The 1137807-nt window shown below is 51.4% G+C and overlaps 23 protein-coding genes and 28 long non-coding RNA genes across 57 annotated transcripts in view; 18 read left to right on the top strand and 33 right to left on the bottom strand.

Annotated features, from left to right (window-relative positions):
- Positions 1 to 1225, top strand: part of LOC135284849 (uncharacterized) — a 1874-nt gene extending 649 nt beyond the window's left edge. The window contains exons 1-3 of the long non-coding RNA XR_010349969.1: positions 1 to 56; positions 244 to 327; positions 973 to 1225. The exon at positions 1 to 56 is cut by the window's left edge and continues 649 nt beyond it. This is a non-coding gene — a long non-coding RNA (uncharacterized LOC135284849). The remainder of the gene's footprint in view (positions 57 to 243; positions 328 to 972) is intronic.
- Positions 1226 to 7742: 6517 nt separating this feature from the next.
- Positions 7743 to 8675, bottom strand: LOC135284524 (olfactory receptor 14J1-like). The gene has a single exon (XM_064396078.1). The coding sequence runs from the start codon at positions 8673 to 8675 to the stop codon at positions 7743 to 7745; it is 933 nt and encodes a 310-aa protein (XP_064252148.1).
- Positions 8676 to 18951: 10276 nt separating this feature from the next.
- LOC135284614 (uncharacterized) lies at positions 18952 to 25092 on the bottom strand. 3 transcript variants are annotated; one of them, XR_010349878.1, is made up of 4 exons: positions 23695 to 25092; positions 23440 to 23623; positions 21918 to 23285; positions 18952 to 19020 (listed from the first exon to the last, which is right to left on the bottom strand). It is a non-coding gene; the product is annotated as an uncharacterized LOC135284614 (long non-coding RNA). The 3 variants fall into 3 exon arrangements; XR_010349877.1 differs by lacking the exon at positions 18952 to 19020 and having other exon boundaries at positions 21833 to 23285; XR_010349879.1 differs by lacking the exon at positions 18952 to 19020 and having other exon boundaries at positions 21833 to 22257; positions 23695 to 25081.
- A 5100-nt stretch (positions 25093 to 30192) lies between these two features.
- On the top strand, positions 30193 to 30780 carry LOC135284523 (olfactory receptor 14J1-like). Its single transcript, XM_064396077.1, has one exon. It carries the CDS (start codon positions 30193 to 30195, stop codon positions 30778 to 30780), a length of 588 nt encoding a protein of 195 aa, XP_064252147.1.
- A 7214-nt stretch (positions 30781 to 37994) lies between these two features.
- On the top strand, positions 37995 to 41992 carry LOC135284608 (serine/threonine-protein kinase pim-1-like; the record flags this gene model as incomplete). The annotated part of the gene is made up of 8 exons (XM_064396220.1): positions 37995 to 38066; positions 38179 to 38229; positions 38434 to 38800; positions 39412 to 39588; positions 39823 to 40376; positions 40697 to 40856; positions 41017 to 41130; positions 41550 to 41992. Coding segments are annotated over 5 exons (774 nt in total), but the record flags the coding sequence as incomplete, so codon positions are not given.
- A 523-nt stretch (positions 41993 to 42515) lies between these two features.
- On the bottom strand, positions 42516 to 47344 carry LOC135284632 (uncharacterized). The gene is made up of 2 exons (XR_010349896.1): positions 47210 to 47344; positions 42516 to 47043 (listed from the first exon to the last, which is right to left on the bottom strand). It is a non-coding gene; the product is annotated as an uncharacterized LOC135284632 (long non-coding RNA).
- Positions 47345 to 49044: 1700 nt separating this feature from the next.
- Positions 49045 to 50078, bottom strand: LOC135284604 (olfactory receptor 14J1-like). The gene has a single exon (XM_064396214.1). The coding sequence runs from the start codon at positions 50076 to 50078 to the stop codon at positions 49146 to 49148; it is 933 nt and encodes a 310-aa protein (XP_064252284.1). The 3' UTR covers positions 49045 to 49145.
- A 26736-nt stretch (positions 50079 to 76814) lies between these two features.
- Positions 76815 to 77747, top strand: LOC135284522 (olfactory receptor 14A16-like). Its single transcript, XM_064396076.1, has one exon. The coding sequence runs from the start codon at positions 76815 to 76817 to the stop codon at positions 77745 to 77747; it is 933 nt and encodes a 310-aa protein (XP_064252146.1).
- Positions 77748 to 93257: 15510 nt separating this feature from the next.
- On the top strand, positions 93258 to 95720 carry LOC135284521 (olfactory receptor 14A16-like). The gene is made up of 2 exons (XM_064396075.1): positions 93258 to 94173; positions 95662 to 95720. The coding sequence occupies exons 1-2, from the start codon at positions 93258 to 93260 to the stop codon at positions 95718 to 95720; spliced, it is 975 nt and encodes a 324-aa protein (XP_064252145.1).
- Positions 95721 to 120653: 24933 nt separating this feature from the next.
- On the bottom strand, positions 120654 to 121586 carry LOC135284601 (olfactory receptor 14A16-like). Its single transcript, XM_064396211.1, has one exon. It carries the CDS (start codon positions 121584 to 121586, stop codon positions 120654 to 120656), a length of 933 nt encoding a protein of 310 aa, XP_064252281.1.
- A 15938-nt stretch (positions 121587 to 137524) lies between these two features.
- On the bottom strand, positions 137525 to 139057 carry LOC135284627 (uncharacterized). Its single transcript, XR_010349891.1, has 2 exons — positions 138983 to 139057; positions 137525 to 138670 (listed from the first exon to the last, which is right to left on the bottom strand). It is a non-coding gene; the product is annotated as an uncharacterized LOC135284627 (long non-coding RNA).
- Positions 139058 to 139730: 673 nt separating this feature from the next.
- Positions 139731 to 144298, bottom strand: LOC135284520 (maestro heat-like repeat-containing protein family member 1). Its single transcript, XM_064396074.1, has 12 exons — positions 143716 to 144298; positions 143377 to 143441; positions 142785 to 143264; positions 142451 to 142599; positions 142046 to 142193; positions 141654 to 141838; positions 141434 to 141571; positions 141039 to 141153; positions 140729 to 140866; positions 140321 to 140497; positions 140041 to 140196; positions 139731 to 139880 (listed from the first exon to the last, which is right to left on the bottom strand). The coding sequence occupies exons 1-12, from the start codon at positions 143831 to 143833 to the stop codon at positions 139731 to 139733; spliced, it is 2019 nt and encodes a 672-aa protein (XP_064252144.1). The 5' UTR covers positions 143834 to 144298.
- A 1752-nt stretch (positions 144299 to 146050) lies between these two features.
- On the top strand, positions 146051 to 172525 carry LOC135284519 (AF4/FMR2 family member 1-like). Its single transcript, XM_064396073.1, has 12 exons — positions 146051 to 146061; positions 162559 to 162679; positions 162949 to 163011; positions 165729 to 165766; positions 166446 to 166566; positions 169264 to 169308; positions 169441 to 169527; positions 170395 to 170439; positions 170552 to 170638; positions 170852 to 170888; positions 171259 to 171310; positions 172294 to 172525. The coding sequence occupies exons 1-12, from the start codon at positions 146051 to 146053 to the stop codon at positions 172523 to 172525; spliced, it is 939 nt and encodes a 312-aa protein (XP_064252143.1).
- A 396-nt stretch (positions 172526 to 172921) lies between these two features.
- On the top strand, positions 172922 to 177714 carry LOC135284618 (uncharacterized). Its single transcript, XR_010349883.1, has 5 exons — positions 172922 to 173639; positions 173886 to 173989; positions 175583 to 176317; positions 176504 to 176587; positions 177235 to 177714. It is a non-coding gene; the product is annotated as an uncharacterized LOC135284618 (long non-coding RNA).
- Positions 177715 to 178180: 466 nt separating this feature from the next.
- Positions 178181 to 182333, bottom strand: LOC135284635 (uncharacterized). 2 transcript variants are annotated; one of them, XR_010349899.1, is made up of 2 exons: positions 181845 to 182333; positions 178181 to 178449 (listed from the first exon to the last, which is right to left on the bottom strand). It is a non-coding gene; the product is annotated as an uncharacterized LOC135284635 (long non-coding RNA). The 2 variants fall into 2 exon arrangements; XR_010349900.1 differs by lacking the exon at positions 178181 to 178449 and adding an exon at positions 179792 to 180371.
- Positions 182334 to 183202: 869 nt separating this feature from the next.
- LOC135284619 (uncharacterized) lies at positions 183203 to 186071 on the top strand. The gene is made up of 3 exons (XR_010349884.1): positions 183203 to 183461; positions 184212 to 184381; positions 185157 to 186071. It is a non-coding gene; the product is annotated as an uncharacterized LOC135284619 (long non-coding RNA).
- A 6741-nt stretch (positions 186072 to 192812) lies between these two features.
- Positions 192813 to 193789, bottom strand: LOC135284602 (olfactory receptor 14J1-like). The gene has a single exon (XM_064396212.1). The coding sequence runs from the start codon at positions 193787 to 193789 to the stop codon at positions 192857 to 192859; it is 933 nt and encodes a 310-aa protein (XP_064252282.1). The 3' UTR covers positions 192813 to 192856.
- Positions 193790 to 211412: 17623 nt separating this feature from the next.
- LOC135284517 (zinc finger protein 271-like) lies at positions 211413 to 734816 on the bottom strand. Its single transcript, XM_064396070.1, has 5 exons — positions 734620 to 734816; positions 732759 to 733958; positions 368927 to 369569; positions 360793 to 360796; positions 211413 to 212084 (listed from the first exon to the last, which is right to left on the bottom strand). The coding sequence occupies exons 2-5, from the start codon at positions 733912 to 733914 to the stop codon at positions 211413 to 211415; spliced, it is 2475 nt and encodes an 824-aa protein (XP_064252140.1). The 5' UTR covers positions 733915 to 733958; positions 734620 to 734816.
- On the bottom strand, positions 223968 to 224747 carry LOC135284629 (uncharacterized). Its single transcript, XR_010349893.1, has 2 exons — positions 224700 to 224747; positions 223968 to 224388 (listed from the first exon to the last, which is right to left on the bottom strand). It is a non-coding gene; the product is annotated as an uncharacterized LOC135284629 (long non-coding RNA).
- Positions 226482 to 227377, bottom strand: LOC135284633 (uncharacterized). The gene is made up of 3 exons (XR_010349897.1): positions 227057 to 227377; positions 226736 to 226973; positions 226482 to 226563 (listed from the first exon to the last, which is right to left on the bottom strand). It is a non-coding gene; the product is annotated as an uncharacterized LOC135284633 (long non-coding RNA).
- LOC135284611 (uncharacterized) lies at positions 232032 to 237447 on the bottom strand. The gene is made up of 5 exons (XR_010349874.1): positions 236802 to 237447; positions 236454 to 236557; positions 234116 to 234860; positions 233845 to 233928; positions 232032 to 233197 (listed from the first exon to the last, which is right to left on the bottom strand). It is a non-coding gene; the product is annotated as an uncharacterized LOC135284611 (long non-coding RNA).
- On the bottom strand, positions 237997 to 239896 carry LOC135284628 (uncharacterized). Its single transcript, XR_010349892.1, has 4 exons — positions 239803 to 239896; positions 239553 to 239589; positions 239132 to 239183; positions 237997 to 238147 (listed from the first exon to the last, which is right to left on the bottom strand). It is a non-coding gene; the product is annotated as an uncharacterized LOC135284628 (long non-coding RNA).
- LOC135284495 (AF4/FMR2 family member 1-like) lies at positions 240795 to 257499 on the bottom strand. The gene is made up of 5 exons (XM_064396027.1): positions 257435 to 257499; positions 247761 to 247881; positions 247171 to 247491; positions 241136 to 241180; positions 240795 to 240988 (listed from the first exon to the last, which is right to left on the bottom strand). The coding sequence occupies exons 1-5, from the start codon at positions 257497 to 257499 to the stop codon at positions 240863 to 240865; spliced, it is 678 nt and encodes a 225-aa protein (XP_064252097.1). The 3' UTR covers positions 240795 to 240862.
- LOC135284624 (uncharacterized) lies at positions 266921 to 267667 on the top strand. Its single transcript, XR_010349888.1, has 3 exons — positions 266921 to 267086; positions 267220 to 267375; positions 267532 to 267667. It is a non-coding gene; the product is annotated as an uncharacterized LOC135284624 (long non-coding RNA).
- On the bottom strand, positions 275537 to 279419 carry LOC135284494 (uncharacterized). The gene is made up of 11 exons (XM_064396026.1): positions 278978 to 279419; positions 278534 to 278598; positions 278099 to 278431; positions 277765 to 277913; positions 277360 to 277507; positions 276964 to 277151; positions 276744 to 276881; positions 276349 to 276463; positions 276039 to 276176; positions 275631 to 275807; positions 275537 to 275551 (listed from the first exon to the last, which is right to left on the bottom strand). The coding sequence occupies exons 1-11, from the start codon at positions 279093 to 279095 to the stop codon at positions 275537 to 275539; spliced, it is 1584 nt and encodes a 527-aa protein (XP_064252096.1). The 5' UTR covers positions 279096 to 279419.
- On the top strand, positions 280128 to 282287 carry LOC135284636 (uncharacterized). Its single transcript, XR_010349901.1, has 2 exons — positions 280128 to 281721; positions 281836 to 282287. It is a non-coding gene; the product is annotated as an uncharacterized LOC135284636 (long non-coding RNA).
- On the top strand, positions 293973 to 296179 carry LOC135284609 (serine/threonine-protein kinase pim-1-like; the record flags this gene model as incomplete). Its single annotated transcript, XM_064396221.1, has 5 exons — positions 293973 to 294044; positions 294157 to 294207; positions 294412 to 294778; positions 295390 to 295566; positions 295801 to 296179. Coding segments are annotated over 5 exons (774 nt in total), but the record flags the coding sequence as incomplete, so codon positions are not given.
- On the top strand, positions 296721 to 303391 carry LOC135284620 (uncharacterized). The gene is made up of 3 exons (XR_010349885.1): positions 296721 to 296834; positions 296995 to 297108; positions 297528 to 303391. It is a non-coding gene; the product is annotated as an uncharacterized LOC135284620 (long non-coding RNA).
- LOC135284631 (uncharacterized) lies at positions 306863 to 307666 on the bottom strand. The gene is made up of 2 exons (XR_010349895.1): positions 307595 to 307666; positions 306863 to 307283 (listed from the first exon to the last, which is right to left on the bottom strand). It is a non-coding gene; the product is annotated as an uncharacterized LOC135284631 (long non-coding RNA).
- LOC135284599 (uncharacterized) lies at positions 310027 to 312922 on the bottom strand. The gene is made up of 7 exons (XM_064396209.1): positions 312328 to 312922; positions 311989 to 312053; positions 311397 to 311876; positions 311063 to 311211; positions 310658 to 310805; positions 310266 to 310450; positions 310027 to 310183 (listed from the first exon to the last, which is right to left on the bottom strand). Exons 1-7 carry the CDS (start codon positions 312443 to 312445, stop codon positions 310042 to 310044), a joined length of 1287 nt encoding a protein of 428 aa, XP_064252279.1. The 5' UTR covers positions 312446 to 312922; the 3' UTR covers positions 310027 to 310041.
- On the top strand, positions 333421 to 337050 carry LOC135284626 (uncharacterized). Its single transcript, XR_010349890.1, has 3 exons — positions 333421 to 333528; positions 336226 to 336270; positions 336417 to 337050. It is a non-coding gene; the product is annotated as an uncharacterized LOC135284626 (long non-coding RNA).
- Positions 340907 to 344679, top strand: LOC135284612 (uncharacterized). Its single transcript, XR_010349875.1, has 4 exons — positions 340907 to 340927; positions 342520 to 343262; positions 343439 to 343533; positions 344181 to 344679. It is a non-coding gene; the product is annotated as an uncharacterized LOC135284612 (long non-coding RNA).
- LOC135284493 (serine/threonine-protein kinase pim-1-like) lies at positions 397527 to 409873 on the bottom strand. The gene is made up of 10 exons (XM_064396025.1): positions 409804 to 409873; positions 401349 to 401578; positions 401186 to 401236; positions 400615 to 400981; positions 399821 to 399997; positions 399433 to 399586; positions 399033 to 399198; positions 398545 to 398704; positions 398271 to 398384; positions 397527 to 397852 (listed from the first exon to the last, which is right to left on the bottom strand). The coding sequence occupies exons 1-6, from the start codon at positions 409871 to 409873 to the stop codon at positions 399480 to 399482; spliced, it is 1002 nt and encodes a 333-aa protein (XP_064252095.1). The 3' UTR covers positions 397527 to 397852; positions 398271 to 398384; positions 398545 to 398704; positions 399033 to 399198; positions 399433 to 399479.
- Positions 413939 to 414456, bottom strand: LOC135284637 (uncharacterized). Its single transcript, XR_010349902.1, has 2 exons — positions 414350 to 414456; positions 413939 to 414235 (listed from the first exon to the last, which is right to left on the bottom strand). It is a non-coding gene; the product is annotated as an uncharacterized LOC135284637 (long non-coding RNA).
- On the bottom strand, positions 425964 to 428001 carry LOC135284634 (uncharacterized). The gene is made up of 3 exons (XR_010349898.1): positions 427965 to 428001; positions 427634 to 427690; positions 425964 to 427358 (listed from the first exon to the last, which is right to left on the bottom strand). It is a non-coding gene; the product is annotated as an uncharacterized LOC135284634 (long non-coding RNA).
- LOC135284623 (uncharacterized) lies at positions 456110 to 459763 on the bottom strand. Its single transcript, XR_010349887.1, has 4 exons — positions 459625 to 459763; positions 457291 to 458034; positions 457020 to 457103; positions 456110 to 456372 (listed from the first exon to the last, which is right to left on the bottom strand). It is a non-coding gene; the product is annotated as an uncharacterized LOC135284623 (long non-coding RNA).
- On the bottom strand, positions 490108 to 493832 carry LOC135284492 (maestro heat-like repeat-containing protein family member 6). Its single transcript, XM_064396024.1, has 12 exons — positions 493620 to 493832; positions 493226 to 493374; positions 492843 to 492987; positions 492437 to 492624; positions 492216 to 492353; positions 491832 to 491946; positions 491523 to 491660; positions 491146 to 491322; positions 490862 to 491017; positions 490608 to 490709; positions 490274 to 490514; positions 490108 to 490190 (listed from the first exon to the last, which is right to left on the bottom strand). The coding sequence occupies exons 1-12, from the start codon at positions 493830 to 493832 to the stop codon at positions 490108 to 490110; spliced, it is 1845 nt and encodes a 614-aa protein (XP_064252094.1).
- LOC135284617 (uncharacterized) lies at positions 518183 to 518786 on the bottom strand. Its single transcript, XR_010349882.1, has 2 exons — positions 518636 to 518786; positions 518183 to 518506 (listed from the first exon to the last, which is right to left on the bottom strand). It is a non-coding gene; the product is annotated as an uncharacterized LOC135284617 (long non-coding RNA).
- On the bottom strand, positions 521143 to 521919 carry LOC135284491 (olfactory receptor 14J1-like; the record flags this gene model as incomplete). The annotated part of the gene is made up of 1 exon (XM_064396023.1): positions 521143 to 521919. A coding segment is annotated over one exon (777 nt), but the record flags the coding sequence as incomplete, so codon positions are not given.
- On the bottom strand, positions 536016 to 536766 carry LOC135284610 (uncharacterized). Its single transcript, XR_010349873.1, has 2 exons — positions 536551 to 536766; positions 536016 to 536440 (listed from the first exon to the last, which is right to left on the bottom strand). It is a non-coding gene; the product is annotated as an uncharacterized LOC135284610 (long non-coding RNA).
- Positions 541714 to 542736, top strand: LOC135284603 (olfactory receptor 14J1-like). The gene has a single exon (XM_064396213.1). It carries the CDS (start codon positions 541714 to 541716, stop codon positions 542644 to 542646), a length of 933 nt encoding a protein of 310 aa, XP_064252283.1. The 3' UTR covers positions 542647 to 542736.
- On the bottom strand, positions 550254 to 553461 carry LOC135284616 (uncharacterized). Its single transcript, XR_010349881.1, has 5 exons — positions 552674 to 553461; positions 552287 to 552436; positions 551951 to 552111; positions 551203 to 551339; positions 550254 to 550909 (listed from the first exon to the last, which is right to left on the bottom strand). It is a non-coding gene; the product is annotated as an uncharacterized LOC135284616 (long non-coding RNA).
- LOC135284823 (maestro heat-like repeat-containing protein family member 6) lies at positions 570436 to 574169 on the bottom strand. Its single transcript, XM_064396584.1, has 11 exons — positions 573957 to 574169; positions 573563 to 573711; positions 573179 to 573323; positions 572773 to 572960; positions 572552 to 572689; positions 572167 to 572281; positions 571857 to 571994; positions 571480 to 571656; positions 571196 to 571351; positions 570935 to 571036; positions 570436 to 570873 (listed from the first exon to the last, which is right to left on the bottom strand). The coding sequence occupies exons 1-11, from the start codon at positions 574167 to 574169 to the stop codon at positions 570436 to 570438; spliced, it is 1959 nt and encodes a 652-aa protein (XP_064252654.1).
- Positions 583415 to 584617, top strand: LOC135284605 (olfactory receptor 14C36-like). The gene has a single exon (XM_064396215.1). The coding sequence runs from the start codon at positions 583415 to 583417 to the stop codon at positions 584336 to 584338; it is 924 nt and encodes a 307-aa protein (XP_064252285.1). The 3' UTR covers positions 584339 to 584617.
- Positions 589341 to 591719, bottom strand: LOC135284621 (uncharacterized). Its single transcript, XR_010349886.1, has 5 exons — positions 591609 to 591719; positions 590785 to 590961; positions 590398 to 590547; positions 590063 to 590179; positions 589341 to 589445 (listed from the first exon to the last, which is right to left on the bottom strand). It is a non-coding gene; the product is annotated as an uncharacterized LOC135284621 (long non-coding RNA).
- LOC135284606 (zinc finger protein 239-like) lies at positions 631295 to 633513 on the top strand. 2 transcript variants are annotated; one of them, XM_064396218.1, is made up of 3 exons: positions 631295 to 632019; positions 632164 to 632242; positions 632422 to 633513. In XM_064396218.1, exons 2-3 carry the CDS (start codon positions 632191 to 632193, stop codon positions 633090 to 633092), a joined length of 723 nt encoding a protein of 240 aa, XP_064252288.1. In that variant the 5' UTR covers positions 631295 to 632019; positions 632164 to 632190; the 3' UTR covers positions 633093 to 633513. The 2 variants fall into 2 exon arrangements, with proteins under 2 accessions (XP_064252288.1, XP_064252287.1); XM_064396217.1 differs by having other exon boundaries at positions 631295 to 632242.
- LOC135284625 (uncharacterized) lies at positions 663076 to 668012 on the bottom strand. The gene is made up of 5 exons (XR_010349889.1): positions 667107 to 668012; positions 666757 to 666860; positions 664427 to 665169; positions 664156 to 664239; positions 663076 to 663508 (listed from the first exon to the last, which is right to left on the bottom strand). It is a non-coding gene; the product is annotated as an uncharacterized LOC135284625 (long non-coding RNA).
- Positions 671206 to 674284, bottom strand: LOC135284630 (uncharacterized). Its single transcript, XR_010349894.1, has 3 exons — positions 674183 to 674284; positions 671440 to 671484; positions 671206 to 671293 (listed from the first exon to the last, which is right to left on the bottom strand). It is a non-coding gene; the product is annotated as an uncharacterized LOC135284630 (long non-coding RNA).
- Positions 734817 to 754190: 19374 nt separating the features above from the next.
- LOC135284897 (olfactory receptor 14A16-like) lies at positions 754191 to 755177 on the bottom strand. The gene has a single exon (XM_064396702.1). The coding sequence runs from the start codon at positions 755175 to 755177 to the stop codon at positions 754245 to 754247; it is 933 nt and encodes a 310-aa protein (XP_064252772.1). The 3' UTR covers positions 754191 to 754244.
- A 19480-nt stretch (positions 755178 to 774657) lies between these two features.
- On the top strand, positions 774658 to 791803 carry LOC135284829 (uncharacterized). 3 transcript variants are annotated; one of them, XR_010349953.1, is made up of 4 exons: positions 774658 to 774897; positions 775063 to 775153; positions 779814 to 779937; positions 791247 to 791803. It is a non-coding gene; the product is annotated as an uncharacterized LOC135284829 (long non-coding RNA). The 3 variants fall into 3 exon arrangements; XR_010349952.1 differs by lacking the exon at positions 791247 to 791803 and adding an exon at positions 781973 to 782101; XR_010349951.1 differs by lacking the exon at positions 791247 to 791803 and adding an exon at positions 780424 to 781756.
- A 16929-nt stretch (positions 791804 to 808732) lies between these two features.
- LOC135284735 (uncharacterized) lies at positions 808733 to 814070 on the bottom strand. The gene is made up of 2 exons (XR_010349922.1): positions 813929 to 814070; positions 808733 to 810540 (listed from the first exon to the last, which is right to left on the bottom strand). It is a non-coding gene; the product is annotated as an uncharacterized LOC135284735 (long non-coding RNA).
- Positions 814071 to 1137807: the final 323737 nt, after the last annotated feature.

Below are 1137807 nucleotides of genomic sequence, written 5' to 3'. Positions count from 1 at the left end.
TGAATTTCTCTGTGCTTGGGAAAAGTTGAATGGTGCAAAGCATTGTGAGCTGCCAGGTGAGAAGCCAAGGTTGCATTTCAGTTACTGGAGGGATTGCTGGGAAAGAAGGCAAGAGGGGGAGAGCCCAGTGCATAGACTATGCCTGGGAGAAATGGACGTTTTCTCTGGGAATTTAGGAAAGCCTGGCTTTGCAATTGCTTTAGGCATCTCTCTCTGAGCAGCTTTCTCTCGGTGGTTTTTCAGGAATCTGCAGGGCATGAGAAGAATCCTTTTCCAGTGCCTTCTGTGCCACATGAAGCCAAGACAAGAACACCTGAAGTTAGGACAGTAAGTGTTTGTTTTGCAGCCCTGCCTGTAGTTTCTGAGGACAGCAGCCAGGGCTGGCCCTGCAGCCACCCTGGCCTCTGCTTCCTCATGAGCACTTCTTTTGGGAGCAAAGAGAGAGGGAGGGATGGGCAGAGCTGCCCTCTCAGGGAAGCACTTGCTGAGTAGCTTGGCTACAGCTGAACAGCACTTGAATTTTGACTCCTTGCTGAGCCTTTGATCAGTATGGGCCAGAAGGAATTCCTAGAGCTGCTGATCCATTTTTGATTGTACACCTTAATCATTACAAATGTTGTGTTGTCCTGTGGTACAAGCAGTGGGGAATACTGAAAAGCTGTAACCTGCCTCCCATGGGGTCTTGGCAGTGTCATTTTCCATAAAACACCAAGTTTTGTGGGCCCCTCTGGGCAAAGGGATGCATTGCCATGATCTGCTGGCAAACTTGCAAAAGAAAATAAACACGATGGGGCTAGCTGAGTGGCTGGCAGGCTGTAAAAATCCTCTGCAGAAAGAGGCAGCTGCTGAAAGTCAAAAAGTCTTGCAGGTCCTCTTGTAGTAAAGTCACTCCAGTCATTGATTGTGTTCTGCCAGGTGTGCCTGTTGGATGAATGCAGCCAAATGTTTTCTCTCTTGCTCCTTTTGTTCCAGAGTTTGCTGCTGAACAAAGCCAAGTGAGGGGACCAAGAGCCGGCCTGACCTCACATAGAGAATGATTCAGAACTTTCAGTGACCAAGTGCCTTAACTGGGTCTCCAGGATGTAAATAGTTCCAAGTTCTCTAGTCTATGGAAACCTTACAAACACTTTTGTTTTATTTACTGTTCAATGCAAAACACCTGCTTTTTTTTGTTTGTTTGTTTGTTTTGTTTTGTTTTAAATACAGTTTTATGTTCTTTTGGTTACTTTTGGACATCCTTGTGGTTTTTGAGGGTAATGTTTTTCTATCTTGCAAAAGAAGAGATGGGCTGTGGTATCAGCCATTAAGATAAAACTGTGGAGAGAAGGATGGTGTAATATTCACTATTAAAAAACTGGTGGTTAAGGAAATAAAATAAAAAACCCCACAGCATTATGTGTACTAAAACCAGTGGCCAAAAAGGCAGTGATCAGACAAAATGATAGAGATTCAAACAGGAAGGCAGCTGTCCCCAGAAATGTCATACCAGGGGATTTCTCTCCTCTGACAGGAGGCATTTTGGTAATCATCACCAGCAACCACAAATAAAGTGATAGAAATTCAAACATCAGGGAGACACTGTCTCCAGAGACATATATTCCAGTGTATATTCCAAGAGATTTTTCCTTTGACCAGATTCCAGCAGGAGGTATATTGATAAGCATCATCAGAAGTTTTCCCCAGAAAGCCTTTTACCTCACAGCATTCCAGGAATTATCCACCAGTTCCAGAAACCGTGATAATATGCTAAAGAAGAAACCCTTCCAGGGCACAAAGAACTGTATAAAAGGGACCCTCTGAGAAATGCTCTTTGGAAACCCATGGGGACTTTGGTGCAAAAGGGCCAAATCTTAAATCTCCCCCACTCTGATCACCCAGCTTAGAGTCAGTTTTAGCTTCTGTTTTATTCCAAATTTATACTTTGATAACTTAATAAATTTAATTAATTTAATTGGAGTAGTCATTTATAATAGTAGTATCCCAAAACAATTGTGATGACAGGAAAGAACATCTCCCTTTTCTACATCATTTCATGATGTAGGAACAGCTTAGCAAAGTACTGAAATAAAGTTCCTCTTGGTTTTGTGGTTGCTCCAGCTGCCTGCCTGTGGTGACTCACACAGCCACATTTCCCAACAATCTTTTGGACATTGCCATGAACAAAGACAAGACTCCCAGGGAAGTTCCTCCTGTAGTGGAAGAAAAGCAATTCTTATCTCTGAGGTCTAAGCATGTGGGGCATCTGCCTGCATCCGTCAGCCCCAGACTTTGCAGAGCCCGGGCTGCAGAAACCCTCGGGGTTCACAAGCACTGACAGTGATTCTGGCAGCCAGCGCCGCCCTCCAGTGGGGCTGTTTGAACTCCATTCTACAATGGCTTTCTTTTTTGGGCTTGATAAATGCATTTAGAGTGCATGGATGGGCATCTCACCCCATGACTCCATCTAAATTCCAGAAAATCCTTCTAAAATCTTCACAAACCAGGACTTACCATTTTTTAGGAATTACTTGGAAAACATAAGGGCCTCTGTCAATACAGAAATATTGCTTCTTAATTTATAGACAGTTTTATGTCCCATGCAGTCATTTTGAAATGCTCTACAGAACTGCTGGATCAGCTATAACAGGAATCTCTTTAGTGAACCATGTGAGAGAAAAAGAAGTTAATTCTTTCACATACTGCACATTCAAACTGTGATCTACCACAACTCACTCCAAATAGAAAAACTAGAAGGTAAGGTTAGAAATAGAAGCATTTTGCCATAACTTTTGCAGATCTTTAAAACACCATTAAGAGAAATCAGAATGTTGTCAGACTATAATCCCAGCAGATTTCTGCAAGTCCTTAGAGTATAAAAAAGAATAAAGTTCTTACAAATCTAAACATCCTCCAGCACCCTCAAAACATGAGGAGCTGTTCATCTCTAACCATGGAATTCATGCCGCAGTCTTCACATCATGGGGGTATACACAATTATGTCAATCTCCCTCAGAAAGAACTGGAGTACTTTCAGGCATAGTTGATTTTAATAGATTATGTCATCATCTTACTTCTGTCATTCATCTAGAAATCCCTGTGAAGTTTCAATCCAGGATTGCAAAGACAGCATTAATACAACATTGAGTTAGTGTGCTGAAGAAGTTCCAAACAACAAGTTACAGAAAGATTAACTTAGCTCCATTTTCTCTGTCTTTACTACCAAGGGAAAGGGCTTGGACAAGAGGAAATAGCCTCCAGTGGTGCTGGAAAGACCAGGACATTTCTCCAGGAAAGCCTTTCAGGTTTCTTCTCTGCCCATAGCCCTGTAACCTCACTGTGCCACAGGGAACATCCCAAGGAGACAGGGAAATGCACGGGATTTACGGAAAATGCAGACAGTGGGCATGCTCTGTGTCCCATACACTTCCCAAGGGCTGCCAAGGGACACGGGGCTGCAGTGACACGCTGTCACCATCCGCTCATACAACCGGGACTCGTGATGGTTCATTAACTGATCTCAGAGTGCACAAACAACACCGAGGGGATTTCAGTATTCATCAACACAAATGCACCTTTTATTGAGTGCCCGCAGCAAATGCAATAGAAGGATTAGAAAGGAGATAAAGGATAGAGAGAGAGAGAGAGAGAGAGAGAGAGAGAGAGGAGGCAGAATATTGCTACCAACAGAGAGACAAAATCCTCATGGTCCGGCTAATACATCCCTTTTGTCATGTGAGGAAGAATCTCAGAACACCTGGTTAACTCAAGGTTCTAGTATAGTCCATTCCTAAGGAGGGAACAGCTCTTGAAATCACTGAGGGGGAACAGATCCAATAAAGAAGAAGTCCATTGATCACTGAGGGGAAAAGAAAGTACAGCCAGTCTGTGTTCTCAGCAGTAGGTGAGAACCATTGTCTTCTTGGTCCAATGGCCACACCTGCAGGCAAACATCTCACTTTTGGTCAGGTTAGCTCCCCCACACACCTCCCCCGTGTTAGGGGTTTCAGTCTCAGTCCTTGGCAGGGGGGAGCTTCTCCATAGAGAGATTTCATGTCTCAGTCCTTGAGAGGGAGGCTTCTCCCATCTCAGTCTGTCTGTCACGGTGGTTGGGAAGCAGAGGATGGCTCTTGTGTGAGGGGAGGGACCACCAAAGGTTACCCCAGAAAAGTCCCACCAGGCCAAGAGGTGGGGAAATGCTCAAGCTATTGTCACCAAACAGGTGCCAGCGTATAGGGCGAGTTGCCTCCTTTGCAGGCCCTGCCAGAAGCAGGCATTGTAGACACAGCTGTGAACAATCGCTTGGCAGGCCAGAACTCTGCTCAGGGGCCTCAGGATTATTTGGCCTTCATCCACCACTGGCAGCCCACAATTCCCATCAGGGTCCTCAGGGTCCCCATGTCTGTCCTTGAGAGGGTCGTGAGGCAAAGGAAGGGAACTCAAGACTGTCTCTAACACATGCTGTTATACGTTTGGTCCTATTGGCTTTGGGGAAAGAATGGGGAGTTGTTTGTTGTGAGGAGAAAAGGTGTCCAGGACTTGGTGGGGACGGGAGGTGGACGAGGCGAGGAGTGATTGGGCCAGTGCACCAAGCAATCATTCGACGCCCTGAAGAAATGATTGGCCCAAAATGAACCTCACTAAAGACCTATCAGAGCGCCTAAATTCCCCCAATCAGTGCGCGGATCCAAACCCCACCAATCCTGGACCAAAGGGAGTTATAAAAGGGGGGGTTTTTGTTTGGGCACGGTTCTTTCTGGTTCGTGGGCAGTGGGATTAGTTCACACGGAAAAGAGCCCAATGTGTTCGCAGCACGTTGTTATTTTTTTTGAGCTGTTGTGAGGGGGTCCAAGCTTATCTTGGACCCTCCATTCCTTTGGCTTGTTTTTCAATAAACGAGAGCCTTTTTCATCTTTTTTTTTTTGAAATCTGGCCTCCTTCATTCATTACACTGTGCTGGAAATGGAGTATTGAGACATGTCTAAAAAGACACACAGTCTCAAGAAAAAAGGGACTTTTTGATAAAATAACAGAGAATAATAACTATTTAGGGCTGTTTTAAAAAGAATGTGAATTCTAGCTGAGTAATGAACTTGAACAGCACTTAATTGAAGAACAAGACACAATGCCTTTCTGCCTAATGCCTAAATCTAAACTGTGTTATTGAAAGCATTATTATGAATTGTAGTTCCTCTACAGGTTAAAGGACCAATTGAAGTCCTGAGGCCTCAGCACCAGGCCCTGTCTGAGGCCTGAACAACAGGCCCTGAGCCAAAGCTGACCTCTAAATAAATTTTCCCACCAAATGTTATATTTGTATCTACTCAGTAATGAATCACTATGAGCAGTATGATCTCTGTATGTGTTCATTGGTAAAACATGGATATACCTTTCTGTATTTAAAAATCAGACAGGGCCATGAAATCTGGCCTTGTTTGGGGCTGAAGGATCAAAGTCATCTCCCTTGGTTCCTCCTGGGGCCCTCGCCAGGCTTTGGGAGGAACCCAAGAGGAGGACGAAACCAGATGGTCCTGCACTAGAAGTGCTGTCAGTTTGTTCATTCAGCACTGTCAGAGCTGGGCCCTCTCACAGCGAGGTTGGAGCCTCACCTGTGGCTGGAGGCACCTGCAGGAATTCCCAGTGTCCAGGAGTGGCTCTGCAGCCCTTGGCTGGTACAGCTTCCCCCTGCTGCTGTGTGGATCTGGGGGATGGCACAGCCTGAGGGGAACTGGTGCTGGATCTTTCTTAATCACTGCAAACAATCTGTGGTGGTCATGGTTGCGTGCATTGCTGAGCTGCTCCTTTTGTAATAATTTCCTAATGATTATGTGCTTTGCTGAGCTTCTCCTTTTGTAAATTCTTGCAGACATACATTATATAAACTACACAATTCCATTAGTTGGTGTTTGTGTCCTTGGTGCTGACCCTGCCCAGTGGCAAATCTGACCCAGTGCGTTCCATCGAACCAAAGGGGCCCTTGTGACACTGCATCGCCTCCTGTAACCAGGAGACCATGGTGACCCTGTGGGGCTTAATGCAACCAGGGAGGCCATACTGACACTGTAGGGACTCATACGGACCAGGCCCCATTGTTTTCCTCTTCCTGGCACTGCCCAGTTCAGCCTTTCCCTGCCCCTGCCCCAGCCCAGCAGAGCAGCAGAGTCAGGTCTGACCCTGCAGCAGGAACTGCAGGCACTGGAGGTCAGGGACAGCCACTCTGGGTCTGGAATGCTCAGCAGATGCTCAGGTCGGGCAGCTTCTGCAGCCCCAGGGCCAGCCCCGCTGCCCAGCCCAGCAGCAGAGTTGGCCCCGGGGCTCCTCAGGCAGCTGCTGCTGGCCCAGGGACAGGGCAGCCTCTTGCCAGGGCTCCTGTGCACACCCACGGGCTCCTGCTCTGCTCCTGGCCCATGCCAGCTGCCCCCAGAGCCTTTCCCAGGGGAACACGTCTGTGCTGGCCCCAGCAGCCATTGCTGCAGGCCCTGCCCTGCTGCCCAGAGCCCCGAGCTGGGGCTGCTGCTCTGCAGAGCACGGGGGCTGTGCTGCCCGGGGCCCTGGGCTGCCTCTGCTGGGCTCTGCTGCTCAGCCTGGCACACAGAGGCAGCTGATGGTGCTCCCTGCACTCACCCCCTCCCACACAGGCTCTGCGGGGCCATGCAGGGGGCTTAGAGGTGCCTGCCTTGTGCCAGGGCTGCCAGAGGGGCTTGGGGCTGCCCTGGATCCTCCTGGGGGAGTTCCCTGAGGCTCAGAGCAGGCAGTGCCCAGACTCCTTTCCCTGGGCCTGCTGTGTCCCTGGGCTGCAGAGCTCTCCTGGCTCACAGCAGACATTCAGTCCTTGATCTCGGGGTGACCCCAGCCTGGCCAGGCTGTGCCCAGTGAGCTCCACTCCCTGCTGGTCCCTGGCACACCCTGTCCCTGCAGGTCTCCTGTGTTCTCCTGGCAGCTCCCAGGGCCCTCCAGACAAACCTTCCCCTGCCATCAGCCCTGCCACAAGCTGCAGAGCCCCAGGAAGGTTCAGCACAGACCATTCAGCATCTGATGGGCACTGGCTACCAACAAGCAAAACCTGACCCAGACCTGAGTCCCCTGAAGGCCCCAGTGAGACCCTGATCTCATCCCACTGAGCCCTGGGAGAACAAGGAACATAAGGAGCCTCTTGAGAGTCCTGAGAGTGACTCTGGAGGGGAGCAAAGCCTTCCTGCCCTGTGCTAAGGAGATGCCCTTTGCTGGTGGAGCTGCTGTGCTGGAGCCCAGCTGTGTCCCAGCAGTGCCCATGGCCTGTCCCTGCCTGAGGGCACAGCACGGACACGCAGCAGGACAGTGACCAAGCTGCCAGAGCACTCCGGCCTGGCACCCACAGCAGGGCTGGGAAGGGGAGTGTGGAGCTGGGAGGAGCAGATGTGGAAAGAGGCAGGGCCATTGTCCCTGGCCGTGCTGCTGTGCTGGGAGCCCCTTCCCTCCACCTCTGCTCACAGGCACTGCCCCTGCAGAGCCAGAGAAGGGCTAAGGAAATGCCTTGGACACACAGGTCAGCACAGCCACTTGTTTTTATTCAAATGCAGAGGGAACAAGCCACCTAAAAGCCTTTGTGTTACAAAAGAGAAATAGAAGTTCATGTAGAAATGCTCAGAGTAGTACTGCAGTATCTTATAGAAAACATTATAAAACCAGAAAAAAAAAAAGAAAACGTCCCAGTGACAAAATTGAAAAATAGGAAAAAGACCAAGATTGTAAAGAGTTACATTCAGAAGGTTCTGGAGCAGAAAATGTTAACATTTCTGAAAAGATACAGTCATCATTTTCCTCAGGGCAGCCTTGAGCTCCTGATTCCTCAGGCTGTAGATGAGGGGGTTCAGGGCTGGAGGCACCACCAAGTACAGAACTGACAGGGCCAGATCCAGGCATGGGGAGGACATGGAGGGGGGCTTCAGGTGAGCAAAAACAACAGTACTGAGGAAGAGGGAGACCACAGCCAGGTGAGGGAGGCAGGTGGAAAAGGCTTTGTGCCGTCCCTGCTCAGAGGGAATCCTCAGTACGGCCCTGAAGATCTGCACATAGGAGAAAACAATGAACACAAAACAGCCAAATGTTAAACAGATGGTGAACACAATAAGCCCCAGTTCCCTGATATTTAAGTGTGAGCAGGAGAGCTTGAGGATCTGGGGCACCTCACAGAAGAACTGGCCCAGGGCATTGCCATGGCACAGGGGCAGGGAAAATGTATTGGCCGTGTGCATGAGAGCATTGAGAAAGGCACTGGCCCAGGCAGCTGCTGCCATGTGGGCACAAGCTCTGCTGCCCAGGAGGGTCCCGTAGTGCAGGGGTTTGCAGATGGACACGTAGCGGTCGTAGCACATGATGGTCAGGAGGGAAAACTCTGCTCCAATGAAGAAGAGAAGCAAAAAGAGCTGTGCAGCACATCCTGTGTAGGAGATGGTGGTGGTGTCCCAGAGGGAATTGTGCATGGCTTTGGGGACAGTGGTGCAGATGGAGCCCAGGTCGCTGAGGGCCAGGTTGAGCAGGAAGAAGAACATGGGCGTGTGCAGGTGGTGGCCGCAGGCTACGGCGCTGATGATGAGGCCGTTGCCCAGGAGGGCAGCCAGGGAGATGCCCAGCAAGAGGCAGAAGTGCAGGAGCTGCAGCTGCCGCGTGTCTGCCAATGCCAGCAGGAGGAAGTGGCTGATGGAGCTGCTGTTGGACATTTGCTGTGTCTTGGCATGGGGACCTGTTCATGGAGAAAGGACAGTGAAGAGTTACAGGGGATACCTGTAACCAAAATCAATGCTGTTTCCCATACATCCTGCCCTGGAACACAGGCACCCTTTTGTATCCAGGAGTTCTGGAGGTTTTCTTGTAAGCTCCCCTGTATTTTGCTGCTGTTCGTGGATATCAGAAACCCTCAGGTTTCTGCTGCCCTCAGGGAGAACAGAGCAAGTTCTGTGAGGCAAAGTGATGAGTGGAGAGTGAGAGGAGACGGTCTGTCATTCTGACCTGTTGAGTATTTCTCAGAGTTGATCACCTTCCCATGTTTCCCCTAAAATGTCACCACGTACTGCTGAGAGCAGATGGAGCCACCACAGCCGAGCTCCACATTTGTAGCCAAGGACTCACTTTGCTCATTTCACCAACCCAGCAGCATTTTCAGGGTCAGAACACCTCTGCCTTTCCCCATCAATCTTAAAACTCAGGGATGCTCTAGGACAGGTTTGCACCCTGGATTGAAGCTCCCACCTTGGGGACTGAAATCTCAGGGAGACTCCCAAGTGTCCTTATGCTGGCATTGGATGAAGGGAGATGCAGCTCCTTCCCTGGCTGCACTGACAGCATTGCCCAGAGCTGGGCACTGGGCACAGCGTCACCCTGAGCCAGCTGTGCCCCCTCCCAGAGCCCCCAGGGCCGGGCAGCTGGTCCCAGCCCTGTGCTCTGCAGAGGGAACTGGGCCCGGGGCTGCAGAGCTGCCCCACGGCTCTGCTGCAGCTCTGCCTGCACAGGAGGGGCTTCACGCCTTGGAGCCCCGACCCTGAGGGCAGAGGCTTGGCTGGGGGACAGGAGGGAGGGGGCTTGTTCAGAGGGGGGGGCTGCACTGGAGGGGATCCTGTGGGCATCTCTAAACTCTCCCTGCCACAGCATTGCTGGGTTTTGTTTTCTCTCCTTCCCTGATCTTCTCGGTGCTTCCTGGAGATTTTCCTCCTGCAGGTGTTTCCCTGTGCTTGATCTCTCCCTGCCAGCACTCACAGACCCCAAATCTCCGTGCACTCTCCCTGGCCCTACAGAACCCTGCCTGTTTGCAGGGCACTGGCTGGGGGCAGGTTCTCTTTGCAGCTTGGAGAAAGGACGGCTCAGACTGAGCCTGATGGGTCCAGCAAAGGTGATGCTGCTGCTGTTCATGGGCAGAGAAGCTGAAGGCACAATAGGGATCTCCTGTGAGCCTACTGGTCACTAAAATAACAGTTCAGATGTCTCAGTCATGTGTCAAAATTCACAACTAATAATTCATAATCATCCATTAATATTTATCCCCCCTCATTGCCACTCTCCAATAGTAGGGATTCATCCCCGCTCCGTTCCACTCTCCAGTAGTAGGAATCTGAACACAAAGTCTTAGGAAATTTCCTCATTTTTATCAAAATCCTTTTCGGGGAAATATTCTATGACTGATCAGAACCCCTCAGCATGTCAGAGCTTCATGAGCATTTCACCTCCCCTGCAGCAGAAATACTCAGAGAATGTACTCACAGAGTCTGTAGGCATTGGGATGTTCCAGCTTTAGGAGATGGCTCCAGGAGCTGCAGCTGCATTCTCCTGCAGCCAGAGGTTCCTGTGCCAAGGGCTGGCAGTGATTCTGCCCCAGGCACTTCTCAGCTCCTTCCCAGCCCTGACTGATTGAAGCTCTCTGTGCCTCTGGGCTGTGCCCGGGCTGGCTGCAGGCAGTGCCCCAGCCCTGCTGGGCTGCCACAAGAGCTGCTCATCAAGAGAAATGTGCTTTTGAAGCTCTTCTTGCTTACCATGAGCTGCCTCTGTACCAGGAGCCCAGCCCAGCTCAGCAGCACAGACACAGCACCAGGACTTTAATGACCCTCTGGGGTTTTGTGCTCAGGCCCTGAACATCAGTCCCTGAGAGGCAGCTGAAGAAACCTCTCCAGAACTCCAAGTCAGAATCCAACTCCAAAGTTGCTTTGACTTTTACTGGATCCCACTGAGGGACACGACTGAGAAAGTGTCCCCAGGCCCCAGGCAGAGCAGAGAACTGGAGGCAGTGATGACAGGTGGGGACAAAGAGAAGCCAAGTCTTGGTGGCCTGGGGCACAGCAGCAGGGTCTGTGCCAGCAAGGGCTGGGAGGAGACACCTTGTCCTGAGGCCCTGGGGCCTCCTGGCACAGCCCCAGCCAGGCTGGGCACTGTCAGCCCCTTGTCCTGCCCTCAGCATCCCCCCTAGCCCACATCCCCGTGGCCTCAAGGATCTGCTGGAAGGAGTCCCTGGGGAGCCTTGCTCAGCAATGGCCCTGAGGGCTCCTGAATGCTCCCAGGGACTGCCAGTTTTTCCAAGGAGTTTGGGTTTTGCTTTTGCCTTGGAGTCTCTGAGAGCTTTGTGGAACCATGGCCTCCAATTATCTGCTTTAACGAGTCCCTGGAGAGGTTTTGTCAGTAACAACACTCAGTGGGGATCATGAATGCTTTGAGACACTCAAGGTGTTTAAGCTACTTTGGATTTTCCTTTCCCCACTGAGTCTCTGAGAGGTTTTTGTGCCATCCTGGCCACCAATTCTCTCCTCCAAGGAGTCCACGAGGAGTCTGTCTTGGAGAGGGACCTCAGTGGGACCCATTAATGCCTTGAGACACACTTTGGGCTTTTCCTCTGACTTGGACTCCTGGAAAGGCTTGTGCAATCTCCTCCAAGGCCTTGAGGATCCAGGGCTCAGCTCCAAATTCACAGTGAGACTCATTAGGATCAAGCAAGTCCTGCCAAACCATGGCTCTGCCTTGATTTCCCTCTGCTCTAGTGCAGTTCATTAGGAGGGTTTCCTTTTTCAGTTATGGAGAAATATTTCAAAGAGCTTCTAGGAAGTATGTATTCCTATTATAAAGGGTATCTTTTATTGCTGTTCTTATTACACAAGAGGTGATTGCTGCATTCAGTGACTGATACTGATCCAGCAGGGACTCTCCTAAGGAGCTCTGGCCTGCTCAGAGAAGCTGTGCCTTGAGGTCTGACGCAGCGTGGACAACCTTGCTCCACATACCCCAAGCCCATTTTGTCTCTCCTCACTCAACTGGGACCTGCTTTGCTCAGAGAACTGGCTGTGCACAGCCAAAGAGGGGTCATCTTCTTTTATATTTTGAACCAATCTAAAACTCCTGAGTTTCCCCATTGAAAACAGACATCCTCCTCAAGTGTGTGCCAAGCCCAAGCTGCCACCAAGGAGGTTCCCTTTCCCCAAGGCAGAACCCGGCAAGGAATGTTTTAGACACACAGGAAGTTCTGCAATAAACACAAATCCAGAGTTTGCTCAGGGCAGAATTAGACCAACTCCTGAAGGACAGACCAGCTTTGAACTCCTTGCAGCTGAAAGCTCTGAGTTGGGAGGTGTGGGAGAGACCCAAGAGTGAGGGAAGGGAAATGCAGAGCACCCAGCAAGTGCTTCTGTGCAGACAGGCTGTGGGGAAGGGCACTGCAGAGCTGCCCTGGGCCAGCTGGGAGGGTGGATCATCATCCCAGTCTGCACTGGGCCATTACAAGACACTGTTGGATGGACACTGCACCGACCCCAGCGCGCCAGCCCATTGCTCAGGGCTGCTGTCACTGCCCAGAGCCAGAGGGGATCCCTTGCTGGGGGCTTGTGCCATGGCCACCTGCCCTGTGCCGTGCTGGCTGCTCCGGCACCAGGAACCAGCAGCAAAGGGCACTGCCAGGGCCAAAGGCCAGCTCAGCCAGACAGAAAGGGGCAGTGCTGGCACTGTTTCCATGGCAGCCCTCACTGGGGGTGACACCTGGGTCACCTGTCCGGGCAGCTGCCATGGAAAGCCCTGGCAGGGACTGAGGGCACAGACACTGGCACTGAGACACTGCTGGGCCGGGTGCTGAGCACAGGGCTGAGCACGCAGAGATGGTTTTGTTCTTGCTGAGCTGCAACAGAGCCAAGGCCTGCCCTGCCCCTCCTCCAGCCACGCTGGGCAGGGGCTGGGGCTGTGGGGGAGCTTGGCAGGGGACACAGCCAGGACAGGTGACCCCAACTGACCCCGGGGATACCCCAGACCACAGGACATCATGCTCAGTGTATGAAGTGGGGGAACAAGGAGGAAGGGGGGAATTTTGGAGTGGGGGTTTTGCCTTCCCAGATAACTCTTAGGCAAGAGGGGGCCCTGTTTCACCAGTGGGTAGCGTCAGTACCAAAGACACAGACACCAACTTAAGGAATCCTGTAATTTATATAATGCACAGCTGCAAAGAATTACAAAATGTTAAGCTCAGCAAAGCACATAATCATTAGCAAAGAATTACAAAAGAAGCTCAGCAATCCATCCAGTCATTACTACCAAAGATTGCCTGCAGTGATTAAAGAAAGATCCATCACCAGTTACCCTCAGACTTTACCATCACCCAGATCCACACATCAGCTGGGGAAGACAAGGACTGCAGAGCCACTCCCAGACACTGGGAATTCCTGCAGGTGCCTCCACCTTTGCAGGCAACCGGGCTCCAAGCCTGATGTGAAAGGACACAGCTTTTACACTGTCAAACAAACAAGCTGACATCACTGCTAGGGTGAGAACATCTGGTTTCATTCTCCTGTTTGGTTTCTCCCAAAGCCTGGCCAGGACTCTTGTTTGTACTGAAACCCCTTGTGTGAGGACACGAGGCTTGACTCCATTTTCATCAGAAGGCTGATTTATTATGTTATATATTATATTAAAATACCACATTACAACTATACTAAAAGAAGAGAGAGAAGAAGATCAGAAGGCTACCAAGACAAGAATAGAACAGGAATCAATAACAAAATCCTGTGACTGCTCACAGCCTTGGCACAGGTGGCTGTGATTGGTCACTAATTGAAAACAATCCACATGGACCAATGAAAGATGCATCTGTGGCATTCCACAGCAGCAGATAGTTATTGTTTACATTTCTTTCCTGAGGTTCTCAGCTCCTCAGGACAGGAAAAATCCTAGCAAAGGATTTTTCACTAAAATATCATGGCTACACCCTGGGCCTCGGCCTTGGCCAACAGCCCCTGGGCTCAGCTCCTCTGCAGCTCAGCACAAACACTGTCTGCTCCAGGCACTGCTGCTGCCCAACCAGCTCCTGGTTGCTGGAGGAGCAGCCCTGGGAACTGGTTTTGTTCCCTCAGAGGCACAACATGCCTGTTCTCACAGTGCCAAAGAAAGCTGTTGATGCCAGGTGCGGCCAGGATGAACCATTGCTGTGACTGCAGCCCCTCTCTTGGGGCCCTACAAACAGCGCTGCAAAAGGAGCCCCTTGGAGCTCTCCTGGGCCAGCGACTCCCTCTGAGTGGGGCCTCTCCCAGCCGGGAACTCTCCCGTTTGCTGCACTCTGGGATCCTGAACAATGAGGGAGCCTTGGCTGATCCCCCCACTCCTCCAGGCTCAACCCTTCACCCGCTGGGGAGATGCCAAAGCATCCACAGGGAGCATTTCCTGCCCTCAGGGGAATTTCTCACAGGTGCCTTGCACTGACTCTTTGTGTCTGTGTGCACACAGGAGTGCCTGTGCTGGGGAAATGTGGCAGAAATGCTGCTCTTGGAGGGGTTGGAGTGCCTTGGACAGCTGAGTCTGTCCGGCCTGTAAGTGAGGTTAAATCATGAGGTCTAAGTGAAGTTAAATGCTACTAAGGGTGGTTCTTTTGCTAAGTTGTTATGTTTAATATAAGTTATAACCTAAGTTGAATATTGTTAAGTGTTATTCCTCTTTTAAATTGATAAGTCATAGGTCATAGGTTAAATACTCTTAAGTGCTGTACTTTTGCTAAATTGTGAAGTTTAAGGTATCACTTAAGGTTAAGGTATAAGTTAAGTCCTGTTAAGCTTGAGCTATGTTTAGTCCTGTTCACCTTTTAGGCCATATTCCTTTTAACCTTGCCCTCACTGTCCTGTTGACACACACACACACACACACACACACACACAGGGTCAGTTCTTGGTTTATTTCTGGTTTGATTGTCTGGATTTGATTTGGTTTTGTTGTTGCTTTATTTCCCTGGTGTGCCTGAAGTGTCCAGTCAGGAGTGACTCTTGCCAAGGAACTTTGTGGTGCTGTCACTTAATATTAAATCTGGCTTTTGCTGATCCCTTGCTGGGGATTTTTTCAGTGCTCTCAAGCCCTCATTTATAACAGGGTGAAGGAGCCCTGGCCCAGGCTCTGGCCCTGGGGGACACGGGGACACTGCCGGGGGGTCCCTGTCCCCCTGTCCCACCCCCAGGGTCCCGGCCCCCCATCCCCGTGTCAGGCTCTGGGGTCGATCTCGTGGAACATCCTCTGGGGGAGGCTGCGGCGCCGGGGGCGGGGGGACCTGGGGGGACAGGGGACCCTGCTGTGCACGAGCAGCGTTGGACAGCTCTGGGGGAACTGTGAGGGGGGCCGGGGCAGAGTGACCTCCCCAGTGACCTCACACAGCCCCTGTGATGACACACAGCCCCTTTGTGATGACACAGCCCTCATTATGATGTCACAGTTAATCTTGTGATATTACACATCCTCCCCTGGGATGTCACACAGCCATTCTGTGATGTCACAACCCCTGTGTGATGTCACACAGGTGCCCTGTGATGGCAGAATCCATTCTATGATGTGACAAACCCTACTCTGTGATGTCACAGGCAACTCTGTGATGACACGCTACTGCTCTGTGATGACACACAGCCTACTCTGTGATTTCACAAAGCCCCTTCATGATATCACAAGGGCCAGTGCTAGAATATCACTCTGTGATACCATAAAGCTGCTCTGTGATGTCACAGAAAATTTGGTGATGTCACAAAGTCACCATGTGATGTCACAGTCTGTTCTGTAATGTCACATCTGGCTCTATGATGTTACTTAGTCACCTAGTGATGTCACAACCCACTCTCTGATGTCACAGAGCCGCCTTCCATGACGACAGAGTGTGCTCCATGGCCTCACACCCTACTCTATGACGTTACAGAGACTTCTGTGATGTCACAACCCCCTCAGTGATGTCACAAAACCCTCTCTGTGATACCATATTGCCACTCTCTAGTATCACAGCACACACTGTGACCTTACAGCCTGCTCTATGATGTCATACAGCCATGCCATGATGTCACAGCCTGCTCTGTGATGTCAAAGAATCCCCTCTATGATGCTCTAGCTGCTCAATGACCTCACACAACAAACTCTGATGCCATAGCCCAACCTGTGACCTCACACAGCCCACTCTGTGCAGTCACACAGCCCCTTGCTGACATCACAGCTGCTCTGTGCCTCTAGGACACAGCCACAGAGGTGCTGCTGTGACACAGCCCCTCTGGGACATCCCCCAGCCCCTGCCAGTGCTGAGCCCCTGTCAGCTCTGTCTGTGCCCTGCTGGTGTCCCTGAGCTGCCCTGGCAGTGCCCCAGCCCTGCTGGGCTGTGCACAGGAGCTGTTCCTGGCCAGAGCTGTCTCTCTGCAGCGCTGCCCTTGCCAGGAGCTGCCTCTGGGCCAGGAGCCCAGCCCAGCTCAGCAGCAGACACAGCAGCAGGACTTGAATGACCCTCTGGGGCTTTGGTGCTCTTTGTGTCTGCCATGGCCAAAGTGCAGCCCAAGTTGGCTCTGTCAGGGCCTTGCAGCTGCTGCCCATCCCTGTGCCCTGTGCAGCCCAGGCTGTCCTACGGTGTCCCTGCCCTGCGCCTCTGTCCCTGCAGGCTGTCGTCATCCCCCGGCTGCCCCACGTGGCTGGCCTCTTCCTTTGCTGGCAGCTCTGCCTCCTGCCTGCCTCTGCCTGCCCACACAAAGCCTTGGGCTGCTCCAGGCTCCTTCTGGGGGATATCTTGCACCACAGCCTTGCCCTGGGAAGGAAATTCCTTTCTCCTGGTGTCCAGTCTGGGCCTCCCCAGCTGCCCTTGGTGCCATTATCTCTTTCTCTGGCTGTTTTATACAATAAAGAAAAACTCCAGGATGTTTGAAACCACCCTTCAATCCCTCCCCGGCTGCTCTTATTCTGTCCTCAGTCTTCACACCACTGAGCCCAGAGTCTGCCGCCTCTCCCTGCTGGTTATGTGATCAGGCCTCCAAAACATATCCTGAGAGGTTTTTGGGTCCTCTCCAAGGTCTGTGAAAATGAAAAAAAGTAGTCAAAGTTATTTTCTCCCAAATCTTGCAGTGACAGAACAAGGCTCAGTATCTTTGAGCTGAATGAGGGCAGATTTACAATTGTTTAAAGGAGAAAATATTTTACATTTATGAGAATGGCACAAAACTGCAACTGTTCTTCCAGGGAAGTGGATTTCCCATCTCAGGAATTATGCAGAGCAAGAGCTTTGTACAACCTGACCCAGTGAAACACACTCATCCCCAAGCACAGAATTCCTCTGCCTGCTACGGGCTCCAACAACTACAGCAAGGCCCTGTTCACTTCAAAATTGCTTCCTAGAGCAGAATAATCTAATAATTGTTTTAGCTCCGATACAGTGGAGTAAATAACTCATTTTATAAAATTTAGTCTGTGGTGTAAATGAACTATACTGTCTAGTCATGATCAGAATCAATCAGAGCTGTATTTACATAAATTTATCTAGTATTCCATTGTTAATTCTGTGGGACAAATTGCATTAAGGTTCAATTCCACCTGTCCAATCTTTTATACCTTTGGCAAAGGACCCGCTCCCAAGGCTGTTGCCATGGCCAGCAGGGCTGGGCCCAGCTGGGATGCTCGCTTTCCACGGGCCAGGGTTTAGGAATGGGATTCCCCAATTTTCTGCTCCCGCTAAAACCACGCTGCTGCTCGCTGCCCTCCTGCCTTCCATGGAAAGCACAAAAAGGAATGATCCCGGGCTGGGATAAGAAAAATTTATTGGGAACAGCAACGAGATAAAAAACAAAAAGTAACAAAAATAATATTGACAACAGAAGGGATATGAAAAAGGGAAAACTGCAACACAAGTGACTGTCTCTTCCCGGCCACAATTTCCTCCTCCCTGCAAAGGACAATCTTCTCCTCGGGGAGAGAGATTGACACTTTCCTGCCCCTGGCAATGACTTGAGGTGAGAGTGAATGTAATGACACGGCCCTGGCCAGACCCTCATGTTCTTTGATCCCACATCATGTCATTGGCAGGGGCAGGAAAAGAGACAGGTGTCTTCCCAGCATGGATCACAGGGAACATGGATCACCATGGCTCTTCCCAACATGGGTCCTCCAATGAGGGATGAAGCTGGAGCAGGGCACAAAGCTCTCCCTGAAGTTGGGGCATTTGCAGGGCTTGCCTTACTGGTGCTTCCGTTGGTGTCTGGTCAAGTCAGAGCTTTGGGTGAATCCCTTCCCACACGTGGGGCACTCATACGGCCTCTCCCCAGTGTGGATGCGCTGGTGCCTGACGAGGGTGAAGTTGTTCTTGAAGCCCTTCCCACAGTCGGGGCAGCGGAAGGACCTCTCCTCATTGTGAATCCGCTCATGCAGGTGGAGATTTGAGCTGGTCTGAAACCTCTTCTGACACGTGCAGCACTCGTAGGGCCTCTCCCCAGTGTGGATGCGCTGGTGGGTGATGAGGTGGGAATTGCGCTTGAAGCCCTTCCCACAATCTGGGCAGCAGAAGGGCCTCTCATCGGTGTGAATCCGCTGGTGTCTGAGGAGATCTGAGCTGATCCGAAACCTCTTCTGGCACTCAGGACACTCATAGGGCTTCTCCCCAGTGTGGATGCGTTGGTGGGTCACAAGGGTGGATCTGTAGCTGAAGCCCTTCCCACATTCCCCACACTCGTAGGCCCATTCCCCAGTGTGGATCATCTGGTGGTGGATCAGGCTGCTGCTCTGCCTGAAGCTCTTCCCACACTCCAAGCACTTGTGGGGCTGCTCCCCATCATGAAGCTGCTCATGGACCACCAGCTCTGAGCTCTGTCTAAAGCTCTCTCCACCTTCCTGGCCCAGGGTGTGTCTTTCCTCCTCAGAGTACCCTGGGCTGGGTTTGGAGCCCCTCATCCTATGGGATCTCTGTGTCTTTTCTTCCCCATTGGATTCCTGTGCCATGAAGCCACTCAAAATGGCCTCTTCCATGAGGTTCTGCCGTGGGGATTTGTCCTCCCTGGTCTCCATCCTCATCTCCTTGTCTGGGGGAGGAAGAACAAGGAGAGGATGGGATTTGCCTCTGTGCCCCAGGGAAAGGGAAGGAGATCCTTCCAGGGCTTCCCCAGCAGGATGGTGTTGGCTGCAGGTTTGTCCTGCAGCCGGGGGCCATGCTGGGCTGGGAGATGGAGCAGGAGAGAGGGGGAAAGGGGCACTGACTACCTCCTCACCTGCCTGCGTGTCCCGGGGAATCTCTCCCTTCTGCTCAGCCTTCTCCTCCATCTGGCAGTGGTTTTGAGATGGGAAATTCTGGTTTGGGAGGAAAACAAGAGATGAGTGCATTCAGTTTTGCACTGGTTTGCGGGCAAACCTGGTGGAGAATCTAAGACAGAATTACAATTTAATAAGAAAATTAAGATCAAGGCAATGATACAGAAACACCGCCTTAAACTGACACAGTCAGGATATAACCTGACACCCTGTTAGTCAGGGTGCTGGTAGCAGTCCCATTAAATGGTGGCTGCAGTCCTGTTGCAGTGATGAAGTGATTCTGTCAAAGCAGTGATCCTGTAGAAGGGTCTGGTCTTCCTCTGAAGGTCCAGTGGTGCTTATGGAGCTCTTGTCCTCTGGGAACCCAGTATGCAAGGTGCTACGGGTGTTGCAAGGCTCAGCTTATATCCAGGTAGGAATTATTGGCTCATCCCCCTGGGTGGAGCATCCCACAATGGGATGATGTCATTTTATCAGCCCTGCAGGGACACTCAATGGCCCATTCACCCAAGATGGCCCCTGGAGGGTGTTATCAGGGCTCATACATGGAAGAGATAAAGAACACTGCCCCGTCACACTTGCCCCACCCCAGGGGAGGTCTCTGTCGCTGTCACTCCCTTGTTGTCCCCGCTTTTCTCTTCCTTTCCATGTCTCTCTCTACCTCACACTTCCTGTTCAATACAATCCACTTTGGATTTGGTCTCGGAAGCACCTTAATTGGGTCAGAGGCATTTCTTTAACAATTTTCTTAACCAGGTTGCAACATTATTTTGGCACAGCGAGTTTAGGCACTGTTCTCTGACCCCAAGTGCCTTGGATAACAGCATGGTTCCCTCCTCTGAAGAGGTTGTGGAGGAACTCTTGGAAACTTGGATGCAGCTTCATCTAAGCAACTTATGTAAGAACTGATCAGGAAAATGGCTGTTGTGGGTGGCCAGTGTAAAGAAAATATTTTGTTGTCCTTCCTTGAAAAGTTTCTTAAAATCACTGGAGGAAAGGGTGCAAATGTCACAAGCAAGACTGACAAGGTTCATTCACCCCAAGGTGAGGAACACAAGGCTGCTAAAAGTCCCACAGGAAGCCCAGCTCAAGGAGCTAAATTTCTGCATAAATGCCAAATACACAGGCTTGAGGGCTTTGCCAAATGTGAGAATCATTATTCTCTTCGTCCCTGTCACCTTTGTGACAGCCCCACAGTGCTTTCTCTTCCTTTTAGTAATCTGTATTGGGCCAAATTTCCACTTTTCTTTTATCTGAACGTGCCAGCAGCTGAGCTGGAGCTGTGCAGGAACCAATGAAACTTGGAATTGCCACAGAATTGCTTCTATTATTGGTTTATTCATGTATTGGATTTGTTTGCATTTTCATCACATGTGACTTGTGGGAAAATCAAATATTCATCAAAGTAATTAATGCAGAGTTAAATTTGATTTCTGCCAAGTTTATTGCCGGGGATGCACTGGGGGATCTCCTTCCCCTTCAATCTGGCACGGAAGCACATTCACAGGCTCTGGAGCAGGAGGGGGAACCGCGGGCGATTTGGGGTGTGTGGCTCGGCTGCTCCTGGCGTGGTTCCCCCGAGCCCCCGGCGCGGCTCCGCCAGGCCCCCACACCACGGTGCTTGCCGGAGGTTCTTTAACAGAAATGCTGGTAAATTGACCAGCAGGAATTACACTAAATACAATTTCAAGAAGCTGCTGGTTTGCTGGGCAGTTTGCCGAATTCCACATTGTTGTTTCTTTCATTAAAACTGCACTTTAAAAGGCCTTAGTAAATTTATGCTTGCATAAAATTTGTGTCTACCATGGGCTTCTCTCAAAAATAAATTACATAAAATCATGACACACTTATTCCATCCTTTTAATCCCTCCAGTAAATCCATAATGCTGTTATTTCAATCACGGATTGTTCAACTTTTCAGTGCCTTATTTCCATTAATAGCATCAGAGTAAGTTAAATTTTGTTGTATGTATAACTTTTAAGGATATTAATTTTTAATTCTGTGATGTTAAATTTAATGCAAATTCAGGGTTGATAAGATTAAGCAAAGTTAAACTTCATTATTGTTAGATTTGAGCAATGTTAAGTTACATTCTATTAATTTGAATTCCTTTTGTTCTAGATTGAAAGAAAATGTGTGTATTCTATTTGTCATCTGTAACAGGTAGGGCAGTTATCTTCTGTTAATTAGACAGTTAATTTTCCCCCCAATAGCCCCCACAGATCCCCAAACACCCGCAAGGACCTTCAAGCTTTCTAAACTCCTCCTTATGAGAGGAGCCTTGGTGCAGCTGTTTAGAATCCCAGACCCAGACTTTTCAAGATTTTGTATGTAAAGAATTATAAAGGTGGAATGAAACATTTATAGAATTTGTCCCACAGGATTAATGATGGCAAACCAGAGCTATTTCTATAAATATATATTATCTCTTATGGTAATGATTAGACAATATTATCTTAATCAGAAAAAATTGCTCCTAGATATAACAGCAGTAATATTATGAAATGATATGATATTATATCACATCATATCATATCATATCATATCATATCATATCATATCATATCATATCATATCATGTCATGTCATGTCATATTATATCATATACTATCATATACTATCATATACTATCATATACTATCATATACTATCATATACTAGGAAGTGATTTCAAAGTAACTGTGTTAAAGCGAAACCAGTTATTAAGCAAAGATTGATGTCACTCCCTGTCTTGGTTTGGAAAGATGGATGTCTGCTAAGGAAGGCAGGAGCCTCTCCTGAAATCTAAAATGTAAACCCCCTCCCTCTGAATTGTTACAAATTTGAAATTAAGGGGCTCTCAGGCAAAGATATGGAAGCAGGAATAACAGTTCTTTATTAGGGAAGCAAATAAAAGGATAAAATAAACAATGCAGTAAAGCAAGACAACACTGACAGAGTCAGAACACAACCTGACACCCTGTTGGTCAGGGTGTTGGTAGCAGTCCAATTGGAATGGTGGCTGCAGTCCTCCTGGAGTGTCAGGTGTAGTTCTGCTGGAGCAGGGGTCCTTTAGAAAGATATAGTCTTCCTCTGAAGATCCAGGGGAAGAGGCAGCTGCTGTTCCTCTGGGAAATCCAGTGGAGAAAGCCATGCTGGTGTTCCAGAATGTCAAGATTATATCTGGGTAGGAATGCTTGGCTCTCCCCTCTGGGCAGAACATCTCCCAGTGGGATGCTGTAGTTCTTATCAGTCATGCAGTGACATTCAACAGCCTGTTATCAGCAGATGTCTGCCTGGAGGGAGGATTGGGTGTTGAAGAGATAAGGAAAAATGCCCACTTAACAGAAGACAACTGCCATACAGATGGCAAATAGAATACAATCTGCTTGGCAATCCAGGATGGTCTCCATTGTGAAACTCAGAGGCCCCAAGGAACCAAGGGTCCATGGTGACCTTGTGGAGCCTGTAGTGTCACAGAGGAGCCATTGTGACACAGCAAGGGTGCATGGAGCCAAGGGGCCATGGTGATACATCAGGGCTTTGTGGAACCACAAAGCAATTGTGACACTCCAGGGCCTCATGGAAACACGGGGCCATTGTGACACTGTGGGGTCCCACAAAACCAAGGCAATACGGAACAGGTCTGGCTGGCTGGGCCTCCTGGGGACCACCTGACAGGTCCAGCTGACCTTGGCATGCCGAGGGCTGCTTCTCATCTGCCCCTGAAGCACTGGGGCTCTGGCCTTTCCTTCCTGTGGGAGAGAACTGTCCTTCTCCTCCAGGGGTCCATGGCCAAAATTGGGATTCCTCCTCCAAATCTCTTTATATGCAAAGATTGTTCCCAGATGAAATCTGCCAGGAGAGACAGCTCTGGCTGCCTTGGCCATCCAGGACCCATCTCTCATCTGTCTGAAACACTGGGACCATGTGCTTATTTTTTCTTATGGGAAAAAAACATCCATCTCAACCAGGCACCCATGGCTAAAATTGGGTATCTGCCTCCAGAATTCCCTATATCCAAGGATAACTCCCCAACAAAAGCTGCCAGGACTGACAAGTCTGGCTGGCCTTGGCTTTCTGAGGGCTGGCACTCATCTGCCTCTGAAACACTGGGGCTCTGTGCTTTCCTTCCTCATGAAAAGAACTCTTCTTCCTGTCCAGGTGCCTATGGCCAAAGTTAAGATTCCACCTCCAAAGTGCCCTATGTCCAAGGATAGCCCCTAGACAAAAGGTGCCAGCAGAGACAGGTCTGTCTGGCTTGTCCTAAGGGTGGTCACCTCTCATCATCTTCCAGAACACTTGGACTTTGCACTTCTCTTTCCTATAGGAAAAAAACCATCCATCTTGACCAGGTGCCCATGGCCAAAACTGGGATTCCACCTCCAAAATTCCATACATACAAGGATTTCTCCCCAGTGAAAGCTGCCAGGACAGACAGGTCTGGCTGCCCTTGGCCTCTTGGGGCTGCCTCTCACCTGCTTTTGAAACACTGGTGCTTTTGTTCCAATGGAAAAGAACCATCCTTCTTCTCAAGGTGTCCATGGTCAAAATTGAGATTCCTCCTCCCAAATTCAATATAACCAAGGATTCCTCCATGATAAAAGCTGCCAGGACAAACAGGTCTGGCGGGCTTGGCCTCCCAGTGTAGGAATGTGCCTCCTGTTGACGGAGTAACCAAATTATCCTTGTCTCCTTAAAAAGGGAAAAAGCCCAGAAGTTTCTCTCCTCACCTTGGTAAAAAGACACCTCATAGGACTTTTGCGACTTTACTCCAAACTTAAGGACAGATAACTGGACAGAAGCCAAAAGGTCCTTCCTAAACAATTTACTAGAAAAAGTGGAACAAAGGAACTAAACACTTTTGTGGGGTTTTTACCGGAAGCAAGAGCCTCTTGCCGCTGGTGTAGGTTTTCTCTGTAAAGACCTTTGTTATTTTATCTTTTTTTAAAATTTTTCTGTTTCCAACACTACCACTGAAGACATGCTGATTTTATGCCATCTGAGGTGGCTGAACTATCTTTGGTGTAATATAGGTCCCCAAGAGCTCATAAGACCTGGCCTGAGGATATCATTAATATCATTCCAGGAGCCTCCTCTCTCCTCATCTGCCTTTGAAACATATGGGCTCTGTACTTTCCTTCCTATGGAAAAGAATGATCTATCTTATCTACACAGAAGTGGCCAAAATTTGGCTTCCATCTCCCAAATTCCCTATATCCAAGGGTTCCTTTCAGACAAAAGCTACCAGGACAGAGAGGTGTGGCTGGCCTAGGCCTCTGATGGCCGCTTTTCATCTGCCCCGAAAGACTGGAGTTCCATGCTTTCCTTCCTATGGAACAGAACCATCCTTCCTGGGTGTCTATGTCTGAAATTGGAATTCCACCTCAAAAATTCCAAACATCCAAGGGTTGCTCCCAGGCAAAATCTGCCAGTATTGTCAAGTCTGGCTGGCCTTGCCTCTGGTGACTGCCCCTGCAACACTGGGGCTGGGTTCTTTCCTTTCCATGGAGATCCCTGGGACACTGTGGGGACCTCATGAAACCAAGGGGATCATTGTGGCACCACTGGAGCCCATGGAACCAAGGGGCCATGGTGACACAGCGGGGCTTCATGGAACCCAGAGACCATTTTGACTCTGTGGGGCCTGATGGAACCATGGAGACCATTCTGAACCTTCAAGGCCTTGTGTCACCAAGGGGACATTGGGACACTTCAGGGCCTCCTGGAAGCAAAAGACCATTGGGATGCTGTGGGGCCCCATGGAACTGAGGGAACATGGAACAGGTCTGGCTGGCTTGGCCTCCCAGAGGCCACCTGACAGGTCTGGCTGATCTTGACATCTCAAGGGCTGCCTCTCATCAGCCTCTTTTCAGATGCCCACTGCCAAAATTGGTACTGTCCTGAAAAAATTTCCCATATGCAAGGTGTCTTGGTTTGAAAAGACAGGAGTCTATGAAGGAAGGCAAAAGCCTCCTGTGAAATGGAAAAGGTAAACCCCCTCCTTCCGAATTATCACAATTTCAGAATTAAAAGGGCTCTCAGGCAAAGAAATGGGAATGGGAATAACAGTTTTTTACTAGGAAGAAAAAAAAAACTAAATAACAATGTAATTTAGCACAAGCAAAAAAAAACCACTGGCAGAGTGAGAAAAACCTGACACCCTGAGAAGTCAGGGTGTTGATAGTAGTCCAGCCAGATGGTGGCTGCTCCTCCTGGAGCGGCGATCTGCAGAAGGGTGTAGATGCTTTCTGAAAATGCAGCGAAGGAGCAGCTGGGCCTTGGTTCCTGATTCCTCTGGGAAATCCAGCGAAGAAGGCTGTCTGTGGTCTCAGAAATGCTTGTTTTATGGTGGCAGGGATGCTTGGCTCCTCCCTCTGGGTGGAGCATCTCCCAATGGGATGATGTAACTAATCTTACCAGCCACAGTGAGTAATTCAATAGCCCATTAGCAGGAGATTCTCTTTCTGGCAGTGTCATTGTTCTTGAAAGAGATAAGAAAAACTGCCTAACCCCCAACAGATGGCAAAAATAGAATACATGCTTATTTTACAAGCCAGGACACAAGGGTATCTCCTAGAACAAAATCTGCCAGCTCTGGCTGGCCTTGCCCTCTGGTGGTCACCTCTTTTCTGCCCAGGAAACAGTGGGGCTCTGTTCCTTAACTCCTGTGGAAAAAAAACATCATTCATGTCCAGGCTCCATGGCCAAAATTAGAATTCGGCCTCCCAAATTCCATATACCCAAAGATTGCTCCAAAACAAGAGTAGCCAGGACAGTCAGGTCAGGCTGGCCCTGTCCTCTGGTGATTTTCTTAGACTCTGAGCTGAATGTTTTCATTTGAAAACACTTTGGAGAAAGCCCAGAGATCTCTCAAGGTAGAGTTTTGAGGCCTTGGGCTCATGACCACTACAAATGGACAAAGGAGCTCTGTGCTCTGTCTGGTTTGGGTGGTTTTGCATCACAAAAGTGATGTCCTAAGAGAAGCTGCTAGCAGTTTCCTCCATGTCTAACAGAAAACCAATCAATAATCAGCTTTGAGAACTGAGAAACTGTTAAACCACTAAGGAAACTGTACACGCCTCTGTGAAGACACATGTTGAAGAGAAGAAAGCCTGGGAGGGTCTCTTTCCCTTCTGGCCAGCAAAGAGGTAACAAGGCTGGCCCAGCAGCGGCTCCTGCCGCGGGGCCGGGCTCCTTCGCAGGGAGCTCCCCAGGCCCCATCGGCTGCCAGGCAGGGCAGGGGAGGCCGCGGGGCCGAGGCCGGGCCGGGCCATGGCTGCGGTTGCCAACACCTGGGCGCTACTGAGCCCTGCCCCGCCGCCAGCCCGGGCCCAGCCAGGATCCGCCGGGCCCCAGGAGCAGCCCCGGGCCGGGCCGGCTTGGACAAGATTCTGCCACCCTTGGGGTTCACCCGCAAGCCCCGGGCAGGGGAAGGAGAAGCCATGGGCCCCGGCTGTGCTGCTGCTGTATTCTGGCCTGGCTGCTGAGATCCTGGCCCTGCCCCAGCGCGGCCCATCCTGACACAGCCCCAGCGCAGCCGCTGCAGAAACCTCCAGCGTTAAATAGCTCGCAAGGACCGAGCCTGGCCGGGGTCACGGAACCATCTGCAGGCCCCGGGTGAGATATTAACTCTTTCAGTGCTTCCATCCTCCCTCGAGTGAGAGAAAAGGACAAAGTGCAGGCACACAGAGAAGCAACATGAAGACACCAAGGTCAGTGAAGAGGAACTTTAGTCCCAGATGGGAGGGATGAGGAAATGCCTTGATCTTGCGGCTGAAATCCTCTTGTAAAGATGTAGAGAAGGATGCAATTAATAAATCAAACTCTCTTTTTCTCTATAACACATTGAAAAGTATGGGGAGATGACTTATTCAGCAAAGGCCGCCATAGTAAAGTAGCATATGTTGAAGTAGCTGTGATCACATGAGATATTTGAACAGTGAAAGAGAGAAGAGTGATGAGACCCTGTGTCCTCACAGAACAGAGAAAAGATCTCTGTTCTCAGAGATGAAGATGATTTCAGAAATAGATGAAGAGAACCTTTGCTCTCAAACAACTCATCTTTAAACCAATACCCCATACATAAACATGGCCCATAAACATATCTGTGGGGAAAGGTGTGAAAAAATGGGAAAGACTTCACGACTGCAGATTTTCTGGGTGGCTGCTATTCATGGGAATTGAGAGCCATGGAGAACTGTTTTTTTATGGAGAAGCCTCCATAGCATGAAAGAGAGACTCCTCTCCCTAGGTGAACTGAAGAAAGACTATTCTGGAGGTTGTAAACTGACTCAAATTTTAGGTTTTGTTTCCTTACATTCTCAGTAAGAAAGAAAAGGTCGTAAGGAGAAGAAAATTGTTCTGAAAGTTTTGATCTGCTTCTTATTACTCTTTCATTAAGTTATTATTCATAAACTTTTAAAGTAAACTTTAAAATAAACTTTATATACTTTTAAAGTTTTGAGTCTATTTTCCCTTTCTCCTAAATGTACCTCACAGCAGGAAATGATTAAGAATATTCTAGTGAGTGTACTGGAAATTACCCAACAGTGGACCCTCCTCCCTAATTGATACACTGGCCAAGAAATCTCAAATTGGCGAACCAAAACCATTACAGAAATCTCCCTGATGAACTGTGCAGAGCAGAGGGAAATCAAGGCACAGCCATGGTCTGTCAGGACTTTCTTGATCCTAATGAGTCCCGTGGTGCATTTGGAGCTGAGCCCTGGTACCTCAGGGCCTGAGAGGAGATTGCACAAACCTTTCCAGGAGTCAAAGTCAGAGGAAACATCCAAAGTGTCTCAAAGCATGAATGGGACCCACTGAGGTCCATCCCCAGCACAGGCTCCTCATGGACTCCTTGGAGGAGAGAACGGGAGGCCAGGATGGCAAAAAAAAAAAATCTCAGAGACTCAGTGTGGAAAGGAAAATCCAAAGTACCTTAAAAACTTTGAGTACCTGAAAGTATTAATGAGCCCCACTGAGTGTCAGTACAAGGCTCTCAAGGGACTCGTTAAAGCAGATAACTGGGGCCATGATTGCACAAACCTCTCACAGACTCTGTATCTGTAAAAGGGAAACACCAAGTACCTTCAAATAAGTGAAGTACCTTGAAGTATTAATGAGCCCCACTGAGTGTTGTTACTGACAAAGCCTCTCCAGGGACTAATTACAGCAGATAATTGGAGCCCATGATTGCACAAAGCTCTCACAGACTCCAAGCCAAAAGCCAAATCCAAAGTCCTTTGAAAAACCTGCAGTCCCTGGGAGCAGGGAGGAGCCCCCAGGGCCATTGCTGAGCAAGGCTCCCCAGGGACTCCTTCCAGCAGATCCTTGAGGCCACTGGGATGTGGGCTAGGGGGGGATGCTGAAGGCAGGACAAGGGGCTGACAGTGCCCAGCCTGGCTGGGGCTGTGCCAGGAGGCCCCAGGGCCTCAGGACAAGGTGTCTCCTCCCAGCCCTTGCTGGCACAGACCCTGCTGCTGTGCCAGAGACCACCAAGACTTGGCTTCTCTTTGTCCCCACCTGTCATCAGTGCCTCCAGTTCTCTGCTCTGCCTGGGGCCTGGGGACACTTTCTCAGTCGTGTCCCTCAGTGGGACCCATTAAAAGTCCAAGAAACTTTGGAGTTGGATTCTGACTTGGAGTTCTGGAGAGGTTTCTTCAGCTGCCTCTGAAGGACTGATGTTCAGGGCCTGAGCACAAAGCCCCAGAGGGTCATTAAAGTCCTTGTGCTGTGTCTGTGCTGCTGAGCTGGGCTGGGCTCCTGGCACAGAGGCAGCTCCTGGTAAGCAAGAAGAGCTTCAAAAGCACATTTCTCTTGATGAGCAGCTCTTGTGGCAGCCCAGCAGGGCTGGGGCACTGCCTGCAGCCAGCCTGGGCACAGCCCAGAGGCACAGAGAGCTTCAATCAGTCAGGGCTGGGAAGGTGCTGAGAAGTGCCTGGGGCAGAATCACTGCCAGCCCTTGGCACAGGAACCTCTGGCTGTAGGACAATGCAGCTGCAGCTCCTGGAGCCATCTCCTAAAGCTGGAACATCCCAATGCCTGCAGACCCTGTGAGTACATTCTCTGATTCTCTCTTGTGCAGAGCAGCCAGGGGTGCCCAGGGCTGTCCTGCAGAGCAGGCTCCTGCAGCCCAGGGCGCTGTGCTGGGGCAGGGACTCTGCTGCCTGCCAGGGACAGCTCTCAGCCGGCCTGGGGAGCTGCTCCCAGTGCTGGGGGACAAGATCTGGGTGGAAGGAGACAGCTGGTAAGGCTTGGAAGTGGCCTCCCTGTGTGGGGAGGATGCTGCATTGTTCAGGACTGCTCCCAGCATGGCACTGAACTCCAGAATATTTCCGAGTAGATTATACAGGCAGCAGAGCAAGTCAGGGGTGGCATAAAAGGGAAAATCCGGAATTTTTATTCTACTTCTCTGGGTTGACTGTATGGTAATTGCACATAGATATTAACCTTTTAGTTCAGCTTAAGAAAAACTTTTTTTTTTTTTTAACAGTTATTCCTAAATCATGTAGTAACAGAAATCACCACAGGGCCCCTTCCAGGCAGCATCAGTGTCACTTTTTCAGCCACCTCAGGGTTGCTCTGATGTTGCCATCAGAGCCTGCAGAGCCAAAGCTGCTCCTGGGCAGTGCCAGAGCTTGGAGGGGTCTGCCGGGCAGAGCTGAGCCCCCAGGGCTGGGCTGGGCTCTGGCAGCACTGGCAGGGCCCAGCCCTGGGCACAGGGAAGCAGCTGCTGGCAGGGACAGCTCCAGGCAGCAGAGCCCTGGGCAGGCAGTGGGGGGAAAGTGCCCCCAGGCTGTGCTGGGATATTTAAAGTCCTCTGCAAACCCAACTATTCCATGATTGCTTTTTTTACAGACCCCACTGCCAAGGCACCACAAATGTCTAACAGCAGCTCCATCAGCCACTTCCTCCTGCTGGCATTGGCAGACACGCGGCAGCTGCAGCTCCTGCACTTCTGCCTCTTGCTGGGCATCTCCCTGGCTGCCCTCCTGGGCAACGGCCTCATCATCAGCGCCGTAGCCTGCGGCCACCACCTGCACACGCCCACGTTCTTCTTCCTGCTCAGCCTGGCCCTCAGCGACCTGGGCTCCATCTGCACCACTGTCCCCAAAGCCATGCACAATTCCCTCTGGGACACCACCATCATCTCCTACACAGGATATGCTGCTCAGCTCTTTCTTTTGTATTTCTTCATCTCAGCAGAGCTTTCCCTCCTGACCATCATGTGCTACGACCGCTACGTGTCCATCTGCAAACCCCTGCACTACGGGACCCTCCTGGGCAGCAGAGCTTGTGCCCACATGGCAGCAGCTGCCTGGGCCAGTGCCTTTCTCTATTCACTGCTGCACACAGCCAATACATTTTCCCTGCCTCTGTGCCATGGCAATGCCCTGGGCCAGTTCTTCTGTGAAATCCCCCAGATCCTCAAGCTCTCCTGCTCCAAATCCTATCTCAGGGAACTTGGGCTCATTGCAGTTAGTGCTTGTTTAACATTTGGTTGTTTTGTGTTCATTGTTTTCTCCTATGTGCAGATCTTCAGGGCTGTGCTGAGGATCCCCTCTGAGCAGGGACGGCACAAAGCCTTTTCCACCTGCCTCCCTCACCTGGCCGTGGTCTCTCTGTTCCTCAGCACTGCAGTGTTTGCCTACCTGAAGCCTCCCTCCATTTCCTCCCCATCCCTGGATCTGGCCCTGTCAGTTCTGTACTCGATGGTGCCTCCAGCCCTGAACCCCCTCATCTACAGCTTAAGGAACCAGAAGCTCAAGGCTGCAGTATGGAGAATGGTGACTGGATGCTTTCAGAAACATTAAACTCATGGCCAATTTCTGAAAATCACCTGTAATAAAAGTCATCTTTGATACTTCTTGTTGGTTTCATTTTGGAGGTACTTTTTCCTTGTTTTAGTTTTCCCATATTGTCCACAAATAAATGTCATTGCTTGTGCCATTTCTCATTTTCTTTCTCTCCACCTTCCTGTAGCCACAGACTGTGTCAATGAGGGGCTGCACTCTCAATTGTTTTAAAGGAACTAAAGGATCTCCCAGCAGAGTTTTCTGCAGAGATGCCCTTTTGTTGCCTTCTCCAGAGCTGCAGCAGCAATGTCGGTGTGCCGAGCTGGGGGCAGATCAGTGCTGGCACAGCAGCTGTGCCCAGCAGCAGCAGCAGCAGCAGCACTTGGTGTTGCCAGTGCTGCTGCCATGGCCCTGCCCCGCTGCCCTGGTGGCCCTGGTGTTGCTGCAGGGCCTGAGTGCTCCCGGGGCCGGGCACAGTCCTGGGGGTGGCAGTGCCGGGGCTGCAGCAGGGACAGGCCATGGGCACTGCTGGGGCAGCGCTGACGCCTCAGGCCAGGCCCTGGGGGCTGCAGGCTCCTTGCCCAGGCTCTCTCAAGAACATGGCCAGGCCAATGCTCAGCACAGAAAAGCCCCAGGGTGAGCAGCCCCAGGCTGGCCGTGGGCAGGCTGGAGGCAAACAGCATGGCTGGGGCTCTGCAAGGGCCCTGGGGGAGACGGGAAGGAGCAGCAGAGCAGGGGCTGATCCATCCCCAGTGTGCTGCACAGCCCAGGGCAGCGTCCCAGAGCGTCCTCATGGAGCTGCCAACAACATCCTCCCTCTGCAGCCCTGGCCTCTCCCCCAGCTCACACAGGTGCCGCATCCTTGCAGGCACAGCCACGGCAGCACTGGCTCAGGAGCCCCTGTTTGCATTGCACAGAGCAGGCAGGAGCACCCCCATGCTGCTGCTGTGGGGACATGAACCTGAGGGAGCACAAATGCCATCAGCCCCTGGGGCCAGCAAGGGCTGGGGGACACCAGGGAAAGCACTCAGCTCTGTCCTGGCCTCTGTAGTCAGCCAGAAACTTTGTTCCCATCAGCTAGGAGTTTCCTGTCCCACTGCAGACACTGTTGCTCAGAGCCAGGGCTGCCTGGCAGCCACCCCCAAGCTGCCCTCAGCATTTCCTTGGCTTCACCTTTGCTTTCTTTACCCATCCCTGATCCAGATTACATCCTATTCCCCATCTCTATCTCCTCCCCTGCAAATAGCCCATCCCTGTTTGCCCTTTCCTCTCTGGCCCCACTCCCAATTGCAGTTCCTGACTTGGCACCATAGGAACATCCCTTGGGCAGCAGGATCATCCTCCAAGTGCTGCAGGAATTGTCTGCAGGCTCCTGCAGTGCCTCCTGCTGCTCCCTTGCCAGAGGCACCCCAGGCCAGGGGGACACATCTGGGCTGCTGTGTCTGCCTGTGGGGCTCCCTGTTCTGGGCAATGAGGAGGAGCTGCAGAGGCTCTGCAGGACTGACAGGATGGGCTTTAGGGCTGGCAGGAGAAGCTGAGGCACCTGGGCTGCTGGAGCTTCTGAAGAGGAGGCCCAGGGCTCATCCTGCAAGTGCTCCAAGGGTGGTTTCAGAGAATCACAGAATTAGCAAGGTTGGAAAAGTCCTTGGAGATCATCAAGTCCAACCTGTGCCCTGACACCGCCTTGTCTCCCTGAGCCTCCTTTTATAAAGGAAAAACAAGCTGAGCTCCCTCAGCTGCTCCTCACAGTATTTGCGTTCCAGACTCCTGACCAATCTTGTTCTTCTCTCAACACGCTCCAGCCCCTCCAAGACTTTCCTAAATTGGGGGCCGAGAACTGGACAGCACTCAAGGTGTGGACTCACCAGGGCCCAGCACAGGGGAAGAATCACTGCCCTGCTCCTGCTGGCCACACCATTCCCTATCCAGGCCAGGAGCCATTGGCCTTCTTTGCCACCTGGGCACACTGCTGCCTCATGTCCAGCCTGCTGTCCATCAGTCCCTGCAGGTCCCTTTCTGCCTGGCTGCTGTCCAGCCACTCTGTCCCCAGCCTGTAGTGCTGCAGGGGTTGTTGTGACCAAAGTGCAGGACCCAGCATGGGACTTGTTCAACCTCACCTTGTTGGATGTGTTCCCTGGCTCCAGCCTGTCCAGGGCCCTGTGCAGAGCCCTCCTGCCCTCCAGCACATCCACACTCTCACCCAACTTGATGCCATCTGAAAATTTACTGATGCTGGACTCAGTCCCCTCATGCAGATCATCAGTGCAGATATTGAAATCCATGCTGGCTGGCTCTGATCCCTCAGCCATCCTGTGGGTGCCCTGTGATGGCTCTCAAGGTGATCTGTTCCATAACCTTGCCAGGCACCCAGGTCAGGCTGACAGGCCTGGAGTTCCCCAGATCCTCCTTCCAGCCCTTCTTGGGGATGGGCTCACACTGGCACCTCCAGTGCTCTGGGACCTCCCTGCTGAGCCAGGACTGATGGTAAATGATGGAGAGCAGCTTGGGGAGCTCATCCACCAGCTTCCTCATCCTCCTGGGATGGATCCCATCTGGTCCTGGGGACACCTGTGAGCACCTGAGTGGCTCAGCAGGTCCCCAGCTGCTTCCTCCTGGATTGCAGGGGCTGTTCAGCTCCCTGTGCCCATCTACCAGCTCAGGAGAACACTTGTCCTGAGGGTGGCCTGTCTTACTGTTGAAAACTGAGACAAAGAAGGGGTGAAGTACCTGAGCCTTTTCCTCATCTTTTGTAACCATATCCCCCACAATAAGAAATGCAGGTTGCCCTTAGCCCTCTTTTTACCATTAATGTACTTATAAAAACATTTTTATTATCCTTCACAGAAGAATCCAAGTTGTCCTAACTGAGCTTTCACCGCTCTAATTTTCTTTCTGCATGACCTAACAACATCCTTAAATATTTCTTGATTTGCCTGCCTCTATGTCCAAAGGTGATGCACCCTCTTTTTAACCCCTAAATTCCTGCAAAAGCTCCATGCCCAGCCCGGCCAGTCATTTCTTCCTCTGGGTCATCTTTCTGCACAAAGGGACAGTCTACTCTTGCTCCATCAAAGTTTCTTTGCTGAAGTGTGTCCATCCTTCCTGGAAGCCTGTGTTTTTATGGGCTGTTTCCCTTAAAAGAATCAGTTCCTGATTTGGTACTCCCCAAATCTGCATCCTCAATTCGGCCTAAGTCTGCCCTTAAAAGTCCAGTGTAGAAGATTTATTGATGCCCTTCCTTCTTTCATGGAACATTTAAAAACTCAATAATTTCATGGTCACTGTACCCCAAACAGCCTCTGACCAGCACTTCTCCCACCAGCCCTTCTCTATTTGTGAGCAGCAGGAGACAGAGCTTTCCTTGGGAGTGGGAATTGCAGGAAACATCCCCAAAGTGCAGCTTGGAAGGTTCAGCCTGGAGCTGAGGAGAAAGCAAAGTCCCTGCCAGGGTGGAATTGTGGTGCTCGAGGTGTGGCAGCGTGAGGCTGGGCCATGGCCGGCTCTGTGTGCCAGGAGCCGGCAGCGCTGGGTGCAGGGAGCCCAGGGAGGGCACAGAAACGCTGGCTGAGAAATGCTGGGGCACAGTGAGAGGGGCGAGTGCAGCCGGCCAGGGCACAGGAGCAGCACGCACAGGGGACACAGCCTGCAGGACAGATGGCCGAGGGCTGGGCAGGGCTGGCAGGGCCACAGGCACCCAGGCCTTTGTGCCCTGGGCTCGGGCAGCGCCTCTGGAGGCCCCACAGCAGGAACTTTCCTGGCAGGGGCTGCACTTTGGCTCTCCCTCGGCCTCCCTGGCCAGGCTGGCAGGGGCTGCAGGTTGATGGCATTTGTCCTTGCTGCCCCTCGCATCCCCCTGCCCCACAGAGAGCCCCGAGCCACCCGTGAGGGACAGGCCCTGCTGGCCCAGGCTGGGCTCAGGGCTTGGCCTTTCTGCTTCCCCCAGCCAGCCCAGGCCTTGCTCAGCATTGCAGTTCCCTGCCCAGAGCCTTGGGCTCCCCGCACTCCTGGCCTCAAGGATCTGCTCACACCAGTCCCTGGGGAGCCTTTGGCACTCCCTGCCCTCACTGGGGCCCAGCCATGCTCCAAGGCACTTGGAGTTTTGCTGCTGACTCCTTGAGCAGCTTCTTCATCCTTCCCTCAGTGCCTGAGGCTCCTGGACCCAGCCCCAAATCCACCGTGGTGCTGATTAAAACACAGAAAGCCCTCAGGAGCTCTTTGTCTCCCTTCAATTGTCTTCAAGTCTCCAGGGCTTGTGCAGTGATTGGAGTCAGTTTGGAGTTCTGTTAAGGAGGAAGATGTCAATGTGCACCAAACACATGATGTTTGGATTTAATCATATGGGTGGTTTTCTATTTTTCAGTTCAGAAAAGAGGTGATAGAAGCATTCCCGAAGTGATCTTGATGCTGAATGTCTCCTTAGGAGGTCTGGGCACGGAGGAGAACAAGCCCCTTTTGGGCTGACCCTGTTTGTACAGCCTGCTGCTCACCCCAGCCTCACCATGTCTGTCATAACCCACCTGGGACTGACATCCTAAAGCATGCAAAAATGTTGCTGTAATTTATTATTTTATTTTATTCTGTATCAAATTTTTTGTGTTATTATTTAACTACGTATATATTTGTTATATTCATTTCTATTTATAATAATAACATTGTTTTTTCTTACCTAGTTTTTATGTTGTGAAATACAAAGCTATTTTTTGTGTCAGGTACATACAGGCAACCTGTGTATCTGTGATTGGGATATGTGTGGAAACTGATCATGGGACAGTTACAAAGACAATTCTAATAAATAACTGAGGAAGTAAAGCATGGAAGAAGGCCTTTGAACCTATCCTTTGTTCGCAATTAACCTTTATAACTCTTCAGTTGATTTAGGAGCATTCGAATTAAAGCTTTAAGGATGTTGCTGCTTGACAGGAACTTTCTGCTTCTAGCTAAAATGAGTTTTGCAATAATAACCTTTTGAAGTATCATTTTAGAATATTGCTTGTAGTAAGGATCTTTGGAACTGTAGCTTTAGAATATATCAAAAGGAAACATGCTTATCTCAACACCTTAACAAAACAGTGAAAAGCAGCTTGAGAAAGGAAGATGAACATCAACTCTATCAAGGACTGATAGTTTCAACAAAGGGAAGCTGGACATCACTGTTATGAGATTTACAGTCCTTGCAATTAAAAGGTGGACCCACATCTGGAATCTGGACCTCACCAGCTGGGAGACTTCTTTCAGAAGCCAGACCCCACCATACGGGGATACTCTTTTCTGAGATACATCCTGAGAAAAATTAAATCACAATAGTGTATAGAATTGTGACATAAAAATTTGGAACAGAAACTGCTGAGAAAGCTTATGAGTACCCCTATAAATATCTGTAAGCCCCAACTATCGGCGTGCAGTTGGAGGGAAAATTTCCCCCACTGTATCCAGCGCTGTATTGCTCATACTTTACCATATTAATTAATAAATTGATTGCTGCTTGAATATTGGCCTCGTCAAGCTTCTCATTTATAACATTTCACATCCTTTTCTCTTGGATGCAGTTGGCAAACTTTCTCATACTGGCTGCTCAAGGGCAGTGTGCTTCTGCTATCAGGCACGTACACAGAGTGTTTGCAAGCATGCTTCTAAATCCACAGAATGTCCATTGTTTTGCCTGCAGGGCTGTGCACATAGGCCACAGTGTCTGCCCAAAATGCTCTCTAACAGGGAAGTCTTTTCCTGAACTAGTAGGGGGAGGGGCTGCTTGAACTTGCTTTCTAGACGGACCCTTTTGGAGGTTTCCTCCCAAAATTTGCCCTAAACCAGCACAATCCGTTAAAATGAAAACTTCACCAGTAGCACAATTCCACAGCCCACCAGCAAAAACAAAGGATGTGTAAAGTTCTCCAAACATTTGTCCTGCTTTGCTGCAAAAGTCGTGCTGCACACACAGTGCAGTGTGGAAAGCCAGGAGAAGCTGCAGCTGGTGGCAAATCTTGGGACACAAGCTTCACCTTGTTCTCCATGAAAGGTTCTTGAGAAGAGCAGACAGGAGAAGATTCCTGGGAAACTGAAACAGCTTTCCAGAAGTGAAATGAAAGTGAGAGAAACATTCCAAGAAGTTTTCCTCCATTTATTTCTAGTCTGCCCTTTCCCATGTTGCACTACTTCTCTATCCCATTCATTCCAAATGCACCTCACCTCTAAGATCGGTGACTTATCATGTTTTAGACACTCTAAAATACCATGAGACACACAACAGTTTTCCTTCCCCTGTTTTTACTGGAAAGCAACACTGCAGATGCAAGTGCAGTGCTTGGGTCAGGCAGGAGTCCTACACCAAGGGAATGTGCCCGGACAGTGCTTGACCCGCAGCAAGGACAATGCACAGCAGCGATTGAGGGGATTCCTCTGCCAGCGTGCAGGAGTCAGGGCTCTGCACCTGGGCTCGACACTGCCAAGTTCCCGTGTTTGGACAGACTAAGGGGCTGTCCCGGGGCGCGCGGGGCTCGCCCGTGGGGCTCGTGGGGCTCGAGCGGGGAACGGACACGCGGACAAACGGCCCCGGGGCTTCAGTTGCAGCGGCGGCAGCAGCAGCCGCGGCAGCAAAAGCAGCGCAAGCAGAGAATCTAAAACACTCTTTTTCTTTCTCTTTTTCTCTCTTTCTCGCCCTTTCCCGCTGACGAGCACCCTTCCCTCCGCGTCGATTTCCCGGCGTCCCTCTCCTCTCCTCTCCCCGCCTCCCTCTCCCCGTGCCGGGCTGGGCCATGCCCCCGGCCCGCCCCCGGCCCCGGGCGGGGCTGCCCCGTGCCCGCCCCCGGCCGTCCCGCCGCCGCCTGGCCTCAGCCCGGCTCTGGCCGTGCTGGCGCTGGCGCTGCTGGGCGGGCGTCAATGCCTGGGGCTGGGGGGGCATCGCCGGCTTTTGGCTCCGCCTGGCCCGAGCCCGAGCCCGGCCCCGACGCAGGGTCCAGTCCCGGCCCCGACCCCGACCCCGGCCGCGGCCCCGGTCCCGGCTCCTCCCGGGGCCCGCGGAGGACACAGGCGGTGCAGCCGCTCCCGCCGCCTCCGCTGCGGCTTGCCCGGCCCGAGCTCTGCCGCTCGGCAGCGCGGCCGCCAGGGCGGGTGGGGATGGCCGGCCCGGGGCAGGTGAGGGGCGCTCGGGGGCCGTTGCTGGCCCCGGGCCGAGCGCTGACAGCCGCGTCCCGCCCGCAGGGAAGGCGCAGGAGGCCCTGCAGGAGCGGTACCGCCTGGGTTCCCTGCTGGGGCGCGGCGGATTCGGCAGCGTCTGCTCGGCGACGCGGCTCTCGGACGGCGCCCCGGTGAGCGGCGGGGCCGGCGGCGGGCGGAGAGGGAAGAGGGAGACAAGGACGAGAATGTCGGAGCGCAGTGGGAAGGAAGTTGAGCTCAGCCCGCTGCTCCCCTTGCTCGCAGGTGGCCATCAAACGCGTGCCGCGGGATCGCATCCGGCACTGGAGCGAGCTGGTGAGTGAGCGGGGCCAGCGGCGGAAGCCGGGCCGTGCCGGGCGGCGAGGAGCCGGGGCCCGGCATGGTGGAAGCTGCCGGGAGCCCTGTGGGGAGAGCGGGCGTGGGCTGAGCAGGGCATGCAGAGCATCCCGGGCTGGCTGAGGAGTCCCAGAGCCCTGGCACAGCCTCAGCTCCACTGACGGCATCGCGCTCCTCCCGCAGCCCGACGGCACCAGCGCGCCCCTGGAGATCGTGCTGCCGGCCAAGGTGTCCTGTGGGTGTGCTGGTGTCATTCAGCTGCTGGAGTGGCTTGAGCTCCCCGACAGCTTCTTGCTGGTGATGGAGCGTCCAGAGCGGTGCCAGGAGCTCTCGGGTTTCCTGGCGGAGCGGAGGTTCCTGCCGGAGGAGGAGGCGCGGGGGCTGTTCCGCCAGGTGCTGGAGGCCGTGCAGCACTGCACCAGCTGCGGGGTCCTGCACAGGGACATCAAGCCTAAGAACATCCTGCTCGACCTGGCCAGCGGGCAGCTGAAACTGATTGACTTTGGCTGTGGCGCTTTCCTCCAAGACACAGCCTACACCCAGTTTGCAGGTGAGCCCTTGCAGGGGATGCTCCTGGGCATCTCATGGCCCAGCCTGGGTGTAGCACCGGGGCTTCCCCCTACTGCAGCTGGGATGGGATTAATGCTGGAGCCAAGTTGATTTGGTTGGGGTGTGAGGGGGGCCAGCTCCCAGCCCTGCTGACAGCCTTCAGTACCCACTGTGCCCTGGGCTGGGGCTGGTGCAGCCAGCCCGACAAAAACCCCCATGGGGGTAATGGAGAGGGGGGTCTGAACCCATGCCCTGGATGGTTTGGTGTGCAGGGGAGGAGGGGCTTGGACTGCTCCACTCACCTTGTTTGCCTTGGTTTATTAACATTTTTTGGGGGCCCATGCAGGCAGAGAGGAGGGTGGGTTTTCTCCACCAGTGGGTGGGTTTTTCCTTTGTGTGTCATGGTTGGGCTTGCCCAGGGTTTCTGCTGCCCTCTTCCAGCACCAGTGGCTTCTTTTCCAGCCCCGAGTTTGTACACAAGTCCCAGGTGATGGTGAGAGGGCAGCGGTCACCCCGTGTGCTGCTGGAGCAGCCCCCACATGCCCAGGGATGCTGGGGCCAGGCTTTGGGAGCAGCAGCATCCCCCTGAAGAGCTCTGTCTGTGTTCCACAGGAACCCTGGCCTACAGCCCTCCAGAGTGGACCCAGCACCAAAGCTACCATGGCGAGGCAGCGACGATCTGGTCCCTGGGCCTCCTGCTGTACCAGCTGGTCGTGGGGAAGCACCCGTTCAGGAGGGGCCAGGAGATCATCTGGGGGCGCATCTTGTTCCCAGCACGGCTCTCTCAAGGTGGATCCTCATCTCTGGGCACAGGGGGAATACCAATGTTGGGAGACAGCAGCGAGCTGATGGGCATCCTGCTCTGGCAGCTGCTGAGGAGGTGGCACATGTCCTGCTCTCCTCCAAACAGAGAATCCGTGGGGAAGTTTAGGCCCAGCTCTGGGCACACCCAGTATGGCCTGGGCACAGGAACAGGGGGGCAACTTCTCCAAGTGACTGGTGATTTCTGGTTTGTCTCCCCAGAGTGCCAAGATGTCATTAAGCGGTGTTTGTCCATGCAGCCCTCGGACAGGCCATCATTAGAAGAGCTTTTCTGCCATCCTTGGGTGCAGGGCGTTCCTCGGCCCTAGAAGATGGGAGAGATCCATGTGCACAGTTGGATCCAGGGGCCTGGCAGGTACCAGCTCCACACATCTCTTGGCACTCAGTGGCAAAGCAAACCAGACTGGTTTTGTCCTGCCTGTAGCTCTGAGCAGGGGTCAGCAGAAGGGAACAAGCAGCTCTTGGGCGGGAGCTGAGCTGGAGATCTGGTGTGGCAAGCACTGGTGGCCACCATCGCCCCGGTTTGTTTGTCTGGTTCATGGATGGCTGGGGCCCTGGGCAGAGCCCTGACAGCCTGGTCTGTTCCCAGGGAAGGAGAAGGAGCTCCTGGAGAAGCTGTACCAGGTGGGGCTGCTGCTGGAGACAGCAAGGACAGCCTCAAGGATGACAGTCTCTTCCTTGGCCTGGCCAGCTGAAGAAGATGGACTTGGATTCTGGCACCTTCTCTAAAGACACACTCCACACCCAATTTGCAGGTGAGTTCCACAGCCAGGGGGATGCTCCCAGATCTGGGCATGGCACGGCCTGGCTGGGCACCAAAGGTTCCCCCTTTGCTGGGGGGGATGCAACGAATTCTTCATTCAGCTCCCCAGCTGCTTTTTGGCTCTGGGCAGCTGCTGAGGGCTAGATGTGCCGTGGCTGGCTGCAGGCTGGGTACATGTCCTGCCCTGCTCCCAAAGACAGCATTGATGGGCAGCTCTGGGCACAGCCAGCACGGCCTGAGCACCACGGGCAGCTGGGACAAGGGGACAGGAACCTTCAGCTGACAGGCAGTTTCTGGTTTCTCTCCTTGCAGCCGGGCTCTGCGGGTGCTGAGGCTGCTCTGGGCTCTGCCAGGGCTCTGTTGGGCTCAGCCCTGGGCACAGCTGGCCTGGCTCTGCCCTCACATTGCTCTGACAGCTTTGCATCAGACAAGCCCGTTCCGAGCACAGCGCCTGAGCTTTCTGCTTTGGCAGGTGAGTGAGACTCTCCTGCAGGCCCAGAGATTGCAGCTGGGGACACACATCCAATTGGCAAGAACGCAAACTCTCCACAGTCCCAGCTGAATGCCTGGATCTCCAAAGGATGTTTCATCTGTCACACTCTTCATTCCTTTTTGGCTTTTTCTTCCTCTAGAGGTGCCACAAGTGGGCCAAAGCTGGCGAGTGGGCCGTGTCCCTGAGGTAGTGCAGTCTGGAGCTGATGGATGGAGAATTGCCTTTCTGCACTCCCAAACCAGAGGAAAAATCTGTAAGTGGGACTTTGTGTCTTTAAGAAACCCCTGACAGTTTCAAAGGGAATGTGCAGCTCATTCACAGGGTGAGAAGGAAGGGCATCTTCTGAAGGGTTTGGGGTTTGACAGAGGTTATATTCCCAGTGCTGCTTGGAGCTGGAAGGGCACAAAGCAATTTCCCATTGCTTCAACCACAATTTAAAATAACAATGTTGGAAACAAAGCCCAAAAACTTTTTAAAAAGGCTGCTGAGGTCAGTAAGATGGATCCATGCCATCAGCACATTCACAAAGTAATGTATGAAAAAAATAACTGAGTTTTCTTCTTCAAAAGATCATTTGCCTCTTAATACAAAGTCACAAAAGATTTTTCACTGCACACTTGGGTTTTGTTTTTATCTTTATCGTTTTACCAATTTTTTTTTTCCTTATAACAGAAAACATGCTGTAAAAAAAGAGTGTCCTTTGCTCCTGGTTCCCATGCGGAGCAGCTCCCTTCCTGCTGGCTGAGCTGCTCAGGCAGAGCCCGGCAGCTCCTGGCCATGCAGGGCTGAGGCTTTTCCCCACTGCTGGGCACAGACTGATGGAGCAGCACTGCTGAACACGGGCACACCCAGAGGGACCAAGAGCAGCTGCCTTTGGCCACCTGAGGCTCCAAGGCCCAAACTCTGAGCAGCCAGGGCTGGAAGAGACTCGCAGGCTCCCTGGTGGCTGTGCTGCCCCACTTGTGCCCGGCCCAGCTCTGCATGAGGCAGAGGGAGAACAAGGGGCAGCTCCCTCTCAGCCCAGCCCAGGGACCCCTCCAGCCCCAGGGATTGGGGCACTGTCAGCACCTGCTGCTCCAGCCACCGCTCCTGCTGACCCTGACAGCAGCACCCAAACTGGGGCTGATCCCAAGGGAGCAGCAGCAGGGCCTGGATCTGATCCCTGACTCTGGACCAGGGCTGGACAAATGACCCCACAGCAGCAGCAGCACATGGAGCTGACATTCAGCACAGCCCCTGCCACTCTTCCCTCCTGTGTGCAGAAGTGTCACAGCAGCCTGAGGCACCTGGGAGCCCCCAGTGCCAGCAGGGACTTGAGATGGCAGCCCTGGGCTCCTGGAGGTTGTGCAAGGAATGCAGCTGGGGACTCCCTGTCCACGGGGAGCTTCCAGATGGAAAAGGCTGCTGTGTCCAGGCAGCTCCAAGGGCAGAGAAAGGAGCGTCTCGACCACTGGATCTGTGCCAGTCCTACAGTCCTGGGCAGCAGCCACTGAGCCCTGGGGGAACAGAGGGCACAGCAAGAGGGACAAAGCCAGGCGAGATCAGAGACTGGAGAGAGCCAGACCTGAGGCAGGAACAGCTGCTCCATTGCACTCTTGGAGAAAGCTCTTGGCTGGTTTAAAGCACTGAAAAGCATGAAGTGCAGAGAGGAGGCCACAGCAAACAATGCTCCTGTTTCCACACCCTCTCCTCTCTGTGTCCCAGAAGAAACTGGACTGTATTCATCTCTCCGAGTCGTCTCATTCAACATGAGCAGCTTAGCACCAGGAGCTGAAGGAACTGTCACCACAGGCCACAGGAGCTGAGCAAGAGGGAACTTTTGGAGCAAAGTAATGCTGCTCAAATAGACCTAGCTGAATGCAGCAGATATAGTAATGGAATCACAGCATCCTTTCTGTTGGAAAAGACCTCTAAGCTCATCCAGTCCAGCCGTTCACTCAGCAGTGCCAAGCCCAGCACTAAACCACGTCCCTGAAGTGCCAAGGCCTGAACAGCAGGCCCTGAGCCAAAGGTGACTTCTGGATGAACCTTCCAACCAAAGGTTATCTTTCTATCTGCTCACTGATGAAATATGCATGCCATTAGCACTGTGATAGATGTAGCCACTCCTTAGTGACACACGTATTGATCTTTTTGTATTGGCAAGCCAGACAAGGCCATGAAATCTGACATCTGGCCTTGTTTGGGGCTGAAGGATCAAAGTCAGCTCCTTTGGTTCCTCCTTGAGCCCTGGCCAGGCTTTGGGAGGGACCCAAGAGGAGGATGAAACCAGATGTTGCCACACTAGAAGTGCTGTCAGTTTGTTCATTCAGCACTGTCAGAGCTGGGCCCTCTCACAGTAAGGTTGGAGCCTCAGCTGTGGCTGGAGGCACCTGCAGGAATTCCCAGTGTCTAGGAGTGGCTCTGCAGTCCTTGGCTATGACATCCCCCTGCTGCTGTGTGGATCTGGGGGATGGTAAAGTCTGAGGGACACTGGTGCTGGATCTTTCTTAATCACTGCTGCAATCTTTGGTGCTGATGATTGGGTGCATTGTTGAACTGCTCCTTTTGTGATTCTTTGCTGCTTTGAGCTGCAGTAAATGACACTGATTCCTTCAGTTGGAGTCTGTGTCTTTGGTGCTGACCCTGCCCGCTGGTAAAACAAAACTGGCAGAGTCTGGCCAGATCACAGCAAAATGTCACTTGTTAAATGTAAATGTGAGGAATCAGTGGCATCAGAAATTCCCAGATGGGAAGCCCTTCCCTGGAGTTGGCTGGCTCTGGAGTGGGCTGAGGTCGCAGCACTGTGTGAGCACTGGGGCAGTTGGTTAAAAGAAGCTAAACCCCTGGATGTCTTAAAATGTATCCAAAAATTGCATATGGAAAAGGAAAAGAACTTGTGGGTTTGGGCAGACAAAGATGAATTTGTTAACAGTACATTGAAAACAGCACCTTCAGAAGGAACAATTCTTGTTGGAATGCTCCCACATGGAGCAAGAAGAAGGTTTTAATCTTGAGCTCCGATGCATTTGTGCAAGTGAAATATTAATATCATAAATAACTATGTACATATTTATAGTATAATCAGGCCTTAATATATATTGATATATATATATTTTATATGTATGTCTATACCTATCTAGCTATATCTATATTTCTATATCAATATCTATATCTACGTATAAAATTGTAATAATGTGAAATAGTGCTGACAATACTAATTTGGTAGCTTTGGCTGCTCAGGGATGTAACACTAAATACTCTACAGAAAAGGATTGGCCAGGACCCTAATGTCAGAGGTAAACTTTGTGAGATTGTATACAATGAAAAAAGGAGGAGGGGATGAAATTGTTTATTTTTACAGGGTTTGCTGATGCTGTGATTCAGAGTGCTTTGTCTGTTACTGTGGAAAATACCGTGATTAAGACTGCAGGGTTTTTCATGTAACAGACTATCCTCAAGCTGCAGGATTTGTTGAACAGGTGAAGGATTTGTTAAAAGAGCAGTTGAAAAAATGAGGAGATGGGAACCTGTCCCCATGGAGAACCCATCTCCCAGGTGTGCTCCATACCCTTAACAATGGCCCACTGGGGAAATGGAAACCCCCTGGCTGTGCACAGCTGCACCCAATTTGCAACTACAACCATGAACAGTGAGGCTTGCACTGCCTGGGAAATTGTTGTGGGTGTGATGGCCCCTGGCAGGGCCAGCCCAGAGGCTGCAGGGCTGGACCTTCATGCATTGCCATTAATTAGGATAAATCCAAAGCAAATGAAAGCTATCTATAGTGAGACAGGAATTCTGATTCCTCCAGGACTCTTTGGTTTGGTAACTGCTCATTTGGAGCTTGGCCTTGCAAAATGTTCATGTCATGGCAGGAGGAAAGGAGGAATTTGTGCTGAATATAAAGGAGAAATTACAGTAATTCTGTTAAACAATTGTCAATAAGATTGGGTTATTCAACCCCATGACAGGGTAGCACAATTATTGATATTGCAATTTTAAGCACGATTGTGAAAAAAGGAGTTCCACCTCCAGTCATTACCATTTGTGGAGATAAAGGGTTTGGATGCAGCAGTCCTAACAATGGAGCCAGAGTGTGGGCCCGGAGGCCAAAAGGCCCTCCTGAGGCAGCTGAAGGAACAGCTCCTAGGAAAGACAACATTGAATCCTGAAACCTGGCCAGGAACAATGGGAATATGTCCCTGCAGAACAAGTAGATATTACAGGATACTGTTTTACACATCCTGCCAGACCAAATCTCCTTGTTTGCCCCAACGGCTCCTTTGGAAAATGCTCTGATCCACAGGGCTCCATGTGAAGGCTGCTGTGACACTGAGGGACTTGCACACAAATTCCATCCAGGAGCCTGGGTGCCCTCAGGGACTGGGACCCGGCCCCCTTCCAGCCCAAGGGGAAAGGGCCCCACCAAGCCTTGTTAGCCACAGACACCGTGCTAAAGCTGAACAGCAAAGGACCTTGGGGGCATTATTCTGAAATTAACACAGTGCCACCTCCATGGACGACCGAATTATTGTTCCTAACCCAAATGAGACCGAGGAAAAAGAACGAAGAACAGTGTCACTAAAGTACTATTGATGTCTGCAAGTTGTATCTTGATAGTCAGCCAGAATCTTTGTTTGCCACAAAAACCTTTAGAGTTTCACCAAGGATTAGTCATTAAATTCTTGAGAATGCTAAGATCAAAGTATCCAAAATACTCAATGTAATTAATTCCTGGATATGCTCTCAACCAATTTTGGGAGGAATGGGGCTCCCTTGGAGGGCCCAGGGAAGAGCCCTGCATCCATCAGCAGCCCACAGTGGGAAATAGGAAATCAGACCTTTGGTACTGAGAATGGAAGCTGCTGGCTGTGTGGAGACTGCCCATAAATAGCTTCCTAAAGGATGGTTTGGGTCCTGTTTCCAGGCAATGCTGATGCCTCCCTTGAGGGTCCTTCAGCAACGATCACAAGGAAGAGTTGGGGCCAAGAGAACATTTTCCACCCAAGGGGTGCATTTGGTCTCAGAAAACCAAAAGATTCTGGTTCAACCTGTGCCCCATGTGTACTACCCCATTCTGCAGATTTTACAGTAATGAGCTAAATCAATTATTAGAAGAAATAGCAAACGATGCTGTTAAAATGTCCAATCTCACATCCCAGGAGCTCCAACAAACACAAATGGGGCTCTACAGAAACACACAGACTGGGATTATCTGCTTGCTGGCCAGCGAGGAACCTGGGCTCTCATGGGAAAGGAATGTTGTACTGCTCTCAGTGATGGGTTTGAAGGCCAACAGTCAGGAATCAGCTTGACAGGAAAGGCAGTAGAAGAGTGGCAGAAAGAAGAAAATTTTTCTTGGTGGCATTGGCTTCATGGCTGCCAAATTGGAGGCTACTGTGAAATTAATTTTTGGCAGTGTCACGTCATTGCAATATGAGCACTTGGTGTGTTATGATTTCATTTTAGAGTTGTTGTGGCACTCTGTGCTGGAAACGGAGTACTGAGTCTTGTCTAAAAAGAGACACAGTCTCAAGAAAAAAGGGACATTTGATAAAATAATGGAGAATAGCAACTAATTGGGGATGTTTTAAATGGAAGGCAAATTATAGCTCTGAGTAATGAACTTGAACAACACTTAATTGAAGAACAAGAGCTGATGTCTTTATGCCTAATAGCTAAATCTAAACTCTGTTATCCAAAGAATTGTTATGAAGGTTGCAGTTCATCATCTGTAAGTCAAAGCACTGATTGATGTCCTGAGGCCTCAACACCAGGTCCTGTATGTGGCCTGAACAACAGGCCCTGAGGCAAACCTGAGCTCTAGATGAAACTTCCAACCAAAGCTTATCTTTGTATCTGCTCATTAATGAATCTTTATTAGCAATATGATCTCTATCTGTTCATTGGTGAAATGTGGATTTACCTTTCTGTATTTAAAAATCAGACAAGGCCCCATCTGGCCCTGGCCGGGCTTTGGGAGGAACCCAAGAGGAGGATGAAACCATATGTTCCCACACTAGAAGTGCTGTCAGTTTGTTCATTCAGCACTGTCAGAGCTGGGCCCTCTCACAGCGAGATTGGAGCCTCACCTGTGGCTGGAGGCACCTGCAGGAATTCCCAGTGTCCAGGAGTGGCTCTGCAGCCCTTGGCTGGGACAGCTTCCCCCAGCTGCTGTGTGGATCTGGGGGATGGTAAAGGCTGAGCGTAAGTGGTGCTGGATCTTTCTTAATCACTGCAGGCAATCTTTGATCTTTGGTGGTGATGATTGAGTGCATTACTGAGCTGCTCCTATTGTAATTATTTTCAAATAATTATGTGCTTTACATTTGTAATTTTTGCAGATTTACCTTATATAAATGACACAATTCCTTCAGTTGGTGTCTGTGTCTTTGGTGCTGACCCTACCCACTGGCAAAACTGACCCTGTGGGCTCCACAGAACCAAGGGGCCCTTGTGACACTGCAGGGCCTCGTGTGACCTGGGGACCATGGTGACCCTGTGGGGCTTTATGGAACCTAGGGGCCATTGTGACACTGGGGCCTCATGGAACCACGGAGTGTATTCTGACACTGCGAGGGACTCATGGCGACAAGGGTTCATTGTTTTCCTCTCCCTGGCACTGCCCAGTTCAGCCTTTCCCTGCCCCTGCCCCAGCCCAGCAGAGCAGCAGAGTCAGGTCTGGCCCTGCAGCAGGAACTGGTGGCACTGGAGGTCAGGGACAGCCACTCTGGGACTGAAATGCTCAGCAGATGCTCAGCTCGGGCAGCTCCTGCAGCCCCAGGGCCAGCCCCGCTGCCCAGCCCAGCAGCAGAGTTGGCCCCGGGGCTCCTCAGGCAGCTGCTGCTGGCCCAGGGACAGGGCAGCCTCTTGCCAGGGCTCCTGTGCACACCCACGGGCTCCTGCTCTGCTCCTGGCCCATGCCAGCTGTCCCCAGAGCCTTTCCCAGGGGAACACGTCTGTGCTGGCCCCAGCAGCCATTGCTGCAGCCCCTGCCCTGCTGCCCAGAGCCCCGAGCTGGGGCTGCTGCTCTGCAGAGCACGGGGGCTGTGCTTCCCGGGGCCCTGGGCTGCCTCTGCTGGGCTCTGCTGCTCAGCCTGGCACACAGAGGCAGCTGATGGTGCTCCCTGCACTCACCCCCTCCCACACAGGCTCTGCGGGGCCATGCAGGGGGCTTAGAGGTGCCTGCCTTGTGCCAGGGCTGCCAGAGGGGCTTGGGGCTGCCCTGGATCCTCCTGGGGGAGTTCCCTGAGGCTCAGAGCAGGCAGTGCCCAGACTCCTTTCCCTGGGCCTGCTGTGTCCCTGGGCTGCAGAGCTCTCCTGGCTCACAGCAGACATTCAGTCCTGGATCTCGGGGTGACCCCAGCCTGGCCAGGCCTGTGCCCAGTGAGCTCCACTCCCTGCTGCTCCCTGGCACACCTTGTCCCTGCAGGTCCCCTGTGCTCTCCTGGCAGCTCCCAAGGCCCTCCAGACAAACCTTCCCCTGCCATCAGCCCTGCCACAAGCTGCAGTTCCCCAGGAAGGTTCAGCACAGACCATTCAGCATCTGATGGGCACTGGCCACCAACAAGCAAAACCTGACCCAGACCTGCGTCCCCTGAAGGCCCCAGTGAGACCCTGACCTCATCCCACTGAGCCCTGGGAGAACAAGGAACACAAGGAGCCTCCTGAGAGTCCTGAGAGTGACTCTGGAGGGGAGCAAAGCCTTCCTGCCCTGCGCTCAGGAGATGCCCTTTGCTGGTGGAGCTGCTGTGCTGGAGCCCAGCTGTGTCCCAGCAGTGCCCATGGCCTGTCCCTGCCTGAGGGCACAGCACGGACACACAGCAGGACAGTGACCAAGCTGCCAGAGCACTCCGGCCTCGCACCCACAGCAGGGCTGGGAAGGGGAGTGTGGAGCTGGGAGGAGCAGATGTGTAAAGAGGCAGGGCCATTGTCCCTGGCCGTGCTGCTGTGCTGGGAGCCCCTTCCCTCCACCTCTGCTCACAGGCACTGCCCCTGCAGAGCCAGAGAAGGGCTGAGGAAATGCCTTGGACACACAAGTCAGGACAGCTACTTGTTTTTATTCAAATGCAGAGGGAACAAGCCTCCTGAAAGTCTTTGTGTTACAAAGGAGAATTAGAAGTTCATGTAGAAATGCTCAGAGTAGTACTGCAGTCTTTTATAAAAACATTTTAACACCAGAAAAATAATAAGAAAAGGTCCCAATGAAGAAATGGACAAATAGGAAGAAAACGGCCAAGATTCCCAAGAGTTACATTCACAAGGTTATGAGCAGAAAAAAAGAGTTTATTGCTTCAGAAAAGATAGAGTCATTATTTTCCTCAGGGTACCCTTGAGCTCCTGGTTCCTCAGGCTGTAGATGAGGGGGTTCAGGGCTGGAGTCACCACCGAGTACAGAAGTGACAGGGCCAGATCCAGGGATGTGGAGGAGATGGAGGGGGGCTTCAGGTAGGCAAACGTGGCAGTGCTGAGGAACAGGGAGAGCACAGCCAGGTGAGGGAGGCAGGTGGAAAAGGCTTTGTGCCGTCCCTGCTTAGAGGGGATCCTCAGCACAGCCCTGAAGATCTGCACATAGGAGAAAACAATGAACACAAAACAGCCGAATGCTAAAGACATGGAAAACACAATGAGCCCAAATTCCCTGAGGTTTGACTGTGAGCAGGAGAGCTTGAGGATCTGGGGTATTTCACAGAAGAGCTGGCCTAGAGCATTGCCATGGCACAGGGGCAAGGAAAATGTATTGGCCGTGTGCATGAGACCATTGAGAAAGCCACTGGCCCAGGCAGCTGCTGCCATGTGGGCACAAGCTCTGCTGCCCAGGAGGGTCCCGTAGTGCAGGGGTTTGCAGATGGACACGTAGCGGTCGTAGCACATGATGGTCAGCAGATAATACTCTGCTGAGATGAAGAACAGAAAGAAAAATGCCTGTGCAGCACATCCTTTGTAGGAGATGGTGGTGGTGTCCCAGAGGGAATTGTGCATGGCTTTGGGGACAGTGGTGCAGATGGAGCCCAGGTCGCTGAGGGCCAGGTTGAGCAGGAAGAAGAACATGGGCGTGTGCAGGTGGTGGCCGCAGGCTACGGCGCTGATGATGAGGCCATTGCCCAGGAGGGCAGCCAGGAAGATGCCCAGCAAGAGGCAGAAGTGCAGGAGCTGCAGCTGCCGCGTGTCTGCCAATGCCAGCAGCAGGAAGTGGCGGATGGAGCTGCTGTTAGACATTTCTGCTGTCTTGGCATGGGGATCTGTAAGAAAAGCAATCATGGAATAGTTCGGTTTGGAGAGGACTTCAAATATCCCAGCACAGCCTGGGGGTACTTTCCCCGCCTCTGCCTACCCAGGGCTCTGCTGCCTGGAGCTGTCCCTGCCAGCAGCTGCTTGCCTGTGCCCAGGGCTGGGCCCTGCCAGTGCTGGCAGGGCCCAGCCCAGCCCTGGGGGCTCAGCTCTGCCCTGCAGACCCCTCCCAGCTCTGGCACTGCCCAGGGGCAGCTCTGGCTCTGCAGGCTCTGATGGCAACATCAGAGCAACCCTGAGTAGGCTGGAAAAGAAAGACTGATGCTGCCTCTAAGGCATCCTCTGCTGATTTCTGTCACTGCCAAGTATATTCAGATCTTCAAGAATTTTTATTTTTTTTTTTATGGCCTGAACTAAGAGATTAAGAGCTATGTGCAATTTCCTATCCAGGCAACTGAGAGCACTAGATTAAAAAAGCAGGATTTCCCCTTTTATGCAGCCGCTGTTTCAATGTGCTCCTCATCTACATGGAAATGTTCTGGAGGTAAATGCCATGATGGGAGCAGACCTGAACAATGCAGCATCCTCACCACACAAGGAGAACACTTCCAAGCCTTACCAGCTGTCTCCTTCCTCCCAGATCCTGTCCCCCAGTGCTGGGAGCAGCTCCCCGGGCTGGCTGAGAGCTGTCCCTGGCAGGCAGCAGAGTCCCTGCCCCAGCACAGTGCCCTGGGCTGCAGGAGCCTGCTCTGCAGGACAGCCCTGGGCACCCCTGGCTGCTCTGCACAAGAGACAATCAGAGAATATACTCACAGAGTCTGTAGGCATTGGCATGTTCCAGCTTTAGAAGATGGCTCCAGGAGCTGCAGCTGCATTGTCCTGCAGCCAGAGGTTCCTGTGCCAAGGGCTGGCAGTGATTCTGCCCCAGGCACTTCTCAGCACCTTCCCAGCCCTGACTGATTGAAGCTCTCTGTGCCTCTGGGCTGTGCCCGGGCTGGCTGCAGGCAGTGCCCCAGCCCTGCTGGGCTGCCACAAGAGCTGCTCATCAAGAGAAATGTGCTTTTGAAGCTCTTCTTGCTTACCAGGAGCTGCCTCTGTGCCAGGAGCCCAGCCCAGCTCAGCAGCACAGACACAGCACAAGGACTTTAATGACCCTCTGGGGCTTTGTGCTCAGGCCCTGAACATCAGTCCCTGAGAGGCAGCTGAAGAAACCTCTCCAGAACTCCAAGACAGAATCCAACTCCAAAGTTTCTTGGACTTTTAATGGGTCCCACTGAGGGACACAACTCAGAAAGTGTCCCCAGGCCCCAGGCAGAGCAGAGAACTGGAGGCAGTGATGACAGGTGGGGACAAAGAGAAGCCAAGTCTTGGTGGCCTGGGGCACAGCAGCAGGGTCTGTGCCAGCAAGGGCTGGGAGGAGACACCTTGTCCTGAGGCCCTGGGGCCTCCTGGCACAGCCCCAGCCAGGCTGGGCACTGTCAGCCCCTTGTCCTGCCCTCAGCATCCCCCCTAGCCCACATCCCCGTGGCCTCAAGGATCTGCTGGAAGGAGTCCCTGGGGAGCCTTGCTCAGCAATGGCCCTGGGGGCTCCTGAATGCTCCCAGGGACTGCAGGTTTTTCAAAGGACTTTGGGTTTGGCTTTTGCCTTGGAGTCTGTGAGAGCTTTGTGCAATCATGGCCTCCAATTATCTGCTGTAATTAGTCCCTTGAGATTCTATGTCAATAGCCACCTTCAATGGGACTCAATTAATACTGCAGGGTACTTCAGTTTTTTAGGCTACTTTTTGTTTCCCTTTTGATACAGACTTCATGAGAAAGATTGTGCAGTCACAGCCTCCAATTATCTGCTTTAATTAGTCCCTTGAGACCTTTGTACTGACACTTTGTTGGGCTTGTTAATACTTTGAGGTAGTCAAGGTGTTTTAGGTACTTTGGATTTTCCTTTCCACACTGAGTCGATGAGAGGTTTATTGTGCCATCCTGGCCTCCCATTCTCTCCTCCAAGGAGTCCATGAGGAGCCTGTGTTTGGGATGGACCTCAGTGGGACCTATTCATGCCTCGAGACACTTTGGGGTTTTCTTCTGATTTTGACTTCTGGAAAGGTTTGTGCAATCTCCTTTCAGGCCCTGAGGTTCAAGGCCTCAGCTCCAAATGCACCACAGGGCTCGTTAGGATCAAGCAAGTACTGACAGACCATGGCTCTGTCTTGATTTCCCTCTGCTCTGGGCAGTTCATCAGGAAGATTTCTGTAGTGGTTTTGGTTCACCATTTTGAGATTTCTTGGAGAATGGATTAATTAGTTTGGTGAGTTCAGTGTTGGGTAATTTCCAGTGAACTCACTAGAATATTCTTACTCATTTCCTGCTGGGAGATAGGATTAAGAGAAAGGCAAAGTAGGCTCAAAACTTCAGAAGGGTATAAAGATAAGTTTATTAATAGTAACTGAAAGATAGAGAATTCAGAATCAGAAGAAAGCTTTCAAAACCCTTGTCTCCCTACAACCTTTTTTTCCTTACGGACAATTTAAGGAGACAAAACATAAAATTTTCAGTTTGTTTGCCACCTCTAGAATAGTCTTTCTTCAGTTCACTTAGGGAGAGGAGTCTCTCTTTCAGGCTCTGGAGACATCTCCATAAGAAAACAATTCTCTCATGGCTCTCAATTTCCAGGAATAGCAGCCACCCAGAATTACATGAAGTCCCTCCTGTTTTTTCACAGCTTTCCCACAGCTGTGTTTATGGGCCATGTCAGCTTATGGAGCATTAGTTTAAAAATGAGTAGTTTAAAAGCAAAACTTCTCTTCATCCATTCTTGAAATCATCTCCATCTCTGACAACAGAGGTCGTCTTCTCTCCCTGAGGGCAACAGGTCTCATCAGTTTTGCCGGTTTCAATGTTCAAACTTCTCATGGGATCACAGCTACTTCAACATTTGCTTACTTTAGCATGGAGGCCTTTGCTGAACAAGTCATCTCCCCATATTTTTCAATGAAATATAGGGCAAAAGAGAGCCTGATGTATCAATTACATCCTTCTCCATAGCTTTACAGGAGGATTTCATCCTCAAGATCAAGGACATCTCCTCATCCCTCCCATCTGGGACGCAACTTCCTCCTCACTGATCTCAGTTCCTCCTCTATGTGCCTGCACTTTGTCCTTTTCTCTCCCTCGAGGGAGGATGGAAGCACTGAAAGAGTTAATATCTCTCCCGGGGCCTGCAGATGGTTCCGTGACCCCGGCCGGGCTCGGTCCTTGCGGCCGGAGCTGTTTTACCATGGAGGTTTCTGCAGCGGCTGCGCTGGGGCTGTGTCAGGATGGGCCGCGCTGGGGCAGGGCCAGGATCTCAGCAGCCAGGCCAGAACACAGCAGCAGCATGGCCAGGGCCCATGGCTTCTCCTCGCCCTGCCCGGGGCTTGCGGGTGAACCCCAAGGGTGGCAGAATCTTGGCCGAGCCGGCCAGGCCCGGGGCTGCTCCTGGGGCCCGGCGGATCCTGGCTGGGCCCAGGCTGGCGGCGGGGCAGGGCTCGGTAGCGCCCAGGTGTTGGCAACTGCAGCCATGGCCTGGCCCGGCCTCGGCCCCGCGGCCTCCCCTGCCCTGCCCGGCAGCCAATGGGGCCTGGGGGGCTCCCTGGGAAGGGGCCCGGCCCCACGGCAGGAGCCGCCCGGCCCGGCCTGGCTGAGACTGGGGCTGGGCCAGCCTTGTTACCTCTTTGCTGGCCAGAAGGGAAAGAGACCCTCCCAGGCTTTCTCGTCTTTAACATGTGTCTTCAAAGAGGTGTGTACAGTTTCCTTAGTGGTTTAACAGACTGTCAATTCTCAAAGCTAATTACTGATTGGTTTTTTGTCAGACAGAGCTGAAACTGCTAGCAGCTTCTCTTAGGACATTACTTCCATGATGCAAAACCACCAAAACAGCACAGAGCACAGAGCTCCTTTGTCCATATGTAGTGCTCATGTGCCCAAGGTTTCAGAATCTCTCTTTGGGAGATCTCTGAGCCCTCTCCAAGGTGTTTCCAAATGAAAATATTCAGCTCATGGTCAAAGAAAATCACCAGAGGACAGGGCCAGCCTGACCTGTCTGTCCTGGCTACTTTTGTCTGGGAGCCATCCTTGCATATATGGAAATTGAGAGGCTAAAATTTAATTTTGGCCATGGTCCCTTGGCTGGAAGGCCAGTTGTTTTCCAAAGGAACGAAGGAACAGAGCCCCATTGTTTCAGGGGCAGATGAGAGGTGACCACCTTGCATATGGGAAAATTTTTTAGGGAAAGTATCAGTTTTGGCAATGGGCATCTAAAAAGAGGGATGGTTCTTTTTTGTAGCATGGAAAGCAGGAGCCCCAGTGTTGCAGGAGCTGATGAGAGGCAGTCCTTGACATCCCAAGATCAGCCAGACCTGTCAGGTGGCCCCTGGGAGGCCAAGCCAGCCAGACCTGCTTCATGTTCCCTTGGTTCCATGGGGCCCCACAGTGTCCCAAAGGTCCCTTGCTTCCATGAGGCCCTGAGGTCTCATAATATCCCCGTGGTAACACGAGGCCCTGAAGGACCCTAATGGTCTCCATGGTTCCATCAGGCCCCACAGAGTCAAAATGGTCTCTGGGTTCCATGAAGCCCCGCTGTGTCACCATGGCCCCTTGGTTCCATGGGCTCCAGTGGTGCCACAATGATCCCCTTGGTTTCATGAGGTCCCCACAGTGTCCCAGGGATCTCCTTGGGAAGAAAAGAGCCAAGCCCCAGTGTTGCAGGGGCAGTCACCAGAGGCCAAGGCCAGCCAGACTTGACAGTACTGGCAGATTTTGCCTGGGAGCAGCTCTGGGATATACAGAATTTTAGAGGTGGAATCATAATTTCAGACATGGACACCAGGAGGAGAAGGACGGTTCTTCTCCATAGGAAGGAAATCACAGAACACCGGTGTTTGAGGGGCAGATGAAAGGTGGTCATCAGAGGCCTAGGCCGGACAGACCTCTCTTTCTTAGTTGCTTTTGTCTGAAAAGAACCCTTGGATATAGGGAATTTGTGTGGTGGAACCCCATTTTCAGCCATTTCTGTGTAGACAAGAAGGATGGTTCATTTCTATAGGAAGGAATGCACAGAACCCAAGTGTTTCAAAAACAGAAGAGGAGAGAGGTGGCTCCTGGGGTCCAAGCCAGCCAGACCTGTTTGTCCTGGCCGCTGTTGTCAGGGAGGACTTTTTGGATATATGGAATTTGGGAGGAGGAATCTGAATTTTGAGCATGGACACCTGGAGAAGAAGGACAGTTCTTTTTCATTGGAAAGAAAGCACCAAACCCCAGTGTTTGGAAAGCAGATGAGAGGCAGCCCCCAGGAGGCCATGGGCAGCCAGACCTTTCTGTCCTGGCAGCTTTCACTTGGGAGCAATCCTTGGATGTACAGAGTTTTAGCCATGGGCAACAGGATCAAGATGGATGTTTTTTTCCTGTAGGAAAGAAAAGTGCAAAGTCCAAGTGCTCTGGAAGAAGATGAGAGGTGGGCACCCTTAAGCCAAGCCAGGCCTGTCTTTCCTGGCACCTTTCATCTAGGAGCTATCCTTGGATATAGGGCATTTTGGAGGTGGAATCTCCATTTTGGCCATGGGCACCTGGACAGGAAGAAGAGTTCTTTTCATTAGGAAGGAAAGCACAGAGCCCCAGTGTTTCAGAGGTAGATGAGTGCCAGCCCTCAGGAAGCCAAGGCCATCCAGACTTGTCACTCCTGGCAGCTTTTGTCTGGGAGTTATCCTTGGATAGGGGGAATGCTGGAGGCAGATGTCCAATTTTGGCTATGACTGCCTGGTCAAGATGGATGTTTTTTCCCATAAGAAAGAGAAGCACATGGTCCCAGTGTTCCAAAGCCAGATGGGAGATGGCCCCTGGGGGGCCAAGGCACTGTCACTCCTGGCAGATTTCTTCTGGGAACAATCACTACATATAAGGAAATTTGGCAGAGGAATTCCAGTTTTGGCCATGGGGCCCTGGAGGAGAAGGACAGTTGTCTCCCATGGGAAGGAAAGCCCAGAGCCCCAGTGCTTCAGAGGCAGATGAGAAGCAGCCCTCGGCATGCCAAGGTCAGCTGGACCTGTCAGGTGGTCCCCAGGAGGCCCAGCCAGCCAGACCTGTTCCATGTTCCCTTGGTTTTGTGGGACCCCACAGTGTCCCAATGGTCTCCTTGGTTCCATGAGGCCCTGGAGTGTCACAATGTTCCCCTTGCTTCTGCAGTGTCACCATGGCCCCTCGGCTCCATGCCCCCTCACTGTGTCACAATGGCTCCTCCGTGCCACTACGGGCTTCACAAGGTCACCATGGACCCTTGGTTGCTTGGGGCCCCTGAGTTTCACAATGGTCTCCTTGATTCCGTGAGGCACCAGAGTGTCGCCATGGCCCTTTGGTTCCATGAGGTTCCGTAGTCTCACTGTGGTCTCTGTCAGAGTCTGGATGAGATCGATGTCCCGAGACACCTCGGGATGCTCGGAATGCCCGTGTGGGGCCAGGGCTGGGTCAGGCCTTGGTTTGTGGTGGGACAGAGCGCTGCCCCCAGCCCTGGTCTGGCAGAGCTGTCAACCACACAGCAAAGGCGCAATCACACAACAACAGCTGGTGCCTACCCTGACTCTGATTGGCCAAGCCACTGGCAGTCCCACCCCAGGGGCGGGCCCATGAAGGCCCAGGGGGTTAAAAGCCGGAGCACGAGGCCAGCCCATGCTCTGGATCCTGCCTTCTGCTGGGGTTCCTCTGTCAGCAATGCTGGAACCCAAGCGGTTGGTTCCTATGTGCCTGTCTCTCTATAGATCTTCTGTCTTTCTGTTGTTCTCTATTTCTTCTCTTCCTAATCCTACTGACCTGGAACATTTTTGGGTAATTTAATGCCTTAAGGGTTAAAGGTTTTTAGGATAAATTTGTGAGAATCCAGGGCACAGGGAATATTTCTCTTTCTGCTCTGAGGGGTCCTGACCCCCAGAGAAACACTGCCTTTAACCTTCGTCCACGGAGAGGACTTCCATGACTTTGAGATAGATTAGAATTCACCAAAGTATGAAATAGATAATAGAGAGTAGTATAGTATGTCACTTGGGTGAGAAATTTAGGTTTTGGGATTTTTAGTATGGTGTAGATAGGAAGCAAGATGCAGGAATTTGGATGTAGTTCCTGCCTTCTTCTTCATCTCCTCCATTTTCTGCTGTATTGGTGGATGTCCTGGGTTGACTATATGATGCTTTTATCCCCAATCGTCTTGTTCTGTTTATACTGAATAATAAGTTTTACACCTATAAGACTCTCTTCCAGACAGTGAGGAGGGGAGGGAAGAAGTGCGCAGTTTGTTTTCAGACTGCTCTCACTCCTCCACATTCCTGCTCCTGGACTGTGTTGTCTGCAGATGGACAGACAGCGGGACAGAGCTCCTTTTTTCCCTTTTTCTTGCTTTTAGTTAGTTTTAGCTAGCTGAGGCAAAGAAGTTCTCCGGATTGTGATTTTTTTCCTTTTTTCTTGGACCTGTTCAAGCCTGCTCTGGACTGAACACCCAGAAGAGCACTGGCAGCTCCACCTGTGGCCCCCCTGGCTGGGCCTGGGCCGCGGCGTTTCCAGCACCAGAGAGACTGATCAAAGACTGAGTGAGCTGAGCTGCAACTCGGGGAGGGGACTGTTCTGAGTTTGCTTTTCCTTAGATTGTTTAATATTGTTTTATTGTTTAATATTGTTTGGTTTCTATTGCTTAATAAACAGGTTTCTTTCCATTTTCTCCAAGGAGATACTTTCTCCCGAACCGGTTGGAGGGGGGAGGGGCAATTGAATCTGCTTTTGTAGAGAAGCCCCTTTGGGGGTTATCTCCCAAACTTGCCCTAAACCAGGACAGGGTGATTGGTCAAGGAAAGTACAGTGCGAGGTTTTGTGGACAGTCAAGGGACGAGTTATTGGTAGATAAGTAGAAATAATGTACATTTGAAGACTTTCTTCATCCAGTGGATAAAGACACTTTAACAGACCTTGAAACTGTACATTTCAGGACCATTTTGCGGTGCTTTTCCAGCCTACTGAGCCTGGTGTGGACAGTCTACAAAACTTCAGATAAAATAACAATAAACAAGAAGCGGAAGACTGAAAAAGTCCAGTGCGTCTCCTTTTCCCTGGCACAGAACTGCTACAGGAGGGTTTTCCCCATCCCGGGAGCCCCCAGAAGGGCCCAATATAAAACAAACATCAATAACTGGTGCCCTGACAATGTTTTTAATAAGTTGTTTTTTCCATAAAGTTGGCTGCTGAAGGGTGTTGTCTTAATTAGCCAAGCATGTGAAACGTGTTGGTGAAATGACCAATGAAGTCCACCTGTAGCAAACCGAGGTATAAAAGAAGAGGAGTGAATAAATGGGTGGATTTTAGCCCTTAGCCTTCTGATCTGAGTCTGTGTTGTCTGTGACTCAGCGGTGACATTTGGGGATCTGTGCGGCTGTTGGGGATCCTCTCTGCACGTTGTGACCCAACAGGAGCTTCTCCAATAAACTTTGCCTGAAGCTCCCACTGTGCCCATGACAGGAACCCCTGTGAGTATCTGTCACATCCTGGCTCTTTGGCAACCCGGGGACTCCTGGGATGTCACCATGGAGCCCCCGTGAGAGCCTGTGAGAGATCAGTGCCTTTGCAGCCTTGGGCACAAGGGCAGAGTGCCGTGCTGGGAGCTGTGCCAGGCAGAGCCTGAGGCACAAAGGCACCTTGGCAGCAGCAGCTGCTTGCAGGCCATGGCCAGAAGCCTCCCTTGGCAGCCCGGCCTGGTGGCCAGCACTGCAGAGCTGCTGCCTCAGGGCTCATTTCTGCCTGGGCTCTGAAAAGCCACTTCTGCCCCAGGAGCCTGCCTGGGAAGCCATTGGCCCCAGCACTTTGGGGACAAGATATGAATGACAAAACTCTTCATGCCAGCAGAGACAAGGCAGGGGCAGAGGAAAGGGCAGAGCCAGGCCCAGGGCACAGGGCTGCCATGGTGATGGCTGTGAGGTCACTGCCCCTGCAGCAGCCTGGCTGCCCTCAGCAGACATTCTGGCCAGAAGCGTTGTGAGGGCACCCAGCACATCAGAGAACCCACACATCAGGAATTCTGTCCTTGGAGATGAGATGCTCAGGTTGTAGGATAATTCCTGAGATGGAGAATCCAGTTCTGTGAAAGAACAGTTGCAGTTTTGTGCCATTCTCATCATTGTAAAATATTTCCTCCTTCTAACAAATGTAAATCCATCCTCATTCATTTCAGAGATATTGAGCCTTGTTCTGTCACTGCAAGATTTGGGAGAAAATAATTTCAACCACTGTTCTTCTATTTTCACAGACCTTGGAGAGGACCCAAAAATCTCCCAAGATGGGGTTTGGAGGCATCGTCACATAACCAGTGGGAGGAGGCTGCAGGCTCTGGGCTTAAGTTGTGTTGAGACTGAGGACAGAACAGGAGTAGTCCGGGAGGGATTAAAGGGTGGTTTCAGGGAGGCTGGAGTTTCTCTTCATAGTGGGAATGAGCCTGAAGAAGAAATAATTGTGCTAAGGGTAGCTGGGGAGGCCCAGACTGGACACCAGGAGAAAGGAATTTCCCTGCCAGGGCAGAGCTGTGGTGCAACACATCACCCAGAAAAAGCCTGGAGCTGCCCAAGGCTTTGTGTGGGCAGGAAGAGGCAGAGCTGTCAGCAAAGGAAGCGGCCAGCCAGGTGGGGCAGCCTGCAGGGACAGAGGCGCAGGTTTGCTCAGCATGAGAGACATCTTTTCCTCGCTTCTCCCCACCTGTCATCACTGCCTCCAGTGTTGTTCTCTGGCTGCAACCTGGGGACACTTTCTCAGTCCTGTCCCTCAGAAGGATCGGTTTAAAGTATGAGAAACTTCAGTGTTTCACTCTCTTTTTGAGACCCTGAGAAGTTCTCTGAGCACACTCGGAGGGACTGAGTCTGATGCAAAGAGCACCAAAGCCCCAGAGGGTCATTCAAGTCCTGCTGCTGTGTCTGTGCTGCTGAGCTGGGCCGGGCTCCTGGCCCAGAGGCAGCTCCTGGCAAGGGCAGCGCTGCAGAGAGACAGCTCTGGCCAGGAGCAGCTCCTGTGCACAGCCCAGCAGGGCTGGGGCACTGCCAGGGCAGCTCAGGGACAGCAGCAGGGCACAGACAGAGCTGACAGGGGCTCAGCACTGGCAGGGGCTGGGCGATGTCCCAGAGGGGGCTGTGTCACAGCGGCACCTCTGTGGCTGTGTCTTAGAGGCACAGGGCAGCTGTGATGTCAGCAAGGGGCTGTGTGACAGCACAGAGTGGGCTGTGTGAGGTCACAGGTTGGTCTGTGACATGACAGAGTTTGTTGTGTGAGGTCATTGAGCAGCTAGAGCATCATAGAGGGGACTGTGTGACATCACAGAGCAGGCTGTGACATCATGGCATGGCTGTATGACATCATAGAGCGGGCTGTGAGGTGAAAGTGTGTGCTGTGGCATTTCAGAGTGCCAGTATGACATCACAGAGAGGGTTTTGTGACATCACTGAGAGGGTTGCGACATCACACAGCTGACTGTGACATCATAGAATAGGGTATGAGGCCATGGAGCAGATCCTGCCATCATAGAGGGTGGCTCCGTGATATCAGAGAGCGGGTTGGGACATCACTGGGTGACTGTGTAACATCATAGAGCAGGCTGTGACATCACAGAACCGACTGTGAAATCACATGGTGACTTTGTGACATGACAGAGTCTTCTGTGACATCACATAGCAGCTGCATGACATTCCAGGGTGACATCACAGAGCTGGCTCTGTGACATCAGTTGGCTCTGTTTGGCTCTTTGACATCAAAGGGGTCTCAGAGTAGGCTGTGACATCACAGAAGGCTGTGTGACATCAAAGGGGACTCTGTGTAATCACAGAGATGGCTCTGTGATATTACAAGGGGTCTGTGCGTCATTATAGGGGGCTATGGCATCACAGGGGGCACTGTGAGGTCACTGGGGAGGTCACTCTGCCCCGGCCCCCCTCACAGTTCCCCCAGAGCAGTCCAACGCTGCTCATGCACAGTGGGGTCCCCTGTCCCCCCGGGTCCCCCCGCCCCCAGCGCCACAGCCTCCCCCAGAGGATGTTCCACGAGATCGACCCCAGAGCCTGACACGGGGACGGGGGGCCAGGGCCCTGGGGGGTGGGACAGGGGGACAGAGACCCCCCGGCAGCGTCTCTGTGTCCTCCAGGGCCGGAGCCTGGGCCAGTGCTCCTTCACCCTGTTATGAACGAGGGCTTGAGAGCGCTGAAAAAAATCTCTGTAAGGGATCAGCAAAAACCAGATTTAATATTAAGCAACAGCACCACAAAGGTCCTTGGCAAGAGTCACTCTGCTCTTGGCTGGACACTTCAGGCACACCAGGGAAACAAAGCAACAACAAAACTAAACCAAATCCAGACAATCAAACCAGAAATAAACCAAAAACTGACCCTGTGTGTATGTGTGTGACACAAGGACAGTGAGAGCAAGGATAAAAGGAATACAGCCCAAAAGCTTAATAGAGCTCAACCTTCACAGGACTTAACTCATACCTTAATTTTAACTGATACCTTCAACTTCACAATTTAGCAAAAGAAGAGCACTTAACAGTATTTAACCTAACTTATAACCTATGACTTAGCAATTTAACAGAGGAATAACACTCAATATGCAACTTAGCTTATAACTTATATTAAACTTAACAACTTAGCAAAAGAACAACTGTTAGCAGAATTTAACTTAGCTTAGACGTCATGACTTAACCTTACTTACAGGCCTGACTTGACTCAGCTATCCAAGGCACTCCAACCCCTCCGAGAGCAGCATTTGTGCCACATTTCCCCAGCACAGGCACTCCTGTGTGCACACAGACACAAAGAGTCAGTGCAAGGCACCTCTGAGAAATTCCCCTGAGGGCAGGAAATGCTTACCGTGGATGCTTTGGCATCTCCCCAGTGGGTGAAGGGTTGAGCCTGGAGGAATGGGGGGATCAGCCAAGGCTCCCTCGTTGTTCAGGATCCCTGAGTGCAGCAAACGGGAGAGTTCCTGGCTGGGAGAGGCCCCACTCAGAGGGAGTCGCTGGCCCAGGAGAGCTCCAAGGGGCTCCTTTTGCAGTGCTGTTTGTAGGGCCCCAAGAGAGGGGCTGCAGTCACAGCAATGGTTTGTCCTGGCCACACTTGGCATCAACAGCTTTCTTTGGCACTGTGAGAACAGGGATGTTGTGCCACTGAGGAAACAAAAACAGTTCCCAGGGCTGCTCCTCCAGCAACCAGGAGCTGGTTGGGCAGCAGCAGTGCCTGGAGCAGACAGTGTTTGTGCTGAGCTGCAGAGGAGCTGAGCCCAGGGGCTGTTGGCCAAGGCCGAGGCCCAAGGAGCATTTCTGAGCTGCAGGGCGGCCTGAGAAGGGGAGGGGAGAATGTAGCAGCACAGGGCCCATGGAAGCAAGGGACCATGGTGACACTGAGGGGCCCTGTGAGACCAAGGGACCATGGTGACACTGTGGGGCCCTGTGAGACCAAGGGACCATGGTGACACTGTGGGGCCCTGTGAGACCAAGAGACCATTGTGATGCTTTGGGGCCTCATGGGATCATGGAGATCAATGTGACAGTGCTGGACCTCAAGGAACCAAGTGGTGACTATTGACGCCGCATGGCTCCATGGAATATAGGGATCATTGTGACACTGAGAGGCCCCATCAAACCAAGGGTCCATTGTGACACCCTGGGATCTCTTGGAACCGTGGAGAGCATAATGACACTTTGGGGTGTCATGGAGCCGTGGAGACACCGGTAAGAGACTTCACAGCCTCATGCAACCAAGGGGCCATTGTGACACTGAGGGGAATCATGGGATTATGGAGATCATTGTGACACTATAAGGCCCATGGAATAAGCAAAGCTTTGTGACACTGTGAGGCCTCATGGAACCAGTGAAACCATTGTGACCCTGGGGGTCCACACAGAACCAAGAGGACCATTGTGATACTGTCAGACCTCGTGAAACCAAGAGGCCTTTGTGACACTGCAGGGCTTCATGGAACCAAAGCTCCAGGTTGACACAGAAGGGACTCATGTCATCAGTGGTCCATTGTGACACTGTGGAGCCAGAGGAGACCATTGTGACACTGCAAACCCCCAGGGTCCAAAGGTCCATTGTGACACATCAGGGCTCATGGAACAGTGAAGCCACGTGTCATTGTGGGGCCTGGGGAACCACAGAGACCATTGTGACACTGCAAGTCCCCATGGAATCGCTGGGACCATTGTGACACAGTGGGGCCTTCTGGAACCAAGGGGCCATTGTGACATTGTGGGACCCCATTGAACCAAAGTGTTATTGTGTCACTGCAGGATCCCATAAAACCAAGGGGACACAGCATGGGTCTGGCTGTTTTGGCCTCTCATGGGCTGCCTCACTGCTCCAGATGACCTTGGCATGTTGAGGGTCTCTTCTCATCGGCTGCTGAAACACTGGTTCTCCCTGCTTTCCTTCCCAGTGGAAAAGATCTCTCCTTCTTCTCCAGGCACCCATGGCCAGAAATGGGGTTTCACCTCCAAATTTCCTTATATCCAGGGATTGTTCCCACAGGAATATTGCCAGGACAACTCTGGCTGGCAGTGGTTTCACAAGGGTCAGCTCTCATTTGTTCCCAAAAAGCCTGGGGAAGGCTCCATGCTTTCCTTCCTGTTGGAACAAAATGTCCTGCTTCTCCAGGCACCCATGGCCAAGCTTGGTTTTCCAACTCCAAAATTCCATATATGCAAAGATAGCTCGCAGACAAAATCTGGCATTACTGATAAGTCTGGCTGGCTTTGGCCTAGTGAGATTCACACCTGCCTTCCAAACACTGGGGCTCTGTGCTTTCCTTCCTATGGAAAAGAACTGTCCTTGACATCCAAGTGCCCACAGCCAGAATTGGTATTTCACTCCAACATTGCCTATTGTGACAGACTGGAGAAGATTGTTAGCTGGAAACATTTTGTGTGGGGGGGAGGAAAGGGCAGGTCCACCTTGTCCTGCCCTGGAACCTCAGCACTGCCCTGCCCTGGAACCCCAATCCCCCCAGAGCCTCTATCCCAGCCCAGCAGTGGCTGCCAATCCCTGGCACAGCACAGGCAATGCTCCACAGCCACCTCTGGAGCCCCAGCCCAGCTCCTGAGTGACCAAATGAGCCCAAGTCCCACCTGGGGGAAGGGCCCAGGAAGACCAAGGGGTATTGAAGGCTGATCACAAGGCAAGCACACATCTTGACCCTACCTCCTCTTGGAATTTCCATCTGAACACTGCTGGAATCCAGGAGTTAGTAGCTCTGTGTGTGTGTTTCTAAATGCTTTTTGTCTTTCTTTCTGTATCCTCTTCTAATTCCATCCCCCTTGCAAATTTTGAGTTTAATTAAATTGAACAGGCTTACGGTTTCTGAATTTGAATGGGCCACATTATTGCGTTAAGAAGTGGATTTTTGTTGATTGAATATCATATTAAACCTTTTGCTGAAGTTTCTCGGATTTTCTGTGTTTGCCAGTAAAGGCTGTTTTGTTGTTTTGAGCTTCTGAGGATCTCTTATTGGTATTTCTCCAGGGAGTCCACCTCGGAGTACACAAATAATTGCAGTTCCTTCCAAATGTCTCCTTGAGAGGGTTGCTTGGGGGATAGGAATCAGGGCTTGTCTGTCCTGCTTGGCACAGCCCAGGCAGGGCTTTCCCAGCCACATTCCACACTTCATTTCCCAGCTGGAGCCGCTGGTGCCTCTGAGTTCTGCTGGCCCAGCCCCAGGGACGCTCTCCCTGTCTGCCCATTCCCCCACGGTCTCTGGGCAGGGATGGCCTCAGTGGGGGCTGCTGACATCCTCAGCAACTTGGAGGCTGCTGCTGGATTTCACTGCTCCAGAGGCTTGTTCAGCCTTCAGCTCTTCAGTGCAGGAATTCAGTGTCCCAGGGCTCATTAACATTCAGAACCCCTTAACAAGCCAAGCCTCTGGGGATAATTTCATTTCAGTTTCCAAATAATTTGTGGTTAATTACACAGATTTCAGAAGCCTACTTAAAGTGAATGGACTATATTGAAAAAGAGAATGAGAAAAGATTTTTTTAGGAACTGTAATTTTTTTTTTTTTTTTTTTTACTGGTAATTCATTGATATGTGCAATCTCCAATTGGCACCGAATCCAAGTACCTCCTCATGCAGTTTGAATAGATATGAAAATCAGGACCCTTCATGGCTGACAATCAATCAGACTCTGTCCCTACCCCCACTCCACCATTTCCCCCATCCAAGCCCTGGCAGTCAGAGCAGCCTTGTGCAAATCTCAGCTCCCTCCAGCCCAGGCTGCACCTGCAGCTTTCAGCTCCTTGGCTCCAGCTCCCACCTGCTTTCCTTGGAGAAGGAGCTGCCCAAGACACAGAGGGATGTTCATTTCTTGTCAGCCAACAAAGCCAAGGGAAGGCACAACTCCATCAAATGCCAAAGTCATTTTTCTCCCTGGCTCTTCCCTGACCCTGATCCTCACAGCCTGTCCTGTTTCCTTCATCCCTCATTTCCCAGGGACTTTCTGGGAGCTCTTTTCGGGCTGTGGAGGGAGATCCAAGTGCAGCCACTGGAGTGGGAACAAAACTCATCAGATTTTTGTCATTTCAGGAACCAGGAACTGGTGAGACTCAGAGGCATAGAAGAGTTTCTCTTCATGGACCACATAAAAAAAATGTGAACGTGATACAATTTAAGAAACATCAACAACCTTCCCTAAGTTCCTTGTGACATCCCAGCAACATCTGACATGGCCATCAACCACAAGGGATTGCCATACGGGAAGGATTTCAGAGGACATAAGAAGAGGTGATATAAAAGATAAAATTATAACTAATAATCTGACTAAGGAGGTATTTAAACTTCTGAGAAATTGGGCAACTCCCTGAAGCTCGAAGCATGAAGCCAGTCAAAGGGCACACATTGGAATGACCAGAGAGCACCTGCAGGAAGAAATCTGTGAGCAACAGGAAGGACATAGATCCAGAAGCTCTAAATGAGGTGATGTCCTTAGACAGGGAGATGTAAACAGGAGAGCTGGAAACACCTGAAGGTGGGGGTCATGAAGTATTAGAGTGAATGTTGGTGGCAAAGGTAGAGGGGAAGATCAGTATTTCTTCTCCTGACATCAGTAGAAGAATCCAGTAGAATCAGGATTTCTTTTTTTCCTGGTGGGAAAACCTTGCCATTTCTTATAAGTACTCAAGTGACCCAGATAATGAAGATTTGCTTGTATATTATGAAAGTCAAAGGTATTAACACCAGCACCCCTTTCCAGGCAGACATCAGCTGTGTGCCCATGAACAGGCAGTGCCACTTGTGCCCTGAGGTGCCCAGCTGGGATTGGATCTCTCCGAGAGCACCTGAGGGAGAGCAGAGCACCTTGCAAGCTGCAGGTCCCTGACAGCCCCGCAGGGCTCCTGTCCCATCAACATCTGCTGTGCTCCAGTCTGAAACAGGGCCCAGCATGGTGCCGGGATCATCAGAGAGCTGAGGTGTGTGCTGGAATTCAATGCCCTCCCCATCTCACAGCAGCCCTGCATTTCCCTCCTGCAGCCTTGGTCTCCAGCACAGCCATGGATTTGGGCTCCTGACTGTTCCTGCAGCCACCAAGGGAAGCTGAGCTCTGCCTTTGGCAGTGTGTTTTTTTGAGGTTGTTTGGTCTCCTTTTGCAGTGGGTTTGAGTATGCTTGGTCTATCCCTGTCTGGTTGGAATTGCAGTTTGAAGATATTTAGTCTATGTTTGCCTCCTGTCTAGTCCTGGCAGTTGGAGTGCTTTTTGCCCCTAGCCTGGAAAGTTCCCTGTCAGTTCAGGGTTTCTCTCTCTGCTATGGGTTTGTGCCTTTCCCACCTTAGCTTCTGACTTCCCCCCCAACCCCGCCCCGATTTCTCGCACTCTCCTCCATACAAGCCGCTGTTTTCTCTGCCTCCCAGCTCTGTGCCACTGTCTGCCGTTCGAGCTCCCGCCTCCCGCGCTCTGCCGGATCCCGTGCCCCGCCGGCTCCCCCTCCGCAGCCGGCACCCCTCTCCGCCTGGGAAAGGAGGTCACCCCGCGGGGCATCGGCCACCTCGCTCCTGCCCGCGCCGCTGGCACCGCTGAGCCTCCCGTGCGGCCGCGGCTCCTGGCGAGAGGGGGATCGCTCACACGAGCACCGCTGCTGCCAGCGCCGCCAGGAGAGAGACTGTCCCCGCCGTGAGGAGAGAGACTGTCCCCGCCGTGAGGACAGAGACTGTCACCACCACCAGGAGAGAGACTGTCACCGCCGCCAGGACAGAGACTGTCCCCGCCGCCAGGACAGAGACTGTCACTGCCGTGAGGAGAGAGACTATCACTGCCACGCTGCTGCTGCCTGCGAGTGCTGCACCATCTGACTCACGCCGGCGCTGCTGCCACCGCAGGAAAGAACAGCTCCTGTGCCACGCTGCCGATTCCAAGCAGCACCATCCTGGCACGGGAGAGAAATAAAGCAGCTCAGAGAAGCCAGAAGAGGATCCTTGCTTATTTCCTTTATCAGGATTCTTAGGCGTTGAGCCCGCGTTTCGAGCAGCCGAATCGTGACCCTTCCAGCCAGCGGCAGAGGTCGGGCACGGCCACTCCTGGCGCCTGCCCCGATTGCCTCCAGACATTGGGGCACGCTGGTGCACGGGTCAGCTTGGCGCCCAGCAGTGGGGGCACAGACCCCATGGAAAGAACTGTCTCCAGGGTGCATGGATGCCCCGTGGAGTGAAGTTCGTGGTCCATCAAGTGCCACCAGTGAATTCGCACACTTTCTGGTTGCTGCAGCTCCTGGCGGGCAGGAAAGCCAAGCCCCTCCGTTCCAGACAGGAGAGGAGTTTTCCCCTGGATCAAGGACTCCGAGATTTTAGTTTCCAAGAATCTTCGGTTTTGTGAGTATTCCAGTGGCTGGGACAGACCCAACTGGGGTACCCTGAAATTGGGTGGGGGTGACTCCTGGGGATTAGGGGAGGCGTAGTGCACGACGTTCAAACCACCCACCCCCGCCGGTGATTCTTGGATGCTTTTCCTTTAGTTTTTCTTTTATCTTGGAGGTGGGTGGAAAAGAACCTAGTTAATAGTCTCGGACTGAGCATTTTTGTGGCCAGGACAGACCTGACTAGGGTACAATGGGTGCAAGACTGTATGCTAGGCAGAAGTAAGTTTATAATTAAGTTGTGAATTTTTTGGTGGGAGGAGGCTTTTGTTTATCTAAGGGAAAAGTTAAGAGACTTGTTAAGTGGATTTTCTTTCATTTTCCAACTACTACCCTAATGAAGTAAAACCACTAAGATTTTGGGATAAGATCAGAATTAAACTTGGAGAAGATGCAATGATAGATGGTGAATCAAAAAGTAATTTTCATCCTCTCTTTATAAAATTGGAAACTATCACATTAGTAATGGAAAAGAAAGTGAAAGACAATCCAAATAAATCTTCCCCAGTTCCTCCTGAAAGCCCTGCTCCAGTCACCCTTGTTCCTGACCCCCAGCATCCTGAACCGAGTGAGCTGAGGGGAGCAAACCACCTGCAGCAAGTGCACAGCTGCCCCCACATTATGGGTCTCCCTAGCTCCCCACATGTCCCCCAGTTCCCTCCTGGCTCTGGCAAGACTGATCACCCTGTCAGAGCTCCTTCCCTAGACCCTAACACCTTTTACCTGTAGTAAAACCTGTAGATTGTCCCCCAGATTCTTCACCTCACCCAGAGTCTCAGAATGGAGAATGTCAAATAGCTTTGCCTTCATTTTGTGGTTCTTCTCCCCATAATCCCTTTCTCCCCTGCTCCCTTCCCCCTTCCTTCAAGTCACAAAATGGTGGACACCGCATGGCTTGGTCCCCATCCTGTGGTCCTCCTTCTACTTCCCATAATCGCCTTTTCCTTTGTTCCCTTCCCCTGTCCCAAAACCACAATTTTGCTCTGGCTTCTCCTCTTCCCATCCTCCAGTTACCCTCGCTTTACCCCCTGTATCTCCCTTCAATGAAGTGTTTCTAGATTTTGTAGGCAATGTCAGTGCAGTGACTGACAGGATCAGGAATGGGACATCACGCCGTGATCATTGTGATTAAGTGAAGCAAAATTTATTAATCCTAAAAAGGCTATATTTATAAGTTTCTACTGTTCACACATCTCCAGCTAATATGGGATTGGTTAATCCTAGCTGTTTACACGTCTAAATTAGAATTGCTGATTAGTCTGATTTTTCATGCGCTTTACTGTGGTCATCTGGCCCACCCTTTGCTTCTTTTTTCTCACTTTCTCAAACTTGCTGACAAACTTGCTGAGTCTTGATGCCTCTTCTTCTTGTATCTTTCTCAAGGATATACCGACCCTGTTTCTGAATATGTCCATTATTCATTGTCCATTACCCATTGTTACCAGCAGGCTGGATTGTGCATCGGCTGAATATGCCCATTGTTTTGCAAAAACTCCACAACCTGCAAAACATCTTCAACAGTTCCCCATTTTTGTTTTTGCTCAAGCCAGACTGAATTAAAAGCACGGCCAATTAACTTTTACACACAGTGTAGTAAGCAAGGCACTATAAATAAAATTGCTAAAAGAATACAAAGTATCATAATGCTAAAGCTTACTAAATCTTTAAGTTAGCCTGTTATGCTCTAGGATTTTAGCCACTCATCAAAGGAATTCTTGACAACTGTGAGCTTTTTCATGTTTTCCTTAAGCAGTGACAGTTTCTTGTGAATAGATTCAGAGTGGTGAGAGGGATTCATGCAACACATTCTTTCAAAATCTTCACAACCATATCTTTGAGCTTGCAACAAAAAATCTATGGCAGCTCTGTCCTGTAACACAGCCTGGCGTATGCTACCTACATCAGTGGTGAGCTCATTCAGTATTGTGGATGTAATGTTAATTTGCTTTCTTGCCCAACAAGCTAATCGTATTAACTCAGTAAGGGCTTGTGCTGAGGCAACTCCTGGTGAAAAATTGAGGCTAGTGTAACTGAAGGTCGATTCCACAATTCTACATCACCTTTACAATCTGACCCTAATAGATGCACACTACGTTTTGCATGTTGGAACTTGTGCCTGATGTTAAGCATCTGCTGAATGTCAATTTCCCAAAATAGCATGGTCCTCCTCATGCATTCTGAGGAACCACAGGCTAAGCTCTATCCCCTCAAATGAGAAAAACTCCAGGAGGTAACAACCTACCTGATTTTTGTTTGATGAATACAAGTTGTGTCCAGTTGGCACAGTATACTGTGGTATTGTAATACTGCAAAGAAACAGGAGATATCCAGGTGCTGTCATTTCTGGGTTTTCCTAATTTGTCCCTAATCAGCTCTTTACCTTTGTAGTACCCAAAGAACAAACAGTAATTTCATGGCACTGATCCCAAAATATCCAATTCTTGTGGTTCTTGACTTGTAGTATTTAAGTTTCAAGCAATTGTAAATGCTTGAACTCCTAAGGGGTTTTTATGAATCCCTTGTTTTTCACACTAATTTTCTGTAACAACCCCATTTGGATTGGTACACCAATTTGACCAGGCCTTACTTAAGTTACCATCAATTTGAGCTCTGGTTCAATTTTCAAATTCTTCCATTGAATCTAAGGGAATCCAATTAAACAGATGCAAAATGGATCATAAGGTGTAGCTAATGATAAGCAAAAATATTTCTGCCCTGTTCTGTTAGCCCATGTAACCCACATGTTAGTTTGCTGATCGATGTTGTGGAATGCCTGTATTTCCCTAATCATTGCACTGAGTAGCATTGTTAATATCTGCCAGACTATTGCCATTGTTGCCGTTGACGCTGATCAGGCTTCAGCTTCGCCTGATATGCCTTAGCCTCGTCCCACTGAAAGTCAGCAACGTGATGTTTTTGTGGCACTGCTATTCCTACTCCACATTCAGTAGCTACTTTTTTTCTCTCTGGTATAATTTGGTTTGTTAAAGCGAGTATAGCAAGATGTAATTGCACCCACAGTAACAATCTTTGATCCTGTGTTTCTATCAAAGATAAATCCTGGAGAAAACTCTGATGTCCTTCTGACCTTCGTGGATTATGCCCTAAAAATACAGCTAATGCTGTGATTGGGTTAATATTGCCAAGTATCTGAAAACATCTATTGCATCCTAGGTTAGTAGATCTAAATTTTTGCTTTCTCTCTTGAGCTAAAGTTAGACTGTGTTCTTGATGAACTTGATGCCAAGTTTTCGAGTTCCACTTTATACAATGTACCTTAAGCCAAGGCTTACGTGCATAGCCATGCACAGAACAACCATTTTCTATCTGACTTACAACTTGTGATCGAAGTAAAGGTAAATAGTTTCCGGTTGTGTCTGACCCGTGTATAGTAAACCTTCATGGAGGTGCCTGTATTGCTGCAGCAAATTCTAGCAATATTGGTAAAAATTCTGAGCGCTGTTCAGCTGTCAGGTGTTGAAGAAGTGGATTCAGGGCGGTCTGCATTTGGGGCTGTCACCGACTCTCCACCTCTGGGCACAACATGGGTTGATGACGGTGGTTTCAGACAGGGCTTCACCCACTTGGCTGAAATCCAACAATTGCCTTTATCTGCAAGTAAGCACATATAACCTCTACCTATTAATTTGACTGTAGCTGGTCCTTCCCACATCCCTGTTTCTGGGCTTTTGAACATGACCTGAACTCTGTCAGGCAATTCTTCACTTGAATTACGTATAAGGGCATGATGCACAAGAATAGGTGGATCATCCCTAGCTCCTGTTGTTCTAAGGTAATTAAGCACAAAGACAGCTTTAGCTGTTTTTTCTTCAGAGGATAACCCTGTGGTTCCCCCTTTTTTGTTTTTGCAGCATGCCCTTAAACCTTTGATGAGCATGCTCAATAATTGCCTGACCAGTAGGATTGTGAGGAATACTATTGTCATGTTGAATACTTTATCAATTACAGAAACTCTTGAATCGTAGGGAACAGGAGGCTGGACCACTGTCAGTCTTAATTGCTAAGGGGACACCTAATTTGGCAAAGCAATTGTAAAAATGCTTTTCAGCATGACATGCTGTCTCACCTGTTAAGGGAGTAGCTTATACAACACAACAGCAGGTATCAATGCAAACATGTACAAACTGTTTCTGACCAAATTCTGCTACATCAGTTACATCCATTTGCCATAATTGCAAGGTTGAGTACCCCTAGGGTTGACACCAGTGCCTAAACCAATGCCATCTCGTTGACAATCAGGACAGGATCGCACAATACTAGTAGCATCAGAAAGGGGAACACTAAATTGTTTAACTAACATTTTTGCAGATTGATGAAAAAAGGCATGGGAATTTTTAGCTTGCTGAAATTTATCAGAGGCTAGCATTGGCCAGACAGTGGCTACCAACTGATCAACTCAAGCGTTACCTTCAGACAGACCAGAGAGAGTTTGATGACTACAAACATGAGTAATAAAGTATTCCTGCTGTCATTGATTTAAGTTTTTAAGCAACCAGCTTAAAAGGGAATACAGATGTTTATTACTCACCTCCTTAAGTGCTGCTCTTTCAAGGCGTTGGACACAGACAACTACATAAAGTGAACCAGAAAAAATGTTAATGGCCTCATGGTCCCAATTTTCAAAAGCCCAAATACCAGCCTTCAATTCTAATGTCTGCAATGTATCTTTTACCTCTCCAAAAATGACATGCTTTTTCCACACTTTATCTTTCTGCCACATGCAGGCAGCCCTTTTTGACCTTTTACCTGCATCTGTAAATACTGTCAGCCCAGATCCTGGACAGTCAGACCTCCAGGGTCTGTCCTCCAGACGCTGATGCTCCAATAAAGATAACACCCGGTGGCGCAGGTAAGCATTGTGAATTTTACCATCATAATCAGCCAAAGCTATCTGTAAAGGAACAGAATGCCCCCATTCTCCACCAGATATGCAGTGCGGAGGATCAAGAATGGGACATCACGCCATAATCAATATGATCTGGTGAAGCCAGTTTATTACCCCCAAAAAGGCTATATTTATAATAAGTTTCTTCTGTTCATGCGTCCCTAGCTAATATGTGATTGGTTAATCCTAGCTGTTCACAGGTCTAAATCAGAATGCTGATTGGATAGTCTGATTTTTCATGTGCTTTACTGTGGTCGTCTGGCCCACCCTTTGCTTCTTTTTTGTTACTTTCTCAAACTTGCTGACAAACTTGCTGAGTCTTGATGCCTCTTCTTCTTGTATCTTTCTCAAGGATATACCGTCCCTATTTGTGAATATGTCCATTATTCATTGTCCATTAACCATTGTTACCAGCAGGCTGGATTGTGCATCAGCAGAATATGCCCATTGTTTTGCAAAAACTCCACAACCTGCAAAACATCCTCAGCACCTCACCTCCAATCAAGGTGTAAGAAAGTGATCTCCACCACTGGAAAGTGAAGAAGGTGTCAATTGACTAAACTTTGGGAAGGGCTAGAGGTATAAAAGACAGAACATCCATTTTTTAGTGGAGCACATGGTTACTGAAGTCTTTGCTCCTGGCGCTGTACTGTTTTCTTTATTCAGTCTTCTGTTATATTTTGAAAAGTTCTTAATAAACCATTTTAATTTTTGAAAGTGAAAATCGTTTCCCACATGGGGTTGGGGAATGTGAGACAAGGTTGTCCACACTGGGTACAACTTCTCTGACCTGGCCAGACCTCCTTAGGAGTGGCCCTACGTCAATATCAAGCACAGAATGCTGCAATCACCTCTGCTCTAAAGAGAACAGTAATAAAATACACCCTTTAAAATAGGATTACATATTTCTTGGAAGCTCCTAGAAATATTTCTCCATAACTGTAAAAGGAAAGCTTCCTGCTGAACTGCACCAGAGCAAAGGGAAATCAAGGCAGATCCATGGTTTGTCAGGACTTGCTTGACCCTAATGAGCCCTGTGGTGCATTTGGAGCTGAGCCCTGGAACCTCAGGGCCTGAGTGGAGATTGCACAAACTTTTCCAGGAGTCAAAGTCAGAAGAAAACCCCAAAGTATCTCAAAGCATGAATAGGTCCCACTGAGGTCCATCCCAAACACAGGCTACTCATGGACTCCAGGAGGCACAGGATGGCACAAAAACTTCTCAGAGATTGAATGTGGAGGCCAGGATGGCACAAAAACTTCTCAGAAATTGAATGTGGAAAGAAAAATCCAAAGCACCTTAAACACCTTGACTACCTCAAAGTATTAATGAGCCCAACTGAGTGTCAATACAAAGCTCTCAAGGGACGCATTAAAGCAGATAATTGGAGGCTGTGACTGCACAATCTTTCTCCTAAAGTCGGTATCAAAAGGGAAACAAAAAGTAGATTAAAAAACTGAAGTACCCTGAAGTATTAATTGAGTCCCACAGAGTGTTGGTACTGACAAAGAATCTCAAGGGACTAATTAGAGCAGATAATTGGAGCCAAGATTGCACAAACCTCTCATAGACTCCAAGGCAAAAGCCAAACCCAAAATCCTTTGAAAAACCTGCATTCCCTGGGAGCATTCAGGAGCCCCCAGGGCCATTGCTGAGCAAGGCTCCCCAGGGACTCCTTCCAGCAGATCCTTGAGGCCACGGGGATGTGGGCTAGGGGGGGATGCTGAGGGCAGGACAAGGGGCTGACAGTGCCCAGCCTGGCTGGGGCTGTGCCAGGAGGCCCCAGGGCCTCAGGACAAGGTGTCTCCTCCCAGCCCTTGCTGGCACAGACCCTGCTGCTGTGCCCCAGGCCACCAAGACTTGGCTTCTCTTTGTCCCCACCTGTCATCACTGCCTCCAGTTCTCTGCTCTGCCTGGGGCCTGGGGACACTTTCTGAGTTGTGTCCCTCAGTGGGACCCATTAAAAGTCCAAGAAACCTTGGAGTTGGATTGTGACTTGGAGTTCTGGAGAGGTTTCTTCAGCTGCCTCTCAGGGACTGATGTTCAGGGCCTGAGCACAAAGCCCCAGAGGGTCATTAAAGTCCTGGTGCTGTGTCTGTGCTGCTGAGCTGGGCTGGGTTCCTGGCACAGAGGCAGCTCCTGGTAAGCAAGAAGAGCTTCAAAAGCACATTTCTCTTGATGAGCAGCTCTTCTGCCAGCCCAGCAGGGCTGGGGCACTGCCTGCAGCCACCCCAGGCACAGCCCAGAGGCACAGAGAGCTTCAATCAGTCAGGGCTGGGAAGGTGCTGAGAAGTGCCTGGGGCAGAATCCCTGCCAGCCTTGGCACAGGAACCTCTGGCTGCAGGACAATGCAGCTGCAGCTCCTGGAGCCATCTCCTAAAGCTGGAACATCCCAATGCCTACAGACTCTGTGAGTACAACTCTGAGTATTTCTGGTGCAGGGGAGGTGAAATGCTCCTGGACCTCTGACATGCTGAGGGGCTCTGTTCAGTCATAGAATATTTCCAGAACAAGGATTTTGATAAATATGAGGAAATTTTCTAAGACTTTATATTCAATTTCATACTATTCAAGAATGGCAGGGAGGTGAGATAAATATTAAAGGTTGATTATGAATTATCTTTTAGTGATTAGTAGGTTCACAGAAGATCCCTGATGTGCTTTCAGCCTCTCTGGCCATGGACAACAGCAGCATCACCTTTGCTGGACCCATCAGGCTCTGTCTGAGCTGTCCTTTCTCCAAGCTGCAAACAGAACCTGTCCCCAGCCAGTGCCCTGCAAACAGGCAGGGTTCTGTCAGGCCCAGGAGAGTGCACAGAGATTTGGGATCTGTGGGTGCTGGCAGGGAGAGATCAGGCACAGGGAAACACCTGCAGGAGGAAAATCTCCAGGAAGCAGAGAGAAGATCAGGGAAGGAGAGAAAACAAAACCCAGCAATGCTGAGGCAGGGAGAGTTTAGAGATGTCCACAGGATCCCCTCCAGTGCAGCCCCTCCCTCTGAACAAGCCTCCTCCCTCCTGTCCCCAGCCAAGCCTCTGCCCTCAGGGCCGGGGCTCCAAGGCATGAAGCCCCTCCTGTGCAGGCAGAGCTGCAGCAGAGCCGTGGGGCAGCTCTGCAGCCCCGGGCCCAGTTCCCTCTGCAGAGCACAGGGCTGGGAGCAGCTGCCCGGCCCTGGGGGCTCTGGGAGGGGGCACAGCTGGCTCAGGGTGACGCTGTGCCCAGTGCCCAGCTCTGGGCAATGCTGTCAGTGCAGCCAGGGAAGGAGCTGCATCTCCCTTCATCCAATACCAGCATAAGGACACTTGGAAGTCTCCCTGAGATTTCAGTTCAAGCTGGGAGCTTCAATCCAAGGTGCAAAGCTCTCCTAGAGCATCTCTGAGTCATAAGATTGATGGGGAATAGCAGATGTGCTCTGACACTGAAAATGCTGCTGGGTTGGTGAAATGAGCAAAGTCCTTGTCTACAAATGTGGAGCTGGGCTGTGGTGGATCCATCTCTTCCCAGCACTATCTGGTGATCTTTAAGGAAAACTTGGGAGTGTGAACATCCTCCATTTGAGAAAAGTGAAAGCCCAGAGAAACTCTGAACAGAATCAACTGACAGACCATCTCCCCTCAGTCTCCACTCATCACTTTGCCTCACAGAACGTGCTCTGTTCTCACTGCAGGCAGCAGAAATGCAGAGGCTTTCTGATGTCCAAGAATACCTAGAGAGATACAGATGGAGATTAAAAAGAAAACCTCAGAACTCTTAAATACAGAAGCTTGTCAGTGTGTGTTACAGAGGAGGGTGTATGGGAAATGGCTTTGATTTTGGTTACAGACATCTCCTCTAACTCTTCATTATCCTTTCTCCATGAACAGGTCCCCATGTGCAGCCCCAGCAAATGTCCAACAGCAGCTCCATCAGCCACTTCCTCCTGCTGCCATTGGCAGACACGCGGCAGCTGCAGCTCCTGCACTTCTGCCTCTTGCTGGGCATCTCCCTGGCTGCCCTCCTGGGCAACGGCCTCATCATCAGCGCCGTAGCCTGCGGCCACCACCTGCACACGCCCATGTTCTTCTTCCTGCTCAACCTGGCCCTCAGCGACCTGGGCTCCATCTGCACCACTGTCCCCAAAGCCATGCACAATTCCCTCTGGGACACCACCACCATCTCCTACACAGGATGTGCTGCACAGCTCTTTTTCTTTCTGTTCTTCATCTCAGCAGAGTATTTCCTCCTGACCATCATGTGCTACGACCGCTACGTGTCCATCTGCAAACCCCTGCACTACGGGACCCTCCTGGGCAGCAGAGCTTGTGCCCACATGGCAGCAGCTGCCTGGGCCAGTGCCTTTCTCTATTCACTGCTGCACACAGCCAATACATTTTCCCTGCCCCTGTGCCATGGCAATGCCCTGGGCCAGTTCTTCTGTGAAATCCCACACATTCTCAAGCTCTCCTGCTCACACTCAAACCTCAGGGATCTGGGGCTTCTTCTCATAAGTTTTTTTTTAGGTTTTGGCTGTTTTGTGTTCATTGTTTTCTCCTATGTGCAGATCTTCAGGGCTGTGCTGAGGATCCCCTCTGAGCAGGGACAGCACAAAGCCTTTTCCACTTGCCTCCCTCACCTGTCTGTGGTCTCTTTGTTAGTCAGCAGTGGCACATTTGCCTACCTGAAGCCCCCCTCCATGTCCTCCCCATCCCTGGATCTGGCCCTGTCAGTTCTGTACTCGGTGGTGTCTCCAGCCCTGAACCCCCTCCTCTACAGTCTGAGGAACCAGGAGCTCAAGGATATCTTGAGGAATCTGATTACTGGATTTTTTCAGAAACACTAACTGCTTGTTTTTTCCTCCATAGTCTAAAGAGAAAGTCATTGCAGGTCCAGCCTCTCCTTTAAAATACTTCATAGTGGTTGTGTGCATGTGGGGGATTTCCTTTTCTATTTTGTGATAATTTTGTGCACAATGAAATTTGGTTATTCATCCCATTTCTACCTCCCTTCTTACACCCTGAATTTTGCCCACAGACTGTATAAATGTGGAATCACCTCCTCTGTGCACTTTAGCAAAATAAAGGATCCTTCATGTATTTGTTTTCCAAAAATCCTTCCTTTGAAACCTCATCTCAATCTGGTAGGGCAGTGCCTGTGTGCAGAGAGAGAGAGAAACAGAGTCCCAGCACAGCAGCTGTGCCAGGGAGCTTGAGCACTTGGTATTTTCAGAGACGCTCTCTTTGCACTTGCACTGTCCTTCTGTGCCTTGTGTGAGTCCTCAGCTCTTGGGTGCTCGGGTGCTGTCCTGCTGTGTGGCTGTCCTGAGATCACAGGAGGGATTGACAATTTTCTGCTGTTTAAAAGAGGACAAGATGGGCTGGAATTGTTGGGCTGAGTAGTGAAGATTTTCAGAGTTTTATGGCCCTGGTATATATGTCACAGGTGGATCACAGTGAATCCTGGCAATCTGAACATGAATAATAGAATAGACAAAGCTGCAGCTTAAATGTGACTTTAAAATAAATACCCAGAGTTGCCAGCCCAGAGATTGTGGCGTGTGAACTGCACCAACCACATTACGACAGGGACTGCAGACCCCACCAAAACCCACCAAAACCCAGCTCAGTGGGGTGATGGTGACCCTGTGGCAACCACTTGGTACCAAAGCACTGAAGCCATGGAGAGCGAGAGACTCAGTCGCTGACATTTCTGTTGGATAAGGGTGTTGTGTGAGGGGTGGGGTCTTTAGATCACAAGGCAGAAATTGCCCAAGAGATTTTTGGTTTTGTCTGTAGTGTGTTGACACTGGCTGGAAGCCAGGCACCCACCAAAGCTGCATCTCACTCCTGTTAGCAGCTGGACAGGAGAGAGAAAGTATAACAAAGAGTTCATGGGTTGAGATAAGTGTGAAAAATGCCAATCACTTGTTTTTAAAATTTTAAAACTTTAATAGTAATAAAATGGTTATAAAAATAGTAATAAAATTAGAGTAATAACAATTTGGACAATTAGGCTTATGACAATATGAGACAATAAAAACAAAGAGTTATGGACAGTCCAGGTACCTCTTTCTGGGCAAAATAAGCCTGAAAAAGGACACATGTTAACAGAGGATTAACCCTTAAAAACAACAGCCTGTTGCATATTCATACATCTCATACATGATGCAGAACTCCCATTCAAACAAAGGATTCTGTCTGGTCAGTGTCAACTTCTTCCTCTTAATCCTGACGGTGTCTTCAGGGCTGAGCGAGGCAGGGAAAAGTTTCTTTCTTCTGATAAGTGAGCAATAAATTCTTTTTCTCTGAAAGATTTAGGTGTCCTGTGGCTGCTATCTCAGTGTGAGTACCTCGTTACTCTCTTTAAAAAAGTATCTTACACAGCATAGTTTCTATTTTAATATTATAACTTAAAACTTATAACTTAACACACTGCTTAAGAAAATTAATACAGCATAACTTTCCAACATAATACATATAATATTAATTTTAATATTTGCAAAAAAAATCATAAACCACACATTTTTCACAATCACCCTTCTTATTCGTTGTAAATCATTTGGCTTGAGCAATATTTTGTATCTACTTGCATCTTATGGACTATGCTGTCAAAATAAAACAGGGGATTACACAAGGAAGAAATATCAAAACAGTTGTAACACATAAAAGGAAAAATCTTAACTTCTTCTATCATCCTATCTCCAATACATTACCCACCAGCTGGTTTTCACATTGCTTTCTAATTTTGCACTGGTACCTGGGGTATTTTTTTTCTGACATCTTTTGCTTTTTCTAGAATGACTTCCCTGTGGTCATCTATTTTCAACAATTTGATATATTAAACTTTCCACAAACGCTCCCTTCTTTAACCAATAAATAGTCCAAAGCCAATCTTTTCTGATACACTACAGGTTTTTGTTTGGCTTTGCTGACGTGATAGTAATTCTAATGCCTGAGCAGCTTTATTTGTTATCATTTCTATAACTGCTTGGAGCCTTGTAATATGACTCAATATATAATTTGGGTTCAATACAGAGTTAGATTGCTGTGCTAGTTTTACTCTTTTGTTTACTAGTCGTTTTCGGTTGGTGGGATTTTCTTTTGTTTGTTTGGGGTGTTGGGGTTTTTTTTGTTTGTTTTTTGGGGTTTTTTTTGTTTGTTTTTTTTGTTTGTTTTTTACCGAATCCTGAACTGTTTCTTTAAGATTAAATGTAAAACAAATCCATCTCTCTCCTTTTGGACATTCAATTCCCTGTCAATTACCACTTTTTCCTAAGTTTCTTGTGATACAATTTCTTTTGTTTTGCCTATAGGTTCTTAATTTGGATGGGTTATAACAGTGACTGTTGACATAAAAGTATGTAATAAAAGAGGAACTTTGGTTTAATTCCCTGTGATGCTTTCTGTAGCGTTTGTGACATGTTCTTGCTGGTATCTCAAAAGGGAAAAGACAACAAATGAGTGACAGAAAGAGGAATAACAGAGGTCCAGTATGGCTTATACTCCCACCTCCCATGCCTGTGGAGTTGCAATCCACAGCAGGTGTATTTGATCTTCTTGGTGGCGAAATACAGAGGCCAATTTGATCTTGCCCTCTATTTCTTTGTCACTTTCTTTTAGCTAATTTCCAGGCAAATCGTTTTGCCACTCCTTAACTGTGGTTTCCTACCCTTCCTCAGGTACTTTTCATTCAACAGGCACTAATAATTCCCATCCACAAAACAAAATTCTTACTTTAACACTTCTTGCTACAAGGGCATAAATTGTGTGAACCACAATACTAATTATTCCTACAATTCAAACATTTACTTATAACCCAGCTAGCATGTCCACTATAGGAATAAATCAAGTAAAGTTTACAGTATGGTAATGATGGAAATGTTAATTCTCCCTCTCCCTTCTTTAATTCACAGGCTAAGGTCAAAATATAACAGCTCTTTGACCAAAACAGTTCTGATCTTTCTGTTTGAAATATTCTTCCCCAAGGAGATGTTTTATTTAGGCAGTGCTTGAAACCAGTGATGTAAGCTTTGCCTTATTTCTTAATTAAGTGTTATTCTTTGTACATTTCTTGGATCATGTGAGTTTTCCCAAATCGTTACCACCCAGTCCCCGTTTGAAAGTCGATTTGGTATCACGTGGTCAATTTGGTATCACTTGGTTATCATTTTGGGTGATAGTCCATTCTTCAGGTTCCTTCACAAGGCCTTTGACTCTGCTGGCATGAATTCACCCTCTTTCCGTGGTTTGGATTGCTGTTTCAGTAGTACCTGGAAAGGACTTCTTAACAGTACAGTGATAAAAGAAAGACAGTACTGCATTAACTTTTACCATTAGCTTTTTTTTCCCCAAATTGGGTTTAGCTACAAGCTTTTTCCACAGCCACCTCTTCTTCTTGTATCCAGCTGTGCTAATAGCTGCAGAGGCAAATTCTTCTTTCTGTGAACTGCAGTTAGTTAAATAAGAAAGGCCAGACTGATTTTAAGGGGAGATGTATCACATCTATTGCTTTTTACTTTTTGGGCACCATTTAACTGTTTTGGTCTCACATATTCCTTCCTCAGGACAAAAGCCTCCTCTTTTTAACAGCAAACAAAATAAAAAACCTCTTACTTTAAAAAATAAACCACTTTGTGAAGTTTGGAGAGTCAGCAATCTCTGCCTTGATTTTATCTTTTAGTGCTGGCCTCTCTCTCTCTGTCTGTCTCTCTCTTTTTCTCTCTTTTTTTCTCTCTCTCTCTTTTTCTCTCTTTTTTTTCTCTCTCTTTTTCTCTCTCTTTTTCTCTCTCTCTTTCTCTCTCTCTCTCTCTCTTGACCCACTTCCCAGGGCCAATGCTGCCATCCTGGACTTGGGAGCCTGACAGTCTGAGAGCCACCCCAGCAGTTCCACCACTGAGCCAGCCCGCTCCTGGGCAGTGAAATAAATGGGCAGGAGATCTTTCTCCTTTTTAATGCCTTTATTAAGAAGAATCAGCTCAGGTGGGGAGAAATCGACGGGTTGCGCCCACACCGCCGTTGCTCCCAGGCGTGGCACGAAGAAGGAGGATGATGCAGTTTTGTCCGCTGGTCTGCAGACAGAACTGGGGACTCTGTCCTCCTGAGAGTCGTGGAGTCCTGCTTGTTTGTTTAACACTCCGGGATGTCTCTTTAATCAGTATCTTTTCAGGTTAGGGTGAGAAACAAAAAGGTCCAAGCAGGTACGGGACAATGCTCCCATCCTTAGACGTCACTTAAGTCACTTGTTGGCTCGTGATTTTTAGGGGTTTTTCTTGTAAAAACTGTAAAACTGTAAAAACCCAGGGTGCACTGCATTTCTTATTTGCATGTTGTCTCTGGTGTCACTGCCCATTCTCTTTACCCTGGAGGGTTTCCCTTGGTATCTTTTTGGCAAACGGCCAGCATCAGAGGAACAATAGTTAATCACCGGCCATTAACGGGTGATTAAGGACTTCTTCTTTGGCAGCACACCCAAAGAAGTCTGACCGGTTTTACTTGCTTTTTTTAACTCTGAAACTAAAAAAAATACAATTTTCTATTCATAACAGGCAGTAAACCTGTGCAATCTGTGCCCAGCACCGCCGCCAGGTCACCTCCATGAATCGGTCCCTGCCGCAGCTTCCGAGACCCTGCCACTCCTCCAGCAGCAGTCAAACACCTCCCAACCTTGACAAAACAACTTTGTGACTCCAGGTGCTCCTGATATTCTTTTTCTTTCCTTAGCCAACATATCCTCTTTTCCCTTCAAGGAGGGCCTGTTCTGCTAAAACTTTTTCGGGCCCTGGTTCAGCATCGAGCAATCTCCTAACAACCATGTGTAAGACCCTTCCCTGCCCTTTATGCAGAAACGTCATTCACACTTCTGCTCTTTTCTAACACCAAAACATCACCACTCCACATCCCAGAGTCTGCTAACCACCCCTCCCCCTTCTTCAGTTTCCTCTTTCCTCTCTTCTTGCTTTCTCTTTTTTTTAACTTTTTTTTTTTTCCTTATCTTTTATCATTTTCTTAGTCCATTCTACCATACAATATTGTATCATTTTCTCTTTACTTTTTCCTCTTCTGGTTTCACATTTATTCCACAATTTTAACATTACCCAAAGGGGGCTGTCCTGGGGTATGTCTGGCAAAATGCTCCCTCTTTTTCCGGTACCTTCAGTACCTCTATTTTCCTGCTGGTTTATACCAGCTCCTGGGTTTTTGCTTTGGCATTTACCCATTTTATCCTAACAGGTGTTCCCTCACTCGCCTCGACCACACTTGTTCAGATCTTGGTCCCTTCTTGTCAAGGATTTCTCTAATAAAATGTCCCTTCTACCAGTACCGCCTCCCACCTCTGATTTACTAAAACAAATCCCCCCTAACTATTATCGCATCCCGCCCCCAACCTTTTATATGCAGAAATCCTCCTTCACTCGCTTTGTTCCTTCACCTGTTGCTCCCCTCATGGGGTGGCAAAACCAAGGTTCGAAGAACTCCACAATTGCTTCATAACTAGGTCACATCTCACACACACACCATTCACACTCTTACACGTCTACACCCATTCTTATCCCACCCAACCAAGCGATACTTACAGCCTCCTTTTCTTGCCTGGGTCCTCGTGCACGAGTTATTACAGGTGCATTTACTGCAGTCTACTCAGGGAGCTCAAAATTCTTTGCTCATAACTTACCTTAAAGATTTCCTCTTCCCTGAAAGGTTCCCCAGTCACTCAGGGCCACCTGAGGCAAAAGCCTCCAAAGTGGGGCGCCTCCCTGAGATCAAGAGTCTCCCTCAATGGATTTGGAAATTCCTGCCCAATGCACCAAATTTTGTTATAAATTAGAAGCTTGACGAGGCCAATATTCAAGCAGCAATCAATTTATTAATTAATATGGTAAAGTATGAGCAATACAGCGCTGGCTACAGTGGGGGAAATTTTCCCTCCAACTGCACGCCGATAGTTGGGGCTTACAGATATTTATAGGGTACTCATAAACTTTCTCAGCAGTTTCTGTTCCCAATTTTTACATCATAATTCTATACACTATTGTGATTTAGTTTTTCTCAGGATGTATCCCAGAAAGGAGTATCCCCAGACGGTGGGGTCTGGCTTCTGAAAGAAGTCTCCCAGCTGGTGAGGTCCAGATTCCAGATGCGGGTCCACCTTTTAATTGCAAGCACTATAAATCTCCTAACAGTGATGTCCAGCTTCCCTTGGTCGAAACTATCAATCCGTGAGCTGATGTTCATCTTCCTTTCTCAAGCTGCTTTTCACTGTCTTGTTAAGGTGTTGAGGTAAGCATGTTTCCTTTTTATATATTCTAAAGCTATCATTTCAAAGTTCCTTACAAAAAGCAATATTCTAAAATTATACTTCAAAAGGTTATTATTGCAAAACTCTTTAAGGCTTAGCTACAAGCAGAAAGTTCCTGTCAAACAGCAACATCCTTAAAGCTTTAATTCAAATGCTCCTAAATCAACTGAAGACTTATAAAGGTTAATTGCAAACAAAGGAAAGGTTCAAAGGTCTTCTTCCATGCTTTACTTCCTCAGTTATTTATTAGAATTCATCTTTATATTTGTCCCATGGTGGGTTTCCACACATACCACAATCACAAATACACACATTGCCTGTATGTACCTGACACAAAACACAGCTTTGTATTTCAAAATCTGCAGCTGCCTGAATGCAAAAACTGCAATAGGAGCCTCTCTCCAGGGGGAAATCTCCCCTCCTGTGCCAGCCCCTGGCAAGGCTGCCATTCTCTGCTGCTGCTGCTGCTGCTGGGGCACTCGGGGCTCGGGCTGAGCAGCAAAGGTGACCCTGAGCCAGGAGCTTTCCTTGGCTGCAGCAAAGCCTCGGCACGCAAAGCCCTTCCCAGTGCTGTGCCCTGTTCCAGGAGGGATTGTGCCAGCCGAGCTGACCCGAAATTTCTTCTCCCAGACAGCTTTAGGACACGCACCATGGAGAAGCAAGAGCCCACTCTCAGCTTTGTGCAGTCCTCCAGAAGAATCCTGTGTGTGAAGCAGCCTGGGAACAGGGTTTAGTGTCAGGGGAGGGGAGCTCAGAGCCCTTTTCTGCCCTGTGGGCTGAGGCTCTGCATTTCCAATGGCCCTGCAGCTGCCAAAGGGGCCTTTTTGGCTCAGCTGAGAACAGTTCTGCTGAGAGCCTGTCCTAAACCTGCTTTTCCAGCAAATGTGCCCAATGAATCCTCATTTATTGCAAATCCAGGTCTTCTGTGAGTGCAGGTATGACAGCTGAAGGACGGAACAGCTCTGCTGAGGGGAAGTTCTCTTTTTCTTGTTTGGTTTTTTTCCTTTGGTTTGCTTTTATTCTTTGTTTTGGTTTGGTTTGTTTCTTTTTGTTGGCTTTTGGTTTTTTTTTGGTTTGCGTTGGGTTTTATTTTTGTTGTTGTTTAGGTGACAGGTTATTTGTTTTCATATAGTTTTGTTTGGTTTTTTGTTGGTTTTCTGTAACTGTGTCTGACACTTGTCTGTGGCACTGTGCAGGTGGCCAGGGGGACCTTCCCCGAGCTGTGTGCAGAGGAATCCACATCAGCCCAGGCCGGGCTGGGCAGTGGCCGCTCAGTTCCGTGGACTGGACACGGCTCTGGACGCTTCCCTTGGAGTGTCTGCAGGGAGGGAACGCTGGGGCTGTCACTGCTGGGGTGTCACAGACAGGGGAACGCTGGGGCTGTCACCGCTGGGGTGCCACACACAGGGGAACGCTGGGGCTGTCACTGCTGGGGTGCCACACACAGGGAACGCTGGGGCTGTCACCGCTGGGGTGTCACAGACAGGGGAACGCTGGGGCTGTCACTGCTGGGGTGTCACAGACAGGGGAACGCTGGGGCTGTTACCGCTGGGGTGTCACACACAGGGGAACGCTGGGGCTCTCATTGCTGGGGTGTCACACACAGGGGAACGCTGGGGCTGTCAGCGCTGGGGTGTCACACACAGGGGAACGCTGGGGCTGCCCCGCTCCTGCCCTGTCCCCAACAGCTCTGCCAACACCTTGAGGGGACACAAAGGCTGAGCCAAAGGGTGAGAATTGAAGAAGGGGCTGAGCCGGGAGAGACCCATTGGCATCATCGAGTTACAGAATGACAGAATCACAGAATTGTGGGGTTGGAAGAGACCTTCAAGATCACTGAGTCCAACCCAGCCCTAACAGCACATCAGCAGAACCACGGCCACTGAGTGCCGCATCCAGTCTTTTTTAAGCATATCCAGGGATGGTGACTCTACCACCTGCCCTGGCAAACCAGTCCAATACTTTATCACACTTTCTGAAAAAAACTTTTTAAGAATATTCAATTTATATTTCCCTTGGTTCAGCTTAAAAATGTGTCCTCTGGTTCTGTCAGTTGTTGCCTGGAGAAAGAGACCAACCCCCATCCGACTTCAACCACCTTTCAGGAAATTGTAGATGTAGAGAGTGATAAAGTCACCTCTGAGTCTCCTCCAGGATAAACAACCCCAGCTCCCTCAGTCATTCCTTACAGGATTTGTGTTCAAGACCAGCCTTGTTGCCCTTCTCTGGACACATTCCCACCCCTCCATGTCCTGCCTAAACTGAGGGACCCAGAACTGGACACAGCACTCGAGGTACAGTGCCAGTCCAGGGGAAGAATGCCAAGTACACCAGTGCCAAGTACAGGGGAAGAATGACCTCCCTGCTCCTGCTGGCCACACCATTCCTGATCCAGGCCAGGAGCCATTGGCCTTCTTGGCCACCAGGGCACACTGCTGGCTCATGTTCAGCCGGATGTCGAGCAGTGCCCCCAGGTCCCTTTCTGCCTGGGCACTGTCCAGCCACACCATCCCCAGCCTCTGGCATTGCAGGGGGTTATTGTGGCCAAAATGCAGGACTTGGCATTTGGAATTATTAAACTCCATCTTACTGGACTCTGCCCATCCATCCAACCATTAAGATCTCCCTGCAGAGCCCTCGTACCCTCCAACAGATGGACACACGCTCCCAGCTCAGTGTCATCTGCAGATTTACTAATGAAAGACTCAATCCCCTCATCCATGTTATCAGTAAAAATACTGAACAGAGCTGGCCCAGCACAGGGACAGCCCTGGTGCCTGGCTGCCAGCTGGATGCAGCAGCGCTCACCAGCAGTCTCTGGGCCGGCCATGCAGCCAGTTCTGAACCCAGCACAGAGTGCTCCTGTCCCAGCCCTGGGCTGCAGCTTTTCCAGGAGTGTGCTGTGGCAGACAGTGCCAAAGGCCTTGCTGGAGTCCGAATAGACACATCCACAGCCTTTCCTGCATCCACCAGGAGGGTCACCTGGTCATAAAAGGAGACCAGGTTGGTCAAACTCGACCTACCCCTCCTGAACCCCTGCTGGCTGGCTCTGATACCCTGGCCATGCTGGAAGTGGTGGGTGATGACACTCAGTTTAAACTGTTCCATTTCCTTACTGGGTACTGAGGTCAGGCTGACTGGCCTGTAATTACCAGGGTCCTCCTTCCCACCCTTGTTGTGAATGGATTTCACTTTGGGCAGCTTCCAGTCATCTGGAACCTCCCCAGTGAGCCAGGACTGCTGGTAAATGATGGAGAATGTCTTGGCAAGCTCATCTGCCAGCTCCCTCATCACCCTGGGGTGGATCCCATCTGGGCCCATAAATTTATGAACATCCAAGCATCTCAGCAGTTCTCTGACTGCCACCTCCTGGATAACAGGGGCCCATTCTGCTCCCTGACCACAGAGAACAGTTTTCCTGAGGACAAGCCATTCTTCTCACTAAAAACAGATGCAAAGAATGCTTTAAGCATCTCTGCCTTCTCCTCATCTGCAGTTGTTGAGTTCTCTTATGCATCTAATAAAGAATAAATGTTGGTCTTACACTTTCTTTCATCATTGATAGATTTGTAAATACATTTTTTATTTTCCTTTATAGAAGTTGCCATTTTAATTCAAACTGAGCTTTGGCCTCCCAAATTTTTTTTCTACCTGCTCCAGCAGCTCTCTTAAATACATCCTGAGAGACCTGATCCTCCTTCCAAAGATGATACATCCTGTTTTTTTTCTAAGTTTCTCCAAAACCTCCTTCCCCATCTAGGCTGGGCATTTGCCTCGTCGACTTGTCTTTTGGCATGCAGGGACCATTTGTTCTTCTGCCCTCAAGATCCCTCTTTTGAAGCACACCCATTATTGCTGGCCAGGGCTCTATGTACAAATCACGAATGGAATGGGACTGCTGTGGAAAGCATCTCAAGCTGTTTATTTTCTAGCATCGGTCTCATTACATGGTTATGATTTGTGGAAAGAAAAAAACTCTGCAACTTCGCAAAAGTTGTAAAGCCGGTATGTTTATTTCAGCACTGGACACGTGGGGATCGTTCCCCCTTAAAGGACATGTGTACCCCTGAGAACTCCCAATCCTTTTTTATCTCACTTACTCACGGCCGCGCGTGTCCAAAATCCCCCATTCAGGGCGGCCCCGGCAAGCTCAGTGGCACACGAGCTGCAGCGCTGGGGGCACTCTCCCCTCTCTGTGTGCTGCAGGGAGTGTGCCTGAGGCAATGATGCCTTCTCAGACTCTGGGCTTGCTACGACAGGAGCGATGGAAAGGCAGACTCTGTCTTCTGGGATAAACTGGGTTTATTGAGGAGCAGGGAAGTGGAGGCTCCGAGGAAACCAGAAGGCAAAGACAATCTAACGGAGTAATGGCAACTTATAAAGGGAGGTGGGTACAAAGCCTGCCCTCCAACCAATGGAGTAACAGGGAGGAGTGGGTAAAGGGATACAGACATTATTGTACAACTAAACACAGGTAACCTGGGGAGGGGCCCCAGCCCCTGAGCCAAGCACTCAATGCCCTAAAGAGAAGCTTCTAGATGAAAGGACTGGGTCGTCAAGTGACAGGCAGGGCACCAGGGAGGGACAGAGCAAAGGGATACAATGGCTCTTAGGGCAACCAGGGAGGAGATGGGGAAACTGACAGGGGATTCAGAGGAGGAGGCAACTGAGCAGAAGCACTATTAGCATGAGGGGAGAATAGAATGCACCAATTTACAAAGTACAACTTAAAACAGCTAGAACCAGTTAAAAGCACAACCCAACAGTAAACTGACTGAAAATCTTGTGTTTTGTCTCGTTACATTGTCAGTAAGGAAGAAAAGGTTGTAGAGAGAGGAGAAGTGTTCTGAAAGTTTTGTTCTGATTCTTATTACTCTTTCTTTTAGTTACTATTGATAAAATTTTCTTTATACGCTTTTAAAGTTTTGAGCCCACTTTGCCTTCCACCTACTCCTGTCTCACAGCAGGAAATGTGTAAGTATATCCTAGTGAGTGCACAGATAATTAGCCAACACTGAACCCACCACACTAATTGATGCATTAGCCTAGAATCTCAGTTTGGCAAACCAATACCACTACAGAAACTTTCCTGATGAACTGCACAAGAAAAGAAGAAAATTAAGACAGGGCAATGGTTTCTCAAAACTTGTTTGATCCTAATGAGCCCCGTGGTGCATTTGGAGCTGAGTCCTTGAACCTCAGGGCCTGAGAAGAGATTGCACAAACTTTTCCAGGAGTCAAAGACCAAACTGTCTCAAGGAATTAATGGGTCCCAGTGAGGTCAATCCCCAACACAGGCTCCTCATGGACTCCTTGGAGAAGAGAATTAGAGGGCAGGATGGCACAAAACATAATCTCAGAGACTCAGTGTGGAAAGGAAATTCCAAAGTACCCTAAAAAATGTTAGTATCTCAAGGAATTAATGAGTCTCAATGAGTGTCAGTACAAAGCTCTCAAGGGACTAATTAAAGCAGATAATTGGGGCCATGATTGCACAAACGTTTCACAGAGTCTGTATCAAAAAGGAAACACCAAGTACCTTAAAATAACTGAAGGACCTTGAAGCATTAATGAGCCCCACTGAGTGTTGTTACTGACAAAGGCTCTCCAGGGACTAATTACAGCAGATAATTGGAGGCCATGATTGCACAAACCTCTCAGAGACTCCAAGCCCAAAGCCAAACCCAAAGTCCTTTGAAAAACCTGCAGTCCATGGAAATATTCAGGAGCCCCTAGGGCCATTCCTGAGCAAGGCTCCCTAGGGACTCCTTCCAGCAGATCCTTGAGGCCACTGGGATGTGGGCTAGGGGGGGATGCTGAGGGCAGGACAAGGGGCTGACAGTGCCCAGCCTGGCTGGGGCTGTGCCAGGAGGCCCCAGGGCCTCAGGACAAGGTGTCTCCTCCCAGCCCTTGCTGGCACAGACCCTGCTGTGCCCCAGGCCACCAAGACTTGGCTTCTCTTTGTCCCCACCTGCCATCACTGCCTCCAGTTCTCTGCTCTGCCTGGGGCCTGGGGACACTTTCTCAGTCATGTCCCTCAGTGGGACCCATTAACAGTCCAAGAAACTTTGGAGTTGGATTCTGCCTTGGAGTTCTGGAGAGGTTTCTTCAGCTGCCTCTCAGGGACTGATGTTCAGGGCCTGAGCACAAAGCCCCAGAGGGTCATTAAAGTCCTTGTGCTGTGTCTGTGCTGCTGAGCTGGGCTGGGCTCCTGGCACAGAGGCAGCTCCTGGTAAGCAAGAAGAGCTTCAAAAGCACATTTCTCTTGCTGAGCAGCTCTTCTGCCAGCCCAGCAGGGCTGGGGCACTGCCTGCATCCAGCCCGGGCACAGCCCAGAGGCACAGAGAGCTTCAATCAGTCAGGGCTGGGAAGGTGCTGAGAAGTGCCTGGGGCAGAATCACTGCCAGCCCTTGGCACAGGAACCTCTGGCTGCAGGACAATGCAGCTGCAGCTCCTGGAGTGATCTCCTAAAGCTGGAATATCCCAATGCCTGCAGACTCTGTGAGTACATTCTCTGATTGTCTCTTGTGCAGAGCAGCCAGGGGTGCCCAGGGCTGTCCTGCAGAGCAGGCTCCTGCAGCCCAGGGCGCTGTGCTGGGGCAGGGACTCTGCTGCCTGCCAGGGACAGCTCTCAGCCGGCCCGGGGAGCTGCTCCCAGCGCTGGGGAGAAGCTGTGGGGGGAAGGAGCCACCCTGAGCAGGGCAGGTGCTGCTGCTGCTCCACACCAGCCTGGGCACAGCTCCAGAGGACACTTCCCAAAGAAGGTAAGCCTGGCATTGCTGGAAAGTCAGGAGCTTTCCTGAGAGTTTTTTCAATTTCCTGCTTGGAGAAGGCTGGGAATGTTGGGGTGATGACAAAAAGATTTTTGCATTTTATACATTTTTATATTTATATCTCTGTAAATTACTATTATATAGTTATAAAACTATAATCCTTAGTTTATGATACTCTTTACTAACTGTATTAAACTACTATTATACACTTCTCTAATTATAATACTTAATTAACTCCAGTATGTTTCCTAAGCTTTCTCTTAAATTTTAGAAGAATAAGATCACTGTCTAAATACATTGCTGAAATGCTGTATAGTCTTATTATAAGGAGGAGGGCTTACAGGAAGAACATTTTAGTTTTTTACCAGAATGTGAGCAGTCACAACAAAAAGTGAAGGCAAAGGAGCCCTTGGACCTACTCCAATGGGTTGACCCAGGGGTATGCAACTGGGGCAACTCAATCTGCTATTGGATGTTCCTATTAAATATCCTAATTAATCCACCGTAATAAATTGTTGAAATCAGGGTCCGGGTGTGCCCCATCCCCACTGGAACAACTGGAAGCTTCCAATAAAGGTCTGTTACTACCTTACTGTTCCAACACAGTTGCAGGGGGAGTGTTTCTCTTTTGATTATAGACAAGAGGGGGATGAGGGAGGCAGAACAGGAATTGTAATCCCAGAATGACAGAACATTCTGAGTTTAAAGGGACACACAGGATCACCAAAGGAATGTTTGAACATTTACAGAGACCCCAGAACTGTAACTTTGGCTGGTCAGTCTCTCTGCTGGGAGCCTCCCAAAGGGCCCTCAGCCACTCCTCAGCCCTGGACAGCAGCAGCATCACCTCTGCAGGGCCCAGCAGGGCTCTCCTGAGCTGCCCTTGCCCACCTGCACACAGAGCCTGCCCCAGCCAGGGCCCTGCACACAGGCAGGTTTCTGTAGGGCCGGGGCCAGGGCACACAGGCTGGGATGGGCTCTGTGAGCGCTGGCAGGGACAAGGCTCCTCTCAGCAGGGAATGTCCAGGCCCAGGGAGATGCTCAGGCAAGGAGAGGGGGCTGAGCAGAGCAGTGCTGGGGCAGGAGGGCACTGTTGGTGTGTGGGAGGTGCTGGGCACAGCTGGGCATGGGAACACTGTCCTGAGTGCCCGGCTGTCTCTGCACTGCCCTCTCAGGCACAGCACCACAGCATCTTCTCTTGTTTCTGCCCTGCCCTGATATTGTCACTGTTATCTGCTGCTCTCAGGGAGGCTCTGGCATTTGCAGCAGCTGAGTCAGGCACTGCCCTTGGCATTCCAGCCAGGCAGGGCTGTCCATGGGAATGGGGTGTCCAAGCTTCCCTGGCACCTGTGGGGCTGTGGGCAAAGCAGTCCATGGGAAACGGGAATGAGCTGAGCCCCCTCCCTGAGATCCCATCATGGGCACAGCCGGGGATCTCCTTGCTGTGCCCTTCCAAGCTCTGAGCTGCCCTCCTGGGTGCAAATCTGTGCCAGAGCCTCTGGCAGTTCCCTGAATGTCCCACGGGAAAGGGCAGAGCTGCCACAGCTGAGGAAATGCTGCTGGCTTTGCCAAGGGAGCCGTGAGTGTCCTTAGCACAAGGGAGTGCTGAGACCCTGCCCAGAGACCTTTGGAGAGGGTGAGACATTCAGGGATCCCTCTGCTCTGGGCAGGGTCTGGTTTATGCCAGAGTGAGCCTGGAGTGTGACTGTGCTCTGATTGCAGCCAAAGGTGCAAAGCCAGGGAAGCTGGGAACAAGCCCATCCAGCCCCTCACCTTCCCTCAGCCACAGGGAATCCTTTGCCTCTCCCATCCCTCAGTGGCAAACTCGGAGTGCAGCAGAAATGCTGGGGATTTCTGACTTCAGAGAGCCAGAAATGATGTGTGGGTAGGAAAACAATTCCTTATAGCAACTACTGACATCTATTTCCTTTAGAACTGTGAGTGCAGATGCAACCAAGCCTTTCTGCATTAGGATAGATTTCCCTGACAAATCCTGAATATCCAGCCTTGTCCATCTGCCACATGGCCACAAACTGAGGGCAGTGGGGCAGGGATGGCTCCTCCAGAGCCCCCACGCACAGCCCTGGCTGTTCCTGGCACACTCAGCCAGCACAACTGCAGCTCAGGCAGGGACCTGGGGGAAGGTTTACCCGAGCAGGAACAAGGGTGGGTGAGTCCCAGTGGGAGGGTCTGCAGGGAATGGCACAGGTCAGGCTCAAAGCAGCCTCTCCTGATTTGTCACTGTCCTTTCTCCATGAACAGGTCCCCATGTGCAGCCCCAGCAAATGTCCAACAGCAGCTCCATCAGCCACTTCCTCCTGCTGGCATTGGCAGACACGCGGCAGCTGCAGCTCCTGCACTTCTGCCTCTTGCTGGGCATCTCCCTGGCTGCCCTCCTGGGCAACGGCCTCATCATCAGCGCCGTAGCCTGCGGCCACCACCTGCACACGCCCATGTTCTTCTTCCTGCTCAACCTGGCCCTCAGCGACCTGGGCTCCATCTGCACCACTGTCCCCAAAGCCATGCACAATTCCCTCTGGAACACCACCACCATCTCCTACACAGGATGTGCTGCACAGCTCTTTTTATTTCTGTTCTTCATCTCAGCACAGCTTTCCCTCCTGACCATCATGTGCTATGACCGCTCTGTGTCCATCTGCAAACCCCTGCACTACGGGACCCTCCTGGGCAGCAGAGCTTGTGCCCACATGGCAGCAGCTGCCTGGGCCAGTGCCTTTCTCAATGCTCTGCTGCAAACAGCCAATACATTTTCCCTGTCCCTGTGCCATGGCAATGCTCTGGGCCAGTTCTTCTGTGAAATCCCACAGATCCTCAAGCTGTCGTGCTCCAAATCCTATCTCAGGGAATTTGGACTCATTGCAGTTAGTGTTTGTTTAGGTTTTGGCTGTTTTGTGTTCATTGTTTTCTCCTATGTGCAGATCTTCAGGGCCGTGCTGAGGATCCCCTCTGAGCAGGGACGGCACAAAGCCTTTTCCACCTGCCTCCCTCACCTGGCTGTGCTCTCCCTGTTCCTCAGCACTGGTATATTTGCCTACCTGAAGCCCCCCTCCATGTCCTCCCTATCCCTGGATCTGGCCCTGTCACTTCTGTACTCGGTGGTGCCTCCAGCCCTGAACCCCCTCATCTACAGCCTGAGGAACCAGGAGCTCAAGTCTGCAGTGTGGACACTGATGACTGGATGATTTCAGAAACATTAAACTGCTGGGCAATTTCTGAAAATCGCTTGTAATAAAAGTTGTATTTGATACTTCTCGTTAGTTTAATTTTGGAGATTTGTTTCCTCTGTTTTATTTTTTTCATATTGTCCACAAAACAAAGTCATTGTTTGTATTATTTCTCATTTTGTTTCTCTCCACCTTCCCTCTGGCAACAGACTGTGTCAATGAGGGGCTGTGCTCTTGGTGGCTGTAAAGGAACTAAAGGATCTCCCAGCAAAGGTTTGTGCAGAGATTCCCTTTTGTTGCCTTCTCTGGAGCTGTAGCAGCAATGTCTGTGTGCAGAGCTGGGGGCAGATCAGTGCTGGCACAGCAGCTGTGGTCCTGCTTGCCACACCATTCCTGATCCAGGCCAGGAGCCATTGGCCTCATTGTCCACCTGGGCACACTGCTGCCTCATGTCCAGCCTGCTGTCCATCAGTCCCTGCAGGTCCCTTTCTGCCTGGCTGCTGTCCAGCCACTCTGTCCCCAGCCTGTAGTGCTGCAGGGGTTGTTGTGGCCAAGTGCAGGACCCAGCACTGGGACTTGTTAAACCTCACCTTGTTGGATTTGGGCCCTGGATCCAGCCTGTCCAGGGCCCTGTGCAGAGCCCTCCTACCCTCCAGCAGATCAACACTCACACTCAGCTTCATGTCATCTGCAAAGATGTCCTTGATTCCATGGGGCCCCTTAGTGTCACAACGGCCCTTTGGTTACACCAGGCCCTGCACTGTCACACTGCTCTCCTTGGTTCCATGAGACCATGCTGAGCAGCAATGGTCCCCTTGGTTCCACGGGTCCCCGAAATGCGACAATGCTCTTCTTGTTTCCATGGGGTTTCACAGTGTCCCAATGTTCTCATTGGTGCTGCAGTTTCACAGTGGCCCCTTGTTTCCATGGGGCCCCAGGGTGTAACAATGGCCCCATGGTTGCATGAGGTCCCACACTGTCACCATGGTCTCTGTGGTTCCACAATTCCCCTCAGTGTCACAATGGACTCCTTGTTTCCATGAGGCCACACATTTTCACAGCATTCTTCCAGATCCCTTGAGGCCCCATCATGTCACAGTAGCCCCTTGGTTACACAGGGTCCTGCAGTGTCACAATGTCCCCTTGGTTCCATGAGGCCCCACAGTGTCAGAACAGCCCCTTGGTTCCTCTGGGCTCTGGAGTCTCCCAATGGTCTCCTTGGTTTCTCACTGTCAAAATGGTGAAACCCCTTGGTTCCGCAAGGCCCTGCAGTGTCACAATGGCCTCTGTGGTTCCATGAGGACCCAGAATGTCACGGTGCACTCCCTGGTTCCATTTGGCCCCACAGCACCCCAATGGACCACTGGTTCTATGGGGCTGCACAGTGTCACCATGGTCCTCTTAGTTCCCCAAGGCCCTGAAGTGTCACAATGGTCCCTGGCTTCCCCAGAGTGTCCCAATCATCAGAGAATGACAGAATCAAATTGGCTGGAAAAGACCTTTGGGATCATCAAGTCCAAACAATGCCCTAATACTGCCTTGTCACCCAGACCATGCCACTGAGTGCCACTGGAGAAGGACAGTGACTCCACCACCTCCCCCCTGGCCTGCCCATTCCAATGCCCAATCACCCTTTCTGTGAAGAACTTCCTCCTATTGTCTAGCCTAAACCTCCCCTGGTGCAGCTTAAGGCTGTGTCTTCTTGTCCTGCCCTCCAGCAGATCCATACTCTCACACAGCTTGGTGTCATCTGCAGTTTGTGAATGGTGGACTGGATCCCCTCACCCAGATCATCTGTGAAGATGTTAAACAGTACTGGGCCCAACACAGATCCCGGGGGACAGCACCAGTGCCTGGACACCAGCTGGGTGCAGCACCATCCCCACCACTCTCTGGGCCCAGCCTCCAGCCAGCTCTTAAATCTCCCAGTGAGGAGGGAACCTGCCCAAGCCGTGGGCTGCAGCTTTTCCAGGGAATGCTGTCAGAGACAGTGTCAAAGGCTTTGCTGAATTCCAGATAGACACATCCACAGCCTTTCCCACATCCACCAGTGAGTCAGCTGGTCATAAAAGGAGAGACCAGGTTGGCCAGGCAGGACCTGCCCCTCCTAAATCCACACTGGCTGGCTCTGATCCCTCAGCCATCCTGTGGGTGCCCTGTGGTGGCTCTCAAGGTGATCTATTCCATAACCTTGCCGGGCACCCAGGTCGGGCTGACAGGCCTGGAGTTCCCCAGATCCTCCTTCCAGCCCTTCTTGGGCATGGGCTCACACTGCCACCTCCAATCCTCTGGGACCTCCCCAGTGAGCCAGGACTGATGGTAAATGATGGAGAGCAGCTTGGGGAGCTCATCCACCAGCTCCCTCATCCCCCCGGGATGGATCCCATCCCATCCCATCCCATCCCATCCCATCCCATCCCATCCCATCCCATCCCATCCCATTCACCTGTGAGCATCTGAGTGGCTCAGCAGGTCCCCAGCTGCTTCCTTATGGATTCCAGGGGCTGTTCTGCTTCCTGTGCCCATCTACCAGCTCAGGAGAACACTTGTCCTGAGGACAACCTGTCCTAATATTGAAAATGGAGACAAACAAGGTGTTAAGTAGCTTAGCCTTTTCCTCATCTTTTGTTAATATATTCTCCACTATACCAAAAAAACCAGTAGAGATTCTCCTTATCCCATGTTTTGCTATTAATTTTTTAATAAAAGCTTTTTTTTTTTTTACAGAAGCTGCCAAGTTAAGTTTAAATTGAGCTTCCACCTCTCAACTTTTCTGTCTATATAACCTAACAACATCCTTAATCACTTCCTGAGCTGCTGCTCCACCAGGCCAGTCATTTTCCTCATTACCTCATCTTTTGCCACACTGGCACAGGCTGCTCCTTCCTCCTTCCTCCTTCAAATTACTTTCTTGAAATGTGTCCATCCTTCCTGGACCCCTTTGTTTTTAAGGGCTGTTTCCCTTAAAAAAATCAGTACCTGACTTGGTAGTCCCCAAATCAGCCTCCTAAAGAGGCCAAAGTCTGCCCTTTCTAATTCCTGGGTAGAGGTTTTTTTCATGTCCCTCCTCCTTTAAAAGAACATTGAAAACTTGATTATTTCATGGTCACTGTGCCCCAGGAAGCCTCCGACTCCCACATCTGCCACCAGCCCTTCTCTGTTTGTAAACAGCAGGAGACAGAGCTTTCCTTGGCAGTGGGAGTGTTACAAAAAATTTGGTAAAATAGAAAACGCCTTAACCCCAATGTAGCATTAAGAAGCAGCATTCTTTATTCAGCCAGATGCACAGGGGAGAGCTCCTCACAAAGCTGTGCAGGCTGAGTACAGCAAAGTTTCTGTTTATTTTCTGTATTTTGCACACATATTCATTGATTGTCCTGGACTAAACACACATATGATAATCATTTCCCCAAAATCATTAACATATTTCCCCTCCCCTTTACCCACACGTTCCTCTGTCCTGGGAGTCTCTCTGGTGGTCCCTGGTGGTCGTGGACCCCAATGTTCCAGTGGGTTTGGCTGAGCTGGCAGGACACTGAGGCTGGTGAACTTCCAGTTCCCCTTCTCACACAACGGGCATTGTGTGGTTTCCATAGGTCTGGGGTTTTGGGGAACAAGCTCCAGGTGTGAGCTCACCTGGTGTAGACAATTGATCATCTGGTAACACGAGGTCACAGAGTGGGCTATGACATCACAGAGTGGGTTATGTGAGGTCATCGAGCAGCTATGACTTCATAGACTGCCTCTGTGACATCACAGCACTAGCTGTGACATCACAGGGCAGAGGTCTGACATCAGAGAACAGACTGTGACATCACAGAGCAGGCTGTGACATCCCAGACAGGCTGTGTGACATTAGAGAATGGGCTGTGACATCCCAGAGCAGGCTGTGACATCCCAGACAGGCTGTGTGACATCCCAGGAGGGCTGTGCGAGGTAACTGGGTTGCTGACTCTGCCCCAGCTCCCCCTCACAGTTTCTCCCAACAACTCCAATGCTGTTCATGCCCAGCAGGGTTGTCCCCCCACCCCCCAGCCCCACTTCAAATGGAGCCACAGCCTCCAGCAAAGGATATTTCACAGGATCCAGCAAAGAGACTAACTGACCACCAGGCACAAACCCGATGAGTTGTGGTTCCCACTGCAGGGGCACTTGGACCTTGGCTCTGCACAGGAGAGCTCTTCATCCCCTTTCTCTCTTTTCCTCCCTGTGGGCATGGAGGGAACTCCTGACTTCAGCCTGTGACTTGTGTGTGCAAAGAGCAAATCTGGGCAGAATTGGGGCAGGGAGGGTTTGGGGGGACCTTGGGATCTGTGCTGGGCACAGAAGGTGTTCTCCATTGCTCTGAGACTGTCAGCTGTGGGAAGTGGATTTAATACCCAGCAGAGGAATGACTTTTGCATTTGATGGAGCTGTGCCTTCCCTTGGCTTTGTTGGCTGACAATCAATGAACATCCCTCTGTGTCTCAGGCAGCTCCTTCTCCAAGGAAAGCAGGTGGGAGTTGGAGCCAAGGAGCTGAAAGCTGCAGGTGCAGCCTGGGCTGGAGGGAGCTGAGATTTGCACAAGGCTGCTCTGAGTGCCAGGGCTTGGATGGGGGAAATGGTGGGGTGGGGGTAGGGACAGAGTCTGATTGATTGTCAGCCATGAAATGTCTTGATTTTCATGTCTATTCAGACTGCATGAGGAAGTACTTGGATTCAATGTCAATTGGAAATTGCACATATCAATTTATGAACAGGAAAAAAAACAGCAACTAAGCCGGACCTAAAAACTGTTTTCTCCTTGTCTTTTTTAATAGAATACATTCAGTTTGAATACACTCCTGGAATTTGTCTAATTAACCACAAAAGATTTGAAAACTTAAATCAAATTATCCCCAGAGGCTTGGCTTGTTGAGGGGTTCTCATTGTTAATGAGCCCTGGGACACTGAATTCCTGCAGTGAAGAGCTGCAGGCTGAACAAGCCTCTGGAGCAGTGAAATCCAGCAGCAGCCTCGAAGTTGCTGAGGATGTCAGCAGCCCCCACTGAGGCCATCCCTGCCCAGAGACCGTGGGGGAATGGGCAGACAAGGAGAGCGTCCCTGGGGCTGGGCCAGCAGAACTCAGAGGCAGCAGCGGCTCCAGCTGGGCAATGGAGTGTGGAATGTGGCTGGGAAAGCCCTGCCTGGGCTGTGCCAAGCAGGACACACAAGCCCTGCCTCACATCCCCCAAACACCTCTCTCAAGGAGGCATTTAAAAGGAATTATAATTGTTTGTATCCTCTGAGTTGGATGTACTGGTGAAATACTGACAAGATCCTCAAGAGGTCAAAACAACAAAACTGATTTTACTGGTAACTTTAGAAAATTAGAGAAACTTGACTAAAGGTTTAATACTACATTCCATGAACAAAAAACACTTCTTTAAGCCTGAAATTTGCCCATCCAACTTCACAAACTCTTAGCATATTCAATTTTAATTTACTCAAAATTTGCAAGAGGAGGGAATTAGAAGAAGTCAGAAAAAAGAGATAAAGACAAAAAAGATACAGAGAAGCACACACAGAGCTACCAACTCCTGGATTCCAGCAGTGTTCAGATGGAAATTCCAAGAGGAGGTAGGGTCAACATGTGACATTGCCTCATGGTCAGCCTTCAATACCCCTTGGTCTTCCTGGGCCCTTCCCCCAGGTGGGACTTGGGCTCATTTGGTCACTCAGGAGCTGGGCTGTGGCTCCAGAGGTGGCTGTGGAGCATTGCCTGTGCTGTGCCAGGGACTGGCAGCCACTGCTGGGCTGGGATAGAGGCTCTGGGGGGATTGGGGTTGCAGGGCAGGGCAGGGCAGTGCTGGGGTTCCAGGGCAGGGCAAGGCTGCACCTGCTCCTTCCTCCCCCACACACAAAATGTTTCTTGCTAACAATCTTCTCCTGTCTGTCACAGTAGGGAATGTTGGAGGTGAAATCCCAGTTCTGGCCATGGGCACCTGGAAAAGAAGGAGAGGTCTTTTCCATAGGAAGGAAAGGGCAGAGCCCCAGTGTTTGGAAGTCAGGTGAGAGTCTCACTAGGCGAGCCAGACTTGTCAGGAATGGCAGATTTTGTTTGGGAGCAGTCTTTGAATTTAGGGAATTTTGGAGGTGGAAGCCAAATCTCAGCCATGGGTGTCTGGAGAAGCAGGACAGTTCTTTCCACAAGAAGAAAAGCATGGACCCTTCCCCAGAGATTTGGGGACTGATGAGAGGTGACCCTCATTAAACCGCTGTCAGCCAGTCTTGTCCTGGCAATATTGCTATGGAAATAATCCCTGGATATAAGGAAATCTGGAGATGAAATCCCAATTCTGGCCATGGGTGCCTGCAGGTGAAGGAGAGATCTTTTCCATATGAAACAAAGTATGGAGCACCAGTGTTTCAACAGCAGATGAGAAGAGACCTTCAACATGCCATGGTCATTTGGACAAGTCAGGCAGTCCACGGAAGGCCAAACCAGCCAGACCTGTTCTGTGTTGCCGTGGTTTTAAGCAGCCATGCAGTATCACCATGGTCCCCTTGGTTCCATGAGGTCCAGGAGTGTCACAATGGTGCTTTGATTCAATGGGGTCACACAATGTCACAATGGCACCTTTGGTTCCAGAAGGCCCCACTGTGTCACAATGGTCCCAATGATTCCATGAGGCCTTGCAGTGTCACAATGGTCTCCGTCATTCCCCAGGCCCCACAATGACATGTGACTCCTCTGTTCCATGAGCCCTGCAATGTCACAATGGACCTTTGGACCATGGGGTTTTGCAGTGTCACAATGGTCTCCTTTGGCTCCACAGTGTCACAATGGACCACTGATGACACCAGGCCCCACAATGTCCAATGGACCTTTGGTTCCATGCAGCCCTGCAATGTCACAAAGGCCTCTTGTTTTCACAAGGCCCCACAGCATCACAATGGTTTTCTTGGTTCTGTGGGGAACCCCAGGGTCACAATGGTCTCACTGGTTCCATGAGGCCTCTCAGAGTCACAATGCTTTGCTTATGCCATGGGGCCTCATAGTGTCACAATGGTCTCCATGATCCCATGACTCCATTGTGTGTCACAATGGCCCCTTGGTTCCATGAGACTGTGAAGTCTCTTAATGGTCTCTCCATTGTAACATGAGGCCTTGCAATGTCACAATGGACCTTTGGCACTATAGGGCCCCACAGTGTCACAATGGTCCCTTGGTGTCACAGGGCCCCACAGTGTCACCACGGTCCCTTGCTTCCATGGGCCCTGTGCTGCTGCATTCCCCCCTCCCCTTCTCAGGCTGCCCTGCCAGCTCAGAAATGCTCCTTGGGCCTCGGCCTTGGCCAACAGCCCCTGGGCTCAGCTCTTCTGCAGCTCAGCACAAACACTGTCTGCTCCAGGCACTGCTGTGCCCAACCAGCTCCTGGTCGCTGTAGGAGCAGCCCTGGGAATGGTTTTGTTCCCTCAGTGGTACAACATCCCTGTTCTCACAGTGCCAAAGAAAGCTGTTGATGCCAAGTGCGGCCAGGATGAACCATTGCTGTGACTGCAGCCCCTCTCTTGGGGCCCTACAAACAGTGCTGCAAAAGGAGCCCCTTGGAGCTCTCCTGGGCCAGCGACTCCCTCTGAGTGGGGCCTCTCCCAGCCGGGAACTCTCCCGTTTGCTGCGCTCAGGGATTCCCGAACTACGAGGGAGCCTGGGCCGATCCCCCCACTCCTCCAGGCTCAACCCTTCACCCGCTGGGGAGATGCCAAAGGATCCACAGGGAGAATGTCCTGCCCTCAGGGGAATTTCTCAGAGGTGCCTTGCACTGACTCTTTGTGTCTGTGTGCACACAGGAGTGCCTGTGCTGGGGAAATGTGGCACAAATGCTGCTCTCGGAGGGGTTGGAGTGCTTTGGATAGCTGAGTCAGTCAGGCCTGTAAGTCAGGTTAAGTCACAAGGTCTAAAAGAATTTAAATGCTGCTAAGAGTTGTTCTTTTGCTAAGTTTAATATAAGTTATAAAGTAAGTTAAATACTGTTAAGTGTTATTCCTCTTTTAAATTGCTAAGTCAGAGGTTTTAAGTTAGGTTAAATACTGTTAAGCTGTGTTCTTTTGCTAAATTGTGAAGTTGACAGTGTCAGTTTAGGTAAAAATATAAGTTATGTCCTGTTAAGTTTGAGCTCTGTTCAGCTTTTAGGCCGTATTTCTTTTATGCTTGCCCTCACTGTCCTGTTGTCACACACACACACATAAGGAGAGTTCTCTGTTCATTTCTGGTTTGATTGCCTGGATTTTGTCTGGTTTTGTTGTTGGTTTGTTTCTTTGTTGTGTCTGAAGTGTCCAGTCAAGAGTTTCTCTTCCGAAGGAACTTTGTGGTGCTGTTGCTTACCACTAACTGTGGTCGTTGCTGATCCCTTGCTGGGGATTTTTTCAGTGCTCTCAAGCCCTCGTTCATAACAGGGTGAAGGAGCCCTGGCCCAGGCTCTGTCCCTGGGGGACACGGGGATGCTGCCGGGGGGTCCCTGTCCCCCTGTCCCACCCCCCAGGGCCCCGGCCCCCCGTCCCCGTGTCAGGCTCTGGGGTCGATCTCATGGAACATCCTCTGGGGGAGGCTGCGGCGCCAGGGGCGGGGGGACCCGGGGGGACAGGGGACCCCTCTGTGCACGAGCAGGGTTGGACTGCTCTGGGGGAACTGTGAGGGGGCTGGGGCAGAGTGACCTCCCCAGTGACCTCACACAGCCCCTGTGATGTCACCCAGCCCCTGTGATGGCACACAGCCCATTTGTGATGCCACAGCCCTCATTATGATGTCACAGTTAATCTTGTGATATTACACATCCTCCCCTGGGATGTCACACAGCCATTCTGTGATGTCACAACCCCTGTGTGATGTCACACAGGTGCCCTGTGATGGCAGAATCCATTCTATGATGTCACAAAGCCTACTCTATGATGTCATAGGCAACTCTGTGATGACACACTACTGCTCTGTGATGTCACAGGCTGCTCTGTGATGTCACAAAGCCCCTTCATGATATCACAAGGGCCAGTGCTAGAATATCACTCTGTGATACCATAAAGCTGCTCTGTGATGTCACAGAAAATTTGGTGATGTCACAAAGTCACCATGTGATGTCACAGTCTGTTCTGTAATGTCACATCTGGCTCTATGATGCTACTTAGTCACCTAGTGATGTCACAACCCACTCTCTGATGTCACAGAGCCACCTTCCATGACGACAGAGTGTGCTCCATGGCCTCACACCCTACTCTATGACATTACAGACAGCTCTGTGATGTCACAACCCCCTCAGTGATGTCAAAAAACCCTCTCTGTGATACCATACTGCCACTCTGTAATGTCACAGCACACACTTTCACCTCACAGCCTGCTCTATGATGTCATACAGCCATGCCATGATGTCACCGCCTGCTCTGTGATGTCACAGAATCCCCTCTATGATGCTGTAGTTGCTCAGTGACCTCACACAACAAACTCTGTGATGTCACAGCCCAACCTGTGACCTCACACAGCCCACTCTGTGCTGTCACACAGCCCCTTGCTGACATCACAGCTGCTCTGTGCCTCCATGACACAGCCACAGAGGTGCCGCTGTGACACAGCCCCCTCTGGGACATCCCCCAGCCTCTGCCAGTGCTGAGCCCCTGTCAGCTCTGTCTGTGCCCTGCTGCTGTCCCTGAGCTGCCCTGGCAATGCCCCAGCCCTGCTGGGCTGTGCACAGGAGCTGTTCCTGGCCAGAGCTGTCTCTCTGCAGCGCTGCCCTTGCCAGGAGCTGCCTCTGGGCCAGGAGCCTGGCCCAGCTCAGCAGCACAAACACAGCAGCAGGACTTTAATGACCCTCTGGGGCTTGGGTGCTCTTTGCATCAGACTCAGTCCCTCAGAGTGTGCTCAGAGAACTTCTCAGGGACTCAAAAAGAGAGTGAAACACAGAAGTTTCTCATACTTTAAACCGATCCTTCTGAGGGACAGGACTGAGAAAGTGTCCCCAGGTTGAAGCCAGAGAACAACACTGGAGGCGGTGATGACAGGTGGGGAGAAGCGAGGAAAAGATGTCCGTGATGCTGAGCAAACCGGCTCCTCTGTCCCTGCAGGCTGTCGTCATCCCCCGGCTGCCCCACCTGGCTGGCCTCTTCCTTTGCTGACAGCTCTGCCTCTGCCTGCCTCTGCCTGCCCACACAAAGCCTTGGGCTGCTCCAGGCGCCTTCTGGGGGATGTGTTGCACCACAGCCCTGGCCTGGCAGGGAAATTCCTTTCTCCCACTGTCCAGTCTGGGCCTCCCCAGCTACCCTTACCACAATTATTTCTTCTTCAGGCTCATTCCCACTATGAAGAAAAGCTCCAGTCTCTCTGAAACCACCCTTCACTCCCTCCCGGAATACACTTGTTCTGTCCTCAGTCTCCTGCCATTGAGCCCAGAGCCTGTAGCCTCCTCCCGCTGGTTATGTGATGAGGCCTCCAAACCCCATCTTGGGAGATTTTTGGGTCCTCTCCAAGGTCTGTGAAAATAGAAGAATAGTGGTCGAAATGATATTCTCCCAAATCTTGCAGTGACAGAACAAGGGTCAATATCTTTCAACTGAATGAGGGTGGATTTACATTTGTTAGAAGGAGGAAATATTCTACAAGGATGAGAGTGCACCAAACTGCAACTGTGTTCTTCCACAGAATTGGATTCCCCATCTCGGGAATGCTCCAAGATCAGGAGCTTTGTGCAACCTGACCCAGTGAAACCCTGTCCCCTCCCCAAGGACAGAATTCCTGTTGTGTGGGTTCTCTGATGTGCTGGGTGCCCTCACACCGCTTCTGGCCAGAATGTCTGCTGAGGGCAGCCAAGCTGCTGCAGGGGCAGTGACCTCACAGCCATCACCATGGCAGCCCTGTCCCCTGGGCCTGGCTCTGCCCTTTCCTCTGCCCCTGCCTTGTCTCTGCTGGCATGAAGAATTTTGTCATTCATATCTTGTCCCCAAGGTGCTGGGGCCAATGGCTTCCCAGGCAGGGTCCTGGAGCAGAAGTGGCTTTTCAGAGCCCAGGCAGAAATGAGCCCTGAGGCAGCAGCTCTGCAGTGCTGGCCACCAGGCCGGGCTGCCAAGGGAGGCTTCTGGCCATGCCCTGCAAGCAGCTGCTGCTGCCAAGGTGCCTTTGGTGCCTCAGGCTCTGCCTGGCACAGCTCCCAGCACGGCACTCTGCCCTTGTGCCCGAGCCCTTCCCTGTGCTGGGGCTGGCCTGGGGCTTTTCCTGCAGCGGGACCTGCCCTGCTCCTGGCACAGGAAAGGCAGTTCCTGCTGGAGCAGGAGGCTCTGCCTGCCATGGGCTCCAACAACTCCAGCCAGGCCCTGTTGACTGCAAAATTGCTTCCTACAGCACTATGTAAAAATAATTGTTATAATTCCAGTACTATGGTGAAATAACGGTGGTTAAGATCTTTCTGACTAATCATGATCACAATCCATCAGGGCTGTATTTAGGTAAATTTATCTGTCATTCCATCATTAATCCTGTGGGACAAATTGCATTAAGGTTCAATTCCACCTGTCTAATCTTTACACCTTTGAAAAAGTCTGGGGCTGGGATGGGATCCAACCACTCCCAGTCTCCTGTATTAAAAGGAATTTTAGAAGTCTAGGGGCCCTGCAGGGGTTTGAGGATCCATGGTGGCTGTTGGGGGTCATTTCTCCACCTCATGTCTCAACAGAAATTTCTCCAATAAAGAAATAAAGCTTTTGCCTGAAGCTCTCACTGTGCCCATGACAGGAACCCCTGTCAGTGTCTGGGACATCCCGGCTCTTTGGCAGCCTGAGGACTCCTGGGATGTCACCGTGGAGCCCCTGTGAGTACCTGTGACAGATCGGTGCCTTTGCAGCCCAAGGTGCCCTGGGATGTCACCATGGAATGGCTGTGACTGCCTCTGAGCACAGGGCTCTTTACCAACCCCAGAAACCCCTGGGAGGTGTCCATGGAGCCCCTGTCTCTGCCTGTGACATTCCAGCTCTTGAACAGCCTGGAGACTCTTAGAAAGTCCCCATGGAACCCCTCTGAGGGCCTGTGACAAATCTGATCCTTAGTGGGCAACCATCACCAGCCCCATTCCTATGGTCAGTTTCCATGGCAACCATCACCAGGCCCCTGTTCCCCCCCAATCCACAGAATTGGCTGAGCTGGGAGGGACCCATCAGGATCCTGGAGTCCAACTGCTGGCCCTGCACAGGACACCCCAACAATGCCAGCCAGGGCCTGGCAGCGATGTGCAAACACTGCTGGAGCTCAGAGAGCCCTGGAGCTGGGAGCCTTCCCTGGGGAGCCTGGGCACTGCCCCAGCAGCCTCTGGGGAAAAACCTTTTCCTGAGATCCAACCTGAGCCTGCCCCGACTCAGCTGCAGCCGTTCCCTCCTGTCCCTGGGCACCAGAGGGAAGAGGTTCCCACAGCCCCAGCCAGGGACCTGCTCCCAAGGCTGCTGCCATGGCCACCAGGGCTGGGACCAGCTGGGATGCTCGATTTCCACAGACTGGGTTTAGGAATGGGATTCCCCAGTTCTGTGCTCTTGCTAAAACCGCTCGTTCCCTTTCCCACCACCCATGGAGAGCAGAAAAGGCAAAGATCCTGGGCTGAGCTAAGAACAGTTTACTGCGAACAGCGGCAAGATAAGGAACAAACAGGAACAGCCACAATATTGATAGCTGGAATTAACCTACATATTTTGTTATGTAAAATTAAATTAAAATTAAATACGCCATGTAGGGAGTGTTTCCAGAGCCAAAATTGCCAATGACCCTGAGCTTGCATGGCCTCTTTGTGGGCAGCTGGATCCCGCACCAGAGGCTGGAAGAGATTAAATGGTTCAACCATTCACATACCTGGGAGAAGCTGAAGGACAAACTTCACAGGAACCCTCTTGTTGCCTATGTCAAAGTGGTCAAAGCGTTTCAGCTGCAGGGAGCAGCTCAGGTGTTCCAAGATGTGCCACAGCCACTGCAGGAAATCCCAGCTGCGCCACCATGACAGGGGTGTGGTGTGGAGGAGGTGCATCCCAACCCTCTTCTAGGCAGGGCTGGAAAAGCCTGTGCCTGTCACAGTTTTGGGACAGACAGGCAACTTGACACTCCATGCAGCAACAGCCAATGTTTATTGAAGGGCAGCCCCTTTTGTAGGGGATTCAAATTTCCCACTCATGCAGAAGTGACGACAAAGGTTTCAACTCCGCCGAGCCCACTGGTTGCATGCCTGGCTCAAAGGAATTGGCTGGGGTCCCCTTGTTTGAGCCTGAATTCAGCCAATCACTTTCATTCTTATGCAGGTCCATTATCTGTTTTAATATCACGAGGGATACCCAAAGCAGCAAAGGCTAATTGCCGATGTGCAATTGCATCCCGACCTTTCTGCCCTGAATGTACTGATGCCCATATGGCAGAAGAAAAAGTATCAATTGATCTCCATGCACATATTTTAATTTTCCAAATTCTTGAATATATGTGACTTCAGTTTGCCAGATTTGTAATGCTTTTAATCCACGGGGATTAACCCCCATCTGTAATGGAGCAGTGTGGCCCTGGCAATCAGCACGTGTGTTTACTACGTTGCAAGCCTCTGTGCTGGAAAGCAGAAAATGTCCCCGTAGGGCTTGATTGCCTTGGTGAGAGAAGGCATGTGATGCCTTTGCCTGAGCCAGCATATCTGGCTGTGGTGCTGTCCAGGCAGGGCCAGCCAGGCGATCTGCTTGTGCATTGTCCTCTGTAATGAAACCTGGGAGATGTGTATGACTTCTAATATGAAGGATGTAATAAGGGCAAGTTCTGGCCAGAATGGCGTGCCACAAGGTTTTTAGCAAGCCAAATAATTGTGCGTTGTTAACTTCCTTTAATAGAGCTCAGTCCAATTTTTGTCTTCTATCTGCAACATGTGCAGAGTCAGTAACTACATTCAAAGGAGTGTGGAGAAAACACTGAAAAGCCATAGCTACAGCACATAGCTCTACTAACTGAGGTGACCCAATCTCATGTCCTTCCAATATTTGCCTTCCTTCCATGTCACAATGGACTTTACCATTTTCCCAGACCCATCAGTGAATACAGCAATTCCTTTTAAGGGTGTTCGACTGCTCACGGGTTTTAGGGATAGCTCAGTGGTCTTACTCATTTGCAGCAGTGGTAAATGGTAGCCAATTTGTCCCTTGAAATTTTGTAAAGCACGTTGTAGAGATGTTCTGTTGGCACAGCACCATTCAAATTCTTCCTGCTTTACAGGGAAAATGATTTTAGATGGATCTTTTGCATTCAGTTCTAAACATCTTTGAGGTCATTTAATAATTAAGCAGACAATTCATTTGTAGATGGTAGGGGCTGTCTTTTTTGGTTGATGGGGCAAGAACACCCACTGTAAAACATGCAAAGAGGTCAGACCACTGAGTATCCCATTGTCCAATGACAGCGGTAGTATGGAAATTAACACTGAAAATAAACACAGTGATACACACTCCCAGGCACACTTGGTGAACCTGTCTGTGAGAGCTGCTCTGCTATTTGAAGAGGATCTTTTGCCTCTGGGGTCAGTGTCCAGGGAGATGTTAAATTAGGATCACCCTTTAGAAGGTTGAACAAGGGTGCTAATTGCAGAGTGGTCAATCTGATATAGGGTCTGAGCCAGTTTATGGTACCCAAAAGTTTTGAGCATCATTTACATTTCTAATTTTTGTTGAAAATTGAATTGTCTGCGGCTGTATGAATCACACTTTGGAGTCCAAGGTACTTCCAAGGTGGTTGCTGCTGTATCTTTTCTGGTGCCACTTGCAGCCCAAATGCTTTTACTGCTTGCATCAGGCTTGGCCAAATGAGTGAAAGATCTTCTTTAGCTGGAATCGCTATTAAAATATCATCCATAAAATGGTAACAGTATGGCTCTGGGAATTGTTCCCTTACTGATGAAAGAACATGAGCAACATACCATTGGCAAATTATGGGGCTGTTTTTTAAACCTTGAGGAAGAACTTTGCATTGATAACGCTCCACTGGTGCAGCGTTATTAATGGATGGCACAGTGAAAGCAAACTTTGGGATATCATTTGGATGCAGTGGAGTGGTAGAGAAGCAATCTTTTAGATACACAATTAGGATATCCCAATTGGCAGGAAACATTGTGGGAGATGGCATATCTGCCTGTAAGGCTCCTGTGCTCTCCATGACTGCATTGATCTTTCTTAAAATGTCGAGCAGCCTCCATTTCCCAGACTTCTTTTTTATAACAAACACAGGGGTGTTCCAAGGGCTTATGGATGATTCTATGTGCCCTTGAGCCAGTTGTTCCTGCACCAAATTCTTAAGGGCATGTAGCTTCTGTTTCTCAAGGGGCCACTGTGGCACCCAGACAGGCTGAGTGTTAAGCCATTTTAAGGCTGGCGTGGGATGTTTCACAGTCTTTAGGACAGTGGTTGCCATTAAAAATTCATCCCCACCCTGACTCCCCAAGCAGATAAAATATTCCTTCCCCACAGGTTCAGTGGTGGTGCCGTGATGTAAGATCTAATGGTAGCTGTTTGACCCTCAGGATTTTTTTACAAAGACAAGGGTACCATCCCACCATGGCCAGGCATGGTCTCACCATGGCTAGGCATGGCTGTAGGGGTGTTTTCAGGCCCAGCAAAGCATGCAGAGGTGGCTCTGCCACAGGCAGAGACAGCTACAGGGGTTTCAACCATTGCAGCATATAACAGAGGAGCTGGAATCTCACAGGGGCTGGGCACTGCTTCTGTGATATCAGCCAGTGTGGCAGGGCTTGGCGGAGTGGCAGCAAGCCCTGATCCACAGCCAGGCATCCTACCACAGGGGCAAGGCATCTCACAGCAGGGATGGCTGGGTGCCTTGCAGTGGCCGCAGTGGCAAAGCGCCTCCCTGCCACTCCCAAGCATCACTTCTGGGGTCCCAGCTGGTGCAGCAGGGCATGGGGGAGCAGCAGAGTGCCTGTTCAGTGCGAGTCTGCAGCACAGCGTCTCTCTACCCTCTGGATTGGCAGCACCATGCTTGGTTGACAACACGCACTGGTCTTGGGTGGTTGTGCAGGTTTCTGCCAGCCGGCAGAACAAGGGGCAGCAGAGCACAGAGCAGCAAAACAGCCAGGCATTGCAGGGGTCTCAGCAGCCATGGCAGGGCACAGAGGGGCTGCAGGGTGCCCATTCAACACAGCATGGCTGCTTGGGGCATCTCTGCTGCCGGCCCCAGGGACGGCGCACTCTGCTGACAACACGCTCCCGCCTGGGGCATGGCACGGCACCGGGCAACTGGGCGACATCCCACTGGGCAAATACCCCTGCTGGGGCAGCAGCCTGGTCCCAGGGGTGTAAGGGTGCTCCTCAGGCAGGTCACCCTCGCCTGGGGAGGGTCCACAGCTGCCCAGTGGCCTCCCAGCACCCTGTGTTTTCTGCATTCATCCTCGTGCCTCACTCACCCAGCACAGCATCTGCTCTCCTTGCCACCTCCCCCTCTCCCTCCTGCCCTGCTTTCGCCGTTCACCAGCTGCCATGCCTCTGCTCTCCTAACCACCCGCTTGCTCTGCAGCTATTTTATCATGTCCATTACAAGTCTCCAATGTTTAACAGCATTAATGGCAGAGTCGTCTCCTGTAAAGGCAGTTGCGAGGATATATCAGCCAGCCCACTCCCAAGTTTTTAAATCTAGGGCAGCCCCTTCCAACACGTCCAGTCCGTGGCTCTCACGTCATGTTATTAGGACTAATAAAGTCCGTTCATCATATTTTTCAAATATTTTCTTTAAAATAGGAGTCCATACCTGCAGGAGGGGGTCCTCTGTTGTCAAAGCCCCTGCTCCCATGCTGGTGGTGTCTTCCACTTACAAAAAGAAAAAGAATAAGAGGGGGGAAAAGGGGGGGGATCCAGACTGATCACGGCTCTCTACACCATTCTTTGCAGCTCAAAGGCTGCAAAGCCTGCAAAGGCAACTCCTCCTGGTTGCCCCGCAGCACTGGACGCCACTTTTCACAGTTCAAAGATGTGGGCAGCTCCTCTTGGCTGCCCCGCCTGTTCCCTGTGCTATTGGTGGAAGCTGTCGTGATCACATTGGGGTCACCAATCGTTTCAGTTTCGGAGACAGGTGACTTGACACTCCGTGTTCATGCAGCAACAGCCAGCTCACTTCCTTATATAGATAAGAAAGCCCACGACGTTAATCCTCATTACATAAGTAAGGTAATTACAAAATCAATCACATATTTCAGTTATAAAGTTGGAATTATTTATACTGTGAGACCTGCAGGCCACCACAGAGGAACAGCTTGTGAATATGTAATCACTGTGTGTGATAAAACCTCTGCTTACTTGATGTTTGGGGCACTCACATGGATGAATGATCCCCCAAGTGACCAGCACTGCATAAAGAATGGCTGCTTTCTAATACCCAAACTGTGTTAGAAAGCATCTATTTGGACAATTTCAGTATCAGTTCCACAAGGCCCCGTAGTTTCACAGTGGCCCTTTGGTTCTGAAGTGTCACAATGGCCTCAGTCCCACAAGGCCCTGCAATGTCCAAACAGTCCCCTTAATTCCATGGGGCCCTGAAGTGCTGCAATGGCCCCTTGGCTCCATGAGGCCCTGCAATGTCACCCGGGGGCAGGAGGCCAGGAGGGATTCGTTCCCCACACGCTGCAGCTCCCTGCGCCAGCTGGCACCGACACCTTCTCCCAGGCCAGCACTGCAGGGCACAGCCAGGGCTGTGCCACACTGCAGCTCCCTGCAAACCACGGCAGGGGCTGCGAGGCCAAAACCCAAGTCACAGACAGTTTCTCACTCTTTCTGTCTGTATTTGACCAACAAATGACCTATTGTGGGGTCCTCTTTCCTGCAGTCACTGCAGCACTGGGACCATACCCGCAGCTCTGAGGGAGAGAAATGGCCAGCGCTGCACCTCTGCACTGACTCAGGGATGGTGGGAAATGCTCTGTGGGGTGGCTGGAATGATGGAAAAGGGACAATTGGCAGTGCAGAGGGAAACCCATCTGGGCTGCTGGACCAGGGCAAGACATCGTTGCCCAGGGGAGATGTTGGCTGTGAAAGTCCCTCCTATGGATGCTCACGTGCCCAAGAGTCAGGCACTGAAGAGCATCGAAACAACAGAGAGGAGGATGGGGCTGCCAGGATTAAAGTGTCTCAGCTGGGTCTGGACTGGCCACACAAGGGTGAGTTATTTCTGGACACCTCAGGTCATCAGGGCAGAGATGCAACCTCCAGATGGGCTCATGAGCAAGGGGTAGGTTTAACCATGGACACCATCTCCAGGTTATCCCTGACTGTGAAACGTGTCTGAGATCAAGCAGGGCCAGGCAGGCAAAGCCCCTGTGGTGTGGGGACAATGGTGGGAATATCAATCTGGGGAGACACGTGGTCTTTGTAGTGGGAGTAGGAAATTGGAGAGCACCATTCCTAAACCACAGCAGCCCTGTCAGAGCCAGCCCTCTCCCTGCCCCGCCACTGCTGGATCAGGAAGGGCAGAGGCATGGGGGAGGGAAATGCACAGGGACTCCTCCTGGGAGAGACCTTGGGTAGTTTCCAGGCCAGGCCAAAGCACAGTCAGTGGAGAAGGCACACAGGGATGGGCTGTTTGTGTGTTCTGCCATGGCAGGAGAAGAGGCAGAGCTGCAGAGACACCCAGACCATGTGGATCCCTGCAGGAGTGGATCTCACACAGCAGCTCTCAGGCCTCTGCTGCTCACTGGTTGCTCTGGTTTGGTGTTCCCTGGTGGTTACGCCAGCCCCCCACACCAGTGCTGTGTGCACACACACACCAGTTTCACCAGTGCCTGGGCCCCCAAAGGACACAGGACCTGATGATTTGTGGTCCCCACTCCAGTATCTGGCACTTGGACATCTCTTGGTACCCAGAGCAGAGAGAGCTCCCTTGTTCCAGACAGTTCCTGGCAATGGGGGTTTAGGAAAATGCCACAGGCTGTGGGGATCAGCTGTAGGGCGTAGCCAGGGACGCACGTTTGCTCATGACCAGCTCTTTCATCCCCTTTTCCCTGCTGATTCATGTTTGTTCTTTCACAAAGCACCATGGTGCCACCCTTTCCCTTCCTGTGGGCCTTTCTTAGGCATCACATGGGAAATGCTGCACATTCCCCAAATGCCCCTTGTGGATTTCCGTCATGAATCTCAGACTCAATGCAGAACCCCCCATGCTCAACTGGCAAGGTCATGCTGGAAAGCTCTGCCATTGACCCCCTTGGTGAGTCTTTCATGAGGAGGTGTCAGAACTTTCATAAATTTGTTTTTTATCTTCTGTTTTTCAAATTGGAATGGCATTAAAATATCATCTACTGCAGCCCCATTTCTGTGGGAAGGCACAACTACCACTGGAACAGATGGTCAAAGATCCTGACCTTGAACACATTTTGGAATGGGGTATTCATGTCTATGGATGAGCTGTTTACAAATTCTCAACCTTATCACCAAATATTTCTTTCTTATATCAAATCTAAAAATACCCTTGAGCATTCTAAAGGCTATGTCCCTTTCTCTGCCACTACAGGCCTATAAAAATATTTCAATTTTTATTGGATTATGACCACAATGTTTTAATCTGAAAAGACCTTGAAAGGACACAAAAATCTTCCAAGATGGGATTGGGAGGCCTCAAGCACATGACCCAGAGACTGATGGCCCAGGGCTCAGTGGTGTGAAGACTGATGACAGAACAGGAGTAGCCTGAGAGGGCTTGAAGGGTGGTTTCAGAAATGGTAGAGCTCTTCTTCATTGGATGAAAAGCCTGAGCAAAAATCATGCCACAGAGAGTCACCTGGGGAGGTCCAGACTGGACGCAAGGAGAAAGGAATTTCTCTCCCAGGGCAGGGCTGTGGTGCAACACGTCCCCCAGAATGGGTCTGGGTCAGGCCAAGGCTTTGTGTGGGCAGGCAGAGGCAGGCAGGAGACAGAGCTGTCAGCAAAGGAAGGGGCCAGCCAGGTGGGGCAGCCGGGGGATGACGACAGCCTGCAGGGACAGAGGCGCAGGGCAGGGACACCGTAGGACAGCCTGGGCTGCACAGGGCACAGGGATGGGCAGCAGCTGCAAGGCCCTGACACAGCCAACTTGGGCAGCACTTTGGCCATGGCTGCTGGCCCTGGGCCTGAGGCCACGAGGGGACAAGTGACCCTGGCAGCCCTGGGGCCTCATTGCCTCCTTGTCCCTGCTCAGCAGCCTGGCAGGGGCCGCCCCACGGTCCTGCCCTTGGCATTGCACATCCCCACATCCCAGAGCCCATCCCGGGAAGAGCCCTGAGCAATGAGGGAGGGACAGGATCTGCCTGGCCAGGGGCTGGGGCTCAGGCCTTGGCCCTTTGCATTCCTGAAACACATCCAGGTGTGCTCAGCACCAGAGACACCTTTGCCTTGTTTGTCCCCACCTGTCACCACTGCCTCCAGTGTTCTGCTCTGCCTGGAACCTAGGGACGCTTTCTCAGTTGTGTCCCTCAGTGGGACCCATTAAAACTTTAAGAAAGTTCAGAGTTTCAGTTTAACTTTGAGTTCCTGAAAAGTTGTTTGAAAACTCTCTCAGGGACCGAGTCTGATGTGAACAACACCAAAGCCCTGAGAGGGTCATTAAAGTTTTCCAAGTCCAATTATGGAGAAATATTTCAAAGAGCTTGTAAGACATACACATACCTATTTTAAAGGGTTTATTTTATTACATTTCTCTTTAGATCAGAGGTGACTGCAGCATTCTGTGATTGATATTGATCCAGGGTCTCTCCTCAGGAGCTCTGGCCTGTTCAGAGAAGCTGTGCCTTGAGCTCTGACCCAGTGTCAACAACCTTGCTCCACATTCCCCAGCCCCATCCTGTCTGTCCTCACTCACCTGGGACCTGCTGTGCTTGCAGAGCTGGCTGCACTCAGCCTAAGAGGGGTTTTCCCTTTTAGTCTTTTTTGAAGCAATCAAAAACTCCTGAGTTTCCCCACTGAACACAGACACACTCCTCAGGTGTGTGCCAGCCCAAGGTGCCACCAAAACCACTGCAGGCTGCCCTGGGCCAGCTGTGAGGTTGGATTATCAGCCCAAGCTGCACTGGGCCACTGCAAGGGGCTGTGGCCATGGACGCTGCCCTGACCCCACTGCTGGGTTTGGCTGCCACGGCAACCGTGAGACATTAAACTGTGCTTGGAAACACTGGGGAGGACTGGGACATACTGGGGAACACTGGAACGCTGTGGGAGACACTGAGACACACTGGGAGTGACACTGGGGGATACTGGGACAAACTGGGAACACTGGGGACACAGTGTAGAAGACTGGAAGGCCCTGGGGCATACTGTGGATGACAATGGGAGGAACTGGAAGGGACTAGGAATGAACTCAGGTGAATTGGAAGGGACTGGAGAGGCACTGGGGTCGTACTGGTCTGTACTGGGGATGAACTGGGCTGTGCTGGGAGGGACTGGAAGGGTTGAATGGGCTATTCCCACCTCCACTGTCTCCCCTTTGCCGATGGTCCCGCCAATCACAGCCAGCAGCCAATCAGCGCAGGGATTGGGGTCTTGGGAGCAGTGCCTGGTGTCAGCGCCATCTTTTATTTTTGCCTACAACTCCCATCATGCCCTGCGGCATGGTAGAGCCCCATTGGAGCAGGGACTACAACGCCCGTCATGCCCCGCGCTCCACAGACCCCACCCCGGCATCCGCCCCCCATCTGTCCCTTAAGTGTCCCCCAGACCCTCCAGGATCCCTCAGTGCCCCTCAGCGCCCATTCGGGACCACCCAAAAGCGTCCCCGGATCCCCTGAGTGCTCCCAACCCCACAGATGCCGGGTACAGCCACTTCTGGGAATTCATCTCCTCTCATCCCCCGCGGCCCCGGAGCCCCTCAGAGCACAGTCCCGCACCTAAAACTCGTGCCGTGCCCCGCGCCCTACAGAGCCCAGTTGGAGCTCCCCAAGCGCCCCCCAGGTATTCCCGAACCAGTTACGTTCCCCCCGAGGACCTCAAGTCGCGGCTCGGACCCTGAAGTGTTCCCCAAGTGCCTCCCTGAACCCCTAAACGCCGCGGTCCAGCCACTTCCGGGACTACAGCTCCCATCATGCGCCGCGGCGCACGTACAGCGCTCTTCGAGCCGGGACTTCATCTCCCGTCATGCCCCGCCATCACCAAAAGCCATTGCAGCTGCGCCTACAACTCCCGTGGTGCTCTGCGGCCCCGTTTAACCGTATTATACCCGCGCCTACAGCTCCCATCACCCCCCGCGTCCCAGAGAGCCCCGTTCGAGCCCCCCAAGGGCCCGCCCGGACCCCGAAGGGCCCCAAATTCCCCTCCCTGACCTCCAAGGGCCCCTCTGGATCCCCAAGTGCTCCCCTGGACCCCGAACTGTCCCTCAGAATCCCTGAATGCCCCTCCAAGTGCCCACCCGGCTCCCCCAGGTGTAGTCCATACCCTCAAGTTCTTTCTAAATTCCCTCCCCAGACCCACAACTGCCTCAAATGTGCCCCAGAAATGTCTCCCTGGACACCAAAGGGCTCTCCCATGCCCTTGTCTGAGAAAAAGATGATAAAAATGATGACAAAATGACTGGACATATTACTAATTACCATAAAGAGGAAGAAATAAATAGCCAATAGACCTTAATTAATTAAGGAAGGGGATTGTGCTACATAGAACCAAAGAACATTAATGTTCTTGGCTAGTAAAAATGTATAGATTTTTTATGCAAATATAAAAACTAGGTAAGAAAAACCATTGTTAATATTATAAATGAAAATAAATATATACATAATTAAATAATCACACAAAATAATGTGTTACAGAATAAAATAAAACAATAAATTACAGCAACATTTTTTGATATTTTGGGATGTCAGTCCCAGGTGGGTTATTACAGACATGTTGAGGCTGGGGTGAGGAGCAGGTTGTCGAAACAGGGTCAGCCCAAAAGGGGCTTGTTCTTCTCCGTGCCCAGACCTCCTAAGGAGACATTCACCATCAAGATCACTTTGGGAATGCTTCTATCACCTCTTTTCTGAACTGAAAAATAGAAAACCACCCATATCATTAAATCCAAACGTCATGTGTTTGGTGCACTTTGACATCTTCTTCCTTAGCAGAACTCCAAACTGACTCCAATCACTGCACAAGCCCTGGAGACGTGAAGACAATTGAAGGGAGACAAAGAGCTCCTGAGGGCTTTCTGTGTTTTAATCAGCCCCACAGTGGATTTGGAGCTGGGTCCAGGAGCCTCAGGCACTGAGAGAAGGATGAAGAAGCTGCTCAAGGTGTCAGCAGCAAAACTCCAAGTGCCTTGGAGCATGACTGGGCCCCAGTGAGGGCAGGGAGAGCCAAAGGCTCCCCAGGGACTGGTGTGAGCAGATCCTTGAGGCCAGGAGTGCGGGGAGCCCAAGGCTCTGGGCAGGGAACTGCAATGCTGAGCAAGGCCTGGGCTGGCTGGGGGAAGTAGAAAGGCCAAGCCCTGAGCCCAGCCTGGGCCAGCAGGGCCTGTCCCTCACGGGTGGCTCGGGGCTCTCTGTGGGGCAGGGGGATGTGAGGGGCAGCAAGGACAAATGCCATCAACCTGCAGCCCCTGCCAGCCTGGCCAGGGAGGCTGAGGGAGAGCCAAAGTGCAGCCCCTGCCAGGAAAGTTCCTGCTGTGGGGCCTCCAGAGGCGCTGCCCGAGCCCAGGGCACAAAGGCCTGGGTGCCTGTGGCCCTGCCAGCCCTGCCCAGCCCTTGGCCATCTGTCCTGCAGGCTGTGCCCCCTGTGCGTGCTGCTCCTGTGCCCTGGCCGGCTGCACTCGCCCCTCTCGCTGTGCCCCAGCATTTCTCAGCCAGCGTTTCTGTGCCCTCCCTGGGCTCCCTGCACCCAGCGCTGCCGGCTCCTGGCACACAGAGCCGGCCATGGCCCAGCCTCACGCTGCCACACCTCGAGCACCACAATTCCACCCTGGCAGGGACTTTGCTTTCTCCTCAGCTCCAGGCTGAACCTTCCAAGCTGCACTTTGGGGATGTTTCCTGCAATTCCCACTCCCAAAGAAAGCTCTGTCTCCTGCTGTTCACAAACAGAGAAGGGCTGGTGGGAGAAGTGCTGGTCGGAGGCTGTTTGGGGCACAGACACCATGAAATTATTGAGTTGTTTCAATATTCCGAGAAAGAAGGAGGGGCATCAATAAATCTTCTACACTGGACTTTTAAGGGCAGACTTTGGCCTATTGAGAATGCAGATTTGGGGAGTACCAAATCAGGAACTGATTCTTTTAAGGGAAACAGTCCGTTAAAACAACGAGTTCCAGGAAGGATGGAAACACTTCAAAAACGAAATCTTGAAGGAGCAAGAGTAGGCTGTCCCTTTGTGGAGAAAGATGACACAATCTGGGTGTGAGTGTGGATGTGCTGGATGGTAGGAGGGCTCTGCAGAGGGCCCTGGACAGGCTGGATCCAGGGCCCAAATCCAACACGGTGATGTTTAACAAGACCAAGTGCCAGGTCCTGCACTTTGGCCACAACAACCCCTGCAGCACTACAGGCTGGGGACAGAGTGGCTGGACAGCAGCCAGGCAGAAAGGGACCTGCAGGGACTGATGGACAGCAGGCTGGAAATGAGGCAGCAGTGTGCCCTGGTGGCCAAGAAGGCCAACAGCTTCTGGCCTGGATCAGGAATGGTGTGGCCAGCAGGAGCAGGGCAGTGATTCTTCCCCTGTGCTCAGCACTGGTTGGGCAGCACCTCGAGTGCTGTGTCCAGTTCTGGGCCCCCCAATTTAGGAACTACATGGAGGGGCTGGAGTGTGTCCAGAGAAGGGCAACAAGGCTGGTGAGGGATCTGGAGCACAAATCCTGTGAGGAGTGGCTGAGGGAGCTGGGGTTGTTTATCCTGGAGAAGAGGAGGCTCATAGAGACAAAGTGGTGTCAAGACATATGTTGGACTTAATAATCTCCAAGGACTTTTCCAACCTGGCTGATTCTGGGATTCTCTGAAACCACCCTTGGAGCAGTTGCAGGATGAGCCCTGGGACTCCTCTTCAGAAGCTCCAGCAGCCCAGGTCCCTCAGCTTCTCCTGCCAGCCCCAAAGCCCATCCTGTCATTCCTGCAGAGCCTCTGCAGCTCCTCCTCATTGCCCAGAACAGGGAGCCCCACAGGCAGACACAGCAGCCCAGATGTGCCCCCCTGGCCTGGGTGCCTCTGGCAAGGGAGCAGCAGGAGGCACTGCAGGAGCCTGCAGACAATTCCTGCAGCACTTGGAGGATGATCCTGCTGCCCAAGGGACGTTCCCATGGAGCCAAGTCAGGAACTGCAATGGGGAGTGGGGCCAGAAAGGAAAGGGCAAACAGGGATGGGCTGTTTCCAGGGGATAGACAGAGGGACCCAAGGAGGCAATAGGAAGAAACCTGGATAAGGGATGGGTATAGAAAGCAAAGATGAAGCAAAGGAAATGCTTGTGGCAGTTTGGGGGTGACTGCCAGGCAGCCCTGGCTCTGAGCAACAGTGTCTGCAGTGGGACAGGAAACTCCCAGCTGATGGGAACAAACTTTCTGGCTGACTGCAGAGGCCAGGACAAAGCTGAGTGGTTTCCCTGGTGTCCCCCAGCTCTTCCTGGCCCCAGGGGCTGATGACATTTGTGCTCCCTCAGGTTCATGTCCCCACAGCAGCAGCATGGGGGTGCTCCTGCCTGCTCTGTGCAATGCAAACAGGGGCTCCTGAGCCAGTGCTGCCGTGGCTGTGCCTGCAAGGATGTGGCACCTCTGTGAGCTGGAGGAGAGGCCAGGGCTGCAGAGGGGGGATGTTGTTGGCAGCTCCATGAGGATGCCCTGGGACGCTGCCCTGGGCTGTGCAGCGCACTGGGGATGGATCAGCCCCTGCTCTGCTGCTCCTTCCCGTCTCCCACAGGGCCCTTGCAGAGCCCCAGCCATGCTGTTTGCCCCCAGCCTGCCCACGGCCAGCCTGGGGCTGCTCACCCTGGGGCTTTTCTGTGCTGAGCATTGGCCTGGCCGTGTTCTTGAGAGAGCCTGGGCAAGGAGCCTTCAGCCCCAGGGCCTGGCCTGAGGCGTCAGCGCTGCCCCAGCAGTGCCCATGGCCTGTCCCTGCTGCAGCCCCGGCACTGCCACCCCCAGGACTGTGCCCGGCCCCGAGAGCACTCAGGCCCTGCAGCAACACCAGGGCCACCAGGGCAGCGGGGCAGGGCCACGGCAGCAGCACTGGCAACACCAAGTGCTGCTGCTGCTGCTGGGCACAGCTGCTGTGCCAGCAGTGATCTGCCCCAGCTCTGCACACAGACATTGCTGCTGCAGCTCCAGAGAAGGCAACCAATGGGCATCTCTGCAGAAAACTTAGGTGTGAGATGATTTAGTTCCTTTAAAACAACCAAGAGCTCATTGACACAGTCTGGAAAGTAAGAAGGGGAGAAGCAAATTGAGAAATGGCACAAAAAATTATATTTCTTTGTGGATAATATGAAAAGATTTAAACAAAGAAAGGGAACCTCCAAACTGAAACCAACAAGAAGTATCAAAGATCAGTTTTATTAGATGTTATTTGTAGAAATTGGCCAGCAGTTTAATGTTCCTGAAAGCATCCAGTCATCAGTCTCCACACTGCAGCCTTGAGCTCCTGGTTCCTCAGGCTGTAGATGAGGGGGTTCAGGGCTGGAGGCACCACCGAGTACAGAAAAGACAGGACCAGATCCAGGGATGGGGAGGAGATGGAGGGGGGCTTCAGATGAGCAAATGTGCCCGTGCTGAGGAACAGGGAGACCACAGCCAGGTGAGGGAGGCAGGTGGAAAAGGCTTTGTGCCGTCCCTGCTCAGAGGGGATCCTCAGCACAGCCCTGAAGATCTGCACATAGGAGAAAACAATGAACACAAAACAGCCAAATACCAGACACAGACTGACAGTGAGAAGACCTAGTTCCCTAAGGTACGATTTGGAGCAGGAGAGCTTGAAGATGTGTGGGATTTCACAGAAGAACTTGCCCAGGGCATTCCCCTGGCACAGTGGCAGGGAAAATGTGTTGGCTGTGTGCATGAGAGCATTGAGAAAGGCACTGGCCCAGGCAGCTGCTGCCATGTGGGCACAAGCTCTGCTGCCCAGGAGGGTCCCGTAGTGCAGGGGTTTGCAGATGGACACGTAGCGGTCGTAGCACATGATGGTCAGGAGGCTTAATTCTGCTGAGATGAAGAACAGAACGGAAAAGAGCTGTGCAGCACATCCCATGTAGGAAATGATCCTGGTGTCCCAGAGGGAATTGTGCATGGCTTTGGGGACAGTGGTGCAGATGGAGCCCAGGTCGCTGAGGGCCAGGTTGAGCAGGAAGAAGAACATGGGCGTGTGCAGGTGGTGGCCGCAGGCTACGGCGCTGATGATGAGGCCGTTGCCCAGGAGGGCAGCCAGGGAGATGCCCAGCAAGAGGCAGAAGTGCAGGAGCTGCAGCTGCCGCGTGTCTGCCAATGCCAGCAGGAGGAAGTGGCTGATGGAGCTGCTGTTGGACATTTGCTGGGGCTGCACATGGGGACCTGTTCATGGAGAAAGGACAGTGAAGAGTTAGAGGAGATACCTGTAACCAAAATCAAAGCCATTTCCCATACAACCTTCTCTGTAAAACACATTGATTAATTTAATTATAAATTAACAAGCTTCTGTGTTTAAGAGTTCTGAGGTTTTGGTTTTGAGTTCCCCGTACGTCTCGCCTGGTATTCTTTGATATCAGAAACCCTCAATTTTCTTCCTGGCCTTAGGGAGAACAGAGCATGTTCTATGAGGGAAAGTGATGAGTGGAGAGTGAGGGGAGATGGTCTGTCATTCTGATGTGTTCAGAGTCTCTCTGGGCTTTATTCCTTCACAGGTGGAGGGGGATCACCTTCCCATTCCTCCCCTAAAATGTCACCAGGTGCTGCTGAGAGCAGATGGATCCACCACAGCCCAGCTCCACATTTGTAGACAAGGACTCACTTTGCTCATTTCACCAACCCAACAGCATTTTCAGTGTCAGAACACCTCTGCCTTTACCCAGCAATCTTATCAATCAGAGATGCTCTAGGACAGGTTTGCACCTGGATTGAATCTCCCAGCTTGGACTGAAATCTCAGGGAGACTTCCAAGTGTCCTTATGCTGGCATTGGATGAAGGGAGATGCAGCTCCTTGCCTGGCTGCACTGACAGCATTGCCCAGAGCCGGGCACTGGGCACAGCGTCACCCTGAGCCAGCTGTGCCCCCTCCCAGAGCCCCCAGGGCCGAGCAGCTGCTCCCAGCCCTGTGCTCTGCAGAGGGAACTGGGCCCGGGGCTGCAGAGCTGCCCCACGGCTCTGCTGCAGCTCTGCCTGCACAGGAGGGGCTTCACGCCTTGGAGCCCCGGCCCTGAGGGCAGAGGCTTGGCTGGGGGACAGGAGGGAGGGGGCTTGTTCAGAGGGAGGGGCTGCACTGGAGGGGATCCTGTGGACATCTCTGAACTCTCCCTGCCTCAGCATTGCTGGGTTTTGTTTTCTCTCCTTCCCTGATCTTCTCTCTGCTTCCTGGAGATTTTCCTCCTGCAGGTGTTTCCCTGTGCCTGATCTGTCTGTGCCAGCACTCACAGACCCCAAATCTCTGTGCAATCTCCTTGGTCCTACAGAATGCTGACTGTTTGCAGGGCACTGCAGAGTGGCTGAAAGCACATTAGGGATCTCCTGTGAAAATACACAAAAGTAACAGTTCAGGTGTCTCAGGCACTTCTCATAATTAATCATTAATAATTCATAATCAATCTTTATATTTATCCCCACTCCATGCCATTCTCCAATAGTAAGAAACAGAATACAATATCTTAGCAAATTTCCTCATATTTATCAAAACCCTTGTCTTACAAATATTCTATGACTGTTCAGAACCCCTAAGCTTGCCAGAGCTTCATGAGCATTTCACCTCCCCTGCACCAGAAATACTCAGAGTTGTACTCACAGAGTCTGCAGACATTGGGATGTTCCAGCTTTAGGAGATGGCTCCAGGAGCTGCAGCTGCATTGTCCTGCAGCCAGAGGTTCCTGTGCCAAGGGCTGGCAGTGATTCTGCCCCAGGCACTTCTCAGCACCTTCCCAGCCCTGACTGATTGAAGCTCTCTGTGCCTCTGGGCTGTGCCCGGGCTGGCTGCAGGCAGTGCCCCAGCCCTGCCGGGCTGGCAGAAGAGCTGCTCATCAAGAGAAATGTGCTTTTGAAGCTCTTCTTGCTTACCAGGAGCTGCCTCTGTGCCAGGAGCCCAGCCCAGCTCAGCAGCACAGACACAGCACAAGGACTTTAATGACCCTCTGGGGCTTTGTGCTCAGGCCCTGAACATCAGTCCCTCAGAGGCAGCTGAAGAAACCTCTCCAGAACTCCAAGGCAGAATCCAACTTCAAAGTTTCTTGGACTTTTAATGGGTCCCACTGAGAGACACGACTCAGAAAGTGTCCCCAGGCCCCAGGCAGAGCAGAGAACTGGAGGCAGTGATGACAGGTGGGGACAAAGAGAAGCCAAGTCTTGGTGGCCTGGGGCACAGCAGGGTCTGTGCCAGCAAGGGCTGGGAGGAGACACCTTGTCCTGAGGCCCTGGGGCCTCCTGGCACAGCCCCAGCCAGGCTGGGCACTGTCAGCCCCTTGTCCTGCCCTCAGCATCCCCCCCTAGCCCACATCCCAGTGGCCTCAAGGATCTGCTGGAAGGAGTCCCTGGGGAGCCTTGCTCAGCAATGGCCCTGGGGGCTCCTGAATGCTCCCAGGGACTGCAGGTTTTTCAAAGGACTTTGGGTTTTGCTTTTGCCTTGGAGTCTCTGAGAGCTTTGTGGAATCATGGCCTCCAATTATCTGCTTTAAGGAGTCCCTTGAGATTCTTTGTCAGTAGCAATACTCAGTGGGGCTCAATTAATACTTCAGGGTACTTCAGTTTTTTAGGCTACTTTTTGTTTCCCTTTTGATACAGACTTTAGGAGAAAGATTGTGCAGTCACAGCCTCCAATTATCTGCTTTAACGAGTCCCTTGAGAGCTTTGTACTGACACTCTGTTGGGCTCGTTAATACTTTGAGGTAGTCGAGGTGTTTAAGGTACTTTGGATTTTCCTTTCCACACTGAGTCGATGAGAGGTTTTTGTGCCATCCTGGCCTCCCATTCTCTCCTCCAAGGAGTCCATGAGGAGCCTGTGTTGGGGATGGACCTCAGTGGGACCTATTCATGCCTCGAGACACTTTGGGGTTTTCTTCTGATTTTGACTTCTGGAAAGGTTTGTGCAATCTCCTCTCAGGCCCTGAGGTTCAAGGCCTCAGCTTCAAATGCACCTCAGGGCTCATTAGGATCAAACAAGTACTGACAGACCATGGCTCTCTCTTGATTTCCCTCTCCTCTGGGCAGTTCATCAGGAAGATTTCTGTAGTGGTTTTGGTTCGCCATTTTGAGATTTCTTGGAGAATGGATTAATTAGTTTGGTGAGTTCAGTGTTGGGTAATTTCCAGTGAACTCACTAGAATAGTCTTACTCATTTCCTGCTGGGAGATAGGATTAAGAGAAAGGCAAAATAGGCTCAAAACTTCAGAAGGGTATAAAGATAAGTTTATTAATAGTAACTGAAAGATAGAGAATTCAGAATCAGAAAAAAGCTTTCAAAACGCTTGTCTCCCTACAACCTGTTTTTCCTTAGTGACAATTTAAGGAGACAAAACATAAAATTTTCAGTTTGTTTGCCACCTCTAGAATAGTCTTTCTTCAGTTCACTTAGGGAGAGGAGTCTCTCTTTCAGGCTCTGGAGACATCTCCATAAGAAAACAATTCTCTCATGGCTCTCAATTTCCAGGAATAGCAGCCACCCAGAATTACATGAAGTCCCTCCTGTTTTTTCACAGCTTTCCCACAGCTGTGTTTATGGGCCATGTCAGCTTATGGAGCATTAGTTTAAAAATGAGTTGTTTAAAAGCAAAACTTCTCTTCATCCATTCTTGAAATCATCTCCAAGTCTGACAACAGAGGTCTTCTTCTCTCCCTGAGGGCAACAGGTCTCATCAGTCTTGCCGGTTTCAATGTTCAAACTTCTCATGGGATCACAGCTACTTCAACATTTGCTTCCTTTAGCATGGAGGCCTTTGCTGAACAAGTCATCTCTCCATACTTTTAGTGAAATATAGGGCAAAAGAGAGCCTGATGTATCAATTACATCCTTCTCCATAGCTTTACAAGAGGATTTCATCCTCAAGATCAAGGACACCTACTCATCCCTCCCATCTGGGACGCAACTTCCTCCTCACAGATCTCAGTTCCTCCTCTATGTGCCTGCACTTTGTCCTTTTCTCTCCCTCGAGGGAGGATGGAAGCACTGAAAGAGTTAATATCTCTCCCGGGGCCTGCAGATGGTTCCGTGACCCCGGCCAGCCTCGGTCCTTGCGGCCGGAGCTGTTTTACGATGGAGGTTTCTGCAGCGGCTGTGCTGGGGCTGTGTCAGGATGGGCCGCGCTGGGGCAGGGCCAGGATCTCAGCAGCCAGGCCAGAACACAGCAGCAGCACGGCTGGGGCCCATGGCTTCTCCTCCCCCTGCCCGGGGCTTGCGGGTGAACCCCAAGGGTGGCAGAATCTTGGCCGAGCCGGCCCGGCCCGGGGCTGCTCCTGGGGCCCGGCGGATCCTGGCTGGGCCCGGGCTGGCGGCGGGGCAGGGCTCGGTAGCGCCCAGGTGTTGGCAACCGCAGCCATGGCCCGGCCCGGCCTCGGCCCCGCGGCCTCCCCTGCCCTGCCCGGCAGCCGATGAGGCCTGGGGGCTCCCTGGGAAGGGGCCCGGCCCCACGGCAGGAGCCGCCCGGCCCGGCCCGGCTGAGACGGGGGCTGGGCCAGCCTTGTTACCTCTTTGCTGGCCAGAAGGGAAAGAGACCCTCCCAGGCTTTCTCATCTTTAACATGTGTCTTCACAGAGGTGTGTACAGTTTCCTTAGTGGTTTAACAGACTGTCAATTCTCAAAGCTAATTACTGATTGGTTTTTTGTCAGACAGAGCTGAAACTGCTAGCAGCTTCTCTTAGGACATTACTTCCATGATGCAAAACCACCAAAACAGCACAGAGCACAGAGCTCCTTTGTCCATATGTAGTGCTCATGCGCCCAAGGTTTCAGAACCTCTCCTTGGGAGATCTCTGAGCCCTCTCCAAGGTGTTTCCAAATGAAAATATTCAGCTCATGGTCAAAGAAAATCACCAGAGGACAGGGCCAGCCTGACCTGTCTGTCCTGGCTACTTTTGTCTGGGAGCCATCCTTGCATATATGGAAATTGAGAGGCTAAAATTTAATTTTGGCCATGGTCCCTTGGCTGGAAGGCCAGTTGTTTTCCAAAGGAACGAAGGAACAGAGCCCCATTGTTTCAGGGGCAGATGAGAGGTGACCACCTTGCATATGGGAAAATTTTTTAGGGAAAGTATCAGTTTTGGCAATGGGCATCTAAAAAGAGGGATGGTTCTTTTTTGTAGCATGGAAAGCAGGAGCCCCAGTGTTGCAGGAGCTGATGAGAGGCAGTCCTTGACATCCCAAGATCAGCCAGACCTGTCAGGTGGCCCCTGGGAGGCCAAGCCAGCCAGACCTGCTTCATGTTCCCTTGGTTCCATGGGGCCCCACAGTGTCCCAAAGGTCCCTTGCTTCCATGAGGCCCTGAGGTCTCATAATATCCCCGTGGTAACACGAGGCCCTGAAGGACCCTAATGGTCTCCATGGTTCCATCAGGCCCCACAGAGTCAAAATGGTCTCTGGGTTCCATGAAGCCCCGCTGTGTCACCATGGCCCCTTGGTTCCATGGGCTCCAGTGGTGCCACAATGATCCCCTTGGTTTCATGAGGTCCCCACAGTGTCCCAGGGATCTCCTTGGGAAGAAAAGAGCCAAGCCCCAGTGTTGCAGGGGCAGTCACCAGAGGCCAAGGCCAGCCAGACTTGACAGTACTGGCAGATTTTGCCTGGGAGCAGCTCTGGGATATACAGAATTTTAGAGGTGGAATCATAATTTCAGACATGGACACCAGGAGGAGAAGGACGGTTCTTCTCCATAGGAAGGAAATCACAGAACACCGGTGTTTGAGGGGCAGATGAAAGGTGGTCATCAGAGGCCTAGGCCGGACAGACCTCTCTTTCTTAGTTGCTTTTGTCTGAAAAGAACCCTTGGATATAGGGAATTTGTGTGGTGGAACCCCATTTTCAGCCATTTCTGTGTAGACAAGAAGGATGGTTCATTTCTATAGGAAGGAATGCACAGAACCCAAGTGTTTCAAAAACAGAAGAGGAGAGAGGTGGCTCCTGGGGTCCAAGCCAGCCAGACCTGTTTGTCCTGGCCGCTGTTGTCAGGGAGGACTTTTTGGATATATGGAATTTGGGAGGAGGAATCTGAATTTTGAGCATGGACACCTGGAGAAGAAGGACAGTTCTTTTTCATTGGAAAGAAAGCACCAAACCCCAGTGTTTGGAAAGCAGATGAGAGGCAGCCCCCAGGAGGCCATGGGCAGCCAGACCTTTCTGTCCTGGCAGCTTTCACTTGGGAGCAATCCTTGGATGTACAGAGTTTTGGAGGTGCAATCCCAGTTTTAGCCATGGGCAACAGGATCAAGATGGATGTTTTTTTCCTGTAGGAAAGAAAAGTGCAAAGTCCAAGTGCTCTGGAAGAAGATGAGAGGTGGGCACCCTTAAGCCAAGCCAGGCCTGTCTTTCCTGGCACCTTTCATCTAGGAGCTATCCTTGGATATAGGGCATTTTGGAGGTGGAATCTCCATTTTGGCCATGGGCACCTGGACAGGAAGAAGAGTTCTTTTCATTAGGAAGGAAAGCACAGAGCCCCAGTGTTTCAGAGGTAGATGAGGGCCAGCCCTCAGGAAGCCAAGGCCATCCAGACTTGTCACTCCTGGCAGCTTTTGTCTGGGAGTTATCCTTGGATAGGGGGAATGCTGGAGGCAGATGTCCAATTTTGGCTATGACTGCCTGGTCAAGATGGATGTTTTTTCCCATAAGAAAGAGAAGCACATGGTCCCAGTGTTCCAAAGCCAGATGGGAGATGGCCCCTGGGGGGCCAAGGCACTGTCACTCCTGGCAGATTTCTTCTGGGAACAATCACTACATATAAGGAAATTTGGCAGAGGAATTCCAGTTTTGGCCATGGGGCCCTGGAGGAGAAGGACAGTTGTCTCCCATGGGAAGGAAAGCCCAGAGCCCCAGTGCTTCAGAGGCAGATGAGAAGCAGCCCTCGGCATGCCAAGGTCAGCTGGACCTGTCAGGTGGTCCCCAGGAGGCCCAGCCAGCCAGACCTGTTCCATGTTCCCTTGGTTTTGTGGGACCCCACAGTGTCCCAATGGTCTCCTTGGTTCCATGAGGCCCTGGAGTGTCACAATGTTCCCCTTGCTTCTGCAGTGTCACCATGGCCCCTCAGCTCCATGCCCCCTCACTGTGTCACAATGGCTCCTCCGTGCCACTACGGGCTTCACAAGGTCACCATGGACCCTTGGTTCCTTGGGGCCCCTGAGTTTCACAATGGTCTCCTTGATTCCATGAGGCACCAGAGTGTCGCCATGGCCCCTTGGTTCCATGAGGTTCCGTAGTCTCACTGCGGTCTCTGTCAGAGTCTGGATGAGATCGATGTTCCGAGACACCTCGGGATGCTCGGAATGCCCGTGTGGGGCCAGGGCTGGGTCAGGCCTTGGTTTGTGGTGGGACAGAGCGCTGCCCCCAGCCCTGGTCTGGCAGAGCTGTCAACCACACAGCAAAGGCGCAATCACACAACAACAGCTGGTGCCTACCCTGACTCTGATTGGCCAAGCCACTGGCAGTCCCACCCCAGGGGCGGGCCCATGAAGGCCCAGGGGGTTAAAAGCCGGAGCACGAGGCCAGCCCATGCTCTGGATCCTGTCTTCTGCTGGGGTTCCTCTGTCAGCAATGCTGGAACCCAAGCGGTTGGTTCCTATGTGCCTGTCTCTCTATAGATCTTCTGTCTTTCTGTTGTTCTCTATTTCTTCTCCTCCTAATCCTACTGACCTGGAACATTTTTGGGTAACTTAACGCCTTAAGGGTTAAAGGTTTTTAGGATAAATTTGTGAGAATACAGGGCACAGGGAATATTTCTCTTTCTGCTCTGAGGGGTCCTGACCCCCAGAGAAACACTGCCTTTAACCTTCGTCCACGGAGAGGACTTCCATGACTTTGAGATAGATTAGAATTCACCAAAGTATGAAATAGATAATAGAGAGTAGTATAGTATGTCACTTGGGTGAGAAATTTAGGTTTTGGGATTTTTAGTATGGTGTAGATAGGAAGCAAGATGAAGGAATTTGGGTGTAGTTCCTGCCTTCTTCTTCATCTCCTCCATTTTCTGCTGTATTGGTGGAACAGGGTGATTGGTCAAGGAAAGTACAGTGCGAGCTTTTGTGGACAGTCAAGGGACGAGTTATTGGTAGATAAGTAGAAATAATGTCCATTTGAAGACTTTCTTCATCCAGTGGATAAAGACACTTTAACAGACCTTGAAACTGTACATTTCAGGACCATTTTGTGGTGCTTTTCCAGCCCACTGAGCCTGGTGTGGACAGTCTACAAAACTTCAGATAAAATAACAATAAACAAGAAGCGGAAGACTGAAAAAGTCCAGTGCGTCTCCTTTTCCCTGGCACAGAACTGCTACAGGAGGGTTTCCCCCATCCCGGGAGCCCCCAGAAGGGCCCAATATAAAACAAACATCAATAACTGGTGCCCTGACAATGTTTTTAATAAGTTGTTTTTTCCATAAAGTTGGCTGCTGAAGGGTGTTGTCTTAATTAGCCAGGCATGTGAAATGTGTTGGTGAAATGACCAATGAAGTCCACCTGTAGCAAACCAAGGTATAAAAGAAGAGGAGTGAATAAATGGGTGGATTTTAGCCCTTAGCCTTCTGATCTGAGTCTGTGTCGTCTGTGACTCAGCGGTGACATTTGGGGATCTGTGCGGCTGTTGGGGATCCTCTCTGCACGTTGTGACCCAACAGGAGCTTCTCCAATAAACTTTGCCTGAAGCTCCCACTGTGCCCATGACAGGAACCCCTGTGAGTATCTGTCACATCCTGGCTCTTTGGCAACCCGGGGACTCCTGGGATGTCACCGTGGAGCCCCCGTGAGAGCCTGTGACAGATCAGTGCCTTTGCAGCCTTGGGCACAAGGGCAGAGTGCCGTGCTGGGAGCTGTGCCAGGCAGAGCCTGAGGCACCAAAGGCACCTTGGCAGCAGCAGCTGCTTGCAGGGCATGGCCAGAAGCCTCCCTTGGCAGCCCGGCCTGGTGGCCAGCACTGCAGAGCTGCTGCCTCAGGGCTCATTTCTGCCCGGGCTCTGAAAAGCCACTTCTGCTCCAGGAGCCTGCCTGGGAAGCCATTGGCCCCAGCACCTTGGGGACAAGATATGAATGACAAAATTCTTCATGCCAGCAGAGACAAGGCAGGGGCAGAGGAAAGGGCAGAGCCAGGCCCAGGGGACAGGGCTGCCATGGTGATGGCTGTGAGGTCACTGCCCCTGCAGCAGCCTGGCTGCCCTCAGCAGACATTCTGGCCAGAAGCGTTGTGAGGGCATCCAGCACATCAGAGAACCCACACAACAGGAATTCTGTCCTTGAAGATGAGAGGCTCAGGTTGTAGGATAATTCCTGAGATGGGGAATCCAGTTCTGTGGAAGAACAGTTGCAGTTTTGTGCCATTCTCATCATTGTAAAATATTTCATCCTTTTAACAAATGTAAATCCATCCTCATTAATTTCAGATATATTGAGCCTTGCTCTGTCACTGCAAGATTTGGGAGAAAATAATTTCGACCACTATTCTTCTATTTTCACAGACCTTGGAGAGGACCCAAAAATCTCCCAAGATGGGGTTTGGAGGCCTCATCACATAACCAGTGGGAGGAGGCTGCAGGCTCTGGGCTTAGTGGTGTTGAGACTGAGGACAGAACAGGAGTAGTCCAGGAGGGATTGAAGGGTGGTTTCAGGGAGGCTGGAGTTTCTCTTCATAGTGGGAATGAGCCTGAAGAAGAAATAATTGTGGTAAGGGTAGCTGGGGAGGCCCAGACTGGACAGTGGGAGAAAGGAATTTCCCTGCCAGGGCAGAGCTGTGGTGCAACACATCCCCCAGAAAAAGCCTGGAGCAGCCCAAGGCTTTGTGTGGGCAGGCAGAGGCAGGCAGGAGGCAGAGCTGTCAGCAAAGGAAGGGGCCAGCCAGGTGGGGCAGCCAGGGGATAACGACAGCCTGCAGGGACAGAGGCGCAGGTTTGCTCAGCATGAGAGATGTCTTTTCCTTGCTTCTCCCCACCTGTCATCACTGCCTCCAGTGTTGTTCTCTGGCTGCAACCTGGGGACACTTTCTCAGTCCTGTCCCTCAGAAGGATAGGTTTAAAGTATGAGAAACTTCAGTGTTTCACTCTCTTTTTGAGTCCCTGAGAAGTTCTCTGAGCACACTCGGAGGGACTGAGTCTGATGCAAAGAGCACCAAAGCCCCAGAGGGTCATTAAAGTCCTTGTGCTGTGTTTGTGCTGCTGAGCTGGGCCGGGCTCCCGGCCCAGAGGCAGCTCCTGGCAAGGGCAGAGCTGCAGAGACACAGCTCTGGCCAGGAGCAGCTCCTGTGCACAGCCCAGCAGGGCTGGGGCACTGCCAGGGCAGCTCAGGGACACCAGCAAGGCACAGACAGAGCTGACAGGGGCTCAGCACTGGCAGGGGCTGGGGGATGTCCCAGAGGGGGCTGTGTCACAGCGGCACCTCTGTGGCTGTGTCCTAGAGACACAGAGCAGCTGTGATGTCAGCAAGGGGCTGTGTGACAGCACAGAGTGGGCTGTGTGAGGTCAGAGGTTGGTCTGTGACATGACAGAGTTTGTTGTGTGAGGTCATTGAGCAGCTAGAGCATCATAGAGGGGATTCTGTGACATCACAGAGCAGGCTGTGACATCATGACATGGCTGTATGGCATCATAGAGCAGGCTGTGATGTCAAAGTGTGTGCTGTGACACTAGAGAGTGGCAGTATCACATCATAGAGAGGGTTTTTTGACATCACTGAGGGGGTTGTGACATCATAGAGCTGGCTGCGATGTCATAGAATAGGGTGTGAGGCCATGGAGCAAACTCTACCAACATGAAAAGTGGCTTTGTGACATCAGAGAGTGGGTTGTGACATCTCCGTGTGACTGTGTAACATCACAGAGCAGGCTGTGACATCACAGAGTAGGTGTGTTTCATCTCAGAGTTGCCTGCGACATCGAGGAGTAGGCTCTGTGACATAAATGTCTGGACATCATAGAATGGATCAGGCCATCACAGGCTATCTCTCTGACATCACAGAGGGGCTCTGACATCACAGATCAGTTTGTGACATCATAGAATGGCTGTGACATCCCAGGGTAGGTTGTGTGATATCACAGAAGAATCTGTGACATCATAATGTGGGCTGTGACATCACAGGGGGCTGTGTGACATCACAGGGAGCTGTAAGACATCACAGCGGGCTGTGTGACATCACAGATCAGCTGTGTTACATCACAGGGGGCACTGTGAGGTCACTGGGGAGGTGACTCTGCCCCAGCCCCCCTCACAGTTCCCCCAGAGCAGTCCAACGCTGCTCGTGCACAGCGGGGTCCCCTGTCCCCCCGGGTCCCACCGCCCCTGGCGCCGCAGCCTCCCCCAGAGGATGTTCCACGAGATCGACCCCAGAGCCTGACACGGGGACGGGGGGCCAGGGCCCTGGGGGGTGGGACAGGGGACAGGGACTGCCCTGGCAGTGTCCCCATGTCCCCCAGGGCCAGAGCCTGGGCCAGGGCTCCTTCACCCTGTTACGAACGAGGGCTTGAGAGTGCTGAAAAAATCCCCAGCAAGGGATCAGCAAAAAGCAGATTTAATATTAAGGGACAGCACCACAAAATTCCTTGGCAAGAGTCACTCTGTTCCTGAATGGGCAATTCAGGCACACCAGGGAAACAAAGAAACGACAAAGCCGAAACAAATCCAGGCAATCAAACCAGAAATGAAACAAGAACTCTCCCTGTGTGTGTGAGTGTGCCAATAGGGCAGTGAAGGCAAGCATAAAAGGAACATGGCCTAAAAGCTTAACACAGCTCAAACCTAATAGGGCTTAACCTTGACTTCTACCTTGAACTTCACAATTTAGCAAAAGAACAAAGCTTAACAGTATTTCACCTAGCTTAAAACGTATGCCATACCAATTTAATAGAAAATAACACTTAACAGTATTTAACTCAGCTTATAACTTACATTAAACATAACAACATAGCAAAGGAGCAACTCTTAGCAGCATTTAACTTCACTTAGACCTTGTGACTTAACCTTACTTACAGGCCTGACTGACTCAGCTATCCAAGGCACTCCAACCCCTCCAAGAGCAGCATTTCTGCCACATTTCCCCAGCACAGGCACTCCTGTGTGCACACAGACACAAAGAGTCAGTGCAAGGCACCTGTGACAAATTCCCCTGAGGGCAGGAAATGCTCCCTGTGGATGCTTTGGCATCTCCCCAGCGGGTGAAGGGTTGAGCCTGGAGGAGTGGGGGGATCGGCCCAGGCTCCCTCGTTGTTCAGGATCCCCGAGTGCAGCAAAGGGGAGAGTTCCCGGCTGGGAGAGGCCCCACTCAGAGGGAGTCGCTGGCCCAGGAGAGCTCCAAGGGGCTCCTTTTGCAGCGCTGTTTGTAGGGCCCCAAGAGAGGGGCTGCAGTCACAGCAATGGTTCATCCTGGCCACACTTGGCATCAACAGATTTCTTTGGCACTGTGAGAACAGGGATGTTGTGCCTCTGAGGGAACAAAACCAGTTCCCAGGTCTGCTCCTCCAGAAACCAGGAGCTGGTTGGGCAGCAGCAGTGCCTGGAGCAGACAGTGTTTGTGCTGAGCTGCAGAGGAGCTGAGCCCAGGGGCTGTTGGCCAAGGCTGAGGCCCAGGGTGTAGCCATGATATTTTAGTGAAAAATCCTTTGCTAGGATTTTTCCTGTCCTGAGGAGCTGAGAGTCTCAGGAAAGAAATGTAAACAATAACTATCTGCTGATGTGGAATGCCACAGATGCATCTTTCATTGGTCCATGTGGATTGTTTTCAATTAGTGACCAGTCACAGCCACCTGTGCCAAGGCTGTGAGCAGTCACAGGATTTTGTTATTGATTCCTGTTCTATTCTTGTCTTGGTAGCCTTCTGATCTTCTTCTCTCTGTTCTTTTAGTATAGTTGTAATGTGGTATTTTAATATAATATATAACATAATAAATCAGCCTTCTGATGAAAATGGAGTCAAGCCTCATGTCCTCACACAAGGGGTTTCAGTATAAACAAGAGTCCTGGCCAGGCTTTGGGAGAAACTAAACAGGAGAATGAAACCAGATGTTCTCACACTAGCAGTGATGTCAGCTTGTTTGTTTAACAGTGTAAAAGCTGTGTCCTTTCACAGCAGGCTTGGAGTCCGGTTGCCTGCAAAGGTGGAGGCACCTGCAGGAATTCCCAGTGTCTGGGAGTGGCTCTGCAGTCCTTGTCTGCCCCAGCTGATGTGTGGATCTGGATGATGGTAAAGTTTGAGGGTAACTGGTGATGGATCTTTAATCACTGCGGGCAATCTTTGGTAGTAATGACTGGATGGATTGCTGAGCTTCTTTTGTAATTCTTTGCTAATGATTATGTGCTTTGCTGAGCTTAACATTTTGTAATTCTTTGCAGCTGTGCATTATATAAATTACAGGATTCCTTAAGTTGGTGTCTGTGTCTTTGGTACTGACGCTACCCACTGGTGAAACAGGGCCCCCTCTTGCCTAAGAGTTATCTGGGAAGGCAAAACCCCCACTCCAAAATTCCCCCCTTCCTCCTTGTTCCCCCACTTCATACACTGAGCATGATGTCCTGTGGTCTGGGGTATGCCCGGGGTCAGTTGGGGTCACCTGTCCTGGCTGTGTCCCCTGCCAAGCTCCCCCACAGCCCCAGCCCCTGCCAAGCGTGGCTGGAGGAGGGTCAGGGCAGGCCTTGGCTCTGTTGCAGCTCAGCAAGAACAAAACCATCTCTGTGTGCTCAGCCCTGTGCTCAGCACCCGGCCCAGCAGTGTCTCAGTGCCAGTGTCTGTGCCCTCAGTCCCTGCCAGGGCTTTCCATGGCAGCTGCCAGGACAGGTGACCCAGGTGTCACCCCCAGTGAGGGCTGCCATGGAAACAGTGCCCGCACTGCCCCTTTCTGTCTGGCTGAACTGGCCTTTGGCCCTGGCAGTGCCGTTTGCTGCTGGTTCCTGGTGCCTGAGCGGCCAGCGCGGCACAGGGCAGGTGGCCATGGCACAAGCCCCCAGCCAGGGATCCCCTCTGGCTCTGGGCAGTGACAGCAGCCCTGAGCAATGGGCTGGCGCGCTGGGGTCGGTGCAGTGTCCATCCAACAGTGTCTTGTAATGGCCCAGTGCAGACTGGGATGATGATCCACCCTCCCAGCTGGCCCAGGGCAGGTCTGCAGTGCCCTTCCCCACAGCCTGTCTGCACAGAAGCACTTGCTGGGTGCTCTGCATTTCCCTTCCCTCACTCTTGGGTCTCTCCCACACCTCCCAACTCAGAGCTTTCAGCTGCAAGGAGTTCAAAGCTGGTCTGTCCTGCAGGAGTTGGTCTAATTCTGCCCTGAGCAAACTCTGGATTTGTGTTTATTGCAGAACTTTCTGTGTGTCTAAAATATTCCTTGCAGGGTTCTGCCTTAGGGAAGGGGAACCTCCTTGGTGGCAGCTTGGGCTTGGCACACACTTGAGGAGGATGTCTGTTTTCAATGGGGAAACTCAGGAGTTTTAGATTGGTTCAAAATACAAAAGAAGATGACCCCTCTTTGGCTGTGTACAGCCAGTTCTCTGAGCAAAGCAGGTCCCAGGTGAGTGAGGAGAGACAAAATGGGCTTGGGGTATGTGGAGCAAGGTTATCCACACTGGGTCAGAGCTCAAGGCACAGCTTCTCTGAGCAGGTCAGAGCTCCTTAGGAGAGTCCCTGCTGGATCAATATCAGTCACTGAATGCAGCAATCACCTCTTGTGTAATAAGAACAGCAATAAAAGATACCCTTTATAATAAGAATACATACTTGCTAGAAGCTCTTTGAAATATTTCTCCATAACTGAAAAAGGAAACCCTCCTAATGAACTGCACTAGAGCAGAGGGAAATCAAGGCAGAGCCATGGTTTGGCAGGACTTGCTTGATGCTAATAAGCCCCAGGGTTCATTTAGAGCTGAGCCTTGGAACCTCAGGACCTGAGAGGAGATTGTACAAACCTGTCCAGGAGTCCAAGTCAGAGGAAAAGCCCAAAGTGTCTCAAGGCATTAATGGGTCCCACTGAGGTCCCTCTCCAAGACAGACTCCTCGTGGACTCCTTGGAGGAGAGAATTGGTGGCCAGGATGGCACAAAAACCTCTCATCGACTCAGTGTGGAAAGGAAAATCCAAAGTAGCTTAAACACCTTGAGTGTCTCAAAGCATTAATGAGCCCCACTGGATGTTGTTACTGACAAAACCTCTCAAGGGACTCCTTAAAGCAGATAATTGGAGGCCATGATTCCACAAAGCTCTCACAGACTCCAAGGTAAAAGCAAAACCCAAACTCCTTGGAAAAACTGGCAGTCCCTGGGAGCATTCAGGAGCCCCCAGGGCCATTGGTGAGCAAGGCTCCCCAGGGACTCCTTCCAGCAGATCCTTGAGGCCACTGGGAGGTGGGCTAGGGGGGGATGCTGAGGGCAGGACAAGGGGCTGACAGTGCCCAGCCTGGCTGGGGCTGTGCCAGGAGGCCCCAGGGCCTCAGGACAAGGTGTCTCCTCCCAGCCCTTGCTGGCACAGACCCTGCTGCTGTGCCCCAGGCCACCAAGACTTGGCTTCTCTTTGTCCCCACCTGGCATCACTGCCTCCAGTTCTCTGCTCTGCCTGGGGCCTGGGGACACTTTCTCAGTCGTGTCTCTCAGTGGGATCCAGTAAAAGTCAAAGCAACTTTGGAGTTGGATTGTGCCTTGGAGTTCTGCAGAGGTTTCTTCAGCTGCCTCTGAGGGACTGATGTTCAGGGCCTCAGCACAAAACCCCAGACGGTCATTAAAGTCCTGGTGCTGTGTCTGTGCTGCTGAGCTGGGCTGGGCTCCTGGCACAGAGGCTGCTCCTGGTAAGCAAGAAGAGCTTCAAAAGCACATTTCTCTTGATGAGCAGCTCTTGTGGCAGCCCAGCAGGGCTGGGGCACTGCCTGCAGCCAGCCCGGGCACAGACCAGAGGCCCAGAGAGCTTCAATCAGTCAGGGCTGGAAAGGAGCTGAGAAGTGCCTGGGGCAGAATCACTGCCAGCCCTTGGCACAAGAACCTCTGGCTGCAGGACAATGCAGCTGCAGCTCCTGGAGCCATCTCCTAAAGCTGGAACATCCCAATGCCTACAGACTCTGTGAGTACATTCTCTGAGTATTTCTGCTGCAGGGGAGGTGAAATGCTCATGAAGCTCTGACATGCTGAGGGGTTCTGATCAGTCATAGAATATTTCCCCGAAAAGGATTTTGATAAAAATGAGGAAATTTCCTAAGACTTTGTGTTCAGATTCCTACTACTGGAGAGTGGAACGGAGCGGGGATGAATCCCTACTATTGGAGAGTGGCAGTGAGGGGGGATAAATATTAAGGGATGATTATGAATTATTAGTTGTGAATTTTGACACATGACTGAGATATCTGAACTGTTATTTTAGTGACCAGTAGGCTCACAGGAGATCCCTATTGTGCCTTCAGCTTCTCTGCCCATGAACAGCAGCAGCATCACCTTTGCTGGACCCATCAGGCTCAGTCTGAGCCGTCCTTTCTCCAAGCTGCAAACAGAACCTGCCCCCAGCCAGTTCCCTGCAAACAGGCAGGGTTCTGTAAAGTCAAGGAGAGTGCACAGAGATTTGGGGTCTGTGAGTGCTGGTAGGGAGAGATCAGACACACAGAAACACCTGCAGGAGGAAAATCTGCAGGAAGCAGAGAGAGGATCAGGGAATGAGAGAAAACAAAACCCAGCAATGCTGTGGCAGGGAGAGTTTAGAGATGTCCACAGGGTCAACTGCACCTTCAGCACGGGGACCGTGCCAGCCTGAGCTGCCCTCGTTCCTCTGGCTCTGTGCACAAAACACGGCGTGGCAGAGAACGGCAGCAGGGGCCTGTGTGTCCCAGGGCCCTGGATTTGTGCTACTTCATCTCCACAAAGATGCAGGCAAAGTGAAGAAGCCAAACTGTTTATTAATGAAAGGAGAAGCAAAGGAATGAGCTGGGTGGGGAAAAAGGGGAAGGGCAGGATCTGAGGACTAGAGGGAAAGAGCCGTGAAAAGGGAGGGAGAATGGAGGGGAAAAAGAAGGGATAGGCAGAGTCTGAGGGCTGGAGGGAGGGAACTATCTATAAGCAGGGAGAGGGCTGAAGCCATGCAAGTTTCCCACAGGCTCAGCTGTGCCAGTTATCAGCTGTGCCTGGAGCTCCAGCTGGTCTCTTCTGGTCTCAAGGCAATCTCATCTTCCATGGCATTTGCAGGTCTTCTACAAACGCTGGTTCTTCTGTGCCAGTTCTGTAACTCTCCAACTGAATATCTGTTTAACAACTATGTTTTTCTGGGAAGGGCTGTCATCTCTCCTCAGGGCTTGAAGGGCTGGAAGGGAGAGGAACACAGTCATGGTCAGAGACTGGATCAGTGGGAATCCTAGGAGACCTTTCTGCCAGGGCCATCCCACCCAGCTCTTGCCATGGCCACAAGAGAGGGGGTGTCAACTGGATCAGCTGGCCACGAATCTGCCCCCCCCCATTCCCACATCCCTGAAATCTCTCTGTGCTCGGCCCACGCCACCCCTCATCCACACAGGGAGCGAAGCCCACCGCAGCCGGGACAGGGATGGCAGCTCTCTGCCCAGGCATTGCAGCTCTCCCTGCCAGCCCCCGCTGTCAGCCCGCTGCCCTCACTCACCCTCAGTGAGGAGCTGGAGCTCTCCTGGCTGCCCCCTCAGGTGCCGCCCGGCCACCCCTGTGAACACAGAGCCTGTCACGGCGGCAGCGGCACAGCTCCCTGCCAGCGGCGCTGCCAGCGCTGCGGCCACACGCCCTGCTGGCCCGGCAGGGCTCAGCCCGGGCCCTTGCCGCACGCTGCCGCCCAAGGGCACGGCTGCCAGAGGGCGGCAGCAGCGCCCGGGCCAGGCGGGGCTCCACGGCGCCGGGCCCGGATGGCGCTGCCGGGGCAGCGGGCGGGGCTGGGGCCGAGCTGCGGCGGGCCGGGGAGGGAGCCCGGCCTCGGGGCTCACCCATGAACCTGATGGCCGCCTCTCGCAGGGGCTCCTGCGGGCTCTCCAGGTAGCGCAGGGCCCGGCGCAGCTGCTCGGCCGCTCGGCTCGTGTCCTCTGCCAGCTGCAGAGAGCGGCAGCAGGGAAGGCTCGGCGCGGGCTCAGCCCCTGTGGCGGGCGCTCCCTGCGCCCAGCCCCGGCCTCCCCTGCCCGCACAGCCCTGAGGCGCGGCCAGCAGCCGCTGGCGCCGGGCTCCGCAGGGGGCAGAGGGCCGGCTGCTGCCCGGGGAGCCGCGGGGCCGCCCCGCAGCCCCGCCGCGCCGGGGCTCCATGGGCACCCGGCTCGGGCCCACAGCAGCCTGGAGAAGAGCCCGCGCGGCCTCTGGGTGCAGCAGCGGGCAGGGGCACAGCTGCCAGCCCCGCACACTGAGCACTGCGCTCAGGGGCCTTCTCCAGGCTGAGGCTGGGGATTCCAGGCCGTCCTTACCAAGACCTCAACAAACGTCAACAGCTTCTCTGTCTCCACCAGCTCTTTGAGATCCCTCCTGTTCAGGAACCCGGCCGCACAATGCAGCATTTCCCGAGAAGCCTGGAGAGCAGCAGAGACCCAGAGATAGCCCCACAGCCCAGGGCACAGGACTCACATCCCTGTGCCACAGCCTGGAGGAGGCTGCAGCTCGGGATGTGAGCAGGGCAGCCGGCAGCCCAGCCCCCTGCCAGGGGGACACCAGCAGCCCACGAGTCATCACCTCGGCCACAAGCTGATTCTCATCGTGGCAGTGGAAGAAGAGTGCAGGAAGGCTCTGGCACACCACTGACTTCAGGGGCTTTTTTCCCTCCTCTACTACCAAATCCATCACCTTGAAGAAGAGGTCAAGGGAGAGCAGCTGCACATGGCTGTTGTCCTGAATGAAAGAAAGAAACCTCAGCGCCATCTACTCCAGGTCCACCTGAAGAGTACAAAAATCCACAGTGCACAAAGTTTCAGGGCAGCACCCAGTGCCCGAGGCTGGGGATACAAATCCTTACGTGGTCGAAGAGCAGCAGGAGAGCCTCAGCCAGCTTCGGGGCAGTGGTGCTGGATACCAGCATGTCTTTGCTCTTGAGCAAATTAGTGAACACAGAGAGCGTCATGCCAACCAGCTCTCCGTCTGCATCACCCAGCAGCTCCAGAAGGCTTGGAGACAGAGTGCCCATTCTCCTGGCCTGTGTGGAACACAAGGCTGTGCTGGGAAGCCATGGACGGCTGCAGCGCCAGCACCAGCCCGGCACTGCAACCCCAGCCTGCAGCTGCAGGGCCCACAGGCCAAAGGCCTGCCCCAAAGCAGTGGGGCAGGTGAGGCAGGAGAGCTGGGAGCAGCTGCCTCAGCTGCCTCAGCCCTGCCAGCCCATGGGGCTGCTTTCCCCAGGGCAGCTTCAGCCGCTGCCCCTTCTCACCATCGAGGGATCCTTGCTGAGCACCACGAGGCCTCTGAGCGCCAGGCGACGCCTCTCCCTGCACTCGTTCCTCAGGTGCCTTGACATGATCTCCAGGATGCTGTCAGCACATTCCCTCAAGTCCAGCCACTCGAGGACCTGAAAGGCACAGGGCAGTGACAGGGCACCCGGCCAGCAGGAGCCCAGAACCGTACAGGGCTGGGCCCAGGCAGCAGCACAGGGCACGGGCACCGTCCCAGGCAGCTGCGGCTACGAGAGGGCAGAGAGCTGGGAGGCAGCTCAGCCAGGCAGCGCTGGCCTTCAGGCTCACCTCCACAAGGAACGCCAGGCTGGGCAGATCCCAGTGTGGCTCCTCCCTGCTGAGCAGCCCAAGCAGGCGCAGAGCAATCCCAGAACACAAGGAGAGGGAGACACGGCGCATCTCTCTGGAATGGCAAAAAAGACACCAAGAGCCTGAGGTGGGGGGACCAAACCTTGCCCAGGACTGACTCACAGAGGTCTGGTCTTTGCCCAGCATCCCTGGAGAGGATGTGAGCACTGTGGGAGGTGGCCCCTTCTGGGCACCCTCCTCTCCCAGCCTTTTCCAGTCTCCTTGGCCGTCCCTTGGTGACAAGGCCCTCTGGCCCATGACCACAGGGACTGTGTGGGGCACCCGGGCACAGGGCACAAATGCTTGGGGCAGTGTGGAGGAGAAGGGGGTCTCACCTGGCCAGCAGACCCACGGCATAGTGCTGGGTGTGAGCACACAGCAGCGTGTCCCAGCCACACTTACGCTCCATAGCCATCACCTCCTGGTCACACTCCAGTCGGCAGAGCAGAGCCTTCATGGCCTGCACTGCAAACCTGTGTGCAGAGCAAAGCCCAGGTCACATTGGGAGCACTGGCACTGGCCACACGGGCAGGGGAAGGACAGGAGGACTGGGACCTGCTGGGCTTGCTGGGAAGGCGGTGTTCCTCCTGGCATGCTCTCCAGAAGTTTTCAACTTCCTCTGGTGGCATCTGCTGCGTGGTGATGACAACATGGAAGAGCAGAGCCACAAACAGGCGGGAGGAATAAAGGATCATGGCCTCATGGCATTGTGGCACAATGACCCAGATCACCAGAGTTGCCTGCAGAAGAAGCAGCCCAAGACAGCGCTCAGTGCCCTGGTGTCCATGGGGCAGGGCCCAGGGGCAGATGCAGGGGAGCAGTGGGCGTGGTGTCCCCTGAGTCTGCCCCTAGCCCAAGTTTCATCCCAGCGACTGAGGCAGGGAGAGGATGGAGAGCTGCTGGAGAGGCAACCAGGTGGCAAGCAAAGGCCAGTTCCAGAAACTCACAGCCAGGGCAAAAACGTCCTTGTTGTCCCCATCGGAGGTGCATGTGCTGTGCACAGGCCAATCCTCCATCACACAGAGCAGTGTTGCCAGCACCTTCTCCATTGTTGGTCGTGATGAGCCTATGGCTCTCCACATCATTGCAGCAGCTCTGTGGGATCAGGGCTCTGTGTCAGGGGAATCTCAGTCACAGTACCATGCCCTGTGCAGCTGTGGGGGCACAGGTGACTGAGCCGCGGTGCCCTGAGGGGCAGGGAGGGAGCATTGGCAGCAGGCTGGGCAAAGAGAGGGGCCTGAGGGTCCTGGAGCTCTCTGCCTGTCTGGCAGAGCCCATTGGACAGGCTGTGATGGGCCATGGGCCCTAAAGGCTGGTGAGCCCTGAGCTCTCAAGGCACGTGGGCCCCGTACCTGTCACACGTTGGGGCACAGTGCAGGAGGGTCAGCGCCACGTCTGCAGGGTGTTCCTCAGCCAGCCTCACAATGTCACTGTGCAGCCTGGCATCCACAGTGACGTGGGACATGAGACTCTGGTGGATGTTCTTCACCATGGCTGGCACCTGGAGGAGGCATGAGGAAGACCTGGAACCCTGTCTAGGGGAGCAACTTCCCCAGTTTCCCCCCAAGAAGTGCCTCCCTTCCCGTTACACTGCACTGATCTCAAAGGCTGAGGGGGCTCAGTGACCAAGGCTTGAGGGGACACACGGCCCTGGGAGGCCTCCAGCCCTGGCCCCAGGCTGCTTACCTGTTCCTGTGTGCAAACAGCACTCTCCTGGAAAAAATCCACAGTGGGAGTACAAATCACAGGGGGAGTGGGCATGGTGTCAGCATTTGGGATTTCTTGAGTCTCTCCAGAGTTGACAGTGATGGTCACATCCTCAGTTACTGCCTCGTCAGCCTTTGCCCCTTCATCTCTGGGAGTCATTACAGCCTTGCAGTCTTCTGAGCACTGAGCCAAATCTGTGCTGGTGTCAGTGTTTGCAATGCCCTGAGTCTCTCCATGGTCAGTGTTTGTGATGGTCTCATCCTCAGTCATTGACGTGAGAAGAGCCTTCACGCACATTTCAGTCACTGAGGTCTCAGAGTCTTCTGAGAGCTCAGCCAAATGCAGGCTGACATCAGGCTCTGCCTGGAGCTGGGTCAGCCCCGAGTCAGGCTCAGCTGGGCCCTCAGCTGCTGCGGTGCTGGTCTTCCTGCGTTGAATGCGCAGAAACTTCGGGAATATCTGCAGAACCAAGGACAGGGAAGTCAGGGGTGTTCCATGGCATGCTCCAAGCGTAGTGCTCAGCTGAGCAGGGACAGCAGGCCCAGCCCATGGCTGGGATGGCTGCAGGTACCTTCAGGGTTCTGCCGAAGCAGCCGTGGGCGGCTTCCTTCTCTTGTGTCCGGTCCAGGGATGCATCTGGCAAAGAGCGAGCGCAGCCAGAGCTGAGGGGCTGCAGGAGAGGCTGGAGAACACAGCCCAGTCCTGCGCTCCCCAGGCAGGGACAGCCCCGGGATGCCCCAGGGGGATGGAGCACGGCCACTGCGGGGTGTCTGCCTGGGCCCTCTTGCGTCCTGTCCATGGGCATGTCCCCAGGGGATGGGATGCCATGGAATGGCATGGCATGGCATTGGATGGGGCAGGGCCTAGCTGGCTGGCACCATCAGCTCTGTGGCCCAGCTCTGTCACTCACCATCCTGCAATGGCTGGAAATGCTTGGGCTCCTCAAGCCGTTTTCCTGGGGCAGCTCCAGGGCCTTTGTTTTTTTCCCCCCTGAAGACTTTAAATAGGCTGAGAAATCTGCCTGCCATTCCAGAGTCTGGCCTTGAGGTCACCTTAAAGAGAGATGCCTTGTGAAAGTTCTGAATCAGCAAGTCCTTCACTTGTGCCTTGAAGGCACCTGAGGCAGAGAAGCCTCAGGAAGATTACAGGACAGCAAGTCCTGCACTTTGGTCTCAAGGGCTCCTGCCACAAGGACAGGAAACACCTCTTAAATGGGTTTGGTCACTAAGTGCCAGGGTCTCGCCTCGAGTGTGCAGGCCAGAAGGATGGGAGATGCCTCAGAAAAGCTCTGAGTCACCAAGTCCCTCAGTCTGGCCTCAGAGGCACCTGCAAAAGAGAAGCCTCGGGAAGGCCACAGGCCACCAAGACCTGCAGTCTTGCCACGAGGACACCTGTAGGAGTAATGCCTCGGAAAATCTCCAGGTCAGACACGAACGAGCGCTCCTCACGGCACCGCTCTGTCCCGTCGCGTACTCCAAGCACTGTGCCCTGCTCTTGTCACCACCAGCTCCAATGTCACCACGTGTCACAAAGGACACATTCCTCCATTCCATGCCACAGTGACCGTGCTGCAGCGTGTCACAAAGGGCCCTTGCACACACTGCCACCTGCCCTGGGGCCGCCCCCAGCCCACCCAAAGTGGCCCCGGTTGGAAGGAATCCCTGGCCCCAAGTGTCTAAGGCAGCCCGACAGGATCTTTAGGAAGGGCTCAGCCCATCAGCAAGCGCTGCCCTGCTCTGCGGGCTCAGGGCAGCAGAAGGAGCCCCCAGGGCTGCCGAGGCAGCCGCGCTGGCAAGGGCACGGGGCCTTCCACGGAAGCTGGCACGGCCTCCTTGGGACACGTCCCGGCTGCTGGCCATCCTAAACCCGTGGCTGTGACAGGCACAGGGAACGTGTGGGCCAGGGCACCAATGCTGCTCTGAGCCCTGGGGCCCGGGCAGCGCTGCCATCAGCAGGTGTGGCAGAGTCCCCGCCCAAGCAGAGCTGCCACCCCCCGAGCCCTGGCAGCGCTGCTGCCCCTCTCCTGCCCCAGAGACCTGTGCCCCGGGGGGCTTGTGTGCCACAGGGAGCCAAAGCCCACGTGCACTGGGGGCTGTGCTCCTCCCTGCAGGGGCTGTTGGCAGCAGCACCTGGAGCACTGCTGCAACACTTGCTGTCTGTCAGAAACTCTTACTACATGCTGAAATTATTTTCTTGAAGTAATTTCCTGCAGCACAAAAGCATCTTTACTGTGACAAAACAGAACAATCTGGCATTAAAGACTCCTCATTTCAGGAAAGCTTCACTTTCCATTTCTCAACTGAAGCAATTCCAAAAAGTTGCAAACTCCCCCAATCAATTGCAATCGACTGAGAACATGACAGCTGGAAATTGGCTTCCCATCTCAAAGCAGCATCTCATGTGCCTTAATGTCATGCATTGGGAGTCACTTTACAAACATAACACTACACAGAGGCAAACAGAAGGCCATTCTTTGCTTTCAAATGATTTTCAATGAATGGACGATAATATCCGCATTCACTTAAGGAATAGAAGCTCTAAAAGAATGAAAGTCCACTCAGTGTTACAAAAGTAGCCCAATGAAATGAATAGATGGCAAAAGGGCCAATCCTCCCCTTGGTAGAGATATCTAACTGGCCAATAAAGTACAGCTCTCCCCTCTTCTTCCCTGCAGGAGAATCAGGACCATGAACAGAAATAGTCACAGCTGTTCTTTCTGCCCTCCATAATGAAAGCTGTGCCAAACCACAGATGCTGCCTTCAAACTGACCCAATTCCAGCCTAGACCTCTCACCTTCCAGACAACTCCTTCCCCAACCTGCCCCCAGCACCAACCCCTCCAAACACCCACACAGGAGCCCTCAACACCCCACCAGCACCCCCAGCTGTCCCTGTCCCTCCGCAGAGCTTTCCCAGCCTCCAGCAGACCCCCTGGTTCCCTGCACGTGCCGTGGGATGGTCCTCAGGAGGATCTGCTCCAAGGCCTTTCCCGGTAGCAAGCTCAGGCTGCCAGGCCCATGGTTCCTGGATCATCCTTCCCACCGAGCCTTCCTGTGCACGGCTGTTCCCTTGGCACATTTGTGCTCGGCTGGGACTTCTCCACTCACCCAGGGCTGCTGCTAAAGGATCGAGAGCAGCCTGGCAAGCTCTTCCTCCAGCTGCCTCTTTCCTCTTGGGGGAGGAAGAACATTCCACAGGCAAGAAACTGGTGCCTCCACAGACCCTGGATCCATGCTGGGACAGACATGGACGTGAAGTATGTCATATGGAAAAACTCTTTATCACTAACCGCTCGCATTGTTTTTCTCTGTTCCTTTGTTACCCGTGGTATAAAGCAATACTCACTCGTTTCTCATACACAGAGGCCCCCACCTACAGAGCTCACTCACACCATGTGGGTTCAAGTCTGATGGGTGCCTTGCACAGGTGGCACAGGGAGTCCCACCTACACGGTCCCGGGTCAGGGGCGAGCGTCCCCTTGGTGGGTTAGAGTCCCAGAGTTCAGGAGTGGTATGCTAAATGGCATTGATTAAATGTGGCTGGAATTTGGATTGGGAGCTGGTTTAGAGAGTTTATTAAGTCTGGTATAATATCATGTGTGTGTCCATGTGTTAAATCTGTCAATGCAACATCGTTTATTCTTTGCTTATGTGAAGATAAGGAACGGAATGTGCTCAACACTGTTACCTTTTTCCTTTGGGCATGGAATGCTATTAATTGGAGTAGAAGTAGTCAGAAAATTGAGTGTGCGTTCCAAGGTTCATCTCTAAGAATGCAAGAAGTGGAGACACAGTCTCAGAGGGAAACAGCGTTGTATGGTTGTCCTGGGTTGACTATATGATGCTTTTATCCCCAGTCGTCTTGTTCTGTTTATACTGAATAATAAGTTTTACTCCTGTAAGACTCTCTTCCAGACAGTGAAGAAGGGAGGGAAGAAGCGCACAGTTTGTTTTCAGACTGCTCTCACTCCTCCACATTCCTGCTCCTGGACTGTGTTGTCTGCGGATGGACAGACAGCCGGACCGAGCTCCTTTTTTCCCTTTTTTTTTTTTTTCTTTTAGTTAGTTTTAGCTAGCTGAGGCAAAGAAGTTCCCTGGACTGTGATTTTTCCTTTTTCTTGGACCTGTTCAAGCCTGCTCTGCACTGAACACCCAGAAGAGCACCGGCAGCTCCACCTGTGGCCCCCTGGCCGGGCCTGGGCCGCGGCGTTTCCAGCACTGCAGGGACTGATCAGAGACTGAGTGAGCCGAGCTGCAACCCGGGGAGGGGACTGTTCTGAGTTTGCCTTTTTTTTTTTTTTTTGGAGTAGTGAGAAATTTTATTTTTTAATATTGTTTGGGTTCTATTGTTTAATAAACAGGTTTCTTTCCACTTTTTCTCCAAGGAGATATTTTCTCCTGAACCGGTTGGAGGGGGGAGGGACAATTGGAGCTGCTTTTGTAGAGAAGCCCCTTTGGGGGTTATGTCCCAAACAAGCCCCGAACCAGGACAATGGTCTTGCAGATTGGAAATTGAAATTGATTGTCTAGAGAACTTAAAATACTCTGAGGAGGTTCTGGAGGACATAGGTCCCTGGCAGCCTAGCTGGGAATTTTTTCCAGCAATAGGATGATATCTTTTGGATGCTTGGAGCACCTTAAGCGCTCAGACAATTTTCTAGTTTGTGGGAAAGCCCCTAAGTACCCGTTTGTGTTGTATGAAAGAGTGTGAATATGTGGAACTGCATTTGCATTGTCACCCAGAGGGGCTTGGCAGGTGAGGGACAAGGAAGAAGTAGATGGTGAGAAAGGCCAGAGTGACTCTGACAGGAATGAGACTTACAGTCTGACAGGAACCAAGTGCAGTAGCTCTACCTGCATTTCCATTTTCTGATGACGGGAGTGGCAGGGAAAGCAAAGTGACTGATGCCCTATGCTCCTTGTAACCCTCTGATCCCTTGTTTGTTGTGTAGGGGGCGTAGAGATTGTAGTCCTTGTAGCGGCCCAAACAATTGGCCCATAGAAGAGAGCAATAGCCTACTCTCAAAACAACTGGATGAAGTGAGTAGGGGACAGCCTGACTGTGAGCAGTTGCTGCTCTTGTTTCAAACATCCAAGAAGCCTGAGAATTCACTCTAGGACAACAAATAATTGTATTTATCTCACATTCAGTAGCAGCAATTCTTGAGCAAAAGGGTGGGTGTTGGCTTTCACCCTCCAGATTGCTTAAACATCAGGCAATTTTGGTGGAACAATGTGGTATTACCAAACTAATCTCTTCTCTAGTTAATCCAGCAGCATTCCTGGCCACTCACCAGACAGACAAGGAACCTTTGTAGCATGGCTGTATCAAAACCATGAAGTCACTTTATTCCAGCTGCTCAGATCTTAAAGAAACCCCAAATCCAGGAGCAGAATCTCAGTACACAGATGGGAGTGGCTTTGTAAGAGCAGATCAGTGAAAATCAGGATATACAATTAGCACAGAGCAAGTCAGCTCAGAAGGCAGAGATAATCACTTGAACCCGTACCTTCTGACCAGCCGGATGAAAAAGGATCAATATATGAACAGATTCCAAGTATGCCTTCAGAGTAATACATGCCATGAAGCAGTTTGGAAAGAAAAGGACTATTGACAGCTCAAGGAAAGCAAATTAAGCATTCGGAAGAAATCCTAAAATTGCTGGAGGCAGTACTAGTAACTCAAGTGGTTGCAGTTATGCACTGCAAAGGATATCAGAAAGGAGAAACAGACCCCAAAAGGGGTAACAGGTTGCAAAACGAGCAGCAGAACAAAGCCATGCTGAGTTTTGGGCACTAATTCCCAAAGGTAAGGAAGAATATGACAATGATGTATGTCGTAGAATCAGGAAGATCTAGAATTAGCAAGGAATTTATGAGCAGAACGGAAACATATTCTTTTTGCAACTCCTCAGGGATAGACAGTTATACCTGAAAGAGCATTGTGAAAATTAATTAAGGATGAACATAATTGTATACACTGGGAAGGGGATGCCTTACATAATTATTTGAGAAGGACAAGAGTAAGATGCAACCTGTACTCTAGTGGAAAGCAGGTAAGCCAAGGGTGTGAAATAATGTCTCAGAACCAATCCACAAACTAGGACTAGAGTTGACCTTGGCACAGTAGACAAAGGACAATATCCTGGACAGTACTGGCAAGTTGACTTTTCTGAATTGCCAAGAAAAGGGGGCTATAAATACCTTTTACCTTTCACTGATACCTTCTCAGCATGACCTAAGGCATTCCCAACCCAAACAAATAAAGCCAAAGAAGTTGTCAAGATTTTGTTAAACAACATAATGGCCTGGTTCAGATTGCCTTTAGACATCTCCTCCGATCGAGGGCCACGTTTCCTAGGAAATATTGCACAGCAACTTTGCAATAATCTCCAAATCAACTGGCACCTACACATGCTGTATTGGCCCCAGGCCAGCAGCCAAGAGGAAAAGAGGAATTATCTGCTAAAACAACCAATAGTCAAAACTGGACAAGGGGCCAACATACCTTGGCCCCAGGCCCTACTTTTGGCTTTATTACGGATTCCAGGAGACTAAGAACAAAAGAAAATCTGAATCCCTTGGAAATACTGTACAGAAGGCCATATAAGCATAACTATCAAGGGGAAGATACTGTACAAGTTGGGGAGGGGTATCTGCAGAACCATGCTGTGCAACTGACACAACAGCTGCAGCAAATAAATCAACACATTCTGAGCAGAGGAGCAAGAGGATGCTCCTCTCCACAAATCCAGCCTGGGGACCAGGTATATGTCAAATCCCCTGGGGGAAAGCCTCTTATCCCAAAATGGAAAGGACTCTAATTAGTACTTTTAATCACTTATACAGCCTTTAAGGCTTGAAGCGTTAACCTCTTGGCTATACTATTCCAGAATTAAAAGACTTCTGCAAAAGGCAAGTAGAGTCCACAACTGGACCTCAGAAAGAACAGAAGAAACCAAGATGCGCTTCACACCATCATCATCTTCCCGATATTTCTGATTAGAATCCAAGCCACAGTAGGTGACTGTCACTACCATCATGATCTCCTTGGCCTGTGAGATCCTGGTAGATGGAGCACTCAAAACTATTCAGGACCTAATTGGCTAAAAGGGATTAATAATGTAAAAACACTTTACGCCATATTAAGGATTAATGACCGAGCAGTTGAAGATTGAGGAAAACCTGACTCCATGCTGGCCTTTCTTGTCCCACCTGAAAGCAGGACCTCTATGGCGTGTAAATTTGAAACTCACAAACCTCTTTTAGATGAGATTACTGCAGTGACCATGTGCATCCGTGACCTTTCTAACAAGCAGCATGTGAATCCATTCTCATGTGATTCCTATCAGGATTTTTGTGCTATGCAAATTAAAAGGGGAGACTATAACCCAGCACAAGATAGTTCCCTTCTTCTGTGGGGCACAGGTGGGGTGGGAGGACCATCATCACACAGAGATACAGGAATTGAGCCTGCCAGGATTGCGACCCAACAAATATTGTTTCCAGCAGGCAGCTCTTGTGCCACTAGAATAATAAACCATCCTGCTGGTATGCTTAGTACATGGAACAGGTCTCACAGAGGATTTGCTTTTGAGAATTGAATTTCATTCTTGGCATATTCCAGGCCATCAGAAACAGTAACCAGTTAAGTTGGAGGGGAAGCCGGGAGCACAATCATCCTGTTAGGGTATATCATGCCCAATGTCATGACCGTGTGATGGCAACCCAGATATGCATGGAATCTTGACAGCACAACTACATCCTCTTATGGGCTGAGGTACTCAGAATACTCAGCCATTTGTACTGGGAACTTTAGTAAAGTAAGTGTCCTGTGTAACACTACCAGGGGCCAGTGTAAGGTTTCTGAAACGCTTGCCTAAAGGCAGGCAATGTATCTGAAGAAACCAGTTACCATGCCTTGGGTACTCGACAAGGAGTGAAACAGAACGGGTCACACAATAGGCGTTTAAAATTAAAACAAACAGCTTTACATTAGCAAACAATGGCATAGCACGGGACCCATATGTGAAATAATATAGTCTTTCACTCTGTGGTAAGAAAAACAAATGAACAATTGTTGCTTTTAGATCCACAGTACTCTCTGAAAAAGCTGGATGTAAAGATAGAGGTTAAAAGATCCAAAATTAAACAGCAATACTACCCATTCATACAGCAAAGCCTAAAAGTCTGGGAGACATGGATACGTTCCCAGACACCAAATCATAGGTCTAAAAAAGGCTTAAGGGGATGGTTTGGGTCTGAACTGGGAATATGAAATTCTATTGATCAAGAAGTCTTAATAAATGAAGCACTGTGAGTTTTTATATTGGACAGACACAAAATCCTCTCAGATCAGCCCTGCTAACACTTGCGCAAACCCACAGCCTGGCAGCTAACCTATTAACCACCCTGGCCAACAATACACAGCAGGATTGTTTCCAGCAGTCGTTGGCTTTATGGGAAAACTACAGGGTAACATTTCTTTAGCATTTCAGTGTAGACAAGCTCAGCTGTGGCTACGGTCTGTAATCTCAGGAAAACTTAAAAAAAGGAGAGCTGGGGAAATTGCCATGAGAATAAATAAGTCATGCCTAAAAATGAAACCAAAAAGGAATTTGAAAAAGACTTCCACACTTGGTGGCAATTGGTCAGTTTCACATAGAATGAACAGAACCCTGCAGTCTTTTACATCAACCATTAAGAATGCAACAAAATACTGTGTAATTCCAATTTTGGCCCTTGGAGCTATAAGAATTTATGTAACTCTCAGTCCCATTCAGCATAATGTGTGGGTCATTTTCAACAAGAAAACTGGAAAGTGGCAAACTCTTAGTATCAAAGCATGTGTGCCAAGGGATGCACTGAATTTTGTGTGCAAAAATGCAGGGCTTGACAGAGAGGATCGGTGTCTGCACACTGAGGGCAGCCCTTGTATTTGTGAAATGAGCCCAGTAACCCATGCACAGTCACAGGTATGTTATGTGGGAAGGGGATGTGCCTGGGTGAGATCTGCTTGCACAACTATTACAACAGATTATTCAAATAAAAGTGCTAATGATAATAACGTCTTATTTGTAATTCATAAACAAAAAAGGATGTTACTTGAGTTGCACCACACAATAACTTCTCTTGAGATTATGCAGAATGCGTACGATGTGTATCATGAAGCACCCAAAATTCCGAACTGGAAGGAACATTGATGTTCCAAAACAAATGCTGTACCAGCCTAATATAGAATGGCTAGTGGCAGAAGTCAAAAAGGCATCTCACAGAGCCTTATGGACACTCAGATTTGTATCAAAGAAGTTACCAAAATCATCACCAAAATAGAGAAATAAAGAGAACATCATGAGTCAGATGTCTTCTTGTGATGGACAAATCTGCAATCACCAACAGCTCCTCCGAGTTTTAGCTTCCTCAGCAAACCAGTTCTAATTTAAAAAAAAGAAATGAACCCTCCTCTAAACCATCATGAACCTATGGATGTGGTAGAAAATTAAAAGAGCAGCATAACAGTACATATGTCCTGTGGACTGTGGAGGGAATCTTGCAAAAGAATTTGCATCAGGATAAAGAGAAGGGGAGGATGAAACAAGGCCTTTGTTTGACACAAGCACAAGCAATTCACATAAGCAAACAAGTACTTAGCACAGACACAGGTATGTACCTAGCACCAGTTAGCATAAGAAAAACCTGGGGGGCCTAACTTGACAGGAGAGGGACTTGAAAAAAGCTTTAGACACATTCTACCAGAAGAAGGAAGGGCAAGTAGGGAATGAGCCTTGGGCAGGGAAGGCATGAGGAAGAATTGCTGCTTTAGGGCATGGAGACCGCTCTGGCCAGCGCCTGGACATCAGCTTCAAGTACAGGAATCTGACAGAATGTATTTCTAACCCCCTGCCTATGCAATCACCTCAGCAGGGTAAAGATGGATGGTATTTTTGATACAATTCCTACATCAACCCCCTGAAATTTATACATGGCAGAGAAGCATTTTGGTGGGGTGCAGACCCCTGCCCTCCCGTCAGCTCAATAAAAGGGCTTTTGGTGGACAATGCATTTGTCTGCAGATTTCTTTGAATGAGGGAGACCCCTCAGGACTGCTGTATCCTGAGGGAACACCATGGGCCCTGACCTGTGCCTCAGCTTCCAGGACCGCTCTTGGCCAGCATCCTGACGTGGATGCAGGACAGCTGCCAGGCACTGCTGGGACCCAGCGGGACAGGACCGGCTGTCTCGTGCCCACGTAGCCCCCCTCACACAGCCAGGGCCAGCCCAAAACCAGACAAAGGCTCACGTGTCAGCAGAGAGGAGCAAGGAGCACTGGGCAGCTCTCAGGGGATCTCAGCGTGGTGCTGCAGTGGGAGGGGCAGGCAGGCCACCCACCTTCAGGGCATCCCCTGCATCAACAGGGCGTGCATTTTGGCCTTTTCATCCCTCCACACCAGAACCAGGCCTGACATCTCCTCCTCTGCAGTTTTTCCACTTAGGACGTCATCTCACGCTTGGCCAGTGCATCAGATGAGGCCGCAATGGCTTCTGATACCACCTCCATGCCAACCACAGCTCCACTGTGTGCTGTTCCTCTTTCACAGGTTAACTTCCCATCAACTGACCAATCCATTGTTTCTCTCAAGGGTCACATTCCCACCAGTTCAACCATAAGGTTTCCTTCACTGTCTGTTCTTCATTATCTTGCTGACGTGCACAACAGCGGATCAAATGTGGCAGGGCCTTAGACACGACTTGGCTCCTGACACACGGGCTCCTTGTGCCACTGCTGGCCTTCCGTGTGCTCAGCAGGATCTGTACCTGCACAGGGTTGTGGAACTGCACCTTCAGCACAGGGACCGTGCCAGCCTGAGCTGCCCTCGTTCCTCTGGGTCTGTGCACAAAACACGGTGTGGCAGAGAACGGCAGCAGGGGCCTGTGTGTCCCAGGGCCCCGGATTTGTTCTGCTGCAGCTCCACAGGGATGCAGGCAAAGTGAAGGAGCCAAACTGTTTAGTAATGGCAGGGGAAGCAAAGGAATGAGCTGGGAGGGGGAAAAGGGGAAGGGCTGGATCTGAGGACTAGAGGGAAAGAGCCATGAACAGGGAGGGAGAATGGAGGGAAAAAGAAGGGATGGGCAGAGTCTGAGGGCTGGAGGGAGGGAGCTATCTATAAGCAGGGAGAGGGCTGAAGCCATGCAAGTTTCCCACAGGCTCAGCTGTGCCAATCACGAGCTGTGCCTGGAGCTCCAGCTGGTCTCTTCTGGTCTCAAGGCAGTCTCATCTTCCATGGCATTTGCAGGTCTTCTACAAACACTGGTTCTTCTGAGCCAGTTCTGCAGCTCTCCCACTGACTATCTGTTGAATTACTATGTTTGCCTGGGAAGGGCTGTCATCTCTCCTCAGGGCTTGAAGGGCTGGAAGGGAGAGGAACAGAGCCATGGTCAGAGCCTGGATCTGTGGGAATCCTAGGAGACCCTTCTGCCAGGGCCATCCCACCCAGCTCTTGCCATGGCCACAAGAGAGGGGGTGTCAACTGGATCAGCTGGCCACCCAATCTGCCCCACCACTCCCCCCCTTTCAGGCCATTCCCACTGACTAAGAAGGTGTCTTATTCTTTTCCATCGGTGCTCTTCCGCCTCTGGGTTCAAGGGTATTGTGGTTGGCAGCCACTCCAGAATGCCTAGTTCATTCTTCATTCTTGTTTCGGCAAGAACCCCTTGTGTGAGGACACAAGGCTTGACTCCATTTTCATCAGAAGGCTGATTTATTATGTTATATATTATACTAAAATACTACATTACAACTAAACTAAAAGAACAGAGAGAAGAGATCAGAAGGCTACAAAGACAAGAATAGAATAGGAATGAATAACAAAAATCCTGTGACTGCTCACAGCCTTGGCACAGGTGGCTGTGATTGGTCACTGATTTAAAATAATCCACATGGACCAATGGAAGATGGTCCAAAATATCATGGCAACAGTTGTCTTCACGTCAGGGGAGATCTCAAAGGTATCAGTCAGCTCTAACCTCTTTTATAGTCCTTTTGAAATGGGGGAAGGGGGCCCATTTCAAAATAGTCTATTGATAAAGGGTACAAGGAGTCCATCAGTAGTCCATCAGGAGCAGGTGTTGTCAGCAGCAGACGTTGTAGGCAGGAACCATTGTCTTCTCAGTCCAGTGGTCGCTTGCAAAACTTGCTCCGGTCCCCACGCACACCTTTCCTCACCCTACGGTGGGGATTTCACTCTCAATCCTTTTGGGAAGAAGAGGGGAGCTTTTCCATGTAGGGGTCGCATGTCTCAGTCCTTGAGGGAGAACCCTCTCCCATCTCAGTCCATCTGTCACGGTGGATGATGTACGGGGAATGGAGGGTCTTTTAGTGGTGATCTCTGGGAAGGTCATTCCAGAGAGAAAGTCCAGGCAAGTCAGAAGGGTGGAGAAATTCCAGCACTAGCGTTGCTAGGTGATGCAGGCGAAGGAGAGCACACTGCCCCTTCTTGGGTGCACTGCACCCCTTCTTGGGTGCAGTGTTCCATGAGTTGAGCAAACACACCCGTAGGCAATAATCTGGCTTGGTGGACCGGACAGACCTGGATTTTCAGAACAGGATCTTTCCCTTTCCCCGGTGGTCTTGGCTTTCATGACGATCGAGAGGCAAAAAATGAGGGAAGTTTCGGACAGACTCTCACAGACGGTTGTGAGGCAAAGGAAGGGAACTCCAGACTGTCTCTCACACATGCCATGTGCCAGGCAAGATTTGGTGTCACCCAAGCACCCTCAGCCCCAGGTTGGCAGAGCTCCAGGCCCAGGATAGCTGTCCCTGGCCCCTTTCCCAGCTCCATGTTGGCCACAGGCCTTGCCCAGAGCCAGACGCCACTGGCAGCTTTCCCCCTTTGGCCACGCACAATTCCCTCACGCTGAGTGGCACCAGTGGCACCCGGCTTGCCTTCCTGAGCCCTGGGATCCGCCAGCCTCTTCCAGGGCACCCTGAACCCCGTTCTACCCAAAAGGATGGCAGCAGCCCCTGTCCTCCAGCCCCCTTGGGAATATTGCTGGCTGGGGGTCTATGTACAAATCACCAACAGGATGGGACTGCTGTGGAACACACCTCGAGCTGTTTATTTGCCAGCATAAGTCTCATTACATGGTTATGACAATGGGAAGATTGCAGCAGATTATGTCCCTGACAGCAGACCGAGAACCCAGTGTTACAACTCCAAAGTTTTTTGGCCAATCACACAAAGCAAAAGCATATTGACAGTAGATCTATCCAACCACTAGAAAAACATGTACCTTTGGGTAAAATAATGCTTGCTGATTTTGAATACAATACCTCCTTGTAAGCCTTAAAATGCAATGCACAGAGCTCCAGTATTAAGCTTAGAACTTCCTAATCTCTTGCCCAATATACCTTTCTGTAGCTTAGGGAGTTCTTCTAGCCAAGCATTAATACACTGACCATTGTTCTCTTTGTCCTTATATTTCTACTACTTACATTACTTTTCTGCTAACAAACCTTAGGGCTACCACTTAGCTCTAATCACAGTTCTGCTGTCTCTGAGGCCTGCCTTTTGCAGCTTTTCCAAAATCCTCTGGCTCTGAGCATTCCCACAGAGGATGTGGCAGGGAGCTCTTGGCAAAGCTGCTCAGCCCTTCTGAGCCGGGGGGCTGCAGCTGCCCTCAGGCTGCCAGGGAGAACAGCAGCAGCCTCTTGCAGCAGCTGCAGCCTCCCACAGCTGCCTCCCGAGCCTCCTTTGCTCCAGGCTGAACACGCCCGGCCTCCCTCAGCTGCCCCTCACCAGCTCCAGTGCTATCTCTGCACGTGCCCCAGCCTCACAGTGTGGTCCCAAACCTGAGCCCACCATTCCAGATGCACCCTCAGCAGTGACAAGTACTGGGACATTGGTCCTAAATCATAGAATATTCTGAGCTGGAAGGGATCCACGAGGATAGATCCTAAAGGATGCAAACACTCTCACAGTGGTGTTCAAATGTAGAGAGCAGCAGGAGAAAGGAAGACATTTTTCATGTGAGTGGTTTCGGGCATTTGTCTCTTTTCTTTTCTTCAGCAGAAATGAAATAGTTCCTTTAAAAATAACACCAAGATGTGGTACACTACTGGCTGTGATGAAGGCCATCAATGATGGCAGTAATGCCGCTGGGATAAAATAGTTATGAAGGAAAAAAAAAAGAACAGCCCAGATTGCAGCCAGAGAAGAGACCACAGTGCCATGAGAGAGTCTCAGGGAAATTGCCTGTGGGGATGGATAGGAGCAGGGCAAGAAGCAGGAGCGGTCCATCAGCAGCAATTCCTTACAGCAGCACAGTGAGCCAAGGGAGCCTCCTCACAAGAGCCAAGTGGCCAGAGCTCCTCAGGACACTCCTCTGCCCACAGAAATGCAACAGCTAGAAGCCTCCTTTGCACACCAAGGAGACCTTTTATTCCAGTGCTGCAAGGCCAGAAGGAAATACCCCTAAATTCTCTCTTGAACACCAGCATGAGGCATGGGAAAATGAACACGGGATTTTATGTCCTTTAAAACCAAACTGTACATTTAAAGAGGATGAAGTAGACAATTTTGTAATAAAAACAAAAGAAATGTGAAGTGGAATGAAAGCTGTGCTTTTATTTCCACAGAGTGCAGAAGTTCACATGGAGCCATTGGGTTAGGTGGGACAGAGGCTGGCAATAGGTGTCCTGTCTGTGAGGAGAGCCTTTGTCACCTCAGGTCCCTGAGGGCTCCCTCGGTGCCGGCAGGGCCCGGGGGCTCGGTGGCACAGGGCCCTGCTGGCCCCGCCGTGGGGAGAGCCCGTGTGCTGCTGCCTGGCAGGCCTGGGTTCCCGCAGTACAGCCGGGGCTGCGGGCAGGCTGCAGCAGGGTTCCGTGCCCGCTGAGCCCCCGTGGCACCGGGACACCGCCCGGCCGGGCCGGGCACGTTCCGCCGGCACCCGGGCCCTGCCAAGGGCAGAGCCGCCTGTGGGCAGCGCCCGCGGGCTGCAGCAGCGCGGAGCGAGCGCAGCTCCACTCGGGGAGCGCTGCTCGGCCTGAAAGCCTGTTCCAGCGCCTTTCCTGCCGTTCGGGAGACATTCCTCGCCCGCAAGCCCGCAGGCTTGTGCCAGGTAATTCTGCGCTCTGCTGCCAGGGGGCGAACACAGCAGCCGCGGCTGTCTCTGCTGCATTGCAGCGCTGAGCACCAGCAGGAACAGCTTCAAAGCCAGGCTCTTGCTCCTGCCTCTGCCAGCTGACAGCACTTTGCTGGGAAAGAGTCACTGACCAGCCAAATGGCCTTCAAGGCCTTCTGGATGCAAATATTTAGCGTTATTCTCCTCCAGCTTGCAGCGGGACAAATCCCTTGCAAGGGCAGAGGGCAAGGTTGCAGGAGGGCTTGCTGCTGCAGATTCAGCTTGAATGCTAAGTGTCTCTGAAGAGCAGGAGAGCCAGGCAATCCCTGGGGAAGGAGGGTGACAGGGGAAGCCCAAAGGCCCCTGGCTTCTGCCCCACGTGCTGCCAAAAGGTGCCAGCACGGAGAGGGAGAGGCTTGAGGGCAGAGGCAGCAGATGGGTGCCAGGGGGAACTCTGGGCTTTTCCTGGGCACTGCCTGCAGCAGGTGCTCCAGCTGGGGCCTGGGATTGCCCCGTTGGGAGTGGGAGCAGCTGCCAGGGGCCGCTCTTGCAGTTGAACGGTCACAGCCGGGGACTCCAGAGGGAGGCTGCAAAGCCCATGTGGAAACAGCCACATGCCAAAGTGAAGCCCAAGCTGTTGATTGATAATTTTTTTCACTTTGAAGACTCAAGGCCGTTATAATGACAATGGCCTTGTCTGTATTTATATTTGTATATCATGTTTCTATAAGAACAGTGGCTACCAGAATATTTGAATCATTCAAGGATAGGTTGGAGAAGTCTTTGAGAAACCTGGTCTAGTGAAAGGTGTCCCTGCCCACGGCAGAGGAGTTGAACAAGGTGAAATCTGAGGCCCCTTCCAACCTACAACATTTGATGCTTCTATGGTTTTATGGCGTGGTGGTTCTATGAATCTGGTGTGTTCTCTGACTGTACATCAAGTTTTCCCTTCAAATGCCTCAATATACGCAAAACGCCAAACTTTGTCCATCAAAATATCACGTGAAGTTCAGCGATAGCAACATTTGAAGGAAAAGCTCTTCAGGTGGATACATGAGCTTTAAGTTTCCAAGCAGCTTCCAAGCTTCCTTGTTTCATTAGAGCACCTCTCTGCCTGTGGCTGGATGGAGAAAGCAGAAAGAAGAGCAATCAAATATGTCCTGCTATGGGACACAGCAATGAGCCTGGCCAAAAAGAGCGCTGTCAAAAGCTTGTAAGAATTCCCATCAGGGTCACTGAACACAAGCGAGGAAAGCTTGTGTTCAGAAGCACAGCTTGCTTGCAGGAGCGTTTGTGCCTCGTGCCAATAGTGTCAGGTTATTGCTGCCCACGCAACCTCAAATCCATGGGGCGCCAGTGTGGCTGAAAACCTGTCCCTGTCAAGGGCCCTTGCAAAACGTTTTGACTGTTTAGTGGAACCTAGATTTTCCTGCTGGCCACTTGTGTGCTGGATAAGCTGGTGACAGAGCAGGGCTCTGGCCATGCTGTTTATTCACAAGTGGGCGTGCATGTCTCTCTGCACAAGTTAGGTCAATGCCAGGCCCACTCAACAGAAGCTGGAATAAAATTTGGAATGACTTCTCCCTGCATGCACTTGCTACTTCTCCCACCTCCGTTTATCTTTACATTCAAGCGGGCACCTTGTTGTTTTAAGGCAGTTTGTTTCCCAGAGAACAGTTTGGTTTTCATGCTGGTGAGGAGGCAGCAAAGATGCAGTGTTTGTTTGCTTCCAGATCTGTCCTCTGAGCTCAGCGTGAGTGTCTATTCTCAGGCTTCCTAGCTGCATGGGGAGGTGGGGCTTTGACAGGATTCCCATCTGTAGTGGCCTGTGTCTCTCTGGGGCTTGCAGAATGGTTCCCTGCTGGTCCCTTCCCTGCTGTTAAAGCCGTGGCCTCGAGCTCAGCTGCTTCACCTCTTCTCCCAAGTGTGTCTGTGTGCTCCTGTTTCACACCAGTTGTGCCAGTGGGGTGGTTCAGAAGCCATCACAGGATGCTCCTGTAGCCTCCTCCACAGCGAGAAATCATTCTGCTCCCTCCAGAGTGTGAGATGCTGCAAGTGTATATCATCAATTGAAATGTAAATGTTTTCAGTTGGTTTTGTGGCTTTTTGAGATCTTGCATTGCAAGATTCCCTCTTGCATCTGTAGAGGGAATATTGTTATCTTTTCATCTAGAACTGTCTTTTTATGGCTTTTTTTTAACCTCCATTTTTTCCTTTCTCTTCCCACAAATGCTGCCATTCATGTGGGGCCCATTTTGTTGTCTACAGGCAGGGTTCTTAGGGCACATTTGTTCTGAACATGGTAATAAATTTCCTGGAGCCTGTAGCAGTGGCCCGGTTTGTTGTGCTCTTGGCCAAATCTGGAGTTCAGTGCTGACTTGAAATGCAGCATCCCTGCTGGGGGAAGGGGAAGGTGGATCTCTTGGTTCTCCCATTCTCAGCTATGTGTCATCCTTGTGTTTGGTTGGTTTCTGTTTAGGAGCACTGGAATGAGTCCCAGTCGGGCACTCCAGGCTCTGAGTGCAGCAAGTCCCTGGAGATCTTGACCTCCCCTTTAGGCATGAACCCGTGCAGATGGTGAATATCTGTTTGTTCTCTTCCAGAGAAGCTGACTCCAACTGAGGCTTCCTAATGGAACCGACAGACAAGCAGAAGAGAGACAATAGGTAGGAATGAATTTGATGCAATCTTAGCTTCGTGGGTGCTGTGGTGAATGTTGTGATGGTTTAGAAAAAGAATTTCCCCTGCTATGCAAGAATCAGCATTCCAGAGTGGGACAAATGAAGTAAGGATTGCCTGCCAGTGAGAGTGGCTTCAGAGCACATTGGTATTTTAAGAGCTTCTGTTACAGAGCCAGGCCTGGATATGATCTTGGGTCAGGACAGATTCCCTGCTGAACTTTCTGAAGCCAATCTCTTATTGCAGGAGCCAGGGCACTCCCCTCTGCAGTTGGGGATGCTTTTGGCCTAGGAGTATTTTCCTGTTTCAGTCTGTAGCAACGCACGAGTTGCATTTTTTTTTGGGATGGGGGCGAATTGTGTGAATTTTTACTTCTTGTGTAACATAATTGTAGCTGATGAGGACTGTGGTGATGTTTCAGGGCAGCCATTCAGTTTCATCTGCTTCTTTGAGCAGTCAGGTTGTTGGGGTTTCCCTGGTGACACATCAAGTGAGGAGCAGCTGCAGCAAGTACAGGACTATTTGTAAATCTGCAGTGCTGAACTGTTTTCCCCCTGGAGATGGAGGACTTGGGACTGTGCAGTCCCTTGCACCAAGGCTCCCAGGTGCTGGGCATGTTGGTGCAAAGCCTGGAGGTGCAGTTCCCAAAGCTTCCAGTGTTCCCTGACCTTTAGGGAACTCTGCAGGGTTCTGAGTGGGTGCAGAGCTCAGGTTTGCAAAGGGTTTGAAGAGCATCTGGACAAACACCTTCAAGGGCAGGCCAGACATGGGCAGCAAAGGTGTCTCCAGGGCTGGGAGAGAGACTGGGAGATCTACAGGCTTATCTAAAAAATCTGGGCATTTCAGTAGACAGCAGACTCATAGACTCTGAATTAGGAATGCCATCCAGTGCAAAAACCTGTTGATTGTAAGTGACGGCCCCTCAGGATGAGATGAGGCAGGTGTGCCTCGGCTCTAGGAATGATTAAACTTTCAGGAGCTGATTGTTGTTGTGGTATTGGAGTAAGTGTCACTGCTGGAGCAGACAAAGCTCTCCCCTTGCAACCCGGGACACTAGGGAATTTCATTTGCAAAGAAGACTTTATGAATTGTATGTACAGAGGAGACTGTGCAGTAGAGTAGAAATAGATACCTGCATGCACTGTGCCTGCATGCTTTTCCTTCCCCGATGTCCATAAATATCAGAGCCAGAGTTTGCCCCATTTTGCAGCAGTCTTTCAAAGGCCAGGGACAGTTTAAAGGATCTGGCTTTCCATGCTGGGACACTTTATTGTTGTTTTCTTGTGTTTTCTCAGCTGTGATTGAGTACATACATATGTGGCTGAGGAGAAACAGGGGGATTTGACCTGGTGTTTTCTGAATTCCTGAGAACTCCTTTCTAATTACGCTGATAGGATGGCTTTAAATGCAGTTCCGTGATTTTCTAGGGAAGCAGCTTTCCAAATGTATGTTTGAAGTCGAGAATGAATTTCCAAGGTTGTTAATAAAGTGGGCAAAGTTCAAGCCTTGAAAGTTGAAACACCTTCAGAACAGAATATTCTGTTTGACTCGCAAGGGGGGAGACTGGGGTGAGAGGTCTGAAGGAGAACAAGACTGGCGCTTTCTCCCATTAATCATTGCAAGTGGCTTTGCCAGTTCATGTGCTGATCAGCCCAGCGACTGCTTCAGTGTTTCACAAGGAAATGGGGGGAGAGTCCTTCCCTTCCCAGCCTTCTTGGTGGCTGGGATCAGGAGTAGCATTCCCTGAGAAGGATGTGTGCTGTCCCCTGTGTGTCTCATGGCTCTGGGGCACAGCACACAGTAGACAGAACTGATCTGTCCACTGTCATCATGCTGAGGATTTCAACATTGCTTTGCTGCTGGCCGTGTGCCCTTGTGGGAAAGGCCCCGTTTCTGCAGGGAGTATAAACAGGGCCTGGAGTGTTAAGTCTCTTTTCTGTGTCTCTGTGTGAAAGGTGGAAGAACAACAGAGACTTGCTCTGTATTGTGGAGCAAGAGAGGCGGAGGAGGCAGGTGGCTCCAGAGGAGAAAGATCCATTCTTGGAGAAGACTCCCCTCTTTGCCAAGCCCTACAAGGTAATGGGAGTGGAGTGCAGGCTGGAAGGAGAGAAGGAAGGAGGCTTGGGGTGGGAGAGGAGAGCTGTGCCTTCTGCATGGGCTGTAGCAGCCTTGAGCCTGATTCCTGCAAACACGGCATCTTCCCGTCTGCTGCACTGAGCTTGCCTAACTGCCCTTGTGGGGATGCATGGAGATTCCATGAAGATGCTGAGCAATGTCTCTTGCTGAGCTGGATCTCTTGCTTGGGCTGTTTCTGACATTTCCCCCTCTCTGTTCTTGTGCTGCAGACAGATAAAGAAGATGAGCTGTCAAGGCGCATCAAGAACTTGCTGGGTGACGAGGACTCCAAGGTGCTCCTGAGCCATGAGTCCCCTCTGAATCCCAGATGGATCCCAAAAAAGCCTCAATCCAACTCCCAGGCCTCCAGTCATAGGCCGGCCTCCAGTAAGACAAATCCATGTGAGGACATATGGAGAGAATCCTCACCAGAATCACTGGGCACCAGACCTAAGCCTGAGCAGAGCTACGGTGCCAGCAATGAAGGACTCTCAAATGGGAGGTCAGAAGCCAAAGCTCCACAATCTGAAATCCTTCCTGAGCCTGTCAAGGTGAGTTCAATTGTTGGGGTCCTCTGTTGTTGGCAGTCCTTCAAGGCCAAGGGAGCAGCACACAGGCCCTGCCTGGTTCATGGCTCAGCCTCCCCAGAGGTCAAAGGCACTTGGTTGCCAGGTGCAATTTGGGGTTTTGCCAGGCTGATCCATCAGCACTGGGATGTTGCTGTGCCCTATGGAATGTAGGAGCCCACAGTGCTGAAGCACGGCAGTTGGTGTAGGATGGCCATGGAGATGGTTTTCAAATTGTGTTTGGCCCTTGGAATGAGAAGGAAGAGCTGGAGGCTGCAGCCAGCTTTTCCTGGAAAATGCTGTTGATCAGCTGCAAAGGACTGGAGGCAACATCATGGGGGAAACAGGAGGCAGCTGAGAGAAGTAGAGCACTGCAGGGCCTTGCCTTCTGCAGGAGCCATGCTTCATGCCAAAAAGATGAAGCAGCAGTGTGGATCTCCAACCCTTGAAAGTGCAGAGTGCTGCAATCAGCCCTGAGGCTCCCAGCAATGGGCAGTGTTTTTCCTTGCTGCTTGCAAGCCTAGTTGAGGGAGTGTGAAGAAAGGAGCAGGGATGCTGCATCTTCCTTGGAGAGTGCAGTGAGGGAGGGGAAGGAGTGTTTTTCTCTCAGACAAAGTGTTTCTGAGGGAGGGCTGGAGTCCCTGCCAGCTTCTGCCATCAGCTGGGGGTGGACTCAGCTCTTTGGGGTAGCTCAAAGTTAACTTCTCTCCATAGTGTGTCTCTGGGCACCCCTGGAGAACCTCCACTGCTCCAAATTTGGCTGCTAAATCCATCCCTTTGCCAAGCAAGGGGAGAGTGAGGAATGGTAGTCGGGGATTTGCAAATCCTGCAGGGGCAACAAGTGGATGCCTAAAGTCAGCCAGAACTTGCAGAAACTGTGGGGCATCATTCCAGAAACATCAGAAGTCATTGTCTTGTCCAGACTGCTGTTGCCTTGAGAAGAATAAGGTGTCTCCTTTTGTTTGGGTGAATAAGAAATATTCCCCTTTCTCTAGAAATGGCTTAGAAGAATTGGGATCTATTATTTCTGGCTGTTTTTCTTTTAACTAAGGAAGCTTCTTGAAGAACTTTTTAAATGCTGAGGCAGCCTGTGCCTTTGAAGACAAAGTTTGTTGCTTGATAGTATAATAGTAGAATTCCATAAAGGGAGAAGACTGCACAGACATACTTACATCATCATAATCACAGTAATGATAAATAGCAGTAGTAGGAGTAGTAGTAGTAGTAGTAGTAGTAGTAGTAGTAGTAGTAGTAGTAGCAGCAGCAGTAGTTTTCAAATGGAAAGAATATTTCCAGCCTGCCAGGTTCCAAAGGGATTTCCTCTTTTCCTCAGTGGCAGAAGAGATGACTTTGGGAATTTCAGCTGCTTTTCCGCTTGGCCTCCATTCTTAATTCCCCTTCAGAAGGGCCTTTTGATCCTCAGTAGCATTGGATTATGAACGGAATTGCATGCCATTTCTAGAATTGTTGGTAACCAAATGCTGCTGTGTCCATGTCAATTAGTAAAAAAGCCAAACATACTCCTCCTGCCTCCCTCATTCTTGTTTCAGAAAAAGAAGCCCATTGATGTGCCATCCACTGCAAAAACGTTGAAGTTTGGTCTCTTCCATAATAGATCTCTGTATTTGCTCATGTTTTGCATACATGAAAGAAATGGTTGGGGAAAAAATACATTGTTCAGCTCCTGCTGACACAGCAGACGTTGCCCTCCCTGAAAGTGTGTTTTGGGCTGGGCTGAGGAGAAGTAGGGATAAAAGCTGGAGTTGTAAGATCAGCCTTCCTCTCAGTCTGTGAGCGTAACGCTGCCTAGAGCAGTTCAAGGACCAGACTGACAACTCATGCCAGGCAGGCAGAGCTGCTCCTCCCTCAAGCTGGGGACTGCCTTTCATGAGCTCCCCTTGTCCAAAGGCTCTGGACCTGCTGCCTCGTGTCTGGGCTTCCAAATTTCCATTTGGGAAACAAAGGGCATCCAGCCCCATGCGTTCCTGAGAACCAGATGCCGTTGTGCCTCAGAGTGTTTCTGAGTGGGCCAATGTGGCAGCAAACTTCTCTTGCCTCTTTTCCATTGTTTTCAGTAGGGTCTGTATGGGTAGAGCTGTAACACGTTTGAGCCAGAGGAGGCAGAGGAATGGAAAATGCTTCAGGGACTCCTACTTGTGTATCAGTTGTGATCTGCAATGTGATGTTTTTCTGGAACACTTGAAGCATGTCATTTGTGTGGAAGTACAAAGCCCATTTTATCTTGATTGTCAGCACAAGCATTATCTGAGAGTGTTAGCCAGAAGTGGGAGTGCTGAGAGTGCTGCTGACCAAGTGGCTTTTAGGTGGTGCCTACGCCAGGCACACAGACATGCCTTGAAATCATCCCCACTTGTTGCACTGGGCTGAGTTCCCTCAGCTAACCTTGCCTCCTCCTCTCCTCTCTGTTTTTGTGACCAAAACAGGTTGTGGAAAAGCCGTCTTCTTCAGTGGCTCCTCCAAGGTACAGTTGTGTTCCCATACTACCCTCTAGAACAAACAAACCACTTTTCATTTGAGGGGGAGAGGGGAAGAGCTTCCTGGTTTCCCTTGAAGCTGCAGCCTTTGGTTTGATGCTGCTCAGGGCTGCTGTTGAAAGTTGGTTTCATTCTTGTGAGGGTTTTAGGAAGGGTGCCATTAGAAATGAACAATCCAGGCATGCTGGAGTTGGCCTAAGAACCAGACTTGTATTTCCCCTGGTGCTCCATTCTATTCTCCTCCTCACCCCCAGTGTGTCTGTAGATCCTCTGGTTTTGTATTGACCAAGGATCCATCCTGAAATTTGTTACCCTCTATTGGAAGTGTTACTTTTGGGGGTTGGGGCTTTCAGAAAGGCACTGGGCCGTTTTGGTAGTTTTTATCAACTTGAGTTGGCTGAATGCAGCTTCACAGTGTAGCAGTGAAATCTGTTTACATTCTTGTCTGGCTGGGTGGGTGTTGGAGGTTTTATTATTCCCAGAGTGGTTTTTCATATATGCTTTATTTTTGGAGCATGGCGATGTATTCCTCTGGCCTTCATCCCTCTACTCTGAGTGGCCAAACACAGGGTTCAGTTTTAGTTTTGAATGCTGCCATGTCAATAGAATAAGTAAGTAACCTTGCCCCCTTCTGCTTCCTAATTTTGTCTCCTGGTGGCCTTGCAGAGCTCTCCAGTCCCAGCACAAGAGGGTGGCAGCAGCACAGCCCAGCAGCTCGGAGTCAGGGAGCACCAGTGAGTGCCACAGCTCCTCAGTGTCTGCACTTCCAAGAGCACCAGCACCTGAGGTGAATGCAAATCAAATGTAGAGGTTGCTCCCACAGGCCCTTGCCTCACCTTCTCTGCTGTCTGCGGGCAGTCAGGACAGGAGACCTTAAATACTGTCACTCTTCAGGTGTCCCCTTGAGACCTCTGCAGCAGCATCAGACATTTCTTGCCCTCTGCTTCCTTTCTAGATTTTCTCCTTTATAAACCCTTCCTGGACTTCAGTGCTAAACCTGGCAGTGTTCCCACTTGTCCTTTGGCATCATTATCTAGCCCTTCTGGAGCTTTCACTCCAGGAGGAGTCCATTTAGGAGCTGAGAGATGAAACTTGGAGTGAATATGCTGAATGATCCTCCTCTGCAGCAGGGATCTCTGACTTTGGCCCCTGAGTCACTGGTTTCTCTTCATGGTTGTTTTGGACAATGGCTCTGTAAGGGAAAAGTCCCATCTTTCATTTTCTATTTGTTTCAGTCCTGTTGATATCCTATTTCCTTCCTTTGACTTCCTCAGAAAGATGAACCTGTCTTTGATCATACAGCCCTGCAGTGCTGAAGCCTGGAGAGGGAGGAGGAGGAAGAAACAGTGAGGCTGCAGCCCTGCATCTATGGCCTGTGTGCTGGATGTTCAACATGGCAGAGGTGGTTGGGCAACAGGGCTGGGCTCCTTGGCTCTCAGGAAATATCCAGTGAGCTGTGCTGCATGCAGGAGAAAGATTCAGCCAGAGAAAGGATCTTGGCAAGGCTGATCAAGGGGGCCTTGGGATGAAAGGTCACCCCTCCCTGCTGTTTTGGGTGAAACAAGAGCTGTGGGGAGACTCGTGCCCTGCAGGGAACCTGACAGTGAAGAGGTCTAGAGCAGAAGAAACTCTGCTGTTCTTCCCTCCTCCTGCTTTGAAATCCACTGGAATTAAAGTCTTTGGCCTCAGTTATAGTGAACAGCCACACGCCAAATAGGATTTTTCCTGGCACATCCCTGGACATCCCTTAGGAAAGCCATTTCCTCCAGGCCAGGAGTTTGGCTCATTCAGTGTCTAAGGCACATGTCACCTGCAGCTGGGAATTCCTTCTTGATGGCTTCTTTTCCTGGCAGCACTGAAACCTTGAGGCTTCCAGGTGGAACAGACAAGCAGAATGCAGTGCAGAATGACTTAATCCACAGGGGATAACCATGCAGGGACTCACTTTGCCTTCACAGAGACACTGAACAGCTCTTTCTCCTCTTGCCCAAAGCAGAACCTTCGCTTCCTACATCACCCCAGTCTCTTGAAGGCATCTTTCCAAAGGAGCTGTGAGAAGCCTTGAAAATAGTGCATCAATGAGGCTCAGATGTATCTCTTGTGCTCCAGTGCCAGGTTTCACCTCTTCTCCCAGCACATGAACAAAGCTGTTTGTAAAGCCAACCTCCTTGTTCGTGTCTTTAGGAGCCCCTCAGCCCCAGTGGGAGCCTGGTATTGCCTGCACTGACAGACTGGGATGTGTCAGAGGCTTCATGGCAGGGCCAAGAATTAGGGAGTGTCAGTGTGCAGAAAGGAACAGGAATGGGGCACCTTCCGTGGAGTGTGTTGAAAAAGGAGAGTCAAAAAAATCCCAACCAAACAATAAAAAGGGCAAGTCAAGCTGTGTTCCTCTGCAGTTTGCAAAGTCTGGAGGCGAGAAGCAGAATTTGAGGACAACTTAGTCACTGCTATTCTCAGGAAACAGGAAGATTTCTCCCTTGAAGCTGGCTGAAAACAGACGAGTAGTCTGCTCTATCTTGTGCGTGCTCCATGTGTGGCTGCTTTCCTTGTGCCAGAAATGCTCACCAGAATCAAAGCAACCTTGCAGAGCTGGTCCATGAGCTGGCCTTAGTGTGAAGTTTGTGGTCTCTGCTTTAGTCCTTCAGAAAAGCTCCTGTGCCTGTAAGCCTGAACCCTTTTCTGTGTTCAAGTGCTATGTGTAAGAAGTAGTAGGATGCCTTTGCAGGAGGCCAAGTGATGATGGTCAAGTGCTTTGCCAAGCAAAAGCTCAATCTTGGCAGGAGGAGCCAGCCTGGAGCCAGCCCAAGTTACCTGAGTAGGAAGAGTGTTCTGAACTGGAAGCCAAGCACCAACTGCACCTTACAAGGGTTGCATTTCCATCAAGGTCGTTTGGTTTTTGGGGGTTTGTTTGGTTGGGTTTTTTTGTTTTGTTTTTTATTTCAGAAAACCGAGTCTGGTATTATTTGGGTGAATGACAAATATTACTCCTTCTCTAGAACTGAACTGGGAATTTCTCTGGAACTGAAAACTATATTTTCTTACTGTTTTTCTTAACTAATGAAACTTTTTGCTCAACTCTTTCACATGGAGAGGCAGCCTAAGCCTTTGAAGGCAGAGCTTAGCTGCTACACTAGCAACTACAGGAAGTGATATTCAATAAACGGAGAACACTACAGAAACATACTTTCTTAATAAGATGAATAAAAAGTCAGCAATGGAAAGAGTGTTTCCTGACTGCCAGGGAAGCCAGATCTTGATTTTGCAGGAGGTGACTGGTGGTTTCAGCTCTTGCTGTGCCTGGTCTCTTTTCCTCAGTGCCCTTCAGACAAAACTGTTATTCCTTACTAGCATTTCATGATGAATGGACTTGCATGACATTTTTAGAGCTGCTGGTCAGGAAATGTTGACTGAGTGCATGCTTGTTTGCTATCAATGAGGAAAATCCCCAAACAAACTGACAGTGCTTCCCTCTTTCTTGTTCCAGCCCATGGTGCACACTGCTGTGCAGTCCATTGAAGGAATATTGAAGGTGGGTACTCTTCAGTAGCAGATCTCCATGGGAAAGCCTGTACAGATCCATGGGGAGGTGGATCCCTCTGACTCTGGGAAGGGTGAAACTCCCTCTGTGTCCTGAGAGCTGCTTCTCTCCCTCTCTTTGCAGGAAATGTGCAGCCCCCTGCCCCCTCTCCTGCCATCCCTTCAGTCACCTGAGAGAACAGAGACTTCCAAATTTCCTGTGCAGGCAAAGGTAACCCAGCCCACTTTTTACGGGGCTTCCAATAAATGACAAGAGATCTTTCTGCTGAGCAGAAGTCCAGTCTTGGCAGAAGGAGCCTGCCTGGAGACCTGCCTGAGTTCCCTGACCATAAACAGTGTTGAGAGTTAGAAACCAAGCAGCAGCTGTACCTTGTGTGGGGCTGCATTATACCCAGGTGGTTTTGGTTTGGTTTTTTTTGTTAACTTCAGTAAAAGAAAGACTCTGATTTTATATGTCTAAATGACAAATATTCTTGTCTCTTGTGAACTGTCTTAGAAGAATTGGCAATTATTATTGCGAACTGCTTTAGTGGTTTTTTAAACTACTGAGGCTTTATGCACAAGTCTTACATGCAGCCTGTGCCTTTGCAGGCAAGGATCAACTGCTTCAACAACAGCTTAGGAAAAATGCAGTTTCATAAAGGGACATATTACAAAAACATACTTTATTTTAAAATTACAGATAATAAGGATATGGTAGTGATGATGATGATGATAATGATAATAATAATAACTAAAACAATTATAATAATTTCAAAATATAGTAATAGTAATAAAGAGCAGTAGGAGGAGGAGCAGTAGTTTAGAGATGGAAGCAGTGCCCCCTGATTGCCAGATTGCAAAGGGAAGACACACATCTCAGAGCAGGAAGAGTAAGAGGAGTTGACATTGCTGGGTTCAGCTCTGTCCATGCCTGGTCTCTGTTGTTAACTCTCCTTTAGATCAGCTTTTTTCATTCTTACTCTTACACATCTGCAATACATTTATGGAGCTGTTGGTAAGCAAAGGATTGCTGAGTTCCTGCCAATTAGTAACAAACCCAAACAAACTCGTGCTGTTTCCCTCGTTCTTGTTTCAGATAAAGAAGCCCTCTGATGTGCCATCAATTGAAGAAATTTTCAGGGTAACTGCTCTTAAATAGAAGATCTCTGTGCTTGCTAATGTTTCACATACATTAACAAACTGGGTGGGGGCAAAATCCATTTTGAGAGCTGCTTCTCTCCCTCTCTTTCCAGGAAATGAGCAGCTCACTGCCAGCTCTCCTGTCCCATCTCCAGACGCCTCCAAGAGCAGGGACTTCCAAACTTCCATTGGCAACAAAGGTGACCCAGCCCATTTATGCCAGGCCTTCTGAGAAATGACAAGAGATCTTTCTGCTCAGCAGAAATTCAGCTCAGTTCTTTGGCAGCTCTTAGAGTGTTTTCAAAAGATTTCTTCAAAAATGCACATGCCCATAAGGTGCCATTAACACAGTTTTGATGTCAGTAGATGTGCTGTTTAACTCCATGCTAAGCTCCTTTGTCCTTTTATTCTAGGAATCCCATCCTGATGGATCTGCAGCACAGAAGCAGAGTAAGTAGACGTGCAAAGTAAACACAGTTGTTTGTGTGCTGTCAGGTAATTTTGTGTGTTCTCTGTAGCAGAGACTATCAAGTATTCCTACTGATGAAGCAGGGTGATTTCCTCTGCTTTGCTGAACAGGGATGGATTTAGGAATGGCTTAGGAAACTCTGACCATTCATTACCTTGAGCTCAAGGCAGCAGTTCAGCAGAGGACAAGCAGTATTGAGTTAGGAAACTCCCGTCTGGAGTGATGAACAATCTTGGTGGCAAAGCCCTCCCTAGAAGAAAGTGACTCTCTAATCTGGTGCTGAGAGACCACAGGGTAATATACGCTCTGAGGGAGGCATATAAATGCAACGTTTTCATTTCTGCTTTCCAGAGCAGGCTGGCACAGCTTCAGAAACATTGCTGAGTTCTCAGCCAAGAGCATTGTAAGTAACCAGGCTCTGTTCTCATCTCTGCTGGGCAGTTGCTTACAAGAACCTGGAATGCACATCAGTTTGGGTTATTAATAAATTTTTCTCAGCAAACTTGATTGCAGGGAATTTTCACCAACAGAAAAAGTGTTGTTTTATGATGGACTCACTGAAATTGTTAAGGTGTGAAAAGGACTTGAAGGTCATCAAGTCCTATTGTTAATCCAGCAATGCCGAGTGCACTAAACCATGTCATGACTACACTGGCTGTGATAAAAAGCAAAACATAACAAAAGAGAAGAAAAAACCTCTTAAGTCTTTGTGTACCAGACTGAAGTTTGTGTCTTCCTTTAAGCTCTGTGGTGCTTAACATCTTGTCCCACTTGGTATTCATCAGCCGAGTGATAATGCTGAGGCTGACATAAATGCCAAGGGATACCAGCTGAATAGGATCATTCCTGGGTATGGTTTTGGTGCATATGGTTATGGCAGGACAAGTAATGCTACAGCTACCTAAACTGTGTAGATCTACTGATGACATTTTCAAGTTCCTTTGTTGTAAAACTTTCTTCAATTGCCCAAGTAGAGGTTTTCAAAAATGTGTTGTAGATCTTTTATTTCAAAAGAAACACAAAGAAATATAGTATTTCACATGGACTTTTTAAGAACCTCTCTTTATATGCTGATAATATAGCTAGCTGCAGAGTGGGATGGAGATAAAATTTCTATAAGCTATGGGAATTGTGTATGTTTGTCTGAATGGGTGTGAGTTTGAGATTTGATAATTTGCAAGCATTTTTTTTCTGGTGCTTTGTATTTTGAGTAAGGCAATGTATTCCTCTGGCCTTCTCCCCTCTGCTCTCAGTGCCCAAACACAGGGTTCAGTTTTAGGTTTGAATGCTTCCATGTCAGTGGAATAGAAATAGAGTGAATGGAATAGTGGAATGGAATGCTTCCCCCCTGCTGCTTCCTAATTTTGTCTCCTGGTGGCCTTGCAGAGCTCTCCAGTCCCAGCACAAGAAGGTGGCAGCAGCACAGCCCAGCAGCTCGGAGTCAGGGAGCACCAGGGAGTGCCACAGCTCCTCAGTGTGTGACAGAGAGATCAGCTGCAGTGACAGTGAGGAGGACAACCTTCCAAGGGTGCTGGACCTGCCAGTGTGTGAGGTGAATTCAGGGACCATGGAGAGGCTGCTTCCACAGCCCCTTGCCTACTGCAGTGCCGTGTCTTAGGAAGGAAGCAGATGTGGTACTCTGTTACCAAATTCTGCCAGATTTGCCCTGGAAATACTGATTTGTAAGACCCCTCTCACTGCAATGAAGGCTTAGGTATTTGCCACTGACTGGTTTATGGTTTTTTATTCCTCACATGTCCATGCATGGTGCTCAAGGAGCAAGTTTGTTGCCGGTTAGTTTAGAGTCATTTCTTCACAGGCCAAAGGCCAGACTTGATGACCTCTGGGCAAGAGTCCCTGGGCTCTGGTGAGCTGTGCTAGGACAGAAAGAGTGAGAAACGGCACCAGTCTTGAATCCTTCTTTTCTCTTTTGTTGGCAGCCTGAGCCATCAACTGCTAAAAAGTGGCGACTTGACCACCTGGTGACCCAGAGAAAGCAAGGATTAATGCCACGAGAAGGTCTCAGGGAAATTGCCCATGGGAATGGACGTGAGGAGGGTGCAAAGCAGGAGCAGGGCATCAGCAGCACTTCCTGCCAGCACCACTCCAAGGCAAGGGTGTCTCCTCCCAAGAGCTGTGGCCAAGTGGCCGAGCACACTCACAAGACCTCTGGCCAAACCACCAAGCATTTTCAGAAGACCTGTGGCCAAGTGACTCATGCTCAGCAGGAATCGCACGTTATGAGCACACACAGCTCTCTGAAGCCTCTTGTGCACACCAAGGAGGCCTTGGCCAGGAAGACTGTGGGTATCAAAAGGCCCAGCAAGCCCCTGGTGCATGACAAATGGAAAAAAGTCCTGAAGCTGGAGAGTGAGTCTGGTCCTTTGCAGGTCACAGAAGAGGCTAACAAGGAGCAGACCAAAGTCAAGAAAACAGAGGAGCCAAAATTCACCACTAAAAAAGCCTTATAGCTGGCACTTCACAAGCCCTCTGAGGAGAGAAAGGACAAGGGCTCCCAGCAGGCCAAGGCCAAAGGCTTTTTGGATGCCAGGCTCCTGAGACATGCTCAGGAATGTGATGCCCTCATCCCCAGTGACCACAGGCATGGGGAATGGCACAGGGAGAAAGCATCCTTGTCTCCTGGGGAGAAGAAGTTGTTCTTGCCTTCGAGGAAGGCAGACTTAAAGAGGAAAGCCATGAGGAGTCCAGAGGAGTCCCCTGGAAAGAAGAAGGTGAGAGGGGCCAGGGCAAGTGGGTTTGGACAATGAGCAAGGTGGTGCTTGAAAAACCCAAGTGGAGTTTCCCCTTCATAGGTTGTCAGTGGAGCCATGATGCTTCTCCTCTCAAAGGAGTTCCAGTGTGTTATTTTTAATGTTTTCAGCCAGAATCTATCAAAGTGAGCTGTAGTGGTCTGTACTTTAGGTGAACTTCTAAGACCTGAGTCAATTTTTTCCCCCTGATTTTATTCTTCCTACTAGAGGGAAGACAAGGGGGATACTCCCAGGAAGAAAAGGCAATGAGACAAAACATTCCCAACCAAATACTTCCAGATTTCAGCCAACAACGGCTCCAATCAACTGAAGTGAGTATGCAGTGATGGGATGTAAGAAAGATGTGTAAATCTAAGTCTCTCTTCAGAAGGCTGGCATGAAAAACTGCATCTCCTGTCCAGACACTCCAGAGTTTGCTTCTAACATTGATGTGCCTTCTGCAACTTCAGCTGCTGCAGATTGGCCTTTGCATGCTGGAAGCTGCTGTTGGTTGGTGGTTTATGTAGAAATCATAAATTGGATGGGATTGTTGTGGAGCATGTCTTAAGTTTATTTTTTAGCATTAGTCTTATTCCATGGTTATGACAACGAGAAGAAGTTTACATTTTTGGTAGCAGAAATGGAACTCAGTGTTCCAATTTACTATGAATGTTTTTTGACTATCAACACAAAGCAAAAGCATCTTGACAGTAGTTCTATCTAACTACTATATGTACATGTATTTTTTGTTAAAAATATATTTGCTTCTTTTGAGTATAATACTTGTTTGTAAACTTTAAAAGACAATGCACAGAGCTCTATTATTAAGCTTAGAACATCTTAAGATCTTGCTAGATATACTTTTCTGTAGCTTAGGGACAAGTGTTAATATACAGAGCATTGTTTGATTTGTTCTTAATTTTCAAACCATGACACTACTTCTTCTATATTTTTTCTGTTGATAAATGTTAGGGCCATTGCTTAGCTCTCATTGTGGTTTTTTTGTCTCTGAGGTTTGCTTTTTGTAGCTTTCCTAAAACTCTGTGATTTTAAGAATTCCCACAGCAGCACCCAGTGCAGAAAGCAGCTCTGAAGGTGTAGGTGGGTCAGGGTAGGGAGCCTTTCCCTTCTGACATTCTCTGAAAGCACAGAGGTGTCGGGGCTGGTGATTGGCTGGGAGAAGGGCTGTTCCAATGGCATTAGGAATGGAAGAGCTTTGATTCTGGAATTCCTTCCTCCCTTTTCCTCAGGGAAAATGAGCAGCTGTCTTAGTCATGTGCTGGCTTTTGGAGTGGCAAGGATGGGAGGTAGTTTTGGGCAGAGAGGGCTCTGGAGCAGGTCGGGGATGGTGCTGTGCTCTGTGTCAAATGGTCCTTGGTGCAGCATCAGCTGAGCCAAGGCAGAGCAGCTGGAGAGCACGTCTGCAGTGAGTAGGGACCAAAGCACGGGAAAAGTGGCTGCTGAAAGAGGTGAGAGGACTGTGCCATGCACAGCAGAGTCAGGCAAGAAGTGCAGCCTTACACCTGAGCCTTCTCACTGCGTTTAACTTCATTTCCTGCTCTTCTGATGTTGCATTCTATGAGCTGGGAATTTCTGCTTGGTGTGTTCTTGGAAACTTTGCAAAGCTGACTGCAAATGGTGCAAATGAGCAGTGGTGAAACAAGGTTGAGAGCTACTTGGTGCTGCTTCTTGTTGCCAGAATTCCATGGATCTCCTGATTTCAGATGATCAGAGATGTGCTAGGCCACTCTGTTACTGAATGTGAAAGTCTCTGCCAATTCAAGCTGCCTCTTATTTGAAGCCTCTCGTCTTTGAAATTGTTGCATTGCTGAAACAACACCATGAATGGCAGGATGTATCCAAGCTTTTAAGAAATGCCTACATTCTATGTACATCAGAGTCATGAATTTGCTTTTCTTGTCCAGAGCCTCAGAAGACTCATTCCAAACTGAGAGGGAAAATGTGTTGCTGTCACCACTGTCTGCCATGACTGCTGCACAACGTGCACCAAATTTGACCATGATGACCCAAAAGAGACCCAGAGCTGCGACTGACAACCTGGAGCTGTCTGCTGTGGATAACCCTGCCAGGAAGCAGGATGGATTCTTAGCCAAGCACAGGAAAGTGGAGGAAGACCCCGAGGAGAAAACCCAGGCCTTCACCATTGGTATCCAGGAGGGCTGGTGGGAGTATTCCTGCAACCCAGGCGTGCTGTGTGATGCACTGCAGAAACATCCTCTCAGATAAGTGACCATTTCTGACTGTAGGCAACTGCAACTAAAAGGAGTGTGTGTATAAAAAGGAGTGTGTTTATAAAAAGAAAAGGACTGGGCCTTAGGTTGTATATCATTCGGAGAAAATTGATGCATTTATGGGTTAAAAATTAGAATTTACTGGCTGTTTATAAAAATTTGGCAGTTTAATGATGGCTCGGGGTGTGGGCCCTATGATATTTGGGGATGAGGGAGCATGTGTCAGTGTTCTGTCTTAGGCCAGACTGTGCACAGTGCATTAGCTGCCTTCTAACTGCTTGCTTTTTCCTGATCATTTTCCTGCTTCCAGCCCTCACTGCACTCCCAGCTATTGAGCAAGGAAATCTGCTGATGAATTTCTCTTTGCTTGGGAGAAGTTGAATGGTGCAAAGCACTGTGAGCTGCCAGGTGAGAAGCCAAGGTGGCATTTTAGTTACTGGAGGGATTGCTGGGAAAGAAGGCCAAAGGGGGAGACCCAGTGCATAGAGTATGCGTGGGAGAAATGAACATTTTCTCTGGGAATTTAGGAAAGCCTGACTTTGCAATTGCTTTAGGCATCTCTCTCTGAGCAGCTTTCTCTCAGTGGTTTTTCAGGGATCTGCAGGGCATGAGAAGAATCCTTTTCCAGTGACTTCTGTACCACATGAAGCCAAGACAAGAAGACCTGAAGTTAGGACAGTAAGTGTTTGTTTTACAGCCCTGCCTGTAGTTTCTGAAGACACCAGCCAGGGCTGGCCCTGCAGCCACCCTGGCCTCTGCTTCCTCGTGAGCACTTCTTTTGGGAGCAAAGAGAGAGGGAGGGATGGGGCAGAGCTGCCCTCTCAGGGAAGCACTTGCTGAGTAGCTTGGCTACAGCTGAACAGCACTTGAATTTTGACTCCTTGCTGGGCCTTGGATCAGTATTGGCCAGAAGGAATTCCTAGAGCTGCTGATCTGTTTTTGATTGTACACTTTAATCGTTACAAATGTTGCATTGTCCTGTGGTACAAGCAGTGGGGAGTACTGAAAAGCTGTAACCTGCCATCCCATGGGGCTTTGGCAGTGTCATTTTCCATAAAACACCAAGTTTTGTGGGCCCCTCTGGGCAAAGGGATGCATTGCCGTGATCTGCTGGCAAACTTGCAAAAGAAAATAAACACGATGTGGCTAGCTGAGTGGCTGGCAGACTGTAAAAATCCTCTGCAGAAAGAGGCAGCTGCTGAAAGTCAAAAAGTCTTGCAGGTCCTCTTGTAGTAAAGTCACTCCAGTCATTGATTGTGTTCTGCCAGGTGTGCCTGTTGGATGAATGCAACCAAATGTTTTCTCTCTTGCTCCTTTTGTTCCAGAGTTTGCTGCTGAACAAAGCCAAGTGAGGGGACCAAGAGCCGGCCTGACCTCACATAGAGAATGATTCAGAACGTTCAGTGACCAAGTGCCTTAACTGGGTCTCCAGGATGTAAATAGTTCCAAGTTCTCTAGTCTATGGAAACCTTACAAACACTTTTGTTTTATTTACTGTTCAATGCAAAACACCTGCTTTTTTTTGTTTGTTTGTTTTGTTTTGTTTTAAATACAGTTGTATGTTCTTTTGGTTACTTTTGGACATCCTTGTGGTTTTTGAGGATAATGCTTTTCTATCTTGCAAAAGAAGGGATGGGCTGTGGTATCAGCCATTAAGATAAAACTGTGGAGAGAAGGATGGTGTAATATTCACTATAAAAAAACTGGTGGTTAAGGAAATAAAATAAAAAACCCCACAGCATTATGTGTACTAAAACCAGTGGCCAAAAAGGCAGTGATCAGACTAAATGATAGAGATTCAAACAGGAAGGCAGCTGTCCCCAGAAATGTCATACCAGGGGATTTCTCTCCTCTGACAGAGGAGGCATTTTGGTAATCATCACCAGCAACCACAAATTAAGTGATAGAAATTCAAATAGCAGGGAGACACTGTCTCCAGAGACATATATTCCAGTGTATATTCCAAGAGATTTTTCCTTTGACCAGATTCCAGCAGGAGGCATATTGATAAGCATCATCAGAAGTTTTCCCCAGAAAGCCTTTTACCTCACAGCATTCCAGGAATCATCCACCAGTTCCAGAAACCGTGATAATATGCTAAAGAAGAAACCCTTCCATGGCACAAAGAACTGTATAAAAGGGACCCTCTGAGAAATGCTCTTTGGAAACCCATGGGGACTTTGGTGCAAAAGGGCCAAATCCTAAATCTCCCCAACTCTGATCACCCGGCTTAGAGTCAATTTTAGCTTCTGTTTTATTCCAAATTTATACTTTGATAACTTCATAAATTTAATTAATTTAATTGGAGTAGTCATTTATAATAGTAGTATCCCAAAACAATTGTGATGACAGGAAAGAACATCTCCCTTTTCTACATCATTTCATGATGTAGGAACAGCTTAGCGCCGTACTGAAATAAAGTTCCTCTTGGTTTTGTGGTTGTTCCAGCTGCCTACCTGTGGCGACTCACACAGCCACATTTCCCAACAATCTTTTGGACATTGCCGTGAACAAAGACAAGACTCCCAGGGAAGTTCCTCCTGTAGTGGAAGAAAAGCAATTCTTATCTCTGAGGTCTAAGCATGTGGGGCATCTGCCTGCATCCGTCAGCCCCAGGCTTTGCAGAGCCCGGGCTGCAGAAACCCTCGGGGTTCACAAGCACTGACAGTGATTCTGGCAGCCAGCGCCGCCCTCCAGTGGGGGCTGTTTGAACTCCATTCTACAATGGCTTTCTTTTTCGGGCTTGATAAATGTATTTAGAGTGCATGGATGGGCATCTCACCCCATGACTCCATCTAAATTCCAGAAAATCATTCTAAAATCTTCACAAACCAGGGCTTACCTTTTTGTAGGAATTACTTGGAAAACATAAATGACTGTGTGAATATAGAAATATTGCTTCTAAATTTATAGACAGTTTTATGTCCCATGCAGTCATTTTGAAATGCTCTACAGAACTGCTGGATCAGCTCTAACAGGAATCTCTTCAGTGAACCATGAGTGAGAGAAAAAGGATTTCATTCCTTCATATACTGAGCATTCAAACTATGATCTACCACATTTCACTCCAAATAGAAAAACCGGAAGGTGAGGTTAGAAGCAGAAGCATTTTGCCATAACTTTTGCAGATCTTTAAAACAGCATCAAGAGAAATCAGAATGTTGTCAGACTATTATCCCAGCAGATTTCTGCCAGTCCTTAGAGTATAGAAAAGAATAAAGTTCTTACAAATCTAAACATCCTCCAGCACCCTCAAAACATGAGGAGGTGTTAATCTCTAACCATGGAATTCATGCCACAGTCTTCACATCATGGAGATATACACAATTATGTCAACCTCCTTCAGAAAGAACTGGAGTCCTTTCAGGCATAGCTGATTTTAATTGATTATGTCATCATCTTACTTCTATCATTCATCTAGAAATTCCTGTGAAGTTTCGATCCAGGATTGCAGTCAAAGATAACATTAATACAACATTGAGTTAGTGTGCTCAAGAAGATCCAAACAACAAGGTGCAGAAAGATTAACTTAGCCCTATTTTCTTGGTCTTTACTACCAAGGGAAAGGGCTTGGACAAGAGGAAATAGCCTCCAGTGGTGCTGGAAAGACCAGGACATTTCTCCAGGAAAGCCTTTCAGGTTTCTTCTCTGCCCATAGCCCTGTAACCTCACTGTGCCACAGGGAACATCCCAAGGAGACAGGGAAATGCACGGGATTTATGGAAAATGCAGACAGTGGGCATGCTCTGTGTCCCATACAATTCCCAAGGGCTGCCAAGGGACACGGGGCTGCAGTGACACGCTGTCACCATCCGCTCATACAAGCGGGGCTCGTGATGGTTCATTAACTGATCTCAGAGTGCACAAACAACACCGAGGGGATTTCAGTATTCATCAACACAAATGCACCTTTTATTGAGTGCCCACAGCAAATGCAATAGAAGGATTAGAAAAGAGATAAAGGATAGAGAGAGAGAGAGAGAGAGAGAGAGAGAGGAGGCAGAATATTGCTACCAACAGAGAGACAAAATCCTCATGGTCTGGCTAATACATCCCTTTTGTCATGTGAGGAAGAATTTAAGAACACCTGGTTAACTCAAGGTTCTAGTATAGTCCATTCCTAAGGAGGGAACAGATCTTGAAATCACTGAGGGGGAACAGATCCAATAAAGAAGAAGTCCATTGATCACTGAGGGGAAAAGAAGGTACAGCCAGTCTGTGTCCTCAGCAATAGGTGAGAACCATTGTCTTCTTGGTCCAATGGCCACACCTGCAGGCAAACATCTCACTTTTGGTCAGGTTGGCTCCCCCACACACCTCCCCCGTGTTACAGGTTTCAGTCTCTCTCCTTGGCAGAGGGGAGCTTCTCCATAGAGAGATTTCATGTCTCAGTCCTTGAGAGGGAGGCTTCACCCATCTCAGTCTGTCTGTCACGGTGGTTGGAAAGCAGATGATGGCTCTTCTGTGAGGGGAGGGACCACCAAAGGTTACCCCAGAAAAGTCCCACCAGGCCAAGAGGTGGGGAAATGCTCAAGCTATTGTCACCAAACAGGTGCCAGCGTATAGGGCGAGTTGCCTCCTTTGCAGGCCCTGCCAGAAGCAGGCATTGTAGACACAGCTGTGAACAATCACTTGGCAGGCCAGAACTCTGCTCAGGGGCCTCAGGATTATTTGGCCTTCATCCACCACTGGCAGCCCACAATTCCCATCAGGGTCCTCAGGGTCCCCATGTCTGTCCTTGAGACGGTCGTGAGGCAAAGGGAGGGAACCTCCAGACTGTCTCTAACACATGCTTTTTTAAGTTTGGTCCTATTGGCTTTGGGGAAAGAATGGGGAGTTGTTTTTTGTGAGGAGAAAAGGTGTCCAGGACTTGGTGGGGACAGGAGGTGGACGAGGTGAGGAGTGATTGGGCCAGGGCACCAAGCAATCATTCGACGCCCTGAAGAAATGATTGACCCAGAATGAACCTGGCTAAAGACCTATCAGAGCGCCTAAATTCCCCCAATCAGTGCGCGGATCCAAACCCCACCAATCCTGGACCAAAGGGAGTTATAAAAGGGGGGTTTTTCGTTTGAGCGCGGTTCTTGCGGGTTCGGGGGCAGTGGGATTAGTTCACTTGGAAAAGAACCCAACGTGTTCGCAGCACGTTGTTATTTTTTTTGAGCTGTTGTGAGGGGGTCCAAGCTTATCTTGGACCGTCCATTCCTTCCAGCTTGTTTTTCAATAAACGAGAGCCTTTTTCATCTTTTTTTTTGAAATCTGGCCTCGTTCATTCATTACACTGTGCTGGAAATGGAGTATTGAGACATGTCTAAAAAGACACAGAGTCTCAAGAAAAAAGGGACATTTGATAAAATAACAGAGAATAATAACTATTTAGGGCTGTTCTAAAAAGAATGTGAATTCTAGCTGAGTAATGAACTTGAACAGCACTTAATTGAAGAACAAGACACAATGCCTTTCTGCCTAATGCCTAAATCTAAACTGTGTTATTGAAAGCATTATTATGAATTGTAGTTCCTCTACAGGTTAAAGGACCAATTGAAGTCCTGAGGCCTCAGCACCAGGCCCTGTCTGAGGCCTGAACAACAGGCCCTGAGCCAAAGCTGACCTCTAAATAAATTTTCCCACCAAATGTTATATTTGTATCTACTCATTAACGAATCACTATGAGCAGTATGATTTCTGTATGTGCTCATTGGTAAAACATGGCTATACCTTTCTGTATTTAAAAATCAGACAAGGCCCCATCTGGCCTTGTTTGGGGCTGAATGGTCAAAGTCACCTCCCTTGGTTCCTCCTGGGGCCCTGGCCAGGCTTTGGGAGGAACCCAAGAGGAGGATGAAACCATATGTTCCTGCACTAGAAGTGCTGTCAGTTTGTTCATTCAGCACTGTCAGAGCTGGGCCCTCTCACAGCGAGGCTGGAGCCTCACCTGTGGCTGGAGGCACCTGCAGGAATTCCCAGTGTCCAGGAGTGGCTCTGCAGCCCTTGGCTGGGACAGCTTCCCCCTGCTGCTGTGTGGATCTGGGGGATGGCACAGCCTGAGGGGAACTGGTGCTGGATCTTTCTTAATCACTGCAAACAATCTGTGGTGGTCATGGTTGCGTGCATTGCTGAGCTGCTCCTTTTGTAATAATTTCCTAATGATTATGTGCTTTGCTGAGCTTCAACTTTTGTAAATTCTTGCAGACATACATTATATAAACTACACAATTCCATTAGTTGGTGTTTGTGTCCTGGGTGCTGACCCTGCCCAGTGGCAAATCTGACCCAGTGGGTTCCATAGAACCAAAGGGGCCCTTGTGACACTGCAGGGCCTCCTGTAACCAGGAGACCATGGTGACCCTGTGGGGCTTAATGGAACCAAGGGGCCATTGTGACACTGTGGGACTTAATCCAACCACGGAGGCCATACTGACACTGTAGGGACTCATACGGACCAGGCCCCATTGTTTTCCTCTTCCTGGCACTGCCCAGTTCAGCCTTTCCTGCCCCTGCCCCAGCCCAGCAGAGCAGCAGAGTCAGGTCTGGCCCTGCAGCAGGAACTGCAGGCACTGGAGGTCAGGGACAGCCACTCTGGGTCTGGAATGCTCAGCAGATGCTCAGCTCGGGCAGCTCCTGCAGCCCCAGGGCCAGCCCCGCTGCCCAGCCCAGCAGCAGTGTTGGCCCCGGGGCTCCTCAGGCAGCTCCTGCTGGCCCAGGGACAGGGCAGCCTCTTGCCAGGGCTCCTCTGCACACCCACGGGCTCCTGCTCTGCTCCTGGCCCATGCCAGCTGTCCCCAGAGCCTTTCCCAGGGGAACACGTCTGTGCAGGCCCAAGCAGCCATTGCTGCAGCCCCTGCCCTGCTGCCCAGAGCCCCGAGCTGGGGCTGCTGCTCTGCAGAGCACGGGGGCTGTGCTGCCCGGGGCCCTGGGCTGCCTCTGCTGGGCTCTGCTGCTCAGCCTGGCACACAGAGGCAGCTGATGGTGCTCCCTGCACTCACCCCCTCCCACACAGGCTCTGCGGGGCCATGCAGGGGGCTCAGAGGTGCCTGCCTTGTGCCAGGGCTGCCAGAGGGGCTTGGGGCTGCCCTGGATCCTCCTGGGGGAGTTCCCTGAGGCTCAGAGCAGGCAGTGCCCAGACTCCTTTCCCTGGGCCTGCTGTGTCCCTGGGCTGCAGAGCTCTCCTGGCTCACAGCAGACATTCAGTCCTTGATCTCGGGGTGACCCCAGCCTGGCCAGGCCTGTGCCCACTGAGCTCCACTCCCTGCAGGTCCCTGGCACACCCTGTCCCTGCAGGTCCCCTGTGTTCTCCTGGCAGCTCCCAAGGCCCTCCATGCAGCGGCAGCAACTGGCCTCTGGATTCCCGGCTGCTGCGGCCAGTGCCGCCGGAAGTACCGAAGGGGGAAGGGCTCTCTCCCACGGAGAGACTTCCTGGGGAGAGTGCTTAAGGCGGGATGCCTTCAGGAGAGCGAGAATCCCCGGAGCTGTTTGGAGAGGAGTCGGGCTGCGTCTCGCAGGAGAAAGACAGGACCGCGCTGACAGGGAAAAGGGAGGTGTTTTATTGAAGGTGCGTCGTGCGCGGACAAAAATGCTTGCCCGGCAGGGCCTTATAAACAGGATACAATAACCAATCTAAATTTTTGAGAGGAGGGAATAACGCGTAACAAACATCTCGGATCTCCAGTGGGAATAAACTGAGGGTTGAACCCCAACCTCTGGCCCAATCACTCAGTGTCCAAGACAGAAGGTTCTGGATGGGAGGGCATGGACACTGAATAACGGACAAGCAGCCAGGGAGGGATTAGGAGAGATAAAAGTGTAACTGACGGGACAATCAAGAAGAGGGAGAGAGAGAGAGAGCCCGGGGCAGAACCATAAACAGGAATGGGGGGTACAGGAATAAACCAACTTAAAACTGAAGCACCCCTACATCTCCCCCTTCTTTGTTTAAAAAGAAAAAGGAGGAGTGGGGTAACTTAAAAACCATCTTCTGAGGATTCATCTGACCAAGGATTGTCTTTTAACTGCTCATCTTCTTCAGAACCTTCTTCTTCTCGACTTTTGTCTATAACCTGTTCTTCGACTACCACTCGATTCACTTCCACAGCAGACATCGACTTAACTATAAGCCCTCTAAGAATTCTCCAAACGACAGAAATTGCAATTGAAATGACCAGTAAAATGAAAAGGACTAAAACAACAGTTTTCAAAATAGAGACTACCCAGCCCGAGAGACCCCATCCCGTAAAGATGTCTCCCAGCCAGTCTGATGTTTTCTCCTTAATGTCGCTGATCATTCCCTTCATTTGGTCAATAGATCTTCTGGCGTCCCCGGCTTTGGATGATAAATTGAGGCAGCAGAGCCCTTCGAACTCTTCACACCGGTGATCATGGAGCAGCAATAGGAAGTCTATTGCTGCCCGGTTCTGGAGAGTCGCCTGCCTTGTTATTTCTTCGTCTGCTAGGAGGTTACTTAGAGCGGCTGAGGTAAAATTGGCTTGTTTGGCTACCCAACACTCTAGGTGAGCTAATTCACCTAGAGACTTCGCAATAGACACCCACGGGAGAAACACTGTCCATGCGACACCTTCTGGCTTTGACCAATGAACAATTTTGGAGTTGCACTGTTCATTTAAATCTTTAAGATCTCTTGCTACACGGGCCGAATTGTGTGCGACAATTTTATGTTTCCAATCTTTAATTTGGGAATTGTTGGGAGCAAACAGCATCAGCCGTCCAAATGTACACGGGCCTCCTAGAAGGCGAGAGGGGATGCCTGCCCATGCTCGGTCACCGCAAATGAAAAATATACTGTTGGGAAGGGATCTGGGTTTATCTTCAAAGGAGAGGGCGATGGTAATATGGGAGGTAACAGAACACCAATTTCCTGCCGCGTAGTTTTGATTTGGTTCTATGATTGGTGTAAAAGATTTTTCGTCGCGGTCATGGAAAGGGAGAAATTCAACACACAAATTTGCTGATGCAGAGCCGAGCAATTTAAATTCAGTGGGGTCAGATTTAGATATGTTCAATTTGGACATTAGCCTCCTCCAGATTAGATTGGGATTGGGACTAGAGGGACGGAAAACTTTATTTTGGGAAAGGGGTTTAAGGAAGGAGTAAAGGGGCTCGGGAAACTCCTTTGGAGGAAGCGGGATCCCCACGAGGCAGGTCGACAAGGGGTCTGCTGCCGAGGTGGCAGTGAGGCACAAATGATCTCTGCCGAGGGCGCCAGTGAGCATCTTCCAAACGTTTTGCTTAGGTTGAGGGACAATCCATGGGCTCGCGATGGCAAAAAGGTTCCAGAGGATGATCAGCTCGCTGTGGGTTATGAGGATGGGCATTCTCGGACTTTCTGAAAAGAACAAGACAAAAAGTCATAAAGGTAAAACATCAGGAATGGTTCTGCTCCGGGAGGTCTAAATCTCCTTCAAAAGGCCTCTTTTTTCTCCTCCAACAGGCTTCTTCAACCTGTGCCACTTTCTTAGTTGGAACTTGACTGGAGGCGGTGTATGGCCTGACCCATTTTGAAGGGACCCATTTTGGACCCGAGGGAGTGGAAACGCAAGCGTATCCCCTCCCCCAGGTGACAAGGTCAAAGGGTCCTTCCGTCCTCCAGGTCTCGGGGTCTTTGATGAGAACTGGAGGTTTTTCTTTCGGCTGCAGTTGTTGGTGTTGCCTGAAGTGCCGAACAATGGGTGGTTTAGATTCTCAAAAGAGCAGTTTAAGAAATTGATCTTAAAAAGGGCCCTGGCAAGGCGGACCTGGGGGGACTCCATCTTCATTGCCTCACGTTGTTGTTGAAGGACTCTTTTGAGGCTCTGATGGGTCCGCTCCACTACAGCTTGACCCGTTGGGGAATATGGGATGCCAGTTTTATGCTCTATTCCCCATTGCTGCAGGAAGTTGCGCAGTTCCCTGGACTTATACGCTGGGCCGTTGTCAGTTTTTAATGTTTTTGGAATGCCCAGCGTGGAGAAGGCTAGAAGTAGGTGTTTCTTGGTGTCATTTGCCTTCTCCCCTGCGTGGGCGGAGGCAAAAACCGCGCCGGAAAAGGTATCTACTGATACGTGAACGAATTTCAGTTTACCAAACTCAGGGACGTGTGTAACATCGGACTGCCACACTTCACAACTCGCTAATCCTCGGGGGTTAGCCCCCGTGCTGACAGACGGGAGCTGGAAGGACTGACAGTGGGGGCAGGTGGCCACAATGGCCTTGGCCTGGTCACGGCTAAGTTGGAACTGCCTGACCAGACCCGGCGCATTCTGATGATAGAGCTGGTGGCGGATCTTAGCCTGGCGGAACACGTCTGGGAGCGGGGCCATTTGCACAGGGGCAGCGAGGGCATCCGCTCTCCTGTTCCCCTCGGCAATGAACCCCGGCAGGTCAGTGTGGGACCGCACATGCATCACATAAAATGGTTGCTCTCGGTGAGAGACTAAATTTACTAATTTGGTGAGCAACTGATAAAGGGCTATGTTGGACACCTCCTGCAGAATCGCTTGTTCTGAACAGGTAACTACGCCTGCTACATAAGCGGAATCGGTGACTAGATTGAATGGTCCAGGGAACTTCTCGAAAGCCCTGACGACAGCATCTAACTCAGCTACTTGAGGTGATCCTTCTACTTCTTTAATGTCAGCTTCCCATTGCTGAGTCTGCGGATCCCGCCAAGTCATAACTGACTTGTGGGATGCGCCGAATGCGTCAGTGAAAACGGTTGGAGCCTTCAGAGGAGTCCTACTCTGAACCTGCTGAAGAGATAATTTAAACTGGACTTCCGAATTAAAAATTTTGTGAGCCGGCCGATGAATAGAAATCTGACCGGCGTAGCTGTCCAGAGCAAACTGCAGGGCCTCATTCTCTTGGAGAAGGTGTTCCAACATAGCTTTTGTAAAGTGGCCCGAATCTAGTTTGAGTGGTATGTGAATACATGTGAAGTCCACACCTGCTAGCTCCCTGATCCGAAGGCGAGCCTTACGGATCAGTTCCGCCACCAGTTCTTGTGGCCTCGTCATTCTTTTGGACCTTTGGTGACTAAGGAACACCCACTCTATAATCAAGAGAGGGTCCCTAGCCCCTTGGTCCTTTTTGGTGTTCTTGATGTCCTCCCACTGGAAGATCATCCCGTGGAGGTGTGGCAATTTCCCGAGGATAATGAATTTGAAGGGCAGGCCCGGCTGGTAACGATGGGCCTGCCTCTCCGAGATGGACTTTTGAATCTTTTCCAACGCAGCTTGCGCCTCTTGGGTGAGCGACCTAGGAGAATTAAGCTCCTCTCCCCCTTTCAACAAATTGAAAAGGGGGGCCAGGTCTATCGGTGGGAATGCCTAGCCAAGGCCTTACCCAATTCAGAGACCCATACAGCTGTTGGGCATCAGAAAGCGTTTGAATGGAATTCCGAATTTTAATTTTTTGTGGTGTGATAGTTGTTTTGCTAATTGTAAGACCTAGATACCTCCAGGGTGGCATTCTTTGAATTTTGTCCTGCTGCAACTCGAACCCTGCAGCAACCAATGCACTGATTGTTAGGTCAAGACTGTGAGCAAGTTCGTCATCAGTTGGAGCACAGACGAGGATGTCATCCATGTAATGGAAAATTGTAGCGTTGGTTGCCTTTGCCCTGACTGATGAGAGCAAGGAAGAGACATACCACTGGCATATTACTGGACTGTTCTTCATGCCCTGGGGCAAAACCGTCCAGTGGTAGTGCCTCCTAGGGGCTCCTCGGTTGATGGTAGGAACCGAGAAAGCAAAACCCGGAGCATCGTCGGGGTGTAGGGGAATTTGGAAAAAACAGTCTTTTATGTCAATTACAGCTAAATTCCAATTTTGGGGAAGCATTGTTGGGGAGGGCATCCCAGGTTGGAGGGGACCCATGTCTTCGATGACGTTGTTAATTTGTCGAAGGTCGTGAAGGAGCCTCCACTTCTCTTTATTAGGTTTCTTTATGACAAACACTGGGGAGTTCCACGGAGACGTGGTCTCCACCAGGTGACCTCGCTGCAGCTGCTCCTCTACGAGCTCCTCGAGCGCCTTTAATTTCTGTTTTGAAAGCGGCCACTGTTCTACCCAGACAGGTGTGTCAGTCAGCCAATCCAGTTTCTGGGTAGGGCGCTCCTCAGTGACCGCTGCCCTAAAAACCTGGGGAGCCGCTGGTAGGTCAATTCGGGCTCCCCATTGGGCGAGCAGGTCCCTTCCCCACAGGGGCTCCGTGTAATCTAAAACGAATGGACGTACAGACGCTAATTGTCCATCCGGTCCCATAATTTGCACAATGCTCTTAGATTGTTTTGCTAATTGGATCCCTCCTACACCTCGGATCCGCTCTGCTGAGTCCTGCAACTCCCAATGCGACGGCCAATCCCGTGAGGGAATGACCGTGACATCTGCTCCAGTGTCCAGAAGCCCGTGAACGAGCTTCTGGTCTCCACCTTTCTGTAGGCTGCAGGTGATTCTTGGTTTTTCTTTGCCTAGGGCCTGAGCCCAAGCCACCAATGGGAGGTGTGAGGATGTGGATGTTTTGGGTGGCTCGGAGTCCCAGGCCCCCTCAGGGATAGGAAGGGCTTGTGCCACAACTTGCCCCCGAGGCAGAAAGGTGGGAGGGCTGGCACAATACATGGCTACTGCGAATGTTCCCGGGTCTGATGATATGAGACCCGGGATGATGTGAATGTCTTGTGGTGTTGATTTGGAATCTCCAACTGTGACGAACCTACCCTTGGTCCGATGCCAGGTACCTGGGCACTCCGGGCTGATGGAGACGAGTTGGATATTTGAGTCAATAAGATGGAGTGGCTCCGCCAACTGCAACCAAAAGGGGACCGTCCTGGAGGTGGTTGTTAGGACTGGCCGAGGCACCTCCTGAAAAAGATCAGAAATAGATTCGTAAGAAGTTGAGTTTGGAAAAGTTTTAGAGTCTGTGGCAACAGGCAGGTCCCGCTGGAGGTCTCCCTCTCTTCCCTTTTCCCCGCGTGGTGGAATGGTGGCACCTGCCCTATTTTTATCGTGGTCCGGGGAGGAGGCGCGCTTGCAATTTAGTTTTTTGGTTGGTGTTGTGGGGTCCCCTGAGGCCGCTGTTTCTTTTTAAATTCGTAAAACTCCCGCCTCAGGGGACAGTCCGGCATCCAATGCCCGGATTGGTTGCACAGGTGGCACGGTGCATCCGTCCGGGGTTGCAGCTTTGGCGTGGTGGGCTGTCGGGACGGGGCAGCAGCAGCAGCTGTGATGACTTCCTCCAGGTCGGTGGCAGCTACCCTTCGAGCCGGAGCCCTGGGCTGCTTGTCGAGCTCCTCCGCGATGATGGCGACTTTGCGGTCGCAGACGTCCAGCATCTGATCCAGCGTGGGGGGAGGATCTAACGGCAGACTGAGGATGGCGGCCTTGCAAGCTGGATTTGCATTCGTCGCTGCCACCTCAGTGAGGATTCCCCTCTTAGTTGACTCATCATGGACCTGCGTCTCGACCGCCCTGTGAAGGTGCTCAACAAAGCTTAAAAAGGGCTCATTAGATTCTTGCATGATTTTCACATATGATGTTAAGGGGGTAGCAAGAGACCGTAAGGTGAGGAAAGCCCGCTCGGCTGCTTTGGCTCCCTCCCTTAAAGCCTCCACTGGAACATACCACGCTTGAGTCTGCCCATCCTCCCATGCCCCTGTCCCACACAAGTGGTCGGTTGTTAACACACCCCCCTGCAGATCTGAGGCTGTGGCTTGGTTTTCCCACAGCGAGGGTAAGATGTTACTAATTTCTCTTCGCCAGTGTTTTTCCCAAACAAGGAATTCTGTGGGGTTTAAAAGGCAGGAGAACAGCCGCCTTAAATCTGCAGGGGTGACCACTGTTTCAGAGAGTGTAGCTCTTAGAATTCCCTGGAAATATTCACTCTCCCGGGAGAAATCCTTTTGGGCTTTGCACAGCTCCTTTATCGAATGATGTGGGAATGGAGTCCAATGGGGCTGGGTTCTCCCCTCCCCCCCGGGCTGGTAGGTGACCGGGGCCGCCGAGAGAACTGGCAGCTCTGGGATCCGGCCCTCAGCTCCGCCCCCCGCGGCTCCGGACGGAGCGTGGGAACCGGAGCTGAGAGGGGAAGAGGGAGGGGGAGAGATAAGAATGGGGGCGGAGACGGATGACGACTTTGTCCCCGCCTGGGAGACGTGGCATGGGGGAGGCGCCGACGCCGGAGTGGGAGTGCCGCGGGGTGTAGAATCGGGAGGAGGGAGGGGAGGGGCGGAAGGAGGAGCAGTGGGAGGGGAAACCAGATAAGGGAAAGAGTCGTGGCGAGAAAGAAGTGGGTTTTGGGAAGAAGAAGGAATGCCGGCGGGAAGCGCCACGCGGTGTCCGCCATTTCGGGCTCCTTGTGAGCTATCCTGGAAGAGTGGGGTAGATGGCGGGGAAGGAGGAGGAGAAGTGGGGGGGAGTATTAAAACGAACTGAACTTTTACAGCTGCGAGTGTTCTTAACTGGGTGAGAAGGAGGACGGGGAGAGTCCCGGGAAGTTTGGCCAGAACTTTTCGGGACGGGGGACTGGGATTCCTGAAAGGGGCCGGAGCGATGACCTGGGCTCCGCGCGGTGCTGTCGCGGGCTGCCGCTTTCGGGTTTCCGCGCTTGGGGGCAGCGGGGGAAGGAACAGAACAAAGGGAACAAGGTGAACTGGGAACAAAACGCAAGTCAGACGGCTGTTTGCTCAGTTTCTTCTGGGACTTTAGAACTTTTCTAATTTGGAAAGCCCAGAAAGTAATTTGCGAAAGGGAAGAATTCCCTGCTCTAGTCAATTCTCCTAATTTAGTGCAAACTTGTCCCCAAAATCGCCAATCGTGAATTTGTTCAGGGGAAACTTCTGGGAACTGAGCAGAAAGCCAAATGACTAGTTTTTGAACTTCTTTTTTTTTCGAATTTTTCAAAACCCCCCTGAGAAAGGATAACAGAAACAAAGTTAAAGTGTCTTTTTTGAGCTTTGGTAAAATGAGCACCCATAATGAGATGGTAAAAAGCTCAAACCACCAACCCTGGAAAAATGTGAGAGAAAGGACTTTTGGAGCAACCCCCACCGCCGGACTATGCCGGCAAAATCGCTGGCTAGCTAGGGACTGCCGGACTATGCCGGCAAAATCGCTGCCAGTTAGGGAAAGCGAGAAACCCGGGCGAAACCAGGAAGCCGGACGAAACCGGCGGGCCGGACGAAACCGGCGCAAGTTACGAGAAACCCGGACGAAACCGGGAAGCCGGACGAAACCGGCGGGCCGGACGAAACCGGCGTAAGTTAAGGAAGTGGGGGGGGGAGAAAGAAAGGAGGAGAAAAGAACTCACGTTCCAGGAAGGGCGGCTCCTGCAAAAGGATCGACTCCGGAGTGCACGGAGCTACCGATCCCGGTCCCCGGGGGAGCGATACCCATGAAAATGGGTCTGCTATCCCACAGGGTAGGTTAACGTCCCATGAGAAACTTTCCGGTAGTTCAACGAGTCGAGCCCGCTGGCTCCGGGATTTCTCTGCCGTGGGGTCCGGTGATTGTCTCAGACTGCCTCACGTTGGGCGCCACCCTGCAGCGGCAGCGACTGGCCTCTGGATTCCCAGCTGCTGCGGCCAGTGCCGCCGGAAGTACCGAAGGGGGAAGGGCACTCTCCCGCGGAGAGACTTCCTGGGGAGAGTGCTTAAGGCGGGATGCCTTCAGGAGAGCGAGAATCCCCGGAGCTGTTTGGAGAGGAGTCGGGCTGCGTCTCGCAGGAGAAAGACAGGACCGCGCTGACAGGGAAAAGGGAGGTGTTTTATTGAAGGTGCGTCGTGCGCGGACAAAAATGCTTGCCCGGCAGGGCCTTATAAACAGGATACAATAACCAATCTGAATTTTTGAGAGGAGGGAATAACGCGTAACAAACATCTCGGATCTCCAGTGGGAATAAACTGAGGGTTGAACCCCAACCTCTGGCCCAATCACTCAGTGTCCAAGACAGAAGGTTCTGGATGGGAGGGCATGGACACTGAATAACGGACAAGCAGCCAGGGAGGGATTAGGAGAGATAAAAGTGTAACTGACGGGACAATCAAGAAGAGGGAGAGAGAGAGAGAGCCCGGGGCAGAACCATAAACAGGAATGGGGGGTACAGGAATAAACCAACTTAAAACTGAAGCACCCCTACATCTCCAGACAAGCATTCCCCTGCCGTCAGCCCTGGCACAAGCTGCAGGGCCCCAGGAAGGTTCAGCATCTGATGGGCACTGGCCACCAACAAGCAAAACCTGAGCCAGACTGAGTACCCCGAAGGCCACAGTGGGACCCTGATCTCATCCCACTGAGCCCTGGGAGAACAAGGAACACAAGGAGCCTCTTCAGAAACTGTTCCTTGGGCCTATTCCTGAAAGTGCCTCTGGAGGGGAGCAAAGCCTTCCTGCCCTGCGCTCAGGAGATGCCCTTTGCTGGTGGAGCTGCTGTGCTGGAGCCCAGCTGTGTCCCAGCAGTGCCCATGGCCTGTCCCTGCCTGAGGGCAGAGCACGGACACGCAGCAGGACAGTGACCAAGCTGCCAGAGCACTCCGGCCTCGCACCCACAGCAGGGCTGGGAAGGGGAGTGTGGAGCTGGGAGGAGCAGATGTGGAAAGAGGCAGGGCCATTGTCCCTGGCCGTGCTGCTGTGCTGGGAGCCCCTTCCCTCCACCTCTGCTCACAGGCACTGCCCCTGCAGAGCCAGAGAAGGGCTGAGGAAATGCCTTGGACACACAAGCCAGGGCAGCCATTGGTTTTTATTCAAATGCACAGGGAATGAACCTCCTGAAGGTCTTTGCATTACAAAAGAAAGGTAGATGTTCATGTAGAAATGCTCTGAGTAGTACTACAGTATCTTATAAAAAACATAACACTGGAAAAAAGAATAAGAAAAGGTCGCAATGAAAAAAATGGACAAAGAGGGACAAAAGGCTAAGATGGTCAAGAGTTACATTCTGAAGTTTCTGAGCAGAAAAAACAGTTTATTTTTTCTGAAAAAATAGAGTCATTATTTTCCTGAGGGAATCCTTGAGCTCCTGGTTCCTCAGGCTGTAGATGAGGGGGTTCAGGGCTGGAGGCACCACCGAGTACAGAACTGACAGTGACAGATCCAGGGATGGGAAGGAGATGGAGCGGGGCTTAAGGTGAGCAAAGATAACAGTGCTGACAAACAGGGAGACCACAGTCAGGTGAGGGAGGCAGGTGGAAAAGGCTTTGTGCCGTCCCTGCTCAGAGGGAATCCTCAGCACAGCCCTGAAGATCTGCACATAGGAGAAAACAATGAACACAAAACAGCCAAATACCAAAGAGGCACTAACTGCACTGAGCCCCAGTTCCCTGAGGTAGGATTTGGAGCAGCAGAGCTTGAGGATTTGGGGGATTTCACAGAAGAACTGGCCCAGGGCATTGCCATGGCACAGGGGCAGGGAAAATGTATTGGTTGTGTGCATGAGAGCATTGAGAAAGGCACTGGCCCAGGCAGCTGCTGCCATGTGGGCACAAGCTCTGCTGCCCAGGAGAGTCCCGTAGTGCAGGGGTTTGCAGATGGACACGTAGCGGTCGTAGCACATGATGGTCAGGAGGGAAAGCTCTGCTGAGATGAAGAACAGAAAGAAAAAGAGCTGTGCAGCACATCCTGTGTAGGAGATGGTGGTGGTGTCCCAGAGGGAATTGTGCATGGCTTTGGGGACAGTGGTGCAGATGGAGCCCAGGTCGCTGAGGGCCAGGTTGAGCAGGAAGAAGAACATGGGCGTGTGCAGGTGGTGGCAGCAGGCTACGGCGCTGATGATGAGGCCGTTGCCCAGGAGGGCAGCCAGGGAGATGCCCAGCAAGAGGCAGAAGTGCAGGAGCTGCAGCTGCCGCGTGTCTGCCAATGCCAGCAGGAGGAAGTGGCTGATGGACCTGCTGTTGGACATTTGCTGTGGCTGGCCATGGGAACCTGTTCATGGAGAAAGGACAGTGACAAGTCAGGAGAGGCTGCTATGAGCCAAACCTGGGCCATTCCCTGCAGATTGTCCCACTGGGACTCACCCAGCCTTGTTCCTGCTCTGAGAAATCCTTCCCCCAGGTCCCTGCCTGAGCTCCAGCTGTGCTGGCTGAGTGTGCCAGGAGCAGCCAGACCTGTGCGTGGGGACACCCAGGAGAGCAGCTCAGATCCTGGAAGGGCACAGCAAGGAGATACCCAGCTATGCCCATGATGGGATCTTAGGGAGGGGGCTCAGCTCATTTCCCTTTCCCATGGACTGCTTTGCCCACAGCCCCACAGGTGCCAGGGAAGCTTGGACACCCCATTGCCATGGACACCCCTGCCTGGCAGGAATGCCAAGGGCAGTGCCTGACTCAGCTGCTGCAAATGCCAGAGCCTCCCTGAGAGCAGCAGATAACAGTGACAATATCAGGGCAGGGCAGAAACAAGAGGAGATGCTGTGGTGCTGTGGCTGAGAGGGCAGGGCAGAGACAGCCGGGCACTCAGGACAGTGTTCCCGTGCCCAGCTGTGCCTGGCACCTCCCACACACCAACAGTGCCCTCCTGCCCCAGCACTGCTCTCTTCAGCCCCCTCTCCTTGTCTGAGCATCTTCCTGGGCCTGGACATTCCCTCCTGAGGGGAGCCTTGTCCCTGCCAGCGCGCACAGAGCCCATCCCAGCCTGTGTGCCCTGGCCCCGGCCCTACAGAAACCTGCCTGTGTGCAGGGCCCTGGCTGGGGCAGGCTCTGTGTGCAGGTGGGCAAGGGCAGCTCAGGAGAGCCCTGCTGGGCCCTGCAGAGGTGATGCTGCTGCTGTCCAGGGCTGAGGAGTGGCTGAGGGCCCTTTGGGAGGCTCCCAGCAGAGAGACTGACCACCCAAAGGTACAGTTCTGGAGTCTCTGTAAATGTTCAGACATTCCTTTGATGATCCTGTGTGTCCCTTTCAACTCAGAATGTTCTGTGATTCTGGGATTACAATTCCTGTTCTACTTCTCTCATCTCCCTGTTGCCTATAATCAAAAGAGAAAAAACCCTTTGCAAGAGTGTTTGAACAGTAAAGTAATAACCAGACATTTTTTAGATGCTTCCAGTTGTTCCAGTGGGGATGGGGCACACCCGGACCCTGATTTCAACAATTTATTACGGTGGATTAATTAGGATATTTAATAGGAACATCCAATAGCAGATTGAGTTGCCCCGGTTGCATACCCCTGGGTCAACCCATTGGAGTAGGTCCAAGGGCTTCTTTACCTTCACTTTTTGTTGTGACTGCTCACATTCTGGTAAACAAGTAAAATGTTCTTCCTGTAAGCCCTCCTCCTTATAATAAGACTACACAGTATTTCAGCAATGTATTTAGACAGTGATCTTATTGTTCTAAAATTTAAGAGAAAGCTTAGGAAACATACTGGAGTTAATTAAGAATTATATAATAAGAGAAGTATATAATAGTAGTTTAATACAGTTAGTAAAGAGTTTCATAAACTAAGCATTATACCTTTATAGCTATATAATAGTAATTTACAGAGCTATAAATATATTAAAAAGTATAAAATGCAAAAATCTTTTTGTCATCATCCCAACTTTCCCATCCTTCTCCAAGCAGAAAGCTGAAAACACTCTCAGGAAAGCTCCTGATCATTTCAGCAATGCCAGGCTTACCTTCTTTGCGAAGTGTCCTCCGGAGCTGTGCCCAGGCTGCTCTGGAGCTGGGAGCAGCCCTGCCCCACCCAGCCCCTCTCAGCAGCAGCACCTGTCCTGCTCAGGGTGGCTCCTTCCCCCCACAGCTTCTCCCCAGCGCTGGGAGCAGCTCCTCGGGCTGGCTGAGAGCTGTCCCTGGCAGGCAGCAGAGTCCCTGCCCCAGCACAGCGCCCTGGGCTGCAGGAGCCTGCTCTGCAGGACAGCCCTGGGCACCCCTGGCTGCACCCGCGGCTGCTCAGCCCTGCAGCAGAGCCTGGGAACAGGAGCTGCCCCGGGCTGTGCCTCGGCTGGGGCAGCAGGGAAAGCCAGCCCTGCCCTGGGGCCACATCCCTGCCCTGGAGCAGCTCTGAGAGTGCTCCTGAAAGCTCCTAAAATCTGTGGGATGTGCCAGCTCCAGGAGATCCCTGCAGGAACTGCAGCTTCTCTTCCCACAGCCAGGGAGTGACTCTCAAACCTGGGATGATTTCTGCTCTAGTGAGCCCTGAGTGAGCTCTGCTCTCTGCTCCCAGCCCAGGCTGAGTTTAACCCCTCTGTGCCTCTGTGCTGTGCCCAGGCTGGCTGCAGGCAGTGCCCCAGCCCTGCTGGGCTGGCAGAAGAGCTGCTCATCAAGAGAAATGTGCTTTTGAAGCTCTTCTTGCTTACCAGGAGCTGCCTCTGTGCCAGAAGCCCAGCCCAGCTCAGCAGCACAGACACAGCACCAGGACTTTAATGACCCTCTGGGGCTTTGTGCTCAGGCCCTGAACATCAGTCCCTGAGAGGCAGCTGAAGAAACCTCTCCAGAACTCCAAGTCAGAATCCAACTCCAAAGTTTCTTGGACTTTTAATGGGTCCCACTGAGGGACATGACTGAGAAAGTGTCCCCAGGCCCCAGGCAGGTGGGGACAAAGAGAAGCCAAGTCTTGGTGGCCTGGGGCACAGCAGCAGGGTCTGTGCCACCAAGGGCTGGGAGGGCTGGGAGGAGACACCTTGTCCTGAGGCCCTGGGGCCTCCTGGCACAGCCCCAGCCAGGCTGGGCACTGTCAGCCCCTTGTCCTGCCCTCAGCATCCCCCCTAGCCCACATCCCAGTGGCCTCAGGGATCTGCTGGAAGGAGTCCCTGGGGAGCCTTGCTCAGCAATGGCCCTGGGAGCTCCTCACTACTCCCAGGGAATGCAGGTTTTTCAAAGGACTTTGGGTTTGGCTTTTGCCTTGGCGATTCTGAGAGGTTTTTGCAACCATGGCCTCCAATTTTCTGCTGTAATTAGTCCCTGGAGAGGCTTTGTCAGTAACAACACTCAGTGGGGCTCATTAATTCTTCAGGGTACTTCAGTTATTTTCAGGTACTTGGTTTCCCTTTTGATACAGACTCTGGGAGAGGTTTGTGCAATCATGGTCCCAATTATCTGCTTTAACGAGACCCCTGAGAGCTTTGTACTGGCACTCAGTGGGGCTCATTAATACTTTGAGATACTCAAGGTTTTTAAAATACTTTGAATTTTCCCTTTCACATTGAGTCTTTGAGAAGTTTTTGTGCAATCATGGCCTCCAATTTTCTCCTCCAAGGAGTCCATGAGGAGCCTGTGTTGGGGATAGACCTTAGTGGGACCCATTCATGCCTTGACACACTTTGGGGTTTTCTTCTGACTTTGACTCCTGGACAGGTTTGCACAATCTCCTCTCAGGCCCTGAGGTTCCAGGGCTCAGCTCCAAATGCACCATGGGGCTTATTAGCATCAAGCAAGTCCTGACAATCCATGGCTCTGCCTTGATTTCCTTCTGCTCTAGTGCTGTTCATCAGGAGGTTTTCCTGCTGCAGAAATATTTCAAAGATCTTCTAGGAAATATGTATTCCTATTTTAAAGGATGTCTTTTATTACTTTTCTTATTAAACAAGCGGTGATTGAAGCATTCTGTGACTGATATTGATCCAGGGACTCTCCTAAGGAGGTCTGGCCTGTTCAGAGAAGCTGTGCCCTGGGCTCTGACCCAGTGTCAACAACCGTGCTCCACATTCCCCATCCCCATCCTGTCTCTCCTTACTCACTTGGGATCTGCTTTGCTTGGAGATCTGACTGCACACAGCCAAAGAGGGGCTTTGTCTTTTTAATTCTTTGAAGCAATCTAAAACTCTTGAGTTTCTCTGTTGAAAACATAGACCATCCTCAAGTCTGGGCCAAGCCCAAGGTGTCACCAAGGTGCCATCAAGGCCACTCCAGGCCTGCCCTGGGCCAGCTGTGAGGGTGGATCATCATCCCAACCTGCACTGGGCCGTTGCAAAAAGCCAAATTCTGCCTAGTTTGATGTTGATTTCTGTCTGCTATTAATTGATTTAGTAAACACTTCCATCCCCCCTTTCCCACAGGGTGTGTTCTGTAGGTGATAAAAACATGGTCATAATATATTTTAAATCATGTGCTGTGAACATGGCCCTCATTAGGCCATTAAAACAAGGTGAGTCCTGCCTCTAGTCTTTAGCTGCCCTACACAGCTCCTTGATTTCCCTGTAAACCAATGGTTGATACCTGGGATTCTGCTCCCTTCTTTCATCATGTCCTGGGGCAATGAGGAGTTTCAAGACTATTTGCCAGTCTCCTTCCTTAACTGCTTCCTTCCAGATCCTTTCCCAGGAATCTTCTAGGGTTAAGGGGAGAGGTGGCTCTGGGGAATCCAAACTGTCTTCTGGGGAGGAAGAATAACTGGGAGCAGAAACACTTGGATTAGAAATAGTGTGACAGCCAGGCTTAGTATCCTTGACCATGGCGTTTATATTCTTGCCGGAAGGTGAGTAAAGGGCGCTGCCATTTTGTCATTTTCTGGAGCTGTGGCCCAGGGTGGGGGTGGAATGAATGACAGTGGAGGCGTGACCTGCAGTCACGGGGGTGGAGTCTGGAGGTTCGTACAGAGTGGAAGAGAAGGTTGTGGTAGCAGGAAGTGAAGGAGCCAAGATGGAGGGAGGATGGTCAGGCTCCCGAGCCACATTCGGGCTTCTTCCATCTTGGGTCTCCAGGGCACAATGCTCCAAGACAGCGTGGCCATTGCCATCTTGCACCATCATGGAAAGTCCAAGAAAGGCAGGTTTCAGGGGAGGTCCCGGGTTAGGAGTGACTGATGGATCGAGTTTTCAACACACAGCTTGCTGGTGAAGGGTCTCAAGGATGGTGTAGAAGAAGGGGAGCATGTGGAGTGCAACGGGGTCCCTTTTGATTGAAAGGTTGTACAATTTCAATCCCACAGAATCACAAAATTCGGTGGTATGGATTTCGTCAGCATAAGTGTCTGGAAAATTTTTAATGATCCACCTCACAATTGATTTTAATTTCTTCTTTGAAAATATTTTGTCATGATCAGTGAGAATTAGCTTAAAGTGTCCATATAAGCTCCTTTCTACTTTGGACAACTGACCACCCACTTTTCTCCTTCTCGCCTTGGGGGAACAGCCACCGGAACACCCCAAATCAATTATGGGATGTGGATCCATATTTTAAAAACACGGTGGCAAAATAGGCGATAAATATCCTGCATTTTCCCAAACCCACCTGCAATCCTCCACAGGAGGAAACCGTCATCATCCCCACCAATGCTGGCTCAGGTCCCTCGAAGTGATGGGAAATCCACCGGGCCAGGCACAATCCACAATCCCAGGGAGCACTGGCTTATCTCTCAGCTAACCTCAGCTGTCACAACTGAATGTCAGGGTCCCTGCTCAGGGGCCAGATGTCACAGTGAGGGTGGCTGCAACAAAGAACTTCAATAATGGGGTGAAAAACAATAAACATGGAGAAGTTGAGCACAGTACGAAGGGCACTATCGAAAGACCTGAGATAAAGGGGAAGCAATAACACATAGCCTTGGGGCTAGAGAACTAGAACAATACCCATATAGGGAAAATAAGTAACCAGTAGGGAAGCAGAACTTGGACAACTTAACATAACAACACTAAAGGCTTATGGGAGAACTCCCAAGCTCATCCTAAGTTAAACAAATGATTCCCAGGGCTTGAACCTCATGCCAGGTTCTTTCGGGGTAAGATCTGGCTGACTCTGAGTTACAGCCAAGCTAACTCCCACACTGCTGCTTTGCATCGGGCCCTTGGGACCATGGGGCCCAACAGAGCCACAGTGATGTCCTTGGTTCCACGAGGCTCCAGAGTGTCACAATGGTCCCTTGGATCCATGGTGCTCTGCAGTGTCACAATGGCCCCTTCATTTCACAAGACTACAAAGTGTCACATTGGTCTTCATAAGAAGGAAACCACAGAACCCCCATGTTTTAGGAGCTGATGATCGGCAGCCACCAGAGGCCAAGGCAAGCCTGACCTGTCTGTCCTGGTAGGTTTGTCTGGTAGCAACCCTTGGATCTTCAAAATTATGAATGTGGAATCCTAATTTCAGACATTTGTGCTTGGAGAAGGAGGATTTTTTCCACAAAAAGAAAAGCATAGAGCCTTTTCCAGTGTTTGGAAAACAGGTCAGTACTGGCACTCAGCAGTTAAAGACCATCCAGACCTGTCTGTCCTGGCAGCTTTTCTCTGGCAGCAGTCCTTGGATACACAGAAATTTAGAGGTGGAATCCTAATTTTGCCCATGGATATCTGGAAAAGATGGACAGTTCTTTTCCATACAAAGGAAAGCCCAGAGCCCCAGTGTTTCAGGGGCAGATGGGAGCGGCCTTCCACATTCCAAGGTCAGCCAGACCTGTCAGGTGACTCCTGGGAGGCCAAGGCAGCCAGACCTGTTTTGTGTTCTCTTGGTTCCATAGGGCCCTGCTGTGTCACAATGGCTCTATGCTTGCATGAAGTCTTGCAACATCACAGTGGTTCTCTTGCTTCCATGATGTCCTGTGGCATCATAATGGCCCCTTGGTTACAAAAGACCTTAAAGATCTTAATGGTCTCCATGGTCCCAAAAGGGCCCCACAGTGTCATAATGGTCTTTGTGTTCCATGAAGCCCTGCTGTGTCACCATGGCCCCTTGGTTCTGTTGGGGCCCAGTAATGCAACAATGGTTCCACAGCTTCCCACAATGTCACAATGACCCCTTCCTTCTATAAGGCCCTGCAGGGTCACAATGGCTCTTTGGTTCCCTGGGGCCCCAGAGTGTCACAATGATTCCATGGGGCCTTGCAGTGCCACAATGGTCTCCATGGATCCATGGTGCCCCACAGGATCACAGCGGCCCTTTGGCTCCATGAGGCCCTGAAATGCAACAATGGCCTCTTGGTTCCACAAAGCCCTGCTGCTTCACACTGGCCCCTTGGTGACGCCGGCAGTTTATATACAGACATGAATGGAACGGGACCACACCTGAATAGTGTCGTGAGCTGTTTATTTAAGAAGCATCAGTCTCATTACATGGCTATGGCAATGGATAGATGCGAGCAACTCGCTATCCAGACAGCAGGCCGAGGAAATTTAATGTTGCAACATATTATAAGATAGTTTCAGACCCAGTTTCAGCCAATCACAGAAAGCATAAGCATATTGACAGTAGTTCTATCCAACCACATGAAGCACACATAGCTTTGGTTAAAATAATAGCAGCTTTTTCTCTCATACAATGGTTTGTTTATAAAAGACAAAGTGTAGAGCCCCATTCATATTTAACCATCTAAATATTTACTAAAATATACTTTTTGCAACTTAGAAAGCCAAACTACAAAGCTTTATTGTTCTATTTCTCATGTCTTCGCTACTGCCGATATATCTTTTTTGCTGCTTTAGCATTTCACTATCCTTACTGTCTCTGAGGCCATTCTTTTTCTCAGCTTTCCTAAAATCCTCTAATCCTATGGGTTCCCACACTTGGGACCATGCAGCTCAACAGAACCACAGTGATGTCCTTGGTTTCGTGAGGCTCCACAGTGTCACAATGGTCCCTAGGATCCATGGTACTCTGCAGTGTCACAATGGCCCCTGAATTTCACAAGACCCCAAAGTGTCACAATAGTCTCCATGATTCCTCAAGACCCCAGAGTGTCACAATGATCCCATGGTTCCTCAAGACCCCACAGTGTCACAATGATCCCCTTGGTTCCACAAGTTCCTACAGTGTAACAATGCCCTTTGGCTCCACAACGCCCCACAGTGTCTCAGTGGTCTCCATAGGAAGAAAACAGCCGAGCCCCAGGGGCAGATGAGAGGCAGTCACCAGAGGCCAAGGCTAGCCAGACTTGACTGTATTGGCAGATTTTGTCTGGGAGAAAGCCTTGGATATAGGGAATTTTAGAGGTGGAATCCTAATTTCAGCCATGGGAGCCTAGAGAAGATTGAGAGTTCTTTTCCATAGGAAGGAAAGCACGGAGCCCCAGTGCTTCACAGTCAGATGGGAAGTGGCCCTTGACATGTCAAATTCAGCGGGACCTGTCAGACAGGCCCCAGAAGGCCAAAGCAGGCAGACCTGTTCCATGTTCCGCTGATATCATGGGTCCCCACACCATCACAATGGTCTCCTTGATTCCATGAAGTCTCGCAATGTCACAATGGCTTCTTGGTTTCATGAGCCCCAACAGAATCACAGTGGTCCCTTGGCTCCGTGCTCCAGCTTGCAAGGTGCTCTGCTCTCCCTCAGGTGCTCTCAGAGAGATCCAATCCCAGCTGGGCACCTCAGGGCACAAGTGGCACTGCCTGTTCTTGGGCACACAGCTGATGTCTGCCTGGAATGGGGCACAGGTTTTAATACCTGTTAGTTTCATAATATACCAGAAAATATTTCTTATCTGGATTACTTGAGTACTTCTAAGAACTGGCAAAGTTTTCCCACCAGGAATAGGAGTTTCCTGGATCTCATGGATTCTTCTCCTGATGGCAGGAGAAAAAATACTGATCTTCCCCTCTACCTTTCCCAGCAACATTCAGTCTAGTATTTCACGGCCCTCTTCCTTTAGGTGTTTCCAGCTCTCCTGGTAAAATGGCCATGTCTAAAGACATCTCTTCATTTAGAGCAGCTGGATCTATGTTCTTCCCCTTGCTCCCAGATTTCCTCCTGCAGCTGTTCTCTGGTTATTCCAATGTGTCTCCCTTGACTGGCTTCATGCTTTGAGCATCAGGGAGTTGCCCAATTTTTCAAAACTTTAAATACCTTCTTAGTCAGCATCTTAGTTGTGTTTTTATCTTTTATATCACCTCTTCCTATATCTTTGTCTAAAATTCTTCCCGTATGGCAATCCCTTGTGGATGGTGGACATGTCAGATGTTGCGGCCACAAGGAGCTCAGGAAAGGGTTTTAATGTTCATTAAATTTATTCAGTTTTATCCTGTTCACATTTTTTATATTGGCCATGAAGAGAAACCTTTCTGTGCCTCTGAGTCTCACCAGCTCCTGGTCTCTCAAAGGACACAAAGCTGATGAGTTGTGGTTCCCACTCCAGAGGCTGCACTTGGACCTCCCTCCATAGCCAGAGCAGAGCTCCCTTGTCCCAGAAAGTGCCTAGCAAAGGAGGGATGAAGGAAACAGGAAAGGCTGTGGGGATCAGGGCCAGGGCAGAGCCAGGGAGAAGAATGACTTTGGCATTTGATGGAGCTGTGCCTTCCCTTGGCTTTGTTGGCTGACAATCAATGAACATCCCTCTGTGTCTCAGGCAGCTCCTTCTCCAAGGAAAGCAGGTGGGAGTTGGAGCCAAGGAGCTGAAAGCTGCAGGTGCAGCCTGGACTGGAGGGAGCTGAGATTTGCACAAGGCTGCTCTGAGTGCCAGGGCTTGGATGGGGGAAATGGTGAGGTGGGGGTAGGGACAGAGTCTGATTGATTGTCCACCATGAAGGGTCTTGATTTTCATATCTATTCAAACTGCATGAGGTGGTGCTTGGATTCAGTGCCAATTGGAGATTGCACATATCAGTTTATTAAGAGGAAAAAAAACCTAAACAGGACCTAAAAAACATTTTTCTCACTCATGTTTTAAATAGAATATATTCCATTTTAATAGGCTTCTGAAATCTGTGTAATTAACCACAAATGATTTGAAATCTGAAATCAAATTATCCCCAGAGGCTTGGCTTGTTAATGAGTTCTGAATGTTAATGAGCCCTGGGACACTGAATTCCTGCACTGATGAGCTGAAGGCTGAACAAGCCTCTGGAGCAGTGAAATCCAGCAGCAGCCTCCAAGTTGCTGAGGATGTCAGCAGCCCCCACTGAGGCCATCCCTGCCCAGAGACCGTGGGGGATTGGGCAGACAAGGAGAGCGTCCCTGGGGCTGGGCCAGCAGAACTCAGAGGCACCGGCGGCTCCAGCTGGGCAATGGAGTGTGGAATGTGGCTGGGAAAGTCCTGCCTGGGCTGTGCCAAGCAGGACAGACAAGCCCTGACTCCCATCCACTAAAAAACTCTCTCAAGGAGACATTCAAAAGGAATTACAATTGTTTCTGTACTCTGTGTTTTATGCACAGGAAAAATACCAACAAGAGATTCTGAGAAGCTGAAAACAACCAAACAACCTTTACTGGCAACTTTAGAAAATCAGAGAAATTTTAGCAAAATATTTAATACAACATTCCATCACCAAAAAACACTTCTCAAAGCAATAATTTGGCCTTTTCGACTTCACAAACTCTAAGCCTGTTCAATTTAAAGCTAGTCAGAGTTTGCAAGGGGAAAAAAATAGAAGAAGTAGACACAGAAAGAGAGAAAGAAAAATAAGATTTATACAAGCACACACAGAGCTACCAACTGCTGGATTCCAGCAGTGTTCAGACAGAAATTCCAAGAGAAGGTAGGGCCAAGATGTGTGCTTGCCTTGTGGTCAGCCTTCAATACCCCTTGGTCTTCCTGGGCCCTTCTCCCAGGTGGGACTTGGGCTCATTTGGTCACTCAGGAGCTGGGCTGGGGCTCCAGAGGTGACTGTGGAGCATTGCCTGTGCTTTGCCAGGGACTGGCAGCCACTGCTGGGCTGGGATAGAGGCTCTGGGGGGATTGGGCTTCCAGGGCAGGGCAGTGCTCCAGGGCAGGGCAAGGCTGGATCTGCCCATTCTTCCCCGACACATGAAATATTTTGAGCCAACAATCTCCTCCAGTCTGTCACAGTATGCAATATTGGAGGTGAAGTCCCAGTTCTGGCCATGAGCACCTGGAAAAGAAGGAGAGGTCTTTTCCATAGGAAGGAAAGGGCAGAGCCCCGGTGTTTGGAAGTCAGGTGAGAGTCTCACTATGCCAGCCAGACTTGTCAGTAATGGCAGGTTTTGTCTGGGAGCAGTCTTTGAAATTAGGGAATTTTGGAGGTGGAAGCCCAATCTCAGCCATGGGTGCCTGAAGAAGCAGGACAGTTCTTTCCACAAGAAGAAAAGCATGGACCCTTCCCCAGAGATTTAGGGACTGATGAGAGGTGACCCTCATTAAACCGTTGTCAGCCAGTCTTGTCCTGGCAATATTGCTATGGAAATAATCCCTGGATATAAGGAAATCTGGAGATGAAATCCCAATTCTGGCCATGGGTGCCTGCAGGTGAAGGAGAGATCTTTTCCATATGAAACAAAGTATGGAGCACCAGTGTTTCAACAGCAGATGAGAAGAGACCTTCAACATGCCATGGTCATTTGGACCAGTCAGGCAGCCCACGGGAGGCCAAACCAGCCAGACATGTTCTGTGTTGCTGTGGTTTTAAGACGCCCTGCAGTATCACCATGGTCCCCTTGGTTCCATGGGGCCCTGCAGTGTCCTAAGGGTGTTTTCATTCCATGGGGTCCAGCAGTGTCACCATGGTGCTTTGGTTCAATGAGGTCGCACAATGTCACAATAGACCCTGGGTTCCAGAAGGCCCCACTGTGTCACAATGGTCCCAATGATTCCATGAGGCCTTGCAGTGTCACAATGGTCTCTTTGGTTCCCCAGGCCCCACAGTGACACATGACTCCTCTGTTCCAGGAGCCCTGCAATGTCACAATGGAGCTTTGGTTCCATGCAGCCCTGCAGTGTCACAAAGGCCTCTTGGTTTCTGAGGCCCCACAGCATCACAATGGTCCTCTTGGTTCTGTGAAGACCCCCAGGGTCACAGTGGTCTCACTGGTTCCATGAGGCCTCTCAGAGTTACAATGCTTTGCTTATGCCATGTGGCCTCATAGTATCATAATGGTCTCCATGATCTCATGACTCCATTGTATGTCACAAAGGCCCCTTGATTCCATGAGGCTGTGAAGTCTCTTAATGGTCTCTCCATTGTTCCATGAGGCCTTGCAATGTCACATGGACCTTTGGCACTATAGGGCCCCACAGTGTCACAATGGTCCCTTGGTCTCACAGGGCCCCACAGTGTCACCATGGCCCCTTGCTTCCATGGGCCCTGTGCTGCTGCATTCCCCCCTCCCCTTCTCAGGCCGCCCTGCCAGCTCAGAAATGCTCCTTGGGCCTCAGCCTTGGCCAACAGCCCCTGGGCTCAGCTCCTCTGCAGCTCAGCACAAACACTGTCTGCTCCAGGCACTGCTGCTGCCCAACCAGCTCCTGGTTTCTGTAGGAGCAGCCCTGGGAACTGGTTTTGTTCCCTCAGGGGCACAACATCCCAGTTCTCACACTGCCAAAGAAAGCTGTTGATGCCAAGTGTGGCCAGGATGAACCATTGCTGTGACTGCAGCCCCTCTCTTGGGGCCCTACAAACAGCGCTGCAAAAGGAGCCCCTTGGAGCTCTCCTGGGCCAGCGACTCCCTCTGAGTGGGGCCTCTCCCAGCCGGGAACTCTCCCGTTTGCTGCACTCAGGGATCCTGAACAACGAGGGAGCCTGGGCCGATCCCCCCACTCCTCCAGGCTCAACCCTTCACCCGCTGGGGAGATGCCAAAGCATCCACAGGGAGCATTTCCTGCCCTCAGGGGAATTTGTCACAGGTGCCTTGCACTGACTCTTTGTGTCTGTGTGCACACAGGAGTGCCTGTGCTGGGGAAATGTGGCAGAAATGCTGCTCTCGGAGGGGTTGGAGTGCCTTGGATAGCTGAGTAAGTCAGGTCTGCAAGTGAGGTCAAGTCACAAAGTCTTAGTCAGCTCTGTTTCTAAGAGCTGTTCTTTTGCAAAGTTTAATATAAGTTATAAGCTGAGTTAAATACTGCTATGTGTTATTCCTCTTTTAAATTGGTAGGTCATAGGCTGTAAAACAGGTTAAATACTGTTAAGCTCGGCTCTTTTGCTAAATTTTGAAGTTGAAGGTATCAGTTAAGATTTAAGTTAAGTCCTGTTAAGATTGAGCTCTGTTCAGCTTTTAGGCCATATTCCTTTTATCCTTGCCCTCACTGTCCTTGTGTCACACACTCACAGGGACAGTTCTCAGTTCATTTCTGGTTTGACTGCCTGGATTTGGTTTGGTTTTGTTGTTGCTTTGTTCCCCCCGTGTGCCTGAAGTGTCCAGTCAGGAGCAGAGTGACTCTTGCCAAGGAACTTGGTGGTGCTGTCCCTTAATATTAAATCTGGATGTTGCTGATCCCTTGCAGGGATTTTTTCAGTGCTCTCAAGCCCTTGTTTGTAACAGGGTGAAGGAGCCCTGGCCCAGGCTCTGGCCCTGGAGGACACGGGGATGCTGCCGGGGAGTCCCTGTCCCCCTGTCCCACCCCCCAGGGCCCCGACGCCCCATCCCCATGTCAGGCTCTGGGGTCGATCTCGTGGAACATCCTCTGGGGGAGGCTGCGGCGCCGGGGGTGGGGGGACCTGGGGGGACAGGGGACCCCACTGTGCACGAGCAGGGTTGGACTGCTCTGGGGGAACTGTGAGGGGGGGCTGGGGCAGAGTGACCTCCCCAGTGACCTCACACAGCCCTCTGTGATGTCACACAGACCATGTGATGTCACAGAGCATCTGTGATGTCACACAGTTGCCTCTGTAATGACACAGTCACCCTGTGATGTCACAGAGTCCCTGTGATGTCACAGCCCACTACTGGATGTCACAGATCACCTTTGTGATATCACAGTGCCAACGCTGTGATGTCACCCTGTGATGTCATAGAGCTGTGCTGTGACATCTCAGAAGACTCTGTGGTGTCACAAAGTCACCATGTGATGCCACTGTCTGTTTTGTGATGTCACAGCCTGATCTATGATGTTACACAGCCAACTAGTAATGTCACAACTCACTCTATGATGTCACAGAGATACCCTCTATGATGGCAGAGTTTGTTCTATGGCCTCACACTCTAGTCTGTGATGTCACAGACAGCTCTGTGATGTCACAACCCTCTCAGTGATGTCACAAAACCCTCTCTGTGACGTCATACTGCCACTCTGTAATGTCACAGCACACACTTTGACATCACAGCCTGCTCTATGATGTCATACAGCTATACTATAATGTCACAGCCTGCTCTGTGATATCACACAGAATCCCGTATATGATGCTGTAGCTGTCAGATGACCTCACACAACAAACTCTGTGATGTCACAGCCCAACCTGTGACTTCACACAGCCCACTCTGTGCTGTCACACAGCCCCTTGCTGACATCACAGCTGCTCTGTGCCTCTAGGACACAGCCACAGAGGTGCCGCTGTGACACAGCCCCCTCTGGGACATCCCCCAGCCCCTGCCAGTGCTGAGCCCCTGTCAGCTCTGTCTGTGCCCTGCTGGTGTCCCTGAGCTGCCCTGGCAGTGCCCCAGCCCTGCTGGGCTGTGCCCAGGAGCTGCTCCTGGCCAGAGCTGTCTCTCTGCAGCGCTGCTCTTGCCAGGAGCTGCCTCTGGGCCAGGAGCCCGGCCCAGCTCAGCAGCACAGACACAGCACAAGGACTTGAATGACCCTCTGGGGCTTTGGTGCTCTTTGTGTCTGCCATGGCCAAAGTGCTGCCCAAGCTGGCTCTGTCAGGGCCTTGCAGCCGCTGCCCATCCCTGTGCCCTGTGCAGCCCAGACTGTCCTATGGTGTCCCTGCCCTGCGCTTCTGTCCCTGCAGGCTGTCGTCATCCCCCGGCTGCCCCACCTGGCTGGCCCCTTCCTTTGCTGACAGCTCTGCCTCCTGCCTGCCTCTGCCTGCCCACACAAAGCCTTGGGCTGCTCCAGGCTCCTTCTGGGGGATGTGTTGCACCACAGCCCTGGCCTGGCGAGGGAATTCCTTTCTCCTGGTGTCCAGTCTGGGCCTCCCCAGCTGCCCTTGTGTTATGTTCCACCACAGTGAGGGGTGCAACAATTCCCTCAGGGCCCGGAGTCTCAGACCTCAGGCAGGCACCGATGACCAACAGGGAAAGGAAGGCAAGAGGATGGATCTTGTTTGGAAAAACCCAGGATCCTTTATTGTGCCAGGGAACCAAGACAAGAAATGAAGGGGGTGGGGTCATGAGTTTAGAGGTGAAGTTTAGGGTTGGGGTCCAATAGTAAAAGGAGCAGGGGACTGGAAATGGGTGGATCAAGGAGGACAATCAAGGAAAAAATCTAAGCTGGAGACATTGCAGTAGAATTTAAACCAATGAGGGTACAGAAAAGGAAGAACATTCTGGGGCCATTCCTTATTTGACCAGATGGGGTGGAGAGTCTTTTCCCGGGATTGCAGAGGCACACTCCAGAGGGTGGAGGGGTGGAATCTGCTTTCAATTACACCCCTTACCCGATGGTGTCTGTCTGGGTAGAATCCCTACCTCATGGGGCAGGGGCACTCCACACCCTTGGTGCCATTATTTCTTTCTCTAGCTGCTTTTTACAAGAAAAACTCGTCTCTGATACCACCCTTCACTCCCTCCCAAACTACTCCTGTTCTGTCCTCAATCTTAACACCACTAAGCCCAGAGCCATCAGCCTCTCCCTCCTGGTTATATGATGAGGTCTCCAAACCCCATCTTGGGAGATTTTTCAGTCTTTTCCAAGGTCTGTGAAAATGGAAAAATAGTGATCAAAGTTATTTTAACCCAAATCTTGCAGTGACAGAACAAGAGTCAATATCTCTGAACTAAATGAGGATGGATTTACATTTGTTAAAAGGAGGAAATATTTTAAAATTATGACAGTGGCACAAAACTGCAACTGTTTTTCCAGAGAAGGAGATGCCTCATCCTCGGAATTGTCCAAGATCAGGAGCTTTGTGCAACCGGACCCATAGAAACCCCCTCATCCCCAAGGACAGAATTCCTGTTGTGTGGGTTCTCTGATGTGCTGGATGCCCTCACAACTCTTCTGGCCAGAATGTCTGCTGAGGGCAGCCAGGCTGCTGCAGGGGCAGGGACCTCACAGCCATCACCATGGCAGCCCTGTCCCCTGGGCCTGGCTCTGCCCTTTCCTCTGCCCCTGCCTTGTCTCTGCTGGCATGAAGAGTTTTCTCATTCATATCTTGTCCCCAAGGTGCTGGGGCCAATGGCTTCCCAGGCAGGCTCCTGGAGCAGAAGTGGCTTTTCAGAGCCCAGGCAGAAATGAGCCCTGAGGCAGCAGCTCTGCAGTGCTGGCCACCAGGCCGGGCTGCCAAGGGAGGCTTCTGGCCATGGCCTGCAAGCAGCTGCTGCTGCCAAAGTGCCTTTGGTGCCTCAGGCTCTGCCTGGCACAGCTCCCAGCACGCCACTCTGCCCTTGTGCCCGAGCCCTTCCCTGTGCTGGGGCTGGCCTGGGGCTTTTCCTGCAGCGGGACCTGCCCTGCTCCTGGCACAGGAAAGGCAGTTCCTGCTGGAGCAGGAGGCTCTCTCTGCCTGCAATGGGCTCCAACAACTCCAGCCAAGCCCTGTTGACTGCAAAATTGCTTCCTAGAGCAGAATATTCTAATAATTGTTATAGAACCTATACTGTGGAGTAAATAACTGTGGTTAAGTTCTTTCTTCTAATCATGATCAGAATCAATCAGACCCATATTTATATAAATATATCTGGTATTCCATCCTTAATCCTGTGGGACAAATTGCATTAAGGTTCCATTCCACCTGTGCAATCTCTACACCTTTGACAAAGTCTGGGGCTGGGATTCGATCCAGCTGCTCCCAGTCTCCTCTTTCAGAAGGAATTTTAGAGGTCTAGAGACCCTGCAGGGGTTTCAGGATCCATGGTGGCTGTTGGGGGTCATTTCTCCACCTCATGACTCAGCAGGAGTTTCTCCAATAAAGAACTAAATCTTTTGCCTGAAGCTCCCACTGTGACCATGACTGGAGCCCCTGGGAGTGTCTGGGACATCCCGGCTCTTTGGCAGCCTGGGGACTCCCGGGATGTCACCGTGGAGCCCCCGTGAGTACCTGTGACAGATCGGTGCCTTTGCAGCCCAAGATGCCCTGGGATGTCATCATGGAATGGCTGAGACTGCCTCTGAGCACAGGGCTCTTTACCATCCCCAGAAACCCCTGGGAGGTATCCATGGAGCTCCTGTCTCTGCCTGTGACATTCCAGCTTTTGAACAGCCTGGAGACTCTTGGAAAGTCCCCATGGAACCCCTCTGTGACAAATCTGATCCTTAGAAGGCAACCAGGGCTGGGACCAGCTGGGATGCTTGGTTTCCACAGGGCAGATCTCAGGAATGGGATTCCCCAATTTCCTGCACCCCCTAAAACCGCGCTGCCTATTGCTGCCCTCCTGCCTCCCATGGAAAGCACAGAAGGCAAAGATCCTGGGCTAGGATAGGAACAATTTATTGAGAACAGCAGCAAGATCAGGAACAAACACGAACAGCAACAATATTCATAAAAAAAGGGACAAGAGAAATGGAAAACTACAACTCAGCTGACGGCCTCTTCCTGGACAGAATTTCCTCCAGCCTGAAAGAACACCCTTCTCCTCGAGGGGAGAGAGAGACTCCCTTTCCTGCCCCTGCCAATGACCTGAGGTGGGAGTGAATGGAATGTCACGGCCATGGCCACGTCATGTTATTTGATTCCATATCATGTCATTGGCAGGGGCAGGAAAAGGGACAGGTGTCTTCCCAGCATGGATCACAGGGAACATGGATCACCAGGGCTCTTTCCAACATGGGTCCTCCAATGGGGGATGAAACTGCAGCAGTGCATGAAGCTCTCCCTGCAGTTGGGGAATTTGGAGGGCTTCCCTTACCAGTGACTCCATTGGTGTCTGGTCAAGTGAGAGCTCTGGGTGAAGCTCTTCCCACACTGGGGACACTCGTAGGGCCTCTCCCCAGTGTGGATGTGCTGGTGCCTGACGAGGGTGAAGTTGTTCTTGAAGCCCTTCCCACAGTCAGGGCAGCAGAAGTGCCTCTCCTCTGTATGAATGCGCTCATGCAGGCGGAGATTTGAGCTGGTCTGAAACCTCTTCTGACACGTGCAGCACTCGTAGGGCCTCTCCCCAGTGTGGATGCGACGGTGGGTGACGAGGTGGGAATTGCGCTTGAAGCCCTTCCCGCAGTCAGGGCAGAGGAAGGGCCTCTCATCGGTGTGAATCCTTTGGTGCCTGAGGAGATTGGAGCGGGTCTGAAATCTCTTCTGACACTCAGGACACTCATAGGGCCTCTCCCCAGTGTGGATGCGTTGGTGGGTCACAAGGGTGGATCTGTAGCTGAAGCCCTTCCCACACTCCCCAGACTCGTAGGGCCATTCCCCAGTGTGGATCATCTGATGGCAGATCAGGGTGCTGCTCCATCTGAAGCTCTTCCCACACTCCAAGCACTTGTAGGGCTTCTCCCCATCATGAAGCTGCTTATGGACCACCAGCTCCGATCCCTGCCTGAAGCTCTGTCCATTTTCCTGGCACAGGGTGGGTCTTTCCTCCTCAGAGCACCCTGGGCTGGGTTTGAAGCCCCTCCTCCTGTGGGATCTCAGGGAATTTTCCTCCTTGTTAGATTCCTGTGCCATGGAGCTGCTCAAATCTGCCTCTTCCACGAGGTTCTGCCATGGGGATTTCTCCTCCCTGGTCTCTATTCTCAGCTTGTTGTCTGAGGAAGACAGGGAAAGGAGAGGATGGGATTTGCCTCTGTGCCAGAGGGAAGGGAAAGGAAATCCCCCCAGTGCATCCCCAGCAGGACAGTGTTGGCAGAGGGGCTGTCCTGCAGCCTTGGGCTGTGCTGGGCTGGAAGATGAAGCAGGAGAAATAAGGAAAGGGGCCCTGACTTCCTCCTCACATGCCTGAGTGTCTCGGGGCATCTTCCTCTTCCTTGCAGCCTTCTCCTCCATCTGGCAGTGGGTTTGGGATGTGAAATTCTGTTTTGGGAGGAAAACAAGAGATTAGTGCATTCAGTTTTGTACTGGTTTGAGGTCAAACCAGGGGGAGAATCTAAGCCAGAATTACAATTTAACAAGAAAATTAAGATCAAGGCAATGATACAGAAACACGGCCTTAAACTGACACAGTCAGGATATAACCTGGCACCCTGTTGCTCAGGGTGCTGGTAGCAGTCCCATTGAATGGTGGCTGCAGTCCTGTTGGAGTGATGATCGTGATTCCATCAAAGCAGTGATCCTGTAGAAGGGTCTGGTCTTCCTCTGAAGGTCCAGTGGTGCTTATGGAGCTCTTGTCCTCTGGGAATTCGGTAGGCATGGTGCTACTGGTGTTGCAAGGCTCAGTTTATATCCAGGTAGGAATGCTTGGCTCCTCCCCCTGGGTGGAGCATCCCACAATAGGATGATGTCATTCTATCAGTCCTGCAGTGACACTCAATGGCCCATTCACAGAAGGGAGTCCCTGGAGGGCGTTATCAGGGCTGAGTCATGGAAGAGATAAAGAACACTGCCTCGCCTGTTTATAACAGTTTGTCAAGACGGTGATTGAAAACATGCATTTGGTTACATCTTGCACTGTAACCTGAAACAGTGGGGTAATACCTGCTGGGGGGGTGAACACCACCCCCCTTACCCAAACTGGCTCAGGTGTAAAACCCCCACTCTGGGAAGGCAATGCACACAGGGGACAATGTCACACTTGCCCCGCCCCAGTGAGGCTCTCTGTCCCTGTCTCTTGCTCTCCCCCCTTTTCTCTTTCTTTTCATCTCTCTCTCTTTACCTCACATTTACTGTTCAATAATATCCACTTTGGATATGGTCTCATTAGCACCTTAATTGGGGCAGAGGCATCTCTCCAATAGTTTCCTTAACTAGATTGTGACATTATTTTGGCACAGGGAGTTTAGGCACTGTTCTCTGACCTCAAGTGCCTTTGACAACAGCATGGTTCCCTCCTCTGAGGAGCTTGTGGCTCTTTCTGGAGGAAGTCTTGGAAACTTGGATGCAGCTTTCTCTGAGGGATTTATGGGAGAACTGAGGAGGAAAATGGCTGTTGTGGGTGGCCAGTGTAATGAAAATATTTTCTTGTCCTTTCTTGAAAAGTTTGTTAAAATCACTGGAGAAAAGGGAGTGAATGATACCAGAGAGGCTGACAAGGTTCATTCACCCCAAGGTGAGGAAAACAAGGCTGCTAAAAGTCCTACAAGAAGCCCAGTTCAGCTAGCTAAATTTCCAAATAACTCCCCAATTGAGAGGGTTTAGGACTTTGCCAAATGTGAGAATCATTATTCTCTTTTTGTCCCTATAACCTTTGTGGTCGCTATACAGAAATTTCCTTCCTTTTAACAACCTGTATTGGTCCAAATTTCCACTTTTCTGTTATGGGAACCTGCCAGCAGCTGAGCTGGAACTGTGCAGGAACCGATGAAACTTGGAATTGCTGCAGAATTACTTCTATTGTCAGTTTATTAATGTTTGGGATTTGTTTGCATTTTCATCACATGTGACTTGTGGGAAAATGAAATATTCATCAAAGTGATTTATGTAGAGTTAAGTTTGATTTCTGCCAAGTTTATTTTGTCCAGTGCCCAGGGGATGCTCAAGGGGTCTCTGTGCCTTTTGCCCTGGGGGATGCTTGGGAGACGCTTGAGGGGGTTGTCCCTGTCCCTGTCACCCCAGTCCATTCCCCAGGGGGTGCCCCTGTCCCTGTCACCCCAGGCCATTCCCCAGGAGGTCTCCATTATTGTCACCCCAGGGAATTCCAGAGGGGTCTCCCTCCTTCTCACCCAGGGGTTGCCAGGGGTTGTTCAGGGCAGTCTCTGTCCCTCTCAGCCCAGGGATACTCAGGGGTCTCTGTCCCCTCCTCCTGGGGGATGCTCGGGGGGTCTCCATCCCTCTGGCCTCAGGGAATGCCTGTGCAGGGCTGGGGACCAGGGGCTCTGTGTCCCTCTCACCGCTGAGGGTGCTCGGGGCTGGGGGGGCTCTCCGACCTTCTCATCCCTGGGGAGGCCGGGGGGGGCGGGGGATCTCTGTCCCTCTCAGCCCTGGTGTGACCCCACCCAAACATCACTGGGCTCAGAGGGACGGAGACACACCCAAACTCCCAGAAGGGCTGGACCTGGGATTTGGTTTGGGCGGAGGATTTAGGAAGGGGCTGGAGTCACAGCTGGGGTTGGAGTAAGGGCTGAGATTTGGATTAGAGCTGAGATTGGGGTTAAGGCTAGACATAGGATTGGCTTTAGGGCAGGGCCTGGGATTGGGTCTGGGCCTAGATGGGTCTGGGACTGGGATGAGATTAAATACAGAACTGTGAGTGTGTCTAAATGTGGAGTGAGATTGAGACCAGGATCAGGGTCAGGTTTGGGACTGAGCTCACCCAGAGCAGGACAGGGGGGATGTCACTGCAGGATGTCCCTGGCATCCTCCCAGCCCTCCTCAGGCACCTCCAAACATGGGGGGCAGCTTGGTGCTCCAAGATCCAGGTGCTCCCAAGCTGGCCCTCAATACCAGGCGAGCATTCCCTGAGAGCAGCCCTGAATGTGACCCTTGTGGCTCTGGGATCAGCCCTCAAATCCCTGTGGGAGCAGCTGCAGACAGGATGAGAGATTCTTTTCCCCCCTCTTCCCTGCAGAAGGGTGAAGCCCAGCTGCCCTTTCCTTCTGGTGCCTCCTCCTCTCCTCAGCTGAGGATGTCAAACTCCCCAGGAGCAGGAAAATCCCCATTCCCTGTTTCCTTGTGGTTGCAGCCTGGAACGTCCAATCAGAATGAAGAACTTTCTGACAGCCCTGCCTAATGACACAGGGAGGAGGTTTGTGAGAAAGGGAGGAAATTGTGTTGTGATAGGAAATAAAGACACAAAATTACTTCTTTCCATCCCATTCAGTTTCAGTCAATTGTAGTTCTGTTTTCCGAGTGCCACCTTCTCAGCTGATTGTGTTTGTGTCCTCCTGTCTCTCCTGCCTCTCTCTGCCTGCTCTGTTTCTCTCTCTGTGTCTGCTGAGACCCAGGGCAGTTCCAACAAAGACCCTGCCCTGATTGAATTCTCAATACACGAGCTACAACAACCATGGGTGAAGTTATGAAGGCTGGCAGAGAAATGTCACTGTAAGAACTTGCTCCACTTGGCTTTCAGTCCCTTCTTAAGATCTTTGCCTTCAAAGGCAGGAACATCTTTTCCTGGCTGGGCACTGGAATTCCAGCCCCTGGGAGTGTGTGCCATGGATCCCAGAGGGGCATTCCCGAGGCTCTCAAGGTGCTGCTCCTGCTGTGCCTCCCAAGGAGCTGTGCAGGGCCAGGGGACAAGGTCCTGCAGCTCTGTGGGTTCCCAGAGCAGGAGGAGGAGCAGGAGAATCTTGAGGAGAATCTTGCCACTTGCAGTGCCCGCATGCTGAACCTGCAGCACCCCCTGCCCCGGGAGCATTGCCCCCAGCCCTGAGCCACAGCTGAGGGGGGAGGCCGAGCTCGCCCCAACTCTGTTGAGGGGTCTCCGGGAGGATTTTTTTGGAGAGTGTTGGAAGCCGGCAGATCCCGGACTCGAGCCCCGGATATCTCCGGGCTCCCTAGAGGAGCTTTTTGGGGGGAGAGGAGCTGCGATCGCCCCTCGGGAGGGTCCCAGGGGGTCCACGCGGGGATGGTCCAGTACTGACAGGGCGGGCCATTGGTTTTGGGGATCCCCGTGAGAGCTGGGGCTGTGGAACGTGGGAGCCCGGGGTGGGGAGAGGGGAAGGGGCGATACCGGAGCCTGGGGACACCCGGCAGCCCAGAGATGAGGAGGGGACGGGACCCCCTGCCCCTGACAGGGGCACGTCCTGGGGTGACTTCATGATGCTCGTACCCCCTTTGGTCTGTTTAGCCCAGAAATGAGTTCTGCACCTCTAAGGCTGGTTCTGAGAGCAAAGCGGGGGAAGAAGAATTGTGCAGTTTGTTTTCAGAAACTCAACTCCTCCACAATTCGGCTCCTGGACTGTTGTGATGCCTTAAGGAGCTGGAACAGAGGCTAGAGGGAGTTAAGAGGAATAAAGTGGTGTCCTAGGTTACAATATAAAGATGTATTCTATTCCCATCCTCAAGAGCTGTTGAAACCAGGAGGGGCATTTTTTGTTCCTTATCTCCTGTTAATGGGCCCATCAATGCCTTGCCACATGACTCAGAGATAACTCCCTCCTGGAGCCATTTCTGTTTAATGGGTAATCAAGGACCCAGAACATTACTAAGAATGATATCAGCCCATTGTGAGATGCTCCACCCAAGTAGGAGAGGAGCTAAGCATCCCCACCTGGATATAATCTGGGATTTGGGACGGAACAAGCTGTCCTTACCCATCCGTTTCCAGAGGCCAAGAGCTACTAGATCTGTTCTACAGCATCGCCACTTCAACAAGATCGTTTCATCTGGACTGCTTTCACCACCCTAAATAGCAGGGTGTCAGGTTGTATTCTGACTCTGTCTGTGTTTTTTTTCTCTTGCATTATTGCATGTATTTGGGGTTTTTTCCCTTTTCATAATAAATTGTATTTCTGACTTAGAGTGTCTCACTGGTTTGCTTTCAAACCAGAACATATATATAATATAATCAAATAATCAAATTTATATCTATGTAATTAAAAATTGATAATGTGAAATAAGGGTGACAATGCTTATATGTCAGCTTTGGTTGCTCACTGTGATACTAAATGCTCTATAGAAAAGAACTGGCCAAGACCCAGCTGTCCGTGGCAAACTTTGTGAGATTGTATACAAGAAATAAAGGAAGAAGGGATGAATTGGCAATTTTTATAGGATTTGCTGATACTGTCATGTGGAATGCTTTATCCATTACTGTGAGAAATACAATGATTAAGACTTCTGGGTTTTTCATTTCCCAGACAATCCACAAGCTGCAGGATTGGTTGAATGGGTGAAGGATTTGTTAAAAGAGCAGTTGAACAAATGAGGAGATGGGAACCTGTCCCCATGGAGAACCCATCTCCCAGATGTGCTCCATACCCTTAACAATGGCCCACTGGGGAAATGGAAACCCCCTGGCTGTGCACAGCTGCACCCAATTTGCAAATGCAACCATGGACAGAGAGACTTAGACTGCCTGGGAAATTGCTCTGGGCATGATGGCCCCTGGCAGGGCCAGCCCAGAGGCTGCAGGGCTGGACCTTCATGCATTGGAATTAATTAGAATAAATCCAAAGCAAATGAAAGCTATCAATACTAAGACAGGAATTCGGATTCCTCCAGGACAATTTGGTTTGGTAACTGCTCGTTTAGAGCTTGGTCTTGCAAAGTGTTCATGTCATGGCAGGAGGAGAGGAGGAATTGATGCTGAATATAAAGGAGAAATTACAGTAATTCTGTTAAACAATTGTCAGTAAGATTGAATTATTCAACCCCATGACAGGGTAGCACAGTTATTGATATTGCAATTTTAAGAACGATTGTGAAAAAAGGAGATCCACTTCCAGTCATTGCCATTTGTGGAGATAAAGGGTTGGGATCCAGCAGTCCTAACAACGGAGCCAGAGTGTGGGCCCAGAGGCCAAAAGGCCCTCCCAAGGCAGCTGAAGGAACAGCTCCTAGGAAAGACAACATTGAATCCTGAAACCTGGGCAGGAACAATGGGAATATGTCCCTGCAGCCAAGTATTCTGTGTGAGAACAAGTAGATATTACAGGATACTGTTTTACACATCCTGCCAGACCAAATCTCCCTGTTTGCCCCAATGGCCCCTTTGGAAAATGCTCTGATCCACGGGGCTCCATGTGGAGGCTGCTGTGACACTGAGGGACTTGCACACAAATTCCATCCAGGAGCCTGGGTGCCCTCAGGGACTGGGACCCGGCCCCCTTCCAGGCAAAGCGGAAAGGGCCCCACCAAGCCTTGTTAGCCACAGACACCGTGCTAAAGCTGAACAGCAAAGGACCTTGGAGGCATTCTTCTGGAATTAAAAAGGTGCCAGCTCCATGGACAACAAAACTATTGTTTCTAACTCGAATGAGATTGAGAAAAAAGAATGAAGAACAGTGTCACTAAAGTACTATTGATGTCTGGAGGTTGTACCTTGATAATCAGCTGTTTGCCACGAACACCTCCAGTGTTTCACCAAGGGATTACTCATCAAAATTTAATGATTAGTTCTGAAAATTTCAAGATCAGGGTAGCCAAAGTACTCCATGACAGTAATTGCTGGGTATGTTCTCAGCTGAAGTTGGGAGGAATGGGGCTCTCTTGGAGGGCCACCCTGTGTGCTGGCCAGAACTCTGTCCATGGGCTCTGACTCGTAACTGTCAATGAAGGGACAGTTCTAGAAAACACAGGAATACAATGATCCATTTGACAGGATTCACTAGGATTTCCCTTCAGGAGAAACCGAAGCTGGTTCTAGTTACAGAGGCCACAGTGTGAGAGGATTTCTGTGCTTCACCATTACTCCCAATGTCAGTAGAGCTTGGGCTGCTGGAGCTGGTCAGTGTCAGTGTTACCCCACTCCTGGCTGCAGGGCCACCATTTAACATCCTTCAGCAACAACCACAAGGAAGACCTGGTGCCTAGAGAACATTTTCCTCCCAAGGAGTGCCTTGGGTTTCAGAAAGCAAAATATTCTGGTTCATCCTGTGCCCCATGTGTGCTGCCCCGTACTGTGGAGATGACTGGATGGATTATTAGAAGTAGCAGATAATGCTGTTAAAATGTCCAGTAGCACATCCTATGGGCTCCAACAAACAGAAATGGGGACTCCACAGAACCGCATGGCCTTGGATTTTCTGCTTGCTGGCCAAGGAGGAGCCTGGGCTGTCATGGGACAGGAATGTTGCACTGCTCTCAGTGATGGGTTTGAAGGCCAACAGTCAGCAATCACCTTGACAGAAAGAGCAGGAGAAGAGTGGCAGAAAGAAGAAAATTCTTCTTGGTGGGATTGGCTTCAGGGCTGCCAAATTGGAGGCTGCTGTGAAATGCATTTGTGGCAGTGTCTGTCATCATTGCAGTGTGTGCACTTGGTGTGCACTCTGACATTCCATGTTCAAGTTGTTGTGACGCTTCGTGCTGGGAAGTGGAGTATTGAGACTTGTCTTAAAAGAGACAGTCTCAAGAAAAGAGTGGCATTTGATAATTAACAGAGAATAACAGCAACTCCTTAGGCATGTTTGAAAAGGAACGTGAATAGCTCTGAGTAATGAAATTTAACAGTACTTAATTGAAGCACAAGGGGAGATGCCTTTATGTCTAATATCTAAATCTAAACTGTGTTATTGAAAGAATTGTTATGAAGGTTGTGGTTCATTGTAGGTCTCAGGACCCATCCAAGTAGCAAGGCCTGAACAGGCTGGGATCAAGGCCTGAACAGGCCCAGAGGGAAAGTTCATCTCTAGATGAACCTTCCAAATAAATGTTATATTTGTATCAACTCACTAACAAAGCATTATTAACAACATGATCAGTGGATGTGTTCCTTGATAAAACATGGATTTCTCTTTCTGAATTCAGAAACCAGACAAGGCCCCATCTGGCCTTGTTTGGGGGTGAAGGATCAAAGTCAACTCTGTTGATTCCCCCAGGAGTCCTGGCCAGGCTTTGGGAGAAACCAGTCAGGAGAAGGAAACTGCATGTTCTCACACTAGCAGTGATGTCAGCTTGTTTGTTTGACAGTGTAAAAACTGTGTCCTTTCACAGCAGGCTTGGAGCCTGGGTGCCTGCAAAGGTGGAGGCACCTGCAGGAATTCCCAGTGTCTGGGAGTGGCTCTGCAGTCCTTGTCTGCCCCAGCTGATGTGTGGATCTGGGTGATGGTAAAGTCTGAGGGTAACTGGTGATGGATCTTTCTTTAATCACTGCAGGCAATCTTTGGTAGTAATGACTGGATGGATTGCTGAGCTTCTTTTGTAATTCTTTGCTAACAATTATGTGCTTTGCTGAGCTTATCCTTTTGTAATTCTTTGCAGCTGTGCATTATATAAATTACAGTATTCCTGAAGTTGGTGTCTGTGTCTTTGGTACTGACCCTGCCTGCTGGTGAAACAGGGCCTCCTCTTGCCTAAGAGTTATCTGGGAAGGCAAAAACCCTCACTCCAAAATTCCCCCCTTCCTCCTTGTTCCCCGCACTTCATACACTGAGCATGATGTCCTGTGGTCTGGGGTATCCCCGGGGTCAGTTGGGGTCACCTGTCCTGGCTGTGTCCCCTGCCAAGCTCCCCCACAGCCCCAGCCCCTGCCCAGCGTGGCTGGAGGAGGGGCAGGACAGGCCTTGGCTCTGTTGCAGCTCAGCAAGAACAAAACCATCTCTGCGTGCTCAGGCCTGTGCTCAGCACCCGGCCCAGCAGTGTCTCAGTGCCAGTGTCTGTGCCCTCAGTCCCTGCCAGGGCTTTCCATGGCAGCTGCCAGGACAGGTGACCCAGGTGTCACCCCCAGTGAGGGCTGCCATGGAAACAGTGCCAGCACTGCCCCTTTCTGTCTGGCTGAGCTGGCCTTTGGCCCTGGCAGTGCCCTTTGCTGCTGGTTCCTGGTGCCTGAGCGGCCAGCGCGGCACAGGGCAGGTGGCCATGGCACAAGCCCCCAGCAAGGGATCCCCTCTGGCTCTGGGCAGTGACAGCAGCCCTGAGCAATGGGCTGGCGCGCTGGGGTCGGTGCAGTGTCCATCCAACAGTGTCTTGTAATGGCCCAGTGCAGACTGGGATGATGATCCACCCTCCCAGCTGGCCCAGGGCAGCTCTGCAGTGCCCTTCCCCACAGCCTGTCTGCACAGAAGCACTTGCTGGGTGCTCTGCATTTCCTTTCCCTCACTCTTGGGTCTCTCCCACACCTCCCAACTCGGAGCTTTCAGCTGCAAGGAGTTCAAAGCTGGTCTGTCCTTCAGGAGTTGGTCTAATTCTGCCCTGAGCAAACTCTGGATTTGTGTTTATTGCAGAACTTCCTGTGTGTCTAAAACATTCCTTGCCGGGTTCTGCTTTGGGGAAAGGGAACCTCCTTGGTGGCAGCTTGGGCTTGGCACACACTTGAGGAGGATGTCTGTTTTCAATGGGGAAACTCAGGAGTTTTAGATTGGTTCAAAATACAAAAGAAGATGACCCCTCTTTGGCTGTGCACAGCCAGTTCTCTGAGCAAAGCAGGTCCCAGTTGAGTGAGGAGAGACAAAATGGGCTTGGGGTATGTGGAGCAAGGTTATCCACACTGGGTCAGAGCTCAAGGCACAGCTTCTCTGAGCAGGCCAGAGCTCCTTAGGAGAGTCCCTGCTGGATCAGTATCAGTCACTGAATGCAGCAATCACCTCTTGTGTAATAAGAACAGCAATAAAAGATACCCTTTATAATAGGAATACATACTTCCTAGAAGCTCTTTGAAATATTTCTCCATAACTGAAAAAGGAAACCCTCCTAATGAACTGCACTAGAGCAGAGGGAAATCAAGGCAGAGCCATGGTTTGGCAGGACTTGCTTGATCCTAATGAGTCTCACTGTGAATTTAGAGCTGAGCCCTGGATCCTCAAGGCCTTGGAGGAGATTGCACAAGCCTTTCCAGGAGTCCAAGTCAGAGGAAAAGCCCAAAGTGTCTCAAGGCATTAATGGGTCCCACTGAGGTCCCTCTCCAAGACAGACTCCTCGTGGACTCCTTGGAGGAGAGAATTGGTGGCCAGGATGGCACAAAAACCTCTCAGAGACTCAGTGGGGAAAGGAAAATCCAAAGTAGTTTAAACACCTGGAGTGTCTCAAAGCATTCATGAGCCCCACTGAGTGTTGTTACTGACAAAACCTCTCAAGGGACTCCTTAAAGCAGATAATTGGAGGCCATGATTCCACAAAGCTCTCAGAGACTCCAAGGCAAAAGCAAAACCCAAACTCCTTGGAAAAACTGGCAGTCCCTGGGAGCATTCAGGAGCCCTCAGGGCCATTGCTGAGCAAGGCTCCCCAGGGACTCCTTCCAGCAGATCCTTGAGGCCACGGGGATGTGGGCTAGGGGGGATGCTGAGGGCAGGACAAGGGGCTGACAGTGCCCAGCCTGGCTGGGGCTGTGCCAGGAGGCCCCAGGGCCTCAGGACAAGGTGTCTCCTCCCAGCCCTTGCTGGCACAGACCCTGCTGCTGTGTCCCAGGCCACCAAGACTTGGCTTCTCTTTGTCCCCACCTGTCATCACTGCCTCCAGTTCTCTGCTCTGCCTGGGGCCTGGGGACACTTTCTGAGTCGTGTCCCTCAGTGGGATCCAGTAAAAGTCAAAGCAACTTTGGAGTTGGATTCTGACTTGGAGTTCTGGAGAGGTTTCTTCAGCTGCCTCTCAGGGACTGATGTTCAGGGCCTGAGCACAAAGCCCCAGAGGGTCATTAAAGTCCTGGTGCTGTGTCTGTGCTGCTGAGCTGGGCTGGGCTCCTGGTACAGAGGCAGCTCCTGGTAAGCAAGAAGAGCTTCAAAAGCACATTTCTCTTGATGAGCAGCTCTTGTGGCAGCCCAGCAGGGCTGGGGCACTGCCTGCAGCCAGCCCGGGCACAGACCAGAGGCCCAGAGAGCTTCAATCAGTCAGAGCTGGGAAGGAACTGAGAAGTGCCTGGGACAGAATCACTGCCAGCCCTTGGCACAGGAACCTCTGGCTGCAGGACAATGCAGCTGCAGCTCCTGGAGCCATCTCCTAAAGCTGGAACATCCCAATGCCTACAGACTCTGTGAGTACATTCTCTGAGTATTTCTGCTGCAGGGGAGGTGAAATGCTCATGAAGCTCTGACATGCTGAGGGGTTCTGATCAGTCATAGAATATTTCCCCAAAAAGGATTTTGATAAAAATGAGGAAATTTCCTAAGACTTTGTGTTCAGATTCCTACTACTGGAGAGTGGAACGGAGCGGGGATGAATCCCTACTATTGGAGAGTGGCAATGAGGGGGGATAAATATTAATGGATGATTATGAATTATTAGTTGTGAATTTTGACACATGACTGAGACATCTGAACTGTTATTTTAGTGACCAGTAGGCTCACAGGAGATCCCTATTATGCCTTCAGCTTCTCTCCCTATGAACAGCAGCAGCATCACCTTTGCTGGACCCATCAGGCTCAGTCTGAGCCGTCCTTTCTCCAAGCTGCAAACAGAACCTGCCCCCAGCCAGTTCCCTGCAAACAGGCAGGGTTCTGTAAAGTCAAGGAGAGTGCACAGAGATTTGGGGTCTGTGAGTACTGGTAGGGAGAGATCAGACACACAGAAACACCTGCAGGAGGAAAATCTGCAGGAAGCAGAGAGAAGATCAGGGAATGAGAGAAAACAAAACCCAGCAATGCTGTGGCAGGGAGAGTTTAGAGATGTCCACAGGGTCAACTGCACCTTCAGCACGGGGACCGTGCCAGCCTGAGCTGCCCTCGTTCCTCTGGCTCTGTGCACAAAACACGGCGTGGCAGAGAACGGCAGCAGGGGCCTGTGTGTCCCAGGGCCCTGGATTTGTGCTACTTCATCTCCACAAAGATGCAGGCAAAGTGAAGAAGCCAAACTGTTTATTAATGAAAGGAGAAGCAAAGGAATGAGCTGGGTGGGGAAAAAGGGGAAGGGCAGGATCTGAGGACTAGAGGGAAAGAGCCGTGAAAAGGGAGGGAGAATGGAGGGGAAAAAGAAGGGATAGGCAGAGTCTGAGGGCTGGAGGGAGGGAGCTATCTATAAGCAGGGAGAGGGCTGAAGCCATGCAAGTTTCCCTCAGGCTCAGCTGTGCCAATTATCAGCTGTGCCTGGAGCTCCAGCTGGTCTCTTCTGGTCTCAAGGCAATCTCATCTTCCATGGCATTTGCAGGTCTTCTACAAACGCTGGTTCTTCTGTGCCAGTTCTGTAACTCTCCAACTGAATATCTGTTTAACAACTATGTTTTTCTGGGAAGGGCTGTCATCTCTCCTCAGGGCTTGAAGGGCTGGAAGGGAGAGGAACAGAGTCATGGTCAGAGACTGGATCAGTGGGAATCCTAGGAGACCTTTCTGCCAGGGCCATCCCACTCAGCTCTGGCCATGGCCACAAGAGAGGGGGTGTCAACTGGATCAGCTGGCCACGAATCTGCCCCCCCCACTCCCACATCCCTGAAATCTCTCTGTGCTCGGCCCACGCCACCCCTCATCCACACAGGGAGCGAAGCCCACCGCAGCCGGGACAGGGATGGCAGCTCTCTGCCCAGGCATTGCAGCTCTCCCTGCCAGCCCCCGCTGTCAGCCCGCTGACCGCACTCACCCTCAGTGAGGAGCTGGAGCTCTCCTGGCTGCCCCCTGAGGTGCCGCCCAGCCATCCCTGTGAACACAGAGCCTGTCACGGCGGCAGCGGCACAGCTCCCTGCCAGCGGCGCTGCCAGCGCTGCGGCCACACGCCCTGCTGGCCCGGCAGGGCTCAGCCCGGGCCCTTGCCGCACGCTGCCGCCCAAGGGCACGGCTGCCAGAGGGCGGCAGCAGCGCCCGGGCCAGGCGGGGCTCCACGGCGCCGGGCCCGGATGGCGCTGCCAGGGCAGCGGGCGGGGCTGGGGCCGAGCTGCGGCGGGCCAGGGAGGGAGCCCGGCCTCGGGGCTCACCCATGAACCTGATGGCCGCCTCTCGCAGGGGCTCCTGGGGGCTCTCCAGGTAGCGCAGGGCCCGGTGCAGCTGCTCGGCCGCTCGGCTCGTGTCCTCTGCCAGCTGCAGAGAGCGGCAGCAGGGAAGGCTTAGCGCGGGCTCAGCCCCTGTGGCGGGCGCTCCCTGCGCCCAGCCCCGGCCTCCCCTGCCCGCACAGCCCTGAGGCGCGGCCAGCAGCCGCTGGCGCCGGGCTCCGCAGGGGGCAGAGGGCCGGCTGCTGCCCGGGGAGCCGCGGGGCCGCCCCGCAGCCCCGCCGCGCCGGGGCTCCATGGGCACCCGGCTCGGGCCCACAGCAGCCTGGAGAAGAGCCCGTGCCGCCTCTGGGTGCAGCAGCGGGCAGGGGCACAGCTGCCAGCCTCGCACACTGAGCACCGCGCTCAGGGGCCTTCTCCAGGCTGAGGCTGGGGATTCTCAGTCGTCCTTACCAGGGCCTCGCCAAACCTCCATGTCTGATCCACCTGTAGCATTTGTTCGATATCCCTCCTCTTCAGGAATCTGGCTGAAGAATGCAGTGTTTCCCGGGAAGCCTGGAGAGCAGCAGAGATGTGGAGATGGCCCCACAGCCCAGGGCACCGGAGCATCCCAAAGCCACAGCCTGGGGGAGGCTGCAGCCTGCAAGGCGCCAGGACAGGAGGCAGCCCAGCCCCCTGCCAGGGAGACAGCAGCCGGCCACAAGTCCTCACCTCAGCAACAATCTGATTCTCATCATGGCAGTGGAAGGAGAGTGGCAGCAGGCTGTGGTGCACGGGTGACTTCAGGGCATTTTTTCCATCTTCCGTTAATAACTCCAGCATCTCTTGAAAGACCATCATGGAGCTCAGCTGCACCTGGCTATCATCCTGTATGAAAGCAAGAACAAAAGAGCTCAGCATCAGCTGCTTCGGGCCCAGCAGGGCACAGGCCTGCATCTCCACAGGGCACCAAGTGCCCGGGCAGCAGCCAGTGCCCGTGGCTGTGGGCACAGAGCCTTACGCGGTCAAAGAGTGGCAGGAGCGCCTCAGCCAGCTGCAGGGCGAGGGAGCTGGGTATTGGGGCACCATTATCCAGGAATAAATATCTGAGTAGAAGAATGGTCACCCTGATCACGTCGCTATCATTTTCTTCCAGGAGCTCCACAAGACTTTCAGTCAGGCTCCACATTTTTTCAGCCTGTGTGGAACACAAGTTTGTGAAATGCCATCCTGCTGCAGCAGGGCCTAGAGGCCAAAGCCCGCCCCGAAGCACTCGGGCAGCTGAAGCGGGAGGCAGGAGAGGTGGGAGCAGCTGCCCTGGGGCCAAAGCCCAGCCAAGCCCAAGTGACAGCGTTTTCCAGCCCCACGCTGCCGGCACGGCTTCAGCCACTGCCCCCTTCTCACCATCAAGGGATTCTTGCCCAGCACCACGAGGCCTCGGAGTGCCAAGTGACGCCTCTCCCCGTCCTCGCTCCACAGGTCCTTTGACATGATGTCCAGAACGCTGTCACTGCATTCCCTCAAGTCCAGGCACTCGAGGACCTGAAAGGCACAGGGCAGTGACAGGGCACCCGGCCAGCAGCAGCCCAGAACCGCACAGGGCTGGGCCCAGGCAGCAGCACAGGGCACGGGCACCGTCCCAGGCAGCTGCGGCTACGAGAGGGCAGAGAGCTGGGAGGCAGCTCAGCCAGGCAGCGCTGGCCTTCAGGCTCACCTCCACAATGAATGCCAGGGCAGGGAAATCCCAGTACGGCACCTCTTTGCTGAGCAGGCTGAGCAGGTAGAATGCAATCCCACAACAAAAGTGTATGGATGACTGGCGAATTTCTCTGCCAAGAGGAAAAAGGAAACAAGACCTGGAGCTGGGTCAGCCCCGAGTCAGGCTCAGCTGGGCCCTCAGCTGCTGTGTTGCCGGGCTTTCTATGTCGACTGCGCAGAAACTTTGGGAAAATCTGCAGAAGAAAGGACAGGGAAGTCAGGGGTGTTCCATGGCATGCTCCAAGCATAGTGCTTGGCTGAGACCAAGGCTGCTTACCTGTTCCTGTGTGCAAACAGCACTCTCCTGGAAGAAATCCTTAGTGGGAGTACAAATCACAGGGGGAGTGGGCATGGTGTCACTATTTGGGATTTCCTGAGTCTCTCTGGTGTTGGCAGTGGTGATGGCCACATCCTCAGTCATTGCCTTGTCAGCCTTTGCCTTGTGATCCCTGGGATTCATTGCAGCCTCAGAGTCTTCTGAGCACTCAGCTGTGACTCTATGCTGGTGTCAGAATTTGCGATGCTCTGAGTCTCTCTGTGGTCGGTGTTTGTGGTTGTCATGTCCTCGATCATTGACGTGAGAAGAGCCTTCACCCAGATTTCAGTCACTGAGTTGTCAGAGTCGTCTGAGAGCTCAGCCAAATCCGGGCCGACATCAGGCTCTGCCTGGAGCTGGGTCAGCCCCGAGTCAGGCTCAGCTGGGCCCGCAGCTGCTGCGGTGCTGGGCTTTCTGTGTCGACTGCGCAGAAACTTTGGGAATATCTGCAGAAGAATGGACAGGGAAGTCAGGGGTGTTCCATGGCATGCTCCAAGCGTAGTGCTTGGCTGAGACCAAGGCTGCTTACCTGTTGCTGAGATGGAACAGCACTCTCCTGGAAAAAATCCTTAGTGGGAGCCTAAATCACAGTGGGAGTCGGAATCGTGTCACTATTTGGGATTCCCTGAATCTCTCCGGTGCTGGTAGTGGTGATGGCCACATCCTCAGTCATTGCCTCGTCAGCCTTTGCCCTGTGATCTCTGGGATTCATTGCAGCCTCAGAGTCTTCTTAGTACTCAGCCAAATCTGTGCTGGTGTCAGAATTTGTGATGCCCTGAGTCTCTCCATGGTCGGTGTTTGTGATGGTCTCATCCTCAGTCACTGACGTGAGAAGAGCCTTCACCCAGATTTCAGTCACTGAGTTGTCAGAGTCGTCTGAGTGCTCAGCCAAATCCGGGCTGACATCAGGCTCTGCCTGGAGCTGGGTCAGCCCCGAGTCAGGCTCAGCTGGGCCCTCAGCTGCTGTGGTGCTGGACTTCCTGCATCGACTGCGCAGAAACTTTGGGAAAATCTGCAGAAGAAAGGACAGGGAAGTCAGGGGTGTTCCATGGCATGCTCCAAGCGTAGTGCTTGGTTGAGACCAAGGCTGCTTACCTGTTCCTGTGTGCTAACAGCACTCTCCTGGAAAAAATCCTTAGTGGGAGTACAAATCACAGGGGGAGTGGGCATGGTGTCAGTATTTGGGATATCCTGAGTCTCTCTGTTGTTGGCAGCGGTGATGGCCACATCCTCAGTCACTGCCTCGTCAGCCTTTGCCCTGTGATCCCTGGGATTCATTGCAGCCTCAGAGTCTTCTGAGTACTCAGCTGAATCTGTGCTGGTATCAGAATTTGCGATGCTCTGAGTCTCTCCATGGTCAGTGTTTGTGATTGTCATGTCCTCGATCCTTGGCATGAGAAGAGCCTTCACGCACATTTCAGTCACTGAGTTGTCAGAGTCGTCTGAGTGCTCAGCCAAATCCAGGCGGACATCAGGCTCTGCCTGGAGCTGGCTCAGCCCCGAGTCAGGCTCAGCTGGGCCCTCAGCTGCTGTGGTGCTGGGCTTTCTATGTCGACTGCGGAGAAACTGTGGGAATATCTGCAGAAGAAAGGACGGGGAAGTCAGGGGTGTTCCATGGCATGCTCCAAGCATAGTGCTTGGCTGAGCCCCAGGCTGCTTACCTGTTGTTGAGATGGAACAGCACTCTCCTGGAAGAAATCCTTAGTGGGAGTACAAATCACAGTGGGAGTGGGAATCGTGTCAATATTTGGGATTCCCTGAGTCTCTCCGGTGTTGGCAGGATGTGATGGCCACATCCTCAGTCACTGCCAAATCAGCATTTGCCCTGTGATCCCTGGGATTCATTGCAGCCTCAGAGTCTTCTGAGTACTCAGCTGAATCTGTGCTGGTATCAGAACTTGTGATGCTCTGAGTCTCTCCGTGGTCGGTGTTTGTGATTGTCATGTCCTCGATCCTTGGCATGAGAAGAGCCTTCACCCAGATTTCAGTCACTGAGTTGTCAGAGTCGTCTGAGTGCTCAGCCAAATCCAGGCTGACATCAGGCTCTGCCTGGAGCTGGCTCAGCCCCGAGTCAGGCTCAGCTGGGCCCTCAGCTGCTGCGGTGCTGGTCTTTCTGCACTGAATGCGCAGAAACTTTGGGAATATCTGCAGAAGAAAGGACGGGGAAGTCAGGGGTATTCCATGGCATGCTCCAAGCGTAGTGCTTGGCTGAGCCCCAGGCTGCTTACCTGTTGTTGAGATGGAACAGCACTCTCCTGGAAGAAATCCTTAGTGGGAGTACAAATCACAGGGGGAGTGGGCATGGTGTCAGTATTTGGGATTTCCCGAGTCTCTCTGTTGTTGGCAGGATGTGATAGCCACATACTCAGTCATTGCCTTGTAAGCCTTTGCCCTGTGATCCCTGGGATTCATTACAGCCTCAGAGTCTTCTGAGTACTCAGCCAAATCTGTGCTGGTGTCAGAATTTGTGATGCCCTGAGTCTCTCCGTGGTCAGTGTTTGTGATGCCACATCTTCAGTCACTGACATGAGAAGAGCCTTCACCCAGATTTCAGTCACTGACGTCTCAGAGTCTTCTGAGAGCTCAGCCAAATGCAGGCTGACATCAGGCTCTGCCTGGAGCTGGCTCAGCCCCGAGTCAGGCTCAGCTGGACCCTCAGCTGCTGCGGTGCTGGTCTTTCTGCACTGAATGCGCAGAAACTTTGGGAATATCTGCAGAAGAAAGGACAGGGAAGTCAGGGGTGTTCCATGGCATGCTCCAAGCGTAGTGCTTGGCTGAGCCCCAGGCTGCTTACCTGTTGTTGAGATGGAACAGCACTCTCCTGGAAGAAATCCTTAGTGGGAGTACAAATCAAGTGGGAGTGGGAATCGTGTCAATATTTGGGATTCCCTGAGTCTCTCTGTTGTTGGCACTGGTGATGGCCACATCCTCAGTCACTGTCTCGTCAGCCTTTGCCCTGTGATCCCTGGGATTCATCACAGCCTCAGAGTCTTCTGAGTACTCAGCCAAATCTGTGCTGGTGTCAGAATTTGTGATGCCCTGAGTCTCTCCATGGTCGGTGTTTGTGATGCCACATCCTCAGTCACTGACGTGAGAAGAGCCTTCACCCAGATTTCAGTCACTGAGGTCTCAGAGTCTTCTGAGAGCTCAGCCAAATGCAGGCTGACATCAGGCTCTGCCTGGAGCTGGCTCAGCCCCGAGTCAGGCTCAGCTGGGTCCTCAGCTGCTGTGGTGCTGGTCTTTCTGCACTGAATTCGCAGAAACTTTGGGAATATCTGCAGAAGAAAGGACAGGGAAGTCAGGGGTGTTCCATGGCATGCTCCAAGCGTAGTGCTTGGCTGAGCCCCAGGCTGCTTACCTGTTGCTGAGTGCAAACAGCACTATCCTGGAAAAAATCCTTAGTGGGAGTACAAATCACAGTGGGAGTGGGAATCGTGTCACTATTTGGGATTTCCTGAGTCTCTCCGGTGTTGGCACTGGTGATGGCCCCATCCTGAGTCACTGCCAAATCAGCCTTTGCCCTGTGATCACTGGGATTCATTACAGCCTCAGAGTCTTCTGAGCACTCAGCTGAATCTGTGCTGGTGTCATTATTTGGGATTCCCTGAGTCTCTCTGGTGCTGACAGTCGTGATGGCCACATTGTCGTGGTTTGGCCCGGAAATGTGTTTCTGGAAAGGTTTAGGTTGGGCCAGTCAGTGGCCAAATTCAAAATTGGCATGTGGTGTGGCCACTGAGAATCTGGATACGCCTCTGAGAACACACAGGGGTTAAAAGCAGGAGATTCCCAGAGAACTTCCTCTTTGGGAATCCGGCGTTGGTGAGTAGAGTCTGACCTCTCCCCTGCCCAGCTGCGTCTGGGTGGGGCAGGGGGAGGCCATGACAGGGAGGAGGCCGGGAGCCCCAAAAGGTGCAGGGGTGGAGGTTGTTGGACCGTGCAGGGGTGGCGGAGACTTGAGATGTCTGGGCAGCCCCCCCGGAGAGAGAGACACAGACTGTGCTGGCAGCTCAGCCGGCCAGAAGCGGGGGATGCGGCAGCTGTGGGAGTCCTTGGGCAGGCAGAAGTGAAAATTTTAACCCCTTTGTAGACTAATGGGAACCTTACAAATACTGAATCCTCCTGAATCAGCATGAGGAGAGAGAGAGATGAGAGACGAAATGGGTAAGCGTGAGGAAGCTGGAAGAGGAGAGAAGAATCCTAGGTGGAAGAGATGATGGAGTGTCCTTGAGCTGGACTCTTTCTTGTATAGCCATGGACAGACCCGTGTTTTTTCCCTGTGACCCAGAGACTGTATTTAGGGGGAGGCAACACCCGGGAGTCAAGAGTGAAGCAGCAGCGTGAACAGAGACGGCTGAGGAGGGTGTGGGATGCTGTCTGTCTCCATGGGGAGGAAGATCTCTGTTCATGAGGCCCCTCGGCCCCAGGGGGTGAAATCTGGGTGGGACTGGTGTCCCAAAGTTGAGAGGTGAAGCAGTGGTGAGAACAGAGATGGGTGAGAAGGTGTGGGATGCCCTCTGTCCTCAGAGAGGGTTTGAGATCTCTGTTCATGAGGCCCCTCGGCCCCAGGGGGTGAAATTTGGGGGGGACTGGTGTCCCGAAGTTGAGAGACTGCTGCTTCTGGAAGTGGGTGGAGCATCTTTAAACGGGGAGCCCTAGTAGCAGTCCTGGCCTGTGTCCAGTGGTGAGAGCATTAGACATGGGGGGGAGAAGTCACGAGGGCTGATGTTCTCTGGGTGGGGCCATGGGTGACACGGAAGCACAGGAGGTTTTAATTGTGCTTCCAGGGGAAGCCTGTCATGCAAGGGGGGACTCCTCTCTCCCTGATGGATTTGAGGGTGAATTGTTTGAGGGGTGGTGAATCTGTGGAGAAAAGGGAGGGGGGAGGAGGAATGTATTTGGAGGGTTTTCATTTCTTAGCTTTGTGTGTATGTTCCTTTTTAGATATTGTAATGAATAAAGTGTTGTGGTTTTTCCCTCCATCCCCCAATGGGAGCCTGCTTTGTTCTGTTCCCGGACCACATCTCACAGCAACCATTTTGGAAATACACCCTTTCATGGGGGCCCTGGCACTGTGCCAGGGTCAAACCATGACACTACTATTATAAATGACTACTCCAACTCAATTATTAATTAAATTTATGAAGTTATCAAATTATACATTTGGAATAAACCAGAAGCTAAAATTGACTCTGAGCCGGGTGATCAGAGTTGGGGAGATTTAGGATTTGGCCCTTTTGCACCAAAGTCCCCATGGGTTTCCAAAGAGCATTTCTCAGAGGGTCCCTTTTATACAGTTCTTTGTGCCCTGGAAGGGTTTCTTCTTTAGCATATTATCACGTTTTCTGGAACTGGTGGATAATTCCTGGAATCCTGTCAGGTAAAAAACTTTCTGGGGAAAACTTCTGATGATGCTTATCAATATGCCTCCTGCTGGAATCTGGTCAAAGGAAAAATCCCTTGGAATATACACTGGAATATATATCTCTGGAGACAGTGTCTCCCTGCTATTTGAATCTCTATCACTTAGTTTGTGGTTGCTGGTGATGCTTACCAAAATGCCTCCTGTCAGAGGAGAGAAATCCCCTGGAATGTACATTTCTGGGGACAGCTGCCTTCCTGTTTGAATCTCTATCATTTAGTCTGACCACTGCCTTTTTGGCCACTGGTTTTAGTACACATAATGCTGTGGGGTTTTTTAATTTTATTGCATTAACCACCAATTATTTTATAGTGAATATTACACCATCCTTCTCCCCACAGTTTTATCTTAATGGCGGATACCACAGCCCATCTCTTCTTTTGCAAGATAGAAAAGCATTACCCTCAAAAACCACAAGGATTTCCAAAAGTAACCAAAATAATTTATAACTGCATTTAAAATAAAACAAACAAAAAAAGAGCAGGTACTTTGCACTAAATAATAAATAAAACAGAACTATTTGTAAGGTTTACATGGAAGAGAGAACTTGGAACTATTTACATCCTGGAGACCCAGTTAAGGCACTTGGTTCCAGTCTGGGTCACTGTAAATTCTGACTCATTCCATGGATGAGGTCAGGCTGGCTCTTGGTCCCCTCACTGGGCTTTGTTCAGCAGCAAGCTCTGGAAAAAAAGGAGCAAGAGAGAAAACATTTGGTTGCATTCATCCAACAGGCACACCTGGCAGAACATAATCAATGACAGGAGTGAATTTACTACAAGAGGACCTGCAAGACTTTTTGACTTTCAGCAGCTGCCTCTTTCTGGAGAGGATTTTTACAGCCTGCCAGCCACTCAGCTAGACCCACCATGTTTATTTTCTTTTGCAAGTTTGCCAGCAGATCATGGCAATGCATCCTTTTGCCCAGAGGGGCCCACAAACCCTGGTGTTTTATGGAAAATGACACTGCCAAGGCCCCTTGGGATGGCAGGTAACAGCTTTTCAGTATTCCCCACTGCTTGTACCACAGGACAATGCAACATTTGTAATGATTAAAGTGTACAATCAAAAACGGATCAGCAGCTCTAGGAATTCCTTCTGGCCCATACTGATCAAAGGCCCAGCAAGGAGTCAAAATTCAAGTGCTGTTCAGCTGTAGCCAAGAGACTCAGCAAGTGCTTCCCTGAGAGGGCAGCTCTGCCCCATCCCTCCCTCTCTCTTTGCTCCCAAAAGAAGTGCTCATGAGGAAGCAGAGGCCGGGGTGGCTGCAGGGCCAGCCCTGGCTGCTGTCTTCAGAAACCACAGGTAGGGCTGCAAAACAAACACTTACTGTCCTAACTTCAGGTCTTCTTGTCTTGGCTTCATGTGGCACAGAAGGCACTGGAAAAGGATTCTTCTCATGCCCTGCAGATCCCTGAAAAACCACCAAGAGAAAGCTGCTCAGAGAGAGATGCCTGAAGCAATTGCAAAGCCAGGCTTTCCTAAATTTCCAGAGAAAATGTCCATTTCTCCCATGCATACTCTATGCACCAGGCTCTCCCCCTCTTGCCTTCTTTCCCAGCAATCCCTCCAATAATTGAAATGCCACCTTGGCTTCTCACCTGGCAGCTCACAATACTTTGCACCATTCAACTTTACCCAAGCACAGAGAAATTCAGCAGCAAGTCTCCTTGGCTCAATAGCTGGGAGTGCAGTGAGGGCTGGAAGCAGGAAAATGATCAGGAAAAAGCAAGCAGTTAGAAGGCAGCTAATGCACTGTGCACAGTCTGGCCTAAGACAGAACACTGACACATGCTCCCTCACCCCCAAATATCATAGACCCCATGTCCCAAGCCATCATTAAACTGCCAAATTTTTTATAAAAAGCAAGTAAATTCTAATTTTTTAACCCATAAATGCAGCAATTCCCTCTGAATGATATACAACCTAAGGCCCAGATTGCAGTCCTTTTCTTTTTATAAACACACTCCTTTTTATACACACACTCCTTTTAGTTGCAGTTGCCTACAGTCAGAAATGGTCACTTATCTGAGAGGATGTTTCTGCAGTGCATCACACAGCACGCCTGGGTTGCAGGAATACTCCCACCAGCCCTCCTGGATACCAATGGTGAAGGCCTGGGTTTTCTCCTCGGGGTCTTCCTCCACTTTCCTGTGCTTGGCTAAGAATCCATCCTGCTTCCTGGCAGAGTTATCCATGGCAGGCAGCTCCAGGTTGTCAGTCACAGCTCTGGGTCTCTTTTGCATAGACATGGTGAACTTTGGTTCACGTTGTGCAGCAGTCATGGCTGGAAGTGGTGGCAGCAACACATTTGCCCTCTCAGTTTGGAATGAGTCTTCTGAGGCTCTGGACAAGAGAAGCAAATTCATGACTCTGATGTACATAGAATGTAGGCATTTCTTAAAAGCTTGGCTACATCCTGTCATTCATGGTGTTGTTTCAGCAATGCAACAATTTCAAAGATGAGAGGCTTCAAATGAGAGGCAGTTTGAATTGGCAGAGACTTTCACATTCAATAACAGAGTGGCCTAGCACATCTCTGATCATCTGAAATCAGGAGGTCCACGGAATTCTGGCAACAAGAAGCAGCACCAAGTAGCTCTCAACCTTGTTTCACCACTGCTCATTTGCACCATTTGCAGTCAGCTTTGCAAAGTTTCCAAGAACACACCAAGCAGAAATTCCCAGCTCATAGAATGCAACATCAGAAGAGCAGGAAATGAAGTTAAACGCAGTGAGAAGGCTCAGGTGTAAGGCTGCACTTCTTGCCTGATGCTGCTGTGCATGGCACAGTCCTCTCACCTCTTTCAGCAGCCACTTTTCCTGTGCTTTGGTCCCTCCTTACTGCACACGTGCTGCCCAGCTGCTCTGCCTTGGCTCAGCTGATGCTGCACCAAGGACCATTTGACACAGAGCACAGCACCATCCCCGACCTGCTCCAGAGCCCTCTCTGCCCAAAACTACCTCCCACCCTTGCCACTCCAAAAGCCAGCACATGACTAAGACAGCTGCTCATTTTCCCTGAGGAAAAGGGAGGAAGGAATTCCAGAATCAAAGCTCTTCCATTCCTAATGCCATTGGAACAGCCCTTCTCCCAGGCAATCAACAGCCCTGACACCTCTGTGCTTTCAGAGAATGTCAGAAGGGAAAGGCTCCCTTCCCTGACCCACCTACACCTTCAGAGCTGCTTTCTGCACTGGGTGCTGCTGTGGGAATTCTTAAAAGCACAGAGTTTTAGGAAAGCTACAAAAATCAAACCTCAGAGACAACAAAGCTACGATGAGAGCTAAGCAACGGCCCTAAGATTTATCAACAGAAAAATTATAGAAGAAGTAGAAAACTAGGGACAAATCAAACAATAGTCTGTACATTAACACTTGTCTGTAAGCTACAGAGAACTATATCTAGCAAGATATTAAGAAGTTCTAAGCTTAATACTAGAGCTCTGTGCAGTGTCTTTTAAAGCTTACCAAGAGGTATTATACTGAAAAGAAGAAAACTTTTTTGAAACAAAAATACATGTACATATAGTAGTTATATAGAACTACTGTCTAGATGCTTTTGCTTTGAGTGATTAGTCAAAAAAATCTTCTAAACTAAGTTGTAACCTTAAGTTCTTTTTCTGCTACCAAAAATGTAAACTTCTTCTCATTGTCATAACCATGGAATAAGACTAATGCTAAAAAATAAACAACTTAAGACATGCTCCAACATGGCAACAACAATCCCATCCCATTCTTCATTTCTACATAAAGCCCCAACCAACAGCAGCTTCCAGCATGCAAAGGCCAATCTGCAGCAGCTGAAGTTGCAGAAGGCACACCATGTTAGAAGCAAACTCTGGAGTGTCTGGACAGGAGATCCAGTTCTTCATGCTACCCTTCTGAAGAGAGACTTAGATTTGCACATCTTTCTTACATCCCATCACTGCATACTCACTTCAGTTGATTGGAGCCTTTGTTGGCTGAAAGCCAAAATTATTTGGTTGGGAATGTTTTGTCTCATTCCTTTTTCTTCCTGGGAGTGTCCCCTTTGTCTTCCTTCTAGTAGGAAGAATAAAAAAAAGGAAAAAATTGACTCAGGTCATAAAAGTTTACCTAAAGTACAGACCAATACAGCTCAGTTTGATAGATTCTGGCTGAAAACATTAAAAATAGCACACTGGAAGTCCCTTGAGAGGAGAAGCATCATGGCTCCACTGACAACCTATGAAGGGGAAACTCCACTTGGGTTTTTCAAGCACCACCTTGCTCATTGTCCAAACCCACTTGCCCTGGCCCCTCTCACCTTCTTCTTTCCAGGGGACTCCTCAGGACTCCTCATGGCTTTCCTCTTCAAGTCTGCCTTCCTCAAAGGCAAGAACAACTTCTTCTCCCCAGGAGGCAAGGGCACTTTCTCCCTGTGCCATTCCCCAGGCCTGTGGTCACTGGGGATGAGGGCATCACATTCCTGAGCATGTCTCAGGAGCCTGGCATCCAAAAAGCCTTTGGCCTTGGCCTGCTGGGAGCCCTTGTCCTTTCTCTCCTCAGAGGGCTTGTGAAGTGCCGGCTGCAGGGCTTTTTTGGTGGTGGATTTTGGCTCCTCTGTTTTCTTGTCTCGGGGCTTGTGCTTGCAAGACTGGTCTCTGACCTCCAAAGGACCAGGCTCACTCTCCAGTTTCAGGACTTTTTTCCATTTCTCATGCACCAGGGGCTTGCTGGGCCTTTTGATACCCACAGTCTTCCTGGCCAAGGCCTCCTTGGTGTGCACAAGAGGCTTCAGAGAGCTGTGTGTGCTCATAACGTGAGATTCCTGCTGAGCCTGAGTCACTTGGCCAGAGGTCTTGTGAAAATGCTTGGCGGTTTGGCCAGAGGTCTTGTGAGTGTCCTCAGCCACTTGGCCACAGCTCTTGGGAGGAGGCTCCCTTGCCTTGGAGTGGTGCTGGTAGGAAGTGCTGCTGAGGCCCTGCTCCTGCCTCACACCCTCCTCACGTCCATTCCCAGGAGCAATTTCCCTGGGACCCTCTCTTGCCACTAATCCTTGCTTTCTCTGGGTCACCAGGTTGTCAAGGCGCCACTTTTTAGCAGTTGATGGCTCAGGCTGCCAACAAAAGAGAAAAGAAGGATTCAAGACTGGTGCCTTTTTTGACTCTTTCTGTCCTAGCACAGCTCACCAGAGCCCAGGGACTCTTGCCCAGAGGTCATCAAGTCTGGCCTTTGGCCTGTGAAGAAATGACTCTAAACTAAGCAGCAACAAATTTGCTCCTTGAGCACCATGCATGGATATGTGAGGAATAAAAAACCATAAACCAGTCAGTGGCAAATACCTAAGCCTTCATTGCAGTGAGAGGGGTCTTACAAATCAGTATTTCCAGGGCAAATCTGGCAGAATTTGGTAACAGAGTACAACATGTGCTTCCTTCCTAAGACACGGCACTGCAGTAGGCAAGGGGCTGTGGAAGCAGCCTCTCCATGGTCCCTGAATTCACCTCACACACTGGCAGGTCCAGCACCCTTGGAAGGTTGTCCTCCTCACTGTCACTGCAGCTGATCTCTCTGTCACACACTGAGGAGCTGTGGCACTCCCTGGTGCTCCCTGACTCCGAGCTGCTGGGCTGTGCTGCTGCCACCTTCTTGTGCTGGGACTGGAGAGCTCTGCAAGGCCACCAGGAGACAAAATTAGGAAGCAGCAGGGGGGAAGCATTCCATTCCACTATTCCATTCTACTCTATTTCTATTCCACTGACATGGACGCATTCAAACCTAAAACTGAACCCTGTGTTTGGGCACTGAGAGCAGAGGGGAGAAGGCCAGAGGAATACATGGCCTTGCTCAAAATACAAAGCACCAGAATAAAAATGCTTGCAAATTATCAAATCTCAAACTCACACCCATTCAGACAAACATACACAATTCCCATAGCTTATAGAAATTTTATCTCCATCCCACTCTGCAGCTAGCTATATTATCAGCATATAAAGAGAGGTTCTTAAAAAGTCCATGTGAAATACTATATTTCTTTGTGTTTCTTTTGAAATAAAAGAACTACAACACATTTTTGAAAACCTCTACTTGGGCAATTGAAGAAAGTTTTACAACAAAGGAACTTGAAAATGTCATCAGTAGATCTACACAGTTTAGGTAGCTGTAGCATTACTTGTCCTGTCATAACCATGTGCACCAAAACCATAGCCAGGAATGATCCGATTCAGCTGGTATCCCTTGGAATTTATGTCAGCCTCAGCAATATCAGTAGGTTGACAAGTACCAAGTGGGACAAGATGTTAAGCACCACAGAGCTTAAAGGAAGACAAAAACTTCAGTCTGGTACACAAAGACTTAAGAGTTTTTTTCTTCTCTTTTGTTATGTTTTGCTTTTTATCACAGCCAGTGTAGTCATGACATGGTTTAGTGCACTTGGCATTGCTGGATTAACAATAGGACTTGACGACCTTCAAGTCCTTTTCACACCTTAACAATTTCAGTGAGTCCATCATAAAACAACACTTTTTCTGTTGGTGAAAATTCCCTGCAATCAAGTTTGCTGAGAAAAATTTACTAATAACCCAAACTGATGTGCATTCCAGGTTCTTGTAAGCAACTGCCCAGCAGAGAAGAGAACAGAGCCTGGTTACTTACAATGCTCTTGGCTGAGAACTCAGCAATGTTTCTGAAGCTGTGCCAGCCTGCTCTGGAAAGCAGAAATTAAAAGGTTGCATTTTATGCCTCCCTCAGAGCGTATATTACCCTGTAGTCTCTCAGCACCAGATTAGAGAGTCACTTTCTTCTAGAGAGGGCTTTGCCACCAAGACTGTTCATCACTCCAGATGGGAGTTTCCTAACTCAATATTGCTTGTCCTCTGCTGAACCACTACCTTGAGCTCAAGGTAATGAATGGTCAGAGTTTCCTAAGCCATTCCTAAATCCATCCCTGTTCAGCAAAGCAGAGGAAATCACCCTGCTTCATCAGTAGGAACACTTGATGGTCTCTGCTACAGAGAACACACAAAATTACCTGACAGCACACAAAGAATTGTGTTTACTTTGCACGTCTACTTACTCTGCTTCTGTGCTGCAGATCCATCAGGATGGGATTCCTAGAATAAAAGGACAAAGGAGCTTAGCATGGAGTTAAACAGCACATCTACTGACATCAAAACTGTGTTAATGGCACCTTATGGGCATGTGCATTTTTGAAGAAATCTTTTGAAAACACTCTAAGAGCTGCCAAAGAGCTGAGCTGAATTTCTGCTCAGCAGAAAGGTCTCTTGTCATTTATCAGAAGGCCTGGCATAAATGGGCTGGGTCACCTTTGTTGCCAATGGAAGTTTGGAAGTCTCTGCTCTTGGAGGCGTCTGGAGATGGGACAGGAGAGTTGGCAGTGAGCTGCTCATTTCCTGGAAAGTGAGGGAGAGAAGCAGCTCTCAAAATGGATTTTGCCCCCACCCAGTTTGTTAATGTATGTGAAACATTAGCAAACACAGAGATCTTCTATTTAAGAGCACTTACCCTGAAAATTTCTTCAATTGATGGCACATCAGAGGGCTTCTTTGCCTGAAACACGAACGAGGGAAACAGCAGGAGTTTGTTTGGGTTTGTTACTAATTGGCAGGAACTCAGCAATCCTTTGCTTACCAACAGCTCCATAAATGTATTGCAGATGTGCAAGAGTGAGAATGAAAAAGGCTGATCTAAAGGAGAGTTAACAACAGAGACCAGGCATGGACAGAGCTGAACCCAACAATGTCAACTCCTCTTACTCTTCCTGCTCTGTGTGTCTTCCCTTTGCAATCTGGCAATCAGGGGGCACTGCTTCCATCTCTAAACTACTGCTCCTCCTCCTACTGCTCTTTATTACTATTACTAATTTTTTAAATGATTATAATTATTTTAGTTATTATCATTATCATCATCATCATTACTACCATATCCTTATTATCTGTAATTTTAAAATAAAGTATGTTGTTGTAATCTGCTCCCTTTATGAAACTGCACTTTCCCTAAGCTGCTGTTGAAGCAGTTGTTCCTTGCTTGCAAAGGCACAGGCTGCATGTAAGACTTGTGCATAAAGCCCCAGTAGTTTAAAAAAACACTAAAGCAGTTCGAAATAATAATTGCCAATACTTCTAAGACAGTTCACAAGAAACAAGAATATTTGTCATTTAGACATATAAAATCAGAGTCTTTCTTTTACTGAAGTTAACAAAAAAACAAACCAAAACCCCCTGGGTATAATGCAGCCCCACACAAGGTGCAGCTTCTGCTGGGTTTCTAACTCTTAACACTGTTTATGGTCAGGGAACTCAGGCAGGTCTCCAGGCAGGCTCCTTCTGCCAGGACTGGACTTCTGCTCAGCAGCAAGATCTCTTGTCATTTATTGGAAGCCCCATAAAAAGTAGGCTGGGTTACCTTTGCCTGCACAGGAAATTTGGAAGTCTCTGTTCTCTCAGGTGACTGAAGGGATGGCAGGAGAGGGGGCAGGGGGCTGCACATTTCCTGCAAAGAGAGGCAGAGAAGCAGCTCTCAGGAGTTTTCCTCAGGGACACAGAGGGAGTTTCACCCTTCCCAGAGTCAGAGGGATCCACCTCCCCATGGATCTGTACAGGCTTTCCCATTGGAGATCTGCTACTGAAGAGTACCCACCTTCAATATTCCTTCAATGGACTGCACAGCAGTGTGCACCATGGGCTGGAACAAGAAAGAGGGAAGCACTGTCAGTTTGTTTGGGGATTTTCCTCATTGATAGCAAACAAGCAAGCACTCAGTCAACATTTCCTGACCAGCAGCTCTAAAAATGTCATGCAAGTCCATCCATCATGAAATGCTAGTAAGGAATAACAGTTTTGTCTGAAGGGCACTGAGGAAAAGAGACCAGGCACAGCAAGAGCTGAAACCACCAGTCACCTCCTGCATGATCAAGGTCTGGCTTCCCTGGCAGTCAGGAAACACCCTTTCCATTGCTGACTTTTTATTCATCTTATTAAGAATGTATGTTTCTGTCGTGTTCTCCGTTTATTGAATATCACTTCCTGTAGTTGCTAGTGTAGCAGCTAAGCTCTGCCTTCAAAGGCTTAGACTGCCTCTGCAAGTGAAAGAGTTGAGCAAAAAGTTTCATTAGTTAAGAAAAACAGTAAGAAAATATAGTTTTCAATTCCAGAGAGATTCCCAGTTCAGTTCTAGAGAAAGAGTAATATTTGTCATTCACCCAAATAATACGGGACTCATTTTTCTGAAATAAACAACAAAACAAAAAAACCCCAACCAAACAAACCCCAAAACCAAACGACTTTGATTGAAATGCAACCCTTGTAAGGTGCAGTTGGTGCTTGGCTTCCAGTTCAGAACACTCTTCCTACTCAGGTAACTTGGGCTGGCTCTAGGCTGGCTCCTCATGCCAAGATTGAGCTTTTGCTTGGCAAAGCACTTGACCATCATCACTTGGCCACCTGCAAAGGCATCCCACTACTTCTTACACACAGCACTTGAACACAGAAAAGGGTTCAGCCTTACAGGCACAGGAGCTTTTCTGAAGGACTAAAGCAGAGACCACAAACTTCACACTAAGCCCAGCTCATGGACCAGCTCTGCAAGGTTGCTTTGATTCTGGTGGCATTTCTGGCACAAGGAAAGCAGCCACACATGGAGCACGTGCAAGATAGAGCAGACTACTCGTCTGTTTTCAGCCAGCTTCAAGGGAGAAATCTTCCTATTTCCTGAGAACAGCAGTGACTGTAAGTTGTCCTCAAATTCTGCTTCTCGCCTCCAGACTTCGTAAACTGCAGAGGAACACAGCTTGACTTGCCCTTTTTATTGTTTGGTTGGGATTGTTTTGACTCTCCTTTTTCAACACACTCCACGGAAGATGTCACGTTCCTGTTCCTTTCTGCACACTGACACTCCCTAATTCTTGGCCCTGCCATGAAGCCTCTGACACATCCCAGTCTGTCAGTGCAGGCAATACCAGGCTCCCGCTGGGGCTGAGGGGCTCCTAAAGACACGAACAAGGAGGTTGGCTTTACAAACAGCTTTGTTCATGTGCTGGGAGAAGAGGTGAAACCTGGCACTGGAGCACAAGAGATACATCTGAGCCTCATTGATGCACTATTTTCAAGGCTTCTCACAGCTCCTTTGGACAGATGCCTTCAAGAGACTGGGGTGATGTAGGAAGCAAAGGATCTGCTTTGGGCAAGAGGAGAAAGAGTTGTTCAGTGTCTCTGTGAAGGCAAAGTGAGTCCCTGCATGGTTATCCCCTGTGGATTAAGTCATTCTGCATTGCATTCTGCTTGTCTGTTCCAGCTGGAAGCCTCTAGGTTTCAGTGCTGCCAGGAAAAGAAGCCATCAAGAAGGAATTCCCAGCTGCAGGTGACATGTGCCTTAGACACTGAATGAGCCAAACTCCTGGCATGGAGGAAATGGCTTTCCTAAGGGATGTCCAGGGATGTGCCAGGAAAAATCCTATTTGGCGTGTGGCTGTTCAGTATAACTGAGGCCAAAGACTTTAATTCCAGTGGTTTTCATAGCAGGAAGAGGGAAGAACAGCAGAGTTTCTTCTGCTCTAGACCTCTTCACTGTCAGGTTCCCTGCAGGGCACGAGTCTCCCCACAGCTCTTGTTTCACCCAAAACAGCAGGGAGGGGTGACCTTTCATCCCAAGGCCCCCTTGATCAGCCTTGCCAAGATCCTTTCTCTGGCTGAATCTTTCTCCTGCATGCAGCACAGCTCACGGGATATTTCCTGAGAGCCAAGGAGCCCAGCCCTGTTGCCCAATCACCTCTCCCATGTTGAACACCCAGCACACAGGCCATAGATGCAGGGCTGCAGCCTCATTGTTTCTTCCTCCTCCTCCCTCTCCAGGCTTCAGCACTGCAGGGCTGTATGATCAAAGACAGGTTCATCTTTCCGAAGAAGTCAAAGGAAGGAAATAAGATATCAACAGAACTGAAACAAGCAGAAAATGAAAGATGGGACTTTTTCCTTACAGAGCCATTGTCCAAAACAACCATGAAGAGAAACCAGTGACTCAGGGGCCAAAGTCAGAGATCCCTGCTGCAGAGGAGGATAATTCAGCATATTCACTCCAAGTTTCATCTCTCAGCTCCTAAATGGACTCCTCCTGGAGTGAAAACTCCAGAAGGGCTAGACAATGATGCCAAAGTATAAGTGGGAACACTGCCTGGTTTAGCACCCGAAGTCCAGGAAGGGTTTATAAAGGAGAAAATCTAGAAAGGAAGCAGAGGGCAAGAAATGTCTGATGCTGCTGCAGAGGTCGCAAGGGGACACCTGAAGAGTGACAGTATTTAAGGTCTCCTGTCCTGACTGCCCGCAGACAGCAGAGAGGGTGAGGCAAGGGGCTGTGGGAGCAGCCTCTACATTTGATTTGCATTCACCTCAGGTGCTGGTACTCTTGGAAGTGCAGAGGCTGAGGAGCTGTGGCACTCCCTGGTGCTCCCTGACTCTGAGCTGCTGGGCTGTGCTGCTGCCACCCTCCTGTGCTGGGACTGGAGAGCTCTGCAAGGCCACCAGGAGACAAAATTAGGAAGCAGCAGTGAGGAAGGTTACTTACTTATTCCATTGACATGGCAGCATTCAAAACTAAAACTGAGCCCTGTGTTTGGCCACTCAGAGCAGAGGGATGAAGGCCAGAGGAATACATTGCCATGCTCCAAAAATAAAGCATATATGAAAAACCACTCTGGGAATAATAAAACCTCCAACACCCACCCAGCCAGACAAGAATGTAAACAGATTTCACTGCTACATTGTGAAGCTGCATTCAGCCAACTCAAGTTGATAAAAACTACCAAAATGGCCCAGTGCCTTTCTGAAAGCCCCAACCCCCAAAAGAAACACTTCCAATAGAGGGTAACAAATTTCAGGATGGATTCTTCGTCAATACAAAACCAGAGGATCTACAGACACACTGGGGGTCAGGAGGAGAATAGAATGGAGCACCAGGGGAAATACAAGTCGGGTTCTTAGGCCAACTCCAGCAAGCCTGGATTGTTCATTTCTAATGGCACCCTTCCTGAAACCCTCACAAGAATGAAACCAACTTTCAACAGCAGCCCTGAGCAGCATCAAACCAAAGGCTGCAGCTTCAAGGGAAACCAGGAAGCCCTTCCCTCTCCCCCTCAAATGAAAAGTGGTTTGTTTGTTCTAGAGGGTAGTATGGGAACACAACTGTACCTTGGAGGAGCCACTGAAGAAGATGGCTTTTCCACAACCTGTTTTGGTCACAAAAACAGAGAGGAGAGGAGGAAGCAAGGTTAGCTGAGGGAACTAAGCCCAGTGCAACAAGTGGGGATGATTTCAAGGCATGTCTGTGTGCCTGGCGTAGGCACCACCTAAAAGCCACTTGGTCAGCAGCACTCTCAGCACTCCCACTTCTGGCTAACACTCTCAGATAATGCTTGTGCTGACAATCAAGATAAAATGGGCTTTGTGCTTCCACACAAATGACATGCTTCAAGTGTTCCAGAAAAACATCACATTGCAGATCACAACTGATACACAAGTAGGAGTCCCTGAACCATTTTCCATTCCTCTGCCTCCTCTGGCTCAAACGTGTTACAGCTCTACCCATACAGAGCCTACTGAAAACAATGGAAAAGAGGCAAGAGAAGTTTGCTGCCACATTGGCCCACTCAGAAACACTCTGAGACACAATGGCATCTGGTTCTCAGGAACGCATGGGGCTGGATGCCCTTTGTTTCCCAAATGGAAATTTGGAAGCCCAGACACGAGGCAGCAGGTCCAGAGCCTTTGGACAAGGGGAGCTCATGAAAGGCAGTCCCCAGCTTGAGGGAGGAGCAGCTCTGGCTGCCTGGCATGAGTTGTCAGTCTGGTCCTTGAACTGCTCTAGGCAGCGTTACGCTCACAGACTGAGAGGAAGGCTGATCTTACAACTCCAGCTTTTATCCCTACTTCTCCTCAGCCCAGCCCAAAACACACTTTCAGGGAGGGCAACGTCTGCTGTGTCAGCAGGAGCTGAACAATGTATTTTTTCCCCAACCATTTCTTTCATGTATGCAGAACATGAGCAAATACAGAGATCTATTATGGAAGAGACCAAACTTCAACGTTTTTGCAGTGGATGGCACATCAATGGGCTTCTTTTTCTGAAACAAGAATGAGGGAGGCAGGAGGAGTTTGTTTGGCTTTTTTACTAATTGACCTGGACACAGCAGCATTTGGTTACCAACAATTCTAGAAATGACATGCAATTCCATTCATAATCCAGTGCTACTAAGGATCAAAAGGCCCATCTGAAGGGGAATTGAGAATGGAGGCCAAGCGGAAAAGCAGCTGAAATTCCCAAAGTCATCTCTTCTGCCACTGAGGAAAAGAGGAAATCCCTTTGGAACCTGGCAGGCTGGAAATATTCTTTCCATTTGAAAACTACTGCTGCTGCTACTACTACTACTACTACTACTACTACTACTACTACTGCTGCTGCTGCTGCTGCTATTTATCATTACTGTGATTATGATGATGTAAGTATGTCTGTGAAGTCTTCTCCCTTTATGGAATTCTACTATTATACTATCAAGCAACACACTTTGTCTTCAAAGGCACAGGCTGCCTCAGCATTTAAAAAGTTCTGCAAGAAGCTTCCTTAGTTAAAAGAAAAACAGCCAGAAATAATAGATCCCAATTCTTCTAAGCCATTTCTAGAGAAAGGGGAATATTTCTTATTCACCCAAACAAAAGGAGACTCCTTATTCTTCTGAAGGCAACAGCAGTCTGGACAAAACACTGACTTCTCATGTTGCTGGAATGATGCCCCACAGTTTATGCAAGTTCTGGCTGACTTTAGGCATCCACTTGTTGCCCCTGCAGGATTTGCAAATCCCCGACTACCATTTCTCACTCTCCCCTTGCTTGGCAAAGGGATGGATTTAGCAGCCAAATTTGGAGCAGTGGAGGTTCTCCAGGGGTTCTCAGAGACACACTATGGAGAGAAGTTGGCTTTGGGCTACTCCAAAGAGCTGAGTCCACGTCCAGCTGATGGCAGAAGCTGGCAGGGACTCCAGCCCTCCCTCAGAAACACTTGGTCTGAGAGAAAAACACTCCTTCCCCTCCCTCACTGCACTCTCCAAGGAAGATGCAGCATCCCTGCTCCTTTCTTCACACTCCCTCAACTGGGCTTGCAAGCAGCAAGGAAAAACACTGCCCATTGCTGGGAGCCTCAGGGCTGATTGCAGCACTCTGCACTTTCAAGGGTTGGAGATCCACACTGCTGCTTCATCTTTTTGGCATGAAGCATGGCTCCTGCAGAAGGCAAGGCCCTGCAGTGCTCTACTTCTCTCAGCTGCCTCCCGTTTTCCACAAGATGTTGTCTCGAGTCCTTTGCAGCTGATCAACAGCATTTTTCAGGAAAAGCTTGCTGCAGCCTCCAGCTTTTCCTTCTCATTCCAAGGGCCAAACACAATTTGAAAACCATCTCCATGGCCATCCTACACCAACTGCTGTGCTTCAGCACTGTGGGCTCCTACATTCCATAGGGCACAGCAACATCCCAGTGCTGATGGATCAGCCTGGCAAAACCCTAAATTGCACCTGGCAACCAAGTGCCTTTGACCTCTGGAGAGGCTGAGCCATGAACCAGGCAGGGCCTGTGTGCTGCTCCCTTGGCCTTGAGGGACTCCAGCAACAGAGGACCCCAACAATTGAACTCACCTTGACAGGCTCAAGAAAGATTTCAGATTGTGGAGCTTTGGCTTCTGACCTCCCATTTGAGAGACCTTCATTGCTGGCACCGTAGCTCTGCTCAGGCTTAGGTCTGGTGCTCAGTGATTCTGGTGAGGATTCTCTCCATATGTCCTCACATGGATTTGTCTTACTGGAGGCCGGCCTGTGACTGGAGGCCTGTAAGTTGGATTGAGGTTTTTTTGGGATCCATCTGGGATTCAGAGGGGACTCATGGCTCAGGAGCACCTTGGAGTCCTCGTCGCCCAGCAGGTTCTTGATGCGCCTTGACAGCTCATCTTCTTTATCTGTCTGCAGCACAAGAACAGAGAGGGGGAAATGTCAGAAACAGCCCAAGCAAGAGATCCAGCTCAGCAAGAGACATTGCTCAGCATCTTCATGGAATCTCCATGCATCCCCACAAGGGCAGTTAGGCAAGCTCAGTGCAGCAGATGGGAAGACGTCGTGTTTGCAGGAATCAGGCTCTAGGCTGCTACAGCCCATGCAGAAGGCACAGCTCTCCTCTCCCACCCCAAGCCTCCTTCCTTCTCTCCTTCCAGCCTGCACTCCACTCCCATTACCTTGTAGGGCTTGGCAAAGAGGGGAGTCTTCTCCAAAAATGGATCTTTCTCCTCTGGAGCCACCTGCCTCCTCCGCCTCTCTTGCTCCACAATACGGAGCAAGTCTCTGTTGTTCTTCCACCTTTCACACAGAGACACAGAAAAGAGACTTAACACTCCAGGCCCTGTTTATACTCCCTGCAGAAACAGGGCCTTTCCCACAAGGGCACACGGCCAGCAGCAAAGCAATGTTGAAATCCTCAGCATGCTGACAGTGGACAGATCAGTTCTGTCCACTGTGTGCTGTGCCCCAGAGCCATGAGACACACAGGGGACAGCACAATCCTTCTCAGGGAATGCTACTCCTGATCCCAGCCTCCAAGAAGGCTGGGAAGGGAAGGACTCTCCCCCCATTTCCTTGTGAAAGGCAGAAGCAGTCACTGGGCTGATCAGCACATGAGCTGGCAAATCCACTTGCAATGATTAATGGGAGAAAGCACCAGTCTTGTTCTCCTTCAGACCTCTCACCCCAGTCTCCCCCCTTGCGAGTCAAACAGAATCTTCTGTTCTGAAGGTGTTTCAACTTTCAAGGCTTGAACTTTGCCCACTTTATTAACAACCTTGGAAATTCATTCTCGACTTCAAACATACATTTGGAAAGCTGCTTCCCTAAGAAATCATGGAGCTGCATTTAAAGGCATCCTATCAGCGTAATTAGAAAGGAGTTCTCAGGAATTCAGAAAACACCAGGTCAAATCCCCCTGTTCCTCCTCAGCCACATATCTATGTACTCAATCACAGCTGAGATAACACAAGAAAACGACAATAAAGTGTCCCAGCATGGAAAGCCAGATCCTTTAAACTGTCCCTGGCCTTTGAAAGACTACTGCAAAATGGGGCAAACTCTGGCTCTGATATTTATGGACATCGGGGAAGGAAAAGCATGCAGGCACATTGCATGCAGGTATCTATTTCTACTCTACTGCAAAGTCTTTGTACATACAATTCATAAAGTCTTCTTTGCAAATGAAATTCCCTAGTGTCCCGGGTTGCAAGGGGGGAGCTTTGTCTGCTCCAGCAGTGACATTTACTCCAATACCACACCAATAATCAGCTCCTGAAAGTTTAATCATTCCTAGAGCCGAGGCACAGCTGCCTCATCTCATCCTGAGGGGCCGCCACTTACAATCAACAGGTTTTTCCACTGGATGGCATTCCTAATTCAGAGTCTATGAGTCTGCTGTCTACTGAAATGCCCAGACTTTTTAGATAAGCCTGTAGATCTCCCGGTCTCCCCAGCCCTGGAGACACCTTTGCTGCCCATGTCTGGCCTGCCCTTGAAGGTGTTTGTCCAGATGCTCTTCAAACCCTTTGCAAACCTGAGCTCTGCTGCCACTCAGAACCCTGCACATTTCCCCTAAGGTCAGGGAACACTGGAAGCTTTGGGAACTGCACCTCCAGGCTTTGCACCAACACGCCCAGCACCTGGGAGCCTTGGTGCAGGGAGACTGCACAGTCCCAAGCCCACCATCACCGGGGCGAAAACAGCTCAACACTGCAGCTTTACAAATAGTCCTGTACTTGCTGCAGCTGCTCCTCACTTGATGTGTCACCAGGAAAACCCCAACAACCTGACTGCTCAAAGAAGCAGATGAAACTGAATGGCTGCCCTGAAACATCACCTCAGTCCTCATCATCTTCAAATATCTTTTGACACCAGAAGTAAAAATTCACACAATTCGCCCCCATCCCAAAAAATTGCAACTTGTGCGTTGCTACAGACTGAAACAGGAAAATACTCCTAGGCCAAAAGCATCCCCAACTGCAGAGGGGAGTGCCCTGGCTCCAGCAATAAGAGATTGGCTTCAGAAATTTCAGCAGAGAATCTGTCCTGACCCATGATCATATCCAGGCCTGGGTCTGTAACAGAAGCTCTTAAAATACCAATGTGCTCTGAAGCCACTCTCACTGGCAGGCAATCCTTACTTCATTTCTCCCACTCTGGAATGCTGATTCTTGCATAGCAGGGGGAATTCTTTTTCTAAACCATCACAACATTCATCACAGCACCCGGGAAGCCAAGATTACATCAAATTCATTCCTACCTATTGTCTCTCTTCTGCTTGTCTGTCCGTTCCGTTAGGAAGCCTCAATTGGAGTCAGCTTCTCTGGAAGAGAACAAACAGATATTCACCATCTGCACGGGTTCATGCCTAAAGGGGAGGTCAAGATCTCCAGGGACTTGCTGCACTCAGAGCCTGGAGTGCCCGACTGGGACTCAATCCAGTGCTCCTAAAAAGAAACCATCCAAACACAAGGATGACAATGACAAATAGCTGAGAATGGGAGAACCAAGAGATCCATTTTCCCCTTCCCCCAGCAGGGATGCTGCATTTCAAGTCAGCACTGAACTCCAGATTTGGCCAAGAGCACAACAAACCAGGCCACTGCTACAGCCTCCAGGAAATTTAGTTCCATGTTCAGAACAAAAGTGCCCTAAGAACCCTGCCTGTAGACAACAAAATGGGCCCCACATGAATGGCAGCATTTGTGGGAAGAGGAAGGAAAGAAATGGAGGGTAAAAAAAAGTAATTAAAAGACAGTTCTAGATGAAAAGATAACAATATTCCCTCAACAGATGCAAGAGGGAATCTTGCAATGCAAGATCTCAAAAAGCCACAAAAAGGACTGAAACCATTTACATTTCGATTGGTATTGACTTGCAGTATCTCACACTCTGGAGGGAGCAGAATCATTTCTTGCTGCGGAGGAGGTTACAGGAGCATCCTGTGATGGCTTCTGAACCACCCCACTGGCACAACTGGTGTGAAACAGACACTTGTCCAACCTATCCTTGAATGATTCAAATATTCTGGTGGCCACTGTTCTTATAGACACATGATTACAAATATAGATACAGACAAAGCCACTGTCATTAGAATGGCCTTGAGTCTTCAAACTGAAAAATTATCAGTCAATACCTTTGGCTTCACTTTGGCATGTGGCTGTTTCCACGTGGGCTTTGCAGCCTCCCTCTGGAGTCCCGGCTGTGACCGTTCAACTGCAAGAACGGCCCCTGGCAGCTGCTCCCACTCCCAACGGGGCAATCCCAGGCCCCAGCTGGAGCACCTGCTGCAGGCAGTGCCCAGGAAAAGCCCAGAGTTCCCCCTGGCACCCATCTGCTGCCTCTGCCCTCAAGCCTCTCCCTCTCCGTGCTGGCACCTTTTGGCAGCACGTGGGGCAGAAGCCAGGGGCCTTTGGGCTTCCCCTGTCACCCTCCTTCCCCAGGGATTGCCTGGCTCTCCTGCTCTTCAGAGACACTTAGCATTCAAGCTGAATCTGCAGCAGCAAGCCCTCCTGCAACCTTGTCCTCTGCACTTGCAAGGGATTTGTCCCGCTGCAAGCTGGAGGAGAATAATGCTAAATATTTGCATCCAGAAGGCCTTGAAGGCCATTTGGCTGGTCAGTGACTCTTTCCCAGCAAAGTGCTGTCAGCTGGCAGAGACAGGAGCAAGAGCCTGGCTTTGAAGCTGTTCCTGCTGGTGCTCAGCGCTGGAATGCAGCAGAGACAGCCGCGGCTGCTGTGTTCGCCCCCTGGCAGCAGAGCGCAGAATTACCTGGCACAAGCCTGCGGGCTTGCGGGCGAGGAATGTCTCCCGAGCGGCAGGAAAGGCGCTGGAACAGGCTTTCAGGCCGAGCAGCACTCCCCGAGTGGAGCTGCGCTCGCTCCGCGCTGCTGCAGCCCGCGGGCGCTGCCCACAGGCGGCTCTGCCCTTGGCAGGGCCCGGGTGCCGGCGGAACGTGCCCGGCCCGGCCGGGCGGTGTCCCGGTGCCACGGGGGCTCAGCGGGCACGGAACCCTGCTGCAGCCTGCCCGCAGCCCCGGCTGCACTGCGGGAACCCAGGCCTGCCAGGCAGCAGCACACGGGCTCTCCCCACGGCGGGGCCAGCAGGGCCCTGTGCCACCGAGCCCCCGGGCCCTGCCGGCACCGAGGGAGCCCTCAGGGACCTGAGGTGACAAAGGCTCTCCTCACAGACAGGACACCTATTGCCAGCCTCTGTCCCACCTAACCCAATGGCTCCATGTGACCTTCTGCACCCTGTGGAAATAAAAGCACAGCTTTCATTCCACTTCACATTTCTTTTGTTTTTATTACAAAATTGTCTACTTCATCCTCTTTAAATGTACAGTTTGGTTTTTAAGCACATAAAAGCCCATGCCTCATTTTCCCCTTCCTAATGCTGGATTTCCAGGCCATAAGGTATTCTACTTAAGAACTGAAGTAAAGGAGGCTTCTAGCTGTTGCATTTCTGTGGGCAGAGGAGTGTCCTGAGGAGCTCTGGCCACTTGGCTCTTGTGAGGAGGCTCCCTTGGCTCGCTGTGCTGCTGTGAGGAATTGCTGCTGATGGACCGCTCCTGCTTCTTGCCCTGCTCCTATCCATCCCCACAGGCAATTTCCCTGAGACTCTCTTGTGGCACTGTGGTCTCTTCTCTGGCTGCAATCTGGGCTGTTCTTTTTTTCTTTCCTTCATAACTATTTTATCCCAGCGGCATTACTACCATCATTGATGGCCTTCATCACAGCCAGTAGTGTACCCACATCTTGGTGTTATTTTTAAAGGAACTATTTCATTTCTGCTGAAGAAAAGAAAAGAGACAAATGCCTGAAAGCAATCACATAAGGCCATGTTTTAAAATGATGGAAAGCAGTATTTAAATAAATTCATTTTATTCCATGATTACCTGTTTCTTCATCTAATTTGATTAATTCAGGCAGTTTGATGCTCTGATATGAAAAATCTCTTCCTTTATTCTGCTGCTCTCTACATTTGAACACCACTGTGAGAGTGTTTGGCATCCTTTAGGATCTATCCTCGTGGATCCCTTCCAGCTCAGAATATTCTATGATTTTGTACCAATCTCCCAGTACTTGGCACTGCTGCGGGTGCATCTGGAATGGTGGGCTCAGGTTTGGGACCACACTGTGAGGCTGGGGCACGTGCAGAGATGGCACTGGAGCTGGTGAGGGGCAGCTGAGGGAGCCGGGCATGTTCAGCCTGGAGCAAAGGAGGCTCGGGAGGCAGCTGCGGGAGGCTGCAGCTGCTGCAAGAGGCTGCTGCTGTTCTCCCTGGCAGCCTGAGGGCAGCTGCAGCCCCCAGGCTCAGAAGGGCTGAGCAGCTTTGCCAAGAGCTCCCTGCCACATCCTCTGTGGGAATCCTCAGAGTCAGAGGGGTTTGGGAAAGCTGCAAAAGGCAGGCCTGAGAGACAGCAGAACTGTGATTAGAGCTAAGTGGTAGCCCTAAGGTTTGTCAGCAGAAAAGTAATGTTAGAAGTAGAAAAGTAAGGAGAAATAGAACAGTGGTCAGTGTATTAATGCTTGGCTAGAAGAACTCCCTAAGCTACAGAAAAGTATATCTAGAAAGAGATTAGGAAGTTCTAAGCTTAATACTGGAGCTCTGTGCATTGCATTTTAAGGCTTACAAGGAGGTATTGTATTCAAAATCAGCAAGCATTATTTTAAACAAAGGTACATGTTTTTCTAGCGGTTGGATAGAGCTACTGTCAATATGCTTTTGCTTTGTGTGATTGGCCAAAAAAACCTTGGAGTTGTAACACTGAGTTCTCGGTCTGCTGTCAGGGACATGAGCTGCTGCAATCTTCCCATTGTCATAACCATGTAATGAGACTTATGCTGGCAAATAAACAGCTCGAGGTGTGTTCCACAGCAGTCCCATCCTGTTGGTGATTTGTACATAGACCCCCAGCAGGCAATATTCCCAAGGGGGCCGGAGGACAGGGGCTGCTGCCATCCTTTTGGGTAGAACGGGGTTCAGGGTGCCCTGGAAGAGGCTGGCGGATCCCAGGGCTCAGGCAGGCAAACCGGGTGCCACTGGTGCCACTCAGCGTGAGGGAATTGTGCGTGGCCAAAGGGGGAAAGCTGCCAGTGGCGTCTGGCTCTGGGCAAGGCCTGTGGCCAACATGGAGCTGGGAAAGGGGCCAGGGACAGCTATCCTGGGCCTGGAGCTCTGCCAGCCTGGGGCTGAGGGCACCTGGGTGACACCAAATCCTGCCTGGCACATGGCATGTGTGAGAGACAGTCTGGAGTTCCCTTCCTTTGCCTCACAACCGTCTGTGAGAGTCTGTCCGAAACTTCCCTCATTTTTTGCCTCTCGATCGTCATGAAAGCCAAGACCACCGGGGAAAGATCCTGTTCTGAAAATCCAGGTCTGTCCGGTCCACCAAGCCAGATTATTGCCCACAGGTGTGTTTGCTCAACTCATGGAACACTGCACCCAAGAAGGGGTGCAGTGCACCCAAGAAGGGGCAGTGTGCTCTCCTTCGCCTGCATCACCTAGCAACGCTAGTGCTGGAATTTCTCCACCCTTCTGACTTGCCTGGACTTTCTCTCTGGAATGACCTTCCCAGAGATCACCACTAAAAGACCCTCCATTCTCCGTACATCATCCACCGTGACAGATGGACTGAGATGGGAGAGGTTTCTCCCTCAAGGACTGAGACATGCGACCCCTACGTGGAAAAGCTCCCCTCTTCTTCCCAAAAGGATTGAGAGTGAAATCCCCACCATAGGGTGAGGAAAGGCGTGCGTGGGGACCGGAGCAAGTTTTGCAAGCGACCACTGGACTGAGAAGACAATGGTTCCTGCCTACGACATCTGCTGCTGACGACACCTGCTCCTGATGGACTACTGATGGACTCCTTGTACCCTTTATCAATAGACTATTTTGAAATGGGTCCCCTTCCCCCATTTCAAAAGGACTATAAAAAAGGGTTAGAACTGACTGATACCTTTGAGATCTCCCCTGACGTGAAGACAACTGTTGCCATGATATTTTAGTGAAAAAAACCTCTGCTAGGATTTTCCCTGTCCTGAGGAGCTGAGAGCCTCAGGAAAGAAATGTAAAGAATAACTATCTGCTGCTGTGGAATGCCACAGGTGCATCTTCCATTGGTCCATGTGGATTGTTTTAAATCAGTGACCAATCACAGCCACCTGTGCCAAGGCTGTGAGCAGTCACAGGATTTTTGTTATTCATTCCTATTCTATACTTGTCTTTGTAGCTTTCTGATCTCTTCTCTCTGTTCTTTTAGTATAGTTGTAATGTAGTATTTTAGTATAATGTATAACATAATAAATCAGCCTTCTGATGAAAATGGAGTCAAGCCTCGTGTCCTCACACAAGGGGTTCTTGCCGAAACAAGAAGGAAGAATGAACTAGGCATTCTGGAGTGGCTGCCAACCACAATACCCTTGAACCCAGAGGCGGAAGAACACCGATGGAAAAGAATAAGACACCTTCTTAGTCAGTGGGAATGGCCTGAAAGGGGGGGGGTGGTGGGGCAGATTGGGTGGCCAGCTGATCCAGTTGACACCCCCTCTCTTGTGGCCATAGCAAGAGCTGGGTGGGATGGCCCTGGCAGAAAGGTCTCCTAGGATTCCCACAGATCCAGGCTCTGACCGTGGCTCTGTTCCTCTCCCTTCCAGCCCTTCAAGCCCTGAGGAGAGATGACAGCCCTTCCCAGGCAAACATAGTAATTCAACAGATAGTCAGTGGGAGAGCTGCAGAACTGGCTCAGAAGAACCAGCGTTTGTGGAAGACCTGCAAATGCCATGGAAGATGAGACTGCCTTGAGACCAGAAGAGACCAGCTGGAGCTCCAGGCACAGTTCGTGATTGGCACAGCTGAGCCTGTGGGAAATTTGCATGGCTTCAGCCCTCTCCCTGCTTATAGATAGCTCCCTCCCTCCAGCCCTCAGACTTTGCCCATCCCTTCTTTTTCCCTCCATTCTCCCTCCCTGTTCATGGCTCTTTCCCTCTAGTCCTCAGATCCCGCCCTTCCTCTTTTCCCCCTCCCAGCTCATTCCTTTGCTTCCCCTGCCATTACTAAACAGTTTGGCTCCTTCACTTTGCCTGCATCCCTGTGGAGCTGCAGCAGAACAAATCCGGGGCCCTGGGACACACAGGCCCCTGCTGCTGTTCTCTGCCACGCCGTGTTTTGTGCACAGAGCCAGAGGAACGAGGGCAGCTCAGTCTGGCACTGTCCCTGTGCTGAAGGTGCAGTTCCACAACCCTGTGCAGGTACAGATCCTGCTGAGCACACGGAAGGCCAGCAGTGGCACAAGGAGCCCGTGTGTCAGGAGCCAAGTCGTGTCTAAGGCCCTGCCACATTTGATCCGCTGTTGAGCACGTCAGCAAGATAATGAAGAACAGACAGTGAAGGAAACCTTATGGTTGAACTGGTGGGAATGTGACCCTTGAGAGAAACAATGGATTGGTCAGTTGATGGGAAGTTAACCTGTGAAAGAGGAACAGCATACAGTGGAGCTGTGGTTGGCATGGAGGTGGTATCAGAAGCCATTGCGGCCTCATCTGATGCACTGGCCAAGCGTGAGATGACGTCCTAAGTGGAAAAACTGCAGAGGAGGAGATGTCAGGCCTGGTTCTGGTGTGGAGGGATGAAAAGGCCAAAATGCACGCCCTGTTGATGCAGGGGATGCCCTGAAGGTGGGTGGCCTGCCTGCCCCTCCCACTGCAGCACCACGCTGAGATCCCCTGAGAGCTGCCCAGTGCTCCTTGCTCCTCTCTGCTGACACGTGAGCCTTTGTCTGGGTTCGGGGTGGCCCTGGCTGTGTGAGGGGGGCTATGTGGGCACGAGACAGCCGGTCCTGTCCCGCTGGGTCCCAGCAGTGCCTGGCAGCTGTCCTGCATCCACGTCAGGATGCTGGCCAAGAGCGGCCCTGGAAGCTGAGGCACAGGTCAGGGCCCATGGTGTTCCCTCAGGATACAGCAGTCCCGAGAGGTCTCCCTAATTCAAAGAAATCTGCAGACAAATGCACTGTCCACCAAAAGCCCTTTTATTGAGCTGACGGGAGGACAGGGATCTGCACCCCACCAAAATGCTTCTCTGCCATGTATAAATTTCAGTGGGTTGATGTAGGAATTGTATCAAAAATACCATCCATCTTTACCCTGCTGAGGTGATTGCATAGGCAGGGGGTTAGAAATACATTCTGTCAGATTCCTGTACTTGAAGCTGATGTCCAGGCGCTGGCCAGAGCGGTCTCCATGCCCTAAAGCAGCAATTCTTCCTCATGCCTTCTCTGCACAGGGCTCATTACCTACTTGCCCTTCCTTCTTCTGCTAGAATGTGTCTAAAGCTTTTTTCAAGTCCCTCTCCTGTCAAGTTAGACCTGCCAGGTTTTTCTTATGCTAACTGCTGCTAAGTACTTACCTGTGTCTGTGCTAAGTACTTGTTTGCTTATGTGAATTGCTTGTGCTTGTGTCAAACAAAGGCCTTGTTTCATCCTCTCCTTCTCTTTATCCTGATGCACATTCTTTTGCAAGATTCCCTCCACAGTCCACAGGACATATGTACTGTTATGCTGCTCTTTTAATTTTCTACCACATCCATAGGTTCATGATGGTTAAGAGGAGGGTTAATTTTTTTTTTTTTTTATATTAGACCTGGTTTGCTGAGGAAGCTAAAATTCGGAGGAGCTGTTGTTGATTGCAGATTTGTCCATCACAAGAAGACATCTGACTCATGATGTTCTCTTTATTTCTCTATTTTGGTGATGATTTTGGTAACTTCTTTGATACCAATTTGAGTGTCCATAAGGCTCTGTGAGATGCATTTTTGACTTCTGCCACTGGCCATTCTATATTACGCTGGTACAGCATTTGTTTTAGAACATCAATGTTCCTTCCAGTTCGGAATTTTGGGTGCTTCATGATACACATCGTACGCATTCTGCATAAGCTCAAGAGAAGTTATTGTGTGGTGCAGCTCAAGTCACATCCACTTTTGGTTGTGAATTACAAATAGAGAAGTCAGTACTATTAGCAGTTTCATTTAAAGAATCTGTTGTAATAGTTGTGCAAGCAGATCTCACCCAGGCACATCCCCTTCCCACATAACATACCTGTGACTGTGCATGGGTTACTGGGCTCATTTCACAAATACAAGGGCTGCCCTCAGTGTGCAGATGCCGATCCTCTCTGTCAAGCCCTGCATTTTTGCACACAAAATTCAGTGCATCCCTTGGCACACATGCTTTGATACTAAGAGTTTGCCAGTTTCCAGTTTTCTTGTTGAAAATGGCCCACACATTATGCTGAATGGGACTGAGAGTTACATGAGTTCTTATAGCTCCAAGGGCCAAAATTGGAATTGCACAGTATTTTGTTGCATTCTTAATGGTTGATGTAAAAGACTGCAGGGTTCTGTTCATTCTATGTGAAACTGACCAATTGCCACCAAGTGTGGAAGTCTTTTTCAAATTCCTTTGTGGTTTCATTTTTAGGCATGATTTAGTTAATTCTCATGGCAATTTCCCCAGCTCTCCTTTTTTTAAGTTTTCCTGAGATTACAGACCGTAGCCACAGCTGAGCTTGTCTACACTGAAATGCTAAAGAAATATTATCCTGTAGTTTTCCCATAAAGCCAACGACTTCTGGAAACAATCCTGCTGTGTATTGTTGGCCAGGGTGGTTAATAGGTTAGCTGCCAGGCTGTGGGTTTGCGCAAGTGTTAGCAGGGCTGATCTGAGAGGAGTTTGTGTCTGTCCAATATAAAAACTCACAGTGCTTCATTTATTAAGACTTCTTGATCAATAGAATTTCATATTCCCAGTTCAGACCCAAACCATCCCCTTAAGCCTTTTTTAGACCTATGATTTGGTGAATGGGAATGCATCCATGTCTCCCAGCCTTTTAGGCTTTGCTGTATGAATGGGTAGTATTGCTGTTTAATTTTGGATCTTTTAGCCTCTATCTTTACATCCAGCTTTTTCAGAGAGTACTGTGAATCTAAAAGCAACAATTGTTCATTTGTTTTTCTTACCACAGAGTGAAAGACTATATTATTTCACATATGGGTCCCGTGCTATGCCATTGTTTGCTAATGTAAAGCTGTTTGTTTTAATTTTAAATGCCTATTGTGTAACCCGTTCTGTTTCACTCCTTGTCGAGTACCCAAGGCATGGTAACTGGTTTCTTCAGATACATTGCCTGCCTTTAGGCAAGCGTTTCAGAAACCTTCAGAAACCTTACACTGGCCCCTGGTAGTGTTACAGAGGACACTTACTTTACTAAAGTTCCCAGTACAAATGGCTGAGTATTCTGAGTACCTCAGCCCATAAGAGGATGTAGTTGTGCTGTCAGGATTCCATGCATATCTGGGTTGCCATCACACGGTCATGACATTGGGCATGATATACCCTAACAGGATGATTGTGCTCCCGGCTTCCCCTCCAACTTGACTGGTTACTGTTTCTGGTGGCCTGGAATATGCCAAGAATGAAATTCAATTCTCAAAAGCAAATCCTCTGTGAGACCTGTTCCATGTACTAAGCATAGCAGCAGGACGGTTTATTATTCTAGTGGCACAAGAGCTGCCTGCTGGAAACAATATGTGTTGGGTCGCATTCCTGGCAGGCTCAATTCCTGTATCTCTGTGTGATGATGGTCCTCCCACCCCACCTATGCCCCACAGAAGAAGGGAACTATCTTGTGCTAGGTTATAGTCTCCCCTTTTAATTTGCATAGCACAAAAATCCTGATAGGAATCACATGAGAATGGATTCACATGCTGCTTGTTAGAAAGGTCACGGATGCACATGGTCACTGCAGTAATCTCATCTAAAAGAGGTTTGTGAGTTTCAAATTTACATGCCATAGAGGTCCTGCTTTCAGGTGGGACAAGAAAGGCCAGCATGGAGTCAGGTTTTCCTCAATCTTCAACTGCTCGGTCATTAATCCTTAATATGGTGTAAAGTGTTTTTACCTTATTAATCCCCTTTAGCCAATTAGGTCCTGAATAGTTTTGAGTGCTCCATCTACCAGGATCTCACAGGCCAAGGAGATCATGATGGTAGTGACAGTCATCTACTGTGCCTTGGATTCTAATCAGAAATATCGGGAAGATGATGATGGTGTGAAGCGCATCTTGGTTTCTTCTGTTCTTTCTGAGGTCCAGTTGTGGACTCCACTTGCCTTTTGCAGAAGTCTTTTAATTCTGGAATAGTGTAGCCAAGAGGTTAACGCTTAAAGCCTTAAAGGCTGTATAAGTGATTAAAAGTACTAATTAGAGTCCTTTCCATTTTGGGATAAGAGGCTTTCCCCCAGGGGATTTGACATATACCTGGTCCCCAGGCTGGATTTGTGGAGAGGAGCATCCTCTTGCTCCTCTGCTCAGAATGTGTTGATTTATTTGCTGCAGCTGTTGTGTCAGTTGCACAGCATGGTTCTGCAGATACCCCTCCCCAACTTGTACAGTATCTTCCCCTTGATAGTTATGCTTATATGGTCTTCTGTACAGTATTTCCAAGGGATTCAGATTTTCTTTTGTTCTTGGTCTCCTGGAATCCGTAATAAAGCCAAAAGTAGGGCCTGGGGCCAAGGTATGTTGGACCCTTGTCCAGTTTTGACTATTGGTTGTTTTAGCAGATAATTCATCTTTTCCTCTTGGCTGCTGGCCTGGGGCCAATACAGCATGTGTAGGTGCCAGTTGATTTGGAGATTATTGCAAAGTTGCTGTGCAATATTTGCTAGGAAACGTGGCCCTCGATCGGAGGAGATGTCTAAAGGCAATCTGAACCAGGCCATTATGTTGTTTAACAAAATCTTGACAACTTCCTTGGCTTTATTTGTTTGGGTTGGGAATGCCTTAGGTCATGCTGAGAAGGTATCAGTGAAAGGTAAAAGGTATTTAGAGCCCCCTTTTCTTGGCAATTCAGAAAAGTCAACTTGCCAGTACTGTCCAGGATATTGTCCCTTGTCTACTGTGCCAAGCTCAACTCTAGTCCTATTTTGTGGATTGGTTCTGAGACATTATTTCACACCCTTGGCTTACCTGCTTTCCACTAGAGTACAGGTTGCATCTTACACTTGTCCTCATCAAATAATTATGTAAGGCATCCCCTTCCCAGTGTATACAATTATGTTCATCCTTAATTAATTTTCACAATGCTCTTTCAGGTATAACTGTCTATCCCTGAGGAGTTGCAAAACAAATATGTTTCCATTCTGCTCATGAATTCCTTGCTAATTCTAGATCTTCCTGATTCTACGACATACATCATTGTCATATTGTTCCTTACCTTTGGGAATTAGTGCCTGAACCTCAGCATGGCTTTGTTCTGCTGCTCTTTTTGCAACCTGTTACCCCTTTTGGGGTCTGTTTCTCCTTTCTGATGTCCTTTGCAGTGCATAACTGCAACCACTTGAGGTACTAGTACTGCCTCCAACAATTTTAAGATTTCTTCTGTATGCTTAATTTGCTTTCCTTGAGCTGTCAATAGTCCTTTTCTTTCCAAACTGCTTCATGGCACCTATTACTCTGAAGGCATTCTTGGAATCTGTTCATATATTGATCCTTTTTCCTCAGGCTGGTCAGAAGGTACAGGTTCAAGTGATTATCTCTGCCTTCTGAGCTGACTTGCTCTGTGCTAATTGTATATCCTGATTTTCACTGATCTGCTCTTACAAAGCCACTCCCATCTGTGTACTGAGATTCTGCTCCTGGATTTGGGGTTTCTTTAAGATCTGGGCAGCTGAAATAAAGTGACTTCATGGTTTTGATACAGCCATGCTACAAAGGTTCCTTGTCTGTCTGGTGAGTGACCAGGAATGCTGCTGGATTAACTAGAGAAGAGATTAGTTTGGTAATACCACATTGTTCCACCAAAATTGCCTGATGTTTAAGCAATCTGGAGGGTGAAAGCCAACGCCCACCCTTTTGCTCAAGAATTGCTGCTACTGAATGTGAGATAAATACAATTATTTGTTTACCTAGAGTGAATTCTCAGGCTTCTTGGATGTTTGAAACAAGAGCAGCAACTGCTCACACTCAGGCTGTCCCCTACTCACTTCATCCAGTTGTTTTGAGAAGTACGCTATTGCTCTCTTCTATGGGCCAATTGTTTGAGCCACTACAAGGACTACAATCTCTACGCCCCCTACACAACAAACAAGGGATCAGAGGGTTACAAGGAGCATAGGGCATCAGTCACTTTGCTTTCCCTGCCACTCCCGTCATCAGAAAATGGAAATGCAGGTAGAGCTACTGCACTTGGTTCCTGTCAGACTGTAAGTCTCATTCGTGTCAGAGTCACTCTGGCCTTTCTCACCATCTACTTCTTCCTTGTCCCTCACCTGCCAAGCCCCTCTGGGTGACAATGCAAATGCAGTTCCACATATTCACACTCTTTCATACAACACAAAAGGGTACTTAGGGGCTTTCCCACAAACTAGAAAATTGTCTGAGCGCTTAAGGTGCTCCGAGCATCCAAAAGATATCATCCTATTGCTGGAAAAAATTCCCAGCTAGGCTGCCAGGGACCTATGTCCTCCAGAACCTCCTCAGAGTATTTTAAGTTCTCTAGACAATCAATTTCAATTTCCAATCTGCAAGACCATTGTCCTGGTTCGGGGCTTGTTTGGGACATAACCCCCAAAGGGGCTTCTCTACAAAAGCAGCTCCAATTGCCCCTCCCCCCTCCAACCGGTTCAGGAGAAAATATCTCCTTGGAGAAAAAGTGGAAAGAAACCTGTTTATTAAACAATAGAACCCAAACAATATTAAACAATAAAACTTCTCAGTACTCAAAAAAAAAAAAAAAGGCAAACTCAGAACAGTCCCCTCCCCAGGTTGCAGCTTGGTTCACTCAGTCTCTGATCAGTCCCTGCAGTGCTGGAAACGCCGCGGCCCAGGCCCGGCCAGGGGGCCACAGGTGGAGCTGCCGGTGCTCTTCTGGGTGTTCAATCCAGAGCAGGCTTGAACAGGTCCAAGAAAAAGGAAAAATCACAGTCCAGGGAACTTCTTTGCCTCAGCTAGCTAAAACTAACGAAAAGCAAAAAAAAAAAAAAAAAAAAGGGAAAAAAGGAGCTCTGTCCAGCTGTCTGTCCATCCGCAGACAACACAGTCCAGGAGCAGGAATGTGTAGGAGTGACAGCAATCTGAAAACAAACTGCGCGCTTCTTCCCTCCCTTCTTCACTGTCTGGAAGAGAGTCTTACAGGAGTAAAACTTCTTATTCAGTATAAACAGAACAAGACGACTGGGGATAAAAGCATCATATAGTCAACCCAGGACAACCATACAACGCTGTTTCCCTCTGAGACTGTGTCTCCACTTCTTGCATTCTTAGAGATGAACCTTGGAACGCACACTCAATTTTCTGACTACTTCTACTCCAATTAATAGCATTCCATGCCCAAAGGAAAAAGGTAACAGTGTTGAGCACATTCCCTTCCTTATCTTCACATAAGCAAAGAATAAACGATGTTGCATTGACAGATTTAACACATGGACACACACATGATATTATACCAGACTTAATAAACTCTCTAAACCAGCTCCCAATCCAAATTCCAGCCACATTTAATCAATGCCAGTTAGCATACCACTCCTGAACTCTGGGACTCTAACCCACCAAGGGGACGCTCACCCCTGACCCGGGACCGTGTAGGTGGGACTCCCTGTGCCACCTGTGCAAGGCACCCATCAGACTTGAACCCACATGGTGTGAGTGAGCTGTGTAGGCGGGGGCCTCTGCGTATGACAAACAAGTGAGTATTGCTTTATACCACGGGTAACAAAGGAACAGAGAGAACAAATGCGAGCGGTTAGTGATAAAGAGTTTTTCCATATGACATACTTCACATCCTTGTCTGTCCCAGCATGGATCCAGGGTCTGTGGAGGCACCAGTTTCTTGCCTGTGGAATGTTCTTCCTCCCCCAAGAGGAAAGAGGCAGCTGGAGGAAGAGCATGCCAGGCTGCTCTTGATCCTTTAGCAGCAGCCCTGGGTGAGTGGAGAAGTCCCAGCCGAGCACAAATGTGCCAAGGGAACAGCCGTGCACAGGAAGGCTCGGTGGGAAGGATGATCCAGGAACCATGGGCCTGGCAGCCTGAGCTTGCTCCCGGGAAAGGCCTTGGAGTAGATCCTCCTGAGGGCCATCCCACGGCACGTGCAGGGAACCAGGGGGTCTGCTGGAGGCTGGGAAAGCTCTGCGGAGGGACAGGGACAACTGGGGGTCCTGGCGGGGTGTTGAGGGCTCCTGTGTGGGTGTTTGGAGGGGTTGGTGTTGGGGGCGTGTTGGGGAAGGAGTTGTCTGGAAGGTGAGAGGTCTTGGATGGAATTGGAGTCAGTTTGAAGGCAGCATCTGTGGTTTGGTGCAACACTGGTTATGGAGGGCAGAAAGGACAGCTGTGACTATTTCTGTTCATGGTCCTGATTCTCCTGCAGGGAAGAAGAGGGGAGAGCTGTACTTTATTTGCCAGTTAGATATCTCTACCAGGGGGACGATTGGCCCTTTTGCCATCTATTCATTTCATTGGGCTACTTTTGTAACACTGAGTGGACTTTCATTCTTTTAGAGCTTCTATTCCTTAAGTGAATGAGGATATTATCATCCATTCATTGAAAATCATTTGAAAGCAAAGAATGGCCTTCTGTTTGCCTCTGTGTAGTGTTATGTTTGTAAAGTGACTCCCAATGCATGACATTAAGGCAGATGAGATGCTGCTTTGAGATGGGAAGCCAATTTCCAACTGTCATGTTCTCAGTCGATTGCAATTGATTGGGGGAGTTTGCAACTTTTTGGAATTACTTGAGTTGAGAAATGGAAAGTAAAGCTTTCCTGAACTGAGGAGTCTTTAATGCCAGATTTTTCCGTGTTGTCATGGTAAAGATGCTTTTGTGCTGAAGGAAATTACTTCAATAAGAAAATAATTTCAGCATGTAGTAAGAGCTTCTGACAGCAAGTGTTGCAGCAGTGCTCCAGGTGCTGCTGCCAACAGCCCCTGCAGGGAGGAGCACAGCCCCCAGTGCACGTGGGCTTTGGCTCCCTGTGGCACAGAAGTCCCCCGGGGCACAGGTCTCTGGGGCAGGAGAGGGGCAGCAGCGCTGCCAGGGCTCGGGGGGTGGCAGGTGTGCTTGGGTGGGCACTCTGCCACACCTGCTGATGGCAGCGCTGCCCGGGCCCCAGGGCTCAGAGCAGCATTGGTGCCCTGGCCCACACGTTCCCTGTGCCTGTCACAGCCGCGGCTTTAGGATGGCCAGCAGCCGGGACGTGTCCCAAGGAGGCCGTGCCAGCTTCTGTGGAAGGCCCCGTGCCCTTGCCAGCGCGGCTGCCTCGGCAGCCCTGGGGGCTCCTTCTGCTGCCCTGAGCCCGCAGAGCAGGGCAGCGTTTGCTGATGGGCTGAGCCCTTCCTAAAGATCCTGTCGGGCTGCCTTAGACACTTGGGGCCAGGGATTCCTTCCAACCGAGGCCACTTTGGGTGGGCTGGGGGCGGCCCCAGGGCAGGTGGCAGTGTGTGCAAGGTTCCTTTGTGACACACTGCAGCACAGTCACCGTGGCATGGAATGGAGGAGTGTGTCCTTTGTGACACATGGTGACAAAGGAGCTGGTGGTGACAAGAACACTCCACAGCGCTCGGAGCAGGCGACTGGACAGGACGGGACAGAGCGGTGCTGTGAGGAGCCCCCGCACAGTGCACTCGTTCCTGTCTGACCTGGAGCTGTTCTGAGGTGTTGTTCCTGCAGCTGACCTCGAGGCCAGAGCACAGGACCTGGTGACCTGTGGCCTTCCGAGGCTTCTGTTCTGCAGTGCCCTCGAGGGCAGAGCGTGGGACTTGGTGCCCCGGAGCTTTTCCAAGGCATCTGTCCTGCAACTAGCTCCAGTCACTGACATGGAGCAGAGACCCCCAAGAGACCCTAGGATGGCCTGGGTGGAGGAGGAGGAAGAAGGCCCTGGAGCTGACCCAGGACAGGAGACAGAAGAGGTGGTGCCGTTCCATCCACCACAGGAGGGTGAGTGGCAGAGCTGGGCTGTAGGACTGGAGACTGCAGCCAGCTTGGCCCCATCCTGTCCCGTCCTATCCCATCCCATCCCATCCCATCCCATCCCATCCCATCCCATCCCATCCCATCCCATCCCATCCCATCCCATCCCATCCCATCCCATCCCATCCCCTGGGGCCATGCCCATGAACAGGACGGAAGAGGGCCCAGGCAGACACCCCGCAGTGGCCGTGCTCCATCCCCCTGGGGCATCCCGGGGCTGTCCCTGCCTGGGGAGCGCAGGGCTGGGCTGTGTTCTCCGGCCTCTCCCGCAGCCCCTCAGCTCTGGCTGTGCTCGCTCTTTGCCAGATGCAGCCGTGGAGCGCACACAAGAGCAGCAATCCAGCCGTGGCCGCTTCCGCAGAACAGCGCAGGTACCTGCAGCCATGCCTACCTGGGCTGGGCCTGCTGTCCCTGCTCAGCCGAGCACCGTGTGTGGAGCACTCCATGGAACATCCCTGGTTCTTGCCCTTCTCCTACAGCTCGTTTGCGAATTCATTAAGAGTGTTCGGCAGGAAGAGGCCAGGGCCATGGGCTCTGGGCTCCGAGCACACTCAGAGGTCCTCAGACAGGAGACCAGTGCCACCCTGCTGCATTTGCTTGTGGAGAATGGTGTTTCCAGGCTAGATCAAGTAAGCAGCCTGTGGCCAGGCTTCCATTCCCCCATGAGTCACATGGCGACCCAAGCCACGTCAGCTGGAGCTGGTCCCTGTGAGCCTTTGAGGCCATGGCATTGCGGTGGGAATGGAAGCACTTCTCTGGGTGCACTGGGGACACTGCTCCCTCTGGCATCTTTCCAAGTCTTGCCGTGCCTTCTCCAGGTGCACTACCATGCTGAGATGTCTCCCAGCTCTCTGCCCTCTCGTAGGTCCCGCATGGGACCTGTGCTGCTGCCTGGGCCCAGCCCTGTGCGGTTCCGGGCTCCTGCTGGCTGGGTGCCCTGTCACTGCCTTCTGCCTTTCAGGTCCTCGAGTGCCTGGACTTGAGGGAATGCAGACACAGTGTTCTGGAGATCATGTCGAAGAACCTGCAGAGCAAATACAGGGAGAGGCGTCACTTGGCACTCCGAGGAGTCACAGTGGCAAGCAAGAATCCCTTGATGGTGAGAAGGGGGCAGTGGCTGAAGCCCTGCCGGCAGCGTGGGGCTGGAAAACGCTGTCACTTGGGCTTGGCTGAGCTTTGGCCCCAGGGCAGCTGCTCCCAGCTCTCCTGCCTCCCGCTTCAGCTGCCCGAGTGCTTCAGGACGGGCTTTGGCCTCTAGGCCCTGCTGCAGCCGGGTGGCCTTTCACAAACTTGTGTTCCACACAGGCTGACAAAATGTGGAGCCTGACTGAAAGTCTTGTGGAGCTCCTGGAGGAAAAAGACAGCGACGTGATCAGGATGACCATTCTTCTACTCAGATATTTATTTCTGGATAATGGTGCCCCAATACCCACCTCCATCGCCCTGCAGCTGGCTGAGGCGCTCCTGCCACTCTTTGACCGCGTAAGGCTCTGTGCCCACAGCCACGGGCACTGGTTGCTGCCCGGGCACTTGGTGCCCTGTGGAGATGCAGGCCTGTGCCCTGCTGGGCCCGAAGCAGCTGATGCTGAGCTCTTTTGTTCTTGCTTTCCTACAGGATGATAGCCAGGTGCAGCTGAGCTCCATGACTATCTTTCAAGAGATGCTGGAGTTATTAATGGAAGATGGAAAAAAGGCCCTGAAGTCACACGTGCTCCAGAGCCTGCTGCCACTCTCCTTCCACTGCCGTGATGAGAATCAGATTGTTGCTGAGGTGAGGACTTGTGGCCAGCTGCTGTCTCCCTGGCAGGGGGCTGGGCTGCCTCCTGTCCTGGCGCCTTGCAGGCTGCAGCCTCCCCCAGGCTGAGGCACTGGGATGCTCCGGTGCCCTGGGCTGTGGGGCCATCTCCACATCTCTGCTGCTCTCCAGGCTTCCCGGGAAACACTGCATTCTTCAGCCAGATTCCTGAAGAGGAGGGATATCGAACAAATGCTACAGGTGGATCAGACATGGAGGTTTGGCGAGGCCCTGGTAAGGACGACCGATAATCTCCAGCCTCAGCCTGGAGAAGGCCCCTGAGCGCGGTGCTCAGTGTGCGGGGCTGGCAGCTGTGCCCCTGCCCGCTGCTGCACCCAGAGGCGGCACGGGCTCTTCTCCAGGCTGCTGTGGGCCCGAGCCGGGTGCCCATGGAGCCCCGGCGCGGCGGGGCTGCGGGGCGGCCCCGCGGCTCCCCGGGCAGCAGCCGGCCCTCTGCCCCCTGCGGAGCCCGGCGCCAGCGGCTGCTGGCCGCGCCTCAGGGCTGTGCGGACAGGGGAGGCCGGGGCTGGGCGCAGGGAGCGCCCGCCACAGGGGCTGAGCCCGCGCCGAGCCTTCCCTGCTGCCGCTCTCTGCAGCTGGCAGAGGACACGAGCCGAGCGGCCGAGCAGCTGCACCGGGCCCTGCGCTACCTGGAGAGCCCCCAGGAGCCCCTGCGAGAGGCAGCCATCAGGTTCATGGGTGAGCCCCGAGGCCGGGCTCCCTCCCCGGCCCGCCGCAGCTCGGCCCCAGCCCCGCCCGCTGCCCCGGCAGCGCCATCCGGGCCCGGCGCCGTGGAGCCCCGCCTGGCCCGGGCGCTGCTGCCGCCCTCTGGCAGCCGTGCCCTTGGGCGGCAGCGTGCGGCAAGGGCCCGGGCTGAGCCCTGCCGGGCCAGCAGGGCGTGTGGCCGCAGCGCTGGCAGCGCCGCTGGCAGGGAGCTGTGCCGCTGCCGCCGTGACAGGCTCTGTGTTCACAGGGATGGCCGGGCGGCACCTGAGGGGGAAGATGGAAGAGCTCCAGGTCATCTGTGATGGTGAGTGAGGGCAGTGGGCTGACAACTTGAGCTGGCCATGGGGGATCTGCAGGGCCTGCCCCATCTGCAGAGGTGTCTGGTGCCTGTGCGGATGAGGGGTGGTGTGGGCAGAGCACACTGAGATTTCAAGGGCACATGGGGTTTCGTGGCCAGCAGCTTTGGCCTGATCCCTCCTGGACATGGAAATTGCCGCCCGGGATGACCTTCACAGGGGGCTCTCTTCCGCTCCCCACAGATGCAGGATCTGACCTTGGTTCTGTTGCTCTCTCTTGCAGCCCTTGAAGAAATGGCATTTGACAGCAATCCTGCCATCAGAAACCTTGCAATTGAAACTGGGTTCGTTCTCCAGGCCATACAGAGAGCTCCCTCCTTCACATGGCGTAAAGTGCAAGATCAATTCCTCAGTGCATGGAAGAAACGGCCTCGTCTCTGCCGCAGAGCCTTGCTGTGCTGCTGGAGCTCTGTGGAGGGCTGATTTGGAAGGCTCTGTCTGGTGGGGCCATTTGAGAAGGATTTTCTTTTTCTTCAAGATTTTTGTTTTCTTTTTCTTTTTTTTTTTTGTTTTTGTTCAATGTGGCATTCACGATCTCTGAACAGAGAGGGACATAATTTTCTCTCACAGGATTTTTTTTGGAGAAGCAGAGAAGAAGAGAAAAGAATTTTTGTCTCTACTTGCTGCTTCCGTTGTTTTTGGACATATGGAATAGTTTAGGAAGATTTTTTTACCTGAAGTGATTTTTCAGTTGGATCCTGATGAGGTTTTTTTTTTCCTTGGCAGTTGGGAAAAAGCTGTGTCCTGACTGTCTGGAGACAGTCACGGGTTTTTCTTTAGTCTCTTTTAGTATCTCTTTAATATAGTCTAGTATAATGTAATGTAGTTTAGTTTTAATAAAGCAATTGTTCAGTCTTCTGAAACAATGGAGTCAAATACCAATCATTTGCCGCGTTGGGGGCTCCCTGCATTCGATAAGTGGTGACTTCTGACGTTGGCTGAAGAACCAGGAGCTGGATGGATCCAATTGGGTTTGCAGGTGAGGCTGAACACGAAAAGGTTTGCTGAACACTGACGGAGAGTGTCCGGTGTTCCTTTGGTGAGTCATGAGATGGGAGATGCCACTTAGACCTTCTCTTGGACCCTGCGGGACCCTGCACAGCCCGTTGTGGCCAGTCACTTTGGCTTCCTGGAGAAGGTACTGTTAACCCTTCTCCTCCCGACAATAGCATTGCCCTCCACGAGAAATGGAGTGACGGTTGGGAAGAGATGCCTTCAGAAATGGAAGTTCAATTTTCTCCATTAGAGGAGGACACTATTGGAGTGTGGAGGTTTCTGCCTCTGCACTACAGAATTCCTGTGTTGGAGGAAGATGTCTATGAGTTTTTCAGATGGGCAAAAGCTCATGGGTTTTCATGGATTTGCAGTTCTCGCTGGATTCCAGGGCTTGGCAACCCCTGGATCTTGACTTTTGGAGGAACACATGCGGGCTGAGGAAATTTCTCGGGAGTTCCCGCTCAGTGCATCACTTTCCTCCATTGGGAGGAAGAGAACCTCGTTGGAGAAGTGCCTTACCCCAGGCTGGTGGCCATCAGGCCCCTCGCCACAGCTGGACCAAATTGTCCGGTGACAGTCTCCACTGGTTTTCCCCACCTGCATGGGGCGGGGGGAGCAGCTTTGCGCATGGCTCAGAAACAGTTTTTTTCTGTCTCCCTGGAGCATGCACAGGAAGGACCAAAGCCTTCAGCAGCTGCGCTTTATGGGTCAACAATTATTTTGACTGGAGCAGCGGTCATCCCTTCTTCATCACTTTCACCAGAGCTGGAGGGACTTTTGCCATCTCCATCCCCTCCTTTTTCCCTCAGTGTGGCGTGTGGATCTCCCCGCCGCTGGATTCCCCCGCCTCTGTGCCCCAGGAGGGTGCAAAGCCGCCCCCGCCCCCGACAAGAGAGCGGACGGCTCCGCAACGGCAGCCGGCAGCCCTGTGCTGGAGAGCACATCCAGTCCCCCTGCATCGTGGCCAGCAATTGATTTCACGACATGGGAGCCTGCAGTGCCGGCAGGAACACCCGCCGCAGGCCCTGCCGATTCCGCCGCCTCTGCCACTCCCGGCACCGCTCCCCGCTGTTGCCCTCGGGTTGCCAGCAACGCTCCGGCAGCGGCGAAGGCTCTGCCAGCGCCGCCCTCCCTGGAACCGGGAAAATCTGCAGTGGCGATTCCTCGCGCCTGTGTCCGCCGCACTGGTGGCGGCTGCCGCTCTCTCCGAACACCACGCTGCAGGGGAAAAACCCCTGCAACCGGTGGATGCTGCAACCTCCACTCCATGATCTGCCCCTTCAGCGGCTGCTCTCTGACCCCCACCGCGTTCAAGCGGAGGTGCCACTCCGCAGCTGTTTGTCCGTGCCTCCAGACTGACAACTCTGGCACTCAGTGCTTTTCTGGGAACAGCATTTTTCTCTGACCAGTACTTGCTTGGTCGGGGGGTTCCCTGATCTGTGGGGTGCCCACCGGGGCTCAGGACGCCTCACCCCTCCGGCAGGAGGGGCCATTTCTGAGAAAGCTGCCAGCTCGTACTGGAGTTCCAGCACGTGTGCCACAGCAGAGCTCAGTGGTGGATTCACTTCATTCAAGGCACGATAGTCCACAGTCAATCTCCATTCTCTGTCAGACTTTTGTACAGGCCAGATGGGACTGTTGAAGGGTGAGTTGGTTTTGCTGACCACCCCTTGGCTCTCCGGTTCACGGATCATTTTGTGCATGGGGATCACAGCATCTCGATTGGTTCAATACTCCCGGCAGTGCACCATCGAGGTGGCAATTGGTACTTGTTGCTCTTCCACCTTCAGGAGTCCTTCTGCAGATGGGTTTTCTGATATCCCAGCAAGGTGTTCAACTGCTTAATGTTCTCAGCCTCTACAGCAGCTATTCCAAAAGCCCACCTGCGTCCCTTTGGGTCTTTGTGATAGCCCTTCCGGAGGAAGTCTATGCCCAGAATACACGGGGCCTCTGGGCCGGTCACAATAGGATGTTTCTGCCACTCCTTCCCAGTCAGGCTCACCTCATCTTCCAACAGGATCACCTGCTGTGATCCCCCCCGTCACCCCAGCAGTGGAAACGGGTTCTGCCCCCACATGGCCTGATGGGATTAGAGTACACCGTGCACCAGTGCTGACAAAAGCCTCTTATTTCTATGGCTCTGGTGTGCTAGGGATCCACACAGCCCAAAAGCCTGCTGTGTTCTGAGTAATTTCTAAAGGGCAGATAGAGATAATTATGGGACCAAACCTGAGATAAATGTTAGGGGAAAGAAAGAAAGAAAGAACACTTGGGGGGGTAAAATCTCAGGTTATCTGCCTTCCCACCACCTTGTCCCTTGCCCCAGCAGGAGAGCTTTGCTCTCCCTGTCCCCAGCCAGCCCAGCCTGGGCACCTCAGGGCTGTCCCCAGCCTCCTGCTGAGGCCCGGCCTCGAGGGCTTCTGACGCAGGCCTGGCAGATGCTGTGGGGAAGCGCCAGAGCAGCCAGGTGCCAGGAACAAGGTGGCTGCCTGGGGGCTGCTTGTGGCCTCTGACACCCAATTCCTCAGAGCTTCCCAGTGCTCCAGCCCCTCAGGAGCCTTCTGTTGTTCTGCCAATTGACAGAGGCAATTTAAAGGACACCTCACGGGAAATCATGTTCTTATTTTACTGTGAATATTAAGGAACCACAGTGAAAGATGATACATTCAATAAAAATGTGCACTTCGTTTTAGTGAGAAGCAAAAACAAGCAAGCAGTGCACCTCAATCAGTACTGTAAGAGAGAAAGGAGAGTGATTTAGAAAGATGCATCATCAATTGCCTGAATTGTTTATCATCTTGTAGATCCTCAGTTGCTGGGGTGCCCTGTTTTGCACCAAGGACCTGGAGAACCATTCCCAGCAATTGGGAAAATCCTAGGTGGTCCATCCACCCATAAATGAGGTCTCCAAATTTGCTCTGAAAGTGGGTCAAGCTTTTATAGGCCAAAAAGAGCAAGTCCAAGTGACTTGATTATATTTTTAGCCCAGAAACACCTGGAGCTGATGGCACACTTCACAACCAGCAGGGGACACAGCTCGGCCAAAGGCCAGACCTCTGCTGTGAGGGTTTCCCCTAAACTGCCCTTCAAACAAACCTCCATTCATGTCTGTTGCGAAAATTTCTTAAAACAATGCATTTCTGCCACATAATTACACAGGGTTATGTGACAGTTTCTAAAGCAGCTGGTTTGGAGTCAAACAGCCAGAATTAAGAGTCCTTGTCATCTATTTGTAGCTACATCACACTTAGGGGGATTTGAAGGAGTTTGGAATGAGTTAGAGACTGGACCTCTGAGTTTTTTAGATGATGCCATTTCTTTTTCTTATCTTTGACACAGACAGGAAGGGTGAGTTTGGATCACATCTCCACTGTATGGCCCACAAGGTCACAAGACTTCTTGTTACAAGACCTTTTAAGCTTTACTTGATCAATAAAACACTGCCAACAAGGATATGTATGTTTTGGACCCAATCCTTCAACATTTCGTCTTACGGATTCATGCTACATTGTAAGCTTCCTTAGCCAATCATGTTATGGCACACAAACCTACAGCACTGCATTCTCCACTTCTTGTTTACCTTTCGAAATACTTTTATTTTTTCTACATCTTAAAGTCTATAACTTTAAACTTTCCTCCACTGAGCTTCATGTGTCACTGCTATGAACTCTAAATCTACATTCTTGCTTCCAGCACCTAAATTTGGAAGCCTTTTCCAAGGTCTCAGATCAAATCCTCTGTTAAATTCTAAGCTTTGCTTACAAGACCAAAGGTCTGAGAATTCCCTACATTTCTGGTTCCAACAGCACTGATGCAGTGAGTTACAGAGTGCCCAGGACCTGTCTTGTAAGTCAACTCCGTCAGGAACAAGGCGGCTGCCAGGGGGCTGCTCATGGCCTCTGACACCCAATTGCTCAGGGCTTCCCAGTGCCCCAGCCCCTCAGGCTCTCCCCCAGCCCGGCCAAGCTGCCCGGCAGCAGCGCCGCAGCCCCACAGGAGCTCCAGAGGAGCCCCAGCCAGAGGCACCTGGGAGCCCTCAGCAATGCAGCCAGCAGCACACGGCCAGGAGGACAGGGATGGCGCTTCCTGCCTGCCACAGGCCTTGTGGCCATCTCCAGGCACCGCTCCCGCAGGGATCCCCGCAGCTCCGGCCCTGCCCACCCGCTCTGTCGGCAGCACAAAGGCTTCAGCAGAACCACCACAGGCCAAGGGGCTTCTGGCCATTGTCCCTGCAGCACTGCACGCCTGGGCAGCTGGCTGAGTGCAAGCACCATTTTCCCCCTTCAGGGACCCCTCAGCTTGCTCTGCTGCTGAGCACAAGCATCTTTTTCACCGTTTCCTCTCTCTTGCCCTGCAGATCCTGGGCAGCAAAGAAAAGCTCCTGGGAGTCTGTGAATTATAACACATTCTATATTTACAGAAATTCAAAAGAGGAAAAAAAAAAAAAAAGAAAAATCTTAAAAGATAAAGGAAAATTCCCACTGGCTAGGGTTGCCCCCACCAAGTGTGCCTTGCCCATCAGTTCTCCTCAGAGCTCCGACAATGCAGCCAGCCGAGCCCTGACAGACGAGGCCGACTCTTCCATGCCCTGCGCAGCTGATCTTGCAGCCTCTGGAAGATGGAATAGTGCCCACGCTGAATTGCCCGGAGGACATGCAGTGTTTGGAGTGCCAGCTCTGACACGGCACTGCTCATATCCTCCGTCAGGAGTTCAAGGGCTGCATGAGAGAGGAACAGAGCCACAGTCAGATCCCGGATCTGCACGGAGACGAGGAGAGCCCCCTGCCAGGGCCATCCCAGCTGGCTCTTGCCATGGCCAGGAGGGAGCAGGGACCAAGGGGATCAGCCCAAAGCTGCTGGCCAGGAATGCCCCACATGGCCCTGAAACCTCTGTGCGTTCAGCCCACGGGAGCAGAGCCCTCCACATCCGGGGCAGGGCTTGCAGGTCTTCACCCGCCAACTCCTGCTGTCAGCCCGCTGCCATCACTCACCGCTGCAGATCATCAGGAGCTCTCCTGGCTGCCCCCTCAGGTGCCGCCCGGCCATCCCTGTGAACACAGAGCCTGTCAGGGCGGCAGCGGCACAGCTCCCTGCCAGCGGCGCTGCCAGCGCTGCGGCCACACGCCCTGCTGGCCCGGCAGGGCTCAGCCCGGGCCCTTGCCGCACGCTGCCGCCCAAGGGCACGGCTGCCAGAGGGCGGCAGCAGCGCCCGGGCCAGGCGGAGCTCCACGGCGCCGGGCCCGGATGGCGCTGCCGGGGCAGCGGGCGGGGCTGGGGCCGAGCTGCGGCGGGCCGGGGAGGGAGCCCGGCCTCGGGGCTCACCCATGAACCTGATGGCCGCCTCTCGCAGGGGCTCCTGGGGGCTCTCCAGGTAGCGCAGGGCCCGGCGCAGCTGCTCGGCCGCTCGGCTCGTGTCCTCTGCCAGCTGCAGAGAGCGGCAGCAGGGAAGGCTTGGCGCGGGCTCAGCCCCTGTGGCGGGCGCTCCCTGCGCCCAGCCCCGGCCTCCCCTGCCCGCACAGCCCTGAGGCGCGGCCAGCAGCCGCTGGCGCCGGGCTCCGCAGGGGGCAGAGGGCCGGCCCCGCAGCGCCGCCGGTTCTTAAGGCTGTTCTTACCAACACCTCGGCAAACGCCAACAGCTTCTCTGCCTCCACCAGCTCTTTGAGATCCCTCCTCTTCAGGAACCCGGCCGCACAATGCAGCGTTTCCCGAGAAGCCTGGAGAGCAGCAGAGACCCAGAGATAGCCCCACAGCCCAGGGCACAGGACTCACATCCCTGTGCCACAGCCTGGAGGAGGCTGCAGCTCGGGATGTGAGCAGGGCAGCCGGCAGCCCAGCCCCCTGCCAGGGGGACACCAGCAGCCCACGAGTCATCACCTCGGCCACACGCTGATTCTCATCGTGGCAGTGGAAGAAGAGTGCAGGAAGGCTCTGGCACACCACTGACTTAAGAGGCTTTTTTCCCTCCTCTGCTACCAAATCCATCACCTTGAAGAAGAGGTCGAGGGAGAGCAGCTGCACATGGCTGTTGTCCTGAATGAAAGAAAAAAACTCAGAGCCATCTACTCCAGGCCCACCTGAAGAGTACAAAAATCCACAGTGCACAAAGTTTCAGGGCAGCACCCAGTGCCCGAGGCTGGGGATACAAATCCTTACGTGGTCGAAGAGCAGCAGGAGAGCCTCAGCCAGCTTCGGGGCAGTGGTGCTGGATACCAGCATGTCTTTGCTCTTGAGCAAATTAGTGAACACAGAGAGCGTCATGCCCACCAGCTCTCTGTCTGCATCACCCAGCAGCTCCAGAAGGCTTGGAGACAGAGTGCCCATTCTCCTGGCCTGTGTGGAACACAAGGCTGTGCTGGGAAGCCATGGATGGCTGCAGCGCCAGCACCACCCTGACACTGCAACCCCACCCTGCTGCTGCAGGGCCCACAGGCCAAAGGCCTGCCCCAAAGCAGTGGGGCAGGTGAGGCAGGAGAGCTGGGAGCAGCTGCCTCAGCTGCCTCAGCCCTGCCAGCCCATGGGGCTGCTTTCCCCAGCGCAGCTTCAGCCGCTGCCCCTTCTCACCATCGAGGGATCCTTGCTGAGCACCACGAGGCCTCTGAGCGCCAGGCGACGCCTCTGCCTGCACTCGTTCCTCAGGTGCCTTGACATGATCTCCAGGATGCTGTCAGCACATTCCCTCAAGTCCAGGCACTCGAGGACCTGAAAGGCACAGGGCAGTGACAGGGCACCCGGCCAGCAGCAGCCCAGAACCGCACAGGGCTGGGCCCAGGCAGCAGCACAGGGCACGGGCACCGTCCCAGGCAGCTGCGGCTACGAGAGGGCAGAGAGCTGGGAGGCAGCTCAGCCAGGCAGCGCTGGCCTTCAGGCTCACCTCCACAAGGAACGCCAGGCCGGGCAGATCCCAGTGTGGCTCCTCCCTGCTGAGCAGCCCAAGCAGGCGGAGAGCAATCCCAGAACACAAGGAGAGAGAGACACGGCGCATCTCTCTGGAAGGGGAAAAAAGACACCAAGAGCCTGAGGTGGGGGGACCAAACCTTGCCCAGGACTGACTCACAGAGGTCTGGTCTTTGCCCAGCATCCCTGGAGAGGATGTGAGCGCTGTGGGAGGTGGCCCCTTCTGGGCACCCTCCTCTCCCAGCCTTTTCCAGTCTCCTTGGCCGTCCCTTGGTGACAAGGCCCTCTGGCCCATGACCACAGGGACTGTGTGGGGCACCCGGGCACAGGGCACAAATGCTGAGGGCAGTGTGGAGGAGAAGGGGGTCTCACCTGGCCAGCAGACCCACGGCATAGTGCTGGGTGTGAGCACACAGCAGCGTGTCCCAGCCACACTTACGCTCCATAGCCATCACCTCCTGGTCACACTCCAGTCGACAGAGCAGAGCCTTCATGGCCTGCACTGCAAACCTGTGTGCAGAGCAAAGCCCAGGTCACACTGGGAGCACTGGCACTGGCCACACGGGCAGGGGAAGGGCAGGAGGACTGGGACCTGCTGGGCCTGCTGGGAAGGCGGTGTTCCTCCTGGCATGCTCTCCAGAAGTTTTCAACTTCCTCTGGTGGCATCTGCTTCTGTGTGGTGATGACAACATGGAAGAGCAGAGCCACAAACAGGCGGGAGGAATGAAGGATCATGGCCTCATGGCATTTAGGCACAATGACCCAGATCACCAGAGTTGCCTGCAGAAGAAGCAGCCCAAGACAGCGCTCAGTGCCCTGGTGTCCATGGGGCAGGGCCCAGGGGCAGATGCAGGGGGAGCAGTGGGCCTAGTGCCCCCTGAGTCTGCCCCTAGCCCAAGTTTCATCCCAGCGACTGAGGCAGGGAGAGGATGGAGAGCTGCTGGAGAGGCAACCGGGTGGCAAGCAAAGGCCAGTTCCAGAAACTCACAGCCAGGGCAAAAACGTCCTTGTTGTCCCCATCGGAGGTGCATGTGCTGTGCACAGGCCAATCCTCCATCACACAGAGCAGTGTTGCCAGCACCTTCTCCATTGTTGGTCGTGATGAGCCTATGGCTCTCCACATCATTGCAGCAGCTCTGTGGGATCAGGGCTCTGTGTCAGGGGAATCTCAGTCACAGTACCATGCCCTGTGCAGCTGTGGGGGCACAGGTGACTGAGCCCCGGTGCCCTGAGGGGCAGGGAGGGAGCATTGGCAGCAGGCTGGGCAAAGAGAGGGGCCCGAGGGTCCTGGAGCTCTCTACCTGTCTGGCAGAGCCCATTGGACAGGCTGTGATGGGCCACGGGCCCTAAAGGCTGGTGAGCCCTGAGCTCTCAAGGCACGTGGGCCCCGTACCTGTCACACGTTGGGGCACAGTGCAGGAGGGTCAGCGCCACGTCTGCAGGGTGTTCCTCAGCCAGCCTCACAATGTCACTGTGCAGCCTGGCATCCACAGTGACGTGGGACATGAGATTCTGGTGGATGTTCTTCACCATGGCTGGCACCTGGAGGAGGCATGGGGAAGACCTGGAGCGCTGTCTATGGGAGCAACTTCCCCAGTTTCCCCCCAAGAAGTGCCTCCTTTCCCGTCACAATCTACTGGCCTCAAAGGCTGAGGGGGCCCAGTGACCCAGGCTTGAGGGGACACACGGCCCTGGGAGGCCTCCAGTCCTAGCCCCAGGCTGCTTACCTGCTGCTGATAAGGAACAGCACTGTCCTGGAAAAAATCCACAGTGGAAGCACAAATCTCAGGGGGAGTGGGCATGGCTCCAGTATTTTTCAAGGCCTCAATCTCTTCATTGTCAGTGTTTTTTATGACTCCATCCTCAGTCACTGATGTGGGAAGAGCCTGTGGCCAGGTTTCAGTCCCTGAGGTGTCCAAGTCTTGCGAGAGCCCAGCTGAATCTGGGCTGACATCAGGCTCTGCTTGGAGCTGGGTCAGCCCCGAGTCAGGCTCAGCTGGGCCCTCAGCTGCTGCGGTGTTGGTCTTTCTACGCCGAATGTGCGGGAATTTTCGGAACATCTGCCAAAGAATAAAGGACAGGGAAGCCAGGAATGCTCCAAGTGTAGTGCTTGGCTGAGCAGGGACAGCAGGCCCAGCCCAGGTGGGCATGGCTGCAGGTACCTGCGCTGTTCTGCGGAAGTGGCCACGGCTGGATTGCTGCTCTTGTGTGCGCTCCACGGCTGCATCTGGCAAAGAGCGAGCGCAGCCAGAGCTGAGGGGCTGCGGGAGAGGCCGGAGAACACAGCCCAGCCCTGGGCTCCCCAGGCAGGGACAGCCCCGGGATGCCCCAGGGGGATGGAGCACGGCCACTGCGGGGTGTCTGCCTGGGCCCTCTTGCGTCCTGTCCATGGGCATGTCCCCAGGGGATGGGATGGGATGGGATGGGACGGGATGGGATGGGATGGGATGCCATGGGATGGGATGGGATGGGATGGGATGGGATGGGATGGGATCGGATGGGATGGGATGCCATGGGATGCCATGGGATGCCATGGGATGCCATGGGACGGGATGGGGCCAGGCTGGCTGCAGGCTCCAGTCCTACGGCCCAGCTCTGCCACTCACCGTCCTGCAGTGTCTGGATCTGCTCTGGCTCTTCAAGTTGCTCTCCTGAAGCAGCTCCAGGGCCTTTCTTATTTTTCCCCCGGAAGCATTTGAACAGGCTGAAAAATCTGCCTGCCATTCCACCTTCCAGCCTTGAAGGCACCTTCTAGAGAGATGCCTCAGGATATTGCCAAGTCAGCAATTTCAGTTGTGCCTTGAAGATTTCTGAGACAGAGAGGTCTCAGGATAGCTGCAGGACAGCAAGTCCTGCACTCTAGTCTTGGGCGCTCCTGCCACAATGACAGGAGATTCCTGGTAAATTACTCAGGTCAGCAAGTCCCACAGTCTGGCCTCGAGGTCAGCTGCAGGAACAACACCTCAGAACAGCTCCGGGTCAGACAGGAACGAGTGCGCTGTGCGGGGGCTTCTCACAGCACCGCTCTGTCCCGTCCTGTCCCGTCGCCTGCTCCAAGCGCTGTGGAGTGTTCTTGTCACCACCAGCTCCTATGTCACCAGGTGTCACAAAGGACACACTCCTCCATTCCATGCCACGGTGACCGTGCTGCAGCGTGTCACAAAGGAACCTTGCACACACTGCCACCTGCCCTGGGGCCCTGCCCAGCCCACCCAAAGTGGCCCCGGTTGGAAGGAATCCCTGGCCCCAAGTGTCTAAGGCAGCCCGACAGGATCTTTAGGAAGGGCTCAGCCCATCAGCAAACGCTGCCCTGCTCTGCGGGCTCAGGGCAGCAGAAGGAGCCCCCAGGGCTGCCGAGGCAGCCGCGCTGGCAAGGGCACGGGGCCTTCCACGGAAGCTGGCACGGCCTCCTTGGGACACGTCCCGGCTGCTGGCCATCCTAAACCCGCGGCTGGGACAGGCACAGGGAACGTGTGGGCCAGGGCACCAATGCTGCTCTGAGCCCTGGGGCCCGGGCAGCGCTGCCATCAGCAGGTGTGGCAGAGTGCCCACCCAAGCACACCTGCCACCCCCCGAGCCCTGGCAGCGCTGCTGCCCCTCTCCTGCCCCAGAGACCTGTGCCCCGGGGGACTTCTGTGCCACAGGGAGCCAAAGCCCACGTGCACTGGGGGCTGTGCTCCTCCCTGCAGGGGCTGTTGGCAGCAGCACCTGGAGCACTGCTGCAACACTTGCTGTCTGTGAGAAGGCAGAGGCTGTTAGTCAGTCCTGAAATGATTTGCTCATGGAAGGGATTGGCAGTAGCACCACAACACCATCAGCTGCTGAGTTTCCCTGGACAATTGGATTGTTCAGGGGCACTGTAGTGTTTCATTGTGATCTTCTGTCAGTTCTTCTGGGAAAAACACTAGCCCAGTCTGTGATGTTCAGTGCTCCATTTGCTGTGTGTCTGTCTATGTCTTAGCTGATGCAAAGCAAATATTTCCTCCAGATCCAGAGCTGTGCCTGAAAATTCACAGAGCTACATCCATTTCTGATTTTTTTAAAAAGTTTTCCAGAGCCCGCTGATAATTTTCAAGGTTTTCAGAGAACCACAGAATAATGAGGTTGGAAGCCATGTCTAGGATCATCAAGTCCAACCTATGTCCCAACACCTCAATTAGACTATAGTACCAAATGCCATATTCCACCATTTTTAAAACACATCCAAAGATACTGATTCCACCACCTCCCTGGGAAGAACATTCCAGTACTTTATTATTCTTTTGGTTAACTTTTTTTTCCTAATATCCAACCTGTACCTTCCCTGACGTATCTTGAGACTGTGTCCTCTTGTTCTGTCAGTTGCTGCCCGGTGGAAGAGACTGACCCCCACCTGTCTACAACCTCCCTTCAGGAAGTTGTAGAGAGCAATAAGGTCACCTCTAAGCCTCCGTTTCTCCAGGCTAAACAACCCCAGTTCCTTCAAACATTCCTCATAGGGCTTGTGTTCCAAGCCCCTCACCAGCCTTGTTGCCCTCCTCTGGACGTGCTCAAGCATCTCAACATCCTTCCTAAACTGAGGGGCCCAGAACTGGACACAGTACTCAAGGTGCGGCCTCACCAGGGCCGAGTACAGGGCAAGAATGACCTCCCTGCTCCTGCTGGCCACACAATTCCTACTGCAGGCCGGGATGCCATTGGCCTTCTTGGCCACCAAGGCACATTGCTGGCTCATATTCAACCAGCTGTCAACCAGCACCCCCAGGTCCCTTTCTGCCTGAACACTGTCCAGCCACACTGTCCCCAGCTTGTTACATTGTAGGGGATTTTTGTGGTCAAAACGTAGAACTCGGCACTTAGACTTATTAAACTTCATGCTGCTGGACTCTGCCCATCCATCCAACTGATCCAAGTCTCTCTGCAGAGCCCTCCTTCCTTCCAGGAGATCAACACAAGCTCCCAGCTTAGTGTCAGCTGCAAATTTACTAATGAAGGACTCGATGCCCTCATCCATGTCGTCTATAAAAATATGAAATAGGACTGGTCCCAGCACAGAGCCCTGAGGGACAGCACTGGTGACTGGCCGCCAGCTGGATGCAGCACCGTTCACCATCACTCTCTGGCCCGGCCATCCAGCCAGTTCCTAACCCAGCCAAGAGTGCTCCTGTCCAAGCCGTGGGCTGCCAGCTTCTCCAGGAGTGTGCTGTGGGAGACAGTATCAAAGGCCTTGCTGAAGTCTAAATAGACCACATGCACAGCCTTTCCTGCGTCCACCAGGCGGGTCAGCTGGTCACAGAAGGAGACCAGGCTGGTCACACATGGCCTACCCTTCGTAACCCCTGATGACTGGCTCTGATACCCTGGCCATGCTGTAAGTGCTGTGTGATAGCACTCAGTGTGAACTGTTCCATCTTACCTGGTACTGAGGTCAGGCTAACTGGCCTGTAATTGCCAGGATCCTCCTTACCACCTTTTTTGTAAACAGGTGTCACATTGGCCAGTTTCCAATCATCTGGAACCTCACCAGTGAGCCACGACTCCTGGTAAATGATGGAGAGCGGCTTGGCAACCTCATCTGCCAGCTCCCTCATCACCCTAGGGTGAATCCCATCTGGTCCCATTGATTTTTAAATATCCAAGTGTCCCAGCAGTTTTCTGACTGCCTCCTCTTGGATAATAAGAGGACCATTCTGATCCCTGGCACCACCTACCAACCCTTGAGGACAGTTGTCATGAGGATAAGCTGTCTTACCACTAAAGACTGAGGTGAAGAAAACATTAAGCACTTCCGCCTTTTCCGCATCTTTAGTAACTAGTTTGCCTGCTCCATCCAATAAGGAACCGAGGTTGGTTATACCCTTCCTTTTACCATTAATATATTTGTAAAAACTTTTTTTATTATTTTTAACAGAAGTTGCCAAGTTGAGTTCAAACTGAGCTTTGGCCTCCCTAATTTTTTTTCTACATGCCCTGGCAGCACCCTTAAATACTTCCTCAGAAATCACTCCCTCCTTAAAAAGATGATACATCTTTTTCTTATTTCTAAGTTCCTTCAAAACCTCATTACTCATCCAGACTGGACGTTTGCCTCGTCTACTCATCTTTTGGCACACAGGGACAGTCTGTTCTTGTGCCCTCAAGATCTCTGCTTTGAAGCACACCCATCTCTCCTGGACTCCTTTGTTTTTAAAGGCTGTTTCCCAAGGAATTCTCTGGACAAGTCTTTTAAATAGGCCAAAATCTGCCCTCCGGAAGTCCAGTGTAGAGATCTTATTGATATTCCTCCTTATTTCACCAATTATTGAGAATTCTATAGTTTCATGATCACTATGCCCCAAGCGGCCTACAACCTCCACATCACCTACCAGTCCATCTCTATTTGTAAACAATAGGTCTAACATAGCCCCTCCCCTGGTGGGTTTGCCCACCAGTTGTGACAAAAAGTTATCCTCCACACATTCTAAAAACCTTCTAGATTGCTGTTTTTTTGCTGTATTGAGTTCCCAGCAGATGTCTGGTAGGTTGAAGTCACCTACAAGAACAAGGGCTGATGATCCTGAGACTTTGTTCAGTTGTTTATAGAATAAGTTGTCCACCTCTTCATCCTGGTTGGGTGGACGATAGCAGACTCCCAGTAGGATGTCAGCCTTGTTGGCCTTCCTCTTAATTTTTACCCATAGGGACTCAACTTCATCATCATTAGTCTCAATACCTGTGACATCCAAAACCTCCCTAATATAAAGGGCCACCCCTCCACCTCTTCTCCCTTTTCTGTCTTTTCTGAAGAGCTTGTAGCCATCCAGTGCAGTGCTCCAACTATGTGAGTCATCCCACCACGTTTCTGTGATGACAACTACATCATAGTCCTGCTGATGCACCATGGCCTCCAGCTCTTCTTGTTTGTTACCTATGCTGCGTGCATTGGTATACATGCATCTCAGCTGGGCTACTGATTTCTCCCCTAACACAGTCTTACCACCCCTGGGCCTGCTTCCAAACAGCCCAGCTGCATCCCCTTCCCCCTTCAAACCTAGTTTAAAGCCCTCTCAATAAGGTCTGCCAGTTCATGAGCTAAAAACCTCCTACCCTTAACAGAGAGATGTACCCCATCTGATTCCAATAGAGCAGGTGCCATAAAGGTTGCTCCATGATCAAAGAATCCAAAATTTTGCCGATAACACCAACCCTTGAGCCATTTGTTAATGATATGAGTTTTCCTATTCCTTTCATTATTTTTCTCTGCCACCAAAGGGACTGAGCAGAACACTACCTGTGCACCTGTCCTATCAACCACTTGACCCAGTGCCCTAAACTCCCTTTTAATCACCTTGACACTCCTCTTTTCAATCTCATCACTGCCAGCTTGGAGTATCAGCAGTGGGTAATAATCAGAGGACTGAATCAGCCTAGGAAGTTTCTCAGTGATGTTTCGTACCTGGGCCCCAGGGAGGCAGCAGACCTCCCTGTGGGATGGGTCAGGTCGACATACGGGGCCCTCTGTCCCCCTCAGAAGGGAATCACCCATCACGATTACCCTTCTTTTTTTCTTGACATTAGAGGTGGTAATCCTCTTTTTAGGCAAGTCATAATTGGGAGGCTCACTGGGTAGATGATTTTCCTCTAAATCATCTCTCTGGCTGTCTAGATCCAGTGCCTCATACCTATTCTGAAGTGGCACCTGGCTAGGGGATGGGGGGCAGGAGGGTTTTTTTGTTATTACCACCCCGAGCAGGGACCCATTTCCACTCCCCTTCATCTACCAGGTGCCCCTCTATTGCCTGAGAGTGAAAGACACATGAGCCCTCTGACTCCTGGTGGGCCTCCCTTAAAGATGTAAGGGCTGAACTCCACCAGTCTATTTCCTTTTCACTATCCCTGATACTCCTTAACCTTTCAACTTCTTCCCTAAGCTCAGCCACTAGCGAAAGGAGGTCATTCACTTGTTCACACCTCAGGCAGGCCTTCTCCATAACATCCCCTGAAGCCACTGATAAGCTCAAACACTCCGGGCAGGAATGGGTCTGTACGGACACATCCTTTTTGGAGGGCTCTACTTGGTCATATACACTTGTACCAACCACGGATTTTGACCGGGTTAAAACCATTGCTTAGGAGAAAGCCCAAGATCAATCAACCAATAAAACAATACTTCACCAAACTAGCTGGAACCTGCAGCCCTGCTTGCTTGCCCTGCCTGCGCGAACTGCTGTGACCCTGTTTGCCTGCTCCTGTTCACCGCACTCCGGGTCGCCGCGCTCCCCAGAGGTCTCTTATAATGGGTCACTCCGGAACAAGGAAGCTCCACCTCCTGCTCCTGAGTGGCTCACAAAGCAATTAAGGTCATTAAAGTCCTTGTGCTGTGTCTGTGCTGCTGAGCTGGGCTGGGCTCCTGCCACAGAGGCAGCTCCTGGTAAGCAAGAAGAGCTTCAAAAGCACATTTCTCTTGATGAGCAGCTCTTGTGGCAGCCCAGCAGGGCTGGGGCACTGCCTGCAGCCAGCCCGGGCACAGACCAGAGGCACAGAGAGCTTCAATCAGTCAGAGCTGGGAAGGAGCTGAGAAGTGCCTGGGGCAGAATCACTGCCAGCCCTTGGCACAGGAACCTCTGGCTGCAGGACAATGCAGCTGCAGCTCCTGGAGCCATCTCCTAAAGCTGGAACATCCCAATGCCTGCAGACTCTGTGAGTACATTCTGCGATTGTCTCTTGTGCAGAGCAGCCAGGGGTGCCCAGGGCTGTCCTGCAGAACAGGCTCCTGCAGCCCAGGGCGCTGTGCTGGGGCAGGGACTCTGCTGCCTGCCAGGGACAGCTCTCAGCCGGCCCTGGCAGCTGCTCCCAGCACTGGGGGACAAGATCTGGGGGGAAGGAGACAGCTGGTAAGGCTTTGAAGTGTTCTCCTTGTGTGGTGAGGATGCTGCATTGGTCAGGATTGCTCCCAGCATAACATTTAACTGCCGAACATCTACAAGTAGATTATACAGCTAACACAGCTAGTCAGGGGCTGGATAAAAGGGAAAATCCGGCTTTTTCAATCTACTGCTGTTGGTTGCCTGGATCGGAAATTCCATATAGATGTTAATCTCAGTTCAGGTGAAGAAAAATAAAAACAATTTTCTCAAATCTGAACAAACCAGGCAGTGACAGCAATCACCACAGTTCACTTTAAAGGCAGCATCAGTGTCGATTTTCCAGCCTGCTCAGGGTTGCTCTGATGTTGCCATCAGAGCCTGCAGAGCCAGAGCTGCCCCTGGGCAGTGACAGAGCTGGGAGGGGTCTGCAGGGCAGAGCTGAGCCCCCAGGGCTGGGCTGGGCTCTGGCAGCACTGGCAGGGCCCAGCCCTGGGCACAGGGACCAGCTGCTGGCAGGGACAGCTCCAGGCAGCAGAGCCCTGGGCAGGCAGTGGGGGGAAAGTGTCCCCAGTCCGTGCTGGGATATTTAAAATCCTCTCCTAATGCAACTATTCTATGATTAATTTTTATACAGATCCCCATGCCAAGGCACCAAAATGTCCAACAGCAGCTCCATCAGCCACTTCCTCCTGCTGGCATTGGCAGACACGCGACAGCTGCAGCTCCTGCACTTCTGCCTCTTGCTGGGCATCTCCCTGGCTGCCCTCCTGGGCAACGGCCTCATCATCAGCGCCGTAGCCTGCGGCCACCACCTGCACACGCCCATGTTCTTCTTCCTGCTCAACCTGGCCCTCAGCGACCTGGGCTCCATCTGCACCACTGTCCCCAAAGCCATGCACAATTCCCTCTGGGACACCACCACCATCTCCTACACAGGATGTGCTGCACAGCTCTTTTCATTTCTGTTCTTCATCTCAGCAGAGTATTTCCTCCTGACCATCATGTGCTACGACCGCTACGTGTCCATCTGCAAACCCCTGCACTATGGGACCCTCCTGGGCAGCAGAGCTTGTGCCCACATGGCAGCAGCTGCCTGGGCCAGTGCCTTTCTCACTGCTCTGCTGCACACAGCCAATACATTTTCCCTGCCCCTGTGCCATGGCAATGTTCTGGGCCAGTTCTTCTGTGAAATCCCCCAGATCCTCAAACTCTCCTGTTCACACTCAAACCTCAAGGAACTTGGGCTCATTGCTATTAGTGCCTGTTTAGCACTTGGCTGTTTTGTGTTCATTGTTTTTTCCTATGTGCAGGTCTTCAGGGCTGTGCTGAGGATCCCCTCTGAGCAGGGATGGCACAAAGCCTTTTCCACCTGCCTCCCTCACCTGGCTGTGGTCTCTCTGTTCTTCAGCACTGTCAGGTTTGCTCACCTGAAGTCCCCCTCCATGTCCTCCCCATGCCTGGATCTGGCCCTGTCAGTTCTGTACTCGGTGGTGCCTCCAGCCCTGAACCCCCTCATCTACAGCCTGAGGAACCAGGAGCTCAAGGCTGCAGTGTGGAGACTGATGACTGGATGCTTTCACAAACATTAAACTGCTGGCCAGTGTCTGCAAATCACTTGTAATAAAAGTCATCTTTGATACTTCTTATTGGTATAGTTGTTGGGATTTTTTCCTTTGTTTTATATTTTTCACATTGACTACAAATAAATGTCATTGTCTGTGCCATTTCACATTTTGTTTCTCTCCATCTCCCCTGTGGCATTGACACAGACTGTGTCAATGACAGGCTGCATTCCTGGTGGCTATAAAGGAAATAAAAGATCTCCCAGCAGAATTTTCTGCAGAGATGCCCTTTTGTTGCCTTCTCTGGAGCTGCAGCAGCAATGTCTGTGTGCAGAGCTGGGGCAGATCAGTGCTGGCACAGCAGCTGTGCCCAGCAGCAGCAGCAGCACTTGGTGTTGCCAGTGCTGCTGCCGTAGCCCTGCCCCGCTGCCCTGGTGGCCCTGGTGTTGCTGCAGGGCCTGAGTGCTCTCGGGGCCAGGCACAGTCCTGGGGGTGGCAGTGCCGGGGCTGCAGCAGGGACATGCCATGGGCACTGCTGGGGCAGCGCTGACGCCTCAGGCCAGGCCCTGGGGGCTCCAGGCTCCTTGCCCAGGCTCTCTCAAGAACACGGCCAGGCCAATGCTCAGCACAGAAAAGCCCCAGGGTGAGCAGCCCCAGGCTGGCCGTGGGCAGGCTGGGGGCAAACAGCACGGCTGGGGCTCTGCAAGGGCCCTGGGGGAGACGGGAAGGAGCAGCAGAGCAGGGGCTGATCCATCCCCAGGGCGCTGCACAGCCCAGGGCAGCGTCCCAGGGCATCCTCATGGAGCTGCCAACAACATCCCCCCTCTGCAGCTCTGGCCTCTCCCCCAGCTCACACAGGTGCCGCATCCTTGCAGGCACAGCCATGGCAGCACTGGCTCAGGAGCCCCTGTTTGCATTGCACAGAGCAGGCAGGAGCAACCCCATGCTGCTGCTGTGGGGACATGAACCTGAGGGAGCACAAATGCCATCAGCCCCTGGGCCAGCAAGGGCTGGGGAACACCAGGGAAACCACTCAGCTTTGTCCTGGCCTCTGCAGTCAGCCAGAAACTTTGTTTCCATCAGCTGGGAGTTTCCTGTGCCACTGCACACTGCTCTGTTGCTCAGAGCCAGGGCAGCCTGGCAGCCACCCCCAAACGGCCCTCAGGATTTCCTTTGCTTCACTTTTTCTTCTTTACTCCTAGCAGTACAAATTTCTTCCTATTACCCATCCCTGTCCCCTCCTCTGCAAACAGCCCATCCCTGTTTGCCCTTTCCTCTCTGGCTCCACTCCCCATTTCAGTTCCTGACTTGGCACCATGGGTAGAATCACTGCCCTGCTCCTGCTGGCCACACCATTCCTGATCCAGGCCAGGAGCCACTGGCCTTCTTGGCCACCTGGGCACACTGCTGCCTCATGTCCAGCCTGCTGTCCATCAGTCCCTGCAGATCCCTTTCTGCCTGGCTGCTGTCCAGCCACTCTGTCCCGAGCCTGTAGTGCTGCAGGGGTTGTTGTGGCCAAAGTGCAGGACCCGGCACTTGGACTTGTTAAACCTCACCTTGTTGGATTTGGGCCCTGGATCCAGCCTGTCCAGGGCCCTGTGCAGAGCCCTCCTCCCCTCCAGCAGATCCACAGTCACACCCAGCTTGGTGTCATCTGCAAATTTGCTGATGCTGGACTCAATTCCCTCACCCAGATCATCAGTGCAGATATTGAAATCCACCCTGGCTGGCTCTGATCCCTCGGCCATCCTGTGGGTGCCCTGTGATGGCTCTCAGGGTGATCTGTTCCATAACCTTGCCAGGCACCCAGGTCAGGCTGACAGACCTGGAGTTCCCCAGATCCTCCTTCCAGCCCTTCTTGGGGATGGGCTCACACTGGCACCTCCACTCCTCTGGGACCTCCCTGCTGAGCCAGGACTGATGGTAAATGATGGAGAGCAGCTTGGGGAGCTCATCCACCAGCTCCCTCATCCCCCTGGGATGGATCCCATCTATTCCCAGAGACACCTGTGAGCACCTGAGTGGCTCAGCAGGTCCCCAGCTGCTTCCTCCTGGATTCCAGGGGCTGCTCCCTGTGCCCATCTACCAGCTCAGGAGAACACTTGTCCTGAGGATGGCCTGTCTTATTGTTGAAAACTGAGGCAAAGAAGGGGTGAAGTACCTCTGCCCATTCTTCATCTTTGGTAACCATATCCCTCACAATAAGAAATGCAGGTTATCCTTACCCCTCCTTTTGCCATTAATGTGCTTATAAATACATAATAATTATCCTTCACAGAAGTATCCAAGTTAAGTCCTAATTGATCTTTCACCTCTCTAATTTTTTCTATCTGCACAACCTAACAACATCCTTAAACATTTCTTGATTTACCTACCCCTATGTCCAAAGGTGCTGCACCCTCTTTTTAACCCCTAAATTCCTGCAAAAGCTCCATGCCCAGCCAGGCCAGTCATTTCCCCCTCTGGGTCATCTTTCTGCACAAAGGGACAGCCTACTCTTGCTCCATCAAGGTTTCTTTGCTGAAGTGTGTCCATCCTTCCTGGAACCCTGTGTTTTTAAGGGCTGTTTCCCTTAAAAGAATCAGTTCCTGATTTGGTACTCCCCAAATCTGCCTCCTCAATAGGCCAAAGTCTGCCCTTAAAAGTCCAGTGTAGAAGATTTATTGATGCCCCTCCTTCTTTCATGGAATATTTTAAAACTTAATAATTTCATGGTCTTCATGGTCACTGTACCCCAAACAGCCTCTGACCAGCACTTCTCTCACCAGCCCTTCTCTGTTTGTGAGCAGCAGGAGACAGAGCTTTCCTTGGGAGTGGGAATTGCAGGAAACCTCCCCAAAGTGCAGCTTGGAAGGTTCAGCCTGGAGCTGAGGAGAAAGCAAAGTCCCTGCCAGGGTAGAATTGTGGTGCTCGAGGTGTGGCAGCGTGAGGCTGGGCCATGGCCGGCTCTGTGTGCCAGGAGCCGGCAGCGCTGGGTGCAGGGAGCACAGGGAGGGCACAGAAACGCTGGCTGAGAAATGCTGGGGCACAGCGAGATGGGCGAGTGCAGCCGGCCAGGGCACAGGAGCAGCACGCACAGGGGGCACAGCCTGCAGGACAGATGGCCAAGGGCTGGGCAGGGCTGGCAGGGCCACAGGCACCCAGGCCTTTGTGCCCTGGGCTCGGGCAGCGCCTCTGGAGGCCCCACAGCAGGAACTTTCCTGGCAGGGGCTGCACTTTGGCTCTCCCTCAGCCTCCCTGGCCAGGCTGGCAGGGGCTGCAGGTTGATGGCATTTGTCCTTGCTGCCCCTCGCATCCCCCTGCCCCACAGAGAGCCCCGAGCCACCCGTGAGGGACAGGCCCTGCTGGCCCAGGCTGGGCTCAGGGCTTGGCCTTTCTACTTCCCCCAGCCAGCCCAGGCCTTGCTCAGCATTGCAGTTCCCTGCCCAGAGCCTTGGGCTCCCCACACTCCTGGCCTCAAGGATCTGCTCACACCAGTCCCTGGGGAGCCTTTGGCTCTCCCTGCCCTCCCTGGGGCCCAGCCATGCTCCAAGGCACTTCGAGTTTTGCTGCTGACTGCTTGAGCAGCTTCTTCATCCTTCCCTCAGTGCCTGAGGCTCCTGGACCCAGCCCCAAATCCACTGTGGGGCTGATTAAAACACAGAAAGCCCTCAGGAGCTCTTTGTCTCCCTTCAATTGTCTTCATGTCTCCAGGGCTTGTGCAGTGATTGGAGTCAGTTTGGAGTTCTGTTAAGGAGGAAGATGTCAATGTGCACCAAACACATGATGTTTGGATTTAATCATATGGGTGGTTTTCTATTTTTCAGTTCAGAAAAGAGGTGATAGAAGCATTCCCGAAGTGATCTTGATGCTGAATGTCTCCTTAGGAGGTCTGGGCACGGAGAAAAACAAGCCCCTTTTGGGCTGACCCTGTTTGTACAGCCTGCTGCTCACCCCAGCCTCACCATGTCTGACATGGCCCACCTGGGACTGACATCCTAAAGCATGCAAAAATGTTGCTGTAATTTATTATTTTATTTTATTCTGTATCAAATTATTTTGTGTTATTATTTAACTACGTATATATTTATTATATTCATTTCTATTTATAATAACATCGTTTTTTCTTACCTAGTTTTTATGTTGTGAAATACAAAGCTATGTTTTGTGTCAGGTACATACAGGCAACCTGTGTACCTGTGATTGGGATATGTGTGGAAACTGATCATGGGACAGTTACAAAGACAATTCTAATAAATAACTGAGGAAGTAAAGCATGGAAGAAGGCCTTTGAACCTATCCTTTGTTCGCAATTAACCTTTATAACTCTTCAGTTGATTTAGGAGTATTCGAATTAAAGCTTTAAGGATGTTGCTGCTTGACAGGAACTTTCTGCTTCTAGCTAAAATGAGTTTTGCAATAATAACATTTTGAAGTATCATTTTAGAATATTGCTTGTAGTAAGTATCTTTGGAACTGTAGCTTTAGAATATATCAAAAGGAAACATGCTTATCTCAACACCTTAACAAAACAGTGAAAAGCAGCTTGAGAAAGGAAGATGAACATCAACTCTATCAAGGACTGATAGTTTCAACAAAGGGAAGCTGGACATCACTGTTATGAGATTTACAGTCCTTGCAATTAAAAGGTGGACCCACATCTGGAATCTGGACCTCACCAGCTGGGAGACTTCTTTCTTCTTTCGGAAGCTGGACCCCACCATACGGGGATACTCTTTTCTGGGACACATCCTGAGAAAAACTAAATCACAATAGTGTATAGAATTGTGACATAAAAATTGGGAACAGAAACTGCTGAGAAAGCTTATGAGTACCCCTATAAATATCTGTAAGCTCCAACTATCGGCGTGCAGTTGGAGGGAAAAATTTCCCCACTGTACCCAGCACTGTTTTGCTCATACTTTACCATATTAATTAATAAATTGATTGCTGCTTGAATATTGGCCTCGTCAAGCTTCTCATTTATAACATTTCACATCCTTTTCTCTTGGATGCAGTTGGCAAACTTTCTCATGCTGGCTGCTCAAGGGCAGTGTGCTTCTGCTATCAGGCACGTACACAGAGTGTTTGCAAGCATGCTTCTAAATCCACAGAATGTCCATTGTTTTGCCTGCAGGGCTGTGCACATAGGCCACAGTGTCTGCCCAAAATGCTCTCTAACAGGGAAGTCTTTTCCTGAACTAGTAGGGGGAGGGGCTGCTTGAACTTGCTTTCTAGACGGACCTCTTTTGGAGGTTTCCTCCCAAAATTTGCCCTAAACCAGCACAATCCGTTAAAATGAAAACTTCACCAGTAGCACAATTCCACAGCCCACCAGCAGAAACAAAGGATGTGTAAAGTTCTCCAAACATTTGTCCTGCTTTGCTGCAAAAGTCGTGCTGCACACACAGTGCAGTGTGGAAAGCCAAGAGAAGCTGCAGCTGGTGGCAAATCTTGGGACACAAGCTTGACCTTGTTCTCCATGAAAGGTTCTTGAGAAGAGCAGACAGGAGAAGATTCCTGGAAAACTGAAACAGCTTTCCAGAAGTGAAATGAAAGTGAGAGAAACATTCCAAGAAGTTTTCCTCCATTTATTTCTAGTCTGCCTTTTCCCATGTTGCACTACTTCTCTATCCCATTCATTCCAAATGCACCTCACCTCTAAGACCGGTGACTTATCATGTTTTATGTTATAAATGAACACAATGGGTCATAATGCCAATCAATAAACTGTTTAATTGAGGATAAGAAAGCAAAGCACAGCGCTGGGCGACAGGGGAGTTTCCACTCCACCAACTGCCGCGCCCGAGCCCGAGTCCCGCTGCCCTTTTTAAGCAGCTCCTTTTCCAGGTTTTAGGTCATCCTTCCGGTGAATCTGTGGTGAATCTGCGCATGTTCTTCTTGTTGCTAGGGGGTCTTTATCTGCCTCCTGGTGGTCGTTTGATGAAGGCTCGTCGTCTTCCTCGCTCGCGTCCCTTTGGCTTATTCGAACTATGTTCTACAATATTGCTTAAAAAGGCTTCTGTGGTTAATATTGCTTAAAAAGGCAGTTCTATAATAAGGCATCTGTGGTCAGTATTGCTTAAGAAGTCATCCAAAACCCAGCTGATCATACTTGAGCAACCAGTTCCTGCACAGTACATTTCCAGACTTTTTGCTCTACAATGCAATTATACATTCAACGGGCAAAAAGAAGGGCCACCACTCTATCACATTTTAGACACTCTAAAATACCATGAGACACACAAAGTTTTCCTTCCCTTATTTTTACTGGAAAGCAACACTGCAGATGTAAGTGCAGTGCTTGGGTCAGGCAGGAATCCTACACCAAGGGAATGTGCCCCGACAGTGCTTGACCCGCAGCAAGGACAATGCACAGCAGCGATTGAGGGGATTCCTCTGCCAGCGTGCAGGAGTCAGGGCTCTGCACCTGGGCTCGACACTGCCAAGTTCCCGTGTTTGGACAGACTAAGGGGCTGTCCTGGGGCGCGCGGGGCTCGCCCGTGGGGCTCGTGGGGCTCGAGCGGGGAACGGACACGCGGACAAACGGCCCCGGGGCTTCAGTTGCAGTGGCGGCAGCAGCAGCGGCGGCAGCAAAAGCAGCGCAAGCAGAGAATCTAAAACACTCTTTTTCTTTCTCTTTTTCTCTCTTTCTCGCCCTTTCCCGCTGACGAGCACCCTTCCCTCCACGTCGATTTCCCGGCGTCCCTCTCCTCTCCTCTCCCCGCATCCCTCTCCCCGTGCCGGGCCGGGCCATGCCCCCGGCCCGCCCCCGGCCCCGGGCGGGGCTGCCCCGTGTCCGCCCCCGGCCGTCCCGCCGCCGCCTGGCCTCAGCCCGGCTCTGGCCGTGCTGGCGCTGGCGCTGCTGGGCGGGCGTCAATGCCTGGGGCTGGGCCGGCATCGCCGGCTTTTGCCTCCGCCTGGCCCGAGCCCGGCCCCGGCCCCGACGCAGGGTCCAGTCCCGGCCCCGACCCCGACCCCGGCCCCGGCCCCGGTCCCGGCTCCTCCCGGGGCCCGCGGAGGACACAGGCGGCGCAGCCGCTCCCGCCGCCTCCGCTGCGGCTTGCCCGGCCCGAGCTCCGCCGCTCGGCAGCGCGGCCGCCGGGGCGGGTGGGGATGCCCGGCCCGGGGCGGGTGAGGGGCGCTCGGGGGCCGTTGCTGGCCCCGGGCCGAGCGCTGACAGCCGCGTCCCGCCCGCAGGGAAGGCGCAGGAGGCCCTGCAGGAGCGGTACCGCCTGGGTTCCCTGCTGGGGCGCGGCGGATTCGGCAGCGTCTGCTCGGCGACGCGGCTCTCGGACGGCGCCCCGGTGAGCGGCGGGGCCGGCGGCGGGCGGAGAGGGAAGAGGGAGACAAGGACGAGAATGTCGGAGCGCAGTGGGAAGGGCGTTGAGCTCAGCCCGCTGCTCCCCTTGCTCGCAGGTGGCCATCAAACGCGTGCCGCGGGATCGCATCCGGCACTGGAGCGAGCTGGTGAGTGAGCGGGGCCAGCGGCAGAAGCCGGGCCGTGCCGGGCGGCGAGGAGCCGGGGCCCGGCATGGTGGAAGCTGCCGGGAGCCCTGTGGGGAGAGCGGGCGTGGGCTGAGCAGGGCATGCAGAGCATCCCGGGCTGGCTGAGGGGTCCCAGAGCCCTGGCACGGCCTCAGCTCCACTGACGGCATCGCGCTCCTCCCGCAGCCCGACGGCACCAGCGCGCCCCTGGAGATCGTGCTGCTGGCCAAGGTGTCCTGTGGGTGTGCTGGTGTCATTCAGCTGCTGGAGTGGCTTGAGCTCCCTGACTGCTTCTTGCTGGTGATGGAGCGTCCAGAGCGGTGCCAGGAGCTCTCGGGTTTCCTGGTGGAGCGGAGGTTCCTGCCGGAGGAGGAGGCGCGGGGGCTGTTCCGCCAGGTGCTGGAGGCCGTGCAGCACTGCACCAGCTGCGGGGTCCTGCACAGGGACATCAAGCCCGAGAACATCCTGCTCGACCTGGCCAGCGGGCAGCTGAAACTGATTGACTTTGGCTGTGGCGCCTTCCTCCAAGACACAGCCTACACCCAGTTTGCAGGTAAGCCCTTGCAGGGGATGCTCCTGGGCATCTCATGGCCCAGCCTGGGTGTAGCACCGGGGCTTCCCCCTACTGCAGCTGGGATGGGATTAATGCTGGAGCCAAGTTGATTTGGTTGGGGTGTGAGGGGGGCCAGCTCCCAGCCCTGCTGACAGCCTTCAGTACCCACTGTGCCCTGGGCTGGAGCTGGTGCAGCCAGCCCGACAAAAACCCCCATGGGGGTAATGGAGAGGGGGGTCTGAACCCATGACCTGGATGGTTTGGTGTGCAGGGGAGGAGGGGCTTGGACTGCTCCACTCACCTTGTTTGCCTTGGCTTATTAACATTTTTTGGGGGCCCATGCAGGCAGAGAGGAGAGTGGGTTTTCTCCACCAGTGGGTGGGTTTTTCCTTTGTGTGTCATGGTTGGGCTTGCCCAGGGTTTCTGCTGCCCTCTTCCAGCACCAGTGGCTTCTTTTCCAGCCCCGAGTTTGTACACAAGTCCCAGGTGATGGTGAGAAGGCAGCGGTCACCCCGTGTGCTGCTGGAGCAGCCCCCACATGCCCGGGGATGCTGGGGCCAGGCTCTGGGAGCAGCAGCATCCCCCTGAAGAGCTCTGTCTGTGTTCCACAGGAACCCTCGCCTACAGCCCTCCAGAGTGGACCCAGCACCAAAGCTACCATGGTGAGGCAGCGACGATCTGGTCCCTGGGCCTCCTGCTGTACCAGCTGGTCGTGGGGAAGCACCCGTTCAGGAGGGGCCAGGAGATCATCTGGGGGCGCATCTTGTTCCCAGCACGGCTCTCTCAAGGTGGATCCTCATCTCTGGGCACAGGGGGAATACCAATGCTGGGAGACAGCAGCGGGCTGATAGGCATCCTGCTCTGGCAGCTGCTGAGGAGGTGGCACATGTCCTGCTCTCCTCCAAACAGAGAATCCGTGGGGAAGTTTAGGCCCAGCTCTGGGCACACCCAGTATGGCCTGGGCACAGGAACAGGGGGGCAACTTCTCCAAGTGACTGGTGATTTCTGGTTTGTCTCCCCAGAGTGCCAAGATGTCATTAAGCGGTGTTTGTCCATGCAGCCCTCGGACAGGCCATCATTAGAAGAGCTTTTCTGCCATCCTTGGGTGCAGGGTGCTCCTCGGCCCTAGAAGATGGGAGAGATCCATGTGCACAGTTGGATCCAGGGGCCTGGCAGGTACCAGCTCCACACATCTCTTGGCACTCAGTGGCAAAGCAAACCAGACTGGTTTTGTCCTGCCTGTAGCTCTGAGCAGGGGTCAGCAGAAGGGAACAAGCAGCTCTTGGGCGGGAGCTGAGCTGGAGATCTGGTGTGGCAAGCACTGGTGGCCACCATCCCCCCAGTTTGTTTGTCTGGTTCATGGATGGCTGGGGCCCTGGGCAGAGCCCTGACAGCCTGGTCTGTTCCCAGGGAAGGAGAAGGAGCTCCTGGAGAAGCTGTACCAGGTGGGGCTGCTGCTGGAGACAGCAAGGACAACCTCAAGGACGACAGTCTCTTCCTTGGCCTGGCCAGCTGAAGATGATGGACTTGGATTCTGGCACCTTCTCTAAAGACACACTCCACACCCAATTTGCAGGTGAGTTCCACAGCCAGGGGGATGCTCCCAGATCTGGGCATGGCACGGCCTGGCTGGGCACCAAAGGTTCCCCCTTTGCTGGGGGGGATGCAACGAATTCTTCATTCAGCTCCCCAGCTGCTTTTTGGCTCTGGGCAGCTGCTGAGGTCTAGATGTGCCGTGGCTGGCTGCAGGCTGGGCACATGTCCTGCCCTGCTCCCAAAGACAGCATTGATGGGCAGCTCTGGGCACAGCCAGCATGGCCTGAGCACCACGGGCAGCTGGGACAAGGGGACAGGAACCTTCAGCTGACGGGCAGTTTCTGGTTTCTCTCCTTGCAGCCGGGCTCTGCGGGTGCTGAGGCTGCTCTGGGCTCTGCCAGGGCTCTGCTGGGCTCAGCCCTGGGCACAGCTGGGCTGTCTCTGCCCTCACATTGCTCTGACAGCTTTGCGTCAGACAAGCCCGTTCCGAGCACAGCGCCTGAGCTTTCTGCTTTGGCAGGTGAGTGAGACTCTCCTGCAGGCCCAGAGATTGCAGCTGGGGACACACATCCAATTGGCAAGAATGCAAACTCTCCACAGTCCCAGCTGAACGCCTGGATCTCCAAAGGATGTTTCATCTGTCACTCTCTTCATTCCTTTTTGGCTTTTTCTTCCTCTAGAGGTGCCACAAGTGGGCCAAAGCTGGCGAGTGGGCCGTGTCCCTGAGGCAGTGCAGTCTGGAGCTGATGGATGGAGAATTGCCTTTCTGCACTCCCAAACCAGAGGAAAAATCTGTAAGTGGGACTTTGTGTCTTTAAGAAACCCCTGACAGTTTCAAAGGGAATGTGCAGCTCATTCACAGGGTGAGAAGGAAGGGCATCTTCTGAAGGGTTTGGGGTTTGACAGAGGTTATATTCCCAGTGCTGCTTGGAGCTGGAAGGGCACAAAGCAATTTCCCATTGCTTCAACCACAATTTAAAATAACAATGTTGGAAACAAAGCCCAAAAACTTTTTAAAAAGGCTGCTGAGGTCAGTAAGATGGATCCATGCCATCAGCACATTCACAATGTAATGTATGAAAAAAATAACTGAGTTTTCTTCTTCCAAAGATCATTTGCCTCTTAATACAAAGTCACAAAAGATTTTTCACTGCACACTTGGGTTTTGTTTTTATCTTTATCATTTTACCAATTTTTTTTTTCCTTATAACAGAAAACATGCTGTAAAAAAAGAGTGTCCTTTGCTCCTGGTTCCCATGCGGAGCAGCTCCCTTCCTGCTGGCTGAGCTGCTCAGGCAGAGCCCGGCAGCTCCTGGCCCTGCAGGGCTGAGGCTTTTCCCCACTGCTGGGCACAGACTGATGGAGCAGCACTGCTGAACACGGGCACACCCAGAGGGACCAAGAGCAGCTGCCTTTGCCCACCTGAGGCTCCAAGGCCCAAACTCTGAGCAGCCAGGGCTGGAAGAGACTCGCAGGCTCCCTGGTGGCTGTGCTGCCCCACTTGTGCCCGGCCCAGCTCTGCATGAGGCAGAGGGAGAACAAGGGGCAGCTCCCTCTCAGCCCAGCCCAGGGACCCCTCCAGCCCCAGGGCTTGGGGCACTGTCAGCACCTGCTGCTCCAGCCACCACTCCTGCTGACCCTGACAGCAACACCCAAACTGGGGCTGATCCCGAGGGAGCAGCAGCAGGGCCTGGATCTGATCCCTGACTCTGGGCCAGGGCTGGACAAATGACCCCACAGCAGCAGCAGCACATGGAGCTGACATTCAGCACAGCCCCTGCCACTCTTCCCTCCTGTGTGCAGAAGTGTCACAGCAGCCTGAGGCACCTGGGAGCCCCCAGTGCCAGCAGGGACTTGAGATGGCAGCCCTGGGCTCCTGGAGGTTGTGCAAGGAATGCAGCTGGGGACTCCCTGTCCATGGGGAGCTTCCAGATGGAAAAGGCTGCTGTGTCCAGGCATCTCCAAGGGCAGAGAAAGGAGCGTCTCGACCACTGGATCTGTGCCAGTCCTACAGTCCTGGGCAGCAGCCACTGAGCCCTGGGGGAACAGAGGGCACAGCAAGAGGGACAAAGCCAGGCGAGGTCAGAGACTGGAGAGAGCCAGACCACGGAGCAGGAACAGCTGCTCCATTGCACTCTTGGAGAAAGTTCTTGGCTGGTTTAAAGCACTGAAAAGCATGAAGTGCAGAGAGGAGGCCACAGCAAACAATGCTCCTATTTCCACACCCTCTCCTCTCTGTGTCCCAGAAGAAACTGGACTGTATTCATCTCTCCGAGTTGTCTCATTCAACATGAGCAGCTTAGCACCAGGAGCTGAAGGAACTGTCACCACAGGCCACAGGAGCTGAGCAAGAGGGAACTTTTGGAGCAAAGTAATGCTGCTCAAATAGACCTAGCTGAATGCAGCAGATATAGTAATAGAATCACAGCATCCTTTCTGTTGGAAAAGACCTCTAAGCTCATCCAGTCCAGCCGTTCACTCAGCAGTGCCAAGCCCAGCACTAAACCACGTCCCTGAAGTGCCAAGGCCTGAACAGCAGGCCCTGAGCCAAAGGTGACTTCTGGATGAACCTTCCAACCAAAGGTTATCTTTCTATCTGCTCACTGATGAAATATGCATGGCCATTAGCACTGTGATAGATGTAGCCACTCCTTAGTGACACATGTATTGATCTTTTTGTATTGGCAAGCCAGACAAGGCCATGAAATCTGACATCTGGCCTTGTTTGGGGCTGAAGGATCAAAGTCAGCTCCTTTGGTTCCTCCTTGAGCACTGGCCAGGCTTTGGGAGGGACCCAAGAGGAGGATGAAACCAGATGTTGCCACACTAGAAGTGCTGTCAGTTTGTTCATTCAGCACTGTCAGAGCTGGGCCCTCTCACAGCGAGGTTGGAGCCTCAGCTGTAACTGGAGGCACCTGTAGGAATTCCCAGTGTCCAGGCGTGGCTCTGCAGTCCTTGGCTATGACATCCCCCTGCTGCTGTGTGGATCTGGGGGATGGTGGAGTCTGAGGGACACTGGTGCTGGATCTTTCTTAATCACTGCTGCAATCTTTGGTGCTGATGATTGGGTGCATTGCTGAGCTGCTCCTTTTGTGATTCTTTGCTGCTTTGAGCTGCAGTAAATGACACTGATTCCTTCAGTTGGAGTCTGTGTCTTTGGTGCTGACCCTGCCCACTGGTAAAACAAAACTGGCAGAGTCTGGCCAGATCACAGCAAAATGTCACTTGTTAAATGTAAATGTGAGGAATCAGTGGCATCAGAAATTCCCAGATGGGAAGCCCTTCCCTGGAGTTGGCTGGCTCTGGAGTGGGCTGAGGTCGCAGCACTGTGTGAGCACTGGGGCAGTTGGTTAAAAGAAGCTGAACCCCTGGATGTCTTAAAATGTATCCAAAAATTGCATATGGAAAAGGAAAAGAACTTGTGGGTTTGGGCAGACAAAGATGAATTTGTTAACAGTACATTGAAAACAGCACCTTCAGAAGGAACAATTCTTGTTGGAATGCTCCCACATGGAGCAAGAAGAAGGTTTTAATCTTGAGCTCCGATGCATTTGTGCAAGTGAAATATTAATATCATAAATAACTAGGTACATATTTATAGTATAATCAGGCCTTAATATATATTGATATATATATATATTTATATGTATGTCTATACCTATCTAGCTATATCTATATTTCTATATCAATATCTATATCTACGTATAAAATAGTAATAATGTGAAATAGTGCTGACAATACTAATTTGGTAGCTTTGGCTGCTCAGGGATGTAACACTAAATACTCTACAGAAAAGGATTGGCCAGGACCCTAATGTCAGAGGTAAACTTTGTGAGATTGTATACAATGAAAAAAGGAGGAGGGGATGAAATTGGCTATTTTTACAGGGTTTGCTGATGCTGTGATTCAGAGTGCTTTGTCTGTTACTGTGGAAAATACCGTGATTAAGACTGCTGGGTTTTTCATGTAACAGACTATCCTCAAGCTGCAGGATTTGTTGAACAGGTGAAGGGGTTGTTAAAAGAGCAGTTGAAAAAATGAGGAGATGGGAACCTGTCCCCATGGAGAACCCATCTCCCAGGTGTGCTCCATACCCTTAACAATGGCCCACTGGGGAAATGGAAACCCCCTGGCTGTGCACAGCTGCACCCAATTTGCAACTACAACCATGAACAGTGAGGCTTGCACTGCCTGGGAAATTGTTGTGGGTGTGATGGCCCCTGGCAGGGCCAGCCCAGAGGCTGCAGGGCTGGACCTTCATGCATTGCCATTAATTAGGATAAATCCAAAGCAAATGAAAGCTATCTATAGTGAGACAGGAATTCTGATTCCTCCAGGACTCTTTGGTTTGGTAACTGCTCATTTGGAGCTTGGCCTTGCAAAATGTTCATGTCATGGCAGGAGGAAAGGAGGAATTGATGCTGAATATAAAGGAGAAATTACAATAATTCTGTTAAACAATTGTCAATAAGATTGGGTTATTCAACCCCATGACAGGGTAGCACAATTATTGATATTGCAATTTTAAGCACGATTGTGAAAAAAGGAGATCCACCTCCAGTCATTACCATTTGTGGAGATAAAGGGTTTGGATCCAGCAGTCCTAACAATGGAGCCCAGTGTGTGGGCCCGGAGGCCAAAAGGCCCTCCTGAGGCAGCTGAAGGAACAGCTCCTAGGAAAGACAACATTGAATCCTGAAACCTGGGCAGGAACAATGGGAATATGTCCCTGCAGCCAAGTATTCTGTGTGAGAACAAGTAGGTATTACAGGATACTGTTTTACACATCCTGCCAGACCAAATCTCCTTGTTTGCCCCAATGGCCCCTTTGAAAAATGCTCTGATCCACAGGGCTCCATGTGAAAGCTGCTGTGGCACTGAGGGACTTGCAAACAAATTCCATCCAGGAGCCTGGGTGCCCTCAGGGACTGGGACCCAGCCCCCTTCCAGGCAAAGCGGAAAGGGCCCCACCAAGCCTTGGTAGCCACAGACAACATGTAGAACTGAACAGCAAAGGACCCTGGGGGCATTATTCTGGAATTAAAAAGGCACCACCTCCATGGACAACACAATTTTTGTTCCTAACTCAAATGAGATTGAACGAAAAGAACGAAGAACAGTGTCACTAAAGTACTATTGATGTCTGGAGGTTGTACCTTGATAATCAGCCAGAATCTTTGTTTGCCACAAACACCTCCAGTGTTTCACCAAGGGATTACTCATCAAAATTTAATGATTAGTTCTGAAAATTTCAAGATCAAGGTAGCCAAAGTACTCCATGGCAGTAATTGCTGGGTATGTTCTCAGCTGAAGTTGGGAGGAATGGGGCTCTCTTGGAGGGCCACCCTGTGTGCTGGCCAGAACTCTGTCCATGGGCTCTGACTCGTAACTGTCAATGAAGGGACAGTTCTAGAAAACACAGGAATACAATGATCCATTTGACAGGATTCACTAGGATTTCCCTTCAGGAGAAACCGAAGCTGGTTCTAGTTACAGAGGCCACAGTGTGAGAGGATTTCTGTGCTTCACCATTACTCCCAATGTCAGTAGAGCTTGGGCTGCTGGAGCTGGTCAGTGTCAGTGTTACCCCACTCCTGGCTGCAGGGCCACCATTTAACATCCTTCAGCAACAACCACAAGGAAGACCTGGTGCCTAGAGAACATTTTCCTCCCAAGGAGTGCCTTGGGTTTCAGAAAGCAAAATATTCTGGTTCATCCTGTGCCCCATGTGTGCTGCCCCGTACTGTGGAGATGACTGGATGGATTATTAGAAGTAGCAGATAATGCTGTTAAAATGTCCAGTAGCACATCCTATGGGCTCCAACAAACAGAAATGGGGACTCCACAGAACCGCATGGCCTTGGATTTTCTGCTTGCTGGCCAAGGAGGAGCCTGGGCTGTCATGGGACAGGAATGTTGCACTGCTCTCAGTGATGGGTTTGAAGGCCAACAGTCAGCAATCACCTTGACAGAAAGAGCAGGAGAAGAGTGGCAGAAAGAAGAAAATTCTTCTTGGTGGGATTGGCTTCAGGGCTGCCAAATTGGAATTTGGCTGTGAAATGCATTTGTGGCAGTGTCTGTCATCATTGCAGTGTGTGCACTTGGTGTGCACTCTGACATTCCATGTTCAAGTTGTTGTGACGCTTCGTGCTGGGAAGTGGAGTATTGAGACTTGTCTTAAAAGAGACAGTCTCAAGAAAAGAGTGGCATTTGATAATTAACAGAGAATAACAGCAACTCCTTAGGCATGTTTGAAAAGGAACGTGAATAGCTCTGAGTAATGAAATTTAAACAGTACTTAATTGAAGCACAAGGGGAGATGCCTTTATGTCTAATATCTAAATCTAAACTGTGTTATTGAAAGAATTGTTATGAAGGTTGTGGTTCATTGTAGGTCTCAGGACCCATCCAAGTAGCAAGGCCTGAACAGGCTGGGATCAAGGCCTGAACAGGCCCAGAGGGAAAGTTCATCTCTAGATGAACCTTCCAAATAAATGTTATATTTGTATCAACTCACTAACAAAGCATTATTAACAACATGATCAGTGGATGTGTTCCTTGATAAAACATGGATTTCTCTTTCTGAATTCAGAAACCAGACAAGGCCCCATCTGGCCTTGTTTGGGGGTGAAGGATCAAAGTCAACTCTGTTGATTCCCCCAGGAGTCCTGGCCAGGCTTTGGGAGAAACCAGTCAGGAGAAGGAAACTGCATGTTCTCACACTAGCAGTGATGTCAGCTTGTTTGTTTGACAGTGTAAAAACTGTGTCCTTTCACAGCAGGCTTGGAGCCTGGGTGCCTGCAAAGGTGGAGGCACCTGCAGGAATTCCCAGTGTCTGGGAGTGGCTCTGCAGTCCTTGTCTGCCCCAGCTGATGTGTGGATCTGGGTTGTGGTAAAGTCTGAGGGTAACTGGTGATGGATCTTTCTTTAATCACTGCAGGCAATCTTTGGTAGTAATGACTGGATGGATTGCTGAGCTTTTTTGTAATTCTTTGCTAATGATTATGTGCTTTGCTGAGCTTATCCTTTTGTAATTCTTTGCAGCTGTGCATTATATAAATTACAGGATTCCTTAAGTTGGTGTCTGTGTCTTTGGTACTGACGCTACCCACTGGTGAAACAGGGCCTCCTCTTGCCTAAGAGTTATCTGGGAAGGCAAAAACCCTCACTCCAAAATTCCCCCCTTCCTCCTTGTTCCCCGCACTTCATACACTGAGCATGATGTCCTGTGGTCTGGGGTATCCCCGGGGTCAGTTGGGGTCACCTGTCCTGGCTGTGTCCCCTGCCAAGCTCCCCCACAGCCCCAGCCCCTGCCCAGCGTGGCTGGAGGAGGGGCAGGACAGGCCTTGGCTCTGTTGCAGCTCAGCAAGAACAAAACCATCTCTGCGTGCTCAGCCCTGTGCTCAGCACCCGGCCCAGCAGTGTCTCAGTGCCAGTGTCTGTGCCCTCAGTCCCTGCCAGGGCTTTCCATGGCAGCTGCCCAGACAGGTGACCCAGGTGTCACCCCCAGTGAGGGCTGCCATGGAAACAGTGCCAGCACTGCCCCTTTCTGTCTGGCTGAGCTGGCCTTTGGCCCTGGCAGTGCCCTTTGCTGCTGGTTCCTGGTGCCTGAGCGGCCAGCGCGGCACAGGGCAGGTGGCCATGGCACAAGCCCCCAGCAAGGGATCCCCTCTGGCTCTGGGCAGTGACAGCAGCCCTGAGCAATGGGCTGGCGCGCTGGGGTCGGTGCAGTGTCCATCCAACAGTGTCTTGTAATGGCCCAGTGCAGACTGGGATGATGATCCACCCTCCCAGCTGGCCCAGGGCAGCTCTGCAGTGCCCTTCCCCACAGCCTGTCTGCACAGAAGCACTTGCTGGGTGCTCTGCATTTCCTTTCCCTCACTCTTGGGTCTCTCCCACACCTCCCAACTCGGAGCTTTCAGCTGCAAGGAGTTCAAAGCTGGTCTGTCCTTCAGGAGTTGGTCTAATTCTGCCCTGAGCAAACTCTGGATTTGTGTTTATTGCAGAACTTCCTGTGTGTCTAAAACATTCCTTGCCGGGTTCTGCTTTGGGGAAAGGGAACCTCCTTGGTGGCAGCTTGGGCTTGGCACACACTTGAGGAGGATGTCTGTTTTCAATGGGGAAACTCAGGAGTTTTAGATTGGTTCAAAATACAAAAGAAGATGACCCCTCTTTGGCTGTGCACAGCCAGTTCTCTGAGCAAAGCAGGTCCCAGTTGAGTGAGGAGAGACAAAATGGGCTTGGGGTATGTGGAGCAAGGTTATCCACACTGGGTCAGAGCTCAAGGCACAGCTTCTCTGAGCAGGCCAGAGCTCCTTAGGAGAGTCCCTGCTGGATCAGTATGAGTCACTGAATGCAGCAATCACCTCTTGTGTAATAAGAACAGCAATAAAAGATACCCTTTATAATAGGAATACATACTTCCTAGAAGCTCTTTGAAATATTTCTCCATAACTGAAAAAGGAAACCCTCCTAATGAACTGCACTAGAGCAGAGGGAAATCAAGGCAGAGCCATGGTTTGGCAGGACTTGCTTGATCCTAATGAGTCTCACTGTGAATTTAGAGCTGAGCCCTGGATCCTCAAGGCCTTGGAGGAGATTGCACAAGCCTTTCCAGGAGTCCAAGTCAGAGGAAAAGCCCAAAGTGTCTCAAGGCATTAATGGGTCCCACTGAGGTCCCTCTCCAAGACAGACTCCTCGTGGACTCCTTGGAGGAGAGAATTGGTGGCCAGGATGGCACAAAAACCTCTCAGAGACTCAGTGGGGAAAGGAAAATCCAAAGTAGTTTAAACACCTGGAGTGTCTCAAAGCATTCATGAGCCCCACTGAGTGTTGTTACTGACAAAACCTCTCAAGGGACTCCTTAAAGCAGATAATTGGAGGCCATGATTCCACAAAGCTCTCAGAGACTCCAAGGCAAAAGCAAAACCCAAACTCCTTGGAAAAACTGGCAGTCCCTGGGAGCATTCAGGAGCCCTCAGGGCCATTCCTGAGCAAGGCTCCCCAGGGACTCCTTCCAGCAGATCCTTGAGGCCACGGGGATGTGGGCTAGGGGGGGTTCTGAGGGCAGGACAAGGGGATGACAGTGCCCAGCCTGGCTGAGGCTGTGCCAGGAGGCCCCAGGGCCTCAGGACAAGGTGTCTCCTCCCAGCCCTTGCTGGCACAGACCCTGCTGTGCCCCAGGGCACCAAGACTTGGCTTCTCTTTGTCCCCACCTGTCATCACTGCCTCCAGTTCTCTGCTCTGCCTGGGGCCTGGGGACACTTTCTCAGTCGTGTCCCTCAGTGGGATCCAGTAAAAGTCAAAGCAACTTTGGAGTTGGATTCTGACTTGGAGTTCTGGAGAGGTTTCTTCAGCTTCCTCTGAGGGACTGATGTTCAGGGCCTCAGCACAAAACCCCAGACGGTCATTCAAGTCCTGCTGCTGTGTCTGTGCTGCTGAGCTGGGCTGGGCTCCTGGTACAGAGGCAGCTCCTGGTAAGCAAGAAGAGCTTCAAAAGCACATTTCTCTTGATGAGCAGCTCTTGTGGCAGCCCAGCAGGGCTGGGGCACTGCCTGCAGCCAGCCCGGGCACAGACCAGAGGCCCAGAGAGCTTCAATCAGTCAGGGCTGGGAAGGAGCTGAGAAGTGCCTGGGGCAGAATCACTGCCAGCCCTTGGCACAAGAACCTCTGGCTGCAGGACAATGCAGCTGCAGCTCCTGGAGCCATCTCCTAAAGCTGGAACATCCCAATGCCTACAGACTCTGTGAGTACATTCTCTGAGTATTTCTGCTGCAGGGGAGGTGAAATGCTCATGAAGCTCTGACATGCTGAGGGGTTCTGATCAGTCATAGAATATTTCCCCAAAAAGGATTTTGATAAAAATGAGGAAATTTCCTAAGACTTTGTGTTCAGATTCCTACTACTGGAGAGTGGAACGGAGCGGGGATGAATCCCTACTATTGGAGAGTGGCAATGAGGGGGGATAAATATTAATGGATGATTATGAATTATTAGTTGTGAATTTTGACACATGACTGAGACATCTGAACTGTTATTTTAGTGACCAGTAGGCTCACAGGAGATCCCTATTATGCCTTCAGCTTCTCTCCCCATGAACAGCAGCAGCATCACCTTTGCTGGACCCATCAGGCTCAGTCTGAGCCGTCCTTTCTCCAAGCTGCAAACAGAACCTGCCCCCAGCCAGTTCCCTGCAAACAGGCAGGGTTCTGTAAAGTCAAGGAGAGTGCACAGAGATTTGGGGTCTGTGAGTACTGGTAGGGAGAGATCAGACACACAGAAACACCTGCAGGAGGAAAATCTGCAGGAAGCAGAGAGAAGATCAGGGAATGAGAGAAAACAAAACCCAGCAATGCTGTGGCAGGGAGAGTTTAGAGATGTCCACAGGGTCAACTGCACCTTCAGCACGGGGACCGTGCCAGCCTGAGCTGCCCTCGTTCCTCTGGCTCTGTGCACAAAACACGGCGTGGCAGAGAACGGCAGCAGGGGCCTGTGTGTCCCAGGGCCCTGGATTTGTGCTACTTCATCTCCACAAAGATGCAGGCAAAGTGAAGAAGCCAAACTGTTTATTAATGAAAGGAGAAGCAAAGGAATGAGCTGGGTGGGGAAAAAGGGGAAGGGCAGGATCTGAGGACTAGAGGGAAAGAGCCGTGAAAAGGGAGGGAGAATGGAGGGCAAAAAGAAGGGATAGGCAGAGTCTGAGGGCTGGAGGGAGGGAGCTATCTATAAGCAGGGAGAGGGCTGAAGCCATGCAAGTTTCCCTCAGGCTCAGCTGTGCCAATTATCAGCTGTGCCTGGAGCTCCAGCTGGTCTCTTCTGGTCTCAAGGCAATCTCATCTTCCATGGCATTTGCAGGTCTTCTACAAACGCTGGTTCTTCTGTGCCAGTTCTGTAACTCTCCAACTGAATATCTGTTTAACAACTATGTTTTTCTGGGAAGGGCTGTCACCTCTCCTCAGGGCTTGAAGGGCTGGAAGGGAGAGGAACAGAGTCATGGTCAGAGACTGGATCAGTGGGAATCCTAGGAGACCTTTCTGCCAGGGCCATCCCACTCAGCTCTGGCCATGGCCACAAGAGAGGGGGTGTCAACTGGATCAGCTGGCCACGAATCTGCCCCCCCCACTCCCACATCCCTGAAATCTCTCTGTGCTCGGCCCACGCCACCCCTCATCCACACAGGGAGCGAAGCCCACCGCAGCCGGGACAGGGATGGCAGCTCTCTGCCCAGGCATTGCAGCTCTCCCTGCCAGCCCCCGCTGTCAGCCCGCTGCCCTCACTCACCCTCAGTGAGGAGCTGGAGCTCTCCTGGCTGCCCCCTGAGGTGCCGCCCGGCCACCCCTGTGAACACAGAGCCTGTCACGGCGGCAGCGGCACAGCTCCCTGCCAGCGGCGCTGCCAGCGCTGCGGCCACACGCCCTGCTGGCCCGGCAGGGCTCAGCCCGGGCCCTTGCCGCACGCTGCCGCCCAAGGGCACGGCTGCCAGAGGGCGGCAGCAGCGCCCGGGCCAGGCGGGGCTCCACGGCGCCGGGCCCGGATGGCGCTGCCGGGGCAGCGGGCGGGGCTGGGGCCGAGCTGCGGCGGGCCGGGGAGGGAGCCCGGCCTCGGGGCTCACCCATGAACCTGATGGCCGCCTCTCGCAGGGGCTCCTGGGGGCTCTCCAGGTAGCGCAGGGCCCGGTGCAGCTGCTCGGCCGCTCGGCTCGTGTCCTCTGCCAGCTGCAGAGAGCGGCAGCAGGGAAGGCTTAGCGCGGGCTCAGCCCCTGTGGCGGGCGCTCCCTGCGCCCAGCCCCGGCCTCCCCTGCCCGCACAGCCCTGAGGCGCGGCCAGCAGCCGCTGGCGCCGGGCTCCGCAGGGGGCAGAGGGCCGGCTGCTGCCCGGGGAGCCGCGGGGCCGCCCCGCAGCCCCGCCGCGCCGGGGCTCCATGGGCACCCGGCTTGGGCCCACAGCAGCCTGGAGAAGAGCCCGTGCCGCCTCTGGGTGCAGCAGCGGGCAGGGGCACAGCTGCCAGCCCCGCACACTGAGCACTGCGCTCAGCGGCCTTCTCCAGGCTGAGGCTGGGGATTCCAGGCCGTCCTTACCAAGACCTCAACAAACGTCAACAGCTTCTCTGTCTCCACCAGCTCTTTGAGATCCCTCCTGTTCAGGAACCCGGCCGCACAATGCAGCATTTCCCGAGAAGCCTGGAGAGCAGCAGAGACCCAGAGATAGCCCCACAGCCCAGGGCACAGGACTCACATCCCTGTGCCACAGCCTGGAGGAGGCTGCAGCTCGGGATGTGAGCAGGGCAGCCGGCAGCCCAGCCCCCTGCCAGGGGGACACCAGCAGCCCACGAGTCATCACCTCGGCCACACGCTGATTCTCATCGTGGCAGTGGCAGAAGAGTGCAGGAAGGCTCTGGCACACCACTGACTTCAGGGGCTTTTTTCCCTCATCTACTACCAAATCCATCACCTTGAAGAAGAGGTCAAGGGAGAGCAGCTGCACATGGCTGTTGTCCTGAATGAAAGAAAGAAACCTCAGCGCCATCTACTCCAGGCCCACCTGAAGAGTACAAAAATCCACAGTGCACAAAGTTTCTGGGCAGCACCCAGTGCTCGAGGCTGGGGATACAAATCCTTACGTGGTCGAAGAGCAGCAGGAGAGCCTCAGCCAGCTTCGGGGCAGTGGTGCTGGATACCAGCATGTCTTTGCTCTTAAGCAAATTAGTGAACACAGAGAGCGTCATGCCAACCAGCTCTCTGTCTGCATCACCCAGCAGCTCCAGAAGGCTTGGAGACAGAGTGCCCATTCTCCTGGCCTGTGTGGAACACAAGGCTGTGCTGGGAAGCCATGGACGGCTGCAGCGCCAGCACCAGCCCGGCACTGCAACCCCAGCCTGCTGCTGCAGGGCCCACAGGCCAAAGGCCTGCCCCAAAGCAGTGGGGCAGGTGAGGCAGGAGAGCTGGGAGCAGCTGCCTCAGCTGCCTCAGCCCTGCCAGCCCATGGGGCTGCTTTCCCCAGGGCAGCTTCAGCCGCTGCCCCTTCTCACCATCGAGGGATCCTTGCTGAGCACCACGAGGCCTCTGAGCGCCAGGCGACGCCTCTGCCTGCACTCGTTCCTCAGGTGCCTTGACATGATCTCCAGGATGCTGTCAGCACATTCCCTCAAGTCCAGCCACTCGAGGACCTGAAAGGCACAGGGCAGTGACAGGGCACCCGGCCAGCAGGAGCCCAGAACCACACAGGGCTGGGCCCAGGCAGCAGCACAGGGTACGGGCACCGTCCCAGGCAGCTGCGGCTACGAGAGGGCAGAGAGCTGGGAGGCAGCTCAGCCAGGCAGCGCTGGCCTTCAGGCTCACCTCCACAAGGAACGCCAGCCCGGGCAGATCCCAGTGTGGCTCCTCCCTGCTGAGCAGCCCAAGCAGGCGCAGAGCAATCCCAGAACACAAGGAGAGGGAGACACGGCGCATCTCTGTGGAAGGGGAAAAAAGACACCAAGAGCCTGAGGTGGGGGGACCAAACCTTGCCCAGGACTGACTCACAGAGGTCTGGTCTTTGCCCAGCATCCCTGGAGAGGATGTGAGCACTGTGGGAGGTGGCCCCTTCTGGGCACCCTCCTCTCCCAGCCTTTTCCAGTCTCCTTGGCCGTCCCTTGGTGACAAGGCCCTCTGGCCCATGACCACAGGGACTGTGTGGGGCACCCGGGCACAGGGCACAAATGCTTGGGGCAGTGTGGAGGAGAAGGGGGTCTCACCTGGCCAGCAGACCCACGGCATAGTGCTGGGTGTGAGCACACAGCAGCGTGTCCCAGCCACACTTACGCTCCATAGCCATCACCTCCTGGTCACACTCCAGTCGGCAGAGCAGAGCCTTCATGGCCTGCACTGCAAACCTGTGTGCAGAGCAAAGCCCAGGTCACACTGGGAGCACTGGCACTGGCCACACGGGCAGGGGAAGGACAGGAGGACTGGGACCTGCTGGGCTTGCTGGGAAGGTGGTGTTCCTCCTGGCATGCTCTCCAGAAGTTTTCAACTTCCTCTGGTGGCATCTGCTGCGTGGTGATGACAACATGGAAGAGCAGAGCCACAAACAGGCGGGAGGAATAAAGGATCATGGCCTCATGGCATTGTGGCACAATGACCCAGATCACCAGAGTTGCCTGCAGAAGAAGCAGCCCAAGACAGCGCTCAGTGCCCTGGTGTCCATGGGGCAGGGCCCAGGGGCAGATGCAGGGGAGCAGTGGGCGTGGTGTCCCCTGAGTCTGCCCCTAGCCCAAGTTTCATCCCAGCGACTGAGGCAGGGAGAGGATGGAGAGCTGCTGGAGAGGCAACCGGGTGGCAAGCAAAGGCCAGTTCCAGAAACTCACAGCCAGGGCAAAAACGTCCTTGTTGTCCCCATCGGAGGTGCATGTGCTGTGCACAGGCCAATCCTCCATCACACAGAGCAGTGTTGCCAGCACCTTCTCCATTGTTGGTCGTGATGAGCCTATGGCTCTCCACATCATTGCAGCAGCTCTGTGGGATCAGGGCTCTGTGTCAGGGGAATCTCAGTCACAGTACCATGCCCTGTGCAGCTGTGGGGGCACAGGTGACTGAGCCCCAGTGCCCTGAGGGGCAGGGAGGGAGCATTGGCAGCAGGCTGGGCAAAGAGAGGGGCCTGAGGGTCCTGGAGCTCTCTGCCTGTCTGGCAGAGCCCATTGGACAGGCTGTGATGGGCCATGGGCCCTAAAGGCTGGTGAGCCCTGAGCTCTCAAGGCACGTGGGCCCCGTACCTGTCACACGTTGGGGCACAGTGCAGGAGGGTCAGCGCCACGTCTGCAGGGTGTTCCTCAGCCAGCCTCACAATGTCACTGTGCAGCCTGGCATCCACAGTGACGTGGGACATGAGACTCTGGTGGATGTTCTTCACCATGGCTGGCACCTGGAGGAGGCATGAGGAAGACCTGGAACCCTGTCCAGGGGAGCAACTTCCCCAGTTTCCCCCCAAGAAGTGCCTCCCTTCCCGTTACACTGCACTGATCTCAAAGGCTGAGGGGGCTCAGTGACCAAGGCTTGAGGGGACACACGGCCCTGGGAGGCCTCCAGCCCTGGCCCCAGGCTGCTTACCTGTTCCCGTGTGCAAACAGCACTCTCCTGGAAAAAATCCTTAGTGGGAGTACAAATCACAGGGGGAGTGGGCATGGTGTCAGCATTTGGGATTTCTTGAGTCTCTCCAGAGTTGACAGTGATGGTCACATCCTCAGTTACTGCCTCGTCAGCCTTTGCCCCTTCATCTCTGGGAGTCATTACAGCCTTGCAGTCTTCTGAGCACTGAGCCAAATCTGTGCTGGTGTCAGTGTTTGCAATGCCCTGAGTCTCTCCATGGTCAGTGTTTGTGATGGCCACATCCTCGGTCATTGATGTGAGAAGTGCCTTCACGCAGATTTGAGTCACTGAGGTCTCAGAGTCTTCTGAGAGCTCAGCCAAATGCAGGCTGACATCAGGCTCTGCCTGGAGCTGGGTCAGCCCCGAGTCAGGCTCAGCTGGGCCCTCAGCTGCTGCGGTGCTGGTCTTCCTGCGTTGAATGCGCAGAAACTTCGGGAATATCTGCAGAACCAAGGACAGGGAAGTCAGGGGTGTTCCATGGCATGCTCCAAGCGTAGTGCTCAGCTGAGCAGGGACAGCAGGCCTAGCCCATGGCTGGGATGGCTGCAGGTACCTTCAGGGTTCTGCCGAAGCAGCCGTGGGCGGCTTCCTTCTCTTGTGTCCGGTCCAGGGATGCATCTGGCAAAGAGCGAGCGCAGCCAGAGCTGAGGGGCTGCGGGAGAGGCTGGAGAACACAGCCCAGTCCTGCGCTCCCCAGGCAGGGACAGCCCCGGGATGCCCCAGGGGGATGGAGCACGGCCACTGCGGGGTGTCTGCCTGGGCCCTCTTCCGTCCTGTCCATGGGCATGTCCCCAGGGGATGGGATGCCATGGAATGGCATGGCATGGCATTGGATGGGGCAGGGCCTAGCTGGCTGGCACCATCAGCTCTGTGGCCCAGCTCTGTCACTCACCATCCTGCAATGGCTGGAAATGCTTGGGCTCCTCAAGCCGTTTTCCTGGGGCAGCTCCAGGGCCTTTGTTTTTTTCCCCCCTGAAGACTTTAAATAGGCTGAGAAATCTGCCTGCCATTCCAGAGTCTGGCCTTGAGGTCACCTTAAAGAGAGATGCCTTGTGAAAGTTCTGAATCAGCAAGTCCTTCACTTGTGCCTTGAAGGCACCTGAGGCAGAGAAGCCTCAGGAAGATTACAGGACAGCAAGTCCTGCACTTTGGTCTCAAGGGCTCCTGCCACAAGGACAGGAAACACCTCTTAAATGGGTTTGGTCACTAAGTGCCAGGGTCTCGCCTCGAGTGTGCAGGCCAGAAGGATGGGAGATGCCTCAGAAAAGCTCTGAGTCACCAAGTCCCTCAGTCTGGCCTCAGAGGCACCTGCAAAAGAGAAGCCTCGGGAAGGCCACAGGCCACCAAGACCTGCAGTCTTGCCACGAGGACACCTGTAGGAGTAATGCCTCGGAAAATCTCCAGGTCAGACACGAACGAGCGCTCCTCACGGCACCGCTCTGTCCCGTCCTGTCCCGTCGCGTACTCCAAGCACTATGCCCTGCTCTTGTCACCACCAGCTCCAATGTCACCACGTGTCACAAAGGACACATTCCTCCATTCCATGCCACAGTGACCGTGCTGCAGCGTGTCACAAAGGGCCCTTGCACACACTGCCACCTGCCCTGGGGCCGCCCCCAGCCCACCCAAAGTGGCCCCGGTTGGAAGGAATCCCTGGCCCCAAGTGTCTAAGGCAGCCCGACAGGATCTTTAGGAAGGGCTCAGCCCATCAGCAAGCGCTGTCCTGCTCTGCGGGCTCAGGGCAGCAGAAGGAGCCCCCAGGGCTGCCGAGGCAGCCGCGCTGGCAAGGGCACAGGGCCTTCCACGGAAGCTGGCACGGCCTCCTTGGGACACGTCCCGGCTGCTGGCCATCCTAAAGCCGCGGCTGTGACAGGCACAGGGAACGTGTGGGCCAGGGCACCAATGCTGCTCTGAGCCCTGGGGCCCGGGCAGCGCTGCCATCAGCAGGTGTGGCAGAGTGCCCACCCAAGCAGAGCTGCCACCCCCCGAGCCCTGGCAGCACTGCTGCCCCTCTCCTGCCCCAGAGACCTGTGCCCCGGGGGACTTCTGTGCCACAGGGAGCCAAAGCCCACGTGCACTGGGGGCTGTGCTCCTCCCTGCAGGGGCTGTTGGCAGCAGCACCTGGAGCACTGCTGCAACACTTGCTGTCTGTCAGAAACTCTTACTACATGCTGAAATTATTTTCTTGAAGTAATTTCCTGCAGCACAAAAGCATCTTTACTGTGACAAAACAGAACAATCTGGCATTAAAGACTCCTCATTTCAGGAAAGCTTCACTTTCCATTTCTCAACTGAAGCAATTCCAAAAAGTTGCAAACTCCCCCAATCAATTGCAATCGACTGAGAACATGACAGCTGGAAATTGGCTTCCCATCTCAAAGCAGCATCTCATGTGCCTTAATGTCATGCATTGGGAGTCACTTTACAAACATAACACTACACAGAGGCAAACAGAAGGCCATTCTTTGCTTTCAAATGATTTTCAATGAATGGACGATAATATCCTCATTCACTTAAGGAATAGAAGCTCTAAAAGAATGAAAGTCCACTCAGTGTTACAAAAGTAGCCCAATGAAATGAATAGATGGCAAAAGGGCCAATCCTCCCCTTGGTAGAGATATCTAACTGGCCAATAAAGTACAGCTCTCCCCTCTTCTTCCCTGCAGGAGAATCAGGACCATGAACAGAAATAGTCACAGCTGTTCTTTCTGCCCTCCATAATGAAAGCTGTGCCAAACCACAGATGCTGCCTTCAAACTGACCCAATTCCAGCCTAGACCTCTCACCTTCCAGACAACTCCTTCCCCAACCTGCCCCCAGCACCAACCCCTCCAAACACCCACACAGGAGCCCTCAACACCCCACCAGCACCCCCAGCTGTCCCTGTCCCTCCGCAGAGCTTTCCCAGCCTCCAGCAGACCCCCTGGTTCCCTGCACGTGCCGTGGGATGGCCCTCAGGAGGATCTGCTCCAAGGCCTTTCCCGGGAGCAAGCTCAGGCTGCCAGGCCCATGGTTCCTGGATCATCCTTCCCACCGAGCCTTCCTGTGCACGGCTGTTCCCTTGGCACATTTGTGCTCGGCTGGGACTTCTCCACTCACCCAGGGCTGCTGCTAAAGGATCGAGAGCAGCCTGGCAAGCTCTTCCTCCAGCTGCCTCTTTCCTCTTGGGGGAGGAAGAACATTCCACAGGCAAGAAACTGGTGCCTCCTCAGACCCTGGATCCATGCTGAGACAGACATGGACGTGAAGTATGTCATATGGAAAAACTCTTTATCACTAACCGCTCGCATTGTTTTTCTCTGTTCCTTTGTTACCCGTGGTATAAAGCAATACTCACTCGTTTCTCATACACAGAGGCCCCCACCTACAGAGCTCACTCACACCATGTGGGTTCAAGTCTGATGGGTGCCTTGCACAGGTGGCACAGGGAGTCCCACCTACACGGTCCCGGGTCAGGGGCGAGCGTCCCCTTGGTGGGTTAGAGTCCCAGAGTACAGGAGTGGTATGCTAAATGGCATTGATTAAATGTGGCTGGAATTTGGATTGGGAGCTGGTTTAGAGAGTTTATTAAGTCTGGCAGTATATCATGTGTGTGTGTGTGCATGTGTTAAGTCTGTCACTGCAACATCGTTTATCCCTTGCCTATGTGAAGGTAAGGAAGGGAATGTGCTCAACACTGTTACCTTTTTCCTTTGGGCATGGAATGCTATTAATTGGAGTAGAAGTAGTCAGAAAATTGAGTGTGTGTTCCAAGGTTCATCTCTAAGAATGCAAGAAGTGGAGACACAATCTCAGAGGGAAACAGCATTGTATGATCTTGCAGATTGGAAACTGAAATGTGTCTAGAGAATTTAAAATACTGTGAGGAGGTTCTGGAGGACATAGGTCACTGGCAGCCTAGCTGGGAATTTTTTCCAGCAATAGGATGATATCTTTTGGATGCTTGGAGCACCTTAAGTGCTAAGACAAATTTCTAGTTTGTGGGGAAGCCCCTAAGTACCCTTTTGTGTTGTATGAAAGAGTGTGAATGTATGGAACTGCATTTGCATTGTCACCCTGAGGGGCTTGGCAGGTGAGGGACAAGGAAGAAGTAGATGGTGAGAAAGGCCAGAGTGACTCTGACACAAATGAGATTTACAATCTGACAGGAACCAAGTGCAGTAGCTCTACCTGCATTTCCACTTTCCAATGACAGGAGTGGCAGGGAAAGCAAAGTGACTGATGCCCTATGCTCCTTGTAACCCTCTGATCCCTTGTTTGTTGTGTAGGGGGCGTAGAGATTGTAGTCCTTGTAGTGGCCCAAACAATTGGCCCATAGAAGAGAGCAATAGCCTACTTCTCAAAACAACTGGATGAAGTGAGTAGGGGACAGCCTGACTGTGAGCAGTTGCTGCTCTTGTTTCAAACATCCAAGAAGCCTGAGAATTCACTCGAGGTCAACAAATAATTGTATTTATCTCACATTCAGTAGCAGCAATTCTTGAGCAAAAGGGTGGGCGTTGGCTTTCACCCTCCAGATTGCTTAAACATCAGGCAGTTTTGGTGGAACAATGTGGTATTACCAAACTAATCTCTTCTCTAGTTAATCCAGCAGCATTCCTGGCCACTCACCAGACAGACGAGGAACCTTTGTAGCATGGCTTTATCAAAACCATGAAGTCACTTTATTCCAGCTGCCCAGGTCTTAAATAAAGCCCAAATCCAGGAGCAGAATCTCAGTACACAGATGGGAGTGGCTTTGTAAGAGCAGATCAGTGAAAATGGGGATATAGAATTAGCATGGAGCAATAGGGGATAGAAGCCCTAGACAAGTCAGCTCAGAAGGCAGACATAATCACTTGAACCCATACCTTCTGACCAGCCGGATGAAAAAGAATCAATATATGAACAGATTCCAAGAATGCCTTCAGAGTAATGCGTGCCATGAAGCAGTTTGGAAAGAAAAAGGAGTATTGACAGCTCAAGGAAAGCAAATTAAGCATTCAGAAGAAACCTTAAAAATGCTGGAGGCAGTACTAGTACCTCAAGAGGTTGCAGTTATGCACTGCAAAGGACATCAGAAAGGAGAAACAGACCCCAAAAGGGGTAACAGGTTGCAAAAAGAGGAGCAGAACAAAGCCATGCTGAGTTTTGGGCACTAATTCCCAAAGGTAAGGAACAATATGACAATGATGTATGTCGTATAATCAGGAAGATCTAGAATTAGCAAGGAATTTACAAGCAGAACGGAAACATATTCTTTTTGCAACTCCTCAGGGATAGACAGTTATACCTGAAAGAGCATTGTGAAAATTAATTGCAGATGAACATAATTGTATACAGTGGGAAGGGGATGCCTTACATAATTATTTGAGAAGGACAAGAGTAAGATGCAACCTGTACTCTAGTGGAAAGCAGGTATTCCAAGGGTGTGAAATAATGTCTCAGAACCAATCCACAAAATAGGACTAGAGTTGAGCTTGGCACAGTAGACAAAGGACAATATCCTGGACAGCACTGGCAAGTTGACTTTTCTGAATTGCCAAGAAAAGGGGGCTATAAATACCTTTTACCTTTCACTGATACCTTCTCAGCATGACCTAAGGCATTCCCAACCCAAACAAATAAAGTCAAAGAAGTTGTTCAAGATTTTGTTAAACAACATAATGGCCTGGTTCAGATTGCCTTTAGACATCTCCTCTGATTGAGGGCCACGTTTCCTAGCAAATACTGCACAGCAACTTTGCAATAATCTCCAAATCAACTGGCACCTACACATGCTGCATTGGCCCCAGGCCAGCAGCCAAGAGGAAAAGATGAATTATCTGCTAAAACAACCAATAGTCAAAACTGGACAAGGGGCCAACATACCTTGGCCCCAGGCCCTACTTTTGGCTTTATTACGGATTCCAGGAGACCAACAACAAAAGAAAATCTGAATCCCTTGGAAATACTGTACAGAAGACCATATAAGCATAACTATGAAGGGGAAGATACTGTACAAGTTGGGGAGGGGTATCTGCAGAACCATGCTGTGCAACTGACACAACAGCTGCAGCAAATAAATCAACACATTTTGAGCAGAGGAGCAAGAGGATGCTCCTCTCCACAAATCCAGCCTGGGGACCAGGTATATGTCAAATCCCCTGGGGGAAAGCCTCTTATCCCAAAATGGAAAGTACTCTAATTAGTACTTTTAATCACTTATACAGCCTTTAAGGTTTGAAGCGTTAACCTCTTGGCTACACTATTCCAGAATTAAAAGACTTCTGCAAAAGGCAAGTGGAGTCCACAACTGGACATCAGAAAGAACAGAAGAAACCAAGATGCACTTCACACCATCATCATCTTCCCGATATTTCTGATCGGAATCCAAGCCACAGTAGGTGACTGTCACTACCATCATGATCTCCTTGGCCTGCGAGATCCTGCTAGATGGAGCACTCAAAAATATTCAGGACCTAATTGGCTAAAGGGGATTAATAAGGTAAAAACACTTTACGCCATATTAAGGATTAATGACCAAGCAGTTGAAGATTGAGGAAAACCTGACTCCATGCTGGCCTTTCTTGTCCCACCTGAAAGCAGGATCTCTATGGCGTGTAAATTTGAAACTCACAAACCTCTTTTAGATGAGATTACTGCAGTGACCATGTGCATCCGTGACCTTTCTAACAAGCAGCATGTGAATCCATTCTCATGTGATTCCTATCAGGATTTTTGTGCTATGCAAATTAAAAGGGGAGACTATAACCTAGCACAAGATAGTTCCCTTCTTCTGTGGGGCACAGGTGGGGTGGGAGGACCATCATCACACAGAGATACAGGAATTGAGCCTGCCAGGAATGCGACCCAACACATATTGTTTCCAGCAGGCAGCTCTTGTGCCACTAGAATAATAAACCATCCTGCTGGTATGCTTAGTACGTGGAACAGGTCTCACAGAGGATTTGCTTTTGAGAATTGAATTTCATTCTTGGCATATTCCAGGCCATCAGAAACAGTAACCAGTCAAGTTGGAGGGGAAGCCGGGAGCACAATCATCCTGTTAGGGTATATCATGCCCAATGTCATGACCGTGTGATGGCAACCCAGATATGCATGGAATCCTGACAGCACAACTACATCCTCTTATGGGCTGAGGTACTCAGAATACTCAGCCATTTGTAGTGGGAACTTTAGTAAAGTAAGTGTCCTGTGTAACACTACCAGGGGCCAGTGTAAGGTTTCTGAAGGTTTCTGAAACGCTTGCCTAAAGGCAGGCAATGTATCTGAAGAAACCTGTTACCATGCTTTGGGTACTGGACAAGGAGCGAAACAGAACGGGTCACACAATACGCATTTAAAATTAAAACAAACAGCTTTACATTAGCAAACAATGGCATAGCACGGGACCCATATGTGAAATAATATAGTCTCTCACTCTGTGGTAAGAAAAACAAATGAACAATTGTTGCTTTTAGATCCACAGTACTCTCTGAAAAAGCTGGAGGTAAAGATAGAGGCTAAAAGATCCAAAATTAAACAGCAATACTACCCATTCATACAGCAAAGCCTAAAAGGCTGGGAGACATGGATACATTCCCATTCACCAAATCATAGGTCTAAAAAAGGCTTAAGGGGATGGTTTGGGTCTGAACTGGGAATATGAAATTCTATTGATCAAGAAGTCTTAATAAATGAAGCACTGTGAGTTTTTATATTGGACAGACACAAAATCCTCTCAGATCAGCCCTGCTAACACTTGCCCAAACCCACAGCCTGGCAGCTAACTTATTAACCACCCTGGCCAACAATGCACAGCAGGATTGTTTCCAGCAGTCGTTGGCTTTATGGGAAAACTACAGGGTAACATTTCTTTAGCATTTCAGTGTAGACAAATTCAGCTGTGGCTACTGTTTGTAATCTCAGGAAAACATAGAAAAAGGAGAGCTGGGGAAATTGCCATGAGAATTAACTAAATCATGCCTAAAAATGAAACCACAAAGGAATTTGAAAAAGACTTCCACACTTGGTGGCAATTGGTCAGTTTCACATAGAATGAACAGAACCCTGCAGTCTTTTACATCAACCATTAAGAATGCAACAAAATACTGTGTAATTCCAATTTTGGCCCTTGGAGCTATAAGAACTCACGTAACTGTCACACCCATTCAGCATAATGTGTGGGCCATTTTCAACAAGAAAACTGGAAACTGGCAAATTCTTAGTATCAAAGCATGTGTGCCAAGGGATGCACTGAATTTTGTGTGCAAAAATGCAGGGCTTGACAGAGAGGATCGGTGTCTGCACACTGAGGGCAGCCCTTGTATTTGTGAGATGAGCCCAGTAACCCATGCACAGTCACAGGTATGTTATGTGGGAAGGGGATGTGCCTGGGTGAAATCTGCTTGCACAATTATTACAACAGATTATTCAAATAAAAGTGCTAATGATAATAACGTCTTATTTGTAATTCACAAACAAAAATGGATGTTACTTGAGTTGCACCACACAATAACTTCTCTTGAGATTATGCAGAATGCGTACGATGTGTATCATTAAGCACCCAAATTCCAAACTTGAAGGAACATTAATGTTCTAAAACAAATGCTGTACCAGCCTAATATAGAATGGCTAGTGGCAGAAGTCAAAAATGCATCTCACAGAGCCTTATGGACACTCAAATTTGTATCAAAGAAGTTACCAAAATCATCACCAAAATAGAGAAATAAAGAGAATATCATGAGTCAGATGTCTTCTTGTGATGGACAAATCTGCAATCACCAACAGCTCCTCCGAGTTTTAGCTTCCTCAGCAAACCAGTTCTAATTAAAAAAAAAAGAAATTAACCCTCCTCTTAACCATCATGAACCTATGGATGTGGTAGAAAATTAAAAGAGCAGCATAACTGTACATATGTCCTGTGGACTGTGGAGGGAATCTTGCAAAAGAATTTGCATCAGGATAAAGAGAAGGGGAGGATGAAACAAGGCCTTTGTTTGACACAAGCACAAGCAATTCACATAAGCAAACAAGTACTTAGCACAGACACAGGTAAGTACTTAGCAGCAGTTAGCATAAGAAAAACCTGGCGGGCCTAACTTGACAGGAGAGGGACTTGAAAAAAGCTTTAGACACATTCTACCAGAAGAAGGAAGGGCAAGTAGGGAATGAGCCCTGTGCAGAGAAGGCATGAGGAAGAATTGCTGCTTTAGGGCATGGAGACCGCTCTGGCCAGCGCCTGGACATCAGCTTCAAGTACAGGAATCTGACAGAATGTATTTCTAACCCCCTGCCTATGCAATCACCTCAGCAGGGTGAAGATGGATGGTATTTTTGATACAATTCCTACATCAACCCACTGAAATTTATACATGGCAGAGAAGCATTTTGGTGGGGTGCAGACCCCTGACCTCCCGTCAGCTCAATAAAAGGGCTTTTGGTGGACAATGCATTTGTCTGCAGATTTCTTTGAATTAGGGAGACCCCTCGGGACTGCTGTATCCTGAGGGAACACCATGGGCCCTGACCTGTGCCTCAGCTTCCAGGACCGCTCTTGGCCAGCATCCTGACGTGGATGCAGGACAGCTGCCAGGCACTGCTGGGACCCAGCGGGACAGGACCGGCTGTCTCGTGCCCACGTAGCCCCCCTCACACAGCCAGGGCCACCCCGAAACCAGACAAAGGCTCACGTGTCAGCAGAGAGGAGCAAGGAGCACTGGGCAGCTCTCAGGGGATCTCAGCATGGTGCTGCAGTGGGAGGAGCAGGCAGGCCACCCACCTTCAGGGCATCCCCTGCATCAACAGGGCGTGCATTTTGTCCTTTTCATCCCTCCACACCAGAACCAGGCCTGACATCTCCTCCTCTGCAGTTTTTCCACTTAGGACGTCATCTCACGCTTGGCCAATGCATCAGATGAGGCCGCAATGGCTTCTGATACCACCTCCATACCAATCACAGCTCCACTGTGTGCTGTTCCTCTTTCACAGGTTAACTTCCCATCAATTGACCAATCCATTGTTTCTCTCAAGGGTCACATTCCCACCAGTTCAACCATAAGGTTTTCTTCCCTGTCTGTTCTTCATTATCTTGCTGACATGCACAACAGCAGATCAAATGTGGCAGGGCCTTAGACACGACTTGGCTCCTGACACACGGGCTCCTTGTGCCACTGCTGGCCTTCCGTGTGCTCAGCAGGATCTGTACCTGCACAGTGTTGTGGAACTGCACCTTCAGCAGAGGGACCGTGCCAGCCTGAGCTGCCCTCGTTCCTCTGGGTCTGTGCACAAAACACGGCGTGGCAGAGAAGGGCAGCAGGGGCCTGTGTGTCCCAGGGCCCCGGATTTGTTCTGCTGCAGCTCCACAGGGATGCAGGCAAAGTGAAGGAGCCAAACTGTTTAGTAATGGCAGGGGAAGCAAAGGAATGAGCTGGGAGGGGGAAAAGGGGAAGGGCGGGATCTGAGGACTAGAGGGAAAGAGCCATGAACAGGGAGGGAGAATGGAGGGAAAAAGAAGGGATGGGCAGAGTCCGAGGGTTGGAGGGAGGGATCTGTCTATAAGCAGGGAGAGGGCTGAAGCCATGCAAGTTTCCCACAGGCTCAGCTGTGCCAATCACGAGCTGTGCCTGGAGCTCCAGCTGGTCTCTTCTGGTCTCAAGGCAGTCTCATCTTCCATGGCATTTGCAGGTCTTCTACAAACACTGGTTCTTCTGAGCCAGTTCTGCAGCTCTCCCACTGACTATCTGTTGAATTACTATGTTTGCCTGGGAAGGGCTGTCACCTCTCCTCAGGGCTTGAAGGGCTGGAAGGGAGAGGAACAGAGCCACAGTCAGAGCCTGGATCTGTGGGAATCCTAGGAGACCTTTCTGCCAGGGCCATCCCACCCAGCTCTTGCCATGGCCACAAGAGAGGGGGTGTCAACTGGATCAGCTGGCCACCCAATCTGCCCCACCACTCCTCCCCTTTCAGGCCATTCCCACTGACTAAGAAGGTGTCTTATTCTTTTCCATCGGTGTTCTTCCGCCTGTGGGTTCAAGGGTATTGTGGTTGGCAGCCACTCCAGAATGCCTAGTTCATTCTTCATTCTTGTTTCGGCAAGAACCCCTTGTGTGAGGACACGAGGCTTGACTCCATTTTCATCAGAAGGCTGATTTATTATGTTATATATTATACTAAAATACTACATTACAACTATACTAAAAGAACAGAGAGAAGAGATCAGAAGGCTACAAAGACAAGAATAGAATAGGAATGAATAACAAAAATCCTGTGACTGCTCACAGCCTTGGCACAGGTGGCTGTGATTGGTCACTGATTTAAAACAATCCACGTGGACCAATGGAAGATGCACCTGTGGCATTCCACAGCAGCAGATAGTTATTGTTTACATTTCTTTCCTGAGGTTCTCAGTTCCTCAGGACAGGAAAAATCCTAGCAGAGGTTTTTTTCACTAAAATATCATGGCAACAGTTGTCTTCACGTCAGGGGAGATCTCAAAGGTATCAGTCAGCTCTAACCCTTTTTTATAGTCCTTTTGAAATGGGGGAAGGGGACCCATTTCAAAATAGTCTATTGATAAAGGGTACAAGGAGTCCATCAGTAGTCCATCAGGAGCAGGTGTCGTCAGCAGCAGATGTCGTAGGCAGGAACCATTGTCTTCTCAGTCCAGTGGTCGCTTGCAAAACTTGCTCCGGTCCCCACGCACACCTTTCCTCACCCTACGGTGGGGATTTCACTCTCAATCCTTTTGGGAAGAAGAGGGGAGCTTTTCCATATAGGGGTAGCATGTCTCAGTCCTTGAGGGAGAACCCTCTCCCATCTCAGTCCCTCTGTCATGGTGGATGATGTATGGGGAATGGAGGGTCTTTTAGTGGTGATCTCTGGGAAGGTCCTTCCAGAGAGAAAGTCCAGCCAAGTCAGAAGGGTGGAGAAATTCCAGCACTAGTGTTGCTAGGTGATGCAGGCGAAGGAGAGCACACTGCCCCTTCTTGGGTGCAGTGTTCCGTGAGTTGAGCAAACACACCCGTAGGCAATAATCTGTCTTGGTGGACCAGACAGACCTGGATTTTCAGAACAGGATCTTTCCCTTTCCCCGGTGGTCTTGGCTTTCATGACGATCGAGAGGCAAAAAATGAGGGAAGTTTCGGACAGACTCTCACAGACGGTTGTGAGGCAAAGGAAGGGAACTCCAGACTGTCTCTCACACATGCCATGTGCCAGGCAGGATTTGGTGTCACCCAGGTGCCCTCAGCCCCAGGCTGGCAGAGCTCCAGGCCCAGGACAGCTGCCCCTGGCCCCTTTCCCAGCTCCATGTTGGCCACAGGCCTTGCCCAGAGCCAGACACCACTGGCAGCTTTCCCCCTTTGGCCACGCACAATTCCCTCACGCTGAGTGGCACCAGTGGCACCCAGCTTGCCTGCCTGAGCCCTGAGATCCGCCAGCCTCTTCCAGGGCACCCTGAAACCCGTTCTACCCAAAAGGATGGCAGCAGCCCCTGTCCTCCGGCCCCCTTGGGAATATTGCCTGCTGGGGGTCTATGTACAAATCACCAACAGGATGGGACTGCTGTGGAACACACCTCGAGCTGTTTATTTGCCAGCATAAGTCTCATTACATGGTTATGACAATGGGAAGATTGCAGCGGCTCATGTCCCTGACAGCAGACCGAGAACTCAGTGTTACAACTCCAAGGTTTTTTTGGCCAATCACACAAAGCAAAAGCATATTGACAGTAGCTCTATCCAACCACTAGAAAAACATGTACCTTTGTTTAAAATAATGCTCCTGATTTTGAATACAATACCGCCTTGTAAGCCTTAAAATGCAATCCACAGAGCTCCAGTATTAAGCTTAGAACTTCCTAATCTCTTGCCCAATATACCTTTCTGTAGCTTAGGGAGTTCTTCTAGCCAAGCATTAATACACTGACCACTGTTCTATTTCTCCTTACTTTTCTACTTCTAACATTACTTTTCTGCTAACAAACCTTAGGGCTACCACTTAGCTCTAATCACAGTTCTGCTGTCTCTGAGGCCTGCCTTTTGCAGCTTTTCCAAAATCCTCTGGCTCTGAGCATTCCCACAGAGGATGTGGCAGGGAGCTCTTGGCAAAGCTGTTCAGCCCTTCTGAGCCTGGGGGCTGCAGCTGCCCTCAGGCTGCCAGGGAGAACAGCAGCAGCCTCTTGCAGCAGCTGCAGCCTCCCGCAGCTGCCTCCCGAGCCTCCTTTGCTCCAGGCTGAACACGCCCGGCTCCCTCAGCTGCCCCTCACCAGCTCCAGTGCCATCTCTGCACGTGCCCCAGCCTCACAGTGTGGTCCCAAACCTGAGCCCACCATTCCAGATGCACCCGCAGCAGTGCCAAGTACTGGGACATTGGTCCTAAATCATAGAATATTCTGAGCTGGAAGGGATCCACGAGGATAGATCCTAAAGGATGCCAAGAATTCTCCCAGTGGTGTTCAAATGTAGAGAGCAGCAGAAGAAAGGAAGACATTTTCGGTATCAGAGCATCAAACTGCCTGAATTAATCAAATTGGATGAAGAAACAGCTTGCAAAGCAATAAACCTAATTTATTTACATACTGCTTTCCATAATTTTAAAACTTGGCTTGATGTGATTGCTTTATAGCATTTGTCACTTTCCTTGAGTAGAAATGAAATAGTTCCTTTAAAAATAACACCGAGATATTCCCTCCCCTCACAGTCATGGAGGCCATCAATGATGGATGGCAGTAATGCATCTGGGATAAAATAGTTATGAAGGAAAAAAAAAAAAGAACTGCCTAGATTGCAGCCAGAGAAGAGACCACAATGCCATGAGAGAGTCTCAGGGAAATTGCCTGTGGGGATGGATAGGAGCAGGGCAAGAAGCAGGAGCGGTCCATCAGCAGCAATTCCTTACAGCAGCACAGCGAGCCAAGGGAGCCTCCTCACAAGAGCCAAGTGGCCAGAGCTCCTCAGGACACTCCTCTGCCCACAGAAATGCAACAGCTAGAAGCCTCCTTTACTTCAGTGCTTAAGTAGGAGAATACCTTATGGCCTGGAAGTCCAGCATTAGGAAGGGGAAAATGAGGCACGGGCTTTTATGTCCTTTAAAACCAAACTGTGCATTTAAAGAGGATGAAGTAGACAATTTTGTAATAAAAACAAAAGAAATGTGAAGTGGAATGAAAGCTGTGCTTTTATTTCCACAGAATGCAGAAGTTCACATGGAGCCATTGGGTTAGGTGGGACAGAGGCTGGCAATAGGTGTCCTGTCTGTGAGGAGAGCCTTTGTCACCTCAGGTCCCTGAGGGCTCCCTCGGTGCCGGCAGGGCCCGGGGGCTCGGTGGCACAGGGCCCTGCTGGCCCCGCCGTGGGGAGAGCCCGTGTGCTGCTGCCTGGCAGGCCTGGGTTCCCGCAGTGCAGCCGGGGCTGCGGGCAGGCTGCAGCAGGGTTCCGTGCCCGCTGAGCCCCCGTGGCACCGGGACACCGCCCGGCCGGGCCGGGCACGTTCCGCCGGCACCCGGGCCCTGCCAAGGGCAGAGCCGCCTGTGGGCAGCGCCCGCGGGCTGCAGCAGCGCGGAGCGAGCGCAGCTCCACTCGGGGAGCGCTGCTCGGCCTGAAAGCCTGTTCCAGCGCCTTTCCTGCCGCTCGGAGACATTCCTCGCCCGCAAGCCCGCAGGCTTGTGCCAGGTAATTCTGCGCTCTGCTGCCAGGGGGCGAACACAGCAGCCGCGGCTGTCTCTGCTGCATTCCAGCGCTGAGCACCAGCAGGAACAGCTTCAAAGCCAGGCTCTTGCTCCTGTCTCTGCCAGCTGACAGCACTTTGCTGGGAAAGAGTCACTGACCAGCCAAATGGCCTTCAAGGCCTTCTGGATGCAAATATTTAGCATTATTCTCCTCCAGCTTGCAGCGGGACAAATCCCTTGCAAGTGCAGCGGGCAAGGTTGCAGGAGGGCTTGCTGCTGCAGATTCAGCTTGAATGCTAAGTGTCTCTGAAGAGCAGGAGAGCCAGGCAATCCCTGGGGAAGGAGGGTGACAGGGGAAGCCCAAAGGCCCCTGGCTTCTGCCCCACGTGCTGCCAAAAGGTGCCAGCACGGAGAGGGAGAGGCTTGAGGGCAGAGGCAGCAGATGGGTGCCAGGGGGAACTCTGGGCTTTTCCTGGGCACTGCCTGCAGCAGGTGCTCCAGCTGGGGCCTGGGATTGCCCCGTTGGGAGTGGGAGCAGCTGCCAGGGGCCGCTCTTGCAGTTGAACGGTCACAGCCGGGACTCCAGAGGGAGGCTGCAAAGCCCATGTGGAAACAGCCACATGCCAAAGTGAAGCCAAAGCTGTTGATTGATAATATTTCAGTTTGAAGACTCAAGGCTGTTATAATGACAGTGGCCTTGTCTGTATCTATATTTGTGTATCATGTTTCTATAAGAACAGTGGCTACCAGAATATTTGAATCATTCAAGGATAGGTTGGACAAGTGTCTGTTTCACACCAGTTGTGCCAGTGGGGTGGTTCAGAAGCCATCACAGGATGCTCCTGTAGCCTCCTCCCCAGCGAGAAATCATTCTGCTCCATCCAGAGTGTGAGGTGCTGGAAGTGAATATCACCAATTGAAATGTAAATGTTTTCAGTTGGTTTTGTGGCTTTTTGAGATCTTGCATTGCAAGATTCCCTCTTGCATCTGTTGAGTGAATATTGTTATCTTTTTATCTAGAACTGTCTTTTAATTACTTTTTTTTACCCTCCATTTCTTTCCTTCCTCTTCCCACAAATGCTGCCATTCATGTGGGGCCCATTTAATTGTCTACAGGCAGGGTTCTTAGGGCACTTTTGTTCTGAACATGGAACTAAATTTCCTGGAGCCTGTAGCAGTGGCCTGGTTTGTTGTGCTCTTGGCCAAATCTGGAGTTCAGTGCTGACTTGAAATGCAGCATCCCTGCTGGGGGAAGGGGAAAATGGATCTCTTGGTTCTCCCATTCTCAGCTATGTGTCATCCTTGTGTCTGGATGGTTTCTGTTTAGGAGCACCGGAATGAGTCCCAGTCGGGCACTCCAGGCTCTGAGTGCAGCAAGTCCCTGGAGATCTTGACCTCCCCTTTAGGCATGAACTCGTGCAGATGGTGAATATCTGTTTGTTCTCTTCCAGAGAAGCTGACTCCAACTGAGGCTTCCTAATGGAACCGACAGACAAGCAGAAGAGAGACAATAGGTAGGAATGAATTTGATGTAATCTTGGCTTCCTGGGTGCTGTGATCAATGTTGTGATGGTTTAGAAAAAGAATTCCCCCTGCTGTGCAAGAATCAGCATTCCAGAGTGGGACAAATGAAGTAAGGATTGCCTGCCAGTGAGAGTGGCTTCAGAGCACATTGTTATTTTAAGAGCTTCTGTAACAGAGCCAGGCCTGGATGTGATCCTGGGTCAGGGCAGATTCCCTGCTGAACTTTCTGAAGCCAATCTCTTATTGCTGGAGCCAGGGCACTCCCCTCTGCAGTTGGGGATGCTTTTCGCCTAGGAGTATTTTCCTGTTTCAGTCTATTGCAACACAGAAGTTGCTTTTTTTTTGGGATTGGGGTGAATTGTGTGAATTTTTACTTCTTGTGTAACATAATTGTAGCTGATGAGGACTGAGGTGATGTTTCATGGCAGGCATTCAGTTTCATCTGCTTCTTTGAACAGTCAGGTTGTTGGGGTTTTCCTGGTGACACATCAAGTGAGGAGCAGCTGCAGCAAGTACAGGACTATTTGTAAATCTGCAGTGCTGAACTGTTTTCCCCCTGGAGATGGAGGACTTGGGACTGTGCAGTCCCCCTGCACCAAGGCTCCCAGGTGCTGGGCGTGTTGGTGCAAAGCCTGGAGGTGCAGTTCCTGAAGCTTCCAGTGTTCCCTGACCTTAAGGGAAATGTGCAGGGTTCTGAGTGGGTGCGGAGCTCAGGTTTGCAAAGGGTTTGAAGAGCATCTGGACAAACACCTTCAAGGGCAGGCCAGACATGGGCCGCAAAGGTGTCTCCAGGGCTGGGGAGACCGGGAGATCTACAGGCTTATCCAAAAAGTCTGGGCATTTCAGTAGACAGCAGACTCATAGACTCTGAATTAGGAATGCCATCCAGTACAAAAACCTGTTGGTTGTAAGTGACGGCCCCTCAGGATGAGATGAGGCAGCTGTGCCTCGACTCTAGGAATGATTAAACTTTCAGGAGCTGATTATTGGTGTGGTATTGGAGTAAATGTCACTGCTGGAGCAGACAAAGCTCTCCCCTTGCAACCTGGGACACTTGGGAAGTTGCATTTGCAAAGAAGAATTTATGATTTGTATGTACAGAGGAGACTGTGCAGTAGAGTAGAAATAGATACCTGCATCTGCTATGCCTGCATGCTTTTCCTTCCCTGATGTCCATAAATATCAGAGCCAGAGTTTGCCCCATTTTGAAGTAGTCTTTCAAAGGCCAGGGACAGTTTTAAGGATCTGGTTTTCCATGCTGGGACACTTTATTGTTGTTCTCTTGTGGGGCAGCTGTGATTGAGTACATACATATGTGGCTGAGGAGGAACAGGGGGATTTGACCTGGTGTTTTCTGAATTCCTGAAAACTCCTTTCTAATTACGCTGATAGGATGGCTTTCAATGCAGCTCCATGATTTTCTAGGGAAGCAGCTTTCCAAATGTATGTTTGAAGTTGAGAGTGAATTTCCAAGGTTGTTAATAAAGTGGACAAAGTTCAAGCCTTGAAAGTTGAAACACCTTCAGAACAGAAGATTCTGTTTGACTCACAAGGGGGGAGACTGGGGTGAGAGGTCTCAAGGAGAACAAGACTGGCGCTTTCTCCCATTAATCATTGCAAGTGGATTTGCCAGCTCATGTGCTGATCAGCCCAGTGACTGGTTCTGCCTTTCACAAGGAAATGGGGGGAGAGTCCTTCCCTTCCCAGCCTTCTTGGCGGCTGGGATCAGGAGTAGCATTGCCTGAGAAGGATGTGTGCTGTCCCCTGTGTGTCTCATGGCTCTGGGGCACAGCACACAGTAGACAGAACTGATCTGTCCACTGTCAGCATGCTGAGGATTTCAACATTGCTTTGCTGCTGGCCGTGTGCCCTTGTGGGAAAGGCCCCGTTTCTACAGGGAGTATAAACAGGGCCTGGAGTGTTAAGTCTCTTTTCTGTGTCTCTGTGTGAAAGGTGGAAGAACAACAGAGACTTGCTCCGTATTGTGGAGCAAGAGAGGCGGAGGAGGCAGGTGGCTCCAGAGGAGAAAGATCCATTCTTGGAGAAGACTCCCCTCTTTGCCAAGCCCTACAAGGTAATGGGAGTGGAGTGCAGGCTGGAAGGAGAGAAGGAAGGAGGCTTGGGGTGGGAGAGGAGAGCTGTGCCTTCTGCATGGGCTGTAGCAGCCTTGAGCCTGATTCCTGCAAACACGGCATCTTCCCATCTGCTGCACTGAGCTTGCCTAACTGCCCTTGTGGGGATGCATGGAGATTCCATGAAGATTCTGAGCAATGTCTCTTGCTGAGCTGGATCTCTTGCTTGGGCTGTTTCTGACATTTCCCCCTCTCTGTTCTTGTGCTGCAGGCAGATAAAGAAGATGAGCTGTCAAGGCGCATCAAGAACTTGCTGGGCGATGTGGACTCCAAGGTGCTCCTGAGCCATGAGTCCCCTCTGAATCCCAGATGGAACCCAAAAAAGCCTCAATCCAACTCCCAGGCCTCCAGTCACAGGCCGGCCTCCAGTAAGACAAATCCATGTGAGGACATATGGAGAGAATCCTCACCAGAATCACTGGGCACCAGACCTAAGCCTGAGCAGAGCTACGGTGCCAGCAATGAAGGACTCTCAAATGGGAGGTCAGAAGCCAAAGCTCCACAATCTGAAATCCTTCCTGAGCCTGTCAAGGTGAGTTCAGTTGTTGGGGTCCTCTGTTGTTGCAGTCCCTCAAGGCCAAGGGAGCAGCACACAGGCCCTGCCTGGTTTGTGGCTCAGCCTCCCCAGAGGTCAAAAGCACTTGGTTGCCAGGTGCAATTTGGGGTTTTGCCAGGCTGATCCATCAGCACTGGGATGTTGCTGTGCCCTATGGAATGTAGGAGCCCACAGTGCTGAAGCACAGCAGTTGGTGTAGGATGGCCATGGAGATGGTTTTCAAATTGTGTTTGGCCCTTGGAATAAGAAGGAAAAGCTGGAGGCTGCAGCCAGCTTTTCCTGGAAAATGCTGTTGATCAGCTGCAAAGGACTGGAGGCAACATCTTGTGGAAAACAGGAGGCAGCTGAGAGAAGTAGAGCACTGCAGGGCCTTGCCTTCTGCAGGAGCCATGCTTCATGCCAAAAAGATGAAGCACCACTGTGGATCTCCAACCCTTGAAAGTGCAGAGTGCTGCAATCAGCCCTGAGGCTCCCAGCAATGGGCAGTGTTTTTCCTTGCTGCTTGCAAGCCCAGTTGAGGGAATGTGAAGAAAGGAGCAGGGATGCTGCATCTTCTTTGGAGAGTGCAGTGAGGGAGGGGAAGGAGTGTTTTTCTCTCAGACAGTGTTTCTGAGGGAGGGCTGGAGCCCCTGCCAGCTTCTGCCATCAGCTGGACGTGGACTCAGCTCTTTGGGGTAGCTCAAAGTTAACTTCTCTCCATAGTGTGTCTCTGAGCACCCCTGAAGAACCTCCACTGCTCCAAATTTGGCTGCTAAATCCATCACTTTGCCAAGCAAGGGGAGAGTGAGAAATGGTAGTCGGGGATTTGCAAATCCTGCAGGGGCAACAAGTGGATGCCTAAAGTCAGCCAGAACTTGCATAAACTGTGGGGCATCATTCCAGCAACATGAGAAGTCAGTGTTTTGTCCAGACTGCTGTTGCCTTCAGAAGAATAAGGAGTCTCCTTTTGTTTGGGTGAATAAGAAATATTCCCCTTTCTCTATAAATGGCTTAGGAGAATTGGGATCTATTATTTCTGGCTGTTTTTCTTTTAACTAAGGAAGCTTTTTGCAGAACTTTTTAAATGCTGAGGCAGCCTGTGCCTTTGAAGACAAAGTTTATTGCTTGATAATATAATAGTAGAATTCCATAAAGGGAGAAGACTTCACAGACATACTTACATCATCATAATCACAGTAATGATAAATAGCAGCAGCAGCAGCAGTAGTACTAGTAGTAGTAGTAGCAGCAGCAGCAGTAGTTTTCAAATGGAAAGAATATTTCCAGCCTGCCAGGTTCCAAAGGGATTTCCTTTTTTCCTCAGTGGCAGAAGAGATGACTTTGGGAATTTCAGCTGCTTTTCCACTTGGCCTCCATTCTCAGTTCCCCTTTCAGATGGGCCTTTTGATCCTCAGTAGCACTGGATTATGAATGGAATTGCATGCCATTTCTAGAATTGTTGGTAACCAAATGCTGCTGTGTCCATGTCAATTAGTAAAAAAGCCAAACAAACTCCTCCTGCCTCCCTCATTCTTGTTTCAGAAAAAGAAGCCCATTGATGTGCCATCCACTGCAAAAACGTTGAAGTTTGGTCTCTTCCATAATAGATCTCTGTATTTGCTCATGTTTTGCATACATGAAAGAAATGGTTGGGGAAAAAATACATTGTTCAGCTCCTGCTGATGCAGCAGACGTTGCCCTCCCTGAAAGTGTGTTTTGGGCTGGGCTGGGGAGAAGTAGGGATAAAAGCTGGAGTTGTAAGATCAGCCTTCCTCTCAGTCTGTGAGCGTAATGCTGCCTAGAGCAGTTCAAGGACCAGACTGACAACTCATGCCAGGCAGGCAGAGCTGCTCCTCCCTCAAGCTGGGGGTTGCCTTTCATGAGCTCCCCTTGTCCAAAGGCTCTGGACCTGCTGCCTCGTGTCTGGGCTTCCAAATTTCCATTTGGGAAACAAAGGGCATCCAGCCCCATGCGTTCCTGAGAACCAGATGCCATTGTGCCTCAGAGTGTTTCTGAGTGGGCCAATGTGGCAGCAAACTTCTCTTGCCTCTTTTCCATTGTTTTCAGTAGGCTCTGTATGGGTAGAGCTGTAACACGTTTGAGCCAGAGGAGGCAGAGGAATGGAAAATGGTTCAGGGACTCCTACTTGTGTTTCAGTTGTGATCTGCAATGTGATGTTTTTCAGGAACACTTGAAGCATGTCATTTGTGTGGAAGCACAAAGCCCATTTTATCTTGATTGTCAGCACAAGCATTATCTGAGAGTGTTAGCCAGAAGTGGGAGTGCTGAGAGTGCTGCTGACCAAGTGGCTTTTAGGTGGTGCCTACGCCAGGCACACAGACATGCCTTGAAATCATCCCCACTTGTTGCACTGGGCTGAGTTCCCTCAGCTAACCTTGCTTCCTCCTCTTCTCTTTGTTTTTGTGACCAAAACAGGTTGTGGAAAAGCCATCTTCTTCACTGGCTCCTCCAAGGTACAGTTGTGTTCCCATACTACCCTCTAGAACAAACAAACCACTTTTCATTTGAGGGGGAGAGGGAAGGGCTTCCTGGTTTCCCTTGAAGCTGCAGCCTTTGGTTTGATGCTGCTCAGGGCTGCTGTTGTTAATTGGTTTTATTCTTGTGAGGGTTTCAGGAAGGGTGCCATTAGAAATGAACAATCCAGGCATGCTGGAGTTGGCCTATGAACCAGACTTGTATTTCCCCTGGTGCTCCATTCTATTCTCCTCCTCACCCCCAGTGTGTCTGTAGATCCTCTGGTTTTGTATTGACCAAGAATCCATCCTGATATTTGCTACCCTCTATTGGAAGTGTTTCTTTTGGGGGTTGGGGCTTTCAGAAAGGCACTGGGCCGTTTTGGTAGTTTTTATCAACTTGAGTTGGCTGAATGCAGCTTCACAATGTAGCAGTGAAATCTGTTTACATTCTTGTCTGGCTGGGTGGGTGTTGGAGGTTTTATTATTCCCAGAGTGGTTTTTCATATATGCTTTATTTTTGGAGCGTGGCGATGTATTCCTCTGGCCTTCATCCCTCTGCTCTGAGTGCCCAAACACAGGGCTCAGTTTTAGTTTTGAATGCTGCCATGTCAATGGAATAAGTAAGTAACCTTCCCCCCTGCTGCTTCCTAATTTTGTCTCCTGGTGGCCTTGCAGAGCTCTCCAGTCCCAGCACAAGAGGGTGGCAGCAGCACAGCCCAGCAGCTCGGAGTCAGGGAGCACCAGGGAGTGCCACAGCTCCTCAGTGTCTGCACTTCCAAGAGCACCAGCACCTGAGGTGAATGCAAATCAAATGTAGAGTCTGCTCCCACAGGCCCTTGACTCACCCTCTCTGCTGTCTGCGGGCAGTCAGGACAGGAGACCTTAAATACTGTCACTCTTCAGGTGTCCCCTTGAGACCTCTGCAGCAGCATCAGACATTTCTTGCCCTCTGCTTCCTTTCTAGATTTTCTCCTTTATAAACCCTTCCTGGACTTCAGTGCTAAACCTGGCAGTGTTCCCACTTGTCCTTTGGCATCATTGTCTAGCCCTTCTGGAGTTTTCACTCCAGGAGGAGTCAATTTAGGAGCTGAGAGATGAGACTTGGAGTGAATATGCTGAATGATCTTCGTCTGCAGCAGGGATCTCTGACTTTGGCCCCTGAGTCACTGGTTTCTCTTCACGGTTGTTTTGGACAATGGCTCTGTAAGGGAAAAGTCCCATCTTTCATTTTCTGCTTGTTTCAGTTCTGTTGATATCCTATTTCCTTCCTTCGACTTTGTCGGAAAGATGAACCTGTCTTTGATCATACAGCCCTGCAGTGCTGAAGCCTGGAGAGGGAGGAGGAGGAAGAAACAGTGAGGCTGCAGCCCTGCATCTCTGGCCTGTGTGCTGGGTGTTCAACATGGGAGAGGTGATTGGGCAACAGGGCTGGGCTCCTTGGCTCTCAGGAAATATCCCGTGAGCTGTGCTGCATGCAGGAGAAAGATTCAGCCAGAGAAAGGATCTTGGCAAGGCTGATCAAGGGGTCTTGGGATGAAAGGTCACCCCTCCCTGCTGTTTTGGGTGAAACAAGAGCTGTGGGGAGACTCGTGCCCTGCAAGGAACCTGACAGTGAAGAGGTCTAGAGCAGAAGAAACTCTGCTGTTCTTCCCTCCTCCTGCTTTGAAATCCACTGGAATTAAAGTCTTTGGCCTCAGTTATACTGAACAGCCACACGCCAAATAGGATTTTTCCTGGCAAATCCCTGGACATCCCTTCAGAAAGCCATTTCCTCCAGGCCAGGAGTTTGGCTCATTCAGCGTCTAAGGCACATGTCACCTGCAGCTGGGAATTCCTTCTTGATGGCTTCTTTTCCTGGCAGCACTGAAACCTTGAGGCTTCCAGCTGGAACAGACAAGCAGAATGCAGTGCAGGGTGACTTAATCCACAGGGGATAACCATGCAGGGACTCACTTTGCCTTCACAGAGACACTGAACAGCTCTTTCTCCTCTTGCCCAAAGCAGAACCTTCGCTTCCTACATCGCCCCAGTCTCTTGAAGGCATCTTTCCAAAGGAGCTGTGAGAAGCCTTGAAAATAGTGCATCAATGAAGCTCAGATGTATCTCTTGTGCTCCAGTGCCAGGTTTCACCTCTTCTCCCAGCACATGAACAAAGCTGTTTGTAAAGCCAACCTCCTTGTTCATGTCTTTAGGAGCCCCTCAGCCCCAGCGGGAGCCTGGTATTGCCTGCACTGACAGACTGGGATGTGTCAGAGGCTTCATGGCAGGGCCAAGAATTAGGGAGTGTCAGTGTGCAGAAAGGAACAGGAATATGACATCTTCCGTGGAGTGTGTTGAAAAAGGAGAGTCAAAACAATCCCAACCAAACAATAAAAAGGGCAAGTCAAGCTGTGTTCCTCTGCAGTTTACAAAGTCTGGAGGCGAGAAGCAGAATTTGAGGACAACTTAAAGTCACTGCTGTTCTCAGGAAATAGGAAGATTTCTCCCTTGAAGCTGGCTGAAAACAGACGAGTAGTCTGCTCTATCTTGCATGTGCTCCATGTGTGGCTGCTTTCCTTGTGCCAGAAATGCTCACCAGAATCAAAGCAACCTTGCAGAGCTGGTCCATGAGCTGGGCTTAGTGTGAAGTTTGTGGTCTCTGCTTTAGTCCTTCAGAAAAGCTCCTGTGCCTGTAAGGCTGAACCCTTTTCTGTGTTCAAGTGCTGTGTGTAAGAAGTAGTGGGATGCCTTTGCAGGTGGCCAAGTGATGATGGTCAATTGCTTTGCCAAGCAAAAGCTCAATCTTGGCATGAGGAGCCAGCCTAGAGCCAGCCCGAGTTACCTGAGTAGGAAGAGTGTTCTGAACTGGAAGCCAAGCACCAACTGCACCTTACAAGGGTTGCATTTCAATCAAAGTCGTTTGGTTTTGGGGTTTGTTTGGTTGGGGTTTTTTTGTTTTGTTGTTTATTTCAGAAAAATGAGTCCCGTATTATTTGGGTGAATGACAAATATTACTCCTTCTCTAGAACTGAACTGGAAATTTCTCTGGAATTGAAAACCATATTTTCTAACTGTTTTTCTTAACTAATGAAACTTTTTGCTCAACTCTTTCACATGCAGAGGCAGCCTATGCCTTTGAAGGCAGAGCTTAGCTGCTACACTAGCAACTACAGGAAGTGATATTCAATAAACGGAGAACACGACAGAAACATACATTCTTAATAAGATGAATAAAAAGTCAGCAATGGAAAGGGTGTTTCCTGACTGCCAGGGAAGCCAGACCTTGATCATGCAGGAGGTGACTGGTGGTTTCAGCTCTTGCTGTGCCTGGTCTCTTTTCCTCAGTGCCCTTCAGATGAAACTGTTATTCCTTACTAGCATTTCATGATGGATGGACTTGCATGACATTTTTAGAGCTGCTGGTCAGGAAATGTTGACTGAGTGCTTGCTTGTTTGCTATCAATGAGGAAAATCCCCAAACAAACTGACAGTGCTTCCCTCTTTCTTGTTCCAGCCCATGGTGCACACTGCTGTGCAGTCCATTGAAGGAATATTGAAGGTGGGTACTCTTCAGTAGCAGATCTCCATGGGAAAGCCTGTACAGATCCATGGGGAGGTGGATCCCTCTGACTCTGGGAAGGGTGAAACTCCCTCTGTGTCCCTGAGGAAAACTCCTGAGAGCTGCTTCTCTGCCTCTCTTTGCAGGAAATGTGCAGCCCCCTGTCCCCTCTCCTGCCATCCCTTCAGTCACCCGAGAGAACAGAGACTTCCAAATTTCCTGTGCAGGCAAAGGTAACCCAGCCCACTTATTACGGGGCTTCCAATAAATGACAAGAGATCTTGCTGCTGAGCAGAAGTCCAGTCTTGGCAGAAGGAGCCTGCCTGGAGACCTGCCTGAGTTCCCTGACCATAAACAGTGTTGAGAGTTAGAAACCAAGCAGCAGCTGTACCTTGTGTGGGGCTGCATTATACCCAGGTGGTTTTGGTTTGGTTTTTTGTTAACTTCAGTGAAAGAAGGACTCTGATTTTATATGTCTAAATGACAAATATTCTTGTCTCTTGTGAACTGTCTTAGAAGAATTGGCAATTATTTTTTCTAACTGCTCTAATGTTTTTTTAAACTACTGAGGTTTTATGCACAAGTCTTACATGCAGCCTGTGCCTTTGCAGGCAAGGATCAACTGCTTCAACAGCAGCTTAGGGAAAGTGCAGTTTCATAAAGGGAGCAGATTACAAAAACATACTTTATTTTAAAATTACAGATAATAAGGATATGGTAGTGATGATGATGATAATGATAATAACTAAAACAATTATAATCCTTTAAAAAATTAGTAATAGTAATAAAGAGCAGTAGGAGGAGGAGCAGTAGTTTAGAGATGGAAGCAGTGCCCCCTGATTGCCAGATTGCAAAGGGAAGACACACATCTCAGAGCAGGAAGAGTAAGAGGAGTTGACATTGCTGGGTTCAGCTCTGTCCATGCCTGGTCTCTGTTGTTAACTCTCCTTTAGATCAGCCTTTTTCATTCTTACTCTTGCACATCTGCAACACATTTATGGAGCTGTTGGTAAGCAAAGGTTTGCTAAGTTCCTGCCAATTAATAACAAACCCAAACAAACTCCTGCTGTTTCCCTCGTTCTTGTTTCAGGCCAAGAAGCCCTCTGATGTGCCATCAATTGAAGAAATTTTCAGGGTAAGTGCTCTTAAATAGAAGATCTCTGTGCTTGCTAATGTTTCACATACATTAACAAACTGGGTGGGGGCAAAATCCATTTTGAGAGCTGCTTCTCTCCCTCTCTTGCCAGGAAATGAGCAGCTCACTGCCAGCTCTCCTGTCCCATCTCCAGACGCCTCCAAGAGCAGAGACTTCCAAACTTCCATTGGCAACAAAGGTGACCCAGCCCATTTATGCCAGGCCTTCTGAGAAATGACAAGAGACCTTTCTGCTGAGCAGAAATTCAGCTCAGTTCTTTGGCAGCTCTTAGAGTGTTTTCAGAGGATTTATTCAAAAATGCACATGCCCATAAGGTGCCATTAACACAGTTTTGATGTCAGTAGATGTGCTGTTTAACTCCATGCTAAGCTCCTTTGTCCTTTTATTCTAGGAATCCCAACCTGATGGATCTGCAGCACAGAAGCAGAGTAAGTAGACGTGCAAAGTAAACACAGTTGTTTGTGTGCTGTCAGGTAATTTTGTGTGTTCTCTGTAGCAGAGACCATCAAGTATTCCTACTGATGAAGCAGGGTGATTTCCTCTGCTTTGCTGAACAGGGATGGATTTAGGAATGGCTTAGGAAACTCTGACCATTCATTACCTTGAGCTCAAGGCAGCAGTTCAGCAGAGGACAAGCAATATTGAGTTAGGAAACTCCCGTCTGGAGTGATGAACAATCTTGGTGGCAAAGCCCTCCCTAGAAGAAAGTGACTCTCTAATCTGGTGCTGAGAGACCACAGGGTAATATACGCTCTGAGGGAGGCATAAAATGCAACGTTTTCATTTCTGCTTTCCAGAGCAGGCTGGCACAGCTTCAGAAACATTGCTGAGTTCTCAGCCACGAGCATTGTAAGTAACTAGGCCCTGTTCTCATCTCTGCTGGGCAGTTACTTTGAAGAACTTGGAATGCACAACAATTTGGGTTATTAGTAAATTTTTCTCAGCAAACTTGATTGCAGGGAATTTTCACCAACAAAAAAAGTGTTGTTTTATGATGGACTCACTGAAATTGTTAAGGTGTGAAAAGGACTTGAAGGTCATCAAGTCCTATTGTTAATCCAGCAATGCCAAGTGCTCTAAACCATGTCATGACTACACTGGCTGTGATAAAAAGCAAAACATAACAAAAGAGAAGAAAAAAACCTCTTAAGTCTTTGTGTACCAGACTGAAGTTTTTGTCTTCCTTTAAGCTCTGTGGTGCTTAACATCTTGTCCCACTTGGTATTCATCAGCCGAGTGATAATGCTGAGGCTGACATAAATGCCAAGGGATACCAGCTGAATCGGATCATTCCTAGCTATGGTTTTGGTGCCTGGCAGGACAAGTAATGCTACAGCTACCTAAACTGTGTAGATCTACTGATGACATTTTCAAGTTCCTTTGTTGTAAAACTTTCTTCAATTGCCCAAGTAGAGGTTTTCAAAAATGTGTTGTAGTTCTTTTATTTCAAAAGAAACACAAAGAAATATAGTATTTCACATGAACATTCTAGGAATCTCACTTTATATGCTTATAATACAGCTACATGCAGAGTGGGATGGAGATAAAATTTCTATAAGCTATGGGAATTGTGTGTTTGTCTGAATGGGTGTGAGTTTGAGATTTGATAATTTGCAAGCATTTTTTCATTCTGGTACTTTGTATTTTGAGCAAGGCAATGTATTCCTCTGGCCTTCTCCCCTCTGCTCTCAGTGCCCAAACACAGGGTTCAGTTTTAGGATTGAATGCTTCTATGTCAGTGGAATATGTAAGTAACCTTTCCCCCTGCTGCTTCCTAATTTTGTCTCCTGGTGGCCTTGCAGAGCTCTCCAGTCCCAGCACAGGAGGGTGGCAGCAGCACAGCCCAGCAGCTCGGAGTCAGGGAGCACCAGGGAGTGCCACAGCTCCTCAGTGTGTGACAGAGAGATCAGCTGCAGTGACAGTGAGGAGGACAACCTTCCAAGGGTGCTGGACCTGCCAGTGTGTGAGGTGAATTCAGGGACCATGGAGAGGCTGCTTCCACAGCCCCTTGCCCACTGCAGTGTCATGTCTTAGGAAGGAAGCACATGTTGTACTCTGTTACCAAATTCTGCCAGATTTGCCCTGGAAATACTGATTTGTAAGACCCCTCTCACTGCAATGAAGGCTTAGGTATTTGCCACTGACTGGTTTATGGTTTTGTATTCCTCAGATATCCATGCATGGTGCTCAAGGAGCAAGTTTGTTGCTGGTTAGTTTAGAGTCATTTCTTCACAGGCCAAAGGCCAGACTTGATGCCCAGACCTCTGGGCAAGAGTCCCTGGGCCCTGGTGAGCTGTGCTAGGACAGAAAGAGTCAAAAAAGGCACCAGTCTTGAATCCTTCTTTTCTCTTTTGTTGGCAGCCTGAGCCACCAACTGCTAAAAAGTGGCGCCTTGACAACCTGGTGACCCAGAGAAAGCAAGGATTGATGCCAAGAGAGGGTCCCAGGGAAATTGCCCGTGGGAATGGACGTGAGGAGGGTGTGAGGCAGGAGCAGGGCATCAGCAGCACTTCCTGCCAGCACCACTCCAAGGCAAGGGAGCCTCCTCCCAAGAGCTGTGGCCAAGTGGCCGAGGACACTCACAAGACCTCTGGCCAAACCACCAAGCATTTTCACAAGACCTCTGGCCAAGTGACTCAGGCTCCTCTGGAATCTCACGTTATGAGCACACTCAGCTCTCTGAAGCCTCTTGTGCACACCAAGGAGGCCTTGGCCAGGAAGACTGTGGGTATCAAAAGGCCCAGCAAGCCCCTGGTGCATGACAAATGGAAAAAAGTCCTGAAACTGGAGAGTGAGCCTGGTCCTTTGGAGGTCAGAGACCAGTCTTGCAAGCACAAGCCCCGAGACAAGAAAACAGAGGAGCTAAACTCCACCACCAAAAAAGCCCTGCAGCCGGCACTTCACAAGCCCTCTGAGGAGAGAAAGGACAAGGGCTCCCAGCAGGCCAAGGCCAAAGGCTTTTTGGATGCCAGGCTCCTGAGACATGCTCAGGAATGTGATGCCCTCATCCCCAGTAGCCACAGGCCTGGGGAATGGCACAGGGAGAAAGTGCCCTTGCCTCCTGGGGAGAAGAAGTTGTTCTTGCCTTTGAGGAAGGCAGACTTGAAGAGGAAAGCCATGCGGAGTCCTGAGGAGTCCCCTGGAAAGAAGAAGGTGAGAGGGGCCAAGGCAAGTGGGTTTGGACAATGAGCAAGATGGTTCTTGAAAAACCCATGTGGAGTTTCCCCTTCATAGGTTGGCAGTGGAGCCATGATGCTTCTCCTCTCAAGGGAGTTCCAGTGTGCTATTTTTAATGTTTTCAGCCAGAATCTATCAAAGTGAGCTGTATTGGTCTGTACTTTAGGTAAACTTTTATGACCTGAGTCAATTTTTTCCCTTTCTTTATTCTTCCTACTAGAAGGAAGACAAAGGGGACACTCCCAGGAAGAAAAAGGAATGAGACAAAACATTCCCAACCAAATAATTTTGGCTTTCAGCCAACAAAGGCTCCAATCAACTGAAGTGAGTATGCAGTGATGGGATGTAAGAAAGATGTGCAAATCTAAGTCTCTCTTCAGAAGGGTAGCATGAAGAACTGGATCTCCTGTCCAGACACTCCAGAGTTTGCTTCTAACATGTTGTGCCTTCTGCAACTTCAGCTGCTGCAGATTGGCCTTTGCATGCTGGAAGCTGCTGTTGGTTGGGGCTTTATGTAGTAATGATGAATGGGATGGGATTGTTGTTCTCATGTTGGAGCATGTCTTAAGTTGTTTATTTTTTAGCATCAGTCTTATTCCATGGTTATGACAATGAGAAGAAGTTTACATTTTTGGTAGCAGAAAAAGAACTTAATGTTACAACTTAGTTTAAAAGTTTTTTTGACTAATCACACAAAGCAAAAGCATCTTGACAGTAGTTCTATCTGACTACTATATGTACATGTATTTTTTGTTAAAACAATGTTTGCTTCTTTTGAGTATAATATTGTTTGTAAGCTTTAAAGGACAATACACAGAGCTCTATAATTAAGCTTAGCATTTCTTAATATCTTGCTAGATATACTTTTCTGTAGCTTAGGGACAAGTGTTGATATACAGAGCATTGTTTGATTTGTCTTAGTTTTCTACTTCTTCTGTAATTTTTCTGTTGATAAATCTTAGGGCCATTGCTTAGCTCTCATTGTGGTTTTTTTGTCTCTGAGGTTTGATTTTTGTAGCTTTCCTAAAACTCTGTGCTTTTAAGAATTCCCACCGCAGCACCCAGTGCAGAAAGCAGCTCTGAAGGTGTAGGTGGGTCAGGGTAGGGAGCCTTTCCCTTCTGACATTCTCTGAAAGCACAGAGGTGTCGGGGCTGATGATTGGCTGTGAGAAGGGCTGTTCCAGTGGCATTAGGAATGGAAGAGCTTTGATTCTGGAATTCCTTCCTCCCTTTCCCTCAGGGAAAATGAGCAGCTGTCTTAGTCATGTGCTGGCTTTTGGAGTGGCAAGGGTGGGAGGTGGTTTTGGGCAGAGAGGGCTCTGGAGCAGGTCGGGGATGGTGCTGTGCTCTGTGTCAAATGGTCCTTGGTGCAGCATCAGCTGAGCCAAGGCAGAGCAGCTGGAGAGCACGTCTGCAGTGAGTAGGGACAAAAGCACGGGAAAAGTGGCTGCTGAAAGAGGTGAGAGGACTGTGCCATGCACAGCAGAGTCAGGCAAGAAGTGCAGCCTTACACCTGAGCCTTCTCACTGCGTTTAACTTCATTTCCTGCTCTTCTGATGCTGCACTCCATGAGCTGGGAATTTCTGCTTAGTTTTTTTTTTGGAAACTTTGCAAAGCTGACTACAAATGGTGAAAATGAGCAGTGGTGAAACAAAGTTGAGAGCTACTTGGTGCTGCTTCTTGTTGCCAGAATTCCATGGATCTCCTGATTTCAGATGATCAGAGATGTGCTAGGCCACTCTGTTATTGAATGTGAAAGTCTCTGCCAATTCAGACTGCCTTTTACTTGAAGCTTCTCGTCTTTGAAATTGTTGCCTTGTTGACACAGCACCATGAATGGCAGGATGTAGCCAAGCTTTTAAGAAATGCCTACATTCTATGTACATCAGAGTCATGAATTTGCTTCTCTTGTCCAGAGCCTCAGAAGACTCATTCCAAACTGAGAGGGCAAATGTGTTGCTGCCACCACTGCCAGCCATGACTGCTGCACAACGTGCACCAAATTTGACCATGATGACCCAAAAGAGACCCAGAGCTGTGACTGACAACCTGGAGCTGCCTGCCGTGGATAACCCTGCCAGGAAGCAGGATGGATTCTTAGCCAAGCACAGGAAAGTGGAGGAAGACCCCGAGGAGAAATCCCAGGCCATCACCATTGGTATCCAGGAGAGCTGGTGGGAGTATTCCTGCAACCCAGGTGTGCTGTGTGATGCACTGCAGAAACATCCTCTCAGATAAGTGACCATTTCTGACTGTAGGCGACTGCAACTAAAAGGAGTGTGTGTATAAAAAGGAGTGTGTTTATAAAAAGAAAAGGACTGCAGCCTGGGCCTTCGATTTTATATCATGTAGAGAAAATTATTGCATTTATAGGTTAAAAATTAGATTTTCCTGGCTGTTTATAAAAAATTTGGCAGTTTAATGATGGCTCGGGGTGTGGGGTCTATGATATTTGGGGGTGAGGGAGTATGTGTCAGTGTTCTATCTTAGGCCAGACTGTGCACAGTGCATTAGCTGCCTTCTAACTGCTTGCTTTTTCCTGATCATTTTCCTGCTTCCAGCCCTCACTGCACTCCCAGCTATTGAGCAAGAAAATCTGCTGCTGAATTTCTCTGTGCTTGGGAAAAGTTGAATGGTGCAAAGCATTGTGAGCTGCCAGGTGAGAAGCCAAGGTGGCATTTCAGTTACTGGAGGGATTGCTGGGAAAGAAGGCAAGAGGGGGAGAGCCTGGTGCATAGACTATGCCTGGGAGAAATGGACATTTTCTCTGGAAATTTAGGAAAGCCTGGCTTTGCAATTGCTTTAGGCATCTCTCTCTGAGCAGCTTTCTCTCAGTGGTTTTTCAGGGATCTGCAGGGCATGAGAAGAATCCTTTTCCAGTGACTTCTGTGCCACATGAAGCCAAGACAAGAACACCTGAAGTTAGGACAGTAAGTGTTTGTTTTGCAGCCCTGCCTGTAGTTTCTGAGGACAGCAGCCAGGGCTGGCCCTGCAGCCACCCTGGCCTCTGCTTCCTCGTGAGCACTTCTTTTGGGAGCAAAGAGAGAGGGAGGGATGGGGCAGAGCTGCCCTCTCAGGGAAGCACTTGCTGAGTAGCTTGGCTACAGCTGAACAGCACTTGAATTTCGACTCCTTGCTGGGCCTTTGATCAGTATTGGCCAGAAGGAATTCCTAGAGCTGCTGATCCGTTTTTGATTGTACACTTTAATCATTACAAATGTTGCATTGTCCTGTGGTACAAGCAGTGGGGAATACTGAAAAGCTGTAACCTGCCATCCCGTGGGGCCTTTGCAGTGCCATTTTCCATAAAACACCAGGGTTTGTGGGCCCCTCTGGGCAAAGGGATGCATTGCCATGATCTGCTGGCAAACTTGCAAAAGAAAATAAACACGATGTGACTAGCTGAGTGGCTGGCAGGCTGTAAAAATCCTCTGCAGAAAGAGGCAGCTGCTGAAAGTCAAAAAGTCTTGCAGTTCCTCTTGTAGTAAAGTCACTCCAGTCATTGATTGTGTTCTGCCAGGTGTGCCTGTTGGATGAATGCAACCAAATATTTTCTCTCTTGCTCCTTTTGTTCCAGAGTTTGCTGCTGAACAAAGCCCAGTGAGGGGACCAAGAACGAGCCTGACCTCATCCATGGAATGAGTCAGAATTTACAGTGACCCAGACTGGAACCAAGTGCCTTAACTGGGTCTCCAGGATGTAAATAGTTCCAAGTTCTCTAATCTATCGAAACCTTACAAACACTTTTGTTTTATTTATTGTTCAATGCAAAACACCTGCTTTTTTGTTTGTTTGTTTGTTTTGTTTTGTTTTGTTTTAAATACAGTTGTATGTTCTTTTGGTTACTTTTGGAAATCCTTGTGGTTTTTGAGGGTAATGCTTTTCTATCTTGCAAAAGAAGGGATGGGCTGTGGTATCAGCCATTAAGATAAAACTGTGGAGAGAAGGATGGTGTAATATTCACTATAAAATAACTGGTGGTTAATGAAATAAAATAAAAAACCCCACAGCGTTATGTGTACTAAAACCAGTGGCCAAAAAGGCAGTGAACAGACTAAATGATAGAGATTCAAACAGGAAGGCAGCTGTCCCCAGAAATGTACATTCCAGGGGATTTCTCTCCTCTGACAGGAGGCATTTTGGTAAGCATCACCAGCAACCACAAATAAAGTGATAGAAATTCAAACATCAGGGAGACACTGTCTACAGAGACATATACTCCAGTGTATATTCCAAGGGATTTTTCCTTTGACCAGATTCCAGCAGGAGGCATATTGATAAGCATCATCAGAAGTTTTCCCCAGAAAGTTTTTTACCTGACAGGATTCCAGGAATTATCCACCAGTTCCAGAAACCGTGATAATATGCTAAAGAAGAAACCCTTCCAGGGCACAAAGAACTGTATAAAAGGAACCCTCTGAGAAATGCTCTTTGGAAACCCATGGGGACTTTGGTGCAAAAGAGCCAAATCTTAAATCTCCCCAACTCTGATCATCCGGCTTAGAGTCAATTTTAGCTTCTGGTTTATTCCAAATTTATACTTTGATAACTTAATAAATTTAATTAATAATTGAATTTGAGTAGTAATTTATAATAGTAGTATCCCAAAACAATTGTGATGACAGGAAAGAACATCTCCCTTTTCTACATCATTTCATGATGTAGGAACAGCTTAGCGCCGTACTGAAATAAAGTTCCTCTTGGTTTTGTGGTTGCTCCAGCTGCCTGCCTGTGGTGACTCACACAGCCACATTTCCCAACAATCTTTTGGATACTGCCGTGAACAAAGACAAGACTCCCAGGGAAGTTCCTCCTGTAGTGGAAGAAAAGCAATCCTTATCTCTGAGGTCTAAGCATGTGGGGCGTCTGCCTGCATCTGTCAGCCCCAGGCTTTGCAGAGCCCGGGCTGCAGAAACCCTCGGGGTTCACAAGCACTGACAGTGATTCTGGCAGCCAGCGCCGCCCTCCAGTGGGGGCTGTTTGAACTCCATTCTACAATGGCTTTCTTTTTAGGGCTTGAAAAATGCATTTAGAGTGCATGGATGGGCATCTCACCCCATGACTCCATCTAAATTCCAGAAAATCATTCTAAAATCTTCACAAACCATGACTTACCATTTTTTAGGAATTACTTGGAAAACATAAGGGCCTCTGTCAATACAGAAATATTGCTTCTTAATTTATAGACAGTTTTATGTCCCATGCAGTCATTTTGAAATGCTCTACAGAACTTGTGGATCAGCTATAACAGGAATCTCTTTAGTGAACCATGTGAGAGAAAAAGAAGTTAATTCTTTCACATACTGCACATTCAAACTATGATCTACCACAATTCACTCCAAATAGAAAAACTAGAAGGTAAGGTTAGAAATAGAAGCATTTTGCCATAATCTTTGCAGATCTTTAAAACACCATTAAGAGAAATCAGAATGTTGTCAGACTATAATCCCAGCAGATTTCTGCAAGTCCTTAGAGTATAAAAAAGAATAAAGTTCTTACAAATCTAAACATCCTCCAGCACCCTCAAAACATGAGGAGCTGTTCATCTCTAACCATGGAATTCATGCCGCAGTCTTCACATCATGGGGGTATACACAATTATGTCAATCTCCCTCAGAAAGAACTGGAGTCCTTTCAGGCATAGTTGATTTTAATAGATTATGTCATCATCGTACTTCTATCATTCATCTAGAAATCCCTGTGAAGTTTCAATCCAGGATTGCAAAGACAGCATTAATACAACATTGAGTTAGTGTGCTGAAGAAGTTCCAAACAACAAGTTACAGAAAGATTAACTTAGCTCCATTTTCTCTGTCTTTACTAGCAAGGGAAAGGCTTGGAGAAGAGGAAATAGCCTCCAGTGGTGCTGGAAAGACCAGGACATTTCTCCAGGAAAGCCTTTCAGGTTTCTTCTCTGCCCATAGCCCTGTAACCTCACTGTGCCACAGGGAACATCCCAAGGAGACAGGGAAATGCACGGGATTTACGGAAAATGCAGACAGTGGGCATGCTCTGTGTCCCATACACTTCCCAAGGGCTGCCAAGGCACACAGGGCTGCAGTGACACGCTGTCACCATCCGCTCATACAAGCGGGGCTCGTGATGGTTCATTAACTGATCTCAGAGTGCACAAACAACACCGAGGGGATTTCAGCATTCATCAACACAAATGCACCTTTTATTGAGTGCCCGCAGCAAATGCAATAGAAGGATTAGAAAGGAGATAAAGGATAGAGAGAGAGATAAAGAGAGAGAGAGAGAGGAGGCAGAATATTGCTAGCAACAGAGAGACAAAATCCTCATGGTCCGGCTAATACATCCCTTTTGTCATGTGAGGAAGAATCTCAGAACACCTGGTTAACTCAAGGTTCTAGTATAGTCCATTCCTAAGGAGGGAACAGCTCCTGAAATCACTGAGGGGGAACAGATCCAATAAAGAAGAAGTCCATTGATCACTGAGGGGAAAAGAAGGTACAGCCAGTCTGTGTCCTCAGCAGTAGGCAACAACCATTGTCTTCTTGGTCCAATGGCCACACCTGCAGGCAAACATCTCACTTTTGGTCAGGTTGGCTCCCCCACACACCTCCCCCGTGTTAGAGGTTTCAGTCTCCCTCTTTGGCAGAGGGGAGCTTCTCCATAGAGAGATTTCATGTCTCAGTCCTTGAGAGGGAGGCTTCACCCATCTCAATCCGTTCATCACGGTGGCTGGAAAGCAGAGGATGGCTCTTGTGTGAGGGGAGGGACCACCAAAGGTTACCCTAGCAAAGTCCAACCAGGCCAAGAGGTGGGGAAATGGTCAAGCTATTGTCACCAAACAGGTGCCAGCGTACAGGGTGAGTCGCCTCCTTGGCAGGCCCTGCCAGAAGCAGGCATTGTAGACAGAGCTGTGAACAATCACTTGGCAGGGCAGAACTCTGCTCAGGGGCCTCAGGATTATTTGGCCTTCATCCACCACTGGCAGCCCACAATTCCCATCAGGGTCCTCAGGCTTCCCATGTCTGTCCTTGAGACGGTCGTGAGGCAAAGGGAGGGAACTCCAGACTGTCTCTCTCACACATGCTGTTGTAAGTTTGGTCCTATTGGTTTTGGGGAAAGAATGGGGAGTTGTTTTTTGTGAGGAGAAAAGGTGTCCAGGACTTGGTGGAGACGGGAGGTGGACGAGGCGAGGAGTGATTGGGCCAGGGCACCAAGCAATCATTCGACGCCCTGAAGAAATGATTGGCCCAGAATGAACCTTGCTAAAGACCTATCAGAGTGCCTAAATTCCCCCAATCAGTGCATGGATCCAAACCCCACCAATCCTGGACCAAAGGGAGTTATAAATGGGGTGGTTTTCGTTTGGGCACGGTTCTTGCGGGTTCGGGGGCAGTGGGATTAGTTCACTTGGAAAAGAACCCAACGTGTTCGCAGCACGTTGTTATTTTTTTTGAGCTGTTGTGAGGGGGTCCAAGCTTATCTTGGACCGTCCGTTCCTTCCAGCTTGTTTTTCAATAAACGAGAGCCTTTTTCATCTTTTTTTTTGAAATCTGGCCTCGTACATTCATTACACTGTGCTGGAAATGGAGTATTGAGACACGTCTAAAAAGACACAGAGTCTCAAGAAAAAAGGGACATTTGATAAAATAACAGAGAATAATAACTATTTAGGGCTGTTCTAAAAAGAATGTGAATTCTAGCTGAGTAATGAACTTGAACAGCACTTAATTGAAGAACAAGACACAATGCCTTTCTGCCTAATGCCTAAATCTAAACTGTGTTATTGAAAGCATTATTATGAATTGTAGTTCCTCTACAGGTTAAAGGACCAATTGAAGTCCTGAGGCCTCAGCACCAGGCCCTGTCTGAGGCCTGAACAACAGGCCCTGAGCCAAAGCTGACCTCTAAATAAATTTTCCCACCAAATGTTATATTTGTATCTACTCATTAACGAATCACTATGAGCAGTATGATTTCTGTATGTGTTCATTGGTAAAACATGGCTATACCTTTCTGTATTTAAAAATCAGACAAGGCCCCATATGGCCTTGTTTGGGGCTGAATGGTCAAAGTCACCTCCCTTGGTTCCTCCTGGGGCCCTGGCCAGGCTTTGGGAGGAACCCAAGAGGAGGATGAAACCAGCTGTTCCTGCACTAGAAGTGCTGTCAGTTTGTTCATTCAGCACTGTCAGAGCTGGGCCCTCTCACAGCGAGGTTGGAGCCTCACCTGTGGCTGGAGGCACCTGCAGGAATTCCCAGTGTCCAGGAGTGGCTCTGCAGCCCTTGGCTGGGACAGCTTCCCCCAGCTGCTGTGTGGATCTGGGGGATGGTAAAGGCTGAGCGTAAGTGGTGCTGGATCTTTCTTAATCACTGCAGGCAATCTTTGATCTTTGGTGGTGATGATTGAGTGCATTACTGAGCTGCTCCTATTGTAATTATTTTCAAATAATTATGTGCTTTACATTTGTAATTTTTGCAGATTTACCTTATATAAATGACACAATTCCTTCAGTTGGTGTCTGTGTCTTTGGTGCTGACCCTACCCACTGGCAAAACTGACCCTGTGGGCTCCACAGAACCAAGGGGCCCTTGTGACACTGCAGGGCCTCGTGTGACCTGGGGACCATGGTGACCCTGTGGGGCTTTATGGAACCAAGGGGCCATTGTGACACTGGGGTCTCATGGAACCACGGAGTGTATTCTGACACTGCGGGGGGACTCATGGCGACAAGGGTCCATTGTTTTCCTCTTCCTGGCACTGCCCAGTTCAGCCTTTCCCTGCCCCTGCCCCAGCCCAGCAGAGCAGCAGAGTCAGGTCTGGCCCTGCAGCAGGAACTGGAGGCACTGGAGGTCAGGGACAGCCACTCTGGGTCTGGAATGCTCAGCAGATGCTCAGCTCGGGCAGCTCCTGCAGCCCCAGGGCCAGCCCCGCTGCCCAGCCCAGCAGCAGAGTTGGCCCCGGGGCTCCTCAGGCAGCTGCTGCTGGCCCAGGGACAGGGCAGCCTCTTGCCAGGGCTCCTGTGCACACCCACGGGCTCCTGCTCTGCTCCTGGCCCATGCCAGCTGCCCCCAGAGCCTTTCCCAGGGGAACACGTCTGTGCTGGCCCCAGCAGCCATTGCTGCAGCCCCTGCCCTGCTGCCCAGAGCCCCGAGCTGGGGCTGCTGCTCTGCAGAGCACGGGGGCTGTGCTGCCCGGGGCCCTGGGCTGCCTCTGCTGGGCTCTGCTGCTCAGCCTGGCACACAGAGGCAGCTGATGGTGCTCCCTGCACTCACCCCCTCCCACACAGGCTCTGCGGGGCCATGCAGGGGGCTCAGAGGTGCCTGCCTTGTGCCAGGGCTGCCAGAGGGGCTTGGGGCTGCCCTGGATCCTCCTGGGGGAGTTCCCTGAGGCTCAGAGCAGGCAGTGCCCAGACTCCTTTCCCCGGGCCTGCTGTGTCCCTGGGCTGCAGAGCTCTCCTGGCTCACAGCAGACATTCAGTCCTTGATCTCGGGGTGACCCCAGCCTGGCCAGGCCTGTGCCCAGTGAGCTCCACTCCCTGCTGCTCCCTGGCACACCCTGTCCCTGCAGGTCCCCTGTGTTCTCCTGGCAGCTCCCAAGGCCCTCCAGACAAACCTTCCCCTGCCATCAGCCCTGGCACAAGCTGCAGGGCCCCTGCAGGAAGGTTCAGCACAGACCATTCCCCATCTGATGGGCACTGGCCACCAACAAGCAAAACCTGACCCAGACCTGAGTCCCCTGAAGGCCCCAGTGAGACCCTGATCTCTTCCCACTGAGCCCGTGGAGAACAAGGAACACGAGGAGCCTCCTGAGAGTCCTGAGAGTGACTCTGGAGGGGAGCAAAGCCTCCCTGCCCTGCGCTCAGGAGATGCCCTTTGCTGGTGGAGCTGCTGTGCTGGAGCCCAGCTGTGTCCCAGCAGTGCCCATGGCCTGTCCCTGCCTGAGGGCACAGCATGGACACGCAGCAGGACAGTGACCAAGCTGCCAGAGCACTCCGGCCTGGCACCCACAGCAGGGCTGGGAAGGGGAGTGTGGAGCTGGGAGGAGCAGATGTGGAAAGAGGCAGGGCCATTGTCCCTGGCTGTGCTGCTGTGCTGGGAGCCCCTTCCCTCCACCTCTGCTCACAGGCACTGCCCCTGCAGAGCCAGAGAAGGGCTGAGGAAATGCCTTGAACACACAGGTCAGGACAGCCACTTATTTTTATTCAAATGCACAGGGAACAAGTCTTCTAAAAATCTTTGTTTTACAAAAGAAAAGTAGATGTTCATGGAAAATGCTAAGAGTAGTACTACAGTATTTTATTAAAAACATTACAACACTAGAAAAATAATAAAAAATGTCTCAAGGAAAAAACAGACAAATAGGAAAAAAACAGCCAGGAGATTGAAGGTTCTGGAGGAGAAAAAAGAGAGTTTATTGTCTCTGAAAAGATAGAGTCATTACTTTCCTCAGGGCACTCTTGAGCTCCTGGTTCCTCAGGCTGTAGATGAGGGGGTTTAGGACTGGAGGCACCACTGAGTACAGAACTGACAGGGCCAGATCCAGGGATGGGCAGGAGATGGAGGGGGGCTTCAGGTGGGAAAATATACCAGTGCTGAGGAACAGGGAGACCACAACCAGGTGAGGGAGGCAGGTGGAAAATGCTTTGTGCCGTCCCTGCTCAGAGGGGATCCTCAGCACAGCCCTGAAGATCTGCACATAGGAGAAAACAATGAACACAAAACAACCAAGTGCTAAAGAGCTGGAAAATGCAATTACTCCAAGTTCCCTGAGGTAGGATTTGAAACAGGAGAGCTTGAGTATCTGTGGGATTTCACAGAAGAACTGGCCCAGGGCATTGCCATGGCACAGGGGCAGGGAAAATGTATTGGCTGTGTGCAGCAGTGAATAGAGAAAGGCACTGGCCCAGGCAGCTGCTGCCATGTGGGCACAAGCTCTGCTGCCCAGGAGGGTCCTGTAGTGCAGGGGTTTGCAGATGGACACGTAGCGGTCGTAGCACATGATGGTCAGGAGACAAAGCTCTGCTGAAATGAAAAAGAGAAAGAAAAAAGAGCTGTGCAGCACATCCTGTGTAGGAGATGGTGGTGGTGTCCCAGAGGGAATTGTGCATGGCTTTGGGGACAGTGGTGCAGATGGAGCCCAGGTCGCTGAGGGCCAGGTTGAGCAGGAAGAAGAACATGGGCGTGTGCAGGTGGTGGCCGCAGGCTACGGCGCTGATGATGAGGCCGTTGCCCAGGAGGGCAGCCAGGGAGATGCCCAGCAAGAGGCAGAAGTGCAGGAGCTGCAGCTGCCGCGTGTCTGCCAATGCCAGCAGCAGGAAGTGGCTGATGGAGCTGCTGTTGGACATTTGCTGGGGCTGCACATGGGGACCTGTTCATGGAGAAAGGACAGTGAAGAGTTACAGGGGATACCTGTAACCAAAATCAATGCTATTTCCCATACACCCTTCCCTGTAACACACACAGACACCCTTTTTTGTTCATGAGTCCTGGAGTTTTCTCTTTAAGCTCTCCCATATCTGTCCTGGTATTCCTGGATATCAAAAACCCTCAGCATTTCTACAGCCTTCTGGGAGGACAGAAAAAGTTTTGTGATGCAAAGTTATGAGTAGAGAGTGAGGGGAGTTGGTCTGGCACTTCATTCTCTTTGGAGTTTCTCTGGGCTTTAAAACTTTCTCAGGTGGAAGATGTTCACACTCCCAAGTTTTCCCTAAACATCACCAGGTACTGCTGAGAGCAGATGGATCCACCACAGCCCAGCTCCACATTTGTAGCCAAGGTCTCACTTTACTCATTTCACCAACCCGACAGCATTTTCAGTGCCAGAACACCTCTGCCTTTCCCCATCAATCTTATAACTCACAGAGGCTTGGCTGGGGGACAGGAGGGAGGGGGCTTGTTCAGAGGGAGGGGCTGCACTGGAGGGGATCCTCTGGACATCTCTAAACTCTCCCTGCCACAGCATTGCTGGGTTTTGTTTCCTCTCTATGCCTGATCTTCTCTCTGCTTCCTGGAGATTTTCCTCCTGCAGGAGTTTCCCTGTGCCTGATCTCTCCCTGCCAGCACTCACAGACCCCAAATCTCTGTGCCCTCTCCTTGGCCTGACAGAATGCTGCCTGTTTGGACAGCACTGGCTGGGGGCAGGTTCTGTTTGCAGCTTGGAGAAAGGACAGCTCACACTGAGCCTGACGGGTCCAGCAAAGGTAATGCTGCTGCTGTCCATGGGCAGAGTGTCTTAAAGCACATTAGGGATCTACTGTGAACTTATTGATCACTAAAAGTAACAGTTCAGATGTCTCAGGCACTTGTCAAAATTCATAATTAATAATTCATAATCATCCTTTATTGTTCATTCTCCCTCTATGCCATTCTCCAGTAGTAGCAAACTGAATACAAAGTCTTAGGAAATTTCTGCTTTTTTATCAAAATCCTTGACTTGAAAATATTTTATGACTGATCAGAAACCCTCAGCATGTCAGAGCTTCATGAGCATTTCACCTCCCCTGCAGCAGAAATACTGAGTTGTAGTCACAGAGTCTGCAGACATTGGGATGTTCCAGCTTTAGGAGATGGCTCCAGGAGCTGCAGCTGCATTGTCCTGCAGCCAGAGGTTCCTGTGCCAAGGCTGGCAGTGATTCTGCCCCAGGCACTTCTCAGCACCTTCCCAGCCCTGACTGATTGAAGCTCTCTGTGCCTCTGGGCTGTGCCCGGGCTGGATGCAGGCAGTGCCCCAGCCCTGCTGGGCTGCCACAAGAGCTGCTCATCAAGAGAAATGTGCTTTTGAAGCTCTTCTTGCTTACCAGGAGCTGCCTCTGTGCCAGGAGCCCAGCCCAGCTCAGCAGCACAGACACAGCACCAGGACTTTAATGACCCTCTGGGGCTTTGTGCTCAGGCCCTGAACATCAGTCCCTGAGAGGCAGCTGAAGAAACCTCTGCAGAACTCCAAGGCAGAATCCAACTCCAAAGTTTCTTGGACTTTTAATGGGTCCCACTGAGGGACACGACTGAGAAAGTGTCCCCAGGCCCCAGGCAGAGCAGAGAACTGGAGGCAGTGATGACAGGTGGGGACAAAGAGAAGCCAAGTCTTGGTGGCCTGGGGCACAGCAGCAGGGTCTGTGCCAGCAAGGGCTGGGAGGAGACACCTTGTCCTGCGGCCCTGGGACCTCCTGGCACAGCCCCAGCCAGGCTGGGCACTGTCAGCCCCTTGTCCTGCCCTCAGCATCCCCCCCTAGCCCACATCCCAGTGGCCTCAAGGATCTGCTGGAAGGAGTCCCTGGGGAGCCTTGCTCAGCAATGGCCCTGGGGGCTCCTGAATGCTCCCAGGAAGTGCAGGTTTTTCAAAGGACTTTGGGTTTTGCTTTTGCCTTGGAGTCTCTGAGAAGTCTGTGCAATCATGGGCTCCAATTATCTGCTGTAATTAGTCCCTGGAGAGGCTTTGTCGGTAACAACACTCAGTGGGGGTCATTAATACTTCAAGGTACTTCAGTTATTTGAAGGTACTCGGTGTTTCCCTTTTGATACAGACTCTGGGAGAGGTTTGTGCAATCACGGCCCCAATTATCTGCTTTAACGAGTCCCTTGAGAGCCTTGTACTGACACTCAGTGGGGCTCATTAATACTATGAGGTACTCAAGGTTTTTAAAGTACTTTGGATTTTCCTTTTCACACTGAGTCTTTGAGAAGTTTTTGTGCCATCCTGGCTCCCAATTCTCTCCTCCAAGGAGTCCATGAGGCGCCTGTGCTGGGATGGACCTCAGTGGGACCCATTCATGCCTCGACACACTTTGGGGTTTTCTTCTGACTTGGACTCCTGGAAAGGTTTGTACAATCTCCTCTCAGGTCCTGAGGTTCCAGGGTGCAGCGGCTACTGCTGACCTCTTGGTCTCTGACTCACCCGGCTGCACAGGCCAGCACCGCCGGCAGCAGTGAGGGGGGAAGGGCACTCTCCCGCTAGGAGACTTCCTAGCGGGGGTATTTAAGGCGGAATGCCTTCAGAAGGGCGAGAAACCCCCAGAGCCGTGAGGAGAGAAGCTGGGCTGCGTCCCGCAGGAGAAAAGGCTTGGACCACTCCGACAGGGAAAAAGGAGGTGTTTATTGATGGAGCGTCGGGCGCGGACAAAAAAGCTTGCTCGGCAAGGTCTTATAACTAGAACACAGCGACCAATCTAAAATTTTGAGAGGAGGGAATAACGCATAACAAACAGCTCGGATGTCCAGTGTAAATAAATTAGGGGTTGAACCCTGACCTCTAAACCAATCATTCAATGTCCAGGCCAGAATGTTCTGGATGAGTGGGCAAGGACCCTGAATAACAGACAGGCAGTTAGGGGGGAATTTAGGAAAGATAAAGTGTAGCTGACGGGACAATTCAGAAGAGGGAGAGAGAGAGAGCCCGGGGCAGAACCATCAGCAGGAATGGGGGGTACAGGAATAAACCAACTCAAAACTAATGCACCCCAACATCTCCCCCTTCTTTGTTTAAAAAAAGGAGGAGTGGGGTAACTTAAAAACCATCTTCTGAGGATTCATCTGACCAGGGGTTGTCTTTTAATTGCTCGTCTTCTTCGGTGCCTTCTTCTTCTTGACTTCCGTCCATAACCTGTTCTTCGACTACCACTCGATTCACTTCCACAGCAGACATCGACTTAACTATAAGCCCTCTAAGAATTCTCCAAACGACAGAAATTGCAATTGAAATGACCAGTAAAATGAAAAGGACTAAAACAACAGTTTTCAAAATAGAGACTACCCAGCCCGAGAGACCCCATCCCGTAAAGATGTCTCCCAGCCAGTCTGATGTTTTCTCCTTAATGTCGCTGATCATTCCCTTCATTTGGTCAATAGATCTTCTGGCGTCCCCGGCTTTGGATGATAAATTGAGGCAGCAGAGCCCTTCGAACTCTTCACACCGGTGATCATGGAGCAGCAATAGAAAATCTATTGCTGCCCGGTTTTGGAGAGTCGCCTGCCTTGTTATTTCCTCATCTGCTAGGAGGTTACTTAGAGCGGCTGAGGTAAAATTGGCTTGTTTGGCTACCCAACACTCTAGGTGGGCTAATTCACCTAGAGACTTCGCAATAGACACCCACGGGAGAAACACTGTCCATGCGACACCTTCTGGCTTTGACCAATGAACAATATTGGAGTCGCACTGTTCATTTAAATCTTTAAGATCTCTTGCTACACGGGCCGAATTGTGTGCGACAATTTTATGTTTCCAATCTTTAATTTGGGAATTGTTGGGAGCAAACAGCGTCAGCCGTCCAAATGTACACGGGCCTCCTAGAAGGCGAGGGGGGATGCCTGCCCATGCTCGGTCTCCGCAAATGAAAAATATACCGTTGGGAAGGGATCTGGGTTTATCTTCAAAGGAAAGGGCGATGGTAATATGGGAGGTAACAGAACACCAATTTCCTGCCGCGTAGTTTTGATTTGGTTCTATGATCAGTGTAAAAGAATTTTCGTCGCGGTCATGGAAAGGGAGAAATTGAACACACAAATTTGCTGATGCGGAGCCGAGCAATTTAAATTCGGTGGGGTCAGATTTAGATATGTTCAATTTGGACATTAGCCTCCTCCAGATTAAATTGGGATTGGGACTAGAGGGACGGAAAACTTTATTTTGGGAAAGGGGTTTAAGGAGGGAGTAAAGGGGCTCGGGAAACTCCTTTGGAGGAAGTGGGATCCCCACAAGGCAGGTCGACAAGGGGTCTGCTGCCGAAGTGGCGGTGAGGCACAAATGATCTCTGCCGAGGGCGCCAGCGAGCATCTTCCAAACATTTTGCTTAGGTTGAGGAACAATCCATGAGCTCGCGATGGCCAAAAGGTTCCAGAGAATGATCAGCTCAATGTGGGTCATGGGGATGGGCTTTCTCGGGCTTTCTGAAAAGAACAAGACAAAAGGTCATAAAGGTAAAACATCAGGAATGGTTCTGCTCCGGGAGGTCTAAACCTCCTTCAGAAGGCCTCTTTTTTCTCCTCCAGCAGGCCTCTTCGACCTGTGCCACTTTCTTAGTTGGAACTTTACTGGAGGCGGTGTATGGCTTGACCCATTTTGAAGGGACCCATTTTGGACCCGAGGGAGTGGAAACGCAGGCGTATCCCCTCCCCCAGGTGACAAGGTCAAAAGGTCCCTCCGTCCTCCAGGTCTCGGGGTCCTTTACGAGAACTGGAGGCTTCTCCTTCGGCTGCAGTTGTTGGTGTTGCCCAAAGTGCCGAACAATTGGTGGTTTAGATTCTCAAAAGAGCAGTTTAAGAAATTGATTGTGAAAAGGGCCCTGGCAAGGCGGACCTGGGGGGACTCCATCTTCATTGCCTCACGTTGTTGTTGAAGGACCCTTTTGAGGCTCTGATGGGTCCGCTCCACTACAGCCTGACCTGTTGGGGAATAGGGGATGCCGGTCTTATGCACTATTCCCCATTGCTGCAGGAAGTTGCGCAGTTCCCTGGATTTATATGCTGGGCCGTTGTCAGTTTTTAATGTTTTTGGAATGCCCAGCGTGGAGAAGGCTAGAAGTAGGTGTTTCTTGGTGTCATTTGCCTTCTCCCCTGCGTGGGCGGAGGCAAAAACTGCGCCGGAAAAGGTATCTACTGATACGTGAACGAATTTCAGTCTGCCAAACTCAGGGACGTGTGTAACATCGGATTGCCACACTTCGCAACTCGCCAATCCTCGGGGGTTAGCCCCTGCGTTGACAGTTGGAAGCTGGAAGGATTGACAGTGGGGGCATGTGGCCACAATGGCCTTGGCCTGGTCACGGCTAAGTTGGAACTGCCTGACCAGACCCGGCGCATTCTGATGATAGAGCTGGTGGCTGATCTTAGCCTGGCGGAACACGTCTGGGAGCGGGGCCACCTGCACAGGGGCAGCGAGGGCATCCGCTCTCCTGTTCCCCTCGGCGATGAACCCTGGCAGGTTAGTGTGGGACCGCACATGCATCACATAAAATGGTTGCTCTCGGTGAGAGACTAAATTTACTAGTTTGGTGAGCAATTGATAGAGGGCTACGTTGGACACTTCCTGCAGAATCGCTTGTTCTGAACGGGCAACTACACCCGCTACATAAGCGGAATCGGTGACCAGATTGAATGGTCCAGGGAACTTCTCGAAAGCCCTGACGACAGCATCCAACTCAGCTACTTGAGGTGATCCTTCCACCTCCTTGATGTCAGCTTCCCACTGCTGAGTCTGCGGATCCCGCCAAGTCATAACTGACTTGTGGGAGGCGCCGGATGCGTCAGTGAAAACGGTCAGAGCCTTCAGAGGAGTCCTACTCTGAATCTGCTGAAGAGATAATTTAAACTGGACTTCCGAATTAAAAATTTTGTGAGCCGGCCGATGAATAGAAATCTGACCGGTGTAGCTGTCCAGAGCGAACTGCAGGGCCTCATTCTCTTGGAGAAGGTGTTCCAACATAGCTTTTGTAAAGTGGGCCGAATCTAATTTGAGTGGTATGTGAATACATGTGAAATCCACACCTGCCAACTCCCTGATCCGAAGGCGAGCCTTACGGATCAGCTCCGCCACCAGCTCCTGTGGCCTCGTCATTCTTTTGGACCTTTGGTGACTAAGGAACACCCACTCTATAATCAAGAGAGGGTCCCTAGCCCCTTGATCTTTTTTGGTGTTCTTGATGTCCTCCCACTGGAAGATCATTCCATGGAGGTGTGGCAATTTCCCAAGAATAATGAATTTGAAGGGCAGACCCGGCTGGTAACGATGGGCTTGCCTCTCCGAGATGGACTTTTGGATCCTTTCCAACGCAGCTTGTGCCTCTTGGGTGAGCGACCCAGGAGAACTAAGCTCCTCTCCCCCTTTCAATAAATTGAAAAGGGGGGCCAGGTCTTCGGTGGGAATGCCTAGCCAAGGCCTTACCCAATTCAGAGACCCACACAGCTGCTGGGCATCAGAAAGCGTTTGAATGGAATTCCAAATTTTAATTTTTTGTGGTGTAATAGTTGTTTTGCTAATTGTAAGACCTAGATACCTCCAGGGTGGCATTCTTTGAATTTTGTCCTGCTGCAACTCGAACCCTGCAGCAACCAATGCACTGATTGTTAGGTCAAGACTGTGAGCAAGTTCGTCATCAGTTGGAGCACAGACGAGAATGTCATCCATGTAATGGAAAATTGTAGCGTTGGTTGCCTTTGCCCTGACTGATGAGAGCAAGGAAGAGACATACCACTGGCAAATTACTGGACTGTTCTTCATGCCTTGGGGTAAAACTTTCCAGTGGTAGCGCCTCCTAGGGGCCTCTCGGTTGATGGTAGGAACCGAGAAAGCAAAACGCGGAGCATTCGTCGGGGTGTAGTGGAATTTGGAAAAAGCAGTCTTTTATGTCAATTACAGCTAAATTCCAATTTTGGGGGAGCATTGTTGGGGAGGGCATCCCTGGTTGGAGGGGACCCATGTCTTCGATGACGTTGTTAATTTGTCTAAGGTCGTGAAGGAGCCGCCACTTCTCTTTATTAGGTTTCTTTATGACAAACACTGGGGAGTTCCACGGAGACGTGGTCTCCACCAGGTGACCTCGCTGCAGCTGCTCTTCTACGAGTTCCTCGAGCGCCTTTAATTTCTGTTTTGAAAGCGGCCACTGTTCTACCCAGACAGGTGTGTCAGTCAGCCAATTCAATTTCTGGGTAGGGCGCTCCTCAGTGACCGCTGCCCCAAAAACCTGGGGAGCTGCTGGTAGATCAATTCGGGCTCCCCACTGGGCGAGCAGGTCCCTCCCCCACAGGGGCTCCGTGTAATCTAAAACAAATGGACGTACAGACGCTAATTGTCCATCCGGCCCCATAATTTGCACAATGCTCTTAGATTGTTTCGCCAATTGGATCCCTCCTACACCTCGGATTCGTTCTGCTGCGTCCTGCAATTCCCAATGCGACGGCCAATCCCGTGAGGGAATGACCGTAACATCTGCTCCAGTGTCCAGAAGCCCGTGAACGAGCTTCTGGTCCCCACCTTTCTGTAGGCTGCAGGTGATTCTTGGTTTTTCTTTGCCTAGGGCCTGAGCCCAAGCCACCGATGGGAGGTGTGAGGATGTGGATATTTTGGGTGGCTTGGAGTCCCAGAGCTCCTCAGGGATAGGAATGGCTTGCGCCACAATTTGACCCCGAGGCAGAAAGGTGGGAGGGCTGGCACAATACATGGCTACTTCGAATGTTTTCGGGTCTGATGATATGAGACCCGGGATGATGTGAATGTCTTGTGGTGTGAATTTGGAATCTCCAACTGTGACGAACCTACCCTTGGTCCGATACCAGGTACCTGGGCACTCCGGGCTGACGGAGACGAGTTGGATATTTGAGTCAATAAGATGGAGAGGTTCCGCCAACTGCAACCGAAAGGGGACCGTCCTGGAGGTGGTTGTTAGGACTGGCCGAGGCACCTCCTGAAAAAGATCAGAAATAGATTCGTGAGAAGTTGAGTTTGGTAAAGTTTTAGAATCTGTGGCAACAGGCAGGTCCTGCTGGAGGTCCCCCTCCCTTCCCTTTTCCCCGCGTGATGAAATGGTGGCACCCGCCCTATTTTTATTGTGGCGCGGGGAGGAGGCGCGCTTGCAATTTAGTTTTTTGGTTGGTGTTGTGGGGTCCCCTGAGGCCGATGTTTCTTTTTAAATTCGTAAAACTCCCGCCTCAGGGGACAGTCCGGCATCCAATGCCCAGACTGGTTGCATAGGTGGCACGGCGCATCCGTCCGGGGTTGCAGCTTTGGCGTGTTGGGCTGTCGGGACGGGGCAGCAGCAGCAGCTGTGGTGACTTCCTCCAGGTCGGTGGCAGCTACCCTTCGAGCCGGAGCCCTGGGCTGCTTGTCCAGCTCCTCCGCGATAATGGCGACTTTGCGGTCGCAGACGTCTAGCATCTGATCCAGCGTGGGGGGAGGATCTAACGGCAGACTGAGGATGGCGGCCTTGCAAGCTGGATTTGCATTCGTCGCTGCCACCTCAGTGAGGATTCCCCTCTTAGTTGACTCATCATGGACCTGCGTCTCGACCGCCCTGCGGAGGCGCTCAACAAAGCTTAAAAAGGGCTCGTTAGGATCTTGCATAATTTTTACATATGATGTTAAGGGGGTAGCAATAGACCGTAAGGTGAGGAAAGCCCACTCGGCTGCTTTGGCTGCCTCCCTTAAAGCCTCCACTGGAACAAACCACGCTTGAGCCTGCCCATCCTCCCATGCTCCTGTCCCACACAAGTGGTCGGTTGTTAACACACCCCCCTGCAGATCTGAGGCTGTGGCTCGGTTTTCCCACAGCGAGGGTAAGATGTTACCAATTTCTCTCCGCCAATGTTTTTCCCAAACAAGGAATTCTGTGGGGTTTAAAAGGCAGGAGAACAGCCGCCTTAAATCTGCAGGGGTGACCACTGTTTCAGAGAGTGTAGCTCTTAGAATTCCCCGAAAATATTCACTCTCCCTGGAGAAATCCTTTTGGGCTTTGCACAGCTCCTTTATCGAATGCTGTGGGAACGGAGTCCAATGTGGCTGGGTCCTCCCCTCCCCCCCGGGCTGGTAAGTGACCGGGGCCGCCGAGAGGACCGGCGGCTCTGGAATTTGGCCTTCAGCTCCCTCCCCCGCGGCTCCGGACGGAGCGTGGGAACCGGAGCTGAGAGGGGAAGAGGGAGGGGGAGAGATAAGACTGGGGGCGGAGACGGCTGATGACTTTGTCCCCGCCTGGGAGACGTGGCATGGGGGAGGCGCTGATGCCGGAGTGGGAGTACCTCGGGGTGTAGGACTGGGAGAAGGGAAGGGAGGGGCGGAGGGAGGAACAGTGGGAGGGGAAACCGGATAAGGGAAAGAGTTGTGGTGAGAAAAAAGTGGGTTTTGGGAAGAAGAAGGAATGTCGGTGGGAAGCCCCACGCGGTGTCCGCCATTTCGGGCTCCTTGTGAGCTATCCTGGAAGAGTGGGGTAGATGGCGGGGAAGGAGGAGGAGGGGGGGGGGGAATATTGAGACGAACTGAACCTTTACGACTGGGAGCAGTTTTAGGTGGGAGAGGGGGTGGACAGGGAGAGCCCCGGGAAGTTTGGCCAGAATTTCCCGGGCGGGGGGAACAGGATTCCCGAAAGGAGCCGGGGCGATGACCTGAGCCCCGCGCGGTGCTGTTGCGGGCTGCTGCTTTCAGGATTCCGCGCTTGGGGGAAGCGGGGGAGGGGGAAGGATTAGAACAAAAGGAACAAGATGAACTGGGAACAAAACTGGAGTCAGACGGCTGCCCCCTCAGTTTCTTCTGGGACTTTAGAACTTTCCTAATTTGGGAAGCCCAGAAAGCAGTCTGCGAAAGCGAAGAATTTCCTGCTCGAGTTAATTCCCCTAATTTGGTACAAACTTGTCCCCAAAAATGCCAATCGTGAATTTGTTCAGGGGAAAGCTCTGGGAACTGAGCAGAGAGCCAAAGGACTAGTTTTTGAACTTCTTTTTTTTCTATTTTTTCAAAACCCCCCCGAGAAAGGATAACAGAAACAAAGTTAAAGTGCCTTTTTTGAGCTTTTGTAAAATGAGCACCCATTATGAGATGGTAAAAAGCTCAAACCCACCAACCCTGAATAACGTGAAGGAAAAGACCTTTGGGGCAACCCCCCCGGAGCCGGACTACGCCGGCAAGGCGCTGGCCAGCTAGGGAAAAACGAGAATCCCGGGTGAAGCCGGGGAGCCGGGCGAAACCGGCGGACCGGGTGAAACCGGCTCAAGTTACAAAGGTGGGGGGGGGAAGAGGAAGAAAGAAAGGGAAAAGAACTCACGTTTCCAGGGGTGGTTTGACTCCCGCGGAGGAACTCGACTCCGGGGTGCACGGAGCTTCCGGTTCCAGTCCCAAGTGGGGACGATACCCATGAAAATGGGTCCGCTCCCACACAGGGTAGGTTAACGACTCGCGAGAAACTTTCTGGGAGTCCAACGGATCGTGCCCGTCGGCTCCGGGGTTCTCTGTCGTAGGGTCCGCGGTGTCGGACTGCCCCACCAGGGCTCAGCTCTAAATGCACCCTGGAGCTTATTATAATCAAGCAAGTCCTGACAAACCATGGCTCTGCCTTGATTTACCTCCACTCTACTGCAGTTCATTAGGAGGGTTTCCTTTTTCAGTTATGGAGAAATATTTCAAAGAGCTTCTAGGAAGTATGTATTCCTGTTTTAAACGGTGTCTTTTATTGCTGTTCTTATTACACAAGAGGTGATTGCAGCATTCAGTGACTGATATTGATCCAGCAGGGACTCTCCTAAGGAGCTCTGGCCTGCTCAGAGAAGCTGTGCCTTGAGGTCTGACGCAGCGTGGACAACCTTGCTCCACATAACCCATGCCCATTTTGTCTCTCCTCACTCACCTGGGACCTGCTTTGCTCAGAGAACTGGCTGTACACAGCCAAAGAGGGGTCATCTTCTTTTGTATTTTGAACCAATCTAAAACTCCTGAGTTTCCCCATTGAAAACAGACATCCTCCTCAAGTGTGTGCCAAGCCCAAGCTGCCACCAAGGAGGTTCCCCTTCCCTAAGGCAGAACCCTGCAAGGAATATTTTAGACACACAGGAAGTTCTGCAATAAACACAAATCCAGAGTTTGCTCAGGGCAGAATTAGACCAACTCCAATGGACAGACCAGCTTTGAACTCCTTGCAGCTGAAAGCTCTGAGTTGGGAGGTGTGGGAGAGACCCAAGAGTGAGGGAAGGGAAATGCAGAGCACCCAGCCAGTGCTTCTGTGCAGACAGGCTGTGGGGAAGGGCACTGCAGAGCTGCCCTGGGCCAGCTGGGAGGGTGGATCATCATCCCAGTCTGCACTGGGCCATTACAAGACACTGTTGGATGGACACTGCACCGACCACAGCGCGCCAGCCCATTGCTCAGGGCTGCTGTCACTGCCCAGAGCCAGAGGGGATCCCTGGCTGGGGGCTTGTGCCATGGCCACCTGCCCTGTGCCGCGCTGGCCGCTCAGGCACCAGGAACCAGCAGCAAAGGGCACTGCCAGGGCCAAAGGCCAGCTCAGCCAGACAGAAAGGGGCAGTGCTGGCACTGTTTCCATGGCAGCCCTCACTGGGGGTGACACCTGGGTCACCTGTCCTGGCAGCTGCCATGGAAAGCCCTGGCAGGGACTGAGGGCACAGACACTGGCACTGAGACACTGCTGGGCCGGGTGCTGAGCACAGGGCTGAGCACGCAGAGATGGTTTTGTTCTTGCTGAGCTGCAACAGAGCCAAGGCCTGTCCTGCCCCTCCTCCAGCCACGCTGGGCAGGGGCTGGGGCTGTGGGGGAGCTTGGCAGGGGACACAGCCAGGACAGGTGACCCCAACTGACCCCGGGGATACCCCAGACCACAGGACATCATGCTCAGTGTATGAAGTGCGGGGAACAAGGAGGAAGGGGGGAATTTTGGAGTGAGGGTTTTTGCCTTCCCAGATAACTCTTAGGCAAGAGGAGGCCCTGTTTCACCAGCAGGCAGGGTCAGTACCAAAGACACAGACACCAACTTCAGGAATACTGTAATTTATATAATGCACAGCTGCAAAGAATTACAAAAGGATAAGCTCAGCAAAGCACATAATCGTTAGCAAAGAATTACAAAAGAAGCTCAGCAATCCATCCAGTCATTACTACCAAAGATTGCCTGCAGTGATTAAAGAAAGGTCCATCACCAGTTACCCTCAGACTTTACCATCACCCAGATCCACACATCAGCTGGGGCAGACAAGGACTGCAGAGCCACTCCCAGACACTGGGAATTCCTGCAGGTGCCTCCACCTTTGCAGGCAACCGGGCTCCAAGCCTGCTGTGAAAGGACACAGCTTTTACACTGTCAAACAAACAAGCTGACATCACTGCTAGTGTGAGAACATCTGGTTTCATTCTCCTGTTTGGTTTCTCCCAAAGCCTGGCCAGGACTCTTGTTTATACTGAAACCCCTTGTGTGAGGACACGAGGCTTTATTCCATTTTCATCAGAAGGCTGATTTATTATGTTATATATTATATTAAAATACCACATTACAACTATACTAAAAGAACAGAGAGAAGAAGATCAGAAGGCTACCAAGACAAGAATAGAACAGGAATCAATAACAAAATCCTGTGACTGCTCACAGCCTTGGCACAGGTGGCTGTTATTGGTCACTAATTGAAAACAATCCACATGAACCAATGAAAGATGCATCTGTGGCATTCCACAGCAGCAGATAGTTATTCTTTACATTTCTTTCCTGAGGTTCTCAGCTCCTCAGGACAGGAAAAATCCTAGCAAAGGATTTTTCACTAAAATATCATGGCTACACCCTGGGCCTCGGCCTTGGCCAACAGCCCCTGGGCTCAGCTCCTCTGCAGCTCAGCACAAACACTGTCTGCTCCAGGCACTGCTGCTGCCCAACCAGCTCCTGGTTGCTGGAGGAGCAGCCCTGGGAACTGGTTGTGTTCCCTCAGTGGCACAACATCCCTGTTCTCACAGTGCCAAAGAAAGCTGTTGATGCCAAGTGCAGCCAGGATGAACCATTGCTGTGACTGCAGCCCCTCTCTTGGGGCCCTACAAACAGCGCTGCAAAAGGAGCCCCTTGGAGCTCTCCTGGGCCAGCGACTCCCTCTGAGTGGGGCCTCTCCCAGCCGGGAACTCTCCTGTTTGCTGCACTCAGGGATCCTGAACAACGAGGGAGCCTGGGCCGATCCCTCCACTCCTCCAGGCTCAACCCTTCACCCACTGGGGAGATGCCAAAGCATCCACAGGGAGAATGTCCTGCCCTCAGGGGAATTTCTCACAGGTGCCTTGCACTGACTCTTTGTGTCTGTGTGCACACAGGAGTGCCTGTGCTGGGGAAATGTGGCAGAAATGCTGCTCTTGGAGGGGTTGGAGTGCCTTGGATAGCTGAGTCAGTCAGGCCTGTAAGTGAGGTTAAATCATGAGGTCTAAGTGAAGTTAAATGCTACTAAGGGTGGTTCTTTTGCTAAGTTGTTATGTTTAATATAAGTTATAACCTAAGTTGAATATTGTTAAGTGTTATTCCTCTTTTAAATTGATAAGTCATAGGTCATAATTTAGGTTAAATACTCTTAAGTGCTGTACTTTTGCTAAATTGTGAAGTTTAAGGTATCACTTAAGGTTAAGGTTAAGTTAAGTCCTGTTAAGCTTGAGCTATGTTTAGTCCTGTTCAGCTTTTAGGCCGTATTCCTTTTATCCTTGCCCTCACTGTCCTGTTGACACACACACACACACACACACACACACACAGGGTCAGTTCTTGGTTTATTTCTGGTTTGATTGTCTGGATTTGATTTGGTTTTGTTGTTGCTTTATTTCCCTGGTGTGCCTGAAGTGTCCAATCAGGAGTGACTCTTGCCAAGGAACTTTGTGGTGCTGTCCCTTAATATTAAATCTGGTTGTTGCTGATCCCTTGCTGGGGATGTTTTCAGCACACTCAAGCCCTCGTTCGTAACAGGGTGAAGGAGCCCTGGCCCAGGCTCTGGCCCTGGGGGACACGGGGACACTGCCGGGGGGTCCCTATCCCCCTGTCCCACCCCCAGGGCCCCAGCCCCCCGTCCCCGTGTCAGGCTCTGGGGTCGATCTCATGGAACATCCTCTGGGGGAGGCTGCGGCGCCGGGGGCGGGGGGACTCGGGGAGACAGGGGACCCTGCTGTGCACGAGCAGTGTTGGACTGCTCTGGGGGAACTGTGAGGGGGGCTGGGGCAGAGTGACCTCCCCAGTGACCTCACAGTGCCCCTGTGATGTCACACAGCTGATCTGTGATGTCACACAGCCCGCTGTGATGTCACAGCCCACATTATGATGTCACAGATTCTTCTGTGATATCACACAACCTACCCTGGGATGTCACAGCCATTCTATGATGTCAGAGAGACACCCTGTGATGGCATAATCCATTCTGTGATGTCCAGCCATTTGTGTCACAGAGCCTACTCCTCGATGTCGCAGGCAACTCTGAGATGAAACACACCTACTCTGTGATGTCACAGCCTGCTCTGTGATGTTACACAGTCACACGGAGATGTCACAACCCACTCTCTGATATCACAAAGCCACTTTCCATGTTGGCAGAGTTTGCTCCATGGCCTCACACCCTATTCTATGACATCACAGCCAGCTCTGTGACATCACAACCCCCTCAGTGATGTCAAAAAACCCTCTCTATGATGTGATACTGCCACTCTCTAGTGTCACAGCACACACTTTGACCTCACAGCCTGCTCTATGATGCCATACAGCCATGCCATGATGTCACAGCCTGCTCTGTGATGTCACAGAATCCCCTCTATGATGCTCTAGCTGCTCAATGACCTCACACAACAAACTCTGTGATGTCACAGACCAACCTGTGACCTCACTCAGCCCACTCTGTCCTGTCACACTGCCCCTTGCTGACATCACAGCTGCTCTGTGCCTCCATGACACAGCCACAGAGGTGCTGCTGTCACACAGCCCCCTCTGGGACATCCCCCAGCCCCTGCCAGTGCTGAGCCCCTGTCAGCTCTGGCTGTGCCCTGCTGGTGTCCCTGAGCTGCCCTGGCAGTGCCCCAGCCCTGCTGGGCTGTGCACAGGAGCTGCTCCTGGCCAGAGCTGTGTCTCTGCAGCGCTGCCCTTGCCAGGAGCTGCCTCTGGGCCAGGAGCCCGGCCCAGCTCAGCAGCACAGACACAGCACAGGGATTTGAATGACCCTCTGGGGCTTTGGTGCTCTTTGTGTCTGCCCTGGCCAAAGTGCTGCCCAAGTTGGCTCTGTCAGGGCCTTGCAGCTGCTGCCCATCCCTGTGCCCTGTGCAGCCCAGGCTGTCCTACGGTGTCCCTGCCCTGCGCTTCTGTCCCTGCAGGCTGTCGTCATCCCCCGGCTGCCCCACCTGGCTGGCCCCTTCCTTTGCTGACAGCTCTGCCTCCTGCCTGCCTCTGCCCACACAAAGCCTTGGGCTGCTCCAGGCTCTGAATGGGGGATATCTTGCACCACAGCCTTGCCCTGGGAAGGAAATTCCTTTCTCCTGGTGTCCAGTCTGGGCTTGCCCAGCTGCCCTTGGTGCCATTATCTCTTTCTCTGGCTGTTTTACACAATAAAGAAAAACTCCAGGATGTTTGAAACCACCCTTCAATCCCTCCCCGGCTGCTCTTATTCTGTCCTCAGTCTCCACACCACTGAGCCCAGAGTCTGCCGCCTCTCCCTGCTAGTTATGGGATGAGGCCTCCAAAACATATCCTGAGAGGTTTTTGGGTCCTCTCCAAGGTCTGTGAAAATGAAAAAAGCAGTCAGAGTTATTTTCTCCCAAATCTTGCAGTGACAGAACAAGGCTCAGTATCTTTGAGCTGAATGAGGGCAGATTTACAATTGTTTAAAGGAGAAAATATTTTACATTTATGAGAATGGCACAAAACTGCAACTGTTTTTCCAGAGAAGTGAATTCCCCATCTCAGGAATTATGCAGAGCAAGAGCTTTGTACAACCTGACCCAGTGAAACACACTTATCCACAAGCACAGAATTCCTCTGCCTGCTACGGGCTCCAACAACTACAGCAAGGCCCTGTTCACTTCAAAATTGCTTCCTAGAGCAGAATAATCTAATAATTGTTTTAGCTCTGATACAGTGGAGTAAATAACTCATTTTATAAAATTTAGTCTGTGGTGTAAACGAACTATACTGTCTAGTCATGATCAGAATCAATCAGAGCTGTATTTACATAAATTTATCTAGTATTCCATTGTTAATTCTGTGGGACAAATTGCATTAAGGTTCAATTCCACCTGTCCAATCTTTTATACCTTTGGCAAAGGACCCACTCCCAAGGCTGTTGCCATGGCCAGCAGGGCTGGGCCGAGCTGGGATGCTCGCTTTCCACGGGCCAGGGTTTAGGAATGGGATTCCCCAATTTTTTGCTCCTGCTAAAACCACGCTGCTGCTCGCTGCCCTCCCGCCTTCCATGGAAAGCACAAAAAGGAATGATCCCGGGCTGGGATAAGAAAAATTTATTGGGAACAGCAACGAGATAAAAAACAAAAAGTAACAAAAATAATATTGACAACAGAAGGGCTATGAAAAAGGGAAAACTGCAACACAAGGACTGTCTCTTCCCGGCCACAATTTCCTCCTCCCTGCAAAGGACAATCTTCTCCTAGGGGAGAGAGAGAGACACTTTCCTGCCCCTGGCAATGACTTGAGGTGAGAGTGAATGTAATGACACGGCCCTGGCCAGACCCTCATGTTCTTTGATCCCACATCATGTCATTGGCAGGGGCAGGAAAAGAGACAGGTGTCTTCCCAGCATGGATCACAGGGAACATGGATCACCATGGCTCTTCCCAACATGGGTCCTCCAATGAGGGATGAAGCTGGAGCAGGGCACAAAGCTCTCCCTGCAGTTGGGACATTTGCAGGGCTTGCCTTACTGGTGCTTCCGTTGGTGTCTGGTCAAGTCAGAGCTCTGGGTGAATCCCTTCCCACATGTGGCGCACTCATACGGCCTCTCCCCAGTGTGGATGCGCTGGTGCCTGACGAGGGTGAAGTTGTGCTTGAAGCCCTTCCCACAGTCGGGGCAGCGGAAGGACCTCTCCTCATTGTGAATCCGCTCATGCAGGTGGAGATTTGAGCTGGTCTGAAACCTCTTCTGACACGTGCAGCACTCGTAGGGCCTCTCCCCAGTGTGGATGCGCTGGTGGGTGATGAGGTGGGAATTGCGCTTGAAGCCCTTCCCACAATCTGGGCAGCAGAAGGGCCTCTCATCGGTGTGAATCCGCTGGTGTCTGAGGAGATCTGAGCTGATCTGAAACCTCTTCTGGCACTCAGGACACTCATAGGGCTTCTCCCCAGTGTGGATGCGTTGGTGGGTCACAAGGGTGGATCTGTAGCTGAAGCCCTTCCCACATTCCCCACACTCGTAGGCCCATTCCCCAGTGTGGATCATCTGGTGGTGGATCAGGCTGCTGCTCTGCCTGAAGCTCTTCCCACACTCCAAGCACTTGTAGGGCTGCTCCCCATCATGAAGCTTCTCACAGACCACCAGCTCTGAGCTCTGGCTAAAGCTCTGTCCACCTTCCTGGCCCAGGGTGTGTCTTTCCTCCTCAGAGTACCCTGGGCTGGGTTTGGAGCCCCTCATCCTATGGGATCTCTGTGTCTTTTCTTCCCCATTGGATTCCTGTGCCATGGAGCCACTCAAAATGGCCTCTTCCATGAGGTTCTGCCGTGGGGATTTGTCCTCCCTGGTCTCCATCCTCATCTCCTTGTCTGGGGGAGGAAGACCAAGGAGAGGATGGGATTTGCCTCTGTGCCACAGGTAAAGGGAAGGAGATCCTTCCAGCGCTTCCCCAGCAGGATGGTGTTGGCTGCAGGTTTGTCCTGCAGCCGGGGGCCATGCTGGGCTGGGAGATGGAGCAGGAGAGAGGGGGAAAGGGGCACTGACTACCTCCTCACCTGCCTGCGTGTCCCGGGGAATCTTTCCCTTAAGCTCAGCCTTCTCCTCCATCTGGCAGTGGTTTTGAGATGGGAAATTCTGGTTTGGGAGGAAAACAAGAGATGAGTGCATTGAGTTTTGCACTGGTTTGCGGGCAAACCAGGGGGAGAATCTAAGACAGAATTACAATTTAATAAGAAAATTAAGATCAAGGCAATGATACAGAAACACGGCCTTAAACTGACACAGTCAGGATATAACCTGACACCCTGTTACTCAGGGTGGTAGCAGCAGTCCCATTAAATGGTGGCTGCAGTCCTGTTGCAGTGATGAAGTGATTCTGTCGAAGCAGTGATCCTGTAGTAGGGTCTGGTCTTCCTCTGAAGGTCCAGTGGTGCTTATGGAGCTCTTGTCCTCTCCACTACGCAGGGTGCTACCGGTGTTGCAAGGCTCAGCTTATATCCAGGTAGGAATTATTGGCTCATCCCCCTGGGCGGAGCATCCCACAATGGGATGATGTCATTTTATCAGCCCTGCAGGGACACTCAATGGCCCATTCACAGAAGATGGCCCCTGGAGGTTGTTATCAGGGCTCATACATGGAAGAGATAAAGAACACTGCCCTGTCACACTTGCCCCACCCCAGGGGAGGTCTCTGTCCCTGTCATTCCCTTGTTGTCCCCCCTTTTCTCTTCTCTTTCCATGTCTCTCTCTACCTCACATTTACTGTTCAATACAATCCACTTTGGATTTGGTCTTGGTAGCACCTTAATTGGGGCAGAGGCATTTCTCTAACAATTTTCTTAACCAGATTGCAATATTATTTTGGCACAGCGAGTTTAGGCACTGCTCTCTGACCCCAAGTGCCTTGGATAACAGCATGGTTCCCTCCTCTGAAGAGGTTGTGGTCCTCTCTGGAGGAATTCTTAGAAATTTGGATGCAGCTACATCTGAGCAACTTAGGAAAGAATGGATGAGGAAAATGGCTGTTGTGGGTGGCCAGTGTAAAGAAAATGTTTTGTTCTCCTTCCTTGAAAAGTTTGTTAAAAACACTGGAGGAAAGGGAGCAAATTATACCAGTAAGACTGACAAGGTTCACTCACCCCATGGTGAGGAACACAAGGCTGCTAAAAGTCGCACAAGAAGTCCAGCTCAAGTAGCTAAATTTCTGCATAAATGCCAAATTCACAGGCTTAGGGGCTTTGCCACATATGAGAATCATTATTCTCTTCATCCCTGTCACCCTTGTGACAGCCCCACAGTGCTTTCTCTTCCTTTTAATCTGTGTTGGGCCGAATTTCCACTTTTCTTTTATGGGAACCTGCCAGCAGCTGAGCTGGAGCTGTGCAGGAACCAATGAAACTTGGAATTGCCACAGAATTGCTTCTATTATCGGTTTATTCATGTTTGGGATTTATTTGCATTTTCATCACATGTGACTTTTTGGAAAATCAAATATTCATCAAAATGATTAATGCAGAGTTAAATTTAATTTCTGCCAATTTTATTTTGTCCAGTGCCCAGGGGATGCTCAAGGGGTCTCTGCCTCACCCTGGAGGATGCTTGGGAGGGGCTTGTGGGGGCTGTCCCTGTCCCTGTCCCTGTCCCTGTCACGCCAGGTCATTCCCCAAGGGGTCTCCATCATTCTCACCCCAGGGAATGCCTGGGGGCTCTCCCTCCCTCTCATCCCTGTGCCAGGGGGTGCTCGGCCCAGTCTCTGTCCCTCGCAGCCCAGGGGATGCTCGGGGGTCTCTGTCCCCTCACTCTGGGGGATGCTCAGGGGGTCTCCATCCCACTGGCCTCAGGGAATGCTTGTGCAGTGCTGGGGACCAGGGACTCTGTGTCCCTCTCACCGCTGAGGGTGCTCGGGGCTGGAGGGGCTCTCCAACCTTCTCATCCCTGGGGAGGCCAGGGGGGTCTCTGTCCCTCTCAGCCCTGGTGTGACCCCACCCAAACATCATCGGGCTCAGAGGGACAGAGACACCCCCAAACCCCCAGAAGAGCTGAACCTGGGATTTGGTTTGGGGCTGAGGATTTAGGATAGGGCTGGATTTGGGGGTGGAGTTGGAGTTAGGGCTGAGATTTGGATTAGAACTGGGATTGGAGTTAAGGCTAGAGATGGGATTGGCTTTAGGGCTGGGATTGGGAATGGGTCTGGGGCTAGACGAGTCTGGCACTGGGATGAGATTAAATACAGAACTGTGAGTGTGTCTAAACATGGAGTGAGATTGAGACTAGGATCAGGGCCAGGTTTGGGACTGAGCTCACCCCGAGCGGGACAGGGGGGATGTCACTGCAGGATGTCCCTGGCATTGTCCCAGCCTTCCTCAGGCACCTCCAAACCTGGGAGGCAGCTGGGTGCTCCAAGATCCAGGTGCTCCCACCCTGCCCTTCAATACCAGGCGAGCATTCCCTGAGGGTAGCCCACTAACCCACTGTCCTGGATTGCCAAACAGATTGTATTCTCTTTGCCTTCTGTATGGCAGTTGTCTTCTATTAACTGGGCAGTTTTCCTTATCTCTTCAACACCCAATCCTCCCTCTGGGCAGACATCTGCTGATAACGGCTATTGAATGGCACTGCATGACTGATAAGAACTACAGCATCCTATTGTGAGATGCTCTGCCCAGAAGGGAGAGCCAAGCATTCCTACCCAGATATAATCTTGAGTTTCTGGAACACCAGCATGGCTTTCTCCACTGGATTTTCCCAGAGAAACAGCAGCTGCCTCTTCCACTGGATCTTCGGAGGAAGACTACACCTTTCTACAGGATCCCTGCTCCAGCAGAACCACTCCTGGCACTCCAATTGGACTGCAGCCACCATTCCAATTGGACTGCTACCAACACCCTGACCAACAGGGTGTCAGGTTGTGTTCTGACTCTGTCAGTGTTGTCTTGCTTTACTGCATTGTTTATTTTATATTTTTATTGTTTCCCTAATAAAGAACTGTTATTCCTGCTCCCATATTTTTTCCTGAGAGCCCCTTAATTTAAAATTTATAACAATTCAGGGGGAGGGGGTTCACATTTTGCTTTTAGGAGAGGCTTCTGCCTTCCTTAGCAGATACCTGTCTTTCCAAAACAAGATGGAGTGACATCAATCTCTGCTTAATAACTGGTTTTGCTTTAATGCAGTTACGTTGAAATCACTTCCTAGTATATGATATAATATGATATGATATATTATATATGATATATAATATGTTGCAGCTGTTATACCTCGGAGTAAATTTTTCTGATTAAGATAATATTGTCTAATCATTACCATAATAGATAATATATATCTACAGAAATCTATATGTTTGCCATCCTTAATCCTATATATCGGATATAATATATATATATATATATATATAAAATATACGTATAATATATAAAAATATATTAAAAAAATAAATATAGATAGGTAGATGATAGATAGATAGATAGATAGATAGATAATATAAATAATATATAGGTTATATATCTCTAGTTTGCCATCCTTAATCCCGTGGGACAAATTCTATAAAGGTTTCATTCCACCTTTATAATTCTTTACATGCAAAATCTTGAAAGTCTGGGATTAGGATTGGAAACAGCTGCTCTAAGGCTCCTCTCACAAAAAGAAGTTTAGAAAGCTTGGAGGTCCTTGCAGGTGTTTGGAGATCTGTGGGAGCCATTGGGGGTCCAATTTACAGCTCAATTAACAGACAATAACTGCCTTACCTGTGACAAATGGCAAATAGAATACACACATTATCTTTCAAACCAGAACAACAGGAATTCAAATTAATAAAATGCAACATAACATTGCTCAAATCTAACAATAATGAAGCTTAACTTTTCTTAATCTTACCAACCCTGAATTTGCATTAAATTAAACACCACGGAATCAAAAATTAATATCCTTAAAAGTTATTGTCCTGGTTTAGGGCAAGTTTGGGAGATAACTCCTAAAGGGGCTTCTCTACAAAAGCAGATTCAATTGCCCCTCCCCCCTCTAACTGGTTTGGGAGAAAATATCTCCTTGGAGAAAAAAGTGGAAAGAAACCTGTTTATTAAACAATAGAACCCAAACAATATTAAACAATAAAACTTCTCACTGCTCCAAAGAAAGCAAACTCAGAACAGTCCCCTCCCCGGGTTGCAGCTCGGCTCACTCAGTCTCTGATCAGTCTCTCTGGTGCTGGAAACGCCGCGGCCCAGGCCCGGCCAGGGGGGCCACAGGTGGAGCTGCTGGTGCTCTTCTGGGTGTTCAGTGCAGAGCAGGCTTGAACAGGTCCAAGAAAAAAAGGAAAAAATCACAGTCCAGGGAGCTTCTTTGCCTCAGCTAGCTAAAACTAACTAAAAGCAGAAAAAAAAGGGAAAAAGGAGCTCTGTCCGGCTGTCTGTCCATCTGCAGACAACACAGTCCAGGAGCAGGAATGTGGAGGAGTGAGAGCAGTCTGAAAACAAACTGCGCGCTTCTTCCCTCCCCTCTTCACTGTCTGGAAGAGAGTCTTAAAGATGTAAAACTTATTATTTGGTATAAACAGAACAAGACGATTGGGGATAAAAGCATCATATAGTCAACCCAGGACAGTTATACGTACAACAAAATTTAACTTATTCTGATGCTATTAATGGAAATAAGGCACTGAAAAGTTGAACAATCTGCGATTGAAATAACAGCATGAAGGATTTACTGGAGGGATTAAAAGCATGTAATAAGTGTGTAATATTTTTATGTAATTTAGTTTTGAGAGAAGCCCATGGTAGCCACAAATTTTATGCAAGTATAAATTTACAAAGACCTATTAAAGTGCAGTTTTATTGAAAGAAACAACAATGTGGAATTCGGCAAACTGCCCAGCAAACCAGCAGCTTTTTGAAATTGTATTTAGTGTCATTCCAGAGGGTCAATTTACCAGCATTTCTGTTAAAGAACCTCCGACAAGTGCCGTGGTGGGGGGCTGGCGGAGCCACGCCGGGGGCTCGGGGGAACCGCGCCGGGAGCAGCCGAGCCACGCACCCCAAACCACCCGCGGTTCCCCCTCCTGCCCCAGAGCCTGTGAATGTGCCTCCGTGCCACAGGGAAGGGGCAGGAGATCCCCCAGTGCATCCCCAGCAGGACGGCGTCGGCAGTGGGGTTGTCCTGCAGCCAGGGGCCATGCTGGGCTGGGAGATGGAGCAGGAGAGAGGGGGAAAGGGGCACTGACTTCCTCCTCACCTGCCTGCGTGTCTCAGGGCATCTTCCTCTTCCTTGCAGCCTTCTCCTCTATTGGGCCAAGATTTGGGAAGGGGAAATCCTGGTTTGGGGAAAAACAAGGGATGAGCACAGTGTGTCTGAAGGTCCTTTGCCCAAGTCCATCCCTAGAAGTCACCTGGTATCCATAAAAACCTTGAAAAGCAAAAGTGAATCAAAAAAAGCCACCAGGAGTGTCCCATTTCCAGTCTCATCCCTCTGGGGTTCTGGTGGTCCCCTGTCTCATGGCTGTCAAGGATCCCAGAGCACATGTGGATCCCCCCTCTCCAGGCTCCTGCTTAGGGATGCTGGGGGGTTTTGGGGTCCCAGGCTCCCTCTCTCCAGCCTCCCCCAATCCAGTCACTTGGGGCTCTCTCCTCTCCCCACTGCCCTGTCCTGGTTTAGGGCAAATTTGGGAGAAAACCTCAAAAAGGGGTTTCCTCTAGAAAGCAAATTCAAGCAGCCTCTCCCCCAATCAGTTTGGGAAAAGATTTCTTTGGAGAAAAGTGGAAAAACCTGGTTATTTAAAAGACAAAGCATTTATGAGCACAGCAAATGACGAATATTAAACAATAAAATCTCTTGACGCTCCAAAAGAGATGACAAACTCAGAAAGTCCCTCTGTGGGCTGTAGCTCTGCTCACTCAGTCTCTTATCAGTTTCTCCATCACTGGAAATGCCGTGGACCAGGCTCGGGCCAATGGGCCACAGGTGGAGCTGCCAGTGCTCTTCTGGATGTTCAGAGCAGGTTTAAACAGCTCTAAAGTAAAAGAAAAACTACAGTCCAGGGCACTTATCTGCCTTAGAGAGCTAAGAATGAAATAAAACCAAAGGAGAGCCTGTCCTGCAATCTGTCCAGCAGCCGGAATATGGAGGAGTGCAGTTTCTAAAAAACCTGCTCACTTCCTGCCTCCCTTCGATCTCAGAACCAGCCTTAAAGGTGCAGAACTCATTTCTGGGCTAAATAGATGAAGAGGGTATGAGCATGATCCCAGGTCCAGCCCTTCTGGGGGTTTGGGGGTGTCTCTGTCCCTCTGAGCCCGATGATGTTTGGGTGGGGTCACACCAGGGCTGAGAGGGACAGAGACCCCCCCCGGCCTCCCCAGGGATGAGAAGGTCGGAGAGCCCCCCCAGCCCCAAGCACTCTCAGCGGTGAGAGGGACACAGAGTCCCTGGTCCCCAGCCCTGCACAAGTATTCCCTGAGGCCAGAGGGATGGAGACCCCTGAGCATCTCCCAGATTGAGGGGACAGAGACCCCTGAGCATCCCCTGGGCTGAGAGGGACAGAGACTGGGCCGAGCACCCCCCTGACACAGGGGTGAGTGGGAGGGAGACCTCCCCAGGCATTCCGTGGAGTGAGAATGATGGAAACCCCCTGGGGAATGGTCTGGGGTAACAGAGACAGGGACAGCCCCCACAAGCTCCTCCCAAGCATCCCCCAAGGCGAGAGGAACAGAGACCCCTTGAGCATCCCCTGGGCACTGGACAAAATAAACTTGGCAGAAATCAAACTTAACTCTGCATAAACCACTTTGATGAATATTTAATTTTCCCACAAGTCACATATGATGAAAATGCAAACAAATCCCAAGCATTAATAAACTGACAATAGAAGCAATTCTGTGGCAATTCCAAGTTTCATCCGTTCCTGCACAGCTCCAGCTCAGCTGCTGGCAGGTTCCCGTAAAAGAAAAGTGGAAATTTGGACCAATACAGGTTGTTAAAAGGAAACAAATTTCTGTAGAACGATCACAAAGGCTCCAGGGACAAAGAGAATAATGATTCTCACATTTGGCAAAGTCCTAAACCCTCTCAATTTGGGAGTTATTTGGAAATTTAGCTAGATGAGCTGGGCTTCTTTTAGGACTTTTAGCAGCCTTGTTTTCCTCACCTTGCGGTGAATGAACCTTGTCAGCCTCTCTGGTATCATTCACTCCCTTTTCTCCAGTGATTTTAACAAACTTTTCAAGAAAGGACAAGAAAGTATTTTCTTCACACTGGCCACCCACAACAGCCATTTCCTTCATCAGTTCTCCCATAAATCCCTCAGAGAAAGCGGCATCCAAGTTTCCAAGACTTCCTCCAGAAAGAGCCACAAGCTCCTCAGAGGAGGGAACCATGCTGTTGTCAAAGGCACTTGGGGTCAGACAACAGTGCCTAAACTCACTGTGCCAAAATAATGTCACAATCTAGTTAAGGAAACTGTTGGAGAGATGCCTCTGCCCCAATTAAGGTACTAAGGAGACCAAATCCAAAGTGGATTTTATTGAACAGTAAATGTGAGGTAAAGAAAGAGAGATGAAAAGAAAGAGAAAAGGGGGGAGAGCAAGAGACAGGGACAGAGAGCCCCACTGGGGTGCAGCAAGTGTGACATTGTCCCCTGTGTGCGTGGCTGTCCCGGGGTGGGGGTTTTACACCTGAGCCAGTTTGGGTAAGGGGGGTGGTGTTCACCCCCCGAGCAGGGATTGCCCCACTGTTTCAGGTTACAGTGTAAGATGTAACCAAATGCATGTTTTCAATCACCATCTTGACAAACTGTTATAAACAGGCGGGGCAGTGTTCTTTATCTCTTCCATGACTCAGCCCTGATAACGCCCTGCAGGGGCTATCTTCTGTTCATGGCCCATTGAGTGTCCCTGCAGGACTGATAGAATGACATCATCCCATTGTGGCATGCTCCGCCCAGGGGGATGAGCCAAGCATTCCTACCTGGATATAAACTGAAGCTTACAGCCCCAGGAGCACCTTGGCTACTGGATTCCCAGAGGACAAGAGCTCCATAAGCACCACTGGAGCTTCAGAGGAAGACCAGACCCTTCTACAGGATCACTGCTTTGACAGAATCACATTCATCACTGCAACAGAACAGCAGCCACCATTTATTGGGACTGCTGCCACCACCCTGAGCAACAGGGTGTCAGGTTATATCCTGACTCTGTCAGTTTAAGGCCGTGTTTCTGTATCATTGCCCTGATCTTAATTTTCTTATTAAATTGTAATTCTGGCTTAGATTCTCCCCCTGGTTTGCCCTCAAACCACTACAAAACTCAATGTACTCATCTCTTGTTTTCATCCCTAAGCAGAATTTCCAATCCCAAAACCATCACCCGATGGAGGAGGAAGCTGTGAGGAAGAGGAAGATTCCCTGGGACCACCAGGTAGGTGAGGAGGAAGTCAGTGCCCCTTTCCCCCTCTCTTCTGCTCCAACTCCCAGCCCAGCATGGCCCCCAGCTGGAGGACAACCCTGCTGCCAATGCCGTCCTGCCGGGGATACTCATGGGGGATCTCCTTCCCCTTCCCTGTGGCATGGAGGCAAATCCCATCCTCCCCTTGCCCTGCCTTCCGCAGACAAGGAGCTGAGGATGGAGGCCAGGGAGGACAAATCCCCACGGCAGAAACTCGTGGAAGAGGCTGTGTTGAGCAGCTCTACTGCACATGAATTTAACAAGAAGGAGATTTCCCCGAGATCCTGCAGGAGGAGTGGCTCCAAACCCAGCCCAGGGTGCTCTGAGGAGGAAAGACCCACCCTGGGCCAGGAAGGTGGACAGAGCTTCAGCCAGAGCTCAGAGCTGGTGGTCTGTGAGAAGCTTCATGATGGGGAGCAGCCCTACAAGTGCTTGGAGTGTGGGAAGAGCTTCAGGCAGAGCAGCAGCCTGACCTGCCACCAGATGATCCACACCGGGGAATGGCCCTATGAGTGTGGGGAATGTGGGAAGGGCTTCAGCCGGAGGTCTCACCTCATGAACCACCAACACATCCACACTGGGGAGAGACCCTACGAGTGTCCTGAGTGCCAGAAGAAGTTTCACACCAACTCCAATCTCCTCAGCCATCAGCGCATCTACACTGGAGAGCTTCCCTATGACTGCCCCACATGTGGGAAGAGATTTCACGCCAGGTCCCATCTCCTTTTGCATGAGCGAATTCACACAGATGAGAGGCCCTTCTGCTGCCCTGACTGTGGCAAGGACTTCAAGCAAAACTCCCACCTCGTCACCCACTGGCGCATCCACACTGGGGAGAGGCCCTACGAGTGTCCCCAGTGTGGGAAGAGCTTCTCAGACAGCTCTAACTACACCAGACACCTGCGGAGTCACCGGTAAGGGGAGCCCTGCAAGAGGCGTGACTGCAATGTAAGGGCTTTGTGCCCCGATGTAATCACATTGCTTTTCCCAGTAAATTGTTGTTTTCCCAGCCTGGGATCTTTGCCTTTTGTGCTTTCCATGGGAGGTGGGAGGGCAGCGAGCAGCAGCACAGTTTTAGCAGAAGCAGGAAATTGGGGAATCCCATTCCTGAACCCTGGCCCATGGAAAATGAGCATCCCAGCAGGTCCCTGCCCTGCTGGCCATGGCAACAGCCTTGGGAGCGGGTCCCTGGCTGGGGCTGTGGGAACCTCTTCCCTCTGCTGCCCAGGGACAGGACTGGAGGGAACAGCTGCAGCTGAGTCGGGGCAGGCTGAGGCTGGATCTCAGGAAAAGGTTTTTCCCCAGAGGCTGCTGGGGCGCTGTCCAGGCTCCCCAGGGAAGGCTCCCAGCTCCAGGGCCCTCTGAGCTCCAGCAGCGCTTGGCCAGCGCTGCCAGGCCCAGGCTGGCATTGTTGGGGTGTCCTGTGCACAGCCAGCAGTTGGACTCCAGGATCCTGATGGGTCCCTCCCAGCTCAGCCAATTCTGTGGATCTGGGGGAACAGGGGCCTGGTGATGGTTGCCATGAAAACTGACCATAGGAATGGGGCTGGTGATGGTTGCCCACTAAGGATCAGATTTGTCACAAGGGTTCCATGGGGACTTTCCAAGAGTCTCCAGGCTGTTCAAGAGCTGGAAGGTCACAGGCAGAGACAGGGGCTCCATGGACACCTCCCAGGGGTTTCTGGGGATGATAAAGAGCCGTGTGGTCAGAGGCAGTCACAGCCATTCCATGGTGACATCCCAGGGGACCTTGGGCTGCAAAGGCACCGATCTGTCACAGGCACTCACAGGGGCTTCACGGTGACATGCCAGGAGTCCCCAGGCTGCCAAGGAGCCGGGATGTCCCAGACACTCACAGGGGCTCCAGTCATGGTCACAGTGGGAGCTTCAGGCAAAAGCTTTATTTCTTTATTAGAGAAATCCCTGTTGAATCATGACATGGAGAAATGACACCCAACACCCACCCACCGTGGATCCTCATACCCCTGCAGGGCCCCTAGTCTTCTAAAATTCCTTTTAATACAGGAGACTGGGAGCAGCTGGATCCAATCCCAGCCCCAGACTGTGCCAAAAGTTGTAAAAGATTGGACAGGTGAAATTGAACTTTAACGCAATTTGTCCCACAGGATTAATGATGGAATACGACATATATTTATATAAATACAGCTCTGATTGATTCTGATCATCATTAGACACAATGGCTTATTTATACCACAGAGTAAATAAAAAAAAAAAGTTATTTACTCCACAGTATAGGAACTATAACAATTATTAGAATATTCTGCTCTAGGAAGCAATTTTGAAGTCAACAGGGCCTGGCTGGAGTTGTTGGAGCCCACTGCAGGCAGAGCCTCCTGCTCCAGCAGGAACTGCCTTTCCTGTGCCAGGAGCAGGGCAGGTCCCGCTGCAGGAAAAGCCCCAGGCCAGCCCCAGCACAGGGAAGGGCTCGGGCACAAGGGCAGAGTGGCGTGCTGGGAGCTGTGCCAGGCAGAGCCTGAGGCACCAAAGGCACCTTGGCAGCAGCAGCTGCTTGCAGGGCATGGCCAGAAGCCTCCCTTGGCAGCCCGGCCTGGTGGCCAGCACTGCAGAGCTGCTGCCTCAGGGCTCATTTCTGCCTGGGCTCTGAAAAGCCACTTCTGCTCCAGGAGCCTGCCTGGGAAGCCATTGGCCCCAGCACCTTGGGGACAAGCTATGAATGAGAAAACTCTTCATGCCAGCAGAGACAAGGCAGGGGCAGAGGAAAGGGGAGAGCCAGGCCCAGGGCACAGGGCTGCCATGGTGATGGCTGTGAGGTCACTGCCCCTGCAGCAGCTTGGCTGCCCTCAGCAGACATTCTGGCCAGAAGCGTTGTGAGGGCACCCAGCACATCAGAGAACACACACAACAGGAATTCTGTCCTTGGGGATGAGAGGGTCAGGTTGCACAAGGCTCCTGCTCTTGAATAATTCCTGAGATGGGGAATCCAGTTCTGTGGAAGAACAGTTGCAGTTTTGTGCCATTCTCATCATTGTAAAATATTTCCTCCTTCTAACAAATGTAAATCCACCCTCACTCATTTCAGAGATATTGACCCTTCTTCTGTCACTGCAAGATTTGGGAGAAAATAACTTTGACCATTTTTTTTGTGTTTTCACAGACCTTGGTGAGGACCCAAAAATCTCCCAAGATGGGGTTTGGAGGCCTCATCACATAACCAGCGGGAGGAGGCTGTAGGCTCTGGGCTCACTGGCGTGGAGACTGAGGACAGAACAGGAGCAGTCCGGGAGGGAGTAAAGGGTGGTTTCACAGAGTGTGGAGCTTTTCTTTATTGTGGGAATGAGCCTGAAGAAGAAATAATTGTGCTAAGGGCAGCTGGGGAGGCCCAGACTGGACACCAGGAGAAAGGAATTTCCCTGCCAGGCCAGGGCTGTGGTGCAGCACATCCCCCAGAAGGCGCCTGGAGCAGTCCAAGGCTTTGTGTGGGCAGGCAGAGGCAGGCAAGAGGCAGAGCTGTCAGCAAAGGAAGGGGCCAGCCAGGTGGGGCAGCCAGGGGATGAGGACAGCCTGCAGGGACAGAGTCGTAGGGCAGGGACACCGTAGGACAGCCTGGGCTGCACAGGGCACAGGGATGGGCAGCAGCTGCAAGGCCCTGACAGAGCCAACATGTGCAGACACAAAGAGCACCAAAGCCCCAGAGGGTCATTAAAGTCCTTGTGCTGTGTCTGTGCTGCTGAGCTGGGCCGGGCTCCTGGCCCAGAGGCAGCGCCTGGCAAGAGCAGCGCTGCAGAGAGACAGCTCTGGCCAGGAGCAGCTCCTGGGCACAGCCCAGCAGCGCTGGGGCACTGCCAGGGCAGCTCAGGGACACCAGCAGGGCACAGACAGAGCTGACAGGGGCTCAGCACTGGCAGGGGCTGGGGGATGTCCCAGAGGGGGCTGTGTCACAGCGGCACCTCTGTGGCTGTGTCCTAGAGGCACAGAGCAGCTGTGATGTCAGCAAGGGTCTGTGTGACAGCACAGAGTGGGCTGTGTGAGGTCACAGGTTGGGCTATGACATCAGAGTTTTTTGTGTGAGGTCATTGAGCAGCTAGAGCATCATAGAGGGGATTCTGTGACATCCCAGAGCAGGCTGTGACATCATGGCATGGCTGTATGACATCATAGAGCAGGCTGTAAGGTCACAGTGTGTGCTGTGATACTAGAGAGTGGCAATATGGTATTACAGAGAGGGTTTTGTGACATCACTGAGGGGGTTGTGACATCACAGAAGTCTCTGTAATGTCATAGAGTAGGGTGTGAGGCCATGGAGCACACTCTGTCGTCATGGAAGGCAGCTCTGTGACATCAGAGAGTGGGTTGTGACATCACTATGTGACTAAGTAACACCATAGAGCCAGATGTGACATTACAGAACAGACTGTGACATCACATGGTGACTTTGTGACATCACCAAATTTTCTGTGACATCACAGAGCAGCTTTATGGTATCACAGACTGATATTCTAGCACTGGCCCTTGTGATATCATGAAGGGGCTTTGTGACATCACAGAGCAGCCTGTGACATCACAGAGCAGTAGTGTGTCATCACAGAGTTGCCTGTGACATCATAGAGTAGGCTTTGTGACATCATAGAATGGATTCTGCCATCACAGGGCACCTGTGTGACATCACACAGGGGTTGTGACATCACAGAATGGCTGTGTGACATCCCAGGGGAGGATGTGTAATATCACAAGATTAACTGTGACATCATAATGAGGGCTGTGTCATCACAAAGGGGCTGTGTGTCATCACAGGGGCACTGTGAGGTCACTGGGGAGGTCACTCTGCCCCAGCCCCCCTCACAGTTCCCCCAGAGCAGTCCAACCCTGCTCGTGCACAGTGGGGTCCCCTGTCCCCCCAGGTCCCCCCGCCCCCGGCGCCGCAGCCTCCCCCAGAGGATGTTCCACGAGATCGACCCCAGAGCCTGACACAGGGATGGGGGGCCGGGACCCTGGGGGTGGGACAGGGGGATAGGGACTGCCCTGGCAGTGTCCCCGTGTCACCCAGGGCCAGAGCCTGGGCCAGGGCTCCTTCACCCTGTTATAAATGAGGGCTTGAGAGCACTGAAAAAATCCCCAGCAAGGGATCAGCAAAAGCCAGATTTAATATTAAGTGACAGCACCACAAAGTTCCTTGGCAAGAGTCACTCCTGACTGGACACTTCAGGCACACCAGGGAAATAAAGCAACAACAAAACCAAATCAAATCCAGACAATCAAACCAGAAATAAACCAAGAACTGACCCTGTGTGTGTGTGTGTGTGTGTGTGTGTGTGTGTGTGTGTGTGTGTGTGTCAACAGGACAGTGAGGGCAAGGATAAAAGGAATACGGCCTAAAAGGTGAACAGGACTAAACATAGCTCAAGCTTAACAGGACTTAACTTATACCTTAACCTTAAGTGATACCTTAAACTTCACAATTTAGCAAAAGTACAGCACTTAAGAGTATTTAACCTATGACCTATGACTTATCAATTTAAAAGAGGAATAACACTTAACAATATTCAGCTTAGGTTATAACTTATATTAAACATAACAACTGAGCAAAAGAACCACCCTTAGTAGCATTTAACTTCACTTAGACCTCATGATTTAACCTCACTTACAGGCCTAACTGACTCAGCTATCCAAGGCACTCCAACCCCTCCGAGAGCAGCATTTCTGCCACATTTCCCCAGCACAGGCACTCCTGTGTGCACACAGACACAAAGAGTCAGTGCAAGGCACCTGTGAGAAATTCCCCTGAGGGCAGGAAATGCTCCCTGTGGATGCTTTGGCATCTCCCCAGCGGGTGAAGGGTTGAGCCTGGAGGAGTGGGGGGATCAGCCCAGGCTCCCTCATTGTTCAGGGATCCCCGAGTGCAGCAAACGGGAGAGTTCCCGGCTGGGAGAGGCCCCACTCAGAGGGAGTTGCTGGCCCAGGAGAGCTCCAAGGGGCTCCTTTTGCAGCGCTGTTTGTAGGGCCCCAAGAGAGGGGCTGCAGTCACAGCAATGGTTCATCCTGGCCGCACTTGGCATCAACAGCTTTCTTTGGCACTGTGAGAACAGGGATGTTGTGCCTCTGAGGGAACAAAACCAGTTCCCAGGGATGCTCCTCCAGCAACCAGGAGCTGGTTGGGCAGCAGCAGTGCCTGGAGCAGACAGTGTTTGTGCTGAGCTTCAGAGGAGCTGAGCCCAGGGGCTGTTGGCCAAGGCTGAGGCCCAGGGTGTAGCCATGATATTTTAGTGAAAAATCCTTTGCTAGGATTTTTCCTGTCCTGAGGAGCTGAGAACCTCAGGAAAGAAATGTAAAGAATAACTATCTGCTGCTGTGGAATGCCACAGATGCATCTTTCATTGGTCCATGTAGATTGTTTTCAATTAGTGACCAATCACAGCCACCTGTGCCAAGGCTGTGAGCAGTCACAGGATTTTGTTATTGATTCCTGTTCTGTTCTTGTCTTGGTAGCCTTCTGATCTTCTTCTCTCTGTTCTTTTAGTATAGTTGTAATGTGGTATTTTAATATAATATATAACATAATAAATCAGCCTTCTGATGAAAATGGAGTCAAGCCTCATGTCCTCACACAAGGGGTTTCAGTATAAACAAGAGTCCTGGCCAGGCTTTGGGAGAAACCAAACAGGAGAATGAAACCAGATGTTCTCACCCTAGCAGTGATGTCAGCTTGTTTGTTTGACAGTGTAAAAGCTGTGTCCTTTCACAGCAGGCTTGGAGCCCGGTTGCCTGCAAAGGTGGAGGCACCTGCAGGAATTCCCAGTGTCTGGGAGTGGCTCTGCAGTCCTTGTCTGCCCCAGCTGATGTGTGGATCTGGGTGATGGTAAAGTCTGAGGGTAACTGGTGATGGATCTTTCTTTAATCACTGCAGGCAATCTTTGGTAGTAATGACTGGATGGATTGCTGAGCTTCTTTTGTAATTCTTTGCTAACGATTATGTGCTTTGCTGAGCTTATCCTTTTGTAATTCTTTGCAGCTGTGCATTATATAAATTACAGGATTCCTTAAGTTGGTGTCTGTGTCTTTGGTACTGACCCTGCCCACTGGTGAAACAGAGCCCCCTCTTGCCTAAGAATTACCTGGCAAGGCAAAAACCCTCACTCCAACATTCCCCCCTTCCTCCTTGTTCCCCGCACTTCATACACTGAGCATGATGTCCTGTGGTCTGGGGTATCCCCGGGGTCAGTTGGGGTCACCTGTCCTGGCTGTGTCCCCTGCCAAGCTCCCCCACAGCCCCAGCCCCTGCCCAGCGTGGCTGGAGGAGGGGCAGGACAGGCCTTGGCTCTGTTGCAGCTCAGCAAGAACACAACCATCTCTGCGTGCTCAGCCCTGTGCTCAGCACCCGGCCCAGCAGTGTCTCAGTGCCAGTGTCTGTGCCCTCAGTCCCTGCCAGGGCTTTCCATGGCAGCTGCCAGGACAGGTGACCCAGGTGTCACCCCCAGTGAGGGCTGCCATGGAAACAGTGCCAGCACTGCCCCTTTCTGTCTGGCTGAGCTGGCCTTTGGCCCTGGCAGTGCCCTTTGCTGCTGGTTCCTGGTGCCTGAGCGGCCAGCGCGGCACAGGGCAGGTGGCCATGGCACAAGCCCCCAGCAAGGGATCCCCTCTGGCTCTGGGCAGTGACAGCAGCCCTGAGCAATGGGCTGGCGCACTGGGGTCGGTGCAGTGTCCATCCAACAGTGTCTTGTAATGGCCCAGTGCAGACTGGGATGATGATCCACCCTCCCAGCTGGCCCAGGGCAGCTCTGCAGTGCCCTTCCCCACAGCCTGTCTGCACAGAAGCACTTGCTGGGTGCTCTGCATTTCCCTTCCCTCACTCTTGGGTCTCTCCCACACCTCCCAGCTCAGAGCTTTCAGCTGCAAGGAGTTCAAAGCTGGTCTGTCCTTCAGGAGTTGGTCTAATTCTGCCCTGAGCAAACTCTGGATTTGTGTTTATTGCAGAACTTCCTGTGTGTCTAAAATATTCCTTGCAGGGTTCTGCCTTAGGGAAGGGGAACCTCCTTGGTGGCAGCTTGGGCTTGGCACACACTTGAGGAGGATGTCTGTTTTCAATGGGGAAACTCAGGAGTTTTAGATTGGTTCAAAATACAAAAGAAGATGACCCCTCTTTGGCTGTGTACAGCCAGTTCTCTGAGCAAAGCAGGTCCCAGGTGAGTGAGGAGAGACAAAATGGGCATGGGTTATGTGGAGCAAGGTTGTCCACGCTGCGTCAGACCTCAAGGCACAGCTTCTCTGAGCAGGCCAGAGCTCCTTAGGAGAGTCCCTGCTGGATCAATATCAGTCACTGAATGCTGCAATCACCTCTTGTGTAATAAGAACAGCAATAAAAGACACCTTTTAAAATAGGAATACATACTTCCTAGAAGCTCTTTGAAATATTTCTCCATAACTGAAAAAGGAAACCCTCCTAATGAACTGCAGTAGAGTGGAGGTAAATCAAGGCAGAGCCATGGTTTGTCAGGACTTGCTTGATGCTAATAAGCCCCAGGGTGCATTTAGAGCTGAGCCCTGGAACATCAGGACCTGAGAGGAGATTGTACAAACCTGTCCAGGAGTCCAAGTCAGAAGAAAACCCCAAAGTATGTCAAGGCATGAATGGGTCCCACTGAGGTCCATCCCAGCACAGGCGCCTCATGGACTCCTTGGAGGAGAGAATTGGGAGCCAGGATGGCACAAAAACCACTCAAAGACTCAGTGTGAAAAGGAAAATTCAAAGTACTTTAAAAACCTTGAGTACCTCATAGTATAAATGAGCCCCACTGAGTGTCAGTACAAGGCTCTCAAGGGACTCGTTAAAGCAGATAACTGGGGCCATGATTGCACAGACCTCTCACAGAGTCTGTATCAAAAGGGAAACACCGAGTACCTTAAAATAAGTGAAGTACCTTGAATTATTAATGACCCCCACTGAGTGTTGTTACCGACAAAGCCTCTCCAGGGACTAATTACAGCAGATAATTGGAGCCCATGATTGCACAGACTTCTCAGAGACTCCAAGGCAAAAGCAAAACCCAAAGTCCTTTGAAAAACCTGCACTTCCTGGGAGCATTCAGGAGCCCCCAGGGCCATTGCTGAGCAAGGCTCCCCAGGGACTCCTTCCAGCAGATCCTTGAGGCCACTGGGATATGGGCTAGGGGGGGATGCTGAGGGCAGGACAAGGGGCTGACAGTGCCCAGCCTGGCTGGGGCTGTGCCAGGAGGCCCCAGGGCCTCAGGACAAGGTGTCTCCTCCCAGCCCTTGCTGGCACAGACCCTGCTGCTGTACCCCAGGCCACCAAGACTTGGCTTCTCTTTGTCCCCACCTGTCATCAGTGCCTCCAGTTCTCTGCTCTGCCTGGGGCCTGGGGACACTTTCTCAGTCGTGTCCCTCAGTGGGACCCATTAAAAGTCCAAGAAACCTTGGAGTTGGATTCTGCCTTGGAGTTCTGCAGAGGTTTCTTCAGCTGCCTCTCAGGGACCGATGTTCAGGGCCTGAGCACAAAGCCCCAGAGGGTCATTAAAGTCCTTGTGCTGTGTCTGTGCTGCTGAGCTGGGCTGGGCTCCTGGCACTGAGGCAGCTCCTGGTAAGCAAGAAGAGCTTCAAAAGCACATTTCTCTTGATGAGCAGCTCTTGTGGCAGCCCAGCAGGGCTGGGGCACTGCCTGCAGCCAGCCCGGGCACAGCCCAGAGGCACAGAGAGCTTCAATCAATCAGGGCTGGGAAGGTGCTGAGAAGTGCCTGGGGCAGAATCACTGCCAGCCTTGGCACAGGAACCTCTGGCTGCAGGACAATGCAGCTGCAGCTCCTGGAGCCATCTCCTAAAGCTGGAACATCCCAATGCCTACAGACTCTGTGAGTACAACTCTGAGTATTTCTGGTGCAGGGGAGGTGAAATGCTCATGAAGCTCTGACATGCTGAGGGTTTCTGATCAGTCATAAAATATTTTCAAGTCAAGGATTTTGATAAAAAAGCAGAAATTTCCTAAGACTTTGTATTCAGTTTGCTACTACTGGAGAATGGCATAGAGGGAGAATGAACAATAAAGGATGATTATGAATTATTAATTATGAATTTTGACAAGTGCCTGAGACATCTGAACTGTTACTTTTAGTGATCAATAAGTTCACAGTAGATCCCTAATGTGCTTTCAGCCACTCTGCCCATGGATAGCAGCAGCATTACCTTTGCTGGACCCATCAGGCTCAGTCTGAGCTGTCCTTTCTCCAAGCTGCAAACAGAACCTGCCCCCAGCCAGTGCCCTGCAAACAGGCAGAGTTCTGTCAGGCCAAGGAGAGGGCACAGAGATTTGGGGTCTGTGAGTGCTGGCAGGGAGAGATCAGGCACAGGGAAACTCCTGCAGGAGGAAAATCTCCAGGAAGCAGAGAGAAGATCAGGCATAGAGAGGAAACAAAACCCAGCAATGCTGTGGCAGGGAGAGTTTAGAGATGTCCACAGGATCCCCTCCAGTGCAGCCCCTCCCTCTGAACAAGCCCCCTCCCTCCTGTCCCCCAGCCAAGCCTCTGTGAGTTATAAGATTGATGGGGAAAGGCAGAGGTGTTCTGGCACTGAAAATGCTGTCGGGTTGGTGAAATGAGTAAAGTGAGACCTTGGCTACAAATGTGGAGCTGGGCTGTGGTGGATCCCTCTGCTCTCAGCAGTACCTGGTGATGTTTAGGGAAAACTTGGGAGTGTGAACATCTTCCACCTGAGAAAGTTTTAAAGCCCAGAGAAACTCCAAAGAGAATGAAGTGCCAGACCATCTCCCCTCACTCTCTACTCATAACTTTGCATCACAAAACTTTCTCTGTCCTCCCAGAAGGCTGTAGAAATGCTGAGGGTTTTTGATATCCAGGAATACCAGGACAGATATGGGAGAGCTTAAAGAGAAAACCCCAGGACTCATGAACAAAAAAGGGTGTCTGTGTGTGTTACAGGGAAGGGTGTATGGGAAATAGCATTGATTTTGGTTACAGACATCTCCTCTAACTCTTCATTATCCTTTCTCCATGAACAGGTCCCCATGTGCAGCCCCAGCAAATGTCCAACAGCAGCTCCATCAGCCACTTCCTCCTGCTGGCATTGGCAGACACGTGGCAGCTGCAGCTCCTGCACTTCTGCCTCTTGCTGGGCATCTCCCTGGCTGCCCTCCTGGGCAACGGCCTCATCATCAGCGCCGTAGCCTGCGGCCACCACCTGCACACGCCCATGTTCTTCTTCCTGCTCAACCTGGCCCTCAGCGACCTGGGCTCCATCTGCACCACTGTCCCCAAAGCCATGCACAATTCCCTCTGGGACACCACCACCATCTCCTACACAGGATGTGCTGCACAGCTCTTTTTTCTTTCTCTTTTTCATTTCAGCAGAGCTTTGTCTCCTGACCATCATGTGCTACGACCGCTACGTGTCCATCTGCAAACCCCTGCACTACAGGACCCTCCTGGGCAGCAGAGCTTGTGCCCACATGGCAGCAGCTGCCTGGGCCAGTGCCTTTCTCTATTCACTGCTGCACACAGCCAATACATTTTCCCTGCCCCTCTGCCAGGGCAATGCCCTGGGCCAGTTCTTCTGTGAAATCCCACAGATACTCAAGCTCTCCTGTTTCAAATCCTACCTCAGGGAACTTGGAGTAATTGCATTTTCCAGCTCTTTAGCACTTGGTTGTTTTGTGTTCATTGTTTTCTCCTATGTGCAGATCTTCAGGGCTGTGCTGAGGATCCCCTCTGAGCAGGGATGGCACAAAGCCTTTTCCACCTGCCTCCCTCACCTGGCTGTGGTCTCCCTGTTCCTCAGCACTGGTATATTTTCCCACCTGAAGCCCCCCTCCATCTCCTGCCCATCCCTGGATCTGGCCCTGTCAGTTCTGTACTCAGTGGTGCCTCCAGTCCTAAACCCCCTCATCTACAGCCTGAGGAACTAGGAGCTCAAGAGTGCCCTGAGGAAAGTAATGACTCTATCTTTTCAGAGACAATAAACTCTCTTTTTTCTCCTCCAGAACCTTCAATCTCCTGGCTGTTTTTTTCCTATTTGTCTGTTTTTTCCTTGAGACATTTTTTATTATTTTTCTAGTGTTGTAATGTTTTTAATAAAATACTGTAGTACTACTCTTAGCATTTTCCATGGACATCTACTTTTCTTTTGTAAAACAAAGATTTTTAGGAGACTTGTTCCCTGTGCATTTGAATAAAAATAAGTGGCTGTCCTGACCTGTGTGTTCAAGGCATTTCCTCAGCCCTTCTCTGGCTCTGCAGGGGCAGTGCCTGTGAGCAGAGGTGGAGGGAAGGGGCTCCCAGCACAGCAGCACGGCCAGGGACAATGGCCCTGCCTCTTTCCACATCTGCTCCTCCCAGCTCCACACTCCCCTTCCCAGCCCTGCTGTGGGTGCGAGGCCGGGGTGCTCTGGCAGCTTGGTCACTGTCCTGCTGCGTGTCCGTGCTGTGGCCTCAGGCAGGGACAGGCCATGGGCATTGCTGGGACACAGCTGGGCTCCAGCACAGCAGCTCCACCAGCAAAGGGCATCTCCTGAGCGCAGGGCAGGAAGGCTTTGCTCCCCTCCAGAGTCACTCTCAGGACTCTCAGGAGGCTCCTCGTGTTCCTTGTTCTCCCAGGGCTCAGTGGGAAGAGATCAGGGTCTCACTGGGGCCTTCAGGGGACTCAGGTCTGGGTCAGGTTTTGCTTGTTGGTGGCCAGTGCCCATCAGATGGGGAATGGTCTGTGCTGAACCTTCCTGGGGCTCTGCAGCTTGTGCCAGGGCTGATGGCAGGGGAAGGTTTGTCTGGAGGGCCTTGGGAGCTGCCAGGAGAACACAGGGGACCTGCAGGGACAGCGTGTGCCAGGGACCAGCAGGGAGTGGAGCTCACTGGGCACAGGCCTGGCCAGGCTGGGGTCACCCCGAGATCAAGGACTGAATGTCTGCTGTGAGCCTGGAGAGCTCTGCAGCCCAGGGACACAGCAGGCCCAGGGAAAGGAGTCTGGGCACTGCCTGCTCTGAGCCTCAGGGAACTCCCCCAGGAGGATCCAGGGCAGCCCCAAGCCCCTCTGGCAGCCCTGGCACAAGGCAGGCACCTCTGAGCCCCTTCCATGGCCCCGCAGAGCCTGTGTGGGAGGGGGTGAGTGCAGGGAGCACCATCAGCTGCCTCTGTGTGCCAGGCTGAGCAGCAGAGCCCAGCAGAGGCAGCCCAGGGCCCCGGGCAGCACAGCCCCCGTGCTCTGCAGAGCAGCAGCCCCAGCTCGGGGCTCTGGGCAGCAGGGCAGGGGCTGCAGCAATGGCTGCTCGGGCCAGCACAGACGTGTTCCCCTGGGAAAGGCTCTGGGGGCAGCTGGCATGGGCCAGGAGCAGAGCAGGAGCCCGTGGGTGTGCAGAGGAGCCCTGGCAAGAAGCTGCCCTGTCCCTGGGCCAACAGGAGCTGCCTGAGGAGCCCCGGGGCCAACTCTGCTGCTGGGCTGGGCAGCGAGGCCGGCCCTGGGGCTGCAGGAGCTGCCCGAGCTGAGCATCTGCTGAGCATTCCAGACCCAGAGTGGCTGTCCCTGACCTCCAGTGCCTGCAGTTCCTGCTGCAGGGCCAGACCTGACTCTGCTGCTCTGCTGGGCTGGGGCAGGGGCAGGAAAGGCTGAACTGGGCAGTTCCAGGGAGAAGAAAACAATGGGGCCTGGTCCGTATGAGTCCCCACAGTGTCAGAATGGTCTCCAGGGTTCCATTAAGCCCCACAGGGTCACCATGGTCCCCAGGTCACACGAGGCCCTGCAGTGTCACAAGGGCCCCTTAGTTCAGTGGAGCCCACAAGGTCAGTTTTGGCAGTGGGCAGGGTCAGCACCAAAGACACAGACACCAACTGAAGGAATTGTCTAATTTATATAATGTAAATTCCGAAACTACAAAAGGACCAGCTCAGCAATGCACCCAACCATCACCACGAAGGATTGCAGCAGTGATTAAGAAAGATCCAGCACCACTTACGCTCAGCCTTTACCATCCCCCAGATCCACACAGCAGCTGGGTGAAGCTGTCATAGCCAAGGGCTGCAGAGCCACTCCTGGACACTGGGAATTCCTGCAGGTGCCTCCAGCCACAGCTGAGGCTCCAACCTCGCTGTGAGAGGGCCCAGCTCTGACAGTGCTGAATGAACAAACTGACAGCACTTCTAGTGTGGGAACATCTGGTTTCATCCTCCTCTTGGGTTCCTCCCAAAGCCTGGCCAGGGCTCAAGGAGGAACCAAGAGAGCTGACGTTGACCATTCAGCCCCAAACAAGGCCAGATGGGGCCTTGTCTGATTTTTAAATACAGAAAGGTAAATCCACATTTCACCAATGAACAGATAGAGATCATATTGCTAATAAAGATTCATTAATGAGCAGATACAAAGATAAGCTTTGGTTGGAAGTTTCATCTAGAGCTCAGGTTTGCCTCAGGGCCTGTTGTTCAGGCCACATACAGGACCTGGTGTTGAGGCCTCAGGACATCAATCAGTGCTTTGACCTACAGATGATGAACTGCAACCTTCATAACAATTCTTTGGATAACAGAGTTTAGATTTAGCTATTAGGCATAAAGACATCAGCTCTTGTTCTTCAATTAAGTGTTGTTCAAGTTCATTACTCAGAGCTATAATTTGCCTTCCATTTAAAACATCCCTAATTAGTTGCTATTCTCCATTATTTTATCAAATGTCCCTTTTTTCGTGAGACTGTGTCTCTTTTTAGACAAGACTCAGTACTCCATTTCCAGCACAAAGTGCCACAACAACTCTAAAATGAAATCATAACACACCAAGTGCTCATATTGCAATGACGCGACACTGCCAAAAATTAATTTCACAGTAGCCTCCAATTTGGCAGCCATGAAGCCAATGCCACCAAGAAAAATTTTCTTCTTTCTGCCACTCTTCTACTGCCTTTTCTGTCAAGCTGATTCCTGACTGTTGGCCTTCAAACCCATCACTGAGAGCAGTGCAACATTCCTGTCCCATGAGAGCCCAGGTTCCTCGCTGGCCAGCAAGCAGATAATCCCAGTCTGTGTGTTTCTGTAGAGCCCCATTTGTGTCTGTTGGAGCTCCTGGGATGTGAGATTGGACATTTTAACAGCATCATTTGCTATTTCTTCTAATAATTGATTTAGCTCATTACTGTAAAATCTGCAGAATGGGGTAGTACACATGGGGCACAGGTTGAACCAGAATCTTTTGGTTTTCTGAGACCAAATGCACCCCTTGGGTGGAAAATGTTCTCTTGGCCCCAACTCTTCCTTGTGATTGTTGCTGAAGGACCCTCAAGGGAGGCATCAGCATTGCCTGGAAACAGGACCCAAACCATCCTTTAGGAAGCTATTTATGAGCAGTCTCCACACAGCCAGCAGCTTCCATTCTCAGTACCAAAGGTCTGATTTCCTATTTCCCACTGTGGGCTGCTGATGGATGCAGGGCTCTTCCCTGGGCCCTCCAAGGGAGCCCCATTCCTCCCAACATTGGTTGAGAGCATATCCAGGAATTAATTACATTGAGTATTTTGGCTACTTTGATCTTAGCATTCTCAAGAATTTAATGACTAATCCTTGGTGAAACTCTAAAGGTGTTTGTGGCAAACAAAGATTCTGGCTGACTATCAAGATACAACTTGCAGACATCAGCAGTACTTCAGTGACATGGTTATTCATTCTTTTTCCTCAATCTCATTTGGGTTAGGAACAATAATTCGGTCGTCCATGGAGGTGGCACCGTGTTAATTTCAGAATAATGCCCCCAAGGTCCTTTGCTGTTCAGCTTTAGCACGGTATCTGTGGATAACAAGGCTTGGTGGGGCCCTTTCCCCTTGGGCTGGAAGGGGGCCGGGTCCCAGTCCCTGAGGGCACCCAGGCTCCTGGATGGAATTTGTGTGCAAGTCCCTCATTGTCACAGCAGCCTTCACATGGAGCCCTGTGGATCAGAGCATTTTCCAAAGGAGCCATTGGGGCAAACAAGGAGATTTGGTCTGGCAAGATGTGTAAAACAGTATCCTGTAATATCTACTTGTTCTCACACAGAATACTTGGCTGCAGGGACATATTCCCATTGTTCCTGCCCAGGTTTCAGGATTCAATGTTGTCTTTCCTAGGAGCTGTTCCTTCAGCTGCCTCAGGAGGGCCTTTTGGCCTCCGGGCCCACACTCTGGCTCCATTGTTAGGACTGCTGCATCCAAACCCTTTATCTCCACAAATGGTAATGACTGGAGGTGGATCTCCTTTTTTCACAATCGTGCTTAAAATTGCAGTATCAATAATCGTGCTACCCTGTCATGGGGTTGAATAACCCAATCTTATTGACAATTGTTTAACAGAATTATTGTAATTTCTCCTTTATATTCAGCATCAATTCCTCCTTTCCTCCTGCCATGACATGAACATTTTGCAAGGCCAAGCTCCAAATGAGCAGTTACCAAACCAAGGTGTCCTGGAGGAATCAGAATTCCTGTCTCACTATAGATAGCTTTCATTTGCTTTGGATTTATCCTAATTAATGGCAATGCATGAAGGTCCAGCCCTGCAGCCTCTGGGCTGGCCCTGCCAGGGGCCATCACACCCACAACAATTTCCCAGGCAGTCCAAGCCTCACCGTTCATGGTTGTAGTTGCAAATTGGGTGCAGCTGTGCACAGCCAGGGGGTTTCCATTTCCCCAGTGGGCCATTGTTAAGGGTATGGAGCACATCTGGGAGATGGGTTCTCCATGGGGACAGGTTCCCATCTCCTCATTTTTTCAACTGCTCTTTTAACAACCCCTTCACCTGTTCAACAAATCCTGCAGCTTGAGGATAGTCTGTTACATGAAAAACCCAGCAGTCTTAATCACGGTATTTTCCACAGTAACAGACAAAGCACTCTGAATCACAGCATCAGCAAACCCTGTAAAAATAGCCAATTTCATCCCCTCCTCCTTTTTTCATTGTATACAATCTCACAAAGTTTACCTCTGACATTAGGGTCCTGGCCAATCCTTTTCTGTAGAGTATTTAGAGTTACATCCCTGAGCAGCCAAAGCTACCAAATTAGTATTGTCAGCACTATTTCACATTATTACAATTTTATACGTAGATATAGATATTGATATAGAAATATAGATATAGCTAGATAGGTATAGACATACATATAAAATATATATATATCAATATATATTAAGACCTGATTATACTATAAATATGTACATAGTTATTTGTGATATTAATACTTCACTTGCACAAATGCATCGGAGCTCAAGATTAAAACCTTCTTCTGTTGCTCCATGTGGGAGCATTCCAACAAGAATTATTCCTTCTGAAGGTGCTGTTTTCAATGTACGGTTAACAAATTCATCTTTGTCTGCCCAAACCCACAAGTTCTTTTCCTTTTCCATATGCAATTTTTGGATACATTTTAAAACATCCAGGGGTTCAGCTTCTTTTAACCAACTGCCCCAGTGCTCACACAGTGCTGCGACCTCAGCCCACTCCAGAGCCAGCCAACTCCAGGGAAGGGCTTCCCATCTGGGAATTTCTGATGCCACTGATTCCTCACATTTACATTTAACAAGTGACATTTTGCTGTGATCTGGCCAGACTCTGCCAGTTTTGTTTTGCCAGTGGGCAGGGTCAGCACCAAAGACACAGATTCCATCTGAAGGAATCAGTGTCATTTACTGCAGCTCAAAGCAGCAAAGAATCACAAAAGGAGCAGCTCAGCAATGCACCCAATCATCAGCACCAAAGATTGCAGCAGTGATTAAGAAAGATCCAGCACCAGTGTCCCTCAGACTTCACCATCCCCCAGATCCACACAGCAGCTGGGGGAAGCTGTCATAGCCAAGGACTGCAGAGCCACTCCTGGACACTGGGAATTCCTGCAGGTGCCTCCAGTTACAGCTGAGGCTCCAACCTTGCTGTGAGAGGGCCCAGCTCTGACAGTGCTGAATGAACAAACTGACAGCACTTCTAGTGTGGGAACATCTGGTTTCATCCTCCTCTTGGGTCCCTCCCAAAGCCTGGCCAGGGCTCAAGGAGGAACCAAAGGAGCTGACTTTGATCCTTCATCCCTAAACAAGGCCAGATGTCAGATTTCATGGCCTTGTCTGGCTTGCCAATACAAAAAGATCAATACGTGTGTCACTAAGGAGTGGCTACATCTATCACAGTGCTAATGGCCATGCATATTTCATCAGTGAGCAGATACAAAGATAACCTTTGGTTGGAAGGTTCATCCAGAAGTCACCTTTGGCTCAGGGCCTGCTGTTCAGGCCTTGGCACTTCAGGGACGTGGTTTAGTGCTGGGCTTGGCACTGCTGAGTGAATGGCTGGACTGGATGAGCTTAGAGGTCTTTTCCAACAGAAAGGATGCTGTGATTCCATTACTATATCTGCTGCATTCAGCTAGGTCTATTTGAGCAGCATTACTTTGCTCCAAAAGTTCCCTCTTGCTCAGCTCCTGTGGCCTGTGGTGACAGTTCCTTCAGCTCCTGGTGCTAAGCTGCTCATGTTGAATGAGACGACTCGGAGAGATGAATACAGTCCAGTTTCTTCTGGGACTCAGAGAGGAGAGGGTGTGGAAACAGGAGCATTGTTTGCTGTGGCCTCCTCTCTGCACTTCATGCTTTTCAGTGCTTTAAACCAGCCAAGAGCTTTCTCCAAGAGTGCAATGGAGCAGCTGTTCCTGCTCCGCGGTCTGGCTCTCTCCAGTCTCTGACCTCGCCTGGCTTTGTCCCTCTTGCTGTGCCCTCTGTTCCCCCAGGGCTCAGTGGCTGCTGCCCAGGACTGTAGGACTGGCACAGATCCAGTGGTCGAGATGCTCCTTTCTCTGCCCTTGGAGCTGTCTGGACACAGCAGCCTTTTCCATCTGGAAGCTCCCCATGGACAGGGAGTCCCCAGCTGCATTCCTTGCACAACCTCCAGGAGCCCAGGGCTGCCATCTCAAGTCCCTGCTGGCACTGGGGGCTCTCAGGTGCCTCAGGCGGCTGTGACACCACTGCACACGGGAGGGAAGAGTGGCAGGGGCTGTGCTGAATGTCAGCTCCATGTGCTGCTGCTGCTGTGGGGTCATTTGTCCAGCCCTGGCCCAGAGTCAGGGATCAGATCCAGGCCCTGCTGCTGCTCCCTCGGGATCAGCCCCAGTTTGGGTGTTGCTGTCAGGGTCAGCAGGAGTGGTGGCTGGAGCAGCAGGTGCTGACAGTGCCCCAATCCCTGGGGCTGGAGGGGTCCCTGGGCTGGGCTGAGAGGGAGCTGCCCCTTGTTCTCCCTCTGCCTCATGCAGAGCTGGGCCGGGCACAAGTGGGGCAGCACAGCCACCAGGGAGCCTGCGAGTCTCTTCCAGCCCTGGCTGCTCAGAGTTTGGGCCTTGGAGCCTCAGGTGGGCAAAGGCAGCTGCTCTTGGTCCCTCTGGGTGTGCCCGTGTTCAGCAGTGCTGCTCCATCAGTCTGTGCCCAGCAGTGGGGAAAAGCCTCAGCCCTGCATGGCCAGGAGCTGCCGGGCTCTGCCTGAGCAGCTCAGCCAGCAGGAAGGGAGCTGCTCCGCATGGGAACCAGGAGCAAAGGACACTCTTTTTTTACAGCATGTTTTCTGTTATAAGGAAAAAAAAAATGGTAAAATGATAAAGATGAAAACAAAACCCAAGTGTGCAGTGAAAAATCTTTTGTGACTTTGTATTAAGAGGCAAATGATCTTTGGAAGAAGAAAACTCAGTTATTTTTTTCATACATTACATTGTGAATGTGCTAATGGCATGGATCCATTTTACTGACCTCAGCAGCCTTTTTAAAAAGTTTTTGGGCTTTGTTTCCAACATTGTTACTTTAAATTGTGGTTGAAGCAATGGGAAATTGCTTTGTGCCCTTCCAGCTCCAAGCAGCACTGGGAATATAACCTCTGTCAAACCCCAAACCCTTCAGAAGATGCCCTTCCTTCTCACCCTGTGAATGAGCTGCACATTCCCTTTGAAACTGTCAGGGGTTTCTTAAAGACACAAAGTCCCACTTACAGATTTTTCCTCTGGTTTGGGAGTGCAGAAAGGCAATTCTCCATCCATCAGCTCCAGACTGCACTGCCTCAGGGACACGGCCCACTCGCCAGCTTTGGCCCACTTGTGGCACCTCTAGAGGAAGAAAAAGCCAAAAAGGAATGAAGAGTGTGACAGATGAAACATCCTTTGGAGATCCAGGTGTTCAGCTGGGACTGTGGAGAGTTTGCGTTCTTGCCAATTGGATGTGTGTCCCCAGCTGCAATCTCTGGGCCTGCAGGAGAGTCTCACTCACCTGCCAAAGCAGAAAGCTCAGGCGCTGTGCTCGGAACGGGCTTGTCTGATGCAAAGCTGTCAGAGCAATGTGAGGGCAGAGCCAGCCCAGCTGTGCCCAGGGCTGAGCCCAACAGAGCCCTGGCAGAGCCCAGAGCAGCCTCAGCACCCGCAGAGCCCGGCTGCAAGGAGAGAAACCAGAAACTGCCCGTCAGCTGAAGGTTCCTGTCCCCTTGTCCCAGCTGCCCGTGGTGCTCAGGCCGTGCTGGCTGTGCCCAGAGCTGCCCATCAATGCTGTCTTTGGGAGCAGGGCAGGAGGGGAGGTCATGTGCCCAGCCTGCAGCCAGCCACGGCACATCTAGACCTCAGCAGCTGCCCAGAGCCAAAAAGCAGCTGGGGAGCTGAATGAAGAATTCGTTGCATCCCCCCCAGCAAAGGGGGAACCTTTGGTGCCCAGCCAGGCCGTGCCATGCCCAGATCTGGGAGCATCCCCCTGGCTGTGGAACTCACCTGCAAATTGGGTGTGGAGTGTGTCTTTAGAGAAGGTGCCAGAATCCAAGTCCATCTTCTTCAGCTGGCCAGGCCAAGGAAGAGACTGTCGTCCTTGAGGTTGTCCTTGCTGTCTCCAGCAGCAGCCCCACCTGGTACAGCTTCTCCAGGAGCTCCTTCTCCTTCCCTGGGAACAGACCAGGCTGTCAGGGCTCTGCCCAGGGCCCCAGCCATCCATGAACCAGACAAACAAACCGGGGGGATGGTGGCCACCAGTGCTTGCCACACCAGATCTCCAGCTCAGCTCCCACCCAAGAGCTGCTTGTTCCCTTCTGCTGACCCCTGCTCAGAGCTACAGGCAGGACAAAACCAGTCTGGTTTGCTTTGCCACTGAGTGCCAAGAGATGTGTGGAGCTGGTACCTGCCAGGCCCCTGGATCCAACTGTGCACATGGATCTCTCCCATCTTCTAGGGCCGAGGAGCACCCTGCACCCAAGGATGGCAGAAAAGCTCTTCTAATGATGGCCTGTCCGAGGGCTGCATGGACAAACACCGCTTAATGACATCTTGGCACTCTGGGGAGACAAACCAGAAATCACCAGTCACTTGGAGAAGTTGCCCCCCTGTTCCTGTGCCCAGGCCATACTGGGTGTGCCCAGAGCTGGGCCTAAACTTCCCCACGGATTCTCTGTTTGGAGGAGAGCAGGACATGTGCCACCTCCTCAGCAGCTGCCAGAGCAGGATGCCCATCAGCTCGCTGCTGTCTCCCAACATTGGTATTCCCCCTGTGCCCAGAGATGAGGATCCACCTTGAGAGAGCCGTGCTGGGAACAAGATGCGCCCCCAGATGATCTCCTGGCCCCTCCTGAACGGGTGCTTCCCCACGACCAGCTGGTACAGCAGGAGGCCCAGGGACCAGATCGTCGCTGCCTCACCATGGTAGCTTTGGTGCTGGGTCCACTCTGGAGGGCTGTAGGCCAGGGTTCCTGTGGAACACAGACAGAGCTCTTCAGGGGGATGCTGCTGCTCCCAGAGCCTGGCCCCAGCATCCCCGGGCATGTGGGGGCTGCTCCAGCAGCACACGGGGTGACCGCTGCCTTCTCACCATCACCTGGGACTTGTGTACAAACTCGGGGCTGGAAAAGAAGCCACTGGTGCTGGAAGAGGGCAGCAGAAACCCTGGGAAAGCCCAACCATGACACACAAAGGAAAAACCCACCCACTGGTGGAGAAAACCCATTCTCCTCTCTGCCTGCGTGGGCCCCCAAAAAATGTTAATAAGCCAAGGCAAACAAGGTGAGTGGAGCAGTCCAAGCCCCTCCTCCCCTGCACACCAAACCATCCAGGGCATGGGTTCAGACCCCCCTCTCCATTACCCCCATGGGAGTTTTTGTCGGGCTGGCTGCACCAGCTCCAGCCCCAGCCCAGGCCACAGTGGGTACTGAAGGCTGTCAGCAGGGCTGGGAGCTGGCCCCCCTCACACCCCAACCAAATCAACTTGGCTCCAGCATTAATCCCATCCCAGCTGCAGTAGGGGGAAGCCCCGGTGCTACACCCAGGCTGGGCCATGAGATGCCCAGGAGCATCCCCTGCGAGGGCTCACCTGCAAACTGGGTGTAGGCTGTGTCTTGGAGGAAGGCGCCACAGCCAAAGTCAATCAGTTTCAGCTGCCCGCTGGCCAGGTCGAGCAGGATGTTCTCGGGCTTGATGTCTCTGTGCAGGACCCCGCAGCTGGTGCAGTGCCGCACGGCCTCCAGCACCTGGCGGAACAGCCCCCGCGCCTCCTCCTCCGGCAGGAACCTCCGCTCCACCAGGAAACCCGAGAGCTCCTGGCACCGCTCTGGACGCTCCATCACCATCAAGAAGCTGTCGGGGAGCTCAAGCCACTCCAGCAGCTGAATGACACCAGCACACCCACAGGACACCTTGGCCAGCAGCACGATCTCCAGGGGCGCGCTGGTGCCGTCGGGCTGCGGGAGGAGCGCGATGCCGTCAGTGGAGCTGAGGCTGTGCCAGGGCTCTGGGACTCCTCAGCCAGCCCGGGATGCTCTGCATGCCCTGCTCAGCCCACGCCCGCTCTCCCCACAGGGCTCCCGGCAGCTTCCACCATGCCGGGCCCCGGCTCCTCGCCGCCCGGCACGGCCCGGCTTCTGCCGCTGGCCCCGCTCACTCACCAGCTCGCTCCAGTGCCGGATGCGATCCCGCGGCACGCGTTTGATGGCCACCTGCGAGCAAGGGGAGCAGCGGGCTGAGCTCAAGGCCCTTCCCACTGCGCTCCGACATTCTCGTCCTTGTCTCCCTCTTCCCTCTCCGCCCGCCGCCGGCCCCGCCGCTCACCGGGGCGCCGTCCGAGAGCCGCGTCGCCGAGCAGACGCTGCCGAATCCGCCGCGCCCCAGCAGGGAACCCAGGCGGTACCGCTCCTGCAGGGCCTCCTGCGCCTTCCCTGCGGGCGGGACGCGGCTGTCAGCGCTCGGCCCGGGGCCAGCAACGGCCCCCGAGCGCCCCTCACCCGCCCCGGGCCGGGCATCCCCACCCGCCCCGGCGGCTGCGCTGCCGAGCGGCGGAGCTCGGGCCGGGGAAGCCGCAGCGGAGGCGGCGGGAGCGGCTGCGCCGCCTGTGTCCTCCGCGGGCCCCGGGAGGAGCCGGGGCCGGGGCCGGGCTCGGGGTCGGGGGCCGGGCCAGGCGGAGGCAAAAGCCGGCGATGCCGCCCCAGCCCCAGGCATTGACGCCCGCCCAGCAGCGCCAGCGCCAGCACGGCCAGAGCCGGACTGAGGCCAGGCGGCGGCGGGACGGCCGGGGGCGGGCACGGGGCAGCCCCGCCCGGGGCCGGGGGCGGGCCGGGGGCATGGCCCGGCCCGGCACGGGGAGAGGGAGGCGGGGAGGGGAGGGGAGGGGAGGAGAGGGGAGGGGAGGGGAGGGGAGGGGGGGGGGGAGGGGAGGGGAGGGGAGGGGAGGGGAGGGGAGGGGAGGGGAGGGGAGGGGAGGGGAGGGGAGGGGAGGGGAGGGGAGGGGAGGGGAGGGGAGAGGAGAGGAGAGGAGAGGAGAGGAGAGGAGAGGAGAGGAGAGGAGAGGAGAGGAGAGGAGAGGAGAGGAGAGGAGAGGAGAGGAGAGGAGAGGAGAGGAGAGGAGAGGAGAGGAGAGGAGAGGAGAGGAGAGGAGAGGAGAGGAGAGGAGAGGAGAGGAGAGGAGAGGAGAGGAGAGGAGAGGAGAGGAGAGGAGAGGAGAGGAGATGGACGCCGGGAAATCGACGTGGAGGGAAGGGTGCTCGTCAGCGGGAAAGGGCGAGAAAGAGAGAGAAAAAGAGAAAGAAAAAGAGTGTTTTAGATTCTCTGCTTGCGCTGCTTTTGCTGCCGCCGCTGCTGCTGCTGCCGCTGCAACTGAAGCCCCGGGGCCGTTTGTCCGCGTGTCCGTTCCCCGCTCGAGCCCCACGGGCGAGCCCCGCGCGCCCCGGGACAGCCCCTTAGTCTGTCCAAACACGGGAACTTGGCAGTGTCGAGCCCAGGTGCAGAGCCCTGACTCCTGCACGCTGGCAGAGGAATCCCCTCAATCACTGCTGTGTATTGTCCTTGCTGCGGGTCAAGCACTGTCCGGGCACATTCCCTTGGTGTAGGATTCCTGCCTGACCCAAGCACTGCACTTACATCTGCAGTGTTGCTTTCCAGTAAAAACAGGGGAAGGAAAACTGTTGTGTGTCTCATGGTATTTTAGAGTGTCTAAAACATGATAAGTCACCGATCTTAAGAGGTGAGGTGCATTTGGAATGAATGGGATAGAGAAGTAGTGCAACATGGGAAAGGGCAGACTAGAAATAAATGGAGGAAAACTTCTTGGAATGTTTCTCTCACTTTCATTTCACTTCTGGAAAGCTGTTTCAGTTTTCCAGGAATCTTCTCCTGTCTGCTCTTCTCAAGAACCTTTCATGGAGAACAAGGTCAAGCTTGTGTCCCAAGATTTGCCACCAGCTGCAGCTTCTCTTGGCTTTCCACACTGCACTGTGTGTGCAGCATGACTTTTGCAGCAAAGCAGGACAAATGTTTGGAGAACTTTACACATCCTTTCTTTTTGCTGGTGGGCTGTGGAATTGTGCTACTGGTGAAGTTTTCATTTTAACGGATTGTGCTGGTTTAGGGCAAATTTTGGGAGGAAACCTCCAAAAGAGGTCCGTCTAGAAAGCAAGTTCAAGCAGCCCCTCCCCCTACTAGTTCAGGAAAAGACTTCCCTGTTAGAGAGCATTTTGGGCAGACACTGTGGCCTATGTGCACAGCCCTGCAGGCAAAACAATGGACATTCTGTGGATTTAGAAGCATGCTTGCAAACACTCTGTGTACATGCCTGATAGCAGAAGCACACTGCCCTTGAGCAGCCAGCATGAGAAAGTTTGCCAACTGCATCCAAGAGAAAAGGATGTGAAATGTTATAAATGAGAAGCTTGACGAGGCCAATATTCAAGCAGCAATCAATTTATTAATTAATATGGTAAAGTATGAGCAAAACAGCGCTGGGTACAGTGGGGAAAATTTTCCCTCCAACTGCACGCCGATAGTTGGGGCTTACAGATATTTATAGGGGTACTCATAAGCTTTCTCAGCAGTTTCTGTTCCCAATTTTTATGTCACAATTCTATACACTATTGTGATTTAGTTTTTCTCAGGATGTATCCCAGAAAAGAGTATCCCCGTATGGTGGGGTCCAGCTTCCGAAAGAAGAAAGAAGTCTCCCAGCTGGTGAGGTCCAGATTCCAGATGTGGGTCCACCTTTTAATTGCAAGGACTGTAAATCTCATAACAGTGATGTCCAGCTTCCCTTTGTTGAAACTATCAGTCCTTGATAGAGTTGATGTTCATCTTCCTTTCTCAAGCTGCTTTTCACTGTTTTGTTAAGGTGTTGAGATAAGCATGTTTCCTTTTGATATATTCTAAAGCTACAGTTCCAAAGATCCTTACTACAAGCAATATTCTAAAATGATACTTCAAAAGGTTATTATTGCAAAACTCATTTTAGCTAGAAGCAGAAAGTTCCTGTCAAGCAGCAACATCCTTAAAGCTTTAATTCGAATGCTCCTAAATCAACTGAAGAGTTATAAAGGTTAATTGCGAACAAAGGATAGGTTCAAAGGCCTTCTTCCATGCTTTACTTCCTCAGTTATTTATTAGAATTGTCTTTGTAACTGTCCCATGATCAGTTTCCACACATATCCCAATCACAGGTACACAGGTTGCCTGTATGTACCTGACACAAAACATAGCTTTGTATTTCACAACATAAAAACTAGGTAAGAAAAAACAATGTTATTATTATAAATAGAAATGAATATAATAAATATATACGTAGTTAAATAATAACACAAAATAATTTGATACAGAATAAAATAAAATAATAAATTACAGCAACATTTTTGCATGTTTTAGGATGTCAGTCCCAGGTGGGCCATGTCAGACATGGTGAGGCTGGGGTGAGCAGCAGGCTGTACAAACAGGGTCAGCCCAAAAGGGGCTTGTTCTTCTCCGTGCCCAGACCTCCTAAGGAGACATTCAGCATCAAGATCACTTCAGGAATGTTTCTATCACCTCTTTTCTGAACTGATAAATAGAAAACTGCCCATATGATTAAATCCAAACATCATGTGTTTGGTGCACTTCCACATTTTCCTCCTTAACAGAACTCCAAACTGACTCCAATCACTGCACAAGCCCTGGAGACTTGAAGACAATTGAAGGGAGACAAAGAGCTCCTGAGGGCTTTCTGTGTTTTAATCAGCCCCACAGTGGATTTGGGGCTGGGTCCACGAGCCTCAGGCACTGAGGGAAGGATGAAGAAGCTGCTCAAGGAGTCAGCAGCAAAACTCCAAGTGCCTTGGAGCATGGCTGGGCCCCAGTGAGGGCAGGGAGAGCCAAAGGCTCCCCAGGGACTGGTGTGAGCAGATCCTTGAGGCCAGGAGTGCAGGGAGCCCAGGGCTCTGGGCAGGGAACTGCAATGCTGAGCAAGGCCTGGGCTGGCTGGGGGAAGCAGAAAGGCCAAGCCCTGAGCCCAGCCTGGGCTAGCAGGGCCTGTCCCTCACGGGTGGCTCGGGGCTCTCTGTGGGGCAGGGCGATGTGAGGGGCAGCAAGGACAAATGCCATAAACCTGCAGCCCCTGCCAGCCTGGCCAGGGAGGCCGAGGGAGAGCCAAAGTGCAGCCCCTGCCAGGAAAGTTCCTGCTGTGGGGCCTCCAGAGGCGCTGCCCGAGCCCAGGGCACAAAGGCCTGGGTGCCTGTGGCCCTGCCAGCCCTGCCCAGCCCTCAGCCATCTGTCCTGCAGGCTGTGCCCCCTGTGCGTGCTGCTCCTGTGCCCTGGCCGGCTGCACTCGCCCATCTCGCTGTGCCCCAGCATTTCTCAGCCAGCGTTTCTGTGCCCTCCCTGGGCTCCCTGCACCCAGCGCTGCCGGCTCCTGGCACACAGAGCCGGCCATGGCCCAGCCTCACGCTGCCACACCTCGAGCACCACAATTCTACCCTGGCAGGGACTTTGCTTTCTCCTCAGCTCCAGGCTGAACCTTCCAAGCTGCACTTTGGGGAGCTGTGCTGCAATCCCCACTGATGGAGAAGGAAGACTTGCTCACCATATGATGATCGACAAGTCTCGTCTTTATTCCCGAATCACCGATTATTATACACCCTTTAATTAGCTCATGCATAGTGCAAAATCCCAGCTCACCATTGGCTAACTAGCTATCAGCTAACTACGTGCTGTTTTGGTATAACTACTTATTACTTTCCCAGGCTGTCCCGCTCCACCACCTGTCTTTGTGTATTTCTTCATCCGTGGGCCAAGGACACAGTTTAATTGGAATGGCAACTCCCCTCACCTTCTATCTTGGTCAAATTAATCTCACTGTGAGCTTTAGCTCGGAGCCAGCTTGTTACAAAGCTCTCAACGCCCCACTCCCAAGGAAAGCTCTGTCTCCTGCTGGTCACAAACAGAGAAGGGCTGCTGGGAGATGTGGAGGTCAGAGTTTGTCTGGAGCAAAGTGACCATAAAACAATCAAGTTTTCAATATTCTGTGAAAGAAGGAGGGGTATCAACAAAAATTCTACACTGGACATACGGAGATCAGACTTCAGCCTATTCAGGATGCAGATCTGGGATGTTCTGAATCAGGTACTGAATTTTAAAGGGAAGAAGCCCTTTAAAGCAAAGTTGTTCAGAAAAGAAGGGACATATGTCATGAACAAAACCTTGAAGGCACAGGAGCAGGCTGTCCCTATGTGACAAAAAATGAGCCAGCAAGGACAATAATTGGCCTGGCTGGGCATGGGACTTTAGCAAGAACTCGGGGGATAAAAGAGGACATATCACCTTTGGACAAAGGAGCAGGAAACTCAGGAATTGTTTAAGGATGTCGTTAGGTCATGGGAAAGAAAATTACAGAGGTGAAAGCTGAAGTGGGGCTTAACCTGGTTGCTTCTGTGAAGTATTATAAAAATGTTTTTATGAATACATGATTGGCAAAAGGTGGGGGCAAGGACAATCTGCACCATTATTGGATGCAGGGGGAGATATGGTTACTAAAGATGAGGAAAGACTGAGGTACTGAACACCTTCTTTGCCTCTGTTTTCAACCATAAGACAGATTGTCCTCAGGACCAATGTCGTACAGAGCTGGTGAATGGGCACAGGGAGCAGAACAGCCCCCTGTAATCTAGGAGGAAGCAGATGGGGACCTGCTGAGCCACTCAGATGCTCACAGGTGTCTCTGGGAATAGATGGGATCCATCCCAGGGGGATGAGGGAGATGGTGGATGAGCTCCCCAAGCTGCTCTCCATCATTTACCAGCAGTCCTGGCTCAGCAGGGAGGTTCCAGAGGAGTGGAGGTGTCAGTGTGAGCCCATCCCCAAGAAGGGCTGGAAGGAGGATCTGGGGAACTCCAGGCCTGTCAGCCTGACCTGGGTGCCTGGCAAGGTTATGGAACAGATCACCCTGAGAGCCATCACAGGGCACCCACAGGATGGCTGAGGGATCAGAGCCAGCCAGTGTGGATTTCAATATCTGCATAGATGATCTAGATGAGGGGAATGAGTCCAGCATCAGCAAATTTGCAGATGACACCAAGCTGGGTGTGAGTGTGGATGTGCTGGACGGTAGGAGGGCTCTGCACAGGGCCCTGGACAGGCTGGATCCAGGGCCCAAATCCAGCAAGGTGAGGTTTAACAAGTCCCAGTGCTGGGTCCTGCACTTTGGTCACAACAACCCCTGCAGCACTACAGGCTGGGGACAGAGAGGCTGGACAGCAGCCAGGCAGAAAGGGACCTGCAGGGACTGATGGACAGCAGGCTGGACATGAGGCAGCAGTGTGCCCAGGTGGCCAAGAAGGCCAATGGTTCCTGGCCTGGATCAGGAATGGTGTGGCCAGCAGCAGCAGGGCAGTGATTCTTCCCCCTGTGCTCAGCACTGGTTGGGTAGCACCTTGAGTGCTGTGTCCAGTTCTGGGCCCCCCAATTTAGGATGGGCATGGAGGGGCTGGAGTGTGTCCAGAGAAGGGCAACAAAGCTGGTGAGGGATCTGGAACACAAATCCTGTGAGGAGCGGCTGAGGGAGCTGGGGTTGTTTATCCTGGAGAAGAGGAGGCCCAGGGGAGACAAGGCAGTGTCAGGTCACAGGTTGGACTTGATGATTTCCAAGGACTTTTCCATCCGTGCTGGTTCTGGAATTCTCGGAAACCACTCTTGGAGCAGTTGCAGGATGAGCCCTGGGCCTCCTCTTCAGAAGCTGCAGCAGCCCAGGTCCCTCAGCTTCTCCTGCCAGCCCCAAAACCCATCGTGTCAGTCCTGCAGAGCCTCTGCAGCTCCTCCTCATTGCCCAGAACAGGGAGCCCCACAGGCAGACACAGCAGCCCAGATGTGCCCCCCTGGCCTGGGGAGCCTCTGGCAAGGGAGCAGCACAAGACACTGCAGGAGCCTGCAGACAATTCCTGCAGCACTTGGAGGATGATCCTGCTGCCCAAGGGACGTTCCCATGGTGCCAAGTCAGGAACTGAAATGGGGAGTGGGGTCAGAGAGGAAAGGGCAAATAGGGATGGGCTGTTTGCAGGGGAGGGAACAGGGCTGGACAACAGGAAGAAATTTGTAGCAGGGAACATGAAGAAAGCAAAGGTGATGTAAACAAAAATGCTCAGGGCAGTTTGGGGGTGGCTGCCAGGCTGCCCTGGCTCTGAGCAACAGCGCCTGCAGTGGCACAGGAAACTCCCAGCTGATGGGAACAAACTTTCTGGCTGACTGCAAAGGCCACGACAAAGCTGAGTGATGTCCCTGGTGTCCCCCAGCCCTTGCTGGCCCCAGGGCCTGATGGCATTTGTGCTCCCTCAGGTTCATGTCCCCACAGCAGCAGCATGGGGGTGCTCGTGCCTGCTCTGTGCAATGCAAACAGGGGCTCCTGAGCCAGTGCTGCCGTGGCTGTGCCTGCAAGGATGCGGCACCTGTGTGAGCTGGGGGAGAGGCCAGGGCTGCAGAGGGGGGATGTTGTTGGCAGCTCCATGAGGACGCTCTGGGACGCTGCCCTGGGCTGTGCAGCGCACTGGGGATGGATCAGCCCCTGCTCTGCTGCTCCTTCCCGTCTCCCCCAGAGCCCTTGCAGAGCCCCAGCCATGCTGTTTGCCCCCAGCCTGCCCACGGCCAGCCTGGGGCTGCTCACCCTGGGGCTTTTCTGTGCTGAGCATTGGCCTGGCCGTGTTCTTGAGAGAGCCTGGGCAAGGAGCCTGCAGCCCCCAGGGCCTGGCCTGAGGCGTCAGCGCTGCCCCAGCAGTGCCCATGGCCTGTCCCTGCTGCAGCCCCGGCACTGCCACCCCCAGGACTGTGCCCGGCCCCGAGAGCACTCAGGCCCTGCAGCAACACCAGGGCCACCAGGGCAGCGGGGCAGGGCCACGGCAGCAGCACTGGCAACACCAAGTGCTGCTGCTGCTGCTGGGCACAGATGCTGTGCCAGCACTGATCTGCCCCCATCTCTGCACACAGACATTGCTGCTGCAGCTCCAGAGAAGGCAACAAAAGGGCATCTCTGCAGAAAACTGTGCTGGGAGATCCTTTAGTTCCTTTAAAGCCACTGAAAGCGCAGCCCCTCATTAACAGTCTGTGGCCACAGGGAAGGTGGGGAGAAACAAAATGAGAAATTACACAAACAATAACTTTTCTTTTTGGACAATATGAAAAAAGTAAAACAAAGAGAAGCATCTGGACAAGGAAATCAAGAAGTATCAAAGATGACTTTTATTACAAGTGATTTTCCCAAATTGGCCTGCAGTTTAATGTTTGTGAAACCATCCAGTCGTCAGTCTCCACACTGCAGCCTTGAGCTCCTGGTTGCTCAGGCTGTAGATGAGGGGGTTCAGGGCTGGAGGCACCACTGAGTACAGAACTGACAGGGCCAGATCCAGGCATGGGGAGGACATGGAGGGGGACTTCAGGTGAGCAAACATGACAGTGCTGAAGAACAGAGAGACCACAGCCAGGTGAGGGAGGCAGGTGAAAAAGGCTTTGTGCCATCCCTGCTCAGAGGGGATCCTCAGCACAGCCCTGAAGACCTGCACATAGGAAAAAACAATGAACACAAAACAGCCAAGTGCTAAACAGGCACTAATAGCAATGAGCCCAAGTTCCTTGAGGTTTGAGTGTGAACAGGAGAGTTTGAGGATCTGGGGGATTTCACAGAAGAACTGGCCCAGAACATTGCCATGGCACAGGGGCAGGGAAAATGTATTGGCCGTGTGCAGCAGTGAATAGAGAAAGGCACTGGCCCAGGCAGCTGCTGCCATGTGGGCACAAGCTCTGCTGCCCAGGAGGGTCCCGTAGTGCAGGGGTTTGCAGATGGACACGTAGCGGTCGTAGCACATGACGATCAGGAGATAAAACTCTGCTCCAATGAAGAACATAAAGAAAAAGAGCTGTGCAGCACATCCTGTGTAGGAGATGGTGGTGGTGTCCCAGAGGGAATTGTGCATGGCTTTGGGGACAGTGGTGCAGATGGAGCCCAGGTCGCTGAGGGCCAGGTTGAGCAGGAAGAAGAACATGGGCGTGTGCAGGTGGTGGCCGCAGGCTACGGCGCTGATGATGAGGCCATTGCCCAGGAGGGCAGCCAGGGAGATGCCCAGCAAGAGGCAGAAGTGCAGGAGCTGCAGCTGCCGCGTGTCTGCCAATGCCAGCAGGAGGAAGTGGCTGATGGAGCTGCTGTTGGACATTTTGGTGCCTTGGCATGGGGATCTGTATAAAAATTAATCATAGAATAGTTGCATTAGGAGAGGATTTTAAATATTCCAGCACGGGCTGGGGACACTTTCCCCCCACTGCCTGCCCAGGGCTCTGCTGCCTGGAGCTGTCCCTGCCAGCAGCTGGTCCCTGTGCCCAGGGCTGGGCCCTGCCAGTGCTGCCAGAGCCCAGCCCAGCCCTGGGGGCTCAGCTCTGCCCTGCAGACCCCTCCCAGCTCTGGCACTGCCCAGGGGCAGCTCTGGCTCTGCAGGCTCTGATGGCAACATCAGAGCAACCCTGAGCAGGCTGGAAAATCGACACTGATGCTGCCTTTAAAGTGAACTGTGGTGATTGCTGTCACTGCCTGGTTTGTTCAGATTTGAGAAAATTGTTTTTATTTTTCTTCACCTGAACTGAGATTAACATCTATATGGAATTTCCTATCCAGGCAACCAACAGCAGTAGATTTAAAAAGCAGGATTTTCCCTTTTATCCAGCCCCTGACTAGCTGTGTTAGCTGTATAATCTACTTGTAGATGTTCGGCAGTTAAATCTTATGCTGGGAGCAATCCTGACCAATGCAGCATCCTCACCACACAAGGAGAACACTTCAAAGCCTTACCAGCTGTCTCCTCCCCCCCAGATCTTGTCCCCCAGTGCTGGGAGCAGCTGCCAGGGCCGGCTGAGAGCTGTCCCTGGCAGGCAGCAGAGTCCCTGCACCAGCACAGCGCCCTGGGCTGCAGGAGCCTGCTCTGCAGGACAGCCCTGGGCACCCCTGGCTGCGCTGCACAAGAGACAATCAGAGAATGTACTCATAGAGTCTGCAGGCATTGGGATGTTCCAGCTTTAGGAGATGGCTCCAGGAGCTGCAGCTGCATTGTCCTGCAGCCAGAGGTTCCTGTGCCAAGGGCTGGCAGTGATTCTGCCCCAGGCACTTCTCAGCACCTTCCCAGCCCTGACTGATTGAAGCTCTCTGTGCCTCTGGGCTGTGCCCGGGCTGGCTGCAGGCAGTGCCCCAGCCCTGCTGGGCTGCCAGAAGAGCTGCTCCTCAAGAGAAATGTGCTTTTGAAGCTCTTCTTGCTTCCCAGGAGCTGCCTCTGTGGCAGGAGCCCAGCCCAGCTCAGCAGCACAGACACAGCACAAGGACTTTAATGACCTTAATTGCTTTGTGAGCCACTCAGGAGCAGGAGGTGGAGCTTCCTTGTTCCGGAGTGACCCATTATAAGAGACCTCTGGGGAGCGCGGCGACCCGGAGTGCGGTGAACAGGAGCAGGCAAACAGGGTCACAGCAGTTCGCGCAGGCAGGGCAAGCAGGCAGGGCTGCAGGTTCCAGCTAGTTTGGTGAAGTATTGTTTTATTGGTTGATTGATCTTGGGCTTTCTCCTAAGCAATGGTTTTAACCCGGTCAAAATCCGTGGTTGGTACAAGTGTATACGACCAAGTAGAGCCCTCCAAAAAGGATGTGTCCGTACAGACCCATTCCTGCCTGGAGTGTTTGAGCTTATCAGTGGCTTCAGGGGATGTTATGGAGAAGGCCTGCCTGAGGTGTGAACAAGTGAATGACCTCCTTTCGCTAGTGGCTGAGCTTAGGGAAGAAGTTGAAAGGTTAAGGAGTATCAGGGATAGTGAAAAGGAAATAGACTGGTGGAGTTCAGCCCTTACATCTTTAAGGGAGGCCCACCAGGAGTCAGAGGGCTCATGTGTCTTTCACTCTCAGGCAATAGAGGGGCACCTGGTAGATGAAGGGGAGTGGAAATGGGTCCCTGCTCGGGGTGGTAATAACAAAAAACCCCTCCTGCCCCCCATCCCCTAGCCAGGTGCCACTTCAGAATAGGTATGAGGCACTGGATCTAGACAGCTAGAGAGATGATTTAGAGGAAAATCATCTACCCAGTGAGCCTCCCAATTATGACTTGCCTAAAAAGAGGATTACCACCTCTAATGTCAAGAAAAAAAGAAGGGTAATCGTGATGGGTGATTCCCTTCTGAGGGGGACAGAGGGCCCCGTATGTCGACCTGACCCATCCCACAGGGAGGTCTGCTGCCTCCCTGGGGCCCAGGTATGAAACATCACTGAGAAACTTCCTAGGCTGATTCAGTCCTCTGATTATTACCCACTGCTGATACTCCAAGCTGGCAGTGATGAGATTGAAAAGAGGAGTGTCAAGGTGATTAAAAGGGAGTTTAGGGCACTGGGTCAAGTGGTTGATAGGACAGGTGCACAGGTAGTGTTCTGCTCAGTCCCTTTGGTGGCAGAGAAAAATAATGAAAGGAATAGGAAAACTCATATCATTAACAAATGGCTCAAGGGTTGGTGTTATCGGCAAAATTTTGGATTCTTTGATCATGGAGCAACCTTTATGGCACCTGCTCTATTGGAATCAGATGGGGTACATCTCTCTGTTAAGGGTAGGAGGTTTTTAGCTCATGAACTGGCAGACCTTATTGAGAGGGCTTTAAACTAGGTTTGAAGGGGGAAGGGGATGCAGCTGGGCTGTTTGGAAGCAGGCCCAGGGGTGGTAAGACTGTGTTAGGGGAGAAATCAGCAGCCCAGCTGAGATGCATGTATACCAATGCACGCAGCATAGGTAACAAACAAGAAGAGCTGGAGGCCATGGTGCATCAGCAGGACTATGATGTAGTTGCCATCACAGAAACGTGGTGGGATGACTCACATAGTTGGAGCACTGCACTGGATGGCTACAAGCTCTTCAGAAAAGACAGAAAAGGGAGAAGAGGTGGAGGGGTGGCCCTTTATATTAGGGAGGTTTTGGATGTCACAGGTATTGAGACTAATGATGATGAAGTTGAGTCCCTATGGGTAAAAATTAAGAGGAAGGCCAACAAGGCTGACATCCTACTGGGAGTCTGCTATCGTCCACCCAACCAGGATGAAGAGGTGGACAACTTATTCTATAAACAACTGAACAAAGTCTCAGGATCATCAGCCCTTGTTCTTGTAGGTGACTTCAACCTACCAGACATCTGCTGGGAACTCAATACAGCAAAAAAACAGCAATCTAGAAGGTTTTTAGAATGTGTGGAGGATAACTTTTTGTCACAACTGGTGGGCAAACCCACCAGGGGAGGGGCTATGTTAGACCTATTGTTTACAAATAGAGATGGACTGGTAGGTGATGTGGAGGTTGTAGGCCGCTTGGGGCATAGTGATCATGAAACTATAGAATTCTCAATAATTGGTGAAATAAGGAGGAATATCAATAAGATCTCTACACTGGACTTCCGGAGGGCAGATTTTGGCCTATTTAAAAGACTTGTCCAGAGAATTCCTTGGGAATCAGCCTTTAAAAACAAAGGAGTCCAGGAGAGATGGGTGTGCTTCAAAGCAGAGATCTTGAGGGCACAAGAACAGACTGTCCCTGTGTGCCAAAAGATGAGTAGACGAGGCAAACGTCCAGTCTGGATGAGTAATGAGGTTTTGAAGGAACTTAGAAATAAGAAAAAGATGTATCATCTTTTTAAGGAGGGAGTGATTTCTGAGGAATTATTTAAGGGTGCTGCCAGGGCATGTAGAAAAAAAATTAGGGAGGCCAAAGCTCAGTTTGAACTCAACTTGGCAACTTCTGTTAAAAATAATAAAAAAAGTTTTTACAAATATATTAATGGTAAAGGGAAGGGTATAACCAACCTCGGTTCCTTATTGGATGGAGCAGGCAAACTAGTTACTAAAGATGCGGAAAAGGCGGAAGTGCTTAATGTTTTCTTCACCTCAGTCTTTAGTGGTAAGACAGCTTATCCTCATGACAACTGTCCTCAAGGGTTGGTAGGTGGTGCCAGGGATCAGAATGGTCCTCTTATTATCCAAGAGGAGGCAGTCAGAGAACTGCTGGGACACTTGGATATTTAAAAATCAATGGGACCAGATGGGATTCACCCTAGGGTGATGAGGGAGCTGGCAGATGAGGTTGCCAAGCCGCTCTCCATCATTTACCAGGAGTCGTGGCTCACTGGCGAGGTTCCAGATGATTGGAAACTGGCCAATGTGACACCTGTTTACAAAAAAGGTGGTAAGGAGGATCCTGGCAATTACAGGCCAGTTAGCCTGACCTCAGTACCAGGTAAGATGGAACAGTTCACACTGAGTGCTATCACACAGCACTTACAGCATGGCCAGGGTATCAGAGCCAGTCATCAGGGGTTACGAAGGGTAGGCCATGTGTGACCAGCCTGGTCTCCTTCTCTGACCAGCTGACCTGCCTGGTGGACGCAGGAAAGGCTGTGCATGTGGTCTATTTAGACTTCAGCAAGGCCTTTGATACTGTCTCCCACAGCACACTCCTGGAGAAGCTGGCAGCCCACAGCTTGGACAGGAGCACTCTTGGCTGGGTTAGGAACTGGCTGGATGGCCGGGCCAGAGAGTGATGGTGAACGGTGCTGCATCCAGCTGGCGGCCAGTCACCAGTGCTGTCCCTCAGGGCTCTGTGCTGGGACCAGTCCTATTTCATATTTTTATAGACAACATGGATGAGGGCATCGAGTCCTTCATTAGTAAATTTGCAGCTGACACTAAGCTGGGAGCTTGTGTTGATCTCCTGGAAGGAAGGAGGGCTCTGCAGAGAGACTTGGATCAGTTGGATGGATGGGAAGAGTCCAGCAGCATGAAGTTTAATAAGTCTAAGTGCCGAGTTCTACGTTTTGGCCACAAAAATCCCCTACAATGTTACAAGCTGGCGACAGTGTGGCTGGACAGTGTTCAGGCAGAAAGGGACCTGGGGGTGCTGGTTGACAGCTGGTTGAATATGAGCCAGCAATGTGCCTTGGTGGCCAAGAAGGCCAATGGCATCCCAGCCTGCAGTAGGAATTGTGTGGCCAGCAGGAGCAGGGAGGTCATTCTTGCCCTGTACTCAGCCCTGGTGAGGCCGCACCTTGAGTACTGTGTCCAGTTCTGGGCCCCTCAGTTTAGGAAGGATGTTGAGATGCTTGAGCACGTCCAGAGGAGGGCAACAAGGCTGGTGAGGGGCTTGGAACACAAGCCCTATGAGGAATGTTTGAAGGAACTGGGGTTGTTTAGCCTGGAGAAACGGAGGCTTAGAGGTGACCTTATTGCTCTCTACAACTTCCTGAAGGGAGGTTGTAGACAGGTGGGGGTCAGTCTCTTCCACCGGGCAGCAACTGACAGAACAAGAGGACACAGTCTCAAGATACGTCAGGGAAGGTACAGGTCGGATATTAGGAAAAAAAAGTTAACCAAAAGAATAATAAAGTACTGGAATGTTCTTCCCAGGGAGGTGGTGGAATCAGTATCTTTGGATGTGTTTTAAAAATGGTGGAATATGGCATTTGGTGCTATAGTCTAATTGAGCTGTTGGGGCATAGGTTGGACTTGATGATCCTAGACATGTCTTCCAACCTCATTATTCTGTGGTTCTCTGAAAACCTTGAAAATTATCAGCGGGCTCTGGAAAACTTTTTAAAAAAATCAGAAATGGATGTAGCTCTGTGAATTTTCAGGCACAGCTCTTTGGATCTGGAGGAAATATTTGCTTTGCATCAGCTAAGACATAGACAGACACACAGCAAATGGAGCACTGAACATCACAGACTGGGCTAGTGTTTTTCCCAGAAGAACTGACAGAAGATCACAATGAAACACGACAGTGTCCCTGAACAATCCAATTGTCCAGGGAAACTCAGCAGCTGATGGTGTTGTGGTGCTCCTGCCAATCCCTTCCATGAGCAAATCATTTCAGGACTGACTAACAGCCTCTGCCTTCTCACAGACACCAAGTGGTGCAGCAGTGCTCCAGGTGCTCCTGCCAACAGCCCCTGCAGGGAGGAGCACAGCCCCCAGTGCACGTGGGCTTTGGCTCCCTGTGGCACACAAGCCCCCCGGGGCACAGGTCTCTGGGGCAGGAGAGGGGCAGCAGTGCTGCCAGGGCTCGGGGGGTGGCAGCTCTGCTTGGGTGGGCACTCTGCCACACCTGCTGATGGCAGCGCTGCCCAGGCCCCAGGGCTCAGAGCAGCATTGGTGCCCTGGCCCACACGTTCCCTGTGCCTGTCACAGCCGCGGGTTTAGGATGGCCAGCAGCCGGGACGTGTCCCAAGGAGGCCGTGCCAGCTTCCGTGGAAGGCCCCGTGCCCTTGCCAGCGCGGCTGCCTCGGCAGCCCTGGGGGCTCCTTCTGCTGCCCTGAGCCCGCAGAGCAGGGCAGCGTTTGCTGATGGGCTGAGCCCTTCCTAAAGATCCTGTCGGGCTGCCTTAGACACTTGGGGCCAGGGATTCCTTCCAACCGGGGCCACTTTGGGTGGGCTGGGCAGGGCCCCAGGGCAGGTGGCAGTGTGTGCAAGGGCCCTTTGTGACACACTGCAGCACAGTCACCGTGGCATGGAATGGAGGAGTGTGTCCTTTGTGACACGTGGTGACATAGGAGCTGGGGGTGACAAGAACACTCCACAGCGCTCGGAGCAGGCGACGGGACAGGACGGGACAGAGCGGTGCTGTGAGGAGCCCCCACACAGTGCACTCGTTCCTGTCTGACCTGGAGCTGTTCTGAGGTGTTGTTCCTGCAGCTGACCTCGAGGCCAGACTGTGGGACTTGCTGACCTGAGTAATTTACCAGGAATCTCCTGTCATTGTGGCAGGAGCGCCCAAGACTAGAGTGCAGGACTTGCTGTCCTGCAGCTACCCTGAGACCTCTCTGTCTCAGAAATCTTCAAGGCACAACTGAAATTGCTGACTTGGCAATATCCTGAGGCATCTCTCTAGAAGGTGCCTTCAAGGCTGGAAGGTAGAATGGCAGGCAGATTTTTCAGCCTGTTCAAATGCTTCCGGGGGAAAAGTAAGAAAGGCCCTGGAGCTGCTTCAGGAGAGCAACTTGAAGAGCCAGAGCAGATCCAGACACTGCAGGACAGTGAGTGGCAGAGCTGGGCCGTAGGACTGGAGCCTGCAGCCAGCCTGGCCCCATTCCGTCCCATCCCATCCCATCCCATCCCATCCCATCCCATCCCATCCCATCCCATCCCGTCCCGTCCCGTCCCGTCCCGTCCCGTCCCATCCCGTCCCATCCCATCCCATCCCCTGGGGACATGCCCATGGACAGGACGCAAGAGGGCCCAGGCAGACACCCCGCAGTGGCCGTGCTCCATCCCCCTGGGGCATCCCGGGGCTGTCCCTGCCTGGGGAGCCCAGGGCTGGGCTGTGTTCTCCAGCCTCTCCCGCAGCCCCTCAGCTCTGGCTGTGCTCGCTCTTTGCCAGATGCAGCCGTGGAGCGCACACAAGAGCAGCAATCCAGCTGTGGCCGCTTCCGCAGAACAGCGCAGGTACCTGCAGCCATGCCCACCTGGGCTGGGCCTGCTGTCCCTGCTCAGCCAAGCACTACACTTGGAGCATTCCTGGCTTCCCTGTCCTTTATTCTTTGGCAGATGTTCCGAAAATTCCCGCACATTCGGCGTAGAAAGACCAACACCACAGCAGCTGAGGGCCCAGCTGAGCCTGACTCGCGGCTGACCCAGCTCCAAGCAGAGCCTGATGTCAGCCCAGATTCACCTGGGCTCTCGCAAGACTTGGACACCTCAGGGACTGAAACCTGGCCACAGGCTCTTCCCACATCAGTGACTGAGGATGGAGTCATAAAAAACACTGACAATGAAGAGATTGAGGCCTTGAAAAATACTGGAGCCATGCCCACTCCCCCTGAGATTTGTGCTTCCACTGTGGATTTTTTCCAGGACAGTGCTGTTCCTTATCAGCAGCAGGTAAGCAGCCTGGGGCCAGGACTGGAGGCCTCCCAGGGCCGTGTGTCCCCTCAAGCCTCGGTCACTGGGCCCCCTCAGCCTTTGAGGCCAGTAGATTGTGACGGGAAAGGAGGCACTTCTTGGGGGGAAACTGGGGAAGTTGCTCCCATAGACAGCGCTCCAGGTCTTCCCCATGCCTCCTCCAGGTGCCAGCCATGGTGAAGAACATCCACCAGAATCTCATGTCCCACGTCACTGTGGATGCCAGGCTGCACAGTGACATTGTGAGGCTGGCTGAGGAACACCCTGCAGACGTGGCGCTGACCCTCCTGCACTGTGCCCCAACGTGTGACAGGTACGGGGCCCACGTGCCTTGAGAGCTCAGGGCTCACCAGCCTTTAGGGCCCGTGGCCCATCACAGCCTGTCCAATGGGCTCTGCCAGACAGGTAGAGAGCTCCAGGACCCTCGGGCCCCTCTCTTTGCCCAGCCTGCTGCCAATGCTCCCTCCCTGCCCCTCAGGGCGCCGCGGCTCTGTCACCTGTGCCCCCACAGCTGCACAGGGCATGGTACTGTGACTGAGATTCCCCTGACACAGAGCCCTGATCCCACAGAGCTGCTGCAATGATGTGGAGAGCCATAGGCTCATCACGACCAACAATGGAGAAGGTGCTGGCAACACTGCTCTGTGTGATGGAGGATTGGCCTGTGCACAGCACATGCACCTCCGATGGGGACAACAAGGATATTTTTGCCCTGGCTGTGAGTTTCTGGAACAGGCCTTTGCTTGCCACCTGGTTGCCTCTCCAGCAGCTCTCCATCCTCTCCCTGCCTCAGTCGCTGGGATGAAACTTGGTCTAGGGGCAGACTCAGGGGGCACTAGGCCCACTGCTCCCCCTGCATCTGCCCTTGGGCCCTGCCCCATGGACACCAGGGCACTGAGCACTGTCTTGGGCTGCTTCTTCTGCAGGCAACTCTGGTGATCTGGGTCATTGTGCCTAAATGCCATGAGGCCATGATCCTTCATTCCTCCCGCCTGTTTGTGGCTCTGCTCTTCCATGTTGTCATCACCACACAGCAGCAGATGCCACCAGAGGAAGTTGAAAACTTCTGGAGAGCATGCCAGGAGGAACACCGCCTTCCCAGCAAGCCCAGCAGGTCCCAGTCCTCCTGCCCTTCCCCTGCCCGTGTGGCCAGTGCCAGTGCTCCCAGTGTGACCTGGGCTTTGCTCTGCACACAGGTTTGCAGTGCAGGCCATGAAGGCTCTGCTCTGTCGACTGGAGTGTGACCAGGAGGTGATGGCTATGGAGCGTAAGTGTGGCTGGGACACGCTGCTGTGTGCTCACACCCAGCACTATGCCGTGGGTCTGCTGGCCAGGTGAGACCCCCTTCTCCTCCACACTGCCCCCAGCAATTCTGCCCTGTGCCCGGGTGCCCCACACAGTCCCTGTGGTCATGGGCCAGAGGGCCTTGTCACCAAGGGACGGCCAAGGAGACTGGAAAAGGCTGGGAGAGGAGGGTGCCCAGAAGGGGCCACCTCCCACAGCGCTCACATCCTCTCCAGGGATGCTGGGCAAAGACCAGACCTCTGTGAGTCAGTCCTGGGCAAGGTTTGGTCCCCCCACCTCAGGCTCTTGGTGTCTTTTTTCCCCTTCCAGAGAGATGCGCCGTGTCTCCCTCTCCTTGTGTTCTGGGATTGCTCTGCGCCTGCTTGGGCTGCTCAGCAGGGAGGAGCCACACTGGGATCTGCCCGGCCTGGCGTTCCTTGTGGAGGTGAGCCTGAAGGCCAGCGCTGCCTGGCTGAGCTGCCTCCCAGCTCTCTGCCCTCTCGTAGCCGCAGCTGCCTGGGACGGTGCCCGTACCCTGTGCTGCTGCCTGGGCCCAGCCCTGTGCGGTTCCGGGCTCCTGCTGGCCGGGTGCCCTGTCACTGCCCTGTGCCTTTCAGGTCCTCGAGTGCCTGGACTTGAGGGAATGTGCTGACAGCATCCTGGAGATCATGTCAAGGCACCTGAGGAACGAGTGCAGGCAGAGGCGTCGCCTGGCGCTCAGAGGCCTCGTGGTGCTCAGCAAGGATCCCTCGATGGTGAGAAGGGGCAGCGGCTGAAGCTGCCCTGGGGAAAGCAGCCCCATGGGCTGGCAGGGCTGAGGCAGCTGAGGCAGCTGCTCCCAGCTCTCCTGCCTCACCTGCCCCACTGCTTTGGGGCAGGCCTTTGGCCTGTGGGCCCTGCAGCAGCAGGGTGGGGTTGCAGTGTCAGGGTGGTGCTGGCGCTGCAGCCGTCCATGGCTTCCCAGCACAGCCTTGTGTTCCACACAGGCCAGGAGAATGGGCACTCTGTCTCCAAGCCTTCTGGAGCTGCTGGGTGATGCAGACGGAGAGCTGGTGGGCATGACGCTCTCTGTGTTCACTAATTTGCTCAAGAGCAAAGACATGCTGGTATCCAGCACCACTGCCCCGAAGCTGGCTGAGGCTCTCCTGCTGCTCTTCGACCACGTAAGGATTTGTATCCCCAGCCTCGGGCACTGGGTGCTGCCCTGAAACTTTGTGCACTGTGGATTTTTGTACTCTTCAGGTGGGCCTGGAGTAGATGGCGCTGAGTTTTTTTCTTTCATTCAGGACAACAGCCATGTGCAGCTGCTCTCCCTCGACCTCTTCTTCAAGGTGATGGATTTGGTAGCAGAGGAGGGAAAAAAGCCTCTTAAGTCAGTGGTGTGCCAGAGCCTTCCTGCACTCTTCTTCCACTGCCACGATGAGAATCAGCGTGTGGCCGAGGTGAGGACTCGTGGGCTGCTGGTGTCCCCCTGACAGGGGGCTGGGCTGCCGGCTGCCCTGCTCACATCCCAAGCTGCAGCCTCCTCCAGGCTGTGGCACAGGGATGTGAGTCCTGTGCCCTGGGCTGTGGGGCTATCTCTGGGTCTCTGCTGCTCTCCAGGCTTCTCGGGAAACGCTGCATTGTGCGGCCGGGTTCCTGAAGAGGAGGGATCTCAAAGAGCTGGTGGAGGCAGAGAAGCTGTTGGCGTTTGCCGAGGTGTTGGTAAGAACCGCCTTAAGAACCGGCAGGGCTGCGGGGCGGCCCCGCGGCTCCCCAGGCAGCAGCCAGCCCTCTGCCCCCTGCGCAGCCCAGCGCCAGCGGCTGCTGGCCGCGCCTCAGGGCTGTGCGGGCAGGGGAGGCCGGGGCTGGGCGCAGGGAGCACCCGCCACAGGGGCTGAGCCCGCGCCGAGCCTTCCCTGCTGCCGCTCTCTGCAGCTGGCAGAGGACACGAGCCGAGCGGCCGAGCAGCTGCGCCGGGCCCTGCGCTACCTGGAGAGCCCCCAGGAGCCCCTGCGAGAGGCGGCCATCAGGTTCATGGGTGAGCCCCGAGGCCGGGCTCCCTCCCCGGCCCGCCGCAGCTCGGCCCCAGGCCCGCCCGCTGCCCCGGCAGCGCCATCCGGGCCCGGCGCCGTGGAGCTCCGCCTGGCCCGGGCGCTGCTGCCGCCCTCTGGCAGCCGTGCCCTTGGGCGGCAGCGTGCGGCAAGGGCCCGGGCTGAGCCCTGCCGGGCCAGCAGGGCGTGTGGCCGCAGCGCTGGCAGCGCCGCTGGCAGGGAGCTGTGCCGCTGCTGCCGTGACAGGCTCTGTGTTCACAGGGATGGCCGGGCGGCACCTCAGGGGGCAGCCAGGAGAGCTCCTGATGATCTGCAGCGGTGAGTGAGGGCAGCGGGCTGACAGCAGGGACTGGCATGGAGACCTGCAAGCCCTGCCCCGGCTGTGGAGGGCTCTGCTCCCGTGGGCTGAACGCACAGAGGTTTCAGGGCCATGTGGGGCATTCCTGGCCAGCAGCTTTGGGCTGATGCCCTTGGTCCCTGCTCCCTCCTGGCCATGGCAAGAGCCGGCTGGGATGGCCCTGGCAGGGGGCTCTCCTCGTCTCCGTGCAGATCCGGGATCTGACTGTGGCTCTGTTCCTCTCTCATGCAGCCCTTGAACTCCTGACGGAGGATATGAGCAGTGCCGTGTCAGAGCTGGCACTCCAAACACTGCATGTCCTCCGGGCAATTCAGCGTGGGCACTATTCCATCTTCCAGAGGCTGCAAGATCAGCTGCGCAGGGCATGGAAGAGTCGGCCTCGTCTGTCAGGGCTCGGCTGGCTGCATTGTCGGAGCTCTGAGGAGAACTGATGGGCAAGGCACACTTGGTGGGGGCAACCCTAGCCAGTGGGAATTTTCCTTTATCTTTTAAGATTTTTCTTTTTTTTTTTTTTTTTTCCTCTTTTGAATTTCTGTAAATATAGACTGTGTTATGATTCACAGACTCCCAGGAGCTTTTCTTTGCTGCCCAGGATCTGCAGGGCAAGAGAGAGGAAATGGTGAAAAAGATGCTTGTGCTCAGCAGCAGAGCAAGCTGAGGGGTCCCTGAAGGGGGAAAATGGTGCTTGCACTCAGCCAGCTGCCCAGGCGTGCAGTGCTGCAGGGACAATGGCCAGAAGCCCCTTGGCCTGTGGTGGTTCTGCTGAAGCCTTTGTGCTGCCGACAGAGCGGGTGGGCAGGGCCGGAGCTGCGGGGATCCCTGCTGGAGCGGTGCCTGGAGATGGCCACAAGGCCTGTGGCAGGCAGGAAGCGCCATCTGTGTCCTCCTGGCCGTGTGCTGCTGGCTGCATTGCTGAGGGCTCCCAGGTGCCTCTGGCTGGGGCTCCTCTGGAGCTCCTGTGGGGCTGCGGCGCTGCTGCCGGGCAGCTTGGCCGGGCTGGGGGAGAGCCTGAGGGGCTGGGGCACTGGGAAGCCCTGAGCAATTGGGTGTCAGAGGCCATGAGCAGCCCCCTGGCAGCCGCCTTGTTCCTGACGGAGTTGACTTACAAGACAGGTCCTGGGCACTCTGTAACTCACTGCATCAGTGCTGTTGGAACCCGAAATGTAGGGAATTCTCAGACCTTTGGTCTTGTAAGCAAAGCTTAGAATTTAACAGAGGATTTGATCTGAGACCTTGGAAAAGGCTTCCAAATTTAGGTGCTGGAAGCAAGAATGTAGATTTAGAGTTCATAGCAGTGACACATGAAGCTCAGTGGAGGAAAGTTTAAAGTTATAGACTTTAAGATGTAGAAAAAATAAAAGTATTTACAAAGGTAAACAAGAAGTGGAGAATGCAGTGCTGTAGGTTTGTGTGCCATAACATGATTGGCTAAGGAAGCTTACAATGTAGCATGAATCCGTAAGACGAAATGTTGAAGGATTGGGTCCAAAACATACATATCCTTGTTGGCAGTGTTTTATTGATCAAGTAAAGCTTAAAAGGTCTTGTAACAAGAAGTCTTGTGGCCTTGTGGGCCATACAGTGGAGATGTGATCCAAACTCACCCTTCCTGTCTGTGTCAAAGATAAGAAAAAGAAATGGCATCATCTAAAAAACTCAGAGGTCCAGTCTCTAACTCATTCCAAACTCCTTCAAATCCCCCTAAGTGTGATGTAGCTACAAATAGATGACAAGGACTCTTAATTCTGGCTGTTTGACTCCAAACCAGCTGCTTTAGAAACTGTCACATAACCCTGTGTAATTATGTGGCAGAAATGCATCGTTTTAAGAAATTTTCGCAACAGACATGAATGGAGGTTGGTTTGAAGGGCAGTTTAGGGGAAACCCTCACAGCAGAGGTCTGGCCTTTGGCCGAGCTGTGTCCCCTGCTGGTTGTGAAGTGTGCCATCAGCTCCAGGTGTTTCTGGGTTAAAAATATAATCAAGTCACTTGGACTTGCTCTTTTTGGCCTATAAAAGCTTGACCCACTTTCAGAGCAAATTTGGAGACCTCATTTATGGGTGGATGGACCACCTAGGATTTTCCCAATTGCTGGGAATGGTTCTCCAGGTCCTTGGTGCAAAACAGGGCACCCCAGCAACTGAGGATCTACAAGATGATAAACAATTCAGGCAATTGATGATGCATCTTTCTAAATCACTCTCCTTTCTCTCTTACAGTACTGATTGAGGTGCACTGCCTTGCTTGTTTTTGCTTCTCACTAAAACCAAGTGCACATTTTTATTGAATGTATCATCTTTCACTGTGGTTCCTTAATATTCACAGTAAAATAAGAACATGATTTCCCGTGAGGTGTCCTTTAAATCGCCTCTGTCAATTGGCAGAACAACAGAAGGCTCCTGAGGGGCTGGAGCACTGGGAAGCCCTGAGGAATTGGGTGTCAGAGGCCACAAGCAGCCCCCAGGCAGCCGCCTTGTTCCTGACCCCGGCTGCTCTGGCGCTTCCCCACAGCGTCTGCCAGGCCTGCGGCAGAAGCCCTCGAGGCCGGGCCTCAGCAGGAGGCTGGGGACAGCCCTGAGGTGCCCAGGCTGGGCTGGCTGGGGACAGGGAGGGCAAAGCTCCCCTGCTGGGGCAAGGGACAAGGTGGTGGGAAGGTAGATAACCTGAGATTTTACCCCCCAAATGTTCTTTCTTTCTTTCCCCTAACATTTATCTCAGGTTTGGTCCCATAATTATCTCTATCTGCCCTTTAGAAATTACTCAGAACACAGCAGGCTTTTGGGCTGTGTGGATCCCTAGCACACCAGAGCCATAGAAATAAGAGGCTTTTGTCAGCACTGGTGCACAGTGTACTCTAATCCCATCAGGCCTTGTGGGGGCAGAACCCGTTTCCACTGCTGGGGTGATGGGGGGGATCACAGCAGGTGATCCTGTTGGAAGATGAGGTGAGCCTGACTGGGAAGGAGTGACAGAAACATCCTATTGTGACCGGCCCAGAGGCCCCGTGTATTCTGGGCATAGACTTCCTCCGGAAGGGCTATCACAAAGACCCAAAGGGATGCAGGTGGGCTTTTGGAATAGCTGCTGTAGAGGCTGAGAACATTAAGCAGTTGAACACCTTGCCTGGATATCAGAAAACCCATCTGCAGAAGGACTCCTGAAGGTGGAAGAGCAACAAGTACCAATTGCCACCTCGATGGTGCACTGCCGGGAGTATTGAACCAATCGAGATGCTGTGATCCCCATGCACAAAATGATCCGTGAACAGGAGAGCCAAAGGGTGGTCAGCAAAACCAACTCACCCTTCAATAGTCCCATCTGGCCTGTACAAAAGTCTGACAGAGAATGGAGATTGACTGTGGACTATCGTGCCTTGAATGAAGTGAATCCACCACTGAGCTCTGCTGTGGCACACGTGCTGGAACTCCAGTACGAGCTGGCAGCTTTCTCAGAAATGGCCCCTCCTGCCGGAGGGGTGAGGCACCCTGAGCCCCGGTGGGCACCCCACAGATCAGAGTACCCCCTGACCAAGCAAGTACTGGTCAGAGAAAAATGCTGTTCCCAGAAAAGCACTGAGTGCCAGAGTTGTCAGTCTGGAGACATGGACAAACAGCTGCAGAGCGGCACCTCCGCTTGAATGCGGTGGGGGTCAGAGAGCAGCCGCTGAAGGGGCAGATCATGGAGTGGAGGTTGCAGCATCCACTGGTTGCAGGGGTTTTTCCCCTGCAGCGTGGTGTTCGGAGAGAGCGGCAGCTGCCACCAGTGCAGCGGACACAGGCGCGAGGAATCGCCGCTGCAGATTTTCCCGGTTCCAGGGAGGGCGGCGCTGGCAGAGCCTTCGCCGCTGCCGGAGCGTTGCTGGCAACCCGAGGGCAACAGCGGGGAGCGGTGTCGGGAGTGGCGGAGGTGGCGGAATCGGCAGGGCCTGCGGCGGGTGTTCCTGCCGGCACTGCAGGCTCCCATGTCGTGAAATCAATTGCTGGCCACGATGCAGGGGGACTGGATGTGCTCCCCAGCACAGGGCTGCCGGCTGCCGTCGCGGAGCCGTCCACTCTCTTGTCGGGGGCGGGGGCGGCTTTGCACCCTCCTGGGGCACAGAGGCGGGGGAATCCAGCGGCGGGGCAGATCCACACGCCACACTGAGGGAAAAAGGAGGGGATGGAGGTGGCAAAAGTCCCTCCAGCTCTGGTGAAAGTGATGAAGAAGGGATGACCACTGCTCCAGTCAAAATAATTGTTGACCCATAAAGCGCAGCTGCTGAAGGCTTTGGTCCTTTCTGTGCATGCTCCAGGGAGACAGAAAAAAGCTGTTTCTGAGCCATGCGCAAAGCTGCTCCCCCCTGCCCCATGCAGGTGGGGAAAACCAGTGGAGACTGTCCCTGGACAATTTGGTCCAGCTGTGGCGAGGGGCCTGATGGCCACCAGCCTGGGGTAAGGCGCTTCTCCAACGAGGTTCTCTTCCTCACAATGGAGGAAAGTGATGCCTGAGTGGGAACTCCCGAGAAATTTCCTCAGCCATCATGTGTTCCTCCAAAAGTCGAGATCCAGGGGTTGCCAAGCCCTGGAATCCAGGGACAACTGCAAATCCACGAAAACCTGTGAGCTTTTGCCCATCTGAAAAACTCATAGACATCTTCCTCCAACACAGGAATTCTGTAGTGCAGAGGCAGAAACCTCCACACTCCAATAGTGTCCTCCTCTAATGGAGAAAATTGAACTTCCATTTCTGAAGGCACCTCTTCCCAACCGTCACTCCATTTCTTGCGGAGGGCAATGCTATTGTTGGGAGGTGAAGGGTTAACAGTACCTTCTCCAGGAAGCCAAAGTGACCGGCCACAATGGGCTGCGCAGGGTCCCGCAGGGTCCAAGAGAAGGTCTAAGTGGCATCTCCCATCTCGTGACTCACCAAAGGACCACCGGACACTCTCCGTCAGTGTTCAGCAAACCTTTTCGTGTTCAGCCTCACCTGCAAACCCAATTGGATCCATCCAGCTCCTGGTTCTTCAGCCAATGTCAGAAGTCACCACTTATCGAATGCAGGGAGCCCCCAACGTGGCAAATGATTGGTATTTGACTCTATTGTTTCAGAAGACTGAACAATTGCTTTATTAAAACTAAACTACATTACATTATACTAGACTATATTAAAGAGATACTAAAAGAGACTAAAGAAAAACCCGTGACTGTCTCCAGACAGTCAGGACACAGCTTTTTCCCAACTGCCAAGGAAAAAAAAAACCTCATCAGGATCCGACTGAAAAATCACTTCAGGTAAAAAATCTTCCTAAACTATTCCGTATGTCCAAAAACAACTGGAGCAGCAAGTAGAGACAAAAATTCTTTTCTCTTCTTCTCTGCTTCTCCAAAAAAAATCCTGTGAGAGAAAATTATGCCCCTCTCTGTTCAGAGATGGTGAATGCCACATTGAACAAAAAAAAAAAAAAAAAAAAAGAAAAAGAAAACAAAAATCTTGAAGAAAAAGAAAATCCTTCTCAAATGGCCCCACCAGACAGAGCCTTCCAAATCAGCCCTCCACAGAGCTCCAGCAGCACAGCAAGGCTCTGCGGCAGAGACGAGGCCGTTTCTTCCATGCACTGAGGAATTGATCTTTCACTTTACGCCATGTGGAGGAGGGAGCTCTCTGTATGGCCCGGAGAACGAACCCAGTTTCTATTGAAAGGTTTCTGATGGCGGGATTGCTGTCAAATGCCATTTCTTCAAGGGCTGCAAGAGAGAGCAACAGAACCAAGGTCAGATCCTGCATCTGTGGGGAGCGGAGGAGAGCCCCCTGCGAAGGTCATCCCGGGCGGCAATTTCCATGTCCAGGAGGGATCAGGCCAAAGCTGCTGGCCACGAAACCCCATGTGCCCTTGAAATCTCAGTGTGCTCTGCCCACACCACCCCTCATCCGCACAGGCACCAGAGACCTCTGCAGATGGGGCAGGCCCTGCAGATCCCCCATGGCCAGCTCAAGTTGTCAGCCCACTGCCCTCACTCACCATCACAGATGACCTGGAGCTCTTCCATCTTCCCCCTGAGGTGCCGCCCGGCCATCCCTGTGAACACAGAGCCTGTCAGGGCGGCAGCGGCACAGCTCCCTGCCAGCGGCGCTGCCAGCGCTGCGGCCACACGCCCTGCTGGCCCGGCAGGGCTCAGCCCGGGCCCTTGCCGCACGCTGCCGCCCAAGGGCACGGCTGCCAGAGGGCGGCAGCAGCGCCCGGGCCAGGCGGGGCTCCACGGCGCCGGGCCCGGATGGCGCTGCCGGGGCAGCGGGCGGGCCTGGGGCCGAGCTGCGGCGGGCCGGGGAGGGAGCCCGGCCTCGGGGCTCACCCATGAACCTGATGGCCGCCTCTCGCAGGGGCTCCTGGGGGCTCTCCAGGTAGCGCAGGGCCCGGCGCAGCTGCTCGGCCGCTCGGCTCGTGTCCTCTGCCAGCTGCAGAGAGCGGCAGCAGGGAAGGCTCGGCGCGGGCTCAGCCCCTGTGGCGGGCGCTCCCTGCGCCCAGCCCCGGCCTCCCCTGCCCGCACAGCCCTGAGGCGCGGCCAGCAGCCGCTGGCGCCGGGCTGTGCAGGGGGCAGAGGGCCGGCTGCTGCCCGGGGAGCCGCGGGGCCGCCCCGCAGCCCCGCCGCGCCGGGGCTCCATGGGCACCCGGCTCGGGCCCACAGCAGCCTGGAGAAGAGCCCGCACCGCCTCTGGGTGCAGCAGCGGGCAGGGGCACAGCTGCCAGCCCCGCACACTGAGTACCGCACGCAGGGGGCTTCTCCAGGCTGAGGCTGGGGATTCTCGGTCGTCCTTACCAGGGCCTCGCCAAACCTCCATGTCTGATCCACCTGTAGCATTTGTTCGATATCCCTCCTCTTCAGGAATCTGGCTGAAGAATGCAGTGTTTCCCGGGAAGCCTGGAGAGCAGCAGAGATGTGGAGATGGCCCCACAGCCCAGGGCACAGGAGCATCCCAATGCCACAGCCTGGGGGAGGCTGCAGCCTGCAAGGCGCCAGGACAGGAGGCAGTCCAGCCCCCTGCCAGGGAGACAGCAGCCGGCCACAAGTCCTCACCTCAGCAACAATCTGATTCTCATCATGGCAGTGGAAGGAGAGTGGCAGCAGGCTCTGGAGCACGTGTGACTTCAGGGCCTTTTTTCCATCTTCCATTAATAACTCCAGCATCTCTTGAAAGACCGTCATGGAGCTCAGCTGCACCTGGCTATCATCCTGTAAGAAAGCAAGAACAAAAGAGCTCAGCATCAGCTGCTTCAGGCCCAGCAGGGCACAGGCCTGCATCTCCACAGGGGACCAAGTGCCCGGGCAGCAGCCAGTGGCCGTGGCTGTGGGCACAGAGCCTTACGCAGTCAAAGAGTGGCAGGAGCGCCTCAGCCAGCTGCAGGGCGATGGAGGTGGGTATGGGGGCACCATTATCCAGAAATAAATATCTGAGTAGGAGAATGGTCATCCTGATCATGTTGCTGTCTTTTTCCTGCAGGAGCTCCACAAGACTTTGAGTCAGGCTCCACATTTTGTCAGCCTGTGTGGAACACAAGTTTGTGAAATGCCACCCTGCTGCAGCAGGGCCTAGAGGCCAAAGCCTGTCCCAAAGCACTCGGGCAGCTGAAGCGGGAGGCAGGAGAGCTGGGAGCAGCTGCCCCAGGGCCCAAAGCTCAGCCAAGCCCAAGTGACAGCGTTTTCCAGCCCCACACTGCCGGTAGGGCTTCAGCCACTGCCCCCTTCTCACCATCAAGGGATTCTTGCTTGCCACTGTGACTCCTCGGAGTGCAAAGTGACGCCTCTCCCTGTATTTGCTCTGCAGGTTCTTCGACATGATCTCCAGAACACTGTCTCTGCATTCCCTCAAGTCCAGGCACTCGAGGACCTGAAAGGCAGAAGGCAGTGACAGGGCACCTGGCCAGCAGGAGCCCGGAACCGCACAGGGCTGGGCCCAGGCAGCAGCACAGGTCCCACGCGGGACCTATGAGAGGGCAGAGAGCTGGGAGACATCTCAGCGTGGTAGTGCACCTGGAGAAGGCACGGCAAGACTTGGAAAGATGCCAGAGGGAGCAATGTCCCCAGTGCACCCAGAGAAGTGCTTCCATTCCCACCGCAATGCCATGGCCTCAAAGGCTCACAGGGACCAGCTCCAGCTGACGTGGCTTGGGTCGCCATGTGATTCATGGGGGAATGGAAGCCTGGCCACAGGCTGCTTACTTGATCTAGCCTGGAAACACCATTCTCCACAAGCAAATGCAGCAGGGTGGCACTGGTCTCCTGTCTGAGGACCTCTGAGTGAGCTCGGAGCCCAGTGCCCATGGCCCTGGCCTCTTCCTGCCGAACACTCTTAATGAATTCGCAAACGAGCTGTAGGAGAAGGGCAAGAACCAGGGATGTTCCATGGAGTGCTCCACACATGGTGCTTGGCTGAGCAGGGACAGCAGGCCCAGCCCAGGTGGGCATGGCTGCAGGTACCTGCGCTGTTCTGCGGAAGCGGCCACGGCTGGATTGCTGCTCTTGTGTGCGCTCCACGGCTGCATCTGGCAAAGAGCGAGCACAGCCAGAGCTGAGGGGCTGCGGGAGAGGCCAGAGAACACAGCCCAGCCCTGCGCTCCCCAGGCAGGGACAGCCCCGGGATGCCCCAGGGGGATGGAGCACGGCCACTGCGGGGTGTCTGCCTGGGCCCTCTTCTGTCCTGTCCATGGGCATGTCCCCAGGGGATGGGATGGGATGGGATGGGATGGGATGGGATAGGACGGGACAGGATGGGGCCAAGCTGGCTGCAGTCTCCAGTCCTACGGCCCAGCTCTGCCACTCACCCTCCTGTGGTGGATTGAACGGCACCACCTCTTCTGTCTCCTGTCCTGGGTCAGCTCCAGGGCCTTCTTCCTCCTCCTCCACCCAGGGCAGCTTGGGTACTCTCGGGGGTCTCTGCTCCATGTCAGTGACTGGAGCTAGTTGCAGGACAGATGCCTTGGAAAAGCTCCGGGGCACTAAGTCCCGCGCTCTGCCCTCGAGGGCACTGCCAAACAGAAGCCTCGGAAGGCCACAGGTCACCAGGTCCTCTGCTCTGACCTCGAGGTCAGCTGCAGGAACAACACCTCAGAACAGCTCCAGGTCAGACAGGAACGAGTGCACTGTGTAGGGGCTCCTCACAGCACCGCTCTGTCCCGTCCTGTCCCGTCGCCTGCTCCGAGCGCTGTGGAGTGTTCTTGTCACCCCCAGCTCCTATGTCACCACGTGTCACAAAGGACACACTCCTCCATTCCATACCACAGTGACCGTGCTGCAGCGTGTCACAAAGGAACCTTGCACACACTGCCACCTGCCCTGGGGCCCTGCCCAGCCCACCCAAAGTGGCCCCGGTTGGAAGGAATCCCTGGCCCCAAGTGTCTAAGGCAGCCCGACAGGATCTTTAGGAAGGGCTCAGCCCATCAGCAAACGCTGCCCTGCTCTGCGGGCTCAGGGCAGCAGAAGGAGCCCCCAGGGCTGCCGAGGCAGCCGCGCTGGCAAGGGCACAGGGCCTTCCACGGAAGCTGGCACGGCCTCCTTGGGACACGTCCCGGCTGCTGGCCATCCTAAACCCGCGGCTGGGACAGGCACAGGGAACGTGTGGGCCAGGGCACCAATGCTGCTCTGAGCCCTGGGGCCCGGGCGGCGCTGCCATCAGCAGGTGTGGCAGAGTCCCCGCCCAAGCACACCTGCCACCCCCCGAACCCTGGCAGCGCTGCTGCCCCTCTCCTGCCCCAGAGACCTGTGCCCCGGGGGGCTTGTGTGCCACAGGGAGCCAAAGCCCACGTGCACTGGGGGCTGTGCTCCTCCCTGCAGGGGCTGTTGGCAGGAGCACCTGGAGCACTGCTGCACCACTTGCTGTCAGAAGCTCTTACTACATGCTGAAATTATTTTCTTATTGAAGTAATTTCCTTCAGCACAAAACCATCTTTACCATGACAACACGGAAAAATCTGGCATTAAAGACTCCTCAGTTCAGGAAAGCTTTACTTTCCATTTCTCAACTCAAGTAATTCCAAAAAGTTGCAAACTCCCCCAATCAATTGCAATCGACTGAGAACATGACAGTTGGAAATTGGCTTCCCATCTCAAAGCAGCATCTCATCTGCCTTAATGTCATGCATTGGGAGTCACTTTACAAACATAACACTACACAGAGGCAAACAGAAGGCCATTCTTTGCTTTCAAACGATTTTCAATGAATGGATGATAATATCCTCATTCACTTAAGGAATAGAAGCTCTAAAAGAATGAAAGTCCACTCAGTGTTACAAAAGTAGCCCAATGAAATGAATAGATGGCAAAAGGGCCAATCGTCCCCCTGGTAGAGATATCTAACTGGCCAATAAAGTACAGCTCTCCCCTCTTCTTCCCTGCAGGAGAATCAGGACCATGAACAGAAATAGTCACAGCTGTCCTTTCTGCCCTCCATAACCAGTGTTGCACCAAACCACAGATGCTGCCTTCAAACTGACTCCAATTCCATCCAAGACCTCTCACCTTCCAGACAACTCCTTCCCCAACACGCCCCCAACACCAACCCCTCCAAACACCCACACAGGAGCCCTCAACACCCCGCCAGGACCCCCAGCTGTCCCTGTCCCTCCGCAGAGCTTTCCCAGCCTCCAGCAGACCCCCTGGTTCCCTGCACGTGCCGTGGGATGGCCCTCAGAAGGATCTGCTCCAAGGCCTTTCCCGGGAGCAAGCTCAGGCTGCCAGGCACATGGTTCCTGGATCATCCTTCCCACCGAGCCTTCCTGTGCACGGCTGTTCCCTTGGCACATTTGCGCTCGGCTGGGACTTCTCCACTCACCCAGGACTGCTGCTAAAGGATGGAGAGCAGCCTGGCAAGCTCTTCCTCCAGCTGCCTCTTTCCTCTTGGGGGAGGAAGAACATTCCACAGGCAAGAAACTGGTGCCTCCACAGACCCTGGATCCATGCTGGGACAGACAAGGATGTGAAGTATGTCATATGGAAAAACTCTTTATCACTAACCGCTCGCATTTGTTCTCTCTGTTCCTTTGTTACCCGTGGTATAAAGCAATACTCACTCATTTGTCATACACAGAGGCCCCCGCCTACACAGCTCACTCACACCATGTGGGTTCAAGTCTGATGGGTGCTTTGCACAGGTGACACAGGGAGTCCCACCTACACGGTCCCGGGTCAGGGGTGAGCGTCCCCTTGGTGGGTTAGAGTCCCAGAGTTCAAGAGTGGTATGCTAACTGGCATTGATTAAATGTGGCTGGAATTTGGATTGGGAGCTGGTTTAGAGAGTTTATTAAGTCTGGTATAATATCATGTGTGTGTCCATGTGTTAAATCTGTCAATGCAACATCGTTTATTCTTTGCTTATGTGAAGATAAGGAAGGGAATGTGCTCAACACTGTTACCTTTTTCCTTTGGGCATGGAATGCTATTAATTGGAGTAGAAGTAGTCAGAAAATTGAGTGTGTGTTCCAAGGTTCATCTCTAAGAATGCAAGAAGTGGAGACACAGTCTCAGAGGGAAACAGCGTTGTATGGTTGTCCTGGGTTGACTATATGATGCTTTTATCCCCAGTCGTCTTGTTCTGTTTATACTGAATAATAAGTTTTACTCCTGTAAGACTCTCTTCCAGACAGTGAAGAAGGGAGGGAAGAAGCGCGCAGTTTGTTTTCAGACTGCTCTCACTCCTACACATTCCTGCTCCTGGACTGTGTTGTCTGCGGATGGACAGACAGCCGGACAGAGCTCCTTTTTTCCTCTTTTTTTTTTTTTTTTTTTTTCCTTTTAGTTAGTTTTAGCTAGCTGAGGCAAAGAAGTTCCCTGGACTGTGATTTTTCCTTTTTCTTGGACCTGTTCAAGCCTGCTCTGCACTGAACACCCAGAAGAGCACCGGCAGCTCCACCTGTGGCCCCCTGGCCGGGCCTGGGCTGCGGCGTTTCCAGCACCAGAGAGACTGATCAGAGACTGAGTGAGCCGAGCTGCAACCCAGGGAGGGGACTGTTCTGAGTTTGCCTTTTTTTTTTTTTTTGGAGTAGTGAGAAGTTTATTGTTTAATATTGTTTGGTTTCTATTGTTTAATAAACAGGTTTCTTTCCACTTTTTTTCCAAGGAGATATTTTCTCCCGAACCGGTTGGAGGGGGGAGGGGCAATTGGAGCTGCTTTTGTAGAGAAGCCCCTTTGGGGGTTATGTCCCAAACAAGCCCCGAACCAGGACAATGGTCTTGCAGATTGGAAATTGAAATTGATTGTCTAGAGAACTTAAAATACTCTGAGGAGGTTCTGGAGGACATAGGTCCCTGGCAGCCTAGCTGGGAATTTTTTCCAGCAATAGGATGATATCTTTTGGATGCTGGGAGCACCTTAAGCGCTCAGACAATTTTCTAGTTTGTGGGAAAGCCCCTAAGTACCCTTTTGTGTTGTATGAAAGAGTGTGAATATGTGGAACTGCATTTGCATTGTCACCCAGAGGGGCTTGGCAGGTGAGGGATAAGGAAGAAGTAGATGGTGAGAAAGGCCAGAGTGACTCTGACACGAATGAGATTTACAATCTGACAGGAACCAAGTGCAGTAGTTCTACCTGCATTTCAATTTTCTGATGACGGGAGTGGCAGGAAAAGCAAAGTGACTGAGGCCCTATGCTCCTTGTAACCCTCTGATCCCTTGTTTGTTGTGTAGGGGGCGTAGAGTTTGTAGTCCTTGTAGTGGCTCAAACAATTGGCCCATAGAAGAGAGCAATAGCCTACTTCTCAAAACAACTGGATGAAGTGAGTAGGGGACAGCCTGACTGTGAGCAGTTGCTGCTCTTGTTTCAAACATCCAAGAAGACTGAGAATTCACTCTAGGTGAACAAATAATTGTATTTATCTCACATTCAGTAGCAGCAATTCTTGGGCAAAAGGGTGGGCGTTGGCTTTCACCCTCCAAATTGCTTAAACATCAGGCAATTTTGGTGGAACAATGTGGTATTACCAAACTAATCTCTTCTCTAGTTAATCCAGCAGCATTCGTGGTCACTCACCAGACAGACAAGGAACCTTTGTAGCATGGCTGTATCAAAACCATGAAGTCACTTTATTCCAGCTGCCCAGATCTTAAAGAAACCCCAAATCCAGGAGCAGAATCTCAGTACACAGATGGGAGTGTCTTTGTAAGAGCAGATCAGTGAAAATCAGGATATACAATTAGCACAGAGCAAGTCAGCTCAGAAGGCAGAGATAATCACTTGATCCTGTACCTTCTGACCAGCCTGAGGAAAAAGGATCAATATATGAACAGATTCCAAGTATGCCTTCAGAGTAATACGTGCCATAAAGCAGTTTGGAAAGAAAAAGGAGTATTGACAGCTCAAGGAAAGCAAATTAAGCATTCAGAAGAAATCTTAAAATTGTTGGAGGCAGTACTAGTACCTCAAGTGGTTGCAGTTATGCACTGCAAAGGACATCAGAAAGGAGAAACAGACCCCAAAAGGGGTAACAGGTTGCAAAACGAGCAGCAGAACAAAGCCATGCTGAGTTTTGGGCACTAATTCCCAAAGGTAAGGAAGAATATGACAATGATGTATGTCGTAGAATCAGGAAGATCTAGAATTAGCAAGGAATTTATGAGCAGAACGGAAACATATTCTTTTTGCAACTCCTCAGGGATAGACAGTTATACCTGAAAGAGCATTGTGAAAATTAATTACAGATGAACATAATTGTATACAGTGGGAAGGGGATGCCTTACATAATTATTTGATAAGGACAAGTGTAAGATGCAACCTGTACTCTAGTGGAAAGCAGGTAAGCCAAGGGTGTGAAATAATGTCTCAGAACCAATCCACGAACGAGAGTTGACCTTGGCACAGTAGACAAGGGACAATATCCTGGACAGTACTGGCAAGTTGAGTTTTCTGAATTGCCAAGAAAAGGGGGCTATAAATACCTTTTACCTTTCACTGATACCTTCTCACCATGACCTAAGGCATTCCCAACCCAAACAAATAAAGCCAAAGAAGTTGTCAAGATTTTGTTAAACAACATAATGCCCTGGTTCAGATTGCCTTTAGACATCTCCTCCGATCGAGGGCCACGTTTCCTAGGAAATATTGCACAGCAACTTTGCAATAATCTCCAAATAAACTGGCACCTACACATGTTGTATTGGCCGCAGGCCAGCAGCCAAGAGTAAAAGATGAATTATCTGCTAAAACAACAAATAGTCAAAACTGGACAAGGGGCCAACATACCTTGGCCCCAGGCCCTACTTTTGGCTTTATTACGGATTCCAGGAGACCAAGAACAAAAGAAAATCTGAATCCCTTGGAAATACTGTACAGAAGACCATATAAGCATAACTATCAAGGGGAAGATACTGTACAAGTTGGGGAGGGGTATCTGCAGAACCATGCTGTGCAACTAACACAACAGCTGCAGCAAATAAATCAACACATTTTGAGCAGAGGAGCAAGAGGATGCTCCTCTCCACAAATCCAGCCTGGGGACCAGGTATATGTCAAATCCCTTGGGGAAAGCCTCTTATCCCAAAATGGAAAGGACTCTAATTAGTACTTTTAATCACTTATACAGCCTTTAAGGCTTGAAGCGTTAACCTCTTGGCTACACTATTCCAGAATTAAAAGATTTCTGCAAAAGGCAAGTGGAGTCCACAACTGGACCTCAGAAAGAACAGAAGAAACCAAGATGCGCTTCACACCATCATCATCTTCCCGATATTTCTGATTAGAATCAAAGGCACAGTAGATGACTGTCACTACCATCATGATCTCCTTGGCCTTGAAGATCCTGGTAGATGGAGCACTCAAAACTATTCAGGACCTAATTGGCTAAAGGGGATTAATAAGGTAAAAACACTTTACGCCATATTAAGGATTAATGACCGAGCAGTTGAAGATTGAGGAAAACCTGACTCCATGCTGGCCTTTCTTGTCCCACCTGAAAGCAGGACCTCTATGGCGTGTAAATTTGAAACTCACAAACCTCTTTTAGATGAGATTACTGCAGTGACCATGTGCATCCGTGACCTTTCTAACAAGCAGCATGTGAATCCATTCTCATGTGATTCCTATCAGGATTTTTGTGCTATGCAAATTAAAAGGGGAGACTATAACCTAGCACAAGATAGTTCCCTTCTTTTGTGGGGCACAGGTGGGGTGGGAGGACCATCATCACACAGAGATACAGGAATTGAGCCTGCCAGGAATGCGACCCAACAAATATTGTTTCCAGCAGGCAGCTCTTGTGCCACTAGAATAATAAACCATCCTGCTGGTATGCTTAGTACGTGGAACAGGTCTCACAGAGGATTTGCTTTTGAGAATTGAATTTCATTCTTGGCATATTCCAGGCCATCAGAAACAGTAACCAGTCAAGTTGGAGGGGAAGCCGGGAGCACAATCATCCTGTTAGGGTATATCATGCCCAATGTCATGACCGTGTGATGGCAACCCAGATATGCATGGACTCCTGACAGCACAACTACATCCTCTTATGGGCTGAGGTACTCAGAATACTCAGCCATTTGTACTGGGAACTTTAGTAAAGTAAGTGTCCTGTGTAACACTACCAGGGGCCAGTGTAAGGTTTCTGAAAGTTTCTGAAACGCTTGCCTAAAGGCAGGCAATGTATCTGAAGAAACCAGTTACCATGCCTTGGGTACTCGACAAGGAGTGAAACAGAACGGGTTACACAATAGGCATTTAAAATTAAAACAAACAGCTTTACATTAGCAAACAATGGCATAGCACGGGACCCATATGTGAAATAATATAGTCTTTCACTCTGTGGTAAAAAAAACAAATGAACAATTGTTGCTTTTAGATCCACAGTACTCTCTGAAAAAGCTGGATGTAAAGATAGAGGCTAAAAGATCCAAAATTAAACAGCAATACTACCCATTCATACAGCAAAGCCTAAAAGTCTGGGAGACATGGATACATGCCCAGACACCAAATCATAGGTCTAAAAAAGGCTTAAGGGGATGGTTTGGGTCTGAACTGGGAATATGAAATTCTATTGATCAAGAAGTCTTAGCCAATAAATGAAGCACTGTGAGTTTTTATATTGGACAGACACAAAATCCTCTCAGATCAGCCCTGCTAACACTTGCCCAAACCCACAGCCTGGCAGCTAACCTATTAACCACCCTGACCAACAATACACAGCAGGATTGTTTCCAGCACTTGTTGGCTTTATGGGAAAACTACAGGGTAACATTTCTTTAGCATTTCAGTGTAGACAAGCTCAGCTGTGGCTACCGTTTGTAATCTCAGGAAAACATAGAAAAAGGAGAGCTGGGGAAATTGCCATGAAAATTAACTAAATCATGCCTAAAAATGAAACCACAAAGGAATTTGAAAAAGACTTCCACACTTGGTGGCAATTGGTCAATTTCCCATAAAATGAACAGAACCCTGCAGTCTTTTACATTAACCATTAAGAATGCAACAAAATACTGTGCAATTCCAATTTTGGCCCTTTGAGCTATAAGAACTCACGTAACTGTCACACCCATTCAGCATAATGTGTGGGCCATTTTCAATAAGAAAACTGGAAAGTGGCAAATTCTTAGTATCAAAGCATGTGTGCCAAGGGATGCACTGAATTTTGTGTGCAAAAATGCAGGGCTTGACAGAGAGGATCGGTGTCTGCACACTGAGGGCAGCCCTTGTATTTGTGAAATGAGCCCAGTAACCCATGCACAGTCACAGGTATGTTATGTGGGAAGGGGATGTGCCTGCGTGAAATCTGCTTGCGCAACTATTACAACAGATTATTCAAATAAAAGTGCTAATGATAATAACGTCTTATTTGTAATTCATAAACAAAAATGGATGTTACTTGAGTTGCACCACACAATAACTTCTCTTGAGATTATGCAGAATGCGTACGATGTGTATCATGAAGCACCCAAATTCCAAACTGGAAGGAACATTGATGTTCCAAAACAAATGCTGTACCAGCCTAATATAGAATGGCCAGTGGCAGAAGTCAAAAATGCATCTCACAGAGCCTTATGGACACTGAAATTTGTATCAAAGAAGTTACCAAAATCATCACCAAAATAGAGAAATAAAGAGAACATCATGAGTCAGATGTCTTCTTGTGATGGACAAATCTGCAATCACCAACAGCTCCTCAGATTTTTAGCTTCCTCAGCAAAACAGTTCTAATTAAAAAAAAAATGAACCCTCCTCTAAACCATCATGAACCTATGGATGTGGTAGAAAATTAAAAGAGCAGCATAACAGTACATATGTCCTGTGGACTGTGGAGGGAATCTTGCAAAAGAATTTGCATCAGGATAAAGAGAAGGGGAGGATGAAACAAGGCCTTTGTTTGACACAAGCACAAGCAATTCACATAAGCAAACAAGTACTTAGCACAGACACAGGGAAGTACTTAGAAGCAGTTAGCATAAGAAAAACCTGGCAGGTCTAACTTGACAGGAGAGGGACTTGAAGAAAGCTTTAGACACATTCTACCAGAAGAAGGAAGGGCAAGTAGGGAATGAGCCTTGGGCAGGGAAGGCATGAGGAAGAAGTGCTGCTTTAGGGCATGGAGACCGCTCTGGCCAGCGCCTGGACATCAGCTTCAAGTACAGGAATCTGACAGAATGTATTTCTAACCCCCTGCCTATGCAATCACCTCAGCAGGGTAAAGATGGATGGTATTTTTGATACAATTCCTACATCAACCCACTGAAATTTATACATGGCAGAGAAGCATTTTGGTGGGGTGCAGACCCCTGCCCTCCCGTCAGCTCAATAAAAGGGCTCTTGGTGGACAGTGCATTTGTCTGCAGATTTCTTTGAATTAGGGAGACCCCTCGGGACTGCTGTATCCTGAGGGAACACCATGGGCCCTGACCTGTGCCTCAGCTTCCAGGACCGCTCTTGGCCAGCATCCTGATGTGGATGCAGGACAGCTGCCAGGCACTGCTGGGACCCAGCGGGACAGGACCGGCTGTCTCGTGCCCACGTAGCCCCCCTCACACAGCCAGGGCCACCCCGAACCCAGACAAAGGCTCACGTGTCAGCAGAGAGGAGCAAGGAGCACTGGGCTCCACTCAGGGTATCTCAGCGTGGTGCTGCAGTGGGAGGGGCAGGCAGGCCACCCACCTTCAGGGCATCCCCTGCATCAACAGGGCATGCATTTTGTCCTTTTCATCCCTCCACACCAGAACCAGGCCTGACATCTCCTCCTCTGCAGTTTTTCCACTTAGGACGTCATCTCACGCTTGGCCAGTGCATCAGATGAGGCCGCAATGGCTTCTGATACCACCTCCATGCCAACCACAGCTCCACTGTTTGCTGTTCCTCCTTCACAGGTTAACTTCCCATCAACTGACCAATCCATTGTTTCTCTCAAGGGTCACATTCCCACCAGTTCAACCATAAGGTTTCCTTCACTGTCTGTTCTTCATTATCTTGCTGACGTGCACAGCAGCGGATCAAATGTGGCCGGGCCTCTAGACACGACTTGGCTCCTGACACACGGGCTCCTTCTGCCACTGCTGGCCTTCCGTGTGCTCAGCAGGATCTGTACCTGCACAGGGTTGTGGAACTGCACCTTCAGCACAGGGACCGTGCCAGCCTGAGCTGCCCTCGTTCCTCTGGCTCTGTGCACAAAACACGGCGTGGCAGAGAACGGCAGCAGGGGCCTGTGTGTCCCAGGGCCCCAGATTTGTTCTGCTGCAGCTCCACAGGGATGCAGGCAAAGTGAAGGAGCCAAACTGTTTAGTAATGGCAGGGGAAGCAAAGGAATGAGCTGGGAGGGGGAAAAGGGGAAGGGCAGGATCTGAGGACTAGAGAGAAAGAGCCATGAACAGGGAGGGAGAATGGAGGGAAAAAGAAGGGATGGGCAGAGTCTGAGGGCTGGAGGGAGGGAGCTATCTATAAGCAGGGAGAGGGCTGAAGCCATGCAAGTTTCCCACAGGCTCAGCTGTGCCAATCACGAGCTGTGCCTGGAGCTCCAGCTGGTCTCTTCTGGTCTCAAGGCAGTCTCATCTTCCATGGCATTTGCAGGTCTTCAGCAAACTCTGGTTCTTCTGAGCCAGTTCTGCAGCTCTCCCACTGACTATCTGTTGAATTACTACGTTTGCCTGGGAAGGGCTGTCATCTCTCCTCAGGGCTTGAAGGGCTGGAAGGGAGAGGAACAGAGCCACGGTCAGAGCCTGGATCAGTGGGAATCCTAGGAGACCTTTCTGCCAGGGCCATCCCACCCAGCTCTTGCCATGGCCACAAGAGAGGGGGTGTCAACTGGATCAGCTGGACACCCAATCTGCCCCACCACCTCCCCCCCTTTCAGGCCATTCCCACTGACTAAGAAGGTGTCTTATTCTTTTCCATCGGTGTTCTTCCACCTCTGGGTTCAAGGGAATTGTGGTTGGCTGCCACTCCAGAATGCCTAGTTCCTTCTTCATAAATCAGGGTTAATAAAAAAATCAACTTAAATCCTACCATATCCTCACATTACTCTTGTTACTATGTCATAAATTACACTCTTACTCCAGTTTTCTGTAAGAAAAGGTCTGCCTAATTTCAAATGCTTCTTAATTTTACTTTTAAATCTCCTGGTCTCAAGACAATTTTCCAATCAGGTATTGGGCCTTTCACTCATGAAGCATGTGTCCAAGCCCTTTCTGCTGCTCGAACTGCAGTTTCCGTGGTCAGGAGAACTAAAAATGGTCCCTCCCACCGTGGCTCCAGGCTTTCTCCCCTCCAGCACTTAATTAATACATAATGTCCTGGTCAAATAGAATGGATTGGAAAATCCAGGGGAGTTGTTTGAGCTAAAACCCCTTTTTCTCTTAACTCCTTTAAATTGTTTGCAATAGTTGTTATATATCCCTGGATGGATTTATCCCCAACTAACGAGGGGTCCACTGTCATACCCTGAGGATAGGGCATTCCATATAACATTTCATATGGTGAAATCCTGGTCTCAGAATGGGTTAGTTCTGATATTTAATAAAGCCAAAGGGAGACAGGCTCTAATATCCCTCCTTCTCTGGTGCCCCTTTACGTGAACCACTGCTATTCTCTTCGGACCCTTTAATGCTTCACGTGTCTGAACTATCAATCCCTTGTGTACTAACCCTTTTCCTTGAATGTTTATAAGTCCCCTTTCTTTCCAAATTTTTCCAAAAGTATGTACTACACTAAAAGCATATCTGGAATCCGTATAAATAGTCCCTTCTCTCTCTTTTAGTATTAATAATGCACAGAGTAATGCATACAGGTCACAAGCTTGTGCTGAGCAGGATGGACTAAGGAGACTAGACTGCTTTAATTCAAGCTCTTCCCCACTCATTATAGCATAACCTGATTTTCTTTTCCCACTCACTCCCTGAGACAACCCATCTATAAATAACTTCTCCCCACCTTTGTAACTCCTGCTCTCCCAAATCTGGACCTATTTTTGTTTGTAACTCTATAATCTCTATGAAATCATGTACCAGCTGTTCCCCTGGATCCCCATAAAGAAATTGAGCAGGGCTCTGGACTTGTGTCAACTTCAATTCAAATTCAGGGGAGGTAGTCACGATAGCCTCATATTTCAGTATTCGGCTATCTGTTAGCCATTTCTCAGCTTTTTGTGCTAAAATTCCCCTAAGATTATGAGGGGTATATACTTCCAAAGGCACCCCAAAGGTTACTTTCTGGGCCTCTTCCACTAGCAACGCAGTCGCTACCAGAGCCTGTAAACACCTTGGCCAGCCTTTACTAAGTGGATCTAAGAGTTTTGAATAATACCCCACTGGTTTCTGACTTCCTGCCCAGTCCTGAGTCAGCACTCCATAGGCTGTCTGCTTGGCTGTATTTACAAATGACTGAAAGGGTTTTCCCAGATCAGGAAGACTTAATACAGGAGCCTGCAACGGAAGTTCTTTAACCTATTCCAATTTTTTCTCATCCTCCCTAGTCCACTTAAAATGGTTTGTAGACAATTTTTCATAGAAAAAGTTCACTTTTCCACTAAAAAAAAAGTCCTTCAATCTACTGTCTGCAATAATCCAAAGGACCTAAAAACTATCTTATATCTCTTTTTGATTTTGGGGATCCCATGTTTAATATTCCTGAAACTCTTTCAGGGTCCAGCTGTTTCTTTCCCTTCCTGATCCAATGACCTAAATGCTGACGTCTGACTCCACAAACTGTAATCTGGATCTGGATATTTTTAGACCATTCTCACCTAAAAAATTCAGCAAAACAATAGTACTCCTCCTAGTTTCCTCCTCAGTTTCCCCTGCCCATAACAAATCATTCACATACTGTAACAACTTGATTCCTTGGGCAACTCAAAAGATTTCAAGAGATTTTCTAATGTTCTCCCACAAAGATTGGGTGACTCCGTGAAACCTTGCGGGAGCACCGTCCACCTAAGCTGTTCCCTTCTACCTGTATCCGGATCTTCCCACTCAAAGGCAAAATAATCTCTACTGCCCTTATCCAAAGGGCAAGTCCAAAAGGCATCTTTCAAATCCACTACACCGTACCAGGTGTAATTAGGGGGCAATTGACTCAACAAAGGATATGGGTTAGCTACTATGGGAAAATGAGGAACAGTTCTTTGATTTATTGCCCTTAAATCTTGAAACAGTCTGTAGCTCCCGTCAGATTTCTTTACCCGTAAAATGGGAGTATTATGGGGTGGAATACAAGGTTCTAATATTCCTTGCTATATTAAATTTTCAATTACTGTTTTTAGTCACCTCCGCCCCTCTAGTAATATTGAATATTGCCTCACTCAGATTGGTATTTCTGGATTTTGTATTTTAACTTTGATGGGTGGAATGTTCAACCTCCCTACCTCACCTGAATGCCAAAAGGTATTATTGATTTCCAGATCATCCTCTTCAGATAAAGAATATATTTTAAGTTTCCCTTCACAGGGTTTTATCTGTATTCCCAAGGCTATTGTTAAATCTCTGCCCAACAAATTATTCTCAGCCTCCGGGAGCAACCATAAGTCACTCACTCCAAATCTGTCATCTGTCTCAATTTGCACCCCTTTAATTACAGGAAAAGCCACTTTTTAAAATCCAATTACTGGAATTTTCTCCCGACTTTTCTTACATCCCTGTGGTAATTTCCTTACTCTTGACCTAGAAGTTCCCGTGTCCACTAAAAATATAATTTCTTCACTATGGGGACCTATTTTTAACTTTATCAAGGGCTCTTCTGGTGGCTCTTCATTAAATAGAGCCCCTGACCACCCTAATCTTCCTGAAAATTTTTCTCACCTTGCTGCTTTTTCCTACAACTTTTTTGTAGGTGTCCCTTTTTATGACAATAAAAACAGGTGGGTCCTGTACCCTTAATGGTAGGGCATAAATTTTGGGAGTGTCCCTACAGATGGCAAGAAAAGCACATGGGTCCTGAGTTTCTAAAAATAGGACTTGACGTCTGCTGTTTATTCTTTCCTGAGGGTTTTTCTCTATTCAAAGCTGCCTGCATTTCTTTAATTGCTGCCACCAAGATTCTTGCATCTGCCCTCTGCTTCTCCTCATCCCTCTTTACATACACCTTCTGTGCTTCTCTCAGGAACTCCTGAAGCCCCCTGTCCTGCCAATCTTCTCGTTTCTCCAGCTTCTTCCTGATGTCTCCCCAAGATTTCGCCACAAACTGAGTTTTCAAAAGAACCTGCCCAGCTGCAGAATCAGCATCTATACCTGAATATAATTGCAAGTCCTCCTTTCATCTCTCTAACCATGCTGCCGGGGACTCATCCTTTCTTTGATGCTCACTCAAATCTTTTCCCATATTTGCCCCCTGGGCACTGCCTCCCAAATTCCTCAAATAATTATCCACCGAAGATCACTCATATTCTGCTTATGCCCCGCATCCTGATTATGCCAGTTTGGATCCTGCACAGGCCATTTCTGATCACCCTGCTCTGGTCCCTGATGTTCTCTGTCCCAAATCCGCATCCCTGCCTGCCTGATCATCTCTCACTCTTCTCTGGTAAACAAAATTCCTAGGATAGACTGCAACTCCCCCCAGGTATATGTGTTTGGTGCCAAAACCTCATCCAACTATTCTGCCACTCCAACAGGGTTCTCTATCAGCTCGCCCATCTCCTTCTTAGACTCCCTGACATCCCCTGTATTTAGGGGAGCACTCACATAATTAATAGGTGGTCCCTGTCCTGCATTTGCCATTGGAACCCCTCTAAGTGGGTAATAATCAATTTTCCCTTTCTTCCCCCTCATCTCCATCATTCTCCTCCCCTTGCCTCCCCCTGCCTCTGGTGCTGTGTGCCACTGGTTCCTCTTGAATAAGAGGTGCCTGTGGATTCACAGGGGGACCCTCAGGGACTTGAGGCTGAGCTAGCTGCTTAGGTTGTCCATAGGGGGGTGGGAGATGATTCAATGGGTCTCACGGCTCCTGCCTGTTCCTTTTGACCACTTGCTCTTTGCTTAATAAAGGATACAACGGGTAACCCTTACCTTCTTGCTTCTGAACAACAAACCCACTTCTCCCCTCAGGGATCTGTAAGGCAGCATACTCACTCTCTTCCTGATTAACAGGCTCTTTGGAATTCACATATATATTTAGAGCCTGGCAAATCCAATCCTCAAATGATCCAAACTTACGCCAATATAAATTATTTTTCTGGATCATTTCCTTTGTCTATTCAAACATACAATACTTAATAATTTTTTGCTTACTTTTCCCCTTCGGGATTCTCATTCATCCTAAAACTGTATCATCATCCACAGCGTCTGTCTTGAGGAATGCTCTCTTCTTGAGAGCTTCCTTCACGGTCCTCAGATCCTCTAAATTCCTGTGAATTTTTCACACAATCCGCAGGCCCTGGGTTTAGGCACTTACTTTTTCCCTGACTTATCCCTTGTGGCAACACACTCCAGTACCGGGAGAATCTTGGTTTCTCACACTCACCCTGTGGTTCCACTGCCTCACTTATTCCTCTGTCACACTACCTTCTCAAACTACTTGTTCTACACCTATTTATTTTTCTCTCTTTCTCAATCTATTTCCACTTCTCTTTTTTAATTTTCTCCTTCTTTCTCAATCTATTTCTACCTTCCTTTCTTCATTTATTTTACACTTTTCTGGCTAACTCTTCTCACTATTTAATCACATACTAAACTGCTACCCATCAACTGTTCAAAGAAAATTGAACTAATTCAATCACTCCTCTTCTTATTCTCCTTACTGAGTCACTCTCTCCTGCTCAAGGACCTTCCCACGGGTTCTTGGACCAGGGACTCCCTTCCTTCCTTGGTCAATCCCTCCCAGAGCCTCCCTTGTTCACTTCTTCTTGCTTTCTTCCTTTCTCGGCCGGTCTCCTGGCGGAGATCTCGGAAACGCGGTGCCGGCAGCTCCCACTCACTTTGGGGGTCCAAGGCTGCCCAGCCCCCATCTCAGATACTCCACACACACTCACACATGCACACAGCAGCCCCCCAGACCCAAAACCTCGTGATACTCACAGCCTCCTTTCCTCACGAGGGTCTTGGTGCACAAAGAAGTTTTATATGGGTACTCCCTTTCTCCTACAAGCCTCCACTCTGATGGGAGCCTCTTTTACGCGATCATAATAACTAATTTGCTTATGCATCATTGTAATTAAGGCTCTCTTTTCCAAGGGAGACTGGTCAAGTCTCGGGACCACTTAAAAGTCTGGTGGTGGGGAGCTCCTTTCCTGAGGGCTATCCATCTCCCCCGGACTTGGAGAGCCTTCATGGGTGTCGGCACCAAAATTGTTCTATTTGCCTTTCTTCAGCCCCTCTGTGCTCAGAGCTCAGAGCTGCTGCTCTTCTGGCTCAATCCTACCTAAAGCCAGAGAGCTCGGCCTCCCCCACGGCAACAGGAACAAGACTCGGCAAGCAGGCACTGGAGCTCAGTGCCTAAGGCTGAGGGGCTGCGGGCTCCAGTCTTGAGCACAGGGAGGGCACACGCCCAGACCCACAACTCCTGGCCTCACAGCCCTGAAAGGCCGGGACCAGGGTTCCACGCCTGATGCCAGGGGTTCCCTCCAAGCGCCCACTGAGGAAGCGCCAGAGCAGCCGGCTGTCAGGAACAAGGCGGCTGCCAGGGGGCTGCTCATGGCCTCTGACACCCAATTGCTCAGGGCTTCCCAGTGCCCCAGCCCCTCAGGCTCTCCCCCAGCCCGGCCAACCTGCCCGGCAGCAGTGCCACAGCCCCACAGGAGCTCCAGAGGAGCCCCAGCCAGAGGCACCTGGGAGCCCTCAGCAATGCAGCCAGCAGCACACGGCCAGGAGGACACGGATGGCGCTTCCTGCCTGCCACAGGCCTTGTGGCCATCTCCAGGCACCTCTCCAGCAGGGATCCCCGCAGCTCCGGCCCTGCCCACCCGCTCTGTCGGCAGCACAAAGGCTTCAGCAGAACCACCACAGGCCAAGGAGCTTCTGGCCATTGTCCCTGCAGCACTGCACGCCTGGGCAGCTGGCTGAGTGCAAGCACCATTTTCCCCCTCCTCATCTATGCCCTGTGGATGCAGGGCAGCAAAAGAAAGATCCTGGAGTCGGTGTATTATAACGCATTCTATATTTATATAATAAAAGCGAACAAAAAGGAGAAAGAAAAAAAAATTGAAGAAAAAAAAAATTCCCCATTACTCAGGGGGTCTCAGCAAAAAGAGACTCTGGGATTAGTTCTCCTCAGAGCTCCAGCAGCTCAGCCTGCAGAGACGTGACAGACGTGGCCGAGCCTTCCACACCCTGCGCAGCCTCTGGAACCTGGAGATTGGAGCCCGCTCTGCTGACCTGACAATGCATAATGTTTCAATTGCCAGGCTTCCGACGGCAAGGCTGATGTCATTTGCCCTGTCTTAAAGGGCTGCAAGAGAAAGGAACAGAGCCATGGTCAGAACCTGGACCTGCAGGGATGCGAGCAGAGCCCCCTGCCAGGGCCATCCCGGCCGGCTCTTGCCATGGCCAGGAGGGAGCAGGGACCAAGGATATCAGCCTGAAGCTGCTGGCTACGGATTGTCCACATGGCCCTGAAATCTGTGTGTGCTCTGCCCAGACCAGCCTTCATCCGCACAGGGAGCAGAGCCCTCCACAGCCGGGGCAGGGCTTGCAGGTCTTCACCCGCCAACCACTGGTGTCAGCCCGCTGCCATCACTCACCACTGCAGATCATCAGGAGCTCTCCTGGCTGCCCCCTCAGGTGCCGCCCGGCCATCCCTGTGAAGGCAGAGCCTGTCACGGCGGCAGCGGCACAGCTCCCTGCCAGCGGCGCTGCCAGCACTGCGGCCACACGCCCTGCTGGCCCGGCAGGGCTCAGCCCGGGCCCTTGCCGCACGCTGCCGCCCAAGGGCACGGCTGCCAGAGGGCGGCAGCAGCGCCCGGGCCAGGCGGGGCTCCACGGCGCCGGGCCCGGATGGCGCTGCCGGGGCAGCGGGCGGGGCTGGGGCCGAGCTGCGGCGGGCCGGGGAGGGAGCCCGGCCTCGGGGCTCACCCATGAACCTGACGGCCGCCTCTCGCAGGGGCTCCTGGGGGCTCTCCAGGTAGCGCAGGGCTCGGCGCAGCTGCTCGGCCGCTCGGCTCGTGTCCTCTGCCAGCTGCAGAGAGCGGCAGCAGGGAAGGCTTGGCGCGGGCTCAGCCCCTGTGGCGGGCGCTCCCTGCGCCCAGCCCCGGCCTCCCCTGCCCGCACAGCCCTGAGGCGCGGCCAGCAGCCGCTGGTGCCGGGCTGCGGAGGGGGCAGAGGGCCAGCTGCTGCCCGGGGAGCCGCGGGGCCGCCCCGCAGCCCCGCCGCGCCGGGGCTCCATGGGCACCCGGCTCGGGCCCACAGCAGCCTGGAGAAGAGCCCGCGCCGCCTCTGGGTGCAGCAGCGGGCAGGGGCACAGCTGCCAGCCCCGCACACTGAGCACTGCGCTCAGGGGCCTTCTCCAGGCTGAGGCTGGGGATTCTCGGTCATCCTTACCAGGCACTTGCTGAACTTCCACAGTTTTTCCTCCTTCACCAGCTTTTTGATGTCCCTCCTCTTCAGGAACTTGGCTGCACAAAGCAGCGTTTCCCGAGAACACTGGAGAGCAGCAGAAACGTGGAGATGGCCCCACAGCCCAGGGCACAGGAGCATCCCAGTGCCACAGCCTGGGGGAGGCTGCAGCCTGCAAGGCGCCAGGACAGGAGGCAGCCCAGCCCCCTCCCAGGGAGACAGCAGCCGGCCACAAGTCCTCACCTCAGCAACAATCGGATTCTCATCATGGCAGTGGAAGTAGAGTGGCAGCAGGCTGTGGTGCACGGGTGACTTCAGAGCATTTTTTCCATCTTCCGTTAATAACTCCAGGATCTCTTGAAAGACCATCATGGAGCTCAGCTGCACCTGGCTATCATCCTGTATGAAAGCAAGAACAAAAGAGCTCAGCATCAGCTGCTTCGGGCCCAGCAGGGCACAGGCCTGCATCTCCACAGGGCATCAAGTGCCCGGGCAGCAGCCAGTGGCCGTGGCTGTGGGCACAGAGCCTTACACGGTCAAAGAGTGGCAGGAGTGCCTCAGCCAGCTGCAGGGCGAGGGAGCTGGGTATTGGGGTACCATTATCCAGGAATAAATATCTGAGTAGAAGAACAGTCATCCTGATCACATCACTATCATTTTCTTCCAGGAGCTCCACAAGACTTTCAGTCAGGCTCCACATTTTTTCAGCCTGTGTGGAACAAAAGTTTGTGAAATGCCATCCTGCTGCAGCAGGGCCTAGAGGCCAAAGGCCATCCCGAAGCACTCGGGCAGCTGAAGCGGGAGGCAGGAGAGCTGGGAGCAGCTGCCCCAGGGCCAAAGCCCAGCCAAGCCCAAGTGACAGCGTTTTCCAGCCCCACGCTGCCAGCAGGGCTTCAGCCACTGCCCCCTTCTCACCATCAAGGGATTCTTGCCCAGCACCACGAGGCCTCGGAGTGCCAAGTGACGCCTCTCCCCGTCCTCGCTCTGCAGGTTCTTTGTCATGATCTCCAGAACGCTGTCACGGCATTCCCTCAAGTCCAGGCACTCGAGGACCTGAAAGGCACAGGGCAGTGACAGGGCACCCGGCCAGCAGGAGCCCAGAACCGCACAGGGCTGGGCCCAGGCAGCAGCACAGGCCACGGGCACTGTCCCAGGCAGCTGCGGCTACGAGAGGGCAGAGAGCTGGGAGGCAGCTCAGCGAGGCAGTGCTGGCTTTAAGGCTCACCTCCACAATGAACGCCAGAGCAGGGAAATCCCAGTACGGCATCTCTTTGCTGAGCAGGCTGAGCAGGTAGAATGCAATCCCACAACAAAAGTGTATGGATGACTGGCGAATTTCTCTGCCAAGAGGAAAAAGGAAACAAGACCTAGAGCTGGGTCAGCCCCGAGTCAGGCTCAGCTGGGCCCGCAGCTGCTGTGGTGCTGGACTTCCTGCGTCGACTGGGCAGAAACGTTGGGAATATCTGCAGAAGAAAGGACAGGGAAGTCAGGGGTGTTCCATGGCATGCTCCAAGCGTAGTGCTTGGCTGAGACCAAGGCTGCTTACCTGATCCTGTGTGCAAACAGCACTCTCCTGGAAGAAATCCTTAGTGGGAGTACAAATCACAGGGGGAGTGGGCATGGTGTCAGTATTTGGGATTTCCTGAGTCTCTCTGGTGTTGGCAGTGGTGATGGCCACATCCTCAGTCACTGCCTCGTCAGCCTTTGCCCTGTGATCTCTGGGATTCATTGCAGCCTCAGAGTCTTCTGAGTACTCAGCCAAATCTGTGCTGGTGTCAGAATTTGTGATGCTCTGAGTCTCTCCATGGTCGGTGTTTGTGATGGTCACATCCTCAGTCATTGACGTGAGAAGAGCCTTCACCCAGATTTCAGTCACTGAGTTGTCAGAGTCGTCTGAGGGTTCAGCCAAATCCGGGCTGACATCAGGCTCTGCCTGGAGCTGGGTCAGTCCCGAGTCAGGCTCAGCTGGGCCCTCAGCTGCTGTGGTGCTGGACTTCCTGCGTCGACTGCGCAGAAACTTTGGGAAAATCTGCAGAAGAAAGGACAGGGAAGTCACGGGTGTTCCACGGCACGCTCCAAGCTTAGTGCTTGGTTGAGACCAAGGCTGCTTACCTGTTCCTGTGTGCTAACAGCACTCTCCTGGAAAAAATCCTTAGTGGGAGTACAAATCACAGGGAGAGTGGGCATGGTGTCAGTATTTGGGATTTCCTGAGTCTCTCTGGTGCTGGCAGTGGTGATGGCCACATCCTCAGTCACTGCCAAGTCAGCCTTTGCCCTGTGATCTCTGGGATTCATTGCAGCCTCAGAGTCTTCTTAGTACTCAGCCAAATCTGTGCTGGTGTCAGTATATGCAGTGCCCTGAGTCTCTCCATGGTCGGTGTTTGTGATGCCACATCCTCAGTCACTGACGTGAGAAGAGCCTTCACCCAGATTTCAGTCACTGAGTTGTCAGAGTCTTCTGAGAGCTCAGCCAAATCCTTGCTGACATCAGGCTCTGCCTGGAGCTGGCTCAGCCCCGAGTCAGGCTCAGCTGGGCCCTCAGCTGCTGTGTTGCTGGGCTTTCTATGTCGACTGCGCAGAAACTTTGGGAATATCTGCAGAGCAAAGGACAGGGAAGTCAGGGGTGTTCCATGGCATGCTCCAAGCGTAGTGCTTGGCTGAGACCAAGGCTTCTTGCCTGTTGTTGAGATGGAACAGCACTCTCCTGGAAAAAATCCTTAGCGAGAGTACAAATCACAGTGGGAGTGGGAATCGTGTCACTATTTGGGATTCCCTGAGTCTCTCCGCTGTTGGCAGTGGTGATGGCCACATCCTGAGTCACTGCCAAATCAGCCTTTGCCCTGTGATCTCTGGGATTCATTGCAGTCTCAGAGTCTTGTTAGTACTCAGCCAAATCTGTGCTGGTGTCAGAATTTGTGATGCTCTGAGTCTCTCCATGGTCAGTGTTTGTGATGTCACATCCTCAGTCATTGACGTGAGAAGAGCCTTCACCCAGATTTCAGTCACTGAGTTGTCAGAGTCGTCTGAGTGCTCAGCCAAATCCTTGCTGACATCAGGCTCTGCCTGGAGCTGGGTCAGTCCCGAGTCAGGCTCAGCTGGGCCCTCAGCTGCTGTGGTGCTGGACTTCCTGCGTCGACTGTGCAGAAACTTTGGGAAAATCTGCAGAAGAAAGGACAGGGAACTCAGGTGTGTTCCATGGCATGCTCCAAGCGTAGTGCTTGGCTGAGACCAAGGCTGCTTACCTGTTCCTGTGTGCAAACAGCACTCTCCTGGAAAAAATCCTTAGTGGGAGTACAAATCACAGGGGGAGTGGGCATGGTGTCAGTATTTGGGATTTCCTGAGTCTCTCTGGTGTTGGCAGTGGTGATGGCCACATCCTCAGTCACTCCCTTGTCAGCCTTTGCCCCATGATCCCTGGGGTTCATCACAGCCTCAGAGTCTTCAGTGCACTCAGCCAAATCTGTGCTGGTGTCAGTATTTGCAGTGCCCTGAGTCTCTCCATGGTCGGTGTTTGTGATGGTCACATCCTCAGTCATTGACGTGAGAAGAGCCTACACCCAGATTTCAGTCACTGAGGTCTCAGAGTCTTCTGAGAGCTCAGCCAAATCCTTGCTGACATCAGGCTCTGCCTGGAGCTGGGTCAGCCCCGAGTCAGGCTCAGCTGGGTCCTCAGCTGCTGCGGTGCTGGTCTTTCTGCACTGAATGCGCAGAAACTTTGGGAAAATCTGCAGAAGAAAGGACAGGGAAGTCAGGGGTGTTCCATGGCATGCTCCAAGCGTAGTGCTTGGCTGAGCCCCAGGCTGCTTACCTGTTGCTGCGACGGAACAGCACTCTCCTGGAAAAAATCCTTAGTGGGAGCCTAAATCACAGTGGGAGTGGGAATCGTGTCACTATTTGGGATTCCCTGAGTCTCTCTGGTGTTGGCAGTGGTGATGGCCACATCCTCAGTCACTGCCAAGTCAACCTTTGCCCTGTGATCTCTGGGATTCATTGCAGCCTCAGAGTCTTCTGACTACTCAGCCAAATCTGTGCTGGTGTCAGAATTTGTGATGCTCTGAGTCTCTCCATGGTCAGTGTTTGTGATGTCACATCCTCAGTCATTGACGTGAGAAGAGCCTTCACCCAGATTTCAGTCACTGACGTTTCAGAGTCTTCTGAGAGCTCAGCCAAATCCAGGCTGACATCAGGCTCTGCCTGGAGCTGGCTCAGCCCTGAGTCAGGCTCAGCTGGGTCCTCAGCTGCTGTGTTGCTGGGCTTTCTATGTCGACTGCGCAGAAACTTTGGGAATATCTGCAGAAGAAAGGACAGGGAAGTCAGGGGTGTTCCATGGCATGCTCCAAGCGTAGTGCTTGGCTGAGCCCCAGGCTGCTTACCTGTTGTAGAGATGGAACAGCACTCTCCTGGAAAAAATCCTTAGTAGGAGTACAAATCACAGTGGGAGTGGGAATCGTGTCACTATTTGGGATTCCCTGAGTCTCTCCGGTGTTGGCAGTGGTGATGGCCACATCCTCATTCACTGTATCGTCAGCCTTTGCCCTGTGATCCCTGGGATTCATTGCAGTCTCAGAGTCTTCTGAGTACTCAGCTGAATCTGTGCTGGTGTCAGAATTTTCGATGCTCTGAGTCTCTCTGTGGTCAGTGTTTGTGATTGTCATGTCCTCGATCCTTGACATGAGAAGAGCCTTCACCCAGATTTCAGTCACTGAGTTGTCAGAGTCGTCTTAGTGCTCAGCCAAATGCGGGCTGACATCAGGCTCTGCCTGGAGCTGGGTCAGCCCCGAGTCAGGCTCAGCTGGGCCCTCAGCTGCTGCGGTGCTGGTCTTTCTGCATTGAATGTGGAGAAACTTTGGGAATATCTGCAGAAGAAAGGACAGGGAAGTCAGGGGTGTTCCATGGCATGCTCCAAGCGTAGTGCTTGGCTGAGCCCCAGGCTGCTTACCTGTTGTAGAGATGGAACAGCACTCTCCTGGAAGAAATCCTTAGTGGGAGCCTAAATCACAGTGGGAGTGGGAATCATGTCAGTATTTGGGATTCCCTGAGTCTCTCCGGTGTTGGCAGTGGTGATGGCCACATCCTGAGTCACTGCCAAATCAGCCTTTGCCCTGTGATCACTGGGATTCATTACAGCCTCAGAGTCTTCTTAGTACTCAGCCGAATCTGTGCTGGTGTCATTATTTGTGATGCTCTGAGTCTCTCTGGTGCTGGCAGTCGTGATGGCCACATTGTCGTGGTTTGGCCCGGAAATGTGTTTCTGGAAAGGTTTAGGTTGGGCCAGTCAGTGGCCAAATTGAAAATTGGCCTGTGGCGTGGCCACTGAGGATCTGGATACGCGTCTGAGAACACACAGGGGTTAAAAGCAGGAGATTCCCAGAGAACTTCCTCTTTGGGAATCCGGGTTGGTGAGTAGAGTCTGACCTCTCCCCTGCCCAGCTGCGTCTGGGTGGGGCAGGGGGAGGCCATGACAGGGAGGAGGCCGGGAGCCCCAAAAGGTGCAGGGGTGGAGGTTGTTGGACCGTGCAGGGGTGGCGGAGACTTGAGATGTCTGGGCAGCCCCCCCGGAGAGAGAGACACAGACTGTGCTGGCAGCTCAGCCGGCCAGAAGCCGGGGATGCGGCAGCTGTGGGAGTCCTTGGGCAGGCAGAAGTGAGAATTTTAACCCCTTTGTAGACTAATGGGAACCTTACAAATACTGAATCCTCCTGAATCAGAATGAGGAGAGAGAGAGATGAAGCCAGAGGAAATGGGTAAGCGTGAGGAAGCTGGAAGAGGAGAGAAGAATCCTAGGTGGGAAGAGATGATGGAGTGGCCTTGAGCTGGACTCTTTCTTGTATGGCCATGGACAGACCCGTGTTTTTTTTCCCTGTGACCCAGAGACTGTATTTAGGGGGAGGCAACACCTGGGAGTCAAGAGTGAATCCACGGCGTGAACAGAGATGGCTGAGGAGGGTGTGGGATGCTCTCTGTCTCCACGGAGAGGAAGATCTCTGTTCATGAGGCCCCTCGGCCCCAGGGGATGAAATCTGGGGGGGACTGGTGTCCCAAAGTTGAGAGGTGAAGCAGTGGTGAGAACAGAGATGGTTGAGGAGGGTGTGGGATGCTCTCTGTCTCCACGGAGAGGAAGATCTCTGTTCATGAGGCCCCTCGGCCCCAGGGGGTGAAATGTGGGGGGGACTGGTGTCCCAAAGTTGAGAGGTGAAGCAGTGGTGAGAACAGAGATGGGTGAGAAGGGTGTGGGATGCCCTCTGTCCTCAGAGAGGGTTTGAGATCTCTGTTCACGAGGCCCCTCGGCCCCAGGGGGTGAAATTTGGGGGGGACTGGTGTCCCGAAGTTGAGAGACTGCTGCTTCTGGAACTGGGTGGAGCATCTTTAAACGGGGAGCCCTAAAAGCAGTCCTGGCCCGTGTCCAGTGGTGAGAGCACTGGACATGGGGGGGAGAAGTCACGAGGGCTGATGTTCTCTGGGTGGGGCCATGGGTGACACGGAAGCACAGGAGGTTTTAATTGTGCTTCCAGGGGACGCCTATGGTGCAAGGGGGGACTCCTCTTTCCCTGATGCATTTGAGGGTGAATTGTTTGAGGGGTAGTGAATCTGTGGAGAAAAGGGAGGGGGGAGGAGGAATGTATTTGGAGGGTTTTCATTTCTTAGCTTTGTGTGTATGTTCCTTTTTAGATATTGTAATGAATAAAGTGTTGCGGTTTTTCCCTCCATCCCCCAATGGGAGCCTACTTTGTTCTGTTCCCGGATCACATCTCACAGCAACCATTTTGGAAATACACCCTTTCATGGGGGCCCTGGCACTGTGCCAGGGTCAAACCATGACACTACTATTATAAATGACTACTCCAACTCAATTATTAATTAAATTTATGAAGTTATCAAATTATACATTTGGAATAAACCAGAAGCTAAAATTGACTCTGAGCCGGGTGATCAGAGTTGGGGAGATTTAGGATTTGGCCCTTTTGCACCAAAGTCCCCATGGGTTTCCAAAGAGCATTTCTCAGAGAGTCCCTTTTATACAGTTCTTTGTGCCCTGGAAGGGTTTCTTCTTTAGCATATTATCACGGTTTCTGGAACTGGTGGATAATTCCTGGAATCCTGTCAGGTAAAAAACTTTCTGGGGAAAACTTCTGATGATGCTTATCAATATGCCTCCTGCTGGAATCTGGTCAAAGGAAAAATCCCTTGGAATATACATTGGAGTATATGTCTCTGGAGACAGTATCTCCCTGCTATTTGAATTTCTATCACTTAGTTTGTGGTTGCTGGTGATGCTTACCAAAATGCCTCCTGTCAGAGAAGAGAAATCCCCTGGAATGTACATTTCTGGGGACAGCTGCCTTCCTGTTTGAATCTCTATCATTTAGTCGGATCACTGCCTTTTTGGCCACTGGTTTTAGTACACATAATGCTGTGGGTTTTATTAATTTTATTGCATTAACCACCAGTTATTTTATAGTTAATATTACACCATCCTCTCCACAGTTTTATCTTAATGGCTGATACCACAGCCCATCTCTTCTTTTGCAAGATAGAAAAGCATTACCCTCAAAAACCACAAGGATTTCCAAAAGTAACCAAAATAATTTATAACTGCATTTAAAATAAAACAAACAAAAAAAGAGCAGGTACTTTGCACTAAACAACAAATAAAATAGAACTATTTGTAAGGTTTACATGGAAGAGAGAATTTGGAACTATTTACATCCTGGAGACCCTGTTAAGGCACTTGGTTCCAGTCTGGGTCACTGTAAATTCTGACTTATTCCGTGGATGATGTCAGGCTGGTTCTTGGTCCCCTCACTGGGCTTTGTTCAGCAGCAAACTCTGAAACAAAAGGAGCAAGAGAGAAAATATTTGGTTGCATTCATCCAACAGGCACACCTGGCAGAACACAATCAATGACTGGAGTGACTTTACTACAAGAGGAACTGCAAGACTTTTTGACTTTCAGCAGCTGCCTCTTTCTGCAGAGGATTTTTACAGCCTGCCAGCCACTCAGCTAGCCCCATCGTGTTTATTTTCTTTTGCAAGTTTGCCAGCAGATCATGGCAATGCATCCCTTTGCCCAGAGGGGCCCACAAACCCTGGTGTTTTATGGAAAATGACACTGCCAAGGCCCCATGCGATGGCAGGTTACAGCTTTTCAGTATTCCCCACTGCTTGTACCACAGGACAATGCAACATTTGTAATGATTAAAGTGTACAATCAAAAACAGATCAGCAGCTCTAGGAATTCCTTCTGGCCAATACTGATCCAAGGCCCAGCAAGCAGTCAAAATTCAAGTGCTGTTCAGCTGTAGCCAGGAGACTCAGCAAGTGCTTCCCTGAGAGGGCAGCTCTGCCCCATCCCTCCGTCTCTCTTTGCTCCCAAAAGAAGTGCTCATGAGGAAGCAGAGGCCAGGGTGGCTGCAGGGCCAGCTCTGGCTGCTGTCTTCAGAAACTACAGGCAGGGCTGCAAAACAAACACTTACTGTCCTAACTTCAGGTGTTCTTGTCTTGGCTTCATGTGGCACAGAAGGCACTGGAAAAGGATTCTTCTCATCCTCTGCAGATCCCTGAAAAACCACCGAGAGAAAGCTGCTCAGAGAGAGATGCCTAAAGCAATTGCAAAGCCAGGCTTTCCTAAATTCCCAGAGAAAATGTCCATTTCTCCCAGGCATAGTCTATGCACCAGGCTCTCCCCCTCTTGCCTTCTTTCCCAGCAATGACTCCAATAATTGAAAAGCAACCTTGGCTTCTCACCTGGCAGCTCATATTGCTTTGCACCATTCAACTTCTCCCAAACACAGAGAAATTCAGCAGCAGAATTCCTTGCTCAATAGCTGGGAGTGCAGTGAGGGCTGGAAGCAGGAAAATGATCAGGAAAAAGCAAGCAGTTAGAAGGCAGCTAATGCACTGTGCACAGTCTGGCCTAAGACAGAACACTGACACATGCTCCCTCACCCCCAAGTATCATAGACCCCATACCACAAGCCATCATTAGACTGCCAAATTTTTTATAAAAAGCAAGTAAATTCTAATTTTTTAACCCATAAATGCAGCAATTTCCTCCGAATTATATACAACCTAAGGCCCAGATTGCAGTCCTTTTCTTTTTATAAACACACTCCTTTTTATACACACACTCCTTTTAGTTGCAGTCGCCTACAGTCAGAAATGGTCACTTATCTGAGAGGATGTTTCTGCAGTGCATCACACAGCACGCCTGGGTTGCAAGAATACTCCCACCAGCCCTCCTGGATACCAATGTTGATAGCCTGGGATTGCTCCTTGGGGTCTTCCTCCACTTTCCTGTGCTTGGCAAAGAATCCATCCTGCTTCCTGGCAGGGTTATCCACGGCAGGCAGCTCCAGGTTGTCAGTCGCAGCTCTGGGTCACATTTGGGTCATCGTGGTCAAATTCAGTTCACGTTGTGCAGCAGTCATGGCTGGCAGTGGTGACAGCAACACATTTGCCCTCTCCGTTTGGAATGAGTCTTCTGATGCTCTGGACAAGAGAAGCAAATTCATGACTCTGATGTACATATAATATAGGCATTTCTTAAAAGCTTGGCTACATCCTGCCATTCATGGTGTTGTTTCAGCAATGCAACTCTTTCAAAGACGAGAGACTTCAAATAAGAGGCAGTTTGAATTGGCAGAGACTTTCACATTCAATAATAGAATGGCCTGTCACATCTCTGATCATCTGAAATCAGGAGATCCACGGAATTCTGGCAACAAGAAGCAGCACCAAGTAGCTCTCAACCTTGTTTCACCACTGCTCATTTGCACCATTTGTAGTCAGCTTTGCAAAGTTTCCAAGAACACACCAAGCAGAAAATCCCAGCTCATGGATTGCAGCATCAGAAGAGCAGGAAATGAAGTTAAATGCAGTGAGAAGGCTCAGGTGTAAGGCTGCACTTCTTGCCTGATGCTGCTGTGCATGGCACAGTCCTCTCACCTCTTTCAGCAGCCACTTTTCCCGTGCTTTTGTCCCTACTCACTGCAGACGTGCTCTCCAGCTGCTCTGCCTTGGCTCAGCTGATGCTGCACCAAGGACCATTTGACACAGAGCACAGCACCATCCCCGACCTGCTCCAGAGCCCTCTCTGCCCCAAACTACCTCCCACCCTTGCCACTCCAAAGGCCAGCACATGACTAAGACAGCTGCTCATTTTCCCTGAGGAAAAGGGAGGCAGGAATTCCAGAATCAAAGCTCTTCCATTCCTAATGCCATTGGAACAGCCCTTCTCACAGCCAATCATCAGCCCTGACATCTCTGTGCTTTCAGAGAATGTCAGAAGGGAAAGGCTCCCTACCCTGACCCACCTACACCTTCAGAGCTGCTTTCTGCACTGGGTGCTGCTGTGGGGATTCTTAAAATCACAGAGTTTTAGGAAAGGTACAAAAAGCAAACCTCAGAGACAATAAAACTACAATGAGAGCTAAGCAATGGCCCTAAGATTTATCAACAGAAAAATTATAGAAGAAGTAGAAAACTAAGACAAATCAAACAATGCTCTGTATATCAACACTTGTCCCTAAGCTACAGAGAAGTATATCTAACAAGATATTAAGAAGTTCTAAGCTTAATTATAGAGCTCTGTGCATTGTCCTTTAAAGCTTACAAACAAGTATTATACACAAAAGAAGCAAACATATTTTTAACAAAAAATACATGTACTTATAGCAGCTAGATAGAACAACTTTCAAGATGCTTTTCCTTTGCGTGATGAGTCAAAAAAACTTTTAAAGTAAGTTGTAACATTAAGTTCTTTGTCTACTACCAAAAATGTAAACTACTAACATTTTCTCATTGTCATAAATATGCAACAAGAGTAATGCTAAAAAATAAATAATTTAAGACATGCTCCACATCAATCCCATCCCATTCATGATTTCTACATAAAGCCCCAACCAACAGCAGCTTCCAGCATGCAAAGGCCAACCTGCAGCAGCTGAAGTTGCAGAAGGCACACCATGTTAGAAGCAAACTCTGGAATGTCTGGACAGGAGATCCAGTTCTTCATGCTACCCTTCTGAAGAGAGACTTAGATTTGCACATCTTTCTTACATCCCATCACTGCATACTCACTTCAGTTGATTGGAGCCTTTGTTGGCTGAAAGCCAAAATTATTTGGTTGGGAATATTTTGTCTCATTCCTTTTTCTTCCTGGGAGTGTCCCCTTTGTCTTCCTTCTAGTAGGAAGAATAAAAAAAGGGAAAAAATTGACTCAGGTCATAAAAGTTTACCTAAAGTACAGACCAATACAGCTCACTTTGATAGATTCTGGCTGAAAACATTAAAAATAACACACTGGAACTCCCTTGAGAGGAGAAGCATCATGGCTCCACTGCCAACCTATGAAGGGGAAACTCCACTTGGGTTTTTCAAGCACCACCTTGCTCATTGTCCAAACCCACCTGCCCTGGCCCCTCTCACCTTCTTCTTTCCAGGGGACTCCTCAGGACTCCTCATGGCTTTCCTCTTCAAGCCTGCCTTCCTCAAAGGCAAGAACAACTTCTTCTCCCCAGGAGGCAAGGGCACTTTCTCCCTGTGCCATTCCCCAGGCCTGTGGCTACTGGGGATGAGGGCATCACATTCCTGAGCATGTCTCAGGAGCCTGGCATCCAAAAAGCCTTTGGCTTTGGCCTGCTGGGAGCCCTTGTCCTTTCTCTCCTCAGAGAGCTTGTGAAGTGCCAGCTGCAGGGCTTTTTTAGTGGTGGATTTTGGCTCCTCTGTTTTCTTGTCTCGGGGCTGGTGCTTGCAAGACTGGTCTCTGACCTCCAAAGGACCAGGCTCACTCTCCAGTTTCAGGACTTTTTTCCATTTGTCATGCACCAGGGACTTGCTGGGCCTTTTGATACCCACAGTCTTCCTGGGCAAGGCCTCCTTGGTGTGCACAAGAGGCTTCAGAGAGCTGAGTGTGCTCATAACGTGAGATTCCAGAGGAGCCTGAGTCACTTGGCCAGAGGTCTTGTGAAAATGCTTGGCGGTTTGGCCAGAGGTCTTGTGAGTGTCCTCGGCCACTTGGCCACAGCTCTTGGGAGGAGGCTCCCTTGCCTTGGAGTGGTGCTGGTAGGAAGTGCTGCTGATGCCCTGCTCCTGCCTCACACCCTCCTCACGTCCATTCCCACAGGCAATTTCCCTGGGACCTTCTCTTGCCACTAATCCTTGCTTTCTCTGGGTCACCAGGTTGTCAAGGCGCCACTTTTTAGCAGTTGATGGCTCAGGCTGCCAACAAAAGAGAAAAGAAGGATTCAAGACTGGTGCCTTTTGTGACTCTTTCTGTCCTAGCACAGCTCAACAGAGCCCAGGGACTCTTGCCCAGAGGTCATCAAGTCTGGCCTTTGGCCTGTGAAGAAATGACTCTAAACTAACCAGCAACAAATTTGCTCCTTGAGCACCATGCATGGATATGTGAGGAATAAAAAACCATAAACCAGTCAGTGGCAAATACCTAAGCCTTCATTGCAGTGAGAGGGGTCTTACAAATCAGTATTTCCAGGACAAACCAGGCAGAATTTGGTAACAGAGTACCACATCTGCTTCCTTCCTAAGACACAGCACTGCAGTGGGCAAGGGGCTGTGGAAGCAGCCTCTCCATGGTCTCTGAATTCACCTCACGCACTGGCAGGTCCAGCACCCTTGGAAGGTTGTCCTCCTCACTGTCACTGCAGCTGATCTCTCTGTCACAGACTGAGGAGCTGTGGCACTCCCTGGTGCTCCCTGACTCTGAGCTGCTGGGCTGTGCTGCTGCCACCCTCTTGTGCTGGGACTGGAGAGCTCTGCAAGGCCACCAGGAGACAAAATTAGGAAGCAGCAGGGGGAAAGATTACTTACATATTCCACTGACATGGAAGCATTCAAACCTAAAACTGAACCCTGTGTTTGGGCACTGAGAGCAGAGGGGAGAAGGCCAGAGGAATACATTGCCTTACTCAAAATACAAAGTACCAGAATGAAAAAATGCTTGCAAATTATCAAATCTCCAACTCACACCCATTCAGACAAACATAAACAGCTCCCAAAGCTTATAGAAATTTTATCTTTATCCCACTCTGCAACTAACAATATTATTAGCATATAAAGTGAGGTTCCTAAAAAGTCCATGTGAAATACTATATTTCTTTGCGTTTCTTTTGAAATAAAAGAACTACAACACATTTTTGAAAACCTCTACTTGGGCAATTGAAGAAAGTTTTACAACAAAGGAACTTGAAAATATCAGTAGATCTACACAGTTTAGGTAGCTGTAGCATTACTTGTCCTGCCAGGCACCAAACCATAGCCAGGAATGATCCTATTCAGCTGGTATCCCTTGGCATTTATGTCAGCCTCAGCATTATCAGTAGGTTGACGAGTACCAAGTGGGACAAGATGTTAAGCACCACAGAGCTTAAAGGAAGACAAAAACTTCAGTCTGGTACACAAAGACTTAAGAGGTTTTTTCTTCACTTTTATTATGTTTTGCTTTTTATCACAGCCAGTGTAGTCGTGACATGGTTTAGTGCACTTGGCATTGCTGGATTAACAATAGGACTTGATGACCTTCAAGTGCTTTTCAAACCTTAACAATTTAGTGAGTCCATCATAAAACAACACTTTTTCTGTTGGGGAAAATTCCCTGCAATCAAGTTTGCTGAGAAAAATTTACTAATAACCCAAACTGATGTGCATTCCAGGTTCTTGTAAGCAACTGCCCAGCAGAGATGAGAACAGGGCCTGGTTACTTACAATGCTCGTGGCTGAGAACTGGGCAATGTTTCTGAAGCTGTGCCAGCCTGCTCTGGAAAGCAGAAATGAAAAGGTTGCATTTATATGCCTCCCTCAGAGCGTATATTACCCTGTGGTCTCTCAGCACCAGATTAGAGAGTCACTTTCTTCTAGGGAGGGCTTTGCCACCAAGATTGTTCATCACTCCAGATGGGAGTTTCCTAACTCAATACTGCTTGTCCTCTGCTGAACTGCTGCCTTGAGCTCAAGGTAATGAATGGTCAGAGTTTCCTAAGCCATTCCTAAATCCATCCCTGTTCAGCAAAGCAGAGGAAATCACCCTGCTTCATCAGTAGGAACACTTGATGGTCTCTGCTACAGAGAACACACAAAATTACCTGACAGCACACAAACAACTGTGTTTACTTTGCATATCTACTTACTCTGCTTCTGTGCTGCAGATCCATCAGGATGGGATTCCTAGAATAAAAGGACAAAGGAGGTTAGCATGGAGTTAAACAGCACATCTACTGACATCAAAACTGTGTTAATGGCACCTTACGGGCATGTGCATTTTTGAAGAAATCTTTTGAAAACACTCTAAGAGCTGCCAAAGAGCTGAGCTGAATTTCTGCTCAGCAGAAAGGTCTCTTGTCATTTCTCAGAAGACCTGGCATAAATGGGCTGGGTCACCTTTGTTGCCAATGGAAGTTTGGAAGTCTCTGCTCTTGGAGGCATCTGGAGATGGGACAGGAGAGCTGGCAGTGAGCTGCTCATTTCCTGGAAAGAGAGGGAGAGAAGCAGCTCTCAAAATGGATTTTGCCCCCACCCAGTTTGTTAATGTATGTGAAACATTAGCAAACACAGAGATCTTCTATTTAAGAGCAGTTACCCTGAAAATTTCTTCAACTGATGGCACATCAGAGGGCTTCTTGGCCTGAAACAAGAACGAGGGAAACAGCAGGAGTTTGTTTGGGTTTGTTACTAATTGGCAGGAACTCAGCAAACCATTGCTTACCAACAGCTCCATAAATGTATTGCAGATATGCAAGAGTGAGAATGAAAAAGGCTGATCGAAAGGAGAGTTAACAACAGAGACCAGGCATGGACAGAGCTGAACCCAGCAATGTCAACTCCTCTTACTCTTCCTGCTCTGTGTGTCTTCCCTTTGCAATCTGGCAATCAGGGGGCACTGCTTCCATCTCTAAACTACTGCTCCTCCTCCTACTGCTCTTTATTACTATTACTAATTTTTTAAAGGATTATAATTGTTTTAGTTATTATCATTATCATCATCATCATTACTACCATATCCTTATTATCTGTAATTTTAAAATGAAGTATGTTTTTGTAATCTGCTCCCTTTATGAAACTGCACTTTCCCTAAGCTGCTGTTGAAGCAGTTGATCCTTGCCTGCAAAGGCACAGGCTGCATGTAAGACTTGTGCATAAAGCCTCAGTAGTTTAAAAAAACATTAAAGCAGTTAGAAATAATAATTGCCAATTCTTCTAACACAGTTCACGAGAGACAAGAATATTTGTCATTTAGACATATAAAATCAGAGTCTTTCTTTTACTGAAGTTAACAAAAAAACAAACCAAAACCACCTGGGTATAATGCAGCCCCACACAAGGTACAGCTGCTGCTTGGTTTCTAACTCTCAACACTGTTTATGGTCAGGGAACTCAGGCAGGTCTCCAGGCAGGCTCCTTCTGCCAAGACTGGACTTCTGCTCAACAGAAAGATCGCTTGTCATTTATTGGAAGCCCTGTAAAAACTGGGCTGGGTTACCTTTGCCTGCACAGGAAATTTGGAAGTCTCTGTTCTCTCAGGTGACTGAAGGGATGGCCGGAGAGGGGACAGGGGGCTGCACATTTCCTGCAAAGAGAGGGAGAGAAGCAGCTCTCAGGACACAGAGGGAGTTTCACCCTTCCCAGAGTCAGAGGGATCCACCTCCCCATGGATCTGTACAGGCTTTCCCATGGAGATCTGCTACTGAAGAGTACTCACCTTCAATATTCCTTCAATGGACTGCACAGCAGGGTGCACCATGGGCTGGAACAAGAAAGAGGGAAGCACTGTCAGTTTGTTTGGGGATTTTCCTCATTGATAGCAAACAAGCATGCACTCAGTCAACATTTCCTGACCAGCAGCTCTAAAAATGTCATGCAAGTCCATCCATCATGAAATGCTAGTAAGGAATAACAGTTTCGTCTGAAGGGCACTGAGGAAAAGAGACCAGGCACAGCAAGAGCTGAGACCACCAGTCACCTCCTGCATGATCAAGGTCTGGCTTCCCTGGCAGTCAGGAAACACCCTTTCCATTGCTGACTTTTTATTCATCTTATTAAGGAAGTATGTTTCTGTAGTGTTCTCCCTTTATTGAATATCACTTCCTGTAGTTGCTAGTGTAGCAGCTAAGCTCTGCCTTCAAAGGCTTAGACTGCCTCTGCATGTGAAAGAGTTGAACAAAAAGTTTCATTAGTTAAGAAAAACAGTTAGAAAATATAGTTTTCAATTCCAGAGAAATTCCCCATTCAGTTCTAGAGAAGGAGTAATATTTGTCATTCACCCAAATAATACCAGACTCATTTTTCTGAAGTAAAAAACAAAACAAAAAAACCCAACCAAACAAACCCCAAAAACCAAACGACCTTCATTGAAATGCAACCCTTGTAAGGTACAGTTGGTGCTTGGCTTCCAGTTCAGAACACTCTTCCTGTTCAGGTAACTCGGGCTGGCTCTAGGCTGGCTCCTCCTGCCAAGATTGAGCTTTTGCTTGGCAAAGCACTTGACCATCATCACTTGGCCGCCTGCAAAGGCATCCCACTACTTCTTACACACAGCACTTGAACACAGAAAAGGGTTCAGCCTTACAGGCACAGGAGCTTTTCTGAAGGATTAAAGCAGAGACCACAAACTTCACACTAAGCCCAGCTCATGGACCAGCTCTGCAAGGTTGCTTTGATTCTGGTGAGCACTTCTGGCACAAGAAAAGCACCCACACATGGAGCTCATGCAAGGTAGAGCAGACTCGTCGTCTGTTTTCAGCCAGCTTCAAGGGAGAAATCTTCCTATTTCCTGAGAATAGCAGTGACTTTAGGTTGTCCTCAAATTCTGCTTCTCGCCTCCAGACTTTGCAAACTGCAGAGGAACACAGCTTGACTTGCCCTTTTTATTGTTTGGTTGGGATTGTTTTGACTCTCCTTTTTCAACACACTCCAAGGAAGATGTCACATTCCTGTTCCTTTCTGCACACTGACACTCCCTAATTCTTGGCCCTGCCATGAAGCCTCTGACACATCCCAGTCTGTCAGTGCAGGCAATACCAGGCTCCCCGCTGGGGCTGAGGGGCTCCTAAAGACATGAACAAGGAGGTTGGCTTTACAAACAGCTTTGTTCATGTGCTGGGAGAAGAGGGGAAACCTGGCACTGGAGCACAAGAGATACATCTGAGCTTCATTGATGCACTATTTTCAAGGCTTCTCACAGCTCCTTTGGAAAGATGCCTTCAAGAGAATGGGGCGATGTAGGAAGCGAAGGTTCTGCTTTGGGCAAGAGGAGAAAGAGCTGTTCAGTGTCTCTGTGAAGGCAAAGTGAGTCCCTGCATGGTTATCCCCTGTGGATTAAGTCACTCTGCATTGCATTCTGCTTGTCTGTTCCAGCTGGAAGCCTCAAGGTTTCAGTGCTGCCAGGAAAAGAAGCCATCAAGAAGGAATTCCCAGCTGCAGGTGACATGTGCCTTAGACGCTGAATGAGCCAAACTCCTGGCCTGGAGGAAATGGCTTTCTGAAGGGATGTCCAGGGATGTGCCAGGAAAAATCCTATTTGGCGTGTGGCTGTTCAGTATAACTGAGGCCAAAGACTTTAATTCCAGTGGGTTTCAAAGCAGGAGGAGGGAAGAACAGCAGAGTTTCTTCTGCTCTAGACCTCTTCACTGTCAGGTTCCCTGCAGGGCACGAGTCTCCCCACAGCTCTTGTTTCACCCAAAACAGCAGGGAGGGGTGACCTTTCATCCCAAGGCCCCTTGATCAGCCTTGCCAAGATCCTTTCTCTGGCTGAATCTTTCTCCTGCATGCAGCACAGCTCACTGGATATTTCCTGAGAGCCAAGGAGCCCAGCCCTGTTGCCCAATCACCTCTCCCATGTTGAACACCCAGCACACAGGCCATAGATGCAGGGCTGCAGCCTCATTGTTTCTTCCTCCTCCTCCCTCTCCAGGCTTCAGCACTGCAGGGCTGTATGATCAAAGACAGGTTCATCTTTCCGAGAAAGTCGAAGGAGGGAAATAGGATATCAACAGAACTGAAACAAGCAGAAAATGAAAGATGGGACTTTTCCCTTACAGAGCCATTGTCCAAAACAACCATGAAGAGAAACCAGTGACTCAGGGGCCAAAGTCAGAGATCCCTGCTGCAGACGAGGATCATTCAGCATATTCACTCCAAGTTTCATCTCTCAGCTCCTAAATGGACTCCTCCTGGAGTGAAAGCTCCAGAAGGGCTAGACAATGATGCCAAAGGACAAGTGGGAACACTGCCAGGTTTAGCACTGAAGTCCAGGAAGGGTTTATAAAGGAGAAAATCTAGAAAGGAAGCAGAGGGCAAGAAATGTCTGATGCTGCTGCAGAGGTCTCAAGGGGACACCTGAAGAGTGACAGTATTTAAGGTCTCCTGTCCTGACTGCCCGCAGACAGCAGAGAGGGTGAGGCAAGGGGCTGTGGGAGCAGCCTCTACATTTGATTTGCATTCACCTCAGGTGCTGGTGCTCTTGGAAGTGCAGACACTGAGGAGCTGTGGCACTCCCTGGTGCTCCCTGACTCCGAGCTGCTGGGCTGTGCTGCTGCCACCCTCTTGTGCTGGGACTGGAGAGCTCTGCAAGGCCACCAGGAGACAAAATTAGGAAGCAGCAGTGAGGAAGGTTACTTACTTATTCTATTGACATGGCAGCATTCAAAACTAAAACTGAACTCTGTGTTTGGCCATTCAGAGCAGAGGGATGAAGGCCAGAGGAATACATTGCCATGCTCCAAAAATAAAGCATATATGAAAAACCCCTCTGGGAATAATAAAACCTCCAACACCCACCCAGCCAGACAAGAATGTAAACAGATTTCACTGCTACATTGTGAAGCTGCATTCCGCCAACTCAAGTTGATAAAACCTACCAAAACGGCCCAGTGCCTTTCTGAAAGCCCCAACCCCCAAAAGAAACACTTCCAATAGAGGGTAACAAATATCAGGATGGATTCTTGGTCAATACAAAACCAGAGGATCTACAGACACACTGGGGGTCAGGAGGAGAATAGAATGGAGCACCAGGGGAAATACAAGTCTGGTTCTTAGGCCAACTCCAGCATGCCTGGATTGTTCATTTCTAATGGCACCCTTCCTAAAACCCCCACAAGAATGAAACCGACTTTCAACAGCAGCCCTGAGCAGCATCAAACCAAAGGCTGCAGCTTCAAGGGAAACCAGGAAGCCCTTCCCCTCTCCCCCTCAAATGAAAAGTGGTTTGTTTGTTCTAGAGGGTAGTATGGGGACACAACTGTACCTTGGAGGAGCCACTGAAGAAGATGGCTTTTCCACAACCTGTTTTGTTCACAAAAACAGAGAGGAGAGGAGAAGGCAAGGTTAGCTGAGGGAACTCAGCCCAGTGCAACAAGTGGGGATGATTTCAAGGCATGTCTGTGTGCCTGGCGTAGGCACCACCTAAAAGCCACTTGGTCAGCAGCACTCTCAGCACTCCCACTTCTGGCTAACACTCTCAGATAATGCTTGTGCTGACAATCAAGATAAAATGGGCTTTGTGCTTCCACACAAATGACATGCTTCAAGTGTTCCAGAAAAACATCACATTGCAGATCACAACTGAAACACAAGTAGGAGTCCCTGAACCATTTTCCATTCCTCTGCCTCCTCTGGCTCAAACGTGTTACAGCTCTACCCATACAGAGCCTACTGAAAACAATGGAAAAGAGGCAAGAGAAGTTTGCTGCCACATTGGCCCACGCGGAAACACTCTGAGGCACAATGGCATCTGGTTCTCAGGAACTCATGGGGATGGATGCCCTTTGTTTCCCAAATGGAAATTTGGAAGCCCAGACACGAGGCAGCAGGTCCAGAGCCTTTGGAGAAGGGGAGCTCAGGAAAGGCAACTCCCAGCTTGAGGGAGGAGCAGCTCTGGCTGCCTGGCATGAGTTGTCAGTCTGGTCCTTGAACTGCTCTAGGCAGCGTTACGCTCACAGACTGAGAGGAAGGCTGATCTTACACCTCCAGCTTTTATCCCTACTTCTCCTCAGCCCAGCCCAAAACACACTTTCAGGGAGGGCAACGTCTGCTGCGTCAGCAGGAGCTGAACAATGTATTTTTTCCCCAACCATTTCTTTCATGTATGCAGAACATGAGCAAATACAGAGGTCTATTATGGAAGAGACCAAACTTCAACGTTTTTGCAGTGGATGGCACATCAATGGGCTTCTTTTTCTGAAACAAGAATCAGGGAGGCAGAAGGAGTTTGTTTGGCTTTTTTACTAATTGACATGGACACAGCAGCATTCGGTTACCAACAACTCTAGAAATGGCATGCAATTCCATTCATAATCCAATGCTACTGAGGATCAAAAGGCCCTTCTGAAGGGGAATTGAGAAGGTCAAGTGGAAAAGCAGCTGACATTCCCAAAGTCATCTCTTCTGCCTCTAAGAAAAAGAGGAAATCTCTTTGGAACCTGGCAGGCTGGAAATATTCTTTCCATTCTTAAACTACTGCTGCTGCTACTACTACTACCACTACTACTACTACTACTACTACTACTGCTACTCCTACTCCTACTCCTACTACTGCTATTTATCATTACTGTCATTATGATGATATAAGTATGTCTGTGCAGTCTTCTCCTTTTATGGAATTCTACTATTATAGTAGTTAAAAGAAAAACAGACAGAAATAATAGTTCCCAATTCTTCTAAGCCAGTTCTAGAGAAAGAGGAATATTTCTCATTCACCCAAATGAAAGGAGACTCCTTATTCTTCTGAAGGCAACAGCAGTCTGGACAAAACACTGACTTCTGACGTTTCTGGAATGATGCCCCACAGTTTATGCAAATTCTGGCCAATTTTAGGCTTCCTCATCTTGTCCCTGCAGGATTTGCAAATTTCTCTTTCCTCACTCTCCCCTTGCTTGGCAAAGGGATGGATTTAGCAGCCAAATTTGGAGCAGTGGAGGTTGTCCAGGGGTGCCCAGAGACACACTATGGAGAGAAGTTGGCTTTGGGCTCCCCCAAATTGCTGAGTCCATGTCCAGCTGATGGCAGAAGCTAGCAGGGACTCCAGCCCTCCCTCAGAAACACTTTGTCTGAGAGAAAAACACTCCTTCCCCTCCCTCACTGCATTCTCCAAGGAAGATGCAGCATCCCTGCTCCTTTCTTCACACTCCCTCAACTGGGCTTGCAAGCAGCAAGGAAAAACACTGCCCATTGCTGGGAGCCTCAGGGCTGATTGCAGCACTCTGCACTTTCAAGGGCTGGAGATCCACAGTGCTGCTTCATCTTTTTGGCATGAAGCATGGCTCCTGCAAAAAGCAAGGCCCTGCAGTGCTCTACTTCTGTCAGCTGCCTCCTGTTTTCCACAAGATGTTGCCTCCAGTCCTTTGCAGCTGATCAACAGCATTTTTCAGGAAAAGCTGGCTGCAGCCTCCAGCTTTTCCTTCTCATTCCAAAGCCAAACACAATTTGAAAACCATCTCCATGGCCATCCTACACCAACTGCTGTGCTTCAGCACTGTGGGCTCCTACATTCCATAGGGCACAGCAACATCCCAGTGCTGATGGATCAGCCTGGCAAAACTCCAAATTGCACCTGGCAACCAAGTGCCTTTGACCTCTGGGGAGGCTGAGCCATGAACCAGGCAGGGCCTGTGTGCTGCTCCCTTGGCCTTGAGGGACTGCAACAACAGAGGACCCCAACAATGGAACTCACCTTGACAGGCTCAGGAAGGATTTCAGATTGTGGAGCTTTGGCTTCTGACCTCCCATTTGAGAGGCCTTCATTGCTGGCACCGTAGCTCTGCTCAGGCTTAGGTCTGGTGCCCAGTGATTCTGGTGAGGATTCTCTCCATATGTCCTCAGATGGATTTGTCTTACTGGAGGCCGGCCTGTGACTGGAGGCCTGTGAGTTGGACTGAGGCTTTTTTGGGATCCATCTGGGATTCAGAGGGGACTCATGGCTCAGGAGCACCTTGGAGTCCTCGTCGCCCAGCAAGTTCTTGATGCGCCTTGACAGCTCATCTTCTTTATCTGTCTGCAGCACAAGAACAGAGAGGGGGAAATGTCAGAAACAGCCCAAGCAAGAGATCCAGCTCAGCAAGAGACATTGCTCAGCATCTTCATGGAATCTCCATGCATCCCCACAAGGGCAGTTAGACAAGCTCAGTGCAGCAGACGGGAAGATGCCGTGTTTGCAGGAATCAGGCTCTAGGCTGCTACAGCCCATGCAGAAGGCACAGCTCTCCTCTCCCACCCCAAGCCTCCTTCCTTCTCTCCTTCCAGCCTGCACTCCACTCCCATTACCTTGTAGGGCTTGGCAAAGAGAGGAGTTTTCTCCAAAAATGGATCTTTCTCCTCTGGAGCCACCTGCCTCCTCCGCCTCTCTTGCTCCACAATACGGAGCAAGTCTCTGTTGTTCTTCCACCTTTCACACAGAGACACAGAAAAGAGACTTAACACTCCAAGCCCTGTTTATACTCCCTGCAGAAACGGGGCCTTTCCCACAAGGGCACATGGCCAGCAGCAAAGCAATGTTGAAATCCTCAGCATGCTGACAGTGGACAGATCAGTTCTGTCCACTGTGTGCTGTGCCCCAGAGCCATGAGACACACAGGGGACAGCACACATCCTTCTCAGGGAATGCTACTCCTGATCCCAGCCTCCAAGAAGGCTGGGAAGGGAAGGACTCTCCCCCCATTTCCTTGTGAAAGGCAGAACCAGTCACTGGGCTGATCAGCACATGAGCTGGCAAATCCACATGCAATGATTAATTGGAGAAAGCGCCAGTCTTTTTCTCCTTCAGACCTCTCACCCCAGTCTCACCCCTTGCGAGTCAAACAGAATCTTCTGTTCTGAAGGTGTTTCAACTTTCAAGGCTTGAACTTTGTCCACTTTATTAACAATCTTGGAAATTCACTCTCAACTTCAAACAGACATTTGGAAAGCTGCTTCCCTAGAAAATCATGGAGCTGCATTTAAAGCCATCCTATCAGCGTAATTAGAAAGGAGTTCTCAGGAATTCAGAAAACACCAGGTCAAATCCCCCTGTTTCTTGTCAGCCACATATGTATGTACTCAATCACAGCTGAGAAAACACAAGAAAACAACAATAAAGTGTCCCAGTATGGGAAACCAGATCCTTTAAACTGTCCCTGGCCTTTGAAAGACTACTGCAAAATGGGGCAAACTCTGGCTCTGATATTTATGGACATCAGGGAAGGAAAAGCATGCAGGCACAGTGCATGCAGGTATCTATTTCTACCCTGCTGCAAAGTCTTCTCTGTACATACAATTCATTAATTCTTCTTTGCAAATGCAACTTGCCAAGTGTTCCGAGTTGCAAGGGGAGAGCTTTGTCTGCTCCAGCAGTGACATTTACTCCAATACCACACCAATAATCAGCTCCTGAAAGTTTAATCATTCCTAGAGCCGAGGCACAGCTGCCTCATCTCATCCTGAGGGGCCGCCACTTACAATCGACAGGTTTTTGCACTGGATGGCATTCCTAATTCAGAGTCTATGAGTCTGCTGTCTACTGAAATGCCCAGACTTTTTAGATAAGCCTGTAGATCTCCCGGTCTCCCCAGCCCTGGAGACACCTTTGCTGCCCATGTCTGGCTTGCCCTTGAAGGTGTTTGTCCAGATGCTCTTCAAACCCTTTGCAAACCTGAGCTCTGCTGCCAGTCAGAACCCCGCACATTTCCCTTAAGGTCAGGGAACACTGGAAGCTTTGGGAACTGCACCTCCAGGCTTTGCACCAACACGCCCAGCACCTGGGAGCCTTGGTGCAGGGGGACTGCACAGTCCCAAGCCCTCCATCTCCAGGGGGAAAACAGCTCAGCACTGCAGATTAACAAATAGTCCTGTACTTGCTGCAGCTGCTCCTCACTTGATGTGTCACCAGGGAAACCCCAACAACCTGACTGTTCCAAGAAGCAGATGAAACTGAATGCCGGCCCTGAAACATCACCTTAGTCCTCAACATCTTCAAATATCTTTTGCCACAAGAAGTAAAAATTCACACAATTCGCCCCCATCCCAAAAAAACGCAACTCGTGCGTTGCTACAGACTGAAACAGGAAAATACTCCTAGGCCAAAAGCATCCCCAACTGCAGAAGGGAGTGCCCTGGCTCCCACAATGAGAGATTGGCTTCAGAAAGTTCAGCAGGGAATCTGTCCTGACTCAGGATCATTTCCAGGCCTGGCTCTGTAACAGAAGCTCTTAAAATACCAATGTGCTCTGAAGCCACTCTCAGTGGCAGGCAATCCTTACTTCATTTCTCCCACTCTGGAATGCTGATTCTTGCACAGCAGGGGGAATTCTTTTTCTAAACCATCACAACATTCAGCACAGCACCCAGGAAGCCAAGATTACATCAAATTAATTCCTACCTATTGTCTCTCTTCTGCTTGTCTGTCCGTTCCATTAGGAAGCCTCAGTTGGAGTCAGCTCCTCTGGAAGAGAACAAATAGATATTCACCATCTGCACGAGTTCATGCCTAAAGGGGAGGTCAAGATCTCCAGGGACTTGCTGCACTCAGAGCCTGGAGTGCCCGACTGGGACTCATTCCAGTGCTCCTAAACAGAAACCATCCAAACACAAGGATGGCACGTAGCTGAGAATGGGAGAACCAAGAGATCCATTTTTCCCTTCCCCGAGCAGGGATGCTGCATTTCAAGCCAGCACTGAACTCCAGATTTGGCCAAGAGCACAACAAACCAGGCCACTGCTACAGCCTCCAGGAAATTTAGTTCCATGTTGAAAACAAAAGTGCCCTAAGAACCCTGCCTGTAGACAACAAAATGGGCCCCACATGAATGGCAGCATTTGTGGGAAGAAGAAGGAAAGAAATGGAGGGTAAAAAAAAGTAATTAAAAGACAGTTCTAGATGAAAAGATAACAATATTCCGTCAACAGATGCAAGAGGGAATCTTGCAATGCAAGATCTCAAAAAGCCACAAAACCAACTGAAAACATTTACATTTCAATTGGTGATATTCACTTCCAGCACCTCACACTCTGGATGGAGCAGAATGATTTCTCGCTGGGGAGGAGGCTACAGGAGCATCCTGTGATGGCTTCTGAACCACCCCACTGGCACAACTGGTGTGAAACAGACACTTGTCCAACCTATCCTTGAATGATTCAAATATTCTGGTAGCCACTGTTCTTATAGAAACATGATACACAAATATAGATACAGACAAGGCCACTGTCATTATAACAGCCTTGAGTCTTCAAACTGAAATATTATCAATCAACAGCTTTGGCTTCACTTTGGCATGTGGCTGTTTCCACATGGGCTTTGCAGCCTCCCTCTGGAGTCCCGGCTGTGACCGTTCAACTGCAAGAGCGGCCCCTGGCAGCTGCTCCCACTCCCAACGGGGCAATCCCAGGCCCCAGCTGGAGCACCTGCTGCAGGCAGTGCCCAGGAAAAGCCCAGAGTTCCCCCTGGCACCCATCTGCTGCCTCTGCCCTCAAGCCTCTCCCTCTCCGTGCTGGCACCTTTTGGCAGCACGTGGGGCAGAAGCCAGGGGCCTTTGGGCTTCCCCTGTCACCCTCCTTCCCCAGGGATTGCCTGGCTCTCCTGCTCTTCAGAGACACTTAGCATTCAAGCTGAATCTGCAGCAGCAAGCCCTCCTGCAACCTTGCCCGCTGCACTTGCAAGGGATTTGTCCCGCTGCAAGCTGGAGGAGAATAATGCTAAATATTTGCATCCAGAAGGCCTTGAAGGCCATTTGGCTGGTCAGTGACTCTTTCCCAGCAAAGTGCTGTCAGCTGGCAGAGACAGGAGCAAGAGCCTGGCTTTGAAGCTGTTCCTGCTGGTGCTCAGCGCTGCAATGCAGCAGAGACAGCCGCGGCTGCTGTGTTCGCCCCCTGGCAGCAGAGCGCAGAATTACCTGGCACAAGCCTGCGGGCTTGCGGGCGAGGAATGTCTCCGAGCGGCAGGAAAGGCGCTGGAACAGGCTTTCAGGCCGAGCAGCGCTCCCCGAGTGGAGCTGCGCTCGCTCCGCGCTGCTGCAGCCCGCGGGCGCTGCCCACAGGCGGCTCTGCCCTTGGCAGGGCCCGGGTGCCGGCGGAACGTGCCCGGCCCGGCCGGGCGGTGTCCCGGTGCCACGGGGGCTCAGCGGGCACGGAACCCTGCTGCAGCCTGCCCGCAGCCCCGGCTGCACTGCGGGAACCCAGGCCTGCCAGGCAGCAGCACACGGGCTCTCCCCACGGCGGGGCCAGCAGGGCCCTGTGCCACCGAGCCCCCGGGCCCTGCCGGCACTGAGGGAGCCCTCAGGGACCTGAGGTGACAAAGGCTCTCCTCACAGACAGGACACCTATTGCCAGCCTCTGTCCCACCTAACCCAATGGCTCCATGTGACCTTCTGCACTCTGTGGAAATAAAAGCACAGCTTTCATTCCACTTCACATTTCTTTTGTTTTTATTACAAAATTGTCTACTTCATCCTCTTTAAATGTACAGTTTGGTTTTTAAGCACATAAAAGCCCATACCTCATTTTCCCCTTCCTAATGCTGGATTTTCAGGCCATAAGGTAGTGTACCCACATCTTGGTGTTATTTTTAAAGGAACTATTTCATTTCTGCTGAAGAAAAGAAAAGAGACAAATGCCCGAAACCAATCACATAAGGCCATGTTTTAAAATGATGGAAAGCAGTATGTAAATAAATTAATTTTATTCCATGATAACCTGTTTCTTCATCTAATTTGATTAATTCAGGTAGTTTGATGCTCTGATATGAAAAATGTCTTCCTTTCTTCTGCTGCTCTCTACATTTGAACATGACTGGGAGAATTCTTGACATCCTTTAGGATCTATCCTCGTGGATCCCTTCCAGCTCAGAATATTCTATGATTTTAGACCAGTGTCCCAGTACTTGGCACTGCTGCGGGTGCATCTGGAATGGTGGGCTCAGGTTTGGGACCACACTGTGAGGCTGGGCACGTGCAGAGATGGCACTGGAGCTGGTGAGGGGCAGCTGAGGGAGCCGGGCGTGTTCAGCCTGGAGCAAAGGAGGCTCGGGAGGCAGCTGCGGGAGGCTGCAGCTGCTGCAAGAGGCTGCTGCTGTTCTCCCTGGCAGCCTGAGGGCAGCTGCAGCCCCCAGCCCCCAGCCCCCAGCCCCCCAGGCTTTGCCAAGAGCTCCCTGCCACATCCCCTGTGGGAATGCTCAGAGCCAGAGGATTTTGGGAAAGCTGTAAAAGGCAGGCCTCAGAGACAGCAGAACTGTGATTAGAGCTAAGTGGTACCCCTAAGGTTTGTCAGCAGAAAAGTTATGTTAGAAGTAGAAAAGTAAGGACAAAGGTTAAAATGGTCAGTGTATTAAAGCTTGGCTAGAAGAACTCCCTAAGCTACAGAAAGGTATATTGGGCAAGAGATTAGGAAGTTCTAAGCTTAATACTGGAGCTCTGTGCATTGTATTTTAAGGCTTACAAACAGGTATTGTATTCAAAATCAGCAAGCATTGTTTTAACCAAAGGTACGTGTTTTTCTAGTGGTTGGATAGAGCTACTGTCAATATGCTTTTGCTTTGTGTGATTGGCCAAAAAACTTTGAAGTTCTAAAACTGAGTCTCGGTCTGCTGTCAGGGACATGAGCTGCTGCAATCTTCCCATTGTCATAACCATGTAATGAGACTGATGCTGGCAAATAAACAGCTCGAGGTGTGTTCCACAGCAGTCCCATCCCATTGATGATTTGTACATAGATCCCCAGCAGGCAATATTCCCAAGGGGGCAGGAGGGCAGGGGCTGCTGCCATCCTTTTGGGTAGAACGGGGTTCAGGGTGCCCTGGAAGAGGCTGGCGGATCCCAGGGCTCAGGCAGGCAAGCTGGGTGCCACTGGTGCCACTCAGCGTGAGGGAATTGTGCGTGGCCAAAGGGGGAAAGCTGCCAGTGGCGTCTGGCTCTGGGCAAGGCCTGTGGCCAACATGGAGCTGGGAAAGGGGCCAGGGGCAGCTGTCCTGGGCCTGGAGCTCTGCCAGCCTGGGGCTGAGGGTGCTTGGGTGACACCAAATCCTGCCTGGCACATGGCATGTGTGAGAGACAGTCTGGAGTTCCCTTCCTTTGCCTCACGACCGTCTCAAGGACAGACATGGGGAGCCTGAGGACCCTGATGGGAATTGTCGGCTGCCAGTGGTGGATGAAGGCCAAATAATCCTGAGGCCCCTGAGCAGAGTTCTGGCCTGCCAAGCGATTGTTCACAGCTGTGTCTACAATGCCTGCTTCTGGCAGGGCCTGCCAAGGAGGTGACATGCCCTGTACACTGGCACCTGTTTGGTGACAATAACTTCAGCATTTCCCCACCTCTTGGCCTGGTGGGACTTTTCTGGGGTAACCTTTGGTGGTCCCTCCCCTCACACAAGAGCCATCCTCTGCTTTCCAACCACCGTGACCGACAGACTGAGATGGGAGAAGCCTCCCTCTCAAGGACTGAGACATGAAATCTCTCTATGGAGAAGCTCCCCCCTGCCAAGGACTGAGACTGAAACCCCTAACACGGGGGAGGTGTGTGGGGGAGCCAACCTGACCAAAAGTGAGATGTTTGCCTGCAGGTGTGGCCATTGGACCAAGAAGACAATGGTTGTCGCCTACTGCTGAGGACACAGACTGGCTGTACCTTCCTTTCCCCTCAGTGATTTCAATGGACTTCTTCTTTATTGGATCTGTTCCCCCTCAGTGATTTGAAGCCACGTTCATTTCAAGCCTGGGTTCATTATTAGTCAGCTGAAATATTGAGAGTTAGGGTATTCTTGTGCACAGATAATAGGTATTGCTGAGCTACCTGATTCTTAAAATATTTTCATAAAAGCCAATCTGAAAATCACATATGCTAGTTAAATGTAAAGATTATGGGCTTTTGTTCTTCAGAAAGCATTCATGTCCCTACCTTTCAAGAAAATAGGTTCTCATCATTTTGAAGAAACAGAGGAAGAATAAGCTGTTATTGAGTTGTTATGGTACTGTAAGTTGATTAACTGGGAACGAGGAAAAGTCTAGAGCAGTGAAGTGATAGTTCTTTGTTCTTATTCAAAGGATAGGAGTTTTAACCATATACAAAAGCAATTTATTTGAAACTTATTTTTCTTAATAGATATTCATTTGACGATTTCTGAAGCCTCTCTTTCCCCAGAGTGTTAGGTAGTTAGGTGGTTCTTTTCAGAGCAACAGCTGCAGCAAACCTAGTTAAAATAAAGAGCAGGCAGCACACAGATTCACACATATGCTTTGAGAGAAACAGGCAGCATATCCAGATTTATATGTGTGCCAGTCCCCTAGTGTAAGAGCCCAAATGAGAGATGCGGGACTCCAGGCGGCTCTTCCAAAATGCAGTTTATTACATGCAAGATGTTAGAGCAGTCCAGGGTCGTGGGCGACAGAGCCTGTGCCTTCAGCTGTCAGCTGCAGCTGCAGGCAGGCCTGGAGACCCTTAGTTTAGGTTACAAATGCATTATATACTTTTCTTTGCTGCGCATCTTAATACAGTAGAACCAATCTATACCTTAACTTTTATCTGTAGCCTATCATAACTACTACAATTACCATATTCATGTTACTATTCTCCAATCACTAAATGTTAGTACATTACAGTTGAAGCTAGAAGTTGTTTTTCAGTTTTCTTGCAGTGGAAAATTCTGAGACCTTTTTTCTACTTGCAACATTTGCTGACTTGTTTGCCTGGGCTATCTTTCTGCTTGGTAAAAACCTCTTCTTGTTTGAGGTGGGTTTATCCTTTGTTCTGAGTCATAAAAACCCCCTTCTAACTAACATACCCTTTGCCTCCTTGGTTATCCAGTAAGACTGGCTCAGCAATTCTTTTCTTCTATATCAAAACTTGCTTCCATCTCTATTCCTTCCTCAGCTTCTACATTCAAAAATCTTTCTGCTAAGCATACATATCTGTGAGACTTTCTTGTCAAACTTTCATCCTTCCTAACAGGCTGCATTTTGAATAAATCAATTGCAGTGTTCTCCACATGGAATATATAACTTGTTTCATATTTCAGATTTCATTGCATACCATTAGCATATTCATATCTTCTCTACAACTTCAATTATTTAAAGAAAATGGAATAATCAAAAATAGCTCCATCTTCAGGATAATGTTTGAAGGTGTAAAATAACTATTCAAAGAAGTAGATCTACTTCATTTCACAGAATTGAGGACCTGGACACTACTCATGAGCAGATATCTTGGAATTTTTCCTATATTTTGTCTACCTGTGGTTCATCTTAGTTCTGTTTCATAGCTGTCCTGTGTGCATTCAGCCTAAAACTCTAGTGCTTTTATAGGCAAGGCAAATAAATTTCTCCCAACCTGCTTGATGAGTTAAGAGCTGAGACCAACCTGAGGATTGAGAGATGAGGAGGAATGACTAAAATGGCAGGAATTAGCTTTTGTTGGGTCATTACTTTGTAACAATTGAACAAGGAAAAATTTTTTGATCCCTTTTTTCCTCAGTAAATTCCTCACTGGCTCCCAGGAGCCAAATTCAAAGTGTTAGAGTAGAGCACTAGGTGTAGAGCAGAACAGGTTTGTTTGTAAGTCATCTTCCTTTTGGCATCACAGCAGAAAAAACCCAGAAAACATCACCAAAATGGAAGAAGCACTTCTCTCACTCTGTCCGGTCTGGTATCTGCTTTTCTCACTGATAAGCTGGGGGTTTGTGAGGGCAGGTTTGAAGTCGGTTTAACACATTACTGTTTTGCTGCGGTTTCAGGCTATTTTAGGGTCTATTTTATTCATATAACTTTTGTATTTCTGCTGGCTAACCTCACATAAGAAATCCCTTGTGCAATTTTTTTTCAAAATTTTCCCCATTTCCCAGCTTGAGAAGCAGATTTACATCAACTGAAAAGAAGAAAATACAATTGAGTGATATTTCTTTTCAGTGTTTTTCTCAAGTTCTGAATCTTGTTTTTGTGTTCAGTCCCTTGCTGTTTCTTACTTTCTCTCACTTTTTTCCTAGCCCTCTGTATTTCATAGAAGCTATAGAAGTAGAGTAAATGTAAGATCTTCATGCAGGCTTTACAGTGGCAGCTGAACTTCTGGAGTGATCTCTTTTCCCAACACTACTTCTGTGTCAGCCAGACCCACTATCATTCACCATCAGCTTTTACAAACTGCATCTTGTTTACTAAATCTCACAGAAGAAACAAAACCTTTTCTCCTTTTTTGGGCACGCTGTCAATGTGCAGTCGGTGCAAAATTTTACCAACAGCAAGCTCTTTTGTTTAACAATCTGTTTCCCTCTGGTGCTTTCAGTGTTAAACTCTCAAAATACCTTGCAAAAAGCAAGGACTGGGTTTTGACACAATTCTGTGTTGATGCCCAGAAAGAGTGCAGGAAGGCTGGCAGAATAACCTGAGCACAGCCCCATGAAGGCTGGCCACGGCACACAGGCATGGAGCTGATGGTGGGGAAGTTTCTCCCTCCCACAAGCCAAAGAGAAGCCCAGCCTGGTCCTGCAGGGCCTTGTGCTCACAGGATCCCTCCTGGCAGGCCCCTTCCTGCCTGCAGCCTCACATCAGGGGGACAAAAAGGCACTGACTGGCACCCCTGGCTGATGTTACATTCAGAATGGCAAAAAGTGCAAAGCAGAGCAGAATTAGAGAATTAGTTTTAGCATGAAGCCTTGATTGCCACAACAGGAACTGTGACTCCATTATAAGTTAGTAAAAGCATTTGAAAACATTTCAAAAATACCCACACAGACCTCTGTAAATTGTGCTCAAAGGCGATAATGATCTGCAGAAGTCCTTCCTCTCCTTCATTTGTGACACAGGAAAATGGTAGCAACCTTTCCAAAGAGGAAAACTTCATTCATCTGACCAAGTACTGTATCTGAATGCTTATGTTGGAGAGTTATCCAAATCTCACCCAAAGTGTCCTGATAGCTAGGAGTCTAATGGAGCTTTATAAATCCATGCAAATCACTCTGTAGCAATGCCTTTAGGTGTAAAAAGAGCTCAGGACCACTAACTGTACTATAGAAACTTTTGGAAGAGAGATTTCCTAGAAGGATCTCTGACTCTCTCCCCTGCTGCTTTGATGAGCAGTGTAGGGCAGGAGGAGAAAATCTCATTGCTGAGATCAGGTCCAGCTCCCCTTTTAATTCCTTCCATTTGAATATTTTATATTCAAATCAAATAGCAGTGTCTTACTTTTAAAGGGGGAAATGGATATGTGGAATCAGTACTCTAAAAACATGTCAATAGATGAGTTCTGTCTCTCTTCAGCTGCAGCAAACAAATCTGCTTGAACACAGCTCCCTGTCTGTGAATTCCTGTCAGCACTGGAACATGGCAAGGCACGTCTTGTCTGGCTTTGGATCTAAACTGCACTAATTGCTTTCACCTCCTCCCAAGCAGAGACAGATAGAGCACTGTGTTCACTGAAAAATGTCACTTCCAGCATGTGGTTGGCATAATGTTTCATAAAATTTACTTTAGAAATGTATTTCTGACCGGAAACAGAACACCAAAATACTTAAGGCATCTCTCCCTGCCCTCTCTGTGATTCATTCTTGCACTTGGAGATTTGAAGCTATTTTAGACAAATAGGATAAAAAGAACCTACCAGATCAGGATGATTTTATGTGTGAATGTTTGTACATTAATACATCCCAGTACATCTATGTGGTGTGAGCAGATCCATTAACTTCAAAGTGAACTGAGCTATAACTGTATTTATAGGAATATAATATTAATTAAAACTTCACATGTGCTATGGGATATTTTGTGTAAAAGAATCCTTTCCATGTCTCCAATATTTTCCTAACAGTTATGAATTCTATGCAAAATGCTTAAGAAGTTTGTACAAAAATGCATTGAAGCAATCTTTTCATTGCAAGCTAAAGCATGCATACAAATGTACTGCACTTTTGCCTCCAGTAATTGCAGATCACAGTCTTTAGAGAGATCTATTTCACTTGATCAGGTAATCACATAAATTAGACCATGTTTGCAGGTCATTGTGAGACTAATAATGAAAATATATGAACCATGATGTATTTTTTCCCTTTGAATCTTTACACAAGACCTTGGCACTGACTTTATTTGTAGAAGAAAAAAGCCATTAGATTATGAGATATTGCTGTTTATTACTTGTATTACAGTGGCATCAGGCTGCCTCACATTAGATGGCATTTCCATTATATAACAAATTAGGAACTTTGTGTAGATTACAGTCTGAAGTGGAAAGACAGATCAGGGAATTGCTCAGAGTTCCTCATTTCCAGTGGGAAGAAAAAAATAATAAAAAAAAACCTGGCTGATAATGTGATCTTCAGAACTGAAGTGATATAATTAACATAGGCACAGAAACAGTCCCCTTCCTGGTCAGAAAGAGGCATTAGTTTCATATTAAGCCCATGTTACCCCTTTTGAATAAACAAGGGCATATTTTTAGGATTGAACATGCTTCTCCAGGGCTTTCTTATCACAATGACTTGTACACTGTCACAAAGGGAATTTATTACATACAGGATATAGGACTTCTTAAATCACAGTGAAGTTTATCAGCTCTGAGATTTCCCTATCTTCCATGAAAACAAGTGAAAAATAACTTCTTTAGATATTAGATACTCTTGTAATTCCTGTAACAACTCAGTACCTAGTGACATGTAAAATGATATTTAGTCTAGTCCCTTCCATTTTGTTTGCTACCACCAGACAGAAATTATATTTTCCAGAATCCAACAATCCAAAAATATATGGCTGAGAATTTCTGAGAGGATGCCTAGTGCTGAGAATCCCACAACTTGGCTGGGACATGAAAGATGACAGCCAAGGCAGACAGCAGCAGAGGGAAAGATGGTGTTTGCTGTTAGTTTGATAAAAAGAGGGTGAGAGCTCCAAAGCTGGCTCACAATTCTCCACTATCTTTCAACAACTAAAAAGTCTTTTCACAGCAACACAATGACACATTTTATATAAAAGTTACAATTTGGTAAACTTTCACAATTTCACTGCCTCCATTTCATTGCATGGAACCCTGATGGGATCCCTTTTAAATGCTGAGAGATAAGAGATTGATAAAAGTGTGAAAAGGAGAAAAAGGTAAAAGGTTTCTGCTCAGGGTTCTAAATTAATACATTATTGATCAAAACTTGAATCAGAAAAGTTCAATGATTTGGTCACAACTAGCCTTTATTCTTTCTATCAATTCATATGCAGTCAATACCCTATTGTATTGCTACTTTGAAAGGATGCCTAGAGAAATAATGTGCTTGAACAATGCATTCCAGTGAACCTGCCTGATTGTGATTATGGGATTCATTTTTTTCCCCGGTAATCCAAAAAATAAATAGGATCTATAAAACACACAAATGGCACAGGTACTACTGCAACAGTTTGGGCACTAATATGTAGCTGACATTGGTGAAATCTGTACCAATCTCCACCTTAAAGCAGGAAGAAATTATTTGATCTTCTTTATATATATACATATATATATGTGTATGTATGTATGTGTGTGTGTGTGTATAATGTGTGTATCTCCTTGAGTAAATGCTTCTGCTCCTTATTGATTCCCCAGGAAATAGATCTTCCAAGTACCTCAAGCCAGCGTTGACATTCTATGTAACTTCATTCACCATATCATGTCAAATTAGCATTAGGTGATTATAGCTCAGTGTAATTAGCTGCCTATATTAGAGGAGCAGAAATGCACGGGGCAGTTGATTACCCTGATTTTCAGTCAGCAGGGGCAGACACACATTCCCCAGTGCTCAGGGCAGCAATATGGGCTGAGCTCTCTGTGGCTGTGCTGTTCCTGCTCCAGGGCAGGCAGTGCAGGGGGGGCACAGCACCCTGCAGGCCACGGGCACCCTGTTCAGTGCCCTGGAGCTTCCACATCCATCACCAGGGCTCTGAGGTTCCCTCCAGGATCCCTGCCAGTGGAAGTCATAGCATTCTCCAGGGTTCAGGGTAGTTTGCCCAATAACACACAAAATAATAGCCATAAAGAGACAGTATGGTAATACAATGAAAAATTAAAAAGTGCCTTAAAAAAAAAAAAAGCAGGGACTTTTCAGTTAGAAACCAGTTATTGTTAAGAACGGGTAATAAAGATAACATAGAAAAACCTACATATGCATGGTGGTGGTTAATAGTACAACAGTGAGTGTAGATGTGTTGCTTGTCTGCTCTGTTACAAGGAAAGTACATTTAATCTTTTGATTCCTTGGAAAATGCTTACTTGAAGACAGCTGGACTGGGAACAAAGTACCAAACAAACTATTTCATTTTGCTTTTTTTTATGATGAGCAATTAAATAAAAAATATACCAGTTCTGTTGATCAGCTAGAGCTTTGCAACACCTTCTGCTAACTTGCACCAGATCTGGCTCTACAGAGAAATGAAAGAGTTCAGAGAAACAGATTTGCCTTTGCTTTTCCCCTTTTCCAATATTCTTTGTTTTACTATTCCTGTCTTTTTCATTTCCTTTTTTTCTTTTGCTGTTTTTGTTATTTTCTCTCTTTCTTTTTTGTAGCCAGAAAAGCCAGAGAAGTTGCAAGACAATGAGGCCCTCACCAAACAACAGGGTGGCATTCCCATTGCATTTGCTAGCTAGCCACATTAAATGCCAAAAAATTGTTAATGTGATGGCAGAGGTATGAGCAAGCAGTCCAGCTGCCTCCTTCCCCTCCCTAAAGGGAAGGGAAAGGAGTACCTGCCTGGCTGGAAGCTCTGTAGGGTTGGGGATGTGATAGGGGTGAGATTGCCTGACCTTGGTTCCACAGAGGGGAAATCCGTGTTCTCAGGGCCCTTAGGCCTGACTTGTAAAGGCTGCCATGGTTGCCTGTGGCACAGTAATTGCCATTTAAATTACCTCTTGCCATCCACTACACGGATGACAACTTTCTGCTGCAGTGCCAGGCTCTCAGAGGCTGACACCCTGACTTCCTTTCCCAACCCTCAGGCTGAGAGGGGTGAATATGAGCATTAATGTATATGGAACTGGATATGCTGCCTGCTCTAGCAATAAGGACATCAGAAATTCAGTTTACAGCTGCCTTCTGTTGTCTGAGGAGGTTCTAAAGAACTTTTTACCAGTTTGGTTTTGTTACTTTCTAGTGCTTCTCAGTGTGTATGTACCATAACTTCCATTAGAATTGTATATTAACCTTCCACCTTCAGAAGGTTCTACTGGAGAACCACTGGGGTATGAGGAAAAATTAATTATAAAAATCAGTAGAGAACAGAAAAAAGGGACTGCTAAAATGGAACATTTTAATTGACCATTTCAGCCTTCTTCAGAATTTTGGTTTGGTTCAAGACAAAGTCAGTAAGAAAAAGCTGATTCCTAAAATGAGAGGTATGCTATGCATTGCTTTATAGCTACAAAGAATTTCTCCATGCATTTTCTTATCTGGTTCCAGTGGTAAACCATTGAGTGTGAATCCTTTCTTTTGCTACTCTTTAGGTAATTAAAGATAGTCATTCAGATTACAACAGGTTCCTTTGTCCAAAGATTAGAGCAAGAGCTATGGAAGACAAGACTAAGCAGGGTCAAGCCATTTATTATCACATAGTCTATCTTACAGCAGTTGCATTGTTGTTATCAAACTTAAGCTAAATTGGCCCATGTTTTGTCAAATAGATGAGCTGTCTTTTATGCAATCTCATTGTTAATTTCTTTGCAGTGGACAATCCTAAGGCTTCATCCATGGGGATATTCACAGGGAAAAAGGGATGGAATATATGTGGGGTTTTATTTGCTGCTGTTTATTACTTGTTGCTCATACTCAACTGCTGCTAGGAAAATGCATCATTTTTGGTGTCTGTATCATTCTGCATGTGCAAGAGGACACCGTTCATTTCACTCACACTGCAAAGGATTCTAAGATAGAAATTTAATTTTGCATTCAACCTGAAGTTTGAAAGAAATTGGTTCTTTGATTCCAGGGCCACTGCAGTGCTCTTGGTCCAAGTTAGAATTTTATCTGACTGCTTGCTCCATAGGCCAAAAAAAATAATCAGCAAACCTAAGAATATGTTCTATAGAGTGTGTTATAAGATAAGGAAGTAGGGCACAGATTCCAATCTTCAGTAGCCAAACCATGTGGAAATGTGAGAACTCCTTCAACTATGTAAGATGAACTATCTAGCTCTCAGTCTGGCAACAGAAGACTTATGCAGTGAAATTATTTGAAAACAATGAAGATCATTTAAATAAAAGCTGTGAGGCTTCAGAAGCTCAGTGTGGAAGACCACAACGCTTCCTACTGTCAATAAACTCAAATACCAGATCATCACACACACTGGGGCATATTGTGAGTTGGAACAGACTGCAGGCAGGATGGCAGGGGAGGCAGAGCAGGGCCCTGTTTGTAAGGCTGCTGTGACGAGAATGATGGTGGCTGGCTTTGCATTTCGTGCAGATAGACTCTGAAGCCTTACTGGGTCCCCAGTTCAAAAGAATCCCTTTGGGGCGTAGTTTGGGCAGGCGGCCTTTCTCACTGCTGCACCAGGGGCTTGTGCCAGCTCCTGCAGGCAGCAACAGCGACGTGGGCAGGTGTTGTGGCCGTGGTGAGTGGTGTCCCCACACACGGAGCTGTGCCACTCCATGCGCTTTTGTAGGGGCAGTCACCTGCTCCCCACTCGCACAGCTGTGATCCTCCCCCTTCCACACACAGCTCCAAATATCCTCACTGTCTGCAGCCCTTGCTGCTCCCCTGTGTGTGCCCAGCTGCACTCCCTGCCCCACTCCCTGTGGAAAAGCTTCTCTACATCACACCTATTCTCCTACCTTACCCTGATTTGCCTCTTCTCTGGTCCTGAGCAGGAAATCAATATTCTGGGCGCCCGTTGTTTCTGAACAGATCACTTGGAAACACTGATCTGAAAACATTTTCTGGGGAGAAAAGGTTTGTATGCCTGTGTTAAAAGCTCTGCCAAACAGAAAACACTGGGCAGAAAACACATCAGTGCCTCTTACAGAAAGCCTAAAATGTCAGAGGGAAAAGGAAAAGCAATACTCAATAAAAGTTGGAAAGTGAATATGATATCCAGTTTCTGGGGAAATCGAGTCCTTTCTTTTCTTTCTCAGGATGGAGTGGTTTATGTCTGAAAACTTTTCCTTTTAAAATGGTTGTATATTTGAATTTATTTTCATTAATTTATTTCCAAGCCAATGTTTCTGTTGGTATCTAATGTTACCGATGATATAAATGTTGCTGTTTTAAAGATGGCAAATTAGTACATGGAACTAATAGGAGCAGGTTCATTATCTTTGCAGTTAAGAGGGGTGAAATATATATATGCAGAGAGGTCCTTCAAACACATTTTGAAGTCTTTACTAAAATACAACTAAAAGGTATTGCATGAAACAATATACCCCATTAAAATCTCACCATATACTCTTGCTATGAACGTCTTCCCTTCCTAGCACTACATTTAGAAATCTCTGGAATCACTTGCATCATTTTCTCTACAAAACAATTCAGAATTCCAAGGACAGATATGATGGAATTATTCTGGCTCTCATTGCAGATGAAAAAATCTCCTCTATTCTTTCTAAAAATAACCATTATTATTTCATCAGGTAATGTCAGTGGCAAAACTACAGAATTATGTTCAGTTGCCATTCAATGAGTTTAGAATAGAAAATTAGCTCCTTTTCCTCAGATATTTGAAAATAAGTGTCCTCTGGAAATCTGGATTTCCCTAGAGATTTGAAAGTAAATGTCCTCTGGAAATCTGGCAAGATAAAAGAGCTTCGGACAATAAATACCAAATTAAAGCCCAGCAAACACAGTTCTTACATTGTTGCAGTGAAGCAAATCCTACACTTCAAAATATTTCATTTTTCAAGGTGAAACTGAGGATCTAGTTACATTTTCCTGTGCACTTCAATGACTAAAAATACAGTTCAACCCACTTGTGGCCTCAAAACTGTCGATGAGGGCTTTCCCAAGGAGAAATCCAAAGTGGTCTGACAACAGAACAAAGCAAGTCTCAGTGGCTTCAGGACCCCTACACAGTGCATATTAACTGCAGGGGCTGCTCCACCCTTGAGGAGACAAAGTTGTGCACATGTCTCTTTAGCACAGACATATATTAACCCAATTGCTTCTTCCTTACTTTTTCTCTACTTAACACGAAAGAGTCCAAAGGCCAACAAGCTGAAGGGAAGTGTTTCTGGTTACCTAGCTAGTGGAAAAACACACTCATCTGTAACACCAAGAAATATGTTTGGACAGAGCTGTTCTCCTTCAGCTATTTCCAACCATACCATCGAACAGCAATGGAAAAGTTGTTTTAAAAGTACAGCTAGAACAGGTATTCCCTAATGCATTTATAGCTCTTAATCTCCTGAAAATTGCCTTCAAGAAAAAAAAAAGTGTTACATCTAATTTTGCGTTAAGATCTGACCATATATTTTACCTTCCACTATATCTACTGTAAGGAAGTGCTGTAGTGCTCTGCTATTGTCAGTACTTGCAGGACACATTCTGACACAATGGTCAGAAAATTAGCACAAGACAATCCATTCCTGTTTCCTCAGACAAACAGCCTCTTTTATTATCCGGAGCTTTCTTTTACAGTCAGTTCAAAACTCCTGAGTCACAACAGCTCATTGGTCTATCAGAACCAAAAAAATGCCTGCACCCTAGGAGAGCTCCTATTGCTTGTGAGCCCGTCAGTCAGCCCAGAGGCTAGTTCACCCAGCTGAGCTAGACTTTCTAATTGCACACATTTTCAGTACAAATCAGTTTGCAATGCAACAGTATTCTTTCCCTAAATAACATAAATTACCTCTTCTTTCCTACAATGTCATTCCTTCCCCCAACTCTGTATCCACATGTCACTTTGGGCTCACAGGACGGGGCCACCTACAAACACAAGCAGCTGTTTTGCAGCCATGCCCCAGAGAGATGGGAAGGATCCCTTGCCCCTGGTCTCTCTTGGTTGGGTTTCTGACTGGCTCTGAGGCAGGGGCTGAGCTTCCTCGCTTGTGGGGAGAGCAGAGCCGCCGGAACCACACCCAGCGTGCAGGCACTGCCTGACAGCGCTGCGGCCACTGGGACGCTCGCGCCTCTGAGCCTCAGACACTGCTGCTGCTGCTTCATTTGCTTTGAGGCACACCCAGAGCTCACTGCTGGGCCACAGTGGTCTCTGGTTCTGCCCTCTTCCTGTCCCTGTGTAGGGCTGGAGCATTGCTGTGCTTTCAGGAAGCTTTTGTGAAAACTTCCAGCATTGCAAGCTCCTTTGCCCTTGGTGGATGCCTGCCATGGAATCCCTCACGGCTGGGTTCAGAGCATACTCAAGCTGGCTCTTCTAAAACCCAGGCTCCTTGTCCCCCTCAGCATGCTCAGCACCACCTTTAACTCCACAGTGCTGTGCAACTGGAGCAGCAGGGCAGGGACCTTTGCCGCCTGAGCTGCCCTTGTTCCTCTCTGCCCGTGCACAGACAACAGCATGGAAGAGAAGGGCAGCAGGGCCCGCGTGTCCCCGGGCTCAGGTTTTGCACTGCTTCAGCTCCATGGAGACGTTTGTAACGTGAAAAAGCCAAACTTTATTAAGGGAAAGAGAAGGGAAGGGGTAAGCTGGGAGGTAAAAAGGGGGATGGACAAGGCCTGAGGGCTGCAGGGAGGGAGCTGCCAAGAGGGAGAGGGATTGCAGGAGCTCCTGGAGCTTGTCACAGGCTCAGTTGTGAGCAGCTAGAGCTGTGCCTGGAGCTCCAGCTGGTCCATTCTGCTGTGCAGGTGCTCCCACCTTTGGGTTTTGGAAAAAGCCAAACTGTTTATTAAGGGAAAGCAAAGGGAAGGGGTGAGCTGTGGAGGTAAAAAAGGGGATGGGCAGGGCCTGAGGGCTACAGGGAGGGAGCTGCCAACAGGGAGAGAGATGGCAGCAGGGATGGCTCCTGGAGCGTTCCACAGGCTCAGCTGTGAGCAGCTAGAGCTGTGCCTGGAGCTCCAGCTGGTCCATTCTCCTCTGCAGGTGTTCCCATCGCCAATGGGAGCTGGAAATCACTGAAGGACTCTCCTGGAGCACATGTGTGAGCACATCCATCTGATCCAGCAGACAAACTAAGTCTCTCAGATCTTCTTTCCAATGCAATCTGCATCAATGTGTTCCTGCAGGATGGACTCTGATCTTCCCTGACAGCTTGAAGAACTGGAAGAGAGAGGAACAGAGCCACGGCCAGAGGCCAGATTGAGGGAATGCAAGGAAAGCCTCCTGCCACGGCCATCGCAGCCAGCTCTTGCCATGGCCAGGAGGGAGCAGCAGACAAGGGTTTGGGCTGGAAGGTGCTGGCCTCGCATCCCCCACGTGTCCCTGAGAGCTCTCCGGGCTCTGCCCCTGCCGCCCCTGGTCCGCACAGGGAGCAGAGCCCTCGGCAGCCCGGGCAGGGATTGTAGCTCCGGGGCCGGGATGTGCAGCTGCCCCCGGCAGTCCCCGCTGGCCCGCGGCTGCCCTCACTCACCCTCAGCGAAAACCCGGAGCTCCTCCTTCTGCCCCGTCATGAGCGATCCGGCCACCCCTGGCAACACAGAGGCTGTGGGGCCCCAGGCGGCACAGCTGCCCGACACGGGCGCTGCCAGCCCCGGGGCCGCACGCCCTCCTCCCCGGGCAGGGCTCAGCCCAGGCCCTGCCGCACGCTGCCGCCCGAGGGAGGGCACGGCTGCGGGAGGGCGGCGGCAGCGCCAAGGGCGGGCGGGGCTGCAGCGGCCCGGGCGCAGCTCCCGCTGCCGGGGCAGCGGCCGGGCCGGGAGGCGGGGAGGGACGCCGGGCTCGTGGCTCACCGATGATCCTGACGGCCGCCTCTCGCAGGGGCCGCTGCGGGCTCTGCAGGCGCGGCAGGGCCCAGCGCAGGTGCTCGGCCGCTCGGCTCGCGTCCTGCAGCAGCTGCGGGGAGCAAAGGCTCAGCCCGGGCTCTGCCCCTTGGCCGGGTGCTCCCTGCGCCCAGCACCGGCCGAGCCCGCCCGCACGGCCCAGGGCAGGGAGCAGTGTGCGGGGCGCGGGCTGGCGGCCCCGGATGCGGCGCTAGGCAGGGACACAGCTGCCAGCCCCCCACGCTGAGCACCGGGGGCAGGGGGCTTCACCAGCCTGCGGCTGGGGCTCCCGGGCTGTCCTTACCAGGCTCTGGGCGAACTTCATCCGCTGCTCCTTCGTCAGCAGCTCCTTGAGGTCAGTCCTCCTCAGGAAGCGTGCCGCACAAAGCAGGGCTTCGTGAGAGGCCTGGAGAGCAGCAGAGAGCCGCAAGTGGCACCAGGGCACAGGACCTGTGTCCCTGTGCCAAGGCCAGGGGGAGGCTGGAGCCCACCAGGCGCCAGGGCCGGAGGCGGCCGAGCCCCCTCCCAGGGATGCAGCAGCATGCCACAAAACCTCACCTTGGCCACGTGCAGGTTCTCATCGTGCCAGCGCAGGAATAAAGGGAGCAGGCTCTGGCTCACGATTCTTGTGAGAGGCTCTTCCCCCTCTTCCACTACCAGCTCCGTCACCTTGCTGAAGAGCTGAATGGAGAGCAGCTGCACCTGGCTGTTGTCCTGGAAGGAAAGGAAAAGTCCTAAGCACCAACTACTCCAGGCCCACTGGGGCAAAGGCCCAAAACTGTAGAGAGTACAAAGTTTCCAGGCAGCGTCCAGTGCCCTTGGCTGGGGGCACAAAGCCTTACATTGTCAAAGTGTGGCAGCAGGGCCTCAGCCAGCTTCAGGGCGGTGATGCTGGCTATCTTATGGTCTTTGTCCTGGAGCACATGCGTGAGCACAGAGAGGGTCATCCAGACCACCTCTGCATCGGGATCAGCCAGCTGCTCCAGCAGGTGTTGATAGAGGCTGCATATTTCTCCGCCCTGTGTGCAAGATGAGGTTGTGCTGTGAAGCTGTGAATGGCTGCAGCACCAAGAGCTGCTTGGGTCACTGGGGCAGCTGAAGCGGGAGGCGGGAGAGCTGGGAGCAGCTGCTTCTGCCGCCAGAGCCCAGCCAAGGCCAAAGGTCTGTGTTCCCCTGCCCCACACTGACAGCATGGCTTCAGCCACTGCCCCCTTCTCACCAGCGAGGGCTCCTTGCTGAGCACCACGAGGCCTCTGAGCTGCAGGCGCAGCCTATCCCTGCACTCACTCAGCAGGTGCCTGGATACGACCCACAGGGCACTGGGACCATGTTGGCTCAAGTCCAGACACTCCAGGAGCTGAAAGGCACAGGGCAGTGATGGGGACATGGCCAGCAGGAGCCCGGAGCCGCACAGGGCCGGGCCCAGGCAGCAGCAGCGGGCACGGGCAGCGTCCCAGGTGGCTGCAGCTACCAGAGGCCAGAGAGCTGGGAGGCAGCTCAGCCAGGCAGCGCTGGCCTTCAGGCTCACCTCCACCAAGAACGCCAGGGCAGGCAGATCCCAGCGTGGCTGCTTCCCGATGAGCAGGCTGAGCAGGTGCGAGGCCATGTGGGGACACAAGGGGGTCAAGCCACAGCGCATCTCCCTGGCAGGGGAAAAAGGCACCCAGGCCCTGAGCCGGTGGGCAAACCTCTCCCGGGAGTGACTGACAGAGGTCTGATCTTTCCCCAGCACTCTGCGAGGGGTCACGGGCCCCTTGGGCGGCAGCGGATCCTGGGCATCCTCCTCTCCCAGGCTTTACAGTCTGCTTGGCCATCCCTCGGCCCTCTGGCTTACAACCACAGGGACTGTGTGGGGCACTCCGGGCACAGGGCACAAATGCTGGCGGTGGCGGTGGGGAGAAGGGGGTCTCACCTGGCCAGCAGGCCCGCTGCCTCATGCTGGGTGTCGGCACAGAGCAGGGTGTCCCAGACCTGCAGGTGCTCCAGAGCCACCAGCTTCTTGTCAAAGGCCAGCTGGGAGAGCAGAGCCTTCATGGTCTGCACTGCAAACCTGTGTGCCGAGCAAAGGCCAGGTCACGCTGGGAGCATGGGCCCTGGCCACAGGGGGCATGGGAAGGACAGGGTGACTGGGACCTGTTGGGGTCACTGGGAAGGCCGTGTTCCTCCTGACACACTCTCCAGAAGTTCTGAACATTCTCTGGCATCTGCTCTGTGGTGATGAAAATTTGCAAGAGCAGATCCACAAACAGCTGGGGAGAATGAAGGAGTATTCCGTAGTGCCACTCAGACATGGGGGCAATCCTCCACAGCACCAGAGTTGCCTGCAAGACACAAAGCACCCCGAGGCAGCGCTCAGTGCCGAGGTGTCCATGAGGCAGGGCCCGAGGGGAGACGCAGGGCGAGCACCCAGCCTGCTGCCCCTGAGCCTGCCCTGAGCCCAGCTTTCAGCCCAGGCCAGGAGCTGCAGCGTGGTAAGAGCATGGAGAGCTGCTGGAGAGGTGACCTGGAGGGTGAGCAAAGGCCAGCTCCAGAAACTCACAGCCAGGGCAAAGACGGCCTCGTCCCCGCTGCAGAAGATCCTGCTGTATGGTGGCTGCTTCTCTAGCACAGAGAGCAGCGCTGGAAGCACCTCCTCCGCGGCTACTTCTGAGGTGCCCATGGCCCTCCACATCAGTGTGGCAGCTCTGTGGGACCAGAGCTGTGCGTCAGCACCCTGCCCGGTGCAGCTGCGTGGGGCTGGGTGACAGAGCCCCAGTGCCCTGAGGGGCCAGGAGGGAGCATGGCAGCAGGCTTGGGAAACAGAGGGGCCCGAGAGTCCAGGAGCTCTCCGCTGTCTGACAGACCCCACCGGACAGGCTGTACAGGGCAAGGGGCCCTACAGGCCCACGAGCACTGAGCTCTTGAGGCAGTTGTGCTCCATACCTGTCACACAATGGGGCACAGTGCAGGAGGCTCATCACCACGTGAGCAGGGTGTTTTTCAGTCAGGCTCACAATATCCATTTGCAGCTCGGCATCCACAGTGTCACAGGACATGAGTCTCTGTAGAATGTCCTTCACCGTGGCTAGCACCTGGAGGAAGCAGCATGGGGAAGACTTGGTGTGGTGTAAAAAGGGAGCAACTTCCCCAGCTTCCCCCAGGAAGTGCTTGCCTTCCCACCCCACTGTGATGGCCCCAAAGGCTGAGTGAGCCTAGTGGACGTGGCTTGAGGGGCCACATGATCCTGGGAGGCCTCCAGCCCTGGCCCCAGGCTGCTTGCCTGCTGCGGAGAAGAAACACCCTTCTGGAAAAACTCCAGCCTGGATGCAGGACTCACAGTTCGTGCAGTCATGGCGTCAGTCTCTGGGATGGCCTGAGTCTGGTTGTTTGAGGTGGCCATGCCCTCAGTCAGGGCCATGTCAGCCTCCACCCTGCCCTCGGCCGCTGCCTGGTCACAGGTTGCAGCGAGCTCAGAGGACACTGTGCTGGCAGCAGGCTCTGTCCTCAGCTCGCTGGGCCTGGAGTCGGGGTTGGCCGTGCTCTTGGTCATGGTGTCTCTGGTCTTTCTGCGCTGAATGCGCAGGAACCTCCGCAGTGCCTGCAGCAGAAGGAAGGGCGGGAAGAGAGGGACGTTCCATGGTCTGCTCCAAGCGTGGGGCTGGGCCGAGCAGTGCCAGCAGTCCCGGCCCAGGTGAGGATGGCCGCAGGTACCTGCACCGCTCTGCGGAAGCGGCCACAGGTGGGGTCCTGCTCCTGAGTCTGGTCCTGGGCTGCATCTGGCAAAGAGGGAGCGCAGCCAGAGCTGAGGGGCCGCGGGAGAGGCTGGAGAACACAGGCCAGCCCTGTGCTCTCCAGGCAGGGACAGCCCCCTGTGTGCCCGGGGCACGGAGCATGGCTGCCATTGGGGGGGCAGTCCTGAGCCCTGTCTGTGGGCATGTCAACAGGGATGGGATGGGATGGGTTGGGATGGGATGGGATGGGATGGGATGGGATGGGATGGGATGGGATGGGATGGGATTGGGCCAGGCTGGCTGCAGGCACCAGCCCTGCTGCCCAGCTCTGCCACTCACCATCCTGCAGTGGCTGCAACTGCTCCGGTTCCGCAGGCTGCTGCGCTGGGGCAGCTGCAGGGCCGTTCTTTTTCTTCCCCCGAAGCCTCCTGAACAGGCTGAACACTCTGCTTGCCATCCCGCTGTCCGACCTTGAGGAAACCTTCAAGACAGATGCCTTGGCAAAGGTCCGAGCCAACGATGCCGCAGTTGTGCCTTGCAGGCACCTGCAAAAGCGAGGCCTCAGGAAGACTACAGGACAGCAAGTCCTGCACTGTGTTCCCGAGGGCTCCTGCCACAATGACAGGAGACTCCTCGTGAACAATGGATGTCACCAAGTCCCACGGCCTGGCCACGAAGGCACTGGCCGCAGGGATGGGGGATGCCTTGGAAAAGCTCCAAGTCAGCGAGTCCCGAGGTCTGGCCGTGAGACCAGCCACAGGAGTAATGCCTCGGAAAAGCTCTGGGTCAGCAAGGAATGAGCTGGCTGTGTGGGGGCTCCTCACAGCACCGCTCTGTCCTGTCCTGTCCCGTCGCATGCACCGAGCACTGTGGCCTGGCCGCGACGCTGCTGGCACCTGTGTCAGCACGTGTCACAAAGGGCTGCTGTGACACCCTGTCCCACTCTGCCCCACGGTGACCCTGCTGCAGCGTGTCACAAGGGGCCCTTGGAGACGCTGCCACGTGCCCCGAGGCCACCGCCTCCCCAGGCAAGGTGCCCCCGCTTGGAAGGAATCCGTTTCCCCGAGTGTCTAACGCAGCCCTGGACACACCAAGGCTGGCCAAGTGCTCAGGGAAGGACTCTCCACGTCTGTGCCTGGCCCGCACAGCCCAGCTCGGTGCTGGCCCTGGAGCAGAGCAGCTTCCAGCAAGCAAGAAGCAAACGCATCTTGCCGAGAGCTAAAGCACACCAGATAGGGAAGATGGCATTAATGTGTGCATAAAGGCCTTTGAATTCACAGCTCTCTGAGTCATTTGGGGCTCTTGGCTGGACAGAGATGATCCGGCTCTGTCCTGTGCTCAAAGGTGAGAACATACCCTACCACAGGTGTTGGCTTGGTCTCTGCAGGCCCAGGCAGATGCCAAATTTGCTCTTCACAGCCTTCTCCCTTCCCACACCCCTCTGCCAAGTGCAAGGGGACTCAAGGATGGAAAGGAGCGCAGGGAGGCAAAGGGAGACAGCTGCACCTACCTCACTAGGGGCTCCTGGGGAAGCCCTTTGCTTGAGAAGCAAGACCCTCTCTTCCAAAGGCATTTCCCCAAATGTGCACATTTCCCGGGGAACATCAACACACACTTAAGAAACCCTGGCAATGCTGAATTCCTTCTGCTCCTTGCAACACAGGCACTCCAGCTCGAGCTCCTCTTCCTTCCCCCGAGTCTGTTTCCACGGGTCCCTTCTGGCGCGCGGCCCCAGGGCCCCTATAAACAAGAGCTGCCCGCTGCCTCTTCACGTGCCCAAACTCCTGCCTGCACTCAGGGCAGCAAAACCAGGCTGTTGCCAGCCAGGGAGCGGAGCCCTGTTCCCGCAGGAGGCTCTGGTGAGCCCCTTCCCCACTGTGCACACAGCACTTCTGTCTGCCCAGAACGCTCCTGGGAGAGCAGAGCGCAAGCTGGCCGGCTCTGGGCTCGGCACACCCCAAACACCGGCGCAGGAAGATGCAGCCGCTGTTTTGTAGCCATGCACCAGAGAGATGAGAAGGATCCCTTGGCCCTGGTCTCTCTTGGTTGGGTTTCTGACTGGCTCTGAGGCAGGGACTGAGCTTCCTTGCTTGTGGGGAGAGCAGAGCCGCCAAAACCGCACCCAGCCTGCAGGCACTGCCTGACAGCGCTGCGGCCACTGGGACGCTCGCGCCTCTGAGCCTCAGACACTGCTGCTGCTGCTTCATTTGCTTTGAGGCACACCCAGAGCTCACTGCTGGGCCACAGTGGTCTCTGGTTCTGCCCTCTTCCTGTCCCTGTGTAGGGCTGGAGCATTACTATGCTTTCAGGAAGCTTTTGTGAAAACTTCCAGCATTGCAAGCTCCTTTGCCCTTGGTGGATGCCTGCCATGGAATCCCTCACGGCTGGGTTCAGAGCATACTCAAGCTGGCTCTTCTAAAACCCAGGCTCCTTGTCCCCCTCAGCGTGCTCAGCACCACCTTTAACTCCATAGTGCTGTGCAACTGGAGCAGCAGGGCAGGGACCTTTGCCGCCTGAGCTGCCCTTGTTCCTCTCTGTCCGTGTACAGACGACGGCATGGAAGAGAAGGGCAGCATAGCCCTGCATGTCCCCAGGCTCAGGATTTGTGCTGCTTCAGCTCCACGGACGGAGCCATGGGTCAAGTGAAAAAGCCAAACTGTTTATTAAGGGAACACAAGGTGAAGGGGTGAGCTGGGAGGTAAAATGGGGGATGGGCTGTCGGAACCCAGGACATCTCTCTGGATGCCCTGGATGTCTTAAAGCCCTGGCAGGGGCTCGGAGACCCTGACAAGAAGCCAAAGACACCTGGAAATTCGATCTTAATTCATGGAGCAAATTGCCAACCTTATATAAAGAATTACGGGTCACAAAATTTTAAGTAGCATAGTAGTAGCAATCACAGGGTGAAGGGAAAAACTTTGGAGCACTGTACAGGGGGGGTTTGTATGTTGTACAGGGGGGTTTGAAATTCTGTACATGGGGGTCAGGAGTCCCAGGATGGAGGAATTTGGGCATGCCCTGTCCTTCTTCTTTCTTCTCCTTGGCATCCATGTTCAGGATGATGTTGGCATGTGTGGATTGGTTCATAGTGAAAGTGCACTTGCCAACAAGGGCGAAAAGTATTGGAAATTGAAGGTAAATATCTTATACGTAGTTTTTACTATAAAAGAGACAACCGCCCCGTGGGCGGGAGAGAGTGCCCTTGGCTGTCTTGCTGATCAGACCTCGGCTGGACAGACAGAAAAACTTTGTAGATAAGGAACAATAAACTCAACTGAAGACCAAAAAGCAAGAGTCCAGACTCCTTCTTCGAGAGTGCGGCCTGCCCAGAACCACCTTTTCCCGTGCTGGGGCAGAGACCACTGGCAGCCGACCCCGGCATTGAACCACTAAGGAAACTGTACGGCCCCTCTGTGAAGACACATGTTAAAGATGAGAAAGCCTGGGAGGGTCTCTTTCCCTTCTGGCCAGCAAAGAGGTAACAAGGCTGGCCCAGCCCCAGTCTCAGCCGGGCCGGGCCGGGCGGCTCCTGCCGTGGGGCCGGGCCCCTTCCCAGGGAGCCCCCCAGGCCCCATCGGCTGCCGGGCAGGGCAGGGGAGGCTGCGGGGCCGAGGCTGGGCCGGGCCATGGCTGCGGTTGCCAACACCTGGGCGCTACCGAGCCCTGCCTCGCCGCCAGCCCGGGCCCAGCCAGGATCCGCCGGGCCCCAGGAGCAGCCCCGGGCCGGGCCGGCTGGGCCAAGATTCTGCCACCCTTGGGGTTCACCCGCAAGCCCCGGGCAGCGGGAGGAGAAGCCATGGGCCCCGGCCGTGCTGCTGCTGTGTTCTGGACTGGCTGCTGAGATCCTGGCACTGCCGCAGCGCGGCCCATCCTGACACAGCCCCAGCGCAGCCGCTGCAGAAACCTCCATCGTAAAACAGCTCCAGCCGCAAGGACCGAGCCTGGCCGGGGTCACGGAACCATCTGCAGGCCCCGGGAGAGATATTAACTCTTTCAGTGCTTCCATCCTCCCTTGAGTGAGAGAAAAGGACAAAGTGCAGACACATAGAGGAGCAACATGAAGACACCAAGATCAGTGAAGAGGAAATTGAGTCCCAGATGGGAGGGATGAAGAAATGCCTTAATCTTGGGGCTGAAATCCTCTTGTAAAGCTATGGAGATGGATGTAATTGATACATAAGACTCTCTTTTCCCTATAATGCATTGAAAAGCATGGGAAGATGACTTGTTCAGCAAAGGCCTCCATGCTAAAGTAAGCAAATGTTGAAGTAGCTGTGATCCCATGAGACGTTTGAACAGAGAAAGAAAAGAGATGAGACCCTGTGCCCTCAGGGAGAGAAGAAGATCTCTGTTCTCAGAGATGAAGATGATGAGAACATTTGCTCTTAAACAGCTCATGTTTAAACTAATACCCCATAAGTTGACATGGCCCATAAACACAGCTGTGGAAAAGCTGTGAAAAAATGGGAGGGACTTCATGATTGTTAATTTTCTGGGCAGCTGCTATTCATGGAAATTGAGAGCCGTGAGAGAACGTCTTATGGAGAAGTTTCCAGAGCATGGAAGAAAGACACCTCTCCCTAAAAGAAATGAAGAAAAACATTCTAGAGCTTATAAACTGACTGAACCTTTTAGGTTTTGCCTCTTTACATTGTCAGAAAGAAAGAAAAGGTTGTACTGAGAGGAAAAGTATTCTGAATGTTTTCTTCTGATTTTTTTTACACTTTCTTTTAGTTATTGTTAATAAACTTTTCTTTATACCCTTTTACAATTTTAAGTCTACTTTGCCTTTTTTCTAATCCTATCTCGCAGCAGGAAATGAGTAAGAATATTCTAGTGAGTGCACTGGTAATTAGCCAACACTGAACCCACCACACTAATTGATGCATTTGTCAAGAAATCTCAAATTGGCGAACAAAAACCACTACAGAAACCATCCTGATGAACTTTACACGAGCAAGAGAAAATCAAGACAGGGCAATGGTTTGTCAGGACTTGTATGATCCTAATGAGCCCTATGGTGCATTTGGAGCTGAGCCCTGGAACCTCAGGGCCTGAGAGGAGATTGCACGAACCTTTCCAGGAGTCAAAGTCATAAGAAAACCCCAAAGTGTCTCGGGGCATGAATAGGTGCCACTGAGGTCCATCCCCAACACAGGCTCCCCATAAACTACTTGGAAGACAGAATTGGAGGCCAGGATTGCACAAAAAACTTCACAGAGACTCAGTGTGGAAAGGAAAATCCAAAATACCTTAAAAACCTTGAGTATCTCAAAGTATTAATGAGCCCCACTGAGTGTCAGTACAAAGCTCTCAGGGGACTCATTAACGCAGATAATTGGGGCCATGATTGCACAAACCTCTCACAAAGTCTGTATCAAAAGGGAAACACCAAGTACCTTCAAATAACTGAAGTACCTTGAAGCATTAATGAGCCCCACTGGGTGTTGTTACTGACAAAGCCTCTCCAGGGACTAATTACAGCAGATAATTGGAGGCCATGATTGCACAAACCTCTCACAAACTCTAAGGTAAATGCAAAACCCAAAGTTCTTTGAAAAACCTGCATTCCCTGGGAGCATTCAGGAGCCCCCAGGGCCATTGCTGAGCAAGGCTCCCCAGGGACTCCTTCCAGCAGATCCTTGAGGCCACGGGGATGTGGGCTAGGGGGGGATGCTGAGGGCAGGACAAGGGGCTGACAGTGCCCAGCCTGGCTGGGGCTGTGCCAGGAGGCCCCAGGGCCTCAGGACAAGGTGTCTCCTCCCAGCCCTTGCTGGCACAGACCCTGCTGCTGTGCCCCAGGCCACCAAGACTTGGCTTCTCTTTGTCCCCACCTATCATCACTGCCTGCAGTTCTCTGCCCTGCCTGGGGACACTTTCTCAGTTGTGTCCCTCAGTGGGACCCATTAAAGGTCCAAGAAACTTTGGAGTTGGATTCTGATTTGGAGTTCTGGAGAAGTTTCTTCAGCTGCCTCTCAGGGACTGATGTTCAGGGCCTGAGCACAAAGCCCCAGAGGGTCATTAAAGTCCTGCTGCTGTGTCTGTGCTGCTGAGCTGGGCTGGGCTCCTGGCACAGAGGCAGCTCCTGGTAAGCAAGAAGAGCTTCAAAAGCACATTTCTCTTGATGAGCAGCTCTTCTGCCAGCCCAGCAGGGCTGGGGCACTGCCTGCAGCCAGCCCGGGCACACCCCAGAGGCACAGAGGAGTTAAACTCTGCCTGGGCTAGGAGCACAGAGCATGAAATAAATGGGCAGGGGATCTTTCTCCTTTTTAATGCCTTTATTAAGAAGAATCAGCTCAGGTGGGGAGAAATCGACGGGTTGCGCCCTCGCCGCCGTTGCTCCCAGGCGTGGCATGAAGGAGGAGGATGATGCAGTTTTGTCCGCTGGTCTGCAGACAGAACTGGGGACTCTGTCCTCACGGGAGAGTCGTTGAGTCCTTAGTTTGTTGGTTTAGAAACCCGGGGGGTCTCTTTAATCAGTTTCTTTTCAGGTTAGGGTGAGAAATAAAAAGATTCAAGCAGGTACGGGACAATGCTCTCATCCTTAGACGTCACTTTAAGTCACTTGTTGGCTCGTGATTTTAGGGGTTTTTCTTATAAAAACTGTAAAACTGTAAAAACCCAGGTTGCACTGCATTTCTTATTTGCATGTTGTCTCTGGTGTCACTGCCCATTCTCTTTACCCTGGAGGGTTTCCCTTGGTATCTCCTTGGCATACGGCCAGCATCAGGGAAACAATCAGTTAATCACCCGCCATTAACTGGTGATTAAGGGCTTTTCTTCGGCAGGGAACCTAAAGGAGTCTGACTCGGTCTGGCTTGGTTTTTTTAACTCTGAAACTTAAAAAAATTACAATTTTCTATTCATAACAGTTCCCCGCTATTTTTCTTTGATCAAGCTTAAGCTTGCATCAACTTATAATTTTTGGCTCATTAACATAGAATTTCCTATATTTTTTGTATTGATCATACATTTCCTCAGCACTTGGGTGATCATATTTACTAAGCTTCATTACCTTTTTTGGTTTTTTCAGGTTAATTCCTTTAGAGATCTTTAGGTTATTCTGTACAGCAGATGTCACTATTTTTGTTAAACATGGAAATAAGAACAGACTAATAAGTGTACCCATAGTGAAGGTTATAGTTTTCCAACTTTTTTTGAAAATCCATAGATTATCCCACCAACTGGAATCAAGTGTAAGAGTCTTTTGATTTCGTAAATATGCTAGTTCTTTTATTTCATTTAAAGTGTTTCTAATGACTGCCACAATTAATTTGATTTGATAAACTACTGTTTTGGTTTGGTTGAGTTGGTCATTAATATGATTAAGAGCCAATGCGGTCTGATTAGATATTACTTCTAATTCTGATTGTAGTTTCAAAATTTTGTTTAACATATCTTGTTTCTTCAGTTTTGTTTTTCTCAAATCCTCATATATAGGAACTCTTAAACTTGATCCAGATTCTTTGTGTATTATAAAGACAGTTTGTTTTATAATTTTAATGATGCCACCACTAGACCAGCCTCTTGGCAATTCAGTGGATGTTGTGGTACCATTGACCCAAAACAGGTGTTTAGGGGTTTCCTGAAAGATATTAATTTTTGTCGTGCCCTCCCAATATTTAGAAATACTTTTTCCTTTGACCAGATTTACCAGGTTTGCTTCAGTAGCATCACGTTCAAAGCACCACCAGGTTTCTCCTACAGGGTGCTCTGCCAGGAGTGGCTGCCTAAAGGTGGCGGTGTTCCGGGTCATCCAATATATTTTCTTATTCTTTTGATAAAAGATCAATTGGGAGAGGTTAACACAATTGTTGTGGACTCTCAGCAAGGAGCTTACTTCTTTCTCATAGAAAGGTTGGTAGTATTCATTGCACAGCTCTCCTGGGCTCTCCAGAGCACCACCAGCAATCAGAGCCAGCACTACTACCCTTCCCAAGAGTCCGGTATGGGTCATCCTGCACAGCCTGCCCACCCGACCTTGCCTCTTGAGGATTTTACTGAGAAGAAGTCTCCAAGTTCTTTAGAGTCTCTTGCTCCTCTGGTTAAACCTCTCTTGATCTGTCCCTGCAAATTTGGTCCCTCCTAGGGGAGCACTCTGGAGAAGATTAACCTGGGGTTTTTGGTACCAAGTTGGGACAACTTAACCAGAATTACTTATTAACAATTTTTAACTTTTACAAATTTCTTAAAACACTTCAAGACATGTTATGATTCTAAACTTTTTTCTTATGCAGTTCATCAGTCTTTTTGAATGTCAATTTTAAGTCATTTGGTCCTTTTATAATAGTATACTCAGCTGAATTAACTTTCGATGTGGTTGAATCCTGTCCTGAGTTAGGGTGTGAGGGTGGTGTGGAATCTGGTCCAATACCAGAAGGAGACACTGACGAATCTTGTCCAATGCCTGGGGGTGGGACTGGTCTTTAATTCTCGTGATGTGAGTCCAACCTTTTTCTCTGGTTCGCACAGCCAAATTAGTGATGAGGAGTACCTGAAAGGGGCCTTCAAATTTAGGCATTAATGGTCTATAATTCCAAGATTTTATTAAAACCCAATCTCCTGGGTTGATGTCATGTGCTTTTGTATCCAGAGGGGAGGTTTGGGGGAGGTATTCTCTTTTTCTAAGTCCTTCTAGAGTTCTTCCAATTACTTCTAAATATTTCTTTGTAGCTTCTTCTCTTTCCAGGTAGTCTCCTGTGCTATAGGGTGTTAACAAGAATGACAGTCCAAAAATCATTTTATAAGCTGAAATCCTTATATCAGACCGGGGTCTTGTTTTGATGCGCAAGAGCGCTAGGGGTAAACACTTTAGCCAATTCATTTTTGTTTCTTCGATCAATTTAGTCAATACATTTTTGAGAGTTTTGTTCATTCGTCCCACCCTCCCAGAACTCTGGGGGTGCCACAGAGTATGCAATCTCCATTTTATTCCTGAAGCTTCAATTATAATTTGCAATGTTTGGGCCACAAAATGTGGACCTCGGTCTGAGTCTATGGTATTCACCATTCCGTTCTGGTTCACTTTTTGGTAAGTTAAACACTCTTTTATAATTGTTTTTGCTAGATCATATACACCTATGCACAGGTTATTTCTTAGGAAATAATCACATAGTCCTTGGACTCCCCAGTGGGTTAGTTTCTGTAGTTCTGTTAGCACTATCCCAGCAAGTGCTTTGTTTAGCAACACCCGTCCGTCAGATATTAACCACTCCCCCATATCCCTTGATGTAACTTTAAATTTCACAAAATATGAGTTCTTCTTTTTTCTTTTTCCCTACTCGGGTGTGGTTTCTGCTTAAAAAAAACCTTTTACCAGATCTTCTGGTCTTAAAGCTGCTTCCTTTGCTATCTTGATAAGCTAGCAAAGGTTTCACAACTTTAGGCTAAACAGTCTTGGGGGGAGGGGGTCCAGTTGCTCCACAGTAATAGCAGCAGATTTCACTCAAAGGGACTCGAGGCCTCTCCATGTTTCCTGTCCCTGACAGTACTGGCGTATCCTTGCCTGCTCCTGGTGGTGGACCCCCCCCACTCTTTTGTGGCCTCGTACTGTAGGAAAGAGTTGTTTGCTCCCACACTTTCTCTGGCTATAGCAACCATGATCCTAGCTTTGGCTTTTGCTTTTTCTTCTTCTCTCCTTAAATACACTTTCAATGCTTCCCTCAATAATTCATTATTATCTTTTTCTTGCCAATCCTCTATCTTTTCTAGTTTTCTCCGTATATTTACTTTACAAGTTTGCACTCTTTCTTTAGCATTCAACCAACAAGCTACATACAGTAATTCCTCAGCATCAGTATTTTCTCGAGCCGTCAGATAGTTACTCAGCTGTTGACACATCCACTTGTCTTTCGTCCCACACCATGGCCATCCTCCTTGCACTTCTAATTCTGGCCACACTTCTGAACAGTAATGAATCATCTTAACTTTATCTAATCCTTCTCTGCCTTCTATAAAGTCCCATTTCTCTAATAGTTCACCTAGGGGACTGTGGGGAGGTATATTCTTCAATCTTTGGCCACTTTTCTTACTACCGCACCCTCCCATTATTTTCTGCCTCTAAACAAATCACAAGATGTCTTTTTCTCTAAAGGAAATATATCTTATTTAAGAAGTCTCGACCTCCTGCCAAAACTCCAATTTCACTGACCCTTTTCGTCAGGACTTTGTTAAGACCTTGGCTTTCTTGCCAAGAGTCAACAAACAACCAAAATACAAAAAAACATCCTCGAGGTCTTGACCTCTGAGGTTCGCCTGACCTCCTTCGTCAGGACTTAGAGAGACCTTGGCCTTCCCTTGCCAAGGCTCAAACAGTCAAACCTCGAAACCCTGGCTTCTGAGGGGTGCCTGACCTCTTCTGTCAGAGCCAAACTGCCTGATATCATAAATCCTAACTTCCTTCGTTAGGACCTGTATCAGAGCCTTTGGGGTGCGTGCCACTCACACAGCTATTTCCTCCGCACGCCCGGAGGGGGGTCCTGTGGGGTGCGTGCCACTCACACAGCTATTTCCTCCTCACGCCCGGAGGGGGGTCCTCTTTACCCCTTTGGAGGCGCCTCAATCACCAGTTCCACTCACTTCCCCCTGTTCCCGGCCGGCCCCCTCGCGGGGGTGCGGAACCGCGGTACTGAGGGGTCCACACTCGCTTCGAGGAGCCGAGCTGCCGGCCCTCGTCTCACGCACACACACTCGCTCGCCTCCCTCTCCCGCCGCCGGATATACTCACCTATCCGGCGCTGCTCCGTGTCACTGTCCCAAGCCGATCTTCTCTGGTCCCAATAGCCAGCTGTCCTGCAGGTCCAGGGTGGGCGGCCGTCCCAGTCCTGGTGTCCTCTTCAGGCGTGGCTATCCCGGACGAGTCCCCAAGCTGAAATAAATGGGCAGGGGATCTTTCTCCTTTTTAATGCCTTTATTAAGAAGAATCAGCTCAGGTGGGAAGAAATCGACGGGTTGCGCCCTCGCCGCCGCTGCTCCCAGGCATGGCACGAAGCAGGAGGATGATGCAGTTTTGTCCGCTGGTCTGCAGGCAGAACTGGGGACTCTGTCCTCACGGGAGAGTCGTTGAGTCCTTGGTTTGTTGGTTTAGAAACCTGGGGGGTCTCTTTAATCAGTTTCTTTTCAGGTTAGGGTGAGAAATAAAAAGATACAAGCAGGTACGGGACAATGCTCCCATCCTTAGACGTCACTTTAAGTCACTTATTGGCTCGTGATTTTAGGGGTTTTTCTTATAAAAACTGTAAAACTGTAAAAATCCAGGGTGCACTGCGTTTCTTATTTGCATGCTGTTTCTGGTGTCACTGCCCATCTCTTTACCCTGGAGGGTTTCCCTTGGTATCTCCTTGGCATACGGCTAGCATCAGGGAAACAATCAGTTAATCACCCGCCATCAACGAGTGATTAAGGGCTTTTCTTCGCAGGGAACCTAAAGGAGTCTGACTCCGTCTGGCTTGGTTTTTTTTTTTAACTCTGAAACTTAAAAAAAATACAACTTTCTATTCATAACAGCTGGGGCTCTGCAAGGGCCCTGGGGGAGACGGGAAGGAGCAGCAGAGCAGGGGCTGATCCATTCCCAGTGCGCTGCACAGCCCAGGGCAGCGTCCCAGAGCGTCCTCATGGAGCTGCCAACAACATCCCCCCTCTGCAGCCCTTGCCTCTCCCCCAGCTCACACAGGTGCCGCATCCTTGCAGGCACAGCCACGGCAGCACTGGCTCAGGAGCCCCTGTTTGCATTGCACAGAGCAGGCGGGAGCACCCCCATGCTGCTGCTGTGGGGGCATGAACCTGAGGGAGCACAAATGCCATCAGCCCCTGAGGCCTGCAAGGGCTGAGGGACACCAAGGAAAGCACTCAGCTTTGTCCTGGCCTCTGAAGTCAGCCAGAAAGTTTGTTCCCATCAGCTGGGAGTTTCCTGTGCCACTGCAGGTGCTGTTGCTCAGAGCCAGGGCTGCCTGGCAGCCACCCCCAAACTGCCCTGAGCATTTTTGTTTACATCACTTTTGCTCTCTTCACAGTTCCTGCTACAAATTTCTTCCTTTTGCCCACTCCTGTTCCCTTCCTTGTAAACAGCCCATCCATGTTTGCCCTTTCCTCTCTGGCCCCACTCCCCATTGCAGTTCCTGACTTGGCACCATGGGAACGTCCCTTGGGCAGCAGGATCATCCTCCAAGTGCTGCAGGAATTGTCTGCAGGCTCCTGCAGTGCCTGGTGCTGCTCCCTTGCCAGAGGCACCCCAGGCCAGGGGGGCACATCTGGGCTGCTGTGTCTGCCTGTGGGGCTCCCTGTTCTGGGCAATGAGGAGGAGCTGCAGAGGCTCTGCAGCACTGACAGGATGGGCTTTGGGGCTGGCAGAAGAAGCTGAGGGACCTGGGCTGCTGCAGCTTCTGAAGAGGAGGCCCAGGGCTCATCCTGCAAGTGCTCCAAGGATGGTTTCAGAGAATCACAGAATCAGCAATGTTGGAAAAGTCCTTGGAGATCATCAAGTCCAACCTGTACCCTGACACCGCCTTGTCTCCCTGAGCCTCCTTTTATACAGGAAAAACAAGCTGAGCTCCCTCAGCTGCTCCTCACAGGACTTGTGTTCCAGACTCCTGACCAACCTTGTTCTTCTCTCAACATGCTCCAGCCCCTCCAAGACTTTCCTAAATTGGGGGCCGAGAACTGGACACAGCACTCGAGGTGTGGACTCACCAGGGCCCAGCACAGGGGAAGAATCACTGCCCTGCTCCTGCTGGCCACACCATTCCTGATCCAGGCCAGGAGCCATTGGCCTTCTTGGCCACCTGGGCACACTGCTGCCTCATGTCCAGCCTGCTGTCCATCTGTCCCTGCAGGTCCCTTTCTGCCTGGCTGCTGTCCAGCCACTCTGTCCCCAGCCTGTAGTGCTGCAGGGGTTGTTGTGGCCAAAGTGCAGGACCCAGCACTTGGACTTGTTCAACCTCACCTTGTTGGATTTGGGCCCTGCATCCAGCCTGTCCAGGGCCCTGTGCAGATCCCTCCTACCCTCCATCACATCCACACTCACACCCAGCTTGGTGTCATCTGCAAATTTGCTGCTGCTGGACTCAATCCCCTCATGCAGTTCATCAGTGCACACATTGAAATCCACGCTGGCTGGCTCTGATCCCTCGGCCATCCTGTGGGTGCCCTGTGATGGCTCTCAAGGTGATCTGTTCCATAACCTTGACAGGCACCAAGGTCAGGCTGACAGGGCTGGAGTTCCCCAGATCCTCCTTCCAGCCCTTCTTGGGGATGGGCTCACACTGGCACCTCCACTCCTCTGGGACCTCCCTGCTGAGCCAGGACTGATGGTAAATGATGGAGAGCAGCTTGGGGAGCTCATCCACCAGCTCCCTCATCCCCCTGGGATGGATCCCATCTGCTCCCAGAGACACCTGTGAGCATCTGAGTGGCTCAGCAGGTCCCCAGCTGCTTCCTCCTGGATTCCAGGGGGGTGTTCTGCTCCCTGTGCCCATCTAACAGCTCAGGAGAACACTTGTCCTGAGGATTTCCTCTCTTATTGTTGAAAACTGAGGCAAAGAAGGGGTGAAGTATCTCAGCCCATTCTTCATCTTTGGTAACCATATCCCTCACAATAAGAAATGCGGGTTGTCCTTACCCCTCCTTTTGCCATTAATGTGCTTATAAAAACATAATAATTATCCTTCACAGAAATATCCATATTAAGTCCTAATTGAGCTTTCACTTCTCTAATTTTCTTTCTGCACAACCTAACAACATCCTTAAACATTTCTTGATTTACCTGCCCCTATGTCCACAGGTGCTGCACCCTCTTTTTAATCCCTAAAAATATCCTTTTTAATCCCTTTTTAATCCCCCTTTTCCTTGAAAAGCTCCATGCCCAGCCAGGCCAGTCATTTTCCCCTCTGGGTCATCTTTCTGCACAAAGGGACAGCCTACTCTTGCTCCTTCAAGGTTTCTTTTTTGAAGTGTTTCCATCCTTCCTGGAACTCGTTGTTTTTACGGGCTGTTTGTCTTTAAAAAATCAATACTTGATTTGGTACTCCCCAAATCTGCATCCTCAACAGGCCAAAGTCTGCCCTCAAAAGTCCAGTGTAGAAGATTTATTGATGACCCTCCTTCTTTTACAGAATATTTAAAAACTCAATAATTTCATGGTGACTGTGCCCCAAACAGCCTCTGACCAGCACTTCTCCCAGCAGCCCTTCTCTGTTTGCGAGCAGCAGGAGACAGAGCTTTCCTTGGGAGTGGGATTGCAGGAAACCTCCCCAAAGTGCAGCTTGGAAGGTTCAGGCTGGAGCTGAGGAGAAAGCAAAGTCCCTGCCAGGGTGGAATTGTGGTGCTCGAGGTGTGGCAGCGTGAGGCTGGGCCATGGCCGGCTCTGTGTGCCAGGAGCCGGCAGCGCTGGGTGCAGGGAGCCCAGGGAGGGCACAGAAACGCTGGCTGAGAAATGCTGGGGCACAGCGAGAGGGGCGAGTGCAGCCGGCCAGGGCACAGGAGCAGCACGCACAGGGGGCACAGCCTGCAGGACAGATGGCCGAGGGCTGGGCAGGGCTAGCAGGGCCACAGGCACCCAGGCCTTTGTGCCCTGGGCTCGGGCAGCGCCTCTGGAGGCCCCACAGCAGGAACTTTCCTGGCAGGGGCTGCACTTTGGCTCTCCCTCGGCCTCCCTGGCCAGGCTGGCAGGGGCTGCAGGTTTATGGCATTTGTCCTTGCTGCCCCTCACATCCCCCTGCCCCACAGAGAGCCCCGAGCCACCCGTGAGGGACAGGCCCTGCTGGCCCAGGCTGGGCTCAGGGCTTGGCCTTTCTGCTTCCCCCAGCCAGCCCAGGCCTTGCTCAGCATTGCAGTTCTCTGCCCAGAGCCTTGGGCTCCCCGCACTCCTGGCCTCAAGGATCTGCTCACACCAGTCCCTGGGGAGCCTTTGGCTCTCCCTGCCCTCCCTGGGGCCCAGCCATGCTCCAAGCCACTAAGGGTGTGGAGTTCTCCCACCCCAGGAACCAGGCATTCTACCCAGACAGACAGCATCAGGTGAGGAGCGTGATTTAAAGAGGATTCCGCCCCTCCACCCTGTGGGGTGTGCCTCTGCAAGCTCCACCACTCCACCCCATCTGGTCAAATAAGAAATGGCCGCAGAACGTTCTTCCTTTTCTGTATTCTCATTGGTTCAAATTCTATTGCAATGTCCCCGCCACACATTTTTCCATTGGTTGTCCTCCTCGATCCACTCCTTTGTAATCCCCTGCTCCTTCTGCTATTGGACCCCGACCCTAAACTCCACCCCTACCCTGTTATATAAAATCCATGACAAGCCACCACCCCCTCTTCCCCTTAATTTCTTGTCTTGGTACCTGGCACAATAAAGGATCCTGGGCTTTGCTAAACCAAGACCCATCCTGTTGCCTTCCTTTCCCTGTTAGTCATCGATGCCTGCCTGAGGTCTGAGGGTCTGGGAGAGTCATTTTCCTGCTTACTGCAGTGGAACACAACACAAGGGCAGCTGGGGGGGCCAAGACTGGACACTAGGATTAAGGAATTTCCCTCCCAGGGCAGGGCTGTGGTGCAGAAGGAGCCTGGAGCAGCCCAAGGCTTTGTGTGGGCAGGCAGAGGCAGGCAGGAGGCAGAGCTGCCAGCAAAGGAAGGGGCCAGCCAGGTGGGGCAGCCGGGGGATGACGACAGCCTGCAGGGACAGAGGCACAGGGCAGGGACACCGTAGGACAGCCTGGGCTGCACAGGGCACAGGGATGGGCAGCAGCTGCAAGGCCCTGACACAGCCAACTTGGGCAGCACTTTGGCCATGGCTGCTGGCCCTGGGCCTGAGCCAGGAGGGGACAAGTGACCCTTGCAGCCCTGGGCCTCATTGCCTCCTTGTCCCTGCTCAGCAGCCTGGCAGGGGCCGCCCCATGGTCCTGCCCTTGGCATTGCACATTCCCACATCCCAGTGCCCATCCCGGGAAGAGCCCTGAGCAATGAGGGAGGGACAGGATCTGCCTGGCCAGGGGCTGGGGCTCAGGCGTTGGCCCTTTGCATTCCTGAAACACATCCAGGTGTGCTCAGCACCAGAGACACCTTTGCCTTACTTGTCCCCAGCTGTCACCACTGCCACCAGTGTTCTGCTCTAACTGGAACCTGGGGACATTTTCTCAGTTGTGTCCCTCAGTGAGAGCCATTAAAACTTCAAGAAACTTCAGAGTTTCAATTTGACTTATTGAGAAGTTTTTTGAAGACTCTCTCAGGGACTGCGTCTGATGTAAACAATACCAAAGCCCTGAGAGTGTCATTAAAGTTTTTCTAGTCCAATTATGGAGACATATTTCAAAATTTTTGTAAGAAATATCCATTATTATTTCAAAATATGTATTTTATTACATTTCTCTTCAGATCAGAGGTGATTGCAGCATTCTGTGACTGATATTGATCCAGGGTCTCTCCTCAGGAGCTCTGGCCTGCTCAGAGAAGCTGTGCCTTGAGCTCTGACCCAGTGTCAACAACCTTGCTCCACATTCCCCAGCCTCATCCTGTGTGTCCTCACTCACCTGGGACCTGCTGTGCTTGCAGAGCTGGCTGCACTCAGCCTAAGAGGGGTTTTCCCTTTTTGTCTTTTTTGAAGCAATCTAAACCTCCTGAGTTTCCCCACTGAACACAGACACACTCCTCAGGTGTGTGCCAGCCCAAGGTGCCACCAAAACCACTGCAGAGCTGCCCTGGGCCAGCTGTGAGGGTGGATCATCAGCCCAAGCTGCACTGGGCCACTGCAAGGGGCTGTGGCCATGGACACTGCCCTGACCCCACTGCTGGGTTTGGCTGCCACGGCAACCGTGAGACATTAAACTGTGCTTGGAAACACTGGGGAGGACTGGGACATACTGGGGAACACTGGAACGCTGTGGGAGACACTGAGACATCCTGGGAGTGACACTGGGAAGAACTTGGACAAGTTGGGAACACAGGGAATGCTGAGGGGCAATCTGGGCAGACTGAGTTGGACTGCAAGGGTACACACTGGGACATACTGGGAGTAGTACTGGGGGATACTAGAGAAAACTGGGGATACTGGGAACATTGTGGGGAGGACTGGGGGACACTAGAGCATACTATGCATGGCACAGGGGGGAACTGGGAAGGACTGGGAATGTACTCATGGGTATTGGGAGGTACTCAAGGGGCACAGGGGCTGTACTGGGAGGGAGTGGAGAGGGTGAATGGGCTGTTCCCGCCTCCACCACCTCCCATTTGCCGAGGCTCCCGCCCATCAAAACCTGCTGCCAATCAGCACCGGTGTGGGACTGTCGAAGGCGGTGCCTGGTGTCAGTGCCATATTTTCTATTTTGCATAAAACTCCCGTCATGCCCCACGGCCCAATGGACTCCCATTGGAGCTGGGACTACAACGCCCGTCATGCCCCACTCTCCACAGACCCCACCCCGGTATCCGCCCCCCATCTGTCCCGTGAGGGTCCCCCAGACCCTCCAGGATCCCTCAGTGCCCCTCAGCGCCCATTCGGGACCCCGCAAAAGCGTCCCCGGATCCCCTGAGTGCTCCCAACCCCACACATACCTGTCACAGCCACTTGTGGGAATTCATCTCCTCTCATCCCCCGGGGCCCCAGAGCCCCTCAGAGCACAGTCCCGCACCTAAAACTCGTGCCGTGCCCCGCGCCCTACAGAGCCCAGTTGGAGCTCCCCAAGCGCCCCCCAGGTATTCCCGAACCAGTTACGTTCCCCCCGAGGACCTCAATTCGTGGCTCGGACCCTGAAGTGTTCCCCAAGTGCCTTCCTGAACCCCCAAACACCGCGGTCCAGCCACTTCCGGGACTACAGCTCCCATCATGCTCCGCGGCGCAGGTACAGCGCTCTTCAAGCCGGGACTTCATCTCCCGTCATGCCCCGCCATCGCCAAAAGCCATTGCAGCTGCGCCTACAACTCCAGTGGTGCTCTGCGGCCCCGTTTAACCGTATTATACCCGTGCCTACAACTCCCATCACACCCCGCGCTCCAGAGAGCCCCTTTCGAGCCCCCCAAGGGCCTGCCCGGACCCCGAAGGGCCCCAAATTCCCCTCCCTGACCTCCAAGGGCCCCCCTGGACCCCCAAGTGCTCCCCTGGACCCCGAACTGTCCCTCAGAATTCCTGAGTGCCCCTCCAAGTGCCCACCCAGCTCCCCCAGGTGTCCTCCAGACCCTCCAGTTCTCTCTGAATTCCCTGCCCAGACCCAAATGTCCCCCAAATTAGCTCCAGAAATGTCTCCATGGACACCAATGGGCTCTCCCTTGACCCTCTCTGAGGAAAAGATGATAAACAAAGATGACAAAATTACTGGAAACATTACTAATTAACATAAAGAGGCAGAAAGTAATAGCCAATAGACTTTAATTAAGGAAGGGAATTGTGTTACGTAGAACCAAAGAACATTAATTTTCTTGGCTACTAAAAATGTATAGATTTTTTATGCAAATATTGTTATAAATGAGAAGCTTGACTAGGCCAATACTCAAGCAGCAATCAATTTATTAATTAATATGGTAAAGTATGAGCAAAACAGCACTGGGTAGAGTGGGGAAAATTTTCCCTCCAACTGCACGCCGATAGTTGGGGCTTACAGATATTTATAGGGGTACTCATAAGCTTTCTCAGCAGTTTCCATTCCCAATTTTTACATGACAATTCTATACACTATTGTGATTCAGTTTTTCTCAGGATGCATCCCAGAAAGGAGTATCCCCAGATGGTGGGGTCTGGCTTCTGAAAGAAGTCTTCCAGCTGGTGAGGTCCAGATTCCAGATGTGGGTTCACCTTTTAATTGCAAGGACTATAAATCTCATAACAAGTGATGTCCAGCTTCCCTTGGTCGAAACTATCAGTCCTTGAGTTGATGTTCACCTTCCTTTCTCAAGCTGCTTTTCAATGTTAAGGTGTTGAGATAAGCATGTTTCCTTTTTATATATTCTAAAGCTATAATTTCAAAGATCCTTACTACAAGCAATATTCTAAAATTTTACTTCAAAAGGTTATTATTGCAAAACTCTTTAAGGCTTAGCTACAAGCAGAAAGTTCTGTCAAACAGCAACATCCTTAAAGCTTTAATTCAAATGCTCCTAAATCAACTGAAGACTTATAAAGGTTAATTGCAAACAAAGGAAAGGTTCAAAGGTCTTCTTCCATGCTTTACTTCCTCAGTTATTTATTAGAATTCATCTTTATATTTGTCCCATGGTGGGTTTCCGCACATATCACAATCACAAATACACACATTGCCTGTATGTACCTGAGACAAAACACAGCTTTGTATTTCACAATCTGCAGCTGCCTTAATGCAAAAACTGGAATAGGAGCCTCTCTCCAGGGGGAAATCTCCCCTCCTGTGCCAGCCCCTGGCAATGCTGCCATTCTCTGCTGCTGCTGCTGCTGCTGGGGCACTCGGGGCTCGGGCTGAGCAGCAAAGGTGACCCTGAGCCAGGAGCTTTCCTTGGCTGCAGCAAAGCCTTGGCACACAAAGCCCTTCCTGGCGCTGTGCCCTGTTCCAGGAGGGATTGTGCCAGCCGAGCTGACCCGAAATTTCTTCTCCCAGGCAGCTTTAGGACACGCACCATGGAGAAGCCAGAGCCCACTCTCAGCTTTGTGCAGTCCTGCAGAAGAATCCTGTGTGTGAGGCAGCCTGGGAACAGGGTTTGGTGTCAGGGGAGGGGAGCTCAGAGCCCTTTTCTGCCCTGTGGGCTGAGGCTCTGCATTTGCAATGGCCCTGCAGCTGCCAAAGGGGCCTTTTTGGCTCAGCTGAGAGCAGTTCTGCTGAGAGCCTGTCCTAAACCTGCTTTTACAACAAATGTGCCCAATGAATCCTCCTTTTTTGCAGCCCTATGTCTTGTGTGAGTGCAGGTGTGACAAGTGAAGGATGGAACAGCTCTGCTGGGGCGAGTCCTTTTTCTTGTTTTGTTTTTTTTTGTTTGTTTGGTTTGGTTGGGTTTTTTTTTTTTCTTTATATTGGTTTGTTTTTGTTGGCTTTTGGCGTTTTATTGTTTGTTTATTTGGCTTTTGTTTCTGTTTAGGTGGCTTTTTTTGTATATTTGGGGTTTTTTGTTGCTTTTCTTGGGGATTTTTGATTGTTTTTTTTCCTCTTTGTCTGGGTGGGGGGGGGGGTTGGGGTTTTTTTTGTTTGGTTTGGGTTTTTTTTTTTCTTTATGTTGGTTTATTTTTGTTGGCTTTTGGCATTTTATTGTTTGTTTATTTGGGTTTTGTTTCTGTTTAGGTGGCTTTTTTTGTATATTTGGGTTTTTTTGTTGCTTTTCTTGGGGTTTTTTGGTTGTTTTTTTTTCCTCTTTGTCTGGGGTGTCACACACAGGGGAACGCTGGGGCTGTCACTGCTCCTGCCCTGTCCCCAACAGCTCTGCCAGCGCCTCGAGGGGACACAAAGGCTGAGCCAAAGGGTGAGAATTGCAGAAGGGACTGAGCTGGCAGGGGCCCTTTGGGATCAACAATTCACAGAATGTCAGAATGACAGAATTACTGGGTTGGAAGAGACCTTCAAGATCATTAAGGCCAACTCAGCTTTAACACTTCAACTAGACCCTGGCACCAAGTACCACATCTACTCTTTTTTTTCAACACATCGAGATCCACCACCTTCCCTGGCAAACCAATGCAATTCTTTATCACCCTTTCTTTAAAAAACTTTTTCCTAATATTCAATTTATATTTCTCTTGGTTCAGCTTAGAACTGTGTCCTCTGTTTCTGTCAGTTGTGGCCTGGAGAAAGAGACTGACCCCATCTGACTTCAGCCACCTTTCAGGAACCTGTAGAGAGTGATAAGGTCACCTCTAAATCTCCTCTTAACCGGGATAAACAACCCCAGCTCCCTCAGTCATTCCTTAAAAGACTTGTGTTGCAGACCAGACTTGTTGCCCTCTGGACACGCTCCAGCCCCTCCATGTCCATCCTAAATTGGGAGGCCCAGAACTGAACACAGCACTCGAGGTATGGTGCCAGTACAGGGGAAGAATGCCAAGTATACCAGTGCTGAGTGCAGGGGAAGAATGACCTCCCTGCTCCTGCTGGCCTCACCATTCCTGATCCAGGCCAGGAGCCATTGGCCTTCTTGGCCACCAGGACACACTGCTGCCTCATGTTCAGCCGGATGTCGAGCAGTACCCCCAGGTCCCTTTCTGCCTGGGCACTGTCCAGCCACACCATCCCCAGCCTCTGGCATTGCAGGGGGTTATTGTGGCCAAAGTGCAGGACTGGGCACTGGGACTTATTAAACTTCATCTTATTGGCCTCTGCCAATCCATCCAACCATTCCAGGTCTCCCTGCAAAGCCCTCCTACCTTCCAACAGATGGACACACGCTCCCAGCTCAGTGTCATCTGCAGATTTACTAATGAAAGACTCAATCCCCTCATCCATGTCATCAATAAAAATATTGAACAGAGCTGGCCCCAGCACAGAGCCCTGAGGGACAGCACTGGTGCCTGGCTGCCAGCTGGATGCAGCAGCGCTCACCAGCAGTCTCTGGGCCGGCCATGCAGCCAGTTCTGAACCCAGCCCAGAGTGCTCCTGCCCCAGCCCCGGGCTGCAGCTTCTCCAGGAGTGTGCTGTGGCAGACAGTGCCAAAGACCTTGCTGGAGTCCAAATAGACACATCCACAGCCTGTTCTGCATCCACCAGGAGGGTCACCTGGTCATAAAAGGAGACCAGGTTGGTCAAACACGACCTACCCCTCCTGAACCCCTGCTGGCTGGGTCTGATACCCTGGCCATGCTGGAAGTGCTGGGTGATGACACTCAGTATAAACTGTTCCATTTCCTCACTGGGTACTGAGGTCAGGCTGACTGGTCTGTAATTACCAGGATCCTCCTTCCCACCCTTGTTGTGAATGGGTGTCACATTGGGCAGCTTCCAGTCATCTGGAACCTCCCCAGTGAGCCAGGACTGCTGGTAAATGATGGAGAGCAGCTTGGCAAGCTCATCTGCCAGCTCCCTCATCACCCTGGGGTGGATCCCATCTGGGCCCACGGATTTATGGACGTCCAAGCAGCTCAGCAGTTCTCTGACTGCCTCCTCCTGGATTAAGGGGGGAGTATTCTCCTCCCTGATACCATCAACCAACCCAAGAGGACAGTTGTCCTGGGGACAAGCTGTCTTCCCACCAAAGATTGAGTCAAAGAAGGTGTTAAGCACTTCTGTCTTTTCCTCATCTGCAATTACTAAGTTCTCTCCCTCATCCAGTATAGAACAGAGGTTGGTCTTACCCTTCCTTTTACCATTAATATATTTGTAAAAACATTTTTTATTATCCTTTACAGACGTTGTCATTTTAATTTCAAAATTAGTTTGGCCTCCCTGATTTTTTTCCTATATGCTCTTGAAGCCCTCTTAAATATTTCCTGAGAGACCTGACCCTCCCTCCAAAGAGGATTCATCCTCTTTTTATTCTTAATGTCCTCCAAAACCTCCCTCCACCTCTAGGCTGGGTGATTGCCTCATCACCTCATCTTTCAGCACACAGGGACAGTCTGTTCCTGTGCCCTCAAGATCTCTGTTTGGAAGCACATCCACTTTTCCTGAACCCCCTTGCATTTAAGGGCTGCTTCCCAAGGAACTCTTTGAATAAGCCTCCTAAATAGGCCAAAGTCTGCCCTCTGAAAGTCTAGTATAAAAGTCTTATTAATGTTCCTCCTGACTTCACCAAATATCAATAATTTTATAATCTCGTGATCACTCTGCCCCAAGCGGCCTCCAACCACCACATCTCCCTCCAGCCCATCTCTATTTGCAAACAACAAGATCTAACGCATTACCTCCCCTGGTGGGCCACCCACCAGCTGTGACAAAATGTTGTCCTCCACACACTCTAAAAATTTTCCTGGACTGCCTTTTTTCTTCTGTATTAAGTTCCCAGCAAATGTCTGGCAAGTTGAAATCACGAACAAGAACAAGGGCTGATGATCCAGAAACATCCTCTAGCTGCTTATAGAATGAGTTGTCAAGCTCTTCTTACTGCTTGGGTGGACAATAACAGACTCCCAGTAGGATGTCAGCCTTGTTGGCCTTCCCCCTAATTCTCACACATGGCATTCAACTTCATCATTACTTTCAACATCCATAGCATCAAAGCCCTCCCTAATATAAAGGGCTACCCCTCCACCTCTTCTCCCTTTCCAGACTCTCCTGAAGAGCTTGTAGCCACCCAGTGCAGCGCTCCAGCCATGTGAATCATCCCACCACGTTTCTGTGATGGCAATTCCATCACAGCTCTGCTGTTGGACCATGACCTCCAGCTCTTCCTGTTTGTTACCCATGGTGCGTGCACTGGTATCCATGCACCTCAGCTGGGCTGCTGATTTCACCCCTAACTCAGGCTTACTGCCCTTGGGCCTGCTTCCAGACAGCCCAGCTGCATCCCTTTCCCCCTTCAAACCTAGTTTAAAGCTCCCTCAGCAAGATCTGCCAGTTCATGAGCTAAAAACCTTCTGGCCTTAACAGAAAGATGGAGCCCATGTGGTTCCAGCAGACCAAGTGCTTTAAAAGTTGCCCTATAATCAAAGAATTCAAAATTCTGCAGGTAACACCAACCCTTAAGCCACTTGTTAATAATTTGAGTCTTCTATTCATTTCACTGTTCTTCTTCGCCACCAGAAGGACTGAAGAAAAGACTACCTGTGCCCCCTAATAGTCCTATTAACTATCTGAACCAATGCCCTGAAGTCCCTATTGTGAGAATCCATGGGATTAGAGGATTTTAGAAATGCTGGGAAAAAGAAAGGCCTCAGAGACAGTAAGGACAGTGAAATGCTAAAGCAGCAGAGAAGAGATATCAGCAGTAGTGAAGACATGAGAAATAGAACAATAAAGCTATGTAGTTTGGCATTCTAAGTTGCAAAAAGTATATTTTAGTAAATATTTAGAAGGTTAAATATGAATAGGGCTCTGTGCTTTGTCTTTTATAAATGAACTATTGTATGAGAGAAAAAGTTGCTATTGTTTTAACCAAAGCTACGCGTGCTTCATGTGGTTGGATAGAACTACTGTCAATATGCTTTTGCTCTCTGTGATTGGCTGAAACTGGGTCTGAAACTATCTTATGTTGCAACATTAAGTTTCCTGGGCCTTCTGTCTGGATAGCGAGCTGCTCGCATCTATCCATTGCCATAGCCATGTAATGAGACTGATGCTTCTTAAATAAATAGCTCACGACACTATTCAGGTGTGGTCCCATTGCGTTTGTGTCTGTATATAACTGCTGGCATCATCTTTTAATTGTCCTGACATTCTCCTTTTCAATCTCAGCACTGCCAGCCTGGAGTATCAGCAGTGGCTAATAATGAGAGGGCTAAATCAGCCCAGGCAGTCTCTCAGTATTATCTTGTACACTGGCCCCAGGGAGGCAGAAGACTTCTCTGTGGGGTGGGTCCGGTTGACATATGGGGCCCTCTGTTCCTTTCAGAAGGGAGTCACTCACCACGATTATCCTCCTTTCCTTTCTGATGTTAGAGGTGGTAATCCTTCTTAGAGATGAATCATAACTGGGAAGGTCAATGGACAGATAATTTTCTTCTAAATCATGTGGCTGACTCTCCAGATCCAGGGACTCATACCTGTTCTGAAGTGTCACCTGGCTGGGGAGTGGGGGTGAGGAGGGATTTTATTATTACCTCCTCGAGTGGATATCTACTTCCACTCCCCTTCATCTACTAGGTGTCCTATTGTCTGAGAATAGGAGGTATAAAAGACAGTAAGAACGCAGGAGAGCATTGCTGCACTGCCAGACCTCATGGAACCAAGGATCCACTGTGACCTGCAGGGCCTTGGGGACCACGGTGCCATTGTGACACTGTGGGGCCCAAGGATCCATGGGACTTTGTGACACCAAGGGGTCCCATGGAACCAAAGGGACATTGTGACAATGGGAGGCCTCATGGAACCATGGAGACCATTATGACACTCTGAGGCCTCATGGAATCGCTATGACAACCAGTTTTCTGGGAGTGTTGTTTTGCTGGAGGGTAGGAGGGCTCTGCACAGGCCCCTGGACAGGCTGGATCCAGGGACCAAATCCAACAAGGTGAGGTTTAACAAGTCCAAGTGCTGGGTCCTACACTTTGGCCACAACAACCCCTGCAGCACTACAGGCTGGGGACAGAGTGGCTGGAGAGCAGCCAGGCAGAAAGGGACCTGCAGGGACTGATGGACAGCAGGCTGGACATGAGGCAGCAGTGTGCCCAGGTGGCCAAGAAGGCCAATGAATCCTGGCCTGGATCAGGAATGGTGTGGCCAGCAGGAGCAGGGCAGTGGTTCTTTCCCTGTGCACTTGGCACTGGTTGGGCAGCACCTGGAGTGCTGTGTCCAGTTCTGGACCAATTTAGGAAGGTCTTGGAGGGAATGGAGCATGTCCAGAGAAGGACAACAAGGTTGGTCAGGAGTCGGGAACACAAATCCTCTAAGGAGCAGCTGAGGGAGCTGGGGTTGTTTATCCTGGAGAAAAGAAGGTTCAGGGAGACATGGCGGTGTCAGGGCACAGGTTGGACTTGATGATATCCAGCGTCTTTTCCAGCCTTGCTGATGCTGTGATTCTCTGAAACCACCCTTGGAGCAGTTGCAGGATGAGCCCTGGGCCTCCTCTTCAGAAGCTCCAGCAGCCCAGGTGCCTCAGCTTCTCCTGCCAGCCCCAAAGCCCATCCTGTCAGTCCTGCAGAGCCTCTGCAGCTCCTCCTCATTGCCCAGAACAGGGAGCCCCACAGGCAGACACAGCAGCCCAGATGTGCCCCCCTGGCCTGGGGTGCCTCTGGCAAGGGAGCAGCAGGAGGCACTGCAGGAGCCTGCAGACAATTCCTGCAGCACTTGGAGGATGATCCTGCTGCCCAAGGGACGTTCCTATGGTGCCAAGTCAGGAACTGCAATGGGGAGTGGGGCCAGAGAGGAAAGGACAAACAGGGATGGGCTGTTTGCAGTAGAGGGAACAAGGGTGGGCAAGAGGAAGAAATTTGTACAAGGGAAGAGTAAAGAAAGCAAGGGTGGAGCCAAGAAGGAAATGCTGGGGGCAGTTTGGGGGTGGCTGCCAGGCAGCCCTGGCTCTGAGCAACAGCGTCTGCAGTGGCACAGGAAACTCCCAGCTGATGGGAACAAACTTTCTGGCTGCCTGCAGAGGCCAGGACAAAGCTGAGTGGTTTCCCTGGTGTCCCTCAGGCCTTGGTGGCCCCAGGGGCTGATGGCATTTGTGCTCCCTCAGGTTCATGTCCCCACAGCAGCAGCATGGGGGTGCTCCCGCCTGCTCTGTGCAATGCAAACAGGGGCTCCTGAGCCAGTGCTGCCGTGGCTGTGCCTGCAAGGATGCGGCACCTGTGTGAGCTGGGGGAGAGGCCAGGGCTGCAGAGGGGGATGTTGTTGGCAGCTCCATGAGGATGCTCTGGGACGCTGCCCTGGGCAGTGCAGCACCCTGGGGATGGATCAGCCCCTGCTCTGCTGCTCCTTCCCGTCTCCCCCAAGGCCCTTGCAGAGCCCCAGCCATGCTGTTTGCCCCCAGCCTGCCCATGGCCAGCCTGGGGCTGCTCACCCTGGGGCTCTTCTGTGCTGAGCATTGGCCTGGCCGTGTTCTTGAGAGAGCCTGGGCAAGGAGCCTGCAGCCCCCAGGGCCTGGCCTGAGGTGTCAGCGCTGCCCCAGCAGTGCCCATGGCCTGTCCCTGCTGCAGCCCCGGCACTGCCACCCCCAGGACTGTGCCCGGCCCCGAGAGCACTCAGGCCCTGCAGCAACACCAGGGCCACTAGGGCAGTGGGGCAGGGCCACGGCAGCAGCACTGGCAACACCAAGTGCTGCTGCTGCTGCTGGGCACAGCTGCTGTGCCAGCACTGATCTGCCCCCAGCTCTGCACACAGACATTGCTGCTGCAGCTCCAGAGAAGGCAACAAAAGGGCATCTCTGCAGGAAACTTTGCTGGGAGATCCTTTAGTTCCTTTAAAGCCACCGAGAGCGCAGCCCCTCATTGACACAGTCTGTGGCTACAGGGAAGATGGAGAGAAACAAAATGTGAAATGGCACTAAGAATGATATTTCTTTGTGGACAACATTAAAACATAAAACAAAGAAAAAGAACCTCCAAACTGAAACCAAGAATTATTAAAGACAATTATTATTACAACTGATTTGTAAACACTGGCCAGGAGTTTAGTGTTTCCGAAACCATTCAGTCATGAGTGTCCAAACCATAGCCTTCAGCTCCTGGTTCCTCAGGCTGTAGATGAGGGGGTTCAGGGCTGGAGGCACCACTGAGTACAGGATTGACAGGGCCAGATCCAGGGATGGGGAGGACATGGAGGGGGGCTTCAGGTAGGCAAACACTGCAGTGCTGACAAAGAGGGAGACCACAGCCAGGTGAGGGAGGCAGGTGGAAAAGGCTTTGTGTCGTCCCTGCTCAGAGGGGATCCTCAGCACAGCCCTGAAGATCTGCACATAGGAGAAAACAATGAACACAAAACAACACAGTGATAAACTACCAGCAACCACAAGAAGCCAAAGTTCCCTGAGGAGGGATTTGGAGCAGGAGAGTTTGAGGATCTGTGGGATTTCACAGAAGAACTGGCCCAGGGCATTGCCATGGCACAGGGGCAGGGAAAATGTATTGGCCGTGTGCATGAGAGCAGTGAGAAAGCCACTGGCCCAGGCAGCTGCTGCCATGTGGGCACAAGCTCTGCTGCCCAGGAGGGTCCCGTAGTGCAGGGGTTTGCAGATGGACACATAGCGGTCGTAGCACATGATGGTCAGGAGGGCAAGCTCTGATCCAAGGAAGAAGATAAGCAGAAAAACCTGAGCAGCACATCCTGTGTAGGAGATGGTGGTGGTGTTCCAGAGGGAATTGTGCATGGCTTTGGGGACAGTGGTGCAGATGGAGCCCAGGTCGCTGAGGGCCAGGTTGAGCAGGAAGAAGAACATGGGCGTGTGCAGGTGGTGGCCGCAGGCTACGGCGCTGATGATGAGGCCGTTGCCCAGGAGGGCAGCCAGGGAGATGCCCAGCAAGAGGCAGAAGTGCAGGAGCTGCAGCTGCCGCGTGTCTGCCAATGCCAGCAGGAGGAAGTGGCTGATGGAGCTGCTGTTGGACATTTGCTGGGGCTGCACAGGGGGACCTGTTCATGGAGAAAAGTAGAGTGAAGAGTTAGAGGAGATACCTGTAACCAAAATCAAAGCCATTTTGCATACACCCTCCTCTGTAGCACACACAGATTAATTTAATTATAAATTAAGAGGTTTCTATGTTTAATAGTTATGAGGTTTTCTTTTTGAGCTCCCCACATGTCTCTCATGGTATTCTTGGGTATGCTACACCCTCAACATTGTTTCTGCACTCAGGGACAACACCAAGTTCTGTGAGGCAAAGTGATGCGTGGAGACTGAGGGAGATGGTCTGTCATTCTGACTTATTTAGAATTTCTCTGGGCCTTAACCTTTGTCATATGGAGGGTGATCACCTTCCCTTGCTTCCCCTAAAATGTCACCAGGTACTGCTGAGAGCAGATGGATCCACCACAGCCCAGCTCCACATTTGTAGACAAGGGCTTTTCTCATTTCACCAACCCAGCAGCATTTTCAGTGTCACAACACCTCTGCCTTTCCCCATCAATCTTATAACTCACAGAGGCTTGGCTGGGGGACAGGAGGGAGGGGGCTTGTTCAGAGGGAGGGGCTGCACTGAAGGGGATCCTGTGGACATCTCTGAACTCTCCCTGCTACAGCATTTCTGGGTTTTGTTTTCTCTCCTTCCCTGATCTTCTCTCTGCTCCCTGGAGATTTTCCTCCTACAGGTGTTTCCCTGTGCCTGATCACTCCCTGCCAGCACTCACAGACCCCAAATCTCTGTGCACTCTCCCTGGCCCTACAGAACCCTGCCTGTTTGCAGGGCACTGGCTGGGGGCAGGTTCTGTTTGCAGCTTGGAGAAAGGACAGCTCAGACTGAGCCTGATGGGTCCAGCAAAGGTGATGCTGCTGCTGTCCATAGGCACAGTGGCTGAGAGCACATCAGGGATCTCCTGTGAACCTATTGAACACTAAAAACAACAGTTCAGATGTCTCAGGCGCTTGTCAAATTTCATAACTAATAATTAAATTCTAATTCATAATAATACAATTATTCGTAACTAATTCATACTCCACCTTGAATATTTATCTCCCCTTCCTGCCATTCTCCAAGAGTATGAAACTGAATGCAAAGTTTTATGACATTTCCTCATATTTATCAAAATCCTTGTCTTGAAAATATTCTATGACTGATCGGAACACCTCAGCATGTCAGAGCTTCATGAGCATTTCATCTCCCCTGCCTCAGAAATACTCAGAGTTGTACTCACAGAGTCTGTAGGCATTGGGATGTTCCAGCTTTAGGAGATGGCTCCAGGAGCTGCAGCTGTATTATCCTGCAGCCAGAGGTTCCTGTGCCAAGGGCTGCCAGTGATTCTGCCCCAGGCACTTCTCAGCACCTTCCCAGCTCTGACTGATTGAAGCTCTCTGTGCCTCTGGGCTGTGCCCGGGGTGGCTGCAGGCAATGCCCCAACCCTGCTGGGCTGGCAGAAGAGCTGCTCATCAAGAGAAATGTACTTTTGAAGCTCTTCTTGCTTCCCAGGAGCTGCCTCTGTGCCAGGAGCCCAGCCCAGCTCAGCAGCACAGACACAGCACCAGGACTTTAATGACCCTCTGGGGCTTTGTGCTCAGGCCCTGAACATCAGTCCCTGAGAGGCAGCTGAAGAAACCTCTCCAGAACTCCAAGTCACAATCCAACTCCAAAGTTTCTTGGACTTTTAATGGGTCCCACTGAGAGACATCACTGAGAAAGTGTCTCCAGGCCCCAGGCAGAGTAGAGAACTGGAGGCAGTGATGCCAGGTGGGGACAAAGAGAAGCCAAGTCTTGGTGGCCTGAGGCACAGCAGGGTCTGTGCCAGCAAGGGCTGGGAGGAGACACCTTGTCCTGAGGCCCTGGGGCCTCCTGGCACAGCCCCAGCCAGGCTGGGCACTGTCAGCCCCTTGTCCTGCCCTCAGCATCCCCCCCTAGCCCACATCCCAGTGGCCTCAAGGATCTGCTGGAAGGAGTCCCTGGGGAGCCTTGCTCAGCAGTGGCCCTGGGGGCTCCTGAATGCTCCCAGCAACTGCAGGTTTTTCAAAGGACTTTGGGTTTTGCTTTTACCTTGACTTTCTGAGAAGTTTGTGCTATCATGGCCTCCAATTATCTGCTGTAATTAGTCCCTGGAGAGGCTTTGTCAGTAGGAACACTCAGTGGGGCTCATTAATGCTTCAAGGTACTTCAGTTATTTTAAGGTACTTGGGGTTTCCCTTTTGACACAGACTCTGTGAGTGGTTTGTGCAATCATGGCCCCAATTATCTGCTTTAATGAGTCCCCTGAGAGCTTTCTACTGACATTCATGGGGCTCATTAATACTTTGAAATACTCAAGGTTTTTAAAGTACTTTGAATTTTCCTTTTCACACTGAGTCTTTGAGTGGTTTTTGTGCCATCCTGGCTTCCAATTCTCTCCTCCAAGGAGTCCATGAGGGGCCTATGTTGGGGATGGACCTTAGTGGGACCCATTCATGCCTTGAGACACTTTGGGGTTTTCTTCTGACTTTGACTGCTGGACAGGTTTGTACAATCTCCTCTCAGGCCCTGAGGTTCCAGGGCTCAGCTCCAAATGAACCATGGGCCTTATTAGCATCAAACAAGTCCTGACAAACCACGGCTCTGCCTTCATTTCCCTCTGCTCTGTGGCACTTCATCAGGAATGTGTCCTGCTGCAGTTATGGAGAAATATTTCAATAACTTCTAAGAAATATGTGTTCCTATTAAATATTTATTACATATGTATTTCTATTTTAAATTTTAGTGTATTTTCTTACTGTTCTCTTTACAAAAGAGGTGATTGCAGCATTCTATTACTTGTATTGATCCAGAGGCTCTCCTAAGAAGGTCTGGCCAGGTCAGAGAAGTTGTATTTTGAGAGGTGACCCAGTGTGGACAGCCTTACCCCACATTCCCTAACCCTATGTGACAAACGATTTTTACTTTCAAAAGTTTAAATGCATTACTAAGACCTTTTCAAAATACAACAGAAGACTGAATAAAGAAAAGAACACAGTGCAGGAGCAAAGATTCAGTCACCGTGTGCTTATCTATAAAAATGGATGCTCTGTCTTTTTTACCTCTAGCCCCTCCCAAAGTCTTGTCAAATTGACTCCTTCCTCACTGTCCGGTGGTGGAGATCACTTTCTTACATCTTGATTAAAGGTCAGGTACTGCCATAGTGATGAACCAACCCTCCCAAATGCCCAAACTACAACAGCCATCCTGTGATATCAATGCAAGGGGAAAGGGAAAGATAACTATACATCTACAAAACTTCTCTTAACATATATTAAATATTCTCCCCTTAATTGTAAGAGTCAACCGTAGGATAACTCATCTACAACAAACCCCCATTTTCTTTTTCTAGAAGTCATTTTTCTCAAACAATTAAGTAAAAAAACTTCTCTTTCTCTTGAATGAGTCATACCAGCATCTGTTGATGTGGGCAAGGACAGTGGGAACAGGAGAATAAAATCTCAGGTTTTCCTTAGACACACTTATTTGTAACAGACAAAAGGGCATCATCGAGGTCCAGTATGGTTTCACTCCTATCTACTGTGCTTATGTGGCTGCTACCCATAGTTAGTGTATCTTAGGGGTGAGTACAGAGGCCAACTCAGTTCTGCCCTCTAGTCCCTGTTGAATTCAAAGACAATTGAGGAATTACAGAAATCCAGTATGGCATTTTGTCCCCACCTTACCATGCCTATGGGGTTGCTACCCGCAGCAGGGCTATGGAGCGTTCCTTGTAGCAAACAAAGGGGCCAACCTGGTCTTGCCCTCCTTCCTTTGTCTTATTTTCTTAAGGAAGCTGTTCCATTACCTTTTACTGTGCCTTGTGCACTTCCCCTCAACAGATGCTGGTTATTGTCACCCATTAAAACAGGAAGACAATTCTCAAGCTAGTTGGTGGAAGCTTGACTCTACTTTTTGGGCATCTTGGTGTCTTTCTGGTTGTCTCTCAGTCTCTGCTTGAGAGTCAATCTCGTTTCACCTGGCCTGGATGTTATAGTCCACTCTTTGGGTTCTTCTACTGGGCCTTTGACTCTGTTGGCATGAGTCCATCCCTGCTCTGCAGTTCACACGGCCGATTCCGTAGTGAGCAGTGCCTGAAAGGCAGCTTTCCACTGAGGAGTTAGAGGTTCTCCTCTCCATCATTACCCAGTCCTCAGGATTAATATTATGGATTCTGAAATCCAGGTGGTAGTTTGATGAATTGCCCCTTTGTGTCTTAGCTCTTCTAAGGTTTGTGCTATAGACATAACATAATTCTTGGCATTGGCTTCCCCTTCCTCCTAGGTGGCAGCCTTCTGGGGTGAGGTCAGGAAGGGTAACCCAAACATCATTTCATAGGGAGTCACCTCCTGATCTGACTGGGGTTGGGTTCTAATTCTTAATATAGCCAATGGGAGACATTTGATCCATGACATACGGATTTCAATCATTAGCTTAACTAAAGCTCTTTTAAGAGTTTGATTCATTCTCTCAATCCAACCAGAACTCTGTGGATGCCATGGAGTGTGTAATTCCCATTTTACTCTCAGGGCCTGAACAACTTCCTGCAATATCTTCAATGTGAAATGAGTTCCCTGGTCTGAATCAATCCTGTTTACCAGGGAATTATTTATTCGAGAAGTGTTTTACTCACAACATTGGTATTGGCTTTCACAGTGGGTACCACCTCTACCCGATGAGTCAAGTGATCTACTAGCCCTGGCAAAAAGTTCCACCATTGTATCTGGGGAAGCTCAGGAAAGTCTACTTGGATGTTTTGAAAGGGCCTTAATGCTAGTTCTCACCTTCTCTGGGTGTTTTCCTCATGATTTTCTTCTTCACTTGTTGACATATCACACACAGTTCAGTTACTTGCTTAGCTATTCTGAAAATTCCTATGCAGCCCAAATCCCTTAGAAATTGATCACTTAGTGCTTGTGTACCCCAGTGTGTTGTTCCATGTATGCCTTCTAGCATTTTCTTGGCAAGGGATTTATTATTATTTGCCTCCCATCTACTAATTTCCACTTCCCTTTGTTATCGTTCTTGGCTCCTATTTTAAGGAGTTCTTCCTCTTCTGTCCTACTGAATATGGGAACCTTTTGCATTTCTCTCACTGTTGTTAATACTATTATTAGTTTTTCTGTCTCTTATTCAGTTGCATATTTAGCTTCTAAATCAGCTAAATTGCTCCCTCGCACCTCCTGAGTCGCCCCTTTTTGATGTCCTTTAACACATATCACTGCTACTTCCTCTGGCAATTTTAAGGTTTCTAACACTTCTAAAACAAGTTCTTCGTGAATCAGTCCCTTTCCTTTTGAATTTAATAGCCCCTTCCCAAATTTTTCCAAAGCTATGCACTATTCCAAAAGTGTATTTTCAGTGTGTATATGTTGTTCCCCCTTTCTGTGCTAGTATTTCCAGAGCTCCTTTTAGGGCATATAGCTCACATGCTTGGGCTGACCAATTGGAAGGTAACTTTCCCTTTTCTATGGCTACCAACCCTTCATCCACTATAGCATACCAATACCCTGTGCCCCTTTATTACCTGTGAAGATCCATGGATGTACAATTGTTTTCCACCTTGGAGTGGTTGATCTGTTAGGTTCTCTCTTACTTTAGTTTGATAGTTTATAACCTCTAGGCAATTATGTATTAGTTCCTCACCTGGTTCTCCATATAAAAACTGGGCAGGGTGGGGTTGGTTACTCACGATTAGCTCTAAACCATTATCTATTAAGATGGCCTCATACTTTAGCACTTGGGAATCAGTGAGCCATTTCTCAGTCTTTTGGCTCAGGATACTCCTTAGTGAGTTTGGGATATATATCTTCAATTTTCCCTCAAAAGGGCAATTTTTTACTTTCTGCTATGAGTAGGGCAGTCACTGCCACCGCCTGAATGCAGATAGGCCACCCCTGGCTGACAGGGTCTATTAATTTTGATAAATAGGCCACTGGTTTCCTGGATCCTCCCCAGTCCTGAGCTAACACTCCATGTGCCACCCGTTTTTCTATATCCACAAACATGTAGAAGGGCTTGTCTAAGGCAGGAAGACTCAGTGCTGCTGCACTGACTAATTTTTGCTTTAAAGCTTCAAACTTTTGTTCATCGTCTTTTTCCCACCTTCAACTTCTTCTTCAACTAACTTTTCATACAAAAACCGGATGGCCTGCGTGTGTCCTTCAATCCATAGCCCACAATATTCCACCAGGCCTAAGAACCTTCTGATTTCCCTCTTAGTTCTTGGCTGTGGGAATGAGACTATCCCCGTAATTCTCTCAAGGTTCAGATGCCAGATCCCTCGACAAATCACATGTGCTAGGTATTTTACTTCCCTCTCTACAAACTGGAGTTTCCTTTTTGATACCCGAAGTCCTTGGTCCCCCAGGAAAGTTAACAATGCTGTGGTGGATTCCCAAACTTCTTTTTCTTTCCGTCCTGAGAGAAGCAAATAGTTTACATATTGGATGAGTTTTATCTCAGGTTTAATGGAGAAGAGTTGTAGTACTTCTCCTAGGGCTTGACCAAAGAGGTTTGGGGATTCATCAAAGCCTTGGGGTAACCTAGTCCACCAAAGCTGTTGCTTCCTGCCAGAATTGGGGTCCTCCCATTCAAAGGTAAGTATAACCCACTTTCCTCTGCCAGTGGGCACGCCCAAAAAGCATCCTTTAGGTCTATCGCGCTGAACCACTGGTGTGCTGGGGGGATGTTACTCGGTAATGTATAGGGGTTAGGCACTACTGGGTATCGATTCACAGTTCTTCTGTTCATTCTCTCAAATCTTGGACAAGCCTTTAAGTCCCATCTGACTTCTTTACTGATAATATGGGTGTGTTATGGGGGAACATAACACACCCATATTATGGGTTTTAAGGTCCCCTCCTCAAGTAAGTCCTGGATCACCGGCTGCAGTCCTCGTCTCCCTTCCAGGGAGAGTGGATATTGTCATACCTGAGCTGGATGGTTCTCATTAACTATTTTTATTACTATATGTTTCATGTTTAATTTACCTCATTTTTTTTGGTTTTGCCCACACCATCTCGTGAATTTTCTCCTCATCTTCTTCCCTTAAATGGAGAAGCTTAACTACCATTTTCCCTTTCTCTGGGACTACTCCAATGCCAAACTGCACCTGTAAATCCTGTTTTAATAAATTTCACCCTGCTTCTGGAACTAATAGAACATCCCCAATTTCTATTTTATTTGTTCCTTCAAACTTTATTTGCTTTATAACTGCAGCTTTGAACCCTTCCCCTTGTCTTGGTTTGAAAAGACAGACATCTGCTAAGGAAGGCAGGAGCCTTCCCTGAAATGGAAAATGTAAACCCCTGCCCTCTGAATTGTTGAAATTAAGGGGGGGCTCTTAGGCAAAGATGTGGGAGCAGGAATAACAGTTCTTTATTAGGGAAGAAAAAAAAAAAAACAATGCAATAATACAAAACAACACTGATAGAGTTGGAATACGACCTGACACCCTGTGGGTCAGGGTGTTAGTAGCAGTCCAATTCAAATGGTGGCTGCAGTCCTTCTGGAGGCAGGTGTGGTTCTGTTGGAGCAGTGATCCTGTAGAAGGCTGTAGTCTTCCTCTGAAGACCCAGTAGTGGTGTAGATGGGCCTGGATTTCCTCTGGGAATCCAGTGGAAAAGGCTGTCCTGATGTTCTAAAATCTCAGATTATATCCAGGAAGGAATGCTTGGCTCCTCCCTCTGGGCGGAGCATCTCACAGTGGGATGATGCAATTTTTATCAGTCATGCAGTGATATTCAATAGCCCATTAACAGCAGATGTCTCCCGGGAGGGAGGATTGGCTGTGGAAAAGATAAAAAAACTTCCCAATTAACAGAAGATAACTGCCCCACCTCTAACAGATGGGAATAGAACACACACATTACTTTGCAATCCAGGACATTATCCACCCCTTATTCTATTTCCATCTGCATCATAATGAAACCTTACACAGAGTTCTCATTTAAGACTGGGTTTCCCAGTGGTACACAACGGCTTTCTCCATCTTTCTACGTTACCCACCAAGTGTAGCCAGGTCCTTGAGCAAAAACAATCCCACGGATGGGTTTGTCTTTGCCTGAGGTGAGATTAATCCAAATAGTCTCTCCTAAAATACCTTTCATATGTACCACAGGGACTTTATCCCCATCCACTGTGTGCAGGGGTTCACACTGGGCAGGACCAGCTCAATTCATAGACCCTTGAGTGTTGACCATCCCAGTGGCTTTTGCTAAGTTCATTTCCCAGTTTCTATAAGTTCCCCCATGTCACTGTGATATTTTCTGAAAAATCCCTTTGCCAGGATTTCCTCTCCTGGGAAGTCGAGAAGTCTCAGAGAAAAATGTAAATAATAATGATCTGATTATCTTCTCCTGTGTTTGCTGCTTTGCAATGTGGCAGGTGCATGTTTGATTGGTTCCATGTGAATTGTTTTTACTTAATGACCAATCGTAGCCAGCTGTGAGTGAGTGACTCTCTGAGGAGTCATGGATTTTTATTATTCATTCCTTTCTAGCCTCCTGGTGTATCCTTTTCTTTACAGTTTAGTATAGTTTTAGTATATAATTTTATAATATAATGTAATATAATATAATATAATATAATATAATATAATATAATATAATATAATGTAATGTAATGTAATGTAATGTAATGTAATATAATATAATATAATATAATATAATATAATATAATGTAATGTAATGTAGTATAATATAATATAATGTAATGTAATGCAATGTAATATAATATAATATAATATAATATAGTATAATATAGTATAATATAATACAATACAATGTAATATAATGTAATATAATATAATATAATATAATATAATATAATATAATATAATATAATATAATATAATATAATATAATATAATATAATATAATATAATATAATATAATATAATATAATATAATATAATATAATATAATATAATATAATATAATATAATATAATATAATATATAAGCCTTCTAAGAATATGGAGTCAGATTCATCTCTTCCCTTGTCCTGGGACACTCATAAACACCACACCCCCACCAAGTGCCTTCAGGGTAGTCTTAAGTATTCTGTTACACCATTCAACTTTCCTGGCAGCTTGTGCATGATAGAGGATATGATATATCCATTCAATACCATGTTCTCTGGCCCAGGTGTTGATAAGGCTGTTCTTGAAATGAGTCCCATTGTCATACTCAATCCTCTCAGGGATACCATGCCTCCACAGGACTTGTTTTACAAGGCCCAGGATGGTGTTCTGGGCAGTAGCCTGAGGCACAGGATAGGTCTCCAGCCATCCAGTGGTGGCTTCCACCATGGTCAGCACACAGTGCTTGCCTTGGTGTGTCTGGGGCAGTGTGATGTAGTCAATCTGCCAGGCCTCCCCATACTTGTACATGGACCACCGCCCCCCATACCACAGGGGCTTCACTCACTTGGCCTGTTTGATGGCAGCACACATCTCACAGTTATGGATAACCTGAGAAATACTGTCAATGGTTAAATCCACCCCTCGATCTCGTGCCCACTTGTAGGTGGCATCTCTGCCCTGATGACCTGAGGCATCATGGGCCCATTGAGCTAGGAACAACTCCCCCTTAGGTTGCCAATCTAAGTCTATCTTTGACACCTCTATTTTTGCTGCCTGATCTCCCTGCTCATTGTTTCGGTGTTCCTCATTAGCCCGACTCAGGGGGACATGGGCATCTATGTGATGGACTTTCACTGATAGATTTTCTACCCAAGTGGCAATGACTTTCCATTCATCAGCAGCCCAGACTGGCTTTCCTCTTTGCTGCCAGTTGGCCTTTTTCCACCTTTCCAAGCCAGCCCCACAGAGCATTGGCTATCATCCATGCATCAGTATAAAGGTAGAGCTTTGGCCACTTCTCTCTCAGCAATGTTCCAGGGCCAGCTGAACAGCTCTGAGTTCAGCAAGTTGGCTCGATCCACCTTCTCCTTCGGTAGCTTGTGCAACCTGTTGTGTGGGCTCCATACGGCTGCTTTCCACTTCTGGTTCATCCCTACCATGCAACAGGAACCGTCAGTGAAAAGAGCATAGCATGTTTCCTCTGCTGGCACTTGGTTGTATGGTGGCACTTCTTCAGCACATGTCACTGGTCCTTGTTCCTCTTCATCGATGAGACCAAAGTTTTCACCTTCGGGCCAATTTGTAAGTACCTCCAAAATCCCAGGGCGATTCAGGTTTCTGATACAGACGCGCTGTGTGATGACGGCAATCCATTTGCTCCGTGTGGCGTCGGTGGTGTGGTGAGTAGAGGGAACCTTTCTTTTAAACATCCACCCCAGCACTGGTAGTCAGGGTGCCAGGAGGAGTTGTGTTTCCGTGCCAATCACCTCTGAGGCAGCTTGAACTCCACAGGTGGCCAAGATTTCCTTCTCTGTGGGAGTGTAGTTGGCTTCGGACCCTGTGTAGATTTGGCTCCAAAATCCTAGTGGTCAGCCTCGAGTCTCCCTAGGCACCTTCTGCCAAAGGCTCCAGGACAAGCCATTGTTCCCAGCTGCAGAGTAGAGCATGTTCTTCACATCTGGTCCTGTCCTGACTGGGCCAAGAGCTACGGAATGAGTGATCTCCTGCTTAATCTGGGCAAAGGCTTGTTGCTGCTCAGGACCCCAGTTGAAATGGTTCTTTTTGCGGGTGACCAGGTAAAGAAGGCTCACGATCTGACTGTACTCAGGAATGTGCATTCTCCAAAAACTTACGGTGCCTAGGAAAGCTTGTGTTTCCTTCTTGCTAGTTGGTGGAGACATTGCTGTGGTCTTGTTGATGACCTCAGTTGGAATCTCACGCCGTCCATCTTGCCACTTTACTCCCAGGAACTGGATCTCTTGGGCAGGTCCCTTGACTTTGTTCTTGATGGCAAAGCCGGCTTCCAGCAGAATCTGGATGATCCTCTCTCCTTTCTCAAACACTTCCATTGCTGTGTTCTCCCACACAATGATGTCATCAATATACAGCAGGTGTTCTGGAGCTTCACCCTTTTCCAGGGCAGTCTGGATCAGTCCATGGCAGATGGTGGGGCTGTGCTTCCACCCCTGGGGCAGTTGGTTCCAGGTGTACTGCACACCCCTCCAGGTGAAAGCCAACTGAGGCCTGCATTCTGTTGTCAGAGAAATGGAGAAAAACACGTTGGCAATGTCAATAGTGGCATACCACATAGCTGCCTTGCACTCCAGCTCATACTGGAGTTCCAGCATGTCTGGCACAGCAGCGCTGAGTGGTGGAGTCACTTCATTCAAGCCACAATAGTCCACAGTCAATCTCCATTATCTGTCAGACTTGTGCACAGGCCAGATGGGACTGTTGAAGGTTGAGTGGGTTTTGCTGACCACTCCTTGGCTCTCCGGTTCACGGATCATTCTGTGGATGGGGATCACAGCATCTCGATTCATTCGGTACTCTCGGCAGTGCACTGTCAAGGTGGCAATTGGCACTCGTTGCTCTTCTACCTTCAGGAGTCCTAATGCAGATGGGTTTTCAGACAGTCCAAGCAGAGTGTTCATCTGCTTAATGTTCTCTGCCTCTACAGCAGCTATGCCAAAAGCCCATCTGAGTCCTTTTGGGTCTTTGTAATAGCCGTTCCGGAGGAAGTCTATGTCCAGAATACACGGGGCCTCTGGGCCAGTCACTATAGGATGTTTCTGCCACTTCTTCCCAGTAAGGCTCACGTGGGCTTCCAGCAGGGTCAGTTGCTGTGATCCCTCCATCACCCCCACAATGGAAACAGGCTCTGTCCCCACATGTCCCAGTGGTGTCAGGGTACACTGCGCACCAGTATCAACAGTAAGGCATCATATTTTCGTGGTTCTGATGTGCCAGGCCATCGGATCCACCCCATCCAAAAGATCCAGTTTTCCCGTGCCTCTCCCCGGCTAAAGGCAGGGCCCCTCTAACCCTGGTTATTATTTCTTTCTTGGACATACATGATAGAGGTACCTTCAAGGGGATCTGACAGATCATACTCAGCAGCTCGGTCATGGGAGGCTGAGGCTACCTTCATTTTACTGGAGTTCTCTCTGTTAGAGTTTCCCTCCTTGAGCTGACACATCCATGCTGCCAGGACAGAAGTAGGTTTCCCATCCCACCTTCCCATGTCTTCCCCATGGTCATGCAGAAAGAACCATAGGTCAGCTCATGGGGTGCACCCTCTCTCTCTAGCTGGGGAACGTTGGGCTCTGACTCTGGGGCCTGTGACTCGCACTGGTGCGATGTGGGAACTGTTCCTCCTCACCTTCTCCCTCACCACCTTCCTCAACTCTTCTTTGAGGTCCTTGACCACACCAGAGACATGAGCCTGCATTGGGCCATTGATCACACTCTCATAATTTCTGAGCTTGTTGGCAATAGAGCCCACTGTCTCTCGGTTGGTATCGGCATTAATCATTGCAATGAAGGTGGTGTATTGAGATGGCCCCAGATTTGCCAAACTCCACAACAATTCCCCTGTGCACCTGACCTTGTCGGGGTCATTATCATGCCGTCCATCCCTCCCAAAGAGTATCTCCAATACTGCCACTTCTCTCAACTGTTGGATCCCTTCCTCAAGAGTCTTCCAGCACATTCTATGGTGGTGCTCCTGCATTGTCTCCCTGTGGACAAACCTCTCTCTGACACTAATTAAAAGCTGCTCCCAAAGGGAAAGGGACCCTGGCTCCCTTACAAAAATCTGATTCATACCTGAGTTCTAGGTCAAGGGTCCCAGATTCCTTGCCTCACTACCATCCAGGTGCATGCCTGTACCCATAAGGTCCCAGACCTGAAGCAGCCAGGTTGTATAAGCCTCACGTCCCTGTTGTACAGAGTCTTTGTGCAGATTACGGAGACTTTCGTACATCAGGGACTCGGTGATGATTGCAACCTCTGGCTCCCCTGTGGGTTGTGAGGGCCCTTCCCTATCTGGGTGCTCTGCTTTCATCTTAGATCTCCTTGTTCCTACAGGGGCAACTGCTGCTGGCTGTGACTGTCTTTGCAGTTCAGCTGGAACCTGGAGAGTTGTAACATCTGTGGGTTCCACTGCTGCACTACTGGACTCTCGGTCTTTGAGGCAAGGGGAGGGCTTCTCACCAGCTGGGGAAGTGTACTCCTTCAGCATCTGGCCCACTCACATATCTCCTTCACCAGACCCCCCACTCAGTCTGGGTAGTTCATACTTGGGGTGGGCTGTGGGGCAGGGTCAGGCTCTGGGGCAGCAGCATCCCTAGGCTCTGGTGCCGTGTGTCAGGTTCTGGGGTAGGTGTCAGGGTGGTTATCCAGGTTAATCTTCCCTTCTCTCTAAAAGCTAAATAGAACAGGCCTATCAGCAACACCAGCCACTGTTTGATATCAAACAGTATTTAGAGTGGAACTGAACCCTTCAAAAACTGGTGGGGCACACCCAAAGAGATGGTTAAAGGGTTGGGAGAAAATTTCCCCCAGTGTAATTTCCTTAAAGCAGGTGCCATTATTAAAGTAACCCCAAAAGCATACAGGTAGTGTGTGATAGGTGTGAATCCATGTGCCTGCTTTCCAGAGGAAGTTAAAAATCCATTAATTCCTCACCTTATTCACCCATAAAACAAACCAGATAGCAGCCACAGTAGCCTTGGTTACAGGACCCATGTTTAGACAAGGGCCTGCAAATGGGAGAAATACAGCCACGATCACATGCCACCCAAAACAGGGTAAGCTGGACCACATGGTGTCGGTTAATGAGGTTTCTATAGCAGCACAAAAAATTACATTATTCAAGAACTGTTGTTCCCTTTTTGTTTCTATGCCCTTGAGCCTCACGTTGGGTGCCAAAATCTGTCTTAGTTTGGAAAGACAGGTGCCTGCTAAGGAAGGCAGAAACTTCCCCTGAAATGGAAAATGTAAACCCCCCCTCAGAATTGCTATCAATTTTAAATTAAGGGCTCTCAGGCAAAAATACAGGAGCAGGAAATAACGGTTCTTTAATAGGGAAGAAAATAAAAAGATAAAATAAACAATGCAGTAAACTAAAATAAGACTGACAGAGTCAGAACACAACTCGACACCCTGTTGGTCAGGGTGCTGGTAGCAGTCCAATTGAAAATGTGGCTGCAGTCCTCCTGGAGTGTCAGGTGTGGTTCTGTTGGAGCACAGATCCTGTAGAAAAGGGTGTAGTCTTCCTCTGAAGATCCAGTGGAAGAGGCAGCTGCTCCTCTGGGAATTCCAGTGGAGAAAGCCATGCTGGTGTTCCAGAAGCACAGGATTGTATCTGGGTAGGAATGCTTGGCTCATCCCTCTGGCTGGATCATCTCACAATGGGATGCTGTAGTTCTTATCAGTCATGCAGTGATATTCAATAGTCTGTTATCAGCAGATGCCTGCCTGGAGGGAGGATTGGTTGTGGAAGAGATAAGGAAAACTTCCCACTAAACAGAAGACAACTGCCATACAGTTGGCAAATAGAATACAATTTGTTTGGCAAACCAGGATACCCTGCAACACTGGGGCTTGGTTCTTTCCTTCCCATGGAGATCACTGGGACACTGTGGGAAGGGACCTCATGGAACCAAGGGGATCATTGTGGCACCACTGGAGCCCATGGAACCAAGGGGCCATGGTGACACAGCGGGGCTTCATGGAACCCAGAGACCATTGTGACTCTGTGGGGCCTGGTGGACCCATGGAGACCATTCTGACTCTTCAGGGTCTCGTTTCACCAAGGGGACATTATGACACCTCAGGGCCTCATGGAAGCAAGGGACCATTGGGACACTGTAGGGCCCCATGGAACCGAAGGAACATGGAGCAGGTCTGGCTGGCTTGGCCTCCCAGGGGCCACCTGACAGGTCTGGCTGATCTTGGGATGTCAAGGGCTGCTTCTCATCAGCTCCTGCAGCACTGGGGCTCCATGCTTTCCTTGCTATGGAAAAGAAGTGTCCCTCTTTTCAGATGCCCACTGCCAAAATTGGTACTGTCCTGAAAAAATTTCCCATATGCAAAGGTATCTCCTAGAACAAAATCTGCCAGCTCTGGCTGGCCTTGGCCTCTGGTGGTCACCTCTTTTCTGCCCAGGAAACAGTGGGGCTCTGTTCCTTAATTCCTGTGGAAAAAAACCATCATTCATGTCCAGGCTCCATGGCCAAAATTAGAATTCGGCCTCCCAAATTCCATATATCCAAAGATTGCTCCAAAACAAGAGTAGCCAGGACAGTCAGGTCAGGCTGGCCCTGTACTCTGGTGATTTTGTTAGACTCTGAGCTGAATGTTTTCATTTGAAAACACCTTGGAGGCAGCCCAAAGATCTCCCAAGGTAGGGTTTTGAGGCCTTGGGCTCATGACCACTACATATGGACAAAGGAACTCTGTGCTCTCTGCTGTTGTGGTGGTTCTGCATCATGGAAGTGATGTCCTAAGAGAAGCTGCTAGCAGTTTCCTCCATGTCTGACAGAAAACAACAAATCAGTAATCAGCTTTGAGAACTGAGAAACTGTTAAACCACGAAGGAAACTGTACATGCCTCTGAGAGGACACATGTTAAAGACGAAGAAGCCTGGGATGGTCTCTTTCCCTTCTGGCCAGCAAAGAGGTAACAAGGCTGGCCCAGCCCCTGTCTCAGCCAGGCCGGGCCGGGCGGCTCCTGCCGTGGGGCCGGGCCCCTTCCCAGGGAGCCCCCAGGCCCCATCGGCTGCCGGGCAGGGCAGGGGAGGCTGCGGGGCCGAGGCCGGGCCGGGCCATGGCTGCGGTTGCCAACACCTGGGCGCTACCGAGCCCTGCCCCGCCGCCAGCCCGGGCCCAGCCAGGATCCACTGGGCCCCAGGAGCAGCCCCGGCCGGGCCGGCTCGGCCAAGATTCTGCCACCCTTGGGGTTCACCTGCAAGCCCTGGGCAGGGGGAGAAGAAGCCATGGGCCCCGGCCGTGCTGCTGCTGTGTTCTGGCCTGGCTGCTGAGATCCTGGCCCTGCCCCAGCACGGCCCATCCTGACACAGCCCCAGCACAGCCGCTGCAGAAACCTCCATGGTAAAACAGCTCCGGCTGCAAGGACCCAGCCCGGCCGGGGTCACGGAACCATCTGCAGGCCCCAGGAGAGATATTAACTCTTTCAGTGCTTCCATCCTCCCTTGAGTGAGAGAAAAGGACAAAGTGCAGGCACATAGAGGAGGAACTGAGATCAGTGAGGAGGAAGTTGAGTCCCAGATGGGAGGGATGAGGAGATGTCCTTGATCTTGAGGATGAAATCCTCTTGTAAAGCTATGGAGAAAGATGTAATTGATACATCAGGCTCTCTTTTTCCCTATATTTCATCAAAAATATGGGGAGATTACTTGTTCAGCAAAGGCCTCCATGCTAAAGTAAGCAAATGTTGAAGTAGCTGTGATCCCATGAGAAGTTTGAACATTGAAACCGGCAAGACTGATGAGACCTGTTGCCCTCACGGAAAGAAGAAGACCTCTGTTGTCAGAGATGAAGATGATTTCAAGAATGGATGAAGAGAAGTTTTGCTTTTAAACAGCTCATTTTTAAACTAATGCCCCATAAGCTGACATGGCCCATAAACACATCTGTGGGAAAGCTGTGAAAAAACAGGAGGGACTTCATGTAATTCTGGGTGGCTGCCATTCCTGGAAATTGAGAGCCATGAGAGAACTGTTTTCTTATGGAGATGTCTCCAGAGCCTGAAAGAGAGACTCCTCTCCCTAAGTGAACTGAAGAAAGACTACTCTAGAGGTGGCAAACAAACTGAAAACTTTATGTTTTGTCTCCTTAAATTGTCACTAAGGAAGAAAAGGTTGTAGGGAGACAAGCATTTTGAAAGCTTTTTTCTGATTCTTAATTCTCTATCTTTCAGTTACTATTAATAAACTTATCTTTATACCCTTCTGAAGTTTTGAGCCTACTTTGCCTTTCTCTTAATCCTATCTCCCAGCAGGAAATGAGTAAGAATATTCTAGTGAGTTTACTGGAAATTACCCAACACTGAACTCACCAAACTAATTAATCCATTCTCCAAGAAATCTCAAAATGGCGAACCAAAACCACTACAGAAATCTTCCTGATGAACTGCCCAGAGCAGAGGGAAATCAAGACAGAGCCATGGTCTGTCAGTACTTGCTTGATCCTAACGAGCCCTGTGGTGCATTTGGAGCTGAGCCCTGGAACCTCAGGGCCTGAGAGGAGATTGCACAAACTTTTCCAGGAGTCAAAGTCAGAAGAAAACCCCAAAGTGTCTCAAAACATGAGGGTCCCACTGAGGTCAATCCCAAACACAGGCTCCTCATGGACTCCTTGGAGGAGAGATGGGAGGCCAGAATGGCACAAAAACCTCTCAGAGACTCAATGTGGAAAGGAAAATCCAAAGTACCTTAAACACCTTGACTACCTCAAAGTATTAACGAGCCCAACAGAGTGTCAGTACAAAGGTCTCAACGGACTAATTAAAGCAGATAATTGGAGGCTGTGACTGCACAATCTTTCTCATGAAGTCTGTATCAAAAGGGAAACAAAAAGTAGCCTAAAAAACTGAAGTACCCTGAAGTATTAATTGAGCCCCCCTGAGTGTTGCTACTGACAGAGCCTCTCCAGGGACTAATTACAGCAGATAATTGGAGGCCATGATTGCACAAAGCTCTCAGAGACTCCAAGGCAAAAGCCAAACCCAAAGTCCTTTGAAAAACCTGCAGTCCCTGGGAGCATTCAGGAGCCCCCAGGGCCATTGCTGAGCAAGGCTCCCCAGGGACTCCTTCCAGCAGATCCTTGAGGCCACTGGGATGTGGGCTAGGGGGGGATGCTGAGGGCAGGACAAGGGGCTGACAGTGCCCAGCCTGGCTGGGGCTGTGCCAGGAGGCCCCAGGGCCTCAGGACAAGGTGTCTCCTCCCAGCCCTTGCTGGCACAGACCCTGCTGTGCCCCAGGACACCAAGACTTGGCTTCTCTTTGTTCCCCACCTGTCATCAGTGCCTCCAGTTCTCTGCTCTGCCTGGGGCCTGGGGACACTTTCTCAGTGGTGTCTCTCAGAGGGACCCATTAAAAGTCCAAGAAACTTTGGAATTGGATTCAGACTTGGAGTTCTGGAGAGGTTTCTTCAGCTGCCTCTCAGGGACTGATGTTCAGGGCCTCAGCACAAAGCCCCAGAGGTTCATTAAAGTCCTGGTGCTGTGTCTGTGCTGCTGAGCTGGGCTGGGCTCCTGGCACAGAGGCAGCTCCTGGTAAGCAAGAAGAGCTTCAAAAGCACATTTCTCTTGATGAGCAGCTCTTGTGGCAGCCCAGCAGGGCTGGGGCACTGCCTGCAGCCAGCCCGGGCACAGCCCAGAGGCACAGAGAGCTTCAATCAGTCAGGGCTGGGAAGGTGCTGAGAAGTGCCTGGGGCAGAATCACTGCCAGCCCTTGGCACAGGAACCTCCGGCTGCAGGACAATGCAGCTGCATCTCCTGGAGCCATCTCCTAAAGCTGGAATATCCCAATGTCTGCAGACTCTGTGAGTACAACTGAGTATTTCTGGTGCAGGGGAGGTGAAATGCTCATGAAGCTCTGACATGCTGAGGGGTTCTGATCAGTCATAAAATATTTTCAAGTCAAGGATTTTGATAAGAAAGCAGAAATTTCCTAAGACTTTGTATTCAGTTTGCTACTACTGGAGAATGGCATAGAGGGAGAATGAACAATAAAGGATGATTATGAATTATTAATTATGAATTTTGACAAGTGCCTGAGACATCTGTACTGTTACTTTTAGTGATCAATAAGTTCACAGTAGATCCCTAATGTGCTTTAAGACACTCTGCCCATGGACAGCAGCAGCATCACCTTTGCTGGACCCGTCAGGCTCAGTCTGAGCTGTCCTTTCTCCAAGCTGCAAACAGAACCTGCCCCCAGCCAGTGCTCTCCAAACAGGCAGAGTTCTGTCAGGCCAAGGAGAGGGCACAGAGATTTGGGGTCTGTGAGTGCTGGCAGGGAGAGATCAGGCACAGGGAAACTCCTGCAGGAGGAAAATCTCCAGGAAGCAGAGAGAAGATCAGGCAAGGAGAGGAAACAAAACCCAGCAATGCTGTGGCAGGGAGAGTTTAGAGATGTCCACAGGATCCCCTCCAGTGCAGCCCCTCCCTCTGAACAAGCCCCCTCCCTCCTGTCCCCCAGCCAAGCCTCTGTGAGTTATAAGATTGATGGGGAAAGGCAGAGGTGTTCTGGCACTGAAAATGCTGTCGGGTTGGTGAAATGAGTAAAGTGAGACCTTGGCTACAAATGTGGAGCTGGGCTGTGGTGGATCCATCTGCTCTCAGCAGTACATGGTGATGTTTAGGGAAAACTTGGGAGTGTGAACATCCTCCACCTGAGAAAGTTTTAAATCCCAGAGAAACTCCAAAGAGAATGAAGTGCCAGACCATCTCCCCTCACTCTCTACTCATAACTTTGCATCACAAAACTTTCTCTGTCCTCCCAGAAGGCTGTAGAAATGCTGAGGGTTTTTGATATCCAGGAATACCAGGACAGATATGGGAGAGCTTAAAGAGAAAACCCCAGGACTCATGAACAAAAAAGGGTGTCTGTGTGTGTTACAGGGAAAGGTGTATGGGAAATAGCATTGATTTTGGTTACAGGTATCCCCTGTAACTCTTCACTGTCCTTTCTCCATGAACAGGTCCGCATGTGCAGCTCCAGCAAATGTCCAACAGCAGCTCCATCAGCCACTTCCTCCTGCTGGCATTGGCAGACACGCGGCAGCTGCAGCTCCTGCACTTCTGCCTCTTGCTGGGCATCTCCCTGGCTGCCCTCCTGGGCAACGGCCTCATCATCAGCGCCGTAGCCTGCGGCCACCACCTGCACACGCCCATGTTCTTCTTCCTGCTCAACCTGGCCCTCAGCGACCTGGGCTCCATCTGCACCACTGTCCCCAAAGCCATGCACAATTCCCTCTGGGACACCAGGAACATCTCCTACACAGGATGTGCTGCTCAGCTCTTTTTCTTTCTCTTCTTCATCTCAGCAGAGTATTTCCTCCTGACCATCATGTGCTACGACCGCTACGTGTCCATCTGCAAACCCCTGCACTACGGGACCCTCCTGGGCAGCAGAGCTTGTGCCCACATGGCAGCAGCTGCCTGGGCCAGTGCCTTTCTCTATTCACTGCTGCACTCGGCCAATACATTTTCCCTGCCCCTGTGCCATGGCAATGTCCTGGGCCAGTTCTTCTGTGAAATCCCACACATCCTCAAGCTCTCCTGCTCCAAATCCTATGTCAGGGAACTGGGGTTTCTTGCTGTTAGTGGCTGTTTATGTTTTGGCTGTTTTTTGTTCATTGTTTTCTCCTATGTGCAGATCTTCAGGACTGTGCTGAGGATCCCCTCTGAGCAGGGACGGCACAAAGCCTTTTCCACCTGCCTCCCTCACCTGGCTGTGGTCTCCCTGTTCGTCAGCACTGGTATATTTTCCCACCTGAAGCCTCCCTCCATCTCCTCCCCATCCCTGGATCTGGCCCTGTCAGTTCTGTACTCAGTGGTGCCTCCAGTCCTAAACCCCCTCATCTACAGCCTGAGGAACCAGGAGCTCAAGAGTGCCCTGAGGAAAGTAATGACTCTATCTTTTCAGAGACAATAAACTCTCTTTTTTCTCCTCCAGAACCTTCAATCTCCTGGCTGGTTTTTTTCTTATTTGTCTGTTTTTTCCTTGAGACCTTTTTTTATTATTTTTCTAGTGTTGTAATGTTTTTAATAAAATACTGTAGTACTACTCTTAGCATTTTCCATGAACATCTACTTTTCTTTTGTAAAACAAAGATTTTTAGGAGACTTGTTCCCTGTGCATTTGAATAAAAATAAGTGGCTGTCCTGACCTGTGTGTTCAAGGCATTTCCTCAGCCCTTCTCTGGCTCTGCAGGGGCAGTGCCTGTGAGCAGAGGTGGAGGGAAGGGGCTCCCAGCACAGCAGCACGGCCAGGGACAATGGCCCTGCCTCTTTCCACATCCGCTCCTCCCAGCTCCACACTCCCCTTCCCAGCCCTGCTGTGGGTGCCAGGCCGGAGTGCTCTGGCAGCTTGGTCACTGTCCTGCTGCGTGTCCGTGCTGTGGCCTCAGGCAGGGACAGGCCATGGGCACTGCTGGGACACAGCTGGGCTCCAGCACAGCAGCTCCACCAGCAAAGGGCATCTCCTGAGCGCAGGGCAGGAAGGCTTTGCTCCCCTCCAGAGTCACTCTCAGGACTCTCAAGAGGCTCCTCGTGTTCCTTGTTCTCCCAGGACTCAGTGGGATGAGATCAGGGTCTCACTGGGACCTTCAGGGGACTCAGGTCTGGGTCAGGTTTTGCTTGTGGGTGGCCAGTGCCCATCAGAGGCTGAATGGTCTGAGCTGAACCTTCCTGCTGGGGCTCTGCAGTTTGTGCCAGGGCTGATGGCAGGGCAAGGTTTGTCTGGAAGGCCTTGGGAGCTGCCAGGAGAACACAGGGGACCTGCAGGGACAGGGTGTGGCAGGGAGCAGCAGGGAGTGGAGCTCACTGGGCACAGGCCTGGCCAGGCTGGTGTCACCCCGAGATCAAGGACTGAATGTCTGCTGTGAGCCAGGAGAGCTCTGCAGCCCAGGGACACAGCAGGCCCAGGGAAAGGAGTCTGGGCACTGCCTGCTCTGAGCCTCAGGGAACTCCCCCAGGAGGATCCAGGGCAGCCCCAAGCCCCTCTGGCAGCCCTGGCACAAGGCAGGCACCTCTGAGCCCCCTGCATGGCCCCGCAGAGCCTGTGTGGGAGGGGGTGAGTGCAGGGAGCACCATCAGCTGCCTCTGTGTGCCAGGCTGAGCAGCAGAGCCCAGCAGAGGCAGCCCAGGGCCCCGGGCAGCACAGCCCCCGTGCTCTGCAGAGCAGCAGCCCCAGCTCGGGGCTCTGGGCAGCAGGGCAGGGCCTGCAGCAATGGCTGCTGGGGCCAGCCCAGACGTGTTCCCCTGGGAAAGGCTCTGGGGGCAGCTGGCATGGGCCAGGAGCAGAGCAGGAGCCCGTGGGTGTGCAGAGGAGCCCTGGCAAGAGGCTGCCCTGTCCCTGGGCCAGCAGGAGCTGCCTGAGGAGCCCCGGGGCCAAGTCTGCTGCTGGGCTGGGCAGCGGGGCTGGCCCTGGGGCTGCAGGAGCTGCCCGAGCTGAGCATCTGCTGAGCATTCCAGACCCAGAGTGGCTGTCCCTGACCTCCAGTGCCTGCAGTTCCTGCTGCAGGGCCAGACCTGACTCTGCTGCTCTGCTGGGCTGGGGCAGGGGCAGGGAAAGGCTGAACTGGGCAGTGCCAGGGAGAGGAAAACAATGGGGCCTGGTCCGTATGAGTCCCCACAGTGTCAGAATGGTCTCCATGGTTCCATTAAACCCCACCGGGTCACCATGGTCCCCAGGTCACACGAGGCCCTGCAGTGTCACAAGGGCCCCTTAGTTCAGTGGAGCCCACAAGGTCAGTTTTGGCAGTGGGCAGGGTCAGCACCAAAGACACAGACACCAACTGAAGGAATTGTCTAATTTATATAATGTAAATTCCGAAACTACAAAAGGACCAGCTCAGCAATGCACCCAACCATCACCACGAAGGATTGCAGCAGTGATTAAGAAAGATCCAGCATCATTTACCCTCAGGCTTTACCATCCCCCAGATCCACACAGCAGCAGGGGGAAGCTGTCACAGCCAAGGGCTGCAGAGCCACTCCTGGACACTGGGAATTCCTGTAGGTGCCTCCAGCCACAGGTGAGGCTCCAACCTTGCTGTGAGAGGGCCCAGCTCTGACAGTGCTGAATGAACAAACTGACAGCACTTCTAGTGTGGGAACATCTGGTTTCATCCTCCTCTTGGGTTCCTCCCAAAGCCTGGCCAGGGCCCCAGGAGGAACCAAGGGAGGTGACTTTGATCCTTCACCCACGAGCAAGGCCACGTGGGGCCTTGTCTGATTTTTAAACACAGAAAGGTAAATCCATGTTTCACCAATGAACACATACAGAGATCATAATGTTTATAGTAATTAATTCATGAGTAGATACAATTATAACCTTTGTTGGAAAGTTTTTCTAGAGGTCAGCTTTGGCTCAAGGCCTGTTGTTCAGGCCTCAGGCAGGGCCTGGTGCTGAGACCTCAGGACTTCAATTGGGTCCTTTAACCTGTAGAGGAACTACAATTCATAACAATTCTTTCAATAAGACAGTTGAGATTTAGGTATTAGGCATAAAGGCATTGCGTCTTGTTCTTTATTTAAGTGCTGTTCATTACTCAGAGCTATAATTCACATTCCTTTTCAAACAGCCCTAATTAGTTGCTATTCCCTGTTATTATATCAAATGTTCCCTTTTTCTTGAGACTGTGTCTCTTTTTAGACAAGTCTCAGTACTCCATTACTAGCACAGTGTCACAACAACTCTAACATGGAATCACAGCACACCAAGTGCTCTCACTGCAATGATGACAGTGACTGCCACAAATTCATTTCACAGCAGCTTCCAATTTGGCAGCCATAAAGCCAAGGCCACCAAGAAAAATTTTCTTCTTTCTGCCACTCTTCTACTGCCTTTTCTGTCAGCGTGATTCCTGACGGTTGGCCTTCAAACCCATCAGATAGCAGTGCAACATTCCTGTTCCATGAGAGCCCAGGTTCCTCCCTGGCCAGCAAGCAGATAATCCCAGGCTGTGTGGTTCTGTAGAGCCCCATTCGTGTTTGTTGGAGCTCCTGGTATGTGCTATTGGATATTTTAACAGTATCATTTACTATTTCTTCTAATAATCTATTTATCTCATTACTGTAATATCTGCAGGACAGGGCAGTACACGGGGCACAGGATGAACCAGAATCTTAGTTTTCTGAGACCAAAGGCACCCCTTGGGTGGAAGATATTCTCTTGGCCCCAACTCTTCCTTGTGATTGTTGCTGAAGGACCCTCAAGGGAGGCATCAGCATTGCCTGGAAACAGGACCCAAACCATCCTTTAGGAAGCTGTTTATGGGCAGTCTCTATGCACCCAGCAGCTCCCATTCCCAGTACCAAAGGTCTGATTTCCTATTTCCCACTGTGGGCTGCTGATGGATCCAGGGCTCCTCCCTGGGCCCTCCAAGTGAACCCATTCCTCCCAGCATTGGTTGAGAACATTTCCAGCAATTAATGACATGGATTTCTTTGGCTACTTTGATCTTTACATCCTCATAAGAATTAATGACTAATCCTTGGTGAAACCCTAGAGGTGTTTGTGTCAAACAAAGATTCTGGCTGACTCTCAAGATACAACTTACAGACATCAACAGTACTTCAGGGACATTCTTTTTCCTCAATCTCATTTGGGTTAGGAACAATAATTATGTTGTCCATGGAGGTGGTGCCTTTTTAATTCCAGAAGAATGCCCTCAAGGTCCTTTGCTGTTCAGCTTTACCATGTTGTCTGTGGGTAACAAGGCTTGGTGGGGCCCTTTACCCTTTGGCTGGAAGGGGGCCGAGGCCCAATCCCTGAGGGCACCCAGGCTCCTGGATGGAATTTGTGTGCAAGTCCCTCAGTGTCACAGCAGCCTCCACATGGAGCCCTGTGGATCAGAGCATTTTCCAAAGGGGCTGTTGGGGCAAACAGGGAGATTTGGTCTGGCAGGATGTGTAAAATAGTATCCTGTAATACCTACTTGTTCTCTACACAGAACACTTGGATGCAAGGACACATTCCCGTTGTTCCTGCCTAGGTTTCAGGATTCAAACAGTGCTGTCTTTCCCAGAAGCTGTTCCTTCACCTGCCTCAGTGGGCCTTTTGGCCTCTGGAGCCACACTCTAAATCCATTATTAGGACTGCTGCATCCAAACCCTTTATCTCTACTAACAGCAGTGATTTGAGATGGATGTCCTTTTTTCCAATTGTTTTAAAAACTGTCAATATCATTAATTGTGCTACCCTATAGCTGAATAATCCAATCTTGTTCATTATTTTTAACACAATTCCTTTAATTTCTCCTTGATAATCTGCATTAGTTCCTCCTCCCATGACATGAACACTTTTCAAGGCTAAGCTCCACTGAGCAGTTATCAAATCAAAGTGTCCTGGAGGAATCTGAACTCCTGTTTTGGTATTTATAACTCTCATTTGCTTCTGATTTATCCTAATTAATTCCAATGCATGAAGATCCAGCCCTGCAGCCTCTGGGCTGGCCCTGCCAGGGGCCATCACACCCACAACAATTTCCCAGGCAGTCCAAGACTCACTGCCCATGGTTGTAGTTGCAAATTGGGTGCAGCTGTGCACAGCCAGGTGTTTCCATTTCCCCAGTGGGCCATTGCTAAGGGCATGGAGCACATCTGGGAGATGGGTTCTCCATGGGGACAGGTTCACATCTCCTCATTTTCTCAACTGCTCTTTTAACAACCCCTTTATCCATTCAACCAGTGCTGCAGCTTGTGGATTGTCTGGCACATGAAAAACCCAGCAGACTTAATAATTGTATTTTTCACACTAACAGACAAAGCATTCCCCATCACAGTATCAGCAAATCCTATAAAAATAGCCAGATTAATCCCTTCCTCCTTTATCTCACAAAGTTTACCACTGACAGCTGGGTCTTGGCTAGTCCTTTTCTGTAGGGTATTTAGTGTCACAGTGAGCAACCAAAGCTGACATATTACGAGTGTCAGCCTTATTTCACAGTATCCATTTTTAATTATACAGATATAAATATAAATTTTTGTGTTATATTATATTTATTACTAGTATTAGTATTACAATTAGTATTACTAGTATCACTTGCACAAATGAACCTGAGCTCAAGATTAAAATCTTCTACTGTTGTTCTATGTGGGAGTGTTCCAACAACAATTTTCCTTTTGTTGGTGCTGTTTCCAATGTGCTGTTAACAAAATCCATCCTCATCTGCCCAAGCCCACAAGTTCTTTTCCTTTCCCATATGCAATTTTTGGATGCATTTTAAGACATCCAGGGGTTCATCCTCTTTTAACCAACTGCCCCACTGCTCACATGCTGCCCTGACCTCAGCCCACTCCAGACCCAGCCAACTCCAGGGAAGGGCTTCCATTCTGGGAATTTCTGATGGCACTGATTCCTCACATTTACATTTAACAAGAGACATTTTGCTGTGATCTTGCCAGACTCTGCCAGTTTCGTTTTACCAGTGGGCAGGGTCAGCACCAAAGACACAGACTCCAACTGAAGGAATCAGTGTCATTTACTGCAGTTCAAAGCAGCAAAGAATCACAAAAGGAGCAGCTCAGCAATGCACCCAACCATCACCACCAAAGATTGCCTGCAGTGATTAAGAAAGATCCAGCATCATTTACCCTCAGGCTTTACCATCCCCCAGATCCACACAGCAGCTGGGGGAAGATGTCCCAGCCAAGGGCGGCAGAGCCACTCCTGGACACTGGGAATTCCTGCAGGTGCCTCCAGCCACAGCTGAGGCTCCAACCTCGCTGTGAGAGGGCCCAGCTCTGACAGTGCTGAATGAACAAACTGACAGCACTTCCAGTGTGGGAACATCTGGTTTCATCCTCCTCTTGGGTCCCTCCCAAAGCCTCGCTAGGGCCACAGGAGGAACCAAGGGAGCTGACTTTTCCACATAGCCACGAACAAGGCCTGATGTTGGATTTCATGGCCTTATCCAGCTTCTAAATACAGAAAGGTCAATACATGTTTCACTAATGAGTGGATACATCTATCACAGCTCTAATGACCATGCATATTTTGCTAATGAGCAGATACAAAAATCCTTTAGTTCGAAGGTTCATCCAGAGGTCACCTTTGGCTCAGGGCCTGCTGTTCAGGCCTCACTCAGGGCTGTTGTCCAGGCCTTGGCACTTCAGGGACGTGGTTTAGTGCTGGGCTTGGCACTGCTGGGTGATCAGCTGGACTGGATAAGCTCAGAGGTCTTTTCCAACAGGAAGGATTCTATAATTTCCATCAGCTGGAATCATCCAGGTCCATGTTGGCAGCATTAATTTGGTGGAAAAGTTTCCTCCTGCCCAGCTCTTGAGGCCTGAGGCTTCAGCTCCTTCAGCTCCTGGTGCTAAGCTGCTCATGCTGAACGAGACGACTCGGAGAGAAGAACACAGTCCATCCAATTCCTTCTGCGACTCAGAGAGGGGAGGGTGTGGAAACAGGAGCATTGTTTGGTGTAGCCTCCTCTCTGCCCTTCACACATTTCAACGCTTTGAAATAGCCCAGAGCTTTTTCCAAGAGTGCAATGGAGCAGCTGTTCCTGCTCCCAGGTCTGGCTCTCTCCAGTCTCTGACCTTGCCTGGTTTTGTCCCTCTTGCTGTGCCCTCTGCTCCCCCAGGGCTCAGTGGCTGCTGCCCAGGAGTGTAGGACTGGCACAGATCCAGTGGTCGAGACTCTCCGTGCTGTGGCCTTGGAGCTGCCTGGGCACGGCAGCCTCTTCCATCTGGAATCTCCCCATGGACAGGGTGTCCCCAGCTCCGTTCCTTGCACAATCTCCAGGAGCCCAGGGCTGCCATCTCAAGTCCCTGCTGACACTGGGGGCTCCCAGGTGCCTCAGGCTGCTGTGACACCGCTGCACACAGGAGGGAAGAGTGGCAGGGGCTGTGCTGAATGTCAGCTCCATGTGCTGCTGCTGCTGCTGTGGGGTCATTTGTCCAGCCCTGGCCCAGAGTCAGGGATCAGATCCAGGCCCTGCTGCTGCTCCCTTGGGATCAGCCCCAGTTTGGGTGTTGCTGTCAGGGTCAGCAGGAGTGATGGCTGGAGCAGCAGGTGCTGACAGTGCCCCAAGCCCTGGGGCTGGAGGGGTCCCTGGGCTGGGGCTGGGAGGGAGCTGCCCCTTGTTCTCCCTCTGCCCCAAAAAAAGCTGGGCTGGGCCCTGCCAAGGCTCAGTACCAGCTCCTCTGGAATGGGAAAGCCCTTCAGCATTGTCCCTGCCCAGAGGGGCAGTGCTGGCCTGGCAGCACAGGTTGTTTTCCCCTCAGGCTGCAGGAGATGAGAACACAACACTTGCCAACACAGAGCGCAAGGCACAGCTCCGGGTGCTCCCCATGAACCTCAGCTCTGGGAGCACTGTCTGCCCCAAGCTCCAGGGGCTGCAGTGGGAGCCCGGCTGGGCTCTGCCCTGGGGCCATCCTGCAGGGACAGCTGGAAACAAGGAGCATTCAGCTGCCACAAACAGCCAAGCCAGGGCTGCAGGGCAGCTGCTCCAGCCCGGACTGCACTGCTGTGTGCTGTGCTCTGGGGCTGGGGCTCCCCACACAGGGGACTGGACTGGTGTGCCAGAGGAGACAGAGAAGCTTCAGCTTCAGCCTTACTGAGGTGGGTGCATCACCTGGGAAGAGTGGGGAAGCTCAAAGGGATTCACAGAGCTCAGCCTGCTGCAAGGACAAGGAAAAGGGAGTGGGAACTCAGCAGTGAGGAGAGCTGAGGGCTGGAGAGTGGCTCTGAATGACACTAAAATCCCACTGGACCTCTGAGACATTGCTGCTCCTCAGCCAGTGACAGCATGAGTCCCCAAGCCTGGGGCTCAGCCTTCCTTGTGGTCAGGGGCAACAAGGAAGTCCACCGAGTGATGGAGACAGCAACAGGCTGGGAATTCACTGGGGGAAAAGAGGGAGCAGTTGAGAAGTAAAAGGCAAGTGGGGGAGATAACTGTTCAGAGAAGGGCTGAGCTACAGCTTGAGCAAGCTGAAAAATGTCATTTGGAGTCATCCCAGATTGATTTCATTTCAGAAGCTATTGAAGAAGTTTAATTTTTGGGAGGTGTCATGTTTTCCCTTGGAGGTGTACACTCTGCAAACTTGAGCTGTGTTGCCAAAATGCTCAAGCAAGTCTGTGCTGCAGGTGACACCATTTCTTCTTTGGCTGATTCCGGCCCGGTGCTGAGCTCCAGCAGAGCCCTGGCAGAGCCCAGAGCAGCCTCAGCATCCGCAGAGCCCGGCTGCAAGGAGAGAAAGCAGAAACTGCCCGTCAGCTGAAGGCTCCTGTCCCCTAGTCCCAGCTGCCCGTGGTGCCCAGGCCGTGCTGGCTGTGCCCAGAGCAGTGCCCAGAGCTGCCCATCAGTGCTGCCTTTGGGAGCAGGGCAGGAGGGCAGGAGGGCAGGACATGTGCCCAGCCTGCAGCCAGCCATGGCACATCCACCTGCTCAGCAGCTGCCCAGAGCAGGATGCTCCTGTTCTCGCTGCCATCTCCCAAAAGCTCTGATCCCACCCTGCCAAGCAGACGGGGACCCACCTCACGCCATCCATGGCTGGAAAAAAAGCTGGTCCCAAACGATGTCCTCAGCCTGCTCCAAGGGCACGGCCCATCCACGCTGCAGCTGCTCCCAAGCACTTCCCAATCCAGACTGGACTCCACCTAGAACGCTTCCTCTAGAAAAACAAACAACAAATTATTGAAAATAGATTACACACAAAAAGGGAAAAAAAGAACAAAGGTAAAAATCATATCTCTGTGAGGGGATTGAGGAAGGCCCAACCCCTGCATGCCAGGGAAAAACCCAGCCATGGGTGAGCAAAGCCCAGGTTTTCTCCCTTCTCCCTGCACTGTCCCCCACAATAACCATGATCCCAAAGCAAACAAGGGCAGTGGAGCTACCCAAGCCCTTCCTTGCCTGCACAGCAAAGCAGCCCCTGCACAGATTTGGGAGTCCCACCTCTGCTCCCACCACGGGGGTTTGTTTGTGTCGGGCTGGCTGCCCCAGCCCCAGCCCAGGCCACGGTGGGTGCTGGGGGCTGTTGGCAGTGCCAGGAGCCCACTCCCATTTTGTACCCACCCCAGCCCATCCCAACAGCCCTGCCAAAAGCAGCTGGGTAGCCAACTGAAGGATCAGTTGCATCTGCCCCAGCCAAGGGGGAACCTTTGCTTCCCAGTAAGGCTGGGCAATGCCCAAATCTGGGAGCATTTCCCCACGTGTGGACTCATCTGCAAATTCCCTGTGGAGTTTGGCTTTGAAGAAGGTGCCACAATAATAGTGCATCACCTTCAACTGCTGGTGGCCAGGTTGAGGAAGAGGTTGTCATCCTTCATGTCATCCTCGCTGTCTCCTGCAGCAGCAGCCCCATCCGGTACAGCTTCTCTGGGGGGTTCCTTCTCCTTCCCTGGGGTGAGACCAGGCTGTCAGGGCTCTGCCCAGGGCCCCAGCTGTCAGGGAACCAGGACAAGCAAAATTAGCTTGGATGGCGGCCACCAGGGTTGGGCAGAGCAGCTCAGCTCCAGCACAAGGGTTGTGTGTTCCCATCCCATGACCCTGGTACAGTGACACGGGCTGGGTTCCTTTGCTTCTCATTGCCAAGGCATGTGTGCAGCTGTAACTTACCAGGGCCCTGCATCACAGTGTGACTTTGGCTCTCTCCCTTCTTCTAGGGCAGATGAATATCCTGCATCCAAGGATGACAGAACACCTCTTCTAATGAGGGTCTGTCCAAGAAGTGCATGGATAAACACCACCCGATCAGATTTTGGCACTCTGGGGAGAGAAATCAGAAACTGCCCGTCAGCTGGAGAAGGCTCCTGTCTGCTTTGCCCCACTGTTCCCTGCCCAGGCCATGCTGGATGCGCTCAGAGCTGGGCTGGAACTTTCTTGATTTTGGGGGAGAGCAGGACATGTGCCACCTCCTCAGCAGCTGCCAGAGCGGGATGCTCCCGAGCCCGCTGCTGTCTCCCAGCACTGGCATTGCACCCATGCCCAGAGAAGAGGATTCACCTGGAGAGAGCCGTTGTGGCAGTGAGAGCTGGCCCCAGCTGAAGTTCCAGCCCCTCCTGAAAGGCATCTTCCCACAGACCATCTGGTGCAGCAGGATGCCCAGGGACCAGATGGTAGCTGGCTCGCCATGGTACCAGCCAAAGCGGGTCCATTCCGGGGGGCTGTATGATGGTGTTCCTGTGGAATACAGATGGAGTTCATCAGGGGGTTGCTGCTGCTCCCAGAGCCTGGCCCCAGCATCCCTGGGCGTGCAGGGGCTGCAGCAGTGGCACACAGGGTGACCACTGCCCTCTCACCAGCATCTGGGACTGGTGTACAAACTTTGGGTTGGAAAAGGAGCCACTGGTGTGGGAAGAGGACAGCGGAAGCCCTGGCTAGGCCTGACCATGACACGCAAAGGAAATACCACTGCGTGCTGGGGAAAAACCATGCCCTCATTCTCCCTGCCTGCATTGCCCCAAACATATTATGAAGCCAAGACAAACAGGGCGAGTGGAGCAGTCCAAGCCCTTCCTCTTGCCTGCACACCAAACCTGGGGCACAGGTTCTGACCTCCCTCTCTGCTACCCCCACCCACAGCTGTTTTTGTCAGGCTGGCTGCACCAGCCCAGCCCCAGTCCTGGGCAGAGTGGTGGGCAAATCCTGCCAGCAGGGTTGGAAGATGGCTCCCCACCCAGCCCTGCTCTAAAGCAACTCAGCTGCAGATTCAGTCCCCTGAGTGGCAGCAAAAGGGAGAATCCCCGCTGCCACAGCCAGCTTGGGCTGTGAGATCTTGGGCCATGAGATGCCAGGAGCGGGAGCACAGCCCTGTGTAGGCTCACCTGCAAAGTGAGTGTAGGCTGTGTCTTGCAGGTAGGTGCCACAGCCAAAGTCGATGAGCTTTGCCTGCCCGATGGCCAGGTCAACCAGGATGTTCTCTGGTTTGATGTCTCTGTGCAGGACCCCACAGCTGGTGCAGTGCCGCACGGCCTCCAGCACCTGGCGGAACAGCTGCCGCGCCTCCTCCTCCGGCAGGAACCCCCGTGCCCGAATGAAATGCAGGAGGTCCTGAGACTGCTCTGGCCGCTCCAGCACCATCAGAATGTCGCTGGGGAGCTCAAGCCATTCCAGCAGCTGGATGACACCGGGGAAGCCTGTGGACACCTTGTCCTGCAGCACAACCTCCAGGGGAGCGCTGGTGCCGTCAGGCTGCGGGAGGATCACGATGCCGTCAGTGGGGGCCGATGCCGGGCCAGGGCTGGGCAACCCCTCAGCCAGCCCGGGATGCTCTGCGCCCTGCGCTGGCCCCACGCCCGCTCCCCCTCGGGATGTCCTGGCGGCTTCCACCATGCCAGGGCTCGGCTCATCCCCGCCCAGCACGGCCCGGCTTCTCCCGCTGTCCCGGCTCACTCACCAGCTCGCTCCAGTGCCGGATGCGGTTCCGTGGCACCCTTTTGATGGCCACCTGCAAGCCAAGGGGAGCAGCGGGCTCAGCTCAACGCCGCCCTGCCCAGCCCCATCCTCCTCCTCCTGTGCCCCCTCCTCCTCCGCCCGCCGCTGGCCCCGCCGCTCACCGGGGCACCGTCTGAGAGCCGTGTCGCCGAGCAGACGCTGCCAAATCCGCCGCGCCCCAGCAGGGAACCCAGGCGGTACCGCTCCCGCAGGGCCTCCTGCGCCTTCCCTGCGGGCGGGACGCAGCTGTCAGCGCTCGGCCCGGGGCCAGCAACGGCCCCCGAGCGCCCCTCACCCGCCCCGGCCCGGCCATCCCGCGGCGTTCGGTTTTCGGAACGCGACACGGGAGGCTCGGGGCCGGCGGCTGCGCTGCCGAGCGGCGGAGCTCGGGCCGGGCAAGCCGCAGCGGAGGCGGCGGGAGAGGCAACGCCACCTGTGTCCTCCGCGGGCCCCGGGAGGAGCCGGGGCCGGGGCCGGGGCCGGGGGCGGGGCCGGGGGCGGGCTCGGGGCCGGGACTGGACCCTGCGTCGGGGCCGGGGCCGGGCTCGGGCCAGGCGGAGCCAAAAGCCGGCGATGCCGCCCCAGCCCCAGGCATTGACGCCCGCCCAGCAGCGCCAGCACGGCCAGAGCCGGGCTGAGGCCAGGCGGCGGCGGGACGGCCGGGGGCGGGCACGGGGCAGCCCCGCCCGGGGCCGGGGGCGGGCCGGGGGCATGGCCCGGCCCGGCACGGGGAGAGGGAGGCGGGGAGAGGAGAGGAGAGGGACTCCGGGAAAAGGAGAGCGGGGGAGGAGAGGGACAGCGGGAGAGGGAGAGGAGAAGAGAATCTAAAGTTTTGTCTGTTGCTGCTGCTGCCGCCGCCGCTGCTGCTGCTGCTGCCGCCGCCGCTGCTGCCGCTGCTGCAACTGAAGCTCCGGGGCCGTTTGTCCCCGTGTCCCTTTGTCCGTTGCCCGCTCGCCCCCGCCCCGAGCCCCACGTTCCCCGAGGGCAGCCCCTGAGCCTGTCCAAACACGGGAACTTTGCCGAGTTCAGCCAAGAGCCAGAGTCTGGACTCCTGCACAGTGGCTCAGGAATCCCCTCAGTCCCTGCTGTGCATTGTCCCTGCTGAGGGTCAAGCACTCTCAGAGCGCATTCCCTGAATGCAGAATTTGTAGCTGACCCAAGCACTGCACTTACCTCTCCAGCATTGATTTCCAAGAAAAACAGGGAAAGCCAAACTGTGTCTAGGTCATGGTATCTTAAAATGTCTAAAACTTGCCAACTCATGGATCTTAGAAGTGAGATCTGTTTGGAATTAATGGGATGGACAACTAGTGCAAGATGGAAAAGGGGATCATAAAAATAAATCGAGAAAAACGTCTTGAATTGTTTCAATTTTCCTTTAATTTCTTAAAAGCTCTTTCAGTTTTTCCAGAATCTTCTCCTCAGTCCTGTTTGCTTTTTCCAAGAACCTTTCCTGGAGAACGAGGTGCAGCTTCTGTCACAAGGTGTGCCACCAACTGCAGCTTTCCACACTGTGGGTGCAGCACAACACTTGCAGCAAAGCAGGAGAAATATTTGAAGAATTTGACAGCTTGTTCTTTTCTTTTCCTTGTGGGCTGGGCAGTTGTGCCATTGGTAAGGTTTTCATTGTTACTGTTCTACCCTAAGAAAAGATGACAGGCTACCAAGAACTCTTAGGGAATGCAAGCCTGACTGAATGCAGAGAAACAAACTCTGGAGCCTGCAGCCAGAAGTGGAGAGCTGTGTGATAATCATTCCAACACCCCCAAGGACATCTTGAAAATGATCTAGAAGATGAAAATGGGCTGACAGGGAGTTTGTTTCTGTCTTCAGTCCAGATTCTTCTACATCTGAAAACAATTCCACAGTCTCCATCTAAATCAAGAGTACAATCAGTTCATGAAAAGCACCAGAACAAAGTGTACCTCTCAGGAGATGACTGAAAGAATCTGAAAAGGGAAAATGCAGGAGAAATGCATTTCTCATCACTGCAGTACTTGCCTACCTGAAACCCTCCTCCATTTCCTCTGCATGCCTGGATCTGTTGGTGTCAGTTCTGTATTCGGTGGTGCCTCCAGCCCTGAATCCCCTCATCTACAGCCTGAGGAACCAGGAGCTCAAGGCTGCAGTGAGGAGACTGATGACTGGACATCTTAGGAAGTATTAAACTGATTGCCAATTTCGGCAAATCACTTGTAATAAAAGTCATCTCCTATAGCTCTTTTGGTTTGGTTCTTCTATTTCCCTGTCATTTTCCTTTTTAAATATTCTTCCTAAAGCTAGATGATTCATTCTGCCATCTCTGACTTTGTTTCTCTCCACCTTCCCTGTGGCCACAGACTGTGACAATGAGGGGCTGCAGTCTCAGTGGTTTTAAAGGAACTAAAGGATCTCCCAGCAAAGTTTTCTGCAGAGATCCCTCTATTCTTGCCTTCCCCGGAGCTGCAGCAGCAATGTCTGTGTGCAGAGCTGGGGGCAGATCAGTGCTGGCACAGCAGCTGTGCCCAGCAGCAGCAGCACTTGGTGTTGCCAGTGCTGCTGCCGTGGCCCTGCCCCGCTGCCCTGGTGGCCCTGGTGTTGCTGCAGGGCCTGAGTGCTCTCGGGGCCGGGCACAGTCCTGGGGGTGGCAGTGCCGGGGCTGCAGCAGGGACAGGCCATGGGCACTGCTGGGGCAGCGCTGACGCCTCAGGCCAGGCCCTGGGGGCTGCAGGCTCCTTGCCCAGGCTCTCTCAAGAACATGGCCAGGCCAATGCTCAGCACAGAAAAGCCCCAGGGTGAGCAGCCCCAGGCTGGCCGTGGGCAGGCTGGGGGCAAACAGCATGGCTGGGGCTCTGCAAGGGCTCTGGGGGAGACGGGAAGGAGCAGCAGAGCAGGGGCTGATCCATCCCCAGTGCGCTGCACAGCCCAGGGCAGCGTCCCAGGGCATCCTCATGGAGCTGCCAACAACATCCCCCCTCTGCAGCCCTGGCCTCTCCCCCAGCTCACACAGGTACCGCATCCTTGCAGGCACAGCCACGGCAGCACTGGCTCAGGAGCCCCTGTTTGCATTGCACAGAGCAGGCGGGAGCACCCCCATGCTGCTGCTGTGGGGACATGAACCTGAGGGAGCACAAATGCCATCAGCCCCTGGGGCCAACAAGGGCTGGGGGACACCAGGGAAACCACTCAGCTTTGTCCTGGCCTCTGCAGTCAGCCAGAAAGTTTGTTCCCATCAGCTGGGTGTTTCCTGTCCCACTGCAGACGCTGTTGCTCAAAGCCAGGGCTGCCTGGCAGCCACCCCTGAACTGCCCTGAGCATTTCCTTGGCTTCACCTTTCCTTTTTTTTTTCCCCTTTTTTTTGTATAAATTTCTTCCTATTTCCCACCCCTGTTCCCTCCCCTGCAAAAAGCCCATCCCTGTTTGCCCTTTCCTCTCTGACCCCACTCCCCATTGCAGTTCCTGACTTGGCACCATGGAAACGTCCCTTGGGCAGCAGGATCATCCCCCAGGTGCTGCAGGAATTGTCTGCAGGCTTCTGCAGTGCCTGGTGCTGCTCCCTTGCCAGAGGCACCCCAGGCCAGGGGGGCACATCTGGGCTGCTGTGTCTGCCTGTGGGGCTCCCTGTTCTGGGCAATGAGGAGGAGCTGCAGAGGCTCTGCAGGACTGACAGGATGGGCTTTGGGGCTGGCAGGAGAAGCTGAGGCACCTGGGCTGCTGGAGCTTCTGAAGAGGAGGCCCAGGGCTCATCCTGCAACTGCTCCAAGGGTGGTTTCAGAGAATCCCAAAACCAGCAAGGCTGGAAAACACCTTGGAGATCATCAAGTCCAACCTGTGCCCTGACACCACCATGTCTCCCCTGAGCCTCCTCTTCTCCAGGATAAACCACCCCAGCTCCCTCAGCCGCTCCTCATAGGACTTGTGCTCTAGACCCCTCACCAGTCTTGTGGCCGTTCTCTGGACCCCCTCCAGCCTGTAGGAGCCTGAATGAAAGATGCAGGACTCCAGGCGGCTCTTCCAAAATGCAGTTTATTACATGCAAGATGTTACAGCAGTCCAGGGTCGTGGGCGACAGAGCCTTTGCCTTCAGCTGTCCGCTGCAGCTGCAGGCAGGCCCGGAGACCCTTAGTTTAGGTTACAAATGCATTATATACTTTTCTTTGCTGCGCATCTTAATACAGTAGAACCAATCTATACCTTAACTTTTATCTATAGCCTATCATAACTATTAAAATTACCATATTCATGTTACTATTCTCCAATCACTAAACGTTAGTACATTACAGTTTAAGCTAGAAGTTGTTTTTCAGTTTTCTTGCAGTGGAAAATTCTGAGACCTTTTTTCTACTTGCAACATTTGCTGACTTGTTTGCTTGTGCTATCTTTCTGCTTGGTAAAATCATCTTCTTGTTTGAAGTGGGTTTATCCTTTGTTCTAAGTCATAAAAACCCCCTTCTAACTAACATACCCTTTGTCTCCTTCGTTATCCAGTAAGACTGGCTCAGCAATTCTTTTCTTCTATATCAAAACTTGCTTCCATCTCTATTCCTTCCTCAGCTTCTACATTCAAAAATCTTTCTGCTAAGCATTCATATCTGTGAGACTTTCTTGTCAAACTTTCATCCTTCCCAACAGGCTGCATTTTGAATAAATCAATTGTAGTGTTCTCCACATGGAATATATAACCTGTTTCAAATTTCAGATTTCATTGTATACCATTAGCATATTCATGTCTTCTCTACAACTTCAATTATTTAAAGAAAATGGAATAATCAAAAATAGCTCCATCTTCAGGATAATGTTTGAAGGTGTAAACTAACTATTCAAAGAAGTAGATCTACTTCATTTCACAGAATTGAGGACTTTGGACACTACTCATGAGCAAATATCTTTGAATTTTTTTCCTATATTTTGTCTACCTGTGGTTCATTTTAGTTCTGTTTCGTAGCTGCCCTGTGTGCATTCAGCCTAAAACTCTAGTGCTTTTATAGGCAAGGCCAATAAATTTCTCCCAACCTGCTTGATGAGTTAAGAGCTGAGACCAACCTGAGGATTGAGAGATGAGGAGGAATGACTAAAATGGCAGGAATTAGCTTTTGTTGTGTCATTACTTTGTAACAATTGAACAAGGAAAAATTTTTTGATCCCTTTTTTCCTCAGTAAATTCCTCACTGGCTCCCAGGAGCCAAATTCAAAGTGTTAGAGTAGAGCACTGGGTGTAGAGCAGAACAGGTTTGTTTGTAAGTCATCTTCCTTTTGGCATCACAGCAGAAAAAACCCAAAAAACATCACCAAAATGGAAGAAGCACTTCTCTCACTCTGTCCAGTCTGGTATCTGCTTTTCTCACTGATAAGCTGGGCGTTTGTGAGGGCAGGTTTGAAGTTGGTTTAACACATTACTGTTTTGCTGCTGTTGTAGGCTATTTTAGGGTCTATTTTATTCAGATAACTTTTGCATTTCTGCTGGCTAACCTCACATAAGAAGTCCCTTGTGCAATTTTTTTTTCAAAATTTTCCCCGTTTCCCAGCTTGAGAAGCAGATTTACATCAACTGAAAAGAAGAAAATACAATTGAGTGATATTTCTTTTCAGTGTTTTTCTCAAGTTCTGAATTTCTCATACCTCTTGTTTTTGTGTTCAGTCCCTTGCTGTTTCTTACTTTCTCTCACTTTTTTCCTAGCCCTCTGTATTTCATAGAAGCTAGAGAAGTGGAGTAAATGTAAGATCTTCATGCAGGCTTTACAGCACCATCTGAACTTCTGGAGTGATCTCTTTTCCCAACACTACTTCTGTGTCAGCCAGACCCACTATCATTCACTATCAGCTTTCACAAACTGCATCTTGTTTACTAGATCTCACAGAAGAAACAAAACCTTTTCACCTTTTTTGGGCACGCTGTCAATGTGCAGTCGGTGAAAAATTTTACCAACAGCAAGCTCTTTTGATTAACAATCTGTTTCCCTCCTGCAGCCTCACATCAGGGGGACAAAAAGGCACTGACTGGCACCCCTGGCTGATGTTACATTCAGAATGGCATAAAGTGCAAAGCAGAGCAGAATTAGAGAATTAGTTTTAGCATGAAGCCTTGATTGCCACAACAGGAACTGTGACTCCATTATAAGTTAGTAAAAGCATTTGAAAACATTTCAAAAATACCCACACAGACCTCTGTAAATTGTGCTCAAAGGTGATAATGATCTGCAGAAGTCCTTCCTCTCCTTCATTTGTGACACAGGAAAATGGTAGCAACCTTTCCAAAGAGGAAAACTTCATTCATCTGACCAAGTACTGTATCTGAATGCTTATGTTGGAGAGTTATCCAAATCTCACCCAAAGTGTCCTGATAGCTAGGAGTCTAATGGAGCTTTATAAATCCATGCAAATCACTCTGTAGCAATGCCTTTAGGTGTAAAAAGAGCTCAGGACCACTAACTGTACTATAGAAACTTTTGGAAGAGAGGTTTCCTAGAAGGATCTCTGACTCTCTCCCCTGCTGCTTTGATGAGCAGTGTAGGGCAGGAGGAGCAAATCTCATTGCTGAGATCAGGTCCAGCTCCCCTTTTAATTCCTTCCATTTGAATATTTTATATTCAAATCAAATAGCAGTGTCTTACTTTTAAAGGGGGAAATGGATATGTGGAATCAGTACTCTAAAAACATGTCAATAGATGAGTTCTGTCTCTCTTCAGCTGCAGCAAGCAAATCTGCTTGAACACAGCTCCCTGTCTGTGAATTCCTGTCAGCACTGGAACATGGCAAGGCACGTCTTGTCTGGCTTTGGATCTAAACTGCACTAATTGCTTTCACCTCCTCCCAAGCAGAGACAGATAGAGCACTGTGTTCACTGAAAAATGTCACTTCCAGCATGTGGTTGGCATAATGTTTCATAAAATTTACTTTAGAAATGTATTTCTGACCAGAAACAGAACACCAAAATACTTAAGGCATCTCTCCCTGCCCTCTCTGTGATTCATTCTTGCACTTGGAGATTTGAAGCTATTTTAGACAAATAGGATAAAAAGAACCTACCAGATCAGGATGATTTTATGTGTGAATGTTTGTACATTAATACATCCCAGTACATCTATGTGGTGTGAGCAGATCCATTAACTTCAAAGTGAACTGAGCTATAACTGTATTTATAGGAATATAATATTAATTAAAACTTCACATGTGCTATGGGATATTTTGTGTAAAAGAATCCTTTCCATGTCTCCAATATTTTCCTAACAGTTATGAATTCTATGCAAAATGCTTAAGAAGTTTGTACAAAAATGCATTGAAGCAATCTCTTCATTGCAAGCTAAAGCATGCATACAAATGTACTGCACTTTTGCCTCCAGTAATTGCAGATCACAGTCTTTAGAGAGATCTATTTCACTTGATCAGGTAATCACATAAATTAGACCATGTTTGCAGGTCATTGTGAGACTAATAATGAAAATACATGAACCATTATGTATTTTTTCCCTTTGAATCTTTACACAAGACCTTGGCACTGACTTTATTTGTAGAAGAAAAAAGCCATTAGATTATGAGATACTGCTGTTTATTACTTGTATTACAGTGGCATCAGGCTGCCTCACATTAGATGGCATTTCCATTATATAACAAATTAGGAACTTTGTGTAGATTACAGTCTGAAGTAGAAAGACAGAACAGGGAATTGCTCAGAGTTCCTCATTTCCAGTGGCAAGAAAAAAAAATTAAAAAAAAAAACCTGGCTGATAATGTGATCTTCAGAACTGAAGTGATATAATTAACATAGGCACAGAAACAGTCCCCTTCCTGGTCAGAAAGACAAAGGCATTAGTTTCATATTAAGCACATGTTACCCCTTTTGAATAAACAAGGGCATATTTTTAGGATTGAACATGCTTCTCCAGGGCTTTCTTATCACAATGACTTGTACACTGTTACAAAGGGAATTTTTTACATACAGGATATAGGACTTCTTAAATCACAGTGAAGTTTATCAGCTCTGAGATTTCCCTATCTTCCATGAAAACAAGTGAAAAATAACTTCTTTAGATATTAGATACTCTTGTAATTCCTGTAACAACTAAGTACCTAGTGACATGTAAAATGATATTTAGTCTAGTCCCTTCCATTTTGTTTGCTACCACCAGACAGAAATTATATTTTCCAGAATCCAACAATTCAAAATATATAGCTGAGAATTTCTGAGAGGATGCCTAGAGCTGAGAATCCCACAACTTGGCTGGGACATGAAAGATGACAGCCAAGGCAGACAGCAGCAGAGGGAAAGATGGTGTTTGCTGTTAGTTTGATAAAAAGAGGGTGAGAGGTCCAAAGTTGGCTCACAATTCTCCACTATCTTTCAACAACTAAAAAGTCTTTTCACAGCAACACAATAAGACATTTTATATAAAAGTTACAATTTGGTAACCTTTCACAATTTCACTGCCTCCATTTCATTGCATGGAACCCTGATGGCATCCCTTTTAAATGCTGAGAGATAAGAGATTGATAAAAGTGTGAAAAGGAGAAAAAGGTAAAAGGTTTCTGCTCAGGGCTCTAAATTAATACATTATTGATCAAAACTTGAATCAGAAAAGTTCAATGATTTGGTCACAACTAGCCTTTATTCTTTCTATCAATTCATATGCAGTCAATACCCTATTGTATTGCTACTTTGAAAGGATGTCTAGAGAAATAATGTGCTTGAACAATGCATTCCAGTGAACCTACCTGATTGTGATTATTGTGATAAATAGGATCTATAAAACACACAAATGGCACAGGTACTACTGGAACAGTTTGGGCACTAATATGTAGCTGACATTGGTGAAATCTGTACCAATCTCCACCTTAAAGCAGGAAGAAATTATTTGATCTTCTTTATATATATACATATATATATGTGTGTATGTATGTGTGTGTGTGTGTGTAATGTGTGTATCTCCTTGAGTAAATGCTTCTGCTCCTTATTGATTCCCCAGGAAATAGATCTTCCAAGTACCTTAAGCCAGTGTTGACATTCTGTGTAACTTCATTCACCATATCATGTCAAATTAGCATTAGGTGATTATAGCTCAATGTAATTAGCTGCGTATATTAGAAGAGCAGCAATGCATGGGGCAGTTGATTACCCTAATTTTCAGTCAGCAGGGGCAGACACACATTCCCCAGTGCTCAGGGCAGCAATATGGGCTGAGCTCTCTGTGGCTGTGCTGTTCCTGCTCCAGGACAGGCGGTGCTGGGGGGCACAGCACCCTGCAGGCCACGGGCACCCTGTTCAGTGCCCTGGAGCTTCCACATCCATCACCAGGGCTCTGAGGTTCCCTCCAGGATCCCTGCCAGTGGAAGTCACAGCATTCTCCAGGGTTCAGGGTAGTTTGCCCAATTACACACAAAATAATAGCCATAAAAAGACAGTATGGTAATACAATGAAAAATAAAAAAGTGCCTTAAAAAAAAAAAAAAAAGGGGGGGATTTTTCAGTTACAAACCAGTCATTGTTAAGAACAGGTAATAAAGATAACATAGAAAAACCTACATATGCATGGTGGTGGTTAATAGTACAACAGTGAGTGTTAGATGTGTTGCTTGTCTGCTCAGTTACAAGGGAAGTACATTTAATCTTTTGATTCCTTGGAAAATGCTTACTTGAAGACAGCTGGACTGGGAACAAAGTACCAAACAAACTATTTCGTTTTGCCTTTTTTTATGATGAGCAATTAAATAAAAAATATACCAGTTCTGTTGATTAGCTAGAGCTTTGCAACACCTTCTGCTAACTTGCAGCAGATCTGGCTCTACAGAGAAATGAAAGAGTTCAGAGAAACAGATTTGCCTTTGCTTTTCCCCTTTTCCAATATTCTTTGTTTTACTCTTCCTGTCTTTTTCATTTCCTTTTTTTTTTCTTTTGCTGTTTTTGTTATTTTCTCTCTTTCTTTTTTGTAGCCAGAAAAGCCAGAGAAGTTGCAAGACAATGAGGCCCTCACCAAACAACAGGGTGGCATTCCCATTGCATTTGCTAGCTAGCCACATTAAATGCCAAAAATTGTTAATGTGATGGCAGAGGTATGAGCAAGCAGTCCAGCTGCCTCCTTCCCCTCCCTAAAGGGAAGGGAAAGGAGTACCTGCCTGGCTGGAAGCTCTGTAGGGTTGGGGATGTGATTGGGGTGAGATTGCCTGACCTTGGTTCCACAGAGGGGAAATCCGTGTTCTCAGGGCCCTTAGGCCTGACTTGTAAAGGCTGCCATGGTTGGCTGTGGCACAGTAATTGCCATTTAAATTACCTCTTGCCATCCACTACACGGATGACAACTTTCTGCTGCGGTGCCAGGCTCTCAGAGGCTGACACCCTGACTTCCTTTCCCAACCCTCAGGCCGAGAGGGGTGAATATGAGCATTAATGTATATGGAACTGGATATGCTGCCTGCTCTAGCAATAAGGACATCAGAAATTCAGTTTACAGCTGCCTTCTGTTGTCTGAGGAGGTTCTAAAGAACTTTTTACCAGTTTGGTTTTGTTACTTTCTAGTGCTTCTCAGTGTGTATGTACCATAACTTCCATTAGAATTGTATATTAACCTTCCACCTTCAGAAGGTTCTACTGGAGAACCACTGGGGTATGAGGAAAAATTAATTATAAAAATCAGTAGAGAACAGAAAAAAGGGACTGCTAAAATGGAAGATTTTAATTGACCATTTCAGCCTTCTTCAGAATTTTGTTTTGGTTCAAGACAAAGTCAGTAAGAAAAAGCTGATTCCTAAAATGAGAGGTATGCTATGCATTGCTTTATAGCTACTGTGGTAATCGGCGGAAGAAATGCAGCACTCAATATGAGTGATCAGCAAATCTCAAAACTTTATTGATAGGCACATACATTTATATTGGTGTTAATGAGGCTAATACATATTGCAAAAAGCGAGCTCATTATTGGTTAGTTACTTATCAGCTAACTACGCCTACCTTATCATTCTTGAGGCTACTATGCTGCAGCTGTTTACATATTTTCTTCATGTTTCTAACTAACGAACCTCTCCCCCATCCTGATGTTGCACCAAGGGCACAGTGCCCTTGCCAGGTTTGGACACTGACTGCTGACTCCTATCCTCGTCTCCTTCTCGCTTAATTAACGGTATTATGTCAGTGTGACCTTTGTTAGCTAGCCAGCTGTTCACAAAATCCTCCACAAGCTACAAAGAATTTCTCCATGCATTTTCTTATCTGGTTCCAGTGGTAAACCATTGAGTGTGAATCCTTTCTTTTGCTACTCTTTATGTAATTAAAGATAGTCATTCAGATTACAACAGGTTCCTTTGTCCAAAGATTAGAGCAAGAGCTATGGAAGACAAGACTAAGCAGGGTCAAGCCATTTAGTGTCACATAGTGTATCTTACAGCAGTTGCATTGTTGTTATCAAACTTATGCTAAATTGGCCCATGTTTTGTCAAATAGATGAGCTGTCTTTTATGCAATCTCATTGTTAATTTCTTTGCAGTGGACAATCCTAAGGCTTCATCCATGGGGATATTCACAGGGAAAAAGGGATGGAATATATGTGGGGTTTTATTTGCTGCTGTTTGTTACTTGTTGCTCATACTCAACTGCTGCTAGGAAAATGCATCATTTTGGTGTCTGTATCATTCTGCATGTGCAAGAGGACACCGTTCATTTCACTCACACTGCAAAGGATTCTAAGATAGAAATTTAATTTTGCATTCAACCTGAAGTTTGAAAGAAATTGGTTCTTTGATTCCAGGGCCACTGCAGTGCTCTTGGTCCAAGTTAGAATTTTATCTGACTGCTTGCTCCATAGGCCAAAGAAAATAATCAGCAAACCTAAGAATATGTTCTATAGAGTGTGTTATAAGATAAGGAAGTAGGGCACAGATTCCAATCTTCAGTAGCCAAACCATGTGGAAATGTGAGAACTCCTTCAGCTATGTAAGATGAACTATCTCGCTCTCAGTCTGGCAACAGAAGACTTATGCAGTGAAATTATTTGAAAACAATGAAGATCATTTAAATAAAAGCTGTGAGGCTTCAGAAGCCCAGTGTGGAAGACCACAACGTTTCCTACTGTCAATAAACACAAATACCAGATCATCACACACACTGGGGCATATTGTGAGTTGGAACAGACTGCAGGCAGGATGGCAGGGGAGGCAGAGAAGGGCCCTGTTTGTAAGGCTGCTGTGACAAGAATGATGGTGGCTGGCTTTGCATTTCGTGCAGATAGACTCTGAAGCCTTACTGGGTCCCCAGTTCAAAAGAATCCCTTTGGGGTGTAGTTTGGGCAGGCGGCCTCTCTCACTGCTGCACCAGGGGCTTGTGCCAGCTCCTGCAGGCAGCAACAGCGACGTGGGCAGGTGTTGTGGCCGTGGTGAGTGGTGTCCCCACACACGGAGCTGTGCCACTCCATGCGCTTTTGTAGGGACAGTCACCTGCTCCCCACTCGCACAGCTGCGATCCTCCCCCTTCCACACACAGCTCCAAATATCCTCGCTGTCTGCAGCCCTTGCTGCTCCCCTGTGTGTGCCCAGCTGCACTCCCTGCCCCAGTCCCTGTGGAAAAGCTTCTCTACATCACACCTATTCTCCTACCTTACCCTGATTTGCCTCTTCTCTGGTCCTGAGCAGGAAATCAATATTCTGGGCGCCCGTTGTTTCTGAACAGATCACTTGGAAACACTGATCTGAAAACATTTTCTGGGGAGAAAAGGTTTGTATGCCTGTGTTAAAAGCTCTGCAAAACAAAAAACACTGGGCAGAAAACACATCAGTGCCTCTTACAGAAAGCCTAAAATGTCAGAGGGAAAAGGAAAAGCAATACTCAATAAAAGTTGAAAAGTGAATATGATATCCAATTTCTGGAGAAATCGAGTCCTTTCTTTTCTTTTTCAGGATGGGTTGGTTTACGTCTGAAAACTTTTCCTTTTAAAATGGTTGTATATTTGAATTTATTTTCATTAATTTATTTCCAAGCCAATGTTTGTGTTGGTATCTAATGTTACCGATGATATAAATGTTGCTGTTTTAAAGATGGCAAATTAGTACATGGAACTAATAGGAGCAGGTTCATTATCTTTGCAGTTAAGAGGGGTGAAATATATATATGCAGAGAGGTCCTTCAAACACATTTTGAAGTCTTTACTAAAATACAACTAAAAGGTACTGCATGAAACAATATACCCCATTAAAATCTCACCATACACTCTTGCTATGAACGTCTTCCCTTCCTAGCACTAAATTTAGAAATCTCTGGAATCACTTGCATCATTTTCTCTACAAAACAATTCAGAATTCCAAGGACAGATATGATGGAATTATTCTGGCTCTCATTGCAGATGAAAAAATCTCCTCTATTCTTTTTAAAAATAACCATTATTATTTCATCAGGTAATGTCAGTGGCAAAACCACAGAATTATGTTCAGTTGCCATTCAATGAGTTTAGAATAGAAAATTAGCTCCTTTTCCTCAGATATTTGAAAGTAAATGTCCTCTGGAAATCTGGCAAGATAAAAGAGCTTCAGACAATAAATACCAAATTAAAGCCCAGCAGACACAGTTCTTACATTGTTGCAGCGAAGTAAATCCTACACTTCAAAGTATTTCATTTTTCAAGGTGAAACTGAGGATCTAGTTACATTTTCATGTGCACTTCAATGACTAAAAATGCAGTTCAACCCACTTGTGGCCTCAAAACTGTCGATGAGGGCTTTCCCAAGGAGAAATCCAAAGTGGTTTGACAACAGAACAAAGCAAGTCTCAGTGGCTTCAGGACCCCTACACAGTGCATATTAACTGCAGGGGCTGCTCCACCCTTGAGGAGACAAAGTTGTGCACATGTCTCTTTAGCACAGACCCATATATTAACCCAATTGCTTCTTCCTTACTTTTTCTCTACTTAACACGAAAGAGTCCAAAGGCCAACAAGCTGAAGGGAAGTGTTTCTGGTTACCTAGCTACTGGAAAAACACACTCATCTGTAACAGGAAGAAATATGTTTGGACAGAGCTGTTCTCCTTCAGCTATTTCCAACCATACCATCAAACAGCAATGGAAATGTTGTTTTAAAAGTACAGCTAGAACAGGTATTCTCTAATGCATTTATAGCTCTTAATCTCCCGAAAATTGCCTTCAAGAAAAAAAAGTGTTACATCTAATTTTGTGTTAAGACCTGACCATATATTTTGCCTTCCACTATATCTACTGTAAGGAAGTGCTGTAGTGCTCTGCTATTGTCAGTACTTGCAGGACACATTCTGACACAATGGTCAGAAAATTAGCACAAGACAATCCATTCCTGTTTCCTCAGACAAACAGCCTCTTTTATTATCAGGAGCTTTCTTTTACAGTCAATTCAAAAGTCCTGAGTCACGACAGCTCATTGGTCTATCAGAACCAAAAAAATGCCTGCACCCTAGGAGAGCTCCTATTGCTTGTGAGCCCGTCATTCAGCCCAGAGGATAGTTCACCCAGCTGAGCTAGACTTTCTAATTGCACACATTTTCAGTACAAATCAGTTTGCAATGCAACAGTATTCTTTCCCTAAATAACATAAATTACCTCTTCTTTCCTACAATGTCATTCCTTCCCCCAACTCTGTATCCACATGTCACTTTGGGCTCACAGGACGGGGCCACCTACAAACACAAGCAGCTGTTTTGCAGCCATGCCCCAGAGAGATGAGAAGGATCCCTTGCCCCTGGTCTCTCTTGGTTGTGTTTCTGACTGGCTCTGAGGCAGGGGCTGTGCTTCCTCACTTGTGGGGAGAGCAGAGCCGCTGGAACCACACCCAGCGTGCAGGCACTGCCTGACAGCGCTGCGGCCACTGGGACGCTCGCGCCTCTGAGCCTCAGACACTGCTGCTGCTGCTTCATTTGCTTTGAGGCACACCCAGAGCTCACTGCTGGGCCATAGTGGTCTCTGGTTCTGCCCTCTTCCTGTCCCTGTGTAGGGCTGGAGCATTGCTGTGCTTTCAGGAAGCTTTTGTGAAAACTTCCAGCATTGCAAGCTCCTTTGCCCTCGGTGGATGCCTGCCATGGAATCCCTCACGGCTGGATTCAGAGCATACTCAAGCTGGCTCTTCTAAAACCCAGGCTCCTTGTCCCCCTCAGCGTGCTCAGCACCACCTTTAACTCCACGGTGCTGTGCAACTGGAGCAGCAGGACAGGGACCTTTGCCGCCTGAGCTGCCCTTGTTCCTCTCTGCCCGTGCACAGAACGCAGCACACAAGAGAAGGGCAGCAGGGCCTGCGTGTCCCCGGGCTCAGATTTTGCACTGCTTCAGCTCCACGGAGACGTGGGTAATGTGAAAAAGCCAAACTTTATTAAGGGAAAGCAAAGGGAAGGGGTGAGCTGGGAGGTAAAATGGGGGATGGGCAGGGCCTGAGGGCTGGAGGGAGGGAGCTGCCAAGAGGGAGAGGGATGGCAGGAGCTCCTGGAGCTTGCCACAGGCTCAGCTGTGAGCAGCTAGAGCTGTGCCTGGAGCTCCAGCTGGTCCGTTCTGCTCTGCAGGTGCTCCTGCCTTTGGGTTTTGGAAAAAGCCAAACTGTTTATTAAGGGAAAGCAAAGGGAAGGGGTGAGCTGGGAAGGTAAAAAAGGGGATGGGCAGGGCCTGAGGGCTACAGGGAGGGAGCTGCCAACAGGGAGAGAGATGGCAGCAGGGATGCACGGAGCTCCTGGAGCTTTCCACAGGCTCAGCTGTGAGCAGCTAGAGCTGTGCCTGGAGCTCCAGCTGGTCCATTCTCCTCTGCAGGTGTTCCCATCGCCAATGGGAGCTGGAAATCACTGAAGCACTCTGGTCCATCTGATCCAGCAGACAAACTAAGTCTCTCAGATCTTCTTTCCAATGCAATCTGCATCAGAGTGCTCCTGCAGGATGGACTCTGATCTTCCCTGACAGCTTGAAGAACTGGAAGAGAGAGGAACAGAGCCACAGCCAGAGGCCAGATTGAGGGAATGCAAGGAAAGCCTCCTGCCAGGGCCATCGCAGCCGGCTATTGCCATGGCCAGGAGGGAGCAGCAGACAAGGGTTTGGGCTGGAAGGTGCTGGCCTCGCATCCCCCACGTGTCCCTGAGAGCTCTCCAGGCTCTGCCCCCACCGCCCCTGGTCCGCACAGGGAGCAGAGCCCTCGGCAGCCCGGGCAGGGATTGTAGCTCCAGGGCCGGGATGTGCAGCTGCCCCCGGCGGTCCCCGCTGGCCCGCGGCTGCCCTCACTCACCCTCAGCAAAGACGCGGAGCTCCTCCTTCTGCCCCGTCATGAGCGATCCGGCCACCCCTGGCAACACAGAGGCTGTGGGGCCCCAGGCGGCACAGCTGCCCGACACGGGCGCTGCCAGCCCCGGGGCCGCACGCCCTCCTCCCCGGGCAGGGCTCAGCCCGGGCCCTGCCGCACGCTGCCGCCCGGGGAGGGCACGGCTGCGGGAGGGCGGCGGCAGCGCCGAGGGCGGGCGGGGCTGCAGCGGCCCGGGCGCGGCTCCCGCTGCCGGGGCAGCGGCCGGGCCGGGAGGCGGGGAGGGACGCCGGGCTCGTGGCTCACCGATGATCCTGACGGCCGCCTCTTGCAGGGGCCTCTGCGGGCTCTGCAGGCGCGGCAGGGCCCAGCGCAGGTGCTCGGCCGCTCGGCTCGCGTCCTGCAGCAGCTGCGGGGAACGAAGGCTCGGTGCGGGCTCTGCCCCTCGGCCGGGCACTCCCTGCGCCCAGCACCGGCCGAGCCCGCCCGCACGGCCCAGGGCAGGGAGCAGCGTGCGGGGCGCGGGCTGGCGGCCCCGGGTGCGGCGCTGGGCAGGGACACAGCTGCCAGCTCCCCACGCTGAGCACCGGGGGCAGGGGGCTTCACCAGGCTGTGGCTGGGGCTCCCGGGCTGTCCTTACCAGGCTCTGGGCAAACTTCATCCGCTGCTCCTTCGTCAGCAGCTCCTCGAGGTCCGTCCTCCTCAGGAAGCGTGCCGCACAAAGCAGGGCTTCGTGAGAGGCCTGGAGAGCAGCAGAGAGCCGCAGGTGGCACCACAGCCGAGGGCACAGGACCTGTGTCCCTGTGCCAAGGCCAGGGGGAGGCTGGAGCCCGCCAGGCACCAGGGCAGGAGGCGGCCGAGCTCCTTCCCAGGGATGCAGCAGCATGCCACAAAACCTCACCTTGGCCACGTGCAGGTTCTCATCGTGCCAGCGCAGGAATAGAGGGAGCAGGCTCTGGCTCACGATTCTCGTGAGAGGCTCTTCCCCCTCTTCCACTACCAGCTCCATCACCTTGCTGAAGAGCTGAATGGAGAGCAGCTGCACCTGGCTGTTGTCCTGGAAGGAAAGGAAAAGTCCTAAGCACCAACTACTCCAGGTCCACTGGGGCAAAGGCCCAAAACTGTAGAGAGTACGAAGTTTCCAGGCAGCATCCAGTGCCCTTGGCTGGGGGCACAGAGCCTTACATTGTCAAAGTGTGGCAGCAGGGCCTCAGCCAGCTTCAGGGCGGTGATGCTGGCTATCTTATGGTCTTTGTCCTGGAGCACATGCGTGAGCACAGAGAGGGTCATCCAGACCATCTCTGCATTGGGATCAGCCAGCTGCTCCAGCAGGTGTTGATAGAGGCTGCGTATTTCTCTGCTCTGTGTGCAAGACGAGGCTGTGCTGTGAAGCCATGAATGGCTGCAGCACCAAGAGCTGCTTGGGTCACTGGGGCAGCTGAAGCGGGAGGCAGGAGAGCTGGGAGCAGCTGCCTCTGCTGCCAGAGCCCAGGCAAGGCCAAAGGTCTGTGTTCCCCAGCCCCACCCTGCCAGCGCGGCTTCAGCCACTGCCCCCTTCTCACCAGCGAGGGCTCCTTGCTGAGCACCACGAGGCCTCTGAGCTGCAGGAGCAGCCTGTCCCTGCACTCGCTCGGCAGGTGCCTGGATACGACCCACAGGGCACTGGGACCGTGTTGGCTCAAGTCCAGACACTCCAGGAGCTGAAAGGCACAGGGCAGTGACAGGGGACGTGGCCAGCAGGAGCCCGGAGCCGCACAGGGCCGGGCCCAGGCAGCAGCAGCGGGCGCGGGCAGCGTCCCAGGTGGCTGCAGCTACCAGAGGCCAGAGAGCTGGGAGGCAGCTCAGACAGGCAGCGCTGGCCATCAGGCTCACCTCCACCAAGAACGCCAGGGCAGGCAGATCCCAGCGTGGCTGCTTCCCGATGAGCAGGCTGAGCAGGTGCGAGGCCATGTGGGGACACAGGGGGCTCAAGCCACAGCGCATCTCCCTGGCAGGGGAAAAAGGCACCCAGGCCCTGAGCCGGTGGACAAACCTCTCCCGGGAGTGACTGACAGAGGTCTGATCTTTCCCCAGCACTCTGCGAGGGGTCACGGGCCCCTTGGGAGGCAGCTGCTCCTGGGCATCCTCCTCTCCCAGGCTTTTACAGTCTGCTTGGCCGTCCCTCGGCCCTCTGGCTTACAACCACAGGGACTGTGTGGGGCACTCCGGGCACAGGGCACAAATGCTGGCGGTGGCGGTGGGGAGAAGGGGGTCTCACCTGGCCAGCAGGCCCGCTGCCTCATGCTGGGTGTCGGCACAGAGCAGGGTGTCCCAGACCTGCAGGTGCTCCAGAGCCACCAGCTTCTTGTCAAAGCCCAGCTGGGAGAGCAGAGCCTTCATGGTCTGTGCTGCAAACCTGTGTGCCGAGCAAAGGCCAGGTCACGCTGGGAGCACGGGCCCTGGCCACAGGGGGCATGGGAAGGACAGGGCGACTGGGACCTGTTGGGGTCACTGGGAAGGCCGTGTTCCTCCTGACACACTCTCCAGAAGTTCTGAACATTCTCTGGCATCTGCTCTGTGGTGATGAAAATTTGCAAGAGCAGATCCACAAACAGCTGGGGAGAATGAAGGAGTATTCCGTAGTGCCACTCAGACATGGGGGCAATCCTCCACAGCACCAGAGTTGCCTGCAAGAGACAAAGCACCCCGAGGCAGCGCTCAGTGCCGAGGTGTCCATGAGGCAGGGCCCGAGGGGAGACGCAGGGCGAGCACCCAGCCTGCTGCCCCTGAGCCTGCCCTGAGCCCAGCTTTCAGCCCAGGCCGGGAGCTGCAGCGTGGTAAGAGCATGGAGAGCTGCTGGAGAGGTGACCTGGAGGGCGAGCAAAGGCCAGCTCCAGAAACTCACAGCCAGGGCAAAGACGGCCTCGTCCCCGCTGCAGAAGAACGTGCCGTACGGTGGCTGCTTCTCTAGCACACAGAGCAGCGCTGGAAGCACCTCCTCCGCGGCTACTTCCGAGGTTCCCATGGCCCTCCACATCAGTGTGGCAGCTCTGTGGGACCAGAGCTGTGTGTCAGCACCCTGCCCCGTGCAGCTGCATGGGGCCGGGTGACAGAGCCCCAGTGCCCTGAGGGGCCGGGAGGGAGCATGGCAGCAGGCTTGGGAAACAGAGGGGCCTGAGAGTCCCGGAGCTCTCTGCCTGTCTGGCAGACCCCACTGGACAGGCTGTACAGGGCAAGGGGCCCTACAGGCCCACGAGCACTGAGCTCTTGAGGCAGTTGTGCTCCGTACCTGTCACACAATGGGGCACAGTGCAGGAGGCTCATCACCACGTGAGCAGGGTGTTTTTCAGTCAGGCTCACAATATCCATTTGCAGCTCGGCGTCCACAGTGTCGCAGGACGCGAGTCTCTGTAGAATGTCCCTGACAGTGGCTAGCACCTGGAGGAAGCAGCATGGGGAAGACTTGGTGTGGTGTAAAAAGGCAACAACTTCCCCAGCTTCCCCCAGGAAGTGCTTGCCTTCCCACCCCACTGTGATGGCCCCAAAGGCTGAGTGAGCCTAGTGGACGTGGCTTGAGGGGCCACATGATCCCGAGAGGCCTCCAGCCCTGGCCCCAGGCTGCTTGCCTGCTGCGGAGAAGAAACACCCTTCTGGAAAAACTCCAGCCTGGGGGCAGGACTCACAGTTCGTGCAGTCATGGCATCAGTCTGTGGCATGGCCTGAGTCTGGTTGTTTGAGGTGGCCATGCCCTCAGTCAGGGCCATGTCAGCCTCCGCCCTGCCCTCGGCCGCTGCCTGGTCACAGGTTGCAGCGAGCTCAGAGGACGCTGTGCTGGCAGCAGGCTCTGTCTGCAGCTCGCTGGGCCTGGACTCGGGGTCGGCCGTGCCCTTGGTCATGGTGGCGCTGGTCTTTCTGTGCCGAAGGTGCAGGAACCTCCGCAGTGCCTGCAGCAGAAGGAAGGGTGGGAAGAGAGGGACGTTCCATGGTCTGCTCCAAGCGTGGGGCTGGGCCGAGCTGTGCCAGCACGCCCGGCCCAGGTGAGGATGGCCGCAGGTACCTGCACCGCTCTGCGGAAGCGGCCACGGGTGGGGTCCTGCTCCTGAGTCTGGTCCTTGGCTGCATCTGGCAAAGAGTGAGCGCAGCCAGAGCTGAGGGGCCGCAGGAGAGGCTGGAGAACACAGGCCAGCCCTACGCTCTCCAGGCAGGGACAGCCCCCTGCGTGCCCGGGGGACGGAGCATGGCTGCCATCGGGGGGGCAGTCCCGGCCCTGTCCGTAGGCATGTCCACAGGGATGGGATGGGATGGGATGGGATGGGATGGGATGGGATGGGATGGGATGGGATGGGATGGGATGGGATGGGGCCAGGCTGGCTGCAGGCACCAGCCCTGCTGCCCAGCTCTGCCACTCACCATCCTGCAGTGGCTGCAACTGCTCCGGTTCCGCAGGCTGCTGCGCTGGGGCAGCTGCAGGGCCGTTCTTTTTCTTCCCCCGAAGCCTCCTGAACAGGCTGAACACTGCTCGCCATCCCGCTGTCTGACCTTGAGGAAACCTTCGAGACAGATGCCTCGGCAAAGGTCCGAGTCAGCGATGCCGCAGTCACGCCTTGCAGGCACCTGCAAAAGAGAGGCCTCAGGAAGACCACAGGACAGCAAGTCCTGCACTGTGTTCCCGAGGGCTCCTGCCACAATGACAGGAGACTCCTCGTGAACAATGGATGTCACCAAGTCCCACGGCCTGGCCACGAAGGCACTGGCCGCAGGAATGGGGGATGCCTTGGAAAAGCTCCAAGTCAGCGAGTCCCGAGGTCTGGCCGTGAGACCAGCCGCAGGAGGAATGCCTCAGAAAAGCTCTGGGTCAGTAAGGAATGAGCTGGCTGTGTGGGGGCTCCTCACAGCACCGCTCTTTCCCGTCCTGTCCCGTCGCATGCACTGAGCACTGTGGCCTGGCCGCGACGCTGCTGGCACCTATGTCAGCACATGTCACAAAGGGCTGCTGTGACACCCTGTCCCACTCTGCCCCATGGTGACCCTGCTGCAGCGTGTCACAAAGGGCCCTTGGAGACGCTGCCACGTGCCCTGAGGCCACCCCCTCCGCAGGCAAGGTGCCCCCGCTTGGAAGGAATCCATTGGCCCAAGTGTCTAATGCAGCCCTGGACACACCAAGGACGGCCAAGTGCTCAGGGAAGGACTCTCCACCTCTGTGCCTGGCCCGCACAGCCCAGCTCGGTGCTGGCCCGGGAGCAGAGCAGCTTGCAGCAAGCAAGAAGCAAACACATCTTGCCGAGAGCTAAAGCACATCAGATAGGGAAGATGGCATTAATGTGTGCATAAAGGCCTTTGAATTCACAGCTCTCCGAGAGACATTTGGGGCTCTTGGCTGGACAGAGATGATCCGGCTCTGTCCTGTGCTCAAAGGTGAGAACATACCCTACCACAGGTGCTTGGCTTGGTCTCTGCAGGCCCAGGCAGATGCAAAAGCTGCTCTTCACAGCCTTCTCCCTTCCCACGCCCCTCTGCCAAGTGCAAGGGGACTCAAGGACGGAAAGGAGCGCGGGGAGGCAAAGGGAGACAGCTGCACCTACCTCACTGGGGGCTCCTGGGGAAGCACTTTGCTTGAGAAGCAAGCCCCTCTCTTCCAAAGGCATTTCCCCAAATGTGCACATTTCCCAGGGAACACCAACACATACTTAAGAAACCCTGGCAATGCTGAATTCCTTCTGCTCCTTGCAGCACAGGCACTCCAGCTCGAGCTCCTCTTCCTTCCCCCGAGTCTGTTTCCACGGGTCCCTTCTGGCGCGCGGCCCCAGGGCCCCTATAAACAAGAGCTGCCCGCTGCCTCTTCACATGCCCGAACTCCTGCCTGCACTGAGGGCAGCAAAACCAGGCTGTTGCCAGCCAGGGAGCGGAGCCCTGTTCCCGCAGGAGGCTCTGGTGAGCCCCTTCCCCACTGTGCACGCAGCACTTCTCCTGCCTGCCCAGAACACTCCTGGGAGAGCAGAGCACAAGCTGGCCGGCTCTGGGCTCAGCACACCCCAAACACAGGCGCAGGAAGATGCAGCCGCTGTTTTGTAGCCATGCCCCAGAGAGATGAGAAGGATCCCTTGCCCCTGGTCTCTCTTGGTTGGGTTTCTGACTGGCTCTGAGGCAGGGGCTGTGCTTCCTCACTTGTGGGGAGAGCAGAGCCGCTGGAACCACACCCAGCGTGCAGGCACTGCCTGACAGCGCTGCGGCCACTGGGACGCTCGCGCCTCTGAGCCTCAGACACTGCTGCTGCTGCTTCATTTGCTTTGAGGCACACCCAGAGCTCACTGCTGGGCCACGGTGGTCTCTGTTTCTGCCCTCTTCCTGTCCCCATGTAGAGCTGGAGCACTGCTGTGCTTTCAGGAAGCTTTTGTGAAAACTTCCAGCATTGCAAGCTCCTTTGCCCTCGGTGGATGCCTGCCACGGAATCCCTCACGGCTGGGTTCAGAGCATACTCAAGCTGGCTCTTCTAAAACCCAGGCTCCTTGTCCCCCTCAGCGTGCTCAGCACCACCTTTAACTCCACAGTGCTGTGCAACTGGAGCAGCAGGGCAGGGACCTTTGCAGCCTGAGCTGCCCTTGTTCCTCTCTGTCCGTGTACAGACAAGAGCATGGAAGAGAAGGGCAGCATAGCCCTGCATGTCCCCAGGCTCAGGTTTTGTGCTGCTTCATCTCCACGGACGGAGCCATGGGTCAAGTGAAAAAGCCAAACTGTTTATTAAGGGAACACAAGGTGAAGGGGTGAGCTGGGAGGTAAAAAAGGGAAGGGGCTGTCGGAACCCAGGACATCTCTCTGGATGCCCTGGATGTCTTAAAGCCCTGGCAGGGGCTCGGAGACCCTGGCAAGAAGCCAAAGACACCTGGAAATTCGATCTTAATTCATGGAGCAAATTGCCAGCCTTATATAAAGAATTACGGGTCACAAAAGTTTAAGTAGCATAGTAGTAGCAATCACAGGGTGAAGGGAAAAACTTTGGAGCACTGTACAGGGGGGTTTTGTATGTTGTACAGGGGGGTTTGAAATTCTGTACATGGGGGTCAGGAGTTCCAGGATGGAGGAATTTGGGCATGCCCTGTCCTTCTTCTTTCTTCTCCTTGGCATCCATGTTCAGGATGATGTTGGCATGTGTGGATTGGTTCATAGTGAAAGTGCACTTGCCAACAAGGGCGAAAAGTATTGGAAATTGAAGGTAAATATCTTATACGTAGTTTTTACTATAAAAGAGACAACCGCCCCGTGGGCGGGAGAGAGTGCCCTTGGCTGTCTTGCTGATCAGACCTCGGCTGGACAGACAGAAAAACTCTGTAGATAAGGAACAATAAACTCAACTGAAGACCAAAAAGCAAGAGTCCAGACTCCTTCTTCGAGAGCGTGGCCTGCCCAGAACCACCTTTTCCCCTGCTGGGGCAGAGACCACTGGCAGCCGACCCTGGCATTAAACCACTAAGGAAACTGTACACACCTCTGTGAAGACACATGTTAAAGACGAGAAAGCCGGGAGGGTCTCTTTCCCTTCTGGCCAGCAAAGAGGTAACAAGGCTGGCCCAGCCCCCGTCTCAGCCAGACCGGGCCGGGCGGCTCCTGCCGTGGGGCTGGGCCCCTTCCCAGGGAGCCCCCCAGGGCCCATCGGCAGCCGGGCAGGGCAGGGGAGGCCGCGGGGCCGAGGCCGGGCCGGGCCATGGCTGCGGTTGCCAACACCTGGGCGCTACCGAGCCCTGCCCCGCCGCCAGCCCGGGCCCAGCCAGGATCTGCCGGGCCCCAGGAGCAGCCCCGGGCCGGGCCGGCTGGGCCAAGATTCTGCCCCCTTGGGGTTCACCCGCAAGCCCCGGGCAGGGGGAGGAGAAGCCATGGGCCCCAGCCGTGCTGCTGCTGTGTTCTGGCCTGGCTGCTGAGATCCTGGCCCTGCCCCAGTGCGGCCCATCCTGACACAGCCCCAGCGCAGCCGCTGCAGAAACCTCCATGGTAAAACAGCTCCGGCCACAAGGACCGAGCCCGGCCGGGGTCACGGAACCATCTGCAGGCCCCGGGAGAGATATTAACTCTTTCAGTGCTTCCATCCTCCCTTGAGTGAGAGAAAAGGACAAAGTTCAGACACATAGAGGAGCAACATGAAGACACCAAGATCAGTGAAGAGGAAATTGAGTCCCAGATGGGAGGGATGAAGAAATGCCTTCATCTTGGGGCTGAAATCCTCTTGTAAAGCTATGAAGATGGATGTAATTGATACATCAGACTCTCTTTTCCCTATAATGCATTGAAAAGCATGGGGAGATGACTTGTTCAGCAAAGGCCTCCATGCTAAAGTAAGCAAATGTTGAAGTAGCTGTGATCCCATGAGATGTTTGAACAGAGAAAGAAAAGAGTTGAGACCCTGTGCCCTCAGGGAGAGAAGAAGATCTGTGTTCTCAGAGATGAAGATGATGAGAACATTTGCTCTTAAACAGCTCATGTTTAAACTAATACCCCATAAGTTGACATGGCCCATAAACACAGCTGTGGGAAAAGCTGTGAAAAAATGGGAGGGACTTCATGATTGTTAATTTTCTGGGCAGCTGCTATTCATGGAAATTGAGAGCCGTGAGAGAACGTCTTATGGAGAAGTTTCCAGAGCATGGAAGAAAGACACCTCTCCCTAAAAGAAATGAAGAAAAACATTCTAGAGCTTATAAACTGACTGAACCTTTTAGGTTTTGCCTCTTTACATTGTCAGAAAGAAAGAAAAGGTTGTATTGAGAGGAAAAGTATTCTGAATGTTTTCTTTTGATTCTTTTTACACTTTCTTTTAATTATTGTTAATAAACTTTTCTTTATACCTTTTTACAATTTTAAGTCTACTTTGCCTTTTTTCTAATCCTATCTCGCAGCAGGAAATGAGTAAGAATATTCTAGTGAGTGCACTGGTAATTAGCCAACACTGAACCCACCACACTAATTGATGCATTCATCAAGAAATCTCAAATTGGCGAACAAAAACCACTACAGAAACCATCCTGATGAACTTTGCACGAGCAGGAGAAAATCAAGACAGGGCAATGGTTTGTCAGGACTTGTTTGATGCTAATGAGCCCTGTGGTGCATTTGGAGCTGAACCCTGGAACCTCAGAGCCTGAGAGGAGATTGCACAAACCTTTCCAGGAGTCAAAGTCAGAAGAAAACCCCAAAGTGTCTCGAGGCATGAATAGGTCCCACTGAGGTCCATCCCCAACACAGGCTCCCCATAAACTACTTGGAAGACAGAATTGGAGGCCAGGATTGCACAAAAAACTTCACAGAGACTCAGTGTGGAAAGGAAAATCCAAAATACCTTAAAAACCTTGAGTATCTCAAAGTATTAATGAGCCCCACTGAGTGTCAGTACAAAGCTCTCAGGGGACTCATTAACGCAGATAATTGGAGGCCATGATTCACAAACCTCTCACAGAGTCTGTATCATAAAAGGAAACACCAAGTACCTTCAAATAACTGAAGTACCTTGAAGCATTAATGAGCCCCACTGAGTGTTGTTACTGACAAAGCCTCTCCAGGGACTAATTACAGCAGATAATTGGAGGCCATGATTGCACAAACCTCTCACAAACTCTAAGGTAAATGCAAAACCCAAAGTTCTTTGAAAAACCTGCAGTCCCTGGGAGCATTCAGGAGCCCCCAGGGCCATTGCTGAGCAAGGCTCCCCAGGGACTCCTTTCAGCAGATCCTTGAGGCCACTGGGATGTGGGCTAGGGGGGGATGCTGAGGGCAGGACAAGGGGCTGACAGTGCCCAGCCTGGCTGGGGCTGTGCCAGGAGGCCCCAGGGCCTCAGGACAAGGTGTCTCCTCCCAGCCCTTGCTGGCACAGACCCTGCTGTGCCCCAGGCCACCAAGACTTGGCTTCTCTTTGTCCCCACCTGCCATCACTGCCTCCAGTTCTCTGCTCTGCCTGGGGCCTGGGGACACTTTCTCAGTTGTGTCCCTCAGTGGGACCCATTAAAGGTCCAAGAAACTTTGGAGTTGGATTGTGACTTGGAGTTCTGGAGAGGTTTCTTCAGCTGCCTCTCAGGGACTGATGTTCAGGGCCTGAGCACAAAGCCCCAGAGGGTCATTAAAGTCCTTGTGCTGTGTCTGTGCTGCTGAGCTGGGCTGGGCTCCTGGCACAGAGGCAGCTCCTGGTAAGCAAGAAGAGCTTCAAAAGCACATTTGTCTTGATGAGCAGCTCTTCTGCCAGCCCAGCAGGGCTGGGGCACTGCCTGCAACCACCCCAGGCACAGCCCAGAGGCACAGAGGAGTTAAACTCTGCCTGGGCTAGGAGCACAGAGCAGAGCTCACTCAGGGCTCACTAGAGCAGAATTCATCCCAGGTTTCAAACAGTCATTCCCTGGCTGTGGGAAGAGAAGCTGCAGTTCCTGCAGGGATCTCCCGGAGCTGGCACATCCCACAGCTTTTAGGAGCTTTCAGGAGCACTCTCAGAGCTGCTCCAGGGCAGGGATGTGGCCCCAGGGCAGGGCTGGCTTTCCCTGCTGCCCCAGCCGAGGCACAGCCCAGGGCAGCTCCTGTTGCCAGGCTCTGCTGCAGGGCTGAGCAGCCGCGGGTGCAGCCAGGGGTGCCCAGGGCTGTCCTGCAGAGCAGGCTCCTGCAGCCCAGGGCGCTGTGCTGGGGCAGGGACTCTGCTGCCTGCCAGGGACAGCTCTCAGCTGGCCCAGGGAGCTGCTCCCAGCGCTGGGGAGAAGCTGTGGGGGGAAGGAGCCACCCTGAGCAGGGCAGGTGCTGCTGCTGAGAGGGGCTGGGTGGGGCAGGGCTGCTCCCAGCTCCACACCAGCCTGGGCACAGCTCCACAGGACACTTCCCAAAGAAGGTAAGCCTGGCATTGCTGGAAAGATCAGGAGCTTTCTTGAGGCTGTTTTCAATTTCCTGCTAGGAGAAGGATAGGAAAGTTGGGGTGATGACAAAGTATTTTTTACTTTTGATACATTTTCGTGTATTCATAGCGCTGTAAATTACTATTATATAGTTATAAAACTATAATCCTTACATAACTCTATTGAACTCTTTATTAACTCTATTAAATGACTATTATATACTTCTTTAACTATAATCCTTAATTAACTCTAGTACATTTCCTAACCTTTCTCCTAGAATTTAGAACAATAAGCTGACTGTATAAATACATTCCTGATACTGTATAGTCTTATTACCAGGAAGAGGCCTACAAAAAGAACATTTTTTGATGAGAATGTGAGTAGTCATAACAAAAATTGATGGCAAAGAAGCCCTTGGACCAACTCCTATGAGTTGAGCAACCGTGTGTAACTGGGAAAACAGAATCTCCTATTGGATGTTCCTGTTAAATATCCTAATTAATCCACCTTAATGAATTGTTGAAATCAGTTGTGCCCAATTCCCACTTGGACAGCTGGAATCTTCCAATAAATGTATTTTTTTTTTTTTACTTTACTGTTCTAACACCTTTGCAAGAGTTTTTTTCTCTTTTTATTAGAGACAACAGGGGAATGAGACAAGCAGAGCAGGAATTGTAATCCCAGAATCACAAAACATTCTGAGTTGAAAGGGACACACAGGATCACCAAAGGAATGTTTGAACATTTAAAGAGACTCCAGAACTGTAACTTTGGGTGGTCAGTCTCTCTGCTGGGAGCCTCCCAAAGGGCCCTCAGCCACTCCTCAGCCCTGGACAGCAGCAGCATCACCTCTGCAGGGCCCAGCAGGGCTCTCCTGAGCTGCCCTTGCCCACCTGCACACAGAGCCTGCCCCAGCCAGGGCCCTGCACACAGGCAGGTTTCTGTAGGGCTGGGGCCAGGGCACACAGGGTGGGATGGGCTCTGTGAGCGCTGGCAGGGACAAGGCTCCTCTCAGGAGGGAATGTCCAGGCCCAGGGAGATGCTCAGGCAAGGAGAGGGGGCTGAGCAGAGCAGTGCTGGGGGCAGGAGGGCACTGTTGGTGTGTGGGAGGTGCCGGGCACAGCTGGGCATGGTAACACTGTCCTGAGTGCCCGGCTGTCTCTGCACTGCCCTCTCAGGCACAGCACCACAGCATCTTCTCTTGTTTCTGCCCTGCCCTGATATTGTCACTGTTATCTGCTGCTCTCAGGGAGGCTCTGGCATTTGCAGCAGCTGAGTCAGGCACTGCCCTTGGCATTCCTGCCAGGCAGGGCTGTCCCTGGGAATGGGGTGTCCAAGCTTCCCTGGCACCTGTGGGGCTGTGGGCAAAGCAGTCCATGGGAAAGGGGAATGAGCTGAGCCCCCTCCCTGAGATCCCATCATGGGCACAGCCGGGGATCTCCTTCCTGTGCCCTTCCAGGCTCTGAGTTGCCCTCCTGGGTGCAAATCTGTGCCAGGGCCTCTGGCAGTTCCCTGAATGTCCCACGGGGAAGGGCAGAGCTGCCACTGCTGAGGAAATGCTGCTGGGTTTGCCAAGGGAGCCGTGAGTGTCCTTGGCAAAAGGGAGTGCTGACACCTTGCCCAGGGACTTTGAGAGAGGGTGAGATATTCAGGGATCCCTCTGCTCTGGAGAGGGTCTGGTTTATCCCAGGTTGACCTGGGAGTGTGACTGTGCTCTGATTGCAGGCAAAGGTGCAAAGCCAGGGCAGTTGGGAACAAGCCCATCCAGCCCCTCACCTTCCCTCAGCCACAGGGAACACTTTGCCTCTCCCATCTCTCAGTGGCAAACTGTGAGTGCAGCAGAAATGCTGGGGATTTCTGACCTCAGAGAGCCATGAATACTGTGTTGGTAGGAAAACAATTCCTTACACCAACTACTGACATCTATTTCCTTTAAAAATGTGAGTGCAGATTCTACCAAGCCATTCTGCATTAGAAGTGATTCCCCTGAAAAACCCTGAATATCCAGCCTTGTCCATCTGCCCCATGGCCACAAACCCAAGGCAGAGAGGCACGGTTGGCTCCTCAAAAGCCCCCACAAACAGCACTGGCTGTTCCTGGCACACTCAGCCAGCACACCTGGAGCTCAGGCAAGGACCTGGGGAAAGGTTTTCCCAGAGCAGGAACAAGGCTGGGTGAGTCCCAGTGGGACAGTCTGCAGGGAATGGCCCAGGTTTGTTCAAAGCAGCCTCTCCTGACTTGTCACTGTCCTTTCTCCCCGAACAGGTCCCCATGTGCAGCCCCAGCAAATGTCCAACAGCAGCTCCATCAGCCACTTCCTCCTGCTGGCATTGGCAGACACGCGGCAGCTGCAGCTCCTGCACTTCTGCCTCTTGCTGGGCATCTCCCTGGCTGCCCTCCTGGGCAACGGCCTCATCATCAGCGCCGTAGCCTGCGGCCACCACCTGCACACGCCCATGTTCTTCTTCCTGCTCAACCTGGCCCTCAGCGACCTGGGCTCCATCTGCACCACTGTCCCCAAAGCCATGCACAATTCCCTCTGGGACACCACCACCATCTCCTACACAGGATGTGCTGCACAGCTCTTTTTCTTTATGTTCTTCATCTCAGCAGAGTTTTCCCTCCTGACCATCATGTGCTACGACCGCTACGTGTCCATCTGCAAACCCCTGCACTACGGGACCCTCCTGGGCAGCAGAGCTTGTGCCCACATGGCAGCAGCTGCCTGTGCCAGTGCCTTTCTCTATTCACTGCTGCACACGGCCAATACATTTTCCCTTCCCCTGTGCCATGGCAACGTCCTGGGCCAGTTCTACTGTGAAATCCCTCAGATCCTCAAGCTCTCCTGCTCAGAAACCTATCTGAGGGAATCTGGGCTTCTTGCTTTTAGTGCTTTTCCTTTTTTGGGTTGTTTTGCATTCATTGTTTTCTCTTATGTGCAGATCTTCAGGGCCGTGCTGAGGATCCCCTCTGAGCAGGGACGGCACAAAGCCTTTTCCACCTGCCTCCCTCACCTGGCTGTGGTCTCTCTATTTGTCAGCACTGGTACAGTTTCCTACCTGAAGCCCCCCTCCATCTCCTCCCCATCCCTGGATCTGGCCCTGTCAGTTCTGTACTCGGTGTTGCCTCCAGGCCTGAACCCCCTCATCTACAGCCTGAGGAACCAGGAGCTCAAAGATGCCCTGAGGAAAATGATGACTGTATATTTTTAGAAACAACAAACTCTTTTTTCTGCTCAGAACCTTGTGAATGTAACTCTTTACAATCTTGGCCTTTTTTTCCTATTTGTCCATTTTGTTCTTCTGAGCTTTTCTTATTATATTTCTGGTGTCATAATGTATTTAAAAATTACTTGAGTACTAATCTCAGCATTTCTACATACACATCGGCTTTTCTTTTGAAACACAAAGACTTTCAGGAGGCTTGTTCCCTCTGCATTTGAATAAAAACAAGTGGCTGCCCTGACTTGTGTGTCCAAGGCATTTTCTCAGCCTTTCTCTGGCTCTGCAGGGCCAGTGCCTGTGAGCAGAGGTGGAGGGAAGGGGCTCCCAGCACAGCAGCACAGCCAGGGACAATGGCCCTGCCTCTTTCCTCATCTGCTCCTCCCAGCTCCACACTCCCCGTCCCAGCCCTGCTGTGGGTGCCAGGCCGGAGTGCTCTGGCAGCTTGGTCACTGTCCTGCTGCGTGTCCATGCTGTGCCCTCAGGCAGGGACAGGCCATGGGCACTGCTGGGACACAGCTGGGCTCCAGCACAGCAGCTCCACCAGCAAAGGGCATCTCCTGAGCGCAGGGCAGGAAGGCTTTGCTCCCCTCCAGAGTCACTCTCAGGACTCTCAAGAGGCTCCTCGTGTTCCTTGTTCTCCCAGGGCTCAGTGGGATGAGATCAGGGTCTCACTGGGGCCTTCAGGGGACTCAGGTCTGGGTCAGGTTTTGCTTGTTGGTGGCCAGTGCCCATCAGATGCTGAATGGTCTGTGCTGAACCTTCCTGGGGCTCTGCAGCTTGTGCCAGGGCTGATGGCAGGGGAAGGTTTGTCTGGAGGGCCCTGGGAGCTGCCAGGAGAACACAGGGGACCTGCAGGGACAAGGTGTGCCAGGGACCAGCAGGGAGTGGAGCTCACTGGGCACAGGCCTGGCCAGGCTGGGGTCACCCCGAGATCCAGGACTGAATGTCTGCTGTGAGCCAGGAGAGCTCTGCAGCCCAGGGACACAGCAGGCCCAGGGAAAGGAGTCTGGGCACTGCCTGCTCTGAGCCTCAGGGAACTCCCCCAGGGGGATCCAGGGCAGCCCCAAGCCCCTCTGGCAGCCCTGGCACAAGGCAGGCACCTCTGAGCCCCCTGCATGGCCCCGCAGAGCCTGTGTGGGAGGGGGTGAGTGCAGGGAGCACCATCAGCTGCCTCTGTGTGCCAGGCTGAGCAGCAGAGCCCAGCAGAGGCAGCCCGGGGCCCCGGGCAGCACAGCCCCCGTGCTCTGCAGAGCAGCAGCCCCAACTCGGGGCTCTGGCCAGCAGGGCAGGGGCTGCAGCAATGGCTGCTGGGGCCAGCACAGACGTGTTCCCCTGGCAAAGGCTCTGGGGGCAGCTGGCATGGGCCAGGAGCAGAGCAGGAGCCCGTGGGTGTGCAGAGGAGCCCTGGCAAGAGGCTGCCCTGTCCCTGGGCCAGCAGGAGTTGCCTGAGGAGCCCCGGGGCCAACTCTGCTGCTGGGCTGGGCAGCGGGGCTGGCCCTGGGGCTGCAGGAGCTGCCTGATCTGAGCATCTGCTGAGCATTCCAGATCCAGAGTGGCTGTCCCTGACCTCCAGTGCCTGCAGTTCCTGCTGCAGGGCCAGACCTGACTCTGCTGCTCTGCTGGGCTGGGGCAGGGGCAGGGAAAGGCTGAACTGGGCAGTTCCAGGGAGAAGAAAACAATGGAGCCTGGTCTGTATGAGTCCCTACAGTGTCAGTATGGCCTCCCTGGTTGCATTAAGCCCCACAGTGTCACAATGGCCCATTGGTTCCATTAAGCCCTACAGGGTCACCATGGTCTCCTGGTTACAGGAGGCCCTGCAGTGTCACAAGTTCCCCTTTGGTGTGATGGAACCTACTGGGTCAGATTTGCCACTGGGCAGGGTCAGCACCCAGGACACAGACACCAAGTAATGGAATTGTGTAGTTTATATAATGTATGTCTGCAAGAAATTACAAAAGGAGAAGCTCAGCAAAGCACATAATCATTAGGAAATTATTACAAAAGGAGCAGCTCAGCAATGCACACAACCATGACCACCACAGATTGTTTGCAGTGATTAAGAAAGATCCAGCGCCATTTCCCCTCGAGCTTTACCATCACCCAGATCCACACAGCAGCAGGGGAAGCTGTCACAGCCAAGGGCTGCAGAGCCACTCCTGGACACTGGGAATTCCTGCAGGTGCCTCCAGCCACAGGTGAGGCTCCAATCTCGCTGTGAGAGGGCCCAGCTCTGACAGTGCTGAATGAGCAAACTGACAGCACTTCTAGTGCAGGAACATCTGCTTTCATCCTCCTCTTGGGTTCCTCCCAAAGCCTCGCTAGGGCCACAGGAGGAACCAAGGGAGCTGACTTTTCCACACAGCCACGAGCAAGGCCTGATGTTGGATTTCATGGCCTTATCCAGCTTCTAAATACAGAAAGGTCAATACATGTTTCACTAATGAGTGGATACATCTACCACAGGTGTAATGACCATGCATATTTTGCTAATGAGCAGATACAAAAATCCTTTAGTTCGAAGGTTCATCCAGAGGTCACCTTTGGCTCAGGGCCTGCTGTTCAGGCCTCACTCAGGGCTGTTGTCCAGGCCTTGGCACTTCAGGGACGTGGTTTAGTGCTGGGCTTGGCACTGCTGGGTGATCAGCTGGACTGGATGAGCTCAGAGGTCTTTTCCAACAGGAAGGATTCTATAATTTCCATCAGCTGGAATCATCCAGGTCCATGTTGGCAGCATTAATTTGGTGGAAAAGTTTCCTCCTGCCCAGCTCTTGAGGCCTGAGGCTTCAGCTCCTTCAGCTCCTGGTGCTAAGCTGCTCATGCTGAACGAGACGACTCGGAGAGAAGAACAGTCCATCCAATTCCTTCTGGGACTCAGAGAGGGGAGGGTGTGGAAACAGGAGCATTGTTTGGTGTGGCCTCCTCTCTGCCCTTCACACATTTCAACGCTTTGAAATAGCCAAGAGCTTTTTCCAAGAGTGCAATGGAGCAGCTGTTCCTGCTCCCAGGTCTGGCTCTCTCCAGTCTCTGACCTTGCCTGGTTTTGTCCCTCTTACTGTGCCCTCTGTTCCCCCAGGGCTCAGTGGCTGCTGCCCAGGACTGTGGGACTGGCACAGATCCAGTGGTCGAGACTCTCCGTGCTGTGGCCTTGGAGCTGCCTGGGCACAGCAGCCTCTTCCATGTGGAAGCTCCCCATGGACAGGGTGTCCCCAGCTCCGTTCCTTGCACAATCTCCAGGAGCCCAGGGCTGCCATCTCAAGTCCCTGCTGGCACTGGGGGCTCCCAGGTGCCTCAGGCTGCTGTGACACCACTGCACACAGGAGGGAAGAGTGGCAGGGGCTGTGCTGAAAGTCAGCTCCATGTGCTGCTGCTGCTGCTGTGGGGTCATTTGTCCAGCCCTGCCCCAGAGTCAGGGATCAGATCCAGGCCCTGCTGCTGCTCCCTTGGGATCAGCCCCAGTTTGGGTGTTGCTGTCAGGGCCAGCAGGAGCGGTGGCTGGAGCAGCAGGTGCTGACAGTGCCCCAGGCCCTGGGGCTGGAGGGGTCCCTGGGCTGGGGCTGGGAGGGAGCTGCCCCTTGTTCTCCCTCTGCCCCAAACAAAGCTGGGCCGGGCCCTGCCAAGGCTCAGTACCAGCTCCTCTGGAATGGGAAAGCCCTTCAGCATTGTCCCTGCCCAGAGGGGCAGTGCTGGCCTGGCAGCACAGGTTGTTATCCCCTCAGGCTGCAGGAGATGAGAACACAACACTTGCCAACACAGAGCGCCAAGGCACAGCTCCGGGTGCTCCCCATGAACCTCAGCTCTGGGAGCACTGTCTGCCCCAAGCTCCAGGGGCTGCAGTGGGAGCCCGGCTGGGCTCTGCCCTGGGGCCATCCTGCAGGGACAACTGGAAACAAGGAGCATTCAGCTGCCACAAACAGCCAAGCCAGGGCTGCAGGGCAGCTGCTCCAGCCCAGACTGCACTGCTGTGTGCTGTGCTCTGGGGCTGGGGCTCCCCACACAGGGGACTGGACTGGTGTGCCAGAGGAGACAGAGAAGCTTCAGCTTCAGCCTCACTGAGGTGGCTGCATGGGCTGGGAAGAGTGGGGAAGCTCAAAGGGATTCACAGAGCTCAGCCTGCTGCAAGGACAAGGAAAAGGGAGTGGGAACTCAGCAGTGAGGAGAGCTGAGGGCTGGAGAGTGGCTCTGAATGACACTAAAATCCCACTGGACCTCTGAAACATTGCTGCTCCTCAGCCAGTGACAGCATGAGTCCCCAAGCCTGCGGCTCAGCCTTCCTTGTGGTCAGGGGCAACAAGGAAGTCCACCGAGTGATGGAGACAGCAACGGGCTGGGAATTCACTGGGGGAAAAGAGGGAGCAGTTAAGAAGTAAAAGGCAAGTGGGGGAGAGAACTGTCAGAGAAGGGCTGAGCTACAGCTTGAGCAAGCTGAAAAATGTCATTTGGAGTCATCCCAGACTGATTTCATTTCAGAAGCTATTGAAGAAGTTTAATTTTTGGGAGGTGTTATGTTTACCCTTGGAGGTGTACACTCTGCAAACTTGAGCTGTTGCCAAAATGCTCAAGCAAGTCTGTGCTGCAGGTGACACCATTTCTTCTTTGGCTGATTCCGGCCCGGTGCTGAGCTCCAGCAGAGCCCTGCCAGAGCCCAGAGCAGCCTCATCATCCACAGAGCCCGGCTGCAAGGAGAGAAAGCAGAAACTGCCCGTCAGCTGATGGCTCCTGTCCCTTTGTCCCAGCTGTCCGCGGTGCCCAGGCCGTGCTGGCCGTGCCCAGATCTGTGCCCAGAGCTGCCCATCAGTGCTGCCCTTGGGAGCAGGGCAGGAGGGCAGGACATGTGCCCAGCCTGCAGCCAGCCATGGCACATCCACCTGCTCAGCAGCTGCCCAGAGCAGGATGCTCCTGTTCTCGCTGCCATCTCCCAAAAGCTCTGATCCCACCCTGCCAAGCAGATGGGGACCCACCTCATGCCATCCACGGCTGGAAAAAAAGCTGGTCCCAAACGATGTCCTCAGCCTGCTCCAAGGGCACGGCCCATCCATGCCACAGCTGGTCCCAAGCACTTCCCAATCCAGACTGGAGTCCACCTAGAATGCTTCCTCTAGAAAAACAAACAACAAATTATTGAAAATAGATTACACACAAAAAGGGAAAAAAAGAACAAAGGTAAAAATCATATCTCTGTGAGGGGATTGAGGAAGGCCCAACCCCTGCATGCCAGGGAAAAACCCAGCCATGGGTGAGCAAAGCCCAGGTTTTCTCCCTTCTCCCTGCACTGTCCCCCACAATAACCGTGATCCCAAAGCAAACCAGGGCAGTGGAGCTGCCCAAGCCCTTCCTTGCCTGCACAGCAAAGCAGCCCCTGCACAGATTTGGGAGTCCCACCCCTGCTCCCACCACGGGGGTTTCTTTGTGTCGGGCTGGCTGCCCCAGCCCCAGCCCCAGCCCAGGCCACGGTGGGTGCTGGGGGCTGTTGGCAGAGCCAGGAGCCCCTTCCCATTTTGTACCCACCCCAGCCCATCCCACCAGCCCTGCCAAAAGCAGCTGGGCAGCCAACTGAAGGATCAGTTGCATCTGCCCCAGCCAAGGGGGAACTTTTGCTTCCCAGCCAGGCTGGGCAATGCCCAAATCTGGGAGCATTTCCCTCCATGTGGACTCATCTGCAAATTCCCTGTGGAGTTTGGCTTTGAAGAAGGTGCCAGAATCAAAGTGCATCACCTTCAACTGCTGGTGGCCAGGTTGAGGAAGAGGTTGTCATCCTTGATGTCATCCTCACTGTCCCCAGCAGCAGCAGCCCCATCTGGTACAGCTTCTCTGGGGGCTCCTTCTCCTTCCCTGGGGTGAGACCAGGCTGTCAGGGCTCTGCCCAGGGCCCCAGCTGTCAGGGAACCAGGACAAGCAAAACCTGCTTGGATGGCGGCCACCAGGGCTGGGCAGAGCAGCTCAGCTCCAGCACAAGGGCTGCGTGTTCCCATCCCATGACCCTGGTGCAGTGACACGGGCTGGGTTCCTTTGCTTCTCATTGCCAAGGCATGTGTGCAGCTGTAACTTACCAGGGCCCTGCAGCACAGTGTGACTGTGGCTCTCTCCCTTCTTCTATGGCAGATGAATATCCTGCATCCAAGGATGACAGAACACCTCTTCTAATGAGGGTCTGTCCAAGAAGTGCATGGATAAACACCACCCGATCAGATTTTGGCACTCTGGGGAGAGAAATCAGAAACTGCCCGTCAGCTGGAGAAGGCTCCTGTTGGCTTTGCTCCACTGTTCCCTGCCCAGGCCATGCTGGATGCGCTCAGAGCTGGGCCAGAACTTTCTTGATTTTGGGGGAGAGCAGGACATGTGCCACCTCCTCAGCAGCTGCCAGAGCGGGATGCTCCCGAGCCCGCAGCTGTCTCCCAGCACTGGCATTGCACCCATGCCCAGAGAAGAGGATTCACCTGGAGAGAGCCGTTGTGGCAGTGAGAGCTGGCCCCAGCTGAAGTTCCAGCCCCTCCTGAAAGGCATCTTCCCACAGACCATCTGGTGCAGCAGGATGCCCAGGGACCAGATGGTAGCTGGCTCGCCATGGTACCAGCCAAAGCGGGTCCATTCCGGGGGGCTGTATGATGGTGTTCCTGTGGAATACAGATGGAGTTCATCAGGGGGATGCTGCTGCTCCCAGAGCCTGGCCCCAGCATCCCTGGGCGTGCAGGGGCTGCAGCAGTGGCACACAGGGTGACCACTGCCCTCTCACCAGCACCTGGGACTGGTGTACAAACTTTGGGTTGGAAAAGAAGCCACTGGTGTGGGAAGGGGACAGCGGAAGCCCTGGCTAGGCCTGACCATGACACGCAAAGGAAATACCCACTGCGTGCTGGGGAAAAACCATGCCCTCATTCTCCCTGCCTGCATTGCCCCAAACATATTATGAAGCCAAGGCAAACAGGGTGAGTGGAACAGTCCAAGCCCTTCCTCTTGCCTGTACACAAACCGGCTGGGACACAGGTTCCGACCTCCCTCTCTGCTACCCCCACCAACAGCTGTTTTTGTCAGGCTGGCTGCACCAGCCCAGCCCCAGCCCTGGGCACAGTGGTGGGCAAATCCTGCCAGCAGGGCTGGAAGATGGCTCCCCACCCACCCCTGCTCTAAAGCAACTCAGCTGCAGATTCAGTCACCTGAGTGGCAGCAAAAGGGAGAATCCCCGCTGCCACAGCCAGCTTGGGCTGTGAGATCTTGGGCCATGAGATGCCAGGAGCGGGAGCACAGCCCTGTGTAGGCTCACCTGCAAAGTGAGTGTAGGCTGTGTCTTGCAGGTAGGTGCCACAGCCAAAGTCGATGAGCTTTGCCTGCCCGGTGGCCAGGTCAACCAGGATGTTCTCTGGTTTGATGTCCCTGTGCAGGACCCCGCAGCTGGTGCAGTGCCGCAGGGCCTCCAGCACCTGGCGGAACAGCTGCCGCGCCACCTCCTCGCGCAGGAACCCCCATGCCCGAATGAAATGCTGCAGGTCCTGAGACTGCTCTGGCCGCTCCAGCACCATCAGAATGTTGCTGGGGATCTCAAGCCATTCCAGCAGCTGGATGACACCGGGGAAGCCAGTGGACACCTTGTCCTGCAGCACAACCTCCAGGGGAGCGCTGGTGCCGTCGGGCTGCGGGAGGAGCACGATGCCGTCAGTGGGGGCCGATGCCTTGCCAGGGCTGGGAAACCCCTCAGCCAGCCCGGGATGCTCTGCGCCCTGCGCTGGCCCCACGCCCGCTCCCCCTCGAGACGTCCTGGCGGCTTCCACCATGCCGGGGCTCGGCTCATCCCCGCCCGGCACGGCCCGGCTTCTCCCGCTGTCCCGGCTCACTCACCAGCTCGCTCCAGTGCCGGATACGGTTCCGTGGCACCCTTTTGATGGCGACCTGCAAGCCAAGGGGAGCAGAGGGCTGAGCTCAACGCCCTCCCTGCCCAGCCCCATCCTCCTCCTCCTGTGCCCCCTCCTCCTCCGCCCGCCGCCGGCCCCGCCGCTCACCGGGGCGCCATCCGAGAGCCGCGTCGCCGAGCAGACGCTGCCGAATCTGCCGTGCCCCAGCAGGGAACCCAGGCGGTACCGCTCCTGCAGGGCCTCCTGCGCCTTCCCTGCGGGCGGGACGCGGATGTCAGCGCTCGGCCCGGGGCCAGCAACGGCCCCCGAGCGCCCCTCACCCGCCCCGGCCCGGCCATCCCCCGGCGTTCGGTTTTCGGAACGCAACACGGGAGGCTCGGGGCCAGCAGCTGTGCTGCCGAGCGGCGGAGCTCGGGCCGGGCAAGCCGCAGCAGAGGCGGCGGGAGAGGCAACGCCGCCTGTGTCCTCCGCGGGCCCCGGGAGGAGCCGGGGCCGGGCTCGGGGTCGGGGTCGGGGCCGGGACTGGACCCTGCGTCGGGGCCGGGGCCGGGCTCGGGCCAGGCGGAGCCAAAAGCCGGCGATGCCGCCCCAGCCCCAGGCATTGACGCCCGCCCAGTAGCGCCAGCGCCAGCACGGCCAGAGCCGGGCTGAGGCCAGGCGGCGGCTGGACGGCCGGGGGCGGGCACGGGGCAGCCCCGCCTGGGGCTGGGGGCGGACCGGGGGCATGGCCCGGCCCGGCACAGGGAGAGGGAGGCGGGGAGAGGAGAGGGACGGCGGGAAAGGGAGAGCGGGAGAGGTACGGGGCAGCGGGAGAGGGAGAGGAGAAGAGAATCTAAAGTTTCTTTTGTCGCTGCTGCTGCCGCCGCCGCTGCTGCTGCCGCTGCTGCTGCTGCTGCCGCTGCTGCAACTGAAGCTCCGGGGCCCTTTGGCCCCGTGTCCGTTTGTCCGTTGCCCGCTCGCCCCGCCCCGAGCCCCACGTTCCCCGAGGGCAGCCCCTGAGCCTGTCCAAACTCGGGAACTTTGCCAAGTTCAGCCAAGAGCCAGAGTCTGGACTCCTGCACAGTGGCTCAGGAATCCCCCGAGTCCCTGCTGTGCATTGTCCCTGCTGAGGGTCAAACATTCTCAGAGCGCATTCCCTGAATGCAGAATTTGTAGCTGACCCAAGCACTGCACTTACCTCTCCAGCATTGATTTCCAAGAAAAACAGGGAAAGCCAAACTGTGTCTAGGTCATGGTATCTTAAAATGTCTAAAACTTGCCAACTCATGGATCTTAGAAGTGAGATCTGTTTGGAATTAATGGGATGGACAACTAGTGCAAGATGGAAAAGGGGAGCATAAAAATAAATTGAGAAAAACGTCTTGAATTGTTTCAATTTTCATTTAATTTCTTAAAAGCTCTTTCAGTTTTTCCAGAATCTTCTCCTCAGTCCTGTTTGCTTTTTCCAAGAACCTTTCCTGGAGAACGAGGTGCAGCTTCTGTCACAAGGTGTGCCACCAACTGCAGCTTTCCACACTGTGGGTGCAGCACAACACTTGCAGCAAAGCAGGAGAAATATTTGAAGAATTTGACAGCTTGTTCTTTTCTTTTCCTTGTGGGCTGGGCAGTTGTGCCATTGGTAAGGTTTTCATTGTTACTGTTCTACCCTAAGAAAACATGATAGGCTACCAAGAACTCTTAGGGAATGCAAGCCTGACTGAATGCAGAGAAAGAAACTCTAGAGCCTGCAGCCAGAAGTGGAGAGCTGTGTGATAATCATTCCAACACCCCCAAGGACATCTTGAAAATGATCTAGAAGACGAAAATGGGCTGACAGGGAGTTTGTTTCTGTCTTCAGTCCAGATTCTTCTACATCTGAAAACAATTCCACAGTCTCCATCTAAATCAAGAGTACAATCAGTTCATGAAAAGCCCCAGAACAAACTGTACCTCTCAGGAGATGACTGAAAGAATCTGAAAAGGGAAAATGCAGGAGAAATGCATTTCTCATCACTGCAGTACTTGCCTACCTGAAACCCTCCTCCATTTCCTCTGCATGCCTGGATCTGTTGGTGTCAGTTCTGTATTCGGTGGTGCCTCCAGCCCTGAATCCCCTCATCTACAGCCTGAGGAACCAGGAGCTCAAGGCTGCAGTGAGGAGACTGATGACTGGACATCTTAGGAAGCATTAAACGGATTGCCAATTTCGGCAAATCACGTGTAATAAAAGCCATCTTTTATAGCTCTTTTGGTTTCGTTCTTTGATTTCCCTGTCGTTTTCCTTTTTAAATATTCTTCCTAAAGCTAGACGATTGTTTCTGCCATTTCTGACTTTGTTTCTCTCCACCTTCCCTGTGGCCACAGACTGTGACAATGAGGGGCTGCAGTCTCAAAGGTCTTAAAGGAACTAAAGGATCTCCCAGCAAAGTTTTCTGCAGAGATCACTCTTTTGTTGCCTTCTCTGGAGCTGCAGCAGCAATGTCTGTGTGCAGAGCTGGGGCAGATCAGTGGTGGCACAGCAGCTGTGCCCAGCAGCAGCAGCAGCACTTGGTGTTGCCAGTGCTGCTGCCGTGGCCCTGCCCCGCTGCCCTGGTGGCCCTGGTGTTGCTGCAGGGCCTGAGTGCTCTCGGGGCCGGGCACAGTCCTGGGGGTGGCAGTGCCGGGGCTGCAGCAGGGACAGGCCATGGGCACTGCTGGGGCAGCGCTGACGCCTCAGGCCAGGCCCTGGGGGCTGCAGGCTCCTTGCCCAGGCTCTCTCAAGAACATGGCCAGGCCAATGCTCAGCACAGAAGAGACCCAGGGTGAGCAGCCCCAGGCTGGCCGTGGGCAGACTGGGGGCAAACAGCATGGCTGGGGCTCTGCAAGGGCCCTGGGGGAGACAGGAAGGAGCAGCAGAGCAGGGGCTGATCCATCCCCAGTGCGCTGCACAGCCCAGGGCAGCATCCCAGAGCATCCTCATGGAGCTGCCAACAACATCCCCCCTCTGCAGCCCTGGCCTCTTCCCCAGCTCACACAGGTGCCGCATCCTTGCAGGCACAGACACGGCAGCACTGGCTCAGGAGCCCCTGTTTGCATTGCACAGAGCAGGCAGGAGCACCCCCATGCTGCTGCTGTGGGGACATGAACCTGAGGGAGCACAAATGCTATCAGCCCCTGGGGCCAGCAAGGGCTGGGGGACACCAGGGAAACCACTCAGCTTTGTCCTGGCCTCTGCAGTCAGCCAGAAAGTTTGTTCCCATCAGCTGGGTGTTTCCTGTCCCACTGCAGACGCTGTTGCTCAGAGCCAGGGCTGCCTGACAGCCACCCCCAAACTGCCCTCAGCACTTCCTTGGCTTCACCTTTCCTTTTTTTTCCCCTTTTTTTTTGTACAAATTTCTTCCTGTTGCCCACCCCTGTTCCCTCCCCTGCAAAAAGCCCATCCCTGTTTGCCCTTTCCTCTCTGGCCCCACTCCCCATTGCAGTTCCTGACTTGGCTCCATGGGAACGTCCCTTGGGCAGCAGGATCATCCTCCAAGTGCTGCAGGAATTGTCTGCAGGCTCCTGCAGTGCCTGCTGCTGCTCCCTTGCCAGAGGCACCCCAGGCCAGGGGGGCACATCTGGGCTGCTGTGTCTGCCTGTGGGGCTCCCTGTTCTGGGCAATGAGAAGGAGCTGCAGAGGCTCTGCAGCACTGACAGGATGGGCTTTGGGGCTGGCAGGAGAAGCTGAGGCACCTGGGCTGCTGCAGCTTCTGAAGAGGAGGCCCAGGGCTCATCCTGCAACTGCTCCAAGGGTGGTTTCAGAGAATCCCAGAATCAGCAAGGTTGGAAAAGTCCTTGGAGATCATCAAGTCCAACCTGTGCCCTGACACTGCCTTGTCTCCCCTGGGCCTCCTCTTCTCCAGGATAAACAACCCCAGCTCCCTCAGCCTCTCTTCACAGGACTTGTGCTCCAGACCCTTCACCAGCCTTGTTGCCCTTCTCTGGACACACTCCAGCCCCTCCACGTTCTTGCTAAATTTGGGGTCCCAGAACTGGACACAGCACCCGAGGTGCTGCCCAACCAGCGCCCAGCACAGGGGAAGAATTGCTGTCCTGGTCCTGCTGGTGACACCATTCCTGGTCCATAGGAGTGCCAGGGGTTGGATGAGGGAAATGGTCGGGAGGGGGCAGGAGACACAGTCTGATTGACGCTCAGCCATGAGGGGTCTTGATTTTCATACCTATTCAGTCTGCATTAGAAGGTGCTGGGGCTCAATATCAACTGGACATTGCTGATATCAATCTATAAACAGGAAAAAAAATTAAACAGAACAAACTGTTGTCTCTGCATTGTTTTCAAGACAGTATATACACTTTGAATACACTTCAGATATCTGTCTAATTAATTACAGAAAACTTGAAAACTTCTGTTATTCCAAATGGCTTTTCTTCTTTGGGCATGTTGAACAAAGGTTTATGAGCTTTTCTCACTGAATTCCTGAAGTGAAGAGCTCAAGAAAGAAGAGGCCTTGGGAGTAGGAAAATTCATCATCAACCTCCAAGTGGCTGAGGATCCATCCCCATCAGAGCAGCAATGAACAGAAATGGGCACAGCTTTGTGGCTGCCCCAGCTTTGGGATGGGCCCTGGGCCTGGAGCAGGAGCAGCTCTTGAGGGCCCCAAGGCCGGGGCTCTTGTGCTGCCCTGGGCATATGGGATGGCAGCAGGGGCTGCAGAGTTCTCAGCACCTGAGCCAGAGGGGAGCAGGGCAGCCAGGGAGCCTCCTTTGGCCTTGGCCCAGCACCTTTCCCCATGGCTGGGGCTGAGTCCTGTGTGAGCTGCAGCTGCTGCTGTGGCCTTGGCAGGGGCTGAGGCCGTGGGGCCAGTGGCCAGAGCAGCCTGGCCTGAGCAGAGCTGTGGGGCCAGAGCTGGCTGGGCTGGGCTGGGGAGAGGCCCTTGGTGCTGCCCAGAGCTGAGGGCAGCTGGCAGAGCTTGCAGGGAGCTGGGCTGGGCTCAGAGAGCCTGCCCCAGAAACCATCAGTGTCCATCTCAGCCTGGCTGAGCGTGCAGGGGCAGGACTCAGGCCAGGCCTTGTGGGGCAGGGCCAGCGCCTGTGCAAGGCATTGAAAACAGGCAAGTGCCCCAGAGAGAAGGCTGCTCTGTGCCCTTGGGGGCATGGGCAGAGCAGGGAGGGGGCCCAGGACATTTGTCAGTGCCAGCCTCTGTCCCCAGCCCTTGGCAGCCCTGGCTGCTGAGCCCAGCTTTGCCCTGGGCTGAGTTTGGCTGTGGCCCAGCTCCATCCTCCTGCGGGGCTCAGGGCCTGTTCCCAACCATGGCCAGCCCTGGCCGGCCTCTCTGCTGGCCCAGAGGCCGGCAGAGCCTGGGGCAGAGCTGTCTGTGCAGGCCCACAGGTGGCAGGGGCTGTGCAGGAGCTGGCAGAGGCTGCCCAGCAGGGAGGCCATGGGGCACAGAGCCCCAAGGCTGCTGTGGGCAGCACGGCACAGGGGCCGTTCCCAGCCGCAATGCTCCTGGCCTGGGCTGGGCCTGCGCAGGGGCTGGGCCACCATGGCTGGGCCAGCACAGGGCCACCAAGGGGCCACGCAGCCGCTGCCGGGGCTGACAGCAAGGCCAGGCACACACAAGCAATTGCTGAGCATGGCCTGCACTGGCCAGGGCTGACTGTGCCACAGGCAGAGCTCAGCTGCCCCTGGGGGCTGCAGGAACAGTCAGGAGCCCAAAGAGCCTCCATGGCTGTGCTGGAGACCAAGGCTGGAGCAGGGAAATGCAGGGCTGCTGCGGGATGGGGAGGGCATTGAATTCCAGCACACCCCTCAGCTCTCTGATGATCCCGGCACCATGCTGGGCCCTGTTTCAGACTGGAGCACAGCAGATGTTGATGGGACAGGAGCCCTGGGAGGCTGGCAGGGACCTGCAGCTTGCAAGGTGCTCTGCTCTCCCTCAGGTGCTCTCAGAGAGATCCAATCCCAGCTGGGCACCTCAGGGCACAAGTGGCACTGCCTGTTCATGGGCACACAGCTGATGTCTGCCTGGAAAGGGGCACACGTTTTAATACTTGTACATTTCAAATTATATGAGCACATCTTTTTTATCTGGGTGGCAAGAGTATTTTTGAGAAATGGCGGTTTTCCTAGCAGTATTGGGAATCTTCTGGAAACATGCTGATGGCATGAAATGAAGTACTGCTGTTCCCATCTACTTGTGTCACCGTTATTCAGTCTATTATTTCCTTTCCCTCTTTCTTCAGATGTTTCCCACTCATCTGTTGAAACGGCCATGTCTAAGAACATCTCTTCACTTGTCCAGTTGGATCCTATGTACATCTGTCTGCTCCCAAAGTTCCTTCTCCAGGTGCTCTCTGGTCATTCAAGTGCCTGTCAGTTTACTGGTTTCATGCTTTGAGCTTCTGGGAGGTGCCCAGTGTTTCTGCAGTTCAAATAAACACCATATTAGTCAACATGTTAATTGTGTTTATAAGTATCACAGAATTACCTTTTCTTATGACTTTGTAAAAAACTGCTCCTGTACGGAAATCCCTGGGGCGTGGTGGACATGTCAGATGCTGCTGGGACATCACAGAGAGCTGAGGGAAGAGCTGTGATGTTTATTAAACTATATCATGTTTAACTTGTCTTTGCTGGCAAGAAACATTTCTGTGTCACCAGTCCCTGACAACAATGGACACAAATGTGATGAGATGTCCAACCTGGGCTGGAGGGAGCTCAGATTTGCACAAGGCTGCTCTGAGTGCCAGGGCTTGGATGGGGGAAATGGTGGGGTGGGGGTAGGGACAGAGCCTGATTGATTGTTGGCCATGAAGAGTCTTGATTTTCATATCTATTTAAACTGCATGAGGAGGTACGTAGATTCAATATCAATTGGAGATTGCACATACCAATTTATGATCAGGGAAAAAAAATGTAAACAGGAGGTAAAAAATTATTTCTTACTGGCTTTTTAAATAGAATATAATCAGTTGGAATACACTACTGAAATCTGTCTAATTAACCACAAATTATTTGAAAACTGAAATCAAATTATCCCCAGAGGATTGGCTTGTTAAGGTGTTCTGAATGTTAATGAGCCCTGGGACACTGAATTCCTGCACTGAAGAGCTGAAGGCTGAACAAGCCTCTGGAGCAGTGAAATCCAGCAGCAGCCTCCAAGTTGCTGAGGATGTCAGCAGCCCCCACTGAGGCCATCCCTGCCCAGAGACCGTGGGGGAATGGGCAGACAAGGAGAGCGTCCCTGGGGCTGGGCCAGCAGAACTCAGAGGCACCAGCGGCTCCAGCTGGGCAATGGAGTGTGGAATGTGGCTGGGAAAGCCCTGCCTGGGCTGTGCCAAGCAGGACAGACAAGCCCTGACTCCCATCCCCCAAACAACTCTCTCAAGGAGACATTTAAAAGGAATTGCAATTGTTTGCGTACTCTGAGTTGGACTCTCTGGAGAAATACCAGTACAAGAGACCCTCAAGAGGTCAAAACAACAAAATGGCCTTTAGTGGCAATTTTAGAAAATCAGAAAAAATTGGCAAAAGGTTTAATACAACATTCAATCAACAGAAAACCCTTCTCAAAGCATTACCTTGGGCCATTCAATTTCACAAACTTGTAGCTCAATCAATTTTAAGTTAATATTTACAAGAGGAGGGAATTAGAAGAAGACACAAAAAGAGAAGAAAACAAAAATGACACGAGGAGCACACACAGAGCTCCCAATGCCTGGATTCCAGCAGTGTTCAGATGGAAATTCCAAGAGGAGGTATGGTCAAGATGTGACCTTGCCTTGTGGTCAGCCTTCAATACCCCTTGGTCTTGCTGGGCCCTTCCCCCAGGTGGGACTTGGGCTCATTTGGTCACTCAGGAGCTGGGCTGGGGCTCCAGAGGTGGCTGTGGAGCATTGCCTGTGCTGTGCCAGGGACTGGCAGCCACTGCTGGGCTGGGATGGAGGTTCTGGGGGGATTGGGGTTCCAGGGCAGGGCAGTGCTCCAGGGCAGGGCAAGGCTGGATCTGCCCCTTCCTGCCGACACATGAATGGTTTTGAGCCAACAATCTCCTCCAGTCTGTCACAATAGGGAATGGTGGAGGTGAAATCCCAGTTCTGATCATGGCACCTGGAAAAGAAGGAGAGGTCTTTTCCATAGGAAGGAAAGGGCAGAGCCCCAGTGTATGGAAGGTAGGTGAGAGCCTCACTAGGCCAAGGTCAGCCAGACTTGTCAGGAATGGCAGATTTTGTCTGGGAGCTGTCGTGGGGACAGGACATTTTCATGCTTATTATCCCAAATTGTGGTTTCTGTCCCCTGCTCCGTTTGTTGTGTCTATCGTTTTTGTCCTTCCCCCCCCCCCCCCGCCTTGGGGCTGGGCTTTTTTGCATGCTTGCTTGGCCGGCTGGCTGCTTGCTTGCTCTTCTAGCTTTGCTTCTCTTTCTTTTTTTTCTTGCTTTTTTTTTTAGCTCGCTTGTTTTTTCGCTTTTTTTTTTTTCCTTTCCCCGGTTTCTGTTGTTCCCTTCCTTCCCTTCCCCCCCCCCCCCCCCTTTTTCCCCCCCGAAGATATCGGACCGGCACCGGGCAAGGGGCTCTGTCCGGGGTCTGCAAGAGAAGCTTCGTACCCTCCGCAGCGAAGAGAGAAACGGCTCGACCCCTTGGACTGGTGAAACATCTGTTGCCATCTCGGGCTATTTCTCTTGTGCTGGGAGTGTTTTTTTGTTGTTCTTTAATAAACAAGCTTTTTCCACTTCCCCTCTGAAGAAATTCTTCCCGAACCCAGTGGTGGGGAGGGGGGAAGGGGCGGAGGGTTTTGTTTCCTATAAGGGGCTCCTTTGGAGATATTTTCCCTAATTTGTCCTAAACCAGTTCAAATAATTTGGTGGCCCGTACGGGGATCGACCGGACGAAGTGGAAAAAGCTTTACTCTAATAATATTTTTTGGCTTTAACTGTTTGTGGGAATATTGGTATGTCTCCTTTTAAAGTTGTAATGTCATTTGGAGTGAAAGCCTGCCTCTATCTCTGGTCATTAGAGTTCTTTGAAGTTTTCATAGCTTTATGGTCACTGGGGTTATTTTCTTATCCAGAAATAGCTCCGGTATTGTCCCTAATACGTAGCTTTTGTAGCAGAAGGGCACTAACCAGAATATTCATCGGGCTGGGCTTGAGTGTGATACTTTGCAAGGGGCTTATAAAAATGTTGTTATCGGTTCCAGGAATGTATAATTCGTGGTTGCGGCTGTGTGTTAAATTTGTTATGGGGGAGGAGGTTATTCAGCCTTTGCTTTCCTTTTCCTCCTCCGAATTGTTTACATTTCTATTAGAAAATGTTCAGTTCTCCCTGACTGCCAAAGACACCATCTTTCTGTTATTTAATTTAACAACCTTGGTCTATACTGTCTGCAGTTTATATAAGATGAAGGCTGCAATTTCTAGAGGGGCTGGTGAGACCCCTGATTTAGGGGTACAACCAAGGGTAAAAAGTCCTGAGTGGTGTGGGAAATGGGAGGATATGGGCCAAATTTTAAAGGAGTTTTCTGATCCGGTAGACTGGGACTTTCCATCTGAACAAATTCAGAACCCGGCTGAGGTGGCGAAGTACCTGAAAGGGAAATGCCAGGATAACCCTAAGGAGAAAAGGATCCTTGCAGTGAGCTGGGCCCTGGCATATGCTTATCGTACCCTGCTAGATACTGTAGGGCAGCAGACAGAGGCAGGGGGGCAGGGAGATAAATCAGCAGCTATCCCAGTTACTCAGGCTGCAGCTAACACCCCAGGCTCGAAGCCAGCAGTTAAATCAGACAGTGAGCCTCAGCCAAGGGCTGTTGCTACTAGTACAAGAAGTGGAAAGTGTACAGATAAGACTGACCGACCAGTGGAGGATGATGATGATTACGATGCAGGAGAAGGACCCTCAACACCTCCTGACATAAAATCAGGAGTCAGAGCAACTGGCACAAGATCAGAGGCCACTATTGATTCCTTCTCCCTGAAGGACCTCTGAGGCCTAAGGAAGGATTATCGGCGACAGCCCGACGAATCTATAATTAGTTGGCTGGTCCGCCTTTGGGATGCGGCAGGGGAGGCTACCATTCTGGATGGCACTGAAGCGAGGCATTTGGGATCCCTGTCACATGATCCCGTCATCGACCAAGGCATGATGAGGGGGGCTAGCCCTCACAGCCTCTGGGAACGGGTCCTGGACAGCGTGGCACAGAGATATCTGTGTGCCGATGACCTCTATGTTCAGCAGACACGATGGAAGACCATAGAACAGGGGATCCAACGCCTGAGGGAGATGGCAGTGGTGGAGATCATTTTTTCAGATGATGTAACAACTAGGAATCCGGACTTTGTACCATGCACACCTGTAATGTGGAGGAAACTGGTGCGACTTGGGCCACCTGAATATGCTTCTGCGCTAGCAATAATGAAGCGGGAGGAGGTATATGAGACTGTACTCGATATGGCGAAGAAACTTCGGGCATATGCGGATGCTGTACATGGCCCGACTCATGCCAGAATTGCAGCTGTGGAAACACGACTGCAGGAACTAGAAGACAAAATAGAGGAAAGCAGCAAGAAACTCAGGGAAGAGATTAAGGAAGACCTCCTCCAAATTTCAGCTGTACAAATTAGAGGCCCTGGTACCCAACGCAGACGTTCCCTTGTTGGGGAGAGAAGGTACACCCCACGAGCTGAGTTGTGGTTCTTCTTACGTGAGTCTGGAGAAAACATGAGGAAATGGGATGGGAAGCCTACTGCTGCTCTGGCACAACGAGTGCGTGAATTGAAGGAAGGTAAGAAAAGGAAAGCAGCCCCAGTTGCCCGTAGCCGAACAGCCAGGTATGATGATGATGATGACATGTCTGATCCCCTTGAGGGAACCTCCAAGACATATGCCCCAGGAAAGAAGGATAAACAGGCGTAGAGGGGCCCTGCCTCTAGCCAGGTAGAGGCATGGGAAAACCGTATCTTTTGGACGGTGTGGATCCGATGGCCTGGCACATCAGAACCACAAAAATATGACGCTTTAGTGGATACTGGTGCACAGTGTACTCTAATACCATCGGGACATGTGGGGGCCGAGCCTGTTTCCATTGCTGGTGTGACAGGGGGATCACAACAACTGACCCTGCTGGAAGCTGAGGTGAGCCTGACTGGGAAGGAGTGGAAGAAACATCCCATTGTGACTGGCCCAGGGGCTCCGTGTATTCTGGGCATAGACTTCCTCCGGAACGGTTATTACAAAGACCCAAAGGGACTCAGATGGGCTTTTGGCATAGCTGCTGTAGAGGCAGAGAACGTTAAGCAATTGAACACCTTGCCTGGACTGACAGAAAACCCATCTGCAGTAGGACTCCTGAGGGTAGAAGAGCAGCTCGTGCCAATTGCGACCTCGACAGTGCATCGCCGGCAGTATAGAACGAATCGAGATGCCGTGATCCCCATCCACAGAATGATTCGTGAGCTGGAGAGCCAAGGGGTGGTTAGCAAAACCCACTCACCCTTCAACAGCCCCATCTGGCCTGTGCGTAAATCTGAAGGGGAATGGAGATTGACGGTGGACTATCGTGCCTTGAATGAAGTGACACCACCACTGAGCGCTGCTGTGCCGGACATGCTGGAACTCCAGCACGAGCTGGAGTCCAAGGCAGCGAAGTGGTATGCCACTATTGATATTGCTAATGCATTTTTCTCCATTCCTCTGGCAGCAGAATGCAGGCCTCAGTTTGCTTTCACCTGGAGGGGCGTGCAGTACACCTGGAACCGACTGCCCCAGGGGTGGAAACACAGTCCCACTATCTGCCATGGACTGATCCAAACTGCATTAGAGGAGGGTGAGGCTCCAGAACATCTGCAATACATCGATGATATCATTGTGTGGGGGAAAACGGCAACAGAAGTGTTTGAGAAAGGAGAGAAAATAATCCAGATTCTCCTGAAAGCCGGCTTTGCCATCAAGAAGAGCAAAGTCAAGGGACCTGCTCGAGAGATCCAGTTCCTTGGAGTGAAGTGGCAAGATGGACGGCGTCAGATTCCCACCGATGTCATCAATAAGATCACAGCTATGTCCCCACCAACCAGCAAAAAGGAAACACAAGCTTTCCTAGGCGCCATAGGGTTTTGGAGAATGCACATTCCGGAGTATAGCCAGATTGTGAGCCCTCTCTACCTGGTCACCCGCAAGAAGAACGATTTCCACTGGGGCCCTGAACAGCAGCAAGCCTTTGCCCAGATCAAGCAGGAGATTGCTCATGCTGTAGCCCTTGGCCCAGTCAGGACAGGACCAGATGTGAAGAACGTGCTCTACACTGCAGCCGGGAACCATGGCCTGTCCTGGAGCCTTTGGCAGAAGGTGCCTGGTGAGACTCGAGGCCGACCATTAGGATTCTGGAGTCGAAGCTATAGAGGGTCTGAAGCCAGCTACACTCCTACAGAGAAGGAAATTTTGGCAGCCTATGAAGGAGTCCAAGCCGCCTCGGAGGTGATTGGCACGGAGGCACAACTCCTCCTGGCACCCCGACTACCAGTGCTGGGGTGGATGTTCAGAGGAAAGACTCCCTCTACCCACCATGCCACCAGTGCTACATGGAGCAAGTGGATTGCTCTCATCACACAGCGCGCCCGTATTGGAAACCTGAATCGACCTGGGATTCTGGAAGTAATTACAAACTGGCCTGAAGGTGAGAATTTTGGTCTCGCTGATGAAGAAGAACAAGAAGTGACACGAGCGGAAGAAGCACCACCATACAACCAACTGCCGGCAGAAGAAACACGGTATGCTCTTTTTACTGATGGTTCTTGCCGCATTGTGGGAATGAAACGGAAGTGGAAAGCAGCTGTATGGAGCCCCACACGACAGGTCGCAGAAGCCACTGAAGGAGAGGGTGGATCAAGCCAACTCGCTGAACTTAAGGCCGTTCAGCTGGCTCTGGACATTGCTGAAAGAGAGAAGTGGCCAAAGCTCTACCTCTACACTGATTCGTGGATGGTAGCCAATGCGCTGTGGGGCTGGCTGGAGAGATGGAAAGGGGCTAACTGGCAGCGTAGAGAAAAGCCAATTTGGGCTGCTGAAGAATGGAAAGATATTGCCACCAGGTTAGAGAAACTACCTGTGAAGGTTCGCCATGTAGATGCCCATGTCCCCAGAAGCAGAGCTAATGAAGAGCAGCAAAACAATCATCAGGTAGATCAGGCTGCAAGGATAGGGGTGTCAAAGATAGACCTAGATTGGGAACACAAGGGAGAGTTATTCCTAGCTCGATGGGCCCATGATGCCTCAGGCCATCAGGGTAGAGATGCCACCTACAAGTGGGCACGAGACCGAGGGGTGGATTTAACCATGGACAGTGTTTCTCAGGTTATCCATGACTGTGAGACGTGTGCTGCCATCAAACAGGCCAAGCGAGTGAAGCCCCTATGGTACGGTGGGCGGTGGTCCAAATACAAGTATGGGGAGGCCTGGCAGATTGATTACATCACACTGCCTCAAACCCGCCAAGGCAAGCGCTACGTGCTCACAATGGTAGAAGCCACCACAGGATGGTTGGAAACCTACCCTGTGTCTCATGCTACCGCCCGTAACACCATCCTGGGCCTTGAAAAGCAGGTCCTTTGGAGGCATGGTACCCCTGAGAGGATTGAGTCAGACAATGGGACTCATTTTAAAAATAATCTTATTAACACCTGGGCTAGGGAACATGGCATTGAGTGGGTATACCACATCCCCTACCACGCACCAGCTGCAGGTAAAGTGGAGAGATGCAATGGATTGTTAAAGACCACCTTGAAGGCATTGGGTGGGGGGTCTCTCAAGAACTGGGAGCAGCATTTAGCCAGGGCCACCTGGTTAGTTAACACTCGAGGTTCCACCAACCGAGCAGGTCCTGCCCAGTCTGAGTCCCTCAATATAGTAGATGGAGATAAAGTCCCAGTGGCCCATGTCAGAGGTTTGTTGGGGAAGACAGTATGGATTAATCCTGCCTCGAGTACAGGCAAACCCATTCGTGGGATTGTCTTTGCTCAAGGACCAGGTTATACCTGGTGGATAATGCAGAAAGATGGGACAACCCGTTGCGTACCTCAGGGAGATCTGATTGTGGGATGATATCATTGTTTGTTAAGCGTGACCACCATTGTCTGTACATTAGATCATACAGACATGAAACAGAAGGAAATATGAAAGTGTCGAAGGTCTGAGCAAGTAAGAATGAAAGAAAACGTGTAAGTGTGGAAGGTTGGAGCAAGTGAGAAGAAAGTTTACGTTGTTCAATAACATGTTCACGATATGGGATAAGGGGTGGAATGTCGTGGGGACAGGACATTTTCATGCTTATTATCCCAAATCGTGGTTTCTGTCCCCTGCTCCGTTTGTTGTGTCTATCGTTTTTGTCCTTCCCCCCCCCCCTGCCTTGGGGCTGGGCTTTTTTGCATGCTTGCTTGGCCGGCTGGCTGCTTGCTTGCTCTTCTAGCTTTGCTTCTCTTTCTTTTTTTTTCTTGCTTTTTTTTTTAGCTCGCTTGTTTTTTCGCTTTTTTTTTTTTCCTTTCCCCGGTTTCTGTTGTTCCCTTCCTTCCCTTCCCCCCCCCCCCCTTTTTTCCCCCCGAAGATATCGGACCGGCACCGGGCAAGGGGCTCTGTCCGGGGTCTGCAAGAGAAGCTTCGTACCCTCCGCAGCGAAGAGAGAAACGGCTCGACCCCTTGGACTGGTGAAACATCTGTTGCCATCTCGGGCTATTTCTCTTGTGCTGGGAGTGTTTTTTTGTTGTTCTTTAATAAACAAGCTTTTTCCACTTCCCCTCTGAAGAAATTCTTCCCGAACCCAGTGGTGGGGAGGGGGGAAGGGGCGGAGGGTTTTGTTTCCTATAAGGGGCTCCTTTGGAGATATTTTCCCTAATTTGTCCTAAACCAGTTCAGAGCAGTCTTTGGATTTAGGAAATTTTGGAGGTGGAAGCCCAATCTTGGCCATGGGTGCCTGTAGAAGGACAGCTCTTTCCACAAGAAGGAAAGCATGGAGCCTTCCCCAGTGTTTTGGCGACAGATGAGAGGTGACCCTCATTAACCTGTTGTCAGCCAGTCTTGTCCTGGAAATACTCTTATGGGAATAATCCCTGAATATAAGGAAATTTGGAGATGAAATCCCAGTTCTGGCCATGGATGCCTGCAGGAGAAGGACACATCTTTTCCATATGAATGAAAGCATGGAGCACCAGTGTTTCAACAGCAGATGAGAAGAGGCCTTCAACATGCCATGGTCAGTTGGACCAGTCACGCAGTCCATGGGAGGCCAAACCAGCCAGACCTGTTCTCTGTTGCCTTGGTTTTAAGAGGCCCTGCAGTATCACCATGGTCCCCTTGGTTCCATTGGGCCCTACAGTGTCCTAATGGTGATTTGATTCCATGGAGTCCAGCAGTGTTGCAATGGTGCTTTGGTTCAATGGGGTCACACAATGTCACAAAGGCTCTTGGGTTGCAGAAGGCCCCGAAGTGTCATAATGGTCCCAACGACTCTATGAGGCCTTGCAGTGTCACAATGGTCTCTGTGGTTCCCCAGGCCCCACAGTGTCACGTGGCTTCTCTGTCCCATGAGCCCTGATGTGTCACAATGGACCTTTGGACCCTGGGGGTTTGCAGTGTCACAATGGTCTCCTTTGCCTCCACAGTGTCACAATGGACCACTGATGACACCAGTCCCCTCTGTGTCACCCTGGAGCTCTGCAGTGTCACAAAGGCCTCTTGGTTTCACAAAGGCCCCACAGTACCACAATGGTCCTCTTGGTTCTGTGGGGACCCCCAGGGTCACAATGGTCTCACTGGTTCCATGAGAACTCACAGTGTCACAATGCTTTGATTATTCCACGGGGCCTCTTAGTATCACAATGGTCTCCATGATCTCATGAGTCCCCTCAGTGTCACAATGGCCCCCTGGTTCCATGAGGCTGTGAAGAGTCTTAATGGTCTCTCCATGATTCCATGAGGCCTTGCAACGTCAGAATTATCTCCACAATTGTCCATGATGCCCCACAATGTCACAATGGTCCCTTGGTCTCACAGGGCCCCACAGTGTCACAATGGTCCCTTGCTTCCATGGGCCCTGTGCTGCTGCATTCCCCCCTCCCCTTCTCAGGCCACCCTGCCAGCTCAGAAATGCTCCTTGGGCCTCGGCCTTGGCCAACAGCCCCTGGGCTCAGCTCCTCTGCAGCTCAACACAAACAATGTCTGCTCCAGGCACTGCTGCTGCCCAACCAGCTCCTGGTTTCTGGAGGAGCAGCCCTGGGAACTGTTTTTGTTCCCTCAGTGGCACAACATCCCTGTTCTCACAGTGCCAAAGAAAGCTGTTGATGCCAAGTGCGGCCAGGATGAACCATTGCTGTGACTGCAGCCCCTCTCTTGGGGCCCTACAAACAGTGCTGCAAAAGGACCCCCTTGGAGCTCTCCTGGGCCAGCGACTCCCTCTGAGTGGGGCCTCTCCGAGCCGGGAACTCTCCCGTTTGCTGCACTCAGGGATCCTGAACAACGAGGGAGCCTGGGCCGATCCCCCCACTCCTCCAGGCTCAACCCTTCACCCGCTGGGGAGATGCCAAAGCATCCACAGGGAGCATTTCCTGCCCTCAGGGGAATTTCTCACAGGTGCCTTGCACTGACTCTTTGTGTCTGTGTGCACACAGGAGTGCCTGTGCTGGGGAAATAGGGCAGAAATGCTGCTCTCGGAGGGGTTGGAGTGCCTTGGATAGCTGAGTCAGTCAGGCCTGTAAGTAAGGTTAAGGCATGATGTCTAAGCTAATTTGTTATAAGAGTTGCTGCTAAGAGTTGTACTTCTGTTAAGTTTAATATAAGTTATAAGCTGATATAAATATTGTTAAATGTTATTCCACTGTTACATTGCAATATCATAGGTTATAAGTAAGGTTAAATAGTGTTAAGTGCTGTTCTTTTGCTAAATTGTGATGTTTAAGGCAGAAATTAAGGTTAAGGTATAAGTTAAGTCCTGTTAAGTTTGAGCTCTGTTCAGCTTTTGGGCAGTACTCCTTTTGTCCTTGCCATCGCTGTCCTTTTGTCTCATACACACACAAACACACACATACACACACACACACACACACACACACAGATAGGGACAGTTCACGGTTCATTTCTGGTTTGACTGCCCAGATTTTGTTTGATTTTGTTGTTGTTTGTTTGATTGGTATTCCTGAAGTGTCCAGTCAGGAGCAGAGTGGCTCTTGCCAAAGAATTTTGTGGTGCTGTCACTTAATATTAAATCTGGTTTTTGCTGATTCCTTGCCGGGGATTTTTTCAGCGCTCTCAAGCCCTCATTGGTAACAGGGTGAAGAAGCCCTGGCCCAAGCTCTGGCCCTGGGGGACACAGGGATGCTGCCGGGGGGTCCCTGTCCCCCTGTCCCACCCCCCAGGGCCCCGGCCCCCTGTCCCCGTGTCAGGCTCTGGGGTCGATCTCGTGGAACATCCTCTGGGGGAGGCTGCAGCGCTGGGAGCGGGGGGACTTGGGGGGACAGGGGACCCCGCTGTGCACGAGCAGTGTTGGACTGCTCTGGGGAACTGTGAGGGGGACTGGGGCAGAGTGACCTCCCCAGTGACCTCACACACCCCTGTGATGTCACACAGCCCCTGTGGTATCACACAGCCCCTGTGATGTCACAGCCCACTGTGGGATGTCACCCTGTGATGTCATACAGCTGCTCTGTGATGTCACAGAAGACTTTGTGATGTCACAAAGTCACCCTGTGATGTCACTGTCTGTTCTGTGGTGTCACAGCCTGCTCTATGATGTTACTCAGCCACCCAGTGATGTCACAACCCACTCTTTGATGTCACAGAGCCACCCTCTATGATGGAAGAGTCTGCTCTATAGCCTCACACCCTACCCTGTCCTGTCACAGCCAGCTCTGTGATGTCATACTGCCACTCTCTAATGTCACAGCACACACTTTGACCTCACAGCCTGATCTATGATGTCACACTGCGATGTCATGAAGTCACAGCCTGCTCTATGATGTCATAGAATCCCCTCTATGATGCTCTAGCTGCTCAATGACCTCACACAACAAACTCTGTCATGTCACAGCCCAACCTGTGACCTCACACAGCCCACTCTGTGCTTTCACACAGCCCCTTGCTGACATCACAGCTGCTCTGTGCCTCCATGACACAGCCACAGAAGTGCCACTGTGACACAGCCCCCTCTGGGACATCTCCCAGCCCCTGCCAGTGCTGAGCCCCTGTCAGCTCTGTCTGTGCCCTGCTGGTGTCCCTGAGCTGCCCTGGCAGTGCCCCAGCCCTGCTGGGCTGTGCACGGGAGCTGCTCCTGGCCAGAGCTGTCTCTCTGCAGCGCTGCCCTTGCCAGGAGCTGCCTCTGGGCCAGGAGCCCGGCCCAGCTCAGCAGCACAGACACAGCACAAGGACTTTAATGACCCTCTGGGGCTTTGGTGTTCTTTGCATCAGACTCAGTCCCTCAGAGTGTGCTCAGAGAACTTCTCAGGGACTCAAAAAGAGAGTGAAACACTGAAGTTTATCATACTTTAAACCGATCCTTCTGAGGGACAGGACTGAGAAAGTGTCCCCAGGTTGCAGCCAGAGAACAACACTGGAGGCAGTGATGACAGGTGGGGAGAAGCGAGGAAAAGATGTCTCTCATGCTGAGCAAACCTGCGCCTCTGTCCCTGCAGGCTGTCGTCATCCCCCGGCTGCCCCACCTGGCTGGCCCCTTCCTTTGCTGACAGCTCTGCCTCTGCCTGCCCACCCAAAGCCTTGGGCTGCTCCAGGCTTTTTCTGGGTGATGTGTTGCACCACAGCTCTGCCCTGGCAGGGAAATTCCTTTCTCCTGGTGTCCAGTCTGGGCCTCCCCAGCTACCCTTAGCACAATTATTTCTTCTTCAGGCTCATTCCCACTATGAAGAGAAACTCCAGCCTCCCTGAAACCACCCTTCAATCCCTCCCGGACTACTCCTGTTCTGTCCTCAGTCTCAACACAATTTAAGCCCAGAGCCTGCAGCCTCCTCCCACTGGTTATGTGACGATGCCTCCAAACCCCATCTTGGGAGATTTTTGGGTCCTCTCCAAGGTCTGTGAAAATAGAAGAATGGTGGTTGAAATTATTTTCTCCCAAATCTTGCAGTGAGAGAACAAGGCTCAATATCTTTGAAATGAATGAGGATGGATTTACATTTGTTAGAAGGAGGAAATATTTTACAATGATGAGAATGGCACAAAACTGCAACTGTTCTTTCACAGAACTGGATTCTCCATCTCAGGAATTATCCTACAACCTGAGCCTCTCATCTCCAAGGACAGAATTCCTGTTGTGTGGGTTCTCTGATGTGCTGGGTGCCCTCACAACGCTTCTGGCCAGAATGTCTGTTGAGGGCAGCCAGGCTGCTGCAGGGGCAGTGACCTCACAGCCATCACCATGGCAGCCCTGTCCCCTGGGCCCGGCTCTCCCCTTTCCTCTGCCCCTGCCTTGTCTCTGCTGGCATGAAGAGTTTTGTCATCAATATCTTGTCCCCAAAGTGCTGGAGCCAATGGCTTCCCAGGCAGGCTCCTGGGGCAGAAGTGGCTTTTCAGAGCCCAGGCAGAAATGAGCCCTGAGACAGCAGCTCTGCAGTGCTGGCCACCAGGCCGGGCTGCCAAGGGAGGCTTCTGGCCATGCCCTGCAAGCAGCTGCTGCTGCCAAGGTGCCTTTGGTGCCTCAGGCTCTGCCTGGCACAGCTCCCAGCACGGCACTCTGCCCTTGTGCCCAAGGCTGCAAAGGCACTGATCTGTCACAGGCTCTCACGGGGGCTCCACGGTGACATCCCAGGAGTCCCCGGGTTGCCAAAGAGCCAGGATGTGACAGACACTCAGAGGGGTTCCTGTCATGGGCACAGTGGGAGCTTCAGGCACAGTTTATTGGAGAAGCTCCTGTTGGGTCACAACGTGCAGAGAGGATCCCCAACAGCCGCACAGATCCCCAAATGTCACCGCTGAGTCACAGACGACACAGACTCAGATCAGAAGGCTAAGGGCTAAAATCCACCCATTTATTCACTCCTCTTCTTTTATACCTCGGTTTGCTACAGGTGGACTTCATTGGTCATTTCACCAACACGTTTCACATGCTTGGCTAATTAAGACAACACCCTTCAGCAGCCAACTTTATGGAAAAAACAACTTATTAAAAACATTGTCAGGGCACCAGTTATTGATGTTTGTTTTATATTGGGCCCTTCTGGGGGCTCCCGGGATGGGGGAAACCCACCTGTAGCAGTTCTGTGCCAGGGAAAAGGAGACGCACTGGACTTTTTCAGTCTTCCACTTCTTGTTTATTGTTATTTTATCTGAAGTTTTGTAGACTGTCCACACCAGGCTCAGTGGGCTGGAAAAGCACCGCAAAATGGTCCTGAAATGTACAGTTTCAAGGTCTGTTAAAGTGTCTTTATCCACTGGATGAAGAAAGTCTTCAAATGTACATTATTTCTACTTATCTACCAATAACTCGTCCCTTGACTGTCCACAAAACCTCGCACTGTACTTTCCTTGACCAATCACCCTGTTCCACCAATACAGCAGAAAATGGAGGAGATGAAGAAGAAGGCAGGAACTACACCCAAATTCCTGCATCTTGCTTCCTATCTACACCATACTAAAAATCCCAAAACCTAAATTTCTCACCCAAGTGACATACTATACTACTCTCTATTATCTATTTCATACTTTGGTGAATTCTAATCTATCTCAAAGTCATGGAAGTCCTCTCCGTGGACGAAGGTTAAAGGCAGTGTTTCTCTGGGGGTCAGGACCCCTCTGAGGAGAAAGAGAAATATTCCCTGTGCCCTGGATTCTCACAAATTTATCCTAAAAACCTTTAACCCTTAAGGCGTTAAGTTACCCAAAAATGTTCCAGGTCAGTAGGATTAGGAGGAGAAGAAATAGAGAACAACAGAAAGACAGAAGATCTATAGAGAGACAGGCACATAGGAACCAACCGCTTGGGTTCCAGCATTGCTGACAGAGGAACCCCAGCAGAAGGCAGGATCCAGAGCATGGGCTGGCCTCGTGCTCTGGCTTTTAACCCCCTGGGCCCCGGGGTGGGACTGCCAGTGGCTGGGCCAATCAGAGTCAGGGTAGGCACCAGCTGTTGTTGTGTGATTGCGCCTCTGCTGTGTGGTTGACGGCTCTGCCACACCAGGGCTGGGGGCGGCGCTCTGTCCCACCACAAACCAAGGCCTGACCCAGCCCTGGCCCCACACAGGCATTCCGAGCATCCTGAGGTGTCTCGGGACATCGATCTCATCCAGACTCTGACAGAGACCGCAGTGAGACTACGGAACCTCATGGAACCAAGGGGCCACTGTGACACTTTGGTGCCTCATGGAATCAAGGAGACCATTGTGAAACTCAGGGGCCCTAAGGAACCAAGGGTCCATGGTGACCTTGTGGAGCCCGTAGTGGCACGGAGGAGCCATTGTGACACAGTGAGGGGGCATGGAGCCGAGGGGCCATGGTGACACTGCAGAAGCAAGGGGAACATTGTGACACTCCAGGGCCTCATGGAACCAAGGAGACCATTGGGACACTGTGGGGTCCCACAAAACCAAGGGAACATGGAACAGGTCTGGCTGGCTGGGCCTCCTGGGGACCACCTGACAGGTCCAGCTAACCTTGGCATGTTGAGGGCTGCTTCTCATCTGCCCCTGAAGCACTGGGGCTCTGGGCTTTCCTTCCTATGGGAGACAACTGTCCTTCTCCTCCAGGGCCCCATGGCCAAAACTGGAATTCCTCCGCCAAATTTCCTTATATGTAGTGATTGTTCCCAGAAGAAATCTGCCAGGAGTGACAGTGCCTTGGCCCCCCAGGGGCCATCTCCCATCTGGCTTTGGAACACTGGGACCATGTGCTTCTCTTTCTTATGGGAAAAAACATCCATCTTGACCAGGCAGTCATAGCCAAAATTGGACATCTGCCTCCAGCATTCCCTCTATCCAAGGATAACTCCCAGACAAAAGCTGCCAGGAGTGACAGGTCTGGATGGCCTTGGCTTCCTGAGGGCTGGCACTCATCTACCTCTGAAACATTGGGGCTCTGTGCTTTCCTTCCTCATGAAAAGAACTCTTCCTCCTGTCCAGGTGCCCATGGCCAAAATGGAGATTCCACCTCCAAAATGCCCTATGGCCAAGGATAGCTCCTAGATGAAAGGTGCCAGGAAAGACAGGCCTGGCTTGGCTTAAGGGTGCCCACCTCTCATCTTCTTCCAGAGCACTTGGACTTTGCACTTTTCTTTCCTACAGGAAAAAAACATCCATCTTGATCCTGTTGCCCATGGCTAAAACTGGGATTGCACCTCCAAAACTCTGTACATCCAAGGATTGCTCCCAAGTGAAAGCTGCCAGGACAGAAAGGTCTGGCTGCCCATGGCCTCCTGGGGGCTGCCTCTCATCTGCTTTCCAAACACTGGGGTTTGGTGCTTTCTTTCCAATGAAAAAGAACTGTCCTTCTTCTCCAGGTGTCCATGCTCAAAATTCAGATTCCTCCTCCCAAATTCCATATATCCAAAAAGTCCTCCCTGACAACAGCGGCCAGGACAAACAGGTCTGGCTGGCTTGGACCCCAGGAGCCACCTCTCTCCTCTTCTGTTTTTGAAACACTTGGGCTCTGTGCATTCCTTCCTATAGAAATGAACCATCCTTCTTGTCTACACAGAAATGGCTGAAAATGGGGTTCCACCACGCAAATTCCCTATATCCAAGGGTTCCTTTCAGACAAAAGCAACTAAGAAAAAGAGGTCTGTCCGGCCTAGGCCTCTGATGACCACCTTTCATCTGCCCCTCAAACACCGGTGTTCCGTGATTTCCTTCCTATGGAGAAGAACCGTCCTTCTCCTCCTGGTGTCCATGTCTGAAATTATGATTCCACCTCTAAAATTCTGTATATTCCAGAGCTGCTCCCAGGCAAAATCTGCCAGTACTGTCAAGTCTGGCTGGCCTTGGCCTCTGGTGACTGCCCCTGCAACACTGGGGCTTGGCTCTTTGCTTCCCAAGGAGATCCCTGGGACACTGTGGGGACCTCATGAAACCAAGGGGATCATTGTGGCACCACTGGAGCCCATGGAACCAAGGGGCCATGGTGACACAGCGGGGCTTCATGGAACGCAGAGACCATTATGACTCTGTGGGGCCTGATGGAACCATGGAGACCATTAGGGTCCTTCAGGGCCTCGTGTTACCACGGGGATATTATGAGACCTCAGGGCCTCATGGAAGCAAGGGACCTTTGGGACACTGTGGGGCCCCATGGAACCAAGGGAACATGGAGCAGGTCTGGCTGGCTTGGCCTCCCAGGGGCCACCTGACAGGTCTGGCTGATCTTGGGATGTCAAGGACTGCCTCTCATCAGCTCCTGCAACACTGGGGCTCCATGCTTTCCATGCTACAAAAAAGAACCATCCCTCTTTTTAGATGCCCATTGCCAAAACTGATAATTTCCCTAAAAAATTTTCCCATATGCAAGGTGGTCACCTCTCATCTGCCCCTGAAACAATGGGGCTCTGTTCCTTCGTTCCTTTGGAAAACAACTGGCCTTCCGGCCAAGGGACCGTGGCCAAAATTAAAATTTAGCCTCTCAATTTCCATATATGCAAGGATGGCTCCCAGACAACAGTAGCCAGGACAGACAGGTCAGGCTGGCCCTGTCCTCTGGTGATTTTCTTTGACCATGAGCTGAATATTTTCATTTGGAAACACCTTGGAGAGGGCTCAGAGATCTCCCAAGGAGAGGTTCTGAAACCTTGGGCACATGAGCACTACATATGGACAAAGGAGCTCTGTGCTCTGTGCTGTTTTGGTGGTTTTGCATCATGGAAGTGATGTCCTAAGAGAAGCTGCTAGCAGTTTCAGCTCTGTCTGACAAAAAACCAATCAGTAATTAGCTTTGAGAATTGACAGTCTGTTAAACCACTAAGGAAACTGTACACACCTCTGTGAAGACACATGTTAAAGATGAGAAAGCCTGGGAGGGTCTCTTTCCCTTCTGGCCAGCAAAGAGGTAACAAGGCTGGCCCAGCCCCCGTCTCAGCCGGGCCGGGCCGGGCGGCTCCTGCCGTGGGGCCGGGCCCCTTCCCAGGGAGCCCCCCAGGGCCCATCGGCTGCCGGGCAGGGCAGGGGAGGCCGCGGGGCCGAGGCCGGGCCGGGCCATGGCTGCGGTTGCCAACACCTGGGCGCTACCGAGCCCTGCCCCGCCGCCAGCCCGGGCCCAGCCAGGATCTGCCGGGCCCCAGGAGCAGCCCCGGGCCGGGCCAGCAGGGCCAAGATTCTGCCACCCTTGGGGTTCACCCGCAAGCCCCGGGCAGGGGGAGGAGAAGCCATGGGCCCCGGCCGTGCTGCTGCTGTGTTCTGGCCTGGCTGCTGAGATCCTGGCCCTGCCCCAGCGCGGCCCATCCTGACACAGCCCCAGCGCAGCCGCTGCAGAAACCTCCATCGTAAAACAGCTCTGGCCGCAAGGACCGAGCCTGGCCGGGGTCACGGAACCATCTGCAGGCCCCGGGAGAGATATTAACTCTTTCAGTGCTTCCATCCTCCCTCCAGTGAGAGAAAAGGACAAAGTGCAGGCACATAGAGGAGGAACTGAGATCTGTGAGGAGGAAGTTGCGTCCCAGATGGGAGGGATGAGGAGATGTCCTTGATCTTGAGGATGAAATCCTCTTGTAAAGCTATGGAGAAGGATGTAATTGATACCTCAGGCTCTCTTTTGCCCTATATTTCATTAAAAGTATGGGGAGATGACTTGTTCAGCAAAGGCCTCCATGCTAAAGGAAGCAAATGTTGAAGTAGCTGTGATCCCATGAGAAGTTTGAACATTGAAACCGGCAAGACTGATGAGACCTGTTGCCCTCAGGGAGAGACAAAGACCTCTGTTGTCAGAGATGGAGATGATTTCAAGAATGGATGAAGAGAAGTTTTGCTTTTAAACAACTCATTTTTAAACTAATGCTCCATAAGCTGACATGGCCCATAAACACATCTGTGGGAAAGCTGTGAAAAAATAGGAGGGACTTCATGATATTCTGGGTGGCTGCCATTCCTGGAAATTGAGAGCCATGAGAGAATTGTTTTCTTATGGAGATGTCTCCAGAGCCTGAAAGAGAGACTCCTCTCCCTAAGTGAACTGAAGAAAGACTATTCTAGAGGTGGCAATGAAACCGAAAACTTTATGTTTTGTCTCCTTAAATTGTCTCTAAGGAAAAAAAGGTTGTAGGGAGACAAGCGTTTTGAAAGCTTTTTCCTGATTCTGAATTCTCTATCTTTCAGTTACTATTAATAAACTTATCTTTATACCCTTCTGAAGTTTTGAGCCTACTTTGCCTTTCTCCTAATCCTATCTCCCAGCAGGAAATGAGTAAGAATATTCTAGTGAGTTCACTGGAAATTACCCAACACTGAACTCACCAAACTAATTAATCCATTCTCCAAGAAATCTCAAAATGGCGAACCAAAACCACTACAGAAATCTTCCTGATGAACTGCCCAGAGGAGAGGGAAATCAAGAGAGAGCCATGGTCTGTCAGTACTTGCTTGATCCTAATGAGCCCTGTGGTGCATTTGGAGCTGAGGCCTTGAACCTCAGGGCCTGAGAGGAGATTGCACAAACCTTTCCAGAAGTCAAAATCAGAAGAAAACCCCAGTGTCTCGAGGCATGAATAGGTCCCACTGAGGTCCATCCCCAACACAGGCTCCTCATGGACTCCTTGGAGGAGAGAATGGGAGGCCAGGATGGCACAATAAACCTCTCATAGACTCAGTGTGGAAAGGAAAATCCAAAGTACCTTAAACACCTTGACTACCTCAAAGTATTAATGAGCCCAACAGAGTGTCAGTACAAAGCTCTCAAGGGACTAATTAAAGCAGATAATTGGAGGCTGTGACTGCACAATCTTTCTCATGAAGTCTGTATCAAAAGGGAAACAAAAAGTAGCCTTCAAATAACTGAAGTACCCTGAAGTATTAATTGAGACCCATTGAAGGTTGCTATTGACATAGAATCTCAAGGGACTAATTACAGGAGGCCATGATTGCACAAAGCTCTCAGAGAGTCCAAGGCAAAAGCCAAACCCTAAGTCCTTTGAAAAACCTGCAGTCCCTGGGAGCATTCAGGAGCCCCCAGGGCCATTGCTGAGCAAGGCTCCCCAGGGACTCCTTTCAGCAGATCCTTGAGGCCACTGGGATGTGGGCTAGGGGGGGATGCTGAGGGCAGGACAAGGGGCTGACAGTGCCCAGCCTGGCTGGGGCTGTGCCAGGAGGCCCCAGGGCCTCAGGACAAGGTGTCTCCTCCTAGCCCTTGGTGGCACAGACCCTGCTGTGCCCCAGGCCACCAAGACTTGGCTTCTCTTTGTCCCCACCTGGCATCAGTGCCTCCACTTCTCTGCTCTGCCTGGGGCCTGGGGACACTTTCTCAGTCGTGTCCCTCAGTGGGACCCATTAAAAGTCCAAGAAACTTTGGAGTTGGATTCTGACTTGGAGTTCTGGAGAGGTTTCTTCAGCTGCCTCTCAGGGACTGATGTTCAAGGCCTGAGCACAAAGCCCCAGAGGGTCATTCAAGTCCTGCTGCTGTGTCTGTGCTGCTGAGCTGGGCTGGGCTCCTGGCACAGAGGCAGCTCCTGGTAACCAGGAAGAGCTTCAAAAGCACATTTGTCTTGAGGAGCAGCTCTTCTGCCAGCCCAGCAGGGCTGGGGCACTGCCTGCAGCCACCCTGGGCACAGCCCAGAGGCACAGAGAGCTTCAATCAGTCAGGGCTGGGAAGGTGCTGAGAAGTGCCTGGGGCAGAATTACTGCCAGCCCTTGGCACAGGAACCTCTGGCTGCAGGACAATGCAGCTGCAGCTCCTGGATTGATCTCCTAAAGCTGGAACATGCCAATGCCTACAGACCCTGTGAGTACAACTCTGAGTATTTCTGGTGCAGGGGAGGTGAAATGCTCATGAAGCTCTGACATGCTTAGGTGTTCTGATCAGTCATAGAATATTTCCAAGACAAGGATTTTGATAAAAATGCAGAAATTTCCAAAGACTTTGTATTCAGTTTCCTACTACTGGAGAATGGCAGGGAGTGGGATAAATATTAAAGGTTGATTATGAATTTTGACAAGTGCCTGAGACATCCAAAATGTTACTTTTAGCGATCAATAGGTTCACAGGAGATCCCTAATGTGCTCTCAGCCACTCTGCCCAGGGACAGCACCAGCATTACCTTTGCTAGACCCGTCAGGCTCAGTGTGAGCTGCCCTTTCTCCAAGCTGCAAACAGAACCTGCCCCCAGCCAGTGCCCTGCAAACAGGCAGGGCTCTGTAGGGCCAGGGAGAGTGCACAGAGATTTGGGGTCTGTGAGTGCTGGCAGGGAGAGATCAAGCACAGGGAAGCACCTGCAGGAGGAAAATCTCCAGGAAGCAGAGAGAAGATCAGGGAAGGAGAGAAAACAAAACCCAGCAATGCTGTGGCAGGGAGAGTTTAGAGATGTCCAGAGGATCCCCTGCAGTGCAGCCCCTCCCTCTGAACAAGCCCCCTCCCTCCTGTCCCCCAGCCAAGCCTCTGCCCTCAGGGCTGGGGCTCCAAGGCATGAAGCCCCTCCTGTGCAGGCAGAGCTGCAGCAGAGCCGTGGAGCAGCTCTGCAGCCCGGGCCCAGTTCCCTCTGCAGAGCACAGGGCTGGGAGCAGCTGCCCTGCCCTGGGGGCTCTGGGAGGGGGCACAGCTGGCTCAGGGTGACGCTGTGCCCAGTGCCCGGCTCTGGGCAATGCTGTCAGGGCAGCCAGGGAAGGAGCTGCATCTCCCTTCATCCAATGCCAGCATAAGGACACTTGGAAGTCTCCCTGAGATTTCAGTCCAAGCTGGGAGCTTCACTCCAGGGTGCAAACCTGTCCTAGAGTTATAAGATTGATGGGGAAAGGCAGAGGTGTTGTGACCCTGAAAATGCTGCTGGGTTGGTGAAATGAGCAATGTGAGTCCTTGGCTACAAATGTGGAGCTGGGCTGTGGTGGATCCATCTGCTCTCAGCAGTACCTGGTCACATTTTGGGGGAAGCATGGGAAGGTGATCACCCTCCATATGACAAAGGTTAAGGCCCAGAGAAATTCTAAATAAGTCAGAATAACAGACCATCTCCCTCAGTCTCCATGCATCACTTTGCCTCACAGAACTTGGTGTTGTCCCTGAGTGCAGAAACAATGTTGAGGGTGTAGCATACCCAAGAATACCATGAGAGACATGTGGCGAGCTCAAAAAGAAAACCTCATAACTATTAAACATAGAAACCTGTTAATTTATAATTAAATTAATCTGTGTGTGCTACAGAGGAGGGAGTATGCAAAATTGCATTGATTTTGGTTACAGGTATCTCCTCTAACTCTTCACTCTACTTTTCTCCATGAACAGGTCCCCATGTGCAGCCCCAGCAAATGTCCAACAGCAGCTCCATCAGCCACTTCCTCCTGCTGGCATTGGCAGACACGCGGCAGCTGCAGCTCCTGCACTTCTGCCTCTTGCTGGGCATCTCCCTGGCTGCCCTCCTGGGCAACGGCCTCATCATCAGCGCCATAGCCTGCGGCCACCACCTGCACACGCCCACGTTCTTCTTCCTGCTCAACCTGGCCCTCAGCGACCTGGGCTCCATCTGCACCACTGTCCCCAAAGCCATGCACAATTCCCTCTGGGACACCAGGAACATCTCCTACACAGGATGTGCTGCACAGGTTTTTCTGGTTTTCTTCTTCCTTGGATCAGAGCTTGCGCTCCTGACCATCATGTGCTACGACCGCTACGTGTCCATCTGCAAACCCCTGCACTACGGGACCCTCCTGGGCAGCAGAGCTTGTGCCCACATGGCAGCAGCTGCCTGGGCCAGTGCCTTTCTCACTGCTCTCATGCACACGGCCAATACATTTTCCCTGCCCCTGTGCCATGGCAATGCCCTGGGCCAGTTCTTCTGTGAAATCCCACAGATCCTCAAACTCTCCTGCTCCAAATCCCTCCTCAGGGAACTTTGGCTTCTTGTGGTTGCTGGTAGTTTATCACTGTGTTGTTTTGTGTTCATTGTTTTCTCCTATGTGCAGATCTTCAGGGCTGTGCTGAGGATCCCCTCTGAGCAGGGACGGCACAAAGCCTTTTCCACCTGCCTCCCTCACCTGGCTGTGGTCTCCCTCTTTGTCAGCACTGCAGTGTTTGCCTACCTGAAGCCCCCCTCCATGTCCTCCCCATCCCTGGATGTGGCCCTATCAATCCTATACTCAGTGGTGCCTCCAGCCCTGAACCCCCTCACCTACAGCCTGAGGAACCAGGAGCTGAAGGCTATGGTTTGGACACTCATGACTGAATGGTTTCGGAAACATTAAACTCCTGGCCAGTGTTTACAAATCAGTTGTAATAATAATTGTCTTTAATAATTCTTGGTTTCAGTTTGGAGGTTCTTTTTCTTTGTTTTATGTTTTAATGTTGTCCACAAAGAAATATCATTCTTAGTGCCATTTCACATTTTGTTTCTCTCCATCTTCCCTGTAGCCACAGACTGTGACAATGAGGGGCTGCGCTCTCGGTGGCTTTAAAGGAACTAAAGTATCTCCCAGCAAAGTTTCCTGCAGAGATGCCCTTTTGTTGCCTTCTCTGGAGCTACAGCAGCAATGTTGGTGTGCAGAGCTGGGGGCAGATCAGTGCTGGCACAGCAGCTGTGCCCAGCAGCAGCAGCAGCAGCACTTGGTGTTGCCAGTGCTGCTGCCGTGGCTCTGCCCCGCTGCCCTGGTGGCCCTGGTGTTGCTGCAGGGCCTGAGTGCTCTCGGGGCCGGGCACAGTCCTGGGGGTGGCAGTGCCGGGGCTGCAGCAGGGACAGGCCATGGGCACTGCTGGGGCAGCGCTGACGCCTCAGGCCAGGCCCTGGGGGCTGCAGGCTCCTTGCCCAGGCTCTCTCAAGAACACGGCCAGGCCAATGCTCAGCACAGAAGAGACCCAGGGTGAGCAGCCCCAGGCTGGCCGTGGGCAGGCTGGGGGCAAACAGCATGGCTGGGGCTCTGCAAGGGCCCTGGGGGAGACGGGAAGGAGCAGCAGAGCAGGGGCTGATCCATCCCCAGTGCGCTGCACAGCCCAGGGCAGCGTCCCAGAGCGTCCTCATGGAGCTGCCAACAACATCCCCCTCTGCAGCCCTGGCCTCTTCCCCAGCTCACACAGGTGCCGCATCCTTGCAGGCACAGCCACGGCAGCACTGGGTCAGGAGCCCCTGTTTGCATTGCACAGAGCAGGCGGGAGCACCCCCATGCTGCTGCTGTGGGGACATGAACCTGAGGGAGCACAAATGCCATCAGCCCTTGGGGCCAGCAAGGGCTGGAGGACACCAGGGAAACCACTCAGCTTTGTCCTGGCTTCTGCAGTCAGCCAGAAACTTTGTTCCCATCATCTGGGAGTTTCCTGTCCCACTGCAGACGCTGTTGCTCACAGCCAGGCCTGCCTGGCAGCCACCCCCAAACTGCCACAAGCATTTCCTTGGCTTCACCTTTGCTTTCTTTACTCTTCCCTTGTACAAATTTCTTCCTCTTGCCCACCCTTGTTCCCTCTCCTGCAAACAGCCCATCCCTGTTTGTCCTTTCCTCTCTGGCCCCACTCCCCATTGCAGTTCCTGACTTGGCACCATGGGAACGTCCCTTGGGCAGCAGGATCATCCTCCAAGTGCTGCAGGAATTGTCTGCAGGCTTCTGAAGTGCCTGGTGCTGCTCCCTTGCCAGAGGCACCCTGTTGCCAGGATTTTTAGTGAAAAAGCCTCTGCTAGGATTTTTCGTGTCCTGAGGATCTGAGGGCCTCAGGAAAGAAATGTAAACAATAACTATCTGCTGCTGTGGAGTGCCACAGGTGAATCTTCCATTGGTCCATGTGGATTGTTTTCAATCAGTGACCAATCACAGCCACCTGTGCCAAGGCTGTGAGCAGTCACAGGATTTTTGTTATTCATTCCTGTTCTATTCTTGTCTTTGTAGCCTTCTGATCTCTTTCTCTCTGTTCTTTTAGTATAGTTGTAATGTAGCATTTTAGTATAATATATATCATAATAAATCAGCCTTCTGATCAACATGGAGTCAAGCCTCGTGTCCTCGCACCAGGGGTCCAAGTCAAAGCAACAGCACCCCAGGCCAGGGGGGCACATCTGGGCTGCTGTGTCTGCCTGTGGGGCTCCCTGTTCTGGGCAATGAGGAGGAGCTGCAGAGGCTCTGCAGGACTGACAGGATGGGCTTTGGGGCTGGCAGGAGAAGCTGAGGCACCTGGGCTGCTGGAGCTTCTGAAGAGGAGGCCCAGGGCTCATCCTGCAACTGCTCCAAGGGTGGTTTCAGAGAATCACAGCATCAGCAAGGTTGGAAAAGACCCTGGATATCATCAAGTCCAACCTGTGCCCTGACACCGCCATGTCTCCCTGAACCTTCTTTTCTCCAGGATAAACAACCCCAGCTCCCTCAGCCACTCCTTACAGGATTTGTGTTCCCGACTCCTGACCAACCTTGTTGTCCTTCTCTGGACATTCTCCATTCCCTCCAAGATCTTCCTAAATTGGTCCAGAACTGGACACAGCACTGGAGGTGCTACCCAACCAGTGCCAAGTGCACAGGGAAAGAACCACTGCCCTGCTCCTGCTGGCCACACCATTCCTGATCCAGGCCAGGAGCCATTGGCCTCATTGGCCACCTGGGCACACTGCTGCCTCATGTCCAGCCTGCTGTCCATCAGTCCCTGCAGGTCCCTTTCTGCCTGGCTGCTGTCCAGCCACTCTGTCCCCAGCCTGTAGAGCTGCAGGGGTTGTTGTGGCCAAAGTATAGGACCCAGCACTTGGACTTGTTAAACCTCACCTTGTTGGATTTGGTCCCTGGATCCAGCCTGTCCAGGGCCCTGTGCTGAGCCCTCCTACCCTCCAGCAGAACAACACTCCCAGACAACTGGTTGTCATAGCGATTCCATGAGGCCTCAGAGTGTCATAATGGTCTACATGATTCCATGAGGCCTCCCATTGTCACAATGTCCCTTTGGTTCCATGGGACCCCTTGGTGTCACAAACTCCCTTGCATCCTTGGGCCCCGCAGTGTCACAATGGTGCCGTGGTCCCCCAAGGCCCTGCAGGTCACAGTGGATCCTTGGTTCCATGAGGTCTGGCAGTGCAGCAATGCTCTCCTGCGTTCTTACTGTCTTTTATACCTCCTATTCTCAGACAATAGGACACCTAGTAGATGAAGGGGAGTGGAAGTAGATATCCACTCGAGGAGGTAATAATAAAATCCCTCCTCACCCCCACTCCCCAGCCAGGTGACACTTCAGAACAGGTATGAGTCCCTGGATCTGGAGAGTCAGCCACATGATTTAGAAGAAAATTATCTGTCCATTGACCTTCCCAGTTATGATTCATCTCTAAGAAGGATTACCACCTCTAACATCAGAAAGGAAAGAAGGATAATCGTGGTGAGTGACTCCCTTCTGAAAGGAACAGAGGGCCCCATATGTCAACCGGACCACCCCACAGAGAAGTCTTCTGCCTCCCTGGGGCTGGTGTACAAGATAATACTGAGAGACTGCCTGGGCTGATTTAGCCCTCTCATTATTAGCCACTGCTGATACTCCAGGCTGGCAGTGCTGAGATTGAAAAGGAGAATGTCAGGACAATTAAAAGATGATGCCGGCAGTTATATACAGACACAAACGCAACGGGACCACACCTGAATAGTGTCGTGAGCTATTTATTTAAGAAGCATCAGACTCATTACATGGCTATGACAATGGATCGATGCGAGCAGCTCGCTATCCAGACAGAAGGCCCAGGAAACTTAATGTTGCAACATAAGATAGTTTCAGACCCAGTTTCAGCCAATCACAGAGAGCAAAAGCATATTGACAGTAGTTCTATCCAACCACATGAAGCACGCGTAGCTTTGGTTAAAACAATAGCAACTTTTTCTCTCATACAATAGTTCATTTATAAAAGACAAAGCACAGAGCCCTATTCATATTTAACCTTCTAAATATTTACTAAAATATACTTTTTGCAACTTAGAATGCCAAACTACATAGCTTTATTGTTCTATTTCTCATGTCTTCACTACTGCTGATATCTCTTCTCTGCTGCTTTAGCATTTCACTGTCCTTACTGTCTCTGAGGCCTTTCTTTTTCCCAGCTTTTCTAAAGTCCTCTAATCCCATGGTTTCTCACAATAGGGACTTCAGGGCATTGGTTCAGATAGTTAATAGGACTATTAGGGGGCACAGGTAGTCTTTTCTTCAGTCCTTCTGGTGGCGAAGAAGAACAGTGAAATGAATAGAAGACTCAAATTATTAACAAGTGGCTTAAGGGTTGGTGTTACCTGCAGAATTTTGAATTCTTTGATTATAGGGCAACTTTTAAAGCACTTGGTCTGCTGGAACCACATGGGCTCCATCTTTCTGTTAAGGCCAGAAGGTTTTTAGCTCATGAACTGGCAGAACTTGCTGAGAGAGCTTTAAACTAGGTCTGAAGGGGGAAGGGGATGCAGCTGGGCTGTCTGGAAGCAGGCCCAAGGGTGGGAAGCCTGAGTTAGGGGTGAAATCAGCAGCCCAGCTGAGGTGCATGGATACCAGTGCACGCAGCATGGGTAACAAAGAGGAAGAGCTGGAGGCCGTGGTCCAACAGCAGAGCTGTGATGTAATTGCCATCACAGAAACGTGGTGGGATGATTCACATGGCTGGAGCGCTGCACTGGGTGGCTACAAGCTCTTCAGGAGAGACAGGAAAGGGAGAAGAGGTGGAGGGGTGGCCCTTTATATTAGGGAGGGCTTTGATGCTATGGATGTTGAAAGTAATGATGAAGTTGAATGCCATGTGTGAGAATTAGGGGGAAGGCCAACAAGGCTGACATCCTACTGGGAGTCTGTTATTGTCCACCCAAGCAGTAAGAAGAGCTTGACAACTCATTCTATAAGCAGCTAGAGGATGTTTCTGGATCATCAGCCCTTGTTCTTGTTCATGATTTCAACTTGCCAGACATTTGCTGGGAACTTAATACAGAAGAAAAAAGGCAGTCCAGGAAAATTTTTAGAGTGTGTGGAGGACAACATTTTGTCACAGCTGGTGGGTGGCCCACCAGGGGAGGTAATGCGTTAGATCTTGTTGTTTGCAAATAGAGATGGGATGGTGGGAGATGTGGTGGTTGGAGGTCGCTTGGGGCAGAGTGATCACGAGATTATAAAATTCTTGCTATTTGGTGAAGTCAGGAGGAACATTAATAAGACTTTTATACTAGACTTTCAGAGAGCAGACTTTGACCTATTTAGGAGGCTTATTCAAAGAGTTCCTTGGCAAGCAGTCCTTAAATGCAAGGGGGTTCAGGAAAAGTGGATGTGCTTCAAAACAGAGATCTTGAGGTCACAAGAACAGACTGTCCCTGTGTGCTGAAAGATGAGGTGACGAGGCAATCGCCCAGCTAGAGGGGGAGGGAGGTTTTGGAAAACATTAAGAATAAAAAAGGATGAATCATCTTTGGAGGGAGGGTCAGGTCTCTCAGGAAATGTATAAGAGGGCTTCTAGAGCATATAGGAAAAAAATCAGGGAGGCCAAACTAATTTTGAAATTAAAATGTCAACTTCTGAAAAGAATAATAAAAAAATGTTTTACGAATATATTAATGGTAAAAGGAAGGGTAAGACCAACCTCTGTTCTATACTGGATGAGGGAGAGAACTTAGTAACTGCAGATGCGGAGAAGGCAGAAGTGCTTAACGCCTTCTTTGACTCAGTCTTTGGTGGGAAGACGGCTTGTCCCCAGGACAACTGTCCTCTTGGGTTGGTTGATGGTATCAGGGAGGAGAATAGTGCCCCCATTATCCAGGAGGAGGCAGTCAGAGAACTTCTGAGCTGCTTGGATGTTCATAAATCCATGGGACCAGATGGGATCCACCCCAGGGTGATGAGGGAGCTGGCAGATGAGCTTGCCAAGCTGCTTTCCAGCATTTACCAGCAGTCCTGGCTCACTGGGGAGGTTCCAGATGACTGGAAGCTGCCCAATGTGACACCCATTCACAACAAGGGTGGGAAAGAGGATCCTGGTAATTACAGACCAGTCAGCCTGACCTCAGTACCCACTAAGGAAATGGAACAGTTTATACTGAGTGTCATCACACAGCACTTCCAGCATGGCCAGGGTATCAGACCCAGCCAGCAGGGGTTCAGGAGGGGTAGGTCGTGTTTGACCAATCTGGCCTCCTTTTATGAGCAGGTGACCCTCCTGAGGGATGCAGGACAGCCTGTGGATGTGTCTCTTTGGACTCCAGCAAGGCCTTTGGCACTGTCTGCCACAGCACACTCCTGGAGAAGCTGCAGCCCAGGGCTGGGACAGGAGCACTCTGTGCTGGGTTCAGAACTGGCTGCATGGCTGGCCCAGAGAGTGCTGGTGAGCGCTGCTGCATCCAGCTGGCAGCCAGGCACTAGTGCTGTCCCTCAGGGCTCTGTGCTGGGGCCAGCTCTGTTCAATATTTTTATTGATGGCATGGATGAGGGGAATTGAGTCTTTCATTAGTAAATCTGCAGATGACACTGAGCTGGGAGCATGTGCCCATCTGGTTGAAGGTAGAAGGGCTCTGCAGGGAGACCTGGAATGGTTGGAGGGATGGACAGAGTCCAATAAGATGAAGTTTAATAACTCCACGTCCCAAGTCCTGCATTTTGGCCACAATAACCTCCTGCAATGCCAGAGGCTGGTGATGGTGTGGCTGGACAGCAGCCAGGCAGAAAGGGACCTGGGGGTACTGCTCGACAGCCGGCTGAACATGAGCCAGCAGTGTGTCCTGGTGGCCAAGAAGGCCAATGGCTCCTGGCCTGGATCAGGAATGGTGTGGCCAGCAGGAGTAGGGAGATCATTCTGCCCCTGCACTTGGCACTGGTGTACTTGGCATTCTTCCCCTGTACTGGCACCGTACCTCGAGTGCTGTGTCCAGTTCTGGGCCCCCCAATTTAGGAAGGACATGGAGGGGCTGGAGCATGTCCAGAGAAGGGCAACAAGGCTGGTGAGGGGTGTGGAACACAAGTCCTGTGAGGAATGACTGAAGGGGCTGGAGATGTTTAGCCTGGAGAAAAGAAGACTCAGAGGTGACCTGATCACTCTCTACAGCTTCCTGAAAGGTGGTTGTAGTCAGGTGGGGGTTGGTCTCTTTCTCCAGGCAAAAACTGACAGAACCAGAGGACACAGTCTTAAGCTGAACCAAGCGAAATATAGGTTGCATGTTAGGAAAAAGTTTTTTACAAAAAGTGTGATAAAGTATTGGGTTTTTTGCCCAGGGTGTTAGAGTTACCATCTCTGGATGTGTTTTAAAATGACTGGATGTGGCACTTAGTGCCATGGTCTATTGGGGTGGTGATAGGGCTGGAACGGACTCAGTGCTCTTGAAGGTCTCTTCCAACCCAGTAATTCTGTGATTCTGTGACTCGATGATGCCAAAGGGTTCCCTGCCAGCTCAGCCCCTTCTGCAATTTTCACCCTTTGGCTCAGCCTTTGTGTTCCCTCAAGGTGCTGGCAGAGGTGTTGGGGACAGGGCAGGAGTGGGGCAGCCCCAGCGTTCCCCTGTGTGTGACACCCCAGCAGTGACAGCCCCAGCGTTCCCCTGTGTGTGACACCCCAGCAGTGACAGCCCCAGTGTTCCCCTGTGTGTGACACCCCAGCAGTGACAGCCCCAGCGTTCCCCTGTCTGTGACACCCCAGCAGTGACAGCCCCAGCGTTCCCGTCTGTGACACCCCAGCGGTGACAGCCCCAGCGTTCCCCTGTGTGTGACACCCCAGCGGTGACATCCCCAGCATTCCCCTGTGTGTGGCACCCCAGCAGTGACAGCCCCAGCGTTCCCCTGTGTGTGACACCCCAGCAGTGACAGCCCCAGCGTTCCCTCCCTGCAGATGCTCCAAGGGAAGCGTCCAGAGCCGCGTCCAGTCCATGGAACTGAGCGGCCACTGCCCAGCCCAGCCTGGGCTGATGTGGATTCCTCTGCACACAGCTCGGGGAAGGTCCCCCTGGCCACCTGCACAGTGCCACAGACAAGTGTCAGACACAGTTACAGAGCTCTGCCCAGAGCTGACAGGGGGAGTTAATAAAAAACCCAAACAAACAAAAAAGCCCCAAAACAAAACAAAACAGAAAAAAAACCCCTACCAATCCCAAACCCCCTACCCCTGAGACGAAGAGAAAAAAAAACAACCAAAAAAACCCAAGAAAAGCAACAAAAAACCCCAAATATACAAAAAAGCCACCTAAACAAAAACAAAACCCAAATAAACAAACAATAAAACGCCAAAAGCCAACAAAACCAAATCAAAATAAAGAAAAAAACCCCAACCAAACCAAACAAACAAAAAAACCAAAACAAGAAAAAGAACTCGCCCCAGCAGAGCTGTTCCATCCTTCAGTAGTCATACCTGCACGCACACAACACCTAGGGCTGCAAAAAAAATGAGGATTCATTTGGCACATCTGGCTGAAAAGCAGCTTTAGGACAGGCTCTCAGCAGAACTGTTCTCAGCTGAGCCAAAAAGGCCCCTTTGGCAGCTGCAGGGCCATTGCAAATGCAGAGCCTCAGCCCACAGGGCAGAAAAGGGCTCTGATTTCCCCTCCCCTGACACTAAACCCTGTTCCCAGGCTGCCTCACACACAGGATTTTTCTGCAGGACTGCGCAAAGCTGAGAGTGGGCTCTGGCTTCTCCATGGTGCGTGTCCTAAAGGTGTCTGGGAGAAGAAATTTCAGGTCAGCTCGGCTGGCACAATCCCTCCTGGAATAGGGCATAGCACCAGGAAGGGCTTTGCGTGCCGAGGCTTTGCTGCAGCCAAGGAAAGCTCCTGGCTCAGGGTCACCTTTGCTGCTCAGCCCGAGCCCCGAGTGCCCCAGCAGCAGCAGCAGCAGAGAATGGCACAGGCTCGCAAGGGAGGGGGAGATTTTCCCGTGGAGAGAAACTCATATTCCAGTTTTTGCATTCAGGAAGCTGCAGATGGCTCAGCTTTGGCTGCACAGCAGCTGGAAATGCAAGTCCAGGAGCTCTGTGCATGGCCAGCCCCAGCAGGTGACAGCAAGGACAGGGCCCTGGCACAGTGACATTTGCAGGGAGCGCCTTCAGCAAGTGCTGGGGGCTGGGACTGTATGCAGAAAACGCCCTGGGGGTCTCTGCAGCCAGGCAAAAGGAACAAAGTTTCAGTTGTGGCCTGGCCAGGGAGCACCAAAATCCATTGTTTTCCATTGCCGGGTGTTGTAGGAGCCCCAGAGGAGAGCCCAGGGGGCCAAGGAATGGAGAGCGGGGGCTGTGCAGGAGCCGGAGCAGCGAGAGAGGCCGGGCTGAAGGTGCGGGGCGGGCACGGGCTGGGAGGGGGCCCAGCCCGGGGGTCCCGCAGAGCCTCCCTGCTCCAGAGCCGCAGCTGCGACAGCGGGGCAGCTGCCGGGATCGCTGTGCCAGGGACGGGCCGCAGCTGGGGCTTCCGAGGGGCTGGGCTGGAGCAGCTTTTTGTCCCGATGCACCGGGAGCATTGCCGCGGGGTTGGGGTCCCTGGGAAGGTGCAGCAGGACAGGGTGGCAGTGGCTGGTTTGTGGATTTGGTGCTGGGATGTTTTGTTGGCGGCCCCGGGCGGACTGTGGGAGCCGGGAGCGGCCGGGCGGGCCCGGAGCCGCCCCTCGGGCCGGGAGCCCCGGGCAGAGCTCTGTGCTCGGGGGCCGGGCCGGGCAAAGGCTGAGGGAGAGCGGGGGAAGCGCTGGCACAGAGGCCCCGGGCTCGCCGTGCCCCCCTGGCCGCGCAGCCGGGCTCGGGGCCGCCTCGCTCAGAGCCAGCCCCGGCTGCGGGGGTCCCCGGGGCTCCCTGGGCAGGGGGCGGCGGGGGCTGCCCGAGCTCCGTGCCCGGCGCTGGGCGCGGCTGCCGAGGCAGCGCAGGATGCAGGGTCCCCCTGTGCTGGGGCTGGCTCTGCCCGGCCCAGGGGCTGCACTGTCAGCCCAGAGCCACCTGGGGATCGCCCGGGACCGGCAGGGCTGGCAGGGAAACCGGCACTGGGGGGAGCAGAAACGGGCAATGCGAGAGCTGGGGGTGCTCCAGAAGCCTGGACATGTTGGCAGCATGGACAGGGGGGACCCATGGATACCCCAGGACCCTGAAACAGGGACCCCGGACAGTGCTGACCCCTGGGACGCCTGTGATGCCAAAGTGGTGAGCCCAGAGAAGGGGAACCTGTGGGATTGCCAGGAGCTCCAGCAGCCCAGAGAGGGGGAACACCAATACAAACCTGACCTGCAGCAACGCAGACAGGGGGGCCTCCAGGAGCCCAAAGTGGAGATACCAGAGAGGGGAAATCCAGGGTTGGGTGGTTTTGCTGAATCTTGGACATTTGTGTATTTTGGGGGACTGAATCTCGGTATTTTGGGGGTTTACATGGGCACCAGATTCCCAGTGACTTCTAGAGTGTGGTGGTGCAGGTGCCCAACACTGGAACTGTAATACCTCAGGGCAAAGGTGACCAGGGTCAGAGAGAGACACCCCTCTGAGGACAATGCTCTCACCATAAGCATTTGCAGGCTCATGTGAATGCAGCAGGCTTCACTGGTATCATCCAGTTCAGCTGCCCTTTTTTCCTTATATGTACTCCCCCTAGAATGTTCTCCTCTCTCTTGTCCCCCATTGGTCCCGGTTTACTGCAATGCTCTGCCCCTGTTACCTCATTGGTTCCCCAGTTGGCTGCCCCTCCTCTGTGCCACCTGTGCTCAGTTCCCATTGGCCCTTGGCCCTCAGACCCGCCCCTTTCCCCCCTTATCAAACCCTGTGTCCTCAGCCCCATTTTGTCTCTGTGCCTGGACCCTCTACATTGCAATAAACTGCATTTGGAGCTGTCTCTGGCGTTGTCCATCAGCAGGTTAAGCAAGCGTGCTCTGGGCTCTGGGAGTGCAGGTTGCTCACAGGGGCTCGTTGTGGATGTGCTGTGACACTAGAGATTGACTTGGGCAGGAGGAACCCCCTAATCCAATGTACTCATATGCTATATTTTTCCCCAAACCAGGATTTCTCATTCCCAAGCCTTGGCTGGATGGAGGAGGAGTCTGTGAGGAAGAGGAAGATGGCCCGGGACACGCAGGCAGGTGAGGAGGAAGTGAGTCCCCCTTTCCCCCTCTCTCCTGCTCCATCTCCCAGCCCAGCAATGCTCCCGGCTGCAGGACAATCCCGCTGCTGTCCTGCTGGGGATGCACTGGGGAATCTTCTTCCCTTTCCCTGTGGCATAGGGGCAAATCCCATCCTCTCCTTGTCCTTCCTGCCCCAGACAAGGAGCTGAGGATGGAGACCAGGGAGGACAAATCCCCACAACAGAAACTCAAGGAAGAGGCAGATTTGAGCGGCTGCACAGGGCAGAAATCCAAGGCGGAGGAAAAGTCCCAGAGATCCCACAGGAGGAGGGGCACCAAACCCAGCCCAGGTTGCTCTGAGGTGAAAGGCCGCACCCTGTGCCAGGAAGGTGGACAGAGCTTCAGCCAGAGCGTGGAGCTGGTGGCCCATGAGCAGCCTCATGATGGAGAGAAGCCCTACAAGTGCTTGGAGTGTGGGAAGAGCTTCAGGCAGAGCAGCACCCTGATCCAGCACCAGATGATCCACACCGGGGAATGGGCCTACGAGTGTGGGGAGTGTGGGAAGGGCTTCAGGTGCAGCTCAGAACTCGTCACCCACCAACGCATCCACACTGGGGAGAAGCCCTACGAGTGTCCCCAGTGTGGGAAGAGGTTTCACACCAGCTCCAGTCTCCTCATACATGAGCGGATTCACACGGATGAGAGGCCCTTCCGCTGCCCTGACTGCAGGAAGGGCTTCAAGTACATCTCTTATCTCGTCAGGCACCAGTGCATCCACACTGGGGAGAGGCCCTACGAGTGTCCCCAGTGTGGGAAGAGCTTCACCCAGAGCTCTGTCTTGAACAGACACCTACGGAAGCACCGGTAAGGGAAGCCCTGCAAATGTCCCTGCAGGGAAAGCTTCGTGCCTGGCTCCAGCTTCATACCCAATTGTAGGACCCATGTTGGGAAGAGACCTGTGATCCATGTTCCTTGTAATCCATGCAGGAAAGACACCTGTCCCTTTTCCTGCCCCTGCCAATGACATGATGTGGGATTGAAAAACATGAGGATCTGGCTAGGGCCATGTCATTATATTCACTCTCTCCTCAGGTCATTGCCAGGGGCAGGAAAGGGACTCTCTCCCTGAGGAGAAAGGTGTCCTTTCCAGGCAGGAGGAAATACCTGGCCAGGAAGAGCCAGTGAGTTGTGTTTTGGTTTTCCCTGTAAATAGTTTTTCTTTTCCCTTCTGCTACAGTATTGTTTCTGTTCCTGTTTGTTCTTTATCTCGTTGCTGTCCCCAGTAAATTGTTCTTATCCCTGCCTGGGCTCCTTGATTTTTGTGCTTTCCGTGGGGTGCGGGAGGGCAGCGAGCGGCAGCGCGGTTTTAGCGGGAGCAGGAAATTGGGGAATCCCATTCCTGAACCCTGGCCCATGGAAACCGAGCATCCCAGCTGGTCCAAACCCTGGTGGCCATGGCAACAGCCTTGGGAGCGGGTCTCTGGCTGGGGCTGTGGGAACCTCTTCCCTCTGGTGCCCAGGGACAGGACTGGAGGGAACGGCTGCAGCTGAGTCGGGGCAGGCTCAGGTTGGATCTCAGGAAAAGGTTTTTCCCCAGAGGCTGCTGGGGCAGTGTCCAGGCTCCCCAGGGAAGGGTCCCAGCTCCAGGGCTCTCTGAGCTCCAGCAGCGTTTGGCCAGCGCTGCCAGGCCCAGGCTGGCATTGTTGGGGTGTCCTGTGCAGGGCCAGCACTTGGACTCCAGGATCCTGATGGGTCCCTCTCAGCTCAGCCAATTCTGTGGATCTGGGATCCCATGACCCTGGGGATGGGGCTGCCAGTGGTTGCCATGGCAACGGGCTGTGGCTGCAGCCCTGAGCTGGTGTCCATGGCAACCACCCCTGGCATGGGGTCTGCATGGAGCTGCCAAGGGACTGAGCATAGCAACAGGGGGCTGGGGATGGTTGCCATGGAAACTCACCATAGCAACGGGGGCTGGGGATGGTTGCCATGGAAACTGACCTAAGCCACTTGGGATTGGTGATGGTTGCCGGTAAGGATCAGATTTGTCACAGGCACTCAGAGGGGTTCCATGGGGACATTCCAAGACTCTCCAGGCTGTTCAAGAGCTGGAATGTCACAGGCAGAGACAGGGGCTCCATGGACACCTCCCAGGGGTTTCTGGGGATGGTCAAGAGCCCTGTGCTCAGAGGCAGTCACAGCCTTTCCATGGTAACATCCCAGGGCACCTTGGGCTGCAAAGGCACCGATCTGTCACAGGAACTCACGGGGACTCCACGGTGACATGCCAGGAGTCCCCAGGCTGCCAAAGAGCCGGGATGTCCCAGACATTCCCAGGGGTTCCTGTCATGGGCACAGTGGGAGCTTCAGGCAAAAGCTTTATTTCTTTATTGGAGAAATTTCTGTTGAGACATGATGTGGAGAAATGACACCCAACAGCCACCATGGATCCTCAAACCCCTGCAGGGCCCCTAGACTTCTACAATTCCTTTTAATACAGGAGACTGGGAGTGGTTGGATCCCATCCCAGCCCCAGACTTTTTCAAAGGTGTAAAGATTGGACAGGTGGAATGGAACCTTAATGCAATTTGTCCCACAGGATTAATGATGGAATGACAGATAAATTTACATAAATACAGCCCTGGTGGATTGTGATCATGATTAGTCAGAAAGATCTTAACCACAGTTATTTCACCGTAGTACCAGAATTATAACAATTATTGGAATATAGTGCTCTAGGAAGCAATTTTGCAGTCAACAGGGCCTTGCTGGAGTTGTTGGAGCCCATTGCAGGCAGAGCCTCCTGCTCCAGCAGGAACTGCCTTTCCTGTGCCAGGAGCAGGGCAGGTCCCGCTGCAGGAAAAGCCCCAGGCCAGCCCCAGCACAGGGAAGGGCTCAGGCACAAGGGCAGAGTGCCGTGCTGGGAGCTGTGCCAGGCAGAGCCTGAGGCACCAAAGGCACCTTGGCAGCAGCAGCTGCTTGCAGGGCATGGCCAGAAGCCTCCCTTGGCAGCCCGGCCTGGTGGCCAGCACTGCAGAGCTGCTGCCTCAGGGCTCATTTCTGCCTGGGCTCTGAAAAGCCACTTCTGCTCCAGGAGCCTGCCTGGGAAGCCATTGGCCCCAGCACCTTGGGGACAAGCTATGAATGAGAAAACTCTTCATGCCAGCAGAGACAAGGCAGGGGCAGAGGAAAGGGGAGAGCCAGGCCCAGGGGACAGGGCTGCCATGGTGATGGCTGTGAGGTCACTGCCCCTGCAGCAGCCTGGCTGCCCTCAGCAGACATTCTGGCCAGAAGAGTTGTGAGGGCATCCAGCACATCAGAGAACCCACACAACAGGAATTCTGTCCTTGGGGATGAGTGGAGGATTCACTGGGTCAGTTTGCACAAAGCTCTTGTTCTTGGAGCATTCCTGGGATGAGGAATCCACTTCTCTGGAAAAACAGTTGCAATTTTCTGCCACTCTCATCATTGTCTCCTTCCAAAATTGTAAAATATTTCCTCCTTCCCAAAAAATGTAAATCTGCCCTTATTCAGTTTAATGTTATTGAGCCTTATTCTGCCACTGCAAGATTTAGGAGAAAATAACTTTGTTCACTATTTTTCCGTTTTCACAGACCTTGGAGAGGACCCAAAAATCTCCCAAGATGGGGTTTGGACGCCTCATCACATAACCAGCAGGGAGAGGCTGATGGCTCTGGGCTCACTGGTGTGGAGACTGAGGACAGAACAGGAGCAGCCCAAAAGGGATTGAAGGGTGGTTTCAGAGAGGCTGGAGTTTTTCTTCTTTGCATAAAACACCCAAAGAAAGAAATAATGGCACCAAGGGTGTGGAGTTCCCCCACCCCAGGAAGCAGGCATTCTACCCAGACAGACAGCATCGGGTGAGGAGCGTGATTTAAAGAGGATTCTGCCCCTCCACCCTGTGGGGTGTGCCTCTGCAATCCCAGGAAAAGACACTCCACCCCATCTGGTCAAATAAGGAATGGCCGCAGAACGTTCTTCCTTTTCTGTATTCTCATTGGTTCAAATTCTACTGCAAAGTCCCGGCCACACATTTTTCCATTGGTTGTCCTCCTCGACCCACTCCTTTGCAGTCCCCTGCTCCTTCTGCTATTGGAACCCGACGCTAAACTCCACCCCTACCCTGTCATAAAAAACCCATGACAAGCCACCACCCCCTCTTCCCCTTAATTTCTTGTCTTCGTACCTGGCACAATAAAGTATCCTGGGCTTTGCTGAACCAAGACTAATCTTGTTGCTTTCCTTTTCCTGTTGGTCATCGATGCCTGCCTGAGGTCTGAGACTCTGGGGTCTGGGGGCATCGTTTTGCTGCTTACTGCAGCAGAACACAACACAAGGGCAGCTGGGGGGGGCAAGACTGGACACTAGGATTAAGGAATTTCCCTCCCAGGGCAGGGCTGTGGTGCAGAATGAGCCTGGAGCAGCCCAAGGGTTTGTGTGGGCAGGCAGAGGCAGGCAGGAGGCAGAGCTGTCAGCAAAGGAAGGGGCCAGCCAGGTGGGGCAGCCGGGGGATGACGACAGCCTGCAGGGACAGAGGCGCAGGGCAGGGACACCGTAGGACAGCCTGGGCTGCACAGGGCACAGGGATGGGCAGCAGCTGCAAGGCCCTGACAGAGCCAACTTGGGCTGCACTTTGGCCATGGCTGCTGGCCCTGGGCCTGAGGCCACGAGGGGACAAGTGACCCTGGCAGCCCTGGGCCTCATTGCCTCCTTGTCCCTGCTCAGCAGCCTGGCAGGGGCTGCCCCTGGTGCTGCCCTTGGCATTGCACATCCTCACATGCCAGAGCCCATCCCGGGAAGAGCCCTGAGCAATGAGGGAGGGACAGGATCTGCCTTGCCAGGGGCTGGGGCTCAGGCCTTGGTCCTTTGCATTCCTGAAACACATCCAGGTTTGCTCAGCACCAGAGACACCTTTGCCTTGTTTGTCCCCAGCTGTCATCACTGCCTCCAGTGTTCTGCTCTACCTGGAACCTGGGGACACGTTGATGTGAGTTTTGTCCCTCAGTGGACCCCATTTAAACTACAAGAAATTTCTATGTTTCAACTTAATTTGGAGTTCTTGAGAAGGTTTTTGAGCACACTCTGAGGGACTGAGTCTGATGCAAAGAGCACCAAAGCCCCAGAGGGTCATTAAAGTCCTGCTGCTGTGTCTGTGCTGCTGAGCTGGGCCGGGCTCCTGGCCCAGAGGCAGCTCCTGGCAAGGGCAGCACTGCAGAGAGACAGCTCTGGCCAGGAGCAGCTCCTGTGCACAGCCCAGCAGGGCTGGGGCACTGCCAGGGCAGCTCAGGGACAACAGCAGGGCACAGACAAAGCTGACAGGGGCTCAGCACTGGCAGGGGCTGGGGGATGTCCCAGAGGGGGCTGTGTCACAGCAGCACCGCTGTGGCTGTGTCCTAGAGTCACAGAGCAGCTGTGATGTCAGCAAGGGGCTGTGTGACAGCACAGAGTGGGCTGTGTGAGGTCACAGGTTGGGCTATGACATGACAGAGTTTGTTGTGTGAGGTGATCGAGCAACTACAGCATCATAGAGGGGATTGTGTGACATCACAGCGCAGGCTGTGACATCATGACATCGCTGTATGACATCATAGAGCAGGCTGTAAGGTCACAATGTGTGCTGTGATATTACAGAGTGGCAGTATGGTATCACAGAGAGGGTTTTGTGGCATCACTGAGGGGGTTGTGACATCACACAGCTGTCTGCAATGTCATAGAGTAGGGTGTGAGGCCATGGAGTAGCCTCTGCCATCATATAGGGTGTCTCTGTGACATCAGAGAGTGGGTTGTGACATCACTGGGTGACTGAGTAACATCATAGAGCCAGATGTGACATCACAGAACAGACTGTGACATCACATGGTGACTTTGTGATATCACCGAATCTTCTGGGACAACACAGTGCAGCTTTATTATATTGCAGAGTGATATCCTAGCACTGGCCCTGTGATATCATGAAGGGGCTTTGTGACATCACAGAGCAGGCTGTGACATCACAGAGCAGTAGTGTGTCATCACTGAGTTGCCTGTGTCATCATAGAGTAGGCTCTGTGACATCATAGAATGGATTCTGCCATCACAGGGTATCTGTGTAACATCACAGAGGGGTTGTGACATCACAGAATGGCTGTGTGACATCCCAGGGTAGGTTGTGTAATATCACAAGATTAACTGTGACATCATAATGAGGGCTGTGTCATCACAAAGGGGCTGTGTGTCATCACAGGGGCTGTGTGATATCACAGGGGGCTGTGTGAGGTCACTGGGGAGGTCACTCTGCCCCAGCCCCCCTCACAGTTCCCCCAGAGCAGTCCAACCCCGCTCGTGCACAGCGGGGTCCCCTGTCCCCCCGGGTCCCCCCGCTCCCAGCGCTGCAGCCTCCCCCAGAGGATGTTCCACGAGATCAACCCCAGAGCCTGACACGGGGATGGGGGGCCGGGGCCCTGGGGGGTGGGACAGGGGGACAGGGACCCCCCGGCAGCATTCTCGTGTCCCCCAGGGCCAGAGCCTGGGCCAGGGCTCCTTCACCCTGCTAGGAACGAGGGCTTGAGAACGCTGAAAAAATCCTTGACAAGAGATCAGCAACAACCAGATTTAAAATTACGTGACAGCACCACAAAGTTCCTTGGCAAGAGGCACTCCTGACTGAACACTTCAGGCACAACAAAGAAACAAAGCAATAACAAAACCAAAAAAACCTCCAGACGATCAAACCAGAAATGAACCAATAACTGTCCCTTTGTGTGTGCGTGTGTGTGTGACACAAGGACAGTGAGGGCAAGGATAAAAGGAATACAGCCTAAAAGTGTAACAGAGCTCAAACTGAACAGAACTTGACTTCATTTTAACCTTAACTGATACCTTCAACATCACAATTTAGCAGAAGAAGAGTTTAGCAGTATTTAACCTAATTTATAACATATGACTTTGAAATTTAACAGGGGAATAACATTTAATACTATTTAACTCGGCTATTAACTTATAGTAAACATAATGAATTAGCAAAAGAACAACTCTTAGATAATTTAACTTCACTTAGACCTTGTTACTTAATCTTTCTTACAGGCCTGACTGGCTCAGCTATCCAAGGCACTCCAACCCCTCCGAGAGCAGCATTTCTGCCCTATTTCCCCAGCACAGGCACTCCTGTGTGCACACAGACACAAAGAGTCAGTGCAAGGCACCTGTGAGAAATTCCCCTGAGGGCAGGAAATGCTCCCTGTGGATGCTTTGGCATCTCCCCAGCGGGTGAAGGGTTGAGCCTGGAGGAGTGGGGGGATCGGCCCAGGCTCCATCCTTGTTCAGGATCCCCGAGTGCAGCAAATGGGGGAGTTCCTGGCTGGGAGAGGCCCCACTCAGAGGGAGTCGCTGGCCCAGGAGAGCTCCAAGGGGCTCCTTTTGCAGCGCTGTTTGTAGGGCCCCAAGAGAGGGGCTGCAGTCACAGCAATGGTTCATCCTGGCCGCACTTGACATCAACAGCTTTCTTTGGCAGTGTGAGAACAGGGATGTTGTGCCACTGAGGGAACAAAAGCCGTTCCCAGGGCTGCTCCTACAGCAAGCAGGAGCTGGTTGGGCACAGCAGTGCCTGGAGCAGACAGTGTTTGTGCTGAGCTGCAGAGGAGCTGAGCCAGGGGCTGTTGGCCAAGGCCGAGGCCCAAGGAGCATTTCTGAGCTGGCAGGGTGCCCTGAGAAGGGGAGGGGGGAACGCAGCAGCACAGGGCCCATGGAAGCAAGGGACCATGGTGACACTGTGTGGCCCTGTGAGACCAAGGGACCATTGTGACATTGTGAAGCTTTGTGAGACCAAGGGACCATTGTGACACTGCGAGACTCCATGGAGCCAGAGGTCCATTGTCACATTGCAAGGCCTCATGGAATCATGGAGACACCATTAAGAGACTTCACAGTCTCATGGAACCAAGGGGCCATTGTGACACTGAGGGGACTCATGGGATCATGGAGACCGTTGTGACACTAAGAGCCCCCGTGGAATAAGCAAAGCATTGTGACAATGTGAGGCCTCATGGAACCAGTGAGACCATTGTGACCCTGGGGGTCCCCACAGAACCAGGAAAACCATTGTGATGCTGTGGGGCCTGGTGAAACCAAGATGCCTTTGTGACACTGCAGGGCTGCATGGAAACAAAGGGCCATTGTGACATTGCAGGGTCTCGTGTCATCAGTGGTCCATTGTGACACTGTGGAGCCAGAGGAGACCATTGTGACACTGCAAAACCTCCATGGTCCAAAGCTCCATTGTGACATTGCAGGGCTCATGGAACAGAGGAGTCACATGTCATTGTGGGGCCTGGGGAACCACAGAGACCATTGTGACACTGCAAGGCCTCATGGAATCGTTGGGACCATTGTGACACTTTGGCGCCTTCTGCAACCCAGGAACCATTGTGACATTGTGGGACCCCATTGAACCAAAGCACCATGGTGACACTGCTGGACCACGTGGAACCAAAGCACCATTAGGGCACTGTGGGGCCCCATGGAACCAAGGGGACCATGGTGATACTGCAGGGCGTCTTAAAACCACGGCAACACAGAACAGTTCTGGCTGGTTTGGCCTCCTGTGGACTGCCTGACTGGTCCAACTGACCATGGCATGTTGAAGGTCTCTTCTCATCTGCTGCTGAAACACTGGTGCTCCATACTTTCTTTCATATGGAAAAGATGTGTCCTTCCCCTGCAGGCACCCATGGTCAGAATTGGGATATCATCTCCAAATTTCCATATATCCAGGGATTATTCCCATAGGAATATTGCCAGGACAAGACTGGCTGACAATGTTTTAATGAGGGTCACCTTTCATCTGTCCTCAAAACTCTGGGGAAGGCTCGATGCTTTCATTCTTGTGGAAAGAACTATTCTGCTTCTCTTGGCGCCCATGGCTGAGATTGGGCTTCCAATTCCAAAATTCCCTAAATTCAAAGACTGCTCCCATACAAAATCTGCCATTGCTGACAAGTCTGGCTGGCCTTGGCCTAGTGAGACTCTCACCTGCCTTCCAAACACTGGGGCTTTGTGCTTTCCTTCCTATGGAAAAGAGATCTCCTTCTTTTCCAGGTGAACATGGCCACAACTGGGATTTCACCTCCAACATTGCATACTGTGACAGACTGGAGGAGATTGTTGGCTCAAAACATTTCATGTGTCGGAGAGGAATGGGCAGATCCAGCCTTGCCCTGCTCTGGAACCCCAGAACTGCCCTGGAACCCCAATCCCCCCAGAGCCTCTATCCCAGCCCAGCAGTGGCTGCCAGTCCCTGGCACAGCACAGGCAATGCTCCACAGCCACCTCTGGAGCACCAGCCCAGCTCCTGAGTGACCAAATGAGCCCAGGTCCCACCTGGGGGAAGGGCCCAGGAAGACGAAGGGGTATTGAAGGCTGACCACAAGGCAAGCACACATCTTGACCCTACGTCCTCTTGGAATTTCCCTCTGAACTGCTGGAGTCCAGGAGTTGGTAGCTCTGTCTGTGCTTCTATAAATCTTATTTTTCTTTCTCTCTTTCTTTGTCTAGTTCTATTTTTGTCCTCCTGCAAACTCTGACTAGCTTTAAATTGAACAGACTTACAATTTGTGAAGTTGAACAGGGCAAGTTATTACTTTGAGAAGTGTTTTTTGGTGATTGAATGATGCAATAAACATTTTGACAAAATTTCTCTGATTTTCTAAAGTTGCCAGTAAAGGCTGTTTTGTTGTTTTGATCTCGTCAGAATTTCTTGTTGGTATTTTTCCCGTGCATCCAACTCAGAGTACACAAACAACTGTAATACCTTTTGAATGTCTCCTTGAGAGAGTTTTTTAGTGGATGGGAGTCAGGGCTTGTCTGTCCTGCTTGGCACAGCCCAGGCAGGGCTTTCCCAGCCACATTCCACACTCCATTTCCCAGCTGGAGCCGCTGGTGCCTCTGAGTTCTGCTGGCCCAGCCCCAGGGACGCTCTCCTTGTCTGCCCATTCCCCCACGGTCTCTGGGCAGGGGTGGCCTCAGTGGGGGCTGCTGACATCCTCAGCAACTTGGAGGCTGCTGCTGGATTTCACTGCTCCAGAGGCTTGTTCAGCCTTCAGCTCTTCAGTGCAGGAATTCAGTGTCCCAGGGCTCATTAACATTGAGAATACCCCAACAAGACAAGCCTCTGGGAATAATTCTATTTAAGTTTTCAAATCATTCGTGGTTAATTACACAGATTTCAAATGTGTATTTAAACTGAATATATTTATTTCTATTTAAAAAGACAGTGAGAAAATGTTTTTTAGGTCCTGTTTAGGTTTTTTTTTTCCTCTTAATAAACTGATATATGCAATCTCCAATTGGCACTGAATCCAAGTACCTCCTCATGCAGTTTAAATAGATATGAAAATCAAGACCCTTCATGGCTGACAATCAATCAGACTCTGTCCCTACCCCCACCCCACCATTTCCCCCATCCAAGCCCTGGCACTCAGAGCAGCCTTGTGCAAATCTCAGCTCCCTCCAGCCCAGCCTGCACCTGCAGCTTTCAGCTCTTTGGCTCCAGCTCCCACCTGCTTTCCTTGGAGAAGGAGCTGCCTGAGACACAGAGGGATGTTCATTGATTGTCAGCCAAAAAAGCCAAGGGAAGGCACAGCTCCATCAAATGCAAAAGTCATTCTTCTCCCTGGCTCTGCCCTGCCCCTGATCCCCACAGCCTCTCCTGTTTCCTTCATCCCTCCTTTCCCAGCCACTTTCTGGGACAAGGAAGCTCTGCTCTGGCTATGGAGGGAGATCCAAGTGCAGCCACTGGAGTGGGAACCACAACTCATCAGCTTTGTGTCCTGTGAGGGACCAGGAACTGGTGAAACTCAGAGGCACAGAAGGGTTTCTCTTCATGGACAACATAAAAAAATGTGAACATGATACAATTTAATAAATTTAATAAACATGAAATCCCTTTCCTGAGCTCCTTGTGGCCGCAACATCTGACATGTCCACCATCCATAAGGGATTGCCATACAGGAAGGATTTTAGACAAAGACATAGGAAGAGGTGATATAAAAGATAAAAAAACAACTAAGATGCTGACTAAGAATGTATTTAAAGTTTTGAAAAATTGAGCAACTCCCTGAAGCTCCAAGCATGAAGCCAGTCAAGGGAGACACATTGGAATAACCAGAGAACAGCTGCAGGAGGAAATCTGGGAGCAAGGGGAAGGGCATAGATCCAGCTGCTCTAAATGAAGAGATGTCTTTAGACACGGCCATTTTACCAGGAGAGCTGGAAACAGCTAAAGGAAGAGGGCCCTGAAATACTAGACTGAATGTTGGTGGCAAAGGTAGAGGGGAAGATCAGTATTTTTTCTCCTGCCATCAGGAGAAGAATCCATGAGATCCGGGAAATTCCTGTTCCTGGTGGGAAAACTGCCATTTCTTCAAAGTACTCAAGTAATCCAGTTAAGAAATATTTTCTGGTATATTATGAAACTAACAGGTGTTAAAACCTGTGCCCCTTTCCAGGCAGACATCTGTTGTGTGCCCATGAACAGGCAGTGCCACTTGTGCCCTGAGGTGCCCAGCTGGGATTGGATCTCTCCGAGAGCACCTGAGGGAGAGCAGAGCACCTTGCAAGCTGCAGGTCCCTGCCAGCCCCACAGGGCTCCTGTCCCATCAACATCTACTCTGCTGCCAATCACAGCTGGGATAGCACCGCCCCTGCTGTGTGATTGACAGCTCTGCCAGGGCTGGGGGCGGGGCTCCGTCCCACCACAAACCAAGGCCTGACCCGGGCTTGGCCCCACACGGGCATTCCGAGCATCCCAAGGTGTCTCGGGACATCGATCTCATCCAGCCTCTGACAGTGACCACGGTGACAATACCGAACCTCATGGAACCAAGGGTCACTGTGACAATGCGGGTCCAAGGAAACTGTGGTGGGACTGTGGAACTTCATGGAATCACAGAATCCATTGTGCAATTCAGGGGCCCTGTGGAAGCAAGGGTCAATGATCAAACTGTGGGGCAAGGAGCCATTGTGGCACAGCAGGGCCGCATGGAGCCAAGGGACCACTGTGACTCTGTTGGGGCTCATGAAACCAAGAAGCCATTGTGACATTGCCAGACTTCATGGAATCAAGGAGACCATTGTGATGGTGTGGGGACCCATGATATCAGCGGAACATGGAACAGGTCTGCCTGCTTTGGCCTCCTGGGGCCTGTCTGACAGGTCCTGCTGAATTTGACATGTCAAGGGCCACTTCCCATCTGACTGTGAAGCACTGGGGCTCCGTGCTTTCCTTCCTATGGAAAAGAACTCTCAATCTTCTCTAGGCTGCCATGTCTGAAATTAGGATTCCACCTCTAAAATTCCCTATATCCAAGGCTTTCTCCCAGACAAAATCTGCCAATACAGTCAAGTCTGGCTAGCCATGGCCTCTGGTGACTGCCTCTGATCTGCCCCTGGGGCTCGGCTGTTTTCTTCCTATGGAGACCACTGAGACACTGTGGGGTGTTGTGGAGCCAAAGGGCATTGTTACACTGTAGGAACTTGTGGAACCAAGGGGATCATTGTGACACTGTGGGGTCTTGAGGAACCATGGGATCATTGTGACACTGTGGGGTCTTGAGGAACCATGGAGAGCATTGTGACACTTTGGGGTCTTGTGAAATTCAGGGGCCATTGTGACACTGCAGAGTACCATGGATCCTAGGGACCATTGTGACACTGTGGAACCTCACGAAACCAAGAACATCACTGTGGTTCTGTTGAGCTGCATGGTCCCAAGTGTGGGAACCCATAGGATTAGAAGATTTTAGGAAAGCTGAGAAAAAGAATGGCCTCAGAGACCGTAAGGGTAGTGAAATGCTAAAGCAGCAAAAAAGATATATTGGCAGTAGCGAAGACATGAGAAATAGAACAATAAAGCTTTGTAGTTTGGCTTTCTAAGTTGCAAAAGGTATATTTTAGTAAATATTTAGATGGTTAAATATGAATGGGGCTCTACACTTTGTCTTTTATAAACAAACCATTGTATGAGAGAAAAAGCTGCTATTGTTTTAACCAAAGCTATGTGTGCTTCATGTGGTTGGATAGAACTACTGTCAATATGCTTATGCTTTCTGTGATTGGCTGAAACTGGGTCTGAAACTATCTTATAATATGTTGCAACATTAAATTTCCTCGGCCTGCTGTCTGGATAGCGAGTTGCTCGCATTGATCCATTGCCATAGCCATGTAATGAGACTGATGCTTCTTAAATAAACAGCTCACGACACTATTCAGGTGTGGTCCCGTTCCATTCGTGTCTGTATATAAACTGCCGGTGTCACCAAGGGGCCAGTGTGAAGCAGCAGGGCTTTGTGGAACCAAGAGGCCGTTGTTGCATTTCAGGGCCTCATGGAGCCAAAGGGCCGTTGTGATCCTGTGGGGCACCATGGATCCATGGAGACCATTGTGACACTGCAAGGCCCCATGGAATCATTGTGACACTCTGGGCCCCCACAGAACCAAAAAGCCATTGTGACCCTGCAGGGCCTTATAGAAGGAAGGGGTCATTGTGACACTGTGGGAAGCTGTGGAACCATTGTTGCACTACTGGGCCCCAACAGAACCAAGGGGCCATGGTGACACAGCAGGGCTTCATGGAACACAAAGACCATTATGACACTGTGGGGCCTTTTGGAACCATGGAGACCATTAAGATCTTTAAGGTCTTTTGTAACCAAGGGGCCATTATGATGCCATAGGATATCATGGAAGCAAGAGAACCACTGTGATGTTGCAAGACTTCATGGAAGCACAGAGCCATTGTGACACTGCCGGGCCCTATGGAACCAAGAGAACACAAAATAGGTCTGGCTGCCTTGGCCTCCCAGGAGTCACCTGACAGGTCTGGCTGACCTTGGAATGTGGAAGGCCGCTCCCATCTGACCCTGAAACACTGGGGCTCTGGGCTTTCCTTTGTATGGAAAAGAACTGTCCATCTTTTCCAGGTATCCATGGCCAAAATTAGGATTCCACCTCTAAATTTCTGTGTATCCAAGGACTGCTGCCAGAGAAAAGCTGCCAGGACAGACAGGTCTGGATGGTCTTTAACTGCTGAGTGCCAGTACTGACCTGTTTTCCAAACACTGGAAAAGGCTCTATGCTTTTCTTTTTGTGGAAAAAATCCTCCTTCTCCAGGCACAAATGTCTGAAATTAGGATTCCACATTCATAATTTTGAATATCCAAGGGTTGCTCCTAGACAAACCTACCAGGACAGACAGGTCAGGCTTGCCTTGGCCTCTGGTGGCTGCCGTTCATCAGCTCCTGAAACATGGGGCTTCTGTGGTTTCCTTCTTATGAAGACCAATGTGACACTTTGGGGTCTTGTGAAATGAAGGGGCCATTGTGACACTGCAGAGCACCATGGATCCAAAGGACCATTGTGATATTCTGGAGCCTCGTGGAACCAAGGACATCACTGTGGCTCTGGTGGGCCCCATGGTCCCAAGGGCCCGATGCAAAGCAGCAGTGTGGGAGTTAGCTTGGCTATAACTCAGAGTCAGCCAGATCTTACCCCGAAAGAACCTGGCATGAGGTTCAAGCCCTGGGAATCATTTGTTTAACTTAGGATGAGCTTGGGAGTTCTCCCATAAGCCTTTAGTGTTGTTATGTTAAGTTGTCCAAGTTCTGCTTCCCTACTGGTTACTTATTTTCCCTATATGGGTATTGTTCTAGTTCTCTAGCCCCAAGGCTATGTGTTATTGCTTCCCCTTTATCTCAGGTCTTTGGATAGTGCCCTTCGTACTGTGCTCAACTTCTCCATGTTTATTGTTTTTCACCCCATTATTGAAGTTCTTTGTTGCAGCCACCCTCACTGTGACATCTGACCCCTGAGCAGGGACCCTGACATTCAGTTGTGTCAGCTGAGGTTAGCTGAGAGATAAGCCAGTGCTCCCAGGGATTGTGGATTGTGCCTGGCCCGGTGGATTTCCCATCACTTCGAGGGACCTGAGCCAGCATTGGTGGGGATGATGCCGGTTTCCTCCTGTGGAGGATTGCAGGTGGGTTTGGGAAAATGCAGGACATTTATCACCCATTTTGCCACCGTATTTTTAAAATACGGATCCACATCCAATAATTGATTTGGGGTGTTCCGGTGGCTGTTCCCCCCAAGGCGAGAAGGAGAAGAGTGGGTGGTCAGTTGTCCAAAGTAGAAAGGAGCTTATATGGACACTTTAAGCTAATTCTCACTGATCATGACAAAATATTTTCAAAGAAGAAATTAAAATCAATTGTGAGGTGGATCATTAAAAATTTTCCAGACACTTATGCTGACAAAATCCATACCACCGAATTTTGTGACTCTGTGGGATTGAAATTGTACAACCTTTCAATCAAAAGGGACCCCGTTGCACCCCACATGCTCCCCTTCTTCTACACCATCCTTGAGACCCTTCACCAGCAAGCTGTGTGTTGAAAACTCGATCCATCAGTCACTCCTAACCCGGGACCTCCCCTGAAACCTGCCTTTCTTGGACTTTCCATGATGGTGCAAGATGGCAATGGCCACGCTGTCTTGGAGCATTGTGCCCTGGAGACCCAAGATGGAAGAAGCCCGAATGTGGCTCGGGAGCCTGACCATCCTCCCTCCATCTTGGCTCCTTCACTTCCTGCTACCACAACCTTCTCTTCCACTCTGAACAAACCTCCAGACTCCACCCCTGTGACTGCAGGTCAGGCCTCCACTGTCATTCATTCCACCCCCACCCTGGGCCACAGCTCCAGAAAATGACAAAATGGCAGGGCCCTGTACTCACCCTCCAGCAACAATAGAAACCCCATGGTCAAGGATACTAAGCCTGGCTGTCACACTATTTCTAATCCAAGTGTTTCTGCTCCAAGTTATTCTTCCTCCACAGAAGACAGTTTGGATTCCCCAGAGCCATCTCTCCCCTCAACCCTAGAAGATCCCTGGGAAAGGATCTGGAAGGAAGCAGTTAAGGAAGGAGACTGGCAAATAGTCTTGAAACTCCTCATTGCCCCAGGTCATTATGAAAGAAGGGAACAGAATCCCAGGTGTTAGCCATTGGTTTACAGGGAAATCAAGGAGCTGTGTAGGGCAGCTAAAGACAAGAGGCAGGATTCACCTTGTTTTAATGGCCTAATGAGGGCCATGTTCACGGCACATGTAACCCCCTATGATTTAAAATATATTATGACCATGTTTTTATCACCTACAGAATACACCCTGTGGGAAAGGGGGATGGAAGTGTTTACTAAATCAATTAATAGCAGACAATGCTAATAATGAGGCAAGGGCGCAATTGACAATGAGCCATCTGGCTGGAAAAGGACAACACAGCCTGCCAGATGATCAAGCAGCAGGTATCCCCAGAGAAGTATTGGACGATATAAAAGAGATGGCTTTGAAAGCTTTAATCCAGGTACCGGATGGTAGCACCCCCAGTTTGGACTATGTAATCATAAGACAAGAACCCAGAGAGCCCTGCATGAAATTGATTGATCTCCTTAAACAGGCACTAGAGAAACAAGTCTGGGATGAAAAGACTCAAAATGAATTACTAAACTCATTGCGGGTAGCCAAAGCCAACCTGGAACGCAAGAAAGGGCTGCGTGTCCTTCCACTAGAGATGGAACCCACACTCCTGCAGATGATTGAGGCTGTAATTGCCTCAGGACAGCAGAACATGTAACGGCTGTACAAGCGCAGGCCATTGGGCAAGGAGTTGCAGAGGCCCTAGTGGCCATGCCATTCCCCTTTAAGGGGTCCCAGCAACAATTACAGGGCCCAAAAATATGGTTCTGGTGTGGTCAACAAGGACATTTTAGAAAATATTGTCTCTCGGGTAGGGGGGTATGCGGTCCTTAACAAAAATCAACATCAAACTAAGCAGAATTACGCTTTTGGCAATGGCCCAGTGCAGGTTGGGATGATGATCCACTCTCACAGCTAGCCCAGGGCAGGCCTGGAGTGGCCTTGGTGGCACCTTGGTGGCACCTTGGGCTTGGCACAGACTTGAGGATGGTCTATGTTTTCAACAGAGACACTCAAGAGTTTTAGATTGCTTCAAGGAATTAAAAAGACAAAACCCTTCTTTGGCTGTGTGCAGTCAGATCTCCAAGCAAAGCAGATCCCAAGTGAGTGAGGAGAGACAGGATGGGGATGGGGAATGTGGAGCAAGGTTTAGACATTGGGTCAGAGCTCAAGGCACAGCTTCTCTGACCAGGCCAGACCTCCTTAGGAGAGTCCCTGGATCAATATCAGTCACAGAATGCTTCAATCACCTCTTGTGTAATAAGAAAAATAATAAAATACATCCTTTAAAAGAGGAATACATATTTACTAGAAAATTTTTCAAATATTTCTCCAGCAGGAAAACTTCCTGATGAACAGCACTAGAGCAGAGGGAAATCAAGGCAGAGCCATGGTTTGTCAGGACTTGCTTGATGCTAATAAGCCCCATGGTGCATTTCGAGCTGAGTCCTGGAACATCAGGGCATGAGAGGAGATTGCACAAACCTTTCCAGGAGTCAAAGTCAGAAGAAAACCCCAAAGTATGTCAAGGCATGAATGGGTCCCACTGAGGTCCATCCCCAACACAGGCTCCTCATGGACTCCTTGGAGGAGAGAATTGGAAGCCAGGATGGTACAAAAAAATCTCGAAGACTCAGTGTGAAAAGGAAAATTCAAAGTAGTTAAAAACCTTGAGTATCTCAAAGTATTAATGAGCCCCACTGAGTGTCAGTACAAAGCTCTCAGGGGACTCGTTAAAGCAGATAATTGGGGCCATGATGGCACAATCCTCTCCCAGAGTCTGTATCAAAAGGGAAACACCAAGTACCTTCAAATAACTGAAGTACTTTGAAGCATTAATGAGCCCCACTGAGTGTTGTTACTGACAAAGCCTATCCAGGGACTAATTACAGCAGATAATTGGAGACCATGATTGCACAAACCTCTCACAGACTCCAAAGCAAAAGCTAAACCCAAAGTCCTTTGAAAAACCTGCATTCCCTGGGAGCATTCAGGAGCCCCCAGGGCCATTGCTGAGCAAGGCTCCCCAGGGACTCCTTCCAGCAGATCCTTGAGGCCACTGGGATGTGGGCTAGGGGGGGATGCTGAGGGCAGGACAAGGGGCTGACAGTGCCCAGCCTAGCTGGGGCTGTGCCAGGAGGCCCCAGGGCCTCAGGACAAGGTGTCTCCTCCCAGCCCTTGGTGGTACAGACCCTGCTGTGCCCCAGGCCACCAAGACTTGGCTTCTCTTTGTCCCCACCTGTCATCAGTGCCTCCACTTCTCTGCTCTGCCTGGGGCCTGGGGACACTTTCTCAGTCATGTCCCTCAGTGGGACCCATTAAAAGTCCAAGAAACTTTGGAGTTGGATTCTGACTTGGAGTTCTGGAGAGGTTTCTTCAGCTGCCTCTGAGGGACTGATGTTCAGGGCCTGAGCACAAAGCCCCAGAGGGTCATTAAAGTCCTTGTGCTGTGTCTGTGCTGCTGAGCTGGGCTGGGCTCCTGGCACAGAGGCAGCTCCTGGTAAGCAAGAAGAGCTTCAAAAGCACATTTCTCTTGATGAGCAGCTCTTCTGCCAGCCCAGCAGGGCTGGGGCACTGCCTGCAGCCAGCCCAGGCACAGCCCAGAGGCACAGAGTGGTTAAACTCAGCCTGGGCTGGGAGCACAGAGCAGAGCTCACTCAGGGCTCACTAGAGCAGAAATCATCCCAGGTTTGAGAGTCACTCCCTGGCTGTGGGAAGAGAAGCTGCAGTTCCTGCAGGGATCTCCTGGAGCTGGCACATCCCACAGCCTTTAGGAGCTTTCAAGAGCACTCTCAGAGCTGCTCCAGGGCAGGGATGTGGCCCCAGGGCAGGGCTGGCTTTCCCTGCTGCCCCAGCCGAGGCACAGCCCAGGGCAGCTCCTGTTGCCAGGCTCTGCTGCAGGGCTGAGCAGCCACGGGTGCAGCCAGGGGTGCCCAGGGCTGTCCTGCAGAGCAGGCTCCTGCAGCCCAGGGCGCTGTGCTGGGGCAGGGACTCTGCTGCCTGCCAGGGACAGCTCTCAGCCGGCCCGGGGAGCTGCTCCCAGCGCTGGGGAGAAGCTGTGGGGGGAAGGAGCCACCCTGAGCAGGGCAGCTGCTGCTGCTGAGAGGGGCTGGGTGGGGCAGGGCTGCTCCCAGCTCCACACCAGCCTGGGCACAGCTCCGGAGGACACTTCCCAAAGAAGGTAAGCCTGGCATTGCTGGAAAGATTAGGAGCTTTCTTGAGGCTGTTTTCAATTTCCTGCCTGGAAAAGGATGGGAAAACTGGGGTGATGTGAAAAAGATTTTTGCTTTTTATATATTTTTCATATATTTGTAGCCTTGTAAACTACTATTATATAGTTTTAAAACTATAATCCTTACTTAACTCTATTAAACTCTTTATTTACTCTATTAAACTACTATTATATGCTTATATAACCATAATCCTTAATTAAGTCTGGTACATTTCCTAACCTTTTTCTCAGAGTTTAGAACAATAACCTGACTTTCTAAATACATTCCTGAAATACTCTATTGTCTTATTATAAGGAAGAGGACCTACAAGACAAACGTTTTGGATTTTGACCAGAATGTGAGCAGTCATAGCAAAAATGAAGACAAAGAAACCCTTGGACCTACTCCAATGGGATGAGCCAGGGGTGTGCAACTGGGCTAACTGAATGTCCTATTGGATGTTCCTGTTAAATACCCTAATTAATCAACCTTAATAATTGTTGAAATCAGGGGCTGGGTGTGCCCCATTCCAACTAAGACACCTGGAAGCTTCCAATAAATGTCTGGTTTTTACTTTACTGTTCTAACACAGTTGCAAGGGTTTTTTTCTCTTTTGATTACAGAGAACAGGGGGACGAGAGAAGCAGAACAGGAATTGTAATCCCAGAATCACAAAACATTCTGAGGTGAAAGGGACACACAGGATCACCAAAGGAATGTCTGAACATTTACAGGGACTCCAGAACTGTAACGTTGGATGGTCAGTCTCTCTGCTGGGAGCCTCCCAAAGGGCCCTCAGCCACTCCTCAGCCCTGGACAGCAGCAGCATCACCTCTGCAGGGCCCAGCAGGGCTCTCCTGAGCTGCCCTTGCCCACCTGCACACAGAGCCTGCCCCAGCCAGGGCCCTGCACACAGGCAGGTTTCTGTAGGGCTGGGGCCAGGGCACACAGGGTGGGATGGGCTCTGTGAGTGCTGGCAGGGACAAGGCTCCTCTCAGGAGGGAATGTCCAGGCCCAGGGAGATGCTCAGGCAAGGAGAGGGGGCTGAAGAGAGCAGTGCTGGGGCAGGAGGGCACTGTTGGTGTGTGGGAGGTGCCAGGCACAGCTGGGCACGGGAACACTGTCCTGAGTGCCCGGCTGTCTCTACCCTGCCCTCTCAGGCACAGCACCACAGCATCTTCTCTTGTTTCTGCCCTGCCCTGATATTGTCACTGTTATCTGCTGCTCTCAGGGAGTCTCTGGCATTTGCAGCAGCTGAGTCTGCCCTTGGCATTCCTGCCAGGGAGGGCTGTCCATGGGAATGGGGTGTCCAAGCTTCCCTGGGACCTGTGGGGCTGTGGGCAGTGCAGTCCATGGGAAAGGGAAATGAGCTGAGCCTCCTCCCTGAGATCCCATCATGGGCACAGCCGGGGATCTCCTTGCTGTGCCCTTCCAAGCTCTGAGCTGCCCTCCTGGGTGCAAATCTGTACCAGAGTCTCTGGCAGTTCCCTGAATGTCCCACGGGAAAAGGCAGAGAAGCCACAGCTGAGGAAATGCTGCTGGGTTTCCAAGGGAGCCGTGAGTGTCCTTGGCACAAGGGGGGGCGGAGAACTTGCCCAGAGACATTGAGAGAGGGTGAGACATTCAGGGATCCCTCTGCTCTGGGCAGGGTCTGGTTTATCCCAGGGAGTGTGACTGTGCTCTGATTGCAGCCAAAGGTGCAAAGCCAGGGCAGTTGGGAACAAGCCCATCCAGCCCCTCACCTTCCCTCACCCTCTCCCATCCCTCAGTGGCAAACTCGGAGTGCAGCAGAAATGCTGGGGATTTCTGACCTCCGATAACCAGGAATGATGTGTGGGTAGGAAAACCATTCCTTATAGCAACTCCTGACATCTATTTCCTTTAGAACTGTGAGTGCAGATGCAAACAAGCCTTTCTGCATTTGGAGAGATTTCCCTGACAAATCCTGAATATCCAGCCTTGTCCGTCTGCCACATGGCCACAAACTGAGGGCAGTGGGGCAGGGATGGCTCCTCCAGAGCCCCCACGCACAGCCCTGGCTGCTCCTGGTACACTCAGCCAGCACAACTGGAGCTCAGGCAGGGACCTGGGGGAAGGTTTTCCCAGAGCAGGAACAAGGGTGGGTGAGTCCCTGTGGGAGGGTCTGCAGGGAATGGCCCAGGTCTGACTCAAAGCAGCCTCTCCTGACTTGTCACTGTCCTTTCTCCATGAACAGGTCCCCATGTGCAGCCCCAGCAAATGTCCAACAGCAGCTCCATCAGCCACTTCCTGCTGCTGGCATTGGCAGACACGCGGCAGCTGCAGCTCCTGCACTTCTGCCTCTTGCTGGGCATATCCCCTGGCTGCCCTCCTGGGCAATGGCCTCATCATCAGCGCCGTAGCCTGCGGCCACCACCTGCACACGCCCACGTTCTTCTTCCTGCTCAACCTGGCCCTCAGCGACCTGGGCTCCATCTGCACCACTGTCCCCAAAGCCATGCACAATTCCCTCTGGCACACCATGACCATTTCCTACACAGGATGTGCTTTTCAAGTCTTTTTCTTTGTTTTCTGCGCTACAGCAGAGTTTTGCCTCTTGACCATCATGTGCTACGACCGCTACGTGTCCATCTGCAAACCCCTGCACTACGGGACCCTCCTGGGCAGCAGAGCTTGTGCCCACATGGCAGCAGCTGCCTGGGCCAGTGCCTTTCTCAACTCTCTCCTACATATAATCAGTACGTTTTCCCTGCCCCTGTGCCATGGCAATGCCCTGGGCCAGTTCTTCTGTGAAATCCCACAGATCCTCAAGCTCTCCTGCTTAAACTCCTACCTCAGGGAACTCGGGTTTTTTGCTATTAGTGGCTGTTTATCATTTGGCTGTTTTGTGTTCATGGTTTTCTCCTATGTGCAGATCTTCAGGGCAGTGCTGAGGATCCCCTCTGAGCAGGGACGGCACAAAGCCTTTTCCACCTGCCTCCCTCACCTGGCCGTGGTCTCCCTGTTCATCACAACATCATTTTTTGCCTACCTGAAGCCCCCCTCCATCTCCTCCCCATCCCTGGATCTGGCCCTGTCAGTTCTGTACTCGGTGGTGCCTCCAGCCCTGAACCCCCTCATCTACAGCCTGAGGAACCAGGAGCTCAAGAAAGCTCTCAGGGAACTCCTAACTGGATGCTTTTCAAGTATTACACACTGCCTGCTTCCCTCTATCATTGGCTCGTGGGGCAGATTGCGACAGTCCAAGACTCCCCATATTTAAATTTCTTCCACTTCTGATGCTTTTGTCTTCATAGAAATGATGGTATTCTTTCCCTGCAATATAATAAGATCCTCTTTTTTGTGACACAAAAACTTCATGTAAATGAGACGTCTCACATTGTATTTATTTGAAATAAATGAACTTGCAAGAATATTTCTGTTATTCTTTTACAATCCCCATCAGAGCAGCAATGAACAGAAATGGGCACAGCTTTGTGGCTGCCCCTGCTTTGGGATGGGCCCTGGGCCTGGAGCAGGAGCAGCTCTTGAGGGCCCCAAGGCCGGGGCTCTTGTGCTGCTCTGGGTACATGGGATGGCAGCAGGGGCTGCAGAGATCTCAGCACCTGAGCCAGAGGGGAGCAGGGCAGCCAGGGAGCCTCCTTTGGCCTTGGCCCAGCACCTTCCCCCATGGCTGGGGCTGAGTCCTGTGTGAGCTGCAGCTGCTGCTGTGCCCTTGGCAGGGGCTGAGGCCGTGGGGCCAGTGGCCAGAGCAGCCTGGCCTGAGCAGAGCTGTGGGGCCAGAGCCGGCTGGGCTGGGCTGGGGAGAGGCCCTTGGTGCTGCCCAGAGCTGAGGGCAGCTGGCAGAGCTTGCAGGGAGCTGGGCTGGGCTCAGAGAGCCTGCCCCAGAAACCATCAGTGTCCATCTCAGCCTGGATGAGCATGCAGGGACCAAGAAGAGCACCCCAAGGTCCCCATGTTCTCGGTGTGGGAGTTGAGCTTGTGAGCCCTTGAGTCCTCCCAAGTGCTGGGGCTGCACCTCCAGCTCCAGAGGAGATGTGACAGATGGGAGCAGAGACAAATAATTCCTGCTGCTTTCTTTATTGTGTTTGCTTATACAGGTGACCTGCATCCATATGCAGATGAGGTGTTTTCTGTCAGATAACACTGGTGTAGTGAGAAGAATAATATTTTTTAGCTGAAAATATTTCGTGCATAATGCACAATGAGAAAGAAAAAGCACATATGATCAGAAGAGCATTTGAGTTTTTCAAGGGGGTGAGAGACTCATTGATGTTCCAGTAGTCAAACCTGTTCAAATACTTTCCTCAGGGCTTACTTGAGATGAGAGGTCCCCATGACCACCGAGGCCAAGGTCAGCCAGAGCTCTCTGTCCTGGCAGCTTTTGTCTAGGAGAACCCTTGCATGTAGGGAATTTTTCAGGGGGAGTATCAATTTGGGCTGTGAGCACCTGGAAAGAGGGAAGGTTCTTTTCCATAGGAAAGAAAGCACAGAGCCCCAGTTCTCCAGGGGCTGATTAGAGGCAACCCTCAACATCCCAAGATCAGCTGGACCTGTCAGGTAGCCTCTGGGAGACCAAAGGAGCCTGATGTGTTCCATGTTCCTCGGGTCCCTGAGGCCCTGTAGTGTCACAATATTCTCCTTGCTTCTGAAGTCACACAATGGTATAAATATTTCCATGAAGCCCTGAAGTGGCAAAATGTCAGCAGAGTGTTCCCTCCTGACCATCATGTGCTACGACCGCTACGTGTCCATCTGCAAACCCCTGCACTACGGGACCCTCCTGGGCAGCAGAGCTTGTGACCACATGGCAGCAGCTGCCTGGGCCAGTGCCTTTCTCAACTCTCTCCTACATACAATCAGTACGTTTTCCCTGCCCATGTGCCATGGCAATGTCCTGGGCCAGTTCTTCTGTGAAATCCCACAGATCCTCAAGCTCTTCTGCTCACACTCTAAACTCAGGGAAGTTGGGATTACTGTGTGTCTTGGTTTGAAAAGACAGGAGTCTGTGAAGGAAGGCAAAAAGCCTTCTGTGAAATGGAAAAGGTAAACCCCCTTCTTCCGAATTATCACAATTTCAGAATTAAAAGGGCTCTCAGGCAAAGATATGGGAATGGGAATAACAGTTTTTTACTAGGAAGAAAAAAAAAACAACTAAATAACAATGTAATTTAGCACAAGCAAAAAAAACCACTGGCAGAGTGAGAAAAACCTGACACCCTGAGAAGTCGGGGTGCTGATAGCAGTCCAGCCAAATGGTGGCTGCTCCTCCTGGAGCGGCGATCTGCAGAAGGGTGTAGATCCCTTCCGAAAATGCGGCGAAGGAGCAGCTGGGCCTTGGTTCCTGATTCCTCTGGAAAATCCAGTGAAGAAGGCTGTCTGTGGTCTCAGAAATGCTTGTTTTATGGTGGCAGGGATGCTTGGCTCCTCCCTCTGGGTGGAGCATCTCCCAATGGGATGATGTAACTAATCTTACCAGCCACAGTGAGTAATTCAATAGGCCATTAGCAGGAGATTATCTTCCTGGCAGTGTCATTGTTCTTGAAAGAGATAAGAAAAAAAACTGCCTAACCCCCTACAGATGGCAAAAATAGAATACATGCTTATTTTACAAGCCAGGACACTGTGGTAAGTAATCTTCTATATTTTGGCTGTTTTGTGTTCATTGTTTTCTCCTATGTGCAGATATTGACAGCTGTGCTGAGGATCCCCTCTGAGCAAGGATGGCACAAAGCTTTTTCCACCTGCCTCCCTCACTTGGCCATGGTGTCCCTGTTCCTCAGCACTGGCACATTTGCCAACCTGAAGCCCCGCTCCATCTCATCTCCCTCCTTGGATATGTCACTGTCAGTTCTGTGTTTAGTGCTGCCTCCAGCCCTGAACCCCCTCATCTACAGCCTGAGGAACCAGGAGCTCAAGGATGCCCTGGGAAAACTGGTGACTGTATTTTCAGAAGCAATAAATTCTCTTTTCTGCTGCATAGCCTTCAGAATGTAACTCTTTACAATCTCAGCCTTTTTTCCCCTATTTGTCTATTTCTTATTATGGGGACTCTTTGTACTGTTGCAATGTTTCTCAAAAAATACTGTAGTATTACTCTTAGCATTTCTACATTAATATCTACCTTTCTTTTGAATCAGAAAGACTTGCAAGAGGCTTGTACCTTTGGCATTTAAATAAAAACTGGTGCCTGCCCTGACTTGTCTGCCTAAGGCATTTCCTCAGCCCTTCTCTGGCTCTGCAGGGGCAGTGCCTGTGAGCAGAGGTGGAGGGAAGGGGCTCCCAGCACAGCAGCATGGGCAGGGACAATGGCCCTGCCTCTTTCCACATCTGCTCCTCCCAGCTCCACACTCCCCTTCCCAGCCCTGCTGTGGGTGCGAGGCCGGAGTGCTCTGGCAGCTTGGTCACTGTCCTGCTGTGTGTCCGTGCTGTGCCCTCAGGCAGGGACAGGCCATGGGCACTACTGGGACACAGCTGGGCTCCAGCACAGCAGCTCCACCAGCAAAGGGCATCTCCTGAGCGCAGGGCAGGAAGGCTTTGCTCCCCTCCAGAGTCACTCTCAGGACTCTCAAGAGGCTCTTTGTGTTCCTTGTTCTCCCAGGGCTCAGTGGGATGAGATCAGGGTCTCACTGGGGCCTTCAGGGGACTCAGGTCTGGATTAGGTTTTGCTTGTTGGTGGCCAGTGCCCATCAGATGCTGAATGGTCTGAGCTGAACTATCCTGGGGCTCTGCAGCTTGTGCCAGGGCTGATGGCAGGGGAAGGTTTGTCTGGAGGGCCTTGGGAGCTGCCAGGAGAACACAGGGGACCTGCAGGGACAGTGTGTGCCAGGGACCAGCAGGGAGTGGAGTTCACTGGGCACAGGCCTGGCCAGGCTGGGGTCACCCCGAGATCAAGGACTGAATGTCTGCTGTGAGCCTGGAGAGCTCTGCAGCCCAGGGACACAGCAGGCCCAGGGAAAGGAGTCTGGGCACTGCCTGCTCTGAGCCTCAGGGAACTCCCCCAGGAGGATCCAGGGCAGCCCCAAGCCCCTCTGGCAGCCCTGGCACAAGGCAGGCACCTCTGAGCCCCTTCCATGGCCCCGCAGAGCCTGTGTGGGAGGGGGTGAGTGCAGGGAGCACCATCAGCTGCCTCTGTGTGCCAGGCTGAGCAGCAGAGCCCAGCAGAGGCAGCCCAGGGCCCCGGGCAGCACAGCCCCCGTGCTCTGCAGAGCAGCAGCCCCAGCTCGGGGCTCTGGCCAGCAGGGCAGGGGCTGCAGCAATGGCTGCTGGGGCCAGCACAGACGTGTTCCCCTGGGAAAGGCTCTGGGGGCAGCTGGCATGGGCCAGGAGCAGAGCAGGAGCCCGTGGGTGTGCAGAGGAGCCCTGGCAAGAGGCTGCCCTGTCCCTGGGCCAGCAGGAGCTGCCTGAGGAGCCCCAGGGCCAACTCTGCTGCTGGGCTGGGCAGCGGAGCTGGCCCTGGGGCTGCAGGAGCTGCCCGAGCTGAGCATCTGCTGAGCATTCCAGACCCAGAGTGGCTGTCCCTGACCTCCAGTGCCTGCAGTTCCTGCTGCAGGGCCAGACCTGACTCTGCTGCTCTGCTGGGCTGGGGCAGGGGCAGGGGGAGGGAAAGGCTGAACTGGGCAGTGCCAGAGAGAGGAAAACAATGGGGCCTGGTCCCCACAGGTCCCCACAGTGTCAGAATGGCCTCCATGGTTCCATTAAGCCCCACCGTGTCACAATGGCCCCTTGGTTCCATTAAGCCCCACAGGGTCACTATGGTCTCCTGGTTACAGGAGGCCCTGCAGTGTCACAGGGCCCCTTGGTTCTATGGAGCCCACAGGGTCAGTGTTACCAGTGGGCAGTGTCAGCACCAAAGACACAGACACCAACTGAAGGAATAATGTAATTTATATAATGTATATCTGCAAAAAATTACAAAAAGAGAAGCTCAGCAGTGCACCCAACCATCACCACCAAAGACTGCCTGCAGTGATTAAGAAAGATCCAGCACCAGTTCCCCTCAGGCTGTGCCATCCCCCAGCGCCACACAGCAGCAGGGGGAAGCTGTCACAGCCAAGGGCTGCAGAGCCCCTCCTGGACACTGGGAATTCCTGCAGGTGCCTCCAGCCACAGGTGAGGCTCCAACCTCGCTGTGAGAGGGCCCAGCTCTGACAGTGCTGAATGAACAAACTGACAGCACTTCTAGTGCAAGAACATCTGCTTTCATCCTCGTCTTGGGTTCCTCCCAAAGCCTGGCCAGGGCCCCAGGAGGAACCAAGGGAGGTGACTTTGACCATTCAGCCCCAAACAAGGCCATATGGGGCCTTGTCTGATTTTTAAATACAGAAAGCTATAGCCATGTTTTACCAATGAACACATACAGAGATCATACTGCTCATAGTGATTCATTAATGAGTAGATACAAATATAACATTTGGTGGGAAAATTTATTTAGAAGTCAGCTTTGGCTCAGGGCCTGTTGTTCAGGCCTCAGACAGGGCCTGGTGCTGAGGCCTCAGGACTTCAATTGGTCCTTTAACCTGTAGAGGAACTACAATTCATAATAATGCTTTCAATAACACAGTTTAGATTTAGGCATTAGGCAGAAAGGCATTGTGTCTTGTTCTTCAATTAAGTGCTGTTCAAGTTCATTACTCAGCTAGAATTCACATTCTTTTTAAAACAGCCCTAAATAGTTATTATTCTCTGTTATTTTATCAAAAAGTCCCTTTTTTCTTGAGACTGTGTGTCTTTTTAGGCATGTCTCAATACTCCATTTCCAGCACAGTGTAATGAATGTACGAGGACAGATTTCAAAAAAAAAGATGAAAAAGGCTCTCGTTTATTGAAAAACAAGCTGGAAGGAACGGAGGGTCCAAGATAAGCTTGGACCCCCTCACAACAGCTCAAAAAAAATAACAACGTGCTGTGAACATGTTTGGTTTATTTCCACATGAATTAATCCCACTGCCCACGAACCAGAAAGAACCGCGCCCAAACGAAAACCCCCTTTTATAACTCCCTTTAGTCCAGGATTGGTGGGGTTTGGATCTGTGCACTGATTGGGGGAATTTAGGCACTCTGATAGGTCTTTAGCGAGGTTCATTCTGGGCCAATCATTTCTTCAGGGCGTCAAATGATTGCTTGGTGCCCTGGCCCAATCACTCCTCGCCTCGTCCACCTCCCGTCCCCACCAAGTCCTGGACACCTTTTCTCCTCACAAAAAACAACTCCCCATTCTTTCCCCAAAACCAATAGGACCAAACTTATAACAGCATATGTGAGAGACAGTCTGGAGTTCCCTTCCTTTGCCTCACGACCGTCTCAAGGACAGACATGGGGACCCTGAGGACCCTGATGGGAATTGTGGGCTGCCAGTGGTGGATGAAGGCCAAATAATCCTGAGGCCCCTGAGCAGAGTTCTGGCCTGCCAAGCGATTGTTCACAGCTGTGTCTACAATGCCTGCTTCTGGCAGGGCCTGCAAAGGAGGCGACTCGCCCTGTACGCTGGCACCTGTTTGGTGACAATAGCTTGAGCATTTCCCCACCTCTTGGCCTGGTGGGACTTTTCTGGGGTAACCTTTGGTGGTCCCTCCCCTCACACAAGAGCCATCCTCTGCTTTCCAACCACCGTGACAGACAGACTGAGATGGGAGAAGCCTCTCTCTCAAGGACTGAGACATGAAATCTCTCTATGGAGAAGCTCCCCCCTGCCAAGGACTGAGACTGAAACCCCTAACACAGGGGAGGTGTGTGGGGGAGCCAACCTGACCAAAAGTGAGATGTTTGCCTGCAGGTGTGGCCATTGGACCAAGAAGACAATGGTTCTCACCTACTGCTGAGAACACAGACTGGCTGTACCTTCTTTTCCCCTCAGTGATTTCAATGGACTTCTTCTTTATTGGATCTGTTCCCCCTCAGTGATTTCAAGACCTGTTCCCTCCTTAGGAATGGACTATACTAGAACCTTGAGTTAACCAGGTGTTCTGAGATTCTTCCTCACATGACAAAAGGGATGTATTAGCTGGACCATGAGGATTTTTTCTCTCTGTTGGTAGCAATATTCTGCCTCCTCTCTCTCTCTCTCTCTCTACCCTTTATCTCTTTTTCTAATCCTTCTATTGCATTTGCTGTGGGCACTCAATAAAAGGTACATTTCTGTTGATGAATACTGAAATCCCCTCGGTGTTGTTTGTGCACTCTGAGATCAGTTAATGAACCATCACGAGCCCCGCTTGTATGAGCGGATGGTGACAGCGTGTCACTGCAGCCCCGTGTCCCTTGGCAGCCCTTGGGAATTGTATGGGACACAGAGCATGCCCACTGTCTGCATTTTCCGTAAACCCCGGGCATTTCCCGGTCTCCATGGGATGTTCCCTGTGGCACAGTGAGGTTACAGGGCTATGGGCAGAGAAGAAACCTGAAAGGCTTTCCTGGAGAAATGTCCTGGTCTTTCCAGCACCACTGGAGGCTATTTCCTCTTGTCCTAGCCCTTTCCCTTGGTAGTAAAGACCAAGAAAACAGGGCTAAGTTAATCTTTCTGTAACTTGTTGTTTGGAACTTCTTGAGCACACTAACTCAATGTTGTATTAATGTTATCTTTGACTGCAATCCTGGATTGAAACTTCATAGGAATTTCTAGATGAATGATAGAAGTAAGATGATGACATAATCAATTAAAATCAGCTATGCCTGAAAGGACTCCAGTTCTTTCTGAAGGAGGTTGACATAATTGTGTATATCCCCATGATGTGCAGACTGTGGCATGAATTCCATGGTTAGAGATGAACAGCTCCTCATGTTTTGAGGGTGCTGGAGGGTGTTTAGATTTGTAAGAACTTTGTTCTTTTTTATAATCTAAGGACTGGCAGAAATCTGCTGGGATAATAGTCTGACAACATCCTGATTTCTCTTGATGCTGTTTTAAAGATCTGCAAAGGTTATGGCAAAATGCTTCTGTTTCTAACCTTACCTTCCTGTTTTTCTATTTGGAGTGAATTGTGGTAGATCATAGTTTGAATGCTCAGTATATGAAGGAATGAAATCCTTTTTCTCTCCCTGAAGGTTCACTGAAGAGATTCCTGTTAGAGCTGATCCAGCAGTTCTGTAGAGCTTTTCAAAATGACTGCATGGGACATAAAACTGTCTATAAATTTAGAAGCAATATTTCTATATTGACAGAGGCCCTTATGTTTTCCAAGTAATTCCTAAAGAAATGTAAGTCATGGTTTGTGAAGATTTTAGAATGATTTTCTGGAATTTAGATGGAGCCATGGGGTGAGATGCCCATCCATGCACTCTAAATACATTTATCAAGCCCAAAAAAGAAAGCCATTGTAGAATGGAGTTCAAACAGCCCCCACTGGAGGGTGGTGCTGGCTGCCAGAATCACTGTCAGTGCTTGTGAACCCCGAGGGTTTCTGCAGCCCGGGCTTTGCAAAGCCTGGGGCTGACAGATGCAGGCAGATGCCCCACATGCTTAGACCTCAGAGATAAGAATTGCTTTTCTTCCACTTCAGGAGGAACTTCCCTGGGAGTCTTGTCTTTGTTCACGGCAGTATCCAAAAGACTGTTGGGAAATGTGGCTGTGTGAGTCACCACAGGCAGGCAGCTGGAGCAACCACAAAACCAAGAGGAACTTTATTTCAGTACTTTGCTAAGCTGTTCCTACATCATGAAATGATGTAGAAAAGGGAGATGTTCTTTCCTGTCATCACAATGATTTTGGGATACCATCCTTCTCTCCACAGTTTTATTTTAATGGCTGACACCAATCCCATCTCTTCTTTCGCCAGATAGAAAAGCATTACACTCAAAAACCACAAAGCTTTCCAAAAGTAACCAAAAGAACATACAACTGTATTTAAAACAAAACAAAACAAACAAAAAAAAAAGGTGTTTTGCATTGAACAGTAAATAAAACAAAAGAGTTTGTTAGGTTTCGATAGAGCAGAGAACTTGGAACTATTTACATCCTGGAGACCCAGTTAAGGCACTTGGTTCCAGTCTTGGTCACTGTAAATTCTGACTCATTCCGTGGATGATGTCAGGCCGGCTCTTGGTCCCCTCACTTGGTTTTGTTCAGCAGCAAACTCTGGAACAAAAGGAGCAAGAGAGAAAATATTTGGTTGCATTCATCCAACAGGCACACCTGGCAGAACACAATCAATGACTGGAGTGACTTTACTGCAAGAGGACCTGCAAGACTTTTTGACTTTCAGCAGCTGCCTCTTTCTGCAGAGGATTTTTACAGCCTGCCAGCTACTCAGCTAGCCCTACCGTGTTTATTTTCTTTTGCAAGTTTGCCAGCAGATCACGGCAATGCATCCCTTTGCCCAGAGGGGCCCACAAACCCTGGTGTTTTATGGAAAATGACACTGCCAAGGCCCCATGCGATGGCAGGTTACAGCTTTTCAGTATTCCCCACTGCTTGTACCACAGGACAACACAACATTTGTAATGATTAAAGTGTACAATCAAAAATGGATCAGCAGCTCTAGGAATTCCTTCTGGCCAATACTGATCAAAGGTTCAGCAAGGAGTCAAAATTCAAGTGCTGTTCAGCTGTAGCCAAGCTACTCAGCAAGTGCTTCCCTGAGAGGGCAGCTCTGCCCCATCCCTCCCTCTCTCTTTGCTCCCAAAATAAGTGCTCATGAGGAAGCAGAGGCCGGGGTGGCTGCAGGGCCAGCCCTGGCTGCTGTCTTCAGAAACTACAGGCAGGGCTGTAAAACAAACACTTACTGTCCTAACTTCAGGTCTTCTTGTCTTGGCTTCATGTGGCACAGAAGGCACTGGAAAAGGATTCTTCTCATGCCCTGCAGATCCCTGAAAAACCACCGAGAGAAAGCTGCTCAGAGAGAGATGCCTAAAGCAATTGCAAAGCCAGGCTTTCCTAAATTTCCAGAGAAAATGTCCATTTCTCCCAGGCATAGTCTATGCACCGGGTTCTCCCCCTTTTGCCTTCTTTCCCAGCAATCCCTCCAATAATTGAAATGCCACCTTGGCTTCTCACCTGGCAGCTCACAATGCTTTGCACCATTCAACTTTTCCCAAGCACAGAGAAATTCAGCAGCAGATTTCCTTGCTCAATAGCTGGGAGTGCAGTGAGGGCTGGAAGCAGGAAAATGATCAGGAAAAAGCAAGCAGTTAGAAGGCAGCTAATGCACTGTGCACAACCTGGCCTAGGACAGAAAACTGACACATGCTCCCTCACCCCCAAATATCATAGGCCCCATACCCCGAGCCATCATTAAACAGCCAAATTTTTATAAAAAGCAAGTAAAATCTAATTTTTTAACCCGTAAATGTAACAATTTTGTCCAGATGAGATAGAAACTTCGGCCCAGGTTGCAGTCCATTTCTTTTTATAAACACACTCCTTTTTATACAAACACTCCTTTTAGTTGCAGCTGCCTACAGTCAGAAATGGTCACTTATCTGAGAGGATGTTTCTGCAGTGCATCACACAGCATGCCTGGGTTGCAGGAATACTCCCACCAGCTCTCCTGGATACCAATGGTGATGGCCCAGGATTGCTCCTCGGGGTCTTCCTCCACTTTCCTGTGCGTGGCAAAGAATCCATCCTGCTTCCTGGCAGGGTTATCCACGGCAGGCAGCTCCAGGTTGTCAGTCACAGCTCTGGGTCTCTTTTGGGTCATTGTGGTCAAATTTGGTGCACATTGTGCAGCAGTCATGGCAGACAGTGGAGGCAGCAACACATTTGCCCTCTCAGTTTGGAATGAGTCTTCTGATGCTCTGGACAAGAGAAGCAAATTCATGACTCTGATGTACATAGAATGTAGGCATTTCTTAAAAGCTTGGCTACATCCTGCCATTCATGGTGTTGTGTCAACAAGGCAAGACTTTCAAAGACGAGAGACTTCAAATAAGAGGCAGTTTGAATTGGCAGAGACTTTCACATTCAATAAGAGAGTGGCCTAGCACATCTCTGATCATCTGAAATCAGGGGGTCCACGGAATTCTGGCAACAAGAAGCAGCACCAAGTAGCTCTCAACTTTGTTTCACCACTGCTCATTTGCACCATTTGCAGTCAGCTTTGCAAAGTTTCCAAGAACACACCAAGCAGAAGTTCCCAGCTCATGGACTGCAGCATCAGAAGAGCAGGAAATGAAGTTAAACGCAGTGAGAAGGCTCAGGTGTAAGGCTGCACTTCTTGCCTGACTCTGCTGTGCATGGCACAGTCCTCTCACCTCTTTCAGCAGCCACTTTTCCCATGCTTTGGTCCCTAATCACTGCACACGTGCTCCCCAGCTGCTCTGCCTTGGCTCAGCTGATGCTGCACCAAGGACCATTTGACACAGAGCACAGCACCATCCCCGACCTGCTCCAGAGCCCTCTCTGCCCAAAACTACCTCCCACCCTTGCCACTCCAAAAGCCAGCACATGACTAAGACAGCTGCTCATTTTCCCTGAGGGAAAGGGAGGAAGGAATTCCAGAATCAAAGCTCTTCCATTCCTAATGCCATTGGAACATCCCTTCTCCCAGCCAATCACCAGCCCCGACACCTCTGTGCTTTCAGAGAATGTCAGAAGGGAAAGGCTCCCTTCCCTGACCCACCTACACCTTCAGAGCTGCTTTCTGCACTGGGTGCTGCTGTGGGAATTCTTAAAATCACAGAGTTTTAGGAAAGCTACAAAAAGCAAACCTCAGAGACAACAAAGCTACGATGAGAGCTAAGCAATGGCCCTAACATTTATCAACAGAAAAATTATAGAAGTAGAAAACTAGGGACAAATCAAACAATGCTCTGTACATTAACACTTGTCCCTAAGGTACAGAGAAGTAAATCTAGCAAGATATTAAGAAGTTCTAAGCTTAATACTAGAGCTCTGTGCAGTGTCTTTTAAAGCTTACCAAGAGGTATTATACTCAAAAGAAGCAAACTTTTTTGAAACAAAAAGACATGTACATATAGTAGTTATATAGAACTACTGTCAAGATGCTTTTCCTTTGTGTCATTAGTCAAAAAAAACTTTTAAACTAAGTTGTAACATTAAGTTCTTTTTCTGCTACCAAAAATGTAAACTTCTTCTCATTGTCATAACCATGGAATAAGACTAATGCTAAAAAATAAACTTAAGACATGCTCCAACATGGGACCAACAATCCCATCCCAGTCATCATTTCTACATAAAGCCCCAACCAACAGCAGCTTCCAGCATGCAAAGGCCAACCTGCAGCAGCTGAAGTTGCAGAAGGCACACCATGTTAAAAGCAAACTCTGGAGTGTCTGGACAGGAGATCCAGTTCTTCATGCTACCCTTCTGAAGAGAGACTTAGATTTACACATCTTTCTTACATCCCATCACTACATACTCACTTCAGTTGATTGGAGCCTTTGTTGGTTGAAAGCCAAAATTATTTGGTTGGGATTGTTTTGTCTCATTCCTTTTCCTTCCTGGGAGGATCCCCATTGTCTTCCCTCTAGTAGGAAGAATAAAATCAGGGGGAAAAAATTGACTCAGGTCTTAGAAGTTCACCTAAAGTACAGACCAATACAGCTCACTTTGATAGATTCTGCCTGAAAACATTGAAAATAACACACTGGAACTCCTTTGAGAGGAGAAGCATCATGGCTCCACTGACAACCTATGAAGGGGAAACTCCACATGGGTTTTTCAAACACCACCTTGCTCATTGTCCAAACCCACCTGCCCTGGCCCCTCTCACCTTCTTCTTTCCAGGGGACTCCTCAGGACTCCTCATGGCTTTCCTCTTCAAGCCTGCCTTCCTCAAAGGCAAGAACAACTTCTTCTCCCCAGGAGGCAAGGGCACTTTCTCCCTGTGCCATTCCCCAGGCCTGTGGCTACTGGGGATGAGGGCATCACATTCCTGAGCATGTCTCAGGAGCCTGGCATCCAAAAAGCCTTTGGCCTTGGCCTGCTGGGAGCCCTTGTCCTTTCTCTCCTCAGAGGGCTTGTGAAGTGCCAGCTCTAAGGCTTTTTTGGTGGTGCCTTTTGGCTCCTCTGTTTTCTTGACTTTGGTCTGCTCCTTGTTAGCCTGTTCTGTGACCTGTAAAAGACCAGACTCACTCTCCAGCTTCAGAACTTTTTTCCATTTGTCATGCACCAGGGGCTTGCTGGGCCTTTTGATACCCACAGTCTTCCTGGGCAAGGCCTCCTTGGTGTGCACAAGAGGCTTCAGAGAGCTCTGTGTGCTCATAATGTGCGATTCCTGCTGAGCCTGAGTCACTTGGCCACAGGTCTTGTGAAAATGCTTGGTGGTTTGGCCAGAGGTCTTGTGAGTGTCCTCGGCCACTTGGCCACAGCTCTTGGGAGGAGGCTCCCTTGCCTTGGAGTGGTGCTGGCAGGAAGTTCTGCTGATGCCCTGCTCCTGCTTCACAACCTCCTCACGTCCATTCCCATGGACAATTTCCCTGGGACCCTCTCTTGGCATCAATCCTTGCTTTCTCTGGGTCACCAGGTTGTCAAGGTGCCACTTTTTAGCAGTTGATGGCTCAGGCTGCCAACAAAAGCGAAAAGAAGGATTCAAGACTGGTGCCGTTTGTGACTCTTTCTGTCCTAGCACAGCTCACCAGAGCCCAGGGACTCTTGCCCAGAGGTCATCAAGTCTGGCCTTTGGCCTGTGAAGAAATGACTCTAAACCAAGCAGCAACAAATTTGCTCCTTGAGCACCATGCATGGATATGTGAGGAATACAAAACCATAAACCAGTCAGTGGCAAATACCTAAGCCTTCATTGCAGTGAGAGGGGTCTTACACATCAGTATTTCCAGGGCAAATCTGGCAGAATTTGGTAACAGAGTACCACATCTGCTTCCTTCCTAAGACACGGCACTGCAGTGGGCAAGGGGCTGTGGAAGCAGCCTCTCCATGGTCTCTGAATTCACCTCACACACTGGCAGGTCCAGCACCCTTGGAAGGTTGTCCTCCTCACTGTCACTGCAGCTGATCTCTCTGTCACAGACGGAGGAGCTGTGGCACTCCCTGGTGCTCCCTGACTCCGAGCTGCTGGGCTGTGCTGCCACCCTCTTGTGCTGGGACTGGAGAGCTCTGCAAGGCCACCAGGAGACAAAATTAGGAAGCAGCAGAGGTGAAGCATTCCATTCCACTATTCCATTCTACTCTATTTCTGTTCCACTGACATGGAAGCATTCAAACCTAAAACTGAACCCTGTGTTTGGGCACTGAGAGCAGAGGGGAGAAGGCCAGAGGAATACATTGCCTTACTCAAAATACAAAGTACCAGAATAAAAAAATGCTTGCAAATTATGAAATCTCAAACTCACACCCATTCAGACAAACATACACAATTCCCATAGCTTATAGAAATTTTATCTCCATCCCACTCTGCAGCTAGCTATATTATAAGAATATAAAGTGAGGTTCCTAAAAAGTCCATGTGAAATACTATATTTCTTTGTGTGTCTTTTGAAATAAAAGAACTACAACACATTTTTGAAAACCTCTACTTGGGCAATTGAAGAAAGTTTTACAACAAAGGAACTTGAAAATGTCATCAGTAGATCTACACAGTTTAGGTAGCTGTAGCATTACTTGTCCTGCCAGGCACCAAACCATAGCCAGGAATGATCCAATTCAGCTGGTATCCCTAGGCATTTATGTCAGCCTCAGCATTATCAGTAGGCTGATGAGTGCCAAGTGGGACAAGATGTTAAGCACCACAGATTAAAAGAAGACAAAAATTTCAGTCTGGTACACAATGTCTTAAGAGTTTTTTTCTTCACTTTTATTATGTTTTGCTTTTTATCACAGCCAGTGTAGTCATGACATGGTTTAGTGCACTTGGCATTGCTGGATTAACAATAGGACTTGATGACCTTCAAGTGCTTTTCAAACCTTAACAATTTAGTGAGTCCATTATAAAACAGCACTTTTTCTGTTGGTGAAAATTCCCTGCAATCAAGTTTGCTGAGAAAAATTTACTAATAACCCAAACTGATGTGCATTCCAGGTTCTTGTAAGCAACTGCCCAGCAGAGATGAGAACAGAGCCTGGTTACTTACAATGCTCGTGGCTGAGAACTGGGCAATGTTTCTGAAGCTGTGCCAGCCTGCTCTGGAAAGCAGAAATGAAAAGGTTGCATTTATATGCCTCCCTCAGAGCGTATATTACCCTGTGGTCTCTCAGCACCAGATTAGAGAGTCACTTTCTTCTAGGGAGGGCTTTGCCACCAAGGTTGTTCATCACTCCAGATGGGAGTTTGCGAACTCAATATTGCTTGTTCTCTGCTGAACTGCTGCCTTGAGCTCAAGGTAATGAATGGTCAGAGCTTCCTAAGCCATTCCTAAATCCATCCCTGTTCAGCAAAGCAGAGGAAAACACCCTGCTTCATCAGTAGGAACACTTGATGGTCTCTGCTACATAGAACACACAAAATTACCTGACAGCACACAAAGAACTGTGTTTACTTTGCACTTCTACTTACTCTGCTTCTGTGCTGCAGATCCATCAGGTTGGGATTCCTAGAATAAAAGGACAAAGGAGCTTAGCGTGGAGTTAAACAGCACATCTACTGACATCAAAACTGTGTTAATGGCACCTTATGGGCATGTGCATTTTTGAGTAAATCTTTTGAAAACACTCTAAGAGCTGCCAAAGAGCTGAGCTGAATTTCTGCTCAGCAGAAAGATCTCTTGTCATTTATCAGAAGGCCTGGCATAAATGGGCTGGGTCACCTTTGTTGCCAATGGAAGTTTGGAAGTCTCTGCTCTTGGAGGCGTCTGGAGATGGGACAGGAGAGCTGGCAGTGAGCTGCTCATTTCCTGGAAAGAGAGGGAGAGAAGCAGCTCTCAAAATGGATTTTGCCCCCACCCAGTTTGTTAAAGTATGTGAAACATTAGCAAGCACAGAGATCTTCTATTTAAGAGCACTTACCCTGAAAATTTCTTCAATTGATGGCACATCAGAGGGCTTCTTCATCTGAAACAAGAACGAGGGAAACAGCAGGAGTTTGTTTGGGTTTGTTACTAATTGGCAGAAACTCAGCAATCCTTTGCTTACCAACAGCTCCATAAATGTATTGCAGATGTGCAAGAGTAAGAATGAAAAAGGCTGATCTAAAGGAGAGTTAACAACAGAGACCAGGCATGGACAGAGCTGAACCCAGCAATGTCAACTCCTCTTACTCTTCCTGCTCTGAGATGTGTGTCTTCCCTTTGCAATCTGGCAATCAGGGGGCACTGCTTCCATCTCTAAACTACTGCTCCTCCTCCTACTGCTCTTTATTACTATTACTAAGTTTTGAAATGATTATCATTGTTTTAGTTATTATTATTATCATTATCATCATCATCATCACTACCATATCCTTATTATCTGTAATTTTAAAATAAAGTATGTTTTTGTAATCTGCTCCCTTTATGAAACTGCACTTTCCCTAAGCAGCTGTTGAAGCAGTTGATCCTTGCCTGCAAAGGCACAGGCTGCATGTAAGACTTGTGCATAAAGCCTCAGTAGTTTAAAAAAACCACTAAAGCAGTTAGAAATAATAATTGCCAATTCTTCTAGGACAGTCCACAAGAGACAAGGATATTTGTCATTTAGACATATAAAATCAGAGTCTTTCATTTACTGAAGTTAACAAAAAAACAAACCAAAACCACCTGGGTATAATGCAGCCCCACACAAGGTACAGCGTCTGCTTGGCTTCTAACTCTCAACACTGTTTATGGTCAGGGAACTCAGGCAGGTCTCCAGGCAGGCTCCTTCTGCCAAGACTGAACTTCTGCTCAGCAGCAAGATCTCTTGTCATTTACTGGAAGCCCTGTAAAAACTGGGCTGGGTTACCTTTGCCTGCACAGGAAATTTGGAAGTCTCTGTTCTCTCAGGTGACTGAAGGAATGGCAGGAGAGGGGGCAGGGGGCTGCACATTTCCTGCAAAGAGAGGCAGAGAAGCAGCTCTCAGGAGTTTTCCTCAGGGACACAGAGGGAGTTTCACCCTTCCCAGAGTCAGAGGGATCCACCTCCCAATGGATCTGTACAGGCTTTCCCATGGAGATCTGCTACTGAAGAATACCCACCTTCAATATTCCTTCAATGGACTGCACAGCAGTGTGCACCATGGGCTGGAACAAGAAAGAGGGAAGCACTGTCAGTTTGTTTGGGGATTTTCCTCATTGATAGTAAACAAGCATGCACTCAGTCAACATTTCCTGACCAGCAGCTCTAAAAATGTCATGCAAGTCCATTCATCATGAAATGCTAGTAAGGAATAACAGTTTCATCTGAAGGGCACTGAGGAAAAGAGACCAGGCACAGCAAGAGCTGAAACCACCAGTCACCTCCTGCATGATCAAGGTCTGGCTACCCTGGCAGTCAGGAAACACCCTTTCCATTGCTGACTTTTTATTCATCTTATTAAGAATGTATGTTTCTGTCGTGTTCTCAGTTTATTGAATATCACTTCCTGTAGTTGCTAGTGTAGCAGCTAAGCTCTGCCTTCAAAGGCTTAGGCTGCCTCTGCATGTGAAAGAGTTGAGCAAAAAGTTTCATTAGTTAAGAAAAACAGTTAGAAAACATAGTTTTCAATTCCAGAGAAATTCCCAGTTCAGTTCTAGAGAAGGAGTAATATTTGTCATTCACCCAAATAATACGAGACTCATTTTTCTGAAATAAACAACAAAACAAAAAAACCCCAACCAAACAAACCCCAAAACCAAACGACTTTGACTGAAATGCAACCCTTGTAAGGTGCAGTTGGTGCTTGGCTTCCAGTTCAGAACACTCTTCCTGTTCAGGTAACTCGGGCTGGGTCCAGGCTGGCTGCTCCTGCCAAGATTGAGCTTTTGCTTGGCAAAGCACTTGACCATCATCACTTGGCCGCCTGCAAAGGCATCCCACTACTTCTTACACACAGCACTTGAACACAGGAAAGGGTTCAGGCTTACAGGCACAGGAGCTTTTCTGAAGGATTAAAGCAGAGACCACAAACTTCACACTAAGCCCAGCTCATGGACCAGCTCTGCAAGGTTGCTTTGATTCTGGTGAGCATTTCTGGCACAAGGAAAGCAGCCACACATGGAGCACGTGCAAGATAGAGCAGACTACTCGTCTGTTTTCAGCCAGCTTCAAGGGAGAAATCTTCCTATTTCCTGAGAATAGCAGTGACTTTAAGTTGTCCTCAAATTCTGCTTCTCGCCTCCAGACTTTGTAAACTGCAGAGGAACACAGCTTGAATTGTCCTTTTTATTGTTTGGTTGGGATTGTTTTGACTCTCCTTTTTCAACACACTCCAAGGAAGATGTCACATTCCTATTCCTTTCCACACACTGACACTCCCTAATTCTTGGCCCTGCCATGAAGCCTCTGACACATCCCAGTCTGTCAGTGCAGGCAATACCAGGCTCCTGCTGGGGCTGAGGGGCTCCTAAAGACATGAACAAGGAGGTTGGCTTTACAAACAGCTTTGTTCATGTGCTGGGAGAAGAGGTGAAACCTGGCACTGGAGCACAAGAGATACATCTGAGCTTCATTGATGCACTATTTTCAAGGCTTCTCACAGCTCCTTTGGAAAAATGCCTTCAAGAGACTGGGGTGATGTAGGAAGCGAAGGTTCTGCTTTGGGCAAGAGGAGAAAGAGCTGTTCAGTGTCTCTGTGAAGGCAAAGTGAGTCCCTGCATGGTTATCCCCTGTGGATTAAGTCACTCTGCACTACATTCTGCTTGTCTGTTCCAGCTGGAAGCCTCAAGGTTTCAGTGCTGCCAGGAAAAGAAGCCATCAAGAAGGAATTCCCAGCTGCAGGTGACATGTGCCTTAGACGCTGAATGAGCCAAACTCCTGGCCTGGAGGAAATGGCTTTCTGAAGGGATGTCCAGGGATTTGCCAGGAAAAATCCTATTTGGCGTGTGGCTGTTCAGTATAACTGAGGCCAAAGACTTTAATACCAGTGGTTTTCATACCAGGAGGAGGGAAGAACAGCAGAGTTTCTTCTGCTCTAGACCTCTTCACTGTCAGGTTCCCTGCAGGGCACGAGTCTCCCCACAGCTCTTGTTTCACCCACAACAGCAGGGAGGGGTGACGTTTCATCCCAAGGCCCCCTTGATCAGCCTTGCCAAGATCCTTTCTCTGGCTGAATCTTTCTCCTCCATTCAGCACAACTCACGGGATATTTCCTGAGAGCCAAGGAGCCCAGCCCTGTTGCCCAATCACCTCTCCCATGTTGAACACCCAGCACACAGGCCATAGATGCAGGGCTGCAACCTCACTGTTTCTTCCTCCTCCTCCCTCTCCAGGCTTCAGCACTGCAGGGCTGTATGATCAAAGACAGGTTCATCTTTACGAGGAAGTCAAAGGAAGGAAATATGATATCAAGAGGACTGAAACAAGCAGAAAATGAAAGATGGGACTTTTCCCTTACAGAGCCATTGTCCAAAACAACCATGAAGAGAAACCAGTGACTCAGGGGCCACAGTCAGTGATCCCTACTGCAGAGGAGGATCATTCAGCATATTCACTCCAAGTTTCATCTCTCAGCTCCTAAATGGACTCCTCCTGGAATGAAAACTCCAGAAGGGCTAGACAATGATGCCAAAGGACAAGTGGGAACACTGCCAGGTTTAGCACTGAAGTCCAGGAAGGGTTTATAAAGGAGAAAATCTAGAAAGGAAGCAGAGGGCAAGAAATGTCTGATGCTGCTGCAGAGGTCTCAAGGGGACACTTGAAGAGTGACAGTATTTAAAGTCTCCTATCCTGACTGCCCGCAGACAGCAGAGAGGGTGAGGCAAGGGGCTGTGGGAGCAGCCTCTACATTTGATCTGCATTCACCTCAGGTGCTGGTGCTCTTGGAAGTGCAGACATTGAGGAGCTGTGGCACTCCCTGGTGCTCCCTGACTCCGAGCTGCTGGGCTGTGCTGCTGCCACCCTCTTGTGCTGGGACTGGAGAGCTCTGCAAGGCCACCAGGAGACAAAATTAGGAAGCAGCAGTGAGGAAGGTTACTTACTTATTCTATTGACATGGCAGCATTCAAAACTAAAACTGAACCCTGTGTTTGGCCACTCAGAGTAGAGGGATGAAGGCCAGAGGAATACATCGCCACGTTCCAAAAATAAAGCATATATGAAAAACCACTCTGGGAATAATAAAACCTCCAACAACCACCCAGCCAGAGAAGAATGTAAACAGATTTCACTGCTACATTGTGAAGCTGCATTCAGCCAACTCAAGTTGATAAAACCTACCAAAACAGCCCAGTGCCTTTCTGAAAGCCCCAACCCCCAAAAGAAACACTTCCAATAGAGGGTAACAAATATCAGGATGGATTCTTGGTCAATACAAAACCAGAGGATCTACAGACACACTGGGGGTGAGGAGGAGAATAGAATGGAGCATCTGGGGAAATACAAGTCGGGTTCTTAGGCCAACTCCAGCAAGCCTAGATTGTTCATTTTTAATGGCAGCTTTCCTGAAACCCTCACAAGAATGAAACCAACTTTCAACAGCAGCCCTGAGCAGCATCAAACCGAAAGCTGCAGCTTCAAGGGAAACCAGGAAGCTCTTCCCCTCTCCCCCTCAAATGAAAAGTGGTTGGTTTGTTCTAGAGGGTAGTATGGGAACACAACTGTACCTTGGAGGAGCCAGTGAAGAAGATGGCTTTTCCACAACCTGTTTTGGTCACAAAAACAGAGAGGAGAGGAGGAGGCAAGGTTAGCTGAGGGAACTCAGCACAGTGCAACAAGTGGGGATGATTTCAAGGCATGTCTGTGTGCCTGGCGTAGGCACCACCTAAAAGCCACTTGGTCAGCAGCACTCTCAGCACTCCCACTTCTGGCTAACACTCTCAGATAATGCTTGTGCTGACAATCAAGATAAAATGGGCTTTGTGCTTCCACACAAATGACATGCTTCAAGTGTTCCTGAAAAACATCACACTGTAGATCACAACTGAAACACAAGTAGGAGTTCCTGAAGCATTTTCCATTCCTCTGCCTCCTCTGGCTCAAACGTGTTACAGCTCTACCCATACAGAGCCTACTGAAAACAATGGAAAAGAGGTAAGAGAAGTTTGCTGCCACATTGGCCCACTCAGAAACACTCTGAGGCACAATGGCATCTGGTTCTCAGGAACTCATGGGGCTGGATGCCCTTTGTTTCCCAAATGGAAATTTGGAAGCCCAGACACGAGGCAGCAGGTCCAGAGCCTTTGGACAAGGGGAGCTCAGGAAAGGCATCCCCCAGCTTGAGGGAGGAGCAGCTCTGGCTGCCTGGCATGAGTTGTCAGTCTGGTCTTTGAACTGCTCTAGGCAGCGTTACGCTCACAGACTGAGAGGAAGGCTGATCTTACACCTCCAGCTTTTATCCGTACTTCTCCTCAGCCCAGCCCAAAACACACTTTCAGGGAGGGCAACGTCTGCTGTGTCAGCAGGAGTTGAACAATGTATTTTTTCCCCCAACCATTTCTTTCATGTATGCAAAACATGAGCAAATACAGAGATCTATTATGGAAGAGACCAAACTTCAACGTTTTTGCAGTGGATGGCACATCAATGGACTTCTTTTTCTGAAACAAGGATGAGGGAGGCAGGAGGAGTTTGTTTGGCTTTTTTACTAATTGACATGGACACAGCAGCATTTGGTTACCAACAACTCTAGAAATGGCATGCAATTCCATTCATAATCCAATGCTACTAAGGATCAAAAGGCCCTTCTGAAGGGGAATTGAAAAGGTCCAGTGCAAAAGCAGCTGACATTCCCAAAGTCATCTCTTCTGCCACTGAGGAAAAGAGAAAATCCCTTTGGAACCTGGCAGGCTGGAAATATTCTTTCCATTCTTAAACTACTGCTGCTACTACTATTACTACTACTACTACTACTACTAGTACTGCTATTTATCATTACTGTGATTATGATGATGTAAGTATGTCTGTGAAGTCTTCTCCCTTTATGGAATTCTACTATTATATTATCAAGCAACAAACTTTGTCTTCAAAGGCACAGGCTGCCTCAGCATTTAAAAAGTTCTGCAAAAAGCTTCCTTAGTTAAAAGAAAAACAGCCAGAAATAATAGATCCCAATTCTTCTAAGCCATTTCTAGAGAAAGGGGAATATTTATTATTCACCCAAACAAAAGGTGACTCCTTATTCTTCTGAAGGCAGTCTGGACAAAACACTGACTTCTCATGTTTCTGGAATGATGCGCCACAGTTTATGCAAGTTCTGGCTGACTTTAGGCATCCACTTGTTGCCCCTGCAGGATTTGCAAATCCCCAACTACCATTTCTCACTCTCCCCTTGCTTGGCAAAATGATGGATTTAGCAGCCAAATCTGGAGCAATGGAAATTCTCCAGGGGGGCTCAGAGACACACTATGGAGAGACGTTAACTTTGAGCCACCCCAAAGAGCTGAGTCCACGTCCAGCTGATGGCAGAAGCTGGCAGGGACTCCAGCCCTCCCTCAGAAACACTTGGTCTGAGAGAAAAACACTCCTTCCCCTCCCTCACTGCACTCTCCAAGGAAGATGCAGCATCCCTGCTCCTTTCTTCACACTCCCTCAACTGGGCTTCCAAGCAGCAAGGAAAAACACTGCCCACTGCTGGGAGCCTCAGGGCAGATTGCAGCACTCTGCACTTTCAAGGGCTGGAGATCCACAGTGCTGCTTCATCTTTTTGGCATGAAGCATGGCTCCTGCAAAAAGCAAGGCCCTGCAGTGCTCTACTTCTGTCAGCTGCCTCCTGTTTTCCACAAGATGTTGCCTCCAGTCCTTTGCAGATGATCAACAGCATTTTTCAGGAAAAGCTGGCTGCAGTCTCCAGCTTTTCCTTCTCATTCCAAGGGCCAAACACAATTTGAAAACCATCTCCATGGCCATCCTACACCAACTGCCGTGCTTCAGCACTGTGGGCTCCTACATTCCATAGGGCACAGCAACATCCCAGTGCTGATGGATCAGCCTGGCAAAACCCCAAATTGCACCTGGCAACCAAGTGCCTTTGACCTCTGGGGAGGCTGAGCCACAAACCAGGCAGGCCCTGTGTGCTGCTCCCTTGGCCTTGAGGGACTGCCAACAACAGAGGACCCCAACAATTGAACTCACCTTGACAGGCTCAGGAAGGATTTCAGATTGTGGAGCTTTGGCTTCTGACCTCCCATTTGAGAGTCCTTCATTGCTGGCACCGTAGCTCTGTTCAGGCTTAGGTCTGCTGCTCAGTGATTCTGGTGAGGATTCTCTCCATATGTCCTCAGATGGATTTGTCTTAATGGAGGCTGGCCTATGACTGGAGGCCTGGGAGTTGGATTGAGGCTTTTTTGGGTTCCATCTGGGATTCAGAGGGGACTCATGGCTCAGGAGCACCTTGGAGTCCTTGTCGCCCAGCAAGTTCTTGATGCGCCTTGACAGCTCATCTTCTTTATCTGTCTGCAGCACAAGAACAGAGAGGGGGAAATGTCAGAAACAGCCCAAGCAAGAGATCCAGCTCAGCAAGAGACATTGCTCAGCATCTTCATGGAATCTCCATGCATCCCCACAAGGGCAGTTAGGCAAGCTCAGTGCAGCAGATGGGAAGATGCGGTGTTTGTAGGAATCAGGCTCTAGGCTGCTACAGCCCCTGCAGAAGGCACAGCTCTCCTCTCCCACCACAAGCCTCCTTCCTTCTCTCCTTCCAGCCTGCACTCCACTCCCATTACCTTGTAGGGCTTGGCAAAGAGGGGAGTCTTCTCCAAAAATGGATCTTTCTCCTCTGGAGCCACCTGCCTCCTCCGCCTCTCTTGCTCCACAATACGGAGCAAGTCTCTGTTGTTCTTCCACCTTTCACACAGAGACACAGAAAAGAGACTTAACACTCCAGGCCCTGTTTATACTCCCTGCAGAAACGGGGCCTTTCCCACAAGGGCACACGGCCAGCAGCAAAGCAATGTTGAAATCCTCAGCATGCTGACAGTGGACAGATCAGTTCTGTCCACTGTGTGCTGTGCCCCAGAGCCATGAGACACACAGGGGACAGCACAATCCTTCTCAGGAAATGCTACTCCTGATCCCAGCCACCAAGAAGGCTGGGAAGGGAAAGACTCTCCCCCCATTTCCTTGTGAAACACTGAAGCAGTCACTGGGCTGATCAGCACATGAGCTGGCAAATCCACTTGCAATGATTAATGGGAGAAAGCACCAGTCTTGTTCTCCTTCAGACCTCTCACCCCAGTCTCCCCCCTTGTGAGTCAAACAGAATCTTCTGTTCTGAAGGTGTTTCAACTTTCAAGGCTTGAACTTTGTCCACTTTATTAACAACCTTGGAAATTCACTCTCAACTTCAAACATACATTTGGAAAGCTGCTTTCCTAGAAAACCACGGAGCTGCATTGAAAGCCATCCTATCAGCGTAATTAGAAAGGAGTTTTCAGGAATTCAGAAAACACCAGGTCAAATCCCCCTGTTCCTCCTCAGCCACATATGTATGTACTCAATCACAGCTGCCCCACAAGAAAACAGCAATAAAGTGTCCCAGCATGGAAAACCAGATCCTTTAAACTGTCCCTGGCCTTAGAAAGACTACTGCAAAATGGGGCAAACTCTGGCTCTGATATTTATGGACATCAGGGAAGGAAAAGCATGCAGGCATAGTGCATGCAGGTATCTATTTCTACTCTACTGCACAGTCTCCTCTGTACATACAAATCATAAATTCTTCTTTGCAAATGCAACTTCCCAAGTGTCCCAGGTTGCAAGGGGAGAGCTTTGTCTGCTCCAGCAGTGACATTTACTCCAATACCACACCAATAATCAGCTCCTGAAAGTTTAATCATTCCTAGAGTCGAGGCACAGCTGCCTCATCTCATCCTGAGGGGCCGTCACTTACAACCAACAGGTTTTTGCACTGGATGGCATTCCTAATTCAGAGTCTATGAGTCTGCTGTCTACTGAAATGCCCAGACTTTTTAGATAAGCCTGTAGATCTCCCAGTCTCCCCAGCCCTGGAGATACTTTTGCGGCCCATGTCTGGCCTGCCCTTGAAGGTGTTTGTCCAGATGCTCTTCAAACCCTTTGCAAACCTGAGCTCTGCTGCCACTCAGAACCCTGCACATTTCCCTTAAGGTCAGGGAACACTGGAAGCTTCAGGAACTGCACCTCCAGGCTTTGCACCAACACGCCCAGCACCTGGGAGCCTTGGTGCAGGGGGACTGCACAGTCCCAAGTCCTCCATCTCCAGGGGGAAAACGGCTCAGCACTGAAGATTTACAAATAGTCCTGTACTTGCTGCAGCTGCTCCTCACTTGATGTGTCACCAGGGAAACCCCAACAACCTGACTGTTCCAAGAAGCAGATGAAACTGAATGCCTGCCATGAAACACCTCAGTCCTCATCAGCTACAATTATGTTACACAAGAAGTAAAAATTCACACAATTCACCCCCATCCCAAAAAAAGCAACTTGTGTGTTGCAATAGACTGAAACAGGAAAATACTCCTAGGCCAAAAGCATCCCCAACTGCAGAAGGGAGTGCCCTGGCTCCCACAATGAGAGATTGGCTTCAGAAAGTTCAGCAGGGAATCTGTCCTGACCCAGGATCACATCCAGGCCTGGGTCTGTTACAGAAGCTCTTAAAATACCAATGTGCTCTGAAGCCACTCTCACTGGCAGGCAATCCTTACTTCATTTGTCCCACTCTGGAATGCTGATTCTTGCACAGCAGGGGGAATTCTTTTTCTAAACCATCACAACATTCAGCACAGCACCCGGGAAGCCAAGATTACATCAAATTAATTCCTACCTATTGTCTCTCTTCTGCTTGTCTGTCGGTTCCATTAGGAAGCCTCAGTTGGAGTCAGCTTCTCTGGAAGAGAACAAACAGATATTCACCATCTGCACGAGTTCATGCCTAAAGGGGAGGTCAGGATCTCCAGGGACTTGCTGCACTCAGAGCCTGGAGTGCCCAACTGGGACTCATTCCAGTGCTCCTAAACAGAAACCATCCAAACACAAGGATGGCACGTAGCTGAGAATGGGAGAACCAAGTGATCCATTTTTCCCTTCCCCGAGCAGGGATGCTGCATTTCAAGCCAGCACTGAACTCCAGATTTGGCCAAGAGCACAACAAACCAGGCCACTGCTACAGCTTCCAGGAAATTTAGTTCCATGTTGAAAACAAAAGTGCCCTAAGAACCCTGCCTGTAGACAACAAAATGGGCCCCACATGAATGGCAGCATTTGTGGGAAGAAGAAGGAAAGAAATGGAGGGTAAAAAAAAGTAATTAAAAGACAGGTCTAGATGAAAAGATAACAATATTCCCTCAACAGATGCAAGAGGGAATCTTGCAATGCAAGATCTCAAAAAGCCACAAAAACAACTGAAAACATTTACATTTCGATTGGTATTGACTTGCAGTATCTCACACTCTGGAGGGAGCAGAATGATTTCTCTCTGGGGAGGAGGCTACAGGAGCATCTTGTGATGGCTTCTGAACCACCCCACTGGCACAACTGGTGTGAAACAGGAGCACAGACACTTGTCCAACCTATCCTTGAATGATTCACATATTCTGGTGGCCACTGTTCTTATAGACACATATAGATACAGACAAGGCCATTGTTATTATAATGGCCTTGAGCCTTCAAAATGAAAAATTATCAATCAACAGCTTGGGCTTCACTTTGGCATGTGGCTGTTTCCACGTGGGCTTTGCAACCTCCCTCTGGAGTCCCGGCTGTGACCGTTCAACTGCAAGAGCGGCCCCTGGCAGCTGCTCCCACTCCCAACGGGGCAATCCCAGGCCCCAGCTGGAGCACCTGCTGCAGGCAGTGCCCAGGAAAAGCCCAGAGTTCCCCCTGGCATCCATCTGCTGCCTCTGCCCTCAAGCCTCTCCCTCTCCGTGCTGGCAGCTTTTGGCAGCACGTGGGGCAGAAGCCAGGGACCTTTGGCCTTCCCCTGTCACCCTCCCTCCCCAGGGATTGCCTGGCTCTCCTGCTCTTCAGAGACACTTAGCATTCAAGCTGAATCTGCAGCAGCAAGCCCTCCTGCAACCTTGCCCTCTGCACTTGCAAGGCATTTGTCCTGCTGCAAGCTGGAGGAGAATAATGCTAAATATTTGCATGCAGAAGGCCTTGAAGGCCATTTGGCTGGTCAGTGACTCTTTCCCAGCAAAGTGCTGTCAGCTGGCCGAGGCAGGAGCAAGAGCCTGGCTTTGAAGCTGTTCCTGCTGGTGCTCAGCGCTGGAATGCAGCAGAGACAGCCGCGGCTGCTGTGTTCGCCCCCTGGCAGCAGAGCGCAGAATTATCTGGCACAAGCCTGCAGGCTTGCGGGTGAGGAATGTCTCCAAGCGGCAGGAAAGGCGCTGGAACAGGCTTTCAGGCCGAGCAGCGCTCCCCGAGTGGAGCTGCGCTCGCTCCGCGCTGCTGCAGCCCGCGGGCGCTGCCCACAGGCGGCTCTGCCCTTGGCAGGGCCCGGGTGCCGGCGGAACGTGCCCGGCCCGGCCGGGCGGTGTCCCGGTGCCACGGGGGCTCAGCGGGCATGGAACCCTGCTGCAGCCTGCCCGCAGCCCCGGCTGCACTGCGGGAACCCAGGCCTGCCAGGCAGCAGCACACGGGCTCTCCCCACGGCGGGGCCAGCAGGGCCCTGTGCCACCGAGCCCCCGGGCCCTGCCGGCACTGAGGGAGCCCTCAGGGACCTGAGGTGACAAAGGCTCTCCTCACAGACAGGACACCTATTGCCAGCCTCTGTCCCACCTAACCCAATGGCTCCATGTGAACTTCTGCACTCTGTGGAAATAAAAGCACAGCTTTCATTCCACTTCACATTTCTTTTGTTTTTACTACAAAATTGTCTACTTCATCCTCTTTAAATATACAGTTTGGTTTTAAAGGACATAAAATCCCGTGTTCATTTTTCCATGCTTAATGCTGGTGTTCAAGAGAAAATTTAGGGGTATTTCCTTCTGGCCTTGCAGCACTTGAATAAAAGGTCTCCTTGGTGTGCAAAGGAGGCTTCTAGCTGTTGCATTTCTGTGGGCAGAGGAGTGTCCTGAGGAGCTCTGGCCACTTGGCTCTTGTGAGGAGGCTCCCTTGGCTCGCTGTGCTGCTGTGAGGAATTGCTGCTGATGGACCGCTCCTGCTTCTTGCCCTGCTCCTATCCATCCCCACAGGCAATTTCCCTGAGACTCTCTCGTGGCACTGTGGTCTCTTCTCTGGCTGCAATCTGGGCCATTCTTTTTTTTTTCCTTCCTAACTACTTTATCCCAGCGGCATTACTGCCATCATTGATGGCCTTCATCAGAGCCAGTAGTGTACCCACATCTTGGTGTTATTTTTAAAGGAACTATTTCATTTCTGCTGAAGAAAAGAAAAGAGACAAATGCCCGAAACCAATCACATAAAGCCATGTTTTAAAATGATGGAAAGCAGTACGTAAATAAATTAGGTTTATTGCTTCACAACCTGTTTCTTCATCTAATTTGATTAATTCAGGTAGTTTGATGCTCTGATATGAAAAATGTCTTCCTTTCTTCTGCTGCTCTCTACATTTGAACACCATTGGGAGAATTCTTGGCATCCTTTAGGATCTGTCCTCGTGGATCCCTTCCAGCTCAGAATATTCTATGATTTTGGACCAATGTCCCAGTACTTGGCACTGCTGCGGGTGCATCTGGAATGGTGGGCTCAGGTTTGGGACCACACTGTGAGGCTGGGGCACGTGCAGAGATGGCAGTGGAGCTGGTGAGGGGCAGCTGAGGGAGCCGGGCGTGTTCAGCCTGGAGCAAAGGAGGCTTGGGAAGCAGCTGCGGGAGGCTGCAGCTGCTGCAAGAGACTGCTGCTGTTCTCCCTGGCAGCCTGAGGGCAGCTGCAGCCCCCAGGCTCAGAAGGGCTGAGCAGCTTTGCCAAGAGCTCCCTGTCGCATCCCTCAGCAGGAGGGCAGGGCCTGCTGCCATCCTTTTGGGTAGAATGGGGTTCAGGGTGCCCTGGAAGAGGCTGGCAGATCCCAGGGCTCAGGCAGGCAAGCCGGGTGCCACTGGGGCCACTCAGCATGAGGGAATTGTGCGTGGCCAAAGGGGGAAAGCTGCCAGTGGTGTCTGGCTCTGGGCAAGGCCTGTGGCCAACATGGAGCTGGTAAAGGGGCCAGGGGCAGCTGTCCTGGGCCTGGAGCTCTGCCAGCCTGGGGCTGAGGGTGCCTGGGTGACACCAAATCCTGCCTGGCACATGGCAAGTGTAAGAGACAGTCTGGAGTTCCCTCCCTTTGCCTCACAACCGTCTGTGAGAGTCTGTCCGAATCTTCCCTCATTTTTTGCCTCTCGATCGTCATGAAAGCCAAGACCACCGGGGAAAGGGAAAGATCCTGTTCTGAAAATCCAGGTCTGTCTGGTCCACCAAGCCAGATTATTGCCTACGGGTGTGTTTGCTCAACTCATGGAACACTGCACACAAGAAGGGGCAGTGTGCTCTCCTTCACCTGCATCACCTAGCAACACTAGTGCTAGAATTTCTCCACCCTTCTGACTTGCCTCGACTTTCTCTCTGGAATGACCTTCCCAGAGATCACCACTAAAAGACCCTCCATTCCCCATACATCATCCACCATGACAGATGGACTGAGATGGGAGAGGTTTCTCCCTCAAGGACGGAGACATGCTACCCCTATATGGAAAAGCTCCCCTCTTCTTCCCAAAAGGATTGAGAGTGAAATCCCCACCGTAGGGTGAGGAAAGGTGTGCGTGGGGACCGGAGCAAGTTTTGCAAGCGACCACTGGACTGAGAAGACAATGGTTCCTGCCTACGACATCTGCTGCTGACGACACCTGCTCCTGATGGACTACTGATGGACTCCTTGTACCCTTTATCAATAGACTATTTTGAAATGGGTCCCCTTCCCCCATTTCAAAAGGACTATAAAAAAGGGTTAGAGCTGACTGATACCTTTGAGATCTCCCCTGACGTGAAGACAACTGTTGCCATGATATTTTAGTGAAAAAGCCTCTGCTAGGATTTTTCCTGTCCTGAGGAGCTGAGAGCCTCAGGAAAGAAATGTAAACAATAACTATCTGCTGCTGTGGAATGCCACAGGTGCATCTTCCATTGGTCCATGTGGATTGTTTTAAATCAGTGACCAATCACAGCCACCTGTGCCAAGGCTGTGAGCAGTCACAGGATTTTTGTTATTCATTCCTATTCTATTCTTGTCTTTGTAGCTTTCTGATCTCTTCTCTCTGTTCTTTTAGTATAGTTGTAATGTAGTATTTTAGTATAATATATAACATAATAAATCAGCCTTCTGATGAAAATGGAGTCAAGCCTCGTGTCCTCACACAAGGGGTTCTTGCCGAAACAAGAATGAAGAATGAACTAGGCATTCTGGAATGGCTGCCAACCACAATACCCTTGAACCCAGAGGCGGAAGAACACCAATGGAAAAGAATAAGACACCTTCTTAGTCAGTGGGAATGGCCTGAAAGGGGGTGTCCTGGGTTGACTATATGATGCTTTTATCCCCAATCGTCTTGTTCTGTTTATACTGAATAATAAGTTTTACACCTTTAAGACTCTCTTCCAGACAGTGAGGAGGGGAGGAAAGAAGCGCGCAGTTTGTTTTCAGACTGCTCTCACTCCTCCACATTCCTGCTCCTGGACTGTGGTGTCTGCGGATGGACAGACAGCCAGACAGAGCTCCTTTTTTCCCTTTTTCTTGCTTTTAGTTAGTTTTAGCTAGCTGAGGCAAAGAAGTTCTCTGCATTGTGATTTTTTTCCTTTTTTCTTGGACCTGTTCAAGCCTGCTCTGGACTGAACACCCAGAAGAGCACCGGCAGCTCCACCTGTGGCCCCCCTGGCCGGGCCTGGGCCACGGCGTTTCCAGCACCAGAGAGACTGATCAGAGACTGAGTGAGCCGAGCTGCAACCTGGGGAGGGGACTGTTCTGAGTTTGCTTTCTTTGGAGCAGTGAGAAGTTTTATTGTTAATATTGTTTGGTTTCTATTGTTTAATAAACAGGTTTCTTTCCACTTTTCTCCAAAGAGATATTTTCTCCCGAACCGGTTGGAGGGGGGAGGGGCAATTGAATCTGCTTTTGTAGAGAAGCCCCTTTGGGGGTTATCTCCCAAACTTGCCCTAAACCAAGACAAATACAGTTAGTGGCGCCCAATGTGGGGCTTGAGAAAGTGGAAAAAAACCCTTTATTGATTGCAGATTAGTTGTGCTTGCTGTGCAGTAGGTTAAAGTACCCAGTAGCCATGTTATTTGAATTTGTAATGTCTCTTGGGGAGGCTTTTATGTGGCTCTGGTCTCTAGACCTTTTTGAGGTTTCAATACCTTTCTGGTCACTAGGATTATTGTCCCTATCACGTAGTTTTTGCGGTAAAGGGGCACGGATTGGATTAGCTATTGTGCTGGCCTTGGTGATAATGATTTATAGGGCGTTTACAAAGATACTGGTGTCTGTTTACAATATGTATGGTTTATGGTTTCTTCGTCCTACCCTGCATCCCAGTTCTAGCAGTATGTTTTGGGAATTTATTAGTAATTACACCCAGCTAGTTAGAGGAGGAGCAGGGAATGAGGCTTTCCAGCCTTTCCTTTCCTTCTTCTCCTTTGAATCTGTTATGTCACTTTTGGAGAATGTTCAGTTTCCCCTGAATGTTAAAGACACCATCTTTCTGGTATTTAATCTCGTAAGCTTCCTCTATATGGTCTGCAGCTTCTCTAGAATGAGGGCCGAGATGTCTAGAAGAGCTGATGAGACCCCTGACCCAGAAGTAGACCCACGTGTGGAGAATCCTGAGTGGGGTGGAAAATGGAAAAATATAGGCCAAATCCTGAAAGAATTCTCTGACCCTATAGTCTGGGACTTTCCCCATGAACAAATTCAGAACCCAGCTGAGGTGGGGAAATATCTGAAAGAGAAATATCATGATGACCCTAAAGAGAAAAGGATCATTGCAGTGAGCTGGGCCCTAGCATATGCTTATCGCACACTGCTAGATACTGTAAGGCAGCAGACAGAAGAAGGGGGGCAGGGAGATACATCATCAGCTATCCCAATCGCTCAGGTTGCAGCCAACACCCCAGGCTCAAAGCCAGCAGCTAAACCACATAGTGAGCCTAAGCCAGCAGTTAAACCAGACGATAAGCCTCAACCAATGGCTGTTACTACTAGCACTAGAAGTGGGAAGTGCACAAACAAGACCGATCGACCAGTAAATAATGATGATGATGATGCAGGAGAAGGACCCTCAACATTTCCTGACATAAAATCAGGAGTCAAGGCAACTGGCACAAGATCAGAAGCCAATATTGAGTCCTTCTCCCTAAAAAACCTGCGTGGCCTAAGGAAGGATTACACCCGACGATCTGATGAATCCATAATTAGCTAGTTAGTCCGTCTTTAAGATGCTGCAGGCGAGGCTACAATTCTAGACGGCACAGAAGCGAGGCATTTGAGATCCCTGTCACATGATCCTGTCATCGACCAAGGCATGATGAGGGGGGCTAACCCTCACAGTCTCTGGGCACGGGTCTTAGACAGTGTAACACAAAGATACCTGTGTGCCGATGATCTCTACATGCAGCAAACACAGTGGAAAACCATAAAACAAGGGATTCAACGCTTGAGAGAAATGGCAGTGGCAGAAATTATATTCTCAGATGACATAACAACTAAAAACCCAGACTTAGTACCATGCACATCTGTGATGTGGCGAAAACTGGTACGACTTGGGCCACATGAATATGCATCTGCTCTAGCTATTATGAAGCAGGATGACACAGATGAGACCGTGCTTGACATAACAAGGAAGCTCCGAACTTATGCAGATGCTGTACATGACCCAACACATGCCAGAATCGCAGCGGTGGAAACACGTCTGCAGAGATTAGAAGATAAGATAGAGGAGAATCATAAGAAGCTCAGAGAAGAGATTAAAGAAAACCTTCTCCAAATCTCGGCAGTACAGATCAGAGGTTCTGGTACCCAACGCAGACGTTCCCCAGATAGAGAGAGAAGGTACACCCCACGAGCTGAGCTGTAGTTCTTCCTGCGTGATTGTGGAGAAAACATGAAGCTATGGGATGGAAAATCCACCGCTGCTCTGGCCCGAAAGGTGCGTGAATTGAAGGAAGACAAGGCTCAGAGAGGAAGTTCCACCACAAGGAAAGCAACTCCAGTTGCCCATAGCCGAACTGCCAAGTATGATGATGATGATGACATGTCTAATCCCTTTAAAAGAACCTCTAAGACATATGCCCAAAAAAAGAAAGATAACCAAGCTTAGAAAAGCCCTGCCTCTAGCCAGGTAGAGGCTAGGGAAAATTGTGTTTTCTAGACGGTGTGGATTCGTTGGCCTGGCACATCGAAACCACAAGAGTATAAAGCTTTAGTCGACACTGGTACACAGTGTACCATAATTCCATCAAGACACGTGGGAACAGAATCCGTTTCTATCGCTGGTGTGACAGGGGGATCACAAGACTTCACTTTAGTGGAAGCTGATGTAAACTTGACTGAAAATGAGTAAAAGAAACATCCTATTGTGACTGGCCCAGAGGCCCCATGTATCCTGGGCATAGATTATCTGCGAAGTAGGTATTTCAAAGACCCAAAAAGACTGAAGTAGACATTTAAGATAGCAGCTGTAGTGACAGAGAGCGTCCAACAATTAAATACCTTGCCTAGACTATCTGAGAATCCATCTACAGTAAGGCTTCTGAAGAGAGAAGAGCAACAAGTACCAATTGCCACTTCCACAGTGCATCGTCGACAGTATAAAACCACTCGAGATGCTGTGATTCCCATCCATAAGATAATCCGAAAGCTAGAGAGCCAAGGGGTGGTCAGCAAGACCCACTCACCCTTCAACAGCCCCATCTGGCCTGTGCGTAAATCTGAAGGAAAATAGAGACTGACAGTAAACTACCGTACATTGAATGAAGTGACTCCACCACTGAGCGCTGCTGTGCCAGACATATTAGAGCTCCAGTATGAACTTGAGTCCAAAGCAGCGAAGTGGTATGCCACTATCGATATTGCCAATACATTTTTCTCCATTCCGCTGGCAGCAGAATGCAGACCTCAGTTTGCCTTCACCTAAAGAGGTGTGCAGTACACTTAGAACCGGCTGCCCCAGGGGTAAAAGCACAGTCCTACCATCTACCATAAACTGATCCAAAGTACACTAAAAAAAGGTGAAACTCCAAAACATCTACAATATATTGATGACATCATTGTATGGGGGAAGACAGCAGCAGAAGTGTTTGAGAAAAGAGAGAAAATTATCCAAATTCTCCTGAAAGCCGGCTTTGCCATCAAAAAGAGCAAAGTCAAGAGACCTGCTCAAGAGATCCAGTTTCTAAAAGTGAAGTAGCAAGACAGACAGCGTCAGATTCCCACTGATGTCATCAACAAGATAACAGCAATGTCTCCACCATCCAACAAGAAAAAAACACAAACTTTCCTAGGTGCCATAAGTTTTTAGAGAATGCATATTCCTGAGTACAGCCAGATCGTGAACCCTCTCTATCTAGTCACCCGTAAAAAGAACACTTTCCACTGAAGCCCTAAACAGCAACAAGCCTTCGTCCAGATTAAACAAGAGATCGCTCATGCGGTAGCCCTTGGCCCAGTCAGGACAGGACCAGATGTGAAAAATGTGCTCTATTCTGCAGCCAGGAACCATGGTTTGTCCTAAAGCCTGTGGCAGAAGGTGCCTAAAGAAACTCGAGACCGACCACTGGGATTTTGAAGTCGAAGCTACAAAGAGTCTAAAGCCAACTATACTCCAACAGAGAAGAAAATTTTAGCAACCTATGAAGGAGTCCAAGCTGCCTCAGAGGTAATAGGCACCGAAGCACAACTCCTCCTGGCACCCCGACTACCAGTACTGAGGTGAATGTTCAAAGCAAAAATTCCCTCTACCCACCATGCCACCAGTGCTACATGGAGTAAGTGGATTGCTCTCATAACACAGCGCGCCCGTATTGGAAAGCTGAATCGCCCTGAGATTCTAGAAATAATTACAAACTGGCCAAAAGGTGAAAACTTCAGTCTCACTGATGAAAAAGAACAAAAAGTGACACGTGCTGAAAAAGCTCCTCCATATAACCAACTACCAGCGGAAGAAACACAATATGCTCTTTTTACTGATGATTCCTGTCGCATAGTAGAAATGAATCAGAAGTAGAAAGCAGCTATATAGAGCCCCACACGACAGGTTGCAGAGGCCACTGAAGGAGAAGGTGGATCAAGCCAACTTGCCGAACTCAAAGCTGTTCAACTGACCTTAAACATTGCTAAAAAAGAGAGGTGGCCAAAGCTCTACCTCTATACTGATTCATAGATAGTAGCCAATGCTCTGTGAAGATAGCTAGAGAAGTGGAAAGAGGCTAATTAGCAGCGTAGAAAAAAACCAATTTAAGCTGTTGAAAAGTGGAAAGACATCGCTACCAGGGTAGGGAGGCTACCTGTAAAAGTCCGCCATGTAAATGCCCATGTACCCAAGAGTAGAGCCAATGAAGAGCACCAAAACAATGAGCAAGTAGACCAGGCTACAAAAATAGAAGTGTCCAAGATAGACCTAGATTGAGAGCACAAAAGAGAGTTATTCCTAACTCGATAGGCCCATGATACCTCAAGCCATCAAAGTAGAGATGCCACCTATAAGTGAGCACGAGACCGAAGAGTAGATTTAACCATAAACAGTATTTCTCAAGTTATCCACAACTGTAAGACGTATGCTGCCATCAAACAAGCCAAAAAAGTGAAGCCCCTATAGTATAGTGGGCGGTGGTCCAAATACAAGTATGAAGAAGCCTAGCAAATTAACTACATCACACTGCCCCAGACACGCCAAGACAAACGCTACGTACTCACAATAGTAAAAGCCACCACAGAATAGTTAGAGACCTATCCTGTGCCTCATGCTACTGCCCGTAACACCATCCTAAACCTTGAAAAACAAGTCCTGTGGAGACATGGTACCCCGGAAAAGATTGAGTCAAACAACGGGACTCATTTCAAGAACAGCCTTATCAGCACCTGGGCCAGAGAACATGGCATTAAGTGGGTGTACCATATCCCCTACCATGCACCAGCTGCAGAAAAAGTAGAAAAGTACAATAAGCTGCTAAAAACCACCTTAAAAGCCTTAAGTAAGAGATCTTTCAAAAATTGAAAGCAGCATCTGGCAAAGGCCACCTGGTTAGTTAATGCCCGAAGCTCTACTAACCGAGTGAGCCCTGCCCAATCAGAGCCTTTGCATAGAGTAAATGGAGACAAAGTCCCAGTAGTACATGTCAGAGGTTTGTTAAAGAAGACAGTTTAGATCAATCCTACCTCAAGTACAAACAAACCCATTCACGGAGTTGTTTTTGCTCAGGGACCAGGTTGCACATGATGGATAATGCAAAAAAATAAAAGAACACAATGTGTACCTCAAAGAAATCTGATTGTTGGGTAAGAACCATGTATAAATATCACTGTTTGCTGAATGTTGCCACCATTGTCTGTGTATAGCTGTATATTAGATGTATAATGTATGTGTTTGTAGAGTTAGAATATATATATTAGTTTTAGTAGTAAGGTGACGATATGGGGATAAAGGGTGGAACGTCCTGGGTTAACTATATGATGCTTTTATCCCCAATCGTCTTGTTCTGTTTATACTGAATAATAAGTTTTACACCTTTAAGACTCTCTTCCAGACAGTGAAGAGGAGAAGAAAGAAACGCGCAGTTTGTTTTCAGACTGCTCTCACTCCTCCACATTCCTGCTCCTGGACTGTGGTGTCTGCGGATGGACAGACAGCCAGACAGAACTCCTTTTTTCCCTTTTTCTTGCTTTTAGTTAGTTTTAGCTAGCTGAGGCAAAGAAGTTCTCTGCATTGTGATTTTTTTCCTTTTTTCTTAGACCTGTTCAAGCCTGCTCTGGACTGAACACCCAAAAAAGCACCGGCAGCTCCACCTGTGGCCCCCCTGGCCGGGCCTGGGCCACGGCGTTTCCAGCACCAGAAAAACTGATCAGAGACTGAGTGAGCCGAGCTGCAACCTGGGGAGGGGACTGTTCTGAGTTTGCTTTCTTTAGAACAGTAAGAAGTTTTATTGTTAATATTGTTTGGTTTCTATTGTTTAATAAACAGGTTTCTTTCCACTTTTCTCCAAAGAGATATTTTCTCCCGAACCGATTGGAGGGGGGAGGGGCAATTGAATCTGCTTTTGTAGAGAAGCCCCTTTGGGGGTTATCTCCCAAACTTGCCCTAAACCAAAACAGGGGGGGAGTGGTGGGGCAGATTGGGTGGCCAGCTGATCCAGTTGACACCCCCTCTCTTGTGGCCATGGCAAGAGCTGGGTGGGATGCCCTGGCAGAAAGGTCTCCTAGGATTCCCACAGATCCAGGCTCTGACCATGGCTCTGTTCCTCTCCCTTCCAGCCCTTCAAGCCCTGAGGAGAGATGACAGCCCTTCCCAGACAAACATAGTAATTCAACAGATAGTCAGTGGGAGAGCTGCAGAACTGGCTCAGAAGAACCAGCGTTTGTAGAAGACCTGCAAATGCTATGGAAGATGAGACTGCCTTGAGACCAGAAGAGACCAGCTGGAGCTCCAGGCACAGCTCGTGATTGGCACAGGTGAGCCTGTGGGAAACTTGCATGGCTTCAGCCCTCTCCCTGCTTATAGATAGCTCCCTCCCTCCCTCCAGCCCTCAGACTCTGCCCATCCCTTCTTTTTCCCTCCATTCTCCCTCCCTGTTCATGGCTCTTTCCCTCTAGTCCTCAGATCCAGCCCTTCCCCTTTTCCCCCTCCCTGCTCATTCCTTTGCTTCCCCTGCCATTACTAAACAGTTTGGCTCCTTCACTTTGCCTGCATCCCTGTGGAGCTGCAGCAGAACAAATCCGGGGCCCTGGGACACACAGGCCCCTGCTGCCGCTCTCTGCCACGCCGTGTTTTGTGCACAGACCCAGAGGAACGAGGGCAGCTCAGGCTGGCACGGTCCCTGTGCTGAAGGTGCAGTTCCACAACCCTGTGCAGGTACAGATCCTGCTGAGCACACGGAAGGCCAGCAGTGGCACAAGGAGCCTGTGTGTCAGGAGCCAAGTCGTGTCTAAGGCCCTGCCACATTTGATCTGCTGTTGTGCACGTCAGCAAGATAATGAAGAACAGACAGTGAAGGAAACCTTATGGTTGAACTGGTGGGAATGTGACCCTTGAGAGAAACAATGGATTGGTCAGTTGATGGGAAGTTAACCTGTGAAAGAGGAACAGCACACACTGGAGCTGTGGTTGGCATGGAGGTGGTATCAGAAGCCATTGCGGCCTCATCTGATGCACTGGCCAAGCGTGAGATGATGTCCTAGGTGGAAAAACTGCAGAGGAGGAGATGTCAGGCCTGGTTCTGGTGTGGAGGGATGAAAAGGACAAAATGCACGCCCTGTTGATGCAGGGGATGCCCTGAAGGTGGGTGGCCTGCCTACCCCTCCCACTGCAGCACCACGCTGAGATCCCCTGAGAGCTGCCCAGTGCTCCTTGCTCCTCTCTGCTGACACGTGAGCCTTTGTCTGGGTTCGGGGTGGCCCTGGCTGTGTGAGGGGGGCTACGTGGGCACGAGACAGCTGGTCCTGTCCCACTGGGTCCCAGCAGTGCCTCGCAGCTGTCCTGCATCCACGTCAGGATGCTGGCCAAGAGCGGCCCTGGAAGCTGAGGCACAGGTCAGGGCCCATGGTGTTCCCTCAGGATACAGCAGTCCCGAGAGGTCTCCCTAATTCAAAGAAATCTGCAGACAAATGCATTGTCCACCAAAAGCCCTTTTATTGAGCTGACGGGAGGGCAGGGGTCTGCACCCCACCAAAATGCTTCTCTGCCATGTATAAATTTCAGTCGGTTGATGTAGGAATTGTATCAAAAATACCATCCATCTTCACCCTGCTGAGGTGATTGCATAGGCAGGGGGTTAGAAATACATTCTGTCAGATTCCTGTACTTGAAGCTGACAGCCAGGCGCTGGCCAGAGCTGTCTCCATGCCCTAAAGCAGCAATTCCTCCTCATGCCTTCCCTGCCCAAGGCTCATTCCCTACTTGCCCTTCCTTCTTCTCCTAGAATGTGTCTAAAGCTTTCTTCAACTCCCTCTCCTGTCAAGTTAGACCTGCCAGGTTTTTCTTATGCTAACTGCTGCTAAGTATTTACCTGTGTCTGTGCTAAGTACTTGTTTGCTTATGTGAATTGCTTGTGCTTGTGTCAAACAAAGGCCTTGTTTCATCCTCCCCTTCTCTTTATCCTGATGCAAATTGTTTTGCAAGATTCCCTCCACAGTCCACAGGACATATGTACTGTTATGCTGCTCTTTTAATTTTCTACCACATCCATAGGTTCATGATGGTTACGAGGAGGGTTCATTTCTTTTTTTTTTTTTAATTAGAACTGGTTTGCTGAGGAAGCTAAAAATCTGAGGAGCTGTTGGTGATTGCAGATTTGTCCATCACAAGAAGACATCTGACTCATGATGTTCTCTTTATTTCTCTATTTTGGTGATGATTTTGGTAACTTCTTTGATACAAATCTGAGTGTCCATAAGGCTCTGTGAGATGCATCTTTGACTTCTGCCACTAGCCATTCTATATTAGGCTGGTACAGCATTTGTTTTGGAACATCAATGTTCCTTCCAGTTTGGAATTTTGGGTGCTTCATGATACACATTGTACGCATTCTGCATAAGCTCAAGAGAAGTTATTGTGTGGTGCAGCTGAAGTCACATCCAATTTTGGTTGTGAATTACAAATACAGGTCAGTACTATTAGCAGTTTCATTTAATGAATCTGTTGTAATAGTTGTGCAAGCAGATCTCACCCAGGCACATCCCCTTCCCACATAACATACCTGTGACTGTGCATGGGTTACTGGGCTCATTTCACAAATACAAGGGCTGCCCTCAGTGTGCAGACACCGATCCTCTCTGTCAAGCCCTGCATTTTTGCACACAAAATTCAGTGCATCCCTTGGCACACATGCTTTGATACTAAGAGTTTGCCAGTTTCCAGTTTTCTTGTTGAAAATGGCCCACACATTATGCTGAGTGGGTGTGACAGTTACGTGAGTTCTTATAGCTCCAAGGGCCAAAATTGGAATTGCACAGTATTTTGTTGCATTCTTAATGGTTAATGTAAAAGACTGCAGGGTTCTGTTCATTTTATGTGAAACTGACCAATTGCCACCAAGTGTGGAAGTCTTTTTCAAATTCCTTTGTGGTTTCATTTTTAGGCATGATTTAGTTAATTCTCATGGCAATTTCCCCAGCTCTCCTTTTTTTAAGTTTTCCTGAGATTACAGACCATAGCCACAGCTGAGCTTGTCTACACTGAAATGCTAAAGAAATGTTACCCTGTAGTTTTCCCATAAAGCCAACGACTGCTGGAAACAATCCTGCTGTGTATTGTTGGCCAGGGTGGTTAATAGGTTAGCTGCCAGGCTGTGGGTTTGGGCAAGTGTTAGCAGGGCTGATCTGAGAGTATTTTGTGTCTGTCCAATATAAAAACTCACAGTGCTTCATTTATTAAGACTTCTTGATCAATAGAACTTCATATTCCCAGTTCAGACCCAAACCATCCCCTTAAGCCTTTTTTAGACCTATGATTTGGTGTCTGGGAATGTATCCATGTCTCCCAGCCTTTTAGGCTTTGCTCTATGAATGGGTAGTATTGCTGTTTAATTTTGGATATTTTAGCCTCTATCTTTATATCCAGCTTTTTCAGAGAGTACTGTGGATCTAAAAGCAACAATTGTTCATTTGTTTTTCTTACCACAGAGTGAGAGACTATATTATTTCACATATGGGTCCCGTGCTATGCCATTGTTTGCTAATGTAAAGCTGTTTGTTTTAATTTTAAATGCGTACCCGTTCTGTTTCACTCCTTGTCGAGTACCCAAGGCATGGTAACTGGTTTCTTCAGATACATTGCCTGCCTTTAGGCAAGCATTTCAGAAACCTTCAGAAACCTTACACTGGCCCCTGGCAGTGTTACACAGGACACTTACTTTACTAAAGTTCCCAGTACAAATGGCTGAGTATTCTGAGTACCTCAGCCCATAAGAGGATGTAGTTGTGCTGTCAGGATTCCATGCATATCTGGGTTGCCATCACACGGTCATGACATTGGGCATGATATACCCTAACAGGATGATTGTGCTCCCGGCTTCCCCTCCAACTTGACTGGTTACTGTTTCTGATGGCCTGGAATATGCCAAGAATGAAATTCAATTCTCAAAAGCAAATCCTCTGTGAGACCTGTTCCATGTACTAAGCATACCAGCAGGACGGTTTATTATTCTAGTGGCACAAGAGCTGCCTGCTGGAAACAATATTTGTTGGGTCGCATTCCTGGTGGGCTCAATTCCTGTATCTCTGTGTGATGATGGTCCTCCCACCCCACCTGTGCCCCACAGAAGAAGGGAACTATCTTGTGCTGGGTTATATTCTCCCCTTTTAATTTGCATAGCACAAAAATCCTGATAGGAATCACATGAGAACGGATTCACACGCTGCTTGTTAGAAAGGTCACGGATGCACATGGTCACTTTAGTAATCTCATCTAAAAGAGGTTTGTGAGTTTCAAATTTACACGCCATAGAGATCCTGCTTTCAGGTGGGACAAGAAAGACAGGCATGGAGTCAGGTTTTCCTCAATCTTCAACTGCTCGGTCATTAATCCTTAATATGGCGTAAAGTGTTTTTACCTTATTAATCCCCTTTAGCCAATTCGGTCCTGAATAGTTTTGAGTGCTCCATCTACCAGGATCTTGAAGGCCAAGGAGATCATGATGGTAGTGACAGTCATCTACTGTGCCTTTGATTCTAATCAGAAATATCGGGAAGATGATGATGGTGTGAAGCGCATCTTGGTTTCTTCTGTTCTTTCTGAGGTCCAGTTGTGGACTCCACTTGCCTTTTGCAGAAGTTTTTTAATTCTGGAATAGTGTAGCCAAGAGGTTAACGCTTAAAGCCTTAAAGGCTGTATAAGTGATTAAAAGTACTAATTAGAGTCCTTTCCATTTTGGGATAAGAGGCTTTCCCCCAGGGGATTTGACATATACCTGGTCCCCAGGCTGGATTTGTGGAGAGGAGCATCCTCTTGCTCCTCTGCTCAAAATGTGTTGATTTATTTGCTGCAGCTGTTTTGTTAGTTGCACAGCATGGTTCCGCAGATACCCCTCCCCAACTTGTACAGTATCTTCCCCTTCATAGTTATGCTTATATGGTCTTCTGTACAGTATTTCAAAGGGATTCAGATTTTCTTTTGTTCTTGGTCTCCTGGAATCCGTAATAAAGCCAAAAGTAGGGCCTGGGGCCAAGGTATGTTGGCCCCTTGTCCAGTTTTGACTATTGGTTGTTTTAGCAGATAATTCATCTTTTCCTCTTGGCTGCTGGCCTGCGGCCAATACAGCGTGTGTAGGTGCCAGTTGATTTGGAGATTGTTGCAAAGTTGCTGTGCAATATTTGCTAGGAAACGTGGCCCTCGATCAGAGGAGATGTCTAAAGGCAATCTGAACCAGGGAAATATGTTTTTTAACAAAATCTTGACAACTGCTTTGGCTTTATTTGTTTGGCTTGGGAATGCCTTAGGTCATGCTGAGAAGGTATCAGTGAAAGGCTAAAGGTATTTAGAGCCCCCTTTTCTTGGCAATTCAGAAAAGTCAACTTGCCAGTACTATCCAGGATATTGTCGCTTGTCTACTGTGCCAAGGTCAACTCTAGTCCTAGTTCGTGGATTGGTTCTGAGACATTATTTCACACCCTTGGCTTACCTGCTTTCCACTAGAGTACAGGTTGCATCTTACACTTGTCCTCATCAAATAATTATGTAAGGCATCCCCTTCCCACTGTATACAATTATGTTCATCTGTAATTAATTTTCACAATGCTCTTTCAGGTATAACTGTCTATCCCTGAGGAGTTGCAAAAAGAATATGTTTCCGTTCTGCTCATAAATTCCTTGCTAATTCTAGATCTTCCTGGTTATACGACATACATAATTGTCATATTCTTCCTTACCTTTGGGAATTAGTGCCCAAAACTCAGCATGGCTTTGTTCTGCTGCTCTTTTTGCAACCTGTTACCCCTTTTGGGGTCTGTTTCTCCTTTCTGATGTCCTTTGCAGTGCATAACTGCAACCTCTTGAGGTACTAGTACTGCCTCCAGCAATTTTAAGATTTCTTCTGAATACTTAATTTGCTTTCCTTGAGCTGTCAATACTCCTTTTTCTTTCCAAACTGCTTCATGGCACGTATTACTCTGAAGGCATACTTGGAATCTGTTCATATATTGATCCTTTTTCCTTCAGGCTGGTCAGAAGGTACAGGTTCAAGTGATTATCTCTGCCTTCTGAGCTGACTTGCTCTGTGCTAATTGTATATCCTGATTTTCACTGATCTGCTCTTACAAAGCCACTCCCATCTGTGTACTGAGATTCTGCTCCTGGATTTGGGCTTTCTTTAAGATCTGGGCAGCTGGAATAAAGTGACTTCATGGTTTTGATACAGCCATGCTACAAAGGTTCCTTGTCTGTCTGGTGAGTGACCACGAATGCTGCTGGATTAACTAGAGAAGAGATTAGTTTGGTAATACCACATTGTTCCACCAAAACTGCCTGATGTTTAAGCAATCTGGAGGGTGAAAGCCAACGCCTACCCTTTTGCTCAAGAAGTGCTGCTACTGAATGTGAGATAAATACAATTATTTGTTGACCTAGAGTGAATTCTCAGGCTTCTTGGATGTTTGAAACAAGAGCAGCAACTGCTCACACTCAGGCTGTCCCCTACTCACTTCATCCAGTTGTTTTGAGAGTAGGCTATTGCTCTCTTCTATGGGCCAATTGTTTGGGCCACTACAAGGACTACAATCTCTACGCCCCCTATGCAACAAACAAGGGATCAGAGGGTTACAAGGAGCATAGGGCATCAGTCACTTTGCTCTTCCTGCCACTCCCGTCATCAGAAAATGGAAATGCAGGTAGAGCTACTGCACTTGGTTCCTGTCAGACTGTAAGTCTCATTCGTGTCAGAGTCACTCTGGCCTTTCTCACCATCTACTTCTTCCTTGTCCCTCACCTGCCAAGCCCCTCTGGGTGACAATGTAAATGCAGTTCCACATATTCACACTCTTTCATACAACACAAAAGGGTGCTTAGGGGCTTTCCCACAAACTAGAAAATTGTCTGAGCGCTTAAGGTGCTCTGAGCATCCAAAAGATATCATCCTATTGCTCTAAAAAATTCCCAGCTAGGCTGCCAGGGACCTATGTCCTCCAGAACCTCCTGAGAGTATTTTAAGTTCTCTAGACAATCAATTTCAATTTCCAATCTGCAAGACCATTGTCCTGGTTCGGGGCTTGTTTGGGACATAACCCCCAAAGGGGCTTCTCCTCAAAAGCAGCTCCAATTGCCCCTCCCCCCTCCAACCGGTTTGGGAGAAAATATCTCCTTGGAGAAAAAGTGGAAAGAAACCTGTTTATTAAACAATAGAACCCAAACAATATTAAACAATAAAACTTCTCACTGCTCCAAAAAAAAAAAAGGCAAACTCAGAACAGTCCCCTCCCCAGGTTGCAGCTCGGCTCACTCAGTCTCTGATCAGTCTCTCTGGTGCTGGAAACGCCGCGGCCCAGGCCCGGCCAGGGGGCCACAGGTGGAGCTGCCGGTGCTCTTCTGGGTGTTCAGTGCAGAGCAGGCTTGAACAGGTCCAAGAAAAAGGAAAAATCACAGTCCAGGGAACTTCTTTGCCTCAGCTAGCTAAAACTAACTAAAAGCAAAAAAAAAAAAAAAAAAAAAAGGGAAAAAAGGAGCTCTGTCTGGCTGTCTGTCCATCCGCAGACAACACAGTCCAGGAGCAGGAATGTGGAGGAGTGAGAGCAGTCTGAAAACAAACTGCGCGCTTCTTCCCTCCCTTCTTCACTGTCTGGAAGAGAGTCTTACAGGAGTAAAACTTCTTATTCAGTATAAACAGAACAAGACGACTGGGGATAAAAGCACCATATAGTCAACCCAGGACAACCATACAACGCTGTTTCCCTCTGAGACTGTGTCTCCACTTCTTGCATTCTTAGAGATGAACCTTGGAATGCACACTCAATTTTCTGACTACTTCTACTCCAATTAATAGCATTCCATGCCCAAAGGAAAAAGGTAACAGTGTTGAGCACATTCCCTTCCTTATCTTCACATAAGCAAAGAATAAACGATGTTGCATTGACAGATTTAACACATGGACACACACATGATATTATACCAGACTTAATAAACTCTCTAAACCAGCTCCCAATCCAAATTCCAGCAACATTTAATCAATGCCAGTTAGCATACCACTCCTGAACTCTGGGACTCTAACCCACCAAGGGGACGCTCACCCCTGACCCGGGACTGTGCAGGTGGGACTCCCTGTGTCACCTATGCAAGGCACCCATCAGACTTGAACCCACATGGTGTGAATGAGCTGTGTAGGCGGGGGCCTCTGTGTATGACAAACGAGTGAGTATTGCTTTATACCACGGGTAACAAAGGAACAGAGATAACAAATGCGAGCGGTTAGTGATAAAGAGTTTTTCCATATGACATACTTCACATCCTTGTCTGTCCCAGCATGGATCCAGGGTCTGTGGAGGCACCAGTTTCTTGCCTGTGGAATGTTCTTCCTCCCCCACGAGGAAAGAGGCAGCTGGAGGAAGAGCTTGCCAGGCTGCTCTCGATCCTTTAGCAGCAGCCCTGGGTGAGTGGAGAAGTCCCAGCCGAGCGCAAATGTGCCAAGGGAACAGCCGTGCACAGGAAGGCTCGGTGGGAAGGATGATCCAGGAACCATGGGCCTGGCAGCCTGAGCTTGCTCCCGGGAAAGGCCTTGGAGCAGATCCTCCTGAGGGCCATCCCACGGCACGTGCAGGCAACCAGGGGGTCTGCTGGAGGCTGGGAAAACTCTGCAGAGGGACAGGGACAGCTGGGGGTGCCGGTGGGGTATTGAAAGCTCCTGTGCGGGTGTTTGGAGGGGTTGGTGTTGGGGGCGTGTTGGGGAAGGAGTTGTCTGGAAGGGGAGAGGTCTTGGATGGAATTGGAGTCAGTTTGAAGGCAGCATCTGTGGTTTGGTGCAACGTTGGTTATGGAGGGCAGAAAGGACAGCTGTGACTATTTCTGTTCATGGTCCTGATTCTCCTGCAGGGAAGAAGAGGGGAGAGCTGTACTTTATTGGCCAGTTAGATATCTCTACCAAGGGGACGATTGGCCCTTTTGCCATCTATTCATTTCATTGGGGTACTTTTGTAACACTGAGTGGACTTTCATTCTTTTAGAGCTTCTATTCCTTAAGTGAATGAGGATATTATCATCCATTCATTGAAAATCATTTGAAAGCAAAGTTTGCCTCTGTGTAGTGTTATGTTTGTAAAGTGACTCCCAATGCATGACATTAAGGCAGATGAGATGCTGCTTTGAGATGGGAAGCCAATTTCCAACTGTCATGTTCTCAGTCGATTGCAATTGATTGGGGGAGTTTGCAACTTTTTGGAATTACTTGAGTTGAGAAATGGAAAGTAAAGCTTTCCTGAACTGAGGAGTCTTTAATGCCAGATTTTTCCGTGTTGTCATGGTAAAGATGGTTTTGTCCTGAAGGAAATTACTTCAATAAGAAAATAATTTCAGCATGTAGTAAGAGCTTCTGACAGCAAGTGGTGCAGCAGTGCTCCAGGTGCTGCTGCCAACAGCCCCTGCAGGGAGGAGCACAGCCCCCAGTGCACGTGGGCTTTGGCTCCCTGTGGCACACAAGCCCCCCGGGGCACAGGTCTCTGGGGCAGGAGAGGGGCAGCAGCACTGCCAGGGTTCGGGGGGTGGCAGCTCTGCTTGGGCGGGGACTCTGCCACACCTGCTGATGGCAACGCTGCCCGGGCCCCAGGGCTCAGAGCAGCATTGGTGCCCTGGCCCACACGTTCCCTGTGCCTGTCCCAGCCGTGGGTTTAGGATGGCCAGCAGCCGGGACGTGTCCCAAGGAGGCCGTGCCAACTTCCGTGGAAGGCCCCGTGCCCTTGCCAGCGCGGCTGCCTCGGCAGCCCTGGCGGCTCCTTCTGCTGCCCTGAGCCCGCAGAGCAGGGCAGCGTTTGCTGATGGGCTGAGCCCTTCCTAAAGATCCTGTCGGGCTGCCTTAGACACTTGGGGCCAGGGATTCCTTCCAACCGGGGCCACTTTGGGTGGGCTGGGGGCGGCCCCAGGGCAGGTGGCAGTGTGTGCAAGGTTCCTTTGTGACACGCTGCAGCATGGTCACCATGGCATGGAATGGAGGAGTGTGTCCTTTGTGACACGTGGTGACATAGGAGCTGGTGGTGACAAGAACACTCCACAGCGCTCGGAGCAGGCGATGGGACAGGACGGGACAGAGCGGTGCTGTGAGGAGCCCCCACACAGTGCACTCATTCCTGTCTGACCTGGAGCTTTTCTGAGGCGTTGTTCCTGCAGCTGACCTCGAGGCCAGAGCACAGGACCTGGTGACCTGTGGCCTTCCGAGGCTTCTGTTCTGCAGTGACCTCGAGGGCAGAGCGTGGGACTTGGTGCCCCGGAGCTTTTCCAAGGCATCTGTCCTGCAACTAGCAGGCATGGAGCAGAGACCCCCAAGAGACCCTAGGATGGCCTGGGTGGAGGAGGAGGAAGAAGGCTCTGGAGCTGACCCAGGACAGGAGACAGAAGAGGTGGTGCCATTCCATGCACCACAGGAGGGTGAGTGGCAGAGCTGCGCCTCAGGGCTGGAGCCTGCAGCCAGCTTGGCCCCATCCCGTCCTATCCCATGGCATCCCATGGCATCCCATGGCATCCCATGGCATCCCATGGCATCCCATCCCATCCCATCCCATCCCATCCCATCCCATCCCATCCCATCCCATCCCATCCCATCCCATCCCATCCCATCCCATCCCATCCCATCCCCTGGGGACATGCCCATGGACAGGACAGAAGAGGGCCCAGGCAGACACCCCGCAGTGGCCGTGCTCCATCCCCCTGGGGCATCCCGGGGCTGTCCCTGCCTGGGGAGCGCAGGGCTGGGCTGTGTTCTCTGGCCTCTCCCGCAGCCCCTCAGCTCTGGCTGCGCTCGCTCTTTGCCAGATGCAGCCGTGGAGCGCACACAAGAGCAGCAATCCAGCCGTGGCCGCTTCCGCAGAACAGCGCAGGTACCTGCAGCCATGCCCACCTGGGCTGGGCCTGCTGTCCCTGCTCGGCCGAGCACCGTGTGTGGAGCACTCCATGGAACATCCCTGGCTTCTTGCCCTTCTCCTACAGTTTGTTTGCAAATTCATCAAGAGGATTCGGCAGGAAGAGACCATCACCAGGGCCACTGGGTTCAGACCATACTCGCCCATCTTCCAAAGCAAGACTAGTGCTGCCCTGCTGTATATGCTTGTAAAGGAAGATTGTTACCATCCAAAGCAAGTAAGCAGCCTGTGGCCAGTGTTTGATGCTCCCAGGAATTGCTTGGCCTCCCAAACCACGTCTGGTGGTCCTTGTGGGCGTTTGAGGCCATCACAGTGTGGTGGGATGGGAAGAACATCTCTGGGGAAGCTGGGGACATTGCTCCCTCTGGCAGCTTTCCAAGTTTCCCTGTGCCTTCTCCAGGTGCCCGCCATGGTGAGGTACATCCACCAGTGGCTCCTGGCCAATGATTCTGCTGAGCACAGGCTGCACATGGCCCTGCTGGATCTCACTGAAGCACTGACAAATGACGCAGTCATGACGCTCCTGCGTGTGGCCCCGTCCTGTGACAGGTAAGGGCCCAGCTGCCCAGAGGGCTCAGGGCTCCCCAGCCCATCACCCTGCACAGCCTGGCCCAGGTGTCTGAGCAGCAGAGACTTCCAGGGCCCTCTGGCTGCTCCCTTTCCCAGCCCTGGCATGTCAGCCCCCGAGCCTGCTGCCGTGCTCCCTCCCTGCCCCTCAGGACTCTGTCCCCACAGGGCTGGGCTGCCTGGCTGCTGCTGGCCAGGGGCAGAGGGCAGAGGCAGAACTGGCAGCCAGCTCAGCTCCCAGCGGTGCTGTGTCTGAGACCCCCCTGAGACAGAGCTCTAACCCTGCAGAGCTGCCGCGGCCATGTGGAAAACCATCATGGGCTCAAGCAGGACTGCGGAGCTGGCACAGCTGGTACTCCTGGATGTGCTGGGGAGCTGGCCGGAGCACAGCACGTGCACCTCCGATGGGGACGAAACGGGTGTCTTTGCCCTGGCTGTGAGTTTCTGCAAGTGGCCTTTGCTGGCCCCAAGGCTGCCTCTCCAGCAGCTCTCCATCCTCCTTCCCCCACTGCATCTCCCTGCCTCAGGCCCTGGCCTGAAACCTGGCCCAGGGGCAGCTTCAGGGCCACCAGGCCCCCTGCTCCCCCTGCGTCTCTCCGGGCCTCTCCCTGCCACGCTCGGGCCCTGCCACACGGACACCTCGGCACTGAGCGCTCTCTCTGGGCCTTTGTCCTTTGCAGGCAACTCTGGTGATGTGGAAGATCCTCCAGGTGCCCTGTATCCCCCGTATAATGAAGGTGTATTTCCCACGCCTGTTTGTGCACCTGCTCTTCCAAGTGTTCTTCAGCACTCTGGATATGCCAGAAGAGGTGGATACCTTCTGGAAGGGATGCCAGGAAGAACACGGCCTTGCCACCAGCCCCAACAGGTGCTCCCATCCTAGAGCTCCTGTCCCTGCCACGTGTCCTGGGAAGGAGCCAGTGCTCCCAGTGTGACCTGGGCTTTGCTCTGCACACAGGTTTGCAGTGCGGACCCTCAAGTCCCTGCTCTGCCTTCTCCGCTGTGAGGATGTGGTGGTGGCAATGGAACGCAAGGGTGCCTGGGACACGCTGCTCTGTGCCGACACCCACCACTATGCCGTGGGTCTGCTGGCCAGGTGAGACCCCCTTCTCCCCATTGCTCCAGCCACTTGTGCTCTGTGACCAGGGTGCCCCACACAGTCCCTGTGGCCATGGGCCAGAGGCCCTCGTCACTGAGGGACGGCCAAGCAGACTGGAAAAGGCTGGGAGAGGAGGCTGCTCAGGAGCAACCAACTCCCAAATGGCCCAGGGCCCCTTGCTGGGAGGGTGCTGAGGAAAGATGAGAACTGTGTGCGTCACTCCTGGCAGAGGTTTGCCCCACTGGCTCAGGCTCTTGTTTCCTTTTTCCTCTTGGCAGAGAAATTCGCCAGTCATCCATACACTTTTGTTGTGGGATTGCATTCTACCTGCTCAGCCTGCTCAGCAAAGAGATGCCATACTGGGATTTCCCTGCCCTGGCGTTCATTGTGGAGGTGAGCCTGAAGGCCAGCGCTGCCTCACTGAGCTGCCTCCCAGCTCTCTGCCCTCTTGTAGCTGCAGCTGCCTGGGACGGTGCCCGTGCCCTGTGGTGCTGCCTGGGCCCAGCCCTGTGCGGTCCCGGGCTCCTGCTGGCCGGGTGCCTGTCACTGCCCTGTGCCTTTCAGGTCCTCGAGTGCCTGGACTTGAGGGAATGCAGTGACAGTGTTCTGGAAATCATGTCAAAGAACCTGCGGAGCGAGGACGGGGAGAGGCGTCACTTGGCACTCCGAGGCCTCGTGGTGCTGGGCAAGAATCCCTTGATGGTGAGAAGGGGGCAGTGGCTGAAGCCCTGCCGGCAGCGTGGGGCTGGAAAACGCTGTCACTTGGGCTTGGCTGAGCTTTGGCCCTGGGACAGCTGCTCCCAGCTCTCCTGCCTCCCGCTTCAGCTGCCCGAGTGCTTCGGGACGGGCTTTGGCCTCTAGGCCCTGCTGCAGCAGGGTGGCCTCTCACAAACTTGTGTTCCACACAGGCTGAAAAAATGTGGAGCCTGACTGAAAGTCTTGTGGAGCTCCTGGAAGAAAATGATAGCGACGTGATCAGGATGACCATTCTCCTACTCAGATATTTATTCCTGGATAATGGTACCCCAATACCCAGCTCCATCGCCCTGCAGCTGGCTGAGGCGCTCCTGCCACTCTTTGACCGCGTAAGGCTCTGTGCCCACAGCCACGGCCACTGGCTGCTGCCCGGGCACTTGGTGCCCTGTGGAGATGCAGGCCTGTGCCCTGCTGGGCCCGAAGCAGCTGATGCTGAGCTCTTTTGTTCTTGCTTTCCTACAGGATGATAGCCAGGTGCAGCTGAGCTCCATGATGGTCTTTCAAGAGATGCTGGAGTTATTAACGGAAGATGGAAAAAATGCCCTGAAGTCACCCATGCACCACAGCCTGCTGCCACTCTACTTCCACTGCCATGATGAGAATCAGATTGTTGCTGAGGTGAGGACTTGTGGCCGGCTGCTGTCTCCCTGGGAGGGGGCTGGGCTGCCTCCTGTCCTGGCGCCTTGCAGGCTGCAGCCTCCCCCAGGCTATGGCACTGGGATGCTCCTGTGCCCTGGGCTGTGGGGCCATCTCCACGTTTCTGCTGCTCTCCAGTGTTCTCGGGAAACGCTGCTTTGTGCAGCCAAGTTCCTGAAGAGGAGGGACATCAAAAAGCTGGTGAAGGAGGAAAAACTGTGGAAGTTCAGCAAGTGCCTGGTAAGGACGACCGAGAATCCCCAGCCTCAGCCGGGAGAAGGCCCCTGAGCGCGGTGCTCAGTGTGCGGGGCTGGCAGCTGTGCCCCTGCCCGCTGCTGCACCCAGAGGCGGCGCGGGCTCTTCTCCAGGCTGCTGTGGGCCCGAGCCGGGTGCCCATGGAGCCCCGGCGCGGCGGGGCTGCAGGGCGGCCCCGCGGCTCCCCGGGCAGCAGCCGGCCCTCTGCCCCCTGCGGAGCCCGGCGCCAGCGGCTGCTGGCCGCGCCTCAGGGCTGTGCGGGCAGGGGAGGCCGGGGCTGGGCGCAGGGAGCGCCCGCCACAGGGGCTGAGCCCGCGCCGAGCCTTCCCTGCTGCCGCTCTCTGCAGCTGGCAGAGGACACGAGCCGAGCGGCCGAACAGCTGCGCCGGGCCCTGCGCTACCTGGAGAGCCCCCAGGAGCCCCTGCGAGAGGCGGCCATCAGGTTCATGGGCGAGCCCCGAGGCCGGGCTCCCTCCCCGGCCCGCCGCAGCTCGGCCCCAGCCCCGCCCGCTGCCCCGGCAGCGCCATCCGGGCCCGGCGCCGTGGAGCCCCGCCTGGCCCGGGCGCTGCTGCCGCCCTCTGGCAGCCGTGCCCTTGGGCGGCAGCGTGCGGCAAGGGCCCGGGCTGAGCCCTGCCGGGCCAGCAGGGCGTGTGGCCACAGCGCTGGCAGCGCCGCTGGCAGGGAGCTGTGCCGCTGCTGCCGTGACAGGCTCTGTGTTCACAGGGATGGCCGGGCGGCACCTGAGGGGGCAGCCAGGAGAGCTCCTGATGATCTGCAGTGGTGAGTGAGGGCTGCGGGCTGACAGCAGGAGTTGGCGGGTGCAGACCTGCAAGCCCTGCCCCGGCTGTGGAGGGCTCTGCTCCCTGTGCGGACAAAGGCTGGCCTGGGTAGAGCACACACAGATTTCAGGGCCACGTGGAGGATTCGTAGCCAGCAGCTTCAGGCTGATCTCCTTGGTCCCTGCTCCCTCCTGGCCATTGCAAGAGCCGGCTGGGATGGCCCTGGCAGGGGACTCTGCTCGCATCCCCACAGGTCCAGGTTCTGACCGTGACTCTGTTCCTTTCTCTTGCAGCCCTTGAAGAAATGGCCAGTGACATCAGCCTTGGTGTCGGAAGCCTGGCCACTGAAACATTGTGCATCCTCAGGTCAGCAGAGCGGGCTCCAATCTCCAGGTTCCAGAGGCTGCAAGATCAGCTGCGCAGGGTGTGGAAGGCTCGGCCGTGTCTGTCGCGTCTCCGCAGGCTGAGCTGCTGGAGCTCTGAGGAGAACTAATCCCAGAGTCTCTTTCTGCTGAGACCCCCTGAGTAATGGGGAATTTTTTTTTCTTCAAATTTTTTTTTCTTTCTCCTTTTTGTTCACTGTTATGATATAAATATAGAATGTGTTATAATACATAGACTCCAGGATCTTTCTTTTGCTGCCCTGCATCCACAGGGCATAGATGAGGAGGGGGAAAATGGTGCTTGCACTCAGCCAGCTGCCCAGGCGTGCAGTGCTGCAGGGACAATGGCCAGAAGCCCCTTGGCCTGTGGTGGTTCTGCTGAAGCCTTTGTGCTGCCGACAGAGTGGGTGGGCAGGGCCGGAGCTGCGGGAATCCCTGCTGGAGCGGTGCCTGGAGATGGCCACAAGGCCTGTGGCAGGCAGGAAGCGCCATCTGTGTCCTCCTGGCTGTGTGCTGCTGGCTGCATTGCTGAGGGCTCCCAGGTGCTTCTGGCTGGGGCTCCTCTGGAGCTCCTGTGGGGCTGCGGTGCTGCTGCCGGGCAGGTTGGCTGGTCTGGGGGAGAACCTGAGGGGCTGGGGCACTGGGAAGCCCTGAGCAATTGGGTGTCAGAGGCCATGAGCAGCCCCCTGGCAGCCGCCTTGTTCCTGACAGCCGGCTGCTCTGGCGCTTCCTCAGTGGGCGCTTGGAGGGATCCCCTGGCATCAGGTGTGGAACCCTGGTCCCGGCCTTTCAGGGCTGTGAGGCCAGGAGTTGTGGGGCTGGGCGTGTGCCCTCCCTGTGCTCGAGACTGGAGCCCGCGGCCCCTCAGCCTTAGGCGCTGAGCTCCAGTGCCTGCTTGCCGAGTCTTGTTCCTGTTGCCGTGGGGGAGGCCGAGCTCTCTGGCTTTAGGCAGGATTGAGCCAGAAGAGCAGCAGCTCTGAGCACAGAGGGGCTGAAGAAAGGCAAATAGAACAATTTTGGTGCCGACACCCGGGAAGGCTCTCCAAGTCCGGGGGAGATGGATAGCCCTCAGGAAAGGAGCTCCCCACCACCAGACTTTTAAGTGGTCCCAAGACTAGACCAGTCTCCCTTGGAAAAGAGAGCCTTAATTACAATAACGCATAAGCAAATTAGTTATTATGAGAGCGCAAAAGAGGCTCCCATCAGAGTGGAGGCTTATAGGAGAAAGGGAGTACCCATATAAAACTTCTTTGTGCACCAAGACCCTCGTGAGGAAAGGAGGCTGTGAGTATCACGAGGTTTTGGGTCTGGGGGGCTGCTGTGTGCATGTGTGAGTGTGTGTGGAGTATCTGAGATGGGGCTGGGCAGCCTTGGACCCCCAAAGTGAGTGGGAGCTGCCGGTACCGCGTTTCCAAGATCTCCGCCAGGAGACCGGCCGAGAAAGGAAGAAAGCAAGAAGAAGTGAACAAGGGAGTCCCTGGGAGGGATTGACCAAGGAAAGAAGGGAGTCCCTGGTCCAAGAACCTGTGGGAAGGTGCTTGAGCAGGAGAGAGTGACTCAGTAAGGAGACTAAGAAGAAGAGTGATTGAATTAGTTCAATTTTCTTTGAACAGTTGATAGGTAGCAGTTTAGTGTGTGATTAAATAGTGATAAGAGGTAGCCAGAAAAGTGTAAAATAAATGAAGAAAGGAAGGTAGAAATAGATTGAGAAAGAAGGAGAAAATTAAAAAAGAGAAGTGGAAATAGATTGAGAAAGAGAGAAAAATAAATAGGTGTAGAACAAGTAGTTTGAGAAGGTAGTGTGACAGAGGAATAAGTGAGGCAGTGGAACCACAGGGTGAGTGTGAGAAACCAACATTCTTCTGGTACTGGAGTGTGTTGCCACCAGGGATAAGTCAGGGAAAAAGTAAGTGCCTAAACCCAGGGGCTGCGGATTGTGTGAAAAATTCACAGGAATTTGGAGGATCTGAGGACCGTGAAGGAAGCTCTCAAGAAGAGAGCATTCCTCAAGACAGCCGCTGAGGATGATGATACAGTTTTAGGATGAATGAGAATCCCGAAGGGGGAAAGTAAGCAAAAAATGATTAAGTATTGTATGTTTGAATAGACAAAGGAAATTATCCAGAAAAGTAATTTCTATTGGCCTAAGTTTGGATCATTTGAGGATTGGATTTGCCAGGCTCTAAATATATATGTGAATTCCAAAGAGCCTGTTAATCAGGAAGAGAGTGAGTATGCTGCCTTACAGATCCCTGAGGGGAGAAGTGGGTTTGTTGTTCAGAAGCAAGAAGGTCAGGGTTACCTGTTGTATCCTTTATTAAGCAAAGAGCAAGCGGTCAAAAGGAACAGGCAGGAGCCATGAGACACATTGAATCATCTCCCACCCCCCTATGGACAACCTAAGCAGCTAGCTCAGCCTCAAGTCCCTGAGGGTCCCCCTGTGAATCCAAAGGCACCTCTTATTCAAGAGGAACCAGTGGCACACAGCACCAGAGGCAGGGGGAGACAAGGGGAGGAGAATGATGGAGATGAGGGGCAAGAAAGGGAAAATCTATTATTATCCACTTTGAGAGGTTCCAATGGCAAATGCAGGACAGGGACCACCTATTAGTTATGTGAGTGCTCCCCTAAATACAGGGGATGTCAGGGAGTCTAAGAAGGAGATGGGCGAGCTGTAGAGGACCCCGTTGGAGTGGCAGAATAGTTGGATGAGTCTTTGGCACCAAACACATATACCCGGGTGGAGTTGCAGTCCATCCTAGGAATTTTGTTTACCAGAGAAGAAAGAGAGATGATCAGACAGGCAGGGATGCGGATTTGGGACAGAGAACATCAGGGACCAGAGCAGGGTGATCAGAAATGGCCTGTGCAGGATCCAAACTGGAATAATCAGGATGTATGGCATAGGCAGAATATGAATGATCTTCGGTGGATAATTATTCGAGGAATTTGGGAGGCAGTGCCCAGGGGGCAAAATATGGGAAAAGCTTTGAGTGAGCATCAAAGAAAGGATGAGTCCCCGGCAGCATGGTTAGAGAGATAAAGGAGGACTTGCAATTATATTCAGGTATAGATGCTGATTCTGCAGCTGGGCAGGTTCTTTTCAAACCTCGGTTTGTGGCGAAATCTTGGCGGGACATCAGGAAGAAGCTGGAGAAACGAGAAGATTGGCAGGACAGGGGGCTTCAGGAGTTCTTGAGAGAAGGACAGAAGGTGTATGTAAAGAGAGATGAGGAGAAGCAGAGGGCAGATGCAAGAATCTTGGTGGCAGCAGTTAAAGAAATGCAGGCAGCTTTGAATAGAGAAAAACCCTCAGGAAAGAACAAAGACCAGACGTCAGGTCCTATTTTTAGAAACTCAGGACCGACGTGCTTTTCTTGCCATCTGTAGGGACCAGATGGCCAGAGCTGGGTGGGATGCCCTGGCAGAAAGGTCTCCTAGGATTCCCACAGATCCAGGCTCTGACCGTGGCTCTGTTCCTCTCCCTTCCAGCCCTTCAAGCCCTGAGGAGAGATGACAGCCCTTCCCAGACAAACCTAGTAATTCAACAGATAGTCAGTGGGAGAGCTGCAGAACTGGCTCAGAAGAACCAGAGTTTGCTGAAGACCTGCAAATGCCATGGAAGATGAGACTGCCTTGAGACCAGAAGAGACCAACTGGAGCTCTAGGCACAGCTCATGATTGGCACAGGTGAGCCTGTGGGAAACTTGCATGGCTTCAGCCCTCTCCCTGCTTATAGATAGCTCCCTCCCTCCAGCCCTCAGACTCTGCCCATCCCTTCTTTTTCCCTCCATTCTCCCTCCCTGTTCATGGCTCTTTCCCTCTAGTCCTCAGATCCAGCCCTTCCCCTTTTCCCCCTCCCTGCTCATTCCTTTGCTTCCCCTGCCATTACTAAACAGTTTGGCTCCTTCACTTTGCCTGCATCCCTGTGGAGCTGCAGCAGAACAAATCCGGGGCCCTGGGACACACAGGCCCCTGCTGCTGTTCTCTGCCACGCCGTGTTTTGTGCACAGACCCAGAGGAACGAGGGCAGCTCAGGCTGGCACGGTCCCTGTACTGAAGGTGCAGTTCCACAACACTGTGCAGGTACAGATCCTGCTGAGCACACGGAAGGCCAGCAGTGGCACAAGGAGCCTCTGTGTCAGGAGCCAAGTCGTGTCTAAGGCCCTGCCACATTTGATCCGCTGTTGTGCACGTCAGCAAGATAATGAAGAACAGACAGTGAAGGAAACCTTATGGTTGAACTGGTGGGAATGTGACCCTTGAGAGAAACAATGGATTGGTCAATTGATGGGAAGTTAACCTGTGAAAGAGGAACAGCACACACTGGAGCTGTTGTTGGCATGGAGGTGGTATCAGAAGCCATTGCGGCCTCATCTGATGCACTGGCCAAGTGTGAGATGACGTCCTAAGTGGAAAAACTGCAGAGGAGGAGATGTCAGGCCTGGTTCTGGTGTGGAGGGATGAAAAGGACAAAATGCATGCCCTGTTGATGCAGGGGATGCCCTGAAGGTGGGTGGCCTGCCTGCCCCTCCCACTGCAGCACCACGCTGAGATACCCTGAGAGGAGCCCAGTGCTCCTTGCTCCTCTCTGCTGACACGTGAGCCTTTGTCTGGCTTCGGGGTGGCCCTGGCTGTGTGAGGGGGGCTACGTGGGCACGAGACAGCCGGTCCTGTCCCGGTGGATCCCAGCAGTGCCTGGCAGCTGTCCTGCATCCACGTCAGGATGCTGGCCAAGAGCTGCCCTGGAAGCTGAGGCACAGGTCAGGGCCCATGGTGTTCCCTCAGGATACAGCAGTCCCGAGGGGTCTCCCTAATTCAAAGAAATCTGCAGACAAATGCATTGTCCACCAAAAGCCCTTTTATTGAGCTGACGGGAGGACAGGGGTCTGCACCCCACTGTCGCTACAGGACACAAGACAACACGACGCAGACATGCTGCTGCTCTCAGGCAGGGAAAAAGGGACCGTTTATTTTCTGACTCCTACATTTATAGATTTCCAAAGGTGACAGAGGATTGGAGGGTGAAAGTGCGACCTCTCCAGGGACACTGGACAAACCAACAGTCCATCAAATTTCTCCTCCTCCATAAAAGAATGCAAACAATAAGTTGTTTACAGAAAAGTGTGTGAGAAAGTTTCATACAAGAATGCAAACATCAGAAGGCTTTAGAAAATCTTAAAAAATCAGGGCGACATCTCACCCTTCTCAGTTTTAAAAAGGAAAAATGAACAACGTGAAAAGAAAGAAACCATGAACAAAATTCATTGTCCATCCATGGAGGAATCATCGGAGCGATCACTCGCCTCATCTGCATCCGAATCATCACTCCATGATTCAGCCACTTGACGCCTTTCAGGTTGGTCACGGCTTCTATTTTGCCTGTCAGCCGGATTCTGTCTCTGCGGTTGCAGGTCAGGGCGAACACACTTTGAAGGTACCCAGCGCACCCTGATATCTGTGGATACACAAGCATACCCACGCCCCGAAGCGATAAGATCATAAGGACCTTCCCACTCTTTGGTGACTAAATTCCGCACCCGAACCTGCGCTCGAGGCTGATGTGCTTCGTCCGCAGCCTGCAACAAGAGATGGTGATTCAAAACAACAGGGTTATTTGAGTTCTGCGGCACCGTAAGATGATTGATGGTGTACAATGCTTTTGCCAACCGACTGTGCGGGGTTTCACCCTGCATTCCCCGTTTTTGTTTTTGAAGAACCCGCTTCAGAGTACCATGAGCGTGTTCTACAATAGCTTGGCCAGTCAGAGAATGAGGGATACCAAACTTGTGTGACACACCCCACAGCTGCAGGAACTGCCGCACCTTTTGCGATGCGTAAGCAGGACCATTGTTGGTCTTCACAGCAGAAGGTATGCCCAGAACGGCAAAAGCCTGCCTCCAGTGGGCAAGGACATCACGGGCCTTTTCTCCGGTGTGAGCAGAAGCCCACATTGCAGAGGAGAATGTGTCCACCATGACATGCACATACTTGAGCCGGCCAAACTCGGCAATCTGGGTGACATCGGTCTGCCAAAGCTCCAAGGCCCTAAGGCCCCTGGGGTTTACCCCTGCCGGCAAAGGCGGAGCCAGTGCATGGCAGTCATCACATGACTCAACAATGTCACGAGCTTCAGTTGGCGTCAGCTGAAACTGCTTCTGCAGAGTATGTGCGCTCTGGTGGAAAAACCCATGAGATGCCTTGGCCTGCGCGAGTGTATCAGGCTGAGGGGCTACCCACGCTGGGTTAGCTAACTTGTCAGCCCTCGCGTTACCTTCCACTATAAAGCCTGGCAAATTGGTGTGACTCCTCACATGCAGAACGTAGAAAGGATGAACCCGAGCCTGAATGGCACACCACAAGGTCTTCAGCAGATGAAACAAGGCAGGGTTACTGACCTCCTTCAAGACCGAGTGACCCAACCGCTGTGCAATGTCGGCCACATAGGCAGAATCCGTGACCAAATTGAAAGGTTCCTGGGAAAATTTCTCAAATGCCATGACAGCAGCCTTCAATTCAACCAATTGGGCTGAACCATCCTCATGAGCTTCCAGAACCTGCCACTCAGATCCGTCCCTCCAGGTGACAATGGCCTTTCCTGTCCTCCCTGAACCGTCGGTAAAGACAGTGGGTCCTTGCACAGGTTCCTGACTATTTTTGGGCCGCAAAGAGATTTGTGTGGACTTCGCCATATGCAACAGCCTATGGCTGGGCAGATGATAAGTGATCTGCCCTGAAAAGTTTTCCAGAGCACTCTGCAGGGACACACTGTTTGCAAAGCTCCAGTCAAAATCCTCCCGCTGTATCGGAAGGATGATCTTTGCAGGATCCGCTCCCATCAATTGCAAGCACCGTTGCCGGCATTTGATTATCAAACGAGCAAAAAGCTCAGACAATGGGGTCGCCATCTTTTGCGGCTGATGGGGCAGGAAAACCCATTCCAAAACGTGCAAGGAATCGGACCACTTGTCACTCCATTGGCCAATGATGCCTGTGGGATGCGAATCTGGAGCGGTGATGAACACAGTGACATCAATGGAGGGATCAATGCGATAAACTTGGCAAGCCGAAACGGCCTGCTGAACCACCTCCAGCACCTGACGTGCCTCAGGGGTCAATGAGCGAGGCGACTTTAGATCAGAGTCTCCTTTTAGAAAATCATACAGTGGAGACAGTTGTGCATCGGTTAGCCCCAGGTATGGACGTAACCAAGTGATGACACCTACCAACTTTTGGGCATCATTCAGTGTCTTCACAGAATGCACGAATTGCACCTCCTGGTGATAGATTGTCTGTTCCAGAATTTTGACCCCCAAATACTTCCAAGGCGGTTGTTGCTGGACCTTTTCTGGAGCCACCTGCAGTCCATGTGCATTTAAAGCATCGAGCAACTGAGGCTGAATTCTCAGCAGCTCATCCTGGGTGGGCGCAGCCACCAAAATGTCGTCCATACAATGATACAGACGTGCACCAGGAAACCGCTCACGAACTCCAGACAAGGCACAGGCCACATACCACTGGCACATGGCCGGAGAATTGCGCATGCCCTGAGGAAGGGTCCTCCATTGATACCTCTGTGCTGGCTCAGCGTTGTTAATTGCTGGCACTGAGAAGGCAAATTTCGGTTTGTCATTGGGATGCAAAGGAATCGTGAAGAAACAATCCTTCAGATCCACAATGAGGACCGGCCAATCGGCAGGGAGCATGGCAGGCGATGGCATGCCCGCCTGCAATGTTCCCATGCCTTCCATCACAGCATTGACCTTTCGGAGGTCTTGCAACAACCTCCATTTCCCAGATTTCTTCTTGATGCAAAAGACAGGAGTGTTCCAGGGACTGGTAGAAGGCTCCAAATGACCCTGGTCCAACTGCTCCTGCACCAGATTCCGAAGGGCGACCAATTTATCTCGAGGGAGGGGCCACTGGTTTTCCCAAACAGGTTTGTCCACCAACCACCGTATAGGAGGCGTAGGACAGTCCGCGCCCTTCATCGCAGTGGCCCCCATCAAAAACCCGTCCCGATGCACACCCCCCACGCTGACAGAACATCCCTCCCCCAGAGGTTAACAGGAGTAGAAGTAATATGCGGCCTGATCCAGGCCGTCTGTCCCTCTGGGTTCGTGACCAGCATGGGCTGCTGGCTCACGTAACACTGCGCCGTTCCCCCCAGCCCCCTGACAGGCGTCTCCACCGGATCCAGGGGCCAGTCTGGAGGCCAGGCAGCAAGAGAGAGAACCGTGATGTCAGCGCCGCTGTCAAGAAGCCCATGAAGGCGAGTCTCCACCGGCGTCACACCAGGAATGGACAGGGCACACATCATCTCAGGACGTTCCTTGGTCAGGACAGCAGTCCAGTGCACTTGAGGCGGCCCAGTGGATCCGAAGCCGCCAGCTCCACGCGACCGGTCCACTGCCCTGCAAACAGAGGACTTAAAGGGCACAAGTTGAGCAAGTCGTGTCCCTTTCGGGATCGTGACCGGTGGGGTGGGTGTGGAAACCATGGCACAAATCTGCCCTGTAAAGTCTGCATCAATGAGCCCCAGATGCACAACGATGCCCTGAAGGGTGGCACTAGACCTCCCCATCAGGAGAGCACTCATGCCCCCACCCAAGGGACCAAAGGCATCTAGGGGAACCTTGTGTACTTCACAAGATTCTAACACGACTGTTGCTGCTGTGCAGACGTCTACACCCGCTGAGCCGTGGGTGCCGGCTGCAAGCCGGCTGAGCAAACCTCCATCGGCTCCGGGGTCTGGAGAGAAGCTTGTGTCTGAGCGCGTCTCCCCTTCGCGCTTCGCTTCCCGTTTCCCGAGCCCGGCAGTGCCTGGCCATTAGCATGAACCGTTGCCTTGCAGACATTTGTCATATGGTTCGGTCTTCCACACCGACCACACAGAAACATAGGAATCTTTTCCTTCTGTTCTTTCTTCCCCCGTTTCTTGCTGCCCTGAGCATTCCCCTGCTGCTTCTGCCAGCCCTGTGGCGCTGCCCAGGCCGGCTGCGCAGCAGTAACCCAGGCAGCCATCTTCTGAACAGGGGGACCTATGACCGAACAGGCCTCTGTCATTTGCGAGACAGTAGCCCCACCAGGAAGAGCGTCTATGACTCTCTTACAGTCTGCCGTACAGTTGCTCCTCGCTAGGTCCGCAATCACAGCCTCTCTTGTCAGCGGATTTGTCAGCTGCCTCTCCACTGAGGCAGCCAGCCTCCCCACGAATGTCATGAAAGGCTCATCAGCCTTCTGGACAATGGTTGCAAATGGTTGCCTTGGAGCAGCCATTTCTACGGTCTGAACCACTGCCGACATGCCTAGTGCTTGACACTGCTCAAGCACGGAGGGAGAGAAGCCAGCCTGTCCCTGAGGCTCAGTGTAATTGCCTGTACCCATCAGCATGTCAACGTCAGCCACTCTCCTGGGATCCTGCAGCCCCAGTGTGGCATTATGCTGTGCTGTAGTGGCTGCCAAGCGAGCCCACTTGGTCTCAAAGACGCCAAATTGCGTCTTTGAGATCAAAAAGAGCACGCGCAACGTCACGGACATCGGCAGGCGTGCGCACCTCAGGAGAAATCATGCGAAGCATGTGCATGACTTCAGAAGAGCCCAGACCGTGTCGAGCAACTGTCTCACGGAGTTTTGTCTTTGTCTTGAAGGGCAGAGGCTCATAAGTGTTATGAGCAAGACCCCTGATCACAGGAAAAGCCTGGGGGCCTTCTGGCAAGGCCGCAATACCTGCCGTGTCCTGTTCCGTGGGCCCCACGGGAACAAGAGCAACTGCCTGACTGCGAGGCACTGCGACAGCACTCGACCCCGCATCCCCCGCAGCACCAGCAGAGCCAGAGGAGCCCTCTCCGTGATCCTGCAGACGCTGCGAGGAGACAGGCTCACGCATCTCATCAGCCGTAGCTCCGACTTCCCCCCAGAATCGTCTGGGATCCTTCGGACGCACGGTCACCTGGCACGGGGGAAGAGTCCACACACCCAGCAGGGAGGATCTGCGACCCCGGGAGAACACCGGTCTCCCGCTGGCCGCGTCAGCAGTCGCGCTAAAGGTGAACACCCCAGCGCCCTGGCGCGCCGCAGCCCCCGCGGAAGGCGGGGACTGTGGGGCCGAACCAGCTTCTCCCCCGGCAGCGCCGTCCGCCACGGCACCGGCAGAGGGCGCCGCAGTGGACGCAGGCGCCGGCACAGACCGCAAACCCGACGCGGAGCCACCCGTCTCCCGCGCAGGGGAGGGACGGGACACAGGGAGAGATGCGGCTCGCGGAGCCACGTCAGCGCGGGGCGGCACAAGGGAGGTTGGCACAGCCCCTAGCAGCACCCGCCCCATCTCACGGGAGGCCGCAGCCGACTCCGCCTCCGCTGAACAAAGCGAGGCAGCATGCCGCCCACCATGATGGGACGAGATCGAGCACCGACCAACGCCCCGCCTCCGGCAGCCTCCACCGCCTGCGCATGCCCGGTGGGCTGCTCAGGCTCAGAAACAGGAGAAACTGTCCCCCCGCGAGACGGGCCCGAATCTGAAGCGGGTGAACCTGCTTCCGCCGGCTCCAGGGAATATGTTGTGGACTTACCACAATGCGAACAGAGCATTGTCACCGAATCAGACCCGAACAAAACCAGACACTGACCCAGGGGCCCCTCATCGCCCCCGAGCGCCGGGAAGGCACAAGGGGACGACGGCCGCCCCTCCACTCCGCGGTTCGGGGCAGGGTGAGTCAGTCGAGCTGCCTCCCCGGGACCCCCAGAAACCCGCGGGACTCCGCCCCCCGGCTGATCACTCTGGAACCGAGGGGTGAGAGACCGATCCTCCTCCGAGGACCAACCACCACCCTCGGAGGTGGAATCGTCCCCCAGCTCCCCCCACTGGGAGGCGGGGGAAGCCTCTGCGTCGCTCAAAACCTCAGATTCCCCTTCGTCCCCATCCGAGACGGACAGGTCTCTCTGGGAACCTTGAGAGCTGCAAGGTTCAGACCCCCATACAGCCTGACCAAATATCTCCCATGTTTCCACCATCAATCCCACGCTGACAGGACCACCAGCAACCATCTCACGCACGAGGTGGTCACCCACGCGAGACCACACCTTCGGACAGAACGCCCCCCCAGGGCCGGAAAAGAGTCCCTGCTGTTTAGCCCAGTAATACAGTCTTTCGAAATCACTCCAGGGCACGGAGATCTTTTTGGCCTCCAGGAACCGTCTCCACGCACCCAACGCACCAAACGCACTCATGATACCCACAGGGGTGCCGCTATCACAGGACAGCAGACCAAGCTCCCAGCAGGGAAGGGGCAACCGGCACAATCTCACCCGACAGCCCGAACTCTCTGCCTCCAGCCTAGGCTGCAGTACACTTCGGCGGTCACCAGATATCGCTACAGGACACAAGACAACACGACGCAGACACGCTGCTGCTCTCAGGCAGGGAAAAGAGAGAGTTTATTTTCTGACTCCTACATTTATAGAATTCCAAAGGTGACAGAGGATTGGAGGGTGAAAGTGCGACCTCTCCAGGGACACTGGACAAACCAACAGTCCATCAAATTTCTCCTCCTCCATAAAAGAATGCAAAACAATAAGTTGTTTACAGAAAGTGTGTGAGAAAGTTTCATACAAGAATGCAAACATCAGAAGGCTTAGAAAATCATAAAAAATCAGGGCGACACATCCCTTCATGGAATCACAGACTCATGGAATCATTCAGGTTGGGAAAGCTGTGTGAGACCATGGAGTCCCAGCTGTGCCCGATGCCCACCTTGTCCCTGAGGCGACTCCGGCATTTCGGGGTCTCCCTGGCCCCGGCTGCCGTGGGTGCCCAAGACAGAGAAGTCCAATTCAGCACGACCTGTCCGGGCCCCTCAGGCAGGCCCCAGAGCTGCAGGCAGTCTTAGCAAGCTCAGCTCTTTAGTGAGATCAGCTCTTTAGTGATTCTCAGCTCATTTGTGATTTCAGCTCTTGGCTTGCTGAGTGCCTTTGGCAGATGCTGGGAGAGAGAGGAGAAGGCTGTGTGAGGTTCCACAGAGATGTCTTTATTGATGTCTTCTGAGAAGGTCTCAGGGACAGCTCTTCTGCAGAACAGGGCAGAAGTAGGGCTTTATACAGGGTACAGGAGTTTTAGAAACAGTCCAATAGTAAGGGTAGAAGCAAAAGTGACCTATGGGCTTACAGAGAGATAAGCAATGGTCCAAGGGTGGAAGAGGGGCTTCTTAGGTCCAGTCATCATGACCCGGCATTTCCTGTCTTAGGCTGCTGAATGCCAGGGAGGCAGTGCAGGCCCTGTGCCTGCCACAACTCCGCTTTCTGTATTTAGAAAAAAAGGCATTCCCTACAGTTCTTTTAAAGCAATGGAAAAGGCTTGAGAACATAGCTAATACAATGACAATTACAAGGAAAATCCACAACATTCCCTTAACCAAAGATGCAACCCATCCTGTACATCCCCACTGACTGAAAAGGTCATTGACCCAGTCTGGGTTGTTTTCTACTTTTCAGTCCTTCACAAGTTCCTTCAGTTTTGGGATGTTGGTGTGGATGGATTCCGAGAGTGAAGAGAGATTGAAGCAGCACATCCCTTCCAAGTCTTCGCAGCCGTGTCCGTGGGCAAGCAGCAGGAAGTCAATTGCTGCTCAGTTTTGGAGTGGTGCATTTCTTGTGGTTTCTTCTTCCTTTAAGAGATCGCTCAGGGCAGCCAATGTAGCACTGGCTTGCTTACTGAGCCAGCACCCAGGGTGAGTCATTTCACCAAGGGCTTTAGCTGCAGCTACCCATGGTTGAAATAGCGAGACAGCAATCCTTTTTGGTTTGTTCCAATCATATAAGTTGGGATTGCAATTTTCATCAAATTCTGTGTAGGATCTTTTATGGCATTTTCATTCACTTTCTTTTTTTCAGTTATGAAGCAAGGTATTATTTGATGTGAGGGTAGAAAGTTTTCCAAGCGTACAGGGACCTCCCTGTAGCCATGAGGGGATCCCAGCCCATACTCAGTCACCACAGATGAGAAATGTTCCCTTGGGTAGTACTTTGGGATGGAGAGATGACACAGAGATCACATGAGCAGTGTAATTACACCAATCAGGAGGGTTATAGGCTTTGTTAATTGGTGATGTGTCTTTTCCGTATCTGGTTTTGTTCTGGTCAATTTCTGGCCAATTATTCTTTGGGCATCTAAAGTAAAATTTGACACAGTATGTTGCCTTGGAGGACCCCATCAGGTCCAATTCTTGGGGTTCCTCGAGAGCACTGGGCAGCATTTTTGTCCACTGGTCCCAGGTATCCACCAGGTTGGGTCTCTTACCTGTGGTGAGGAGGAGCTCTGAGTTATAGATGGGCCAGTCATCGGCTGCGAAGGGACTTCCTACCAGACATGTGGACAGTGGGTTATCCATGCTTCCCATGGATAAGCACATGTTATCCTGTTTGAATGTCCTTGCTGAGGTTACCCAGACATTGTGGCCAGGCTGTGGGCTGATCCAGGTGATGGCACACGGTACGGTGAGGAACATCCAGGCAGCAGTGAGGACAGCACCAACGGAGACATTTTTCATCTCTGGACAGGAATGGGGCTTCTGATAGGGAATATAAGCAAAATTTGTTATCTTGATGGTGGGATGGGAGGGTTAGGGTTTTCTCCTTTGTTCCTTTCCTCTGTTCCTTCCCCTCCCCTTTTTTCTTTTTCTTTTTTTTTTTTTTTTTCTTTTTCCATAAGCTAAGGATGGGGGGGGGATATAAGGTTAGTGGTTTTTGATAAGAGTTGAGAAATGGAAATAATAGGGTTTTTTAGGGTAAAAAAGAGTAATAACATATAACTCAGAGAACAATTTTGTGTTCAGGCTGTGTCTGGCTTATGGCTTGATGCAGCAGAATGTTGTTCAGCTTTCTGTTTTGTCTGCTGTCCTGTGATGGGATGGTCTTTTCTTCTGTATGTGGACATTCGGCGATGTCTTCATCTCCAGGCAGAACTGGTCTGGTTTTGAGGAGGTCTTGTGTTTGACTCTGGGGAATTCTTGTCAGTGTTTGTGGGAGTGGCTTTTGCAGTGCCTAGATATGGTTTTATGTTTTTTTCCTGGGTACCATCTTGGAGCAGATGGGAGTAGAACACAGGCATCCCCTCTTCCCCAGGTAATCAACTGGAAAGGCCCAGAAATTTGATGTGTTTCTGGGTCCTTCACTAGCACAGGTGGTTTCTCAGTGAGCTTTGCTTGGGTGGTATTTCAGAAGTGGCAAAGTATTGGGGGGGTCAGGCTCTGATGTTGTACAGTTCAGGAAGTTGATGACATAGAGAGCCTTGCAAAGTCTTTCCACTGGAGATTTGATTTTTGTTTCTCTTTGCTGCTGACTGAGGACTCTTTTGAGGGTTTGATGTGTCCTTTCCACAATGCATTGTCCTGTGGGATTTGCAGGTATGCCTTTCTTGTGTTCTATTCCCCACTCACTGAAGAACTCTTTTAACTTACAATAGGTACAGGCAGGTCCATTGCAGAGAGTATTCATACAGAAAGTATTTCTACTGCCTGGCTAGCAAAGAGAGGGCACGGACTTTTACAAGGAGTGCATAACCCAGGCCTGAAGCCAACAGACAGTCCTAGAAATGTCCTTGGACCAGAGATAAGAGGAAGTTGGACAGTTACACAATGGCAGCAGACTAAGCTAGCTAGACACCAGGAGATACCAGTAAAACCACAAGGCAGCAATTACACAAGATAGCAGCAGACCACAGGACAGAAAGAATGTAGAACCAAGAAAAGCATGAGCAGCTGGTTTACACCAATCATAGCATGGGTCAGGGCGCCTGGACAGTCCCTTTTAACCAATAATATGTACGCTTGAGCCACATGGACAGATAACAATGCTATATAAGAGCCTATCAATTTCCTATCAATAAATCAAACAAGATGCATACCTCGTATCGAGTCGTGTCTTGATTCCAGACCCCTTATCTCTTCATATCATTACGGTGGGGCATGCTGTCCTGAGACAGACACAACCCTGTCCTATATATACAAGCAAACTTGTCTAATTGCCTGAATGTGTTTCAAAGTGGCAAATGCTTTGGTCTGTGTCCAAACATGTGTCTTGATCACTTTCTAATGTCCCCTCACATATGTACCCCAGTTGCTTCCTCATAGAACAGGGCTCTAGGTTGATGGTCTGCCACTCTCCTCTAATTTCTCGTACCCACGTTCTATGTTCAGAAGAATACAACACAGTCCCTTCATGGTTTAGTCCCAGAGGAACTATTGGGTGAATTAAGCTCACTGATGCATTACGTATTGTTGAAACAAAGGCTGTTACTTTACTAGTCATAGGGTTTTAAGTGAAGTTGGCCAAAGTCCACCAAGTTCCCTTTCCATATGGATGCACTATCCCAAACAATTTTGTGGAGTTCAGCAGGGAATATTCCCTCTCTGCCCTCCCTGATGATGCAGCAGCCACTGACTGCATCCCTAGTTGTGCTTGAGTACACCCAAGAGCTAGTGAGACGTTTTCACTGGCTGTGCCTAATGCATTAATTATTACCTCATGGTCCTGTTCTTCAGTGTTCTTCCTTTCTGGCAATACTTTGGAGAACTTCCAGTGGTTGTCACCTAGTGCTAGCAGGGAGGATTGTAAAGGTTGCTGTAATTTAACTAAGTCACTCCCCACTGTGGTTAATTTATTCATCAACACTTCTGAATCTATGGTGTTTAGCACTCCCAGTCCAGTCCCTAGCAGCCCAGTGAGATCTCTTTTACTCCTAAAGTTAGGGGACATTAATTTTTGAAGCCAAGTGGTCCAGTCCATGAAAGGATTTCTGAGAAATAGGGCACACTCTAGTCGGATGTCCAGGTAAAGCATTTACCTGTATTCCCATTTCTACTCGCTTCAGAGACCATTCTGGATTAACCAGCAGTCTCTGAATTCCTGTTTTCTTCATAGCATACGGCCCAATTCTAGTAATCACAGGAACTATAAGCTGCTCTTCTGCTTCTGGATAACTGGCCTTTGGGTAGGAACAGCTTTCTTTTGCATTGGTGGGGTAGTTCTTCTCTTGTTCTTATGGTATTCAGTAAAGTCAAGATCATACTCTCTTATTGCAGACCCTTCTGTTTTTAGGGCACTTACTCAAACATTTGTCACAGCATTCAGAGCTAATCCAAATGAGTTTCATAGGCGGATGGTAAGCCTCATGGAACCCACCTTGCACAAATGCATAGTTACATCCCCAAACATTTCTCCCTTCCCACAAACCTGCATTTGTGACCTTCAGGATCTCATTTAGGGCCCTACGAGAGTGGGGATCACAGGCCCTCCCTTGGCACCGGTACATCCCAGTTACGTTGTACCTGCGTGGTATCGCACTGGCTCCTGTCACAACCATGGCAATGGCTATAATAGTTACCACCTTCTCCATCATGTCCACGATTTCTCCAAGTCCATTTATTCCCTATTCCGGGTGAGCTTCAGCTTCAGTTCTTTGTCGCCTGGTGTCACTTTCCAGACTTCCTCAGGGGCTTTCTTCACTCGGCAGTGATGAATCCAGGCCTGCTGTTCTTTGATCTTGATTGCAGCAAAGGTAGTGAGGAGCACCTGGAATGGTCCTTCCCACTGCGGTTCCAGAGTCTTTTCTGCCAAAGACTTAACATATCTATAATCCCCAGGTTGTACATCATGTCCTGGTCCTTCCAATTCTCTGTTTTGAGCTCCAGCCACATATTTTGCAGTTCCGCTCAGTTGTTTCTTCAGGGCTACCATATACTTGTGTACAGTTTCCTCCCCTGCTTGTGTAGGTGTGGCTCCTTCTTGAACTGCATATGGTCTCCCATATAATATTTCAAAGGGCTCAATTTTTCTCTTGTCCTTGGTTTTGTCCAAATTGGCAATAATGCTAATGGTAGAGCCTGGGGCCAAGGCAGGTTAGCCTCTTGTCTCAATCTCACAATTTGTTGCTTAATCAAATGATTCATCTTTTCCACTTGGCCACTCGATTGAGGATGATATGGGGTATGCAGCTCCCAGTCTATCCCCAGCTGGTGGCTAATTTGCTGCACAATTTTGGAAACAAAATGCGGCCCTCTGTCTGAGGATATGGTGGCTGGAACCCCAAACCTCGGGATTATTTCTTGCAACAGTGCTTTGGTTACCTCTCGTGCTTTAGCTGTCCTAGTGGGGAAAGCTTCTGGCCAACCTGAAAAGGTATCAGGCAATACCAAGAGGTAACAATATTCCCCCTTCATGGGTAATTCTGTGAAATTGATTTGCCACTATTGCCCAGGTCCACAACCTTTCCCAATTTGTCCAACTTTAGGCTTTGGGATGTTTTTAGGATTAGTTCAGAGGCAAAGACTACACTGACGAGTTACCTGTGTTACTGTGCCCTGGAGTTTCCTGGCCATAATTTTTCCTTTCAAATGGCTGTACAGGGCATCTACTCCCCAGTGTGTTCTTTCATGTTCTTTTTGCACTGATGACCACAGCAAATAGGAAGGCGCTACAAGTTTCCCTTCCTCTGTTACAGCCCATCCTTCTTGATTATAATTTGCTTTTTCTGCCTTAAGAAATTTCTTATCCTTTTTATTGTACACTGGCTTACCTTCAATAGAAATTTTTCCATCTGGGATCAATGTTGCCTCCACTGTCTCCTCAAATACCTCACCTTTGGCTGCGTCTTTTGCTTCTCTGTCCACCAGCATGTTCCCTTCTTCCAATTCAGAGCTCACTTTTTGCTGTGCCTTAATGTGCATGACGGCTGCCTTCTCAGGTAGTTGTACTGCACCTAGTAGTCTCAGTATCTCTTGTGCATGTTTAATATTCTTCCCTTGCGAATTCAACAGTCCTCTCTCTCTCCAAATGGCTCCATGTGAATGAACCACCCCAAACATGTACCTTGAGTCTGTGTAGATGTTAACCTCTTTTCCTTTTGCCAGCTCTAAGGCTCAAGTTAAGATTATTATTTCAGCCTTCTGTGCAGAGGTGTTTGCTGGTGAAGGTCCAGACTCTATTACCTCTCTGCTTGTGGTAACCGCATATCCAGGGTGCCTTTTTCCACTGATGACATAGCTGCTTCCATCAGTGAACCAGGTCTCAGCATCTGCAAGTGGGGTGTCCTTCAGATCCAGGCAGCTGGAGAAAGTGGCTTCAGTGGTCTCCAGACAGTCATGGATCACTGCTTCTCCCATAACCCAATTGAGGAAGGAAGCTGAATTCACAATGTGAGTTACCACAATTTCAACATCATCTTGTTCTACTAGTATAGCTTGGTACTTCAGAAACCTCTGTGGGGAGAGCCAATGTCCCCCTTTTGCCTCAACGACTGCAGACACCGTGTGGGATACCAGCACAGTCATTTTCTGGCCCAGGGTGAATTTGTGTGCTTCCTGGATGTTCACTGCCACTGCTGCAACAGCTCTGAGACACTCTGGCCATCCTTTAGCTGCCGTGTCCAGCTGTTTGGAGAGATAGGCCATTGCTCCCTGGTATGGGCCTAAGTTCTCTGCTAATATTCCCAGGGCAATCCCTTGTTTTTCATGGGAAAACAGGAAAAATGGTTTACTCACGTCTGGAAGTCCTAGAGCCAAAGCTGACATGAGGGCCTTCTTTAGATGGTCAGAGGCTTGGGTTGCTTCTTTTGTCCACTGAAGATCTCTGCTCCCTTCCGTGATCAGGGCATATAGAGGTTTAACAAGTAACCCATAGTTAGAAATCCATAGCCTGCACCACCCTGTCATGCCTAAAAAGGTTCTCAGCTCCTTCAGTGTCTGAGGTCTTGGGGTCTGGCATATTGCTTCTTTGCCATCCTGCCCCAAGGTCCTTTGACCAGCACTCACCTCATAACCCAGGTAAATGACTGTTTGCCTCACCGTCTGGACTTTCTTCTGGGATACTCCATACCCCTGCAGGCCCAAACAGTTTAGGAGGCTTACCGTCTAGTGCACACGTGTCCCCTGGGTCTGGGTGGCTATTAGGAGGTCATCCACGTACTGGAGCAACTGCCCTTCTCCTGGTGGAGGTTCCCAAGACTCTAAATCCTTGGCAAGTTGCTCCCCAGATACAGTGGGGAGTTCTTGTACCCCTGTGCTAATACACACCATGTGAGCTGCTTCCTCCATCCAGTTTTGGGGTTCTCCCAATCGAATGCAAAAATTTTCTGGCTGGCTTCATGGAGAGGGAGGCAAAAGAAAGCATGGTTCAAATCTAAAATGGTAAACCAGGTTAGTTCAGGTGTTAAACGAGTTACCAAGGTATAAGGGTTAGCAACTACTGGATACAAGTCTTCAGTTACTTTGTGAACAGCCCTTAGGTCTTGTACTAACCTGTATGACCCATCAGGCTTCTTTACTGGCAAAATAGGGGTATTGAAATCAGACTGACACTCTCTTAACAGTCCTATTTGCAAAAGGTTTTCTATGATTGGGCTAATTCCTTCTCTGTCTTCCTTCTTTAGGGGGTATTTTTTAACCCTTACTGGTCATTCCCCTTCCTTGAGCTTAATTTGTATGGCCAATGCATTCTTTGCTCTCCCTGGTATATTAGAAGCCCATACCCCAGGGAACACTTGATCCATTATATTATTGAAGGTTTTCTCTTCTTCACTTACAATTTCAATTTCTTTCATTATTAACATTAGGCTTAACAGCTCCACATATTGTTGGTCCTTTACCTCCAAACTAATTTCTCCATTTTTCAATATTATTTTTGCATCCAGCTGCTCTAGCAGATCCCTGCCCAAAAGTGCAGATGGAGCATTAGGCATATATAAAACTGATGAATCCCCCATTGCTTTCCCAATTTATACTTTAATGGTTTACAGAAATATGCTCTTTCAGATTGACCAGTAGCCCCCTTTACCATAACATAATCATTTGTTAGAGCTACTAGGGCCTTATTCAACACTGACAATGTTGCCCCTGTCTCCACTACAAATTCCACTTTATTTTCCTTGTTCCCCAGTTTAACTACAACCAGAGGGTCCCCTAGGGTAGGGCCCTCAGGTCCTCCTCAGTCCTCCTTCACATGAGCAACCACCCTTTCCCCCCACCCCCAATCGCATTTTCTCTGTTCATCACCCCTTCTTCATTCTGGGCACTGGTTTTTCCAGTGTCCAAATTTCTTGCAAATTGCACATTGATCTTTTCCCAGTCGGGGTGGTCCTTGTCTTGGCAGGTCTTGCTCACTTTTCTCCTTTTCTCCCTCCCTTACTTCTGCTACTAATTTCTTCATCCCTGGTTTATATCCTCCCTCCCGATTACAAAACACTCTCCATGCTTCATCCAATAGAGTCTCCAAGTCTTGGCTATTTGGGCTCTGGATCTTCTGAAGTTTCCACCTGATATCTCCTGTGGATTGTCCTAAAAATAAATTTATTAGTTGTTGTATTCCTTCATCCAATCCAGAGTCCAGGGTGGTATATCACCGCATCGCATCCCACAGGTGATCCAAAAATTCCGAAGGTGTTTGAGAGGGACCTTGTTTAACAGCATATAAGGCTGACCAATTTATGGTTGTAGGAATTGCTCGTTCTAGTCCTTTCACTATAAAGTCTTGGTATCTCTTAAGTTGTGCCCATTCATCGGGTTCATTGGGAACCCACATCGGATCCTGAAGGGGAAATACATCTTTGATATCCTCTCATGCTGGTGCACAAGCATCTTCAGCTAAATCCTTGGCTATCTTCAAAACCAACTGCTTCTCTGTTTCTGTTAAGGCATCAAGTAGTAACTGCATGTCTGCCCAATCAAGTAAATGCTGCTTAACCATAAACTTTACCCTTTTAGCAACCCCTATTGGGTCATTCCCATAACCCTTAGCAGTCTTTTCCCAAGCCTCCAAATCCATTGAGAAAAAGGGGATCTTAATCATCCTCGGTTCCCCGTTACAGGTTATAGCCTGCCTTAAGGCTGCTTGTATGACTCCTTTAGTTTGCTTTCTAGTTGTTTGTGGGGGTGGGTTCAGTCTGGTTTGCCTTCTGGTCCTTGATGCTATTGGACCTTGCAGGGAAGGCTCAGGACTTGGTTCAGATTCATCCCATTCCCTATCACTACTAGGCAACAGTGGGTAAAGCCTCCATGGTTCCCTTAATTCAGGAGTTGGTGGGGAAACCCCTCCCTCAATTACTGTTTTTCCCAGAGCAGATGAACCAGAAGATAAGTTAGGGGAGGCTAACGTTGGTGAGGGTTCCAATTTTACTCGTTCCTCTACCCTGCCTCCTTCCTGGTTTCTAGGGGGTGGTAAAAGTGCCTCTACTGTCTCTTGTTCTAAGATCTCTGTTGGATGGAGCACGTGCTACAACACTGTTTCAGCTTTTCCCTGTTAGCTTTATTATCCTTTTCAAGAGGATCCAATACCAGTGGATCAGATGGAGGCTTAATCCCACAATCCCTTTGCCACTCAGGGTGATTTCAAAGGCTGAAAAACATATCAGCATAAGTCACCTCTTGCCACTTCTGTTCCCGCCTAAGGAAAAGCATGAACTGTAACACAGTCTAATAGTCCAGTGTACCATTTGCTGGCCACTTCACTCCTCCATCAAGTCTCTAGATTGGCCACCACTACGTGGAAAGTTTGACAAGTTCCCTTTTAGTTTCACTGCCACCATAGCCCACCAGCTCTTTCCAGTGTGTTAAAATACACCCTAAAGGGCTTCCTCAGGGAATCTCTTTGCTCTCATTTGCCCCCATGTTTAGGATCCTCTTTTTCACAATGTCTTTTCATCTTATCCCAGTTCTTAAGTTTCACTTGGTATTCCCTTGGTACACATACTGGCCACACTCAATTCTAAGAATTTCCACTGCTTTCTTTAAGGTTCCTGAAACCCCGTTTTCCAACAACTCAAATATTTTACTGCTATCCCATACCTCTCGACCAGTTCCCAATAAAATTCGTATAGTTATCTGGGCAGTCTTTTGTTCCTTTATATAACAGAGAGACAAATTCCAGTGTTAGGTATTAACCACCTGTACCCTTGCCAGACCCACGAGTCCTGACAGACTGCACACCGAAACACAATCCACAGATCACAGCAGCAATCTTTCCTTGGGCAGGGGAATACCCCTGAACCAGGTTCTCGATTCCTGTGCCTCCTGTTCCTGCTCATATAGTTGTGCTAGCAAACAAAAGGGATAAAACAGCTTGTTAATTAATTTTCTTCTTTCCTCTAAAAAAATAAAGGGTTAGCAGTCCTTGAAAGGTAGAGCTCAGAGCAGCAGCTGTTAGAGAAAGAACTTGTAGTTCTACAAACAAGGAGTGGAAAACTCCTTTTGATTCAATCTAATGAAACCACACCATGTAGTTAGGTACTCCGCCCAAGTTGCAGGTTACTAATAATTTATTAAATCAGGTCCTCTGTTAAGCTTTGCTCCGGGTATATTACTATTAAAATACATTAAAAAATTGTAAGCAACTTTTCATACACTGTAGACAGTGAGCAGCTGAAAGCAAAGCGTATCTCTTGTCATGATGTAACCAACGGACAGATGGAAACCTTGCAAAGTATCAGTCGAGTTTTGGCAGAAAGTTGACCACTCCACGCTGCACCAAGAGCTGTGTGAATCACTACTATAACCCATTCCAAAGCTTTTTGGACTGCTAACCAAATTTCTCTCACCCTTTGATTGAAAATGTTACAGAAAATGGAGTTCAGCTGCGTATCTGGGCACCACAGAAGTCTCTCGGCTACCTCTGCCAGCACTAGTTCTGGACTCTCTGTTTTCTGCATACAACCAAAGCCGCTAAACTGAATTGCTCTTTTCTTGCAGAGACCTGACTCCTAACACTAATAGTTTAGGCTCACAAAAAAGAAACAGAGAGCGGTTTTTCACGACTCCAAGCACACTCAACAAAAGTTTTAACAGGGTCCTGCTGAAAATCACGCAAACTTTGGCTAGAGCACAGCACAAATCCCTCCACAAGAATTGGGGGGTGGGTGAGTAAACCATCAGCAGTTTAAAATATTACCACACACAAAAGTGTCAGTGTCCCTCTGCAAGCAGGCAGGGATTTCAAAGATCTTTTACAACTTTAAGCTTACAAAACTCCCAAAAACACTTACAAATGTTAATTACACAGGCCATATCACTCAAATGATAATGCTTACAATACAAACTCCCACAAACCACAACAAATACGGTGCATCTACAACCTAAACACACAAAATCAATAACCATGAAACAAACACAGATCCGATTACAATACACACACACACACACACACACACACACAACACTGGGGGCACAACCAGGATTGTCTGCCACCCACAATGGGACCCTTCGCGTCCCAAAAATTCGGACTAACCACCCAAATGATGAGTCACTGAGGTGCACCTTTAAACTACAAACTGAAACCAGAGCCACCCCTGCTCCAATCCCAATTCACAACACCACAGCCATTGTCTCCACTACGAGACACGGACTACCAGAGCCCTGGTCCCCACTGCGGGACACGGGTTAACAGACCACTGAGGCGGGACGTCTCCCGCGTCCTATTAACTGCTGATATCATAAGGTACCTTTCCCTAAAGAGAAACATCCCTTTTGTCCGTGGTTCCAGCAGGTCCTGGTCTTTCCCCAGGTAGGCAGCAGGTTCACAGGATCCCCCTTCCCAGAAATTCCTGGGTGGGCGCCCAGAGGGGTCCCGGACCCCCACTGGCCCCACGGCCAGAGACTGCAGTATGTCCTGCTGCAGTCACCAAAGTGATTTATTAAAAAAATATGGATATTGATCTAGCACCGATATCCAACTGTGACAGACAAAAACTCTCTAAACAGTTTAAAGCTAGAAAGTGTATGTTTATTGCAATGCCGGGCGGTGTGTGGGATAGCTCCCAAATACACACTGCAATTTACAGGTGATTACAGAGTCCTGTCATCCATACAACTACTGAATCCCCAAAATACAAACACATATTCATAATTTTGGTACATCCCATTCCCCGTTTCATATGCTAATTAGTTCAAAATCTATTAAGCATGCGTACTTTGTTCTTTGAAATGGATCGGGGTCCCTTTCATGGGGAGCATCCCAAAATGAGGAAGTAAATGAAGTCTTCCTCATTCTGACCTTTCTACCTTTACAATGCAAATATGACAAATGAACCCTTGGTAGAACTCCCATTCTCTGTCTTCAATTGGTTTCAGAACACAGGAGGCCCACAATTGTCTTATGTTCCTAAAAGCTATCTGTCAGTTTCTATATTCTTCATTATAAACCCAGCTAACCAAACACTGTGCTGACAAGCAAGCCGTTATTAGTTAATTACTAACTCTTAACTTCATCAAGGCCTACCTATTTATTTTAATTAACTCCAATAAAGCTTATCTCTAACTAAAATCTTAGCTCCTCTAAAATGTCTAAATTCCTTAAATTTATGTTTCAAACCTGGCCTCTTGCCATGATGCTCTTGGGTCTTCCTCTTTAAGATGGGGGTCCCACAAGGTGTGGCCATCAGGGGGTGACTTACGGGGTGCCAGTCGTGCTGTCCTGTCTTGGTTTGGAAAGCCAGGTGTCTGCTAAGGAAGGCAGGAACCTCCCCTGAAATGGAAACAGTAAACCCCCTCCCTCTGAATTGTTATAATTCTGACTTAAGGGGCTCTCAGGCAAAGCTATGGAAATATGAGTTCCTTGTTAGGAAAAATTAAAAATATAAATGCAATAGCACAAACAGAAAAAAAAAAACAAACCACTGACAAAGTCAGAATACAACCTGACACCCTGTGGGTCAGGGTGTTGGCAGCAGTCCCATTGAATGGTGGCTGCAGCACTCCTGCAGTGACAGGTGTGGCTCTGTTGGAGCAGGGATCCTGGAGAAGGGTGGAGTTTTCCTGTGAAGGTGCAGTGGTGGTGTAGAAGGGCCTGGTCTTCCTCTGGCAATCCAGTGGGAAAAGGCTGCTGCAATGTTCCAAACTCAGGAAGAAATGCTTGGCTCCTCCCACTGGGCAGAGCATCTCCCAGTGGCATGATGTCATTTTATCAGCCATGCAGTGACACTCACTGGCCCATTAACAGAAGGTAATTAATAATTATTGACAGAAGCTATCTCCTGGAGGGAGGATTGGTTGTGGAAGAGATAAACTGCCCAATGAACAGAAGATAAGTGACCCACCTCTGCAGATGGCAAACAGAACACACACTTAGCTTGCAATCCAGGACATGTCCTCACTGGCTGCCCCCATTCTCCAGAGTTCATGGTGTCCAGGGAGGCTGCAGCTGCCGGTGCCAGGAACAAACGAGGCGGGTCTTGGTTTCAGAAAGCTCCAGAATCCATTTCTTAAACCCAAAAGACAGGGCAAATGCAGGGCCAGGGGGATTTTATAGGGTATCCCAGGGGTGGAGTAAGGGCTTGGGTGAAGGGAGGAGTTCTTAGCAACACAAGAGGGGTGAGATCAAATTCCTGCCTCTTAGCAACAGGGGCACTCCACACAGAATGTGTCCCCAAATCCTAAATTGCCCCTCAAACACCTCTGAAATGGTGGGACTATAGACATTTTTAATCAGTTTCTTTCATTTAAGCCAGTCTGGGCTGTTTTTAAGGGATAAAGATGAATCAGAAGAAAATCAAGGCCAAACCAAAAGGAGAAGCACCCAGGTGTGTTCCCACCATGGATCACAGGGAATGTGGGTCACCAGGGCTGTGCCCAGCGTGGGTCCTGCAGTGGGGGATGGAGCTGGAGCAGCGCACGAAGCTCTTCCCGCACTCGGGGCACTCGCAGGGCTTCCCTCACCGGTGCCTCCGTTGGTGTTGGGTCAAGTGAGAGCTGCTGGAGAAGCTCTTCCCACACTGGGGACACTCGTAGGGCCTCTCCCCCGTGTGGATGCGCCGGTGCCTGATGAGGGTGGAGTTGTGCCTGAATCCCTTCCCACAGTCGGGGCAGCAGAAGGGCCTCTCCTCTGTGTGAATCCGATAGTGCTGCAGGAGATCAGAGCTAATCCGAAACCCTTTCCCACACTCAGAACACTCGTAGGGCCTCTCTCCAGTGTGGATCTTTTTGTGCAAAATCAGATTGGCGCGATGTCTGAAGCTCTTCCCACACTCCCCACACTCGTAGGGCCGTTCCCCAGTGTGGATCCTCTGGTGCTGGATCAGGGTGGAGCTGTGCCTGAAGCTCTTCCCACATTCCTCACACTCGTGGGGCCTCTCCCCAGTGTGGATGCGTCGGTGCCTGACAAGATGGGAGTTCCGCCTGAAGCCCTGCCCGCAGTCGGGGCAGCGGAAGGGCCTCTCCTCTGTGTGCGTGCGCAGGTGCTTGAGGAGATCAGAGCTGGTCTGAAACCTCTTCCTGCACTGATCACACTCGTAGGGCCGTTCCCCAGTGTGAGTCCTGTGGTGCCTGATCAGGTTGGAGCTCCTGCTGAAGCTCTTCCCACATACCCCACACTTGTAGGGCCGTTCCCCAGTGTGGATCACTTGGTGCTGGATCAGGTTGGAGCTACACCTAAAGCTCTTCCCACATTCCCCACACTCATGGGGCAATTCCCCAGTGTGGACAACCTGGTGCCTGATCAGGCTGAAGCTGCAGGTGAAGCTCTTCCCACACTCCCCACACTCGTAGGGTCGTTCCCCAGTGTGGCTCCTCTGGTGGATGATCAGCTTGGAGCTCCACCTGAACCTCTTCCCACACTCCTCGCACGTGTGGGGCTTCTCCCCATCAGGAACCTCATCATGGACCACCAGCTCCGAGCGCTGGCTCAATCTCCGGCCGCCTTCCCGGCCCAGGCTGGCTCTTTCCCCCTCACATCCCCGCCATCTGCGTTTGCAGCCCCTCCTCGTGCGGCATCTCCGAGGCTTTTCCTCCCCGTTGGGTTCCTGCGCCGTGGAGCTGCTCAAAACAGCCTCTGCCACGAGGTTCTGCTGTGCTGGGCTGGGAGATGGAGCAGGAGAGAGGAAGGAAGGGGCACTGACTTCCTCCTCACCTGCCTCAGTGTCCTGGGGCATCTTCCTCTTTTTCACAGCCTCCCTGGGGTTGGCAAAGGGAAATCCTGGTTTGAGGAAAACAAGGGATGAGCACGTTGAGTTTGAAGGTCCCTCTGCCCAAGTCCATTTCTACAAGTCACCAGCAACCTAGGCTGAAGAAAAACCTCCCAAACACAAAGATTCAGTGCTGAAAAACCCTCCCCAGGAGTTCCCCATGCCAGTCCCTCCCCTCTGGTGTTCGGGGTTCCCCCTCTCCCAGCTGCTGGGGTCACGCTTGCATTGGGGGTCCCCCTTCTCCTCGGTGCCCGCCCTCCCCAGCCTGCTGGCAGTCCCAGCAATCCCAAAAGCTGCCCCCTCTTCGCTCTGCCTATTCAGGGGTGCCGGGGCTTTTCGGGCTCCCTTTTGGGCTCCCTTCTCCCCTCATGCTCTGCTCTGGGCTGCAGGGGCTCCAAGGAGTCCCCCCTGCCCCTCTCCAGCCTCTGCAGGCTCCCGCCAATGGCGGCGCTCCCCCCTCTCTGGGCTCCCCACTTTAGGCTCCTGGGGGACACAGGGCTCTGCTCCTCCAGGCTGCCTCTGCCGCCAGCCGCCACCGCCACCCCCCGATGTCCCCCCAAGGGGCCTTTTCCGCTCAGCCTTGCACTTCTTCATTCTCCAAACATCCCCCCAAAACATCCCAGCCCAGAGACCCCCCGGAATATCGGAGCCAAGCTCCCCCTCCCCGCTCACCTGCGCGATGCGGGGCGATGATCCCACAGGTGGGGGTTGCGAATGCACGGAGGGCTCCACCGCGTGCTTCCTGCTGCTCAGCCTTGATCCGCCTCTGTCCCTCCTCTTCCTGCCCCTTCTCCTATTCCATCCCCCCGCCTCCTCCTAACCCTTCTCCTCCCTAACCACACCTCCTTCTCCTTCTCTGGCTGCTCTCTCTCCGCCTTCCCCCTCCTCTTCCATCTCCCCTCCCACCCTCCTCCTCCCTAATCCCGCCTCCTCCTCCTCCTTCATCCCTTCCCTTCCCTCCCTCCTCCTCCTCCCCCAGCAGCAGCGACGCCCTCGCTGCCCCGTTCCCGGAGCCCTCGCAGCCCGCGGCAGGAGCGGGGCTGGAGCCGGCACAGCTCGGCACGGGCAGCGCGGGGCTCTCGGCTGCTCCCGGCCGCTGCGGAGAAGGGGGGAAGCCGGCCCGGGCAAAAGGAGAGGCAAACTGGGACAACTGGGGGCCCCACATCCAAACTGGGCCCTGCTGGGGAGCCTGCCTGGGCACTGCCAGCCCTTGGGGCTCCTCTCGGCACATCCGGGAGGGGGGAACGCACAGAGGGCTGCGGGATCCCAGCGCTGGCAGCACTGCCAGGGACTGGGCTCTGCTGGGATCATACTGGGAGTGACTGGGACTGTACTGGATTTGTTCTGGGATCATACTGGAATCATACTTGGACTGCAGTGGCTTTGTACTGATACCATTCTGGGATCATACTGGGAGTGAGCAGGAGCCTGCAGAGGCAATTGAGACCATGTTAGGGGCAAATGGGATCTACTGGGAGTGACTGGGATTATGCTGAGGGTGACTGGGAGCAGCTGGGAGCAACTGAATCATGACAGGAGCAACTGGGAGTGGCTGGCTGCATGCTGGGAGTGACTGGAATCAACTGGGCTTCTACTGGGATCAACTGGGATCATGCTGGAGGTGACTGGGATCATCCTGGCACTGAGTGCCACTGCACTGAGGCTGACTGGGAGTGCTTGGCAGCAAATGGGATCATACTGGGGAATAATGGGAGGGACTGGGAACATGCTGGAGGGAATTGGGATACACTGGGAGATACTGGGAGTGACTGGAACAAAAGGGAGGGTGAAAGAGAGCAACTGGAACCATGTGGAGCACAACTGGTTCATACTGGCAGGGACTGGGAGCACACTGGGCTCATCTCTTGATCATACTGGGAGGGACTGGACTAATACTGGGAGAATCTGAGAGCGACTGGGAACACACCCTGCACATCATCCCCCATACTGGGCCTGACTGGGAGCAACTGGGATTATACTGGGACCACACTGGGAGGGCTGGCATGTGACTGGGATCCAACTGGAGCTTACTGGGATCATATTGGGATTGAAAGGGAGTGACTGGGATCACACTTTGGGCTACTGGGAGCACCTGAGAGAAACTGGGATCATGCTGCAAGCAAACTGGAGGAACTGGGCAGGACTGGATGCATGCTGGAGGCACCTGGGATATTCTGGGCATGACTGGGGGATCACACTGGGAGAACTGACACCTTCCTGGGGCCACTGGCAGCGCCTGGGAATGACTGCAGACATGCTGGGACAAGGTGGGAAATGTTGGGGGGTTTTGTGGATTTTGGGGAGTTTGGATTTTGGGGGTTTTATTGGCGCTTTTGGGGGGTGTTTTTCTAGGGGTGTTTATTGAATTTTTTTTTTTTTTGTATTTTGGGAGGTTTTACTGGGATTTTCCTGGGGTTTTTTTGGGATTCTCAGAAATTCTGGGAGTTTTATTGGGATTTCTATGAGATTTTGAGGCATTTCACTGGAATTGTGGGGGCTTTTAGTGGGATTCATTGGGGATTTGGTATTTTTCAGAATTTTTGTGGGATTTTTGGGGTTTTGTCGGTTTTTTGGGTGTTGCCATGATTTCTTTGGGTCTTGGGGGGAGATTTTGTGGACTTTTTATGATTTAGGGGACATTTTTGGGGGATTTGCAGGGTTTCATTGGGATTTTGGGGGTTATTGAAATTTCAAAAGATTTTGTGGTCTTTTATTGGGATTCTAGGGTGTTCCAATGGGATTTTGTGAGATTTATTTCAGATTTCATGAGTTTTATTGGGACTTTTGGGGCTTTTAAGGAGATTTTGATGCCTCTCAGCCCTTCCGCAAACCCTGGGACAACCCCAAAGGCCCCAGACCCCCAAATCCCCCCCAAATTCCACTAAAAATCCCAAATTCCTCAAGAAATTACAGTAGGATCCTCCAAAACCCCAGAGAATCCCTCAAAATCCCAGTGAAACCCAACAAAACTCAAAAAAGTTTCACTAAACCCTCTCAAATACCAACCCGCCCAAGCCCCAACAAAATCTCCCAAAATCCAAAACTCCCCAAATCCACAAAACCCCCAAAATCCCATAACCTCCTGAAACACAATAATTCTCTCCAAACCCTCTATAATTCCCCCTAAACTTCCATCAAAACCCTCCAAAGCTCTAAAAAAGCCCTCCCAAAATCCCCAAAAACCCTCCCAAAAATGCTCCCCAAAATTCCCCCAGACTCACTGGGGCCGTCCTGGGTCAGGGGCACCGGCCGGTGGAACAGGAGCCACCTCAGGGGCCCTCGGAGCTCTGTGGGGAGGGGGCACCATGGGAGACCCCCAAACACGGGAGTGGGGGGGGGCCTGGGAACCCCCAGGATCCCCAAATCTCCCCCGGGAACCCCAAATCCCCCTGAAAAGCCCCCAAGGTTGGCCCAGGACCACCCTGGAACCCCAAAGTCCCCCCAGCACCCCCAGGACCCCCCTCGAGACCCCTCTCAGGACCCCTCCCCACTCCCCAGATCCCCCCACAGTGCCCCAGGACCCCTCCCCAGAGCCTCCCTGACACCTCACGATCCCCCAGCCAAGACCCCTCCCCACACCCCCGGAACCCTCCCCAAAGCCCCCCCGGACCCTCCCACGCCCCCCCGATCCCCTCTCAGCCCCTCCCGGCCCTGTCCCGGCCGCCTCAGCAGCTCCCGGAGCGCTCCGGCCGCTCCCAGCGCCGCCCCCGCTCTCTGCAGCGCCCGGCACCGGCACCGCCGCTGCGGCTCGCCTCTGATTGGCTGCAGCGGCGCGGGGAGGCGGGCGCTGCTGAGGGGAGCCGCGCCCTCATTGGTTGGTTTGGGGCGGGGCGCGCCGCTATTGGCTGGGGAGCCCGTGCACGCGGCGGAGGCGGGAGATTCAGAGGCGAGCGCGGCTGAGGAGGGCGCTGAGGGGAAACTGGGGGGGTTTGGGGCGGTCTGAGGAGAAATTGGGGATTTTGGGGAGATTGACGGGAAATAGAGGGGTGTGCGGTGGGTTTGGGGGGCGTGAGGGGGTCAGAGGGGGCTTTGGTGGGTCTGAGGGGGCTTTAGGGATCTTTGGGGGCAGCTTGAGAGGGTCTGGAGTGTTCTCAGGTGGGTTTAGGGGGATTTGAGGGGAATTGGGAGGGTCTGAAGGGATTTTGGGGGGTTGTGAGAGGAGCTGGGGGGCTCTGGTGGGTTCTGAGGTGCATCTGGGGGGATTTAGCGGAGTGTGAGCGGATTTCCCAGGGTTTGGGGGGGATTGAGGGGGATTTGGGGCAGTCTGATGGATTTGAGGGGGGTCTCAGGTGGGTCTGGCGTCAATTTTGTGGGGAACTTGGGGGTCTGAGGGTCCCGGGAAAGTTTTGGGGGTCCAGGGTGATCCTGAGCCAAACTTGGGGGGGTTTGGGGCCCCCGGAGGGGTCCCGGGGGGTCCCAGGCCCCCCCTGAACCGGGGTCTGGGGGTTTCGGGGCGAGGGGGCACAACAGGGGCTCCACCCCCCCCTCCCGTGTTTGGGGGGTCTCCCATGGTGCCCCCTCCCCACAGAGCTCCGAGGGCCCCTGAGGTGGCTCCTGTTCCACCAGCCGGTGCCCCTGATCCAGGACGGCCCCAGAGAGTCTGGGAGGATTTTGGGGGGCTTTTTTTGTGATTTTGGAGCAATTTTGATGAATTTTAGGAGGGTTTTTGGGGATTATCTTGGGGTTTCTTTAGGGCTTTATTGGGTATTTGATGGAAGTTTAGGGGGAATTATAGAGGTTTTGGAGAGAATTATTGGGTTTCGGGGGGTTATGGGATATTGGGAGTTTTGTGGATTTGGGGAGTTTTGGATTTTGGGGGATTTTATTTGGGTTGGGGGGTTGATTTTTGAGGGGGTTTAGTGAAATTTTGGGGAGTTTTTATGAGTTTTGTTGGGTTTCACTGGGATTTTGTGGGATTCTCTGGGGTTTTGGAGGATCTTATTGTAATTTCTTGAGGAATTTGGGATTTTTAGTGGAATTTGTGGGGGATTTGGGGGTCTGGGCCCTTTGGGGTTGTCCCAGGGTTTGCGGAAGGGCTGAGAGGCATCAAAATCTCCTTAAAAGCCCCAAAAGTCCCAATAAAACTCATGAAATCCGAAATAAATATCGCAAAGTCCCATTAGAGCACCATAGAATCCCAATAAAAGACCATTAAATCTTTTGAAATCCCAATAACCCCCAAAATCCTGATGAAACCCCACAAATCCCCCAAAAATGTCCCCTAAAAAATCTTGCAAAATCTCCCCCCAAGACCTAAAGAAATCAGAGCAACAACCAAGAAACCTCACAAAACTCCTCTAAATCCCACCAAAACTCCCAAAAAACCCAAATTGCCAAAAAACCCAAATCCCAAATAAATCACATTAAATGCCTCCACAATTCCAATAAATACCTCAAAATCTCCTAAAAATCCCAATAAACCTCCCAGAATTTATGAGAATTGCAAAAACCCCCAACAAAATCCCAGTAAAACCTCCCAAAATACAAAAAAAAACCAACCAAAATTTTTAATAAACCCCCAAACACCCCTAGAAAAACACCCCCCAAAGCGCCAATAAAACCCCCAAAATCCAAACTCCCCAAAATCCACAAAACCCCCCAACATTTCCCACCTTGTCCCAGCATGTCTGCAGTCATTCCCAGGCACTGCCAGTGGCCCCAGGAAGGTGTCAGTTCTCCCAGTGTGATCCCCCAGTCATGCCCAGAATATCCCAGGTGCCTCCAGCATGCATCCAGTCCTGCCCAGTTCCTCCAGTTTGCTTGCAGCATGATCCCAGTTTCTCTCAGGTGCTCCCAGTAGCCCAAAGTGTGATCCCAGTCACTCCCTTTCAATCCCAATATGATCCCAGTAAGCTCCAGTTGGATCCCAGTCACATGCCAGCCCTCCCAGTGTGGTCCCAGTATAATCCCAGTTGCTCCCAGTCAGGCCCAGTATGGGGGATGATGTGCAGAGTGTGCTCCCAGTCGCTCTCAGATTCTCCCAGTATTAGTCCAGTCCCTCCCAGTATGATCCAGAGATGAGCCCAGTGTGCTCCCAGTCCCTGCCAGTATGAACCAGTTGTGCTCCACATGGTTCCAGTTGCTCTCTTTCACCCTCCCTTTTGTTCCAGTCACTCCCAGTATCTCCCAGTGTATCCCAGTTCCCTCCAGCATGTTCCCAGTCCCTCCCATTATTCCCCAGTATGATCCCATTTGCTGCCAAGCACTCCCAGTCAGCCTCAGTGCAGTGGCACTCAGTGCCAGGATGATCCCAGTCACCTCCAGCATGATCCCAGTTGATCCCAGGATAAGCGCAGTTTTTTCCAGTAACCACCAGCATGTTCCCCGTCACTCCCAGTTCCTCCCAGTTGGGTTTTCTGGGGGGATGTTTGGAGAATGAAGAAGTGCAAGGCTGAGCAGAAAAGGCCCCTTGGGGGGACATCGGGGGGTGGCAGTGGCGGCTGGCGGCAGAGGCAGCCTGGAGGAGCAGAGCCCTGTGTCCCCCAGGAGCCCAAAGTGGGGAGCCCAGAGAGGGGGGAGCGCCGCCATTGGCGGGAGCCTGCAGAGGCTGGAGAGGGGCAGGGGGGACTCCTTGGAGCCCCTGCAGCCCAGAGCAGAGCATGAGGGGAGAAGGGAGCCCAAAAGGGAGCCTAAGAAGCCCTGGCATCCCTGAATGGGCAGAGCGAAGAGGGGGCAGCTTTTGGGATTGCTGGGACAGCCAGCAGGCTGGGGAGGGCGGGCACCGAGGAGAAGGGGGACCCCCAATGCAAGCGTGACCCCAGCAGATGGGACAGGGGGGAACCCTAAACAGCAGAGGGGAGGGAGCAGGGACAGGGAACTCCTAGGAGGCTTTTTCCAGGCTGACTTGTGGTCTTTGGGAGGTTTTTCTGGAGCCCCGATGGCCGGTGACTTGTAGAGATGGACTTGGGCAGAGGGACCTTCAAACTCAATGTGCTCATCCTTTGTTTTCCTCAAACCAGGATTTCCATTGCCAACCCTCATTGAGACTGTGAGGAAAATGCCCCAGAACATGCAAGCAGGTGAGGAGGAAGTCAGTGCCCCTTTCCCCTCTCTCCTGCTCCATCTCCCAGCCCAGCACAGCCCCCAGCTGCAGGACAGCTTTGGGGCATCTCCTTGCCCCTGCCTGTGGCATGGAGGCAAATGCCATCCTCTCCTTGTCCTTCCTCCCCCAGAGCAGAAGCTGAGCCTGGAGAGCAGGGAGGACAAATCCCCGCGGCAGAACCTTGTGGCAGAGGCCGTTTTGAGCGGCTCCACAGCGCAGGAACCCAACGGGGAGGAAAAGCCCTGGAGATCCTGCACAAGGAGGGGCTGCAAACGCAGCCCAGCTTGCTCTGTGGAGTAAAGATCCACCCTGTGCCTGGAAGGTGGACAGAGCTACAGCCAGAGCTTGGAGCTGGTGGTCCATGAGGAGGTTCCTGATGGGGAGAAGCCTCATAGGTGCTTGGAGTGTGGGAAGAGCTTCTGGTGGATCACCAGCCTGATCGTGCACCAGAGGAGCCACACTGGGGAACGGCCCTACGAGTGTGGGGAGTGTGGGAAGGGCTTCAGGTGCAACTCTGAGCTCATCACTCACTAACGCATCCATACCGGGGAGAGGCCCTATGACTGTCCCGAGTGTCAGAAGAGGTTTCAGACCAGCTCCAGTCTCCTCCAGCATCAATGGATTCACACAGAGGAGAGGCACTTCCGCTGCCCAGACTGCAGGAAGGGCTTCAACTGCAACTCAAACTTCGCCAGGCACCGGCGCATCCACAGCGGGGAGAGGCCCTACGAGTGTCCCCAGTGTGGGAAGATCTTTACCCACAGCTCTAACTTGACCAAACACCAACAGAATTACCAGTAAGGGAAGTCCTGCAAGTGCCCTGAGTGTGGGAAGAGCCTCGTATGCTGCTCCAGCTTCATCCCCTATTGGAGAACCCGCATTGGGAAGAGACCTGCTGATCCATGTTCCCTGTGATCCATGGTGGGAAGACACTTGTCACTTTTCCTGCCCCTGCTAATGACCTGATGTGGGATTGAAGAACAAGAGGGTCTGGCCAGAGCCGTGTCATTACACTCACTCCCACCTCAGGTCATTGCCAGGGGCAGGAAAGGGACTCTCTCCCTGAGGAGAAAGGTGTCCTTTCCAGGCAGGAGGAAATACCTGGCCAGGAAGAGCCACTCAGTGGTGATGTTGTAGTTTTCCCTGTAAATAGTTTTTCTTATCCCTTCTGTTATCAATATTGCTTTTGTTCCTGTTTATTCCTTATCTCATTGCTGTTCCCAGTAAATTGTTCTTATCCCAGCCTGGGATCTTCACCTTTCGTGCTTTCCATGGGAGGTGGGAGGGCAGTGAGCGGCAGCGCGGTTTTAGCGAGAACAGGACATTGGAGAATCCCATTCCTAAAGCCCGGCCCATGGAAACCGAGCATCCCAGCTGGTCCCAGCCCTGGTGGCCATGGCAGCAGCCTTGGGAGAGGGTCCCTGGCTGGGGCTGTGGGAACCTCTTCCCTCTGGTGCCCAGGGACAGGACTGGAGGGAACGGCTGCAGCTGAGTCAGGGCAGGCTCAGGTTGGATCTCAGGAAAAGGTTTTTCCCCAGAGGCTGCTGGGGCAGTGCCCAGGCTCCCCAGGGAAGGCTCCCAGCTCCAGGGCTCTCTGAGCTCCAGCAGCGTTTGGCCAGCGCTGCCAGGCCCAGGCTGGCATTGTTGGGGTGTCCTGTGCAGGGCCAGCAGTTGGACTCCAGGATCCTGATGGGTATCTCTCTGCTCAGCCAATTCTGTGGATCTGGGATCCCATGACCCTGGGGATGGGGCTGCCAGTGGTTGCCATGGCAACGGGCTGTGGCTGCAGGCCTGAGCTGGTGTCCATGGCAACCACCCCTGGCATGGGGTCTGCATGGAGCTACCCAGGGACTGAGCATAGCAACAGGGGGCTGGGGATAGTTGCCATGGAAACTGACCATAGGAAGGGGGCTGGTGATGGTTGCCCACTAAGGATCAGATTTGTCACAGGCCCTCAGAGGGGTTCCATGGGGACTTTCCAAGAGTCTCCAAGCTGTTCAAGAGCTGGAATGTCACAGGCAGAGACAGGGGCTCCACGGACACCTCCCAGGGGTTTCTGGGGATGGTAAAGAGCCCTGTGGTCAGAGGCAGTCTCAGCCATTCCATGGTGACATCCCAGGGCACCTTGGGCTGCAAAGGCACCAATCTGTCACAGGAACTCACGGGGGCTCCACCGTGACATCCCAGGAGTCCCCAGGCTGCCAAAGAGCCGGGATGTCCCAGACACTCACAGGGGCTCCAGTCATGGGCAAAGTGGGAGCTTCAGGCAAAAGCTTTATTTCTTTATTGGAGAAATTTCTGTTGAGACATGAGTTGGAGAAATGACCCCCAACAGCCACCATGGATCCTCAAACCCCTGCAGGATCCTTAGACTTCTAAAATTCCTTCTAAAAGAGGAGACTGGGAGTGACTGGATCCAATGCTGGCCCCAGACTTTGTCAAAGGTGTAAAGATTGGACAGGTGGAATTGGAACTTAATGCAATTTGTCCCACAGGATTAAGGATGGAATACCAGATATATTTATATAAATACAGCTCTTATTGATTCTGATCATTATTAGAACAAAGAACTTAACCACAGTTGTTTACTCCACAGTACAGGAGCTATAACAATTATTAGAATATTCTGCTCCAGGAAGCAATTTTGCAGGCAACATGGCCTTGCGGGAGTTGTTGGAGCCCATTGCAGGCAGAGCCTCCTGCTCCAGCAGGAACTGCCTTTCCTGTGCCAGGAGCAGGGCAGGTCCCGCTGCAGGAAAAGCCCCAGGCCAGCCCCAGCACAGGGAAGGGCTCACGCACAAGGGCAGAGTGCCATGCTGGGAGCTGTGCCAGGCAGAGCCTGAGGCACCAAAGGCACCTTGGCAGCAGCAGCTGCTTGCAGGGCATGGCCAGAAGCCTCCCTTGGCAGCCTGGCCTGGTGGCCAGCACTGCAGAGCTGCTGCCCCCGGGTTCATTTCTGCCTGGGCTCTGAAAAGCCACTTCTGCTCCAGGAGCCTGCCTGGGAAGCCTTTGGCACCTTGGGGACAAGATATGAATGACAAAACTCTTCATGCCAGCAGAGACAAGGCAGGGGCAGAGAAAAGGGGAGAGCCAGGCCCAGGGGACAGGGCTGCCATGGTGATGGCTGTGAGGTCACTGCCCCTGCAGCAGCCTGGCTGCCCTCAGCAGACATTCTGGCCAGAAGCGTTGTGAGGGCACCCAGCACATCAGAGAACCCACACAACAGGAATTCTGTCCTTTGGGTAGGGATGGGGTTTCACTGGGTCAGGTTGCACAAAGCTCCTGGTCTTGGACAATTCTTGTGATGGGGAATCCACTTCTCTGGAAGAACAGTTGCAGTTTTGTGCCACTCTGATAACTGTAAAATATTTCCTCCTTCTAACAAATGTAAGTCCGTCCTCATTCAGTTTAAAGATACTGACCCTTCTTCTGGCACTGTAAGATTTGGGAGAAAATACGTTTGACCACTATTTTTCCATTTTCACAGACCTTGGAGAGGACTCAAAAATCTCCCAAGATGGGGTTTGGAGGCCTCATCACATAACCAGCATGGAGAGGCTGATGGCTCTGGGCTCAGTGGTGTGGAGACTGAGGACACAACAGGAATAGCCTGAGAGGGATTGAAGGGTGGTTTCAGAGACGCTACAGCTTCATATTTAAATGATCCTGAGAAAGATAATGGCTCAAAGGGCAGCTGGGGAGGCCCAGACTGGACACCAGGAGAAAGGAATTTCCCTCCCAGAGCAGGGCTGTGGTGCAACACATCCCCCAGAAGAAGCCTGGAGCAGCGCAAGGCTTTGTGTGGGCAGGCAGAGGCAGAGCTGTCAGCAAAGGAAGGGGCCAGCCAGGTGGGGCAGCCGGGGGATGACGACAGCCTGCAGGGACAGAGGCAGAGGTTTGCTCAGCTTCAGAGACACTTTTCCCTCGCTTGACCCCACCTGCCATCACTGCCACCAGTGTTCTGCTCTACCTGGAACATGGGGATACTTTTTCAGACCTGTCCCTCAGAAGGATCGGTTTAAAGTATGAGAAACTTCAGTGTTTCACTCCCTTTTGAGTCCCTGAGAAGTTCTCTGAGCACACTCTGAGGGACTGAGTCTGATGCAAAGAGCACCCAAGCCCCAGAGGGTCATTGAAGTCCTTGTGCTGTGTCTGTGCTGCTGAGCTGGGCCGGGCTCCTGGCCCAGAGGCAGCTTTTGGCAAGGGCAGCGCTGCAGAGAGACAGCTCTGGCCAGGAGCAGCTCCTGTGCACAGCCCAGCAGGGCTGGGGCACTGCCAGGGCAGCTCAGGGACACCAGCAAGGCACAGGCAGAGCTGACAGGGGCTCAGCACTGGCAGGGGCTGGGGGATGTCCCAGAGGGGGCTGTGTCACAGCGGCACCTCTGTGGCTGTGTCATGGAGGCACAGAGCAGCTGTGATGTCAGCAAGGGGCTGTGTGACAGCACAGAGTGGGCTGTGTGAGGTCACAGGTTGGGCTATGACATCACAGAGTTTTTGTGTGAGGTCATTGAGGAGTTGCACCATCATCACTATGTGACATCAAAGAGCAGGCTGTATGACATCATGGCATGGCTGTATGGCATCACAGAGCAGGCTGTGATGTCAAAGTGCGTGCTGTGATATTACAGAGTGGAAGTAGAACCACAAAGAGGGTTTTGTGACATCACTGAGGGAGTTGTGACATCACAGAGCTGGCGGTGACATCATAGAGTAGGATGTGAGGCCATAGAGCAAACTCTGCCATCATAGAGGATGGCTCTGTGACATAAGAGAGTGGGTTGTGACATCACTGGGTGATTGTGGAGCATCATAGACCAGGTGGCTGTGTAGCATCCCAGAAGAGACTGTGATGTCACAGGGTGACTTTGTGACATCACAGAGTCTTCTGAGATCTCACAGCACAACTGTAGGACATCACAGGGTGGCATCACAGTGTTGGCACTGTGACATTACAAAGGTGCTGTGTGATGTCCAAGAGTGGGCTGTGACATTACCGGGAGGCTGTGTGACATCACTGGGAGTCTTTGACATCACAGGGTGACTGTTGCATCACATACGGCTGTGTGACTTCACAGAGATGTCTGTGTGACATCACAAAGGGGCTGTGTGACATCACAGGGGCTGTGTGAAGTCACTGGGGAGGTCACTCTGCCCCAGCCCCCCTCACAGTTCCCCCAGAGCAGTCCAACGCTGCTCGTGCACAGCGGGGTCCCCTGTCCCCCCGGGTCCCCCCGCCCCCGGCGCCGCAGCCTCCCCCAGAGGATGTTCCACGAGATCAACCCCAGAGTCTGACACGGGGACGGGGAGCCGGGGCCCTGGGGGTGGGACAGGGGGACAGGGACACCCCTGCAGCGTCTCTGTGTCCCCCAGGGCCAGTGCTCCTTCACCCTGTTACGATCGGGGGCTTGAGAACGCTGAAAAAATCCCCGGGAAGAGATCAGCAACAACCTGATTTAATATTAAGTGACAGCACCACAAAGTTCTTTGGCAAGAGTCACTCTGCTCCTGACTGGACACTTCAGGCACACCAAAGAAACAAAGCAACAAGAAAACCAAACCAAATCAAGGCAAATAAAGCAGAAATGAACCAAGAACTGTCCCTGTGTATGTGTGTGTGTGTGACACAAGGACAGTGAGGACAAGGATAAAAGGAATATGATCTAAAAGCTGAAAGGAGCTCAAACTTAACAGGATTTAACTTATACCTTAACCTTAACTGATACCTTCAACTTCACAATTTAGCAAAAGAACAACACTTAACAGTCTTTAACCTCATTTATAACCTATGACTAAATAATTTAACAGTGAAATAAAACTTAAATATAATCATCTTAGCTAATAACGTAAATTAAATCTAACAAATTAGCAAAAGAGCAACTCTTAGAAGCAATTAACTTAGCTTAGACCTTGTAACTTAACCACACTTACAGGCCTGACTTGACTCAGCTATCCAAGGCACTCCAACCATCCGAGAGCAGCATTTCTGCCACATTTCCCCAGCACAGGCACTCCTGTGTGCACACAGACACAAAGAGTCAGTGCAAGGCACCTGTGAGAAATTCCCCTGAGGGAGGGAAATACTCCCTGTGGATGCTTTGGCATCTCCCCAGCGGGTGAAGGGTTGAGCCTGGAGGAGTGGGGGGATCGGCCCAGGCTCCCTTGTTGTTCAGGGATCCCCTAGTGCAGCAAACGGGAGAGTTCCCGGCTGGGAGAGGCCCCACTCAGAGGGAGTCGCTGGTTCAGGAGAGCTCCAAGGGGCTCCTTTTGCAGCGCTGTTTGTAGGGCCCCAAGAGAAGGGCTGCAGTCACAGCAACGGTTCATCCTGGCTGCACTTGGCATCAACAGCTTTCTTTGGCACTGTGAGAACAGGGATGTTGTGCCACTGAGGGAACAAAAGCAGTTCCCAGGGCTGCTCCTCCAGAAACCAGGAGCTGGTTGGGCAGCAGCAGTGCCTGGAGCAGACAGTGTTTGTGCTGAGCTGCAGAGAAGCTGAGCCCAGGGGCTGTTGGCCAGGCCGAGGCCCAAGGAACATTTCTGAGCTGGCAGGGCGGCCTGAGAAGGGGAGGGGGGAATGCAGCAGCACAGGGCCCATGGAAGCAAGGGACCATGGTGACACTATGGGGCCCTGTGACACCATGGGACCATTGTGACACTGTGGGGCTTCATGGAAGCAAGGGGATCATACTGATGCTGTGTGATTCCATGGAATGTTGGGATCATTGTGACACTGAGAGGCCCCATCAAACCAAGGGTTCATTGTGACATCGCGAAGCCTTCTGGAACTGTGGAGACCATTATGATGCTTTGGGGTGTCATGGGACCAAGAGGCCATTGTGACACTCTGGGACCCCATGGAGACAAAGGTCCATTGTGACATTGCAAGGCCTCATGGGACCATGGAGAGACCATTAAGGGACTTCACAGCCTCATGGAACAAAGGGGCCATTGTGACACCATGGGGCACCATGGAACTGTGGGGACCACTGTGACACTGCAGGGACTCATGGAATCATGGAGACCATTGTGACCCTGGGGTTCCCACAGAACCAAAAGGACCACTGTGATACTTTGGGGCCTCGTGTAACCAAGAGGCCTTTGTGACACTGCAGGGCTGCATGGAACCAAAGGGCCATTGTGATATTGTGGGGCCTGGTGTCATCAGTGGTCCATTATGAACTGTGTGGCCAAAGGAGACCATTGTGACATTGAAGGGCTCATGGAATAGAGGAGTCACGTGTCATTTGGGGGCCTGGGGAACCACAGAGACCATTGTGACACTGCAAGGCCTCATGGAATCATTGGAACCATGTGACACAGTGGGGCCTTCTGGAACCTAGGGTCCAATGTGACATTGTGTGACCCCATTGAACCAAAGCACCATTGTGACACTACTGGACCCCATGGAATCAAATCACCATTAGGACACTGTGGGGCCCCATGGAACCAAGGGGACCATGGTGATACTGCAGGGCCTCTTAAAACCAAGAGAACATGGAACATGTCTGGCTGGTTTGGCCTCCCATGGATTGCCTGACTGGTCCAGGTGACCTTGGCATGTTGAGGGTCTCTTCTCATCTGCTGCTTAAACACTGGGGCTCCATGCTTTTTTTCTCAATGGAAAAGAATTGTCCTTCTCCTCCAGGTACCCATGGTCAGAATTGTGATTTCACCTCCAAATTAACTTATTTCTAGGGATTGTTCCAAACAGGAATATTGCCAGGACAAGTCTGGCTGGCTGGTTTCAGAAGGGTCACTTCCTATCTGTCCACAAAACACTGGGGAAGGCTCCATGCTCTCCTTCCTATGGAAAAGAACTGTCCTGTATATCCAGGGGCCCATGGCCAAGATTTGGATTTCGTCTCCAAAATTCCCTAAATCTAAAAGCTGGTCCCAGACAAAATCTGCCATTCCTGACAAATCTGGCCGGCTTTGGCCTACTCAGGCTCTCACCTGCCTTTCATACACTGGGGCTCTGTGCTTTCCTTCCTATGGAAAAGAACTGTCCTTGTCATCTAGGTCCCCGTGGCCAAATTTTGGATTTCACCTCCAACATTCCCTATTGTGACCCTCCAACATTCCCTGTGGAGGAGATTGTTGGCTGGAAACATTTTTTGTGTCGGAGAGGAGCGGCAGATCCAGCCTTGCCCTGCCCTGTAAGCCCAGTTTTGCCCTGCCCTGGAACCCCAATCCCCCCCAGAGCCTCTATCCAAGCCCTCTATCCAGTCCCTGGCACAGCACAGGCAATGCTCCACAGCCACCTCTGGAGCACCAGCCCAGCTCCTGAGTGACCAAATGAGCCCAAGTCCCACGTGGGGGAAGGGCCCAGGAAGACCAAGGGGTATTGAAGGCTGACCACAAGGCAAGCACACATCTTGACCCTACCTCCTCTTGGCATTTCCATCTGAACAGTGCTGGAATCCAGGAGTTAGTAGCTGTGTGTGTGTGTTTCTAAAGGTTTTTTTGTCTTTCTTTCTGTATCTTCTTCTAATTCCATCCCCCTTGCAAATTTTGAGTTTAATTAAATTGAACAGGCTTACAGTTTCTGAATTTGAATGGGCCACATTATTGCGTTAAGAAGTGTTTTTTTGTTGATTGAATATCATATTAAACCTTTTGCCAAAGTTTCTCTGATTTTCTGTGTTTGCCAGTAAAGGATGTTTTGTTGTTTTGAGCTTCTGAGGATCTCTTATTGGTATTTCTCCAAGGAGTCCAACTCAGAGTACACAAACAATTGCAATTCCTTCCAAATGTCTCCTTGAGAGGGTTGCTTGGGGGATGGGAGTCAGGGCTTGTCTGTGCTGCTTGGCACAGCCCAGGCAGGCCTTTCCCAGCCACATTCCACACTCCATTGCCCAGCTGGAGCCCCTGGTGCCTCTGAGTTCTGCTGGCCCAGCCCCAGGGACGCTCTCCTTGTCTGCCCATTCCTCCATGGTCTCTGGACAGGGATGGCCTCAGTGGGGGCTGCTGACATCCTCAGCAACTTGGAGGCTGCTGCTGGATTTCACTGCTCCAGAGGCTTGTTCAGCCTTCAGATCTTCAGCTCAGGAATTCAGTGTCCCAGGGCTCATCAACACTGAGAACCCCTTAACAAGCCAAGCCTCTGGGGATAATTTCATTTCAGTTTCCAAATAATTTGTGGTTAATTACACAGATTTCAGTAGCGTATTCAAGCTAATTATATTATATTTAAAAAGACAGTGAGAAAATGTTTTTAGTTCCTGTTTAGGTTTTTTTTTTCCTGATCATAAATTGATAGTTGCAGTCTTCAACTGACACTGAATCCAAGTACCTCCTCATGCAGTTTGAATAGATATGAAAATCAGGACCCTTCATGGCTGACAATCAATCAGACTCTGTCCCTACCCCCACCCCACCATTTCCCCCATCCAAGCCCTGGCACTCAGAGCAGCCTTGTGCAAATCTCAGCTCCCTCCAGCCCAGGCTGCACCTGCAGGTTTCAGCTCCTTGGCTCCAACTCCCACCTGCTTTCCTTGGAGAAGGAGCTGCCCCAGACACAGAGGGATGTTCATTGATTGTCAACCAACAAAGCCAAGGGAAGGCACAGCTCCATCAAATGCAAAAGTCATTCTTCTCCCTGGCTCTGCCCTGACCCTGATCCCCACAGCCTCTCCTGTGTCCTTCATCCTTCCTTTGCCAGGGACTTTCTGGGACAAGGGAGCTCTGCTCTGGCTATGGAGGGAGATCCAAGTGCAGCCACTGGAGTGGGATCCACAACTCATCATGTTTGTGCTGTTGGGGGGAACAGGAGCTGGTGAGACTTATAGGCACAGAAGGGTGTCTCTTCATGGCACACATCAAAAATATGAACATCACAGAATTGAATAAACATCAAAACCCTTCCCTGAGCTCCTTGTGACATCCCAGCATCATCTGACATGTCCACCATCCACAAGGGATTGCCATACAGGAAGGATTTTAGACAGAGACATAAGAAGAGGTGATAGAAAGGATAAAACTACAACTAAAATGGTGACAAACAAGTTATTGAAACTTCTGAGAGATTGGGCAATTCCCTGAAGCTCAAAGCATGAAGCTAGTCATGGGACATACACTGCAATGATGAGAAAAGAGCTGCAGGAAAAAAAATCTGGGAGCAAGGGGAAGGACATAGATCCAGCTGCTCTAAATGAAGAGATATTCTTAGACAGGGACATTTAACCAGGGGAGCTGGAAAAACCTGAAGGAAAAAGGTAAAGAAACATTAGACTGAATTTTGGTGGTGCAGGTAGAGGGGAAGATCAGTATTTTTTGTCCTGCCATCAGGAGAAGAATCCATGAGGTGCAGCAAATTCCTGTTTCTCATGGGAAAACATTGCCATTTCTTAGAAGTACGCAAATGACCCAGATAAAAAAGACTTGTACATTATGAAACACACAGATATTAAACCTGTGCCCCTTTCCAGGCAGACATCAGCTGTGTGCCCATGAACAGGCAGTGCCACTTGTGCCCTGAGGTGCCCAGCTGGGATTGGATCTCTCCGAGAGCACCTGAGGGAGAGCAGAGCACCTTGCAAGCTGCAGGTCCCTGACAGCCCCGCAGGGCTCCTGTCCCATCAACATCTGCTGTGCTCCAGTCTGAAACAGGGCCCAGCATGGTGCCGGGATCATCAGAGAGCTGAGGGGTGTGCTGGAATTCAATGCCCTCCCCATCCCGCAGCAGCCCTGCATTTCCCTGCTCCAGCCTCGGTCTGCAGCACAGCCATGGAGGCTCTTTGGGCTCCTGACTGTTCCTGCAGCCCCCAAGGGCAGCTGAGCTCTGCCTGTGGCACAGTCAGCCCTGGCCAGTGCAGGCCATGCTCAGCAATTGCTTGTGTGTGCCTGGCCTTGCTGTCAGCCCCGGCAGCGGCTGCGTGGCCCCTTGGTGGCCCTGTGCTGGCCCAGCCATGGTGGCCCAGCCCCTGTGCAGGCCCAGCCCAGGCCAGGAGCATTGCGGCTGGGAACGGCCCCTGTGCCGTGCTGCCCACAGCAGCCTTGGGGCTCTGTGCCCCATGGCCTCCCTGCTGGGCAGCCTCTGCCAGCTCCTGCAGAGCCCCTGCCACCTGTGGGCCTGCACAGACAGCCCTGCCCCGGGCTCTGCCGGCCTCTGGGCCAGCAGAGAGGCCGGCCAGGGCTGGCCATGGTTGGGAACAGGCCCTGAGCCCCGCAGGAGGATGGAGCTGGGCCACAGCCAAACTCAGCCCAGGGCAAAGCTGGGCTCAGCAGCCAGGGCTGTCAACCAATTCTTCTGTGGTTAATTAGACAAATTTCAGAAGTGTCTTCAAAGTGAATACACTATATTGAAAACAACGCAGAGACAACTGTTTTGCCCTGTTTGCTTTTCCTGTTTATAGATTGCTATCAGCAATCCCCAGTTCATACTGATCCCCAGCACATTCTAATGCAGCCTGAATAGATATGAAAATCAAGACCCTTTAAGGCGGACCGTCAATAACCCATATGTCCCCACCCCCTCCCCACCATTTCTCTCATCCAACCCTTGGTGCTTCTATGGATCAGGAATGGTGTGGGCAGCAGGACCAGGACAGTGATTCTTCCTCTGTACTCAGCAGTGGTTGGGCAGCACAGTGTTAGGTGACGGGAAGTGGTTGCCCAGGGTGGTGGGTGAGTCACCGTCCCTGGAAGTGTTTAAGGAAAGTCTAGATGTGGCACTTAGTGCCATGGTCTGGGTGACAAGGTGGTGTTGGGTCCCAAGTTGGACTTGACCCTCTCCAAGGTCTTTTCCAGCCTGGTTGATTCTCTGATGATTCCCCCCCCCCCCTGCAGGGCCATGGGGAAGCAAGGGGCCATTGTGACACTGCAGGGCCTGGTGGCACTAAGAGGACCATAGTAACACTGTGTACGACATGGCACCACAGAGCCGAGGGGCCATTGTGACACTGTGGGGCTGAATGGAAGCAAGGAGTCCATTGTGACAGTCTGGGTCCTGCTGGTACCACAGAGGCCACTGCGACTCTGCGGGGCCTTGTGGAACCAAGGGGCCATTGTGCCACTGTGGAACCGTGGGAGAGGCTGGGGACAATGGAATCAAGGGGCCATTGCTCCATTGCAAGGACTCTGGGAACTGACGGAACAATTGTGACACTGGGGTGCCCTGTGGAACCAAGGGCCACTGCAGGATCTTCTGTCACCAGGGCTCCATTGTGACACTGCAACACCAAGGAATTTCTTGTGGTGCTCTGAGGCCTCATGGAACCAAGAGGCCACTGTGACCCTGCAGGGCCTTGTGGAACCATGCAGAGCATTGGGACAGAGCAGGACCTGGTGTCATGATGGGGCCATTGTGACACTGTAGGACCCAAGGGACTTTGTGAAACCATGGAACCAAAGGAACATTGTAAGACTGGGAGGCATCGTGGAATCATGGAGACCATTGGGACACTCTGGGATTTCATGGAATTGTGGTGACACCAAGTTGGCTGGGAGTGTGGATCTGCTGGAGGACAGGAGGGCTCAGCACTGGGACCTGGACAGGCTGGATCCAGGGGCCAAATCCAACAAGGTGAGGCTTAACAAGTCCAAGTGCCAGGTTCTGCACTTTGGCCACAAAAACCCCTGCAGCACCACAGGGTGGGGACAGAGTGACTGGACTCTTGCATGAGCAACCCTGGGGCTGCTCACCCTGGGGCTTTTCTGTGCTGAGCATTGGCCTGGCCATGTTCTTGAGAGAGCCTGGGCAAGGAGCCTGCAGCCCCCAGGCCCTGGCCTGAGGCATCAGCGCTGCCCCAGCAGTGCCCATGGCCTGTCCCTGCTGCAGCCCCGGCACTGCCACCCCCAGGACTGTGCCCGGCCCCGAGAGCACTCAGGCCCTGCAGCAACACCAGGGCCACCAGAGCAGCGGGGCAGGGCCACGGCAGCAGCACTGGCAACACCAAGTGCTGCTGCTGCTGCTGGGCACAGCTGCTGTGCCAGCATTGATCTGCCCCAGCTCTGCACACAGACATTGCTGCTGCAGATCCAGGAAAGGCAACAAAAGGGCATCTCTGCAGAAAACTCTGCTGAGAGATCTTTTATTTCCTTTAAAGCCTCCATGAACGCAGCTCATCATTGACACGGTCTATGTCAATGCCACAGGGGAGATGGAGAAAAACAAAATGAGAAATGGCACAGAAAATTACATTTAATTTTGGTCAATACGAAAAATGTAAAACAAAGGGAAAAAAACCCACAACCAAGTCCATAAGAAGTATCAAAGGTGACTTTTATTACAAGTGATTGGCAGAAATTGGCCAGCAGTTTAATGTTTGTGAAACCATCCAGTCATCAGCCTCCACACTTCAGCCTTGAGCTCCTGGTTCCTCAGGCTGTAGATGAGGGGGTTCAGGGCTGGAGGCACCACTGAGTACAGAATTGACAGGGCCAGATCCAGGGATGGAGAGGACATGGAAGGGGGCTTCAGGTAGGCAAACGCTGCAGTGCTGAGGAACAGAGAGACCACAGCCAGGTGAGGGAGGCAGGTGGAAAAGGCTTTGTGCCGTCCCTGCTCAGAGGGGATCCTCAGCACAGCCCTGACGATCTGCACATAGGAGAAAACAATGAACAAAAAACAGCCAAATGATAAACAAACACTAACTGCAATGAGCCCAAATTCCCTGATGTTGGATTTGGAGCAGGAGAGCTTGAGGATCTGTGGGATTTCACAGAAAAACTGGCCCAGGGCATTGCCATAGCAGAGGGGCAGGGAAAATGTATTGGCCGTGTGCATGAGAGCATTGAGAAAGGCACTGGCCCAGGCAGCTGCTGCCATGTGGGCACAAGCTCTGCTGCCCAGGAGGGTCCCGTAGTGCAGGGGTTTGCAGATGGACACGTAGCGGTCGTAGCACATGATGGTCAGGAGCGCAAGCTCTGATCCAAGGAAGAAGAAAACCAGAAAAACCTGTGCAGCACATCCTGTGTAGGAGATGTTCCTGGTGTCCCAGAGGGAATTGTGCATGGCTTTGGGGACAGTGGTGCAGATGGAGCCCAGGTCGCTGAGGGCCAGGTTGAGCAGGAAGAAGAACATGGGCGTGTGCAGGTGGTGGCCGCAGGCTACGGCGCTGATGATGAGGCCGTTGCCCAGGAGGGCAGCCAGGGAGATGCCCAGCAAGAGGCAGAAGTGCAGGAGCTGCAGCTGCCGTGTGTCTGCCAATGCCAGCAGGAGGAAGTGGCTGATGGAGCTGCTGTTGGACATTTCGGCTGTCTTCGCAAGGGCATCTGTAAGAAAATAATAATGGAATAGTTTGGTTCGGAGAGGACTTTAAATATCCCGGCCCAGCCTGGGGGGCACTTCCCCCCACTGCCTGCCCAGGGCTCTGCTGCCTGGAGCTGTCCCTGCCAGCAGCTGCTTCCCTGTGCCCAGGGCTGGGCCCTGCCAGTGCTGCCAGAGCCCAGCCCAGCCCTGGGGGCTCAGCTCTGCCCTGCAGACCCCTCCCAGCTCTGGCACTGTGCAGGGGCAGCTCTGGCTCTGCAGGCTCTGAAAGCAATGCCAGAGCAACCCTGAGGAGGCTGGAAAAGTGACACTGATGCTGCCTCTAAGGGGCCCTGTGCTGATCTCAGTAACTCTCCGGTTTATTCAAATGAGGGATTTTTTTTTTCTCCACCTGAACCCAGAGATGAATATCTATGTGCAATTTCCCATTCAGGCAAGCCAGATCCATAGATTAAAAAAGGAGGACTTTACTTTTAATGCTACCCCTGACTTGCTGTCCTCCCTGTATAATCTACTTGGAAATATTCAGGCGTTCAGTGCCTTACTGGTAGCAGCCGCAGCCCTGAACAATGCATCATTGTCACCACACAAGGAGAACATTTCAAAGCCTTACCAGCTGTCTCCTTGACCCCACATCTTGTCCCCCAGTGCTGGGAGAAGCTCCCCGGGCCAGCTGAGAGCTGTCCCTGGCAGGCAGCAGAGTCCCTGCCCCAGCACAGCGCCCTGGGCTGCAGGAGCCTGCTCTGCAGGACAGCCCTGGGCACCCCTGGCTGCTCTGCACAAGAGACAATCAGAGAATGTACTCACAGAGTCTGTAGGCATTGGGATGTTCCAGCTTTAGGAGATGGCTCCAGGAGCTGCAGCTGCATTGTCCTGCAGCCAGAGGTTCCTGTGCCAAGGGCTGGCAGTGATTCTGCCCCAGGCACTTCTCAGCACCTTCCCAGCCCTGACTGATTGAAGCTCTTTGTGACTCTGGGCTGTGCCTGGGCTGGCTGCAGGCAGTGCCCCAGCCCTGCTGGGCTGCCACAAGAGCTGCTCATCAAGAGAAATGTGCTTTTGAAGCTCTTCTTGCTTACCAGGAGCTGCCTCTGTGCCAGGAGCCCAGCCCAGCTCAGCAGCACAGACACAGCACAAGGACTTTAATGACCCTCTGGGGCTTTGTGCTCAGGCCCTGAACATCAGTCCCTGAGAGGCAGCTGAAGAAACCTCTCCAGAACTCCAAGGCAGAATCCAACTCCAAAGTTTCTTGGACTTTTAACGGGTCTCACTGAGGGACACGACTGAGAAAGTGTCCCCAGGCCCCAGGCAGAGCAGAGAACTGGAGGCACTGATGCCAGGTGGGGACAAAGAGAAGCCAAGTCTTGGTGGCCTGGAGCACAGCAGCAGGGTCTGTGCCAGCAAGGGCTGGGAGGAGACACCTTGTCCTGAGGCCCTGGGGCCTCCTGGCACAGCCCCAGCCAGGCTGGGCACTGTCAGCCCCTTGTCCTGCCCTCAGCATCCCCCCCTAGCCCACATCCCAGTGGCCTCAAGGATCTGCTGGAAGGAGTCCCTGGGGAGCCTTGCTCAGCAATGGCCCTGTGGGCTCCTTCATGCTCCCAGGGAATGCAGGTTGTTCAAAGGAATTTGGGTTTGGCTTTTGCCAGGGAGTGTCTGAGAGGTTTGTGCAATCATGGCCTTCAATTATCTGCTGTAATTAGTCCCTGGATAGGCTTTGTCAGTAACAACACTCAGTGGTGCTCATTAATGCTTTAGCGTACTTCATTTATTTTAAGGTACTTGAAGTTTCCCTTTTGATACAGACTCTGTGAGAGGTTTGTGCAATCATGGCCTCAATTTTCTGCTTTAATTAGTCCCTTGAGAGTTCTGTACTGACACTCTGTTGGGCTCGTTAATACTTTGAGGTACTTAAGGGTTTTTAAAATACTTTGGATTTTCCTTTCCACACTGAGTCTCTGAGATTTATTTTTGTGCCATCCTGGCCTCCCATTCTCTCCTCCAAGGAGTCCATGAGGAGCCTGTGTGGGGATGGACCTCAATGGGTCCCATTCGTGCTTTGAGACACTTTGGATGTTTCCTCTGACTTTGACTCCTGGAAAGGTTTGTGCAATCTCCTCTCAGGTCCTGAGGTACCAGGGCTCAGCTCCAAATGCACCTTGGGGCTCATTAGGATCAAGCAAATCCTGACAGACCATGGCTCTGCCTTGATTTCCCTCTGCTCTGTGCAGCTCATCAGGAAGATTTCTGTAATGATTTTGGTTCGCCAATTTGAGATTTCTTGGCCAGTACATCAGTTACTGGGGTGGGTTCAGTGTTGGCTAATTTCTAATGCACTCACTAGAATATTCTTACTCATTTCCTGCTATGAGGTAGGATTAGGAGAAAGGGAAAATAGGCTCAAAACTTTAAAAGCTTATAAAGAAAAGTTTATGAATAATAACTAAATGAAAGAGTAATAAGAAACAGATCAAATCATTCAGAACAATTTTCTTCTCCCTACAAACTTTTCTTTCTTACTGAGAATGTAAGGAAACAAAACCTATAATTTGAGTCCGTTTACGACCTCCAGAATAGTCTTTCTTCAGTTCACTTAGGGAGAGAAGACTTTCTTTCATGCTATGGAGGCTTCTCCATAAGCAAACAGTTCTCCATGGCTCTCAATTCCCATAAATAGCAGCCAGACAGAAAATCTGCTGTCGTGAAGTCCTTCCCATTTTTTCAAACCTTTCCCCACAGCTGTGTTTATGGGCCATGTCAATGTATGGGATATTGGTTTAAAGATGAGCTGTTTGAGATCAAAGGTTCTCTTCATCTATTTCTGAAATGATCTTCATCTCTGAGAACAGAGATCTTCTCTTTCTTCTGTGAGAACAACAGGGTCTCATCACTCTTCTCTCACTGTTCAAACGTCTCATGGGATCACAGCTACTTCAACATTTGCTTACTTTAGCATGGAGGCCTTTGCTGAACAAGTCATCTCCCCATACTTTTCAATGCATTACAGGGGAAAAGAGAGTTTGATGTATTAATTACATCCTTCTCCATAGCTTTACAGGAGGATTTCAGACCTAAGATCAGGGCATTCCTCATCCCTCCCATCTGGGACTCAACTTCCTCCTCACTGACCTTGGTGTCTTCATGTTGCTCCTCTGTGCCTGCACTCTGTCCTTTTCTCTCCCTCGAGGGAGGATGGAAGCACTGAAAGAGTTAATATCTCTCCCGGGGCCCGCAGATGGTTCCGTGACCCTGGCCGGGCTCGGTCCCTACGGCCGGAGCGGTTTTACCATGGAGGTTTCTGCAGCGGCTGCGCTGGGGCTGTGTCAGGATGGGCCGCACTGGGGCAGGGCCAGGATCTCAGCAGCCAGGCCAGAACACAGCAGCAGCACGGCCGGGGCCCATGGCTTCTCCTCCCGCTGCCCGGGGCTTGCGGGTGAACCCCAAGGGTGGCAGAATCTTGTCCAAGCCGGCCCGGCCCGGGGCTGCTCCTGGGGCCCGGCGGATCCTGGCTGGGCCCGGGCTGGCGGCGGGGCAGGGCTCGGTAGCGCCCAGGTGTTGGCAACCGCAGCCATGGCCCGGCCCGGCCTCGGCCCCGCGGCCTCCCCTGCCCTGCCCGGCAGCCGATGGGCCCTGGGGGGCTCCCTGGGAAGGGGCCCGGCCCCACGGCAGGAGCCGCCCGGCCCGGCCCAGCTGAGACGGGGGCTAGGCCAGCCTTGTTACCTCTTTGCTGGCCAGAAGGGAAAGAGACCCTCTGTGGCTTTCTCATCTTTAACATGTGTCTTCACAGAGGCATGTACAATTTTCTTAGTGGTTTAACAGATTGTCAGTTCTCAAAGCTAATTACTGATTTATTTTTTTTTGCCAGACACAGAGGAAACTGCTAGCAGCTCTCTTAGAACATCACTTCCGTGATGCAATACCCCCCCAACAGCACAGAGCACAGAGCTCCTTTGTCCATTTAGTGGTCATGAGCCCAAGGCCTCAAAACCCCACCTTGGGAGATCTCTGTGCCCTCTCCAAGGTGTTTTCAAATGAAAACATTCAGCTCATAGTCTAAGAAAATCACCAGAGGACAGGGCCAGCCTGACGTGCCTGTCCTGGCTACTTTTGTCAGGGAGCAATCCTTGGATATACGGAATTTGGGAGGCCAAATTCTAATTTTGGCCTTGGCCTTTGGACATGAAAGCCGGTTCTTTTCCGTAAGATGGAAGCAACAGAGCCCCAGTGTTTCCCAGGCAGATGAGAGGTGACCACCAGAGGCCAAGGCCAGTCAGAGCTGGCAGGTTTTGTTCTGAGAGATGCCCTTGCTTAGAGGAAATTTTTTAGGAAGAGTACTTATTTTGACAATGGGCACCTGGAAAGAGGGATGGTTCTTTTCCATAGCAAGGAATGCATGGAGCTCCAGCGCTCCAGGAGCTCATGAGAGACAGCCCTTGACATCCCAAGATCAGCCAGACCTGTCAGGTGGCCCCTGGGAGGCCAAGCCAGCCAGACCTGTTCCATGTTCATTCAGTTCCATGGGGTCCCACAGTGTCCCAATGGTCCCTTGCTTCCATGAGGCACTGAGGTGTCATAATGCCCCCTTGGTGACACCAGGCCCTGAAGGGCCCTAATGGTCTCCATGGTTCCATCAGGCCCCACAGAGTCATAATGGTCTCTGGGGTCCATGAAGCCCCGCTGTGTCACCATGGCCCCTTGGTTCCATGGGCTCCAGTGGTGCCACAAGGATCCCCTTGGTTTCATGAGGTCCCCACAGTGTCCCAGTGATCTCCTTGGGAAGCAAAGAACCAAGCCCCAGTGTTGCAGGAGCAGCCACCAGTGGCCAAGTGTCATAGGTTGACCAGGAAGTGAGTTTTCTCGGGAATTTATAGTCAAAGCAGTCATTGGTCAGATTTGAATATTGATACCTGGTGTAACCACAGAAGACATGGACACGCCTCTGAGAACACAGGGGGTTAAAAGCAGAGAACTCCCAGGGGAACTCTCTCTTTTATTCCAGGCAGTGAAGGGTTCAGGCCTCCCCTGCCCAGCCACAGGCCGGGTGGGGCAGGGGAAGCCATGCGGCCTGGGCTGAGGGAGGCCGGAACCCCGGACAGAGAAGGGGTGAAGGGAGTGGAACCGGGCACGGCCCCTGCAGGAATGGAGGGGTGCAGAAGCACTGAGATGTCCTGGGCAGCCCCCCCAGAGAGAGAGAGCCTGTGCCACCCTGAAATTTGATATCATGTGCTGGCAGAAGGGCCAGCAGACGAGAAAGAGAAGGGCGGCAGAAGGTGCCCAGCTGTGGGAGTCCTGGGCAGGCTGCTGTGAGATTCCAGCAGACCTGAGGGCAGCAGAGCCCAAGACTTTAACCCTTCCTTAGACAAAGAAAACTGCAAAACACTAATCCTTGATCCGAAAGAGAAGAGAGACAGCCTGGGACTTGAGATGTCAGGAGAAGATAGGAAAGAATCCCAGGTGGGAAGAGATGATGGAGTGGCCTTTGGCTGGACTTTTTCTTGTATAGCCATAGACTGAACCAATTTTCCTGTAACGCAGACACTGCATTGAGGGGGAGGAAATGGCTTGAGCCAGGAGAGTGACCTATTGCAGTGATTGCCAGTGCAGGAGTGAGAGTGACCTGCTGCAGTGACACCATGTGAGGAGTGACAGTGACCTGCTGCAGTGATGCCATGTGAGGAGTGAGAGTGACAGTGAAACCATGTGCAGGAGTGAAGTGAACAGAGAAAGATGAGGAGGGTTTGGTGGTGCCCTCTGTCTTCAGGGAAGTAGAAGATCTCTCTTCTCAAGACCCTCGGCCTCCGGGGAGGTGAAAATGGGGGAGACTGTTGTCCCAAAATGAGAAAAACTGTTGTTCTTTGGTACTTGGCAGAGCATCATTAAAAGGAATCCTATAAGCAGTTATGGTCCATGGACGGTGGTGAGAGCATGGAAAGAGGAGGTCAAAATGGTAGATGTGTGACATGGAAACAGAAGAGGTTTCAACTGTGTTTCCTGGGGAAGAGTATGGTACCAAAGAGACTCCTCTCTCCCTTGATGAACTTAGAATTGATTATCTGAGGGGTGGTAACGAACTGAGAATTGATTATCTGAGAGGTGGTAACTTGACTGAGAATCCAAGGTTTTATCTCACTGTGCTTTGCTGGACATTGGGTGGGGAGAGGAGGAATGTTTTGGTTTGAATTTGGTGTGTTTCTTTTATCATAGTTGTAGATTAATCAAGTGTTTTCCTTTATTTCAAAGCTTGAGCCTGCTCTGCTCTGTTTCTGGTCACATCTCACAGCCGCCATTTGAGAAAAATCTATTTTCATGGGAACACTGCCATTGTTCCAGTGCCAACCCATGACACAGAGAAAGGCCAGAAGGGCAGGGAAGACACCAGGAATTGGTCACATTTTCTCCTGTCACAGCCATGACTCAGGATTAAACCTGGAAAGGCTCAGGCACGTTACTGACCTCTTGCTGTCTAAGGAAAGAAAGAGAAATGAGGATAATTTGTCCTTTTTTGGTTGTCCAGTTCAAAAAAGACACTAAGTAAAGCAAGAAGGTTGGGAAGGCTGGATATACAAGGATTTACAAGGGGAAGCTGGGAGGAGAAGATGTGCCCATACTCATGGTAAAGGAAAATCCTGTAATTGGATGAAACTCTCTAAGGGAAGGATCCCTTAAAAGAAGATGGCTCCCAACTCTTGGAGATACTAAAATTTTGACTGGAAATTGGGTGACCTGAACAGCTGGACCCTATTTGGAACAGGTTTTTGGACTGGTTACTTCAAAAGAGGATATCCAATCTTAGTTATTCTGAAGTTTTACGTTAAGGGTTCCCTCTGAACTGGGTCACTTTCAGGTTTCCTGTGGTCAGGATGACCCCAAGAGTCTTTTCTTCCTGGTGGTCGAAGGAGTCGGAATTCCTTGGCTCTGGTTTTCAAGGTTTTTTATTGTGTCTTACCTAAAACATTATTTTTCTGACCTGCAGAGGTCTGTGTAGCAGGTCTATCCGAGGCACACTGCCCGCCCTTGGGCTGGTGTCCACATTTTATACTAAGAACTACGTGTACTTTATTTACCATTATTTTCCAAGACCTATCACCTATGTTAAACTGTCTACTTCTACCCTAAAGCAATCCAAAAGTGCCAACATCACCAGGAAGATGGAGGCTCGGAAAGAGAAGGAAGAAGGACAGGGAAACACCCAAATCCCTCCATCTTGCCTCTTAGACCCCTCTAGTAAAATCCCTACAATTCCACTTTTCACCCTCTGATAAATTCATTATCATTCTACTTAAAATTTTGTGACTTGTAATTCTTCATCCAAGGTTGGTAATTTGCTCCATGGGTTAAAATTGAAATCCTGAGTGTCTCTGGTTTCCTGCCAGGACTCCCCAGCCCCCTGCCAGGAGCTCGAGCCATCCAGGGCAACAGAGGGGTGTCCTGGGTTTTGACATCTCCCCCTTCTCTTTGCACCAAAACCACATCTTTGTCAGCCTTATTCAGGGCCTGCTGCATGCACTGAAAAATGCATGGCACAAAGAGCAGAAGAATTACAAGTCCTACTAAAATATAAAACCCTACTTTTAAAAGTTCCCTCCATAATGAAGATAGATTGAAGAAATCAAACACACCATCCAAACAAGATCCAGTAACTTCTCCAAGTCTGGTTATACTTTCTTGTAATTGTTTTATGTTTTCATGGATAGATTTTGAATGATCTGACACGTTCATGCAGCACATTCCCTCAAACTCTTCACACACGTGCCCACATGCCAGCAACAGACAATCAATTGCTGCTGTGTTTTGGAGAGTTGCGTGCCTCACACTGTTGACATCCGCCAACATGTCAGTGGAAGAGAGATGGCACGAGCGTGCCCGCTCAGCCAACAACCCATTTGATCCAACTGGGCCAAGGCTATTCCCCATGCTACCCATGGTGAAAAGATTGCAGCTGAAATCCTCTGAGTCCTGTTCCACGCGCGAACATTGTCATCACACTTTGGATCATATTGTTCAAATGATCTTTTCCTTCTATGCTTTTGTTCTTTTAAAAGTTTCAAATTGGGCATTAGCAATGAAAGCTTTCCAATGCTGCATGGACCACCTTTGGCATTTGCAGGGATACCAGGCCAAATTCTGTCCCCACAGATAAAAAAAGATGTCTTGTGGCAATTGGGCTTGAACTTGGAGGGATGGTTTGTCTGACACCTTGGTGTAACTACACCAAACAGATGCATTTCTATAAATGAGATGATTTGGGGTGACATCTACTGTTTTGTTCTTTGATTGTGCCACTCCTGAAAGACCAAATTGTATACAAAAGTTCATTTTCATCGAACCAAGACTTTCCAGTTCCTGAGGCTCAAAAGGAGCTATAGGAAGAAACTGTGTCCAAATCCACCATCCGTCCACAAGATTTGAGATAACCTGCAAAACCTTTGATGGGATGTTCTTTGGAATCAGCCATCCACTCACCAGCAAGCCTACTAAGCATGTTGAAAATGGTTTTTTCAGCCTTGAATGTGTCAAACAGATGCCGTCCAAACCCACTGCATTGGCTAAAGTTTCCCATACATTTTCTTTTGGTTGGGCCATTGGCCAATCTACCTCATTGCCTAAGGCAATAGCTGAGAGAATGAGGCACATGAACAACACCTGACTGAACCCCCTGCTCGTGGCTCCACTCCCTGTGAGAAACTTTGCAATGCAATGACATCCAAGTCCCGAAAGAAACCCCAAGTCCATTAACTCCTTATATGTTGGTCGAGGAGGTGTCCACAGTCTTGTCATCTCCTTCTGCCTGTGCGCTTGCCTCTTTGTTTCCAGGATTTGTGTCTGCTTGCGTCTGAGTCCGGTAGGGCTTCACGTGTCTTGCTGACGCCCACTTCAGTCTTTGCTTTGTGGAGACACAAGCAAAATCCTTGCCCCATGTAATTAGTTTGAAAGGACCTTCAACTCGTCCTCTCTCCGGATTCTGGATTAAAACGAAAGGATTCTCCCTTAGCTTTACCCATGTGCTGTTTGTAAAGTGTCTGATAATTGGTGGAGTCAGCTCTGAAAAAGAGCCATTTAGAAAATTCAATACATATAGAGCTTTGTTCAACCGCATACAAGGTGTTGCTTCTGCCTCTCCCCTTTTTTTTTGTTTGTCCAAGAGGGATTTCAGAGTGTGATGTGTTCTTTCAATGATTGCTTGACCTGTGGGACAGTGTAGAATACCAAAGGTATGTCTGGCACCCCACTTTTTCAGAAACCTGTCAAACACCTTTCCTATATAAGCTGGTCCATTATCTGCTTTTATTTCTTGTGGTACCCCTAATGATGCAAATGCTTGCAGAAAATGTTGCATGGCATGTTTTGCGGTTTCCCCTGTATGTAAAGATGCAAAAATCGCTCCTGGAAAGGTGTTGACTGAGACATGAATGTTTTTGAGCTGTCCAAAATATGGATATTTTGTGACATCAGCTTGCCATAATTGCAGACTCTGCAGTCCCCTTGGACTGACTGTTCCAGTGGACGCAGGTGGCTGCACAAGCTGACAATCTGGACATGCACTGATGATTTCCTTCGCTTGACTTTTTGAAATGCAAAAGGATTCCATCAATGCCTGTGCATTTTGATGAAAAAGTGCATGACTCAATCTTGCCTGTTCAAAAATGTCTGGTAAAGTTTGTGAAATGGACATTGTCAATTTGTCTGCCTGGGCATTCCCTTCCGCTATTGTCCTAGGCTGAGGTTATGATGCTTGTATCCCCAGTCGTGTGTTCTGTTAATGCTGGATATTATGTTCTGTGCCCTCAAGACTGACTCTGAAGAGCAAGGTTTGTTTTGGTTTGTTATCAGCCTGCTCCCCCACGGCTGGTGGGACAGAGAGACGGGGCAGTACATAGTGTAGCTTTTGCTTTTTGGCTTTGGTTTTTGCTTTTGCTCTGCTCTTGCTTCTTGCTGTGTTCCGGCTTTGCTTTTGCTTTTTGCTTCTGCTTGTTAGTTAGTTCAGCTAAGCAGTCCACATTTTTCCCTGGACTGTTTTTTCCTTTCCCTTTTTGGAACCACTCAAACCTGCTCCGGACTGGGATCTGGGAAACACCAAGAGTTTGCATCTTCTGGCTGCAGCAGCTATTCCCAGCACTGGAGGGAGCAACAACAGAGCGACCACTCCCAGGAAAGACTTTCTGAATTTGTCATCCTTTTCAGATCGGTGAAAGAGTGTTGTAATCTGGTATTTGTAATAAAGAGGGCAGGAGATCTTTCTCCTTTTTAAAGCCTTTATTAAAAATAATCAGATTAGGCGGGGAGAAATTGACTAGTCGCGCCCACGCCGACGGTGCTCCCAGGAGTGGCATGGAGGAGGAGGATGATGCAGCTGTGTCCGCTGGTCTCCAGGCAGAGCTGGGGCTTCCATCCTCACAGGAGATTAGGAGATTCCATTTTTTCGGTTTAACATTCCAGGTCCTCTTTCTAGTTAAGACCTTTTCAGGTTAGGGTGAGAAGTAAAAGGATCTTAGCAGATACTGAATTAAGTTCCTCATCTTTAGACATCACTTAGGTCTCTTAATTCCATGTTGGCTCGTTGTTTTAGGGGTTTTTTCCTGGAACATTTCAAAATCTGGTGAAATGCATTCTCCTACTCAGCTGCCCCGGAGCCATGTCCCTCTGTGGCCTCACAGTAGGGACCTCGTTCAGCTCCTGCTTGGCAAACCACTCCAATACTTTATCACCCTTTCTGTAAAAAACTTTTTCCTAATATCCAACCTATATTTCCCTTGGTGCAGCTGAAGACTGTGTCCTCTGGTTCTGTCAGTTGCTGCCTGGAGAAAGAGACCAACCCCCACCTGACTACAATCACCTTTCAGGAAGCTGTAGAGAGGGATAAGGTCACCTCTGAGTCTTCTTTTCTCCAGGATAAACAACCCCAGCTCCCTCAGTCACTCCTTACAGGACTTGTGTTCCTGACCCCTCACTAGCCTAGTTGCCCTTCTCTGGACACACTCCAGCCCTTCCATGTCCTTCCTAACCTGAGGGACCCAGAACTGGACACAGCACTCAAGGTACAGTGCCAGCACAGGGGAAGAATGCCAAGTACACCAGTGCCGAGTACAGGGGAAGAATGACCTCCCTGCTCCTGATGGCCACACTATTCCTGATCCAGGCCAGGAGCCATTGGCCTTCTTGGCCACCAGGACACACTGCTGGCTCATGTTCAGCCGGCTGTCGAGCAGTGCCCCCAGGTCCCTTTCTGCCTGGGCACTGTCCAGCCACACTGTCCCCAGCCTCTGGCATTGAAGGGCGTTATTGTGGCCAGAATGTAGGTCTTGGAATGTGGAGTTATTAAACTTCATCTTATTGGACTCTGCCCATCCATCCAACCATTCCAGGTCTCCCTGCATAACCCTCCTACCTTCCAACAGATGGACACATAATGCTCCCAGCTCAGTGTCATCTGCAGATTTACTAATGAAAGACTCAATCCCCTCATCCATGCCATTAATAAAAATATTGAACAGAGCTGGCCCCAGCACAGAGTCCTGAGGGACAGCACTGGTGCCTGGCTGCCAGCTGGATGCAGCAGCGCTCACCAGCACTCTCTGGGCCGGCCATGCAGCCAGTTCTGAACCCAGCACAGAGTGCTCCTGTCCCAGCCCTGGGCTGCAGCTTTTCCAGGAGTGTGCTGTGGGAGACAGTGCCAAAGGCCTTGCTGGAGTCCAAATAGACACATCCACAGTCTGTCCTGCATCCACCAGGAGGGTCAGCTGGTCATAAAAGGAGACCAGGTTGGTCAAAAACAATGTACCCCTCCTGAACCCCTGCTGGCTGGCTCTGATACCCTGGCCATGCTGGAAGTGCTGGGTGATGACACTCAGTATAAACTGTTCCATTTCCTCACTGGGTACTGAGGTCAGGCTGACTGGCCTGTAATTACCAGGATCCTCCTTCCCACCCTTGTTGTGAATGGGTGTCACATTGGGCATTCCAGTCATCTGGAACCTCCCCAGGGAGCCAGGACTGCTGGTAAATGCTGGAGAGTGTCTTGGCAAGCTCATCTGCCAGCTCCCTCATCACCCTGGGATGGATCCCATCTGGGCCCATGGATTTATGAATATCCAAGCATCTTAGAAGTTCTCTCAATGCCGCCTGTTGGATAATGGGGGGATCATTCTGTTCCCTGACCAGGGAGGGCTGTTTTTCTGAGGACAAGCCATTGTTCTCACTAAAAACGGAGGCAAAGAATGCGTTAAGCACCTCTGCCTTCTCCTCATCTGCAGTTATTAAGTTCCCTTACGCATCTAATAAAGGACAAAAGTTGGTCTTACCCTTCCTTTTATCATTCATGTATTTGTAAAAACATTTTTTATTTTCCTTTACAAAAGTCGCCATTTTAACTTCAAACTGAGCTTTGGCCTCCCAAATTTTTTTCCTACCTGCTCTAGCAGCCCTCTTAACTACATCTTGAGAGACCTGACCCTCCTTCCAAAGATGATACATCCTCTTTTTTTTCTAAGTTCCTCCAAAACTTCCTTCCCCATCTCAACTAGGCTGGGCATTTGCCTGCAGTCTTTTGGCATGCAGGGACTGTTGGTTCTTCTGCCCTCAAGATCCCTCTTTTGAAGCACACTCACTATTGCTGGCCAGGGCTCTATGTACAAATCACGAATGGAATGGGACTGCTGTGGAAAGCATCTCAAGCTGTTTATTTTCTAGCATCAGTCTCATTACATGGTTATGATTTGTGGAAAGAAAAAAACTCTGCAACTTCGCAAAAGTTGTAAAGCTGGTATGTTTATTTCAGCAGTGGACACGTGGGGATTGTTCACCCTTAAAGGACATGTGTACCCCTGAGAACTCCCAATCCTTTTTTATCTCCCTTACTTGTGGCCGCACGTGTCCAAAATCCCCCATTCAGGGCGGCCCCGGCAAGCTCAGTGGCACGTGAGCTGCAGCGCTGGGGGCACTCTCCCCTCTCTGTGTGCTGCAGGGAGTGTGCCTGAGGCAATGATGCCTTCTCAGACTCTGGGCTTGCTACGGCAGGAGCGATGGAAAGGCAGACTCTGTCTTCTGGGATAAACTGGGTTTGTTGAGGAGCAGGGAAGTGGAGGGTCCAAGGAAACCAGAAGGCAAAGACAAGACTAACGGAGTAATGGCAGCTTATAAAGAGAGGTGGGTACAAAGCCTGCCCTCCAACCAATGGAGTAACAGGGAGGAGTGGGTACAGGGATACAGACATTGTTGTACAACTAATCACAGGTGACCTGGGGAGGGGCCCCAGCCCCTGAGCCAATCACTCAACGCCCTAAAGAGAAGCTTCTAGATGAAAGGACTTTGTCGTCAAGTGACAGACAGGGCACCAGGGAGGGACAGAGCAAAGGGATGCAATGGCTCTTAGGGTAACCAGGGAGGAGATGGGGAAACTGACAGGGGATTCAGAGGAGGAGGCAACTGGGCAGAAGCACTATTAGCATGAGGGGAGAATAGAATGCACCAATTTACAAAGTACAACTTAAAACAACTAGAACCAGTTAAAAGCACAACCCAACAGTAAACTGACTGAAAATCTTGTGTTTTGTCTCCTTACATTGTCAGTAAGGAAGAAAAGGTTGTAGGGAGAGGAGAAGTGTTCTGAAAGATTTGTTCTGGTTCTTATTACTGTTTCTTTTAGTTACTATTAATAAAATTTTCTTTATACGCTTTTAAAGTTTTGAGCCCTCTCTGCCTTCCTCCTACTCCTGTCTCACAGAAGGAAATGTGTAAGTATATCCTAGTGAGTGCACAGGTAATTAGCCAACACTGAACCCACCACACTAATTGATGCATTAGCCTAGAATCGCAGTTTGGCAAACCAATACCACTACAGAAACTTTCCTGATGAACTGCACAAGAAAAGAAGAAAATTAAGACAGGGCAATGGTTTCTCAAAACTTGTTTGATCCTAATGAGCCCCGTGGAGCATTTGGAGCTGAGTCCTTGAACCTCAGGGCCTGAGAAGAGATTGCACAAACCTTTCCAGGAGTCAAAGCCCAAACTGTCTCAAGGAATTAATGGGTCCCAGTGAGGTCAATCCCCAACACAGCCTCCTTGTGGACTCCTTGGAGAAGAGAATTAGAGGGCAGGATGGCACAAAACCATCTCAGAGACTCAGTGTGGAAAGGAAATTCCAAAGTACCCTAAAAAATTTTAGTATCTCAAGGAATTAATGAGTCTCAATGAGTGTCAGTACAAAGCTCTCAAGGGACTAATTAAAGCAGATAATTGGAGGCCATGATTCACAAACCTCTCACAGAGTCTGTATCAAAAGGCAAACACAAAGTACCTTAAAATAACTGAAGGACCTTGAAGCATTAATGAGCCCCACTGAGTGTTGTTACTGACAAAGCCTCTCCAGGGACTAATTACAGCAGATAATTGGAGGCCATGATTGCACAAACCTCTCAGACACTCCCTGGCAAAAGCCAAACCCAAATTCCTTTGAAAAACCTGCAGTCCCTGGGAGCTGTGAGGAGCCCCCAGGGCCATTGCTGAGCAAGGCTCCCCAGGGACTCCTTCCAGCAGATCCTTGAGGCCACTGGGATGTGGGCTAGGGGGGGATGCTGAGGGCAGGACAAGGGGCTGACAGTGCCCAGCCTGACTGGGGCTGTGCCAGGAGGCCCCAGGGCATCAGGACAAGGTGTCTCCTCCCAGCCCTTGCTGGCACAGACCCTGCTGCTGTGCTCCAGGCCACCAAGACTTGGCTTCTCTTTGTCCCCACCTGTCATCACTGCCTCCAGTTCTCTGCTCTGCCTGGGGCCTGGGGACACTTTCTCAGTCGTGTCCCTCAGTGGGACCCGTTAAAAGTCCAAGAAACTTTGGAGTTGGATTCTGCCTTGGAGTTCTGGAGAGGTTTCTTCAGCTGCCTCTGAGGGACTGATGTTCAGGGCCTGAGCACAAAGCCCCAGAGGGTCATTAAAGTCCTTGTGCTGTGTCTGTGCTGCTGAGCTGGGCTGGGCTCCTGGCACAGAGGCAGCTCCTGGTAAGCAAGAAGAGCTTCAAAAGCACATTTCTCTTGATGAGCAGCTCTTCTGCCAGCCCAGCAGGGCTGGGGCACTGCCTGCAGCCAGCTCGGGCACAGCCCAGAGGCACAGAGAGCTTCAATCAGTCAGGGCTGGGAAGGTGCTGAGAAGTGCCTGGGGCAGAATCACTGCCAGCCCTTGGCACAGGAACCTCTGGCTGCAGGACAATGCAGCTGCAGCTCCTGGAGCCATCTCCTAAAGCTGGAGAGTTCTGTAGGCATTGATATGCTGTAGGCATATCAATGCCTACAGACTCTGTGAGTACAACTCTGAGTATTTCTGGTGCAGGGGAGATGAAATGCTCATGAAGCTCTGACATGCTGAGGTGTTCCGATCAGTCATAGGATATTTCCAAGACAACGATTTTGATAAATATGAGGAAATGTCCTAAAACTTTGCATTCAGTTTCATACTCTTGGAGAATGGCAGGAAGGGGAGATAAATATTCAAGGCTGAGTATGAATTAGTTACAAATAATTGTATTATTATGAATTAGGATTTAATTACTAGTTATGAATTTTGACAAGCGCCTGAGACATCTGAACTGTTGTTTTTAGTGTTCAATAGGTTCACAGGAGATCCCTGATGTGCTCTCAGCCACTGTGCCTATGGACAGCAGCAGCATCACCTTTGCTGGAGCCATCAGGCTCAGTCTGAGCTGTCCTTTCTCCAAGCGGCAAACAGAACCTGCCCCCAGCCAGTGCCCTGCAAACAGGCAGGGTTCTGTAGGGCCAGGGAGAGTGCACAGAGATTTGGGGTCTGTGAGTGCTGGCAGGACGGGTTCAAGCACAGGGAAACACCTGCAGGAGGAAAATCTCCAGGAAGCAGAGAGAAGATCAGGCAAGGAGAGAAAAGAAAACCCAGCAATGCTGTGGCAGGGAGAGTTCAGAGATGTCCACAGGATCCCCTCCAGTGCAGCCTCTCCCTCTGAACAAGCCCCCTCCCTCCTGTCCCCCAGCCAAGCCTCTGCCCTCAGGGCCGGGGCTCCAAGGCAGGAAGCCCCTCCTGTGCAGGCAGAGCTGCAGCAGAGCCGTGGGGCAGCTCTGCAGCCCCGGGCCCAGTTCCCTCTGCAGAGCACAGGGCTGGGAGCAGCTGCCCTGCCCTGGGGGCTCTGGGAGGGGGCACAGCTGGCTCAGGGTGACGCTGTGCCCAGTGCCCAGCTCTGGGCAATGCTGTCAGTGCAGCCAGGCAAGGAGCTGCATCTCCCTTCATCCAATGCCATCATAAGGACCCTTGGAAGTCTCCCTGAGATTTCAGTCCAAGCTGGGAACTTCAATCCAGGGTGCAAACCTGTCCTCGAGCATCACTGAGTGGTAAGATTGATGGGGAAAGGCAGATGTGTTCTGACACTGAAAATGCTGCTGGGTTGGTGAAATGAGAAAAGCCCTTGTCTACAAATGTGGAGCTGGGCTGTGGTGGATGCAACTCTTCCCAGAAATATCTGGTGATCTTTAAGGAAAACTTGGGAGTGTGAACATCCTCCATTTGAGAAAAGTAAAAGCCCAGAGAAACTCTGAACAGAATCAACTGACAGACTGTCTCCACTCATCACTTTGCCTCACAGAACTTGCTCTGTTCTCACTGCGGGCATCAGAAATGCAGAGGGTTTCTGATATCCAAGAATACCAGGAGAGATACAGATGGAGATTAAAAAGAAAACCTCAGAACTCTTAAATACAGAAGCTTGTCAGTGTGTGTTACAGAGGAGGGTGTATGGGAAATGGCTTTGATTTTGGTTACAGACATCTCCTCTAACTCTTCATTATCCTTTCTCCATGAACAGGTCCCCATATGCAGCCACAGGAAATGTCCAACAGCAGCTCCATCAGCTACTTCCTCCTGCTGGCATTGGCAGACACGCGGCAGCTGCAGCTCCTGCACTTCTGCCTCTTGCTGGGCATCTCCCTGGCTGCCCTCCTGGGCAACGGCCTCATCATCAGCGCCATAGCCTGCGGCCACCACCTGCACATGCCCATGTTCTTCTTCCTGCTCAACCTGGCCCTCAGCGACCTGGGCTCCATCTGCACCACTGTCCCCAAAGCCATGCACAATTCCCTCTGGGACACCAGGAACATCTCCTACACAGGATGTGCTGCACAGGTTTTTCTGATTATCTTCTTCCTTGGAGCAGAGCTTTCCCTCTTGACCATCATGTGCTATGACTACTATGTGTCCATCTGCAAACCCCTGCACTACGGGACCCTCCTGGGCAGCAGAGCTTGTGCCCACATGGCAGCAGCTGCCTGGGCCAGTGCCTTTCTCTATTCACTGCTGCACACAGCCAATACATTTTCCCTGCCCCTGTGCCATGGCAATGTCCTGGGCCAGTTCTTCTGTGAAATCCCCCCCATCCTCAAGCTCTCCTGCTCAAATTCCTACCTCAGGGAACTTGGGCTTATTGTGTTCTCCCTCTGTTTAGCATTTGGTTGTTTTGTGTTCATTGTTTTCTCCTATGTGCAGATCTTCAGGGCTGTGCTGAGGATCCCCTCTGAGCAGGGACGGCACAAAGCCTTTTCCACCTGCCTCCCTCACCTGGCTGTGGTCTCCCTGTTTATCAGCACTGCCTCATTCACCTACCTGAAGCCCCCTCCATCTCCTCCCTATCCCTGGATCTGGCCCTGTCAGTTCTGTACTCGGTGGTGCCCCCAGCCCTGAAACCCCTCATCTACAGCCTGAGGAACCAGGAGCTCAAGGCTGCCCTGAGGAAAATGATGACCGTATCTTTTCAGAAACATTAAACTTTTCTGTTCCAGAACCTTGTGAATGTAACTCCTTAAAATCTTGGCCTTTTTTTCCTATTTGTCCATTTTGTCACTGGGACCTTTTGTTATTATTTTTCTGGTGTTATAATGTTTTTTATAAGATACTGCAGTACTACTCTGAGCATTTCTACATGAACTTCTCTTTTGTAACACAAAGGCTTTTAGGTGGCTTGTTCCCTCAGCATTAGAATAAAAACAAGTGGCTGTCCTGACCTGTGTGCCCAAGGCATTTCCTCAGCCCTTCTCTGGCTCTGCAGGGGCAGTGCCTGTGAGCAGAGGTGGAGGGAAGGGACTCCCAGCACAGCAGCACGGCCAGGGACAATGGCCCTGCCTCTTTCCACATCTGCTCTTCCCAGCTCCACACTCCCCTTCCCAGCCCTGCTGTGGGTGCCAGGCCGGAGTGCTCTGGCAGCTTGGTCACTGTCCTGCTGCGTGTCCGTGCTGTGGCCTCAGGCAGGGACAGGCCATGGGCACTGCTGGGACACAGCTGGGCTCCAGCACAGCAGCTTCACCAGCAAAGGGCATCTCCTGAGCGCAGGGCAGGAAGGCTTTGCTCCCCTCCAGAGTCACTCTCAGGACTCTCAGGAGGCTCCTTATGTTCCTTGTTCTCCCAGGGCTCAGTGGGATGAGATCAGGGTCTCACTGGGGCCTTCAGGGGACTCAGGTCTGGATCAGGTTTTGCTTGTTGGTGGCCAGTGCCCATCAGATGCTGAATGGTCTGTGCTGAACCTTCCTGGGGCTCTGCAGCTTGTGCCAGGGCTGATGGCAGGGGAAGGTTTGTCTGGAGGGCCTTGGGAGCTGCCAGGAGAACACAGGGGACCTGCAGGGACAGCGTGTGCCAGGGACCAGCAGGGAGTGGAGTTCACTGGGCACAGGCCTGGCCAGGCTGGGGTCACCCCGAGATCCAGGACTGAATGTCTGCTGTGAGCCAGGAGAGCTCTGCAGCCCAGGGACACAGCAGGCCCAGGGAAAGGAGTCTGGGCACTGCCTGCTCTGAGCCTCAGGGAACTCCCCCAGGGGGATCCAGGGCAGCCCCAAGCCCCTCTGGCAGCCCTGGCACAAGGCAGGCACCTCTGAGCCCCCTGCATGGCCCCGCAGAGCCTGTGTGGGAGGGGGTGAGTGCAGGGAGCACCATCAGCTGCCTCTGTGTGCCAGGCTGAGCAGCAGAGCCCAGCAGAGGCAGCCCAGGGCCCCGGGCAGCACAGCCCCCGTGCTCTGCAGAGCAGCAGCCCCAGCTCGGGGCTCTGGCCAGCAGGGCAGGGGCTGCAGCAATGGCTGCTGGGGCCAGCACAGACGTGTTCCCCTGGGAAAGGCTCTGGGGGCAGCTGGCATGGGCCAGGAGCAGAGCAGGAGCCCGTGGGTGTGCAGAGGAGCCCTGGCAAGAGGCTGCCCTGTCCCTGGGCCAGCAGGAGCTGCCTGAGGAGCCCCGGGGCCAACTCTGCTGCTGGGCTGGGCAGCGGAGCTGGCCCTGGGGCTGCAGGAGCTGCCCGAGTTGAGCATCTGCTGAGCATTCCTGACCCAGAGTGGCTGTCCCTGACCTCCAGTGCCTGCAGTTCCTGCTGCAGGGCCAGACCTGACTCTGCTGCTCTGCTGGGCAGGGGCAGGGGCAGGGGGAGGGAAAGGCTGAACTGGGCAGTGTCAGGGAGAGGAAAATAATGGACCCTTGTCGCCATGAGTCCCCCGCAGTGTCAGAATGGGCTGCATGGTTCCATGAGGCCCCAGTGTCACAATGGTCCCTTGGATCCATCAAGCCCCACCCAGGGTCCAGGGTCACCATGGTCCCCATGTCACATAAGGCTCTGCAGTGTCACAAGGGCCCCTTGGTTCTGTGAAGCCCACAGGGTCAGTTTTGCCAGTGGGCAGGATCAGCACCAAAGACACAGATACCAACTGAAGGAATTGTGTAATTTATATAAGGTAAATCTACAAAAATTACAAAAGTAAAGCACATAATTATTTGAAAATAATTACAATAGGAGCAGCTCAGCAATGCACTCAGTCATCACCACCAAAGATCAAAGATTGCAGCAGTGATTAAGAAAGATCCAGCACCAGTTACCCTCAGGCTTTACCATCCCCCAGATCCACACAGCAGCTGGGGAAGCTGTCACAGCCAAGGGCTGCAGAGCCACTCCTGGACACTGGGAATTCCTGCAGGTGCCTCCAGCTACAGGTGAGGCTCCAACCTCGCTGTGAGAGGGCCCAGCTCTGACAGTGCTGAATGAACAAACTGACAGCACTTCTAATGCAGGAACATCTGGTTTCATCCTCCTCTTGGGTTCCTCCCAAAGCCTGGCCAGGGCCCCAGGAGGAACCAAGGGAGGTGACTTTGACCATTCAGCCCCAAACAAGGCCAGATGGGACCTTGTCTGATTTTTAAATACAGAAAGGTAAATACACATTTCACCAATGAACACATGAAGAGATCATATTGCTCATAGTGATTCATTAATGAGTAGATACAAATATAATATTTGGTGGGAAAATTTATTTAGAGGTCAGCTTTGGCTCAGGGCCTGTTGTTCAGGCCTCAGACAGGGCCTGGTGCTGAGGCCTCAGGACTTCAATTGGTCCTTTAACCTGTAGAGGAACTACAATTCATAATAATGCTTTCAATAACACAGTTTAGATTTAGGCATTAGGCAGAAAGGCATTGTGTCTTGTTCTTCAATTAAGTGCTGTTCAAGTTCATTACTCAGCTAGAATTCACATTCCTTTTAAAACAGCCCTAAATACTTATTATTCTCTGTTATTTTATCAAATGTCCCTTTTTTCTTGAAACTGTTTCTCTTTTTAGGCATGTCTCAGTACTCCATTTCCAGCACAGTGTAATGAATGAAGGAGGCCAGACTTCGAAAAAAACATGAAAAAGGCTCTCGTTTATTGAAAAACAAGCTGGAAGGAATGGAGGGTCCAAGATAAGCTTGGACCCCCTCACAACATCTCAAAAAAAATAACAATGTGCTGAGAACACGTTGGGCTCTTTTCCACGTGAACTAATCCCACTGCCCACGAACCAGAAAGAACCGTGCCCAAACGAAAACCCCCCCTTTTATAACTCCCTTTAGTCCAGGATTGGTGGGGTTTGGATCCGCACACTGACTGGGGGGATTTAGGTGCTCTGATAGCTCTTTAGTAAGGTTCATTCTGGGCCAATCATTTCTTCAGGGCGTCGAATGATTGCTTGGTGCCCTGGCCCAATCATTCCTCACCTCGTCCACCTCCCGTCCCCACCAAGTCCTGGACACCTTTTCTCCTCACAACAAACAACTCCCCATTCTTTCCCCAAAGCCAATAGGACCAAACTTATAACAGCATGTGTTAGAGAAAGTCTGGAGTTCCCTTCCTTTGCCTCACGACCCTCTCAAGGACAGACATGGGGACCCTGAGGACCCTGATGGGAATTGTGGGCTGCCAGTGGTGGATGAAGGCCGAATAATCCTGAGGCCCCTGAGCAGAGTTCTGTCCTGCCAAGCGATTGTTCACAGCTGTGTCTATAATGCCTGCTTCTGGCAGGGCCTGCCAAGGAGGCGACTCGCCCTGTACGCTGGCACCTGTTTGGTGACAATAGCTTGAGCATTTCCCCACCTCTTGGCCTGGTGGGACTTTTCTGGGGTAACCTTTGGTGATCCCTCCCCTCACAGAAGAGCCATCCTCTGCTTTCCAACCACCGTGACAGACAGACTGAGATGGGAGAAGCCTCTCTCTCAAGGACTGAGACATGAAATCTCTGTGGAGAAGCTCCCCCCTGCCAAGGACTGAGACTGAAACCCCTAACACGGGGGAGGTGTGTGGGGGAGCCGACCTGACCAAAAGTGAGATGTTTGCCTGCAGGTGTGGCCATTGGACCAAGAAGACAATGGTTCTCACCTACTGCTGAGAACACAGACTGGCTGTACCTTCTTTCCCCCTCAGCAATTTCAATGGACTTCTTCTTTATTGGATCTGTTCCCCCTCAGTGATTTCAAGACCTGTTCCCTCCTTAGGAATGGACTATACTAGAACCTTGAGGTAACCAGGTGTTTTGAGATTCTTCCTCACATGACAAAAGGGATGTATTAGCCAGACCATGAGGAAGCAATATTCTGCCTCCTCTCTCTCTCTCTCTCTCTCTCTCTCTCTCTCTCTCTCTCTCAACTTTATCTCCTTTCTAATACTTCTATGGCATTTGCTGTGGGCACTCAATAAAAGGTGCATTTGTGTTGATGAATGCTGAAATCCCCTCGGTGTTGTTTGTGCACTCTGAGATCAGTTAATGAACCATCACGAGCCCCGCTTGTATGAGCGGATGGTGACAGTGTGTCACTGCAGCCCTGTGTGCCTTGGCAGCCCTTGGGAATTGTATGGGACACAGAGCATGCCCACTGTCTGCATTTTCCGTAAATCCCGTGTATTTCCCTGTCTCCTTGGGATGTTCCCTGTGGCACAGTGAGGTTACAGGGCTATGGGCAGAGAAGAAACCTGAAAGGCTTTCCTGGAGAAATGTCCTGGTCTTTCCAGCACCACTGGAGGCTATTTCCTCTTGTCCAAGCCCTTTCCCTTGGTAGTAAAGACAGAGAAAATGGCGCTAAGTTAATCTTTCTGTAACTTGTTGTTTGGAACTTCTTGAGCACACTAACTCAATGTTGTATTAATGTTATCTTTGACTGCAATCCTGGATTGAAACTTCACAGGAATTTCTAGATGAATGATAGAAGTAAGATGATGACATAATCAATTAAAATCAGCTATGCCTGAAAGGACTCCAGTTCTTTCTGAAGGAGGTTGACATAATTGTGTATATCTCCATGATGTGAAGACTGTGGCATGAATTCCATAGTTAGAGTTGAACAGCTCCTCATGTTCTGAGGGTGCTGGAGGGTGTTTAGATTTGTAAGAACTTTATTCTTTTCTATGATCTAAGGACTGGCAGAAATCTGCTGGGATAGTAGTCTGACAACATCCTGATTTCTCTTGATGCTGTTTTAAAGATCTGCAAAAGTTATGGCAAAATGCTTCTGTTTCTAACCTCACCTTCCGGTTTTTCTATTTGGAGTGAATTGTGGTAGATCATAGTTTGAATGCTCAGTATATGAAGGAATGAAATCCTTTTTCTCTCACTGATGGTTCACTGAAGAGATTCCTGTTAGAGCTGATCCAGCAGTTCTGTAGAGCTTTTCAAAATGACTGCATGGGACATAAAACTGTCTATAAATTTAGAAGCAATATTTCTATATTCACACAGTCATTTATGTTTTCCAAGTAATTCCTACAAAAAGGTAAGTCCTGGTTTGTGAAGATTTTAGAATGATTTTCTGGAATTTAGATGGAGCCATGGGGTGAGATGCTCATCCATGCACTCTAAATGCATTTTTCAAGCCCAAAAAAGAAAGCCATTGTACAATGGAGTTCAAACAGCCCCCACTGGAGGGCGGCGCTGGCTGCCAGAATCACTGTCAGTGCTTGTGAACCCCGAGGGTTTCTGCAGCCCGGGCTTTGCAAAGCCTGGGGCTGACAGATGCAGGCAGATGCCCCACATGCTTAGACCTCAGAGATAAGAATTGCTTTTCTTCCACTACAGGAGGAACTTCCCTGGGAGTCTTGTCTTTGTTCATGGCAATGTCCAAAAGATTGTTGGGAAATGTGGCTGTGTGAGTCACCACAGGCAGGCAGCTGGAGCAACCACAAAACCAAGAGGAACTTTATTTCAGTATGGCGCTAAGCTGTTCCTACATCATGAAATGATGTAGAAAAGGGAGATGTTCTTTCCTGTCATCACAATTGTTTTGGGATACTACTATTATAAATGACTACTCCAATTCAATTATTAATTAAATTTATTAAGTTATCAAAGTATAAATTTGGAATAAACCAGAAGCTAAAATTGACTCTAAGCCGGATGATCAGAGTTGGGGAGATTTAAGATTTGGCTCTTTTGCACCAAAGTCCCCATGGGTTTCCAAAGAGCATTTCTCAGAGGGTCCCTTTTATGCAGTTCTTTGTGCCCTGGAAGGGTTTCTTCTTTAGCATATTATCACGGTTTCTGGAACTGGTGGATAATTCCTGGAATGCTGTGAGGTAAAAAGCTTCCTGGGGAAAACTTCTGATGATGCTTACCAATATGCCTCCTGCTGGAATCTGGTCAAAGGAAAAATCCCTTGGAATAGACATTGTAGTATATATCTCTGGAGACAGTGTCTCCCTGCTATTTGAATTTCTATCACTTAGTTTGTGGTTGCTGGTGATGCTTACCAAAATGCCTCCTATCAGAGGAGAGAAATCCTCTGGAATGTACATTTCTGGGGACAGCTGCCTTCCTGTTTGAATCTCTATCATTTAGTCTCATCACTGCCTTTTTAGCCACTGGTTTTAGTACACATAACGCTGTGGGGTTTTTTATTTTATTTCATTAACCACCAGTTATTTTATAGTGAATATTACACCATCCTTCTCTCCACAGTTTTATCTTAATGGCTGATACCACAGCCCATCTCTTCTTTTGCAAGATAGAAAAGCATTATCCTCAAAAACCACAAGGATTTCCAAAAGTAACCAAAAGAACATACAACTGTATTTAAAACAAAACAAAACAAACAAACAAACAAAAAAAACGCAGGTGTTTTGCATTGAACAGTAAATAAAACAAAAGTGTTTGTAAGGTTTCGATAGACTAGAGAACTTGGAACTATTTACATCCTGGAGACCCAGTTAGGGCACTTGGTCACTGAAAGTTCTGAATCATTCTCTATGTGAGGTCAGGCCAGCTCTTGGTCCCCTCACTTGGCTTTGTTCAGCAGCAAACTCTGGAACAAAAGGAGCAAGAGAGAAAACATTTGGTTGCATTCATCCAACAGGCACACCTGGCAGAACACAATCAATGACTGGAGTGACTTTACTGCAAGAGGACCTGCAAGACTTTTTGACTTTCAGCAGCTGCCTCTTTCTGCAGAGGATTTTTACAGCCTGCCAGCCACTCAGGTAGCCCCATCGTGTTTATTTTCTTTTGCAAGTTTGCCAGCAGATCATGGCAATGCATCCCTTTGCCCAGAGGGGCCCACAAACCCTGGTGTTTTATGGAAAATGACACTGCCAAAGCCCCATGGGATGGCAGGTTACAGCTTTTCAGTATTCCCCACTGCTGGTACCACAGGACAATGCAACATTTATAACGATTAAAGTGTACAATCAAAAACGGATCAGCAGCTCTAGGAATTCCTTCTGGCCAATACTGATCCAAGGCCCAGCAAGGAGTCAAAATTCAAGTGCTGTTCAGCTGTAGCCAGGAGACTCAGCAAGTGCTTCCCTGAGAGGGCAGCTCTGCCCCATCCCTCCCTCTCTCTTTGCTCCCAAAAGAAGTGCTCATGAGGAAGCAGAGGCCGGGGTGGCTGCAGGGCCAGCCCTGGCTGCTGTCCTCAGAAACTACAGGCAGGGCTGTAAAACAAACACTTACTGTCCTAACTTCAGGTCTTCTTGTCTTGGCTTCATGTGGCACAGAAGGCACTGGAAAAGGATTCTTCTCATGCCCTGCAGATCCCTGAAAAACCACCGAGAGAAAGCTGCTCAGAGAGAGATGCCTAAAGCAATTGCAAAGTCAGGCTTTCCTAAATTCCCAGAGAAAATGTTCATTTCTCCCACGCATACTCTATGCACTGAGTCTCCCCCTTTGGCCTTCTTTCCCAGCAATCCCTCCAGTAACTGAAATGCCACCTTGGCTTCTCACCTGGCAGCTGACAGTGCTTTGCACCATTCAACTTCTCCCAAGCACAGAGAAATTCAGCAGCAGATTTCCTTGCTCAATAGCTGGGAGTGCAGTGAGGGCTGGAAGCAGGAAAATGATCAGGAAAAAGCAAGCAGTTAGAAGGCAGCTAATGCACTGTGCACAGTCTGGCCTAAGACAGAACACTGACACATGCTCCCTCACCCCCAAATATCATAGACCCCATGTCCCAAGCCATCATTAAACTGCCAAATTTTTTATAAAAAGCAAGTAAATTCTAATTTTTTAACCCATAAATGCAGCAATTTCCTCCAAATTATATACAACCTAAGGCCCAGATTACAGTCCTTTTCTTTTTATAAACACACTCCTTTTTATACACACACTCCTTTTAGTTGCAGTTGCCTACAGTCAGAAATGGTCACTTATCTGAGAGGATGTTTCTGCAGTGCATCACACAGCATGCCTGGGTTGAAGGAATACTCCCAGCAGCCCTCCTGGATACCAATGGTGATGGCCTGGGATTGCTCCTCGGGGTCTTCCTCCACTTTCCTGTGCTTGGCAAAGAATCCATCCTGCTTCCTGACAGGGTTATCCACGGCAGGCAGCTCCAGGTTGTCAGTCACAGCTCTGGGTCTCTTTTGCATGGTGTCGTGGTTTGGCCCAGAAATGTGTTTTTGGAAAGGTCTAAGTCGGGCCAATCAGTGGCCAAATTCAAAATTGGCATGTGATATGGCCACTGAGGTTTGGATACGCCTCTGAGAACACACGGGGGTTAAAAGCAGGAGATTCCCAGAGAACTTCCTCTTTGGGAATCCGGCGTTGGTGAGTAGAGTCTGACCTCTCCCCTGCCCAGCTGCGTCTGGGTGGGGGAGGGGGAGGCCATGATGGGGAGGAGGCCGGGAGCCCCAAAAGGTGCAGAGGTGGAGGAGAACATGCAGGGGTTGATGAGAATTGAGATGTCTGGGCAGCCCCCCCGGAGAGAGAGACAGAAGTTGTGCTGGCAACTCAGCCGGCCAGAAGCGGGGGATGCGTCGAGAGAAGGTGCCCGGCAGATGTGGGAGTCCTTGGGCAGGCAGAGTTGAAGATTTTAACCCCTTTGTAGACTAATAGAAACCTTACAAATACTGAATCCTCCTGAATCAGGATGAGGTGAGAGAGAGATGAGAGATGGGCAAGCGTGAGGAAGGCTGGAAGAGAGAAGAATCCTGAGTGGAAGAGATGATGGAGTGGCCTTAGGCTGGACTCTTTCTTGTATAGCCATGGACAGACCCGTGTTTTTTCCCTGTGACCCAGAGACTGTATTTAGGGGGAGGCAACACCCGGGAGTCAAGAGTGAAGCAGCGGCGTGAACAGAGACGGCTGAAGGGGGTGTGGGATGCCCTCTGTCTCCACGGAGAGGAAGATCGCTGTTCATGAGGTCCCTCGGCCCCAGGGGGTGAAATTTGGGGGGGACTGGTGTCCCAGAGTTGAGAGACTGCTGCTTCTGGAAGTGGGTGGAGCATCTTTAAACGGGGGGCCCTAAAGGCAGTCCTGGCCCGTGTCCAGTGGTGAGAGCACTGGACATGGGGGGGAGAAGTCACGAGGGCCGATGTTCTTTGGGTGGGGCCATGGGTGACGCGGAAGCACAGGAGGTTTCAATTGTGCTTCTGGGGGAGGCCCATGAGGCAAGGGGGGACTCCTCTCTCCCTGATGGATTTGAGGGTTGATAATTTGAGGGGTGGTGAATCTGTGGAGAAAAGGGAGAGGGAGGAGGAAGGTATCTGGAAGGTTTTCATTCTTAGTTTAGTATGTGTTCCTTTCTAGATTTGTAATAAATAAAGTGTTATGTTTTTTCCCTCCATCCCCGAATGAGAGCCTGCTTTGTTCTGTTCCCGGGTCACATCTCACAGCCACCATTTTGGAAATATACCCTTCATGGGGGCCCTGGCATTGTGCCAGGGTCAAACCATGACACATGGTCATGGTGAACTTTGGTTCCAGTTGTGCAGCAGTCATGGCTGGCAGTGGTGGCAGCAACACATTTGCCCTCTCAGTTTGGAATGAGTCTTCTGAGGCTCTGGACAAGAGAAGCAAATTCATGACTCTGATGTACATAGAATGTAGGCATTTCTTAAAAGCTTGGCTACATCCTGTCATTCATGGTGTTGTTTCAGCAATGCAACAATTTCAAAGATGAGAGGCTTCAAATAAGAGGCAGCTTGAATTGGCAGAGACTTTCACATTCAATAACAGAATGGCCTAGCACATCTCTGATCATCTGAAATCAGGAGGTCCATGGAATTCTGGCAACAAGAAGCAGCACCAATTAGCTCTCAACTTTGTTTCACCGCTGCTCATTTGCACCATTTGTAGTCAGATTTGCAAAGTTTCCAAGAACACACCAAGCAGAAATTCCCAGCTCATGGATTGCAGCATCAGAAGAGCAGGAAATGAAGTTAAATGCAGTGAGAAGGCTCAGGTGTAAGGCTGTACTTCTTGCCTGACGCTGCTGTGCATGGCACAGTCCTCTCACCTCTTTCAGCAGCCACTTTTCCTGTGCTTTGGTCCCCACTCACTGCAGACGTGCTCTCCAGCTGCTCTGCCTTGGCTCAGCTGATGCTGTACCAAGGACCATTTGACACAGAGCACAGCACCATCCCCGACCTGCTCCAGAGCCCTCTCTGCCCAAAACTACCTCCCACCCTTGCCACTCCAAAAGCCAGCACATGACTAAGACAGCTGCTCATTTTCCCTGAGGGAAAGGGAGGAAGGAATTCCAGAATCAAAGCTCTTCCATTCCTAATGCCATTGGAACATCCCTTCTCACAGCCAATCACCAGCCCCGACACCTCTGTGCTTTCAGAGAATGTCAGAAGGGAAAGGCTCCCTTCCCTGACCCACCTACACCTTCAGAGCTGCTTTCTGCACTGGGTGCTGTTGTGGGAATTCTTAAAATCACAGAGTTTTAGGAAAGCTACAAAAAGAAACCTCAGAGACAACAAAGCTCTGATGAGAGCTAAGCAATGGCCCTAAGATTTATCAACAGAAAAATTATAGAAGTAGAAAACTAGGGACAAATCAAACAATGCTCTGTACATTAACACTTGTCCGTAAGCTAAAGCGAACTATATCTAGCAAGATATTAAGAAGTTCTAAGCTAAATACTAGAGCTCTGTGCAGTGTCTTTTAAAGCTTACCAAGAGGTATTATACTCAAAAGAAGAAAACTTTTTTGAAACAAAAATACATGTACATATAGTAGTTATATAGAACTACTGTCAAGATGCTTTTGCTTTGAGTGATTAGTCAAAAAAACCTTCTAAACTAAGTTGTAACCTTAAGTTCTTTTTCTGCTACCAAAAATGTAAACTTCTTCTCATTGTCATAACCATGGAATAAGACTAATGCTAAAAAATAAACAAATTAAGACATGCTCCAACATGGCAACAACAATCCCATCCCATTCATCATTTCTACATAAAGCCCCAACCAACAGCAGCTTCCAGCATGCAAAGGCCAACCTGCAGCAGCTGTAGTTGCAGAAGGCACACCATGTTAGAAGCAAACTCTGGAGTGTCTGGACAGGAGATCCAGTTCTTCATGCTACCCTTCTGAAGAGAGACTTAGATTTGCACATCTTTCTTACATCCCATCACTGCATACTCACTTCAGTTGATTGGAGCCTTTGTTGGCTGAAAGCCAAAATTATTTGGTTGGGAATGTTTTGTCTCATTCCTTTTTCTTCCTGGGAGTGTCCCCTTTGTCTTCCTTCTAGTAGGAAGAATAAAAAAAGGGAAAAAATTGACTCAGGTCATAAAAGTTTACCTAAAGTACAGACCAATACAGCTCACTTTGATAGATTCTGGCTGAAAACATTAAAAATAGCACACTGGAACTCCATTGAGAGGAGAAGCATCATGGCTCCACTGCCAACCTATGAAGGGGAAACTCCACATGGGTTTTTCAAGCACGATCTTGCTCATTGTCCAAACCCACTTGCCCTGGCCCCTCTCACCTTCTTCTTTCCAGGGGACTCCTCAGGACTCCTCATGGCTTTCCTCTTCAAGTCTGCCTTCCTCAAAGGCAAGAACAACTTCTTCTCCCCAGGAGGCAAGGGCACTTTCTCCCTGTGCCATTCCCCAGGCCTGTGGTCACTGGGGATGAGGGCATCACATTCCTGAGCATGTCTCAGGAGCCTGGCATCCAAAAAGCCTTTGGCGTTGGCCTGCTGGGAGCCCTTGTCCATTCTTTCCTCAGAGGGCTTGTGAAGTGCCGGCTGCAGGGCTTTTTTGGTGGTGGAGTTTAGCTCCTCGGCTGCAGGGCTTTTTTGGTGGTGGATTTTGGCTCCTCTGTTTTTGTGTCTCGGGGCTGGTGCTTGCAAGACTGGTCTCTGACCTCCAAAGGACCAGGCTCACTCTCCAGCTTCAGGACTTTTTTCCATTTGTCATGCACCAGGGGCTTGCTGGGCCTTTTGATACCCACAGTCTTCCTGGCCAAGGCCTCCTTGGTGTGCACAAGAGGCTTCAGAGAGCTGTGTGTGCTTGTAACGTGAGATTCCTGAGGAGCCTGAGTCACTTGGCCAGAGGTCTTGTGAAAATGCTTGGTGGTTTGGCCAGAGGTCTTGTGAGTGTCCTCGGCCACTTGGCCACAGCACTCCCTTGCCTTGGAGTGGTGCTGGTAGGAAGTGCTGCTGATGCCCTGCTCCTGCTTCACACCCTCCTCACGTCCATTCCCACAAGCAATTTCCCTGGGACCCTCTCTTGCCACTAATCCTTGCTTTCTCTGGGTCACCAGGTTGTCAAGGTGCCACTTTTTAGCAGTTGATGGCTCAGGCTGCCAACAAAAGAGAAAAGAAGGATTCAAGACTGGTGCCTTTTGTGACTCTTTCTGTCCTAGCACAGCTCACCAGAGCCCGAGAACTCTTGCCCAGAGGTCATCAAGTCTGGCCTTTGGCCTGTGAAGAAATGACTCTAAACTAAGCAGCAACAAATTTGCTCCTTGAGCACCATGCATGGATATCTGAGGAACACAAACCCATAAAGCAGTCAGTGGCAAATACCTAAGCCTTCATTGCAGTGAGAGGGGTCTTACAAATCAGTATTTCCAGGGCAAATCTGGCAGAATTTGGTAACAGAGTACCACATCTGCTTCCTTCCTAAGACACGGCACTGCAGTGGGCAAGGGGCTGTGGAAGCAGCCTCTCCATGGTCCCTGAATTCACCTCACACACTGGCAGGTCCAGCACCCTTGGAAGGTTGTCCTCCTCATTGTCACTGCAGCTGATCTCTCTGTCACAGACGGAGGAGCTGTGGCACTCCCTGGTGCTCCCTGACTCCGAGCTGCTGGGCTGTGCTGCTGCCACCCTCTTGTGCTGGGACTGGAGAGCTCTGCAAGGCCACCAGGAGACAAAATTAGGAAGCAGCAGAGGTGAAGCATTCCATTCCACTATTCCATTCTACTCTATTTCTGTTCCACTGACATGGAAGCATTCAAACCTAAAACTGAACCCTGTGTTTGGGCACTGAGAGCAGAGGGGAGAAGGCCAGAGGAATACATGGCCTTGCTCAAAATACAAAGCACCAGAATAAAAAAATGCTTGCAAATTATGAAATCTCAAACTCACACCCATTCAGACAAACATACACAATTCCCATAGCTTATAGAAATTTTATCTCCATCCCACTCTGCAGCTAGCTATATTATCAGCATATAAAGAGAGGTTCTTAAAAAGTCCATGTGAAATACTATATTTCTTTGTGTTTCTTTTGAAATAAAAGAACTACAACACATTTTTGAAAACCTCTACTTGGGCAATTGAAGAAAGTTTTACAACAAAGGAACTTGAAAATGCCATCAGTAGATCTACACAGTTTAGGTAGCTGTAGCATTACTTGTCCTGCCATAACCATATGCACGAAAACCATAGCCAGGAATGATCCTATTCAGCTGGTATCCCTTGGCATTTATGTCAGCCTCAGCATTATCAGTAGGTTGACGAGTACCAAGTGGGACAAGATGTTAAGCACCACAGAGCTTAAAGGAAGACACAAACTTCGGTCTGGTACACAAAGACTTAAGAGTTTTTTTTCTTCTCTTTTGTTATGTTTTGCTTTTTATCACAGCCAGTGTAGTCATAACATGGTTTAGTGCACTTGGCATTGCTGGATTAACAATAGGACTTGATGACCTTCAAGTCCTTTTCACACCTTAACAATTTCAGTGAGTCCATCATAAAACAACACTTTTTCTGTTGGTGAAAATTCCCTGCAATCAAGTTTGCTGAGAAAAATTTACTAATAACCCAAACTGATGTGCATTCCAAGTTCTTCAAAGTAACTGCCCAGCAGAGATGAGAACAGAGCCTGGTTACTTACAATGCTCTTGGCTGAGAACTCAGCAATGTTTCTGAAGCTGTGCCAGCCTGCTCTGGAAAGCAGAAATGAAAAGGTTGCATTTTATGCCTCCCTCAGAGCGTATATTACCCTGTAGTCTCTCAGCACCAGATTAGAGAGTCACTTTCTTCTAGGGAGGGCTTTGCCACCAAGATTGTTCATCACTCCAGATGGGAGTTTCCTAACTCAATATTGCTTGTCCTCTGCTGAACTGCTGCCTTGAGCTCAAGGTAATGAATGGTCAGAGTTTCCTAAGCCATTCCTAAATCCATCCCTGTTCAGCAAAGCAGAGGAAATCACCCTGCTTCATCAGTAGGAACACTTGATGGTCTCTGCTACATAGAACACACAAAATTACCTGACAGCACACAAAGAACTGTGTTTACTTTGCACTTCTACTTACTCTGCTTCTGTGCTGCAGATCCATCAGGTTGGGATTCCTAGAATAAAAGGAAAAAGGAGCTTAGCTTGGAGTTAAACAGCACATCTACTGACATCAAAACTGTGTTAATGGCACCTTATGGGCATGTGCATTTTTGAAGAAATCTTTTGAAAACACTCTAAGAGCTGCCAAAGAGCTGAGCTGAATTTCTGCTCAGCAGAAAGGTCTCTTGTCATTTATCAGAAGACCTGGCATAAATGGGCTGGGTCACCTTTGTTGCCAATGGAAGTTTGGAAGTCTGTGCTTTTGGAGGTGTCTGGAGATGGGACAGGAGAGCTGGCAGTGAGCTGCTCATTTCCTGGAAAGAGAGGGAGAGAAGCAGTTCTCAAAATGGATTTTGCCCCCACCCAGTTTGTTAATGTATGTGAAACATTAGCAAGCACAGAGATCTTCTATTTAAGAGCACTTACCCTGAAAATTTCTTCAATTGATGGCACATCAGAGGGCTTCTTCATCTGAAACAAGAACGAGGGAAACAGCAGGAGTTTGTTTGGGTTTGTTACTAATTGGCAGGAACTCAGCAAACCTTTGCTTACCAACAGCTCCATAAATGTATTGCAGATGTGCAAGAGTGAGAATGAAAAAGGCTGATCTAAAGGAGAGTTAACAACAGAGACCAGGCATGGACAGAGCTGAACCCAGCAATGTCAACTCCTCTTACTCTTCCTGCTCTGAGATGTGTGTCTTCCCTTTGCAATCTGGCAATCAGGGGGCACTGCTTCCATCTCTAAACTACTGCTCCTCCTCCTACTGCTCTTTATTACTATTACTAAGTTTTGAAATGATTATAATTGTTTTAGTTATTATCATTATCATCATCATCATTACTACCATATCCTTATTATCTGTAGTTTTAAAATAAAGTATGTTGTTGTAATCTGCTCCCTTTATGAAACTGCACTTTCCCTAAGCTGCTGTTGAAGAAGTTGTTCCTTGCTTGCAAAGGCACAGGCTGCATGTAAGACTTGTGCATAAAGCCTCAGTAGTTTAAAAAAACACTAAAGCAGTTAGAAATAATAATTGCCAATTCTTCTAAGACAGTTCACAAGAGACAAGAATATTTGTCATTTAGACATATAAAATCAGAGTCTTTCTTTTACTGAAGTTAACAAAAAAAAACAAACCAAAACCATCTCGGTATAATGCAGCCCACACAAGGTGCAGCTTCTGCTGGGTTTCTAACTCTCAACACTGTTTATGGTCAGGGAACTCAGGCAGGTCTCCAGGCAGGCTCCTTCTGCCAAGACTGGACTTCTGCTCAGCAGCAAGATCTCTTGTCATTTATTGGAAGCCCTGTAAAAACTGGGCTGGGTTACCTTTGCCTGCACGGGAAATTTGGAAGTCTCTGTTCTCTCAGGTGACTGAAGGGATGGCAGGAGAGGGGGCAGGGGGCTGCACATTTCCTGCAAAGAGAGGGAGAGAAGCAGCTCTCAGGACACAGAGGGAGTTTCACCCTTCCCAGAGTCAGAGGGATCCACCTCCCCATGGATCTGTACAGGCTTTCCCATGGAGATCTGCTACTGAAGAGTACCCACCTTCAATATTCCTTCAATGGACTGCACAGCAGTGTGCACCATGGGCTGGAACAAGAAAGAGGGAAGCACTGTCAGTTTGTTTGGGCATTTTCCTCATTGATAGCAAACAAGCATGCACTCAGTCAACATTTCCTGACCAGCAGCTCTAAAAATGTCATGCAAGTCCATTCATCATGAAATGCTAGTAAGGAATAACAGTTTCGTCTGAAGGGCACTGAGGAAAAGAGACCAGGCACAGCAAGAGCTGAAACCACCAGTCACCTCCTGCAAGATCAAGGTCTGGCTTCCCTGGCAGTCAGGAAACACTCTTTCCATTGCTGACTTTTTATTCATCTTATTAAGAAAGAATGTTTCTGTAGTGTCCTCCCTTTATTGAATATCACTTCCTGTAGTTGCTAGTGTAGCAGCTAAGCTCTGCCTTCAAAGGCTTAGGCTGCCTCTGCATGTGAAAGAGTTGAGCAAAAAGTTTCATTAGTTAAGAAAAACAGTTAGAATACATAGTTTTCAATTCCAGAGAAATTCCCAGTTCAGTTCTAGAGAAGGACTAATATTTGTCATTCACCCAAATAATACCAGACTGAGTTTTCTGAAGTAAAAAAAAAAAAAAAACCAACACAAAACCCCAACCAAACAAACCCCCAAAACCAAACGACCTTCATTGAAATGCAACCCTTGTAAGGTGCAGTTGGTGCTTGGCTTCCAGTTCAGAACACTCTTCCTGTTCAGGTAACTCGGGCTGGCTCCAGGCTGGCTCCTCCTGCCAAGATTGAGCTTTTGCTTGGCAAAGCACTTGACCATCATCACTTGGCCTCCTGCAAGGGCATCCTACTACTTCTTACAGACAGCACTTGAACACAGAAAAGGGTTCAGGCTTACAGGCACAGGAGCTTTTCTGAAGGATTAAAGCAGAGACCACAAACTTCACACTAAGCCCAGCTCATGGACCAGCTCTGCAAGGTTGCTTTGATTCTGGTGAGCATTTCTGGCACAAGGAAAGCAGCCACACATGGAGCACGCGCAAGATAGAGCAGACTACTCATCTGTTTTCAGCCAGCTTCAAGGGAGAAATCTTCCTATTTCCTGAGAATAGCAGTGACTTTAAGTTGTCCTCAAATTCTGCTTCTCGCCTCCAGACTTTGCAAACTGCAGAGGAACACAGCTTGACTTGCCCTTTTTATTGTTTGGTTGGGATTGTTTTGACTCTCCTTTTTCAACACACTCCACGGAAGATGCCCCATTCCTGTTCCTTTCTGCACACTGACACTCCCTAATTCTTGGCCCTGCCATGAAGCCTCTGACACATCCCAGTCTGTCAGTGCAGGCAATACCAGGCTCCCGCTGGGGCTGAGGGGCTCCTAAAGACATGAACAAGGAGGTTGGCTTTACAAACAGCTTTGTTCATGTGCTGGGAGAAGAGGTGAAACCTGGCACTGGAGCACAAGAGATACATCTGAGCTTCATTGATGCACTATTTTCAAGGCTTCTCACAGCTCCTTTGGAAAAATACCTTCAAGAGACTGGGGTGATGTAGGAAGCGAAGGTTCTGCTTTGGGCAAGAGGAGAAAGAGCTGTTCAGTGTCTCTGTGAAGGCAAAGTGAGTCCTTGCATGGTTATCCCCTGTGGATTAAGTCACCCTGCACTGCATTCTGCTTGTCTGTTCCAGCTGGAAGCCTCAAGGTTTCAGTGCTGCCAGGAAAAGAAGCCATCAAGAAGGAATTCCCAGCTGCAGGTGACATGTGCCTTAGACACTGAATGAGCCAAACTCCTGGCCTGGAGGAAATGGCTTTCTGAAGGGATGTCCAGGGATTTGCCAGGAAAAATCCTATTTGGCGTGTGGCTGTTCAGTATAACTGAGGCCAAAGACGTTAATTCCAGTGGATTTCAAAGCAGGAGGAGGGAAGAACAGCAGAGTTTCTTCTGCTCTAGACCTCTTCACTGTCAGGTTCCCTGCAGGGCACGAGTCTCCCCACAGCTCTTGTTTCACCCAAAACAGCAGGGAGGGGTGACCTTTCATCCCAAGACCCCCTTGATCAGCCTTGCCAAGATCCTTTCTCTGGCTGAATCTTTCTCCTCCATGCAGCACAGCTCACGGGATATTTCCTGAGAGCCAAGGAGCCCAGCCCTGTTGCCCAATCACCTCTCCCATATTGAACACCCAGCACACAGGCCATTGATGCAGGGCTGCAACCTCATTGTTTCTTCCTCTTCGTCCCTCTCCAGGCTACAGCACAGCAGGACTGTACGATCAAAGACAGGTTCATCTTTCCGACAAAGTCGAAGGAAGGAAATACGATATCAACAGAACTGAAACAAGCAGAAAATGAAAGATGGGACTTTTCCCTTACAGAGCCATTGTCCAAAACAACCATGAAGAGAAACCAGTGACTCAGGGGCCAAAGTCAGAGATCCCTGCTGCAGAGGAGGATCATTCAGCATATTCACTCCAAGTTTCATCTCTCAGCTCCTAAATGGACTCATCCTGCAGTGAAAACTCCAGAAGGGCTAGACAATGATACCAAAGGACAAGTGGGAACACTGCCAGGTTTAGCACTGAAGTCCAGGAAGGGTTTATAAAGGAGAAAATCTAGAAAGGAAGCAGAGGGCAAGAAATGTCTGATGCTGCTGCAGAGGTCTCAAGGGGACACCTGAAGAGTGACAGTATTTAAGGTCTCCTGTCCTGACTGCCTGCAGACAGCAGAGAGGGTGAGGCAAGGGGCTGTGGGAGCAGCCTCTACATTTGATCTGCATTCACCTCAGGTGCTGGTGCTCTTGGAAGTGCAGACACTGAGGAGCTGTGGCACTCCCTAGTGCTCCCTGACTCCGAGCTGCTGGGCTGTGCTGCTGCCACCCTCTTGTGCTGGGACTGGAGAGCTCTGCAAGGCCACCAGGAGACAAAATTAGGAAGCAGAAGGGGGCAAGGTTACTTACTTATTCCATTGACATGGCAGCATTCAAAACTAAAACTGAACCCTGTGTTTGGCCACTCAGAGCAGAGGGATGAAGGCCAGGGGAATACATTGCCACGCTCCAAAAATAAAGCATATATGAAAAACCACTCTGGGAATAATAAAACCTCCAACACCCACCCAGCCAGACAAGAATGTAAACAGCTTTCACTGCTACATTGTGAAGCTGCATTCAGCCAACTCAAGTTGATAAAACCTACCAAAACAGCCCAGTGCCTTTCTGAAAGCCCCAACCCCCAAAAGAAACACTTCCAATAGAGGGTAACAAATTTCAGGATGGATTCTTGGTCAATACAAAACCAGAGGATCTACAGACACACTGGGGGTGAGGAGGAGAATAGAATGGAGCACCAGGGGAAATGCAAGTCTGGTTCTTAGGCCAACTCCAGCATGCCTGGATTGTTCATTTCTAATGACACCCTTCCTGAAACCCTCACAAGAATGAAACCAATTAACAACAGCAGCCCTGAGCAGCATCAAACCAAAGGCTGCAGCTTCAAGGGAAACCAGGAAGCCCTTCCCTCTCCCCCTCAAATGAAAAGTGGTTTGTTTGTTCTAGAGGGTAGTATGGGAACACAACTGTACCTTGGAGGAGCCAGTGAAGAAGATGGCTTTTCCACAACCTGTTTTGGTCACAAAAACAGAGAGGAGAGGAGGAAGCAAGGTTAGCTGAGGGAACTCAGCACAGTGCAACAAGTGGGGATGATTTCAAGGCATGTCTGTGTGCCTGGCGTAGGCACCACCTAAAAGCCACTTGGTCAGCAGCACTCTCAGCACTCCCACTTCTGGCTAACACTCTCAGATAATGCTTGTGCTGACAATCAAGATAAAATGGGCTTTGTGCTTCCACACAAATGACATGCTTTAAGTGTTCCTGAAAAACATCACATTGCAGATCACAACTGAAACACAAGTAGGAGTCCCTGAAGCATTTTCCATTCCTCTGCCTCCTCTGGCTCAAACGTGTTGCAGCTCTACCCATACAGAGCCACTGAAAACAATGGAAAAGAGGCAAGAGAAGTTTGCTGCCACATTGGCCCACTCAGAAACACTCTGAGGCACAATGGCATCTGGTTCTCAGGAAGGCATGGGGCTGGATGCCCTTTGTTTCCCAAATGGAAATTTGGAAGCCCAGACACGAGGCAGCAGGTCCAGAGCCTTTGGACAAGGGGAGCTCAGGAAAGGCAACCCCCAGCTTGAGGGAGGAGCAGCTCTGGCTGCCTGGCATGAGTTGTCAGTCTGGTCTTTGAACTGCTCTAGGCAGCGTTACGCTCACAGACTGAGAGGAAGGCTGATCTTACAACTCCAGCTTTTATCCCTACTTCTCCTCAGCCAAGCCCAAAACACACTTTCAGGGAGGGCAACGTCTGCTGAATCAGCAGGACCTGAACAATGTATTTTTTCCCCAACCATTTCTTTCATGTATGCAGAACATGAGCAAATACAGAGATCTATTATGGAAGAGACCAAACTTCAACGTTTTTGCAGTGGATGGCACATCAATGGGCTTCTTTTTCTGAAACAAGAATGAGGGAGGCAGGAGGAGTTTGTTTGGCTTTTTTACTAATTGACCTGGACACAGCAGCATTTGGTTACCAACAATTCTAGAAATGGCATGCAATTCCATTCATAATCCAATGCTACTGAGGATCAAAAGGCCCATCTGAAGGGGAATTGAGAATGGAGGCCAAGCGGAAAAGCAGCTGAAATTCCCAAAGTCATCTCTTCTGCCACTGAGGAAAAGAGGAAATCTCTTTGGAACCTGGCAGGCTGGAAATATTCTTTCTATTTGTAAACTACTGCTGCTGCTGCTACTACTACTACTACTACTACTACTACTACTACTACTGCTGCTGCTGCTGCTGCTGCTGCTGCTATTTATCATTACTGTGATTATGATGATGTAAGTATGTCTGTGCAGTCTTCTCCCTTTATGGAATTCTACTATTATACTATCAAGCAACAAACTTTGTCTTCAAAGGCACAGGCTGCCTCAGCATTTAAAAAGTTCTGCAAGAAGCTTCCTTAGTTAAAAGAAAAACAGCCAGAAATAATAGATCCCAATTCTTCTAAGCCATTTCTAGAGAAAGGGGAATATTTCTTATTCACCCAAAAAAATGGAGACTCCTTAATATTCTGAAGGCAACAGCAGTCTGGACAAGACACTGACTTCTGATGTTTCTGGAATGATGACCCAGAGGTTATGCAAGTTCTGGCTGACTTTAGGCATCCACTTGTTGCCCCTGCAGGATTTGCAAATCCCCGACTACCATTTCTCACTCTCCCCTTGCTTGGAAAAAGGATGGATTTAGCAGCCAAATTTGGAGCAATGGAGGTTCTCCAGGGGTGCCCAGAGACACACTATGGAGAGAAGTTAACTTTGAGCTACCCCAAAGAGCTGAGTCCACCCCCAGCTGATGGCAGAAGCTGGCAGGGACTCCACCCCTCTATCAGAAACACTTGGTCTGAGAGAAAAACACTCCTTCCCCTCCCTCACTGCACTCTCCAAGGAAGATGCAGCATCCCTGCTCCTTTCTTCACACTCCCTCAACTGGGCTTCCAAGCAGCAAAGAAAAACACTGCCCATTGCTGGGAGCCTCAGGGCTGATTGCAGCACTCTGCACTTTCAAGGGTTGGAGATCCGCACTGCTGCTTCATCTTTTTGGCATGAAGCATGGCTCCTGCAAAAAGCAAGGCCCTGCAGTGCTCTGCTTCTCTCAGCTGCCTCCCGTTTTCCACAAGATGTTGCCTCTAGTCTTTGCAGCTGATCAACAGCATTTTCCAGGAAAAGCTGGCTGCAGCCTCCAGCTTTTCCTTCTCCTTCCAAAGGCCAAACACAATTTGAAAACCATCTCCATGGCCATCCTACACCAACTGCTGTGCTTCAGCACTGTGGGCTCCTACATTCCATAGGGCACAGCAACATCCCAGTGCTGATGGATCAGCCTGGCAAAACCCCAAATTGCACCTGGCAACCAAGTGCCTTTGACCTCTGGGGAGGCTGAGCCACAAACCAGGCAGGCCCTGTGTGCTGCTCCCGTGGCCTTGAGGGACTGCCAACAACAGAGGACCCCAACAATTGAACTCACCTTGACAGGCTCAGGAAGGATTTCAGATTGTGGAGCTTTGGCTTCTGACCTCCCATTTGAGAGTCCTTCATTGCTGGCACCGTAGCTCTGTTCAGGCTTAGGTCTGCTGCTCAGTGATTCTGGTGAGGATTCTCTCCATATGTCCTCACATGGATTTGTCTTAATGGAGGCTGGCCTATGACTGGAGGCCTGGGAGTTGGATTGAGGCTTTTTTGGGATCCATCTGGGATTCAGAGGGGACTCATGGCTCAGGAGCACCTTGGAGTCCTTGTCGCCCAGCAAGTTCTTGATGCGCCTTGACAGCTCATCTTCTTTATCTGTCTGCAGCACAAGAACAGAGAGGGGGAAATGTCAGAAACAGCCCAAGCAAGAGATCCAGCTCAGCAAGAGACATTGCTCAGCATCTTCATGGAATCTCCATGCATCCCCACAAGGGCAGTTAGGCAAGCTCAGTGCAGCAGATGGGAAGATGCCATGTTTGCAGGAATCAGGCTCCAGGCTGCTACAGCCCATGCAGAAGGCACAGCTCTCCTCTCCCACCCCAAGCCTCCTTCCTTCTCTCCTTCCAGCCTGCACTCCACTCCCATTACCTTGTAGGGCTTGGCAAAGAGGGGAGTCTTCTCCAAAAATGGATCTTTCTCCTCTGGAGCCACCTGCCTCCTCCGCCTCTCTTGCTCCACAATACGGAGCAAGTCTCTGTTGTTCTTCCACCTTTCACACAGAGACACAGAAAAGAGACTTAACACTCCAAGCCCTGTTTATACTCCCTGCAGAAACGGGGCCTTTCCCACAAGGGCACACGGCCAGCAGCAAAGCAATGTTGAAATCCTCAGCATGCTGACAGTGGACAGATCAGTTCTGTCCACTGTGTGCTGTGCCCCAGAGCCATGAGACACACAGGGGACAGCACACATCCTTCTCAGGGATTGCTACTCCTGATCCCAGCCTCCAAGAAGGCTGGGAAGGGAAAGACTCTCCCCCCATTTGCTTGTGAAAGGCAGAAGCAGTCACTGGGCTGATCAGCATATGAGCTGGCAAATCCACTTGCAATGATTAATGGGAGAAAGCGCCAGTCTTGTTCTCCTTCAGACCTCTCACCCCAGTCTCACCCCTTGCGAGTCAAACAGAATCTTCTGTTCTGAAGGTGTTTCAACTTTCAAGGCTTGAACTTTGTCCACTTTATTAACAACCTTGGAAATTCACTCTCAACTTCAAACATACATTTGGAAAGCTGCTTCCCTAGGAAATCATGGAGATGCATTTAAAGGCATCCTATCAGCGTAATTAGAAAGGAGTTTTCAGGAATTCAGAAAACACCAGGACAAATCCCCCTGTTCCTCCTCAGCCACATATCTATGTACTCAATCACAGCTGAGAAAACACAAGAAAACAACAATAAAGTGTCCCAGCATGGAAAGCCAGATCCTTTAAACTGTCCCTGGCCTTTGAAAGACCACTGCAAAATGGGGCAAACTCTGGCTCTGATATTTATGGACATCGGGGAAGGAAAAGCATGCAGGCACAGCGGATGCAGGTATCTCTATCTACTCTACTGCAAAGTCTTTGTACATACAATTCATAAAGTCTTCTTTGCAAATGAAATTCCCTAGTGTCCCGGGTTGCAAGGGGGGAGCTTTGTCTGCTCCAGCAGTGACATTTACTCCAATACCACAACAACAATCAGCTCCTGAAAGTTTAATCATTCCTAGAGCCGAGGCACAGCTGCCTCATCTCATCCTGAGGGGCCGCCACTTACAATCAACAGGTTTTTCCACTGGATGGCATTCCTAATTCAGAGTCTATGAGTCTGCTGTCTACTGAAATACCCAGACGTTTTAGATAAGCCTGTAGATCTACCGGTCTCCCCAGCCCTGGAGACACCTTTGCTGCCCATGTCTGGCCTGCCCTTGAAGGTGTTTGTCCAGATGCTCTTCAAACCCTTTGCAAACCTGAGCTCTGCTGCCACTCAGAACCCTGCACATTTCCCTTAAGGTCAGGGAACACTGGAAGCTTTGGGAACTGCACCTCCAGGCTTTGCACCAACACGCCCAGCACCTGGGAGCCTTGCTGCAGGGAGACTGCACAGTCCCAGGTCCTCCATCTCCAGGGGGAAAACAGCTCAGCACTGCAGATTTACAAATAGTCCTGTACTTGCTGCAGCTGCTCCTCACTTGATGTGTCACCAGGAAAACCCCAACAACCTGACTGTTCCAAGAAGCAGATGAAACTGAATGCCTGCCCTGAAACATCACCTCAGTCCTCATCATCTTCAAATATCTTTTGACACAAGAAGTAAAAATTCACACAATTCGCCCCCATCCCAAAAAAATGCAACTTGTGCTTTGCTACAGACTGAAACAGGAAAATACTCCTAGGACAAAAGCATCCCCAACTGCAGAGGGGAGTGCCCTGGCTCCAGCAACAAGAGATTGGCTTCAGAAATTTCAGCAGGGAATCTGTCCTGACCCATGATCACATCCAGGCCTGGGTCTGTTACAGAAGCTCTTAAAATACCAACGTGCTCTGAAGCCACTCTCACTGGCAGGCAATCCTTACTTCATTTGTCCCACTCTGGAATGCTGATTCTTGCATAGCAGGGGGAATTCTTTTTCTAAACCATCACAACATTCAGCACAGCACCCGGGAAGCCAAGATTACATCAAATTCATTCCTACCTATTCTCGCTCTTCTGCTTGTCTGTTTGTTTCCATTAGGAAGCCTCAATTGGAGACAGCTTCTCTGGAAGAGAACAAACAGATATTCACCATCTGCACGAGTTCATGCCTAAAGGGGAGGTCAGGATCTCCAGGGACTTGCTGCACTCAGAGCCTGGAGTGCCCAACTGGGACTCATTCCAGTGCTCCTAAACAGAAACCATCCAAACACAAGGATGACAATGACACGTAGCTGAGAATGGGAGAACCAAGAGATCCATTTGCCTCTTCCCCCAGCAGGGATGCTGCATTTCAAGTGAGCACTGAAATCCAGATTTGGCCAAGAGCACAACAAACCAGGCCACTGCTACAGGCTCCAGGAAATTTAGTTCCATGTTCAGAACAAAAGTGCCCTAAGAACCCTGCCTGTAGACAACAAAATGAGCCCCACATGAATGGCAGCATTTGTGGAAAGAGAAAGGAAAAAATGGAGGGTAAAAAAAAGTAATTAAAAGACAGTTCTAGATGAAAAGATAACAATATTCCCTCAACAGATGCAAGAGGGAATCTTGCAATGCAAGATCTCAAAAAGCCACAAAAACAACTGAAAACATTTACATTTCAATTGGTGATATTCACTTGCAGCACTGCAAACTCTGGAGGGAGCAGAATCATTTCTCTCTGGGGAGGAGGCTACAGGAGCATCCTGTGATGGCTTCTGAACCACCCCACTGGCACAACTGGTGTGAAACAGACACTTGTCCAACCTATCCTTGAATTATTCAAATATTCTGGTGGCCACTGTTCTTATAGACACATGATTACAAATATAGATACAGACAAGGTCATTGTCATTATAATGGCCTTGAGTCTTCAAACTGAAAAATTATCAGTCAATACCTTTGGCTTCACTTTGGCATGTGGCTGTTTCCACGTGGGCTTTGCAGCCTCCCTCTAGAGTCCTGGCTGTGACCGTTCAACTGCAAGAGCGGCCCCTGGCAGCTGCTCCCACTCCCAACGGGGCGATCCCAGGCCCCAGCTGGAGCACCTGCTGCAGGCAGTGCCCAGGAAAAGCCCAGAGTTCCCCCTGGCACCCATCTGCTGCCTCTGCCCTCAAGCCTCTCCCTCTCCGTGCTGGCACCTTTTGGCAGCACGTGGGGCAGAAGCCAGGGGCCTTTGGCCTTCCCCTGTCACCCTCCCTCCCCAGGGATTGCCTGGCTCTCCTGCTCTTCAGAGACACTTAGCATTCAAGCTGAATCTGCAGCAGCAAGCCCTCCTGCAACCTTGCCCTCTGCCCTTGCAAGGGATTTGTCCTGCTGCAAGCTGGAGGAGAATAATGCTAAATATTTGCATCCAGAAGGCCTTGAAGGCCATTTGGCTGGTCAGTGACTCTTTCCCAGCAAAGTGCTGTCAGCTGGCAGAGGCAGGAGCAAGAGCCTGGCTTTGAAGCTGTTCCTGCTGGTGCTCAGCGCTGGAATGCAGCAGAGACAGCCGCGGCTGCTGTGTTCGCCCCCTGGCAGCAGAGCGCAGAATTACCTGGCACAAGCCTGCGGGCTTGTGGGCGAGGAATGTCTCCGAGCGGCAGGAAAGGCGCTGGAACAGGCTTTCAGGCCGAGCAGCGCTCCCCGAGTGGAGCTGCGCTCGCTCCGCGCTGCTGCAGCCCGCGGGCGCTGCCCACAGGCGGCTCTGCCCTTGGCAGGGCCCGGGTGCCGGCGGAACGTGCCCGGCCCGGCCGGGCGGTGTCCCGGTGCCACGGGGGCTCAGCGGGCACGGAACCCTGCTGCAGCCTGCCCGCAGCCCCGGCTGCACTGCGGGAACCCAGGCCTGCCAGGCAGCAGCACACGGGCTCTCCCCACGGCGGGGCCAGCAGGGCCCTGTGCCACCGAGCCCCCGGGCCCTGCCGGCACTGAGGGAGCCCTCAGGGACCTGAGGTGACAAAGGCTCTCCTCACAGACAGGACACCTATTGCCAGCCTCTGTCCCACCTAACCCAATGGCTCCATGTGAACTTCTGCACTCTGTGGAAATAAAAGCACAGCTTTATTCCACTTCACATTTCTTTTGTTTTTACTACAAAATTGTCTACTTCATCCTCTTTAAATATACAGTTTGGTTTTAAAGGACATAAAATCCCGTGCTCATTTTTCCATGCTTAATGCTGGTGTTCAAGAGAAAATTTAGGGGTATTTCCCTCTGGCCTTGCAGCACTTGAATAAAAGGTCTCCTTGGTGTGCAAAGGAGGCTTCTAGCTGTTGCATTTCTGTGGGCAGAGGAGTGTCCTGAGGAGCTCTGGCCACTTGGCTCTTGTGAGGAGGCTCCCTTGGCTCGCTGTGCTGCTTGAGGAATTGCTGCTCATGGACCGCTCCTGCTTCTTGCCCTGCTCCTATCCATCCCCACAAGCAATTTCCCTGAGACTCTCTCATGGCACTGTGGTCTCTTCTCTGGATGCAATCTGGGCCATTCTTTTTTTTTTTTCCTTCATAACTATTTTATCCCAGCGGCATTACTGCCATCATTGATTGCCTTCATCACAGCCAGTAGTGTACCCACATCTTGGTGTTATTTTTAAAGGAACTATTTCATTTCTGCTCAAGAAAAGAAAAGAGACAAATGCCCAAAACCAATCACATAAGGCCATGTTTTAAAATTATGGAAAGCAGTATGTAAATAAATTCATTTTATTCCATGATTACCTGTTTCTTCATCTAATTTGATTAATTCAGGTAGTTTGATGCTCTGATATGAAAAATGTCTTCCTTTCTTCTGCTGCTCTCTACATTTGAACACCACTGGGAGAATTCTTGGCATCCTTTAGGATCTATCCTCGTGGATCCCTTCCAGCTCAGAATATTCTATGATTTTGTACCAATCTACCAATCTCCCAGTACTTGCCACTGCTGCGGGTGCATCTGGAATGGTGGGCTCAGGTTTGGGACCACACTGTGAGGCTGGGGCATGTGCAGAGATGGCACTGGAGCTGGTGAGGGGCAGCTGAGGGAGCCGGGCGTGTTCAGCCTGGAGCAAAGGAGGCTCGGGAGGCAGCTGCGGGAGGCTGCAGCTGCTGCAAGAGGCTGCTGCTGTTCTCCCTGGCAGCCTGAGGGCAGCTGCAGCCCCCCAGCTCAGAAGGGCTGAGCAGCTTTGCCAAGAGCTCCCTGCCACATCCCCTGTGGGAATGCTCAGAGCCAGAGGATTTTGGGAAAGCTGTAAAAGGCAGGCCTGAGAGACAGCAGAACTGTGATTAGAGCTAAGTGGTAGCCCTAAGGTTTGTCAGCAGAAAAGTAATGTTAGAAGTAGAAAAGTAAGGCGAAATAGAACAGTGGTCAGTGTATTAATGCTTGGCTAGAAGAACTACCTAAGCTACAGAAAAGTATATCTAGAAAGACATTAGGAAGTTCTAAGCTTAATTCTGGAGCTCTGTGCATTGTATTTTAAGGCTTACAAACAGGTATTGTATTCAAAATCAGCAAGCATTATTTTACCGAAAGGTACATGTTTTTCTAGTGGTTGGATAGAGCTACTGTCAATATGCTTTTGCTTTGTGTGATTGGCCAAAAAACTTTGGAGTTGTAACACTGAGTTCTCGGTCTGCTGTCAGGGACATGAGCTGCTGCAATCTTCCCATTGTCATAACCATGTAATGAGACTGATGCTGGCAAATAAACAGCTCGAGGTGTGTTCCACAGCAGTCCCATCCTGTTGGTGATTTGTACATAGACCCCCAGCAGGCAATATTCCCAAGGGGGCCGGAGGACAGGGGCTGCTGCCATCCTTTTGGGTAGAACGGGGTTCAGGGTGCCCTGGAAGAGGCTGGCAGATCCCAGGGCTCAGGCAGGCAAGCCGGGTGCCACTGGGGCCACTCAGCGTGAGGGAATTGTGCGTGGCCAAAGGGGGAAAGCTGCCAGTGGTGTCTGGCTCTGGGCAAGGCCTGTGGCCAACATGGAGCTGGGAAAGGGGCCAGGGGCAGCTGCCCTGGGCCTGGAGCTCTGCCAACCTGGGGCTGAGGGTGCTTGAGTGACACCAAATCCTGCCTGGCACATGGCATGTGTGAGAGACAGTCTGGAGTTCCCTCCCTTTGCCTCACAACCGTCTGTGAGAGTCTGTCCGAAACTTCCCTCATTTTTTGCCTCTCGATCATCATGAAAGCCAAGACCACCGGGGAAAGGGAAAGATCCTGTTCTGAAAATCCAGGTCTGTCTGGTCCACCAAGCCAGATTATTGCCTACGGGTGTGTTTGCTCAACTCATGGAACACTGCACCCAAGAAGGGGCAGTGTGCTCTCCTTCGCCTGCATCACCTAGCAACACTAGTGCTGGAATTTCTCCACCCTTCTGACTTGCCTCGACTTTCTCTCTGGAATGACCTTCCCAGAGATCACCACTAAAAGACCCTCCATTCCCCATACATCATCCACCATGACAGATGGACTGAGATGGGAGAGGTTTCTCCCTCAAGGACTGAGACATGCGACCCCTACATGGAAAAGCTCCCCTCTTCTTCCCAAAAGGATTGAGAGTGAAATCCCCAGCGTAGGGTGAGGAAAGGCGTGCGTGGGGACCGGAGCAAGTTTTGCAAGCGACCACTGGACTGAGAAGACAATGGTTCCTGCCTACGACATCTGCTGCTGACGACACCTGCTCCTGATGGACTGCTGATGGACTCCTTGTACCCTTTATCAATAGACTATTTTGAAATGGGTCCCCTTCCCCCATTTCAAAAGGACTATAAAAAAGGGTTAGAGCTGACTGATACCTTTGAGATCTCCCCTGACGTGAAGACAACTGTTGCCATGATATTTTAGTGAAAAAGCCTCTGCTAGGATTTTTCCTGTCCTGAGGAGCTGAGAGCCTCAGGAAAGAAATGTAAACAATAACTATCTGCTGCTGTGGAATGCCACAGGTGCATCTTCCATTGGTCCATGTGGATTGTTTTAAATCAGTGACCAATCACAGCCACCTGTGCCAAGGCTGTGAGCAGTCACAGGATTTTTGTTATTCATTCCTATTCTATTCTTGTCTTTGTAGCCTTCTGATCTCTTCTCTCTGTTCTTTTAGTATAGTTGTAATGTAGTATTTTAGTATAATATATAACATAATAAATCAGCCTTCTGATGAAAATGGAGTCAAGCCTCGTGTCCTCACATAAGGGGTTCTTGCCGAAACAAGAATGAAGAATGAACTAGGCATTCTGGAGTGGCTGCCAACCACAATACCCTTGAACCCAGAGGCGGAAGAACACCGATGGAAAAGAATAAGACACCTTCTTAGTCAGTGGGAATGGCCTGAAAGGGGGGGGGGTGGTGGGGCAGATTGGGTGCTCAGCTGATCCAGTTGACACCCCCTCTCTTGTGGCCATGGCAAGAGCTGGGTGGGATGGCCCTGGCAGAAAGGTCTCCTAGGATTCCCACAGATCCAGGCTCTGACCGTGGCTCTGTTCCTCTCCCTTCCAGCCATTCAAGCCCTGAGGAGAGATGACAGCCCTTCCCAGGCAAACATAGTAATTCAACAGATAGTCAGTGGGAGAGCTGCAGAACTGGCACAGAAGAACCAGCGTTTGTAGAAGACCTGCAAATGCCATGGAAGATGAGACTGCCTTGAGACCAGAAGAGACCAGCTGGAGCTCCAGGCACAGCTCGTGATTGGCACAGCTGAGCCTGTGGGAAACTTGCATGGCTTCAGCCCTCTCCCTGCTTATAGATAGCTCCCTCCCTCCCTCCAGCCCTCAGACTCTGCCCATCCCTTCTTTTTCCCTCCATTCTCCCTCCCTGTTCATGGCTCTTTCCCTCTAGTCCTCAGATCCAGCCCTTCCCCTTTTCCCCCTCCCAGCTCACTCCTTTGCTTCCCCTGCCATTACTAAACAGTTTGGCTCCTTCACTTTGCCTGCATCCCTGTGGAGCTGCAGCAGAACAAATCCGGTGCCCTGGGACACACAGGCTCCTGCTGCCGTTCTCTGCCACGCCATGTTTTGTGCACAGACCCAGAGGAACGAGGGCAGGTCAGGATGGCACGGTCCCTGTGCTGAAGGGTGCAGTTCCACAACCCTGTGCAGGTACAGATCCTGCTGAGCACACGGAAGGCCAGCAGTGGCACAAGGAGCCCGTGTGTCAGGAGCCAAGTCGTGTCTAGAGGCCCAGCCACATTTGATCCGCTGTTGTGCACGTCAGCAAGATAATGAAGAACAGACAGTGAAGGAAACCTTATGGTTGAACTGGTGGGAATGTGACCCTTGAGAGAAACAATGGATTGGTCAGTTGATGGGAAGTTAACCTGTGAAAGAGGAACAGCACACAATGGAGCTGTGGTTGGCATGGAGGTGGTATCAGAAGCCATTGCGGCCTCATCTGATGCACTGGCCAAGCGTGAGATGACGTCCTAAGTGGAAAAACTGCAGAGGAGGAGATGTCAGGCCTGGTTCTGGTGTGGAGGGATGAAAAGGACAAAATGCATGCCCTGTTGATGCAGGGGATGCCCTGAAGGTGGGTGGCCTGCCTGCCCCTCCCACTGCAGCACCACGCTGAGATACCCTGAGAGCTGCCCAGTGCTCCTTGCTCCTCTCTGCTGACACGTGAGCCTTTGTCTGGGTTCGGGGTGGCCCTGGCTGTGTGAGGGGGGCTATGTGGGCACGAGACAGCCGGTCCTGTCCCGCTGGGTCCCAGCAGTGCCTCGCAGCTGTCCTGCATCCACGTCAGGATGCTGGCCAAGAGCGGCCCTGGAAGCTGAGGCACAGGTCAGGGCCCATGGTGTTCCCTCAGGATACAGCAGTCCCGAGAGGTCTCCCTAATTCAAAGAAATCTGCAGACAAATGCATTGTCCACCAAAAGCCCTTTTATTGAGCTGACGGGAGGACAGGGGTCTGCACCCCACCAAAATGCTTCTCTGCCATGTATAAATTTCAGTGGGTTGATGTAGGAGTTGTATCAAAAATACCATCCATCTTCACCCTGCTGAGGTGATTGCATAGGCAGGGGGTTAGAAATACATTCTGTCAGATTCCTGTACTTGAAGCTGATGTCCAGGCGCTGGCCAGAGCGGTCTCCATGCCCTAAAGCAGCACTTCTTCCTCATGCCTTCCCTGCCCAAGGCTCATTCCCTACTTGCCCTTCCTTCTTCTCCTAGAATGTGTCTAAAGCTTTCTTCCAGTCCCTCTCCTGTCAAGTTAGACCTGCCAGGTTTTTCTTATGCTAACTGCTTCTAAGTATTTACCTGTGTCTGTGCTAAGTACTTGTTTGCTTATGTGAATTGCTTGTGCTTGTGTCAAACAAAGGCCTTCTTTCATCCTCCCCTTCTCTTTATCCTGATGCAAATTCTTTTGCAAGATTCCCTCCACAGTCCACAGGACATATGTACTGTTATGCTGCTCTTTTAATTTTCTACCACATCCATAGGTTCATGATGGTTAAGAGGAGGGTTAATTTTTTTTTTTTTTTAATTAGCACTGGTTTGCTGAGGAAGGTAAAACTCGGAGGAGCTGTTGGTGATTGCAGATTTGTCCATCACAAGAAGACATCTGACTCATGATGTTCTCTTTATTTCTCTATTTTGGTGATGATTTTGGTAACTTCTTTGATACAAATCTGAGTGTCCATAAGGCTCTGTGAGATGCATTTTTGACTTCTGCCACTGGCCATTCTATATTAGGCTGGTACAGCATTTGTTTTGGAACATCAATGTTCCTTCCCGTTTGGAATTTTGGGTGCTTCATGATACACATCGTACGCATTCTGCATAATCTCAAGAGAAGTTATTGTGTGGTGCAACTCAAGTAACATCCATTTTTGTTTATGAATTACAAATAAGACGTTATTATCATTAGCACTTTTATTTGAATAATCTGTTGTAATAGTTGTGCAAGCAGATCTCACCCAGGCACATCCCCTTCCCACATAACATACCTGTGACTGTGCATGGGTTACTGGGCTCATTTCACAAATACAAGGGCTGCCCTCAGTGTGCAGACACCGATCCTCTCTGTCAAGCCCTGCATTTTTGCACACAAAATTCAGTGCATCCCTTGGCACACATGCTTTGATACTAAGAATTTGCCACTTTCCAGTTTTCTTGTTGAAAATGGCCCACAAATTATGCTGAATGGGACTGAGAGTTACATGAGTTGTTATAGCTCCAAGGGCCAAAATTGGAATTGCACAGTATTTTGTTGCATTCTTAATGGTTGATGTAAAAGACTGCAGGGTTCTGTTCATTCTATGTGAAACTGACCAATTGCCACCAAGTGTGGAAGTCTTTTTCAAATTCCTTTGTGGTTTCATTTTTAGGCATGATTTAGTTAATTCTCATGGCAATTTCCCCAGCTCTCCTTTTTCTATGTTTTCCTGAGATTACAAACGGTAGCCACAGCTGAGCTTGTCTACACTGAAATGCTAAAGAAATGTTGCCCTGTAGTTTTCCCATAAAGCCAACGACTGCTAGAAACAATCCTGCTGTGTATTGTTGGCCAGGGTGGTTAATAGGTTAGCTGCCAGGCTGTGGGTTTGGGCAAGTGTTAGCAGGGCTGATCTGAGAGGAGTTTGTGTCTGTCCAATATAAAAACTCACAGTGCTTCATTTATTGGCTAAGACTTCTTGATCAATAGAATTTCATATTCCCAGTTCAGACCCAAACCATCCCCTTAAGCCTTTTTTAGACCTATGATTTGGTGTCTGGGAATGTATCCATGTCTCCCAGCCTTTTAGGCTTTGCTGTATGAATGGGTAGTATTGCTGTTTAATTTTGGATCTTTTAGCCTCTATCTTTACATCCAGCTTTTTCAGAGAGTACTGTGGATCTAAAAGCAACAATTGTTCATTTGTTTTTCTTACCACAGAGTGAGAGACTATATTATTTCACATATGGGTCCCGTGCTATCCCACTGTTTGCTAATGTAAAGTTGTTTGTTTTAATTTTAAATGCGTATTGTGTGACCCGTTCTGTTTCGCTCCTTGTCGAGTACCCGAGACATGGTAACAGGTTTCTTCAGATACATTGCCTGCCTTTAGGCAAGCGTTTCAGAAACCTTCAGAAACCTCACACTGGCCCCTGGTAGTGTTACACAGGACACTTACTTTACTAAAGTTCCCAGTACAAATGGCTGAGTATTCTGAGTACCTCAGCCCATAAGAGGATGTAGTTGTGCTGTCAGGATTCCATGCATATCTGGGTTGCCATCACACGGTCATGACATTGGGCATGATATACCCAATGGGCAGGATGATTGTGCTCCCGGCTTCCCCTCCAACTTGACTGGTTACTGTTTCTGATGGCCTGGAATATGCCAAGAATGAAATTCAATTCTCAAAAGCAAATCCTCTGTGAGACCTGTTCCATGTACTAAGCATACCAGCAGGATGGTTTATTATTCTAGTGGCACAAGAGCTGCCTGCTGGAAACAATATGTGTTGGGTCGCATTCCTGGCGGGCTCAATTCCTGTATCTCTGTGTGATGATGGTCCTCCCACCCCACCTGTGCACTGCAGAAGAAGGGAACTATCTTGTGCTGGGTTATAGTCTCCCCTTTTAATTTGCATAGCACAAAAATCCTGATAGGAATCGCATGAACATGGATTCACATGCTGCTTGTTAGAAAGGTCATGGATGCACATGGTCACTGCAGTAATCTCATCTAAAAGAGGTTTGTGAGTTTCAAATATACAAACTATAGAGATCCTGCTTTCAGGTGGGACAAGAAAGACAGGCATGGAGTCAGGTTTGCCTCGATCTACAACTGCTCGGTCATTAATCCTTAAAATAGCACAAAGTGTTTTTACCTTATTAATCCCTTTTAGCCAATTAGGTCCTGAATATTTTTGTGTGTTCCATCTAGCAGGAGCTCACAGGCCAAGGAGATCATGATGGTAGTAACAGTCATCTACTGTGGCTTGGATTCCGATCAGAAATATCGGGAAGATGATGATGGTGTGAAGCCCATCTTGGTTTCTTCTGTTCTTTCTGAGGTCCAGATGTGGACTCCACTTGCCTTTTGCAGAAGTCTTTTAATTCTGGAATAGTGTAGCCAAGAGGTTAACGCTTAAAGCCTTAAAGGCTGTATAAGTGATTAAAAGTACTAATTAGAGTCCTTTCCATTTTGGGATAAGAGGCTTTCCCCAAGGGATTTGACATATACCTGGTCCCCAGGCTGGATTTGTGGAGAGGAGCATCCTCTTGCTCCTCTGCTCAAAATGTGTTGATTTATTTGCTGCAGCTGTTGTGTCAGTTGCACAGCATGGTTCTGCAGATACCCCATCTTGTACAGTATCTTCCCCTTCATAGTTATGCTTATATGGTCTTCTGTACAGTATTTCCAAGGGATTCAGATTTTCTTTTGTTCTTAGTCTCCTGGAATCCGTAATAAAGCCAAAAGTAGGGCCTGGGGCCAAGGTATGTTGGCCCCTTGTCCAGTTTTGACTAGTGGTTGTTTTAGCAGATAATTCCTCTTTTCCACTTGGCTGCTGGCCTGCGGCCAATACAGCATGTGTAGGTGCCAGTGGATTTGGAGATTATTGCAAAGTTGCTGTGCAATATTTGCTAGGAAACGTGGCCCTCGATCAGAGGAGATGTCTAAAGGCACTCTGAACCAGGCCATTATGTTGTTTAAAAAAATCTTGACAACTCCTTTGGCTTTATTTGTTTGGGTTGGGAATGCCTTAGGTCATGCTGAGAAGGTATCAGTGAAAGGTAAAAGGTATTTATAGTCCCCTTCTCTTGGCAATTCAGAAAACTCAACTTGCCAGTGCTGTCCAGGATATTGTCCCTTGTCTACTGTGCCAAGCTCAACTCTAGTCCTAGTTTGTGGATTGGTTTGTGTGCAGCGGCTACGACTGGCCTCTGGGTCCCCGGCTGCTGTGGGCAGTGCCGCCGGCAGTACCGAAGCGGGAAGGGCACTCTCCCGCGGAAAGATTTCCTGGGGAGAGCGCTTAAGGCGAAAAGCCTTTAGGAGCGCGAGAATTCCCGGAGCTGTCTGCAGTGTAGTCAGTCTGCGTCTCGCAGGAGAAAGACAGGACCGCGCGGACAGGGAAAAGGGAGATGTTTATTGAAGAAGCGTCGGGCGCGGACAAAAAAGCTTGCTCGGCAAGGTCTTATAACTAGAACACAGCGACCAATCTAAAATTTTGAGAGGAGGGAATAACGCATAACAAACAGCTCAGATGTCCAGTGTAAATAAATTAGGGGTTGAATCCTGACCTCTAAACCAATCATTCAATGTCCAGGCCAGAATGTTCTGGATGAGTGGGCAAGGACCCTGAATAACAGACAGGCAGTTAGGGAGGAATTTAGGAAAGATAAAGTGTAGCTGACGGGACAATTCAGAAGAGGGAGAGAGAGAAAGCCCGGGCAGAACCATAAACAGAATGGGGGGTACAGGAATAAACCAACTTAAAACTAATGCACCCCTACATTTCCCCCTTCTTTGTTTAAAAAGAAAAAGGAGGAGTGGGGTAACTTAAACACCATCTTCTGAGGACTCATCTGACCCAGGGTGGTCTTTTAACTGCTCGTCTTCTTCGGCACCTTCTTCTTGACTTTCGTCCATAATCTGTTCTTCGACTACCACCCGATTCACTTCTAAAGCAGACATCGATTTAACTATAAGCCTTCTAAGAATTCTCCAAACGACAGAAATTGCAATTGAATTGACTAGTAAAATGAAAAGGACTAAAACAACAGTTTTCAAAATAGAGACTACCCAGCCCGAGAGACCCCATCCCGTAAAGATGTCTCCCAACCAGTCTGATGTTTTCTCCTTAATGTCGCTGATCATTCCCTTCATTTGGTCAATAGATCTTCTGGCGTCCCCGGCTTTGGATGATAAATTGAGGCAGCAGAGCCCTTCGAACTCCTCACACCGGTGATCCTGAAGCAGCAATAGGAAGTCTATTGCTGCCCGGTTTTGGAGAGTCGCCTGCCTTGTTATTTCCTCGTCTGCTAGGAGGTTGCTTAGAGCGGCTGAGGTAAAATTGGCCTGTCTGGCTACCCAACACTCCAGGTGAGCTAATTCACCTAGAGACTTTGCAATAGACACCCATGGGAGAAACACTGTCCATGCGACACCTTCTGGCTTTGACCAATGAACAATTTTGGAGTCGCACTGTTCATCTAAATCTTTAAGGTCTCTTGCTACGCGGACCGAATTGTGTGCGACAATTTTCTCCTTCCAATCTTTAATTTGGGAATTGTTGGGAGCAAACAGCGTCAGCCGTCCAAATGTACACGGGCCTCCTAGAAGGCGAGGGGGGATACCTGCCCATGCTCGGTTTCCGCAAATGAAAAATATGCCGTTAGGGAGGGATCTGGGTTTATCGTCAAATGAGATGGGGGTGGTAATATGAGAGGTGACAGAACACCAATTCCCTGCCGCGTAGCTTTGATTCTGTTCTATAATTGGCGTAAAAGATTTTTCGTAGCGGTCGCGGGAAGGGAAAAATTGAACACACAATTTTGCTGACGCGGAGCCGAGCAATTTAAATTCGGTGGGGTCAGATTTAGATATATTCAATTTGGACATTAGCCTCCTCCAGATTGGATTGGGATTGGGACTAGAGGGACTGAAAACTTTATTTTGGGAAAGGGGTTCAAGGAAGGAGTAAAGGGGCTCGGGAAACTCTTTTGGAGGAAGCGGGATCCCCACAAGGCAGGTCGACAAGGGGTCTGCTGCCGAGGTGGCGGAGAGGCACAAATGATCTCTGCCGAGGGCGCCAGCGAGCATCTTCCAAATGTTTTGCTTGGGTTGAGGGACAATCCATGAGCTCGCGATGGCAAAAAAGTTCCAGAAAATGATCAGCTCGATGTGGGTTATGGGGACGGACATTCTCGGGCTTTCTGAAAAGAACAAGACAAAAAGTCATACAGGTAAAACATTAGGAATGGTTCTGCTCCGGGAGGTCTAAACCTCCTTCAGAAGGCCTCTTTTTTCTCCTCCAGCAGGCCTCTTCGACCTGTGCCACTTTCTTAGTTGGAACTTTACTGGAGGCGGTGTATGGCTTGACCCATTTTGAAGGGACCCATTTTGGACCCGAGGGAGTGGAAACTCAGGCGTATCCCCTCCCCCAGGTGACAAGGTCAAAAGGTCCCTCCGTCCTCCAGGTCTCGGGGTCCTTTACGAGAACTGGAGGCTTCTCTTTCGGCTGCAGTTGTTGGTGTTGCCTAAAGTGCCGAACAATGGGTGGATTTAGATTTTCGAAAGAGCAGTTTAAAAAATTGATTGTAAAAAGGGCCCTGGCAAGGCGGACCTGGGGGGACTCCATCTTCATTGCCTCACGTTGTTGTTGGAGGACCCTTTTGAGGCTCTGATGGGTCCGCTCCACTACAGCTTGACCTGTTGGGGAATAGGGGATGCCGGTCTTATGTTCTATTCCCCATTGCTGCAGGAAGTTGCGCAGTTCCCTGGATTTGTATGCTGGGCCGTTGTCAGTTTTTAATACCTTTGGAACGCCCAGCGTGGAGAAGGCTAGAAGTAGGTGTTTCTTGGTGTCATTTGCCTTCTCCCCTGTGTGGGCGGAGGCAAAAACCGCGCCGGAAAAGGTATCTACTGACACGTGAACGAACTTCAGTTTTCCAAACTCAGAGACGTGTGTAACATCGGACTGCCACACCTCGCAACTCGCCAATCCTCGAGGGTTAGCCCCCGTGTTAACAGTTGGAAGCTGGAAGGACTGACAGTGGGGGCATGTGGCCACAATGGCCTTGGCCTGGTCACGGCTAAGTTGGAACTGCCTGACCAGACCCGGCGCATTCTGATGGTAGAGCTGGTGGCTGATCTTAGCCTGGCGGAACACGTCTGGGAGCGGGGCCACCTGCACAGGGGCAGCGAGGGCGTCCGCCCTCCTGTTCCCCTCGGCAACGAACCCTGGCAGGTTAGTGTGGGACCGCACATGCATCACATAAAAAGGATGTTCTCGGTGAGAGACTAATCTTACTAATTTGGTGAGCAACTGATAGAGGGCTATGTTGGACACCTCCTGCAGAATCGCTTGTTCTGAACGGGCAACTACTCCTGCTACATAAGCGGAATCAGTGACTAGATTGAATGGTCCAGGGAACTTCTCGAAAGCTCTGACAACAGCATCTAACTCAGCTACTTGAGGTGATCCTTCCACCTCTTTGATGTCAGCTTCCCACTGCTGAGTCTGCGGATCCCTCCAAGTCAAGACTGACTTGTGGGATGCGCCGGATGCATCAGTGAAAACAGTCAGAGCCTTCAAAGGAGTCCTACTCTGAACCTGCTGAAGAGATAATTTAAACTGGACTTCCGAATTAAAAATTTTGTGAGCCGGCCGATGAATAGAAATCTGACCAGTGTAGCTGTCCAAAGCGAACTGCAGGGCCTCATTCTCTTGGAGAAGGTGTTCCAACATAGCTTTTGTAAAGTGGGCCGAATCTAATTTGAGTGGTATGTGAATACATGTGAAATCCACACCTGCCAACTCCCTGATCCGAAGGCGAGCCTTACGGATCAGTTCCGCCACCAGCTCCTGTGGCTTCGTCATTCTTTTGGACCTTTGGTGACTAAGGAACACCCACTCTATAATCAAGAGAGGGTCCCTAGCCCCTTGGTCTTTTTTGGTGTTCTTGATGTCCTCCCACTGGAAGATCATTCCATGGAGGTGTGGCAATTTCCCAAGAATAATGAATTTGAAGGGCAGACCCGGCTGATAACGATGGGCTTGCCTCTCCGATATGGACTTTTGGATCTTTTCCAACGCAGCTCGCGCCTCTTGGGTGAGCGACCTGGGAGAACTAAGCTCCTCTCCCCCTTTCAATAAATTGAAAAGGGGGGCCAGGTCTTCGGTGGGAATGCCTAGCCAAGGCCTTACCCAATTCAGAGACCCACACAGCTGCTGGGCATCAGCAAGCGTTCGAATGGAATTTCGAATTGTAATTTTTTGTGGTGTGATAGTTGTTTTGCTAATTGTAAGACCTAAATATTTCCAGGGTGGCATTCTTTGAATTTTGTCCTGCTGCAACTCGAACCCTGCAGCAACCAATGCATTGATTGTTAGGTCAAGACTGTGAGCAAGTTCGTCATCAGTTGGAGCACATACGAGAATGTCATCCATGTAATGGAAAATTGTAGCGTTGGTTGCCTTTGCCCTGACTGATGAGAGCAAGGAAGAGACATACCACTGGCAAATTACTGGACTGTTTTTCATGCCTTGGGGCAAAACTTTCCAGTGGTAGCGCCTCCTAGGGGCCTCTCGGTTAATGGTAGGAACCGAGAAAGCAAAACGCGGCGCATCGTCCGGGTGTAGGGGAATTTGGAAAAAGCAGTCTTTGATGTCAATTACGGCTAAATTCCAATTTTGGGGGAGCATTGTTGGGGAGGGCATCCCTGGTTGGAGGGGACCCATGTCTTCAATGACGTTGTTAATTTGTCTAAGGTCGTGAAGGAGCCGCCACTTCTCTTTATTAGGTTTCTTTATGACAAACACTGGGGAGTTCCACGGAGACGTGGTCTCCACCAGGTGACCTCGCTGCAGCTGCTCCTCCACGAGCTCCTCGAGCGCCTTTAATTTCTGTTTAGAAAGCGGCCACTGTTCTACCCAGACAGGTGTGTCAGTCAGCCAATTCAGTTTCTGGGTAGGGCGCTCCTCAGTGACCGCTGCCCCAAAAACCTGGGGAGCCGCTGGTAAGTCAATACGGGCTCCCCACTGGGCGAGCAGGTCCCTCCCCCACAGGGGCTCCGTGTAATCTAAGACAAATGGAGGTACAGATGCTAATTGTCCATCCGGCCCCATAATTTGCACAATGCTCTTAGATTGTTTCGCCAATTGGATCCCTCCTACACCTCGGATCCGCTCTGCTGCGTCATGCATCTCCCAATGCGACGGCCAATCCCGTGAGGGAATGACCGTGACATCTGCTCCAGTGTCCAGAAGCCCGTGAACGAACTTCTGGTCCCCACCTTTCTGTAGGCTGCAGGTGATTCTTGGTTTTTCTTTGCCTAGGGTCTGAGCCCAAGCCACCGATGGGAGGTGTGAGGATGTGGATGTTTTGGGTGGCTTGGAGTCCCAGAGCTCCTCAGGGATAGGAATGGCTTGCGCCACAATTTGACCCCGAGGCAGAAAGGTGGGAGGGCTGGCACAATACATGGCTATTTCGAATCTCTTTGGGTCTGATGATATGAGACCCGGGATGATGTGAATGTCTTGTGGTGTAGATTTAGAATCTCCAACCGTGACGAACCCACCCTTGGTCCGATGCCAGGTACCTGGGCACTCCGGACTGACGGAGACGAGTTGGATATTTGAGTCAATAAGATGGAGCGGCTCCGTCAACTGCAACCGAAAGGGGGTCGTCCTGGAGGTGGTTGTTAGGACTGGCCGAGGTACCGCCTGAAAAAGATCAGAAATAGGTTCGTGAGAAGTTAAGTCTGGTAAAGTTTTAGAGTCTGTGGCAACCGGCAGGTCCTGCTGGAGGTCCCCCTCCCTTCCCTTTTCCCCGCGTGGTGGAATGGTGACACCTGCCCTATTTTTATCGTGGCGCGGGAGGAGGCGCGCTTGCAATTTAGTTTTTTGGTTGGTGTTGTGGGGTCCCCTGAGGCCGGTGTTTCTTTTTAAATTCGTAAAACTCCCGCCTCAGGGGACAGCCTGGCATCCAATGCCCGGATTGGTTGCACAGGTGACACGGTGCATCCGTCCGGGGTTGCAGCTTTGGTGTGTTGGGCTGTCGGGACGGGGCAGCAGCAGCTGTGGTGACTTCCTCCAGGTCGGTGGCAGCTACCCTTCGAGCTGGAGCCCTGGGTTGCTGGTCGGGTTCCCCCGCGATGATAGCGAGTTTGCGGTCACAGACGTCTAGCATCTGATCCAGCGTGGGGGGAGGATCTAGCGGCAAGCTGAGGATAGCGGCCTTGCAAGCTGGATTTGCATTCGTCGCTGCCACCTCAGTGAGGATTCCCCTCTTAATCGACTCATCATGGACCTGCGTCTCGATCGCCCTGCGGAGGCGCTCAACAAAGCTTAAAAAGGGCTCGTTAGATTCTTGAATGATTTTCATATATGATGTTAAGGGGGCAACAAGAGACCGTAAGGTGAAGAAAGCCCGCTCGGCTGCTTTGGCTCCCTCTTTTAAAGCCTCCACTGGAACATACCACGCTTGAGCCTGCCCATCCTGCCATGCCCCTGTCCCACACAAGTGGTCGGTTGTTAACACACCCCCCTGCAGATCTGTGGCTGTCACTTGGTTCTCCCGCAGCGAGGGCAAGATTTTACCAATTTCTCTCTGCCAATGTTTTTCCCAAACCAGGAATTCTGTGGGGTTCAAAAGACAGGAGAACAGCCGCCTTAAATCTGCAGGGGTGACCACGGTGTCAGAGAGTGTGGCTCTCAGAATTCCCCGGAAGTATTCACTCTCCCGGGAGAAGTCTTTTTTGGGCTTTGCACAGCTCCTTTATCGAGTGATGTGGGAACGGGCTCCACTGGGGCTGGTTCCCCCCCCCCATCCCGGGCTGGTAAGTGACCGGTGCCGCCGAGAGGACTGGCGGCTCTGGAATATGGCCTTCAGCCACCCCCGCCGCGGCTCCGGACGGAGCGTGGGAACCGGAGCTGAGAGGGGAAGAAGGAGGGGGAGAGATAAGAATGGGGGCGGAGACGGCTGACGACTTTGTCCCCGCCTGGGAGAAGTGGTATGGGGGAGGGAGAGGAGCCGACGCCGGAGTGGAAGTGCCGCGGGGCGTGGAATCGGGAGGAGGGAGGGGAGGGGCGGAGGGAGGTGGAGCGGGAGGGGAAACCGGAGAAGGGAAAGAGTCGTAACGAGAAAGAAGTGTTTTTTGGGAAGAAGGAATTCCAGCGGGAGGCGCCACGCGGTGTCCGCCATTTCGGGCTCCCTGTGAGCTATCCTGTAAAAGTGGGGCAGATGGCGGGGAAGGAGGAGGAGAGGGGGGGGGAATATTAAAACGAACTGGACTTTCACAGCTGCGAGTGTTCTTAACCGAGTCAGAATGAGGACGGGGAGGATTCCGAAAGAGGTCGGAGCAGTGACTTCGTTTCTGTGCGGTGCCATCGTAGGCTGCCGCTTTCAGGTTTCCGCGCTCGGGGGCAGCGGGGGAAGGGACAGAACAGAGGGAACAGGGTGAGCTGGGAACAAAACGCACGTCAGACGGCTTTCTGCTCAGTTTCCTCTGGGACTTCAGAACTTTCCTAATTTGGGAAGCCCAGAAAGCAGTCCGCGAAAGCGAAGAGCTCCCCGATTTAGCCAATTCTCCTAATTTAGTGCAAACTTGTCCCCAAAAACGCCAATCGTGAATTTGTTCAGGGGAAACTTCTGGGAACTGAGCAGACAGCCAAATGATTAGTTGTTTAATTTCCTTTTTTTCGAATTTTTCAAAACCCCCCTGAGAAAGGATAGCAGAAACAAAGTTAAAGTGTCTTTTTTGAGCTTTGGTAAAACGAGCACCCATAATGAGATGGTAAAAAGCTCAAACCACCAACCCTGGAAAAACGTGAGAGAAAGGACCTTTGGAGTACCCCCCACCGCCGGGCAGTGCCGGCAAAAGTTACGAGAAAGCCGTACGAAAACGGCGTGAGTTACGAAAAAGCCGTACGAAAACGGCGTGAGTTACGAAAAAGCCGTACGAAAACGGCGTAAGTTAAGAAAGTGGGGGGGGGGGAGAAAGAAAGGAAGAGAAAACTCACGTTCTAGGGAAGGCGGCTCCTGCGAATGGATCGACTCCGGAGTGCACGGAGCTACCGACCCAGTCCCCGGTGGAGCGATACCCATGAAAATGGGTCCGCTATCCCACAGGGTAGGTTAACGTCTCATGAGAAACTTTCCGGTGTTTCAACGAGCCGAGCCCGCTGGCTCCGGGATTTCTCTGTCGTAGGGTCCGCGGTGGTGTCGGATAGCCCCACGGCTGAGCGCCAACCTGCAGCGGCTACGACTGGCCTCTGGGTCCCCGGCTGCTGTGGGCAGTGCCGCCGGCAGTACCGAAGCGGGAAGGGCACTCTCCCGCGGAAAGATTTCCTGGGGAGAGCGCTTAAGGCGAAAAGCCTTTAGGAGCGCGAGAATTCCCGGAGCTGTCTGCAGTGTAGTCAGTCTGCGTCTCGCAGGAGAAAGACAGGACCGCGCGGACAGGGAAAAGGGAGATGTTTATTGAAGAAGCGTCGGGCGCGGACAAAAAAGCTTGCTCGGCAAGGTCTTATAACTAGAACACAGCGACCAATCTAAAATTTTGAGAGGAGGGAATAACGCATAACAAACAGCTCAGATGTCCAGTGTAAATAAATTAGGGGTTGAATCCTGACCTCTAAACCAATCATTCAATGTCCAGGCCAGAATGTTCTGGATGAGTGGGCAAGGACCCTGAATAACAGACAGGCAGTTAGGGAGGAATTTAGGAAAGATAAAGTGTAGCTGATGGGACAATTCAGAAGAGGGAGAGAGAGAAAGCCCGGGCAGAACCATAAACAGAATGGGGGGTACAGGAATAAACCAACTTAAAACTAATGCACCCCTACATTTGTGGGAATCTATAGGATTAGAGGATTTTAGGAAAGCTGGGAAAAAGAATGGCCTCAGTGACAGTAAGGACAGTGAAATGCTAAAGCAGCAGAAAAGATATATCAGCAGTAACGAAGACATGAGAAATAGAACAATTAAGCTGTGTAGTTTAGCTTTCTAAGTGGAAAAAAAGTATATTTTCGTAAATATTTAGAAGGTTAAATATGAATGGGGCTCTATGCTTTGTCTTTTATAAACGAACCATTGTATGAGAGAAAAAGCTGCTTTTCTTTTAACCAAAGCTATGTGTCCTTCAGTTGGTTGGATAGAACTACTGTCAATATGCTTTTGCTCTGTGTAATTGTCTGAAACTAGGTCTGAAACTGTCGTGTAATTTGTTGCAACATTAAGTTTCCTCGGCCTGCTGTCTGGATAGCGAGTTGCTCGCATCGATCCATTGCCATAGCCATGTAATGAGTCTGATGCTTCTTAAATAAACAGCTCACAACGCTATTCAGGTGTGGTCCCGTTCCGTTCATGTCTGTATATAAACGGCCGGCGTCTTTGGTTCTAAGACATTATTTCACACCCTTGGCTTACCTGCCTTCCACTAGAGTACAGGTTGCATCTTACACTTGTCCTCATCAAATAATTATGTAAGCCATCCCCTTCCCAGAGTATATAATTATGTTCATCCTTAATTCATTTTAACAATGCTCTTTCAGGTATAATTGTCTATCCCCGAGGAGTTGCAAAAACAATATATTTTCGTTCTGCTCATAAATTCCTTGCTAATTCTAGATCTTCCTGATTCTACGACATACATCATTGTCATATTCTTCCTTACCTTCGGGAATTAGTGGTGCCTGAACCACAACATGGCTTTGTTCTGCTGCTCTTTTTGCAACCTGTTACCCCTTTTGGGGTCTGTTTCTCCTTTCTGATGTCCTCTGCAGTGCATAACTGCAACCTCTTGAGGTACTAGTACTGCCTCCAGCAATTTTAGGATTTCTTCCAAATGCTTAATTTGCTTTCCTTGAGCTGTCAATACTCCTTTTCTTTCCAAACTGCTTCATGGCACCTACTACTCTGAAGGCATTCTTGGAATCTGTTCATATATTGATCCTTTTTCCTCAGGCTGGTCAGAAGGTATGGGTTCAAGTGATTATCTCTGCCTTCTGAGCTGACTTGCAAAGGGCTTCTATCCCCTGTTGCTCCATGCTAATTCTATATCCCCATTTTCACTGATCTGCTCTTACAAAGACACTCCCATCTGTGTACTGAGATTCTGCTCCTGGAATTGGGCTTTCTTTAAGATCTGGGCAGCTGGAATAAAGTGGACTTCATGGTTTTGATACAGTCATGCTACAAAGGTTCCTTGTCTGTCTGGTGAGTGGCCAGGAATGCTGCTGGATTAACTAGAGAAGAGATTAGTTTGGTAATACCACATTGTTCCACCAAAACTGCCTGATATTTAAGCAGTCTGGAGGGTGAAAGCCAACGCCCACCCTTTTGCTCAAGAATTGCTGCTACTGAATGTGAGATAAATACAATTATTTGTTGACCTAGAGTGAATTCTCAGGCTTCTTGGATGTTTGAAACAAGAGCAGCAACTGCTTACAGTCAGGCTGTCCCCTACTCACTTCATCCAGTTGTTTAGAGAAGTAGGCTATTGCTCTCTTCTATGGGCCAATTGTTTGAGCCACTACAAGGACTACAATCTCTACGCCCCCTACACAACAAACAAGGGATCAGAGGGTTACAAGGAGCATAGGGCATCAGTCACTTTGCTTTCCCTGCCACTCCCGTCATCAGAAAATGGAAATGCAGGTAGAGCTACTGCACTTGGTTCCTGTCAGACTGTCTCATTTGTGTCGGAGTCACTCTGGCCTTTCTCACCATCTACTTCTTCCTTGTCCCTCACCTGCCAAGCCCCTCAGGGTGACAATGCAAATGCAGTTCCACACATTCACACTCTTTCATGCAACACAAAAGGGTACTTAGGGGCTTTCCCAGAAATTAGAAATTTGTCTTAGCACTTAAGGTGGTCCCGGCATCCAAAAGATATCAACCTATTCCTGGAAAAAATTCCCAGCTAGGCTGAGAATGAGGTGATCTCTAGGGGACAAAATCACTTTTGAGGAAAATTCTGAGTAATTTCTCAAGGGCACATAGAGATAATTATGGGACCAAACCTGAGATAAATGTTAGGGGGGAGAAAGAACACTTGGGGGGAAAAATCTCAGGTTGTCTGACTTCCCAAAACCTCGTCCCTTGCCCCAGCAGGGGAGCTTTGCCCTCCCTGTCCCCAGCCAGCCCAGCCTGGCACCTCAGGGCTGTCCCCAGCCTCCTGCTGAGGCCTGGCCTCGCGGGCTTCTGCCGCAGGCCTGGCAGGTGCTGTGGGGAAGCACCAGAGCAGCCGGGTGTCAGGAACAAGGCGGCTGCCAGGGGGCTGCTCATGGCCTCTGACACCCAATTGCTCAGGGCTTCCCAGTGCCCCAGCCCCTCAGGCTCTCCCCCAGCCCGGCCAAGCTGCCCGGCAGCAGCACCGCAGCCCCACAGGAGCTCCAGAGGAGCCCCAGCCAGAGGCACCTGGGAGCCCTCAGCAATGCAGCCAGCAGCACACGGCCAGGAGGACACGGATGGCGCTTCCTGCCTGCCACAGGCCTTGTGGCCATCTCCAGGCACCGCTCCAGCAGGGATCCCCGCAGCTCCGGCCCTGCCCACCCGCTCTGTCGACAGCACAAAGGCTTCAGCAGAACCACCAGAGGCCAAGGGGCTTCTGGCCATTGTCCCTGCAGCACTGCACGCCTGGGCAGCTGGCTGAGTGCAAGCACCATTTTCTCCCTCCTCCCCTATGCCCTGCGGACCCTGGGGAGAATAAGAGAGATCCTGGAGTCGGTGTATTATAACACATTCTATATTAACATAGTAAAAGAAAACAAAAAGGAGAACATTTGAGAAGAAAAAAAAAATTCCCCATTACTCAGGGGGTCCCAGCAAAAAGAGCCTCTGGGATCAATTCTCCACTGGGGTCCAGCAGCTCAGCCTGCGGAGACGCGAGAGACGCGGCCGAGCCTTCCACACCCTGCGCAGCTGATCTTGTAGCCTCTGCAACCTGGAGATCGGAGCCCGCTCTGCTGACCTGAGGGTGCACAATGTTTCAATGGCCAGACTTCTGACAGTAAGGCTGATGTCATTGGCCATTTCTTCAAGGGCTGCAAGAGAAAGGAACAGAGCCATGGTCAGAACCTGGACCTACGGGGATGCGAGCAGAGTCCCCTGCCAGGGCCATCCCGGCCGGCTCTTGCCATGGCCAGGAGAGAGCAGGGACCAAGGATATCAGCCTGAAGCTGCTGGCTACGGATCCTCCACGTGGCCCTGAAATCTGTGTGTGCTCTGCCCAGGCCAGCCTTCGTCCGCACAGGGAGCAGAGCCCTCCACAGCCGGGGCAGGGCTTGCAGGTCTTCACCCGCCAACTCCTGCTGTCAGCCCGCAGCCCTCACTCACCACTGCAGATCATCAGGATCTCTCCTGGCTGCCCCCTCAGGTGCCGCCCGGCCATCCCTGTGGACACAGAGCCTGTCACGGCGGCAGCGGCACAGCTCCCTGCCAGCGGCGCTGCCAGCGCTGCGGCCACATGCCCTGCTGGCCCGGCAGGGCTCAGCCCGGGCCCTTGCCGCACGCTGCCGCCCAAGGGCACGGCTGCCAGAGGGCGGCAGCAGCGCCCGGGCCAGGCAGGGCTCCACGGCGCCGGGCCCGGATGGCGCTGCCGGGGCAGCAGGCGGGGCTGGGGCCGAGCTGCGGCGGGCCGGGGAGGGAGCCCAGCCTCGGGGCTCACCCATGAACCTGATGGCCGCCTCTCGCAGGGGCTCCTGGGGGCTCTCCAGGTAGCGCAGGGCCCGGCGCAGCTGCTCGGCCGCTCGGCTCGTGTCCTCTGCCAGCTGCAGAGAGCGGCAGCAGGGAAGGCTCGGCGCGGGCTCAGCCCCTGTGGCGGGCGCTCCCTGCGCCCAGCCCCGGCCTCCCCTGCCCGCACAGCCCTGAGGCGCGGCCAGCAGCCGCTGGCGCCGGGCTCCGCAGGGGGCAGAGGGCCGGCTGCTGCCCGGGGAGCTGCGGGGCCGCCCCGCAGCCCCGCTGCGCCGGGGCTCCATGGGCACCCGGCTCGGGCCCACAGCAGCCTGGAGAAGAGCCTGCGCCGCCTCTGGGTGCAGCAGCGGGCAGGGGCACAGCTGCCAGCCCCGCACACTGAGCACCGCGCTCAGGGGCCTTCTCCAGGCTGAGGCTGGGGATTCTCGGTCGTCCTTACCAGGGCCTCGCCAAACCTCCATGTCTGATCCACCTGTAGCATTTGTTCAATATCCCTCCTCTTCAGGAATCTGGCTGAAGAATGCAGTGTTTCCTGGGAAGCCTGGAGAGCAGCAGAGACGTGGAGATTGTGAGAGGGTGGTGGCCCCTCTTTTTGCCCGTTGAATGTATAATCTACTGTGCAGGAACCGGCCGCTCAAGCATGATTAGCTGAGTTGACCATAACCACAGATGCCTGTTTTGAGCATATTAACCACAGATGCCTGCTTTAAGCGATATTAACCACGGGTGCCTTTTTAAGCAATACTATAGAACATAGGTTGTTATGAATAGAAAGTTGTATTTTTTTTAAGTTTCAGAGTTAAAAAAAAAAAAAAAACCAAGCCAGACCGAGTCAGACTCCTTTAGGTTCCCTGCGGAACCTTAATCACTCATTGATGGCGGGTGATTAACTGATTGTTTCCCTGATGCTAGCTGTATGCCAAGGAGATACCAAGGGAAACCCTCCAGGGTAAAGAGATGGGCAGTGACACCAGAGACAACATGCAAATGACAAATGCAGTGCACCCTGGGTTTTTACAGTTTTACAGTTTTTATAAGAAAAACCTCTAAAATCACGAGCCAACAAGTGACTTAAAGTGACGTCTAAGGATGGGAGCATTGTCCCGTACCTGCTTGAATCTTTTTATTTCTCACCCTAACCTGAAAAGAAACTGATTAAAGAGACCCCCCGGGTTTCTAAACCAACAAACCAGGGACTCAACGACTCTCCCGTGAGGACAGAGTCCCCAGTTCTGCCTGCAGACCAGCGGACAAAACTGCATCATCCTCCTGCTTCGTGCCACGCCTGGGAGCAGCGGCGGCGAGGGCGCAACCCGTCGATTTCTTCCCACCTGAGCTGATTCTTCTTAATAAAGGCATTAAAAAGGAGAAAGATCTCCTGCCCATTTATTTCATAGGTCAAATAAGCCAAAGGGATACGAGCGAGGAAGACGACAAGCCTTCATCAAACGACCACCAGGAGGCAGATGAAGACCCCCTAGCAACAAGGAGAACATGCGCAGATTCACCGGAAGGATGACTTGAAACCCGGGAAAGGAGATGTTCAAAAGGGGGAACGGACTCAGGCTCGGGTGCGGCAGTTGGTGGAGCGGTGACTCCCCTGTCGCCCAGCGCTGTGCTTTGCTTCTTTTATCCTCTATTAAATATTTTATTGATTGGCATTATGACCCATTGTGTTCATTTCATAACACAGATGGCCCCACAGCCCAGGGCACCGGAGCATCCCAAAGCCACAGCCTGGGGGAGGCTGCAGCCTGCAAGGCGCCAGGACAGGAGGCAGCCCAGCCCCCTCCCAGGGAGACAGCAGCCAGCCACAAGTCCTCACCTCAGCAACAATCTGATTCTCATCATGGCAGTGGAAGGAGAGTGGCAGCAGGCTCTGGAGCACGGGTGACTTCAGGGCCTTTTTTCCATCTTCCATTAATAACTCCAGCATCTCTTGAAATACAGTCATGGAGCTCAGCTGCACCTGGCTATCATCCTGTAGGAAAGCAAGAACAAAATACCTCAGCATCAGCTGCTTCGGGCCCAGCAGGGCACAGGCCTGCATCTCCACAGGGCACCAAGTGCCCGGGCAGCGACCAGTGGCCGTGGCTGTGGGCACAGAGCCTTACGTGGTCAAAGAGTGGCAGGAGCGCCTCAGCCAGCTGCAGGGCGATGGAGGTGGGTATTAGGGCACCATTATCCAGAAATAAATATCTGAGTAGAAGAATGGTCATCCTGATCATGTTGCTCTCTTTTTCCTGCAGGAGCTCCACAAGACTTTCAGTCAGGCTCCACATTTTGTCAGCCTGTGTGGAACACAAGTTTGTGAAATGCCACCTTGCTGCAGCAGGGCCTAGAGGCCAAAGCCTGTCCCGAAGCACTCGGGCAGCTGAAGCGGGAGGCAGGAGAGCTGGGAACAGCTGCCCCAGGGCCCAAAGCTCAGCCAAGCCCAAGTGACAGCGTTTTCCAGCCCCACGCTGCCGGCAGGGCTTCAGCCACTGCCCCCTTCTCACCATCAAGGGATTCTTGCTTGCCACTGTGACTCCTCGGAGTGCCAAGTGACGTCTCTCCCTGTATTTGCTCTGCAGGTTCTTCGACATGATCTCCAGAACACTGTCTGCATTCCCTCAAGTCCAGGCACTCGAGGACCTGAAAGGCAGAAGGCAGTGACAGGGCACCCGGCCAGCAGGAGCCGGGAACCGCACAGGGCTGGGCCCAGGCAGCAGCACAGGTCCCAGGCAGGACCTATGAGAGGGCAGAGAGCTGGGAGACATCTCAGCGTGGTAGTGCACCTGGAGAAGGCACGGCAAGACTTGGAAAGATGCCAGAGGGAGCAATGTCCCCAGTGCACCCAGAGAAGTGCTTCCATTCCCACCGCAATGCCATGGCCTCAAAGGCTCACAGGGACCAGCTGACGTGGCTTGGGTCGCCATGTGACTCATGGGGGAATGGAAGCCTGGCCACAGGCTGCTTACTTGATCTAGCCTGGAAACACCATTCTCCACAAGCAAATGCAGCAGGGTGGCACTGGTCTCCTGTCTGAGGACCTCTGAGTGAGCTCGGAGCCCAGTGCCCATGGCCCTGGCCTCTTCCTGCTGAACACTCTTAATGAATTCGCAAACGAGCTGTAGGAGAAGGGCAAGAACCAGGGATGTTCCATGGAGTGCTCCACACATGGTGCTCGGCCGAGCAGGGACAGCAGGCCCAGCCCAGGTGGGCATGGCTGCAGGTACCTGCGCTGTTCTGCGGAAGCGGCCACGGCTGGATTGCTGCTCTTGTGTGCGCTCCACGGCTGCATCTGGCAAAGAGCGAGCACAGCCAGAGCTGAGGGGCTGCGGGAGAGGCCAGAGAACACAGCCCAGCCCTGCGCTCCCCAGGCAGGGACAGCCCCGGGATGCCCCAGGGGGATGGAGCACGGCCACTGCGGGGTGTCTGCCTGGGCCCTCTTCCATCCTGTCCATGGGCATGGCCCCAGGGGATGGGATGGGATGGGATGGGATGGGATGGGATGGGATGGGATGGGATGGGATGGGATGGGACGGGATGGGGCCAAGCTGGCTGCAGTCTCCAGTCCTACGGCCCAGCTCTGCCACTCACCCTCCTGTGGTGGATGGAACGGCACCACCTCTTCTGTCTCCTGTCCTGGGTCAGCTCCAGGGTCTTCTTCCTCCTCCTCCAGCCAGAGCAGCTTGGGTACTCTCGGGGGTCTCTGCTCCATGTCAGTGACTGGAGCTAGTTGCAGGACAGATGCCTTGGAAAAGCTCCGGGGCACCAAGTCCCATGCTCTGCCCTCGAGGGCACTGCCAAACAGAAGCCTCGGAAGGCCACAGGTCACCAGGTCCTCTGCTCTGACCTCGAGGTCAGCTGCAGGAACAACACCTCAGAACAGCTCCAGGTCAGACAGGAACGAGTGCACTGTGTGGGGGCTCCTCACAGCACCGCTCTGTCCCGTCCTGTCCAGTCGCCTGCTCCGAGCGCTGTGGAGTGTTCTTGTCACCACCAGCTCCTATGTCACCAGGTGTCACAAAGGACACACTCCTCCATTCCATGCCACGGTGACTGTGCTGCAGTGTGTCACAAAGGGCCCTTGCACACACTGCCACCTGCCCTGGGGCCCTGCCCAGCCCACCCAAAGTGGCCCCGGTTGGAAGGAATCCCTGGCCCCAAGTGTCTAAGGCAGCCCGACAGGATCTTTAGGAAGGGCTCAGCCCATCAGCAAACGCTGCCCTGCTCTGCGGGCTCAGGGCAGCAGAAGGAGCCCCCAGGGCTGTCGAGGCAGCCGCGCTGGCAAGGGCACGGGGCCTTCCACGGAAGCTGGCACGGCCTCCTTGGGACACGTCCCGGCTGCTGGCCATCCTAAAGCCGCGGCTGGGACAGGCACAGGGAACGTGTGGGCCAGGGCACCAATGCTGCTCTGAGCCCTGGGGCCCGGGCAGCGCTGCCATCAGCAGGTGTGGCAGAGTCCCCGCCCAAGCACACCTGCCACCCCCCGAGCCCTGGCAGCGCTGCTGCCCCTCTCCTGCCCCAGAGACCTGTGCCCCGGGGGGCTTGTGTGCCACAGGGAGCCAAAGCCCACGTGCACTGGGGGCTGTGCTCCTCCCTGCAGGGGCTGTTGGCAGCAGCACCTGGAGCACTGCTGCACCACTTGCTGTCAGAAGCTCTTACTACATGCTGAAATTATTTTCTTATTGAAGTAATTTCCTTCAGCACAAAAGCATCTTTACCATGACAACACGGAAAAATCTGGCATTAAAGACTCCTCAGTTCAGGAAAGCTTTACTTTCCATTTCTCAACTCAAGTAAGTCCAAAAAGTTGCAAACTCCCCCAATCAATTGCAATCGACTGAGAACATGACAGCTGGAAATTGGCTTCCCATCTCAAAGCAGCATTTCATCTGCCTTAATGTCATGCATTGGGAGTCACTTTACAAACATAACACTACACAGAGGCAAACAGAAGGCCATTCTTTGCTTTCAAATGATTTTCAATGAATGGATGATAATATCCTCATTCACTTAAGGAATAGAAGCTCTAAAAGAATGAAAGTCCACTCAGTGTTACAAAAGTACCCCAATGAAATGAATAGATGGCAAAAGGGCCAGTCGTCCCCCTGGTAGAGATATCTAACTGGCCAATAAAGTACAGCTCTCACCTCTTCTTCCCTGCAGGAGAATCAGGACCATGAACAGAAATAGTCACAGCTGTCCTTTCTGCCCTCCATAACCAGTGTTGCACCAAACCACAGATGCTGCCTTCAAACTGACTCCAATTCCAGCCAAGACCTCTCACCTTCCAGACAACTCCTTTCCCAACCTGCCCCCCAACACTAACCCCTCCAAACCACCCACACAGGAGCCCTCAACACCCCACCGGCACCCCCAGCTGTCCCTGTCCCTCCGCAGAGCTTTCCCAGCCTCCAGCAGACCCCCTGGTTCCCTGCACGTGCTGTGGGATAGCACTCAGGAGGATCTGCTCCAAGGCCTTTCCCAGGAGCAAGCTCAGGCTGCCAGGCCCATGGTTCCTGGATCATCCTTCCCACCGAGCCTTCCTGTGCACGGCTGTTCCCTTGGCACATTTGCGCTCGGCTGGGACTTCTCCACTCACCCAGGGCTGCTGCTAAGGATCGAGAGCAGCCTGGCAAGCTCTTCCTCCAGCTGCCTCTTTCCTCTTGGGGGAGGAAGAACATTCCACAGGCAAGAAACTGGTGCCTCCACAGACCCTGGATCCATGCTGGGACAGACAAGGATGTGAAGTATGTCATATGGAAAAACTCTTTATCACTAACCGCTCGCATTTGTTATCTCTGTTCCTTTGTTACCCGTGGTCTAAAGTAATACTCACTCGTTTGTCATACGCAGAGGCCCCCGCCTACACAGCTCACTCACACCATGTGGGTTCAAGTCTGATGGGTGCCTTGCACAGGTGGCACAGGGAGTCCCACCTACACGGTCCCAGGTCAGGGGTGAGCGTCCCCTTGGTGGGTTAGAGTCCCAGAGTTCAGGAGTGGTATGCTAACTGGCATTGATTAAATGTGGCTGGAATTTGGATTGGGAGCTGGTTTAGAGAATTTATTAAGTCTGGTATAATATCATGTGTGTGTCCATGTGTTAAATCTGTCAATGCAACATCGTTTATTCTTTGCTTATGTGAAGATAAGGAAGGGAATGTGCTCAACACTATTACCTTTTTCCTTTGGGCATGGAATGCTATTAATTGGAGTAGAAGTAGTCAGAAAATTGAGTGTGCGTTCCAAGGTTCATCGCTAAGAATGCAAGAAGTGGAGACACAGTCTCAGAGGGAAACAGCGTTGTATGGTTGTCCTGGGTTGACTATATGATGCTTTTATCCCCAGTCGTCTTGTTCTGTTTATACTGAATAAGAAGTTTTACTCCTGTAAGACTCTCTTCCAGACAGTGAAGAGGGGAGGGAAGAAGCGCGCAGTTTGTTTTCAGACTGCTCTCACTCCTCCACATTCCTGCTCCTGGACTGTGTTGTCTGCAGATGGACAGACAGAGCTCCTTTTTTTCCTTTTTTTTTTTTTTTTTTTGCTTTTAGTTAATTTTAGCTAGCTGAGGCAAAGAAGTTCCCTGGACTGTGATTTTTCCTTTTTCTTGGACCTGTTCAAGCCTGCTCTGCACTGAACACCCAGAAGAGCACCGGCAGCTCCACCTGTGGCCCCCTGGCCGGGCCTGGGCCGCGGCGTTTCCAGCACCGCAGGGACTGATCAGAGACTGAGTGAGCCGAGCTGCAACACGGGGAGGGGACTGTTCTGAGTTTGCCTTTTTTTTTTTTTTTTTTTTGGAGTAGTGAGAAGTTTTATTGTTTAATATTGTTTGGGTTCTATTGTTTAATAAACAGGTTTCTTTCCACTTTTTCTCCAAGGAGATATTTTCTCCCGAACCGGTTGGAGGGGGGAGGGGCAATTGGAGCTGCTTTTGTAGAGAAGCCCCTTTGGGGGTTATGTCCCAAACAAGCCCCAAACCAGGACAATGGTCTTGCAGATTGGAAATTGAAATTGATTGTCTAGAGAACTTAAAATACTCTCAGGAGGTTCTGGAGGACATAGGTCCCTGGCAGCCTAGCTGGGAATTTTTTCCAGCAATAGGATGATATCTTTTGGATGCTCAGAGCACCTTAAGCGCTCAGACAATTTCCTAGTTTGTGGGAAAGCCCCTAAGTACCCTTTTGTGTTGTATGAAAGAGTGTGAATATGTGGAACTGCATTTGCATTGTCACCCTGAGGGGCTTGGCAGGTGAGGGACAAGGAAGAAGTAGATGGTGAGAAAGGCCAGAGTGACTCTGACACGAATGAGACAGTCTGACAGGAACCAAGTGCAGTAGCTCTACCTGCATTTCCATTTTCTGATGACGGGAGTGGCAGGGAAAGCAAAGTGACTGATGCCCTATGCTCCTTGTAACCCTCTGATCCCTTGTTTGTTGTGTAGGGGGCGTAGAGATTGTAGTCCTTGTAGTGGCTCAAACAATTGGCCCATAGAAGAGAGCAATAGCCTACTTCTCTAAACAACTGGATGAAGTGAGTAGGGGACAGCCTGACTGTGAGCAGTTGCTGCTCTTGTTTCAAACATCCAAGAAGCCTGAGAATTCACTCTAGGTCAACAAATAATTGTATTTATCTCACATTCAGTAGCAGCAATTCTTGAGCAAAAGGGTGGGCGTTGGCTTTCACCCTCCAGATTGCTTAAACATCAGGCAATTTTGGTGGAACAATATGGTATTACCAAACTAATCTCTTCTCTAGTTAATCCAGCAGCATTCGTGGTCACTCACCAGACAGACAAGGAACCTTTGTAGCATGGCTGTATCAAAACCATGAAGTCACTTTATTCCAGCTGCCCAGATCTTAAAGAAAGCCCAAATCCAGGAGCAGAATCTCAGTACACAGATGGGAGTGGCTTTGTAAGAGCAGATCAGTGAAAATCAGGATATACAATTAGCACAGAGCAAGTCAGCTCAGAAGGCAGAGATAATCACTTGAACCCATACCTTCTGACCAGCCTGAGGAAAAAGGATCAATATATGAACAGATTCCAAGTATGCCTTCAGAGTAATAGGTGCCATGAAGCAGTTTGGAAAGAAAAGGAGTATTGACAGCTCAAGGAAAGCAAATTAAGCATTTGGAAGAAATCCTAAAATTGCTGGAGGCAGTACTAGTACCTCAAGAGGTTGCAGTTATGCACTGCAGAGGACATCAGAAAGGAGAAACAGACCCCAAAAGGGGTAACAGGTTGCAAAAAGAGCAGCAGAACAAAGCCATGCTGAGTTTTGGGCACTAATTCCCAAAGGTAAGGAAGAATATGACAATGATGTATGTCGTAGAATCAGGAAGATCTAGAATTAGCAAGGAATTTATGAGCAGAACGGAAATATATTCTTTTTGCAACTCCTCAGGGATAGACAGTTATACCTGAAAGAGCATTGTGAAAATTAATTACAGATTAACATAATTGTATACAGTGGGAAGGGGATGCCTTACATAATTATTTGATGAGGACAAGTGTAAGATGCAACCTGTACTCTAGTGGAAAGCAGGTAAGCCAAGGGTGTGAAATAATGTCTTAGAACCAATCCACAAAATAGGACTAGAGTTGACCTTGGCACAGTAGACAAGGGACAACATCCTGGACAGTACTGGCAAGGTGACTTTTCTGAATTGCCAAGAAAAGGGGGCTATAAATACCTTTTACCTTTCACTGATACCTTCTCAGCATGACCTAAGGCATTCCCAACCCAAACAAATAAAGCCAAAGGAGTTGTCAAGATTTTTTTAAACAACATAATGGCCTGGTTCAGATTGCCTTTAGACATCTCCTTTGATTGAGGGCCACGTTTCCTAGCAAATATTGCACAGCAACTTTGCAATAATCTCCAAATCAACTGGCACCTACACATGCTGTATTGGCCGCAGGCCAGCAGCCAAGAGGAAAAGATGAATCATCTGCTAAAACAACCAATAGTCAAAACTGGACAAGGGGCCAACATACCTTGGCCCCAGGCCCTACTTTTGGCTTTATTACGGATTCCAGGATACCAAGAACAAAAGAAAATCCGAATCCCTTGGAAATACTGTACAGAAGACCATATAAGCATAACTGTCAAGGGGAAGATACTGTACAAGTTGGGCAGGGGTATCTGCAGAACCATGCTGTGCAACTGACACAACAGCTGCAGCAAATAAATCAACACATTTTGAGCAGAGGAGCAAGAGGATGCTCCTCTCCACAAATCCAGCCTGGGGACCAGGTATATGTCAAATCCCCTGGGGGAAAGCCTCTTATCCCAAAACGGAAAGGACTCTAATTAGTACTTTTAATCACTTATACAGCCTTTAAGGCTTTAAGCGTTAACCTCTTGGCTACACTATTCCAGAATTAAAAGACTTCTGCAAAAGGCAAGTGGAGTCCACAACTGGACCTCAGAAAGAACAGAAGAAACCAAGATGCACTTCACACCATCATCATCTTCCCGATATTTCTGATTAGAATCCAAGGCACAGTAGATGACTGTCACTACCATCATGATCTCCTTGGCCTTCAAGATCCTGGTAGATGGGGCACTCAAAACTATTCAGGACCTAATTGGCTAAAGGGGATTAATAAGGTAAAAACACTTTACACCATATTAAGGATTAATGACCGAGCAGTTGAAGATTGAGGAAAACCTGACTCCATGCTGGCCTTTCTTGTCCCACCTGAAAGCAGGACCTCTATGGCATGTAAATTTGAAACACACAAACCTCTTTTAGATGAGATTACTGCAGTGACCATGTGCATCCGTGACCTTTCTAACAAGCAGCATGTGAATCCATTCTCATGTGATTCCTATCAGCATTTTTGTGCTATGCAAATTAAAAGGGGAGAATATAACCTAGCACAAGATAGTTCCCTTCTTCTGTGGGGCACAGGTGGGGTGGGAGGACCATCATCACACAGAGATACAGGAATTGAGCCTGCCAGGAATGCGACCCAACTCATATTGTTACCAGCAGGCAGCTCTTGTGCCACTAGAATAATAAACCGTCCTGCTGGTATGCTTAGTACGTGGAACAGGTCTCACAGAGGATTTGCTTTTGAGAATTGAATTTCATTCTTGGCATATTCCAGGCCATCAGAAACAGTAACCAGTCAAGTTGGAGGGGAAGCCGGGAGCACAATCATCCTGTTAAGGTATATCATGCCCAATGTCATGACCGTGTGATGGCAACCCAGATATGCATGGAATCCTGACAGCACAACTACATCCTCTTATGGGCTGAGGTACTCAGAATACTCAGCCATTTGTACTGGGAACTTTAGTAAAGTAAGTGTCCTTTGTAATACTACCAGGGGCCAGTGTAAGGTTTCTGAAGGTTTCTGAAATGCTTGCCTAAAGGCAGGCAATGTATCTGAAGAAACCAGTTACCATGCCTTGGGTACTCGACAAGGAGCGAAACAGAACGGGTCACACAATACGCATTTAAAATTAAAACAAACAGCTTTACATTAGCAAACAATGGCATAGCACGGGACCCATATGTGAAATAATATAGTCTCTCACTCTGTGGTAAAAAAAACAAATGAACAATTGTTGCTTTTAGATCCACAGTACTCTCTGAAAAAGCTGGATGTAAAGATAGAGGCTAAAAGATCCAAAATTAAACAGCAATACTACCCATTCATACAGCAAAGCCTAAAAGGCTGGGAGACATGGATACATTCCCAGACACCAAATCATAGGTCTAAAAAAGGCTTAAGGGGATGGTTTGGGTCTGAACTGGGAATATGAAATTCTATTGATCAAGAAGTCTTAATAAATGAAGCACTGTGAGTTTTTATATTGGACAGACACAAAATCCTCTCAGATCAGGCCTGCTAACACTTGCCCAAACCCACAGCCTGGCAGCTAACCTATTAACCACCCTGGCCAACAATACACAGCAGGATTGTTTCCAGCAGTCGTTGGCTTTATGGGAAAACTACAGGGTAACATTTCTTTAGCATTTCAGTGTAGACAAGCTCAGCTGTGGCTACCGTTTGTAATCTCAGGAAAACATAGAAAAAGGAGAGCTGGGGAAATTGCCATGAGAATTAACTACATCATGCCTAAAAATGAAACCACAAAGGAATTTGAAAAAGACTTCCACACTTGGTGGCAATTGGTCAGTTTCACATAGAATGAACAGAACCCTGCAGTCTTTTACATCAACCATTAAGAATGCAACAAAATACTGTGCAATTCCAATTTTGGCCCTTGGAGCTATAACAACTCATGTAACTCTCAGTCCCATTCTGCATAATGTGTGGGCCATTTTCAACAAGAAAACTGGAAAGTGGCAAATTCTTAGTATCAAAGCATATGTGCCAAGGGATGCACAGAATTTGTGTGCAAAAATGCAGGGCTTGACAGAGAGGATCGGTGTCTGCACACTGAGGGCAGCCCTTGTATTTGTGAAATGAGCCCAGTAACCCATGCACAGTCACAGGTATGTTATGTGGGAAGGGGATGTGCCTGGGTGAGATCTGCTTGCACAACTATTACAACAGATTATTCAAATAAAAGTGCTAATGATAATAATGTCTTATTTGTAATTCATAAACAAAAATGGATGTTACTTGAGTTGCACCACACAATAACTTCTCTTGAGATTATGCAGAATGCGTACGATGTGTATCATGAAGCACCCAAATTCCAAACTGGAAGGAACATTGATGTTCCAAAACAAATGCTGTACCAGCCTAATATAGAATGGCTAGTGGCAGAAGTCAAAAATGCATCTCACAGAGCCTTATGGACACTCAGATTTGTATCAAAGAAGTTACCAAAATCATCACCAAAATAGAGAAATAAAGAGAACATCATGAGTCAGATGTCTTCTTGTGATGGACAAATCTGCAATCACCAACAGCTCCTCCGAGTTTTACCTTCCTCAGCAAACCAGTGCTAATTAAAAAAAAAAAAAAAATTAACCCTCCTCTTAACCATCATGAACCTATGGATGTGGTAGAAAATTAAAAGAGCAGCATAACAGTACATATGTCCTGTGGACTGTGGAGGGAATCTTGCAAAAGAATTTGCATCAGGATAAAGAGAAGGGGAGGATGAAAGAAGGCCTTTGTTTGACACAAGCACAAGCAATTCACATAAGCAAACAAGTACTTAGCACAGACACAGGTAAATACTTAGCAGCAGTTAGCATAAGAAAAACCTGGCAGGTCTAACTTGACAGGAGAGGGACTTGAAGAAAGCTTTAGACACATTCTAGGAGAAGAAGGAAGGGCAAGTAGGGAATGAGCCTTGGGCAGGGAAGGCATGAGGAAGAAGTGCTGCTTTAGGGCATGGAGACCGCTCTGGCCAGCGCCTGGACATCAGCTTCAAGTACAGGAATCTGACAGAATGTATTTCTAACCCCCTGCCTATGCAATCACCTCAGCAGGGTGAAGATGGATGGTATTTTTGATACAACTCCTACATCAACCCACTGAAATTTATACATGGCAGAGAAGCATTTTGGTGGGGTGCAGACCCCTGTCCTCCCGTCAGCTCAATAAAAGGGCTTTTGGTGGACAATGCATTTGTCTGCAGATTTCTTTGAATTAGGGAGACCTCTCGGGACTGCTGTATCCTGAGGGAACACCATGGGCCCTGACCTGTGCCTCAGCTTCCAGGGCCGCTCTTGGCCAGCATCCTGACGTGGATGCAGGACAGCTGCCAGGCACTGCTGGGACCCAGTGGGACAGGACCAGCTGTCTCGTGCCCACGTAGCCCCCCTCACAGAGCCAGGGCCACCCCAAACCCAGACAAAGGCTCACGTGTCAGCAGAGAGGAGCAAGGAGCACTGGGCAGCTCTCAGGGTATCTCAGCGTGGTGCTGCAGTGGGAGGGGCAGGCAGGCCACCCACCTTCAGGGCATCCCCTGCATCAACAGGGCATGCATTTTGTCCTTTTCATCCCTCCACACCAGAACCAGGCCTGACATCTCCTCCTCTGCAGTTTTTCCACTTAGGACGTCATCTCACGCTTGGCCAGTGCATCAGATGAGGCCGCAATGGCTTCTGATACCACCTCCATGCCAACCACAGCTCCACTGTGTGCTGTTCCTCTTTCACAGGTTAACTTCCCATCAACTGACCAATCCATTGTTTCTCTCAAGGGTCACATTCCCACCAGTTCAACCATAAGGTTTCCTTCACTGTCTGTTCTTCATTATCTTGCTGACGTGCACAACAGCGGATCAAATGTGGCTGGGCCTCTAGACACGACTTGGCTCCTGACACACGGGCTCCTTGTGCCACTGCTGGCCTTCCGTGTGCTCAGCAGGATCTGTACCTGCACAGTGTTGTGGAACTGTACCTTCAGCACAGGGACCGTGCCAGACTGAGCTGCCCTCGTTCCTCTGGGTCTGTGCACAAAACACGGCGTGGCAGAGAGCGGCAGCAGGGGCCTGTGTGTCCCAGGGCCCCAGATTTGTTCTGCTGCAGCTCCACAGGGTTGCAGGCAACGTGAAGGAGCCAAACTGTTTAGTAATGGCAGGGGAAGCAAAGGAGTGAGCTGGGAGGGGGAAAAGGGGAAGGGCTGGATCTGAGGACTAGAGGGAAAGAGCCATGAACAGGGAGGGAGAATGGAGGGAAAAGGAAGGAATGGGCAGAGTCTGAGGGCTGGAGGGAGGGAGCTATCTATAAGCAGGGAGAGGGCTGAAGCCATGCAAGTTTCCCACAGGCTCAGCTGTGCCAATCACGAGCTGTGCCTGGAGCTCCAGCTGGTCTCTTCTGGTCTCAAGGCAGTCTCATCTTCCATGGCATTTGCAGGTCTTCTACAAACCCTGGTTCTTCTGTGCCAGTTCTGCAGCTCTCCCACTGACTATCTGTTGAATTACTATGTTTGCCTGGGAAGGGCTGTCATCTCTCCTCAGGGCTTGAAGGGCTGGAAGGGAGAGGAACAGAGCCACGGTCAGAGCCTGGATCTGTGGGAATCCTAGGAGACCTTTCTGCCAGGGCCATCCCACCCAGCTCTTGCCATGGCCACAAGAGAGGGGGTGTCAACTGGATCAGCTGGCCACCCAATCTGCCCCACCACCCCCCCCCTTTCAGGCCATTCCCACTGACTAAGAAGGTGTCTTATTCTTTTCCATCGGTGTTCTTCCGCCTCTGGGTTCAAGGGTATTGTGGTTGGCAGCCACTCCAGAATGCCTAGTTCATTCTTCATTCTTGTTTCGGCAAGAACCCCTTATGTGAGGACACGAGGCTTGACTCCATTTTCATCAGAAGGCTGATTTATTATGTTATATATTATACTAAAATACTACATTACAACTATACTAAAAGAACAGAGAGAAGAGATCAGAAGGCTACAAAGACAAGAATAGAATAGGAATGAATAACAAAAATCCTGTGACTGCTCACAGCCTTGGCACAGGTGGCTGTGATTGGTCACTGATTTAAAACAATCCACATGGACCAATGGAAGATGCACCTGTGGCATTCCACAGCAGCAGATAGTTATTGTTTACATTTCTTTCCTGAGGCTCTCAGCTCCTCAGGACAGGAAAAATCCTAGCAGAGGCTTTTTCACTAAAATATCATGGCAACAGTTGTCTTCACGTCAGGGGAGATCTCAAAGGTATCAGTCAGCTCTAACCCTTTTTTATAGTCCTTTTGAAATGGGGGAAGGGGACCCATTTCAAAATAGTCTATTGATAAAGGGTACAAAGAGTCCATCAGTAGTCCATCAGGAGCAGGTGTCATCAGCAGCAGATGTCGTAGGCAGGAACCATTGTCTTCTCAGTCCAGTGGTCGCTTGCAAAACTTGCTCCGGTCCCCACACACGCCTTTCCTCACCCTACGCTGGGGATTTCACTCTCAATCCTTTTGGGAAGAAGAGGGGAGCTTTTCCATGTAGGGGTCGCATGTCTCAGTCCTTGAGGGAGAAACCTCTCCCATCTCAGTCCATCTGTCATGGTGGATGATGTATGGGGAATGGAGGGTCTTTTAGTGGTGATCTCTGGGAAGGTCATTCCAGAGAGAAAGTCGAGGCAAGTCAGAAGGGTGGAGAAATTCCAGCACTAGTGTTGCTAGGTGATGCAGGCGAAGGAGAGCACACTGCCCCTTCTTGGGTGCAGTGTTCCATGAGTTGAGCAAACACACCCGTAGGCAATAATCTGGCTTGGTGGACCAGACAGACCTGGATTTTCAGAACACGATCTTTCCCTTTCCCCGGTGGTCTTGGCTTTCATGACGATCGAGAGGCAAAAAATGAGGGAAGTTTCGGACAGACTCTCACAGACGGTTGTGAGGCAAAGGGAGGGAACTCCAGACTGTCTCTCACACATGCCATGTGCCAGGCAGGATTTGGTGTCACCCAGGCACCCTCAGCCCCAGGCTGGCAGAGCTCCAGGCCCAGGACAGCTGCCCCTGGCCCCTTTCCCAGCTCCATGTTGGCCACAGGCCTTGCCCAGAGCCAGACACCACTGGCAGCTTTCCCCCTTTGGCCACGCACAATTCCCTCACGCTGAGTGGCCCCAGTGGCACCCGGCTTGCCTTCCTGAGCCCTGGGATCTGCCAGCCTCTTCCAGGGCACCCTGAACCCCATTCTACCCAAAAGGATGGCAGCAGCCCCTGTCCTCCGGCCCCCTTGGGAATATTGCCTGCTGGGGGTCTATGTACAAATCACCAACAGGATGGGACTGCTGTGGAACACACTTCGAGCTGTTTATTTGCCAGCATCAGTCTCATTACATGTTTATGACAATGGGAAGATTGCAGCAGCTCATGTCCCTGACAGCAGACCAAGAACCCAGTGTTACAACTCCAAAGTTTTTTGGCCAATCACACAAAGCAAAAGCATATTGACAGTAGCTCTATCCAACCACTAGAAAAACATGTACCTTTCGGTAAAATAATGCTTGCTGATTTTGAATACAATACCTGTTTGTAAGCCTTAAAATACAATGCACAGAGCTCCAGAATTAAGCTTAGAACTTCCTAATGTCTTTCTAGAAATACTTTTCTGTAGCTTAGGGAGTTCTTCTAGCCAAGTGTTAATACACTGACCATTGTTCTCTTTGTCCTTATATTTCTACTACTTACATTGCTTTTCTGCTGACAAACCTTAGGGCTACCACTTAGCTCTAATCACAGTTCTGCTGTCTCTCAGGCCTGCCTTTTGCAGCTTTTCCAAAATCCTCTGGCTCTGAGCATTCCCACAGAGGATGTGGCAGGGAGCTCTTGGCAAAGCTGCTCAGCCCTTCTGAGCTGGGGGGCTGCAGCTGCCCTCAGGCTGCCAGGGAGAACAGCAGCAGCCTCTTGCAGCAGCTGCAGCCTCCCGCAGCTGCCTCCCGAGCCTCCTTTGCTCCAGGCTGAACACGCCCAGCTCCCTCAGCTGCCCCTCACCAGCTCCACTGCCATCTCTGCACGTGCCCCAGCCTCACAGTGTGGTCCCAAACCTGAGCCCACCATTCCAGATGCACCCTCAGCAGTGCCAAGTACTGGGACATTGGTCTAAAATCATAGAATATTCTGAGCTGGAAGGGATCCACGAGGATAGATCCTAAAGGATGCCAAACACTCTCCCAGTGGTGTTCAAATGTAGAGAGCAGCAGAAGAAAGGAAGACATTTTTCATATCAGAGCATCAAACTACCTGAATTAATCAAATTAGATGAAGAAACAGGTAATCATGGAATAAAATGAATTTATTTACATACTGCTTTGAATCATTTTAAGACATGGCCTTATATGATTGGTTTTGGGCATTTGACTCTTTTCTTTTCTTGAGCAGAAATGAAATAGTTCCTTTAAAAATAACACCAAGTTGTGGGTACACTACTGGCTGTGATGAAGGCCATCAATGATGACAGTAATGCCGCTGGGATAAAATAGTTATGAAGAAAAAAAAAATGAACAGCCCAGATGGCAGCCAGAGAAGAGACCACAGTGCCAAGCGGCCAGAGCTCCTCAGGACACTCCTCTGCCCACAGAAATGCAACAGCTAGAAGCCTCCTATACTTCAGTGCTTAAGTAGAATACCTTATGGCCTGGAAATCCAGCATTAGGAAGGGGAAAATGAGGCATGGGCTTTTATGTGCTTAAAAACCAAACTGTATATTTAAAGAGGATGAAGTAGACAATTTTGTAATAAAAACAAAAGAAATGTGAAGTGGAATGAAAGCTGTGCTTTTATTTCCACAGAGTGCAGAAGTTCACATGGAGCCATTGGGTTAGGTGGGACAGAGGCTGGCAATAGGTGTCCTGTCTGTGAGGAGAGCCTTTGTCACCTCAGGTTCCTGAGGGCTCCCTCGGTGCCGGCAGGGCCCGGGGGCTCGGTGGCACAGGGCCCTGCTGGCCCCGCCGTGGGGAGAGCCCGTGTGCTGCTGCCTGGCAGGCCTGGGTTCCCGCAGTGCAGCCGGGGCTGCGGGCAGGCTGCAGCAGGGTTCCGTGCCCGCTGAGCCCCCGTGGCACCGGGACACCGCCCGGCCGGGCCGGGCACGTTCCGCCGGCACCCGGGCCCTGCCAAGGGCAGAGCCGCCTGTGGGCAGCGCCCGCGGGCTGCAGCAGCACGGAGCGAGCGCAGCTCCACTCGGGGAGCGCTGCTCGGCCTGAAAGCCTGTTCCAGCGCCTTTCCTGCCGCTCGGAGACATTCCTCGCCCGCAAGCCCGCAGGCTTGTGCCAGGTAATTCTGCGCTCTGCTGCCAGGGGGCGAACACAGCAGCCGCGGCTGTCTCTGCTGCATTCCAGCGCTGAGCACCAGCAGGAACAGCTTCAAAGCCAGGCTCTTGCTCCTGCCTCTGCCAGCTGACAGCACTTTGCTGGGAAAGAGTCACTGACCAGCCAAATGGCCTTCAAGGCCTTCTGGATGCAAATATTTAGCATTATTCTCCTCCAGCTTGCAGCAGGACAAATCCCTTGCAAGGGCAGAGGGCAAGGTTGCAGGAGGGCTTGCTGCTGCAGATTCAGCTTGAATGCTAAGTGTCTCTGAAGAGCAGGAGAGCCAGGCAATCCCTGGGGAGGGAGGGTGACAGGGGAAGGCCAAAGGCCCCTGGCTTCTGCCCCACGTGCTGCCAAAAGGTGCCAGCACGGAGAGGGAGAGGCTTGAGGGCAGAGGCAGCAGATGGGTGCCAGGGGGAACTCTGGGCTTTTCCTGGGCACTGCCTGCAGCAGGTGCTCCAGCTGGGGCCTGGGATCGCCCCGTTGGGAGTGGGAGCAGCTGCCAGGGGCCGCTCTTGCAGTTGAACGGTCACAGCCGGGACTCCAGAGGGAGGCTGCAAAGCCCACGTGGAAACAGCCACATGCCAAAGTGAAGCCCAAGCTGTTGATTGATAATATTTCAGTTTGAAGACTCAAGGCCATTATAATGACAATGGCCTTGTCTGTATCTATATTTGTAATCATGTTTCTATAAGAATAGTGGCCACCAGAATATTTGAATAATTCAAGGATAGGTTGGACAAGTGTCTGTTTCACACCAGTTGTGCCAGTGGGGTGATTCAGAAGCCATCACAGGATGCTCCTGTAGCCTCCTCCCCAGCGAGAAATGATTCTGCTCCCTCCAGAGTTTGCAGTGCTGCAAGTGAATATCACCAATTGAAATGTAAATGTTTTCAGTCATTTTTTCTGGTTTTTTGAGATCTTGCATTGCAAGATTCCCTCTTGCATCTGTTGAGTGAATATTATTATCTTTTTATCTAGAACTGTCTTTTAATTACTTTTTTTTACCCTCCATTTCTTTCCTTCCTCTTCCCACAAATGCTGCCATTCATGGGGGGCTCATTTAACTGTCTACAGGCAGGTTTCTTAGGGCACTTTTGTTCTGAACATGGAATTAAATTTCTTGGAACCTGTAGCAGTGGCCTGTTTTGTTGTGCTCTTGGCCAAATCTGGAGTTCAGTGCTGGCTTGAAATGCAGCATCCCTGCTGGGGGAAGAGGCAAATGGATCTCTTGGTTCTCCCATTCTCAGCTACGTGCCGTCCTTGTGTTTGGATGGTTTCTGTTTAGGAGCACTGGATTGAGTCCCAGTTGGGGACTCCAGGCTCTGAGTGCAGCAAGTCCCTGAAGATCTTGACCTCCCCTTTAGGCATGAACTCGTGCAGATGGTGAATATCTGTTTGTTCTCTTCCAGAGAAGCTGACTCCAACTGAGGCTTCCTAATGGAACCGACAGACAAGCAGAAGAGAGACAATAGGTAGGAATTAATTTGATGTAATCTTGGCTTCCGGGGTGCTGTGCTGAATGTTGTGATGGTTTAGAAAAAGAATTCCCCCTGCTGTGCAAGAATCAGCGTTCCAGAGTGAGAGAAATGAAGTAAGGATTGCCTGCCAGTGAGAGTGGCTTCAGAGCACATTGGTATTTTAAGAGTTTCTGTTACAGAGCCAGGCCTGGATGTGATCCTGGGTCAGGACAGATTCCCTGCTGAACTTTCTGAAGCCAATCTCTTGTTGCTGGAGCCAGGGCACTCCCTTCTGCAGTTGGGGATGCTTTTGGCCTAGGAGTATTTTCCTGTTTCAGTCTGTAGCAACGCATAAGTTGCATTTTTTTGGGATGGGGGCGAATTGTGTGAATTTTTACTTCTTGTGTAACATAATTGTAGCTGATGAGGACTGAGGTGATGTTTCAGGGCAGGCATTCAGTTTCATCTGCTTCTTGGAACAGTCAGGTTGTTGGGGTTTCCCTGGTGACACATCAAGTGAGGAGCAGCTGCAGCAAGTACAGGACTATTTGTAAATCTGCAGTGCTGAGCTGTTTTCCCCCTGGAGATGGAGGGCTTGGGACTGTGCAGTCCCCCTGCACCAAGGCTCCCAGGTGCTGGGCGTGTTGGTGCAAAGCCTGGAGGTGCAGTTCCCAAAGCTTCCAGTGTTCCCTGACCTTAAGGGAACTCTGCAGGGTTCTGAGTGGCAGCAGAGCTCAGGTTTGCAAAGGGTTTGAAGAGCATCTGGACAAACATCTTCAAGGGCAGGCCAGACATGGGCAGCAAAGGTGTCTCCAGGGCTGGGGAGACTGGGAGATCTACAGGCTTATCTAAAAAGTCTGGGCATTTCAGTAGACAGCAGACTCATAGACTCTGAATTAGGAATGCCATCCAGTGCAAAAACCTGTCGATTGTAAGTGGCGGCCCCTCAGGATGAGATGAGGCAGCTGTGCCTCGGCTCTAGGAATGATTAAACTTTCAGGAGCTGATTGTTGTTGTGGTATTGGAGTAAATGTCACTGCTGGAGCAGACAAAGTTCTCCCCTTGCAACTCGGATCACTTGGGAAGTTGCATTTGCAAAGAAGAATTTATGAATTGTATGTACAGAGAAGACTTTGCAGCAGGGTAGAAATAGATACCTGCATGCACTGTGCCTGCATGCTTTTCCTTCCCTGATGTCCATAAATATCAGAGCCAGAGTTTGCCCCATTTTGCAGTAGTCTTTCAAAGGCCAGGGACAGTTTAAAGGATCTGGATTCCCATACTGGGACACTTTATTGTTGTTTTCTTGTGTTTTCTCAGCTGTGATTGAATACATAGATATGTGGCTGAGGAGGAACAGGGGGATTTGACCTGGTGTTTTCTGAATTCCTGAGAACTCCTTTCTAATTACGCTGATAGGATGCCTTTAAATGCATCTCCATGATTTTCTAGGGAAGCAGCTTTCCAAATGTATGTTTGAAGTTGAGAGTGAATTTCCAAGGTTGTTAATAAAGTGGACAAAGTTCAAGCCTTGAAAGTTGAAACACCTTCAGAACAGAAGATTCTGTTTGACTCGCAAGGGGTGAGACTGGGGTGAGAGGTCTGAAGGAGAACAAGACTGGCGCTTTCTCCCATTAATCATTGCAAGTGGATTTGCCAGCTCATGTGCTGATCAGCCCAGTAACTGCTTCAGTGTTTCACAAGGAAATGGGGGGAGAGTCTTTCCCTTCCCAGCCTTCTTGGAGGCTGGGATCAGGAGTAGCAATCCCTGAGAAGGATGTGTGCTGTCCCCTGTGTGTCTCATGGCTCTGGGGCACAGCACACAGTGGACAGAACTGATCTGTCCACTGTCAGCATGCTGAGGATTTCAACATTGCTTTGCTGCTGGCCATGTGGCCTTGTGGGAAAGGCCCAGTTTCTGCAGGGAGTATAAACAGGGCTTGGAGTGTTAAGTCTCTTTTCTGTGTCTCTGTGTGAAAGGTGGAAGAACAACAGAGACTTGCTCCGTATTGTGGAGCAAGAGAGGCGGAGGAGGCAGGTGGCTCCAGAGGAGAAAGATCCATTCTTGGAGAAGACTCCCCTCTTTGCCAAGCCCTACAAGGTAATGGGAGTGGAGTGCAGGCTGGAAGGAGAGAAGGAAGGAGGCTTGTGGTGGGAGAGGAGAGCTGTGCCTTCTGCATGGGCTGTAGCAGCCTAGAGCCTGATTCCTGCAAACACGGCATCTTCCCATCTGCTGCACTGAGCTTGCCTAACTGCCCTTGTGGGGATGCATGGAGATGCATCCATGAAGATGCTGAGCAATGTCTCTTGCTGAGCTGGATCTCTTGCTTGGGCTGTTTCTGACATTTCCCCCTCTCTGTTCTTGTGCTGCAGACAGATAAAGAAGATGAGCTGCCAAGGCGCATCAAGAACTTGCTGGGCGACAAGGACTCCAAGGTGCTCCTGAGCCGTGAGTCCCCTCTGAATCCCAGATGGATCCCAAAAAAGCCTCAATCCAACTCCCAGGCCTCCAGTCACAGGCCAGCCTCCAGTAAGACAAATCCATGTGAGGACATATGGAGAGAATCCTCACCAGCATCACTGAGCAGCAGACCTAAGCCTGAACAGAGCTACGGTGCCAGCAGTGAATGTCTCTCAAATGGGAGGTCAGAAGCCAAAGCTCCACAATCTGAAATCCTTCCTGAGCCTGTCAAGGTGAGTTCAATTGTTGGGGTCCTCTGTTGTTGGCAGTCCCTCAAGGCCAAGGGAGCAGCACACAGGGCCTGCCTGGTTTGTGGCTCAGCCTCCCCAGAGGTCAAAGGCACTTGGTTGCCAGGTGCAATTTGGGGTTTTGCCAGGCTGATCCATCAGCACTGGGATGTTGCTGTGCCCTATGGAATGTAGGAGCCCACAGTGCTGAAGCACAGCAGTTGGTGTAGGATGGCCATGGAGATGGTTTTCAAATTGTGTTTGGCTTTGGAATGAGAAGGAAAAGCTGGAGGCTGCAGCCAGCTTTTCCTGGAAAAAGCTGTTGATCAGCTGCAAAGGACTGGAGGCAACATCATGTGGAAAACAGGAGGCAGCTGTGAGAAGTAGAGCACTGCAGGGCCTTGCTTTTTGCAGGAGCTATGCTTCATGCCAAAAAGATGAAGCAGCAGTGTGGATCTCCAACCCTTGAATGTGCAGAGTGCTGCAATCAGCCCTGAGGCTCCCAGCAATGGGCAGTGTTTTTCCTTGCTGCTTGGAAGCCCAGTTGAGGGAGTGTGAAGAAAGGAGCAGGGATGCTGCATCTTCCTTGGATAGTGCAGTGAGGGAGGGGAAGGAGTGGTTTTTCTCTCAGACAAAGTGTTTCTGAGGGAGGGCTGGAGTCCCTGCCAGCTTCTGCCATCAGCTGGACATGGACTCAGCAATTTGGGGGAGCCCAAAGCCAACTTCTCTCCATAGTGTGTCTCTGGGCACCCCTGGACAACCTCCACTGCTTCAAATTTGGCTGCTAAATCCATGCCTTTGCCAAGCAAGGGGAGAGTGAGGAAAGAGAAATTTGCAAATCCTGCAGGGGCAAGACGAGGAAGCCTAAAATCGTCCAGAATTTGCATAAACTGTGGTGCATCATTCCAGAAACGTCAGAAGTCAGTGTCTTGTCCAGACTGCTGTTGCTTTCAGAAGAATAAGGAGTCTCCTTTCGTTTGGGTGAATGAGAAATATTCCTTTTTCTCTAGAACTGGCTTAGAAGAATTGGGAACTATTATTTCTGGCTGTTTTTCTTTTAACTAGTATAATAGTAGAATTCCATAAAAGGAGAAGACTGCACAGACATACTTATATCATCATAATCACAGTAATGATAAATGGCAGGAGTAGGAGTAGGAGTAGGAGTAGTAGTAGTAGTAGTAGTAGTAGTAGCAGCAGTAGTTTACGAATGGAAAGAATATTTCCAGCCTGCCAGGTTCCAAAGAGATTTCCTCTTTTTCTCAGAGGCAGAAGAGATGACTTTGGGAATTTCAGCTGTTTTTCCACTTGACCTTCTCAATTCCCCTTGAGATGGGCCTTTTGATCCTCAGTAGCATTGGATTATGAATGGAATTGCATGCCATTTCTAGAATTGTTGGTAACCAAATGCTGCTGTGTCCATGTCAATTAGTAAAAAAGCCAAACAAACTCCTCCTGCCTCCCTCATCCTTGTTTCAGAAAAAGAAGTCCATTGATGTGCCATCCACTGCAAAAACGTTGAAGTTTGGTCTCTTCCATAATAGATCTCTGTATTTGCTCATGTTCTGCATACATGAAAGAAGTGGTTGGGGAAAAAATACATTGTTCAGGTCCTGCTGATTCAGCAGACGTTGCCCTCCCTGAAAGTGTGTTTTGGGCTTGGCTGAGGAGAAGTAGGGATAAAAGCTGGAGTTGTAAGATCAGCCTTTCTCTCAGTCTGTGAGCGTAACGCTGCCTAGAGCAGTTCAAGGACCAGACTGACAACTCATGCCAGGCAGCCAGAGCTGCTCCTCCCTCAAGCTGGGGGTTGCCTTTCCTGAGCTCCCCTTGTCCAAAGGCTCTGGACCTGCTGCCTCGTGTCTGGGCTTCCAAATTTCCATTTGGGAAACAAAGGGCATCCAGCCCCATGCGTTCCTGAGAACCAGATGCCGTTGTGCCTCAGAGTGTTTCTGAGTGGGCCGATGTGGCAGCAAACTTCTCTTGCCTCTTTTCCATTGTTTTCAGTAGGCTCTGTATGGGTAGAGCTGTAGCACGTTTGAGCCAGAGGAGGCAGAGGAATGGAAAATGCTTCAGGGACTCCTACTTGTGTTTCAGTTGTGATCTGCAGTGTGATGTTTTTCTGGAACACTTGAAGCATGTCATTTGTGTGGAAGCACAAAGCCCATTTTATCTTGATTGTCAGCACAAGCATTATCTGAGAGTGTTAGCCAGAAGTGGGAGTGCTGAGAGTGCTGCTGACCAAGTGGCTTTTAGGTGGTGCCTACGCCAGGCACACAGACATGCCTTGAAATCATCCCCACTTGTTGCACTGTGCTGAGTTCCCTCAGCTAACCTTGCTTCCTCCTCTTCTCTCTGTTTTTGTGACCAAAACAGGTTGTGGAAAAGCCATCTTCTTCACTGGCTCCTCCAAGGTACAGTTGTGTTCCCATACTACCCTCTAGAACAAACCAACCACTTTTCATTTGAGGGGGAGAGGGGAAGGGCTTCCTGGTTTCCCTTGAAGCTGCAGCCTTCGGTTTGATGCTGCTCAGGGCTGCTGTTGAAAGTTGGTTTCATTCTTGTGAGGGTTTCAGGAAAGCTGCCATTACAAATGAACAATCCAGGCTTGCTGGAGTTGGCCTAAGAACCCGACTTGCATTTCCCCTGGTGCTCCATTCTATTCTCCCCCTCACCCCCAGTGTGTCTGTAGATCCTCTGGTTTTGTATTGACCAAGAATCCATCCTGAAATTTGTTACCCTCTATTGGAAGTGTTTCTTTTGGGGGTTGGGGCTTTCAGAAAGGCACTGGGCCGTTTTGGTAGTTTTTATCAACTTGAGTTGGCTGAATGCAGGTTCATAATGTAGCAGTGAGATGCTGTTTACATTCTTGTCTGGCTGGGTATGAGTTGGAGGTTTCATTTTTCACAGAGTGTTTTTTCATATGGTGCATTATTTTTGGAGCGTGGCAATGTATTCCTCTGGCCTTCATCCCTCTGCTCTGAGTGGCCAAACACAGGGTTCAGTTTTAGTTTTGAATGCTGCCATGTCAATAGAATAAGTAAGTAACCTTCCCCACTGCTGCTTCCTAATTTTGTCTCCTGGTGGCCTTGCAGAGCTCTCCAGTCCCAGCACAAGAGGGTGGCAGCAGCACAGCCCAGCAGCTCAGAGTCAGGGAGCACCAGGGAGTGCCACAGCTCCTCAGTGTCTGCACTTCCAAGAGCACCAGCACCTGAGGTGAATGCAGATCAAATGTAGAGGCTGCTCCCACAGCCCCTTGCCTCACCCTCTCTGCTGTCTGCGGGCAGTCAGGACAGGAGACCTTAAATACTGTCACTCTTCAGGTGTCCCCTTGAGACCTCTGCAGCAGCATCAGATATTTCTTGCCCTCTGCTTCCTTTCTAGATTTTCTCCTTTATAAACCCTTCCTGGACTTCGGGTGCTAAATCTGGCAGTGTTCCCACTTGTCCTTTGGCATTGTCATCTAGCCCTATTGGATTTTTCACTCCAGGAGGAGTCCATTTAGGAGCTGAGAGATGAAACTTGGAGTGAATATGCTGAATGATCCTCCTCTGCAGTAGGGATCTCTGACTTTGGCCCCTGAGTCACTGGTTTCTCTTCATGGTTGTTTTGGACAATGGCTCTGTAAAGGAAGAGTCCCATCTTTCATTTTCTGCCTTTTTCAGTCCTGATGATATCATATTTCCTTCCTTTGACTTCCTCAGAAAGATGAACCTGTCTTTGATCATACAGCCCTGCAGTGCTGAAGCCTGGAGAGGGACGAAGAGGAAGAAACAGTGAGGCTGCAGCCCTGCATCTATGGCCTGTGTGCTGGGTGTTCAATATGGGAGAGGTGATTGGGCAACAGGGCTGGGCTCCTTGGCTCTCAGGAAATATCCCGTGAGCTGTGCTGAATGGAGGAGAAAGATTCAGCCAGAGAAAGGATCTTGGCAAGGCTGATCAAGGGGGTCTTGGGATGAAAGGTCACCCCTCCCTGCTGTTTTGGGTGAAACAAGAGCTGTGGGGAGACTCGTGCCCTGCAGGGAATCTGACAGTGAAGAGGTCTAGAGCAGAAGAAACTCTGCTGTTCTTCCCTCCTCCTGCTGCTTTGAAATCCACTGGAATTAAAGTCTTTGGCCTCAGTTATACTGAACAGCCACACGCCAAATAAGATTTTTCCTGGCAAATCCCTGGACATCCCTTCAGAAAGCCATTTCCTCCAGGCCAGGAGTTTGGCTCATTCAGTGTCTAAGGCACATGTCACCTGCAGCTGGGAATTCCTTCTTGATGGCTTCTTTTCCTGGCAGCACTGAAACCTTGAGGCTTCCAGCTGGAACAGACAAGCAGAATGCAGTGCAGAGTGACTTAATCCACAGGGGATAACCATGCAGGGACTCACTTTGCCTTCACAGAGACACTGAACAGCTCTTTCTCTTCTTGCCCAAAGGAGAATCTTCGCTGTCCTACGTCACCCCAGTCTCTTGAAGGCATTTTTCCAAAGGAACTGTGAGAAGCCTTGAAAATAGTGCATCAATGAAGCTCAGATGTATCTCTTGTGCTCCAGTGCCAGGTTTCACCTCTTCTCCCAGCACATGAACAAAGCTGTTTGTAAAGCCAACCTCCTTGTTCATGTCTTTAGAGCCCCTCAGCCCCAGCGGGAGCCTGGTATTGCCTGCACTGACAGACTGGGATGTGTCAGAGGCTTCATGGCAGGGCCAAGAATTAGGGAGAGTCAGTGTACAATAAGGAACAGGAATGGGGCATCTTCCGTGGAGTGCATTGAAAAAGGAGAGTCAAAACAATCCCAACCAAACAATTAAAAGGGCAAGTCAAGCTGTGTTCCTCTGCAGTTTACAAAGTCTGGAGGCGAGAAGCAGAATTTGAGGACAACTTAAAGTCACTGCTATTCTCAGGAAATAGGAAGATTTCTCCCTTGAAGCTGGCTGAAAACAGACGAGTAGTCTGCTCTATCTTGCACGTGCTCCATGTGTGGCTGCTTTCCTTGTGCCAGAAATGCTCACCAGAATCAAAGCAACCTTGCAGAGCTGGTCCATGAGCTGGGCTTAGTGTGAAGTTTGTGGTCTCTGCTTTAATCCTTCAGAAAAGCTCCTGTGCCTGTAAGCCTGAACCCTTTTCTGTGTTCAAGTGCTGTGTGTAAGAAGTAGTAGGATGCCTTTGCAGGAGGCCAAGTGATGATGGTCAAGTGCTTTGCCAAGCAAAAGCTCAGTCATGGCAGGAGGAGCCAGCCTGGAGCCAGCCCGAGTTACCTGAACAGGAAGAGTGTTCTGAACTGGAAGCCAAGCACCAACTGCACCTTACAAGGGTTGCATTTCAATGAAGGTCGTTTGGTTTTTGGGGGTTTGTTTGGTTGGGTTTTTTTTTGTTTTGTTTTTTATTTCAGAAAAACGAGTCTGGTATTATTTGGGTGAATGACAAATATTAGTCCTTCTCTAGAACTGAACTGGGAATTTCTCTGGAATTGAAAACTATGTATTCTAACTGTTTTTCTTAACTAATGAAACTTTTTGCTCAACTCTTTCACATGCAGAGGCAGCCTAAGCCTTTGAAGGCAGAGCTTAGCTGCTACACTAGCAACTACAGGAAGTGATATTCAATAAAGGGAGAACACTACAGAAACATACTTTCTTAATAAGATGAATAAAAAGTCAGCAATGGAAAGAGTGTTTCCTGACTGCCAGGGAAGCCAGATCTTGATCTTGCAGGAGGTGACTGGTGGTTTCAGCTCTTGCTGTGCCTGGTCTCTTTTCCTCAGTGCCCTTCAGACGAAACTGTTATTCCTTACTAGCATTTCATGATGAATGGACTTGCATGACATTTTTAGAGCTGCTGGTCAGGAAATGTTGACTGAGTACATGCTTGTTTGCTATCAATGAGGAAAATGCCCAAACAAACTGACAGTGCTTCCCTCTTTCTTGTTCCAGCCCATGGTGCACACTGCTGTGCAGTCCATTGAAGGAATATTGAAGGTGGGTACTCTTCAGTAGCAGATCTCCATGGGAAAGCCTGTACAGATCCATGGGGAGGTGGATCCCTCTGACTCTGGGAAGGATGAAACTCCCTCTGTGTCCTGAGAGCTGCTTCTCTCCCTCTCTTTGCAGGAAATGTGCAGCCCCCTGCCCCCTCTCCTGCCATCCCTTCAGTCACCTGAGAGAACAAAGACTTCCAAATTTCCCGTGCAGGCAAAGGTAACCCAGCCCACTTTTTATGGGGCTTCCAATAAATGACAAGAGATCTTGCTGCTGAGCAGAAGTTCAGTCTTGGCAGGAGGAGCCTGCCTGGAGACCTGCCTGAGTTCCCTGAGTTCCCTGACCATAAACAGTGTTGAGAGTTAGAAACCCAGCAGAAGCTGCACCTTGTGTGGGGCTTCATTATACCCAGGTGGTTTTGGTTTGGTTTTTTTTGTTAACTTTAGTAAAAGAAAGACTCTGATTTTATATGTCCAAATGACAAATATTCTTGTCTCTTGTGAACTGTCTTAGAAGAATTGGCAGTTATTATTTCTAACTGCTTTAGTGTTTTTTTAAACTACTGAGGCTTTATGCACAAGTCTTACATGCAGCCTGTGCCTTTGCAGGCAAGGATCAACTGCTTCAACAGCAGCTTAGGGAAAGTGCAGTTTCATAAAGGGAGCAGATTACAAAAACATACTTTATTTTAAAATTACAGATAATAAGGATATGGTAGTGATGATGATGATGATAATGATAATAATAATAACTAAAACAATTATAATCATTTAAAAACTTAGTAATAGTAATAAAGAGCAGTAGGAGGAGGAGCAGTAGTTTAGAGATGGAAGCAGTGCCCCCTGATTGCCAGATTGCAAAGGGAAGACACACATCTCAGAGCAGGAAGAGTAAGAGGAGTTGACATTGCTGGGTTCAGCTCTGTCCATGCCTGGTCTCTGTTGTTAACTCTCCTATAGATCAGCCTTTTTCATTCTCACTCTTGCACATCTGCAATACATTTATGGAGTTGTTGGTAAGCAAAGGATTGCTGAGTTCCTGCCAATTAGTAACAAACCCAAACAAACTCCTGCTCTTTCCCTCGTTCTTGTTTCAGATGAAGAAGCCCTCTGATGTGCCATCAATTGAAGAAATTTTCAGGGTAAGTGCTCTTAAATAGAAGATCTCTGTGCTTGCTAATGTTTCAAATACATTAACAAACTGGGTGGGGGCAAAATCCATTTTGAGAGCTGCTTCTCTCCCTCTCTTTCCAGGAAATGAGCAGCTCACTGCCAGCTCTCCTGTCCCATCTCCAGATGCCTCCAAGAGCAGAGACTTCCAAACTTCCATTGGCAACAAAGGTGACCCAGCCCATTTATGCCAGGCCTTCTGATAAATGACAAGAGACCTTTCTGCTGAGCAGAAATTCAGCTCAGCTCTTTGGCAACTCTTAGAGTGTTTTCAAAAGATTTACTCAAAAATGCACATGCCCATAAGGTGCCATTAACACAATTTTGATGTCAGTAGATGTGCTGTTTAACTCCACGCTAAGCTGCTTTGTCCTTTTATTCTAGGAATCCCAACCTGAAGGATCTGCAGCACAGAAGCAGAGTAAGTAGAAGTGCAAAGTAAACACAATTCTTTGTGTGCTGTCAGGTAATTTTGTGTGTTCTCTGTAGCAGAGACCATCAAGTGTTCCTACTGATGAAGCAGGGTGATTTCCTCTGCTTTGCTGAACAGGGATGGATTTAGGAATGGCGTAGGAAACTGACCATCCATTACCTTGAGCTCAAGGCAGCAGTTCAGCAGAGGACAAGCAGTATTGAGTTAGCAAACTCCCATCTGGAGTGATGAACAATCTTGGTGGCAAAGCCCTCCCTAGAAGAAAGTGACTCTCTAATCTGGTGCTGAGAGACCACAGGGTAATATATGCTCTGAGGGAGGCATATAAATGCAATGTTTTCATTTCTGCTTTCCAGAGCAGGCTGGCACAGCTTCAGAAACATTGCCCAGTTCTCAGCCACGAGCGTTGTAAGTAACCAGGCTCTGTTCTCATCTCTGCTGGGCAGTTGCTTACAAGAACCTGGAATGCACATCAGTTTGGGTTATTAGTAAATTTTTCTCAGCAAACTTGATTGCAGGGAATTTTCACCAACAGAAAAAGTGTTGTTTTATGATGGACTCACTAAATTGTTAAGGTTTGAAAAGCACTTGAAGGTCAGCAAGTCCTATTGTTAATCCAGCAATGCCAAGTGCACTAAACCATGTCATGACTACACTGGCTGTGATAAAAAGCAAAACATAATAAAAGTGAAGAAAAAAACTCTTAAGACATTGTGTACCAGACTGAAATTTTTGTCTTCTTTTAATCTGTGGTGCTTAACATCTTGTCCCACTTGGCACTCATCAGCCTACTGATAATGCTGAGGCTGACATAAATGCCAAGGGATACCAGCTGAATTGGATCATTCCTGGCTATGGTTTTGGTGCCTGGCAGGACAAGTAATGCTACAGCTACCTAAACTGTGTAGATCTACTGATGACATTTTCAAGTTCCTTTGTTGTAAAACTTTCTTCAATTGCCCAAGTAGAGGTTTTCAAAAATGTGTTGTAGTTCTTTTATTTCAAAAGAAACACAAAGAAATATAGTATTTCACATGGACTTTTTAGGAACCTCACTTTATATTCTTATAATATAGCTAGCTGCAGAGTGGGATGAAGATAAAATTTCTATAAGCTATGGGAATTGTGTATGTTTGTCTGAATGGGTGTGAGTTTGAGATTTCATAATTTGCAAGCATTTTTTCGTTCTGGTACTTTGTATTTTAAGTAAGGCAATGTATTCCTCTGGCCTTCTCCCCTCTGCTCTCAGTGCCCAAACACAGGGTTCAGTTTTAGGTTTGAATGCTTCCATGTAAGTGGAATAGAAATAGAGTAGAATGGAATAGTGGAATAGAATGCTTCACCTCTGCTGCTTCCTAATTTTTTCTCCTGGTGGCCTTGCAGAGCTCTCCAGTCCCAGCACAAGAGGGTGGCAGCAGCACAGCCCAGCAGCTCGGAGTCAGGGAGCACCAGGGACTGCCACAGCTCCTCCGTCTGTGACAGAGAGATCAGCTGCAGTGACAGTGAGGAGGATAGCCTTCCAAGGGTGCTGGACGTGCCAGTGTGTGAGGTGAATTCAGGGACCATGGAGAGGCTGCTTCCACAGCCCCTTGCCCACTGCAGTGCCGTGTCTTAGGAAGGAAGCAGATGTGGTACTCTGTTACCAAATTCTGCCAGATTTGCTCTGGAAATACTGATTTGTAAGACCCCTCTCACTGCAATGAAGGCTTAGGTATTTGCCACTGACTGGTTTATGGTTTTTTATTCCTCACATATCCATGCATGGTGCTCAAGGAGCAAGTTTGTTGCTGGTTGTGGCAGAGAGAATAGGGACAGGCGATCGGAAGATTTCGGGCTGTCACGGAAACCTGATAGGGCCTCCCTCACCTGACTCCCCAGAGATAAGAGATAGCCGCAGGACAAAAGGCCAAGAATGTGACCCCCCCCACTAACACGGCCTCCACCCAGTCCCCTTACTAACCATATAAGGTAAAAGTCAGACCCCGAAGGTAGGGGAAGGACCAAGGGTATATATACCAAGGAGAAAACCAATAAAGGGCCTTTGGACCGTCTATCACATTGATGTCTGCGTGTCCTTAGCCCGAGCGGCCAAAAGCATTGGGCCGTCGTGCTGCGTTTCCTTGGAACCAGGTCACAACAAGTGGTGCCGAAACCCGGGAACACAAAAGGAACAGAACCCGGGATCGGGAGTCTCCTGGACAAGGCCAGCGGCTGCGGGGGGTCCTGGACCCCACCACAGCGAGGAGGGACGCCTCCGGGACCGCCACAGCCTCATAGAAGCTGTGGCCTGAGTTGTATTGGGACCGCCGCAACCTTGTAGAAGTTGTGACCTGAGTCGAATTGGGACCGCCATAGCCTCGTGGAAGTCGTGGCCCGAGTTGAACTGGGACCGCCGCAGCCTCATGGAAGCTGTAGCCCGAGCCGTGAGTTATTTTAATTTACAATGGGGTATTAGATGTGACTTCAAGCATTTTCAGCTTGCTATTAATAAGCTCCAAGAGCTAAGGACGATAACTCGTCCCATAGACATATTAAATTCGGAGGTGTGGGAGAGATGTACACTCACTTTAGCCGAGGATTTAAAGGTTACAGGCAGTGGGAAATGTCTTAAGGCATGGGCTAAAGCAGAGGAAGCTTTAAAAAAGGCCTCAGAACAGCAGGAGGCATGGGAAGCAGCGAAGACCATGCTGTTAGCAACCCCAAAAATCGGGAGCGTGGCTGCGACCCAAACGGCCCTGGGAAACGGCCCGGAGGGGGGGGGCAACACGCGGGAGGCGGGCGTTCCCCGCCCGAACCCGCGCGCGGACGAGAGCCCGGGTCGCGACCACCCGGCGCCCAGGGGGGACCCCCCGACCCCTCCGCAGTGCCCGCGGGACTCCCCGACCCCGCAGCCCACCTTGCGGGACCCCTTGAACCCCCCGCGGAGCGCGCCCGGCCCCGGCCCGCCCGAGGAGCCCGCCGGGGTCGCGGAGCCGCTGCCCCCTCCCCTCCCCCCACCACGAACCGCCGATCCGGGGACGCTGACGGCAGAACAGGGCGCGCGTTCATTCTGGGAAGGTTTAATGGCAGACGCGCGCCGCGCGGAGAGTATCGCGGCCGCGGAGTCCGTCCAGCGCCAGAGCCGCGCCGCAGCCACAGCCGCCGCCGCCGCCGTATGGGTTTGAAAATGGCGCGGGCCACGCGGGAGAGGGGCGGGGCCAGCTGCCCAGCGGCGAGAACGGCGCGGAGCCGAGAAGGAGCACTACCGCGCATGCGCGGGGCGGTGCAGGGGGGCGGACACCCGAACGGGAGCCGCGCCCAGCGGCGCCACCGTCTAAGGGGGAGACCCTGCCCCGCAGGGGGCAGGAAACTCACGGGGGGCGAGAGCGGCGCCCCCCCCGAGAGGCGGAGCGACACCGCCCCCGAGGGGAGGCGCGACTCCACCCCCGAGGGGAGGAGCGGGGGCGGAGCCGCGGGAAAATGCGGAGCAGACCGGAAGTGTACTGGCATTCAACTTCCGGCTCGGAGACAAGTGAGAGCTCCTCAGTCAGCTCAACCGAGCTTACCGAGTCTGACTGTGACTCGGAAGCCAAGAGGGCAGAATTAACGCGGTTTCAAGCGAAACCGAATAAAGCTTTCAATAAAACTGGGAAGCAAACACAACATAAGCTTACAGACTGGGGCAAAATAAAGATAGCATGTGCAGACTGGGTGGATATGACCAGCGTTCATGCTTACCCAGTCAGAGTTACAGGAGCCCAGGGAAATCAGCAGCGAACGTATACACCAGTGAATGTAAAAGAGGTTCAGACAATAGCAAAAGCAATTTCAGAAAAAGGGATCAACTCAGCAGTAGTTACTACTTTAATAGACGGGCTTTTTAGCAATGACGATTTACTTCCCTTCGATATTAGACAAATCGCTCGTATGATCTTTGACGCGGCGGGTATGATTGTATTTAAGCAAAAATGGACAGACAATTGCTCAACAGCTTTAGCCCAGGCATCGGGCGAGGGGCAACAACTTCATGGCTCGAGTTTAGCCAGGTTGCTGGGGAGGCATGACGACGTAGCTACACCACAACAGCAAGCAGCACAGCTACGGGCTGAGGAGGTCAGAGCAACAACTAGGGCAGCCAGACAGGCTATAACGGCAGCCTCGAGGGTGGTAACCAGACCAGCACCTTGGTCTACCATCCAACAGGGAGAGAGTGAAAGCTTCACACATTTCGTAGACCGGCTGAAAACAGCCCTGGATTCCTCCACAATACCCGTAGCAGCCATAGAGTCAGTGGTGACTGACTGCCTTCGCCAGCAGTGTAACTCAGTCACCAAAGAGATCCTGCGTTCCCTGCCAGCCGGAACCAACCTGGCTGGAATGATAAAACACGTGGTAAGGGAGGAACAGCTGACACCTATTCAGGCAGCCGTCAATACCCTAACCAGTGTTATGGCTTGCTTTAAATGTGGCCAGGCAGGCCATGTCGCAGCAAGCTGTCCTCACCCGACAAAACCTCCTCTAGCAGCACCATCGCTCCAGACGCGCACAGGGGAGATTTGCTGGAGCTGTGGAAGGAAGGGTCACATGGCCAGGGATTGCAGGTCTAGGCCCCGGGGAAACGGGAGAGGGAGGAGCCACATGGGCCATATTCGGCCTCCTCCCGCAATGAATACGAGACGGCCCACCTATGCCAATCCCCGGGGGGGCAGGGGACCCTCTTACCCTATGCCATCACAGGGAGCAGTCAGTACCACACCCCTGCCAGCAATACAATGGCAGAGCTGCCCAGCACCACCAGCGGTACTTTCGCATCCGCCACAGCCGCAAACCACGCCGATGCCGCAGGGCCAGCAGGGAGTGCCCCAGAATGGGGCCCCTGGGTGGCCTTGGCCATGAAAATAGGGAAGGAGCCTTCAAAGGTATGGGCGGCATGCCGCCTTTATAACAGCCTAGACCCCCACGTCATAGGGCTTCAGTTTTGGGCGGACACGGGGTCAGACTGCACGGTTTTTCCCCTAGCAAGTTGGCCCAGACATTGGCAATTTAAAGAAGTCCCACCAGTGAACGGAGTGGGGGGACAATCCCGAGCGTGGAAGAGCACCCAGCTGGTAGCTATAACGCTTCACACAAAAGGGGGACCAGAAAAAACAGTAGCAGTCTATCCATACATCCTGCAGAATTCTCCACCCCTGTTGGGAAGGGACGTCCTTGCTATGTTAGAAGTCAGGATCACAAATTTATAATGAGGGCCACTGCCATACACCCAGCGCTGCCAATCAAAATAACTTGGAAATCATCAGACCCCATATGGGTCGAGCAGTGGCCCCTATCTGAGCCTCGAGTGGCAGCCTTATTAGAACTGGTCGATCGCGAGTTACAAAAGGGTCACATAGAACCGACCAATAGCCCATGGAATACCCCTGTATTCGTGATCCCCAAAAGGTCAGGGGAAGGCTATCGCCTCATCCACGACCTAAGAGAAGTGAACAAGACAATTCGACCCAAGGGTCCAGTTCAGACCCTGATACCCGCAAGCTCAGCCATACCCGAGGGACGGCCATGCGCAGTGCTGGACATCAAAGACTGTTTCTTTTCCATACCCTTGCACCCTGAGGACAAAGAACGATTCGCCTTTTCCGTTGTGTTTCCGAATGGTAAGCGGCCAAATCTGCGCTTCCAGTGGAGAGTGCTACCACAAGGTTTGGTGGACAGTCCGACTATATGCCAGATCTCCATGGACAAAGCGCTGACGCCAGTTCGACACTCTTATCCCACTGCAACCATCATCCAATACATGGACGACATTCTAATCGCAGCTCCATCAACGAGCCAGGTGGATCACCTGGTGTCCACAGTCACAGAAACCCTGCGAGCCAACGGTTTCGAGATCGCGACCGCAAAGATCAAGAAAGGACCCTGCGTGACATTCCTGGGAGTAGGGATCACAAGCTCCTACGTGACCCCTCCAAGGGTGAGAGTGAACCGAGACGTCAAGACACTACACGACGTCCAGCGCCTGGTAGGATCACTGCAGTGGCTTCGCAACATCATCCTGGTTCCTCCGGAGGTCATGGACCCTTTATACGACCTCCTGAAAGGGAAGCAGCCTTGGGAACCAAAGGAGCTGACACCGCAAGCAAAGAGCTCCCTCGACTTCATCGAACACCAGATGTCCACTGGCACGCTTGCCAGGTGGAACCCAGCTATGCCCCTGGACTTGTACGTCCACTTCACGCCGAAAGGAGGAGTGGGAGCATTGGCCCAAGGACCTACCGAGAAGTCCCGACCGATCCAATGGGTGGTCCTCGGAAGACCAGCTCGAGCGTTCTCCCCAGGGACAGAATGCATCGCGAACCTCATCATAAAAGGCAGAAAATTCGCCCTGAAACACGTAGGAACGGAGCCAACAAGGATCCACCTTCCGCTCCGCAAGCAACTGGCAAAGGAATCGACAACAATATCAGAGCACCTAGCCCTTGCACTCACCGGCTTCGGAGGAGAAATCTCTTACTCCGCCAAGCCACCTTGGACTCAGCTGCTGACCATCGTCGACATAGACATGCCACCAAAGGTCAGAGACAGACCGCAGCCAGGACCAACAGTCTTCACGGACGCTTCCTCCACAACCTCGACCGCAACGGCAGTGTGGCAGGCAGGAGAGCAATGGCATTGCATCAAAGCATGTGACCCAACACTGTCAGTGCAGCAACTGGAGGCAGCGGCAGTAGCCTTGGCGTGCGGACTCTTCCGAGAGGAACACCTCAACATCGTGACAGACTCCATATTCATGGCAAAACTCTGCCTAGCCATGGCAGAACCGGGGGTGTCAACATCAGCAGCAGCCCAAATGCTGGAAGAAGCGCTCTCCTCACGACGGGGCACCATATCCGTCATACACATTAACAGCCACAACCCAGTCAAAGGTTACTTCCAGATCGGCAACGACAAAGCGGACGCCGCAGCGAAGGGAGTTTGGACGTTGCAAGAAGCGCGTCAGCTGCACGAATCGCTTCACATCGGGGCAAAGGCACTGGCAAAGAGATGCGGAATCTCGACAGCAGACGCGAAACACGTAGTGGCGACCTGTCCTCATTGCCAGAAGTCACCACTGTGGACCAGCGGAGTCAATCCAAGAGGCCTCAAGCCCTCAGAAATCTGGCAATCAGACTTCACCGTGTGCCAACTGATGAAGCCAAGAGCATGGCTAGCAGTGACAGTAGACACCTTCAGCGGAACGATAGTAGCCACGCAGCACCTCAAAACGGACTCAAAGGCCACGATTCAACACTGGCTGACAGCCATGGCATGGCTCGGTGTCCCCAGACAAATCAAAACAGATAACGGGTCGAATTTCACTTCCAAACAGGCGCAAGAATTCGCCAAAAAATGGGGTATCACCCTGGTACAAGGTATCCCTTACAACAGTACCGGGCAGGCAATAGTAGAGCGGGCAAATCAGACCCTAAAAACCAGAATAGAGGTGTTGGCAAAAGCAGACGGCTTTGCCAACTCCATTCCCCCAGGAGAGCAGGCACGCATACTGGCAACAGCTTTGTTAGCGCTCAATCAATTTCCCAGGGGGGACGAGACAAACAGTCCTGTCCAAAAACATTGGACCACTCGAATGCAGGAGGAGGGTCCACGAGTAATAATAAGGAACGAGCTAGGCGAATGGGAATGGGGTTGGAGGTTAACGCTCACGGGACGAGGGTACGCAGCAGTCAAAAAAGACGGAGAAATCAGGTGGTGTCCACTTAAATCGATCAAACCAGATCTCCAAAAGGAGCAGGGTGACACTAATGAGAATGGCGAGTCTCTGTTTGCGGGACGTGATCGAGGGACGTCCGCGAGACGTGCACACCCGCGTTCCGGAGGAGAAAGACAGACCACCGAGCCGCCAGACAGCACCCGAAGGACCGGCACGGGAGAGATCCAGTCATCAAGGGTATCTCTGGGTAACGTTGCTGCTGGAGCTAGTTGCCAGGGGGCAAGCCAGCTCACAGTACTATCCTCATCAGCCATTCCGGTGGGTCATACGGCACCTTACCAATGACAAGGTGCTCAGACACGTCATTACACCAGACGCCCCATCCTTCACACTTCGCATTACAGACCTGTTCCCGGGACGACCAAAGCCAGACCCTCATTTCCCATACGGCAAAAACACATACCTATCCTATTGGTGCCCAGCCTCAAACCCCGGAAAAAGTTACTGTAATCGCCCGGGGTGGGGATATTGCGGACACTACGGTTGTGAAACAATAGTCACAGACACCAGACCGACAGGGCCGGGGTGGGACCCACAGGAACCCGACAGATTCTTACAGTTCACTTGGGCGCCAAAAGGCTGCAAAACACCACTCTTCCATCACGAAAGCACCCATCGAAACAGCCACAAACTCCCAAAAATCCAGAAATGTATTAGGTACAACATGACAGTCTTGCAGCCCAGAGACCCCAGTTGGGCCTTCGGAAAAATGTGGACAGTAGTCCTTCACGGGACAAACGAGTGGGTTAACGTGCAGATTATCAGGCTCATACCGTCAGTACCCCGAGCGGTCGGACCAAACAAGGCAATCAAAAGCGTGCAGAAAGGGAAAAACACGACCTACCCCAAAACCTTACCTACAAAGGTCACGAATACCCAGACAGGCCTAGCGAGAACCATTCAGAGAAATCGCTTAGCTAAGTCGGATTCAGACCCAATCCTTCGCATGTTAGAAGCTACCTTCCTATCCCTAAACGAATCCAACCCTAACCTAACCAATTCCTGTTGGCTATGTTACGATGTCAAACCACCCTTTTACGAAGGAGTCGCCTTAGATACCCCTTTCACATATTCCTCAGCAGACGCCCCTCACCAATGTAGATGGGACACTCCCCGCAAAGGAATCACCCTGAGTCAGGTCACGGGGAGGGGGAGATGCTTTGGAAATGCAGCCCTAGCTAGGCGGGAAGGCAACGTGTGCACCAAAGTAGTCAAACCCGACAGGAAGAAAAAGTGGGTTATCCCATCCGCATCAGGCATGTGGGTTTGCCAAAGATCCAGAGTGAGTCCCTGTGTGTTCCTAGACAAATTCAATGACTCAACAGACTTCTGTGTCCAAGTCTTAATCGTTCCCAGGATCCTGTATCACTCAGACGAGGAGGTGTACCAACTCCTCGGAGAACCAAGCCGACTCCACAAGAGAGAAATAATAACAGGCATAACAATCGCAATGTTGCTCGGCCTAGGAGCAGCAGGAACGGCAACGGGAATCACGGCCTTGGCGACCCATCACCAAGGTTTGTCCCAGCTGCAGAGGACCGTCGACGAGGATCTGCAGAGAATAGAGAAATCCATATCCTTTCTAGAGAAATCAGTTTCCTCACTTTCAGAAGTGGTCCTGCAGAACAGGCGAGGACTGGACCTCCTACTCATGCAACAAGGAGGCCTGTGCGCCGCCTTGAAGGAGGAATGCTGTTTCTACGCAGACCACACAGGAGTCGTCAGAGACTCCATGGCAGAACTCCGAAACAGACTGGCTCAGAGACAGAGAGACAGAGACGACCAACAAAGCTGGTTCGAATCCTGGTTCAATCAATCACCATGGCTAACCACTCTAATTTCTTCCCTAATAGGCCCGTTAGCAATCCTGCTTCTAGCTGTCACCTTCGGACCGTGCCTACTGAACAAGCTAGTCTCATTCGTCCGGAGCCGCTTGGAACAGACCAACATCCTGCTCTTAGGCAGACATCCGATGCTGTGAATTCAACAGGGAGTTCAACAGGGAACGCTGCCGGACGCAAGAACCCGAGAAAGAACTTGCCAGGCAGAAAAACTAACTCAGGAACCCCAAATCCCCTTTCCTTGTCAAGCAACAACCTTAGATACCTCATATCAGCATGTAGACGACTACCTCATCCATTTGTGGGAGAAGGGGGGGGAGATGTGGCAGAGAGAATAGGGACAGGCGATCGGAAGATTTCGGGCTGTCACGGAAACCTGATAGGGCCTCCCTCACCTGACTCCCCAGAGATAAGAGATAGCCGCAGGACAAAAGGCCAAGAATGTGACCCCCCCACTAACACGGCCTCCACCCAGTCCCCTTACTAACCATATAAGGTAAAAGTCAGACCCCGAAGGTAGGGGAAGGACCAAGGGTATATATACCGAGGAGAAAACCAATAAAGGGCCTTTGGACCGTCTATCACATTGATGTCTGCGTGTCCTTAGCCCGAGCGGCCAAAAGCATTGGGCCGTCGTGCTGCGTTTCCTTGGAACCAGGTCGCAACAGCTGGTTAGTTTAGAGTCATTTCTTCACAGACCAAAGGCCAGACTTGATGACCTCTGGGCAAGAGTTCCCGGGCTCTGTTGAGCTGTGCTAGGACAGAAAGAGTCACAAAAGGCACCAGTCTTGAATCCTTCTTTTCTCTTTTGTTGGCAGCCTGTGCCATCAACTGCTAAAAAGTGGCGCTTTGACAACCTGGTGACCCAGAGAAAGCAAGGATTAGTGGCAAGAGAAGGTCCCAGGGAAATTGCCTGTGGGAATGGACGTGAGGAGGGTGTGAAGCAGGAGCAGGGCATCAGCAGCACTTCCTACCAGCACCACTCCAAGGCAAGGGAGCCTCCTCCCAAGAGCTGTGGCCAAGTGGCCGAGGACACTCACAAGACCTCTGGCCAAACCGCCAAGCATTTTCACAAGACCTCTGGCCAAGTGACTCAGGCTCCTCAGGAATCTCACGTTACGAGCACACACAGCTCTCTGAAGCCTCTTGTGCACACCAAGGAGGCCTTGCCCAGGAAGACTGTGGGTATCAAAAGGCCCAGCAAGCCCCTGGTGCATGACAAATGGAAAAAAGTCCTGAAGCTGGAGAGTGAGCCTGATCCTTTGGAGGTCAGAGACCAGTCTTGCAAGCACCAGCCCCGAGTCAAGAAAACAGAGGAGCCAAAATCCACCACCAAAAAAGCCCTGCAGCCGGCACTTCACAAGCCCTCTGAGGAGAGAAAGGACAAGGGCTCCCAGCAGGCCAAGGCCAAAGGCTTTTTGGATGCCAGGCTCCTGAGACATGCTCAGGAATGTGATGCCCTCATCCCCAGTGACCACAGGCCTGGGGAATGGCACAGGGAGAAAGTGCCCTTGCCTCCTGGGGAGAAGAAGTTGTTCTTGCCTTTGAGGAAGGCAGACTTGAAGAGGAAAGCCATGAGGAGTCCTGAGGAGTCCCCTGGAAAGAAGAAGGTGAGAGGGGCCAGGGCAAGTGGGTTTGGACAATGAGCAAGATCGTGCTTGAAAAACCCAAGTGGAGTTTCCCCTTCATAGGTTGGCAGTGGAGCCATGATGCTTCTCCTCTCAATGGAGTTCCAGTGTGTTATTTTTAATGTTTTCAGCCAGAATCTATCAAAGTGAGCTGTATTGGTCTGTACTTTAGGTAAACTTTTATGACCTGAGTCAATTTTTTCCCTTTTTTTATTCTTCCTACTAGAAGGAAGACAAAGGGGACACTCCCAGGAAGAAAAAGGAATGAGACAAAACATTCCCAACCAAATAATTTTGGCTTTCAGCCAACAAAGGCTCCAATCAACTGAAGTGAGTATGCAGTGATAGGATGTAAGAAAGATGTGTAAATCTAAGTCTCTCTTCAGAAGGGTAGCATGAAGAACTGGATCTCCTGTCCAGACACTCCAGAGTTTGCTTCTAACATGGTGTGCCTTCTGCAACTACAGCTGCTGCAGATTGGCCTTTGCATGCTGGAAGCTGCTGTTGGTTGGGGCTTTATGTAGAAATGATGAATGGGATGGGATTGATGTGGAACATGTCTTAAATTATTTATTTTTTAGCATTACTCTTGTTGCATATTTATGACAATGAGAAAATGTTAATAGTTTACATTTTTGGTAGTAGACAAAGAACTTAATGTTACAACTTACTTTAAAAGTTTTTTTTGACTCATCACGCAAAGGAAAAGCATCTTGAAAGTTGTTCTATCTAGCTGCTATAAGTACATGTATTTTTTGTTAAAAATATGTTTGCTTCTTTTGTGTATAATACTTGTTTGTAAGCTTTAAAGGACAATGTACAGAGCTCTATAATTAAGCTTAGAACTTCTTAATATCTTGTTAGATATAGTTCTCTGTAGCTTAGGGAGAAGTGTTAATATACAGAGCATTGTTTGATTTGTCTTAGTTTTCTACTTCTTCTGTAATTTTTCTGTTGATAAATCTTAGGGCCATTGCTTAGCTCTCATCGTAGCTTTGTTGTCTATGAGGTTTGCTTTTTGTAGCTTTCCTAAAACTCTGTGCTTTTAAGAATTCCCACAGCAGCACCCAGTGCAGAAAGCAGCTCTGAAGGTGTAGGTGGGTCAGGGTAGGGAGCCTTTCCCTTCTGACATTCTCTGAAAGCACAGAGGTGTCAGGGCTGATGATTGGCTGTGAGAAGGGCTGTTCCAATGGCATTAGGAATGGAAGAGCTTTGATTCTGGAATTCCTTCCTCCCTTTCCCTCAGGGAAAATGAGCAGCTGTCTTAGTCATGTGCTGGCTTTTGGAGTGGCAAGGGTGGGAGGTAGTTTTGGGCAGAGAGGGCTCTGGAGCAGGTCGGGGATGGTGCTGTGCTCTGTGTCAAATGGTCCTTGGTGCAGCATCAGCTGAGCCAAGGCAGAGCAGCTGGGGAGCACGTCTGCAGTGAGGAGGGACCAAAGCACAGGAAAAGTGGCTGCTGAAAGAGGTGAGAGGACTGTGCCATGCACAGCAGCGTCAGGCAAGAAGTGCAGCCTTACACCTGAGCCTTCTCACTGCGTTTAACTTCATTTCCTGCTCTTCTGATGCTGCAATCCATGAGCTGGGAATTTCTGCTTGGTGTGTTCTTGGAAACTTTGCAAAGCTGACTGCAAATGGTGCAAATGAGCAGTGGTGAAACAAGGTTGAGAGCTACTTGGTGCTGCTTCTTGTTGCCAGAATTCCATGGACCTCCTGATTTCAGATGATCAGAGATGTGCTAGGCCACTCTGTTATTGAATGTGAAAGTCTCTGCCAATTCAAACTGCCTCTCATTTGAAGCCTCTCGTCTTTGAAAGAGTTGCATTGCTGAAACAACACCATGAATGGCAGGATGTAGCCAAGCTTTTAAGAAATGCCTACATTCTATGTACATCAGAGTCATGAATTTGCTTCTCTTGTCCAGAGCATCAGAAAACTCATTCCAAATGGAGAGGGCAAATGTGTTGCTGTCACCACTGCCAGCCATGACTGCTGCACAACGTGAACTGAATTTGACCACGATGACCCAAACGTGACCCAGAGCTGTGACTGACAACCTGGAGCTGCCTGCCATGGATAACCCTGCCAGGAAGCAGGATGGATTCTTTGCCAAGCACAGGAAAGTGGAGGAAGTCCCCGAGGAGCAAACCCAGGCCATCACCATTGGTATCCAGGAGAGCTGGTGGGAGTATTCCTGCAACCCAGGCATGCTGTGTGATGCACTGCAGAAACATCCTCTCAGATAAGTGACCATTTCTGACTGTAGGCAACTGCAACTAAAAGGAGTGTGTGTATAAACAGGAGTGTGTTTATAAAAAGAAAAGGACTGTAATCTGGGCCTTAGGTTGTATATAATTTGGAGGAAATTGCTGCATTTATGGGTTAAAAAATTAGAATTTACTTGCTTTTTATAAAAAATTTGGCAGTTTAATGATGGCTTGCGGTATGGGGTCTATGATACTTGGGTGTGAGGGAGCATGTGTCAGTGTTCTGTCTTAGGCCAGACTGTGCACAGTGCATTAGCTGCCTTCTAACTGCTTGCTTTTTCCTGATCATTTTCCTGCTTCCAGCCCTCACTGCACTCCCAGCTATTGAGCAAGGAATTCTGCTGCTGAATTTCTCTGTGTTTGGGAGAAGTTGAATGGTGCAAAGCAATATGAGCTGCCATGTGAGAAGCCAAGGTTGCTTTTCAATTATTGGAGTCATTGCTGGGAAAGAAGGCAAGAGGGGGAGAGCCTGGTGCATAGACTATGCGTGGGAGAAATGGACATTTTCTCTGGGAATTTAGGAAAGCCTGGCTTTGCAATTGCTTTAGGCATCTCTCTCTGAGCAGCTTTCTCTCGGTGGTTTTTCAGGGATCTGCAGGGCATGAGAAGAATCCTTTTCCAGTGCCTTCTGTGCCACATGAAGCCAAGACAAGAAGACCTGAAGTTAGAGCAGTAAGTGTTTGTTTTACAGCCCTGCCTGTAGTTTCTGAGGACAGCAGCCAGGGCTGGCCCTGCAGCCACCCCGGCCTCTGCTTCCTCATGAGCACTTCTTTTGGGAGCAAAGAGAGAGGGAGGGATGGGGCAGAGCTGCCCTCTCAGGGAAGCACTTGCTGAGTAGCTTGGCTACAGCTGAACAGCACTTGAATTTTGACTCCTTGCTGAACCTTTGATCAGTATTGGCCAGAAGGAATTCCTAGAGCTGCTGATCCATTTTTGATTGTACACCTTAATCATTACAAATGTTGCATTGTCCTGTGGTACAAGCAGTGGGGAATACTGAAAAGCTGTAACCTGCCATCGCATGGGGCCTTGTCAGTGTCATTTTCCATAAAACACCAGGGTTTGTGGGCCCCTCTGGGCAAAGGGATGCATTGCCATGATCTGCTGGCAAACTTGCAAAAGAAAATAAACACGATGGGGCTAGCTGAGTGGCTGGCAGGCTGTAAAAATCCTCTGCAGAAAGAGGCAGCTGCCGAAAGTCAAAAAGTCTTGCAGTTCCTCTTGTGTTGCCTTGCAGGCAAGGCGTAACGACCTGGTTCCAAGGAAACGCAGCACGACGGCCCAATGCTTTTGGCCGCTCGGGCTAAGGACACGCAGACGTCAATGTGATAGACGGTCCAAAGGCCCTTTATTGGTTTTCTCCTCGATATATATACCCTTGGTCCTTCTTACCTTCTGGGGTCTGACTTTTACCTTATATGGTTAGTAAGGAAACTGGGTGGAGGCCGTGTTAGTTAGGGTTACGACATTCTTGGCCTCTTGTCCTGCGGCTATCCTTATCTCTAGGAGTCAGGGGAGAGAGGCCCTATCAGGTTTCCGTGACAGCCCGAAATCTTCCGATCGCCTGTCCCTATTCTCTCTGCCACATCTCCCCCCCCTTCTCCCACAAATGGATGAGGTAGTCGTCTACATGCTGATATGAGGTATCTAAGGTTGTTGCTTGACAAGGAAAGGGGATTTGGGGTTCCTGAGTTAGTTTTTCTGCCTGGCAAGTTCTTTCTCAGGTTCTTGCATCCGGCAGCGTTCCCTGTTGAACTCCCTGTTGAATTCACAGCATCGGATGTCTGCCTAAGAGCAGGATGTTGGTCCGTTCCAAGTGGGTTCGGACGAATGAGACTAGCTTGTTCAGTAGGCACGGTCCGAAGGTGATGGCTAGAAGCAGGATTGCTAACGGACCTATTAGGGAAGAAATTAGAGTGGTTAGCCATGGTGATTGATTGAACCAGGATTCGAACCAGCTTTGTTGGTCGTCTCTGTCTCTCTGTCTCTGAGCCAGTCTGTTTCGGAGTTCTGCCATGGAGTCTCTGACGACTCCTGTGTGGTCTGCGTAGAAACAGCATTCCTCCTTCAAGGCGGCGCACAGGCCTCCTTGTTGCATGAGCAGGAGGTCCAGTCCTCGCCTGTTCTGCAGGACCACCTCTGAAAGTGAGGAAACTGATTTCTCTAGAAAGGATATGGATTTCTCTATTCTCTGCAGATCCTCGTCGACGGTCCTCTGCAGCTGGGACAAACCTTGGTGATGGGTCGCCAAGGCCGTGATTCCCGTTGCCGTTCCTGCTGCTCCTAGGCCGAGCAACATTGCGATTGTTATGCCTGTTATTATTTCTCTCTTGTGGAGTCGGCTGGGTTCTCCGAGGAGTTGGTACACCTCCTCGTCTGAGTGATACAGGATCCTGGGAACGATTAAGACTTGGACACAGAAGTCTGTTGAGTCATTGAATTTGTCTAGGAACACACAGGGACTCACTCCGGATCTTTGGCAAACCCACATGCCTGATGCGGATGGGATTACCCGCTTTTTTCTCCTGTCGGGTTTGACTACTTTGGTGCACACGTTGCCTTCCCGCCTAGCTAGGGCTGCATTTCCAAAGCATCTCCCCCTCCCCGTGACCTGACTCAGGGTGATTCCTTTGCGGGGAGTGTCCCATCTGCATTGGTGAGGGGCGTCTGCTGAGGAATATGTGAAAGGGGTATCTAAGGCGACTCCTTCGTAAAAGGGTGGTTTGACATCGTAACATAGCCAACAGGAATTGGTTAGGTTAGGGTTGGATTCGTTTAGGGATAGGAAGGTAGCTTCTAACATGCGAAGGATTGGGTCCGAATCTGACTCTGCTAAGCGATTTGTCTGAATGGTTCTCGCTAGGCCTGTCTGGGTATTCGTGACCCTTGTAGGTAAGGTTTTGGGGTAGGTCGTGTTTTTCCCTTTCTGCACGCTTTTGATTGCCTTGTTTGGTCCGACCGCTCGGGGTGCTGACGGTATGAGCCTGATAATCTGCACGTTAACCCACTCGTTTGTCCCGTGAAGGACTACTGTCCACATTTTTCCGAAGGCCCAACTGGGGTCTCTGGGCTGCAAGACTGTCATGTTGTACCTAATACATTTCCGGATTTTTGGGAGTTTGTGACTGTTTCGATAGGTGCTTCCGTGATCGAAGAGTGGTGTTTTGCAGCCTTTTAGCGCCCAAGTGAACTGTAAGAATCTGTCGGGTTCCTGTGGGTCCCAGCCCGGCCCTGTCGGTCTGGTGTCTGTGACTATTGTTTCACAACCGTATTGTCCGCAATATCCCCACCCCGGGCGATTACAGTAACTTTTTCCGGGGTTTGAGGCTGGGCACCAATAGGATAGGTATGTGTTTCTGGCGTATGGGGAATGAGGGTCTGGCTTTGGTCGTCTTGGGAACAGGTCTGTAATGCGAAGTGTGAAGGGTGGGGCGTCTGGTGTAATGACGTGTCTGAGCACCTTGTCATTGGTAAGGTGCCGTATGACCCACCGGAATGGCTGATGGGGATAGTACTGTGAGCTGGCTTGCCCCCTGGCAACTAGCTCCAGCAGCAACATTACCCAGAGATACCCTTGATGACTGGATCTCTCCCGTGCCGGTCCTTCGGGTGCTGTCTGGCGGCTCGGTGGTCTGTCTTTCTTCTCCGGAACGCGGGTGTGCACGTCTCGCGGACGTCCCTCGATCACGTCCCGCAAACGGAGACTCGCCATTCTCATTAGCGTCACCCTGCTCCTTTTGGAGATCTGGTTTGATCGATTTAAGTGGACACCACCTGATTTCTCCGTCTTTTTTGACTGCTGCGTACCCTCGTCCCGTGAGCGTTAACCTCCAACCCCGTTCCCATTCGCCTAGCTCGTTCCTTATTATTACTCGTGGACCCTCCTCCTGCATTCGAGTGGTCCAATGTTTTTGGACAGGACTGTTTGTCTCGTCCCCCCTGGGAAATTGATTGAGCGCTAACAAAGCTGTTGCCAGTATGTGTGCCTGCTCTCCTGGGGGAATGGAGTTGGCAAAGCCGTCTGCTTTTGCCAACACCTCTATTCTGGTTTTTAGGGTCTGATTTGCCCGCTCTACTATTGCCTGCCCGGTACTGTTGTAAGGGATACCTTGTACCAGGGTGATACCCCATTTTTTGGCGAATTCTTGCGCCTGCTTGGAAGTGAAATTCGACCCGTTATCTGTTTTGATTTGTTTGGGGACACCGAGCCATGCCATGGCTGTCAGCCAGTGTTGAATCGTGGCCTTTGAGTCCGTTTTGAGGTGCTGCGTGGCTACTATCGTTCCGCTGAAGGTGTCTACTGTCACTGCTAGCCACGCTCTTGGCTTCATCAGCTGGCACACGGTAAAGTCTGATTGCCCGATTTCTGAGGGCTTGAGGCCTCTTGGATTGACTCCGCTGGTCCACAGTGGTGACTTCTGGCAATGAGGACAGGTCGCCACTACGTGTTTCGCGTCCGCTGTCGAGATTCCGCATCTCTTTGCCAGCGCTTTTGCCCCGATGTGAAGCGATTCGTGCAGCTGACGCGCTTCCTGCAACGTCCAAACTCCTTTCGCTGCGGCGTCCGCTTTGTCGTTGCCGATCTGGAAGTAACCTTTGACTGGGTTGTGGCTGTTGATGTGTATGACGGATATGGTGCCCTGTCGTGAGGAGAGCGCTTCTTCCAGCATTTGGGCTGCTGCTGATGTTGACACCCCCGGTTCTGCCATGGCTAGGCAGAGTCTTGCCACGAATATGGAGTCAGGGCGAGTTTTCTGCCTTTTATGATGAGGTTCGCGATGCATTCCGTCCCTGGGGAGAACGCTCGAGCTGGTCTTCCGAGGACCACCCATTGGATCGGTCGGGACTTCTCGGTAGGTCCTTGGGCCAATGCTCCCACTCCTCCTTTCGGCGTGAAGTGGACGTACAAGTCCAGGGGCATAGCTGGGTTCCACCTGGCAAGCGTGCCAGTGGACATCTGGTGTTCGATGAAGTCGAGGGAGCTCTTTGCTTGCGGTGTCAGCTCCTTTGGTTCCCAAGGCTGCTTCCCTTTCAGGAGGTCGTATAAAGGGTCCATGACCTCCGGAGGAACCAGGATGATGTTGCGAAGCCACTGCAGTGATCCTACCAGGCGCTGGACGTCGTGTAGCGTCTTGACGTCTCGGTTCACTCGCACCCTTGGAGGGGTCACGTAGGAGCTTGTGATCCCTACTCCCAGGAATGTCACACAGGGTCCTTTCTTGATCTTTGCGGTCGCGATCTCGAAGCCGTTGGCTCGCAGGGTTTCTGTGACTATGGACACCAGGTGATCCACCTGGCTCGTTGATGGAGCCGCGATTAGGATGTCGTCCATGTATTGGATGATGGTTGCAGTGGGATAGGAGTGTCGAACTGGCGTCAGCGCTTTGTCCACGGAGATCTGGCATATAGTCGGACTGTCCACTAAACCTTGTGGTAGCACTCTCCACTGGAAGCGCAGATTTGGCCGCTTACCATTCGGAAACACAACGGAAAAGGCGAATCGTTCTTTGTCCTCAGGGTGCAAGGGTATGGAAAAGAAACAGTCTTTGATGTCCAGCACTGCGCATGGCTGTCCCTCGGGTATGGCTGAGTTTGCGGGTATCAGGGTCTGAACTGGACCCTTGGGTTGAATTGTCTTGTTCACTTCTCTTAGGTCGTGGATGAGGCAGTACCCTTCCCCTGACCTTTTGGGGATCATGAATACAGGGGTATTCCATGGGCTAGTGGTCGGTTCTATGTGACCCTTTTGTAACTCACGATCGACCAATTCTAATAAGGCTGCCCCTCGAGGCTCAGATAGGGGCCACTGCTCGACCCATATGGGGTCTGATGATTTCCAGGTTATTTTGATTGGCAGCGCTGGGTGTATGGCAGTGGCCCTCATTATAAATTTGTGATCCTGACTCCTAACATAGCAAGGACGTCCCTTCCCAACAGGGGTGGAGAATTCTGCAGGATGTATGGATAGACTGCTACTGTTTTTTCTGGTCCCCCTTTTGTGTGAAGCGTTATAGCTACCAGCTGGGTGCTCTTCCATGCTCGGGATTGGCCCCCCACTCCGTTCACCGGTGGGACTTCTTTAAATTGCCAATGTCTGGGCCAACTTGCTAGGGGAAAAACCGTGCAGTCTCATACCTGCCGCGTCAAAGATCCTACGAGCGATTTGTCTAATATCGAAGGGAAGTAAATCGTCATTGCTAAAAAGCCCGTCTATTAAAGTAGTAGCCACTGCTGAGTTGATCCCTTTTTCTGAAATTGCTTTCGCTATTGTCTGAACCTCTTTTACATTTACTGGTGTATACGTTCGCTGCTGATTTCCCTGGGCTCCTGTAACTCTGACTGGGTAAGCATGAACGCTGGTCATATCCACCCAGTCTGCACATGCTATCTTTATTTTGCCCCAGTCTGTAAGCTTATGTTGTGTTTGCTTCCCGGTTTTATTGAAAGCTTTATTCGGTTTCGCTTGAAACCGCGTTAATTCTGCCCTCTCGGCTTCCGAGTCACAGTCTGACTCGGTAAGCTCGGTTGAGCTGACTGAGGAGCTCTCCCTTGTCTCCGAGCCGGAAGTTGAATGCCAGTACGCTTCCGGTTTGTTCCGCATTTTCCCGCGGCTCCGCCCCTGCTCCTCCCCTCGGGGGTGGAGTCGCGCCTCCCCTCTGGAGCGGCCCCGCTCCTCCCCGCGCGGGCGGTGTCGCTCCGCCTTTCGGGGGGGGCGCCGCTCTCGCCCCCCGTGAGTTTCCTGCCCCCTGCGAGGCGGGGTCTCCCCCTTAGACGGTGGCGCCGCTGGGCGCGGCTCCCGTTCGGGTGTCCGCCCCCCCGCGCCGCCCCGCGCATGCGCGGTAGCGCTCCTTCTCGGCTCCGTGCCGTTCTCGCCGCTGGGCGGCTGGCCCCGCCCCTCTCCCGCGTGGCCCGCGCCATTTTCAAACCCGTATGGCGGCGGTACGGCTCTGGCGCCGGGTCCGCCGGCCGCCGCCGGCACGGCGTTGCTGGACTCCGCGGCCGCGATACTCTCCGCGCGGCGCACGTCCGCCATTAAACCTTCCCAGAACGAACGCGAGTCCTGTTCCGCCATCAGCGTCCCCGAATCGGCGGTTCGCGGTGGGGGGAGGGGAGGGGGCAGCGGCTCCGCGACCCCGGCGGGCTCCTCGGGCGGGCCGGGGCCGGGCGCGCTCCGCGGGGGGTTCAAGGGGTCCCGCATGGTGGGCTGCGAGGTCGGGGAGTCCCGCGGGCACTGCGGAGGGGTCGGGGGGTCCCCCCTGGGCGCCGGGTGGTCGCGACCCGGGCTCTCGTCCGCGCGCGGGTTCGGGCGGGGAACGCCCGCCTCCCGCGTGTTGCCCCCCCCCTCCGGGCCGTTTCCAGGGGCAGTTTGGGTCGCAGCCACGCTCCCGATTTTTGGGGTTGCTAACAGCATGGTCTTCGCTGCTTCCCATGCCTCCTGCTGTTCTGAGGCCTTTTTTAAAGCTTCCTCTGCTTTAGCCCATGCCTTAAGACATTTCCCACTGCCTGTAACCTTTAAATCCTCGGCTAAAGTGAGTGTACATCTCTCCCACACCTCCGAATTTAATATGTCTATGGGACGAGTTATCGTCCTTAGCTCTTGGAGCTTATTAATAGCAAGCTGAAAATGCTTGAAGTCACATCTAATACCCCATTGTAAATTAAAATAACTCACGACTCGGGCTACAGCTTCCATGAGGCTGCGGCGGTCCCAGTTCAACTCGGGCCACGACTTCCACGAGGCTATGGCGGTCCCAATTCGACTCAGGTCACAACTTCTACAAGGTTGCGGCGGTCTCAATACAACTCAGGCCACAGCTTCTATGAGGCTGTGGCGGTCCCGGAGGCATCCCTCCTCGCTGTGGTGGGGTCCAGGACCCCCTGCAGCCGCTGGCCTTGTCCAGGAGACTCCCGATCCCAGGTTCTGTTTCTTCTCTTTTTTCCCTTTTTTTTTTTTTTTTTGTTTTTCTTTTTTGTTCCCGGGTTTCGGCACCACTTGTTGCCTTGCAGGCAAGGCGTAACGACCTGGTTCCAAGGAAACGCAGCACGACGGCCCAATGCTTTTGGCCGCTCGGGCTAAGGACACGCAGACATCAATGTGATAGACGGTCCAAAGGCCCTTTATTGGTTTTCTCCTCGGTATATATACCCTTGGTCCTTCTTACCTTCTGGGGTCTGACTTTTACCTTATATGGTTAGTAAGGAAACTGGGCGGAGGCCGTGTTAGTTAGGGTTACGACATTCTTGGCCTCTTGTCCTGCGGCTATCCTTATCTCTAGGAGTCAGGGGAGAGAGGCCCTATCAGGTTTCCGTGACAGCCCGAAATCTTCCGATCGCCTGTCCCTATTCTCTCTGCCACACTCTTGTAGTAAAATCACTCCAGTCATTGATTGTGTTCTGCCAGGTGTGCCTGTTGGATGAATGCAACCAAATGTTTTCTCTCTTGCTCCTTTTGTTCCAGAGTTTGCTGCTGAACAAAGCCCAGTGAGGGGACCAAGAACCAGCCTGACATCATCCACGGAATGAGTCAGAATTTACAGTGACCCAGACTGGAACCAAGTGCCTTAACTGGGTCTCCAGGATGTAAATAGTTCCAAGTTCTCTCTTCCATGTAAACCTTACAAATAGTTCTATTTTATTTGTTGTTTAGTGCAAAGTACCTGCTCTTTTTTTGTTTGTTTTATTTTAAATGCAGTTATAAATTCTTTTGGTTACTTTTGGAAATCCTTGTGGTTTTTGAGGGTAATGCTTTTCTATCTTGCAAAAGAAGAGATGGGCTGTGGTATCAGCCATTAAGATAAAACTGTGGAGAGGATGGTGTAATATTAACTATAAAATAACTGGTGGTTAATGCAATAAAATTAAAAAAACCCACAGCATTATGTGTACTAAAACCAGTGGCCAAAAAGGCAGTGAACAGACTAAATGATAGAGATTCAAACAGGAAGGCAGCTGTCCCCAGAAATGTACATTCCAGGGGATTTCTCTTCTCTGACAGGAGGCATTTTGGTAAGCATCACCAGCAACCACAAACTAAGTGATAGAAATTCAAATAGCAGGGAGACACTGTTTCCAGAGACATATACTCCAATGTATATTCCAAGGGATTTTTCCTTTGACCAGATTCCAGCAGGAGGCATATTGATAAGCATCATCAGAAGTTTTCCCCAGAAAGTTTTTTACCTGACAGGATTCCAGGAATTATCCACCAGTTCCAGAAACCGTGATAATATGCTAAAGAAGAAACCCTTCCAGGGCACAAAGAACTGTATAAAAGGGACCCTCTGAGAAATGCTCTTTGGAAACCCATGGGGACTTTGGTGCAAAAGGGCCAAATCCTAAATCTCCCCAACTCTGATCACCCGGCTCAGAGTCAATTTTAGCTTCTGGTTTATTCCAAATGTATAATTTGATAACTTCATAAATTTAATTAATAATTGAATTGGAGTAGTCATTTATAATAGTAGTGTCATGGTTTGACACTGGCACAGTGCCAGGGCCCCCATGAAAGGGTGTATTTCCAAAATGGTTGCTGTGAGATGTGATCCGGGAACAGAACAAAGCAGGCTCCCATTGGGGGATGGAGGGAAAAACCACACCACTTTATTCATTACAATATCTAAAAAGGAACATACACACAAAGCTAAGAAATGAAAACCCTCCAAATACATTCCTCCTCCCCCCTCCCTTTTCTCCACAGATTCACTACCCCTCAAACAATTCACCCTCAAATGCATCAGGGAAAGAGGAGTCCCCCCTTGCACCATAGGCGTCCCCTGGAAGCACAATTAAAACCTCCTGTGCTTCCGTGTCACCCATGGCCCCGCACAGAGAACATCGGCCCTCGTGACTTCTCCCCCCCCATGTCTAATGCTCTCACCACTGGACACGGGCCAGGACTGCTTTTAGGGCTCCCTGTTTAAAGATGCTCCACCCAGTTCCAGAAGCAGCAGTCTCTCAACTTCGGGACACCAGTCCCCCCCACATTTCACCCCCTGGGGCCGAGGGGCCTCATGAACAGAGATCTCAAACCCTCTCTGAGGACAGAGGGCATCCCACACCCTTCTCACCCATCTCTGTTCTCACCACTGCTTCACCTCTCAACTTTGGGACACTAGTCCCCCCCAGATTTCACCCCCTGGGGCCGAGGGGCCTCATGAACAGAGATCTTCCTCTCCGTGGAGACAGAGAGCATCCCACACCCTCCTCAGCCATCTCTGTTCACGCCGTGGCTTCACTCTTGACTCCAAGGTGTTGCCTCCCCCTAAATACAGTCTCTGGGTCACAGGGAAAAAAAACACGGGTCTGTCCATGGCCATACAAGAAAGAGTCCAGCTCAAGGCCACTCCATCATCTCTTTCCACCTAGGAGTCTTCTCTCCTCTTCCAGCTTCCTCACGCTTACCCATTTCCTCTGGCTTCATCTCTCTCTCCCCTCATTCTGATTCAGGAGGATTCAGTATTTGTAAGGTTCCCATTAGTCTACAAAGGGGTTAAAATTTTCACTTCTGCCTGCCCAAGGACTCCCACAGCTGCCGCATCCCCGGCTTCTGGCCGGCTGAGCTGCCAGCACAGTCTGTGTCTCTCCCTCCGGGGGGGCTGCCCAGACATCTCAAGTCTCTGCCACCCCTGCACGGTCCAACAACCTCCACCCCTGCACCTTTTGGGGCTCCCGGCCTCCTCCCTGTCATGGCCTCCCCCTGCCCCACCCAGACGCAGCTGGGCAGGGGAGAGGTCAGACTCTACTCACCAACGCCGGATTCCCAAAGAGGAAGTTCTCTGGGAATCTCCTGCTTTTAACCCCCGTGTGTTCTCAGAGGCGTATCCAGATCCTCAGTGGCCACACGATATGCCAATTATCAATTTGGCCACTGACTGGCCCAACTTAAACCTTTCCAGAAACACATTTCCGGGCCAAACCACGACAATGTGGCCATCACGACTGCCAGCACCAGAGAGACTCAGAGCATCACAAATAATGACACCAGCACAGATTCAGCTGAGTGCTCAGAAGACTCTGAAGCTGCAATGAATCCCAGTGATCACAGGGCAAAGTCTGATTTGGCAGTGACTCAGGATGTGGCCATCACCACTGCCAACACCGGAGAGACTCAGGGAATCCCAAATAGGGACAAGATTCCCACTCCCACTGTGATTTGTACTCCCACTAAGGATTTTTTCCAGGAGAGTGCTGTTTGCACACAGGAACAGGTAAGCAGCCTTGGTCTCAGCCAAGCACTACGCTTGGAGCATGCCATGGAACACCCCTGACTTCCCTGTCCTTTCTTCTGCAGATATTCCCAAAGTTTCTGCGCAGTCGACACAGAAAGCCCAGCACCGCAGCAGCTGAGGGCCCAGCTGAGCCTGACTCAGGGCTGAGCCAGCTCCAGGCAGAGCCTGATGTCAGCAAGGATTTAGCTGAGCTCTCAGAAGACTCTGACAACTCAGTGACTGAAATCTGGGTGAAGGCTCTTCTCACGTCAATGACTGAGGATGTGGCATCACAAACACCGACCATGGAGAGACTCAGAGCATCGCAAATTCTGACACCAGCACAGATTTGGCTGAGTACTAAGAAGACTCTGAGGCTGCAATGAATCCCAGAGATCACAGGGCAAAGGCTGACGAGGCAGTGACTGAGGATGTGGCCATCATCACTGCCAACACCGGAGAGACTCAGGGAATCCTAAATAGTGACACCATGCCCACTCCCACTGTGATTTAGGTTCCACTAAGGATTTTTTCCAGGAGACTACTGTTCCGTCGAAGCAACAGGTAAGCAGCCTGGGGCTCAGCCAAGCACTACGCTTGGAGCATGCCATGGAACACCCCTGACTTCCCTGTCCTTTCTTCTGCAGATATTCCCAAAGTTTCTGCGCATTCAGTGCAGAAAGACCAGCACCGCAGCAGCTGAGGGCCCAGCTGAGCCTGACTCAGGGCTGACCCAGCTCCAGGCAGAGCCTGATGTCAGCCTGCATTTGGCTGACCACTCAGAAGACTCTGAGACCTCAGTGACTGAAATGTGCGTGAAGGCTCTTCTCACGTCAATGACTGAGGATGTGGCATCACAAACACCGACCATGGAGAGACTCAGGGCACTGCAAATTCTGACACCAGCACAGATTTGGCTGAGTGCTCAGAAGACTCTGAGGCTGCAATGAATCCCAGAGATCACAGGGCAAAGGCTGACGAGGCAGTGACTGAGGATGTGGCCATCACCACTGCCAGCACCAGAGAGACTCAGGAAATCCCAAATACTGACACCATGCCCACTCTCCCTGTGATTTGTACTCCCACTAAGGATTTTTTCCAGGAGAGTGCTGTTTGCACACAGGAACAGGTAAGCAGCCTGGGGCTCAGCCAAGCACTACGCTTGGAGCATGCCATGGAACACCCCTGACTTCCCTGTCCTTTCTTCTGCAGATATTCCCAAAGTTTCTCCGCAGTCGACGTAGGAAGTCCAGCACCACAGCAGCTGAGGGCCCAGCTGGGCCTGACTCAGGGCTGAGCCAGCTCCAGGCAGAGCCTGATGTCAGCAAGGATTTGGCTGAGCTCTCAGAAGACTCTGAGACCTCAGTGACTGAAATGTGCGTGAAGGCTCTTCTCACGTCAATGACTGAGGATGTGGCATCACAAACACCGACCATGGAGAGACTCAGAGCATCACAAATTCTGACACCAGCAGAGATTTGGCTGAGTTCTAAGAAGACTCTGAGGCTGCAATGAATCCCAGAGATCACAGGGCAAAGGCTGACGAGGCAGTGACTGAGGATGTGGCCATCACCACTGCCAGCACCAGAGAGACTCAGGGAATCCCAAATAGTGACACCATGCCCACTCCCACTGTGATTTAGGTTCCACTAAGGATTTTTTCCAGGAGACTGCTCTTCCGTCGAAGCAACAGGTAAGCAGCCTGGGGCTCAGCCAAGCACTACGCTTGGAGCATGCCATGGAACACCCCTGACTTCCCTGTCCTTTCTTCTGCAGATATTCCCAAAGTTTCTCCGCAGTCGACGTAGGAAGTCCAGCACCACAGCAGCTGAGGGCCCAGCTGAGCCTGACTCAAGGCTGAGCCAGCTCCAGGCAGAGCCTGATGTCAGCCTGCATTTGGCTGAGCTCTCAGAAGACTCTGAGACCTCAGTGACTGAAATGTGCGTGAAGGCTCTTCTCACGTCAATGACTGAGGATGTGGCATCACAAACACCGACCATGGAGAGACTCAGAGCATCGCAAATTCTGACACCAGCACAGATTTGGCTGAGTACTAAGAAGACTCTGAGGCTGCAATGAATCCCAGAGATCACAGGGCAAAGGCTGACGAGGCAGTGACTGAGGATGTGGCCATCATCACTGCCAACACCGGAGAGACTCAGGGAATCCCAAATAGTGACACCATGCCCACTCCCACTGTGATTTAGGTTCCACTAAGGATTTTTTCCAGGAGACTACTGTTCCGTCGAAGCAACAGGTAAGCAGCCTGGGGCTCAGCCAAGCACTACGCTTGGAGCATGCCATGGAACACCCCTGACTTCCCTGTCCTTTCTTCTGCAGATATTCCCAAAGTTTCTGCGCATTCAGTGCAGAAAGACCAGCACCGCAGCAGCTGAGGGCCCAGCTGAGCCTGACTCAGGGCTGACCCAGCTCCAGGCAGAGCCTGATGTCAGCCTGCATTTGGCTGACCACTCAGAAGACTCTGAGACCTCAGTGACTGAAATCTGGGTGAAGGCTCTTCTCACGTCAATGACTGAGGATGTGGCATCACAAACACCGACCATGGAGAGACTCAGGGCACTGCAAATTCTGACACCAGCACAGATTTGGCTGAGTGCTCAGAAGACTCTGAGGCTGCAATGAATCCCAGAGATCACAGGGCAAAGGCTGACGAGGCAGTGACTGAGGATGTGGCCATCACCACTGCCAGCACCAGAGAGACTCAGGAAATCCCAAATACTGACACCATGCCCACTCTCCCTGTGATTTGTACTCCCACTAAGGATTTTTTCCAGGAGAGTGCTGTTTGCACACAGGAACAGGTAAGCAGCCTGGGGCTCAGCCAAGCACTACGCTTGGAGCATGCCATGGAACACCCCTGACTTCCCTGTCCTTTCTTCTGCAGATATTCCCAAAGTTTCTCCGCAGTCGACGTAGGAAGTCCAGCACCACAGCAGCTGAGGGCCCAGCTGGGCCTGACTCAGGGCTGAGCCAGCTCCAGGCAGAGCCTGATGTCAGCAAGGATTTGGCTGAGCTCTCAGAAGACTCTGAGACCTCAGTGACTGAAATGTGCGTGAAGGCTCTTCTCACGTCAATGACTGAGGATGTGGCATCACAAACACCGACCATGGAGAGACTCAGAGCATCACAAATTCTGACACCAGCAGAGATTTGGCTGAGTTCTAAGAAGACTCTGAGGCTGCAATGAATCCCAGAGATCACAGGGCAAAGGCTGACGAGGCAGTGACTGAGGATGTGGCCATCACCACTGCCAGCACCAGAGAGACTCAGGGAATCCCAAATAGTGACACCATGCCCACTCCCACTGTGATTTAGGTTCCACTAAGGATTTTTTCCAGGAGACTGCTCTTCCGTCGAAGCAACAGGTAAGCAGCCTGGGGCTCAGCCAAGCACTACGCTTGGAGCATGCCATGGAACACCCCTGACTTCCCTGTCCTTTCTTCTGCAGATATTCCCAAAGTTTCTCCGCAGTCGACGTAGGAAGTCCAGCACCACAGCAGCTGAGGGCCCAGCTGAGCCTGACTCAAGGCTGAGCCAGCTCCAGGCAGAGCCTGATGTCAGCCTGCATTTGGCTGAGCTCTCAGAAGACTCTGAGACCTCAGTGACTGAAATGTGCGTGAAGGCTCTTCTCACGTCAATGACTGAGGATGTGGCATCACAAACACCGACCATGGAGAGACTCAGAGCATCGCAAATTCTGACACCAGCACAGATTTGGCTGAGTACTAAGAAGACTCTGAGGCTGCAATGAATCCCAGAGATCACAGGGCAAAGGCTGACGAGGCAGTGACTGAGGATGTGGCCATCATCACTGCCAACACCGGAGAGACTCAGGGAATCCCAAATAGTGACACCATGCCCACTCCCACTGTGATTTAGGTTCCACTAAGGATTTTTTCCAGGAGACTACTGTTCCGTCGAAGCAACAGGTAAGCAGCCTGGGGCTCAGCCAAGCACTACGCTTGGAGCATGCCATGGAACACCCCTGACTTCCCTGTCCTTTCTTCTGCAGATATTCCCAAAGTTTCTGCGCATTCAGTGCAGAAAGACCAGCACCGCAGCAGCTGAGGGCCCAGCTGAGCCTGACTCAGGGCTGACCCAGCTCCAGGCAGAGCCTGATGTCAGCCTGCATTTGGCTGACCACTCAGAAGACTCTGAGACCTCAGTGACTGAAATCTGGGTGAAGGCTCTTCTCACGTCAATGACTGAGGATGTGGCATCACAAACACCGACCATGGAGAGACTCAGGGCACTGCAAATTCTGACACCAGCACAGATTTGGCTGAGTGCTCAGAAGACTCTGAGGCTGCAATGAATCCCAGAGATCACAGGGCAAAGGCTGACGAGGCAGTGACTGAGGATGTGGCCATCACCACTGCCAGCACCAGAGAGACTCAGGAAATCCCAAATACTGACACCATGCCCACTCTCCCTGTGATTTGTACTCCCACTAAGGATTTTTTCCAGGAGAGTGCTGTTTGCACACAGGAACAGGTAAGCAGCCTGGGGCTCAGCCAAGCACTACGCTTGGAGCATGCCATGGAACACCCCTGACTTCCCTGTCCTTTCTTCTGCAGATATTCCCAAAGTTTCTCCGCAGTCGACGTAGGAAGTCCAGCACCACAGCAGCTGAGGGCCCAGCTGGGCCTGACTCAGGGCTGAGCCAGCTCCAGGCAGAGCCTGATGTCAGCAAGGATTTGGCTGAGCTCTCAGAAGACTCTGAGACCTCAGTGACTGAAATGTGCGTGAAGGCTCTTCTCACGTCAATGACTGAGGATGTGGCATCACAAACACCGACCATGGAGAGACTCAGAGCATCACAAATTCTGACACCAGCACAGATTTGGCTGAGTTCTAAGAAGACTCTGAGGCTGCAATGAATCCCAGAGATCACAGGGCAAAGGCTGACGAGGCAGTGACTGAGGATGTGGCCATCACCACTGCCAGCACCAGAGAGACTCAGGGAATCCCAAATAGTGACACCATGCCCACTCCCACTGTGATTTAGGTTCCACTAAGGATTTTTTCCAGGAGACTGCTCTTCCGTCGAAGCAACAGGTAAGCAGCCTGGGGCTCAGCCAAGCACTACGCTTGGAGCATGCCATGGAACACCCCTGACTTCCCTGTCCTTTCTTCTGCAGATATTCCCAAAGTTTCTCCGCAGTCGACGTAGGAAGTCCAGCACCACAGCAGCTGAGGGCCCAGCTGAGCCTGACTCAAGGCTGAGCCAGCTCCAGGCAGAGCCTGATGTCAGCCTGCATTTGGCTGAGCTCTCAGAAGACTCTGAGACCTCAGTGACTGAAATGTGCGTGAAGGCTCTTCTCACGTCAATGACTGAGGATGTGGCATCACAAACACCGACCATGGAGAGACTCAGAGCATCGCAAATTCTGACACCAGCACAGATTTGGCTGAGTACTAAGAAGACTCTGAGGCTGCAATGAATCCCAGAGATCACAGGGCAAAGGCTGACGAGGCAGTGACTGAGGATGTGGCCATCATCACTGCCAACACCGGAGAGACTCAGGGAATCCCAAATAGTGACACCATGCCCACTCCCACTGTGATTTAGGTTCCACTAAGGATTTTTTCCAGGAGACTACTGTTCCGTCGAAGCAACAGGTAAGCAGCCTGGGGCTCAGCCAAGCACTACGCTTGGAGCATGCCATGGAACACCCCTGACTTCCCTGTCCTTTCTTCTGCAGATATTCCCAAAGTTTCTGCGCATTCAGTGCAGAAAGACCAGCACCGCAGCAGCTGAGGGCCCAGCTGAGCCTGACTCAGGGCTGACCCAGCTCCAGGCAGAGCCTGATGTCAGCCTGCATTTGGCTGACCACTCAGAAGACTCTGAGACCTCAGTGACTGAAATCTGGGTGAAGGCTCTTCTCACGTCAATGACTGAGGATGTGGCATCACAAACACCGACCATGGAGAGACTCAGGGCACTGCAAATTCTGACACCAGCACAGATTTGGCTGAGTGCTCAGAAGACTCTGAGGCTGCAATGAATCCCAGAGATCACAGGGCAAAGGCTGACGAGGCAGTGACTGAGGATGTGGCCATCACCACTGCCAGCACCAGAGAGACTCAGGAAATCCCAAATACTGACACCATGCCCACTCTCCCTGTGATTTGTACTCCCACTAAGGATTTTTTCCAGGAGAGTGCTGTTTGCACACAGGAACAGGTAAGCAGCCTGGGGCTCAGCCAAGCACTACGCTTGGAGCATGCCATGGAACACCCCTGACTTCCCTGTCCTTTCTTCTGCAGATATTCCCAAAGTTTCTCCGCAGTCGACGTAGGAAGTCCAGCACCACAGCAGCTGAGGGCCCAGCTGGGCCTGACTCAGGGCTGAGCCAGCTCCAGGCAGAGCCTGATGTCAGCAAGGATTTGGCTGAGCTCTCAGAAGACTCTGAGACCTCAGTGACTGAAATGTGCGTGAAGGCTCTTCTCACGTCAATGACTGAGGATGTGGCATCACAAACACCGACCATGGAGAGACTCAGAGCATCACAAATTCTGACACCAGCAGAGATTTGGCTGAGTTCTAAGAAGACTCTGAGGCTGCAATGAATCCCAGAGATCACAGGGCAAAGGCTGACGAGGCAGTGACTGAGGATGTGGCCATCACCACTGCCAGCACCAGAGAGACTCAGGGAATCCCAAATAGTGACACCATGCCCACTCCCACTGTGATTTAGGTTCCACTAAGGATTTTTTCCAGGAGACTGCTCTTCCGTCGAAGCAACAGGTAAGCAGCCTGGGGCTCAGCCAAGCACTACGCTTGGAGCATGCCATGGAACACCCCTGACTTCCCTGTCCTTTCTTCTGCAGATATTCCCAAAGTTTCTCCGCAGTCGACGTAGGAAGTCCAGCACCACAGCAGCTGAGGGCCCAGCTGAGCCTGACTCAAGGCTGAGCCAGCTCCAGGCAGAGCCTGATGTCAGCCTGCATTTGGCTGAGCTCTCAGAAGACTCTGAGACCTCAGTGACTGAAATGTGCGTGAAGGCTCTTCTCACGTCAATGACTGAGGATGTGGCATCACAAACACCGACCATGGAGAGACTCAGAGCATCGCAAATTCTGACACCAGCACAGATTTGGCTGAGTACTAAGAAGACTCTGAGGCTGCAATGAATCCCAGAGATCACAGGGCAAAGGCTGACGAGGCAGTGACTGAGGATGTGGCCATCATCACTGCCAACACCGGAGAGACTCAGGGAATCCCAAATAGTGACACCATGCCCACTCCCACTGTGATTTAGGTTCCACTAAGGATTTTTTCCAGGAGACTACTGTTCCGTCGAAGCAACAGGTAAGCAGCCTGGGGCTCAGCCAAGCACTACGCTTGGAGCATGCCATGGAACACCCCTGACTTCCCTGTCCTTTCTTCTGCAGATATTCCCAAAGTTTCTGCGCATTCAGTGCAGAAAGACCAGCACCGCAGCAGCTGAGGGCCCAGCTGAGCCTGACTCAGGGCTGACCCAGCTCCAGGCAGAGCCTGATGTCAGCCTGCATTTGGCTGAGCTCTCAGAAGACTCTGAGACCTCAGTGACTGAAATGTGCGTGAAGGCTCTTCTCACGTCAATGACTGAGGATGTGGCATCACAAACACCGACCATGGAGAGACTCAGAGCATCGCAAATTCTGACACCAGCACAGATTTGGCTGAGTACTAAGAAGACTCTGAGGCTGCAATGAATCCCAGAGATCACAGGGCAAAGGCTGACGAGGCAGTGACTGAGGATGTGGCCATCATCACTGCCAACACCGGAGAGACTCAGGGAATCCCAAATAGTGACACCATGCCCACTCCCACTGTGATTTAGGTTCCACTAAGGATTTTTTCCAGGAGACTACTGTTCCGTCGAAGCAACAGGTAAGCAGCCTGGGGCTCAGCCAAGCACTACGCTTGGAGCATGCCATGGAACACCCCTGACTTCCCTGTCCTTTCTTCTGCAGATATTCCCAAAGTTTCTGCGCATTCAGTGCAGAAAGACCAGCACCGCAGCAGCTGAGGGCCCAGCTGAGCCTGACTCAGGGCTGACCCAGCTCCAGGCAGAGCCTGATGTCAGCCTGCATTTGGCTGACCACTCAGAAGACTCTGAGACCTCAGTGACTGAAATCTGGGTGAAGGCTCTTCTCACGTCAATGACTGAGGATGTGGCATCACAAACACCGACCATGGAGAGACTCAGGGCACTGCAAATTCTGACACCAGCACAGATTTGGCTGAGTGCTCAGAAGACTCTGAGGCTGCAATGAATCCCAGAGATCACAGGGCAAAGGCTGACGAGGCAGTGACTGAGGATGTGGCCATCACCACTGCCAGCACCAGAGAGACTCAGGAAATCCCAAATACTGACACCATGCCCACTCTCCCTGTGATTTGTACTCCCACTAAGGATTTTTTCCAGGAGAGTGCTGTTTGCACACAGGAACAGGTAAGCAGCCTGGGGCTCAGCCAAGCACTACGCTTGGAGCATGCCATGGAACACCCCTGACTTCCCTGTCCTTTCTTCTGCAGATATTCCCAAAGTTTCTCCGCAGTCGACGTAGGAAGTCCAGCACCACAGCAGCTGAGGGCCCAGCTGGGCCTGACTCAGGGCTGAGCCAGCTCCAGGCAGAGCCTGATGTCAGCAAGGATTTGGCTGAGCTCTCAGAAGACTCTGAGACCTCAGTGACTGAAATGTGCGTGAAGGCTCTTCTCACGTCAATGACTGAGGATGTGGCATCACAAACACCGACCATGGAGAGACTCAGAGCATCACAAATTCTGACACCAGCAGAGATTTGGCTGAGTTCTAAGAAGACTCTGAGGCTGCAATGAATCCCAGAGATCACAGGGCAAAGGCTGACGAGGCAGTGACTGAGGATGTGGCCATCACCACTGCCAGCACCAGAGAGACTCAGGGAATCCCAAATAGTGACACCATGCCCACTCCCACTGTGATTTAGGTTCCACTAAGGATTTTTTCCAGGAGACTGCTCTTCCGTCGAAGCAACAGGTAAGCAGCCTGGGGCTCAGCCAAGCACTACGCTTGGAGCATGCCATGGAACACCCCTGACTTCCCTGTCCTTTCTTCTGCAGATATTCCCAAAGTTTCTCCGCAGTCGACGTAGGAAGTCCAGCACCACAGCAGCTGAGGGCCCAGCTGAGCCTGACTCAAGGCTGAGCCAGCTCCAGGCAGAGCCTGATGTCAGCCTGCATTTGGCTGAGCTCTCAGAAGACTCTGAGACCTCAGTGACTGAAATGTGCGTGAAGGCTCTTCTCACGTCAATGACTGAGGATGTGGCATCACAAACACCGACCATGGAGAGACTCAGAGCATCGCAAATTCTGACACCAGCACAGATTTGGCTGAGTACTAAGAAGACTCTGAGGCTGCAATGAATCCCAGAGATCACAGGGCAAAGGCTGACGAGGCAGTGACTGAGGATGTGGCCATCATCACTGCCAACACCAGAGAGACTCAGGGAATCCCAAATAGTGACACCATGCCCACTCCCACTGTGATTTAGGTTCCACTAAGGATTTTTTCCAGGAGACTACTGTTCCGTCGAAGCAACAGGTAAGCAGCCTGGGGCTCAGCCAAGCACTACGCTTGGAGCATGCCATGGAACACCCCTGACTTCCCTGTCCTTTCTTCTGCAGATATTCCCAAAGTTTCTGCGCATTCAGTGCAGAAAGACCAGCACCGCAGCAGCTGAGGGCCCAGCTGAGCCTGACTCAGGGCTGACCCAGCTCCAGGCAGAGCCTGATGTCAGCCTGCATTTGGCTGACCACTCAGAAGACTCTGAGACCTCAGTGACTGAAATCTGGGTGAAGGCTCTTCTCACGTCAATGACTGAGGATGTGGCATCACAAACACCGACCATGGAGAGACTCAGGGCACTGCAAATTCTGACACCAGCACAGATTTGGCTGAGTGCTCAGAAGACTCTGAGGCTGCAATGAATCCCAGAGATCACAGGGCAAAGGCTGACGAGGCAGTGACTGAGGATGTGGCCATCACCACTGCCAGCACCAGAGAGACTCAGGAAATCCCAAATACTGACACCATGCCCACTCTCCCTGTGATTTGTACTCCCACTAAGGATTTTTTCCAGGAGAGTGCTGTTTGCACACAGGAACAGGTAAGCAGCCTGGGGCTCAGCCAAGCACTACGCTTGGAGCATGCCATGGAACACCCCTGACTTCCCTGTCCTTTCTTCTGCAGATATTCCCAAAGTTTCTCCGCAGTCGACGTAGGAAGTCCAGCACCACAGCAGCTGAGGGCCCAGCTGGGCCTGACTCAGGGCTGAGCCAGCTCCAGGCAGAGCCTGATGTCAGCAAGGATTTGGCTGAGCTCTCAGAAGACTCTGAGACCTCAGTGACTGAAATGTGCGTGAAGGCTCTTCTCACGTCAATGACTGAGGATGTGGCATCACAAACACCGACCATGGAGAGACTCAGAGCATCACAAATTCTGACACCAGCAGAGATTTGGCTGAGTTCTAAGAAGACTCTGAGGCTGCAATGAATCCCAGAGATCACAGGGCAAAGGCTGACGAGGCAGTGACTGAGGATGTGGCCATCACCACTGCCAGCACCAGAGAGACTCAGGGAATCCCAAATAGTGACACCATGCCCACTCCCACTGTGATTTAGGTTCCACTAAGGATTTTTTCCAGGAGACTGCTCTTCCGTCGAAGCAACAGGTAAGCAGCCTGGGGCTCAGCCAAGCACTACGCTTGGAGCATGCCATGGAACACCCCTGACTTCCCTGTCCTTTCTTCTGCAGATATTCCCAAAGTTTCTCCGCAGTCGACGTAGGAAGTCCAGCACCACAGCAGCTGAGGGCCCAGCTGAGCCTGACTCAAGGCTGAGCCAGCTCCAGGCAGAGCCTGATGTCAGCCTGCATTTGGCTGAGCTCTCAGAAGACTCTGAGACCTCAGTGACTGAAATGTGCGTGAAGGCTCTTCTCACGTCAATGACTGAGGATGTGGCATCACAAACACCGACCATGGAGAGACTCAGAGCATCGCAAATTCTGACACCAGCACAGATTTGGCTGAGTACTAAGAAGACTCTGAGGCTGCAATGAATCCCAGAGATCACAGGGCAAAGGCTGACGAGGCAGTGACTGAGGATGTGGCCATCATCACTGCCAACACCGGAGAGACTCAGGGAATCCCAAATAGTGACACCATGCCCACTCCCACTGTGATTTAGGTTCCACTAAGGATTTTTTCCAGGAGACTACTGTTCCGTCGAAGCAACAGGTAAGCAGCCTGGGGCTCAGCCAAGCACTACGCTTGGAGCATGCCATGGAACACCCCTGACTTCCCTGTCCTTTCTTCTGCAGATATTCCCAAAGTTTCTGCGCATTCAGTGCAGAAAGACCAGCACCGCAGCAGCTGAGGGCCCAGCTGAGCCTGACTCAGGGCTGACCCAGCTCCAGGCAGAGCCTGATGTCAGCCTGCATTTGGCTGACCACTCAGAAGACTCTGAGACCTCAGTGACTGAAATCTGGGTGAAGGCTCTTCTCACGTCAATGACTGAGGATGTGGCATCACAAACACCGACCATGGAGAGACTCAGGGCACTGCAAATTCTGACACCAGCACAGATTTGGCTGAGTGCTCAGAAGACTCTGAGGCTGCAATGAATCCCAGAGATCACAGGGCAAAGGCTGACGAGGCAGTGACTGAGGATGTGGCCATCACCACTGCCAGCACCAGAGAGACTCAGGAAATCCCAAATACTGACACCATGCCCACTCTCCCTGTGATTTGTACTCCCACTAAGGATTTTTTCCAGGAGAGTGCTGTTTGCACACAGGAACAGGTAAGCAGCCTGGGGCTCAGCCAAGCACTACGCTTGGAGCATGCCATGGAACACCCCTGACTTCCCTGTCCTTTCTTCTGCAGATATTCCCAAAGTTTCTCCGCAGTCGACGTAGGAAGTCCAGCACCACAGCAGCTGAGGGCCCAGCTGGGCCTGACTCAGGGCTGAGCCAGCTCCAGGCAGAGCCTGATGTCAGCAAGGATTTGGCTGAGCTCTCAGAAGACTCTGAGACCTCAGTGACTGAAATGTGCGTGAAGGCTCTTCTCACGTCAATGACTGAGGATGTGGCATCACAAACACCGACCATGGAGAGACTCAGAGCATCACAAATTCTGACACCAGCAGAGATTTGGCTGAGTTCTAAGAAGACTCTGAGGCTGCAATGAATCCCAGAGATCACAGGGCAAAGGCTGACGAGGCAGTGACTGAGGATGTGGCCATCACCACTGCCAGCACCAGAGAGACTCAGGGAATCCCAAATAGTGACACCATGCCCACTCCCACTGTGATTTAGGTTCCACTAAGGATTTTTTCCAGGAGACTGCTCTTCCGTCGAAGCAACAGGTAAGCAGCCTGGGGCTCAGCCAAGCACTACGCTTGGAGCATGCCATGGAACACCCCTGACTTCCCTGTCCTTTCTTCTGCAGATATTCCCAAAGTTTCTCCGCAGTCGACGTAGGAAGTCCAGCACCACAGCAGCTGAGGGCCCAGCTGAGCCTGACTCAAGGCTGAGCCAGCTCCAGGCAGAGCCTGATGTCAGCCTGCATTTGGCTGAGCTCTCAGAAGACTCTGAGACCTCAGTGACTGAAATGTGCGTGAAGGCTCTTCTCACGTCAATGACTGAGGATGTGGCATCACAAACACCGACCATGGAGAGACTCAGAGCATCGCAAATTCTGACACCAGCACAGATTTGGCTGAGTACTAAGAAGACTCTGAGGCTGCAATGAATCCCAGAGATCACAGGGCAAAGGCTGACGAGGCAGTGACTGAGGATGTGGCCATCATCACTGCCAACACCGGAGAGACTCAGGGAATCCCAAATAGTGACACCATGCCCACTCCCACTGTGATTTAGGTTCCACTAAGGATTTTTTCCAGGAGACTACTGTTCCGTCGAAGCAACAGGTAAGCAGCCTGGGGCTCAGCCAAGCACTACGCTTGGAGCATGCCATGGAACACCCCTGACTTCCCTGTCCTTTCTTCTGCAGATATTCCCAAAGTTTCTGCGCATTCAGTGCAGAAAGACCAGCACCGCAGCAGCTGAGGGCCCAGCTGAGCCTGACTCAGGGCTGACCCAGCTCCAGGCAGAGCCTGATGTCAGCCTGCATTTGGCTGACCACTCAGAAGACTCTGAGACCTCAGTGACTGAAATCTGGGTGAAGGCTCTTCTCACGTCAATGACTGAGGATGTGGCATCACAAACACCGACCATGGAGAGACTCAGGGCACTGCAAATTCTGACACCAGCACAGATTTGGCTGAGTGCTCAGAAGACTCTGAGGCTGCAATGAATCCCAGAGATCACAGGGCAAAGGCTGACGAGGCAGTGACTGAGGATGTGGCCATCACCACTGCCAGCACCAGAGAGACTCAGGAAATCCCAAATACTGACACCATGCCCACTCTCCCTGTGATTTGTACTCCCACTAAGGATTTTTTCCAGGAGAGTGCTGTTTGCACACAGGAACAGGTAAGCAGCCTGGGGCTCAGCCAAGCACTACGCTTGGAGCATGCCATGGAACACCCCTGACTTCCCTGTCCTTTCTTCTGCAGATATTCCCAAAGTTTCTCCGCAGTCGACGTAGGAAGTCCAGCACCACAGCAGCTGAGGGCCCAGCTGGGCCTGACTCAGGGCTGAGCCAGCTCCAGGCAGAGCCTGATGTCAGCAAGGATTTGGCTGAGCTCTCAGAAGACTCTGAGACCTCAGTGACTGAAATGTGCGTGAAGGCTCTTCTCACGTCAATGACTGAGGATGTGGCATCACAAACACCGACCATGGAGAGACTCAGAGCATCACAAATTCTGACACCAGCAGAGATTTGGCTGAGTTCTAAGAAGACTCTGAGGCTGCAATGAATCCCAGAGATCACAGGGCAAAGGCTGACGAGGCAGTGACTGAGGATGTGGCCATCACCACTGCCAGCACCAGAGAGACTCAGGGAATCCCAAATAGTGACACCATGCCCACTCCCACTGTGATTTAGGTTCCACTAAGGATTTTTTCCAGGAGACTGCTCTTCCGTCGAAGCAACAGGTAAGCAGCCTGGGGCTCAGCCAAGCACTACGCTTGGAGCATGCCATGGAACACCCCTGACTTCCCTGTCCTTTCTTCTGCAGATATTCCCAAAGTTTCTCCGCAGTCGACGTAGGAAGTCCAGCACCACAGCAGCTGAGGGCCCAGCTGAGCCTGACTCAAGGCTGAGCCAGCTCCAGGCAGAGCCTGATGTCAGCCTGCATTTGGCTGAGCTCTCAGAAGACTCTGAGACCTCAGTGACTGAAATGTGCGTGAAGGCTCTTCTCACGTCAATGACTGAGGATGTGGCATCACAAACACCGACCATGGAGAGACTCAGAGCATCGCAAATTCTGACACCAGCACAGATTTGGCTGAGTACTAAGAAGACTCTGAGGCTGCAATGAATCCCAGAGATCACAGGGCAAAGGCTGACGAGGCAGTGACTGAGGATGTGGCCATCATCACTGCCAACACCGGAGAGACTCAGGGAATCCCAAATAGTGACACCATGCCCACTCCCACTGTGATTTAGGTTCCACTAAGGATTTTTTCCAGGAGACTACTGTTCCGTCGAAGCAACAGGTAAGCAGCCTGGGGCTCAGCCAAGCACTACGCTTGGAGCATGCCATGGAACACCCCTGACTTCCCTGTCCTTTCTTCTGCAGATATTCCCAAAGTTTCTGCGCATTCAGTGCAGAAAGACCAGCACCGCAGCAGCTGAGGGCCCAGCTGAGCCTGACTCAGGGCTGACCCAGCTCCAGGCAGAGCCTGATGTCAGCCTGCATTTGGCTGACCACTCAGAAGACTCTGAGACCTCAGTGACTGAAATCTGGGTGAAGGCTCTTCTCACGTCAATGACTGAGGATGTGGCATCACAAACACCGACCATGGAGAGACTCAGGGCACTGCAAATTCTGACACCAGCACAGATTTGGCTGAGTGCTCAGAAGACTCTGAGGCTGCAATGAATCCCAGAGATCACAGGGCAAAGGCTGACGAGGCAGTGACTGAGGATGTGGCCATCACCACTGCCAGCACCAGAGAGACTCAGGAAATCCCAAATACTGACACCATGCCCACTCTCCCTGTGATTTGTACTCCCACTAAGGATTTTTTCCAGGAGAGTGCTGTTTGCACACAGGAACAGGTAAGCAGCCTTGGTCTCAGCCAAGCACTACGCTTGGAGCATGCCATGGAACACCCCTGACTTCCCTGTCCTTTCTTCTGCAGATATTCCCAAAGTTTCTCCGCAGTCGACGTAGGAAGTCCAGCACCACAGCAGCTGAGGGCCCAGCTGAGCCTGACTCAGGGCTGAGCCAGCTCCAGGCAGAGCCTGATGTCAGCAAGGATTTGGCTGAGCTCTCAGAAGACTCTGAGACCTCAGTGACTGAAATGTGCGTGAAGGCTCTTCTCACGTCAATGACTGAGGATGTGGCATCACAAACACCGACCATGGAGAGACTCAGAGCATCACAAATTCTGACACCAGCAGAGATTTGGCTGAGTTCTAAGAAGACTCTGAGGCTGCAATGAATCCCAGAGATCACAGGGCAAAGGCTGACGAGGCAGTGACTGAGGATGTGGCCATCACCACTGCCAGCACCAGAGAGACTCAGGGAATCCCAAATAGTGACACCATGCCCACTCCCACTGTGATTTAGGTTCCACTAAGGATTTTTTCCAGGAGACTGCTCTTCCGTCGAAGCAACAGGTAAGCAGCCTGGGGCTCAGCCAAGCACTACGCTTGGAGCATGCCATGGAACACCCCTGACTTCCCTGTCCTTTCTTCTGCAGATATTCCCAAAGTTTCTCCGCAGTCGACGTAGGAAGTCCAGCACCACAGCAGCTGAGGGCCCAGCTGAGCCTGACTCAAGGCTGAGCCAGCTCCAGGCAGAGCCTGATGTCAGCCTGCATTTGGCTGAGCTCTCAGAAGACTCTGAGACCTCAGTGACTGAAATGTGCGTGAAGGCTCTTCTCACGTCAATGACTGAGGATGTGGCAACAAAAACAACGACCATGGAGAGACTCAGGGCACTGCAAATTCTGACACCAGCACAGATTTGGCTGAGTGCTCAGAAGACTCTGAGGCTGCAATGAATCCCAGAGATCACAGGGCAAAGGCTGACGAGGCAGTGACTGAGGATGTGGCCATCACCACTGCCAGCACCAGAGAGACTCAGGAAATCCCAAATACTGACACCATGCCCACTCTCCCTGTGATTTGTACTCCCACTAAGGATTTTTTCCAGGAGAGTGCTGTTTGCACACAGGAACAGGTAAGCAGCCTTGGTCTCAGCCAAGCACTACGCTTGGAGCATGCCATGGAACACCCCTGACTTCCCTGTCCTTTCTTCTGCAGATATTCCCAAAGTTTCTGCGCAGTCGACGTGGGAAGTCCAGCACCACAGCAGCTGAGGGCCCAGCTGAGCATGACACGGGGCTGAGCCAGCTCCAGGCAGAGCCTGATGTCAGCAAGGATTTGGCTGAGCTCTCAGAAGACTCTGAGACCTCAGTGACTGAAATCTGGGTGAAGGCTCTTCTCACGTCAATGACTGAGGATGTGGCATCACAAACACCGACCATGGAGAGACTCAGAGCATCACAAATTCTGACACCAGCAGAGATTTGGCTGAGTACTAAGAAGACTCTGAGGCTGCAATGAATCCCAGAGATCACAGGGCAAAGGCTGACGAGGCAGTGACTGAGGATGTGGCCATCACCACTGCCAGCACCAGAGAGACTCAGGGAATCCCAAATACTGACACCATGCCCACTCTCCCTGTGATTTGTACTCCCACTAAGGATTTTTTCCAGGAGAGTGCTGTTTGCACACAGGAACAGGTAAGCAGCCTTGGTCTCAGCCAAGCACTATGCTTGGAGCATGCCATGGAACACCCCTGACTTCCCTGTCCTTTCTTCTGCAGATATTCCCAAAGTTTCTCCGCAGTCGACATAGGAAGTCCAGCACCACAGCAGCTGAGGGCCCAGCTGGGCCTGACTCAGGGCTGAGCCAGCTCCAGGCAGAGCCTGATGTCAGCAAGGATTTGGCTGAGCTCTCAGAAGACTCTGAGACCTCAGTGACTGAAATGTGCGTGAAGGCTCTTCTCACGTCAATGACTGAGGATGTGGCATCACAAACACCGACCATGGAGAGACTCAGGGCACTGCAAATTCTGACACCAGCACAGATTTGGCTGAGTGCTCAGAAGACTCTGAGGCTGCAATGAATCCCAGAGATCACAGGGCAAAGGCTGATGAGGCAGTGACTGAGGATGTGGCCATCACCACTGCCAACACCAGAGAGACTCAGGGAATCCCAAATAGTGACACGATTCCCACTCCCACTGTGATTTAGGTTCCACTAAGGATTTTTTCCAGGAGAGTGCTGGTCCGTCGAAGCAACATGTAAGCAGCCTGGGGCTCAGCCAAGCACTACGCTTGGAGCATGCCATGGAACACCCCTGACTTCCCTGTCCTTTCTTCTGCAGATATTCCCAAAGTTTCTGTGCATTCAGTGCAGAAAGACCAGCACCGCAGCAGCTGAGGGTCCAGCTGAGCCTGACTCGGGGCTGACCCAGCTCCAGGCAGAGCCTGATGTCAGCCTGGATTTGGCTGAGCTCTCAGAAGACTCTGAGACCTCAGTGACTGAAATGTGCGTGAAGGCTCTTCTCACGTCAATGACTGAGGATGTGGCAACAAAAACACCGACCATGGAGAGACTCAGGGCACTGCAAATTCTGACACCAGCACAGATTTGGCTGAGTGCTCAGAAGACTCTGAGGCTGCAATGAATCCCAGAGATCACAGGGCAAAGGCTGACGAGGCAGTGACTGAGGATGTGGCCATCACCACTGCCAGCACCAGAGAGACTCAGGAAATCCCAAATACTGACACCATGCCCACTCTCCCTGTGATTTGTACTCCCACTAAGGATTTTTTCCAGGAGAGTGCTGTTTGCACACAGGAACAGGTAAGCAGCCTTGGTCTCAGCCAAGCACTACGCTTGGAGCATGCCATGGAACACCCCTGACTTCCCTGTCCTTTCTTCTGCAGATATTCCCAAAGTTTCTCCGCAGTCGACGTAGGAAGTCCAGCACTGCAGCAGCTGAGGGTCCAGCTGAGCCTGACTCAGGGCTGAGCCAGCTCCAGGCAGAGCCGGATGTCAGCCTGCATTTGGCTGAGCTCTCAGAAGACTCTGAGACCTCAGTGACTGAAATCTGGGTGAAGGCTCTTCTCACGTCAATGACTGAGGATGAGACCATCACAAACACCGACCATGGAGAGACTCAGAGCATCACAAATTCTGACACCAGCACAGATTTGGCTGAGTACTAAGAAGACTCTGAGGCTGCAATGAATCCCAGAGATCACAGGGCAAAGGCTGACGAGGCAGTGACTGAGGATGTGGCCATCACCACTGCCAACACCAGAGAGACTCAGGGAATCCCAAATAGTGACACGATTCCCACTCCCACTGTGATTTAGGTTCCACTAAGGATTTTTTCCAGGAGAGTGCTGTTCCGTCGAAGCAACAGGTAAGCAGCCTGGGGCTCAGCCAAGCACTACGCTTGGAGCATGCCATGGAACACCCCTGACTTCCCTGTCCTTTCTTCTGCAGATATTCCCAAAGTTTCTGCGCATTCAGTGCAGAAAGACCAGCACCGCAGCAGCTGAGGGTCCAGCTGAGCCTGACTCGGGGCTGAGCCAGCTCCAGGCAGAGCCTGATGTCAGCCTGGATTTGGCTGAGCTCTCAGAAGACTCTGAGACCTCAGTGACTGAAATCTGCGTGAAGGCTCTTCTCACGTCAATGACTGAGGATGTGGCATCACAAACACCGACCATGGAGAGACTCAGGGCACTGCAAATTCTGACACCAGCACAGATTTGGCTGAGTACTAAGAAGACTCTGAGGCTGCAATGAATCCCAGAGATCACAGGGCAAAGGCTGACGAGGCAGTGACTGAGGATGTGGCCATCACCACTGCCAGCACCAGAGAGACTCAGGAAATCCCAAATACTGACACCATGCCCACTCTCCCTGTGATTTGTACTCCCACTAAGGATTTTTTCCAGGAGAGTGCTGTTTGCACACAGGAACAGGTAAGCAGCCTTGGTCTCAGCCAAGCACTACGCTTGGAGCATGCCATGGAACACCCCTGACTTCCCTGTCCTTTCTTCTGCAGGTATTCCCAAAGTTTCTGCGCAGTCGACGTAGGAAGTCCAGCACCACAGCAGCTGAGGGCCCAGCTGAGCCTGACTCAGGGCTGAGCCAGCTCCAGGCAGAGCCTGATGTCAGCAAGGATTTGGCTGAGCTCTCAGAAGACTCTGAGACCTCAGTGACTGAAATCTGGGTGAAGGCTCTTCTCACGTCAATGACTGAGGATGAGACCATCACAAACACCGACCATGAAGAGACTCAGAGCATCACAAATTCTGACACCAGCACAGATTTGGCTGAGTACTAAGAAGACTCTGAGGCTGCAATGAATCCCACAGATCACAGGGCAAAGGCTGATGAGGCAGTGACTGAGGATGTGGCCATCACCACTGCCAACACCAGAGAGACTCAGGGAATCCCAAATACTGACACCATGCCCACTCCCACTGTGATTTAGGCTCCCACTAAGGATTTTTTCCAGGAGAGTGCTGTTTGCACACAGGAACAGGTAAGCAGCCTTGGTCTCAGCCAAGCACTACGCTTGGAGCATGCCATGGAACACCCCTGACTTCCCTGTCCTTTCTTCTGCAGGTATTCCCAAAGTTTCTGCGCAGTCGACGTAGGAAGTCCAGCACCACAGCAGCTGAGGGTCCAGCTGAGCCTGACTCAGGGCTGAGCCAGCTCCAGGCAGAGCCTGATGTCAGCAAGGATTTGGCTGAGCTCTCAGAAGACTCTGAGACCTCAGTGACTGAAATCTGGGTGAAGGCTCTTCTCACGTCAATGACTGAGGATGAGACCATCACAAACACCGACCATGGAGAGACTGAGAGCATCACAAATTTTGACACCAGCACAGATTTGGCTGAGTACTAAGAAGACTCTGAGGCTGCAATGAATCCCAGAGATCACAGGGCAAAGGCTGAGGAGGCAGTGACTGAGGATGTGGCCATCACCACTGCCAACACCAGAGAGACTCAGGGAATCCCAAATACTGACACGATTCCCACTCCCACTGTGATTTAGGCTCCCACTAAGGATTTTTTCCAGGAGAGTGCTGTTTGCACACAGCAACAGGTAAGCAGCCTGGGGCTCAGCCAAGCACTACGCTTGGAGCATGCCATGGAACACCCCTGACTTCCCTGTCCTTTCTTCTGCAGGTATTCCCAAAGTTTCTCCGCAGTCGACGTAGGAAGTCCAGCACCACAGCAGCTGAGGGCCCAGCTGAGCCTGACTCAGGGCTGAGCCAGCTCCAGGCAGAGCCTGATGTCAGCAAGGATTTGGCTGAGCTCTCAGAAGACTCTGAGACCTCAGTGACTGAAATGTGCGTGAAGGCTCTTCTCACGTCAATGACTGAGGATGAGACCATCACAAACACCGACCATGAAGAGACTGAGAGCATCACAAATTCGGACAGCATCACAAATTCGGACACCCGCACAGATTTGGCTGAGTACTAAGAAGACTCTGAGGCTGCAATGAATCCCAGAGATCACAGGGCAAAGGCTGACGAGGCAGTGACTGAGGATGTGGCCATCACCACTGCCAACACCAGAGAGACTCAGCGAATCCCAAATAGTGACACGATTCCCACTCCCACTGTGATTTAGGTTCCACTAAGGATTTTTTCCAGGAGAGTGCTGTTCCGTCGAAGCAACAGGTAAGCAGCCTGGGGCTCAGCCAAGCACTACGCTTGGAGCATGCCATGGAACACCCCTGACTTCCCTGTCCTTTCTTCTGCAGATATTCCCAAAGTTTCTGCGCATTCAGTGCAGAAAGACCAGCACCGCAGCAGCTGAGGGTCCAGCTGAGCCTGACTCGGGGCTGAGCCAGCTCCAGGCAGAGCCTGATGTCAGCCTGCATTTGGCTGAGCTCTCAGAAGACTCTGAGACCTCAGTGACTGAAATCTGCGTGAAGGCTCTTCTCACGTCAATGACTGAGGATGTGGCATCACAAACATCGACCATGGAGAGACTCAGGGCACTGCAAATTCTGACACCAGCACAGATTTGGCTGAGTGCTCAGAAGACTCTGAGGCTGCAATGAATCCCAGAGATCACAGGGCAAAGGCTGACGAGGCAGTGACTGAGGATGTGGCCATCACCACTGCCAACACCAGAGAGACTCAGGAAATCCCAAATACTGACACCATGCCCACTCTCCCTGTGATTTGTCCTCCCACTAAGGATTTTTTCCAGGAGAGTGCTGTTTGCACACAGGAACAGGTAAGCAGCCTTGGTCTCAGCCAAGCACTACGCTTGGAGCATGCCATGGAACACCCCTGACTTCCCTGTCCTTTCTTCTGCAGATATTCCCAAAGTTTCTCCGCAGTCGACGTAGGAAGTCCAGCACCACAGCAGCTGAGGGTCCAGCTGAGCCTGACTCGGGGCTGAGCCAGCTCCAGGCAGAGCCTGATGTCAGCCTGCATTTGGCTGAGCTCTCAGAAGACTCTGACAACTCAGTGACTGAAATGTGCGTGAAGGCTCTTCTCACGTCAATGACTGAGGAAGAGAACATCACAAACACCGACCATGGAGAGACTCAGAGCATCACAAATTCTGACACCAGCACAGATTTGGCTGAGTACTAAGAAGACTCTGAGGCTGCAATGAATCCCACAGATCACAGGGCAAAGGCTGACGAGGCAGTGACTGAGGATGTGGCCATCACCACTGCCAGCACCAGAGAGACTCAGGAAATCCCAAATAGTGACACCATGCCCACTCTCCCTGTGATTTGTACTCCCACTAAGCATTTTTTCCAGGAGAGTGCTGTTTGCACACAGGAACAGGTAAGCAGCCTTGGTCTCAGCCAAGCACTACGCTTGGAGCATGCCATGGAACACCCCTGACTTCCCTGTCCTTTCTTCTGCAGATATTCCCAAAGTTTCTGCGCAGTCGACGCAGGAAGTCCAGCACCACAGCAGCTGAGGGCCCAGCTGAGCCTCACTCAGGGCTGAGCCAGCTCCAGGCAGAGCCTGATGTCAGCAAGGATTTGGCTGAGCTCTCAGAAGACTCTGAGACCTCAGTGACTGAAATCTGGGTGAAGGCTCTTCTCACGTCAATGACTGAGGATGTGGCATCAAAAACACCGACCATGGAGAGACTCAGGGCACTGCAAATTCTGACACCAGCACAGATTTGGCTGAGTACTAAGAAGATTCTGAGGCTGCAATGAATCCCAGAGATCACAGGGCAAAGGCTGACGAGGCAGTGACTGAGGATGTGGCCATCACCACTGCCAGCACCAGAGAGACTCAGGAAATCCCAAATACTGACACCATGCCCACTCTCCCTGTGATTTGTACTCCCACTAAGGATTTTTTCCAGGAGAGTGCTGTTCCGTCGAAGCAACAGGTAAGCAGCCTGGGACTCAGCCAAGCACTACGCTTGGAGCATGCCATGGAACACCCCTGACTTCCCTGTCCTTTCTTCTGCAGATATTCCCAAAGTTTCTGCGCATTCAGTGCAGAAAGACCAGCACCGCAGCAGCTGAGGGTCCAGCTGAGCCTGACTCGGGGCTGAGCCAGCTCCAGGCAGAGCCTGATGTCAGCCTGCATTTGGCTGAGCTCTCAGAAGACTCTGAGACCTCAGTGACTGAAATGTGCGTGAAGGCTCTTCTCACGTCAATGACTGAGGATGTGGCAACAAAAACACCGACCATGGAGAGACTCCGGGCACTGCAAATTCTGACACCAGCACAGATTTGGCTGAGTGCTCAGAAGACTCTGAGGCTGCAATGAATCCCAGAGATCACAGGGCAAAGGCTGACGAGGCAGTGACTGAGGATGTGGCCATCACCACTGCCAGCACCAGAGAGACTCAGGAAATCCCAAATAGTGACACCATGCCCACTCTCCCTGTGATTTGTACTCCCACTAAGGATTTTTTCCAGGAGAGTGCTGTTTGCAAACAGGAACAGGTAAGCAGCCTTGGTCTCAGCCAAGCACTACGCTTGGAGCATGCCATGGAACACCCCTGACTTCCCTGTCCTTTCTTCTGCAGATATTCCCAAAGTTTCTCTGCAGTCGACGTAGGAAGTCCAGCACCACAGCAGTTGAGGGTCCAGCTGAGCCTCACTCAGGGCTGAGCCAGCTCCAGGCAGAGCCTGATGTCAGCAAGGATTTGGCTGAGCTCTCAGAAGACTCTGAGACCTCAGTGACTGAAATCTGGGTGAAGGCTCTTCTCACGTCAATGACTGAGGATGAGACCATCACAAACACCGACCATGGAGAGACTGAGAGCATCACAAATTCTGACACCAGCACAGATTTGGCTGAGTACTAAGAAGACTCTGAGGCTGCAATGAATCCCAGAGATCACAGGGCAAAGGCTGATGAGGCAGTGACTGAGGGTGTGGCCATCACCACTGCCAACACCGGAGAGACTCAGGGAATCCCAAATAGTGACACGATTCCCACTCCCACTGTGATTTAGGTTCCACTAAGGATTTTTTCCAGGAGAGTGCTGTTCCGTCGAAGCAACAGGTAAGCAGCCTTGGTCTCAGCCAAGCACTACGCTTGGAGCATGCCATGGAACACCCCTGACTTCCCTGTCCTTTCTTCTGCAGATATTCCCAAAGTTTCTGCGCATTCAGTGCAGAAAGACCAGCACCACAGCAGCTGAGGGTCCAGCTGAGCCTGACTCAGGGCTGAGCCAGCTCCAGGCAGAGCCTGATGTCAGCAAGGATTTGGCTGAGCTCTCAGAAGACTCTGAGACCTCAGTGACTGAAATCTGGGTGAAGGCTCTTCTCACGTCAATGACTGACGATGAGACCATCACAAACACCGACCATGAAGAGACTCAGAGCATCACAAATTCTGACACCAGCAGAGATTTGGCTGAGTACTAAGAAGACTCTGAGGCTGCAATGAATCCCAGAGATCACAGGGCAAAGGCTGACGAGGCAGTGACTGAGGATGTGGCCATCACCACTGCCAACACCAGAGAGACTCAGGGAATCCCAAATACTGACACCATGCCCACTCCCACTGTGATTTAGGCTCCCACTAAGGATTTTTTCCAGGAGAGTGCTGTTCAGTCACAGCAACTGGTAAGCAGCCTTGGTCTCAGCCAAGCACTACGCTTGGAGCATGCCATGGAACACCCCTGACTTCCCTGTCCTTTCTTCTGCAGATATTCCCAAAGTTTCTGTGCATTCAGTGCAGAAAGACCAGCACCGCAGCAGCTGAGGGCCCAGCTGAGCCTGACTCGGGGCTGAGCCAGCTCCAGGCAGAGCCTGATGTCAGCCTGGATTTGGCTGAGCTCTCAGAAGACTCTGAGACCTCAGTGACTGAAATGTGCGTGAAGGCTCTTCTCACGTCAATGACTGAGGATGTGGCATCAAAAACACCGACCATGGAGAGACTCAGGGCACTGCAAATTCTGACACCAGCACAGATTTGGCTGAGTACTAAGAAGACTCTGAGGCTGCAATGAATCCCAGAGATCACAGGGCAAAGGCTGATGAGGCAGTGACTGAGGATGTGGCCATCACCACTGCCAGCACCAGAGAGACTCAGGAAATCCCAAATACTGACACCATGCCCACTCCCACTGTGATTTAGGCTCCCACTAAGCATTTTTTCCAGGAGAGTGCTGTTTGCACACAGGAACAGGTAAGCAGCCTTGGTCTCAGCCAAGCACTACGCTTGGAGCATGCCATGGAACACCCCTGACTTCCCTGTCCTTTCTTCTGCAGGTATTCCCAAAGTTTCTCCGCAGTCGACGTAGGAAGTCCAGCACCACAGCAGCTGAGGGCCCAGCTGAGCCTGACTCAGGGCTGAGCCAGCTCCAGGCAGAGCCTGATGTCAGCAAGGATTTGGCTGAGCTCTCAGAAGACTCTGAGACCTCAGTGACTGAAATCTGCGTGAAGGCTCTTCTCACGTCAATGACTGAGGATGAGACCATCACAAACACCGACCATGGAGAGACTCAGAGCATCACAAATTCTGACACCAGCACAGATTTGGCTGAGTACTAAGAAGACTCTGAGGCTGCAATGAATCCCACAGATCACAGGGCAAAGGCTGACGAGGCAGTGACTGAGGATGTGGCCATCACCACTGCCAACACCAGAGAGACTCAGGGAATCCCAAATAGTGACACCATGCCCACTCCCACTGTGATTTAGGCTCCCACTAAGGATTTTTTCCAGGAGAGTGCTGTTCAGTCACAGCCACAGGTAAGCAGCCTGGGGCTCAGCCAAGCACTACGCTTGGAGCATGCCATGGAACACCCCTGACTTCCCTGTCCTTTCTTCTGCAGATATTCCCAAAGTTTCTGTGCATTCAGTGCAGAAAGACCAGCACCGCAGCAGCTGAGGGCCCAGCTGAGCCTGACTCGGGGCTGAGCCAGCTCCAGGCAGAGCCTGATGTCAGCCTGCATTTGGCTGAGCTCTCAGAAGACTCTGAGACCTCAGTGACTGAAATCTGGGTGAAGGCTCTTCTCACGTCAATGACTGACGATGAGACCATCACAAACACCGACCATGGAGAGACTCAGGGCACTGCAAATTCTGACACCAGCACAGATTTGGCTGAGTACTAAGAAGACTCTGAGGCTGCAATGAATCCCACAGATCACAGGGCAAAGGCTGATGAGGCAGTGACTGAGGATGTGGCCATCACCACTGCCAGCACCAGAGAGACTCAGGAAATCCCAAATACTGACACCATGCCCACTCTCCCTGTGATTTGTACTCCCACTAAGGATTTTTTCCAGGAGAGTGCTGTTTGCACACAGGAACAGGTAAGCAGCCTTGGTCTCAGCCAAGCACTACGCTTGGAGCATGCCATGGAACACCCCTGACTTCCCTGTCCTTTCTTCTGCAGGTATTCCCAAAGTTTCTCCGCAGTCGACGTAGGAAGTCCAGCACCACAGCAGCTGAGGGCCCAGCTGAGCCTGACTCAGGACTGAGCCAGCTCCAGGCAGAGCCTGATGTCAGCAAGGATTTGGCTGAGCTCTCAGAAGACTCTGAGACCTCAGTGACTGAAATGTGCGTGAAGGCTCTTCTCACGTCAATGACTGAGGATGTGGCATCAAAAACACCGACCATGGAGAGACTCAGGGCACTGCAAATTCTGACACCAGCAAAGATTTGGCTGAGTACTAAGAAGACTCTGAGGCTGCAATGAATCCCAGAGATCACAGGGCAAAGGCTGATGAGGCAGTGACTGAGGATGTGGCCATCACCACTGCCAGCACCAGAGAGACTCAGGAAATCCCAAATACTGACACCATGCCCACTCTCCCTGTGATTTGTACTCCCACTAAGCATTTTTTCCAGGAGAGTGCTGTTTGCACACAGGAACAGGTAAGCAGCCTTGGTCTCAGCCAAGCACTACGCTTGGAGCATGCCATGGAACACCCCTGACTTCCCTGTCCTTTCTTCTGCAGGTATTCCCAAAGTTTCTCCGCAGTCGACGTAGGAAGTCCAGCACCACAGCAGCTGAGGGCCCAGCTGAGCCTGACTCAGGGCTGAGCCAGCTCCAGGCAGAGCCTGATGTCAGCAAGGATTTGGCTGAGCTCTCAGAAGACTCTGAGACCTCAGTGACTGAAATCTGCGTGAAGGCTCTTCTCACGTCAATGACTGAGGATGTGGCATCACAAACACCGACCATGAAGAGACTCAGAGCATCACAAATTCTGACACCAGCACAGATTTGGCTGAGTACTAAGAAGACTCTGAGGCTGCAATGAATCCCACAGATCACAGGGCAAAGGCTGACGAGGCAGTGACTGAGGATGTGGCCATCACCACTGCCAACACCAGAGAGACTCAGGGAATCCCAAATAGTGACACCATGCCCATCCGAATGTGATTTAGGCTCCCACTAAGGATTTTTTCCAGGAGAGTGCTGTTCAGTCACAGCCACAGGTAAGCAGCCTGGGGCTCAGCCAAGCACTACGCTTGGAGCATGCCATGGAACACCCCTGACTTCCCGGTCCTTTCTTCTGCAGATATTCCCAAAGTTTCTGTGCATTCAGTGCAGAAAGACCAGCACCGCAGCAGCTGAGGGCCCAGCTGAGGCTGACTCGGGGCTGAGCCAGCTCCAGGCAGAGCCTGATGTCAGCCTGGATTTGGCTGAGCTCTCAGAAGACTCTGAGACCTCAGTGACTGAAATCTGGGTGAAGGCTCTTCTCACGTCAATGACTGAGGATGAGACCATCACAAACACCGACCATGGAGAGACTCAGAGCATCACAAATTCGGACACCAGCACAGATTTGGCTGAGTACTAAGAAGACTCTGAGGCTGCAATGAATCCCAGAGATCACAGGGCAAAGGCTGACGAGGCAGTGACTGAGGATGTGGCCATCACCACTGCCAACACCAGAGAGACTCAGGGAATCCCAAATACTGACACCATGCCCACTCCCACTGTGATTTAGGCTCCCACTAAGGATTTTTTCCAGGAGAGTGCTGTTCAGTCACAGCAACAGGTAAGCAGCCTTGGTCTCAGCCAAGCACTACGCTTGGAGCATGCCATGGAACACCCCTGACTTCCCTGTCCTTTCTTCTGCAGATATTCCCAAAGTTTCTGTGCATTCAGTGCAGAAAGACCAGCACCGCAGCAGCTGAGGGCCCAGCTGAGCCTGACTCGGGGCTGAGCCAGCTCCAGGCAGAGCCTGATGTCAGCCTGCATTTGGCTGAGCTCTCAGAAGACTCTGAGACCTCAGTGACTGAAATGTGCGTGAAGGCTCTTCTCACGTCAATGACTGAGGATGTGGCATCACAAACACCGACCATGGAGAGACTCAGGGCACTGCAAATTCTGACACCAGCACAGATTTGGCTGAGTACTAAGAAGACTCTGAGGCTGCAATGAATCCCACAGATCACAGGGCAAAGGCTGATGAGGCAGTGACTGAGGATGTGGCCATCACCACTGCCAGCACCAGAGAGACTCAGGAAATCCCAAATACTGACACCATGCCCACTCTCCCTGTGATTTGTACTCCCACTAAGGATTTTTTCCAGGAGAGTGCTGTTTGCACACAGGAACAGGTAAGCAGCCTTGGTCTCAGCCAAGCACTACGCTTGGAGCATGCCATGGAACACCCCTGACTTCCCTGTCCTTTCTTCTGCAGGTATTCCCAAAGTTTCTCCGCAGTCGACGTAGGAAGTCCAGCACCACAGCAGCTGAGGGCCCAGCTGAGCCTGACTCAGGACTGAGCCAGCTCCAGGCAGAGCCTGATGTCAGCAAGGATTTGGCTGAGCTCTCAGAAGACTCTGAGACCTCAGTGACTGAAATCTGGGTGAAGGCTCTTCTCACGTCAATGACTGACGATGAGACCATCACAAACACCGACCATGAAGAGACTCAGAGCATCACAAATTCTGACACCAGCACTCTGAGGCTGCAATGAATCCCAGAGATCACAGGGCAAAGGCTGACGAGGCAGTGACTGAGGATGTGGCCATCACCACTGCCAACACCAGAGAGACTCAGGGAATCCCAAATACTGACACCATGCCCACTCCCACTGTGATTTAGGCTCCCACTAAGGATTTTTTCCAGGAGAGTGCTGTTCAGTCACAGCAACTGGTAAGCAGCCTTGGTCTCAGCCAAGCACTACGCTTGGAGCATGCCATGGAACACCCCTGACTTCCCTGTCCTTTCTTCTGCAGATATTCCCAAAGTTTCTGTGCATTCAGTGCAGAAAGACCAGCACCGCAGCAGCTGAGGGCCCAGCTGAGCCTGACTCGGGGCTGAGCCAGCTCCAGGCAGAGCCTGATGTCAGCCTGGATTTGGCTGAGCTCTCAGAAGACTCTGAGACCTCAGTGACTGAAATGTGCGTGAAGGCTCTTCTCACGTCAATGACTGAGGATGTGGCATCAAAAACACCGACCATGGAGAGACTCAGGGCACTGCAAATTCTGACACCAGCACAGATTTGGCTGAGTACTAAGAAGACTCTGAGGCTGCAATGAATCCCAGAGATCACAGGGCAAAGGCTGATGAGGCAGTGACTGAGGATGTGGCCATCACCACTGCCAGCACCAGAGAGACTCAGGAAATCCCAAATACTGACACCATGCCCACTCTCCCTGTGATTTGTACTCCCACTAAGGATTTTTTCCAGGAGAGTGCTGTTTGCACACAGGAACAGGTAAGCAGCCTTGGTCTCAGCCAAGCACTACGCTTGGAGCATGCCATGGAACACCCCTGACTTCCCTGTCCTTTCTTCTGCAGGTATTCCCAAAGTTTCTCCGCAGTCGACGTAGGAAGTCCAGCACCACAGCAGCTGAGGGCCCAGCTGAGCCTGACTCAGGGCTGAGCCAGCTCCAGGCAGAGCCTGATGTCAGCAAGGATTTGGCTGAGCTCTCAGAAGACTCTGAGACCTCAGTGACTGAAATCTGCGTGAAGGCTCTTCTCACGTCAATGACTGAGGATGTGGCATCACAAACACCGACCATGAAGAGACTCAGAGCATCACAAATTCTGACACCAGCACAGATTTGGCTGAGTACTAAGAAGACTCTGAGGCTGCAAGGAATCCCACAGATCACAGGGCAAAGGCTGACGAGGCAGTGACTGAGGATGTGGCCATCACCACTGCCAACACCAGAGAGACTCAGGGAATCCCAAATACTGACACCATGCCCACTCCCACTGTGATTTAGGCTCCCACTAAGGATTTTTTCCAGGAGAGTGCTGTTCAGTCACAGCAACTGGTAAGCAGCCTTGGTCTCAGCCAAGCACTACGCTTGGAGCATGCCATGGAACACCCCTGACTTCCCTGTCCTTTCTTCTGCAGATATTCCCAAAGTTTCTGTGCATTCAGTGCAGAAAGACCAGCACCGCAGCAGCTGAGGGCCCAGCTGAGCCTGACTCGGGGCTGAGCCAGCTCCAGGCAGAGCCTGATGTCAGCCTGGATTTGGCTGAGCTCTCAGAAGACTCTGAGACCTCAGTGACTGAAATGTGCGTGAAGGCTCTTCTCACGTCAATGACTGAGGATGTGGCATCAAAAACACCGACCATGGAGAGACTCAGGGCACTGCAAATTCTGACACCAGCACAGATTTGGCTGAGTACTAAGAAGACTCTGAGGCTGCAATGAATCCCAGAGATCACAGGGCAAAGGCTGATGAGGCAGTGACTGAGGATGTGGCCATCACCACTGCCAGCACCAGAGAGACTCAGGAAATCCCAAATACTGACACCATGCCCACTCTCCCTGTGATTTGTACTCCCACTAAGGATTTTTTCCAGGAGAGTGCTGTTTGCACACAGGAACAGGTAAGCAGCCTTGGTCTCAGCCAAGCACTACGCTTGGAGCATGCCATGGAACACCCCTGACTTCCCTGTCCTTTCTTCTGCAGGTATTCCCAAAGTTTCTCCGCAGTCGACGTAGGAAGTCCAGCACCACAGCAGCTGAGGGTCCAGCTGAGCCTGACTCGGGACTGAGCCAGCTCCAGGCAGAGCCTGATGTCAGCAAGGATTTGGCTGAGCTCTCAGAAGACTCTGAGACCTCAGTGACTGAAATCTGCGTGAAGGCTCTTCTCACGTCAATGACTGAGGATGTGGCATCACAAACACCGACCATGAAGAGACTCAGAGCATCACAAATTCTGACACCAGCACAGATTTGGCTGAGTACTAAGAAGACTCTGAGGCTGCAAGGAATCCCACAGATCACAGGGCAAAGGCTGACGAGGCAGTGACTGAGGATGTGGCCATCACCACTGCCAACACCAGAGAGACTCAGGGAATCCCAAATAGTGACACCATGCCCATCCGACTGTGATTTAGGCTCCCACTAAGGATTTTTTCCAGGAGAGTGCTGTTCAGTCACAGCCACAGGTAAGCAGCCTGGGGCTCAGCCAAGCACTACGCTTGGAGCATGCCATGGAACACCCCTGACTTCCCTGTCCTTTCTTCTGCAGATATTCCCAAAGTTTCTGTGCATTCAGTGCAGAAAGACCAGCACCGCAGCAGCTGAGGGCCCAGCTGAGGCTGACTCGGGGCTGAGCCAGCTCCAGGCAGAGCCTGATGTCAGCCTGGATTTGGCTGAGCTCTCAGAAGACTCTGAGACCTCAGTGACTGAAATGTGCGTGAAGGCTCTTCTCACGTCAATGACTGAGGATGTGGCATCACAAACACCGACCATGGAGAGACTCAGGGCACTGCAAATTCTGACACCAGCAGAGATTTGGCTGAGTACTAAGAAGACTCTGAGGCTGCAATGAATCCCAGAGATCACAGGGCAAAGGCTGACGAGGCAGTGACTGAGGATGTGGCCATCACCACTGCCAGCACCAGAGAGACTCAGGAAATCCCAAATACTGACACCATGCCCACTCTCCCTGTGATTTGTACTCCCACTAAGGATTTTTTCCAGGAGAGTGCTGTTTGCACACAGGAACAGGTAAGCAGCCTTGGTCTCAGCCAAGCACTACGCTTGGAGCATGCCATGGAACACCCCTGACTTCCCTGTCCTTTCTTCTGCAGGTATTCCCAAAGTTTCTGCGCAGTCGACGTAGGAAGTCCAGCACCACAGCAGCTGAGGGCCCAGCTGAGCCTGACTCAGGGCTGAGCCAGCTCCAGGCAGAGCCTGATGTCAGCAAGGATTTGGCTGAGCTCTCAGAAGACTCTGAGACCTCAGTGACTGAAATCTGGGTGAAGGCTCTTCTCACATCAATGACTGAGGATGAGACCATCACAAACACCGACCATGAAGAGACTCAGAGCATCACAAATTCTGACACCAGCACAGATTTGGCTGAGTACTAAGAAGACTCTGAGGCTGCAATGAATCCCACAGATCACAGGGCAAAGGCTGATGAGGCAGTGACTGAGGATGTGGCCATCACCACTGCCAACACCAGAGAGACTCAGGGAATCCCAAATACTGACACCATGCCCACTCCCACTGTGATTTAGGCTCCCACTAAGGATTTTTTCCAGGAGAGTGCTGTTTGCACACAGGAACAGGTAAGCAGCCTTGGTCTCAGCCAAGCACTACGCTTGGAGCATGCCATGGAACACCCCTGACTTCCCTGTCCTTTCTTCTGCAGATATTCCCAAAGTTTCCCCGCAGTCGACGTAGGAAGTCCAGCACCACAGCAGCTGAGGGTCCAGCTGAGCCTGACTCAGGGCTGAGCCAGCTCCAGGCAGAGCCTGATGTCAGCAAGGATTTGGCTGAGCTCTCAGAAGACTCTGAGACCTCAGTGACTGAAATCTGGGTGAAGGCTCTTCTCACGTCAATGACTGAGGATGAGACCATCACAAACACCGACCATGGAGAGACTGAGAGCATCACAAATTTTGACACCAGCACAGATTTGGCTGAGTACTAAGAAGACTCTGAGGCTGCAATGAATCCCAGAGATCACAGGGCAAAGGCTGAGGAGGCAGTGACTGAGGATGTGGCCATCACCACTGCCAACACCGGAGAGACTCAGGGAATCCCAAATAGTGACACGATTCCCACTCCCACTGTGATTTAGGCTCCCACTAAGGATTTTTTCCAGGAGAGTGCTGTTCAGTCACAGCAACAGGTAAGCAGCCTGGGGCTCAGCCAAGCACTACGCTTGGAGCATGCCATGGAACACCCCTGACTTCCCTGTCCTTTCTTCTGCAGATATTCCCAAAGTTTCTGCGCATTCAGTGCAGAAAGACCAGCACCGCAGCAGCTGAGGGTCCAGCTGAGCCTGACTCGGGGCTGAGCCAGCTCCAGGCAGAGCCTGATGTCAGCCTGGATTTGGCTGAGCTCTCAGAAGACTCTGAGACCTCAGTGACTGAAATCTGCGTGAAGGCTCTTCTCACGTCAATGACTGAGGATGTGGCATCACAAACACCGACCATGGAGAGACTCAGGGCACTGCAAATTCTGACACCAGCACAGATTTGGCTGAGTGCTCAGAAGACTCTGAGGCTGCAATGAATCCCAGAGATCACAGGGCAAAGGCTGACGAGGCAGTGACTGAGGATGTGGCCATCACCACTGCCAGCACCAGAGAGACTCAGGAAATCCCAAATAGTGACACCATGCCCACTCTCCCTGTGATTTGTACTCCCACTAAGCATTTTTTCCAGGAGAGTGCTGTTTGCACACAGGAACAGGTAAGCAGCCTTGGTCTCAGCCAAGCACTACGCTTGGAGCATGCCATGGAACACCCCTGACTTCCCTGTCCTTTCTTCTGCAGATATTCCCAAAGTTTCTGCGCAGTCGACGCAGGAAGTCCAGCACCACAGCAGCTGAGGGCCCAGCTGAGCATGACACGGGGCTGAGCCAGCTCCAGGCAGAGCCTGATGTCAGCAAGGATTTGGCTGAGCTCTCAGAAGACTCTGAGACCTCAGTGACTGAAATCTGGGTGAAGGCTCTTCTCACGTCAATGACTGAGGATGTGGCATCACAAACACCGACCATGGAGAGACTCAGGGCACTGCAAATTCTGACACCAGCACAGATTTGGCTGAGTACTAAGAAGATTCTGAGGCTGCAATGAATCCCACAGATCACAGGGCAAAGGCTGACGAGGCAGTGACTGAGGATGTGGCCATCACCACTGCCAGCACCAGAGAGACTCAGGAAATCCCAAATACTGACACCATGCCCACTCTCCCTGTGATTTGTACTCCCACTAAGGATTTTTTCCAGGAGAGTGCTGTTCCGTCGAAGCAACAGGTAAGCAGCCTGGGACTCAGCCAAGCACTACGCTTGGAGCATGCCATGGAACACCCCTGACTTCCCTGTCCTTTCTTCTGCAGATATTCCCAAAGTTTCTGCGCATTCAGTGCAGAAAGACCAGCACCGCAGCAGCTGAGGGTCCAGCTGAGCCTGACTCGGGGCTGAGCCAGCTCCAGGCAGAGCCTGATGTCAGCCTGCATTTGGCTGAGCTCTCAGAAGACTCTGAGACCTCAGTGACTGAAATGTGCGTGAAGGCTCTTCTCACGTCAATGACTGAGGATGTGGCAACAAAAACACCGACCATGGAGAGACTCCGGGCACTGCAAATTCTGACACCAGCACAGATTTGGCTGAGTGCTCAGAAGACTCTGAGGCTGCAATGAATCCCAGAGATCACAGGGCAAAGGCTGACGAGGCAGTGACTGAGGATGTGGCCATCACCACTGCCAGCACCAGAGAGACTCAGGAAATCCCAAATAGTGACACCATGCCCACTCTCCCTGTGATTTGTACTCCCACTAAGGATTTTTTCCAGGAGAGTGCTGTTTGCAAACAGGAACAGGTAAGCAGCCTTGGTCTCAGCCAAGCACTACGCTTGGAGCATGCCATGGAACACCCCTGACTTCCCTGTCCTTTCTTCTGCAGATATTCCCAAAGTTTCTCTGCAGTCGACGTAGGAAGTCCAGCACCACAGCAGTTGAGGGTCCAGCTGAGCCTCACTCAGGGCTGAGCCAGCTCCAGGCAGAGCCTGATGTCAGCAAGGATTTGGCTGAGCTCTCAGAAGACTCTGAGACCTCAGTGACTGAAATCTGGGTGAAGGCTCTTCTCACGTCAATGACTGAGGATGAGACCATCACAAACACCGACCATGGAGAGACTGAGAGCATCACAAATTCTGACACCAGCACAGATTTGGCTGAGTACTAAGAAGACTCTGAGGCTGCAATGAATCCCAGAGATCACAGGGCAAAGGCTGATGAGGCAGTGACTGAGGATGTGGCCATCACCACTGCCAACACCGGAGAGACTCAGGGAATCCCAAATAGTGACACGATTCCCACTCCCACTGTGATTTAGGTTCCACTAAGGATTTTTTCCAGGAGAGTGCTGTTCCGTCGAAGCAACAGGTAAGCAGCCTGGGGCTCAGCCAAGCACTACGCTTGGAGCATGCCATGGAACACCCCTGACTTCCCTGTCCTTTCTTCTGCAGATATTCCCAAAGTTTCTGCGCATTCAGTGCAGAAAGACCAGCACCGCAGCAGCTGAGGGCCCAGCTGAGCCTGACTCGGGGCTGAGCCAGCTCCAGGCAGAGCCTGATGTCAGCCTGGATTTGGCTGAGCTCTCAGAAGACTCTGAGACCTCAGTGACTGAAATCTGGGTGAAGGCTCTTCTCACGTCAATGACTGAGGATGAGACCATCACAAACACCGACCATGGAGAGACTCAGAGCATCACAAATTCTGACACCAGCACAGATTTGGCTGAGTACTAAGAAGACTCTGAGGCTGCAATGAATCCCACAGATCACAGGGCAAAGGCTGACGAGGCAGTGACTGAGGATGTGGCCATCACCACTGCCAACACCAGAGAGACTCAGGAAATCCCAAATACTGACACGATGCCCACTCCCACTGTGATTTAGGCTCCCACTAAGGATTTTTTCCAGGAGAGTGCTGTTTGCACACAGGAACAGGTAAGCAGCCTTGGTCTCAGCCAAGCACTACGCTTGGAGCATGCCATGGAACACCCCTGACTTCCCTGTCCTTTCTTCTGCAGATATTCCCAAAGTTTCTGCGCATTCAGTGCAGAAAGACCAGCACCGCAGCAGCTGAGGGCCCAGCTGAGCCTGACTCGGGGCTGAGCCAGCTCCAGGCAGAGCCTGATGTCAGCCTGCATTTGGCTGAGCTCTCAGAAGACTCTGAGACCTCAGTGACTGAAATGTGCGTGAAGGCTCTTCTCACGTCAATGACTGAGGATGTGGCATCACAAACACCGACCATGGAGAGACTCAGGGCACTGCAAATTCTGACACCAGCACAGATTTGGCTGAGTACTAAGAAGACTCTGAGGCTGCAATGAATCCCAGAGATCACAGGGCAAAGGCTGACGAGGCAGTGACTGAGGATGTGGCCATCACCACTGCCAGCACCAGAGAGACTCAGGAAATCCCAAATACTGACACCATGCCCACTCTCCCTGTGATTTGTACTCCCACTAAGCATTTTTTCCAGGAGAGTGCTGTTTGCACACAGGAACAGGTAAGCAGCCTTGGTCTCAGCCAAGCACTACGCTTGGAGCATGCCATGGAACACCCCTGACTTCCCTGTCCTTTCTTCTGCAGGTATTCCCAAAGTTTCTCCGCAGTCGACGTAGGAAGTCCAGCACCACAGCAGCTGAGGGCCCAGCTGAGCCTGACTCAGGGCTGAGCCAGCTCCAGGCAGAGCCTGATGTCAGCAAGGATTTGGCTGAGCTCTCAGAAGACTCTGAGACCTCAGTGACTGAAATCTGCGTGAAGGCTCTTCTCACGTCAATGACTGAGGATGTGGCATCACAAACACCGACCATGAAGAGACTCAGAGCATCACAAATTCTGACACCAGCACAGATTTGGCTGAGTACTAAGAAGACTCTGAGGCTGCAATGAATCCCACAGATCACAGGGCAAAGGCTGACGAGGCAGTGACTGAGGATGTGGCCATCACCACTGCCAACACCAGAGAGACTCAGGGAATCCCAAATAGTGACACCATGCCCATCCGACTGTGATTTAGGCTCCCACTAAGGATTTTTTCCAGGAGAGTGCTGTTCAGTCACAGCCACAGGTAAGCAGCCTGGGGCTCAGCCAAGCACTACGCTTGGAGCATGCCATGGAACACCCCTGACTTCCCTGTCCTTTCTTCTGCAGATATTCCCAAAGTTTCTGTGCATTCAGTGCAGAAAGACCAGCACCGCAGCAGCTGAGGGCCCAGCTGAGGCTGACTCGGGGCTGAGCCAGCTCCAGGCAGAGCCTGATGTCAGCCTGGATTTGGCTGAGCTCTCAGAAGACTCTGAGACCTCAGTGACTGAAATCTGGGTGAAGGCTCTTCTCACGTCAATGACTGAGGATGAGACCATCACAAACACCGACCATGGAGAGACTCAGAGCATCACAAATTCGGACACCAGCACAGATTTGGCTGAGTACTAAGAAGACTCTGAGGCTGCAATGAATCCCAGAGATCACAGGGCAAAGGCTGACGAGGCAGTGACTGAGGATGTGGCCATCACCACTGCCAACACCAGAGAGACTCAGGGAATCCCAAATACTGACACCATGCCCACTCCCACTGTGATTTAGGCTCCCACTAAGGATTTTTTCCAGGAGAGTGCTGTTCAGTCACAGGAACAGGTAAGCAGCCTTGGTCTCAGCCAAGCACTACGCTTGGAGCATGCCATGGAACACCCCTGACTTCCCTGTCCTTTCTTCTGCAGATATTCCCAAAGTTTCTGTGCATTCAGTGCAGAAAGACCAGCACCGCAGCAGCTGAGGGTCCAGCTGAGCCTGACTCGGGGCTGAGCCAGCTCCAGGCAGAGCCTGATGTCAGCCTGGATTTGGCTGAGCTCTCAGAAGACTCTGAGACCTCAGTGACTGAAATCTGCGTGAAGGCTCTTCTCACGTCAATGACTGAGGATGTGGCATCACAAACACCGACCATGGAGAGACTCAGGGCACTGCAAATTCTGACACCAGCACAGATTTGGCTGAGTGCTCAGAAGACTCTGAGGCTGCAATGAATCCCAGAGATCACAGGGCAAAGGCTGACGAGGCAGTGACTGAGGATGTGGCCATCACCACTGCCAGCACCAGAGAGACTCAGGAAATCCCAAATAGTGACACCATGCCCACTCTCCCTGTGATTTGTACTCCCACTAAGCATTTTTTCCAGGAGAGTGCTGTTTGCACACAGGAACAGGTAAGCAGCCTTGGTCTCAGCCAAGCACTACGCTTGGAGCATGCCATGGAACACCCCTGACTTCCCTGTCCTTTCTTCTGCAGATATTCCCAAAGTTTCTGCGCAGTCGACGCAGGAAGTCCAGCACCACAGCAGCTGAGGGCCCAGCTGAGCATGACACGGGGCTGAGCCAGCTCCAGGCAGAGCCTGATGTCAGCAAGGATTTGGCTGAGCTCTCAGAAGACTCTGAGACCTCAGTGACTGAAATCTGGGTGAAGGCTCTTCTCACGTCAATGACTGAGGATGTGGCATCACAAACACCGACCATGGAGAGACTCAGGGCACTGCAAATTCTGACACCAGCACAGATTTGGCTGAGTACTAAGAAGATTCTGAGGCTGCAATGAATCCCACAGATCACAGGGCAAAGGCTGACGAGGCAGTGACTGAGGATGTGGCCATCACCACTGCCAGCACCAGAGAGACTCAGGAAATCCCAAATACTGACACCATGCCCACTCTCCCTGTGATTTGTACTCCCACTAAGGATTTTTTCCAGGAGAGTGCTGTTCCGTCGAAGCAACAGGTAAGCAGCCTGGGACTCAGCCAAGCACTACGCTTGGAGCATGCCATGGAACACCCCTGACTTCCCTGTCCTTTCTTCTGCAGATATTCCCAAAGTTTCTGCGCATTCAGTGCAGAAAGACCAGCACCGCAGCAGCTGAGGGTCCAGCTGAGCCTGACTCGGGGCTGAGCCAGCTCCAGGCAGAGCCTGATGTCAGCCTGCATTTGGCTGAGCTCTCAGAAGACTCTGAGACCTCAGTGACTGAAATGTGCGTGAAGGCTCTTCTCACGTCAATGACTGAGGATGTGGCAACAAAAACACCGACCATGGAGAGACTCCGGGCACTGCAAATTCTGACACCAGCACAGATTTGGCTGAGTGCTCAGAAGACTCTGAGGCTGCAATGAATCCCAGAGATCACAGGGCAAAGGCTGACGAGGCAGTGACTGAGGATGTGGCCATCACCACTGCCAGCACCAGAGAGACTCAGGAAATCCCAAATAGTGACACCATGCCCACTCTCCCTGTGATTTGTACTCCCACTAAGGATTTTTTCCAGGAGAGTGCTGTTTGCAAACAGGAACAGGTAAGCAGCCTTGGTCTCAGCCAAGCACTACGCTTGGAGCATGCCATGGAACACCCCTGACTTCCCTGTCCTTTCTTCTGCAGATATTCCCAAAGTTTCTCTGCAGTCGACGTAGGAAGTCCAGCACCACAGCAGTTGAGGGTCCAGCTGAGCCTCACTCAGGGCTGAGCCAGCTCCAGGCAGAGCCTGATGTCAGCAAGGATTTGGCTGAGCTCTCAGAAGACTCTGAGACCTCAGTGACTGAAATCTGGGTGAAGGCTCTTCTCACGTCAATGACTGAGGATGAGACCATCACAAACACCGACCATGGAGAGACTGAGAGCATCACAAATTCTGACACCAGCACAGATTTGGCTGAGTATAAGAAGACTCTGAGGCTGCAATGAATCCCAGAGATCACAGGGCAAAGGCTGATGAGGCAGTGACTGAGGATGTGGCCATCACCACTGCCAACACCGGAGAGACTCAGGGAATCCCAAATAGTGACACGATTCCCACTCCCACTGTGATTTAGGTTCCACTAAGGATTTTTTCCAGGAGAGTGCTGTTCCGTCGAAGCAACAGGTAAGCAGCCTGGGGCTCAGCCAAGCACTACGCTTGGAGCATGCCATGGAACACCCCTGACTTCCCTGTCCTTTCTTCTGCAGATATTCCCAAAGTTTCTGCGCATTCAGTGCAGAAAGACCAGCACCGCAGCAGCTGAGGGCCCAGCTGAGCCTGACTCGGGGCTGAGCCAGCTCCAGGCAGAGCCTGATGTCAGCCTGGATTTGGCTGAGCTCTCAGAAGACTCTGAGACCTCAGTGACTGAAATCTGGGTGAAGGCTCTTCTCACGTCAATGACTGAGGATGAGACCATCACAAACACCGACCATGGAGAGACTCAGAGCATCACAAATTCTGACACCAGCACAGATTTGGCTGAGTACTAAGAAGACTCTGAGGCTGCAATGAATCCCACAGATCACAGGGCAAAGGCTGACGAGGCAGTGACTGAGGATGTGGCCATCACCACTGCCAGCACCAGAGAGACTCAGGAAATCCCAAATAGTGACACGATGCCCACTCCCACTGTGATTTAGGCTCCCACTAAGGATTTTTTCCAGGAGAGTGCTGTTTGCAAACAGGAACAGGTAAGCAGCCTTGGTCTCAGCCAAGCACTACGCTTGGAGCATGCCATGGAACACCCCTGACTTCCCTGTCCTTTCTTCTGCAGATATTCCCAAAGTTTCTCTGCAGTCGACGTAGGAAGTCCAGCACCACAGCAGTTGAGGGTCCAGCTGAGCCTCACTCAGGGCTGAGCCAGCTCCAGGCAGAGCCTGATGTCAGCAAGGATTTGGCTGAGCTCTCAGAAGACTCTGAGACCTCAGTGACTGAAATCTGGGTGAAGGCTCTTCTCACGTCAATGACTGAGGATGAGACCATCACAAACACCGACCATGGAGAGACTGAGAGCATCACAAATTCTGACACCAGCACAGATTTGGCTGAGTACTAAGAAGACTCTGAGGCTGCAATGAATCCCACAGATCACAGGGCAAAGGCTGATGAGGCAGTGACTGAGGATGTGGCCATCACCACTGCCAACACCGGAGAGACTCAGGGAATCCCAAATAGTGACACGATTCCCACTCCCACTGTGATTTAGGTTCCACTAAGGATTTTTTCCAGGAGAGTGCTGTTCCGTCGAAGCAACAGGTAAGCAGCCTGGGGCTCAGCCAAGCACTACGCTTGGAGCATGCCATGGAACACCCCTGACTTCCCTGTCCTTTCTTCTGCAGATATTCCCAAAGTTTCTGCGCATTCAGTGCAGAAAGACCAGCACCGCAGCAGCTGAGGGCCCAGCTGAGCCTGACTCGGGGCTGAGCCAGCTCCAGGCAGAGCCTGATGTCAGCCTGGATTTGGCTGAGCTCTCAGAAGACTCTGAGACCTCAGTGACTGAAATCTGGGTGAAGGCTCTTCTCACGTCAATGACTGAGGATGAGACCATCACAAACACCGACCATGGAGAGACTCAGAGCATCACAAATTCTGACACCAGCACAGATTTGGCTGAGTACTAAGAAGACTCTGAGGCTGCAATGAATCCCACAGATCACAGGGCAAAGGCTGACGAGGCAGTGACTGAGGATGTGGCCATCACCACTGCCAACACCAGAGAGACTCAGGAAATCCCAAATACTGACACGATGCCCACTCCCACTGTGATTTGTACTCCCACTAAGCATTTTTTCCAGGAGAGTGCTGTTTGCACACAGGAACAGGTAAGCAGCCTTGGTCTCAGCCAAGCACTACGCTTGGAGCATGCCATGGAACACCCCTGACTTCCCTGTCCTTTCTTCTGCAGGTATTCCCAAAGTTTCTCCGCAGTCGACGTAGGAAGTCCAGCACCACAGCAGCTGAGGGCCCAGCTGAGCCTGACTCAGGGCTGAGCCAGCTCCAGGCAGAGCCTGATGTCAGCAAGGATTTGGCTGAGCTCTCAGAAGACTCTGAGACCTCAGTGACTGAAATCTGCGTGAAGGCTCTTCTCACGTCAATGACTGAGGATGTGGCATCACAAACACCGACCATGAAGAGACTCAGAGCATCACAAATTCTGACACCAGCACAGATTTGGCTGAGTACTAAGAAGACTCTGAGGCTGCAATGAATCCCACAGATCACAGGGCAAAGGCTGACGAGGCAGTGACTGAGGATGTGGCCATCACCACTGCCAACACCAGAGAGACTCAGGGAATCCCAAATAGTGACACCATGCCCATCCGACTGTGATTTAGGCTCCCACTAAGGATTTTTTCCAGGAGAGTGCTGTTCAGTCACAGCCACAGGTAAGCAGCCTGGGGCTCAGCCAAGCACTACGCTTGGAGCATGCCATGGAACACCCCTGACTTCCCTGTCCTTTCTTCTGCAGATATTCCCAAAGTTTCTGTGCATTCAGTGCAGAAAGACCAGCACCGCAGCAGCTGAGGGCCCAGCTGAGGCTGACTCGGGGCTGAGCCAGCTCCAGGCAGAGCCTGATGTCAGCCTGGATTTGGCTGAGCTCTCAGAAGACTCTGAGACCTCAGTGACTGAAATCTGGGTGAAGGCTCTTCTCACGTCAATGACTGAGGATGAGACCATCACAAACACCGACCATGGAGAGACTCAGAGCATCACAAATTCGGACACCAGCACAGATTTGGCTGAGTACTAAGAAGACTCTGAGGCTGCAATGAATCCCAGAGATCACAGGGCAAAGGCTGACGAGGCAGTGACTGAGGATGTGGCCATCACCACTGCCAACACCAGAGAGACTCAGGGAATCCCAAATACTGACACCATGCCCACTCCCACTGTGATTTAGGCTCCCACTAAGGATTTTTTCCAGGAGAGTGCTGTTCAGTCACAGGAACAGGTAAGCAGCCTTGGTCTCAGCCAAGCACTACGCTTGGAGCATGCCATGGAACACCCCTGACTTCCCTGTCCTTTCTTCTGCAGATATTCCCAAAGTTTCTGTGCATTCAGTGCAGAAAGACCAGCACCGCAGCAGCTGAGGGTCCAGCTGAGCCTGACTCGGGGCTGAGCCAGCTCCAGGCAGAGCCTGATGTCAGCCTGGATTTGGCTGAGCTCTCAGAAGACTCTGAGACCTCAGTGACTGAAATCTGCGTGAAGGCTCTTCTCACGTCAATGACTGAGGATGTGGCATCACAAACACCGACCATGGAGAGACTCAGGGCACTGCAAATTCTGACACCAGCACAGATTTGGCTGAGTGCTCAGAAGACTCTGAGGCTGCAATGAATCCCAGAGATCACAGGGCAAAGGCTGACGAGGCAGTGACTGAGGATGTGGCCATCACCACTGCCAGCACCAGAGAGACTCAGGAAATCCCAAATAGTGACACCATGCCCACTCTCCCTGTGATTTGTACTCCCACTAAGCATTTTTTCCAGGAGAGTGCTGTTTGCACACAGGAACAGGTAAGCAGCCTTGGTCTCAGCCAAGCACTACGCTTGGAGCATGCCATGGAACACCCCTGACTTCCCTGTCCTTTCTTCTGCAGATATTCCCAAAGTTTCTGCGCAGTCGACGCAGGAAGTCCAGCACCACAGCAGCTGAGGGCCCAGCTGAGCATGACACGGGGCTGAGCCAGCTCCAGGCAGAGCCTGATGTCAGCAAGGATTTGGCTGAGCTCTCAGAAGACTCTGAGACCTCAGTGACTGAAATCTGGGTGAAGGCTCTTCTCACGTCAATGACTGAGGATGTGGCATCACAAACACCGACCATGGAGAGACTCAGGGCACTGCAAATTCTGACACCAGCACAGATTTGGCTGAGTACTAAGAAGATTCTGAGGCTGCAATGAATCCCACAGATCACAGGGCAAAGGCTGACGAGGCAGTGACTGAGGATGTGGCCATCACCACTGCCAGCACCAGAGAGACTCAGGAAATCCCAAATACTGACACCATGCCCACTCTCCCTGTGATTTGTACTCCCACTAAGGATTTTTTCCAGGAGAGTGCTGTTCCGTCGAAGCAACAGGTAAGCAGCCTGGGACTCAGCCAAGCACTACGCTTGGAGCATGCCATGGAACACCCCTGACTTCCCTGTCCTTTCTTCTGCAGATATTCCCAAAGTTTCTGCGCATTCAGTGCAGAAAGACCAGCACCGCAGCAGCTGAGGGTCCAGCTGAGCCTGACTCGGGGCTGAGCCAGCTCCAGGCAGAGCCTGATGTCAGCCTGCATTTGGCTGAGCTCTCAGAAGACTCTGAGACCTCAGTGACTGAAATGTGCGTGAAGGCTCTTCTCACGTCAATGACTGAGGATGTGGCAACAAAAACACCGACCATGGAGAGACTCCGGGCACTGCAAATTCTGACACCAGCACAGATTTGGCTGAGTGCTCAGAAGACTCTGAGGCTGCAATGAATCCCAGAGATCACAGGGCAAAGGCTGACGAGGCAGTGACTGAGGATGTGGCCATCACCACTGCCAGCACCAGAGAGACTCAGGAAATCCCAAATAGTGACACCATGCCCACTCTCCCTGTGATTTGTACTCCCACTAAGGATTTTTTCCAGGAGAGTGCTGTTTGCAAACAGGAACAGGTAAGCAGCCTTGGTCTCAGCCAAGCACTACGCTTGGAGCATGCCATGGAACACCCCTGACTTCCCTGTCCTTTCTTCTGCAGATATTCCCAAAGTTTCTCTGCAGTCGACGTAGGAAGTCCAGCACCACAGCAGTTGAGGGTCCAGCTGAGCCTCACTCAGGGCTGAGCCAGCTCCAGGCAGAGCCTGATGTCAGCAAGGATTTGGCTGAGCTCTCAGAAGACTCTGAGACCTCAGTGACTGAAATCTGGGTGAAGGCTCTTCTCACGTCAATGACTGAGGATGAGACCATCACAAACACCGACCATGGAGAGACTGAGAGCATCACAAATTCTGACACCAGCACAGATTTGGCTGAGTACTAAGAAGACTCTGAGGCTGCAATGAATCCCAGAGATCACAGGGCAAAGGCTGATGAGGCAGTGACTGAGGATGTGGCCATCACCACTGCCAACACCGGAGAGACTCAGGGAATCCCAAATAGTGACACGATTCCCACTCCCACTGTGATTTAGGTTCCACTAAGGATTTTTTCCAGGAGAGTGCTGTTCCGTCGAAGCAACAGGTAAGCAGCCTGGGGCTCAGCCAAGCACTACGCTTGGAGCATGCCATGGAACACCCCTGACTTCCCTGTCCTTTCTTCTGCAGATATTCCCAAAGTTTCTGCGCATTCAGTGCAGAAAGACCAGCACCGCAGCAGCTGAGGGCCCAGCTGAGCCTGACTCGGGGCTGAGCCAGCTCCAGGCAGAGCCTGATGTCAGCCTGCATTTGGCTGAGCTCTCAGAAGACTCTGAGACCTCAGTGACTGAAATGTGCGTGAAGGCTCTTCTCACGTCAATGACTGAGGATGTGGCATCACAAACACCGACCATGGAGAGACTCAGGGCACTGCAAATTCTGACACCAGCACAGATTTGGCTGAGTACTAAGAAGACTCTGAGGCTGCAATGAATCCCAGAGATCACAGGGCAAAGGCTGACGAGGCAGTGACTGAGGATGTGGCCATCACCACTGCCAGCACCAGAGAGACTCAGGAAATCCCAAATACTGACACCATGCCCACTCTCCCTGTGATTTGTACTCCCACTAAGCATTTTTTCCAGGAGAGTGCTGTTTGCACACAGGAACAGGTAAGCAGCCTTGGTCTCAGCCAAGCACTACGCTTGGAGCATGCCATGGAACACCCCTGACTTCCCTGTCCTTTCTTCTGCAGGTATTCCCAAAGTTTCTCCGCAGTCGACGTAGGAAGTCCAGCACCACAGCAGCTGAGGGCCCAGCTGAGCCTGACTCAGGGCTGAGCCAGCTCCAGGCAGAGCCTGATGTCAGCAAGGATTTGGCTGAGCTCTCAGAAGACTCTGAGACCTCAGTGACTGAAATCTGCGTGAAGGCTCTTCTCACGTCAATGACTGAGGATGTGGCATCACAAACACCGACCATGAAGAGACTCAGAGCATCACAAATTCTGACACCAGCACAGATTTGGCTGAGTACTAAGAAGACTCTGAGGCTGCAATGAATCCCACAGATCACAGGGCAAAGGCTGACGAGGCAGTGACTGAGGATGTGGCCATCACCACTGCCAACACCAGAGAGACTCAGGGAATCCCAAATAGTGACACCATGCCCATCCGACTGTGATTTAGGCTCCCACTAAGGATTTTTTCCAGGAGAGTGCTGTTCAGTCACAGCCACAGGTAAGCAGCCTGGGGCTCAGCCAAGCACTACGCTTGGAGCATGCCATGGAACACCCCTGACTTCCCTGTCCTTTCTTCTGCAGATATTCCCAAAGTTTCTGTGCATTCAGTGCAGAAAGACCAGCACCGCAGCAGCTGAGGGCCCAGCTGAGGCTGACTCGGGGCTGAGCCAGCTCCAGGCAGAGCCTGATGTCAGCCTGGATTTGGCTGAGCTCTCAGAAGACTCTGAGACCTCAGTGACTGAAATCTGGGTGAAGGCTCTTCTCACGTCAATGACTGAGGATGAGACCATCACAAACACCGACCATGGAGAGACTCAGAGCATCACAAATTCGGACACCAGCACAGATTTGGCTGAGTACTAAGAAGACTCTGAGGCTGCAATGAATCCCAGAGATCACAGGGCAAAGGCTGACGAGGCAGTGACTGAGGATGTGGCCATCACCACTGCCAACACCAGAGAGACTCAGGGAATCCCAAATACTGACACCATGCCCACTCCCACTGTGATTTAGGCTCCCACTAAGGATTTTTTCCAGGAGAGTGCTGTTCAGTCACAGGAACAGGTAAGCAGCCTTGGTCTCAGCCAAGCACTACGCTTGGAGCATGCCATGGAACACCCCTGACTTCCCTGTCCTTTCTTCTGCAGATATTCCCAAAGTTTCTGTGCATTCAGTGCAGAAAGACCAGCACCGCAGCAGCTGAGGGCCCAGCTGAGCCTGACTCGGGGCTGAGCCAGCTCCAGGCAGAGCCTGATGTCAGCCTGCATTTGGCTGAGCTCTCAGAAGACTCTGAGACCTCAGTGACTGAAATGTGCGTGAAGGCTCTTCTCACGTCAATGACTGAGGATGTGGCATCACAAACACCGACCATGGAGAGACTCAGGGCACTGCAAATTCTGACACCAGCACAGATTTGGCTGAGTACTAAGAAGACTCTGAGGCTGCAATGAATCCCACAGATCACAGGGCAAAGGCTGATGAGGCAGTGACTGAGGATGTGGCCATCACCACTGCCAGCACCAGAGAGACTCAGGAAATCCCAAATACTGACACCATGCCCACTCTCCCTGTGATTTGTACTCCCACTAAGCATTTTTTCCAGGAGAGTGCTGTTTGCACACAGGAACAGGTAAGCAGCCTTGGTCTCAGCCAAGCACTACGCTTGGAGCATGCCATGGAACACCCCTGACTTCCCTGTCCTTTCTTCTGCAGGTATTCCCAAAGTTTCTCCGCAGTCGACGTAGGAAGTCCAGCACCACAGCAGCTGAGGGCCCAGCTGAGCCTGACTCAGGACTGAGCCAGCTCCAGGCAGAGCCTGATGTCAGCAAGGATTTGGCTGAGCTCTCAGAAGACTCTGAGACCTCAGTGACTGAAATGTGCGTGAAGGCTCTTCTCACGTCAATGACTGAGGATGTGGCATCACAAACACCGACCATGGAGAGACTCAGGGCACTGCAAATTCTGACACCAGCACAGATTTGGCTGAGTACTAAGAAGACTCTGAGGCTGCAATGAATCCCAGAGATCACAGGGCAAAGGCTGACGAGGCAGTGACTGAGGATGTGGCCATCACCACTGCCAGCACCAGAGAGACTCAGGAAATCCCAAATACTGACACCATGCCCACTCTCCCTGTGATTTGTACTCCCACTAAGGATTTTTTCCAGGAGAGTGCTGTTTGCACACAGGAACAGGTAAGCAGCCTTGGTCTCAGCCAAGCACTACGCTTGGAGCATGACATGGAACACCCCTGACTTCCCTGTCCTTTCTTCTGCAGGTATTCCCAAAGTTTCTCCGCAGTCGACGTAGGAAGTCCAGCACCACAGCAGCTGAGGGCCCAGCTGAGCCTGACTCAGGGCTGAGCCAGCTCCAGGCAGAGCCTGATGTCAGCAAGGATTTGGCTGAGCTCTCAGAAGACTCTGAGACCTCAGTGACTGAAATCTGGGTGAAGGCTCTTCTCACGTCAATGACTGAGGATGTGGCATCACAAACACCGACCATGAAGAGACTCAGAGCATCACAAATTCTGACACCAGCACAGATTTGGCTGAGTACTAAGAAGACTCTGAGGCTGCAATGAATCCCACAGATCACAGGGCAAAGGCTGACGAGGCAGTGACTGAGGATGTGGCCATCACCACTGCCAACACCAGAGAGACTCAGGGAATCCCAAATAGTGACACCATGCCCACTCCCACTGTGATTTAGGCTCCCACTAAGGATTTTTTCCAGGAGAGTGCTGTTCAGTCACAGCCACAGGTAAGCAGCCTGGGGCTCAGCCAAGCACTACGCTTGGAGCATGCCATGGAACACCCCTGACTTCCCTGTCCTTTCTTCTGCAGATATTCCCAAAGTTTCTGTGCATTCAGTGCAGAAAGACCAGCACCGCAGCAGCTGAGGGCCCAGCTGAGGCTGACTCGGGGCTGAGCCAGCTCCAGGCAGAGCCTGATGTCAGCCTGGATTTGGCTGAGCTCTCAGAAGACTCTGAGACCTCAGTGACTGAAATGTGCGTGAAGGCTCTTCTCACGTCAATGACTGAGGATGTGGCATCACAAACACCGACCATGGAGAGACTCAGGGCACTGCAAATTCTGACACCAGCAGAGATTTGGCTGAGTACTAAGAAGACTCTGAGGCTGCAATGAATCCCAGAGATCACAGGGCAAAGGCTGACGAGGCAGTGACTGAGGATGTGGCCATCACCACTGCCAGCACCAGAGAGACTCAGGAAATCCCAAATACTGACACCATGCCCACTCTCCCTGTGATTTGTACTCCCACTAAGGATTTTTTCCAGGAGAGTGCTGTTTGCACACAGGAACAGGTAAGCAGCCTCGGTCTCAGCCAAGCACTACGCTTGGAGCATGCCATGGAACACCCCTGACTTCCCTGTCCTTTCTTCTGCAGATATTCCCAAAGTTTCTCCGCAGTCGACGTAGGAAGTCCAGCACCACAGCAGCTGAGGGTCCAGCTGAGCCTGACTCGGGGCTGAGCCAGCTCCAGGCAGAGCCTGATGTCAGCCTGCATTTGGCTGAGCTCTCAGAAGACTCTGAGACCTCAGTGACTGAAATGTGCGTGAAGGCTCTTCTCACGTCAATGACTGAGGATGTGGCATCAAAAACACCGACCATGGAGAGACTCAGGGCACTGCAAATTCTGACACCAGCACAGATTTGGCTGAGTGCTCAGAAGACTCTGAGGCTGCAATGAATCCCAGAGATCACAGGGCAAAGGCTGATGAGGCAGTGACTGAGGATGTGGCCATCACCACTGCCAGCACCAGAGAGACTCAGGAAATCCCAAATACTGACACCATGCCCACTCTCCCTGTGATTTGTACTCCCACTAAGCATTTTTTCCAGGAGAGTGCTGTTTGCACACAGGAACAGGTAAGCAGCCTTGGTCTCAGCCAAGCACTACGCTTGGAGCATGCCATGGAACACCCCTGACTTCCCTGTCCTTTCTTCTGCAGGTATTCCCAAAGTTTCTCCGCAGTCGACGTAGGAAGTCCAGCACCACAGCAGCTGAGGGCCCAGCTGAGCCTGACTCAGGGCTGAGCCAGCTCCAGGCAGAGCCTGATGTCAGCAAGGATTTGGCTGAGCTCTCAGAAGACTCTGAGACCTCAGTGACTGAAATCTGGGTGAAGGCTCTTCTCACGTCAATGACTGAGGATGTGGCATCACAAACACCGACTATGGAGAGACTCAGGGCATCGCAAATTCTGACACCAGCACAGATTTGGCTGAGTGCTCAGAAGACTCTGAGGCTGCAATGAATCCCAGAGATCACAGGGTAAAGGCTGACAAGGCAGTGACTGAGGATGTGGCCATCACCACTGCCAACACCAGAGAGACTCAGGGAATCCCAAATACTGACACCATGCCCATCCCACTGTGATTTAGGCTCCCACTAAGGATTTTTTCCAGGAGAGTGCTGTTCAGTCACAGCAACAGGTAAGCAGCCTGGGGCTCAGCCAAGCACTACGCTTGGAGCATGCCATGGAACACCCCTGACTTCCCTGTCCTTTCTTCTGCAGATATTCCCAAAGTTTCTGTGCATTCAGTGCAGAAAGACCAGCACCGCAGCAGCTGAGGGCCCAGCTGAGCCTGACTCGGGGCTGAGCCAGCTCCAGGCAGAGCCTGATGTCAGCCTGGATTTGGCTGAGCTCTCAGAAGACTCTGAGACCTCAGTGACTGAAATGTGCGTGAAGGCTCTTCTCACGTCAATGACTGAGGATGTGGCATCACAAACACCGACCATGGAGAGACTCAGGGCACTGCAAATTCTGACACCAGCACAGATTTGGCTGAGTGCTCAGAAGACTCTGAGGCTGCAATGAATCCCAGAGATCACAGGGCAAAGGCTGACGAGGCAGTGACTGAGGATGTGGCCATCACCACTGCCAGCACCAGAGAGACTCAGGAAATCCCAAATACTGACACCATGCCCACTCTCCCTGTGATTTGTACTCCCACTAAGGATTTTTTCCAGGAGAGTGCTGTTTGCACACAGGAACAGGTAAGCAGCCTTGGTCTCAGCCAAGCACTACGCTTGGAGCATGCCATGGAACACCCCTGACTTCCCTGTCCTTTCTTCTGCAGATATTCCCAAAGTTTCTCCGCAGTCGACGTAGGAAGTCCAGCACCACAGCAGCTGAGGGTCCAGCTGAGCCTGACTCGGGGCTGAGCCAGCTCCAGGCAGAGCCTGATGTCAGCCTGCATTTGGCTGAGCTCTCAGAAGACTCTGAGACCTCAGTGACTGAAATCTGCGTGAAGGCTCTTCTCACGTCAATGACTGAGGAAGAGAACATCACAAACACCGACCATGGAGAGACTCAGGGCACTGCAAATTCTGACACCAGCACAGATTTGGCTGAGTGCTCAGAAGACTCTGAGGCTGCAATGAATCCCAGAGATCACAGGGCAAAGGCTGACGAGGCAGTGACTGGGGATGTGGCCATCACCACTGCCAGCACCAGAGAGACTCAGGAAATCCCAAATAGTGACACCATGCCCACTCTCCCTGTGATTTGTACTCCCACTAAGGATTTTTTCCAGGAGAGTGCTGTTTGCACACAGGAACAGGTAAGCAGCCTTGGTCTCAGCCAAGCACTACGCTTGGAGCATGCCATGGAACACCCCTGACTTCCCTGTCCTTTCTTCTGCAGATATTCCCAAAGTTTCTCTGCAGTCGACGTAGGAAGTCCAGCACCACAGCAGCTGAGGGTCCAGCTGAGCCTCACTCAGGGCTGAGCCAGCTCCAGGCAGAGCCTGATGTCAGCCTGGATTTGGCTGAGCTCTCAGAAGACTCTGAGACCTCAGTGACTGAAATCTGGGTGAAGGCTCTTCTCACGTCAATGACTGGGGATGAGACCATCACAAACACCGACCATGGAGAGACTCAGAGCATCACAAATTCTGACACCAGCATAGATTTGGCTGAGTACTAAGAAGACTCTGAGGCTGCAATGAATCCCAGAGATCACAGGGCAAAGGCTGACGAGGCAGTGACTGAGGATGTGGCCATCACCACTGCCAACACCAGAGAGACTCAGGAAATCCCAAATACTGACACCATGCCCACTCCCACTGTGATTTAGGCTCCCACTAAGGATTTTTTCCAGGAGAGTGCTGTTTGCACACAGGAACAGGTAAGCAGCCTTGGTCTCAGCCAAGCACTCCGCTTGGAGCATGCCATGGAACACCCCTGACTTCCCTGTCCTTTCTTCTGCAGATATTCCCAAAGTTTCTGCGCATTCAGTGCAGAAAGACCAGCACCGCAGCAGCTGAGGGTCCAGCTGAGCCTGATTCGGGGCTGACCCAGCTCCAGGCAGAGCCTGATGTCAGCAAGGATTTGGCTGAGCTCTCAGAAGACTCTGAGACCTCAGTGACTGAAATCTGCGTGAAGGCTCTTCTCACGTCAGTGACTGAGGATGTGGCATCACAAACACCGACCATGGAGAGACTCAGGGCACTGCAAATTCTGACACCAGCACAGATTTGGCTGAGTACTAAGAAGACTCTGAGGCTGCAATGAATCCCAGAGATCACAGGGCAAAGGCTGACGAGGCAGTGACTGAGGATGTGGCCATCACCACTGCCAACACCAGAGAGACTCAGGGAATCCCAAATAGTGACACGATTCCCACTCCCACTGTGATTTAGGTTCCACTAAGGATTTTTTCCAGGAGAGTGCTGTTCCGTCGAAGCAACAGGTAAGCAGCCTGGGGCTCAGCCAAGCACTACGCTTGGAGCATGCCATGGAACACCCCTGACTTCCCTGTCCTTTCTTCTGCAGATATTCCCAAAGTTTCTGCGCATTCAGTGCAGAAAGACCAGCACCGCAGCAGCTGAGGGCCCAGCTGAGCCTGACTCGGGGCTGAGCCAGCTCCAGGCAGAGCCTGATGTCAGCCTGGATTTGGCTGAGCTCTCAGAAGACTCTGAGACCTCAGTGACTGAAATGTGCGTGAAGGCTCTTCTCACGTCAATGACTGAGGATGTGGCATCAAAAACACCGACCATGGAGAGACTCAGGGCACTGCAAATTCTGACACCAGCACAGATTTGGCTGAGTGCTCAGAAGACTCTGAGGCTGCAATGAATCCCAGAGATCACAGGGCAAAGGCTGATGAGGCAGTGACTGAGGATGTGGCCATCACCACTGCCAGCACCAGAGAGACTCAGGAAATCCCAAATACTGTTACCATGCCCACTCTCCCTGTGATTTGTACTCCCACTAAGCATTTTTTCCAGGAGAGTGCTGTTTGCACACAGGAACAGGTAAGCAGCCTTGGTCTCAGCCAAGCACTACGCTTGGAGCATGCCATGGAACACCCCTGACTTCCCTGTCCTTTCTTCTGCAGGTATTCCCAAAGTTTCTCCGCAGTCGACGTAGGAAGTCCAGCACCACAGCAGCTGAGGGCCCAGCTGAGCCTGACTCAGGGCTGAGCCAGCTCCAGGCAGAGCCTGATGTCAGCAAGGATTTGGCTGAGCTCTCAGAAGACTCTGAGACCTCAGTGACTGAAATCTGGGTGAAGGCTCTTCTCACGTCAATGACTGAGGATGTGGCATCACAAACACCGACTATGGAGAGACTCAGGGCATCGCAAATTCTGACACCAGCACAGATTTGGCTGAGTGCTCAGAAGACTCTGAGGCTGCAATGAATCCCAGAGATCACAGGGTAAAGGCTGACAAGGCAGTGACTGAGGATGTGGCCATCACCACTGCCAACACCAGAGAGACTCAGGGAATCCCAAATACTGACACCATGCCCATCCCACTGTGATTTAGGCTCCCACTAAGGATTTTTTCCAGGAGAGTGCTGTTCAGTCACAGCAACAGGTAAGCAGCCTGGGGCTCAGCCAAGCACTACGCTTGGAGCATGCCATGGAACACCCCTGACTTCCCTGTCCTTTCTTCTGCAGATATTCCCAAAGTTTCTGTGCATTCAGTGCAGAAAGACCAGCACCGCAGCAGCTGAGGGCCCAGCTGAGCCTGACTCGGGGCTGAGCCAGCTCCAGGCAGAGCCTGATGTCAGCCTGGATTTGGCTGAGCTCTCAGAAGACTCTGAGACCTCAGTGACTGAAATGTGCGTGAAGGCTCTTCTCACGTCAATGACTGAGGATGTGGCATCACAAACACCGACCATGGAGAGACTCAGGGCACTGCAAATTCTGACACCAGCACAGATTTGGCTGAGTGCTCAGAAGACTCTGAGGCTGCAATGAATCCCAGAGATCACAGGGCAAAGGCTGACGAGGCAGTGACTGAGGATGTGGCCATCACCACTGCCAGCACCAGAGAGACTCAGGAAATCCCAAATACTGACACCATGCCCACTCTCCCTGTGATTTGTACTCCCACTAAGGATTTTTTCCAGGAGAGTGCTGTTTGCACACAGGAACAGGTAAGCAGCCTTGGTCTCAGCCAAGCACTACGCTTGGAGCATGCCATGGAACACCCCTGACTTCCCTGTCCTTTCTTCTGCAGATATTCCCAAAGTTTCTCCGCAGTCGACGTAGGAAGTCCAGCACCACAGCAGCTGAGGGTCCAGCTGAGCCTGACTCGGGGCTGAGCCAGCTCCAGGCAGAGCCTGATGTCAGCCTGCATTTGGCTGAGCTCTCAGAAGACTCTGACAACTCAGTGACTGAAATCTGGGTGAAGGCTCTTCTCACGTCAATGACTGAGGAAGAGAACATCACAAACACCGACCATGGAGAGACTCAGAGCATCACAAATTCTGACACCAGCACAGATTTGGCTGAGTACTAAGAAGACTCTGAGGCTGCAATGAATCCCACAGATCACAGGGCAAAGGCTGACGAGGCAGTGACTGGGGATGTGGCCATCACCACTGCCAGCACCAGAGAGACTCAGGAAATCCCAAATAGTGACACCATGCCCACTCTCCCTGTGATTTGTACTCCCACTAAGCATTTTTTCCAGGAGAGTGCTGTTTGCACACAGGAACAGGTAAGCAGCCTTGGTCTCAGCCAAGCACTACGCTTGGAGCATGCCATGGAACACCCCTGACTTCCCTGTCCTTTCTTCTGCAGGTATTCCCAAAGTTTCTCCGCAGTCGACGTAGGAAGTCCAGCACCACAGCAGCTGAGGGCCCAGCTGAGCCTGACTCAGGACTGAGCCAGCTCCAGGCAGAGCCTGATGTCAGCAAGGATTTGGCTGAGCTCTCAGAAGACTCTGAGACCTCAGTGACTGAAATCTGGGTGAAGGCTCTTCTCATGTCAATGACTGAGGATGAGACCATCACAAACACCGACCATGAAGAGACTCAGAGCATCACAAATTCTGACACCAGCAGAGATTTGGCTGAGTACTAAGAAGACTCTGAGGCTGCAATGAATCCCAGAGATCACAGGGCAAAGGCTGACGAGGCAGTGACTGAGGATGTGGCCATCACCACTGCCAACACCAGAGAGACTCAGAAAATCCCAAATAGTGACACCATGCCCACTCTCCCTGTGATTTAGGCTCCCACTAAGGATTTTTTCCAGGAGAGTGCTGTTCAGTCACAGGAACAGGTAAGCAGCCTTGGTCTCAGCCAAGCACTACGCTTGGAGCATGCCATGGAACACCCCTGACTTCCCTGTCCTTTCTTCTGCAGATATTCCCAAAGTTTCTGCGCATTCAGTGCAGAAAGACCAGCACCGCAGCAGCTGAGGGCCCAGCTGAGCCTGACTCGGGGCTGAGCCAGCTCCAGGCAGAGCCTGATGTCAGCCTGGATTTGGCTGAGCTCTCAGAAGACTCTGAGACCTCAGTGACTGAAATGTGCGTGAAGGCTCTTCTCACGTCAATGACTGAGGATGTGGCATCACAAACACCGACCATGGAGAGACTCAGGGCACTGCAAATTCTGACACCAGCACAGATTTGGCTGAGTGCTCAGAAGACTCTGAGGCTGCAATGAATCCCAGAGATCACAGGGCAAAGGCTGACGAGGCAGTGACTGAGGATGTGGCCATCACCACTGCCAGCACCAGAGAGACTCAGGAAATCCCAAATAGTGACACCATGCCCACTCTCCCTGTGATTTGTACTCCCACTAAGGATTTTTTCCAGGAGAGTGCTGTTTGCACACAGGAACAGGTAAGCAGCCTTGGTCTCAGCCAAGCACTACGCTTGGAGCATGCCATGGAACACCCCTGACTTCCCTGTCCTTTCTTCTGCAGATATTCCCAAAGTTTCTCTGCAGTCGACGTAGGAAGTCCAGCACCACAGCAGCTGAGGGTCCAGCTGAGCCTCACTCAGGGCTGAGCCAGCTCCAGGCAGAGCCTGATGTCAGCCTGGATTTGGCTGAGCTCTCAGAAGACTCTGAGACCTCAGTGACTGAAATCTGGGTGAAGGCTCTTCTCACGTCAATGACTGGGGATGAGACCATCACAAACACCGACCATGGAGAGACTCAGAGCATCACAAATTCTGACACCAGCACAGATTTGGCTGAGTACTAAGAAGACTCTGAGGCTGCAATGAATCCCAGAGATCACAGGGCAAAGGCTGACGAGGCAGTGACTGAGGATGTGGCCATCACCACTGCCAACACCAGAGAGACTCAGGGAATCCCAAATAGTGACACCATGCCCACTCCCACTGTGATTTAGGCTCCCACTAAGGATTTTTTCCAGGAGAGTGCTGTTTGCACACAGGAACAGGTAAGCAGCCTTGGTCTCAGCCAAGCACTCTGCTTGGAGCATGCCATGGAACACCCCTGACTTCCCTGTCCTTTCTTCTGCAGATATTCCCAAAGTTTCTGCGCATTCAGTGCAGAAAGACCAGCACCGCAGCAGCTGAGGGTCCAGCTGAGCCTGATTCGGGGCTGACCCAGCTCCAGGCAGAGCCTGATGTCAGCAAGGATTTGGCTGAGCTCTCAGAAGACTCTGAGACCTCAGTGACTGAAATCTGCGTGAAGGCTCTTCTCACGTCAGTGACTGAGGATGTGGCAACAAAAACACCGACCATGGAGAGACTCAGGGCACTGCAAATTCTGACACCAGCACAGATTTGGCTGAGTGCTCAGAAGACTCTGAGGCTGCAATGAATCCCAGAGATCACAGGGCAAAGGCTGACGAGGCAGTGACTGAGGATGTGGCCATCACCACTGCCAGCACCAGAGAGACTCAGGAAATCCCAAATAGTGACACCATGCCCACTCTCCCTTTGATTTGTACTCCCACTAAGGATTTTTTCCAGGAGAGTGCTGTTTGCACACAGGAACAGGTAAGCAGCCTTGGTCTCAGCCAAGCACTACGCTTGGAGCATGCCATGGAACACCCCTGACTTCCCTGTCCTTTCTTCTGCAGATATTCCCAAAGTTTCTCCGCAGTCGACGTAGGAAGTCCAGCACCACAGCAGCTGAGGGTCCAGCTGAGCCTGACTCGGGGCTGAGCCAGCTCCAGGCAGAGCCTGATGTCAGCAAGGATTTGGCTGAGCTCTCAGAAGACTCTGAGACCTCAGTGACTGAAATCTGGGTGAAGGCTCTTCTCACGTCAATGACTGAGGATGAGACCATCACAAACACCGACCATGGAGAGACTGAGAGCATCACAAATTCTGACACCAGCACAGATTTGGCTGAGTACTAAGAAGACTCTGAGGCTGCAATGAATCCCAGAGATCACAGGGCAAAGGCTGACGAGGCAGTGACTGAGGATGTGGCCATCACCACTGCCAACACCAGAGAGACTCAGGGAATCCCAAATACTGACACCATGCCCACTCCCACTGTGATTTAGGCTCCCACTAAGGATTTTTTCCAGGAGAGTGCTGTTCAGTCACAGGAACAGGTAAGCAGCCTTGGTCTCAGCCAAGCACTACGCTTGGAGCATGCCATGGAACACCCCTGACTTCCCTGTCCTTTCTTCTGCAGATATTCCCAAAGTTTCTGCGCATTCAGTGCAGAAAGACCAGCACCGCAGCAGCTGAGGGCCCAGCTGAGCCTGACTCGGGGCTGAGCCAGCTCCAGGCAGAGCCTGATGTCAGCCTGGATTTGGCTGAGCTCTCAGAAGACTCTGAGACCTCAGTGACTGAAATGTGCGTGAAGGCTCTTCTCACGTCAATGACTGAGGATGTGGCATCAAAAACACCGACCATGGAGAGACTCAGGGCACTGCAAATTCTGACACCAGCACAGATTTGGCTGAGTGCTCAGAAGACTCTGAGGCTGCAATGAATCCCAGAGATCACAGGGCAAAGGCTGATGAGGCAGTGACTGAGGATGTGGCCATCACCACTGCCAGCACCAGAGAGACTCAGGAAATCCCAAATACTGACACCATGCCCACTCTCCCTGTGATTTGTACTCCCACTAAGCATTTTTTCCAGGAGAGTGCTGTTTGCACACAGGAACAGGTAAGCAGCCTTGGTCTCAGCCAAGCACTACGCTTGGAGCATGCCATGGAACACCCCTGACTTCCCTGTCCTTTCTTCTGCAGGTATTCCCAAAGTTTCTCCGCAGTCGACGTAGGAAGTCCAGCACCACAGCAGCTGAGGGCCCAGCTGAGCCTGACTCAGGGCTGAGCCAGCTCCAGGCAGAGCCTGATGTCAGCAAGGATTTGGCTGAGCTCTCAGAAGACTCTGAGACCTCAGTGACTGAAATCTGGGTGAAGGCTCTTCTCACGTCAATGACTGAGGATGTGGCATCACAAACACCGACTATGGAGAGACTCAGGGCATCGCAAATTCTGACACCAGCACAGATTTGGCTGAGTGCTCAGAAGACTCTGAGGCTGCAATGAATCCCAGAGATCACAGGGTAAAGGCTGACAAGGCAGTGACTGAGGATGTGGCCATCACCACTGCCAACACCAGAGAGACTCAGGGAATCCCAAATACTGACACCATGCCCATCCCACTGTGATTTAGGCTCCCACTAAGGATTTTTTCCAGGAGAGTGCTGTTCAGTCACAGCAACAGGTAAGCAGCCTGGGGCTCAGCCAAGCACTACGCTTGGAGCATGCCATGGAACACCCCTGACTTCCCTGTCCTTTCTTCTGCAGATATTCCCAAAGTTTCTGTGCATTCAGTGCAGAAAGACCAGCACCGCAGCAGCTGAGGGCCCAGCTGAGCCTGACTCGGGGCTGAGCCAGCTCCAGGCAGAGCCTGATGTCAGCCTGGATTTGGCTGAGCTCTCAGAAGACTCTGAGACCTCAGTGACTGAAATGTGCGTGAAGGCTCTTCTCACGTCAATGACTGAGGATGTGGCATCACAAACACCGACCATGGAGAGACTCAGGGCACTGCAAATTCTGACACCAGCACAGATTTGGCTGAGTGCTCAGAAGACTCTGAGGCTGCAATGAATCCCAGAGATCACAGGGCAAAGGCTGACGAGGCAGTGACTGAGGATGTGGCCATCACCACTGCCAGCACCAGAGAGACTCAGGAAATCCCAAATACTGACACCATGCCCACTCTCCCTGTGATTTGTACTCCCACTAAGGATTTTTTCCAGGAGAGTGCTGTTTGCACACAGGAACAGGTAAGCAGCCTTGGTCTCAGCCAAGCACTACGCTTGGAGCATGCCATGGAACACCCCTGACTTCCCTGTCCTTTCTTCTGCAGATATTCCCAAAGTTTCTCCGCAGTCGACGTAGGAAGTCCAGCACCACAGCAGCTGAGGGTCCAGCTGAGCCTCACTCAGGGCTGAGCCAGCTCCAGGCAGAGCCTGATGTCAGCCTGGATTTGGCTGAGCTCTCAGAAGACTCTGAGACCTCAGTGACTGAAATCTGGGTGAAGGCTCTTCTCACGTCAATGACTGGGGATGAGACCATCACAAACACCGACCATGGAGAGACTCAGAGCATCACAAATTCTGACACCAGCACAGATTTGGCTGAGTACTAAGAAGACTCTGAGGCTGCAATGAATCCCAGAGATCACAGGGCAAAGGCTGACGAGGCAGTGACTGAGGATGTGGCCATCACCACTGCCAACACCAGAGAGACTCAGGGAATCCCAAATAGTGACACCATGCCCACTCCCACTGTGATTTAGGCTCCCACTAAGGATTTTTTCCAGGAGAGTGCTGTTTGCACACAGGAACAGGTAAGCAGCCTTGGTCTCAGCCAAGCACTCTGCTTGGAGCATGCCATGGAACACCCCTGACTTCCCTGTCCTTTCTTCTGCAGATATTCCCAAAGTTTCTGCGCATTCAGTGCAGAAAGACCAGCACCGCAGCAGCTGAGGGTCCAGCTGAGCCTGATTCGGGGCTGACCCAGCTCCAGGCAGAGCCTGATGTCAGCAAGGATTTGGCTGAGCTCTCAGAAGACTCTGAGACCTCAGTGACTGAAATCTGCGTGAAGGCTCTTCTCACGTCAGTGACTGAGGATGTGGCAACAAAAACACCGACCATGGAGAGACTCAGGGCACTGCAAATTCTGACACCAGCACAGATTTGGCTGAGTGCTCAGAAGACTCTGAGGCTGCAATGAATCCCAGAGATCACAGGGCAAAGGCTGACGAGGCAGTGACTGAGGATGTGGCCATCACCACTGCCAGCACCAGAGAGACTCAGGAAATCCCAAATAGTGACACCATGCCCACTCTCCCTTTGATTTGTACTCCCACTAAGGATTTTTTCCAGGAGAGTGCTGTTTGCACACAGGAACAGGTAAGCAGCCTTGGTCTCAGCCAAGCACTACGCTTGGAGCATGCCATGGAACACCCCTGACTTCCCTGTCCTTTCTTCTGCAGATATTCCCAAAGTTTCTCCGCAGTCGACGTAGGAAGTCCAGCACCACAGCAGCTGAGGGTCCAGCTGAGCCTGACTCGGGGCTGAGCCAGCTCCAGGCAGAGCCTGATGTCAGCAAGGATTTGGCTGAGCTCTCAGAAGACTCTGAGACCTCAGTGACTGAAATCTGGGTGAAGGCTCTTCTCACGTCAATGACTGAGGATGAGACCATCACAAACACCGACCATGGAGAGACTGAGAGCATCACAAATTCTGACACCAGCACAGATTTGGCTGAGTACTAAGAAGACTCTGAGGCTGCAATGAATCCCAGAGATCACAGGGCAAAGGCTGACGAGGCAGTGACTGAGGATGTGGCCATCACCACTGCCAACACCAGAGAGACTCAGGGAATCCCAAATACTGACACCATGCCCACTCCCACTGTGATTTAGGCTCCCACTAAGGATTTTTTCCAGGAGAATGCTGTTCAGTCACAGGAACAGGTAAGCAGCCTTGGTCTCAGCCAAGCACTACGCTTGGAGCATGCCATGGAACACCCCTGACTTCCCTGTCCTTTCTTCTGCAGATATTCCCAAAGTTTCTGTGCATTCAGTGCAGAAAGACCAGCACCGCAGCAGCTGAGGGCCCAGCTGAGCCTGACTCGGGGCTGAGCCAGCTCCAGGCAGAGCCTGATGTCAGCCTGGATTTGGCTGAGCTCTCAGAAGACTCTGAGACCTCAGTGACTGAAATGTGCGTGAAGGCTCTTCTCACGTCAATGACTGAGGATGTGGCATCACAAACACCGACCATGGAGAGACTCAGGGCACTGCAAATTCTGACACCAGCACAGATTTGGCTGAGTGCTCAGAAGACTCTGAGGCTGCAATGAATCCCAGAGATCACAGGGCAAAGGCTGACGAGGCAGTGACTGAGGATGTGGCCATCACCACTGCCAGCACCAGAGAGACTCAGGAAATCCCAAATAGTGACACCATGCCCACTCTCCCTGTGATTTGTACTCCCACTAAGGATTTTTTCCAGGAGAGTGCTGTTTGCACACAGGAACAGGTAAGCAGCCTTGGTCTCAGCCAAGCACTACGCTTGGAGCATGCCATGGAACACCCCTGACTTCCCTGTCCTTTCTTCTGCAGACATTCCCAAAGTTTCTCCGCAGTCGACGTAGGAAGTCCAGCACCACAGCAGCTGAGGGTCCAGCTGAGCCTGACTCAGGGCTGAGCCAGCTCCAGGCAGAGCCTGATGTCAGCCTGCATTTGGCTGAGCTCTCAGAAGACTCTGACAACTCAGTGACTGAAATGTGCGTGAAGGCTCTTCTCACGTCAATGACTGAGGAAGAGAACATCACAAACACCGACCATGGAGAGACTCAGAGCATCACAAATTCTGACACCAGCACAGATTTGGCTGAGTACTAAGAAGACTCTGAGGCTGCAATGAATCCCACAGATCACAGGGCAAAGGCTGACGAGGCAGTGACTGAGGATGTGGCCATCACCACTGCCAGCACCAGAGAGACTCAGGAAATCCCAAATAGTGACACCATGCCCACTCTCCCTGTGATTTGTACTCCCACTAAGCATTTTTTCCAGGAGAGTGCTGTTTGCATACAGGAACAGGTAAGCAGCCTTGGTCTCAGCCAAGCACTACGCTTGGAGCATGCCATGGAACACCCCTGACTTCCCTGTCCTTTCTTCTGCAGGTATTCCCAAAGTTTCTCTGCAGTCGACGTAGGAAGTCCAGCACCACAGCAGCTGAGGGCCCAGCTGAGCCTGACTCAGGGCTGAGCCAGCTCCAGGCAGAGCCTGATGTCAGCAAGGATTTGGCTGAGCTCTCAGAAGACTCTGAGACCTCAGTGACTGAAATCTGGGTGAAGGCTCTTCTCACGTCAATGACTGAGGATGAGACCATCACAAACACCGACCATGAAGAGACTCAGAGCATCACAAATTCTGACACCCGCACAGATTTGGCTGAGTACTAAGAAGACTCTGAGGCTGCAATGAATCCCAGAGATCACAGGGCAAAGGCTGACGAGGCAGTGACTGAGGATGTGGCCATCACCACTGCCAACACCAGAGAGACTCAGGGAATCCCAAATAGTGACACGATTCCCACTCCCACTGTGATTTAGGTTCCACTAAGGATTTTTTCCAGGAGAGTGCTGTTCCGTCGAAGCAACAGGTAAGCAGCCTGGGGCTCAGCCAAGCACTACGCTTGGAGCATGCCATGGAACACCCCTGACTTCCCTGTCCTTTCTTCTGCAGATATTCCCAAAGTTTCTGCGCATTCAGTGCAGAAAGACCAGCACCGCAGCAGCTGAGGGCCCAGCTGAGCCTGACTCGGGGCTGAGCCAGCTCCAGGCAGAGCCTGATGTCAGCAAGGATTTGGCTGAGCTCTCAGAAGACTCTGAGACCTCAGTGACTGAAATCTGGGTGAAGGCTCTTCTCACGTCAATGACTGAGGATGAGACCATCACAAACACCGACCATGGAGAGACTGAGAGCATCACAAATTCTGACACCAGCACAGATTTGGCTGAGTACTAAGAAGACTCTGAGGCTGCAATGAATCCCAGAGATCACAGGGCAAAGGCTGACGAGGCAGTGACTGAGGATGTGGCCATCACCACTGCCAACACCAGAGAGACTCAGGGAATCCCAAATACTGACACCATGCCCACTCCCACTGTGATTTAGGCTCCCACTAAGGATTTTTTCCAGGAGAGTGCTGTTCAGTCACAGCAACTGGTAAGCAGCCTGGGGCTCAGCCAAGCACTACGCTTGGAGCATGCCATGGAACACCCCTGACTTCCCTGTCCTTTCTTCTGCAGATATTCCCAAAGTTTCTGTGCATTCAGTGCAGAAAGACCAGCACCGCAGCAGCTGAGGGCCCAGCTGAGCCTGACTCAGGGCTGAGCCAGCTCCAGGCAGAGCCTGATGTCAGCCTGGATTTGGCTGAGCTCTCAGAAGACTCTGAGACCTCAGTGACTGAAATGTGCGTGAAGGCTCTTCTCACGTCAATGACTGAGGATGTGGCATCAAAAACACCGACCATGGAGAGACTCAGGGCACTGCAAATTCTGACACCAGCACAGATTTGGCTGAGTGCTCAGAAGACTCTGAGGCTGCAATGAATCCCAGAGATCACAGGGCAAAGGCTGATGAGGCAGTGACTGAGGATGTGGCCATCACCACTGCCAGCACCAGAGAGACTCAGGAAATCCCAAATAGTGACACCATGCCCACTCTCCCTGTGATTTGTACTCCCACTAAGGATTTTTTCCAGGAGAGTGCTGTTTGCACACAGGAACAGGTAAGCAGCCTTGGTCTCAGCCAAGCACTACGCTTGGAGCATGCCATGGAACACCCCTGACTTCCCTGTCCTTTCTTCTGCAGATATTCCCAAAGTTTCTCCGCAGTCGACGTAGGAAGTCCAGCACCACAGCAGCTGAGGGCCCAGCTGAGCCTGACTCAGGGCTGAGCCAGCTCCAGGCAGAGCCTGATGTCAGCAAGGATTTGGCTGAGCTCTCAGAAGACTCTGAGACCTCAGTGACTGAAATCTGGGTGAAGGCTCTTCTCACGTCAATGACTGAGGATGTGGCATCACAAACACCGACTATGGAGAGACTCAGGGCATCGCAAATTCTGACACCAGCACAGATTTGGCTGAGTGCTCAGAAGACTCTGAGCCTGCAATGAATCCCAGAGATCACAGGGTAAAGGCTGACAAGGCAGTGACTGAGGATGTGGCCATCACCACTGCCAACACCAGAGAGACTCAGGGAATCCCAAATACTGACACCATGCCCATCCCACTGTGATTTAGGCTCCCACTAAGGATTTTTTCCAGGAGAGTGCTGTTCAGTCATCACAGCAACAGGTAAGCAGCCTGGGGCTCAGCCAAGCACTACGCTTGGAGCATGCCATGGAACACCCCTGACTTCCCTGTCCTTTCTTCTGCAGATATTCCCAAAGTTTCTGTGCATTCAGTGCAGAAAGACCAGCACCGCAGCAGCTGAGGGCCCAGCTGAGCCTGACTCGGGGCTGAGCCAGCTCCAGGCAGAGCCTGATGTCAGCCTGGATTTGGCTGAGCTCTCAGAAGACTCTGAGACCTCAGTGACTGAAATGTGCGTGAAGGCTCTTCTCACGTCAATGACTGAGGATGTGGCATCAAAAACACCGACCATGGAGAGACTCAGGGCACTGCAAATTCTGACACCAGCACAGATTTGGCTGAGTGCTCAGAAGACTCTGAGGCTGCAATGAATCCCAGAGATCACAGGGCAAAGGCTGATGAGGCAGTGACTGAGGATGTGGCCATCACCACTGCCAGCACCAGAGAGACTCAGGAAATCCCAAATAGTGACACCATGCCCACTCTCCCTGTGATTTGTACTCCCACTAAGCATTTTTTCCAGGAGAGTGCTGTTTGCACACAGGAACAGGTAAGCAGCCTTGGTCTCAGCCAAGCACTACGCTTGGAGCATGCCATGGAACACCCCTGACTTCCCTGTCCTTTCTTCTGCAGGTATTCCCAAAGTTTCTCCGCAGTCGACGTAGGAAGTCCAGCACCACAGCAGCTGAGGGCCCAGCTGAGCCTGACTCAGGGCTGAGCCAGCTCCAGGCAGAGCCTGATGTCAGCAAGGATTTGGCTGAGCTCTCAGAAGACTCTGAGACCTCAGTGACTGAAATCTGGGTGAAGGCTCTTCTCACGTCAATGACTGAGGATGTGGCATCACAAACACCGACTATGGAGAGACTCAGGGCATCGCAAATTCTGACACCAGCACAGATTTGGCTGAGTGCTCAGAAGACTCTGAGGCTGCAATGAATCCCAGAGATCACAGGGTAAAGGCTGACAAGGCAGTGACTGAGGATGTGGCCATCACCACTGCCAACACCAGAGAGACTCAGGGAATCCCAAATACTGACACCATGCCCATCCCACTGTGATTTAGGCTCCCACTAAGGATTTTTTCCAGGAGAGTGCTGTTCAGTCACAGCAACAGGTAAGCAGCCTGGGGCTCAGCCAAGCACTACGCTTGGAGCATGCCATGGAACACCCCTGACTTCCCTGTCCTTTCTTCTGCAGATATTCCCAAAGTTTCTGTGCATTCAGTGCAGAAAGACCAGCACCGCAGCAGCTGAGGGCCCAGCTGAGCCTGACTCGGGGCTGAGCCAGCTCCAGGCAGAGCCTGATGTCAGCCTGGATTTGGCTGAGCTCTCAGAAGACTCTGAGACCTCAGTGACTGAAATGTGCGTGAAGGCTCTTCTCACGTCAATGACTGAGGATGTGGCATCACAAACACCGACCATGGAGAGACTCAGGGCACTGCAAATTCTGACACCAGCACAGATTTGGCTGAGTGCTCAGAAGACTCTGAGGCTGCAATGAATCCCAGAGATCACAGGGCAAAGGCTGACGAGGCAGTGACTGAGGATGTGGCCATCACCACTGCCAGCACCAGAGAGACTCAGGAAATCCCAAATACTGACACCATGCCCACTCTCCCTGTGATTTGTACTCCCACTAAGGATTTTTTCCAGGAGAGTGCTGTTTGCACACAGGAACAGGTAAGCAGCCTTGGTCTCAGCCAAGCACTACGCTTGGAGCATGCCATGGAACACCCCTGACTTCCCTGTCCTTTCTTCTGCAGATATTCCCAAAGTTTCTCCGCAGTCGACGTAGGAAGTCCAGCACCACAGCAGCTGAGGGTCCAGCTGAGCCTGACTCGGGGCTGAGCCAGCTCCAGGCAGAGCCTGATGTCAGCCTGCATTTGGCTGAGCTCTCAGAAGACTCTGACAACTCAGTGACTGAAATCTGGGTGAAGGCTCTTCTCACGTCAATGACTGAGGAAGAGAACATCACAAACACCGACCATGGAGAGACTCAGAGCATCACAAATTCTGACACCAGCACAGATTTGGCTGAGTACTAAGAAGACTCTGAGGCTGCAATGAATCCCAGAGATCACAGGGCAAAGGCTGACGAGGCAGTGACTGGGGATGTGGCCATCACCACTGCCAGCACCAGAGAGACTCAGGAAATCCCAAATAGTGACACCATGCCCACTCTCCCTGTGATTTGTACTCCCACTAAGCATTTTTTCCAGGAGAGTGCTGTTTGCACACAGGAACAGGTAAGCAGCCTTGGTCTCAGCCAAGCACTACGCTTGGAGCATGCCATGGAACACCCCTGACTTCCCTGTCCTTTCTTCTGCAGGTATTCCCAAAGTTTCTCCGCAGTCGACGTAGGAAGTCCAGCACCACAGCAGCTGAGGGCCCAGCTGAGCCTGACTCAGGACTGAGCCAGCTCCAGGCAGAGCCTGATGTCAGCAAGGATTTGGCTGAGCTCTCAGAAGACTCTGAGACCTCAGTGACTGAAATCTGGGTGAAGGCTCTTCTCATGTCAATGACTGAGGATGAGACCATCACAAACACCGACCATGAAGAGACTCAGAGCATCACAAATTCTGACACCAGCAGAGATTTGGCTGAGTACTAAGAAGACTCTGAGGCTGCAATGAATCCCAGAGATCACAGGGCAAAGGCTGACGAGGCAGTGACTGAGGATGTGGCCATCACCACTGCCAACACCAGAGAGACTCAGAAAATCCCAAATAGTGACACCATGCCCACTCTCCCTGTGATTTAGGCTCCCACTAAGGATTTTTTCCAGGAGAGTGCTGTTCAGTCACAGGAACAGGTAAGCAGCCTTGGTCTCAGCCAAGCACTACGCTTGGAGCATGCCATGGAACACCCCTGACTTCCCTGTCCTTTCTTCTGCAGATATTCCCAAAGTTTCTGCGCATTCAGTGCAGAAAGACCAGCACCGCAGCAGCTGAGGGCCCAGCTGAGCCTGACTCGGGGCTGAGCCAGCTCCAGGCAGAGCCTGATGTCAGCCTGGATTTGGCTGAGCTCTCAGAAGACTCTGAGACCTCAGTGACTGAAATGTGCGTGAAGGCTCTTCTCACGTCAATGACTGAGGATGTGGCATCACAAACACCGACCATGGAGAGACTCAGGGCACTGCAAATTCTGACACCAGCACAGATTTGGCTGAGTGCTCAGAAGACTCTGAGGCTGCAATGAATCCCAGAGATCACAGGGCAAAGGCTGACGAGGCAGTGACTGAGGATGTGGCCATCACCACTGCCAGCACCAGAGAGACTCAGGAAATCCCAAATACTGACACCATGCCCACTCTCCCTGTGATTTGTACTCCCACTAAGGATTTTTTCCAGGAGAGTGCTGTTTGCACACAGGAACAGGTAAGCAGCCTTGGTCTCAGCCAAGCACTACGCTTGGAGCATGCCATGGAACACCCCTGACTTCCCTGTCCTTTCTTCTGCAGATATTCCCAAAGTTTCTCTGCAGTCGACGTAGGAAGTCCAGCACCACAGCAGCTGAGGGTCCAGCTGAGCCTCACTCAGGGCTGAGCCAGCTCCAGGCAGAGCCTGATGTCAGCCTGGATTTGGCTGAGCTCTCAGAAGACTCTGAGACCTCAGTGACTGAAATCTGGGTGAAGGCTCTTCTCACGTCAATGACTGGGGATGAGACCATCACAAACACCGACCATGGAGAGACTCAGAGCATCACAAATTCTGACACCAGCACAGATTTGGCTGAGTACTAAGAAGACTCTGAGGCTGCAATGAATCCCAGAGATCACAGGGCAAAGGCTGACGAGGCAGTGACTGAGGATGTGGCCATCACCACTGCCAACACCAGAGAGACTCAGGGAATCCCAAATAGTGACACCATGCCCACTCCCACTGTGATTTAGGCTCCCACTAAGGATTTTTTCCAGGAGAGTGCTGTTTGCACACAGGAACAGGTAAGCAGCCTTGGTCTCAGCCAAGCACTCTGCTTGGAGCATGCCATGGAACACCCCTGACTTCCCTGTCCTTTCTTCTGCAGATATTCCCAAAGTTTCTGCGCATTCAGTGCAGAAAGACCAGCACCGCAGCAGCTGAGGGTCCAGCTGAGCCTGATTCGGGGCTGACCCAGCTCCAGGCAGAGCCTGATGTCAGCAAGGATTTGGCTGAGCTCTCAGAAGACTCTGAGACCTCAGTGACTGAAATCTGCGTGAAGGCTCTTCTCACGTCAGTGACTGAGGATGTGGCAACAAAAACACCGACCATGGAGAGACTCAGGGCACTGCAAATTCTGACACCAGCACAGATTTGGCTGAGTGCTCAGAAGACTCTGAGGCTGCAATGAATCCCAGAGATCACAGGGCAAAGGCTGACGAGGCAGTGACTGAGGATGTGGCCATCACCACTGCCAGCACCAGAGAGACTCAGGAAATCCCAAATAGTGACACCATGCCCACTCTCCCTTTGATTTGTACTCCCACTAAGGATTTTTTCCAGGAGAGTGCTGTTTGCACACAGGAACAGGTAAGCAGCCTTGGTCTCAGCCAAGCACTACGCTTGGAGCATGCCATGGAACACCCCTGACTTCCCTGTCCTTTCTTCTGCAGATATTCCCAAAGTTTCTCCGCAGTCGACGTAGGAAGTCCAGCACCACAGCAGCTGAGGGTCCAGCTGAGCCTGACGCGGGGCTGAGCCAGCTCCAGGCAGAGCCTGATGTCAGCAAGGATTTGGCTGAGCTCTCAGAAGACTCTGAGACCTCAGTGACTGAAATCTGGGTGAAGGCTCTTCTCACGTCAATGACTGAGGATGAGACCATCACAAACACCGACCATGGAGAGACTGAGAGCATCACAAATTCTGACACCAGCACAGATTTGGCTGAGTACTAAGAAGACTCTGAGGCTGCAATGAATCCCAGAGATCACAGGGCAAAGGCTGACGAGGCAGTGACTGAGGATGTGGCCATCACCACTGCCAACACCAGAGAGACTCAGGGAATCCCAAATACTGACACCATGCCCACTCCCACTGTGATTTAGGCTCCCACTAAGGATTTTTTCCAGGAGAATGCTGTTCAGTCACAGGAACAGGTAAGCAGCCTTGGTCTCAGCCAAGCACTACGCTTGGAGCATGCCATGGAACACCCCTGACTTCCCTGTCCTTTCTTCTGCAGATATTCCCAAAGTTTCTGTGCATTCAGTGCAGAAAGACCAGCACCGCAGCAGCTGAGGGCCCAGCTGAGCCTGACTCGGGGCTGAGCCAGCTCCAGGCAGAGCCTGATGTCAGCCTGGATTTGGCTGAGCTCTCAGAAGACTCTGAGACCTCAGTGACTGAAATGTGCGTGAAGGCTCTTCTCACGTCAATGACTGAGGATGTGGCATCACAAACACCGACCATGGAGAGACTCAGGGCACTGCAAATTCTGACACCAGCACAGATTTGGCTGAGTGCTCAGAAGACTCTGAGGCTGCAATGAATCCCAGAGATCACAGGGCAAAGGCTGACGAGGCAGTGACTGAGGATGTGGCCATCACCACTGCCAGCACCAGAGAGACTCAGGAAATCCCAAATAGTGACACCATGCCCACTCTCCCTGTGATTTGTACTCCCACTAAGGATTTTTTCCAGGAGAGTGCTGTTTGCACACAGGAACAGGTAAGCAGCCTTGGTCTCAGCCAAGCACTACGCTTGGAGCATGCCATGGAACACCCCTGACTTCCCTGTCCTTTCTTCTGCAGACATTCCCAAAGTTTCTCCGCAGTCGACGTAGGAAGTCCAGCACCACAGCAGCTGAGGGTCCAGCTGAGCCTGACTCAGGGCTGAGCCAGCTCCAGGCAGAGCCTGATGTCAGCCTGCATTTGGCTGAGCTCTCAGAAGACTCTGACAACTCAGTGACTGAAATGTGCGTGAAGGCTCTTCTCACGTCAATGACTGAGGAAGAGAACATCACAAACACCGACCATGGAGAGACTCAGAGCATCACAAATTCTGACACCAGCACAGATTTGGCTGAGTACTAAGAAGACTCTGAGGCTGCAATGAATCCCAGAGATCACAGGGCAAAGGCTGACGAGGCAGTGACTGAGGATGTGGCCATCACCACTGCCAGCACCAGAGAGACTCAGGAAATCCCAAATAGTGACACCATGCCCACTCTCCCTGTGATTTGTACTCCCACTAAGCATTTTTTCCAGGAGAGTGCTGTTTGCATACAGGAACAGGTAAGCAGCCTTGGTCTCAGCCAAGCACTACGCTTGGAGCATGCCATGGAACACCCCTGACTTCCCTGTCCTTTCTTCTGCAGGTATTCCCAAAGTTTCTCTGCAGTCGACGTAGGAAGTCCAGCACCACAGCAGCTGAGGGCCCAGCTGAGCCTGACTCAGGGCTGAGCCAGCTCCAGGCAGAGCCTGATGTCAGCAAGGATTTGGCTGAGCTCTCAGAAGACTCTGAGACCTCAGTGACTGAAATCTGGGTGAAGGCTCTTCTCACGTCAATGACTGAGGATGAGACCATCACAAACACCGACCATGAAGAGACTCAGAGCATCACAAATTCTGACACCCGCACAGATTTGGCTGAGTACTAAGAAGACTCTGAGGCTGCAATGAATCCCAGAGATCACAGGGCAAAGGCTGACGAGGCAGTGACTGAGGATGTGGCCATCACCACTGCCAACACCAGAGAGACTCAGGGAATCCCAAATAGTGACACGATTCCCACTCCCACTGTGATTTAGGTTCCACTAAGGATTTTTTCCAGGAGAGTGCTGTTCCGTCGAAGCAACAGGTAAGCAGCCTGGGGCTCAGCCAAGCACTACGCTTGGAGCATGCCATGGAACACCCCTGACTTCCCTGTCCTTTCTTCTGCAGATATTCCCAAAGTTTCTGCGCATTCAGTGCAGAAAGACCAGCACCGCAGCAGCTGAGGGCCCAGCTGAGCCTGACTCGGGGCTGAGCCAGCTCCAGGCAGAGCCTGATGTCAGCAAGGATTTGGCTGAGCTCTCAGAAGACTCTGAGACCTCAGTGACTGAAATGTGCGTGAAGGCTCTTCTCACGTCAATGACTGAGGATGTGGCAACAAAAACACCGACCATGGAGAGACTCAGGGCACTGCAAATTCTGACACCAGCACAGATTTGGCTGAGTGCTCAGAAGACTCTGAGGCTGCAATGAATCCCAGAGATCACAGGGCAAAGGCTGATGAGGCAGTGACTGAGGATGTGGCCATCACCACTGCCAGCACCAGAGAGACTCAGGAAATCCCAAATAGTGACACCATGCCCACTCTCCCTGTGATTTGTACTCCCACTAAGCATTTTTTCCAGGAGAGTGCTGTTTGCACACAGGAACAGGTAAGCAGCCTTGGTCTCAGCCAAGCACTACGCTTGGAGCATGCCATGGAACACCCCTGACTTCCCTGTCCTTTCTTCTGCAGATATTCCCAAAGTTTCTCCGCAGTCGACGTAGGAAGTCCAGCACCACAGCAGCTGAGGGTCCAGCTGAGCCTGACTCAGGGCTGAGCCAGCTCCAGGCAGAGCCTGATGTCAGCAAGGATTTGGCTGAGCTCTCAGAAGACTCTGACAACTCAGTGACTGAAATCTGGGTGAAGGCTCTTCTCACGTCAATGACTGAGGATGAGACCATCACAAACACCGACCATGGAGAGACTGAGAGCATCACAAATTCTGACACCAGCACAGATTTGGCTGAGTACTAAGAAGACTCTGAGGCTGCAATGAATCCCAGAGATCACAGGGCAAAGGCTGACGAGGCAGTGACTGAGGATGTGGCCATCACCACTGCCAACACCAGAGAGACTCAGGGAATCCCAAATACTGACACCATGCCCACTCCCACTGTGATTTAGGCTCCCACTAAGGATTTTTTCCAGGAGAGTGCTGTTCAGTCACAGCAACTGGTAAGCAGCCTGGGGCTCAGCCAAGCACTACGCTTGGAGCATGCCATGGAACACCCCTGACTTCCCTGTCCTTTCTTCTGCAGATATTCCCAAAGTTTCTGTGCATTCAGTGCAGAAAGACCAGCACCGCAGCAGCTGAGGGCCCAGCTGAGCCTGACTCAGGGCTGAGCCAGCTCCAGGCAGAGCCTGATGTCAGCCTGGATTTGGCTGAGCTCTCAGAAGACTCTGAGACCTCAGTGACTGAAATGTGCGTGAAGGCTCTTCTCACGTCAATGACTGAGGATGTGGCATCAAAAACACCGACCATGGAGAGACTCAGGGCACTGCAAATTCTGACACCAGCACAGATTTGGCTGAGTGCTCAGAAGACTCTGAGGCTGCAATGAATCCCAGAGATCACAGGGCAAAGGCTGATGAGGCAGTGACTGAGGATGTGGCCATCACCACTGCCAGCACCAGAGAGACTCAGGAAATCCCAAATAGTGACACCATGCCCACTCTCCCTGTGATTTGTACTCCCACTAAGGATTTTTTCCAGGAGAGTGCTGTTTGCACACAGGAACAGGTAAGCAGCCTTGGTCTCAGCCAAGCACTACGCTTGGAGCATGCCATGGAACACCCCTGACTTCCCTGTCCTTTCTTCTGCAGATATTCCCAAAGTTTCTCCGCAGTCGACGTAGGAAGTCCAGCACCACAGCAGCTGAGGGCCCAGCTGAGCCTGACTCAGGGCTGAGCCAGCTCCAGGCAGAGCCTGATGTCAGCAAGGATTTGGCTGAGCTCTCAGAAGACTCTGAGACCTCAGTGACTGAAATCTGGGTGAAGGCTCTTCTCACGTCAATGACTGAGGATGTGGCATCACAAACACCGACTATGGAGAGACTCAGGGCATCGCAAATTCTGACACCAGCACAGATTTGGCTGAGTGCTCAGAAGACTCTGAGCCTGCAATGAATCCCAGAGATCACAGGGTAAAGGCTGACAAGGCAGTGACTCAGGATGTGGCCATCACCACTGCCAACACCAGAGAGACTCAGGGAATCCCAAATACTGACACCATGCCCATCCCACTGTGATTTAGGCTCCCACTAAGGATTTTTTCCAGGAGAGTGCTGTTCAGTCATCACAGCAACAGGTAAGCAGCCTGGGGCTCAGCCAAGCACTACGCTTGGAGCATGCCATGGAACACCCCTGACTTCCCTGTCCTTTCTTCTGCAGATATTCCCAAAGTTTCTGTGCATTCAGTGCAGAAAGACCAGCACCGCAGCAGCTGAGGGCCCAGCTGAGCCTGACTCGGGGCTGAGCCAGCTCCAGGCAGAGCCTGATGTCAGCCTGGATTTGGCTGAGCTCTCAGAAGACTCTGAGACCTCAGTGACTGAAATGTGCGTGAAGGCTCTTCTCACGTCAATGACTGAGGATGTGGCATCAAAAACACCGACCATGGAGAGACTCAGGGCACTGCAAATTCTGACACCAGCACAGATTTGGCTGAGTGCTCAGAAGACTCTGAGGCTGCAATGAATCCCAGAGATCACAGGGCAAAGGCTGATGAGGCAGTGACTGAGGATGTGGCCATCACCACTGCCAGCACCAGAGAGACTCAGGAAATCCCAAATAGTGACACCATGCCCACTCTCCCTGTGATTTGTACTCCCACTAAGCATTTTTTCCAGGAGAGTGCTGTTTGCACACAGGAACAGGTAAGCAGCCTTGGTCTCAGCCAAGCACTACGCTTGGAGCATGCCATGGAACACCCCTGACTTCCCTGTCCTTTCTTCTGCAGGTATTCCCAAAGTTTCTCCGCAGTCGACGTAGGAAGTCCAGCACCACAGCAGCTGAGGGCCCAGCTGAGCCTGACTCAGGGCTGAGCCAGCTCCAGGCAGAGCCTGATGTCAGCAAGGATTTGGCTGAGCTCTCAGAAGACTCTGAGACCTCAGTGACTGAAATCTGGGTGAAGGCTCTTCTCACGTCAATGACTGAGGATGTGGCATCACAAACACCGACTATGGAGAGACTCAGGGCATCGCAAATTCTGACACCAGCACAGATTTGGCTGAGTGCTCAGAAGACTCTGAGGCTGCAATGAATCCCAGAGATCACAGGGTAAAGGCTGACAAGGCAGTGACTGAGGATGTGGCCATCACCACTGCCAACACCAGAGAGACTCAGGGAATCCCAAATACTGACACCATGCCCATCCCACTGTGATTTAGGCTCCCACTAAGGATTTTTTCCAGGAGAGTGCTGTTCAGTCACAGCAACAGGTAAGCAGCCTGGGGCTCAGCCAAGCACTACGCTTGGAGCATGCCATGGAACACCCCTGACTTCCCTGTCCTTTCTTCTGCAGATATTCCCAAAGTTTCTGTGCATTCAGTGCAGAAAGACCAGCACCGCAGCAGCTGAGGGCCCAGCTGAGCCTGACTCGGGGCTGAGCCAGCTCCAGGCAGAGCCTGATGTCAGCCTGGATTTGGCTGAGCTCTCAGAAGACTCTGAGACCTCAGTGACTGAAATGTGCGTGAAGGCTCTTCTCACGTCAATGACTGAGGATGTGGCATCACAAACACCGACCATGGAGAGACTCAGGGCACTGCAAATTCTGACACCAGCACAGATTTGGCTGAGTGCTCAGAAGACTCTGAGGCTGCAATGAATCCCAGAGATCACAGGGCAAAGGCTGACGAGGCAGTGACTGAGGATGTGGCCATCACCACTGCCAGCACCAGAGAGACTCAGGAAATCCCAAATACTGACACCATGCCCACTCTCCCTGTGATTTGTACTCCCACTAAGGATTTTTTCCAGGAGAGTGCTGTTTGCACACAGGAACAGGTAAGCAGCCTTGGTCTCAGCCAAGCACTACGCTTGGAGCATGCCATGGAACACCCCTGACTTCCCTGTCCTTTCTTCTGCAGATATTCCCAAAGTTTCTCCGCAGTCGACGTAGGAAGTCCAGCACCACAGCAGCTGAGGGTCCAGCTGAGCCTGACTCGGGGCTGAGCCAGCTCCAGGCAGAGCCTGATGTCAGCCTGCATTTGGCTGAGCTCTCAGAAGACTCTGACAACTCAGTGACTGAAATCTGGGTGAAGGCTCTTCTCACGTCAATGACTGAGGAAGAGAACATCACAAACACCGACCATGGAGAGACTCAGAGCATCACAAATTCTGACACCAGCACAGATTTGGCTGAGTACTAAGAAGACTCTGAGGCTGCAATGAATCCCAGAGATCACAGGGCAAAGGCTGACGAGGCAGTGACTGGGGATGTGGCCATCACCACTGCCAGCACCAGAGAGACTCAGGAAATCCCAAATAGTGACACCATGCCCACTCTCCCTGTGATTTGTACTCCCACTAAGCATTTTTTCCAGGAGAGTGCTGTTTGCACACAGGAACAGGTAAGCAGCCTTGGTCTCAGCCAAGCACTACGCTTGGAGCATGCCATGGAACACCCCTGACTTCCCTGTCCTTTCTTCTGCAGGTATTCCCAAAGTTTCTCTGCAGTCGACGTAGGAAGTCCAGCACCACAGCAGCTGAGGGCCCAGCTGAGCCTGACTCAGGACTGAGCCAGCTCCAGGCAGAGCCTGATGTCAGCAAGGATTTGGCTGAGCTCTCAGAAGACTCTGAGACCTCAGTGACTGAAATCTGGGTGAAGGCTCTTCTCATGTCAATGACTGAGGATGAGACCATCACAAACACCGACCATGAAGAGACTCAGAGCATCACAAATTCTGACACCAGCAGAGATTTGGCTGAGTACTAAGAAGACTCTGAGGCTGCAATGAATCCCAGAGATCACAGGGCAAAGGCTGACGAGGCAGTGACTGAGGATGTGGCCATCACCACTGCCAACACCAGAGAGACTCAGAAAATCCCAAATAGTGACACCATGCCCACTCTCCCTGTGATTTAGGCTCCCACTAAGGATTTTTTCCAGGAGAGTGCTGTTCAGTCACAGCAACAGGTAAGCAGCCTGGGGCTCAGCCAAGCACTACGCTTGGAGCATGCCATGGAACACCCCTGACTTCCCTGTCCTTTCTTCTGCAGATATTCCCAAAGTTTCTGCGCATTCAGTGCAGAAAGACCAGCACCGCAGCAGCTGAGGGCCCAGCTGAGCCTGACTCGGGGCTGAGCCAGCTCCAGGCAGAGCCTGATGTCAGCCTGGATTTGGCTGAGCTCTCAGAAGACTCTGAGACCTCAGTGACTGAAATGTGCGTGAAGGCTCTTCTCACGTCAATGACTGAGGATGTGGCATCACAAACACCGACCATGGAGAGACTCAGGGCACTGCAAATTCTGACACCAGCACAGATTTGGCTGAGTGCTCAGAAGACTCTGAGGCTGCAATGAATCCCAGAGATCACAGGGCAAAGGCTGACGAGGCAGTGACTGAGGATGTGGCCATCACCACTGCCAGCACCAGAGAGACTCAGGAAATCCCAAATAGTGACACCATGCCCACTCTCCCTGTGATTTGTACTCCCACTAAGGATTTTTTCCAGGAGAGTGCTGTTTGCACACAGGAACAGGTAAGCAGCCTTGGTCTCAGCCAAGCACTACGCTTGGAGCATGCCATGGAACACCCCTGACTTCCCTGTCCTTTCTTCTGCAGATATTCCCAAAGTTTCTCTGCAGTCGACGTAGGAAGTCCAGCACCACAGCAGCTGAGGGTCCAGCTGAGCCTCACTCAGGGCTGAGCCAGCTCCAGGCAGAGCCTGATGTCAGCCTGGATTTGGCTGAGCTCTCAGAAGACTCTGAGACCTCAGTGACTGAAATCTGGGTGAAGGCTCTTCTCACGTCAATGACTGGGGATGAGACCATCACAAACACCGACCATGGAGAGACTCAGAGCATCACAAATTCTGACACCAGCACAGATTTGGCTGAGTACTAAGAAGACTCTGAGGCTGCAATGAATCCCAGAGATCACAGGGCAAAGGCTGACGAGGCAGTGACTGAGGATGTGGCCATCACCACTGCCAACACCAGAGAGACTCAGGGAATCCCAAATACTGACACCATGCCCACTCCCACTGTGATTTAGGCTCCCACTAAGGATTTTTTCCAGGAGAGTGCTGTTTGCACACAGGAACAGGTAAGCAGCCTTGGTCTCAGCCAAGCACTCTGCTTGGAGCATGCCATGGAACACCCCTGACTTCCCTGTCCTTTCTTCTGCAGATATTCCCAAAGTTTCTGCGCATTCAGTGCAGAAAGACCAGCACCGCAGCAGCTGAGGGTCCAGCTGAGCCTGATTCGGGGCTGACCCAGCTCCAGGCAGAGCCTGATGTCAGCAAGGATTTGGCTGAGCTCTCAGAAGACTCTGAGACCTCAGTGACTGAAATCTGCGTGAAGGCTCTTCTCACGTCAGTGACTGAGGATGTGGCAACAAAAACACCGACCATGGAGAGACTCAGGGCACTGCAAATTCTGACACCAGCACAGATTTGGCTGAGTGCTCAGAAGACTCTGAGGCTGCAATGAATCCCAGAGATCACAGGGCAAAGGCTGACGAGGCAGTGACTGAGGATGTGGCCATCACCACTGCCAGCACCAGAGAGACTCAGGAAATCCCAAATAGTGACACCATGCCCACTCTCCCTGTGATTTGTACTCCCACTAAGGATTTTTTCCAGGAGAGTGCTGTTTGCACACAGGAACAGGTAAGCAGCCTTGGTCTCAGCCAAGCACTACGCTTGGAGCATGCCATGGAACACCCCTGACTTCCCTGTCCTTTCTTCTGCAGATATTCCCAAAGTTTCTCCGCAGTCGACGTAGGAAGTCCAGCACCACAGCAGCTGAGGGTCCAGCTGAGCCTGACTCGGGGCTGAGCCAGCTCCAGGCAGAGCCTGATGTCAGCAAGGATTTGGCTGAGCTCTCAGAAGACTCTGAGACCTCAGTGACTGAAATCTGGGTGAAGACTCTTCTCACGTCAATGACTGAGGATGAGACCATCACAAACACCGACCATGGAGAGACTGAGAGCATCACAAATTCTGACACCAGCACAGATTTGGCTGAGTACTAAGAAGACTCTGAGGCTGCAATGAATCCCAGAGATCACAGGGCAAAGGCTGACGAGGCAGTGACTGAGGATGTGGCCATCACCACTGCCAACACCAGAGAGACTCAGGGAATCCCAAATACTGACACCATGCCCACTCCCACTGTGATTTAGGCTCACACTAAGGATTTTTTCCAGGAGAGTGCTGTTCAGTCACAGGAACAGGTAAGCAGCCTTGGTCTCAGCCAAGCACTACGCTTGGAGCATGCCATGGAACACCCCTGACTTCCCTGTCCTTTCTTCTGCAGATATTCCCAAAGTTTCTGTGCATTCAGTGCAGAAAGACCAGCACCGCAGCAGCTGAGGGCCCAGCTGAGCCTGACTCGGGGCTGAGCCAGCTCCAGGCAGAGCCTGATGTCAGCCTGGATTTGGCTGAGCTCTCAGAAGACTCTGAGACCTCAGTGACTGAAATGTGCGTGAAGGCTCTTCTCACGTCAATGACTGAGGATGTGGCATCACAAACACCGACCATGGAGAGACTCAGGGCACTGCAAATTCTGACACCAGCACAGATTTGGCTGAGTGCTCAGAAGACTCTGAGGCTGCAATGAATCCCAGAGATCACAGGGCAAAGGCTGACGAGGCAGTGACTGAGGATGTGGCCATCACCACTGCCAGCACCAGAGAGACTCAGGAAATCCCAAATAGTGACACCATGCCCACTCTCCCTGTGATTTGTACTCCCACTAAGGATTTTTTCCAGGAGAGTGCTGTTTGCACACAGGAACAGGTAAGCAGCCTTGGTCTCAGCCAAGCACTACGCTTGGAGCATGCCATGGAACACCCCTGACTTCCCTGTCCTTTCTTCTGCAGACATTCCCAAAGTTTCTCCGCAGTCGACGTAGGAAGTCCAGCACCACAGCAGCTGAGGGTCCAGCTGAGCCTGACTCAGGGCTGAGCCAGCTCCAGGCAGAGCCTGATGTCAGCCTGCATTTGGCTGAGCTCTCAGAAGACTCTGAGACCTCAGTGACTGAAATGTGCGTGAAGGCTCTTCTCACGTCAATGACTGAGGAAGAGAACATCACAAACACCGACCATGGAGAGACTCAGAGCATCACAAATTCTGACACCAGCACAGATTTGGCTGAGTACTAAGAAGACTCTGAGGCTGCAATGAATCCCACAGATCACAGGGCAAAGGCTGACGAGGCAGTGACTGAGGATGTGGCCATCACCACTGCCAGCACCAGAGAGACTCAGGAAATCCCAAATAGTGACACCATGCCCACTCTCCCTGTGATTTGTACTCCCACTAAGCATTTTTTCCAGGAGAGTGCTGTTTGCATACAGGAACAGGTAAGCAGCCTTGGTCTCAGCCAAGCACTATGCTTGGAGCATGCCATGGAACACCCCTGACTTCCCTGTCCTTTCTTCTGCAGGTATTCCCAAAGTTTCTCTGCAGTCGACGTAGGAAGTCCAGCACCACAGCAGCTGAGGGCCCAGCTGAGCCTGACTCAGGGCTGAGCCAGCTCCAGGCAGAGCCTGATGTCAGCATGGATTTGGCTGAGCTCTCAGAAGACTCTGAGACCTCAGTGACTGAAATCTGGGTGAAGGCTCTTCTCACGTCAATGACTGAGGATGAGACCATCACAAACACCGACCATGAAGAGACTCAGAGCATCACAAATTCTGACACCCGCACAGATTTGGCTGAGTACTAAGAAGACTCTGAGGCTGCAATGAATCCCAGAGATCACAGGGCAAAGGCTGACGAGGCAGTGACTGAGGATGTGGCCATCACCACTGCCAACACCAGAGAGACTCAGGGAATCCCAAATAGTGACACGATTCCCACTCCCACTGTGATTTAGGTTCCACTAAGGATTTTTTCCAGGAGAGTGCTGTTCCGTCGAAGCAACAGGTAAGCAGCCTGGGGCTCAGCCAAGCACTACGCTTGGAGCATGCCATGGAACACCCCTGACTTCCCTGTCCTTTCTTCTGCAGATATTCCCAAAGTTTCTGCGCATTCAGTGCAGAAAGACCAGCACCGCAGCAGCTGAGGGCCCAGCTGAGCCTGACTCGGGGCTGAGCCAGCTCCAGGCAGAGCCTGATGTCAGCAAGGATTTGGCTGAGCTCTCAGAAGACTCTGAGACCTCAGTGACTGAAATGTGCGTGAAGGCTCTTCTCACGTCAGTGACTGAGGATGTGGCAACAAAAACACCGACCATGGAGAGACTCAGGGCACTGCAAATTCTGACACCAGCACAGATTTGGCTGAGTGCTCAGAAGACTCTGAGGCTGCAATGAATCCCAGAGATCACAGGGCAAAGGCTGATGAGGCAGTGACTGAGGATGTGGCCATCACCACTGCCAGCACCAGAGAGACTCAGGAAATCCCAAATAGTGACACCATGCCCACTCTCCCTGTGATTTGTACTCCCACTAAGGATTTTTTCCAGGAGAGTGCTGTTTGCACACAGGAACAGGTAAGCAGCCTTGGTCTCAGCCAAGCACTACGCTTGGAGCATGCCATGGAACACCCCTGACTTCCCTGTCCTTTCTTCTGCAGATATTCCCAAAGTTTCTCCGCAGTCGACGTAGGAAGTCCAGCACCACAGCAGCTGAGGGTCCAGCTGAGCCTGACTCAGGGCTGAGCCAGCTCCAGGCAGAGCCTGATGTCAGCAAGGATTTGGCTGAGCTCTCAGAAGACTCTGACAACTCAGTGACTGAAATCTGGGTGAAGGCTCTTCTCACGTCAATGACTGAGGATGAGACCATCACAAACACCGACCATGGAGAGACTGAGAGCATCACAAATTCTGACACCAGCACAGATTTGGCTGAGTACTAAGAAGACTCTGAGGCTGCAATGAATCCCAGAGATCACAGGGCAAAGGCTGACGAGGCAGTGACTGAGGATGTGGCCATCACCACTGCCAACACCAGAGAGACTCAGGGAATCCCAAATACTGACACCATGCCCACTCCCACTGTGATTTAGGCTCCCACTAAGGATTTTTTCCAGGAGAGTGCTGTTCAGTCACAGCAACTGGTAAGCAGCCTGGGGCTCAGCCAAGCACTACGCTTGGAGCATGCCATGGAACACCCCTGACTTCCCTGTCCTTTCTTCTGCAGATATTCCCAAAGTTTCTGTGCATTCAGTGCAGAAAGACCAGCACCGCAGCAGCTGAGGGCCCAGCTGAGCCTGACTCAGGGCTGAGCCAGCTCCAGGCAGAGCCTGATGTCAGCCTGGATTTGGCTGAGCTCTCAGAAGACTCTGAGACCTCAGTGACTGAAATGTGCGTGAAGGCTCTTCTCACGTCAATGACTGAGGATGTGGCATCAAAAACACTGACCATGGAGAGACTCAGGGCACTGCAAATTCTGACACCAGCACAGATTTGGCTGAGTGCTCAGAAGACTCTGAGGCTGCAATGAATCCCAGAGATCACAGGGCAAAGGCTGATGAGGCAGTGACTGAGGATGTGGCCATCACCACTGCCCTCACCAGAGAGACTCAGGAAATCCCAAATAGTGACACCATGCCCACTCTCCCTGTGATTTGTACTCCCACTAAGCATTTTTTCCAGGAGAGTGCTGTTTGCACACAGGAACAGGTAAGCAGCCTTGGTCTCAGCCAAGCACTACGCTTGGAGCATGCCATGGAACACCCCTGACTTCCCTGTCCTTTCTTCTGCAGGTATTCCCAAAGTTTCTCCGCAGTCGACGTAGGAAGTCCAGCACCACAGCAGCTGAGGGCCCAGCTGAGCCTGACTCAGGGCTGAGCCAGCTCCAGGCAGAGCCTGATGTCAGCAAGGATTTGGCTGAGCTCTCAGAAGACTCTGAGACCTCAGTGACTGAAATGTGCGTGAAGGCTCTTCTCACGTCAATGACTGAGGATGTGGCATCACAAACACCGACTATGGAGAGACTCAGGGCATCGCAAATTCTGACACCAGCACAGATTTGGCTGAGTGCTCAGAAGACTCTGAGGCTGCAATGAATCCCAGAGATCACAGGGTAAAGGCTGACAAGGCAGTGACTGAGGATGTGGCCATCACCACTGCCAACACCAGAGAGACTCAGGGAATCCCAAATACTGACACCATGCCCATCCCACTGTGATTTAGGCTCCCACTAAGGATTTTTTCCAGGAGAGTGCTGTTCAGTCATCACAGCAACAGGTAAGCAGCCTGGGGCTCAGCCAAGCACTACGCTTGGAGCATGCCATGGAACACCCCTGACTTCCCTGTCCTTTCTTCTGCAGATATTCCCAAAGTTTCTGTGCATTCAGTGCAGAAAGACCAGCACCGCAGCAGCTGAGGGCCCAGCTGAGCCTGACTCGGGGCTGAGCCAGCTCCAGGCAGAGCCTGATGTCAGCCTGGATTTGGCTGAGCTCTCAGAAGACTCTGAGACCTCAGTGACTGAAATGTGCGTGAAGGCTCTTCTCACGTCAATGACTGAGGATGTGGCATCACAAACACCGACCATGGAGAGACTCAGGGCACTGCAAATTCTGACACCAGCACAGATTTGGCTGAGTGCTCAGAAGACTCTGAGGCTGCAATGAATCCCAGAGATCACAGGGCAAAGGCTGACGAGGCAGTGACTGAGGATGTGGCCATCACCACTGCCAGCACCAGAGAGACTCAGGAAATCCCAAATACTGACACCATGCCCACTCTCCCTGTGATTTGTACTCCCACTAAGGATTTTTTCCAGGAGAGTGCTGTTTGCACACAGGAACAGGTAAGCAGCCTTGGTCTCAGCCAAGCACTACGCTTGGAGCATGCCATGGAACATCCCTGACTTCCCTGTCCTTTCTTCTGCAGATATTCCCAAAGTTTCTCCGCAGTCGACGTAGGAAGTCCAGCACCACAGCAGCTGAGGGTCCAGCTGAGCCTGACTCGGGGCTGAGCCAGCTCCAGGCAGAGCCTGATGTCAGCCTGCATTTGGCTGAGCTCTCAGAAGACTCTGACAACTCAGTGACTGAAATCTGGGTGAAGGCTCTTCTCACGTCAATGACTGAGGAAGAGAACATCACAAACACCGACCATGGAGAGACTCAGAGCATCACAAATTCTGACACCAGCACAGATTTGGCTGAGTACTAAGAAGACTCTGAGGCTGCAATGAATCCCACAGATCACAGGGCAAAGGCTGACGAGGCAGTGACTGGGGATGTGGCCATCACCACTGCCAGCACCAGAGAGACTCAGGAAATCCCAAATACTGACACCATGCCCACTCTCCCTGTGATTTGTACTCCCACTAAGGATTTTTTCCAGGAGAGTGCTGTTTGCACACAGGAACAGGTAAGCAGCCTTGGTCTCAGCCAAGCACTACGCTTGGAGCATGCCATGGAACACCCCTGACTTCCCTGTCCTTTCTTCTGCAGGTATTCCCAAAGTTTCTCCGCAGTCGACGTAGGAAGTCCAGCACCACAGCAGCTGAGGGCCCAGCTGAGCCTGACTCAGGGCTGAGCCAGCTCCAGGCAGAGCCTGATGTCAGCAAGGATTTGGCTGAGCTCTCAGAAGACTCTGAGACCTCAGTGACTGAAATCTGGGTGAAGGCTCTTCTCATGTCAATGACTGAGGATGAGACCATCACAAACACCGACCATGAAGAGACTCAGAGCATCACAAATTCTGACACCAGCACAGATTTGGCTGAGTACTAAGAAGACTCTGAGGCTGCAATGAATCCCAGAGATCACAGGGCAAAGGCTGACGAGGCAGTGACTGAGGATGTGGCCATCACCACTGCCAACACCAGAGAGACTCAGAAAATCCCAAATAGTGACACCATGCCCACTCTCCCTGTGATTTAGGCTCCCACTAAGGATTTTTTCCAGGAGAGTGCTGTTCAGTCACAGCAACAGGTAAGCAGCCTGGGGCTCAGCCAAGCACTACGCTTGGAGCATGCCATGGAACACCCCTGACTTCCCTGTCCTTTCTTCTGCAGATATTCCCAAAGTTTCTGCGCATTCAGTGCAGAAAGACCAGCACCGCAGCAGCTGAGGGCCCAGCTGAGCCTGACTCGGGGCTGAGCCAGCTCCAGGCAGAGCCTGATGTCAGCCTGGATTTGGCTGAGCTCTCAGAAGACTCTGAGACCTCAGTGACTGAAATGTGCGTGAAGGCTCTTCTCACGTCAATGACTGAGGATGTGGCATCACAAACACCGACCATGGAGAGACTCAGGGCACTGCAAATTCTGACACCAGCACAGATTTGGCTGAGTGCTCAGAAGACTCTGAGGCTGCAATGAATCCCACAGATCACAGGGCAAAGGCTGACGAGGCAGTGACTGAGGATGTGGCCATCACCACTGCCAGCACCAGAGAGACTCAGGAAATCCCAAATAGTGACACCATGCCCACTCTCCCTGTGATTTGTACTCCCACTAAGGATTTTTTCCAGGAGAGTGCTGTTTGCACACAGGAACAGGTAAGCAGCCTTGGTCTCAGCCAAGCACTACGCTTGGAGCATGCCATGGAACACCCCTGACTTCCCTGTCCTTTCTTCTGCAGATATTCCCAAAGTTTCTCTGCAGTCGACGTAGGAAGTCCAGCACCACAGCAGCTGAGGGTCCAGCTGAGCCTCACTCAGGGCTGAGCCAGCTCCAGGCAGAGCCTGATGTCAGCCTGGATTTGGCTGAGCTCTCAGAAGACTCTGACAACTCAGTGACTGAAATCTGGGTGAAGGCTCTTCTCACGTCAATGACTGGGGATGAGACCATCACAAACACCGACCATGGAGAGACTGAGAGCATCACAAATTCTGACACCAGCACAGATTTGGCTGAGTATTAAGAAGACTCTCAGGCTGCAATGAATCCCAGAGATCACAGGGCAAACGCTGACGAGGCAGTGACTGAGGATGTGGCCATCACCACTGCCAACACCAGAGAGACTCAGGGAATCCCAAATACTGACACCATGCCCACTCCCACTGTGATTTAGGCTCACACTAAGGATTTTTTCCAGGAGAGTGCTGTTCAGTCACAGCAACTGGTAAGCAGCCTTGGTCTCAGCCAAGCACTACGCTTGGAGCATGCCATGGAACACCCCTGACTTCCCTGTCCTTTCTTCTGCAGATATTCCCAAAGTTTCTGTGCATTCAGTGCAGAAAGACCAGCACCGCAGCAGCTGAGGGCCCAGCTGAGCCTGACTCGGGGCTGAGCCAGCTCCAGGCAGAGCCTGATGTCAGCCTGGATTTGGCTGAGCTCTCAGAAGACTCTGAGACCTCAGTGACTGAAATGTGCGTGAAGGCTCTTCTCACGTCAATGACTGAGGATGTGGCATCACAAACACCGACCATGGAGAGACTCAGGGCACTGCAAATTCTGACACCAGCACAGATTTGGCTGAGTGCTCAGAAGACTCTGAGGCTGCAATGAATCCCAGAGATCACAGGGCAAAGGCTGACGAGGCAGTGACTGAGGATGTGGCCATCACCACTGCCAGCACCAGAGAGACTCAGGAAATCCCAAATAGTGACACCATGCCCACTCTCCCTGTGATTTGTACTCCCACTAAGGATTTTTTCCAGGAGAGTGCTGTTTGCACACAGGAACAGGTAAGCAGCCTTGGTCTCAGCCAAGCACTACGCTTGGAGCATGCCATGGAACACCCCTGACTTCCCTGTCCTTTCTTCTGCAGATATTCCCAAAGTTTCTCCGCAGTCGACGTAGGAAGTCCAGCACCACAGCAGCTGAGGGTCCAGCTGAGCCTGACTCAGGGCTGAGCCAGCTCCAGGCAGAGCCTGATGTCAGCAAGGATTTGGCTGAGCTCTCAGAAGACTCTGACAACTCAGTGACTGAAATCTGGGTGAAGGCTCTTCTCACGTCAATGACTGAGGATGAGACCATCACAAACACCGACCATGGAGAGACTGAGAGCATCACAAATTCTGACACCAGCACAGATTTGGCTGAGTACTAAGAAGACTCTGAGGCTGCAATGAATCCCAGAGATCACAGGGCAAAGGCTGACGAGGCAGTGACTGAGGATGTGGCCATCACCACTGCCAACACCAGAGAGACTCAGGGAATCCCAAATACTGACACCATGCCCACTCCCACTGTGATTTAGGCTCCCACTAAGGATTTTTTCCAGGAGAGTGCTGTTTGCACACAGGAACAGGTAAGCAGCCTTGGTCTCAGCCAAGCACTACGCTTGGAGCATGCCATGGAACACCCCTGACTTCCCTGTCCTTTCTTCTGCAGATATTCCCAAAGTTTCTCCGCAGTCGACGTAGGAAGTCCAGCACCACAGCAGCTGAGGGTCCAGCTGAGCCTGACTCGGGGCTGAGCCAGCTCCAGGCAGAGCCTGATGTCAGCCTGCATTTGGCTGAGCTCTCAGAAGACTCTGACAACTCAGTGACTGAAATGTGCGTGAAGGCTCTTCTCACGTCAATGACTGAGGAAGAGAACATCACAAACACCGACCATGGAGAGACTCAGAGCATCACAAATTCTGACACCAGCACAGATTTGGCTGAGTACTAAGAAGACTCTGAGGCTGCAATGAATCCCACAGATCACAGGGCAAAGGCTGACGAGGCAGTGACTGAGGATGTGGCCATCACCACTGCCAGCACCAGAGAGACTCAGGAAATCCCAAATAGTGACACCATGCCCACTCTCCCTGTGATTTGTACTCCCACTAAGCATTTTTTCCAGGAGAGTGCTGTTTGCACACAGGAACAGGTAAGCAGCCTTGGTCTCAGCCAAGCACTACGCTTGGAGCATGCCATGGAACACCCCTGACTTCCCTGTCCTTTCTTCTGCAGGTATTCCCAAAGTTTCTCCGCAGTCGACGTAGGAAGTCCAGCACCACAGCAGCTGAGGGCCCAGCTGAGCCTGACTCAGGGCTGAGCCAGCTCCAGGCAGAGCCTGATGTCAGCAAGGATTTGGCTGAGCTCTCAGAAGACTCTGAGACCTCAGTGACTGAAATCTGGGTGAAGGCTCTTCTCATGTCAATGACTGAGGATGAGACCATCACAAACACCGACCATGAAGAGACTCAGAGCATCACAAATTCTGACACCAGCAGAGATTTGGCTGAGTACTAAGAAGACTCTGAGGCTGCAATGAATCCCAGAGATCACAGGGCAAAGGCTGACGAGGCAGTGACTGAGGATGTGGCCATCACCACTGCCAGCACCAGAGAGACTCAGGAAATCCCAAATAGTGACACCATGCCCACTCTCCCTGTGATTTGTACTCCCACTAAGGATTTTTTCCAGGAGAGTGCTGTTTGCACACAGGAACAGGTAAGCAGCCTTGGTCTCAGCCAAGCACTACGCTTGGAGCATGCCATGGAACACCCCTGACTTCCCTGTCCTTTCTTCTGCAGGTATTCCCAAAGTTTCTCCGCAGTCGACGTAGGAAGTCCAGCACCACAGCAGCTGAGGGCCCAGCTGAGCCTGACTCAGGGCTGAGCCAGCTCCAGGCAGAGCCTGATGTCAGCAAGGATTTGGCTGAGCTCTCAGAAGACTCTGAGACCTCAGTGACTGAAATCTGGGTGAAGGCTCTTCTCATGTCAATGACTGAGGATGAGACCATCACAAACACCGACCATGAAGAGACTCAGAGCATCACAAATTCTGACACCAGCAGAGATTTGGCTGAGTACTAAGAAGACTCTGAGGCTGCAATGAATCCCAGAGATCACAGGGCAAAGGCTGACGAGGCAGTGACTGAGGATGTGGCCATCACCACTGCCAACACCAGAGAGACTCAGAAAATCCCAAATAGTGACACCATGCCCACTCTCCCTGTGATTTAGGCTCCCACTAAGGATTTTTTCCAGGAGAGTGCTGTTCAGTCACAGCAACAGGTAAGCAGCCTTGGTCTCAGCCAAGCACTACGCTTGGAGCATGCCATGGAACACCCCTGACTTCCCTGTCCTTTCTTCTGCAGATATTCCCAAAGTTTCTGTGCATTCAGTGCAGAAAGACCAGCACCGCAGCAGCTGAGGGCCCAGCTGAGCCTGACTCGGGGCTGAGCCAGCTCCAGGCAGAGCCTGATGTCAGCCTGGATTTGGCTGAGCTCTCAGAAGACTCTGAGACCTCAGTGACTGAAATGTGCGTGAAGGCTCTTCTCACGTCAATGACTGAGGATGTGGCATCACAAACACCGACCATGGAGAGACTCAGGGCACTGCAAATTCTGACACCAGCACAGATTTGGCTGAGTGCTCAGAAGACTCTGAGGCTGCAATGAATCCCAGAGATCACAGGGCAAAGGCTGACGAGGCAGTGACTGAGGATGTGGCCATCACCACTGCCAGCACCAGAGAGACTCAGGAAATCCCAAATAGTGACACCATGCCCACTCTCCCTGTGATTTGTACTCCCACTAAGGATTTTTTCCAGGAGAGTGCTGTTTGCACACAGGAACAGGTAAGCAGCCTTGGTCTCAGCCAAGCACTACGCTTGGAGCATGCCATGGAACACCCCTGACTTCCCTGTCCTTTCTTCTGCAGATATTCCCAAAGTTTCTCCGCAGTCGACGTAGGAAGTCCAGCACCACAGCAGCTGAGGGTCCAGCTGAGCCTGACTCAGGGCTGAGCCAGCTCCAGGCAGAGCCTGATGTCAGCAAGGATTTGGCTGAGCTCTCAGAAGACTCTGACAACTCAGTGACTGAAATCTGGGTGAAGGCTCTTCTCACGTCAATGACTGAGGATGAGACCATCACAAACACCGACCATGGAGAGACTGAGAGCATCACAAATTCTGACACCAGCACAGATTTGGCTGAGTACTAAGAAGACTCTGAGGCTGCAATGAATCCCAGAGATCACAGGGCAAAGGCTGACGAGGCAGTGACTGAGGATGTGGCCATCACCACTGCCAACACCAGAGAGACTCAGGGAATCCCAAATACTGACACCATGCCCACTCCCACTGTGATTTAGGCTCCCACTAAGGATTTTTTCCAGGAGAGTGCTGTTCAGTCACAGCAACTGGTAAGCAGCCTGGGGCTCAGCCAAGCACTACGCTTGGAGCATGCCATGGAACACCCCTGACTTCCCTGTCCTTTCTTCTGCAGATATTCCCAAAGTTTCTGTGCATTCAGTGCAGAAAGACCAGCACCGCAGCAGATGAGGGCCCAGCTGAGCCTGACTCAGGGCTGAGCCAGCTCCAGGCAGAGCCTGATGTCAGCCTGGATTTGGCTGAGCTCTCAGAAGACTCTGAGACCTCAGTGACTGAAATGTGCGTGAAGGCTCTTCTCACGTCAATGACTGAGGATGTGGCATCAAAAACACCGACCATGGAGAGACTCAGGGCACTGCAAATTCTGACACCAGCACAGATTTGGCTGAGTGCTCAGAAGACTCTGAGGCTGCAATGAATCCCAGAGATCACAGGGCAAAGGCTGATGAGGCAGTGACTGAGGATGTGGCCATCACCACTGCCAGCACCAGAGAGACTCAGGAAATCCCAAATAGTGACACCATGCCCACTCTCCCTGTGATTTGTACTCCCACTAAGGATTTTTTCCAGGAGAGTGCTGTTTGCACACAGGAACAGGTAAGCAGCCTTGGTCTCAGCCAAGCACTACGCTTGGAGCATGCCATGGAACACCCCTGACTTCCCTGTCCTTTCTTCTGCAGGTATTCCCAAAGTTTCTCCGCAGTCGACGTAGGAAGTCCAGCACCACAGCAGCTGAGGGTCCAGCTGAGCCTGACTCAGGGCTGAGCCAGCTCCAGGCAGAGCCTGATGTCAGCAAGGATTTGGCTGAGCTCTCAGAAGACTCTGACAACTCAGTGACTGAAATCTGGGTGAAGGCTCTTCTCACGTCAATGACTGAGGATGAGACCATCACAAACACCGACCATGGAGAGACTGAGAGCATCACAAATTCTGACACCAGCACAGATTTGGCTGAGTACTAAGAAGACTCTGAGGCTGCAATGAATCCCAGAGATCACAGGGCAAAGGCTGACGAGGCAGTGACTGAGGATGTGGCCATCACCACTGCCAACACCAGAGAGACTCAGGGAATCCCAAATACTGACACCATGCCCACTCCCACTGTGATTTAGGCTCCCACTAAGGATTTTTTCCAGGAGAGTGCTGTTCAGTCACAGGAACAGGTAAGCAGCCTGGGGCTCAGCCAAGCACTACGCTTGGAGCATGCCATGGAACACCCCTGACTTCCCTGTCCTTTCTTCTGCAGATATTCCCAAAGTTTCTGTGCATTCAGTGCAGAAAGACCAGCACCGCAGCAGCTGAGGGCCCAGCTGAGCCTGACTCAGGGCTGAGCCAGCTCCAGGCAGAGCCTGATGTCAGCCTGGATTTGGCTGAGCTCTCAGAAGACTCTGAGACCTCAGTGACTGAAATGTGCGTGAAGGCTCTTCTCACGTCAATGACTGAGGATGTGGCATCAAAAACACCGACCATGGAGAGACTCAGGGCACTGCAAATTCTGACACCAGCACAGATTTGGCTGAGTGCTCAGAAGACTCTGAGGCTGCAATGAATCCCAGAGATCACAGGGCAAAGGCTGATGCGGCAGTGACTGAGGATGTGGCCATCACCACTGCCAGCACCAGAGAGACTCAGGAAATCCCAAATACTGACACCATGCCCACTCTCCCTGTGATTTGTACTCCCACTAAGCATTTTTTCCAGGAGAGTGCTGTTTGCACACAGGAACAGGTAAGCAGCCTTGGTCTCAGCCAAGCACTACGCTTGGAGCATGCCATGGAACACCCCTGACTTCCCTGTCCTTTCTTCTGCAGGTATTCCCAAAGTTTCTCCGCAGTCGACGTAGGAAGTCCAGCACCACAGCAGCTGAGGGCCCAGCTGAGCCTGACTCAGGGCTGAGCCAGCTCCAGGCAGAGCCTGATGTCAGCAAGGATTTGGCTGAGCTCTCAGAAGACTCTGAGACCTCAGTGACTGAAATCTGGGTGAAGGCTCTTCTCACGTCAATGACTGAGGATGTGGCATCACAAACACCGACTATGGAGAGACTCAGGGCATCGCAAATTCTGACACCAGCACAGATTTGGCTGAGTGCTCAGAAGACTCTGAGGCTGCAATGAATCCCAGAGATCACAGGGTAAAGGCTGACAAGGCAGTGACTGAGGATGTGGCCATCACCACTGCCAACACCAGAGAGACTCAGGGAATCCCAAATACTGACACCATGCCCATCCCACTGTGATTTAGGCTCCCACTAAGGATTTTTTCCAGGAGAGTGCTGTTCAGTCATCACAGCAACAGGTAAGCAGCCTGGGGCTCAGCCAAGCACTACGCTTGGAGCATGCCATGGAACACCCCTGACTTCCCTGTCCTTTCTTCTGCAGATATTCCCAAAGTTTCTGTGCATTCAGTGCAGAAAGACCAGCACCGCAGCAGCTGAGGGCCCAGCTGAGCCTGACTCGGGGCTGAGCCAGCTCCAGGCAGAGCCTGATGTCAGCCTGCATTTGGCTGAGCTCTCAGAAGACTCTGAGACCTCAGTGACTGAAATGTGCGTGAAGGCTCTTCTCACGTCAATGATTGAGGATGTGGCATCACAAACACCGACCATGGAGAGACTCAGGGCACTGCAAATTCTGACACCAGCACAGATTTGGCTGAGTGCTCAGAAGACTCTGAGGCTGCAATGAATCCCAGAGATCACAGGGCAAAGGCTGACGAGGCAGTGACTGAGGATGTGGCCATCACCACTGCCAGCACCAGAGAGACTCAGGAAATCCCAAATACTGACACCATGCCCACTCTCCCTGTGATTTGTACTCCCACTAAGGATTTTTTCCAGGAGAGTGCTGTTTGCACACAGGAACAGGTAAGCAGCCTTGGTCTCAGCCAAGCACTACGCTTGGAGCATGCCATGGAACACCCCTGACTTCCCTGTCCTTTCTTCTGCAGATATTCCCAAAGTTTCTCCGCAGTCGACGTAGGAAGTCCAGCACCACAGCAGCTGAGGGTCCAGCTGAGCCTGACTCGGGGCTGAGCCAGCTCCAGGCAGAGCCTGATGTCAGCCTGCATTTGGCTGAGCTCTCAGAAGACTCTGACAACTCAGTGACTGAAATGTGCGTGAAGGCTCTTCTCACGTCAATGACTGAGGAAGAGAACATCACAAACACCGACCATGGAGAGACTCAGAGCATCACAAATTCTGACACCAGCACAGATTTGGCTGAGTACTAAGAAGACTCTGAGGCTGCAATGAATCCCACAGATCACAGGGCAAAGGCTGACGAGGCAGTGACTGAGGATGTGGCCATCACCACTGCCAGCACCAGAGAGACTCAGGAAATCCCAAATAGTGACACCATGCCCACTCTCCCTGTGATTTGTACTCCCACTAAGGATTTTTTCCAGGAGAGTGCTGTTTGCACACAGGAACAGGTAAGCAGCCTTGGTCTCAGCCAAGCACTACGCTTGGAGCATGCCATGGAACACCCCTGACTTCCCTGTCCTTTCTTCTGCAGGTATTCCCAAAGTTTCTCCGCAGTCGACGTAGGAAGTCCAGCACCACAGCAGCTGAGGGCCCAGCTGAGCCTGACTCAGGGCTGAGCCAGCTCCAGGCAGAGCCTGATGTCAGCAAGGATTTGGCTGAGCTCTCAGAAGACTCTGAGACCTCAGTGACTGAAATCTGGGTGAAGGCTCTTCTCATGTCAATGACTGAGGATGAGACCATCACAAACACCGACCATGAAGAGACTCAGAGCATCACAAATTCTGACACCAGCAGAGATTTGGCTGAGTACTAAGAAGACTCTGAGGCTGCAATGAATCCCAGAGATCACAGGGCAAAGGCTGACGAGGCAGTGACTGAGGATGTGGCCATCACCACTGCCAACACCAGAGAGACTCAGAAAATCCCAAATAGTGACACCATGCCCACTCTCCCTGTGATTTAGGCTCCCACTAAGGATTTTTTCCAGGAGAGTGCTGTTCAGTCACAGCAACAGGTAAGCAGCCTGGGGCTCAGCCAAGCACTACGCTTGGAGCATGCCATGGAACACCCCTGACTTCCCTGTCCTTTCTTCTGCAGATATTCCCAAAGTTTCTGCGCATTCAGTGCAGAAAGACCAGCACCGCAGCAGCTGAGGGCCCAGCTGAGCCTGACTCGGGGCTGAGCCAGCTCCAGGCAGAGCCTGATGTCAGCCTGGATTTGGCTGAGCTCTCAGAAGACTCTGAGACCTCAGTGACTGAAATGTGCGTGAAGGCTCTTCTCACGTCAATGACTGAGGATGTGGCATCACAAACACCGACCATGGAGAGACTCAGGGCACTGCAAATTCTGACACCAGCACAGATTTGGCTGAGTGCTCAGAAGACTCTGAGGCTGCAATGAATCCCAGAGATCACAGGGCAAAGGCTGACGAGGCAGTGACTGAGGATGTGGCCATCACCACTGCCAGCACCAGAGAGACTCAGGAAATCCCAAATAGTGACACCATGCCCACTCTCCCTGTGATTTGTACTCCCACTAAGGATTTTTTCCAGGAGAGTGCTGTTTGCACACAGGAACAGGTAAGCAGCCTTGGTCTCAGCCAAGCACTACGCTTGGAGCATGCCATGGAACACCCCTGACTTCCCTGTCCTTTCTTCTGCAGATATTCCCAAAGTTTCTCTGCAGTCGACGTAGGAAGTCCAGCACCACAGCAGCTGAGGGTCCAGCTGAGCCTCACTCAGGGCTGAGCCAGCTCCAGGCAGAGCCTGATGTCAGCCTGGATTTGGCTGAGCTCTCAGAAGACTCTGACAACTCAGTGACTGAAATCTGGGTGAAGGCTCTTCTCACGTCAATGACTGGGGATGAGACCATCACAAACACCGACCATGGAGAGACTGAGAGCATCACAAATTCTGACACCAGCACAGATTTGGCTGAGTACTAAGAAGACTCTGAGGCTGCAATGAATCCCAGAGATCACAGGGCAAAGGCTGATGAGGCAGTGACTGAGGATGTGGCCATCACCACTGCCAACACCAGAGAGACTCAGGGAATCCCAAATACTGACACCATGCCCACTCCCACTGTGATTTAGGCTCCCACTAAGGATTTTTTCCAGGAGAGTGCTGTTTGCACACAGGAACAGGTAAGCAGCCTTGGTCTCAGCCAAGCACTCCGCTTGGAGCATGCCATGGAACACCCCTGACTTCCCTGTCCTTTCTTCTGCAGATATTCCCAAAGTTTCTGCGCATTCAGTGCAGAAAGACCAGCACCGCAGCAGCTGAGGGTCCAGCTGAGCCTGATTCGGGGCTGACCCAGCTCCAGGCAGAGCCTGATGTCAGCAAGGATTTGGCTGAGCTCTCAGAAGACTCTGAGACCTCAGTGACTGAAATCTGCGTGAAGGCTCTTCTCACGTCAGTGACTGAGGATGTGGCAACAAAAACACCGACCATGGAGAGACTCAGGGCACTGCAAATTCTGACACCAGCACAGATTTGGCTGAGTGCTCAGAAGACTCTGAGGCTGCAATGAATCCCAGAGATCACAGGGCAAAGGCTGACGAGGCAGTGACTGAGGATGTGGCCATCACCACTGCCAGCACCAGAGAGACTCAGGAAATCCCAAATAGTGACACCATGCCCACTCTCCCTGTGATTTGTACTCCCACTAAGGATTTTTTCCAGGAGAGTGCTGTTTGCACACAGGAACAGGTAAGCAGCCTGGGGCTCAGCCAAGCACTACGCTTGGAGCATGCCATGGAACACCCCTGACTTCCCTGTCCTTTCTTCTGCAGATATTCCCAAAGTTTCTCCGCAGTCGACGTAGGAAGTCCAGCACCACAGCAGCTGAGGGTCCAGCTGAGCCTGACTCGGGGCTGAGCCAGCTCCAGGCAGAGCCTGATGTCAGCAAGGATTTGGCTGAGCTCTCAGAAGACTCTGAGACCTCAGTGACTGAAATCTGGGTGAAGGCTCTTCTCACGTCAATGACTGAGGATGAGACCATCACAAACACCGACCATGGAGAGACTGAGAGCATCACAAATTCTGACACCAGCACAGATTTGGCTGAGTACTAAGAAGACTCTGAGGCTGCAATGAATCCCAGAGATCACAGGGCAAAGGCTGACGAGGCAGTGACTGAGGATGTGGCCATCACCACTGCCAACACCAGAGAGACTCAGGGAATCCCAAATACTGACACCATGCCCACTCCCACTGTGATTTAGGCTCCCACTAAGGATTTTTTCCAGGAGAGTGCTGTTCAGTCACAGGAACAGGTAAGCAGCCTTGGTCTCAGCCAAGCACTACGCTTGGAGCATGCCATGGAACACCCCTGACTTCCCTGTCCTTTCTTCTGCAGATATTCCCAAAGTTTCTGTGCATTCAGTGCAGAAAGACCAGCACCGCAGCAGCTGAGGGCCCAGCTGAGCCTGACTCGGGGCTGAGCCAGCTCCAGGCAGAGCCTGATGTCAGCCTGGATTTGGCTGAGCTCTCAGAAGACTCTGAGACCTCAGTGACTGAAATGTGCGTGAAGGCTCTTCTCACGTCAATGACTGAGGATGTGGCATCACAAACACCGACCATGGAGAGACTCAGGGCACTGCAAATTCTGACACCAGCACAGATTTGGCTGAGTGCTCAGAAGACTCTGAGGCTGCAATGAATCCCAGAGATCACAGGGCAAAGGCTGACGAGGCAGTGACTGAGGATGTGGCCATCACCACTGCCAGCACCAGAGAGACTCAGGAAATCCCAAATACTGACACCATGCCCACTCTCCCTGTGATTTGTACTCCCACTAAGGATTTTTTCCAGGAGAGTGCTGTTTGCACACAGGAACAGGTAAGCAGCCTTGGTCTCAGCCAAGCACTACGCTTGGAGCATGCCATGGAACACCCCTGACTTCCCTGTCCTTTCTTCTGCAGATATTCCCAAAGTTTCTCCGCAGTCGACGTAGGAAGTCCAGCACCACAGCAGCTGAGGGTCCAGCTGAGCCTGACTCGGGGCTGAGCCAGCTCCAGGCAGAGCCTGATGTCAGCCTGCATTTGGCTGAGCTCTCAGAAGACTCTGACAACTCAGTGACTGAAATGTGCGTGAAGGCTCTTCTCACGTCAATGACTGAGGAAGAGAACATCACAAACACCGACCATGGAGAGACTCAGAGCATCACAAATTCTGACACCAGCACAGATTTGGCTGAGTACTAAGAAGACTCTGAGGCTGCAATGAATCCCACAGATCACAGGGCAAAGGCTGACGAGGCAGTGACTGAGGATGTGGCCATCACCACTGCCAGCACCAGAGAGACTCAGGAAATCCCAAATAGTGACACCATGCCCACTCTCCCTGTGATTTGTACTCCCACTAAGGATTTTTTCCAGGAGAGTGCTGTTTGCATACAGGAACAGGTAAGCAGCCTTGGTCTCAGCCAAGCACTACGCTTGGAGCATGCCATGGAACACCCCTGACTTCCCTGTCCTTTCTTCTGCAGGTATTCCCAAAGTTTCTCTGCAGTCGACGTAGGAAGTCCAGCACCACAGCAGCTGAGGGCCCAGCTGAGCCTGACTCAGGGCTGAGCCAGCTCCAGGCAGAGCCTGATGTCAGCAAGGATTTGGCTGAGCTCTCAGAAGACTCTGAGACCTCAGTGACTGAAATCTGGGTGAAGGCTCTTCTCACGTCAATGACTGAGGATGAGACCATCACAAACACCGACCATGAAGAGACTCAGAGCATCACAAATTCTGACACCCGCACAGATTTGGCTGAGTACTAAGAAGACTCTGAGGCTGCAATGAATCCCAGAGATCACAGGGCAAAGGCTGACGAGGCAGTGACTGAGGATGTGGCCATCACCACTGCCAACACCAGAGAGACTCAGGGAATCCCAAATAGTGACACGATTCCCACTCCCACTGTGATTTAGGTTCCACTAAGGATTTTTTCCAGGAGAGTGCTGTTCCGTCGAAGCAACAGGTAAGCAGCCTGGGGCTCAGCCAAGCACTACGCTTGGAGCATGCCATGGAACACCCCTGACTTCCCTGTCCTTTCTTCTGCAGGTATTCCCAAAGTTTCTCTGCAGTCGACGTAGGAAGTCCAGCACCACAGCAGCTGAGGGCCCAGCTGAGCCTGACTCAGGGCTGAGCCAGCTCCAGGCAGAGCCTGATGTCAGCAAGGATTTGGCTGAGCTCTCAGAAGACTCTGAGACCTCAGTGACTGAAATCTGGGTGAAGGCTCTTCTCACGTCAATGACTGAGGATGAGACCATCACAAACACCGACCATGAAGAGACTCAGAGCATCACAAATTCTGACACCCGCACAGATTTGGCTGAGTACTAAGAAGACTCTGAGGCTGCAATGAATCCCAGAGATCACAGGGCAAAGGCTGACGAGGCAGTGACTGAGGATGTGGCCATCACCACTGCCAACACCAGAGAGACTCAGGAAATCCCAAATAGTGACACCATGCCCACTCTCCCTGTGATTTGTACTCCCACTAAGGATTTTTTCCAGGAGAGTGCTGTTTGCATACAGGAACAGGTAAGCAGCCTTGGTCTCAGCCAAGCACTACGCTTGGAGCATGCCATGGAACACCCCTGACTTCCCTGTCCTTTCTTCTGCAGGTATTCCCAAAGTTTCTCTGCAGTCGACGTAGGAAGTCCAGCACCACAGCAGCTGAGGGCCCAGCTGAGCCTGACTCAGGGCTGAGCCAGCTCCAGGCAGAGCCTGATGTCAGCAAGGATTTGGCTGAGCTCTCAGAAGACTCTGAGACCTCAGTGACTGAAATCTGGGTGAAGGCTCTTCTCACGTCAATGACTGAGGATGAGACCATCACAAACACCGACCATGAAGAGACTGAGAGCATCACAAATTCTGACACCCGCACAGATTTGGCTGAGTACTAAGAAGACTCTGAGGCTGCAATGAATCCCAGAGATCACAGGGCAAAGGCTGACGAGGCAGTGACTGAGGATGTGGCCATCACCACTGCCAACACCAGAGAGACTCAGGGAATCCCAAATAGTGACACGATTCCCACTCCCACTGTGATTTAGGTTCCACTAAGGATTTTTTCCAGGAGAGTGCTGTTCCGTCGAAGCAACAGGTAAGCAGCCTGGGGCTCAGCCAAGCACTACGCTTGGAGCATGCCATGGAACACCCCTGACTTCCCTGTCCTTTCTTCTGCAGATATTCCCAAAGTTTCTGCGCATTCAGTGCAGAAAGACCAGCACCGCAGCAGCTGAGGGCCCAGCTGAGCCTGACTCGGGGCTGAGCCAGCTCCAGGCAGAGCCTGATGTCAGCAAGGATTTGGCTGAGCTCTCAGAAGACTCTGAGACCTCAGTGACTGAAATGTGCGTGAAGGCTCTTCTCACGTCAGTGACTGAGGATGTGGCAACAAAAACACCGACCATGGAGAGACTCAGGGCACTGCAAATTCTGACACCAGCACAGATTTGGCTGAGTGCTCAGAAGACTCTGAGGCTGCAATGAATCCCAGAGATCACAGGGCAAAGGCTGACGAGGCAGTGACTGAGGATGTGGCCATCACCACTGCCAGCACCAGAGAGACTCAGGAAATCCCAAATACTGACACCATGCCCACTCTCCCTGTGATTTGTACTCCCACTAAGGATTTTTTCCAGGAGAGTGCTGTTTGCACACAGGAACAGGTAAGCAGCCTTGGTCTCAGCCAAGCACTACGCTTGGAGCATGCCATGGAACACCCCTGACTTCCCTGTCCTTTCTTCTGCAGATATTCCCAAAGTTTCTCCGCAGTCGACGTAGGAAGTCCAGCACCACAGCAGCTGAGGGTCCAGCTGAGCCTGACTCAGGGCTGAGCCAGCTCCAGGCAGAGCCTGATGTCAGCCTGCATTTGGCTGAGCTCTCAGAAGACTCTGACAACTCAGTGACTGAAATGTGCGTGAAGGCTCTTCTCACGTCAATGACTGAGGAAGAGAACATCACAAACACCGACCATGGAGAGACTCAGAGCATCACAAATTCTGACACCAGCACAGATTTGGCTGAGTACTAAGAAGACTCTGAGGCTGCAATGAATCCCACAGATCACAGGGCAAAGGCTGACGAGGCAGTGACTGAGGATGTGGCCATCACCACTGCCAGCACCAGAGAGACTCAGGAAATCCCAAATAGTGACACCATGCCCACTCTCCCTGTGATTTAGGTTGCACTAAGGATTTTTTCCAGGAGAGTGCTGTTCCGTCGAAGCAACAGGTAAGCAGCCTGGGGCTCAGCCAAGCACTACGCTTGGAGCATGCCATGGAACACCCCTGACTTCCCTGTCCTTTCTTCTGCAGATATTCCCAAAGTTTCTGCGCATTCAGTGCAGAAAGACCAGCACCGCAGCAGCTGAGGGCCCAGCTGAGCCTGACTCGGGGCTGAGCCAGCTCCAGGCAGAGCCTGATGTCAGCCTGGATTTGGCTGAGCTCTCAGAAGACTCTGAGACCTCAGTGACTGAAATGTGCGTGAAGGCTCTTCTCACGTCAATGACTGAGGATGTGGCATCAAAAACACCGACCATGGAGAGACTCAGGGCACTGCAAATTCTGACACCAGCACAGATTTGGCTGAGTGCTCAGAAGACTCTGAGGCTGCAATGAATCCCAGAGATCACAGGGCAAAGGCTGATGAGGCAGTGACTGAGGATGTGGCCATCACCACTGCCAGCACCAGAGAGACTCAGGAAATCCCAAATAGTGACACCATGCCCACTCTCCCTGTGATTTGTACTCCCACTAAGGATTTTTTCCAGGACAGTGCTGTTTGCACACAGGAACAGGTAAGCAGCCTTGGTCTCAGCCAAGCACTACGCTTGGAGCATGCCATGGAACACCCCTGACTTCCCTGTCCTTTCTTCTGCAGGTATTCCCAAAGTTTCTCCGCAGTCGACGTAGGAAGTCCAGCACCACAGCAGCTGAGGGTCCAGCTGAGCCTGACTCGGGGCTGAGCCAGCTCCAGGCAGAGCCTGATGTCAGCCTGCATTTGGCTGAGCTCTCAGAAGACTCTGACAACTCAGTGACTGAAATGTGCGTGAAGGCTCTTCTCACGTCAATGACTGAGGATGAGACCATCACAAACACCGACCATGAAGAGACTGAGAGCATCACAAATTCTGACACCCGCACAGATTTGGCTGAGTACTAAGAAGACTCTGAGGCTGCAATGAATCCCAGAGATCACAGGGCAAAGGCTGACGAGGCAGTGACTGAGGATGTGGCCATCACCACTGCCAACACCAGAGAGACTCAGGGAATCCCAAATAGTGACACGATTCCCACTCCCACTGTGATTTAGGTTCCACTAAGGATTTTTTCCAGGAGAGTGCTGTTCCGTCGAAGCAACAGGTAAGCAGCCTGGGGCTCAGCCAAGCACTACGCTTGGAGCATGCCATGGAACACCCCTGACTTCCCTGTCCTTTCTTCTGCAGATATTCCCAAAGTTTCTGCGCATTCAGTGCAGAAAGACCAGCACCGCAGCAGCTGAGGGCCCAGCTGAGCCTGACTCGGGGCTGAGCCAGCTCCAGGCAGAGCCTGATGTCAGCAAGGATTTGGCTGAGCTCTCAGAAGACTCTGAGACCTCAGTGACTGAAATGTGCGTGAAGGCTCTTCTCACGTCAGTGACTGAGGATGTGGCAACAAAAACACCGACCATGGAGAGACTCAGGGCACTGCAAATTCTGACACCAGCACAGATTTGGCTGAGTGCTCAGAAGACTCTGAGGCTGCAATGAATCCCAGAGATCACAGGGCAAAGGCTGACGAGGCAGTGACTGAGGATGTGGCCATCACCACTGCCAGCACCAGAGAGACTCAGGAAATCCCAAATACTGACACCATGCCCACTCTCCCTGTGATTTGTACTCCCACTAAGGATTTTTTCCAGGAGAGTGCTGTTTGCACACAGGAACAGGTAAGCAGCCTTGGTCTCAGCCAAGCACTACGCTTGGAGCATGCCATGGAACACCCCTGACTTCCCTGTCCTTTCTTCTGCAGATATTCCCAAAGTTTCTCCGCAGTCGACGTAGGAAGTCCAGCACCACAGCAGCTGAGGGTCCAGCTGAGCCTGACTCGGGGCTGAGCCAGCTCCAGGCAGAGCCTGATGTCAGCAAGGATTTGGCTGAGCTCTCAGAAGACTCTGACAACTCAGTGACTGAAATGTGCGTGAAGGCTCTTCTCACGTCAATGACTGAGGAAGAGAACATCACAAACACCGACCATGGAGAGACTCAGAGCATCACAAATTCTGACACCAGCACAGATTTGGCTGAGTACTAAGAAGACTCTGAGGCTGCAATGAATCCCACAGATCACAGGGCAAAGGCTGACGAGGCAGTGACTGAGGATGTGGCCATCACCACTGCTAACACCAGAGAGACTCAGGGAATCCCAAATACTGACACCATGCCCACTCCCACTGTGATTTAGGCTCCCACTAAGGATTTTTTCCAGGAGAGTGCTGTTCAGTCACAGCAACTGGTAAGCAGCCTGGGGCTCAGCCAAGCACTACGCTTGGAGCATGCCATGGAACACCCCTGACTTCCCTGTCCTTTCTTCTGCAGATATTCCCAAAGTTTCTGTGCATTCAGTGCAGAAAGACCAGCACCGCAGCAGCTGAGGGCCCAGCTGAGCCTGACTCAGGGCTGAGCCAGCTCCAGGCAGAGCCTGATGTCAGCCTGGATTTGGCTGAGCTCTCAGAAGACTCTGAGACCTCAGTGACTGAAATGTGCGTGAAGGCTCTTCTCACGTCAATGACTGAGGATGTGGCATCACAAACACCGACCATGGAGAGACTCAGGGCACTGCAAATTCTGACACCAGCACAGATTTGGCTGAGTGCTCAGAAGACTCTAAGGCTGCAATGAATCCCAGAGATCACAGGGCAAAGGCTGACGAGGCAGTGACTGAGGATGTGGCCATCACCACTGCCAGCACCAGAGAGACTCAGGAAATCCCAAATACTGACACCATGCCCACTCTCCCTGTGATTTGTACTCCCACTAAGCATTTTTTCCAGGAGAGTGCTGTTTGCACACAGGAACAGGTAAGCAGCCTTGGTCTCAGCCAAGCACTACGCTTGGAGCATGCCATGGAACACCCCTGACTTCCCTGTCCTTTCTTCTGCAGGTATTCCCAAAGTTTCTCCGCAGTCGACGTAGGAAGTCCAGCACCACAGCAGCTGAGGGCCCAGCTGAGCCTGACTCAGGGCTGAGCCAGCTCCAGGCAGAGCCTGATGTCAGCAAGGATTTGGCTGAGCTCTCAGAAGACTCTGAGACCTCAGTGACTGAAATCTGGGTGAAGGCTCTTCTCATGTCAATGACTGAGGATGAGACCATCACAAACACCGACCATGAAGAGACTCAGAGCATCACAAATTCTGACACCAGCACAGATTTGGCTGAGTACTAAGAAGACTCTGAGGCTGCAATGAATCCCAGAGATCACAGGGCAAAGGCTGACGAGGCAGTGACTGAGGATGTAGCCATCACCACTGCCAACACCAGAGAGACTCAGAAAATCCCAAATAGTGACACCATGCCCACTCCCACTGTGATTTAGGCTCACACTAAGGATTTTTTCCAGGAGAGTGCTGTTCAGTCACAGCAACAGGTAAGCAGCCTGGGGCTCAGCCAAGCACTACGCTTGGAGCATGCCATGGAACACCCCTGACTTCCCTGTCCTTTCTTCTGCAGATATTCCCAAAGTTTCTGCGCATTCAGTGCAGAAAGACCAGCACCGCAGCAGCTGAGGGCCCAGCTGAGCCTGACTCGGGGCTGAGGCAGCTCCAGGCAGAGCCTGATGTCAGCCTGGATTTGGCTGAGCTCTCAGAAGACTCTGAGACCTCAGTGACTGAAATGTGCGTGAAGGCTCTTCTCACGTCAATGACTGAGGATGTGGCATCACAAACACCGACCATGGAGAGACTCAGGGCACTGCAAATTCTGACACCAGCACAGATTTGGCTGAGTGCTCAGAAGACTCTGAGGCTGCAATGAATCCCAGAGATCACAGGGCAAAGGCTGACGAGGCAGTGACTGAGGATGTGGCCATCACCACTGCCAGCACCAGAGAGACTCAGGAAATCCCAAATAGTGACACCATGCCCACTCTCCCTGTGATTTGTACTCCCACTAAGGATTTTTTCCAGGAGAGTGCTGTTTGCACACAGGAACAGGTAAGCAGCCTTGGTCTCAGCCAAGCACTACGCTTGGAGCATGCCATGGAACACCCCTGACTTCCCTGTCCTTTCTTCTGCAGATATTCCCAAAGTTTCTCTGCAGTCGACGTAGGAAGTCCAGCACCACAGCAGCTGAGGGTCCAGCTGAGCCTCACTCAGGGCTGAGCCAGCTCCAGGCAGAGCCTGATGTCAGCCTGGATTTGGCTGAGCTCTCAGAAGACTCTGAGACCTCAGTGACTGAAATCTGGGTGAAGGCTCTTCTCACGTCAATGACTGGGGATGAGACCATCACAAACACCGACCATGGAGAGACTCAGAGCATCACAAATTCTGACACCCGCACAGATTTGGCTGAGTACTAAGAAGACTCTGAGGCTGCAATGAATCCCAGAGATCACAGGGCAAAGGCTGACGAGGCAGTGACTGAGGATGTGGCCATCACCACTGCCAACACCAGAGAGACTCAGGGAATCCCAAATACTGAAACCATGCCCACTCCCACTGTGATTTAGGCTCCCACTAAGGATTTTTTCCAGGAGAGTGCTGTTTGCACACAGGAACAGGTAAGCAGCCTTGGTCTCAGCCAAGCACTACGCTTGGAGCATGCCATGGAACACCCCTGACTTCCCTGTCCTTTCTTCTGCAGATATTCCCAAAGTTTCTGCGCATTCAGTGCAGAAAGACCAGCACCGCAGCAGCTGAGGGTCCAGCTGAGCCTGATTCGGGGCTGAGCCAGCTCCAGGCAGAGCCTGATGTCAGCAAGGATTTGGCTGAGCTCTCAGAAGACTCTGAGACCTCAGTGACTGAAATCTGCGTGAAGGCTCTTCTCACGTCAGTGACTGAGGATGAGGCAACAAAAACACCGACCATGGAGAGACTCAGGGCACTGCAAATTCTGACACCAGCACAGATTTGGCTGAGTGCTCAGAAGACTCTGAGGCTGCAATGAATCCCACAGATCACAGGGCAAAGGCTGACGAGGCAGTGACTGAGGATGTGGCCATCACCACTGCCAGCACCAGAGAGACTCAGGAAATCCCAAATACTGACACCATGCCCACTCTCCCTGTGATTTGTACTCCCACTAAGGATTTTTTCCAGGAGAGTGCTGTTTGCACATAGGAACAGGTAAGCAGCCTTGGTCTCAGCCAAGCACTACGCTTGGAGCATGCCATGGAACACCCCTGACTTCCCTGTCCTTTCTTCTGCAGATATTCCCAAAGTTTCTCCGCAGTCGACGTAGGAAGTCCAGCACCACAGCAGCTGAGGGTCCAGCTGAGCCTGACTCGGGGCTGAGCCAGCTCCAGGCAGAGCCTGATGTCAGCCTGCATTTGGCTGAGCTCTCAGAAGACTCTGAGACCTCAGTGACTGAAATGTGCGTGAAGGCTCTTCTCACGTCAATGACTGAGGAAGAGAACATCACAAACACCGACCATGGAGAGACTCAGAGCATCACAAATTCTGACACCAGCACAGATTTGGCTGAGTACTAAGAAGACTCTGAGGCTGCAATGAATCCCAGAGATCACAGGGCAAAGGCTGACGAGGCAGTGACTGAGGATGTGGCCATCACCACTGCCAGCACCAGAGAGACTCAGGAAATCCCAAATAGTGACACCATGCCCACTCTCCCTGTGATTTGTACTCCCACTAAGCATTTTTTCCAGGAGAGTGCTGTTTGCATACAGGAACAGGTAAGCAGCCTTGGTCTCAGCCAAGCACTACGCTTGGAGCATGCCATGGAACACCCCTGACTTCCCTGTCCTTTCTTCTGCAGGTATTCCCAAAGTTTCTCTGCAGTCGACGTAGGAAGTCCAGCACCACAGCAGCTGAGGGCCCAGCTGAGCCTGACTCAGGGCTGAGCCAGCTCCAGGCAGAGCCTGATGTCAGCAAGGATTTGGCTGAGCTCTCAGAAGACTCTGAGACCTCAGTGACTGAAATCTGGGTGAAGGCTCTTCTCACGTCAATGACTGAGGATGAGACCATCACAAACACCGACCATGAAGAGACTCAGAGCATCACAAATTCTGACACCCGCACAGATTTGGCTGAGTACTAAGAAGACTCTGAGGCTGCAATGAATCCCAGAGATCACAGGGCAAAGGCTGACGAGGCAGTGACTGAGGATGTGGCCATCACCACTGCCAACACCAGAGAGACTCAGGGAATCCCAAATAGTGACACGATTCCCACTCCCACTGTGATTTAGGTTCCACTAAGGATTTTTTCCAGGAGAGTGCTGTTCCGTCGAAGCAACAGGTAAGCAGCCTGGGGATCAGCCAAGCACTCCGCTTGGAGCATGCCATGGAACACCCCTGACTTCCCTGTCCTTTCTTCTGCAGATATTCCCAAAGTTTCTGCGCATTCAGTGCAGAAAGACCAGCACCGCAGCAGCTGAGGGTCCAGCTGAGCCTGACTCGGGGCTGAGCCAGCTCCAGGCAGAGCCTGATGTCAGCCTGGATTTGGCTGAGCTCTCAGAAGACTCTGAGACCTCAGTGACTGAAATGTGCGTGAAGGCTCTTCTCACGTCAATGACTGAGGATGTGGCATCAAAAACACCGACCATGGAGAGACTCAGGGCACTGCAAATTCTGACACCAGCACAGATTTGGCTGAGTGCTCAGAAGACTCTGAGGCTGCAATGAATCCCAGAGATCACAGGGCAAAGGCTGATGAGGCAGTGACTGAGGATGTGGCCATCACCACTGCCAGCACCAGAGAGACTCAGGAAATCCCAAATAGTGACACCATGCCCATCCGACTGTGATTTAGGCTCCCACTAAGGATTTTTTCCAGGAGAGTGCTGTTCAGTCACAGCCACAGGTAAGCAGCCTGGGGCTCAGCCAAGCACTACGCTTGGAGCATGCCATGGAACACCCCTGACTTCCCTGTCCTTTCTTCTGCAGATATTCCCAAAGTTTCTGTGCATTCAGTGCAGAAAGACCAGCACCGCAGCAGCTGAGGGCCCAGCTGAGCCTGACTCGGGGCTGAGCCAGCTCCAGGCAGAGCCTGATGTCAGCCTGGATTTGGCTGAGCTCTCAGAAGACTCTGAGACCTCAGTGACTGAAATGTGCGTGAAGGCTCTTCTCACGTCAATGACTGAGGATGTGGCATCACAAACACCGACCATGGAGAGACTCAGGGCACTGCAAATTCTGACACCAGCACAGATTTGGCTGAGTGCTCAGAAGACTCTGAGGCTGCAATGAATCCCAGAGATCACAGGGCAAAGGCTGACGAGGCAGTGACTGAGGATGTGGCCATCACCACTGCCAGCACCAGAGAGACTCAGGAAATCCCAAATACTGACACCATGCCCACTCTCCCTGTGATTTGTACTCCCACTAAGGATTTTTTCCAGGAGAGTGCTGTTTGCACACAGGAACAGGTAAGCAGCCTTGGTCTCAGCCAAGCACTACGCTTGGAGCATGCCATGGAACACCCCTGACTTCCCTGTCCTTTCTTCTGCAGATATTCCCAAAGTTTCTCCGCAGTCGACGTAGGAAGTCCAGCACCACAGCAGCTGAGGGTCCAGCTGAGCCTGACTCGGGGCTGAGCCAGCTCCAGGCAGAGCCTGATGTCAGCCTGCATTTGGCTGAGCTCTCAGAAGACTCTGACAACTCAGTGACTGAAATGTGCGTGAAGGCTCTTCTCACGTCAATGACTGAGGAAGAGAACATCACAAACACCGACCATGGAGAGACTCAGAGCATCACAAATTCTGACACCAGCACAGATTTGGCTGAGTACTAAGAAGACTCTGAGGCTGCAATGAATCCCAGAGATCACAGGGCAAAGGCTGATGAGGCAGTGACTGAGGATGTGGCCATCACCACTGCCAGCACCAGAGAGACTCAGGAAATCCCAAATACTGACACCATGCCCACTCTCCCTGTGATTTGTACTCCCACTAAGGATTTTTTCCAGGAGAGTGCTGTTTGCACACAGGAACAGGCAAGCAGCCTTGGTCTCAGCCAAGCACTACGCTTGGAGCATGCCATGGAACACCCCTGACTTCCCTGTCCTTTCTTCTGCAGGTATTCCCAAAGTTTCTCTGCAGTCGACGTAGGAAGTCCAGCACCACAGCAGCTGAGGGCCCAGCTGAGCCTGACTCAGGGCTGAGCCAGCTCCAGGCAGAGCCTGATGTCAGCAAGGATTTGGCTGAGCTCTCAGAAGACTCTGAGACCTCAGTGACTGAAATCTGGGTGAAGGCTCTTCTCACGTCAATGACTGAGGATGTGGCATCACAAACACCGACCATGAAGAGACTCAGAGCATCACAAATTCTGACACCAGCACAGATTTGGCTGAGTACTAAGAAGACTCTGAGGCTGCAATGAATCCCAGAGATCACAGGGCAAAGGCTGACGAGGCAGTGACTGAGGATGTGGCCATCACCACTGCCAGCACCAGAGAGACTCAGGGAATCCCAAATACTGACACCATGCCCATCCGACTGTGATTTAGGCTCCCACTAAGGATTTTTTCCAGGAGAGTGCTGTTCAGTCACAGCCACAGGTAAGCAGCCTGGGGCTCAGCCAAGCACTACGCTTGGAGCATGCCATGGAACACCCCTGACTTCCCTGTCCTTTCTTCTGCAGATATTCCCAAAGTTTCTGTGCATTCAGTGCAGAAAGACCAGCACCGCAGCAGCTGAGGGCCCAGCTGAGCCTGACTCAGGGCTGAGCCAGCTCCAGGCAGAGCCTGATGTCAGCCTGGATTTGGCTGAGCTCTCAGAAGACTCTGAGACCTCAGTGACTGAAATGTGCGTGAAGGCTCTTCTCACGTCAATGACTGAGGATGTGGCATCAAAAACACCGACCATGGAGAGACTCAGGGCACTGCAAATTCTGACACCAGCACAGATTTGGCTGAGTGCTCAGAAGACTCTGAGGCTGCAATGAATCCCAGAGATCACAGGGCAAAGGCTGATGAGGCAGTGACTGAGGATGTGGCCATCACCACTGCCAGCACCAGAGAGACTCAGGAAATCCCAAATAGTGACACCATGCCCACTCTCCCTGTGATTTGTACTCCCACTAAGCATTTTTTCCAGGAGAGTGCTGTTTGCACACAGGAACAGGTAAGCAGCCTTGGTCTCAGCCAAGCACTACGCTTGGAGCATGCCATGGAACACCCCTGACTTCCCTGTCCTTTCTTCTGCAGGTATTCCCAAAGTTTCTCCGCAGTCGACGTAGGAAGTCCAGCACCACAGCAGCTGAGGGCCCAGCTGAGCCTGACTCAGGGCTGAGCCAGCTCCAGGCAGAGCCTGATGTCAGCAAGGATTTGGCTGAGCTCTCAGAAGACTCTGAGACCTCAGTGACTGAAATCTGGGTGAAGGCTCTTCTCACGTCAATGACTGAGGATGTGGCATCACAAACACCGACTATGGAGAGACTCAGGGCATCGCAAATTCTGACACCAGCACAGATTTGGCTGAGTGCTCAGAAGACTCTGAGGCTGCAATGAATCCCAGAGATCACAGGGTAAAGGCTGACAAGGCAGTGACTGAGGATGTGGCCATCACCACTGCCAACACCAGAGAGACTCAGGGAATCCCAAATACTGACACCATGCCCATCCCACTGTGATTTAGGCTCCCACTAAGGATTTTTTCCAGGAGAGTGCTGTTCAGTCATCACAGCAACAGGTAAGCAGCCTGGGGCTCAGCCAAGCACTACGCTTGGAGCATGCCATGGAACACCCCTGACTTCCCTGTCCTTTCTTCTGCAGATATTCCCAAAGTTTCTGTGCATTCAGTGCAGAAAGACCAGCACCGCAGCAGCTGAGGGCCCAGCTGAGCCTGACTCGGGGCTGAGCCAGCTCCAGGCAGAGCCTGATGTCAGCCTGGATTTGGCTGAGCTCTCAGAAGACTCTGAGACCTCAGTGACTGAAATGTGCGTGAAGGCTCTTCTCACGTCAATGACTGAGGATGTGGCATCACAAACACCGACCATGGAGAGACTCAGGGCACTGCAAATTCTGACACCAGCACAGATTTGGCTGAGTGCTCAGAAGACTCTGAGGCTGCAATGAATCCCAGAGATCACAGGGCAAAGGCTGACGAGGCAGTGACTGAGGATGTGGCCATCACCACTGCCAGCACCAGAGAGACTCAGGAAATCCCAAATACTGACACCATGCCCACTCTCCCTGTGATTTGTACTCCCACTAAGGATTTTTTCCAGGAGAGTGCTGTTTGCACACAGGAACAGGTAAGCAGCCTTGGTCTCAGCCAAGCACTACGCTTGGAGCATGCCATGGAACACCCCTGACTTCCCTGTCCTTTCTTCTGCAGATATTCCCAAAGTTTCTCCGCAGTCGACGTAGGAAGTCCAGCACCACAGCAGCTGAGGGTCCAGCTGAGCCTGACTCGGGGCTGAGCCAGCTCCAGGCAGAGCCTGATGTCAGCCTGCATTTGGCTGAGCTCTCAGAAGACTCTGACAACTCAGTGACTGAAATGTGCGTGAAGGCTCTTCTCATGTCAATGACTGAGGATGAGACCATCACAAACACCGACCATGAAGAGACTCAGAGCATCACAAATTCTGACACCAGCAGAGATTTGGCTGAGTACTAAGAAGACTCTGAGGCTGCAATGAATCCCAGAGATCACAGGGCAAAGGCTGACGAGGCAGTGACTGAGGATGTGGCCATCACCACTGCCAACACCAGAGAGACTCAGAAAATCCCAAATAGTGACACCATGCCCACTCTCCCTGTGATTTAGGCTCCCACTAAGGATTTTTTCCAGGAGAGTGCTGTTCAGTCACAGCAACAGGTAAGCAGCCTGGGGCTCAGCCAAGCACTACGCTTGGAGCATGCCATGGAACACCCCTGACTTCCCTGTCCTTTCTTCTGCAGATATTCCCAAAGTTTCTGCGCATTCAGTGCAGAAAGACCAGCACCGCAGCAGCTGAGGGCCCAGCTGAGCCTGACTCGGGGCTGAGCCAGCTCCAGGCAGAGCCTGATGTCAGCCTGGATTTGGCTGAGCTCTCAGAAGACTCTGAGACCTCAGTGACTGAAATGTGCGTGAAGGCTCTTCTCACGTCAATGACTGAGGATGTGGCATCACAAACACCGACCATGGAGAGACTCAGGGCACTGCAAATTCTGACACCAGCACAGATTTGGCTGAGTGCTCAGAAGACTCTGAGGCTGCAATGAATCCCAGAGATCACAGGGCAAAGGCTGACGAGGCAGTGACTGAGGATGTGGCCATCACCACTGCCAGCACCAGAGAGACTCAGGAAATCCCAAATAGTGACACCATGCCCACTCTCCCTGTGATTTGTACTCCCACTAAGGATTTTTTCCAGGAGAGTGCTGTTTGCACACAGGAACAGGTAAGCAGCCTTGGTCTCAGCCAAGCACTACGCTTGGAGCATGCCATGGAACACCCCTGACTTCCCTGTCCTTTCTTCTGCAGATATTCCCAAAGTTTCTCTGCAGTCGACGTAGGAAGTCCAGCACCACAGCAGCTGAGGGTCCAGCTGAGCCTCACTCAGGGCTGAGCCAGCTCCAGGCAGAGCCTGATGTCAGCCTGGATTTGGCTGAGCTCTCAGAAGACTCTGACAACTCAGTGACTGAAATCTGGGTGAAGGCTCTTCTCACGTCAATGACTGGGGATGAGACCATCACAAACACCGACCATGGAGAGACTGAGAGCATCACAAATTCTGACACCAGCACAGATTTGGCTGAGTACTAAGAAGACTCTGAGGCTGCAATGAATCCCAGAGATCACAGGGCAAAGGCTGACGAGGCAGTGACTGAGGATGTGGCCATCACCACTGCCAACACCAGAGAGACTCAGGGAATCCCAAATACTGACACCATGCCCACTCCCACTGTGATTTAGGCTCCCACTAAGGATTTTTTCCAGGAGAGTGCTGTTTGCACACAGGAACAGGTAAGCAGCCTTGGTCTCAGCCAAGCACTCCGCTTGGAGCATGCCATGGAACACCCCTGACTTCCCTGTCCTTTCTTCTGCAGATATTCCCAAAGTTTCTGCGCATTCAGTGCAGAAAGACCAGCACCGCAGCAGCTGAGGGCCCAGCTGAGCCTGATTCGGGGCTGACCCAGCTCCAGGCAGAGCCTGATGTCAGCAAGGATTTGGCTGAGCTCTCAGAAGACTCTGAGACCTCAGTGACTGAAATCTGCGTGAAGGCTCTTCTCACGTCAGTGACTGAGGATGTGGCAACAAAAACACCGACCATGGAGAGACTCAGGGCACTGCAAATTCTGACACCAGCACAGATTTGGCTGAGTGCTCAGAAGACTCTGAGGCTGCAATGAATCCCAGAGATCACAGGGCAAAGGCTGACGAGGCAGTGACTGAGGATGTGGCCATCATCACTGCCAGCACCAGAGAGACTCAGGAAATCCCAAATAGTGACACCATGCCCACTCTCCCTGTGATTTGTACTCCCACTAAGGATTTTTTCCAGGAGAGTGCTGTTTGCACACAGGAACAGGTAAGCAGCCTGGGGCTCAGCCAAGCACTACGCTTGGAGCATGCCATGGAACACCCCTGACTTCCCTGTCCTTTCTTCTGCAGATATTCCCAAAGTTTCTCCGCAGTCGACGTAGGAAGTCCAGCACCACAGCAGCTGAGGGTCCAGCTGAGCCTGACTCGGGGCTGAGCCAGCTCCAGGCAGAGCCTGATGTCAGCAAGGATTTGGCTGAGCTCTCAGAAGACTCTGAGACCTCAGTGACTGAAATCTGGGTGAAGGCTCTTCTCACGTCAATGACTGAGGATGAGACCATCACAAACACCGACCATGGAGAGACTGAGAGCATCACAAATTCTGACACCAGCACAGATTTGGCTGAGTACTAAGAAGACTCTGAGGCTGCAATGAATCCCAGAGATCACAGGGCAAAGGCTGACGAGGCAGTGACTGAGGATGTGGCCATCACCACTGCCAACACCAGAGAGACTCAGGGAATCCCAAATACTGACACCATGCCCACTCCCACTGTGATTTAGGCTCCCACTAAGGATTTTTTCCAGGAGAGTGCTGTTCAGTCACAGGAACAGGTAAGCAGCCTTGGTCTCAGCCAAGCACTACGCTTGGAGCATGCCATGGAACACCCCTGACTTCCCTGTCCTTTCTTCTGCAGATATTCCCAAAGTTTCTGTGCATTCAGTGCAGAAAGACCAGCACCGCAGCAGCTGAGGGCCCAGCTGAGCCTGACTCGGGGCTGAGCCAGCTCCAGGCAGAGCCTGATGTCAGCCTGGATTTGGCTGAGCTCTCAGAAGACTCTGAGACCTCAGTGACTGAAATGTGCGTGAAGGCTCTTCTCACGTCAATGACTGAGGATGTGGCATCACAAACACCGACCATGGAGAGACTCAGGGCACTGCAAATTCTGACACCAGCACAGATTTGGCTGAGTGCTCAGAAGACTCTGAGGCTGCAATGAATCCCAGAGATCACAGGGCAAAGGCTGACGAGGCAGTGACTGAGGATGTGGCCATCACCACTGCCAGCACCAGAGAGACTCAGGAAATCCCAAATACTGACACCATGCCCACTCTCCCTGTGATTTGTACTCCCACTAAGGATTTTTTCCAGGAGAGTGCTGTTTGCACACAGGAACAGGTAAGCAGCCTTGGTCTCAGCCAAGCACTACGCTTGGAGCATGCCATGGAACACCCCTGACTTCCCTGTCCTTTCTTCTGCAGATATTCCCAAAGTTTCTCCGCAGTCGACGTAGGAAGTCCAGCACCACAGCAGCTGAGGGTCCAGCTGAGCCTGACTCGGGCCTGAGCCAGCTCCAGGCAGAGCCTGATGTCAGCCTGCATTTGGCTGAGCTCTCAGAAGACTCTGACAACTCAGTGACTGAAATGTGCGTGAAGGCTCTTCTCACGTCAATGACTGAGGAAGAGAACATCACAAACACCGACCATGGAGAGACTCAGAGCATCACAAATTCTGACACCAGCACAGATTTGGCTGAGTACTAAGAAGACTCTGAGGCTGCAATGAATCCCAGAGATCACAGGGCAAAGGCTGACGAGGCAGTGACTGAGGATGTGGCCATCACCACTGCCAGCACCAGAGAGACTCAGGAAATCCCAAATAGTGACACCATGCCCACTCTCCCTGTGATTTGTACTCCCACTAAGGATTTTTTCCAGGAGAGTGCTGTTTGCATACAGGAACAGGTAAGCAGCCTTGGTCTCAGCCAAGCACTACGCTTGGAGCATGCCATGGAACACCCCTGACTTCCCTGTCCTTTCTTCTGCAGGTATTCCCAAAGTTTCTCTGCAGTCGACGTAGGAAGTCCAGCACCACAGCAGCTGAGGGCCCAGCTGAGCCTGACTCAGGGCTGAGCCAGCTCCAGGCAGAGCCTGATGTCAGCAAGGATTTGGCTGAGCTCTCAGAAGACTCTGAGACCTCAGTGACTGAAATCTGCGTGAAGGCTCTTCTCACGTCAATGACTGAGGATGAGACCATCACAAACACCGACCATGAAGAGACTCAGAGCATCACAAATTCTGACACCCGCACAGATTTGGCTGAGTACTAAGAAGACTCTGAGGCTGCAATGAATCCCAGAGATCACAGGGCAAAGGCTGACGAGGCAGTGACTGAGGATGTGGCCATCACCACTGCCAACACCAGAGAGACTCAGGGAATCCCAAATAGTGACACGATTCCCACTCCCACTGTGATTTAGGTTCCACTAAGGATTTTTTCCAGGAGAGTGCTGTTCCGTCGAAGCAACAGGTAAGCAGCCTGGGGCTCAGCCAAGCACTACGCTTGGAGCACGCCATGGAACACCCCTGACTTCCCTGTCCTTTCTTCTGCAGATATTCCCAAAGTTTCTGCGCATTCAGTGCAGAAAGACCAGCACCGCAGCAGCTGAGGGCCCAGCTGAGCCTGACTCGGGGCTGAGCCAGCTCCAGGCAGAGCCTGATGTCAGCAAGGATTTGGCTGAGCTCTCAGAAGACTCTGAGACCTCAGTGACTGAAATGTGCGTGAAGGCTCTTCTCACGTCAGTGACTGAGGATGTGGCAACAAAAACACCGACCATGGAGAGACTCAGGGCACTGCAAATTCTGACACCAGCACAGATTTGGCTGAGTGCTCAGAAGACTCTGAGGCTGCAATGAATCCCAGAGATCACAGGGCAAAGGCTGACGAGGCAGTGACTGAGGATGTGGCCATCACCACTGCCAGCACCAGAGAGACTCAGGAAATCCCAAATACTGACACCATGCCCACTCTCCCTGTGATTTGTACTCCCACTAAGGATTTTTTCCAGGAGAGTGCTGTTTGCACACAGGAACAGGTAAGCAGCCTTGGTCTCAGCCAAGCACTACGCTTGGAGCATGCCATGGAACACCCCTGACTTCCCTGTCCTTTCTTCTGCAGATATTCCCAAAGTTTCTCCGCAGTCGACGTAGGAAGTCCAGCACCACAGCAGCTGAGGGTCCAGCTGAGCCTGACTCAGGGCTGAGCCAGCTCCAGGCAGAGCCTGATGTCAGCCTGCATTTGGCTGAGCTCTCAGAAGACTCTGACAACTCAGTGACTGAAATGTGCGTGAAGGCTCTTCTCACGTCAATGACTGAGGAAGAGAACATCACAAACACCGACCATGGAGAGACTCAGAGCATCACAAATTCTGACACCAGCACAGATTTGGCTGAGTACTAAGAAGACTCTGAGGCTGCAATGAATCCCAGAGATCACAGGGCAAAGGCTGACGAGGCAGTGACTGAGGATGTGGCCATCACCACTGCCAGCACCAGAGAGACTCAGGAAATCCCAAATAGTGACACCATGCCCACTCTCCCTGTGATTTAGGTTGCACTAAGGATTTTTTCCAGGAGAGTGCTGTTCCGTCGAAGCAACAGGTAAGCAGCCTGGGGCTCAGCCAAGCACTACGCTTGGAGCATGCCATGGGACACCCCTGACTTCCCTGTCCTTTCTTCTGCAGATATTCCCAAAGTTTCTGCGCATTCAGTGCAGAAAGACCAGCACCGCAGCAGCTGAGGGCCCAGCTGAGCCTGACTCGGGGCTGAGCCAGCTCCAGGCAGAGCCTGATGTCAGCCTGGATTTGGCTGAGCTCTCAGAAGACTCTGAGACCTCAGTGACTGAAATGTGCGTGAAGGCTCTTCTCACGTCAATGACTGAGGATGTGGCATCAAAAACACCGACCATGGAGAGACTCAGGGCACTGCAAATTCTGACACCAGCACAGATTTGGCTGAGTGCTCAGAAGACTCTGAGGCTGCAATGAATCCCAGAGATCACAGGGCAAAGGCTGATGAGGCAGTGACTGAGGATGTGGCCATCACCACTGCCAGCACCAGAGAGACTCAGGAAATCCCAAATAGTGACACCATGCCCACTCTCCCTGTGATTTGTACTCCCACTAAGGATTTTTTCCAGGACAGTGCTGTTTGCACACAGGAACAGGTAAGCAGCCTTGGTCTCAGCCAAGCACTACGCTTGGAGCATGCCATGGAACACCCCTGACTTCCCTGTCCTTTCTTCTGCAGGTATTCCCAAAGTTTCTCCGCAGTCGACGTAGGAAGTCCAGCACCACAGCAGCTGAGGGTCCAGCTGAGCCTGACTCAGGGCTGAGCCAGCTCCAGGCAGAGCCTGATGTCAGCAAGGATTTGGCTGAGCTCTCAGAAGACTCTGACAACTCAGTGACTGAAATCTGGGTGAAGGCTCTTCTCACGTCAATGACTGAGGATGAGACCATCACAAACACCGACCATGGAGAGACTGAGAGCATCACAAATTCTGACACCAGCACAGATTTGGCTGAGTACTAAGAAGACTCTGAGGCTGCAATGAATCCCAGAGATCACAGGGCAAAGGCTGACGAGGCAGTGACTGAGGATGTGGCCATCACCACTGCTAACACCAGAGAGACTCAGGGAATCCCAAATACTGACACCATGCCCACTCCCACTGTGATTTAGGCTCCCACTAAGGATTTTTTCCAGGAGAGTGCTGTTCAGTCACAGCAACTGGTAAGCAGCCTGGGGCTCAGCCAAGCACTACGCTTGGAGCATGCCATGGAACACCCCTGACTTCCCTGTCCTTTCTTCTGCAAATATTCCCAAAGTTTCTGCGCATTCAGTGCAGAAAGACCAGCACCGCAGCAGCTGAGGGTCCAGCTGAGCCTGACTCGGGGCTGAGCCAGCTCCAGGCAGAGCCTGATGTCAGCCTGCATTTGGCTGAGCTCTCAGAAGACTCTGAGACCTCAGTGACTGAAATGTGCGTGAAGGCTCTTCTCACGTCAATGACTGAGGATGTGGCATCACAAACACCGACCATGGAGAGACTCAGGGCACTGCAAATTCTGACACCAGCACAGATTTGGCTGAGTGCTCAGAAGACTCTGAGGCTGCAATGAATCCCAGAGATCACAGGGCAAAGGCTGACGAGGCAGTGACTGAGGATGTGGCCATCACCACTGCCAGCACCAGAGAGACTCAGGAAATCCCAAATAGTGACACCATGCCCACTCTCCCTGTGATTTGTACTCCCAATAAGGATTTTTTCCAGGAGAGTGCTGTTTGCACACAGGAACAGGTAAGCAGCCTTGGTCTCAGCCAAGCACTACGCTTGGAGCATGCCATGGAACACCCCTGACTTCCCTGTCCTTTCTTCTGCAGATATTCCCAAAGTTTCTCTGCAGTCGACGTAGGAAGTCCAGCACCACAGCAGCTGAGGGTCCAGCTGAGCCTCACTCAGGGCTGAGCCAGCTCCAGGCAGAGCCTGATGTCAGCCTGGATTTGGCTGAGCTCTCAGAAGACTCTGAGACCTCAGTGACTGAAATCTGGGTGAAGGCTCTTCTCACGTCAATGACTGGGGATGAGACCATCACAAACACCGACCATGGAGAGACTCAGAGCATCACAAATTCTGACACCCGCACAGATTTGGCTGAGTACTAAGAAGACTCTGAGGCTGCAATGAATCCCAGAGATCACAGGGCAAAGGCTGACGAGGCAGTGACTGAGGATGTGGCCATCACCACTGCCAACACCAGAGAGACTCAGGGAATCCCAAATACTGACACCATGCCCACTCCCACTGTGATTTAGGCTCCCACTAAGGATTTTTTCCAGGAGAGTGCTGTTTGCACACAGGAACAGGTAAGCAGCCTTGGTCTCAGCCAAGCACTACGCTTGGAGCATGCCATGGAACACCCCTGACTTCCCTGTCCTTTCTTCTGCAGATATTCCCAAAATTTCTGCGCATTCAGTGCAGAAAGACCAGCACCGCAGCAGCTGAGGGTCCAGCTGAGCCTGATTCGGGGCTGACCCAGCTCCAGGCAGAGCCTGATGTCAGCAAGGATTTGGCTGAGCTCTCAGAAGACTCTGAGACCTCAGTGACTGAAATCTGCGTGAAGGCTCTTCTCACGTCAGTGACTGAGGATGAGGCAACAAAAACACCGACCATGGAGAGACTCAGGGCACTGCAAATTCTGACACCAGCACAGATTTGGCTGAGTGCTCAGAAGACTCTGAGGCTGCAATGAATCCCAGAGATCACAGGGCAAAGGCTGACGAGGCAGTGACTGAGGATGTGGCCATCACCACTGCCAGCACCAGAGAGACTCAGGAAATCCCAAATACTGACACCATGCCCACTCTCCCTGTGATTTGTACTCCCACTAAGGATTTTTTCCAGGAGAGTGCTGTTTGCACATAGGAACAGGTAAGCAGCCTTGGTCTCAGCCAAGCACTACGCTTGGAGCATGCCATGGAACACCCCTGACTTCCCTGTCCTTTCTTCTGCAGATATTCCCAAAGTTTCTCCGCAGTCGACGTAGGAAGTCCAGCACCACAGCAGCTGAGGGTCCAGCTGAGCCTGACTCGGGGCTGAGCCAGCTCCAGGCAGAGCCTGATGTCAGCCTGCATTTGGCTGAGCTCTCAGAAGACTCTGACAACTCAGTGACTGAAATGTGCGTGAAGGCTCTTCTCACGTCAATGACTGAGGAAGAGAACATCACAAACACCGACCATGGAGAGACTCAGAGCATCACAAATTCTGACACCAGCACAGATTTGGCTGAGTACTAAGAAGACTCTGAGGCTGCAATGAATCCCAGAGATCACAGGGCAAAGGCTGACGAGGCAGTGACTGAGGATGTGGCCATCACCACTGCCAGCACCAGAGAGACTCAGGAAATCCCAAATAGTGACACCATGCCCACTCTCCCTGTGATTTGTACTCCCACTAAGGATTTTTTCCAGGAGAGTGCTGTTTGCATACAGGAACAGGTAAGCAGCCTTGGTCTCAGCCAAGCACTACGCTTGGAGCATGCCATGGAACACCCCTGACTTCCCTGTCCTTTCTTCTGCAGGTATTCCCAAAGTTTCTCTGCAGTCGACGTAGGAAGTCCAGCACCACAGCAGCTGAGGGCCCAGCTGAGCCTGACTCAGGGCTGAGCCAGCTCCAGGCAGAGCCTGATGTCAGCAAGGATTTGGCTGAGCTCTCAGAAGACTCTGAGACCTCAGTGACTGAAATCTGCGTGAAGGCTCTTCTCACGTCAATGACTGAGGATGAGACCATCACAAACACCGACCATGAAGAGACTCAGAGCATCACAAATTCTGACACCCGCACAGATTTGGCTGAGTACTAAGAAGACTCTGAGGCTGCAATGAATCCCAGAGATCACAGGGCAAAGGCTGACGAGGCAGTGACTGAGGATGTGGCCATCACCACTGCCAACACCAGAGAGACTCAGGGAATCCCAAATAGTGACACGATTCCCACTCCCACTGTGATTTAGGTTCCACTAAGGATTTTTTCCAGGAGAGTGCTGTTCCGTCGAAGCAACAGGTAAGCAGCCTGGGGCTCAGCCAAGCACTACGCTTGGAGCACGCCATGGAACACCCCTGACTTCCCTGTCCTTTCTTCTGCAGATATTCCCAAAGTTTCTGCGCATTCAGTGCAGAAAGACCAGCACCGCAGCAGCTGAGGGCCCAGCTGAGCCTGACTCGGGGCTGAGCCAGCTCCAGGCAGAGCCTGATGTCAGCAAGGATTTGGCTGAGCTCTCAGAAGACTCTGAGACCTCAGTGACTGAAATGTGCGTGAAGGCTCTTCTCACGTCAGTGACTGAGGATGTGGCAACAAAAACACCGACCATGGAGAGACTCAGGGCACTGCAAATTCTGACACCAGCACAGATTTGGCTGAGTGCTCAGAAGACTCTGAGGCTGCAATGAATCCCAGAGATCACAGGGCAAAGGCTGACGAGGCAGTGACTGAGGATGTGGCCATCACCACTGCCAGCACCAGAGAGACTCAGGAAATCCCAAATACTGACACCATGCCCACTCTCCCTGTGATTTGTACTCCCACTAAGGATTTTTTCCAGGAGAGTGCTGTTTGCACACAGGAACAGGTAAGCAGCCTTGGTCTCAGCCAAGCACTACGCTTGGAGCATGCCATGGAACACCCCTGACTTCCCTGTCCTTTCTTCTGCAGATATTCCCAAAGTTTCTCCGCAGTCGACGTAGGAAGTCCAGCACCACAGCAGCTGAGGGTCCAGCTGAGCCTGACTCAGGGCTGAGCCAGCTCCAGGCAGAGCCTGATGTCAGCCTGCATTTGGCTGAGCTCTCAGAAGACTCTGAGACCTCAGTGACTGAAATGTGCGTGAAGGCTCTTCTCACGTCAATGACTGAGGAAGAGAACATCACAAACACCGACCATGGAGAGACTCAGAGCATCACAAATTCTGACACCAGCACAGATTTGGCTGAGTACTAAGAAGACTCTGAGGCTGCAATGAATCCCACAGATCACAGGGCAAAGGCTGACGAGGCAGTGACTGAGGATGTGGCCATCACCACTGCCAGCACCAGAGAGACTCAGGAAATCCCAAATAGTGACACCATGCCCACTCTCCCTGTGATTTAGGTTGCACTAAGGATTTTTTCCAGGAGAGTGCTGTTCCGTCGAAGCAACAGGTAAGCAGCCTGGGGCTCAGCCAAGCACTACGCTTGGAGCATGCCATGGGACACCCCTGACTTCCCTGTCCTTTCTTCTGCAGATATTCCCAAAGTTTCTGCGCATTCAGTGCAGAAAGACCAGCACCGCAGCAGCTGAGGGCCCAGCTGAGCCTGACTCGGGGCTGAGCCAGCTCCAGGCAGAGCCTGATGTCAGCCTGGATTTGGCTGAGCTCTCAGAAGACTCTGAGACCTCAGTGACTGAAATGTGCGTGAAGGCTCTTCTCACGTCAATGACTGAGGATGTGGCATCAAAAACACCGACCATGGAGAGACTCAGGGCACTGCAAATTCTGACACCAGCACAGATTTGGCTGAGTGCTCAGAAGACTCTGAGGCTGCAATGAATCCCAGAGATCACAGGGCAAAGGCTGATGAGGCAGTGACTGAGGATGTGGCCATCACCACTGCCAGCACCAGAGAGACTCAGGAAATCCCAAATAGTGACACCATGCCCACTCTCCCTGTGATTTGTACTCCCACTAAGGATTTTTTCCAGGACAGTGCTGTTTGCACACAGGAACAGGTAAGCAGCCTTGGTCTCAGCCAAGCACTACGCTTGGAGCATGCCATGGAACACCCCTGACTTCCCTGTCCTTTCTTCTGCAGGTATTCCCAAAGTTTCTCCGCAGTCGACGTAGGAAGTCCAGCACCACAGCAGCTGAGGGTCCAGCTGAGCCTGACTCAGGGCTGAGCCAGCTCCAGGCAGAGCCTGATGTCAGCAAGGATTTGGCTGAGCTCTCAGAAGACTCTGACAACTCAGTGACTGAAATCTGGGTGAAGGCTCTTCTCACGTCAATGACTGAGGATGAGACCATCACAAACACCGACCATGGAGAGACTGAGAGCATCACAAATTCTGACACCAGCACAGATTTGGCTGAGTACTAAGAAGACTCTGAGGCTGCAATGAATCCCAGAGATCACAGGGCAAAGGCTGACGAGGCAGTGACTGAGGATGTGGCCATCACCACTGCTAACACCAGAGAGACTCAGGGAATCCCAAATACTGACACCATGCCCACTCCCACTGTGATTTAGGCTCCCACTAAGGATTTTTTCCAGGAGAGTGCTGTTCAGTCACAGCAACTGGTAAGCAGCCTGGGGCTCAGCCAAGCACTACGCTTGGAGCATGCCATGGAACACCCCTGACTTCCCTGTCCTTTCTTCTGCAAATATTCCCAAAGTTTCTGCGCATTCAGTGCAGAAAGACCAGCACCGCAGCAGCTGAGGGTCCAGCTGAGCCTGACTCGGGGCTGAGCCAGCTCCAGGCAGAGCCTGATGTCAGCCTGGATTTGGCTGAGCTCTCAGAAGACTCTGAGACCTCAGTGACTGAAATGTGCGTGAAGGCTCTTCTCACGTCAATGACTGAGGATGTGGCATCACAAACACCGACCATGGAGAGACTCAGGGCACTGCAAATTCTGACACCAGCACAGATTTGGCTGAGTGCTCAGAAGACTCTGAGGCTGCAATGAATCCCAGAGATCACAGGGCAAAGGCTGACGAGGCAGTGACTGAGGATGTGGCCATCACCACTGCCAGCACCAGAGAGACTCAGGAAATCCCAAATAGTGACACCATGCCCACTCTCCCTGTGATTTGTACTCCCAATAAGGATTTTTTCCAGGAGAGTGCTGTTTGCACACAGGAACAGGTAAGCAGCCTTGGTCTCAGCCAAGCACTACGCTTGGAGCATGCCATGGAACACCCCTGACTTCCCTGTCCTTTCTTCTGCAGATATTCCCAAAGTTTCTCTGCAGTCGACGTAGGAAGTCCAGCACCACAGCAGCTGAGGGTCCAGCTGAGCCTCACTCAGGGCTGAGCCAGCTCCAGGCAGAGCCTGATGTCAGCCTGGATTTGGCTGAGCTCTCAGAAGACTCTGAGACCTCAGTGACTGAAATCTGGGTGAAGGCTCTTCTCACGTCAATGACTGGGGATGAGACCATCACAAACACCGACCATGGAGAGACTCAGAGCATCACAAATTCTGACACCCGCACAGATTTGGCTGAGTACTAAGAAGACTCTGAGGCTGCAATGAATCCCAGAGATCACAGGGCAAAGGCTGACGAGGCAGTGACTGAGGATGTGGCCATCACCACTGCCAACACCAGAGAGACTCAGGGAATCCCAAATACTGACACCATGCCCACTCCCACTGTGATTTAGGCTCCCACTAAGGATTTTTTCCAGGAGAGTGCTGTTTGCACACAGGAACAGGTAAGCAGCCTTGGTCTCAGCCAAGCACTACGCTTGGAGCATGCCATGGAACACCCCTGACTTCCCTGTCCTTTCTTCTGCAAATATTCCCAAAGTTTCTGCGCATTCAGTGCAGAAAGACCAGCACCGCAGCAGCTGAGGGTCCAGCTGAGCCTGACTCGGGGCTGAGCCAGCTCCAGGCAGAGCCTGATGTCAGCCTGGATTTGGCTGAGCTCTCAGAAGACTCTGAGACCTCAGTGACTGAAATGTGCGTGAAGGCTCTTCTCACGTCAATGACTGAGGATGTGGCATCACAAACACCGACCATGGAGAGACTCAGGGCACTGCAAATTCTGACACCAGCACAGATTTGGCTGAGTGCTCAGAAGACTCTGAGGCTGCAATGAATCCCAGAGATCACAGGGCAAAGGCTGACGAGGCAGTGACTGAGGATGTGGCCATCACCACTGCCAGCACCAGAGAGACTCAGGAAATCCCAAATAGTGACACCATGCCCACTCTCCCTGTGATTTGTACTCCCAATAAGGATTTTTTCCAGGAGAGTGCTGTTTGCACACAGGAACAGGTAAGCAGCCTTGGTCTCAGCCAAGCACTACGCTTGGAGCATGCCATGGAACACCCCTGACTTCCCTGTCCTTTCTTCTGCAGATATTCCCAAAGTTTCTCTGCAGTCGACGTAGGAAGTCCAGCACCACAGCAGCTGAGGGTCCAGCTGAGCCTCACTCAGGGCTGAGCCAGCTCCAGGCAGAGCCTGATGTCAGCCTGGATTTGGCTGAGCTCTCAGAAGACTCTGAGACCTCAGTGACTGAAATCTGGGTGAAGGCTCTTCTCACGTCAATGACTGGGGATGAGACCATCACAAACACCGACCATGGAGAGACTCAGAGCATCACAAATTCTGACACCCGCACAGATTTGGCTGAGTACTAAGAAGACTCTGAGGCTGCAATGAATCCCAGAGATCACAGGGCAAAGGCTGACGAGGCAGTGACTGAGGATGTGGCCATCACCACTGCCAACACCAGAGAGACTCAGGGAATCCCAAATACTGACACCATGCCCACTCCCACTGTGATTTAGGCTCCCACTAAGGATTTTTTCCAGGAGAGTGCTGTTTGCACACAGGAACAGGTAAGCAGCCTTGGTCTCAGCCAAGCACTACGCTTGGAGCATGCCATGGAACACCCCTGACTTCCCTGTCCTTTCTTCTGCAGATATTCCCAAAATTTCTGCGCATTCAGTGCAGAAAGACCAGCACCGCAGCAGCTGAGGGTCCAGCTGAGCCTGATTCGGGGCTGACCCAGCTCCAGGCAGAGCCTGATGTCAGCAAGGATTTGGCTGAGCTCTCAGAAGACTCTGAGACCTCAGTGACTGAAATCTGCGTGAAGGCTCTTCTCACGTCAGTGACTGAGGATGAGGCAACAAAAACACCGACCATGGAGAGACTCAGGGCACTGCAAATTCTGACACCAGCACAGATTTGGCTGAGTGCTCAGAAGACTCTGAGGCTGCAATGAATCCCAGAGATCACAGGGCAAAGGCTGACGAGGCAGTGACTGAGGATGTGGCCATCACCACTGCCAGCACCAGAGAGACTCAGGAAATCCCAAATACTGACACCATGCCCACTCTCCCTGTGATTTGTACTCCCACTAAGGATTTTTTCCAGGAGAGTGCTGTTTGCACATAGGAACAGGTAAGCAGCCTTGGTCTCAGCCAAGCACTACGCTTGGAGCATGCCATGGAACACCCCTGACTTCCCTGTCCTTTCTTCTGCAGATATTCCCAAAGTTTCTCCGCAGTCGACGTAGGAAGTCCAGCACCACAGCAGCTGAGGGTCCAGCTGAGCCTGACTCGGGGCTGAGCCAGCTCCAGGCAGAGCCTGATGTCAGCCTGCATTTGGCTGAGCTCTCAGAAGACTCTGAGACCTCAGTGACTGAAATGTGCGTGAAGGCTCTTCTCACGTCAATGACTGAGGAAGAGAACATCACAAACACCGACCATGGAGAGACTCAGAGCATCACAAATTCTGACACCAGCACAGATTTGGCTGAGTACTAAGAAGACTCTGAGGCTGCAATGAATCCCAGAGATCACAGGGCAAAGGCTGACGAGGCAGTGACTGAGGATGTGGCCATCACCACTGCCAGCACCAGAGAGACTCAGGAAATCCCAAATAGTGACACCATGCCCACTCTCCCTGTGATTTGTACTCCCACTAAGCATTTTTTCCAGGAGAGTGCTGTTTGCATACAGGAACAGGTAAGCAGCCTTGGTCTCAGCCAAGCACTACGCTTGGAGCATGCCATGGAACACCCCTGACTTCCCTGTCCTTTCTTCTGCAGGTATTCCCAAAGTTTTACTGCAGTCGACGTAGGAAGTCCAGCACCACAGCAGCTGAGGGCCCAGCTGAGCCTGACTCAGGGCTGAGCCAGCTCCAGGCAGAGCCTGATGTCAGCAAGGATTTGGCTGAGCTCTCAGAAGACTCTGAGACCTCAGTGACTGAAATCTGGGTGAAGGCTCTTCTCACGTCAATGACTGAGGATGAGACCATCACAAACACCGACCATGAAGAGACTCAGAGCATCACAAATTCTGACACCCGCACAGATTTGGCTGAGTACTAAGAAGACTCTGAGGCTGCAATGAATCCCAGAGATCACAGGGCAAAGGCTGACGAGGCAGTGACTGAGGATGTGGCCATCACCACTGCCAACACCAGAGAGACTCAGCGAATCCCAAATAGTGACACGATTCCCACTCCCACTGTGATTTAGGTTCCACTAAGGATTTTTTCCAGGAGAGTGCTGTTCAGTCACAGCCACAGGTAAGCAGCCTGGGGCTCAGCCAAGCACTACGCTTGGAGCATGCCATGGAACACCCCTGACTTCCCTGTCCTTTCTTCTGCAGATATTCCCAAAGTTTCTGTGCATTCAGTGCAGAAAGACCAGCACCGCAGCAGCTGAGGGCCCAGCTGAGCCTGACTCGGGGCTGAGCCAGCTCCAGGCAGAGCCTGATGTCAGCCTGGATTTGGCTGAGCTCTCAGAAGACTCTGAGACCTCAGTGACTGAAATGTGCGTGAAGGCTCTTCTCACGTCAATGACTGAGGATGTGGCATCACAAACACCGACCATGGAGAGACTCAGGGCACTGCAAATTCTGACACCAGCACAGATTTGGCTGAGTGCTCAGAAGACTCTGAGGCTGCAATGAATCCCAGAGATCACAGGGCAAAGGCTGATGAGGCAGTGACTGAGGATGTGGCCATCACCACTGCCAGCACCAGAGAGACTCAGGAAATCCCAAATACTGACACCATGCCCACTCTCCCTGTGATTTGTACTCCCACTAAGGATTTTTTCCAGGACAGTGCTGTTTGCACACAGGAACAGGTAAGCAGCCTTGGTCTCAGCCAAGCACTACGCTTGGAGCATGCCATGGAACACCCCTGACTTCCCTGTCCTTTCTTCTGCAGGTATTCCCAAAGTTTCTCCGCAGTCGACGTAGGAAGTCCAGCACCACAGCAGCTGAGGGTCCAGCTGAGCCTGACTCGGGGCTGAGCCAGCTCCAGGCAGAGCCTGATGTCAGCCTGCATTTGGCTGAGCTCTCAGAAGACTCTGACAACTCAGTGACTGAAATGTGCGTGAAGGCTCTTCTCACGTCAATGACTGAGGAAGAGAACATCACAAACACCGACCATGGAGAGACTCAGAGCATCACAAATTCTGACACCAGCACAGATTTGGCTGAGTACTAAGAAGACTCTGAGGCTGCAATGAATCCCAGAGATCACAGGGCAAAGGCTGACGAGGCAGTGACTGAGGATGTGGCCATCACCACTGCCAGCACCAGAGAGACTCAGGAAATCCCAAATAGTGACACCATGCCCACTCTCCCTGTGATTTGTACTCCCACTAAGGATTTTTTCCAGGAGAGTGCTGTTTGCATACAGGAACAGGTAAGCAGCCTTGGTCTCAGCCAAGCACTACGCTTGGAGCATGCCATGGAACACCCCTGACTTCCCTGTCCTTTCTTCTGCAGGTATTCCCAAAGTTTCTCTGCAGTCGACGTAGGAAGTCCAGCACCACAGCAGCTGAGGGCCCAGCTGAGCCTGACTCAGGGCTGAGCCAGCTCCAGGCAGAGCCTGATGTCAGCAAGGATTTGGCTGAGCTCTCAGAAGACTCTGAGACCTCAGTGACTGAAATCTGCGTGAAGGCTCTTCTCACGTCAATGACTGAGGATGAGACCATCACAAACACCGACCATGAAGAGACTCAGAGCATCACAAATTCTGACACCCGCACAGATTTGGCTGAGTACTAAGAAGACTCTGAGGCTGCAATGAATCCCAGAGATCACAGGGCAAAGGCTGACGAGGCAGTGACTGAGGATGTGGCCATCACCACTGCCAACACCAGAGAGACTCAGGGAATCCCAAATAGTGACACGATTCCCACTCCCACTGTGATTTAGGTTCCACTAAGGATTTTTTCCAGGAGAGTGCTGTTCCGTCGAAGCAACAGGTAAGCAGCCTGGGGCTCAGCCAAGCACTACGCTTGGAGCACGCCATGGAACACCCCTGACTTCCCTGTCCTTTCTTCTGCAGATATTCCCAAAGTTTCTGCGCATTCAGTGCAGAAAGACCAGCACCGCAGCAGCTGAGGGCCCAGCTGAGCCTGACTCGGGGCTGAGCCAGCTCCAGGCAGAGCCTGATGTCAGCAAGGATTTGGCTGAGCTCTCAGAAGACTCTGAGACCTCAGTGACTGAAATGTGCGTGAAGGCTCTTCTCACGTCAGTGACTGAGGATGTGGCAACAAAAACACCGACCATGGAGAGACTCAGGGCACTGCAAATTCTGACACCAGCACAGATTTGGCTGAGTGCTCAGAAGACTCTGAGGCTGCAATGAATCCCAGAGATCACAGGGCAAAGGCTGACGAGGCAGTGACTGAGGATGTGGCCATCACCACTGCCAGCACCAGAGAGACTCAGGAAATCCCAAATACTGACACCATGCCCACTCTCCCTGTGATTTGTACTCCCACTAAGGATTTTTTCCAGGAGAGTGCTGTTTGCACACAGGAACAGGTAAGCAGCCTTGGTCTCAGCCAAGCACTACGCTTGGAGCATGCCATGGAACACCCCTGACTTCCCTGTCCTTTCTTCTGCAGATATTCCCAAAGTTTCTCCGCAGTCGACGTAGGAAGTCCAGCACCACAGCAGCTGAGGGTCCAGCTGAGCCTGACTCAGGGCTGAGCCAGCTCCAGGCAGAGCCTGATGTCAGCCTGCATTTGGCTGAGCTCTCAGAAGACTCTGACAACTCAGTGACTGAAATGTGCGTGAAGGCTCTTCTCACGTCAATGACTGAGGAAGAGAACATCACAAACACCGACCATGGAGAGACTCAGAGCATCACAAATTCTGACACCAGCACAGATTTGGCTGAGTACTAAGAAGACTCTGAGGCTGCAATGAATCCCACAGATCACAGGGCAAAGGCTGACGAGGCAGTGACTGAGGATGTGGCCATCACCACTGCCAGCACCAGAGAGACTCAGGAAATCCCAAATAGTGACACCATGCCCACTCTCCCTGTGATTTAGGTTGCACTAAGGATTTTTTCCAGGAGAGTGCTGTTCCGTCGAAGCAACAGGTAAGCAGCCTGGGGCTCAGCCAAGCACTACGCTTGGAGCATGCCATGGGACACCCCTGACTTCCCTGTCCTTTCTTCTGCAGATATTCCCAAAGTTTCTGCGCATTCAGTGCAGAAAGACCAGCACCGCAGCAGCTGAGGGCCCAGCTGAGCCTGACTCGGGGCTGAGCCAGCTCCAGGCAGAGCCTGATGTCAGCCTGGATTTGGCTGAGCTCTCAGAAGACTCTGAGACCTCAGTGACTGAAATCTGGGTGAAGGCTCTTCTCACGTCAATGACTGAGGATGTGGCATCAAAAACACCGACCATGGAGAGACTCAGGGCACTGCAAATTCTGACACCAGCACAGATTTGGCTGAGTACTAAGAAGACTCTGAGGCTGCAATGAATCCCAGAGATCACAGGGCAAAGGCTGATGAGGCAGTGACTGAGGATGTGGCCATCACCACTGCCAGCACCAGAGAGACTCAGGAAATCCCAAATAGTGACACCATGCCCACTCTCCCTGTGATTTGTACTCCCACTAAGGATTTTTTCCAGGACAGTGCTGTTTGCACACAGGAACAGGTAAGCAGCCTTGGTCTCAGCCAAGCACTACGCTTGGAGCATGCCATGGAACACCCCTGACTTCCCTGTCCTTTCTTCTGCAGGTATTCCCAAAGTTTCTCCGCAGTCGACGTAGGAAGTCCAGCACCACAGCAGCTGAGGGTCCAGCTGAGCCTGACTCAGGGCTGAGCCAGCTCCAGGCAGAGCCTGATGTCAGCAAGGATTTGGCTGAGCTCTCAGAAGACTCTGACAACTCAGTGACTGAAATCTGGGTGAAGGCTCTTCTCACGTCAATGACTGAGGATGAGACCATCACAAACACCGACCATGGAGAGACTGAGAGCATCACAAATTCTGACACCAGCACAGATTTGGCTGAGTACTAAGAAGACTCTGAGGCTGCAATGAATCCCAGAGATCACAGGGCAAAGGCTGACGAGGCAGTGACTGAGGATGTGGCCATCACCACTGCTAACACCAGAGAGACTCAGGGAATCCCAAATACTGACACCATGCCCACTCCCACTGTGATTTAGGCTCCCACTAAGGATTTTTTCCAGGAGAGTGCTGTTCAGTCACAGCAACTGGTAAGCAGCCTGGGGCTCAGCCAAGCACTACGCTTGGAGCATGCCATGGAACACCCCTGACTTCCCTGTCCTTTCTTCTGCAGATATTCCCAAAGTTTCTGTGCATTCAGTGCAGAAAGACCAGCACCGCAGCAGCTGAGGGCCCAGCTGAGCCTGACTCAGGGCTGAGCCAGCTCCAGGCAGAGCCTGATGTCAGCCTGGATTTGGCTGAGCTCTCAGAAGACTCTGAGACCTCAGTGACTGAAATGTGCGTGAAGGCTCTTCTCACGTCAATGACTGAGGATGTGGCATCACAAACACCGACCATGGAGAGACTCAGGGCACTGCAAATTCTGACACCAGCACAGATTTGGCTGAGTGCTCAGAAGACTCTAAGGCTGCAATGAATCCCAGAGATCACAGGGCAAAGGCTGACGAGGCAGTGACTGAGGATGTGGCCATCACCACTGCCAGCACCGGAGAGACTCAGGAAATCCCAAATACTGACACCATGCCCACTCTCCCTGTGATTTGTACTCCCACTAAGGATTTTTTCCAGGAGAGTGCTGTTTGCACACAGGAACAGGTAAGCAGCCTTGGTCTCAGCCAAGCACTACGCTTGGAGCATGCCATGGAACACCCCTGACTTCCCTGTCCTTTCTTCTGCAGATATTCCCAAAGTTTCTCCGCAGTCGACGTAGGAAGTCCAGCACCACAGCAGCTGAGGGTCCAGCTGAGCCTGACTCGGGGCTGAGCCAGCTCCAGGCAGAGCCTGATGTCAGCCTGGATTTGGCTGAGCTCTCAGAAGACTCTGAGACCTCAGTGACTGAAATGTGCGTGAAGGCTCTTCTCACGTCAATGACTGAGGAAGAGAACATCACAAACACCGACCATGGAGAGACTCAGAGCATCACAAATTCTGACACCAGCACAGATTTGGCTGAGTACTAAGAAGACTCTGAGGCTGCAATGAATCCCACAGATCACAGGGCAAAGGCTGACGAGGCAGTGACTGAGGATGTGGCCATCACCACTGCCAGCACCAGAGAGACTCAGGAAATCCCAAATACTGACACCATGCCCACTCTCCCTGTGATTTGTACTCCCACTAAGCATTTTTTCCAGGAGAGTGCTGTTTGCACACAGGAACAGGTAAGCAGCCTTGGTCTCAGCCAAGCACTACGCTTGGAGCATGCCATGGAACACCCCTGACTTCCCTGTCCTTTCTTCTGCAGGTATTCCCAAAGTTTCTCCGCAGTCGACGTAGCAAGTCCAGCACCACAGCAGCTGAGGGCCCAGCTGAGCCTGACTCAGGGCTGAGCCAGCTCCAGGCAGAGCCTGATGTCAGCAAGGATTTGGCTGAGCTCTCAGAAGACTCTGAGACCTCAGTGACTGAAATCTGGGTGAAGGCTCTTCTCATGTCAATGACTGAGGATGAGACCATCACAAACACCGACCATGAAGAGACTCAGAGCATCACAAATTCTGACACCAGCACAGATTTGGCTGAGTACTAAGAAGACTCTGAGGCTGCAATGAATCCCAGAGATCACAGGGCAAAGGCTGACGAGGCAGTGACTGAGGATGTAGCCATCACCACTGCCAACACCAGAGAGACTCAGCGAATCCCAAATAGTGACACGATTCCCACTCCCACTGTGATTTAGGCTCACACTAAGGATTTTTTCCAGGAGAGTGCTGTTCAGTCACAGCAACAGGTAAGCAGCCTGGGGCTCAGCCAAGCACTACGCTTGGAGCATGCCATGGAACACCCCTGACTTCCCTGTCCTTTCTTCTGCAAATATTCCCAAAGTTTCTGCGCATTCAGTGCAGAAAGACCAGCACCGCAGCAGCTGAGGGTCCAGCTGAGCCTGACTCGGGGCTGAGCCAGCTCCAGGCAGAGCCTGATGTCAGCCTGCATTTGGCTGAGCTCTCAGAAGACTCTGAGACCTCAGTGACTGAAATGTGCGTGAAGGCTCTTCTCACGTCAATGACTGAGGATGTGGCATCACAAACACCGACCATGGAGAGACTCAGGGCACTGCAAATTCTGACACCAGCACAGATTTGGCTGAGTGCTCAGAAGACTCTGAGGCTGCAATGAATCCCAGAGATCACAGGGCAAAGGCTGACGAGGCAGTGACTGAGGATGTGGCCATCACCACTGCCAGCACCAGAGAGACTCAGGAAATCCCAAATAGTGACACCATGCCCACTCTCCCTGTGATTTGTACTCCCAATAAGGATTTTTTCCAGGAGAGTGCTGTTTGCACACAGGAACAGGTAAGCAGCCTTGGTCTCAGCCAAGCACTACGCTTGGAGCATGCCATGGAACACCCCTGACTTCCCTGTCCTTTCTTCTGCAGATATTCCCAAAGTTTCTCTGCAGTCGACGTAGGAAGTCCAGCACCACAGCAGCTGAGGGTCCAGCTGAGCCTGACTCAGGGCTGAGCCAGCTCCAGGCAGAGCCTGATGTCAGCCTGGATTTGGCTGAGCTCTCAGAAGACTCTGAGACCTCAGTGACTGAAATCTGGGTGAAGGCTCTTCTCACGTCAATGACTGGGGATGAGACCATCACAAACACCGACCATGGAGAGACTCAGAGCATCACAAATTCTGACACCCGCACAGATTTGGCTGAGTACTAAGAAGACTCTGAGGCTGCAATGAATCCCAGAGATCACAGGGCAAAGGCTGACGAGGCAGTGACTGAGGATGTGGCCATCACCACTGCCAACACCAGAGAGACTCAGGGAATCCCAAATACTGACACCATGCCCACTCCCACTGTGATTTAGGCTCCCACTAAGGATTTTTTCCAGGAGAGTGCTGTTTGCACACAGGAACAGGTAAGCAGCCTTGGTCTCAGCCAAGCACTACGCTTGGAGCATGCCATGGAACACCCCTGACTTCCCTGTCCTTTCTTCTGCAGATATTCCCAAAATTTCTGCGCATTCAGTGCAGAAAGACCAGCACCGCAGCAGCTGAGGGTCCAGCTGAGCCTGATTCGGGGCTGACCCAGCTCCAGGCAGAGCCTGATGTCAGCAAGGATTTGGCTGAGCTCTCAGAAGACTCTGAGACCTCAGTGACTGAAATCTGCGTGAAGGCTCTTCTCACGTCAGTGACTGAGGATGAGGCAACAAAAACACCGACCATGGAGAGACTCAGGGCACTGCAAATTCTGACACCAGCACAGATTTGGCTGAGTGCTCAGAAGACTCTGAGGCTGCAATGAATCCCAGAGATCACAGGGCAAAGGCTGATGAGGCAGTGACTGAGGATGTGGCCATCACCACTGCCAGCACCAGAGAGACTCAGGAAATCCCAAATACTGACACCATGCCCACTCTCCCTGTGATTTGTACTCCCACTAAGGATTTTTTCCAGGAGAGTGCTGTTTGCACATAGGAACAGGTAAGCAGCCTTGGTCTCAGCCAAGCACTACGCTTGGAGCATGCCATGGAACACCCCTGACTTCCCTGTCCTTTCTTCTGCAGATATTCCCAAAGTTTCTCCGCAGTCGACGTAGGAAGTCCAGCACCACAGCAGCTGAGGGTCCAGCTGAGCCTGACTCGGGGCTGAGCCAGCTCCAGGCAGAGCCTGATGTCAGCCTGCATTTGGCTGAGCTCTCAGAAGACTCTGAGACCTCAGTGACTGAAATGTGCGTGAAGGCTCTTCTCACGTCAATGACTGAGGAAGAGAACATCACAAACACCGACCATGGAGAGACTCAGAGCATCACAAATTCTGACACCAGCACAGATTTGGCTGAGTACTAAGAAGACTCTGAGGCTGCAATGAATCCCAGAGATCACAGGGCAAAGGCTGACGAGGCAGTGACTGAGGATGTGGCCATCACCACTGCCAGCACCAGAGAGACTCAGGAAATCCCAAATAGTGACACCATGCCCACTCTCCCTGTGATTTGTACTCCCACTAAGCATTTTTTCCAGGAGAGTGCTGTTTGCATACAGGAACAGGTAAGCAGCCTTGGTCTCAGCCAAGCACTACGCTTGGAGCATGCCATGGAACACCCCTGACTTCCCTGTCCTTTCTTCTGCAGGTATTCCCAAAGTTTTACTGCAGTCGACGTAGGAAGTCCAGCACCACAGCAGCTGAGGGCCCAGCTGAGCCTGACTCAGGGCTGAGCCAGCTCCAGGCAGAGCCTGATGTCAGCAAGGATTTGGCTGAGCTCTCAGAAGACTCTGAGACCTCAGTGACTGAAATCTGGGTGAAGGCTCTTCTCACGTCAATGACTGAGGATGAGACCATCACAAACACCGACCATGAAGAGACTCAGAGCATCACAAATTCTGACACCCGCACAGATTTGGCTGAGTACTAAGAAGACTCTGAGGCTGCAATGAATCCCAGAGATCACAGGGCAAAGGCTGACGAGGCAGTGACTGAGGATGTGGCCATCACCACTGCCAACACCAGAGAGACTCAGCGAATCCCAAATAGTGACACGATTCCCACTCCCACTGTGATTTAGGTTCCACTAAGGATTTTTTCCAGGAGAGTGCTGTTCAGTCACAGCCACAGGTAAGCAGCCTGGGGCTCAGCCAAGCACTACGCTTGGAGCATGCCATGGAACACCCCTGACTTCCCTGTCCTTTCTTCTGCAGATATTCCCAAAGTTTCTGTGCATTCAGTGCAGAAAGACCAGCACCGCAGCAGCTGAGGGCCCAGCTGAGCCTGACTCGGGGCTGAGCCAGCTCCAGGCAGAGCCTGATGTCAGCCTGGATTTGGCTGAGCTCTCAGAAGACTCTGAGACCTCAGTGACTGAAATGTGCGTGAAGGCTCTTCTCACGTCAATGACTGAGGATGTGGCATCACAAACACCGACCATGGAGAGACTCAGGGCACTGCAAATTCTGACACCAGCACAGATTTGGCTGAGTGCTCAGAAGACTCTGAGGCTGCAATGAATCCCAGAGATCACAGGGCAAAGGCTGACGAGGCAGTGACTGAGGATGTGGCCATCACCACTGCCAGCACCAGAGAGACTCAGGAAATCCCAAATACTGACACCATGCCCACTCTCCCTGTGATTTGTACTCCCACTAAGGATTTTTTCCAGGAGAGTGCTGTTTGCACACAGGAACAGGTAAGCAGCCTTGGTCTCAGCCAAGCACTACGCTTGGAGCATGCCATGGAACACCCCTGACTTCCCTGTCCTTTCTTCTGCAGATATTCCCAAAGTTTCTCCGCAGTCGACGTAGGAAGTCCAGCACCACAGCAGCTGAGGGTCCAGCTGAGCCTGACTCGGGGCTGAGCCAGCTCCAGGCAGAGCCTGATGTCAGCCTGCATTTGGCTGAGCTCTCAGAAGACTCTGACAACTCAGTGACTGAAATGTGCGTGAAGGCTCTTCTCACGTCAATGACTGAGGAAGAGAACATCACAAACACCGACCATGGAGAGACTCAGAGCATCACAAATTCTGACACCAGCACAGATTTGGCTGAGTACTAAGAAGACTCTGAGGCTGCAATGAATCCCAGAGATCACAGGGCAAAGGCTGATGAGGCAGTGACTGAGGATGTGGCCATCACCACTGCCAGCACCAGAGAGACTCAGGAAATCCCAAATACTGACACCATGCCCACTCTCCCTGTGATTTGTACTCCCACTAAGCATTTTTTCCAGGAGAGTGCTGTTTGCACACAGGAACAGGCAAGCAGCCTTGGTCTCAGCCAAGCACTACGCTTGGAGCATGCCATGGAACACCCCTGACTTCCCTGTCCTTTCTTCTGCAGGTATTCCCAAAGTTTCTCTGCAGTCGACGTAGGAAGTCCAGCACCACAGCAGCTGAGGGCCCAGCTGAGCCTGACTCAGGGCTGAGCCAGCTCCAGGCAGAGCCTGATGTCAGCAAGGATTTGGCTGAGCTCTCAGAAGACTCTGAGACCTCAGTGACTGAAATCTGGGTGAAGGCTCTTCTCACGTCAATGACTGAGGATGTGGCATCACAAACACCGACCATGAAGAGACTCAGAGCATCACAAATTCTGACACCAGCACAGATTTGGCTGAGTACTAAGAAGACTCTGAGGCTGCAATGAATCCCAGAGATCACAGGGCAAAGGCTGACGAGGCAGTGACTGAGGATGTGGCCATCACCACTGCCAGCACCAGAGAGACTCAGGGAATCCCAAATACTGACACCATGCCCATCCGACTGTGATTTAGGCTCCCACTAAGGATTTTTTCCAGGAGAGTGCTGTTCAGTCACAGCCACAGGTAAGCAGCCTGGGGCTCAGCCAAGCACTACGCTTGGAGCATGCCATGGAACACCCCTGACTTCCCTGTCCTTTCTTCTGCAGATATTCCCAAAGTTTCTGTGCATTCAGTGCAGAAAGACCAGCACCGCAGCAGCTGAGGGCCCAGCTGAGGCTGACTCGGGGCTGAGCCAGCTCCAGGCAGAGCCTGATGTCAGCCTGCATTTGGCTGAGCTCTCAGAAGACTCTGACAACTCAGTGACTGAAATGTGCGTGAAGGCTCTTCTCACGTCAATGACTGAGGATGTGGCATCACAAACACCGACCATGGAGAGACTCAGGGCACTGCAAATTCTGACACCAGCACAGATTTGGCTGAGTACTAAGAAGACTCTGAGGCTGCAATGAATCCCAGAGATCACAGGGCAAAGGCTGATGAGGCAGTGACTGAGGATGTGGCCATCACCACTGCCAGCACCAGAGAGACTCAGGAAATCCCAAATACTGACACCATGCCCACTCTCCCTGTGATTTGTACTCCCACTAAGGATTTTTTCCAGGAGAGTGCTGTTTGCACACAGGAACAGGTAAGCAGCCTTGGTCTCAGCCAAGCACTACGCTTGGAGCATGCCATGGAACACCCCTGACTTCCCTGTCCTTTCTTCTGCAGGTATTCCCAAAGTTTCTCCGCAGTCGACGTAGGAAGTCCAGCACCACAGCAGCTGAGGGTCCAGCTGAGCCTGACTCGGGGCTGAGCCAGCTCCAGGCAGAGCCTGATGTCAGCCTGCATTTGGCTGAGCTCTCAGAAGACTCTGACAACTCAGTGACTGAAATGTGCGTGAAGGCTCTTCTCACGTCAATGACTGAGGAAGAGAACATCACAAACACCGACCATGGAGAGACTCAGAGCATCACAAATTCTGACACCAGCACAGATTTGGCTGAGTACTAAGAAGACTCTGAGGCTGCAATGAATCCCAGAGATCACAGGGCAAAGGCTGACGAGGCAGTGACTGAGGATGTGGCCATCACCACTGCCAGCACCAGAGAGACTCAGGGAATCCCAAATACTGACACCATGCCCACTCTCCCTGTGATTTGTACTCCCACTAAGCATTTTTTCCAGGAGAGTGCTGTTTGCACACAGGAACAGGTAAGCAGCCTTGGTCTCAGCCAAGCACTACGCTTGGAGCATGCCATGGAACACCCATGACTTCCCTGTCCTTTCTTCTGCAGATATTCCCAAAGTTTCTCCGCAGTCGACGTAGGAAGTCCAGCACCACAGAAGCTGAGGGTCCAGCTGAGCCTCACTCAGGGCTGAGCCAGCTCCAGGCAGAGCCTGATGTCAGCAAGGATTTGGCTGAGCTCTCAGAAGACTCTGAGACCTCAGTGACTGAAATCTGGGTGAAGGCTCTTCTCACGTCAATGACTGAGGATGAGACCATCACAAACACCGACCATGAAGAGACTCAGAGCATCACAAATTCTGACACCCGCACAGATTTGGCTGAGTACTAAGAAGACTCTGAGGCTGCAATGAATCCCAGAGATCACAGGGCAAAGGCTGATGAGGCAGTGACTGAGGATGTGGCCATCACCACTGCCAACACCAGAGAGTCTCAGGGAATCCCAAATAGTGACACGATTCCCACTCCCACTGTGATTTAGGTTCCACTAAGGATTTTTTCCAGGAGAGTGCTGTTCCGTCGAAGCAACAGGTAAGCAGCCTGGGGCTCAGCCAAGCACTACGCTTGGAGCATGCCATGGAACACCCCTGACTTCCCTGTCCTTTCTTCTGCAGATATTCCCAAAGTTTCTGTGCATTCAGTGCAGAAAGACCAGCACCGCAGCAGCTGAGGGCCCAGCTGAGCCTGACTCGGGGCTGAGCCAGCTCCAGGCAGAGCCTGATGTCAGCCTGGATTTGGCTGAGCTCTCAGAAGACTCTGAGACCTCAGTGACTGAAATGTGCGTGAAGGCTCTTCTCACGTCAATGACTGAGGATGTGGCATCACAAACACCGACCATGGAGAGACTCAGGGCACTGCAAATTCTGACACCAGCACAGATTTGGCTGAGTGCTCAGAAGACTCTGATGCTGCAATGAATCCCAGAGATCACAGGGCAAAGGCTGACGAGGCAGTGACTGAGGATGTGGCCATCACCACTGCCAGCACCAGAGAGACTCAGGAAATCCCAAATAGTGACACCATGCCCACTCTCCCTGTGATTTGTACTCCCACTAAGCATTTTTTCCAGGAGAGTGCTGTTTGCACACAGGAACAGGTAAGCAGCCTTGGTCTCAGCCAAGCACTACGCTTGGAGCATGCCATGGAACACCCCTGACTTCCCTGTCCTTTCTTCTGCAGATATTCCCAAAGTTTCTCCGCAGTCGACGTAAGAAGTCCAGCACCACAGAAGCTGAGGGTCCAGCTGAGCCTCACTCAGGGCTGAGCCAGCTCCAGGCAGAGCCTGATGTCAGCAAGGATTTGGCTGAGCTCTCAGAAGACTCTGAGACCTCAGTGACTGAAATCTGGGTGAAGGCTCTTCTCATGTCAATGACTGAGGATGAGACCATCACAAACACCGACCATGAAGAGACTCAGAGCATCACAAATTCTGACACCAGCAGAGATTTGGCTGAGTACTAAGAAGACTCTGAGGCTGCAATGAATCCCAGAGATCACAGGGCAAAGGCTGACGAGGCAGTGACTGAGGATGTGGCCATCACCACTGCCAACACCAGAGAGACTCAGAAAATCCCAAATAGTGACACCATGCCCACTCCCACTGTGATTTAGGCTCCCACTAAGGATTTTTTCCAGGAGAGTGCTGTTCAGTCACAGCAACAGGTAAGCAGCCTGGGGCTCAGCCAAGCACTACGCTTGGAGCATGCCATGGAACACCCCTGACTTCCCTGTCCTTTCTTCTGCAGATATTCCCAAAGTTTCTCCGCAGTCGACGTAGGAAGTCCAGCACCACAGCAGCTGAGGGCCCAGCTGAGCCTGACTCAGGGCTGAGCCAGCTCCAGGCAGAGCCTGATGTCAGCCTGCATTTGGCTGAGCTCTCAGAAGACTCTGAGACCTCAGTGATTGAAATGTGCGTGAAGGCTCTTCTCACGTCAATGACTGAGGAAGAGAACATCACAAACACCGACCATGGAGAGACTCAGAGCATCACAAATTCTGACACCAGCACAGATTTGGCTGAGTACTAAGAAGACTCTGAGGCTGCAATGAATCCCAGAGATCACAGGGCAAAGGCTGACGAGGCAGTGACTGAGGATGTGGCCATCACCACTGCCAGCACCAGAGAGACTCAGGAAATCCCAAATAGTGACACCATGCCCACTCTCCCTGTGATTTGTACTCCCACTAAGCATTTTTTCCAGGAGAGTGCTGTTTGCATACAGGAACAGGTAAGCAGCCTTGGTCTCAGCCAAGCACTACGCTTGGAGCATGCCATGGAACACCCCTGACTTCCCTGTCCTTTCTTCTGCAGGTATTCCCAAAGTTTCTCTGCAGTCGACGTAGGAAGTCCAGCACCACAGCAGCTGAGGGCCCAGCTGAGCCTGACTCAGGGCTGAGCCAGCTCCAGGCAGAGCCTGATGTCAGCAAGGATTTGGCTGAGCTCTCAGAAGACTCTGAGACCTCAGTGACTGAAATCTGGGTGAAGGCTCTTCTCACGTCAATGACTGAGGATGAGACCATCACAAACACCGACCATGAAGAGACTCAGAGCATCACAAATTCTGACACCCGCACAGATTTGGCTGAGTACTAAGAAGACTCTGAGGCTGCAATGAATCCCAGAGATCACAGGGCAAAGGCTGACGAGGCAGTGACTGAGGATGTGGCCATCACCACTGCCAGCACCAGAGAGTCTCAGGGAATCCCAAATAGTGACACGATTCCCACTCCCACTGTGATTTAGGTTCCACTAAGGATTTTTTCCAGGAGAGTGCTGTTCCGTCGAAGCAACAGGTAAGCAGCCTGGGGCTCAGCCAAGCACTACGCTTGGAGCATGCCATGGAACACCCCTGACTTCCCTGTCCTTTCTTCTGCAGATATTCCCAAAGTTTCTGTGCATTCAGTGCAGAAAGACCAGCACCGCAGCAGCTGAGGGCCCAGCTGAGCCTGACTCGGGGCTGAGCCAGCTCCAGGCAGAGCCTGATGTCAGCCTGGATTTGGCTGAGCTCTCAGAAGACTCTGAGACCTCAGTGACTGAAATGTGCGTGAAGGCTCTTCTCACGTCAATGACTGAGGATGTGGCATCACAAACACCGACCATGGAGAGACTCAGGGCACTGCAAATTCTGACACCAGCACAGATTTGGCTGAGTGCTCAGAAGACTCTGAGGCTGCAATGAATCCCAGAGATCACAGGGCAAAGGCTGACGAGGCAGTGACTGAGGATGTGGCCATCACCACTGCCAGCACCAGAGAGACTCAGGAAATCCCAAATAGTGACACCATGCCCACTCTCCCTGTGATTTGTACTCCCACTAAGCATTTTTTCCAGGAGAGTGCTGTTTGCACACAGGAACAGGTAAGCAGCCTTGGTCTCAGCCAAGCACTACGCTTGGAGCATGCCATGGAACACCCCTGACTTCCCTGTCCTTTCTTCTGCAGGTATTCCCAAAGTTTCTCCGCAGTCGACGTAGGAAGTCCAGCACCACAGCAGCTGAGGGCCCAGCTGAGCCTGACTCAGGACTGAGCCAGCTCCAGGCAGAGCCTGATGTCAGCAAGGATTTGGCTGAGCTCTCAGAAGACTCTGAGACCTCAGTGACTGAAATCTGGGTGAAGGCTCTTCTCATGTCAATGACTGAGGATGAGACCATCACAAACACCGACCATGAAGAGACTCAGAGCATCACAAATTCTGACACCAGCACAGATTTGGCTGAGTACTAAGAAGACTCTGAGGCTGCAATGAATCCCAGAGATCACAGGGCAAAGGCTGACGAGGCAGTGACTGAGGATGTGGCCATCACCACTGCCAACACCAGAGAGACTCAGAAAATCCCAAATAGTGACACCATGCCCACTCCCACTGTGATTTAGGCTCCCACTAAGGATTTTTTCCAGGAGAGTGCTGTTCAGTCACAGCAACAGGTAAGCAGCCTGGGGCTCAGCCAAGCACTACGCTTGGAGCATGCCATGGAACACCCCTGACTTCCCTGTCCTTTCTTCTGCAGATATTCCCAAAGTTTCTCCGCAGTCGACGTAGGAAGTCCAGCACCACAGCAGCTGAGGGCCCAGCTGAGCCTGACTCAGGGCTGAGCCAGCTCCAGGCAGAGCCTGATGTCAGCCTGCATTTGGCTGAGCTCTCAGAAGACTCTGAGACCTCAGTGATTGAAATGTGCGTGAAGGCTCTTCTCACGTCAATGACTGAGGAAGAGAACATCACAAACACCGACCATGGAGAGACTCAGAGCATCACAAATTCTGACACCAGCACAGATTTGGCTGAGTACTAAGAAGACTCTGAGGCTGCAATGAATCCCAGAGATCACAGGGCAAAGGCTGACGAGGCAGTGACTGAGGATGTGGCCATCACCACTGCCAGCACCAGAGAGACTCAGGAAATCCCAAATAGTGACACCATGCCCACTCTCCCTGTGATTTGTACTCCCACTAAGCATTTTTTCCAGGAGAGTGCTGTTTGCATACAGGAACAGGTAAGCAGCCTTGGTCTCAGCCAAGCACTACGCTTGGAGCATGCCATGGAACACCCCTGACTTCCCTGTCCTTTCTTCTGCAGGTATTCCCAAAGTTTCTCTGCAGTCGACGTAGGAAGTCCAGCACCACAGCAGCTGAGGGCCCAGCTGAGCCTGACTCAGGGCTGAGCCAGCTCCAGGCAGAGCCTGATGTCAGCAAGGATTTGGCTGAGCTCTCAGAAGACTCTGAGACCTCAGTGACTGAAATCTGGGTGAAGGCTCTTCTCACGTCAATGACTGAGGATGAGACCATCACAAACACCGACCATGAAGAGACTCAGGGCACTGCAAATTCTGACACCCGCACAGATTTGGCTGAGTACTAAGAAGACTCTGAGGCTGCAATGAATCCCAGAGATCACAGGGCAAAGGCTGACGAGGCAGTGACTGAGGATGTGGCCATCACCACTGCCAGCACCAGAGAGACTCAGGAAATCCCAAATAGTGACACCATGCCCATCCGACTGTGATTTAGGCTCCCACTAAGGATTTTTTCCAGGAGAGTGCTGTTCAGTCACAGCCACAGGTAAGCAGCCTGGGGCTCAGCCAAGCACTACGCTTGGAGCATGCCATGGAACACCCCTGACTTCCCTGTCCTTTCTTCTGCAGATATTCCCAAAGTTTCTGTGCATTCAGTGCAGAAAGACCAGCACCGCAGCAGCTGAGGGCCCAGCTGAGCCTGACTCGGGGCTGAGCCAGCTCCAGGCAGAGCCTGATGTCAGCCTGCATTTGGCTGAGCTCTCAGAAGACTCTGAGACCTCAGTGACTGAAATGTGCGTGAAGGCTCTTCTCACGTCAATGACTGAGGATGTGGCATCACAAACACCGACCATGGAGAGACTCAGGGCACTGCAAATTCTGACACCAGCACAGATTTGGCTGAGTACTAAGAAGACTCTGAGGCTGCAATGAATCCCAGAGATCACAGGGCAAAGGCTGACGAGGCAGTGACTGAGGATGTGGCCATCACCACTGCCAGCACCAGAGAGACTCAGGAAATCCCAAATACTGACACCATGCCCACTCTCCCTGTGATTTGTACTCCCACTAAGGATTTTTTCCAGGAGAGTGCTGTTTGCACACAGGAACAGGTAAGCAGCCTTGGTCTCAGCCAAGCACTACGCTTGGAGCATGCCATGGAATATGGCCCCCAGGGGCAGAAGCCCAGCGGGGAGGCCGGTTGTCCAGGATAGCTCAACGAGGGTCCAGGATCGCCCAGCGGGGGTTCAGGCAGCCCAGGCAGCTATAGTGATTTGCAGCTCAGCTCTTTAGTGATTTCAGCTCTTTTAGCATGCCTGGGGCCGTCACCCTGGGTATAGCCGCAGCAGACGCAGAGAGAGAGGAGCAGCGCTGTATGGGTTCCGCAGGGTTCTTTATTGGGGTCCCCGCGAAGGTTCCAGGGACAGCTCTCCTCTCCCGAACCGGGCAGAGCTAGGGGTTTTTATACCTTATAGGGGGATTGAAAACTGTCTAATAGTAGGGGTCAGGGGAAAAAGTGGCCTATGAGTCTACAGAGAGATAACAGGGTCCGAAGGCGGAAGAGGGGGGCTTCTAAACCCTTAGTCATGCTGACTTGGTATTTCCTAGCTCAGGCTTCTGTTCTCCAAGGCCTTGCAGGCCTTGTGCCTGCTACAACTCCACTTTCTGTATTTAGAAAAAAGGCGTTCCCTATGGTTCTTTTAAAACAGTGGACAAGGCATGAGAACATAAGTAACACGATGACAATTACAAGAAAAATCTACAACATTCCCTTAACCAAAGATGCAACCCATCCCGTTAATCCCCATTGACCGAAGAGGTCATTGACCCAGTCTGGGGTCTGTTCTACTTTTAAGTCCTTCACAAGTCCCTTCAGTTTCTGGATGTTGGCGTGGATGGATTCCGAGCGTGAAGAGAGATTGAAGCAGCACATCCCTTCGAAGTCCTCGCAGCCATGTCCATGGGCGAGCAGCAGGAAGTCAATTGCTGCTCGATTTTGGAGGGAGGCATGTCTTGTGGTTTCTTCTTCCTTTAAGAGATCGCTCAGGGCAGCAGAAGTAGCGTTAGCTTGCTTACTGAGCCAGCACCCAAGGTGATTTATGTCACCCAGGGCCTTAGCTGCAGCTACCCATGGTAGGAATATAGAGACTGCTATCTTTTTAGGTTTGTTCCAATCGTATAATCTGGGATCGCAATTTTCATCAAATGCTGTGTAGGACCTTTTGTGGCGTTTTAACTCGCTCTCTTTTTTCCAATTGTGCAACAAGGTGATATTTGGAGTAAGGGTAGACAGCTTTCCTAGGGTACAGGGACCTCCCTGGAGTCGGGAGGGGATCCCAGCCCATACTCTGTCACCACAGATGAGAAACGTTCCCTTGGGTAGAATTTTGGGATGGAGAGAGGACACAGAGATCACACGAGCAGTGTAATTACACCAATCGTGAGGGTTGTAGGCTTTGTTAATTGGTGATATGTCTTTTCGGTATGTGTTTTTGTTCAGATCAATTTCAGGCAAATTATTCTTTGGACGTCTAAAGTAAAATTTGACACAGAATGTGGCCTTAGAGGACCCCAACAGATCCAATTCTTGAGGTTCCTCAAGAGCATTGGGCAGTATTTTTGTCCACTCGTCCCAAGTTTCTACCTGGTGGGGTCTCTTACCTGTGGTGCGGAGAAGCTCTGAATTATAGGCGGGCCAATCATCGGCTACATAAGGAATTCCTACTAGACATGTGGAAAGTGGGTTATCAACGCTCCCCATGGATAAGCACATGTTATCCTGTTTTAATGTTCTTGCTAAGGTTACCCAGACATTATGGCTCGGCTGTGGGCCGATCCAACCGACGGCACATGGCACGGTGAGGAACATCCAGGGTTCAAGTCCCTGTTCGGGCGCCAGCTATGGCCCCCAGGGGCAGAAGCCCAGCGGGGAGGCCGGTTGTCCAGGATAGCTCAACGAGGGTCCAGGATCGCCCAGCGGGGGTTCAGGCAGCCCAGGCAGCTATAGTGATTTGCAGCTCAGCTCTTTAGTGATTTCAGCTCTTTTAGCATGCCTGGGGCCGTCACCCTGGGTATAGCCGCAGCAGACGCAGAGAGAGAGGAGCAGCGCTGTATGGGTTCCGCAGGGTTCTTTATTGGGGTCCCCGCGAAGGTTCCAGGGACAGCTCTCCTCTCCCGAACCGGGCAGAGCTAGGGGTTTTTATACCTTATAGGGGGATTGAAAACTGTCTAATAGTAGGGGTCAGGGGAAAAAGTGGCCTATGAGTCTACAGAGAGATAACAGGGTCCGAAGGCGGAAGAGGGGGGCTTCTAAACCCTTAGTCATGCTGACTTGGTATTTCCTAGCTCAGGCTTCTGTTCTCCAAGGCCTTGCAGGCCTTGTGCCTGCTACAATGGAACACCCCTGACTTCCCTGTCCTTTCTTCTGCAGATATTCCCAAAGTTTCTCCGCAGTCGACGTAAGAAGTCCAGCACCACAGAAGCTGAGGGTCCAGCTGAGCCTCACTCAGGGCTGAGCCAGCTCCAGGCAGAGCCTGATGTCAGCAAGGATTTGGCTGAGCTCTCAGAAGACTCTGAGACCTCAGTGACTGAAATCTGGGTGAAGGCTCTTCTCACGTCAATGACTGAGGATGAGACCATCACAAACACCGACCATGAAGAGACTCAGAGCATCACAAATTCTGACACCCGCACAGATTTGGCTGAGTACTAAGAAGACTCTGAGGCTGCAATGAATCCCAGAGATCACAGGGCAAAGGCTGATGAGGCAGTGACTGAGGATGTGGCCATCACCACTGCCAACACCAGAGAGTCTCAGGGAATCCCAAATAGTGACACGATTCCCACTCCCACTGTGATTTAGGTTCCACTAAGGATTTTTTCCAGGAGAGTGCTGTTCCGTCGAAGCAACAGGTAAGCAGCCTGGGGCTCAGCCAAGCACTACGCTTGGAGCATGCCATGGAACACCCCTGACTTCCCTGTCCTTTCTTCTGCAGATATTCCCAAAGTTTCTGTGCATTCAGTGCAGAAAGACCAGCACCGCAGCAGCTGAGGGCCCAGCTGAGCCTGACTCGGGGCTGAGCCAGCTCCAGGCAGAGCCTGATGTCAGCCTGGATTTGGCTGAGCTCTCAGAAGACTCTGAGACCTCAGTGACTGAAATGTGCGTGAAGGCTCTTCTCACGTCAATGACTGAGGATGTGGCATCACAAACACCGACCATGGAGAGACTCAGGGCACTGCAAATTCTGACACCAGCACAGATTTGGCTGAGTGCTCAGAAGACTCTGAGGCTGCAATGAATCCCAGAGATCACAGGGCAAAGGCTGACGAGGCAGTGACTGAGGATGTGGCCATCACCACTGCCAGCACCAGAGAGACTCAGGAAATCCCAAATAGTGACACCATGCCCACTCTCCCTGTGATTTGTACTCCCACTAAGCATTTTTTCCAGGAGAGTGCTGTTTGCACACAGGAACAGGTAAGCAGCCTTGGTCTCAGCCAAGCACTACGCTTGGAGCATGCCATGGAACACCCCTGACTTCCCTGTCCTTTCTTCTGCAGGTATTCCCAAAGTTTCTCCGCAGTCGACGTAGGAAGTCCAGCACCACAGCAGCTGAGGGCCCAGCTGAGCCTGACTCAGGACTGAGCCAGCTCCAGGCAGAGCCTGATGTCAGCAAGGATTTGGCTGAGCTCTCAGAAGACTCTGAGACCTCAGTGACTGAAATCTGGGTGAAGGCTCTTCTCATGTCAATGACTGAGGATGAGACCATCACAAACACCGACCATGAAGAGACTCAGAGCATCACAAATTCTGACACCAGCAGAGATTTGGCTGAGTACTAAGAAGACTCTGAGGCTGCAATGAATCCCAGAGATCACAGGGCAAAGGCTGACGAGGCAGTGACTGAGGATGTGGCCATCACCACTGCCAACACCAGAGAGACTCAGAAAATCCCAAATAGTGACACCATGCCCACTCCCACTGTGATTTAGGCTCCCACTAAGGATTTTTTCCAGGAGAGTGCTGTTCAGTCACAGCAACAGGTAAGCAGCCTGGGGCTCAGCCAAGCACTACGCTTGGAGCATGCCATGGAACACCCCTGACTTCCCTGTCCTTTCTTCTGCAGATATTCCCAAAGTTTCTCCGCAGTCGACGTAGGAAGTCCAGCACCACAGCAGCTGAGGGCCCAGCTGAGCCTGACTCAGGGCTGAGCCAGCTCCAGGCAGAGCCTGATGTCAGCCTGCATTTGGCTGAGCTCTCAGAAGACTCTGAGACCTCAGTGATTGAAATGTGCGTGAAGGCTCTTCTCACGTCAATGACTGAGGAAGAGAACATCACAAACACCGACCATGGAGAGACTCAGAGCATCACAAATTCTGACACCAGCACAGATTTGGCTGAGTACTAAGAAGACTCTGAGGCTGCAATGAATCCCACAGATCACAGGGCAAAGGCTGACGAGGCAGTGACTGAGGATGTGGCCATCACCACTGCCAGCACCAGAGAGACTCAGGAAATCCCAAATAGTGACACCATGCCCACTCTCCCTGTGATTTGTACTCCCACTAAGCATTTTTTCCAGGAGAGTGCTGTTTGCATACAGGAACAGGTAAGCAGCCTTGGTCTCAGCCAAGCACTACGCTTGGAGCATGCCATGGAACACCCCTGACTTCCCTGTCCTTTCTTCTGCAGGTATTCCCAAAGTTTCTCTGCAGTCGACGTAGGAAGTCCAGCACCACAGCAGCTGAGGGCCCAGCTGAGCCTGACTCAGGGCTGAGCCAGCTCCAGGCAGAGCCTGATGTCAGCAAGGATTTGGCTGAGCTCTCAGAAGACTCTGACAACTCAGTGACTGAAATCTGGGTGAAGGCTCTTCTCACGTCAATGACTGAGGATGAGACCATCACAAACACCGACCATGAAGAGACTCAGAGCATCACAAATTCTGACACCCGCACAGATTTGGCTGAGTACTAAGAAGACTCTGAGGCTGCAATGAATCCCAGAGATCACAGGGCAAAGGCTGACGAGGCAGTGACTGAGGATGTGGCCATCACCACTGCCAGCACCAGAGAGACTCAGGAAATCCCAAATAGTGACACCATGCCCATCCGACTGTGATTTAGGCTCCCACTAAGGATTTTTTCCAGGAGAGTGCTGTTCAGTCACAGCCACAGGTAAGCAGCCTGGGGCTCAGCCAAGCACTACGCTTGGAGCATGCCATGGAACACCCCTGACTTCCCTGTCCTTTCTTCTGCAGATATTCCCAAAGTTTCTGTGCATTCAGTGCAGAAAGACCAGCACCGCAGCAGCTGAGGGCCCAGCTGAGCCTGACTCGGGGCTGAGCCAGCTCCAGGCAGAGCCTGATGTCAGCCTGCATTTGGCTGAGCTCTCAGAAGACTCTGAGACCTCAGTGACTGAAATGTGCGTGAAGGCTCTTCTCACGTCAATGACTGAGGATGTGGCATCACAAACACCGACCATGGAGAGACTCAGGGCACTGCAAATTCTGACACCAGCACAGATTTGGCTGAGTGCTCAGAAGACTCTGAGGCTGCAATGAATCCCAGAGATCACAGGGCAAAGGCTGACGAGGCAGTGACTGAGGATGTGGCCATCACCACTGCCAGCACCAGAGAGACTCAGGAAATCCCAAATAGTGACACCATGCCCACTCTCCCTGTGATTTGTACTCCCACTAAGGATTTTTTCCAGGAGAGTGCTGTTTGCACACAGGAACAGGTAAGCAGCCTTGGTCTCAGCCAAGCACTACGCTTGGAGCATGCCATGGAACACCCCTGACTTCCCTGTCCTTTCTTCTGCAGATATTCCCAAAGTTTCTCCGCAGTCGACGTAGGAAGTCCAGCACCACAGCAGCTGAGGGTCCAGCTGAGCCTGACTCGGGGCTGAGCCAGCTCCAGGCAGAGCCTGATGTCAGCCTGCATTTGGCTGAGCTCTCAGAAGACTCTGAGACCTCAGTGACTGAAATGTGCGTGAAGGCTCTTCTCACGTCAATGACTGAGGAAGAGAACATCACAAACACCGACCATGGAGAGACTCAGAGCATCACAAATTCTGACACCAGCACAGATTTGGCTGAGTACTAAGAAGACTCTGAGGCTGCAATGAATCCCAGAGATCACAGGGCAAAGGCTGACGAGGCAGTGACTGAGGATGTGGCCATCACCACTGCCAGCACCAGAGAGACTCAGGGAATCCCAAATACTGACACCATGCCCACTCTCCCTGTGATTTGTACTCCCACTAAGCATTTTTTCCAGGAGAGTGCTGTTTGCACACAGGAACAGGTAAGCAGCCTTGGTCTCAGCCAAGCACTACGCTTGGAGCATGCCATGGAACACCCCTGACTTCCCTGTCCTTTCTTCTGCAGATATTCCCAAAGTTTCTCCGCAGTCGACGTAGGAAGTCCAGCACCACAGAAGCTGAGGGTCCAGCTGAGCCTCACTCAGGGCTGAGCCAGCTCCAGGCAGAGCCTGATGTCAGCAAGGATTTGGCTGAGCTCTCAGAAGACTCTGAGACCTCAGTGACTGAAATCTGGGTGAAGGCTCTTCTCACGTCAATGACTGAGGATGAGACCATCACAAACACCGACCATGAAGAGACTCAGAGCATCACAAATTCTGACACCCGCACAGATTTGGCTGAGTACTAAGAAGACTCTGAGGCTGCAATGAATCCCAGAGATCACAGGGCAAAGGCTGATGAGGCAGTGACTGAGGATGTGGCCATCACCACTGCCAACACCAGAGAGTCTCAGGGAATCCCAAATAGTGACACGATTCCCACTCCCACTGTGATTTAGGTTCCACTAAGGATTTTTTCCAGGAGAGTGCTGTTCCGTCGAAGCAACAGGTAAGCAGCCTGGGGCTCAGCCAAGCACTACGCTTGGAGCATGCCATGGAACACCCCTGACTTCCCTGTCCTTTCTTCTGCAGATATTCCCAAAGTTTCTGTGCATTCAGTGCAGAAAGACCAGCACCGCAGCAGCTGAGGGCCCAGCTGAGCCTGACTCGGGGCTGAGCCAGCTCCAGGCAGAGCCTGATGTCAGCCTGGATTTGGCTGAGCTCTCAGAAGACTCTGAGACCTCAGTGACTGAAATGTGCGTGAAGGCTCTTCTCACGTCAATGACTGAGGATGTGGCATCACAAACACCGACCATGGAGAGACTCAGGGCACTGCAAATTCTGACACCAGCACAGATTTGGCTGAGTGCTCAGAAGACTCTGAGGCTGCAATGAATCCCAGAGATCACAGGGCAAAGGCTGACGAGGCAGTGACTGAGGATGTGGCCATCACCACTGCCAGCACCAGAGAGACTCAGGAAATCCCAAATAGTGACACCATGCCCACTCTCCCTGTGATTTGTACTCCCACTAAGCATTTTTTCCAGGAGAGTGCTGTTTGCACACAGGAACAGGTAAGCAGCCTTGGTCTCAGCCAAGCACTACGCTTGGAGCATGCCATGGAACACCCCTGACTTCCCTGTCCTTTCTTCTGCAGGTATTCCCAAAGTTTCTCCGCAGTCGACGTAGGAAGTCCAGCACCGCAGCAGCTGAGGGCCCAGCTGAGCCTGACTCAGGACTGAGCCAGCTCCAGGCAGAGCCTGATGTCAGCAAGGATTTGGCTGAGCTCTCAGAAGACTCTGAGACCTCAGTGACTGAAATCTGGGTGAAGGCTCTTCTCATGTCAATGACTGAGGATGAGACCATCACAAACACCGACCATGAAGAGACTCAGAGCATCACAAATTCTGACACCAGCAGAGATTTGGCTGAGTACTAAGAAGACTCTGAGGCTGCAATGAATCCCAGAGATCACAGGGCAAAGGCTGACGAGGCAGTGACTGAGGATGTGGCCATCACCACTGCCAACACCAGAGAGACTCAGAAAATCCCAAATAGTGACACCATGCCCACTCCCACTGTGATTTAGGCTCCCACTAAGGATTTTTTCCAGGAGAGTGCTGTTCAGTCACAGCAACAGGTAAGCAGCCTGGGGCTCAGCCAAGCACTACGCTTGGAGCATGCCATGGAACACCCCTGACTTCCCTGTCCTTTCTTCTGCAGATATTCCCAAAGTTTCTCCGCAGTCGACGTAGGAAGTCCAGCACCACAGCAGCTGAGGGCCCAGCTGAGCCTGACTCAGGGCTGAGCCAGCTCCAGGCAGAGCCTGATGTCAGCCTGCATTTGGCTGAGCTCTCAGAAGACTCTGAGACCTCAGTGATTGAAATGTGCGTGAAGGCTCTTCTCACGTCAATGACTGAGGAAGAGAACATCACAAACACCGACCATGGAGAGACTCAGAGCATCACAAATTCTGACACCAGCACAGATTTGGCTGAGTACTAAGAAGACTCTGAGGCTGCAATGAATCCCACAGATCACAGGGCAAAGGCTGACGAGGCAGTGACTGAGGATGTGGCCATCACCACTGCCAGCACCAGAGAGACTCAGGAAATCCCAAATAGTGACACCATGCCCACTCTCCCTGTGATTTGTACTCCCACTAAGCATTTTTTCCAGGAGAGTGCTGTTTGCATACAGGAACAGGTAAGCAGCCTTGGTCTCAGCCAAGCACTACGCTTGGAGCATGCCATGGAACACCCCTGACTTCCCTGTCCTTTCTTCTGCAGGTATTCCCAAAGTTTCTCTGCAGTCGACGTAGGAAGTCCAGCACCACAGCAGCTGAGGGCCCAGCTGAGCCTGACTCAGGGCTGAGCCAGCTCCAGGCAGAGCCTGATGTCAGCAAGGATTTGGCTGAGCTCTCAGAAGACTCTGACAACTCAGTGACTGAAATCTGGGTGAAGGCTCTTCTCACGTCAATGACTGAGGATGAGACCATCACAAACACCGACCATGAAGAGACTCAGAGCATCACAAATTCTGACACCCGCACAGATTTGGCTGAGTACTAAGAAGACTCTGAGGCTGCAATGAATCCCAGAGATCACAGGGCAAAGGCTGACGAGGCAGTGACTGAGGATGTGGCCATCACCACTGCCAGCACCAGAGAGACTCAGGAAATCCCAAATAGTGACACCATGCCCATCCGACTGTGATTTAGGCTCCCACTAAGGATTTTTTCCAGGAGAGTGCTGTTCAGTCACAGCCACAGGTAAGCAGCCTGGGGCTCAGCCAAGCACTACGCTTGGAGCATGCCATGGAACACCCCTGACTTCCCTGTCCTTTCTTCTGCAGATATTCCCAAAGTTTCTGTGCATTCAGTGCAGAAAGACCAGCACCGCAGCAGCTGAGGGCCCAGCTGAGCCTGACTCGGGGCTGAGCCAGCTCCAGGCAGAGCCTGATGTCAGCCTGCATTTGGCTGAGCTCTCAGAAGACTCTGAGACCTCAGTGACTGAAATGTGCGTGAAGGCTCTTCTCACGTCAATGACTGAGGATGTGGCATCACAAACACCGACCATGGAGAGACTCAGGGCACTGCAAATTCTGACACCAGCACAGATTTGGCTGAGTGCTCAGAAGACTCTGAGGCTGCAATGAATCCCAGAGATCACAGGGCAAAGGCTGACGAGGCAGTGACTGAGGATGTGGCCATCACCACTGCCAGCACCAGAGAGACTCAGGAAATCCCAAATAGTGACACCATGCCCACTCTCCCTGTGATTTGTACTCCCACTAAGGATTTTTTCCAGGAGAGTGCTGTTTGCACACAGGAACAGGTAAGCAGCCTTGGTCTCAGCCAAGCACTACGCTTGGAGCATGCCATGGAACACCCCTGACTTCCCTGTCCTTTCTTCTGCAGATATTCCCAAAGTTTCTCCGCAGTCGACGTAGGAAGTCCAGCACCACAGCAGCTGAGGGTCCAGCTGAGCCTGACTCGGGGCTGAGCCAGCTCCAGGCAGAGCCTGATGTCAGCCTGCATTTGGCTGAGCTCTCAGAAGACTCTGAGACCTCAGTGACTGAAATGTGCGTGAAGGCTCTTCTCACGTCAATGACTGAGGAAGAGAACATCACAAACACCGACCATGGAGAGACTCAGAGCATCACAAATTCTGACACCAGCACAGATTTGGCTGAGTACTAAGAAGACTCTGAGGCTGCAATGAATCCCAGAGATCACAGGGCAAAGGCTGACGAGGCAGTGACTGAGGATGTGGCCATCACCACTGCCAGCACCAGAGAGACTCAGGGAATCCCAAATACTGACACCATGCCCACTCTCCCTGTGATTTGTACTCCCACTAAGCATTTTTTCCAGGAGAGTGCTGTTTGCACACAGGAACAGGTAAGCAGCCTTGGTCTCAGCCAAGCACTACGCTTGGAGCATGCCATGGAACACCCCTGACTTCCCTGTCCTTTCTTCTGCAGATATTCCCAAAGTTTCTCCGCAGTCGACGTAGGAAGTCCAGCACCACAGAAGCTGAGGGTCCAGCTGAGCCTCACTCAGGGCTGAGCCAGCTCCAGGCAGAGCCTGATGTCAGCAAGGATTTGGCTGAGCTCTCAGAAGACTCTGAGACCTCAGTGACTGAAATCTGGGTGAAGGCTCTTCTCACGTCAATGACTGAGGATGAGACCATCACAAACACCGACCATGAAGAGACTCAGAGCATCACAAATTCTGACACCCGCACAGATTTGGCTGAGTACTAAGAAGACTCTGAGGCTGCAATGAATCCCAGAGATCACAGGGCAAAGGCTGATGAGGCAGTGACTGAGGATGTGGCCATCACCACTGCCAACACCAGAGAGTCTCAGGGAATCCCAAATAGTGACACGATTCCCACTCCCACTGTGATTTAGGTTCCACTAAGGATTTTTTCCAGGAGAGTGCTGTTCCGTCGAAGCAACAGGTAAGCAGCCTGGGGCTCAGCCAAGCACTACGCTTGGAGCATGCCATGGAACACCCCTGACTTCCCTGTCCTTTCTTCTGCAGATATTCCCAAAGTTTCTGTGCATTCAGTGCAGAAAGACCAGCACCGCAGCAGCTGAGGGCCCAGCTGAGCCTGACTCGGGGCTGAGCCAGCTCCAGGCAGAGCCTGATGTCAGCCTGGATTTGGCTGAGCTCTCAGAAGACTCTGAGACCTCAGTGACTGAAATGTGCGTGAAGGCTCTTCTCACGTCAATGACTGAGGATGTGGCATCACAAACACCGACCATGGAGAGACTCAGGGCACTGCAAATTCTGACACCAGCACAGATTTGGCTGAGTGCTCAGAAGACTCTGAGGCTGCAATGAATCCCAGAGATCACAGGGCAAAGGCTGACGAGGCAGTGACTGAGGATGTGGCCATCACCACTGCCAGCACCAGAGAGACTCAGGAAATCCCAAATAGTGACACCATGCCCACTCTCCCTGTGATTTGTACTCCCACTAAGCATTTTTTCCAGGAGAGTGCTGTTTGCACACAGGAACAGGTAAGCAGCCTTGGTCTCAGCCAAGCACTACGCTTGGAGCATGCCATGGAACACCCCTGACTTCCCTGTCCTTTCTTCTGCAGGTATTCCCAAAGTTTCTCCGCAGTCGACGTAGGAAGTCCAGCACCGCAGCAGCTGAGGGCCCAGCTGAGCCTGACTCAGGACTGAGCCAGCTCCAGGCAGAGCCTGATGTCAGCAAGGATTTGGCTGAGCTCTCAGAAGACTCTGAGACCTCAGTGACTGAAATCTGGGTGAAGGCTCTTCTCATGTCAATGACTGAGGATGAGACCATCACAAACACCGACCATGAAGAGACTCAGAGCATCACAAATTCTGACACCAGCAGAGATTTGGCTGAGTACTAAGAAGACTCTGAGGCTGCAATGAATCCCAGAGATCACAGGGCAAAGGCTGACGAGGCAGTGACTGAGGATGTGGCCATCACCACTGCCAACACCAGAGAGACTCAGAAAATCCCAAATAGTGACACCATGCCCACTCCCACTGTGATTTAGGCTCCCACTAAGGATTTTTTCCAGGAGAGTGCTGTTCAGTCACAGCAACAGGTAAGCAGCCTGGGGCTCAGCCAAGCACTACGCTTGGAGCATGCCATGGAACACCCCTGACTTCCCTGTCCTTTCTTCTGCAGATATTCCCAAAGTTTCTCCGCAGTCGACGTAGGAAGTCCAGCACCACAGCAGCTGAGGGCCCAGCTGAGCCTGACTCAGGGCTGAGCCAGCTCCAGGCAGAGCCTGATGTCAGCCTGCATTTGGCTGAGCTCTCAGAAGACTCTGAGACCTCAGTGATTGAAATGTGCGTGAAGGCTCTTCTCACGTCAATGACTGAGGAAGAGAACATCACAAACACCGACCATGGAGAGACTCAGAGCATCACAAATTCTGACACCAGCACAGATTTGGCTGAGTACTAAGAAGACTCTGAGGCTGCAATGAATCCCACAGATCACAGGGCAAAGGCTGACGAGGCAGTGACTGAGGATGTGGCCATCACCACTGCCAGCACCAGAGAGACTCAGGAAATCCCAAATAGTGACACCATGCCCACTCTCCCTGTGATTTGTACTCCCACTAAGCATTTTTTCCAGGAGAGTGCTGTTTGCATACAGGAACAGGTAAGCAGCCTTGGTCTCAGCCAAGCACTACGCTTGGAGCATGCCATGGAACACCCCTGACTTCCCTGTCCTTTCTTCTGCAGATATTCCCAAAGTTTCTCCGCAGTCGACGTAGGAAGTCCAGCACCACAGAAGCTGAGGGTCCAGCTGAGCCTCACTCAGGGCTGAGCCAGCTCCAGGCAGAGCCTGATGTCAGCAAGGATTTGGCTGAGCTCTCAGAAGACTCTGAGACCTCAGTGACTGAAATCTGGGTGAAGGCTCTTCTCACGTCAATGACTGAGGATGAGACCATCACAAACACCGACCATGAAGAGACTCAGAGCATCACAAATTCTGACACCCGCACAGATTTGGCTGAGTACTAAGAAGACTCTGAGGCTGCAATGAATCCCAGAGATCACAGGGCAAAGGCTGATGAGGCAGTGACTGAGGATGTGGCCATCACCACTGCCAACACCAGAGAGTCTCAGGGAATCCCAAATAGTGACACGATTCCCACTCCCACTGTGATTTAGGTTCCACTAAGGATTTTTTCCAGGAGAGTGCTGTTCCGTCGAAGCAACAGGTAAGCAGCCTGGGGCTCAGCCAAGCACTACGCTTGGAGCATGCCATGGAACACCCCTGACTTCCCTGTCCTTTCTTCTGCAGATATTCCCAAAGTTTCTGTGCATTCAGTGCAGAAAGACCAGCACCGCAGCAGCTGAGGGCCCAGCTGAGCCTGACTCGGGGCTGAGCCAGCTCCAGGCAGAGCCTGATGTCAGCCTGGATTTGGCTGAGCTCTCAGAAGACTCTGAGACCTCAGTGACTGAAATGTGCGTGAAGGCTCTTCTCACGTCAATGACTGAGGATGTGGCATCACAAACACCGACCATGGAGAGACTCAGGGCACTGCAAATTCTGACACCAGCACAGATTTGGCTGAGTGCTCAGAAGACTCTGAGGCTGCAATGAATCCCAGAGATCACAGGGCAAAGGCTGACGAGGCAGTGACTGAGGATGTGGCCATCACCACTGCCAGCACCAGAGAGACTCAGGAAATCCCAAATAGTGACACCATGCCCACTCTCCCTGTGATTTGTACTCCCACTAAGCATTTTTTCCAGGAGAGTGCTGTTTGCACACAGGAACAGGTAAGCAGCCTTGGTCTCAGCCAAGCACTACGCTTGGAGCATGCCATGGAACACCCCTGACTTCCCTGTCCTTTCTTCTGCAGGTATTCCCAAAGTTTCTCCGCAGTCGACGTAGGAAGTCCAGCACCGCAGCAGCTGAGGGCCCAGCTGAGCCTGACTCAGGACTGAGCCAGCTCCAGGCAGAGCCTGATGTCAGCAAGGATTTGGCTGAGCTCTCAGAAGACTCTGAGACCTCAGTGACTGAAATCTGGGTGAAGGCTCTTCTCATGTCAATGACTGAGGATGAGACCATCACAAACACCGACCATGAAGAGACTCAGAGCATCACAAATTCTGACACCCGCACAGATTTGGCTGAGTACTAAGAAGACTCTGAGGCTGCAATGAATCCCAGAGATCACAGGGCAAAGGCTGACGAGGCAGTGACTGAGGATGTGGCCATCACCACTGCCAACACCAGAGAGACTCAGAAAATCCCAAATAGTGACACCATGCCCACTCCCACTGTGATTTAGGCTCCCACTAAGGATTTTTTCCAGGAGAGTGCTGTTCAGTCACAGCAACAGGTAAGCAGCCTGGGGCTCAGCCAAGCACTACGCTTGGAGCATGCCATGGAACACCCCTGACTTCCCTGTCCTTTCTTCTGCAGATATTCCCAAAGTTTCTCCGCAGTCGACGTAGGAAGTCCAGCACCACAGCAGCTGAGGGCCCAGCTGAGCCTGACTCAGGGCTGAGCCAGCTCCAGGCAGAGCCTGATGTCAGCCTGCATTTGGCTGAGCTCTCAGAAGACTCTGAGACCTCAGTGATTGAAATGTGCGTGAAGGCTCTTCTCACGTCAATGACTGAGGAAGAGAACATCACAAACACCGACCATGGAGAGACTCAGAGCATCACAAATTCTGACACCAGCACAGATTTGGCTGAGTACTAAGAAGACTCTGAGGCTGCAATGAATCCCACAGATCACAGGGCAAAGGCTGACGAGGCAGTGACTGAGGATGTGGCCATCACCACTGCCAGCACCAGAGAGACTCAGGAAATCCCAAATAGTGACACCATGCCCACTCTCCCTGTGATTTGTACTCCCACTAAGCATTTTTTCCAGGAGAGTGCTGTTTGCATACAGGAACAGGTAAGCAGCCTTGGTCTCAGCCAAGCACTACGCTTGGAGCATGCCATGGAACACCCCTGACTTCCCTGTCCTTTCTTCTGCAGATATTCCCAAAGTTTCTCCGCAGTCGACGTAGGAAGTCCAGCACCACAGAAGCTGAGGGTCCAGCTGAGCCTCACTCAGGGCTGAGCCAGCTCCAGGCAGAGCCTGATGTCAGCAAGGATTTGGCTGAGCTCTCAGAAGACTCTGAGACCTCAGTGACTGAAATCTGGGTGAAGGCTCTTCTCACGTCAATGACTGAGGATGAGACCATCACAAACACCGACCATGAAGAGACTCAGAGCATCACAAATTCTGACACCCGCACAGATTTGGCTGAGTACTAAGAAGACTCTGAGGCTGCAATGAATCCCAGAGATCACAGGGCAAAGGCTGATGAGGCAGTGACTGAGGATGTGGCCATCACCACTGCCAACACCAGAGAGTCTCAGGGAATCCCAAATAGTGACACGATTCCCACTCCCACTGTGATTTAGGTTCCACTAAGGATTTTTTCCAGGAGAGTGCTGTTCCGTCGAAGCAACAGGTAAGCAGCCTGGGGCTCAGCCAAGCACTACGCTTGGAGCATGCCATGGAACACCCCTGACTTCCCTGTCCTTTCTTCTGCAGATATTCCCAAAGTTTCTGTGCATTCAGTGCAGAAAGACCAGCACCGCAGCAGCTGAGGGCCCAGCTGAGCCTGACTCGGGGCTGAGCCAGCTCCAGGCAGAGCCTGATGTCAGCCTGGATTTGGCTGAGCTCTCAGAAGACTCTGAGACCTCAGTGACTGAAATGTGCGTGAAGGCTCTTCTCACGTCAATGACTGAGGATGTGGCATCACAAACACCGACCATGGAGAGACTCAGGGCACTGCAAATTCTGACACCAGCACAGATTTGGCTGAGTGCTCAGAAGACTCTGAGGCTGCAATGAATCCCAGAGATCACAGGGCAAAGGCTGACGAGGCAGTGACTGAGGATGTGGCCATCACCACTGCCAGCACCAGAGAGACTCAGGAAATCCCAAATAGTGACACCATGCCCACTCTCCCTGTGATTTGTACTCCCACTAAGCATTTTTTCCAGGAGAGTGCTGTTTGCACACAGGAACAGGTAAGCAGCCTTGGTCTCAGCCAAGCACTACGCTTGGAGCATGCCATGGAACACCCCTGACTTCCCTGTCCTTTCTTCTGCAGGTATTCCCAAAGTTTCTCCGCAGTCGACGTAGGAAGTCCAGCACCGCAGCAGCTGAGGGCCCAGCTGAGCCTGACTCAGGACTGAGCCAGCTCCAGGCAGAGCCTGATGTCAGCAAGGATTTGGCTGAGCTCTCAGAAGACTCTGAGACCTCAGTGACTGAAATCTGGGTGAAGGCTCTTCTCATGTCAATGACTGAGGATGAGACCATCACAAACACCGACCATGAAGAGACTCAGAGCATCACAAATTCTGACACCAGCAGAGATTTGGCTGAGTACTAAGAAGACTCTGAGGCTGCAATGAATCCCAGAGATCACAGGGCAAAGGCTGACGAGGCAGTGACTGAGGATGTGGCCATCACCACTGCCAACACCAGAGAGACTCAGAAAATCCCAAATAGTGACACCATGCCCACTCCCACTGTGATTTAGGCTCCCACTAAGGATTTTTTCCAGGAGAGTGCTGTTCAGTCACAGCAACAGGTAAGCAGCCTGGGGCTCAGCCAAGCACTACGCTTGGAGCATGCCATGGAACACCCCTGACTTCCCTGTCCTTTCTTCTGCAGATATTCCCAAAGTTTCTCCGCAGTCGACGTAGGAAGTCCAGCACCACAGCAGCTGAGGGCCCAGCTGAGCCTGACTCAGGGCTGAGCCAGCTCCAGGCAGAGCCTGATGTCAGCCTGCATTTGGCTGAGCTCTCAGAAGACTCTGAGACCTCAGTGATTGAAATGTGCGTGAAGGCTCTTCTCACGTCAATGACTGAGGAAGAGAACATCACAAACACCGACCATGGAGAGACTCAGAGCATCACAAATTCTGACACCAGCACAGATTTGGCTGAGTACTAAGAAGACTCTGAGGCTGCAATGAATCCCACAGATCACAGGGCAAAGGCTGACGAGGCAGTGACTGAGGATGTGGCCATCACCACTGCCAGCACCAGAGAGACTCAGGAAATCCCAAATAGTGACACCATGCCCACTCTCCCTGTGATTTGTACTCCCACTAAGCATTTTTTCCAGGAGAGTGCTGTTTGCATACAGGAACAGGTAAGCAGCCTTGGTCTCAGCCAAGCACTACGCTTGGAGCATGCCATGGAACACCCCTGACTTCCCTGTCCTTTCTTCTGCAGATATTCCCAAAGTTTCTCCGCAGTCGACGTAGGAAGTCCAGCACCACAGAAGCTGAGGGTCCAGCTGAGCCTCACTCAGGGCTGAGCCAGCTCCAGGCAGAGCCTGATGTCAGCAAGGATTTGGCTGAGCTCTCAGAAGACTCTGAGACCTCAGTGACTGAAATCTGGGTGAAGGCTCTTCTCACGTCAATGACTGAGGATGAGACCATCACAAACACCGACCATGAAGAGACTCAGAGCATCACAAATTCTGACACCCGCACAGATTTGGCTGAGTACTAAGAAGACTCTGAGGCTGCAATGAATCCCAGAGATCACAGGGCAAAGGCTGATGAGGCAGTGACTGAGGATGTGGCCATCACCACTGCCAACACCAGAGAGTCTCAGGGAATCCCAAATAGTGACACGATTCCCACTCCCACTGTGATTTAGGTTCCACTAAGGATTTTTTCCAGGAGAGTGCTGTTCCGTCGAAGCAACAGGTAAGCAGCCTGGGGCTCAGCCAAGCACTACGCTTGGAGCATGCCATGGAACACCCCTGACTTCCCTGTCCTTTCTTCTGCAGATATTCCCAAAGTTTCTGTGCATTCAGTGCAGAAAGACCAGCACCGCAGCAGCTGAGGGCCCAGCTGAGCCTGACTCGGGGCTGAGCCAGCTCCAGGCAGAGCCTGATGTCAGCCTGGATTTGGCTGAGCTCTCAGAAGACTCTGAGACCTCAGTGACTGAAATGTGCGTGAAGGCTCTTCTCACGTCAATGACTGAGGATGTGGCATCACAAACACCGACCATGGAGAGACTCAGGGCACTGCAAATTCTGACACCAGCACAGATTTGGCTGAGTGCTCAGAAGACTCTGAGGCTGCAATGAATCCCAGAGATCACAGGGCAAAGGCTGACGAGGCAGTGACTGAGGATGTGGCCATCACCACTGCCAGCACCAGAGAGACTCAGGAAATCCCAAATAGTGACACCATGCCCACTCTCCCTGTGATTTGTACTCCCACTAAGCATTTTTTCCAGGAGAGTGCTGTTTGCACACAGGAACAGGTAAGCAGCCTTGGTCTCAGCCAAGCACTACGCTTGGAGCATGCCATGGAACACCCCTGACTTCCCTGTCCTTTCTTCTGCAGGTATTCCCAAAGTTTCTCCGCAGTCGACGTAGGAAGTCCAGCACCACAGCAGCTGAGGGCCCAGCTGAGCCTGACTCAGGACTGAGCCAGCTCCAGGCAGAGCCTGATGTCAGCAAGGATTTGGCTGAGCTCTCAGAAGACTCTGAGACCTCAGTGACTGAAATCTGGGTGAAGGCTCTTCTCATGTCAATGACTGAGGATGAGACCATCACAAACACCGACCATGAAGAGACTCAGAGCATCACAAATTCTGACACCAGCAGAGATTTGGCTGAGTACTAAGAAGACTCTGAGGCTGCAATGAATCCCAGAGATCACAGGGCAAAGGCTGACGAGGCAGTGACTGAGGATGTGGCCATCACCACTGCCAACACCAGAGAGACTCAGAAAATCCCAAATAGTGACACCATGCCCACTCCCACTGTGATTTAGGCTCCCACTAAGGATTTTTTCCAGGAGAGTGCTGTTCAGTCACAGCAACAGGTAAGCAGCCTGGGGCTCAGCCAAGCACTACGCTTGGAGCATGCCATGGAACACCCCTGACTTCCCTGTCCTTTCTTCTGCAGATATTCCCAAAGTTTCTCCGCAGTCGACGTAGGAAGTCCAGCACCACAGCAGCTGAGGGCCCAGCTGAGCCTGACTCAGGGCTGAGCCAGCTCCAGGCAGAGCCTGATGTCAGCCTGCATTTGGCTGAGCTCTCAGAAGACTCTGAGACCTCAGTGATTGAAATGTGCGTGAAGGCTCTTCTCACGTCAATGACTGAGGAAGAGAACATCACAAACACCGACCATGGAGAGACTCAGAGCATCACAAATTCTGACACCAGCACAGATTTGGCTGAGTACTAAGAAGACTCTGAGGCTGCAATGAATCCCACAGATCACAGGGCAAAGGCTGACGAGGCAGTGACTGAGGATGTGGCCATCACCACTGCCAGCACCAGAGAGACTCAGGAAATCCCAAATAGTGACACCATGCCCACTCTCCCTGTGATTTGTACTCCCACTAAGCATTTTTTCCAGGAGAGTGCTGTTTGCATACAGGAACAGGTAAGCAGCCTTGGTCTCAGCCAAGCACTACGCTTGGAGCATGCCATGGAACACCCCTGACTTCCCTGTCCTTTCTTCTGCAGGTATTCCCAAAGTTTCTCTGCAGTCGACGTAGGAAGTCCAGCACCACAGCAGCTGAGGGCCCAGCTGAGCCTGACTCAGGGCTGAGCCAGCTCCAGGCAGAGCCTGATGTCAGCAAGGATTTGGCTGAGCTCTCAGAAGACTCTGACAACTCAGTGACTGAAATCTGGGTGAAGGCTCTTCTCACGTCAATGACTGAGGATGAGACCATCACAAACACCGACCATGAAGAGACTCAGAGCATCACAAATTCTGACACCCGCACAGATTTGGCTGAGTACTAAGAAGACTCTGAGGCTGCAATGAATCCCAGAGATCACAGGGCAAAGGCTGACGAGGCAGTGACTGAGGATGTGGCCATCACCACTGCCAACACCAGAGAGACTCAGGGAATCCCAAATAGTGACACGATTCCCACTCCCACTGTGATTTAGGTTCCACTAAGGATTTTTTCCAGGAGAGTGCTGTTCCGTCGAAGCAACAGGTAAGCAGCCTGGGGATCAGCCAAGCACTACGCTTGGAGCATGCCATGGAACACCCCTGACTTCCCTGTCCTTTCTTCTGCAGATATTCCCAAAGTTTCTGTGCATTCAGTGCAGAAAGACCAGCACCGCAGCAGCTGAGGGCCCAGCTGAGCCTGACTCGGGGCTGAGCCAGCTCCAGGCAGAGCCTGATGTCAGCCTGGATTTGGCTGAGCTCTCAGAAGACTCTGAGACCTCAGTGACTGAAATGTGCGTGAAGGCTCTTCTCACGTCAATGACTGAGGATGTGGCATCACAAACACCGACCATGGAGAGACTCAGGGCACTGCAAATTCTGACACCAGCACAGATTTGGCTGAGTGCTCAGAAGACTCTGAGGCTGCAATGAATCCCACAGATCACAGGGCAAAGGCTGACGAGGCAGTGACTGAGGATGTGGCCATCACCACTGCCAGCACCAGAGAGACTCAGGAAATCCCAAATACTGACACCATGCCCACTCTCCCTGTGATTTGTACTCCCACTAAGGATTTTTTCCAGGAGAGTGCTGTTTGCACACAGGAACAGGTAAGCAGCCTTGGTCTCAGCCAAGCACTACGCTTGGAGCATGCCATGGAACACCCCTGACTTCCCTGTCCTTTCTTCTGCAGATATTCCCAAAGTTTCTCCGCAGTCGATGTAGGAAGTCCAGCACCACAGCAGCTGAGGGTCCAGCTGAGCCTGACTCGGGGCTGAGCCAGCTCCAGGCAGAGCCTGATGTCAGCCTGGATTTGGCTGAGCTCTCAGAAGACTCTGAGACCTCAGTGACTGAAATGTGCGTGAAGGCTCTTCTCACGTCAATGACTGAGGAAGAGAACATCACAAACACCGACCATGGAGAGACTCAGAGCATCACAAATTCTGACACCAGCACAGATTTGGCTGAGTACTAAGAAGACTCTGAGGCTGCAATGAATCCCAGAGATCACAGGGCAAAGGCTGATGAGGCAGTGACTGAGGATGTGGCCATCACCACTGCCAGCACCAGAGAGACTCAGGAAATCCCAAATACTGACACCATGCCCACTCTCCCTGTGATTTGTACTCCCACTAAGGATTTTTTCCAGGAGAGTGCTGTTTGCACACAGGAACAGGCAAGCAGCCTTGGTCTCAGCCAAGCACTACGCTTGGAGCATGCCATGGAACACCCCTGACTTCCCTGTCCTTTCTTCTGCAGGTATTCCCAAAGTTTCTCTGCAGTCGACGTAGGAAGTCCAGCACCACAGCAGCTGAGGGCCCAGCTGAGCCTGACTCAGGGCTGAGCCAGCTCCAGGCAGAGCCTGATGTCAGCAAGGATTTGGCTGAGCTCTCAGAAGACTCTGAGACCTCAGTGACTGAAATCTGGGTGAAGGCTCTTCTCACGTCAATGACTGAGGATGTGGCATCACAAACACCGACCATGAAGAGACTCAGAGCATCACAAATTCTGACACCAGCACAGATTTGGCTGAGTACTAAGAAGACTCTGAGGCTGCAATGAATCCCAGAGATCACAGGGCAAAGGCTGACGAGGCAGTGACTGAGGATGTGGCCATCACCACTGCCAGCACCAGAGAGACTCAGGGAATCCCAAATACTGACACCATGCCCATCCGACTGTGATTTAGGCTCCCACTAAGGATTTTTTCCAGGAGAGTGCTGTTCAGTCACAGCCACAGGTAAGCAGCCTGGGGCTCAGCCAAGCACTACGCTTGGAGCATGCCATGGAACACCCCTGACTTCCCTGTCCTTTCTTCTGCAGATATTCCCAAAGTTTCTGTGCATTCAGTGCAGAAAGACCAGCACCGCAGCAGCTGAGGGCCCAGCTGAGGCTGACTCGGGGCTGAGCCAGCTCCAGGCAGAGCCTGATGTCAGCCTGGATTTGGCTGAGCTCTCAGAAGACTCTGAGACCTCAGTGACTGAAATGTGCGTGAAGGCTCTTCTCACGTCAATGACTGAGGATGAGACCATCACAAACACCGACCATGGAGAGATTCAGAGCATCACAAATTCTGACACCAGCACAGATTTGGCTGAGTACTAAGAAGACTCTGAGGCTGCAATGAATCCCAGAGATCACAGGGCAAAGGCTGATGAGGCAGTGACTGAGGATGTGGCCATCACCACTGCCAGCACCAGAGAGACTCAGGGAATCCCAAATACTGACACCATGCCCACTCTCCCTGTGATTTGTACTCCCACTAAGGATTTTTTCCAGGAGAGTGCTGTTTGCACACAGGAACAGGTAAGCAGCCTTGGTCTCAGCCAAGCACTACGCTTGGAGCATGCCATGGAACACCCCTGACTTCCCTGTCCTTTCTTCTGCAGATATTCCCAAAGTTTCTCCGCAGTCGACGTAGGAAGTCCAGCACCACAGCAGCTGAGGGTCCAGCTGAGCCTGACTCGGGGCTGAGCCAGCTCCAGGCAGAGCCTGATGTCAGCAAGGATTTGGCTGAGCTCTCAGAAGACTCTGAGACCTCAGTGACTGAAATCTGGGTGAAGGCTCTTCTCACGTCAATGACTGAGGATGAGACCATCACAAACACCGACCATGAAGAGACTCAGAGCATCACAAATTCTGACACCAGCACAGATTTGGCTGAGTACTAAGAAGACTCTGAGGCTGCAATGAATCCCAGAGATCACAGGGCAAAGGCTGATGAGGCAGTGACTGAGGATGTGGCCATCACCACTGCCAACACCAGAGAGTCTCAGGGAATCCCAAATAGTGACACGATTCCCACTCCCACTGTGATTTAGGTTCCACTAAGGATTTTTTCCAGGAGAGTGCTGTTCCGTCGAAGCAACAGGTAAGCAGCCTGGGGCTCAGCCAAGCACTACGCTTGGAGCATGCCATGGAACACCCCTGACTTCCCTGTCCTTTCTTCTGCAGATATTCCCAAAGTTTCTGTGCATTCAGTGCAGAAAGACCAGCACCGCAGCAGCTGAGGGCCCAGCTGAGCCTGACTCGGGGCTGAGCCAGCTCCAGGCAGAGCCTGATGTCAGCCTGGATTTGGCTGAGCTCTCAGAAGACTCTGAGACCTCAGTGACTGAAATGTGCGTGAAGGCTCTTCTCACGTCAATGACTGAGGATGTGGCATCACAAACACCGACCATGGAGTGTAGCAGGCACAAGGCCTGCAAGGCCCTGGCGAACAGAAGCCTGAGCTAGGAAATACCAAAGTCAGCATGACTAAGGATTTTAGAAGCCCCTCTCTTCCGCCTTCGGACCCTGTTATCTCTCTGTAGACTCATAGGCCACTTTTTCCCCTGACCCTTACTATTGGACAGTTTTCAATCCCCCTATAAGGTATAAAAACCCCTAGCCCTGCCCGGTTCGGCAGAGGAGAGCTGTCCCTGGACCCTTCGCGGAGACCCCAATAAAGGAACCCTGCGGAATCCACACAGCGCTGCTCTCTCTCTCTCTGCGTCTGCTGCGGCTATACCCAGGGTGACGGCCCCAGGCATGCTAAAAGAGCTGAAATCACTAAAGAGCTGAGCTGCAAATCACTATAGCTGCCTGGGCTGCCTGAACCCCCGCTGGGCGATCCTGGACCCTCCGTGAGCTATCCTGGACAACCGGCCTCCCCGCTGGGCTTCTGCCCTGGGGGCCATAGCTGGCGGCCCGAACAGAGCGAACGCCCGAACAGCGGGGGGCCCCTGGGCCGACATCTGAACCGCCGCGATAGCCTGGCCGCGGAACTGAATGCCGGACCTGGCATTCCAGAGGAGCAGCATTTCCTCGTGAAATTGTCACTGCCTCCGCTCGCCAGAGATCCTGGAAGGAGAAGCTCTCCGTTTTAGAAGGACTCTTCTGGACAGGAGGTCAGCCGACCCGCAACAACGACACCTGGGCACGCGAGTGTTCGCGGAGGCTGATGAGCAGACGACCCCCAGCAGAACTTTGACCCACAACAGGCTGAAAAGTGTAAGTTTAACACAGCCTCTCTTGCGCGCAAAAATATTTTTCCTTGGGTCCTTTTTTTTTGGTTTTTTTCTTTTTTTTTCTCTTTTTTCTGCTGGCGGGAACTGAAAAATGGGATCAAAGCTTAGTAAACGATCCCAGAACGAGAGAGATTTATATTCCCTAATCCTAGAAATCCTATCTTCTAACAACTTTTCTTTTTCTAAAGGTAACCTTTCAAAAACTAACCTGAAACGTTTTATAAAATGGATTCTCTGCCACTTCCCAGATACTAATACACAGACTATTACCTTAGACTCCTTTTGGGATACAATTGGGACCACGATATATAAGTTTCAAACTAACCAAGACTTTTCTGTAACTCGGTTTTTACCTATGTTCCACGCTATAACTAAAGCTGTAGAAAAAACTAACAAAAAGACTTTAACTGCAGGGCTAACTTCTGTCCAACGAAACGAAAAGTTCTTATCTCACTTAACAGAAGCGCCTATTTCAAATGCTAATGGAGGAGATAACAGCCCCTCCACCCTGGAATCCAGCACTCCGCTGGGTCCTAGGGTCCCGCCATCTGCGCCGCAACCACCCGACCCCAGGGCGCCCACGGCCCCTGCCCACCCCCTCTTCCCCCCCGCCTTCCCCTCGGGAGCCACATCCTGCGCGCCTCCTTGCTCTGTGTTATCTCCGAGAGCATCTGCGCCAGTTCCCGCCGGGACTGACCCAAACCCCACCCCTCCCCCTGCTCCCCCCGACCCTACTGGGGCCACCCCCACCCCCCTTGCCGTCCCTCCTCTCCCTGCCGCGTCCGCCCCCCCTCCCGCCCTCGCCCCCCCCGCTACCATCGCGTCTTTCCCTGCCCCCGGCACCGTCCCTGCTGCGGCACGGGACCAGCCTGCCTGCGTACCCGCGCCCCCCCCCACCACCGCGCCTTTGCCTGCCGCCGGAATCGTGCCCGCCGCACCCTCCCTCAGTCCCGCCGCCTCCTACATCCCGCATACCCCCTGCCCCCATACCCTCGCTGCGCAACCCCATACCCACGCTCCGCAGCCCCCGGTCGGGACCCCCCAGACTTCCCTCAGTTCTGCCCCCCCTCCCCACGCCCCCCAGTCCTGTGCCTGCTGTATCACGCATTGCCCGGCCACCCCGCCATGTGCCACGTGTAGCCACGTCCTGCCATGTGCTGCCTTATACCCTGCCCAGCCACATGCACCTCTGCCAAATGCAGCTCCAGCCAGCCATAAGAAACATAAGGCACGACCTGATAGCTCTCACTTCTCGTCATCTGATGACAGCAGTGACAGCGATTCTGATTTGGAAATAGAATATGTTGATCCTTGGGCAAAAATAAAAATGGAAGCCACACAGGCAGGGGACTGGCAATTAGCTCAGAGAATTACTGCCTTTCCAGTAGAATATAAGAAGGGGAAAAAAGGAGGTGCCACTAATAGAAAGACATGGGAACCTATTACAAATAAAGAACTTGTGCAATTAAGAAATACAGCCACAGAACATGGTAGAAGTTCACATATTTTTAGAAATTTCCTAGAAGCTACGTTCTCAGCACATGTTCTGGTACCCCACGATATTAAAAATATTGCCCAGTGCCTCCTTTCTCCCGCCGAGTACATGCTTTGGGAAAGGCATTGGAAAAAGCAATTAAAAACATTATCAGATAACTATGCTGCAGATGCTGATAAGCCAAATTTTACACTCGAACAGCTGGCTGGTGAAGGGGATTTGCAGAAACCCTCTGACCAAGCTGATACTTTACCTAAGGCAACATTACAAGACGTGGCTATAGCAGCAAAAACCTCTTTATTTCTCACCCCAGATGATTCTACCCCTACCCAATATTTTTCTACTATCAAACAAGGAATAGATGAAAGCTTTATCAAATTTGTGGATAGAATTAAGGATGCTCTGGAAAAACAAATAGAGAGCACAGAGGCAAGAAAAGAACTGTTGTGTAAACTTGCCATGAGTAATGCAAATGAAAAATGTAAAACAATTCTGAGAGCCTTACCCATGGACATAGAACCTACCATAGAGCAAATGCTGGAAAGCTGCACACGTCACCTGTCCACTGACGACACAGTGGCCCAAGCAGTTACTAAGGGTATTGCAGAAGGAGTTTCTAGTGCATATGCAGTAATAGCTTCTAAAGACCAGGTCCGCTGCTACCACTGCGGAGATTTTGGACATTTTATAAAGGACTGTCCAGAAAGGTCACCTCCCAGGTACCCTCGCAATTTCTACCAAAGGCCCCAGAATCAGCAGTACTATCAGCCGCGTCCGGGAAACTTCCATCGGAGCGTGGTGGGGCCCCACGCAAGGACATCAAATCAAAGGCCATCCAGACCCAGTCACGCACCATCCCAGGAGATTCCAGACCACATGAGGAGGATCCAACACACGGAGCAATACCAAAGGGAACGCGCCGTCAGCTGGTAACTGCACTGTCCATTGACTTTAAAAATAACAATGTTTATCGTGTTCCCACAGGCAAACGTGGACCAAAAGGAGGTCCTTCTAACATCCTAATTATAGGTGATTCTCTCCATACCCCAAAGGAAATATTTGTTGTTCCAGAAGTACAAACAGTGCACCCGGGACAAGAAATCTTTGTCCAGGTGTACTGCACAGACTTACCATATTTTCTTCCAAAGGGTACCTCATTTGCACAGGCCTTTCTACTCCCTAAGAATCACAGGGAACAGCTTCCTCTCAACCCCACAGCAATGTGGATACAAGTTGTGGGACCGAGTAAGCCTGTCATCGAGTGCGGTCTTACCTGCAGAGGAGAGAAGTTCCACCTACCAGGGATGCTGGATACCGGTGCAGACGTGACCATCATCGCCCGCTCAGAATGGCCAGCACACTGGGAGCTACAACCTGTGGCAGGCATGATCACAGGGATCGGTGGAGCTACAGTTTCCATGCGGAGCAAGAACAACATCCTCGTCGAAGGGCCTGAAGGCAAGTTGGCAACCATCCGCCCGTTTGTGGTAAGGGCCCCCATCACCTTGTATGGACGGGACATTTTATGTCAGTGGGGAGCCTCCCTACGTATTCCCAGTCCGGATTTCTGATTGGGGCCACTGAGGAGCGCGCACTGCCAGACACTCCTCGTCTCACCTGGAAATGCCATAACCCGATCTGGATCGAGCAGTGGCCCCTCTCTAAAGTCAAACTGCGCGCACTACATGCCCTTGTGGATGAACAGCTCGCCAAAGGCCACATCGTAGAGACCACCAGCCCTTGGAATTCTCCAGTCTTCGTACTACAAAAGCCTGGAACGGACAGGTGGAGGCTCCTCCACGATCTTCGAAAAATCAACGAGGTCATCGAGGACATGGGTCCCCTCCAGCCTGGCCTGCCCTCACCATCGATGCTGCCTAGAGACTGGACACTTGCTATCATTGATATTAAAGACTGTTTCTTCAGCATCCCGCTGCATCCCCAGGACGCTCCACGGTTTGCCTTCTCCGTTCCCTCTCTTAACAGAGAGGCTCCACTCAAGAGATATCACTGGCGTTTTCTACCTCAAGGACTTAGATGCAATCCCAGTCTATGCCAGTGGTATGTTGCTCACATCCTGTCTCCTGTTCGGGACCTATTCCCAAATGCGATCATCCATCACTATATGGACGATATCCTGGTCTGTGCACCAGAAAAAACGTACTTGGACAAAGCAGTTAAAAAGACTATTGAAACCATAGAAAAGGCAGGATTTGAGATCCGTGAGGACAAAATACAGTACACCAATCCATGGACTTACCTTGGACTCCAGATCCGGGAACGGACCATCGTACCCCAGCAGCTCGCCATCCGAGACGACCCAAAAACCCTGAGAGACTTGCACAGTCTGTGCGGATCCATCAACTGGGTACGTCCACTGCTAGGAATTACAACAGAGGACCTCGCTCCACTGTTCAGCCTTCTCCGGGGCAAGGAGAATCTGGACTCTCCATGCACTCTAACACCAGAGGCCCGAGATGCCATCACCAAGGTCCAAGAAGCCCTGTCTTCACGCAAAGCCCATCGCTTCGAGCCCAGCCTGCCTTTCCAGTTCGTCATTCTGGGAAAAGCACCTAGGTTCTATGGACTGATTTTCCAATGGGACACTCAACTTCGAGACCCTTTACTAATCCTGGAGTGGATCTTTACAAATAACCAACCCACAAAGACAATTACCACCTTCCAAGAAATTATGGCACATTTAATAAAAAAGGCTAGAACTCGCCTCCGTTCCCTTGCAGGGTGTGAGTTCACATGCATATATTTGCCAATGACCACTGGGGACCTGGAGCATTTGCTCCAGACCAATGAGAGTCTCCAGTATGCCTTAGATAGCTATACAGGCCAAATTTCAGTGCATATCCCAAAACATAAGCTTTTTAATCGTGATGTAACATTTCATCTGACTCCAAAATTAGTCCAAAGTAGGACACCTCTCAAAGCTCTAACCGTCTTTACAGATGGCTCAGGGTCATCCCACAAGTCGGTAATGACATGGAGGGACCCTAAAACCCAAAATTGGGAATCTGACATAAAAATAGTGGAGGGATCTCCACAGATTGCGGAGTTAGCAGCTGTTGTCAGAGCCTTTGAGAAATTCAAAGACGAACCTTTTAATCTGGTCACAGATTCAGCTTATGTTGCTGGTATAGCTATGAGAGCAGAACATGCTCTTCTCAAAGAGGTTTCCAATCCAAAGTTATACCAATTGATTTCTACATTAACACGTTTAATTTCCCACAGAAAACAACCTTACTATATAATGCATGTGAGGTCACACACTGACCTCCCAGGTTTCATTGCAGAAGGGAACAGGAAAGCAGACACCTTGGCCATGGCAATAGAGACTGCTAATGTCCCTAACATCTTTGCCCAGGCAAAGTTGTCACACTCATTTTTTCATCAAAATGTGCCTGCCCTTATCAGAATGTTCAAGCTTTCAAAAGATCAGGCAAAAGCTATTGTTGCCACATGCCCAAACTGTCAAAACTACCAAATACCATCTATGGGAACAGGAGTCAATCCCCGAGGTTTAAACAGCTGCCAGCTGTGGCAGACAGATGTAACCCACTTTGCACCTTTTGGAAGGTCAAAGTACGTGCATGTATCGGTTGATACATTCTCAGGAGCAGTATTTGCATCAACACATACAGGAGAAACTGCGCAGCACACCATAAAACATTTTCTCCTCGCATTTGCAACCCTGGGAGTACCAAAGGAGATCAAAACAGACAATGGACCTGCCTATACCTCTCGTAAGTTAAAAGAGTTCTTCAGTGAGTGGGGAATACAACACAAGACAGGTATACCTGCAAACCCCACAGGACAATCCATCGTGGAAAGGACACACCAAACTCTCAAAAGAGTCCTCAATCAGCAACAGAGAGGAACAAAAATCACCTCTCCAGTTGAAAGACTTTGCAAGGCTCTCTATGTCATCAACTTCCTGAACTGTACAACCTCAGAGCCTGATCCACCAATACTTCGCCACTTTGCAAATACCACCCAAGCAAAGCTCACAGAGAAACCACCTGTGCTGGTGAAGGACCCAGAAACACATAAAGTCTCTGGACCTTTCGAACTCATTACGTGGGGAAGAGGATACGCGTGTGTTCTGCTACCATCTGGTCCAAGATGGTACCCAGGGAAAAACATAAAACCATACCTAGGCACTGCAAATACCACTTCCACAAGCAGTGACAAGAATCCTCCTGAGTCAAACACAAGACCTCCTCAAAACCAGACCAGCTCGGCCTGGAGACGAAGACGTCGCCAAACATCCACAAGTGGAGGAGACGACTGTCCCATCACACAGCAGCAGACAAACCAGAAAGCTGAACAACATTCTGTGGCATCAAGCCCTAGGCCAGGCACAGCCTGAACACAAACTGTTCTCTGAATTAGATGTTATTACCCTTTTTACCCTAAAAAACCCTATTATCCCTTTTATCTACCCCTACCAAAAGCCTCTAACTTTTACCCACTCCCCCACCCTTAGCACCATAGAAAAAAAACAAAAACAAAAAACAGTAAAAAACTAAAAATAAAGGGGGGAGGTGGGAGGAACAGAGGAAAGGAACAAGAAAGGAACCCTAACCCTCCCCTCCTACCATAAAAATAACAAGTTTTGCTTATATTCCCTATCAGAAGCCCCACTCCTGCCCAAAGATGAAAAATATCTCCGTTGGCGCTGTCCTCACTGCTGCCTGGATGTTCCTCACCGTGCCATGTGCCGTCGGTTGGATCGGCCCACAGCCGAGCCATAATGTCTGGGTAACCTTAGCAAGAACATTAAAACAGGATAACATGTGCTTATCCATGGGGAGCATTGATAACCCACTTTCCACATGTCTAGTAGGAATTCCTTTTGTAGCCGATGATTGGCCCGCCTATAATTCAGAGCTTCTCCGCACCACAGGTAAGAGACCCCACCAGGTAGAAACTTGGGACGAGTGGACAAAAATACTGCCCAATGCTCTTGAGGAACCTCAAGAATTGGATCTGTTGGGGTCCTCTAAGGCCACCTTCTGTGTCAAATTTTACTTTAGACGTCCAAAGAATAATTTGCCTGAAATTGATCTGAACAAAAACACATACCGAAAAGACATATCACCAATTAACAAAGCCTACAACCCTCACGATTGGTGTAATTACACTGCTCGTGTGATCTCTGTGTCCTCTCTCCATCCCAAAATTCTACCCAAGGGAACGTTTCTCATCTGTGGTGACAGAGTATGGGCTGGAATCCCCTCACGACTCCAGGGAGGTCCCTGTACCCTAGGAAAACTTTCCACCCTTACTCCAAATATCACCTTGTTGCACAATTGGAAAAAAGAGAGCGAGTTAAAACGCCACAAAAGGTCCTACACAGCATTTGATGAAAATTGCGATCCCAAATTATACGATTGGAACAAACCTAAAAAGATAGCGGTCTCTATATTCCTACCATGGGTAGCTGCAGCTAAGGCCCTGGGTGACATAAATCACCTTGGGTGCTGGCTCAGTAAGCAAGCTAACGCTACTTCTGCTGCCCTGAGCGATCTCTTAAAGGAAGAAGAAACCACAAGACACGCCTCACTCCAAAATCGAGCAGCGATTGACTTCCTGCTGCTTGCCCACGGACATGGCTGCGAGGACTTCGAAGGGATGTGCTGCTTCAATCTCTCTTCACGCTCGGAATCCATCCACGCCAACATCCAGAAACTGAAGGGACTTGTGAAGGACTTAAAAGTAGAACAGACCCCAGACTGGGTCAATGACCTCTTTGGTCAATGGGGATTAACGGGATGGGTTGCATCTTTGGTTAAGGGAATGTTGTGGATTTTTCTTGTAATTGTCATCGTGTTACTTATGTTCTCATGCCTTGTCCACTGTTTTAAAAGAACCATAGGGAACGCCTTTTTTCTAAATACAGAAAGTGGAGTTGTAGCAGGCACAAGGCCTGCAAGGCCCTGGCGAACAGAAGCCTGAGCTAGGAAATACCAAAGTCAGCATGACTAAGGATTTTAGAAGCCCCTCTCTTCCGCCTTCGGACCCTGTTATCTCTCTGTAGACTCATAGGCCACTTTTTCCCCTGACCCTTACTATTGGACAGTTTTCAATCCCCCTATAAGGTATAAAAACCCCTAGCCCTGCCCGGTTCGGCAGAGGAGAGCTGTCCCTGGACCCTTCGCGGAGACCCCAATAAAGGAACCCTGCGGAATCCACACAGCGCTGCTCTCTCTCTCTCTGCGTCTGCTGCGGCTATACCCAGGGTGACGGCCCCAGGCATGCTAAAAGAGCTGAAATCACTAAAGAGCTGAGCTGCAAATCACTATAGCTGCCTGGGCTGCCTGAACCCCCGCTGGGCGATCCTGGACCCTCCGTGAGCTATCCTGGACAACCGGCCTCCCCGCTGGGCTTCTGCCCTGGGGGCCATAATGGAGAGACTCAGGGCACTGCAAATTCTGACACCAGCACAGATTTGGCTGAGTGCTCAGAAGACTCTGAGGCTGCAATGAATCCCAGAGATCACAGGGCAAAGGCTGACGAGGCAGTGACTGAGGATGTGGCCATCACCACTGCCAGCACCAGAGAGACTCAGGAAATCCCAAATAGTGACACCATGCCCACTCTCCCTGTGATTTGTACTCCCACTAAGGATTTTTTCCAGGAGAGTGCTGTTTGCACACAGGAACAGGTAAGCAGCCTTGGTCTCAGCCAAGCACTACGCTTGGAGCATGCCATGGAACACCCCTGACTTCCCTGTCCTTTCTTCTGCAGGTATTCCCAAAGTTTCTCCGCAGTCGACGTAGGAAGTCCAGCACCACAGCAGCTGAGGGCCCAGCTGAGCCTGACTCAGGACTGAGCCAGCTCCAGGCAGAGCCTGATGTCAGCAAGGATTTGGCTGAGCTCTCAGAAGACTCTGAGACCTCAGTGACTGAAATCTGGGTGAAGGCTCTTCTCACGTCAATGGCTGAGGATGTGGCATCACAAACACCGACCATGAAGAGACTCAGAGCATCACAAATTCTGACACCAGCACAGATTTGGCTGAGTACTAAGAAGACTCTGAGGCTGCAATGAATCCCAGAGATCACAGGGCAAAGGCTGACGAGGCAGTGACTGAGGATGTGGCCATCACCACTGCCAGCACCAGAGAGACTCAGGGAATCCCAAATACTGACACCATGCCCACTCTCCCTGTGATTTGTACTCCCACTAAGGATTTTTTCCAGGAGAGTGCTGTTCAGTCACAGCCACAGGTAAGCAGCCTGGGGCTCAGCCAAGCACTACGCTTGGAGCATGCCATGGAACACCCCTGACTTCCCTGTCCTTTCTTCTGCAGATATTCCCGAAGTTTCTGCGCATTCAGTGCAGAAAGACCAGCACCGCAGCAGCTGAGGGTCCAGCTGAGCCTGACTCGGGGCTGAGGCAGCTCCAGGCAGAGCCTGATGTCAGCCTGGATTTGGCTGAGCTCTCAGAAGACTCTGAGACCTCAGTGACTGAAATGTGCGTGAAGGCTCTTCTCACGTCAATGACTGAGGATGTGGCATCACAAACACCGACCATGGAGAGACTCAGGGCACTGCAAATTCTGACACCAGCACAGATTTGGCTGAGTACTAAGAAGACTCTGAGGCTGCAATGAATCCCAGAGATCACAGGGCAAAGGCTGATGAGGCAGTGACTGAGGATGTGGCCATCACCACTGCCAGCACCAGAGAGACTCAGGAAATCCCAAATACTGACACCATGCCCACTCTCCCTGTGATTTGTACTCCCACTAAGGATTTTTTCCAGGAGAGTGCTGTTTGCACACAGGAACAGGTAAGCAGCCTTGGTCTCAGCCAAGCACTACGCTTGGAGCATGCCATGGAACACCCCTGACTTCCCTGTCCTTTCTTCTGCAGATATTCCCAAAGTTTCTCCGCAGTCGACGTAGGAAGTCCAGCACCACAGCAGCTGAGGGTCCAGCTGAGCCTGACTCGGGGCTGAGCCAGCTCCAGGCAGAGCCTGATGTCAGCCTGCATTAGGCTGAGCTCTCAGAAGACTCTGACAACTCAGTGACTGAAATGTGCGTGAAGGCTCTTCTCACGTCAATGACTGAGGAAGAGAACATCACAAACACCGACCATGGAGAGACTCAGAGCATCACAAATTCTGACACCAGCACAGATTTGGCTGAGTACTAAGAAGACTCTGAGGCTGCAATGAATCCCAGAGATCACAGGGCAAAGGCTGACGAGGCAGTGACTGAGGATGTGGCCATCACCACTGCCAGCACCAGAGAGACTCAGGAAATCCCAAATACTGACACCATGCCCACTCTCCCTGTGATTTGTACTCCCACTAAGCATTTTTTCCAGGAGAGTGCTGTTTGCACACAGGAACAGGTAAGCAGCCTTGGTCTCAGCCAAGCACTACGCTTGGAGCATGCCATGGAACACCCCTGACTTCCCTGTCCTTTCTTCTGCAGATATTCCCAAAGTTTCTCCGCAGTCGACGTAGGAAGTCCAGCACCACAGCAGCTGAGGGTCCAGCTGAGCCTGACTCGGGGCTGAGCCAGCTCCAGGCAGAGCCTGATGTCAGCCTGCATTTGGCTGAGCTCTCAGAAGACTCTGAGACCTCAGTGACTGAAATGTGCGTGAAGGCTCTTCTCACGTCAATGACTGAGGAAGAGAACATCACAAACACCGACCATGGAGAGACTGAGAGCATCACAAATTCTGACACCAGCAGAGATTTGGCTGAGTACTAAGAAGACTCTGAGGCTGCAATGAATCCCAGAGATCACAGGGCAAAGGCTGATGAGGCAGTGACTGAGGATGTGGCCATCACCACTGCCAACACCAGAGAGACTCAGGGAATCCCAAATACTGACACCATGCCCACTCCCACTGTGATTTAGGCTCCCACTAAGGATTTTTTCCAGGAGAGTGCTGTTTGCACACAGGAACAGGTAAGCAGCCTTGGTCTCAGCCAAGCACTACGCTTGGAGCATGCCATGGAACACCCCTGACTTCCCTGTCCTTTCTTCTGCAGATATTCCCAAAGTTTCTGTGCAATCAGTGCAGAAAGACCAGCACCGCAGCAGCTGAGGGCCCAGCTGAGCCTGACTCGGGGCTGAGCCAGCTCCAGGCAGAGCCTGATGTCAGCCTGGATTTGGCTGAGCTCTCAGAAGACTCTGAGACCTCAGTGACTGAAATGTGCGTGAAGGCTCTTCTCACGTCAATGACTGAGGATGTGGCATCACAAACACCGACCATGGAGAGACTCAGGGCACTGCAAATTCTGACACCAGCACAGATTTGGCTGAGTGCTCAGAAGACTCTGAGGCTGCAATGAATCCCAGAGATCACAGGGCAAAGGCTGACGAGGCAGTGACTGAGGATGTGGCCATCACCACTGCCAGCACCAGAGAGACTCAGGAAATCCCAAATAGTGACACCATGCCCACTCTCCCTGTGATTTGTACTCCCACTAAGGATTTTTTCCAGGAGAGTGCTGTTTGCACACAGGAACAGGTAAGCAGCCTTGGTCTCAGCCAAGCACTACGCTTGGAGCATGCCATGGAACACCCCTGACTTCCCTGTCCTTTCTTCTGCAGATATTCCCAAAGTTTCTCCGCAGTCGACGTAGGAAGTCCAGCACCACAGCAGCTGAGGGTCCAGCTGAGCCTGACTCGGGGCTGAGCCAGCTCCAGGCAGAGCCTGATGTCAGCCTGCATTTGGCTGAGATCTCAGAAGACTCTGACAACTCAGTGACTGAAATGTGCGTGAAGGCTCTTCTCACGTCAATGACTGAGGAAGAGAACATCACAAACACCGACCATGGAGAGACTCAGAGCATCACAAATTCTGACACCAGCACAGATTTGGCTGAGTACTAAGAAGACTCTGAGGCTGCAATGAATCCCAGAGATCACAGGGCAAAGGCTGACGAGGCAGTGACTGAGGATGTGGCCATCACCACTGCCAGCACCAGAGAGACTCAGGAAATCCCAAATAGTGACACCATGCCCACTCTCCCTGTGATTTGTACTCCCACTAAGCATTTTTTCCAGGAGAGTGCTGTTTGCACACAGGAACAGGTAAGCAGCCTTGGTCTCAGCCAAGCACTACGCTTGGAGCATGCCATGGAACACCCCTGACTTCCCTGTCCTTTCTTCTGCAGGTATTCCCAAAGTTTCTCTGCAGTCGACGTAGGAAGTCCAGCATCACAGCAGCTGAGGGTCCAGCTGAGCCTCACTCAGGGCTGAGCCAGCTCCAGGCAGAGCCTGATGTCAGCAAGGATTTGGCTGAGCTCTCAGAAGACTCTGAGACCTCAGTGACTGAAATCTGGGTGAAGGCTCTTCTCACGTCAATGACTGAGGATGAGACCATCACAAACACCGACCATGGAGAGACTGAGAGCATCACAAATTCTGACACCAGCAGAGATTTGGCTGAGTACTAAGAAGACTCTGAGGCTGCAATGAATCCCAGAGATCACAGGGCAAAGGCTGATGAGGCAGTGACTGAGGATGTGGCCATCACCACTGCCAACACCAGAGAGACTCAGGGAATCCCAAATACTGACACCATGCCCACTCCCACTGTGATTTAGGCTCCACTAAGGATTTTTTCCAGGAGAGTGCTGTTTGCACACAGGAACAGGTAAGCAGCCTTGGTCTCAGCCAAGCACTACGCTTGGAGCATGCCATGGAACACCCCTGACTTCCCTGTCCTTTCTTCTGCAGATATTCCCAAAGTTTCTGCGCATTCAGTGCAGAAAGACCAGCACCGCAGCAGCTGAGGGCCCAGCTGAGCCTGACTCGGGGCTGAGGCAGCTCCAGGCAGAGCCTGATGTCAGCCTGGATTTGGCTGAGCTCTCAGAAGACTCTGAGACCTCAGTGACTGAAATGTGCGTGAAGGCTCTTCTCACGTCAATGACTGAGGATGAGACCATCACAAACACCGACCATGGAGAGACTCAGAGCATCACAAATTCTGACACCAGCACAGATTTGGCTGAGTACTAAGAAGACTCTGAGGCTGCAATGAATCCCAGAGATCACAGGGCAAAGGCTGACGAGGCAGTGACTGAGGATGTGGCCATCACCACTGCCAACACCAGAGAGACTCAGGGAATCCCAAATACTGACACCATGCCCACTCCCACTGTGATTTAGGCTCCCACTAAGGATTTTTTCCAGGAGAGTGCTGTTTGCACACAGGAACAGGTAAGCAGCCTTGGTCTCAGCCAAGCACTACGCTTGGAGCATGCCATGGAACACCCCTGACTTCCCTGTCCTTTCTTCTGCAGGTATTCCCAAAGTTTCTCCGCAGTCGACGTAGGAAGTCCAGCACCACAGCAGCTGAGGGCCCAGCTGAGCCTGACTCAGGGCTGAGCCAGCTCCAGGCAGAGCCTGATGTCAGCAAGGATTTGGCTGAGCTCTCAGAAGACTCTGAGACCTCAGTGACTGAAATCTGGGTGAAGGCTCTTCTCACGTCAATGACTGAGGATGAGACCATCACAAACACCGACCATGGAGAGACTGAGAGCATCACAAATTCTGACACCAGCACAGATTTGGCTGAGTACTAAGAAGACTCTGAGGCTGCAATGAATCCCAGAGATCACAGGGCAAAGGCTGACGAGGCAGTGACTGAGGATGTGGCCATCACCACTGCCAGCACCAGAGAGACTCAGGAAATCCCAAATAGTGACACCATGCCCACTCTCCCTGTGATTTGTACTCCCACTAAGGATTTTTTCCAGGAGAGTGCTGTTTGCACACAGGAACAGGTAAGCAGCCTTGGTCTCAGCCAAGCACTACGCTTGGAGCATGCCATGGAACACCCCTGACTTCCCTGTCCTTTCTTCTGCAGGTATTCCCTAAGTTTCTCCGCTGTCGACGTAGGAAGTCCAGCACCACAGCAGCTGAGGGTCCAGCTGAGCCTGACTCGGGGCTGAGCCAGCTCCAGGCAGAGCCTGATGTCAGCCTGGATTTGGCTGAGCTCTCAGAAGACTCTGAGACCTCAGTGACTGAAATCTGGGTGAAGGCTCTTCTCACGTCAATGACGGAGGATGGGACCATCACAAACACCGACCATGAAGAGACTCAGAGCATCACAAATTCTGACACCACCACAGATTTGGCTGAGTACTAAGAAGACTCTGAGGCTGCAATGAATCCCAGAGATCACAGGGCAAAGGCTGACGAGGCAGTGACTGAGGATGTGGCCATCACCACTGCCAACACCAGAGAGACTCAGAAAATCCCAAATAGTGACCCCATGCCCACTCCCACTGTGATTTATGTTCCACTAAGGATTTTTTCCAGGAGAGTGCTGTTCCGTCGAAGCAACAGGTAAGCAGCCTGGGGCTCAGCCAAGCACTACGCTTGGAGCATGCCATGGAACACCCCTGACTTCCCTGTCCTTTCTTCTGCAGATATTCCCAAAGTTTCTGCGCATTCAGTGCAGAAAGACCAGCACCGCAGCAGCTGAGGGTCCAGCTGAGCCTGACTCAGGGCTGAGCCAGCTCCAGGCAGAGCCTGATGTCAGCCTGCATTTGGCTGAGCTCTCAGAAGACTCTGAGACCTCAGTGACTGAAATGTGCGTGAAGGCTCTTCTCACGTCAATGACTGAGGATGTGGCATCGAAACACCGACCATAGAGAGACTCAGGGCACTGCAAATTCTGACACCAGCACAGTTTTGGCTGAGTGCTCAGAAGACTCAGAGGCTGCAATGAATCCCAGAGATCACAGGGCAAAGGCTGACGAGGCAGTGACTGAGGATGTGGCCATCACCACTGCCAACACCAGAGAGACTCAGGAAATCCCAAATACTGACACCATGCCCACTCTCCCTGTGATTTGTACTCCCACTAAGGATTTTTTCCAGGAGAGTGCTGTTTGCACACAGGAACAGGTAAGCAGCCTTGGTCTCAGCCAAGCACTACGCTTGGAGCATGCCATGGAACACCCCTGACTTCCCTGTCCTTTCTTCTGCAGGTATTCCCAAAGTTTCTCCGCAGTCGACGTAGGAAGTCCAGCACCACAGCAGCTGAGGGCCCAGCTGAGCCTGACTCAGGGCTGAGCCAGCTCCAGGCAGAGCCTGATGTCAGCAAGGATTTGGCTGAGCTCTCAGAAGACTCTGAGACCTCAGTGACTGAAATCTGGGTGAAGGCTCTTCTCACGTCAATGACTGAGGATGAGACCATCACAAACTCCGACCATGGAGAGACTCAGAGCATCACAAATTCTGACACCAGCACAGATTTGGCTGAGTGCTCAGAAGACTCTGAGGCTGCAATGAATCCCAGAGATCACAGGGCAAAGGCTGATGAGGCAGTGACTGAGGATGTGGCCATCACCACTGCCAGCACCAGAGAGACTCAGGAAATCCCAAATAGTGACACCATGCCCACTCTCCCTGTGATTTGTACTCCCACTATGCATTTTTTCCAGGAGAGTGCTGTTTGCACACAGGAACAGGTAAGCAGCCTTGGTCTCAGCCAAGCACTACGCTTGGAGCATGCCATGGAACACCCCTGACTTCCCTGTCCTTTCTTCTGCAGGTATTCCCAAAGTTTCTCCGCAGTCGACGTAGGAAGTCCAGCACCACAGCAGCTGAGGGCCCAGCTGAGCCTGACTCAGGGCTGAGCCAGCTCCAGGCAGAGCCTGATGTCAGCAAGGATTTGGCTGAGCTCTCAGAAGACTCTGAGACCTCAGTGACTGAAATGTGCGTGAAGGCTCTTCTCACGTCAATGACTGAGGATGTGGCATCACAAACACCGACCATGAAGAGACTCAGAGCATCACAAATTCTGACACCAGCACAGATTTGGCTGAGTGCTCAGAAGACTCTGAGGCTGCAATGAATCCCAGAGATCACAGGGCAAAGGCTGACGAGGCAGTGACTGAGGATGTGGCCATCACCACTGCCAGCACCAGAGAGACTCAGGAAATCCCAAATACTGACACCATGCCCACTCCCACTGTGATTTAGGCTCCCACTAAGGATTTTTTCCAGGAGAGTGCTGTTTGCACACAGGAACAGGTAAGCAGCCTTGGTCTCAGCCAAGCACTACGCTTGGAGCATGCCATGGAACACCCCTGACTTCCCTGTCCTTTCTTCTGCAGATATTCCCAAAGTTTCTGTGCAATCAGTGCAGAAAGACCAGCACCGCAGCAGCTGAGGGCCCAGCTGAGCCTGACTCGGGGCTGAGCCAGCTCCAGGCAGAGCCTGATGTCAGCCTGGATTTGGCTGAGCTCTCAGAAGACTCTGAGACCTCAGTGACTGAAATGTGCGTGAAGGCTCTTCTCACGTCAATGACTGAGGATGTGGCATCACAAACACCGACCATGGAGAGACTCAGGGCACTGCAAATTCTGACACCAGCACAGATTTGGCTGAGTGCTCAGAAGACTCTGAGGCTGCAATGAATCCCAGAGATCACAGGGCAAAGGCTGACGAGGCAGTGACTGAGGATGTGGCCATCACCACTGCCAGCACCAGAGAGACTCAGGAAATCCCAAATAGTGACACCATGCCCACTCTCCCTGTGATTTGTACTCCCACTAAGGATTTTTTCCAGGAGAGTGCTGTTTGCACACAGGAACAGGTAAGCAGCCTTGGTCTCAGCCAAGCACTACGCTTGGAGCATGCCATGGAACACCCCTGACTTCCCTGTCCTTTCTTCTGCAGATATTCCCAAAGTTTCTCCGCAGTCGACGTAGGAAGTCCAGCACCACAGCAGCTGAGGGTCCAGCTGAGCCTGACTCAGGGCTGAGCCAGCTCCAGGCAGAGCCTGATGTCAGCCTGCATTGGGCTGAGCTCTCAGAAGACTCTGACAACTCAGTGACTGAAATGTGCGTGAAGGCTCTTCTCACGTCAATGACTGAGGAAGAGAACATCACAAACACCGACCATGGAGAGACTCAGAGCATCACAAATTCTGACACCAGCACAGATTTGGCTGAGTGCTCAGAAGACTCTGAGGCTGCAATGAATCCCAGAGATCACAGGGCAAAGGCTGATGAGGCAGTGACTGAGGATGTGGCCATCACCACTGCCAGCACCAGAGAGACTCAGGAAATCCCAAATAGTGACACCATGCCCACTCTCCCTATGATTTGTACTCCCACTAAGCATTTTTTCCAGGAGAGTGCTGTTTGCACACAGGAACAGGTAAGCAGCCTTGGTCTCAGCCAAGCACTACGCTTGGAGCATCCCATGGAACACCCCTGACTTCCCTGTCCTTTCTTCTGCAGGTATTCCCAAAGTTTCTCCGCAGTCGACGTAGGAAGTCCAGCACCACAGCAGCTGAGGGCCCAGCTGAGCCTGACTCAGGGCTGAGCCAGCTCCAGGCAGAGCCTGATGTCAGCAAGGATTTGGCTGAGCTCTCAGAAGACTCTGAGACCTCAGTGACTGAAATCTGGGTGAAGGCTCTTCTCACGTCAATGACTGAGGATGAGACCATCACAAACACCGACCATGGAGAGACTGAGAGCATCACAAATTCTGACACCAGCACAGATTTGGCTGAGTACTAAGAAGACTCTGAGGCTGCAATGAATCCCAGAGATCACAGGGCAAAGGCTGACGAGGCAGTGACTGAGGATGTGGCCATCACCACTGCCAGCACCAGAGAGACTCAGGAAATCCCAAATAGTGACACCATGCCCACTCTCCCTGTGATTTGTACTCCCACTAAGGATTTTTTCCAGGAGAGTGCTGTTTGCACACAGGAACAGGTAAGCAGCCTTGGTCTCAGCCAAGCACTACGCTTGGAGCATGCCATGGAACACCCCTGACTTCCCTGTCCTTTCTTCTGCAGGTATTCCCTAAGTTTCTCCGCTGTCGACGTAGGAAGTCCAGCACCACAGCAGCTGAGGGTCCAGCTGAGCCTGACTCGGGGCTGAGCCAGCTCCAGGCAGAGCCTGATGTCAGCCTGGATTTGGCTGAGCTCTCAGAAGACTCTGAGACCTCAGTGACTGAAATCTGGGTGAAGGCTCTTCTCACGTCAATGACGGAGGATGGGACCATCACAAACACCGACCATGAAGAGACTCAGAGCATCACAAATTCTGACACCACCACAGATTTGGCTGAGTACTAAGAAGACTCTGAGGCTGCAATGAATCCCAGAGATCACAGGGCAAAGGCTGACGAGGCAGTGACTGAGGATGTGGCCATCACCACTGCCAACACCAGAGAGACTCAGAAAATCCCAAATAGTGACCCCATGCCCACTCCCACTGTGATTTATGTTCCACTAAGGATTTTTTCCAGGAGAGTGCTGTTCCGTCGAAGCAACAGGTAAGCAGCCTGGGGCTCAGCCAAGCACTACGCTTGGAGCATGCCATGGAACACCCCTGACTTCCCTGTCCTTTCTTCTGCAGATATTCCCAAAGTTTCTGCGCATTCAGTGCAGAAAGACCAGCACCGCAGCAGCTGAGGGTCCAGCTGAGCCTGACTCAGGGCTGAGCCAGCTCCAGGCAGAGCCTGATGTCAGCCTGCATTTGGCTGAGCTCTCAGAAGACTCTGAGACCTCAGTGACTGAAATGTGCGTGAAGGCTCTTCTCACGTCAATGACTGAGGATGTGGCATCGAAACACCGACCATAGAGAGACTCAGGGCACTGCAAATTCTGACACCAGCACAGTTTTGGCTGAGTGCTCAGAAGACTCAGAGGCTGCAATGAATCCCAGAGATCACAGGGCAAAGGCTGACGAGGCAGTGACTGAGGATGTGGCCATCACCACTGCCAACACCAGAGAGACTCAGGAAATCCCCAATACTGACACCATGCCCACTCTCCCTGTGATTTGTACTCCCACTAAGCATTTTTTCCAGGAGAGTGCTGTTTGCACACAGGAACAGGTAAGCAGCCTTGGTCTCAGCCAAGCACTACGCTTGGAGCATGCCATGGAACACCCCTGACTTCCCTGTCCTTTCTTCTGCAGGTATTCCCAAAGTTTCTCCGCAGTCGACGTAGGAAGTCCAGCACCACAGCAGCTGAGGGCCCAGCTGAGCCTGACTCAGGGCTGAGCCAGCTCCAGGCAGAGCCTGATGTCAGCAAGGATTTGGCTGAGCTCTCAGAAGACTCTGAGACCTCAGTGACTGAAATCTGGGTGAAGGCTCTTCTCACGTCAATGACTGAGGATGAGACCATCACAAACACCGACCATGAAGAGACTCAGAGCATCACAAATTCTGACACCAGCACAGATTTGGCTGAGTACTAAGAAGACTCTGAGGCTGCAATGAATCCCAGAGATCACAGGGCAAAGGCTGATGAGGCAGTGACTGAGGATGTGGCCATCACCACTGCCAGCACCAGAGAGACTCAGGAAATCCCAAATACTGACACCATGCCCACTCTCCCTGTGATTTGTACTCCCACTAAGGATTTTTTCCAGGAGAGTGCTGTTTGCACACAGGAACAGGTAAGCAGCCTTGGTCTCAGCCAAGCACTACGCTTGGAGCATGCCATGGAACACCCCTGACTTCCCTGTCCTTTCTTCTGCAGGTATTCCCAAAGTTTCTCCGCAGTCGACGTAGGAAGTCCAGCACCACAGCAGCTGAGGGTCCAGCTGAGCCTGACTCAGGGCTGAGCCAGCTCCAGGCAGAGCCTGATATCAGCAAGGATTTGGCTGAGCTCTCAGAAGACTCTGAGACCTCAGTGACTGAAATCTGGGTGAAGGCTCTTCTCACGTCAATGACTGAGGAAGAGAACATCACAAACACCGACCATGGAGAGACTCAGAGCATCACAAATTCTGACACCAGCACAGATTTGGCTGAGTGCTCAGAAGACTCTGAGGCTGCAATGAATCCCAGAGATCACAGGGCAAAGGCTGATGAGGCAGTGACTGAGGATGTGGCCATCACCACTGCCAGCACCAGAGAGACTCAGGAAATCCCAAATAGTGACACCATGCCCACTCTCCCTGTGATTTGTACTCCCACTATGCATTTTTTCCAGGAGAGTGCTGTTTGCACACAGGAACAGGTAAGCAGCCTTGGTCTCAGCCAAGCACTACGCTTGGAGCATGCCATGGAACACCCCTGACTTCCCTGTCCTTTCTTCTGCAGGTATTCCCAAAGTTTCTCCGCAGTCGACGTAGGAAGTCCAGCACCACAGCAGCTGAGGGCCCAGCTGAGCCTGACTCAGGGCTGAGCCAGCTCCAGGCAGAGCCTGATGTCAGCAAGGATTTGGCTGAGCTCTCAGAAGACTCTGAGACCTCAGTGACTGAAATCTGGGTGAAGGCTCTTCTCACGTCAATGACTGAGGATGAGACCATCACAAACACCGACCATGGAGAGACTGAGAGCATCACAAATTCTGACACCAGCACAGATTTGGCTGAGTACTAAGAAGACTCTGAGGCTGCAATGAATCCCAGAGATCACAGGGCAAAGGCTGACGAGGCAGTGACTGAGGATGTGGCCATCACCACTGCCAGCACCAGAGAGACTCAGGAAATCCCAAATAGTGACACCATGCCCACTCTCCCTGTGATTTGTACTCCCACTAAGGATTTTTTCCAGGAGAGTGCTGTTTGCACACAGGAACAGGTAAGCAGCCTTGGTCTCAGCCAAGCACTACGCTTGGAGCATGCCATGGAACACCCCTGACTTCCCTGTCCTTTCTTCTGCAGGTATTCCCTAAGTTTCTCCGCTGTCGACGTAGGAAGTCCAGCACCACAGCAGCTGAGGGTCCAGCTGAGCCTGACTCGGGGCTGAGCCAGCTCCAGGCAGAGCCTGATGTCAGCCTGGATTTGGCTGAGCTCTCAGAAGACTCTGAGACCTCAGTGACTGAAATCTGGGTGAAGGCTCTTCTCACGTCAATGACGGAGGATGGGACCATCACAAACACCGACCATGAAGAGACTCAGAGCATCACAAATTCTGACACCACCACAGATTTGGCTGAGTACTAAGAAGACTCTGAGGCTGCAATGAATCCCAGAGATCACAGGGCAAAGGCTGACGAGGCAGTGACTGAGGATGTGGCCATCACCACTGCCAACACCAGAGAGACTCAGGGAATCCCAAATAGTGACCCCATGCCCACTCCCACTGTGATTTATGTTCCACTAAGGATTTTTTCCAGGAGAGTGCTGTTCCGTCGAAGCAACAGGTAAGCAGCCTGGGGCTCAGCCAAGCACTACGCTTGGAGCATGCCATGGAACACCCCTGACTTCCCTGTCCTTTCTTCTGCAGATATTCCCAAAGTTTCTGCGCATTCAGTGCAGAAAGACCAGCACCGCAGCAGCTGAGGGTCCAGCTGAGCCTGACTCGGGGCTGAGCCAGCTCCAGGCAGAGCCTGATGTCAGCCTGGATTTGGCTGAGCTCTCAGAAGACTCTGAGACCTCAGTGACTGAAATCTGCGTGAAGGCTCTTCTCACGTCAATGACTGAGGATGTGGCATCGAAACACCGACCATAGAGAGACTCAGGGCACTGCAAATTCTGACACCAGCACAGTTTTGGCTGAGTGCTCAGAAGACTCAGAGGCTGCAATGAATCCCAGAGATCACAGGGCAAAGGCTGACGAGGCAGTGACTGAGGATGTGGCCATCACCACTGCCAACACCAGAGAGACTCAGGAAATCCCAAATACTGACACCATGCCCACTCTCCCTGTGATTTGTACTCCCACTAAGCATTTTTTCCAGGAGAGTGCTGTTTGCACACAGGAACAGGTAAGCAGCCTTGGTCTCAGCCAAGCACTACGCTTGGAGCATGCCATGGAACACCCCTGACTTCCCTGTCCTTTCTTCTGCAGGTATTCCCAAAGTTTCTCCGCAGTCGACGTAGGAAGTCCAGCACCACAGCAGCTGAGGGCCCAGCTGAGCCTGACTCAGGGCTGAGCCAGCTCCAGGCAGAGCCTGATGTCAGCAAGGATTTGGCTGAGCTCTCAGAAGACTCTGAGACCTCAGTGACTGAAATCTGGGTGAAGGCTCTTCTCACGTCAATGACTGAGGATGAGACCATCACAAACACCGACCATGAAGAGACTCAGAGCATCACAAATTCTGACACCAGCACAGATTTGGCTGAGTACTAAGAAGACTCTGAGGCTGCAATGAATCCCAGAGATCACAGGGCAAAGGCTGATGAGGCAGTGACTGAGGATGTGGCCATCACCACTGCCAGCACCAGAGAGACTCAGGAAATCCCAAATACTGACACCATGCCCACTCTCCCTGTGATTTGTACTCCCACTAAGGATTTTTTCCAGGAGAGTGCTGTTTGCACACAGGAACAGGTAAGCAGCCTTGGTCTCAGCCAAGCACTACGCTTGGAGCATGCCATGGAACACCCCTGACTTCCCTGTCCTTTCTTCTGCAGGTATTCCCAAAGTTTCTCCGCAGTCGACGTAGGAAGTCCAGCACCACAGCAGCTGAGGGCCCAGCTGAGCCTGACTCAGGGCTGAGCCAGCTCCAGGCAGAGCCTGATGTCAGCAAGGATTTGGCTGAGCTCTCAGAAGACTCTGAGACCTCAGTGACTGAAATCTGGGTGAAGGCTCTTCTCACGTCAATGACTGAGGATGAGACCATCACAAACTCCGACCATGGAGAGACTCAGAGCATCACAAATTCTGACACCAGCACAGATTTGGCTGAGTACTAAGAAGACTCTGAGGCTGCAATGAATCCCAGAGATCACAGGGCAAAGGCTGACGAGGCAGTGACTGAGGATGTGGCCATCACCACTGCCAACACCAGAGAGACTCAGGGAATCCCAAATAGTGACACCATGCCCACTCCCACTGTGATTTAGGCTCCCACTAAGGATTTTTTCCAGGAGAGTGCTGTTTGCACACAGGAACAGGTAAGCAGCCTTGGTCTCAGCCAAGCACTACGCTTGGAGCATGCCATGGAACACCCCTGACTTCCCTGTCCTTTCTTCTGCAGATATTCCCAAAGTTTCTCCGCAGTCGACGTAGGAAGTCCAGCACCACAGTAGCTGAGGGTCCAGCTGAGCCTGACTCAGGGCTGAGCCAGCACCAGGCAGAGCCTGATGTCAGCAAGGATTTGGCTGAGCTCTCAGAAGACTCTGAGACCTCAGTGACTGAAATCTGGGTGAAGGCTCTTCTCACGTCAATGACTGAGGATGAGACCATCACAAACACCGACCATGAAGAGACTCAGAGCATCACAAATTCTGACACCAGCACAGATTTGGCTGAGTACTAAAAAGACTCTGAGGCTGCAATGAATCCCACAGATCACAGGGCAAAGGCTGACGAGGCAGTGACTGAGGATGTGGCCATCACCACTGCCAACACCAGAGAGACTCAGGGAATCCCAAATAGTGACATCATGCCCACTCCCACTGTGATTTAGGCTCCCACTAAGGATTTTTTCCAGGAGAGTGCTGTTCCGTCACAGCAACAGGTAAGCAGCCTGGGGCTCAGCCAAGCACTACGCTTGGAGCATGCCATGGAACACCCCTGACTTCCCTGTCCTTTCTTCTGCAGATATTCCCAAAGTTTCTGCGCATTCAGTGCAGAAAGACCAGCACCGCAGCAGCTGAGGGTCCAGCTGAGCCTGACTCGGGGCTGAGCCAGCTCCAGGCAGAGCCTGATGTCAGCCTGCATTTGGCTGAGCTCTCAGAAGACTCTGAGACCTCAGTGACTGAAATGTGCGTGAAGGCTCTTCTCACGTCAATGACTGAGGATGTGGCATCAAAAACACCGACCATGGAGAGACTCAGGGCACTGCAAATTCTGACACCAGCACAGATTTGACTGAGTACTAAGAAGACCCTGAGGCTGCAATGAATCCCAGAGATCACAGGGCAAAGGCTGACGAGGCAGTGACTGAGGATGTGGCCATCACCACTGCCAGCACCAGAGAGACTCAGGAAATCCCAAATACTGACACCATGCCCACTCTCCCTGTGATTTGTACTCCCACTAAGGATTTTTTCCAGGAGAGTGCTGTTTGCACACAGGAACAGGTAAGCAGCCTTGGTCTCAGCCAAGCACTACGCTTGGAGCATGCCATGGAACACCCCTGACTTCCCTGTCCTTTCTTCTGCAGATATTCCCAAAGTTTCTCTGCAGTCGACGTAGGAAGTCCAGCACCACAGCAGCTGAGGGTCCAGCTGAGCCTCACTCAGGGCTGAGCCAGCTCCAGGCAGAGCCTGATGTCAGCAAGGATTTGGCTGAGCTCTCAGAAGACTCTGAGACCTCAGTGACTGAAATCTGCGTGAAGGCTCTTCTCACGTCAATGACTGAGGATGAGACCATCACAAACACCGACCATGGAGAGACTCAGGGCACTGCAAATTCTGACACCAGCACAGATTTGGCTGAGTACTAAGAAGACTCTGAGGCTGCAATGAATCCCAGAGATCACAGGGCAAAGGCTGATGAGGCAGTGACTGAGGATGTGGCCATCACCACTGCCAACACCGGAGAGACTCAGGGAATCCCAAATAGTGACACGATTCCCACTCCCACTGTGATTTAGGTTCCACTAAGGATTTTTTCCAGGAGAGTGCTGTTCAGTCACAACAACAGGTAAGCAGCCTGGGGCTCAGCCAAGCACTACGCTTGGAGCATGCCATGGAACACCCCTGACTTCCCTGTCCTTTCTTCTGCAGATATTCCCAAAGTTTCTGCGCATTCAGTGCAGAAAGACCAGCACCGCAGCAGCTGAGGGTCCAGCTGAGCCTGACTCGGGGCTGAGCCAGCTCCAGGCAGAGCCTGATGTCAGCAAGGATTTGGCTGAGCTCTCAGAAGACTCTGAGACCTCAGTGACTGAAATCTGGGTGAAGGCTCTTCTCACGTCAATGACTGAGGATGAGACCATCACAAACACCGACCATGGAGAGACTCAGAGCATCACAAATTCTGACACCAGCACAGATTTGGCTGAGTACTAAGAAGACTCTGAGGCTGCAATGAATCCCAGAGATCACAGGGCAAAGGCTGATGAGGCAGTGACTGAGGATGTGGCCATCACCACTGCCAACACCGGAGAGACTCAGGGAATCCCAAATAGTGACACCATGCCCACTCCCACTGTGATTTAGGTTCCACTAAGGATTTTTTCCAGGAGAGTGCTGTTCCGTCGAAGCAACAGGTAAGCAGCCTGGGGCTCAGCCAAGCACTACGCTTGGAGCATGCCATGGAACACCCCTGACTTCCCTGTCCTTTCTTCTGCAGATATTCCCAAAGTTTCTGCGCATTCAGTGCAGAAAGACCAGCACCGCAGCAGCTGAGGGTCCAGCTGAGCCTGACTCGGGGCTGAGCCAGCTCCAGGCAGAGCCTGATGTCAGCCTGGATTTGGCTGAGCTCTCAGAAGACTCTGAGACCTCAGTGACTGAAATCTGCGTGAAGGCTCTTCTCACGTCAATGACTGAGGATGTGGCATCACAAACACCGACCATGGAGAGACTCAGGGCACTGCAAATTCTGACACCAGCACAGATTTGGCTGAGTGCTCAGAAGACTCTGAGGCTGCAATGAATCCCAGAGATCACAGGGCAAAGGCTGACGAGGCAGTGACTGAGGATGTGGCCATCACCACTGCCAGCACCAGAGAGACTCAGGAAATCCCAAATACTGACACCATGCCCACTCTCCCTGTGATTTGTACTCCCACTAAGGATTTTTTCCAGGAGAGTGCTGTTTGCACACAGGAACAGGTAAGCAGCCTTGGTCTCAGCCAAGCACTACGCTTGGAGCATGCCATGGAACACCCCTGACTTCCCTGTCCTTTCTTCTGCAGATATTCCCAAAGTTTCTCCGCAGTCGACGTAGGAAGTCCAGCACCACAGCAGCTGAGGGTCCAGCTGAGCCTCACTCAGGGCTGAGCCAGCTCCAGGCAGAGCCTGATGTCAGCAAGGATTTGGCTGAGCTCTCAGAAGACTCTGAGACCTCAGTGACTGAAATCTGCGTGAAGGCTCTTCTCACGTCAATGACTGAGGATGAGACCATCACAAACACCGACCATGAAGAGACTCAGAGCATCACAAATTCTGACACCAGCACAGATTTGGCTGAGTACTAAGAAGACCCTGAGGCTGCAATGAATCCCAGAGATCACAGGGCAAAGGCTGACAAGGCAGTGACTGAGGATGTGGCCATTACCACTGCCAACACCAGAGAGACTCAGGGAATCCCAAATAGCGACACCATGCCCACTCCCACTGTGATTTAGGCTCCCACTAAGGATTTTTTCCAGGAGAGTGCTGTTCAGTCACAACAACAGGTAAGCAGCCTGGGGCTCAGCCAAGCACTACGCTTGGAGCATGCCATGGAACACCCCTGACTTCCCTGTCCTTTCTTCTGCAGATATTCCCAAAGTTTCTGCGCATTCAGTGCAGAAAGACCAGCACCGCAGCAGCTGAGGGTCCAGCTGAGCCTGACTCGGGGCTGAGCCAGCTCCAGGCAGAGCCTGATGTCAGCCTGGATTTGGCTGAGCTCTCAGAAGACTCTGAGACCTCAGTGACTGAAATGTGCGTGAAGGCTCTTCTCACGTCAATGACTGAGGATGTGGCAACAAAAACACCGACCATGGAGAGACTCAGGGCACTGCAAATTCTGACACCAGCACAGATTTGGCTGAGTGCTCAGAAGACTCTGAGGCTGCAATGAATCCCAGAGATCACAGGGCAAAGGCTGATGAGGCAGTGGCTGAGGATGTGGCCATCACCACTGCCAGCACCAGAGAGACTCAGGAAATCCCAAATAGTGACACCATGCCCACTCTCCCTGTGATTTGTACTCCCACTAAGGATTTTTTCCAGGAGAGTGCTGTTTGCACACAGGAACAGGTAAGCAGCCTGGGGCTCAGCCAAGCACTACGCTTGGAGCATGCCATGGAACACCCCTGACTTCCCTGTCCTTTCTTCTGCAGGTATTCCCAAAGTTTCTCCGCAGTCGACGTAGGAAGTCCAGCACCACAGCAGCTGAGGGCCCAGCTGAGCCTGACTCGGGGCTGAGCCAGCTCCAGGCAGAGCCTGATGTCAGCCTGGATTTGGCTGAGCTCTCAGAAGACTCTGAGACCTCAGTGACTGAAATCTGCGTGAAGGCTCTTCTCACGTCAATGACTGAGGATGAGACCATCACAAACACCGACCATGAAGAGACTGAGAGCATCACAAATTCTGACACCAGCACAGATTTGGCTGAGTACTAAGAAGACCCTGAGGCTGCAATGAATCCCAGAGATCACAGGGCAAAGGCTGACGAGGCAGTGACTGAGGATGTGGCCATCACCACTGCCAACACCAGAGAGACTCAGGGAATCCCAAATAGCGACACCATGCCCACTCCCACTGTGATTTAGGCTCCCACTAAGGATTTTTTCCAGGAGAGTGCTGTTCCGTCGAAGCAACAGGTAAGCAGCCTGGGGCTCAGCCAAGCACTACGCTTGGAGCATGCCATGGAACACCCCTGACTTCCCTGTCCTTTCTTCTGCAGATATTCCCAAAGTTTCTGCGCATTCAGTGCAGAAAGACCAGCACCGCAGCAGCTGAGGGTCCAGCTGAGCCTGACTCGGGGCTGAGCCAGCTCCAGGCAGAGCCTGATGTCAGGAAGGATTTGGCTGAGCTCTCAGAAGACTCTGAGACCTCAGTGACTGAAATGTGCGTGAAGGCTCTTCTCACGTCAATGACTGAGGATGAGACCATCACAAACACCGACCATGGAGAGACTCAGAGCATCACAAATTCTGACACCAGCACAGATTTGGCTGAGTACTAAGAAGACTCTGAGGCTGCAATGAATCCCAGAGATCACAGGGCAAAGGCTGAAGAGGCAGTGACTGAGGATGTGGCCATCACCACTGCCAACACCGGAGAGACTCAGGGAATCCCAAATAGTGACACGATTCCCACTCCCACTGTGATTTAGGTTCCACTAAGGATTTTTTCCAGGAGAGTGCTGTTCCGTCGAAGCAACAGGTAAGCAGCCTGGGGCTCAGCCAAGCACTACGCTTGGAGCATGCCATGGAACACCCCTGACTTCCCTGTCCTTTCTTCTGCAGATATTCCCAAAGTTTCTGCGCATTCAGTGCAGAAAGACCAGCACCGCAGCAGCTGAGGGTCCAGCTGAGCCTGACTCGGGGCTGAGCCAGCTCCAGGCAGAGCCTGATGTCAGCCTGGATTTGGCTGAGCTCTCAGAAGACTCTGAGACCTCAGTGACTGAAATGTGCGTGAAGGCTCTTCTCACGTCAATGACTGAGGATGTGGCAACAAAAACACCGACCATGGAGAGACTCAGGGCACTGCAAATTCTGACACCAGCACAGATTTGGCTGAGTGCTCAGAAGACTCTGAGGCTGCAATGAATCCCAGAGATCACAGGGCAAAGGCTGATGAGGCAGTGACTGAGGATGTGGCCATCACCACTGCCAGCACCAGAGAGACTCAGGAAATCCCAAATAGTGACACCATGCCCACTCTCCCTGTGATTTGTACTCCCACTAAGGATTTTTTCCAGGAGAGTGCTGTTTGCACACAGGAACAGGTAAGCAGCCTGGGGCTCAGCCAAGCACTACGCTTGGAGCATGCCATGGAACACCCCTGACTTCCCCGTCCTTTCTTCTGCAGGTATTCCCAAAGTTTCTCCGCAGTCGACGTAGGAAGTCCAGCACCACAGCAGCTGAGGGCCCAGCTGAGCCTGACTCAGGGCTGAGCCAGCTCCAGGCAGAGCCTGATGTCAGCAAGGATTTGGCTGAGCTCTCAGAAGACTCTGAGACCTCAGTGACTGAAATCTGGATGAAGGCTCTTCTCACGTCAATGACTGAGGATGAGACCATCACAAACACCGACCATGAAGAGACTCAGAGCATCACAAATTCTGACACCAGCACAGATTTGGCTGAGTACTAAGAAGACCCTGAGGCTGCAATGAATCCCAGAGATCACAGGGCAAAGGCTGACGAGGCAGTGACTGAGGATGTGGCCATCACCACTGCCAACACCAGAGAGACTCAGGGAATCCCAAATAGCGACACCATGCCCACTCCCACTGTGATTTAGGCTCCCACTAAGGATTTTTTCCAGGAGAGTGCTGTTCCATCACAGCAACAGGTAAGCAGCCTTGGTCTCAGCCAAGCACTACGCTTGGAGCATGCCATGGAACACCCCTGACTTCCCTGTCCTTTCTTCTGCAGATATTCCCAAAGTTTCTGCGCATTCAGTGCAGAAAGACCAGCACCGCAGCAGCTGAGGGTCCAGCTGAGCCTGACTCGGGGCTGAGCCAGCTCCAGGCAGAGCCTGATGTCAGCAAGGATTTGGCTGAGCTCTCAGAAGACTCTGAGACCTCAGTGACTGAAATCTGGGTGAAGGCTCTTCTCACGTCAATGACTGAGGATGAGACCATCACAAACACCGACCATGGAGAGACTCAGGGCACTGCAAATTCTGACACCAGCACAGATTTGGCTGAGTACTAAGAAGACTCTGAGGCTGCAATGAATCCCAGAGATCACAGGGCAAAGGCTGACGAGGCAGTGACTGAGGATGTGGCCATCACCACTGCCAACACCGGAGAGACTCAGGGAATCCCAAATACTGACAACATGCCCACTATCCCTGTGATTTGTACTCCCACTAAGGATTTTTTCCAGGAGAGTGCTGTTTGCACACAGGAACAGGTAAGCAGCCTTGGTCTCAGCCAAGCACTACGCTTGGAGCATGCCATGGAACACCCCTGACTTCCCTGTCCTTTCTTCTGCAGATATTCCCAAAGTTTCTGCGCATTCAGTGCAGAAAGACCAGCACCGCAGCAGCTGAGGGCCCAGCTGAGCCTGACTCAGGGCTGAGCCAGCTCCAGGCAGAGCCTGATGTCAGCCTGGATTTGGCTGAGCTCTCAGAAGACTCTGAGACCTCAGTGACTGATATGTGCGTGAAGGCTCTTCTCACGTCAATGACTGAGGATGTGGCATCACAAACACCGACCATGAAGAGACTCAGGGCACTGCAAATTCTGACACCAGCACAGATTTGGCTGAGTGCTCAGAAGACTCTGAGGCTGCAATGAATCCCAGAGATCACAGGGCAAAGGCTGACGAGGCAGTGACTGAGGATGTGGCCATCACCACTGTCAGCACCAGAGAGACTCAGGGAATCCCAAATACTGACACCATGCCCACTCTCCCTGTGATTTGTACTCCCACTAAGGATTTTTTCCAGGAGAGTGCTGTTTGCACACAGGAACAGGTAAGCAGCCTGTGGCTCAGCCAAGCACTACGCTTGGAGCATGCCATGGAACACCCCTGACTTTCCTGTCCTTTCTTCTGCAGATATTCCCAAAGTTTCTCCGCAGTCGACGTAGGAAGTCCAGCACCACAGCAGCTGAGGGCCCAGCTGAGCCTGACTCAGGGCTGAGCCAGCTCCAGGCAGAGCCTGATGTCAGCAAGGATTTGGCTGAGCTCTCAGAAGACTCTGAGACCTCAGTGACTGAAATCTGGGTGAAGGCTCTTCTCACGTCAATGACTGAGGGTGAGACCATCACAAACACCGACCATGGAGAGACTCAGAGCATCACAAATTCTGACACCAGCACAGATCTGGCTGAGTACTAAGAAGACCCTGAGGCTGCAATGAATCCCAGAGATCACAGGCCAAAGCTGACGAGGCAGTGACTGAGGATGTGGCCATCACCACTGCCAACACCAGAGAGACTCAGGAAATCCCAAATAGTGACCCCATGCCCACTCCCACTGTGATTTAGGCTCCCACTAAGGATTTTTTCCAGGAGAGTGCTGTTCCGTCACAGCAACAGGTAAGCAGCCTGGGGCTCAGCCAAGCACTACGCTTGGAGCATGCCATGGAACACCCCTGACTTCCCTGTCCTTTCTTCTGCAGATATTCCCAAAGTTTCTGCGCATTCAGTGCAGAAAGACCAGCACTGCAGCAGCTGAGGGCCCAGCTGAGCCTGACTCGGGGCTGAGCCAGCTCCAGGCAGAACCTCATGTCAGCAAGGGTTTGGCTGAGCTCTCAGAAGACTCTGAGACCTCAGTGACTGAAATGTGCGTGAAGGCTCTTCTCACGTCAATGACTGAGGATGTGGCATCACAAACACCGACCATGGAGAGACTCAGGGCACTGCAAATTCTGACACCAGCACAGATTTGGCTGAGTGCTCAGAAGACTCTGAGGCTGCAATGAATCCCAGAGATCACAGGGCAAAGGCTGACGAGACAGTGACTGAGGATGTGGCCATCACCACTGCCAACACCGGAGAGACTCAGGGAATCCCAAATAGTGACACGATTCCCACTCCCACTGTGATTTAGGTTCCACTAAGGATTTTTTCCAGGAGAGTGCTGTTCCGTCGAAGCAACAGGTAAGCAGCCTGGGGCTCAGCCAAGCACTACGCTTGGAGCATGCCATGGAACACCCCTGACTTCCCTGTCCTTTCTTCTGCAGATATTCCCAAAGTTTCTGTGCATTCAGTGCAGAAAGACCAGCACCGCAGCAGCTGAGGGTCCAGCTGAGCCTGACTCGGGGCTGAGCCAGCTCCAGGCAGAGCCTGATGTCAGCCTGGATTTGGCTGAGCTCTCAGAAGACTCTGAGACCTCAGTGACTGAAATCTGGGTGAAGGCTCTTCTCACGTCAATGACTGAGGATGAGACCATCACAAACTCCGACCATGGAGAGACTCAGAGCATCACAAATTCTGACACCAGCACAGATTTGGCTGAGTGCTCAGAAGACTCTGAGGCTGCAATGAATCCCAGAGATCACAGGGCAAAGGCTGACGAGGCAGTGACTGAGGATGTGGCCATCACCACTGCCAGCACCAGAGAGACTCAGGAAATCCCAAATAGTGACACCATGCCCACTCTCCCTGTGATTTGTACTCCCACTAAGGATTTTTTCCAGGAGAGTGCTGTTTGCACACAGGAACAGGTAAGCAGCCTTGGTCTCAGCCAAGCACTACGCTTGGAGCATGCCATGGAACACCCCTGACTTCCCTGTCCTTTCTTCTGCAGATATTCCCAAAGTTTCTCTGCAGTCGACGTAGGAAGTCCAGCACCACAGCAGCTGAGGGTCCAGCTGAGCCTCACTCAGGGCTGAGCCAGCTCCAGGCAGAGCCTGATGTCAGCAAGGATTTGGCTGAGCTCTCAGAAGACTCTGAGACCTCAGTGACTGAAATCTGCGTGAAGGCTCTTCTCACGTCAATGACTGAGGATGAGACCATCACAAACACCAACCATGGAGAGACTCAGGGCACTGCAAATTCTGACACCAGCACAGATTTGGCTGAGTACTAAGAAGACTCTGAGGCTGCAATGAATCCCAGAGATCACAGGGCAAAGGCTGATGAGGCAGTGACTGAGGATGTGGCCATCACCACTGCCAACACCGGAGAGACTCAGGGAATCCCAAATAGTGACACGATTCCCACTCCCACTGTGATTTAGGTTCCACTAAGGATTTTTTCCAGGAGAGTGCTGTTCCGTCAAAGCAACAGGTAAGCAGCCTGGGGCTCAGCCAAGCACTACGCTTGGAGCATGCCATGGAACACCCCTGACTTCCCTGTCCTTTCTTCTGCAGATATTCCCAAAGTTTCTGCGCATTCAGTGCAGAAAGACCAGCACCGCAGCAGCTGAGGGTCCAGCTGAGCCTGACTCGGGGCTGAGCCAGCTCCAGGCAGAGCCTGATGTCAGCCTGCATTTGGCTGAGCTCTCAGAAGACTCTGAGACCTCAGTGACTGAAATCTGCGTGAAGGCTCTTCTCACGTCAATGACTGAGGATGTGGCAACAAAAACACCGACCATGGAGAGACTCAGGGCACTGCAAATTCTGACACCAGCACAGATTTGGCTGAGTGCTCAGAAGACTCTGAGGCTGCAATGAATCCCAGAGATCACAGGGCAAAGGCTGATGAGGCAGTGACTCAGGATGTGGCCATCACCACTGCCAGCACCAGAGAGTCAGGAAATCCCAAATAGTGACACCATGCCCACTCTCCCTGTGATTTGTACTCCCACTAAGGATTTTTTCCAGGAGAGTGCTGTTTGCACACAGGAACAGGTAAGCAGCCTGGGGCTCAGCCAAGCACTACGCTTGGAGCATGCCATGGAACACCCCTGACTTCCCTGTCCTTTCTTCTGCAGATATTCCCAAAGTTTCTCCGCAGTCGACGTAGGAAGTCCAGCACCACAGCAGCTGAGGGCCCAGCTGAGCCTGACTCAGGGCTGAGCCAGCTCCAGGCAGAGCCTGATGTCAGCAAGGATTTGGCTGAGCTCTCAGAAGACTCTGAGACCTCAGTGACTGAAATCTGGGTGAAGGCTCTTCTCACATCAATGACTGAGGATGAGACCATCACAAACACCGACCATGAAGAGACGGAGAGCATCACAAATTCTGACACCAGCACAGATTTGGCTGAGTACTAAGAAGACCCTGAGGCTGCAATGAATCCCAGAGATCACAGGGCAAAGGCTGACGAGGCAGTGACTGAGGATGTGGCCATCACCACTGCCAACACCAGAGAGACTCAGGGAATCCCAAATAGCGACACCATGCCCACTCCCACTGTGATTTAGGCTCCCACTAAGGATTTTTTCCAGGAGAGTGCTGTTCAGTCACAACAACAGGTAAGCAGCCTGGGGCTCAGCCAAGCACTACGCTTGGAGCATGCCATGGAACACCCCTGACTTCCCTGTCCTTTCTTCTGCAGATATTCCCAAAGTTTCTGCGCATTCAGTGCAGAAAGACCAGCACCGCAGCAGCTGAGGGTCCAGCTGAGCCTGACTCAGGGCTGAGCCAGCTCCAGGCAGAGCCTGATGTCAGCAAGGATTTGGCTGAGCTCTCAGAAGACTCTGAGACCTCAGTGACTGAAATCTGGGTGAAGGCTCTTCTCACGTCAATGACTGAGGATGAGACCATCACAAACACCGACCATGAAGAGACTCAGAGCATCACAAATTCTGACACCAGCAGAGATTTGGCTGAGTACTAAGAAGACTCTGAGGCTGCAATGAATCCCAGAGATCACAGGGCAAAGGCTGACGAGGCAGTGACTGAGGATGTGGCCATCACCACTGCCAGCACCAGAGAGACTCAGGAAATCCCAAATATGACACCATGCCCACTCTCCCGGTGATTTGTACTCCCACTAAGGATTTTTTCCAGGAGAGTGCTGTTTGCACACAGGAACAGGTAAGCAGCCTTGGTCTCAGCCAAGCACTACGCTTGGAGCATGCCATGGAACACCCCTGACTTCCCTGTCCTTTCTTCTGCAGATATTCCCAAAGTTTCTCCGCAGTCGACGTAGGAAGTCCAGCACCACAGCAGCTGAGGGCCCAGCTGAGCCTGACTCAGGGCTGAGCCAGCTCCAGGCAGAGCCTGATGTCAGCAAGGATTTGGCTGAGCTCTCAGAAGACTCTGAGACCTCAGTGACTGAAATCGGGGTGAAGGCTCTTCTCACGTCAATGACTGAGGATGAGACCATCACAAACACCGACCATGGAGAGACTCAGGGCACTGCAAATTCTGACACCAGCACAGATTTGGCTGAGTGCTCAGAAGACTCTGAGTCTGCAATGAATCCCAGAGATCACAGGGCAAAGGCTGATGAGGCAGTGACTGAGGATGTGGCCATCACCACTGCCAGCACCAGAGAGACTCAGGAAATCCCAAATATGACACCATGCCCACTCTCCCTGTGATTTAGGTTCCACTAAGGATTTTTTCCAGGAGAGTGCTGTTCCATAACAGCAACAGGTAAGCAGCCTTGGGCTCAGCCAAGCACTACGCTTGGAGCATGCCATGGAACACCCCTGACTTCCCTGTCCTTTCTTCTGCAGATATTCCCAAAGTTTCTGCGCATTCAGTGCAGAAAGACCAGCACCGCAGCAGCTGAGGGTCCAGCTGAGCCTGACTCGGGGCTGAGCCAGCTCCAGGCAGAGCCTGATGTCAGCCTGGATTTGGCTGAGCTCTCAGAAGACTCTGAGACCTCAGTGACTGAAATCTGCGTGAAGGCTCTTCTCATGTCAATGACTGAGGATGAGACCATCACAAACACCGACCATGAAGAGACTCAGAGCATCACAAATTCTGACACCAGCACAGATTTGGCTGAGTACTAAGAAGACTCTGAGGCTGCAATGAATCCCAGAGATCACAGGGCAAAGGCTGACGAGGCAGTGACTGAGGATGTGGCCATCACCACTGCCAACACCGGAGAGACTCAGGGAATCCCAAATAGTGACACTATTCCCACTCCCACTGTGATTTAGGTTCCACTAAGGATTTTTTCCAGGAGAGTGCTGTTCCGTCACAGCAACACGTAAGCAGCCTGGGGCTCAGCCAAGCACTACGCTTGGAGCATGCCATGGAACACCCCTGACTTCCCTGTCCTTTCTTCTGCAGATATTCCCAAAGTTTCTGTGCATTCAGTGCAGAAAGACCAGCACCGCAGCAGCTGAGGGTCCAGCTGAGCCTGATTCGGGGCTGACCAAGCTCCAGGCAGAGCCTGATGTCAGCAAGGATTTGGCTGAGCTCTCAGAAGACTCTGAGACCTCAGTGACTGAAATCTGGGTGAAGGCTCTTCTCACGTCAATGACTGAGGATGTGGCATCACAAACACCGACCATGGAGAGACTCAGGGCACTGCAAATTCTGGCACCAGCACAGATTTGGCTGAGTGCTCAGAAGACTCTGAGGCTGCAATGAATCCCAGAGATCACAGGGCAAAGGCTGACGAGGCAGTGACTGAGGATGTGGCCATCACCACTGCCAACACCAGAGAGACTCAGGGAATCCCAAATAGCGACACCATGCCCACTCCCACTGTGATTTAGGCTCCCACTAAGGATTTTTTCCAGGAGAGTGCTGTTCAGTCACAACAACAGGTAAGCAGCCTGGGGCTCAGCCAAGCACTACGCTTGGAGCATGCCATGGAACACCCCTGACTTCCCTGTCCTTTCTTCTGCAGATATTCCCAAAGTTTCTGCGCATTCAGTGCAGAAAGACCAGCACCGCAGCAGCTGAGGGTCCAGCTGAGCCTGACTCGGGGCTGAGCCAGCTCCAGGCAGAGCCTGATGTCAGCAAGGATTTGGCTGAGCTCTCAGAAGACTCTGAGACCTCAGTGACTGAAATCTGGGTGAAGGCTCTTCTCACGTCAATGACTGAGGATGAGACCATCACAAACACCGACCATGAAGAGACTCAGAGCATCACAAATTCTGACACCAGCAGAGATTTGGCTGAGTACTAAGAAGACTCTGAGGCTGCAATGAATCCCAGAGATCACAGGGCAAAGGCTGACGAGGCAGTGACTGAGGATGTGGCCATCACCACTGCCAGCACCAGAGAGACTCAGGAAATCCCAAATATGACACCATGCCCACTCTCCCTGTGATTTGTACTCCCACTAAGGATTTTTTCCAGGAGAGTGCTGTTTGCACACAGGAACAGGTAAGCAGCCTTGGTCTCAGCCAAGCACTACGCTTGGAGCATGCCATGGAACACCCCTGACTTCCCTGTCCTTTCTTCTGCAGATATTCCCAAAGTTTCTCCGCAGTCGACGTAGGAAGTCCAGCACCACAGCAGCTGAGGGCCCAGCTGAGCCTGACTCAGGGCTGAGCCAGCTCCAGGCAGAGCCTGATGTCAGCCTGGATTTGGCTGAGCTCTCAGAAGACTCTGAGACCTCAGTGACTGAAATCTGCGTGAAGGCTCTTCTCATGTCAATGACTGAGGATGAGACCATCACAAACACCGACCATGAAGAGACTCAGAGCATCACAAATTCTGACACCAGCACAGATTTGGCTGAGTACTAAGAAGACTCTGAGGCTGCAATGAATCCCACAGATCACAGGGCAAAGGCTGACGAGGCAGTGACTGAGGATGTGGCCATCACCACTGCCAACACCGGAGAGACTCAGGGAATCCCAAATAGTGACACTATTCCCACTCCCACTGTGATTTAGGTTCCACTAAGGATTTTTTCCAGGAGAGTGCTGTTCCGTCACAGCAACACGTAAGCAGCCTGGGGCTCAGCCAAGCACTACGCTTGGAGCATGCCATGGAACACCCCTGACTTCCCTGTCCTTTCTTCTGCAGATATTCCCAAAGTTTCTGTGCATTCAGTGCAGAAAGACCAGCACCGCAGCAGCTGAGGGTCCAGCTGAGCCTGATTCGGGGCTGACCAAGCTCCAGGCAGAGCCTGATGTCAGCAAGGATTTGGCTGAGCTCTCAGAAGACTCTGAGACCTCAGTGACTGAAATCTGGGTGAAGGCTCTTCTCACGTCAATGACTGAGGATGTGGCATCACAAACACCGACCATGGAGAGACTCAGGGCACTGCAAATTCTGGCACCAGCACAGATTTGGCTGAGTGCTCAGAAGACTCTGAGGCTGCAATGAATCCCAGAGATCACAGGGCAAAGGCTGACGAGGCAGTGACTGAGGATGTGGCCATCACCACTGCCAACACCAGAGAGACTCAGGGAATCCCAAATAGCGACACCATGCCCACTCCCACTGTGATTTAGGCTCCCACTAAGGATTTTTTCCAGGAGAGTGCTGTTCAGTCACAACAACAGGTAAGCAGCCTGGGGCTCAGCCAAGCACTACGCTTGGAGCATGCCATGGAACACCCCTGACTTCCCTGTCCTTTCTTCTGCAGATATTCCCAAAGTTTCTGCGCATTCAGTGCAGAAAGACCAGCACCGCAGCAGCTGAGGGTCCAGCTGAGCCTGACTCGGGGCTGAGCCAGCTCCAGGCAGTGCCTGATGTCAGCAAGGATTTGGCTGAGCTCTCAGAAGACTCTGAGACCTCAGTGACTGAAATCTGGGTGAAGGCTCTTCTCACGTCAATGACTGAGGATGAGACCATCACAAACACCGACCATGAAGAGACTCAGAGCATCACAAATTCTGACACCAGCAGAGATTTGGCTGAGTACTAAGAAGACTCTGAGGCTGCAATGAATCCCAGAGATCACAGGGCAAAGGCTGACGAGGCAGTGACTGAGGATGTGGCCATCACCACTGCCAGCACCAGAGAGACTCAGGAAATCCCAAATATGACACCATGCCCACTCTCCCTGTGATTTGTACTCCCACTAAGGATTTTTTCCAGGAGAGTGCTGTTTGCACACAGGAACAGGTAAGCAGCCTTGGTCTCAGCCAAGCACTATGCTTGGAGCATGCCATGGAACACCCCTGACTTCCCTGTCCTTTCTTCTGCAGATATTCCCAAAGTTTCTCCGCAGTCGACGTAGGAAGTCCAGCACCACAGCAGCTGAGGGCCCAGCTGAGCCTGACTCAGGGCTGAGCCAGCTCCAGGCAGAGCCTGATGTCAGCAAGGATTTGGCTGAGCTCTCAGAAGACTCTGAGACCTCAGTGACTGAAATCTGGGTGAAGTCTCTTCTCATGTCAATGACTGAGGATGAGACCATCACAAACACCGACCATGGAGAGACTCAGGGCACTGCAAATTCTGACACCAGCACAGATTTGGCTGAGTGCTCAGAAGACTCTGAGGCTGCAATGAATCCCAGAGATCACAGGGCAAAGGCTGACGAGGCAGTGACTGAGGATGTGGCCATCACCACTGCCAGCACCAGAGAGACTCAGGAAATCCCAAATATGACACCATGCCCACTCTCCCTGTGATTTAGGTTCCACTAAGGATTTTTTCCAGGAGAGTGCTGTTCCATAACAGCAACAGGTAAGCAGCCTGGGGCTCAGCCAAGCACTACGCTTGGAGCATGCCATGGAACACCCCTGACTTCCCTGTCCTTTCTTCTGCAGATATTCCCAAAGTTTCTGCGCATTCAGTGCAGAAAGACCAGCACCGCAGCAGCTGAGGGTCCAGCTGAGCCTGACTCGGGGCTGAGCCAGCTCCAGGCAGAGCCTGATGTCAGCCTGGATTTGGCTGAGCTCTCAGAAGACTCTGAGACCTCAGTGACTGAAATCTGCGTGAAGGCTCTTCTCATGTCAATGACTGAGGATGAGACCATCACAAACACCGACCATGAAGAGACTCAGAGCATCACAAATTCTGACACCAGCACAGATTTGGCTGAGTACTAAGAAGACTCTGAGGCTGCAATGAATCCCACAGATCACAGGGCAAAGGCTGACGAGGCAGTGACTGAGGATGTGGCCATCACCACTGCCAACACCGGAGAGACTCAGGGAATCCCAAATAGTGACACGATTCCCACTCCCACTGTGATTTAGGTTCCACTAAGGATTTTTTCCAGGAGAGTGCTGTTCCGTCACAGCAACACGTAAGCAGCCTGGGGCTCAGCCAAGCACTACGCTTGGAGCATGCCATGGAACACCCCTGACTTCCCTGTCCTTTCTTCTGCAGATATTCCCAAAGTTTCTGTGCATTCAGTGCAGAAAGACCAGCACCGCAGCAGCTGAGGGTCCAGCTGAGCCTGATTCGGGGCTGACCAAGCTCCAGGCAGAGCCTGATGTCAGCAAGGATTTGGCTGAGCTCTCAGAAGACTCTGAGACCTCAGTGACTGAAATCTGGGTGAAGGCTCTTCTCACGTCAATGACTGAGGATGTGGCATCACAAACACCGACCATGGAGAGACTCAGGGCACTGCAAATTCTGGCACCAGCACAGATTTGGCTGAGTGCTCAGAAGACTCTGAGGCTGCAATGAATCCCAGAGATCACAGGGCAAAGGCTGACGAGGCAGTGACTGAGGATGTGGCCATCACCACTGCCAACACCAGAGAGACTCAGGAAATCCCAAATACTGACACCATGCCCACTCTCCCTGTAATTTGTACTCCCACTAAGGATTTTTTCCAAGAGAGTGCTTTTTGCACACAGGAACAGGTAAGCAGCCTGGGGCTCAGCCAAGCACTACGCTTGGAGCATGCCATGGAACACCCCTGACTTCCCTGTCCTTTCTTCTGCAGATATTCCCAAAGTTTCTCCGCAGTCGACGTAGGAAATCCAGCACCGCAGCAGCTGAGGGCCCAGCTGAGCCTCACTCAGGGCTGAGCCAGCTCCAGGCAGAGCCTGAAGTCAGCCTGGATTTGGCTGAGCACTCAGACGACTCTGACAACTCAGTGACTGAAATCACTGAAATCTGGGTGAAGGCTCTTCTCACGTCAATGACTGAGGATGAGACCATCACAAACACCGACCATGGAGAGACTCAGGGCACTGCAAATTCTGACACCAGCACAGATTTGGCTGAGTACTAAGAAGACTCTGAGGCTTCAATGAATCCCTGAGATCACAGGGCAAAGGCTGACGAGGCAGTGACTGAGGATGTGGCCATCACCACTGCCAACACCGGAGAGACTCAGGGAATCCCAAATACTGACAACATGCCCACTATCCCTGTGATTTGTACTCCCACTAAGGATTTTTTCCAGGAGAGTGCTGTTTGCACACAGGAACAGGTAAGCAGCCTTGGTCTCAGCCAAGCACTACGCTTGGAGCATGCCATGGAACACCCCTGACTTCCCTGTCCTTTCTTCTGCAGATATTCCCAAAGTTTCTGCGCATTCAGTGCAGAAAGACCAGCACCGCAGCAGCTGAGGGCCCAGCTGAGCCTGACTCAGGGCTGAGCCAGCTCCAGGCAGAGCCTGATGTCAGCCTGGATTTGGCTGAGCTCTCAGAAGACTCTGAGACCTCAGTGACTGAAATCTGGGTGAAGGCTCTTCTCACGTCAATGACTGAGGATGAGACCATCACAAACACCGACCATGAAGAGACTCAGAGCACTGCAAATTCTGACACCAGCACAGATTTGGCTGAGTGCTCAGAAGACTCTGAGGCTGCAATGAATCCCAGAGATCACAGGGCAAAGGCTGACGAGGCAGTGACTGAGGATGTGGCCATCACCACTGTCAGCACCAGAGAGACTCAGGGAATCCCAAATATGACACCATGCCCACTCTCCCTGTGATTTGTACTCCCACTAAGGATTTTTTCCAGGAGAGTGCTGTTTGCACACAGGACCAGGTAAGCAGCCTGGGGCTCAGCCAAGCACTACGCTTGGAGCATGCCATGGAACACCCCTGACTTCCCTGTCCTTTCTTCTGCAGATATTCCCAAAGTTTCTGCGCATTCAGTGCAGAAAGACCAGCACTGCAGCAGCTTAGGCCCCAGCTGAGTCTGACTCGGGGCTGAGCCAGCTCCAGGCAGAACCTCATGTCAGCAAGGATTTGGCTGAGCTCTCAGAAGACTCTGAGACCTCAGTGACTGAAATGTGCGTGAAGGCTCTTCTCACGTCAATGACTGAGGATGTGGCATCAAAAACACCGACCATGGAGAGACTCAGGGCACTGCAAATTCTGACACCAGCACAGATTTGGCTGAGTGCTCAGAAGACTCTGAGGCTGCAATGAATCCCAGAGATCACAGGGCAAAGGCTGACGAGGCAGTGACTGAGGATGTGGCCATCACCACTGCCAACACCGGAGAGACTCAGGGAATCCCAAATACTGACACCATGCCCACTCTCCCTGTGATTTGTACTCCCACTAAGGATTTTTTCCAGGAGAGTGCTGTTTGCACACAGGAACAGGTAAGCAGCCTTGGTGTCAGCCAAGCACTACGCTTGGAGCATGCCATGGAACACCCCTGACTTCCCTGTCCTTTCTTCTGCAGATATTCCCAAAGTTTCTCCGCAGTCGACGTAGGAAGTCCAGCACCACAGCAGCTGAGGGTCCAGCTGAGCCTGACTCGGGGCTGAGCCAGCTCCAGGCAGAGCCTGATGTCAGCAAGGATTTGGCTGAGCTCTCAGAAGACTCTGAGACCTCAGTGACTGAAATCTGGGTGAAGGCTCTTCTCACGTCAATGACTGAGGATGAGACCATCACAAACACCGACCATGAAGAGACTCAGAGCATCACAAATTCTGACACCAGCACAGATTTGGCTGAGTACTAAGGAGACTCTGAGGCTGCAATGAATCCCAGAGATCACAGGGCAAAGGCTGACGAGGCAGTGACTGAGGATGTGGCCATCACCACTGCCAGCACCAGAGAGACTCAGGAAATCCCAAATACTGACACCATGCCCACTCTCCCTGTGATTTGTACTCCCACTAAGGATTTTTTCCAGGAGAGTGCTGTTTGCACACAGGAACAGGTAAGCAGCCTTGGTCTCAGCCAAGCACTACGCTTGGAGCATGCCATGGAACACCCCTGACTTCCCTGTCCTTTCTTCTGCAGATATTCCCAAAGTTTCTGCGCATTCAGTGCAGAAAGACCAGCACCGCAGCAGCTGAGGGCCCAGCTGAGCCTGATTCGGGGCTGAGCCAGCTCCAGGCAGAGCCTGATGTCAGCAAGGATTTGGCTGAGCTCTCAGAAGACTCTGAGACCTCAGTGACTGAAATGTGCGTGAAGGCTCTTCTCACGTCAATGACTGAGGATGGGTCCATCACAAACACCGACCATGGAGGGACTCAGGGCACTGCAAATTCTGACACCAGCACAGATTTGGCTGAGTGCTCAGAAGACTCTGAGGCTGCAATGAATCCCAGAGATCACAGGGCAAAGGCTGACGAGGCAGTGACTGAGGATGTGGCCATCACCACTGCCAACACCGGAGAGACTCAGGGAATCCCAAATACTGACACCATGCCCACTCTCCCTGTGATTTGTACTCCCACTAAGGATTTTTTCCAGGAGAGTGCTGTTTGCACACAGGAACAGGTAAGCAGCCTGGGGCTCAGCCAAGCACTACGCTTGGAGCATGCCATGGAACACCCCTGACTTCCCTGTCCTTTCTTCTGCAGATATTCCCAAAGTTTCTCCGCAGTTGACGTAGGAAGTCCAGCACCACAGCAGCTGAGGGTCCAGCTGAGCCTGATTCAGGGCTGAGCCAGCTCCAGGCAGAGCCTGATGTCAGCAAGGATTTGGCTGAGCTCTTAGAAGACTCTGAGACCTCAGTGACTGAAATCTGGGTGAAGGCTCTTCTCACGTCAATGACTGAGGATGAGACCATCACAAACACCGACCATGAAGAGACTCAGAGCATCACAAATTCTGACACCAGCACAGATTTGGCTGAGTACTAAGAAGACTCTGAGGCTGCAATGAATCCCAGAGATCACAGGGCAAAGGCTGACGAGGCAGTGACTGAGGATGTGGCCATCACCACTGCCAGCACCAGAGAGACTCAGGAAATCCCAAATACTGACACCATGCCCACTCTCCCTGTGATTTGTACTCCCACTAAGGATTTTTTCCAGGAGAGTGCTGTTTGCACACAGGAACAGGTAAGCAGCCTTGGTCTCAGCCAAGCACTACGCTTGGAGCATGCCATGGAACACCCCTGACTTCCCTGTCCTTTCTTCTGCAGATATTCCCAAAGTTTCTGCGCATTCAGTGCAGAAAAACCAGCACCGCAGCAGCTGAGGGTCCAGCTGAGCCTGACTCGGGGCTGACCCAGCTCCAGGCAGAGCCTGATGTCAGCAAGGATTTGGCTGAGCTCTCAGAAGACTCTGAGACCTCAGTGACTGAAATGTGCGTGAAGGCTCCTCTCACGTCAATGACTGAGGATGTGGCATCACAAACACCGACCATGAAGAGACTCAGAGCATCACAAATTCTGACACCAGCACAGATTTGGCTGAGTGCTCAGAAGACTCTGAGGCTGCAATGAATCCCAGAGATCACAGGGCAAAGGCTGACGAGGCAGTGACTGAGGATGTGGCCATCACCACTGCCAACACCAGAGAGACTCAGGGAATCCCAAATACTGACACCATGCCCACTCCCACTGTGATTTAGGCTCCCACTAAGGATTTTTTCCAGGAGAGTGCTGATACGTCGCAGCAACATGTAAGCAGCCTGGGGATCAGCCAAGCACTACGCTTGGAGCATGCCATGGAACACCCCTGACTTCCCTGTCCTTTCTTCTGCAGATATTCCCAAAGTTTCTGCGCATTCAGTGCAGAAAGACCAGCACCGCAGCAGCTGAGGGCCCAGCTGAGCCTGACTCGGGGCTGAGCCAGCTCCAGGCAGAGCCTGATGTCAGCAAGGATTTGGCTGAGCTCTCAGAAGACTCTGAGACCTCAGTGACTGAAATCTGGGTGAAGTCTCTTCTCACGTCAATGACTGAGGATGAGACCATCACAAACACCGAAAATGGAGAGATTCAGAGCATCACAAATTCTGACACCAGCACAGATTTGGCTGAGTACTAAGAAGACTCTGAGGCTGCAATGAATCCCAGAGATCACAGGGCAAAGGCTGACGAGGCAGTGACTGAGGATGTGGCCATCACCACTGCCAGCACCAGAGAGACTCAGGAAATCCCAAATACTGACACCATGCCCACTCTCCCTGTGATTTGTACTCCCACTAAGGATTTTTTCCAGGAGAGTGCTGTTTGCACACAGGAACAGGCAAGCAGCCTTGGTCTCAGCCAAGCACTACGCTTGGAGCATGCCATGGAACACCCCTGACTTCCCTGTCCTTTCTTCTGCAGATATTCCCAAATTTTCTGCGCATTCAGTGCAGAAAAACCAGCAACGCAGCAGCTGAGGGTCCAGCTGAGCCTGACTCGGGGCTGAGCCAGCTCCAGGCAGAGCCTGATGTCAGCCTGGATTTGGCTGAGCTCTCAGAAGACTCTGAGACCTCAGTGACTGAAATCTGGGTGAAGGCTCTTCTCACGTCAATGACTGAGGATGTGACCATCACAAACACCGACCATGGAGAGACTCAGAGCATCACAAATTCTGACACCAGCACAGATTTGGCTGAGTACTAAGAAGACTCTGAGGCTGCAATGAATCCCAGAGATCACAGGGCAAAGGCTGACGAGGCAGTGACTGAGGATGTGGCCATCACCACTGCCAACACCGGAGAGACTCAGGGAATCCCAAATAGTGACACGATTCCCACTCCCACTGTGATTTAGGCTCCCACTAAGGATTTTTTCCAGGAGAGTGCTGTTTGCACACAGGAACAGGTAAGCAGCCTGGGGCTCAGCCAAGCACTACGCTTGGAGCATGCCATGGAACACCCCTGACTTCCCTGTCCTTTCTTCTGCAGATATTCCCAAAGTTTCTGTGCATTCAGTGCAGAAAGACCAGCACCGCAGCAGCTGAGGGTCCAGCTGAGCCTGATTCGGGGCTGACCCAGCTCCAGGCAGAGCCTGATGTCAGCAAGGATTTGGCTGAGCTCTCAGAAGACTCTGAGACCTCAGTGACTGAAATCTGGGTGAAGGCTCTTCTCACGTCAATGACTGAGGATGTGGCATCACAAACACCGACCATGGAGAGACTCAGGGCACTGCAAATTCTGACACCAGCACAGATTTGGCTGAGTGCTCAGAAGACTCTGAGGCTGCAATGAATCCCAGAGATCACAGGGCAAAGGCTGACGAGGCAGTGACTAAGGATGTGGCCATCACCACTGCCAACACCAGAGAGACTCAGGAAATCCCAAATACTGACACCATGCCCACTCTCCCTGCGATTTGTACTCCCACTAAGGATTTTTTCCAGGAGAGTGCTGTTTGCACACAGGAACAGGTAAGCAGCCTGGGGCTCAGCCAAGCACTACGCTTGGAGCATGCCATGGAACACCCCTGACTTCCCTGTCCTTTCTTCTGCAGATATTCCCAAAGTTTCTCCACAGTCGACGTAGGAAGTCCAGCACCACAGCAGCTGAGGGCCCAGCTGAGCCTGACTCAGGGCTGAGCCAGCTCCAGGCAGAGCCTGATTTCAGCCTGGATTTGGCTGAGCACTCAGACGACTCTGACAACTCAGTGACTGAAATCACTGAAATCTGGGTGAAGGCTCTTCTCACGTCAATGACTGAGGATGAGACCATCACAAACACCGACCATGGAGAGACTCAGGGCACTGCAAATTCTGACACCAGCACAGATTTGGCTGAGTACTAAGAAGACTCTGAGGCTGCAATGAATCCCTGAGATCACAGGGCAAAGGCTGACGAGGCAGTGACTGAGGATGTGGCCATCACCACTGCCAACACCGGAGAGACTCAGGGAATCCCAAATACTGACAACATGCCCACTCTCCCTGTGATTTGTACTCCCACTAAGGATTTTTTCCAGGAGAGTGCTGTTTGCACACAGGAACAGGTAAGCAGCCTTGGTCTCAGCCAAGCACTACGCTTGGAGCATGCCATGGAACACCCCTGACTTCCCTGTCCTTTCTTCTGCAGGTATTCCCAAAGTTTCTCCGCAGTCGACGTAGGAAGTCCAGCACCACAGCAGCTGAGGGTCCAGCTGAGCCTGACTCAGGGCTGAGCCAGCTCCAGGCAGAGCCTGATGTCAGCAAGGATTTGGCTGAGCTCTCAGAAGACTCTGAGACCTCAGTGACTGAAATGTGCGTGAAGGCTCTTCTCACGTCAATGACTGAGGATGAGACCATCACAAACACCGACCATGAAGAGACTCAGGGCACTGCAAATTCTGACACCAGCACAGATTTGGCTGAGTGCTCAGAAGACTCTGAGGCTGCAATGAATCCCAGAGATCACAGGGCAAAGGCTGACGAGGCAGTGACTGAGGATGTGGCCATCACCACTGTCAGCACTGTTATGAATAGAAAGTTGTAATTTTTTTTAAGTTTCAGAGTTAAAAAAACCAAGCCAGACCGAGTCAGACTTCTTTAGGTTCCCTGCGAAGAAAAGCCCTTAATCACTCGTTGATGGTGGGTGATTAACCGATTGTTTCCCTGATGCTGGCTGCATACCAAGAAGATACCAAGAGAAACCCTCCAGGGTAAAGAGACAACCCTCCAGTGACACCAGAGACAACATGCAAATGAGAAACGCAGTGCACCCTGGATTGTTACAGTTTTACAGTTTTTATAAGAAAAACCCCTAAAATCACGAGCCATAAGTGACTTAAAGTGACGTCTAAGGATGGGAGCATTGTCCCGTACCTGCTTAAACCTTTTTATTTCTCACTCTAACCTGAAAAGAAACTGATTAAAGAGACCCCCCGGGTTTCTAAACCAACAAACTAAGGACTCAACGACTCTCCCGTGAGGACAGAGTCCCCAGTTCTGTCTGCAGACCAGCGGACAAAACTGCATCATCCTCCTGCTTCGTGCCACGCCTGGGAGCAGCGGCGGCGAGGGCGCAACCCGTCGATTTCTTCCCACCTGAGCTGATTCTTCTTAATAAAGGCATTAAAAAGGAGAAAGATCTCCTGCCCATTTATTTCAGCTGGGGGCTCGTCCGGGATAGCCACGCCTGAAGAGGACACCAGGACTGGGACGGCCGCCCACCCTGGACCTGCAGGACAGCTGGCTATCAGGACCAGAGAAGATCGGCTTGGGACAGTGACACGGAGCAGCGTCGGATAGGTGAGAATATCCGGCGGCGGGAGAGGGAGGCGAGCGAGTGTGTGTGCGTGAGACGAGGGCCGGCAGCTCGGCCCCTCGAAGCGAGTGAGGACCCCTCAGTACCGCGGTTCCGCACCCCCGCGAGGGGGCCGGCCGGGAACAGGGGGAAGCGAGTGGAACTGGTGATTGAGGCGCCTCCAAAGGGGTAAAGAGGACCCCCCTCCGGGCGTGCGGAGGAAATAGCTGTGTGAGTGGCACGCACCCCACAGGACCCCCCTCCGGGCGTGCGGAGGAAATAGCTGTGTGAGTGGCACGCACCCCACAGGACCCCCCTCCGGGCGTGCGGAGGAAATAGCTGTGTGAGTGGCACGCACCCCACAGGACCCCCCTCCGGGCGTGCGGAGGAAATACTGTGTGAGTGGCACGCACCCCACAGGACCCCCCTCCGGGCGTGCGGAGGAAATAGCTGTGTGAGTGGCACGCACCCCACAAGACCCCCCTCCGGGCGTGCGGAGGAAATACTGTGTGAGTGGCACGCACCCCACAGGACCCCCCCTCCGGGCGTGCGGAGGAAATAGCTGTGTGAGTGGCACGCACCCCACAAGACCCCCCTCCGGGCGTGCGGAGGAAATAGCTGTGTGAGTGGCACGCACCCCTCCGGGCGTGCGGAGGAAATAGCTGTGTGAGTGGCACGCACCCCAAAGGCTCTGATACAGGTCCTAACGAAGGAAGTTAGGATTTAAGATATCAGGCAGTTTGGCTCTGACAGAGGAGGTCAGGCACCCCTCAGAAACCAGGGTTTCGAGGTTTGACTGTTTGAGCCTTGGCAAGGGAAGGCCAAGGTCTCTCTAAGTCCTGACGAAGGAGGTCAGGCGAACCTCAGAGGTCAAGACCTCGAGGATGTTTTTTTGTATTTTGGTTGTTTGTTGAGTCTTGGCAAGAAAGCCAAGGTCTTAACAAAGTCCTGACGAAAAGGGTCAGTGAAATTGGAGTTTTGGCAGGAGGTCGAGACTTCTTAAATAAGATATATTTCCTTTAGAGAAAAAAGACATCTTTGTGATTTGTTTAGAGGCAGAAAATAATGGGAGGGTGCGGTAGTAAGAAAAGTGGCCAAAGATTAAAGAATATACCTCCCCACAGTCCCCTAGGTGAACTATTAGAGAGATGGGACTTTATAGAAGGCACAGAAGGATTAGATAAAGTTAAGATGGTACATTACTGTTCAGAAGTGTGGCCAGAATTAGAGGTGCAAGGAGGATGGCCATGGTGTGGGATGAAAGACAAGTGGATGTGTCAGCAGCTGAGTAACTATCTGACGGCCCGAGAAAATAGAGAAAAAAGAAAAAGCAATAGCCAAAGCCAAGATCATGCTTGCTATAGCCAGAGAAAGTGTGGGAGCAAACAACCCTTTCCTACAGCACAAGGCCACAAAAGAGTGGGGGAGTACACCACCAGGAGCAGGCAAGAATACGGCAGTACTGTCAGGAACAGGAGGCATGGAGAGGCCTCGAGTCCCTTTGAGTGAAAGCTGCTGCTATTACTGTGGAGCAACTGGACCCCCCCCAAGACTGTTTAGCCTAAAGTTGTGAAATCTTTGCTAGCTGATCAAGATAGCAAAGGAAGCAGCTTTAAGACCAGAAGATCTGGTAAAAGGTTTTTTTTAAGCAGAAACCACACCCGAGTAGGGAAAAAGAAAAAAAAAAGAACTCATATTTTGTGAAATTTAAAGTTACATCAAGGGATATGGGGGAGTGGTTAATATCTGACGGACGGGTGTTGCAAAACAAAGCACTTGCTGGGATAGTGCTAACAGAACTACAGAAACTAACCTACTGGGGAGTCCAAGGACTATGTGATTATTTCCTAAGAAATAACCTGTGCATAAGCGGATATGACCTAGCAAAAACAATTATAAAAGAGTGTTTAACTTGCCAAAAAGTGAACCAGTATGAAATAGTGAATACCTTAGACTCAGACTGAGGTCCACATTTTGTGGCCCAAACATTGCAAATTATAATTGAAGCTTCAGGAATAAAGTGGAGATTGCATACTCTGTGGCACCCCCAGAGTTCTGGGAGGGTGGAACAAATGAACAAAATTCTCAAAAATGAATTGGCTAAAGTGTTTACCCCTAGCGCTCTTGCGCATCAAAACAAGACCCCAGTCTGATATAAGAATTTCACCTTATAAAATGATTTTCGGATTGCCATTCTTGTTAACACCCTATAGCACAGGAGACTACCTGGAAGGAGAAATTTGAAGGCCCCTTTCAGGTACTCCTCATCGCTAATTCGGCCGTGCGAACCAGAGAAAAAGGTTGGACTCACATTATGAGAATTAAAGGACCAGTCCCACCCCCAAGCATTGGACAAAATTCTTCAGTGTCTGGTATTGGACCAGATTCCACACCACTCTCACCCCTGGGCATTGGACAAGATTCGTCAGTGTCTCCTTCTGGTATTGGACCAGATTCCACACCACCCTCACACTCTAACTCAGGACAAGATTCAACTGCATCAGGAGTTAATTCAGCTGAGTATACTATTATAAAAGGACCAAATGACTTAAAATTGACATTCAAAAAGACTGATGAACTGCATAAGAAAAAAGTTTAAAATCATAACATGTCTTGAAGTGTTTTAAGAAATTTGTAAAAGTTAAAAATTGTTAATAAGTAATTCTGGTTAAGTCGGCCCAACTTGGTACCAAAGACCCCAGGTTAATCTTCTCCAGAGTGCTCCCCTAGGAGGGACCAAATTAGCAGGGACAGATCAAGAGAGGTTTAACCAGAGGAGCAAGAGACTCTAAAGAACTTGGAGACTTCTTCTCAGTAAAATCCTCAAGAGGCAAGGCCGGGTGGGCAGGCTGTGCAGGATGACCCATACCGGACTCTTGGGAAGGGTAGCAGTGCTGGCTCTGATTGCTAGTGGTGCTCTGGAGAGCCCAGGAGAGCTGTGCAATGAGTACTACCAACCTTTCTATGAGAAAGAAGTAAGCTCCTTGCTGAGAGTCCACAACAATTGTGTTAACCTCTCCCAATTGATCTTTTATCAAGAGAATAAGAAAATATATTGGATGACCCGGAACACCGCCACCTTTAGGCAGCCACTCCTGGGAGAGCACCCTGTAGGAGAAACCTGGTGGTGCTTTGAACGTGATGCTACTGAAGCAAACCTGGTAAATCTGGTAAAAGGAAAAAGTATTTCTAAATATTGGGAGGGCACGACAAAAATTAATCTCTTTCAGGAAACCCCTAAACACCTGTTTTGGGTCAATGGTACCACAACATCCACTGAATTGCCAAGAGACTGGTCTAGTGGTGGCATCATTAGAATTATAAAACAAACTGTCTTTATAATACACAAAGAATCTGGATCAAGTTTAAGAGTTCCTATATATGAGAATTTGAGAAAAACAAAACTGAAGGAACAATATATGTTAAACAAAATTTTGAAACTACAATCAGAATTGGAAGTAATATCTAATCAGACCGCATTGGCTCTTAATCATATTAATGACCAACTCAACCAAACCAAAACAGTAGTTTATCAAATCAAATTAATTGTGGCAGTCATTAGAAACACTTTAAACGAAATAAAAGAACTAGCATATTTACAAAATCAAAAAACTCCTACACTTGATTCCAGTTGGTGGGATAATCTATGGATTTTCAAAAAAAGTTGGAAAACTATAACCTTCACTGTGGGTACGCTTGTTAGTCTGTTCTTATTTCCATGTTTAACAAAAATAGTGACATCTGCTGTACAGAATAACCTAAGGATCTCTAAAGGAATTAACCTGAAAAAACCAAAAAAGGTAATGAAGCTTAGTAAATATGATCACCCAAGTGCTGAGGAAATGTATAATCAATATAAAAAATATAGGAAATTCTATGTTAATGAGCCAAAAATTATAAGTTGATGCAAGCTTAAGCTTGATCAAAGAAAAATAGGGGGGAACTGTTATGAATAGAAAGTTGTAATTTTTTTTAAGTTTCAGAGTTAAAAAAACCAAGCCAGACCGAGTCAGACTTCTTTAGGTTCCCTGTGAAGAAAAGCCCTTAATCACTCGTTGATGGTGGGTGATTAACCGATTGTTTCCCTGATGCTGGCTGCATACCAAGAAGATACCAAGAGAAACCCTCCAGGGTAAAGAGACAACCCTCCAGTGACACCAGAGACAACATGCAAATGAGAAACGCAGTGCACCCTGGATTGTTACAGTTTTACAGTTTTTATAAGAAAAACCCCTAAAATCACGAGCCATAAGTGACTTAAAGTGACGTCTAAGGATGGGAGCATTGTCCCGTACCTGCTTAAACCTTTTTATTTCTCACTCTAACTTGAAAAGAAACTGATGAAAGAGACCCCCCCGGGTTTCTAAACCAACAAACCAAGGACTCAACGACTCTCCCGTGAGGACAGAGTCCCCAGTTCTGTCTGCAGACCAGCGGACAAAACTGCATCATCCTCCTGCTTCGTGCCACGCCTGGGAGCAGCGGCGGCGAGGGCGCAACCCGTCGATTTCTTCCCACCTGAGCTGATTCTTCTTAATAAAGGCATTAAAAAGGAGAAAGATCTCCTGCCTATTTATTTCAAGCACCAGAGAGACTCAGGGAATCCCAAATACTGACACCATGCCCACTCTCCCTGTGATTTGTACTCCCACTAAGGATTTTTTCCAGGAGAGTGCTGTTTGCACACAGGAACAGGTAAGCAGCCTTGGTCTCAGCCAAGCACTACGCTTGGAGCATGCCATGGAACACCCCTGACTTCCCTGTCCTTTCTTCTGCAGATATTCCCAAAGTTTCTCCGCAGTCGACGCAGGAAGTCCAGCACCACAGCAGCTGAGGGCCCAGCTGAGCCTGACTCAGGGCTGAGCCAGCTCCAGGCAGAGCCTGATGTCAGCCTGCATTTGGCTGAGCTCTCAGAAGACTCTGAGACCTCAGTGACTGAAATCTGGGTGAAGGCTCTTCTCACGTCAATGACTGAGGATGAGACCATCACAAACACCGACCATGAAGAGACTCAGAGCATCACAAATTCTGACACCAGCACAGATTTGGCTGAGTACTAAGAAGACTCTGAGGCTGCAATGAATCCCAGAGATCACAGGGCAAAGGCTGACGAGGCAGTGACTGAGGATGTGGCCATCACCACTGCCAGCACCAGAGAGACTCAGGAAATCCCAAATACTGACACCATGCCCACTCTCCCTGTGATTTGTACTCCCACTAAGGATTTTTTCCAGGAGAGTGCTGTTTGCACACAGGAACAGGTAAGCAGCCTTGGTCTCAGCCAAGCACTACGCTTGGAGCATGCCATGGAACACCCCTGACTTCCCTGTCCTTTCTTCTGCAGATATTCCCAAAGTTTCTGCGCATTCAGTGCAGAAAAACCAGCACCGCAGCAGCTGAGGGTCCAGCTGAGCCTGACTCGGGGCTGAGCCAGCTCCAGGCAGAGCCTGATGTCAGCCTGGATTTGGCTGAGCTCTCAGAAGACTCTGAGACCTCAGTGACTGAAATCTGGGTGAAGGCTCTTCTCACGTCAATGACTGAGGATGTGACCATCACAAACACCGACCATGGAGAGACTCAGAGCATCACAAATTCTGACACCAGCACAGATTTGGCTGAGTACTAAGAAGACTCTGAGGCTGCAATGAATCCCACAGATCACAGGGCAAAGGCTGACGAGGCAGTGACTGAGGATGTGGCCATCACCACTGCCAGCACCAGAGAGACTCAGGGAATCCCAAATACTGACACGATTCCCAGTCCCACTGTGATTTAGGCTCCCACTAAGGATTTTTTCCAGGAGAGTGCTGTTTGCACACAGGAACAGGTAAGCAGCCTGTGGCTCAGCCAAGCACTGCGCTTGGAGCATGCCATGGAACACCCCTGACTTCCCTGTCCTTTCTTCTGCAGATATTCCCAAAGTTTCTCCGCAGTCGACGTAGGAAGTCCAGCACCACAGCAGCTGAGGGCCCAGCTGAGCCTGACTCAGGGCTGAGCCAGCTCCAGGCAGAGCCTGATGTCAGCCTGGATTTGGCTGAGCTCTCAGAAGACTCTGAGACCTCAGTGACTGAAATGTGCGTGAAGGCTCTTCCCACGTCAATGACTGAGGATGGGTCCATCACAAACACCGACCATGGAGGGACTCAGGGCACTGCAAATTCTGACACCAGCACAGATTTGGCTGAGTGCTCAGAAGACTCTGAGGCTGCAATGAATCCCAGAGATCACAGGGCAAAGGCTGACGAGGCAGTGACTGAGGATGTGGCCATCACCACTGCCAACACCGGAGAGACTCAGGGAATCCCAAATACTGACACCATGCCCACTCTCCCTGTGATTTGTACTCCCACTAAGGATTTTTTCCAGGAGAGTGCTGTTTGCACACAGGAACAGGTAAGCAGCCTTGGTGTCAGCCAAGCACTACGCTTGGAGCATGCCATGGAACACCCCTGACTTCCCTGTCCTTTCTTCTGCAGATATTCCCAAAGTTTCTCTGCAGTCGACGTAGGAAGTCCAGCACCACAGCAGCTGAGGGTCCAGCTGAGCCTGACTCAGGGCTGAGCCAGCTCCAGGCAGAGCCTGATGTCAGCAAGGATTTGGCTGAGCTCTCAGAAGACTCTGAGACCTCAGTGACTGAAATCTGAGTGAAGGCTCTTCTCACGTCAATGACTGAGGATGAGACCATCACAAACACCGACCATGAAGAGACTCAGAGCATCACAAATTCTGACACCAGCACAGATTTGGCTGAGTACTAAGAAGACTCTGAGGCTGCAATGAATCCCAGAGATCACAGGGCAAAGGCTGACGAGGCAGTGACTGAGGATGTGGCCATCACCACTGCCAGCACCAGAGAGACTCAGGAAATCCCAAATACTGACACCATGCCCACTCTCCCTGTGATTTGTACTCCCACTAAGGATTTTTTCCAGGAGAGTGCTGTTTGCACACAGGAACAGGTAAGCAGCCTTGGTCTCAGCCAAGCACTACGCTTGGAGCATGCCATGGAACACCCCTGACTTCCCTGTCCTTTCTTCTGCAGATATTCCCAAAGTTTCTGCGCATTCAGTGCAGAAAAACCAGCACCGCAGCAGCTGAGGGTCCAGCTGAGCCTGACTCGGGGCTGAGCCAGCTCCAGGCAGAGCCTGATGTCAGCAAGGATTTGGCTGAGCTCTCAGAAGACTCTGAGACCTCAGTGACTGAAATCTGGGTGAAGGCTCTTCTCACGTCAATGACTGAGGATGAGACCATCACAAACACCGACCATGGAGAGACTCAGAGCATCGCAAATTCTGACACCAGCACAGATTTGGCTGAGTGCTCAGAAGACTCTGAGGCTGCAATGAATCCCAGAGATCACAGGGCAAAGGCTGACGAGGCAGTGACTGAGGATGTGGCCATCACCACTGCCAACACCAGAGAGACTCAGGAAATCCCAAATACTGACACCATGCCCACTCCCACTGTGATTTAGGCTCCCACTAAGGATTTTTTCCAGGACAGTGCTGATCCGTCGCAGCAACATGTAAGCAGCCTGGGGATCAGCCAAGCACTACGCTTGGAGCATGCCATGGAACACCCCTGACTTCCCTGTCCTTTCTTCTGCAGATATTCCCAAAGTTTCTGCGCATTCAGTGCAGAAAGACCAGCACCGCAGCAGCTGAGGGCCCAGCTGAGCCTGACTCGGGGCTGAGCCAGCTCCAGGCAGAGCCTGATGTCAGCAAGGATTTGGCTGAGCTCTCAGAAGACTCTGAGACCTCAGTGACTGAAATCTGCGTGAAGGCTCTTCTCACGTCAATGACTGAGGATGAGACCATCACAAACACCGACCATGGAGAGATTCAGAGCATCACAAATTCTGACACCAGCACAGATTTGGCTGAGTACTAAGAAGACTCTGAGGCTGCAATGAATCCCAGAGATCACAGGGCAAAGGCTGACGAGGCAGTGACTGAGGATGTGGCCATCACCACTGCCAGCACCAGAGAGACTCAGGAAATCCCAAATACTGACACCATGCCCACTCTCCCTGTGATTTGTACTCCCACTAAGGATTTTTTCCAGGAGAGTGCTGTTTGCACACAGGAACAGGCAAGCAGCCTTGGTCTCAGCCAAGCACTACGCTTGGAGCATGCCATGGAACACCCCTGACTTCCCTGTCCTTTCTTCTGCAGATATTCCCAAAGTTTCTGTGCATTCAGTGCAGAAAAACCAGCACCGCAGCAGCTGAGGGTCCAGCTGAGCCTGACTCGGGGCTGAGCCAGCTCCAGGCAGAGCCTGATGTCAGCCTGGATTTGGCTGAGCTCTCAGAAGACTCTGAGACCTCAGTGACTGAAATCTGGGTGAAGGCTCTTCTCACGTCAATGACTGAGGATGTGACCATCACAAACACCGACCATGGAGAGACTCAGAGCATCACAAATTCTGACACCAGCACAGATTTGGCTGAGTACTAAGAAGACTCTGAGGCTGCAATGAATCCCAGAGATCACAGGGCAAAGGCTGACGAGGCAGTGACTGAGGATGTGGCCATCACCACTGCCAACACCAGAGAGACTCAGGGAATCCCAAATAGTGACACGATTCCCACTCCCACTGTGATTTAGGTTCCACTAAGGATTTTTTCCAGGAGAGTGCTGTTCCGTCGAAGCAACAGGTAAGCAGCCTGGGGCTCAGCCAAGCACTACGCTTGGAGCATGCCATGGAACACCCCTGACTTCCCTGTCCTTTCTTCTGCAGATATTCCCAAAGTTTCTGCGCATTCAGTGCAGAAAGACCAGCACCGCAGCAGCTGAGGGTCCAGCTGAGCCTGACTCGGGGCTGAGCCAGCTCCAGGCAGAGCCTGATGTCAGCCTGGATTTGGCTGAGCTCTCAGAAGACTCTGAGACCTCAGTGACTGAAATCTGCGTGAAGGCTCTTCTCATGTCAATGACTGAGGATGAGACCATCACAAACACCGACCATGGAGAGACTCAGGGCACTGCAAATTCTGACACCAGCACAGATTTGGCTGAGTGCTCAGAAGACTCTGAGGCTGCAATGAATCCCAGAGATCACAGGGCAAAGGCTGACGAGGCAGTGACTGAGGATGTGGCCATCACCACTGCCAGCACCAGAGAGACTCAGGAAATCCCAAATATGACAACATGCCCACTCTCCCTGTGATTTGTACTCCCACTAATGATTTTTTCCAGGAGAGTGCTGTTTGCACACAGGAACAGGCAAGCAGCCTTGGTCTCAGCCAAGCACTACGCTTGGAGCATGCCATGGAACACCCCTGACTTCCCTGTCCTTTCTTCTGCAGATATTCCCAAAGTTTCTGTGCATTCAGTGCAGAAAGACCAGCACCGCAGCAGCTGAGGGTCCAGCTGAGCCTGATTTGGGGCTGACCAAGCTCCAGGCAGAGCCTGATGTCAGCAAGGATTTGGCTGAGCTCTCAGAAGACTCTGAGACCTCAGTGACTGAAATCTGGGTGAAGGCTCTTCTCACGTCAATGACTGAGGATGTGGCATCACAAACACCGACCATGGAGAGACTCAGGGCACTGCAAATTCTGACACCAGCACAGATTTGGCTGAGTGCTCAGAAGACTCTGAGGCTGCAATGAATCCCAGAGATCACAGGGCAAAGGCTGACGAGGCAGTGACTAAGGATGTGGCCATCACCACTGCCAACACCAGAGAGACTCAGGAAATCCCAAATACTGACACCATGCCCACTCTCCCTGTGATTTGTACTCCCACTAAGGATTTTTTCCAGGAGAGTGCTGTTTGCACACAGGAACAGGTAAGCAGCCTTGGTCTCAGCCAAGCACTACGCTTGGAGCATGCCATGGAACACCCCTGACTTCCCTGTCCTTTCTTCTGCAGATATTCCCAAAGTTTCTCCGCAGTCGACATAGGAAGTCCAGCACCACAGCAGCTGAGGGCCCAGCTGAGCCTGACTCAGGGCTGAGCCAGCTCCAGGCAGAGCCTGAAGTCAGCCTGGATTTGGCTGAGCACTCAGACGACTCTGACAACTCAGTGATTGAAATCACTGAAATCTGGGTGAAGGCTCTTCTCACGTCAATGACTGAGGATGAGACCATCACAAACACCGACCATGGAGAGACTCAGGGCACTGCAAATTCTGACACCAGCACAGATTTGGCTGAGTACTAAGAAGACTCTGAGGCTGCAATGAATCCCAGAGATCACAGGGCAAAGGCTGACGAGGCAGTGACTGAGGATGTGGCCATCACCACTGCCAACACCGGAGAGACTCAGGGAATCCCAAATACTGACAACATGCCCACTATCCCTGTGATTTGTACTCCCACTAAGGATTTTTTCCAGGAGAGTGCTGTTTGCACACAGGAACAGGTAAGCAGCCTTGGTCTCAGCCAAGCACTACGCTTGGAGCATGCCATGGAACACCCCTGACTTCCCTGTCCTTTCTTCTGCAGATATTCCCAAAGTTTCTGCGCATGCAGTGCAGAAAGACCAGCACCGCAGCAGCTGAGGGCCCAGCTGAGCCTGACTCGGGGCTGAGCCAGCTCCAGGCAGAGCCTGATGTCAGCCTGGATTTGGCTGAGCTCTCAGAAGACTCTGAGACCTCAGTGACTGAAATCTGCGTGAAGGCTCTTCCCACGTCAATGACTGAGGATGGGTCCATCACAAACACCGACCATGGAGGGACTAAGGGCACTGCAAATTCTGACACCAGCACAGATTTGGCTGAGTGCTCAGAAGACTCTGAGGCTGCAATGAATCCCAGAGATCACAGGGCAAAGGCTGACGAGGCAGTGACTAAGGATGTGGCCATCACCACTGCCAGCACCGGAGAGACTCAGGAAATCCCAAATACTGACACCATGCCCACTCTCCCTGTGATTTGTACTCCCACTAAGGATTTTTTCCAGGAGAGTGCTGTTTGCACACAGGAACAGGTAAGCAGCCTTGGTCTCAGCCAAGCACTACGCTTGGAGCATGCCATGGAACACCCCTGACTTCCCTGTCCTTTCTTCTGCAGATATTACCAAAGTTTCTCCGCAGTCGACGCAGGAAGTCCAGCACCACAGCAGCTGAGGGCCCAGCTGAGCCTGACTCAGGGCTGAGCCAGCTCCAGGCAGAGCCTGATGTCAGCCTGCATTTGGCTGAGCTCTCAGAAGACTCTGAGACCTCAGTGACTGAAATCTGCGTGAAGGCTCTTCTCACGTCAATGACTGAGGATGAGACCATCACAAACACCGACCATGGAGAGATTCAGAGCATCACAAATTCTGACACCAGCACAGATTTGGCTGAGTACTAAGAAGACTCTGAGGCTGCAATGAATCCCAGAGATCACAGGGCAAAGCTGACGAGGCAGTGACTGAGGATGTGGCCATCACCACTGCCAACACCAGAGAGACTCAGGGAATCCCAAATACTGACACGATTCCCACTCCCACTGTGATTTAGGTTCCACTAAGGATTTTTTCCAGGAGAGTGCTGTTCCATAACAGCAACAGGTAAGCAGCCTGGGGCTCAGCCAAGCACTACGCTTGGAGCATGCCATGGAACACCCCTGACTTCCCTGTCCTTTCTTCTGCAGATATTCCCAAAGTTTCTGCGCATGCAGTGCAGAAAGACCAGCACCGCAGCAGCTGAGGGCCCAGCTGAGCCTGACTCAGGGCTGAGCCAGCTCCAGGCAGAGCCTGATGTCAGCCTGGATTTGGCTGAGCTCTCAGAAGACTCTGAGACCTCAGTGACTGAAATCTGCGTGAAGGCTCTTCTCACGTCAATGACTGAGGATGTGGCATCACAAACACCGACCATGAAGAGACTCAGGGCACTGCAAATTCTGACACCAGCACAGATTTGGCTGAGTGCTCAGAAGACTCTGAGGCTGCAATGAATCCCAGAGATCACAGGGCAAAGGCTGACGAGGCAGTGACTGAGGATGTGGCCATCACCACTGTCAGCACCAGAGAGACTCAGGGAATCCCAAATACTGACACCATGCCCACTCTCCCTGTGATTTGTACTCCCACTAAGGATTTTTTCCAGGAGAGTGCTGTTTGCACACAGGAACAGGTAAGCAGCCTGGGGCTCAGCCAAGCACTACGCTTGGAGCATGCCATGGAACACCCCTGACTTCCCTGTCCTTTCTTCTGCAGATATTCCCAAAGTTTCTCCGCAGTCGACGTAGGAAGTCCAGCACCACAGCAGCTGAGGGCCCAGCTGAGCCTGACTCAGGGCTGAGCCAGCTCCAGGCAGAGCCTGATGTCAGCCTGCATTTGGCTGAGCTCTCAGAAGACTCTGAGACCTCAGTGACTGAAATCTGGGTGAAGGCTCTTCTCACGTCAATGACTGAGGGTGAGACCATCACAAACACCGACCATGGAGAGACTCAGAGCATCACAAATTCTGACACCAGCACAGATCTGGCTGAGTACTAAGAAGACCCTGAGGCTGCAATGAATCCCAGAGATCACAGGCCAAAGCTGACGAGGCAGTGACTGAGGATGTGGCCATCACCACTGCCAGCACCAGAGAGACTCAGGAAATCCCAAATAGTGACCCCATGCCCACTCCCACTGTGATTTAGGCTCCCACTAAGGATTTTTTCCAGGAGAGTGATGTTCCGTCACAGCAACAGGTAAGCAGCCTTGGTCTCAGCCAAGCACTACGCTTGGAGCATGCCATGGAACACCCCTGACTTCCCTGTCCTTTCTTCTGCAGATATTCCCAAAGTTTCTGCGCATTCAGTGCAGAAAGACCAGCACTGCAGCAGCTGAGGGCCCAGCTGAGCCTGACTCGGGGCTGAGTCAGCTCCAGGCAGAACCTCATGTCAGCAAGGATTTGGCTGAGCTCTCAGAAGACTCTGAGACCTCAGTGACTGAAATGTGCGTGAAGGCTCTTCTCACGTCAATGACTGAGGATGTGGCATCACAAACACCGACCATGGAGAGACTCAGGGCACTGCAAATTCTGACACCAGCACAGATTTGGCTGAGTGCTCAGAAGACTCTGAGGCTGCAATGAATCCCAGAGATCACAGGGCAAAGGCTGACGAGGCAGTGACTGAGGATGTGGCCATCACCACTGCCAACACCAGAGAGACTCAGGGAATCCCAAATAGTGACACCATGCCCACTCCCACTGTGATTTAGGTTCCACTAAGGATTTTTTCCAGGAGAGTGCTGTTCCATAACAGCAACAGGTAAGCAGCCTGGGGCTCAGCCAAGCACTACGCTTGGAGCATGCCATGGAACACCCCTGACTTCCCTGTCCTTTCTTCTGCAGATATTCCCAAAGTTTCTCCGCAGTCGACGTAGGAAGTCCAGCACCACAGCAGCTGAGGGCCCAGCTGAGCCTGACTCAGGGCTGAGCCAGCTCCAGGCAGAGCCTGAAGTCAGCCTGGATTTGGCTGAGCACTCAGACGACTCTGACAACTCAGTGACTGAAATCACTGAAATCTGGGTGAAGGCTCTTCTCACGTCAATGACTGAGGATGAGACCATCACAAACACCGACCATGGAGAGACTCAGGGCACTGCAAATTCTGACACCAGCACAGATTTGGCTGAGTACTAAGAAGACTCTGAGGCTGCAATGAATCCCAGAGATCACAGGGCAAAGGCTGATGAGGCAGTGACTGAGGATGTGGCCATCACCACTGCCAGCACCAGAGAAACTCAGGAAATCCCAAATACTGACACCATGCCCACTCTCCCTGTGATTTGTACTCCCACTAAGGATTTTTTCCAGGAGAGTGCTGTTTGCACACAGGAACAGGTAAGCAGCCTTGGTGTCAGCCAAGCACTACGCTTGGAGCATGCCATGGAACACCCCTGACTTCCCTGTCCTTTCTTCTGCAGATATTCCCAAAGTTTCTCCGCAGTCGACGTAGGAAGTCCAGCACCACAGCAGCTGAGGGTCCAGCTGAGCCTGACTCGGGGCTGAGCCAGCTCCAGGCAGAGCCTGATGTCAGCAAGGATTTGGCTGAGCTCTCAGAAGACTCTGAGACCTCAGTGACTGAAATCTGCGTGAAGGCTCTTCTCACGTCAATGACTGAGGATGAGACCATCACAAACACCGACCATGAAGAGACTCAGAGCATCACAAATTCTGACACCAGCACAGATTTGGCTGAGTACTAAGGAGACTCTGAGGCTGCAATGAATCCCAGAGATCACAGGGCAAAGGCTGACGAGGCAGTGACTGAGGATGTGGCCATCACCACTGCCAGCACCAGAGAGACTCAGGAAATCCCAAATACTGACACCATGCCCACTCTCCCTGTGATTTGTACTCCCACTAAGGATTTTTTCCAGGAGAGTGCTGTTTGCACACAGGAACAGGTAAGCAGCCTTGGTCTCAGCCAAGCACTACGCTTGGAGCATGCCATGGAACACCCCTGACTTCCCTGTCCTTTCTTCTGCAGATATTCCCAAAGTTTCTCCGCAGTTGACGTAGGAAGTCCAGCACCACAGCAGCTGAGGGTGCAGCTGAGCCTGACTCAGGGCTGAGCCAGCTCCAGGCAGAGCCTGATGTCAGCAAGGATTTGGCTGAGCTCTCAGAAGACTCTGAGACCTCAGTGACTGAAATCTGGGTGAAGGCTCTTCTCACGTCAATGACTGAGGATGAGACCATCACAAACACCGACCATGAAGAGACTCAGAGCATCACAAATTCTGACACCAGCACAGATTTGGCTGAGTACTAAGAAGACTCTGAGGCTGCAATGAATCCCACAGATCACAGGGCAAAGGCTGACGAGGCAGTGACTGAGGATGTGGCCATCACCACTGCCAGCACCAGAGAGACTCAGGAAATCCCAAATACTGACACCATGCCCACTCTCCCTGTGATTTGTACTCCCACTAAGGATTTTTTCCAGGAGCGTGCTGTTTGCACACAGGAACAGGTAAGCAGCCTTGGTCTCAGCCAAGCACTACGCTTGGAGCATGCCATGGAACACCCCTGACTTCCCTGTCCTTTCTTCTGCAGATATTCCCAAAGTTTCTGCGCATTCAGTGCAGAAAAACCAGCACCGCAGCAGCTGAGGGCCCAGCTGAGCCTGACTCAGGGCTGAGCCAGCTCCAGGCAGAGCCTGATGTCAGCAAGGATTTGGCTGAGCTCTCAGAAGACTCTGAGACCTCAATGACTGAAATCTGGGTGAAGGCTCCTCTCACGTCAATGACTGAGGAAGAGACCATCACAAACACCGACCATGAAGAGACTCAGAGAATCACAAATTCTGACACCAGCACAGATTTGGCTGAGTGCTCAGAAGACTCTGAGGCTGCAATGAATCCCAGAGATCACAGGGCAAAGGCTGACGAGGCAGTGACTGAGGATGTGGCCATCACCACTGCCAACACCAGAGAGACTCAGGGAATCCCAAATACTGACACCATGCCCACTCCCACTGTGATTTAGGCTCCCACTAAGGATTTTTTCCAGGAGAGTGCTGATCCGTCGCAGCAACATGTAAGCAGCCTGGGGATCAGCCAAGCACTACGCTTGGAGCATGCCATGGAACACCCCTGACTTCCCTGTCCTTTCTTCTGCAGATATTCCCAAAGTTTCTGCGCATTCAGTGCAGAAAGACCAGCACCGCAGCAGCTGAGGGCCCAGCTGAGCCTGACTCGGGGCTGAGCCAGCTCCAGGCAGAGCCTGATGTCAGCAAGGATTTGGCTGAGCTCTCAGAAGACTCTGAGACCTCAGTGACTGAAATGTGCGTGAAGGCTCTTCCCACGTCAATGACTGAGGATGGGTCCATCACAAACACCGACCATGGAGGGACTCAGGACACTGCAAATTCTGACACCAGCACAGATTTGGCTGAGTGCTCAGAAGACTCTGAGGCTGCAATGAATCCCAGAGATCACAGGGCAAAGGCTGACGAGGCAGTGACTAAGGATGTGGCCATCACCACTGCCAGCACCGGAGAGACTCAGGAAATCCCAAATACTGACACCATGCCCACTCTCCCTGTGATTTGTACTCCCACTAAGGATTTTTTCCAGGAGAGTGCTGTTTGCACACAGGAACAGGTAAGCAGCCTTGGTCTCAGCCAAGCACTACGCTTGGAGCATGCCATGGAACACCCCTGACTTCCCTGTCCTTTCTTCTGCAGATTATACCAAAGTTTCTCCGCAGTCGACGCAGGAAGTCCAGCACCACAGCAGCTGAGGGCCCAGCTGAGCCTGACTCAGGGCTGAGCCAGCTCCAGGCAGAGCCTGATGTCAGCCTGCATTTGGCTGAGCTCTCAGAAGACTCTGAGACCTCAGTGACTGAAATCTGCGTGAAGGCTCTTCTCACGTCAATGACTGAGGATGAGACCATCACAAACACCGACCATGGAGAGATTCAGAGCATCACAAATTCTGACACCAGCACAGATTTGGCTGAGTACTAAGAAGACTCTGAGGCTGCAATGAATCCCAGAGATCACAGGGCAAAGGCTGACGAGGCAGTGACTGAGGATGTGGCCATCACCACTGCCAGCACCAGAGAGACTCAGGAAATCCCAAATACTGACACCATGCCCACTCTCCCTGTGATTTGTACTCCCACTAAGGATTTTTTCCAGGAGAGTTCTGTTTGCACACAGGAACAGGCAAGCAGCCTTGGTCTCAGCCAAGCACTACGCTTGGAGCATGCCATGGAACACCCCTGACTTCCCTGTCCTTTCTTCTGCAGATATTCCCAAAGTTTCTGTGCATTCAGTGCAGAAAAACCAGCACCGCAGCAGCTGAGGGTCCAGCTGAGCCTGACTCGGGGCTGAGCCAGCTCCAGGCAGAGCCTGATGTCAGCCTGGATTTGGCTGAGCTCTCAGAAGACTCTGAGACCTCAGTGACTGAAATCTGGGTGAAGGCTCTTCTCACGTCAATGACTGAGGATGTGACCATCACAAACACCGACCATGGAGAGACTCAGAGCATCACAAATTCTGACACCAGCACAGATTTGGCTGAGTACTAAGAAGACTCTGAGGCTGCAATGAATCCCAGAGATCACAGGGCAAAGGCTGACGAGGCAGTGACTGAGGATGTGGCCATCACCACTGCCAACACCAGAGAGACTCAGGGAATCCCAAATAGTGACACGATTCCCACTCCCACAGTGATTTAGGTTCCACTAAGAATTTTTTCCAGGAGAGTGCTGTTCCATAACAGCAACAGGTAAGCAGCCTGGGGCTCAGCCAAGCACTACGCTTGGAGCATGCCATGGAACACCCCTGACTTCCCTGTCCTTTCTTCTGCAGATATTCCCAAAGTTTCTGCGCATTCAGTGCAGAAAGACCAGCACCGCAGCAGCTGAGGGTCCAGCTGAGCCTGACTCGGGGCTGAGCCAGCTCCAGGCAGAGCCTGATGTCAGCCTGGATTTGGCTGAGCTCTCAGAAGACTCTGAGACCTCAGTGACTGAAATCTGCGTGAAGGCTCTTCTCATGTCAATGACTGAGGATGAGACCATCACAAACACCGACCATGGAGAGACTCAGGGCACTGCAAATTCTGACACCAGCACAGATTTGGCTGAGTGCTCAGAAGACTCTGAGGCTGCAATGAATCCCAGAGATCACAGGGCAAAGGCTGACGAGGCAGTGACTGAGGATGTGGCCATCACCACTGCCAGCACCAGAGAGACTCAGGAAATCCCAAATATGACAACATGCCCACTCTCCCTGTGATTTGTACTCCCACTAATGATTTTTTCCAGGAGAGTGCTGTTTGCACACAGGAACAGGCAAGCAGCCTTGGTCTCAGCCAAGCACTACGCTTGGAGCATGCCATGGAACACCCCTGACTTCCCTGTCCTTTCTTCTGCAGATATTCCCAAAGTTTCTGTGCATTCAGTGCAGAAAGACCAGCACCGCAGCAGCTGAGGGTCCAGCTGAGCCTGATTTGGGGCTGACCAAGCTCCAGGCAGAGCCTGATGTCAGCAAGGATTTGGCTGAGCTCTCAGAAGACTCTGAGACCTCAGTGACTGAAATCTGGGTGAAGGCTCTTCTCACGTCAATGACTGAGGATGTGGCATCACAAACACCGACCATGGAGAGACTCAGGGCACTGCAAATTCTGACACCAGCACAGATTTGGCTGAGTGCTCAGAAGACTCTGAGGCTGCAATGAATCCCAGAGATCACAGGGCAAAGGCTGACGAGGCAGTGACTAAGGATGTGGCCATCACCACTGCCAACACCAGAGAGACTCAGGAAATCCCAAATACTGACACCATGCCCACTCTCCCTGTAATTTGTACTCCCACTAAGGATTTTTTCCAGGAGAGTGCTGTTTGCACACAGGAACAGGTAAGCAGCCTGGGGCTCAGCCAAGCACTACGCTTGGAGCATGCCATGGAACACCCCTGACTTCCCTGTCCTTTCTTCTGCAGATATTCCCAAAGTTTCTCCGCAGTCGACATAGGAAGTCCAGCACCACAGCAGCTGAGGGCCCAGCTGAGCCTGACTCAGGGCTGAGCCAGCTCCAGGCAGAGCCTGAAGTCAGCCTGGATTTGGCTGAGCACTCAGACGACTCTGACAACTCAGTGACTGAAATCACTGAAATCTGGGTGAAGGCTCTTCTCACGTCAATGACTGAGGATGAGACCATCACAAACACCGACCATGGAGAGACTCAGGGCACTGCAAATTCTGACACCAGCACAGATTTGGCTGAGTACTAAGAAGACTCTGAGGCTGCAATGAATCCCAGAGATCACAGGGCAAAGGCTGACGAGGCAGTGACTGAGGATGTGGCCATCACCACTGCCAACACCGGAGAGACTCAGGGAATCCCAAATACTGACAACATGCCCACTATCCCTGTGATTTGTACTCCCACTAAGGATTTTTTCCAGGAGAGTGCTGTTTGCACACAGGAACAGGTAAGCAGCCTTGGTCTCAGCCAAGCACTACGCTTGGAGCATGCCATGGAACACCCCTGACTTCCCTGTCCTTTCTTCTGCAGATATTCCCAAAGTTTCTGCGCATGCAGTGCAGAAAGACCAGCACCGCAGCAGCTGAGGGCCCAGCTGAGCCTGACTCAGGGCTGAGCCAGCTCCAGGCAGAGCCTGATGTCAGCCTGGATTTGGCTGAGCTCTCAGAAGACTCTGAGACCTCAGTGACTGAAATCTGGGTGAAGGCTCTTCTCACGTCAATGACTGAGGATGTGACCATCACAAACACCGACCATGGAGAGACTCAGAGCATCACAAATTCTGACACCAGCACAGATTTGGCTGAGTACTAAGAAGACTCTGAGGCTGCAATGAATCCCAGAGATCACAGGGCAAAGGCTGACGAGGCAGTGACTGAGGATGTGGCCATCACCACTGCCAACACCAGAGAGACTCAGGGAATCCCAAATAGTGACACGATTCCCACTCCCACTGTGATTTAGGTTCCACTAAGGATTTTTTCCAGGAGAGTGCTGTTCCATAACAGCAACAGGCAAGCAGCCTTGGTCTCAGCCAAGCACTACGCTTGGAGCATGCCATGGAACACCCCTGACTTCCCTGTCCTTTCTTCTGCAGATATTCCCAAAGTTTCTGCGCATTCAGTGCAGAAAGACCAGCACCGCAGCAGCTGAGGGTCCAGCTGAGCCTGACTCGGGGCTGAGCCAGCTCCAGGCAGAGCCTGATGTCAGCCTGGATTTGGCTGAGCTCTCAGAAGACTCTGAGACCTCAGTGACTGAAATCTGCGTGAAGGCTCTTCTCATGTCAATGACTGAGGATGAGACCATCACAAACACCGACCATGGAGAGACTCAGGGCAGTGCAAATTCTGACACCAGCACAGATTTGGCTGAGTGCTCAGAAGACTCTGAGGCTGCAATGAATCCCAGAGATCACAGGGCAAAGGCTGACGAGGCAGTGACTGAGGATGTGGCCATCACCACTGCCAGCACCAGAGAGACTCAGGAAATCCCAAATATGACAACATGCCCACTCTCCCTGTGATTTGTACTCCCACTTAGGATTTTTTCCAGGAGAGTGCTGTTTGCACACAGGAACAGGTAAGCAGCCTGGGGCTCAGCCAAGCACTACGCTTGGAGCATGCCATGGAACACCCCTGACTTCCCTGTCCTTTCTTCTGCAGATATTCCCAAAGTTTCTCCGCAGTCGACGTAGGAAGTCCAGCACCACAGCAGCTGAGGGCCCAGCTGAGCCTGACTCAGGGCTGAGCCAGCTCCAGGCAGAGCCTGATGTCAGCCTGGATTTGGCTGAGCTCTCAGAAGACTCTGAGACCTCAGTGACTGAAATCTGGGTGAAGGCTCTTCTCACGTCAATGACTGAGGATGTGACCATCACAAACACCGACCATGGAGAGACTCAGAGCATCACAAATTCTGACACCAGCACAGATTTGGCTGAGTACTAAGAAGACTCTGAGGCTGCAATGAATCCCAGAGATCACAGGGCAAAGGCTGACGAGGCAGTGACTGAGGATGTGGCCATCACCACTGCCAACACCAGAGAGACTCAGGGAATCCCAAATAGTGACACGATTCCCACTCCCACTGTGATTTAGGTTCCACTAAGGATTTTTTCCAGGAGAGTGCTGTTCCATAACAGCAACAGGCAAGCAGCCTTGGTCTCAGCCAAGCACTACGCTTGGAGCATGCCATGGAACACCCCTGACTTCCCTGTCCTTTCTTCTGCAGATATTCCCAAAGTTTCTGCGCATTCAGTGCAGAAAGACCAGCACCGCAGCAGCTGAGGGTCCAGCTGAGCCTGACTCGGGGCTGAGCCAGCTCCAGGCAGAGCCTGATGTCAGCCTGGATTTGGCTGAGCTCTCAGAAGACTCTGAGACCTCAGTGACTGAAATCTGCGTGAAGGCTCTTCTCATGTCAATGACTGAGGATGAGACCATCACAAACACCGACCATGGAGAGACTCAGGGCAGTGCAAATTCTGACACCAGCACAGATTTGGCTGAGTGCTCAGAAGACTCTGAGGCTGCAATGAATCCCAGAGATCACAGGGCAAAGGCTGACGAGGCAGTGACTGAGGATGTGGCCATCACCACTGCCAGCACCAGAGAGACTCAGGAAATCCCAAATATGACAACATGCCCACTCTCCCTGTGATTTGTACTCCCACTTAGGATTTTTTCCAGGAGAGTGCTGTTTGCACACAGGAACAGGTAAGCAGCCTGGGGCTCAGCCAAGCACTACGCTTGGAGCATGCCATGGAACACCCCTGACTTCCCTGTCCTTTCTTCTGCAGATATTCCCAAAGTTTCTCCGCAGTCGACGTAGGAAGTCCAGCACCACAGCAGCTGAGGGCCCAGCTGAGCCTGACTCAGGGCTGAGCCAGCTCCAGGCAGAGCCTGATGTCAGCCTGGATTTGGCTGAGCTCTCAGAAGACTCTGAGACCTCAGTGACTGAAATCTGGGTGAAGGCTCTTCTCACGTCAATGACTGAGGATGTGACCATCACAAACACCGACCATGGAGAGACTCAGAGCATCACAAATTCTGACACCAGCACAGATTTGGCTGAGTACTAAGAAGACTCTGAGGCTGCAATGAATCCCAGAGATCACAGGGCAAAGGCTGACGAGGCAGTGACTGAGGATGTGGCCATCACCACTGCCAACACCAGAGAGACTCAGGGAATCCCAAATAGTGACACGATTCCCACTCCCACTGTGATTTAGGTTCCACTAAGGATTTTTTCCAGGAGAGTGCTGTTCCATAACAGCAACAGGTAAGCAGCCTGGGGCTCAGCCAAGCACTACGCTTGGAGCATGCCATGGAACACCCCTGACTTCCCTGTCCTTTCTTCTGCAGATATTCCCAAAGTTTCTGCGCATTCAGTGCAGAAAGACCAGCACCGCAGCAGCTGAGGGTCCAGCTGAGCCTGACTCGGGGCTGAGCCAGCTCCAGGCAGAGCCTGATGTCAGCCTGGATTTGGCTGAGCTCTCAGAAGACTCTGAGACCTCAGTGACTGAAATCTGCGTGAAGGCTCTTCTCATGTCAATGACTGAGGATGAGACCATCACAAACACCGACCATGGAGAGACTCAGGGCACTGCAAATTCTGACACCAGCACAGATTTGGCTGAGTGCTCAGAAGACTCTGAGGCTGCAATGAATCCCAGAGATCACAGGGCAAAGGCTGACGAGGCAGTGACTGAGGATGTGGCCATCACCACTGCCAGCACCAGAGAGACTCAGGAAATCCCAAATATGACAACATGCCCACTCTCCCTGTGATTTGTACTCCCACTAATGATTTTTTCCAGGAGAGTGCTGTTTGCACACAGGAACAGGCAAGCAGCCTTGGTCTCAGCCAAGCACTACGCTTGGAGCATGCCATGGAACACCCCTGACTTCCCTGTCCTTTCTTCTGCAGATATTCCCAAAGTTTCTGTGCATTCAGTGCAGAAAGACCAGCACCGCAGCAGCTGAGGGTCCAGCTGAGCCTGATTTGGGGCTGACCAAGCTCCAGGCAGAGCCTGATGTCAGCAAGGATTTGGCTGAGCTCTCAGAAGACTCTGAGACCTCAGTGACTGAAATCTGGGTGAAGGCTCTTCTCACGTCAATGACTGAGGATGTGGCATCACAAACACCGACCATGGAGAGACTCAGGGCACTGCAAATTCTGACACCAGCACAGATTTGGCTGAGTGCTCAGAAGACTCTGAGGCTGCAATGAATCCCAGAGATCACAGGGCAAAGGCTGACGAGGCAGTGACTAAGGATGTGGCCATCACCACTGCCAACACCAGAGAGACTCAGGAAATCCCAAATACTGACACCATGCCCACTCTCCCTGTAATTTGTACTCCCACTAAGGATTTTTTCCAGGAGAGTGCTGTTTGCACACAGGAACAGGTAAGCAGCCTGGGGCTCAGCCAAGCACTACGCTTGGAGCATGCCATGGAACACCCCTGACTTCCCAGTCCTTTCTTCTGCAGATATTCCCAAAGTTTCTCCGCAGTCGACATAGGAAGTCCAGCACCACAGCAGCTGAGGGCCCAGCTGAGCCTGACTCAGGGCTGAGCCAGCTCCAGGCAGAGCCTGAAGTCAGCCTGGATTTGGCTGAGCACTCAGACGACTCTGACAACTCAGTGACTGAAATCACTGAAATCTGGGTGAAGGCTCTTCTCACGTCAATGACTGAGGATGAGACCATCACAAACACCGACCATGGAGAGACTCAGGGCACTGCAAATTCTGACACCAGCACAGATTTGGCTGAGTACTAAGAAGACTCTGAGGCTGCAATGAATCCCAGAGATCACAGGGCAAAGGCTGACGAGGCAGTGACTGAGGATGTGGCCATCACCACTGCCAACACCGGAGAGACTCAGGGAATCCCAAATACTGACAACATGCCCACTATCCCTGTGATTTGTACTCCCACTAAGGATTTTTTCCAGGAGAGTGCTGTTTGCACACAGGAACAGGTAAGCAGCCTTGGTCTCAGCCAAGCACTACGCTTGGAGCATGCCATGGAACACCCCTGACTTCCCTGTCCTTTCTTCTGCAGATATTCCCAAAGTTTCTGCGCATGCAGTGCAGAAAGACCAGCACCGCAGCAGCTGAGGGCCCAGCTGAGCCTGACTCAGGGCTGAGCCAGCTCCAGGCAGAGCCTGATGTCAGCCTGGATTTGGCTGAGCTCTCAGAAGACTCTGAGACCTCAGTGACTGAAATCTGCGTGAAGGCTCTTCCCACGTCAATGACTGAGGATGTGGCATCACAAACACCGACCATGAAGAGACTCAGGGCACTGCAAATTCTGACACCAGCACAGATTTGGCTGAGTGCTCAGAAGACTCTGAGGCTGCAATGAATCCCAGAGATCACAGGGCAAAGGCTGACGAGGCAGTGACTGAGGATGTGGCCATCACCACTGTCAGCACCAGAGAGACTCAGGGAATCCCAAATACTGACACCATGCCCACTCTCCCTGTGATTTGTACTCCCACTTAGGATTTTTTCCAGGAGAGTGCTGTTTGCACACAGGAACAGGTAAGCAGCCTGGGGCTCAGCCAAGCACTACGCTTGGAGCATGCCATGGAACACCCCTGACTTCCCTGTCCTTTCTTCTGCAGATATTCCCAAAGTTTCTCCGCAGTCGACGTAGGAAGTCCAGCACCACAGCAGCTGAGGGCCCAGCTGAGCCTGACTCAGGGCTGAGCCAGCTCCAGGCAGAGCCTGATGTCAGCCTGCATTTGGCTGAGCTCTCAGAAGACTCTGAGACCTCAGTGACTGAAATCTGGGTGAAGGCTCTTCTCACGTCAATGACTGAGGGTGAGACCATCACAAACACCGACCATGGAGAGACTCAGAGCATCACAAATTCTGACACCAGCACAGATCTGGCTGAGTACTAAGAAGACCCTGAGGCTGCAATGAATCCCAGAGATCACAGGCCAAAGCTGACGAGGCAGTGACTGAGGATGTGGCCATCACCACTGCCAGCACCAGAGAGACTCAGGAAATCCCAAATAGTGACCCCATGCCCACTCCCACTGTGATTTAGGCTCCCACTAAGGATTTTTTCCAGGAGAGTGCTGTTCAGTCACAGCAACAGGTAAGCAGCCTGGGGCTCAGCCAAGCACTACGCTTGGAGCATGCCATGGAACACCCCTGACTTCCCTGTCCTTTCTTCTGCAGATATTCCCAAAGTTTCTGCGCATTCAGTGCAGAAAGACCAGCACTGCAGCAGCTGAGGGCCCAGCTGAGCCTGACTCGGGGCTGAGCCAGCTCCAGGCAGAACCTCATGTCAGCAAGGATTTGGCTGAGCTCTCAGAAGACTCTGAGACCTCAGTGACTGAAATGTGCGTGAAGGCTCTTCTCACGTCAATGACTGAGGATGTGGCATCACAAACACCGACCATGGAGAGACTCAGGGCACTGCAAATTCTGACACCAGCACAGATTTGGCTGAGTGCTCAGAAGACTCTGAGGCTGCAATGAATCCCAGAGATCACAGGGCAAAGGCTGACGAGGCAGTGACTAAGGATGTGGCCATCACCACTGCCAACACCAGAGAGACTCAGGGAATCCCAAATACTGACACCATGCCCACTCTCCCTGTAATTTGTACTCCCACTAAGGATTTTTTCCAGGAGAGTGCTGTTTGCACACAGGAACAGGTAAGCAGCCTGGGGCTCAGCCAAGCACTACGCTTGGAGCATGCCATGGAACACCCCTGACTTCCCTGTCCTTTCTTCTGCAGATATTCCCAAAGTTTCTCCGCAGTCGACATAGGAAGTCCAGCACCACAGCAGCTGAGGGCCCAGCTGAGCCTGACTCAGGACTGAGCCAGCTCCAGGCAGAGCCTGAAGTCAGCCTGGATTTGGCTGAGCACTCAGACGACTCTGACAACTCAGTGACTGAAATCACTGAAATCTGGGTGAAGGCTCTTCTCACGTCAATGACTGAGGATGAGACCATCACAAACACCGACCATGGAGAGACTCAGGGCACTGCAAATTCTGACACCAGCACAGATTTGGCTGAGTACTAAGAAGACTCTGAGGCTGCAATGAATCCCAGAGATCACAGGGCAAAGGCTGACGAGGCAGTGACTGAGGATGTGGCCATCACCACTGCCAACACCGGAGAGACTCAGGGAATCCCAAATACTGACACCATGCCCACTCTCCCTGTGATTTGTACTCCCACTAAGGATTTTTTCCAGGAGAGTGCTGTTTGCACACAGGAACAGGTAAGCAGCCTTGGTCTCAGCCAAGCACTACGCTTGGAGCATGCCATGGAACACCCCTGACTTCCCTGTCCTTTCTTCTGCAGATATTCCCAAAGTTTCTGCGCATGCAGTGCAGAAAGACCAGCACCGCAGCAGCTGAGGGCCCAGCTGAGCCTGACTCAGGGCTGAGCCAGCTCCAGGCAGAGCCTGATGTCAGCCTGGATTTGGCTGAGCTCTCAGAAGACTCTGAGACCTCAGTGACTGAAATCTGCGTGAAGGCTCTTCCCACGTCAATGACTGAGGATGTGGCATCACAAACACCGACCATGAAGAGACTCAGGGCACTGCAAATTCTGACACCAGCACAGATTTGGCTGAGTGCTCAGAAGACTCTGAGGCTGCAATGAATCCCAGAGATCACAGGGCAAAGGCTGACGAGGCAGTGACTGAGGATGTGGCCATCACCACTGTCAGCACCAGAGAGACTCAGGGAATCCCAAATACTGACACCATGCCCACTCTCCCTGTGATTTGTACTCCCACTTAGGATTTTTTCCAGGAGAGTGCTGTTTGCACACAGGAACAGGTAAGCAGCCTGGGGCTCAGCCAAGCACTACGCTTGGAGCATGCCATGGAACACCCCTGACTTCCCTGTCCTTTCTTCTGCAGATATTCCCAAAGTTTCTCCGCAGTCGACGTAGGAAGTCCAGCACCACAGCAGCTGAGGGCCCAGCTGAGCCTGACTCAGGGCTGAGCCAGCTCCAGGCAGAGCCTGAAGTCAGCCTGGATTTGGCTGAGCACTCAGACGACTCTGACAACTCAGTGACTGAAATCACTGAAATCTGGGTGAAGGCTCTTCTCACGTCAATGACTGAGGATGAGACCATCACAAACACCGACCATGGAGAGACTCAGGGCACTGCAAATTCTGACACCAGCACAGATTTGGCTGAGTACTAAGAAGACTCTGAGGCTGCAATGAATCCCAGAGATCACAGGGCAAAGGCTGATGAGGCAGTGACTGAGGATGTGGCCATCACCACTGCCAGCACCAGAGAGACTCAGGAAATCCCAAATAGTGACACCATGCCCACTCTCCCTGTGATTTGTACTCCCACTAAGGATTTTTTCCAGGAGAGTGCTGTTTGCACACAGGAACAGGTAAGCAGCCTTGGTGTCAGCCAAGCACTACGCTTGGAGCATGCCATGGAACACCCCTGACTTCCCTGTCCTTTCTTCTGCAGATATTCCCAAAGTTTCTCCGCAGTCGACGTAGGAAGTCCAGCACCACAGCAGCTGAGGGTCCAGCTGAGCCTGACTCGGGGCTGAGCCAGCTCCAGGCAGAGCCTGATGTCAGCAAGGATTTGGCTGAGCTCTCAGAAGACTCTGAGACCTCAGTGACTGAAATCTGGGTGAAGGCTCTTCTCACGTCAATGACTGAGGATGAGACCATCACAAACACCGACCATGAAGAGACTCAGAGCATCACAAATTCTGACACCAGCACAGATTTGGCTGAGTACTAAGGAGACTCTGAGGCTGCAATGAATCCCAGAGATCACAGGGCAAAGGCTGACGAGGCAGTGACTGAGGATGTGGCCATCACCACTGCCAGCACCAGAGAGACTCAGGAAATCCCAAATACTGACACCATGCCCACTCTCCCTGTGATTTGTACTCCCACTAAGGATTTTTTCCAGGAGAGTGCTGTTTGCACACAGGAACAGGTAAGCAGCCTTGGTCTCAGCCAAGCACTACGCTTGGAGCATGCCATGGAACATCCCTGACTTCCCTGTCCTTTCTTCTGCAGATATTCCCAAAGTTTCTGCGCATTCAGTGCAGAAAGACCAGCACCGCAGCAGCTGAGGGCCCAGCTGAGCCTGACTCGGGGCTGAGCCAGCTCCAGGCAGAGCCTGATGTCAGCAAGGATTTGGCTGAGCTCTCAGAAGACTCTGAGACCTCAGTGACTGAAATGTGCGTGAAGGCTCTTCCCACGTCAATGACTGAGGATGTGGCATCACAAACACCGACCATGGAGAGACTCAGAGCATCGCAAATTCTGACACCAGCACAGATTTGGCTGAGTACTAAGAAGACTCTGGGGCTGCAATGAATCCCAGAGATCACAGGGCAAAGGCTGACGAGGCAGTGACTGAGGATGTGGCCATCACCACTGCCAACACCGGAGAGACTCAGGGAATCCCAAATACTGACACCATGCCCACTCTCCCTGTGATTTGTACTCCCACTAAGGATTTTTTCCAGGAGAGTGCTGTTCCATCACAGCAACAGGTAAGCAGCCTGGGGCTCAGCCAAGCACTACGCTTGGAGCATGCCATGGAACACCCCTGACTTCCCTGTCCTTTCTTCTGCAGATATTACCAAAGTTTCTGCGCAGTCAACATAGAAAGCCCAGCAACACAGCAGCTGAGGGCCCAGCTGAGCCTGACTCGGGGCTGAGCCAGCTCCAGGCAGAGACTGATGTCAGCCTGGATTTGGCTGAGCACTCAGACGACTCTGACAACTCAGTGACTGAAATCTGGGTGAAGGCTCTTCTCACGTCAATGACTGAGGATGAGACCATCACAAACACCGACCATGGAGAGACTCAGAGCATCGCAAATTCTGACACCAGCACAGATTTGGCTGAGTACTAAGAAGACTCTGAGGCTGCAATGAATCCCAGAGATCACAGGGCAAAGGCTGAGGAGGCAGTGACTAAGGATGTGGCCATCACCACTGCCAGCCCCAGAGAGACTCAGGAAATCCCAAATACTGACACCATGCCCACTCTCCCTGTGATTTGTACTCCCACTAAGGATTTTTTCCAGGAGAGTGCTGTTTGCACACAGGAACAGGTAAGCAGCCTTAGTCTCAGCCAAGCACTACGCTTGGAGCATGCCATGGAACACCCCTGACTTCCCTGTCCTTTCTTCTGCAGATATTCCCAAAGTTTCTGCGCATTCAGTGCAGAAAGACCAGCACCGCAGCAGCTGAGGGCCCAGCTGAGCCTGACTCAGGGCTGAGCCAGCTCCAGGCAGAGCCTGATGTCAGCCTGCATTTGGCTGAGCTCTCAGAAGACTCTGAGACCTCAGTGACTGAAATGTGCGTGAAGGCTCTTCTCACGTCAATGACTGAGGATGTGGCATCACAAACACCGACCATGGAGAGACTCAGGGCACTGCAAATTCTGACACCAGCACAGATTTGGCTGAGTACTAAGAAGACTCTGGGGCTGCAATGAATCCCAGAGATCACAGGGCAAAGGCTGACGAGGCAGTGACTGAGGATGTGGCCATCACCACTGCCAACACCGGAGAGACTCAGGGAATCCCAAATACTGACACCATGCCCACTCTCCCTGTGATTTGTACTCCCACTAAGGATTTTTTCCAGGAGAGTGCTGTTTGCACACAGGAACAGGTAAGCAGCCTTGGTCTCAGCCAAGCACTACGCTTGGAGCATGCCATGGAACACCCCTGACTTCCCTGTCCTTTCTTCTGCAGATATTCCCAAAGTTTCTCCGCAGTCGACGCAGGAAGTCCAGCACCACATCAGCTGAGGGCCCAGCTGAGCCTGACTCGGGGCTGCCCCAGCTCCAGGCAGAGACTGATGTCAGCCTGGATTTGGCTGAGCACTCAGACGACTCTGACAACTCAGTGACTGAAATCTGGGTGAAGGCTCTTCTCACGTCAATGACTGAGGATGAGACCATCACAAACACCGACCATGGAGAGACTCAGAGCATCACAAATTCTGACACCAGCACAGATTTGGCTGCGTACTAAGAAGACTCTGAGGCTGCAATGAATCCCAGAGATCACAGGGCAAAGGCTGACGAGGCAGTGACGGAGGATGTGGCCATCACCACTGCCAACACCAGAGAGACTCAGGGAATCCCAAATAGTGACACGATTCCCACTCCCACTGTGATTTAGGCTCCCACTAAGGATTTTTTCCAGGAGAGTGCTGTTCCATCACAGCAACAGGTAAGCAGCCTGGGGCTCAGCCAAGCACTACGCTTGGAGCATGCCATGGAACATCCCTGACTTCCCTGTCCTTTCTTCTGCAGATATTCCCAAAGTTTCTGCGCTTTCAGTGCAGAAAGACCAGCACTGCAGCAGCTGAGGGCCCAGCTGAGCCTCACTCAGGGCTGAGCCAGCTCCAGGCAGAGCCTGATGTCAGCCTGCATTTGGCTGAGCTCTCAGAAGACTCTGAGACCTCAGTGACTGAAATGTGCGTGAAGGCTCTTCTCACGTCAATGACTGAGGATGTGGCATCACAAACACCGACCATGGAGAGACTCAGGGCACTGCAAATTCTGACACCAGCACAGATTTGGCTGAGTGCTCAGAAGACTCTGAGGCTGCAATGAATCCCAGAGATCACAGGGCAAAGGCTGATGAGGCAGTGACTGAGGATGTGGCCATCACCACTGCCAGCACCAGAGAGACTCAGGAAATCCCAAATACTGACACCATGCCCACTCTCCCTGTGATTTGTACTCCCACTAAGGATTTTTTCCAGGAGAGTGCTGTTTGCACACAGGAACAGGTAAGCAGCCTTGGTCTCAGCCAAGCACTACGCTTGGAGCATGCCATGGAACACCCCTGACTTCCCTGTCCTTTCTTCTGCAGATATTCCCAAAGTTTCTGCGCATTCAGTGCAGAAAAACCAGCACCGCAGCAGCTGAGGGCCCAGCTGAGCCTGACTCAGGGCTGAGCCAGCTCCAGGCAGAGCCTGATGTCAGCAAGGATTTGGCTGAGCACTCAGATGACTCTGACAACTCAGTGACTGAAATCTGGGTGAAGGCTCTTCTCACGTCAATGACTGAGGATGAGACCATCACAAACACCGACCATGGAGAGACTCAGAGCATCGCAAACTCTGACACCAGCACAGATTTGGCTGCGTACTAAGAAGACTCTGAGGCTGCAATGAATCCCAGAGATCACAGGGCAAAGGCTGACGAGGCAGTGACTAAGGATGTGGCCATCAGCACTGCCAGCACCAGAGAGACTCAGGAAATCCCAAATACTGACACCATGCCCACTCTCCCTGTGATTTGTACTCCCACTAAGGATTTTTTCCAGGAGAGTGCTGTTTGCACACAGGAACAGGTAAGCAGCCTTAGTCTCAGCCAAGCACTACGCTTGGAGCATGCCATGGAACACCCCTGACTTCCCTGTCCTTTCTTCTGCAGATATTCCCAAAGTTTCTGCGCATTCAGTGCAGAAAGACCAGCACCGCATCAGCTGAGGGCCCAGCTGAGCCTGACTCAGGGCTGAGCCAGCTCCAGGCAGAGCCTGATGTCAGCCTGTATTTGGCTGAGCTCTCAGAAGACTCTGAGACCTCAGTGACTGAAATATGTGAGAAGGCTCTTCTCACGTCAATGACTGAGGATGTGGCATCACAAACACCGACCATGGAGAGACTCAGAGCATCGCAAATTCTGACACCAGCACAGATTTGACTGAGTACTAAGAAGACTCTGGGGCTGCAATGAATCCCAGAGATCACAGGGCAAAGGCTGACGAGGCAGTGACTGAGGATGTGGCCATCACCACTGCCAACACCGGAGAGACTCAGGGAATCCCAAATACTGACACCATGCCCACTCTCCCTGTGATTTGTACTCCCACTAAGGATTTTTTCCAGGACAGTGCTGTTTGCACACAGGAACAGGTAAGCAGCCTTGGTCTCAGCCAAGCACTACGCTTGGAGCATGCCATGGAACACCCCTGACTTCCCTGTCCTTTCTTCTGCAGATATTCCCAAAGTTTCTCCGCAGTCGACGCAGGAAGTCCAGCACCACAGCAGCTGAGGGCCCAGCTGAACCTGACTCGGGGCTGCCCCAGCTCCAGGCAGAGCCTGATGTCAGCCTGCATTTGGCTGAGCACTCAGACGACTCTGACAACTCAGTGACTGAAATCTGGGTGAAGGCTCTTCCCACGTCAATGACTGAGGATGAGACCATCACAAACACCGACCATGGAGAGACTCAGAGCATCGCAAATTCTGACACCAGCACGGATTTGGCTGAGTACTAAGAAGACTCTGAGGCTGCAATGAATCCCAGAGATCACAGGGCAAAGGCTGACGAGGCAGTGACTGAGGATGTGGCCATCACCACTGCCAACACCAGAGAGACTCAGGGAATCCCAAATAGTGACACGATTCCCACTCCCACTGTGATTTAGGCTCCCACTAAGGATTTTTTCCAGGAGAGTGCTGTTCCATCACAGCAACAGGTAAGCAGCCTGGGGCTCAGCCAAGCACTACGCTTGGAGCATGCCATGGAACACCCCTGACTTCCCTGTCCTTTCTTCTGCAGATATTACCAAATTTTCTGCGCATTCAGTGCAGAAAGACCAGCACCGCATCAGCTGAGGGCCCAGCTGAGCCTGACTCAGGGCTGAGCCAGCTCCAGGCAGAGCCTGATGTCAGCCTGCATTTGGCTGAGCTCTCAGAAGACTCTGAGACCTCAGTGACTGAAATCTGGGTGAAGGCTCTTCTCACGTCAATGACTGAGGATGTGGCATCACAAACACCGACCATGGAGAGACTCAGAGCATCGCAAATTCTGACACCAGCACAGATTTGGCTGAGTACTAAGAAGACTCTGGGGCTGCAATGAATCCCAGAGATCACAGGGCAAAGGCTGACGAGGCAGTGACTGAGGATGTGGCCATCACCACTGCCAACACCAGAGAGACTCAGGGAATCCCAAATACTGACACCATGCCCACTCTCCCTGTGATTTGTACTCCCACTAAGGATTTTTTCCAGGAGAGTGCTGTTTGCACACAGGAACAGGTAAGCAGCCTTAGTCTCAGCCAAGCACTACGCTTGGAGCATGCCATGGAACACCCCTGACTTCCCTGTCCTTTCTTCTGCAGATATTCCCAAAGTTTCTGCGCTTTCAGTGCAGAAAGACCAGCACTGCAGCAGCTGAGGGCCCAGCTGAGCCTGACTCGGGGCTGCCCCAGCTCCAGGCAGAGCCTGATGTCAGCCTGCATTTGGCTGAGCACTCAGACGACTCTGACAACTCAGTGACTGAAATCACTGAAATCTGGGTGAAGGCTCTTCTCACGTCAATGACTGAGGATGAGACCATCACAAACACCGACCATGGAGAGACTCAGAGCATCGCAAATTCTGACACCAGCACAGATTTGGCTGAGTACTAAAAAGACTCTGGGGCTGCAATGAATCCCAGAGATCACAGGGCAAAGGCTGACGAGGCAGTGACTGAGGATGTAGCCATCACCACTGCCAACACCGAAGAGACTCAGGGAATCCCAAATAGCGACACGATTCCCACTCCCACTGTGATTTAGGCTCCCACTAAGGATTTTTTCCAGGAGAGTGCTGTTCCATCACAGCAACAGGTAAGCAGCCTGGGGCTCAGCCAAGCACTACGCTTGGAGCATGCCATGCAACACCCCTGACTTCCCTGTCCTTTCTTCTGCAGATATTACCAAAGTTTCTGCGCAGCCAACATAGAAAGCCCAGCAACACAGCAGCTGAGGGCCCAGCTGAGCCTGACTCAGGGCTGAGCCAGCTCCAGGCAGAGCCTGATGTCAGCCTGCATTTGGCTGAGCACTCAGACGACTCTGACAACTCAGTGACTGAAATCTGGGTGAAGGCTCTTCTCACGTCAATGACTGAGGATGAGACCATCACAAACACCGACCATGGAGAGACTCAGAGCATCGCAAATTCTGACACCAGCACAGATTTGGCTGAGTACTAAGAAGACTCTGAGGCTGCAATGAATCCCACAGATCACAGGGCAAAGGCTGACGAGGCAGTGACTGAGGATGTGGCCATCACCACTGCCAGCACCAGAGAGACTCAGGAAATCCCAAATACTGACACCATGCCCACTCTCCCTGTGATTTGTACTCCCACTAAGGATTTTTTCCAGGAGAGTGCTGTTTGCACACAGGAACAGGTAAGCAGCCTTGGTGTCAGCCAAGCACTACGCTTGGAGCATGCCATGGAACACCCCTGACTTCCCTGTCCTTTCTTCTGCAGATATTCCCAAAGTTTCTGCGCATTCAGTGCAGAAAAACCAGCACCACAGCAGCTGAGGGTCCAGCTGAGCCTGACTCGGGGCTGAGCCAGCTCCAGGCAGAGCCTGATGTCAGCAAGGATTTGGCTGAGCTCTCAGAAGACTCTGAGACCTCAGTGACTGAAATCTGGGTGAAGGCTCTTCTCACATCAATGACTGAGGATGAGACCATCACAAACACCGACCATGAAGAGACTCAGAGCATCACAAATTCTGACACCAGCACAGATTTGGCTGAGTACTAAGGAGACTCTGAGGCTGCAATGAATCCCAGAGATCACAGGGCAAAGGCTGACGAGGCAGTGACTGAGGATGTGGCCATCACCACTGCCAACACCAGAGAGACTCAGGAAATCCCAAATACTGACACCATGCCCACTCCCACTGTGATTTAGGCTTCCACTAAGGATTTTTTCCAGGAGAGTGCTGATCCGTCGCAGCAACATGTAAGCAGCCTGGGGCTCAGCCAAGCACTACGCTTGGAGCATGCCATGGAACACCCCTGACTTCCCTGTCCTTTCTTCTGCAGATATTCCCAAAGTTTCTGCGCATTCAGTGCAGAAAGACCAGCACCGCAGCAGCTGAGGGTCCAGCTGAGCCTGACTCGGGGCTGAGCCAGCTCCAGGCAGAGCCTGATGTCAGCCTGGATTTGGCTGAGCTCTCAGAAGACTCTGAGACCTCAGTGACTGAAATGTGCGTGAAGGCTCTTCCCACGTCAATGACTGAGGATGGGTCCATCACAAACACCGACCATGGAGGGACTCAGGGCACTGCAAATTCTGACACCAGCACAGATTTGGCTGAGTGCTCAGAAGACTCTGAGGCTGCAATGAATCCCAGAGATCACAGGGCAAAGGCTGACGAGGCAGTGACTAAGGATGTGGCCATCACCACTGCCAGCACCGGAGAGACTCAGGAAATCCCAAATACTGACACCATGCCCACTCTCCCTGTGATTTGTACTCCCACTAAGGATTTTTTCCAGGAGAGTGCTGTTTGCACACAGGAACAGGTAAGCAGCCTTGGTCTCAGCCAAGCACTACGCTTGGAGCATGCCATGGAACACCCCTGACTTCCCTGTCCTTTCTTCTGCAGATATTCCCAAAGTTTCTCCGCAGTCGACGCAGGAAGTCCAGCACCACAGCAGCTGAGGGCCCAGCTGAGCCTGACTCAGGGCTGAGCCAGCTCCAGGCAGAGCCTGATGTCAGCCTGGATTTGGCTGAGCACTCAGACGACTCTGACAACTCAGTGACTGAAATCACTGAAATCTGGGTGAAGGCTCTTCTCACGTCAATGACTGAGGATGAGACCATCACAAACACCGACCATGGAGAGACTCAGGGCACTGCAAATTCTGACACCAGCACAGATTTGGCTGAGTACTAAGAAGACTCTGAGGCTGCAATGAATCCCAGAGATCACAGGGCAAAGGCTGACGAGGCAGTGACTGAGGATGTGGCCATCACCACTGCCAACACCGGAGAGACTCAGGGAATCCCAAATACTGACAACATGCCCACTCTCCCTGTGATTTGTACTCCCACTAAGGATTTTTTCCAGGAGAGTGCTGTTTGCACACAGGAACAGGTAAGCAGCCTTGGTCTCAGCCAAGCACTACGCTTGGAGCATGCCATGGAACACCCCTGACTTCCCTGTCCTTTCTTCTGCAGATATTCCCAAAGTTTCTCCGCAGTCGACGTAGGAAGTCCAGCACCACAGCAGCTGAGGGTCCAGCTGAGCCTGACTAAGGGCTGAGCCAGCTCCAGGCAGAGCCTGATGTCAGCAAGGATTTGGCTGAGCTCTCAGAAGACTCTGAGACCTCAGTGACTGAAATCTGGGTGAAGGCTCTTCTCACGTCAATGACTGAGGATGAGACCATCACAAACACCGACCATGAAGAGACTCAGAGCATCACAAATTCTGACACCAGCACAGATTTGGCTGAGTACTAAGAAGACTCTGAGGCTGCAATGAATCCCAGAGATCACAGGGCAAAGGCTGACGAGGCAGTGACTGAGGATGTGGCCATCACCACTGCCAGCACCAGAGAGACTCAGGAAATCCCAAATACTGACACCATGCCCACTCTCCCTGTGATTTGTACTCCCACTAAGGATTTTTTCCAGGAGAGTGCTGTTTGCACACAGGAACAGGTAAGCAGCCTTGGTCTCAGCCAAGCACTACGCTTGGAGCATGCCATGGAACACCCCTGACTTCCCTGTCCTTTCTTCTGCAGATATTCCCAAAGTTTCTGCGCATTCAGTGCAGAAAAACCAGCACCGCAGCAGCTGAGGGTCCAGCTGAGCCTGACTCGGGACTGAGCCAGCTCCAGGCAGAGCCTGATGTCAGCAAGGATTTGGCTGAGCTCTCAGAAGACTCTGAGACCTCAGTGACTGAAATCTGGGTGAAGGCTCTTCTCACGTCAATGACTGAGGATGAGACCATCACAAACACCGACCATGAAGAGACTCAGAGCATCACAAATTCTGACACCAGCACAGATTTGGCTGAGTGCTCAGAAGACTCTGAGGCTGCAATGAATCCCAGAGATCACAGGGCAAAGGCTGACGAGGCAGTGACTGAGGATGTGGCCATCACCACTGCCAACACCAGAGAGACTCAGGAAATCCCAAATACTGACACCATGCCCACTCCCACTGTGATTTAGGCTTCCACTAAGGATTTTTTCCAGGAGAGTGCTGATCCGTCGCAGCAACATGTAAGCAGCCTGGGGATCAGCCAAGCACTACGCTTGGAGCATGCCATGGAACACCCCTGACTTCCCTGTCCTTTCTTCTGCAGATATTCCCAAAGTTTCTGCGCATTCAGTGCAGAAAGACCAGCACCGCAGCAGCTGAGGGCCCAGCTGAGCCTGACTCGGGGCTGAGCCAGCTCCAGGCAGAGCCTGATGTCAGCAAGGATTTGGCTGAGCTCTAAGAAGACTCTGAGACCTCAGTGACTGAAATGTGCGTGAAGGCTCTTCCCACGTCAATGACTGAGGATGGGTCCATCACAAACACCGACCATGGAGGGACTCAGGGCACTGCAAATTCTGACACCAGCACAGATTTGGCTGAGTGCTCAGAAGACTCTGAGGCTGCAATGAATCCCAGAGATCACAGGGCAAAGGCTGACGAGGCAGTGACTAAGGATGTGGCCATCACCACTGCCAGCACCGGAGAGACTCAGGAAATCCCAAATACTGACACCATGCCCACTCTCCCTGTGATTTGTACTCCCACTAAGGATTTTTTCCAGGAGAGTGCTGTTTGCACACAGGAACAGGTAAGCAGCCTTGGTGTCAGCCAAGCACTACGCTTGGAGCATGCCATGGAACACCCCTGACTTCCCTGTCCTTTCTTCTGCAGATATTCCCAAAGTTTCTCCGCAGTTGACGTAGGAAGTCCAGCACCACAGCAGCTGAGGGTCCAGCTGAGCCTGACTCAGGGCTGAGCCAGCTCCAGGCAGAGCCTGATGTCAGCAAGGATTTGGCTGAGCTCTCAGAAGACTCTGAGACCTCAGTGACTGAAATCTGGGTGAAGTCTCTTCTCACATCAATGACTGAGGATGAGACCATCACAAACACTGACCATGAAGAGACTCAGAGCATCACAAATTCTGACACCAGCACAGATTTGGCTGAGTACTAAGAAGACTCTGAGGCTGCAATGAATCCCAGAGATCACAGGGCAAAGGCTGACGAGGCAGTGACTGAGGATGTGGCCATCACCACTGCCAACACCGGAGAGACTCAGGGAATCCCAAATAGTGACACGATTCCCACTCCCACTGTGATTTAGGCTCCCACTAAGGATTTTTTCCAGGAGAGTGCTGTTTGCACACAGGAACAGGTAAGCAGCCTGGGGCTCAGCCAAGCACTACGCTTGGAGCATGCCATGGAACACCCCTGACTTCCCTGTCCTTTCTTCTGCAGATATTCCCAAAGTTTCTGTGCATTCAGTGCAGAAAGACCAGCACCGCAGCAGCTGAGGGTCCAGCTGAGCCTGATTCGGGGCTGACCCAGCTCCAGGCAGAGCCTGATGTCAGCAAGGATTTGGCTGAGCTCTCAGAAGACTCTGAGACCTCAGTGACTGAAATGTGCGTGAAGGCTCTTCTCACGTCAATGACTGAGGATGTGGCATCACAAACACCGACCATGGAGAGACTCAGGGCACTGCAAATTCTGACACCAGCACAGATTTGGCTGAGTGCTCAGAAGACTCTGAGGCTGCAATGAATCCCAGAGATCACAGGGCAAAGGCTGACGAGGCAGTGACTAAGGATGTGGCCATCACCACTGCCAACACCAGAGAGACTCAGGAAATCCCAAATACTGACACCATGCCCACTCTCCCTGTGATTTGTACTCCCACTAAGGATTTTTTCCAGGAGAGTGCTGTTTGCACACAGGAACAGGTAAGCAGCCTTGATCTCAGCCAAGCACTACGCTTGGAGCATGCCATGGAACACCCATGACTTCCCTGTCCTTTCTTCTGCAGATATTCCCAATGTTTCTCCACAGTCGACGTAGGAAGTCCAGCACCACAGCAGCTGAGGGCCCAGCTGAGCCTGACGCAGGGCTGAGCCAGCTCCAGGCAGAGCCTGATGTCAGCCTGGATTTGGCTGAGCACTCAGACGACTCTGACAACTCAGTGACTGAAATCACTGAAATCTGGGTGAAGGCTCTTCTCACGTCAATGACTGAGGATGAGACCATCACAAACACCGACCATGGAGAGACTCAGGGCACTGCAAATTCTGACACCAGCACAGATTTGGCTGAGTACTAAGAAGACTCTGAGGCTGCAATGAATCCCAGAGATCACAGGGCAAAGGCTGACGAGGCAGTGACTGAGGATGTGGCCATCACCACTGCCAACACCGGAGAGACTCAGGGAATCCCAAATACTGACACCATGCCCACTCTCCCTGTGATTTGTACTCCCACTAAGGATTTTTTCCAGGAGAGTGCTGTTTGCACACAGGAACAGGTAAGCAGCCTTGGTCTCAGCCAAGCACTACGCTTGGAGCATGCCATGGAACACCCCTGACTTCCCTGTCCTTTCTTCTGCAGATATTCCCAAAGTTTCTCCGCAGTCGACGTAGGAAGTCCAGCACCACAGCAGCTGAGGGTCCAGCTGAGCCTGACTAAGGGCTGAGCCAGCTCCAGGCAGAGCCTGATGTCAGCAAGGATTTGGCTGAGCTCTCAGAAGACTCTGAGACCTCAGTGACTGAAATCTGGGTGAAGGCTCTTCTCACGTCAATGACTGAGGATGAGACCATCACAAACACCGACCATGAAGAGACTCAGAGCATCACAAATTCTGACACCAGCACAGATTTGGCTGAGTACTAAGAAGACTCTGAGGCTGCAATGAATCCCAGAGATCACAGGGCAAAGGCTGACGAGGCAGTGACTGAGGATGTGGCCATCACCACTGCCAGCACCAGAGAGACTCAGGAAATCCCAAATACTGACACCATGCCCACTCTCCCTGTGATTTGTACTCCCACTAAGGATTTTTTCCAGGAGAGTGCTGTTTGCACACAGGAACAGGTAAGCAGCCTTGGTCTCAGCCAAGCACTACGCTTGGAGCATGCCATGGAACACCCCTGACTTCCCTGTCCTTTCTTCTGCAGATATTCCCAAAGTTTCTGCGCATTCAGTGCAGAAAAACCAGCACCGCAGCAGCTGAGGGTCCAGCTGAGCCTGACTCGGGGCTGAGCCAGCTCCAGGCAGAGCCTGATGTCAGCAAGGATTTGGCTGAGCTCTCAGAAGACTCTGAGACCTCAGTGACTGAAATCTGGGTGAAGGCTCTTCTCACGTCAATGACTGAGGATGAGACCATCACAAACACCGACCATGAAGAGACTCAGAGCATCACAAATTCTGACACCAGCACAGATTTGGCTGAGTGCTCAGAAGACTCTGAGGCTGCAATGAATCCCAGAGATCACAGGGCAAAGGCTGACGAGGCAGTGACTGAGGATGTGGCCATCACCACTGCCAACACCAGAGAGACTCAGGAAATCCCAAATACTGACACCATGCCCACTCCCACTGTGATTTAGGCTTCCACTAAGGATTTTTTCCAGGAGAGTGCTGATCCGTCGCAGCAACATGTAAGCAGCCTGGGGATCAGCCAAGCACTACGCTTGGAGCATGCCATGGAACACCCCTGACTTCCCTGTCCTTTCTTCTGCAGATATTCCCAAAGTTTCTGCGCATTCAGTGCAGAAAGACCAGCACCGCAGCAGCTGAGGGCCCAGCTGAGCCTGACTCGGGGCTGAGCCAGCTCCAGGCAGAGCCTGATGTCAGCAAGGATTTGGCTGAGCTCTAAGAAGACTCTGAGACCTCAGTGACTGAAATGTGCGTGAAGGCTCTTCCCACGTCAATGACTGAGGATGGGTCCATCACAAACACCGACCATGGAGGGACTCAGGGCACTGCAAATTCTGACACCAGCACAGATTTGGCTGAGTGCTCAGAAGACTCTGAGGCTGCAATGAATCCCAGAGATCACAGGGCAAAGGCTGACGAGGCAGTGACTAAGGATGTGGCCATCACCACTGCCAGCACCGGAGAGACTCAGGAAATCCCAAATACTGACACCATGCCCACTCTCCCTGTGATTTGTACTCCCACTAAGGATTTTTTCCAGGAGAGTGCTGTTTGCACACAGGAACAGGTAAGCAGCCTTGGTGTCAGCCAAGCACTACGCTTGGAGCATGCCATGGAACACCCCTGACTTCCCTGTCCTTTCTTCTGCAGATATTCCCAAAGTTTCTCCGCAGTTGACGTAGGAAGTCCAGCACCACAGCAGCTGAGGGTCCAGCTGAGCCTGACTCAGGGCTGAGCCAGCTCCAGGCAGAGCCTGATGTCAGCAAGGATTTGGCTGAGCTCTCAGAAGACTCTGAGACCTCAGTGACTGAAATCTGGGTGAAGTCTCTTCTCACATCAATGACTGAGGATGAGACCATCACAAACACCGACCATGAAGAGACTCAGAGCATCACAAATTCTGACACCAGCACAGATTTGGCTGAGTACTAAGAAGACTCTGAGGCTGCAATGAATCCCAGAGATCACAGGGCAAAGGCTGACGAGGCAGTGACTGAGGATGTGGCCATCACCACTGCCAGCACCAGAGAGACTCAGGAAATCCCAAATACTGACACCATGCCCACTCTCCCTGTGATTTGTACTCCCACTAAGGATTTTTTCCAGGAGAGTGCTGTTTGCACACAGGAACAGGTAAGCAGCCTTGGTCTCAGCCAAGCACTACGCTTGGAGCATGCCATGGAACACCCCTGACTTCCCTGTCCTTTCTTCTGCAGATATTCCCAAAGTTTCTGCGCATTCAGTGCAGAAAAACCAGCACCGCAGCAGCTGAGGGTCCAGCTGAGCCTGACTCGGGGCTGAGCCAGCTCCAGGCAGAGCCTGATGTCAGCAAGGATTTGGCTGAGCTCTCAGAAGACTCTGAGACCTCAGTGACTGAAATCTGGGTGAAGGCTCTTCTCACGTCAATGACTGAGGATGAGACCATCACAAACACCGACCATGAAGAGACTCAGAGCATCACAAATTCTGACACCAGCACAGATTTGGCTGAGTACTAAGAAGACTCTGAGGCTGCAATGAATCCCAGAGATCACAGGGCAAAGGCTGACGAGGCAGTGACTGAGGATGTGGCCATCACCACTGCCAACACCGGAGAGACTCAGGGAATCCCAAATAGTGACACGATTCCCACTCCCACTGTGATTTAGGCTCCCACTAAGGATTTTTTCCAGGAGAGTGCTGTTTGCACACAGGAACAGGTAAGCAGCCTGGGGCTCAGCCAAGCACTACGCTTGGAGCATGCCATGGAACACCCCTGACTTCCCTGTCCTTTCTTCTGCAGATATTCCCAAAGTTTCTGTGCATTCAGTGCAGAAAGACCAGCACCGCAGCAGCTGAGGGTCCAGCTGAGCCTGATTCGGGGCTGACCCAGCTCCAGGCAGAGCCTGATGTCAGCAAGGATTTGGCTGAGCTCTCAGAAGACTCTGAGACCTCAGTGACTGAAATGTGCGTGAAGGCTCTTCTCACGTCAATGACTGAGGATGTGGCATCACAAACACCGACCATGGAGAGACTCAGGGCACTGCAAATTCTGACACCAGCACAGATTTGGCTGAGTGCTCAGAAGACTCTGAGGCTGCAATGAATCCCAGAGATCACAGGGCAAAGGCTGACGAGGCAGTGACTAAGGATGTGGCCATCACCACTGCCAACACCAGAGAGACTCAGGAAATCCCAAATACTGACACCATGCCCACTCTCCCTGTGATTTGTACTCCCACTAAGGATTTTTTCCAGGAGAGTGCTGTTTGCACACAGGAACAGGTAAGCAGCCTTGATCTCAGCCAAGCACTACGCTTGGAGCATGCCATGGAACACCCATGACTTCCCTGTCCTTTCTTCTGCAGATATTCCCAATGTTTCTCCACAGTCGACGTAGGAAGTCCAGCACCACAGCAGCTGAGGGCCCAGCTGAGCCTGACTCAGGGCTGAGCCAGCTCCAGGCAGAGCCTGATGTCAGCCTGGATTTGGCTGAGCACTCAGACGACTCTGACAACTCAGTGACTGAAATCACTGAAATCTGGGTGAAGGCTCTTCTCACGTCAATGACTGAGGATGAGACCATCACAAACACCGACCATGGAGAGACTCAGGGCACTGCAAATTCTGACACCAGCACAGATTTGGCTGAGTACTAAGAAGACTCTGAGGCTGCAATGAATCCCAGAGATGACAGGGCAAAGGCTGACGAGGCAGTGACTGAGGATGTGGCCATCACCACTGCCAACACCGGAGAGACTCAGGGAATCCCAAATACTGACAACATGCCCACTCTCCCTGTGATTTGTACTCCCACTAAGGATTTTTTCCAGGAGAGTGCTGTTTGCACACAGGAACAGGCAAGCAGCCTTGGTCTCAGCCAAGCACTACGCTTGGAGCATGCCATGGAACACCCCTGACTTCCCTGTCCTTTCTTCTGCAGATATTCCCAAAGTTTCTCCGCAGTCGACGTAGGAAGTCCAGCACCACAGCAGCTGAGGGTCCAGCTGAGCCTGACTAAGGGCTGAGCCAGCTCCAGGCAGAGCCTGATGTCAGCAAGGATTTGGCTGAGCTCTCAGAAGACTCTGAGACCTCAGTGACTGAAATCTGGGTGAAGGCTCTTCTCACGTCAATGACTGAGGATGAGACCATCACAAACACCGACCATGAAGAGACTCAGAGCATCACAAATTCTGACACCAGCACAGATTTGGCTGAGTACTAAGAAGACTCTGAGGCTGCAATGAATCCCAGAGATCACAGGGCAAAGGCTGACGAGGCAGTGACTGAGGATGTGGCCATCACCACTGCCAGCACCAGAGAGACTCAGGAAATCCCAAATACTGACACCATGCCCACTCTCCCTGTGATTTGTACTCCCACTAAGGATTTTTTCCAGGAGAGTGCTGTTTGCACACAGGAACAGGTAAGCAGCCTTGGTCTCAGCCAAGCACTACGCTTGGAGCATGCCATGGAACACCCCTGACTTCCCTGTCCTTTCTTCTGCAGATATTCCCAAAGTTTCTGCGCATTCAGTGCAGAAAAACCAGCACCGCAGCAGCTGAGGGTCCAGCTGAGCCTGACTCGGGGCTGAGCCAGCTCCAGGCAGAGCCTGATGTCAGCAAGGATTTGGCTGAGCTCTCAGAAGACTCTGAGACCTCAGTGACTGAAATCTGGGTGAAGGCTCTTCTCACGTCAATGACTGAGGATGAGACCATCACAAACACCGACCATGAAGAGACTCAGAGCATCACAAATTCTGACACCAGCACAGATTTGGCTGAGTGCTCAGAAGACTCTGAGGCTGCAATGAATCCCAGAGATCACAGGGCAAAGGCTGACGAGGCAGTGACTGAGGATGTGGCCATCACCACTGCCAACACCAGAGAGACTCAGGAAATCCCAAATACTGACACCATGCCCACTCCCACTGTGATTTAGGCTTCCACTAAGGATTTTTTCCAGGAGAGTGCTGATCCGTCGCAGCAACATGTAAGCAGCCTGGGGATCAGCCAAGCACTACGCTTGGAGCATGCCATGGAACACCCCTGACTTCCCTGTCCTTTCTTCTGCAGATATTCCCAAAGTTTCTGCGCATTCAGTGCAGAAAGACCAGCACCGCAGCAGCTGAGGGCCCAGCTGAGCCTGACTCGGGGCTGAGCCAGCTCCAGGCAGAGCCTGATGTCAGCAAGGATTTGGCTGAGCTCTAAGAAGACTCTGAGACCTCAGTGACTGAAATGTGCGTGAAGGCTCTTCCCACGTCAATGACTGAGGATGGGTCCATCACAAACACCGACCATGGAGGGACTCAGGGCACTGCAAATTCTGACACCAGCACAGATTTGGCTGAGTGCTCAGAAGACTCTGAGGCTGCAATGAATCCCAGAGATCACAGGGCAAAGGCTGACGAGGCAGTGACTAAGGATGTGGCCATCACCACTGCCAGCACCGGAGAGACTCAGGAAATCCCAAATACTGACACCATGCCCACTCTCCCTGTGATTTGTACTCCCACTAAGGATTTTTTCCAGGAGAGTGCTGTTTGCACACAGGAACAGGTAAGCAGCCTTGGTCTCAGCCAAGCACTACGCTTGGAGCATGCCATGGAACACCCCTGACTTCCCTGTCCTTTCTTCTGCAGATATTCCCAAAGTTTCTCCGCAGTCGACGTAGGAAGTCCAGCACCACAGCAGCTGAGGGTCCAGCTGAGCCTGACTAAGGGCTGAGCCAGCTCCAGGCAGAGCCTGATGTCAGCAAGGATTTGGCTGAGCTCTCAGAAGACTCTGAGACCTCAGTGACTGAAATCTGGGTGAAGGCTCTTCTCACGTCAATGACTGAGGATGAGACCATCACAAACACCGACCATGAAGAGACTCAGAGCATCACAAATTCTGACACCAGCACAGATTTGGCTGAGTACTAAGAAGACTCTGAGGCTGCAATGAATCCCAGAGATCACAGGGCAAAGGCTGACGAGGCAGTGACTGAGGATGTGGCCATCACCACTGCCAGCACCAGAGAGACTCAGGAAATCCCAAATACTGACACCATGCCCACTCTCCCTGTGATTTGTACTCCCACTAAGGATTTTTTCCAGGAGAGTGCTGTTTGCACACAGGAACAGGTAAGCAGCCTTGGTCTCAGCCAAGCACTACGCTTGGAGCATGCCATGGAACACCCCTGACTTCCCTGTCCTTTCTTCTGCAGATATTCCCAAAGTTTCTGCGCATTCAGTGCAGAAAAACCAGCACCGCAGCAGCTGAGGGTCCAGCTGAGCCTGACTCGGGGCTGAGCCAGCTCCAGGCAGAGCCTGATGTCAGCAAGGATTTGGCTGAGCTCTCAGAAGACTCTGAGACCTCAGTGACTGAAATCTGGGTGAAGGCTCTTCTCACGTCAATGACTGAGGATGAGACCATCACAAACACCGACCATGAAGAGACTCAGAGCATCACAAATTCTGACACCAGCACAGATTTGGCTGAGTGCTCAGAAGACTCTGAGGCTGCAATGAATCCCAGAGATCACAGGGCAAAGGCTGACGAGGCAGTGACTGAGGATGTGGCCATCACCACTGCCAACACCAGAGAGACTCAGGAAATCCCAAATACTGACACCATGCCCACTCCCACTGTGATTTAGGCTTCCACTAAGGATTTTTTCCAGGAGAGTGCTGATCCGTCGCAGCAACATGTAAGCAGCCTGGGGATCAGCCAAGCACTACGCTTGGAGCATGCCATGGAACACCCCTGACTTCCCTGTCCTTTCTTCTGCAGATATTCCCAAAGTTTCTGCGCATTCAGTGCAGAAAGACCAGCACCGCAGCAGCTGAGGGCCCAGCTGAGCCTGACTCGGGGCTGAGCCAGCTCCAGGCAGAGCCTGATGTCAGCAAGGATTTGGCTGAGCTCTCAGAAGACTCTGAGACCTCAGTGACTGAAATGTGCGTGAAGGCTCTTCCCACGTCAATGACTGAGGATGGGTCCATCACAAACACCGACCATGGAGGGACTCAGGGCACTGCAAATTCTGACACCAGCACAGATTTGGCTGAGTGCTCAGAAGACTCTGAGGCTGCAATGAATCCCAGAGATCACAGGGCAAAGGCTGACGAGGCAGTGACTAAGGATGTGGCCATCACCACTGCCAGCACCGGAGAGACTCAGGAAATCCCAAATACTGACACCATGCCCACTCTCCCTGTGATTTGTACTCCCACTAAGGATTTTTTCCAGGAGAGTGCTGTTTGCACACAGGAACAGGTAAGCAGCCTTGGTGTCAGCCAAGCACTACGCTTGGAGCATGCCATGGAACACCCCTGACTTCCCTGTCCTTTCTTCTGCAGATATTCCCAAAGTTTCTCCGCAGTTGACGTAGGAAGTCCAGCACCACAGCAGCTGAGGGTCCAGCTGAGCCTGACTCAGGGCTGAGCCAGCTCCAGGCAGAGCCTGATGTCAGCAAGGATTTGGCTGAGCTCTCAGAAGACTCTGAGACCTCAGTGACTGAAATCTGGGTGAAGTCTCTTCTCACATCAATGACTGAGGATGAGACCATCACAAACACCGACCATGAAGAGACTCAGAGCATCACAAATTCTGACACCAGCACAGATTTGGCTGAGTACTAAGAAGACTCTGAGGCTGCAATGAATCCCAGAGATCACAGGGCAAAGGCTGACGAGGCAGTGACTGAGGATGTGGCCATCACCACTGCCAGCACCAGAGAGACTCAGGAAATCCCAAATACTGACACCATGCCCACTCTCCCTGTGATTTGTACTCCCACTAAGGATTTTTTCCAGGAGAGTGCTGTTTGCACACAGGAACAGGTAAGCAGCCTTGGTCTCAGCCAAGCACTACGCTTGGAGCATGCCATGGAACACCCCTGACTTCCCTGTCCTTTCTTCTGCAGATATTCCCAAAGTTTCTGCGCATTCAGTGCAGAAAAACCAGCACCGCAGCAGCTGAGGGTCCAGCTGAGCCTGACTCGGGGCTGAGCCAGCTCCAGGCAGAGCCTGATGTCAGCAAGGATTTGGCTGAGCTCTCAGAAGACTCTGAGACCTCAGTGACTGAAATCTGGGTGAAGGCTCTTCTCACGTCAATGACTGAGGATGAGACCATCACAAACACCGACCATGAAGAGACTCAGAGCATCACAAATTCTGACACCAGCACAGATTTGGCTGAGTGCTCAGAAGACTCTGAGGCTGCAATGAATCCCACAGATCACAGGGCAAAGGCTGACGAGGCAGTGACTGAGGATGTGGCCATCACCACTGCCAACACCAGAGAGACTCAGGAAATCCCAAATACTGACACCATGCCCACTCCCACTGTGATTTAGGCTTCCACTAAGGATTTTTTCCAGGAGAGTGCTGATCCGTCGCAGCAACATGTAAGCAGCCTGGGGATCAGCCAAGCACTACGCTTGGAGCATGCCATGGAACACCCCTGACTTCCCTGTCCTTTCTTCTGCAGATATTCCCAAAGTTTCTGCGCATTCAGTGCAGAAAGACCAGCACCACAGCAGCTGAGGGCCCAGCTGAGCATGACTCGGGGCTGAGCCAGCTCCAGGCAGAGCCTGATGTAAGCAAGGATTTGGCTGAGCTCTCAGAAGACTCTGAGACCTCAGTGACTGAAATGTGCGTGAAGGCTCTTCCCACGTCAATGACTGAGGATGGGTCCATCACAAACACCGACCATGGAGGGACTCAGGGCACTGCAAATTCTGACACCAGCACAGATTTGGCTGAGTGCTCAGAAGACTCTGAGGCTGCAATGAATCCCAGAGATCACAGGGCAAAGGCTGACGAGGCAGTGACTAAGGATGTGGCCATCACCACTGCCAGCACCGGAGAGACTCAGGAAATCCCAAATACTGACACCATGCCCACTCTCCCTGTGATTTGTACTCCCACTAAGGATTTTTTCCAGGAGAGTGCTGTTTGCACACAGGAACAGGTAAGCAGCCTTGGTCTCAGCCAAGCACTACGCTTGGAGCATGCCATGGAACACCCCTGACTTCCCTGTCCTTTCTTCTGCAGATATTCCCAAAGTTTCTCCGCAGTCGACGCAGGAAGTCCAGCACCACAGCAGCTGAGGGCCCAGCTGAGCCTGACTCAGGGCTGAGCCAGCTCCAGGCAGAGCCTGATGTCAGCCTGGATTTGGCTGAGCTCTCAGAAGACTCTGAGACCTCAGTGACTGAAATCTGGGTGAAGGCTCTTCTCACGTCAATGACTGAGGATGTGGCATCACAAACACCGACCATGGAGAGACTCAGGGCACTGCAAATTCTGACACCAGCACAGATTTGGCTGAGTGCTCAGAAGACTCTGAGGCTGCAATGAATCCCAGAGATCACAGGGCAAAGGCTGACGAGGCAGTGACTAAGGATGTGGCCATCACCACTGCCAACACCGGAGAGACTCAGGAAATCCCAAATACTGACACCATGCCCACTCTCCCTGTGATTTGTACTCCCACTAAGGATTTTTTCCAGGAGAGTGCTGTTTGCACACAGGAACAGGTAAGCAGCCTGGGGCTCAGCCAAGCACTACGCTTGGAGCATGCCATGGAATACCCCTGACTTCCCTGTCCTTTCTTCTGCAGATATTCCCAAAGTTTCTCCGCAGTCGACGTAGGAAGTCCAGCACCACAGCAGCTGAGGGCCCAGCTGAGCCTGACTCAGGGCTGAGCCAGCTCCAGGCAGAGCCTGATGTCAGCCTGGATTTGGCTGAGCACTCAGACGACTCTGACAACTCAGTGACTGAAATCACTGAAATCTGGGTGAAGGCTCTTCTCACGTCAATGACTGAGGATGAGACCATCACAAACACCGACCATGGAGAGACTCAGGGCACTGCAAATTCTGACACCAGCACAGATTTGGCTGAGTACTAAGAAGACTCTGAGGCTGCAATGAATCCCACAGATCACAGGGCAAAGGCTGACGAGGCAGTGACTGAGGATGTGGCCATCACCACTGCCAGCACCAGAGAGACTCAGGAAATCCCAAATACTGACAACATGCCCACTCTCCCTGTGATTTGTACTCCCACAAAGGATTTTTTCCAGGAGAGTGCTGTTTGCACACAGGAACAGGCAAGCAGCCTGGGGCTCAGCCAAGCACTACGCTTGGAGCATGCCATGGAACACCCCTGACTTCCCTGTCCTTTCTTCTGCAGATATTCCCAAAGTTTCTGCGCATTCAGTGCAGAAAAACCAGCACCGCAGCAGCTGAGGGTCCAGCTGAGCCTGACTCGGGGCTGAGCCAGCTCCAGGCAGAGCCTGATGTCAGCCTGGATTTGGCTGAGCTCTCAGAAGACTCTGAGACCTCAGAGTGAAATCTGGGTGAAGGCTCTTCTCACGTCAATGACTGAGGATGAGACCATCACAAACACCGACCATGGAGAGACTCAGAGCATCACAAATTCTGACACCAGCACAGATTTGGCTGAGTACTAAGAAGACTCTGAGGCTGCAATGAATCCCACAGATCACAGGGCAAAGGCTGACGAGGCAGTGACTGAGGATGTGGCCATCACCACTGCCAACACCGGAGAGACTCAGGGAATCCCAAATAGTGACACGATTCCCACTCCCACTGTGATTTAGGCTCCCACTAAGGATTTTTTCCAGGAGAGTGCTGTTTGCACACAGGAACAGGTAAGCAGCCTGGGGCTCAGCCAAGCACTACGCTTGGAGCATGCCATGGAACACCCCTGACTTCCCTGTCCTTTCTTCTGCAGATATTCCCAAAGTTTCTGTGCATTCAGTGCAGAAAGACCAGCACCGCAGCAGCTGAGGGTCCAGCTGAGCCTGATTCGGGGCTGACCCAGCTCCAGGCAGAGCCTGATGTCAGCAAGGATTTGGCTGAGCTCTCAGAAGACTCTGAGACCTCAGTGACTGAAATCTGGGTGAAGGCTCTTCTCACGTCAATGACTGAGGATGTGGCATCACAAACACCGACCATGGAGAGACTCAGGGCACTGCAAATTCTGACACCAGCACAGATTTGGCTGAGTGCTCAGAAGACTCTGAGGCTGCAATGAATCCCAGAGGTCACAGGGCAAAGGCTGAGGAGGCAGTGACTAAGGATATGGCCATCACCACTGCCAGCACCAGAGAGACTCAGGAAATCCCAAATACTGACACCATGCCCACTCTCCCTGTGATTTGTACTCCCACTAAGGATTTTTTCCAGGAGAGTGCTGTTTGCACACAGGAACAGGTAAGCAGCCTGGGGCTCAGCCAAGCACTACGCTTGGAGCATGCCATGGAACACCCCTGACTTCCCTGTCCTTTCTTCTGCAGATATTCCCAATGTTTCTCCACAGTCGACGTAGGAAGTCCAGCACCACAGCAGCTGAGGGCCCAGCTGAGCCTGACTCAGGGCTGAGCCAGCTCCAGGCAGAGCCTGATGTCAGCCTGGATTTGGCTGAGCACTCAGACGACTCTGACAACTCAGTGACTGAAATCACTGAAATCTGGGTGAAGGCTCTTCTCACGTCAATGACTGAGGATGAGACCATCACAAACACCGACCATGGAGAGACTCAGGGCACTGCAAATTCTGA

This window comes from Passer domesticus, chromosome 21 (genome assembly GCF_036417665.1).
Source record: "Passer domesticus isolate bPasDom1 chromosome 21, bPasDom1.hap1, whole genome shotgun sequence".
NCBI classification, from domain to species: Eukaryota; Metazoa; Chordata; class Aves; order Passeriformes; family Passeridae; genus Passer; species Passer domesticus.
The sequence above is the reverse complement of the archived record's forward strand: the minus strand, read 5'-3'. Positions and strand labels throughout refer to the sequence as shown.

Bases quoted from the DNA above. Each gene is read 5' to 3' on its own strand.
- LOC135284519 (XM_064396073.1), top strand. The intron at 169,528-170,394 runs GTAACCCAGCCC...TTCTTGTTTCAG, and splicing joins AATTTCCTGTGCAGGCAAAG to ATAAAGAAGCCCTCTGATGT. The intron at 170,440-170,551 runs GTAACTGCTCTT...CTCTCTTTCCAG, and splicing joins CAATTGAAGAAATTTTCAGG to GAAATGAGCAGCTCACTGCC.
- LOC135284517 (XM_064396070.1), bottom strand. From the start codon at position 733,914: ATGCCCCAGGACACTGAGGCAGGTGAGGAGGAAGTCAGTGCCCCTTCC. The intron at 369,570-732,758 runs GTGGGAAGAGCT...TGGGCCAGGAAG, and splicing joins GCCCTACGAGTGTCCCCAGT to GTGGACAGAGCTTTAGCCAG.
- LOC135284494 (XM_064396026.1), bottom strand. From the start codon at position 279,095: ATGGCAGGCAGATTTTTCAGCCTGTTCAAATGCTTCCGGGGGAAAAAT. The intron at 278,432-278,533 runs GTACCTGCAGCC...ATTCTTTGGCAG, and splicing joins ACTTCCGCAGAACAGCGCAG to ATGTTCCGAAAATTCCCGCA. The intron at 277,152-277,359 runs GTGAGTTTCTGG...CTTCTTCTGCAG, and splicing joins AGGACGTTTTTGCCCTGGCT to GCAACTCTGGTGATCTGGGT.
- LOC135284492 (XM_064396024.1), bottom strand. From the start codon at position 493,832: ATGACCAAGAGCACGGCCAACCCCGACTCCAGGCCCAGCGAGCTGAGG. The intron at 491,323-491,522 runs GTGAGAAGGGGG...TCTTGCACACAG, and splicing joins TCAGCAAGGAGCCCTCGCTG to GGCGGAGAAATATGCAGCCT. The intron at 490,191-490,273 runs GTGAGCCACGAG...GGGCCGCTGCAG, and splicing joins GGCGGCCGTCAGGATCATCG to CCCCGCCCGCCCTTGGCGCT.
- LOC135284823 (XM_064396584.1), bottom strand. From the start codon at position 574,169: ATGACCAAGGGCACGGCCGACCCCGAGTCCAGGCCCAGCGAGCTGCAG. The intron at 572,282-572,551 runs GTGAGACCCCCT...TTCCCCTGCCAG, and splicing joins GCAGCGGGCCTGCTGGCCAG to GGAGATGCGCTGTGGCTTGA. The intron at 571,037-571,195 runs GTGAGGTTTTGT...GCTGCTCTCCAG, and splicing joins AGAACCTGCACGTGGCCAAG to GCCTCTCACGAAGCCCTGCT.
- LOC135284493 (XM_064396025.1), bottom strand. From the start codon at position 409,873: ATGTGCTACGACCGCTACGTGTCCATCTGCAAACCCCTGCACTACGGG. The intron at 401,237-401,348 runs GTGAGCGGCGGG...CCTTGCTCGCAG, and splicing joins GGCTCTCGGACGGCGCCCCG to GTGGCCATCAAACGCGTGCC. The intron at 399,587-399,820 runs GTGGATCCTCAT...TTGTCTCCCCAG, and splicing joins CCCAGCACGGCTCTCTCAAG to AGTGCCAAGATGTCATTAAG.
- LOC135284521 (XM_064396075.1), top strand. From the start codon at position 93,258: ATGTCCAACAGCAGCTCCATCAGCCACTTCCTCCTGCTGGCATTGGCA. The intron at 94,174-95,661 runs GATTTCAGAAAC...AAAAGACCTTTG, and splicing joins GTGGACACTGATGACTGGAT to GGATCATCAAGTCCAAACAA.
- LOC135284604 (XM_064396214.1), bottom strand. From the start codon at position 50,078: ATGTCTAACAGCAGCTCCATCCGCCACTTCCTGCTGCTGGCATTGGCA.
- LOC135284605 (XM_064396215.1), top strand. From the start codon at position 583,415: ATGTCCAACAGCAGCTCCATCAGCCACTTCCTCCTGCTGGCATTGGCA.
- LOC135284524 (XM_064396078.1), bottom strand. From the start codon at position 8,675: ATGTCCAACAGCAGCTCCATCAGCCACTTCCTCCTGCTGGCATTGGCA.
- LOC135284599 (XM_064396209.1), bottom strand. From the start codon at position 312,445: ATGGCAGGCAGATTTCTCAGCCTATTTAAAGTCTTCAGGGGGGAAAAA. The intron at 311,212-311,396 runs GTAAGCAGCCTG...TGCCTCCTCCAG, and splicing joins CTGTTTGCACACGGGAACAG to GTGCCAGCCATGGTGAAGAA. The intron at 310,184-310,265 runs GTCCCAGTCCTC...CTCTGCACACAG, and splicing joins CTTCCCAGCAAGCCCAGCAG to GTTTGCAGTGCAGGCCATGA.
- LOC135284897 (XM_064396702.1), bottom strand. From the start codon at position 755,177: ATGTCCAACAGCAGCTCCATCAGCCACTTCCTCCTGCTGGCATTGGCA.
- LOC135284523 (XM_064396077.1), top strand. From the start codon at position 30,193: ATGTGCTACGACCGCTACGTGTCCATCTGCAAACCCCTGCACTACGGG.
- LOC135284601 (XM_064396211.1), bottom strand. From the start codon at position 121,586: ATGTCCAACAGCAGCTCCATCAGCCACTTCCTCCTGCTGGCATTGGCA.
- LOC135284522 (XM_064396076.1), top strand. From the start codon at position 76,815: ATGTCCAACAGCAGCTCCATCAGCCACTTCCTCCTGCTGCCATTGGCA.
- LOC135284520 (XM_064396074.1), bottom strand. From the start codon at position 143,833: ATGGCAGGCAGATTTCTCAGCCTATTTAAAGTCTTCAGGGGGGAAAAA. The intron at 142,194-142,450 runs GTACGGGGCCCA...CTGATCCCACAG, and splicing joins TGTGCCCCAACGTGTGACAG to AGCTGCTGCAATGATGTGGA. The intron at 140,197-140,320 runs GTAAGGATTTGT...TCTTTCATTCAG, and splicing joins TCCTGCTGCTCTTCGACCAC to GACAACAGCCATGTGCAGCT.
- LOC135284602 (XM_064396212.1), bottom strand. From the start codon at position 193,789: ATGTCCAACAGCAGGTCCATCAGCCACTTCCTCCTGCTGGCATTGGCA.
- LOC135284606 (XM_064396217.1), top strand. From the start codon at position 632,140: ATGCTATATTTTTCCCCAAACCAGGATTTCTCATTCCCAAGCCTTGGC. The intron at 632,243-632,421 runs GTGAGGAGGAAG...TTCCTGCCCCAG, and splicing joins GGCCCGGGACACGCAGGCAG to ACAAGGAGCTGAGGATGGAG.
- LOC135284603 (XM_064396213.1), top strand. From the start codon at position 541,714: ATGTCCAACAGCAGCTCCATCAGCCACTTCCTCCTGCTGGCATTGGCA.
- LOC135284495 (XM_064396027.1), bottom strand. From the start codon at position 257,499: ATGTGTATCATGAAGCACCCAAAATTCCGAACTGGAAGGAACATTGAT. The intron at 247,882-257,434 runs GTACCAGCGTAA...TCTGTGTGAAAG, and splicing joins GATGTTCTAAAACAAATGCT to GTGGAAGAACAACAGAGACT. The intron at 240,989-241,135 runs GTGGGTACTCTT...CTCTCTTTGCAG, and splicing joins CCATTGAAGGAATATTGAAG to GAAATGTGCAGCCCCCTGCC.